Source organism: Dermochelys coriacea, chromosome 10 (genome assembly GCF_009764565.3).
Source record: "Dermochelys coriacea isolate rDerCor1 chromosome 10, rDerCor1.pri.v4, whole genome shotgun sequence".
Classification (NCBI taxonomy): domain Eukaryota; kingdom Metazoa; phylum Chordata; order Testudines; family Dermochelyidae; genus Dermochelys; species Dermochelys coriacea.
This window is the reverse complement of record NC_050077.1, coordinates 11,414,433-12,337,180: the sequence shown is the minus strand read 5'-3', so window position 1 is coordinate 12,337,180 and position 922,748 is coordinate 11,414,433. Positions and strand designations below refer to the sequence as shown.

General features: G+C 44.1%; 10 protein-coding genes and 3 long non-coding RNA genes across 31 annotated transcripts; 7 read left to right on the top strand and 6 right to left on the bottom strand.

Annotated features, from left to right (window-relative positions):
- Window positions 1-39,862: 39,862 nt before the first annotated feature.
- MAD1L1 (mitotic arrest deficient 1 like 1) lies at window positions 39,863-591,480 on the bottom strand. 12 transcript variants are annotated; one of them, XM_043494293.1, is made up of 19 exons: window positions 591,299-591,445; window positions 589,550-589,712; window positions 587,957-588,097; window positions 586,322-586,501; window positions 584,711-584,835; window positions 583,913-583,994; window positions 581,442-581,572; window positions 579,824-579,938; window positions 578,768-578,829; window positions 535,478-535,564; window positions 423,970-424,114; window positions 342,523-342,663; window positions 302,790-302,846; window positions 277,481-277,569; window positions 267,224-267,314; window positions 207,384-207,591; window positions 165,493-165,683; window positions 155,869-155,988; window positions 39,863-41,263 (listed from the first exon to the last, which is right to left on the bottom strand). In XM_043494293.1, exons 2-19 carry the CDS (start codon window positions 589,697-589,699, stop codon window positions 41,105-41,107), a joined length of 2,274 nt encoding a protein of 757 aa, XP_043350228.1. In that variant the 5' UTR covers window positions 589,700-589,712; window positions 591,299-591,445; the 3' UTR covers window positions 39,863-41,104. The 12 variants fall into 12 exon arrangements, 11 of the variants coding, with proteins under 11 accessions (XP_043350228.1, XP_043350229.1, XP_043350230.1 ...); XM_043494294.1 differs by having other exon boundaries at window positions 589,550-589,709; window positions 591,299-591,374; XM_043494295.1 differs by lacking the exon at window positions 302,790-302,846 and having other exon boundaries at window positions 591,299-591,446.
- LOC122456179 lies at window positions 41,271-52,848 on the bottom strand. The gene is made up of 3 exons (XR_006274884.1): window positions 52,338-52,848; window positions 50,278-52,105; window positions 41,271-50,244 (listed from the first exon to the last, which is right to left on the bottom strand). It is a non-coding gene; the product is annotated as an uncharacterized LOC122456179 (long non-coding RNA).
- LOC122456180 lies at window positions 187,202-208,236 on the top strand. Its single transcript, XR_006274885.1, has 3 exons — window positions 187,202-187,332; window positions 190,254-190,256; window positions 208,226-208,236. It is a non-coding gene; the product is annotated as an uncharacterized LOC122456180 (long non-coding RNA).
- Window positions 591,481-593,252: 1,772 nt separating the features above from the next.
- On the bottom strand, window positions 593,253-600,467 carry MRM2 (mitochondrial rRNA methyltransferase 2). 2 transcript variants are annotated; one of them, XM_038418566.2, is made up of 3 exons: window positions 599,561-600,467; window positions 596,766-597,055; window positions 593,253-594,221 (listed from the first exon to the last, which is right to left on the bottom strand). In XM_038418566.2, the coding sequence occupies exons 1-3, from the start codon at window positions 599,566-599,568 to the stop codon at window positions 593,779-593,781; spliced, it is 741 nt and encodes a 246-aa protein (XP_038274494.1). In that variant the 5' UTR covers window positions 599,569-600,467; the 3' UTR covers window positions 593,253-593,778. The 2 variants fall into 2 exon arrangements, with proteins under 2 accessions (XP_038274494.1, XP_043350234.1); XM_043494299.1 differs by lacking the exon at window positions 599,561-600,467 and adding an exon at window positions 598,683-598,803.
- NUDT1 (nudix hydrolase 1) lies at window positions 599,649-603,829 on the top strand. Of its 3 annotated transcripts, none has more exons than XM_038418563.2 (4): window positions 599,649-599,798; window positions 600,825-600,985; window positions 602,696-602,841; window positions 603,306-603,829. In XM_038418563.2, the coding sequence occupies exons 2-4, from the start codon at window positions 600,834-600,836 to the stop codon at window positions 603,476-603,478; spliced, it is 471 nt and encodes a 156-aa protein (XP_038274491.1). In that variant the 5' UTR covers window positions 599,649-599,798; window positions 600,825-600,833; the 3' UTR covers window positions 603,479-603,829. The 3 variants fall into 3 exon arrangements, with proteins under 3 accessions (XP_038274491.1, XP_043350235.1, XP_038274493.1); XM_043494300.1 differs by lacking the exon at window positions 599,649-599,798 and adding an exon at window positions 599,813-599,834; XM_038418565.2 differs by lacking the exon at window positions 599,649-599,798 and adding an exon at window positions 601,413-601,512 and having other exon boundaries at window positions 600,854-600,985.
- A 623-nt stretch (window positions 603,830-604,452) lies between these two features.
- On the bottom strand, window positions 604,453-634,851 carry SNX8 (sorting nexin 8). 2 transcript variants are annotated; one of them, XM_038418562.1, is made up of 12 exons: window positions 634,522-634,636; window positions 621,992-622,142; window positions 621,571-621,761; window positions 619,661-619,778; window positions 615,603-615,724; window positions 614,782-614,862; window positions 613,532-613,692; window positions 612,767-612,899; window positions 611,588-611,656; window positions 610,578-610,727; window positions 609,954-610,103; window positions 604,453-608,839 (listed from the first exon to the last, which is right to left on the bottom strand). In XM_038418562.1, the coding sequence occupies exons 3-12, from the start codon at window positions 621,709-621,711 to the stop codon at window positions 608,726-608,728; spliced, it is 1,239 nt and encodes a 412-aa protein (XP_038274490.1). In that variant the 5' UTR covers window positions 621,712-621,761; window positions 621,992-622,142; window positions 634,522-634,636; the 3' UTR covers window positions 604,453-608,725. The 2 variants fall into 2 exon arrangements, with proteins under 2 accessions (XP_038274490.1, XP_038274489.1); XM_038418561.2 differs by lacking the exon at window positions 621,992-622,142 and having other exon boundaries at window positions 634,522-634,851.
- A 10,332-nt stretch (window positions 634,852-645,183) lies between these two features.
- On the top strand, window positions 645,184-679,518 carry EIF3B (eukaryotic translation initiation factor 3 subunit B). Of its 2 annotated transcripts, XM_038419070.2 has the most exons (19): window positions 645,184-645,841; window positions 657,886-658,078; window positions 659,505-659,624; window positions 659,738-659,795; window positions 660,273-660,401; window positions 661,552-661,709; window positions 663,037-663,168; window positions 663,279-663,345; window positions 664,003-664,049; window positions 665,792-666,002; window positions 666,616-666,688; window positions 667,281-667,403; window positions 668,367-668,445; window positions 673,710-673,848; window positions 674,470-674,595; window positions 675,190-675,267; window positions 676,064-676,172; window positions 676,663-676,781; window positions 678,964-679,518. In XM_038419070.2, the coding sequence occupies exons 1-18, from the start codon at window positions 645,379-645,381 to the stop codon at window positions 676,764-676,766; spliced, it is 2,409 nt and encodes an 802-aa protein (XP_038274998.1). In that variant the 5' UTR covers window positions 645,184-645,378; the 3' UTR covers window positions 676,767-676,781; window positions 678,964-679,518. The 2 variants fall into 2 exon arrangements, 1 of the variants encoding a protein (XP_038274998.1); XR_006274624.1 differs by having other exon boundaries at window positions 645,186-645,841; window positions 675,190-675,629; window positions 675,820-676,781.
- LOC122456019 lies at window positions 646,698-651,460 on the top strand. The gene is made up of 2 exons (XR_006274625.1): window positions 646,698-649,347; window positions 651,351-651,460. It is a non-coding gene; the product is annotated as an uncharacterized LOC122456019 (long non-coding RNA).
- A 3,727-nt stretch (window positions 679,519-683,245) lies between the features above and the next one.
- LOC119863026 (kinesin-like protein KIF19) lies at window positions 683,246-710,328 on the top strand (the record flags this gene model as incomplete). Its single annotated transcript, XM_043493924.1, is given in 18 exon segments — window positions 683,246-683,575; window positions 687,565-687,645; window positions 691,257-691,367; window positions 694,171-694,192; window positions 694,195-694,257; window positions 694,674-694,807; window positions 695,538-695,663; window positions 695,731-695,899; window positions 696,587-696,708; window positions 697,563-697,716; window positions 698,916-699,090; window positions 701,155-701,347; window positions 702,358-702,622; window positions 702,847-702,968; window positions 704,242-704,378; window positions 705,329-705,434; window positions 706,699-706,798; window positions 707,373-710,328. Coding segments are annotated over 18 exon segments (2,487 nt in total), but the record flags the coding sequence as incomplete, so codon positions are not given.
- Window positions 710,329-711,073: 745 nt separating this feature from the next.
- Window positions 711,074-723,982, top strand: CHST12 (carbohydrate sulfotransferase 12). Of its 2 annotated transcripts, none has more exons than XM_038420280.2 (3): window positions 711,074-711,203; window positions 712,743-712,799; window positions 722,287-723,982. In XM_038420280.2, exon 3 carries the CDS (start codon window positions 722,381-722,383, stop codon window positions 723,638-723,640), a length of 1,260 nt encoding a protein of 419 aa, XP_038276208.1. In that variant the 5' UTR covers window positions 711,074-711,203; window positions 712,743-712,799; window positions 722,287-722,380; the 3' UTR covers window positions 723,641-723,982. The 2 variants fall into 2 exon arrangements, with proteins under 2 accessions (XP_038276208.1, XP_043349897.1); XM_043493962.1 differs by lacking the exon at window positions 711,074-711,203 and adding an exon at window positions 711,547-711,597.
- Window positions 723,983-770,742: 46,760 nt separating this feature from the next.
- LOC119862824 (galanin receptor type 1-like) lies at window positions 770,743-773,046 on the bottom strand. Its single transcript, XM_038420167.2, has one exon. It carries the CDS (start codon window positions 772,909-772,911, stop codon window positions 771,580-771,582), a length of 1,332 nt encoding a protein of 443 aa, XP_038276095.1. The 5' UTR covers window positions 772,912-773,046; the 3' UTR covers window positions 770,743-771,579.
- Window positions 773,047-792,623: 19,577 nt separating this feature from the next.
- GRIFIN (galectin-related inter-fiber protein) lies at window positions 792,624-797,967 on the bottom strand. Its single transcript, XM_038420682.2, has 4 exons — window positions 797,956-797,967; window positions 794,675-794,754; window positions 794,408-794,570; window positions 792,624-793,097 (listed from the first exon to the last, which is right to left on the bottom strand). The coding sequence occupies exons 1-4, from the start codon at window positions 797,965-797,967 to the stop codon at window positions 792,936-792,938; spliced, it is 417 nt and encodes a 138-aa protein (XP_038276610.1). The 3' UTR covers window positions 792,624-792,935.
- Window positions 797,968-898,022: 100,055 nt separating this feature from the next.
- LFNG (LFNG O-fucosylpeptide 3-beta-N-acetylglucosaminyltransferase) lies at window positions 898,023-917,423 on the top strand. 2 transcript variants are annotated; one of them, XM_038420066.2, is made up of 8 exons: window positions 898,023-898,612; window positions 910,172-910,220; window positions 912,148-912,247; window positions 912,658-912,811; window positions 913,173-913,258; window positions 913,718-913,883; window positions 914,534-914,619; window positions 915,064-917,423. In XM_038420066.2, exons 1-8 carry the CDS (start codon window positions 898,265-898,267, stop codon window positions 915,128-915,130), a joined length of 1,056 nt encoding a protein of 351 aa, XP_038275994.1. In that variant the 5' UTR covers window positions 898,023-898,264; the 3' UTR covers window positions 915,131-917,423. The 2 variants fall into 2 exon arrangements, with proteins under 2 accessions (XP_038275994.1, XP_043349896.1); XM_043493961.1 differs by lacking the exon at window positions 898,023-898,612 and adding an exon at window positions 903,587-904,255.
- Window positions 917,424-922,748: the final 5,325 nt, after the last annotated feature.

The following is a 922,748-nucleotide window of genomic DNA, read 5'->3' as shown; positions in this document are numbered from 1 at the left end:
ATTTTGGAGGATGGGAATTGGTTTTTTTGTTTGTTTTGTTTTTTTTCCTCCAGTGAATGTCTGTGTCTCGAGTTCTGATTGGTTCCAAGTGCACTCCGAAAAAAGGCACATTCTAATAGAAAACCAGCGTCCCTCTCGTTATTCCATTCAAGGGATGGGAGCATGCCTCCTCTGGGAGCTGGAAAGGGGACCGGAGTGGAGGGTGCAACCAACCAGTCACCATCTGATTTGCCATATAAACACACCAGTCTCTCCCTAGCTGGATGTATTTAGAAGGCAGTGGAAATTCTGAACATAAAAGGGAACCCATCTCTGTGGGAAGGGGCAACGGTAGCCAAAAGGTTAGGGTAAGGCTAAGTCACTGGTACTAGAGTATAGCTTGATTTTTTTTTAAGCCAGAAGGAACTATGACACCATCTACTCTGACCTCCTGCATAATACACAGGCCAGAGGATCTCACTCAGTGATTCCCGCATCCAGCCTATAGCTTGATGGACCGAGTGCATGTTTTAGCACAGCCAGCTACTGGCCCATCCGAGAGATATGGGCCCTGTCCCCTGCTACTGGCCCTCCTGCAGCCTGCGAGTTGTGGTGGAATGATCCTGCCCTGGGTGATGGTGAAATACTTCTCTTGCATGTCGACAGCATCGGAGGAGATAGCGGCAGGAATGACTTATCTGCTATTCCCCAGCGAGAGTGTACTGCATAGTTAATGGATGGCAGCGATGATTGTGAGTGAGTCAGCCTGCCTTACCCGCGTGCTCTGTAGTGTAGTCATCCGTGCTTCTGAGGGTGGAAGTGAATGGTCTCCCCATCTTGTCCTCCAAGAGAGATGCAGTCAGGTGGTGGGGTTTTTCCCCAGTATGAATGAAAAGGTGCTCAACATTCAGCACCTGCTCCTGTGCCTAGTGAAAGCGACTCCAAAATACCCAGGATCAGACCCACGCACCCCTTAACCACCTCAGTTCTGCCTCTTACATTTTTTGCCATTCCAGCTGCACAATGTAGCTCCAATGGGTATTGGCGCCTCAATCTTGCCTAGGGTAGCTAAACTGAAAGGACATGAATGGGAAGGGAATACCTGGGATGTCCCAACCCTGCCCACCCCGAGGCAGTACTGGCTGTCTGACGGCAATAGACAGCCCTCTCTTCTCCAGAGCTCTGTGCTGCACAGAGGGCAGCATCCCACGTGAGATCAGCAAGGAGAGCACCTCTGTGGTGTCTCTGGGGCAGCAGCGGAAGAGGCACCAGCACCCCGAGTCTCTCGCATGGCTTTGGAAGGTCACTATCACACGCTGAAGAGCAGCTGAATTTGGCAGCATCAGCATTAATGACATCAATGGCATTAACAAGACGACGACGTGTGGTCTAGTCCAGAGCCTGGAGGCAAGAGCCCTGGCATCTATGCCTAGCTCTGACACTGACCTTGGGGAAATCACTTAGACCATGTCTACTCTGCAGCTGGGACCGGAGCCTCCCGGGCTGGGTAAACAGACTCATGATAGTGCAGCTAAAGCGAGCAGGCTAAGAATGTGGATATTGTGGCACTGGGAGAGCCTCAGACTAGCTACCAAGCTCAGACCCAGGCTTAGGGTGGGCTTGAGCTAGAGTGGCTCGCTTGAGCACCCACTGGGGCCGCACCATCCACCCAGCTATTTTTAGTGCACTATCATGAGCCTCACTACTACATTCCAGCTCCATGGGCTGGGCGGCTCGCTCCCAGCTGCAGTGTAGACACACCCTGCAGTGTAGACGTGGCCACTCATTTTTCACTGACCAACTTCAGGCACCTTGGGGCCCATTTTTGAGTTGCTGAGCAGGAGCCGTAGATTCATAGCAGGTCTAAAAAGTCAGGCTCTCAGTGTCTCTGGTTGAGCTCGCAAACAGTGAGTCGCTCCAAAGCAGCAGTCAATTTTGAAAATTTGGGCCTGAATAACAGCTCTGAGCCTCAGTTTCCCTAGCTCTAAAATGAGGCTGCACTATTTTCTACTTGGTGGGGGGCATGTGTTGAGGATCAGTTCATAAATGGGTGTAATACCCTTTGAGAAACTCAGTGGGAATGAGTTGCAGCAGGACAAACTAGCACTGAGACAATGTTCCGGTGGAAACTAAAGCACCAGTAGCCCTTTGCAGGGGATAGCCTGTCTGTCAACCAGCCATTGCTCTCACATAAAACAGGTGCCAAGGGCCCACGTGACTGTATCAGGACTTCTCTGCACACGTATCTAACCCACGTGTGTCCAATAAGACAAGACCTACATTAACAATCTCTCTTCAGTCCCAAGAAAACCTTCAAGAAACAGAGCTCACCATGTCTAGCTTGGACCTTGGGACACTGTGACAGGTACTAGTGCTGAGGGTTAAGCCCATGTGCAGGGCTGATGGAGAAGTTGCTGTTCTGCGCATGAGGCTGAGTTGGAAGGGAAAAGCAGCCCCTGAGTGTAAATTCAGACCCGCGCTAACTCATGGGGAAGGAGTTCTGCCCTTTATAGGAGAATAGCAGTAGATAATCTCAGGATCTTTCATGGTGACAAGCGTGGGGGACAGAATGCGACATGCATGATACAAAACATGGCTAGTACTCGCTCTCTGGTCCTCTTGGGGGTGCAAATCCCACACCAAGCACTGGGCTCATACCTGACATTGATTTTTCAGCAGAGAACAAGATTGAACGGCATGGAGGCACCATGCTTCAAATGAGACATTAACACAAGCATGTCATCTCTTGGGCATCCCTGAGGTAGTAATACCAGAATTCTGTCCAATGTGCCCTCTGTCACTACAACAGCTTCTACAGATGATGGTTGCATGATGAGCTCTTTCTGAGGGTATAGCTACACTACAGGGCCCATAGCAACCTAGCTTCAGCACTGTAGCTGTGCTGGCATCACCCCATAGTGTAGACACAGCCTACACGATGGAAGAGGTTTTTTTCCCCGATCAGTTTAGGACCACCACCTCCCCAGATGACAGTAGCTAGGTTGACAGAAGCATTCTTCCATTGCTCTAGCTGCGCCTACACTTGTGGTTAGGTTGGCATAGCTACCTTGGTTGGGTGGTGGATGGCTATTTCACATTGCTGACCGAAATAGCTAAGTCAACCTATATTTTAAGTGTAGACCAGGCCTAAGTCTACAATGGCCATCGCATTTGCTGACACAGTCACCGCCCTGTGGCCACATGACTTAGTGATTTGAGAAAGCCTGCGTACGGCATCCAACGCAAAGCCCACTGTGTTCTATTCTCAATGCGTGTCTAGCTGCCATTGTCGATTCACCTTTGAGGAGGACATTTAGCCCAACCTGGCAGGCATTAGGGCCCAGGAACAGGCTGCGTCGTATTGTCTTATTTCAATATTTCAGAGTGATTTTGACAGACGTTCTTGCAAAGGTTATGTTTGTTCAGAAAGTGAGTTGAGTGAAGCAGACACAGAGCAGGCTGAGAAGTGCATGAGTTCATTCCCCGTGGTTATTTGTGTAAACAACAAGCCATTAACGGGGTTTCATTATAAAAGACAGACAATTTCCCCAGGAAAATATTCACACAGCATAAATAAAAGCAGGTTTCATCAGCTCCTCAAAGTGCCCCAGAGCCTCTCCCAGGCACACAGCTTCCAGGACCTGCATCTTATTCACCTGTCACAGAGGTGAGCCCTGGGGGTAGGACAGGGAAATGCAACCACCCATTGAATCCCATCCCTAGCTCCAACCCTTTTTCCCATGGTAGTAAATAATCATCCCTTGGTTTAGTACTGACGACTAAGCGAGTTTGTCACCCAAGTTCCCGCCCTTTTCACATCTACTTAGGGCCTCCTGGAGAATTGGGACTGCACAGGAATCCATCAACAATAGAGACACTGATTGAGGTCAGGGCACCCTTGGTCTGCTTGCAGCATCTCTTAAGGTGCATGGATTTCGGGCATTCAGGTACAGGGGAGTTTATAACAGACTCAGTTGCCCTAGGAGCTCAAGGTGAGTTGTGAGTATGGGGCAAGGAAGGGAGCATTGCCTAACGGTATGTGCTGTCTTCATGCCACAGCCCAAGTCAAGGAGCTGTAGTTAGCCAGGAGGTTGCACAAGGCAGGAAATGCTATGAAGCCAAGGCTCTGCAGCAGCCAGGGTGTAGTCCGTGTAGGTCAGATGCCAGTGCCAGTGAGCTTACGCTGGTGCCCTACACCCTGGCACTCTGTGTATAGCAGGCCTTGGCACAGTCTGAAGGCTCCTCACAGCCCAGTCTCTAGTTCTAGCCTGTGAGTGATGGGGCTCAAAGGCTCTGGGGTCAAGGAGAAAGCCCTACATTGCACTGTCCCCAGTCCCTATAGCATAGCATAGCATAGGTCTTACAAATGAAGGGGCCATTTCTCTCTTTTGGACCTGAGCAAAAGCAAAGCTACACTCCCCAAAACCCAGCCCCAACACAAGCATCGGTGTGTCCCCCCACCCCCCAGGGCCCAGTCTTCAGCACAAAGGTCTGAGTCCCACATTCCAGTCCCTGGCCACAGTGTTAAGGTATGTGCCCCATAGTCTGTTCCCTGGCCATAGTGTAAGTATATGTCCCATATTCCGCTCCCTGGCCGGTAGCATAGGTGCAGTCCATATTCCACTTTCTGGCAGTAAACAATGTGCATGCACCATCTCCTGGTTCTTTGCACAGATGAGACGTCACTAGCAGAAATGCTTTCGTCAAACCCTGGTGCATGTGTATGTGCACTTTCCGACCTATCCATAAGCCAGTCCCCCTGCCAAGCAAAGCGCTAGATCCCGGTCCATGGTGCAAGCCCACTCCATTGGGGTCCTTGCGGTTGTTCATTTTACTTGCTTTTCTTTCACCCCAAAGCACAAGGTGTCTCAGAGACAGACTGACCCAACTGGAAACAGGGGACTCCAGCTAAAAGCCCCCCTCTCCTCACTTGACCTTCCTCCTCCACTGGGACAATGAATGGTGAGGTTCAGAGTGAAAGAGCAATGCCCCGGAGTAGTAACCCAAACTAGTTCTCTTGCACTTCCAACCATACAGCCTCGCCAGGGCTTGAGAGTCCACAGCAAACACACAAGATGAAGGTTCAGGATCCTGGAACCTCTCACTGAGGCTTTTCCTGAGCAAGTTTTAATACACAAGAGAACACAGAGCCTGGAGCCTCCATGCTGCAGGGGCTGTGATGGGATAAAAGCCATCCAAGGTTTGTGGCCCTGTGAGCAATCCTTCCTGTCAGTCTCCCAGAGGAATCCCATGGCTTTCAGGGACCAAGACCTGGCAAGAAACGTATGAGGGATTCACAGAGAGGAGAGGCAGCTGAAACCGCCAGAAGACAAGCATCCTGCTCTCCAACTGCACACAGGAGAGCTCTACCTAGCTGTCCCGCCCCAGCCACAGAAAGTCCAGGCCCCAGCCCATTCCTAGAATGGAGACAGAGGTCAGGGTCCCTCCATGGAGCAATGAGGAGGTAGATCTGCCTGGTTCTCTACCCAGCCCCAGAGAACAACATAGAAGCAAGGATGGCCTTGTGATTAAGACACTGGGCTGGGACCCAAGAAATCTGGGCTCTGTTTGCAGTGTTACCTGTATGACCAAAGGCAAATCACTCGCTGGCCTGATTTGCAAAAGTGCTGACCACCCACAAGTCCAGCTGAAGTCAGTGGGAGCCCTGGCTACTCCTCTCTGGCCTTGGAATTTATGAATCCTTTGCTAGTCCCTGTAGCCCAGATCCTCAAAGATACGTAGCCCCCTCCCTATTGAAATTGATGGAAGTTGGGCACCTAAATACCTGTGCGGATCTGGGCCGGTGTGCCTCCATGCCCTATCTGTACAATGGAGCTAGGACCACTCTCTTACCTCCCAGAGCTACAGGGAACACAAATCCAATCTGCTGGAAGTAGTGCTCAGATGCGACAGTGTTAGGAGCCATATAAACTGCCAGCGACTGTGATGGTTTCCCTCAGTCACGTGAACCCCGGATTATCCAAAGGTTTCTAGTGTATCACCAGCCCCTTGGCTTCTAAGAGGTCTAATGTAGGAAGATTGATTTCTAGATAGCTAAGATATCATCTCAAGCTTGAAATCACACTCCTCTGTGACATCACCCACAGCGATGTCATAAACAGCGCAGCAAAATGCAGTGCCAACAGGCTAGAACAGGAAGCATCATCTAATCAGCACAGTTAATAAGGGGAACTGGGTTCTTTTCACTCTAGGAATGTGGACAAGTCACTTCATTACTTTGTTCCTCAGTTTCCTCATTTGCAAGACACTAATAACGTGTCCTCACCTCACTGGGTGGGGCAGTTGGTGAGGCTTAATTAATTATCTGTTTGCACCCCTTTTAGTTGCTAGTATGAAAGGCGCCATACAGCAGTGACAAGTAATTAGTAGCATAAATCAGCAGGAGCAGAGCAAATGAAATCAAAGGGAGATCCTCTTTTCATGTCATGTTTTATGAGTAAGAAACCCGCAAAGAAAAAGGGGGGAAACACATGATACAGATGCATTGTTCAGTCTATGTTAAATGCTTGTCACCAAAGGGTCAGCATCTCTTCAGACAAAATGGTGGCCTGAAAAATTCTAAGGAGCTTACATGTCATGGAGACATGACTATCTGCATACACCTATTCAAATCAATGGGGATCTTTCCAGTGACTTGAATGGGTTTTCGGTCAGGCCTAGAATAAACTTGGGAACAAAAGGCTCTATTCCAGAGTTCTCAAACTCTAGTGGGGAGCTGCCAATTCTCAGTGTGCAACACCTGCGGTTGATCCTTTTTCTAACTTGCTACAGAGACACCCAGGAGCATGGCCATGTGTCATGTTTCCATGCCTGGGGATGCGCAGAGCTGGGAAGAGGGGAAGCAGAGTAAGAAGTCCAGCTCTCACTGTATAAGCACAAAACCCACCACCTTATTTATAGCCTCAGCAGAAAGGCCAAGGGCTGAAAGGAGGCTGAATGCCTCCTCTTACTGCTAGATGTTGTTCTTCCAGAGCAAGGTTGAGGCACACTTTAGTCGATGATCTCTGTATGCGAAGTTTACAGGGCTGTTCCAGAACTGCTGTTATGTATATAGACTGAGAGGAGACATAAGTTTTCAAGTACATAAAAGGCTGTTACAAGAAGGAAAGAGAAAAATGGTTCTCCTTAACCTCTGAGGATAGGACAAGAAGAATTGCAGCAAGGACGGCTTAGGTTGGACATTAGGTAAAACTTCCTAAATGTCAGGATAGTTAAGCACTGGAATAAGTTGCCCAGGGAGGTTGTGGAATCTCCGTCACTGGAGGTTTTTAAGAGCAGGTCAGACAAACACCTGTTAGGGATGGTCTAGATAATACTTAGTCTTTTCATGAGTGCAGGGGTCTGGACTATCTGACCTCTCAAGGTTCCTTCTAATCCTATGATTGTATGTGGACAAATAAAGGACTCCAGCATAGACAGTAACTTCTGCCCACACCAAATCAACACGATGTCTCCAGTGCTTTAATTTAAAAATGAACACATAAATAAATGAAAGGAGAAAGAAGTGGCAAAGGCAGGAGAATGTCAGGAGCCAGATCTACTAAGGGGTTTGCAGCCCCATAGCCCATTTGCAGGTGTCAGCCACCTGGTGTGGAAGATAGGACAGGCCCAGGAGAAAGGGAGCTTGGAGAAGGACTTCTTCCACTATCTCCTTCAGGCTTGGGCTTCTCCTGAAGGGGACCTAGGGAGCAGCGGCCTTTGAATCAAAACAGAAACAGAGCAGATTGACTCCTGCTGCCAGCTACAGCAGCAGAAACGTCCACAGAGAGGCCCCTGATTGACAGAGGCCTCTCAGTGTCTGTGGAGAGAGCAGACCAATGCGGCTGTGCCCGCCCGTTGTCACTCTGCTTTGCAGTCTCGATTGTGCCACTGGAGAGAGGGAAAGAGCAAAGAAAGCTGTGAAGGGAGAAAGGGAGCAAGATGAAAGATAGAGATTCTGGGAGACACAAGGGGAGAGCCAGAGGAAGCGAGAGAGAGCAGCTGTGCCCTGTGTGTTGGACAGGAGGCAGTCTCCTGAGAGGCTGGGGAAGGCGCAGAGTAAAGCGGTCAAAAGAGAGATTTGATGACTGAGCAGTTGTTTCCCTGAGGCTAGGAAACAGAGAAAAGGAGCAGAGGGACCCATCACTGGCTCTTCTTGAACAACTCTGTGAAATTTGCTGACCTGCATAGGTAGGGGGAGAGACAGAGCCTCGCGCCTACTCTTTGGAAATACTGACTCCTGGATGAGTTTGAAAGGCATTGTCTTCCGTCATCACTAACCCTGGGAAGGGGGCTCTTCCGCTGGATGTGCTGCCAGCTGCAGAGGACAGGAAGGGTGGGGGCAGAGGCACACACACTGAGGGGCTCTGGTACTGGGCTGCCCGCAGGGGGCAGAGATTTCCCTGCTAAGCAAACCTATTCTGCCACCAACGGGAAGGATGTCCCTGTTCCAACAAGCCTCACTGTACCACAGCCTGCCATGTAATTACAGTCCCAAGTGTGGCTATGAAGGTGAGATTCACTCTTACCTGCTTTGGCTCGGGAGCAGGTTGTGCACGCGAGGGAAAAGTGAACGTATCAGTGACAACCATAACCTTGTGCAGGGGTGCAAGCCATGTTACAAATCCTCTAGCCATCCACCTGACTGAACTGGCTGGTGTATTTAACGCAACATGGCTCCCTACTGGCTAGAATGTCAGATGTGGTCAAGAGTGAGATTACCTCCCTTTTGGAGCAAAGAGGCAGTCTTGTGAACCCACCTTTCTTCCTATTCACTAATGCCTGGCTCCTCTCCCCTCCTCTGCTCTGGCATTTGCCATCACCTGGCCAAGTCTCCCCCATACGGGCCTGTCTCCACACCCCCATTCACCACTATACAGACACCCCCTTCCAACTGGTGAGCTCATTGCATCCTGTGAAACTACAGCAATAGGTCTGATGGAAAAGTTACAGGAGGAAACTATTCAATGTATTTTCAGCTATCATTAGTGTGATCAGTGCTTTGCCCTTTCTGGGATAAAACGAGGCATTTTGTCCATGAACAACGAGAAAGTGATCCCCAGGGCACAGCCTGGGAACCTCTGCTCCTAATTCTCCCACAGCTCCCAGACTTTAGCTCACGTGACAAGGGCCCATGTTTACAAAGCAGAACGTCCTTCTGAGTTCTGTCCCAACAGAGCTGGTAAAGGGAACATCCGACAGCTGTGAGGTCTGTGACAATCAAGCCCCCCGCTGGAAGAGGGGAGAATTTGGGGAGTGGGGACAAGGGATGAAATGTGTGTTGGAGAGAATGGGGTGAGGGAGACGAGCCGGGGTGGGAAGCCAGAAAAAAAAGAAGAGGAGGGGAAAACTAGTCCTCAATTCTCTGGGTCTTTTGAGAGACTGGTTCAGAAAGAAGAGTGAGGAAATGCTGGAGAAAGAGAGAAAGGAGGACAAATCTTGGTGATGGCTAGGTCATTAGTGCGGCTGATTCCACAAAGGCTGAAACAGACAGTCCCGTTCTCCCCCCCCATCCCCCACTCTGTCCTGCATCTTGCTATTTAACCCTAATTATTCCAAACCCAGTTCCCCAATTTCCAGTTCTCCTGAGTGGTCTTTTGCTTTTATAAAACTGCTCTGTTTCTGAAAGAATAAAAGGAAGGACCATTGGAACCCGGCAGCGGCTGGGAAACAGCGAAACCTTTCATGAGTTTTTGCTTTTGGTGAAACTTTTTCAAAACGTGCACCACACAGGTTTTGTTTAAGGCATCATTCCTCACGGGAAATAAATGGAAAGCCCCTCATGACATCCCGTGCTATGCCAACAACAAAGGTTCTTGTTTGAAGGTAATTCATGCCTTGCAACCAACAGCTCAGGACTCACGTTACCAGAGACAAAAGGAACTCAAACCTCACGGGTTTCAAGTTCTGTTTGAAATCTGGAACCCACAATTTTCAAGTTTCAGAGTAGCAGCCATGTTAGTCTGTATTCACAAAAAGAAAAGGAGTACTTGTGGCACCTTAGAGACTAACAAATGTATTTTCAAGTGGGATCTAAATCAGACAAAACGAATATAAATATACAGAGATACATTGAGGGCCAGCTTTTCCAAAAGGTGCAAGCCTATCTGGTTTGCACAGTCCCTGTTCGGACCCCTCACACACACACACACACACACACGTGTGCAAACCATGGGTTGTGGCTGTTAGTTGGCGTTTGGGTCCCATTGTAAGTTACTAAAGTAAAATTTCCTGGCTGAAACTAAGGGCTGGCCAGCAGGGGGAGTAGCAAGCAACGTGCAGTGCACATGGCTAGGAAGTTTGGAGTTACCAATCAGATGCTATCTTGTGAGAATACTCCTCAGTCACCACAGAGCAAACAGAGAGGACCTTGGGGTTTACCCCGGCCCCCAAGGAAACAGCGCTAGCAGCTGCCGCTCTCATTTCAGTTCGTTATGGGAATTTGGTTGCTCCGGAGAGGGAAGTCGGATGACACAGCACAGCCAGCAGCAGCACAAACTTCTTTCCCCAGCTCTTTCCTGGAGAGCACCCTTGGGGATGGGGGGCAGAGGCTGGAGGGTAGTTGAGTCTCCAGGTATGGCCTTGACCTCTCAGCTGAGTCTGCCGATGGCGACAGTGGCTATGGGCATTAGGAAATGGAGGAGGTTCACTCACTCATTGCACACGTGGAGAGCTGCTGCATAGGGATCAGGCAGACACCAGCAATATTTGGCTTCTGCTAACTTGCATCAAACCAAGCCAGTGACCTGGAGGTCAGGGGACAGCTCTGTAACTCCCCAGAAAGTCCCCACCTCACACAGGGGGAGTGACTCTTTGGGTAGTTTGATTGCACCCATCATGATGACAGCTGAGTGCCACTGCTTCTCTCTATCTTGCATAATGACAGGTTTCAGAGTAGCAGCCGTGTTAGTCTGTATTCGCAAAAAGAAAAGGAATACTTGTGGCACCTTAGAGACTAACAAATTTATTAGAGTGTAAGCTTTCGTGAGCTACAGCTCACTTCATCCAAATGCATCCAATGAAGTGAGCTGTAGCTCACGAAAGCTTATGCTCTAATAAATTTGTTAGTCTCTAAGGTGCCACAAGTACTCCTTTTCTTTTTGCTTCTCTCTGGTAGCTGGAGAATGTTCTGGCTTCCACGAGTGCTGGAGGACCAGCGCTGCCTACAGCCTGCCATGGCGAGAGGGAGGGGAATTACACTTCAGGCATCCCCTTGCACATTTCTGACAGGCCAGCTGATACAGCTTCAGCTGTTCCAGATCGGGCCTCCCAAGTGGTTGCACTGGGGCTAAGGACACGGTTCAGACAAGGAGTGAACACAGGTCTAATGTAGATCACCACAGAGCCCTCTCCCCGTCCTGAGCCAAGGCCTTCGGGCACTGTGTAGCACCTCTTGCTATCCCATTGTTTGTTCCCTTTGAGTAGACACACGCACTGTAAAGATAGCGTGGGAGGTTCCTAGCAGGCTTCCCCAAAACAGCTCTGTCAATGCACCAGACTCTGAACCTGAAGCCCCGCTGTTGTTCGCAGCCTGAAGTTCAGATCGCTCAGCAATGCACTTCTAGCTTGCTAGTTTAGGTGCTTATATGGTCTCCATAACCCTAATATCTGAGCACCTCACAAATTTTAATGTACATAACCTCACAACCTGCCTGGCAGGTAGGGAAATGTTATCTCCATTTTACAAACTGGGATGCTAAGTGACTTGCCCAAGGTCACATACAAAGTCTGTGGCAGAGCAGAGATTTAAACCTAGGTCATCTGAATCCCAGGCTAGTGCCCTGTCCATGGAACCAGCATTCCTCTCACTCGCATCAACCCTGACTTGCAGCCCCTCTGATCTTTTCATCCTGATTCTTGCAAACTCTGCTGTTCCAGCTCCAAGTCTTCTTACAGTTCTGACAATACACCTCCGCCCTAGTCTCCTGGACCCCAACCCCCGCCCTGTATCAGGGGTGGGTTTCCATAGGCAGAGACTGCCAAGTGAGGGCTGGCAACCAAACTCATCTCAGTGACAAACCTACTGCTGCAGAAGCAATCCACTGCTGCAAGAGCCCACGCTGGTACTCTCGCCCGGCTCCACATCGCGTTCACTGTGTGCATGGTGATGAATCACCGTGTGTGAATGAGAGGCAAGTTAGCATGGGAGGAGGGGGCAGAGGGAGAGAGATGTCTGGCCCAATCACACAAAGCGGAGGCGGGGGAGTGTAGGTCCTGGAGCAGAGCGCTGCGCTGCTGGACCAGTCCCACGAGCAGGCAGATCCATGAGGGTGACTGAAGACAATGGGCACTAGGTTGGTTTATTTTTAGTGCAGCCAGCAGAGCCAGAGTTTGGAAACCCGAGTCAGAATTTATTTACACTTCTGAGTGCTCATCAGAGTGAGGAAGGACAATGTAGGGAAAACAATCCCATCACATCTACGCGCCTCTGTGGAAGCCCAGGCTGCTTCTCTGAATGTTGACAGGCCAGAGCCCCCTGCTGGTGCTCAGGGACCAGCTACGGAGGAGGCCACACCCAGAGTGGGAGGGTAGGGTGGAGGGGAGGCAATGGTGATGGGGAGGGGGGCATCTACATATCTGTAGTGACTCTTTAATTAGCCAGAGACAATATGTACCAAACTCATCTTTCCTGAATAGTCCTGGGAACCTCTTAGCCGCCCTGCTGCACACACATACATACAAACAGACATGCATAGACATTCTACCCCGTGAAGACAGATGAAAAATGCACAGAGACAATGCAGCACAGGATCTGGAGAGGCCCAAACTATCAAAATGGAGAGGCCCAAACCCATCACAGACAACAGGGGCAGGCCCATTACCAGGGGACAGACAGTCTTGATCAAAAAGAAAAGGAGTACTTGTGGCACCTTAGAGACTAACAAATTTATTAGAGCATAAGCTTTCGTGAGCTACAGCTCACTTCATTGGATGCATTTGGTGGAAAAAACAGAGGAGAGATTTATATACACACACACAGAGAACATGAAACAATGGGTTTATCATACACACTGTAAGGAGAGTGATCACTTAAGATAAGCCATCACCAGCAGCAGGGGGGGGAAAGGAGGAAAACCTTTCATGGTGACAAGCAAGATATGCCATCATGTGCCAGCAATGCCCCTCTGCCATGTACATTGGCCAAACTGGACAGTCTCTACATAAAAGAATGAATGGACACAAATCAGACGTCAAGAATTATAACATTCAAAAACCAGTTGGAGAACACTTCAATCTCTCTGGTCACTCGATCACAGACCTAAGAGTGGCTATACTTCAACAAAAAAGCTTCAAAAACAGACTCCAACGAGAGACTGCTGAATTGGAATTAATTTGCAAACTGGATACAATTAACTTAGGCTTGAATAGAGACTGGGAATGGATGAGTCATTACACAAAGTAAAACTATTTCCCCATGTTATTTCTCCCTCCCACCCCACCCCCCTACTGTTCCTCTGATATTCTTGTTAACTGCTGGAATTAGCCTACCTTGCTTGTCACCATGAAAGGTTTTCCTCCTTTCCCCCCCCTGCTGCTGGTGATGGCTTATCTTAAGTGATCACTCTCCTTACAGTGTGTATGATAAACCCATTGTTTCATGTTCTCTGTGTGTGTGTATATAAATCTCTCCTCTGTTTTTTCCACCAAATGCATCCTATGAAGTGAGCTGTAGCTCACGAAAACTTATGCTCTAATAAATTTGTTAGTCTCTAAGGTGCCACAAGTACTCCTTTTCTTTTTGCGAATACAGACTAACACGGCTGCTACTCTGAAGTCTTGATCAGTGATTCTTGTTTTAACTCAGATATGTGATCTGTAGTAATGGGCAGCTGGCTGTTCCAGAGGGTCCTACTTCCCAGTACACACCAACTTCTTCCCAGTCAGGGTGAGAGTGACTGGCAGAATGGACAGCCTAAGGGGTTATAGGAAATGTAGCATTACTGGTAGATGGGAACTTCAAACTTGACTATCTCCCCTCTCCCAAACCTTTATAGGAGATACTTCAACTGCTGCCAGCTGACAAACCTTCCGAGCTATTCCACCCGACGTGTCCCAGCTCTGAGGGGAGGTCACAGCTCCTAAAAGACCACTTTCACATGTAGTCTCCAAAGTACGGAGTAAGACATTAACTAGGAGACTGGAGATGGTAGAATGCAAAGTATTGGGCAGGGAATAGGCAGGATACATTTAAGTACCATTCAGTAGGTAAATGTCCAGCCTTCCATAGAATGATGTGAGCAATGCTTTGGTGTGGGAGCTTGGGAGAGCCCACACAGAGGTCTGGAAGCTGCTCCCACAGGAAATACCACGTCATTATCCATTTATCAAAAGACAGTGTGAATCACAGAACACAGAGGAAGGGAATATATATGCCCTGTTACTGAAGGTTTAGAGCCAAGGAACAATCCCCCCTGGCTTCCCCTTTACAAAATCCATCAATCAATGGTATACAGCTCCCACCTGCTAGCAGAATGGGTGGTTAATGGGATTCACTCTCCACTCTTGAACAGAGATAGGAACCAGTGCTGTCCTGTTTTTATCTCCAGTGGTTTTAGGCTCATTGGCGGAACTGTTGACCTACATGGAGTGGGATTCCAAGGCAATAAAGGGCATGGGATAGACAAGTCATTCTTTCGGCAGCTGACACGTTGCCCTTTTCAAAATAGAGGAAATCAAAACAGTGTAAGGTACAGATACAAGATGCCAGCGAGTGGAGACAGCTTAACTGGGGGGGGGGCAATTTATGTAAGAGCAAAAAGAAATCCTACATCAAAGTACAGCATGTACTTGTGATGGGGATGGGGTTGATTTTAAGCAGCAAAAGCAGAGAGAGAGTGGACACTGGACCCAGAACCAGGACCACTTCCGCCTAATATGCAGGTAAAAGGTATGGGCAGGATTAAAAAGAGCCAGAAATCCAGTGGGATGGCTGAACTGTAACTGGCATTTCATTTAATTTGGGTGGAATTGAAGGAAACAGTTCATGTAATTGGAGGGGGTTATTTAAATTAAATACTCAGAAAAATGTTTTCATGGAAAATAATAATACTTAGCACTTATTGTGTGCTTTACAACTTCAAATCCTCGCCAGCCATTAACTAATTGCTCTTCAGCTTGTTCAAAAGATAAAGAGGTTTGGTTTGGTTATTTCATAGCTTCTCAGTAAAGCAAAAGGAAAAGAATGCCTTTTGCTAATAAATATTTTGAAGAATAAAAATGAAGAAAGCCTGGCACGTTCTATCACACCCTCCAATACAGCAACATCCAGACCATGCCTAGTATCTGTCTTGACCCAGTCAACTACACAGAAGCCTATGGCAAATCTGATGCTTTAACCTTATCAGAGACCCGAGACAGGCCTGAGTTGCAAACTTCAGATCCAGGTTTCAAACACCCAACGTTCAGGGTGTCTCATTCTGGGACCCAACTGTAGACACCATGTTTCCACAAGGTGGAGTTTAGTCAGGAGCCCTACACAATTACAGGACTGTCCCCACGACTGTTTTTTTTAGGGTTTTAGGGTTTAAAGTTATACACAATGTGATGTGTGCGTGTGCCTCAATTGGGCGTTACCTTGTATTTGATGCTGCGCTGGCTTCAAGGAAGAGTCACAGAAAAGGTTAGATCCACAGCTGCTGTATACCGGTGTAGTCAATGGAACTGCACAAATTCACCCCAGATGAGGATGTGTGAGCCACTATTTTTAAAAAGGGGAAAGCAAAGGGGAAAGACAGCTGGACTCTGCTGGGGTCATTTCTTCAGGACTAGAGAGGAAGGAGAAATGTTACCAAGTGAGGAGGCTCGTTCACCTGCGCATCTACCAATGTGATATATGCCATCATGTGCCAGCAATGCCCCTCTGCCATGTACATTGGCCAAACTGGACAGTCTCTACGTAAAAGAATGAATGGACACAAATCAGACGTCAAGAATTATAACATTCAAAAACCAATTGGAGAACACTTCAATCTCTCTGGTCACTCGATCACAGACCTAAGAGGGGCTATACTTCAACAAAAAAGCTTCAAAAACAGACTCCAACGAGAGACTGCTGAATTGGAATTAATTTGCAAACTGGATACAATTAACTTAGGCTTGAATAGAGACTGGGAATGGATCAGTCATTACACAAAGTAAAACTATTTCCCCATGGTATTTCTCCCTCCCCCCCCCCCACTGTTCCTCTGATATTCTTGTTAACTGCTGGAATTAGCCTACCTTGCTTGTCACCATGAAAGGTTTTCCTCCTCCCCCCCCCCTGCTGCTGGTGATGGCTTATCTTAAGTGATCACTCTCCTTACAGTGTGTATGATAAACCCATTGTTTCATGTTCTCTGTGTGTGTGTATATAAATCTCTCCTCTGCTTTTTCCACCAAATGCATCCGATGAAGTGAGCTGTAGCTCACGAAAGCTTATGCTCTAATAAATTTGTTAGTCTCTAAGGTGCCACAAGTACTCCTTTTCTTTTTGCGAATACAGACTAACATGGCTGCTACTCTGAAACCTGTGATTATGCAAGGCACTGAATTTAGCCGTATAGAGTGGAAATCTGTCAACTTCATGAAAAAACTCGCACAGATACAGACAGACATCATCTTCCTCTCCAAATGCAAACAGATGGACATCATACCGAAAGGACTGAAGGTAAAAAATCCATTACAATCTACATACCACACAGACTATGCTGACAGCTTGTGCCATACACTCTCAAGGAAACTGCGGAACCACCTGATCAACATCCTCTACAGCAAACAGGGAAAGATTAAGAATGAGCTCTCAAAACTGGATACTCTCATAAAGAACCAACCTTCCACACAAACTTCCTCGTGGCTGGACTTTACAAAAACTAGACAAGCCATTTACAAAACACACTTTGATTCTCTACAAAAGAAAAAGGACACTAAGCTATGTAAACTACTACATGCCACAAGGGGCCACAACAATGGTTCCCGTAACCCACCCAGCAATATTGTTAATCTATCCAACTATACTCTTAGCCCAGCGGAAGAATCTGTCCTATCTCGGGGCCTCTCCTTTTGCCCCTCCACCCCCACGAACATGATACAGTTCTGTGGTGACCTAGAATCCTATTTTCGACGTCTCAGACTCAAGGAATATTTCCAACACACCTCTGACCAACATATTAACCCACAGAGACCTTCCTGCCAACACTACAAAAAGAAGGATTCTGGGTGGACTCCTCCTGAAGGTCGAAACAGCAGCCTGGATTTCTACATAGACTGCTTCCGCCGACGTGCACGAGCTGAAATTGTGGAAAAACAGCATCGCTTACCCCATAACCTCAGCCATGCAGAACACAGTGCCATCCACAGCCTCAGAAACAACTCTGACATCATAATCAAAAAGGCTGACAAAGGAGGTGCTGTCGTCATCATGAATAGGTCGGAGTATGAACAAGAGGCTACTAGGCAGCTCTCCAACACCACTTTCTACAAGCCATTACCCTCTGATCCCACTGAGAGTTACCAAAAGAAACTACAGCATTTGCTCAAGAAACTCCCTGAAAAAGCACAAGAACAAATCCGCACAGACACACCCTTGGAGCCCCGACCTGGGGTATTCTATCTGCTACCCAAGATCCATAAACCTGGAAATCCTGGACGCCCCATCATCTCAGGCATTGGCACCCTGACAGCAGGATTGTCTGGCTATGTAGACTCCCTCCTCAGGCCCTTTGTTACCAGCACTCCCAGCTATCTTCGAGACACCACCGATTTCCTGAGGAAACTACAGTCCATTGGTGATCTTCCTAAAAACACCATCCTAGCCACTATGGATGTAGAAGCCTCTACACCAACACTCCACACAAAGATGGACTACAAGCCATCAGGAACAGTATCCCCGATACTGTCACGGCTAACCTGGTGGCAGAACTTTGTGACTTTGTCCTGACCCATAACTATTTCACATTTGGTGACAATGTATACCTTCAAATCAGCGGCACTGCGATGGGTACCCGCATGGCCCCACAGTATGCCAACATTTTTATGGCTGACTTAGAACAACGCTTCCTCAGCTCTCGTCCCCTAATGCCCCTACTCTACTTGCGCTACATTGATGACATCTTCATCATCTGGACCCATGGAAAAGAAGCTCTTGAGGAATTCCACCATGATTTCAACAATTTCCATCCCACCATCAACCTCAGCCTGGACCAGTCCACACAAGAGATCCACTTCCTGGACACTACGGTGCTAATAAGCGATGGTCACATAAACACCACCCTATATCGGAAACCTACTGACCGCTATTCCTACCTACATGCCTCTAGCTTTCATCCAGATCATACCACTCGATCCATTGTCTACAGCCAAGCGCTACGATATAACCGCATTTGCTCCAACCCCTCAGACAGAGACAAACACCTACAAGATCTCTATCATGCATTCCTACAACTACAATACCCACCTGCTGAAGTGAAGAAACAGATTGACAGAGCCAGAAGAGTACCCAGAAGTCACCTACTACAGGACAGGCCCAACAAAGAAAACAACAGAACGCCACTAGCCATCACCTTCAGCCCCCAACTAAAACCTCTCCAACGCATCATCAAGGATCTACAACCTATCCTGAAGGACGAGCCATCGCTCTCTCAGATCTTGGGAGACAGACCAGTCCTTGCTTACAGACAGCCCCCCAATCTGAAGCAAATACTCACCAGCAACCACACACCACACAACAGAACCACTAACCCAGGAACCTATCCTTGCAACAAAGCCCGTTGCCAACTCTGTCCACATATCTATTCAGGGGATACCATCATAGGGCCTAATCACATCAGCCACTCTATCAGAGGCTCGTTCACCTGCGCATCTACCAATGTGATGTATGCCATCATGTGCCAGCAATGCCCCTCTGCCATGTACATTGGCCAAACTGGACAGTCTCTACGTAAAAGAATGAATGGACACAAATCAGACATCAAGAATTATAACATTCAAAAACCAGTTGGAGAACACTTCAATCTCTCTGGTCACTCGATCACAGACCTAAGAGTGGCTATATTTCAACAAAAAAGCTTCAAAAACAGACTCCAACGAGAGACTGCTGAATTGGAATTAATTTGCAAACTGGATACAATTAACTTAGGCTTGAATAGAGACTGGGAATGGATCAGTCATTACACAAAGTAAAACTATTTCCCCATGCAAAAAGAAAAGGAGTACTTGTGGCACCTTAGAGACTAACAAATTTATTAGAGCATAAGCTTTCGTGAGCTACAGCTCACTTCATCGGATGACGTGAGCTGTAGCTCACGAAAGCTTATGCTCTAATAAATTTGTTAGTCTCTAAGGTGCCACAAGTACTCCTTTTCTTTTTGCAAATACAGACTAACACGGCTGCTACTCTGAAACCTGTCATTATTTCCCCATGGTATTTCTCCCTCCCCCCCCACTGTTCCTCTGATATTCTTGTTAACTGCTGGAATTAGCCTACCTTGCTTGTCACCATGAAAGGTTTTCCTCCTTCCCCCCCCCTGCTGCTGGTGATGGCTTATCTTAAGTGATCACTCTCCTTACAGTGTGTATGATAAACCCATTGTTTCATGTTCTCTGTGTGTGTGTATATAAATCTCTCCTCTGCTTTTTCCACCAAATGCATCCGATGAAGTGAGCTGTAGCTCACGAAAGCTTATGCTCTAATAAATTTGTTAGTCTCTAAGGTGCCACAAGTACTCCTTTTCTTTTTGCGAATACAGACTAACACGGCTGCTACTCTGAAACCTGTTCAGTCAGGGTTAAAGGTGACAAGACTATAGGGAAAGGACAGGCAATTGAACACTGCTGGCAGGCTGTGGGCTACAGAGGATGGCTGGCCGTCCAGTGAATACCGGTCCAAATGTATTTACATCCCCTGTGATGGATGGAACAAGTGATTCAGCCTCTGGCGATGTGGATTGATTAAGCTGCTGCCTTCTCTCCCCTGCTTGGCAAATAAGGAACCGGAGGTACTGGGCAGCTTTTCAAACCGCAATAAAAAACGGAGGTATTTTGTGTTTGTATTATTGAAAAAGTAAACAGCTCGCAGCGTTTGATGAGCAAGCGATTTTGTAAATGTTGCTGTGAAAATGGACTCCACAGTTTCATCACAGTAATTTCCAGCCTGTTTTCTCAGCCGCAGCAGAGCAGGTGGAGGTAAGAACCTGAAGGGTAGAGGAGTGTGATTTCCTAGACTATCTGCTGCTAGCTCAGGCTTGCTTAATGGACGCGACCAATGCACAGGTGCTAATGCTGGTCCTGACGTCAATCAAAAGGTTCCAATGAGACCAGACCATGTGAAACCAGACGTGAATAAGAAACTAAAAGGATCAGATAGGCAGTTAAAGCAAAACATAGCTATCCTCTTCTCATTCTGGTGTAGTCCCCTTCATCATATATCCCAGGTGAGCAGCCATTCCTTCTGAATACATTGTATAGCTCTGCCTTCTACCCCATGTTCATTCCCCCAGGTCAACGGCCATCCCACCAACTCATCTCTACTTTATTCCCTGTGCAAGCTAACCCAAAACAACCACCTCCTGTCAATATTGCCGACCACCCAACACCCAGCTCTGACATCTCCCCTGTGCATACTACCCTGAAGAAATAGGTGAGAACCAAGAACAAATTCATTTACACCCTTAATCCAAAATGACAGCCACTGGGCCAGAGTGCTTTCCAAAATGGCTCCTGTTGTGATTCCTGGAATGTAATGCATCCTAAAATGGCAGCTGCGATTTCTTCTATAATACTCTCTCGCATTTTTTAGTGGTTTTAATAATAAAACACCCAGATTGGAGTTTTATCTCAAATGGGTTAGAATACAATTACATGGATGGAAAAAGTGGGCAATGTTTGAAAGAGAAATCACAGACAAAAACTATGACCTGCAGAGAGGGGAATAAATGCCAGGAGACAATGGACTTTTAACAGGGCCTGATTCTCAGAGGAATTGAGCTCCAACAATATCAGTTGAAATCAATGGAAACTGTGGGTGCTCAAGAGCTCTGAAATTCAGGCCCATGAATTCAGTTTTCCAACAGAAGTCCCTGATAATATAAGAGGTCAGGGAAACTGTGTGACCTAGAGGAATGAATGTGACAGTCAGAAAATCCTCAGTTCCAACGTCTGTCCTGCAACTGATTCACTTTCCTCGGGCAAGTCACCTCACCTCAGCAATGTGCCCTCTCTGCTTTGCCTAAAAACTTAGATTGTCACTACTACCATGATCACTCCAACCATCCAGGGGGAGGAGGATAGAACCCAACTCCTCCCACTCCAAAATGACAGGCCCTTACCAGTCGAGTCAGAGACTCTGTTAGCCACTAGCAGCATGGGGCCTATCATACCCAATTGAGCAGTGCAGATTTCATTGAGTAGAGGACAGTGCCTCACATACAAATGAGCCAGTTCACAACAGGATAAAATATTTATTGGAAGAGACTCAGGATTCAATAATAATGTCAGACATTTTACAATTAACGTCGACGAATCAGGTGCACTTACAAGACATATTTGAAAGTGAGCTGTAGCTCACGAAAGCTTATGCTCTAATAAATTTGTTAGTCTCTAAGGTGCCACAAGTACTCCTTTTCTTCTTAAGACATATTTGAATGTATTTGTCCCTTTGTAACAACACATTCCCTCTAATATCCCTGGAGGAATGCCTCATTTCTCTAATCAATGGCCCATTACTATGCATCCACACACACTGTCCATATTTATAATTAAAATATCTGCCTAATACTGTAGCATGCCACATTGCCGGGTGCTATAAAAGAAAAAAACTCTCTCAATCACACAAAGGGGGTAAAGGTCAGGTCCTAGTGCCCGTAAATTTGATTTTGCTTATGTGTGGGTTTAAAATCTCCAACCTTGCCCTGAAATATTTAATTGTATTAGAAGCACACGCCAAGACTATACAATGGCTACCTCCATGGATTTAGCATCATGAGCAAAGCTTATGTGCCAATCCTGCACATCTTATTCAAGGCAAACACCAACTGATGGGAGTTTTGCCTGCATTAGGATTGCAGGATTTGGATAGGATTTCCTGTACATGGTGCTCTCTTCTTTATGTTTGTGGAAATAAGTTAAGAACTGGTCAAAAGAACAGGAGTATTTCATAGAATCATAGAATATCAAGGTTGGAAGGGACCTCAGGAGGTCATCTAGTCCAACCCCCTGCTCAAAGCAGGACCAATTCCCAACTAAATCATCCCAGCCAGGGCTTTGTCAAGCCTGACCTTAAAAACTTCTAAGGAAGGAGATTCCACAACCTCCCTAGGTAACGCATTCCAGTGCTGCACCACCCTCCTAGTGAAAAAGTTTTTCCTACTATCCAACCTAAACCTCCCCCACTGCAACTTGAGACCATTACTCCTCATTCTGTCATCTGCTACCACTGAGAATAGTCTAGATCCATCCCCTTTGGAACTCCCTTTCAGGTGGTTGAAAGCAGCTATCAAATCCCCCCTCATTCTTCTCTTCCCAGTTCCCTCAGCCTTTCCTCATAAGTCATGTGTTCCAGTTCCCTAATCATTTTTGTTGCCCTCCGCTGGACGTTTTCCAATTTTTCCACATCCTTCTTGTAATGTGGGGCCAAAACTGGACACAGTACTCCAGATGAGGCCTCACCAATGTTAAATGGGACAAATCGTTAAAGGGGAATGATCACGACCCTCGATCTGCTGGCAATGCCCTACTTATACAGCCCAAAATACCATTGGCCTTCTTGGCAACAAGAGCACACTGTTGACTCATATCCAGCTTCTCGTCCACTGTAACCCCTAGGTCCTTTTCTGCAGAACTGCTGCCGAGCCATTTGGTCCCTAATCTGTAGCGGTGCATGGGATTCTTCCGTCCGAAGTGCAGGACTCTACACTTGTCCTTGTTGAACCTCATCAGATTTCTTTTGGCCCAATCCTCTAATTTCTCTAGGTCCCTCTGTAACCTATCCCTACCCTCCAGCGTATCTACCTCTCCTCCCAGCTTAGTGTCATCTGCAAACTTTCTGTGCGTGCAATCCACACCATCCTCCAGATCATTTATGAAAATATTGAACAAAACCGGCCCCAGGACCGACCCTTGGGGCACTCCACTTGATACCGGCTGCCAACTAGACATGGAGCCATTGCTCACTACCTGTTGAGCCCGACAATCTAGCCACCTTTCTATCCACCTTATAGTCCATTCATCCAGCCCATACTTCTTTAACCTGCTGGCAAGAATACTGTGGGAGACCGTGTCAAAAGCTTTGTTAACATGGGTGAAGAAACAAATTGACAGAGCTGGAAGAATATCCAGAAGTCACCTACTCCAGGACAGGCCCAATAAAGAAAGTAACAGAATGCCACTAGCCTTCAGCCCCCAAAACTTCTCCAGCACATCATCAAGGATCTACAACCTATCCTGAAGGACGATACCTCACTCTCACAGATCTTGGAAGACAGCCCAGTCCTCGCTTACAGACAGCCCCACAACCTGAAGCAAATATTCACCAGCAACCACACAGCACACAACAAAAATACTAACCCAGGAACCTATCCTTGCAACAAAGCCAGGTGCCAACTCTGTCCACATTCTCTGCTCCTTGAAGTCTTTAAACCACGATTTGAGGACTTCAGTAGGTCAGACATAGTTGAGAGGTTTTTCGCAGAAGTGGGTGGGTGAGATTCTGTGGCCTGCATTGTGCAGGAGGTCGGACTAGATGATCATAATGGTCCCTTCTGACCTTACTATCTATGAATCAAGGAACAACACATCCACTGCTTTCCCCTCATCCACAGAGCCAGTTATCTCGTCACAGAAGGCAATTAGATTAGTCAGGCATGACTTGCCTTTGGTGAATCCATGCTGACTGTTCCTGATCACTTTCCTCTCCTCTAAGTGCTTCAGAATTGATTCCTTGAGGACCTGCTCCATGATTTTTCCAGGGACTGAGGTGAGGCTGACTGGCCTTTAGTTCCCAGGATCCTCCTCCTTCCCTTTTTTAAAGATGGGCACTACATTAGCCTTTTTCCAGTCGTCCGGGACCTCCCCCGATCACCATGAGTTTTCAGAGATAATGGTCAATGCCTCTGCAATCACATCCACCAACTCCTTTAGCACTCTCGGATGCAATGCATCCGGCCCCATGGACTTGTGCTCGACTAGCTTTTCTAAATATCCCCGAACCACTTCTTTCTCCATAGAGGGCTGGTCACCTCCTCCCCATGCTGTGCTGCCCAGTGCAGTAGTCTGGGAGCTGACCTGTTCGCAAAGACAGAGGCAAAAAAAGCATTGAGTATATTAGCTTTATTTGTGACACCTTAGAGACTAACAAATTTACTAGCGCATAAGCTTTCGTGGGCTACAGTCCACTTCATTGGATCATAGAATGGAACATATAGTAAGAAGATATATATATATATATATATATACTGTGAAAGACCCAGGCCAGTTGGGTACAGCAGAGTAGCAGAAGGCAGATATACTGGCCACTGGATTAATAGTTTTCTGTTCCCTGACTGACCAGAGCAGGGGCTACGCCAGACTAATGAGAACACCTGACTCCAATTAACCTGCAAAGAGCCAGGTGAGGCCATTATGCTAATGTGACTACCTGACTCTAATTAAGGCCCCTCTGATAATATAAAAGGGCTCACTCCAGTCAGGCAGAGAGGAGCCAGAGGAGAGGAAGTGTGGCTGAAGGGCTAGTTAATGAAGACACTCTCAAGTCATTGGTAAGGGAGCCCTAAGATAAGGGTGAAGGGAGAAGCCGGAGAGCTGTGGGGAAGTGGCCCAGGGAAATGTAGCAACACTGGCAGTAAAAGGTTGGCTGCCAACAGCTGCTACCATTAGGGTCCCTGGGCCGGAACTTGGAGTAGAGGGTGGGCCTAGGTTTCACCCAACCCACCCCTTCCCTGGGATGGGAAAACAGGCCCGTCAGGACAGGAGGCTAAAATTGTTTTGGCGTGAGGCCGTAGGAGCAACAGAGACTATGGGAAATTCTCTCACCAGCCTCCGTTGCTGGCTTATGATGAAAAGGGCTCAGTAGACTGTATCCCTGGCCCTAGAGAGAGAAGGGCTATTTGGAGGGTTGCAGTGAGCCTCTGAAGCTAGCAAAAACCACCTGGAAGCGTGGGACTCATGGGGACAAGGTCAGAGCTCTGCCACAATACATACAGAGAAGGTGGAAGTTGCAATAGAAACTGTAAGAGGCTAATTAAGATGAGCTATTATCTGCAAGAAAAAAAATAGCTCATCTTAATTAATTAGCCTCTTACAGTTTGTATGGCAACTTCCACCTTCTCTGTATGCGTGTGTGTATATATATATATCTTCTTACTATATGTTCCATTCTATACATCTGATGAAGTGGACTGAGGCCCATGAAAGCTTATGCTCTAATAAATTTTTTTAGTCTCTAAGATGCCACAAGTACTCCTGTTCTTTTTGCGGATACAGACTAACACGGCTCCTACTCTGAAGAACTGGTAAGTTAAGGAGACATGATAGGTTCCAAACATATGTTCCAGGAGCCCTGGACATTTGGGGTGAGATCCGTTAATGGCATCATGCTAGCTACTTCTAAAGGCTCAAGCATTACCGCTGCATAACACATCTGTGCGCTATGCAATATGCGCCTAATTTTTCTCAGCAGATTTCAGGCATAACAAAGCCCAACGGGTGTGTATAAACAAAAAGCTACTCACTCCCTGGACCTTATGCATCATTTATACCTATCCTCTCTGTAGCACCAGATACATTTACATATGCCAACATCAATTCCAAACTCCACTTCAAAGTCATATCTGTTTAATGAAGCCAGTGCACTGTGCACAGCAACTTCCACCCCAAAAATAATTAGCAGCTAAGACGTTACCAGGAAAATGCAGCACACCGCTTGCTGCAGTGAGAAGCATGCCTTATTTTCACTTACTAGTATGACCCAGTCTGACTCAGGGCTCTGCTCTCATCTGAGACTTGTGATTGATGCAGTTGCTGTAACTCAGGCAGATATAACGTATATTACACCCTGGGAGGTGAGACATTCTCACTCTGTGCAGGAGTCTCTGTGCGTGTGCGAGCAACTATCTCTCTGAGTTTTCATAGAAGAGTCAGGAATGGACAGTGTTGGCAAGGTTAGCTGATCTCATGACTGCAGGGGATTGCCAAGAAGGGAGTGTAGTTTGTGTTTGCTATCAGAAGTTGCGAATGTCCCTGTTTTGAGGTTGGCAGGGTTGCCCTATGACTTTAGGCCAGGGCTGGTGTTCGATGTTAATGGACAAGGGTAGGAATAAGTGAACCTCCCACTATTCCAAATTTACCAAACAGAAGCTAACTCCAGACTAAGACATCACTTGATTCTGAAAACAAGCTGCAGCATTGCTACCATCATGATTAGACACTGAATACCTGGGAAGTGCCTTATGACACTGGGCTGAAGGGCCAGAGGTGATGGTCATTCTGAGAGCTCTGAACTCTTCAAGGATGTTGCTATGAAGGCAACTCATCAACTTGGAGGAAAACATTGAGCACAATCATGGTTATTTTTATTAGGAGATTCATTGCAGTTCAGTCACACCTCTTCAGCATACAGCAGCATTGTTCATACTAATGTGTTAGTCGTGCTGGGATCCAAAGAGTTAAACAACTCTTCCCATGCAAATTAGATTTAATTAATCCTTTTCATCAGTTGCAAATATACCTTCTGAACCCTATTAAAAACATGAATATGCAAATTCAGACCTTTTTTAATTCTCATTTTTAAGGACTTGGAGTCGGGCTTGATTATTCGATTCCAGTTAACAGCCTGTAAGCCTGGTGCAAAATTTAATTTCCATTTTAACTTACAAAAAATGAATCTGTTGCTAATTAAGCTAATTACTGTGTTACACTAAAGAGGAGACAAACAAGGAGGACAAGATCATTCATTACACTGAACACTGGTTACAGTGATTGTCTTAGGTCTTGTCTACACTACACCGTTTTGTCTGCAAAAGTGGATGTGTCTACACTACAAAGCTACTTTTGGTGGCACCACTCCGTTGCTTTGCCGACCAAATACTCAACGAGAGGCATAAAGCTTTTTGTGGCAAAGTTGAAGCATCAGTGTAGACTCTGCCCATTCGTTATGTCAACATAACAGGCCTCCCCCAGTATCCCACAATGCCGCCGTGACCGTGCTGCTCATTGTTTGGAACTCGGCTGCCCTGCAGGCATGCGCCTATCCCATTGCAAAGCTCTGGGAAGCTTGGACATTCCTTGGCCTGGAAAGCTCACAGAGCTGTTGAGGATACTGCTCCGGGTAGCTGAGGAGGCTGTGGGAGAACTTGGGAATCAGACCCATTACTGTGGAATGTTGCTATGGCAGGCAGGCAGAGTGGGGAAAGGGGTGGAGAGACCACTCAACAGAGGTGAAAGTAAGCTGCTCCAGTCCGGTCCGGCATACCAGCAAGAGCTGGTACACAGCCGACCGTACTGGCAGGGACCAGCTTCCCCAGGACGGCAATTTAAAAGGGCACTGGGCAGCAGCAGCAAGAGCCCCGGGCCTTTTAATTCGGTGCCAGAACCCCGCCCCCAGAGCCGTGGGGCTCCCAGCTACCGCTACCATGGGGTTCCGGTGGTGATTTAAAGGTCCCGGGGCTCCCAGCCGCCGCTACTGCAGTTGGAGCCCCAAGCCCTTTAAATCTCAATGTAAAGGGCCTGGGGATTTAAAGTCCCCGTCCACTTCTGATTGAGGCCCCACCCACTTCCAGTCAAGGTTCTGCCCCATGCTCAGGACCCCAGCCCTGCATACCGGTAAGTCCTTTAAGTTACTTTCACCCCTGCTGCTCAAGCTTCTGTCTGAACTTAAAGAGACAGCATGCCGACACACTCTCCCCCACCACAGACACTGTTTCTCTCACATATACACCCCCCTTACAAAGTCTCACACACACTTCCCCAATACACACACCGTTTCTCTCACATATACACTCCCCCCCCAGTCTCACACACTTCCCCAACACACATTGCTTCTGTCTCCCTCCCCAACACACATGCTCCCTGTCACACACTCATCCCCCTTCTCCCCCCACACACTTCAGTTGAAAAGCAGCTGGCAATCTAGTAGTATGTCTGTGGAACCATGGGAGTGAAAAGCATGCATCATGTGATGCTGTCACTGCCCAGTGAGGCATGCAAACCCTTCCCAAAACACCCTACAGCCAATTGCACAGTGGGATAGCTACCCACAGTGCATTGCTCTCTGTGTCTATGCAAGAGCTGCTCGGGTGGATGCGCTCTACTGACACAAGGAGCATAGTGTGGACATGCAACAGCAGTTTAACTGAAGTGGCATAATTTTTGTCAAAAAAAGGAGTACTTGTGGCACCTTAGAGACTAACACATTTATTTGAGCATAAGCTTTCGTGAGCTACAGCTCACTTCATCGGATGCATTCAGTCCACTCAAATAAATGCTCAAATAAATGTGTTAGTCTCTAAGGGGCCACAAGTACTTCTTTTCTTTTTGCGAATACAGACTAACATGGCTGCTACTCTGAAACCTGTCATAATTTTTGTAGACACAACTCCATAGTGTAGACATAGTCTTAGTCCAGAGAGAATCGTGAAGTCAGGAAATCGACACTAGGGCAGCTCCTGATACTGAGTGTGGGTTTCTGGCTGTCCTGTGCAGCAGAGGTTGGGAGTTTGTGATCCTGGCACCAGTGTGATAGTGTGAGGTTTCTCCCCCACACAGGGATGTCAACACTGCAGTCAGAGGTCTGACTGTTGCACTTTTAGATCTCCTCAATCTAGCTTTGCTCTTGTTAGCTCAAACAGCAGCAGCAGCAATGATGCCAGGACAGAACAAGCTGTGCAAGAACTTGAGTGGCTAGGCCCAAGTTGTTGCGGCTTCACTGCCATTGTTATTGGAGCTAGCCAGATCAAAGATAGCTCGGCTATGTCTACACTTGCCGCAATCACACCTCTGACAGTCTGCAGTGTAGATATAGCTGAAGAGCCATAGTCAGACAAGATTTCCAGCAGCAGAACAACCAGGTGCAAAACACCCGAGCTTGCCACCCCAATCGTGGCTGCTACAGCAAAAGGTGGGTGACTGGCTGAGATCCAGCATCCTCCTAAATGTAGGTGGGGCTAGCCTCGGGGAAGGGCTGTGGCCAGGGCAGCGTAGGATGCACTGCATTAGCATAATCCGGAGCAGCTTCTGTGAGCAGGCTTTTAACCTGCCCTGCCTCGATGGAAACCCAGAAAAAAGGCAAGTGGAGGTACCAGGGGGGTTACTTTGCCTTGGGATTCCAGGGGATCAACCAGTTGCCAGCTAGCAAATTACACCTCCCTGTGCCAATGTGGGTATGTGGCCCAAGAGTTTAAATTGTGACACTAGTGCAGTGCTATATAGTCAGTCTACGGTGCTTAGAACCTTTGGGTCCAGGCCTGGCGCTAGTGATGTGTGGATCCTATCTAGGGTGACCATATTTCCCAAAGGGAAAATGGGACACTATATGGGGCTAGCCCGAGCCCTCCCCCACTTATAGGACTGGCCTGAGCTGCTTGTCCGAGGGCCCCCATGCAAGGCTGGCATCGCTGCTGGCCCGAGCGCTGCCAGCCCCCGGTGCGAAACTGGGGCTAGAGTTGCTGCTCACCCTGCCTGCTCCCCTGTGCAGGGCTGGCATCGCTGCTCTCCCTCACATTCCTCCACACCCCACTTCTTTGACAAAAGTGGGCAATTGCCCCGTTTGCTCTTGCAAAGTGATCAAGTTGGCAAGAGAAAATGGGACAAATGCCCACTTTTGCAAAAAAAATAAAAAGTCGGGATAGCTAGAACAGGGATTAAAACCCAGCCAAAATAGGACATATGGTCACCCTAATCCTATAATACTCACAGGCTGGGAGCTGGAATCTCTGTCCTAGGGCCACTTTTGCACCAATGTAAATCCATTGTCTTCAGTGGATCAACTCCTGATTCATACCAATGTAACAGCAAGAGGCTGGACCACTGTGCAGACCCCACTGTGCTCACAGGCTGGGAGCATAAACCTGGCATTGGTGTCCTGCTGCATGGCTCTGAATTCACTCACCAACCTTACACAACCTTGCAGCGTTGCCTGAGTATAATTATATAAGAACTGCTGTTATAAACTCTTAATAATCCCTTAAAAATCAGTCATTAGTCCGCTTAAGAACAATTCTGTATTTGGCATATTCTAATGAGTTAGTGTACTTAACGAGTGATTTGTTAGAGCTGTAATCCTCTCAACATCAGGGTTGTTCACTAAAAAAAGGGCAGCATGTGATGAAGCTATCTGCCAATCCAGCCTGATATCTTTCGGGGGGAATGAATCGCAGGGCTAGACACTTGAGTAATATACAAAAGATACTGTGTCAATTTCAGAAAGGCCAGAAGCCAGCGTCTGTGCTATCAGGTGGCTCTTGGCATTTAAATGGAACTGTTGTTATCCAAAGGAGAACTCCTAGCCCTTCCCTTGGTATATTAATTTATTTCAATCTCTCCTGGCAGCCAGCATGAGGAGGATTTGACAAACTATAACTGTAGGTTTATTAAATCAACTCAAGAGAGAGAGATATTATCTGAGGACCTTTTATCAACCCTTCTCGCTTCAACCTGTCTGTCAGGTTTTTCGTTTTGCTTGTTTCTCCCCCTCTTTTCAAGAAAGAAGAATTCCAATAATGATAGCCGGGGCACTGTCACTTCAGAGCCTGCCAATCAAATGCAGCTCTGTTTGGTAACAGCGTGATCAGAGTTGGAGCGGATCACAAAAGGCTGGAGCATGACTCCTAAAACAAGCCCAGCAAAGAGAGAGGTGCACACACGGGAGAGGAGAGAGAGACTGAGAAGCACATTGAGGAGGAATCAGGATGGAGGAAGCCAGAGAGAAAGAGAATCACTGAGGGGGGGAAATTAATCTGCCAGAAGTTTAGATGGGAACACGTGGGGGAGGAGCGGAGGAGGGGGGTGAGAGATGTCACCATTAAGTGTATTCTTCCTAGACATGAAGATTCTGCTTTGCAACAGAGAAGCCCCCATGAGACTTCTTTCCTGCCTCCATTAGTGGCCAGTGCTTCCCCAAGCAGTTGGCATCCTCCCTCCCCAGGCCCATCTAGTGGATTTAGCTAAATGTGTAATATTTGGGGGGAGGGGGATGAGGGGTGCAGAATTGCCTTCTCAGTGCCTGCAGGCAATCAGCTTGGTCCCTGAAGCATAAGATATAATTGCCCTTATTGTTTTAGCTTGCATAGCAGCAAATGTTGCTAATCGTCATAAAATTAACCAGTCCTTATTTAAATCCAGCTACCGTCTGTGTGTTGATGACCTCCTGATGGGCTCTGGCATCATCCTAGCCTTGGGGAGGAAAGAGGGAAGGAGGCAGAGAGAACAGACGGGGATGAGAGAATCTAACCCGCCCCCCCCCCCCCACACACGCACACACAACCCAACAACAAACAAACCAAAGAAGGAATCAATTATAACAAAACATATTAAAGAGAAATCAATCAATCAGCCAGAGACTTCAAAAGGGGAGAGCGTCAAAGAGAGATGGAAGCAGTATCAGATATAATTAGTAACACTAATGAGGGATGGAGCCTGGGCCACGAAACAGGATGAGGTAGAGTAGTGCTGAGCAGACATGTGCCTCAGCAAGTGTTATACAATATGTGGGAAACAGGGCCAGATGGAAACTCCACCACAACTCTCTCTCAGGTTTTGGGGATGGCTTGTCCTGCCAGTCATCTGAGCATGTGGCTTCTCCAAGGTTCGCCAGCTCTCACTTTCAGGAACACCTTTATGTTGCTTACTTTAGGTCCCAATGCTCCCTTTGGAACCATTTGCCATCACAGTTCTCTAGTCTCACCAGAAGGGAGAATCAGCAAGGTGAACAGCAGGAAGCAATTTTATACCCCACTTGTCTTCCTCAGCTCTGCCATGTGCCAGCACTCCACCACCATGGGGAGTGAGAGGACGGGGACAGTATCCAGCACTACTTAATGTAATGATTCCGGGCATTTCCCATTGCTGCAGTATCTAAGTACTATATACAAAATCTAGAGCAGCATTCTTTCTGTCTAGGGAAAGACCATAGTCTACACTCTGCCCCTTGTTTTAAGATGCTTTCCTACATGGTATCATTCATGGGAGTTGTCTTTCAGGGTCTACATTGATAGGCTGCGTGCAACATAGAAGGCAAGATCATACAAATAAGGCAAGTCTTGTCCTGTGCCGTAGAAGTGACAATACTGAACGCCTATCCTGGCGAGGAAGAGGCCTCCACTCTCTTCCTATCTCTCTGCAGAGCCTGTGGCTTATCAAAGGGTCAACATTCCACCACCCAGGACATCAGTAGCCCAGATTAATGGAGGGTTTCTCCAGTGATTTCCCCTCAGTGTCTATATCTGGAGAGAAATCTGCCTCAGTTCTTTTGGATGTTAGGGTTTTTAGATCAAAATGAATTAAAGCAACTTCTTGCCCCCTTTGGACTTACTTCTGACATTCTCCAGAACAATCGAAAATCGTCTGGCAAAAATGTAAAAGAAGAACCGCCCCCCACCCCATAATGCAACCAAGTTCAAATACAGATTTCCATCAATTTTGTAACAAACCTGTGTCACTAAGTTAAAAGTAGCATCAGCACATTTCATATTAGCCAGGGATCTTTTTCAGAACAGATCATACATTCGTACCCTATTTTTTCTAGACACTTGTGTCAATGCGATGTCATCATTTGATGCCATATTTGGGGTCGGGAAGGAATTTTCCTCCAGGGCAGATTGGAGAGGCCCTGGAGGTTTTTCGCCTTCCTCTGTAGCATGGGGCATGGTTGACTTGAGGGAGGCTTCTCTGCTCCTTGAAGTCTTTAAACCATGATTTAAGGACTTCAATAGCTCAGACATGGGTGAGGTTTTTCATAGGAGTGGGTGGCTGAGATTCTGTGGCCTGCGTTGTGCAGGAGGTCAGACTAGATGATCAGAATGGTCCCTTCTGACCTTAGTATCTATGTATCTATGAATCATACACCATTCAGTCGTTCCTGAAAAAGCTCTTCCATTGGAAAAAAGGGGATTTTAATGTTTTAAAAAGATCTAGTGAGAAAGCTTTTCTGATTTTTTTTAAATGTCCCTTTCCTGGTCAGAGTGGGGGCATTTTGTAGCTTTTAAATATCATGTAATTTTTAGCATTGTCGCTATTCAATTTGAATCCACTTAGATGGCAGACAGCACAAATTGATTGACACCAAAACAGAGCACCCTTTTCCTGCTGTCCTCTCAATCCACTGGGCTCCCTTGCTGGAGACTTACAGCTATTTGCTACAATCGCTTCATATCTCACATAATAGTCACTATCCTAACATGTTTTAATAGCGAAAAACTGTAACAGAACCAAACCTGCCTGCATTGCGTCACCAACAGTACCATGTGTCGTTTGCTGACAAGCTCCAGCATTACTTTGGTGATGTCCTAAGAAAGCAATGCCCCCTGCCCACATCTTGCTTCAACATGTTCTCCCATCAGCCCAAGTCACACTGTTCTCTGTGATCTCTAAGCCCTCAACAGGGATCATGAAAATGAAAAGGACTGTGGTTGCATCTCCATCCTTGTTTCTCTGACACGCTGGAACTGTCTACAGCTTTAAAAACCCAGGCCCTCCCTAAACTAAAGCCACCCATCAGCAGAGGGTGCAGAGTCCCTCTTCCTGGAGCCATGAAGGGATTCTACAGCTCTAACACTGCCACTTGTGCCCATGTCTGGCTGCAATATTTTGTCATCCCCTTTGCACCAGGCTAGCTCTTGCAATATGCCAGGGCTCAGGCTGACAGAGTTGGAGAAATCCAGGTCACAAATTGCCTTCACCTTCAATCTCACTCGTGGAACAATGAGATGATGCTAATAAACAACTTGCAGCAGTCTGAGAAGCTCACCGCACTCTGCAAACATTGGTTAATTAAGTCTTAAAACATCCCTGAGAGATAGGGAAATGTTATTTCCATTTTACTGAGACCTTGACAGAAAGAGGTTAAGTGATTTGTCCAAGGCTGTGCCAGAGCCAGGAGTCAGAACCCTGATCTCCTATCTCCCAGCTCCGGGTTAACCACATAACCTTTCCTATGTAAGCAGTAGGATGTGGCTTCTCCTTCAGGCCCTCTGCTGGACCGGGAAGGGACTGGGCCAGACCATGATTCTGAGAGTGGCCTCAATGTGGATGTTAATCCCACCTCAATGATGCTTGGAAGCCCCTGGAATCCATAGGGCCCTGGAGTCATCAGAGGCTGCTCCTTCTCCCCTGAAGCTGCTTGCCTGCCCATCTGTCTGCTACTGACCTGGCTGCTGTGACAATAAACCCAGGCAATGTCAGCTCACTATGATAGCCTCCAGCTTCAGTGGAGTGGTGGACATAGACACCAGGGGTTAGACCTCTCCTGGCCTTAGAGGAGTCAGGAAAACTACTAGGGTTTTTAGTAGTGGAGGTGGGGTGCAGAAAGACAGTGCCACCACTGGCCGAGGGCCCCATGGCTTACTATGAGGGTGGTAGGAGTTAAGACACATTTGGGGTGACTGGCAAAAGGGATCTTCGTAGTTTGCTTGCAGAGGGATGCACGTTGAATTTGCACTTGGGAGCCCATTTGATTATTCGTACATCCCTATGCTCCAAGCAGTCACTCCCGTCACTTGTGCTTGAGCCTAGCCCTGTCCTTAAAAATGCACTTACAATCAGAAAAACGTGTCTGAACAAATATCATCTGGGCACCCTGTGTGGTAGGCACTATCCTTTGATGATTTCCAGATCAAATTTGCTCAGATAGCAAGACTGCCCCAACTGCAACAGAGTCGGAGTCCAGAGGCGTGGCAGTGCTTTGCTCCTGCCCTGCTATCAAAGATTTAAGACTCCACTCATAATATCAACACACAAACCAAATGAAAAGCCAATGACATGTTAGAATTCAGCAGGCACACAGGCTGAGCATTCTCAAGGAGCTCAACATCCAGAGCTCACATTTCTAATGAAAGGAATTGGAGTGTTCACGGCAGGTTTTTGGTGTAGAGCGTAGTCTCTACATGGAGGAGAAGCTAAAGAGACTTTGCTCCTCTCTGTCTGAATCACTGAATCCCAATGCTACGTCGACGGGTGATGAGTCTGTTCTTTGGGAACATGTAGGAGCATGCCAATTTGCCGTGTTGGATTAAACCACGTCCTTCAGTGGTCGCAAAATGCAAGGCAGGCAACACACCTGCCCAACTGTAGCCATAGGCTGGGCTCCTATTGCAAATCAGCTCTAAGTATTGGAACAGCAGTTTTACAACAGAGAGCAGGTCTTTAATCTGCATGTGGAGAGGATGGAGGCAGGAAAACAAGGCTTCTTGCTACCACATACAGTGGGGGAGCCTGAAAAAGATCTTTCACTGCCCTGACCCAAGACGACAAGAAAGAACACCCCCGGGAATGAAAGGTTTTCAATGCTCTGCCTCCTCTCCCTTCCCAAGTATTGTATGACAAGAATAAAAAGAGAATGGTAAGCTTTTTCCTCCTCTCCTGGCTTCTGAAGATAAAGCAACTGCTGCCCCGTCCTCTCCACCCCACTCTATGGTGAGCCCTTTGTAGAATTAGCCCAACCAGAGACTGAGAGAGACTTTCAAATTCTTAGGGCGGGGAATGAGACAGGATGTAAAATTCAGGCTGTTTCAACCACTGCACAGAAAATAGTATTACCCAACTCGATCACTACGGCAACGAATGCAGCTGGAGGCTGGCATCCACTGTGTGCACGTCAGCAATGGCTGATGCATTTCACCCCACTTCTCTCAGAGACATCTGCTGAGAAGGGCTGGGACAGGAGTATCTGAGAACTCCCCAGAAACTCCTGCACTCTTCCTCACACTCAGAGCAGGGAGGTGAGAGGATTGGGCAAGAGTGACTCAATGCCCAATGCAAGTGACCCATCCCAAATGATCCTCATTGGTGGCCCCTGCTGGGAGAGGTGGTGACTGGAGTTAGCGAGCCCCCCTCAGCCAATATTCCTCCACCGTTCCCTACACAGACTCTGTCTTCTGTTGGGACAGGCCAAGCCTGGAATGGCCAATTTCCCCAGATCTCCAAGAACAGTCATAGTCCAAGAACAATAGGACACAAAGCATTTAGGGCCTGGTCTACATTGAAAAGTTACGTCTCTCCATACTCCTGAGAAGCATAGTTAAGCCAACCTAACCCCTGACATAGCCAGTGCTCAGTCAATGGAAGAATTCTTCCCCGACCCACCAGCTCTCAGGGAGGTGGCAGTGACAGGAGAACTGGTCACCATTGTAAGTATCTATACTGAAGCACTGCAGCTCCAGCCCTGCTGCTGTAGCAGTGTAAATGTAGACACAGCCTTAGTTTAGTTTAGTTTTTCTTCTCTTCATTTACAAATCATGGATCCTTTCCCAGCTTCTTCCATCCTCCTGCTCGACACCATCCATGGCCTGCTGGCCCCATCCTCCTCCTCCCCCTCATCGCCTCTTCTCTTCCTCACAACCCCTGACCCAATGCTGCTTTCATCCCCCAGCTTCTCCTTCAACACCTCTTCACCGTCCCATTCCCACGTCCTCACTTCATCATATTCATGCCATCTCCTACTCATGACCAACCCCTCCCTCATCACCCCTCAGCTTCTCCCATTCTCCCACTCCTCACCAACTCTGCCTTGCTGCCCCCAATATCATCCCCATCTTCCCCTCCTCCTAACCATCCCCCACAGACCCCCTCCCCCCCACTATCCTCTAGCTCCTCCTCACACGCCTCTCATCACCAACCCCTCCCCTCATCAGCTTCTCTCACCCACCTGCTGTGCCCTTCAGGTTCTCCTGCCCCTCATCATCACTCCTCTTACCTTCTCCCACTCCTCACCATCCCTCCGTCACCCTCCTCAGCTTGTCCCATTCTCCTGCTTCTCACCATCCCCACCCTGCCACCCCCTCATCATCCTCACCAGCCTTGCTACCCCACCTTCCCCTTCACCACCTCCCCCACTGCTGCCTCCCTCACCACCTCCATTTCCTTTGGTCCTGATCATTGCCCTCTTTCCCACTCTCTCCTACCCTGATATTCTCCTGCATCACACATCCAAACAAATGTGATCTGTAATTAGGTTTCATGAGCCCATGATCTGAACTGGAACGTTCTAGCAGTGGTTTTTAGACTCCTCTTTTCTCCAGCATACGCTTTTATCAAACCAACCACCCAATGCACAAACAAAGCAAAAACTCCCAAGCCAACAAAGAACCAGGAAAAAACACAAAGCCAGAGTCTAAGGCTGAAGTTCCACAGGTGTAACTTGCCCTCTTAAGAGAGGCGTGAAGTTTGGAATGGTTGCTTAACTTCTTGCCTTTTAGGGACTTTCTGGCAGAACTTCCAGGTTCTTTTTCCCTGTCAAATATTTATACACGTATGTGGATGAAGGAGTCGATCAGTGGAGAAGCACAGGGTTTTGCAAGCAGTTCAAGGGAGAGAAGGTTTAGGCAAGGCTGCCACCAAATCAGTGCTCTGAACACGAGGCCCCATCGCTGTGCATTAATAACTCATATTTTACAGTTTATAGCACATACACCCAGCTACCATGCACCTAACTCCAAGTGGGATACATAAACTCTTGTTAAAACTCCCTCCACTGCTCTCCGACTGTACATTTATTACTGATCAACCAAGGCTTTTGAGACTGGTCTCCAAACAGGACCCAGGTTTCACTGGTGATGACTCGGACACACATGGCACTTGGATCCAGGAGCGGTTTAAAGCTACAGTACATCAGGGCACATTCCATGCCTCTGTTTTTACTGCCTATGCTATTATTTTGCCTCCCCTTTTAGTAGGAGTAATGCAGTGTGAGAGGCAATGCCATCATGTGATTTCACAGCAGTGGGGCTTCTTAGATGATCATAGAATCATAGAATATCAGGGTTAGAAGGGACCTCAGGAGATCATCTAGTCCGACCCCCTGCTCAAAGCAGGATCAATCCCCAATTTTTGCCCCAGACCCCTAAATGGCCCCGTTCAAGGATTGAACTCACAATCCTGGGTTTAGCAAGCCAATGCTCAAACCACTGAGCTATCCTTCCCCCTCCAAGTAGCTCAGCGTGTAATAAATAATCATTGCAATTCTTAGCATCAGAATTACTCCTCCCAACTCAGGAGACAGGTATGCATTATAATCCTCACTTTACACAAGGAGGAAACTAAGTCAGTGGGGTTAAGTGATTTGTCCAAGGCTCCACATCAAATCAGCGTCAGAGCCAAGACAAGGCCGTCGGAATTCTTAATTCCCATCCCTGACACTTAACTACTAGACAATGTGGCTCTCTCATTTAGTACAGAGCTGTTTGCAGTCAACACTTTCAGTTGAATGCTCCCGCACCAGTGAGCAAACCACACAGGAACTGAGTTTCCCAAAGGTCATTTGTTTGACGCAAAGCTAATTGCTACTCACTTGCAGAGGCCCTGCTCCACAGGGAGTCTCCAAACAGAGCACCTCTTGCATGCCAAGGCAAGAGCTGCTGTTTGAAGAAAACAGGAGAGCTAATACACTGGCACGTGCTCTCTGAAGCCAGGCATGCCATCTGCAGCGGCAGAGTGTGTACAAATGAAGTGCCCTCTGGCCAGCAGCTCTTGTCTGCAGAGAGCAGACTCTTATACACCAGAGTACCCCCTGGATGCCCGGGCAGAAGCCCTGTTCTATAAGGGGCAGAGGCTATAATTCACTGGAGTGCTGATTTATTAAACCTTGTTAAACAAACCAGATTCTTTGGAAACACATGGCTCAAAGCAGCAATTCATCTCAATGTCTCCCCCCCAACAATGAGGGAGTCTCGGAAGAGAGAGATTTCTTCTAATCCAGCTTATTATCCATTCACCCTTGGGAGGCAACTTTCTAATGGGCAGGAGGCTCCCTTCCCTTGCCAGTATCCAGCACTGCTTCTCACATCACCTCTGTTTCGCTAAGATAGTGAGTTTATTGTAAACTTATTAATTACTTCATTTCTCCTGCAAGGAGCCAGGAGAAAAGTTTCCAAAAGCAGCCAAAAAGAAAAGGAGTTCTGGCAAATTTCGTGAGCTGTAGCTCACGAAAGCTTATGCTCTAATAAATTTGTTAGTCTCTAAGGTGCCACAAGTACTCCTTTTCTCTTTGCGAATACAGACTAACACGGCTGCTACTCTGAAACCTGTCAAAAGCAGCCAGGCTCCGCTATTATGTTGGCCGAGAAGTCGAGTGCGGCTGATGTCACGATTCATTTTCTCCATGACTGATGAAGGCAGCTCTTGATTCTTGATGATATGTTGTACATATGAAACAGACAGCATTCCCCTAGCACAGAATGCCAGGCAATCCATCTTCAACCAGGACTTCTCCAAGCAGCAGAGAAAATGGCAAACTTTTGCTATTGGTTTTCACTCAAATGACTAGGCTAACTTGCCTGTAACCACTGTGTGAATGGGGGAGCTGTGATCACTTATGATAAGCTGGGTCTGGAGCAACTGTTTTCTTCTTCTTGTAGCGCCAACTTTGTTTGCTATAGTAATTCCAGCAGGGAAAGATTGGAGCTAGAGTTGCTGCGAGAGTCCTATATGATTCCTGCTGAGAATGGACGAGCTACTGCCTTCCCACATGGTTACAGAATAAAGTATAATGGGATGGCAAGGGGAAGCCATTGTATTGGCAGGATCTCTGTTGTATAATGACTTAGACTAGTATCGTTTCTGGCACTAATGAGATGTGCCTGGAGAACCGAAGGGCTGCATGATATGTCCTCCCTTCCTGTGGTAAAATCAACCCAAGCATCACTGATTCACCATCCATTATCAAACGGATGCCAGTGACGCAAATGCCCAATAAAAGAAGCATACACCCAGATGGAGAAGTGACACTTTATTCTGAAAAACAAACTAACCAAACCCCTCCATCATAGTACAACATTTCAGAGCTGTCAGAAGGATCCCTCAGCAGAGTCAGGAGAGAGAGGTGGTGGCAGTGGAGGTTACACCCAGTAATACAAGAAGGTGACAACTTTGGCTATGGACACTAGGCTACAAAACAGCAATACAGTGAGTACACCACGAAGAGGCCCTCCACTCCCTGCTCCTTTCCCTGTGTTCCTGAGATAAGCCAAGCAACCCCTGAGAGTCTTGCGCAAGGAAGGAAAAGCACTCAAATGACGTCTAAGCACTGGGCATACAGCACAAGAAGGAGAAAGAGAGAAGGGTATACACAGGTGCTGAGTTCTGGCAAACCAGGATCTGGAGCTATGAAGGACTAGATCTCGCAAAGTTTTATGTCTTGAAAGATTGTCAACTCTTATTGATCAGCGAGCTGTATCCAAAGGGCCCCACTATCCATGACTCCAGCCATCCACAAACATCCTGCACTCCCAGAAGCCAACTCTTAGTCCTCATTAGTTGGTGGCAGCTTGAGCTGTCATCTCCCCTAGAGCCTGTGGTCTCTGCTTTAAAGAGCTTTCAAGTGGGAGAGGTCGAGACCCAATTCAACAGGATCCTCCTGCGAGAAGCTGTGAGCTTCCCAAAGCCAGCATTCTCATGCTCTTCCTGACAGCGACTCCTGTTGAGACTGACTACATAAGAGGCTGGCAATTTAGTAAGGTCTCAATGTTTATAAATAGCGGGTGGGAGTTGGCAAAAACTCTGGCACTCTGAAGTTATACATGCTCTCCCCTGGAAATATTACTGTGGAAATCTGCATGTGTGTGGTGGGCTGCGAGCTGTCGGAGAGATTGGTTAGTAAAATCAACATTAAAAAAAAGAGGCCTTTGGGTTGGACCAACATTGTCAAGGAGTAACTGGACTTTGGGCCAAAGGAATGTGACTCCAGCTCAGGAGGAAGCAGGAAATGCCTGCTTCATTCAGACTCCTTGGTTGCCTCTTCAAACAGCCCTGAAGCGTTTGGGGAGAAAAGGAGAGAGGGGACTTCAAAAGAAATTGGAAGCAACCAAATGCAGCAGAAAAAACAAAAAGAACTTGGCATGGCTAGCTCATGGATCCCCTTTCCACTGCACTAGGCTGGTCGTGGTGAAACAATGACAGTCACACATCCATTCTCGATCCATGCCCCAGAAGGCGCAAGGCTAGGATTCTGTGAGGGCTAAGCACAGGTCTGACGGCTGAAGAGTTCAAGGGTTACAGAGCTGAGGAATGCTGGTATGCTGTCCTGGTGCAGCAGGTGCAGGTCAATGAGCTCACGGATTGTGAGAGAGAATTCAGTTTCCAGAAGTTGCATCTTCCCACCAGAAGAGCTGGAGGCCTGAAGAGTAGAGAAGAGAGAAATGAGGGGAGGAAGGGGAAAAGGAAAAGAAATTGTTAATACAGTAGGGTTTTATTTCACTCCAAATGCTGAAGAATTCTAGCACTCTCACTATGGAGTCTCCTTCAGTATGCATCTTATTCTAATCAAAGTAACGTTATCTACTGCAGAGCACGTGTTCAACATATGATTTAATTGGACCATTATTAAGTTCTGCATTTCCAAAATCTCTGAACAATACACCCCGTGTGAGCCTCAAATGAATAATGAATTATAAGGTAGTAGGAAGAATGTTTAAAATATCTTGAAAACAAACTTTAAAGGGTTTGAACAATTAACACATGCAGTCACAGTAGAAAATGCAGAACCAGGGATGCTTTAGAAGAGAAATCTTTGAATAGCCTGGTCGTGGGAGGCAGGAAATATGCAAAAAGCTCTTTCTCCATTAAGAATCAAAGTCCTTAAGTCCCTCCTCTCTTGGAGGATAAGGAGACATGTTTTCAATGAACCTTCCCTTTAAATGAGCCAATGATCTACCTTTAACTAGCCCCCTTAGTTTGCATATGTCTACACTGCGATAAAAGACCCAGAGCATGGCTGTAGCTGGCCTGGGTCAGCTGGCTCAGGCTCTGGAGCTATAAAATTGCAGTATCTACATGCGGATTTGGGCTCGAGCCCGTGCTCTGAGACCCTCTCCCAACTAGTGCGGTCTCAGAGCCTGGACTCCAGCCTGAGCCCGAACGTTTATGCTGCAATTTTATAGCCCTGCAACCCAAGCACCTGGGCTCTGAGACTTGGTGCAGTGAGTTATTTATCACAGTATAGACACACGGGGATGTGTTTTACCAACCCTGCTTCATATACCCAGGTGCTTTGCTGATGGAAGAAATTATTCCAGACACACACACAGAAGGGTGGAATCCCAATATACGGGCACATGGTAAAATTCTCCTCTCGTCATAACATAGATTATAAAAAGGGTAAAGAAGCAAAATGCAAGAGGAGCCAAAGGATGCTTTGAAAGTCCCTCATGCCACGGGTGGCACAAAATCTGCTTGTTTATTAATAAACCAGCAAAACTATCACAACGGAAATTCACATTTTTCTCCCCAGACATTTCTCTTTTGGGAATGATCACTGCTCCTCATCTGCCCCCTTAATGAAGCAAAGCTAGAGGCAACACAAGCACTGCCTCACAGAGTCCAGCCTGCCTCAGCAACAGGACACTCCCTATCCACAGTCTATGCAGAAGGGAAACCCTGAAGCAGCTCAGGTGGAACTGCCCTCTCCCAAAAGGGATATCGATGACTTCAGCTGTGGGTGTTTCTGCACGCAGACAGCATGTATCTTCACCTGCCAGAAGGGCAGCAATAATGTCAGGGAAGCACCAAAGGCCCCGGGGATCTGTTTGTTTCCAATTTCATGTTTTTAGGAGTCATGATTAATTTCATTATGAACTTCTCATGTAAATGTCACTTCTGATTGTGAAGAGTGCAAGGCACAGAGGAAGCCGCTGTCACACCAATGCCGGGGAGGGGATTTTAACAAGATTTTACAGTGGAAAAGTAAATTAAGAGTTTGTTTAAAGCTCTTCCACTTCTGTTCAGCTTAATGTTCATTTCTCTTTATGAACTACTCCAGATGGTGAAGTTTAGAGCCTTAATCTTTTGTTTAGTGGAGTCAGCCGTCTTGCTTTCTGAGCATCCATCGTGAAACTGGGTCAGATAGGGACAAATTGAAGAGACTGACTGGGAAAGATGAAAAAGTGGCAAATGACAGACAGAAAGGGAATTAGGTCAGTGAGGGATATGCATTTGCAATCTATGCACAAGTCCCGGCAGAGTGTGGAGCTCTCATACAGCCTTGAATTAGACTATAGGCCAGATGCTATCAATCAGAGATGTGCCAAGGCAGCCAGATTTTGGTTTTCAAATCCAAGCCCATGGGTGTTGGATCTGATTCTATGTGACCTGAAACACTAAAGTTTAGGCTGGTGAGAGGACAGTCCAAATATTATGGAGGCACCAGTTGTCTCTTCATAGTCAAGGCTGAGTTGAATTTTGCAATTCTCTTTGCTATGTATGAAAAATACAGTGTCTCCTCCCTCAAATTATTGCCCTTATTCTTTGGGCACAGAATTAATTTTCTGAGAATTTACAAGGAAATCCATGTAGGACTTTAAATTAATTTTAAAAGGGTTCTTTAAGAAGTTTAGCACCCACCGTCAGACGATTTATTTGTTCCTTATGATCTCAGTAATGGAATTACCCAAATGCTTCAAAACTCTGTATAGTTAGAACTCAGTGAAATCTTGTGCGTAGACTACATTGGAATACTTGTTTATTTATTGAAGATTAATTGTCATTTGCCCCCCATTATTCTGAAAATTTCTGATTCAGCAGAGGCTGAATAATATGTTCTATGACAGAAAATTCCATGAAGAGCTGCATTTTTTCAAAATGGCCATCATCTCTGACTGTTTTCAACAAGACTGAGGGTTCCTCGGCCTCCTGACAACATAGAGGGACACCATCTTCCCTGATGGTAGCCTGACTTCATTCTCATTGGAACAATAGGAGATGGTACCTGCTTTTAAAGAAAGAAATTTAACAATGCTCAGTTTATAACTTCAGTCTTTATGAGACCAATGGGAGAAAAGGAGGAGAAAGTTTTACCTACTCACCTCTGCTAACACAAATTTTCATTTATGAAAAATAATGGAAAAAAGTGACCATATTAATTCTAAATATTTCTTTTCAGCTGCTAGTCTTTGCACCAAATCTGCTCCACGCACCACAGGAAGGAGGAAGAAACCAGGGTGTGAATCCTGGAAAATGTAGAGAGTGAGGAAACTGGAGTGTGTATGTACAGGGGACTGTGCGGGGAAGGAGAGAGAGAAAAACTGGGACATGTGTGCAGGACCATGAGGGGAATTGCAAGAGGCAGAAGGAATTTGGAGACCAAGAGGAAAGAAGAAATTGTGGTGAACACTCTTACTTCTTTCTGGTGCTCTGGTCCTTCTGGTGAATCAAAGCAGTTTGCCCATCGGCTTAACTTGCCAGTACACTTTGGTTGCTTCTGTACTGCCCTAGGGTGACATAAAGCAGCCAGAGTGTACCAATGAATCTGGCCATAAAAGTTGAAATTAAAAAATGAATTAAAGTTGATGGTTTATATTTTCAAATCACAAGAAATATCATGACATTCTCTTTGCATTTCTTATTTAGTGTTCGTGTACGCTATTATGTACTAAAAAAACCCTAGACAAACAAGGAAATTGCCAAACAAAAAACACTGTTATGCTAGAGTTAAAGTTGAGAGTACACGTTAGTAATTTAGGGTAAAATACATTACAGGAATGTACTTATCATCAAATCAATCATTAAAAAGCCAGGAGATTCATAGTTAAAGCCAAGCTTAAAAAAAAAAAAGGCCAAATATGATCCGGTAAGGAAATGCATAGTTAGGGCACCTAAAGAACCTTAAATCTGCTCAATAGTGATGGCACGTGGGAGGAAAAAAATGTCTAATGTGTTTTTAAAAATTAGCTCAATTTAATCTGGGACCAAAACCATGAAAATGTTTTATTCACAGTCACATGGTTAGCATGTTGTTACTTTTAGAGATGTGTAAGGAAAAGAAGCATGACTTAGAGTTGGACTGAATATGTGGGTCCACTGAAAGGGCTGAGTCAAAGACGATACCCAAGTTATGGGCCTAGTTTTGTCAATTCTAGTTAATGGGCAAATCAAGGTGGTTTGGTTTGGGGTTTGCAAAACCAAAGCCAAGGCAGTTCAGATCCAGTTTCTATTTTATCCAACTCACCAACATTTTGGGGAACAGACATTCCAGTTTTGGCCTGTTTCCATTAGCACTCCATTCTGCTTTCAGAAATATAAAGGATCTTTATCAGAAAAGCAATTTAAATGGGGCAAAACACTCTCTATTACTACGTACTGGTATGTACATGATCCAGGCTAGAACCCCACTGTGCTTTGTACTTCTAGGGTGCATTGCCCTGTTGAGCGATTACAAAATCAGAAGCAGCTTTTTGGCCATGTTGTATTTACGGGACAAGTGGGATCGGTCTACTATGCGGCGACATGAACTTCCAGCAGTCGCTTTTCAACCTCCTCAGAGAAAGGAGTCTTTAGTACAATTGCTTTTCCATAAGAGACAAGATTAGCACTTCCCAGTCAGAAGAAAACATCATAAATCTTCCTTTTAACCCTGGAAATTGGTAAATTATTTAAGGCTTTATAGTTTTTTATATTTTTTTTTTTGAAGGCAGAGACTTGTATTACAGATAAAGCCTTGTGTCAGCACTCAGTCCTTTAAGAGAACCAGGTACCTTAGAACGTGTGTGCCCATTCCATTTGTTCCACTCTATTTATCTGTCTGTGCAGGAGATGAAGGCTTGAGTGGGATATAAAGCTAATCATGGAAAGTGAATGCCCGAGAGAGGTGAGCAGCCCAGCGAGGGAGCTGCTGGCTCCCTTTCGGTCACAGGATAAACTTTCTATTTGTCTCACACTCTGCTCGTTCCATCTGCAGTCAAACACGTCAGTCAATATCTGTGTATCTAGCTGCAGATTTATTTTGGTGTGAGGAAAGGCACAGAAAGTGGAGAAGGGTAGGAGCAGAGTAGCCTCACCCACCCCTCTCCTCTCATGAATGCCAGGATGATCAGTCTTGCTGCAGGCCTGGAAAAAGAGAAATACTTGAATGCATTCAATTGCAGCACTTACAGAGAGGCTAAGAGTCTCTCTGTAATCGTGAGCATCACAGGAAAACAAACATTAGCTCCTCTCACCTCCAGCAGGGATCACTCTCACGCATGGCACAATCATAGTCTAAAGCAGACTATGCTCACAACACCTACGGACACTAGATGTTGCAAAAAGTAAAGCATCTCCTTGTTAGGAGAAAGAAAAGGAATACTTGTGGCACCTTAGAGACTAACAAATTTGTTAGTCTCTAAGGTGCCACAAGTACTCCTTTTCTTTTTGCGGATACAGACTAACACGGCTGCTACTCTGAAACCTGTCCTTGTTAGGAGGTCACTCCTGGCAGTTGCAAGGACCATGCTGGTGTTTGTAAGTTCTGCAGAGATGTGTGAAGTACAAAAGAGGATCACTCGTCAGTGTCACTTCAGCAGGACATATACGTGCGTTCAGACTGTGCTAGTGTTGCTATAGGTATGGTTGAGATTACACTTTCTGTCTCAGCCTGTGTTACTTATAAACTTTTCAAAAAAGTAATCTTCTGGGCTGAAATTTCTCTCTCCAGCCTGGTGATGATGATGTTAAAGGTTTGATAACATTCTCAAATGGTTCGATGGATGCGTGAGACAGGGGCAGCAATTCACATGCCCTCTGCCCCCAGGAACACTTTTGCAACTAGAAAATTAAAATAATGTACAAAAATCTATAAACTGAAACTTGGCATGAACTGTCATCAGTTCTTAGTAGACCAACCAGCTGGCGGTGACAACACATGGCTCAGACACAGTGACAGAATGTTGGCCAACACATGGGAAAGGGAACCAAGCATTGTTTGGGCAAACGCCACAAGCACATTTCAAAGCTTGCGTCCATAAACAAACCCAACCCCCTAGTGTGTTGGGCAGTGTCCCCTGCCTCAGTTTCCCACCTTGGAGTGGACAAGTCTGACAAATGAATGTCCCTTAAACACATCACTGCCCTCTGCCTCCGCTGCACCCCTGGAGTGCTGTGAAGAGAGGGAGGAAGGGGAGAGGGAAGCTGGGCTACAGAAGTCCCAGAAGAAGGTTGGCTGTGGGAAGCAGCAGCGGGAGAGAACAAGGGTGGGGGAAAAGGAGAAGAGGAGAAAATCCCAACATGATGTTTGATACAATCCAGGATTTCACCACAAAGTGGGGTAATCTCCTCCTTTTCATATGAAAATCCACTGCTCTGTCCACGGGTGATGAATGAAATAGATGCACGATGTAGGAGGAACACACTTCTGAGCATTCAGACGCCCGTGTCTGCAGGGTCCTCACAGTATGACGGTTTTCATATAAAGGGTTAAGGCCTAAGAGGATGTGCTACTTGAACTGGATTGGCAGAGTGACTCTCCAACCCCTTGACACAGTGAGGAACTTTATTATTGTGCAGATGAAACTCTGCAATACTACAAAGTGAATGGGGTGCCTTTATTTTCAAGGCTACGTTTTATTAGGTGTTTTAATGAACAAGTAACCTGTTGCCCCAGTGACATTTACTCAGGGAAGCTACGGAGGCAGCTCCATCTCATCTGCTAAGATGTCTGCATTACTCTTCTCACTCTATGGAACCACCTGCTGTGCAACCTCCTAACACACTAAGACCCTGAATACACTGCAGGGAACAATCCTGTATGTGGTAGGGGGCAGGACTGTGAAGCCTAATACCGATGGCTCTGTGACAGTCTCCATACCGTTCTCTTCAGCCCATGACACTTTTCTTTTTGTGCTATGGACTCATCCACCAAGACACCTGCACTGCTCTCCTCACCTCCTAGTACCTTACTCATCTGCTGATACCTCCTTGCTCCAAAGGCGTTTTTATTCACTGCATGAACTTTGCATATCTGCAGTGATCCTCCTGCTCCTGCATCACACTCCTCACAAGATGGAACCTCCTGCTGCATTACCTTTCATACATCAAGGCCCCAGTTCTGTTGTCTCTAAGCCAGGGAACCCCACACTACCTACCCTCCTTTAATCAGGGCTCTGTGGCACTCTTTTCACTTTATAAAACCCCTCTGGCACCGACCTGGGCATCTCTTAGGAACTCTGCAATGTTCTTACTCCACCTAATACCGCATCACTCAGCAGTGTTATCATAGCCCACTGCGCAATCTGCATGCCAGCTCCCTAGCTGGACATGACACCTGCTCTCCTGTCTGCCATAAACCCCACCCCCTAATTCAAGTTCTTTAGTTTGCCTCACTTAATTTTTATAGCTTCCTCAGCCAGTCTGCTGGAGGGCTTCTCTTTTTCTGCCTAACCCAGATCAAATATTCTCTCCATCCATTAGTATGGTTAAATCTTGTCACAGTCCAACAAACCAATTTTAAAACCATTTTTTAAAGCAGTCGGTTCTGACCTTTAAACAAGAAAATATTTTTTTCCTGCCTCTTGCTTTAGATTCTGAGATTTTTCTAAATGTCAAAGGCCTAGTGTCCACACGCAGCTGTCAGAGAGAGGCAGTACAGCCTCAGAGAGGGCCCTAAGCCTGTTCTCGGGGTCCAATGCCCAGCAAAGAGTACACATTGAAAACAAAGCTCACGTATAAGAGTCTGGTTGCACGCACGCACGCACACTCCCAAAGGAACACACATAAATAAAGGTATTTGCAAAGTCTGACTGCTCAGCTAAAAACACTACATTCAATTCCTCCTTCAAAGCTAGGGCTGATGTAAATTCAGGCCAGGGCAGGGTGGGATGGAGAGGAGATAGGATTTGATGCTCACATTTTTCTTTGTGGAGTTGGTGCACTACAGCCTTCTCCTTAGTGTCTGTACCCTGGGACTACCTGTAGAGAGGGTAATTCTTGAAAGTATCCTTTCCCCTTTCAACAGGCTTCTAGAAGATCTCTTCAAAGCTGAAAGGATGGAGACACACAGGTGGTGGTGGTGGGGTGGGAAGAAGGGGGTTTGATGGGGAGACTGACTGCTGAAGTTATACAATTCAATCAGGAGGGCTCTGAGGATCTGTATAATTGCTCAGACTTGGCTCTCTTGGGTGGCGATATCATTATCAAAATCCCCCAATTTAATTATGCTTCACTAATCAATCTCTCCTAAGCATTACACCCTGCCCAAATATCAGGTCCCCAGGTAGCTAACAAATCACTGTAATTACAGACTGTTCATTTAAAATGATAGAAATATTAAAAAGAACACCACCCCCCAAATTTGCCCAGAAGATGTGGTTGTGCCTGGAAATATTTATGAGTTTATTCCACTTTCAGTCTATTGCTTTTGTTTGTTAATTTTTGTAGCAACCAGCAGCTTTTGCTAGCCTGTGACATCATGCTGCCATGCCCTACGGGACATTTAACGACCGAGCATTAATAAGGCTGTGTGGTTGTCAATCAATCAGGGAACACTGCCTTTCACTAAAATGACCTCTCCTTGTCTTCAGCTAAATTCCCTTTCCCCATAACATTCTCTTTGTAACCTAAAAGAGGGAGAACTGGTTCTTTATAATAATTGCTTCTTGCCAAGATCTCTGATCCCCATGTCGCAAGCTTGAAATATAAAGTGGATTTATGAGGCAGAGGGGGACGTACTTCTCTATAAAGTGCCTTCCAGAGAACATAATGAAAAAGCTTCTCTTAACTGCTGAGTGAAGAGGAGCGAGTGCCTGGCAATGCCAGGATGAAAATTGAATACTGGGGTAGGATAAGGGAGGAACAACCCCATGCACGTCAAGATTTATGACAAATACTTCCTGTCTCTTGCTTATTATTCAATATTGAGATGAACCACAACTCCTGTCTCTTTAGTACAGGCGTCTAGCTCGCACACTTCCATCTTTAATCTGGAACATGACCCACGTTTTATATACACAAGTAATAAAACTGACTGAGTGTCGGCTATTACACTAACTCAGTGTCAAAGGAAACTAATAAGTGGAGCGTTGCACATGGGCAAGTTCCTTCACACAACCAGGCGCTTTGACTTGTGTGTGTACATCTGCACAGGCCACAGGAGATGGCAAAAAGGAAAATTTAAACACAAATACCAACATTTGTCAAACTGTATCTACTTCTCTCCTGCGGAGTAAACGAGTGGATGTTAGTCCTGGGGAGAGAAAAAGTGTGTGATGGATGGCTTTTCTTCTGTCATGAGGTCTCCCACAAATTGCTGCTGTTTAGATAGTAAAAAGTGACACCCTAAAAACGAGAGGAAAGGTTTCAAGCTTTAAGTAAAAGGAAGAGTTTATAAATATATATACTATTTGATAAGTACTACTGATGTCTTGCATTCGTTTATTCACATAGCACCTTTGATTCTGAAGGATGTACTTACAAACTATTATTTTCACAACTTTACCCCACCACTGAAGCAGCCACCTCTAGGGTGGAATTTGGCAACTATTTAATGGCACATAAAACACTACACAACAGTTTAGGATAGGAAGAGACAAATACCATATTCTAATACGATAAAAATACATCCAGGGGACATCCCCTAAACAGAATACTCTTGGTAGCCTACGGGTATGCCTACACTGCAATAAAAAACCTGCGGCACAGAGTCTCAGAGCCTCGGTCAGCTGACTTGGGCTCACGCTGCGGGGCTAAAAGTTGGAATGTAGACATTTGGGCTTGGCTCAGAGACCCAGCCCCATCATTGGGGTCTTAGAGCCCATGCTCCAGCCCAAGCCTGAACGTCTACATTGCAATTTTATAGCCTCCTAGCCCGAGCCCCATGACCCTGAATCAGCTGACCAGGGCCAGCCGTGACTGCGTTGCAGGTCTTTTATTGCAGTGGAGATGTACCCAGCAAGGCTAAGAGTAAGATCCTATGCAATAACTTCCTACCAGACCTCTGGCTAGTAGAAATAATTGATGTTTGGACCTACTGCTGAGGTATTTAAAAAGGTCTTTCATCAAAAAAGAAAATGAGTGCTTAAGAGAATAAGGTATAGAATCCACAGATTTTTTTTTCAAATACCAACCGATAAAAATCCCAAACATGGGATTATGTCTTTGAACCAAATTCCCCCTTGTCCTCTCATAAAAGAGTTTGATACCTTTTAAAAAACCCAATGCTGCTACGGTATCTTAGTTCTAGAAGCAAGGAAGAGGTACTAACCTCTCAGCCATTGGTACTGCACCTACAGAGAAAGTGGACATACATGTCCTAACATGACTGGTGTCAAAGTAAAGCTTCTGACTAGCTGGACTGCTAGGATGTCCATGCTGCAACTTCCTGACCACCTGTGAAGTGACCATATTGGAATGGTCAGACTGAGGAGTGAATGGCTAACAAGCTATGAAGGCAGAGTGAATGGTTAACAAGCATTAACAACCTCTACCACATGTGCTCTGTAAAGTGGAATGCCAACCCACTGTAGGACAGACAAATTAGACACAGAAAAAAATCTCTCGTTACTTCCTCTAAAATGACTCTGCACTTTTACACTGCAATGCTAGGGGCTATTGTTTAGCTAAATTTACATTTCTCCTCTCCATGTAAATAAAGGAAAATAGCAGCCAGCCGTGGACTCTCCAGCTGAGATCTCCCGTCCAAAGGTATTCTGGAGACTAGTGATAAGATTCTCCATCCCTTTTGATAAAATCAGAGCATGGGATTCTGGAGCAAGACAGAAACATGGCTGCTATTTCAGCCAGCCAGCACCTGCTCCCCAAAAGGCACACTACGAGGAGACCAGAAACCAGCATGGACCCCATACTGCAGACAATTTGAGGGAGGTGATACGGCCTGGGAACAGAACCCTGTGTCTGAGAGTCTCCAGTTTAAAAGAGGAACTAGCTACAGTAACAAGCAGATTCATTTTTTAAGTTCTTCTCTTCCTCACTGGGAGGATTGGAAGAAAAAAAGGGAAAGAGGATAACCTCGTTGTTCCTGGAAGCAAGTAACAACAGAGAAAGAAGAGGGTAAACTAGGATTATCTGAATAGGCTCTGATTAATAGGTCTTTGTGCTCGCTGCTTCTTGTAATGGGGAGCCATTTAGCTCTGTTCTGAACTGTAGTTCTGAATGGTAAGACAAGTGAGAGAACATGTATAACAAAGCTTGCAAAATATTGTGTGAGCGCAAGAGACGGAAGTGGTATTAAGGTAAATGGCAACATTTCATAAACTACCTTCGCAAAAAGAAAAGGAGTACTTGTGGCACCTTAGAGACTAACAAATTTATTAGAGCATAAGCTTTCGTGAGCTACAGTTTCCACCAAATGCATCCGATGAAGTGAGCTGTAGCTCACGAAAGCTTATGCTCAAATAAATTTGTTAGTCTCTAAGGTGCCACAAGTACTCCTTTTCTTTTTGCGAATACAGACTAACACGGCTGCTACTCTGAAACCTGTCATAAACTACCTTGCTGCTGATGCAATGAACTGTTGAGCCTCAAGAGACAGTATACGACCCTCACCAATGAGAAAGACCTTGCCCGCACCTTCTCTACTCACTGAGTGATATCACTGAATCCACAGAGACAGACACCACTCTTCTGCTCAGTCTCTGCATTGTGTTCCTGCCAGGGGCCTCTAGTTTCCTTATTTTCCCTTCTCCAAATTATGACAAATAGGCAGAAAAATAGACACAAGCCTGTGGCTGCAGTGATTAATGTGACTCAGGGAGCAAGGGGGTTGTGTGACTTCAGGACTCACTAGTTACCAGCTAAAAAACAAATTCCTCTTATTTCAGGAGATGGGCTTTTCTCTTTGCAAGAGACAGTGGGTGACTGCACATCAGGGGAGAGAGGGGCTGGGAATGGTTAAATGAGCAGATTATATGAGATGCCTGTGAGGCATGTCTCACTGGAGCGACTGTTACTTTACTATCCAGCAGACACTAGTGTGTGATTAATACGTTTATCTTTCTCATCTCCTTGGTAGCCTTATGGATGTGTTGTCATGAGCAGGGAAGGTGAAAGGATAGAGAAATGAACAAAAAGATTCTGTGACCATCACTGTCCTAGGGAACCCATTGTGATTAACTTAACTACAATCAGACATTAGATCTTAGGGGTTTGACCATGGGACTGGGTGGTGTATAAAAAGTACGCCTGCTCCTATCCATCCAAGCAGTGTAGGGTTTGTGCAGGGCAAAGTAACAGATGGGCCAGATGGCAGACTACACTGGTAATTTGCATAAAGTTTATTCATTACCCTGTTCTAGTTCTTATTTAGTTGTAATCTGGCTCCCTGGGCAAAATTTGGGTTTAAACCCAAAATCAAGAAAAGCAATGGTGCGCCCTGAACCACTTATATGCACATTCTGTACTACACAGAGTAAAATCACTGTTCAAAGAGGAAAAAGAAAAATATAGCCACACGAAGATATAAAAAAGCCTCACAGTCTGACCCTCTCTGAGGCTCCGGGCATGAAATATCAGACTTCAACCTGTCACCAGTTGTCCTTGCATAAAATTGAATCTTGGTGCTTTATGACTCCCATATAATCGCTGTCTGCCATTGTTAAGTTTTCATTTTGGCATCAGAGTAACAGTTGCTCTTGAAACTTCTGTTGGTCAGCGTTGTCAGCTCTCATAATTTTATTGTGAATTTAGAAATTCTGATTTTTTTTTAACCTGTTTCATGAAAACAACTAAAAGCCACCAACTCACAACTTGTCCCTTATTCAAAACATCCACCCTCTCCAATTACTATCCCCTTACTTGAAGTCATCCAGATGGCTGCCATTTCACTACAATCTATCTGCATGAGGCAGTGAGACTATCACTAATAAAGAAGACTGCCACCTCCCACTTTTCAATGAGACCAAAGACATGCCCACAGGCAAAATGGCTGCCAATCCATGGTTGGAGGGGATAGACAGGACACTATTAGGACACAGAGAATGTGAGAGCAGTGGCGACACTACAAAAGGATCCACGGGGAGACTGAGGAGGGAGCAGGAGGTAGATTTAGGGGTTGCAGGAGAATGGCGGGGGGCAGGAGATTAAAGGGTATGATGTAGTGTGAGGGGCCAGAGGGAAACCAATGTGGTGCAGAAGACTGAGGAAGGGAAGATGATAGTGGCAGGGAGATGAAGAGGGGTAGAATAAGAGCTCCTCCACCTGGGGGTACCAGAGAGGAAGGGAAGAGGGACTCTGAGCAGCAATGAGGACACAGTTTTGCATGCGTATTTGAGGCTACATTTTGACCCTGAAAAGCTCTCACACACTTTGGAGGCAGATGGCTTCCTCCTAAAATGTCAGAAATCAGAATGCAAATAACTCCCCTCCCCAACACACACACTCTCTCTCTCTCTCTCTCTCAGTACTTTTAATTCAATCTCATGGGTTTTGAACACATGGGGTTGGTGTTAGTAGTGAGCCTACACATGACATGATTCACCAAGACTGGCAAATCCAAGCACAGTAGAAACTGGGGACTGGGACACTAAGCAGATCAATTAACTTGCCACCCAAAATACAGTATGTGTTTTCTCAAAGTCAGACCTGAAATGAATGGGCTTGTACTGTTAAACTGTGAGGAAGTGGGAATTTTCTGTAATATTTTTATGACTCCTATGCATTCCTCAGTTTCCCCCTGTACTTTGTATTACTACCTAGTGCAGGAAAAAGGTTTAAGTCTGCTCTTGGGGACAGTGCAGTACATGAGGTGTGTCACCTTGCTGCCTCAGCCACAACAAATGGTTCACTAAGGAACTGGCTGAAACCAACTCGGATCAACAGAGGGTCCAGATATACAACAGAAGCCCCAACAACTGAACAATCGACACTCAATAGCAATAAGCTCCAGCAGGTGGGGCTGTGAACTCAGCACAGCCTTGCTTGGAGACAAAGGACTGGGAGGTAACCAGCAAGGGATAAAGACTGTGCTTCTAGAAGAAGCTGGTTTCTTTCATCTGGAACTGACTAAGGGTTCAGAGACAGCTAGAGCCTGAAATGAAATCCATTACAGCTTGGCTGGTGGACTGCTTTGGCTTGGCCAGACGGACTATTATTTTGACCTTCACTTTTCTATGCTAAGGACTTCTGAGGCTGTGTTCCAGTTGACTAATAAACCTACTGTTTTGAATACACTGTCTGGTGTCACTGCAAATACATGCTGAGGTGCATTGGTCCTTGAAGAGTGTACAAGCAGTTATCTCACTTTGACTCGCTGGGAAGAACTCACTGCATGAAGCAGGAGGATAGAGGCTCAGTTTCAGAGACAGTGAAGCTCCAGGGCCTACCCTGAATGAAGAGTGATCCCCTTGGGGATCTGGCACATGAAGGAGTTCCTCCAAAAGACTGTTTAATATTTGGGGCGTAGCACAGATTCTGTGAATATGTAATAAAAGAGAGGGAATTCCCTTATCACCCAGTAGGCAGTGGCTCCTCCAGCATACACCTAAGATCAGTTACATATGGAAGAAAGCCCATGGCTGAATGAAGAACAGTTTATTTCCCATCTCACCCTCCCAACAAGAGTTGCAGTTAAACCTGTGAAGGAATAGCAGGGAACACGAATGAAAAGTAAATTTCATTTCATCCCTCGAAGAGATGCCCACACAGCTTAGGGCTGAGGTAGGTTTACTGAAGTTCCCTTTAAGGGTATGCCTATTCTTTGAGCTGGGGGTGTGATTGTCAGCTCCAAGAGACATAATTGCACTAGCTCTGCTCAACCTACTGTGTTAAAAATAGAGCAGTGCCACAGCAGCGTGAGGAGCTAACTGCCCATCCCAAGGCCATAGGCACGTACTCGGGACAGCTAGCCCCTCTCGCTGCTTGTGTTGTCATGGCTACACTGTATTGTTTGCACACAAGCTTGATCAAAACTAGCCTGGGCATGTTTCCTTGAGCTGGAAATCATACCCCAGCTTGAAGTGTAGACATACCCAAAGAGGCTCCTTCTACTGTCCTTGGTACCTAACCAATGAAGGACTTGGGAGGACAGCACTGCCAGTTTCAGGCATTCATGTGGTTACAGCAGCCTCTGAGGAATCTGCCTGTGGTCTTCACCCTCTTTGGTAGGAAGCCTTTTTGGCTGATGTACATTTGACTAACTCTCCCTCAAGGCTGGTGTTTCTCCACAGACAGTCTGCCACCCTTCACTCAGCTCCTGTAGCTAGAGGTGCAGTGAGGGGAAGATTTATGCAGACATCATCTCGGCAATTATGAAAACAGAAAAAAAGACACCCAGATATCAGACAAATTGATGCACTTTGCCAGCGGGCCTGTATGCACGATTCAGTAACAGCTGTCATGCTACAGCCTCTGACATCTGAGCACCGATACTACCTCGGTGTTCTTAAACACACTTTAAGGTAGCTCTGTTCCCTTCCCTGGTGTGACTTTATTTTCTGTTCCAGATGCCAATGCAAGCAGCATGGACACAAAGGGAAGACAGCGTGATTGGTGGCTGTTTTCATAGCAGCATTAAAATTTAATGTTCACTTCTTTAGGCAACGTGCAACTAATTAGCAATGACCTCAAGGCAGCCAAGCCACTCAAACAGCAATCTCTCCAGCCCTCGGAACTCTTTAAAATCTGCCCTTTACCTGTGCCAAGTCTTTCAGCAATCTTCCCGAAAACCCAATAGCAATCTACAACTATACATATATACATTCTATTGCCTCTTGGAGAATGGGGTGGCATATTCTGTAAAGGTGGCAAGGTCATTTGAGGAGAACTTGAGCTTTATGTCTTCTCCAGAGTACATCCCCCCTCTGCATAGTGTTACATGAAATAAAAGGATATATTTTGCATGTTATCTGTCAAATCAGCTTCTACGATGACTTCTGCAGACCAAGAGCCCATTATTTCCCATCCATCTGGTTTTCATCTCTCCATGCTTGGGTTTATTTTTGTAAATAGAGTTAGCCTTTCTAAAATTAACTGTAGACCAGATCTTCTTTTGGCAGCAAATCAGCTATAGACAGGAGGAAAATATAACATTTTCCAAACATTTTAGATCTACAGACTAAAAGCCTCACATATTAACTTGCTTGTTATGTGGAATATTAATGTACTAATTGAATTTAAGGACAGTGCTGTGGTATCTATGTACATACGTGGTCCCCATCACCATGGAATTGAAGCTTGAGTATTAAAAAGGCAACACTAAAAAAATAAGCTTTCTGATCTGGATGTGAACTTTATGGCTAAGACTAATTCCCATTCAAAACTATTAATGTACACATACACAGAGGGCAGTCTGTGGTTATGACACAGAGAAGCAAAACAGAGTGTTTGGTAGGGCTCTGCAAAAGCCATCATCTTGCGTTTGTCCCCCACCATGGGATGCTCTTCAGGCTATGTTTGCAATTGCAGTAGCATGCCGTATTTGAGAATTGGGCCTCTAACCCAAAATGGAGCTTTTAAACTTGGAAAGTGCCAGCATGGATTTGTTCTGTTTGAAGAATGAATCTAAAATATTACCTGCAAGAAGCATCCTGACAATTCATGTTTCCCCCACACTTTTAAAGTGACAGCACTGCACTGAATGGAGCATTTTACAGTTCTACAGCGTATCTGTTCCCAAAGGAGTCCAAATTGCACTCTACAAACTGTGCGCATTCAGCGGCATTCACACGCAGCCACCACTGATGTGAGAGACGATAATTAACTAGCAAACAGCACAGTGCAGGGGGGGGATGAGAAATTTTGGCCAACACCATTAGCACCAACCCTTACTGTTACAAAATCCTGCATTGGCAGAAGGGGATCTTGACCTAAAAGGCCTCTTCTATCTCTAATTTCTTTGATGCTACGCCAGTTACCTGGATAGCACCCTTTCTCTCTGTACTAAGTCTAGCTGCCTTGGATGGCCTAACACTATCAAATGGCTGAGCTTAAAAATAGTTTTCCACTTTTCACTAGTTGCCACACCACTGACCAGTCTTGTCATTGGCTAGTAGAGGTCACTTAACCCTATTACAAACAAATGTCCTGTGATTTTTTTTTTTCAGACCAAAAAAGACAGACCTACAGTGGGGCAGTAGTTTTACTTTACAACCATCAGCTCCAGCACTAAAGGATTGAAACTCCATGTAAAAATCAAAGCTAACAAAAATGCCTTTGCATGCCCCCAAAAGCACCAGGAAATGTTCCTGTTGTTATATATCTAACAATGACCTTTATGCCTATTTCTCTCTTTCTCTCTCTGACACACACACACACACACACACACACACATGCACGCAAAGAGACTAGCTAGGCAGTATGACCCAAATGCTGCTATATGTTTAGTCGTCTCAAATTCAGAGTGTTTTTGCTCTAAATATACGTAAGACACAGAGCTAACGTACTGATAGTCTATAGAAGGTCACAGGGTCACCTAATCCGATCTTAGCAAACAGCTGGTCAGTTAGTTTTTGGTGCACAAAATCAGTTAAGAGAGGGTAGTGCTTTAGATCACATGATCCCATCCTGACCAACTGGATCGTATTTTACAATTCAAATTGGGAGTGCTCGTATGTGTACAAATAGATGCCTTCTCTCTCTCTCAATCTCTTATGCACACCAAGTGAAAGACAAACACACATGAGAAAACAAAAGTAAGGGTTATCTCTGAGACTTGTAAACAAAGATGTTAAGAGGAAGTAATTTTAAAACAGAAATTGTACTACAGACAAAAGTGAAGTTGTTTTAAGGCCAATGTTTCGCTTGCTTGCTTTTAACATCCTTTCTGAAAACCTTAGAAAACATTTTCGTGGTTGTTCCTTTGTTTTTATGTTCTCTGGAGAGCACCAATAACTTCTCTTGCTATGTTTTGTATATCCAGAATTGCAACAATAAACAAACACACAACAGCAAGTGCAACTATGATAGCAGTAATTTGCACTTCTACGACACTTGTAAGCTTCATAACTGTAAGTTAATTATCCCCATAACACTTCTATGTGGTAGGTAAACATTAGTTCTGTTCTACAGACAGGGAAACAGAGGCAAAAAGAGATGGCATGACATGCCATAGCTCACTCAACAAGTCAGTGGTAGAAACATGGGAACAACTCAAAACTCCTGATTCCCAGTTGCCTGAATTACCTCTCACCCAGAGTTTTCTTAAACTATTGGGTGGTAGGATTGGAGGGGATTTTGAAAAATGTATAATATGTACATTTTTGCAAACAATAATGTTTAATAGATTTTAAATAACTACACAATATAAGCCATGTCATGGGGCAGCTCTTTGAAGCTTGCATCCTGTTGTAATTTCAGATCTCAGTAGTGGTTCTATGGAGAGTGCAACAAATGGAGGACATAATGATGTGCTCCTTTAAAGGCCACCATATTGTTTTAACCAGAGATCATAGCTATTGGTCAGTATAGATTAGCAAATGATGTGAATGTGTACAACCAGCCTATTCATCCAGAAGCTGTTGTCTTGTCACTACTAACTGTTCCACTGCTAGACAAGCTGACAGACAGATTTTGGATGTCTCTGGGGTGAATCCAGCTTTAGTTGAGGAAAGTCCTTATCTCACTTTTGTCCTTGTATTTCGGAGTTGGGTTTCTTTTGGGTAGTGACAAGAAAAACTCAGAACTACAATTGCCTGTCAATCAAAAAAGGCCTAAGACTCTCTACTTCTCCTGTTCTGCCTTGTGTAGAACATCTCCCACCAGGAAGATAGGATCATTCGGCACAATGAATTGTGAATGTATTTAAAATACAGAACCCTCCCTTACACTTAAAGCTTGCTTTTCAAAGCTTCATCAGTAGTTATTTCTGATAAAGTTAAGGTTGTAAAAATTCTTGTGCTCATGGCTAGAATTAGAGGTCTTCGGGGAGCCGGTAGAAAAATATTTTGCAGTCTGGACAAGAGGCTGGTGGTAAATCCCAATTTTCATTTTTGTTTACAGTACTGCCTCATGGCCTCAGCTGAGACTGGAGCCCCATGGAGGTAGGACTGCACAAATACATAATAAGAGACAATCCCTGCCCTGAAGCACTTACAGCCGACATGGCCAAGACAAAGGGTGAAAGGTGAAACAGAGGCACAGAGAAGTGAAGTGACTTGCTCAAGGTCACACAGCAGGTCAGTGGCAGAGCTGAGAATTAAACTCAGGTCTCCTAACTCCTAGTTCAATGTCCCACCTATTGGACCACACCGCTTCCAAGAGTTTGGAAGAGCCTTTTCTTCCAGATAGAAGCACAAGGGACCAAAATTATTGTGCTTTCAACCACAACTGTACATTTCTTGACTTTTAAGTGCTTGATTACTCAACCTTAATGCTTCCTTAATGCTATTTCTTGGATGGAATACTACATACATGCTGATGTACAAGAGCTTCTATCTGATGTGACCTTTATTTTCAAGAGCGAGGACACTAATACATCACAAGGGCTAGCCAGAAGGCAGCTGCAATCATAAAGGTGTCTTCTCAATTTAAGTATCTTATGAATTATTTGTAAACTATTTTCTCACTTATTTAGTTACAATCCTCCCACACACTCACCAACCAACAAAAATAACTTAACAGCAAATTCATGTTTCGGAAGTCGATTTCTCTATTTTGCTTTTGTGCAGCAGTTGCTGTTGCCATGCTGTCATTGCTATGTTTCCCTTTTTTAAAACAAAATCTATTCCTGAACCTGATTGGTCAAGCTCAGCATATAGGGCGAAAAAAAAATCCTGAGGAAAAAAATCAGTACAGTTCTAATACAAGATTGAAACAGAACAGCTGAAAGAGTTAATGAAATAGTGGATATAATTTATTTAGATTATCAAAAGGCTTTCGATATAGTCCCTCACAAAAGCCTATTATGGAAACTTGGAAATTGCACAGTGAGAAGTACAGTCCTTCCTTAAATTAAAAGTTGGTAAAAAGATGAGGAAAATAAAAGATTAAAAATAGACGGACAATTCTCAGCATGGAAATAAATCCATAGTGGGGTGCCTCACAGAACAGTGCTCTAAGTTTGTGAGTTACAGTTTTGTCTCTAAGACATGCCATAAGAAATGCACATCCTGTTTTCATTAGACACAGGTGCAAGATGCAAAATTTGGATCCGGATTCCAAGTCTAGATTTGACTGTTCTTCCCACTACCCCTTTTCTCACCAGGCACAGAACGTGGGAGTGTTCTGAACTGGGGTTCTAGCTCAGTGCATTGGACTCTAAACTGAGAAATGCTTAGGTCTGGATTTCAAACTCTTCCTTCCTCTTCCAATATCAGGTGTGTATGGACTATTGTTCTAGACTGGGCCTATTGCTAAGTTCTGTGAGGTTCTAGGGAAGACACCAGTAATCAGAGGGCTAGGACTGATAGTCTTCAATGTACCATTAATGACCTGGAAAAGAGAGAGAATCGTGAAACAGGAAAATTACTTACATTAGTCAAGACTGTGTAGGATTCTAAGTGACTCCAGAAGGACCTAACAAGTAGGTCACTGGGCAGGTGAAATTCAATATAGACAAGTGCAATGTGATGCACATTGTTATGCCAGTTTAAAGGACTTTTTACATGCTGATGCATTTTGAAATCAATGTAACCTCTCAGGAACAAGAACTAGTCATTGTGGAGAGTTTAAAGATGGGAAGTAGCATTAAAAACAGCAAAGATGTCAGCCACTGCATAGTAAAGAAAAAAGACAAAAGGAGAATGTGAAAAATATTATCAAGTCATTACAGAAGTTGATAGGGATCCTCTCCTTGAACAATTTGTTGACCTCCTCATAAAAATGCAGAATGGTAACAGAAAAGGTTTAGAGAAGGCATACAAAAATGACTATAGGATGATGAGAGATGGGGTTCTCTCCAAAAACAGTGATTAGTGATTCGGATTATTTACAGTGGAATGGAGAAGAATGAAAAGATAAAGCAGAGGTATATGAAATAACAGACCTTAAGGACAGTCAGATACTACTATTTACCAATACAAGATGACAAAAATAAAATAGAATTGCTTATTTATGTTTGCACAATAGATAATACAGCATGGCGGAGAAAAGTTAATTCCATTTAACGGAAGAGTTTGATATTTTCAATTTGTTTTCATTCTGATTATGACCCCAAATTTTTGAAATTCTCCACAAAAAGGAAGGGCAGTCCCTGGCTCTGGGGCAGTCCTCCTGGGTGGTCCTGGAACTGTGGCCCCTGGTAATCCAGGCTGCTGAGGAGCCAGATGGTCAAGCTGGCAACTAACCAGGCAGGGCTCTGTTGGAACTTCGGTGAAATCCAACCATCTCTGTGAAACACTTCGAAACACTGTTTCATCGGAACCTTTCCAGCTAGCTCTAATAATTAATCTGTGAAACTCACTTCTATTGAGGTTTGTAATTCAGCAGGATTTAAGAAAAGGAAAGAAACATGCACGGATAAGAGAAGCATTACTAGCTAAAATAAAAAGTATAAGCATTATTAATCCTTGTAATTTAGGGTATAAACATTTACCAACTGTTTTCTAGAAGAAATTTCCCCAAAGTTCTATTATGCCTTCGCTGTAGCACCTAACACAGATCACTGTCAGGGGCCGGATATTAGATTAGATGAAGCACTGGTATACTCCTGTATTACAATTCTTAATTTCACACTCATGAGACTAGTTTATACATTTCTATGGGGAATCTTATTTCATTTGGCTGGATCATTTGCATTTCAGAAGTAGGTGTTATTTCATTAACTTCATGTGTGAGTGTTCAGTCTTAGGTTTCAGCTAAACAGAAGTTATTAACTGTACTAGGCTGACATGGTATGGAACTGGATTCAAACTGACCTCTTGTTTAGGGTGTGTGACTATGTGATGGGGTGTCTACCCCACACCAGCAAGGGAGGGGTTAACCCCAGCAGGGAGCAGTGGAGGTGAGTCCTCCAAGTGGCCTACAGTGGCTGCGTGGGCCTCAACCATTCAGAGCAACCAATCCAGGCTTAGAAGGGCTCATATAAAAGGAGCTATGGGGCCAGAGTCAGGCAGTTGCAGCCTGGGTCTCCAGGGGGTAAGGACTTGGTTCCTAGCAGGTAAAAGAAGCGTTAGCACCATGGACAGAGCAGTTGCTGGCAGGGACCAGGAATATGAGAGGGAGCTCCTAGCTGGCTGCTGGGACTGAGTAGCAGAGGCCCTCATGTAAGGGTGAAGAAGGTGTTGGAGCCATGAGCAAGTGGCCCAGGGAAATGTATTTGAACAGTTGGAGGGGACTCAGCAAGTGGCTGCCAACTACAGGGTCCCTGGGTCAGGACCTGGAGTAGCAGGCAGGCCAGGGTCCCCCCCATTCACCACTGAGGGACTGCGAGGTCTTGACCCCCGGGAGTGGGAAACACAGATGGTGACATGGGTGGAGGGCCGAGTCATGAAGAGGACATGGCAGTTCCTGGAGAAGCAGGAAGCAGAGACAGAGTGATGGGGTGCAAACCATAGACAGGGGACATCATCCTTGAGCTAATCTCCTAAGTGACCAGGAGAAGGCACCAGTCCAGTAGTGAGTGTTGCCCTACATGGCAGTCTACAACCAGGATTTTGGCTTAGGTCCATCTGTAGTACTACTGTAGGTAGCTATTATCATAGAGGAATGAAATACATGTAGAAACTCCAGCAGCTGTAGAATTATCTTTGTTGATCATGTATCTGGAGAGTAGAATTGATAGGATGAGGTATCTCTTCATTCCCAAGTGACTAGCTTTGAGGTGTTAATGAAAGGCACTCCTAGAGAGGATATGGGTATATTACAGAATAGTCTGAAGAATCACAACATGATCTAGGCATTGCGAGTCAGGAGCTCCTAAGTTTTAGTCCTTTCTCTGATTTCCCAGCATGGCCCTGAACAAGTCACTTCATCTCTGTCTCAATACCCTCACCTGCAAAATAGGGATGACAACACTTACCCCCTACCAGAGGTGTTGTGAGGATGAATTGATGTTTGTAAAGCACAATGTGTATGTGAAAATTATTCACATTATTAATTGCTGGCAGTCATATTGTATTTATACAACTCTCCATTGCCCCTACATATGAAATCCATTCAGATGTTGCACTCTCTACTGCTGCTAATCTCTGTTAATGCTAAACTGGTTTTCTGGAGGTGGCTTTTCCTGGCCTGAATGAGAGAAGTGAGGGGAGAAGGAAGATGAGAACATGTGGTGGGAGGGGAACAAAAGAAAGGAGGAGGACCGTTTGAATGGATCTCATGAAAGACAATGAAAAACCCAATGAACAAACAATTCTGTGCTAATGCTTTCTGGATTTCTCTTTCCTTGGTCTTTCTTTTTAACTGAAGTAATATGAAAATATGATTTCTGCTAATTAAGAATTAATCTTCTCCTGTGGCTTGAAGATGGACAAAGCCAACTGCATTATTTCTATTAATTAAACTACTTGTTCTGTGCACACTGCTTCAAGAAATGCCTGAATCATGCTCTTTAATGGACTCCTCTTTTTCAAAAGGATGGTACTCTGTAAGACTAGATGCAGTGCAGAGACCTTCCTACCAACACTACAAAAAGAAGGATTCTGGGTGGACTCCTCCTGAAGGTCGAAACAACAGACTGGACTTCTACGTAGAGTGCTTCCGCCGACGTGCACGAGCTGAAATTGTGGAAAAGCAGCATCACTTGCCCCATAACCTCAGCCATGCAGAACACAATGCCATCCACAGCCTCAGAAACAACTCTGACATCATAATCAAAAAGGTTGACAACGGAGGTGCTGTCGTCATCATGAACAGGTCGGAGTATGAACAAGAGGCTACTAGGCAGCTCTCCAACACCACTTTCTACAAGCCATTACCCTCTGATCCCACTGAGAGTTACCAAAAGAAACTACAGCATTTGCTCAAGAAACTCCCTGAAAAAGCACAAGAACAAATCCGCACAGACACACCCCTAGAACCCCGACCTGGGGTATTCTATCTGCTACCCAAGATCCATAAACCTGGAAATCCTGGATGCCCCATCATCTCAGGCATTGGCACCCTGACAGCAGGATTGTCTGGCTATGTAGACTCCCTCCTCAGGCCCTACGTTACCAGCTCTCCAGGCTATCTTTGAGACACCACTGACTTCCTGAGGAAACTACAATCCATTGGTGATCTTCCTAAAAACACCATCCTAGCCACTATGGATGTAGAAGCCCTCTACACAAACATTCCACACAAAGATGGGCTACAAGCCGTCAGGAACACTATCCCCGATAATGTCACGGCTAACCTGGTGGCTGAACTTTGTGACTTTGTCCTCACCCATAACTATTTCACATTTGGGGACAATGTATACCTTCAAATCAGCGGCACTGCGATGGGTACCCGCATGGCCCCACAGTATGCCAACATTTTTATGGCTGACTTAGAACAACGCTTCCTCAGCTCTCGTCCCCTAATGCCCCTACTCTACTTGCGCTACATTGATGACATCTTCATCATCTGGACCCATGGAAAAGAAGCCCTTGAGGAATTCCACCATGATTTCAACAATTTCCATCCCACCATCAACCTCAGCCTGGACCAGTCCACACAAGAGATCCACTTCCTGGACACTACGGTGCTAATAAGCGATGGTCACATAAACACCACCCTATATCGGAAACCTACTGACCACTGTTCCTACCTACATGCCTCCAGCTTTCACCCAGATCATACCACACGATCCATTGTCTAAAGCCAAGCTCTACGATATAACCACATTTGCTCCAACCCCTCAGACAGAGACAAACACCTACAAGATCTCTATCATGCATTCCTACAACTACAATACCCATCTGCTGAAGTGAAGAAACAGATTGACAGAGCCAGAAGAGTACCCAGAAGTCACCGACTACAGGACAGGCCCAACAAAGAAAATAACAGAACGCCACTAGCCATCACCTTCAGCCCCCAACTAAAACCTCTCCAACGCATCATCAAGGATCTACAACCTATCCTGAAGGACGAGCCATCGCTCTCTCAGATCTTGGGAGACAGGCCAGTCCTTGCTTACAGACAGCCCCCCAATCTGAAGCAAATACTCACCAGCAACCACACACCACACAACAGAACCACTAACCCAGGAACGTATCCTTGCAACAAAGCCCGTTGCCAACTCTGTCCACATATCTATTCAGGGGACACAATCACAGGGCCTAATCACATCAGCCACACTCTCAGAGGCTCGTTCACCTGCGCATCTACCAATGTGATATATGCCATCATGTGCCAGCAATGCCCCTCTGCCATGCACATTGGTCAAACTGGACAGTCTCTACGTAAAAGAATAAATGGACACAAATCAGACGTCAAGAATTATAACATTCAAAAACCAATTGGAGAACACTTCAATCTCTCTGGTCACTCGATTACAGACCTGAGGGTGGCTATCCTTCAACAAAAAAACTTCAAAAACAGACTCCAACGAGAGACTGCTGAATTGGAATTAATTTGCAAACTGGATACTATTAACTTAGGCTTGAATAGAGACTGGGAATGGATGAGTCATTACACAAAGTAAAACTATTTCCCCATGTTATTTCTCCCCCCCACCCCACCCCTCACTGTTCCTCAGATGTTCTTGTTAACTGCTGGAAATAGCCTACCTTGCTTGCCACCATGAAAGGTTTTCCTCCCTCCCCCCTCCCCCCCGCTGCTGGTGATGGCTTATCTTAAGTGATCACTCTCCTTACAGTGTATATGATAAAACCCATTGTTTCATGTTCTCTGTGTGTGTATATAAATCTCCACTCTGTATTTTCCACCAAATGCATCCAATGAAGTGAGCTGTAGCTCACGAAAGCTTATGCTCAAATACATTTGTTAGTCTCTAAGGTGCCACAAGTACTCCTTTTCTTTTTGCGAATACAGACTAACACGGCTGCTACTCTGAAAAGTGGTCTCTCTGTAGGTGCACATATTTTTACTTTACCACAGTATTGAAGACACCATAATTCAGTGTGATTCAAGACACACAGTCCTTGAGAATAGAGAGCATATGTCTATACATTTCAGAGTTATTCACATACCAAGGCATGTTCCTACTCCCAGACACACAAGGTATGTTCTGATTTTCTCAATATGTTTTGCAAATCTGCTCTTCACCCCCTCGATTCCCTAGTTTCACTGCATCAGGTGCTTGTTTAAGGGAAATGCTGCCTACTGTAAACTGGCAACATTAACATCAGGTCAACAGATCGTTTCTTGTGAAGCAGCTGTGGGAGAAGGAGAGATGCGGAAGTTATCTTCCTGGCTCAGCGCCTTTCTTTTCAACTGGAATATTTATTTCCTTGCTATGATCTTGCTGCTTGGTCCCTGGGCTGACAAAACACTGCCAATATCTGCTGAGCTGGAGCTCAAGGACGATCAATATTTCACTTGAATCAAATACAATGATTTTTGTTCTCAAAGCTCTACAGTTTGCAATTAAACTTCTAATGTCTGTTTCAGAGATGTAGGGAGAGTAAGGGTGGGGTCTTTTTGGTGAAGGCAGGGGTGAAAGCAGCACAAAAGCAGAAATGGGAGCAAATCAGCAGTGAAGCCAAACAAAAAATGCTGCATTTTTTCTTTCTTCCTATTATTAATTTTTTTTACGAGAAGTGAGATCTTAGATTACACTTTTGATTGAGAGATAGGAATGGCCCTGACCTTTGCACAGTGAGTAGGAAGGAAGTCTTTCATGTTCACAGATGTGAGACTTCCAAACAGCCATTCCCAACTCTTAAAAGGATCAGACAGACATGCAACTCAAATTGAGCTGGGGACTTTGATGAAAGCAGGTTCAAGGAAGAAGTCACTATCCTTTCTCAGCTACTGGAAACTATGTGATGCACAGAACCCTGCCCATCGTTGGGCTAAATAACAGTGTCACATTTCTGGTGTCCCCCCATAAGAAATCCAGAAAAATGACACACAAATTATAACAGCAATAATAAGGACAGCCGTACTGTAATAACAGGAACCAACAGGTAACCATGTAATATTACTGAGAAGCTCCTAGGCATGACTAAAATGCTAGAGTTTCCTCAGAAGCCTCAAACAGAACATACTGAGCATAGTACTGTTAAGCCCAGAACCCCACCAGTCCCAGATACTGGGAGTGGAGTAATGGATCCCTTACTCAAGTCTGATGATACCTCCTCCACAGAGAGGTCAAGGCGTTCCCTTCCTCCCAAGAGAAGGAGGTGATGATGGTGTTGGTTCCCCTTCCCCAGAGACTCAAAGACCCAGCAAGCTTCCAGGATACTGTCACTGAACAGCGTTTAGCTGCAAAAGCTGAGTTGATGGACTAATAAAAAAGTACAATCAGTGCTATCCACACCCACAGTTACACAGAGTCCTAGAGGCCCCTTCCCTTCACAAGTCACCTTGGTTCACAGATAACCTACATCAGTCGAATCACAGAAAGAAGAGCGTAGAATTCTGATCTTGGAAGACTCACACCGAATACTAATGAGTGCAGCACAAAGAGTTCCTACTATCCCGCACCATGGCTGTAACAGTCCTAGAGATCCTTCTTTTTGCTATCTTAAAGTCTGTAAAATCCCAACCAGTGGAACTATTCAAGACCACGAGTCTACTAGTCAAACCAAACTGATTTTAATTCGCCCTGGACACAAGTACTTCTTATTGCTAAAGCTTTCCAGCCTACTTTGCAGAAAAGATCAGCCAAATTCAGGACATTTTCTCAAGATCCAAGGAAAGTCAAATATGCTAGTGACAAAGACGACTTGCCTGAACAGAGCTGGCTCCACTTAGCAAGCAAATGTCCTGAAAGTGTTGGGTGAAACTGGAGCTACCAAAAATGAATGAACCTGTTCCTACAGAGGTAAGTGATAGCCAGAAAGGAGCACCCATGTCCATTGCTGAATGAAACAGTCAGTGACTTCACAAAGAAAGCTACTCTAAATCACCCCATAGTCTTGCCAGGGCTCAAGAAGCCATCTCCCATACAATCTTGCCAACTGGCTCCCTATTTCTTATCTTTCTTTACTGAGCAATGTTCTTGAGAAAGCAGCAACATGCACCTGACTATGGCTTTTACCCTAGAGCCCTCCCAGCCAAGCATCTGACCAAGATATCATATGGAGGTAGCACTGCCAGATGATCACACCATCGTCACTGGGGGAGGCACAGCATCAGTGCGGATATGATTATCTCTCTCAGCAGCTTTTGGTACCATTGGCCATGAGACACTGCTGGCTGGCCTAGAAAACCTGGCAGCAGTGAACAAAACTGCATTAAGCTGGCTCCACTCACTGCTCTCAGACAGATCACCACAGGATGTGATGGGCAGCTGTTCTTCCTGCCCAGAGCTCTTACTTGGCTGGGTCCCTCCAGAATTGTATCCTCTCCCATCTTCCCAATTAACATTTATGTCAAACCATTATGGAAGACTGTGAGGTGCCAAAGGTTTCACTGTCAATATGCTGACATCCAGCTCTACCTTCTGCTAACTAAACACAAGTGGTGCCATCAGTGACTGAGATAAGTATCTGGAATGAAAAGCATCCGGCTCAAGCTCAGTTTGGATAAAACAGAGGTGCTGCAGGCAAGGAAAGGACCTAGCAAAAAATTTGCTCTCATCTTCCACTAAAGGAACATGCCCCCGGTCTATTCAAGAGGAGTACAGTCTCAGGTTTCTTTTGCTAGACACTCACATAGCAGTAGTAACCTCCAAATGGATGTGAACCTAGCCAGTGTGATTTGTGTTTCCCTCAATGCACTCTACCTGAAGTTGAACATGTAGCAACACGTGGAAGCTTCAGATGGACCATTCATCCTATTGTGCGGAGCGGCAGGTGAGAGCACATCACACCAGTGCTCCACATTGTATTGGCTTCCCATTAAATAGCAGCTATGCTCACATTGACTTAAGTGGAATCAGTAGACCAAATCTGCAAGTGGTTTTAACAATACCACTCTCCTTGTTTTCTGTTGCGTTATGGTAGCGTTCAATAGCTATATATTCTGTAAGATGCACTGGAGAAATCAAGCAATCTAATTGTATTCTACTAGTGCTATTCACATATAAGCCCAGAAGGGACCACTCTGACCCTCCAGTCTGATATCCTGTATAACAGAGGACATAAGACTTCCCTGAATTAATTCCTGTTTGAACTAGAGCATCATCTTTTAGAAAAAAATATCCGATCATGATTTAAAAATTCCCAGTGATGGACAATCCACCACAAACTTTGGTAAATTGTTCCAGTGGTTAATTACCCTCACTATTAAAAATGTGCACCTTATTCCCGTCTGAATTTGAATAGCTTCAATTTCCAACCATAGGATCTTGTAATTGGTCCTTTGTCTTCCAACCATTGTATCTTTGTCTGCTATACTGAAGAGCTCATTATTCTAGTAGCGGTTGCACCAGTGCCAAATACAGAGATAATATCTTTCTAGTCCCACTCAATATTCTCCTATTTATGCATCCCAGGATCTCATTAGCCCATCTGGTCAGAGTGTTACATTGGGATAGAGATGGGCAAACTACGGTCCATGGGCCACATCCAGCCCGCGGGACAGTCCTGCCCGGCCCCGAGCTCTCGGCAGGGAAAGCTAGCCCCCATCCCCTCCCCCGCTGTCCCCCCTTCCCTGCAGCCTCAGCGTGCCACTAGCGCTCTGGCCCGGGGGGGGGGGGGGTTGGATAAGCGTGGGAGTCCTGGAGGGCCTGTCAGGGATCGGGGCAGTCAGGGGACAGGGAGCAGGGGGAGGTTGGATGGGGCGAAGGTTCTGGTGGGGGTGGCAGGGGACGGGGCAGGGTGTATAGGCATGGGAGTCCCGGGGGGCCTGTCAGGGGTTGGGGGTATGGTTAGGGGTCAGGGCAGTCAGAGGACAGGGAGCGGGGGGGGGGTTGGATAGGGGGTGGGATCCTGGGGGGCAGAGGTGAGGGTCCTGGGAGGGGGCGATCGGGGACAAGGAGCAGGGCGGGTTGGATGGGTCGGTGGTTCTGAGGGGGGAAGTCAGGGGGTGGGGCCAGGCCATCTGGGGAGGCACAGCCTTCCCTACCCGGCCCTCCATAGAGTTTCACAATGCCGATGTGGCCCTCAGGCCAAAAAGTTTGCCCACCCCTGCATTGGGAGCTCATGTTCAGCTGATTATCCACCATGACACCCTGTCTTTTTCAGACATTGCTTCCCAGGATAAAGATCCCACCCTACAAGAATAACCTATATTTTTTGTAACAAGATGTATTCCTTTACACTTAGCCTATTAAAACGCAAACCAACCTACCAAGCAATCCAGATTACTCTCTCTCCTTCGTTTACCACTCCCCCAATATTTGTGTCATCTGTAAACTTCAGCAGCAATGATTTTGTTTTCTTCCAGGTCATGGATAAAAATGTTAAATAGCTAGGGCCAAGAAACAATCCCTGTGGGATCTCACTAAAAACATACCAGCTCAATAATTCCCCATTTACAATTACATTTTCAGATCTGTGATTTAGCTAGTTTTTAATCCATTTAATGTGTGCCATGTTAATTTTCACAGTCATAGAAATGTAGGGCTGGAAGGGACCTTAGGAAGTCATCCAGTCTATCCCTCTGTGCTGTGGCAGGACCAAGTAAATCTAGACCAGTGTTCTCCAAGCTTTTTATATCCAAGGTCACTTTTTAAATTTAAGGGCAACCCAGTTCCTACCCCGCCCCTTCCCCAAGGCCCCGCCCCATTCATTACATTTCCCCGCCTCCCGTCGCTCTCTCGCTCTCCCCCACCCTCACTCACTTTCACTGGGCTGGGGTTTGCAGTGTGGGAGGGGGCTCTGGGATGATCCTGGGGCAGGGAGTAGGGGTGCAGGAGGGGGTGAGGGGTGCAAGCTCTGGGAGGGACTTTGGGTGCAGGAGGGGGCAGAGTGTTGGGGTGCAGGCTCTGGGAGGAGGGTCAGGGCTGGGGCTTGGGGTGCAGGAGGGGTTATGGGGTGCTGGCTCCAGGAGGGGGCTCCATGCTGGGGTGTGGCCTCCCACCAGGCAGCACTTACCTCTGGCAGCTCCTGGTGTTGCAGCATGACTGCCGGTAAGGCTGGCTCCCTGCCTATCCGGGCCCCACGCCGCTCCCAGAAGGGGCCAATGCATCCCCGCGGCCCCGGGGTGGAGGACGGGATGAGGAGGCAGGTGACTCCGTGCTGTTCCTCTCTGCAAGTACCACCCCCACAGCTCCCATTGGCCACAGCTCCCTGGTCCCAGCCAATGGGAGCTGAGGGAGCGGTGCTTGCAGGCAGGAGCAGCATGTGGAGGGAGACCCCTGCCCCCCCACCCCGGGGCCACGCTAGCCACTTCCAGAGCAGTGTGGGGCCGGGGCAGGCAGGGAGTCTGCCTTAGCAGCAGCCCTGCTATACTGCCAGAGATCGCGACTGACCGGTTGGTACCGCTGACCAAGACCATCCCTGACAAGTGTTTGTCCAACTTGTTTTTAAAAGCTTCCAATGATGGGGACTCCACAACCGCTCTTGAAAGCCCATTCCAGAGCTTAACAATCCTTATAGTTAGAAAGATTTTCCTAATATCTAACCTAAATCTCCCTTGTAGATTAAGCCCATTACTTCTTGTCCTATTTTCCGTGGATACTGAGAACCATTGATCACTGTCCTCTTTAAAAAAACAGCTTTTAATGTACTGGAAGACTATGACTAGGTCCCCCCTCAGTCTTCTTTTCTCAAGAGTAAGCATGCCCAGTTTTTGCAACCTTTCCTTACAGGCCAGGTTGTCTAAACCTTTTATCATTTTTGTGGCTCTCCTCTGACTCTTGCCAGTGTGTCCACATCCTTCCTAAACTGTGGTGCCATAACTGGACACAGTACTCCAGCTGGGGCCTCCCCAGGGCTGATTAGAGCAGGACAGTTACCTCCTGTGTCTTACATACAACACTTCTGTTAATACACCCGAGAAACACATTAGCCTTCTTTGCAGCTGCATCACATTGATGGCTCATTCAGTTTGTGGTCCACTATAACCCCCAGATCCTTTTGAGCAGTATTACCACCTAACCTGACATTCCCCATTTTGTAGTTGTGCACTTGATATGTCCTTCCTATAGGAAGTACTTTGCACTTGTCTTTGTTGAATTTCATCTTGTTGAATTCAGATCAATTCTCCAATTTGTCAAGGTCATTTTGAATTTTAAACCTGTCATCCAAAATGTTTGCAACCCCTTTCAGTTTGATGTCATCTGCAAATTGTATAAGCATACTCTACTCCATTATCCAAGTCATTAATGAAAATATTGAATAGTACCAGATCCAGGACTGACCCCAGAAGGACTCCAATTTGACAGCAAACCACTGATAACTACTCTGAATATGGTCTTTCAGCATGTTGTGAACCCATATTATAGTAAATTCATCTAGACCACATTTCTCTAGTTTGCTTATTAGAATGTCCTGTGGAACTGTGTCAAAATCCTTACTAAAATCAAGGTATATCACATCTACTGCTTCCCTCTATCTATTAAGTAAGCAATTTTATCAACGAAAAAAATAAATTGGTTTGGCATGATTTGTTCTTGACAAATCCATGCTGACTATTCCTTATAACTCTATTATCCTCCAGGTGCTTACAAATTGATTGTTCAATACTTTGCTCCAGTATCCTTCCAGGTATTAAAGTTAGGCCAACTGGTCTATAATTCCCTGGGTCTTCCTTGTTCCCCTTTTTAAAGATAGATACTATATTTTCCCTTCTCTAGCCTCCTAAGACCTCTTCCATCCTCCAGGAGTTATGGCGCCAAGGTTGCTTCAGCTAGTTTCTTAGGAACCCTAGGCTGAATTTCATCAGGTCCTGCTGACTTGAATACATCTAACTTATCTAAATATTCTTTAACCTGTTCTTTCCCTATATTGGCTTGCATTTCTTCCCTCTGGTTGTCAGTATTAACTATGTTATTGGCAATCGATAATCTTTTTAATGAAGACTGAAGAAAAATAAGCATTAAGTATCTTAGCTTTCTTGATGTCATCAGTTATTAGCTCTCCTTCCCTGATAAGTAGAGGACCTATGCTTTCCTTTGTCTTTCTCTTGCTCCTAATGCATTTAAAGAACCTCTTCTTATTGTCTTTTATTACCCTTGCCAGGTGTAACTCATTTTGTGCCTTAGCCTTTGTATCCTTCTAGTTTTTTAATCAAAAGGTCATGCAGCACCAAATCACATGCCTTATAGAAGTCTGAATACATTACATGAACATGATTAACTTTATCAACTAAACTCATAATCTCCAAAAATGATAAATTACTTTGACAGTCTCTATTTTCCATAAATCCATGTTGACTTGCATTAATTATATTACCCTCATTTAATCCTTTATTAATCAAGTACTGTATAAGCCACTCAATTGTTTCGCCCAGGACCAATGTCAGACTGATAGATTTATAATTACGTGGGTCATTCCATTTTCCTTTTTTAAATATCGGCACAATGTTAGCTCTTTTTCAGTCTTCTGGAACTTCCCCAATATTCCAAGACTTATTGTAAATCAGCATTAATGGTCCAGAGAGTTCCTCAGCCAGCTCTTTTAAGACCCTTGGATGCAAGTTTTCCAGACCTCCTTATTTAAAAATGTCTAACTTTAGTAGCTGCTGTTTAACATCCTTCTGAGTTACTATTTGAATGGAACGTGTTTGAGCATCATCATGTAAAATGGCTACATCATGTTTCCCCCTAAATAAAGAACAGAAATATTTATTGAACACTACTGCATTTTCTGCATTATTATTAACAATTCTGCATTTCCATCTTGTAATAGACCAATACAGTTCTTAGAATTAATATTAACAGAATCGCAGAAGGGTTTGGAGAATTGTTATTCTCTGACTATCCTGAACTCTTCCTCTCTGACCCAAGAAGTCCTATAACTATGTTTCAGACTTAGCTTTAACTGGACTCTGGCCAATGCTTTATTTAAAAAAAATCTTTAAAAACTAAAATTAATCATTTAAAGCTTCAAACAGAGCCACTAGGATGTGCTGTGCAGAGGAAGGAATACAAGATGACCCCAATGTTCTGGCAAACAGGACAAAAAGGCAGATATATTTTTTATAAGATTTGTCCAAAGCATCAAGAAATACACAGTCACACCCACTTTGGGCTGAAATGGTATTACTGTAGATTCACATTAGTGTAAAAAGAAAAGGAGAACTTGTGGCACCTTAGAGACTAACAAATTTATTTGAGCATAAGCTTTCGTGAGCTACAGCTCACTTCATCGGATGCATTCAGTCCACTGAAGTGAGGTCACTGATGAAGCGAACTGTAGCTCACGAAAGCTTATGCTCAAATAAATTTGTTAGTCTCTAAGGTGCCACAAGTACTCCTTTTCTTTTTGCGAAAACAGACTAACACGTCCGCTACTCTGAAACCTGACATTAGTGTAAGTTACACTTTGCCCTTTATCTAAGCATGCACAGGAGTAAATACAGATTTGAGTTTGTGGATTCTGTGTCCTTCATGTTTACTACCTTGGTTCTGAATGTAAATTACAGCACAACGTGCACATATACAGGTAGACAGAAATAATATTTTTATATATACACAAAACACACTGACATGCAGGCACACACGTGCACGTAAAGGGACTGTGCTTTTCTCAGTTTTCCAATTAGCTGTATGTTGAACTGCGCGTGTGCTGTCAAGGGTGGATTTGATAATGAGAGTTGTGTTCACTTATGAAAACACATTAATAATCAAAACGTCCAGGTGGGCCCCTGAGAACGAGTGAGCGAGGAAGCAGAGATGTGCCTCTCTGGTATATGCAATGGAGTAGGAGTGAAGCAACAAAACAACATCTTCAGTGGGGAATTCCCAGGCTGTAGCACTGCTGAGCACAGCTGCTCCTCTCGGAGTGGGAGAAGCAGCCAAGAAGTGGTTCTGTAGCAGCTGCTATCAGATGTGTGAGGTCCAGCAGAAAAGCTGAAACCATTTCTAGAAAGGATGAAGTCAATGCACAGAAAAAAAACAAAACAAAACAAACCTATTGAGTCTTCTTGTGGATCCCATGATGGCCTTTTATACACATGCTCCTCACCACAGCAAGACAGGCTCTCTGTCTCCTTCATAAATGCAGCCTCCTCCTCCATGTCCCTTGCCTAGAACCTACCTGCTCCTGCACTGACAGCATATAGGAAAACCTACTTCCCAAGCACCTGAGCTGCTTCATGGGAGCCTAAAGATGTACCTGTTGAAGCATGGCTAAGCTGTATTTTCATAACCCCGCAAGGGGTAGTAGGTGAATAAGAGAGGCTTATAGAGAGATGTAGTAACATCTCAAAGAAACATTAGGTGTCTCACTTGCTTTTAAAAAACAGGATTTAGGCAAAAACACAGGGAGTCTGCAGCACCAAAGAGCCTGTAATAATAGTGCTTACTGGATATGTTCCAATCCACTTATTTGAGCACTACCCTGACCAATTTACAGGGTCCAGCTGCCCTCCTGAATCACCTCAGTACAAATATCACTTAATTTGCTATGCTAGGGAAACAAAACAGTGTCCTCAAGGTCAGGCAGGTCTGGCTCATTAACTGGCAGGAAAATTCTGCCTTGCGCTGACTTGCCATGCATATTAATGGGCCCCTTGCAAGACCACTGCCAAGGTGAAAACAATAGCACACACCTCTGAATTCAGAGCACAGGTCCAGCCTGCTTTGCATGAAAAAATAGCATCTTCATTCTGGGTAACTATCATGTTCACAACATGGGCGCACATCCCATTCTAGAGAAACTTCAGCTACATTTGTTGCACAATTTGGAAATTGAAAAACAGACCAAGAGATAGGCCTTAGATACCATGGCAGTGAAATCTTCCCCCTTCCATGAGCCACTCATATGGAATCAGGCTGGGGCAAAAGGCTTTCCCCGCCTTGGAAAGTGCTTTGATATCATCAGATGCTCTTAAGGCAGGGCTGATAGCATTCTCCCCTTTCCGGAGGAATCCCTGAGCTGAAAATTTTCCCTTTGCCCCAGGTTCCTCTGATGCTGTTAACCCACATTCCATTGGGACCGAGAACTGCGACAGAGATACAACTACAACATCTGGTGCCAAGGGACCAGGAAATGCATCTAAAATCTGAAAGTGCATCAGGTGCTGAAAGCAGCATGTGTGAAGATCAGGTAAAGAAACTTTCTGCCAAAAGACATGGCACTCCACTGGATGGCTGCCCTCTACTTCTCCTTTTTCCTTTTATACTTGCTAGACTCAAGGACTTTGGACTGTCCTCCACTAACTGATAAATGCCACATTGACAGGGTCATCTAAAGTAAAAATGTCAGAAAATTATAAAGATTTGCCAAGCAAAAATGTGGATAGTGAAAGATGGAGACAATTTCTGCTCCAGCCACAAACGTGTACCCTCTGGAGGAAATGAGAAAGGAGCATGAACTCTGGCAAGTCAAGTGTAAAGGTATAATTAGGCAGGGCAAAATAATAATTTGAAGAGCAACTAGCAAAAGACTCAAAAAACTAAGAGCAACCTTTTTTTTAAGAACATCAGAAGCAGGAAGCCTGCCAAACAATCAGAGGAGTCACTGGACAATTGAGGTGCTAAAGGAGCACTCAAGGAAGACAAGGCCATTGTGGAGAAGCTAAATAATTCAGAGGATGAGAGGAAGATTCCCATACCTAAGCCATTCTTTTTAGGTGAAAATCTGAGGAACTTTTCAAGACTGAGATGTCAATACAGGAAGTATTAAAAAAACTGATCAATTAAACAGTAATAAGTCCCTAGAACCAGAAGGTATTCACCCAAAGTTCTGAAGGAACCCTAACTGTGGCATGTGACCTACTGCTGAAATCAGCTCCTGTACCTGATGACTGGAGGATAGCTAATATGACACCAATTTTTAAAAAAGGCTCCAGAAGTGATCCTGGCAATTATGGAACAGTAAGCCTAACTTCAGTACTAGGCAAAATGGTTGAAACTATTGTAAAGAACAGAATCATCAGACTCATAAATGTACACAGTTTATTGGGGAAGAGTCAACAGGGCATTTGCAAAGGGAAATCATGCTTCACCAATCTACTAGAATATTCTTTGAGGGGTCAACAAACATGTGGACAAGGGAGATCCAGTGGATATAGTACTTGGACTTTCAGAAAGCCTTTCACAAGATCCCTCACCAAAGGCTCTTCAGCAAAGTAAGCAGTCATGAGATAAGAGGGAAGGTCCTCTCATGGATCAGTAACTGGTTAAACGATAGGAAACAAAGGGTAGAAATAAATGTTTAGTTTTCAGACTGAAGAGAGATAAATAGTGGGGTCCCCCAGCGATCTGTACTGGGACCAGTACAGCGGTAAGCAGTGAGGTGGCAAAGTTTGCAGATGATACAAAATTCCTCAAGATAGTTAAGTCCAAAGCAGATTGCAAAGAGTTACATAGGGATCTCACAAAACTGGATGACTGAGCAACAAAATGGCAGATGAAATTCAATGTTGATAAATGCAAAGTAATGCATATTAGAAAACATAATCCCAGCTATACATACAAAATGATGGGGTCTAAATTAGCTGTTACCACTCAAGAAAGAGATGCTGGAATCATTGTGAATAATTCTCTAAAAACATCCACTCAATGTGCAATGGCTGTCAAAAAAGCTAACAGAATGTTAGGAATCATTAATAAAGAGATAGATAATAAGATAGAAAAATATCATAATGCCACTATATAAATCCATGGTACACCCACTGTTGGAACACTGCGAGCAGTTCTGGTTGCCCCATCTCAAAACAGATATATTAGAAATGGCAATAGTACAGAGAAGGGCAACAAAAATGATGACGGGTATGAAAAAGAGACAACTCAGGGGATATGATAGAGGTCTATAAAATCATGATTGGTATGGAGAAAGTGAATACAGAAATGTTGTTTACCCCTTCACATAACAAAAGAGCCAGTGATCACGCAATGAAATTAACAGGCAGCGGGTTTAAAACAAACATAAGGAAGTACTTCTTCATACAATGCAGTCAACCTGCGGAACTTGTTGCCAGGGGATGCTGTGCAGGACAAAACTATAACTGGGTTCAAAAAACAATTAGATAAGTTCATGGAAGATAGGTCCATTAATGGCTATTAGCCAAGGTGGTCTGGGATGCAATCCCGTGTTCTAGGTGTCCCTAAGCCTCTGACTGTAAGATGCTGAGACTAGAGAACAGGGGATGGATCACTTGATAATTGCCCTTTTCATAGATACTAAGGTCAGAAGGGACCATTCTGATCATCTAGTCTGACCTCCTGCACAACGCAGGCCACAGAATCTCAGCCACCCACTCCTGCGAAAAACCTCACCCATGTCTGAGCTATTGAAGTCCTCAAATCGTGGTTTAAAGACTTCAAGGAGCAGAGAATCCTCCAGCAAGTGACCCATGCCCCATGCTACAGAGGAAGGTGAAAAACCTCGAGGGCCTCTTCCAATCTGCCCTGGAGGAAAATTCCTTCCCGACCCCAAATATGGCGATCAGCTAAACCCTGAGCATATGGGCAAGATTCACCAGCCAGATACTACAGAAAATTCTTTCCTGGGTAACTCAGATCCCACCCATCTAATATCCCATCACAGGGGATTAGGCCTATTTACCATGAATATTTAAAGATTGATTAATTACCAAAATCATGTTATCCCATCATACCATCTCTTCCATAAACTTATTGAGTTTAATCTTAAAGCCAGATAGAATTTTTGCTCCCACTGTTTCCCTTGGAAGGCTATTCCAAAACTTCACTCCTCTGATGGTTAAAAACCTTTGTCTAATTTCAAGTATAAACTTGCTGGTGGCCAGTTTATATCCATTTGTTTTTGTGTCCACATTGGTACTGAGCTTAAATAATTCCTCTCCCTAAATAATTCCTAAATAATTCTTCTCCCTCTCCGGTATTTATCCCTCTGATATATTTATAGAGAGCAATCATATCTCCCCTCATCCTTCTTTTATTTAGGCTAAACAAGCCAAGCTCCTTGAGTCTCCTTTCATAAGACAAGTTTTCCATTCCTCGGATCATCCTAGTAGCCCTTCTCTGTACCAGTTTCCAGTTTGAATTCATCCTTTTTAAACATGGGAGACCAGAACTGCACACAGTATTCCAGGTGAGGTCTCACCAGTGCCTTGTATAACGGTACTAAAACCTCCTTATCCCTACTGGAAATACCTCTCCTGATGCATCCCAAAACCGCATTAGCTTTTTTCACAGCCATATCACATTGGCAGCTCATAGTCATCCTATGATCAACCAATACTCCAAAGTCCTTCTCCTCCTCCGTTACTTCTAATTGATGCGTCCCCAGCTTATAACTAAAATTCTTGTTATTAATCCCTAAATGCATAACCTTACACTTCTCACTATTAAATTTCATCCTATTACTATTACTCCAGTTTACAAGGTCATCCAGATCCTCCTGTATGATATACCAGTTCTTCTCTAAATTGGCAATACCTCCCAGCTTTGTATCATCTTTATTAGCACACTCCCACTTTTTGTGCCGAGGTCAGTAATAAAAAGATTAAATAAGATTGGTCCCAAAACCAATCCCTGAGGAACTCCACTGGTAACCTCCCTCCAGCCTGACAGTTCACCTTTCAGTAGGACCTGTTGTAGTCTCCCCCTTAACCAATTCCTTATCCACCTTTCAATGTTCATATTGATCCCCATCTTCTCCAATTTAACTAATAATTCCCCATGTGGCACGGTAACAAACGCCTTACTGAAATCTAGGTAAATTAGATCCACTGCATTTCCTTTGTCTAAAAAATCTGTTACTTTCTCAAAGAAGGAGATCAGGTTGGTTTGGCACGATCTACCTTTTGTAAAACCATGTTGTATTTTGTCCCATTTACCATTGACTTCAATGTCCTTAACTACTTTCTCCTTCAAAATTTTTTCCAAGACCTTGCATACTACAGATGTCAAACTAACAGGCCTGTAGTTACCCGGATCACTTTTTTTTCCTTTCTTAAAAATATGAATTATATTAGCAATTCTCTACTCATACGGTACAACTCCTGAGTTAACAGATTCATTAAAAATTCTTGCTAATGGGCTGGCAATTTCATGTGCCAATTCCTTTAATATTCTTGGATGAAGATTATCTGGGCCTCCCAATTTAGTCCCATTAAGCTGTTTGAGTTTTGCTTCTACCTCAAATATGGTAATATCTACCTCCATATCCTCATTCCCATTTGTCATGCTACCATTATCCTCTTTAGCCTTATTAAAGACTGAGGGAAAGTATTTGTTTAGATATTGGGCCATGCCTAGATTATCCTTAACCTCCACTCCATCCTCAGTGTTTAGCTGTCCCACTTCTTCTTTCTTTGTTTTCTTCTTATTTATATGGCTATAGAACCTTTTACTGTTGGTTTTAATCCCCTTTCAAAGGTCCAACTCTGCTTGACTTTTAGCCTGTCTCACTTTATCCCTACATGTTCTGACCTCAATAAGGTAGCTTTCCTTGCTGATCCCTCCCATCTTCGACTCCCTGTATGCTTTCTGCTTTTTCTTAATCACCTCTCTGAGATGCTTGCTCATCCAGCTTGGTCTACAACTCCTGCCTATGAATTTTTTCCCCTTTCTTGGGTGCAGGCTTCCGATAGCTTCTGCAGCTTTGATTTAAAGTAATCCCAGGCCTCCTCCACCTTTAGATCCATAAGTTCTTCAGTCCAATCCACTTCCCTAACTAATTTCCTTAATTTTTGAAAGTCAGCCCTTTTGAAATCAAAAACCCTAGTTGCAGATTTATTTTTGTTAATCCTTCCATTCAGTTTGAACTGAATTAGCTCATGATCACTTGAACCAAGATTATCCCCTACAACCATTTCTTCTATGAAGTCCTCACTACTCACCAAAACCAAATCTAAAATGGCATCCCCTCTAGTCAGTTCAGCAACTACTTGATGAAGGAATCCATCAGCTATTGCATCTAGGAAAATCTGAGCCCTATTATTATTACCAGCACTGGTCCTCCAGTCTATACCTGGGAAGTTAAAGTCTCCCATGATCAGTTTCCATTAGTATTTACTTTATTAAAAACATTAAAAAGAGCTCTAGCCATATCTAAATTAGATCCCGGCGGTCTATAGCACACCCCTGTTCTGTTCATTCCCTTTGAAGCATTTGGCATTGACTACTTTTGGAAGACGGGATACTGGGCTAGATGGATCATTGGTCTGACCCAGTATGGCCATTCTTATATTCAACTGATCAATAAGCAGCGAGACAAAGTTGAACCTAAAACAAAATATATCCATGACTTACTGTATCTTGCTATATAAATCACCTAGACTCTTAATACTTGCCTTACCTCACAGAGGTGTTGGGAGGCTTAATTCATTCATGTTTGTAAAGTGTTTACAGCTCTTAAGTTGGAAGGCACCACAGAAATGCAAAACATTATAACTGTAATGCATTATTATATGCTATATATAAATAAAATAATTTTGCTTACATTTCATAGGATTCTTACCCTTCTTTAGACTAGCTTTATGACCTTTGACACACACATGTCTGACATTAACCCTAACAGCCTTGATCCTTTATTCCCAGCAGGGCTTTTTTTATCCTCTGGAAAACAGGAGATTAAGAAGAGACCTCATTAAGGTATAAACACCTCCTCTCAGTATAACTAAATTCTCCAAATCCCTGTATGTCATTCTGGTTGCCTTTTGCTGAACTGCCTGCACTTCTATAATATCATTATAATAAAGTGTCCAGAGCTGCTCAGAGATATTCAAATCTGATCTCATCCATCCTTTATAAAATGCCAGAATAATTTCCTCTGATTTGTGTTCGATATCTCCATTTATGCCAGTCAAATGTTCATGTAATATTTGACGGCTGCTGACAGTTGTGTCAGAGTGTTTAGTCCCAAATATAAGTGTGTTTTTATCCTACTCATCCACAATACTAGATCTTCCAGTTTATCATTGTGTTGTAACTCTCAGGGAATGTTCCTCTCAGGGAATATTCTTTCCCCCTTTTTTTTTTTTTTTTTGTCTCTAGCCTCCACGCTTCCCTACCCCAATTTCTAGTCTAACCAAGTCATTTGGAATTCCACAGCCTTGTTTGTATTGACTGTTTTCTTCCTCTTCCTCCTTGTCTCCCCTGGCTCTTTATCATCTGCAAATTGCATTTTTATCTTTTGCTACGCTGGAAATCTGATCATGAGAGAGAGACTTTTCTTTTTTCTTTTTTTAATTAGTACTTGGTAATATTACCAAGCTGTGAGTTTATGGCTTTGTAGATCTTATATTTTTGACACTAATTACTCACAAAGGCTTTTTAAGCAGCATTTCGACATAGCAACAGCCATGACTGTAATTAAATAAGAAGTGGCAAATTTTACATTTCAGAAAAAGAGTCTCCATTCATGCCCCTCATCACAGCTCTGCCCATGATATCACTCTCACAAAAAGCCCACCAAATTCCAGGAACTTATTACACTTGATGCATTCAGAGCATAGAGCAGATTACATCCAAGTCCTCTACAGATGTATGTATAGCTCTGTCAGCGCGACGAACCCATAGGGATTCACCAATCGCCTATTGGTGCTCTGAATGGTTCAGTTAATTTTAGACTAGCAGTTTCTGCTCCTTGTGGGAGAATGTTCTTTCCTCATTCATATGCTTGAACCTCAGAGACTCACTTTGAACAAACCATGTGACTGCACTTGATTTATTTTTCTCACTCAATCTCTCTCTCATCGCTCTGGGACCCTTGAATTAACATAAGGGAATGTGATGTTATTCTTCCTGGTGCTAAATGTAGTGCCAGGAAGATACCAGGGCAGCAACTGCTCTAAGGGCAAGTTTGTAAAGTAGCTATTTTGGCAATGATCAATTATGATCAACTAGGATCAATGGGGTTCAAACTGGAGCATTTGATTCCGTGAGCCAAATTAATTTTTAAATTACTTCCAGACAATGGCTTTTTACTAAAATTCGCTGGTACTAAAGCATCCAAGTTCAGATTTTATTGGCGCACTCCTCATGGAAATCAATGAGATTTCCTGCTTGAACACAGACAACCCAATATGTTTCCCTGCCTTGTCAATTTCTGAGTACTTTAAGCCCTTGGAATTGGATTGGTCAGTACCAGCGTGTTATCCATTCACAGCAATCTTCATTTTAAATTTTTTTTATTGTAAATCTCCCAAAACTCTAGAGCTTCCATCTGAGACACCTGGAACACTCCATGGTAGATTTCTGTATGTGTGTCTGTCACAGAGCCCTGCCAATTCCCACACCTTTAAAATCCACTCCCCAATGTGCTAAACCTGGCACAGGGGCCAAAAAGGAAGCAGTTGGACTCCCCTTTTCTCAGGCTGCAGGGGCCAGTTGGATGTCCAGTGCCGGTTAGAACAGCCACCAATAGTCTTAACTTTTGGCCCTGAGAGCAATGGCTATGTGGCATAGACTGGGCATAGGAACTCCCCAGCCATGCCAGCCTCCTGCACTGGGATCTCCTGCTGGGAACATGTAGAGCTGTCTACACAAGCTCTGTGCCCGCTGGGCCGGTTTCCTCTGCAGTGGGTATTCCTGAGGGGTGGCAGGTGCTTTTCACTGTGTTAGGGCCACATCACAATCATAAATTACCCAGAGCTTGCCTTCTTGTACCATTTCTTCTGTCTTCTACTCGCCTGAGACAATACATCAGGGTACATCTCTGGCATCCGTTGGCATGAAATTCCAGTTGCTTTTGTGCACTTTTTAGATTAATCCTGTTTAAAGGAAGGCTTTTTATTTATTGCCTGGCTGGGGTTGGTCTACGTGCATGCCTGTGTTTTGTTTCTGTGCTGGTGTTGGTATTTATTTATGAGGTCAAGTTGTCTGTGTTTTTGTTTTAAGATGCATTTTGTTTTCCAATTTGCGAGGCACCCTTATGCATGCTGGCACCAGGCGCCAGAGGGAAAAGAACAATTTATTATAATATATAAAAGAACATTTACACTTTTTATCCTCTGGCAGGCAGAATGAACAACAGAAAAAGTTTGATTCTTGAAAATGAGGCATATTAAACAAAACTATGAATATGATATGTTGCGAGAATCTGTGACAACAGCAAACTGATCCTGCTGCTGGAATATTCATGCAAATAGGAGAAATTTCACTATGATTAAAAAGGCAATTAACTGGAAAAAATGCCAGCAATTTCAGAAGCAGCCTGTGTGTCAGTGAGGCCTCCATGCAGTGCCGAACTGACATTTTGCTCACTTTTATATTCCATCAACGAGATGCTCACTACTTGAGCTGAGACTAGCAATTACCCCAAACAGAGGTAGATGCTCTTAGAAAAGCTTCAAAAAGTCTATATAAGCCACTTCATAAACATTGCATGGAGGGCAGTTGCAACAGCATCATGCTTTTTCCAAGCCCACCCACTCTGCTGCTTAGAAGAAGGATATAGATATACAGAACATTCACAGAACAAATGGGTTTAAACTAAGACATTTCTGCCCGTAATACCAGTGAGTTTAAGGAAAGACATGCAGGCATAATTACATGTTACATCCTTTGGCTGGTCAGCTGTTTGGCAATGAGATTGGAGCATTTCACCCCTACATCATGGAGTTCAATCTAGGTCAGGATAACACTGATGAAAAATCATTGTTGTTTGGTAATCTAAGGTGACAAGTTGATGGTCTATATCCAATTCTTAGTGGACAGATGTCCACATTGCGTGTAGTACTATGAGTATTAGCTACCTTGCTGACGCCCCCAGTACAGGCCATAATGACTGCACTACCTTTTACCCCCATAAATTCTGGCACTCTAGAAGATGATTGAGGCCTATGGGAAGTCTCACAGGGCTACCCATTGCTATCAATCCAGCATCTTTCAAAACTACTTAATTCACTTAACATTCCCAGCTCTCCAAACCTGACTGAGATCCCAAAATCCACTACCTCTGAATCCCAGCACCTCAAGTGAATGAGTCAGGCCTGTGGGATCCTTGCACTAACTGCAAATCAGCCTGCCTGTCTCCTTTTCTGCAAAAACATCCTTTTTCCAGAATCCTGGACAGTTTCAGAACAAGCACCAGGAGTTTTCCCCACAGCTGTTGTTCCACCAGTATCCCACAACTAACTAGGGATAGAACCACTGCAGTATGTATCAGGAGATCTCTGACTATGCTTTCAGAAGCCGAGAGTCCTCTGCCTGTCTTCGATGCTTAACTAAGCAAAGAGCTGCGCTCCAGACTTTCCAGGGCTGAGGTATCTCACAACTGGCCACATACTCAATCTCAGCCCCCATGCAACTAATTACTTCTACTTGATAACAATTTGTATTGGGTTTATAATTCCCCTCTCAGTTCTCTTCCCCTCTTTAATATCTGGTGTTAAGCATTTTACCAAGAACTCTCTCTTTGAAGGCCAAGGAGGAACAATGGACAGAGCCTTTGGGATTAGTAAGGAATATGCACAGAATATTAATGTAAATATGACAAGCCGCTCTCTGACCTTCTTCAATTAAGCCGCCATCTCCATCACCTTCAGATGTCCTGAAAACTTGGAAGTACCATCAACCAAAAAATAATTGTTCTGAGGTCAGATTGGGACAGATTTAACCATTTATATCCCATACAGAATCTGCATGGATACTTCCTTGACAGAACAATCCCTCTAGACTAGGCAAAGGTAAGGACTGTCTAACATAAAGCAGCTGCCATTCTAGGAAAGTCAAATCTGCACTGATTCAGTACCATGTGCTGAATGAGAACATGTCAGAAATGCTAAGAAAATTCAAACTGCATTCAGAAAAAGAAGAAAGATTATTGTACAGGAGTGTGACACAACATTATTAGTCTCTGCCTATGTCACTTGGAGAAGACACTTCAGGACTGAAGGTATAAATAAATCTAACAAGTATCAATTAGAAGGAAGCATATTTATCAAGGAGTGGGAGGAGGGCAAATTACAACCCATGGAACTCTACAATGAGGCCCATGGCTCTTTATACAGCGGTACAGCTTGCAGAGACTATAGATAGGAGCTATCTAGCTTGCAGAGACTATAGATAGGATGGAGCATTGTATGCTGAGTGACATCATTTAAATATATGTCTGGTGGCCACCAACTCCCTATTATACAAATTACATGCATTCCTCCTTCTTCTGGCGGCTTGTCAATGGGATCCTTGAGTAGGCACAGTTCGGGGACCCTTTGATCAAGAAGAATTCAGTAATACCACAAGGGTTTGCCGTGTATTGGCAACAAGGGAGTAGAATGGGTGTACAGTAGACGGTGCATGGGAGCTCCTAAAGAATACCCTACTGCCTGACCATCAGCTATGCACAGAACTTCTTTTTCACTTTCCTCCCACGTCCATTAATAAAAGGGGTGTGTGTGTGTGTGTGTGTACAATGTAAATAATCTCATACTCCTCCGATCTCCTCCACACACCAGAAACATTTCAAAGATGGCTACTTCTTTTTTCTCAATATTTTATGAGAAAATGTTTTCCTGCATTTTTTACATGATTCTATAATTAACCTGTGCACCAAAATGTCATGAAAATGTGCAATTCTGGGGGTCACAAAATGAGACATTTTCACACAAAATAATAAAAAAAATTTTTTTAAAGAATTTCTGTACCACTCTAGTGGGCAGGAGAAGTATGGGGAATATTTCTGCATTGAACATCTGGACAGAGCCTGGCTCAGTGAGATTTCTCCTGTCTACCTCTAAACAAGGTTTTCATGGATTGCAGGGGCTTACCTTAAAGTGCTTTCCTAGGTCTACAGCACTTTATCTCAGTGCCACAAAGCTCTCTGCAAATTCAGTGGCACCTACTGTTCGCCAAGGCTCTCTCAGGTCCAGGGTAATTAACAGCACCAAACAAAGCAAAACAATTTCCCTGGCTCGCTGGCCTGCGGGAAAAACAAGGGAGTAAAGGTGTGTGCAGAATTCTCTGTGAGGAAGGGGAAAAGAAAGTCCTTCTCTTCTCTCTCTTGATTAATGCCACTAGAGCTCAGGCTGGTGTGTCGACTGCATTTCCACGGGCTTGGGAGTCTGTGCAGAGAGCAGACAAAATATATAAAATATCAGCACAGCATGAGTTCTTTATCACTCCCGCATGCTCTCACTTCCTTTCTAGATGGCAGATAATTTTGTGAGCAGCTCACGCTCAGCCTTCGTAGCCATTCCTCACCATTATTTTGTTTAGAGAAGAAAAACTCCTTAAGCTTTTATTCACTTCTGCCCTCCAATCTCCCTACACTTAGCACTTTGGCCTCTTTGCACAGAGTTGCGGAGTTACACACTGTACCTTCCTGGTCCCATTTCAGGCTACGCCTGGAAATATCTGTATTTGCAATTAGCACTCAACTCCTTTTATGTCCCCAAATGAGCAATTTTAATCACCACCGCAAGAAATCAAAGGATGTTTGGGTAGCAGAATTCAGAGATGCAATTGTGACACACACAGTCCTTCTCTGAAGTACTAGCCTCACCTGCACAGAGGACCTGCCCTCTAGAAAATCCCCCTCTACAGGCCCATCTTCCCTCAGCAGTGTCCTCACCCTTCTAATTACAGGCACACCGTTAGCTGCCCCCCTGCAGTTCTGAATCCATTCTGTTGGTTTTACAAGGCAACAAGAAACTGAACTCCAACCACCAGTGAAGGATTATGACAAAATTAATGTGGATCAAACTGCTGCGGGCAGAGCTCTTACACACAGAGCAATACACAGGGGCTTCCAAGTATGTGGCTAAGAGAATTAAAAAGAAACTGTTAGAGAGTTTAGTCAAAATGACAGGAGAAATGGGTACTGGGATTCACTCAAAATCTATCATGTATATTCCCCTCCACGCAACCCCCACCACAAATATGCCAGCGGTTCCTCCCCTCTTCATCAATTCTTGTCCCTGCTTCATTGCCTCTGCCCTCACACTGCTCAGACCCTGCCACCAGTACTGGGGCCATCCTGGCCTCATTCTCCTCACACCTGCTGACCTTACCTCCCCTGAACCAGGGTCTGTCCTTCTCCCAGGCCCCCACATACCTGCCAACTCGCACAACCAGAACTGGGCTGCTCTAGATTCCCCCCAGACCCTGCTAGCTCCTGATGACTCTGCCTCCCTTCCCCACCAGCCAATCTCCACTGTCTGAACTGAAGAGGTCCTTGCTCCAGCTCCTGACTTCTCAACTGGGAAGCCTTGGCCCTCCTCTCCATTCTTTCCTGGGTGAAGCAGGGCCATCGTCCCCTCTCCAGCCCCCCTTTCTGAACTGGAATGGCGATCACGGCCCCCATAGAGCATTGCTGGAACCTGCTGTTAAATCAAGAACGCACCTTTCAAACAACTGGCATTATTGCAAGTGCTGCTCTGGCTCTTTTAGAACAGGGGTCTCAAACTCAAATGACCACGAGGGCCACATGAGATCTAGTACATTGGTCAGAGGGCCGCATCACTGACCCCCCCTGCCGCTGCCCTGCCCCCACTCCACCCCTTCCATGAGGCCCCGCCCTTGCCCCACTACTTCCCTGTCCCCATTCCAACTCCTTCCCCGAAATCCCCACCCCAACTCCACCCCCTCCCTGCCCCCAGGGGGTGCAGGGTGCGGCAGGGGGCTCATGGCAGGGGGTCGGGGTGCAGGAGGGGAACCACAGCCAATGGGAGCTTTGGGGGAGGTACCTGGAGGAGCGGCCAGGGCAACACACAGACCCCTGTGCCCTCCCTTCCACAGGTCCCGGCCGCTTCCCGGAGTGGCGCGGTGGCAGGGCAGGCAGGCAGGGAGCCTGCCCTGCATCTGGTGCGCACCGGGCTGGGCTGGAGCCACTCTAGGTAAATGCTGGGGCAGGGGTGGGGGGGCCGCAGGGAGCTGGCGGGCCACAGAAAATAACCCCACAGGCCGCATGTTTGAGACCCCTGTTTTAGAACATAAGAACAGCCATACTGGGTCAGACCAAAGGTCCATCTAGCCCAGTATCCTGTCTACCAACAGTGGCCCAGTGCCCATTCTGGTTTGAGAGGGATTAGCTGAACAAGAATGCATCAATCCAACCTTAATACCCAAGCCACATTCCCATGACGCTTAAACATACAGTGCCATCTCCATTTAAACTGGGAGTGCAGCACTTTCATCACCAAACTGCGGCCACAAAACCTGGGATGGTGATCCCACTGATACTGGCCCCTGGATTGGTGCGATAGCCAACTTCGATTACACAAGCCCCTGAAATCCACAATGCCAGTGAAGGTACAAAAACTCTGCCTAAAACAAAAGCAGGAAACGCTGCCTCCCCTGTGAAATTAGTATAGTTGCTGAAATGGGGTGCACAAAATGTGCTAGCTGCATTTTCTGCTTCATCAGCCCCACGTGCCTGCACAAAGCCACTGTTTGTTCTCAACACTGTCACATGGGTCTGGAATTATACTGTGGGATTTTCTTTTCCTTACAGTGAGATTTTTGTGCCAAGTCAGTAGGCTTCTGATTTCTAATGACCACTTTAATTTAAACATAATTTTCAAATCATATCTGGCAATGGACTTCCTCCTTCAGCCTTGTGATTTGTATTCTATTTGCCCATTTCCTACTGTTTGTATCTTGAAGTCATAATATTTCAACCAGGAATATTTTAAAAGAATTATCTGTATGTATGCATCACAGAAAGAGAATTAATTACTGCTCTAATTAAAAGGACACCTTTGAAAATAATCTCTCTTTTCCTGCTGATTTTGGCCTTTCTTAGTTAGCTTTACATTTTTTCCTTATATATGTTTCTGAAGGAGTTTGAAATTAAAAAGGCTTATTTTACTTATGCACCAGTGTCATCAGCTAGAAGTGCATCATCACAATGAACATTAGGGTGATGGCAAAAGCAAACATCAAGGATTTTGTATAGGTTCTGCATAAATAACCTGGCTTTCTGATTTCTTGCTGACTTTTTAGAGAAGTTTATAGAGAATGGAAATCCATTCTTCAGAATGGAAATAATTTTGAAAGTTTGTTAAATTTTAGGTTTAAAAATGTATTTGGAGCCAGGTGATACTTTTGTGATTTATACCATGCTTTAAACACTAGACCCATTTAATCTTCTTTCCCAAAGACAGAGGATCCTGTCCATGTGGACTGCATTCTCCTGACCCCTGTCCTGAGTTCATTTCTGGTAGTATGACACACACAAACGCTGAATACTGCCAGCCAGAATGCTGGTGGCTAACCGTGTCTTTCAGCATTTTGCCTTGGGAGGTAGGATGATTCCTTACCAAGGGGAGAGGGGAATTATGGGAGTATGATGAGTCCAAGAGAGTATGACTAGTTCTAAGGACTTTAAATTAAGCTGGAAAAAAAGAGGCAAATACTGGAGATATTTCTTAACATGAATATCTATTTGACTACAGATTAGACTGTCATTTGAAATGGAACAGAAAATCTGCAAACATACTGTAAGGAACAACCCCAAATTGGCCAGGGTATGGGCTAGATGAGCTAGGTCTTTTTCATCTCTAATTAGTTGGCCCTAGTGAGATTTCAAATAAAGAACAGAGTGGACAGAAAGAATACCAAGGTTTACATTTAAAAGCACAGAGATGCCACATTTTTAAAAGCCCCAACACCTCTTTCTTAGTACTGGAGATGCAATCATGACATTCCAATCAAAGGGGCAGGCCTGCTTTTCCAGGAATTCTCCACTGAGTAAGAGACGGAAGCAGGGGAAATACTGAGACTATCACGCAATCTCAGTGTGCACTGATGGAATGACAGTCATCTCTATTGGATACCTCATTTTACCATTCATCATTCTCAGAGACTGATATGAAGGAGCCTGAGGAACAAATGAGCAAAGAATATAATGGAGGAGGCAACTAGAAAGCACAAGAGGAAGAGAAAAAGGCAAACGGGCTGCATCTGCCTCTTATTTATAGGATATTGGGCCAGAAGTGTGTGTGACTGACATGCATACGCCTCACTAACCAGCTAGAAAGGAAGCAGCAATTGTGTAGAACCTGTAAGATGTTCCCTGAAATGATGCAACTCATGGAAAGTGCAGATTGTGTGCCCTCTATTGGCACACAGAGTTGTGACACTTCTCTCTCTCTCTCTCTCAGTCTAAAATCTGGGGATAGCAGTTTCTTCAAGGATTAATAGTTCAATCAGATACTAACAAGCCCTCTCAGAATGAACATGCCGTTAGTGCACACTACTGGAAGAAACAGGGGATTCTCTTCAAAAAACCATGAAGTGAATTTAGGAGTGTAGAGCTCATATGCAGAGTCAAGCCTGAATAAAACCCCAAAATAGTCAAGTTGCTGTCAAGTATCTTGAAATATTTGCAGCAGAACAGCAGCAGTAGGTGCCTCAAAAGACTAGAGCTCTCACTCATTCTTGCAGTTTTGAGGGAATCCTTTCCAAGTCATGCTTCACATGTCCTAATCCCCATTCCCAAATGAATTATCAAGGAAGGTTTCTTAAACAAAATATGTCTGTATCATCAAACATATCTACTTTTTCCATGAATGCAGCTCACAGTTGCCTAGTTGATTCAGATCCTAGAGAAATTCCAAACATTTCTTAAATCCACAATGACATTTAGAATGAGGACGCGAAAAGAATGGGAAAAGCATGGACCAATGTGGAATCATTGCCATCAAAACAGCTCTGGAGTGCTTTGAATGAAAATGCCAATGATAGTGAGAAAAGGCAAAGGTGCTGTAGAGATTTGGGTAAGTGCTGACAAAAAAAGAAGAAAACCAAGTCCCTAAAAGTCTCAGAGTTTCCACTATTCTCCTTGAAACATGCAAGTGGATAATCAGTTTTAATGTTAAACAGCTTCTTGTCTTGAAAAGAGACAGTCCAAGAGATTCTGCCTTGCAGTATCAAGAGATAACCCAGAAACATTTGACCAAGAATGGTGTCTTCAGACAGTTCCTGAAGCCACACATCCAGTCAAGTCAGCCATGACAATGGACCACCAAAATCAGTCAGTTCAACTCTCACCCACGCTGAACTACAAACCGTGCTTCCACTGAATTCAGTACGCCACATGTCTAAAACACATGGAAACAAGAGCCATAAAACACTGGCTATTCCCAAAGCCTACTTTAAGAATCTTTTAAAGTACAACAGAACTTTATTCAAACTACTTTTCATATCCCTCCATTTGAAAAATAAAGCTCTCTTAGTTACTTTGATCCCAACTGTATAGGGCTGAGAGAGAGAGAGACAGAGACAGACAGAGCCAGAGCTCTCTAAAACTGACCTAATATAGTGTTTCTACACAGGGATATATGTCACAATATTGGGTGCTTCCAGGGACGGACATGAGTTCTTCGGCTCAGTAGAAAGCTGGGAATCTTCTCTTTCTGATGGGTTGAAGCTCCTGCTCTAGACCTGCATGATTGCAGGATAATAGATGTTAAAACCTTGAAATATTTGTCTTGGCTGTCTTGAGCCTTGAGTAGGTATAATTTTTTGGGAGAAATCAGGTAAAGGGTTGGGAGAGGAGTTACACATTCTATGGGAGGACACTGATATTTTTAAACAGTATCTGTTTGACACTACTCAGGGGTTTTGGAATATCAGAAAAAAGCTCAGTCAGAGAGATTATTGGGTAGATAATTGGATATATCTATGCAGTTTTTCTTTAAAGGCATCCTAAATCGCATTAATGAAACTGACTGTTTAACCAACCAAACAATGTGGAATATCATTTTGTTTCATTCACTTTATCAGGAAAATCCTATATCTAACTGACCCTTTACCTCCAAGTTACTGATCCAGAAGCCATTCAAGGAGAATTTTGGAATCAACATAAAATAGACAGACATCATTGCACCTCCTCCCCTCCTGCTGCTTTACAAGATGTGTGCTTAAACTCATTCAGCTCCTTCTGTAACATTCTATTAGAAGACTATTAATTTTTGGCTCTAAAAACTGCACAGTTCCATTATGGTCCTATTCATAACCAGCCTGTAGGATGCTTGTAATACAGCCAGGCAGCACACGTTGAAAACACAGGGTAATTGCACTAAGTTTTAGAAGTTACTCTGCAGCAATACTCTCCTGCTGCTGCAACTGCAGCTCCCGTTGGCCTGCAACCAGAGCAAAATGGCTAGAACAGCATACAGGGAACTCCTCTCTCCCCGCATTCTGTTTGGACCTAATTCAAGGGGCTCTGCTGTGTTCATGCTTATCCTGAGCTAAAAAACAGCTGAGCACTAATAGATACCATTTCCCAGCCTTCTCCTCCTCCTCCTCCTCCCTTCTCCTCCTAGTTTTGGTATTCACAGATGCACGCCTCCTGCTCCTGTGAAGTCACAGCTGCAAACGCAGCAGTACCTGCCCGGAATTGAAAAGCTGGACATTACCAAGTAGTCCAGTTCTGCTGACTTATCATTTTGCCATCACCTACTCATTATCATGCAGAGAATCACCCTGACTTGGCTTCCCCATCCTCATTCCTGTGCCTGTTTCCCCTTTATATTAAACATGAGCTAGATGTTATTGCACTTCTCCTGTTCTCTTGTCCCCCACCTCTCCCTATCGATGGTTTCTTTGGAGCTCCTGCTCGCTACTCCCCCAAGTCCTGCCTCTGATCTTCCCATTAACAACATAAAGAGACAAAGTCAGTATATGCTCGGCAACGCAGAGATGGGAAACAGCCACGTCAGCTCACTCCTATTTCATCCAGTGCATCCGATGAAGTGAGCTGTAGCTCACGAAAGCTTATGCTCAAATAAATTTGTTAATCTCTAAGGTGCCACAAGTACTCCTTTTCTTTTTGCGAATACAGACTAACACGGCCGCTACTCTGAATCCTATTTCACAGACAGACAGAAAAAGGTGAAAAAAAAAAAAAAAAGCCTGAAAAGCACTGGAGGTGAGGGATCAAAATACAATGCTCTAGTTTAATGGGCCTCCCTGGTTTTGAGTCTATTGTAGTCTCATCCATCACTGAAGAGCAGCTCACCACAAAAACTTGCTTCACAAACACCAACCTCTCTCACTATCAGAGATATTGGGGGCTTTTTAACTTGCACATTAACTAGCACACAGAGGTTCTAGGAGCTTAATAATATCCCACAAATGCATTATCACCACTTCGGTCTGTCAAGAGCCTTATAGCAACCACCCCACTCACCATCACATGGCAGGAAGATGTTACACACTAGCAGCCTTGGAAATGTTTTGGTTTGACTGGCACACCAGGTTGTGTGAAGATTTCTGACTTCTGAGGCAGGGAAAGTCTTTGTATGTAAAATCTGGAAGTTTCAGAGCATACATAAAACTAGTTAGAGCTGTGCTGGGGTCCCTGGGAATCAGTATGAGCTGAGGGCTACGTCCAGGATCTTTAATTCTGCATGTCCAAAGAAATGTACTGTTAAAGAGGAGGCCAGAACAGCTGCAGCAGTGTGTATGGCTGACATGAAACCACATTCTCTTTAATAGCAGTGCTGAATCAGTAAAAAGAACCAGCGTAAAGAAGGAACTTTAAAAGAAGATGAAGAGGATGAAATTAAACTTACGTGAGGCTGATCAGCTCAGTGTCTCAAATGACAGAGGTGAGATTACTGGAAACAAGACCTTCCCAATCTCTATTGCCAAACCCTGCTTTCCCCATCACCTTCTATTCTTCAGCATTGCATGCTCTCTCCCCCATCCTAGTACTTTGTTTGGGGATCTCCAGCATATTAACCCTTCTGATAGCTCTCCCTGCAAGCTATTCTCAAATCTCTCCCCTCACCTCTCCTGCTGCCTCCCTGGCCTCTCTTTTTAAATGTCTCTCTGCCACATCAAATTATTTTTCCCTAACTGATTGCACTTTGAAAATGTAAAGTGCTGTGCAAATCCCATTACCATCACCATCTTGCCTCCTAATCCTTCCACGCTACTCACAATCCTCCTTCTGGATTATTAACTTTATCCCAAAGAGTTATTCCTAAAAGTTATTTTATGAATTGTCTAGGAGGTACACCTTATGCATGGGATAGAAACTTAGCCCTCTTCTTATTGTTTAACTGTGGGACATAGACTACCGCCCCCCCCCCCTTTATTCTTACCAAATAGCTAGAAAATGCCCCAGGGATGGATACTACTGCATATATTTTCTGGGTCTAACTGCTCCAAATGTGGGAGGGGCAGGGAGTATATATTTTGCCCTTTCTTATGGTAGGGGATGGGAAGAACATTAGTAAATGGGAGAATAGTGCCAGAGGATTTTTTGTTTCAACTTCAGACACAAAATTCCAGGAACACTCTCTCCTGTTCCCAGTTTTTCCCCCGATGAGACCCTTGAGCACTCTTGCCAGCCCATGTCTGGTCCTGGGTGTCTGCCTTCTGCTGGGCATGTTCTTCTGGTAATCGCAGAGCATAACAACCAACAGAATTAGGGTCATGAAACACCCACTATAGAAGTTGGTGTCAGGCTCCACTGAGCTGTCCTGTTAGCTCAGGGACATAAGGACCTCACCCAAATACTGACCGATGAAGCCATATTTTCATGTCCTTAAGCCACTTCTCATTTTTTTAGAGCCCGTTCTTTGAATAAGTGCACTCCTGGCAGCTAGGAAGTGAGGGAGGCTAACGCTATTGTCTCCCATAGGTAATTTTATCAGGATCAGCATCCTGAATAGAGCTGCAACCACTGCCACTTTCTCTGAAGCTCAGAGAGTTTGGAATTTAAAAAGGTATCTGGGTGACATTATATGATTTAAAAGTTAATTAAACTGAGTGATATAAAGTATAACAGCCCCAGGTGTTTGTTCCAAGCTAGCATGCTTCTACAGCATTTGGAAGGAAAGAAGGAGAGAAAATCTAATAAAAAGCCCCATGAAGTGTTCCACTAAGAAGTAATCATGCCATTAAATCATTCCGGTTCTGGAGCACTCCTAATAACTTCATATCTCGGCTATTCTCTCAGGCAAAGGCTCATTTCCACTGTTCTGTTGTCTTCCCTCTTGGGGTTGGCAGATTGTTCCTTTCAAGAACCCCAAGAGAGATTGCACAACATGGTGGAGAGTGAGGCAGCCAGGCAGCTTTGTTGGTTGAGCATGTCAGCACTTATGCCTTTGCTCTAAGGCATGTTAGATCCCTTCCTAGAGCTAACAGGAAAACATGGAATTAGATTGCCACCCCCACATTGCTGCTAGGGTGTAGAAGAAACAGAGACAGAGCCCTTAGAGTGGAAGCACTGTTGGGGTGTGCAGCAAACGCTGACAAGGGCTTTAGGAGATTAAAGAATGCTGCTTGGGAGAAAGGGAAGGAAGCAGAGATGGGAGGAGGGACTGAGGACAGCAGCATAAAAAAGGGAATTAGGAGAAAAATATTTTTTTCCATTTAAAAACTATGTTTATGGAAGTTGCAGTGACAACCATGCCAGTACTATCTATAACACACCTGAGGCACTAAAGCTCCTGCTGCTTTCCAATGAGCCCACTAGAATTACAGCACATCCTTCACAAAGGAAGACACCTGTTCCCAAGTCCCTGCTGAGATACTGTCATATTCAGCAAGGTGCTGGCTTCCACAAATCTGCCCATCATCTAAGAAGAGTCCACACTGGACCAACATGAAAACCTTCCTGGATAACGTTCCCTTCTCTCCCTTATCACCAAGTCCTGGTTTTAAAGCTTTAGGAGATCATCAGATCTGAAGTCCATGGTCACTGGTCTCTTGTCAACACAGTCTGATTAACTACCAAAACCAACAGCATGACGCTCACAGGGTGACAGATCAAGAGGGGAGAGTAACGGGTGATCGATGACAGGGTCACTGTGCTGGGATAAACAGGCAGCTTTCAATGTCAGGAGCACTCATCAGAGCCCATGCAGCTCTTCAGAAGGCATCACGTCCAAGAGAACCGCTCTGCATTCCGAGGAAAGTCCATTTTTCCATAATTCGTCAGGTTAAAAAATGACTCCCTCTCCATCTACAGCATACGACCAATTCTCATGCAGTGTGCCAAAGCCTCCTTTCACTATTAATATCACCTATTGTGAAATGTAATTACCACGTCTATCACAAAGCGTCAGGCACATTTATCCACTCTACACACTTGCTGACTCTAGACTACATCAGTCACTGGCAGGCTTGATCTGACAACGTCGTCCAATAGAAAAAGCGGTTGCACAAGTTCCCATCTAACTTAGCCTACTTAAGTAGAGCAGCCAACAGACTTGGGCTTTGAAATTGGACACAACAAATGAACAAGAGAGTATGGATGAGAGAGAGAATTTAACTTAACACAGTTTGTTAATTTAACTCCCAAAGAAAGAGCAATGATTAGGAATAGTGGGGTGTGTGGCTAGAGAAGACAGAGGTCCAAATGCACTAGAAAACTATCCTAAAGGACAGTGTGAAATGCAGGGCTCCCTCCTACAGGCTGAGCTCAGTGCTGCTGGAAATTAGCTCATCAGGGCAAGAGCTCTCCTTAGCTTTACTCCTCATCACCACACGTTGGTTATAGCCAATGGAAAAATGTTGTTATCTTCAGCTGTTTGAGTCCCATCCTCTCCTACCTCTTCAAAGTCTTTTCAGACTCTCCCTGAACATGCATGCAGCATATTGAGCCCCCAATGCTTGCTTCAGTACCTCCCACCTGGTGGAACCTGAACAGCCATTCAGGGTGTAAACTCTGATTCCAATCCAATCAGCCAATCACACAATGCAGTTAGGGTTTACTTTGGAGATCTTATTATTAGGGGGATAAAACAGAAATCATCATTGCCACCAAACTAGCTTTTATTTTAAGCATTTTAAATTCTCCAGATCTAAATGCCATCTCTCTGAATATCAGGCAGTGTGCTTCGAAGATTTTTTCCATCTACCATGCTTAGACTGTGGGCAGTTCCAGAGACTTTTTTTTATTTTTAAAACACACAACACCCACCATGGGAACCCAAGCCCTTTTAAATTAAATAAGAATTATTATTTGTTTTACTTCCTATGTCAGAATGGTCCCAAATTAGAATTAGTTACCTCATAATTAATAGATTCCTTCCCACGGCATCTGGAGAAGAATACTTGCCATCAGGTCTGGGGACAGTATGGCACTCCGCGAAGATCTAATCAATGGCCTTTGCTTACAATTATGCCTTCTCATCTCTGATCATTAATTAAGGTTTTAAAATTTAACTCTTTTGCTGCTATCCTGGAGCCATTAAAGGAGATCAGCATTGCAATAATGAGTCTCAGGTCTTGACATATGGACAGCCCTTCTTCAGCTTCCATTGATGACTGCTCCACATACCATTACCAATTAAAACAAAGAGGAAAAATAAGACGAACTGTTACTTTTATCCCTTCCTCTGTCTTTCACATCAGTCATCTTTTAGTATCCGACAAACACCACCAAGAGAAGAGACTGGAAAGGAATGCCGTCTCTTTACCCTTTCCTACCACAGCATAACTGTTGGTGCTGTTTTCGATAATTAACCACTTGTGGATCATCAACCTTTAGATTTCACATAATGGTATTTCCTATTCTGATCCAGCCCTTTATAGGCATTATGGTGGCAGGTGGTATGCTATTAGACACTATGGCCACACTGAAGTGGTAGCAGGAAGGAGTATCTACTAAAATAGTATACTTCAAAATAACATAGGTGAAGGCCCACAGAAGAAGCTTTGATTTTATTTTTACACCTCAAGCCAGTTATTTGAATGCATTATGAAAGCTGTAAATATATCCAATGGACTTACTAAATATACATTATTAATTTCCACTCATTATTGATGACCTTATAAATTCACAAGCAATGGAACCATGATGGCTTTAGGGAAGGATCATTAATAATAAGTGGCGCTAAATAATGTATGGGAAGTCAGCTCATACTGTGTTCATATGACTGCAGTGCCTTATATTTATTTAAGTCAATTGTGTGTTGGCTTTTTATTCTTTGCAGGATAATGCTGGAAGTGCTACTGAGAACCAGAATTTCTGCCATTCTGTTACTGATCACAATGGACAGGCGTTCTCTTTCTATGCAGTAAATCTTGAAGTTAAAGCAAATCTCTAAAATCTCCTCTTCCCTCCATCATTGCTCCCTCCACTAGATAACTCCATTGTTCCTCCACAATTCCATATCATTCCTTCTCACCCCAACACACTGAGAATGCTAGATCTTGAAACAGCCATAACTGGAGATAAACTCCAGCCATGCAAGCATGAAAGGTGAAGAAGCCAAACCTGCAATCACAGAGTTATTCTGAAATACATGGGAACACTGCATTGTTGATGAGTTAGGAAAGACAGGCCTTGTGCTGTGTATATGTACAGAAGATTTTGTTTTGGTTCCATCTGTTGGGGCTAATTTGTTAATTATTAAATAGATAATTTATCATTGCTGCCTGTTTGATCTGTGTTTATTACCCATTGTCTGTAGCAAAGAAAGCGCTGTATGAATAAAGATGGGATTAATAATAAAGAAAAGTTCAGGCAATTGCAGACTTACAATAGTTGCTTCCAGTCCCCATGCTCTGCGGAGCAAATACGGAGTGAGGGGAGAAATATCAGGTGCGAGCTCAAGTCTCTGAATTCCAAATTCCTACACTTCCCCACCATACTAACTGCTCCTGGATGATGAAAGGGAAACCTCATTTTTTAAGATATTAAGTTAATACTAACTCTTTCTACCCAGGCTTCAGAAATATGACACAGCTTCTTGTTACACTCAATCTGGCTATTTCATTAACCTCAAACCTTGAATAAGCAACTTCAGAGGCTTTCTTCTAGCGACCAGTTTCGCTGCTGTCACTTAGGACCCCAGGGGGAACAGTGGACAAGAATTATGTGAATTATTTCACATTGCTGCTGCTTGGGAAAACAATACACAGCAGTCAACGTGTTAGATATATTGCCCCTGGACTTCACTGTGACTGACTGCGACAGGGCAGAGTGGCCCCGCACTGGTACTGCAGGGGCCTTCCTTCCTGGCAGAGGAAGCCCTGCTGGGCATGCTCCAACTGGAGAGTAGGTATAAAAGCCTGCAAAGGTGCTCAGTCTGGGCTGACCAGCGGAGGAGGAGTAGGCACACCCAATGGTGAACTGGAGCTGGTTCGCACCAGTTCGCTAGAACCGGTTGTTAAATTTAGAAACCCTTTTAGAACCGGTTGTTCTGCGAGGGACAACCAATTCTAAAAGGGCTTCTAAATTTAACCGGCCCAAAGTGGCACCTTAGGCGCCGACTCCACGGGTGCTCCACCCCTGGAGCACCCAAGGGGAAAATTTGGTGGGTGCAGAGCACCCACCGGCAGCTCCCTGCCCCACCCCTGCCCCAGCTCACCTCACCTCCGCTCTGCCTCCTCCCCTGAATGCCCCGCTCTGCTTCTCCACCCCCCCAGGCTTCCCATGAATCAGTTGTTCGTGCAGGAAGCCGGGGCGAATTGAAAAGCAAGTGGCGGCTTTGGGCTCAGGCCCAGGGAGGCAGAGCGGAGGTGAGCTGGGGTGGGGGGGCACGAGGAGGGCCACTCGCACCGCAGCAGGTAACTGGTGGGGGGGGGGGCGCAGGGGAACCGCTCCCCGCCCCAGCTCGCCTCCGCCACCCTCGGCCTGAATGGGAAGCCGCCGCCTGCTTCTCAGTCCTCCCTAGCTTCCCGCCGAACAGCTGATTCGTGGGAAGCCGGGTGGGACGGGGGTGTGGAGAAGGAGAGCAGGGCGGTGCATTCAGGGGAGGCGGTGGAGGCGGATCGGAGGTGAGCTGGGGCCGGGCACGGAACTGCCGGTGGGTGCTCTGCCTAAGGCGCCACTTTTGATGTGATCAGTAGGGGGAATGGCTGCTCCCCCTGTAACTATGCTCCCCCGCCCCTAGGAGCCAGAGGGACCTGCCAGATATTTCTTGGGAGCTGCCCCAGGTAAGCATTGCTGGGACTCCCCACCTTGCCCCCGGCAGCTGCCTCTGGCTCTTAGGGGTGGGGTAGGCAACCACTACCGTGACCCACAAGACCCGCCTGCTTGGTTCTGGGGGCAGTCAGGGGACAGAGGAGGGGGGTGGATGGGGCTGGGGTCCTTGGGGGAGGCGTCAAGGAACGCGGGGGGGGGGGGATGGATGGGGCAGGATTCCCTGGGGATGGGGGTGGGCAACGACCCCCTCGTGGGGTGAGGAGGGAACCCGTTGTTAAGATTTTGGCAGCTCATCACTGGGCACACCACCAGCTCCTGAAGAGGGACAGCCAATGCTCCAGGATCCAGGGGCCAGCCAAGCTGGGACGCATTCAGCCTCCCAGATGGAGGTCTCGACAGGAGGGGACAGACCGGAGGACCCCCCCTCCCCCCGAGTGGAGAACATGATGCTGAGGGTAGGAAGTGACCCGGGAAACTTTAGAGACAAGCAGCGTTAAAGCTGCACTGACACTCGGTGTGTTGCAGGTTGATCCCCACCGAGCTAAGCGCGAGGGGGAATCCTGCCAATAGGCAAGCCCTGGGTCGGGACCCGGTGGAGAGGGCAGGCCCGGATCCCCCTACCACTCCGACCATTGGGATACACTTCCCCGCCTGAGAAGGGGAAGGCTATGGACTCTGGCCACTGGGCCACACTGCCCTGATTCTTGGGGCGAGTTATATGGACTCTAGCCATTGGGCCACACTGCCCTGATACTTTGGGCAAGCTATATGGACTTTGGCCGTTGGGCCACACTGCTGTGATACTTGGGGCGCGACCCATGGACTCAGACTGTTAGGTCCTGCTACCCCGACCAAGGGGCGAGCACGGGGAAACCGGCCATTGGGCCATATTGGAACGCCCTTAAAGGGACGGGCGTGGGAACTTAAGAGTGGCGAGGCACTGCAGTGCCGGACCTGTCACACCCACTTTCTGCATTTTTCCTATTGGCCTCAGGCTGGTAGGTCTGTGCTGCTGATGAGTGCGTATCTATATATTTTTAAAGTGCTCTTATTTCCTGTTGGATAAAACATTCTGCAGGGCTGTTTGAACAGTTGCTTCCTCCTCCTTGCTTTCATTTTAGAAATTTGCACTCATCATTTTCACTATACAGGGATTTCAAGAGTGGCTAAAGAACCAATATCCATGTGTTGGCCGGCCCAGCCGTCTTGCTGCTGGGATGGTATGTAACGCAGCAATAATAGTTATGGAAGTGTCACACTCCATGATCGCTTTGTTAATCTCCATAGCAGATGATGGCTGCTATTTTCAAATTTTTACTAGCATTTACTCTGGAGGGGAAGTGGGGAAGATGACAGTGAGTAGGTAAGGGCCTGGAAGTGGTGAGAGTGGGAAGACAGATTTTTGTCAAGCACCTTTCAGAAATTCCCTGCTAAAATAAACCTCTTGCTTTTGCAACTGACACATTAAAATGCAAAGGAAATAAAAGACAGACATGGAACCTACCATTTCATTAAGAAAATGTGACCGATCAAATAGGGAAATCCTCTGAACTCCAAAGGAATGTGACCCATTGAACGCCAAGAAAAACTCAAGTTTATGGCTTAAGGGAAGGAAAACTGACGCGTGGAATCTGTTCCAAGCAAAAAAAACCCCACAAAAGTCACAGAAATGTAGACACGTGCTTCAGGAAAACACAGGGCATCATTGCTTATTTTCCCTCTGCTAATGCTAAATACCCATGATTAAATGATAATCACTTTTGATGATTATGTTCAACCATCTCAGCAGACTATGCAAACTTTAACAAAATCAGTCTCAAAACCCCTATCAGATAGGTTCTATTACATCCATTTTATAAATAGCTGAATTGAGGCAAAAAGAAGTTAAATTATTCAACTAACATAGTCCAGCAAGTTAGTGTCTGAGCCAGGAATAGAACTCAGAAGTCCTGATTGCAAGGCACATGCTCTTACCATGAAACCACACTGTGTTTTATCTGGAGTGGGTTATGCATCCAGGATGGGTTAAAAGCCTTCACATAAGCCTTCATAAGAGAAACCTGACTTCAGCCCTTAAGCTTGACTGCAGGGGTCTGTTACTTTAACAAAAAGAAAATGCTGGTGCCATATGCCTCTGTGGGTGGAAGTGCATCTCCATCACCTCAGCTGCTCATGATCAATTTAACAACCATTTTGCACAAACAAAAGTTTCCTTGCTGAATAAATTAATTATGACAGAATAAACAACTTTTTAACAATGCATGTTTCTATGTGATTGCTTTTTTAATTGGTTGGTTTAACATCTGAAATTTAATTTTCAACTTGATTTTCCTCATGAGATTTTCAACACATAGTCAGGCTGATGGGGACACAAATCACCTGGGGAGCTGCCAGGATTCACTAACAGGCTTTTTAGAGTCGTGACTTAAGACTTCTACTCCCCCCTGCCCGATATGCCCCCACTTTTGTGTTATCATTAATGAAGGAAAAAACCAATCTATATCATCAACACATTTCCTCCTCCCCCCGCCCCCCAGTTTTACCTTTAAATTTATTGAGACACACATTGCTTGGTGGACTGATCCCAGGTCTGAGAGCCAGGCACTCCTGGCTTTGAATCTAAGCTCTGACCATTTCTCTTCCTATGGCCTGGAGCAAGTCCCTTCAGTTCCCTGGGCCTCATTTTCCCCATCTGTAAAACAGGCATAGTAATATTAACTGATCTCACTTGGGGATGGTGAAGATTAATTAGGTTTGGAAAATGCTTGGAAGATGAAAGCTACCGTACACGGGCTCGGTTTAGAACAAAAAAACCACAAATGTTCACTCTTACACTAAGATGAATATCGAATATATGAATACACTAAGCTACCTCCATTGAAGGCAAGCTGGCAGCTGGGTCACTGTTACAGCACAGCAAAGCCACTTTCATCCCGACAGAATTATCTAGCTGCTAATAAAGGCTACAGTTCTGTGTGCCTTTCTGTTCAGTCAGTCTTTAGAAAAGGGCCTGAATATGCTTCTCTCTCCTTGTCTCACTCTCATGATTTATATTTTCATTGTCAGGCACCCTGCCTACCAGAGATGTTCCCGCACTTTTAAAGATTCATAGATATTTCAGGTCAGAAGGGACCATGATGACCATCCCGTCTGATCTGCACAACACAGGCCACTGAAATAAACCCAGCAATTCGTGCATCAAGCCCACAACTTCTGGTTGAGCTATTTTGGAAAGAGATAACCAGTCTTGATTTACAGACTTCAAGCAATGGAGGAGAGAAGAGCTGCCAAAGAGCCTTGAGAGAAGGAGACGGGTGTTAGATAGCTAGCGACCTCTTAAAGAGCAAAAGCAATAAGCCCACTGGGGGATTTTCAGTAATAAACAGCATTCTCCCCAGTGCGTCACTGATTGTCCCCCTCCCCCATGGAGGGGCTGAAGCTCTTTGGAGAAGATGCTGTGTCTGCGCCTGGAGCCAAGTTTTAAATGTAAATCATTGGTTAACTAGAGTATTTTACATTCACACCCTGGCTTTCCGTGCATTAACTGACAGTGTAGACAAGCCTGCACTCTCCTGGACATATTACTTTTACAGCATGTCCTGTCCCCACCCACTGCTCCTCTGTATGACTATTGATCTATGGGACATCTCTTCTCCAATGCTGCTCTTAACAGCCGATCTTTTCCCTCCACTCAATGCGGCTCTAACCATGTCCTCTCTCCTCTCACTGCTGCTGCTAGCTCACCGTCAGTACATACTCTCCCCCCTTACCATCGTACCTGGAATCCCTGCTTTCTCTGATCTCATCTCAACACTGCCCTCTGACTCTTTCATTCTTTCAATCAGGCCTGCTAGCACCGGCATTAGCTGCTCACTACTGCTATGTTTCACCATCGTTTTTATAGGGAAATAGCCTGTGTGCAAGTGATGGAGCAAGTGCCCACATACAGCAGCACAACTCCTTGGTACAACTGCTTCTTCTCCTGCGGGATCCCTAAGTGACCCTTCCATTATTCACTTGAAGGGGTACGGAAGCAGGGTGGGAACAGCTGGGCTGGGCTCTCTCCTTGATTCCTCCCACATTTGCACTGCTTCAAGGTAGCAAAAGTGTGTCTCTTCAAGAAGCTCATGGTAGGCACGAGCAGGCTGCATTTATCATTAATCATCTCTCCTCACTCTGTGAACTGGAGTGCAGTGGCAGGCATATTTTGATTTGCTCTAAATTGACTGGTAATGGTGGTTCCAGACATCAAAAATGACTGTAATTACATCTGTGTCAGGGCTGTGCCGTCATGTGATAGTTGTGTCAGTAGAGCGACAAAGGGAGAGGGGTGCCAGGGTCTACACTAGGTATTGGCGGGGAAAAGAGGAATGCCAGTCAAGCAACTAGCAATGCAAGTTTATAAATTCAAATTAGGAGGTACTGGGCCATTAACGAGCATCAGATCTCAGCTTAATGGAGTTCAGGATAAAGAGGAACAGGATCCAACGTTATAGCAACAAAGGAGGAAACAACTGGGAAGCAACAAACATGCTGCAGGTGATGTGAGCAGCCCATGCTCTTCCCACATCATTTTAATCTGCTTTATGTGAAGGACGCAGACAAGGGAGGGAAGGCAGAGGTCACGGCTTGGTGTCAATAAAATGGAAAAAAAATGTTACCAAAGACAATAGGATTTTTTGTTTGTTTCATTCTTCTGCTGCTTTTCTTCCTCTCCTCTGTCTTTCAGGTGTTCTGTACATGTTGAACTGACACTTAGCACAACAGGACTTAACAGTGCTCAGGAAATGGGGGATTTAAAACACTATCTCAGTCTGTTTAAAGAGCAGGATTCCAAAGTCCATTTTCTCTGGATTTTTCCCCAGTTATAAATAGCTGAGATTTTTTCTCCTCACCAGCAGTGATAAACATAAAGCTCAGCACATGGGCCACCTGTCCAAGTAGTGTCTGTATTGTTTAATTTAAAGTGAATTTAGCACTGGTGGAAGGAACTGATTGTGAACAGTGGTAACTCAATGCTAATAATCCACAGAACAAGTGCCTCAAGGTAGCAGCAGCACCTGTTTTCTCCAAGTGCTTTGCCAGCAAGCCTGAACCCTTGCTCTGAGCAAGGATACCTCAGTCAAATCCAACCTTTCTGCCAACAGCCAGCATAGTGGGTGGTAGTGTGTTGACAACCTGCCAACCAGGGTGATGGTTTCCGGTTTGAGTACGTTCCTTCTCTCTAGGAACTTCTTTCCCAGAGAGAAGCTGCTGTCCAATGGGAATGATTTTCTGTCACTAATGACCTGGGCCAGATTTGACCTGAAGGTCTATATCTGAAAAGATCTAGTGTCTACTTACCAGTCCTAGGGCTGTGCTAACAGTGAGAGCTCATTTTCCCCCCTTCACTTTAGAATTGTTGTCTGTGGGTTTTCTGGAAGCGGACTGGTATTCAATAAGGAACAGCCTTCCTTCATCACCCCTCTGTTTTTTTCTCTTGCCCCTATGATACCCTGACAAAGGGGACTTTGGCAACAAACAAACCTACAGATTAGAGACTGCAAGATACATATTCCTATGTGATTGCTTTTTCAGTTTACCGGTTTAACAGAAGGCTGCCATTCACAAATATGGGTGCAAAGAGGCACAACCTTACAGGTGCAGAAGGACAACGTTAACTCCACTCCCAACAACATAGCCAGAGCTCTACAAATGGATCCAGGATGCTCACTGTAAAAGCAGGAGGCAATTAAAGAAAGCAGTGTGTTTCCCATGGACACCTTTAGGCAATAGCAGCATGGGGAAGGGAAAGAAATCAACTCTTAAGAGTTGGTTCCCACCAGTACTGCTCAGTACTCTGGTCATAAATTTTGTTACATTAACGAGTCACAGTGGTCACATAACCTGCCATTCCATCACTTCTTGCTTTCTAATGGCTCCTGTCGGAGTTCTAATCTCAGTAAAATGCTGGAGGAGCCTCTCAAATGGCCATGCTTTACTGCTGTCAGTCTGTCATTGGCGCCCCATGCCAATGGGGCACGAGAGAACAATCTCTTACTTCAGAGATCAAAGTTCCACATTAATGACGAGAAACTGCTGCTTGCCGCGAGTGCGGACAGGCTGAGAAACTTGCTCCCTCTCAAGCCAAAAGTCTCACTTATTTATGGGAGCAATAGTTAATCCAGTTGATGGCTCTCTGTCATCATTATTTATTTGTTGTTTAATGCCCAAATTGCAACACATGCTAGTGAGAACGTAAGAGAGGCAGAGTCCCTTCCTTGAAGAGCTTTCCATCCAGGACTAGACAAAATGCATGAAGGGAGACCAGCACCAGGGGTAGAGGGTAGTGGCTGGCAGAATGGGCGTATTCAGATAAAGCACTCCATTGCTCTGTACTTCCTCAAGGCTACAGGGGTATTTCAAACAACGTATTACATACTCTTAAAACATGTCATGAAGTGGGTGGTTTGTTTTTTGTGGGGTGAGCTTCAGAAGGGGAAGAAAAGGTGGTGTTTGTGGGGGGTTTTGAGGAGAGAAATTAGAAAAGGGGGATAAGAAGGGAGAGGGGCAATCTGAGGCTTCATCATCCTGTCTTACAAATGTTGGACTAGCCACAACTATGTCCAAACATCAAGAGCCAAGGCTCCTTGGGTGGAGTCACAATATGGGCATTAGGACCTCATGCTGCCTTGGCCCCACTCAGCCTGCCACAACTCGCTTTGGACTGACTGATTTTACAATGCTGGCAGATCACTCTAAGCTCCTGGTGGGACTGTCCTAATCTTTCTTTTTAAAAATAAATGGTCAAGAAGGGCAGCCAGACAGGTACTCACAAGGTACAGTGTTCCCAGGAGGCAAGGGCCCTGGCTTTTGATCATTCATGTCCTGCACTCTGCAGGTACGAGGATCGTACTTTGACGTTATATATCGCTTTTCATTTGATGATTGCAGAGTGCTTTAAAAAGACAAGCAAGTATCATTATCTTTTAGATACAGGGCATTTTTATTATCTGTACTCTATATACAGCTTTGAGGCACAGAGAGATTATGTCAAGTGACTTGCCCAAGCTTACACAGTAAGTCAGGAACAGAATTCAGGTCTAATCACTGGACAATGCTGCTTCCTCTGATTTCTGCATGCAAAGCACTTGAGTAATTTTCCTATGCTACATGCACAAGGGTTCTTCGCCTATGCACAAATTCAGGCACAAAAGGCTTGGTCGTATGTTATTGAAAAAATTAAGACCCTATGACTCTCTGTCAGGCAACCCCAAATATCCAGACAAGACACAGGCAGAACCTGAACACTTCCAATGTTCACACAACTGGTGTGTACAAAACAGTGTCTGAATTTGGAGAGTCACATTCTGTAGTATGGCAAGAAGCATGCTTGGAAGCTGCAAGTTTAAATAATACCACCGAAGATTTGGCTTCTTTATAGAAATAACACCTATCTCCTATTTGGGTTTATTGTTCGCATTACAAGCCAGATGCAGTGCTGGCTCGTTTTTGCCTATGGTCGAAGTCTACCTGTTAAAAATTTTTTTTTGGAAAATGTTTAGCACACCAAAGACCTTGCTGACTGCAGGATCAAAGCTGAGACTAGGCAGAAAAGGCAGGGGCAGGCCACTGAGTCACCCCATGGGACCAGAAGAGAAAAGAATTGTGATGGTGCATGTTAGTGGGTGTCAATAGGGGTTCGATAAACCTAGAGACTAAGGCCTTCTTAATGATGACCCAGGGACATTCTACTGCTTGCCATGGAACTCTGCTCTTGGTCCTTCCTGTCAGATTTCTTCCCAGGGCTCGGCAGCTACATCTTCCACACATTAGGGAATAGGGTATCAGCCATCGAGTCGTGTTTCCCTGCGGTGGAGTTCTGTTCCATGGCAGGTGCGATGCAGTCATAGGCTGTGCTGCTATAACAGCCCAAGGCTATCAGCTGTGTGCTTGTGGATTTACTCTCTGTGAAGCACAGAATTAGTCCTCAGGAGCACAGAGGACTTTATAAACATGAACAGGAGTGTGACCATATCCAGGGAATGTGGTCTCTGTATTAAGATTAATTAGTCTGATGGGGAAGCCATCTGCTGGTAAAAGGTTATAAGCTTGGCCTGTTATGTTACTTTCTCCTGTCCTCTCCCGCTCATCATTCTGCCTTCAACCCTCTCCTCTTTGCTGGTCTAGTTTCAGCCAATTAGTAGGTATCAGATGCCACTGCCTAATGGCATCTGATCCTGCAGCTTCCAGTTCTCTCTGAGATTCATTAAATCCTTCTGACTGCTCATTCTTATTCACTTGTTCAGGTAGCCAAATAGTGAACAATCACAGCTTCTTCCATTGGATGCTACCTGGAGTGCGACTGCATTCCAACCTTCCCTCCCCAAGCTGTCCTTAATAGGTTTACTCCTTGTAGCACCAGCTGATTCAGAGGTCCTCAGTGCAAACAGATCTACTAATGCTGCTTCACTCCCACCTTTTCCCACACTGCTCACAGAGGGAAGGAGGCTAAGGAGAAAGATCAGAGGAGAAAAAAAGAAGGCAACTTATTGATAACATTGTACTGCTTCCACTCTCAATCGTTAAAGACCACACAACTCCGCACTTCCTCAGGTAGAGATGGCCCTAAACCAAAGGCCTACTCCTGTATCCACATACCACTTGCTTAGCTTTGGGAATGTTTGGATATCATCTTCACTGCTTGGGCTCATTTCTACTCTAACAAGGCTGCTGCTTACAGGAAGGCTAATGGCATAGCAGACACAGCTGGATACCGCATAGTTTGGTGAGGTATGGAAGCAAGGTTCTCCTTATTGATTCATCAGCTTCGAGGAGGCCCATTTCCCCAACTTATTTCACATCAGTCCTTCATTGTCTCTACCCGTTCCTTCTCAGAGAGGAGCTCACCTCCACTTTAGCCTTGAAGGACACAGCTGTCTTCTGGCTATGCATACACACCTGAGCTGAAGTGAGTGGGACGTAGATAGTAGTAAGCACAAGTGTTGGTAATTACAGAGAAACTGCAGTAATGTAAGATGAAAGAGTGCAGTGTGTCTAACTCCAGTTAGAATCAAGACCAGAGGGAACTTCCTTTTCTGTTTTGAGGTATCCCGCATCTTTCAGCTCAGATAAGATGGTTTGCTGGAAGGAAACAAAATCCTGTAGTTTATGGAAACAAACACTCACTCATAAGGAACAGCTGTTCCAGAAAAAGGAATTCCATGCCTCAGTGTAAAGACTATTTAAATACTGCACAGCACCACATTTCACTCATGGCTTCTGTACATCATACTTTATGAGCCAATCCATATGCTTCACCTGGCAATGAGACTGTACTGTCATTTTCACTGAGCTAATGAGAGCCAGCAATGTTACCTGCCTCTTGGAGGATGGCATTCTTACCTAAACCAATATTTGTCTAATAAAAGGTCAGCCTATTAGACAGCATCTATTTGCAAAATTAAGAGCCTCTCTCTGGCAGCTAAATGCTTGCTTTGGATTTGGAATTACTGTAATTGAAGTTACATTGTGCTCGGATTGGTGCCAATCACTGCAGAGCTCCAGACATGACCTGCCATTCCCTGAATCAGGCGGCTAAGCGTCCCACTCCATTAGCTCTGGGGAATTAGCTGTCATTAACGAAGAGATGCACACTCCTTCGTGTTGTCAAACCGCAATCAAGCAGGTCGCAGGTGAAAAATAAATACTTTCAGAACAAGCCCAATTACACCATTTACATTTCATTACAGAACCTGTTTAATCCACTGATGGGCTCCCGAGTTCTTCTGCCTAATAAACAGCATTTCAGAGGAATTAATAGGCCCTGCAAAACATGCTAATTACACTCTTTTGCATTGCATTTGCAATATTGATTTTTAAAGTTGCCACTTCCCCCATCCCGCAGCTTTAACTTTCAACAAAATGCATCTCAAACCAGCTTAATTACTGGAGAGTTTAGAAGCTAATGCATGTCACTTGTCAGAGGTGAGCCCTGGTGAAGACAGAGATACCGTGAGGGACTTCATGTCCCTAACTTGCATGAGCTCCTTGAGACGACTATTGGAAACAGCTGCTGAATAGCAATTACAGATGGAGAACAGGCTTCAGCAGAGACTTTACCATAGCAACCAAGCCTAGCTGGACCTGCTCCCCAAAGATGCCTCCTGCTCACAGAGACCACAGCAGCGGAACGGGTATGACAACAGCATAACCACAGCAATCTCGTTTTGATTTGAAACTGAAGCTATTTGATGCTTTCCTGGGCACTGAGCTGTTGAAAAACAAAAATTAAATTTATTTCCAAATTGTGGGCCTCCACTAAACCATCAGTGCTGGGAGAATCTCAAGAATAGAACAAATTAGTGGCACTTGTTAAAAACATGCTGGCTGGCTGTTTCTTTATTCTGACTCTTTCTTTTTGCCCATTCAATTTATGTCCCATTCTCTCAACAATTCCAGGATTCTAATCTCCTCCTCTGCTACTCTTTAATCCCAGTTCTCCATTCAGCAGCATTCGCCTCCAAACTCTGACACACTGCATTATTCTATCTGCCTTCGCCTACCAAAGTGGCTCAGTAACTGTTGAAACCACTCAGAAGAAATGATGCAATTAAGGACAGCAGAGCTTGAAGGGTCTTTAAACAGAGCTTGCAATAATGGAGAAAACCTTCCACTGTTTCTTTCTTGCTTGCTTTGCAAACATTTGAGAGGGAAAGAAAAGCCAATTGAGGGCACTCTTATGTCATGACACTGCAAAGCGCAGACCTGCTTTGCCTGGAGAGAAGAGGTCTCACTCAGATAGCAAGATACACACGTCTGGATGCACCCAATAGGAGTGACAGATAACACACATGGGGGGAGGAGGAGGGAGGGGCAATCACTCAGAAAGCAATGACATTGTCCAGCAAAATGATGTATAAAAATCAGAAAAGACTGTTGTAAATAAAAGTATATGGACCATGGATTCCTTTTCCTTCCTCCTCTCCCAGCTTCCCATACGCTTTCTCCAACAGATAACATAAGCCCTTGGAGGAATAGAAAACAGAGCAGGGTACAATATAAGCCAACATAAGGAGCAATCAAAAGTGCAACAATGAGTAAATTACATGGATCAGAAGTGTTGTCTCTTTCTTCTGGCTCAGCCAGAATAAAAAGGTGGGAAGCTGACTGAGAATCTGTCCCCCATTTATGCTGCAGCTTTTGAGTGGAAAATGGAATGGTCCCTCCCAAAACACGCAAGGTGACGGACAGTAGGAAAATGTGACCAAGAATTTCACTTCTTCTGTATCTAGTCTATGCGAATGCATATGCAGGAGTAAGCTATTGTATCAGTCAGAATCTTTTGTGCTAGCTCAGTCATCCATGTAATCCACAGTCAGAAATCCAAACTAGATGTTTCCAGCTGCTTCAGAAAACTACAGTACTCACTGGCCTCACACCTGCTGTTCAAGAAACTTTATGCTATGAAGGGTCTGGTGATTTCCTGATATGCTTCTTGCAAGATTCAAGGAGGCTCCTCCAGTGACCTCATGCCTTTTCTTTGCCTTTCTTTTTAACCAGAACATCTGGGATGTAGGAGGCAGCTGTGCTGAACTCATACAAAATAGGCATCCAAAAAGAGTGGCTGGCACACTGCACATTTTAATAATAATAATAATGATGATCACGTGCATGGGACCTTTCATTCCAAATGATCTCAGAGCAATGTACAAACTTAAATTGATGTACAAATAGCACAGTGGGATCACTTCACCCACATAAGCATCAAGCTGGGTTAATTAGTTATTGTCTGTAAAGTGCTTTGAAATACCACTGATATTATTTACCATTCAGCTCCTGCTTAACAGCATACATCAACACTAAAACAGTTTAGAACAGGAAGCAAAGAATACCATCTATGTCCAGATGCACATACAGGTGGAATTTAGGTAGGCAGAATGCAATTACGTTAAAAATTGGTGCAATGCTGGGGCTAGGACCTCATTTCTTTTGAAAAGTGCCATAGAACCTTAAGAATCATAAGTGACTTTTTCACAAAAAGAAAAGGAGTACTTGTGTCACCTTAGAAACTAACAAATTTATTTGAGCATAAGCTTTCGTGAGCTACAGCTCACTTCATCGGATGCGTTCAGTGGAAAATACAGTGGGGAGATTTATATACACAGAGAACATGAAACAATGGGTGTTATCATACACACTGTAAGGAGAGTGACCACTTAAGATGAGCTATTACCAGCAGGGGGGCGGGGGGAGGAAGAGGAAGAAAACCTTTTGTGGTGATAATCAAGGTGGGCCATTTCCAGAAGTTGACAAGAACGTCTGAGGAACAGTAGGGGGTGGGAGGGGGAATAGTTTTACTTTGTGTAATGACCCATCCACTCCCAGTCTCTATTCAAGCCTAAGTTAATTGTATCCAGTTTGCAAATTAATTCCAATTCAGCAGTCTCTCATTGGAGTCTGTTTTTGAAGTTTTTTTTGTTGAAGAATAGCCACTCTTAGGTCTGTAATCGAGTGACCAGAGAGATTGAAGTGTTCTCCAACTGGTAAAAACCTTAACATTAAACCCAATAACATTAAAACCAATGTTATTATTCTTGACGTCTGATTTATGTCCATTTATTCTTTTACGTAGAGACTGTCCAGTTTGACCAATGTACATGGCAGAGGGGCATTGCTGGCACACGATGGCATATATCACATTGGTAGATGTGCAGGTGAACGAGTCTCTGATAGTGTGGCTGATGTGATTAGGCGCTATGATGGTGTCCCCGGAATAGATATGTGGACACAGTTGGCAACGGGCTTTGATGCAAGCGTAGGGGACAATGTATAACTTCAAATCAGCGGCACTGCGATGGGTACCCGCATGGCCCCACAGTATGCCAACATTTTTATGGCTGACTTAGAACAACACTTCCTCAGCTCTCGTCCCCTAATGCCCCTACTCCACTTGCGCTATATTGATGACATCTTCATCATCTGGACCCATGGAAAAGAAGCCCTTGAGGAATTCCACCATGATTTCAACAATTTCCATCCCACCATCAACCTCAGCCTGGACCAGTCCACACAAGAGATCCACTTCCTGGACACTATGGTGCTAATAAGCGATGGTCACATAAACACCACCCTATACTGGAAACCTACTGACCGCTATTCTTACCTACATGCCTCTAGCTTTCATCCAGATCACACCACACAATCCATTGTCTACAGACAAGCTCTACGATATAACCGCATTTGCTCCAACCCCTCAGACAGAGACAAACACCTACAAGATCTCTATCATGCATTCCTACAACTACAATACCCACCTGCTGAAGTGAAGAAACAGATTGACAGAGCCAGAAGAGTACCCAGAAGTCACCTACTATAGGACAGGCCCAACAAAGAAAATAACAGAACGCCACTAGCCATCACCTTCAGCCCCCAACTAAAACCTCTCCTGAAGGATGACCCATCACTCTCACAGATCTTGGGAGACAGGCCAGTCCTTGCTTATAGACAGCCCCCAACCTGAAGCAAATACTCACCAGCAGCCACACACACAGACTGGAAATGGATGGGTCATTACACAAAGTAAAACTATTTCCCCATGTTATTTCCCTCCCACCCCCCCACTGTTCCTCAGACGCTCTTGTTAACTGCTGGAAATGGCCCGCCTTGATTATCACTACAAAAGGTTTTCTTCCTCCCCCCACCTCCTGCTGGTAATAGCTCGTCTTAAGTGATCACTCTCCTTACAGTGTGTATGATAACACCCATTGTTTCATGTTCTCTGTGTATATAAATCTCCCCACTGCATTTTCCACTGACTGCGTCTGATGAAGTGAGCTGTAGCTCACGAAAGCTTATGCTCAAATAAATTTGTTAGTCTCTAGGGTGCCACAAGTACTCCTTTTCTTTTTGCGAATACAGACTAACACGGCTGCTACTCTGAAACGTGACTTTTTATGTCTTCTACAGTGCAAAACCTTCAACAACACAGCATTTCTCAATGCCATGCTAGGGCTCAGTTCTGACTCAGAAGGAAGAATTCTACATAAACACCCACACCATTTCCTCCACCATCCGGAGTTTTCCCATCCAAGTGCTAATCAAGCCATACCCTACTTAGCTTGTGAGATCAGAGAAGACCACAGTCCAAGCAAATAAAGCAAATAAAGCAAAATAAAGGAAAAGAAAAAATCAAATAATTGAACCTCAGCCCTTTGCCTTTTTAATTACTTACAGAAAACAACCCACAGCTGCCACGTTTGCCACACAGGTAAGAATGAGGAGTAAAGGCAGGTACTTTTTTGCCCGTGGTTATATTGATTAATGTTTTCATACAAACAGATGTACAGCTTGAAAGCACTAAATAAAAGTTAGTATTTTCAACCCACTATTTTCTCTGGGCATTGAGCCAGTGACTACAGACTGAGGAATGTTGCTATTTAAAGAGTTATCTTGAATTGCAAAGTCCAATACTGAACACAACTCATTACGATCCCCTCTGCTGGAATCAGGAGCAACCGACAGAGCTCTTCAGAACTTTCTGTCCCCCAGTCAATCTGCAATGAGGTAGCCTAGTGATGTGCTTCAGACAACTGTCTCCCTTCCAGCTTCCCCAGACGGAATGAGAACAGAAACTCCAAACCTTCATCAGCAAGGACCAGGAGTCATTCACGCACAAGTAACCTTCCCTGTCTGTTGCTGTCAAGGAAGATGCAGTAAGGTTATTCTGGGAAACTGAGAGAAAGGAGGAAACGGCGCAACAGTCGCTGCTGCTAAGTCTCGCAAAGAAGTCAGTACCATTCCCTGTAAAGCCACCTCTTTCATACTTGCCAACCAAAGATAGTGCTCCTACAATATTTTCTACAGGGACTCTTGCTAGGAGAGGAAGAGGTATGAGATCCCCTTTACCCAAAGCTCCTACGTCACTAGTTGCTGTGACAACTGGTAAGACAAGAGTTCTTTTTAAGTCTTGTCAGAGCTAGTGCACTATAACCATATCTATAAGGACTCCTTGCTAGGAGAACTAGGACTTAAGCAGGCAGGAATTCCTCCAAAGCCAGCCTGCATTCCTAGATCATTCTGGTCACTTTGGTGGGGGAGAGAGAGCAGGACAAGCTGGAAGTGTGAAATCGTGATCTTGTTCTAAGGAACACTGGACTTGTGGCTATTTGTAAACCTCTTGGGACCATCAGTGTGATCTCCTGCATTCAGGGTTTCCTGGTACTATGGACTCTTCAAAAGAGCATGCTGTGTCCTCTCTCATTTCAGTAGGTCTGAGCAGTAATAATGAATTGATAGGACTGCGAGCATCTGCCCACATTTCCAGAGTCCGGGGAGGACAGGAGGCCACAAGTGGTGCAGCACATGGGCAGGTGTGGGAGGAGGGCTCCTTCACTGGGCAGGCTTGGGGCAGGACAGCGAGAGGGTGTGTGGTGAGGAGTTGGGAAAGAAGGAGGGGGAGACAGAGAAAGTAAAAGGATGGAGGAGGACAAGAGGAGCACAGGAGGGAGACAGCATGAGGGTGATGAGTGTTTCAGATTGGCACTCAAGGTCATATCACAGCTAACTTGGGTTTCTGTCATGCTGCAGATAAAAGGTGACCATTGCGGTGTTAGGATGATGGCTCATAAGCATTTTGGGTGTTACCCATACTGGTTGCAGACAGTGACTGGAAAGCTCCTGAGACTGGAGTACTGGGCATCCTGCATTGCCCCTCATGCTCCCACACTGGCCTGCTGAGTCCCTTTCCTGTGAGCCAAGTGTGTCACAGAAGGACCTGCAAGATCACTCATTCTACCTAGAACCTCAGCTATGGCGGAGGAAAGCCTAAGGTATGTCTACACTGCAGCTAGATGTGCGCTTCTCGGCTCGGCTAGACAGATGTGCTAGCTGTGCTAGCACTAACACACAGGGGGCAGCACTGGTGGCAGCTCAGACTAGCTTCCCGAGTACAAACCTGCCCAGAGTCCCTGGATATGCACTTGGGTGGCTAGCCTGAGTCACTGCCTGTGTTACCCTAGCAACACTCCTATTTTTAGTGTGTTAGCTCCAGTGGAGCCAGCATGTGTTTGTCTGCCTGAGCTGGGAAGCACACTGCCCGCTGCAGTGTAGATGTACCCTCAGAAGCTACAGTGAAGACATACGATTAATCCTAAGTGACAGCTTCCAACATAAAATAAGGAGAATAAGCTTGAGCTACCCAAATGGCCTCAGTTTAGTTGTTCAGCTCCTTCCTCAATGACTGAACTAACCTGCAGGAATCTGTTCACAATTCATTTTCATTAACCTATTTTGCCTTCAGGACCAGAGATCTAGGGCAAAAACTGGCCACTGGATAGTAGTGGAGGGCACTGGGCTACATCATCATGATGAGAGGCTAGTGTCTGCCAGGCAATGAGAAAGTGTCCACTAGGGAAGAGGAAGCATCACTTCACACATATCAGCACAACCAAATATCAAATGTCCTCACTCGTGTGCAACATGCAATTGACAGCAATTCGGCACGTACTTCCAGTGTACTCTTTCATTCGAGTAGGAAGAACAGGGGCTGGACTCAAGACCAGAAAGCTGCTCACAACTTTTCCTGCAAGAGAACAGCAGCAGCAGGAGCCACCACATGGGATGGGACACGAGGCAACTTCCCTTTAGTCTTTATTATTAATCCTGCTCAGTCAGAATCAGGCTGAACTCTCTGCCCATCTGCTGACCACTCAGATCACATACCACAAAATCAGAAATCCTTAACTACAAGCTGGTGGGACCCGGCACACATAGGGTGAGAGGGGGATTCAGTCTCAATGCTTGTTCAGTCCTAGGCTTCTCCTATGCTGCTCTAAACCAAAGCACTTCAGTTCTGCCCTACAGGGAGTACCATCTCCTGCGAAGTGAAGGCAAATGCCAAGGGTTTGTTACGGTCTCAGGTTGCTACTCAGCCTGAAATAGGCATCAGCTGAGGCAGAGATTTATTTATTTATTTTGAAGTAAACATCTTGACTTTGGATAGAGAGTTTGACAGGATCAGTCCTCACAAGGCTCTTCTACGCAATATGGGGGCTGCCAGGCACTGCATGCGCAGAGCTGTGTCATTTCAATGGGAGGCACCCTCACTTCAAATAGCCTATGGTGTTTAGAGTACTGTGCAGCCTTGAAAAGCTGTACTTCAGTTTACTTCAGCCAGGCTTGGAGGGGAGGTGGGGATGGTGCCAGTGCATGTGAAGTCATACTGGCTGCAGGCCAATGTGGGTAAAAACATCTGACTGCAGGCACTGGCTATGCCCTGAGAAAGGACTGCTTATCACATCTGCTGCTCCTTCTCCCTGCTGCTCCTTCTCCCTGCTGCTTGCTGCTCAGATGGGGTGGAGGGATTAGGCCTTCACCGGTCCCACAGCTACCCTGATAGGCCCAACACACAGAAAGAAAAGAAACCATCCAGCAGACAGGACGAAGGGGCAAAACTTGGGACATTTCTATTGACCAATAGCCAGAAGCCATCTTTAATTTACCTCAAAGCTGGACACAGTGCCCTAGGGAACATCATCATCATCATCGGCAATTCCTCGGTTTGAGGATGATCTCTACCACAGATTTACATATGGGTCTTGAAATGACGCAGGAGTCCAAGCCTGGAACCTCAGATCTGCCCATAGTAGGTACAAACACTTCCTGGTGGGTCAGCTGTCTGCTGGGAGAAAGTTCTTTCTTTCCCCTTCCTTCTTTCTGTCTTTTCAGCTTCCTGGGCAAGGTGTTCTCCTCGAAGTGTTCCACTGCCTGATGGAGGATGTGGTGCCACTGAGGTCACTTGGTGGCTTGTGATATGCTTTCCGTGTGTCTTTGTAGTGTTTCCTCTGATCACCATGGGATCTCTGACCATGGGTGAGCTGAGAGGAGGACACTTGTTTTGCGAGGCAAGAGTCTGCCATCTACACACAATGTCCAGCCCAGCAGAGCTGGTGCATGAAACAATGATCCTAGGGAGGTGGGAGGGGGAAACAACAGCCAAAACCTGGCTCTAAAAGAGGGAAATGGTAGCTCTTCCCCCCAGAATCCAGCTGCTGATGAAGAGTCCATGTCTGATTCCTTTCCCCTTCTGGAGTGGCCCCAGTGGAATCATCCAAGCTGGTGCCTTCTCCACCCACAATCCACTCTGGTTTGTGTGTGTATGAAAGGTGCCAGACTGACAGTTCTAGAGACAGAAGTCCATAGAAAAGGTGCAAGCAGGGCAAACTTTCTCAAAATGAACCAATAGCGTGCCTCACCCCATCCTTGACTGACCAGGTAGGTCAGTCTCCATGGCCCATTCAAATCTTTACCTCTCTGCTGAGTGTGCCACTAAGGTGCCTATTCAAGCCAGATGTGTTGACCCCTTTCTCAGCAGCTCAGCTGCACAGGACAATCTCAGTGACTGCTCATGTGAACCAGCTCCTCCTCTGCAACCTAACAATCCCTGTTGCAGGAGCAGGCTGGGAAAAAAGCAAAGGACAAGCAGAGTGACACACACATATGCACATGAACACACAGGGTTTGTCACCCAAATGAAAAAAAAAAGGGGGGGGTGATGAAATGATTAAAAATCTTTAGCTTTGTAAGGCAATCACAAGCCAGATCAAGGTGCAGCACCAAGACTGCACAGCAGGGTCATCCGGCTCTGCAAAGAGAAAGAAGTGGGCCAAACACACAGTTCTCGGATGTTAGCCGACGGAATCCGCTTGCAGTAATCAGCCTTTGTGGGTGAGGCTCCCTGCGATTGGTGAGCTGCACTGGCTGGTTGCCATCCTTTGCTGAGCAGAGCTTTGTACAGGTATTTACATTTGCTTGGATTGTGGGAAGCAGCTATAAACTCTCCGGAGGAAAAATGACATGTGACCAGGACACCCCTACCCTACTACCTTTACACTGTGCGGAGTCGACAGACTGTGTGCTGCCTGCGTGCAAGAGGAGCCTATTGATTTGACAGCCGACATCAGGCTGCGGAACTGGAGACGATCCCTTCACTGATTTGCACTGAACCAGGGAAAAGTCAGTCCCCAGCCCCATCCTACTTTCCCCAGATCCATTGATACCACTGGTATAAATGCTTATTGCTGGCCTATTTATCTTAGCTTTTGATAGCATATGCCTTGCAACCCCAGTGCAGGGATGGATGCCTTCAGTGGACTAGTCTTTGTAGCAAATCTCTGTCGCTCCCCACCCTCTGCCCTTTCTTTTCCCCCCTGGAGAAATCACTTCAGTATTATATACAAAACTGCTGAAAATAACCAGCTAAACCTGGAAAATGCATCTTTTTATCAACACAAGCAAGGTCATCAAAACCCTGCAATGGGTACTTTCAATATTAATATCACCACCTCCAAGCAGAGTTTGAGCCTCTTGGTAACCACAGGCTCCCAAGAGAAATGTCTTCCACGAACTTTGATGTGAGCTAATTAAGTTTGCACAGCTAATAAGAGCTGCCTGCCTGTCACAGCATAGCCTCAGAATCCAGGAATCTGAAGAGTGTTAGCACACGTAGTATTAGCTCTCTTATCTTGAATCACTTGCTGTATTAGCACACTCCAGACACCTCTCTGACTTTTGAGGCACAGTTGCCACCAGCAAGTGTATTTGGCAAGAAGAAAAAATTCACTAAGGTCTGAATTCTAAGACAGAACCTGGAACAGTCCTATACTGTCTGGTATATCTCTCCAAACTTTGACTACTGTGTGAACCTCATCTTATTCTCCTTTGTGGGAACATTATCTCTTTCTACATGGCCATCACATGTACTGAGGAAACGGATGTGGGGGGGTAACAGTGGATCACAAGCTAAATACGAGTCAACAGTGTGACTAGGGTTGCCAACTTTCTACTTGCAGAAAACCGAACACCCCTGCCCCGCCTGAGACCACGCCCCTTCTCCCTCCATCCCCCTTCCCTCTGTCACTCGCACTCACCCACCCTTGCTCTCTCACTCATTTTCACCAGGCTGGGGCAGATGGTTGGGGTGCAGAAGGGGGTGAGGGCTCTGGAGGAGGGTGCAGCCAGTGATCAGAGGTTTGGGGTGGAGTCAAGGGTTTCGAAACATGGGAGGGGGCTCCAGGGTTTTGGAGTATGGGAGGGGGCTCCAGGCTGGGGCAGTGGGTTGGAGTGCTGGAGGGGGTGAGGGCTCCGACTGGCGGTGTGGGCTTTGGGGTGGGGCCAGGGATGAGGGGTTTGGGGTGCAGGAGGGGCTTCCGAGCTGCGGCATGGGGTTGGAGTGCGGGATGCACTCTCTGGGAGTGAGTTTGGGTGCAGGAGGGGGCTCAGGGATGGGGCAGGGAGTTGGGACCCGGGCTCTGAGCTTACCTCAGAAAGCTCCAGGGAAGCGACAACATGTTTTTCTGGCTCCTAGGTGGAGAGGCAGCCAGGGGGCTCTATATGCTGCCCCTGCCCACAGCTGCCATTGGCTGTGGCTCCCAGCCAATGGGAGCTGTGGAGTCGGTGCTTGGGGCGGGGGCAGCGCACGGAGCTTTGTGGCTGCCCCTCCACCTAGGAGCCAGAGGGACATGCCAATCTCCTTCCCAGGAGCTGTGCGGAGCCAGGCAGGGAGCCTGCCAGCCACACCAACCAGACTTTTAACGGCCCAGTCACTGGTGCTGACTGGAGCCGCCAGGGTCCCTTTTCGACCAGGAAACTCAGCAGGAGTTTTGTAAGCAAGACACAAGAAGTAATTTTTCCATTCTGCTCTGTGCTCATAAGGCCTCAATGGAGTAGTGTCCAGTTCTGGGCGCCACATTTCAGAAAAATGTGGACAAGTTGGAGAAAGTCCAGAGGAGAGAAACAAAAATTATTAAAGGTCTAGAAAACATGAGCTATGAGGGAAGACTGAAAAAACTGGGTCTGTTTAGTCTGGAGAAGAGAAAACTGACATAACAATTTTCAAATACGTAAAACGTTGTTACAAGGAAAAGGGTGAAAAATAGTTCTCCTTAACCTCTGAGGATAGGACAAGAAGCAATGGGCTTAAATTGTAGCAAGGGAGGTTTAGGTTGGACATTAGGAAAAACTTCCTGTCACCGTGGTTAAGCACTGGAACAAATTGTCTATGGAGGTTGTGGAATCTCCATCACCGGAGGTTGTGAAGAACAAGTTAGACAAACATCTGTCAGGAATGGTCTAGTTATTACTTAGTCCTGCCTTGAGTGCAGAAGACTGGACTAGATGACCTACTGAGGTCCTTTCCAGTTCTACACGCCTATGATTCTATGAATTCAAAACATTTTGCAAAGGCTTTCACCTCATTAGCAGATGTGACATATTTAATATGGCTAAATGTAAAGACACATCTGGCTTCAAGAATAATCTTGATAGGTTTATGGAAGGGATGATATGATCGGATAGCCTAATTTTGGCAATTAATTGATCTTTGACTATTAGCGGTAGATATGTCCAATGGCCTGTGATGGGATGTTAGATGGGGTGGATCTGAGTTACTACAGAGAATTTTTTCCTGGGTGTCTGGCTGGTGAGTCTTGCCCACATACTCAGGGTTTAGCTGATCGCCATATTTGGGTTCGGGAAGGAATTTTCATCCAGGGCAAATTGGCAGAGGCCCTGAGGGTTTTTCGCCTTCCTCTGCAGCGTGGGGCATGGGTCACTTGTTGGAGTAGTCTTTGCACTTTGAAGTCTTTAAACCATGATTTGAAGACTTCAATAGCTCAGACATAGGTTTGGGGTTTGTTATAGGAGTGGGTGGGTGAGATTCTGTGGCCTGCATTGTGCAGGAGGTCAGACTAGATGATCATAATGGTCCCTTCTGACCTTAAAGTCTACAAGTCTAAGTTATATATCTTGGAACAAAGAATTTAGGCCATACTTACAAGTTGGGGCATTGTACCCTGGGAAGCAGTGACTGAAAAAGATTTGGAGGATCATGGTGGATAATCAACTGAACATGAGCTCCCAATGTGCTGATATGGCCAAAATGGCTAATACGATCCATGGACGTATAAACAGGGGAAGCTCAATTAGGAGTAGAGAGGCTACTCTGAAACCTATTTTACCTCTGTATTTCACATTGGTTCGACTGCTGCTGGAATACCATGTCCAGTTCTGGTGTCCACAATCCAAGCATGTTGATAATTTGAGAGGGTTCAGAGGAGAACCACAAGAATAATTAAAAGATTAGAAAACATGCCTTACAGTGATAGACTGTATCAAGGACCTCAATCTAGTTAGCTTAACAAAGAGAAGATTAAGGGTTGACTTGATTGGAGCCTATAAGTACCTACACTGGGAACAATCTAGCAAAGTATAATGAGATCCAATGTCTAGAAGTTGAAACTAGACAAATTCACATTGGCAATAAGGCCTAATTTTTTTTTTTTTAACTGTGAGCATAACTAATCATTGGAACAATTTATCAAGGGTCACGGTAGATTTATAACTGGACATTTTAAAATCAAGGTTGGATGTTTTTCGAGAAGATATGCTCTACTTCAATGATACTCAGACCTCCGTGGTTCAGGAGCCAAATTAGCAATGAACATTACCCAAAAGAGCCACAGTTGTGTGAATTATGTCTATCTATCTATCATCCTCACAGCAAGTATTATTATTTTATCAAGTACAGTTGGTAAACAACATAGTATAAGCATCCTGACTGGTGAATAACTTAGATCGGTTAATAATTAAATCACACAGTATTTTAATATCATGTACTACAAAGAGCCACAGGAGACATATTAGAGAGACACTTGCGGCTCACAGGCCTCAGCTGGAGTATCACTACTCTAGTTCCAGTGGGAATTATTTCAGGTGAGTTTATTATTATGCTGGTGATCAAACTACATGATCACAGTGGTCCCTTTAGGCCTTAGAATTTATGAACTGGTTGGTGAGTTTTCTTCCTCCTGCAAATATGATCCTCTGAAGACCACCCTTGGAATGAAACATCTCCAGGAGAGAACTGAGAAGATAATTCTACGTGAGCAAGAGTGAAACTTGCAGTTTGTGTATTTGGTACCTCAATACAAGGTGATTAACACATTAGAAATAAATGAGGAGATATAATTTCTGGATGCTGTTTCTGCAGAAACATTAAGTAATGATCCATGCAAAATACGAGGAGCAAAGGAAAGCCATATCAGAAAACATTCATTCTTTCAAGGGATCAATCAGTGTTTTGCAGCAGGCATTGGCTTCACCCTTGGAAAGGATTCACAGCAATGCCACCTTACTACACACCATTTATTGAAAAGAAGTATTGTCAAGATAAAAATAATATATTTAGAAAAAATGTACTTATCTATATTACTACTGCCAACTTAGGAGTGAAAGAAGCTGAAACATCTAGTTTTCTCTTCACTACTAGTAGGCATTGTTTACTTTCTGCACTGCACTCAGTTTAGGCAGAGAAACTAGACTGGCCAGTTTCACTTTCCATTTCAGCTTTCCTTTTCCCATTCCCAGTGTTGTATTGAGACTTTTAGCATTGCAGCAATTTTTTAAATTCAACCCCATGCGAACCCCTTCCCCACCCCACATACACCAAAAAACAACATTTAAACCTCACCCTTCCCACTTATTTTTTTTATTAAGTAACAGAAAAATCCCCAAAATATTTGTATTCCTATGATGTTTGGTTTCCTATGTTCCCTCTTTTATAAAACCCATACATTTGGGGGCTAAACTACTTCAAAGTAGCCCTTAAATGGTTGGGGCAGGGGAAGGTTAGGGAGCAGTTAGAGAGTTAGCCTGGACCATGTGAGAGTTGGGTTTAAGTACCTGCTTCGCCACAGACTTCCTGTGTGATCTTGGGCAAGTCACTTAGCCTCCCTGTGCCTCAGTTCCCACCTGTAACATGGGGATAACAGCATTTCCTGACCTCACAAGGGTGTTGTGAGGATAAATACATTAAAGACTGTGAAGTGCTCAGATACTATAGGAAAGGGGGGGTGGGGCGGGCGTATCAGTATGATTGATAGCTGTAGGACAAATCTAACAGGCCTCCCTCTACTCACAAGGTCTGAGTTCTGTCCTACATTGAAGGAACCCCATGAAACACAACCCCATGAAACACAACCTGGACTACCTGTGTTCCAGAAAACCAATCTGATCCTTTTCATCATCCTTTGCAGTCTCCCCTTTCTTTGCTTCCAGTGAATTTTTTTTATAATAACTGAGAAAGTTTACAAGCCTAAATTTAATCGTGAGCTCATCTAGGTTATCATCATTAATCTCACATCCACTGATGGGTAACTTAATTAAGGTACATTTGTAATGAATTCCAATAATCAGTTAGCACCATCACTTCTAACATGAGCTGAAGGGAGTCTGTAAAGTGGCACAGTTGATCTTGTTAATTACAGGTTTCAGAGTAGCAGCCCTGTTAGTCTGTATTCACAAAAAGAAAAGAAGTACTTGTGGCACCTTAGAGACTAACAAATTTATTTGAGCATAAGCTTTTGTGAGCTACAGCTCAGGATGAAGTGAGCTGTAGCTCACAAAAGCTTATGCTCAAATAAATTTGTTAGTCTCTAAGGTGCCACGAGTACTCCTTTTCTTTTTGTTAATTACAGACACACTATGTAAACCTCCCCTTACCCAGCTTCCAAGTCTTTTACTGCTGGGTTTATAGATACAGGAACATCATCATCTGAGACTTTACACACTAGGCTCTGTAAACATCACTATCTAAATTACTGACAAGCAACCAACTACAATCAGTTCTGGGAAACAGGACCTTTTGATGGAGCAGGTGTCAAATGCAAATGCCTCGGAGCTGAAGTAATCAGGAAATACAGACTTGTACACAAGTCATTTGTCTTATTTTATCTTCTCCAAGAGCTTGTAATGCTTTCTAATGATTGTGAATGTTCGACTCTGTGTAAGCATCTAGCAAGCAGACCTAAGACCACAGATCACCAAGAATATTCATTGGTTAGCAAATGGAGAACAGTTTGCATTGAAGCCCCTAATTCTAGCTCTACAATGCAGTGCCAGTGGTTACCACAGGAAAAGTTTGCTATCAGTCACCTCCTGTGTTGTTCTGTTATGAGATAGGTTTCAGAGGGGTAGCAGTGTTAATCTGTATCAGCCAAAAAAAAAAAAAAAAAAGGGAAGTACTTGTGGCACCTTAGAGACTAACAAATTTATTTGAGCATAATCTTTCCTGGGCTAAAACCCACCTCATCGGATGCATGCAGTGGAAAATACAGTAGGAAGATATATATACACACAGAGAACATGAAAAAATGGGTGTTGCCATATCAACTGTAACGAGATTAATCAATTAAGGTGGGCTATTATCAGCAGGAGAAAAAAAACATTTATAGTGATAATCAGGATGGCCCATTTCAAACAGTTGACAGGAAGGTCTGAGTCACAATAGGGGGAAAATTAGCATGGGGAAATAGTTTTTTACTTTGTGTAATGACCCATCCACTCCCAGTCTTTATTCAAGCCTAATTTAATGGTGTCCAGTTTGCAAATTAATTCCAATTCTGCAGTTTCTTGTTGGAGTCTGTTTTTGAAGTTTTTTTATTGGAGAATTGTGACTTTTAAGTCTGAAATTGAGTGACCGGGGAAGTTGAAGTGTTCTCCGACTGGCTTTTGAATGTTATAATTCTTGATGTCTGATTTGTGTCCATTTATTCTTTTGCGTAGAGATTGTCCAATTTGGCCAATGTACATGGCAGAGAGGCATTGCTGGCACATGATGGTATATATCACATTGGTAGATGTGCAGGTGAATGAGCCTCTTATGGTGTGGCTGATGTGATTAGGTCCTATGATGGTGTCCCTTGAATAGATTCATAGATACTAAGATCAGAAGGGACCATTATGATCATCTAGTCCAACCTCCTGCACAACGCAGGCCACAGAATCTCACCCACCCACTTCTGCGAAAAACCTCTCACCTATGTCTGACCTACTGAAGTCCTCAAATCGTGGTTTAAAGACTTCAAGGAGCAGAGAATGTGGACAGAGTTGGCACCTGGCTTTGTTGCAAGGATAGGTTCCTGGGTTAGTATTTTTGTTGTGTGCTGTGTGGTTGCTGGTGAATATTTGCTTCAGGTTGTGGGGCTGTCTGTAAGCGAGGACTGGGCTGTCTTCCAAGATCTGTGAGAGTGAGGTATCGTCCTTCAGGATAGGTTGTAGATCCCTGATGATGTGCTGGAGAAGTTTTGGGGGCTGAAGGCTAGTGGCATTCTGTTACTTTCTTTATTGGGCCTGTCCTGGAATAGGTGACTTCTGGATATTCTTCCAGCTCTGTCAATTTGTTTCTTCACCCATTTTTTCATGTTCTCTGTGTGTATATATATCTTCCTACTGTATTTTCCACTGCATGCATCTGATGAAGTGGGTTTTAGCTCACGAAAGCTTATGCCCAAATAAATTTGTTAGTCTCTAAGGTGCCACAAGTACTCCTGTTTTTTTTGTTATGAGATAGATGACAATATGCAAAATAGTGAAGCTAAACTTGATTATTTCAGACATTAGCTCTTTAAGTTTAAACTGTGAAATGGGAAACAACCTCTAGGTTGCAAGTCTTAATTCAACCTAAACTTTCAGGGCTTAGTAGCACAGTCTGTTTAATACATAAGTCTTTTACCTCAGGATGTGTGGTAACATTTTAGCTCTGGCAGCAAGTGTAAAGCAGTTTTGTGGTCTCTGACGTATACTTTTCCCCATCCCCAAATTGCCAAATCAGCTGGCAACACTCAGTACAATAGGAAAATTTTCTGTTTATGAAAGGCCCAAGGGAGGGAAAAAAAACCTCAATAGTGATTTGCAGATCAGAAGTGAGGTTGGCACCATGGTATCTAGACATCATAAGTGGCTACATCATAAACAGAGATCACATACATATGGAATTCATCCTTAAAGCATGCAACAACTAAGCATGCCAGAAGAAGACAGATTGGCTAATGGCTTTTTAAAATAGGGTGCTAAGGGAGAGCTTAACAATTTACATTAGTAAGCCATACTCAAGTGCCAGTAAAGGTAGTGGAGAAAATTATTAAAGAAATATCTAAAGCACTATAATACAATCAGAAAACCCAGCATGACTTTGGGTAAAGGTTAATTGTGCCTCTGTAATCTGTTAGAATTCTTTTGAAGAGTTAACAAAATAGTGGATAAAGGAAAACTGCTGGAGACACTTCATTTAGACTTTCAGAAAGCTTTTTGAAAAAGTGCCTCCAAAGAGCCTATTAAGAAAATTTAGTAACCACAGAGAAGGAGGTAAAGTCCTGTTGTGGATTAAAAATGGGGTAACAACAGGAAACACAGAGCAGGAATAAATGGCTAGTCCCCTGTGTGATTAGAGGTTAGCAGTGGCGCACTCAGAGATCAGCACTAGGACTGGTGGCGTCCCATATATCTTTAATTACTCATATGAAGGGGCTCGGCAGTAAAAATGGCTACCCATGTTAAATTTTTGGGGCTCATCAAGGTTAGGGAGGATTGTGTGGAACCACAGAGTTCCCACACTAAATTAGGAAAATAGGGATCATGATGGCAGGTAGAATTTAACCCCAGTTATTGCAAAATAATGGATGCAGAAGTAACAATACAAAGCTACTGGAACATACTCCTGGGTTCTAAAATAGTTAGAACCTCTTAGGAGAAACATCAAGGGATTGTCTCTCTCAGGAGAAAGAGAGAAATTTCTCCCCATGAAACATTATTTCACCAACAGGAGCAGCGTGTTGTTTTAATGCCTCCCACAGGAAAAATCAAGTACTGCCCAACATTGGAGACAGAATACTGGGCTTGAGAGACAACTGGGCTATTCCATTAGGGCGCTTCCTGTATTACCATTTCTGTGCTCTCTCAAAACTTTCTGAGTTTGAGGGCAAGTGAAGATATTTGAGACATTTCTGTTTTGCTTTTAAAATAGATCATCAAGATAAAACTCCCAGTTTTAATTCCATACTGGTGTTATCAACCACACTAGAGATTATTAACATTGAGTGAAGTTTGTGTAAACCTAGATTTACTTTTCAATAGTTATATTTATTTTTTCAGTTAATTCAGCTTGGACAGAGAAACTACAGAGGTGAGTTACACTTTTTGGGGTGGATCTTTGGCTGCTTTGAGCAACTCCAATGGTGAAAAGCAGCTGCAGTGCTGGCTATTCAGCTGGTGGAGGATTCTCCCAGTATGGGGGAATCCCAGTGGCTTAGAACCTCCATATAGCATTCTGCCCCCAGCATAGAGGAGTGGCTGGAAACAAGAGGTCATAAGCATAGCCAGCATGTATCTACATTGTGGTGAACTGCAGATGGCGGAACAGACACTTGGGACCATAGTCAGCCAGGCTTATCTTAGAGCAGTCAGGAGGCTTCAACACCGCTCTGACACACTGAGGATTGGACTGGTTCCACACTAGACCCAGAATGGGGGAGATACAAAGGTGCCAAAAAGAACCCATCCCATCGCTGTAGTGAGTGACTACAGTGAATTACTATGTTCAGTGCTGTGCTGCTGTAGTGGTTTAAGTGTATTCATAGTCTTAGCCTTAGATTTTAAGTTTGTTGGGGCAGGGAATGTTTTTTTGTTCTGTTTGTACAGCACCTGGCACAGGGGTCCTATTCCATGACTAGGACTCCGATATGTTATGGTGACACACATAATAAAAGAGCAGATACTACACTTGATCTGAGCTCCAAGGAGCCAAATCCTGCCCAATACGGGAAGCTGAACTGCAGCTGTTTCTGTATATCTCCATAAGGATATAGTTGCAGCGGAGGGTCTTTACCTTTTAGCTTGCAATTCTAATACATATTAGTTGACCTGCAGGCCCTAGGGATTGAGATATATATATATAGATATATACACACACACACACACCCCAATTTCTCTTTGCTGATTGCTTTTTTAATTACAGACTGGGGGAGAGTTTCTTTTTCTCCTTATTAAGCAGCCAAGGAAATTAAATATTAAAAACTTATGATCACAGCTTATTTTAGCTACATGTGCATGTAAGGGGGCAGAAAAAAAACTGTCTGATGTTCTATTGTGTTATTGGAGACAGAGCAGCTTAGCTTAGTTTAGTTAGAACTCTCCAACTTATGAGGGTCCAACCATACAATCTCAACGTACACTCCTAGAGATTTTTTTATGCGTTAACTTAATTTGTTTGATAAATCTACTTTAAGCCCCAAAACAGATATCTAAATTACTCAACTCTCCAAGCTTCGCCAACTCTCATGATTTTATCTTGAGTTTTGAAGTATTTGGTGTTTTTCTTAAAGTTCCAGCTCCTGAAATCAAGTGGTTAGGTGAGAATCTCAGCTCTCATTTAAAAAGAAAATTGCTAGACTTCATGGTTGCAGCAAAAACCTCCAAAATGTGACCTCAGTTTTCTGTAAAGGCTCAGGACTGGCCTACACTGGGAACTTACATCAGCATAGGTACATCTCTCGGGAGAGGTGAAAAATCCACTCACCTGAGAGAAATGGCTATACTGACCTAACCCCCAGTGTAGACAGAAGAATTCTTCTATCAATCAAGCAACCACCTCTCAGGGAGGTAGATTACCTATACTGATGGGAGAAACCCTCCCATTGGTGTAGGTAGTGTCTACACTGAAGTGCTACAGTGGCACAGCTTCAGCACTGCCGCTGTAGGTGTTTAGGTGTAGACATGACCTCAGATACCAGAAGACAAATAATATGAACCCCAATTTAAAAAAAAAAATCTAATATTTCAACAAGTCTCATGATTCTTTTCATGATTTTTGAATGCCTGAGGTTGGCAATGCTGCTCTCCCTATAATTTCATACATGTTAACATTTATATGCAACAATTTTTACATTTCAAATTTAAATATTTTAATCCCAGTCAGGGACCATTTATGTTAAATTTCTGCCCAGAGCAGATTTTACAGACTAGGTATATTCCTCTGAAAACAGAGGTTTCTAATGAGAAGTGCTGACAACAACCTGAGCTACGGCAGCACTGATATAACATCCCCTCTCTGCTCCCATTGGGCCCCCTAATTTGATACATTCCTAGGTAAAGATGAGATGGAAGAGATGGAAGGTTGGGGCTGGAGATATTAAAGTTTCTTTGAGCAACACCTTTACTTCCCCAGTTGCTCTTTTGTTGCTCTTAGCCATAAATCTTCTAGTCATGCAGCTAGGTACCAGGACAGTTATTGCTTTTATTAGATAGGCTACGAGGGCTTTGGGATGTATTAATAATCCATCAGGAAAGACACTGACACCAATCTCCAGGAACTTGAGATACAACATCTATGCGCTGAAAAACGACGGAGATGAGCACGGAATGAATACACACAGAGAATGTCACCCAAAGATAATCTCCCTCCCACCCTGAGAATTTATTCTCCCTACTGCCCTGTCTTCAAGGAAATGTGATAATCATGTGGAAAGATTCTGAGAACTAGATCTATGTCCCAGGCCCTCAGTAAGGCAGCAGCAGGATAGAGAACACAATGTATTTCTATAATCTGATAGTCAACACCAAACCCACACCCTTGCCCTCTCTCGGCTGCCACTTACCAGAGCAAATAGTGCCCCTCTCCTCCATGTCAGGGTTCCTTCCCCACTCTTAACTCTATGGTACAGATGTGGGGACCTGCATGAAAGACCCCCTAAGCTTATTCTTATCAGCTTAGGTTAAAAACTTCTCCAAGGTACAAACTTTGCGTTGGCCTTGAACAGTATGCTGCCACCACCAAGCGTTTTAAACAAAGAACAGGGAATTTTCCACTGCATGCATCCGATGAAGTGAGCTGTAGCTCACGAAAGCTTATGCTCTAATAAATTTGTTAGTCTTTAAGGTGCCACAAGTACTCCCTCTCCTCCCAGTTTTACCAGTGTTGAACAGTGACTATTATGTGAACTAAACATATCAATGGAGTGACACCCAGGAGGGGTCAGGGTGCCTACCACCTGAATGACGAGAGCCTACAAGGAATGAAATGCTCTCAAGCACTGCATAGTGTGCACCCGCACCAGGCCTGCTTTGGCGCGGTCTCAAAACTCCCTTGGAAACCTGACATTCGATCCACCCTCACCATTGGCAGTTCAATGAGTGATGGCAATTAGCAGCCGGGACAGATCCCATGAATTTAAATCATCAGCATGAAGGAGCAGGGGTTTGCACATGCTCCTCTCGGATTCTGACTACGGTGGCCTTGTCCACACCGGCTCTGTTCAGAATGCTGCTGCTGCTGGGGATCACTGCTGTGGCTTGCTGCTCTGCTAACTTCAAGCCCCTCTTTGAGTCGCTCCATTGGCTCCCTCCTCTTCACATCAAACACAAATTTCTTGTTTGTCACACAGGCTCTTCCTCATTTAGCCCTGCTCTACCTGGCTGCATACTAATTTACCATGACATCAACAGCCACTGTCGCTCTGCCAAGGATTCCAGCCCTTACTGGCTCCTGGGCAGCTTTGATTTCAAACATGCCTGTGCTTTCTCCCAAGCACAGGTGTGTTTGTGATCAAAGCTGCCCAGGAGCCTCTCTCTTACGCAAAGGAAAAACGGAGCCTACCCTTACGCAAAGGAAAAAACCCTGATATAATCTGAGCGTCCCCTACCCTGTCCTCTTTCAAATCCCTCTACGACTCACCATGGCCGTGAACCCCACAAAACCCTGGCTTCTGATCAAGGCTTCTGATCCTTCCTTCCCCTTACTAACTGTCCCATGCCTGCCATCTCCCTCGACCTCTCTCTACCCCAGTGAACAAACCAACCGCCACAAAACATGTAACTAACAAAACGGCACCAGTCACCACCTTGTTCGTTGGTTTGTGTGTTATTGTCCACCCTCGACCCTTCATTTCTTCTTATTTTTTAGACTGTAAGCTCTCCAGAGCACAATGTAGCCTCACTCTAGATTGGGGCCTTCAGGCGCGACTGTAACATAAATCATAATATTACTGTGAATTACAATAATTGCAGCTAACCTTTGCCCCTTGAAATATTAGTAATCCTGCCCATAAAGCCACTTAGTATTTAGTGACTTGTCAAACCTGCTGCATAATTAAACAGTCAATGCACATAAACCAATGTATGGCAAACGCTGGAAGAGACACAATCAATATGATGCTTGGTGATTTATTTCAAAATGGAGCTGAGCAAAGGGCTGAGCATTCTGAACTGCTGAAAGCAGAACAGCGAGGCAGGGCAGCTTTCTCACGCTGTACTGGCACCTGCTAGGAACAGGTTTGCAATAGTGAGCTGCAGCTACATCTACAGATCGCTTTTCTGAAACCCAAATGACCCCCACGGGTCTGGGAGTTATACAAGCACATTATCATCTACTTCGTTACTCATCAGTCCAGACCCGGGACTTCCCAGGGTCTCCTTTGGGGTTTTCAATTCTGTCTTTTGCTTTTCACACACAGAAGCACTTTTATGAATACCCTTTCTTGCTCTCCTAATGGTTTCTGGCCAGATTTGTAGCTCTTTCATTTCCTCTCTTCTCCTTGTTTCACATCAGAGGAACATCAAGACGCTCACTGCCTGATGTTAGCTTTGTGTCTGTACTGACTGTTCTCACCGAGCTCACTGATACCAGCAGGCTTTATAATTAAGGGACAGGATTTCAAGCAGCACCAAGCACACTTGCTAAGATTTTTGTACAAATTAAAAGGATATTTCTCCAGTTCTGAGTGATGCGGGTCATTCCGCAGCTGCCATTGTCTCTGGGGACTTAGGAAAACAACACACACCTCCCTCTCCTCATCACAACACGAAGAGTCATCTCGCTGCACAGAAACCCACTGTTCCTGTAAACAGAAATAAAGGCTGCAATTCAGGTGTAACAACCTACACTGCTTCCTGCCGAGAGAGGATAGTACTGCAGTAACTCCAAGCCAGTAACTACTGAATTCTCCAGACAGCTCATATTAAAGCTCGGGACTGGAAGAGCTGTGTGTCCCCCCAAAGCCAGTACTCCCCTACAATCTCTTACAGCGCCTGCTGGGAGAGACTGGCCCCAGAGTAGCTACACACTTCCCATAGTCAATGCCCATGCACCACTCACTACAGCAGCTTACATTGGAGTGAACTGTGCACTCACTGCTAACATGACCTACGCCATTTCCCACTGAGCCACCCCAGCTATATGCACACAGGACCTGTAGTTTCACACAAGTGAGAGTTGTTGAGTGACTTCTGGAAGCTAATATTAATTCTTGGAATAACGTGTCAAGGCTGCCTAGCTGATTACCCCTCATTCCTATCTGCTTACAAACAGTGATTACAGTCTAATCTCAGCACTCTTGGAAAAGCTACAGAGTGCCTTTCATCTACTGTAATTACGTTCCATCTCCCCCTGCTCTGAGGCTCTGCCTCACTCTCAGCACTATCTATGGTCTGATCTAGTCACCTGGAATGGAGGTAGAAATTACTCCAAGAGCTGTATTAAGCTCTTGCTCTGGCCCAGAAGTTAAGTTAGAGGAGCTAAAGTGTCTTGTGATGCCAGAGGAAGACATACAGAAAAACATCCGACACTTATGGTAAAAGGACATGCTCTCCCCATCTGGCATTAGTGAGTCAGGGGTTAATTTTAGCCAACTCACCAAATCTGCATGTTCTCATAAGATCCATATTTTACCCCCCAACCCCACTCTCCATCTATATCAGCCTCTAATATATTCCCAGGCATCTTTGGCACGATCGATATATAGCACATGTCTTTTGGGAATAGAAAACCTAGTTCCCAGTGGATTCAACTGGTATGGTCTTGCCCAAGCTGTTCCCCCACTCTTCAATGACATTTTATTGCTGTGATATGAGGCACTGAGTGTCAAAACATCACTGGCTTTTTGGATGTGACAGGAGGGCTTAGATGTTTCCAACACAATAGTCCTAAACATTGAAGCCAAACCTAGATTTCTGAAATTAACTCTGATGTGTCTAGCCTTCCTGGCAACTCGAGGGTGCTGCTTTGCCTAACGCTCATCTCTGAGTAATCACAGGTACAGATGCACTTCCGAGAACTACTCTACTGATTATGGAATCTGGGCTCTGCTCCTTCACTCCTGCTTCTTGGTGCTAAGGGGCAGATGTGGGGGAGTGGTGGTACCATCCATATTGTTCACATCTTCATAATATGGTTTAGACAGGCTTTGGTTTTGTAAAGTAAAATGAGCCTTTAGTTGTCTTCAGCCAGGGAGAACAGAGGGGCCAGTTTGGATTGAGACCACAACAGAAAATAATCTAACCATGAGTTCTAAATGGTTTGACAAAGGAAGTAAAGTGTGGATTATTTGGGACATAGAGTTTTAAATACTTTACCATGCTGTAATGCTTACATGCTATTATAGATTCATTTGTGGGTCTACACATGGATATTTACCTAAGTATCCACTGGCAGGGAGGGAGCTTACAGGGGAGCAGTGATGGTCTAGAGACATTTACCTGTCTGGGACTGAAGGTACTCCAGGGGTTAAAGGAGCAATAGAGATTTAGAGACACCTCTCTCCTGGATGCTAGTAACACTGTAAAATCAGGGTAGGTTTAATTATTTGCATTTTCCAAAAGCCTGTGAGAGAAAATCCCTCATATAAGACTATTAAGGAAACAAAGCAGGCCTGGGGTACGAGCTAAAATTCTATTGTAAACTAGAAACTGGCTAAAAGTCACACAAAAAAAAGGAGGTGTAATATATAGTCAACTTTCTACAAAACAGAAAGTTGCAGTGGGGTGCCCCCAGGAATCAGTTTTGTTTAATATATGCATTAACTGTATGGATAAAAAAGTAATCAGAGAGGTGGCAAGATTATGCAGATGACATTACCAGGCAGGGATAGTGCTGACCTCACCTAGAGTCTTGTATTCACTGTGTTTTTACCTTGGGATAACTCACACGTGTCAGTTACCTCCAAGTAAAAAACAGCAATGAAGAGAAGGCCTCAATGAGAATATGAAATAATGAATGGTGTAGCTACAGTATTTACCCTCATTCACAATATAAGAACAAGCGGATACCCAATAAAACTGAAACACAATATATTTAAAACTGATAAAAGGAAACAAACCTTTTTTTCATAACATATAATTAACCTGTGGAACTCATTGCCACAAGGTAGCACAGAAATCAAGAGTTCAGAAAGATTCAAAAGAAGGATTACACATTCACAATGTGTTCCATTGTTTAGCTAGGTTTACCAAATCCTAAGAAAAAAATAATTACAAAGGTATCACAGTGGCTCCATAGTTTAAATTGCACTGAAATTTGCATCTTAAAACAGAGATTAAACCACTTTGTTATATATGAATAATACAGTGTAGCCTGCTAGCAATAATACTCAGCACTTCAATAGCATCTTACAAGTTCAAAGCACTCAACACACATTAAGGGCTTATCTACCCGGCACGGCAGCACGCCAGAGGGGTGTAACTTGTAAAGTGCTCTAATGAGTTGCACTCTAACTGCCCAGCGTAGACCCTGTAGGAGCACTCAAAATGGTACCTTGTTCACATTAACATAGTCCTCTCTAACATGCTTTGTTGGCACTGTGTAGACAAACCCATAATTTATATGTGGGGTAAGTTAATATTATTTTCATTTTACCGATGGGGAAATGGAGACAAATAGGTTAAGTGACTTGCCCAAGGCCACACAATCAATCAGTGACAGAGCTGGGACTAGAATCCAGGAACTTTTTAATTCTTGTCCTGTGCTTAGGTCAGTTGAATACACTTTGAATATATATTTCAGAGAGGCAGGGTAAAGCAGCTAGTACTTTAACATACATAAGAAACACAACTGGTGGCCTGCTGGAAAGATAGAAATAGGAGAAAAGTTTTCATTGACTAAAAGGTCTGCTTTGATGGTCAGGCAGTGTGAAGCAGTGCTAACTCCAAAGGTAAAAGCAACTCTTTTTATAGTTGTTCTCAAATGCTGTATCTCAACTCCCCACTGTATTCACAGCCCAAAATCACAGCAGCTTCCCTTCACAGAATCATAGGGTTAGAAAGGTCATCTAGTCTAAACCCCTGCCAAGATGCAGGGTTTGTTGTGTCTAAACCATCCAAGACAGATGGCTATCCAGCCTCCTGTTGAAAAGCTCCAGTGAAGGAGTTTCCACAACCTCCCTAGGCAGTCTGTTCCATTGTCCTTCTGTTCTTACAGTTAAGAAGTTTTCCCGGAGGTTTAACTTAAATCTGCTGTGCTGTAGTTCTGCCTCTTGTCCTGCCCTCTGTGGCAAGAGAGAACAATTTTTCTCTATCTATTTTGTGGCAGTCCTTCCAGTAGCTGAAGACCGCTACCGTGTCACTCCTTAATCTCCTCTTTTCCAAACTAAACATGCCCAATTCCTTCAGCCTGGGCTTATATAGCTTGCATTCCATCCCTTTGATCATCTTTGTCACTCGCCTCTGGATCCTTTCCAGTTTCTCTACATCCCTTCTATACATTGGTGACCAAAACAGGATGCAGTACTCCAGAAGAGCCCTAACCAGTGCCAAGTAGAGCAGTACTATCAACTCTCATGATTTGCATACTATGCCTCTGTTAATGCAACCTAAAATTGAATTTGCTTTTTTTGCATCGGCATCACATTGCTGACTCATGTTGAGGTTGTGACCCACCACAACTCCAAAATTCCTCATGGAGAGCTGGACAGAACACGCTTGAGAGCCTGCCCGCATCTGCTACCCAATCTCAAAGTTTGCTGAAGAGGATATTAGCTAAACTATGCCCTAATGGCTAAGAGCACCTCTCCTACAGCCCTGCGGGTCCAGGCACTCTAACACCAGGCACTGAACTGTAGGGTATGTAAGCGAGCCTCCCAGCCAGGTTAAACAGACTAGCATTAGCTTGGCTTGAGCTAGCACACTAAATTGCAGTGTGGACATTGGGGCTTGGGTGGCAGCCCAGGCTTTCAAGCTCACTTGACCCCATGGGTCTGAACTCAGGTGGCTAGCCTGAGTCTCCGCCAGAACCACGAAGTCCGGACTGCTATTTTTAGCACAGTAGCTCAAGCCCTGCAAGTGACAATCTGTCTACCTGGGCTGGGGGTCTCACTTCCAGATGCAGTGTAGACATACCCAAAGCATCCCATGCGCCAGTGCTAACTGCTGAACCAAGTCAGTCCTAAAGCCAGCTCTGCTTGCCAGATAAAGTGCACCTAGACTCTGCTGAGGCTTTACCTGAGAAGGCAGTGGAAGCCTTTGATGGTAAAACAAATACATACAGAATACACCCCTAGTAAGAACAGGAGGTCTGCATCTGGCACCCCTAGTGCCCTGGGCTCTATACAATGGCTTTACAAGTGGCAGCACAACTGACACAATGATTTCGTCCATTCAACTAATCTGCTTGGGACTTTCGCTTTAAAGTGAATATGCACAACGCTGTAAGGCTGTTAGGCCCAAGGGGGGCAGATCTGACATCGTTCCATTTGTACTGCACAAATGGCTACAAGCACTGTGAAGATTTGGCTCTACCCCCATCACTCTCTAAATGACACAGATAGTAGGTGCTTTGAGAGGTTGGATACGTCCCCTGTCAGTCAGCGAGCGAGTTGCCGTGGATTTCGGCTGCTTTTTGCTAGAGCACATTACACTGTATTGGACAAACGTGAGAAGCCTGACCTTTACTTGCTTCCTTTCTGCGTCATGCAGACCCTGCTGCTAGCCTTTGGCTTCCTCCACGAGCCAGCACCTCTCTTCTCTCCAGGTGATCATACTTGCTTTCTAAATGCTTTGTCAGACACACATCCTGTCACTGAACCACACAGCCCAAAGTCTGCATATATTAGCGCTCTCAATCAGAAAAATGAAATTAAAAATGGATTTAAGTTTAAAACCTCTAAAGGCCTGAAAAGGTCTCTAGAGTGAAAAGGTGGGCGAGTGGGGGGAGAAGGAGAATGAAAATTGTTAATCAGTGTGGCATTTTCTGCTCTGTGTGTCAAGAACTAGTGAGTTATGAGTTAATCAACTATTCTGAGCTCCCAGGAGAGCAATAAACCTGAAGCCTCTTAATGGAAGGAGAGGAGGAAGATGGGCATAGCTTCCAAATGAAAGCATCTTTAATATTGCTTAACCCCAAACCCATACTGAGGGCATCTCTGGAGAGGTCAGGATTTCCAGCATTCGGTCCAATTCTAAGGCCTCCCCTAGCCACATCACTATTGATCTCATTGCTTCAAGGCTTTCATAACGCAGTCTGGTTCAGAGATCCTCCCCAATACAGCAGTTGGGACTTCTTACAGTCTAGGACAGGGCTAGAGATAGAGTGGAAACAATTATCCATGCCTCTGATTTGCGTTTCCCACTGCTCTTTCTTTTAAGGCTGTTGCAAAACCTCAATGCAAAAGGCACAATTGAAAGAGAGAGCGCGCGCTCGAAAGAGACCAATTCTTGTGTTCAGGATTCTGCATTCCCCTTGCCTTAAGAAATTAATTAAAAGAATCAGTGGGAGAGAGAAGAGGGATAAGGCCCCTCTAAAAATGAAGGGCTTCTGAGATTGAGCATTTCTCTCTTGTAATGAGTCTAGGAAAGAGAAGGCAAATGATGGGTGATATTTTGCTACTGAACTATGGAAAAATTTAATCTATTTTTACTTCAATTTACTCTGTGCAAGTTTAGTCTAAGAAGAGTACATTCTTCTTATCTGCAACATGCTAAACTATCATTAAAGCTTCTCAGTGACTGGTAAGAGAAGAAAGACTGCAGTTGCTACAGGATTTCTGCCATCACCCAAGAGCTTCCCCAATGGGATAAACAAAAAATAAATATTAAGATAAATATTTATAGCTCAGGACTTCTCCATACATTGAGATTTATGCTCCTCCAGGCTAGAGACGCTGGGATGGACTGGGGTAGGACATAAAAGGGACTGTCAGGGCGTGAACCCTGGATGCAAACAACCACAACCTACCTACTGCATTTTCCACTCCATGCATCTGATGAAGTGGGTTTTAGCCCATGAAATTTTATGCCCAAATACATTTGTTAGTCTCTAAAGAGCCACAAGGACTCCTCATTGTTTTAACCCCAATTAAGTTGCAACCCAACTGAATATAGTTGTACTCAGCCAATGTCCCTTTTAGTGGACAATTCTAAATTGTTTTGATGAGTTACTGCAGCAGGTGAAAAAAAGAGAGCCAAGTGCTTTGGCTTGTTAAAAACTTTTGTTTGCCCTGGCTCCCCCAATCATGAAAGCTCCCAAAGAGCAGCTGCAGCTTTACACCTTAAAGCAATCAGAGGCAACATGATGATGCTGTACATGTGGCAAATGAGGAAAGTGGGCAGATGTGAGGGCTACCGCACAGTAAATTGGAGCAAAACTGGATGAAATCTTCCCCTAATTCAATGAAGGGGAAAATTACTGAAGCGTCTACCTTCTCTTTACTTGGTACAGTTCAATGAATGAAATTCTCCAACTCTAGAGTACGGGTGCCCTGAATTTCACAGGGGCAGAGCGCCAGCAGCTTCCGGTGAAGTCAGGAGTTTGAACACGATTTCTTCTTGCATCCACCCCATTCCCCTTCTTCTTACAGATGTTGTTAAATGTTTTAAAATCAAAAATATTTTCTCCATGAGATTTTTTCTTTCTACCTGTACTCTATGCATTAGTTTAGGTGTCAACTGGATTATTTGACTGTGGCAGAAACAACAGAGACTCCTGAATTCAGGATTTGGCAGGTGAGTGGAAGAGGAACAGATGTTCATATATTTCATTGTAAAATATAATTACTTGCAATTTTGCCCTCCAGAAAAACAACAAATTCTTATTATTTCCAGGACTATGAGAGGGCTCTTCGTGTCCCTGTTAAAGACTTGGGTGCTCCTCCAGATTATGTTTTATATTTCAATCTTAAAGACTCCATATTGCAGCTACCATTCTCCAGAAAGAGACAGGCAACACCATGCTGGTCCTGGCTATAGTGAGGGTTGCTTTTAAGGAGAGTGAGGAACTCTCCCCGGCTGATGGGTGTACCATTTTTACAGCACTCCCAGTTCCTGCTGGAAACCAAGTCTGGTTTCCACCAGGAATATTGGGTAAGCAAATTAGTGCCTTCTACATTTATATGCTGTTACTGATTTGGCATCTTAAACAAGTCTTTTCACCATCAACGAATCCTTGCAGTTTCCCTTTAAACTGACAGTCCAAAGTGACATCTAGAAAAACATGTCCCACAACAGTCTGCGCCTCCTCCTATAAAACTCATCTGGACATTTGTAGGGTACATTGGATCCACTGCTGCCCAACTGCATGTGCTCAGTTCAGCTGGGACAAAATTCCCAACCTCCTCTCAAAGAAAAAATACAGTTCTAGCTTCCCCAGTGAGCTCTGCACCTGGAAGTTTGAATACTTATCTGCTAGTATCAATTTGAACATTGTCCTTTACTCCCAACCACCAGTGGATACCTCTCACTCTCTCCAAAGAGCAGGTGAAACCACTAGGTATAGCTCTCACTCACACTAGAGAGCATAAAATTGCTCTAGCCGCACTTCCAAAACATGTATGAAAACATCTTAGTCTTTCCCCGACCATCTCCTTAAAGGCAGACAAATCCAACAGACTTCAAACCCCTTTCCCTCCTTGTTGAGCATTGTGTCTATACCCACAGGAAAACAAAACATCTAAGCAGGCAATTTGGAGATCAGAAATTTTTTTGATCCTACCAACTAGTACAAAGCCTCCACTCTATTTATTTCCCTTGACTTCCAACAGCCAATCAGAGAAAGGAAAGCTGAGAGGGTCAGAACCTTCATTCTGGACACAAATTGGCTGCTGGTTCTCTACTGTCTAGCCATGGAGACAGGGAGAGGAGGTTACGGCCACAGAGTAATGAGTGAGATTACACTGCAATCAAGGAACGGTTGTGATCTGGAGGAGACGTGCTGAAGTCAGGAGAAACATTCCTTAATATAAACCCTTATTGTTCACCTTCTTGCTAGCTCAGTGAATAATCCACCAGACTTTAAACTCCTGCCAGTAGCCAGTGTGTATAATTCCACAGAGCTTTTCCCCTGCCATCAATAATAACCCAGAATGTGCAGAGGTATGGGCATCTCAGCATTCTGCTTCTCTGAGTCATACTCTAGAGAAGGGCAGCTTTTGGGGGTCTTTGTGAACATCCTCTCCCTTCTGCTTTTTCTAGTGATTATTAAGGGTCAGTTCAGCAACCCGAGGACACTTGTGCAAGCTGCACTGTTGAAAATGGAATATTATTGTTCAAGGAACTTGGAAAAGAAAACAGAAATGAATAAGAAGCAACAAGTCTTGATATAAGGGATCTTCTCCAGCACAGAGGATGGAAAGGAAAATTGGTTTCTGGTTAGGTTAAATCACACCCATCTCACTGGAATGCTTCAGTGAACCCTACCAAACTGGAAACATCTGCAGGAATAGAAGAGTCCATCTCTGCAGTGAGATTTTTGCATTTCCGTAGATGGAGAGCATATGCTTATGGTTAAAGGTGTAGCAAAAACTCCCAGACTCCAATGAAGTGGGGAAATAAAGAGAGTGGATCTGAGGAGGAAATGTGCTCCAATCACAGGTAAGTAACCTTTCTTTTTCCTTTGAAAATTGCCTCTGCTGATCCCCACTCTTGGAAGATAAGCTAGCAGTAACAAATCTCTTGGAGGAAAGCTGTAGAGTACCAATTAAATAAGGTCTGCTTTCCCAAACAGATATCTGAGCCAGCTCCCAGGGTGGGAGATGGGCTGTAAGAAAATGTGAATAGATCAACAATTAGCAGCTTTACGGACCTCCATGACAGAGATCACTGTAAGCGTTCCACAGATAGTGCCTCAGAGCTAGCACAATGTGCATTAAGACCCTCTAGTCAAGTGACTCTGCAAGACTGCAACAAGTCTGGATACAGAGCAATATTTTGTACTGTTTATTTAGTCATGTGTCCAACAGTGACAACAGCAATTTGATTTAAAGTCCTCCATCAGGAACATCATCCTTGCTATCACCGCCTGCGGCCACCGTCTCATTAACACAGCTGTGCAGTGCTTGCCAGAGAGATACAATCAAACGTACAAAAGAACGTGGATAAAAACACATCTCATTAATCTCTATATTGTGTCAGGCCTTCCCTTGTTATTCTTTCCCTCTTCTCATTTCCATTTTTCATTTTGATTTTCTTTCCTCTTCAGATTCTCTTTCTTTGGCCTGTTTTCTGCCTCTCTCACTTTCTCCTCTCAGCTATTCTCCATTCACAGACCATCAAAATGTCCCTCTTCTTCTCAGTTCTTTCACCCATCCACTGACTGCACTCAATTGTCTCCTTCTTGCTCCCTAGTTTGGACGGTTTATTCAGCAGTTATCTAAACAATCTTATATACAGCATGTGAACTACAGAGCTCCTCATAACAAATAGCACAAGTACTGCCACTGTCACTGTGGAATAAGGCAAAAGTGAAGTTAACCAAGTGTTAAATTAAGTAAAAATCCCTTACACCACTCTTTGAGGCTTGCTGAAATCTGGCTCTTCTGGACCTCCAGGACAGCAAGTCCCAAAGACAAAGCTCTCATAATCTACACCATAACAGCAGGAGCAGCCCAGATTCTTCCAGCTGGCACAAGAAGGTGAGAAGCAATCTTTCAAATAACTGGGCTTCAGATCATTCAGGATATCAGATTGTCACTAACACCTTGCGTTGCATCCAGAAGAGATTTGTTCTCTCTTTCATTCATTCTTCCACCTTGGTTCTCTTCCACTGCTCTCTCATTCCCTTTCTTGGTGTTTACTCTTCATATTAAGTTCAAAACACCAGCAAGACCCATATAGGTGACCCTGGGTGAAATTTACTTAAGTACTGCTTAATTCATCCTTTGCTTAAGCTATTTAAAATAAGACTTATATGGTGCCCAGGTCTTGCATTGGCTCTCTGAAGACATGGGCATTTCATCCCCAATGAGAAGGCATGGTACTGTCTGACTGTAAATGCCCTGCCCAAGAAGTACTTACCCAAGGGCACCTAACACCTAGGAATTTTGAGCCCCACTGATGAAGACTGGGCCATCTAAAAATAGTTAATAAGAAATGTTGAGCAACAGTCAGCTCTGGCAGCTGAATTTTCCTTTACTCTTAGCATGTTCTCACTCTCTACACAAATTGCGACTGAATAGACCTAATTATTTTGGAGCTGTTGGTTTGTTTTTCAGTTCCATTGAGTGGGTTTTAGACATGGTCACAGCAAAGCTAGACTGGAGTTCGGATGTCAGGAGAGGGACACTTTTCCTTTGCGCAATTCTCTTGAGCAGGTTTTTTCCTACACATACAAAGAAACCATCTGGGTGTGCAGAGCTCAACAGGTCCATTTCAGCCTTTGCTACAGAGCTACACCTGGGAACTGTCATACAAGTCTAGAACCTTCAGGAGCTGTCTCCTCCATGGCCTTAGAAAACAGCACCTCTGCCTTGCAAAACATGTCTTACCCTGAAAACATTCAGGTCTTGATGAGCTATCATTAATATTCCTCTCATTTCTTTTGAAATGGCCTCCCTTGCCTTCATAGAATCATAGAATATCAGGGTTGGAAGGGACCTCAGGAGGTCATCTAGTCCAACCCTCTGCTCAAAGCAGGACCAATCCCCAACTAAATCATCCCAGCCAGGGCTTTGTCAAGCCTGACCTTAAAAATGTCTAAGGAAGGAGATTCCACCACCTCCCTAGGTAACACATTCCAGTGCTTCACCACCCTCCTAGTGAAAAAGTTTTTCCTAATATCCAATCTAAACCTCCCCCACTGCAACTTGAGACCATTACTCCTTGTTCTGTCATCTGCTACCACTGAGAACAGTCTAGATCCATCCTCTTTGGAACCCCCTTTCAGGTAGTTGAAAGCAGCTATCAAATCCCCCCTCATTTTTCTCTTCCACAGACTAAACAATCCCAGTTCCCTCAGCCTCTCCTCATAAGCCTCTCCTCATTTGCCTTAAGGCCAAACTGTAGCTCCCGTTCTCAGGCTGGCAGAAAGAGACTTTGCACAAGTCCATGGCTAGGGACAGGCAGCCCACGTTTTCTCCTTTAGCACAGGCTTGTAGGATTTAACTGTAAACCTTCAATTATCACAGCACATAACTGTAAAACTTGCTGTACTGGAAACAAAACATTCAGCTATTTCTAAACATGCCTTCGATCCCCTTCCTGCCTCTGTCCCCAAAATCATCTCAAATAATATTATCCTGGAACCTCTGTGCAGTCTGTGGAGTACAGAGCTAAATTATAAGACACAATAACTAATAAACAATATGAAAACACATATACCTCTATCAGCACTGAACTGGGAAAACAGCTTCTAATACCAGGGTGGGCAAACTTTTTGCCCGAGGGCCTCATTGGGGTTGCAAAACTGTATGGAGGGCTGTGCCTCCCCAAACAGCCTGGCCCCTGCCCCTTATCCGGCCCCTTCCACTTATCGCCCCCTGACTGCCCCCCTCAGAATCCCCAACCCATCTAATCCCCCTGCTCCTTGTCCCCTAACCGCCCCTTCCCGGGACCCCCCGCCACTAACTGCCCCCCTGAACCCCACCCCCTACTCCCTGTCCCCTATCCACACCCCCGTCCCCGACAGGCCCCCTGGGACTCCCATGCCTATCCAATCCACCCCGTTCCCCGTCCCCTGACCCCCTATCTACACCCCTGCCCTCTGATAGGCCCCCCGGGACTCCCACGCTTATTCAACCCCCCCACATTACCCATCCCCTGACTGACCCCCCCCCCAGAACCTCCGCCCCATCCAACCACCTCCTGCTCCCTGTCCCCTGACTGCCCCCCGGGACTCCCTGCCCCTTATCTAACCCCCCCCCAGCCCCCTTACCATGCTGTTCAGAGCAGTATGTCTGGCTGTTGCGGCCCCCGGCTGGAGCCAGACACACTGCCGCGCTGCCCTGCAGGAGTGCGCACCCCCCGCCGCCCAGAGCACTGCCCTTGCAGTGGTGTGGCTGCAAGGGAGGGGAGACAGCAGGGGAGGGGCTGGGGGCTAGCTGAAGGGCCGGGCAGGACGGTCCTGCGGGCCGGATGTGGCCCGAGGACTGTAGCTTGCCCACCTCTGTTTTAAAAGACCAGGTCACTGCTACACATTACTCATAGCAAGTACCCAGCTGAGAAGGTAGGGCACACAGCACTTCTCAGAGAGCAAGCACATTCTCCTCTTTGTACTGGAGAGCTAATGTGCATCCTTTAGTCTGTGTGTTTTGGGTCTGCGCCTTCCATGGAGCAGTGTATGTTTAGCTGGAGTCTTTAAAATGAAAAGCCCTACTTTGGACTTCACCTGCCTGGAAAAGCTGTTGGAAATAGATAGCAGCAAGAAACTGGTAGGACAAGCTCCCACGCCCCACTGAGTCAAATTGCTAGTTTAGTAATTGTGTTTTCTTCTCACTGAGTGGAAGGCGTCTTTAGCTGCTGCATTTAGACTTGTGGAAAAGGTTGTTGGACCAATCCCCATCCTCCAGCTGAACCTGGTGGTTGGCGGCCACAGAAACTCCCTGCAGCTAGGAAATTTCACTTTGTCTTTTTACAGTCAAGCTTTCACTTCTAACTGAGAGAAGATGAGATGGGCAAGAGGCACTGTAAGGAGGGCAAATATGAGGCTATTTCCATCTGCATCCAGAGTGAAATTCCAATCTCTGCAGAGGGTCGGTACGAGACCTCTGCACCACTCGTGGGCTTGTAATGCAAGGCAGCTTTCTTATGGGAGAGGATTTCTTTTCTAATATAGTCACTGGGGAGCAAGGACAATCCACTGAACCATATACTCATTTCTGAAGATTAGGTTAATGGTGCTAAGAATCATCCATTTACTATGCTACTTATTGGACAGTATGAAGGCCTTGGTAATTTTCTGTCACCATGTGAATGTGAACACATCTGTGCCCGTCCCACTTTTGACACTGGTGAGCATATGCTAATACCAGCTCATCTGTATAGCCTGGAGAGGTTTCCTGCTTGTGCAAACATGCCTACCCATCTTTGAATACCTGTGTTTACACTTCACAGGCAGGACTATGTGACAGCAACCATGAGACAGTAGAGAATGATCCTGTTTCTCTGACAGGATTTCTGAAGACCTCAAAGTGGGGGAAAAAAAGCCATAATCCATAATCACAGAAAATCTTAAATGTCCATCTGGGAAATAGGATGAGGAATTGCCCCTCTTTGCACATCAGCTGTGGATGGAAAAGCCCGGCTGTTCCTGATTTGTTCTGGATGATAAAATAAAGCCCACCTGCTCTGTCTGAGAATTGGGGAAATTTGAGAGAACATCCATTATGTATAAGATAGCTGTCCATAGGCAAATTGCCTGCCATCCATTAAAGGAAGAACTCCCAGGCCCCCTCAGCAGTAGCCTGGCCATAGGCTTGTTCCACTGATACGGCAGAAAAATCACTTTAATTTCTAATTAATCTGCTGGTCTATATTACCTTTTATTAAAAAAAAATGCACACCCCCTTTGTGAGAGGAGGGAAGCAGCCAGCAATGGAGCAGGAAGACTTGGAGTCTTGGCTGCATTTCAGGACTTGTCCCCTTTAAAGCTGGTGGAGCAGGTGAACAAACAGCCTGCCGTTTTTCACTAGGCACTGAGAGCCGTTTGTTGGCGCAGATATGACACATGCACTGAAGCCCCTGTAACTCTCTGAGGGATGCTTTGGAGATGAGGGCTGGGATTGTGTGTACACAAAAGAGCCATTCCTACCTACTCATGTCTCGCCTACCTATCGTGGGGGGTGAGCGGGAATAAATTCAGGCAGAGTCAAGGGAAAAAATATAATCAAAAGATGCCCTGGATGGAAATAAAAGTGACTCTTCACTGGACAGAGCATGTAAGAGACTCAGGCAGATCTGCAAGCAGAAAAGCAAAGAGTTGATGAATTTCAAGACATACATTCTCTCTTTAAAACTTAAAAAAAAATTATTTCCCTGCCCCCATTTTCCCAAGCCTTTCTTTCCTCTTCTAATGTTTCTCTTCCCTGTATTAATAATGAATGCCAGGCAGGTGGAACAAATCTACACACTGGTTTCTGAAAAATTAATCCAATGATGATAATTTCAGTCCCATGGAGATGGAAGAAGCTCAGGCAAACTGTAGATGCACCTTTGCAATTTGGGGGCCTCTGGCATGTTGCCCAAATAAAGGCTAGCATGTAAAGTCTCCCTTATAGATCTAACTCAAAGGGGAAAGATCTGGTAAGGGAAATGTGTTTTTAAGTTAGTCAAGTTTTATTTTTGCGTGAGAAGCTGTTTCATTTGTGCTTCCCCATTAACCCTTGATTTTCCACAGAGAGGAATAACCTGCGGTCTTCCCAAGCATGACCGCTTGTGGCTGTTTACACAGTGCAGTAGACAAGGGAGAATCCCAATATGAAAATTAATGAGTAAATGAGATATCTTTCTTATCCATTTTCAATCTGATTTTAGGCCTACAGAATTTCAGTGCAACAAATAAAATTTTCTATGACACTATATTTTGAAATTGATGAGAGGGCTGGATGGTATCATAAGAGAGAAGTGGCCTCTAGTCTCACACAGACTATCTTCCCACCAGCTAATGGGCCCACCAATGGCCAAAATGACAATCAAAGTAATGGGGATTTCTAGGACGGGGGTGGGGGCAAGGATCACACAGTATCCATTGGTTAGGCTGCCAACTTTTCCCCATCCCAGAAAAGCAGGGGACCTGGTGGGACTTTCCCCAGGATCTGGAGGAGTTGTGATTGGTCACGTCACTCTCTATCTTGCCTAGCCCTGTGTCAGAGGAATGAGCAGGCTAAGAAATTATGCTTGGTTACCTGCAGTGGACTCCCTAATAATCAACATCGTTACTTTTGTTTATTTTAAAAGAAACTTAAGAGAAAAATCTCTCAAAGCTCCCAGAGAACTGGAAAACCTAGAAGCTCAAAATAGTTTTCAGGATTTAGACAGAGGAGTAACCAGATAGACTCAATTTTCTTTCCCAAGATGCTAAGAAAAGGCAGAAATAAAACGGGGGTGGGGGGAGCCTATCTTTCCCATAGTCCTCTGAAAAGATTTAAACATCTGTGTGAGTGAAAACCCAAATATGTTTCAAACAGGGAGAAGGCTGCCAACTAATCCAACCCTGGGAAGTTTGGAATATCTCCATTCAAACATCAGTGCCAGCCTGAGCTGGAGACTGGGAGGAACGCTGGGGCTCAATGAGTCCAATGGCAGGACATTCTCTGTCATCCAACACAAGGGTAGGTGGTGGAAGTGATGTTTTTGTTTTCATTATTGTTTTTAGATGAGCTGAAAAGACATTTGAAGCACCCAAATGACTGTAGGAGTAAGAGATGAATTACCCCCATACCCAGAGGAGCAGCACTCCACACAACTTAAAACTTATCTACCACAGCCAGGTTTGGATGCTGTGTGGACCATGCTACCATGCACTAAAATTACTGGTGTGCGCTGACATACTGCTGAACAGCAGACTCCAAATGGCCATTGATAATAAGGTGATAACAACAGTCAGCATGGATTTGTCAAGAACAAATTGTGTCAAACTAACCTTATAGTTTTCTTTGACAGGGTAACAAGCGTTGTGGATAGGGGGGAAGTGGTAGATGTGGTATATCTTGACTTTAGTAAAGCTTTTGTCTAGCATGACCTTCTCCTAAACAAACTAGGGAAATGCAACCTAGATGGAGCTACTATACGGTGGGTGCAAAACTGGTTGGAAAATCGCTCCCAGAGAACAGTTATCAGAAGGGCATAATGAGTAGGGACTTGCAGGGATCAGATCTGGGTGCGGTTCTGTTCAATATCTTCATCAATGATTTAGATAATGGCATAGAGAGTACACTTACAAAGTTTGTAGACAATACCAAGCTGGGAGGGGTTGCAAATGCTTTGGAGGATAGGACTATAATTCAAAATGGTCTGGACAAACTGGAGAAAAGGTCTGAAATAAATAGGATGAAATTCAATACGGACAAATGCAAAGTACTCCACTTACGAAGGAACAATCAGTTGCACACATACAAAATGAGAAATTACTAAAGAGGAAGGAGTACTGCAGAAAGGGATCGGGGGTCATAGCGGATCACAAGATAAATATGAATCAACAGTGTAACACTGTTGCAAAAAAAAGCGAACATCCTTCTAGGATGTATTAGCAGGAGTGTTGTAAGAAAGACGCGAGAAGTAATTATTCCGCTCTGCTCTGTGCTGATTAGGCCTTAAGTGGAGTACTGTGTCCAGTTCTGCGAGCCACATTTCAGGAAAGATGTGGACAAACTGGAGAAAGTCCAGAGAAGAGCAACAAAAATGAGTAAAGGTCTAGAAAACATGACCTATGAGGCAAGATTGAAAAACATGGGTTTGTTTAATCTGGAGAAGAGAAGACTGAGAGGGGGCAAGATAAAAGTTCTCAAGTACATAAAAGATTCCAGTACCTAAAAGGAGGAGGGAGAAGAATTGTTCTTCTTAACCTCTAAGGATAGGTCAAGAAGCAATGGGCTTAAATTGCAGCAACGGAGGTTTAGATTGGACATTAGGAAAAACTTCCTGTCAAGGTGGTTAAGCACTGGAATAAGTTGCCTAGGGAGGTTGTGGAATCTGCATCATTGGAGATATTTAAGAGCAGGTTAAACAAACAGGGAAGGTCTAGATAATACTTAGTCCTGACATGAGTGTAGGGGACTAGACTAGATGATCTCTCGAGGTCCCTTCCAGTCCTACGATTCCATGTACAGCAAGCTATGGTACTGTAGGTTTATGCCCCTGCTTGCCATGCACTAAATCTCCATGTAGACAAGCCCTAGATTGGAACAGCAATTCCCAAATATGGAAGTCTGCTGCACATTGGAGCCAGCTTTTAAGTCAATGGAGAATTTGGTAAGTCTATATTTAAAGAGCTCTACCAAACTGTAAATTTTTGGAGAAAACAGGGACCTGTCTGGCTCAGATGCTTCCAGCTGGGTTATGTGTTGTATGTGACATCTCCAGCACAGTACCTGCTGCAACACCACAGAGCACTGGAAACACACAGGACCCTGCCTAGCGATGCTTTAAGGTGTAAATGTGCAGAATGCTGGTTGCTGAGTTTGGTGCACTCACCACTTTTCTCCTGAAGTTGTTGGCTTTTTTAAATTTCAGAATAGGTGGCCTTTATGTGATGTTTACTACTCAGGGGATTCTGGGCTGAAAGCCCCTCAGCACTATGGTCCTCTAGCCACAGCACAGAGGCAGCATAAGTAACGGCAATGCTAGCTTCCCCACATACTTCCAGCATGGCCAACCCTGCCACCTGCAGGACAGGGTAATTCATTCTTTACTCTCATTCAGTTCAAGCCTCTCTACTGAGACTGCCCATTGTGGTGGTGGCTATTACATCCCCCTCTCTTCTGAAGGAACCCCAGAGCAGGAGACTCCTTACCTTATATCAAGGTTAACTTCAATTATGTGCTACTCTCACACACCTTAAAAAGTGGCACATTAAGAGGGAAACAGACGTGCTGCTCTGCGCAGATGCAAGAGGAAATGGAAATGCTGGAACAAGCAGCTTGGCACAGGCTCTTGGCTGGGCCAAAGGTTTATTCCTGGGATGTTGCTTTCCTGAAGACTAAGGAAAATTAAATTTAGCACTTTGCAAATAAATATGTTAAGGCTGAAAGGACACTATTTAGCAATTTATTGCTTATAGCAGCTTCAGAGATTATAGATCCATCACAGTCTATTACCTTGCTAGTTACTGTTTCCATTCTGTCTGTCATTCCCTCTTACAGAGCAGTCCTTTCATCAGATCTTTTTCTGTTCCAACACCAAACTGTCATCACACTAATGGCATTACACAAAGAAAAACATCTTTGGGCTTCAGCAACTCTCCTGCCAAAAGCCAAGGACATCTCCCCTGCTTTCCCAGTGCAATGTGATAAAATTCCCCCCATAAGAGAAATAAACGGAGACATAACAATCTTATATGAAGTACAACAAAGGACAGCTGTCCTGCGCCTCAAAGTGTCTGCAAACTGGTATCTTAATCCTTAATCCTGAAAGCATCATAGCTTTACCAGTGGCACATAAACTTCCTCTTACCTCTGCATCCTAGCTCTGCTGAAGGTTCATCTCAGCTGCAGTATAAGGACCATATGTTGTAGAAAATGTGAGGAGAAATGCTCATTAAACATAACCGCACCATAACTCACCACATCAGGTCTGGATTACATGAGTGCAGGGTCACTGAGCTTCCATTCTACACACAGTAATACTACTTCCTGACAACATGTAAATATCGTCCGCACAGAGGTTCCCTCTCCAGATCCAGATGCAGCTTTCCTGACTACATAAAGTGCCAGCTATAAAAACAAAACACTGACTAAGGCTCTACCACAAAGGACGGCAAACCCCCCACTCTGAAGTTGATGTTTATGGCAGTTCCTCCAGACAGGTTCAAATAGACCCACGCTCACTAGTTACACATGAAAGTGTTACCACTACTACTCAAATGATTCATTTCCACTGAAGTTTAATATAGATTAAGAGCACATTATACTGTGCAAACCATTGTTCAGTACACACTGACATATTCCCCGCAAACACAGACAGGCTCATCTTCTTTAATTAGTAACTGGTGACAACCCCAAAGGATAGTCCTGGGACTTATTAAAGTCTGAAGACTTTCTCAGCTCTCAGCTTCCCTACTTTCCCCAAGGAGATGGAAGGAAGTACACGTTTTAGTTAAGATGGTTATACAAAGAGATTTGACAAGAAATAAGCCCCCGAATTACTTGCCCTAAAGATGCTCTCATGAAGTTGGAAAACAAGAGGTACTGTACTTCTCAATTCTGCTTATGAAATATAAGGTCCTAAAATAGTGTCAACAGAGAAATCGCCTATTCCGATAACTAATTACGCTCAGATAGACCAAAAGAATTACTAAATGCAGATCCTTTGTAAATGCGTTTTGGATTGATTCACGTATGAGTCAGTGAAAAGAAGGAAATATGGGAATAGGTTAGTTTTTCTATAATTCCAAAGTACTAAATCAATTTAAATCATATTAAATTTACACTTGGTATCTCTACACTGCTTTCACCTAAAAAGCCCTAAGCGCTGTACATTTAATTAAGCTTCTCAACCTCCCACAAAGTAAGTGAATGGTATTTTTCTACACCCATTTTACAGAAGAGGAGAAAGATGGGTAGATTAAGTGACGAATCCAAGGCAACAAAGCAAGTTAGTAGCAGAGATGGGAATAGAAAGTACGCAGCACTAACACATGCCAGACCTGAGTCGTCACAGAGTTTTACAGACTTAGGGTGACCACATTTCTCAAAGGGAAAATGGGACACCGTGTGGGCTAGCCTGAGCCCCCTCCTTCAAGAGCTACTACCCCCTCCCGCGCCCTGCCTGCCCCCCTGCATGCGAGGATGGAGTAGTAGCTCACCTGAGCCCTGCCTATCCCTGCGTGCAAGGTTGGGGCTGGCATTGCTGCTCGATCAAGCCAGCCTCCCTCCTGCTCAAGCCCTGCCTTCCCTCCTTTGTGCAGGGCTGGCATCGCCACTCGCCCCCTGCATGTTCCTCCTCACCCAACTTTTTTGATAAAAGTGGGCATTTATCCGGTTTGCTCTTGCAAATGCGACAAATGCCCACTTTTGGGGAAAAAAAAAAGCGGGATAGCCAGAATATGGCTTAAAATAGGGACTGTCCCAGCCAAAACAGGATGTATGGTCACCCTATACTGACCATCCCACTCAAGCACAATATTGAATATATACAGACACTATTCTCTGCTGAGACAGCCAGCCAAGGTACCAGGTAGATACAATTATGTTGGTTGCTTGCATGTGGTGAACTAGACTGTGACACATTTTCATATAGGAATAAAGATTGTTTGGCAAGAAAAGAGTTTCATTTTGATTAAGAGCACTCATCAGGACAGACTTTGCTTCTTTCAAAAACTTATACTTGACATGATGGCAGCTCAGCTCATGGGACTCCCTGGCCTGGCCTGCAGTCTTCGTTGTTGTCACAGGATTACAAAGGGTACGTCTCACTTGAAGCTCAGGGGTGAGAGTCCCAGCTTGAGGAGACACACCTCTGACAGAGCTAGCACACTACAAACAGAGTGTAGCTGTGGTGGCATAAGGTGCCAGCCACCCCAAGTGTATGCCTAGCATCTCAGGTGGGTACATACTCACGGCAGCTATTCCCTCCTGCAGTCTGGCTGTCGAGGTTAAACTCTGTTTTTAGCATGCTAGTTTGATCAGAGCTAGCACAGGTATGTCTCCTCGAGCTGGGGATCACACCCCCAGATCAAAGTGTAGAAGTCTCAAATGCTAAAAGTCTCAAATGCCCCTGCACCAGTGCAGGCCCCCCTGACAGTCCCGACTGCTCCGACCTGACGTTCTCCCAACACCCATCCATTCAGTATAACCCTCCACCCTGGGTGAACAACAGCCACAGTTGCCTGCGAAGCTCCCCAGTCAGAATGCTCCCCACCTCTCCCATTGTAGCCCATTTCACTAAATAAGAGACATATTAATGAGACAAAGGAGATGGGGGGGAGAAGAGGGGAATCAGACTTGCGCAAAGGACCGGCAAATTGGTAATTAGGTTAATTACTGTTATGCCAGGAGTGGAGGAGACAGATGCTGAACGAGGCAGGGGTCCTTCAGCTGGGCCAGCTGATGTCTGCAGTCCCACTCATACAGATGAGGCCAACGGGAGTGTCACGAATTGTGCTTGGATGGCTGCAGTCAGGCTGAGCAGAGAACATACAGGGACAACCTCAAGGCTGCCCAGTTGTTTACTGGTTCCTCTGTTGAGAGAGACAGAGAGAATCCAGCTTGAGGAGAGCATGGAGGGAGGGGACGAGCTCATGTTAACCACTTGGCAGAGCTGCTTGGAGAGGTCTCCAGATGCCCAAGGAAATAAATCCATGATGCATCGACAATCCATCTGTGAGGTCCTGCCATCATGGCCTGAATAAGCATGGGACAGGACACTTGGGAAAGCAGCTCCGTGGCTAACAGCAAAGATTACAGAGCAAACTCAGAGAGAGAGAGAGCACGCCAAGTGACCCCACATTAACAACCTAGTTCTCACATCTCCTTCTGAAAATGGCTTTCAGCTTTTAAAGCCAAAGGCTATGTAACTGGATCGGTACTTAAACATGACAGTCATTTCCTACATGGAAAGAGAAACCTGAATGTGTCTCCATTCTCCCCTGGATTACACCATAAAGCAAAATGCAGGTCCTTTCAGAAAACCTCATTCATCCCCTTCTCTTCTCCGTAGGCACAGACTCAGTCTCTGAGACCTGGAAGAATTCAGTCAACTAACACTGACTACCAGCCTACAGGGGTTTCTCTCTACCCTCTGCCATTGTAAGGAGTGACGGGGAGGGTATTCTTCACTGACTCCCTTAGACCAGACACTATACCAGATCGAAAGGCGATGGGGGCTTGTGGTTTCCCCACACTGTGTTCCTGAGAGCTATACTGAACAGGCTATATTTCTGTTGGTTTCTCCTTTGGATTCTGTATCTCTTGAGGTGATCAGACTAGTTTAAAAGGGAAAAAATACACACTTAAGACTCATTCAGGAGGCAGGGAAATTATTTCAGGAATCAGAGTAGCAGCCGTGTTAGTCTGTATTCGCAAAAAGAAAAGGAGTACTTGTGGCACCTTAGAGACTAACAAATTTATTAGAGCATAAGCTTTCGTGAGCTACAGCTCACTTCATCGGATGCATTAGTGAGCTGTAGCTCACGAAAGCTTATGCTCTAATAAATTTGTTAGTCTCTAAGGTGCCACAAGTACTCCTTTTCTATTTCAGGAAGAAATACATGCAGTCAGATCGAGATTGGGGCAGGAATTGGAGCACGCAGTGACTGGAGCAAGACGAAGACAGGGACAAGAATTAAAGCAATGTACCAATGTGGAATGGAGGCAGGTATGGGGGATGAAGCATGGGTTAAATACACTGTTTACTCATATAACCCAACAGATTGATCGCTATCTCCTGTTTTAGAGCTGTTGATTTCGGAGACCACAAAAATTCCTGGCTGACCTTTGCTGCAATTCTAATGCAGCACATTTGGCATTAACGCATCACGCTCACACACAAATAGCGTGTGCCTCCTGGAGCGGAGGAGAAATTAAATCCTCAGAAATCACACAGGGAATTTGAAAAAAAAATATAAAAATAAAATAACATGTAATTAACAAGAATGAGGAGTTAATAGAGGCCTGCAATCTCTAATCAATCTCTCTCTGCCTGTCCTGCTCCACTGATGAGCACCACTGCTATTTTTGATTGTGTGTGCAAGAGTGCGAGACGGCTGCTGGAAGAACAGCACTCTATCAAAACTGTGACTTCTTTTCATTCTTGAGACTCACCCAGGAGAGAGGAGGAGGGGAAACAGAGAGAGAGACAAAAAGAAAGGAACAACTGAGGACATGCTACTGAAGGACACTCACTATTGGTGAGTTCAAAGTGGAGATAATTGATCTTGCAAGCATGCTAAGCACATGTACACAGCCCCAGAGCTTCCACAACACTGACAGCTCACGTCACCCACATATAACGAGCAAGCACAACACTCAAACAGGAAGGACAGATGGGGAAAAACAATCCACTTATTACACTGCTCATCTTGAGACATATACAGTAATTATGGAGGGGCCCTAGCTACTCTACAGTTAAGGCTGCATTGAGATTTGTACTTAAAGAAGGATTAAAATTGTCTATTTCAGAAATAAATGGTTGCACTTTGTCTCCCACTTTAACCCACTACTTTTTCATAGGCTAGTTGAAATTTCTATTCTTTTAGATTTAAAGATTAAATAACTTTGCCAGAGGAAACATTTAAAAACAAGCCCTTTTCGAAACATCCTCTGTATTCTAACTCTTTTCTGAATCCCTCTGGCTAACCCATGAGAGTCACACAGACTCCACACACAATCTGGTAGCTCAGACTTCGGGCAGCTTTTCACGGTATGTAACTTAACCGAAGCGTTATTCTTCTTATTCGCTATAACCTCATTTAGTTCCAAAGATGACAATGCTAGTACTGCTCACTGAGGGTGCTCAGCCTGCTTCCCTTAGTCCAAAGATTAGCCCTACAGGGGTACCGCATCACCCTTAACTCTGGGAACACCAAAAAGGCAGGCTAGGCCAGCCGGTGGCATGGAGGGGGTGAGTGGGCAGCTGGGGGTTCAGGGAGAGAAGCTGGCCTGTCATGGGGTGAGTGGGCGGTGAGGGGCAGCAAAGTGACAGGAAGCAGCAACTCTCTTCACCATATCATTTTTAGACATAGAACAACCAATTTAGGTCATTTTCTGAGGTTTTTATGCTGCCCTCTGTTCTGTAACATGTCATATCTATGTAGTATTGCACATAGGATGCATGAGGGTATGATGTAAAGGTTTTATTAGCACTCTCTGGGAACATACAGCTCACTCACGGCTTCTCCATTTAACACACACACACACACACACACACACACACACACACACACACACACACACACACACACACACACACACACACACACACACACACACACACACACACACACACACACACACACACACACACACACACACACACACACACACACCCCTGCTATGAATCCTGTCTCCTATCTTACTATTGGTTATTTTAATACTTTTATATTATTTCATGTTTTGGCTTTGTAACACGTGTCCCCCTGCAAAGGGACTATTTCAATTTGCATGGAATGTTGTACCCTGTGAAGGCAATAGAAACAAAAACAATCAAAAAGACTATGTGAACTACCTAGGCTATCAACACTGTTCATCCTCCTGATGGAAATTTTCATCACACGTGGGAAAATCCCTTTATTGCATGCACACCAGAATTCACATACATTTTGAGAAAGGAAAAGGGATGAGGATTTAGCATTAAGCACTACTGGGAAGGGAACTGATCCTACTTACAGTTGTCAAATCTCGAAATAAATCAACCAGCCTTAAATGCTATAAGCAGTAAGCAAAGGAGGGGAAACTCTGAGAGAAGAGAGTTGGAGGGTCAATGATTACCAGAGACAAAACAGAAGTAAAGTCAGCAAAACAAGTTTCTGTTAAGCTACCCATAGCTGCTCCTTGTGCCCAGTCGTTAGCAGCACCATAACAGCTACCCTTCAACATTCCACATTTACAATTAGCATACAGCCTGTGTCTGTCCTTACTGACTGCCCCTCTTTCATCAAAGAGCCCCCAAAATGAAGTGACTGTTATTCTTTCCACCCCCTTCACTCTGCTTCAGTAAACAAAAGTAAACCACATGAGAAGCCAGCTTTAGCTCTTCAGATTGCCTTGAAGTTTTGTAGGGCTGGCTGCTTTTTATGCATCTTCAAATCCAGTCCTTTAAATAACGACTTAAATAAGTGTGGTTCAAAGCTTGTCTGAGTGCAAAAAGAAAAGGAGTACTTGTGGCACCTTAGAGACTAACAAATTTATTAGAGCATAAGCTTTCGTGAGCTACAGCTCACTTCACCGGATGCATTTAGCTCACGAAAGCTTATGCTCTAATAAATTTGTTAGTCTCTAAGGTGCCACAAGTACTCCTTTTCTTTTTGCGAATACAGACTAACACGGCTGCTACTATGAAACCTGTCTGAGTGCAGTGGCTGTTAATTTGGCGCATCGCAAAGAAGTTGCTGGTTTTATATTACTCCATGAAACCCACTCCACCTGGACTCGAATAAAGGTTTTATTTGCAGAGAGCAGTGCCAGCCCCATGCTGTCTAGCATTCTTCCCATACGAAGTCACAATGCTTCTGTTTTTATTTTCTCTCTAAAATCTTGGGTAGTCTCCTTTTAAACCTATAAAAGCTCCATCTCGGGGATGCTTCCCAATGAATCACTATGGGGACTGTGCTCGCTTCTGATAAGTTTGGCAGCAAAGATCATCATAACTAAGAGGTGGAACCAGGTAGAGCTCCCCATCCTAGAAAATTAGACTCTGAGGATATGGAAAATGAGGCAGAATGAAACGCTGATAGGCTGATATTTACCTGATCAGGAACGTAACCTCACTGTAATAATGAAAAAAAATTAGAGAGATTTTAACTTGCTTGAAAACCAAATAGGGTCCAAATAATTAATACAAGGATTATTAGGTAATTTGGTCTGGCCTTTTTTGAGCAAGCAGAGAACCTGAAACCAGCAAGGTTTCCAAACACCGGCAAATTTCATATAGGAATATGGAAATTGTCATACTGGATCAGCCCAGTGGCCCATCTAGCCCAGTACCCAGTCAACAACAGTAGCCAGGGCCAGAGGCTTCAGAAGAAGATACAAGAAAGGTGTAGCAGACAATTTTGGAACAACCTGCCCACAGGGGAAGTTTTGCCTAACCTCCTCCGTTAGGGAATGGCTTTATCCCCTAAAGCAAAAGGGTTTATATAACCCTTTTTCTAACCTAATGTAAAGACCAATGTTCTCATTTGGGCTGCATAAATGTTTAATGCTGTTCTAACTCTCACTGAGCTTTAACAGTACAGTACTTCCTAGCAGTGGGTTCCAAAAGTTAAATTCACACAGTGTAAGAAAGGATTTCCCTTCATCAGTGTTAAATGTGTTGCCTTTCAGCTTCTTTTGATAGTCCCATGCTCTTATATAATACAAAAAGGGGAAATAAAGGCCCCCGATTTACCTTCTCTGTACCATTTGTTAGTGTGTGTGCCTCTCATACCACTCTGACTCATCACTTCTCTAAACAATCTGAAAATCTTTTCAATCTCTCTTCATACCAAGCCTTTTTTTGCCTCTAACAATTTCCACTGCTGTTTTCTCCCTGTTCCCACTGCTTGTTTAGAATCCACCCCGTGAACAGGGTAAACAGCATGATATATATATGTGCTCAATTAAGCTATAGTGATCCACCCTGCAGCTTAATAAAAAGTCAACTAAGCTTACTCTTGGCAGTTTCTCTGGTCATTTAATATTTGTTTAGAAATAGGCATCAGACATAACAAATTTGCTATGAAGAAATTGATTAGTGCAGGAAAAATGAAGGCAGTAAGTAAACTAAGTGCAGCCTGTGTAGCTCTTGTTGGGCTGCCTGGACTTGAGCTATATTGCTTACGCAGAAAGCAAAGAATATGCATTACAAACTAAAGTATCTAATGAACCAGCTACAGTGACAGAATATGAAACTGCCAAGTAACCCAATAATTATAATGTATTACCTTCTGCAAAATCATCTGAAACTAAACTCCTGGAAAGGAGTCTGTACATGACTTTTCATAGCATTTAATTAAAGAGAGAGAGAGAGAGGGCTGTGAAGTCTGAGATGCTCCAGCCTATGTGCAATCATTGTAACATCCTTCATCTTGATGAGCTCATCTGTTGTGTCTATAGGGATCTCCAATACGCATTGATAAAAAAATCATTGGAATTCAGCGTTCATTTATGGACAATCTCTTATTCTCATAGCGTGTCATTCTGATTAACACATTCACTGCTGCTCTAACACATACCTCAGCAGCCACTTTCTACATCATGGACTGACTGGAAAGTTACAGCATACTAGCCAGTGTGGCCAACCACAACGGAGGAAAATTCTGCCTGGAAATACCCCACACTTCATTCTGCTATGAAGGGGTTATATCCATTATAGTAGCTACTCTTGCATAGCTGACTCTTCAAGTTTCAATGAAAATTAAATGCCACCAGCTGTATTACTGAAACGTGCCCTAAAGTTTACAGACAAGCTGCAGAAGCTTGTAAAATGTGAAGGGACTTGTTTGGTCCTAATTATATAGAACCTGCTCCATAAATTGCCTGAGTGAAATAAATACAAACAGTGTTTCCTGCTTTGTGACCTCTCCAGCTTAATGTAATGCACACAAACACCCACAATCAGTTACAGCTCAGAGATTCTACAGCATAAACATACAACCCCACTGAGAAGCCATAATCAGGATCCAAGCCTTATTGTATACCTGGGCATCAGCAGTCTGTACTCCCCAAGAAATAATTTGATGTATATATTTTGCTCTTAATCTGAACAATAGACTTTGGGGATGCAACTAGTTAAGACATGAGAAACATTCCAAGATTTTGTTGCGGGGCATCTGTTGTCAAAGGAATTTCAAATCTGCTCTTCTTATACAAAGGCAACCCATTCCTCACCTTTGGGATGTGAGATATGACATGCAAGGGAAGCCTATAAATCAATCAACAGTTCTGGGAGACTGTTCTTGAGGGGTGCCTCCTGAAAATGCTGGAGCTCTAAACTTCTCCTGCCATGTCTGGTGACATCCAATTTAGTTCCACGGAAACTCTTGGGAATGAAGCCATAAGAGAAGAAAGTAAAGCAAGATCAGTATTTAGCGATAAGAGTCTCTGCTCACTTAGTATTTTCCAACAACTGGCCAGTTTATTGTGGTATGGCATGAAGAAGAATTTGGAGATAAACGAATGAGAACACTGTGAGCTATAATCCAGGTGGGCAATATGCAGTCTTCCCACACAGAGCTTTGCTAACACACTCAGCTCTGTCCTGCCTGTAACATCTCTGCTAGTAAGCCATTGCCCTCTTTACAGAAAACACTGTTAGTTGTACCAAGTTATATGGTGCTAGGTATAATGTTGACAAAAGACCATTAGGAGCTGGGATGAGCCATGCTCATTTAACTTATGACAAGGCATGTTTGAACATAGGATTCCAGAGGTGTTAAGGTTATCACATTAATTCATTGTTCCATCTTAGCTGCCAACTGTTCTCTGGAAGGAGTCAAGGTGTCCTCAGGGATCTGATGCATGTGAAGTGCCTTCCAGCCAAGGAGGGTGGGACATGGCTGCTCCTTGGTTGTCCAAGGATAGTTTCTCTAAAGTGATACAAGATGCTTCTTCCTAGAGGCAGAGTGTTCTCCTTCTGCAGCTTCTCTTCCCCAGCTGGTCCAGGAGGACCAGGACAAAATCAGAAGCTGTGAAGCCAAGCATCTTACTGTTGCTAGGCCTTATCCTAGTTCCTACCCAGGTTCCTCATTTCTGTCTTCATTTTCACTGTTAATGCCTTGTGATTGGTGGGTTTTGTTTTGGGGCTCCAATGTATAGTATAGTGACAGAAAAATATTAATCTCATTACCTAACAAAATAAGACTTGGGCCCTGCACACACTGGCCTTAAGTCTGCTGAAGTTGAACCCTTGCAACTTTTGCTTGCACCTCCTCCCTTGTTGAATTTCTCCAGCATCCTCTTTCTTTCTGTAAATAACACACATGCCCTCATGGGACCAACTGGAAGCAGATATGATTTTAAGTGCTAATTGCAGTTGCCATGGGGTGAGGGGAAGTGCTCTTCTGCAAAATTCTGTGACCTCCTGGGTCTGGCATGTGTTAGTTAAGCATACTTTCTATAAAGGGAGAAAGTGCTCCCACCTGCACTGTAAACTTAGGCTGTTAACACTTGCTGTGATGGGCAAAGTGCTATCACCAACACTATCACTGAGACAGTAGGGGAGATGGGAGCTGCTTTTCATGATTTGTTTTTAATTAGATCACTTCATGATTTAGAACAGAATGACAAAAAATAGGAGTAAGTCTTATGTATCATGATAGGAGGAGCATGAAGATTAGGATGCAGACGTTTTACTTAATGACAGGTTTCAGAGTAGCAGCCGTGTTAGTCTGTATTCGCAAAAAGAAAAGGAGTACTTGTGGCACCTTAGAGACTAACAAATTTATTAGAGCATAAGCTTTATGCATCCGATGAAGTGAGCTGTAGCTCACGAAAGCTTATGCTCTAATAAATTTGTTAGTCTCTAAGGTGCCACAAGTACTCCTTTTCTTTCGACGTTTTACTGTATGTGGAAATAAAACCCATGGTATTAAACCAGTGTAAGGGTGTAACTAAATTGTTTGATGCTTCAGATGACAAACCTCAGTTATCTAATATAGCGACCCAAGACTGCTGCCTATGAGATAACAGTCTCATATGGAAGACAGTATCCAAAGCTTAGCCATATAGCCAGACCACTATGGCACTTCCCATCACAGGGCATCAGAATGTTATATTACTTATTTGTGCTATAGACGTCATGGCACTTCCCAAAATCAAAGATGAGTCCCTGCCCTAGAGATTTCAATGCAAGACAACATAAGAAGAGGAGATGACAACACAGGGGCAGACAGGAGGATGAAAAGCATAAAAAGGCCATGCCTTTGCATGGCAGAGTCCTGCATGCATCTCATGAGTTATATTGCTTTGAGTTTTCTTAAAATAAACGTATCTAGGCTTGCAAACGAGTGGCCTCCTTCCAGGTGCCGTCTCAGGGCAGCCCCGCAAGTGGACCCTCTGCTCAGTTTCCCTCTTGGGTAACCCAATGGACTCCACTTCAGGTGCTTACTTAAAAAATACTCCTCCGGGGGCCAGTTTATTACAACAACCTTGTACAAAGAGTCTATGACAAAAGTCCCAAACCATAGTCCATATCACCCGCGTGCATACAGTCCTTGTTCTCACATGGCCTAGTGTCTTCTGTCATGGTTAGGCTCCTTATACGTCCTCTGCCGGGACAGCAATCACCTCAGAACTTCTTTCTGGGGTGCAATTCCACTCTTCCCAATAAGAATGCCAAGTCTCTGTGCTAGGAGAATCCTTGCCAGGGGAGCATCACTCCCTCCCTCACGGCCCTCTTACTGGTCCTTGGGTGCAGCTCTTCAGCAAGAAGGTGGCTATGGGTGAGCCTCTCTCCTGCTCTCCCTTCCTTCAGTCCTCTGTGTTGCTTGGTTCTGGCTCTCCAGCTTGGAACCAGCAGGCATCTCCCTCTGCTGATCCTCCTGCCTTCAGCCTTCTCCAGCTCTGTGGCTTGGAGACAGTAGCCAGTAGACCCCTCTTGCCACTCTCCTGCCTTCAGCCTTCTCCCAGGAACCACATTCTGTCTCTTGCAGCTCTCATCTCCTGCCCCGCTCCTGTCTGACATTGGAAAGCACTACAAAATAACCATCTATTAACCTAGAATGTATAAACAGCCCTCAGTGCCTATGTCTATTCCCCACCACTCCCTTCTTGCCAGAAAACTGCTCAGCCAGTTCAAACCAGCTAATTAAAAAATCATCAGTACTCCAGCAGTTCATAAAGATTTGCAAAAGGGGAACAACGTATACAGAAACTTACTTCTGTAGCTGGTTTTGGCAGTTGGTTTTACATTCCAACTAATCTTGGGTAAATAAATGACACCTATAAGTCTTGTTAATTTCTGAACTAACAACTGTCTCACTCATCTTCTGTAACTGAGATTTTCTTTTGATGAGCTCTGACACATGCAATGCTTTAGTAATTCCACATTGTCAGTACATCCCTTGAGCACTGGATACTGCAACTAAACCCAGGAGAAAGCTCCACTTGAAACAATAGCCTGAAATGTTGGAGCAGATGAATGGATGAGGCCCTGTCCTGGGTAACAGAATCATAGAATTGTAGGGCTGAAAGAGATGTTCAGATGTCATTTAGTCCTCTCCTCACACTGAGGCAGGATCAAGCATGAAGAGTAGCCTGCTAAACACGCATCCTTCTGGCCAGGTTAGAGGATATGAAGATATGGCACATCTCTCTGACGGTAGAAAATGGTGAGTTCTGAGGCTAGGTTCCTGGAGCATCATGCATAGATATATTCTTCTTTCCTTTAAACTGATATAACTCCACTGACTTTGATTGAGCGCTAGTCTACATTGAAAACATACATCGGCATAGCTATGTCTCTCAAAATCCATTCCCCCTCCCCCGAGAGACCTAGCTTTGCTATAGCATTTTAAGTGCAGATATAGCCTAAATTACTCCCAATTTACTCTGCTGTAAGTGAAAGGAAGAATTAGACCCAACGTCTTCTCACAGAATTATTTAAAAGGAGGAAGCCTCTCCACTCTCATCGTATTCAAATATAGAAGGCAGTCAAAGAGGAACAACTGTCATGTAACAGGAGCTACTAACTTGACATTTCTCAGCAATTAGAATGGAGAGAGCATTCTGGCATGCTGATCACGATTACCCCCAAAGAATCGGGGGGGGGGGGGGGGGGAATACAGGCCTACCTTAAAGAGCAAGCAGTCCCCTTGGTGCTCAGCATAAATGGAGGTGAGCCGGTACTGGTTCTCAGTAGTAATGTCAATCTGGTATCCTGTCAGTGTGTAGCACACCTTGCGAAACTCCTGGATCTTGGTCTGGAAAACCTCTTTCAGCCGTTGGTTTTTCAGTTCTGCACTCTCCACTTGCTTCTTCAGTTCTAGGAAAGGGAGGAGAGGAAAAAATGGGTATCTTGGTATAAGTTACATTGGCACAAAATGGATCTTACATTGTAACTAGGGTGTTAACCAAGCCTAGTGAGATGAAAGGAACAAACAAGCAAGATATGAGAAGTCAGGAGCTGAGAGGCCCTCTCCGAGATCAGGAAGGATGATATGGGGCTGAGCTCTGTACTTTAGGGTCATTAGAAAAAGTTAAACTGGGATCTGAGAGACAGACCGTTTTTCGCGGGGGTGGGCTGGGAGTTCTTTGCTTGGTTTACCTTTCAGCAATGATCTACAAAAATTCTAAGATATACTCTCACCTCCTCTGTTCTTATTTCCTTTACCCAAGACAACGATCCCAAGACAACGGTTTATGTTTCTAAGAGGCAGGGCAATAGAAAAGCTATTATTCTTTAGTCAGTTGCAGATACAACCGTACAGAAATGTGTCTGGAGGAAGCCAGTATACCTGACTTGACTGTACGTGCTTTGATCTCAAATTGTCAAACTGTCTAGCAATCCCTTAAGATTTGTGGAAGGGGGTTTTATTGTTACAAAATGCCTGATGAACACCATTGTCTCTTCCAGTTTGCTGCCTTAACTGGACTAGTCTCTGGAAAAGAGGCTCATAGGGGCTGTCTCCCACTCACCCATGTATTTCAATACTCCAGAGAGAGCTGCCAGCGCTGTGAATCCTTCAAGAGCATACATATCAGTTACCAAGAATCTTTCACCAAAGGTGCCTTCTGAGTAACTAAACCTCGATTTATCCCCCATTAATTGCAGAAATTGGCTTTACTTAAATATACACTGGAGACGCTTCCCAAGTCAGCCTGGTGTATCAACACTGCAGTCCAGGGTTAAGAAAATGCTCATGCTTTTTAACAACAAACCAACAGACTCATTCAAAAATCTCCTGCCTTCTCTTTGACATTGATGTTCACAAGTCACGGGCTGGGAAGGGCCAAGGTGCACCCGAGGTTCACCTGAACCTCAGATCATCTGCAGACACCTTGTCGGGCTTCAGCGTCCCCTTATATCCTACAGTGTTTAATTAAAGCATCTCAGATGGGCCGAAAGGGTCTACATTAGGACAACTCAGGAAAGTTAAGACAAACTAACATTTAAAGTGGATTAGTTATACTGCATTAAATCCCTGTGTGGACACACTTATTCCAAATTAAAATGGCCTTAATTCAGTCTAGTTTAATTCATCTTAATTTATAAGTCAATTAAGCTAAAGCAAAGCAAGGGCTGATATACACTGAAAACTTACATCAGCATAGCTTTGTCTCTCAGGGGTGTGGATTTTTCACCTCCCTGAAAGACATAGGTATGCCGACTTAGCCCCTCGTATAGACAGTGCTAGGTAGATGGAAAAATTCTTCTGTCGACCTAACTCATGGCTCTCAGGGAGGTGGATTAACTACAGCAATGGGAAAACCCCTCCTGTTGCTGTCGTGAGCGTCACTGTAGCGTTTTATGTGTAGACATAGCCTAAGACCACTTTACTTCGGAGGGCATCCACATAGGATATAATGTGCTTACACTAATGCATTTTAATGTCACACTTTTTGTTACTTTGTCTTAACTTTCCTGCATGTCCCCATGTAGATGAACCCTTAGACTCCACGTTATTTAATCCACCACCCTTGTGCCCCAACCCTACTTCAAATGTCCAGGAGGGACATTTATTGTGAAAACTCATTCACTGAGGAACTGCTATAAAAGGAAACTACTGATCACAGGAGGGAGATAAAGCAAGTGAAGTACTACAAAACCCTGTTCACAAGCACAAGAGACCCTCTTGCTGATACATTGCACCTGCTCATGAACTTGAGAAGTCGGTGCATCCCTGACCACCGCTCTTCCCTTTCTTCCACATTCATCATTGTACGACATAAATCAGTCCTTCATGGGATTGTTATTCTGCAACTACAGCCCTTCCCATCATCTGTGTTGCTTCTGGTCCTTGATTAATGGAGTAATCAGCCTCTGAAATCAAGAGGTTAATTGGCAGCTTTGACCTCAATATTCTCCCAGTCTTCATTCAGCTCTGCATTTCGAAGACAAAACTGTTAAGGATAAAACCCTACATATGAAAGTAAAAATTCACTGACCATATTTCAGTGGTCATATTTCACCACTGTCAGAGATGGCATTGGCTTTAATACATCTCAGATATCCGACGTGGATAAAATTAAAAATTTCTAATAAACACAGGACAGCCTTGGAGAAGTAAATATGCCTCTTTCCTGCAGATCTTAAAGTATGCCTTAGCTGAATTTTATAGACTCAGGAGGTGGACAGGGCTCTAATTCATGAACTAGATAAATGGCTCTGTACACAACTGAGGTCTCTTGCTACTCACTGATATAATGAACAGTTAGGGTCTTGGTCTCTTTTTGTTCTTTAAACTAATGTTTATCATGGTCATTATGCATGTGCCATGTGCCCACTGGACTGCAGCCCTGCAAGCAGCACACCTTATGGAAGAAGACTCCTTAGTGCAGAACTTGTGATCAGGAGTCTTGAGTGGGGTAGTCTTCAGAGACCATTTCTCTGCTGACTCTGAGATTAAAACAACAGAGGCATTTTACATAATGTGTCCAGTCTCATACAAGCAAGACTTGAGTTAGGTAGGTACATCTCAGGTTTAACCGGAATACAACAACAGCCTTACATTTCTAGAGAGCAGTCTCCTTTTCTCCCCCACTAACCCTGCCTGTCAGGTCCCTCCCTGCTGCTGTTCTTCACAGTCTTGTTATGCTTTCAGGCTTCTTCATTAGTTTTGGCTTATTATCACATCTAAGGCCCCTGCCAAAGGGCTTCGTCTACAATAGGAAAATGACACATTGATGATAACAGGTATCAGCAATTGATACAGCGACTGAATGTGGTTTAGCTGCAAGTGTAGACAAAGACAAAATGTGTTCAGTACTGATTCAGAAACTGGTTTTAAAACCTGTTTGCCTTTTTCTACACTTGCAGTTAAATCACATTCAGCATCAGTTCAGCTGAGTCCGCTGCTGCTAACGAATGTCAGCAATGAGATGTTATTTCTCCCCCGCCCATCCCCTACTGTTCCTCAGATGCTCTTGTTAACTGCTGGAAATGGCCTACCTTGCTTGACACCATGAAAGCTTTTCCTCCTTCCCCGCCCTGCTGCTGGTGATGGCTCATCTTAAGTGATCACTCTCCTTACAGTGTGTATGATAAAACCCATTGTTTCAGGTTCTCCGTGTGTGTATATAAATCTCCCCACTGTATTTTCCACCAAATGCATCCGATGAAGTGAGCTGTAGCTCACAAAAGCTTATGCTCAAATAAATTTGTTAGTCTCTAAGGTGCCACAAGCACTCCTTTTCTTTTTGGCTTTCCAAAGTGGTGCCTCTCGCTTGGGTGATTCCCAAATTCTTTCAGGAATGTGTTCAGTGCAGTGTCTAAACACTTTCAGTTCTAGTTTTCCTCTCCCACCTTTGCATTTTATACACATAAAAATATTTGTTTGAAGGGTTGTCCCAAAGGGGCTCCCAACCCACATTTGCAGTAGCTCCACCCTCCAGATGATTCTCTGTTGGTAAAAGCCTTCCTTTTGGAAGGATGATACAGTGGTTAGGGTGCTAGCCTGTGACTTGGGAGACCTAAGTTCAATTTTCTGCTTTGCCACAAACTTCTTGTGTGACTGTGGGCAAGTCACTTAGCCTCTCTATGCCTTGGTTCCCAATCACAAAAATGGGGATAACAGCACTTCCCTTCCTCACCAGGGTGCTGTGAAGAGAAACGCATTAAATTCATTAAATATTCTGAGGTGCTCCAAGTAACGAGAGCCATATATGCACCTAGAACAGATCCCTGAGACTAAGCTGTTTGGGACAAGACCTGGCAAAATTGCTTTAAACCACAATTGGTACAAGGTTCAAGAGACACATCAGGAGAGGAGGATGCATCCGGGGCAGAGTGGATGTGTATTAGTAGAACAGGTTTCAGATGACAGCATTACCGCTGCCACCCACTCTATCCACCACCGACAAGAACAGTGAATGGCTTGATTCTCTAGTGTTCCTTCACAACTTTTGGAGAATTACATTTAATTACATCTTTAAAAGACAGCGTTTGAAAACTCAAACCCCTATGTTTGGAGCACTCATTACAGTCACTGGGTTTGACTGCTGTATTTTTGCATGAAGTGGCCAGGAGGAGTTGCAGGTGTGCTCTGAAGAACTCTTGAATGGAGATGGCACATTGGATAGGTGCACTTCATGTCCCAGAGAGGGGACAACAGGTCATCCTGTGCAGAAGTGCTCTGGGACAACAAGATAACAAAAACACATGGAAGGATATTTGACAGGACTAAGCCTTGCTTCTTTCTTCATTCAGGCACCGTAAACATGGTTTATTTTGGTTGGAGAAGACTAAGAGGAGGGAGGAAGAGCAAAGAGCGTGAGAATGAGTTATAAAATTATACTGCCGGGAATGCTTTGCATTCAGGGCAAACTCCTGGACAAAATCCAGCCTATATTAAAGAGGGCCAAGGAAAGAAACCCCTCTATGAAAAATCACATTCATTTGTTAAGAAATCAATAGCTCCGAATTATTAACTTCCTCTTAATAATAATACCTCCTCTTCAAACTTCTTGTATTCTCAAACACTCACATCAACTTTAATGAATAATTCACACTATTTTGGATAGATAAATAAATTATGGAGTGGGTGTTTTTTGTCTTTCATATTGAAAATGTCACTGCTTTTTATTCTATTGCTTTTAGTGCTCACAAAGTTTGAAATGAGCCACAGATTCAACATGGAAATATTTAGGCTCTGGCTTTAGACCCAAATTGGAGGAGTTCAGTTAGGTCAGTCCCCAGTCATTGGGGGTGGATTAATGATGTCGACGGAAGAGCTCTCTCCCGTCGGCATGCAGCGGCTACACTAGAGATCTTACAATGGTGCAGCTGCATCCATACAGCTGCGCTACTATAGGCTCTCTGCTGCAGACATGGCCTGAGGCTCTGCTGCGGAGCTGCCTATAGACCCCACCCTAAAGAGCACACAGGTATCCTGGAAACTGGAGAACAGCAAGAAAGGCACCAGAGCAGATCTAAACAGCTGCTTAGAAATGCCTGAGCTCCACACACTAACTCTGGTTAAGGTTACACTGCTCTGTTTCTGAGTGTATGGGGTCACTCATCTAACAGGCTAACTGCAAAACGCATCTCCCTCAACACCATAACCCTCCCTCTCTCTCTCTAGGCCAGGGGTAGGCAAACTACAGCCCGCAGGCCGCGTCCTGCCTGTCAGACCTTTTAATCCAGCCTTCAAGCTCCTGAGGGGGAGCAGGGTCAGGGGCTTGCCCCAGTCTGCCTGCCACGGCTCCCAGAAGCAGCAGCATGTTCGCCCTCCGGCTCCTACACATAGGGGCAGCCACAGGGCTCCGCACACTGCTCCCGACCCAAGCATCGGCTTTGCAGCTCTCATTGTCTGGGAAGTGCGGCCAATGGGAGCTGCAGGGGCGGTGCCTGCGGATGAGGCAGCGCACAGAGCCGCCTGGCTGGCGCCGCGCCTCCGCGTAGGAGCCGGAACGGAGATATGCCGCTGCTTCCGGGAGCTGTTTGAGGTTAAGTGAAGCCCAGAGCCTGCACCCCTGACCTCCTCCTATGCTCCAACCCCCTGCTCCAGCCCTGATCCCCCTCCCGCCCTCCGAACCCCTCGGTCCCAGCCCGGAGCTCCCTCCTGCACCCCAAACCCCTCATCCCCAGCCCCACCCTGGAACCCGCACCTTCTTCCCAGAGCTCGTACCCCCTCCCACACCCTAACCCTGTACCTCAGCCCAGAGCCCCCTCCCATACTCAGAACCCCTCTGCTCCACCCTCAACCCCTTCCTGCACCAAACCCCCTCATCTCTGGCCCCACCCCAGAGCCCTCACCCCCTCCTGCACCCCATCCCTCAATTTTGTGAGCATTCATGGCCCGCCATACAATTTCCATACCCAGATGTGGCCCTCAGACCAAAAAGTTTGCCCACCCCTAATGGCTAGGCCATTAAACCACTCCATTTGCAAGATTGCCTTAAGAATGTGTTGCTAATGTTGCTATGGGTGATGCTTAGTTCCTACCAATCCTATTCTATGTTAAACAAGGACTAGTTAGTTTCATATTTCTAGAAATAGAGAAGTGGAAGTCAGCACCATCTCAGTTTCACGGGGTCTGGGATCAGATGCGGAGGTACTATTCTCGTGGCTCCAAGAAAAAGGACTCTACCAGCCTATTCCTCTATCACTTACCCAGTGATATGGGTATTTATCTATTCATTTCCATAATAACCTCCTGAGTTTGCAAAGCTGCTGCTGAGTTACTCCAATATTCCTCTCTAATTCCTATCTACCTACATTCTGCTCCTCCTTTTAACTCTCTGCCACCCTCTTGTGCTGCCCCATGTACCTGGAACCCTTAGAGTCATTCCCCTTGTTTAAACCTTGGGCTGAAACCTTTGTCAGCTTTAGTTTATGATGGACACGCTCTGTAAAGAGTTTGTGATACCATGTGAAGGACACCATATAAAAAATAAATTGCACTGTATTAAATAAAGGCTAATAGGAGAGGAGCAGAGTATTTTCTGATCTAGGCAAGCTTATGATCACCACTCTCTAGAAATAAAATTTGCTAGATTTTATGGGACTGTTTGTACACAGGGGTGGGGTATGGAAGTATGGAGGAGTCATCAGCCTACTGAGCTTTGCAGAGGAGTTAAGCAATAGTGGGGGGGTAGGCAGCCCTTCTCCCCCCCTTCCAGTTGCCAGGAGGAATGCCCCTGCAAGCTCTTGGACTGTGCAGAATACACATTGTCCCTGCAAAGTCTAATATATGAAGTCTCTGCTTTCCCTGGTAGCTGCTGCATGTTTCACAATACTCTAGAATCACTTTCATCCCATCCTGCTCTTCAAGGCCCTAAAGAACCTTGCCGCACCCTACATCTCTATTCCCTTTTTCTCTGGCTCCCTCACATGGACCCTTGGTTCTGCTTCCATTTTCTTGCCTTGCTGCTCCCTTTGTTTTTCTTCTGATTTTCCAGAATGGATTGAGAGGGCATTTCATGCACAAGAGACAGAAAAAACCCAGCACCTACCTCTTTTCCAACCCACCAGGCAACAGTTTCCTAAACACAAACCTCACCTCTACAGTAATTAATATATTAAAATTGTGTCTATGTGCACATGCACACTTTAGACACAGGAGGGTATGAAATGGTAGAAATGCTTTATAAGCAAGAGGTTACGATTATCACACTAGTCATAAGTGTGAATCAGGGAATGAGTTATGCAGGTCACCCTGAGCAAGTCACAATACAACCTTTTTAGCCATCCCAGCCAGCAAATATTGAGCATGAATCACATACATTACAGACCATCTATGTCACAGAATAATACAGATATTTTTTTTAAATGATTGCAACTAGTTCTTAGGCTACAGTCCCAGATAATATGAATAGAGAGCATGGAGGTGTGAATTCTACATTTGGGCAGAGAAGGGGAAAAACATGTCTTCAGTTAGCTATTTTACAGAAAAAGGCAGTGGTTTTGAGGTTGTGGGGACCACACACACACACACACACACACACACACACACACACACACACAATTACATGTGTTACATTGCAGAACCACCAGATATTATTACAGTCCTTTGACTGCCTCCCCTGCACTTTACCCACTAACTCATTTCCACTGGGACACTACTATTATTGCTACCGCCACCAACATTTAAAGCCTCTGATGTGCATCAAACAGCGACTATTTCAAAAGATACACTGCACCTGAAATATTTGTTTCTTCTCTCCTCCAAAATGAGGAATTTCCCACAGGGATTACACACTCATCCAAGCTGCAGGGTGGACAACAGCCAATCCTGCACCAGAGGCATGTTTGAAGTTCACTGCTTCATCACTTATCAGGGCTAGAGATGGGAGCTTTATGCCACTGGAAAGGAGCAATTTCTAGCTTCCCACAGGGACAAAGAACTTTTACTTTTATGCCAGAAAGTTCCCCAGATCCTGGACATTAAAATTCTGACATTGCTATTTATGGAAAGGCTATTTTAGATCATTTGATAGGTTTCTAAATTGTGTATGTTATAACATCTCCCTTTCTCTAAATAACCCCTCCTTCCCCCTGGTCTTTATGGTTGGACTCTATGATACTAAGATAACTTGTCTATATATGCAGAGGGATATAAAAATAGTACCAAACCCAAACATTTAAAATTCTCTAACCCCAGAAATCTAAGACAGCTTTTCTGGAAAATATGTGGCATATACAGAACACATGATGGGGTGGGGTAGAATAAAGGTGTTATTGACTCTCACTTGGGATGCAATGAGCAAAATCTCAGGCTGATAAAAACTTTTAACTCCAACCTCATCCGGTATATTTGTTATTTTAGAACATAAAAACCGCCATACTGGGTCAGACCAATGGTCCATTTAGCCCAGTATCCTGTCTTCTGACAGCAGCCAATGCCAGATTCTTAAGGGAATGAACAGAACAGGGCAATTATCAAGTGATCCATCCTGTCATCCAGAACCAGCAGCCAGCAGCCAGAGGCTTAGGGGTTCTCTACGCTTTGTGACGGGGCAAGGCCAGATGGCTACAGTAAAGTAAAGGGAGACAGATATATTAGACACAGGCTAAACAAATGTCTGTTACCAGAATAAGCAAATGGCAGCTGCTCCAGGTCAATTAAGACCTGGGGCCAATTACGATCTTTCCAGAAGGCAGGGAGGACAGGTAAGTTGATTGGGACACCTGAAGCCAATCAGGGGCTGGCTGAAACTAGTTAAAAGCCTCCCAGTTAGTCAGGTGGGTGCGCATGTCAGGAGCTGTAGGAGGAAGTTGTGCTGTTGGAGAGACTGAGCAGTACACACCATATCAGGCACAAGGAAGGAAGCCCTGAGGTAAGGGTGAAGTGGATCTTGAGGAAGTGGGGGCTGCTGTGGGGAAGTAGCCCAGGGACTTGTACACATACCTGATACTATTAGGGTCCCTGGGCTGGAGCCTGGAGTAGGGGGCGGGCCCAGGCCTGCCCCCCACTTTCCCTCCCGATTAATCATGGAGACGGGAGACAACAGAGACTGTGCAAGGGAGGATAGCTTCTTCTCATCACCCTTGCAGGGTTATGATGAAAATGGCTCAGTAGGCTGTGATCCTTACCTCTAGAGAGAGAAGGGCTATGTGGAGGGCCACAGTGAGCCTCTGAGGCTAGCGTAATCTGCTAGGAAAAGCGGGACCCACGGAGACAGAGCTTTGTCACAGCTTATAGCACTGCAGTGGCGTAGCTGCACAGCTGTAGTGCTTAGTGAAGACGCTACCTTTGTCAATGAGAGAGTTTCTCCCTTTGGCACAGGTACTCCAGCTCCCATCAACACAGCACTGTCTACACCGAGATCAGTATAAGCATATTGTTACAGTGTGTGGATTTTCCATAACTCTAAATCTTCTTTGACCCTAGATATTTCTTTGGCCTTCCCAACATCACCTGGCAACAAGTTCCACAGGTTGACTGTGTGTTGGGTGAAGAAGTACTTTCTTACATTTGTTATAAACCTGTTGCCTATTAATTTCATTGGGTTTTAAGGTTGGTTCTCGCGTTATGTGAAGAGGTAAATAACACTTCCTTAGTCACTTTCTTCACACCATTCGTGATTGTATAGATGTTGATCATATCCTCCCTTAGTTGTCTTTTTTCAAAGTTGAACAGTCCCAGTCTTTTTAATCTCTCCTCATGTGGAAGCTGTTCCATACCCTTCATCATTTTTAAAAAAAGAAAAGGAGTACTTGTGGCACCTTAGAGACTAACAAATTTATTTGAGCATAAGCTTTCATGAGCTACAGCTCACTTCATCAGATGCATTGGATTCATCTGTAGCTCACGAAAGCTTATGCTCAAATAAATTTGTTAGTTTCTAATGTGCCACAAGTACTCCTTTTCTTTTTGCGAATACAGACTAACACGGCTGCTACTCTGAAACCTTTCATCATTTTTGTCATCCTTCTCTGCATTTTTTCCATTTCTAATATAAATTTTTGAGATGGGGCGACCAGAACTGCAAGCAGTATTCAAGGTACCATGGATTTATACAGTGGCATCATGATATTTACTGTCTTATTATCTATCCTTTTCCTTATGGTTCCTAATATCCTGGTAGCTTTTTTGACAGCTGCTGCACACTAAGCAGATGTTTTCAGAGAACTATTCAAGATGACTTCCAGACCTTTCTTGAGTGGTAATAGCTAATTTAGACCTCATCATTTTGTATGTCTAGCTGGGATTATGTTTTCCAATATATATTACTTTGGAAAGTAATACATGCATTAAAGTAAAAGATGCATCCGATGAAGTGAGCTGTAGCTCACGAAAGCTTATGCTCTAATAAATTTGTTAGTCTCTAAGGTGCCACACGTACTCCTTTTCTTATATCCACTGTGTTGCCCTTGTCCACATGTTTGTTGACCTGCTCAAAGAATTCTAATAAATTGGAGAGGCATGATTTCTCTTTACAAAAGCCATGTTCATGGAATCATAGAAGATTAGGGTTGGAAGAGAGCTCAGGAGGTCATCTAGTCCAACCCCCTGCTCAAAGCAGGACCAACCCCAACTAAATCATCCCAGTCAGAGCTTTGTAAAGCCAGGCCTTAAAAACCTCTATGGATGGAGATTCTACCACCTACCTAGGTAACCTATTCCAGTGCTTCACCACCTTCCTAGTTAAATAGTTTTTCCTAATATCCAACCTAGACTTCCCCCAACTTTTCCCCAACAAATTGTGTTCATCTATGTGTTTGATCATTCTGTTCTTTACTACAGTTTCAACCTATTTACCTGGTACTGAAGTTAAACTTATTGTCCTGTAATTCCCAGGATGGTCTCTGGAGTCTTTTTTTAAAAATTGATGTCACATCAGCTATCCTCCAGTCATCTGATACTGAAGCTGGTTTAAGGAATAGGTTACATACCACAGTTACTAGTTCTGCAGTTTCACATTTGAGTTCCTTCAGAACTCTTGGGCGAATACCATATGGTCCTGGTTACTTATTACAGTTTAATTTATCAATCTGTTCCAAAACCTTCTCTCTATTAACAACTCAATCTGGGACACTTCCTCAGATTTGTCACCTCAAAAGCATGGTTCAGGTGTGGAAATCTCCCTCGCATCCTCTGCAGTGAAGACTGATGCAAAGAATTCATTTAGCTTCTCCACAATGACTTTTGTCTTCCTTGTGTGCTCCTTTAGCCCCTTAATTGTCCAGTGGCCCCACTGATTGTTTGTCAAGCTTCCTGTTTCTTAATTTTTTTTTGCTGTTAGTCTTTTGCTAGTTGCTTTTTAATTTTTTTTGCCTGCCTAATTATTCTTTTACACTTGACTTGCCAGAATTTATGCTCCTTTCTATTTTCCTCAATAAAATTAATATTTTGAAGACATACACAAGTGTGCTACACTATACATTAGACTAATCCCCCTTCTGACCCCTGATGGACTTTATGTATTGTTACAAGTTCTAGCACTCATTTCCCAGAGCCAGTACAGCTCCCTCCACTCCCCAGGTAAGCCAGCTTTACCAAAAGGTCAGACTGGCATTTCGTTTGTATTCATGCCCCCAGACTAATGGAACTGCTTCTGTTGTGAGCAGCAAGGAGGCAAGCCAGTGGTTCCTAGAATCGAGAGGAAAAAAATGCAAAGCATTTTACCCTCCCAGCAGGAAACAAATACCACTGCCAACTCTTTTTTGTTTGTTTTATTTTTAAACAGAGATTCTCACATATTGAACTTTTCAGCGAGAAGGTGCAACCTCCATTACATCCCTCTATTTATATTTAACTCCTTGATGATATTTAAAAGTAGTGACACCACCTCAAACACATTTCACACCAAGGAAGCACAACCTCTTTACACCAAACAGTTCAACCTCCCCCCAGCCCCGCCTTTGTTCCTCATGCTCTAGTAACCAGGCCCTGAAGGAGTCCATCTGCTAATTAACTACACTAGACATTTCCTTTGTGCACGCTTTAAAATGTCCTTGCCCTTTTCTCTCAAGCTCAAAGAAAAGCAGGTCCTGACCATTTTATTGGTCCATTTTTCATATTCTACTTTACTTCCTGGAGTCCACTTTATGAAAACAATTCTTTACAGATAATACTGCTGAGGATGAACAAAATGATGGTTCACCATGGAGCAGCGAAGCAGCAACAGGGGAAAATCCTTTCAAATAGCAAAACTGCAGCAATGTGACAAAAATGTAAGGGTGAACAATCATGATTTCCACAGAGGTTTACAAGATGCTTGGTAACAAAGCCATCATCCGAATAGCCAGACTTTCAATTGTATTATTGTGCCTTTGAATCTTGTATTTCCATCACAAGATCCTGAAGCGTTAATGTTAATGTGAAGGGCTATTCCCATAACTACACACTGCACTAATTCTGCTTCCCTTAGTAATGCAGAATTGAAGTCTGCACAGATCCTGCAACAACTGTCCCAAGACCAGCAGTAGGAACCAAACTAATTGCTAGGCTGGGAGATAAGGTAGCATCATGCTCAGCCCAAAAGCAGAGTCTAATTTTCAGACTTTTGAATTATTCATCACATGTTAACTTTCAAACTATTTCAGTTTTAAATGTTTAAATATTTAATAATTGGGCATTAAATATTAATATAATTTTATTAGAAATGTTGAAAGTTGGGCACTAAGGCTCTAATTATTAAGTTTATCATTGGCAACTGATTGGCTAGGCAGAGTGGCTTTCTAGTTTATTAAAGAGAGAGAGAGAGAGAGAGAAATAAAAACCAAATACTCAAAGAACTCTAATTCAATATCACATAATGATCCCATCTAACTGGGCCATTCACACTTTCCAAAAACCCTCTCCTTCTTACAAAAGAATGGAAGAAACTTATGTAGTTGCAACAGGTTGAAAAGTCTCTATCCTTCAGTTTAAAGGGTCTGTGTGTCTAATCTAGATGTCTCATACAGAGATCAGTCTCAGTTTAAAGATAGCTGAGAAGTCTTTGTCCACCAGAAGAACAAAAAAAAAAAAAACCCATCCCAATGGCCTGTGATAGAATTAAGGGAAAATATTACACCTGATTTACAATAGAAAAAGAAGAAGCAGATTCTTCCCTTTCTCCTAATATAGTGTTCAGATGGGACAAAACTGGACACAAGAGCAGTACATACTGCTGTCTTTTTCCTCGCCAGCAGCTTCTGCCTTCTGTTTTCCTTAAACAGATGAGACAGTTCTTTAAACAAGATCCATGCAGCAGAAGAGCCCATCTTCCTGTCTCTCTATATTATAAGCACACAATCCCTACTGCGCTGAAAATTGTATGGTTTACACAAAGATGACACGTAAGCCCTGGAATTATATGCAAATGAATAGATCCGTTCTTCACATCTTATGATTACAATTCTGACTCTCAAACAACCGCATTGGGTAATTTCTGCACCGGCTTTCAAACAAGGGGCACCTCTGTGTTATTAACATCTCACTCTGGCAAGCAGTTTGTCACCTTTCACAAAAATGATCTGAAAAGACACCAGCAATTATCCCCAATGAGATTATTGGGTGACTATGTCCTAGCACAACAGCTGGAGGCTAAAGTGACATAATATTCGCTGGGAAAACTCCCTTCCCAAGTTAAGAGAACATGGAACAAATTAAAGCAAAAATTAACTGAAATGCAAACAAACGCAAAACAAAAGAAATAACTAAGCTTTTTCTTTTGGCCTTGATCACCTCTGTAATTTCACCAGAAATATGTCTTTAGTAGGAAACCTTACCCTCCGGTACTCCAAAACCTCAAGAACAAAACCTTGAGGAGGAGCCCTTGCTGATTGAAGCATTTTGTGGTTGGTGAACCAGTGAGTTCTTTCTACCAGCTTACAGGGAGACCAGACTTGAAAAATTCTTTTTGGTACTGTGTCTTGGATGCAGACCTCTTCTGAATCAACACCCCAAAACCCATATTTAGAAATCTCTGCTGAGGGACACAGAGTAACACAAGGAAATCCTGACCAGCATTTTGTATTGATGGGAAAAGTGGATGGGAGAAAGAACTGACACTGAAATCTTCTGGTGCATTTCTGCACTTCTAAGACGTTTAATCTCCTGCAGAATGTGTGAACCCGTGAAGACTATGCATAGGCGCTGACTCCATAAGAGCTCCAGGGCTGGAGCACCCATGGAAAAAGATTAGCAGTGCTTACCACCCACTGGCAGCCAGGTCCCCCTCCCTCCCAGCACCTCCTGCCCTCAGGGATCAGCTGTTCCGCGCGGCATGCAGGAGGCACTGGGAAGGAGGGAGGGAGAAACCGGGACAGGGAGCGCTTGGGGAGGGGATGGAACTGGGTGGAAAGAGATGGGGCATGGGTGAGGCCTTGGGGGAAGGGGTAGAGTGGGGATAGGGGCTTGGGTGAAAGGGTGGAGTGGGGACAGGGCCTGGGGTTGAGCACTATGCCCAGTTTTGCACACTTCCAACCCAGGAAATATCTGTACAGTGCATACTAGTTAAAATGGAGCCATTCATAATATTTGTTTCTTCTTTTAAACGGTTGCTCCACACTGTCTGGAGGGTGTATTTCAAGTGTTTGAGGAACCGTGGCGTTTTTTACAGAGATGTCATGTCACTGCAATGCATTTCATACAGCTCCTTTTGTGAGCATAGGACAACGATGCAAATACTTAGCAGGATACAGACAGATGAACCAAAGGGCATGACAGGAGAAGAGGATGTTGGAAACAGCTTAAAGAGATAGGCAGTGGGAAATTTAGAATATATGAGAGAGTGCGACTGCGCTTTATAAATTAACACTTTTTTATATATTTAACACCATTATAAATGCTGGAGGCAAAGCGGGGTTTGGGGTAGGAGCTGACAGCTTGCGGCCCCTCACGTAATCACTTTGCGACCCCCTCAGGGGTCCCGATAACCAGTTTGAGAACCCCTGGTCTAAGGGGTCTGCAAAGGTTGTTTTTACTATAAAACAGTGTTTTTCAGCCTGGGGGTCTGGAGACTATGTCTAAGATTTCCAAAGGAGTCGACACCTCCATCTGAAATTTTTTTAGGAGCCCACAAATGAAAAGCTGAAAACCACTGATCTAGGTTAAGCGTTTAGGGTATGTGTACATAGCAAAAGCTGCACATAGACTAATCTAGTTTGAATCCAGAATCCAGCTGGCCTGGGTGACACAGCAATGAATGCAGTGCTGTGTGGTGTTCGGCACAAGTCATACAATCCCAACATGGACCCTGGTACATACTTGGCTAGCCAGTCTTTTCTGAAGCCCACACTGCCTTCCCTGCTACAGTTACCCATGCTAGCTGGATTTTAGCCAACTCAGGTAAGCTAGCCCGTGCCCAGCTTTTGCTGTGCAGTCATACCCGCTCTCAAAGAGCAAAACGTGAAATATTTTAAGGTTAGTACTAATTCCAGGTGAGGCCAAGCTGGGAAGGGGGAAGCAGATGAGATCAGACCTCTGTGTGTTCAAACTAGCTCCGACAAAAACCTGTGCCATGGAAGACCCTATGTATTTGCAGCCAAGGAAGGCAGTATGGGCAGATCTAGTAGGACAGGTCAGCTTCCTTCAACCACTTCAAGAAAGAAACACTGTCATGGCCTACGGGGCTTTTGCCGCAGTGAAAAAAAATGTATAGACTTGGCGGTTCAGGTTATACAAAAGAAAGCTCTGCATCTCTGACTTAGTTGTAAAGGTGCTGAAAGGCACTAGGTAAAGGGGTCTCTACAGCCTGATAATTTAACTAGAGCTTTTGGCTTAATTTTCACTGAAAATAAAAGTTGCTCCGAGAGGGGGAGCTGGGTGCAAGGAGAAGAGCGGGAACACATTCTAAATGAAAAGCAAAATTTATTAGGGTTTTTTTGATGTGCTTAAAAATTCCACTGAGGTCACCATTCTGGAGAGAAGACAAACTCCTGGGATAAAGGCTGGGAAATCCTGGTAGTCATGCCACATTTAGCAAGTCAAAAATATGTTTGTATAAGGCTGTACAGGGCTAAATCCATTTTACATGCTGTATGTATTATTAATTTCTGACAGCGAGCTTAGAAAAACCTAATTCCCTGGAATATGAGCTCCCTTTGAGCAGAGGGAAGCCTTTTCAAAACTCATCTTTTATTGACTGAGTCATTTTTGAGTCAATCTGTCTGCTTTCAGCAAGACAAGAGTTTTAAATCTTCTCTCTCTTTTCCTCCCCTCCTTTTTGAGTCATGGCAAGTCTATTAAAACCTGCTAATGTATGCAGCAAGTCTCCCTATTTGAAATGTAATGAATTCCTCAGATAGTGGCAGATTAGAGGGAGAAGACTGTAAAAACAGCCAAAAAAAAGAGAAAGAAAGAAAAGAGAAAAGAATGAAATCTCTATATAAAGAGGATGTGGGGGGAGGAAAGGGGGAGGGGGCAGAGAGAATTCTTAACCCTGTCATGCTAGAAGAAAATCCTTAAGATCCATTAATCAGTTAAAAAAGCAGAACTGTAAGTGTCAGGGAATCTTCAGGCTTGCCTGGGGCTGAACGAGACAAAGAATAAATGAATCCTTGCTCCTAGTCTCTCTCATAAGGCTAGGAAATTCCCTAAGTGAAATGAATAACTTAAAGGAAATTAGCTCCATGGATATAAATATGCCATTGTATCCCAAACTCTTGACCCAGGGTTTCCCTTGCCAAATGTCCTGAAACAGCTAGTTTTGCTGTTATGTAACAACACACAAGGTCTCATGTGGAACTTTTTTTCCCCTCTTTCTTTTCTTTGGTTGGCTGGTTCCAGCTGCAATGTCTCCCAGATGAGCTTGTGTTAGGAGCAAAAATAAGCATTTTTGCACACATCATAAATCATTTAAATACATAAAAAAGATACTTACATTGTGCTTTTCATCTTTGAAGTGCTGGACAAACAATTATACCATTCAAAAATCTGAGGTAAGTACTATCCTCATTTTACAGATAGGGAAACTGAGGAAGACAAATAAAATGTGTGGCTTAATTCTACAGCATTAATTAAAAAGAAAAGGAGTACTTGTGGCACCTTAGAGACTAACAAATTTATTAGAGCATAAGCTTTCGTGAGCTACAGCTCACTTCATCGGATGCATTTGGTGGAAAAAACAGAGGAGAGATTTATATACACACACACAGAGAACATGAAACAATGGGTTTATCATACACACTGTAAGGAGAGTGATCACTTAAAATAAGCCATCACCAACAGCAGGGGGGGGGAAGGAGGAAAACCTTTCATGGTGACAAGCAGGTAGGCTAATTCCAGCAGTTAACAAGAATATCAGGGACAGTGGGGGGTGGGGTGGGAGGGAGAAATACCATGGGGAAATAGTTTTACTTTGTGTAATGACTCATCCATTCCCAGTCTCTATTCAAGCCTAAGTTAATTGTATCCAGTTTGCAAATTAATTCCAATTCAGCAGTCTCTCGTTGGAGTCTGTTTTTGAAGCTTTTTTGTTGAAGTATAGCCACTCTTAGGTCTGTGATCGAGTGACCAGAGAGATTGAAGTGTTCTCCAACTGGTTTTTGAATGTTATAATTCTTGACGTCTGATTTGTGTCCATTCATTCTTTTACGTAGAGACTGTCCAGTTTGGCCAATGTACATGGCAGAGGCACCTACAAGATCTCTATCATGCATTCCTACAACTACAATACCCACCTGCTGAAGTGAAGAAACAGATTGACAGAGCCAGAAGAGTACCCAGAAGTCACCTACTACAGGACAGGCCCAACAAAGAAAACAACAGAACGCCACTAGCCATCACCTTCAGCCCCCAACTAAAACCTCTCCAACGCATCATCAAGGATCTACAACCTATCCTGAAGGACGAGCCATCGCTCTCTCAGATCTTGGGAGACAGACCAGTCCTTGCTTACAGACAGCCCCCCAATCTGAAGCAAATACTCACCAGCAACCACACACCACACAACAGAACCACTAACCCAGGAACCTATCCTTGCAACAAAGCCCGTTGCCAACTCTGTCCACATATCTATTCAGGGGATACCATCATAGGGCCTAATCACATCAGCCACACTATCAGAGGCTCGTTCACCTGCGCATCTACCAATGTGATATATGCCATCATGTGCCAGCAATGCCCCTCTGCCATGTACATTGGCCAAACTGGACAGTCTCTACGTAAAAGAATGAATGGACACAAATCAGACGTCAAGAATTATAACATTCAAAAACCAGTTGGAGAACACTTCAATCTCTCTGGTCACTCGATCACAGACCTAAGAGTGGCTATACTTCAACAAAAAAGCTTCAAAAACAGACTCCAACGAGAGACTGCTGAATTGGAATTAATTTGCAAACTGGATACAATTAACTTAGGCTTGAATAGAGACTGGGAATGGATGAGTCATTACACAAAGTAAAACTATTTCCCCATGGTATTTCTCCCTCCCACCCCACCCCCCACTGTTCCTCTGATATTCTTGTTAACTGCTGGAATTAGCCTACCTGCTTGTCACCATGAAAGGTTTTCCTCCTTCCCCCCCCTGCTGTTGGTGATGGCTTATTTTAAGTGATCACTCTCCTTACAGTGTGTATGATAAACCCATTGTTTCATGTTCTCTGTGTGTGTGTATATAAATCTCTCCTCTGTTTTTTCCACCAAATGCATCCGATGAAGTGAGCTGTAGCTCACGAAAGCTTATGCTCTAATAAATTTGTTAGTCTCTAAGGTGCCACAAGTACTCCTTTTCTTTTTGCGAATACAGACTAACACGGCTGCTACTCTGAAACCTAGCATTAATTAAGTTGGGCTAACTCAGGAACTCCTGGCTTATGGACCTGTGCTCATATTATGACAACACGTCTCTCTCTGCTTAGTGGAAAAACTCATACCTTGGCCCTGGAATTTGACAACTTTAAAACCACATCTAAAGCAGAATGCTAAAGCAGCAAAACCTTGGAGATAAGCAAACACAATAGAGATAGTTTGATGGAGCACAAGCAACCCAGTTGATTATAATTAAACTTATGCTCAGCACAATTCAGATGCAAATGAGTAATATGGGGCCTACAGAACTGGGATAGTATCAATGTAACATCCCTTCGCTAATGACGAGTGATGGAATTTGGTAACAATGGAGAAATCCCAAACAGCAGATGCAGAATCATTCAATGTACCATCTCAAATCTCTTAACACAGAGAATAGTTATGAAAGCCAATGCATGTCTTGAAGGGAAAGCTCTTCTCTCCCTATAGATATGAGGCTTTTAATCCTCTTCTAAATCGCAGATGCCAAACTGCAGAAGAGAAAAATTCAAAGGATTGCAAAATTAGTTTAAAAACTGCTGAAAGCCACAGAGAACATGGAAGATGAGTGAAAAATCAGGAAACTGCTAGTGGGAAATCATTACACTGGGATGCTCTTCACACGCAGAACTTCTCAGAACAAGGAACAAACAGCATCTCATTTCTGTTATACTGGAGGCCAGCAGAACAAGGGAGTCACAGCCCCTATTTTCTCCTCTTCTGCTCTTGCTGTCATGAAAACATTCCTTCTCCCCTGCACCGTAGAACACAGCTGTAGCTTTCATCCACCTCACCCAACCCTGTTGGTGTCATTCTTCCAAACTGGGAAACTGTGCTTTTCTACTAGCCTATTTAACCTCATACTCCTTACATCTGTGCTCCCAGGCACATGGACTTTAATATCTCTGGTATAAGCACTTTCAGAGAAGAGACTAGATTACATTTGCATTTATGTAAGGAGACACAATTCTGATCTTTTAACTAAGTCTCACCCTGTGATTCAATTGATGGCACTCTGACTCTGAATCAGCACTGAACCAAAAGGTCCCAACATGGTGTTAGGGACCACAGAGCTCCTGGAGGTTCAGAGATCTATAATGTAGGTCCGGATCATTAAAGAATCCATGGCATTTTTTGTTAAGAGATGGGATGTTAACTACAACATCCTAAACAAATTCCAACTAAGCTAATAACATTATGGCTACTTAAATTCCCGCTGAGGTTTCAACTCAAAGGCACTCCTCAATTTCTGCCCTCGGTACCATGTAGTGTTGCTGTGTGGTATTAAATTTCACTCCAGGAGTGAATGTATTTCAGTGATGGAGGAAGTAATCCCTGTTTAGAGTTTGCATAACTGCAAAGTTTACAGAGCACTTTGGGAATCCCTTGGGAGTCTGACATGCTTATCACAGAGAACTCTGCTAACAACAGCTATTGTAGAAGGTTCCAAGGATAGCCAACCTGGAGTATTTTTGTTATCCTTTTCCATCTGAACTTACACTCCCCATATCCATCCTGCTGATTCCGCCTTCCTTCCTCTCTTCTGTGCACATCTTTGGTTTGGATGATCTTCTGCTTGCCCCTTGTGTTGCTTCAGTCTCCTCCAGCTTGCTGTCCTCTACTCTAAATCAAAGGTGGGCACTTGGGAGGGGAGAGGTATGGTTATTCTTTACAATATTATCATAATGAGGTCACCCCAGACACGGAGTTCCATAATCCTGTGCTATTGTGGAATAAGGGTATTTCTTTTCTACTGCAGAAGAGCTGAGTACTGTACATGGAGCTTTGACTCTTTAGTTCCTAAGAATCATCACACTGAAGGTGTGAAAATATACACACATGTACGACTTCTCTCTTCAGTATCCTAGATTTCCAAGATCAAGAATAATTTAAACTAGGGGTTATTTTTTTAAAAAAGGATTTTATTCTGCACTCCCATGAATTCTTCCAGATAGGGTCAATGGAATTGAATATCATGGACAAAGTGCTGCTCACTGTTAATGGAGCCAAATGCTGGAACAGGTTGGCCAGGGTTTTAGATTAAATCATACTGGGGGGGCGAAGAAGAAGAGGGAGAATGATTGTGACAGAGAGTTGCCCCTCACTGGCTGGCAAAGAGTTAATAGCAGCCTTTGGAGTAGCTGTGCAGAACCCAGCCTATCAGAGGAAGGCTTAGAAGCAGCCAATCAGGGCCAGGCTGGGTCCTATAAGAAGGGCTGCAGGGCAGAGGAGTCAGTCTCTCCCTGGAGCTTGTAAAGAGAAGTACCTGGGACAGAGCAGTGCTGGGCAGGGTCAGGGGAGCAAGTGGAGCTCCAGCTTGGCTGGCTCCCAGACTGTGGCCTTGATACAGGGGCTGAGTCAGTGCTGGGGCTACGGGGAAGTGGCCCAGGGAAAGCAGGTATCGGCAGAAGGGAGGGAGAGGCAGTGAGCAGCTGCCAGCTTAGGGTCCCCTGGGTCGCGGCCCAGAGTAGTGGGTGGGCGTGGGCCTGGGCCCCCCCCTTTGCCCCATGGCCACTGAAGAAAGTGGCTAGCCAAAGGACTACAGTTTGCCCCTGAGCGAGGGGCTAGACTAGGGGCTGCAGCGAAAGGCCAGGCAAAGGACTGCCAGTTCCCCCAGAATGGGGGAGACAATGGAGTTGCTCTGGCTATGCCCTGAAGAGGATGCCACGGTCCAGGAGCAACGTGGGTCCCCACAGACAGTGGAGACAGGGGAGAAGCAGTGACGGAGAGTGAGACACCACCAGAGAGGGGTGCCCTGCTGATGGACAGAGCTACTTCCTGGACCAACCAGCAGGAGGCGCCACAGTGGTGACCACAACCTGTTACAATAACACATACAGAAGTTCTCTGTACACGAGATCTGTAAATAACTGCTAGTAGAATTGCTCAGCTAAGTTTATGTGATGATGTAGCGTAGTAAATTTGTACATAAAGAAATATGATCACTGAAGGCCATGCTATATGCTGGCCTGCTCATACATATGAGTAATCTCTGCAAAAATCCTGTAACTCTAATCCACAGCGCTGCACATTTGTCCTCTTCCTCTGAAGCACTGAGTGGGAATCACCCACTAAGATGCAATGGGCAGTCCCATATAATCAATTTCCTGTGATAATGGGAGCAAGCCTCAGCATCCCTTTGCCTTTTCCATCTTCTTCTATCCTATTCCCTTTCCATGGCACATTCAAAGCACTCATTTTAATTTTTCATAATTGCATACGTACCGAGGTACCTAGAGAAAAACATACCTATATAATAATATTGAGTTGTCTGTTTCTATGTGCAGTAAGCTACTTCTTTAGCTCTACTCGGATTTGGATGAGTGAGATGTTGTTCTAATGTTAATTAAATTATAATTAATAATACTCAGTCTTTATTTAACAGTTTTCATCTGTAGAAGTCAAAGGGCTTTACATATATTGGCATTCCAATTTTATGAATGGGTAAACTGAAATATATGGAGAGTCAAAGGGACAGGGAAGCCATTTCAGACCTAGGTACAGACCTTGTGTATCTAGATTCCCTGTCTAGTGCCCAATTCTCTGGATCCACACTGCCACCATCACCAGGAAAACAAGATTGTTAACAAGTAGAACTAAGATGAGTTTGTAATGAAAAATAAAATTAAAGGAATACTATCAGGTAGATTAGGACCAAGACTACTAAAAGCTTTTACCATATCTAGTATTTATAGAAACTTTTTCATTTCATTCTTATCTTTTTTACATAGGTAGTTAGAGATGGAAAACATCTGCTACTTCATCCCCTCCCAAAATGTTTTGATTTAGACATTTTCCTGTCGAGTTTGCAACTTAAACATTGCACTATTGTGCCAGTGCCTTTGAAATAGCAAGGAAAAGGGATTTGAAATAGTAAAGAAACTAAAGTTAACAGACCAAGTCACTGAACAAAGTAACGTGTGCAGACTTGAACACTACACATGAAAGTTCTAAAGCAAAGTAGTTGAAAATAATGTAATCCATATCTTTTCTTCCAGTGCAACAGGACAGGATGGTGAAGTGAGGACCTCACCATCACCTGGAGATCTCTCAATGCATTTTCATCTTTTGGGTATTCTGATCTTTCCTTTGGCTATGCATGTGTCAGTAAATATTGAGTAAATACTCGAAGTATTTTGGCTGATGTACATTATTAACAATTACCTCAAAGTGTACAGTGGGCTGAAAACAAGGGACATCCGCTGTACCTTTTTAGGGCTTATCATCATGCTGCTCTCTCCATTTTATTTATTTGTTCTAAAGTTCTGAAATCAAAAGTCAAACAATGGCTTAACAGAAATTGTAAAGAAAGCATGTGATCGGACGCATATTTTAATTAGCTATAAAAATTTACAAATGCCATACTGAGAAGTAATAGATAAGGAAAAGGTGAATTATGGTTTGTATTGTTTGCAGCTGTTTAATAAGAAACATTTACTAAAAGAAAACCATACGTAGTAATGCCTTAGATGACTTCAGAAAATTTCACTTAATCATAATACTGAAAATAAGGAAGTTACACAGCAGTATTTAAAAATATCTGAAAATGTTTCAGAAGCCCAACTGAGCTGAAGTAGGCAGCTGTGTAATAACTGGGGCTGCAACTTTAATGAAAATTCCAACAGAAAATGTAGACTTGATTATATGTATTAAAACAGGAAAGATCAGAAAGCTGCAGCCACACAGGAGAGGGTTTTTTATTTTGCTTATTATTTTAGTATGTACATCCAAAACAACCTTAGTAATAATACAGAACTTACATCGGTCTGTCTGCAGCTTCCAGTGCTTCTGGTTGCTGTGTCCTGGTCTTCCTGTCTTGATACATGTAATTAGGCACAGCATTTTCAAGAAATAATTAGTGATTCAATCACGTTTTACACTGGATCAAGTGACTGCAAACTGTTTTATATTCCACTGCAGTTTTCCTTTACCATATTTTAGGGCATGATATATAAACTTGATTAGCTAATGTTTATACCATGCTTTGAAGATGTAAAGTAAGGGATAGGTATTACTATTAGAGAGGACAAAGACAGCATGGGCATGAAGAAAGAACTAAGCACTGAGCTCAGAAACAGAATAATATCTTGTTTTCAGAAAGGACTGGAATATCTGAGAAAAATATGTCAACAGCTTCAAGCCCCTAACCATGAAGAAAGCAGGAGGTGTAAAACATGGGGAAACTGCAAAAGCACTTAAGTGACCTAACGTTGCTGATACCAGTTTGAGAACAGTGATAAGAAGTGAGGGTCAAGAAAAAAGTTCGGCCTGTGAAGAAAACAACCCACACCGGACACAGAAGCATAAGGCACTGAGGCTATTATTTGCTTAAGGCAACTTGAAAGAAAGTGAAAAGTTTGAGAACAACATTTTAAGATGTGATTAAATAGAAACGAACACTTTTGCATAAATCTTTATGTACAGAAGAAGGGAGACAAGCTCTGAAGGGCTAAAGAAAGACCATTTCCTATTGTTAACCAGTAGTGAAGGGAGCAGGACTCTCACCACTAAAATTCTTGGTAAGGTGTGTTTTACTGGTTATCATTTATTATTTATATCACTATAGTGATGTACTACAGGATTTGGCAAAGAAAATTATCCAATTAGAGAGGAAAGCTTAGGAAGGTATTTCATTGTCAAGAAAATAAACACCCAGAGCATGCATCAAAAGGTGTACAGACTGGGCAGAGAGAGAGTATGAGCTGGATTCTGCCCTTAGTCCCAGTCAGGCAGTACCCAAATCCTGGTACTGTGACCAACATAGGCATCTCATCCAAACTCAATTAAAGGAATTTAGAGGGAAACAAAGAAAGCAGTAGCTAAATCCACCAAGAACATAGAACAACAGACGCAGCATGTAGTGGGAAACGAGAAAGCACATTCCTTCATTTGAGAGAAATACGGCATATACACATTGCTCCAGAGAGACACTAGTGTACAATAAAAGCAAATAATGGACGAAGAGTATTGAACAGAATGACTGAAAAGAAAGGCCAGGGTTTTTCCCCTTCTTTTCAGTACGTGTCTGTAACTGGATAACTAAATGACGTGATTTCTTTACAAGTTCAATTAAACAGTTAATTGATGCCGATGCCCTTTAGTACCTGGCATTCAAAATTAAGTAAATAACAGACAGAAATACACACAGTACCTAGCAATAGGTTATGGAATCTCTGTCATTGGAAGTTTTTGAGAGCAGGTTAGAAAAACACTTGTCAGGGATGGATCTAGATAATACTTAGTCCTGCCTTGAGTGCAGGGCACTGGACTAGAAGACCTCTCAAGGTCCCTTCCAGTTCTATGATTCTATGAATAATTAAGCACAATGTGGGCTCCCCCCTTTCAGCCTATCTACAAACTTTTGCAGATAACTGTCTTTCACCCTCCTCCCTGCCCAACATGCCCACCCATCACATAATGTCATTTGATAACTGTGCATTGCCTCTTGGAGGTGCTGAAGAGAATGTACTTTAATATCTTTTGAATATATCTATATGTGACGGGTTGTATCACAGAAAGCCCCTGGGGGCTGCCTGCTGATGCGCCAAGACTACTTCTACCCCGGCTTTCCTTCCCTGGCAGCTTGGGACTTCAGTGACCTGCCTGGTTTGAGCCAGACCTGCTAGCCTGCTGCAAACCCAGACTCAGGTCTGAATCACGTCCCCTAACAGATGTAGGCTTAATTGAAAGCAGCTTAAGAAGTGTTCCTGTCTTTAACACTCAGATGCTCAACTCCCAATGGGGTCCAAACCGCAAATAAATCCATTTTACCTTGTATAAAGCGTATACAGGGTAAACTCATAAATTGTTCGCCCACTATAACACTGATAGAGAGATATGCACAGCTGTTCCCCCCCCCCCGGGTATTAATACATACTCTGGGTAAATTAATAAGTACAAAGTGATTTTATTAAATACAGAAAGTAGGATTTAAGTGGTTCCAAGTAGTAACAGACAGAACAAAGTGAATTACCAAGCAAAACAAAATAAAACTCACAAGTCTGTGCCTAATACAGTAAGAAAACTGAATACAGATAAAACCTCACCCTCAGAGGAGTTCTAGTAAGCTTCCTTTTACAGACTAGTCTCCTTCTAGTCTGGGTCCAGCCGTCACTAACATCCCCTGTAGTTACTTCCTTTGTTCCAGTTTCTTTCAGGTATGCTTCGGGGTGGAGAGGCTATCTCTTGAGCCAGCTGAAGACAAAATGGAGGGGTCTCCCAGGGATTTAAATAGACTTTCTCTTGTGGGTGGATACCCCTCCCTCTCCCTGTGTAGAATTCCATCTACAAGATGGAGTTTTGGAGTCACATGGGCAAGTCACATGTCCATGCATGAATCAGAACTTACAGGTAGCAGCCATGGTTCACATGCTACCTTGAATGTTCTCAGGTAGACTTCTTATGTGGATTGGAGCCTTCCAAGATCCATTGTCTGGTAAGTGCTTCTTGACTGGGCACTTAACTTGCAAATTCCTTTCTAAAGAAGCTGACCAAATGCCTTACTAAGGTTATTTAAAATCAAACAAGTATACAGCCAATATTCATAACTTCGAATACAACGACACATGCATACAAATAGGATGAATTTATTCAGTAGATCATAACCTTTACATAGATATGTTACATGGCATATGTAGCATAAAACATATTCCAGTTATGTCATATGTACATTAATAAGCATATTCCCATAATGCATTATGGGGTGCAACATCACACTATATACTTTGAATTCTGAATGGAAGGAGTAGCCCTGCCAAGTCCAACCAATTGCAATGCATGTAAAAGGGATACTCAGTTCCACAGAAACTGGGTCAGATAGAGGCTGGCTCAGGTCAGGCTGTTCTATGCCCCATAACTACTCTATTGCCCTCCACTATTGCAAAAGGAAACTCTCTCCTCACAGGCAGTAACAACCATGCAAAACAAACTGCCACTGTTGTGGGACAATGAGGTACAAAGTTCCCTCTGCTCACAAGCCTGGAATACCATTTCCACAGTACTCTCAAGGAGGCAGAGGTCAGGAGTAAGAGTCCCTTCCAAAGTCAGACCTGAACCTATCTTTGGGCTCAGGGGTCAATGATGCTTCCAGTTTGAGCCAGCACAAACAGCAGGAATGTCAAGATCATTCCCAGTACCAGATTCCAACCTGCAGTTAACCCCGTCAAGCTATTCTTCATAACTGCATCACTAACTTAAATTCACCTGCACTAACCCAAGTGTACAAGGCTTTATTGTTCCCTGAAGCAGCTGGGTAATGGAAGGCCAGAAGGACTTGTTTTCCAAACATTAGTGACACATTCTCTTCCACTCTGCAAGCAAGGAAAGGGTAGTGTGGAGAATCTTACCTACCTCCCTAAGGATGTTGTGAAGCTTTAATTAATGTCTAGAAAGTACTTCGAGACCCTCCGATGGAAGGTGCTATAGAAGTGCAAAATATTGTCATCATTATTCTTGCTACCGACAGTTCTGGCATTCAAGCCACAGCCTTCACAACAGATGGTGAAGTCACTAGCACGGCTGGCTGCAGTTATAATTTCTCTCATCACAGACTCTTCTTGTTAGAGCAAATAGGCTGCACCTCTTGATTTCTGAAGGGCAAAACAGATTCTGAACTGACAGGACTCCGCTGTACTGGCCAGAGCTGCTGACACACTCAAACCAGCCAGCATTCCAACCACCCAAAAGCAAGTCATCCGAGGGACTCTCTAATTAGAAAAAGCCTTAACTTCATTGCGATACTTCTCCAGCTTGTCACAAAACCCTTCTGTTGCATTCTGAACATTAAAGGGAAACAACAAAGAATTATCCAGATTCTGTTAAGTGTCAGACATTCCAATTTTAAACCACACAGCAGGGGGAGAATTTTTATAAGCCTTCAATGCAAATGTATAGATTTCTAACCGCTATTATCCTACTCTTTGCTAACTGATCATTTGTCCTACCATTAAGGAACACCTATGCTTACAATAATAAAGGGGGCAGTTGCTGATGTGGTTATAATACTGCAGGGACTGGTTCATGGATGGGTCTCAATTTTTAACAAATATGGGGTTAGAGTGCTGGGACTTATGGCCATCCATCTATCCAAAGTGTGGTCAAGATACTGTAGTTACCATTTTGAATTCTTTTCCAGCTACTGCAAAAGTTCTCTGCATTTAGCTTAGAATGTCGCCAGCTGAAACTAAACCTTGGGACCTGGCAAACTTTCTGTCTGACTGAAAACTCTAACGAGACTCATGGAACGAGTTGGTGTTGTCAGTCCCAACTTAGCACTGCCCCAAATCCAAAGATCTATTTTGGGCGTGTGGAAAGGGAAAGATCCTAAAGCAGAAAACGGTGGCTTAGGATGAAGGTGTGCAAGAATTGCCAACTAGGAGCACCACAGGTATCCCAGCCCATGCTTTGGGGAGCTAACAAACTCCTGTGGCATATGCCCCATGTCTTGGGGAGGTGAAGACATGTGAGTCAAGTTCTAAGGGAAACAACCCCATCCACCACAGGTTTCTGGCTAAAATGGACTCCAAGGATGAAGCCACCTTGGCATACCCTATTATGTGGGAGAGGACCTAGGGATCATTCCTGCTGGTTTAAGATCCACTTTCCATACCTTGCTCTGCTAAAGTTTGCTCTTTTAAAAACAATTTTTCAAATTCTATCTCATTTCATTATAGTCAAAGATAACAATACAACAAAGTCTAATAAGGGAATTACACATCATCAACATTATCAACCTATTCAAAGTGCCTATGCTAATTCTTTTAGATCTGTCAGCTGCCTTTGATGCCACTAATCATGAAGTTTTGATGACACATCTGCAGCCTCTAGCAGGGATGGATGAAGTCGCTCGAGTGCCTCTCATCCTTTCTTTATGGAGGTCTCTATTCTATATTATTTAAGTTCTTATACTGTGTACCCATTATAGTATTATCTGATCATCACACAGGGTAATTTTGGGCAGTTACCTGCCCAGGGAACCTGCTATACTTGGTATTGCAGGGATGCATTAGCCACTCCCTTTATTCAATATGCGTATGAGGCTATTAAGAGAATCAGTGAGGGGATATTCTGCAGTCAGCTGCTATTATTCTGCAGGCTTATTTCATCCAACTCTGTGCTTCCATTATGTCTGACCTGGCTTGTGCAGTGGAATGAATGACTGATGGTCTGGGCTGGCTGAGGGCTAGCAATCTGAGGTTCAGTCCAGACAGCATTGAGGTGATGTGGAGAAGCTGCGGGGAGCAGCTAGAGGAGTTGGTGAAGACTGTATCAGCATTTCTTGACTAAGAGAGCGCACGCATCATAGCAGGAGGGTTTGGTTTTGTCTTGTCTTAAATATGCTGGGCAGCTCCTAGATGCTCAGATGGAAGCTATGGTCAAGAGCTTTTTTATCAATCAGACAGAGATGGGTGTGACTTTTGCTTTCTGAGCTGAACCTTGCCACAGCCTTTGTCACCTCGGGGTTAGACTATTCTTTGTAATGTGATCTGCGTATGGCTACAAGATGAGACCACATGGAAGCCAAAGCCTAGCTGAGAATCAGCGGCCCACATATTAGGTTGTTGCAGACAGAGAGCTCATAACAGAAGTGCTCTATACTCTGCACTGGTTGCCAATACATTTCCAGGGGGAATTCATGGGGCTGGCTTTCATTTAAAGGTGTTGAGATAGTTTTAAACATCTTTGACTCCGAGGGCTTGTCTACACTTACAGCTGTGTAGCTGTAGCACTTAGTGAAGACACTACCTATGCCGACGGGAGAGTTTCTCCTTTTGGCATAGGTATCTCCCCTCCCTGAGAGGCAGCAGCTGTGTCAGTGGGAGAAGCCCTCTCATCAACAAAGCGCTGTCTACACTGAGAGTTTGGCTGGCATAACTGTGTGGCTCAGGGGTTTGGATTTTCTACAACCTGGAGTGATGTAGTTATACTGCCATAAATTTGTAGCGCACACCAGTGTAGAGATTGCCTTCTTTCCCATTTGAGGCTGCCACTGCTGCTATCAGCAGTGGCACTTTAGCTTAGGGTGACCAGAAAGCAAAGGTGAAAAATCAGAATGGGGGTGGGGGGTAATAGGAGCCTATATAAGAAAAAGACCCAAAGACCTATAAAATCGGGACATCTGGTCACCCTACTTGAGCTGGAGCACACACCCTCAGTGTAAAAGAGACAGGGATGATGTCTGGATGTTCTCCAGGAAGGGTCCATACCTTTGAAACTAAATTTCCCTCCCACTGCTCCTCTAGAGTCCTCATTGGTTAACCTTTGAACCAGCTGCCAAGTCCATCTTGGCATTAGAAGTGGAGGGAGGGTAGGTGTGAATATATTAAGTGAAGAGCATGCAATTTATCTCTGCACCAGATTCAAAAGGCTATGAGTTTATACAGCATCATGGTACTGATGATAGTGTCATGGTTAACATGACACAGTCATTATAATCTTCTATTTACATACACTGATTACTTTCCAAATAGATTTTCTTTTAAACTAAAATTCCACCTGTTTGTTCTCAGCTCGGAAGTGGTTTGATCTGGAAAGTCTGAATAAAACTCTGCTTGACCATTTTTCAGTGGTCTGAATTATTATCATTGTTAAGAAGAAAAGTGTATCATCAGTCAAACTTTTCAGACATATTCTTTTGTAATCTAATTCAAAGTTTAAAAAAGTCTTCAGACATGCCACTTGAATAGTTTTCAGTGAGTATAGGGATCAAGCACGGATATATCAGCAAACCAGCAAATGCAGAGATAATTGTGGCTGTATACTGAGTGTTTACCTGAATATATGATCAGTGCTGCAACCAGTATACACAGCAAGGATTGAATCCATAGACTGATGGATTTATTAATGGTGCAAGTGTGTTTGTGTGACCTGGCAATTAAATAAAGTTTATTCCTTTAAAAGAAGAGGAGGAGATTAAGGGCCTGATTCAAAGCCCATTGACATAAATGGTAGAAATTTCCATTGATTTCAGTAGGGTTTTGATCAGGCCCTCCCTGCCTGCTTAATGCAACCTTAAGGGTGAGATTATCTGGGTCTTGTTTATATTATTCTTTATTTTTAAACAGAACTAGAAACTCTTAAGCTTGCCTCAAAGTCTCAGTCCAGTTTCCAAGTCAGGATATTCAAAATTATATTTCTTATGACGGTAGGGTGACCAAGTGTCCGGTTTTCAACAGGAACACTTGGTCAAAAAAGGACCATTGTGGCTCCGGTCAGCACCGCCAACCGGGCCGTTAAAAGACTGGTCAGCAGTGCTGCGGAGCTAAGACAGGGTAGTTTCTACCTGTCCTGGCTCCGCGATGCGCCCCAGAAGTGGCCAGCAGGTCCAGCTCCCAGGCAGGGGAGCCATGGTGCTCCATGTGCTGTCTCCACCCTGAACACCGACTCTGCACTCCCATTGTCCAGGAACCACAACCAACGGGAGCTGCGGGGTAGGTGCCTGTGGGGGAGAGCAGTGCACAGCGCCACCTACTGCACCTCTGCCTAGGAGCCGGACATGCTTGCTGCTTCTGGGGTGCAGCGCAGACTCAGAACAGGTAGGAAGCCTACCTTAGCCCCCTTGCTGCGCCTGTGACTAGGAGCTGCCCAAGGTAAGCCCACGCTCCAACCCTGAGCCCCCTCCTGCACCCTATACCCCTCATCCCTGGCCCTACCCCAGAGCCTGCACCCCCAGACAGAGCCCTCATCACCTCCCGCACCCCAACCCCCTGCCCCAGCCCAGTGGGGGGGGGAAGAGCACGCCATTGAGGGAGGGGGAAAGTAGTGAGTGGGGGCAGAGCATCGGGAAAGGGGCCCAGTATCACAGAAGGGGCGGGGCTAGGATGTTAGGTTTTGTGTCATTAGAAAGTTGGCAATCCTATATGACGGCTGTAGGTTGGCTGACATTGCATGTGTATTAAGGCACATTAAATTCAAAATAAATAAAATAATTGAAAATGCTACATTTGCATATGAGGGACAACCTAATTGCTGTGGGAATCATAGCTTCGAATCTCCTGACTTTTGTGTGATTAAAATATGAATTTAAGTGTTGAATTTATGGCGCTTCTCTCATTTAATATGGAAATCAGTCTCTAGTACCTCATAGCTCAAAGAATGTGTTACTCAGTTTACTTGATTAGGCTGGGAATTGCTGGTCCTGCTGTCACCATGTTTACACTTTAGTGACAAGTTTGCGCATCACATTCACCTAATGCAGTGTCATCAATTTACTTGTCAAAAATAAACTTATATCCAGCCACTCCTCTGAAATACTGAGCCCAGCTATATTTCACTTTCACCTGAAGCATTGGAGCAAAAATTTTAAAATGTTGGGAGTACAAATGAAAATGATCTTTCCCAGGGGAAATGGCTTCACAGGCAGGCAGGCACAGCAAACCCAGCAGACAGCGAGCCCATATGGCTAGTTTTCCTTTGGGTTATGCAGTTTATTTGAACCTCAATCCCCTTTACAATTTTGGAGCAAGTACAACTGCTCTATTTTTTCCACCTCCACTCATCTGGAATTACAGGCTTGTGGATTCTACTTCGTGAATGTAGCCAGATCTCGGCTCCCAGACAAGAATGCTGACCTGGAAATTGAAATTCAGGATTCTGGAAATAAAAAAGTGAATTGAGCAAGTTCTTCTGCTGTGCAGGAGCACCACCACCTTGGATTTAGTTAAGCTGGAAACTTTTTTACTTTTATTGTATAAATTCAATAAACCAAGTATTTTCCCTTTCCTATCTGCCGTCCCTCACTCAGTCTAATAAAATCTGAGCCCAAGAGACTATCACCTCAGTGGCAGCATGAGTCTCAGCACATTTTTCTGCAAGTTTGACACACACAGCAAACTCTCTCTAATAGATTTCCACCTCTCTGGGCTGTTCACAAGCTTTGATTTCAAGGAGAAACAATACATTGACAACGCGCAGAGCAAAGATCAAAGACTCTCCCCTGCCGGAGCATTCTGCCACATTGGCAGGCTGGTTTTTCTAATGTCAGGGAATTTGTGTAGGCCCGAATTTGAGACATCAGCACAAGCCTTTCTTCTCATTCCTGCTGATGAATGAAAGAGCATTTTCAATTGTGTACAACCAGAGGCCTTATGGCACATCATTCCTAATCAAAGGCTGCTCTGTGATGTAAACTGCTTTAACAGGCAGCTTATATTACAACCCCACAGGATCCGAAGGGCAGTTTGAGATCACAATGAATTTCTGTTTCTTAAAGGAATCTGCAGGGCTGCAAAGAGGAATCCAGCAGAAGCATCCAGACATGTAACAATGACACCAAGACAGGAGCTGTACAATCAGCGTATTTGGATCTGGTTTCAAACACACACAAGGTAAAGCTCTTAAGCAAATAGAACTGCCAAGTTACTGAAGCCTACAGGCTAAATGTATTGACACCTGGCATCTTGGATGTGGATTATAAAGAAACCATCACCGGAGATGGACATACAAGAACCATGGACATCATGGGTACTGTCTACAATATGGCAGATTGCATCTGGTGCCGGATATAATGGGAAGGAGGGAAATTTGAACATGACAAAAGGGACCATTTGATCCCTTCGTTTCTCAATGACTTCTCTCCCCATCCCTTTGGCATTACTTCCTCCGTGAAGAGACTGATGAGGATACTCCTGAAGCCTGAAAGGATACTTTTGACAGCAAGGAATGGGGCTTATTTGTTTCCTCTATGCATTTTTCTCAGCTACTGCTGGTCTGGGAGGAAGGAACCACAATCAGTTCTGTGAGCCCGCACAAAACAGAGATGTAAAAATGCAAAGTTGCTATCATTGTGTCTCTTCTACATCAACACATATAACAAGGTGTAAGTCAGAAACTGGCCTTTCCCCACGTATGCTTCTCCAGCAATATACACCTACTGTCCTTTGACTTATATGGTCCCAGAAACGAGAATAGTTCTTTCTACCCCTGCCCCCTACCCAAGGCAAACATCACACCTTCCCTTTCAGAGACAAAAACAAGGCTATGTCATGTAAGTCTACTGTGATTAAAATGGTATCTACATGGGGAATGAGTGACTATTTCATCCCCGTAGCATGATCCTGAAAGACTGATGGATGTTTGCTAAATTCTCCATTTGGAGGTTTCATCTAGATCAGCAGCAAGGAATTCTGGATTCAGGGTCCCCACCTATGGGACTCCTTCCCTGCCCATCACAGTCCTTTTGTAAATGGCGCCAAGGTTCAGTACAAGGTTTTTTTATTTGGGTAGCTTCATCTGCACCCATTTTATATTTCCTTTTTCATCAACTCTTCCTTTTGGGCTAGTTTGCTTCCTCTTTTTCTTGGCAAAGTGGCTACTTTTCGCTGGGCCAACGGCTCCAGTTTTATTTTAATTATGGTTTTTAACTTTTATGCAGTGCCCAGAGAGATGGCGAGAGGTGCTTTGAAAACATGTAAGTACATAAAATAGAAACACACTGTATATAATGTGAGGGATCTCTAGAGCTCTATAAACACAGCACGGCATGGCCCTTCCCCCCCATATGAGCAAAAAGACTGCTAGCTTTTTAAAAGTCCACACATGAATCCTACTGAAGAGGAGGGGAAGGAAGAAAACTTGCAGCTCCTCTGCTCACATGGAAAGATAAGTGCACTCCATGGGGTAACCTTTGATTGATGCCAAGTATTACAGATTCAGTGGCTACAAAAGGACTAAGTTACAGGATTTATTACAAACCTCTGACTCCCCAGACAGCTGTTGGATTTTTAAAGTCCCTTCAGTGTCTTACCAGAGCCCTCACATCACTCATACAGTTCCAACAACTTGCAAGACAGAGGCATCCCCTGGGATTTATTCAGTTAGTAGCTGCCATTGGATTGCCTAGGTTCTCATTCTTCAATGCACACGGACTAAGTAAGGCTCTGGATCCTGTCTCTTTCGTTATTCCATTGACCTATGACTTGCTGCCATAGAATGGGTACATTGTTTCCACTGAAGACGTAGATGTATTTCAGTGGTGGGTGACTTCATCCCTGTGCTGTCTATAAAGAGCTTTGGCATCCATCTGGAGGAGAGGAGTTATATACAGTAAAGGTAACATATTCTTTATCTTGCAAGGTTTCCATAAGTATGCCTGGCTTTTACCCCCTTCTGGGTAGCATGCTTCCACACATATCTGGGGACGTGGCTCTTATAAGCATGTACAGTAATTTCGGTGTCCCAGCAAAAGAAGAGCAGAGCAGGTGCAATTAAAAGAACATAGAGCTGCTGGTTCTCAGAACGCACAAGGCACTCGCAGAGTTATGGTTTCATTGTGTAAGATGTTTTCCCTATATTTCTGGGCTGTCCAATTTAATTCGAACACAGGGGTTCTCAAACTTCATTGCACCTCACCCCCCTTCTGACAATAAAAATTATTACAAGACCTCAAAACCTGAGCCCACCCTAGCCCCACTGATCTGGGGGTGGGGGCAGGAGAGGAAGCTGAAGCCCATGGGTTTCAGCCTCAGGCAGGGGGCCTGTAACCTGAGTCCCAACACGCAGGGCTGAAATCCTCAGGCTTCAGCCTCGGATGGTGGGACTCAGACTTCGGCCCAGGGCCCCAGCAAGTCCAAGCCAGCCCTGGCGACCCCATTAAAATGGACTCTCTACCCACTTTAGGGTCCTGACCCACAGTTTGAGAACTGCTGTTATAACATACTATCATTCAGTATAATGTGAAGGGCATTTACAGGCAATTTATAGATACCAGCTATAACCTAGTCAATACTGAAATGCAGGAACCACCACGTCGGGCAAACAAAGGTACACACAGCAATACCAACTAGCCATGTATAGCCCTGGGTTGGAATGATGGGACAGGGTTATGATAGAGAGGGAAATCAGGATGATTTTTCTCTCATGAACAGTCCATTATCGGCTCATTCACAGCCCTCATGTACCATTCAGACCAACATGGGAGCTCTGTAGCTTGAATTGGAGAAATTAACACTACAAGAAGTAGTATAATTATAACACTTAGCTCTGGTATAGCACATTTCATCTGTAGATCTCAAAGCACTATACAGAGGACGACAGCATCATTACCCCCATTTTACAGATTGGGAGACTCAGGCACAGAGAGGTGATGTGATTTGTCCAAGGTCATCCAGCAGGCCAGTAGCACAACCAGGTCTCCCGAGTCCCAGTCCAGTACTCGATCCACTAGGCAACACTGCATCCCAATAATTCTAACAATAGTCTGCCTTTCTATTGAGTCTTTCATCTGGGGTTCTCCAAATGCTTTGGACATTAAAGCGTCACATCATGTCTTTGAGGCTGATAAGGGCTCAGGATCATTTCCCCCAACACTGAAACACAGCCACCTCTGCAGTGGAAGAAAGCAGCCGATTATCAGCATACAGCAACACTACAAACAGCTTAAGACAGAAAGTGACAGAATGCTTTCTATAAACTGCAGAGGGATTTAGGGTAAGCAGATTTCGGTTGGAATTTGGCCAGGACACCAAGGTTAACAACCTACTCTTCCAAAAAGTGGCTTGACACCTTTACTGACAGCAAGTGGCCTGGACTTTGATTTTAGGTCTCATTAGAAATAAGGAGCCTGCAACAGTACCCCACTCCCTATCATCAGAACAGGGAATTGGCTTGTTACTGACTCAGAGGGAAAAGTGCCACCTACTGAGGCCCCAACATCACTTCCTGAAGCACCCACCTGGCACAACCTTGCTTAGCTAGCAAGATCTGAAAAAAAAAACAGCATAGTGTGGTATGGATGCAGGCAAAAGAAACTAAAGCACAGAAAAATCTGCTAACTATCCTCTCTCAGACAGATTCTGTTTTTAATTTACAGGTGCAGGCCCTCTAATATAAACAGGTAACAGGAAACAAGGGGACTAACAGTGGACAACAGGTGCAACTTTTAAATGCCATCCACTCCCTTTCTAACCTGCTTTGCAGTCAGACACACATTCATCACCAGCGCAGGCATGCTGGACAGTGACAAATTTTACCAGCTCTGGCTTGTCACTTCAACAAAATTAGATTATTTTAATATTAATTCATTACCCAATTTAATTCCAATTAATAATCTCCATTACAAGGCCCTGCCTTGGCAGTGATGATGGGGAAAGCCTCTGCTATGCAGCAGACACAGCAGCTCCTTTCAGATCACCTGTTTTATAATGAGATCTCCCAGTCCCTTTGCAAGTGAAGGACTCAAATTTCCATTAGCAACACTCAAACAGAACATTGTACCTATGAAATGGACTTGTAACTTCCTTTTTCAGTGGACTGTAATAGGGGGAAACCTTGGTCCTTTTTCCAGAGGGCTCCCTGTTTGGCCTAAATGTAGGGAGATGTCCTACTTATACGCTCATCCTTGCAGAAGGCAGTAACAGCCTGGACAGCATGTGGCTTATGGCCCAAATCAGAAGACACACACAGTTCATTCTCTTATCCCTGAATTAGGGTTCAGAAAAAAATAGGGGAATAGAACTTCCCATTATATCTAATCAGATGTGAATAAAACATTTTGGGAGGCTATTATCAGATTTAGTATTAAAAAAACACATTTAAAACAGGAAAGAGAGCCCTTGGATTCCTCATGAAAAATACCCACCTTCAGACAAACACAATACTAGTTTTAAGCAGGGATTATGGTGGGAAAGCAGATATGTATAAGGAACATTCAGCAACCTGAGTATTCTCTCTCTTTCCCACCCCTGGCTAGTGACATAAACAAACTGACCAGGTTGGCTAGTACTGCCACATATCTATTCACTACTAAGATTAAACTCCACCTCTAGAAGGGGTAGCTCTGGAAGTGCCAGAAAATAAAACCAGAGGCCAATCATAAACACACAAAAGAACTAAGAAAAGGAGGGCAGGAGGGAGAGAGGAAACAAAAATGAGGGTGAGGAAGGAAAGGAATGGAAGAGACAGCATGGAACAGGAAAATAGGAAAAGGAGTGGGAAGGAATTTAGGAAACAGAAAAGGTAAAAGGACTGGAGTTTTCTCCAAGCCTGGGCACTACTTCCCTTCCCCCACCTTCTCAAAGCTATTACTGTTTGCACTCCTGTTTCTGGGACAGGAAAATTAGAACTCACCAGATGGCAGCCTGACCTTGGTCCACACTCCACTGTTAGACAATCCAGATCCGAGATGGCACCAAGAGAGAAACAAACCACCCATAAAGTTACAGCCCATTCCAATAATGGGGCTGCCACAGCTCTGTCCCATTAATACTACACGGTCCTGTGTCCCATTTTTATACTGCAGAATAGAGGACAACAAGTGATTATAGCTCATACTGTCCAAAATTCGCCTTTGCAATAGCCATCTTATCCATTTTAATAGAGATTATTACGGCATAAATGAGAGAAAAGGACCACTGCACACAATGGCAAGTTGCCAACTTGTGCTGCAGCCTCCAGTGGTTATACTGAAAGAGATTTAAAGTCCAATATAACCTTGATTTTTAATAGAGTCACATTTAATGAGCTTTAGCGTCCACCATAATAATTTCCTTATTACCTCTCCAGGAATTGGAACCGTGGTCAGAGAAAACGTGCTACATTCCAGCCCAATGAGAAAATGTAATAATAGCCAACACATTATTATCAAAACCATCAACATCATTGTCCTTAATGTCTTTTTTGGTTGCTGTAATTATAATCCTTCAAACCTTAAGCATAATTGCAGGTCAGACAAGCTTGCTGAATGTAGCAAAGACAATTGGCTAAAGGCCACCCATATTTCTCATCTCTGACAGTGACCCATTCAGTGTATATGGGTACTGCTAAAGGACAAGGGTTAGCAGAATGTGACAATCAAACTTTATATTTACGTACCTGCCAAGCACTAGAATGCAAAGTTATACATGGACCCTCATTGTCTTTTTGACCCTGACCTACACAACCACTTTTTTCCTGTAGGAGAAGGAGAAATCAGTCCTAGGTTTTGACCTATCCAACTCCACCATAACAGTTCAGCCCTGACCTGGAGGGTTTGCCCACCTCCAAAGTTTAGAGTGCTGAACCTGCCCATTTCCTTGCACAGGTAGATACAACAACTGTCCCAAAAAGTGATGCAAATATCATTCCAGTTCATGACATTTTGCATGGAAACATTGGCTCCCTGTGGCTTCAGTGAAAATCTGCCCCTTACTGTTCACCATAAGCTCCAGTAACACTCATGACAGTCAATGTGAACAAAGAGAGTTTCCCCAGCAAGTCATTCAGTTGCATCTTGTATACAAGCTACACTGGAAGGCACATGGCAGGACTGCTCCACCACCATTTCCTGTAAGCAATGTTCTTATGATTTCATCCCCATGAAAAGAAAAAGAGGGGAATCTCTCATTCCCCACCTTGGGAAAACCTGGGTTTTTTGGTGACATATTTTCTATGTTTTCTAAGCATCCCTAGGACAGTGAGTAACAGGCGTAACTAACCCTTTCAGCGCTAAGTGATGTAACAGTATCATGCATGCCTTCAAATAGCGCTCCACCTATATAGTCCAATATACCTGGCACATCCCAATATTGCCATTCTTTTCGATGGCTACAAGACTATGCCATTGAAAACCAGCATGGTTCTGCAGCAAAATAAAGGTGTTAAACTAATTACTGCATTGCTGTCAGCAGTGTCTCTACATGAGAATGATTCACATATGGTCATGAAACATGAGAAAAGGGGGCTCTTCTTTTTCTCCTTTATACAAACCAATAACACATCTGTTTCCTCTAATCACACCATCCATCCAGGGGTCCCCCTCGGTGCATTCCTCTTAGCTATTTTTTCTATTTTGTTTACATGAATACTTCCATATGCACTGAGATGCACCTGGAGGCTCCAGAGGTCCCTACTGTGACTGTGATAAACAACCGCTAGAGACTGCAGCCAAAAGCATATCCGACCCCAGCTAGACACGGCAACTGATGGTCTCTCTTCTATACAAGTCAGCAAACAAAAGTCAGAATGACATACATAGCAGGGGGCTCAGGAGAGAAGGGACACAAACACACTAGACATGACAAGCTGAAAATAAACTGAAACCCAGAGTGCTGTTTGTTTTACTGTCAGAATCAAAGAAAGAATAGAAAACAACTTAAAAATGTATCCCCTGTGAGCTAGAGACAAACGTGGTAGCATTCTGGCACAGAGACGCCTGATGAACAGCTACAAGCAAACTGAGGAACAGGATGCGGAATAAAAATGAACAGCAAATCAAAGGGGGCATACATGAGAAATACACCTGGCTCCCCTCAGAGGAAATGGTCTAGTTACTCTATATTATACCCCAGAGATTCATTCAGTAGTGGCAGAGCCAAATATATGACCTCACCTCTTCATCCTCTCTGCCACTGATGGTAACAGTACCCTCTGGATTCGGGGGGCAGTGACACCCACATATATATGTGCAGCATTAGACACACTAGACTGTGCAGAAGCATAATGGGAGACAGGCACTAAACAGCCACAGTGAAATTCAGATTTGAATTGCACAACAAACACCATCCCTGAGAATTCCCTCTCTCTGGGACCCTTTCACTGGGAACTCCTTGGAGTGGGAACCGTCTTCCTTAAATGTTCAGAAAGCACCATGACTTAATTGGTGCTATCACAAATAGATAAACAGTGTGGATGGACTGAGTCTGTACCTATAACCTCAGTGACCTCTTAACCCTCTCTCCCCACAGAGTAGCAGTTAATGCCATACCTCACTCAGACATGCCACCTAGAATTTCTGTGTAATTATTTGTATTTATTTAGTGCCATAATCACCGAGATGTTGGGATAAACCCAAAAATGAAATACTATCATTTGAGTTTAATGGAAAAACTAGCAGGCTACTTTCAGAATACTTCCGTGCCATAATAATGAGAGTCACTTCCATAAGGGATTTCTTTACACCAAGGCTGAGAAGGCTCATGGGTCATAAATTTCCTACATATGCAGCCTCAGAGAAAAGCACCGTCTTCTGGGCCACACACCTTAAAGAGCATCATTCCCTGCAGGCACTAGCCTTACATGCACTGCCAGCATCACAACATGTTAGCTCCCCACAGCCCTTCCTTCCATTGTGTAGATTGGTTTATTTTTCTCTTCAGCTATAGCAAGGGAGTTTTGAGGGCAAGTACATGTGGGTCAGAGATTCAACAGTTAGATCTCTTGGGTTCTCCAGTGTGAATCAACTCTGCCTGGTCACTTCTCAGTGCTTTAGGTGACAAGTCAGACTTTGCTAATATTAGGTTTCAGAGTAGCAGCCATGTTAGTCTGTATTCACAAAAAAGAAAAGGAGGACTTGTGGCACCTTAGAGACTAACAAATTTATTTGAGCATAAGCTTTCGTGAGCTACAGCTCACTTCATCCGAAGTAGTGAGCTGTAGTTCATGAAAGCTTATGCTCAAATAAATTTGTTAGTCTCTAAGGTGCCACAAGTACTCCTTTTCTTTTTTGCTAATATTGTTACCTTGATTTACGGCGTTTTTGACTGTGTACGGGAGAGTGCTGAATCTCACAGCTACTGTATTATAAGTCTCAGTCCTGTATTTGAATGGAAGAAAGACTCTGTACCTCAGGAGAGTCTCAGATTCTGTGAAATGTAGATGTACTTTATTTTCATGGAGTAGTCAATTTCACTGTGATTAATGGGGCACATATATACTAATAAACAATATTTGTTTATTTTAAACCAGGTCAGAAGATTTCAGCCACTTATTTCTCCACAGCTGAGTTATTTTCTGCTATCCACGAGATCTCCAGAGCTAAGCCCAGCCATGAAAGGAGGGAAATATTTCCTTTCTGCCCTCTATCAATACTGCCCAGCCAAGGTTACTTCATTTACTGTATACAAGAGCTATAAGATAGACAGACACATGGCTAGAGGCCAGCAAAGTACCTGCAATTTCTTGGGGTGACTGCAAACTTCCAACCATCTCCAGATTCCCAGGGATGGAGCCTCCTCCTTCCAGAACCCTGACCAGCTCTCTCAGCCTCTCACACTCTTCCTGGAGCTGGTGCTGTTCCTCCTTTCGCTGCTGCTTGGCCAGGCTTGCTGGATTCATGCTGAAGTGAAGCACTTTGGTTTTACTGCGGTCATAGTCACCCTGCAAAATACAAACATGGTATGCAAACTGTGTAACTGGTCTGAGTCCCAACAAACTGCACAAGGAGGCAAAACACAGCAGACACACACATGGAACATGGTACACTTACAGAGCATTAATGTCACAATTCCAGCAATGAAAACCAGCCAAAGAAAGGGCTACTTTCCCTCAACCTCTTAACTAAGGGGTTCTCAAACTGGGGGTTGTGACCCCTCAGGGGGTCGCAAGGTTATTATGTGGGGGGTCGTGAGCTCTCAGCCTCCACTCCAAAGCCCATTTCACCTCCAGCATTTATAGTAGTGTTAAATATTTTTTAAAAGTGTTTTAATTTATAACGGGGAGTCGCATTCAGAGGCGTGCTGTGTGAAAGGGGTAACCTGTACAAAAATTTGAGAACCACTGTTTCAACTGAGCAGAACTTGCTTCTGGATGACACCTTCATTATTAAGTTTAACTCCGGAAATGAAGTTTTATGGTTGCATGTTAAATCCCCTGATAGCAGGAGTTTATAATGAAGCCTTAAACTACAGCAGGACACATAGGGCCAGCCTAATTTATTAGTACAAGTCTGTGATGTCCACAGGACTCCAGTGCTGGAGTGCTTAGTGAGTTGTATCAGTTTGTCCGAAACAAGTAGGGACATTTCATTTTACACTTTTCTTGAAGGTGAATTAGATTTAGAGCAGTTTAACCTGCAAGTCAAATCCTAAAATAATGGATTAATATCCCTTCAAAGTGAGAGGGCAACACTGATATTATACTTGTGGTTTCAAAGACATGATCTTCACCTGGACTGCAGAAAGCTTTATAACCCTAAAATGAGCAAAACCTCTGCTCACCCTGGCTCTCATTGCATCCTGCTCAGCTGAAGTCTAGAAATGTGGCCTGCATAAAAAGGCGTTTAACATGATATTTTACATTCCCATTATATCTGAGTTTCAAAAGTGATTTTACAAACAATAAATTATCTCAGCCCAAGTGTGGAATAGGTATTATTCCAGCTTCATTTTTTCTTTAACACTAAAAATGTGCTAAATGTTTAAACATTTTACAGACAGACAAACTGAGGGACAGGGAGGCTAAAGGACTTGATCACTATCATACAACAGCTCACTGGCTAAGCTAGGCAGAGAACCCAGGGGTCCTGACTCTTAGGCACTTTTTCTCTCCGCTAGAAACATTCTCTACAGATACTGTGATGCTTGCTATAGAGTCTGTTCCAGATTTCAATTGACGTTGTTGTGTTGCAGGCTCGTTCGGTAAAATAATAGGAACTGAAGTGGCCAATGTCTGCATTTATGAAAAGTAAAAACTCTTCTTATGTGGCTCTGTTAACCAGAAAGACTGTTCAACCTACTAACTTCGTTGACCACTGACCCTGACCTGATATCGGAGGGTCTACAGTTTTGGGTAAAATAATGCAGAAGTTATCAAAACTGTAACAAACAAGTACATGACCCAAAATATATGCATTAACAATAGGCTTGGCTATAGGTCTTAAGCATTAAATTTGAGGAATTGGAGTGAGGCCTAGTGGAAGTTGGCAGTTGGTATAAGATAGCATGAGTATTATGTGCTTGACGGAAGGTTATGGAATTATATGTGCTTGACCTAAGGTTATAAAATTTAGCAATGTCTCTTATGATAGTTTAGTAATGCATTTGCTAATAAATAAATAAAACACAAACAAAGAGGTAGCATCTTAGGGGATTTTTGTAGTAAGAGCTAACTCTATTGATGTAACCTAAAATTATTGCAAAGGGACTGATGCAAATGGCTGGGTAAATTGTCGGAAATATAATTATGGACAACCAGAACCCTAAAATTGGTCTCCTAGAATACCAAATATGAATAAAGGGATGAGACTTGACTTGATTCAATATGGCCCTGGATGTATGTGGGTGGAATAGGGAAAGGTGTATAAAAGGTTGTCAAACCCATCCTGAGCTGGGACACTGGGATGATGCCATGGGACAATCGAGTAGGAAGTCTGGCCCCACTCCATCCTCTTGGGGGAATCTCTACTTATTTTTTTCTTCCATTTTTGTTTCTGATGGTTTCCATAAGGTTTAAGTATGTCCCGTGTAAGACTGTAAGTAAGTATGACCAATGCAAGGAACCACTTTACTGTACTTATCTTATTCTTATGCTTATGTACATTGATTTTTCTATAATTTCAATTACATTGGTCTGTATTAACTGAAGATCCTAAAGGTTGTGTGTGAGATCCACCAATTTTATCTTATTAACTAACTCTACAGCCACCTGAATAACCTACAACCTGTTGCCTGACATTTTCCTGACATTCCCTACCCTCTAGAATTCACACTACATCCTTGATCTCACAATCAGTCAGTAAGGAAAAAAACAGCAAATAAAAGACAAATTTTCCCCTCTTTCTTTTTAGAGCAGAATATCAGTGAGGAAATAGAACTTTAAGGGTTAAATATCTCACAGTTGTTTTAGTGCCCTCTAGTGGCCTTACTGCTACTCAGCTTCCCTGTTTTAGTAATATTCCCATGGAAAACATGTTGGTGACAAAAAGAAAAGGAATGCATCCGATGAAGTGAGCTGTAGCTCATGAAAGCTTATGCTCAAAAAAATTTGTTAGTCTCTAAGGTACCACAAGTACTCATTTTCTTTTTGCGAATGCAGACTAACACAGCTGCTACTCTGAAACATGTTGGTGACAGGGACTCTGCAGACAAAGTAGAAGGGTATATAAAGTGTTGAGTTCTGAACATCCTTCTCAGGCAGCCCTGGTGTCCTGGAGCTCTTGGCAGGTTTGCTCCTCACTCTCTGAAGCTCCTTCCCCGCAGGAAAAGGACCAGCAGCTCAAACCACTCTGCTCCCTGGCTCTGCTTTCCCTCTAGGAATTAGTTGCAACTTCCCTATTGAACATTGGCTGCTAGGGAAGGAGGGGGAGAGTATCGGTGTAAGTGGGTGTGTGTGACAGCAGGGGTGTTTGTGAGGGAAGGCGAGCTTGCTTGGGATTGTGTGTGAGAGCGGTATGCATGGTTGTGGGCATACACTGTCGCTGGCAGGCAGCTAGCTGAAATGCTGCTATACTCTGAGCGCGGCAGTGCCCTATAGCTCCTCAGTGGCCCCCTGCTGGCTGTCTCATCTGTAACTAACATGCACTCATCTCCCAGCACCACCCCCTGCAGCTGCCTCCTAAAGAGGATGAGAGGCCGCCAGTGCTGAGAACTGGCTGGGAAGCCTGCGATCATGTAGACAAAAAGAGTAAAGATCATTCAGAATTGGGGGGAGGAACAGACTGAGGAGCAGAAGTTTTCAAACAGATCAAAATTGAGGAGGAGCACACACTGGTGAGGATTAGGCTATTCCCTGCCTTCCCTCACCCTTGAAGAAGAAAATAGCCTTACAAACTCTACACCATGTGGCCAGGACCCTCCAGCAGCTGGAATCACATACCTTCCCCCCCTCCCCAAGCTTATCAGGCAAGTTATCCCTGGCAAACATACCACACACCAGCATCTATGAGTGCAGACTGTTCCCTGAGGCAGTGACCGACTCAGGATCATTTGAACACAGGATCCTCCTTCCCATCCCCATTACATAGGCAGGCTTACTGGCAGGTCTTGAGTCAGGGAGTTTTCTCACCAGTCTTCACTCTCACTTTGCTTTCCAGGGAGGGGAAGAGGTTCAAAATCACAGTTAACCACACTTCGGTTGCCTGGTGAGAGGACGCTGGTATCCCCAGACACACTCATTCCATGAACATGTTTACAAGATCCAAGGTGTGGCTCCCACTCTCTTCAACTAGGATTTTATGCTGCATTCTCCACTGCAGCATCTGAGCACCTTAACCTAGCTCCTCTCACATAATTATGTGCTGGATACTAAACTGAAAAAAATCAGACAATACTGGAGATTACTGACATCTTCCCTGTTGAGACCACTTTGACCTGCTAGGCACTAGCTTGTTCACTCCAATTTCTTTCTGTAATACAGTCTAGTTTTTCTAAGGCATTGCCACAAAACTACAGTTCTTATCTCTCTACCAGCCTTGTATAGTCCCTCCCTTTTATAACACATACCCTTGCTAGAACGTATTCTTAAATCAGCACTGGAACGCAATCTCAGTCCTAGGGGCTCACCAGCTCTCCTGATATAGTTGGTGAATTCATTAGTCTGACATTACACTTCATTTACAGACAGGCACACATTTAAAAACCTGCTGTGGTATGAAGACAGTATCTTACAGCCATTATAGAAGCAATCTCATTTTAAATTTCTGGGAAAGATCACTATCATATTTGCTCTGTTCCTTCCAGCATCAGGACAGGGACACTGGCTTCCTCTTTATTCTACACAGTGTGGATCACTATTTTCCCCTAGGACTAAAATATTATATATGTTTTATATAGTGGTAGCATCTAGAGGCACCAAGTGAGATGGGGTCCTATTGTGCTAGGAGCTGTACAGACACACACCATGACACTGCCCCTTCCCCAAAGAGTTTACAGTCTAAATAGACGAGACGACTACGGGTGGGAGGGGAAAGCGATACAGACAGATGAGTTATCTTGCCCAAAATCAAACAACAGGGCAGTGACAGAGCTGGAAACAGACCCAGGTCTTCCAAATCCTAGTCCCGTTCCTGGCCACTGGACCACACTGCCTTTCATATAAAATATAATAATGTAAAGCACCCAGTAGAAGCTCATTTGGGAAATGTTTAATTTATTTACACTACCAGGGTTTCAGACATATGGGGGAACCTTCCAATGCAAATTTTGCATAGTAAGGGACATCACAACTTCAGATAACAGGGGTTCAGGTGTGTATACGTTAATATTAGACCTCAAAAATGGTACCATGACTTCTTTCACGTGAAGTTTTCCTCAAAACTTCAGAAGGCCAGTAGTGATTTGGACTGGCTTTAGGCACAGATATGGTAGGCAGTGGCTAAGGATACCGGAGCATCAAAATCCCAGTACCATTTGAAGGTAAAATGGAGCCTGGAGCCCCATGCTGGTCAGAAGCAAGGGCCTGGAAAAAGGCAAGCAACATACTGGAATCCCAGCAGCTCGACAGGATGTGATTTAATGATTTCTTCCCCCTGCAATATACTATCAAATATTGTTGATCCTGTTTTTCATTCTTTTGACTTTGAAGTAGGGGAAAAAATATTGGGGGGGTTGCACGTATGGCAAGCCACACCTAATCTTAAGACACAGGGACAGAAGAAACAGTGGACTCTCAAGAAGAGGCACAGAAGATGTATAATACACAGGATTCTCTGAACAAGAGATGGGAATCCCGAGCAACTCAGGAGCCACCTGTTGTGGATGTTGCATCTGTTTTGAACCAAAGCAGAGTAAGAGGCATCTTTTTATTACGTTTCAGTTTGATGTAAAACGTGTTCTGTGTTCTCCAGAGAACTGTGAAAAGCTTGTTCAGAGTTTGGATTTCTGGGATTAATGTGTAGAAGCAACTGGCTCTTCCCAGGCTTGGAGCATTTCTTATAGGGAAATGTGAGACTTGTTTTGGAGAGAGATCCTCCCTGAGACCTGCAGACGATCTTCTTGTTGGAAAAACATAAGAATGGCTCTACTGGGTCAGACCAAAGGTCCATCTAGCCCAGTATCTTCCGACAGTGGCTAGTGCCAGATGCCCCAGAGGGAATGAACAGAACAGGTGATCATCAAGTGATCCATCCCCTGTCGCTCATTCCCAGCTTCTCGCAAACAGAGACTAGGGACACCATTCCTGCCCATCTCAGCTAATAGCCATTGATGGACCTATCCTCCATGAATTTATCTAGTTCTTTTCTGAACCCTGTTATGGTCTTAGAATCATAGAATCATAGAATATCAGGGTTGGAAGGGACCCCAGAAGGTCATCTAGTCCAACCCCCTGCTCAAAGCAGGACCAAGTCCCAGTTAAATCATCCTAGCAGGGCTTTGTCAAGCCTGACCTTAAAAACCTCTAAGGAAGGAGATTCTACCACCTCCCTAGGTAACGCATTCCAGTGTTTCACCACCCTCTTAGTGAAAAAGTTTTTCCTAATATCCAATCTAAACCTCCCCCATTGCAACTTGAGACCATTACTCCTCGTTCTGTCATCTGCTACCATTGAGAACAGTCTAGAGCCATCCTCTTTGAAACCCCCTTTCAGGTAGTTGAAAGCAGCTATCAAATCCCCCCTCATTCTTCTCTTCTGCAGACTAAACAATCCCAGCTCCCTCAGCCTCTCCTCGTAAGTCATGTGCTCTAGACCCCTAATCATTTTTGTTGCCCTTCGCTGTACTCTTTCCAATTTATCCACATCCTTCTTGTAGTGTGGGGCCCAAAACTGGACACAGTACTCCAGATGAGGCCTCACCAGTGTCGAATAGAGGGGAACGATCACGTCCCTCGATCTGCTCGCTATGCCCCTACTTATACATCCCAAAATGCCATTGGCCTTCTTGGCAACAAGGGCACACTGCTGACTCATATCCAGCTTCTCGTCCACTGTCACCCCTAGGTCCTTTTCCGCAGAACTGCTGCCGAGCCATTCGGTCCCTAGTCTGTAGCGGTGCATTGGATTCTTCCATCCTAAGTGCAGGACCCTGCACTTATCCTTATTGAACCTCATTAGATTTCTTTTGGCCCAATCTTCCAATTTGTCTAGGTCCTTCTGTATCCTATCCCTCCCCTCCAGCGTATCTACCACTCCTCCCAGTTTAGTATCATCCGCAAATTTGCTGAGAGTGCAATCCACACCATCCTCCAGATCATTTATGAAGATATTGAACAAAACGGGCCCCAGGACCGACCCCTGGGGCACTCCACTTGACACCGGCTGCCAACTAGACATGGAGCCATTGATCACTACCCGTTGAGCCTGACAATCTAGCCAGCTTTCTACCCACCTTATAGTGCATTCATCCAGCCCATACTTCCTTAACTTGCTGACAAGAATGCTGTGGGAGACCGTGTCAAAAGCTTTGCTAAAGTCAAGAAACAATACATCCACTGCTTTCCCTTCATCCACAGAACCAGTAATCTCATCATAAAAGGCGATTAGATTAGTCAGGCATGACCTTCCCTTGGTGAATCCATGCTGACTGTTCCTGATCACTTTCCTCTCCTCTAAGTGCTTCAGGATTGATTCTTTGAGGACCTGCTCCATGATTTTTCCAGGGACTGAGGTGAGGCTGACCGGCCTGTAGTTCCCAGGATCCTCCTTCTTCCCTTTTTTAAAGATGGGCACTACATTAGCCTTTTTCCAGTCATCCGGGACTTCCCCCGTTCGCCACGAGTTTTCAAAGATAATGGCCAAGGGCTCTGCAATCACAGCCGCCAATTCCCTCAGCACTCTCGGATGCAATTCGTCCGGCCCCATGGACTTGTGCACGTCCAGCTTTTCTAAATAGTCCCTAACCACCTCTATCTCTACAGAGGGCTGGCCATCTCTTCCCCATTTTGTGATGCCCAGCACAGCAGTCTGGGAGCTGACCTTGTTAGTGAAAACAGAGGCAAAAAAAGCATTGAGTACATTAGCTTTTTCCACATCCTCTGTCACTAGCTTGCCTCCCTCATTCAGTAAGGGGCCCACACTTTCCTTGGCTTTCTTCTTGTTGCCAACATACCTGAAGAAACCCTTCTTGTTACTCTTGACATCTCTTGCTAGCTGCAGCTCCAGGTGCGATTTGGCCCTCCTGATATCTTTCCTACATGCCCGAGCAATATTTTTATACTCTTCCCTGGTCATATGTCCAACCTTCCACTTCTTGTAAGCTTCTTTTTTATGTTTAAGATCCGCTAGGATTTCACCATTAAGCCAAGCTGGTCGCCTGCCATATTTACTATTCTTCTTGGCCTTCACAACATCCTCTGGTAAGGAGTTCCACAGATTGACTCTGCGTTGTGTGAAGAAATACTTCCTTTTATTTGTTTTAAACCTGCTGCCTATTCATTTCAGAAAAACATAGTAAGGATTCCTCAGTCCCTCTGGGAGTTGTTTAGGTGGAAGGTCTGTTCTCCTCAATAGCACATTATTTTGTGACGCAAACTGGGTACATGTACTGAACATTTTGCTAATAAGTACAATAAACTTGGTGAAGGGTACAGTGCACTTAGTGCTAGGATCCCCAGCCGGCCACATTTCTTCTGTCTCAGTTCCCTTCAGTGCCCTTGAAATTTGAGAAGCGTAGGAATGAGAAAGTAACTTCAAGAATTAGACACTGTAATGACCTTCACTGGATCTTCCTTCATGGAATAATGTTGAACTGCTAATTCAGATGTGACAGAAAGAAGTGCAAAGACTGTCAGTTTAGAATGAAGCGATAAATGACTTGACTGATTGCTACCAGGTGTGGCAGACACTTGAGCAGTACAGTGAATTATACATTCTTGGAAAGTAAGATGCTAACTGGTTGATTTGTTACTTGAGGAAGCAAAACCATATCTGTGCAAAAATGGATCTATATCTTTTACCCATTTCTACGAATGGCTCAGCTCTGGTAGCCTCAATGATGCTTAGGCCTCTCCATGGAAATAACTTGATGCCTCTTAAGTTCATGTGTTCCACAAATCATAACATGTTGTTTTGTTGTGCTACCTTTAGCTTTCCAAACAGGCCTGTCTGGGAATTTAGTTGAGGCCAAGGGTGGACTCCCACAGAAACCTTCCCACTGAATGCTGAGCAGCTACAATCACCATATCATCTCCGTCCTGCTCTCACACAGGCATCTTAAGTAACAGTCATGGAAACACCAGTGACAGGTTCTATCTTCTGAAACGTTATAGGGACACATAGTTGCAGCATTGGTGAGCTACTCAGTGAGATGCGGGCTTGCAACAGTCTTCCTGATAAAAGGATTAAGAGAAACATTAAAACAGAAATTGGAATAGGGCTGGTTTGTAGTCTAAAGCTTAGGTACTGTAAGCTAAAATCTTAGAGAAGCAATAACTCCAGTGCCCCTTCATCACTTTCTTGCCCCAACTGAAAACTGGGGCCAGAGAAAACTATTGTGCTTATAGTGATTATGCCATTTTAAAGAACTAAAATTTTAATAAACACAGCCTTTTGTATAGAATGTATTAAAATCCCAGAGCAATGACCAGTAAGACTTTACATACCTGCCATAATAGAAAAACCTTAGCTTTACAAGTTCATTGATTAAATGATGATTGAGGGCAAGAATCCTTAAAATCTATTAAAAAAAAAAAAAGACATCCCTTCTATAGAAAGAGTGTGGCTGACAGAGAACTCCCTTGAATGTGTTTATAATTGAAGATGCTTCTGGCATTTCAGTGTGTGTGTTTGGAAGCTAGATACTCCTGACTCAGGTAGGCCCTTCTCCTAAAGCCATAAAACCTTTTCTCAAGATGATATCTACTTGCGAATTATTGAAAGGGGTGTATGGGCGTGAATGAAGTGCTTACAAGAATGTGACTCATTTTTATATCAAACCCTGAATGCCCAGCACATGCATTTAATCTTATAAGTATGCTGCAGATATTCAGATTTCCTGAGAAGAGAGGTCTGCAAGCAAAGGAAGTCGTCTCAATTACTGAAAATTAGTCGGTCTGTTATTCATTAATTAAACTAAAATGCAGAAGGCTCAGACACTTCATCAAGGTTCTGATTGCTTGAAGCAACATCTGCAACAGCCATCAAGGATTTTTAACAACTGATTTTACACTGCCATGTACGGAACTATGTTCCATTGCCTTGGAGAGAAAACAGATGAACACCCACAGATGAGTCTGATATGCACTTATCACGAGTGGCACAATGTACTGAATATATTTTTTTTTATCTTTGATGCCAGTAAAATTTTAAAAAATTAGACTTTCTGGGGAGCACAATAGATTCTGGTGCAACAAATGGACAGCAGAGTTTAATCTTTTCTACCTCGCAATGGAGCATATGGCAATATTCCCAACTGAGAAAGATCGTAAGCTTTTCAGGAAGAGACTGTCTATTCTATTGTGTGGACAGTTCCTAGCACACTGTGGGTGCTACCAGAATACAAACAACAATACACAACATTTCTTCTCAACTGAAGAGCCTGTTCATACACTGATTTCTTAACAGAGAAATCCATATGGCTTCTGGAATTAGATGTGTATGCAATGTATGGACAGTGTCAAAGGAACTTAAGCAGGAATCCGGAGAATCTAATGTTGCTTAGTAAATTATATCAACTTTATAGGAAGGATGGTTTAATACCCACTTGGCAGAAAATCCCAAATGACCTCTGCACCCACTTGCAAGGGGGGTTGGTTGGGAAAATTATCTCTAAGTGGAGAGCTAAAAGGCAAGACAAAGCTTGGATGGTCTTTAAAGAGGGGAGGAGTGAAAGGATTCCTGAACACCCTGCCCTACATATGGTCTTTTCTTCTTCTCAGCACTCTCATGCTTACATCTGGAGGCTTCATTTCCATTTTTGTAAATTATCCCACATTCTTGCATTGAGTCAAGTCAGCCTGGCTGTGTGGGTGAGCATTTTGCCTCTAAATGGCTTTTCTCTAACCTTTTGCCCGAGTATTTGGTCTTCACTTGTGGTTACTCTGGTAGTGTCTCTGTTTAGTTCTCTGCTGCAAGGGGATAAAGAAGCCTGTTTGCCCACTTTATATTAGCAGATGGCAGCCACAAAATAAAGTGGTATCCCATCCCAGAAAACACCATTTTAAAGCAGGTTTCAGAGTAGCAACCGTGTTAGTCTGTATTCGCAAAAAGAAAAGGAGTACTTGTGGCACCTTAGAGACTAACAAATTGCAAAGACTAACAAATTTATTTGAGCATAAGCTTTCATGAGCTACAGCTCACTTCATCAGATGCATTTTAAAGCAATTTCAGTTTCTTGCTTGTTTCACTGCTCAAGCTTGTTAAAAGTGATTAGAGCAAAACCCAAACTAAACCATATCCAAGAATTCCCTCCAGACTCAACGTACATAAGCACAAAGCACTGACCATACCCCAGTTCCCTCTGTCACAGAAGATAACCACACTACGAGATCTTTAAAGCCCTCAGAATAGGAACGGTATTCACAGAGATGGATTGCAAAGATGAGACAAAGGAAACTAACCAATCACGAACACACACCACCTGCTCCCTGCAGCTCTGCCAGAAGCGCACACGCTTGGAATAGAAAGAGCTGAGAAAAGAAGGCCGCTGGAATGTCGTGAAAGGATATGCTTGTTCAAGCCATATTTCATACATGTTCCTCCCTCTTCTCCAAATTCCTCTTCCTATCACCCTGAGGTGAATGTCCTCTATAGGGGTCACAATACTGGAAACTGGCAGCAGAATCTGACTAGGCTGTCTTTCAATCCTTCCTCTCCCCTTGTCCAGACTGTGTTAAATTCCTGTTGCTTCCCCCTCCACAACATTGAGATCCAGCCTTTTATTTCTATCTAGACAATATAAACTCTTGACCACTCTTCCCTCCTACCTTGATTACTGCATCCTCCTCCTCACTGACCTCCCAGCACCCACACCCCCTCCAGTCCTTATAAACCACAGCTGCTAAGATGTTCTTTGTACCTTTTTGATCTGACTTGGGTGTCTCACACCTCCTCCAAGTCCCTTCATAGTGCTCTTCTCCAGCACATCAGGCTTAAGATTCTTGTCCTCATATTCATGGACCTACATATCTCCTCCCTGCTTACTTATCCAACCACATCTTCCCCTCACGGATGCCACCCTTGACCTCCTGTTCATCCATTTCTTCCACAACCATTTCCGTACTCTGCACCTTCACCTTCTTGAGCTGATCTGCAAGGCCACACTACAGTCTCCTCATTGAAATTCCTCCCTACACACTCTCCTACTGCAGTGCCTACAGTAAATTAGCAACTAGGCAAAGAGGCAGTTTGAGCTAGATGTATCACAACCAACCCCTTCCCCCCATCACACTGTGACGATCATCTCTTTAACCCCAGACTAGATCTTCCTATGTGGCTGTAAAACATGTAGTACATTTCGAGCACTGCTGTAATGTTCACAATAAATTAAATTTTACCAGAGGTGCTGAAGCCCTTCAGATGCCATTTTCAATACAGGTATTTCTTTTGTACCCAGCACCAAACTGGATATGCTCTAGGGAATGCAATGCACTTTGTACAAACCCCAGAGAGGAAGGGATTTGAATGTGAAATGCAGTCTAACAATCACATGTTCAAACAAATCTGGCAACAGTGGAGATGGTTGGGGAAAAGAAAAGAAAAGAAAATCACATACCGCTTAGGCTCACTAGGTTGTCATCTAATGCTTGGAGCTCTGAACTCAGGATTTGTCTACACTTACAGCACGGCAGTGAAGTGAAGTGGAAGTCCTGAATTGTTTCAGTACCTTTCAATGGTCTTTCATTCCCTTTAAGTCATATTTATACTAGGAAACTAACCCTCTGCTGACAGCGGTTTTTAGCAATAGGTTCTCTGAACTAGTGTTGGAAAGGGTTTAATTTCTAGTGTAGAAAAGACTAATCTATTTTCAACACTATTGCAGAAAATGGAACAGACTCTGGAGGAACCACTTCTGACAACCATTGTCTGCAATGGAATAATTTCCTATTGAGCTTTACAGCTAACATTCACTCCATATAAACAGGTTCCATGGAGCTAATCTTTAATAATGAAGCCACTCTCACCAACCAGACAGGTGCTAAATGATCCATTGTCGGGGATTATTACTTCCCACTGCTCCTTTGCTCTGGCTGAGCAAAGGGAGTCGGGGGGAGAAAAAGAAATGATCACTTACGTGGGGATGGGGAGAGAAAAATGAAGAGGAATCCCCAATTCTGCTTTTTATTTTTTGTTGCAGCCACTTTCTGTGGTCAGTGAAGCACCAGTAGTCTTGCCTTTCCAAGTGGGAAGATATGATCATCCACAGCCACCATCCCCCCACCACTCACACACTCCTAATGAGGAGATAAACTCCCCTTATAATGAATTGTTTTGTCTGGGAAAGTCAGGAGGAGGGGATAGCAAGGATGGGGGCTCCAAACACCTTGGTATTGTAAGAGCATACAAACACACAAACAAGACATATACACAATTTAACCATGGGTTCTTAGCAATTATCCATGTAGTTTTTACTAGCATTTACTCAGTGTTTACTAGCATTGCTCACTAGAGTTTCACTTAACTGTATTGAAGATACAGATACCTCTTTGGTCTGCTCTTTTCTTCCCAGAGCAAGGGAGCTGTGAATCTCCATTCCAAATATAGACCAGAGGCTTCTACCACTTCTACCTTCTCAATAGAAATGGATGCTGCTGCATTTTCCTGCCCTCCCCGAAGAATCTGTCCTTTTCTCCATTTCTGTAGGTTATGTCCTTTATTTAAACACTCTTTAAGAACCTTCAGCTAAATGAACCTCTCTCCTCTTCCCGGAGGAAGGGAATCAGGTGCCTCCTTTGTTCTTCCTTCCCCCCTGGAGGGAGGGAGGTGCCCCTTGGTCCCATGCCTTCTTGTTCCAGTCTCCTGAGAGCGACAGGCTCTGTTCCTCACACAGAAAAGAGATACTTCATCCTTTTATTCCTTGAACACTAAAGTTTCTGCAGACTTGGGATTAACAAACACTGGAAAGGTCCAAACCAGTGAGAACAGGGCTGTGCATACAAAGAAATCCTTGACTGAAAGAGTCAGCAATGCAAGGAGAATTAAAAAGCACAGTTAAATAACCCCAAATCCTCATGCATATTTATAAAATACATGGCATCAAAACTAAATCAATACTCCTCCTTACTAGCTATGTACAGCCTGAGAAAGTAAGAGCTGGTAACTTACTGGTGCTTTATCTATCATCTTGATGAGACCCTGGAAAACCACAGCACATTAGAAAAATCCTGGATGGCTACAAAGGGAATTTCAATTGTAATGTGCTAGGATGTGAAAAGTGAGAACGGAAGGGAAGAGAGAGTGAGAGAAAAGTGTGTTGGGTTATATTATGCAGTCAGAACAAGGATGACGACATGGACCTTGCTGACGTGGAAGTTTTACCAGCTAAACCAATATAATTATATCAATATAAACCAAGGTTATACTTATTCTGCTGTAAGAGTTTGGTTTAGCTTAAACCTCACTACCCAAGAGACAAACTAAAATCAAAGAACCCCACTCTTGTACCAAAATAAGAGTGTCCACATGAGGGGTTGTATCAATATCATTATATCAGGTTACATTCACATCTTAGCTTATCTTGAAAATAATCTTCCATGTAGACAAGGCCTGCAATGGGATTAGCCCCTTGCCTCTCGCAAGCGCCTCCTTTCTCAGGGCTGATACCCCTGCGATCACCGTCTTTTTTTAGGGTGGCATCCACCTCTCGCAGGCAACCTCTTTGGTTGGTTGGGTGGGTGGGTGTGAACTTTCTTTTGGTTTTTTGGTCTTACAGTGGGGTGGCATCCGCCTCTGGTGAGTGCCCCCTGGCCAATGGTTCTCTCAGTGGGTCTTTGGCAACTCAACTCTCTGGCTGAGCATCACACACTGTCCCCCCTTCCGGGGTATACAGTCCAAGTTCTTATCACGGACCTGGTATGGCGCTATAGCTCTAAGGGAGGCACTGCCATCTTCAACCACCCAGCCGGGGCCCATCTCAGTACCCGCAGCTGGTGGTGTTTCAGCAGGTCTCCCTGGGCTCAGTTTTCAACCAGACCAGCAGGGCCCATCTTGGTACCTTCGCTGGCCTGGCCAGGTTCTATACTCAGTCCCCCTGGGCTTCAGCCTGCCCGCAGTGATTGTCCGGTGGTCCTGCTGCTCTTCCCACCAGCCAGGCACCCAGTCTTCAGCAGTCTTCCCTGGGCTTCAGTCCTGTTTGCAATGAGCCGTCTGTGGTACTGCTGCTCTTCCAGTCACCAGGTCTTCATTCCTCGAGCTCCACACAGCAACTGAACTTCTCTGCTCTGCTGCTTGCCTTATATAGGGCCCTTCTGGCCCCAGATGACTGCTCCACCAGTCCCTCTGATTGGCCACTCCTCTGCAAGCACTCTAGGCTGCCTGGAGGACTTCTCTCTGCTCTATTCTGGGGCAGGGTGACACAGGGCCACGAGGCCTCCGGACTTAGTCCACCCTTCCACAAGGCCTTAGCTACCTATTCACCTTTCCAATGAGTAACTGTACTGTACTCACCTAGGCTGACATGACTGTATTCACCTAGACCCTGAGAGCGGGGGAAGGGACACTGAAAACACACACATAGGCCTTATGAAAAGAAATGCAACACACACATTACGTGATTCACTGTGTACGCATATTTATTTCTTGAACATGAAAATGAAAAGTTTAATTAAAACTCAAAAATACAACAACAGAGTTCCTAGTTTATTAACTAACAAAGTTACTACTTTTCCATGACCTGTTCTTCGATCTCAATACATCTTTAACAACATATCTGATTGCTCAGCACCTAGCATATTACAAAGTTTAGACCAAATGAACCTGAATATGCTCAAAATCATGCTTGATAGATGCAAAGTTGTATGGACAAGACTGTAATTTTTTTTAAAAATACAAAATTCTCATTCCCAACTGTCCTGTCCTCCATGATTTTACTTCCACAATTGTCCACTGTGTTGAATGCAATTAACAGTGAAACAATTATCTTCACAAACATAGATTTGTAGTAGAAATCTGGATAGCCTATCATTTTAAATGCTAGAAACAAAACTTAATTGAGGATTATATTCAGCAGCCATGTTTTTAAACCTCTATTTTTTTCTGGGATCAATCCATGACTTTTATATTTTGGATCAGTCACATTGGCAAATTAAAGGAAAGGTTCCATTGTTTCTCTGAATCATTCTGTCCATTTTGTCTTTGGGTAGTTCCAGTTTTGTTGTTAATTACCATAAAATAAACCAGGCTTCCAGTGAGTCCATGAAAGTAGTGTCAACATGTAATCTATCAAGTCCCTCCAAAACCTTGTTCAAAATACAGTGCCTCTCTGAAGAATTCCTTGTTGTATAAAATGCAGGCTATGATTTCATCAAGTTTCCTCTTCAGTCTAAAGTTCACCTTATTTATGGTAAGGGGATACAAATACACAGACAATCTTCCTGGTGCTCTAGTAGGAAACTGGGGCATCATTAGATCAGAATGGCACTGTTCTGGCAGATTTGTCAGTTGCATATGATACTGTCTGGCATGTGTGGCTAATGCTACGTTGCAGACTATTCATTGCAAGCCCATGGTGTGATTCATTACAGAAATGATATTGAATCAGAGCTTCATCTTTAAAGCTGGAGACAAATCAGCCAGCTTAGGTGTCTCTGTAATCAACTTCAACAAAGATCCATTCCTTTTAAACATATATACTTATGACCTACCAATAACTAAGGCTGATAAGTAAGTATGTGCCAATAACTTCTATCTCACTAAAGTGGGTAAGGATCTACATGATATCCAAGGATCACTCTGCCAGGACATGAATGCTCTAGCCACATAATGTAAGTTTCCACTGACAAAGATAAGTGAGTCTAAGACGGTGGCCACAACATCCATCTGAAAAATCGCCTGGCCAATCAACCCCTTACAGTCATGGTGAGGATAGTCCATTCCCTTTTACAGCCAGCTGCCACTTATTTAGGAGTCAAACTGGTTTGCAGTCTAACTTACTGGTCCTATCTAGAATACTTCAAGAAAAAGATCACTTCTCACAGAGGCAAATGTTTTACAAACCTCAGCTTGGTTCTGGTATTTGCTCCAGCAGAATATCCTGTGGCAGTTTAGGGCAGAAGTCAGCACACACATCTTCTTGATATAGAGTGAATATGGCCAGCCATATCATTAGTGCATGCCATAGCCACAAATTAACAGCTAATTTACATGTGTTGGCTCATATAGCTCCCTCAAAACTTTGACAAGATGCCATTACCAGTAAAACTGCATGAAGGGCTTTGATGGATGAAAACAACCTGCTCACACAAGACTGACAATGGTTCCAATAGGTGTAAATAAGCAACACACACTTCCTATTAAAAGATCTGCCTGCCTTCAGAAGAAAACACTTACAATCTGCAGGTCCTGCTGACTTGCCACAACTGACTTTGCAGTGTCTTTTGGCAGCATCCCTTCTTGCACTCCTGTCCAGTGCTGCTGGCCCAGTGCCAATCTCAGATGAACATTGGTATATCAAGGATGACAGCTATGTCCTCGCAGAGTGGCAGCACCTCTGGAATAGAGAGATGGGCCTGCTGATGAAATTTCAGAAGATCTAACCTACATCCACCCTGTTTGCACCTGGGATGCAAATCCTGGACTAGGTTTAATGGGCCACTGACTGGAATGACCAAAGAGGCTGCCACTATATGGAAATTTGACTTAACCCAATCTTCACAGTGTGACTTCAGAGCAGCAATGCAGATGGTCAAATATGAGGTTGAGGAGTGCACAATTAGAATATTGGAGGGTGGACTACAACACCTTTCTATCCTTGACGATGCAGCAATTAGATGGTCGAACAATCTAGATATCAACTTGTGATGCATATGAAGGGAAAAAAGGCATTAATTATTTTTAGCTAAGCAACCAGGAGGTAGATGGTTGTTGTGCAAAAGTTTCTGAACTTCCACAACATGCTTTTGGACTGTGTCAAATACTACTTCTCTCCCAACAAGATTTAAGTAAGATGTACACCCATAACTCAGAAATTCAGGGTGCTGCATTTAAGTTCTTTTCATATTTTCCATTTTATTTCTGTTGTCTGCACAAATAGCAAGCCCTCCTTGTCATATTTTACTGTGCATTCTTGGAGGGCATCTTCAACTATAGGGACATATTGTTTTTGCACAGTAATGTTTTTAGATGTAGAATCAAATCCTTTTGGCCTCTGTGGATTCTTGTAACCATTACATGGTCATTCCTCATGTTTGACCAACCATCTTGTCTTATTGTCAATGTCGTTTAGTTGTTTAATTTTTCTTCCACTTCTTCATTTGCAGCATTTAGAAGCGGAACTGAATTTAAATCTTTTTGAAGTGTCTCCAGTTAAAAGTCCTTCAATCATTTCTTTTATTTGCTAATTCTGTGGTACACTGAAAGTGGAGGTATTGGCATAAAAGAAGGCTGCATCCTTTTATATTCAGTTCCATTGCCTTTCACTTGTTTTCAATGGCATAACCACTAACTGATTTTTGACATTTTTTTGGGTGTTGATAACAAACAAAAGCAACTCCTGAACAAAGCCGATGTTGAATACCTGCTGGGCATCCTAGAACATAGTACTTAAAAACCATAGTCAAAATGTAACTATGATAATAACTGTGACGCTGGCAGACCAGGTGCCAGCTCTCGACAAGGCTTTAGGCCTCAGCCAAACACTGACAAATACATTGCTGGAAACCAGTCTGTTTCAACTGTATGTTAATGTGGTTAAGATAGGTATTGAACTTATAACAATGTGTTTAGTCTTTATGAAATGCTCGTAAGTTTCTGCATGCATTAATCGCATGTATAATATCTCTATCACACGCTAAAAGGTAATATTAACGTTTTTACTTTATGACTATAAAAATGTTTGCTTTGAAACTGTGAACCCAGTTAGGAGGGATCCTCTAACCAATAAGAAGCCTTATCAAAACTAAATGGGCCATTGTGGGACATCATAATATACAGACTTTGTTAACTGCCCCTTCACACCCATGAAGTGCAAAGGGGCTTGTCCCATCGGCTTGAATTCTGGAAGAAGAAAATAAAAACAACAGACAAGAAAATTTTTCATCTCTTTTGCTGTTTGGACTCTGACAGGACCAGAGCTATGAAACAGAAGCAGAATCCCCACGGTCAACCTGGATTAGTCCTAAAAGACATTAACAGCTGACAGATTACAACAACTCTTGACGCCTTTTAAAACCACAGACTAACTCATTTGTCTATATAGTGTTTGTCTGCTTTAACACTGTAGTAACTAATTTCTTTCTCCTTTTTTAAAATACATCTTTAGTTAGGACTGGCTACAAGCATTGTCTTTGGTGAGAGATCTCAGGTACAAACCGACCTGGAGGAAGTGACTGGTCTTGTGGGACTGGGAGCAACTTGAATATTTTGTCATCTTCGGTGTAGGATAGCAACCAGCTATGACTAAGTCCAGCTTGCCTGGGTGCCAAAATAGACTGGAATGCCCAAGGGGACTGTCTATGACTCCATGGTATGACTGTTGTTGTGCTTTAGGAGTTCACATTTGTTACCTGGTTGGTGAAATCTAATTATAGCACATACAACTAATTTTGGATCTCTGCCCTCTTTCTTGACACTCTGCCCTGAGGTTGGCACTCGGTCATGAGCCACTCATGACAGCATGACCATAACAATGGCATAAAAAGTCTAACTTGCATAAACTCATCTATGTTCTGCTCTTCCACTTCAACAGACAAAGTTTCATTTCATCAGAAAAAGTGATCCAAAAAAATAGCAGACGTGATCTTGGAGAATTCAGAGAAAACACTGTTTTAACCATTCTGAAAGGAGCACGAATCCTTACTATCTTCCTGTTTAACAACTCTTGACAATGTTCACATGTTGCTTTAGAAGAATCATCTCTTTTCACTACTTCAATCTATTCCATTGCTTCTTTTCTTCCACCTCCTCTAACTTTAGACATGTTGAATCAGACAAATTCACACAGTGTTTGGTAATCGCTAATCACCCATTTGCAGTATTGATCAGCACATTTCACATTTACTACAGTTAGAATGAGAAACCTCTATATCTAGCAAGTTCAACACTGCGAAGAATGAAAAATGAGCTAGACAGCTTTATACAGGACCAAGTCATCAGGTGCCTGTCCATTTTCCAGATCACAAATCTGAACTGATATGTGAATATCAACAAAGAATTAAAGAATCTGGAATATAATTAATACTGATCAACATGGTTTCATGGAAAATAGGTCTTGGCAAATAATCTCGATATTGTTCTTTGACAAGATTTCAAATTTTGTTGATAAAGGTAATGGTATTGACAAAATATACTTAGAATTCTGTAAAGCATTTGGCTTAATACCACAGGACATTCCGTTTTAAAATTAGCACACTACAAACATCAATATATCACATATTAGATGGATTAAAAACTGGTGAATTGATATATATCAAAAGATCATTGTTAATGGGAAATAACCAACTAGCCTGGAAGTGTCAGGGTGGTCCTATAGGGATCAGTTTTCAGGTTAACACTTCAACATTTTTATCAATGATCTCGAAGAAAATATAAAATAATTACTGGTAAATTATGCAGATACAAAGATTGGCACGATAGTAAATAGCAACAAGGACAAATCTCTGTTACATAGCATTTGGCACAGGTTGGCAGGCTGGATCAAACAACATGAGTTAAAATACATCCAAACATTTAGAAACAAAGAACATATGCCCACAGTTAGAAGATGGACGATTGTATTCTGGAAAGCACTGAAAAGGGTTTAAGAGCCCTTATTGATAACATGAGTGCCCAGTTGGATGCTGTGGCAAAAAAAAAAAAAAAAAAAAAAGGTAACGTGAACTTTGCATGTACCTTTGCTGAATGTCAAGCAGAAGCCAGGAAGTGACATTATCTCTGTATATGGCACTGATGAGGCCACTACAGTAATGTGTCCAATTTTGATGTTCATACTTTAAAAAGGACATTGAAAATTGGAGGGGGTTCAGATACAAATAAGAAGAAACGTTCACATTCTGGAAAAGGAAAGTTACTTACCTTATAGTAACTGAAATTCTTCATGATGTGTGGTCCCTCTGACTATTCACTGTGGGTATGCACGTGCTCCATGCACCCAGAACCAGAAAATCTTCAACGACAGTGTCTGTTGGTCCACACCTGTGCCCAGTGTCTCCTGGTGCTTCCATCCAGGGACATAAAGAGCGGCACGGACCAAGAGCCCCCACAGCTCTGACTCTACCACAAATCAGGTTGACCTGAGCAGAGGGAAAGGAGGGTGAAGAATACCCACCGGGACCACATATATCGAAGAACTGAAGTAGTAACCCAGTTACTATAAGGTAAATAACCTTCCTTTCTTCTTCAAGTACTCACCCCTATGGATACTCACTGTGGGTGACTCCAAAACAGTACTCATTGAGGAGGAAGGTGAGAGGAAGGATACTATACCACAGAGTGGAGAATCTCTGAGCCAAAGGAATCATCTGCAGCTGAAATTTGGACTAGAACATAATGCCTGGTGAAAGTGTGCACGGAGCCGCAGTTGGCAGGTCTGCAAATCTCAGAGGGGAATAGCTATCAGAAAGGTGACTTTGAAGGACAGGTTCAGGAGGGAACAAGAGGCTAACAGTTCACAAGGTGGTGCCGTGAGGACACAAAGGACAACATTGAAGTCTTAGGCACAGACTGGTGTAGAAACTGGAGGAAATGTCCTTATGATGCCCTTCAGAAATGTTGCAGCTGGAATGAGTAAAAATGGAACAGCCTTCCACTTGGAGGTGGAAAGTGATAATAGCTGCCAAATGTACACGTAGTGAGCTAAGGGGGATGTCTTTAGGGAGAGAAGATACTCCAGAATGAAAGGAATACCAGACAACTCTTCTGGGTAAAAGAGGCTGCTGATGCCAAAAGAAGAATTGTTGCCATTTAACGGAGTAGTACTTCACATAATAGGTCTCCTGCTGCCCTGGAGGATGGTTGGAATTCTCAGAGCGCAGGCTTGGTCTATGCTCACTGTCCAAAAGCCCTGGTGTGAGATGTAGGATGCTGGATTGAGGTGGTTCACCCTGCCCTTGTTCTGGGCCAGCAGTCCCCAGAATGGCTGCAGGTGGGTGCATGGACAAGAGGCTAGTTGCAGTATGCCAATGAACCATAATTGCCTTGGCCATCGGGGGCTATGAGGATCACTGTTCCTCTGTTGAGTACAATCTTCTCGAGTACCTGAGGAAGCAGAGCGATGGGAGGGAAGGCATACATCGGTGATTGTGACCACCGTACTAGGAAGGCACCTCCTCTGGAGTTGAGGCTTTGGGCAATTCAGGGACAGCAAGCAGGGCACTTTTTGTTGTGCTACAATGCAAAGAGGTCCCAACATGGGATGCCTCATAACTGGAAGATGTGCTGCGCTATTGATGGGTAAAGTTCCCACCTGTGGTCTGTGTGGAAATGCCTGCTGAGATTGTCTGCTGGTGAATTCCTTATCCCTTGGAGATGTATGGCTGAGATGCCCACTGCACCAGTTTCAAAGGTTGATTGTTTCTCTGCAGAGTGGGGGGAATCTCGTTCCTCCCTCCTTGCTCATATAAGTAGACGGTGGTCAGATTGTCTGACCTGACCTGAATACCTGTGAATGACATGAGGCCTGCTTGAAGATCGAATAAGCTGATATGCAGCTTGGATTCCTGAGGGGATCAGAAGCCTTGGGCCGTCTCATCAAGATGTGCTCCCCATTCTAGTAGGGAAGTGTCCATAAGTGTTTTTGCAGGTGGTGCATGAACAAAGGGGACCCTCACGTATATTGTGACTTTGTTCTCCCACTATGTTAGCGGTGTCAGGTCTCTTCCACAAGACACATCTCCTTGTCCAAGGAGTCCCTGTTCAGGGCATAGACTGTCTATAACCAGATCTGAAGACATCTTAGATGCAATTATGCGAATGGGGTGACATAGGTGTACATTGTCATGTGACCTAACATAACAGGACCGGGAAGGATTGGACTGTTGTCTGAGGGCTGAGATGAAGCTGACTGTTGAGATCCCTCATTTCTAGGTATTAGTCCAGAGGTAACTAGGCCCTTGCTGTGACTGAGTTAGGTCCACCCTGATGAACTGTGAGGGTGTTAATATGAATTTGTCTAAAGTATGTCTATCAGCTTGTGGGTTGAATCTTGGACCTGTGCCACAGGAATTTGGAGAGTATCTGAAATTCTCTTGAGAGGATCCTGGTACTGGTTAAAATAATCTGGAGGTGAAGGAGAGGCGAGTTGATCCTCATCCATCAACTACTCCCACAGAAACTGTGCTTTTTCACCCAGTGATGGCCACTGCGGGTGCAGAATTCAGGATCCTCACACTGGAATGTCTGGAAGCATGGATCCCAGGGGTCCAATGAAGTTGATGTGATGGATCGTACGGGAATCGAGGTGCCCCCAAGAGGGTACCACTGACTCTTGGGCCAGAGTTGCTATTGGTGGGGGTGGGGAGGTAGAGTGGATCGGAAACCTTGCCTAGATTGATAATCCTCCATCGGCTAGCTGGAGGAAACATTTGTACAGGCTGGCATTTGTCCGATGAATATACCTGTTGTTCCATCATTGGGCTGGGTGTACCATGGTATCCAGTTCCATGAGATCAAGAGAAGGTGCAGGTGGTGAGGAAAGAGTTTCTAGCTAGGTCCTACTACCAGCAAATGTTGGATTGATGGAATGGGTACCTCCTGCAACAGTATCTGAATCACTAAAACTGGGGACTCCAGGCATGGGCAGATAGCTAAATTCTCCAGGAGAGCACACTGAGGGCCTGCCCGAGGCAAACTGCCTGCTGTCCTGGGCTTTGTCTTAGAAACAAATTGTCTGTGCATTGGTGGTACCACTGGCGCAGGGGAGATACAGTCCCTCCTGTCCACATGAGGCACCTGTGTTGTTAACCATCTGTCCATGAGCAGTTTTGGGGCACTGTGTGCTCCCAGTACCATCAGTATCTTTGCTCTGCATGAGTCCATTTTGGGGCACAGAACTGGGGTAAGGAGTGAAGTGGGCCTCTTTTTTTGAGGACTTATGTGGAGATTTGTCCCTCTTCTTGTGGGGAAGTTTGCCTTGTCTGTCCCATGTTTCCACTTCACAGAATCCTTGCATTTGGAGGAAGACTCCAAACCACTAGTACTGGACATGGCAGTGCAATGCCCAGCAATTCCGGACAAATAGGAGTGGAGTGGTAGGGTCTTAGATCTAATTGGGAACTTAAGGAAAGCTCCATAAGGGGCTTGCAGAGCCTGAAATCCCAAAAATAGACACAGCAGGTTCCATCCCAGACTATGAGCAGCAGAAAAAGAACCGGGGCATGGTCACTATACCGCCCTTTATGCCCTCAAATGGAAGCACAAGGAGGTGCACGGCACAGGTGCAGACCAGCAGACACTGCTCTTCAAGAATTTCCAGTCCCTGACACACAGAGCACCCATGCACCCACAGCGAATACCCTTAGGGATTTTCACTTGAAGATAAACCATGCTTTACAATGAGTGACTAAAGGAATTCAACCTAACTTACTAAGAGAGGGTTAAGAGGCAATTTGATCATAGTCTATATTACCTACACAGGGAGGAGATATATAATACTAGAGGGCTTTTTAATCGAGCGGACAAAAGCTTTACAAGATCCAATGGCTGGATGTTGAAGTCAGCAAAGTTCAGACTATAAATAAGACAACTATTTAACAGAGTAATTACCCATGGGGATGGATAACGAAGGGCACTGATAAATACTCCATCACTTAAAAGAGTCTTTAAATCAATATTTGATCACGTACTAAAAGTCATGCTCCAGATCAACCACAAGTTATTGGACTAGATGCAGGAATTACTATGGAATTTTGTTGCTTGTCTTATGAAGCAGATCATAATAAATGGTCCCTCTTTTGGCCTTAAAATCTGTTAAGTCAACCCACTCCCCTTTCTTCAATATCCAATGAAATCTGATTACACCCAAAGTAATCAGTTATACCTGCCTCTCCGACAGCACTGACTCCATCCATTCTCCTTCTTCTCTAGGCTTTGAGACAGTTTTCTATAACTTTCTTATTGCTTTCTAATAGACGAAACAATAACCTAAATGGTCCAGCAAATCCATTTGAACCTTTTGTAGCAAAATTTTCATTTACACATAAATTAAATGAAAACCAATGTTTCTAGCAGAAACATGCTTTCAAACCTGTATTTATCTTCATTTAAATATTTCAGAGTGGCTGAGAAGTTCAAAAACTTGAGTGCAGAATGATCCTGAATACATCCACTGGTTGGATTGTTTTTTAAAATAACTTTTTCACAATCCCCATGGCAACTAAAATACATGCATTATCATGAACACAAACATAATCCCCCACCCAGCACACTAGAAAACTATAGTTTAAAAAAGGCTTTTGGTGAGTGGGGAGCAAAACCACAGAGGGAACTGTCAGATTTATCACACTCCATCTTGTTTTGTCGCCGTGTATTTCAATGTATTTTTCCAGTCTTTATCACATACCCAACTTAATCGCTCACCTACCTTCCTTCTCATTAGTATACCACAAACTCCTGCTTTTCCCGCACTGTACATTCTTCTTTCATTGCAAATCATTCTAGAATGTATTCTTGGGGCCTAACTGTAGTATTGTTCTTAGGAATAATTTCTTGAAGAAAAAAGTCCAAAAGCATAACTTTTCTACTTTATTCTTCAGTCACTTCAGTTCTATCAGGACCATGTCAAAGTAATGAAAAGATATCTTCTGGTACTTCACGTATATCAAACAGAATTTTGAGTCAAATAGTAATTAATTATTAGCACTTCGTTCAAAATCCATCTTCCTGAAGAACCTTAGAATTTTATGTGGGGGCCCTGGCCAAGGCCAGCTCCAGGACCCACCATAAAATGGTAACTGTCACAGAAAACAAGCACTGGCCACTAATCTATATGTGGGAGCCCCAACTGCATCTCCTGTGCTAATAATTTAATTATATTTAAAGAAAAAAAACCCTAAAAGTTACTATAACATGGCAACTCAAATGTCTATGACCTCAAGTGTGCAAAACCAAAAACACATACTGGAACATGTTAAAACCTCTGCCCCCAATGCCCAGCATGCTGTCCTTTCCCCAATGGGTTATGGGTTTGCAGTTATTTTTTTCAGCCTCTTTTACAGTATGTTTAACTTACGTTTGCAAGCTCATTGAGGCAGAGATCATATCTTATTTCTACACATGACATGACACTGCTACTTGTTACAAAAACAATTTCATTTGTATTGTGGTAGCACCTAAAGGCTGCAACCAGGGACTGGGGACCCACTAAATCAAGCACTGTGTACACATGTAACAAAAATACTGTAACCTCTTTGGAGATGGGACAATCTTAGAAGGTAACAAGAAAACAGATGACTAAATCAAACAAAGAGGATAATGCTTTGTGCTGCTGAAGTGTCATAAAGCAGTTAGAGTGGACATGGCTCCATGCCACATGGATCAGCGGTCAAACCAGTGAACACATTTGCTAGTGCATCCTGGGTCAGCAGCACAACCTGGCAGGACCCCTCGTTGTTCACATGTGGATTGGAGAAGCAATACGCTGTAATCGATACACTGGAAAACCTGTGTGCTGTCACAAGATAATGGCTGACAACTTCCTTACATTTTCAAACCATGGAAGGGAAAGGAATGTGGAGTGTAACATCCATCTCCAACATATATCCTCCTCTGTGCAGCTGCAGCAGACTAGTCCTGAAGGAGTTACTCCAAGGAGGTGCAAAAGGGTAGCGTTCCAGGTACAGTCCCAGAAACTCTGCACTCACTTCATCTAGTCTTACACTGCACGTCACGTCTGCTGAAATCTTCAGTAAAAGCACAAACTTCCCTACTGCCAGGTGAACATAAAATTCCACACACTGGACTGACTTTTTGAGCAGCAGGGTGCCACACAGGGTTCCTATCAGTACATCACAATTCAAGACCTTTACCGACCCAATGAGTCTTATCAGTGGAGATGATGCTGGCTTTAGGTAGGTCACTCTGACAAACAGCCTATTGGTAAAAAAAGGAAAACGACAGCACAGATGCAGAAATGGCACAGAAATGCTTGACACACTGATAGGAACTACCATCTCAGAGAAATATGTGAAGAGCAGCGACACAGTACATAGACACTAGCTTTAAAAATACCATGAGTGCCTTTCCCTTTCTGAGGAGGAGAGAGAATAAGCCCCTGGAAGCAAAGATGATCTGACGTGGTGGCTGAATGTATTCAGCAGGGCCCCAATCCCATGTTATGCTATTCAGAGAAACACAGCAACAGGGTGATGGTGGCAGTTTGGGGGTTGGCAGAAGAGGGCTTTGGGCTTGTCAATCATTGTCCACAAGCTCCTGGAGGAGTCAGCTTAATGCACGTCTCATGGATGGTCAAACAGAAATCTAACAGGGTTGTGGATGTGTCTGTCAACACAGAACCCTTTCCTGCATGTGTAACAGCGAATATGTCCCCCTCAACCACTTCCTCCAAGTAGTATTTTAGCACAGCAGCTGCTATCATCAGGGCCCCATGTGCTTACCTTGCAGCACAATGAAACCAAGTTCTGTAGCAACAACCCCTAAATTTCATAGCAACATTAATTAATTTTATTGCCATGGAATACTTCTTGTTTCTCCGCTCCTGTCCCCCCCTCCCCTCTCCAGCTATGGTTCATATACTCAATGACATAAAATTTGTTTGCTTAATTTCAAAGTAATCCATTTTTAGGATGGGGTTTGTCACTCTATTCTCCAGGTATCATTGCTCCACTCCTTGGATGTTGGCTCCTGGGATAGTCTCCAAACAGCCTAGCACATGGAGTGCAATGTAACCCTCCTAACTGAAGTAACATCCTCAGAGTAATCTCTGATTCAGGCGAGTGCATTACCAATTTGTTCATTCCAGCCAACGGTGCGGGTTTGGAAATGAGAAACTCTCTCAGGTGGGTGTGTCACTGTGCTGTACGGTCAATCCTAGCATGGGTAGCTGCTCACTCTCTGCTTCCTGAAATAAAACAGTGAGAGACTGCAACATGCAGCCCAGAGAGTGAGAAACGTGGCTTTCAATCTGTCCCCTACCTTCATCTTTTATGCATTATTTACCACAAGTCAGATCTCAAGCGGTCAACATCTGAGCTCTCAGCACAGAACAGGCACTAGGAAAATGACGGGACAATAAAGAATGATAGGGAACTGGGGTGAGGCGGGATACTGACTTCTGGTGCTAATATTTTAAAGAGAGACTTCAGAAGTTTGAATAAAAAATACCTTCCCACTATGTCATGGGGGTTAGATACAACTGCCTGTGCATGTCAGGCCAACTAGCTTGTTCAGCGCTGCTGCAGAACTCTTGTGGCTATGGCAGCTTCTCACAAGGTTTCTCTCAAATATGTAGCTGCACAATTCTTAGCAGATATGAAATGCACCCTAGAGAATCCTCTTTGTACAAGACAGGCAAAAGTCTTTCACATTAGATTACGAGGCAGAGAGAGCTAGCAGGGGATAGAGAACTTAGGGGCGAAAAGCTAGGAGGTAGGTCCATTGTAGAGTATAAGAGAGGGAACACTAGGAACAAGAGATGAGGAATAAGAACCTCTGCATGGCTCAGTTGTTACTGTGGGTTAGCATTAAGGAAACAGACTCCTCCCAGGGGAGAGAGAATACAGAGAAATAAAGGTGAAATATTCTAGGCTAGATTTAAATAGTTCCATCCATTGCAGTGACAGCTACCAAAATAACCTGAAATCTCCATTTATCACCTACCTATTTCAAAACTGATCAATATTGCTACAGTACAGCAATACTCAGTGGAAGAGGAAAACAAGATGTCCCACAGCCTCTGGTCAATTCTGTCTGTTCCCTACCCGCTTCATACTAACTCTGTCAGTATGTCTGAATCATGCACTGACAATGCTGTAACACTGCCTTAAACAATGCAGCAGCAACAGCTCTTTTCCTTCCAGCAGCTCAACAAGCCTAGAGCAGTGAGCAGAGAAAGAGCCCCCTCTGCTTGTTTCTCTACAGCTGCAAAAAATATGTGTACATAGACTAAGTGTTTAATGAGAGAGGAAAGTGGCTGTTTTCAGAGGAAGTGTGTGGGGGGACAGGGGCCTGATGACTCAACTGTATTGTTCACATTTGCACAATGAGCAGAGTGTGTGTGTATGGGGGCGGGGGGAGGAAGAGAGAGAATAAATACTTCCAAAATACAACCCCCCCACACACACACAGGACTTCAGCTGTGAGTGAACAATTGGCTCCAAGTAACTCGGACAGAAGCGGCCAGGGGGCTGAAAGACAGAGAGAGATCTCAGCACAAACTCCACCGAGCCGTTGACCAACTGACCGACCACTAGCAGACACACAAAAGAGCTCTGCTGGGAAAAGATAGGAAGGAGATTAACCAAACTTGGTGGAGTCAAGAAGGAAGATGATGAAAGAGGATAAAGCGTGGCCAGCAGTGAATGTGCGAGGAGACGGTTGGGCTGTGTCTACACTAGGATTTTTCAGATCTCTAATTCCCAACAAGTGCAGTTCCTCCAATGGAAGCTGTAGGAGGACACGGTTCAGTCAGGGTTAGATGACATGGTAGTTAAAATGCCTGAGCCCAACTTACCCTGATCTGTGCTACGGCTTACACTGATGGTACTGCTGGAGGAATTACATAACATCCTATTAGAAAAGGAGTACTTGTGGCACCTTAGAGACTAACGAATTTATTTGAGCATAAGCTTTCCTGAGCTACAGGTCACTTCATCAGATGCATCCGATGAAGTGAGCTGTAGCTCATGAAAGCTTATGCTCAAATAAATTTGTTAGTCTCTAAGGTGCCACAAGTACTCCTTTTCTTTTTGCGAATACAGACTAACACGGCTGCTACTCAAACCATAACATCCTATTGTAAACAAGGACCTAAAATACTGATTACTTCTCCCCCACCTCAAACAACTTCACACACAATCTCTCGCTTGTAATGTGCACATTTAAAACCTCTGAACAACTTCACATATTGCTTCCAAGACATACCCTAGATGCATAACAGCTAGGCCTTTGCATTAAGTTTTGCTGACCTTGTAGATTAATCAGCACATAAGGAATGGTAGCCCATGATGTAGAATTCAATGATTAGTTTAGCTGACATCCAGCCAGAGCCTTTCCCAGTGATCTATGTCCAGAAACAGGTTCATAAACAGTTCAGAGGGAGGAAGAGTGCTGTAGATTTCACTTAACTCCTTATCTATCTGTGTTAAAGGGATTAAATAACTGTCATTAAAACGTTTGAGGTAAGCCTTTGATAGTAAGCTTCACATCATTTTAACACTTATTGAATCTGATCCCCAATGAATCTTATTGAGTCATATTTCCCTGTCATTTCACTTACGCTTCCATTATTGGTATTGTTCTCCACTACTCCTGGCTCCCCATTTCTGCATGACTGTTTTGTATGCCAGGCCACTGCAACTCCCTACAGACCCAGATTGTATCTGCTGATTGCCCGGCCCAAAGAAACAGATGAAGTGGAAGAATTTCATTTGAGGTCAGGTTGGGAGGAGAGAGAAAATAATCCAGGAAATACAAGCCACACAGAACAATCTTTACATATTCACTGCACAGCTGCGTGACTGCAATTCTTTTGTAACAAGCTCATCCTTTTCTTACAGCAAATGGATGGCTCAACTCCCCCCACTCACTCACTACAGTCTGAAGATACAAAAAGGGAAAATGGGCACAATGCCCTCCCCACCTCTGTGAAAAATAAACAAATGGTTATTTACTCAGAAGAGGGGTGAGGGTGGGGTCGGGGGAGCATTGCTGAGGTCAGGGAACTTTTTGCCATCACTCATCTGTAGGACCCTACCAAATTCACGGTCCATTTTGGTCAATTTCATAGTCATGGGAGTTTAAAAATCGTAAATTTCATGATTTCAGCTATTTAAATCTGAAATTTCACTGTGCTGTAGTTGTAGGGGTCCTGACCCAAAAAGGAGTTGTGAGGTTGTCACAAGGTTATTGTATCAAGTATCAGAGGGGTAACCATGTTAGTCTGTATCCACAAAAACAACGAGTCCGGTGGCACCTTAAAGACTAACAGATTTATTTGGGCATAAGCTTTTGTGGATAAAAAAACCACTTCTTCAGTTGGTTTTTACCCACAAAAGCTTATGCCCAAAGTTATTGTAGAGAGGTTGCAGTACTGCTACCATTACTTCTGAGCTGCTGCTGGCAGCAGCCGCTGGCTGAAGCTCTGAAGCAGAGCCGCTGGCAGCGCAGAATTAAGGATGGCAAGGTACGGTATTGCCACTCTTACTTCTGTGCTGCTGCCTGCAGAGGTGGGCCCTCAGTCAGCAGCCGCCGCTCTCCAGCTGCCCAGCTCTGAAGGTAGCACAGAAGTAAGGGTAGCAATACCATACCATGTCATCCTTACTTCTGTGCTGCTGGTGGCGGCTCTGCCTTCAGAGCTTCAGCCAGCAGCTACCGCTATCCAGCTGCCCAGCTCTGACGCCCCCTATAACTCCCTTTTGGGTCAGAACCCCCAGTTTGAGAAATGCTGGTCTGAAATCTGTATAGTATAGGGTAAAAGCAGAAAAAAGACCAGATTTCACAGTCTGCGATGCATTTTTCATGGCCATGAATTTGGTAGGGCCCTACTCATTAGGCTTAATCCACTCTGCTGTCAGGACCTGCCAACCAGCTGACCTGCATCTCTGCAGCACTCAGCAACTAGGTGATAGCCACAGAAACACACACTGCTTGTGCTAACAAGCTCTCCCATTCTATATGGCAAACAATAGCCAGCAGCCTAAAGCCAACACAGGGAGAGTCCTGGAGGAACAACATAGCCTAGGCCAGAAGCAAACAATGAAAACGGACAGAAGCTAAGGGGACAAAATGGGGAAGATTACCTATGGGGAAGAGATGCTGTTGGCAGTGAAGGGAAATGAACGGTTCCTGATTAGCCGCAAGTAGCAGAGAAGAACTGAGAGGTTATTGCAATGGTCATTTGGGACCTGAAGATCGGCTTTTTAACCCCAGCCACGTACTGAACAACAGCAATTAAACTTATCCCTGAAGTCTACCTTCCTGGATCATCTAAGTCTTGAGAAATTCAGAGCTGAGTGAGGTGTCTGGAGAAGGGCTGGAAGTGCGATAACCCATCTCCTCATGTATTTAAATACTGGAGCTCCATTTCTGTACACTAGACATCCAGAAACTAACTGAAGTGTTCAGGTGCAAGGTGTGACACAAGGGTTTGCTTTAGAAGTCAGTCAGTCTTGGGGCCTCCCCAGCCCAAAATTTTCTTAAGTGTAAGTGAGCTATCACAGAATCATCTGGGAAGGTGTTACTAACCCACCCAGTAACAGCGGAGTCCTTCGGAGGAAAAGGAACTCCTCTGGGGTTAGCATTCACCTAGCACTCAAAACAGCATGATCCAAGATGAGATCCAAGATGGAGCAGCACCTATTCCTCCTCAACCAGGAGGTTCCTTTTTCATGAAGGGCCTGAAGGCGATGCAGCATGAAAGGAGAAGATTATGGGTTGATGCTACAGGACCCTTCCTCCAGCCAATCTGAAATGAGGAAAAGTATGCTGTGTTACCAAACTACCATATGTCTGTTTCTATTGCAAAATCTCTATCAAGTGTTAAGCAATGCCAGAAATAACAGATATTTGATACAGAAGAGACCTATATGTCAACCTGCACAGTCCCTGTGAATGCAGGATTGTTCATTGCAGCCTTTCCAGGGGCAGTGGGGGCAAGACTAAAAAACCTAACTGGTGCCAAGACTGAGCTTGATGAATTTGTGGAATGGTATGATGAAATTACCTACAAAGGCATGTATCCGATCTGCAACTGCTAGCAATATCTCGAACATCTGGCGATGGGACACTAGATGAGAAGGGCTCTGAGTTACTGCAGAGAATTCTTTCCTAGGTGTCTGGCTGGTGAGTCTTGCCCATATGCTCAGGGTCCAACTGATCACCATATTTGGGGTTGGGAAGGAATTTTCCCCCAGGTCAGAGTGGCAGAGATAGTGAGGAGGAGTGTTCACCTTCCTCTGCAGCATGGGTCACTTGCAGGTTTAAACGGTGAACTCTTTCTAATGTGAAGTCTTTAAATCATGACTTGAAGACTTCAATAACTCAACCAGAGATCACAGGTCTATTACAGGAGTGGGTGAGTGATGTTCTGTGGCCTGCAATGTGCAGGAGGTCAGACTAGATTAGGATGGTTTCTTCTGACCTGAAAGTCTAGGAGTCAGTACATTATCCCATGCTTTGTCCAGTCCAATTGCAATCATTCTGCATTCTAATTAATCTCACCACTAGGGCAACTTCCCTGATTATCAACCTACATTCTTCCCCCCCACCCCGGTCCAATTTGATTCCATACTGTTAGTTACATTCCTTTTGTCACCTGAAACAACACTGCTGTTTGTACAAGAACTTACTGAAGGGTACATTATATCACCTTTAGTCACACCATTGCTAAGTCAAGTGCTATTAAACAAAGATACGAGAAGGATGCTTTCATTATATCCATGTGCTTATATACTGAAGTACCCAGGGTGTGTTCCAGCTCAAGTGCAAGTTGTGGGAAGCCCACAGACAACCCAGTCCCAGCCTCTGCCAGCATTTGGTCCAGGCAAGGCATAGTGCAGCTCTACTTATTGCAAGGGGAGAGCAGGAAAATTCCTCCTTGCAACTGCGCAGCTGGAATGAAACTCCCCTATTCATTTCAGTGGAGCAAGAAAAAATTTAATTTATTTTCTGCCATACTCAGGAGAGAGGAACAGGCCAGACTCTCACAATGGCCTCGTTCCTACCCCCAAAGTGTCTATTACTTGCTGCAGCAGATTACTCAATTTGAAGATAGGAGCAAAGACACAGACGAGCCCCTTGAACCAAAGAGGCAAGCAGCTCTTTCTGCCTCGTCACCCCCATGTACATATAGTGACATTTTAATTAGCTCCCTATATCTCTGACAAACATCTCCCTGGATCACACACATACTGAAACAGCCTTTCACTTCTTACTCTCTTGAAGAATTTGGGACCTGTACAAAAATCAGCTTCTCCCTCTCCCTCCCCTCCTTGTCACACAGCAATTCAATGACTTGTCAGACTGTGCGAGAAACCTATTAGTGAGGATTGTATTCTGCATGCACTGTGAAAATATAATGGCAATCTTATCTGTCTCCCTGTTCCAACTCCAAGCTCAATTGTTTTTCTTCCTGCCTCTGCAAGGAGGACTCCAAGCACCATGGATGCCTTTCCAAATGGTCGGAGTCATATCTTCATTGAGAATTGAAAAGACCAAGGGAGATTTACAGATAAACTGAAACAAGAAGAAGAATGGCCATAGGGCAGAGCTAACTACCTACGCGCTACTGTGGGATGTTGTGTAAACTGCTCCGAGCCAGCAGCAGTGAATTCAGCATTGTGTTGAATCTGACAAGCTACATAACCAGTTCTTCAGAAGCAAAGTTTCCTTGCATGCTGGAGTCCCACAGAGGGCATATGGCCAGGCAGGAGGACACCTATTGCATTTTCCATGCATACCTGAGGGATCTGTCTCCTTTTTATCCTTTGAAAGCACTTGGACAACTTGTCATGCCAACAAAGTTTTACTGAATTGAAGTGAGTGGAGATGGAGATGCAAGGATGTGGTCAGAAGCTCTAGTGGAGAAGGGATTCAGCAGGGGATGCATGGGACTGAGGACAGCTGGCTGAAACTCAGGGTTTCCAGTTCACAGAATGTTTTATTATTTCTGAATTTGGTTTCGTCCAGCGGGGGCTGCCAGTTTGCAGAGCGCAGGCAGCCTAGCACCACAATGGTCCCTAGGCAGTCTGCATGGTGGGACTGCCCTGGAGTTGAGGATCCTAGACATGGGTAGCCCGCATCCTGCCAGGAAACCTGCCTCTGTTTCAGCAGAAGTTTTGTCAAATCTGTACTAAGTTCAGAGAAAAAAAGAAAAGGAGTACTTGTGGCACCTTAGAGACTAACAAATTTATTTGAGCGTAAGCTTTCGTGTGCTGCAGCTCACTTCATTGGATGCATCGGATGCATCCGATGAAGTGAGCTGTAGCTCACGAAAGCTTACGCTCAAATAAATTTGTTAGTCTCTAAGGTGCCACAAGTACTCCTTTTCTTTTTTGCGAATACAGACTAACACGGCTGCTACTCTGAAATAAGTTCAGAGAAACATTTCACACTACCAAACTGGTATTTCCCAACTAAACTACGTTTCTTTGGAAAATTTCCAGCCAGCTATAGTCCTGAACGCTCAACTCTTTTAACCGACACTAGGCATTATACTAGTGGTAACAGGACTCCACACAGAAACCCGCAGACTGGGGATCAATCCCCCAGCGGTTAGCATTAGTAGCATTATATTGCTCAGGAGTGACCCAGAGACCTGGAAAACACATAGGACCTTCCACCCATTGAAATTGCCCAGCACTAGAAGTTGGTCTTTAGACTATTATGATGTAAATGCTAAACAACAACTAGGGAGGGGCAATGTTTCTTCAGTTTTTATATCACCATTTCCCCCCACTCTCCTGAAGACAAACACAGATACAATTTGTGAGATGACATCAATTCCATCATTTCAGTATCTAAGGACCTTAAGTAGCACCATTCTTGAGAGACTAAGCCATGGCAGAAAGCCTGCTTGTTGTCATGACACATAGCAAAACCAGAAGATCTGATTCTGATTTATGCTCGGGCCTCTTTATGTTGCTCTAATGGTATAAAGGACATTTGTTTTCTACAAGAATCACTTAGAGTCTGGACCCAGAAAATCCAATTCTTAGAGATGGGAAGGGCTAGTGATGAACTGAGTCCTCCTGACAATTCATGTTTGATTCACAAGCCCCTAACCTTGTTTATTTATTTAGACTTATTTCTAGCAGCCAGGCTGTAGTCTGAGTGCGATGAAAAAGATTTTAAAAAATTAATATATACACACAAATTATATATATACACACAAACAGATAATAAACACACTGCTGTTATATTTCAAACAAGTTTTTTAAATATTTATGAATACCACTATAATCACAATCATAAGGGCCACCACATATCTAACCATCCTTTTTTCACATACTACACTTCAGTGCCATCAACAAATGTCAGCTGTGGTGGATCAGAGGGAAAGCGGTTCAAGAGCTGAAAACCCCTTATGGAGAATACCTACCTGCAGCACTCCACTTTAAAATTAGGATCTTTGTGGAGATCCGCTGCAATACGGAGCCTTAACACTGTGGCTGTCTCAAGTTTGTTTCTTATATCTCTAAAGTTCGCAGCATGATGAACCTGATGTTTGAAATACCGACTTTGCTTTCAAGGGTCATCACCTTGAGTGAGTGTTCTACATTGTGTCCAATACACGTACGCTATTTTTCGGGAAGTTTTCATTTATTCTGTTGTGTGTACTGCCAAAAGAACCCCATAGAGATACAACTTCTGCATTACTTAATGCCCCATAAGGCTTAAACATTAATTGGCAGTGAGAAATGGTGAACTTGATGTGCCAAGTCCATGCCTGGGTGAACTTGCAGAGACACGTCAGATCACCTAGGAACCTCCAATACATGTTTAAGGATGCAATTTTATAAAGACACTATCTTTCTTTTCAACACTTGGCACCATCTTTCACTACATATTGAGAAAAAGACAACCTTTAAATAGCAATTCCCCGATCCAGCTTTCCTGAGTATCCATCCTGATGTAAAGGGACCATCTCCTTCTACTCAGATTGTGAGTGTCAGTGTCCATTCTGCTGCTCCTGTCTCTCTCACTGACAATCAGACCTGGGTAGAATGTCTATCAAAAGCTTGACAACCTTTTTTTGTCTATGTGGATAACCCTTTAACCCTTTAAATTTAAATAAAAATAGAATCAAACTGATCAGACACCTAAATATTTTCATCATTTAAATCCTCCATTGATTTGTAGGCCAATTCTTCCACAGCTTCTGTTCAGCACCACCATTTGCCACAGAGACAGAAGGGACAGGATCAGGGGAATGTTGATGCAATAAAACATGGGCAGTCTTTTGGATAGCAAATGTACATTTTTGGATGAAGGTGCCCTGGGTCCCACTTTTTGCTTTTCTATAGCCTCGAACTAAATCAAAGATAAAGCAGATCCATAATTGACAGTTTATGCTGAATGGAGATTTTATTCCAATCTGATAATAGAGCTCTTCCAGTGTAGAAGTGAATGTAATCAATGTGGCATTAGTCTGTGTTTTGGCTCAACATTGACTGCCTGGCTACATCATTTGTTTCAGATAAATTCTTGACCTTCGCTCCAGTTACTTAGCAGAGCTGCTGTATAGATTCACTGAGTTTCCAACTGCTCATCTGAGAGAGGCAAGTTCATTTCCCCCTATTTAATTTGCATAGAATTCTTTAGAAGGACACATTTTCTTTGGGGAGTTCTCTGGAATTCAGGCAGGTGAGAGACCAGTCTGCTTCTTAGGTATTAAGAATGTTGTCATTGAATACAAATGGTGACATTAAAACTTTACTGTTTTTACTCAGATCAGAATTCCTCACACACCAACAGCAGCATCTTAACAGCCTCCAACAAAATTGTGAACCACAGTTCCAACCAAATTGTGAACTACTCCCACAATAGATTCCAAGGCCAGAAGAGACCACAGTGATCAGTCTGACCTCATGTGTAACACAAGCCTCAGAACTCCCCTAAAATTATTCCTTTTGAATTGGAGCATATCTTTAAAAAAAAATTCTTGATTTAAAAATGGTCAGTAATGGAAGAATCCACCTCAATCCTTGGTAAATTGTTCCATCGGTTAATTACATCACTATTTAAAATATACCCCTTATTTCAAGTCTCAATCTGTCAAGCTTCAACAGCCATTGGATTGTGTTGTGTTATACCTTTGTCTGTTAGATTGAAGAGACCTTTATCAATTATTTATTTCCCACGTAGGTTCTTATAGACTATGATAAAGTCTCTCCTTAATCTTCGCTTTATTAAGCTAAATAGATGGGGCTTCTTGAGTCTATCACTGTAAAGCATGTTTTCTAACACTTTCATCATTCATGTGGCTCTTCTCTTAACCCTCTCCAATTTATCAACATCCTTCTTGAACAGTAGACACCAAAACTGGACACAATATTCCAGAAGCAGTCTCACCACTGCCAAATGTAGAGATAAACAATTCCTATTCAAGATTCTCCTGTTTATGCATCTGATGGACGTATTAGCCCTTTCAGCCACAACATGACACAGGGACTCGTGTTCAGTTGATTATCCACAATGACCCCCAAATCTTTTTCAGTCACTGCTTCCCAGGATACAGTCCTCCAACCTGTAAGTATGGCCTACCTTCTTCGTTCCTAGATGTATGGATTTAGCTGTTTTAAAGTGCATAATGTTTGCTTGCGCACAGTTTACCATGTTTACCATGCAATCCTCTGTATAGTGACCTGTCCTCTTCTTTATTTACCACTCCCTGGTCTTTGAGTGACCTTCAAACTTTATCAGTGATGATTTTATGTTCTCCTCCAGGTCACTGATAAAAATGTTAAACAACATATGGCCAAGAACCAATTCCTGCAGGACACCACCAGAAACACATCCGCCCAATGATGATTCCCCATTTACAATTATATTCTGAGACCTATCAGTGAGCTAATTTTTATCCATCTAATGTGTGTCATGTTAATTTTGTGTCATTTTAAGGGTTTTTTTTTTTAATCAAAATGTTATGTGGTGCCAAGTTAAATGCCTTACAGAAATCTATTACATCAACATTATTACTTTTATCAATCAAACTTGTAAGCTCATTAAAAAAAAGATATCGACAGGATCTATTTTTCATAAACCCATGTTGATTGGCATTAATGACATTAATAAAAAATTAAAGAAGAGTAATCAAATCCCTTATCAGCTGCTGCATTATCTTGCCCAGGATCTATGTTAGACTGACCAGACTAGAGTTATCGGGGTCATCCTGTTTATCCTTTTTAATTATTGATACGACATTATCTTTCTTCCAGTCTTCTGGAACTTCCCCAGTGTTCCAGGACTTATTGAAAATCATCATTAACCATCCAGCAATCTCATTAGCCAATGCTTGTAAAACTCTTGGATGCAAGTTATCTGCAACCTGCTGATTTTACAATGTTTAACATTAGTAGCTGCTGTATAACATCCTCATGAGTTACTATTGGAATGGAAAGTCATAATCATCATATAATATGACATCATCTGACTTTTCCCCAAATACAGAACTAAAATATTTATTCTGCCTTTTCTGCATTATTGACAATTCTTCCATTTTTACCTAATAATGGACCAATGCCATTGTTAGAATTCTCTCTCGTTCCTAATATACTTAAAATATACTTAAAAGATTCCTCCTTATTATCCTTAACTTTGCTGACCATAGAGTTTACTGTGTGTCACTTATCAATTTTCCACAGTTCTGAGCTTCTGATTTATATTCATTACTACTGACTTCTCTTTTCTTCCATTTGTTACTTATTGTTTTTTATAGCTACTAACTCTCTAAGTCAGGCTGTTTTTTTGAAACCTCTACAGCCTCAACAGTAGGATTATCGGATTTTGGGCAATCTAGTAAGTGTTCTTAAACAATTCCCAATTGTGTATGATCAATGCATGATCACTTGTACCTAAGCTACCACTAATTTTTAGTTCTGTGATTAAATTCTCTATCTGTCAAGACGAGTTCTAATACAGAATTCCCTTGTGTTAGATGGAACACTTTTTGAATGAGGAAATTGTCATCTATAATATTTAGAATTTCCAAGAATGTTTTAGTACTGGCAGCGTGAGACCTCCAGCATGTCACTCAAATTGAAGTCCCCCAGGATCATGCAGCTTCCCCCCCCCTACACATGACAGTTAAGGTTTTAAGGAGCCAATTATCCTATTCCCTAGTGTGATATGGTGGTCTGGAGCACACAAAAACTAATACTATATCTTATGCTTTATCTGTTAGGACATAAGCATTCAAGATAATTTCCTTCCGAGTTACCAGTGACTCTGAAACAGGTAATGTCATTTTTGACAAAGTGCTACTCCTCTTTCCCTGTTGCCCACTCAGCCCTGGTCTACGCTACAAACTTGAGCGACATAGTTATCTCAAGCCATCCCCGGTATAGCTAGCACTATGTCGATGGGGAGGTGGAAAAAAAACGCTGATAGGAGAAACTCTCTCAACAGTGTAGTAGCGTCTTCACTATGCGCTACAGCGGCACAGCTGTAGCACTGTCAGTGTAGACAAGACCTCAGTCCTTCCTAAAGAGATTATAACCATTGATTTTAACATTCCAATTACGCAAATCATCCCACCAGGTTTCAGTAATATCAACTAGATCAGGTTTATGCTCACAAATGAGCAATTCTAATTCCTCTTGTTACCCAGGCTTCTAACACTAGTGGATAGGCAAAGAATTCTTCTCTTTGTGTCCTTTGATTACCTGAATAATTATATTCCCACCATCTTAAAAGTGCATTCATTTCTTCCCTCTTTTTACCCCCCCATGTGTTTTTAGTTTAATTTCCTCTTGACTAATCTGACTAGCCTGTCCCTGAGAAGACTAGTTCCCCTTCTACTGAGATGGAGGCCATATAATCTATACCGCATGCTTTCCCCATAGAATGTTGCACAAAATCCAAACCCTCCACCACTTACCTAGCCAGGGGTTCACTTCCAACCATGCAACATTAAAAACTTCAACAACTCAGTATAGGAGAAGGTGGTTCAAAGTACCTCCCCATTTTCTCATCCACTTCTTCTGACATTACTCTTAACTGTCCACCTTTACTGTGAAACTGGAAATTACCCAGTAACTTTCTTCCTTTTCAATCATTAAGAACCACCTGACACACTGCAACTCCCAAGGGCCGTCCTTAGGCATACGCGCAGCTCCCGAAAATTTGGGGCACCCTTGGGTCTTGGTGTCCACCCACCGCCTCTTCCTAACCCTGTTCTGACCCTTCCTGCCGGCTCCCACCACAGGCTCCCATCACAGACTGCTGAAGCCTGGTGACAGGTTTCAGAGTAGCACCCGTGTTAGTCTGTATTCGCAAAAAGAAAAGGAGTACTTGTGGCACCTTAGAGACTATCAAATTTATTTGAGCATAAGCTTTTGTGAGCTACAGCTCACTTCATCGGATGCATTCAGTGGAAAATACAGTGGGGAGATTTATATACATAGAGAACATGAAACAAAGGGTGTTACCATACACAATGTAACCAGAGTGATCACTTAAGGTGAGCTATTACCAGCAGGAGAGCTAGGGGGGAGGGAAGGGAATCTTCTGTAGTGATAATCAAGGTGGGCCATTTCCAGCAGTTGACAAGAACATCTGAGGAACAGTGGGGGGTGGGGAAACAACATGGGGAAATAGTTTTACTTTGTGTACTGACTCATCCACTCCCAGTCTCTATTCAAGCCTAAGTTAATTATATCCAGTTTGTAAATTAATTCCAATTCAGCAGTCTCTCCTTAGAGTCTGGTTTTTTTGAAGTTTTTTTGTTGAAGGAGAGCCACCTTTAGGTCTGTAATCGAGTGACCAGAGAGATTGAAGTGTTCTCCGACTGGTTTTTGAATGTTATAATTCTTGACGTCTGATTTGTGTCCATTTATTCTTTTACGTAGAGACTGTCCAGTTTGACAAATGTACATGGCATTGCTGGCACATGATGGCATATATCACATTGGTAGATGTGCAGGAGAATAAGCCTCTGATGGTGTGGCTGATGCGATTAGGACCTATCATGGTGTCCCCTGAATAGATATGTGGACACAGTTGGCAACAGACTTTGTTGCAAGGATAGGTTCCTGGGTTAGTGGTTCTGTTGCGTGGTGTGTGGTTGCTGGTGAGTATTTGCTTCAGGTTGGGGGGCTGTCTGTAAGCAAGGACTGGCCTGTCTCCCAAGATCTGTGAGAGTGATAGGTCGTCCTTCAGGATAGGTTGTAGATCCTTAATGATGCATTGGAGAGGTTTTAGTCGGGGGCTGAAGGTGATGGCTAGTGGCGTTCTGTTATTTTCTTTGTTGGGCCTGTCCTGTAGTAGGTGACTTCTGGGTACTCTTCTGGCTCTGTCAATCTGTTTCTTCACTTCGGCAAGTGGGTATTGTAGTTGTAAGAATGCTTGATAGAGATCTTGTAGGTGTTTGTCTCTGTCTGAGGGGTTGGAGCAAATGCGGTTATATCGTAGAGCTTGGCTGTAGACAATGGATCGTGTGGTGTGGTCTGGATGAAAGCTGGAGGCATGTAGGTAGGAATAGCGGTCAGTAGGTTTCTGGTATAGAATGGTGTTTATATGACCATCACTTCTTAGCACCGTAATGTCCAGGAAGTGGATATCTTGTGTGGACTGGTCCAGGCTGAGGTTGATGGTGGGATGGAAATTGTTGAAATCAAGGTGGAATTCATTGAGGGCTTCTTTTCTATGGGTCCAGATGATGAAGATGTCATCAATGTAATGCAAGTAGAGTCGGGGCATTAGGGGACAAGAGCTGAGGAAGCGTTGTTCTAAGTCAGCCATAAAAATGTTGGCATACTGTGGGGCCATGCAGGTACCCATCGCAGTGCCGCTGATTTGAAGGTATACATTGTCCCCAAATGTGAAATAGTTATGTGTGAGGACAAAGTCACAAAGTTCAGCCACCAGGTTTGCTGTGACATTATCGGGGATACTGTTCCTGATGGCTAGTAGTTCATCTGAGTGTGGAATGTTGGTGTAGAGGCTTCTACATCCATAGTGGCTAGGATGGCGTTTTCAAGAAGATCACCGATGGACTGTAGTTTCCTCAGGAACTCAGTGGCATCTCGAAGATAGCTGGGAGTGCTGGTAGCGTAGAGCCTGAGGAGGAAGTCTACAAAGCCAGACAAACCTGCTGTCAGGGTGCCAATCCCTGAGATGATGGGGCGTCCAGGATTTCCAGGTTTATGGATCTTGGGTAGCAGATACAATACCCCAGGTCAGGGTTCCAGGGGTGTGTCTGTGCGGATTTGTTCTTGTGCTCTTTCAGGGAGTTTCTTGAGCAAATGCTGTAGTTTCTTTTGACAGGTTTCAGAGTAGCAGCCGTGTTAGTCTGTATTCGCAAAAAGAAAAGGGGTACTTGTGGCACCTTAGCGACTAACAAATTTATTTGAGCTTAAGCTTTCGATGCATTTGGTGGAAAATACAGAGGGGAGATTTATATACACACACAGAGAACATGAAACAACATTGTTTCATGTTCTCTGTGTGTGTATATATAAATATCCCCTCTGTATTTTCTACCAAATGCATCCGATGAAGTGAGCTGTAGCTCACGCAAGCTTATGCTCAAATAAATTTGTTAGTCTCTAAGGTGCCACAAGTACTCCTTTTCTAGTTTCTTTTGGTAACCCTCAGTGAGATCAGAGGGTAATGGCTTGTAGAAAGTGGTGTTGGAGAGCTGCCTAGCAGCCTCTTGTTCATATTCTGACCTATTCATGATGACAACAGCACCTCCTTTGTCAGCCTCTTTGATTATGATGTCAGTTGTTTCTGAGGCTGTGGATGGCATTGTGTTCTGCACGGCTGAGGTTATGGGGCAAGTGATGCTGCTTTTCCACAATTTCAGCCCGTGCACGTCGGCGGAAGCACTCTATGTAGAAGTCCAGTCTGTTGTTTCGACGTTCAGGAGTCCACCCAGAATCCTTCTTTTTGTAGTGTTGGTAGGAAGCTCTCTGTGGGTTAGTATGTTGTTCAGAGGTGTGTTGGAAATATTCCTTGAGTCAGAGGCGTCGAAAATAGGATTCTAGGTCACCACAGAACTGTATCATGTTCGTGGGGGTGGAGGGGCAGAAGGAGAAGCCCCGAGATAGGACAGATTCTTCTGCTAGGCTAAGAGTATAGTTGGATAGATTAACAATATTGCTGGGTGGGTTAAGGGAACCACTGTTGTGGCCCCTTGTGGCATGTAGTAGTTTAGATAATTTAGTGTCCTTTTTCCTTTGTAGAGAAGCAGTGTGTTGTAAAAAGCTTGTCTAGTTTTTGTAAAGTCCAGCCACAAGGAAGTTTGTGTGGAAGGCTTTTTGTTTGTTTTGTTTTGTTTTGTTTTTAATAAGAGTATCCAGTTTTGAGAGCTCATTCTTAATCTTTCCCTGTTTGCTGTAGAGGATGTTGATCAGGTGGTTCAGCAGTTTCTTTGAGAGCATGTGGCACAAGCTGTCAGCATAGTCTGTATGGTATGTAGATTGTAATGGATTTTTTACCTTCCAGTCCTTTTGGTATGATGTCCATCTGTTTGCTTTTGGAAAGGAAGATGTCTGTCTGTATTTGTATGAGTTTTTTATGAAGTTGATAGATTTCCACTCCATACGGCTAAATTCAATGCCTTGCATAATGACAGGTTTCAGAGTAGCAGCCGTGTTAGTCTGTATTTGCAAAAAGAAAAGGAGTACTCGTGGCACCTTAGAGACTAACAAATTTGAGCATAAGCTTTCGTGAGCTACAGCTCACTTCATTGGATGCACCTGGTGAGGCTTCCTCTGGAGGGGATCTAGTACTTAAAAGTGAAAAAGCCTTTAAGCCTGCCAGACCTATTAGCACAACACTGAGTAACTGTTAAAGAGCCATTCAAGTGGTAATGAAGCCATTTAACAGGCATTTGCCAACACCCAAGTATATACTTTCAGTTTCTGAATTTACTGACAAACACTTGTGCATTACTGTAATATTTATTCAGAACATGTTAGTTTACAGAACTTTAGTTTAAAATTTGCTTTAAAATATTTTTTTAGTGTGTTGCTGAAGATTATAAAATCACATCTCTAAAAAATCCTTGCATAGATTTTTAGCTGCACAATCTGAGTATTCATCTTTAGCCTTAAATGCTTGGATCTTCAGACATATAGTTTTTTAAATAAATCCTTCAAAACACCACCCTTATCTAAAATACACATACACATCAGCCCGGGCTGATGTTGGGTATAGGGGCACCAGTTTAATAATACTGCATAGGGCCCCACAAATCCTAAGGTTTCAGAGTAGCAGCCGTGTTAGTCTGTATTCGCAAAAAGAAAAGGAGTACTTTTGGCACCTTAGAGACTAACAAATTTATTGGAGCATAAGCTTTCGTGAGCTACAAAATGCATCCGATGAAGTGAGCTGTAGCTCACGAAAGCTTATGCTCTAATAAATTTGTTAGTCTCTAAGGTGCCACAAGTACTCCTTTTCTTTTTACAAATCCTAAGGATGGCCCTGCCAACTCCTCTCCGAGAACCCTGGTGCATGTCCTGGCTGCTCTTCTTTGAGAGCAACAAAAGAATTAGAGAACATCACCTTAAGCCTGTGATTCCACATAGACCAGATGGAAATAAATAAATAAAGGATAAAATGAGAACCTAACAGAAGCAGTAACACTGACGAAGACCGGAAGGAATTGTGATATCTTTTGAATTATTTGATAAAAATATATAAAGTAATTGGGTCATCAAACAAAGGCTGAAATGACATCAAAGAAACTGAAAACGAAGAGCCAAGTTTGAAGAGAGCTGTAGCTTCCTCTGGACATGGTGTTTATTCATTGAAACCACGACAAAAAAATATAAAGACCTAGTAAACAAAACCTTTCTAAATGTTACTTTCTCTAAGGTTCCAAATGACATTCTTTTTTGTGTTTGTGACATCACAATGGAATTCAAAGCAGCAGCAACAGAATGGAAAATAAAGAAAAAATAATTGAAGTAATTCTTGCAATCAAATGACTATATAACCAGAAAAAAACATAGAAGTGTAGTCACTGCTAACCTTTAAACTGTTTTCTAAAACTTTGCTTGTTCTTAGCTCTGTACAACTCAAATCAAAGACCCTTAAAAGTAAAGTCTCTTTTTGCGTCTATATTTTGTTTACTCTGGCTTGGCTTTACCCAGAGGAGGTGTTTGTGGGGCATGAGTACAGTTTTCTTCTGGCATAGGAGTCTTTTGCAGTTGATATTAATTAATATTATTAGAGCCACTGTAATCACATCTGATGATTTTGTATTGGGGGTATTTTACGAATCTAACTATATTCATTTCTGTACTTTATTTGTAATTTGCCTTACTGAACGTATTTAGTTCTTATCTGCTTATATCCTGGTTCTGCTCCCTGTACATATGCCCTCAGGAAGGTACCTTTCCATAACCATGCTTTCTGTTAGTCACAATTAATGCTGGAGTTAGTAGATACTGATCCTTGCCATGAGACAGGCTGTACATTTTTGTAGCCCTGATCTATGCCCTGTGATTAGGCATCAGAAAATAAAGAGAAACCTCAATCCACCACTCCTGCAGATCACACTTTTAAATACAGCCGTGATTTTTTTTGTATGCAGGACCCCTGTTGCTGTGCACTATGGCAGCAACTTCTTTGTGTGCGCTAGTGCAATGGCCTCTTCTTCATGCCCGTGCATCCAGTATGGATGCACTAGCAAAATTACCTCCTCTTCATGTGCACCAGTGCAGTGACCTGTAATTTGTGCCTATACCCTACTAGCATGCACTAGTGCAACCACCTCTTCTTCATACTTACATCACGTGTTAAGAGTGCACTAGACACAGTGATCTGGCAATGCTCTTTGCTTTCTGCTCACATGCACTAGTGCAGTGTGGTTACTTCTCCACACCAGGGCTTTCTGCTCAGGTAGGTGCAGTGACCTTTTCATGGCTGCGAGCTGCTCAGGAAACCAATGTGCACTCTTTCCCCTTCCGCTCATTAAATGAGCTGTGTGATGTCGCAGGATTGCTGAAGTCTTCAGAGACACTACAAGAATGCTAATACATTTATTATGTATTTTTGTTATGTGATGTTAAATTTATTATGCGAGTGTTAATCAGTGCCTGCAGAAATTCCACAAAGGTGCTATATGTAATAAGCAATGCAGTGCTGGCTCTGGCAGTGCAACTGGGAACTTCAGGGGTTTAATATTCAATGTCCATATTTCTAAATTAAGTCAGTGCATGTTGATACTTCACCGCACAAATGTGCATCTCTGCACTTGGTTTTAGTCCCTGATGTTAACAAACGTTAACAAGTCTGTATTGCGGGTGTCCCTGTTTTATTAAGCACCCATTTTGCACATCACATTCAGCGGGGCTAACATTAAGCCAAGAAACAGTTTGTTGTTCAAATGGCAGGTCTACATGATCACTTCCTCTGCTGATCTTTGAGTCGTTTTGTGGACCACACTAAGAAGGATGTTTTGTATATACAGGATGATGTGGAAATAAAAGATGAAGGTGACTGTGGAAAAAATAATGTGGATAAATTAACCATTGGGTCAACTTACCCAGGGAAGTGAGGATTCTCCATCGCTTCAAGTGTAAGTCTTTCCAAAAGCTCACCCAGAAATTAGGGCCTTGATGCAGGAATCACTTGGTGAAACTGTGTGGCCTATGCTACGAAGAAAAGGAGTACTTGTGGCACCTTAGAGACTAACAAATTTATTTGAGCATAAGCTTTTGTGAGCTATAGCAAATAAATATTTATAACAAATAAATTTGTTAGTCTCTAAGGTGCCACAAGTACTCCTTTTCTTTTTGCAAATACAGACTAACACGGCTGCTACTCTGAAACCTATGCTATGAAGGTCAGACTTGGAGGATTCTCTCAGTGGTCCCTATGACTAATATTTGAACTAGCCTCCATCCCTCAGGACCTCCTGATCCCACAGCAAGTTTCCTTTTCCCCTCAATTCTCAGAGCCCCAGGGCATTCAGATTTAAAACGCACACACACTTGCCGAGCCTTAGCTAATTTAATAACCCATGATTCTCAAAAAATTGTATCCCTAACAAGGTAACACCCTTTGCCCCATCCTTTCCCTGGCACTTGGAAAAACAAGTTCTAGACCTTCCCATAAAATACCCCTTCCTCCCCCACACCCCCATTCATGAGTAGTCATCACTTTCAGAACATACAAACCACAAGTGAATTTGCTGGCAGTGCTCCTCCTGCCTGGCTGTGGAATCCACTTCAGCAGGACTCTATACATTGGTAGCAGCCCACCTTAAATACTCACTGAGCCAATGGAATCTTCAAGTGGAATAAGGCCTAGTGCAGAATCAGGAGTGAGCCCTTCTCCTAAAACTGTTGATGTGATACACACCCATATGCAGGCTAGTGTGGCCACAGTTTTTCCTGTGTGTGGATTATCCGGGAAGTAAACCAAGTTTAAACTAAAATCAGGTTTAAAGACTTGGTTTTTAAAATGTGGATGCATCACACCTTTGCAAAATTGTTATACACAGCTGCCAATAAAACTCAGATCACATTTCTATAGAAAGCTTGAGTGGCACACAGGTCACAATGGGAGGCTTTTAAACAGGGTTAAGCCAGTTGCAAATGCCTGAAAATACATTGTGAAGGAGACGGTGAACTAAAACATCTGCCAGCTAGGTGCCTGCACAATAAGTGATGGATTAGGTCAGAATTTAATGGCAAACGCCATAAGTTTGATCAAGGAAATAACAGCTGTATAAATCAGATGTGACTTAGTATTTTGAGCAACTTATTTTGTCCCACAAAGAGAGGGCCAGACCCACAGCTTGGGGTCAATAGACCTAAGTCCATTTACAACAGTGAAGGATGTGGTGCAAAATGTCATGCTCCAAAGAGCATTTGCCTATAACTGACATGTAAGAAATGGGACAAAACTCCAGGTAGGAGCTGGGGAGGGAACACAGAGGGTTAGAGCAGTGATTCTCAACCAGGGGTATACAATCTGCTCCATCAATGACAAATATCCAAAAAGCCATGCCTGGTTGAAAAAGATGCATGCAGTTTGCATAAATCCTCTTGCATCCAAGAAGTCCTCACCAAAGAAAGGGGGATAGGGGGAATAGGTCTCTAAGTGTGGGTACAGGGAAGATTTTCACTGAGATCAAGCTGTGATATGGAGTCACATGTGGACTGGGGGCATGTAAGAAAGGACAAAAGGGAGAGAGAGGTGATTTGTGAAAGAGAAATCACCAGGACAAACTAGGCAGGGAATCACTGTTGTCTAACAAATTTATTTGAGCATAAGCTTTCGTGAGCTGTAGCTCACGAAAGCTTATGCTCAAATATATTTGTTAGTCTCTAAGGTGCCACAAGTACTCCTTTTCTTTAGGCAGGGAATGAGATTTATGCATATTTGATAGGTCAATTAGGAGACCTAGAATGACTGACAGTGTCCCTTGAAGTTTTATAACAATGTAAATGATTCATCCATTCTTCACATAATGAGCAGTTAGACTATTAAGTGAGCTCAACTCTCCTGAGGCCCTTAATTCCCAACTAGTTACTGCCAGGAGGGTGAAGACCTAACTATATAATGAGTCATTAATGCTTAAAAGAGGAGAAACATCCCCCTGCTGCTTCTGCACCCTACATGAAGAAAGCGTGTGCTCTCCCACCACCAATCAGACAGGTTTTGACTAGGCTCGGATGTAGAGGCATGTTAGAAGGTGTTAGCTACCCTGTGCTAACATATATGTTTAACAGTCTAAATCAGAGGGCAGTTTATTATTTAACATGTGCTAAACTGGTCAAGTTAAAGATGAGGCTCCTTCCAGGCTTGAAACTGACCAGTTTAGCCTGTGTTAAAGTCTAAACTTCCTTGTCTACATCAGACTTTTAGAATGCAGTCGTTAGCATCTTTTAGCTAACACCTACAAACAAACCAAAAAGGTCTTGTCTACCTTGGGAAATTGACTGGAATAGCTATTTCAGAATAAGCTATTTGAAATAGCCTCCCCATGTGAACAGCTTTCCAGAATTCTATTCTGTTCAATTTCCACATGTAGACAAGACCTAACTCCTAGTGGAGACCAAGCCTAGAGATCCTTCCACTGTATGTGATGCTTGTAAGTGGTGGCATTTTTGCTGAGAAGGGCTCTATTGTATGGAATTGGCCCCTCTGAAATCACTCATCCTCACTTTTAAAAAGCACCTTGAATGACAGTATTTCCCCCCAAAAAGAGGTTTCACAATCCCCACTGATGGCCCTTTAGTTTGTACCTTCCCTTCAATCTCTCCTCCCTGGTTAATTTGCACGCTCAATTGTTTCTGAAGTATATATAATGATATTAGTACAATATACAACTATATATTTGTTACTGTATTATGTTTTAATGAGGAAGGTAGATAAATAAATTCAATTCTAATTCTTACTTCTAGGGGGCTCTCAATTAAAGAGTATCTGGTTCCAGAGTCATCTTGTTCAGAGCCTCCTGACTTAGTCTAAAGGCTCACAGATAGCCAAAAATATTCCTGAATCTGCCCTATACAACATGGAGTCTCTCCTATCTTCCATGTGAGCTTAGTCACATTTCCTTGCCTATCAGCATCTATTTCTATTCCAACTTTATTTGATTTTTCTCATCCAGAAACACAAAAAGCAAATTGCACACCCCAGTTTGTGTCTCACACATAGGAATCAGACTGCTAGCCTGGTTACAGGACTAGACAATTTTCAGAGCGAATATATATCTTTATACGAATATAAAGACAGGAAGATGTTCTTTATCTTTACAGATCCACTTCTCTGAACTGTAACCGGAATTTTGTTTTTCTCACCAACCAGCTGTGAACTAATTACAAGAAGTTCTAACTAGTCAAGCTCCCTCTCCAAACATATGGATCCAATTAAGTCAAACTGCAGCTGATTTTAATCAATCTTCCTTAAAGCAGCCAAACTTGAAGAATCTCTTCTCCTTCAACTTGAAGGGCTGAGGAGAGCAGGAAAAGCAGGAGAGTGGTATTTGCATAAGGAACACTTCACCATCCGCTCCATTGCCTGTAAACAAGGCTCCTAGCAGTAATAAATGCTAATTGAGCACTCTTCAGAAGTCTTTCCTCCCATTTTCTCCAAAAAGCACTGATTTGATCAGTCCCTTTTGTTCCTGGCTTCAAGTTGCAGTTTCTCCCAATGAGTAGAGGGCAGATTGCCTCAAGTGTTCTGGATTGTTTAACAAACTAATCCACTTTCTGAGACAGCAGCAACAGTCTGCCCACAATATGCAAAAGCAAGTCATAGCAGCAGATATGCTCTCCTATTCCAGCAGGGGTTGCCATAGCAGAAATAGATGCAGATGAGTGAACACGTAAATGTATGTGATCCCTCAGCCTTCATACCAGCTGATCTCCCCCACCTCAGGTTCAAAAGATTTCAGTTAGATGTGTCACGGGAAAGGAGCGATGTTGTCTCCTACAATCCAAACATTTTTTTCTGTTTTTTTGCAATTTGAAGTTTTTATTAGCAGTAAAGATTTGAACAGCGAGTAATATCCATGCTATTGTGTTTATACCAGTGAAGGAAAATCAATGCAGCCCCCAGCTAGGTGTCAAGAGCCAAAGGGGTATTGGGAATTGAAGGGTGTGAAAGTTGATGGAGCCTCTAACCACAATTGAAGATGTCCCCAAACAAGCAGAGAATACAAAGAGGCAGAGGCTATATACACTGCTGCAGATATTGATGAATTTCTTCACTTGCTAATACAGGCTCGGGGAGTATAAATCACATACCTCCTAATAAAACAATAGCTTTCAAAGCACATACCTGCCCTCTGGCCCAGTTAGTGCCATATAGTTCACTGCATGGCAGTATTACTGCCAGCAGCCAATTCAGGGACAGGAAAAGGCAAAATGGCCATAATCAGACACACAGGCATGTGAGGTTTCAGAGTAGCAGCCATGTTAGTCTATATTCGCAAAAAGAAAAGGAGTACTTGTGGCACCTTAGAGACTAACAAATTTATTTGAGCATAAGCTTTTGTGAGCTACAGCAATATGCATCCGATGAAGTGAGCTGTAGCTCACGAAAGCTTATGCTCAAATAAATTTGTTAGCCCTGGTCTACACTAGGCGTTGAGGTCAAATTTAGCAGCGTTAAATCAATGTAACCCTGCACCCGTCCACATGACGAAGCCCTTTTTTTCGACTTAAAGGGCTCTTAAAATCAATTTCCTTACTCCACCCCCGACAAAGGGATTAGTGCTGAAATCGGTTTTGCTGGGTCGAATTTAGGGTACTGTGGACGCAATTAGATGGTATTGGCCTCCGGGAGTTATCCCGGAGTGCTCCATTGTGACCGCTCTGGACAGCACTCTCAACTCAGATGCACTGACCAGGTAGACAGGAAAAGGCCCGCGAAATTTTGAATTTCAATTTCCTGTTTGGAGAGTGTGGCAAGCTGCAGGTGACCATGCAGAGCTCATCAGCAGAGGTGACCATGATGGAGTTCCAGAATCACAAAAGAGCTCCAGCATGGACTGAACGGGAGGTACGGGATCTGATCGCTGTATGGGGAGAGGAATCCGTGCATTCAGAACTACATTCCAGTTTTCAAAATGCCAAAACATTTGTGAAAATCTCCCAGGGACCCGAAGCAGTGCCGCGTGAAACTTAAGGAGCTGAGGCAAGCCTACCAGAAAACCAGAGAAGCGAACGGCTGCTCCAGGTCAGAGCCCCAAACATGCCGCTTCCATGATGAGCTGCATGCCATTTTAGGGGGTTCAACCACTACCCCAGCCATGTTGTTTGACTCCTTCAATGGAGATGGGGACAACACGGAAGCAGGTTTTGGGGACGAGGAAGATGATGAGGAGGAGGTTTGTAGATAGGTCACAGCAAACAAGCGGAGAAACCGGTTTTCCCGACAGCCAGGAACTGTTTCTAACCCTGGACCTGGAGCCAGTAACCCCCGAACCCACCCAAGGCTACCTCCCGGACCCGCCAGGCGGAGAAGGGACCTCTGGTGAGTGTACCTTTTAAAATACTATACAAAGTTTAAAAGCAACCATGTTTAATCATTAATTTGTCCTGGCATTCGTGGCTCTCCTAGATATACTCTCAAAGCCTTTGCAAAAGGTTTCTGGGGAGGGCAGCCTTATTCCATCCACCATGGTAGGACACTTTACCACTCCAGGCCAGTAGCACGTACTCGAGAATCATTGTAGAACAAAGCATTGCAGTGTATGTTTGCTGGCGTTCAAACAACATCCGTTCTTTATCTCTCTGTATTATCCTCAGGAAAGTGATATCATTCATGGTCACCTGGTTGAAATACGGTGCTTTTCTTAAGGGGACATTCAGAGGTGCCCGTTCCTGCTGGGCTGTTTGCCTATGGCTGAACAGAAATGTTCCCCGCTGTTAGCCACGCGGTGGGGGGAGGCAAAATGCAACCTTGTAACGAAAGCACATGTGCTTTGTATGTAATGTTAAAAGCAAGGTTTACCATGAAAGAGTGTACCCATTGTTCTATAAAATGTGTCTTTTCAAATACCACTGTCCCTTTTTTCTCCTCCACCAGCTGCATGTGTTTCAAGGATCACAGGATCTTCTCCTTCCCAGAGGCTAGCGAAGATTAGAAGGCGAAAAAAATGCACTCGCGATGAAATGTTCTCTGAGCTCATGCTGTCCTCCCACACTGACAGAGCACAGACGAATGTGTGGAGGCAGACAATGTCAGAGTGCAGGAAAGCACAAAATGACCGGGAGGAGAGGTGGCGGGCTGAAGAGAGTAAGTGGCGGGCTGAAGAGAGGGCTGAAGCTGAAAGGTGGCGGCAGCGTGATGAGAGGAGGCAGGATTCAATGCTGAGGCTGCTGGAGGATCAAACTAATATGCTCCAACATATGGTTGAGCTGCAGGAAAGGCAGCAGGAGCACAGACCGCCGCTACAGCCCCTGTGTAACCAACTGCCCTCCTCCCCAAGTTCCATAGCCTCCTCACCCAGATGCCCAAGAACGTGGTGGGGAGGGCCTCCGGCCACCCAGCCACTCCACCCCAGAGGATTGCCTAAGTAACAGAAGGCTGGCATTCAATAAGTTTTAAACTTTTAATGTGCTGTGTGGCCTTGTCTTTCCCTCCTCCACCACCCCTCCTGGGCTACCTTGGTAATTATCCCTCTATTTATGTGATGAATTAATAAAGAATGCATGAATGTGAAGCAACAATGACTTTATTTGCCTCTGCAAGCGGTGATCAAAGGGAGGTGGGAGGTTGGTTAGCTTACAGGGAAGTAGAGTGAACCAAGGGGCGTGGGGTTTGATCAAGGAGAAACAAACAGAACTTTCACACCGTAGCCTGCCAGTCATGAAACTGGTTTTCAAAGCTTCTCTGATGCGCACCGCACCCTCCTGTGCTCTGCTAACCGCCCTGGTGTCTGGCTGTGTGCAACCAGAAGCCAGGCGATTTGCCTTAACCTCCCACCCTGCCATTAACGTTTCCCCCTTACGCTCACGGATATTGTGGCACGCACAGCAAGCAGTAATAACAGTGGGAATATTGGTTTCGCTGAGGTCTAACTGAGTCAGTAAACTGCGCCAGCGTGCTTTTAAACGTCAAAATGCACATTCTACCACCATTCTGCACTTGCTCAGCCTGTAGTTGAACAGCTCCTGACTACTTTCCAGGCAGCCTGTGTATGGCTTCATGAGTCATGGCATTATGGGGTAGGCTGGGTCCCCAAGGATAACTATAGGCATTTCAACATCCACAATGGTTATTTTCTGGTCTGGGAAGAAAGTCCCTTCCTGCAGCTTTTGAAACAGACCAGAGTTCCTGAAGATGCAAGCATCATGTACCTTTCCCGGCCATCCCATGTTGATGTTGGTGAAACATCCCTTGTGATCCACCAGTGCTTGCAGCACTATTGAAAAGTACCCCTTGCGGTTTATGTACTCGCTGGCTTGGTGCTCCGGTGCCAAGATAGGGATATGGGTTCCGTCTATGGCCCCACCACAGTTAGGGAATCCCATTGCAGCAAAGCCATCTACTATGCCTGCACATTTCCCAGGGTCACTACCCTTGATATCAGCAGATCTTTGATTGCGTTGGCTACTTGCATCACAGCAGCCCCTACAGTATATTTGCGCACTCCAAATTGATTCCCGACTGACCGGTAGCTGTCTGGCGTTGCAAGCTTCCACAGGGCTATTGCCACTCGCTTCTCAACTGTGAGGGCTGCTCTCATTTTGGTATTCTTGCACCTCAGGGCAGGGGAAAGCAAGTCACAAAGTTCCATGAAAGTGCCCTTACGCATGCAAAAGTTTCGCAGCCACTGGGAATCATCCCAGACCTGCAACACTATGCGGTCCCACCAGTCTGTGCTTGTTTCCCGGGCCCAGAATTGTCGTTCCACCGCATGAGACTGCCCCATTAGCACCATTATGCCCACATTGCCGGGGCACATGCTTTGAGAGAAGTCTGTGTCCATGTCCTCATCACTTGTCACTGCGCTGACGTCATCTACTCGCCCGGTTTCACTTTGCCAGGTTCTGGTGCTGCATATACTGCTGGATAATGTGTGTGGTGTTTAATGTGCTCCTAATTGCCAAAGTGATCTGAGCGGGCTCCATGCTTGCCATGGTATGGCGTCTGCACAGAAAAAAGGTGCGGAACGATTGTCTGCTGTTGCCCTGACAGAGGGAGGGGCGACTGACAACATGGCTTACAGGGAATTAAAATCAACAAAGGGGGCTTTGTGAGAAAGTGAATGGCCGCCTCAAGTATAGAACTCAAAACCTCAAGGATAGAACTCAAAACTGGTTTAGCAGGCCATCGATTTCACAGAGGGAGGGAGGGAGGAGAAAATGAATACAAAACAAATCTGGTCTATTTCTTGTTTTGATCCACTTTATCTATCTTTATACATCTTGCTGGCAGCAGACTATACAGTACGACTGCTAGCCATCGTCATCTCCTGGGTGCTCAGCAGAAGACGGTACAGTATTACAGCTGGCCATCGTCTTCTGCTGGCTGCTGACTAAAAGACAGTGCACTACCGGTAGGACTCAATCGCCATGAGACGAAACTTAAAAGGGAAATGACCTGGCTGAGTCACTCCCATGTTTGCCCAGGCACCCGGTTAAAAGAGCACCCAGGACTACGTCAACGACGGCTACCAGTCATACTGCACTGTCTGCTGCCAAAAGGCAATAAACTGCTGCTGTGTAGCAATGCAATACAACGTCTGCCAGCACCCAGGAGACATACGGTGACGGTTAGCTGAGCCAGCTCCATGCTTGCTGTGGTATGGCATCTGCACAGGTAATACAAGAAAAAAGGCGCAAAACTATTGTCTGCCCTTGCTTTTACGGATGGAGGGAGAGAATGGGGGCCTGACGATATGTACCCAGAACCACCCGCGACAATATTTTAGCTCCATCAGGCACTGGGATTTCTACCCAGAATTCAAATGGGCGGTGGAGATTGCAGGAACTGTGGGATAGCTACCCACAGTGCAAAGCTCCGGAAGTCAACGGTTGCCGCGGTACTGTGGACACAGTCCGCCGACTACATGCAATTAGAGCATTTGTGTGGGGGGAGACACACTCGACTGTATAAAAATGCTTTCTACAAAACCGACTTCTATAAATTCGACCTAATTTCGTAGTGTAGACATACCCTTAGTCTCTAATGTGCCACAAGTACTCCTTTTCTTTCTACAGGCATGTGACAATGTGTGAGAATTTTTTTGAAGATAACTTTTTCATGGGTCAATACAGTCAAACCTTAGTGGTCCTGAACTCTTGGCTACTAAAGGATGGACGTGTTCCTTCAGGTTTGAATTCACTGCATATGGTTTTATGGACTGATCAGACATCAGTACGTAAAGATTGGTGCACTTAAGTTGTTATGCTTGATTTCACTCACTTTCTGTCACACCCCTTTCCCCAACACCTCAACAAATTTTATACACTCTCTTGTAAGTAACTTTTATTTATTCTAATAATGGCTTGTTTATTTATTTTTAAAGGAAGTGCTACAGATTTTAAAAAAAAAAACCTCCTCTGCCAAATCTTAATCTGTTCATTGTCTTTTACCTCTTTTACTTCTTTATTTTCTCTGATCCTTTGATTTCCCCACTTCTGAAACTTCACTAGGGGACTTTTTCTTCAGTACATTTTAAAAAGTTATTTTGTAACATTACCATTTGTTCTCCTTTCTTGCTTTTCTTTCTGACAAAGATATCATTTTAACCCATCATCTCCCTGATTTCTACCTTAGGAGTAAGCAACAAATAATAAACTGACTTGGGCATGTTCCAGTGACTCCATTTGAGTGCGGAATTACCTTTTTCCAACATATTCTCCTTGCACTATCTGACTGCAGAGATTAATAGCTGGATAACCCATATTTAATGGTATTCAACAGCAGATAACCCAGTCCGCAGCAGGTTTCAGAGTAGCAGCCGTATTAGTCTTTATTCGCAAAAAAGAAAAGGAGTACTTGTGGCACTTTAGAGACTAACAAATTTATTTGAGCATAAGCTTTCGTGGGCTACAGCTCACTTCATCGGATGCAGTCCGCAGCAGTGCCTAGAGTCAACAGAAGTGTTTATACAGGATGTAATTCTGAGCCTGGGCCTCCTGGGGACTTGGCACTCAAGTAATGAATAATGAATCTTCATTAGCAGGCAGGGCCACTGAGCAATTTTTATACTGAGGGTGCTGAAAGCCTTTGAACAAAACCAGAAACCCAGAATATGGTGGAAGTGGTGCATTCGGTTGCTATTATTACTTCAAGCCAGGGGGTGCTGTTGCACCTCCAGGACCAGAACCCCGGTAGCAAGGCTGTTTTTTCCTTGTAGGCAGTTCTGATCTCTTGACCACTCAACTGGGTAGGTACTGATCAGTAATTCACATCTTTTCAGCACTCAGACTTGCACAGATCCATCTCCATTTGGAGAAATTTCAGTTGCCCAAGGAGTTAATCTAGAGTGTTCTCCTTTCCTTGCTATTCACTTCCTGATTCAAAGGAATCAGAACTCCAAGCTTATAAGATATGCACAAATAGTGGGAAGATAAGGAGAAGTTAAACAAATAACTAAGTCCAAGCCGTAGCCCTCCCAAACTAGAACCAAGAATGCTGTTAACTTAGTCGAGTTCTCCTCAGATGGGTTCTCCACCTAACCTCTACTGATGGGGCTGGTTTCTCCTTCTTGAACCAGATCAGACAGATAACCTCTTCTCCTTCTCTATGCCTGCCTGTCCTCTTGTCTTCCTCACATCTTTTCCTTTTCCCTTCATTCCTAGTTCTTTTTTGTTCCTCTCCAGTCCCCTCACATAGCCCTAATCTGCACCACACCACTATTAAACTCTAGGGTTCTGAGCACTGCCACTGAATTGTACTATTGTGATATGCGCTACTAGAGTCTGGGATGAGTTCAAACTACTTTTGTTTGAATTGTGAATTTTATGAATAATACAACGGTCACTGCGCCACCCAAGTCTGCTGACATGGTGGGCGAGTGGTTTTATTATAACATGAAGGCTCTGTCTCAGCTTTGTCTTTGATGTCCTGATCCCAGCCTTTATCATTGCATCATGTTCACAGCACTAAATGAGCTCAGCTACCAAAAGGACCACACCTACCCACCCACTTCTGTCTAAAATAAGACAATTAGCAAAACTATATGAAAGGCTCTGAACCTTTCCTGCTGCAGACAGATCTTAGAAGCTTGGTGCTTTTAGCATCTCAAGGGCGGGGCTACTGGCATTGCTGACACTGGTTTTAAACACTAGATCTCTCTGAGAATCCCAAACAAAACAGGGAATTACTCTGGCCAGAATGGTGATGCCCCAGTGCTGGGAGCTGGCAGCTACCCCGAGGCAGTGAGGACAGATTATGATTTGAATGAGTTGTAACCTGCTCTGAAACCAAAGCTGCTGTTGTATATGTTTGGAGACCGGAGCATCAGAACACCAAACCCAATGTTTTCATCTCCTTCTGATGACAGAAACCCAATTAAAGGAGAGCTGGGTGACAGGTTTCGCGCTAACCACAGCTCGGCAGAGGCCCTCAGCAGCTCTCAGCTACCTGCTTTATCAAATCTGTCACTTCCCCCGTCTCTAGGAATTGGTAATAAAAAAGATTTGATTTGCCTCTAATAGGTGTCAAGATAAAATCAATGGTCTGTCTGAAATTCGGGTAATTTCAAACCTGCAGGTTTTCTACCATCATAAAGCAATTTACACAAAAAGGGGAAAACAGAGAAAAAGAAAAATTAAAAGAATTAAATGTTACAAGGCTGGGTTGTTCAGCACATCAGAGAGAGATAACACTGCTCGGAGCAGGATGGCCTTTGATTAAACACAAAATAGGCTTCTCTTCTCTCTCACTCCAGCTTCTTTCAAACAGAAGATGCTTTAAATGCAACACTCCCACCTCTCCCTCTGCACAGAGTAACAGTGTTTCAGAGATGAGAACAGCCTGAGTAAGCATCCCCTTCTATTACTGCCAGCTTCAGGGAGAGGAAGGCTTCACTGCTGTATCCAGAATAAAAAAGTTGAAACTCTTGCTTATGAGATGGGCGAAGCATCAGCCTCAGCAAAAATATGGGAAAATCCTGCAGTGCCATGGTAAAATCAGCACTTTAGCTTTTCTTTCACTCAGATTTCTTATTTCATACCTTCCTCCTCTTGGGGAGAGTGTGTGGATCGCTGCCACCACAACTTGTTCCTTCCATACCCCATCATCATGTTCTGGACTTGAAGAGCTCTTATCAGATAAGGCCGCAAGCTATTGGGCTTTGCTCAGCACGAATGGTAATGATGGTGGGAAGCTGTAATGTAAACAGCGCCGAGGCATTTTTACCAACCTGTCATCATAGTGGAAAACACAGTCTACACAACAGCTCCCAGTACTGCTAGAGCCGCAGCAGTGGTTAGTTATGGCTGTGAAGTTTGCTCACACAGACAAAGGTTCAGAGGCTTCTAAACAGAAGAGGTTCTACCCAAAGATATTGGAAAAAGCATCTGTTCTTGCATGCCTGACTACAACACCAAAATCTCAATATGAGAACATAGTACACAGATAAGGGTGTGTGGGATGGGCTTGGTTTGGGCTAAAGAGGAAGCATCTGTGGACTGTGAAAGGAACTTCTGGAAGTTTGTCAGTATACCCATCCATCAAGGCTGGACTATGCCAAGCTATTCAGCCTTCTGGCCCTGTCCCACTTCTTACCTGGAGAGTGAGCTTCTCCAATTTCATTTCCAGAGACTTGTTCTCTTCTTCCAGCCGCCCTCGGTCAACCTCCAACTCTTCAATTTTTAACCTGTAAAGACAAGGGGAAGAAATACACTGAAACTCCAAATGCTCTAACCCTGCTTTAGTCCCACCACTGGAAGGAGTAAAATAATGAGGACCCAAAGACAGAAATCACACACCTGTCCAAAAATATTCTTCTAATGGTAAGACACCACATTAAATGAAAAAAATAAAACAACATTATTGCACCGTTAAGTATGCACAGGTAAAAGACCAATTTATCAGGAAATTCAATATTTACAGTTCTTACACCAATATTACCTTGGCCAAGTCAAGGGGGTGTTTTTTCAGCGTGTCTGTGGTTGTTCTTTAAAGAGAAAAAACTAATTAAGCTAGTTAATAATGTTCTAGACACCAGCAATGATTGCACTGCCGCTGAAGATCACGGCGGGACTTTGGCGGCAACTCAACAGCTACGGCTATTTTTGGCAGCACATCAGCGGAAGGTCTTCTCTTCCACTCTTCACCTGGGGATGCGCGAGCCAAAAAGTTTGGAGACTCCTGTTCTAGACTATCATAAATATAAAGGAAAGGCTAATCACCTTTAAATCCCTCCTGGCCAGAGGAAAAACCCTTTCACATGTAAAGGGTTAAGAAGCTAAAGATAACCTTGCTGGCACCTGACCAAAATGACCAATGAGAAGACAAGATACTTTCAAAGCTGGAGTGGGGGAGGGAACAAAGGGTTCTCTCTGTCTGTGTGTGTGTGTGTTGCTTTTGCAGGGACCAGAGCAGGAATGCAGGTCAGAACTCCTGTAAAAAGTCAGAAAGCAATCTAGTTAGATATGTGTTAGATTCTGTTTTGTTTAAATGGCTGATAAAGTAAGTTGTGCTGAATGGAATGTATTTTCCTGTTTTTGTGTCTTTTTGTAACTTAAGGTTTTGCCTAGAGGGATTCTCTATGTTTTGAATCTGATTACCCTGTAAGGTATTTACCATCCTGATTTTACAGAGGTGATTCTTTTACTTTTTCTTTAATAAAAATTCTTCTTTTAAGAACCTGATTGCTTTTTCATTGTTCTTAAGATCCAAGGGTTTGGGTCTGTGTTCACCTATGCAAATTGGTGAGGATTTTTTATCAAGGCTTCCCCAGGAAAGGGGGTGTAGGGCTTGGGGGGATATTTTGGGGGAAGACGTCTCCAAGTGGGCTCTTTCCCAGTTATATTTGTTAGACGCTTGCTGTTGGCAGCAATAAAGTCCAGGGACAAAAGGTAAAATAGTTTGTACCTTGGGGAAGTTTTAACCTAAGCTAGTAAAAATAAGCTTAGGGGGGTTTCATGCAGGTCCCCACATCTGTACCCTAGAGTTCAGAGTGGGGAAGGAACCTTGACATAGACACTGAAAAGTCATACATCACACAGGTAAAGAGTGGCTGGAGAAAAGGGTGAGAGGCACTCTCCTGTGTCATTCCTTATAAACCACTAACATCCTGGGCACCTACTTTTTCCAGAAGATGTTGCAGTATGACAGCATCTTCAGATGTAACTTAGCGTTACTCCTCACACTGTGTTTAAAAGTGCTTTTAACCCTTCAGGACATACAAAAGGAAGAGAGAATTTTTTCTGTAAGGAAAAAACATAGCAGCTACTGAAGGTCAGAATCAGATACCCAAAATGTTCAGAGTCAATGACATCCTCATATTCAATATTCTGCATTTTGGCTCAAAACCTCTGACAAATCTCTCAACACCACCCACCCTCCCAAACTAAGGGGTGATACTTATCTCTTGCCTCCTACAGAATAAGCATTCTGCCTGTGGTAACAGCTGAGGTCTGCCCTCCAATACCACATGTAAGTGTCTCCAGAGAAAGCAGGGTTTGAAAAGGGATCAAGCTGAAACTGGATTATGGTTGAGCCAGGATGTTTATATGGTATTTCAAATGTACTTTTAAGGTTTAATAACTGATTCCTGTCCTTAATTTCATGCCCAGGAAGATGTGGTACTTTATACACTGTTCTAGTGGGATAGAGAATGTGTGTTCAGAATGTTTGTTATAGTCTGAGATGCCTGCCATTTTTCAGTACAGTCTGTCTAATGTGTTCCCCCTCTGGTTATTGAATGAGATTTTTTATTTCTTGTCTTATGAACATTCAGCTAGTTGAATTGTTCAATTGTTTACATTTTCACTCTGCCTCCTTCTGCAAAGAGAGAGATGTGCATTTATGAAATGGAGCATCCAAGGGTATATCTACATTGCAATTAGACACCTGAGACTGGCCTGTGCCAGCTGACTTGGGCTTGCAGGGCTCGGGATGGCGGGGCTATTTAATTTCCATGTAGATGTTCAGGCTCGGGCTTCAGCTCAAGCTCTGGGACCCTCCTGCCTTGCAGGATTCTAGAGCCTGGGCTCCATCCCAAACCTCTGCACCACAATTAAACAGCCCCTTAGTCTGAGCCCTGCGAGTCTGAGACTGCTGGAACAGGCCAGCCGCAGGTTTTGAATTGCAGTGCAGAAGTTACCCCCAACAGACTGCAGCCAAAGGCACCTGCTCCCCACCCCCATTGTAATGGAGAACCAGGGTGCAATATCTCTCCTTTATTGACTTGGCACCTAAGCAATGGCTTGTCTCTTGTGTTGGCTGCTGGGGCCAACATTGCTGTTCTCATTCCTCTACTGGTCTATGTTTGATACTGTAAAGTGCCCTGGATCTCCACTGGGGGATACTGAGAACCACAGGCAAACAGTCTGTGTACTTGGTCTTTCCTAAACAGCCCACGGGAGCACTTCCCAGTGGCAAAGAGAGAGGCATGGGAGAGCCTCTCAGTATATAACATAGCAGAGCACTTGCAGTTTGCAGTTAAACTACCAAAGAAGATACTTACTTGTCATTGACATTTTTAATTTGAGTAAACTCAGACTCAGGGCCCAGTTGGTGTTGTGTCTGGATTCTCCAACAGATATAAAAGGCAGTGTTAAGCTACATGCTACCATCTGGTCCACTCATCTAGGTGCCAACAATAAAAAATGCGGCATCCATTTTCTCCCCAATTCTCACATCTCAACTTGTGCACCAGAGTTATTCTTCCTCAGCTGTAGGTAGTTCTACAGGGGTTTGCAAGTAAGGAGAACAATCCAGGACAAACTCAAATGACAAACGACAAAAAGTAAACTAGAAAGAGGTCAGGGCTCAGTATGGTCACCTATCAATTTAACATTTGACCTAGACTGAATACAAATGCAGCTTTTCAGTGGGAGGAAGAGAGAATTGTCATTTACTTGCTACAATATTGATACTATAAAATGCTGAGTTTTACTGGTACAGGAAGTATCATTGAAATTCACTATTGAATATCTACCCATTCATTCGTTACAAAGAAGCTTGAAAACATGCAATTGTTTAAATTCTTGACAAAATTGCGTCAAATCTCTTAAGGGGCTTTTCTGGAGCAGATGCAGTGAAACTTAAGGTAACTCAAAAAAGAAGACTGTAAAGGCACAACATTTTATGACACTGCCTCCCAGGCTCTAAGGGGGAGATCTAGTTAGTAAAAGATCACCAAGGAGTTGCATTTACTCTGACTTGTGTATCTACCCCAGTATCTTGGTCTTGCATGTGTCTCCAATTCCAGATAGTTGGAATCATTCTGGTGTTGGGCACACAGCATATATACCACTGTCCCAATTTAGAAGGACAAAACAACAAAGAGAAAAAACTCTACATCTCCAACAAAGCCTCTTCTACCAGGAAAGGCTGATCCATGAAATACCTCGCCATGCAAATCTCATTTATCAGGGAACTGCTTAGATGCTATGGTGATGGGTGCCATAGTAACACCTAAGGCAGACAGACTGGTCATTCATATTTTTTAAGCAGGAAAAAATGAAGTATTTCTCCAACTCTCTCCTTCCAGAAAACTCTCAGAGTCCAATGGAACTTACAGGTGCTCCCATTTTTCTCCTTATTGTCCTTATTTATAAGATTAAAATGTTGGCAGATATAGCACAGCACAGTGTGATTGGCAGCATACTATTGCCACTGATAGGGGCATCTCTCACGGTATGCCCCATCTATGAAGAGGGCACTGCCATGTAGAAAAGCTACTGCTGAACTGGAAACTATTGAACAGAACAGAAAATGTATGTGTGGAGAAGACACTATTAAGGGATCCAGATGGCAATGAGATGGTATTAGGAACAGAGCAGAGATTTCCAGCAAGTGTGACTAACAGGCATTGACAAGGACATGAATTTCTTTTGAATCACTGTAACTCTACCTACTCACTAAATCCATAGACAACACTTAGGATTTACTGGAGTTTCTGTTTGACAGCAGAAAGAAAAAGTTCAGATTTGTTCCAGTTGAAAAGATCCTTCAGCTGTTGCCACTTAAGTCTTTACTAAAGCTGTTTTTTAATATATTACTTTTATTTATTTGTTATAAAACAACAGCCTTTGTAGATTTATCACCACCAAAGTAAAACGGGTTACTGACTAAACACGGTTTTGTTATACCCTGTGGTCAACAAACTAAATTGTTCGACCACCCTTTCCCATTATGAGATCTGAAGAATATGGCAAATATGATTTACAGGGGACAAGGGATGTGTGGAATGACAGCATTAATAATGCCTTTTATTGTCTCCTCGGAAGTAATAAAGTTGGGAAAGAATTTCACATTTAGAGCTATAAAAGGTCTGACGAAAGAGCACTTTGTTCTCGAGGGATGAGGGAGAAAAACTGATAAAGTCTTTCAAGCTTCTCACTGAAAATTTACTTTCCATAGCAAAGAAAAAGGAGACAAAATATTTTTTTAAAGCTTTCACTCACTCACAGGATGTGAATACAGATTTAAGGGATTAATGTGGATTTCATTGTCCTTTGTGACTATCCTGCATTTGTTTTCAGAAGTTAGCTTTTAACAATGAAGTTTATATGGAAATGCCTAGAAGCACACCGTTCTTTCCCCTTTCCTTTCTATGGCTTCTGACAGTTCCCTTCAATTTTTCAGGTTCCTTCAGGAGAGCAGCTAACTGGTGGGGTTGGGCTTAGTCCAGGAGAGTGGGTACATCGGATTGTAGATGAATTGTGTCTTGAGGCCCATGGTAAACGTTAGCCGTGAAAATAATTCCCTCATTAAGTGTGGGGTTTCTTTCCCCACCTTCCAATTTGGAGAGTTTGTATTCTTCTTCCACCTGTTTTCTACCAAAGTGAATTTGTAATGGCAAATTGTACAGGGAAAGAATGTAAGTACAGTCGTGTTCCTAGTTCCTGCATCCCCACTGGCAGCAGGCAATAGACTCCAATGACTAGAGATATACCACAAACAAGGAGCAGCAGTGTGAACTGGTGGTGTGGAACCCCGCAGGGACAGCTTCTCTAGGGCTTTGTCTACACTACCAAGTTTTGTCACCAAAAACTGCCTTTTGGTGACAAAACAGTAAAAGCGTACACACTTCAATGTGACTTTTGTCAGAAAAACTCCTGGTTTCGACGACAAAAAACTTCCACCCCATAGGAGAGACTTTCAGTGTTTTGATCTCTACTGCCCTGCAGGCATGTGCCCCTCCCCTTTCAAAGCTGCAGAAAGTATCAGACAGCTGAGTGCGCTGCTCCCTTTGGGGAACAAAGAGCAAATCATTGGAATGCTCCTGTTCTGCCCTGCACTAGGAACACAGCGACAGGCAGACTGCTGTCGCAGGGAAGGAGAGACGGCTGTGTTGCTTTGACATTCCTCAGCATGAAGGCCTCACAGAGCGACTCATGAGGCCGCTCCGGGCAGCTCTGGGAGAACCGGAAGGGAATCCTCCCAAAATGCGCAGCGATCAGCTCCGCCTTCCCACAACACTGCACTGTGGGATACATATCCACAATGCATTGCTCGCTCTGTCGATGATGGTGCTCACAATGTGGACATGATCTGTCAACAGAGGGAGTAAGTATGAACACCCTTTGGCAATTTTTGTTTTGTCAACTTTTGGGTGTCGACATAAGTTTTGCCAACAAAACTTGATAGTGTAGTAGACAAAGCCTTAACACTGTAATGGAGAAGGAGGGAAGGGCACAATGATTCCTTCCCCACCAGATTCCCCTTCCCACCCTCCAAAACCTCTCCTTCCTTATCACACCCACCCAACTCATTTTTGCTGCAGGGAGCCACCTGCAGGCGGCCATGTGAAGGGTTCTCCCATGGTCCACTACGAGAGCAGCTATGGACACACAGAACATTCAAAGACTATTATATTGATTTTACAAATGTTATATGTATCTTTATGGGGCAACTTCTAGTTGTATTCCTGGCTAAATGGGGGGAGCCAAAGAGTTTTCTGCAGGAACTAATATCAAGAGAGCAGGGGGTAATTAGAGCAAATTCCTAATGCAGGTATCTACTCTGTGGAAGTTTCACCCCCTAGGGGAAATAGCACGTATAGGTCTGACCTGGTTCAAGAGGCCTGGTAAACAAAGACCTTGACCTTGGAGAGGGCCACTTATGCTTAATCCAAGAATGGACATGAGACTGTGATGCAGAGGGGCAGGCCCTGCAGTACTTTGGAAACCGACAGGGTTTCCATATGGAAGATGACGACACCTGATAAGCTAGATGTTTACTGTTTGTAAGATACCTTTGTTTTGCGACACCTGGCTGATCATCATCTCACTGCCCCTGAGAGAACAAAACTATGGGTGCTGAACTAAAGTCAGACCTGCTGAGATAATCTTAGTGATTTGCAGGAGTCTGCAGCCTAAGACCCCAGTCTGGAGGGAGTGGATAGCGAGATGCCACCTCAAGAAAGATGACTAGAGGCCTGAGACTAAGTGAGGTGGCCACAAGGAGGATCACAAGTGCTTAAAAGTGCAGCTATCTTGGGAAACATCACAACCACAACAAACTATTCCGGTCCCCATGCAAGGGGGAACCCTGTGAAAATTTCTCATGATTCCCTGACAGCAAGGGTTTACCTGTGTTACAGTAAGAGAGCTCTTTACTGATTCCCAGCCTCAATGCATGGGGGATGCCAGAAGCAGGAGAGGTGAAACACCATTCCATTCCTAGATTGGGTAACTCTGGAGCCACAAACCAAGTGCTTTCTCCCTAATTCTGCAGAGAAGAGAATTCCATGTTCTGCTGGACAGAAAGCAGAAGAAAGACAATGATATTTGAAGTAGGCTGCTCCTGAGAAGAAAACAGACTACAGCAGCAGAGCAGTACATCTACTTGTGTGGAGAAGGGGATGAGAAGTTGCTCACTAGCCCCAGATTGAAGAAGCCTCCAGCTGAAAGAAAACACTTCATACATTGTGTGTTTTCTGTTAGAAACCCATGGCCCACGAAACTTGCACATGCTGAGCAGCAAGAAGGGATGAAATCAAATAAGCAACTTTATACTGTTTCTATCCACCTTGCAAAGAGAGTCATAAAACTGTGACAAGGAAAGGAAAGCAATCCAAGTTCACATCCTTGCATGCCACACTACGCAGGCCTGCTTAACCACCAAAACACCATCACCAGGGTTTGGTACATGTTCTGTATTTTATTAAATACACCAGCACCACCCTTGCAACAAAAAAATGGTTCAATGACAGGCTTTCATCTGAACAAAGAAGGTTTAGCTACACTGGGAATCTACCAAAAATAATCTTATAGTAGATCTGAAGGGTCAAATGTCTCAGATGACCTAGCTGCAGAAGTGTGTGGTCCTGGAAGTGTTTGTGGTGTGTGTGTGGTGGTGAGGCGGGAGGTGGATGGTGCTGCTATGAGAGGCAGCCCCAGAAACTTGGCCTCTTAGCCTGACACAGCTTTCAATTCTGCCTTCAATTTATTGCTCCTCACTGGAGAACTGTTCCAGAATATAAATGGCTTTGCTGGGGAGGAGCCCACTTCTGGGACACTCTATTTGAATTCTGAGGCACAATTTAAATGAAAGAAGCAGAGTTATGGGGTTGACAGGCAAAGGACTCACACTTAAAAAAACATACCGTTTGAGTTCTATTTAGACTGCCACGCCTTTAAGAGCAGGACAGGGGCTTCCTCTGCTTGCAGAGCACCTAGCACATAACTGGCGCTCAGTAATAAAATCATTGCAAGAGATCTGACAGTGCCGTTTGTGAAATCTAGGTTTGCAAATCAAGGAAAAGATGGACAAAGTGAGAAATGAGATCCATTTCCACTGTAAGGAAGGCATCGGCAATTTCCGGAAGTCCTGGAATATGTGGAAATCCAGTTGTTTTGTTTTCTGCTATCCTTGAAGTTGCTCAGCTAATAGATGGCAAATGCTGTTTAATGAAGATAAACACTGAATAATGAATCTTGGAGGTGAAAATAGAGAGACTGGAATTGCTCCTAAGTGGAAAGGGTGCTGTAGTCCATACTAACCAGGAGAGAGGGGGAGACTGGGGAGTTACTGTAGAAATATCCTGACAGCCTCCAGCTCCCAGAAGACAGCAAACAGGATGCTGGTTTTACTGATAGAGAAGCATAATATTAATCAGAATAAGGGATGAGTTGTATTGCTGCTGGAGAGATTTTGAACACCCCAGTAGTACTGCAAACACCGTGCTTCAGGATAGTCCTATGTGCCCCCTGGAGAAAGTGAAAGACAAAATGAGATCAAGTCTCAAACCAACACTCACATCATGAATAAGGATTTAGGAAGAACTGATTTACCCTCATGGGAAGGGGGAACAAAACCATGGTGTGACCTACAGTACCACCTCATTAAAAGATGATTTGGTGGAGGGAGGCCTCCAAAATTCTGCCACTCCATCTTGTGGGAGCTGTCTCTGAGAAATATATCCCAAAGGGCAGTTTAAGAGCTCTCTATTGTATTAGAACAGCTTAGCTGAACACTGACCATTTTCAAATCCATTCCATTCTAATACTGAACAACACTTCTAGAGCTGTAAAACAAGCCGGGGGGTGGGGGTGGGGGGTGTCGGGATTTAGAAAATCCATAAAATGCAGGCCAGTAATTTGTGCCTCCTACAAAATCCTGCTTTCGCTCTTGAGAGGCAGCAATACTTTTACAGTGATGGAACTGAAAATAGAAAAGAATTAAGAGAAAGAAATCCAGCCAAAATCTCACTTCAGCTCAGAACCACAAATGAAAGTTGTCAAGATCGAACAGATTGGCTCAGTTTAAAAAGAAGGAACTTTATTAAAACATCCTGGATACAGATGAACTTTCTGTGCTCGGTATTTATTGTTTCACCTACCTTGAAACAAGAGCTGTAAATACTTTAATAAATACACTGAAAGGTTGTCGAGTTTCATTGTAGCTTTTGTAAGGGTTATGTATCCTCTGCTGAAATGCTGTTTTGTAACTTCTCTCTCACTGAATCGCAACACGTATCCCTCTGCCATCTGCAACTGCACACTAGGGGAACCATTTTTCTTTTCTCTCCAGCATGGGAAGCACATCAGCATTACAAAAGGCTGTTTCTAAGCCTCTCTCCGTGGATGCCAACAGGTCCTGCACTTAAAGTCCAGATCCAGTAAAAATAAAAAACAAAGAACAAAGCTGTTCCACAGGGAGGGAAGTAAATGGGGTGATGAAGGAGCCACTGCAACATGAATTAACAAAGGAAGAGACTCAAGCAGATTCCAAAACCAGAGCATGGAGAAACCCCAGGTAGAAAAATGGTCTGAAAATGACAATGTGTAAGAAAGGCTAGAGGCCCTGGGGCTTTTCCCTGCCTCCTGGAATTTTCCTGGGTTTTGGGGGGTGAAATGAGCATGAGGTAGGTGGTAGGTGGACAAAGAAGGATTCTACTATGAAACTATCCTATCAGGAAAAGGTCAGTGTAATGACCAGCCCTAAAGCTTAGTTACTTATACTGTAAGCTTCCTGGGCCTGTCTTTTTGTTATGTGTTTGTGTAACCCACACACCACCTCGGTGTGGTGTTCTGTCTCATGTAGTGGCACCGAGACCACTTAGAGATTAATTAGTCTGCTCTATGCCTTAGCTAAGAGCCATATGGCTTTTAGTTCATGCAATAGAGGCTCATGCACTAAGCTCCAGAGGTCCCAGATTCAATCCCGCCTGCTGACGACCAGGGTCTGTCGGTATTATATTTGTTCAGATGGGGTTCTGGTCTCTGACTGGAATTCCTAGGAGCTACCACAATATAAATGATGGGGATGCAGCATTTGTTTCTTTTTATAATCCCAACTCGGTCTTTCCCCTCTCCCCATATGTGTAACAAACAGAAGGAACAGCCCCTAGCACATGCTCACCTGAGTGCATTCACTTCCTCAGTAGTTATGAAGGTGCTCTGCGCTGCTGTGCATGCCTGAGACTTCAGGCTCTTTAGCTCCACCTCCAACTGCATGAATAGGACAGGAGGTTAGTTCATGCATCAGAGACATGAAAGACATGGGTGCACACTGCTGAATCTAACAACTGAATGCCCTGGACTCAGAGAGTAAGGAGTCCTGGAACTTCAATATTTTGATGTATGGACCATGGCACACAGGGTTTTCTAATATAAGTTTGCAGTAAGGAATTTATCGTTAGTATTCCTCTTGAAGGTACAATTGGCCAGATGCATTATGGGTTTTTTCACCTTCCTCTGAAGTATCAGGCATTTACAACAACCTGATGGCCCATAATCCATCCACTACTGCAAATACTATGATCCCATAAGTGCCTTAATTTCCATCAGACAGCTGTGTCCAGTGTCATGTGGTTCTTCAGCTTAGACACAACAGAAATGGAAACCAACTTCACTTCATAACATGATGTTGAGTAACAGCAGGGAGGCAGCCATTTCATACTCCACAGCCAGCTCCCCCTCAGTTTAGAAATCATTCCAATGTACTTTGTGAAATACAAGTTTTACATGTGTCAAGTACCAGCTCCCCAATTAATACACCCTCTCTTGACACACCTGCAATGATCTCTCCCACCATATGCTCAAAGGCTGTATGGGGCAACTGAGGGAGAGGGGAGGGAGGATTGATATTGTTCAAGCGGAGCCATTGCTCTTCTTCTGAATATTTCCCCATCCATTGCCTGGTGAATAAATCAAGGCAGAGAACTCTGCATGTAAGCAGGAGTTGCCTAGCACCTGAAGTTCTATGCTGGCAATACAACCTCATTTAGCACCAATAACTCCCACAGGAAATAAGATGATCAGACTGCCTTGTCCAGTCCAATTTCTGTTTGAGGCTCCTACATTGCACCCATCAGCCAGGGGAAAATTTCCAACCTTTCAGATACAAGTTACCCAGGTGGGGTGCAGGAGAAACAGTAGATGAAGTATTAAGAAAACAGTTTGCCCCAGCTCCTTTTAGGCTGGGAAACCAAGCCTCAATCTGAGCACATGATATCTCTTACTCAGGCCCTATAATTGTCAGGTTGGGAGGAGAGGGAGGAATGCGTAGAAATCGCTTCGATCTCCTTTGGCTATGCAAATCTGTGTCCCTCATCCAGTGCCCAAAAGTCCATGCACAAGGGAGGAAGAAATGGTATATTTTACCTGCTATTAAACTATTATCCTAAAAGCCTCAGGCATTCTAAGGAGAGACAACTAGTTCTGAGCATAAGTAACTTTCAGACACTCTGCGGCCCTGTTATGTCTCCTCCCAGCCTGGATACCCTCCCCACTCATTCTTCATTGTCTGTTCTTGTACACCTATTCCCCTCCTCACACTTTGGCTCTTCCTTCAGCATCTGTCTTGTACCTCCTGATCGCTAACTCCCCCTCATAAATCTATGGCCAGATGCTGCTTTCCATTTACAGGGGAAATAATAAGCAACACAACCCTAATTAGAGATGCAAACCATATGAACACAGAGGGCTCAGTATTCAACATCAGGGAGATACATTAACAAACAGTACCCTTCAACTGTACTGATTAGATGTGTAGAGCATCATAATTCTGCACTGTGTACCATGTCCAAATGCAGCCAGCTGGTATCAGTTTCTTGTTTTTACAAGAAGGGGACAGTGGGTAGGTGGGCAAAAAGAATATGCATTCAACTGCAGAGCTATGCCTAGTCACATTGCTCAGCGAGAAACAAAGTTCCAGTGTAATGTATCTTCACAAACCTGTTTGCTGCAGGAAAGGCATGAAAAACATGGCAGCATTATAGCTAGGGACAGGGATGGCCTGATTCCCCGCCCCTTTGGATACATCAGGGACTAAAGCAAAGGAGAAAGACCAGGGAAGAGGTTCTAGACAAAATCTTCTTTGGAACACTAGATTTTGATATTCTCCCATTATTTGCCAAAACCCTTTCAAGCAAAGAGAAAGAAGCAAAAAGCCTTCCTGCATCATTATGCTGTAAAAATGTTCATGTATATTAGCCGGCTGACAAGATTATCACAGCGCGGAATGCTTCCCTCAATTTTCTGATTACTGAGCTTATCTGTCCCAGCTCAGTTCATTATAGATGGCTGGGATAAAGCATGCACTCTAGATAATTCCAGGGATGAGAATCAAGGAACTGGTACCAACAGCAGACTTCAATTCCAACCTACTTCTAGCAGGAAAACATTCATTATACACTCTGCTTCCCATCTCTGCAGAAGGCTGGGATGAGGTTTGTTATTATAGTTTTGTGCTGCTTTCTGGGCCACATGTGGATAGCACTGGAAGATGGAGCACTGGTAAATATGCTATTTATCAAAGGCTAAGTGGCCTCAGCCTTGAGTCCAGCTGCCACCTGCTAACTGACATGAACCAATAAATCACTGCCGGCTCCTTTAGAGAAGATGGGGAGTTAGGAATCTGTTTTCTGTGGTTTGGGGTTGCATGTGTTTGTTGTGTGAGGAGGGAAAGAGTTTGAGCGTATAATGGGAAGAGGAGAGGGGAGATGTGTCTGTGTGTAAACACGTGCTCCATATCTGTTCCGGAGGGCACAGTGTTAGTGCAAGTCCGATTTGATAAGGAGTTAGTGTCACACTTCTAGTAACTATACAGCGACTACCTCCTGGACAGCTCTATTAGAACCCGGGTGAGATTCTGTGCTGCGCCTCTATGAGCAACCTGGGGTTGCGGTGGGGTGAGATGAGAGGGCTTTAAGTAACCTTTGTACCCTCCCAATTCTGAGCTGCTCCAAGGGCCACAGAAATCCACAGTGTAAATTAGACAGATGTGGGGAGGCAAATGCTGCCAGAAACTCCACAGTGCTACAAGCTGCCTTCCCAGCCCCAAAATGCTCCTCACCCCCATACACCAGTGCTTGCAAGGGGGACTTTGGAAGACAGCTTTTGGCTGTCTTACTCAGCGCCTGCACCAGGGGAATTCTCCTCTAGCTAGACCTGGGGCTTCTTGGGTATGCCTACATCAGCAGTTTTTAAACTTTTTGAGCTGAGCCACCCTCTGAGTTGCAATATTTGGTTGTGGCCCCCTCCACCCCCCCACAACCCAGCCAAAAATAGACACATCCAGAAATATTCTTGACAGCCTGCTCATAAACCTAACTCAGACCTTAACACACCTTTAATGAAATTACCTGCACCTGTAAGTTACAAATACACAGATACTTACCAACAGCACAGCCAAGGCTTCCTCAGCAGTGGGCTGCTTCTATCTTGCAGCCAAGATGCACTCAGAGCAGGGCCAATACCTGCCCTTCTGCCCCCCCCCTCCCCTCAGGTTTTCAGAGTGGGGGACGGCGCATGTGACCATCTCTGGAGGCGGAGCCAGCGCTGACTGCAGAGGCTGCCAGGAATGGAAATTGGCTCAGCGGTGGCAGACCCACAGGCTGGGTGGCCTGCTGAGGTGAGTCCAGGGTGCAGGTGGCACTCTCTCCCTGCCCCCCGTGGGGGCTGGCACAAGCTGCCTGGTGTGGCCGCTTGCCCCCTCCATGTGCCTCCATGCCCACCCTATGGGGGGGGGGCACCCCACAGTTTGAAAACCTCTGACCTACATCTACACTGAAACCCCTGCCCCAAAATCCCAAAACAAAACGTGGCAGCAGGTCTCAGAACCCAGTTCTACTGGGGAGTTGGACTCGAGCTAAAAACAGGGCTAAAAACAGCAATGTAGAGGTTCCCACTCAGTTTCTTAAACCTGGTGAGAGCGTGTGTCTCGGAGCCCAAGCAGGAACATCTACATAGCTATTTTTAGCATCATAGAGAAAGCCCGAGTCTGGCTCTGAGACTCGCTTCCACCGTATTTTTTATGAAGTGCAAATGTACTCTCAGAGCTCCTTTATGCTGCTCCAAGCCTTTTACCTGGCATACAGAAGGCCAGAGCAGGGGTGGGAATCTCAGCCCAGGACAGGTATGCATCACTATGTGACTGCCTCTCCTGTCATGATAACAATAGGCCTGATCCAGAAAGGTGCTAAGCACAAACTATTTCCAAGAGAGCTTCAGGAGCTCAAACTGCTCAGAATTAGGCTCTCTAATTAATTTGTCCCCATTCCATAGTATATATTACTGGCTCCAGAAGAAGCCAGGCTATTTTTTAAGTTAGCTGAGGTCTTTATGAAACTGAAAGGGAAGAACCATGAGTAATGTCAGAGACTGTGAACAGTGAGAAAAAATAAACGGGTATTTAACATTTTGACCATGCAATATCCTTTTAACCAGAATACACTGGAGCCTCTTTTCCTCCGCTTCCCTCCATTCAATTTTATCCAGCTCCTTTGCAGCTTTCTTGATGTCCATAATGCTCAATTTCTGGCCAACTTTAGAGCTATTGATTGGATGAGATCAGGGCACATCCAACATTTAAAATAACTCATTCATTAAAGGTGCCATTGTGTATATAATGTGCACAAGACTGAATGGTAAACTGCCATGATGTTTTCAGTAACAGAAAACACATCTCAGACCTTATCATTTACAGAATAGAGGGGAAATTACTAATACATTTAGAATTAAGTGGAATGGTTTTCTCCTCTCGTCCCATTCCCCCACTTTGAATCTGCCAGGGGACAGGAATTCAAGATGGTTCTCCTGAAAGTGTTGATGACTTTATAAACACCGGTTTCAGAGTAGCAGCTGTGTTAGTCTGTATTCGCAAAAAGAAAAGGAGTACTTGTGGCACCTTAGAGACTAACAAATTTATTAGAGCATAAGCTTTTGTGAGCTACAGCTCACTTCATCGGATGCATTTGGTGGAAAAAATGCATCCGATGAAGTGAGCTGAGGCTCACGAAAGCTTATGCTCTAATAAATTTGTTAGTCTCTAAGGTGCCACAAGTACTCCTTTTCATAAACACCGACAGCAAAATAAAGAATTCAGCCTGTTCTATTTCCCTGTTCTGCTTGAAGTGTCTGAGGTCCTTAGAGATGGAAGGAAAAACACACAAAACTGGGATACTAACTGGTAAGAAAAAGAGATCCTTCATTTTCAGGTATTTGGTTTCAAGTTGCACTTGTGGCATTTGTCATTTTTAAGCTCCATCCCCTCAGATATTCTGCTACTGAGTTAATACCCGATTCTCAAGGTGCTAAGTCCTCACAGCTCTCTGGGGGTGTGGCTGCTCATATCGGTCATTTTCAAAAGCATCTAAGTGACCTAGGGATCTAAGGCTACATCTTACAAGTGCTACAGTGGCAGAGCTCCAGCTACACCACTGAAACGCACACACTTGCTACAGCAATGGAAGGGACCTCTCTCCGCCAGGACTTAGTTTGGCTTAACTGTCTCTCAGTGTGAAATGTAACTCAGTCAACCTATGTTTTAGGTGGAGACTGTGTCCAAATCTCATTTTCAAAAGTGACTTACAAACTCTGGAACTCCCATGGGACTTAAGCGCCTAAGTTTCCCAGTCACTTTTGAAAATGGAACATTTTTGAATACTAACTTGCCTATGAAAGTCAGGCTACATAGTTATACACACTGAAATATGGGCTTTAGGCTTCCGGATTTCAAAGCAGCCTTTGTGCTTTGCATTTTGTTTAAAAAAAATATTTCAGTTCAGAGTTAAAATAAGCATTTGTTTAGATGATGAAAACAATAAAGAGTCCGGGCTTTATTTTTCCACTTTATGTACACATTTCAAACATCATCACATGACTGGAGACATATTATTACTGTTACAATAATCAATGTACTCTAAATGAATGAGTTACATCGAGGGGCCAATTCAACAACTTTATACTGAAGATGAAGATTGTCTGCCTCTAATTCAGCATTTTGGGAATTGTAAATAAAGGGGAAGTGGTGAATCCATTATCAACATCTAAAGTTTATTACATAATGGGCTGAGTGAGGCACCACCTTTTGGAAGGCCTTCCTCAGCAAAAGAGCTGAATTTAAAAGGCGGAGATAAATAAGAAGTGAATTTGTATGGAGACAGCATGGAAAGGTGAACTGAGAAGTTGTGTTTGCCACAAATCTCAACACAATTCAATACACTATTTAAATACATAAATATTTAAACTATCAAAACAAGGCAGGCTTGGAAGGGAGGAGTCTGGGCCTGAAGACTAGAATGAAACAGAGGGGAGATTCCCACACCTGTGTCATTCTTTTTAGGAGACAAACCTGAGGAACTGTCCCAGATTGTGGGACAAGGGTAACCCAATGGAAATAGTTCATTTGACCTTTCAGAAAGTCATTGACAAGGTCTCTCACCAAAAGATCTTAAGTAAGCAGTCATGGGATAAGAGGGAAGGTCCTCTCATGAATCAGTAACTGGTTAGAAGAAAGGAAATAAAAGTTAGGAATAAATGATCAGTTTTCAGAGTGGAGAGACATAAATAGTGGGGTCCCCCGGGGATCTGTACTGGGACATATTCATGCTGTTCAACATATTCATAAGTGATCTTCAGAAAGAGGTAAACAGTGAGGTGCCAAAGTCTGCAGATGATACAAAATTTACTCAAAGATAGTTAAGTCACAGGCAGATTGCGAAGAGTTACAAAGGGGTCTCCCAAAACTGGGCAACAAAATGGCAGATGAAATTCAGTGTTAATAAATGCAAAGTAATGCACATTGGAAAACATAATCCCAACTATATATACAAAATGATGGGGTTTAAATTAGCTGTGACCACTCAAGAAAGATCTTGGAGTCATCTTGGATAGTTCTCTGATAACATCTATTCAATATGCAACTGTGGTCAAAAAAGCTAACAGATTTTTAGGAACCATTAGGAAAGAAACAGATAATAGGACAGAAAATACCATAATGCCACTATATAAATCCATTGTATGCTCACACCTTGAATACTGCATGGAATTCTAGTCGCCCCATCTAAAAAAATATTTCAGAAATGTAAAAAGGGCAACAAAAATGATTAGGGGTATGGAACAATTTCCATATGAGGAGATATTAAAAAGGCTGTTGAGCTTGGAAAAGAGACGATTAAGAGGGGATATGATTAGGGTCCTACCAAATTCATGGCCATGAAAAATGCATCATGGACCATGAAATCTGGTCTCCCACCATGAAATCAAGCCTTTTTTGTGTGCTTTTACCCTATACTATACAGATTTCATGGGGGAGACCAGTGTTTCTCAAATTGGGGATTCTGAACCAAAAGAGAGCTGCGGGGGGGGGGGTCGCAAGGTTATTTTACGGGGGTCACAGTATCGCTACCTTTACTTCTGTGCTGCCTTCAGAGCTGGGCAGAGAGCAGCGGCTGTTGACTGGGCACCCAGCTCTGAAGGCAGCACCCCACAAGCAGCAGCGCAGAAGTAAGGGTGGAAATACCATGCCATGCTTACTTCTGCGCTGCCTTCAGAGCTGGGTGGCCGGAGAGTGGTGACTGCTGACTGAGGGCCCAGCTCTGCAGGCAGCAGCACAGAAGTAAAGGTGGCAATACCGTACCAGGCCATCCTTACTTCTGCCCTGCTGCTGGTGACGGCTCTGCATTCAGAGCTGGGCTCCCGGCCAGCAGCCGCAGCTCTCCAGCTGCCCAGCTCCGAAGGCAGCACTGCTGCCAGCAAGGGTAAGGGTAGAAGTACCGCAACCCCCCCCCCCCATAACCTTGTGACACTCCCCCAACAACTCCTTTTTGGGTCAAGACTCCTACAATTACAACACTGTGAAATTTCAGATTTAAATAGCTGAAATCATGAAATTTACTATTTTTAAAATCCTATGACTGTGAAATTGACCAAAAAGGACCGTGAATTTCATAGGGCCCTAGATATGATTGAGGTCTATTAAATCATGAATGGTTTGGAGAAAGTGAATAAGGAAGTGTTGTTTACTCCTTCACATAACAGAAGACCTAGGGGGTCACCCAATTAATTAATTAATAGGAAGCAGGTTTAAAACAAACAAAAGGAAGTATTTCTTCGCACAACACACAGTCAATCTGTGGAACTCATTGCCACGGGTGTTGTGAAAGCCAAAACTATAATGGGTTCAAAAAAGAATTAGGTAAGTTCACAGAGGATAGGTCCATCAATGGCTATTAGCCAAGATGGTCCGAGAAGCAACTCCGTGTTCTGAGTGTCCCTAAGCCTCTGAGTGCCCGATGCTGGGATCGGAAGACAGGGGATGGGATCATGTTCATCATCATCTGTTCATTCCCTCTGAAGCACCAGGCACCAGCCACTGTCAGAAGACAGGATACTGGGCGAGATGGACCATTGATCTGACCCAGTATGGCCATTCTTATGTTGTAAAGGGGCCCTTATATGACTCTCATGCTCAGCTTTGGAAATGCTCACTCTCCAACAGATACCAGAGATGTCAGTTATTTTAGTAACATCAGTCGGAATCATCTATAAAGGAGGCATCAATAAATATGAATTTTATTTACCGCCCTTCCAACATGCCAGTGCAGCAAGTCTGGTGACCTCCCATCTCGAGTTTCCTCCAAAGAAACAAAGGTCCACACCCCTTCTGAACAAAGATCCCACACCCCTTTTGACAGCCATTTTAAGACTGTCCTGGCAGGAAGGGAGGGGTTGCCTCCTGAAAGTGAACAAGTCCTAGTGATAGGATAGACAAACTGCCACATAAGCAGGATCCTAGGAGTGAGGAACAACATGACAGGGAGGGGAAGGTGGCTGCTGCAGGCATCTGGTGGTGACAGCTCCTTCTCCTTTGGCCATAGTCATTTGGGTACATGGCAATAATACCAGGGCCCTAAACTCCATACTCAATCCCTTCTGATCAGCTTTTCTGTACAAAGAAAAGACTTCTTACCACCTTCACCATGAGCCCTCAATGTACAGGAGAATGCAAACGTCACCCTACAATATCAGGGGCAGAAAACATTTGGGAAGAGCCAAGCAGCACCAGATTCTCAATAGCTGAGCAGCAAGTTGCTCACCTTTGATCCAACTTCTTTTCAAAGAAACAGAGCAGTATTTGCTACAAAAATACAATACAACTTGCCATTGAGAAATGGGCTAAAAGGTACAGGATTAGTTAGAGTTTTTTCCTAGGAAAGCTAATCCTTGATGCTATTGTTGAGCATGAGGACCACACGGAGAAAAACTGGAGACCAAATAATGGTGCTTTAGAACTATTTCACACTTGACTGAAACAAAGCAAAAACAACAACAAAGCATTTATAAATGTTTAAAAAACACAAGACCTAAATGGATCAGACATGCCCCGAATCCCACTGTCTATACAGTCTAATTGGTCTGTAACAACAAAGTCAGTGTCCTTTACCAGTGGGAAGGGAGGACTAAGGTTAAATAGTCTTCCAACAGATAGGTTCCTAAAAACATATGTATGTCTATATAATTGCACATATACACAGAAACCAATGTGCGCGTGAATACACACACACACACACAAACACACACAGACTTCAGCTTCTCTCCAATGCAATATGGATTGTGGTTTTTTCCTCCTGTTGCTGTTAAAGAGAGCAATTTTTCAAGTTTATACTGAATGTCACTCTATTTCATTTCCAAATATTATCTCCTGGAGAGAAGGTTCGCTTGCCCTATTTCCAATCTCTAAAGCTAATACACAAATTTATATTCCTTTCTCCCACTCGCTCTCCTAAATTAAGAGGCGTAATTACTAGGAGCGCTTGCTACAAGCGAATAAAGTGCCAAAGGAGAAGGAGCTGTCACTGCCGGACGCCTGCAGCAGCCACCTTCCCCTCTCCTCCTTGTCATGTGATCCCCACCCCCAGGATCCTGCTTATGAGGCAGTTTCTATCTATCCCATCAGCAGGACTCGTTCACTTGCAGGAACCTTCCCCTCCCACCAGGACAGTCTTAAAAAACAAATGACAAAATTACTTCAGCTGTCAAGGAACAGTTATTGATTGCAAACATCATTCCCCCCAGATGCACCTTACCTCTGTTCCTTGCTTTTCTGAACTAACAGAGAACACGGGGTTTTGTTACCGCTAGCAACAAAACACAGCTTTGTGATCTAAAATTTGGCTCCAAGGTCACTCTTTGCCATCACCACCCCGCCCGCGCCCCCAGCAACCTCACAAAAGGGAAGATTATAATAATAATCAGACTTAGCACTGAAATAGCATTTGTGTTTTCAAAACACAGCGTAGGTTTTAACTAATTCATCTAATCCAGAGGTTCCCAAACTGTGGCACGTGCACTTGATATTCACTCAATTCATTTCACAATTTTAAAGGAAGTGGTACATGAACCAATAAAGTTTAGCTGATCTAATCCAAGAGAGCCCTAATGATCAAGAGCAAAGAAGGGAGTGGGTGAAAGCTCTACAAGGCAGTTCATGGCTTTTCCCCCAAAACATCTCCTTCTACGCTGTGATGTTGCAGGCACATATTGGTGAAGTTGCAAACAAATGTATAGGCCCAATTCGGCCCTGGTGCAGAGAGATGCAATTCCACTGGAAAAAATTTGAGTGCATGTACATACAGACGTGCATACAGACATGCATGCATAAAACTAGCTGTCCAAGAGATTAAATACTTGGGCACAAAACCTCAGACCACTATTCTAAGCAGAGTCTTAGAAGTTATGCAAAAAAAAAACAACAACAAACGAACAACCACCCATCCTGATTCTGGCTACAACTTAATGGAATGCTTTAGTCAAACAGAGTTGGGGGAAGAGAGATGAGACAAAAGGACCTCCTCAGATGTAGAGTTCCCTACCCCCATCAACCGATAAATTGTAATTAGAGGTTCAAACTTAACAAGCTGTACTTACTATAATGTCACTCCAGCTATGGTTTTAATCTGCTGAGTTTTTGGTAGTTTCAGTCCCTTCCCAAATGCACATTGTTGTATTCATGGTCTCTGGGATCGGTGTTAGAGATGACTGGTTGGAGATAAGTAGGGCTGCCAACTTTCTAATTGCACAAAACGAACATCTTTGCCCCATCCCCTGTCCCATCCCCACTCACTTCAGCCCCCCTCTCTCCCATCCTGACTCACTTTCACTGGGCTAGGACAGGGGGTTGGGGTGTGGTAGGGGGTGAGGGCTCCAGGTGGGGGTACAGGCTCTGGGGATGAGGGGCTTGGGGTGCAGGAGGGGGCTCCGGGCTAGGGCCAAAGGGTTTTGGTGTTGGCTAGGGCAGGTGGTTGAGGTACATGAGGGGATGCAGGCTCTGGCTGGGGTGTGGGCTCAGGGGTGGGGTTGGGGATGAGCAGCTTGGGGTATAGAAGAGGGCTACGTGCTGGGGCCAAGGGGTTTGGAGTGGGGGAGGGGGATTGGAGTGCAGGAGAGGGTGAGGCGTGCTGGCTCAGGAGGGGGCTCAGGGCTTGGGAAGGGGGTTGGGGTGCAGGGTCTTGGAGGGAGTTAGGGTGTGGGAGGGGATTCCGACCTGAGACAGGAGGTTGAGGTGCAGGTTCAGGCTCCAGCCAGGCGGCGCTTACCTCAGGTAACTCCTAGCTGGTAGCGCAGCAGGGCTAAGGCAGGTTCCCTGCTTGCCCTGGCTCCGCGCTGCTCCCGGAAGCAGTGGCATGTCCCTCTCTGGCTTCTAGGTGCAGGGGCAGTCAGGGGGCTCTGTGCGCTGCCTGCACCCACAGGCGCCACCTCCGCAGCTCCCATTGGCTGTGGTTCCTGGCCAATGGGAGCTTTGGAGCCAGCACTGGTGGCAGGGGCAGCACTTGGCGCTTCCCTGATTGCCCCTGCACATAGGGGCCGGACATGCCAGCCGCTTCCAGGAACTGCGCAGAACCGGGGCAGACAGGGAACCTGCCTTAGCCCTGCTGCACTGCCAACTGGACTTTTAACAGCCCAATCAGCAGTGCTGAGCGGAGCTACCAGGGTCCCTTTTTAAGCAGGCATTCCGGTTGAAAACTGGATGCCTGGTAACCCTAGGGATAAGCACTACTGGGTGCTTCCAAGGGAATGAAGCAGACATCAGAAATTCAGGAAGGCCGAGTCTGGGGAGATGTAACATCCTGAGTGAAGGAATTACAGGGGGTGCCCTCCTCATGGAGCTAGGAGAAGCTGGCCTAGGCCAAGTGGGCACAAGGAGATTCATAAGACCAGAGTGCATGGCATGAACACATGCTCTTTTGTATTCCCCTCTTCTCACTTCTAGAGAAAGGAGCAAACATAGATCCTCTCTCTCCTCTTTGCTTAGCTGCACTTCCATCTCCTATTGCCTGTTTTGTGCCCTCCAGCACCAACCATGGAGCCCATCCGCAACAGTGGTGCATGCGTCAGCAAAAGATTCTGAAACAACCCATGTTCAAAACAATGCCCCCTTTCCAGCCTCTAACAGCTCATTCTGAAGGGGGATCATTTCCATGTTCATCAGCTCAGATCCTCTCAGCTGTTATCAGACCCACTCCACCACTTTCACCAGCTTTTAGATAACTGTTTTCTTTAATTATCACAGAAAGCTCCTCCCGTCAGGGAGAGCAAAACAGCTGGTGTCCACTGAGAGCAAAGAAGCTCCAGAGTAATTAAACTTAAATGGCTGACACCTCCTTCCCATTACCCCTGGTTAGGAACAGGGTAACATTGAATAACAATCTCTGCAGGGAACCTGACAAAGCTTCTGCAGTCAGTAAGCTAGAATCCCATCTAATGCAGCCAGGAGCACCAGTGCATTGTAAGTCTTCCAGCTTCAGACAAAGCAGCAAAAGGGTGCTTTTTCCAAGAGAACAGGATAAACCCCTCAAAGGAGTGGTGAGTCTGCTAAAATTGGGCCTCCTAGTAACTAATTCAGAACCAAACCACCAATAAAGCTGCAGAGATGTTCCACTTCCTTATGTACAATGTTTGCTCAGTCCCAGCAGATTTTGTGGCCTGTTAAACAAAATAAACAATAGAAGAACTGCCAATGCATCCCACCAAAGAACTGTGATTTGATGGTGGCTTACAAGTTCACTTATTTTAGCTTTTTCCATATCCGTTTTCTTGCCAGCAAGTCATCAAATAAGTGGTCAAAGAAAACTGTCAATGGGCATATGTATTTCAACTAATTAACTGGGAGAAAGAAAGGGTGAAGGGGAAAGAAAGGAATCTAAACTCCAGCTCTGTGCTTCCTCTGTTTCCCAGGACAGATGCATGATAAAGTCAGTCCTTGCTTGATTCCATAGGAAGCTAAAGAGCCCTTGTTGGCAGACTGAGTGCTGTGTTTGAAACCTGAACCAATCTCGTCCTGAGGTGGTTCCCTGAACACAAACACAGCCATCTCAGAACTGGGGCCAGTTTGAGCAAAGCTCTTTCACATTCCTGCAAACAGAGGAGCCAAATTTTGCAGGTGTTCTCTATGCTGAAAGCACTCTTCTGACTCCTGTCTTGGCTGGAAGAAAGAGGGAGAGCTAGGGCCATGGTCAGCCTGTTTTCTGAATTCCCTATTATAGGAAGCTAGGGAATTGTGCAGGGAAGCCAATTAGCATTATGTGAAAGAAGCAGTTCTCTCAGCAGGGGCTTCCATCCAATGGCCCCAAAGAAACACTGGCAGATGCTTGAAGTCATCACTGTTGTTCCTCAAACCCTTCCCAAGAACAGCTTGTGGAAGAGTTGATTCAGAAGCACTCAAGTTTTCCAGTGAAATGAGCCATCACAAAACCCTCTTGCTACAGCAAAGAAAGGGAGCACAACACAAAGAATAAAGCAGGAGCTTCCCATTTTATCCTGCAACGTGTGCCTATGGCCCTCTTCAATCAACACTATCCTTACCAAAAGGAGTGGTCACAAAAAGAAAACCAGAAAGCAACACACCATTGAATACCATTGCTTTAGCATGGGTGGCAAAACAGAAACCTGTTTTCCTAGTCTTTGGGACACATGTTCCGACTGCCGTCAACAATAATCTCCTAGTCTCAGTACAAAGGGGAAGGGAAAGTATAAAATGATCCACAGTAGAAAATATTAGCGAGAGAAGCAGCACCAACTGGACAGGGCCTGGCAAGAACTTGCTTTTATACAGCCAGTCATTAGAGGTTAATGAAATATCCGTAAATAAGTAAAAATTCTCCTGACAAGCCAGAGCCTGTAATACAACAAAGAGCTGTCAGCCTCAATTAAGCGACTCCAAAAAAGGTAGGACGAACCCATTCATTATTTACCAAGAGGTCATAGGAAGCATTCTGCTATATGATCTTCTAATCTCTATGAATAAATGAGGTTTTTCAGCTTCTTCCAAAAGACTTTGTTGCCCTGACAGAACAGTTCAGAGAGACCCACCCCCAACTGCCACCTCCACACCTTTGGCAGTGAGAAGCACAGACACTGCTGACAATCTATTCTAATGCCACAGAGACACAGTGCAGATGGAAGGTATAATAAATAATGGGGAAGTGTCTTTTCCTGCACTCATTGATGAGTGCAAAGGCTAACAAAACCATTCTTGAGATCTCATTTTTAGACTTTAACCTTCCTTCTTTTTTATACACCCACAATCATCTATGGGCATAAACAAAGGCACCTCGTCAGCTGTCTGTTCTCTGGCCACATCTACAGCACATTATCTCACCCGCCTCCATTAAATCAGATTGCTCAAGGGCTACATGTGCTCAGAAATGTTTGCAAAACTGCATCCCAGAAAGTCAGAGGCCCGTGTCAGTCCCACTGCAAGACAGGTGCCTCAGAGGCTCTTTCCTTTCCTGGAGGGGCCAGAAATAGGGAAAGAGGACCCAACAGCCATTCCTCCTATGCACTGAAGAAAGCAAAATGCCCTTCCCCAGTATAGCTCATAAGTATTGTGGGAATGACGAAGGAGATGGATCTGAGAACTGTTTCTCCTCCCTCAGGATGACACAAGGAGGAGTTAAGGATTACTGCCCCTCCCCCAATGAGCAGTGGTCAAAGGAATTCAAGTTGTGCACTGTTTACATGCATGATCTCTGTGCAGAACTATCATGTCTGTCTCTCCAGGCTCCTTCTCTCTTCTAGGTCAGAGAGAAATGAAATCCCAGAAGAATCAAGGAATTCACACCTGATACCCCTCCCTCCCAGAAACAACCTAGTAGAGCAGAAAGTCCTCAATCCTCTCTAGAGGAAGCTTTAACTCAACTAATACAATCAAAACCTGTCACCCTGAGATAGTGCATGATTCATCACAGACTCTATGACAGTGCATGGAGAACGGAAAGGCTCTGTATTTAAAGAGCACTGACTTTGCTTTTCAAATCAGGGAACATCTTATAAAGCTCTCCACCCACACTCTTCTGCACCACAAAGGAGGAAATTCCTGGTGTTTCTGTTCTGGCACCATTTCAGTCATAATCCTGCATCACAAAGATCAGGGCATGTTGTGAACCATCGCCCAGTTTCTGAATAGACCTGAAGTTTTGGAAAGCAAGGCTTTCAAATGTGATCCTTTTTAGTGGAAAGCAAGATCTGTTACAGATCGTCTACTTCAGCACTGCAGGACGTACCCTTTAGACCACATTCACCTGCCCTTAACAAGGAACACAATATTCCTCACAGCACCAGTGTGCGCAAGTAAAACAAATACTCTTCACCAGATTGTACAGAAGCATCATGCCTCCCTCTACTGGCTAATCTACATGTATGTGAGCCCCGTGGCCTGAAGTTCTAGGATAAGGAGCTCTCTGCCCCTTCTACTGATGAGCAGGGGGAAGAACGGTCACAGAGCTGCTTCATCTGCATAAGCTTTTCTACACAGGATCCCAGATGCATGGAAGCTCCAGAGAAGAAGGAGCTCTCTCCTCCTCTTCTTCCCACCCACATCCAATGTATGAATGAAGAGGGGGAAGAATGACTATACAGAGCTTCATTTGCATACGCTTTCTACCCAGAATTCTTCCAATGACAGTTTGAGAGTCACAGTCACTATATGCAAACTCAGAGTTGTGTATTACAACTGACAGAAGAGGGGAAAGCGTTCCTTGTGTTGTGACAAGGAGTGCATTGCCAGTGGCAAGGACTCTGCTCAAGGGTCCCATATACTACTGGTTCCACACCACTGAGAATCCTGTGCTGTTGAGAAGACTCTTCAATAGCAGATAAAAGAGGCAGCTCTTCAGTGCAGTGCAATGTAGACAGTGATCCTGGCTCAAGCTGCAGAGGACAGCAGCAGAACTGAGTGAACTCTGGAGAATCAACTCATACCCAGCCAAGTAAGCTGAAATCACTACAGCTGGGTTAGGTGGAGCCATCTCAGGGCAAGACCAGGCAGCACTTCCCAAGGGACTGCACTAGAGACAGGTCTGTGTCCATCTGAGTGCACCGCACGACTTGGACTACACTACCCTTTGATCCAAACCATGAATGGGGTTTAGCAGATGGGGAGAGGTAAAGTGACGTGGTAAGGGAACATTTGCCTACCGGATGTTCGCAGCAGCACATAGGGAACACAGTTAATGGACTACTGCCAAAATCATCATGGAGGAGTGTTTTATTTATCATTCATATAATTATGCTGTTGTGTTTTCCCAAATTGATGCTGTATTCCTTTTTCGCCCAATACGTTTATTTTGTAGGCAGACGCAGTGATGGTGAGTGGGACAGTAGTACCTATTCAGGGCTGCCAGGGAAGGTATTTAATGATCCCAGAAATTATGGGTATTGGGAGGAGCCAGTGGTGTTTGTTACCTAGGTGTTCCTCTTAAAACTCTCTGAACCCAACTCTTGTTGGTTCCAACACTTGGGAGAAGGGTTACATAGAGGGTAACAGTTTATTACTGCTACAACTACTCGAGTTGTGCTGTTGCTTAGGCAGTAGTAGCCTGTCTGTGCTTTTAAGGATTCAGTCTCCACTGACAATCCTTGATGCGAGGGTCATTACACAACAATGAATAAGTCACGATCTGAAACTGCATTAATCACACCAGCAGCATCTGACCACAGTGCCAAGATGTCAATTCTAACCCCACAGTCACAGGTGCATCGTTACTCTTCCAGCAGTTCAGCCACACTGGACTGTGTTCTTGTTCGAACTCACAAACTCAGCAGGGTCAAGTTTGGTCAGAACCTGAGTGAGCAATCTAGGAAAACCCAAGTACTGAAGAAAGTGGTGTTTGTGAATGAGTAGCTGGCACTTTTCAAACAGCACTAATCTAATATTCCAGAATAATCACCGTAAGCACTCTGCTGTAGAAGATGATGTCTTTCGAAGAGGTAAAATTGAGACCCTGATCATTAGAGATTATCAGAGAATCATCTTCAAGAGTGGGGGAGGGATGTCCTAACCTCAGTGTCCTCACCAAGTTCCTGCAGAAGCTCTTACAGGTGCAGGCACTAGGAGGGAAAGCCAAGTTAACAGATTTTCAAGTCTATAGGCTTTTCATTCAATCCAATTAATGAAATATTCCTTTTTGCTATTGCTAATTATCAGGTTTGTCTTGTTTGTGAAAGTCCATTAGGAAGAACACATATAACCCCAATCAGTTCACTGATTTCACTATACAACAAGCTCCCAAAAGGCAGAAATATCAGCTATGTAAAGAAGGATTTTATTACTAAAGCCTCCTATTACTCTGGGGGTTTGTTTGCAGAGGTACTACTTACTGAACAAACCTTTCACAAACAGCTCGTTCAGCAAGTAGGGAGGAATGGGTGAAGAGCCCAGACTGAAACCGCACAGCCAGCAGTATTCTCAATATTCCTGTTTATTCTTGTGCAGAAAGAGATTGCGCTTACAGGATGACACTCACCCCTGTGCAGAACACAAGGCCTGTGCACCACTAAAGCCGTCAGAATAGGGCCTAAGGGGATTGCAGAGGAGCTGGTCCATTGGAAGAGGTGAATTTCACCCATAATGAGGGAATCTGGGGTCATGGCTGCAGTAGCTTATCAACTCAGACATCAGAAAGACTGAAGAGCATCATCTTCCAACTCCTACGTTTTGACAGAAAAGACTGAAGCCTCAAAATCCAGGTGAGATGTGACTAGGGAAATATCTACCTGATAAAGAAAGGAAAGTGCTCATAAATTATTTTGAGACACAACTTCGAAAAGACAGCGAGGAATCATGCATCACCAGGATCCTGAAATTATACCTCCACACAACTGAATCATAAATGACCAGAGATTCCAAGAGCTCTCAAGCAATCAGAAGCATCTTGAATAAAGCAAGTACTACTTCATTACTCTAGAGCAACAGGCTCCCCAACAATATTGTTAGGATCAGAGAACAATAATACAAGTTATAACAATCAATTCTATGATACCACAGCCAGACTCCTGGATGGAAATGCAGCACTAAGCCAACACTGCAACAACTCTGTTACACTACAGTGAAGCTTCCAAGGGTGAACATGAAGCACTGAGGCAACACTGAATGACCACAGCCACATTTTTTACAATGACATTGATCTTAAGGAGCATAATTTGAGCTAGAGCCACCATACAGTGTCCGGTTTCAGAGTAGCAGCCGTGTTAGTCTGTATCCGTAAAAAGAAAAGGAGTACTTGTAGCACCTTAGAGACTAACAAATTTATTAGAGCATAAGCTTTCATGAGCTACAACTCACTTCATCGGATGCATTATCCCTTTTCACATGCCATAGCTGCCTTTCCCATGAGGAGCCAGGAGCCCAAGAAGAAAGAGAAAGGCGCTCTCTGCTTTGGAAACTACACAAGTGCTTTCAACTGCTGCATTGAAGTCCTTAACCCCCTGTCAGCTGTGATTGTCTTCAATGAGAAAATGTAAACTGCCCTGCTCAAACCAAATGGTACTGCCGAGTTCCATAAAACTTTAATGTTAATGGTTCCAACAGCAGGTTCATTTGTGTAATGGGACTTTTAAACAGACAGTTTATTTCTTTTTAATTTGAGGAGAATGTACTGTTTGATCCCATGTGCCTAGATGGATTTTTAAACAGAAATAAACCAGTACAATCGAATGACAGAGTCTCCTCTTCTAACGTAATTAAAGTAGCACTGATACACCAGCATGTGAAAGTGCAGCATGCTGATTCCCTCCCTGTGTCATACGTGATTTATTCACCTATTCACATTCACCTATTCAAGATCCTGATGTTTCCCTGTCTCTGTTCGTTCCATTCCCAGTAATATACAACAGATGTTTTTGATTTTGCCAGTGTCTTGTGTACTGAGCATGAATTTCCAGAGATGGAACTTGAAGCAAATGCAACAAAACCAGCAGAGGGAATTTTGCAAGGGACCATTCATTTAATCTGCTAAAACAGGAGTCAGAAATAGATGCTGTTTCCATGCCTTACAGGTTAGTATACACCACTCCACAGGGAACAGAGAGGGGCAAGTTTCATATGAATGTTATAATGGGTACAGAGGCTGAGCTCTTATCTAGGAATAGTACTAGGGTAGATATATTCTCAGAATCATTGTATTTCTTTCCCTTCCCTAAGAAAGAATTTACCCTGAGAGCTATGGCTCCACATCTAGGTAGAATGGAAGTGGGGGGAGGGGGAGAAGAATTAAACACCCCTCCTACAATATATAGTTTTCCCCCTTCCCATCAGTCCAACTTCCTGAAGAAACAGAACTCCAAGGGAACGTGCAAAATCATACCCCTAATTTAAAGGATACGGGGCAGGAGAAAGATTGCAGGGGAAAGATTGCCTTCTTAAATTTTCCTTCAAGTATCTCTCTCTCAATACATGTTTCTAGTCCACCAGTCAGCATGGCATTTAGGTAATAGTACACCAAGGGATCATAAACATTCTCTTATCAGATTCAATGCACATGACTGAGGAGTTAATGTTTCTCTTGGTGAGCAGAGTTCACAACGCTGTAATGGTGGTATTGGATCCTCCTCTCTTTACCATTCTCCCTTGTCTTCTGACTCATGCTGTTCGTTCCCCTTTTCAAATTACAATATTCTTGTATTTATCTCTACAGCACAACCAACAACTTGCTTAACTGATTGATCCTATTGCTTCTGCTCTACTCATGTAGACCTTCATTTGTATCACAAGTTCTGTTACGGATATTGTTAATTCTTCCTTAACTTCTTGAATTTGCCCATCAAATTTGAATATGTGTTGGTTATTTCAGGTATAAAGAAGCCTAGTTTAAATACTTAAATACTTTTTCAAATTTCCATCCAATCTTTCCCCTTTGTATCTAACCTGTTATATTATCTCATCTGGGATCAGTTTTTGCTGTATTTTTATAACCACATTCATGCTTTTCAATTCGATTTTAGCACCGGATACTGCACTAAACTGCCTTACTAAATGTTTGTTAAGATCACATTGTTGTTAAGTTGAATACCCAGGTAGTCATCTCTCTTGATTTTGCTAGACTTGTATAAGAAGCTAGGACTTGTAGAAGATATTACAGAGATTTGTCGTCATCTAAATTAGTTTGGAAACCAAAGCCTTGCATTCTCATAGATGTTGACCTATCTCACTGGTCATTCCTTTTTTGCAGCTTGTGTCTGAAAAACAAAAAGAAAAAAACCCCTATCCTTCTACAGCCATCTCCCCAGCATGGGTGATCTACACAGGGTTCTATACTAGCTTCAGTTTTATTTATACCTGCAGCAGCTTAGTGTTCTAATTCCTATGGATTTAACAGCCAGCTATTTGTAGATGATCTGGAGGCTTTATCTGTCTCTTAGAACCTTCACCTTTATCACTCTTGTTGTCCTGGTGATATTCCTAATTGCATGTTTGATCACCTTTCCTTATTAAATATGGATACAATGGACATTTTATTTCTTAGCCCTAATGTCCAGCTACCCACCATAGGTCTTTCTATTTTGAGGTTCACTCTTCTGTATTATCACTCCCATTACACATAGACTAAAATGGGGGAGTTTCTTTTGAGTTTCAGCTGGTATTTCACTCAAATATCAAATCCAAGACAAGACTTATAGGATCCTCTATTTACTAAGTGTTTCTAATCTATGGATTTCTGCTGCCTAACCCCAGTGCATGCTGGTTCTTTCTCAGCTCAGTTTCTATAATGGTCTCTACATCTCTTTGCAGTTCATAATTGTTGCAGAACAATGGTGTTCACTTCAGTTTCACTATTCCTATTTCTTCTATGTTCTTTCCTTAATTAAGCATTCATTTTGACTATCCCTAAAGACACAAATACAGTTTAGCATTTTGAAATTTAAGGCATTTCACATTGCTACACCTTCATCATACTCATTATATGATTTGGTCCCAGGGCTATTTCCCAGCTTGTAAATCACCGTGTCTTTGTATTGACCTTTCCATGTACTCTCTCTATCCCTCTCCCATCATTTTCTTAATTTCTTCTGTTGTGGCCTCCAGTTCCTCTAATTTATTTTGTTAGTTACATTTCCAAATCTCCTTTGCTTCCCACCCTGCTCAGCAACACTTCTGACTCCCCTGCCTGGCCCCTTTAATCTTTAGAAAGGTAAAAAAGAGAATCCTTTCCAATCACCAGTCTGAAGCCTTCAGAGCTCACCTTTGCCCGGGAAGCCATGCTGGTTTTTTTTTTGAGACAAAAGCTTGAGATGCTCAGAGCATTTCTGGAAAACGAAAACACAGGCACACTTGTTTGATACCCAAACACCAATATCACTTCCCTCAGAGATTAAATAGTGAAAAAAGTCTAGACACAAATGCCACCTGCTAAAGGGACTAAAGGGAGAGGGAGATCACAGACCCCAGCCACTATTTGGATAATGTGCCTGAGCCAGATAATTCTGTCATGAGTACAAGAGGATATGAGTGAAGGGAAACAAAGTCAGGAAGTCAAAAAAAAAAAACCCTCCTCCAATGAATACTTGGGTGTATGCCTCAGCAGGGGAAACGGCAATCAGACTGATGCACTGTCAACCCAATATGCCCATAAACAGCATTAAACTAAATTGCCACACATATAAACATCCTGGAATCACAAACTTAGGGAACTATAAATCCTGATGAACACACTGAACGATCCCTGATAAACAAGGAAGTTGTAGAGAAAGCTATTCAAGAGTACTAACTTGTTTCAAAAACTCCTTAGTTGACATAATCAGCATAACAAAACTTGCAGAAAAATGGGCTGAAAAGAACAAAATAAAAGTTTCTTTCAACAAGAACAAACCAGCTGAACTTTTTTCTTGCAAAATCAGGAACAAATGGTCACCCAGTTTTGGTCAAGTCCTGACAGATTGGCTGCCGACCATCCTGTAATCAGATGCCACACAACTCCTCTTCAGAAACTCACACACCCACAATGGGAACACAAACACCCCAAAAAAGCAAAATAAATAACTTAAAGGAAGTGGGAAAGAAAATCAAAGTTCCATTATAATAATTAAACAATTCAATGACGGGGGTATTTTCTCTCAAATCAGAAAATAAATTCTAGGTTCAAGTTCCCTGAAGGATGTAAAATATTAGAGCGTGTTTTATGGCTTAATCACAAACTCATTTCTCCAGCCACTACTGGCCATGTCTAATTAGGGTGAAGTATGTTAATGATAGCAGCACAGCCCAGAGACGTCTTCAGTTGCAATATTAATTGCATTTAGGGAAAGAAGCGTGAATTGTGCTTATACAAGCTAATTAGTATGGATTTGCTAATTAATACTGGAAAGTCAAACTGCCTTTGTCTTGTCAACTGCAATTAGCCAGAGCTGTTTAATTTCTTTTTTTCCAGTAGTAAACTGATTTTTAGCAGAGAAATAATTGAATCATGTGCTGCAATACACTATGCCAGTTAGCTCAGCATGTCTATTACACTTTTTGATACATTGCATTTTGGCAGCAAGCGGCACATGCCACAACTCTTCTAGAATTCTCTGGGCCCACGTGACTCCCTGAAATAGGGCCCCTCTCCTCCTGGCAGCATACACCATGCAGTCACTCTAGTCATGCCACTCTCCCAGTGCACTAATGCTGCAGAGGCTTTGATTTAATATCCGGATGTCCAGAATGAGTTACCTACCAGGGGCCCATAGTAGAATATCTACAAACACCCACTCAGACCCATTGGTGAGATAAAATCTGTTACACCACTGAACTCAGAGCACATCATTTCATCTTCACCACTGTGAGCAGTGTGGGAGAACTATTAGCACTCGTTAAGGTGGTTGCAGAGATGTCACCTGCAAAGCATCCTATCCCAATCAGCAGCCCAAAGACCCACTGAATTGTGTGATAGTACCTGACAGGTGTTTATTCTATCTTACTTACAGCCATAAACTAAGCTCATGCAGAGACTAGCTGGTGAAAAGCAATATCCATTTCTGTCAGAAGATAGGGTACGAAGCAGCCTTTTTGTATCTTCCCAGCCACAGAAGCTTAGCATCAAACTAACAAGAAGAAGATCACTGCTAAATAATGGGGAGGGGGATAAAAGGGAAGGGAGATGTAAGGAATCCAAATCAGGGAAACAACTGCTGAAGTGTCAATTTAAAGCGAGTCTGAAAATAAGGCCACCTAGGTGAGAGAGAGAGAGAGTTGGAGAAACGTGCCAGGAGAGAACATTTGTTCAGTAGCAGGGAGTGCAATGGGGACGATGCTACAATCCTCTGAGACCTCAGATGGTCTAAAATGGAATGGCAGCATCCAAAGGGAACATTACCATGTCACCCCTAAAGAAATAAAAGGAGTGACACATCCCTTTCCAAGCGGGAGATGTTATTTGTGGAAGGAGGGGAAACATCTGCAAAGCCAACCTCCATTTCTGAAGAGGAGCTACAATAAATCAGCTTCTTTCAAATGGATATGAGGATGGGAAAGAGAAAACAGAACGCATGCCCTGCTATGGAACAATTTTCTCAGGTCTACTGAATGAAACTCACCAATCTAAATAACACTCATGTCTCAGCACTCTACAAACCATATTCCAAACTACCATAGCCTAGGGCCAGAAGTCAGGACCCTCTTCCTACCAGACTGGCATAGGCTCTGTGAGGATGACCACAAGACCTCCAGTGTTCTAGTTAGATTAAAATTTCATAAGAGTATACACTGGGCACTGCTTACTCCTGTATCCCCCTTCTCAACAATAGTGCACAACAGCTTTTCACATGTAAACACAAGGAACTAAACTTTCCCAATCTTATCTGCTCGCACACTTAGTGCTCCAAACGGTCTATGGGAGATATGCAACTGAAAACTGGAGCCAGAGTAATTTTTGAGATGCTTACAAAAAAAACCCCACACTGAACCTGGAGGATGTAACAATTTTCTATTCTTATGTCCGGTGAGCACAGGCCCAGTGCTAAATGCACCGAATTTAAAATTGAGAGCCCATGTAATTTAGAGACTAAATGATAAATGGAATTAATACAGTTTTCTCTGTAGATCTCCGCTCACATTTGACTCAAGTGACTGTGAAATTGACACAATCTTCAAAAAGATCTGTCCACATCACCCAGCCACCGCACCATTTGACACAACTGGCAGTCTCTTGTCTATTACACTTTTTGATACAGCTGGGTCTCTGTTTATGGAAAGTGCAATACTGGAAGAGCAACGTGCGACACAGCCAGACTAAGAGGCATTGACAGACGTGTGCCAACTCATTACAAGAATAGCAAGAAGATTGAAGATCAAGACCAACGTGCATTAGCAGAGTTGTGTGGAAGTCCATAGGAAGATAACAGAAGTGTCAGATAGCAGTTGGGTTTCTGACCAGAGGTTTCTTCAGCACCTGCTTACCGTTGCCAGTCCTACAAGTTCACTTTCATGAGTGTTAAAATTCACTCAATTTAACATAAAACAATACTGTATTGTTCATCTTTTTGTTCTGGACCATGCAGGTTTGTCCATAATAAAAAAAATTCTGCAGCTGAAGCTTTGGGACTTGCTCATTTGCACACCACAAGGACTTGAATAGTTAAATGTTGATGTCTTATTCATTCCTGGATATGAAGGATCATGTATAGTAAAGCAACTGAACTGTATACAACTTCACTTCCCCCTGTTTTCTGGCTCATTTCCTGTCTCTGAGAAGGTTAGAATTAACTGAATAGACAAGTACAGCTGAAAAGTTTACAAATAATAAAACCTAGTTTGCAGTTTTTAAAATCTGTCTCATCTAAGACGAACTGCAGCCACCCAAGATTCATTATGAAGTAAAATGCTTATTTTCCTTCTAGAACTGCTAACGAATAGAGGGCAAATTGCCAGGAAGAACAGAGGTTTTCGAAGGAGAAGCACCAGTGAGTGAGTACTCTCAGCAGAATGCAGGGTTTCTACCAAGTAAATATGGAGACAGACCAGGGGAGAGACCTGTGATATTTTTTAATGGGATACACATTCTCTCCCCCTTGCAAGGTTCACTGCCTGTTCACATCTGGAATTCGGGATCCACATTGTTAAAAGGCATTTAAAGTTGCACATCACTTTTTCACCACTGTAAAACAAGTAGTAAAAGAAAATGAACACATACCATATCTGCTCTTTGCTTCTGGGTTCCCATTTCTTCCAAAGCTTGGGACAGCTGAGCCTTCAGAAAAATAAAAATCGGAACAGTGTTTTTAGCCACTATGATTTTTGTTCAGTAACACTATGAATTATTACAGTTTGCCACCACTAAGTGCCCAGCACTCCAGTTTTGTGAAATGTGGACTGAGCTAATTAGCACCTAAACACCTCAAACACTGCAGGGCCCATCAGATTGCTTCTCCTTGGATGATGTATTAAAAATTTGAGGTTTTCAAGTCTCCCTTTCTTTTTTATTTGATTAAAGGAAAAAATCCATATTTATGCACTTTCGTCTCTATGTTTTTCTGAGGCTGGTGAAAGATGTTGGATTTATAACCTTCAAGATGATAGGTCTTTAGCTATACGTAAAACAAACATAAAACTACTTCTAGAGCTGTGCAGCTGCGTCAGTCTCCATGCATATTCTGTCTTTGACCTCTTTAACAAGACTGCCAAAATAGGGTACCAACTGTAGTTCAAACACCATGAAAGTAGCCAGACAGGGACCAGAAGTAATCATTCATTATCCTGTAATGAATGAAACACCCCATAAGAAAAAAAATTACAAATGCATGAAATGCAGCGTGAACATATCTAATTTTATTATACTGTAGAGAGCTCCCAAAAATACACACACTGGATCTTTTGTCTCATATAGGACCATTGTTATTATTTATATGTATTAATGTGGTGAAGAGAGGCTAAAATCAAAATCAGTGCCTCATTACAAGAAAAAGTTCTTGCCCCAATGAGCTTACATTCTGTAGACACATGAAAGACAAGGCCTTGGTCTACATTAGGAGTTGAGGTCGAATTTAGCAGCATTAAATCGATTTAACCCGGCACCCATCCACACGATGAAGCCATTTTTTTTTTCAACTTAAAGGGTTCTTAAAATTGATTTCCTTACTCCACCCCCAACAAAGGGATTAGCGCTGAAATCGGCCTTGCTGAGTCGAATTTCAGGAACTGTGGACATAATTAGACGGTATTGGCCTCCGGGAGCTATCCCAGAGTGCTCCATTGTGACCACTCTGGACAGCACTCTCAACTCAGATGCACTGGCCAGGTAGACAGGAAAAGGCCCACAAACTTTGAATTTCAATTTCCTGTTTGGACAGTCTGGCAAGCTGCAGGTGACCATGCAGAGCTCATCAGCAGAGGTGACCATGATGGACTCCCAGAATCGCAAAAGAGCTCCAGCATGGACTGAACGGGAGGTACGGGATCTGATCGCTGTATGGGGAGAGGAATCCGTGCTATCAGAACTACGTTCCAGTTTTCGAAATGCCAGAACATTTGTGAAAATCTCCCAGGGCATGAAGGACAAAGGCCATAACAGGGATCCGAAGCACTGCCGCGTGAAACTTAAAGAGCTGAAGCAAGCCTACCAGAAAACCAGAGAGGCGAACGGCCGCTCCGGGTCAGAGCCCCAAACATGCTGCTTCTATGATAAGCTGCATGCCATTTTAGGGGGTTCAGCCACCACTACCCCAGCCGTGTTGTTTGACTCCTTCATTGGAGATGGAGACAACATGGAAGCAGGTTTTGGGGATGAGGAAGATGATGATGATGAGGTTGTAGACAGCTCACAGCAAGCAAGCAGAGAAACCGGTTTTCCTGACAGCCAGGAACTATTTCTCACCCTGGACCTGGAGCCAATACCCCCCGAACCCACCCAAGGCTGCCTCCCAGGCCTGCCAGGCGGAGAAGGGACCTCTGGTGAGTGTACCTTTTAAATTACTATACATGGTTTAAAAGCAAGCATGTTTAATGATTAATTTGCCCTGGCATTCGCGGCTCTCCTGGATGTATTCCCAAAGCCTTTGCAAAAGGTTTCTGGGGAGGGCAGCCTTATTCCGTCCACCATGGTAGGACACTTTACCACTGCAGGCCAGTAGCACGTAATCGGGAATCATTGTAGAACAAAGCATTGCAGTGTATGTTTGCTGGCATTCAAACAACATCCATTCTTTATCTCTCTGTGTTATCCTCAGGAGAGTGATATCATTCATGGTCACCTGGTTGAAATAGGGTGCTTTTCTTAAGGGGACATTCAGGGGTGCCCGTTTCTGCTGGGCTGTTTGCCTGTGACTGAACAGAAATGTTCCCCACTGTTAGCCACGGGAAGGGGGGAGGGATGAGGGGCTAGCCACGCGCTGGGGGGAGGCAAAATGCAACCTTGTAACGAAAGCACGTGATATGTATGTAATGTTAACAGCAAGGTTTACCGTGAAAGAGTGTACCCATTGTTCTATAAAATGTGTCTTTTCAAATACCATTGTCCCTTTTTTTTTTCTCCCCCAGCTGCATGTGTTTCAAGGATCACAGGATCTTCTCCTTCCCAGACGCTAGCGAAAATTAGAAGGCGAAAAAAACACACTCGCGATGAAATGTTCTCTGAGCTCATGCTGTCCTCCCACACTGACAGAGAACAGACGAATGTGTGGAGGCAGACAATGTCAGAGTGCAGGAAAGCACAAAATGACCGGGAGGAGAGGTGGCGGGCTGAAGAGAGGGCTGAAGCTGAAAGGTGGCAGCAGTGTGATGAAAGGAGGCAGTATTCAATGCTGAGGCTGCTGGAGGATCAAACTAATATGCTCCAGCATATGGTTGAGCTGCAGGAAAAGCAGCAGGAGCACAGACCGGCTCTACAGCCCCTGTGTAACCAACCGCCCTCCTCCCCAAGTTCCATAGCCTCCTCAGCCAGACGCCCAAGAACGCAGTGGGGGGCCTTGGGCCACCCAGCCACTCCACCCCAGAGGATTGCCCAAGCAACAGAAGGCTGGCATTCAACAAGTTTTAAACTTTTAAAGTGCTGTGTGGCCTTGTCCTTCCCTCCTCCACCACTCCTCTTGGTCCTTCTCTCTTCCACCACCCCTCCTAGGCTACTTTGGTAGTTATCCCCCTATTTGTGTGATGAATTAATAAAGAATGCATGAATGTGAAGCAACAATGACTTTATTGCCTCTGCAAGCGGTGATCGAAGGGAGGAGGGGAGGGTGGTTAGCTTACAGGGAAGTAGAGTGAACCAAGGGGTGGGGGGTTTCATCAAGGAGAAACAAACAGAACTTTCACACCGTAGCCTGGCCAGTCATGAAACTGGTTTTCAAAGCTTCTCTGATGCGCACCGCACCCTCCTGTGCTCTTCTAACTGCCCTGGTGTCTGACTGTGCGTAACCAGCAGCCAGGCGATTTGCCTCAACCTCCCACCCCGCCATTAACGTCTCCCCCTTACTCTCACAGATATTGTGCAGCGCACAGCAAGCAGTAATAACAGTGGGAATATTGGTTTCACTGAGGTCTAACTGAGTCAGTAAACTGCGCCAGCACGCTTTTAAATGTCCAAATGCACATTCTATCATCATTCTGCACTTGCTCAGCCTGTAGTTGAACAGCTCCTGACTACTCTTCAGGCTGCCTGTGTATGGCTTCATTAGCCATGGCATTAAGGGGTAGGCTGGGTCCCCAAAGATAACTATAGGCATTTCAACCTTCACAATGGTTATTTTCTGGTCTGGGAAGAAAGTCCCTTCCTGCAGCTTTTGAAATAAACCAGAGTCCCTGAAGATGCAAGCATCATGTACCTTTCCCATCCCACGTTGATGCTTGTGAAACACCCCTTGTGATCCACCAGTGCTTGCAGCACTATTGAAAAGTACCCCTTGCGGTTTATGTACTCGCCGGCTTAGTGCTCTGGTGCCAAGATAGGGATTGGGTTCCGTCTATGGCCCCACCACAGTTAGGGAATCCCATTGCAGCAAAGCCATCCACTATGACCTGCACATTTCTCAGGGTCACTACCCTTGATATCAGCAGATCTTTGATTGCGTTGGCTACTTGCATCATGGCAGCCCCCACAGTAGATTTGCCCACTCCAAATTGATTACTAACTGACCAGTAGCTGTCTCGCGTTGCAAGCTTCCACAGGGCTATTGCCACTCGCTTCTCAACTGTGAGGGCTGCTCTCATCTTGGTATTCTTGCACCTCAGGGCAGGGGAAAGCAAGTCACAAAGTTCCATGAAAGTGCCCTTACGCATGCAAAAGTTTCGCAGCCACTGGGAATCATCCCAGACCTGCAACACTATGCGGTCCCAGCAGTCTGTGCTTTTTTCCCCACGCCCAGAATCGGCGTTCCACCGCATGAACCTGCCCCATTAGCACCATGATGCCCACATTGCCAGGGCACGTGCTTTGAGAGAAGTCTGTGTCCATGTCCTCATCACTCTCGTCACCGCGCTGACGTCGCCTACTCGCCCGGTTTCACTTTGCCAGGTTCTGGTGCTGCATATACTTCTGGATAATGTGTGTGGTGTTTAATGTGCTCCTAATTGCCAAAGTGATCTGAGCGGGCTCCATGCTTGCCATGGTATGGCGTCTGCACAGAAAAAAGGCGCGGAACGATTGTCTGCCGTTGCTCTGACGGAGGGAGGGGCTACTGATGACATGGCTTACAGGGTTGGCTTACAGGGAATTAAAATCAACAAAGGGGGTGGCTTAGCGAGAAACAGAATGGCCCCCTCGAGGACAGAACTCAAAACCCTGGGTTTAGCAAGCCATTGATTTCACGGAGGGAGGGAGGAGAAAATGAATACAAAACAAATCTGGTCTATTTCTTGTTTTGATCCACTTTATCTATCTTTATACATCTTGCTGGCAGCAGACTGTACAGTACGACCGCTAGCCATCGTCATCTCCTGGGTGCTCAGCAGAAGACGGTACAGTATGACGGCTGGCCATCGTCTTCTGCTGGCTGCTGACTAAAAGACACTGCACTACCGGTAGGACTCAATCGCCATGAGACGAAACTTAAAAGGGAAATAACCTGGCTGAGTCACTCCCATGTTTGCCCAGGCGCCCCTGACCTCATCGAGGTCGGTTAAAAGAGCACCCAGGACTATGTCGACCACGGCTACCAGTTATACTGCACTGTCTGCTGCCAAAAGGCAATAAACTGCTGCTGTGTAGTCTGCAGTAGTCTGCATTGCTACTATCGCATCTGCCAGCACCCAGGAGACATATGGTGATGGTTAGCTGATTGGGCTCCATGCTTGCCATGGTATGGCGTCTGCACAGGTAACTCAAGAAAAAAGATGCAAAATGATTGTCAGTCCTTGCTTTCACGGAAGGAGGGAGGCCTGACGATATATACCCAGAACCACCCGTGACAATGTTTTAGCTCTATCAGGCATTGGGATTTCTACCCAGAATTCAAATGGGCGACGGAGACTGCGGGAACTGTGGGATAGCTACCCACAGTGCAACGCTCCAGAAGCTGACAGTTGCCTCAGTAATGTGGACACACTCCGCTGACTACATGCACTTAGAGCATCTGTGTGGGGACACACACAATCGACTGTATAAAAACGCTTTCTACAAAACCAACTTCTATAAATTCGACCTAATTTTGTAGTGTAGACATACCCAAGGATAGGTGCAGAAACAGAGGCACAGAGAAAGGAAGTGACTTGCCCATAGTCACACTCCAGGTCACTGGCAAAGCTGGGAATAGATCCAGCTCTCCTAAACCCTAATCTAGTTTTCTATCCACTGGACCCCATATTGCCTCTCATGGCAATGCATGTACTGAAGACTATTCACAGATTTTTTTGCAGCCTTCAGGCAGAGGAGTTCAAAAGCTCCTGCCTTTGTGAAGCAGAACTTGAGACTAAACAGAGGTATGTTCAGGAACTCCTGTAGAGAAATCCTGATGGGAAGATGCTCTGGTAGAGAGAGTCCTGGGAGGTGATGGTGGCTTGGGTTCTCTCAAGGAGACAGTGGCATGGTGAGTATTTTGGGGCTGATGAACTCTCGTTGCAAAGCAGGCTTACAGAGTTTTCCTGGTAGAGGCTCTCTCAAAGAAACCCTAAGCTAGTGCAGTGACAGAGGAACTAGGTTTCCCTAGGAGAAAGCTGTAAGCCAATCTTCGTTCAGAGTTGGCATCTCTTCTGAGTTAAAAATACACTTATGCAGTTTTGTGGAAATGGTGAACCAACCCAGTGAAGGAGCTTTGGTAGGATCTTATGATTCTTCGGTGATGATGGGCCTTTATGAAAGAAAACACTAGAGGAAACTGGTATTGTAGAATTAGTTCAGAGAAATGACAGACAATACTTTGTTGTCACTTCTTTCCACCTCTTCTGTTCCATGACACCATGCTAGCCTCCGATCAGCCTCCCTGTGTCTAGCACAGAGCGTGAAGGATAGTCTCAAAGGAAGAAAGCAAAACACATTTAAATAGTATAAACAACCCAATACAAACTAAAATTTTTCACACAAACTAATTCAGGCAGATATTCATTAAACCCTTAAAGCCGCCAGAGTCTCTACAATGACATCTCTACACCACATAATATAGGCTTTACGAGCACCGTATCCAAAAGACGTGAATGACAAGCAGTTCATGAAAATGAAATGAAAAACATTAAGTTACACAAACTAATTGCACTGAAATACAAGCAAACTAAAAATTACAGTCTCAGAGTTCAGCATAAAATGTGTAGATCAATTCCCCAAACAAAGAAACAAACACTGCAATTAGGCAGAGCCCAAGTCTGCCTCAGCCCTCAGCTCAGTGGAAACACCAAGAAAGTTACAGGTTCTAGCTGTGCAGACCCTATAAGGATGTCATGTTATTAAAGGAATAGGCACTCGTACAAGATGAATGTGATTTTAACATAATCCTGGGTTCTGGTGTGGGGAAATGAAACACACTCATTAAACACTACAGGAGATGCCAGCCCTCTGCAGACGTAAAGAGCAAGCACAAGCAAGAAAGAAGAAAAATTGAAATTCCCACAAGGATGCTGAAATGTTAGGAGACTGTCTGTAAATTCACAAATGCCTGGGAGCAATTTTTCCCCACAAATATTTCATCAGGTAGAATTCTATCGCCAGGTTAGAGTCAGAAAAGAGCCACATATTGCAAGCGTGAAGACATTCTTCATATGCTGGAATAGCCTTTGCAACACACACATGGATGGAATGAACACAGTGGATAGAAAATAAATAAACTTTCCAACATCTCTAATGGACTCAGGTGTACATGAAGAGGATTTTAACCATCAAACAAGGACTATTTGACCATCCTGAGCTAGAAACAAAAAAATGATTAAGGGTTACATATTAGTCTACTCTACAATTACACCCAGTGGTTCCCAACCCATGGTGCAATCAGCACACAGCTGCAGCCCATGTGACATCCTCAGGGCCATACAGGTAGTATATATATTGTGTGGATGAGGCCCACATAATACACAGAAAGTTGCATGTGAGGCCCACAATGGTAAATAGGTTGAGAACCTATCAGGGGGTAGCCGTGTTAGTCTGTATCCGCAAAAACAACAGGGAGTCCGGTGGCACCTTAAAGACTAACAAATTTATTTGAGCATAAGCTTTTGTGGGTAAAAACCCCACTTCTTCAGATGCATGGAGTGAAAATTACAGATGCAGACATAAATATACTGACACATGAAGAGAAGGGAGTTACCTCACTAGTGGAGAACCAGTGGTGACAGGGCCAATTCGATCAAGGTGGATGTAGTCCACTCCCAATATAGATGAGGAAGTGTCAATTCCAGGAGAGGCAAAGGTGCTTTTGTAATGAGCCAGGCACTCCCAGTCCCTATTCAAGCCCAAATTAATGCAAATAAATGTAGCTCTGCTGTTCCTCTTTGAAGTCTGTTTCTGAAGTTTTTTTTGGTTACACCTAATACTGGTTCCAGTCTGTCTTGGACTAAGGAAAAGTCAAACAGACCAAAGACAATGAGTGCTGAAAAGCAATCCATGAACAGATTGAAATACCCAAGTGTGAGGGCACTTCACTAAGGCTACTGTGATGCTGACTGAGATAGGAATCTGATGTTGAAGGTTGTTAACCCAAGAGAATTCTAAATCTAAATGGTACTTGGAGGAGCATATAAGGAAAGTCAATTACGTTTACCACAAACCCTCCCAAACATTTTAACGTGTGCTTCACAGGATACTTTCCACCATCCCTGTATTTCCAAAATAAGGAATTTGTCCCCAACCCAAAGTAATAGAGGAGAACAAGTTATAGGTGCTTAGCACATTTATAACCCGCTTTTTACTTAGAATTCGCACTGTAACTCTCCCCTACCACACTGTGTACATATTCTTTTTCCCACTTCTTTCTTCAATTTCAAACTTGACCTACACAATGGCTCAGGCTAATATTAAGCTCCTGCAAACTGGCTAGGAGGAGAGCTGTCCAAGATGCAAAAAGTGACACCTACGCACCTTCCAAAACTAAGATGCAGGGCAAAGTGCAGTCACTGAAGCAAAGAATCGCATGCAAAGTTCCCAGCTCACAAGAAATTATGACATATATGCACAGTTCTGATAGTTCCTCTTAAGTCTTTTTGTTTCTAAGCGCTTGTCTATAAGACAAGTTACTGTGCAGAACACTAGGCTGAGAATCTATAGTGCACCAGCTTGCTATGCAGTAACCGCATTCTGGTACCTTCACTGTGCTTTAGCAGTGTCCACAAGGGACGCCACTGTATGTCGAGCTGGAGCACTGTAGCTTCACACCCTGGCTTGCTGTGCAGTAACTTGCTGGATAGACAAGCCCTCAATCCCTCCCTCGTACTTGAACATAGTACCTGTGAAAAGTCCAGCCCTGGGAATATCTCTAAACTTTGATTTATTGACATAAAACTTTCTTAATGAGACATGAGCACTGGTGAAGAGTTCTATACTGAATTCAGGAAAATGAAGTCCTCTATTTCTCCAGAGAACAAATACAGCAGGGATAATATTAGGTCAAGCGTCTCCTCTCTGCCCCACCTAGTTGCCTTAATCCTGACCATGACACTGAGCGACTAACTGTCTGAGATTTGAACCAGTGACCTAGAGTTAAGACCTCGTGTTCCATTACCATATCCTTAAGCCTTGGTAAAATTAAACAGTGGGGAAACAAAGCTGTTCTGAAAACAAGCAGCATCCATGTGTCTCGCTGCTCAAACAAGGGAAATTAATTTTCTTGAAGGCTTAATCTGTTGTTTGGGCAGCATACAACATGTCATCATGGCAATGTATCAATTAGGGGAATTGTCTAATGGGATGCCATAAGAATGGGAGTTATGGTGTGGCGTTATTTAACATCTTGGCTGAAATTTGGGACAGGGGATCCACAAAGCATATTAGCATAGTACATAGATGCGAAGTTTGGCAGGTTTGCAAAAAAACCTTTTGAAGAGGTCAAAGAAAGGATCAAGAGAAATTCAAAACATGGACAGTAAATAACATGATTTAACTTTAAAAAAAACCCATACATATGGGTGGAACAGACCTCTCAAACTGTTATGCCAACAGAGACCTAGAGGCAAAAGTGGACAGCAAGTTAAATACGAATTGCAGCATGCTATGGCAGGCCAGTATGATTTTCGGCTGTAATCACAGAAGCATATCACATCACAAAATAGGCTCTCTCTACTGCATTCGTTTCTGGGCAGCTCAGTGCCAAGAAGGGAAGAGGAACTATCGGGAATTCAGAGAATAGCGAACAAACATGATTAGATGGCTGGAGGAAATCATTTATGAAAAAAGACAAACTATACATTTTAACTCTTTTTACTAAGAGACATAAGTATTGTACAAAATGCATAATCACCATGAGAAAACATTAAAGTGTCTTAATATCAAGGCTGGAGAGGAATTATTTAGGGTACTAAAAAGGAGTAGAATTAGATATAATTCACGATCATATTACATCCTTGTGGCAACTATTAGATATAATTCATGATCATATTACATCCTTGTGGCAACTATAGCCATTGCTCAAATAAAAATGTAAAGAGAGATGTATTTAATGTATTGTTAACTGTCATTTAATATGACCCAGCAGCTAGAAATAAGACAGTGGCCCCAGCCAGCATTTCACAAGCCAACAGAAAGTGATCTGCATATTGTAATTTGAGAACCTTTGCAAATATACAGTATAGGTATATCAGGAAGACAATATCACCCAACTCTCTCTTCCACATGCACTGGGGGTTAGTCAAGCACTGAATGTACCAAACTAGTAGTGGTCCGCTGGGACTCATCTACCAGGCTGTGAAGTAGCTGATCTGTATGTTTTATCACAACAGCCTGAAATATTAGCCCTACCCTCTAGCCCTTTCATTAGCCCAAATCAAATTTTGAACTTAGCTCAGCTGTTACAAGAAAGATGCTTGCAACATCATTCACTGCCATATTCCTACTAGGCCACAAGAAAATGCAAACTAAGCAGCAGCATCACACACACACACACACACACACACACACACATTTTTTAATTATGAAGGAGAAATTAGGCTCTGAACTTACCCAACATCTCACTTAATCAGAGCACTTCAGAAATGCTGGCAGCCACCACAACAGCTTAAGGAAGCAGCTGGAGGGAGACCTAGAATAGCACATAGCAGCCTGTTGCACCCCTTGATTCAGACACATATAGGGTATTTACAGGGCCACCTCAGAAGGAGTTGAGGGGACTGTTATTGTATTGTTTCCTGTAGCTTGCCTTTCAGGTATAGAACAGTCGGGTTGCTCAATTCATACATTTTCAGCCCTCTACCCAAGACCAATTTATGCCACATGGCCTCATGCCACTTAAGACTCTTTGCAATTTAACATGTCCCATCTCCACCTTATTAATGGAAATGTACATCCCCTTCACAAGGTGCACTCTCAGATTTGCCACTCAGACCGGAAGAATAAAACATGCAACAGAAGCTGGAGCAAAGTTTGCCATTGTAATCTCAGAGCTTTTTCCTGTAAAAAAGCAACATCCCCACATTTAAGTGACTTGAGTCTGTTCTATCCTGGTTTTTATGCTGTGCCCATCACTGTGGTGTCTGGGGGATCTCTCTCAGTAGCAAGGACATGCACATTGAATTTTCAGACACAAATGGAAATGTGTTATCTTTTAGCTCCCAAGAAATTTCCATTACTTAACATACATGTTCAATTCCCATGGACCACAGTGCTCAAGCTTTAAGGAATCTGAACGTACTGAGTTAAAGAACTGGAGAGTCAAGTAAGTTGCCAACCAACAATTTGCCCACTAACCACACAGTGTGGTCCGGGCAACCAAAATTAGTTAAGCAGAGTATGCCAGAAAAACCTCCTGCTCAGCATTTAACAAATCACTTTAAAAAGCCTTGGGGGGCGAGGGGGAAGAGAGAGAGAGAGAGAGGAATCATCTGCCAATTTAAAGCATTCATCCAATGGGACAACACTGCCTAATGTAACCCAGTTCCTAGTACTATTACATCCTCTTCCTAGGAGGAATGCTAAATTGTAAGATGACCATATTCTGGATATGCTATCCAGATTTTGAAGCAGTAATATAAATGGTTTGAGAGCATGGGAACCAATTCAAATACCAGGGAAACATTTCTGAATTGTTCAGTTTACTTCCCTGTGCACTTTGAGTTAATGGCTCTTCTCAAATACCTTCCAAACCAGCAATTGTAGCTACATCAGCCATATTTCAAACCTTCACGAGTAAACACAAACATGGGAAATACACCAGACAGGAGTGAATCAAAAAGGTCAAGACCACTGCACTCCTCATATCTGCTCCTTGTGTCTGTCAAACATCTATTAATGCCAGCTCTGGAGTAGGAAGTGTTTGGTCAGAACTACAGAGCTTTGAGGATTAATGAATCAAGCTCCAAACAATCTGTTAATTACAAGGCAGGTGGTTAAACTGGCCACATCAATGGCCTGAGTCTCTCCTCTGGAGCATGAATGTGAGCCAGCTGCCCTATGTTATGGACAAGCTGCTCAAGTGACAGACACTCGCAGGAAAAATTAAGCTCCTCAACCTCTAGTGAGCAAACTTTCCCCTCCATTCTATGAGCAATTAGCAAATCTAAGTACTCCCTTTGTGAACCCGCAGTAAATTATGTGTGTTACACGCAGGTCGTAAATCAAAACAATTTTGACTTGGAGGCATAACACTTTCAAGTCTTGTGTTTTCATTAGGAAACATGAAGAAACTCCATACAATCATAATATAAATGTTTGTACGTGATGATGAATGGAGACATGCAGAAGTCTCACTATTAAGGAGAAAAAGGAGGAGTCATAGCAATCAGAGACTATCAGAGTAATATAAATATGCACATACATGACTGATTATTCCTGGCTTGTGGCCAACTTTCCTAGTCAGAATTCCAGACCAAGGTCCCCAGGGGAAGACAAGTTACCTCTTGGTGGTGCAGGGGTTTCAGTGACACAAGCTATAGTTTGCAACCCCTATGTGTGCAGCACTTACTGAAAAGGACACCGAGGAGACACTGATACAGTGCACTTTTTGTACGGTATCTTCTTCCTGTGGAGCTCCAGATAAACCTTAGAGCTCCTCTCTCCTAACAGAAAGTCTGCGAGGATGGTGGTGAATTTCCCATCAGGGCAGCTGCCTCATGAACTAACAAGGCAAAGCCAAGCCTAGAGGGGTTATGACATAGCTGCAAAATGTTACATTTTTTGCAATGTGAAAAAAGCCTAAGTTGACCATAGCAGTATTTTAAAGAAACATTGTATGCAAATTGAAGAAATCCATTGTGGTGACTGGCCAACTTACTTAGGAGGCCCAAATTCCCACCATACAACGTGGCCTTGTGTGCTTCTTTGGCAAATTATCTTAAAAACATTGAGGAATATTTTGTAAGGATCAGAAAAATGCTATTTTAAAATCTTGTTTCAAATACATGAAACACAGGAAACCTAAATAAGGCTCAGTTTTTTGGGTTCTGATATCACTCTGGTGTTTGCTGTGAGCTAATCCTATGTATAACTACGTATAACCTACGTGTATCTTTGCATATTTACCTGTGTAACATACAAAACACACACACACACACACACACACACACATATATATATATAGGGCCAGATCCTCTGACTGGGCTAAATTCCCACGAGTTTGTGGCTGGAACACGCTGTGCTTTTTGGCTGCTTTAACTTGCGACACTGTTCAACTGACCCCTACCCCATGATTTGTTTGGGAGAGAGAGAGGGAGTAGAAAGCCAGTGTCAAACCACCTCTTCCCTTCCCCACTACTCCCTAGGTGAGCCAAGCAGAATTCTGCACATCTGAGGCTCTAGGCCAAATACAAGATGACACTAAAAAGGTGGCTGGGTTATAAAACACATGCATGCATGCACTCAGCTGGTCATGAAACTGCTCTTTGACTATTTTGTAACGTACTAAGAATCTGAAGATGTATATATTCACTGAGTTTATATGTTATCTAGAATGCTTGAACAGTATCATGAGATTGTACTGAAGAAAGAAAATGTCCCTGGTGCCCTCCTGCGTGTCGATTTTTTGTAAGATTCTGTTCAGTGAAAGAAAACGGGAGGAAACTGATTTCGAGACAGCTGTGAACAGCTCATTCGTGTGGGCGGCAGGGATTGTGACAGAAGTAACTCAGCCAGTCACACTTAGACTTCAGTTTATTTGCATACTGCAATCCTATGTATTAAAATATTGTGAAAGCTGAAATGAAAAGAAATTTTCACTAGTGAAACGTGCCAATTTATGAAATCGCAGCCAAGAGATGCAACTTTCAACAGCTAAAAAATCCCTTTGCCTGCTTAGTCCTTTGAAGTTATTTATTTATACCATGCTATACAACATCTTCTCATCAATCCTTTAGCCCAGTATTGGTGCAGATTATCAGAGATCTGGAGCTGTTTCAGTAACTCCACAGTGTCCTCCAAACGTACATGGGATTTAATGGTCTAGGACAATTTAAAATGTTACTTTGAAGCCTTCCACTGGCGACTGCTAATCTTCCGTGCAGCAGCATTATTTGGGAAACAAAGTGAAGGAGCTCAATATTAGAGACTGTTAAAAAATTTTCATACTGCTTTAATGATTCAAGTCATTTTACTGCTCTCAGGAAAGTTCTTCTGGTTATTAAACCGAGAGCACACACACAACGTATGTGGGAAATAACATCTATAAATAAATTCTAATAGTCCCCAAAGTGTCAAACACTACCCAATGTAATTTCACAGCAGTTGGGGAGGGGATAGAAGTGAGGGGGAATCAGTCTCTCTGTAATAACCATACAGAAGTGTGGAGGAAAATTCCCTACTAACTTTCAAACACACAAGTTTATACACTGCTGCTGTAGAAGCGAAGCTCATTCTGATTTATAGGAACGTTGTAACAGGCAAAACAGAGATCATGTTCTTATTGTCGTGACCTATCACATGTGGAGAGTTGTAATTAAAATGGGTTTCGCAGATAATTGCTTATATGGGTTTTAATGTAGTTTGGTCTCAACCACCCTCTCCAGTCCCTTCAGAAACTGAAGCAACTTAAACCAAAGGAAATTCAAACCTGTGTAAAAAAGTCACCCCAAGGGCTGCCAAGGCACCAGTATTCCCTGTGCCTCCAATGGCAACTCAGCCACATAAGGGAGGAATTACATTGGTTTTGTGCCGAGTAATAAAGTCTATTTCCCTCATATAAGCAAGAGCTGCTGGATGTTACAGAGAAATAACTTCTTACTGGACATGATGCGTAGTAGCGAAATGCCGCCACCAAGCGTGAGACTTATAGGCAGCTGGGTTAACTCCCGGGGCGAGAGATGCATGAATAAAGAAAAGGAACTCTGATGTTAACACACAAAAAATTATATTTGAAACTGGAAAATTGCTGGAGTCACCCTTATAATTACTGAAGACACAGGAAAAGCATCTGCGAGCTACAGGCTCCTGCCAAAGACACTGTCAAGATTTACTGGACAGAGAGATAATGGCCAAATCTTTCCCTTGCTCTCAAGTTTCAAGGACAGACTAATCTTTCTTACTCTGTTTTGTTTTAAGTGACAGATTCACTAGCTGGTGATGTCAAGAATTGCAGATAGCAAGTTTACTATAATGTTACAAGTCATCCTAAGTTCTCAGTGCTACTGCAGTGTGAAGGGGTTCATCCAGAATCAGGAGGGACCATTTAATAGACCCATGTGTTCATAGAACAAAGTGGAATATGATGACTTCAAACAGAAGAGAGAGAGAGAGAGAGAGAGAGAGAGAGAGAGAGAGATTTTTTGGACTACCCAGGAAAGTACTTAACCTTGGCCCAAAATCAACTGCATGGCTCTGTAACAGTCAGGAGATCTAGTTTTTATTCCCAGCTCTGCCAAACAACTGCTGTGAAGCCCCCACAAGTTATTTAATTTCTCTGAAACTCAGTCTCTCCAGCTGTAAAAAGATAACATCTACTTTGTAACGTGATTTGGGATTTTTGGATGAAAGGAGATATCCAAGTGCAAGATATTATCGCCACTGACACAAAATGCATCCACACAACCCAGATGGCTCAGTCAGTAAAAACACCAAACACTTAACTTTAGGTCCATGAAGTCCCTCCTGTGTTCAGATGAAGCTCTTTCTTGCTCTCTGTCCTATTCTTTGTATCCCAAAGGCCAAGTCCACCTCCAACTCTGACATAAAATAAAAAGCTCAAGATGACAACTGGATGGGGGGCAGAGGGTGGAACAGGACCAGGAGGGGGTCTATTGGGGAAGATTTTGGATTTCCCAAAATCCCAAAGGACAACACAGTCCTCTGCTTCCCATTGTTGGCATTTATTCAGAGATGCTAAGGAACACAGCATTAAGAGGCAATAGGAGGAGACAGTAGAGGGTAGAAGGATCATTAAAACATACTCAGGAAGCCTTCTCTTGAGATCACGCCAACTGACGTTAGCCTGGAGCAGTTTTCAGTGGAAGGCAGATAGGTGCAGCTCCTGATGGACATTGGGGCTCAGGAGTTCCTGTGTTTGCAAAAAGTGCCTGATTTATAAGAACAGCTCAGAACCACTGAAAGCATCTGTTGATTTTGCATTCTGAACAGCGGTGAAATTTTGAGACGCAAGGGAGAAACCCAACAACAGAGAAACTCATTTCCTCCTGTTTTTCCTTGATGTTTTCCTTCCAGATGTTGGCTGTATGGGGAGGAGCATGGAGACCAGAGAATTAGCAAAGATCTACTGGGAATACTATACTGCTTCTGTAGGTCTGTTGTCTTCCATTTGAATCAAACGGTGCTGCAGCCCTGGGGAAGGAATGCTGCTAAACAAAATGTGAGTTTGCAGCTGCTTCCTCAACACCGAAGGGCAGCCTGACTGATGAAACTTTGCCGAGCCTACTGCTGGTAGAGCTATGCAGCAGGCCAGGACCGCAACTCATGGTCACGCATGAGTGAATTCCCAATGGTGGTGGACTCCAAGGGATTCATTCCACATCACTGGAACACCACAGGAGAAACTCCACAGCTAATGCACTCCTCTGGGGCACAGAACATTCCCATATCAAAACAGCTGCTGAATGCACAATCTTAGCAGGCAGTATGTACATTGAGGGGGTCCCCTTCTCTATTACTGCTCGTCTAACTAAGTTTTTAACCCTTCAGTGGAAGAATAGTCTGGTACAAATTTCAAGTATTCTTGCTCTTTCTTCAGGGAGCATTGTGCAGTGGACAGCCGGAGCCGCTCTAGGTAAACGCTGGGGGTGCGGGGGTGCTGCGGGGAGCTGAGGGACCGTAGGAAATAGCCCGGCGGGCTGCGTATTTGAGACCCATGGTCTAGGCTGAAAAGCAGGGCCCTTATCTCAGAATCATGGTTCAAAACTTCAAGGAGCAGAGAAGCCTCCCTCCAGTCAACCATGCCCCATGCTACAGAGGAAGGCAAAAAAACCTCCAGGGCCTCTCCAATCTGCCCTGGAGGAAAACTCCCTCCCGACCCCAAACATGGCATTCAGCCAAACCCTGAGCACATGGGCAAGATTCACCAGCCAGATACCCAGGAAAGAGTTTTCTATAGTAAATCAGATCCCATCCATCTAATATCCCATCTCAGGGGATTTGGCCTATTTACCCTGAATATTTAAAGATCAATTACTTACCAAAATCCCATTATCCCATCATACCATCTCCTCCATAAACTTATCGAGTAGAATCTTAAAACCAGATAGATCTTTTGCCCCCACTGCAGACATGGGTGAGGTTTTTCATAGGAGTGGGTGGGTGACATTCTGTGGCCTGCGCTGTGCAGGAGGTCGGACTAGATGATCAGAGTGGTCCCTTCTGACCTTAGTATCTATGAATCTATGAAAGGGGATATGCCACTTGTATGTCATAAGGTCACGCCTGCACTGTGAAGATAAATGCCATTTGTTGGTAGTTAAGAATACTCCTCCTGCCTTTTACAGAAATGTAGTGTATACACTAAAGGAATAAAAAAGACTGCAGCATTTTTCCATATGTGCTTGGTTACTTTAAAGGCATAAAGGAAAATGTATACATTAGAATCCAAGAGATAGTAATTTTCTACACACACACACACACACACACACACACACACACACACACACACACACACACGTTATGAAACTGTATTACTCTTACATTTGGCTACACACACACACACACCCCAGTTATGAAACTTTATTACTCTTACATTTGGCTACTGACTATACTGACATGAAAAAATTCACCTTATGCAGTCCAACAGCCTTAACACTTGCGCCCATCAGACACAACATCTGCATCACTAACTATGCACAGAAAAAGACACAAACCAAAATTACATGCATACATACATGTGTGCATATATGCACACACACGTGTATATATATATATATATATGCATGCCTAAATGAATATCCACAAATGAAATAGATATTCACAGCACACAAATTCTGAGGCTGAAATTTCAACACACTTACTATTCTCATCCTGAAGTAAAAAGTCAACACTTGATGACATAACACCTCCTACTAATACCTCCTTCAATTTTCAACATCTCTAAGTCACAGAGAGACACTTTCAGCCTACAGCAGGTGTACAAATTAGGAAGCCCACTCAGAGAAATCTTTTAGTGAATGAAACCAGCAATACAACCAGCAATTCAACAACACTGGGATACTTACAACCAGTGGTTTAAAAAAAAATATGGAACCAGTGATATCAGCCCATGTGAGTAAACCATTCTCTCTCCCTCTGGCTTTGTCTGTGTCTACTTACAGTGGCACATACAGTACATTGCAATGAAAGGTAATCCACATGTCACTGTGGTGTGCAGCTACACGTTTCCATGAAAGGCTCTTGCACCAGGAAGGCAGCGAGGAAAAGGCTCGTGCAGAAGCCTTTCCCCACTGCCTCCCCACACCAGAGCCCTTCCATATGGCAGGGAAAAGCTCCGGAAGAGGGGAGGCAGTGGGGAACTGCACTGCTAAAAATAGTAGTGTTGTCATGGGAGGCACTGCCTGGGCATGTGGAGAGCCATATAGATTATATACAAGGATCATACTGTCCACCATTGATATATAGGCATCTCTGTGGTAGAATGAAATAACTGTTTAGAAAGCGAAGAAAAGTGCTGCATCCATTTAAAACTGCAGGTAAGATATAATATAAACTGGCCATCAATAAGTTTAGGCTTGAAGTTAGATGAAGGTTTTTACCCATCAGAGGAGTGAAATTCTGAAACAGCCTTTCAAGGGGATGAGTGGGGACAAAAAACCTCGATGGCTTCAAGACTGACCTTGATATGTTTACGGAGCGTAGTGTATGATGAGACTGCCTACAATAGCATGCAGCTGATCCACAACTGCTGGTAGCAAATATCTCCAACAGCCGGTAATGGAACACTAGATGGAGAGGGCTCTGAGTTACTATGGAGAATTCTTTCCCAGGTGTTTGATTGCTATATTTGGGGTTGGGTAAGAATTTCCCCCCTGGTTCAAATTGGCAGAGACCCTGGGGGGGTTTTCATCTTCCTCTGCAACATTGGACACGGGTCACTTGCAGGTTTAAACTCATGTAAATGGTGGATTCTCTGCAAATTGAAGTCTCTAAACCATTATTTGAGGTAACTCAGTAACTCAGCTAGAGGTTATGGGTCTATTCCAGGAGTGCGTAGGCAAGGTTCCATGGCCTGCAACATGCAGGAGGTCAGACCAGATAATCATGATGGTCCCTTCTGGTCTTAAAGTCTATGAGTCCCCAAGACAGATTTGTCTAAAACACTAGACTTAGTAATTCTCTGTATCATGTGATTTTTAGTGACCCAGGATGACAGTCTTCACCACAGGAGCTCCTAACTCTCTGCTGAGGATTTCAGTTAATACTGAGAGATGTCAGCAACTATTCTAGGTGATCCTGAGAGGTCTCTCTAACCCTGTTTGGCTTGTGGGCTCTGACAGGACAGCAGCACAAATTGATATGCCTGCAGACATTTGTATTTTATTCATATACATAATGAAAATGTATAGCTGCAGTCCTCACAGCCTCAATTTGTATGAACGTACATGTAAGAATCTCTCCCTTTATGCATATTTTGTATATAATGAATTCTCTTCACATTTAGATCTAGTCATTCTGTCCACCGCCATAGTCACTGTACCTCTTCATAAACGAATTTTATACATAGTCACTATTCTGGTGTAACATGTCCTCCAACATATTGGCTTTCTTTAAAGATTAAAATTAATTGAAAGTTTAGTAACTTTTCCCAAGTACCTACAGTTAAAAAAAAAATCAGTCCTTTTTCAAAAGTGTAGTGGTTTGGCAAGTTGCAATGTTTGTGAATGGGAATATTGGGGTATAGACAAGGGAATGCAGAGTGGATAAAAATCAATTATTTTTTTAAAAAAATTGGTGTTTTTGTGCAGACTTGCACAGAGCTGAAATCTGAATCTACATCTGTCAAAGCTAAGCTCACTATAACTATTATACTCATTTAAATAAATTGAAAACATAAATCAGCTCAATATGCCGAACGAATGTCATGCAGTGCATATCTATTATTGTCATCACAGTTGGATTCATGACACATGTACTGTTCAGTATTACTGCTTGTTTTATTAAGCAGCATAAATAAAATTCAAGAGAAAAAAATTATAGCTTAAACTATGGAGTGACTGCTGGTTTTCTCCAAAATTCAACACTTTCAGACAGTTTGCTGAAAAGCTTTTACCAGAATCAGGGCATGTTTGACATTAACACTGATTAAATCAACTGGATAAATTGCAAAGCCTCTGAAAGAACTGAATAGTTCCTTACAACGTATTGGGACCACTAGGTTTTCCAGATCTTTAACTGCAGTTTAGTTAAGTTTTTGTTCATGGCATAGTGCCAATTTCTATAAGCTAACATTTCTGTTTTCTCTGCTTCCAGTTAGGCTATTTCAAACTTGAAAGAACTAGCCCCAAGCCAAAGGAAAAAAAAAAAAGACACATTTTTAGTGACTTACCTGGTAAGGTTTCTTTCCCCAAAGTACAAGTTGCAATACAGCCACACCCTGGTCCATGATCTCAACATGAAACCAGGCTAGCACTTCCAATCTAGAGATGTCCTGTCCACTGCACAATGCTCCCTGATGAAAGAGCAAGAATTCCTATGGCCCAATTATGAGTTCCTCCTCAATGAGGGGGAAATAGAAAGCTGCAGTGTAAAGAGAACGCCAATTCTGAGGGAAAGATAGACATGAGCACGGAGCAACTACAGACATAGGTGAGGTTTTTCATAGGAGTGGGTGGGTGAGATTCTGTGGCCTGCGCTGTGCAGGAGGTCAGACTAGATGATCAGAATGGTCCCTTCTGACCTTAGTATCTATGAATCTAAACTGCAAATTACAGCTCTGGAGAACAATTATTACATGTAGATTGACATTGTCCAAAACACACCAATTGCAATAGATCCCCACTCTTGGGCCCCAATTCAGCAAAACATCTAAGCATATTCTTAAGTGTTTTATTGAACAGTTATGGACTTAAACATATACTGAGGTGCTTTGCAGGATCAGGGTCTTTTAGCCCAACTAGGGGGTTGCATACTTCATAGCTTCTGTACACCAAGCACATTGCACACACCAGGGACTTCTTGCACGCCTTCATTCCCACCATAAACTCTCTGCACCCCCATCCCCTCTACTTCAGGGACTCTCTGTACTTCCCCCATGCCCTCCCTCATGCCCAGGGCTTTGTGACCCCCCCTTTCCCTGTCACCACACCCCCAATGACAGGGGCTGTGTGTGTCCCTCATTCCTCCATCCCCCCCATACCAGGGTGGTCCATTCTCCACCCCATGCCAGTGACTCTGTGCGCACTCCCATTGCCCCCACACCATGGCATGAGCTGTGTGGCCTCCATCCCACCTAATTCAAAATACAACATGGCTTTACAAAAGGTAGAGTGTGCCAAACCAATCTGATCGTTGAGAAAGTAACAGATTTTTTAGACAAAGGAAACGCAGTGGATCTAATTTACCTAGATTTCAGTAAGGTGTTTGATACTGTGCCACATGGGGAATTATTAGTTAAATTGGAAAAGATGGGGATCAATATGAAAATTGAAAGGTGGATAAGGAATTGGTTAACAGGGAGACTACAGCGGGTCCTACTGAAAGGTGAACTGTCAGGCTGGAGGGAGATTACCAGTGGAATTCCTCAGGGATCAGTTTTGGGACCAATCTTATTTAACCTTTTTATTACTGACCTCGGCACAAAAAGTGGGAGTGCGCTAATAAAGTTTGCGGATAATACAAAGCTGGGAGGTATTGCCAATTTAGAGAAGGACCGGGAAATCATACAGGAAGATTTGGATGACCTTGTGAACTGGAGTAATAGTAATAGGATGAAATTTAATAGTGAAAAGTGTAAGGTTATGCATTTAGGGATTAATAATAAGAATTTTAGTTATAAGCTGGGGACGCATCAATTAGAAGTAACGGAGGAGGAGAAGGACCTTGGAGTATTGGTTGATCATAGGATGACTATGAGTCGCCAACGTGATATGGCCGTGAAAAAAGCTAATGAGGTGTTGGGAGGTCAGGCGAGGTATTTCCAATAGAGAAAAGGAGGTTTTATACAAGGCACTGGTGAGACCTCACCTGGAATACTGTGTGCAGTTCTGGTCTCCCATGTTTAAGAAGGATGAATTCAAACTGGAACAGGTACAGAGAAGGGCTACTAGGATGATCCGAGGAATGGAAAATCTGTCTTATGAAAGGAGACTCAAGGAGCTTGGCTTGTTTAGCCTAACTAAAAGAAGGTTGAGGGAAGATATGATTGCTCTCTATAAATATATTAGAGGGATAAATACCGGAGATGGAGCGAAATTATTTAAGCTCAGTACCAATGTGGACACAAGAACAAATGGATATAAACTGGTCATTGGGAAGTTTAGACTTGAAATTAGATGAAGGTTTCTAACCATCAGAGGCGTGAAGTTTTGGAATAGCCTTCCAAGGGAAGCAGTGGGGGCAAAAGACTTATCTGGCTTTAAGATTAGACTCAATAAGTTTATGGAGGAGATGGATGGTATGATGGGATAACATGATTTTGGTAATTAATTGATCTTTAACTATTCATGGTAAATAGGCCCAATTGCCTGTGATGGCATGTTAGATGGGGTGGGCTCTAAGTTAATACAGAGAATTCTTTCCTGGGTATCTGGCTGGTGAATCTTGCCCATATGCTCAGGATTTAGCTGATCGCCATGTTTGGGGTCAGGAAGGAATTTTCCTCCATGGCAGATTGGAAGGGGCCCTGGAGGTTTTTCGCCTTCCTCTGTAGCATGGGGCATGGGTCACTTGCTGGAGAATTCTCTGCTCCTTGAAGTCTTTAAACCACGATCTGAGGACTTCAATAGCTCAGACATAGATGAGAGGTTTTTCGCAGGAGCGGGTGGGTGAGATTCTGCGGCCTGTGTTGTGCAGGAGGTCGGACTAGATGATCATAATGGTCCCTTCTGACCTTAGTATCTATGAATCTATTAATCTAATTCCTACCTTTTCCACATGCCAGGGGCTCTGTGTGCCTCTCATTCATCCCCTTCCCCAATGCCTCCCATTCCTTCCTTTGCACCATAGGAAGGCCCCCAAATCTCCCCCATTGGCAGGGAATCTGTGTCCCCCCATTCCCCTCTCACCCCATACCAGGGTCCCCTATTCTCCCCTCCCCCAGGCAATGGGTTCTGTGTGCCCTACAATCTCCCTCCTGACATATCAAGATTCCCCATGCTCCCTGCCAGCAGCTCTCTATGCCCCTCATTCTGCCTATGGCAGCGGTTCTGTGTTCCCTCCTCCCGACCTGCCCCATACCAGGGTCCTCCAATACCCGAGCCCAAACATATAACGCTACCATGTTTAGCCCTGCAGCCTGAGCCCTGCAAACCTAAATCAGCTGACCAGGCTCTGAGATTTGGTGTCATAGGCTTTTTTAATCGCAGTGTAGACATACCCAATGTGACTGAGATATATAACAAGGTGGCGAACTAGCACTTTGTATGGGAGTGCAAGGGTTTAAGCATACCACCATCCTGAAGACAGATATTTTAACATTGCAGAGAGATGCATGGATATTTTTGCTGACTCACCCTGAGGTTAGATCAGGTGGGCCCAATTAGCTCCAATCTAGAAGTATTAGTAGCACTGAAGTTTTTCTCTGAGGCAGAAGGAACTAGGGGTGGATACAGAGACGGCCTGCAGAGAGACCCTAGAAACAGCCAGGCTTGGGGGGGAAAGCTTAGCCTGAGGTTTGCTTCTTTATTATTTAAGGGTTTTTTTAAACTGAATTTTATATTTTTTTTAAATCCCTGTTTCTTATAGGGTACAGTTTAAGGAATATGCCCTGATATTTAAAAAAATAATTTTTTTAAAATTTACAACTTTTTTCTGCTCCTTTGTAGATGTTCATAAGGATCTTTCAGAAACTGCATAACTATACAAAGTGCTGCCAAATGCAAAAAAGAAAAGTAGTAAACCACCAGGAATCTGTCTATAGTGATCTTTAGGTGGTATGTGCAACTACAAATTTCAGGAAGAAGTGTGATTTTGAAGTCAACTGTCCCTTTAAAAGCATGAATTGTAGAAACAAATGAAGCACTAACAGGATGGAACCAAGCTGACTGCAAGGCCTTTTCTAATCTGGTCAGTTTACCTTCAATTATTATGACTTCCCATTTCCACCCATTCTTCCCTTCTGGGTTCTTTCCTTTTGTCCATTTTCCAGATTGGATTATTTCTGGGCCATTGGGCCCGGTACTATTTTAATTATTCTAGTAATTTTCAGATGATATCCCAGATTCTTTAGGAGCTGTAGAAGCTGAGATCTTTTATAATCCCAAAAACAAACAAAAAAACTACATTAAAATTAAGTTAAGATTACAGGTTAAAAACATCTCAGGGAAATTCACAGTCAAAATTACAAAAAAGAAATCTAAACGTACTATACTTAAAAGAAATCTAAACATGTTAAAGTATGGAAATGCACAGCTAAGGCATCCAGATAACCCTACCTCTGCCTTGTAGTCATGTGAAAAGGCAATACTATTGGGATTAAGGCATTTTAAGGTTTTGCTACCAAAGAACTTAAAACTGACTTCTAAAACCTTATTTTCTCTCCCCTCCCCCACCACAATTCCTGGCTTCATTACAGGGCAGAGCTAAGAGATTAAAAATAAATTATAACTAAATAAAAATAGGGATGTTGTAATTAATTGTTAAGGTATACTGCAGGGGTGGGCAACCTTTTGGCTCGAGAGACGCATCTGGGAATAGAAATTGTATGGAGGGCCATGAATGCTCACAAAATTGGGGTTGGGGTATGGGAGGGGGTGCGGCCTCCAGAGTGGGGCCAGAAGTGAGGAGTTGAGGGGGCTCTGGGCTGGGCTGGGCTCCGGGGTGGGGCTAGGGATGAGGGGGGTGCTCTGGGCTGAGTCTGAGGGGTTCAGAAGGCAGGAGAGGGATCAGGGCTGGACTAGGGGGTTGGGGTGCAGGAAGGGGTGCAGGCTCTAGGGTGGGGCTGCAGATGAGTGGTTTCGGGTGCAGGAGGGTGTTCCGGGCTGGAATTGAGGGGTTTGGAGGGTGGGAGTGGGATCAGGGCTGAGGCAGGGGCATGGGGAAAGACTCGGGGGTGCAGGCTCCGGAAAGCACTTACCTCAAGTGGCTCCCGGAAGCAGCGGCATGTCCCTTCTCCGGCTCCTAAGCAGAGGTACAGCCAGGTGGCTCTGCACCCATCCACAGGCACTACCCCTGCAGCTCCCATTGGAGTACATAGGAGCTGGAGCGGGGCCATGCCACGGCTTCCGGGAGCCGCATGGAGTGGCCCCCGACCCTGCTCCCTGGCTGGAGCGCCAGAGTGGGGCAAGCCCCAGATCCCACCCCCCAGCGGGAGCTCGAGGGCAGACTTAAAATGGCTGGCGGACCGGATCCAGCCCGTGGACCATAGTTTGTCTACCCCGGTATGCTAGATATGTACTTTCGACCTTAACTCCATCTTAACATAGTCCCTTCCCTTCCCCATGGGAATTTCCTGATTTTTGTAAATTATTAAAACTTTCATACAGTTATACTAACCGAAAAATTCACAAAGAATGATCCCACTGTACAACACTTCTAATGATTTGACAGCACATAGTACCGATTTTGATGTTTTATATTTTATTTCATATTTTAAGGGTCGCTTCGCTAGTTCGCCAGAATAGCGCAGAACAGGCAGAGTGGCACCAACCAGTTAGCTGAGTATCACAGCTGAAATATATTGATGAATCTGACCCTTAGTTTGCAACTGACTTTCTATTTGAGAGGTCTGTGTTGGTGAGACAGCACTACGTGAAGGGGAATGAGAGAGCCCCTGTCCCTGAGTCATAATGTCTCTAGCTTTAAAAAGTTTCAAAGAGATTGAATCCCTTCTTTAAGTGCAAAATGGAACTCAAGTGTAACTATGCAGGGTCTCCATAATAGTGCAACTCCAGTTCCTTGATGGTGGCAGAGAACACCGAAAACTTGTGAACACCATGAGGAAGTGGACAACAGGCTTTCAACTGCCTGACTTCTGGGTTTACAGACTACACTGGCTGGCTGCTGTAAAGAGAAACTGGAGAACAGAGAAAGACATATACCCACACCTATACACTTTCAAGCATTCACCTGTTAAAAACTGAAAACTACCTTGCCCTCTCCCTAGTCCCCTTCCCCAAAAGTGTTTTGGTTGCTAATTTGAGCTTTTCTCCTTCTAACCTGTGCCTATCAGGGCCTTGTCATTACAGAGCTATTTGCATCAAGCATCCATCCCACCCTGCTCCAACACCAGGGGTAGTAAATAGGTGGACCGTGGGCCAAATCCAGAGCACCAAACACTCGGGTTACCATATTTGAATATTCAAAAAAAGAGGAAACTCCATGGGGGAGGGGGGATTTATTCACACACCCCCGTCCCAACTCCACCCCTTCCCCGCCCCCATTCCAACCCCTTCCCCAAAGTCTCCGCCCCAACTCCACCTCTTCCCTGCCCCATTGGACTCCTTTCCCAAATCCCCATCCTGGGAGCTAGGGGGAAAAGCGGGCACTCTTTTCCCTCGAGTGATCAACATTCACTTTCTTTCTGAAACGATCAACATTCACTCTCTTTCTTGAATGATCAACTCTTCTTTGGAGAAAAGAAATAATGGTAAAATCCCTGACTTTTTAAATATTTAAAAATTCCTCCCCGACAGCGATTTAAGAACCAAAAAGCCAGACATGTCTGGGAAAATACAGACGTATGGTAACCCTACCAGACACTTTTGAACAGACCCCAACATATTTTTATTTACTTATTTATTTACTTAAATATCGTTGTTATCTTTTTATTATTTTCTATAGAGTCTGGGCCTTGACTATACCTTGACAAAGAAAGCTGGACCTTCACAAAAAATAATTGATTACTCCTGTCCTATGCCATATATAGCACTAGGTATGCACCATGTTGCATAAAGGAAGCTCTTCTACTGTGAGGCCTTTATCTGCTGCCATCTGGTGGGGACTATAAGAATGGTTTTACTCAGAATATATGCTCTCCTCCTGCCCCTGCCTACACATGTAAAGGCATCTAATTGTCAATGCTAAATCTCCAGAAACAGGCAAACAAACTTTACAACACAGAGCACATCAAAACTCTCAGCCCCACATGAATCATTTTTTCATCCATTGTGGTAAATGTGAATGAATCATAAATGTATATTAGTTATCTCTTCCTTCCAAATCTTCACTCAAAAAGCAGCCAATTTAAAATCCTCTATAGAAAGTCAGACCTAGTTCTTCATCTGGTTTTCTGGTCTCCCAAGGCCAGGTGGATTTAAAGGCTGATCCAGGCTCTCCAGATTGAGCCTCATTTGAATTTGGTTGTTCATAATGTCAGCAAATGCTGACAAATGCCACTATTATCGCTGAGAAGACCACTCCAGACAAACTACATATTAAATAATTTCAAAAGAGATGTATCCAAAGGAGTTTGGGATTGGACAGCAAAAGGTGTGGCGCAACTGTTTTACAAAGGCCAAGTGAATAATGGAAGACCGAGTTTAGTCAGCAGTAGCTTTTTATGCTACAAGAACCTTATCACTAGACAGAAAACTATCTGGTGGGTGCAAGGGAGAGGGTCCTATGCCAAGGACTTTTTTTTTTTTTTTTAAAGTCTCCCATTGTTACTAACACCATTTCAACTCCATTGGTGTTAGCGTGACAGCCACACATTTGGCCAACATCAGGGACACCCCCCCTTCTCCTCCCCTGAGCTAAAAGCATGGGTGCCTCTACAGTTTGAACCAAGAGCCAAACCCTCTAGCCAAGAGTTGTGATCAGGCAGAGAGGGGAACCGTAATACATGCTGACCAGTGGATTACAATAACATTGGTGAGAAGCCTAGTGTAGACAGGACTTTGGCTACCACCACCTACATACAAAGCACAGGGTTGATTTGACTTGCTTTGAATACAATCAGAATACAATGTACTTTGTAAGAAGCAGGAGCCCTGCCTATATTCCCAGCACTACTAACATAGATGGAAACGAATACTTATTAGCACCAGAAAGAAATGTTGGAAAAAGATTCCTAGTGCAGGCAAGTTCAGGGCACGTGGTCTACTCATTACAACAGAGAACTAGGAACAAAGAGCCCTGGGCTCCAGCTGCACTAGTAGGATCAGAAATGCAGGGCTGGAAGGGAACTCAAAAGGTCATTTAAACCATATACACCCCCACATAATGGTTGTCAGCAAAAGATCCCTCTTGGTGTCATCCCCCCCACCCCTTAACTGATTGTGGAAGTGGTTTATCGTTTCATAGAGTTTAAGGCCAAAAGGGACCATTAAGATCATCTAGTTCAACCACCTGTATATCACAGGCTGTTAAATTTCACCTAGTTACCTCGTTATTGAGTCCAATAACATGTATCTGACTAAAGCATATTTGACTAAACTATATGTATAACATGTATTTGACTAAAGCATATTTTCATGGGTCACCAAATGAAATTAACATGCAGCAGATTTAAAACAAATAAAAGTAAGTATTTCTTCACACAACACACAATCAACCTGTGGAACTCCTTTCCAGAGGATGTTGTGAAGGCCAAGACCATAATAGGGTTCAAAAAAGAACAAGATAAATTCATGGAGTATAGGTCCATCAATGGCTATTAGCCAGGATGGGTAAGAATGGTGTCCCTAGCCTGTGTTTGCCAGAAGCTGGGAATGAGTGACAGGGGATGGATCACTTGATGATTACCTGTCCTGTTCATTCCCTCTGGGAAATCTGGCACTGGCCATTGTCAGAAGACAGGACACTGGGCTAGATGGACCTTTGGTCTGACCCAGTAGGGCCATTCTTACGTTCCAGAAAGGCAGCCAGTCTTGAAGACATCAAAAGATGAAGACTCCACAACTTCCTTGGTAGTTTTTTCAAATGATTAACCCCCCAAACTGTTGAAAAATTGTGTCTAATTTCTAATTTGAATTTGGCTTCAGTGTTCCAGCCACTCGTTTTTGTTCCTTCTCCACTTCCAAGAGAAGTTCTTACCCATTTTAAGAAGGCAACCAAGCCTCATCAGCAACTCCATATTAAGATGAGTGGACAGAGAATTCAGTAAGATACAAAGGAACATCAGGATGGTATACTTTCTCCCCAGAGCAAAAATACCCGATGTAAGCACAAGTCTGGATGGTTTTATGAGGTCACGTGGCAAATTTCTACTGGTGATAACATTGGAATCAATCACTCAGTATCACATGGAACTACACAGATTAGAGAGGACTTCAAGGACCTTGGAAGGGAGCTGAAGAAGAGGAAAATCAAAGGGATCTTCTCCGAGTGAGACGAGAGCAGATAAAAAATAGAGAAGTTGAACCACTATGTGACCAGCGTGAACCAAAAGGTTTTGGCGTTGGAGAGCCCTGGGCCATATTCCAGTGGAAAAGAGGGCTGTTCTAATCTCACATGTAGTGGGGGCTAATCTGCTCATCTTGAGAGTAGCTGGAGCAGCCAAGAGGGCATTAAACTAACATAAGGGAATGGTGCTTCAAAGGCAAATACTGTACAAATTGTGAATAAATTAAACTAACATGATAAAGAATGCGAAGAGAAGAGATTTTTCAATATACCTATGCTAGGAGTCTGGGTAACAAGCAAGAGGCACTGGGAAGTCTCACTGATGAGAAGAAATGTGATATAACTGGCATTACTAAAGCCTAGTGGGATGATTTGCGTGGCTAGAATTTTTAAATCACTGGATATAACCTGTTTAGGCAGAATAGAGAAGTAAAAGATAGTGGTGGGGGACTGAATTGGCACTATACACTAAAGATATCATTACCTGTTATAGAATTATTGATAACTCAGGCATGCAGGATCTTGAATGTATATGGAGCAATTGCTAATGAACAAAAGCCAGGAGGGAGTACTGGTGGGGGTCAGTTACAGATCACCGAATTAAACCAGAGAACATTATTAGTTACTCCTTAACCTCTTGCATAATATGTGCAAAGAAAAACTGTGTTATGGGGAATTTCAATTTGGGAGACATATGCTAGAGGTCCCATGCCATCTATAGTAAAACATCATTAAAGTTTCTAAAATCTGTAGAGATGATGGTTTTCTAACAACTATAGGTATTGTACCCAACACGAGGTAACTCTTTTTGATCTCATTATGATGAATACAGATGAATTAATCACTGGACTTGAAGTTGGTGGTTGCCTAGGGACTGAGAGGGCCTATGGGTCTAGAAAACCAGTCCTGCAGAGCTATGAGGCAAGCTGACACCTCCAGGCTACCCCCAGCAGCTATGGACACAGACTATGGGAAGTTCTGCCTCAAGGGTTTGATAGACAGCAGCCTCAGAGTTTAGAAAAGCGAGAATGAAAACTGGGAGCTCTTTAAGAAGAGTCTATTAGATGGCCAAAAAATCACAAAGAGAAGGAAAACTTTGGCTAAAAAAGCCCATCCGGTTCAGTGCTGAAGTGAAGACAGCAATAAGAAATAAAAAAGGGATACATAATACATGGAAAAAGGGAAATAGCAATTGATATAAATTAGAAGTTATGAAGTGCAAAACATTGATAAGAAAAGCTAATGACTTGCAAAAATCAAAAGCTAGCAGGTCTAAGGACAAATAAGGAGGTTATTAAAAATTATATTCGGAATGTAAGAAATCTTAGCAATGGGAAAGGCCCATTACTAGATGGAGATTGTAAAATTGTTAATAACGATGCAGAAAAGGCAGACGTGTTCAATTACTATTTCCGATTTGCATTTAGAACGCAGGCTGATGTACTCGGATCATGAGACTAATGAAGTACTGTTCAGCACATGAATAAATGAACAGGATATTAGACATCATCTACCAGGGATAAACATTTTAAGTCAGCAGGCCTAAATAACTTGCAACCAAGAGTCCTAAGAGAGCTGGCTGAGGAGATACCTGGCCTGCTGATGTTAATTTTTAATAAATCAGAATGCTGGGGAAATTCCAGAAAACTGGAATACTGCTTGTGTTGTACCAATATTAAAAAAAGGCAAGCAGGATGACCTGGGTAACTATAAACCAGTTACCCCAAAATCAATCCCAGGCAAAATAACAGAAAAGCTAGTACAGGATTCAATTGATAAAGAATTAAATGATAGGCCTATAATTTAATGCCAGTCAAAAAGATTTTATGGAAAATAGTTCTTCAACACTGAATTAACTTCTTTCAAGAGATTACAATTCTGGTTGATAAAGGTAACTGCACAGATGTAATAGACTCTTGTAAGGCATTTGACTTAATACTGCAAGGCATTCTGATGAAGAAAAAGGAGCATATTATATAATCTCAATAGAGCACACATTAAATGAGTTAAGAACTGGCTAACTGACAGATCTCAAAAAGTAGATCTTGATGGGGAATTATTGTTGAATGAGGGTGTTTCTAATGGCTTTCCAAAGGGATCGGTACGAGGCCCTTCACTGTTCAACATTTTCATCAATGATCTGAAAGTAAATATCAAATCATTGCAAATGAAGTTGGTAGAAGATACGAAGAGTGGTGCAGTCTACTAACGTCAAAAGAACCGAACTCTTTTCAGCACTGCTTAAGAAAGCACAAGAGAGATGTGGCACAACACAGCAGTGTTGTAGGTAGAACAAAACCATTTTCCATCAGCAGCTAGCCAATTTTCATCACCAAATCAGCAACACCAGAAGATACCCACTCCTACCAGATATTGTGCAACAGCTCATTTTCTTAGGGCTTGTCCACACACAAACTTGCACTGGCCTAATTAAATATGTGTTGCAAAACCGATGGAATTTTGTGTTTTGACAATTTGATTTCTGTTTGTAGCCTTATTTTGGTTTACCTTGATAAGGAATCGAGTTCAACTAAATCAACATAAGCCTCTCAAACTGTAATAAAAGAGCGTCTATACACCAACTGAATCAGTTTAAAAAACCCACCTTTAGTTAAAATAGGGCTGGTTTGTGTGGAGATAAGCCCCTAAAGTAAACAGTGCCTTGGGCTCTTTCCCCAGATCTGACTGCAACTGGTTTAGCCAAAACAATTCAGGACTGCCTGGTGCCCATCTACACTGCAGCACTAACCAGTTTTAAAATCCCTTTTAGTGTGGAGGGAAATTTTTGTTGCACAGACAAGGCAGCTATGTGACATTGAGCAAATCACTATATCTCTTTGTGCCTCATTTTCCTCATCTACATAATGGGAACAACACTGAACATAAGAGTGGCCATACTGGGTAAAACCAAAGGTCCATTTAGCCCAGGTTCCAGTCTTCCGACAGTGGCCAATGCCAGGTGCCCCAGGGGGAATGAACAGAACAGGTAATCACCAAGTGATCCATCCCTGCCCATTCTCAGCTTCTGACAAAGAGAGGCTAGGGACACCATCCCTGCCTATCCTCGTTAATAGCCACTGATGGACCTATCCTCCATGAACTTATCTAGTTCTTTTTTGAACCCTGTTATAGTCTTAGCCTTCACACCATCCTCTGGCAAAGAGTTCCAGAGACTTACTGTGTATTGTGTGGAAAAATACTTCCTTTTGTTTGTTTTAAACCTGCTGCCTATAAATTTCATTTGGTGACCTTAGTACTTGTATTATGAGAATGAGTAAATAACACTTTCTTATTTATTTTCTCCACACCAGTCATGATTTTATAGATCTCTATCATATGCCCCCTTAGTCATCTCTTTTCCAAGCTGAAAGGTCCCAGCCTTATTAATCTCTCCTCATACGGAAGCCGTTCCATACCCCTAATCATTTTGTCACCCTTTTCTGAACCTTTTCCAATTCCAATATATCTTTTTTGAGATGGGGCAACCATATCTGCATGCAGTATTCAAGATAACTATTGCACAGGGATGTTTGTGAAGCACAACAGAAATAAGGTATTTAAGGATCCTCAGTAAATGGTGCTATATTAGGTCTTAGCATTCCACCCCAATACAACACCCAATGATGGGTAGTGGGAAGAAGAGGAGGGATGTCATGGAAGCTGAGAAACTGTAGACCTGACAGGGATACAGCCAGGGCAAGGAAAGATGCAGTATGTGGAAGTGGGGAGAAAATCCAAGATGACCCATTCTGCAGACCACAGAAGGATGGGGATCCAACCTGCACTCCATCTTAAGAGGAAAGAAAAACAAAAGATTGCATGGGCTCATAGGAGACCTCAAGTTTACCAGAAGATGCCAAAGTGTTCATGATGTGAAGGCTGTTTAGGTGAGATGTTCGTTCTGTCAGATAGCCAGCTCTGTGATTGCTTCAGTGCTCAGCAGTAGCTGATGCATGGAGCACATTAGCATAGTGTCCAGAGGAGTCAATTTTCTCCCTTATGAGCTGCAGATGAGATGCTTAAGTGACAGCAGTGAGCTGGAGGCGTGAAGGCAGTGCCACACTGGAATGGCAAGAAATATCTAGAGACTGGGACTTGCTTCTTTTGGGTATCCAGAGGGACCAAAGACTTCTCTGACATGCTTGTCTGCCAGTATCAATTTTCACTGAGGAAAATAGTGCAATAAAGTGGGGTGGCAGCGGTGGGGGGTGGAGGAAGAGGAGATCTGAGAATTAAAATAAACTTCTCTCTCCCTTGCACAGAAGGAAGGAAATTTCTCTAGCAGGTTCCCATCATCATAGAAATTCCTTTCTTCTAAGTAAAGAAGCCATGTACCTTGGGGCCAAGAGAAGCAGAAAGATTCAACATAGGAGGGCAGAAGGAAGATCAATACAGAGAAGAGAATAAAGGGTGAGTTAAATGGAAGAGGAAAGCGAGCAAGAAAGGAGATGATGCGAGGAGGGGAAACAATGAGAGGGAGACTGATTGAGAGACAAGGAGACGCTGTTAATTATCCAAATAAACATTTTATTGCATCTGCATGTAAATTTTAAGCACTTTAAACACAGGGTGACTGCTAAGTACCTCTCTTTGCGAAGACCAGTTTTATGACGAACATTACAAGCCTTGGCAATGCCCAGACTGCACGACCAGCAGCTGTGCCACAGCTATTAGGTACAGAAATGATGATAATATTTGGTCAGTGAGTTTTGAGGTTACCAGCACAGCTCCCAATCTCCCTGGTGAACAAAATCAGAACATATGGCATTCGATGTGCTGAAACTGTCAGGCTCATAATTAACTGATCAGAGTACATATGGAGCTCACAGACAGTATAAATCTCTCAATGTAAAAAATGCTGGGGACTATTGAACGTGTCAGTGTGAGTCTTCCTTGCAAATCTCTCTTCATTAATGTTTCATATGGAGCCAAATGTGTGGTAATAAAATGGCTATTAATGGAGTTGTATTTATGATTATTTCTCTTTTATGCAGCTGGTGTTAACCTTTCAAACCCTACATTTCACACAGGGCTTTCTCAGAATAATCATCACTGCTGGCACAGAAACCCCTAGGATCTCTTGATATTTCCTATTCACATGGAGGTTAGGTTAGTGGGTGCTAGGCAAGTAAAAATTCATCAAGTTAGTGGCTGTCACTGATGCTGCTGACGTCACATGGTCCAAATGAAAATCCATTTCAAGTTACAGACACAGCTTGGATTCTGTTTATTTTAGGTATTTATAGCACTCCAATTGGCATGGTATCTAGGGGCAAAGTCATTCCATCTCAGCTCTCTGTACTTTCCAGAACACAGACTTGTACACATGGTGAGACATGTCATTAACCACTCAGAACAGACAGACACATCCTGCTGGTTTCTTTGGCCACAATTCTGCATGGCATTCTTCTTTTGCCTGCTTCACATTCAAAGCTTTGGAAAAGCGTATTCTTGAATCTGGGTGTTCAAGATAATAGGACACAGAAAAATATGGAACAAAGTGTGCATTTATGGACTTGTGTCTGCAGGTGTGGGGATGCATATAAACACAAACAGGTCCTACTTAACACCTAGCTGACTGAAGGTTTGTTTCTACAGTCCTGATCCAATTTGGATTAAACATGGTGCCGAAACTGCATTTCTCAGTGCATACGTGTGCTTCACGCTATAAGCCATTTGGGCTACATGGTCTAGATATGTGGAAATTGTGGCTAGTGCAGAATGCCATAGCCCACCTGCTAAGCGGGGTTTTGCTCCACGAACTCATTACATCTGGGCCACAATATATACTTGGCTACTGATCAACTCCTTGGTATTACATACAGTGTGTTTTTGATTTATAAAGCCCTAATTGGTTTGGGTTCTGGCTATGACAGATGCTTCTCTCTCCATGCATTATCTCAGCAGTTCAGATCCTCTCAAACTGACAGCATCCTCTTGGTACAAACAGGGTACCCTCACTGCAAACCGGGGAATTTGCATGCCCCTTGGTTTGCCAGATCATGTATTTGATCAACTTCAAAGATATCGTTGCAAGATCCACCTATTCTCCCACACTTATTCCGGGGGAAGGAGGTTCTGACGAGGGGGCTTAAAGAAGTTGTTTTCGGTGGTATTTGGGGGTTGGGAAAATACCGCAGATCATCTGCAGTGCTCTCCTTCTGTGATTGACGGATGTCATTCAGGCTGGGTATCCTGTTCTCATGTTTTATTGCAACTGTTTGATATCAATGTTGAAATGTGCCCAGAGCCTGGAAAAAATTCTCTGACTTGCATCTGGATGTCACCTTCTCACCACCACCAATTAGTATTTCAGAGGGCAAAACCACATGGGAGCACACAAGAGGGAGATAAAGAGAGAGACAGAAAAACTGGAGGATCTTGGGGAGGGAAACAACCATCATTCATAGTCCCAGAACAGGCTGTGTATTTACACCCCAAACTCTTTTGAGTGCTAGTAACTCAGGCTACTTCTAATGCTAATAGCTAGGGGTGTGATTCCCTTGCTCACATACACATAGTATGAGTATAATTAACAGTGCAGTTGTGAGAGCACAAGTAGTGGCAGTGCAGGCAGGGCTGAGCTGTGCCGAGTACATACCCACCAGTTTCAGCAGCTTCATGGCCCTTTAGACTTGTGCTAGCATGATGAGAGCTAGTGTGAGTATGTGTACATGAACAGGGAAATCACATTCCCCCGCTCAGAGTGTAGACAGTCTCGGTGCATATTCCAGGCACAGAGCTTCTCACTCAAACTACCAGAACTCAACATTTCTCTCTCATATCTCTCTCTATTTAGCATTGACAGAAGATTGCTCCTCTTAAACTCAATTTATACATCCCGTAAAGGATTATCCAGACTTCATCTCCTTCATGAGAAAAAAGCAGATAATACTCCAACCTTCCTGCCTCCCTGGCATTGTTCACTATATCATTATCAACCACCACTTCATCTTCACTGGATGTCTTCTTTTCTCATACAGAACTGTCGATACAATCCATGGGGGAAAAAAATAATATATAAAAGAAAATGCCTATATAGAAAATTGATTTTTTCTTGTACGATTTCTTTGGAGGAAGCATGGCTGCTGGTAACAAATCAGGGGGATCATAAAACAGCCTTTTCTGTACAGTTCACAAGCAAAAAGCTGTCAGACAGCTATGGGGCTAGCAAAGGAATCCACTTGCTAGGAACGTGTGAATAGATTTAAACAAATGAAAACCTCAGATAAAGAAAAACCCTGGGATAAGACATGACAGGTAATGGGGGCATAATCTTTATATGGGAAAAGAGGACAAATTATTTTTTCTTAAAAGTAAACTAAAATGCATAAAGGAAGTTATGCTCATTGCCTTTATGCGCTGTACAGACACCGACTCAAACTTTTTCCCCTGAAAGTGTTTTTCTGCCTTTTTTTAAAAAAAAGGCATTAGAATTACTAGGTCACACACTCTGTTGCTTCTGCAGGCCAAGCACACTTGCACACCCCAGTAGCTCTTATGTTCTTCTATTTCCCATACAAGTTCCATGTGTGCTGTTTTCCCGTCTCCCCTATTTCAGGGACTCTCTGAAACCCCCTACTTCTTCCATCATGCAAGTGGCTGTGTCTCCCCCTCCCCTTTTCCCATTCCCCTATGTCAGCAGCCCTGTGTGACCTTCATTTCCCCCTTCCTTCACATGCAAGAGGCTCTGTGTGCCCCCTATTCCCCCATTCCTCACCATGGCAGGACTCCTGTGTGCCTGCCTTCATTCCTCCCTCCACCATGATGAGGACAGTGTCTCCTCTGTGTTACCCATGCTAGCACCAGTGGAACTGCACTGGTTTAGTAAATTCCCTAAAGTTCTTCATGTAGATGTAGCCATAGGGATTAACAGCTACAACTCAAGGTTCTGCCCTATGTGATGTCACAAGCCAAGTCCTCTGAAGATCTTGCAAGGGGTCTCTAATAAAAAGAGGAAAGATAGGTTTCCTGACATGCAACAAGAATGAACACACTTTTGTGGAGAAGGGGAGATTCAAACAAAATAAAAACAGTAAAGGGCACCATTTTTTTCTTGTGTAGTTTATCTTTAAGCCACTGAAGTCTTTACAGCCCTTCAAAGCTTAAAGGCATAGTTAGGATGTGGTGGCTAAAAAAACCCCACTTCTGGTATAAAACCAGGAAATGTTTTAATTTTAATTGGTCTATATCCTTTTTCACACCTAAATTTCCTGTGGTAATAAATGAAAAAATATATATATTGTACCAGTTTTTAAAAATGTAACTAAAGCAAAGTTAAAATTACACGAAAATGCTTTAAAAATTCTTTAAAAGCAATACATGCTTATAACAGAAAATTACACCCTGGTGGGCTATACCAGTGGTTTTCAACTTGGGGTCTACAGCCTGTCTAATTTCCAAAGGGGTCCTTGCTTCCATTCGAAATTTTTTAGAGGTCTGCAAATGAAAGAAGGTTGAGAATCACTGGGCTACACCATAAAAAGTAAGCTTGCACCGACTGGTACATACTTTAAGCCTGGTATCAATAATGGTTCAAATAATTACAACTACTGTTGTCTCAAAAATGTGTTGCAGAGTAATAAAATTATAAAAATCAAAAGAAATCAAAAATATAATCCAAACAAAACACATGCTAATATAGAGAAGAAAAACAAAATCAGTGGAATGTAGGCCTGACTTGACATGATAATTGGACATGGGTGAGGCCTCATTTCTTGGGGGATATGATTAGGGAGGTATATGAATCAGCAGTCTGGAAACAAAATGTCTGTACTAGATAAGACAGGGAGGAACACCCAGGGAACAATGGACAAAATAAGATGGGAATGTAAAAATGAGATAAAGAATAAGTTGTACATGGACAGTGTATGGACAGAGCATGTTGTACAGGGATCAGTTCTACAAAGAAACCAGCAAATCCCAAAATGGTCAGGCAAAGTAAAGTAAATGCAATGCAACGTGTAAATATATCTAAAGGAAGAAGTTTGCAGTGTAACTTTGGATGTGTGGTATGTCCAGAACCCACTCAGCCTGACCCTGATCAACTCAAGAGTACTTTAACTGTATGCCAATAAAGGAACCTGAGTGACTAGACTAGAGGCAAACTGAGTTCTTGGGGAACCAAGTGGAAAAGATCTTGGGGGAACACAGTGGGGGGAATGGATGTTCCTTCAGGAAATGTATATGGCTCCTGACCGAGGAGTCAAATCTGATGCCATGAAGACAGATGATCTTTTCTGATACCTCTGTCTCTTTTTGGGTGATTCAGATCTCTAATATGACAAAAAAGACTGTTTTTGATAGGGTTGAAGCCTAACTGGTCTCTCGAGTGCTGATATATACACTCCTAAAGATGTCAAAATGACTTGAGAATTCTTTAAAGAGTGCAACTCATCGGCATTAGCATTAAATAATGCACATGGTTCAAAAGACAGATCCTCTTTTGTCATCTGTACTACTTAAGGTATGCCAGGTGACTGTAACTGAGAGGATGAGATTCTGGAACAGAAGTCTTCAGCAAGGCATGAATTCTGCAACAAATTCTGCTGCCACAGAATCACCAAATACATAGTGCCTTCACTACTATTTCTGTAGACATCCAAACTCTACATCTCCCTTGACTTTCTCGTAACCTATCGAGTCTCTAAAAGCTCTGCCATTGTCTGCATCTTTGTTACCATCTCTTACCATTCCCATTCATGTACAGATAAATCCCATCTCTGCCCTCCTTTAAGTGCTTTGTGCCTTCTTCTATGCCGTTCCTTACGCCTGTAATTCCCTCCCTGTAGTATTTCAACTCTACTCCATTTTCCTCTTTCTGCCCTTCTGAAAGCCACTGTACCCTAGTGGGCCTTTTATGAGAACCATTGTCTCCTGTTCTGTAACACATCTACTCTCTATCCTAGCTCTCAGTAAAGCACCAGGTAATATATCAGAAGCTAGGAATGGGTGACAGGGGATGGATCACTTGATGATTACCTGCTCTGTTCATTCCCTCTGAGGTACTTGGCATTGGCCACTGTCAGAAGACAGCTGGGCTAGATGGACCTTTGGTCTGACTCAGTATGGCCGTTCTTATGAATAATGGTAGGAGATAATACAATTCTATTATGTGTGTCTAAATACATATTGGAATGAATAAATATTGGTGCAGACTTTGAAAGTTGTGTTTTGAACCCACTCCCAACCACACCTGCTCTTAAAAACTTTTCATTAAAAAGTTGTTTCAAAAGGCATTTTGCAAAATCAGTCTTTGACTTTATGGTTTTCTCTGAATGCCAGTTAAACAAAGGATTTGCGAATGGTCCCAACAGGCAACTGAACCATGTGAACTCAGCATGTGAACACAACAGGTGGCTTCATCCCCCTCCAAATGCACAAGCACGCTGTATACAGAATCAGAGAAACCAGATGGGAAAGAACACCTGCTGTAGCGCCTGACCACAGAGTCTGTGGCCCACTGCTATATAGATTACGTCTATACTGGGGTTAGAGCACAGGGCCTCATCATTACCTCTATCTCAGCGCTGTGCGCATGCACCTTCTGCACCATTTCTTCTGCCTCATGCATGCGCCGGCTCAGCTGAGGAGAGTGCTCCGATGGGGTCAGCTCACTGTCGTATGACTCCAGAATTGCTCTCATTCCATCACGCTCCTGTAGTGAAGAAAGAAACAGACTGGTTAGACTTTCCACTGGATACATGCAGCCTGCATCTTCAGACTGACATACCCAATGAAATTTAACATTTTTTAACATGGTGAAGAGCATTATTTTGGTTGGAAAGTTATTTCCAGTTCTTCCACTATTCTTTTGTATACACATATCACACGTAAATTGAGAGATATAAAAATCTACTGCTCTGAGAGTTGAAAATGTATATAAACACATACATCCCTTTTAGATGGTAACATGCACACAGTATAACTTTTGCCATTTTACATGTATATACCAAGAACAAATGAAATTAGAATCCTCAAGTAGAAGATGCTTCTTGGACACATCTCAACGTGGCTGTTCAGGGAAAATAGCAATGAGTTATGGGAGCTAAATCAGGGAACCTGATTCTGCCATCAGTGAAGTCGAAGATGAGTGCAGAAGTCTTCTAATGAAGAGTTCTTAAATATAAAGCAAGTGCTTTATTCTCACAGCATAGATGTGTTTAGTGTAATCCACCACACCAAACAGGATTTGGATAGGATTACATGGAGAAAGACTATTTTACCTTTCAAGTGGAGAGATTCAATTCTAATTTTATGAAGGGTTTTTTAATAATGTGGTCATTAAAAATGTAAGTTAATCCACAGCTGAAGAAAAAATGAATGGATACTAGAAGGGCCCCAGTAGAAAGCACTGACCAATGAAAACATTAATTATTTATTTCCATAAGCACCCACAATGCATGAGGCAAACAAAGTTGGAAGTGGACCATGTCCCTACAAACTTAAAATGGACACAGATATGGAGGTTCTCAATTTTATTTTCAGTATTACCATTCCCAGCTAAGAGAGCTGTTCTTTCAGTTCATATGTTAGACACACACTTTGATACCGAAGGACCTGGGTTCAAACCCCTGCAGTCCCACAGTGGAGATTATGATTGTTTGCGGAAACTGTATGTACAATTTATGAAATCTATCTATTTCCAGTTCCTCCACTACTCTTTTGTATACACATATAACACATAAATTGAGAGATATAAAAATCTGTTTGGGACTATGAAGTTATTAAGAAAATTATTGTATCACTCAATGTCTCTATGTAAATGTAGAATCCAACATGACTGTCAGGCCTTTTAGCAAGCATCCATCAGACTAGGGACAACTGGACCATAGCTAACTTAAGACTGTACTCTGACCACACAATGAGTATTTTAAAGAGGTTTGCTAAAACTAGGAGAACCAGTTTTCTCCAATCCTCAACTAGTGATTGGGCATTTGGAGAGTGGAAAATTCCCAAAGAGATGGAGGTGACAACGTAGGGGTTTTAAAATGACTCTTAGGAGGAGAGACACACAGGAAGTTTGGGGCAGGAGAAGGGAAGAGACACACATTTTTTTGTAGCAGGGGACTCAGTTTAGCTGTGGGACCAAAGAAGGTCTAGGAAGAGAGAGACTCTATGGTTCAGAGATCAAGCCATTAGTTGCAACAAAAGGATCTTGGATTATTCCACAGGAACCAGACCCCAGCCCAATAAATGCTTGAATGGTGAGGAAACTGAGGCAGGGAAATGCACATAGGGTTTGTTTGTGTATAGATCTGTATATTTCTCATTTTACTGAGTAAAGGTCAATGATGTTTTAGATAAAGAAACCAAGGTGGATAATGGACGAAGTGCCGCAGTTGAGTGACAAGCATAGGAAGTTAAAGGAGAATAAAAAGGAAGATGCAAGTCTAAGAGCTGAATACAACAGGTTGACCAGAGAGGTTAAAAAAAGAATGCAAAGAGTGACAGAAACAAATGAATAAGCAAACAATGCAAAGAAGCAGAAGAATGTGCAGAAGAAATGTAACCCAGAGGTTAGTTATACTGCAAGATAACAGAACAGAGTGGGACATTTAAGTTGAAGATGTCAGCAATGAAAGACATGTTCAGGCAAATAACTGAGGACAAACAAGCAATGAATAACCAATGGAAAGAATATTTTAAAGACCTATACAAAGTGCAGTACACAGTGGGTGCCAATGTCTCCTCTCGCCTTGTGACAAGCAGGTCAGCACAAGCGTTACATAGAGGTGAGAGGCCACATTGGAATCATCTGAGAGATTACCAGTAAGGCAGAGAATGTGCCACTGTCTAGTCAGTGGAGGGATTGCTGGGTTGTGAAGCTAGACTAACATGATCTTAAGAAAATAGGGGAAAATTTGAATGGGTTGTGCTGGTGAAGAGGAATTGAGAAAACGGGGTTAAGGACCACTTGTTGGGAGCCTGAGAATAGATTTTGTTACAGTATTTCTGTTCAGAAATGAAGACCAGAGCTAAGGACCAGGAGCAAGTGTTTTCAGTTATAACGTCTATCTGTTATGATTTATTATTTTTGATTTAGTATTTGATTTATTGATTTAATAAAACTTGTACTCTAGTTTAAATTATACATTCCCTCATAGCTTGTTTGCTTTTGAAATCAGAGACGGCAAGGACCCATCCTCTTGTCTCCTATTCCTTTAGAGGCAAAGAAGTCATACCCTCAGAAAGGAGTCTTGATCCCACAGAAACTCTCCGGTCCTCACTTTGGCAGCTGAGCAATGTAGGAAGCTACTAAAACATGTCTGTGGATCTGTTCTGAAGTGTACATCGTTCAGCAGTGGATTGGGACCCAAGTCTGGTCTCTTTAGAGCCACTCTTTGTCCTAGTAATGAATCATCTCTAAATGTGGATGCTTTCTCAGTGCAGAGATGGACTGGGACCTCTGGGAAAGGACCCAAGCAGCGGATATCTTTGATGTTTAAATTTGATGGGGTTCCGTTTGATTTTGCAGTTGAAACAGTGCTAAGGCTGTTGGGCAGTCCTTGATATAATGGAGAGAGAACACTGTTCTGTCCAACTATGGCACTGATGAAGGCTGTGCAGTGGAAAACAAGGGCTAGAGAGAGGATGAGAGTCTTTCAACTGTATCTTTAGCTGTAAGCATATCCAAAGATCAAATTTGTATATCCCGGTAAATTCTCTGATGTGTTCTAACCCTTGACTCTGGAATAGCCGGGCAAGAAACAGCTTTTCATCATCATTTTCCCTTGGGTGAAGGCAGCTTGTCTTGAGAAAAGGTAAGTTTCCAGGTGGGCTTTCCTAAGGAGGAGGAACTCCTGCTGCACTGCCATTTCTCTGTTGTATTTGTGCAGATATTTTACAGATAAGGGTGGCTGGTAATGGTACTCTTCCTCCTGGGCCAGCATGAAAGCAAATTTCCTTTCATATATATCTGTCAGGTCACTAAGCCTATTTCTGTAGCTAATGGCAAGAACTTCCCTCTCTCTGGCAAAGTGTTGGCTTTTAGGCAGGTCTGAGAAAAGTCCAATAATCAGATACTATTTATGTTAAAACCTGTTTTCATTCATTAACTCTGTTCCTCCAGCTCTAGGCTGTTGTCTGGTTCCAAGGTCCCTTCCCAAGGCTGAACCAACCTCAATCTTCTCAGCTGACCTTTCAGTATGTTAAATGTTTTGAACACATTTTTGCAGCATCTTCAGCTGGCATCCCTCACCTTGCCTTTCACACCTTGAATGTGTACATCCCTCCCTCTCCCCATGTGCACTGACACACACACTGTATTTAAGTGTTTGACATTTGGACAGTGAAGCAGGAGACAGTCCCGGTATACAGGTTTGCTGGGTCAAGCTGTTAGCATCACATATACTATTTCGGAAATGTAGCCCTTTTCATTTGGGGGTAGGGGGGAACCACTTTTGTAATTCTGTCATTTAAGTAAAATATGCTGATAACTCCTGACTGGATACCTCCCTAGAGACAGGTTTCAGAGTAGCAGTCGTGTTATAGTCTGTATCCGCAAAAAGAAAAGGAGTACTTATGGCACCTTAGAGACTAACAAATTTATCTGAGCATAAGCTTTCGTGAGCTACAGCTCACTTCATCGGATGCATTCAGAGTGGGCTACAGAAGAAGCATTTCAGCACTCTTAAGCTGGCAAACACTGGCAGATTTATCTCTATTTATAGGGCATTGTGAGTGCAAGTTCACATCACAGAGGTCCTGTCTGGTACTTTTCAATGCACTGAGGAAGCCGCCTGCTGCCAGCAGCACTGATGGGAGGCACTTTTATGAAGAAGCTCACATTGCCCATGTCCATGACAGCACTGTTTACATAAAACTTCAGACTAAAAATCGCAACAGTGGCCAGGTCTGGAGTCCAAGCTGCACAACTGTAAAGCTAAATGAATTTTTAACACTGTTTTGGCATTTTTGTGATAAAATTTGCCCATACTTGATGCTATACCAAGAGGATTTCATGCATTTATACATCAGGGTGAACTGACAACAACATAACAGTCAGTGCAGAGGATTCCCGAGGAATTTTTGCTCTCAGGTTTATTCCAGAGGACCACACTTATTTGCTTGGCTCTGCTGAATTCTCAGACTTGACAAACATCAAAATTCTCCGATGCGATTAAAAGGAGATCAAATACCTTATTGCCCATCTAATCTCTATATACATATCACTCTCTAAATGGGAATTATATGTTAAATATACCTGACGTTTTGAATTGCCATTCAGACTGCTACTCCCATTTATTTTCTCCATCAGCATCTTAGAGGCAGGCAGTATATGTTGTCTGATGTTGGTGATGTACGGCTACTATCGGGCCCCCCCCAGAAAGCTCCATGCTTAGCATATGATAAATCCTGTTTATCAGAAGGGTGTTAGCTCTCGTGGAGAAGAATTAGGGACCCCATTTACATAGAAACACTATCTTCCAACTCTTAGCAAGAAAGGAGGCGGCAGCACTTGACAAACAGTTTTATATGAGCAACCTTTCATAGATTCATAGATACTAAGGTCAGAAGGGACCATTCTGATCATCTAGTCCAACCTCCTGCACAGAGCAGGCCACAGAATCTCACCCACCCACTCCTATGAAAAACCTCACCCATATCTGAGCTATTGAAGTCCTTAAATCATGGTTCAAAGACTTCAAGGAGCAGAGAAGCCTCCCTCAAGTCAACCATGCCCCATGCTACAGAGGAAGGCGAAAAACCTCCAGGGCCTCTCCAATCTGCCCTGGAGGAAAATTCCTTCCCGACCCCAAATATGGCAATCAGCTAAACCCTGAGCATATGGGCAAGATTCACCTGCCAGATACTACAGAAAATTCTTTCCTGGGTAACTCAGATCCCATCCATCTAATATCCCATCTCAGGGGATTTGGCCTATTTACCCTGAATATTTAAAGATCAATTACTTACCAAAATCACATTATCCCATCATACCATCTCCTCCATAAACTTATCAAGTAGAATCTTAAAACCAGATAGATCTTTTGCCCCCACTGCTTCCCTTGGAAAGCTATTCCAAAACTTCACTCCTCTGATGGTTAAAAACCTTCGTCTGATTTCAAGTCTAAACTTCCTGGTGGCCAGTTTATACCCATTTGTTCTTGTGTCCACATTGGTGCTGAGCTGAAATAATTCCTCTCCCTCTCCTGTATTTATCCCTCTGATATATTTATAGAGGAATCATATCTCCCCTCAACCTTCTTTTAGTTAGGCTAAACAAGCCAAGCTCCTTAAGTCTCCTTTCATAAGACAAGTTTTCCATTCCTCGGATCATCCTAGTAGCCCTTCTCTTTACCTGCTCCAGTTTGAATTCATCCTTTTTAAACATGGGAGACCAGAACTGCACACAGTATTCTAGGTGAGGTCTCACCAGTGCCTTGTATAACGGTACTAAAACCTCCTTATCCCTACTGGAAATGCCTCTCCTGATGCATCCCAAAACCACATTAGCTTTTTTCATAGCCATATCACATTGGCAGCTCATAGTCATCCTATGATCAACCAATACTCCAAGGTCCTTCTCCTCTTCTGTTACTTCTAATTGATGCGTCCCCAACTTATAACTAAAATTCTGGTTATTAATCCCTAAATGCGTAACCTTACTTTCCTTGGAGATGTTTATATTTTGTTCCTGAACAACACACTGAACACAGAATAGCCTACCGTTCAACTTTTATTGTTTTACATAGGGTGTAGTTTCAGAGGCCTTGTAGGGCAGTGGTTCTCAATCAGGGGTCCGGGGTACCCTGGGGGGCCATGAGCAGACTTCAGGAGATCCACCCAGGGGTTGAAGTTGAAGCCTGAGCAATGTAGCTTCATGGGGAACCCCCGTGGTGTGGGGCCCCAGGCAACTGCCCTGTTTGCTACCCCCTAATGGCAGCCCTGGCTTTTATATGCAGAAAAAATAATGATTGTGGCACATGTGGGCAATGGAGTTTTTATAGCATATTGAAGGGGGCCTCAGAAAGAAAAAGGTTGAGAACCTGCGATAGGGAATATTCTCTGCCAAGAGAGTTGGTTTAAAATACCTGACATTTAGAGCAATGTGGTCCATTCCAAAAGCAAAAAATTAAATAAATACATAAATAAACTGCACTTCAGGGTATTTTTGTGAGCCCCAACTGCCTTTGAACAGGGTAAATCACCCCAATCCTACTATTTCATAACAAAATTCTAACAAGTGTTCACAGGATCACCCACCTTACCTTAAAGAAAGAGGCTGAGATGATCCTAATTTGGGTGGCATGTACTCCAGCCTTATCCTGGGCTCATTCCTCTTAGTCAGAAGGAGCCACACCTTTCCTGAGAACCATGTGTTGTGGGTTTTGGTTTTTTAACTCTGTGGCAGGAAAAAATTTAGAGTATCTCTGAATGCTTAGATTAAGAAAATCGACTCAAAATATTTTATGGGCTGTTTACTTCTCCCTAAGGAAGATTGGGTTTCTCAGATCAAAGACTATGAGAGCGGGACCCTGTCACCTCTAAGCCACTGGTTCATGTCTAGCCTGGTTGAGAATCACCAGAAGTGGTCATTAAGCCATTGTTGGATAGAATGAAACAAGCTTGTGCTGCTAGTCCAGTTCTGAGGGGACAGGTTCACATCACAAAACCCATCATCACAACTGACATCTCTGGGATCGAAATAAATAGGGATTTTGGGTCACCAGCAGGTGGTACAAAGGGACTGCCCTTTGATTAGATTATTTTGTTCTACAGACATTCCCATGCTAAACGTACCACTGCCAACAGCTAAGGTATGTTCGACAACAGAGCGTTTCCAACCAACTTGTTGCTCTGCTCTAGTTCTGGATGGCTCACTCTCCTCTTTCTCCAGCTTACTCCTTTCCATGTGTTCAAGGAATAGTTGGATAATAAAACTTAGTTTCCAGTTTTGTTGTAGAGAGATTGTTGATAGTCTCAGTTGAGAAGCCAGGAATGTACTGACATAAAGACTGATTAGCCACCACACAGTCAGAAGTGTTTGCTCTCTGATTTATTCCAGCGGACAGTACTCTTTTTGGCTCTGCTCTCTAACCAGATTTCCCTGACCTGATGAGCATGTGGGGAAACATGCACTAGCTTTTCCATGCCACTGAGGTAATAATATAATGACCCCGTCACATGTCTAGCTGACTCCCCCTATTGGACATTCACCAGCCTGCTGGGAAGTGATCCAAATGCTGAATTTTCAGGTATTTTAAGCTTCTGGAGTCTGAACAGAGTCCAGGCATTGTGACTGGCTTAGGGTCTCTCTTGGCACACTTTTGGGGTGCAAATCCTCTTTCTAGAACCCCTTCCTGAGAGCGGAGATCTCACTGTCCAACTGCCCAGCCTCTGGGACCAGTGCTGACATTCCCCCTTCCTCCCCAAATTGTCCTCTAGCTTAAACATACTCTTTCCCACAACTTCAGCTGTGAGGGCAATATGGATTTACAGTTTTCTTCTTCAGGGGGCATGAGATAGGTGTAACACATAACACGTACACAGACTTTGCACAGGATTCTAAACCACCATATTCTTCTTCGATTCCTGTCTATCAGCTGAGCAGTGACAAAGTGGCCGAAATAAATCTGTTCTACCACTTTGTACCTTATGCTAGCTTCACAGCTTCATTCACCTTTTTGTTCAATGTTATTTTTCACCATGTCTATCCATCGCATCCTCAGTCTTCCTCTATTTCTAGTGTCTCGCACTCTGATGTGAATCATCAGGTATGGTTTCCTTTCCAGGTCCATTCTGGACATCTGCGAAAACCATCCCAGTCATCTTTCTTGAATCTTCTATAAGAGCATCATTTCTTGCCCTAGCCATTTTCTTATCACTTTTTTTCTCCACTCTTGAAACTTAGTATACCCCTCAGCCAGTTCATTTCTGCAATCAATATCTTTCGTTTACCAGCTTTCCTCAGACTCCAACATTCTGACTCATACAGCAGTGTTGCAACAATTGTTTCATATACACTGATTTTCATTTTTATCAAAATGTCTTTAACATCGCAGGTCTTGCAAAGTTTTCTGAATACAGCAGTGGCTAATCTATTCTGTTTACATCATCTACACAATTCCTATTCTTCATCCTCCAAGTACACACATTTTTCCACTTGTTCTAGTTCTTTGTCTCCAACTTTGATCTTTACCTCTTCCTATTACCATAACGTTGTCTCCTCCATACTGATCTTCAATTTCCCGGTCTACCTTGTCAGCTATTCTGTGTAAATCCTCCTTTGTCAGTACTATATGATTCAATATCTGCAAATCTAAGGTTATTTGCTATCCTCTCACATAACATGACTCCTCTCATTTCATCTCCCAGTGCTATACCATTACTCCTTCAGTACCAAGTTGTACAAATCTGGTGATAGCATGCACTGACTCACTCTTGTGGCTTTCCTGAACCATGCCATCAGCTTCTTGTCTACTCTCATTGCATTCATGGACTTCTTGTAAATGTTTTCTATCAACTTGATCTATTTCTTGGGGATACCATATATTGTCAAAATTTGCCATAATCCCATTTGCCAAATGCTATCAAAAGTCTGTTTGAAATCTATAAATTTGTTGTAGCAGGTTCTGCTATGTTCCATGGACTTCTCTGATAACACAAATAGCTCATTTGTACTACTTCATCCTGGTCTGAAACTGGCCTATTCCGTGCAACTGCTGCTTCCATGTACCTCTTCATTCTCCTCTGCAACATCTTGGTGAATAAATTTGAAAGAGGAGATTTCTGAGATCAGCAGAAGGGGAAATGATTAATTATAAGAGATTCACCCATGAGTCTCTTGTCCTGTCATTGCTGTATGCAGAGTAAATGGGAGGGAAAGCTGTGTTTTAATCCCAGCCATGAACTGGACTGAGTCCCTTGGAAACCAGTTACATTCACCTATAGGATCACATCTTCACAGAATACCCTCTTCAGGATCCACTTTCTCGCCATGCTCCTCCCATTTAATTCTTTCCTTACATGAATCCATAATTTGCCTGCCAGGAGAAATGGCTTCAAGATAAGAAAGGTCACTTTCCCCTAGAGTGTAGGCACCAGAGAGTACTGATCCAGGAGCTGCAATACTATTTGCAGATCCTTCTGCCTACAAGTGGATTGTAGGGAGAGAGATGCTGCTAACATATAAACTACACAGCTACAGTCTTCTTGATTAACAAATCTCATACCACTGATATAGTAACATTGAGTGTCTTGAGTGCCCAACCTTTGTGTCCAAGGAATACAAACACAGGAGCGAGAGGGGACTCCTGGGTTGAACAGGAGAGGCAGCTAAGGAAAGAGTAAAACACAGCTTACAAAAATGTTTTAAAAAAGCAATTTGACCCACTCATTTTTGGCATGTTCCTCTATTCCTGTTGGTGCTTATTAACTCCTCCCCAAACACACATACAGAATCCACCACTGACTTTCTAATTAGTTGTAGAGGGGAAAAAAATCAATAAGATAGAAATTAAAGTTACAAATCTAACTGGAGTCAGTCACATACCTAGGGAAAATTTGTTCCTGGGGTAAAGTTTATCTAGTGTCATAATTTTATTGAAATCCTATATCTTCCTATTGACTTTTATAGTTTCAAGCTGGATGCCAGAGCTATCATTATTACAGTTTCAGTGTTGCTCACAGGGCCGAGGGCTTTTTTTCCCTTTAAAAACAAGCTGTAATTGTCTGCTTTATTGATCAATAAATATCTCAACTGCCTCACTTCACCAAGGTTCTTTTCTGTTTAGTCTTCTCAACCATTCTCTAAGAGAAAATATTCCCCCCCGGGAGGGGAGGGGGTTGTTTTTGTTTTTTAAAAAGAGTTTGTTTTGTTGTTAGCAATAAAAGAGCAGGAATTGTACTGGTCTGCTTTGATAATGGCTTTTTAATGACAGATTCTAGTCACAGTAAAATCCGCTTTATTTGCACATGAGTTAACTTCAAATATTAATCCAAAAGCAAACACACAGTTCACTTGCTCTGTTGCTTCTGTGCGGATTGGAGCCTGAAAGAGTCGCTTTGGAAAGTAGAATTGTAATGATATTTTCTACTTGGTGCCTTTTTGATGGTATGGAAGCATTCCCATTCCTAGTGTTAAACTCGCCTTTTGCTTAATTAATGGTGATTTAAAGAGAATGTTAATAGACTTTTTCATTATGAGGAAATCCACTGAAGCTCTTTCCCCCCGCAACGCCCTTTCAGACTCCTAAGTCCAATTAATGAAAACAAGAGGAAATTTCAAAACAAGAAGCAAGGCCTCAACAGTCACCATTCATAATAGGGCTTATTACAGCCAAATCTCCCAGGCCCAGACAAAACGAACACCATGGAAGTAATGTGGGTAGAATGTCAAGTAAACAAAATCCTTTTCAACATATTTTTCAACATATATATATATATATATATTTATATAAAGGGATGGCTTCATTTATGGCATACTTTTCAAAGAATTGGGGTTTAGCTTAAATCTTTAGGTTAGATGCTTTCTAACATAAATGTGAAGAAGTAATGGTACAATAATAAGCAAAGTTTGGTTCATCAATTCATCAGGAGTAGATGATATAACAGAGTGGGATACAGCTGTATCAAATTAGGAACTCTATTCTGTATCGAGTTAAACACATCTCTACATTTGCCTGAGGGCAGCCAGGCAGCCTCTTGTACTGCATTCCAGACAGCTGCCCTGCCCAGCAAAGATATTGGACACTTCCTTGAAGGACTATCACTGAAAAGCCATCAAGAAGGCAATTGGGAGCCATCAATTTTGATGGTGTCTCAACTGCTGGTTGTTCCACCCCATGGAACAATATTTCTTCTACACAGGGGCCCACAGAGAGGAAAGCATGACACGGAAGGGAGGCCCTAGAGCTTCTCAGTGGTGCATCCCAGGAACTTTATTATTTCAAAGATCTGTAACTCTCAAGCATTTTAAGAGTAAAAACACTCTGATTGACAAACTCCTTTTCTAAGCCTGTATTCTTTGTTTTCCTACCACATTGTCTCCAGACTGTCCACAAATTAGGGAGCATGTGCAAGAAACTGGGGGGTGGAAGGGTAGTGGGGAGGCTTGGAAGGTCTGAGACACTGGTTTACAGGGTCTGTGGCAGCTGGATGGAGGCATCCCAAGTCCCATGGAAGGGTGTCGGATAAGGATCTGAGTCTGGGAATGTGCCCTTGAGTTCCACAGCTAGAAACAGTGATAAGACTTGGAAGCACACAGAGTCCTCTCACAACAGCCTGATGACCTATACGATGACAGACTGGGACAGATTGTAATAGGTGCCCTTTGACTACTGCAGTATGTGCATATGCAAGACAATTTGAGTTACCTACAAAATAGAACATGTAATAGAAATACATGGCAAATTTCATTCTGGAGTATATGCAAATATGTTACTAAATGTGTGTTCCCAGGGAAATCTAATAACTTGCTCTTCTGGAAAAAGAAGAGCATAAAAGAATAAGTAAAACTCCTCCTGGGGGAAGAGGGAGGAGACAACAATTAACGGGCAAAACGACCAACAACTGGCCTAGCAGGCAACATAAGATGGGAAGGAAGTGAATGGCTTCTGCTAGGCTGGGGTTCTCAAACCTTTTTGTAGGCCAGACTGCATGTTAATAGACAGATCATCTCATAGACTACTACCTCCCCATCTGCATCCCATCTGTGGTCACACAGCATCCCTGCAAGAACCACATCAATTGCTCACAAGTTATATTATAAAAGAGTTTAATCCATTATTCATTGTATTTAGTGTGATTGTAAAGTGGTTAGGTCAGTTGGGGTGAAATAATTCAACACACTGGCCAAAATTTTTGAACTTTTATGACAAATTAAGGGAGTGAATTTTAGGAAAATAAGTCTAGTGAAGAAAAGGCCTAAAAGTCTCAACATCTCTCCCCTGTTAGCAGGGACAGCTTCAGACACCTATGATGTACCACCTCGGTTTTCCAAAGATTGCCAAAGTTATAGAGGATAAATGAACTCACAAGCTGCTCAGGGTCAAACTAACTACAGATGTCAAACTAACAGGCCTGTAGTTACCTGGATCACTTTTTTTTCCTTTCTTAAAAATAGGACCTATGTTAGCAATTCTCCAATCATATGGTACAACCCCTGAGTTTACAGATTCATTAAAAATTCTTGCTAATGGGCTTGCAATTTCAGGTGCCAATTCCTTTAATATTCTTGGATGAAGATTATCTGGGCCTCCCAATTTAGTCCCATTAAGCTGTTCGAGTTTCGCTTCTACCTCAGATATGGTAATATCTACCTCCATATCCTCATTCCCATTTGTCATGCTACCATTATCCTAGGATCCTCTTTAGCCTTATTAAAGACTGAGGGAAAGTATTTGTTTAGATATTGGGCCATGCCTAGATTATCCTTGACCTCCACTCCATCCTCAGAGTTTAGCGGTCCCACTTCTTCTTTCTTTGTTTTCTTATTACTTATATGGCTATAGAACCTTTTACTATTGGTTTTAATTCCCTTTGCAAGGTCCAACTCTACTTGACTTTTAGCCTGTCTCACTGTATCCCTACATGTTCTGACCTCAATAAGGTAGCTTTCCTTGCTGATCCCTCCCATCTTCCACTCCCTGTATGCTTTCTGCTTTTTCTTAATCACCTCTCCGAGATGTTTGCTCATCCAGCTTGGTCTACAACTCCTGCCTATGAATTTTTTCCCCTTTCTTGGGATACAGGCTTCCGATAGCTTCTGCAGCTTTGATTTAAAGTAATCCCAGGCCTCCTCTGCCTTTAGATCCATACATTTTCCAGTCCAATCCACTTCCCTAACTAATTTCCTTAATTTTTGATAGTCAGCCCTTTTGAAATCAAAAACCCTACTTGCAGATTTATTTTTGTTATAACCATGTCTGTGCAGGCAACTGTTATTTTACTCCTCTTCCCTCCTCTGCTCCCATGGACTCCTCGTCACTGGAGGAGCATCTCTACCTTACACTCCCAGCAGCTGACCAGGGTGAGTAAACCCATTGCATCTGTTTTAATCTCTCTCTCTCTAACAAATCCTCTATTCACTGACTGTCACCCAGAGAACTTGTACGTAGTCTCTGAAAGCCTTAAGTTGCCCATGGCACATATACATGCCACACGGCAACAAGTCATACAATTTATATTCTGTACAGTAAACAATACCATCTGATCAAATCACCTATGGCCTTCTCTCTCTTTTGGCTTCTTTTCATTTCAGAGGCATTTTAATGTGACTAGCTGTGCTTTCTAGTCCCCACATTTATAAAATAACTTTATTGTGTTTTTGTTCATTTAACTTCTACCTCTATTAGTCAATCACCTCCATCCATCCATGTGACTCTATTCCCACTCAGACCTAACTCCTCTCTAATATGAACTCACTGCTTCTGTCTCGGTTTACGGCTGGTGCCTCAGGTCAAGATGAGCTCTTCCTACCATATTTCCTATTCCCACCTGTTCTAGACCAGCCAATCAAGTCCTCCACAATTAATCTGGCCGCGTCAGTATAGTCTCATGTGTTCACATCCCTTGATCAGTCATCGTGGACTAGAATCACTCTCTTATACGCTGAAACAATTACCAGTCGCTATTCTCAATTTATATAACAAAGTAACAATTCTAAAGGAAATTTAAATAATATTTCACCCACAACTTTTTCACTGGATTCCCATTACAGCAAAGAGGAATCACATAGGAAAATATTTCCTGCCTAGGCACAAAATCTATTCATCCATATTTATGGAAAACATGAGGAAAACTAATATTTTATTTTTGAATTCAAAAAATATCTTACTCAGCTCACACAAGTATATTTTTGCAAGGCTGCATTAAATTCTGTTCCTCTAGCTGCTTCTAAAGGCTGAACTCACACTTACATATTCCCTCTTTTCCTGGTTTTTACTCTTGCCTAGCAAGTAACCTCCCCCTACGATGGCCTCTAAATCTCTCCTGAAACAGCCAGTTTCATATAGTTTTAACTGGTTAAGTACCATTAACCGATCTTCAATGGCAGAAGATCAAGAAAATGAACTCAGCTGTATTCTGAGCAGGTGCTACCATAAAAAGTGGATGGGGCCAGACATGAGCTAACAACCTAGTAAGCTCCATGCTGAAGACTGCACCGACACTGGAGAAGAAGGGAATTCCAACACTCCTTCATGGTAACATTCTCTGAAATGCTTCCACTTCCACACACAGGGCCAGTTAGACAGGCAGAACTGCAGGGTCTCAATGAATGGATGAGATAATGGTGTAGGGAGGAAGCTTTACATTTATTAGCAACTGGGGAACCTTTTGGGGAAGGAGAAGCCTATACAGGAAAGAGAGGTTCCACCTAAACCAAAATGGAACCAGACTTCTGGCATGTAAAAAGGCCAGAGAGAAATTTATAAACTACGGGCTGAGGGAAAATCGACAGGAGCGGGGGAGTACAAGGTTCGGACAGAGACATCCCACAAGGGAGGATCTATTAACAGGGATTCTCTATATCCTAGTAAAGAGGAGATAAAGCACAGGCAAGAAATGAAGAGAAACAGTAAACTGAAAGAGAGTCCCATTCAATTACATCACATGAAGTCAGGCAACTAAAGAGTGACAAATTTTATAAAGTGCTTTTATACAAATGCTGAAAGTCTAAATACTTCCATGGGTGAACTTGAGTGTCTCATATTAAATTAGGATATTGATATAATAGGAATCATAGAAACTTGGTGGAATGATAACCATCAGTGGGACATGGTAATACCAAGGTACAGTATATATAAGAATGACAGAGGAGGTCATGTTGGTGGGGGAATGGCACTATATATGAACGAAATCAGAGTCAAATACAGCGAAAATCTTAAATGAATCACACTGTACCACAAGTTTCAGAGCAGCAGCCGTGTTAGTCTGTATTCGCAAAAAGAAAAGGAGTACTTGTGGCACCTTAGAGACTAACAAATTTATTAGAGCATAAGCTTTCGTGAGCTACAGCTCACTTCATCGGATGCATTTGGTGGAAAAAACAGAGGAGAGATTTATATACACACACACAGAGAACATGAAACAATGGGTTTATCATACACACTGTAAGGAGAGTGATCACTTAAGATAAGCCATCACCAGCAGCAGGGGGGGGAAAGGAGGAAAACCTTTCATGGTGACAAGCAAGGTAGGCTAATTCCAGCAGTTAACAAGAATATCAGATTTCAGAGTAGCAGCCGTGTTAGTCTGTATTCACAAAAAGAAAAGGAGTACTTGTGGCACCTTAGAGACTAACAAATTTATTAGAGCATAAGCTTTCGTGAGCTACAGCTCACTTCATCGGATGCATTTCCATCCGATGAAGTGAGCTGTAGCTCACGAAAGCTTATGCTCTAATAAATTTGTTAGTCTCTAAGAATATCAGAGGAACAGTGGGGGGTGGGGTGGGAGGGAGACTGTCCCACAGAATCTTTATCGACAGAAATTCCATGTTTGAATAATAAGAGTATAGTACTAGGAATATACTCCCGACCAAGGTGATTGTGAAATGCTTGGGGAGATTAGAGAGGCTATAAAAACAGAAAACTTAATAATAATAATAAAAGGATTTCAACTACTCCCCATAATGACTGGGTACATGTCACTTCAGGATGGGATGCAGAGATAAAGTTTCTAGACACCATTAATGACTGCTTCTTGGAGCAGCTAGTCCTTGGAACTCACAAGAGGAGAGGCCATTCTTGATTTAGTCCTAAGTGGGGCACAGGGTCTGGTCCAACAGGTGTATATAAATGAACAGCACACATCATATAATTAAATTTAACATCTTTGGGGGGAGGGGATACCAAAGAAACTGATCACAGTAGCATTTAACTTCAGACATGGGAACTACACAAAGAAGGAAGATAGTTAAATGGAAATTAAAAGGAACAATCACAAGACAAATGCTTGCAAGCTGCATGGAAACTATTTAAAAACACCATAAATAGAGACTCAAATGAAATGTATACCCCAAATTAAAATAATTAGTAAGAGAATCAAAAATATGCCACCATGGCTAAAAAACAGAATAAAAGAGGTTGTTAGAGGCAAAAAGGCATCCTTTAAAAATTGGAAGTCAAATCCTACTGAGAAAAACAGGAAGCAGCATAAATTCTGGTAAATCAAGTGTGAAAGTATAATTAGGCAGGCCAAAAAAGAATTTGAAGAGTAACTAGCAAAACACACAAAAACTAAGAGCAAAAGCTTCAGAAGCAGACAGCCTGCAAAACAATCAGTGTGGCCACTGGAAGATCAAGGTGCTAAAGAAGCACTCAAGGCATACAAAGCCATTATGGAGAAGCTAAATGAATTCTTTATATCAGTCTTCATTGTCGAGGATGTGAAGGAGCCATTCTTTTTAGGTGACAAATCTGAAAAAGTGTTCCAGATTGAGGTGTTACCAGAGGAGGTGTTGAAACAAATTAATAAATTAAACTGTAATAAGTCACCAGGACCAGATGATATTCACCCAAGACCTCTGAAGGAACTCGTATGTGAAACTGCAGCACTACTAACTGTGGTATGTAACCTATACTTAAATCATCCTCTGAACGAGATGACTGGAGGATTGTTAACGTGCTGCCAATTTTTAACAAAGACTCTAGAGGAGATCCTGGCAATTACAGGCTGGTATGCCTAACTTCAGGAAAATTGGTTGAAAATATACGAAAGAACAGAATTATCAGACATATACTGAACATGATTTGTTGGGGAATAGTCAACATGATTTTTGTAAAGGGAAATCATGCCTCACTAATCTATTATAATTCTTTGAGGGGGTCAAAAATATGTGGACAAGGATGATCCAATGGATATAGTGAGCTTGGACTTTCCGAAAGCCTTTCACAAGGTCCCTCATCAAAAGCTCTTCAGCAAAGTAAGGAGTCATTGGATAAGAGGGAAGGTCCTCTCATGTTTCAACAGCTGGTTAAAAGATAGGAAACAAAGAGTAGGAATAAATGGTCAGTTTTCAGAATGCAGAGAGGTAAATAGCAGGGTCCCCCAAGGATCTTTACTGGAACCAATACTATTCAACACATTCATGAATGATCAGGAAAAAGGGGTAAACGGTGAGGTGGCAAAGTTTGCAGATGATATAAAATTACTCAAGTAATTAAGTCTGAAGCAGACTGCAAAGAGTTACAAAAGAATCTCACAAAACTGGTTGACTAGACAACAAAATAGCAGATGAAATTCAGTGTTGATAAATGCATACTGGAAAACATAATCCCATGTACCCATATAAAATGATGAGATCTCAATTAGCTGTTACCACTCAAGAAAGAGATCTTGGAGTCATTGTGGATAGTTCTCTGAAAACATCTGTTCAATGTGTAGCGACAGTCAAAAAAGCGAACAGAATGTTAGGAATCATTAGGAAAGGGATAGATAATACAGTAGACAATATCATAATACCATTGTAAAAAAAACCCATGGTACACCCACAGCTGAAATACCGCATGCAGTTGTGGTCACTCCATCTCAAAAAAGATAGATTAGAAATGGAAAAGGTACAGAGAAGGGCAACAAAAATGATTCAGGATATGGAACAGTTTCCATATGAGAAAATATTAAAAAAACTGGGACCCTTCAGCTTGGAAAAGAGATGACTAAGAGGGGATATGATAGAGGTCTATAAAATCATGACTGATGTGGAGAAAGTGACTAAGAAAGTGTTATTTACCTCTTCACATAACACAAGAACCAGGGGTCACCCAATGAAATTAATACACTGCAGGTTTAAAATAAACAAAAGGAAGTACTTCTTCACACAACACAGTCAACCTATAGAACTCGTGGTCAGAGGATGTTGTGAAGCCTAAAGATATAAATGGGTTTAAAGAAGAATTAGATCTGTTCATGGAGGATAGATCCATCAATGGCTATTAGCCAACATGGCCAGGGACGCAACCTCATGTTCTGGGTGTCCCTAAACCTCTGGCTGCAAGACACTGGGACTAGACAATAGGGAATGGATCACTTGATAATTGCTCTGTTCTCGTCATTCCCTTTGAAGTATCTGGCATTGGCCACTGCTGGAATACAGGACTCTGGTCTGACCCAGTTGGCCATCCTTATGTCTGTATGCTTGGTTATATACACAGGCAGACTTGAAACACCAGACTGAGTCTTTTATAGCAGACATCTTGAGAGCACTGGTAAGTCAGATGAACAAGTTTATCCCTTAAGCTCTACACAGAATGTTAAGTTGCTTTTTAAAATAATTTCCCATTTCTTTTCTAAGTCTCAACAATTCTAGAAATACTGCAGCAGCCGCTTTTTGAAAAGGACAAAGGAAATAAGGGTTTGCATTAATTCTTCAAACATCAGCACCAGCCAGGAGTACAATGTCTCAAGACCAGCTATTTATCCCAGCAGACTACAGCCCCTGGCCTACCACAGATAATGCTCATCTCACACCACACTCTGCTCTGCTCATAATTATAAGTACACTTCCCATGCTCTCCAAACAAACATACAGAAACCTTATTTTTCCATTTACCCTTTAGGATGTTTTTTTAAAGTAAAAAATATGAAATGAGCAATATTTTGTGGAAAACTGCTGGCACTAAATACTCTGGTAGAACAGGAAGCCTCTGAGCAAAGGCCATGTGCACATGGGGAGACCTGGATACTTTATTTATAGAATGACAGTATCCCAGGTTCCTTCGGCAAACTTCAGAAGTTACCATTTGCTTTTTGAAATGCAGATGAAAGGTGCTTAAAGGAAACAGAAGAGCCATAAGGTAGGGAAAATTTCCTATCTCTACTCTTAAGAATTAATTGTCCCAAAGAACAGGGAATTGTTGGATTTAAGTGGGTATGGGGAGAGGGTGCTTATGAAATATCCTTACACGATATTTTTGGATTACAATGCTGGAGGAAACTGACTGCAGTCGAAAGTCTACACTGGAGGGCAAAATCCCCATACATTAGTTTGGAGGGAACTCTTCAGGTTAGGGACTGTACATTAGTTATAAATTCATACAGTGCCTAGCACAATGGAGCCCTAGCCTCGAGACGCTACCATAAAACAAATAATAAATAATTTACCTGGACATCACATAAATGGATCAACCCTGTCTTTGGCTTGCCAAGCTCTCCATATCACTACAGATTGGATCCTAGTCAGTGCTAACTGGTAGGCATCTCAAGTGGACAGAATACAACAACTACTAAGCAACAGAACGGTTCCTTGTTAAAAAGTAAAGGTTACTCACTCATTCATTGATTCAAATTGTACATTTTAAAAACATTCATCCTACTAAATGATATGCCATTATGTAATTCACAATATTTTACCACATTCACCCCCATTGTACAGATGCACAGTAATTTGAATAAAGACCTGAATTTTGACAAGTTATAAATGACAAATTATCTCTCAGGTCACTGCACACAAAACATCTACATTATCCTTAAATAATTCTAGTTAGGAAATTACACTCTGCTCCCTGACCCTGCACTTAATTTCTTCAGCAAATGCAGTTCATCTCCTCCACTGTACAAATGTTTTCTAAGTCTAAATGGAATGTTATACAGGGAAATGTCTGGGAGGGGTTTGGCATTCTCCGACTGGATGACTATGGCTTCAAGTCATAGCAATGGGCAACCACAAGGTGGTATATAAACTAGGAAAACGAGCTGTACTCTAGACTATTAGGCACAAGAGGACAGAAGATTAGGGATGTATTCATCCCATAAGAGGAAAAGCCCCATCTACACTACAGACAGAATATTTAGCGTAACTGACTTATGATTCACTTTATCTGACAGGTGGTCCAGTGCACCCACACAGCTGCTTTTTCTGCCCTCCGCGCATTGGTTTTTACCTGTGTTTACACCTGCCAACACTGAGCCTTGTGGAAGTTTTCCCTCATCATCGTAGCAACTCCACCAGTGCTAGTGTTTTGAAACTATGATTGTCTGGAAATCTGGTCTGGGCAGGGTTACATGGCAAGGGGGTAAAAATGCCAGTAGCTGATTTGCACTAGTGCTCCCATTCATTGCTTTGAAAAATGTGAAGTGCTATTATAAGTAGGAGGTGGCAGTGATGACAGTGAAGCCTGAAAGATCAATGCATCATCACACTAATGCACACATGCCATCTACAGGACTAAAGAAACTGATCCAAATGTACTCTCCTGGGAATGACAGTAGCAACATTGTGCCACTTAATTTCATAGGCACCCCCAAGATCTGTCAGGGACTGTTGAAGAATGATATCCATGAGTTATTTGGGGTAACCCAAAAGCTATTGTTTCACATTTAAAATTCAGTTACAACTAAAATATTATGACATATATAATTCCACATTACTTTAGTAGGTTAAATGTTTAAAAGTTTATACTTTGAACCTGTAAATGAGTATCTAAATAACCAAATGTGGCACTGAAAAGGGTTAAAAATTAAGCAGGACTGAGCAAGTCTGAATATTCTCCTTCTCAATCTCCTTTAAGAGCAGTTTCTTATTGTTTCACCCTAAAGTAGAGTTTGCTCAGCACCAGCACTATGGATCTTATTAAATTAATCAATAGTGAACCTCAGGGCTTGCTTTCAAATAGACAGCAAAGTGAAAGGTATGAAGCGTGACTGCTCTGGGCCCCTGCCCCCTAAGTAGCACTACTGAAATTGACTTCTACATATAATCAAAACAGGCCTGCCAGTTTTACAGTAGCACAGACATTTGCCAGTACAAGCATTCTATTCCAGTAATAAAAATAACTGTGGGCCATTAACTACGAATGGAACTGCCATGCTGACGACTTGTGGTATACCTAGTCCAGTATCCTGTCTCTGACAAGAGCCAATACCAGATGTTTCAGAGGAAGAAGTAAGAACCTCCCAAAAGGCAGATGTGGTAGTATCTGCCCCCCACATGGGTTCATCCTCATCTGTAATAGTTAGAGATTGACTTAACCCTCTAAGAGGAAGGTTTAACAATCATCCCAAAATTTTTTTATCATTACTAACAACTCTGAATAGTCTTTTTATCCATATAAATGTCCAAACACTTTTTGAATCTTGATAAATTCTTGACCTTCCAGACTTCCTGTAGCAATGAGTTCCACAGTCTATACACTGAGTGAAAAAGTATTTCCTTTTATCAGTTTTGAATTTGCCACCTACCTACAAGTTTCACTGAATGTTCCCCTTGTTCTTGTGTTTTGAGATATGGAGAACAGAAGCTCCTGATCTATTTTCTCTAGATGAGTCAGTATTTTTATATACTTTCATGATGTCCTCTCTTATTCGACTCCTTACTAAAGTGAACAGTTCCAATCTTTGCAATCTCTCTTCATACGAGTTTTTCCAGACCCTTAATGATTACTACTGCCCTTTGGTCAACCCTCCTCTAATTCTGCAATATCCAAAGGGTTACCAGGTATAAATCAGGAAAAACAATGAACACGCAATAAAGATCATTGGACCTTTTCCTACCACTCCATAGAAGTGAGAGAATCTTCAACCTTCATTAAAAAGACACTACATAATCCTCCCCATTTTAAATACTGCATAAAAGAATCCATTAAACCCCACAAGCTACTATATGCAGGACCTAACAATAATATTACTCAGCATTTAGATAGCACCTTCAATTTTCAAAGAGGCATGCAAGCACTAGCTAATCATCCAGACAAAAAGACAATATTTTCTTTTGGTTCTCCCTCCACTGGTTCTACAGCTATAGACCAAGAAAATCGTTCCTCAAAATTATGCGGACATCAAGGGTGTTGTGCTTAAACCATCACACAAAAAGCAAAACCATACCAAGGTCAAGCTTCATTAAAAAAGAATCAGGAAAAAAGTTAGTTTACCAGAAGGAAAAAGGGAAAACATTAGTTGAGAAATGCATAGTTTTTATATGTTTGAGAGATTAAGATGATTAAATGTGCAAAAACAAAGCCTATGGGAGCCTTCTTTTAATTCATATCTTATTGTAAAATTATAAACACTCCTAATAATTGTTTACTTCTGTTGTGCTTTCAGCAAAGCTACACAGCAATGGAGACTGGACTAAAAAAGTTCAAAAGCTTATTTTGTCACAAGTTGCAATGAATTTGTCTGTTTTGCTCTCATACCAAGCGGAAGTCAGTATACATCAAAGGATCCACCATGTAATCTAGAATAACATGGGGTGTCTGTTCAAGTTGTGCCCAGGAGTGGAAAAGTAAAATGAGTCCAGTCTGGTGTAATCGCTGAATCAGGAAGCTGTATTAAAACGAGAATAAATGAGCAAAAGGAAAAACCACCATTGCACCAGAGAGCAGAATAAACTTCCTGCCCCATGAGTAACATGATGGAGAAATCTGGTAAATGCCAGAACCGAATTAATGGTGAGAGTGAAATCTCCTTTTTCACACAACAAAACAGGCAGATGAAGCAAAACTTTCTTAGCATCCAAGAGATCTAGCTTCTAACACTAAATCCACCAGGAAACCAATGCAGAGAACAGTTAATTTAGCATGTGCTAGCCAAGATGAGAGAATCTTCTACTTTGCAACAACCTGAGATCTCATGAGGACAAATAAAAGGATAAACAGAGTGCCCATTAACACATCAATACCTGCACACATAAAACCCTTCACAATGCTATATGTTCAGATCTTTAGATGCAGAGGATTCCAATGCTGTGTATGTTGGCATTTATATCAGAGCTAATTTTCTATTATTATTCTCAACTCAAAGGAAATTCAACTTTGAAAGGAAGTAACATACCTGATGATATTTTTGGCTCCTCTACTTCCATTTACAAAATGCCATCAGTGTAACTTAATAAAATGCCTTTCCTCTCCAAGTGCCTTAGGATAAACGTAGCCTAATCAACTATTCAGTGACTTAGTGATATCATTCGCTAATACAACTTCATCCTACCAACGTTCCAAGAGGGACTTTGAGAGACCAAGTGCTAATAATAGGCTAATTTGAAACACGTCTAACAGGATTCCTTAACATCCAATCTAAATGATTCATAAAGCCTCCACAATGAACACAAAATCACTTAAAGCCACAAGTACAAAAATGTCAGTTCACAGACACTGAGGGCTTGTCTTCACTACTGGGGTAAGTGGACTTAAGTTACGCTACTCCAGCTATGTGAATAACATACCTGGAATCGACGTTGCTTAGGTTGACTTACAGCAGTTTCTTCACCTCACTGCATCGACAGGAGACACTCTCCAGTCAACTTCCCTTACTCTTCTCAGAGAGCTGGAGTACCAGGGTCGACTGGAGAGCGCTCTGCTGTTGATTTCGCGGGTCTTCACTAGACCCGTTAAATCAACCCCTTCTGCATTGATCTTTCTGGTAGTGAAGACCAGCCCTGAGATGACAAAGGGAGAGAAGACCAAATCACTTTGGGAGATATTATGACCACATCAAAGCTCCCTTCACTCACCTCAAAGCAAACTCTTTCTATTTCATAGGCCACCATTATTTTTTAGACTCTGGATCTGACTTCCCATCCCAATACACATGAACTCAACATGTTTAAAACCACTAGCATACCAAAAGAAGGCATAACTTTTGCATTATTCCTTAATATATTGTTTTGCCACCATCACCATACACTGGAAGAGACTACCCCAAATTACCGGTGCATTAGAACTTTCCACACAATTGTTGAAGTACACAAGAAAAGGAATGCCTCAAAAGCAGCAAAGGGTTCTGAATGCTTTGGTCTTTGTGTAAGGGGACTGTTGCCCCCTTACTAACATTCAGTGGGGGTGTTTTGGTTGGCTAGCTCCCAGTTCTAAAAGGGGAAGAGTCTATGGGAAATCAGGACCCTGAGATTGATAGTCCCCAGGAACAATGGGGAGAAGCCAATGCTCCAGGTCAGCCTGAATGACAGGGCGGTCAGGCTAATCAGGGAGTCAGGAGGGAGGCCCCGTCCTCCGTGTCAGCTGGAATTGCCCGGGTCAGACAGAGTGGGGCCGAGCTAAGGAGAAAGCAGAGGCGCAAGCTGAGCTGGGGAGCAGAGCTGTGCCAGATTCAGAGAAAGCAGACCCTGTCCTGGGAGCAAAGCTGAAGCCCCAAAGCGAGAGGCACAGCCCAGAGAAAGCAGACTTGGCCCTGGGAGGAGAGCTGCAGCAACCAGAGCCAGAGGGGCCAGAAAAGCAGCCCAGGGAGCTGGAGGCAGAGCAACTGCAGCAGTGCTAAGACAGAGTGATGGAGCTGGGGCTGGGGCAGTCCGGAGCTGGGTGCAGTGAGCAGCTTGGGAGAGCGAGGGGGACCCTGGGCAGCGGGCCCAGCACAGGGAGACGCCTCAGCCAAGAGGCTCTGCAGGCCAGGCTTGGATCATAACCCCGACAGGGCGGGGGCGACACTGGGAAGAAGAGTCCTACCACTTAGAGCCTGAGGCCACTACTAGAGCAAATGTCCAACCCACAGCATCCCTACAGCACAGCCAGTGCCTGAGAAGAAGGCCTGGGACTTACAAGGAACAGACTGTGAACTGCCCTTACATTCCAGAGACAAAAAGAAAAGGAGTACTTGTGGCACCTTAGAGACTAACAAATTTATTAGAGCATAAGCTTTCGTGAGCTTTCGTGAGCTTCATCGGATGCATCCGATGAAGTGAGCTGTAGCTCACGAAAGCTTATGCTCTAATAAATTTGTTAGTCTCTAAGGTGCCACAAGTACTCCTTTTCTTTTTGCGAATACAGACTAACACGGCTGCTACTCTGATTCCAGAGACACTGTTTGTGATGTTCCCTGCCACAGAGCAGGGTGATTTGTTTCCTTTAACCTTTCCCATTTTTCCTTATTCTTTTTAAAATTAATTGTTGATTAAATTACTTGCATTTGCTTTAAATTGTATGTAATGGTCAGTGGGTCAGAGAAGTGCTCGTGCAGAGAGAGTACCCTGGAGTTGGGACACCCTAGTCCCTGTCCTAGGTGACCACAGCAGGGTTAGGGGCCCAGCCTTGTTGGGGTTATGAGGACTCTGCCAGACAGGAGAGTGGAAGGGGAGTCCTCAAGGGCAGGGAGGCCACTGAGTAAAGAAGTGGGAGCGAGGACTCAGAATCTTTTGCTAGCCCACTTCAGCGGGATAGTGCAGAAGTCAGGAAAGTTCCCCACAATAGCGGGACTATTCCCCCGCTTACATTTGTATGCGCATCACACTCTGCAAGACATGACAAACTCAACCAGTACCATATGGAAGCACTGGGACAGCTCGCCAATGGCAAAACATCTGTTTCAAAGCCACATGTGAGCAAGAGAGTTTTCAATGATGTGTTAAGTTTTTTAGTGTTATTTTCTGAATGTGATGAGTTACTGAGAAATAGTTTGTAACTGGCACCCGCTTAAACCTAGATATACATTAGACAGAGTCATTATTGAATCCAAGCAAGTTGCAAGTACTCCCGTTGTATCTCCTCCCCCATGTATATACTGTGACAAAGCTCAGTCCTTGCCTCCGTGGGTCCCGCATTTCCTGGCGGATTTCGCTAGCCTCGGAGGCTCACTGTGACCCTCCATGTAACCCTTCTCTCTCTAGAGACAATGGTCACAGTCTACTGAGCCATGTTCATCATAAGCCAGCGAGGGAGGTGAGGAGAAGTTATCCTTCCTTGCACAGGCTCTGTTGTCTCCCAGTCTCAGTGATTAATCAGGGGGCAAAGGTGGGGGGGGAGCCCGGGCCCACCCTCTACTCCAGGCTCCAGCCCAGGGACCCTAATAGTATCAGCTATGGTAGCTGACCTTTCGTGATGATTGGGAGAATAACATGTACAATTCCCTGGGCTACTTCCCCCACAGCAGCCCTCAATTCCTCAAGCTCCACTTCACCCTTACCTCAGGGCCTCCTTCCTTGTGCCTGATTTGGTGTGTACTACTCAGCCTCTCCAACAGCGCAACTTCCTCCCACAGCTCCTGACATGCACACCCACCTGACTAACTGGAAGGCTTTTAACTAGTTTCAACCAGCCCCTGATTGGCTTCAGGTGTCCCAATCAACCTAGCCTTCTCCCTGCCTTCTGGAAAGTTCTTAATTGGCCCCAGGTGTCTTAATTGACCTGGAGCAGCTGCCATTTCATTTATCCTGGTACCAGGGATGTGTGTAGCCTGGAGCTAATATATCTATCTCCCACTACTTTTCCATACCATCTGGCCTTGCCCCGTCACAATACCAAAAAAGTATATGTGTATTTCTTTGGAACCATACAATTTCTGAAGATATGCTGGGCTTGCTCTCCTTGCATAACATCTCCAGTGGCATTTCTGAAACACACTGCAAAAATTACTGGCAAGTTCAAGACTGAATATAAATGAGATAAGGCACGCAAAGGTAGGTATCAGACTAACTGGTCTGTCATTGACCACACATTTGAAGCTCTGACAGTTACATTTAAAGAAATATCGATCCTACCCATCTCAGACTCACTGGAATGGACAGGATAGCTCATAGGATTTGTCATCTGGATTTAAGATAGCAGGAATCCAAGGAGATACTTTGGAGGGAGGAGATGGGAGGACTCCTGGGGCTGTAGATGATGTTCCTATCGGTCTATTCTGCATCTGTTAATGCCAGTGCCCTAGAACAAGTTCACATAACTTTACAGAAAAATGGGGGTGTGGGAAGAGAACCTATTAAAGCCAAACAAAGGTCCTCTCAAGCTTGCAACACAATATTGGGCAGGTGCCAACACTGGATCCTTCGATCTGGTAGCAACCCCAGAAATGGGCTGAATCCCATTCTAGAAATTATTAAAATTAGTTAGTCTCCCACAGTGTCATGGTACACACACCAAACTCCAGAAACAGCCTACTCACCAATTTTATACAAATGCAATGCTATCTCACCAATTAAGTCAGTTTTATTTCTGTTCTATGGAAAGGAATTACCATTTTCCCTTTCGAAGATGTTCAACAGAACTCCACAGGAATAGCCCCAAATCACTTTAACTTACAATCATATTTCTGAAATGTTTGGGACACTTCTCGTAGAATGGTGTATCTTTTTAAAAATTAAGATTGACCCTCCTTCTGAAGGTCTGTTCCCATGCAGAAATGTCTGCCAGTCACTTGGGCACATAGTATTTGGCTACATTATGCATGCCAAATCTCCCTAGACATAAAAGTAATTATCTGGGTAGGGAAGGACCAGATTTAAAAACACATTTTTGACAGAAGTACAACAATAGCAGCTCAAAAGGTAACTCATGTCTCCCATTACCAGCTGCAGTATGATCAAGTTTCTATTTCAGAGTAACAGCCATGTTAGTCTGTATTCGCAAAAAGAAAAGGAGTACTTGTGGCACCATTTGTTAGTTAGTCTCTACGGTGCCACAAGTACTCCTTTTCTTTGTGCAAGTTTCTATTGCCTCCTCTTCCCCTACCAATATGAAGAGTTCAACTTCTGCCATGGTTTCTGTCCCTCAAGGACAATGTCATTTCCAGAAATTTCTCTGTTAGAGTGCTGATCTTTTTTTCTCAAAGCAAGGAAGTCTCTTCAGTTCTGTGGCCACACTACTTTGTAGGAAGGGATTAGAAGATGGTACAATGGTGCTGTATATTTCTCATCTGTATTGGTGAAGCCCCATTCCCATGCCTGAAAGGGCTGGGGAGGGGGGGAATTACACAGAAGTGCTACATGTTTCTTAATAGGCATGTTCATGCAATTTCTATCTTCTAGTAAAATGTTTGCAAAATTTACAGGTAGAAGAAGAAACAGATTTCCTAATGCAATTCCACTTGAATTTCATACTGATCTCTTCTTGCAAATTACAGCCCATTTATTTTAATTGTATGATCTACTTCTCTTCCAAACTAGGAGTCAAACAGGAGCTACCTACACTATCACTTTTGAGTGGCTTGTGGTCCACATTAGATGGTCAGCAACTTATTAGTTTGGCTCCAAGAACCAAGAGAAGTCATTATAGTATCTCAAAAACACAATCTTCCAATCCTATTAACAAGAAGAGTCAGGAATGAATGGGAAGGGAGTAACAACATAAAAGCACTGAGTATTTGAAAACTCCGAGCATATCACAGAGTAGACTACCATAGCTGCCATAAAGAAAAACACAGAAACCACATGGAGTCACACTACAAATCAAAGTGGAACACAAGTCTATTATTGTCTATTATTCTAAACAGTAGTTCAGGGCCCAAATTTTACAGAGCTTTTAAAGCTGCACATCCTACTGGTTACACCCATCTGCTTTTAATATTGATCATTACAGCTTGGAACATAAAACAAATACAATCTTAATTGTAGCCTCCTCACAATTAAAGCTTTGATTGTGGATTGTGTGCAGATATCTTTCTTTGCGGATACACTACTCAGACTGCAATTGTTTTGCAATTTTTAAATTCTGAGTTGCGCAGGGAGAAGAAAATCAGCTCAGTGGGTATGAACGATAAAGACATGAACGGAATCTGTAGCTGGTAAGAGTCAGGGAAATACAGAGTCTGAACTTCTTGGCAATTCCCTTTTTCATTTCAAAAGAAAAGTCAAACTTTTTACAAAATTCAGGACTCTTGAGAGGAACAAAAGAAAAAAAGGCAGACCATCTCCATTTGCAGTTTGTAAAATTCACACTATTATTACCGGTTTTTAAATTTTTACTGACACACAAATTTTACATCTTAACAGTTGAATACTATAAATAAAAACCCTGTGGGGAAACCAACCTTTTAGAAACAGCCTCTCCACCTCCTCCTGTGGCAACAAGAAGCAAGCAGCTGCTCTCGTTTTGCGGCACACACATAGCTCTCACACTGTTATACTAATGGGCTCTCTGACAAGGGGAATTGTAATATTATATACCACTCTTATTAGCTAAAATTAGAGAGAATGCTGTTAAACCCTGCAGGTATCATGCGCTAAGGTGACTGGGCTTTTTATTTTATAAATCATATGTAATTGCCTTCTTAATATCAGCCACTGCACTGAGTTGCGAATATGATTCTTCTTTACATTCAGTACTCTAGTACTTCAAAAACTATTATAGATATAGGCATATATCCTCACCAACAAGCCCCGTCCCAAAACCTCACCTTTTAAAACTTTGAGTTAAGGTTGGTGGACTATTTATCCCACAATGCAAACAGAGAAAAGCAACACCACATCTACACTCCAGCCATCTCTTCCCTTTATCAACCTTAATTACCTACCTTCCACCATTCACAACAAGAAATGAGCACCTTTGAATACAGACTAAGTTTACTGGTTTAAATTCAGGCGTTTCAATTATTAATATATGGGCAGTGTGTCTTACATAAATTACACCATGTATTTTAGCACATGTGCGCAAATCATGTTGCATAACAAAGCATGGCTCTGATAAATGTTTGTCCGCAATGTTTATGTAAACGGGTTATTTATGTTAGTGATTGTTATCAGCTTGATATTAATTTGTATGTAGAAGTTACACAGTAGAGATTTGCACCTGTATCCGCTGGTATGTTATAAGTGTAGTCACTTATACTGTTAAGTACACTAACAAAGGTCAGAATGTCTCACATTGGAGGGAGAGAGAGAGATGGAAGCAGATGTGAAATGGCTTCATTTCAGGGTTAAGAAAAATCCATGTGGCTTCCATTGAATTTGTTACCAACATGCATTATACAATCACAAGGCTATTGACCAAGAAATGATTGCTTGTCTGTGCTAGGTAGTTAAGGTAATCATTACACACTTAAATAGTGCATACCTCCAGTTCACTAGCAAGTGGGAGGACACATACTAACCACTAATGCTTCCTTTCACACCACTCTTCCACCTCCAGCTAATGGTATGTTTCAGAGTAGCAGCCATGTTAGTCTGTATCCGCAAGAAGAAAAGGAGTACTTGTGGCATCTTAGAGACTAACAAATTTATTTGAGCATAAGCTTTCGTGAGCTACAGTTCACTTCATCGGATGCATGCAGTGGAAAATACAGGGGGAGATTTTATATACACAGAGAACATGAAACAATGGGTGTTACCATACACACTGTAACAAGAGCGATCAGGTAAGGTGAGCTCTTACCAGCAGGAGAGCCAGGGGGGCAGGGGGGGGGAGGAGGACACAGCCAACTCTGTCCACATATCTATTCAGGGGACACCATCATAGGGCTTAATCACATCAACCACACTATCAGAGGCTCGTTCACCTGCACATCTACCAATGAGATATATGCCATCATGTGCCAGCAATGCCCCTCTGCCATGTACATTGGCCAAACTGGACAGTCTCTACGTAAAAGAATAAATGAACACAAATCAGACGTCAAGAATTATAACATTCAAAAACCAGTCGGAGAACACTTCAATCTCTATGGTCACTCGATTACAGACCTAAAAGTGTAAGCTTTCATGAGCTACAGCTCACTTCATCGGATGCATCCAATGAAGTGAGCTGTAGCTCACGAAAGCTTATGCTCAAATAAATTTGTTAGTCTCTAAGGTGCCACAAGTACTCCTTTTCTTTTTTGCGAATACAGACTAACACGGCTGCTACACTGAGACCTAATAGTGGCAATTCTTCAACAAAAAAACTTCAAAAACAGACTCCAATGAAAGACTGCTGAATTGGAATTAATTTGCAAACTGAACACAATTAACTTAGGCTTGAATAAAGACTGGGAGTGGATGTGTCATTACACAAAGTAAAGCTATTTCCCCATGATTATTCCCCCCCCCTACAGTTCCTCACACATTCTTATCAACTGCTGGAAATGGCCCACCTTGATAATCACTACAAAAGGTTCCTTCCCCCCCTCTTCCCCCCCCCCCCCCGCTCTCCTGCTGGTAATAGCTCACCTTACCTTATCACTCTTGTTACAGCGTGTATGGTAACACCCATTGTTTCATATTCTCTGTGTATATAAATCTTCCCACTGTATTTTCCACTGCATACATCCGATGAAGTAAGCTGTAGCTCACGAAAGCTTATGCTCAAATAAATTTGTTAGTCTCTAAGATGCCACAAGTACTCCTTTTCTTTCAGCTAATGGTACGTAACACTAGGAGGTATTTGGCTCTCTTTCGCTTCCTCCTCTCTACAATCTTCCCCCCTGGTCATGGCAGAATTGATTTCATTACCCTTAAAGCATCCCTACAAATGGATGCTCAGTTCATCCTTGAATTTCTTTACATGCCCTGGTTTCTTCCACACCCTGGTTTGTCCCATTGACTAAATATTTTAGGACTCATTTTCCCAATTATAGATTAAGCCCATTGTTTCCTCTTCTGATCTCACTGCCTAATGAAAATAATTGATCTTGTCTCCCTTTATAACATCTCCTCTCCTTAGAGTCTTTCCACAGGTCTCTCTGAGTTGACCGTGTTTTGTGCTTCCTACCTCATCCCATAGATCTTATTTTCAAAACCTTTCATCTTTGGTACCACAACTCTCCACAGGCAGGAGATACTTAGAGAACAGGCAGGATTAGAAGAAATGGGCAGAGCAAACAGGGCAGGCTGCAAACAGGAGAAAAACAAGGAGTAAGAAAGTGAGCAAAGATAAACATGTAAAGAGAAAGACATTTAAAGGGAATTCCCAGCAACTTCTTGTTCTAAATAACTTCTATACTAAATAGCTCTTCTGTTGTGCTTTTGATCAGTACATTGCAAAGCATATTACAAAGAAGGTCAATATTACCACCTCCATTTTACAGATGAGGAAACTGAAGCACAGTGGCAAAGCCAGGAACAGAATTCAGCAATAAAAAAACATGTATTTTGATGTATTGGTGAAACTGTGGCTATTTAGGAACAAGCTGATTGCCAGAGTCTGGCCATCTATGAGATGCTGCCTTTCTTGAGGTGGCTATTGGTGAAAGGCAAGGTAAGAATCAGACAATTATCCAAAGTAACCATATTTGAGGACTATAAACTTTTCCAAAATACTTTTTGTTTCACCATCCCCAATCTCCTGATGTGCTCAGGAGATTAAAGAGGAGGGTTCTCCTTTCCAGTATTTCCATTTAAGTCACTGGTTAGTACTAACAGATCCAGCCAAATTAAGTTCTGTTAAACTGATCAATAGTAGATTGACTTGGATGATAAACAATAAAGAGGAACTTGAGGATCCATTGGTCAATTGCCCAGCAGAAGAAGGTGGGTTTTAGGTCAAACATCCTCAGGAGATGACAGCTAACATTTACTTTCTCCCCCAGTGGGTGAAGCTAATTACTTGAAGGCGATCTGTTCCTGACTCTAAACTAAGGGAGGGAGATTTCTGCTGGCTGCACCACAAAACTCCCCTCCTCCAACAGGCTTTTATCAGTGACCTCACTTGTGGTCTAACTAATTTATATGCAGTAACACCACCACGTAAGGATCAAATAAAATTAATTCTGTCTAACAATTAATTAATTGTCCATGCCAACCTATGATGTCTCCATCTTCAAATACATTTCCATGTTATTTACCCTCTATGACTTCCCACAGGGAAGGGAAAAGACAGATGCTTAGATTAAAGAGGGAAACAAAAGAGTATCCCAAACAAAGAGGTTTACATTTTCTGAATAATTGCTCCACTCCAAACTTTAACATAAGAAAAAATGTCTTTTTAAAAAAAATAAATGCATACCATAGAGTTTTAATGTCACTATTCTACTGTCTCAGACTATAACAGCTTCCAGCGCTCAGGAAAGACTAGACTCCAGGAATAGGTTATGCCCTTATTAGGAGACAAATAAACTCCAACAGACACATGCAATTATTCCTCAGACACGTTCTGTAACATTTACAGACATGGGTCACCATACTCCTAAATTCATTTAGTGACAAATATGTAAACTCTAACAAGCATATTAGATGGCACAAGCGAAATTTAGAGACCCATCACACCTTTCAGGATGCTAGTAACCGCTCAGGATTCAAGTTTCCCAATACTTTCAAACACATTACCAGCTACTCTACGAAAGCTTATGCTCTAATAAATTTGTTAGTCTCTAAGGTGCCACAAGTACTCCTGTCCTTTTTACTCTACAACTGTATTTCAACTTTTCCCAAACACATGAAACCCTTTGTTTGACTGCATGCCAAGGATTATCACTCAAAATCACTATCATATGGCTTGGCTGTACCCTAAAACCAAAGGAAGACTATCAAAATTCAAGTAATGACATTCTCTTAAACATCAGAAGGCAGGCCCCTCTTAAGTGTGGCACAAAGGGGAGTACGCATCTTAAGGAAGCATCTGAAATTTCCTTTAGGGTAAAGAAATCCTCAGCTAATGAATGGTTGGCATAGTCAGTCCTATGCACAGAGGCAGTTCTGGGGAAGGTCAGGGGATATATCGGGGTGAAGGGACTGAAGCCCAATGCATTCCAGTCATTCTGACTGAAGAACATAGGAATTACTAGACTGGAATTCAAGCTCTGATAGTGCCCAACATGATTCAAGGAAAGGAGTAGATCTTCCAACCATATTGAAATCTAAGGCTCTGGCTGCACAACAACTGTAAACAACTGTAAATGATTAGCTAGGACCAGGTTTAAAAAATCATTATTGCTAGCAGCGTTTCAGCAGGAATTCCCCTGAAAGTTGGTTTCTTTGTTTGTTTTAACCGTGATATAGACCAGTTTCCCTAGAGAGTCAATGGATGGGTTTTATGATATGGGCGTGTGTGTCAGCCTTAAACATAGTCGTTGCTATCCATACTGTGGACTGGGCTTAATAATATTCCAATCTTAATGTCACTGAAGCCATAGAGGAGAGCTAAACTTACACACAACAAAAATATTTGGCATGAACTCAAAAAAAGTCTCAGAAAATGAACATGACCTACCAAAGAGGGATTTTCTTTTCTACTTGAGTAACAGTGTACAATTTTATTTACTTCTGCTGCATTGTTTTTCTAAAGAGCGGAGATTAGGAGCAACAGACTCTCTCTTCCAAAGCAGAATTGAAACAACTTTTAGTTAAAAAATAAAGCAGATGGCCTGCGTAGATTAAAGAGTTGGGACACCACAATGAAATAGCGAACTGCTGTGTACAAATCCTACAATAATTACAGCAGCAGCATCATTCCACTAATGATGCTATCACTGCAAGCTAGGACAAATTAACACTGAAAGACATGTGCTGGTGACTTGCAGCCCTGGGGAAAGTGAAGATAGGGGAGAGTGAGATATTCAAGAGAATCACAACAGATTAAATGCTGCAAGACTCTTGAAGATAACTGCAACCTCACAAAAAAAGGGCAGATACATCCTCTCTCAACTTCCTGGTTTCCTCTAGGATTTGCTGCTCTATCCAGGGGTCCTATATTAAGCCTTCTCACCCCGTTAAGTGCTTACACATGACCAATGCCATCAACATGGCAACCAAATACTGATCCAAGGTCTTGCAACAAACCCCAGTGCCAACTCTGTCTGCATATCTATTCAAGGGACACCATCATAGGACCTAACCACATCAGTCACACCATCAGAGGCTCGATCACCTGCACATCTACCAATGGGATATATGCCATGTGCCAGCAATGCCCCTCTGCCATATACATTGGCCAAACCGGACAGTCTCTATGCAAAATAATAAATGGACCCAAATCTGACATCAGAAATTACAACATTCAAAAACCAGTAGGAGAACACTTCAACCTCCCTGGTCATTCAACAACAGACTTAAAAGTGGCAATTCTTCAACAAAAAAACTTCAAAAACAGACTCCAGTGTGAAATTGCAGAACTGGAATTAATTTGCAAACTGGATACCATCAAATTAGGCCTGAATATAGATGGGTCATTACAAAATCTAATTTTACCATACGAATTTCCCCTGCTGTTACTCACACCTTCTTGTCAACTGTTTAAAATGGGCCACCCTCATTACCACTACAAAAATGATTTTTCCTCCCTCGGTATTTTACTGTTAATTGAATTGTCTCATCAGAGTGACCCCCTATTTGGTAAGGCAACTCCCATCTTTTCACATACTATGTGTATACACACACACACGCTACTGTATTTTCCACTCCATGCATCTGATGAAGTGGGTTCTAGCCCATGAAAGCTTATGCCCAAATATATTTGTTAGTCTCAAAGGTGACACAAGGACTCCTTGTTGTTTTTGCAGTCTAGAAAGCAATTCAAGCAACAATTTCAAGTGAAATGCCTCTTTTCGGGGCAAATATCAAAAGTGAAACATACCTTTCATGTATGCTGCCTCAATGGAGAAGGCCTCTATCTGGCAAAATTCAATTACCTGACAAAGCTAGTAAACAAACAGAAGATCAATGTCCTCATGTTTCATGAGACTCACTTATCAGATACAGAAAAAAACATCAAAATATCATATTCCAGGATATCCAGCGTCAAGCCACCACCCCCCAAAACAAGGGCTGGCAACATTTGTGAGACAAGAGCTCAAGAGCATCTGCTCCATGGACTCAAACTGTTCAAGACCATACGGATCACAATGAAAAATGGGTGAGCTTACGATAATCAACATCTGTAAGCCACCTAAGGTCACCTGGCCAAACCAGTCTTACCAAATCACAGCCACCCTTCAATAGGGGACACAGACGGCAATAGCAGTCATACAGCCTCAGATTATGACGACAATGATATTATGGGTAAATAGCTTCTTGAATGGGTCTCAAATCAAGACAACCATCTACTACTAGCAGTCAAGAAACCTTCCATTCCACAAGATGGAGAAAAGACTATGTACTGAACTTATGTTTCATGTCCTGTGACCGGAATGCATGGCCCCTAGTGGCAGAATGAACTACCCTCAATGATTTTTTACATGCCCAACACTGTCTTGTTGTCATACACCTTGGTCTCCAAGTCTCCCAATCATATCACTACCAAAGCTACACTACAACAGCTTTGCAACACAGAAAAAGCCATTGACCAAATACATGAGAACATAGCCAATTCGAACAGGAGCATCAACCTCTCTTCAGCAATTGGCAGCGTAGCCTGCTTCTAAAATGGTCAAAAATCATGCATTGCACAACACCACTGCACCTACTAACAGTTATGCTCACCAACCGCAAGTTTTATGTACATCTAATGAAACAGATCAGCTGAATTGCCAACTCAACAATGGGCTCCCACAGAAATCCATCTTGACACCATCACTCTAATATTTATATCATCATGCAAATTTGGATGGTCAGTTGATCTCACACTCATCAGCCAATTGAGCACTTTCACCCAAGCGGAACGCATCCTCACAGAAGATCTGAAAAAACTGGAATACTATTTGTTATGGCAAATCTGACTGATCCTCAAAAATCAGCTGCCTGTGCATCCCACCTGAGTAACCACCATTCAAAGAAGCTCCTGAATGTCATCTTCTACAACAGCAAATCCATTCACAAGGATTTCCCAAAATATCTCAGCATGGCTCTGGATTTCAGCCTTGCATACCGCCAACATCTGACAAAGACTGCTGCCAAGATAATGGCTAGGAACAATATAATCCACAAACTAGCTGGGACCAGTTGGGAAGTGGATGCTCAGACCTTGTGGACAGACACCTTTGCCCTCGTCTACTTAACAGCTAAATTCTCCACACCAGTATGAGGAGGTAATGAAACTTGTAGACATGCAATTGAACACTGCTATGAGAACTGTCACAGGAGCGCTGAAGAAACATTGATGGTCTGGTTCCCCGTCCTCGCACATATCTTACCACCATCCCTCTGAAGAGAAGCAGCAATAATATGAGAACATGACCACCCGAAAACAAACCCAGACTTGCCCCACTATGAAGATCTCTAAAACCTCCCAAAATGCCACCTTAAGTCCAGGAATCCTTTCTAGTAAGCAGCCAAAGTTCTTAAAATCTCAGGACTGCCACCAACAGACAAGTGGCAGAGGCTGTAGTAAAACAGAAGGGTCAAGAATCAAGAGCTGATCACTGTTCTATAGACCAACCACCTGCTTTCACTGTGCCACATAAGATATGGATCATAGCAAATCACATCAGAACCTCACAAGGATCTTGCAATTACCCACTAAGAAAATGGAAAATGAAGGAAAGCCCTACATGATTGTGGAGAAAGCGTCAAAACCATGGAAACTCTAGTGAATCCCTGCTCTCTAAAATCCTTCTCTAGAGAGACATCCTTTATTAATTCCATGTCACGGACGCCACAGAGTGGATGACAAACTTGAACATTGACCTGTAATGTTGCTTTTCAACTGCTACATTAAGGAAGATCCCAATTTTTATTTTAATCTTGATGTTTATATTGAGCCTCTCCAAAGCTTGAGGCACATGATCAAGCCATTCAAAAAATATATACAAATTTCAGTTGGGCCAATACCAACATAAGCAATAGCTCCCCACTCACCAATGTAACTCCTCCTCTTTCAACTATATCTTACTCAGTCTACTTTGCAAACAAGCAGACCTTTTTCAATCCCTCTCAGATCCAAAGACTCAATCAGCAACAGCAGATGCCCGTAACTGAGATTGACCAGATCCATGCTCCTCCCTCTAGGGGGAGAGGAAACTAGAAGCAAGAACTCCCAGCAAAGGGACCTGCATCTTAATCCATATCCTGCAACTTCTTGACAAAACCTCAGAACAGCTCCCTTCCCACTGAGGAGATGTCTATACGGGAGATGGAGAGGTAAATGAGGACATTGGTATAAGAGGCATCACAGAAAATTGATGGAAGATAATCAATAGGACATGGTAATATTAGGGTACAAAATACATAGTAAATGACAGAGTAGATCATGCTAGTGGGGGAGTGTCACTGTATGTGAAAGCATGGAGTCAAATGCAGTAAAAATCTTAAATGAATTAAACTGTACCACAGAATCTCTATAGATAAAAATTCCAGCCTTGAGTAATAAGAGTATAGCAGTAGGAATAGTCTATCAACCAACTGAGCAGGATTGCAACAATGATTGTAAAAAGAAAAGGAGTACTTGTGGCACCTTAGAGACACAAATTTATTTGAGCATAAGCTTTCGTGAGCTACAGCTCACTTCATCGGATGCATCCCCTTTTCTTTTTGCGAATACAGACTAACACGGCTGCTACTCTGAAACCTGTCATTATGCAAGGCACTGAATTTAGCCGTATAGAGTGGAAATCTATCAACTTCATGAAAAAGCTCGTACAGATACAGACAGACAACATCTTCCTCTCCAAATGAAAACAGATGGGCATCCGATGAAGTGAGCTGTAGCTCACGAAAGCTTATGCTCAAATAAATATGTTAGTCTCTAAGGTGCCACAAGTACTCCTTTTCTTTTTGCGAATACAGACTAACACGGCTGCTACTCTGAAACCTGTAACAATGACTGTGATATGCTCAGGGAGATTTGAGAGGCTACAAAAACAGAAAACCCAGTGATGGAGGATTTCAGCTACTGAAATCACCTCAGGACAGGATGCAGAGATGACTGACTACATGTCACCTCAGGATGGGATATAGAGATAAAGTTTCTAGATAACATTAATGACTTCTTGGAGCAGCTAGTCCTGGAACACACAAGGGGACAGGTAATTTTTGATTTAGTCCTAAGTGGAATACAGGATCTGGTCCAAGAACTGAATATAGCTGAACTACTCAGTAAAAGAAATAAAATGTAATTAAATTAAACATCAGTGTATGGGGTGGTATGTAAAAAAAAAAAAAAAAACCCACGACAGTAGCACTTCACTTCAAAAACAGGAACTACACAAAAATGAGGAAAATGGTAAATCAGAATGAAAAGGAACAGTCACAAGAGAGAAATGCCTGCACGCTACATAGAAACTATTTTAAAACACCATAATAGAGGCTCTAACTGAATATATACACCCAAAAAAGAAATGCAGTACAAAAACCAAAAAAATGCCACCACACCTAAACAGAGTAAGAGATGGTAGAGGCAAAAAGACATCTTTTAAAAATTGTAAGTCAAATTCTACTGAGGAAAATAGAAAGCAGCATAAACTCTGGCAAGTCAACTGTAAAAGTATAATTAAGCAGGCCAAAAAAGAATTTGAAAAGCAACTAGCAAAAGATTCAAACACCAAAGGCAAAAAAAATTTTAAATACATGAGAAGCAAGAAAACCTGCAAAACGATCAGTGGGGCCATGGGATGATCGAAGGTGCTAAAGCAGCACTCAAGGAAGACAAGGCTGTTGTGGAGAAGCTAAATGATTTCTTTGCATTGATCTACACTACAGAGGGATGTGAGGGAGAGTCCCACACCTGAGGCATTCTTTTTAGGTGACAAATCTCAGGAAATGGACCAGATTGAGGTGTTACTAGAGGAGGTTTTGGAACAAATTGACAAATTCAACTGTATGGTATTGACCCAAGAGCTCTAAAGGAACTTAAATGTGAAACTGCAGAATTACTACTGTGGTTCTATCGCTTAAATCATCCTCTGTGCCATTTGACTGGAGGATTGCTAATGTGATGCCAACTTTTAACATAGGCTCCAGAGGAGATCCTGGCAATTACAGGCTGGTATGCCAAACTTCAGTACCAGGAAAATTGGTTGAAACTATAGGAAAGAACAGAATTATTAGACACATACCTGAATATGGTTTGTTGGGGAATAGTCAACATGATTTTTGTAAAGGGAAATCATGCCTCACTAATATATTATAATTCTTTGAGGGGGGCCAACAAACATGTGGACAAGCATGATCCAATGGACATAGTGTATTTGGACTTTCAGAAAGCCTTTCAAAAGGTCCTCACCAAAAGCTCTTCAGCAAAGTAAGCAGTCATGGGATAAGAGGGACAGTCCTCTCATGGATCAATAACTGGTTAAAACATAGGAAACAAAGGGTAGGAATAAATACACAGTTTTCAGAATGCAAAGAGGTAAATAGCAGGGTCCCCCAGAGATCTGTACTAGAATCAATGCTATTCAGCACATTCACGAACGGTCAGGAAAAAGGAGCAACTAAGTTTGCAGACAATACAAAATTATTCAAGACAGTTAAGTCCAAAGCAGACTGTGAAGAGTTCCAAAGGGATCTCACAAAACTGGATGACTGGGCAACAAAAGGGCAGATGAAATTCAATGTTGATAAGTGCAAAGTAATGTAGATTGGAAAACATAATCCCAACTTTACATACAAAATGATAGTGTCTAAATTAGCTGTTACCATTCAAGAAAGCGATCTTGGAGTCTTCATGGATCATTCTCTGAAAACACATGCTCAGTGTGCAGCAGCCATCAAAATAGCTAACAGAATGTTAGGAAATAAGACAGAAAATATCATAATGCCTCTATAAATCCTACGTTTCAAAGTAGCAGCCGTGTTAGTCTGTATTCGCAAAAAGAAAAGGAGTACTTGTGGCACCTTAGAGACTAACAAATTTATTAGAGCATAAGCTTTCGTGAGCTACAGCTCACTTCATCGGATGCATTATTATATATATTATATATATATATATTATATATATATATATATATATATATAGATAGATAGATATATATATAGATATATTATATATATATGTATCCTACGCTCAACTTGAATGCAGTGTGCAGTTCTGGTCACTCCATCTCATAAAAGATATATTAGATATAGAAACAGTACACTGAAGGGCAACAAAATAATTAAGAATGTGGAACAACTTCCAAATGAGGAGCGATTAAAAAGACTGGGACTGTTCAGCCTAGAAAAGAGATGATTCAGGGGATATGATAATGGTCTATAAAATCATGACTGGTGTGGACAAAGTGAATACCAAAGTATTATTTACCTCTTCACAGAACACAAGAACCAGGGGTCACTCAATGAAGTTAAGAGGCATCTGGTCAAAAATAAAAAAGGGAGTACCTCACACAACCTACAGTCAACCTGTAGAACTCGTTGCCCGGGGATGTTATGAAGGCCAAAGGTATAACTGGGTTCAAAAAAGAATTAGATAAGTTCATGGAGGATAGATCCATCAATGGCTATTAGCCAGGATGGTCAGGGATGCAACCTCATGTTCTAGGTGAACTTATGCCTTTAACTGCCCATATGCTCAGGGTTTAGCTGATCGCCATATTTGGGGTCGGGAAGGAATTTTCCTCCAGGGCAGATTGGAAGAGGCCTTCCTCTGTAGCATGGGGCATGGGCCACTTGCTGGAGGATTCTCTGCTCCTTGAAGTCTTTAAACCACAATTTGAGGACTTCAATAACTCAGACACAGGTGAGAGGTTTCTCGTAGGAGTGGGTGGGTGAGATTCTGTGGCCTGCGTTGTGCAGGAGGTCGGACTAGATGATCATAATGGTCCCTTCTGACCTTAGTATCTATGAATCTAAGCTGGGACTAGATGTCAGGGGATGGATCATTTGATAATTGCCCTGTTCTCTTCATTCCTTCTGAAGTACCTGGCATTGGCCACTCCCAGAAGACAGGATATTGGATTAGATGGACCATTGGTCAGACCCACTGCAGCCTTTCCTATGTTACATAATTTTCATCTCTGGTAGACATACCTGTACTAGTTCTGATTCACCCAGTGGGCTAGCAATCCCATCCTGCCACTCACACTGCCATGGCTACAATCTGTTTTAGTGCACTAATTCAATCAGAGCTAGCATGGGTACATCTACTGGAGCTGGAAATTACATCTCCAGTTCCAATGTAGAAATACGCTAAGGGTATGTCTTCACTGCAGAGTTAGCCCATGTGGCTGGCACATAGGGTGACCAGATGTCCTGATTTTATAGGGACAATCCCGATTTTTGGGTCTCTCTCTTATATAGGCTTCTATTACCCCCCATCCTTTGTCCCGATTTTTCACTCTTGCTGTCTGGTCACTCTACTGGCACGTGAATCTAAGCATCCAGGCTAAGTTATGAGCAGTCACTCTGCAAAGTCTTCCCCAAGTTACTGTGTCTCCCCTGCATGCATCACTAGAACCTTCCAGGGACAGGTCCCATGGTTCTTTGTGGTGCAGTAAACTGAGCCATTCATTGATTCTTTCCCAGTGAATTGTGGAAGAACTTATCTGTCCTCCTAGGCACACATAGAATCATAGAATCATAGAATATCAGGGTTGGAAGGGACCCCAGAGGGTCATCTAGTCCAACCCCCTGCTCAAAGCAGGACCAAGTCCCAGTTAAATCATCCTAGCCAGGGCTTTGTCAAGCCTGACCTTAAAAACCTCTAAGGAAGGAGATTCTACCACCTCCCTAGGTAACGCATTCCAGTGTTTCACCACCCTCTTAGTGAAAAAGTTTTTCCTAATATCCAATCTAAACCTCCCCCATTGCAACTTGAGACCATTACTCCTCGTTCTGTCATCTGCTACCATTGAGAACAGTCTAGAGCCATCCTCTTTGAAACCCCCTTTCAGGTAGTTGAAAGCAGCTATCAAATCCCCCCTCATTCTTCTCTTCTGCAGACTAAACAATCCCAGTTCCCTCAGCCTCTCCTCATAAGTCATGTGCTCTAGACCCCTAATCATTTTTGTTGCCCTTCGCTGTACTCTTTCCAATTTATCCACATCCTTCTTGTAGTGTGGGGCCCAAAACTGGACACAGTACTCCAGATGAGGCCTCACCAGTGTCGAATAGAGGGGAACGATCACGTCCCTCGATCTGCTCGCTATGCCCCTACTTATACATCCCAAAATGCCATTGGCCTTCTTGGCAACAAGGGCACACTGCTGACTCATATCCAGCTTCTCGTCCACTGTCACCCCTAGGTCCTTTTCCGCAGAACTGCTGCCGAGCCATTCGGTCCCTAGTCTGTAGCGGTGCATTGGATTCTTCCATCCTAAGTGCAGGACCCTGCACTTATCCTTATTGAACCTCATTAGATTTCTTTTGGCCCAATCTTCCAATTTGTCTAGGTCCTTCTGTATCCTATCCCTCCCCTCCAGCGTATCTACCACTCCTCCCAGTTTAGTATCATCCGCAAATTTGGAACATGGAATTGTGGGAAGGACTATCAGGACTTGCGTGATTTAGCCAGTGTCCTCACTGCCAAGTGGGAGATTAGCAACCCAAGTGAAAGTGGAACCTGGGCTCTAACCTATATCCCCAGCCATGCCAGCTAGCCCAGGTTAAAAGCACCACTAAACTCAGGTCAGAGATTTTTGCATGGACAGGAGGGAAGTTAGGGACAACAGCCTGGTAAGAGCCCAGGCTAACTCTGCAGTGAAGATACACCCAAAGGGACTGAAAAAGCTTAAGAGTCTCAGGTGCCATTTTAAACATACAGATTAAGGGAGGTTCCATTTAATGGTTATTTGCTCCACAATGACTAATTACAGGCTGAAATCAAAGTGCTTGATGAGACAGTGAGTCAGGCAGAGTGCAAAGGTCAAGTCTGACCTGCCCAATTAGCAAGCCTGTTCTTATTACTGGGAATTCATCTACAGCGTGGCCCCTGGTTCAGGAAAAAAGAAAAATCTCAGTCTGGAAATTAAGTTTTGTTGGTTCATTTATTTATTTTTAAATTTCTGCATGGCCCACAAGATTCTTATCTAAGGAGCAACATAGCACAGGAGACACTGCAAAACACAGTTTTAATGTGCTAAATACTGCAATGGTGATTTGACAACTCTTCCATTTCACACTGTCTCATCTAGTCAGCACTGAGATTGCACTAGTTTACTGGAGAAGCTGGAAAGCCCACAGCTGACTGGCTACACAAAGAGACTTTATTCCTCTGCCAACCCACAAAAGGCCAACCCTACTCCCTCCCACACACTCAGGGGATCAGGTTTCACTGGTGGTGCAATATGGGGAATCCATAAGGAGGCACATTAAATCCTCACCCATGAAAAACCTCTCCAGTTTCCTATAAGTGCCCATCATTATTTGGGAGCATCCAAGCAGTGGCCAAAATGATCAGCTGTAAGTGTAATAACACGGAAGAATTTTGCCCACAATGAGATTAGTCTAAAACACAAAAAACAAATAAAAGAACCAAGATAAACCCTAAGAGGAGGCTGGTTAAACAAGAGAGCTCTTTCTGGCAGTCAGTGCTTTGAATAGCTGTGATCCTGCTCTGAAGAGAGAGGTCAGAACATTTGTACGTGTTTCCCTGTGTTTTGCAGATAACACACGCAGGCTCAGACCACCTGTCTTGGCAAAAGGTTCTGCTCCTGTCTCCAGCATGAATGGCCCACAGATCTCTGAGAGCAGTTACTATGTGAGCTGTAGCTCACGAAAGCTTATGCTCAAATAAATTTGTTAGTCTCTAAGGTGCCACAAGTACTCATTTTCTTTTTTATGTTTTGAAACCATATCTTCCCATAATTAACTCCTAGCAGAATAAAACTCAGGACAGCAGGGTTATAATTAATAAGAGCCTTTTCAATAAGTTTTAAAACAGGTGCACTGAATTCTTCTTCTGTCATGCACATAATTAAGCTTAACTATTTTGAATTAGTTACAAAGTCTCTCAAGTACTGAGGACTGGCAGATTTGTGACAAGCTCTGTTTATGTTCCAGCAATGGTAACTCTTGGTTTTAAATCATCTCCAGTCAGACTATGGCAAAATTCCATCTCCTTATTCCCTGTCCCATTTGACAGATTGCCCCCCCAAACTAGTCTACAAAATGTTACAGCCTCCAGTGTCTACACTTTTCACCAACTCTGGTCCCCCTCCCCCTCATCAAAGGCTGCTCATGGCGCTTGCTTAGTCAACACACAGCCTGCTATCAACAGACTAACCTTTCCAGCTCATCTATGGAATTTAAACAGAATCTGCCTGCTCTTCCTTCCCTCTACACCACCCCTTGCCTGCCCACATCACTGAAGCGGGGCTACAGAACCCTTGGCTACAGTAAAAACCATCTGCAGCATGCCCAAAAGGCACAAGTTCTGACTGTTAATTAGTAATTCCGGTCTTGCACAGTGACTAGTCTGACAACAAGTTATTCCATAATGAAAACTCTTGCTAGAGTTTGAAGCAGGCATGCAGAAATATCCTATTTTCAGCTGTATGTATTTTTTTCCCAAATCACTTCACCATGGCACTGCTCTAAATATGTCTTGTGAGATAAGCTTTAATTCCTACTTGGGCAAAGTTTATTAAAAATTAAAATTTACGGGGGGAGCAAAAAAAATGAAAGACCTCCATGACTTAAAATCAACCAAGGAACAAAATAATAGATGCAATTGCTTTCCATTGGCCCACACTACATGAATTCTTACTGTCTGCCAAACCTTGAATTCCCAGATAGCATCACCCCCAACAATCCACCCCAAAATCCACAAAGAAAACAAGCTTCCACCACCATCCAAGCCACCTACAGATCGCAGACATACCACACTGATGATCACATCCCTTCAAATTAAATGGAAGCACATGTTCTGCAATGCCTCCTAAATCAAGGGACCCATGGGGGAATCTCACAGATCTTGACACAAAGTGCTGTCAAGGAAAAAGATACCTACTGTTTTTCCAGCATATAGCTATTTTTATTTATTTTTTAGATAAATAATATTTTAAGTGGCTTTTGCTACAGCAGCGTATTGAGTCTTACCTCTTTGTTACAGGCAGGGCTAGTAGCATCCCCTATTAAGGTTGCCCAACACTTCACATAATAAAACCCTATTTTTTGTTGCATATAACTTTGTCAAACTTTAATTGTTTGGGCTGAAATTTGCCATGCCAAGTGTCCGTCACAGACTTGTATAAAATATTAATTTTGGGGAGGGTGGGGAGAGGAATTTCAGCCAAAACACTTCAGGCATTTCTGAGAACAAGGCTAGGGGAAAACGTTGTTTTGCCTATGTTAAAAAATTCTGATAACTTTTTCTTTAAACAATTCTAGTGACCCCATACTTCAGAGCAGGAGCTTAAAATTTGGCAGGGGGTAACCTTTGTGTGCCTTTTCCCATTCCTGTGAAAATCTGCCCAAATCAGCCGAAGTTATAAGCCCTTAAAAAAAAAAAAGTCACTTTGCACATGCTCAGTAGAGATTTTTTTTATTTTAGCTGCTAAAATCACCAATGATTCCATCCTCCAATCCTCAAGCATGCGTTAGCTCCTTCAGCTGATTAGACTGCAAATGTATCATCCTCTCCCCAGAGCGACCAAGCATGTGCCAATCCAGGTCAACAGGAACAAAAGCAGGCTCTCCCTGTAATGGCAGCTACTAGCTGCTCAAGACCAAGGTGGGGCCAGACACTGGAACTGAGAGCAGGGAGCCTGTCTAAGACCAGATGAATCAAATGAGTGTAAAACAATCAGAAGGAATAGGAACGGGGAGGATATCAAAAACAGAAGTAAGAATAATTCAAATAATAAATATTAAGTATTGATTGCCTAGGCCAAATATGTACACAGCTAACTGATTTTGAATCAGTTTATTTCTTATAAAAAAGACAAAATAAAAACTCTCAAGTTCTACAGGCCATGTCTCTAAGCTCCTATCAAAGGGCAGTTTCCCATAGGCATCATAGTAAAGGAGGTCCTGAGAAAGGATCTTAAGAAGGGCAATGTGCGGAGCTATGGAATAGTACAGGGAAGGTGTTTCATACACACAGGGCAGCATGGCACAAAGCTTCTTATAGGCAAATTAGAAAAATAGGTTGACACTTCTGACATTGTTGCAACATAATATGATAAAGAGAAGTTAACTAGGAAGGGGCTAAGTTGTGGAGAGTTTAAGTTAATAACTAGAAACTTGTATTTGATGCGGTGAAGAAGAGGAAGCAGGAGGAATAACCCAAATAAGGGAGAGGTATGATCAGCTCAATAGGTCAGAAAGATGATCTTAACATCAATATTTTGAATAGACCTGAGGAAGCAATCAGCATGTCAGGAACTGTAGAGACGCAAAGGTTGCAGTAGTCGAGATGGCAAATGATGGAGAACGATGGTTATATAATGTGCTGGATTAAAAGACTTGCCAATAGGTATTGGCATGTTTATTGTATAAATGCTCTATCCAGAGGACATGGGAGAGGCCTTAATAATAGATGTCCCCTGTAAAAATATGGTGATACCTTCTGGAAACACTTTGTAAAAAGAAATCAGACAAACAAGGAGACATTCAACAGATGGGGTGGACAGTGGGCAGGGGTTACCATTGTTCTTTAGGTCAACAGAAGGAAGGCTAGGTAGTTTTAGACTTGGCCCCCAGAAAGAGATGGTAGAAGAACGTGTCAATATTGACTTCTGCCCTGATCCTGCAGTGAAATCCATTAGCACAGAAATTTATACCTGTGCAGCATAGTAACTCAATAGGGACCCTCACTAGAAGATACCTTCGAAGAACCAAGGAAACAATGAAGACATCAAACAGACAAATCCTAACACTGGATTCCAAATCCAATGCGACACAGTGATAACAGCAGCATTCTATTCTGGCAACTGGGACAGTAAAATTCAGATAGCTACAATGAATCCCAAAGTTGGAAACCACTCACTCGTAACATCTACTCCGATTTTTAACCACCTCTACATGTGAAACGCTGACATATTCAAGGACTATAAGAAAAAATAAAAACATCAGACTCACCAACTCTGGTTATAGACAAACCATGATAAAATCACAAGATGAAGGACCAAGCTGCATTCCTGTCCAATGGCTGAACTCCCTCAACCATAGTACTACAACCCACTTAAAAGGATAAATGAGAATGGAAGGAAGGCCTCCAATTCAATCTAGCATGACAAATCTTAAATAAGCATATTCTTATTAAGAAAAGGAGTACTTGTGGCATCTTAGAGACCAACAAATTTATTAGAGCATAAGCTTTCGTGAGCTACAGCTCACTTCATCGGTAGCTCACGAAAGCTTATGCTCTAATAAATTTGTTAGTCTCTAAGGTGCCACAAGTACTCCTTTTCTTTTTGCGAATACAGACTAACACGGCTGCTACTCTGAAACATATTCTTATTAGGGTTCTTCTTGATGCAAGACTTGAGAGCTCAAGAGGATCAGTCAGGCAGTATGTGAATGAGCATTCTCCCATCTCCATTTCCCCGGCCCTAAAATCCAAAAATCAAAATAATGAAAAAACCATTAGAAGATCAACCTGCCAATCGAAAATACTCTAAGTAGTTACAATTGTTTCATCCACCTATATTTTGAAGACCATATGCTGATCTCAACCTCCACATACAAAGGCACCAATTGGAAATATATGAGGTGAGGAGAGAGAGAATGAAAAACTAGTGTCCCATAAATGAGACACAAAGGCACTTGATGGGTTATTAGTTCTCTGATGAGATGGTCTACCGAGGTTTGTTTATGCTTTTCTCCCAATGGGAAAAACATTAAGTATGTCAGGACTTGACATTCCACAGAGATTGAAATGTTGCAGAAAGTAGAAGCAAAATACGCATTAAACATTCATAGGGTCTGATCGGTTTTTCTGCTAGACATCAGGTTACTGGATACTCTGACAAACCCTTCATTGGCTCTTATAGCAGTAATCACTAGTGAAGGCTGAAAACACGCTCAATTTCACGTTGTGACAGGGTCAGGCCAGATGGCTACAGGAGAGTGATAGAAGGCAGATATATTAGCCCCATGTTAAGTAGGTCCCTTTTCCCTGGGTAAGGTAACAGGGAAGGTTCCAGAACAATCAGGAACTTTCTGGAAACAATTAAGGCACACAGGCTGATTAGAACACCTGCAGACAATCAAGAAGCTGCTAGAATCAATTTAGGCAGGCTAATCAGGGCACCTGGGTTTAACAAGGGACTCACTTTAGTCTGTGGTGCATGCGAGAAGCTGGGACTAAGAGGTGCAAGAAGCTGAGAGTGAGAAGGCGTACTGCTGGAAGACTGAGAAGTACAAGCATTATCAGATATCAGGAGGAAGGTCCTGTGGTGAGAATAAAGAAGGTGTTGGGAGGAGGCCATGGGGAAGTAGCCCAGGGAGTTGTAGCTGCCACACAGCTGTTACAGGAGCCACTGTAGCTGCAATCCACAGGGCCCTGGGCTGGAACCCAGAGTAGAGGGCGGGCCCGGGTTCCCTCCATCTCCCTACTTGATACCGGAGGAGTTGAACTGGACTGTGGGTTCCACCAGAGGGGAAGGTCTCTGGCCTGTTCCCTGATTCACTAGGTGGATCAGCAGAGACTGCAGGGATTGTTCTTCTTCCTTTCCCCATTCCCCAGTGATGAAGCTAGCTGAGTGAATGGCAGATTTGAGCCATGAAAGTGGCCAAACTGAGGGCTGTCGTGAACCTCTGAGGCAAGAAAATCCGCCAATAAGTGCAGGACCCACCAAGGCAGAAGAGGAACTTTGTCACGACATGCACATAAACTTCAGGGTGGATTTATTTAAATCAAGGCGATTTAAATTACCAAGTAGAAAGCCTCAGTTTAAAATAGCAATTTTAATCAAATTCTCCATTTGTATTTCAATTATTTTCTAAAGCAAGGTGCATTCTCACTGGTTGACATAAACTGACATAACCACTTAAACATGCTAGTTTTCGCTAGATTTGATGCATCTTTTTGCTACCTAGCAGGGTCCGCTAAAACTATTTACATTTCTTTAAGCAATTATGTGGCTTCATATTTTCAGATTCTTATTAATTGTACATTTTAGTATGTTATACAATGGTGAATGATCTATTTACTAGCTTATTTACTAGATAATTAACTTTGCTCATGATTAGTGTCAAGCTACATTAGTATGGTAACTGGAATTTAATTAAACACACAAAACTGCATATAAAATGTATTTTTATTAAACAAAACTACCTTCAATGTTTTGGATACATAAGCTTTTCTTATCAAAACATGTTTCACATGTACAAATAAATGATTTATTAAACAGAGGGATTAACTGTAGTCAGTGAATTAAACTGATTATTTGAGAGAGATAAGATGGATGAAATAATATTGTTTATTTGCCCAGCTTCTGTTGGGGAAAGAGACATGCTTCTGAACTATACAGAGCTTTTCTCTAGGTCATTTCAGGTCAGCCTGGGAAAACTTTCAAACATGCGTAAGTGAAAGTGACATGAGCTTAAGTTCCTACTCGCCTAAGTCTCTTCAAAATGGGAGTCTGCTAAATTACTTAGGCTGACTAGTTTCAGAATAGCAGCCGTGATTGTCTGTATCCGCAAAAAGAAGAGGACGACTTGTGGCACCTTAGAGACTAACAAATTTATTTGAGCATAAGCTTTCATAGCTCACGAAAGCTTATGCTCAAATAAATTTGTTAGTCTCTAAGGTGCCACAAGTCCTCCTTTTTTTTTTAGGCTGACTACTGTGCCATATTTATAAATCTTGACCTCGGACATCAGATGTTTTTCCTAATTATTTCTTTATATAGAAAAACAGCCTTTAACTCAGTTTTTGATAGAGGCTCATGGATTCAGCATATTTATTTTTTACTTAAATGTTTTAAGAGATTAAATTAAATTTAGGCCTTAGTATATTTTGTATTAAATTCGGATTTCATTTTAAACAGGTTTGTTTTTTAAAAGAAAAAAAGATAATTTAAATTTAAAAAAAATCTAATTTTTATTATTTTTAAACTGATTTTTATTCCTACTGCTTCTTAACCAGTTGCCTTTGGGGCTCAAATAGACCAGACTGGATCTCTGCTTAAAAGTGCTGTTTCATTCATTTTTGAGTTATGGGTGAATGAAAAATTGTCGCATTGTCCCCTGACCCCTTCTCAAAAATGTAATAAAATGGAGGCTACATTCAAGATGGCTGAAGCCTTGTCCTTGGTGTAAGCACACACCCATGTAAGATCTGCAGGGTAGTAAGCACGGGAGGATTGCAAAAACCAGTTTCAAAAATAAAGTTATAAGCAATATTAAAAACCTGTATGTGCTAAGATTTTAGCAGTTTAATGCAGTCATGCTTGCTTGGTGACATCTCTGTGCATTCTGTCTGCCCAGCCTGACTGGTCCATGGACTACTGTTCTCAGGCTATTGGTAGGACATGTGGAAAATAGTGGGTGAATTTTGGGTGCCTTACTTGAGTCACCTCACAGGGGGCTAATTTTTCATCAGAGGATTGTAGCTCAGCAGTTTCTGAAAATCAGGTTCCTTTAAGTTTCTCAAGATGAGCACCCAAAATCTTTTGAAAATCTTGGGTAGGGGCCCTATATTTTCTTTACCATATCCCCACTTGGGGTAAAGCTATTTAATCTTCTGGGGGTTTTGAAAATCTATTTTATATTGTTCTACAAGAATCTGTTAGTGAGTTCATAATGAAATTTCAATAATTTAAAAATCACATCAAGAACGTACTGGACGCCTGCATACTTGTTCAAAAATAGCCCTGTGGATAATTACATGTTTGCTGCCAAAGTTTTACAGAAAGTCAGATGTACTGAATTAGTGGAAGTCACTAGTTAAATACTTGAAATCAGAGTTTGCTGATGTGCTAAAGCAACTTTTGACAGCAGTAGCCTCTTCTGCAGGTGCCTAGAGAATATTTTCATCATTTCAGCTTATTGAATTAGTTCAAGAACCAGCTCATTCAAAGTTAAGAAACTTATTTGGAGTTCAAAAAGCAGGAACGTTTGTTTCCCTCTTCAAATCTATGAAGAACCACCAGGTATGAAAGGATGAGATCTACTACTTCTAGTTCTATTCACGTTGGTTCCCACTTCCTTTAGCTATGGATTCACAAAGGATGTCAGACCTCAGTACGGGAGGGCAGACAGCTGCATCTCAGATCCTACAGAAATTCTACAGGTTATCTGGTTCCACTTATTTGTTTCCTTCACTGACCATCTCTCTTGTGTCTCTCTGTTCCCCTTCATCAATAATTTAACTCTCATTTCTTTCCCACCTTAACCATAGGATTTAGCCAGTAGAGATACTGAAAATACTATTTTCCCCTGTTCTGAGAAATATATTGCAACATGTTGCCCTCTGATTTATTCAGATCTCCACAGGTCTTGGTAACCAGCCTTTAGCAAATTCTAGATTCCAGGGACCACATTTTTCCCCTGGTATAATTCAGATGACTAGTGGTATTACATCAGGGAGGAATTTGGCTGCAAGTCCCTTCGGGCTTGCTTAGGATTGAGCAGATCAAGTACAAGAAATTAACTCAAATGCCAAAATCCCACTCCATCCTTCTTCTGACATCCTTCTCTCAGCATCTGTTTAGAAAAATGCATTAAGACTTTTAAAAGCTGTGGAGAATGACTTGCAACTTTTTTGTGAGGACTGCAGTTTTTCCACCTAGGAAAGGAATTCCTTTGGTGACTCTCTACCTCTGAGCTAGATGGGGCCTTTGGTCTGACCCAGTATGGCCATTCTTATGTTGTTCTTTCATGAAATGTCACACTGACTTTCAAGGCCTGAGAAATCCCTAAAATCATTTGGCATAATACAGCAAAACCATCTTCTTTCCCTCCCATGGCTTTAACTAAAGAGGGCTAAAACAAAGGGAGAGGCATATTCCAACAGAGGCTTCAAAGGTTCACATGTAATAAAGGAGATACCAGCCTGAGAAGAATCACAACTCAGTGTTATCCCACTACAACTGCATCTTTTATTCTACTAAGCCAGTAACTTAATATTTCATTTGCACATTGGAAAACAAGCTGCAGGAAACCATTCTGTCCTTGACTGCCCCTGCTCCTTAGAATTTAATACCCAAAGCTATCTGGATTGCTTTGGGCAACTGGAAGTCCTCCTTCTCTATGCCCAGCAGTACAGGGTTTTTGATTGTGTTTTAAAATGTAATCAATAAGGTTTATATTTTTTTCTCAAGCATCTATTTCTTTCTGAGCGTTTGGGGTGGTAGGGGGAAAGAAGCTGATTTTTAAATTTAAAAAATTACTTTCTTTCTACCAGAGCAGGATGAATTGTTAATATGGATCAATATTGTTCAGCCTCTTCTGTAGCAGGCAAATCTTCTGATCTTTTTGCACAGCATTAAAATGTAACTTGCAGAAAAATGCGCTTGTTAGTAAAACCCCTGAAATAAGAGCAAAAGTGGGATGAATAAGGGAGCAGAAAACTACCACTTCCTCTTTCTTCATTTCCTCCCCAGGCACTCAGCCCTATCTTTCCAACAGAAAGTAAGCACTTATAGCAATCCCACCAGGAAATTAAGTGAACTTTCCTGACAGAATCACTTATTAGTTCTGCAGAAAACAGCTTGTCATTTAGAACTTGGCGATTGTTTTTACCCACTTCATTCTCTTTATTTATAAAATTGCTTATGTTGAAATATTACAATGTATAATGTATTAAATTATTCAGTGCAAGATGTAACCTTAATGGAGTGAATTATATTCAGCTAGATCACACTCCCAAAAATATGCAAAAGTACAGTGCTACTGACTTTCAATTGTGAAGTCGTTTTACATATATATATATACACACACACATATATTATATTTACATATATATATATATATACACACACACACATATTATATTTACATATATTTACACACACACACACACACACACACACACATTATTATATATATATATATATATATATATATATATATATATATATATATATATATAAAAATTGCTCATCTCATTTTCTTTTTACATGTATGATAATATGCCCAATGCTGACACCTCTCCTATTCTCCCTGGCAGGCCCTACATTAGCATGTAAATAGCTGGCAGTTACGTAGAAATGAAAGCAAGGAAGAGCTCTTTAATTAACTTTAATCCTCTGCAAATCCATACAGCAATCTGTTCTGACAGTTTTCTACACAGGATCTTCTTAGGAGGTCCCTCAATGCTGTCTGTGGATCCTTGCCAGACCAAAACGAGGGGAGAGAACAAAAAAGGCAACTTTGCAAACAATATTTGGATCTTTTTCTGATATTAAATGTTGCCCTGTTGACTGCCATCTGCTATTATCAAACATGTCATCAGTCCAAGTCTGGATGGGAAGCAAAGATGTCATAAGCAAGATGACAGTTCTCTTCATACCAGTCAGCAATCCAATCCTCCTCTACTTCAGGGGCACCAGTGCCAAACCTCTCCCCGCACCCCACACACACAAGCTAACCAGCCCTTGGTTCCAAGGTGCCAGTACTATACATCCATCCTCAGCCTGTAGGAAAGGGAGATTCCTAGACACTGAAGAGTAAGGCAGCTTAATTCTTATACTGCCAGATAAGACCTGTACTGTACCAGGGATAGTCAATTATATTTTGTCAAGAACCAAATTTCTTAGTCAAGGTCCAGACTCCAGAGAAAATAAATAAAATAATAATAAGGATAAGTAGTAAATAAAAATATTTTGGGTTCCATTCAAAAGCATCTGGCGGTCCAGATTTGGCCCATAGTCTGTCTATTGACTACCCCTGCTGTAGACAGTCCTTCGGGACTTGGATAGAAACAAGTATGCCAGTATAACTAAAACCCAACAAACTGGAATTGTTCCTGATATCTAAGAGGCCATCATTATTCATTCTACTCTGTACTACAGGAAATTTAAAGCAAATTTTGAGGGATGGAGAAACACAAGACCATTCAGTTTCATTCAGTATATTTATTAGCGTGGAAGAGAGGGTGAAAAGCAAGATGGCAAAATGTGCTGAAACCACAAAATGTTTATAATGTTAACTGAATCTAGAGAGGATTGTGAGGAACTCCAGAAGGACCTAACAAAACTAGTAATTGGGAAACAAGTAAAGGCAAATAAACTGAACACAGGCAAGTGTAAGTTAATACAAAGTGGAAAAAAATGTCCACTACTTGCACTGTGCACATATACATCTTTTACACTAAGTGCAATCTCTCTCATAAGTGACCTAGCCTCCCTGTGGGACACTATGACCTGGGAAGATAACCAGTCAATAATCCTACAGCCCAAAAGTAGGGATTTGATCACTGCAAATACAGGACTCCAGCCAGTCTACATAAATAAAAACCAACATCTCCAAATACAAACCAAGTTCAACAATATCCTCCCATAAGAAAACAAGATTCCCACAGCAATATAGGTTCCCCAAAATGATCCAGGATCTCCCCTGAGATGTGACAGGGCTCAAAGCAGAAGAGGTGCTAATATTAATACTGTGGAAGAGGTGACATCACGGATGTAGAGTGGCACATATGTGATGCAGCAAAACAGTCAAGCCTTGAAGGAGGATGATTTTCTCAAGAGAGGAGCAGGTAAAAGGAAAAATTGGACTCAGATAATTTAAGCATCATAAGGCTCCATGAGAGAATCATTGGGAGCAAAGCAACCTTTTATTTTGGCCAAAGATTTAGCAGCTTACATTTAACTCTACCACAGCCTTCCTGTGGGACTTTGAGCAGATTGTGAAGCATTCAGGTATTATAGTAATTGGGGACATATAACTACCTACAATTAATAGATAGAACTTCCCTCTATTAGACATATATGGAAAAAACTCAACCGTAGCACAGGAGCAAAACAGAAGGGACAGATAAGTAACAAGGGGAATTTCTCTTCCAAGGGTTATTCACAACAACTAGAAAGAAAGCTATGTGAAAAGGGAATTAGGTATGCTGGATCAATATACCTAGCCATTCTGAAAGTTTTCCATGAAGAAAGTGGCAATTTTAACTAATTTTTAACAATGTAACACACAATATGAGTGATTTCTCAAGTAGAACAGACCACTGTTCTACTGTGCTATAAGCAGATTTATTCACACTTAATGAAATTCAGTGCAGAAGGTCAGCTCAAGGACTACATGCTACTTGCATCCTATTTTGAGTACTTAAATGGGACTTAAGTGGGGTGCAGACCTCATGCAGACCCTTTGCACAGGTGTGAACTTTCTCACTGGGAAGAATGTATTTATTTGACTGAGGAAAATTATCTTAGTTCACATCATCACATACCATACAAGATCACACTTTGAAAGTATTGCTACACTGAATGGCATCTAGTTCGTTATTCTCCTATAAATTCATCTCCCCTCCGCTTTGTTTGACAATTGATGAACATTTTGGAAGTGACTGCATGCCAGTGAGCCTTCCTGAAATAAGGTACCAAATTTTCCCTCCATCCCCTATTACATATTACAAAGATGGAGATGAGTGGGGCCTTTTGCACAGAGGATTAATAACAGTGAATCTATCACAGGAAAAATCTTGCAGAAACACATCAGACAATAGCTTTATATGCAGGTAGTGTAATGTTATTTTTATCTAAACTAAATGTTGCCCTAAAATTAGTATCTAAAGAAATCCATGACTTTGGAAAAGCATCTGGATTTAAAGTACATCGTGCCAAATCTGAAAGCCTAACTACAAATTTGCCAGATCCAGTGAAGTTACTCTTCCTAAACATTTGGGTACAAATGGACAACAAATTCCATAAGATACCTGGGAATTCAAATCTCAACCAGCCTAGAAGAGCTCTATGATTTAAACGTGAAACCACTGTGTCATAAATATAAAGGGAAGGGTAACCACATTTCTGTCCACAGTGCTATAAAATCCCTCCTGGCCAGAGGCAAAACCCTTTCACATGTAAAGGGTTAAGAAGCTAGGATAACCTCGCTGGCACCTGACCAAAATGACCAATGAGGAGACAAGATACTTTCAAATTGGGACGGGGTGGAAACAAAGGGTCTGGCTGTCTGTGTGATGCTCTTGCTGGGAACAGATCAGGAATGCAGCTCAGAACTCCTGTAAAAAGTCAGTAAGTAATCTAGCTAGAAATGCGTTAGATTTCCTTTTGTTTAAATGGCTGGTAAAATAGCTGTGCTGAATGGAATGTATATTCTTGTTTTTGTGTCTTTTTGTAACTTAAGGTTTTGCCTAGAGGGATTCTCTATGTTTGAATCTGATTACCCTGTAAGATATTTACCATCCTGATTTTACAGAGGTGATTCTTTTATTTTTTCTTTAATTAAAATTCTTCTTTTAAGAACCTGATTGTTTCTTCATTGTTCTTAAGATCCAAGGGTTTGGGTCTGTGTTCACCTGTGCAAATTGGTGAGGATTTTTATCAAGCCTTCCCCAGGATAGGGGGTATAGGCCTTGGGGGGATATTTTGGGGGAAGATGTCTCCAAGTGGGCTCTTTCCCTGTTCTTTGTTTAACATGCTTGGTGGTGGCAGCATAGGGTTCAAGGACAAGGCAAAGTTTGTACCTTGGGGAAGTTTTTAACCTAAGCTGGTAAGAATAAGCTTAGGGGGTCTTTCATGCAGGTTCCCACATCTGTACCCTAGAGTTCAGAGTGGGGAAGGAACCTTGACACACTGCTTCAACAAACAAAAAAAGTTCTGGAGTGCTGAGGGGAAGTAAGCAAATTCTTGGTTTAGGAAATAGACACAGTCAAAATGAACATTTTGTCAAGGTTATCTTCCTTGTTTCAAAATCCTTCTGTAATCATCCCAGATAAAATCCTAGCAGGAATACAGGAGATGTTGTTAAAATGTATATGAAAAGATCAAGAGCGAGGGCAGATACCTTGTAGAGACGTTAAACCATTCTAGGGTACTATCGATATAGCCAGCTCAAAGCAGTAGTGGACTGGGGTACTTTAATCCAGCCAAAAACTCAGTCTTTATTGAACAAGAAAACTGTGGCAGAGTAGACATCACTAGGCTACCATGGATTAATAATAAATAAAAAAAAAATCACACCCTCCAGAAATGTATACACATGCTTTAAACAAACGTTGCTCTAGGAGTTGGGATAGAGCTAGAGATAAGTTCCGTTCCCTCACCAATGACACTCATTGCAAATAATCCAGATCTTAACGCAAATCGCGACCCAAAGAGGTTTAAAGATTGGAAAAGCTATGGAATACAAATGATTGGGCAGCTATTTAATAAAGAAACGTTGCTCATTTAGAGCTCAAAACTAAATTTAACTGGCCCACACTTCCATAGTACCAGTACTTTCAAATTAGGCATTATGTTTGTCAACTTTCTAGAAACGTCATTATATACAGAAAGCTAACTTTAACAGATGCAATGGCATCTTGCCAATTAGTAAATATAATTTATAATTTGTATAAATCTTTTCAGACCACTTTCCTAACAAAAAAATTGTCCATATCTGATATGCTGGGAAAGGATCTGGATAGGCAAATTATGCCAGAGGAACAGGGTAGAGAACAAGCAACATCCATCAGTAGCACAGTAAAAGAAAATTTCTTTAAAATATTATTTCAGTGGTACCTCTCACCAGTCAAGTTATTATAGATATAAATATAGACACTGAATTGGGATAAATGTTGGCAAAATTATGGAGAAATAGGAGATTTTATGAATATGGTAGTCATGTTCAGTGATTAGACAATATTGGGCATTTCATAACCAAATATCACAAACTGTTGGATGTTTATTACAAACGATCCTTTGATAAGCTGCCTGAGGTTGCCTAATGGAAATGGTCACTCACAAGAAAATGAAGAATTAATCTCTCATCTGCTAATAGGTGATAGGCTATTAATATCCTTCTACAGGAAAAAGAAAAGTAGTCCAACTCTAGAAGAAAGGTTCAGAAAAATATAGAAGATTGTTATATAAATATTAATGCACCAAAGAAAATAAACCGACAATAAATAGATATTTATGTATTTGGTAACCATTTTTTCAATACTCAGCAAAGTACATTCACCTGCAGAAAAATAACCATACCTGTCCAATTTTTCTGAATATTAACGATTGATAGACATGCCTGGTCTGTTAAATATGTGTAATCAGAGATTCCATTCAATTTCATAAACTTTCTAGAAACAACATGTCACAGATGTTGTAATAATGCTCTCTCCGTAATATAATAATCCTTTGTTAGACAGGTCTGATGAGTAAAATCCTGTAAAGTGTCTTTTTAAACAAAAGCTTACTGGTTTAATGATTATTGTTTTGGTTTTGATATTTGCATGGCATAGATTTGTAAATCTGTTAAAACTTCTGAAATAAACAGTTAATAAAAAAAAGTAATGGGTAAATCTACATATTTCAGTGACCCCTCATGCAAAGCACATAAAGACTGGGAAAGAAACACCAGACATGTGCAACACAAAGGTACAACTCAACAACACATGGACTTCACACCTTTTTTTCATTACTACAAATGTATATTCCATGTCTTGAGGATAATTCGGGGGCCTATTTGGGGTTTGTTAGTAAATTGAGATATGCTGTCTTTCAAGATGATGATACACGTATAAAAACTGCATTTTTAAATCTATAACTAACTTCATTTTATGCAAGAGCTGGCTCAAGTAAGTTGGACCAGAAACATACATTTGTAACACTTTGAGCTGTGTTGACCAACTCAGGCACAGAACAGTCATCACAATAGAGAGCCCAGAAATGGTGGCAATAAAGTGGAGGAACTTCAGAATCCTGGGCCAACTCCCCAGTACCGCCCCCTTCTACAAACAAACCCAAAATCCTTTCTTCACATTGTATCACAGGCCTTAATTTCTGAATCTGTTGTTATGTTTCATGTAGATGACCTTCTAATAAGCCAGGACTGCTGTTGAATAGTTGCTGGAATCCAATTAACCCAGTGCTGCATTTTATCATATTTCAGAACAGTCTCAAATTGTTTTCAGATTAAAAAAAATTAAACCTATTTTAACAAAACCTCTGGAAGCAGTATCCTCTGTGAGCTTTTTGAATGCCATAATCAATTTTCACATGACCTACTTTTCTTCAGTGCATGAATAGTGTTAAGATTTACATTTCTTAGAAGTTAGTGAACATACTAGGGTCTGAATAAGGAACACGGAACTTGGGGATTTTTAGTTAGCCTTGAAATGAAGTAGGAACTGAATGAGCTCTGGAAGCAAGCAAGATTGGACTTGATTCTGACAGAAGAGGATTAAGAAGTATAAAGAGTGAAACAGCCCAAAAGACATCCACATCTCCTTTGCAAGTGAAAAGATTTCCCTCCACCATCCTGGTGTCACTATGACTGAAAGCAGATTTCAGTAGACTGAGCTTTCCTCTGAGTTTTACTACTAACACTCCGTTCCAGTGAGTTCACACCAATTAATACTATCTTCCATACGATAATTTTAACTTTGTATCGAATAGAATAGTCAGTGTCTATATTTATCACCTTCTTGTTGTATATATTTTTTGACCTGGTTTGACAAACCCCAGCATACAGCAGCTATTATTTACAATTGTGCAGCATTCCACTCAGGAGACATTCACCGATGCCAGCATTTTCAACCTCCTACCTTACATTTATGAGAGTAGGAAAAGGGATGGGGATAGATGGCCAGAAAGATAGCCACAGATCAACATCTCATGTGGGAAACTGATGTGCAAAGATGTTCAGTGTTGAACATCTTGGCTGATGACAAATATTGCTTTTATTTAAAAACTACTTCTCTTTTTTTAATGGTTTCTTTTGATTGGTAGAAGAGGCTGAAATTGTAGCTTCTAAGATGATAAATCTGGCCCATTATGCACCTTCCTCTATTCTTGCTGACCTACCTGTGAGCTGTGCTATTGTGGTAATTACACCAAACTGAGAAGGCAGAGGGGTCTGGCGGCATCAGCCAGCCGCTGCCTCTTGTCATAGCCGATGCAGTCCACAGAGAGATGGCCATTATGTGTTACATTTTTGTTTGGGAATATATAAAATGATTTAAATCGGAGTTTCCTTGTAGCAGACAGTAACTATAGCTCCTTTGACTAAAGCAGCATGAATGGCACACTTACCCAAAGCATAGAGAACTCGTATCTGCTGCCATGGGATTTGCATTGTTCCCCAAGAAGATGCTCTAAACGGGAAAAGTATCGACTCAGGGAGAATAAAAGGCACAGTCGCGCCAAACTGGGGATGAAGAAAAGGGTGACAAGCTTGGCATTTGTTCTGGGAGCAAATGAGAGAACTAAAGGTAAGGTTTTACTTAAAGGGATTGCAGAATGAATTACTTCCAGAGGACTGCTCTGAGCAACAGAAATTCTGTCAAATGCTGTCACATAGCCTTAAATAAGAGGCTTTGATCATTCTCGCTTTCTTGAGTGCATATTCACACCTTAGTCGGAAAAAGGGGAAATCATGGGCTGGATTAGGAGATAGAGGGGAAGAGATGCCACTGGAGTAAGCAATGTAATTTATGTTTTCACATTCACTTCATGCAAAAGGTCACAACTCCTCCACACATCCCCCTTTTCCATTTTTAAAGTACTGCCTGAGGCAGCTTACAAGTACCTCTCCTTCCAAGCACCAAGCCTCCCACAAACCCTATCTTAATAAACATCTTCACAACTGAGAGGGATAAAAGCATTTTGTTTTGATTTCATTATATTTCCTGAAATTGCTTTTCTCTTTCTGTATTTTTCCCTCAATGCTAAGTTGCAGCTGGCTTCCTGAGAGATAATGCAACAATATTTCTGAAAAAGTCAGCTTTCTAATAACACTACAAATAGTATTTCCCAGTAACAAAATAGGAAGGACTTTTGGGGTTTTTTTAAATGACTATAATAGAAATGTCAGCCCAGGAAGGTAGCCTCAAAGGGCAATATGTTAATTTTGCCTGAAAATTAAACTTTAAAATGAAAAGGAACTTTTCCTCATTTGTGAAAGTGAAAGGAAATCTTACAAAGTAGAGCAAATGCTAAATTAGTAAGAGTGAGCAAACATCTGCTGTCTGTTCCACCGGTGAGCCTCCCAAAAAGCAGAAGTAGCTAGACATTTTTTTTTAAGTTAAAATGGGACATGTTAAATTAGAGCTAAAATGACTTTGGTATTTACACAATTAATGGATCACTATTTCTTTCAGCATGCAGTCTGTGGATGCACACTTTATATAGCATAAATTGGAATAAATTACTGCACATTCATGCAGTTTCTTAAATTAATCCTCACATTTAGCACATGGAATTAATCCTCATACCTCCTACCCAACCCTCCAAACAGACCCACCCAGCTGCTAGGGTAAGTATTGGGCCCTCTGCCCCACAGACACCCATACCTTTCCATGGGGAGGGACAGGAGGAAGAGAAGGGATCCCTGCTGTTGCACCTGCTCTTCCCAAGAGAATGCAACTCATGCTGCCACTAGCACAGATTTCTAGTCAGCACCTGCAGCTCTAGCTGCCAAATTCTCTCTCCAGGGCTCCTACCTTCAAGATAATCAAGGGTGGTCCTAGCTAGCCTTAAGAATAGACATACTGGGTCAAACCAATGGTCCATCAAGCCCAGAATCCTGTCTTCTGACAGTGGCCAGTGCCACATGATTCAGAGAGAATGTACAGAACAGGGCAATTGTAAGAAATCCATCCTCTGTCAGCCAGTCCCAGTCACAGCTTCTGACAGTTGGAAGTTTAGGGACACCCACAGCCCTGACCATGTTAGCTAATAGCCATTGATGGACATATCCAATATCAATTTATATAATTTTTCTTCAGACCCAGTTAGACATTTGGCTTTAACAACATCCCCTGGCAACAAGTTCCACAGGCTAACTGTGTGCTGAGTGAAGAAGTACTTCCTTTTGTTTGTCTTCAACTTTTTGCCTATTAATTTCATTGGGCAACCCCCCAGTTCTTATGTTATGTGAAAGGGTCAACAGCACTTTCCTATTCACTTTCTCCACACCATTCATGATTTTATAGACCATTATCATATCCCTCATTAGTTTATTTCTTCTAAAATGGCAGTCCCAAATCTTTTTAATCTCTCCTTGTATGGAAGTTGTTCCATACCCCTAATCATTTTTCATGCCCTTCTCCATACCTTTTCTGTTTCTAATATATCTCTTTTGAGATGGGGAAACCAGAACCACATGCAGTATTCAAGGGGTAGGCATACCATGCATTTATATAACGGCATTATGATATTTTCTGTTTTATTATCTATCCCTTTCCTAGTGGTTCCTAACATTAGCAGCTTTTTCTTTTGACTGCTGCTGCCCATTGAGCAGATATTCTCAAGTACTCTCAATGACTCCAAGATCATCTTCTTGAATGGTAACTGCTAATTTAGACCCCATCATTTTGTATGTATAGATGGGATTATATTTTCCAGTGTGCAATACTTTGCACTTACCAACACTGAATTTCATCAAATTTTATCTGCCATTTTGTTGCCCAGGCACCTGGTATTGTGAGATCCCTTTGTAAATGTTCGCAGTCAGCTTTGGACTTAACTATCCTGAGTAATTTTGTATCATCTCCAAACTTTGCCACCTCACTGTTCACCTCCTTTCCCAGATCATTTATGAATTTGTTGAACAGCACTGGCTCCCATATAGATCCGTGGGGGACCCTGCTATTATCCTCTCCATTTTGAAAACTGACCATTTATTGCTATCCTTTGTTTCCTATCTTTTAACAGCTTATTGATCTATGAGAGGACCTTCTCTGTCCCATGACTGCTTACTTTGCTGAAGAACCTCTGGTGAGGGACCTTGTCAAAGGCTTTCTAAAAGTTCAAGTACACTATATCCAGTGGATCACCCTTGTCCACATGCCTACTGACATCTTCAAAGAACTGTTATATATTGATGAAGCAGGATTTCCCTTCAAAAAACTGTGTTGATTCTTCTTCAACATATCATATTCCTCTATATGTCTGATACTTCTGTTATATAATATAGTCAACCAATTTTCCTGGTAATGAAGTTAGGCTTAACAGCCTTTAATTGTCAGGATTATTTCTGGAGCCTTTTTTCAAGAATCCACATTACATTAGCTATTTTTCTAGAAGAACTGCTTTTCTACTTTATGGCTCCCCTTTTATGCAGCAGCACAAGAGAATAAGAGCTTTGCAATGCACTCCCCCTTGTGGTGAAATCTTCACAGAATGAAGAAGCTATAGCCAAGCGCTGGTGAAGGAGAGAGAAATGGCAGATTCAGCAGCCAAAACATGGAATGCCACAGCAGTTTAACAAAATGCCAGCTTTCTAGGTAAATTCCATTGATTGCAGAGTACACATGACCTTCACCCAAGACCAAGCAGCAAGTCAGTGTCAAAGGCAGAATTATAATTTAGGCATTTTTTGCTCCCAGGCCTGTGCTCAGTTCAAGGATTCTCAAGCATTTTCACTGTATAGTTTGCAACTTAATAGGCACTGCCTCTCCAGTTACTGATCACCTCCTGTGCAATTCACTATCTTATCCTATAGCCTTGTGGCAACTACACAATTCCTTACACATAGAAGTAATTTTAGGAAAATATTTACCCAATTTATTCTTAGACGTTTAAGAGGAACTGCTTGTGAAAATAAGGAGTGGTAGCTAGAAACCTATGACCAGCCAGATCTCCACAGACCACCAGCAACTAGTGCCCCACGCAGCTCAGTGCATACTAAATCATGCTGCCTTCTCTCTTTGAAATACTAGCGTGGCAAATATTTATGAACTAGGGACCATTTAATTTCTCTTTTATACAACAAATTAGAGTCAAAGATAATTTATCCTGTGTTTCTTTAAAAAAAAGTTACTGACATTCTGTAACTGCTCTTCGAGATGTGTTGCACATGTCCATTCACTCCATGCACAATTGTCAGATTCCTTCTTGCCTGACAACTCCAGTGCAGAAGCATAGGACAACAGGTCATGGAATGGACACGTGCAACACATCTCAATGAACAACAGTTACAGAAGGTTAGCAACTGTTTTTAATTCTTTGAGTGATTGCACATGGGCATTCCACTCTTGGTGACTCACAAGCTGTCAGGTATGAGGAGTGAATGGTGTCTATAAACACACAGTCTGGAGTACAACTCATCCAAATTTAGCATTTTGCCTAGAGTGCTGAGTGATGGCATAACAGGATGCGAAGGTGTGGAATGAAGACTAGATTGCCGCTCTACAAAATTTCCTGGACAGGGACTTGCACAAGAAACGTGACTGAGGCAGCTAGTGATCTTGTGGAATACTTGGAGTGGAAATGCCTACCTGATCAAGTTCCCAGGACAACCCCAAAGACTTTGAAGTCATTCTAGAGTCATTCAAGTCATGGAGCTTAGAGTCTGTTTGCTCTGATAAAAGTGAAGATCCTTCAGAGGGCTGATCTTGTATTGTTTGTTGGACCTCTTGCAGAAGCCCCAAGGACTGCATCCAAGAGCTCCTGTGCATGGAAACCACTGACGGCAAGGTCCTAGCAACCGAGTAGGCCACATCTGATGCAGCTTGCAGTGAAGTTCTCACTACAGATTTCTCCTCATAAACTAAAGTGGAGAATTCCTGTCTAGCGCCTTCTGGCAACATGTCCCTAAACTCTAACATGGAATCCCAAACATTAAAATCATAATGTCCCAAAAGGGCTTGTTGGCTGGCAATTCTGAATTGCAAGCTGCCAACAGAATAAACTTTCTACCAAGAAAATCCAGGGTTTTTTAATTATCCTTTGATTTGGGGGTTGCCACCGGTTGGCCCTGCCATTCCTGTTCATTGGCTGCTACCACCACCAGAGAATTGGGGGGAGGAGGGGTATTGAGAATATGAGAGTACAGATATTCAAATCCCTGAGAGGGTATAACTGTGCCTCAGTGGGTCACAACTGAGGATGCCAAATTCAGGACAAACTGCTAAGAAACAGGGCAGATACAGCCCAAGACTGGTGGCTAATCTCACATACGATATACCAAACCAGCACAAAAATAAATTTCTGTTTCACCACGCTGGCTAAAAAGAAAACAAAAGCAATTTCCTCAGCCATTCCAGTTCTTATATCACCACCAAAAATACTGGATTCAGAGAGGAGTGGTTCTTTACAACCAGACCCATCAAATAATAGGTTCTTCTGATCCCAAAGGACCAACCACACACCCAGGTCAATATATAACTTATATCCTACCCAAAAATCACACTGATGCCAATCCTTTAGTATCTAAAATCTAAATCTTTTTTTTTTCCACCAAATGCATCCGATGAAGTGAGCTGTAGCTCACGAAAGCTTATGCTCTAATAAATTTGTTAGTCTCTAAGGTGCCACAAGTACTCCTTTTCTTTTTGTAAAATCTAAAGGTTTATTCATAAAAAGAAAGAAAAGTGAGAGTTAAAATTGGTTAAAAGAAAGAGATACAGTAATTGCAAAGTTCTTGGTTCAGGCTTGTAGCAGTGATGGAGTAAACTGCTGGCTTAAGTCAAGTCTCTGGAATACATCCACAGCTTGGATGGGTCATTCAGTCCTTTCTTCAGAGCTTCAGTCTGTAGCAAAGTTCCTCCAGAGGTAAGAAGCAGGATTGAAGACAAAATGGAGGTGATTCCAGGGCCTTTTATAGCTTTTGTCATGTGGAGGGCATCTCATTGTTCTTACTGTGGAAAATTACAGCAACAAGATGGAGTTTGGAGTCACATGGGCAAGTCACATGTTCATGCCCAATTTCGCTCAGTCACTGCAGGAAGCCATTACTTACACTCGAGACAGCACGCTTACAGGACAGTCCACTCAGTGTAGATGGACATCTCCCATGAGCCACTTAATTTGAATAGTCCCTCAAAGTTGTACTGGCTAGCTACCTTGTGGGTGGTACTCCAGGAGCAAACATTCGAAATCCAAGTATAGAGCCAATACTAACTTCAAATACAAAAATGATATACACTTACAGATAGCATAATCATAACCAGCAAATCAACCTTTTCATAGACACCTCACTTGACAACCGTTGTACAAGATTTGCTGCAAATATATAACAATGGTGGCAACAATGATCTATATGGTCATATTTTAATCAGATAAAGCCTCAGAGGGACCATAATATTTATGTTCAGCCCTTTCTGAGGTGGGAGGAAGGGACGAAGGGCTCTGCCTGAGAGACTTAACAGGCTCCAAAATTGCCTCATTAATAGGTAAATCCACCTGTAAAGGCCCTGTGGTGGCCAAATATATCAATAAAGACTCCTTAACCTCCTCCACCTTGATCCCCAAACTTGAGGCCAACCTCTTCAATAGCTCTTTTATAAGCATCAGCAGGGGTGAGATGGGAAACATAGGAGCCAATCTCCAATTCTGAGGACAAAGAATCACTCTCTGCTGACCAAGGAGAGGCTGCTCCTGATGGTGCCAGAGACTGGTGCCAGGTCAGTGAACAGCAGCCAACATTGTGGGCTTTTCCTTTCACGGTACCATAGGTGTGAATTCTGAGACAATGCAGATTGTTGTGGTACCGTGTGCTGCACCAACAATATTGGTGCCCCTCAGTCTGCTGGTACCAAAAGCACGGTATCCTGCACTGAGAGCAATACCAGTACTGATAGGCTCAGCAGATCTTTCGCTGCCACAAACGCCCTCAGCATGGTCAGTACCAAGATAGTCTCGGGTTGCTGAAGTACTGCAGATATAGAAGATGCCCCTTTGGGCCCTGCACTCCGTGGTACCTATCTGGGTGCTGGAGTCAACAATGCTGGCACTATCAGTGTAGAGGAGTGCTTGGGTTTCAGCTGCTTTCTACTCTTATACCCATGCTGAGAAGATTTTGGTGCCGGCAAACTTCCTCTCTCAATGATCTGTTCAGAGGCCTTATATTTCTTCTTAGGCACTGGGGAGAACAAGCGGTGCTGGGTCTTATGAACAGAGGCAGCACTCCTGATCAATGCCGAAGCACTTGGTGCTGAGTCAGAATGACTAGGCTTTGACAGAGGTCTCAGGGCCACCTCCATGAGCAAAAACTTTAGCCTGGCTTTTCTGTCTTTCTTTGTCCTTGGCTTAAAGTCTTTGCAAATCTGGCAACGATACTGAAAATGAGCTTCCCCTAAACACTTCAAGCAACTTGAGTGTGGGTTGCTCACCAGCAACAGCTGAGCACAAGAAATGCAGGCTTGGGTTTGAAGGTTCAAGGCTACGGGCTGGCTTTGGGGTTTGACCCTGGGAGCCAAGGATTTGCTCTTTGACCAGGTTACTTGGGGTCCGAGGGCTGCCTTGGTCACCAGGCTTGGGATTGGAAAAGAATCTAACCCTAACTACACTATTAATTAAATACTTATCAGCTAAAAAACTATTTATAATACATTTACAATGAGCACACTGAGACCACTTGCTAAGGCAAGGTAAGCCACACAATTCCAACAGCCATCATGGGGTAGTAAGAATGGTGTGTGGGATGAGCGCACACCAAGAGTGGAATGCACATGGGCAATCACTCCAAGATGAATCATTTTCCTTCTAAAATATTAATCAAATATTCACAACAGTTAAAGAGAGGTGCTGCAAACAGGCACTGAACAAGAAAGTTATTATTGAACAATACTATGTGGAGAGCAATTCTAAAACCCCTTAAAATTCAACAGTGAACACTTGGACATTGTTTGAAAGAAAGATACTCTAACTGGCTGATGGAGTGTGTGAGGTGTAACTTTACTAGAGCCTCCTATCGCACATGAAATAAGACAATTGTGCAACCGCTTGATTGTCTCTCTCTCCACTTCTTTTTTTTAAAAAGAAAAAGAGTAAACTCTGCTAACCCAATTTTACATCTGAGGATTTAAAAGTGCAGAAGTCAAGGAATTCAAAGTTGTAGCCTTCACAGCAAAGGTAACTCTCTAAATGGCCCACAGATACTAACATCTTCAGACTTATGCTAGAACTGTGTAAACTTCTCATACAGCTGATCCCCTCTCGTAGACACAATGGCCATTGTGACATTCTATATCTTGGGGGAGAGTCTTCTAACCCTCATATTCCTTATTTATATATAATTATGATCTTGCATATAAAGCAGGCAGTGTGAAGTACCAGGGGAAAGGTTACGAGCTGCTGAAAGTCACTGTTATAATGTATATAATTAATGCATATGAAGTTATGAGAGTGTGTTGTATGGTTGTCACTAAAATATGCTGTGGGTTTGAGAAGTGCTCAGATACTCACTCCCCAGAAACAACAGTAAGAAAAGTAACCAGTGCCCGGGTGGGTTTCAAAGAACCATCAATAGCCACTGTCCAGCAAGGGAGCTACAATTCAATGACTCACCAGTATAAGGCCACACCAGGGGAATTGCTCAACTTTGCATGGGGCTCAGCAATGCCCAGACATACCTCAACTTGTGTACTCCAAGCACATGGGACTGAGCTGATAAAACAGAACACAGGGGCCCCATACTTGGCCTTTCTCCTGTCCTCCCCTATGCTGCAAGCAACAAAGACAATGAGAAGACTGAAGACTCCAACAGAGGAGACTGGCCGAGGTTTAAGGGACAAACCTGTACATTAAGGAGTGCAATATCCAGTGGGGTGAGAAAAACTGCTTAATCTAGATGTTGCCCAGTCTAATAGAACTGAGAGTTTAGACTGCACACTTTTATTTTATTTTGGTAACTAACTCCGACTTTTTACCTAGCTCTTATAATCACTTAAAATCTATCTTTTGTACTCAATAAATTTGTTTAACCATTTATCTTTACCAATGAGTTTGTCTGGTGAATCTGCTCAGGTTTCCAAAGGTTGGTGTATATCCACCTTCCACTGGTGAAGTGGTGAATCAATTAATAAATATGCACTGCTCCTCTTCAGTAGTGCAAAACGGTATATTCCTGATGTACAAGGCTGGGAGCTGGGGGGATCTGGCTGGTGCCTTACTGTGTGTGATTCATGAGTGGCTCTGGGAGCATTCATGCAATCTAGCTGGGTGTAGGGCTCCACATATGCTTGTGCTGAGTGATAACAGCACCTGGAGGGGTTTGCTGCTTGTCACTAGCAAAGCATTGAGAGAGAGACAGCCCAGGCTGGAGAGTCAAGGGGGCACAGCAGTCCCACAGTCCAAGGCTGCATGCTGGGGATCCCATCACAACCATGCTTTAAATACTTTTGGATCTTACCCAAAAATCATTCCTTTTCCGCAATCACCCTTAGACGCTGCCCAAGCCTCTCCCCACCCACTTCAATCAGCTACTATAATTACCAACTCACCCTCAGCCTTCATCTTGCTCACCAGATGTCTCTTCTGCCTGCACTACTTCCCTCAACTGCAGCTCCTCCTCCCTACTTCCAAGCAGGCTTCTCTTCTCTCCTCACTCACCACCTTTCATAATTCAAGGGTTGGGGGCTTAAGGCATAAACTGCACAGAACATGCAGCAAGGAAGCAGAGGAGATGCATAAAAAGGTTGGTTTCTGAGAGAACCGTAACTTTGAACTGCCTGACTTTGGTGTGTTTAAATTCTCAGCCATATCTTTGGATTAACCTAGTTTTCTTTTACTGAATATAAAATATTTTAGCTTTTGAGGCCACAAAGACCTTTATTGAGGGGAAATGTGGAGACTGAAGGTCAAATAAATTCCTCTTTTCATAGATTCATAGATACTAAGGTCAGAAGGGACCATTCTGATCATCTAGTCCGACCTCCTGCACAGCGCAGGCCACAGAATCTCACCCACCCACTCCTATGAAAAACCTCACCCATGTCTCTTTTAGTGTATTTCTAATTTTCATAATCTAACCTCTTAGAATATATTAATGTTCCTTTGCTAGGGAGAAAACAGAACCTAGTCATCATTCAGGAAGAAGAAAACCTATTTCTAAACCCCTGAGAATAGATCCCATGGTTTATAGCACATTTAAAAGGCTCTAAACACCTTTGTTGTAATTAAAAATACTGTCAGATACACCATCAATACGAGAAACGGGACACGCCTGTGTTTAAAAAACAGAATAGAGACAGAAATTTAGCATTTCTCTGCATAGAAATCATCTCTGATATTTGTTATAAGTATTTTTGCACACTTTGATGCAAATCCAGAACCCAGCGCAATCTGCTGGAGCTAAGCATTGAGCAGATGCACAGAGGCCAAGAGGAAGAACCCTCTTCCCAAAGCAATGCCTGGAGTCACCTCTGTAGGCCCTTTCATGGCTCCCCGCTTACAGGAAAGTCAGGGAAGATCTGTGTAGCAGTAAATCCTCTGACTCTGGTCTCTTCCTGCATAGGAGATACCACCTGGATGCTTCCTCCAAATCCTGCCCTCTACTGTGCTGCAGAATTACACCAGTACCTAGATCAGGAAACCTCCAAGGTCAGAGTCAGAGCAGGATTTACCCTCTAGCTGTGAAAAATTAGGCCAATAAAATGAATCAGTTATGTGAGATATTACCAAGACAAGTCTGAGCAGTATTAGTATAGAGCAACAAACTTAAAGAGCAGCAATACAAGGACAGTGCAAGGTTTCAAATTGCTCTAGTGGTTATATGCACTGTTGTTGTAGCCGTGCCGGTAGAGCCCTGCAAATACATGGATAACTGCTTTATATCCGCAGATATCTGCATCCGCAGACAATTTTTGCAGATCGTGGGTGCGGATGCAAATTTTATATCTAAAGCCCTGCAGATCTGTGGCTATCTGCTTTATATCAGCAAGTCATTTTTGGAGATCGGATGCAGATACAAATTTTGTATCTGTGCAGGGCTCTGAGTGTTGGTCCCAGGATATTAGAGAGAGAAGGTGGGTGAGGTAATCTTTTATTGGCTCAACTTCTGTTGGTGAGAGACATAAGCTTTCGAGCTTACACAGAACTCTGTGTAAGCGCAAAAGCTGGTCTCTCTCACCAACAGGGGTTGGTCAACCTCCCCCACCTTGTCTCTTTAATAGTTATAGTAAGTGAAGCAGAGGTAGAAGGAATCATTTCTGGTCTGGAGACCACTTCTGGCCCTAGAACTGAATGAAGATGTAAATGTGAACCAGAACTCCAATCCAATAAATCGGCAAGTGAGGGAGCCTTGAAGCCTTCAAGAGTAATTCTGTGGCAGACTAACAAGAGCCTATCAGAACTACATCTCATTGTCACTTCCTTAGCTGTAAAGTAGAGGAACTAAATGAAATCAGAACCAGACACACACATCATGGAATCAGGCAAATAGATTAGGCTTACAAAGGAAAAATGAAGCAGGAGAAAAGCATGTCTGTATCAGGGACTATTAATTTCTCTTCCCCACTCAAAGCTCTTCAGGTCTCCAACTAGGTATCCATTACAATATTTTCTTTTTAATTTGAAGATGCCTCCTCCTTCCAATTATACTTGTTCTCGCATTCTGCCCCTAAATTACTGCAAACAGCTTCCTCCCAGAATACATCCCTTTCATCTCTTCTGTTCGTTCTCTAAAGAGATTCTGCGGATGTATTGGTGAATGATATTAGTGGTTCTCTTGAAACAGCCTTTTCAAATAGTAAAATGGTTTGTGTTCACCCAGTTCTGGAAGCAATTTCCATTAGCTTAATATAGTCATGATATTTTATCAAGGCAATTATACTCTTAGCTATCAGTAACAATTAAACCCTTAGACTGGAGTTGCTTAATAAAGGTCTCAAAATACAAATCACACATTCAAAATACAGCATATTTAAGTGTTAAGCATGCAAATAAGAACTTGCAATGAATATAACGAAGCACAAAGTATAAATCAGCATAACTTGTTCTGGCACTAGATAAGACTATTCTAAGATTACATTGAGAGTATTGTGTAATTCTGATCACCGCATTATAAGACGACTAGTGGACAGATTGTAATGGGGCATTGAGAAGTAACCAAAATGATTCCAGGGACTGTTGAGTTTTGTTTGTGAGGGAAACAGGGTGCAGAAAGATCTGCCTTACTTGGTTTCTACAGCTTTATTTAATAAAAACATTCCATATGCCATTGAAAAGGGTGGTATATATGATACTAAAAGAGCCAAGATTACACTGATGCAAATCAAGAATATAAAACTTTTCTTTCTACAGCATTCTCCATGCACACTATATCCCCAAATGCTTTACTCTTGAGCTCTATTACATATTTATCAAGCTAAACAAAACAGAGGCAAACAGAAATTCAGAGGTACATGCACGAAAGACAATATCAAAATCAGAAATCTGAAGAGTGATTTGGAATTGGAAAGAACAACAAAGATAAAGAAAAGCTGTTCCAAATGGCAGGAGCTTCAGAGGATAAACTTACACTAAGCATGGCAAAATAGTTGGGAGAGATGAATAGGCGAGTCCCACACATGAAAAGGGAGAAAAGAGAGGAAGAGAAATGACAGGCCCAGTTTCTGTGAGCCCTCACAGCAGAAAGTCCTTAGGGAGAGGAGGCACCCACAACCCCATTCCAACTGGGAACCAGTTGGCAGAAATGGTGGACCAAGGAAGGGAACATTTTCCAGGAAATAGTACACAGGACTAGGAGACAGGAGTCATGGGTTCTATTCTCAACTGCACCAGTGCCATGCTGCATGACCTTCTGTAAGTCACTTACCCCCATGCCTCAGTTTCCCCATCTGTGAAATAAGGATAATAATGTGTACCTTCCTTTGCACAGTATTTTCAGATTCAATGAGGAGTACAGACTATGTATTAAAGAAGAGGTGGGGCCAATCTCATTCAGTACCTTTCCTAAGGTTGGAAACTAATGCCACCTCCCCTGGCAAATCCTCCTGGACAGGGTAGTGTTATCCCATGAGTGAAGACCTCTGAATGCAGCTGCCACCCAAACACAGAAGGGGTAACCCTTGCCCCTAGGATGTTCCTGGCCTGGAGTCTGTGAAGCACGTGAGGCATGCCCAGAAAGAGTTTTCAAAATAAGGAGTGGAATTTCTTACTCAATCAAAAAGGGAAGGGGAGGCAACTGAATTGTCTGAAAATATGGCGGATGTCGTCATGCCTCTTTGCATGTACAAAAAAGTTAGGCAAAAGCATTGTGTGGCTGCTAGAATCTGCAGAGCTCAGACTTATGGTTGGCATAGAGAAGGAAGTGGCAAGGGTCAAGATGAGAGAAAAATAAAAGCATGGGACAAGGGTTTCAGTGGAGGAAGAGTTGCGACTCAATAGAACACAAGTCAGTGTTCAAAATGATCCATAAGAGGTCAAACTGAATCAGAGGTGGAAACCGGCTTAGAAACCATTACTACTTATTTCATTAAGGACCAATGGGGAACTTGGCACTATTCAAGACACAGAAGAGCAGGCATGACCCCTGCCTCAAGGAGCTTACAATCTAAACATAACTGCAAGACAAAATGCACTGGGAGACCCAGAGAAAAGTCCGTTGCAGAGCTTTTGTTTAACCAACCCATCCGTTATATTGAAAACAATCAAGCTGGCAGAGTTAAATATGTTCACAGCCCAGATAAAATTATTGATCGGTATAAAAGGAGTTAACTCACTGAGCTCCGAGAGTAGGAAGAACCTTTTTGACTCCTTAGGACCAGCCGCAAGAAAAGATCGTTCACTATCCCAAGGAAGAGCTGGACACAGAGTCCAATGTGGCAAAGAAACCAACAGTGTTATTCTGAATCCTATGCAGCTACAAAACAAATCAGATGGTAAATCAAGTCAGGAATTCTGAATCTGCCATGTTAAGAACAGTTTAATCACAGAGCTCAATTTCTGATGGATCTCTGCAGTTCTAGGCTCTGAGACTCACTCATATAGTTAATATTGACTTTTGAGAAGATGCCTTCTAGGGACAATCTGTGTAAATAATCAGCCAATGTCTTAGTTAATCAATACTTACTTAATCCTAAACTCAAACCACCACCATAAAAATTATGTCTCACTAAAAGTAGATTTATAAACAGAACACATGATCTGGTTGAACACACTGAAAGGAGAATGAATGAGGAGTACTTGTGGCACCTTAGAGACTAACAAATTTATTTGAGCATAAGCTTTCATGAACTACAGCTCACTTCATCAGATGCATGCAGTGGAAAATACAGTAGGAAGATAGATATAGATACACACACACACACAGAACATGAAAAAATGGGGGTTGCCATACCAACTCTTAACAAGACCAATCGATTAAGGTGGGCAATTATCAGCAAGAGAAAAAAAAACTTTTGTAGTGATAATCAGGATGGCCCATTTCAAAAACAGTTGACAAAAAGATGCGAGTAACAGTAGGGGGAAAATTAGCATAGGGAAATAGCTTTTAGTTAGTGTAATGACTCATCCACTCCCAGTCTTTATTCAATCCTAATTTAATGGTGTCCAATTTGCAGATTAATTCCAGTTTTGCAGTTTCTCATTGAAGTCTGGTTTTGAAGTTTTTTTGTTGGAGAATTGTGACTTTTAAGTCTGAGATTGAGTGACCAGGGCGGTTGAAGTGTTCTCCGACTAGTTTTTGAATGTTATAATTCTTGACGTCTGATTTCTGTCCATTTATTCTTTTGCGTAGAGACTGTCCGGTTTGGCCAATGTACATGGCAAAGGGGCATTGCTGGCACATGATGGCATATATCACATTGGTAGATGTGCAGGTGAACGAGCCTCTTATGGTGTGGCTGATGTGATTAGGTTCTAAGATGGTGTCCCTTGAATAGCTATGTGGACAGAGTTGGCAACAGGCTTTGTTGCAAGGATAGGTTCCTGGGTTAATGTTTTTGTTGTGTGGTTGCTGGTGAGTATTTGCTTCAGGTTGGGGGGGCTGTCTGTAAGCGAGGACTGGCCTGTCTCCCAAGATCTGTGAGAGTGAGGGATCGTCCTTCAGGATAGGTTGTAGATCTTTGATGATGCGCCACTAGCTGTCACCTCCAGCCCCCAACTAAAACCTCTTCAGCGCATCATCAACAACCTATCCTGAAGGACGAGCCCCCACTCTTCCTACTGTATTTTCCACTGCATGCATCCAATAAAGTGGGATTTAGCCCATGAAAGCTTATGCTCAAATAAATTTGTTAGTCTCTAAGATGCCACAAGTACTCCTCGTTCTTTCTGCTTATACAGACTAACACGGCTACCACTCTGAAACCTGAAAGGAGAATGAAAATTTACGGCCTTTCCCGCTGAGAGTAGAGTACCCAAAGGTAAAACAATCTATGAACAGGAAGGAGACACTACAAACAAACAGAACAACATTCAGGAAAATAAGACTAATTCGCGTATGGTGTAAATTCATTACATGAGAGCAATGAATAAGACCAGGGCAGTGGAAGTTCAAGTCAAAGTCTACTGTCCAGGGATTGATCTAGACTAGGTTGCACGGGCTTGACATTTTTATCTAGTAGCCAATTCTTGGGATCCAGATTTTGAGCTCTCCTTTTTTTTAAATTACCAGATTCTCTGCTGTGCCATATTTCAATTCACCATAGCAAGTAGGGGTCAGGTGCCATCAGGGAGTCCCTAGTTCTCAGAATCTGTGCTGATCTCAGTCTTGGTCACAGATTACAAGCTCCTGGGACCAGCTCTGACCTGTGGCAGCTGGCAATGGCCCCAAAGAACCAGCATCGACTAGTGTGAATATTCAGGGTACACTGCATTCTGGCCACACTCTCAGCACAACCTTCCAGGCCCGGTCGCAATCCCTGTGCCAGTGGTTGGCCATGAGAGGTGGCCCAGGAGCAGGCAAGTGATGCTCTGCACCAGCTGAGAACTCCCGAATATCAAAGGAATTCTCAGATGACTACATGCAGCTGCTTTCTAGCTCCTTTGTGCTGCCACAGTATGACCAGGAGCCAAATGCACCAAAGAACTGCCCTGATTCTTTAGCCCTAACTTTAAAGGGAGCCAAATGTAAAATGATGCCATAATGTCTGCCAAATCTGCATACAGCAGAAATAATAGTTCTAAGGAAGGTATAAACTGTCCTTTTTCCCCTCAAGAGGGAGTTAATCCTGAAACTCAATGGCACATTCAATGCCAAAATAGTTAACTGCTGTTTTACTACAGATTAAAACACCAAAGAAAGGTGAGGTAGGATCACACCATGAGCTCCACCCAAATACTGTGAGTGGCATCCCAGTTTGACCATCCCAACTGAGCAGACTCTGGGAAGCGTGGGAGTATACCACCCCTTCTGCTTTCCAACCTGACTGCTGCTTCAATTTGTCCTCGAATCCCCACTAATGTCAAAAGCCGTCCTCACATCACGCAATAAACAAGCATCTCAATGCTTTGCTTTTATCAAACCCTGACTCAGTCGGCAGTTTATATTCAGACCAGGGATCTCAAAAAGGGACAACTGTGAGAAACCTAGATGCCATTAAAAAAAAAAATCTAGGAGACTCAATTCCAGCTATGGCAGCTTTGCCTTTTATTTCCTACAAAGAAAGCAAAGACCATAAGCTCTGTGCAAAACTCTGAAAAGGAGAAAGAAATACACCCAAGCTTAAGGACAACACACATGTCAAACAAAAAGCTACCTTAGTAAATACGGCATTCAAAGCCAATTTGGCATCAAATCAAACAGGGGAGGGAGAGACAAGAGAGGCAGGCTGTGTCACACAGAATTTCAGGGAAATCTCACTGCTACCATTAGTGGAGCTGTTCCAGAGTTAGAGCCATTGTGAGAGATTTCTCTAAAATTCTGAGCTTAAACAAAGCCACACAGAGAAACTTCACCACCACAATAGACGCAGGATTAAGCCAAGGGGAACTGTGGCAGACAGAAAATGAATGAATATACCCCTTCAAACAATTTCTTGTCTAGCAAAGATAGTGGCTTTCGGGGACGCCTTTAAACCAACAGTGATATCTGAAAAATCCTTGGGCGACCAAATCTAGCCTTCATACTTAATTTAAAACACACATGTAAAAAACTGTAATGGAACTCAAGTCCAGGGAACTGCCTCCAGGCACACAGTATAGACTGACCAGCGCGTCTTAATTGATTGTTTGTCTGCACCAAGAGCCAAGGATCACATGCTAGAATCTACTCCGCTGGTAGAGACAGAAATGAGAGGGCCAGACTGGTGGTTTAGCAGCAGCAATCTGAGTGCAGCTGTACCAAAGACCCAAGACTATGAAAATGTCATGTATGATTGCTGGCAGAGAATTATGCTAATCTTGATTATTGACTAAGTCACAGTGAAGCATCTATAGTGCATGGGAAAGAGCAAGGAACTAGTGGGCAAATGAGACAGGAAGACCCAGAGCAAAGGGAGGACAGGATAGAGACTGAAATAGGGAGATCAGAGCAGCCAAGTGAGGCTGAGATACTGTGGCAGGTGGGGAATGAAGGAGAGAGGCCTAGTGAAGCGGGGACTCTAGAATGGTCAAAAAAATGACTGAGACTAAAGGAAGAGATAAAGAATGACCAGGAATGGCTGAGGAGGGGTCAGAGCTGCAAAGCAAGCTGCTCCTAGAGCAGTGTCAAGGAGCAGGAGTGGATACTTTATTACATTAATATTAAACACTACTGCAATGGAAGGGAAGAACTAGCTTCTCCTTTTTGGTTGATTTTAAAATGAGTGATAAACACAGAATTATCACACACCATGTCTGCCTTGATCCACAAAGAAAGGAAGACATCAGTCATTGCATAATATTTTTACTATCAAACCAGCTGGGTCTCCTTATTTGCTAGGATAGGGTAACTGATTCTTTGCCTATTCAAAGGAGCAGGCGGTGACAACTACAACATACACACACTACCAGAGAGCAGTAAGGACCATGTCACACACAACATTGCTTCTCCCAAAATGTGATTTTTATAGTCCTGTTTAACAAATCACACTAGATTCACCAGTGAGCTGGATAAGTGAACTCCCCTTCCTTCCCTCCTCCTTTCTATTCACAATGACAGAGAGAGCAGTACAGTTTACTGCCTCTAATTAGATGATTAAATACCCCTCTAGGAGATACGATTTCACTGTGAAATTATTATTTTTAAAGGCAATCTATTTGCTTAATCTCATTTTAAACCACAAGATCATAAGTTCTTTTTAATTAAATTAAAATTCCTTTTCCTAATTTTGCGTGAGAAGAAAGAGCATTAAAAGAAACAGCACTGAGGAAACAATGCCTAAATTCCTGCCCTAACTCTCACCGTATGTGTGTTTTTATACAAAGGATCCCATTTAATCATAGACAAAACAGATTTTCTGAGGACAAAGATATCCTTTTCTCCTTTGAAGTAGCTTGGATGAAATATTATACAGCCCACTGAAAGCTTCCACTTTCAAAAAGTAAGTTTATTTGGTATGAATTCAGGTAGGACATTTCCAGTGATTTCTCCTTTTCTGAGAGAAATCAAACCACAGAGAAGAACAAATCACAACGGCTCCATGTCTTCAATACAGAAATTAGGATATGGACCACCACATGGTATGTTGCAGGAACGGACTATGATTTTTCAATCCAGAACTTTAAAAACCAATCTGTATCCTATTGTTTCACCACAAAACATATTTGTCAGCTGAAGAGTGGAAATAAGCTAACAAAAGAAATATTTTGGTAGTTTACTGGGCAACTGTTTTTATAACTGCTTGCTCAGGTCTGACACTATTCTCAAGAACCTCAAACAGCTAAGAAGATTACAACAGAATCTCAGAATTACGAACACGAGAGTTATGAACTGACCGGTCAACCACACATCTCATTTAGAATCAGAAGTATGCAATCAGGTAGCAGAGACCCAAAAATAAATAAATAAATAAATACTGTGCCTTACAGTACTGTGTTAAAAAAACTACTAAAAATAAAAGGAAAGTTTTAAAAAAGATTTGACTAGGTAAGGAAATTGTTTCTGTCCTTGTTTCATTTAAATTAAGATGGTTACAAGCAGCATTTTTCTTCTGCACAGTAAAGTTTCAAAGCTGTATTAAGTCAATGTTCAGTTGTAAACTTTTGAAAGAACAACCATAACATTTTGTTCAGCGTTACGAACATTTCAGAGTTACAAATAAAACAAACATACATACTATATAGATAGATAGATAGATAGATTATATGGGGGGGGGGAAGAGAGAGTGTGTGCGCGCGCACACAGACGCGCGTGTGTGTGTGTGTGTGTGTGTGTGTGTGTGTACATGTACACATATAGGTATCTAAAGGCTGCCAAGTGCTGTATTATCTTATCGCCTTATCAAGTGCTGTATTCTTTTTCAGAATACCTGGAATTACACAACTATGTCTACAACTACAGATATCCCATTACAGACCATACCAAAACCAGAAGTGTATAGGGCTGGGAAAATCCTATCTATGCTGCTTGTCATTTCAGTGAGCCAAGGGGAGAAATAGTTTCCTCTCATAGTTGCCAGCCACTCAGAATGCAATGCCTGCCGCAATGTGTCAAGAAAAGCGACAGTAGTTCTGTCTCTTTCTCACTTACTGGACTCTCCATGGTATCAAATACTGCAGCCAGAAAGAGATTTAACTAACACCCTCTTGTGAAACTGCTGCTTCACGCTCCAGAAAGCCCTGCTTAGTACACCATACATCACAGCCTCATTGGCTCAGCTCTGACACGGAATTACAGAACTGAGCACAGAACAATTAAAGCAAATCAAGATCTTGTAGTCAACATTCAGATTTCAAGCCTGAAGCAGTAGCAGCACATCTCCTTTCTTTTTTCTTTTTTTTGGGGGGGGGCCCACATTCCTATAGTATGCTGGAAAAAATTACTCTGCCCAATTTCAACCTTCAAATCCCAAAAATGCATCTATTTAGTAAAGCTTCATCACCACCTCCCTCACTATATCTTGTGCATAAGCTCTCATCGAGCTGAGCTACCACATAATATTACTTTCATCTCTCCTTCCTACTGTCTTGCTTCTCCCAGCTATTGGCACATCTAGTTTAGAGCCTGATCCAGTAAACATACATGTGTGTAAGTTTGCTCATGTGACCAGCCCTACTGACTTCAATGAGATTGCTAAAATAAGCGAAGTTACGAATGGGTGTCTTTGGAAGGTGCAACTCACACCTTTGTGGCTAGAGAGAAGTAATAAATCATAATTTGTCTTTAGGTAACAGTACCATCAAATTTAATACAAAAACTATCAGGGTTCTACAGGTTTTTAAAACATTCTATAGAATTTAACCAAAAATTAAAGTCCTGCTACCCAACTCCATAGATTGGTTCAAAAAATCTGTAAAAAGGATTCTAAACTAATTTCGGTAAAACTCTATTGGTTTAACTCCTACCATTGAATCTGAAAGGACTTTTACATATGGGTGATGTGACCATCTCATCGTTCCCCAAGTTCTGTTTCTCCACAGGACCATGCACACAGTATAGCACCTTTCTTCTAGTTGGGGAAGTGAGCGAGGCAGCTATCAAGGCCATTTTAAACTCCATTCAGTGGCTCAGGCACAGAAATACATCTATGGTAACATAACTTAACTCTCTTTCCTAACACAGATGCCAAGGATGACATTAAGTGATTTGTCAGCTACATAACAGCAGCCTATACAAGCACCACGCACCAGCAGGCCAGCACTGACACCCGTGCACTTACTCTGAGCAGACCCAAAGACAAGACTTAAGTCATTGTTACAGCATCCACTACACTGAGACCAAGTAGCACTGAATCATCAACTACGAGGCAGACAAGACAAGAAATAAGAGGACTGCAGGAACAGTATCTACGGGTGGGGAGAAGGGTTTGCATTCCTAAATTCTGTCTAGATGCCATACCTTGGTAAGCAGTAGCACTCGTTTCTGCAAGCGCCTGACGAGACCTTCGTGCTGCTCACGTTTTTTCTTCTCATCCAGTAGCTGGCTCTGAATCCGTAACACCTCTTCCTGTAGTTGCTGCCGAGCCTTCTCTAATATCCGGGCACTAAAAGACAGAAGATACCTGTCAGATCTTAATATTACCTCATACCCATATAGGTCAGAAAAACTTAGGGGAAGTACTAATAGCAATGGAACGTATTATCAGCATTTTTTTCAAAGAGATATTAGAAATGTCCAATGGCCAAGCTTATTGCTTAGCCCCAAAGCAATTACATTGCTTTACATGGGTAAATACTCTTCAGCATCAGTATAATAATGGATCTTAGACCTTTTAAATATTAACTAGTTAGAGAAGTGATTGCCATTAAACCTAATCTGCATTCAAGAAGAGCTAATATTTGGTTAGTAATTGTGGCAACTATCCATATGGTATTCTTGCCAGCAGCCTAGGCTGGCACATAGTTTGTGTCCTGTGACTGGGTAACAGCACTTATTTTGCAACACAGAAAGAACTCCCAGCCATGCCTGTGTAGCCAATTTCCCCTTCCTCTCAGCTCTCTGTGCAGTAAGACATCCCAAACAGCATTGACCCACATGCCTTGGGGCTGCTCTGTGCACATATCCTCTGGGCACTCTATTCCTTGCTGAGGTACTGGATAGCTGTCTATATTTATCCATAATGCATTAGTACAAGCAGTTAGGCATTATAGTAGATGTTGGCAACAAACCTGATTGATTCATGAAAAAAAGTTGCAGTATAGGAATAACTCAGCTTTATTGTAAGAGAGTTTCACAACCAGAGTACAAAAACAGTTGTATTTTCAGTGTGAACAAGCCCTGAAAATGAAAATTACTGTGTACCAAACACAAAACTTCAAGCAGAGTAAAAGCACCAATACCAGGTGTTCTTTATCATTATAAATCAAAAGAAAATAAATGAAATATCCTTCAACAAATAAAATATCACCATTATTCAGGCACTGTTTAGATATGTCAGAAAAGTGGCACTCCTACATCCTGATTGCCAGAACAATTTACGCTCTTTGGAAATTTTGCTGGGAAATTGCCACAAATCCCCAATCAGTGATTTCCCGACCTCTGATCCTTCCCTCTAACAACAAATATGCATTTTAAAACTCTAGATGAATTAAAAGGCTATTTAAAGTTCCAGTTCAATTTGGAACCATTCACAGACCAATTTGATAATCCAGCAGTGTGAAACAGATTCTTCATTTGTGTGTTCAGGTGGGAAGTTCATTAAGAGGGCTTTAAATCTGCATTTGAAAATGAATCATTTAATTACCAGAGTCCCACTATTTCCCTGGCTCTATTTTAATTAATTAGTTACACAAAAAGAAATCGGTGCTCAACAGCTTCCAAGTTGATAGGACATAGAGTGGTATCTGCCTCTCACTAACCGGCTAAAAGAAAAGGAGTACCGGTGGCACCTTAGAGACTAACAAATTTATTAGAGCATAAGCTTTCGTGAGCTACAGCTCACTTCATCGGATGCATCCGATGAAGTGAGCTGTAGCTCACGAAAGCTTATGCTCTAATAAATTTGTTAGTCTCTAAGGTGCCACCGGTACTCCTTTTCTTTTTGCGAATACAGACTAACACGGCTGCTACTCTGAAATCACTAACCGGCTGATTCCCTCTTCATCACAAGCTCAGTGCAAATGTCCCAAGTTCTATGGGATTCTAATAGAAATATCAGCATTTTTCCTAGTCAGCAAGGATTCCAGAGAGTAAACAGAGAATTTTTGTTGTGTTCATTTTTTGGATAAATCTACCATTACGATAGCCCTCTGCAAATGCACAGAAATCAATCTCTATCAAAAAGATATTCCTCAGCTGTCAACATTAGAAAGCCCCATTCCAGTCCTCTAATAGTGTGAGCCATGGGCAAGAATCCTGTGGGAAAAAAGAGTCCCAGTAAGATGTCACAAGGAGATATGTAAACCCAGATAGAACACATCAGGCTGTTAATCTATGATGAATACCACATTAACAAAACTATTGTAACCCTTTGGAGACTAAATACATGCAAACATTTATTGTCAATCTGGAAAGTTCTACTATTAAATACCACTTTCACACAAAAAACCCACCCCAACCCTTAAATAATAAAATCCTCCTATGCACATTTCAAATTACATATGATCCAGAGTGAATAACCATGTAAGATCCACCCACTGTCTGACATGATATAGAAATCCTCTCCTCCCTGCTAAATTTACTGGTTAGGTTTAAACTACTTCCAGATCTGAGCCCAATGAAGGGTTTGTTTTTTTTTTAAATTAAACTGTATGTATATCCCTCTAAGTTTTGATATTCTTTTATAAATCCTAAGTGCACTGACCGATTGTCATATTTTTTCACTTGATGCTCAGAATGAAAACAGATTCCTGCCTAGTTTCCTTGTTCACATTAATAAAAAGTATTTGCAATCCATATAACAGTAGCACTTTAGGGAGAGCACACACATCTAGCCATGTGTGCTCTTCCTCAATTGCAGTATGGGAGACAAATGAGTAAGCAGAAGAAGAATATAGCAAAGTAAATGGCCATGTAGGCAGATTGTCCATTTCTTCTGCATTCAATGGTGTTAAGAGGGAAATTGAGGTAGGTCTGTTTAGGCTTTCGGTCTCAGGTCAATTGTGCTGGTCAGTTAAAATTTAAGTCCTGGGAAGCTGATTGTCCAAGGGAAAGTAAGTAATGCAATTTCATTCCTCTGGACTGAGTTTTAGTATTCATAGGCTACAACACAATAGGAAATCCAATATTTAAAGTCCTCAGAAGTCTTCCAACACACCGCAATCTGGACTTGCCTAAGCAAAGATTGAGTCATTAAGAACAGACCAACCAGTACAGCAATCATAACAGGAACAGATGTCCTCTATAAACCAGGTTGACAATATCAAACTTACCCTCCCCAGTGACACAAATAGGATTCAAAACCAGGTTTACGGCAACAAACTCCATTATGTCACTACCCCCAGACATTCTTCTATGCTGATTGCATTTCTGGCTCTTTAATGCCACTCACTTATTCAAACCAAACTAAATTTAAAAAAAATCAAAATTCCCAAAGTTCCCTAGTTCAGTTAAACTCTGAGCATGCTGGCACTTTCCAAAACCTTTGCAAGTTCAAAGTAAATCTTCTTGGCCTTCACGTGGAAAATTTGTTTCTGTTTATCAGTCCCAATACTCCTTGCCCCAGCCACTGAATGAACTGCCAGATCTGAGAGTTCTGAACTGTTGAGAATCTCTCCTCATACTTTGCTCTTCCTTTCTACTCTTAAATATAATCTTAATGATAAAACTTCACCTTCAAGACCGTACTTAGCCTTTCAAAGAACAGCAAAGGCAGACAATGAATATAGCAGCTAAGACACATTTTAATAACCTCCTTAAAAATTACAAAAGTAGCTGTCAGCGCTCCTTCAATGAACCATAAAATTATCATTGTTTCTATCACTGAATATTTTCAGTAACCAACCTAACACCCAAAGAATACTGGGAAAACCATCACAGAGGGCAAACAAGAAGCTAGAAATATTGTTCTATACCGCCAGTCAGGGAGAAGATCACAGGGCTAACCACAGTGCACAGATGTCAAAAAAACAGAACACAGTGTGAGTGGTGCAGCAACTCAGAAGAACATGGTATGGGGACACATTGCCAGGGACAGCAGATTGGAAGGAAAATGACAAAAAAGAGTGCACTGACCACATTGCATACTATGGATGCTAAAAGTACTGTAAAAAAACAAAGGGAAAGAAGATGTCAGGGACACAGAAAAAGGAAAATGTAGGAGACAAAGTCACTGCAAGAACTACACAAGCAAAGGTAAACAGGTCACATGCCACACACTAACAAAGTGATGAAAGAAAAGCCAGGTGGGCTGCAGCAATATATTTGCTAGAGGAAAGTTATTCCCCAAATCAGGATCCAGGCTATATACATCCTTGACAAAGTGTCTGTCATCTATAAATGGCAACAGAAAACAAAGGGACCTAAGTTAAACGAGAGACTGGTAAATAAGAAGGTTTAAGTAAGCTGAAATGTCCCATTCCCTTTCCTGTTTCTCCCCAGTTTTATAAATCAACACTAGAACATGAGAGGCCAAATTGTAGCCCATCAAGATTTCATGTTGCTGACTTGACAACAGAATATTTTTGCCTGTAGCCCACCTGCATGGATCCTATCATATCTGGTCTTCTCCAATGAGTCAATGATTTTGTGTTGAAACAGCTCAGTCTCCAAGTCCAGATACAACAATGCTGTAGTTAAACAATCAGAATATGAATGACCAACACATAGAATAATAGGGGCGTGTAAGAGCAACAATGGTGATCAGCTAAGAGAAGGACGAAGAAAATGAAAAGGAAGGATAGAGGAAAAAAAAGGGCATAAGGGAAAAACCATGAGGTTGAGATCAGTGAGACAGAAAATCTTTCCCATGACAAAAAAATTTTCTGTGGTCAGACATTAAAATGCTTTTTTTTTTAAAATGGGACAATGTCAGTGTCAGGAAACTGCAGAAGCAATAAGGTTGCCCGAATCAACATATCTTAAGGCAGGCCAACTGGAAAACAAACATTTGAAAGGAGACCTTATTTGATATTAAAACCATTCCAGATTGCATATTTCCTTCAGACCCAAAGGTGGGGTTCCAAATTCAGCTTCTTCTATTGACACTATTCTGCTTCCCCTCTTCTCCACACAGCTGCCAATCATCTCTAATGGTGGTACCCATCACTGTTCTCCACCTGGGAGTTACCATCGCACTGCACACCAATGGAAGGTGGTGAGGCCCATAACTCTACCCCATCTACTACTCAGCTAGCTTACCTTTGTAAGGGGCAGTAACAATAACTAATATTGTTAATAGCTTCAGCATTGACAGGTTTCAGAGTAGCAGCCGTGTTAGTCTGTATTCGCAAAAAGAAAAGGAGTACTTGTGGCACCTTAGAGACTAACAAATTTATTAGAGCATAAGCTTTCGTGAGCTACAGCTCACTTCATCGGATGCATTTGGTGGAAAACTTTTTCCACCAAATGCATTTTCCACCAAATGCATCCGATGAAGTGAGCTGTAGCTCATGAAAGCTTATGTTCTAATAAATTTGTTAGTCTCTAAGGTGCCACAAGTACTCCTTTTCTTTTAGCTTCAGCATTGTATCTTAAACTAAAAATCACTGTATAGGTCAATGTATGCCAGAAAGTTTAGACACACCAGCTTTAGAACTATAGAAAATACAAAATGCACTGTATAATAAATACTACATTATGTAGAACCTGCAAAGGAGTCAGGAGGAAAGGAATGATGCCCACCATTCATCCTCCCATTTATTATACAACTTCAGAAAAACATCCCACCTGCCTACTCTATACTAACTCTACTTTCCTAAACAAGCACTGGTCTAGTCATCACCTACCATTCTGCCTTTCATAAACCCCAAATTACCTGAAAAGAAACAGTTCATGTCATTCCACTGTCCTACACACCAGGTAGTCTTGAGTCACACTAGGATTAGAAATAAAGGAACCTTGTAAGGACAACTCTTTTGCTGGCATAGACAGATGCAGTGAATAAAGAGCAGACTGGTGTTTAGAGCTTTACTGTGGCACAGAAAGTATATTTCATCTTTGACATTTCAGCACCCTGTGATGGGTTGTCCCCTATCAAGATGCCACCTGATGTGCTGAGATACCACTGAGCCCACCTGTTCTGTCAGCATGGGCCCCCTTTAAGCTGTCTTGCTGAGCCAGGCTCTTAAGCCTCCTCTAGCACACACACAGTCTGGGTCACCCCCTGCTGCAGAGAGAGACAGACACTGAGATCAGCTCTGGGAAGAATCAGCTTAAGGGACTTGCCCCAGCACTCAGGTATCCAATTCCCTTGGATTGCAGACCCAAAGGCATATTGTTTTGCAACTGTAGAGAAATCTATACAACAAGCTCACAAATTCGCCCCCTCCCTCAGTGTGGAGGAAGATATGCACAACTCTTCCCTCCCCCACCCAGTTAGAAATTACAGAAACTGGGTTTAATAATAAACAAGTTTTATTACTACAAAAGGCAGATTTTAAGTAGTTAAAGGGGTAGCAAACAGAACAAAGCAGCTTACTGAGCAAATAAAACAAAACACACAAACTAAGCTTGATTCACTAAACAAACAGGTTACAAAATGTAATTTCTCACCCTAAATGTTGAATTAAGAAGGATGCAGAATTTCTATAGCTCAGAGTTCTAGTTATTTCTTCTTACAGACTGGACCCCTGTCTCAGTTGGACTCACTCCTGCCTTTCCCTTCAGGTAGTCTCTTTTGTCCCTTCAGGTTCTCTCAGCAGTCCTTCTTGGGTAGGCCATGGAGGAGAGTCTGGAATGCCTTCCTTCCCAGCCCTAAATAGAATTTACATAAGGTAGGAAGCCTTTTGTTTCCCAAACTTGACCTCCTCCTCCTGCGAGTGGAAAATTACTAGAAGTCCAAGATAGTGTTTAGTACCAGATGGCAGGACCCCTGGACCTAGTAGTGTCACAGCTAGTCCCAGGGACTCTCAGGAAGAAAAGAGATTAGTATCTTCACAGTCTTGTTGTTTCTTCCTAATGGGCCGTCAGGGCTCTGATGGCTGGTTATCTGGTAGGTGTCTTCCAAATACACACACAACTGTAATTGTTACATAGTCAACATTCCTAACTTCAGATACAGAAATGATACATGCATACAAATTGGATAACCACATTCAGTAAATCATAACCTTTCCAATGATATCTTACATGAGCCATCTTGCATACAGTATATCTCATTTATATCATATCCATATCCTAAACATATTTTCATAAAGAATATGGAGTGTAACATCACATACCCCTCCAAGTGAACTTAGTGTACAGGAAAGAATAGGAATGAACACAGAAATCCTGTGTACTCCCAGGTGCTACAGCCTTACTTCTGCCCCCTAACTGAAAAATTATAATGATTCACTGGAATCAAAGGCCAATTTACATCAGGAAACTTTTACCTCCCTACACTATGAGGTCAACCTGATTGCTACAATGGAACTATTCGCATGGAAACAGACAACACAAACAGTTTTTGTGTCCCAGCTTCAGACCCCACAGCAACAAAGTATAATACATTAAAGGGGCCCTTTCACAATTTGACGGTCATAGTGGCCCTAATCTCAACAATGGTCTGAATCTTCACCAGCATCTTAGTTTCTAGAATCTATTAACATATTTGTAACATATACTTGTTGAAACAATGCGGCGCCACCAAGAATTTTGTATGTTTACCCACCTCACACTGCTTCCCAGAGTGAAACTAGCCACAGGAAGATTGAAGCTGATTGTTGAAGATGCGAGGACCATGATAGAGAAGTTTATTTTGTCTTTATAAACCAGTATAAGCCACTACAGGCTTTTGCTATACCAGAGAAGTGTGGTCAATTGGCCTGATCACATGCCTGGGAAACAGGAACACCTGTGTCCTACCTCTGCACTGCTAGCCTTGCCATCCAAACCTGAACCCCAATTTTAAAATGGGGATAATACCTCTGAGTGGGAGTTGTGAGGGTTAATCAGTCCATGCTTGTGAAATTCTTTAAAAATAAGCACCCCTATATAATTGTCAAGCTTTGCTATTATTAGTTGTAAATATCAATCTGGACTAAGAATCACACAGACCAACATTTTCAAATAAATTTCAGGGAGATTTGTGATGGTGGGTGGGCCAAATTTTACAGCGTGTAGAGTAGCTATCTGGTCCACGGGGCTGCAGCGCCATTCTGGTTTCACCCAGAAAAAAGGTCACCGGGCCATTGTCTGGGTACCCCCACACACTCTGACTTCACAGCGCATTCTGATGTATATGTGTGGCTGATGCATACGACTCTGGGTAACAAAGCAGAATTTTTGAATTTGGCATAAATGGATGCTTGTAGTTATATGTATGTGGGAAATAACATTATTAAATGAGGAGTCAAGAGTTTTTTGGTTGTAAAAAGGAATCTCCCTAATTTACAGGAGACTTGGTCAATACACTAAGTGGTATCTGACACACACAGCTCAGCAGAGGAGTTGAGTGACTTGCTCAAGGTGACCCATTGAGCCAGAAACAAAACCCAGCCCCCTCGGTTCCTAGTGCTGTGCTTTAGCCAATGAGTCACACTGAACTGGGTCCCTTTGGATATCCAAACCTTTGGGCCGTGTACTTACTCCCATGTGTAATAGTGATTGGAGGGAAAGTTGGCCAACTTCTCCCCACCTCTTCCCAACAGCTGTGTGCCAATAAGGAAATACAAGGAGTCTTCAGAGAGTTTGCCATGCTTAAAAGTGAGAACCACCTGTATCTTCTTTTTTGGTTATCGCTCCAGCCATCAGGGTCCAAGCATTCCGTGGAGACCTTGGGAGCTTGGGCATGTGAAAGAAAACTTCCTGAGAAAGGAAAGTGAACCGAAAAACACCCCAAGCAAACAAACAAAAGGAAGTTCAAGAGAAACCCTGTCCTCCTCGGTTGTAACACAAGCAGCCTTTTGGCAGCTGGCTTTATTTGCACCATCTAATTCTGATTCTAAATGCTTCAGAGTGTCACTACAGTTCTTCTTTTGAAAACAAAAGATCAAAACAACTAAAGCCAAGCTGAGAATGAAAGAAAGCAAAGACTGAAATAATTACTAATCAAAGGAGAAGCCCATTTATGGGATGGCGAAGCCACGGGCCAGCTCTACCCAGTAATTTTTCTCCATGTCACCTCTGATGAGTTTTATATTTCTAACATTTCATCAATTTGCATCACCAAATTCAATTTGCATTCACAGATAAACAGAGAGAGAATGGTAAATACTCTCATCTGACCTTGAAGCGTGAGAGAAAATTGCCCTCACAATTTCAATTCAATCCCAACCATAATGAATAATGCAATTTGCCCCATCAGTTACCAACCAGTAATCACACACTTGTGTGCTGGAGAAACACTCTCATGCCAGGCAGGAGATGAAGCGAGCCAATGCCTGACACTTTTTGTCCTGAGCTCTCACCAGCCCTGTTGCACGTCCCTGTCAGTACTGTTCCAGCCAACTGTCTGCTCACAGGGGGATAATGCCCTGAGAGAGGCACCATTGCACATCTCTGCCTGGAGGATTTCAGCTGACTGCATTGTTGAAGTGGAGACTGAGAGGGCTATGACCCACAGAGAGGTTATTTTCTCACCCCTTTCACAATTTCTGTTAACAGCGCTGGAGAGAGGGAATAAAATGGGGACCAGCCCACCTTGGCCACCTTTTTGGACCCAAGACTATGCAGGGGGCTTCCCCTACTCTAGAGGCACTAGGACACAAGCGATGCTTTCTCCCACAAGGAAAAACTGCAGAGAGGAGCCAGCCAGAGACTTGAACTGATAGGAGCAAAAAGTAGAAGCCTCTAGACAATCAGAGAACTTTCTGGCAGAACCGTTTTGGCAGACTCTCTTCTACCCTGTGATGACTCTTCATTCCACCCTCTCCCTCCCTATCTCCCCACCTCAGTTTCACTTCACCCCATACCTGCCCCTCTCGCTCCTCTTCTCCCCTGTCCTGTCCCCCTCACCCCTCCTTCCCTTCTCTTTACACTTAGCAGATCCCCTTCCTAACTAAACCTACCACACACATCCAAAAATGTGGGACTAACATGATATTTGCATCCATCACTTTGTTCACTCTGCTTGTGTGTTCTAGCTCTGCCCACATCCTGTAGGTCTTGTCTATCTATAATGTAAGCTCTTTGGGGCAGAGATTGTCTACTATTTTATAGTGCATGGCACAATGGGGCCTCACTCTTGGTTGGCCATTAGGCATTTCTGTAATAAACATGATTATAGTAATATTAGCTGAAAATTTCCCTGTACTGCTCCAAATCTGATCAACACTATCCTTCTCCTCCAGCTGTCAGGCCCAGAACTCAAGTCCACAGTGTCCATATAAAGAGGAGATACACAGGGCAGACAGCTGGGGGCTCAAAGATCAAGAGCAACTGCAAATGTTCTAGGGTTCTGTTATAGAGCCAAAGTAATATATACAGTGAGAGGAGAATCATCATTCTGGAAAGAGCAGTCTGAGAGTTGAGGAGGCTGCGGGGCATAAAGGGGCAGGGGACTGACAGAGAGGAGAGAAGAAGGAAAATCTGCCTGGAGATTGGGAATGAAAGGAGGAGGGAAACAGGAAAACAGAACTGACTTGTCAGTAAACGAATCTGTTGAAATTCTACACTCTTGACAATAGGATAATAGCTTATTTCAATAAAATAAAGAGAGGGTCAGAAAGTGTTTGGATGATAAACACAAAACCTTAAACCCTCCATTGCAATCTAACGACAAGGAGCCCTTACAGACTCGTGACTCATTACTGCTTCATGAAGGCTCCACACAACTGTCTGTGACGACCTTTTCCAATCAGACTTCATTTCCAATGTGTATTATAGTATTCCAGCATGAAATGAGCATCATACACTGATGTTCACTCACATTTTCTAGCTGAATGCTTTTCTTAGGCTACTGAATGCATTTATAGAAACAGCATTGTCTGAAAGAATACTTGAAAAATTATTCTTTTACAGCTGGGACCCCAATCATAATTCTGAGTAAAATGCAAGGCTGTTGCCCGGAACTAAACACTGGCCTTTTGGCTCTAAAAGTCTGACTCAAGATGCAATAAGTATGAAGATCACAACTAGAGCGACCAGATGTCCCAATTTTATAGGGACAGTCCCAATATTTGGGGCTTTGTCTTATATACATGCCTATTATCCTCTACCTCGGTCCCGATTTTTCACATCTGATCCTAATAGATACTTGTCCAAAACAGATAACCAGCGCACAATTGGGCACCACTGACCGTATCTGTCCAGAATAGATGGTTAGGATCAAAGGGCAGAGATGATTGGAAAGGCATCTAGCTAACTACGAGAAATGCTTACATATAGTCAGTGTTTTCTGTCCTTAACTATCATAGGGTCAAATTAATTTCACTACACATCTCTTTCATCCTCCCCAGAACATCAAAAAGGGCTTTCACTTGTTTGGACAGCAGTGACTGAAGCCATTTTCTGAACTTTATAGCAAAGCAGTCCAGAGTGATAGTAACTGCACTAAATATAGCAGAACAGGAGGCTGCTGTTCTATTGAAATGTAATGAATGAAGAATATTAAAAAAAAAAATTTTTAAAACAACCAATCTTAAACAAATGCCTCCTAAAAGCCTGCTTTGTCAACCACTGGGCAACTCTGGATTTCACAACGTATACCTCACTCCCAGAGAAGTCACTCCAGAGCTCTTTGGGGCCTCCGTTAAATTTAATATTGACTTGCACCAGCATTTTCACCTGTGCAAAGTGAATGTAACATTACGAGGTCAGAATCGTAGCATTTTACGCCCATGTTTAAAGTAAAAGAGGTAGAGTGGATAGTTCCCCTGCCGCCTTGGCTGGTGCAACAAGAGCTACCTCGCTTGTTGCAATCTACTTTAAACACTTTTCACATCCACTTTACTCAGCAATAAAGGTGGATGAAAATCGGGCCTTAAGTGCCTGGTATCAGCCATCCACTTAAAGAGAGCTGGAATCTGTTCAAAGGAGAACAATCTGAATGAGTATCAAACTGATTACTTGTAGTTGCGTCTGTTTGAAATGACTCACTTTTCTACAAGCCCACTTTTCATAGATCCTGGATACACAGTGCGACTATAATCTCTTATTCTGCTTGCCACTTATGCCCCAGATAGCTAAGCATTGACAAACCTCTTCTCAAAGCCACCACATGTTGTAGTGGCAATTCTTTTTACTTTGGAAGGATAGGATCCAATGTTATAGGATGCTAAATTAAAGAACAGTTAATGGAATCCTACCACCCCTACTCCTCAAGGAGCTTCAAATCCACAGCATGCCTTATATGACCCAGAAAATAGAAACCCAAGGTCACTGTGTTACTTGGGTCTTTCACTGGGTTGACACTTCTTGCAAGTTATCCGCAGGACACAAAATTCTACTCACTACCAGCTTCATCCCACCCAACTGGCCTAAAGAGCCTTTTAAACCAACACCAGGCCACAAGAATAAACTATCTTGTATAGAAGAATGAACTGTCAGAGCAACTAAATTCAGAGCTCAATTACATCAATTCTACTGCATCCAAATTTCTAAATGACTAATAAAACAACATTACATACCATGATGCCTCCCAGCAATGAATATTTCAGACAGAAATCAGTCAGATGGAGGAGTAAATGGCCCTTACACTGAGATTTTATGTTTCAAGATCTCTACTGGATGAGCAGAAAGGTCAGGCTCTTTATTTTTCTCTGAAGCTGTGATAAGAAGGTGAACTTCAGAGATGTAGCAACCAAAACATTGAAAGCAGATGAAAGCACAGGGCACCCTGGATGCAAATCTCTCCTAGAGTCAATTGCTGTGGTTTTGTCTACTGCAGAAACACATATGTATATTTATTAATACAAAAAAACCCACCCTTATTTGCAATCCAGTTAGCAACACACAACATCCCTGACAATCCCCAAAAGCCAGGCAATTAAAATACATGCCCTCTCCCATAAGTATACCTCTTACCATTACCAAGACTACCATACACCACAAACCACATACACCATACTGTTAATTCTCTCTGTCTGTCTGCACACATGCCTTTACCAGATTATTCTTACCCAACTCTTGTAGTTTCGAATGATGGGCATAACAATTGGTGGTTTGGGAAGCGGTTAGTTAAGTAAACGGGTACATGCAAAAGGTCAGGTAAAAGGGTGATAGAAGACTGGTGCTGTAGGAGGCAGAGCTAAGATTGTGGTGCCTGGTCTGTTGCATAGAGTAGTTAGGATAAGGGTAGTGTGTAGAGAAGAAGAAATTCTGTCACCAAATCAATCATGCTAATCTGTGCCCAGCCCCCAATCAGATTTGTTTGCACAGCACAAACATTCTGTTGTAACGGGATGAATGGACAAAAAGGACTCTGAATCTAATCTTTTTTTCAATATACCTGCCCCAGATTTACTCAGGATCCACTTCTCTCTATGAAATTGTGTGTAGATGGACAATGATCTTTTTAAGACATTTCAGTCAACAAATGAAAAGAAGGAAAGAAAAGAAGCCAAGGAAAAATCTTAGACAGAGCCCAACTAACAACATCCTACTTGCCCAAGGTATTGATAGCTGTTTCATTATCACAATACCTTATATCAGCCTACACAGTAAGATTAAGAGTAGATTAGTGCCTGGCTTGGAAAACTTTAAGGCCCTTTACTTATATCTTTTTAAATAGTTCTCTATTTCATCTTTCTGGAGGTAAAGCAGAGAAGGAACATAATTCTGCTGCCAACCTTATTTTTGTAATAAAACCCTATTACAAGGAAAAAGAGTTATTTTCCCTCACTCATATCCTGGAAGTGTGTGAAGGTGGGAATATCCATCTGTAAAGAAGAGTGTATGTGTGCCTTAAATGAGAGTGCGCACGTGCCAGGAGAGCACATACACAAGGGGGAAAATTTGTTACAAAAACTACAACAGGAATCCACACTGCTCGCTCTCTGGAGCTATCCAACATCCCAATTAGCAGCTCTGATATTTCTGTACCCTACATCTCCCACAATCAATACAGACACTTTGGTATCCAACAGTAGATTGTCTATTCTCCCTTCAATTGTCACCTGTGTTCCATTATAATCTTCCCTGCTGCCTCCATTTTACCTGATTAATAAAGTCCTTCCTCCCTGTTTCTTTCCTCATTGATTTTGCTGTCCCCTACATAAACAAGAGAAGTCAATGCAGTGAAGGGTGGCACTTGCTTGGAGACCTCGCCATAAAAATACCTCCTGAAACCCCATTTCCCCCCACCCCCTCTCCCTGCATAATAGGGATCTGTGGTTGAAGGCACTTCTAGGTAGTGGCATGGTCATAAAATGTAACTTGTGTCCTACTTCACTGTAGCTGACAAACCCTCCACTCCCTGTCAATGCGCTAATGAAAAAAGAAAACTTCTAAATAGCTTCTGATATTTTTGCATTGAGAAGTGAAAAGGAGAAAGTGAGCTATTTGAGCAATGTTTCCATTTAATTCCCCACACCCCTAAAGAACCAAGAAGAAAAAGGGAATGCTCCTGCACAATCACCGTATCAGCCAAGCAGCTCAGTTCTTAATCTCCACCTCCTCCGTGTTCCCTGCCTTGGGGGCCTGGAAAGTTGACACTTGACTTGAAAAATGCCAACCCTAAGTAGTTTATTTCCTTTTGAATTTAAGAACTGACTGAGACAGGAGTGACCTTTAAAAGGGCAGGGTTAGTTCCTGTAGGCATTGATAAAAGTGTTCTCGGCTTACACAGTAGGGAGAGGTACTAAGCAAACACCCACTTCTCACCACAGGCAAGCAGAACACAATGCTCCCCCAATGTTCCATCAGTTATGGGACACTAGACTGGAGACCTGGTGACCCAATTTGCAAGGCTTGAGAAAAGAAGATGAATTGTGCAATGATGCTAATCCTATAATCCAATTTAGAAAGAGTAAACTCTAGACAGCAGTCATAACCTCAGAAAGACTGACAATCACAAGTGGTAGATTAGGCCACAAGACATCAGAACCTAGAATCTGGAACCAAACCACTGAAATTAGAGAACAAAATAAGACAAGTGTGATTGTTACTTGTAGTGTAGGGCAGGGCACCAGGAGTTAGGACTCTGATTCTATTTTTTAACAGTTAATTGACTTAATGTAACCTTGGCCAAGTCACAATTTCTGTGACTCAGTTTGCCCATATGTAAAAAGGGAGTGATCGTATTTTATAAGGTGCAAACATTCTGTAAAGCTCATTCATGTTTTCTGAAGAAAGGCACTGTGGAAGTGTGAGATAAATAATAGATAATGCTTTTTTGCCACACTAACAGCCAGAACACTCCCCTTTTCAAACCCACCATATAGTTAACCCCATCAGATACTCAACTAAAGACAATTCAGGATTTTGTTTCAATAAGAAGACAGCCTAAGAATTCTGACAAAAGGAAATTCATGAGGAGCATATCTGGAGCTCATATGGATAGAGGAATATATTGAAGAATGGCAAATAAGCTTGTTTTTCTGTCATGTTAATAGTACTTACAACCTATATAGCATTTTGAATATATAAAACGCTACACAGACATTAACTAAGTCAGAGGTGGGCAAACTACAGCCTGCAGGACGCTCAGCTCCTGGCCCTGGAGTCTCGCCCCCGGCCCCTCCCCTGCTATTTGCCCTCCCCATAGCCTCAGCTCATTGCGCCGCCGGCACAATGCTCTGGGCGGCGGGGCTGTGAGCTCCTGGGGCAGCGCAGCTGCAGAGCCTGGCCTGACCGGTACTCTGTGCTGTGCAGTGGCATGACTGGCGCACCGCCAGCCATCAGTGCTCCAGGCAGCGCAGTAAGGGGACAAGGAGCAGGGGGGGTTGGATAAAGGGCAGGGGAGTTCGGGGAGGTGGTCAGGGGGTGGATAGGGGTCAGGGCAGACAGAGGATGGGGAACAGGGGGGTTGAATGGGTCAGGAGTCCCGAGGGAACAGTCAGGAAGGAGAAGGGGGGTTGGATGGGGTGGCGGGGGGCAGTCAGGGGCAGAGGTTAGATGCGACGGGTTCTGGGGGGGCAGTCAGGAAGGAGAGGAGAGGTTCGATGGGATGGCGAGGGGCAGTCAGGGACAGGGGTTACAGGGGCAGTCACGGAGCGGGGGGCATTGGATGGGGTAGGAGTCCCGAGGGGGAGGGCACTGTCAGGGGGCAAGAAGCAGGGAATGGGAGCGAAGGCCGGTCCACGCCTGGCTGTTTGGGGAGGCACAGCCTCCCCTAACCGGCCCTCCATACAACTTCCGAAACCTGATGCGGCCCTCAGGCCAAAAAGTTTGCTCACCCCGAACTAAGTACTCCTCACCACATTTCTGTAAGGCAAGTAGGCATCACCACTCTGTCAATGTGTAAGGTAGGCAAAGAAGGATGAGGGAGTTGCCCAGGGTCACACAGCAAGTCATTGACATAGCTGGGATTTAAATTCAGGAGTTTTTGGTTACTGATGTTCTAGATGATGATGCCTTCTAGTAATTTCAGAAAACTCCAATTGACAGTATGAAGTATACGCAAAAAGAAAAGGAGTACTTTTGGCACCTTAGAGACTAACAAATTTATTAGAGCATAAGCTTTCGTGAGCTACAGCTCACTTCATCGGATGCATTTGGTGGAAAAAACAGAGGAGAGATTTATATACACACACACAGAGAACATGAAACAATGGGTTTATCATACACACTGTAAGGAGAGTGATCACTTAAGATAAGCCATCACCAGCAGCAGGGGGGGAAAGGAGGAAAACCTTTCATGGTGACAAGCAAGGTAGGCTAATTCCAGCAGTTAACAAGAATATCAGAGGAACAGTGGGGGGTGGGGTGGGAGGGAGAAATACCATGGGGAAATAGTTTTACTTTGTGTAATGACTCATCCATTCCCAGTCTCTATTCAAGCCTAAGTTAATTGTATCCAGTTTGCAAATTAATTCCAATTCAGCAGTCTCTCGTTGGAGTCTGTTTTTGAAGCTTTTTTGTTGAAGTATAGCCACGCTTAGGTCTGTGATCGAGTGACCAGAGAGATTGAAGTGTTCTCCAACTGGTTTTTGAATGTTATAATTCTTGACGTCTGATTTGTGTCCATTCATTCTTTTACGTAGAGACTGTCCAGTTTGGCCAATGTACATGGCAGAGGGGCATTGCTGGCACATGATGGCATATATCACATTGGTAGATGCGCAGGTGAACGAGCCTCTGATAGTGTGGCTGATGTGATTAGGCCCTATGATGGTATCCCCTGAATAGATATGTGGACAGAGTTGGCAACGGGCTTTGTTGCAAGAATAGGTTCCTGGGTTAGTGGTTCTGTTGTGTGGTGTGTGGTTGCTGGTGAGTATTTGCTTCAGATTGGGGGGCTGTCTGTAAGCAAGGACTGGCCTGTCTCCCAAGATCTGAGAGAGCGATGGCTCGTCCTTCAGGATAGGTTGTAGATCCTTGATGATGCGTTGGAGAGGTTTTAGTTGGGGGCTGAAGGTGATGGCTAGTGGCGTTCTGTTGTTTTCTTTGTTGGGCCTGTCCTGTAGTAGGTGACTTCTGGGTACTCTTCTGGCTCTGTCAATCTGTTTCTTCACTTCAGCAGGTGGGTATTGTAGTTGTAGGAATGCATGATAGAGATCTTGTAGGTGTTTGTCTCTGTCTGAGGGGTTGGAGCAAATGCGGTTATATCGTAGCGCTTGGCTGTAGACAATGGATCGAGTGGTATGATCTGGATGAAAGCTAGAGGCATGTAGGTTGGAATAGCGGTCAGTAGGTTTCCGATATAGAGTGGTGTTTATGTGACCATCGCTTATTAGCACCGTAGTGTCCAGGAAGTGGATCTCTTGTGTGGACTGGTCCAGGCTGAGGTTGATGGTGGGATGGAAATTATTGAAATCATGGTGGAATTCCTCAAGAGCTTCTTTTCCATGGGTCCAGATGATGAAGATGTCATCAATGTAGCGCAAGTAGAGTAGGGGAACATGGCTGCATGGCTGAACACAGCCTCAGAAACAACTCTGACATCATAATCAAAAAGGCTGACAAAGGAGGTGCTGTCGTCATCACGAATAGGTCGGAGTATGAACAAGAGGCTACTAGGCAGCTCTCCAACACCACTTTCTACAAGCCATTACCTTCTGATCCCACTGAGAGTTACCAAAAGAAACTACAGCATTTGCTCAAGAAACTCCCTGAAAAAGCACAAGAACAAATCCGCACAGACACACCCCTGGAGCCCCGACCTGGGGTATTCTATCTGCTACCCAAGATCCATAAACCTGGAAATCCTGGACGCCCCATCATCTCAGGCATTGGCACCCTGACAGCAGGATTGTCTGGCTATGTAGACTCCCTCCTCAGGCCCTTCGTTACCAGCACTCCCAGCTATCTTCGAGACACCATCGATTTCCTGAGGAAACTACAGTCCATTGGTGATCTTCCTAAAAACACCATCCTAGCCACTATGGATGTAGAAGCCCTCTACACCAACATTCCACACAAAGATGGACTACAAGCCGTCAGGAACAGTATCCCCGATACTGTCACGGCTAACCTGGTGGCAGAACTTTGTGACTTTGTCCTGACCCATAACTATTTCACATTTGGTGACAATGTATACCTTCAAATCAGCGGCACTGCGATGGGTACCCGCATGGCCCCACAGTATGCCAACATTTTTATGGCTGACTTAGAACAACGCTTCCTCAGCTCTCGTCCCCTAATGCCCCCTGGAGGAATTCCACCATGATTTCAACAATTTCCATCCCACCATCAACCTCAGCCTGGACCAGTCCACACAAGAGATCCACTTCCTGGACACTACGGTGCTAATAAGCGATGGTCACATAAACACCACCCTATATCGGAAACCTACTGACCGCTATTCCTACCTACATGCCTCTAGCTTTCATCCAGATCATACCATTCGATCCATTGTCTACAGCCAAGCGCTACGATATAACCGCATTTGCTCCAACCCCTCAGACAGAGACAAACACCTACAAGATCTCTATCATGCATTCCTACAACTACAATACCCACCTGCTGAAGTGAAGAAACAGATTGACAGAGCCAGAAGAGTACCCAGAAGTCACCTACTACAGGACAGGCCCAACAAAGAAAACAACAGAACGCCACTAGCCATCACCTTCAGCCCCCAACTAAAACCTCTCCAACGCATCATCAAGGATCTACAACCTATCCTGAAGGACAAGCCATCGCTCTCTCAGATCTTGGGAGACAGGCCAGTCCTTGCTTACAGACAGCCCCCCAATCTGAAGCAAATACTCACCAGCAACCACACACCACACAACAGAACCACTAACCCAGGAACCTATCCTTGCAACAAAGCCCGTTGCCAACTCTGTCCACATATCTATTCAGGGGATACCATCATAGGGCCTAATCACATCAGCCACACTATCAGAGGCTCGTTCACCTGCGCATCTACCAATGTGATATATGCCATCATGTGCCAGCAATGCCCCTCTGCCATGTACATTGGCCAAACTGGACAGTCTCTACGTAAAAGAATGAATGGACACAAATCAGACGTCAAGAATTATAACATTCAAAAACCAGTTGGAGAACACTTCAATCTCTCTGGTCACTCGATCACAGACCTAAGAGTGGCTATACTTCAACAAAAAAGCTTCAAAACAGACTCCAACGAGAGACTGCTGAATTGGAATTAATTTGCAAACTGGATACAATTAACTTAGGCTTGAATAGAGACTGGGAATGGATGAGTCATTACACAAAGTAAAACTATTTCCCCATGAAGAAAAGGAGTACTTGTGGCACCTTAGAGACTAACAAATTTATTAGAGCATAAGCTTTCGTGAGCTACAGCTCACTTCATCGGATGCATTTGTTAGTCTCTAAGGTGCCACAAGTACTCCTTTTCTTTTTGCGAATACAGACTAACACGGCTGCTACTGTGAAACCTATTTCCCCATGGTATTTCTCCCTCCCACCCCACCCCCCACTGTTCCTCTGATATTCTTGTTAAGTGCTGGAATTAGCCTACCTTGCTTGTCACCATGAAAGGTTTTCCTCCTTTCCCCCCCCTGCTATTGGTGATGGCTTATCTTAAGTGATCACTCTCCTTACAGTGTGTATGATAAACCCATTGTTTCATGTTCTCTGTGTGTGTGTATATAAATCTCTCCTCTGTTTTTTCCACCAAATGCATCCGATGAAGTGAGCTGTAGCTCACGAAAGCTTATGCTCTAATAAATTTGTTAGTCTCTAAGGTGCCACAAGTACTCCTTTTCTTTTTGCGAATACAAACTAACATGGCTGCTACTCTGAAAAGTATGAAGTATTACTCTGACATCAGAAGTAGCAGAAAAGAAATGCTTCCAATATAGGATGAACCTACTTAAGGATACACATGACTTTTACAAGGAGTTCCTAAGGCTGCTTTGGCCAGCATGTGCTATTTCTTTTCTGAATAGAAAGTTTATTTTAGACTTTCCAAGGCAAATAGACAGACACCCGTACAACGTAGGGTTATTGAAGTTATTGAAGTTATTCATAATTAAGCAGACCTGTAAGCAGTTGTATAGTTTAGTCTGAAGTCTTGAAAAAAATTAGAGGAGAGGAGAAAGGGAAGTGGTAATTTGTTCTGGAGATGGGATCAGAGTCAAAGGAAAACTGTAGTTTTCAGTCAGGTATATTATTTCAGAGGGAGAGATTTTCAAAGGTGGAACCTAACCCACATTTCAAGTCAATGGGAGTTTGGCATCTAACTTTTATTTGTGCCTTTGAAAAAGTCTTCCCCCAAGTATCAGTGCTGCACTAAGAGTATACATATAATACTTTTCAATCCACCATTTTTAGAAATAGCCTTCATTGTTTTATCATGTGTGGTACTGCCATTTTTCTGACTGATACTTCAGACTGGGCTTTCTGCTGAACAGATGATCGCTGTGGGTCACAGAAAAAGGTGCTCACCCCTGGAATTCTTGAGAAAAGCTTACACTTTCCACGCTATTTATTTTAAATAGTTGATTTAACAGTGTTTAGCCATCAACTTTTGTTGTGATTCACAAAATTACAAGTCTGAAAAACATACACCCCAAGCATAGAGAGTTTAGTTAACATCTGTATGGTGGTTTGAAAATGTAAAGCACTAGTTTTCATACTGTAATTGTATAAGTATTATAAACTACATTTCCCTGGTCTTAACCCACATGACTAAACATTACAGGGCAATAGGAAACTGCCATCTTATTATATGATGTGTTTCAAGATTTTTTCTAATTGGAGATGGAAATTAAGGTGATTAATACCAGTGCAATTTTCCTTTAGCAAGCTCTCTCTCCAGATCAATTCTCTCGAGCAAGAAGAAAAAAATTTGGGGGGAGGGGATTCTATTTTATTTTATTCACAAGAATCTGGACTCTCTGGAGAGAGAAAGGCAGAGAAAGCACATTGGGTGAGTGGTTAGAGTAAAATTATGGTGTTTCCAAAAAAAATTTAAAAAAATAAAAATTCTGCTGTGTTAAATAATTCTTACATGCAATTTCCTGAGTGCAGTTTTCAAAGAAGGAAACACTTATTCTACCTTTGTTGCTTTTCTTAAATGAGACAAGTTGGTTGTTGTTGGGGGCAGGGAGAGAGAGGGTGTTCCTTCAAGAGGAAGGTGCAAGAAGAAAATGGGAACTAGTATTCGGCAACTCGGCATCCTGCACTTCACATCCTCTCCAGTCACTTTGCAGAATGTCAGGAGGATTTGCAACTGCAATAAGTTAGAGTTATTCCAGATACTTCCGAGGGGTCTTAATGACTCAAAACAGGGAGCTGGTATTCTCCCGGCCTTTTACATAATGACTGAGACAGAAAACAAGTTCCGCAAAGAACAAACAGCTCCAGGAGCTCCAGCTTAGGCACAATGAACAATCACTCTCTGTCTCTTTCATTACAGATGGCCTACAGACAGGATTCAACAGTGCTTTCACTGGAGAGACTAGGGAATGCACCGATATCCATCACTGGTGCATTTATACAGTTACTGCCACAGTTGCAAATTGTGATATCACTATCACTGGAGCTCAAACAACAAATCACCAAAGGAAGCAGGCTAGTTAAAAAGGAGAAAGCTTCTAGCTGCACAATTTCTTTGTTGAAAATACTTTTAAAGTATTGCCATCTGTCTGTGAGATTACCACTCTCAAAATCTGGATTCATACATTACAGACAGATATCTGCTACAGCAAATGTGCCAGATTGCGTGCGTCTTCTCCAAATCTTAAAATATGTGTGTTAGAACAAATGGATGAATTAACAGTTTCATGAAACTGATGCAAGAATGGTTTCATGAAACCATGAAAATATTCATTTTTTACATAATTAAAATTCTTCTGAGTCTTGCACAAATATATTAAACCAGCCATCTTATCAAATTCATCAACCCAGTGAAAAAAGAATTAGCCATTGTGTGAAAACAATGAAGGCAATTCCAAGCTGAACTATGGTTGGTTTCTTGCAAACATATATATTATGATTTCAGGAGACAATTATAAAACTATGGGAAAAGACGTCACCCCACTAATCTCACACTGGAACACAGGTGAGGTTGTTCACAGACTGAATTTTGGTTATAGCTAAACTTCAGCTAAAAAGTACTAAGTGTAAATGATGCTCCAAATTGAGAGCTCTGCAGCTGGGAAACTCTGCATGAGCTCTGTGCTAAAAGTAGTCAAGGATTTGTGAAATGTTCCTGTAAGTGTTCTGCATAAAAATGCTCTAGTGTTAAGGGTAACTCACAAAGCAACTCAGCATGCCAATACTATTGGTCAAGTCAAAAACACAAGTGAGCTGACATACTGAAGTTATGCATATAGCTTTTCATAGCTCTGAATCAGTTTTGTAAAAGCTGCTGGCATTATCCGTTTGTCAACTCATACAACCAGTCAATCAAAGTTTTTGCCCCGTGGTAGGTTACTGCCATATAAAAGGTTATCTACCAGACATGTCACAATCACAAAAGTTATATACTTTTCACATGTTCAGTGCATTCTACAAATAGATGTTTTAGTGTAATGCAAATCTGCTTGACATAATGGTCAGATAAGTCAAAAGTCAAACAATTTCACAGGAATGTAGTCTGTTTAATGAAATAGTTAAATATCTTCAACAAACAAAAGTTCCACTCAGAATTATTTTAACCAGTTTTAACAAAATATCCCTAGTTCTACCAACTTCATAAATCTAATTAGAGGCTAATGATTTCATGGCTCCAATAAAAAAAAATTACTGATTGTATGTTTTTTAAAAGTGAGAATCATTTTAAAGAGATGCTAAAAACTTTAAAATTATATGTTACAAGCTTTACATATGTTGTTTATAAAACTTTGGATTATATTACACAAATTTTAAAAACCCAATCTACTTGTCTTTATTGGTGCTATATCTTACACTTCCCTCAGCAATGAAAATCAATAAAGTTAGCTTCACTTTTGTTTATCATCTTTCACTTTCAGAATCCTAATGCTCCAATATTTGTGTTTTTAATATGGATGGGAAAATTGTTTAAAAACAACTGCTTTCATTTTTTACAAAATATGTGGAAAAATTTTTATTAGCTGTAGGTTATTGAAGAGCTTATTTTTGCAAAGAATTTTATTTAGAGTCCAATTTAAAATGGACACTTCTCCTTTAATGTTTTCTGAATAGAACTGAAATTTTGTGAATCCAATTCTTCTAAGCGGTTTCTAAAATAGTTAATTTCATCCATTGGGGTGATGTATATGTTATAAAGAAAACATTACCTTGAAATAAGAGAATGCAGATTCCCATATGGATAATAATCCTTAACATTTACATAGTACCCAGTGCAGTACAATTAAGTGTTAACTAAAGGATCCTTGAAAACTTCTGCTCACCTGAGGCAAGTCACTGTATTTTTTTCATTTATTTATTTATTTTAAAACAGACAAGTAATGTGTCATTAGCTTTTTCATTATCTTCAACGGTATAAGGATACACAAGTAGATTTTGTCCCAGGTAAATTTTCATGGCAATATTCCAAGGTTGAATTAATTTGGGCAACCTGAAACTGAGTATTGTCTCCAGAATGCAATAAATACTCGCACCCAAGTTAACCACGATACAAATTAAAGACAGACAAATGGCCCTCAGCGTTCTAGTGCAGTTGACACATCAAAAATGTATCCGATGAAGTGAGCTGTACCTCACGAAAGCTTATGCTCAAATAAATTGGTTAGTCTCTAAGGTGCCACAAGTACTCCTTTTCTTTTTGCGAATACAGACTAACACGGCTGCTACTCTGAAACCTAATAAAACTCTGTAATGGTATCCAGTACTTTTAACATCTAGCATCTCCGTGCAAAGAAAGAAAAAGAAAGAAAAAAGCCAGTGAAACAATAATACCCCATGGATCACTCTATAGTACAAAGCTGTGCCAGCTTCCTTGTAGGAAAAACTTTTACTGAGTCACCAGTCATCTAACAATCTCATCTTGTCATCTCCCATCCCAAACCTGATACAGCACACAAAACTACTGTTTGGCTCCTAGTAGTCAACAGTTCTTTTATCTAAAAAGACCTGTCGATGCCAAGTATAAGATCCAGTATCTTCTGCCAGGGCAAACACACTCAATGAAGTTTTCCTTCCCCCTTCCACAAATTGAAGATGGAAAGTGTAACTACATCAGTGTCTTCAGCATCTTTGTTTAAAATAGGATGCTCTCGTTTAGTTTACAACTTCTTATGCACATTTATGAACTCTTATAGGTTAGTCCAAAATGTCCTCAGGTTCTACTTGGTTTACAAATATTTTTTAATCCAGCACTTTATCAAGAAAAGTGCCAACAATCTGGTTTGAAACAGCAAATACAATCATAAGCTCCCCATGAGGTCCTACAATAATCAGTTAAATAGCAAATACTACGCTCAGCACTGTGCACATTCCTCCTGCCCTTGTAGATGCCACTGCAGAAGCAAGTAATGACAGTAGCGATGTTGGCTTTCACTCCATTAGAAGCATCAAGAAAGGCGTGTGTGTGTGTGAGAGACAGATATTCGTCATGTACAAACTGAACAAATTAGTCTGGAAATATTTCATTTTCAAGTTTCTGTAAGAACACTGCAAGCATGTTAAATATAGTCAAACCTATTTTTATAAAACTAGTGAACAACTATTTTAATTGGTATCTCAATCATTCAGCCAGTAAACAGCAGCCTGAAGAGAGAAAAGCAAACTAATCCATACAGCAGCATGACCAATCTGCACTTGCTTTCATGAGACTCCCTGCTGAATCTTGCAAACAGAGATCAGTTTCACATTATTTAATTGCTGTTATTCTCACCTATTTCATAAGTGAATGGTGGTACAGAAACAGGGAAGCCAAGGCCTGCAAAGCTGTGTATGGTGGGGTACTGTGCTCAGAAAGTAACTTCTGAATTGACTGAAAGGAGTGCAAGTCTATGGGGGAAACCAGGGCCCTACATTTTCAGTGGATAATAGCCAATTTTGGATGCCTTAGTTTTTGATAGCTCAGGTTAAGTTATATTAGCCCCAGTTTTTCTAAAGTGCTGAGCACCCATAAATCCTGTTGAAGTCAATCGGAATTGTGAGCGCTCAGCACTTCTGGAATTCAGGCCCAAATTTTGACACCCAGAAACCAAGGAAGAAAGACCTAGCGGTTACTTTTGAAAATGTAGCAGTAGTTTTAAATATTAAGGGAGCAAAACAAGGGCTAAGAGCAAATAATAACTTCAGTTGCCTTGGGTTTCTGCACAACTGAACTTAAGATTTAAAATATGTACTACCTTGGTTTCACCAGTTGGTACAGTAATCTGTGGCCATGTTATCTAAATCCCAGTTTACATTTAGAGAACAGCTCAGATTGCTGAACTTCTAATCTAATCTTAAAAGTACACAGATTTTATGTTTAAATTCCTCCTTCCTACTCTTTTTTTGCTTTGTACACAGACAGGTTTCTTGGTTGGTGTGCCTTCACCCAAGGTATTTCAGAACAGGATTCAGACTAAGATGGTACTCAGGGATACACCACAACAGAATTTCTCCCTTGGCCCTAGCCATTTCTACAGGATTTTAAAGGATGTTTATCTTATAGCCCATATGGTTGGGAAGGTAACATGACAGATATATAATCAGTACAGTGTTAAAATCTGCAGACATAGCTCAAAGACAAATGTGAAATTCTCCATTAATCTAGTGTGTTAACTGTGAAGAATAGTAATGATAATTAATTATACTGAAATGTAAATTTCAGAGCTGATAATTTTAGTGGAAACTAAATCCAGCTTCTCTGATTGTGGTTGGGGCCTGGCACAGAGAGTGGAACTGGGAATTTATTGGCAACATCACTCTGTCTCACCCATACAATCTGACCTTTTTACTGGATATCTGAACTCTCATCAAGTGCAATAAACCAAACACACTCAAATTGGCAGAACTAGAACATTCCAAACTTTGAATCAGTCTCCAAACTTGTCCATTTGCAAGAGAAATTGTCCATTTCAAGAGAGAAATAATCTCAGATTCCAGGGTGAAACAGACCACCAGAAACCAGGGAATAGTGATGACTAAATTTTATTGCAGGATAGATCACATATAACATGATTTTCCTCAGATATGCATTTTTCCATAACTGTTTCATAGATACTACGGTCAGAAGGGACCGTTCTGATCATCTAGTCCAACCTCCTGCACAATGCAGGCCACAGAATCTCACCCACCCACTCCTGCAAAAAACCTCACCTATGTCTGAGCTATTGAAGTCCTCAAATCGTGGTTTAAAGACTTCAAGGAGCAGAGAATCCTCTAGCAAGTGACCCGTGCCCCATGCTACAGAGGAAGGCGAAAAACCTCCAGGGCCTCTTCCAATCTGCCCTGGAGGAAAATTCCTTTCCGACCCCAAATATGGCGATCAGCTAAACCCTGAGCATAAGGGCAAGATTCACCAACCACATATTACAGAAAATTCTTTTCTGGGTAACTCAGATCCCATCCATCTAATATCCCATCTCAGGGGATTAGGCCTATTTACCCTGAATATTTAAAGATCAATTAATTACCAAAATCACATTATCCCATCATACCATCTCCGCCATAAACTTATCGAATAGAATCTTAAAGCCAGATAGATCTTTTGCCCCCACTGCTTCCCTTGGAAGGCTATTCCAAAACTTCACTCCTCTGATGGTTAAAAACCTTCGTCTAATTTCAAGTATAAACTTCCTGGTGGCCAGTTTATACCCATTTGTTCTTGTGTCCACATTGGTACTGAGCTGAAATAATTCCTCTCCCTCTCCTGTATTTATCCCTCTGATATATTTATAGAGAGCAATCATATCTCCCCTCAACCTTCTTTTAGTTAGGCTAAACAAGCCAAGCTCCTTAAGTCTCCTTTCATAAGACAAGTTTTCCATTCCTCGGATCATCCTAGTAGCCCTTCTCTGTACCTGCTCCAGTTTGAATTCATCCTTTTTAAACATGGGAGACCAGAACTGCACACAGTATTCCAGGTGAGGTCTCACCAGTGCCTTGTATAATGGTATTAAAACCTCCTTCTTCCTACTGGAAATGCCTCTCCTGATGCATCCCAAAACCGCATTAGCTTTTTTCACAGCCATATCACATTGGCAGCTCATAGTCATCCTATGACCAACCAATACTCCAAGATCCTTCTCGTGTTCTGTTACTTCTAATTGATGCGTCCCCAGCTTATAACTAAAATTCTTGTTATTAATCCCTAAATGCATAACCTTACATTTCTCACTATTAAATTGCATCCTATTACTATTACTCCAGTTTACAAGGTCGTCCACATCCTCCTGTATAATATCCCGATCCTTCTCTGAATTGGCAATACCTCCCAGCTTTGTATCATCTGCAAACTTTATTAGCACACTCCCACTTTTTGTGCCAAGGTCAGTAATAAAAAGATTAAATAAGATTGGTCCCAAAACTGATCCCATACATATGACTATGTATGTGATTGAGTGAGTTATCTGGTGTCACTACAACCATGTGGTCAACTAAAAATTCTCCTTTAGCCAGTGTAATTTCTGGCTTGATAAACCAGATGTCTTTAAAATATCTGGGAAGGTACAGTGAGTCTAATACACCTCCTACCCCAATATAACGCTATCCTTGGGAGCCAAAAAATCTTACCGCATTATAGGTGAAACCACATTATATCGAACTTGCTTTGATCCACTGGAGCACGCAGCCCCGCCCCCCCGGAGCACTGCTTTACCGCGTTATATCCGAATTCATGTTATATCGGGTCACGTCATATTGGGGTAGAGGTATAGGCTACCTTTCGATTGCTTTCTCTCGCAAATGAACAAGTTTAGAGGCTGATTCTAAAGGTCTGGAGTGTATCTCTCAATAGCACTGTGTTTCAAAGTTCTATAAGTAATGACTCAGTGCTTTACCAGATCAGGCAAGAATGATACCAATTTAGTCCATTTCATTTTCCCCCCACAGTAAAGAAGCAACTTTGTGCAATGCAAGATAAAACAGACCTGCTGAAAAGAAGCCACCTAAATGTGTATTTCCCACAAAAGGAACCAAACTAACTATGATAAAGTCACTGAAGTGATCAAGATGAAAGTACAATTTGTGGTTCATAGAATATCAGGGTTGGAAGGGACCTCAGGAGGTCATCTAGTCCAACCCCCTGCTCAAAGCAGGACCAAGTCCCAATTTTTGCACCATATCCCTAAATGTCCCCCTCAAGGATTGAGCTCACAACCCTCAGTTTAGCAGGCCTATGGCTCAAACCATCGAGCTATCCCTCCCCCTCCATCGATATTAAAGGTCCTTCTGAAGGGTTTATAAATGCCAGGACTATAGGATGGGAGTAAAGGGGAAAAATTTTTCCATCTCCTATCTTGGCCAGTTAAATGGCAAACATCTTTAAACTTGGTGCCTTTTGCTTCTTTATATCTCTGACTTTTTCCCCAACCTTGGCTTTTTATGTTGAATATTTTAAAACTGAAGTAAAAAAAAAAATGTATATTTTCACTGAATCAGAGAATCGTAGGATTGGAAGGGACCTTGAGAGGTCATCTAGTCCAGTCCCCTGCACTCATGGCAGGACTAAGTATTATCTAGACCATCCCTGACAGGTGTTTGTCTGACCTGCTCTCAAAAATCTCCAATGATGGTATCAAGGTTCCTTCCCCACTCTGAAATCTAGGGTTCAGACGTGGGGACCTGCATGAAAAACCCCCTAAGCTTATTTTTACCAGTTTAGGTTAAAACTTCCCCAAGGTATAAATTATTTTACCTTTTGCCCCTGGACCTTATTTCTGCCACCACCAAGCGTCTAACAAATATATAACAGGGAAAGAGCCCACTTGGAAATGTCTTTCCCCCCAAAATCCTCCCAAACCCTACACCTCCCTTCCTGGGGAAGGCTTGATAAAATTCCTCACCAATTTGCATAGATGAACACAGACCCAAACCCTTGGATCTTAAGAACAATGAAAATCAATCAGGTTCTTAAAAGAAGAATTTTAATTAAAGAAAAAGTAAAAGAATCACCTCTGTAAAATCAGAATGGTAAATACCTTACAGGGTAATCAAATCCAAAACACAGAGAATCCCTCTAGGCAAAACCTTAAGTTACAAAAAGACACAAAAACAGGAATATACATTCCATTCAGCACAACTTATTTTATTGGCCATTTAAACAAAACAGAATCTAACGCATATCTAACTAGATTGCTTATTAGCCCTTTACAGGAGTTCCGACCTGCATTCCTGCTCTAGTCCCGGCAAAAGCAACACACAGACAGAGAGAGCCTTTGTTTCTTCCCCTCCCTCCCTCCAGCTTTGAAAGTATCTTGTCTCCTCATTGGTCATTTTGATCAGGTGCCAGCGAGGTTATCCTAGCTTCTTAACCCTTTACAGGTGAAAGGGTTTTTCCTCTGGCCAGGAGGGATTTAGAGGTGTTTACCTTTCCCTTATATTTATGATAGATGAAGATTCCACAACCTCCCCAGGCAATTTATTCCAGTGCTTAACTATCCTGACAGTTAGGAAGTTTGTCCTAATGTCCAACCTAAACTGTGTTTGCTGCAATTTAAGCCCTTTACTTCTTGTCCTATCCTCAGAAATTAAGAACACTTTTATTCCCTACTCCTTGTAACAACCTCTTATGTACTTGAAAATTGTTATCATGTCCCCTCTCAGTCTCCTTTTCTCCAGACTAAACAAACCCAGTTTATCAAATCTTCCCTCACAGGTCATGTTTTCTAGACCTTTAATCATTTTTGTTGCTCTTTCTCCAATTTGTCCACATTCTTCCTGAAATGCAGAGCCCAGAACTGGACACAATAATCAGCGTGGAATAGAGCAGAAGAATTATTTGTTTATAACACTCCTGCTAATTTTATTAGATTCTTGCAATGCAGTGGTTAATCAGAGAGATCTTGGACGAAAAGCAAACATTAGCACTTTAAAAACCAGTCCAGACATTCACACTTTCCAGCATGAAACAAAACAGTAAAATCTACAGATCTAAGTGGACTCCTCATTCTTCATGGTAACAGAGAGGGCAAACAGCCTAACCACCCTAAAATGAGATGAGAAACCCATCCTGTGCTGAGGGGGTTAATTTAGCGTTTCATCTTTCTCTACTTTCATCTCATTTTCCAATGCAAATCTCCTCACGCAGGGTGTTAAACACCCTTTTTCTTTTATTTCTGTGAAACAGCACATTATTTCTCCCATGTAACCACTATACGCTACATGAGCATTAAAACCCAAAAAGCAGAGTCATTTAAACACCCAGTCAGCTCACAAAACTTAACTATAAAGCTCTTACTCCAAATTCAAGACCACTGCAATTCTGAAGTCGCCTGTACTGACCTGCACAGCAGTACAAAGACCAGGAAGTTTTACCCTCTGCTAGGACGTATAGAAACAAGGTCAAAGTTTTCATTAGAATTGCCCTAGATTGGGGGAAACTGGCATGTGCATGGTATAAAAAGAACAAAACAATACATACTGCGTAGCCTAACTTAGATTCCCCCTCCAAAGGTTTTATTTTAAGTACAACAGCTGCTGGTAATATCCATTTGTATCTCAAAAGGATCTTCCATGCTGCATTTTCGAATAGCGTATATATGATAAACAGCAAATATTTAAGATGTTGGATGAATTCAACATGTATACCCAACCAATTAATTTACACAGTGTTGTCATTCTTGTTGCCATATCTCATCTAAGATGAATCTTAACTCTGATTACCAAAAACCTTCAGACCAATCTGCCAGCAACAACAAATAAATTAGCACTTCACCCCTAGGGTCCCAAACCCTTAACACACTTACACATATCTGGTGTTAGAAATAACACTCCCGAAATGCAGTCTTCAAACAAACTATTCTCACTCATGACCCAGGCCTTGTACAAAGAAAGCCTTTGCCTCAGTTTCCCCATCTGTAAAATGGGGCTATGATACTAACCTACTTTGTTAAAGCACTTTGAGATCTATGGATGAAGAGTGAGATACTATTATTCTTGCCTTTCTCCACCTAGCTACATTTCTGTAAGAAGAAAACAGCTTCCTTGGCAGTCACTCTCTCTACCATGAGCTCTCAATATGGGAGTTTCAAAGAGGCTTATGGGATGTGTGACCACTTCCTTTTGGAAATGGCAAAATGGATGGGAGATCCACAGCATGGAAGCAGTTGAAAGCCACTGATGTAGAGGCTACTAGCACTATATGCAATGTAGTTACAAAGTGTACTCCTAACTGTATACCGTACATACACTTGTCTAGACATATGAAACAATGTGCCTCTACAATCAAAGTTGTGCCATTATAGGAGTTCTCAGCATGGGAGCAAAGTTAACGTGGTCAACCTATTAGGTTTTGGGGTTACAAAATGGTAATTTTTGCATATTTAAGATGCTCGTATTTCCCCCTATGGCTAAAAATGACTAATTCTAAAAGCAAAAACCTTCTCTAAAGTGGTGACAGTTCCTTTGGACAGCTGATACCATTGCGAACTTAGCACATTTTAGAAAGATTTTCTCACATACCTTGGCTGCAACTGAAGTTAATGATTTAACAGGTTTTGAAAAGCATTCATGCAAGCCCTCAGCGAAACGTTACCTGTAGTATGAATCAAAATGGGCTACCAACATCTGATGTGACTGAATGCAGAGCCTGGCAACCTGGAATTTATTTAGACTGAAGCCAAACTTAGGACCCTAATGGCAATTACTTTTGCTTCTGCCATACTACTTCACTTCAAAAAGTAGGTATGAACCTCTAGTTCTTGACAGTAACCTCCATCTGTAACTGATGGGGCAGTAGCTCCTGCATTTGTGCTTTCCCACTCACATGCTTTTATGTTTTGTATTTGTATCAGTCATTAAAAGTTAACTGCAGAAATGACACTAGCAAGAGGAAGGATCATCCAGTGGTTAAAGCACTAGCCTAGGATTTAGGAGACTGGGGTTCAAGACCTTGCTTCACCACAGTCTTCCTGTATGACCTTAGGCAAGTCACTTAAGACTCTCTGTACCTATTTGTATAATAGTGGGTACAATGGGGATAACAGGACTTCCTTACCTCAGAGGGAAGGCATGAGAATAAATGCATTATGAAAACTACAAGGAGCTCAGATATTATAGTAATGGAAACGCTATCAGTAGCAAAAATAGATATATAGGATACAATATAAAATCCACACTTTTGCTGTAATCACATTTAGGGCAGGAATAATAATACCTCCTTGTGAAAGGCAAAAATCTCATAAAGCACTGAAGTCACAAAATAAGTGTCAAAACTAAGACAGGGCGAAGTCTTTGCTCAGTATCTGTAGGGACAATGCAGAAATACAATAAATAAAAGAGAGATAGGCCTGGATCTGGACAGCCAGCTAGGGGGAAAAAAATCACCGTAATTTCAGATAACGGAAGAGAAATGAGAGCAGACAAATCTGGTTAGTGTTGTTCCAAGATTATGGATGGGAAACTGGGTATCCCCTGTTGTCTCAGTGGAAGCCAAGCTAGAGAGAACACACAGTAATTATGATTTATTGAGGGGAAGGAAAGAGGCGGAGATGGTGGCGACAGGTGGCGCACATAGCACAGTGATCTCTTCATGACAAAAAATATTTTGCTGCTTCTGTCCAGCCTAATGGTATGCACAGCACATTTGAGGTTGAATTACTGAAAACAGAGGAAGCCCGAACACACTTCTTGCTGCCTCCTGTAGGACTCTGGGCAAAGGAGGGGTTTGGAGATTTGGATGAGGTAGAAGGAACCAGAGAAGCATCAGCTTGCTCAAAATTTTCACTATATTGCCTTCCAACAAAGTTGAAAGGTAAAGTGGTATGTAAAGAGTATTTTGTCAGAAGCTGAAACAGAGGGTCCCATTTTGGGTCCTAAGCATAAATTTGGGACATCCATACTGATACTTCAGGCTGGGAGAGAAAGGAGGATAATCAACTTCCCTTTTCCTTACAGACTTTCCACAAAGTGCTGTCCAAAAGCAGCCAAGAATTGACCAAATGAACCCAAATATGAGGTTCAGTCATGTCACTGGAAATAAACCAGTTTAAAGAAATGTAACTCAGTAAGTGAGGACAGACAAAATCTGAACAAATGCAATGCATTTCAAAGGGAGATACTCCTAACAGTCTTCTCCATGGGCAGCAATGCAAGCACACTAGCTGATAAAGCAGATTCAGCTGCTAAAGAAAATGGAATTCACATTCACATTTAGTTAGCGGAAACCTACTAGATACCCAGGGGTGATAAGCATTAAACAGTGTGAAATTTTATTGCATTTTTCAGCTCCCTTCTTGGGATTTTTATGGCAATAACCATTTTTTGCATATAAACAGTGTGAGCTCCAAAAGGTTCATTTTAATTGAAGACATTTCATGAAAATTTAACATGCACAAGGGCTGTGAGTGCAGGGGTTCTTTTGTGAAGGATGACAGATCATTTAAATGGCTTGTGAATGAAACACAGAGTCAGGCTGTAAAGCGGCTGGGTGATTTGGAGGATAACAAACTGTGGCTGTGTCTACATTTACGGCAGATTGTACACTACAGGCACTATATGTGTAGCTACACGCCACAGTGAAAGGCAGGCTGTGTTACACTTGTTATCACAGTACATAGCTATACACCACAGTTAAAGGCTCCAGAAGCAGGAAGGCAGCAGGGAAAAGGTTCCGGCAGGGGGGAGCTGCCAGAGTATTTCCCTGCTGCCTCACCTTGGGAGAGCCTTTCCCCACTGCCAGAACCTTTCACTGCAGAGGGAAAAAAGCTCTGGCAGTGGGGAGGCAGCAGGACACCGCACTGGTAAAAAGAGCATGGAGGCACCGCTTGGGTGTAAAAAGAGTCCATGTCAGCAATCAGTCACAAGGGGCACTCTACTCTAAACACTTAAGCAGTGTCTCACTGTTCACACTGTTATTTATAACCATGCTAGCTGGGAGTGCAGTGTCTGTACTCTCTACATGCAGCCATAAGTGTAGATATATCTCAAGGTATGAAGGTTTCAATCCCAGCTAGTTCTAAAGTAAAATGAATTTTACCTATCCATATTTAGGAATTCATCTGAAAATTGGACACTTGCTTAATACTCTCCTACATAGAAGGTGGACTCCTGATTACTGGATTGGATCATTAAACAGTTCTACATTGTCAACACTTTGCATGGAGCTTTACAGGGTTTTTTTTTGTTTCTTTTAAAAGAAACAGTCCCTTCCTGGAAGAGCTTATAAACTATATTAGACAAACATACAACATGAAGATAACACAAAATATTACCTCCCGAGTGAAGTGAGCACAAATGATCAAAAAGTGATTAATGAGGAAGGAAGGCAGGCAATAAGGATGAGTATCTCCAGCAGAAGGGAATATATAGATTTGCTTAGCAGCCAAATGCTCTAACTGCATCTTTCTACTACACATCCCAGTGTGCATAAACAAACTTTTCCGCAGGACCCCCCTCTGCCTAGCTGCACAGGGGAATGAGAAGCAGATACAAACTGCACTCTATGCTGGCTATTTCAACCCCTCTTCTATCCTGATTTTAAAAAGCATCTCCCTGCAATACCGAAGCACGAATACTTACCGGAGCTTCCCTCCCCTGCATCAGGGATGCCAAAGCTGGAGTGCTGGGACTGGCTAGACCCCTCTGGAGTTAAAGAGAGATCCTGGCTCACCATGCCATCAGTTGTCTCTGTCACCTGTCCCACCACATCATCCTCAGGGTTCACTCCCCTGGCCGCTGTCTCCAGCCCCCTTAAAGTATCTGTGGGGCTCTTGATGGTGGACGTGGGGTCGCCACCAAGGATGGCTTGCAGCTCCTTGTCTAAGTGGCATGTCTTTGGCAACATACCAGAATTACTATTGGCCTCCTTTCCCTCTGGGACACCTGCCTCAGTTCCTTGATCTTTGCATGGCACTGATGCACATCCCTATCATAGATTCATAGATACCAAGGTCAGAAGGGACCATTCTGATCATCTAGTCCGACCTCCTGCACAGTGCAGGCCACAGAATCTCACCCACCCACTCCTATGAAAAACCTCACCCATGTCTGAGCTATTGAAGTCCTTAAATCATGGTTTAAAGACTTCAAGGAGCAGAGAAGCCTCCCTCAAGTCAACCATGCCCCATGCTACAGAGGAAGGCGAAAAACCTCCAGGACCTCTCCAATCTGCCCTGGAGGAAAATTCCTTCCCGACCCCAAATATGGCAATCAGCTAAACCCTGAGCATATGGGCAAGATTCACCAGCCACATACTGCAGAAAATTCTTTCCTGGGTAACTCAGATCCCATCCATCTAATATCCCATCTCAGGGGATTTGGCCTATTTACCCTGAATATTTAAAGATCAATTACTTACCAAAATCCCATTATCCCATCATACCATCTCCTCCATAAACTTATCAAGTAGAATCTTAAAACCAGATAGATCTTTTGCCCCCACTGCTTCCCTTGGAAGGCTATTCCAAAACTTCACTCCTCTGATGGTTAAAAACCTTCGTCTGATTTCAAGTCTAAACTTCCTGGTGGCCAGTTTATACCCATTTGTTCTTGTGTCCACATTGGTGCTGAGCTGAAATAATTCCTCTCCCTCTCCTGTATTTATCCCTCTGATATATTTATAGAGGAATCATATCTCCCCTCAACCTTCTTTTAGTTAGGCTAAACAAGCCAAGCTCCTTAAGTCTCCTTTCATAAGACAAGTTTTCCATTCCTCGGATCATCCTAGTAGCCCTTCTCTGTACCTGCTCCAGCTTGAATTCATCCTTTTTAAACATGGGAGACCAGAACTGCACACAGTATTCTAGGTGAGGTCTCACCAGTGCCTTGTATAACGGTACTAAAACCTCCTTATCCCTACTGGAAATGCCTCTCCTGATGCATCCCAAAACCGCATTAGCTTTTTTCACAGCCATATCACATTGGCAGCTCATAGTCATCCTATGATCAACCAATACTCCAAGGTCCTTCTCCTCTTCCGTTACTTCTAATTGATGCGTCCCCAACTTATAACTAAAATTCTTGTTATTAATCCCTAAATGCATAACCTTACACTTCTCACTATTAAATTGCATCCTATTACTATTACTCCAGTTTACAAGGTCATCCAGATCTATCATACCCTTTCTCCATACCAAGAGCAATCTGCCCTTAGATCTCAAAGCTCCTGCAACTGGAGCAGCACTGTGACTGCACAGCCTCCTCTCCCCACAGACCCAGCAGATCCACCACTTCCGGTGTACTCCAGGCAGGAGCGTGTTTGCTCCAGGGAGCCGTCATGGTCAGCTGCGTAGATGCTATGTGAGTTCTCCATGCCAAGCAAACAGGAAGAGGAATTTCAAAAATGCAAAAAGGGGAGGGGTGCATGCCTGTGTACCTGGCTGCAGGGCAGCACAGTCCAAGCTGGTAACCAGAGAGGCCACTGTGGGCAACATAAGCAATGCAGTGTCTACACTGGCACTGCGTCACTCTAACTATGTCGCCCCAAGTGCTACGCCTCTTGTCAAAGTGGTTTTATTATGTTGGCGTAACATGAGAGTTGCATTGGTGGGAGGATCATTGCAGTGTGTACACTTCCGCAGATAGGTCAAAATAAGCAGCCTTATGTCGACTTCACTTTATAGTGTAGACAAGCCCTTAGTTATGCATGCATGCATGCATGCATGCAACTTAATGGGCATTTTATTTGTGAAGGATTCTGCCCCCCCTTGCCCAGTTAAAATATATTTTTAGCTTTTTTAATTTATATCAGTGAGCTATTGGGGTTGAAGCAGGGAAGAAGATATTAAGGAAGGAGTTGGTGAAGGGAGAGAAGAATTGGACAGGGAGAAGCAGCTGGTCAAGAGGGCTTGAACCAGTCAAAGGACTGCATTGGTAGGAGAAGCATGAGGATGAAGGGGGACCAACAGCCAATGAGAAAAAAGGGTCCAGAGCTCAAGTCTCAGAATCACGTGAATACACTGCTGTTAGGAGGCGATGAAGGTCCCTGGGATGGGTACCACTGAGTCCAGGGGACATGAATTGAAGGGGAGCGGGGCAAGGTGAGAGGAATCTCAGGGAGCTGGGAAGTGCCTAAATACTCTGTGCCTGTATCCATAAGTAGTGCTGCCTGCTTTGGTGAATGAGCTCAGAAAGTCTCGAGCTTTCCCTCTCACATGCAAGTTTCTCCCAGCTGCTGATATGCCTCTTCATACAGAGGATGGGAGGAAAAGCTGCTGGGCTGGGAGAGTTTTTCTGGGTCCAGTATGGGTGGGGGGAAGAAAGCCAGCCCTGACTTGCCCCCCATGTCCTTAACTGTTGGGATATAGAACAGTCTCCTTTGAGGAGTGACAGAAGCCCCAGGATTCGGATTTGTAAAACTAGGCTGGACAAAAGAGACTAGGGAACGTGATGTCAGGAAACAATCCTACACTGGGTGAAACAGACCGGATGATCTAACATTCTTTTTCATCTCTACTTTCTGTGACTCAGCCTATGGCTCACTCTCTCACAGCCCCTAACAGAAAACGTAGGGCACTGCCAATTTGCAAGATCTGAAGAAAGCACCTTAACAACACTTTTACCCAGAGGTCAAAGTCAATCAAAAATGAATCAGTTCTCCCTGATTTAACAAAGTTTATAAAGTATCCAATCAAGGAAGTCAGTCTCACTTCTATCTCTTTTACTTTCACAGCAAAAGAATCAAACACTTGGCTAAGAAAGAAAGTGCACAGCAAGGTCCTCCGCTGCTGCCAGTAAACCCAGACCTTAAGGTCCTTTGCATCCTTAAATTCATGCAGAAGGAAAACATGCATCTTTTATTTATTGTATGTAAACTGGGCATAATGGTTAGAGTTACCAGAAGCCTTCATTAGTAGGTGAAACTGGAAAGGTTCTGTAATCAACATAGCCAGTATTCTCTATATCCCTCCTATAGACCACCACCCCCTCTCATATTTTATTTTGTTAAAACATTTAAACTATCGATTTTATGCCTCCTGCCTGGAGACAGGGAAGATTCGCAGTTGTGTAAATCCACCTCTAACGGTGGCATTAGCTGAAGCAAAAAATGAAATTTACACTTGACTGCTTTCTTCAACAATGCACGATCATCATTTAATGGGAAAGTAGGGCAGAGTGCAAATGCAAAAAGGAAAGGGCTGATTAAAAACCCACTGGTCACTGAGCTGACAATAGCTCAGCCACTGAAAAAAAACACATGCTGAGCTCAGAGGACAGCAAGCCAGTGTTGTTCCACGTCCCTCTTTACCACAAATAATGACATTCCAGATCCAAGATTACAGATTAAGCAAATCTAGAGGCACTGAGGAAAGCTTTCTTATCCTCAGTTAGAGAGCTCACTATCCTGATGAGCCAATCTGCCACCTGCTTGCCTCTCCTTTCAAAAAACAAAGCAAGTTCTTTAGCTGTTGAGTCATAAATCCTACTGCATGGATAATAGTAACCAAAATCATTAGGAGAAAGTGAAAGAAAGAGACCTGACCTGTGAATTCCCAAAAGTCTCACCGTGACCTCATTAGAAGTGTGCTGGTGCGTCTCTGGAGAGAATTAACGTAACATAAGTACCTCTAACTCACCTACAGACTCTCTGATCACATGACACTCAGTGTTGGGTAATCCTTGGTAATTCTCTTTTTCTAATATAAAGAATCAACAGCTAGCCTATTCCTTTCAAGATATGAAACACTGATTTAAGGTCGGAAGGCTCTGGTTCTCTGCCAGTAGTATTCCTGGAAAGGTTTAATTCAGGCCTTGAGCAAGTGCAAACATTCCCATCATGGCTATTGATGGCTTTCCCTGGTTCATATTCAACACCTATTCCTCTTTTGCCTTCTTCTATAGGCTGTGCAGATAGCGAACATTAGAAATGTTATCTCCATCTTCAGATGTTCAAACTATTTTTTGTGGGAGGCGGGGAGGGAGCAAAGGAAATGAAGTCTTATCTGAAATTTGCAATAAACAGCATGCATTCCACATGACAAGCGAAGCCTGTATCCATGAACATCCTAGCACCAGCATGCTGCTGTCACAGGACAGGCATTCAACTTCTAGCACCAGTCATGGAAGGCTAGGCAGATTAATTAGAGTCCATGAGAGTCTCCTATCCCTTATGACAAAAGGGTGAAAAAGAATGAAGCAAAGATGGATTTTGTGGGTTCCAAAAGCTATGACTAAGAGAAGGCCCTTGATTCCCATGTGGCTTCCAAGTTGCCGGACAGGAGAAAAATTAGCATAGAACTGTGGGATCCGTACTGTGAACATAATGAAAAGCCAAAGAGACTGCGAGGATGCCTCCTCCCCCTAAAAAAGTTGTATTAGAGTTGAGCCCAAACCCTAAAACTGAACTCAAAAGCAGGAGAGGACTAGCCATCTCAGTACTATGACCCCAACAACAGGCCATTACAACTTCTAGCCCCTTTTGAATGTCTTCCCGCTGCTGCAACACCAGCTACAGTAAAAGGAGGCAGTATTAGGGTTTCAAATGTACCCCAAATTTATTTTGATAGTTGCTGCCACCAATGTGAGCAACACAACTATGGCACAGTATTGTTTTTACATCAATGATACTGCCACTGTAATAGCACACCAAGCATTCCATGAGTTCCACCACCAAACTCTTATTTTAACTTAATCTTGGCCACACACACACACACACACACACACACACACACACACACACACACACACACACACAAACACGTTTTAAAAAATAATTATTTCAGACCAGGAGGAGCTTAGGAAGACTGCACCAAATGACAGATTTCTCACTACTATCACCAAAGCAGTAAACCCCCCCCAGTGACTTATGGGAGGGATTTCTGGAAAGATGGTACTGGCTTGGGCCTAGCATTTCAAGCATGGTAATCTCAGAACACTCCACTTAGAGCAGTGGTTCCCAAACTGGGGTTCACAGAACATTACACGGGGTTCACCAGAAAAATTTCACTAATGGCGGCCAGAGGACCCTGGGCATTGGAGACAGCAGGAGGGACCCGATTACAGGGCAGACAGCCTGAGCCCCAGGGGGAGTGGGGGCAGGCAGTTTGGGCCAGCAGCCCGAGCCCCACCCCCCATCAGCAGGGGAGCTGGCAGCCCGAACCCCAGCGCTCCAAGTGGGGCTGGCAGCCCGAGCCCCAGGGAGCCTGAGCCCTGGCGGTCAGCGGGACCTGCAGCCCGAGCTCAGTGGAGCTCATTTGACTGGAGTGGTCAACTGGGTACAGAAGCTGGAGCCCCACAAAGTGCGGAGCCAGCAGCCCAGACCGCAGTGCGGGGCCAGTAGCCTGAGCCCTGTGATGGGCAGGGCGGGAGCTGAGACCCCAGGCACGCAGGTGGCAGCTCAGACCCCTGTCCTTGTCAGACAGGGGAAGTTGGCATCGAGGGCAGAGTGAGCAGGGGCCTCGCTGTACGGGGGGGGTGGTCCAAGCTAATTTGTCCCTGTAGGGATGGACCTCGTGGTGGAAGAAAAGCTGTTTGCAAGCCAAACCAGCCGGAAGCACGTTTTAGCCAGTGTAGCAGTGTTAAGGTGCCTCAGTAATTGTCACTCTCTCTGGAGTAGCAAAAGCATCAGAAGCCCATACCATAGCAGAGAGCTTGATTGGTCCATGTATAAAAGATGTAGTTCATTGCATGCTCAGAGAAAAGTCTGCAAAAAGAATTACCATGATACCTTTGTCCAATAATACGTTGTCATGAAGAATTAATGACATGTCAAAGAATGTAGAGACCACAATTGTACACAGAGTGAAAAATAGTCCATATTATGCTATACAGTTGGATGAATCAACTGATGTAGCTAATCTAGCTATTTTGCTACTGTTTGTATGTTATGTGAATGAAGGTATGGTTGAAGAAGACTTTTTGTTTTGCTATCGTACAACTGGAGAAGAAATCTTCAATCTGACTAATGCATATTTTCAAGAAAAGGAAATAGATTGGTCTCATTGCCTAGGCATTTGCACTGATGGGGTCACATCAATGACGGGGAAGTATACTGGATTTGTATGTTGAACAAAAAAGGTTGCACCAAAAGTCTCTTGGACTCATTGCAGCATCCACAGACAAGCCCTCGCAACGAAACACATGCCTGAGGGACTGAAGGAAGTGCTGGACAATGCAGTGGAAATGGTAAATTTCATAAAATCACGGCCAACAAATTCCAGAATATTTCACATACTTTGTGAAGAAATGGGTAGTATACACAATTGTCTGTTGACCCATACTGAAGTTAGATCGCTCTCATGGGGCAAAATCCTTGTGCGCTTGTTTGAGCTTAGAAAGGAAATCCTAGGTTTTTTCCAACAGCCGCCCTTTCCACCTTGCCAGCCGTATGGAAAATAAGGTCTGGCTCCAGAGCCTAGATTATTTAGCAGGTATTTTCTCAAGAATTAATGACCTAAATTTATCTCTTCAAGGCCTCAATATAACAGTTTTCAATGTGCAAGAGTGAGTTGAATCCATAATAAAGAAGTTGCAGCTCTGGGAAAGTCGTTTGGAAAAACAATCAAACTGGGTGTTTCAGTAATCTTCATGACTTCCTGGCAAAACAAACTTCAGTTGGATCAGTGCACTAAAACCAATATAATTGCACACCTAAAAAGACTTTGCATAACTTTCAGGGAATACTTTCCAGCTATGTGAGGTGATGACTGGATTCGCAATGCTTTTGATGATACCACATTCTCAACACAGATATTGAACACTGAGGGAAAAGATAAATTGATTGAGATCTCCTGTGATTACGAACTGAAAAAGAGTTTCAGAAATCTGTCATTGATCAACTTTTGGCTGAGTTTAAGAAACAAGTACCCCCTTCTGGCAGAAAAAGCTGCTGCAGTTTTGTTACCATTTTCAACAACACACTTATGCGAGAAAGCACATCTGAAAACCAAATACAGAAACAGACTTGATGCCGAACCAGACCCGAGACTTATCTTTCTCCAGTGGCTCCGGACTTCCAAGAGTTATGCAGAGCAAAGCAAGTGCATCCATCACACTGAGGAAAATTAAACTTAAATCCCTGGAAATATTCACTTTTAGGAGGGGGTTCACAAGATTTCACAATTTAGTGAAAGGGGTTCATGGGCTGTTAAAGTTTGGGAACCATTGACTTAGAGCATTCCCCAGAGACTCACCTTCACAACCTAAGCATACTTGACAAGTTGACTTTTTTGTTTTAATTTTTATCATTTATGTTACAGCTCCATTATTAACAGATTCTCATTTACACATGTCAGAGGAAGAGAAAAATCACCTAATTAACTGCTTTTCCCATCAGCATAGGAAAAGGGGGAGAGGAGGTGCCAATTTGTACTCCATTCCTTTCTCTTCTCTTTTTGTAAATGTATGCAATTTACAATTCCCTGTCAGATGTGAGCTGGAAGCATAATTTTCTAATTACCAGGATTTCTCAACACCAACTTTGAATTGTTAGGTTCTTTTCGTTTTAAATTAGGGAAAGCTCCACTGAAACAATGTTTCATTTTCAATGGGCTCTAACAAAAGTCTCAATTTCTGCTCAGTTTTTAACTGATATTCACCATATATTATGAATGACTCATCCAAAAGAACCTGGCCAAAGAAAACAAGTAAATAGACTCATCTCAATAATTTACCAACAATCAGAATAAAATGTTCGGGAAAGACTTTTTAATTTTACTTAATTTTGGCAGCAACTTTCCCTCTTTATTTTATTTTATTTTATATTCCTAATCTGAGGGAATTTTTAAAAAGATCCAGGTTTGGTAAAATTATTATATTATTAATATATTTTTTCCTTCCCAGGTTAAGCACACAGTCTTAGAAACTCCAGGTTCATGTAATTTATTATAAAGCCATATGCTGTCCTTTCAGAAGTGTGTTGCCACACAGCTGAGCACTCAGATCAGCATGGACAAGTTGAATATAATTACTACTGTTCCATCTATTAACTACCATTATACCAGGGTCTCTGGTGCAAAGTTTCTGGCCAAATCATGGTCTCACCAAATGAACTGAAACTATACCACGACCAGCGGGAGCAGGATTCGGCACTATGTGCTTTAGTACTATCAATACATGTGATTCTGAGAAAGCTTCACACTTGCGTGCCCAGGAAAACAACATTATGGCTACGGTTAGACCAGAACTTCACTACCCTCTTCTTTTAACCATTGTGCCATTACAAAACCTAAATCAAAGACAGCAGTGATCCTGTAATGCAAAATCTAAACCAGAAGTGAAAATGCACAAATATTTCAGGAAGAGAGTCATAAATTATAGTTGAGGCAGTAAATATTACAGGCTGCTTTAGCAGTTGTCTACATGACAAACTGTTGGTAATAAACAAATGCCATTGGAGAGAGCGAGCTTCCAAACAATGACTCAGTTAGAGCAGAAAATTCCACTACCTACTTGGGATGATAATAGGTTAAGAGTGCTATTAATTTTAATCTTAGTTCTGTTTGCGCTGTACTTCAGAAACACAGATAACATCTCAGTAACCCACATCAAAGCTGAACTACTAGCTAGTTGCAATCTTGACAAAACCGGGTCCCAAAACTCACAGACCCCTTTAATACTGTATCTAGATCCTGATAATATCCAAGACTGAGTACACACCATGGGGAACCTTCACTGCAAAACACTCAAGAAAAGAATCATGGAGAAGGGAATATGTAGCTAGTATCTAGAAACCTAAAGATAAAGATAGGAATTTATCTAACCAGCTGCCTGGAGCGAAACATCTACAGTCAGATAAGTAATGATCAGAGCTTCACAACCCAGCTTGCATGACAGGCAATATCTGTTATTAAAGTCACTGAGGTTTGATTACAAGAAACCTGTGTTGAAACAAATAAGGATCATCTCCCCATTTTAAGTGAGTGGGGACAAAGGCACCACAGATAATAGTGTCTGACTGCTCAACAGCACAGCAATTTAACCCCAGCTGTTCAGTGGCAGATTCTAGCTCTGTGCGTAAATTATATGTCTTACATTCAATAGAGACAAAACAAACCCTGGAAGATTCAACATGGAATAAAATGTTGTTCATTTTCCCAGACTACATTTTAAAAAATAATGTATTGAAGCATTCCTGGAAAAGAGCAGAAAATAAGCACAGTTCCAAGACAAGCTGGGCTGAATATGCAAAGTGAGAGCAGCTGAACGCGGACAGCTGACAATGAACTCCAGACCCAACCTGTGCCAGCAGAAGTTACTCTAGTCTAGGAGCAATGTAAGAGCACCAGGCTATCCTGGAGTTCATAACCACTCCAGTCTTAGTCTCCCCCAGCTGTAGCAGGCTGAAATTAAAATGAAAAAAAAATGTTAAGTGTCAGGGAGAGAGCTGCAGTTACACATTTTATAATCAGGCAGTCCTGTTAAGCCATCTCTCGTGGTAAATGAATTTATTCCTTGTTAAGTTCTTAGCCTGAAAACATAACTGTTTTATACTTTCATGCCTCATTTTGCCTTCCCTAATGTTTTTTATATTAAAGATATCAGTTCCAAATCCCATTTTAATCATCAGCACACAGGTGAATCTCATTTATGCTAGATGTTCCATCATTGTTGTTCCACTCAGTAAACAGCAGGCAGTTATTTTTAAGTGATATGGATGCTAGGATGTGTCAGCTTCCCAAGCACAGCGTTACTCTAAAACACTATGGGAAAAATTCAAAGTCCAGAACTGGGACTCCTCCCTTATCCTACCAACAGGCATCAGTAGTAGCCATGAACTGAGACACTCCAATGCCTCACTTTTCAAATTAAAAAAGATTAACTTAAAGTCAAAAACAGCATCTTGTAAGTATATCGATAATCCTGCATTGAATCAGGTCCAGGACAAGGAAAGTTGCCAATGCAGTTTGCACAAGTGCATGATACACTGAGTTACAGAACTGATTTTTCTCCTTCACAATATATTCTACTGTATTCAGGTTCTTATACCATGACCATCACTGTGGTATCGGAATACCTTTCAGTACTGCACCGAATGCACATGGTTCTTTCCTTTCCTCTCCCTTGCCCCAGGGGAAAACAATTCATGCAATTTTTTAAAATTTGTATTTTATTTTTTTTCTCCACATAATATGTGTTGTTTTATTAGTGAAGGCAAAGTTGAAAGAATGCACTTTGAACCTGTACAACATGGTTGTGGTGGTTCTTAGGATCCAGAGAGTTTGTTCTAGTCTTGGGCCAGCCCCTAAGAAAATTGTCTCTCATTTCAAATTATCTTTCCCTTGACAGTAGACATTTTCATTGTGCCCATGGAGCTCAGTTGTTACTGTGAGCAACCTTTTAGACATCTTAGGTCCGGACAATTAATCATCTTGAAGATAAGGCCCAAGACCTTGAAGTTTATTTGACATTCAGTGGAGATTCAGCATAGAGAGTGGATTGCACAGGTCTGATCTGCTCACCACAGACCACATTAATGAGCAAGCATGTTGCTGCATATTGTACAAGTTATAGCTTCCTGAGGGTGTTGATGGTTTCATGCTCTGGTAACCTGCATTGCTCTAGCCCAGTCAAGTAGTAAGGAAGGAATGCATTACTGAGGCTAGGTCATCATCCACCAGGACCAGAGGTAGATGGTAGTATGTATTACCCACAGATGCTGCAAGGTGAGAGCTTAAACACAGCAAGGAACCCAGGAGCAGTGCAAAGGTATAGATCCATTTTACTAATTGTGGGTATGCATCTTCAACCAGAGGAGAGCGTACAGTGGCTGCAAACTCCTCAGAGTGTATTCTTCTGCCAACCACCATGACTTTTACCATGTTCAAGTTCAACACCAATTAGCTATTCACTCAGGAGCTGGCCTTGGGCAAACATGCAGCTAGCTTGGTGACAGTCATGTTGTCTTACGTTATGAAGAATAGATAGAGCAAAGGAAATAGTAAAGGAAAAAACAAACCCAAGGAAGATGGTGACTTCTCTAAGAGATTTGACCCATTATTTACCACGGAAGGGCAAATTTAGTTTAGTCTGTTTATTTGCCCCTTTAACTGACCCCCTACAAACAGGACAGGGTGAAAACACTTGATGCCAGGAATTTCAATGATTCATATAGAGCTTAACATCTCAACTTTACCACTCATTCTAGTCTCTTGTGGACGCCAATTTACTTCTGTCACAAGCATCTCGTACTTTATATTGCTCATATCAGAAAAACTAGATCTGTCCTATTTCTTACTTCACAAATCTACAAGGACACTAGATACAATATTATACTCTATGCTACCTATTACGTCTAGCAATTACTTTCACTCTGTCACCACTGTCTCTCCACCTCTCTGTTTAGGGAAAAAGTAACAGATCATTCCCCAAAAACGTATAAAAATCTAAATTAACACTGAATATGTTTTTATTAGTACATGAACCACTCACTCATATAGGAACCACTCAAGCATCAGAAAACAGATGCATCAATAACAGCTATTACAGCTATTATGAAGTTATTTTGCAGAACTTGAAAGACTGAGTATATTGACTAATGGATTACTCCATCCTTACAGTGTACACATCAGAGAGGACATATACTTCTAAATATAACAAAGAATCTTTCCTTACAATATAGGGACCAGTGAATAATTATTTTAATTAATTTGAATGAGGTCATTAAGTTAGTCTGTAATAATTTACAGTGTGTCATAATTTCAAAAACATGCAACATATGCATGCACCAATCCCTGGCTTTTAAATTACATTAGAAAGCATTCTTGTCTATATATTTTCTTTTCTACATGTTTCTATCTAGCAAAATAACTTCCAAAAAAAAAAAAAGATGAATCTTGATGCTTAGAAACCATGATTCTTATTGAAGAAATACACCCCTTTACATTTCTTCCCTTATTTGGAGTTGCATATTCGGGCCTTCACAAATTGAGAGCTATGTAGCAAAATAACAGTTACATCGCTTGGCACTCCATCTTATGTGCATGCAAAAGGAAAATTTAAGCCCACACACAAGGTAAGTCAATCACTTAGGAAAACTTCTCAGTAGTAATGAGAATATCAAGAACAAAACCAACCAACTTTTACCTAGACTGAACCAATTTTACAATTTCCTGACTAAAACCCCAACAAAATGGATCAATATTTTTTTTTTAAACTGTGCCTGGAGATTTTCTCATGTATGATAACATTTCTATTAAAACAAAACAAACTTGAGGGATTATATCAAATCAATTCCAGTGGGATTTGTGTCCGCTCTAATCCACTATTCAGTCTCAATCTCATTAACATACCAGGCTTAATTGGCATTTCATCCCTGCATTGTGTCTCCAGAATGAACAAGGTGTAATTATGTTAAAAAGAGCACTTCAACGGTTTTAGTTTAATTCATGTCATTCATCCGCATTAGAATGAGCGCAGATGTTCTATTGCGGGATACAGCAAGAGATGAGTGGCTTTGAAACCACACTTTTTAGTTGAAAACTTTATTTTAAAAAAGTTATTTAAGTGAAATGTACAACACAGTATTTTCTTCCTTTGTTTCAGTTGCTATACAGCATTAGCTTTCAAAAGCGGGTTCTGCTTAATTTGATTTTTCATTTTCAAATGAACAGCTGTGTTTAAGTCTAAAATCTCTTTGTTTAAACATACAGAGCCCAGAAAGAGTTTGAACAAAACATCTTTCTGTAAACACTTGATTACCAGGAAAGGCCTGTTTTTCAAAGTAATCTAGGTTTTTTGCTCTAGGTTCTCTTTTGAAAAGAAAAACCTTGCGTCACTTTTCAGATGTTAAACAACAAAATGAACAACCGTTTTACTAATTGCACAGATTTTTTGTATTCAAGGTAAGTAAAGAAAAATACAAGAGGATTTTCCCCTCTATCAGCAATGTAAGTGAACCGCTACTATTACAAATGATAGCTTATGGGCATAACATTAGCCTTCAGCAAATTCTTCCATTCTTGAGCTGTTTGTGAGCAGATAGAGTCGCTGCTAATATTAACAGTAATTGGATGAACAAAATATTCAGTTATAAAACCTATTGGGACAGATATTGCAATTTCCTGCAATATCCTGGACTAGCTTATTGAATTAAGTTAAACCTTACTGAATTAAGGTTTGGTATCTTAGGAGCTGGTATTAAAAATGCAAATGTTTATGGGTTATTGTGGGATCATATGTAACATGACTAATCGAAACCTTGGGAAGTATTATGAGCTTCAAAAGACTATTTGAAAAATGGGCCAAGACAAGAATGAACTTTTAAAGATAAGCTGGTTTCCCTGGATATCTCTAGGAGGATCTGTTAAATCAGGACAGATGGGGGAGCGGGGGGGAAGGAGGGGACTATAAAGAGGGAACTCTCAGACTCTCGAGATTCATAGATTTGGCAGGGTGCTGTGCAACCTGGAAATACCCCAGTCAGAAGGGAGAGAAGCACATCTCTGCCCAAGAGCGGCAATGGCTGAGGAGCGAGAAGCATAAGAGTGGGAGCCCTTGCTGGACCATAGAGGGGAAATAAAAAAGTGTTCCCTGAACTGTGACACATACTATTTAGTGATTTTTTTAGGTCCAATAAACCCACAGAAGCCAAGAATGCTAGAATTAAGGCTCATTTAAGGAGGGCTCTTTAACCAAATATCACACAGTACATTAAGACAAAAGGTCCACTGGTGTCAATTAAGGGCCCAAATATCTGCCCAGACCTTCAGCTTCGACACCCATTTCTGCAGTGTCACATGTATAATGGAACGGTGTTCATTTCCTACAAGATCTGTTCAAAACTGAGGGAGTTTGTTTGTTTTTGTGTTTATCCTCAGTGCAGGTGACTACTGAAGAGAAAAAAATACTTTGTGCGTTTAAATAGTTTTTATATTTGTATTTCCTTCTGTGTTATCCATAGTAGAAAGCTTTAAAAAAGCATAACAATTATATAATTTTATATTCCATATAACTGCTTGTTCCGCATAATAAAAGAATTTAGACAATCAGGTAAATGTGTAATTAGGGAAATATTAAAATGAGTGTATTATTCACAATACACACCGACAATAACAGACTCAAAGGAGCAATCAGTTCAAAGAATTAAACAGGTCTTCAAAACATCAATAATGCAGCATAGTGGCTACTAGCTCATTACAGATGAGTCTTAAGTGAGCATGAAAGCCTTAAAATCCAGACCTATACAGATCACTGGCTCAAAGCCTGACCTAAAAGATCATTAAAATGGCTGTGGCTAATCAAGGACTAAATTAATGTTACTCACTGATGTCAAAATTCTTTCATTAAAATTTTAATTGTGTCTCAATTTTACGGTTTTCATGCTCACTTAAGTCAACTGTAATGAGTCAGTAGCCACTATGGCCTGCTGCATCAATGATGTTTGAAGACATTTCTATTTAATTCCCTGATCTGATTGCTCCTTTGGATCAATTATCAGTTATATTTGAGAGAGAGAGAGAGAGAGAGAGAGACAGACAGACAGAGTTTTCCTAAACATTATCAGTCGATGCTTTTCAAAAGAAAATAGCTGGCACGTAAAGCCTGCTTTATCAAAATAACATAGGTAGTGGGAAATCCATGATATAAACCCCTTCCAAATAACACATATATTCAATTTACAGAATAAGCAAATTATAGAAATCTTGTTTTTCCCCCCCACACTTTTATGAAAGTAAAAAATGACCAAATTTTGCTAAATTCTAGATTTTGTTGAGGAGAAGGAAACAAATTTCCAGGCAAATTTTTATAGTTTGAGCTACAAAATGTACAATACAACTATAAGAGACCTTAAGTCTCACTGGTAAGTACTATGCAAAGTTATAAGTCTAATCACCTATTTAATAACAAAATGCTGAAAAGGGGACTTTTTATAATGATCCTATGCCATGGGACATAATGCAGAAGTATGTGGGCTGCTCCAAGGTAAGAGGAATACAAGTGAGAAAGCTAAAACAGTTCAAAGAAGGCCCAGAGCTTGGACCAGAGATGATACCTGTGGAAGCTGGGCAGCTATTGACAATATAGACTGCAAATCCTAGACAGTAGCATGCCCCTGTGAAGATTACCATGAATATAATAAGTCATGGAGTGTCACTGCTCAAGAATTAGTACCAGGTGTAAAGAAGATTTAGATAGGAGATCACCTAGGCTCCAGAGATCATAAGATGTGAAATGTCAATGAGGATGCATAGAAAGGGTAAGTAAATATGGGACTTCAAAATAATATGAAATTTAAGTCTGTTTTTAAAGTTCTAAAGCTTTAAAGGAAATTGCCTGGAATTCAATAATAATATGTATAGAAAATCAACAGTGGGTAAGTGAAAAGTATTTAATGTACAGTTGGGGAGGTTACAAATCAAGCTTCTTTCTTGTAAAATTGAAAAAGCTGAAAGGGCAACATAAATCAATGTGACTAAGTAGGGAGGTAAATAATACAAGAAAGGACATTTTAAAAAATATATACAAAGAATCTATGAAAGAAGAAGAAAAAACAAAGGAGCACAAAGGATTAACAGTAAACTTCAGAAAGTACCTGAAATTGCATAAATTCCAATATACAAGGTACAGAGACAAAGGATAAAAGAAACAGTTGTGCCATTTAATTGAAAATTTTACCAAGAATAAAGAAATATTTGTATTAAATACGTACAGGTACTCTGTTTCTATCTTTACAAGAAGAGACTGTGGGATTCTGCTTACTCTGGTAATCAATTTTCCAAGGACAACAGGAGGCAGAGCTAGGTATTGAATAGATAATAGAAAATGTTAGGAAAAGGTCAGGTATACTGAAGGCACAGAAAGCACCAAATCCAGACAACAGAGCACCATCACTTTTTTAAAATCACATGCCCACATTACTGAATGGAGGTTTTAACAGGGTCGCACACCAGCTCCAAAGTCCAAAATTTACCTTCATTTCTGTTCTGGTCTCCATGTTATACAACATGACAAGTAGAAAGGGGAAAACACTCAGTACGTTAAAAAGCAACGTATTTTAAACTGAAAAGGGGAAACGTTTTAGCAACGCACATATTAAAGGGGCTCAGTACTACATCATATTGACACGAATAGACTAGTAAACATCAGAAAAGTATTAGACATGTCTATGATTCAATAGCATCTACATTTACACTCTCTGGGATAAAAATTCCAGGGTCATGAAGAAATTACCACATAGGCCAGTCATTGTCTAGGTAGTACTCCATATTTGAACAGATACACTCGTGTTTTTCAAATTCCACTGAAGCATTCATTCATTGATTTAGATAACTGACAGAGACAGGACTCCAGACCAGATGGAAACTGGTCTATTCCAGTACAAAGTTCCTGTTTAATCATTCAGGGATATCTCAAAAGTTATTGTGTTACTGAATTAATTTGTAGCATCCCTTTGTTTCTAGATGAAAGCAATGACACATACATACTAGCCCTTGCCTGAGAAGGAAACAAAAATGGCTGAACGCCATCATTCAAAACTTCATGATCTTCTGGGTATCTTAACAGAAGTGTCAGGTTTTTGAACAAATCTATGGTACTGCTCTATAGGACATATTCAGTGCAAAAAGCCACTCTGATTCTTCAGCCTTCCCAAATAACCTTTGATAAACGGGCTCTCCTCAGATCCTTCCCATTATAACAGCAGCTCACAAGTTAAATGAATGTAATCAGAAACCACTGAAAAATTTTATGGGTAATGTCTAAGCTCTCAAAACCCAGCATCAACATCTAGATTCCTTCACCGCTGGCAGAATAGATCACTCCTTTTTGTTTTTAATTTTGTTTATTTTTTCACATTTCTCTTTCCTCTTATAATTTCATGGGGGAAGACACATTTCAGAATTCTTCAGATCATACTCAGACCCTATGCCCTGGCTGCTTCCCTTAACTATTCAACCTACAATCAAGGACAGGTAATAATCATACTACTACTAATAGTTAGGTTTATATCTTCCTCCACAGATTGCTAGCTGGTTGACAAGCAAAAAACCATGTATTTGCTGTACTAAGATGTGAAAATCTTAAATTTTTCATGGCTAAGTGGTGTTTTCGCAAAAGAAGGTTATCCCATGCTGTGCTGACAGTTTCATTTTTGCAGTGTTTAATTTACTCATGAAGACTCTTCTCTTGCCGAACCACCACTTTTCCTCCAGGGTTGAGCAGGAGAGCACAGTGGTCAAATGCAATCAGAAGCACAAATACTTTCTAAGCCCTGGTCTATACTACAGGCTTAAATCGAATTTAGCTGCATTAGGTCGATTTTATAATGAATGCATCTACACAAGCAACCCTGTTCCGTCAACCTAAAGGGCTCTTAAATTCAACTTATGTACTCCTCCCCAGTGAGAGTAGTAGAGCTAAAATCGACTTTGCTGGGTCGAATTTGGGGTAGTACGGATGCAAATCGACATTATTGGCCTCCGGGAGCTATCCCAGAGTGCTCCTATGTGACCACTCTGGACAGCACTTTCAACTCCGATGCACTATACTGGTACACAGGAAAAGCCCTGGTAAATTTTGAATTTCATTTCCTGTTTGGTCAGTGTGGCAAGCTCAGCAGCATAGATGACCATGCAGTCCCTCCCAGAATCGCAAGCGAGCTCCAGCATGGAGCAAACGGGAGACATTGGATCTGATTGATGTATGGGGAGAAGAATCTGTGCAGGCAGAACTCTGATCAAAAAGAAGAAATGCTAATATATATGCCAAAATCGCACAGGGCATGATGGACAGAGGCTACAACAGGGACATACAGCAGTGCTGCATGAGAGTCAAGGAGCTCAGGCAAGCCTACCAAAAGACAAAGGAGGCAAATGGTCGCTCTGGGTCAGAGCCCCATACATGCCGCTTCTATGATCAGCTACATGGCATTCTAGGGGGGGACCCTACCACTACCCACCACTGTCCGTGGACACCTGCAAGAGGGGAGTCTCATGCAACAGGGAGGAGAATTTTGTGGATGAGGAAGAGAAGGAGGAGGAGAATGCGCAGCAGGCAAGCTGTGAATCCGTTCTCCCTGGCAACCAGGACCTTTTCATCACCCTGGAGCCAATACCCTCCCAAGGCGGGATCCCTGATCCTGAAGCTGGAGAAGGCCCTTCTGGTGAGCGCACGTTTGTAACTACAGTACAGGGTTTAAAAGCAATAGAGTTTAATGTTTGATTTGCCCTGAAGACTTGGTATGCATTCGTGGCCAGTACAGCTACTGGAAAAGTCTGTTAACATGTCTGGGGATGGAGCAGGAATCCTCCAGGGACATCTCCATGAAGCTCTCCTAGAGGAAAAGCCTTTGCAGAAGGTTTCAGGGGAGGGCTACCTTATTTCATCCTCCACAGTAGGATACTTTACCAAGCCAAGCCAGTAGCAAGTAGTCTGGAATCGATGCAACACAAAGCATGACAGCGAATGGTCCTGGGTTTTGGTCGCATGCAAGCAACATTCGGTCTTCATTTTTCTGTGTTAGCCTCGGGAGATTGTTATCATTCACGGTCACCTGGTTGAAATAGGTGAATTTTTGTAAGGGAACACTAAAAGGACCCCATTCATGCTGGGCTGTTTGTGCTTGGCTAAAAGGGATCATCCCATAGCCACACAGCAGGGCGAGGGGTGAAGGGATCATCCCAAATAGCCATGCAGTGGGGTGGGAGGAGCTGTGTGCTGCACATCCCCCTGAAAACCGCAGCCCCTCCTTTTAAATGGCAAACCCAACTGGCATTGCTTGCTACAGGAAAGGAGGATGCTGCAGTTTGAAAAAACATTCCCACATGTTATGAAGGCGTTAGAAGCCAAACCCGCATACCCTTTGGCTTACCATGACTGCCTAGAGACAGAATTCTGTTGCCCAACCGTGTGTGATGCGTCACCATACCGGCAGGCGCTCAATATAAAAGACAAAATACGACCTTGTACCTAAAGCATGTGTGCTGTCTGCTGTGAATTGCTTGAGTCACTGTGAAAGGCTCCCCCTTTTGTTCTCAGAAATGGATCATCTTAAATTTTACTCTCCCTTTTTATCCCCCTTCAGGTGCAAATGTTTCTATGCTCCCCCTATTATCTCCGTCCCTGAGGTTATCGCAGATTAGAAGGCGAAAAAAATGCACTCGCGATGACATGTTTTCCGAGTTCATGCAGTCCTCCCGCACTGATAAGACACAACTGTATGCATGGAAGCATTCGGTGGAAGAGTCCAGGAAAGCATTAAGCGAGCGCGATGAGAAGAGGCAGGATGCAATGCTGAGGCTAATGGAGGAGCAAACAGACATGCTCAGGCATCTGGTGGAGCTGCAGGTAAGCCAACAAGAGAACAGACTGCCGCTGCATCCACTGTACAACCGCCTGCCCACCTCCTCAAGTTCCATATCCTTCTCACCCAGACGCCCAAGAACGTGGGATGGGAGGCTCTTGGCTCCCAGCCACTCCACTCCAGAGAATGGCACAAGCAATAGAAGGCTGTCATTCAAACAGTTTTGATTTGTAGTGTGGCTACAATAAGCCATATGCCCTTGTCCTTCCCTCCTCCCCCACCCCACCCGGGCTACTTTATCAGTTATCTCCCTCTTTTTTAAATTAATAAAGGAAGAAAGCATGGTTTCAAAACAATAGCGACTTTCTTTCCTTTGCCACCTGTGATCGAAGGGGGGAGGATGGTTGGCTTACAGGGAATTAAAATCGAAAAAGGGGGCGGGTTTGCATCAAGGAGAAACACACACAACTGTCACACCGTAGCCTGGCCAGTCATGAAACTGGTTTTCAAAGCTGCTCTGATGCACAGTGCACCTACCTGTGCTCTTCTAATCGCCCTGGTGTCTGGCTGTTCAAAACTGGCAGCCAAGCGATTTGCCACAACCTCCCACCCCGTCATAAATGTCTCCCCTTTACTCTCACAGATATTATGAAGCACACAGCAAGCAGTAATAACAATGGGAATGTTGGTTGCACTGAGGTCTAACCTAGTCAGCAAACAGAGCCAGGGAGCTTTTAAACGTCCAAAGACACATTCTACCACCATTTTGCACTTGCTCAGCCTATAGCTGAACTGCTCCTTATGACTGTCCAGGCTGCCTGTATATGGCTTCATGAGCATGGGAACAAGGGGTAGGCTGGGTCTCCAAGGATAACTATTGGCATTTCAACATCCCCAACAGTAATTTTCTGGTCTGGGAAGTAAGTCCCTTCTTGCAGCTGCAATCTCAACTAAGGCCTTCTCTTTCAAGTCACATTAAAAAATCCTTAGCATCTCTTCATACTTAAGAGTCATGTGAGAAACTGCCTCTTGAAGCACTTGCCACTGTAGTGTTACAGTTGCTAAATATAGCTAGCTTTTTTTTACTAGTAGTAGTAGTACAGATAATTTGGGGAGCAACGTCATTCTATTTTAAGTTATTCTTAACTATTGGGGAAGAAAAGGAAACAAATATAAATGCCGCCTGCCTGCAATACATCTAACCCTGGTCTTTTGTCAGAATGAATTCAGAATAGGACACACCAGAAACTTTCCTGATAAATCAGGCCAGAGACCTTCTGAATTCACTCACAGCCCTTTAAAAGATCTGCAACCACTGCGGGTTTAGGTAGAACCTAGATGAATAATTTGTTCATATTCTCAACGTAAATTGTTCCTCAGTTTCAGATTGAGAAATACTATACAAGCAGATCACCTTAGCTCACGGCACATAATTCACACAAAAAACAAGTGCATTTCTCATATATCTAGATTTTCATATTTTTCTTCTCTCTCTACTCCTTGCCCCAATTAAGCCATTCAGTTTTTCGCTTTATAGGTGGCAAAGTACCCTATGAATTATTAGCACAGCATCAAAAAATTGTGAGAGACAAGTTGTCAAAAAGAAGGGTTCGGTTTACACAGGAACAGCTAGCAGTCTCTGCAACCCAGAAAAAAAAAGTGAACCGTGATACCTGGATAAATCCCAAACTGATAACACAAGACCTAGGAATCAAGGAACAGATTTTAAAAGGTGATGGAAAATTCCAAAATACACAAATAAAGACTTTTGGATGTGTGATATAAGTGGCGCTATCGATTTACTGCATGTATCTATTAAACCTCAAAAATTAAAATACATCAATATGAAAGGATAGATCCAGATTTCATGTTGCTGGCTCCATTCTAGCCCCAACCTGTTACACTGGAAGGCTAAATATACATGGTGAATTAGAACACCCACAGTTAGGAGACCCCATACAATACTTAGAAACTATACTGGGTCTACTGACTTCCACTGAGAGCCCTTCCTTATCAAGCTACAAGGTCTGGCTGCATGGACGGACTAACAACAATTTTTTCAAAAATACCAAGTGATTTAAGGGCCTAAATCTAATTGACCTATGAGACTTTGGCTCCCAGGTGCCTAAGTCACTTTTAAAAATGGGACAGACTCCCCAGCCACTTAGACACTTTTGAAAATTTTACCTTAAATCCTTAGCCTGCTTAAATGAAGAACACACGTCTTAGGCTAGAGCCTGAATTCACCTCTCTTCCCAGGGAGGTTCTATTATTGACATTTGAAATAAGAGTATAAAGCTCAACCTAAGTGAGGCTGCTCCTGGGTTTTTTTCTCCAGGATCTACATGCCCCAGAACCTATATCCTTCTACCCAGAAAGCCTACCACCTCCCCTATATTTTCATGCAGAGCTCCATCATCTGATCACAGGGTGGAACAGAATATCCTGTTACAGGAAGTAGTTTTTTTATGAGTCAGTTCAGCACTCATGAAAATGAAGAACTAATATCACTGCTCAGAGCCAGGGGTTATGTGATTTCCCTCTCACAGCTCTAAAAATGTGTCTTGTAACACCAGTCTTGGACAAAGGGTGGGCAAACCCTTTTTTAAATGGCAAACTATATCCACTCACAATTAGCAGGAGACTATGCTAGTTTCTCTTGGAACCAATGCAACATTTCTACCCAGATCTCCAGAAAGGAAAGGCTAATGAGCTAAATTACTGACCAACCTACAGTGTATGGGAAGAGTTGACTCTTTTTGCAAAGTACACAAAAGCGTTTCTTCAAAGTTTAACGCAACTCTCTGAGGAAGAAAAAACCATCGCTCCCAGCTCATCTCCACCCACCACCATCTTTCAGATAATCTCAAAGTTAGTCACCCAAGAGTGGTTATTCCCAGTTTAATAAACTCCCTCTGCAATGCAGTCAACTACAATACAGCTGTGCTGTCAGAATGATAAATACTCCAGGACAGCATGGAAGAGCCCAAGATACACAGCTTAATTTTGTTTGCTCCTAAGCCTGAAGCCACGTTTTCCTCTGACTAGATATTCGATATCTGCTCACAAACCTCCCATTCCTCCGGGCCATAGTGGGAGTCACCTCTGCACAGCTCTAACTGGAGGACTACAGTGAGCAGATAGGGCCTATAAACAAACCACATCCCGTTTACAACAGGCTGCACAGAGGAGCCGTTACCCTCCTGCTTGGCACTGCCCAATGTGTTGCTTAGCATCACTTCGTTGTTTCAGGAGGAAAACTCATTAGCAAAATTATTTACTTATGACATTTTTTCCTGCCTTCTCAAAGATTACATCTCAAGATAGAGGTACATGAAAGGGGCCGGAATTAGAGTTTTAGGTTAGGACACTGATGGAACTACCGATGAAGAAATTCAGAGGGCTTCAAATCACTGTGTTCCCATTTAAAATAATTGGGTGAAAAATTGCAGCCATTTGTTGGTCTCCACGCCAGCTTTCATGGCAGATGCTGTGTATTTCAAACCAACTCAGGAATCTTTCTAAAATGCATTTTAGTATTATACCCATTCAACCCTATTCCCCTCTGCTAAAATACAGATAGCTCTATGTAAACTCAGCTGTCATGAAATAGATTATTTTTACAAAGAATGTCCTTTTACCAGCATCAGCAAGAACCTTTGAAAAAGCACATCTTCCCGTTTTCCAAGCTATTTTATCCACAATGCCCAAGGCTGGACTGAGTTTAGAAGATAAAATGTTGGAAGTTTATCTAACAAGCTACTTTTATTCTTTCCATCACTAGCCCTGACAGAAAGGCTGCACACAATCAGGAATTAGATAATATGCATCAAGGTCACACAGCACCTGAGAGGGTAAGAGGGAGAGGCAGCCTACAGTCCCATCAAACATCACAGCCTACTCAGCGCTGCTCTAATAACAGTCACTTGATTTTTTAAAGATGTCCTGAAAAGAAAATCAAAATTGTATGTGTTGGGGAGGGTGTGGGGGGGGAAGGTTTCCTCTTTATGATAAATGCAGATTGTTGAAAAATTGTTGGTTTTTGTATCCACCTTGGAAATACAGGTCTTTTGCTACCCTGGAAGACTGGTGATTGGAGAACTAGTGAAATGATACCACAAGAGTGAGTAACTGAGATGGGAAGGAATTTTCAGTCACACTGCCTAAAAACTCTGGCTTTTGTTTGTTTTTTAACATATTTAACTCAAGGGACTAATGAACACCTGGGAAACAATGTCTTATTTATAACACTCCCTCACCCCAATCAAGGTGTGAGAGCTCAAAAGACATGAGACTCCACTGTTCTCCAGGAAAACCAGGAAACCCCTTAACTTACATTTCAGATATTTCTAAAATTAAAAAAACAAGCAAAATAGTTAACATTTTTCAGGCCTTCTACACACACATAAAGCAGCAAAAGAGGGCACAACCCCATTTTTTAAGCCCAATAAAATCTACCTGAGAGGGTTATATGATGAATTCTAACTTCCTGTGAGACAGGATGAGGTGTTATCCCAAAGTCATTGCCACCAACAGTGGAGACCAGAATCTGACTCTAGAGCTTAACCATAAATTACTTGAGTTTTGTAGCCAAAGCCTCCAACAGATATGTCTACACAACAAAAGACAACACCACAGACTCGTAATGATTGGCAGTCTATTCAGAAAAGGCCAATTACTGAAGCAGGGAATAATGGGGCAAATCAGAACAGAGGGGTAGTGACATCGCTATTTGGAATCAAAGACTAGAATGTCAAGAGATCAAAGAGTGGCTGAATTGTATGGAGAATCTGAGTAGCACTGGCTCATGCTATACCTGGGAACAGCCACTGCCACCGTCCTTCACTCACTAAAGATATTACCATAATATGCAGAACATCATCTTAAATAAGACTGTGAATTCAAAGAACTTTCTTTCTAAACTCAAAAATGAGTACATAAAGTGAAATCTGTTAAAGGACAAATAAGTGCATTACCGGACTGAGTTCAGCTGGCTGGGGAGAATCAATAGATCCCCCTGGTTCTATGTCCCTGCAAGTAACGAATCAATCAGGCAAGTGCCTTGCTCTACTCCCACACAGGAAGCAAATCTGTTTACAATTCAGGAACAAAAAAAAAAATAATACATAAAAACTCAGAATTATGCAGCACCCTTTTGTTTCGACAGTCTATGCGATTAACAGCACGGGGCTTAACAGCAAGCACTACACTCGCACTTCATTAAAAGATAAATGTAGGAGTCTGATGTCATCCTGTACCAATAATACGATAGCACTGATCACAATTAGGGAAACATCAGATATAAACAAACTGCCCACACATTCTTCAAAGGCATGGAGGGACACAGAAATAGCAATATTGACCATCCTATGCTTTACCACAGATTTTATACAGGATAGTTCAGCACTATAGAGAAAAAGTGGCTGTTGCCACTGTTCCACATGCTATTAATGAACTAGAAGACTCATTCTAATACATTTAACAAAGCATGGACACAACATGCTGTGTGTTTGAACTTAATGATTGGAGAGAGTCAAATAATAGGCTCAAATAGAATTATTTAATCAAATATTATTAATGAAAGATTAATACAACACTATGCATAGAGCTCTGTGTGGATATAAAATTTGTATCCGCATCTGATTCACAATCTGAAAAAATGATCTGTGAATATAAAGCGCATATCTGCAGGGCTTTAAATATAAAATTTGGATCCACATCAATCCACAATCCACAAAAACGATCCGCAGATATCTGCATCAGAGGTTGCAGATATATGTGGATAGAAAGCTGATCTCCATGGATTTGCAAGGCTCTAACTATACCGAATACAAAAAGAATAGATGCTTTCCCACTCCCTGTAGATGGTGAAGGGAAGGTGGTTTGGTCACTTCTTCATCTGGTGGAATGCTCACAGTGCTCATTCCCAATCTAACTTTCCAACCCTCTTTACTCTTATAGAATGAGACAACTAAACTCCTTTTTTGGAGGGAAAAATCCTTTCCCCTGATTAATTTTATCATGTGTTCAGTTTTATAGTTCTTAGTTTACTTGATTGATTAGTAAAAAGGAATCTATAACCCAGTCATTATTACTAACAGCTGACACAACCAATAGTTCTCAATGAGTTAAAAACATCTTTCAATAGGTCATTATTTCCTCCATTACAGAACCCATCTGCAATAACAAGTAACCCCATTTTGTTTATAACATACTTTTGTGGACACTCATTAGTTTGAAAGGTCATTTTCCTGGACACCTGGGCTACATTAGTAAAGTCAGGGTAAAATCCAGAGTTAAAAAATTATATACATTCGATTATTGAGTTCATTTTTCCTTCACCCATTAGGTTCAATTGAAGGACAAAGAACTTTTTAGTTTAAAGACATATAGGGCAATAAATATATAGACACAAAATAAAAAGTCTTAAATGAGTGTCCAACATACAAAAATCATAAAAGTTACTATTTACTAACATGTATACAGCTAGGGAAAAAGTATGTTAAATGGTTACAGAAGAGGATAGAGTCTGGACTCTTGGTTTATATTCCTAGATCTACCAGTGACTCACGTGACTTAACTTCTTCACTTTTAAGATCTTGCCTATAGTGCAGATTTACTGTAATACCCATTCAGGGCCAGCCATTGATGCAGCTGCATTAGGGAAAACCCCTAGGGTAGACATGTAAAGCCACTAAGTAGTGGGGGAGCTTACCCTTGTTTCAACCTGGACTAAAACGACACCAGTGTGAATAGCAGTTCTGACCTCCTATGCTAGGGATTTGCACTGGTGTAACCACATCAGTGAATGGCCACCAACGACTATAATCTGGGCAAAATCCCCAGCATAGGCAAGACCTTACTTTATTCACCTTTAAAATTTAGATAGTATCTACTTCAGAGGAAAAAAACACACTGTTGGCAGAAGATTTTGAGTCTCCAATTAAATTAAATATACTCAATGAAAATTACCATATGATAAATAAAGATGCAGAGATACAGGCATCCATGTTCTTCAGTACTCACCTATGATTTCTACTTCTGCCTGTCCTATCTTCACCAGTAGCTTTTCAACTGTACGTCACTATAGATTAAACCACATCTGATCCAGATAATACAGTGCTCAATATTTATGCATGCTGAACAAGTCAACCAGAGAGAGAGGTGTCATAATCATGACTGTTTGCTTTAGGAGTTTAAAGTGTTGGAGACCTTCTGAAGGTTCACCCACTATAATCCATATTTTAGAGACCTAAAATCCCATGAATAGGGATGGGAAAGGTAAGACATCCAGTAGCTAAAAAGTATGTGAAATCCCCATGCTGACATTCTGTGGTGTTCAGCCAATGAATTACCCAAGCTCAGAATGGTCTCAGCACAGCTCTTTACGCAGTTAAGCTCAAGCAGGTCACAAGTCACGATTCCAGATTTGGGAAGCACCCAAACTTTCCTTCCTGTTTTGATGAGACTCAGACATGTGCGATTCTGAGAAGGCAAAAGGAAGGAGAAAAATACTGACTTGCCCTTTCTCTTACAAACCATCTACCCAATAATATTACCATTACCTAACTTGTATACATCATTTTTATCAGTTGATCTCAAAACACTTTACAAGGAAGGTCAGTATCATTACACCCATTTTACAGACAGGAAACCAGGGCACAGAAAGAGGATGCGACTTGCTCAATATCACCCAGCAAATTGGTAGTAGAGCCAGGAACCAAGGTCTCCCAGATCCCAGCCCAGTGCCTTATCTATTAGGCCAAGCTGCCATCCAAACAAATCAGAAGATTTAATTGGTATCAGTCCTGGAGTTCCCCTTCAACCATCCAAGAAGAGATTCAAAAGGAATAAAAAGCTTAACCCAGGGAGTAAAAAAGGATCAAAGAAACCCAAGGGCCTTGAGGGAATAAACTTTACAGTTGGGACAGGTATTGCAAATGAAAGACCAACTCAAATACCAATGTGGGAAGACGACTATTACAAACTACAGTTGCAAAACATAATGCCCAGAAAGACGCCCTGGAGAGGCAAAAACAACGAGGAGTCCTTGTGGCACCTTAGAGACTGAATCTGGATGTACTTGTTGATTCAGGTATTAGTGCCAATGGCAGACCACTTCCTCAACCCAAGGGAAACAAACAGTTTCCCTTATACAATATACCAAAAATGTCAATATCCCAAGTGTTTTATTGAGAACTGCATAGTTCAGTGATGCAAGAACATGGCTAGGAGTAAGGACTGCTTTAGTCCTAATCCCAATTTTGATGACTCCTTTGGTTAGTCTCAGACAAGTCACTGAATTTATGTCTACACTGCAATAAAAACCCCAAGGCACAGAGATTCAGAGCCCAGGTCAGCTGACTCAGGCCACATGGCTAAATATAGCAGCATACACATCCATGCTCAGGCTGGAGCCCAGACATGCAGGGTCTCAGATCCCAGGGTCCTGCCTAAGCCCAAACAGCTATACTGTGATTTTATAGTCTCACAGCCCAAGCCCCATAAGCCTGACTCTGCTGACTCAGACCAACTTCAGCCATTCTGCAGGTCTTTTACTGCAGTGTAGACATATCCTCTGTCTCAGCTTCCTCGTCTGTAAAATGGTAAGTATTCACCAGGGATTTCTGCTATCTTCAAATTCTTCCCAGGCTTGAAACCATCTAGTTGTCCATACAGCTAGTCTATGTAGCTACATTTCTTATCACTCTTACCCTAACTTTCCCCCTCCCATTGCTTTCATTTGTTTGTTACATTCTTGTTACATTTTGTATTAAATTGGATTGTAAACTCTTCCCAGGCAAGCACTGGCTCATATTTTTGTTCGGTGTCTAGTACGCTGCCCTCTTAATATGCTTTCAGATAGAAAACCTGACACAGATATGTGGAATACCCCATTCTTCTCAAGGGACTCATAAATTATCAGTAGACTTCAGAGTTAAGTGCCTCTTCACTACTATGCTTCTGCTAAAATTAATTGGAAAAGTCCAGCTGCTCTGGTATTGTGGACAGAGCTTGAGTAGAGTATGCATACAACCACATTCCCCCATCTACCCCTGGGGAAAATGTTGTGTAAATAGCCTGTTTTTATTAAACTGACATTGTTAGATGAGCACCTAAGCACAGTCAGAACTGTGAGAGTGTGCACAGAAGTATCTTTCACTAACAGGCCTCAAAGGAAAATCTGCATAGATGGCATTTGTCTTTTCTGTACCTGAAGTCTCCAAGTTTGCGCTGGTCATCAACTTATCAAGAAATATAAATGAGTGACCATTTTAGGGACAATTTAAGATAGATCTAATTGCATGTTTGTTGGTACTGGTAAATTGATATTTTGTGTGGGAGTGATTTATAAACATATTATACATTCTCACTCAAATATTCCAATACAATAATCCAAAAATATTTGTAGCGCTGTTTTTATAGTAGGATCTTTTATGGTGTTCTCTCTATGTAAAAAGGCATGAATTAATTTCAGAGACATTGTCTGGGGAGACATTGTGTGGGGAGCATAAACTTCGTGAGCTATTCAAAAGTGTTGTGCCAGCCTGTCTAATAAAATGACATTTGTAATCCAAGTGAGAGGGTATGTACATATATACCTAGAAAAAAAAAAAGTTCTCTCGCCTCCTTTCCCACCTGTTGAGTGTGATACTCTCATTTCTGCCCATATGAGTCAATCCATTCCTGAAATTTCTTAGGTTTCCCCTTTGCAAACAGTAACTGTTTACATTTCCCACAGGCCCCACAAGACCCAGATATGGTAAAAGAAGCAGTGCAAGCACCTTGTTATGCAATTATATAGCAGAGAAAGGAAGTCAAGGTTTATCATGAAAAAGTAAAAGCAAAAGCTAAAGGAATTCAATGCACACGTAAAACAGTATATGTCAGAAGGAGCCCACCAACTTTAGGAAAACTCTGCCCTACTATATTCTTCTATCACAAACCGCTTTAAAATTGGCACAACATCAAGCCTGCCAAGCCTTAAAAATCCATGGGAACATCCTTGGAAGATAAAGCATAGAAATTATTCAAACTGAAATGCAGTGATTAAGACATCACAGGCCAGTGTGAAGAGTCAATAGGAAAAAGGTTTAAGAAAATCAACTATGATCTCAACCTGTTCAGGCAGAGAAAGTCTCTCCAGAGACAAATATTACAATTAAAAAAGCAGTCATTAGGCAAGATCCTTAGATATGGCTCACTTTTCCTATGCATACAAGCAGCACGATACAGTTTCAAATAGATTTTGTTTCTCTTAAAGCGAAGAGGCTGGACTGACAGTCCCAGAAAATGAAGTGCAGTACAGCATAGGGAGTATCAGGACAGAATAAGCTTCCTGAAGGCCTATCTTAAATACACAGGCAAACACCTCATTAATATATAGGAAGATGGAGGTAAGACTAAAATCCAGACCCACAAGCAAATTCTCTGAGCTAAAGGTGTACATGCACAGGTGCAAGCAAGCAAAGGCTCATCTACACATCACCCACAGTTTCAAGCTATCATTCTAATTTGAGATTCAACTCATCCATGAGTTCCTAAACACAAATTCCTGAAACATAAAACAGCCAAGTCGGGCTCCAGATGAGACACTTTTACATGTACCTGAAAAGGCACTGTACATTATAAAAAAGAACGTGCATCACTTACATTTATCCTCAGGCAAGTTTCTGGAAGAACTGGAAGGGTCTGGTGATTAGCAATGGGATACAGGAGTTTTCACTACGAAATGGCTGTTTCAAATCCAGCCATGGTCAAACAGTGACAAAACTGTAACCATCTGTCACCGTGCCTCAGTGGGTCCCAGATGAGAATACCAGAATCAGGACAAACTGCTGAGAAATAGAGCAAACTCACCGCAAACTGGTGGTGATTCTATCATTAGATATACCAAGCCAGTAACAAAAATGAACTTCTGCCTCACCACACTGGTTAACAAGAAGTCAAAAATGCAGTCTCCTTTGGCATTCCCTCCCTTACTTTGCCACCCAGACACTAGAGTTTATGATGAATGGTTATCGAAAACCAATTTCATCAAACAAAGGGTTCTTCCTATCTCAAGAGATCAGCCAAATATCCAGGTTAATATAGAACTCAGATCTTACCCAATAAATCACACTGTTGCCAATCCTTTAGTAATTAAAATCTAAAGGTTTATTGATAAGATAAAAGAAGAAGAGGGTTAAAATGGTTAATAGATCATATACATACAATCATTGCAAAGTTCTTGTATCAGTTTTGTAGCAGTGATGGAATAAACTGCTGGCATGTAAAATCTATGGTAACTTCCAAAAGACTGGAAGGCCCTCAGTCAATAGATTAGAATACTTCTTTTAGTTGTAAGTCCACAAGCCAGAGAATCAGAGCAAGAAAGAGACAACATGGAGATGATTCAAGGGTCTTTTATACCCTCCGTGATGTGCTTAGAATTTCACTGTCCCAAAACGAAGCTCACAGCAGTTTGTGGCACAAAATGGAGTCCAGGGTCACAAGAATGTATCACATGCCCTTACATGGCTTGCTGACCCACGGGGCAGCCATTATCCATATTTTGACTGAGATGCCCACAGAAAACTCACCAGGTAGGACAAGCTTCTTCTGTGGCCCATTGTTAGAGTGAGGAGTCCTTTAATGGATCATTAAACTTGAATAGTCCATTCACAATGTGCTGGCTAGGCTGGATGTAAACTAACTTGTGGGTTTTAGAGTACCAGCCGTGTTAGTCTGTATCCGCAGAAAGAAAAGGAGGACTTGTGGCACCTTAGAGACTAACAAATTTATTTGAGCATAAGCTTTCCTGAGCTACAGCTCACTTCATCAGATGTTATCCCAGGAACACCACATTTAAGATAAAAAGAAAAGGAGTACTTGTGGCACCTTAGAGACTAACAAATTTATGTATTATTTAAGATAGAGATACATAGACAATATTCATAACTTCAGCTAAAGTGATAACATATGGATTTAAACAGGATAATCATATGTAGCCAATCATAACTTTTCCATTGACACCTTACATGACATATTTTGCACAAGATTTGTTGCAACTGTCTAACAGTGGTAGCAACAATGATGTACATGATGTACATGGTCATATTTCAATCATACAGCAACACACCATCCACCGTCCAGCAACAAACATCCACTGTCCAGTAACACACCATCCAATCAGCTATTCAGCGACCTATGAGACTTGGTGGTTTCAGCTCACTTCTTAGAGCAAAGAAAGAACATACAGGCATAGCAAAACAAAGCAAGCAACTAATGCATCCGATGAAGTGAGCTGTAGCTCACGAAAGCTTATGCTCTAATAAATTTGTTAGTCTCTAAGGTGCCACAAGTACTCCTTTTCTTTTTGCGAATACAGACTAACACGGCTGCTACTCTGAAACAAGCAACTAATGGAAGTTACTCCCAGATACAAAAAGAAGGATTTTAAAAACCCAAGCTGCAATGGGACTAGGATTTGTTGTTTTTTTTAATGTACACCAAGTTCTGTCCAGGGTCTGAGATGACATGGATGAGCCCCTTTTTCAGTGGAAACTTACAGGCATACTGCAAAAATACCCTCTCCCCATTGTTTCAGAAATCTCTTCTTTCTAGCAGAAAGCAATTCAGTACATAGTGGATGAATTTTCAAACCCACTAATCAGCAACTTTTAGTAAGATTACCTGAGACATTAACCAACCAACCTGTGAACAATACTGCACCATTTGGACATTTGAACCAAAAAATCCTCTGTCTGGCAACCAGAAAATTCACCAAGTCAGTAGAGAGAAATTTTATTTTCAGGCATCTAATTGGGCATTACAAAACATTGGAGAAGTTAAAAGCATATTCAGTTTTCCTAAGAAAATTACAGAAATGAGCAATGACCTCACTTCAAAGATGGAACAAACAAATACACGGTGAACATTTAATCAGTTTTAATCTGATCTCAGAATGAATGTAGAGCATAGCTCAGGTGTAAAACAAGATATACTGAGCCTCTGGCCTTTACGTGCATAATAGAACAAAGCTTTAGGATTCTCCAGATTGATTGATCACATGTCAGCATGGCACTCCTCAAAGCATTTGCAGAGCTCATCTCAGTCACGAAACTATAAATCTGAGAGTCCCTGTTTATAAGAGAATTCAGTGTCCAAGAAGAGCAGAACTCCAGTTAGTTAGCTATCAAGTTCTACTAGCTAATGGACTTGCTGGAATGGAGTTAGCGTGGCTGTATAGCAACTGCAATAGGGCAACATCGTAGACTTTGCCGTGGGTCTGGGTCACATCCAAAGAGTTTATATAGTCAACCATGAAAAAGGAAATCTGATGATACTGTTCTTCATTCCAACTTCCAGACTATGGACTCTAAATGTTTTGGGATTTTTTTTTTTCAAAATGTCTCTCTGGTTTCATCCAAAGTATTTATTAATTAACTATAAAACTTGGTGAGAAACTTAAAATCTGAATTTTGCTTCTTTTTCTTGGAGATGCTAATAAAGTAGATAAATTTTAGAATATTGTACTAACCACTGCCATTAACATCCTTAGAGCATTTAACAACACCATCTTGGTTTCTCAGATGTCCGTGGTTGGGGTTCTCGAAATTTTCAAACAAAGGGCAAAGAAGATTAGACCGACTTACGTTGAGGAGCTTCAGGGCTGTCAAACTTCAGGAATGTAAATCCAGAACAGTTAGTTGCCTTGGGAGTACAATGCAATCAGTTACTTAGTAAAGCAGCAAGGTGACCTCATGATTCAGGGCTCTGCCATGCAATCTAGAGGATTATTTTGAGATTGGGATATTACATTTCTTGATTTACTAGAGCTAGTTCTGACCAGTTTATGATTCAGTTATGAGATTAACATGTCCAGTGAGATCAACCTAGTCCAGGGGTTCTCAAACTATTGCACCGCGACCCCCTTCTGACAATAAAAATTACTACATGACCCGGGAAGGGGGACTGAACCCCAAGCCCCACCACCTCGGGCAGGAGGGCCAAAGCCAAAACCCAGGCCTGCTGCCCTGGGAAGCACCAAAGCTTGTGGGCTTCAACCCTGGGCAGTGGGGCTTGGACTTTGGCTTCAGCCCCAAGCCCCAGCAAGTCTAACACCAGCCCTGCCACTTTGGGGTCCCAACCCACAGTTTGAGAACCACTGACAGAGTCCATCCCTCCACATATGGCTTGTACCCTTGACCAATAAGTTCCCTTTTTGATTGCCACCAATGCCAAAACTGTCAATACTCGAGCTACCACAGCAGCAAGGGCATTTTGCCATGACTTTAGAAAAGGCAATAGCTATGATGCTTGCTTTCTCCCCCCCCACACACACCCCCAAATAGAGGGCTTGCGTTATCCAGCTATGCTGAAAATTACTGTGATTATCAACCAGTCTGTAACTTGCCACATAGCATTTGGTTAAGATGCAGAACTAGAAAAAGACTGTGTCAGTAAAGCCACAAGAACACCTAGAAAGTAACAACCTATGAAATTCCAGTCCAGATTGACAGTCTTTTACTCTGGTACTTGCTTCTCCTATTGGTCCAAAAGCAGCTTGAGTTTATTAACCTTCAGGCCACAATGAAAATCCGATCTGTTCACAAAGAGTAATCTGTCTTTGCTTTTTTCAGAGACAGATTAACTCTGATGGATACATTGTTTGTAGGACGGCTCAAGTTTCAGGCTGTAGTTGTCATACTTGTGTGTCCACTTTGGGTGATGGCAGAGAATTTGAGGATTGTTCTTGTTGCAGCCAATAGCGGGCAGCAAAATGTTAAATTATGTTCTATTAGTGTAAATGTGCCCAGAGGCTTAAGGACAGACATGTTTTTCTAAAATCAAATTCTGAAGTATAAAATCTTATGAAAATGTGTAGAAAGTAGCAAGACTGACTTTTTCAGGTTTCTGAATGATCTGGCTAGCACAAAAGGGAGGGAGATGGTTATATTACATCATCTACTTGCAGCTTTCAGTATGGTTGATCACTGTATTCTGCTTGATCAACTGAGGCATATGAATGGGACAGTACTGAACTGGTTTTGGTTAAGAGATAAAGTGGACCCAGCCACTGATGGAGGGAAATGTTTTGTCAGCTTGGTCGAGACTGTAAAAGGTGTGCTCTCAAACAGTTCAGGCTCCAATACATTTTTGCATCTCTACCTCCTTATGAGTGAGATATCTGAAAGATGTGGTTTGGATAATCATTACTATGCAACCCACAGCCAGCTACATTTCCTCTACTGTCCAACTTTGAGAGGAAGCCTATGAGGTCTAAGGAATTATATTACTGAAATTCAGCAGTCGCTGACAACTTGCAGAGATTGAATCTCAAAAGAATTGAAATTATGATAATTGGTTCAGGCAGGTGGTGTGAAAAGAGCAACATTTTCCCCAAGCCTCCTGATTTTGATGGGAAGAAGCTTCAGCAGACTGAGCTTTAGGTGTGATCCTCAACCAAGTGTAGTCTTTAGAAAAATCAAGTGTCAGCCTGGGGCAGGAGGAACAGGATTCTTTTTTATCTTATAAATATTGCCAGATTTCAGCCCTTCTCCGTATACTTATCTTGTAGTCACAATGCATTCCTTCACACTACAGTAAAAATGTTGCAATGCATTCTGGATACAGTAAGGTCTGCTAGAAATGGATCCACCACCTGCATCTGGGACAGAAATTCAGCATCTGAACCATTGTCTAGACTCTAGAGGAGACTGGGAAGAGAGATTAGGCCTACTTATTGTCATTCTTTTGCATTGCCTGTTGGTCACTGAATAGAGTTTAAGGATGGAATTTTGAAAGGAGCCTAAGTGAGTTAAAAGAAAAGGAGGACTTGTGGCACCTTAGAGACTAACAAATAAATTTTTTAGTCTCTAAGGTGCCACAAGTCCTCCTTTTCTTTTTGCAGATACAGATCAACATGGCTGCTACTTTGAAACCTGTCATTAAGTGAATTAAGTGACCAAATCTCTGAAATTCAATGGGATTTAGGCATGCATATCTCTTAAAGCCCTTTGAAAAACCCAGCCTTAGGTACTAAAACATTTAAAACCTGAGATTAACTGGGTTCCAAATCCCCTCCAGAGCTTCTGATACCTGCCATCTCACCTCTAGGGGCAGAAAGTACAAGATTTTCAAAGACAGTTCAGATATTCTGCATATTTGAGTACCACTAGCCTGCAGTCTGTGGCATGCCCTCCCTTTGTAAGCGAGAAACACCACAGATTCAGGGTATTTTACAAGAAGCTTGGAGACTATTTAGAAAAGCATTTACCATGGTACTTGCTATGATTTAATCTGAATTTATGCAATTTTATCTTCAATATGTTTTAGTGTTTTAATGAGTTTTATCTTGTTATGCATAAGATTCCTAAAATGCTACAGCTGATATGCACCATACAATTTCCTATTATTCATTCAATTGCTATCCTTTACCATGACCAAAAAATACTGCAACATATGCACAAGGCACCATCTTGATAGTTATTACAGTGAGGCGTCTCAATGCCCATTTTCAAGCCACCTCCCAGTAGTTCTAATTCCTGCAAGTAGGTTGTTTCTACTAATACCTGGCAATAAGGGGACTTATATCTGTCTCGTCCATGTTGCTTCAGCCACCACCTGCCTCACCACAAGTATGGAAAACTCATCCACTCCATCTATGCACTTCTCTAATGCACTGAGCCACAAAACCAAGAAAACGTATGATGAGATATTAACTTCACATCAAGTTCTGAACCAGACTGTCACATTAAACACTGTGATCCAGCTATCCACTAGTAAGATTGCTTCAGAGTATAATTAAATTAACATTGCCCCTTCTTCCTACTATTCAAGATATTTGAAAATTAAAGGAGCTTGTGTGTGTTTCCTGCCAGACCAACTAAAGAAAATTATAAAACTTAACCTTAACAACTCACTACATATGCTTGCTTGTTTGCATATTCTCTGCTCATGGCCTAGAATCAGTGAGTACTAAAAGGTGAGACTAGTTCATTCCACTAGGACTAATATCACCTATAACAAGAAGTAAATTGGATTTTAAAGGACAACCGAAGCCATGCAACTGATTCCATCAACATTTACTGCAGGAAAACCTCTACAACATTTCAGAAGATAGACACAAAATTAACCATTAATATTAAGCAAATTTGTAGATTTTTTTTTTTTTTTAAAAAAGGATAACTTAAGTTGGTACCAATGACCACGACAGATTTTGAAATTCAACTCAAATGAACACTGAAGTAAAAGGAAGTTTTGCCATAAGGCCAGGATGTCACCCTAGTCTCCAAGCTCTAGGAAGAGATATCAAAATATAGTGCCATTTGGGAAAAAGTTTTGATTTTTGGAGGAAACAGACAGCAGAATACTTTTACACTGAATGGTGTGAAGGGAATGTACTGAGGGACTGAAGACTCATTTGTTTTCCATTATTGTTTATTTTCGTGACTGATCTTATTCACTTTAATTTGAGGGTGAACACATTCATCAACAGAATATTCAGGGGTAAGTTTTTCAAGAATCTCACTAGCAAATTAACTGTGTATTCTCCATCTCTTTTTTGTATTCATGTTGATTTATTATTTTGAAATTTGATTTAAAAAAAAGTAAAATATAATAGAAAAAAATCTTGCAACAAAACCAATTCACACACATTTGAGAAGACTTATTATTGGCTAGTTTTGTGCTTTCCACAGCATTCTCAGGCTACTTGCAGAGTTTTTGCACTGTCAGTTTCATCGGTGATATGGAACTAGTAAAAGAAACATGCTGGTTTGTGTTCTCACTTACTTCCACAGGCGTCAGATCGTGTTCACATTTGCAGCACTTCCATCACTGATAAGAGCAGCGCACTGAGGGCAGCTATCCCACAGTTCAGCTCTCTCCATTTTGAGGATAGGTCTTATGGGAAGGGGGTGATTGTGGGGCATCCTGGGTCCCTGCACAGTCTCCTCTCCCAAACACTGATCCGCTCCAGTTGCTCAACATTACTCCAAATAGGGGATCGTTTGCTCTGTGGAGCAGCCATTGTCACCTGGCCAGATGATAAGTGAGCACTTGACAAGAAAACTGGAAGGGGAGTTTCAAAGTTTCCGGGGGCTTTACAGGGGAAGGGCAGACGTCTGTTTACCTGGCAACACAGCAGCAGAGCTGCTAGCCAGAGTGGTCACCTAGGCACTGTGGGATATCCTCCAGAGGCTAAAAGCTCTGTAAACAGGAAGAACGTCTCTTCACTTGCACATCACCACAGAAGTATCACCGGTAAGAACTGTATGCCTCTCAGGGAGATGGTTTTCTGCTTGTGGTGAAACTTCTGAGTTTCACCACAAAAAGTCATTAGTAAGTGTAGACGCTCCTGTGGTTTTTGCACACAAAAAAGGACTTTTTGCCCCTCCCCGCCGCACACATCCCCAGACACAGCAGGAGCATTCTGAGAGCTCAACTAGTCAGGACCTCATTATATTTTTTTAATGTATATTTGTGCTCATTGCCAAGGCACCTGACATCAATAAAAACAATCAATCACCTGAATATAACAGAACTACCTGCTAATCACTTGCTACCAAAAACCAGGAAACTCAATTAGAAAACTAATCAAAAGCCTGGCCAAATAAATAGACCTTACACTGTACCTACCCAGTGCTTCAGTCTCCTTCCCCCATAAACTATGCCATCCATTTATCATCCTGTGTATCAAACAGATCTGCTTGAGCATCCCATTCACTCCTAGCTTCCTAACATTTACTAGAAGCTCTAGATTTTTAATTTCTAATGCATCTGTGATGGGGCACCTACTGCTCCCATCATCTTGGCTTTGCACAGACCACCCAGAGACCTTCTCTCAACATGAAGTCATCCTGTCTCTTAAAACAAAGTCATTGAACTTTGGAAGATATAAGCAAAGAGAGAAGCCATCTTTGTCATCCATCACTAGATAGACACAAGGGAACAGAGCTCTTGCAAGCTGAGGAAGATGGATCTTTCAAACAAAGGGCGGGGTAATTGAAGTCTCTGGAAGCTGAATATAGGTGAGAAACCTGCATAAGCAAAGATTGTATCTTGCTAGATTAAGCTTTAGAATTTTAGATGCTTATTTTCACTTGTATTTGCTTTTAATCCTTACTAACTTTAATCCTTTTTCTTGGCATCACTTATGTCTGTTAATAATTTCTTTAATTCTTACTATATACCAACTCAATACTGTGTTTAAGTAGAAGGGTATATTTACCCAGTTAATAAGTTGTGATGTGTTTTTGTATCTGTAGGGAAACAAACCAACCATATTATTTCTCTGAACTGTCCAGAAGATGGCTGAACAATGCAAAGCACATGGTTTTGAGGAAATTTGTGACTAGGAGTGTGTTGGGGTCACCTTGCTGCTTGCAACCAAGGCTGGTGAACAAGTCAGAGTGGGGCAGCGGGGTTGCAGACAGACTGCTTGGTCAGAGTTACTGAACCATGTCTGTCTAGCACACAAACACTCAGGCTGCGATCTGCATGTTTGTAGGCTGGTTATGAGCATCCCACACTGAGCGCTACAGGAGTAAAGCATTGTAAGGCATCCAGGTTGCAGGGCAAGTGGTGACACAAACCCTTACTGGTCTGGATTGCACCCTGAACCCCATCACAAATCTCCAGTATTGTAATAACCAAACAGACAGTAATGGATAAATGAAAAAGTATTTAATGGCTAATGTTATATGACATATTGATTTGCTGAAAATGAAGAAAAAATATTTCACTCAAAAAGGACTTTATGGCTCTGGGCCACTATGGCCCCAAGTTTGCTTCTCTCTACTGCAGGCCCACCGTGTGGTCTGGCCAGCCATTAGCTCCCTTCTGTATTCACCCTTTGTACTGCAATTCTTATTTTAAAATCCCTTTGTCATAAAATCTCTCTGCTTTGAGCCAGCCTGTCTTCTGCTTCTGCCCTATTAACTCATGTCAATACAGCAAAGAGAGCAAAATAAAGCAACCAAGTGGATGCTTCTATGTAACATTACTGTGTGGCTTCTACGAAGAGGAACAAAAAAAGGTTAAGTATCTACAGCCTCACAGAATGCTCAATTTCTGCCCCAACCCTTAGGTCCTATGTGGTACCTCTTTGTATCAGAGGTGCCCATACCTTCACTTGTCTGTCTAGTAGTCAGTTGCTGTTGTTGTACGAGATGTATGAAGTGGCTGCAGAGCTCAAAAGATCACTTTTCTTACAGAGTTGTAGGGCTCTGCAATTGCTCAGCAGTCAGCAGAATACAAAACTGCAGGCTGCAGCCAACAGCCAGCTTTGATTACTGTTGCATCAGAGGTAAAAATAAATGAATTGCTGAATAAAAGCTCTCCTTGTTTTAGCAAGATCACCACAATTGGTAACCAGCCAATATCCAGATGTTTCCCTGTCTTCCATCCTATACTTCATTTTCCCCAATTGTATTCAAGGGTTCCAAATTTGCACCTCCTCACTAGAGTCATGTACAAAATGTCGTTCAGAATCTCTGGGGATAACAGGGTGCATCACTGCTGAACAACTAACACCTAACTGGATGGGATGACCTCTCCTTTTCCCCCTACCCTTATAACAATGGGGACACCAGAGATCTACAATTCAGAACAAGGAAGAAAGCATTTATGGAATGGAATGGAAAAGATTAAATCACTTCCAACACTGACTGAATGACCACAGCATCATATGAATCTCTGTTCCTGCTGCTAGAAGAAGCCAGTGATTGAGATTTATAGGGGGCCATGCTGAGTGAGGACAAGGATGAATCCACTAACCAGAGCTCTCCAATCTTCCGCTCTTGTAGAATCAGGGAAATACTTAACCAATGCAGTAGAGAAATGAACATTACATGTCAACCAATGGCAAGTTCAAACTGGCAATTTTAAACCAGATATTGAAAACTTTTTAAAAAAAAATTAAGAAGTTGTTGTGGAAGTTGCTGATCATTTTAAGTAGTGGCTAACTAATACAGAGCTTTAAAAAAAAAAAAAAAGGACAAAAATCAATAGACTGACCTGATACAAAGGAAAAAAAAGAAAGGACAAATGAAGGAAGGGGAAAAAACAAAAAGTTAAAGATAATGAATGTTCAAAGTAAGAGCAGAAATTAAAGGAGACTAAGGTACATTTAAGTAACTCCTGACCTCTGTAATTGAGTAGTGAAATAATGATCAGTCACCCCTTAAAGAGCTTCCTATGACACCTATTGCACAAGGGTGTAGAGGCACCACTTGGAACCTAGCACACAAGGGGTTACCTCCAGCTTCCCCTCCCCAGGTATTCATTATTCAGGGCAAAGGTTGTAAGGAAGTTCTACTAGAGAGAGAAGGGGGAGAATGTTTGAGGAAAGACAAGTCTGGAGGGGAGGGGAGGCTGGGTTGATCCCAGATTAGGGACACTGTCACTTTTCTTCCATTTATTTTTTATAAGGCTCTCTTCTGCCGAACAGAACTTTCTGCCTATTGGTTTTTGCTCAGTCGTTCTACTTATTTACATATCCTTTTTACAGAACAGCCTAATACAAGCAATCTAAAAGTACAGCTGTGTGTGGAGGAAATACAATAATACATACAGGTTTCAGAGTAGCAACCGTGTTAGTATGTATTCGCAAAAAGAAAAGGAGTACTTGTGGAACCTTAGAGACTAACAAATTTGTTAGTCTCTAAGGTGCCACAAGTACTCCTTTTTTTCTTAATAATACATACAGTAACCCCTCCAGATCTCCTGTTCCTGGTTTACTCAGAGTTCAAATCCCCAAAATCATCCAAAACCTGTAACTCCAGAAGGGAAGGCACTGAATTTTGTCCTGGAAGTCAGCAATGTCTTCAGATTTGAATGAATGCTTCAATTTTTGCAAAAGGCTAGAGAGAAAACTCCCATAATTAAAAGACTTATAGAAACAGGACTAGCAATGGTTCATCACACTTCCATCCCCATTCAAACAGGAAAGTCCTGATTCAAATAGAAGATTAAGAACTTTAATAATCATTCCGCTCAAGTGAGCGCTCAAAGAAGTGGCCCAGAGTGCTAAAAATATGCTTATGTCCCGTTTTGAGAAAGTGTAGCTTTGTTGCCAGTGCTTGTGGTTTAATTATAAGTCTTGCAAATTTGGTGTTTTTCCTATAGCCCCAGCTCCTAGAGGCAGCTGATGCAACATGAAAATATCAACTTTCATTTCAAATAAGAGTTTCTAACCCTTGCGGTTGCAGAAAAATGCTTGAAAATGTGACCAAGTGTGAACCTAAAGACTCAAAACACAGAAAGCAAATAAAAAGAACCCTCAATATTTTTAAGTCAATTTTTTGGAGCCTGACAGGATTTTTGATCTCTTGAGGTTGGCAATGTTGGCTTCTCTTGTTGATGGAGCACAGTGCCTAGCACAGTGGGGTCCTGGTGCATGACTAAGGCAGGAATACAAATAATGTCATAATAATAGGGACATGCCCCTCCCTCACACTCTTTCTGTACAGGGGAGGGAGTCAGCCTCACACAAAAAATTTCTTGTGGAGATTAATATTCTCAAGAGGATTTCAGGCTCCAGTGGTGGCTCGTTCAGTTAGATGGACAATACTTTGTACTCATATAGCATTTTTCAGATAAATATTTTCAAATACTAGTTAAGATTCACAAACACCCTCCAGAGTTGAGATATGGGATTTCTTCATCCACCTCCAAAATGCACTCACCCTTGCATTTCTACGGTACCTTCCATCTGAAGGATGTCAGAACACTTTATGTAATGACCTCACATCTTTGTGAGGGAGGTTTCATAGATGAGGGAACAGAGGTATGCACAGGTGAAGGGACTTGTCCAATGTAATCATAAGACATCTATGGTAGGGTTTGGAACATCTGCACAGAAACATCCAGCATGCTACCATGATGGAATCGCTGCCAATTCTAAAAGATCCTCTGACCTGGGACTCAGACTTGTGTTGAGAGGCAGTCATTACACTAACAAGCAAACTTCACTCCCAGCAACACTGAGCAGCAACATTAGCAGGATCCTGTAGCCAGAGGAAATGGTGACTGAAAGTTCACTACACTTCCTCGTGTCTTTATCCTGACGGTTCCAATCTCTTCTGGCAAATTAGTCTGCAAGTTTAGGCTTCTGGAAAATGATTCAATCACCCCTACTGTATCTCACAAACCTTAAGCATTGGGATACAAGACGCATTGTTCAACCTTCTTCTAAAGGGAACTTACTCTTTTGAGGTGAAAGGGGCTGTTCAGTTTACACATTTACTGAACACCATGCTCCATTAACAGACCCTGAGAAACCATCAGATCCAGGAGGTGAAGGAAAATAAATTCACACTTCACTCCATAATTAAACTTTTTAAAATACCAATTAGATAGCAAAGTACCTATTACAAAACATTCTTTAAAAGGAAAGATTTTAAAGTAGCCCAGTAGAGGATTACCCATTTTGAATACATTATCACCAGGAGATTCCGCTGGATCAGCAACATAACAGGGTCTCCACTCTCTCTTATCAAGCAGTATGATGGTAACCGCTCCTGAACAGTCAGTCTTATTGGCCTAGTCGACAGAAAATTAACCACCACCAAAGGATTAAATGGTGAGACACAGACATCAATTTATGCCCACCCATACTACAGCATAAAAATCAAAATTCTAACCCTAAGCCCGGACAATGCCATCCTTATTGTCTCATGCCTGCCCAACCTTCCTTCAAATGGCCTGAACTTTGGGCCACATCATCTCCCTTCTTCCACTCATAAAATCTCCTCCCAGGACAAGATTCCAGGGATCTTATATTCAACCTACAGTCTCCAGGCAACATTTGCCTCTTCAGGACACTGCATGCACCTCTTGCGAACTCACATATAAGATGCAAGTCTGGTATTAGACAGCTCACCACAATGACTGACAGAACCTCCACAGAGCCACACAGAGCTCTAGTGTAAGTCAATCTCTTCTTGTCCCACCAGCCAACAGAACACCTCTTCCCCACAGAGTGCTTTAAACACTGCCTACATATTACAGCTTTTAGACCATTTCAAGGAAAGTAACTTGACACTCATGGTACAGGCTGCAATCAAGAAAGTAAAAATAAAGTGGTGCGAGATGACCAAATGACACAGAAATCCTAAAAGCACTTTAGACCATCATCCTAATGAAACTGGCCAAACTGTTCAATGAAATTTAGGAAAAAGAGACCCCTCCTGACCAGTGGAAGCATGGACTCATTGTCAGAATACCCCAAAAGAGTGATCTTACTGCCTGTAACCTGGATGGAGTTACACTACTCTCTGTTGTAAGGAAAGCTTTCTGCAGCTTGATATTACACAGGATTAAAGAGGCAGTGGATGCAAAGCTTAGAGAACAACGGGCTGCATTCAGGACTAAGAGAACCTGTGTAGATCAGATATTCACAATAAGGACCACCATAGAAATACATATAGAATGCAAGCTCCGCTCATCTTTGATTTTTAAAAGGCATTTGACAGCCTGCACAGACACATACCGTGGAATATTCTTCAGTCCTATGGAATCCCAGCCAAAGTTGTCATGAAGGCTATGTACAGAGATGTGATGTTCTCTTTAAAGGTGAACAACCAGACAGCGGAGTGGTTCAGCAGGGACACTGGTGTGAAACAGGGCTGCAATTTATCCCCACTGTTTAACATTTCCATAGACTGGATAACAAAATGTATTAGCAACACAAACATTGGTATAGAATGGGCAGATGGCAAAAGCTTAGAAGACAAACTATTTATGGTATTCCACTACTGAGCAGCATCCCGCCCAAAAACTACAAACGAAGACAGGCAACCTGGCAACAACTGCAGGACAAGCAGAGTTCAAAATTTGTTATGCAAAACAAACATCCTTGAAACCCAGACATCAAGCAGTAAACATCACATTAGAAGGCAAAAATATCAAGAAAGTAGAGCAGTTCATCTAAACTGGGCAGCACCATATTGGCCAATAGAGACCTCAAAAAGGAAGTGACATCAAGGATTGGAAAGCCATCCATAGTATGTATTAACTTAATCTATCAAAATCAAAGATATAAAGCAACAGAACAAATCTGAGAATTTTCAGTTCAAACAAAAGCTCAGTGCTAACATACAGCTGCAAAACCTGGAGATCTACGAAGAAGTCAGTCAGAAAACCAGATACCTTCAAAAATAAAGTGCCTACACTAGATTTTGGGCACTGGCTGGAAAGTCTTCATTACCAATAGAGAGATCAGAGAAGCCACAACCAGCAGCTCATTTCTACCAGAAACAGTAGTTTAGGCTTGAAATTAGACAAAGGTTTCTAACCATCAGAGGAGTGAAGTCCTGGAACAGCCTTCCAAGGGGTGAAGTGGGGGGCAAAAAACCCAACTGGCTTCAAAACTGAGCTTGATAAATTTATGGAGGAGATGGTATGACAATGGCATTTAGCTGATCTGCAACTGCGATTAGCAAATATCTCCCAATGGCCAGTGATGGGACATTAGATGGGGAGGGCTCTGAGTTACTGGACAGAATTCTTTCCCAATTTTCTCTGGCTGTTGGGTCTTGCCAAAATGTTCAGGGTCCAACTGACCACTATATTTGGGATCAGGAAGGAATTTCTTTCTTCCGGGTCATACTGGCAAAGACTCTGGGTGTTTTTCACCTTCCTCTGCAGCCCGGGTCACTTTCAGACTTAAACTAGGGTAAATGGTGGATTCTCTGCAACTTAAAGTCTTTAAATCATGATTTGAGAACTTCAGTAACTCAGCCAGAGGTTATGGGTCTATTACGGAGGTATGGGGGTGTTCTTTGGCCTGCAATGTGAAGGAGGTCAGACTAGACCATCACAATGATCTCTTTGGCCTTAAAGTCTATGAAAAACACTAAACATACTTGGACCATGTACTCTGGCTACCAATACACAGGTTCCCACATAAAGATATCAAATGGAAACCAACTGGTAAGAGGCAATGGGATTCCCCAAGAGAAACCTTCAGAAGAACCCTTAGCATGGAGGGAAGAACAGTTGATCTCAACACCACAGAGCAGATGGAAGCAGCAGCAAACAGGAAATTGGTTTGGGCCCTTTTCTGTTTCTTGAGTATGTATAAAGGCGGCCTGAAATATTTTCTTTCCCTAACCCCCCATCCCCCCAAAAAAATGTTTTGATACTTCAGAAATACCAGGAATAACAAGTCTTTTCTTTCCTGTTTTCAGAGTAGCAGCCGTGTTAGTCTGTATTCGCAAAAAGAAAAGGAGTACTTGTGGCACCTTAGAGACTAACAAATTTATTAGAGCATAAGCTTTCGTGAGCTACAGCTCACTTCATCGGATGCATTTGGTGGAAAAAACAGAGGAGAGATTTATATACACACACACAGAGAACATGAAACAATGGGTTTATCATACACACTGTAAGGAGGGTGATCACTTAAGATAAGCCATCACCAGCAGCAGGGGGGGGAAAGGAGGAAAACCCTTCATGGTGACAAGCAAGGCAGGCCAATTCCAGCAGTTAACAAGAATATCAGAGGAACAGTGGGGGGTGGGGTGGGAGGGAGAAATACCATGGGGAAATAGTTTTACTTTGTGCAATGACCCACCCACCCCCAGTCTCCACCCAAGCCCAAGTCAATTGCATCCAGCCTGCAAACCAATTCCAACTCAGCAGTCTCTCGTTGGAGTCTGTTTTTGAAGCTTTCCCGTTGAAGTACAGCCACTCCAAGATCTGCGATCGAGTGACCAGAGAGACCGAAGCGTTCTCCAACCGGTTCTCGAATGTTATAATTCTTGACGTCTGATTTGTGTCCATTCATTCTTTTACACTACAGCGCTTGGCTGTAGACAATGGATCGAGTGGTATGATCTGGATGAAAGCTAGAGGCATGTAGGTTGGAATAGCGGTCAGTAGGTTTCCGATATAGGGTGGTGTTTATGTGACCATCGCTTATTAGCACCGTAGTGTCCAGGAAGTGGATCTCTTGTGTGGACTGGTCCAGGCTGAGGTTGATGGTGGGATGGAAATTGTTGAAATCATGGTGGAATTCCTCAAGAGCTTCTTTTCCATGGGTCCAGATGATGAAGATGTCATCAATGTAGCTCAAGTAGAGTAGGGGCATTAGGGGACGAGAGCTGAGGAAGCGTTGTTCTAAGTCAGCCATAAAAAAGTTGGCATACTGTGGGGCCATGCGGGTACCCATCGCAGTGCCGCTGATTTGAAGGTATACATTGTCACCAAATGTGAAATAGTTATGGGTCAGGACAAAGTCACAAAGTTCTGCCACCAGGTTAGCCGTGACAGCATCGGGGATACTGTTCCTGACGGCTTGTAGTCCATCTTTGTGTGGAATGTTGGTGTAGAGGGCTTCTACATCCATAGTGGCTAGGATGGTGTTTTTAGGAAGATCACCAATGGACTGTAGTTTCCTCAGGAAATCGGTGGTGTCTCGAAGATAGCTGGGAGTGCTGGTAACGAAGGGCCTGAGGAGGGAGTCTACATAGCCAGACAATCCTGCTGTCAGGGTACCAATGCCTGAGATGATGGGGCGTCCAGGATTTCCAGGTTTATGGATCTTGGGTAGCAGATAGAATACCCCAGGTCGGGGCTCCAGGGGTGTGTCTGTGCGGATTTGTTCTTGTGCTTTTTCAGGGAGTTTCTTGAGCAAATGCTGTAGTTTCTTTTGGTAACTCTCAGTGGGATCAGAGGGTAATGGCTTGTAGAAAGTGGTGTTGGAGAGCTGCCTAGTAGCCTCTTGTTCATACTCTGACCTATTCATGATGACGACAGCACCTCCTTTGTCAGCCTTTTTGATTATGATGTCAGAGTTGTTCCTGAGGCTGTGGATGGCACTGTGTTCTGCATGGCTGAGGTTATGGGGTAAGCGATGCTGCTTTTCCACAATTTCAGCTTGTGCACGTCGGCGGAAGCAGTCTATGAAGAAATCCAGGCTGCTGTTTCGACCTTCAGGAGGAGTCCACCCAGAATACCTATCCTGAAGGACGAGCCATCGCTCTCTCAGATCTTGGGAGACAGACCAGTCCTTGCTTACAGACAGCCCCCCAATCTGAAGCAAATACTCACCAGCAACCACACACCACACAACAGAACCACTAACCCAGGAACCTATCCTTGCAACAAAGCCCGTTGCCAACTCTGTCCACATATCTATTCAGGGGATACCATCATAGGGCCTAATCACATCAGCCACACTATCAGAGGCTCGTTCACCTGCGCATCTACCAATGTGATATATGCCATCATGTGCCAGCAATGCCCCTCTGCCATGTACATTGGCCAAACTGGACAGTCTCTACGTAAAAGAATGAATGGACACAAATCAGACGTCAAGAATTATAACATTCAAAAAACCAGTTGGAGAACACTTCAATCTCTCTGGTCACTCGATCACAGACCTAAGCGTGGCTATACTTCAACAAAAAAGCTTCAAAAACAGACTCCAACGAGAGACTGCTGAATTGGAATTAATTTGCAAACTGGATACAATTAACTTAGGCTTGAATAGAGACTGGGAATGGATGAGTCATTACACAAAGTAAAACTATTTCCCCATGGTATTTCTCCCTCCCACCCCACCCCCCACTGTTCCTCTGATATTCTTGTTAACTGCTGGAATTAGCCTACCTTGCTTGTCACCATGAAAGTTTTCCTCCTTTCCCCCCCCCTGCTGCTGGTGATGGCTTATCTTAAGTGATCACTCTCCTTACAGTGTGTATGATAAACCCATTGTTTCATGTTCTCTGTGTATGTGTATATAAATCTCTCCTCTGTTTTTTCCACCAAATGCATCCGATGAAGTGAGCTGTAGCTCACGAAAGCTTATGCTCTAATAAATTTGTTAGTCTCTAAGGTGCCACAAGTACTCCTTTTCTTTCCTGTTTTGACAGTGTTCCCCTTGCAGGACCAGGAAGCTGGAGCGAGTTTTTCAGTCTCTATTAGAAAGAGGAAGAAAGTTGTATTTCCTCCAAACTATTCATCAGTTAAAGAGTGTTAAACAATATCAGTGTTTTAAGTAGTCTGTCTCAACCCCATTCTTCTCCCAATTGTTAAAGGTTCACTTCCTTCCTACATGTGAACTAATAATCCTACCAGTTTTCCAGCCATAAAGAGTCTTCCAGGAAAAACAGGGTAGACAAAAGCTGAATTTCTTGTTTTAAAAAAAGGGTTTAAAAAGATATTTTGAGACTTTATAAAGCAGCAAATAGGACACTATTTGTTTTCTACTTTCAGGTAACCTTTAAAATATGGGGGGGAAATCTTCAAAATGCAACAAGATGCATGCAGAATCAAACACAGGGATCACTCACAGCAAGAAATGTATACAGAGGAGACTGGGGGCTTTTCTAGTGAACCATGACAAAATGCAAGTCTAAAAATGGAAGGAAAGGGTTAAACCACTCAACTACTTGGTGAAATGGGATATGATCTGATGAATCATGAAATACCTGTTTCATGCATTCCAAAGCCAACCTAAAATGGCTCCCAGAAGGATAGTGTGGATGCCCTCAGCCAGTTGTTAAAATAATTTAACTTAACACAGTTATACAGCTGAAGCTATGTTAAACCATTCGCAAAAACTATTCAGACATATGTGCTTACCATGGACAGGGCCAGTAATCTCCACATCATCATAATCTCAACCCATCACCAAGGGTTTGGGAATAACAGCTTCCCACTCAGCCCCCACCACATGTGACTACCAAATTTTGTGCCGCTCCATGTGACATTTTATGCAAATGTATTAATTAGGTCATTTGCATATTCACAAACAACATGCATATGATCAAACTTCAATTTTCAAAAACTGTGTGGATCTAATTGTGTCATGAAAGGTGTCAGTTTAACAGCCTTGATTAATTAAATCCTCTATCTAAAAGGAAGCGGCAAATCACCTTTTCCAAACACAATACCCTGACAAGCAGGTCTCACTTTGATCTGGGGTAGGGCAGAGAGACTTCCTCAAGGGCCAGACTAAGGCTAGGCATGTCTTCATGGCCTGGGCATTTCTTAGCCTCTGTTCCAAGTGTGCCAATTAGTGTAAAGTGGATGATAATGGATGCAAGTTTGTAACGTGAGAGCTGGAAGTGAGACCCACCAAACAAGCCATTATGGGAAAAACTTTTAAATTTCTGCTGAGCTGGGCTGGACTCAAATTGGTGAACTACAGATGAAAGGCTCTGCAGCTCATTAGCAATGCTCCCAGGTATCCAGTCCCCAGTTAGGGCTAATGTTTCACTTTCAAGAATGAAGCTTCCTTTCTGATAAAGTAAGTTTATTAAATCAAGCTCCGACCTGTTTGGAACTCACACAGGCAGGGTCTTCCATTCTCAGGACACAGGCAAAATTTCCCACAGCCTATTCTGAATTTCCTGCAAACATATCATACAATCAAGTACCACAACCTGCTGTTAAAAGGACAGCTCCCATTAACCAAAATACAAACAATAAAAACATAACATTCACTTCTAAATATGTCTTCCAATGTAATGCAATTTCAACAACTATAACTATTACTAGGTCCCCACACTAACTTAAGATGGGCTCCTATAGATACATAAGATTTTTTTTTAAATCTATACATAAAAAAATGGTAAGATTGCAAAGCCAAGCACTTAAAATTCAGAAACGCCATAATTAAGGTTATCTATGAAAGTTCAATTAAGTTTCCTCAGTTATCTTAGCTTTAAAATGGGTCAGTGGTAGTTACCTCCACCAGGAAAGGTGCATGAACCTGAGTTACTATGGATTGTGAAGTCTAGGGACATACTGATAGCAGCCAGTTGAAAAGCTGCAGCTGTAACTTACTGTCTCTTGGCTTGTAGCTCAGTACACATTCCACAAAATACACCGTAGCCCAGGGGAAAGGGTCTCTCCCTTGCCTTTTTCCTCCCCCTCTAAATATATTGACATTTTAGCTGTTATGTGGGAAGTTATGACAGAGCTGCCAGATGTATGGCACTAGTCACTGATCACAGCCAATTCATAATGTGGGAAAGCAGAAACTGCACGCTGTCTACTTTCAGTTTGTAGGCATAGCATCCCTATTGTGCCTGCTTTAGTAGTGGTCTCTTGTGACTCACTATTTCTTTTAAGGGTAGAGAAAAATCCTAAGGGAAAACAAATCCAGATACCAAGGGAAACCATTCATAATGCTTGGGCAAAAATGAGCAATCAGCTGTGAAGGGCCCTAGTTTCATACATTTATAACAACTTTCTTGGGCATCTTTGTATGGAAACAAAGAAAACTGAGCTTCTCTTCCATCCTACCTTCTTCTCTTCACAGTTGTATTTATGCAAAAGAGTGCAAACCCCACATCTGTGTGTGGTAGAAGACAAAAGAGTCACTGGCAGAAGGATGAAGAGGGACTTTTTTAAATCACCAAATGAAACTTGATTTCGACTGCAGGAGAGAGACTCCTGCTTTTTATTGAACAACCTACAATAGCTGGGTGCTGATCCTTTCAGTTTTAAAGCTAGCCTTTCAATGACTAGAGACTGGCCTTGCACAGAGTACATCACTGCAGTGGGCACTGTTTCTGTTCTCCTGTTTCTCACCTTTTTTATGATGAACTATATTAAAACTGGTTTAAATGTAATAAAGTCTGCAACCTTTACAGCTAGAAAATATTGGAGGACAATAAAATTAGCCGAGCATAGAAATGAGGGAGTCTTAAACATCCTTTGCTTGTCTTCCAGTGGCAATACATACAGAGCTGGCAGAGACTGCAAAATCAAAGGGACTTCAAGCCAATTTAAAATTCAAACTACCATTTCTCCATCTCCTGCCTAGCACAGCCCCAGGGGACATTATACAAACACTCTCTCTCTCTCTCTCCCCCTCTCCCGCCCGCCCCGGCATTGCTTCCACAGCTTTTCATGCTCGTTTTCTTAAATTTGTTTCTGAAATGGTGATCTGAAATATTTATGAATCACTTGTCATCCCCATACCTGTGTTCAACATAGGCTGGTTCAGTGGTAATGAAGGCACATTTTCTCTTCAGTTCAGACTCCACCCAATTTCCCTTATAAGATAAAGCTGGAAAAAATTACCTCAGCTCCCGTCCCCATCTCTGTTCCTTCTCTATTTATTTGCACACTGACTTATCCATGCTCACATTCATTGAATATACAGCACCAAGAAGCTTAACAATGCAGACTGAACAAGCAAGTTCACATAGAAGCAAACAGATATAGATCTAAGTAGTAACCAATTGTGTCACTGTGCCAAGACAAAGTTATCCTCACAGCCATTCTTACCCCTTCTATCACCACTCCAGAAACTGCACAGGATGTACAGCAGTATGGTATAGTGGCTTCTCCTCATAGTATTCCATTGGGCAACTACAGAAGAATATATCCGATAGATACCTCCTATGCTCTGTCCTGAAGTAGCAAGTGCTAGCAGCCTCCAAAAAAATCCTTTTAATAGATAATCAAATATTCATTCTTTGTACTTTTATAGTACTTTTCAATCTAAAGAAATCAATTGCTTTACAGAGATACATATTATCCCTTTTTACAGATTGGAAAACTAAGGCACAGAAGCTAGTTGATTTGATCACACAGCAAGTCTATCAGAGCTGGGACTAGAAAGCCAGGCCTTCTTGTTCTAACCCAGTGGTTTTCAACCTTTTTTCATTTGCAGACTCCCTAACAACTTTCAAATGGAGGTGTGGACCCCTTTGGAAATCTTAGACATAGTCTGTGGACCCCCTTGGGGTCCACAGACCACAGGTTGAAAACCACTGCTCTAAACAATAGATCATGTGAACTCCCTTAACAATGACAACAGCTGGAATCAATTGGTAAAACAATGCAGTAGACACAATGTATTTCATGCAAAAACCCTGGCTTATATCATGCCATCAATTTTTAACCAGAACTCCCCATTGAAGCTAAAGGAGAGATACAGCTAAAAAATGAAAATAAAAAAACATATTGTCTGGTATAGCCCCTTTAGTTTTGGATATTTCTTTACCCAGTCCCTACATCAACCTTTGAATTTTCATCCCAATATCTTCCTCCTCCCTGTAACCTAGAGAAACCTTTCACTCTCTATAAAGCACCGTATTAGATGAGACAGACAGCAATGATGAAGGCTTTCACTACTGAGTACTTTAGGAAGGAACTGTACAATAGTGTCTGTACCACAGAGAGATTGGCTGGGCCAGTCAAGAGTGCACAGGGGGTACACAACGTCCCGAAGCGTTGTCAGTTTCTCCCTCAAACGAATTTTGTAAAAGAAAACCTTTTTTCAATCTACAAATCCCTCCTCCCACCTCTCCATAAATCTGTTATATATGTCACCTGCTTTGTCGTACGTAACCTTCTCTATGATATATACAGGGTTTGGGTCACCATCTAAGTTCCCTGTAAGCTGCACAGTCCCGCAGCAGCCTATTTAGTAGCACTCAGTGGCACTGCCCGGGGACCTGCTGCAGCTGGGGGTGGGGTGCCCCTTCCCCAACCTAGCCTGGCCACCAACCTGGCATAGCACCCCTCCCCCAGCCCCAGCTCTGCTGAGGCCTGGGTGGCCCGGTCCAAACCCAGGTGCAGCCAGGGCAGCATGGACCCAGACCTGCTGTTGTCAGGGAAGGGTGCCTATCCTGCAGTCCCGGAGTTCGGCAGCATCATCGAAAACACCATCCTAGCCACTATGGATGTAGAAGCCCTCTACACCAACATTCCACACAAAGATGGACTACAAGCCGTCAGGAACAGTATCCCCGATAATGTCACGGATAACCTGGTGGCTGAACTTTGTGACTTTGTCCTGACCCATAACTATTTCACATTTGGTGACAATGTATACCTTCAAATCAGCGGCACTGCGATGGGTACCCGCATGGCCCCACAGTATGCCAACATTTTTATGGCTGACTTAGAACAACGCTTCCTCAGCTCTCGTCCCCTAATGCCCCTACTCTACTTGCGCTACATTGATGACATCTTCATCATCTGGACCCATGGAAAAGAAACTCTTGAGGAATTCCACCATGATTTCAACAATTTCCATCCCACCATCAACCTCAGCCTGGACCAGTCCACACAAGAGATCCACTTCCTGGACACTATGGCGCTAATAAGCGATGGTCACATAAACACCACTCTATATCAGAAACCTACTGACCACTATTCCTACCTACATGCCTCTAGCTTTCATCCAGATCATACCACTCAATCCATTGTCTACAGCCAAGCTCTACGATATAACCGCATTTGCTCCAACCCCTCAGACAGAGACAAACACCTACAAGATCTCTATCATGCATTCCTACAACTACAATACCCACCTGCTGAAGTGAAGAAACAGACTGACAGAGCCAGAAGAGTACCCAGAAGTCACCTACTACAGGACAGGCCCAACAAAGAAAATAACAGAACGCCACTAGCCATCACCTTCAGCCCCCAACTAAAACCTCTCCAACGCATCATCAAGGATCTACAACCTATCCTGAAGGACGACCCATCACTCTCACAGATCTTGGGAGACAGGCCAGTCCTTGCTTACAGACAGCCCCCCAATCTGAAGCAAATACTCACCAGCAACCACACACCACACAACAGAACCACTAACCCAGGAACCTATCCTTGCAACAAAGCCCGTTGCCAACTCTGTCCACATATCTATTCAGGGGATACCATCATAGGGCCTCATCATATCAGCCACACTATCAGAGGCTCCTTCACCTGCGCATCTACCAATGTGATATATGCCATCATGTGCCAGCAATGCCCCTCTGCCATGTACATTGGCCAAACTGGACAGTCTCTACGTAAAAGAATGAATGGACACAAATCAGACGTCAAGAATTATAACATTCAAAAACCAGTTGGAGAACATTTCTATCTCTCTGGTCACTCGATTACAGACCTAAGAGTGGCTCTCCTTCAACAAAAAAGCTTCAAAAACAGACTCCAACGAGAGACTGCTGAATTGGAATTAATTTGCAAACTGGATACAATTAACTTAGGCTTGAATAGAGACTGGGAATGGATGAGTCATTACACAAAGTAAAACTATTTCCCCATGGTATTTCTCCCCCCCACCCGACCCCCCACTGTTCCTCTGATATTCTTTTCTGATATTCTTGTTAACTGCTGGAATTAGCCTACCTTGCTTGTCACCATGAAAGGTTTTCCTCCTTTCCCCCCCCTGCTGTTGGTGATGGCTTATCTTAAGTGATCACTCTCCTTACAGTGTGTATGATAAACCCATTGTTTCATGTTCTCTGTGTGTGTGTATATAAATCTCTCCTCTGTTTTTTCCACCAAATGCATCCGATGAAGTGAGCTGTAGCTCACGAAAGCTTATGCTCTAATAAATTTGTTAGTCTCTAAGGTGCCACAAGTACTCCTTTTCTTTTTGCGAATACAGACTAACACGGCTTCTACTCTGAAACCTGTCACTTTCCACTATAGTCATCTTTATTACAGTTATCACATGAGTTTGTGACATCTTTCACAACTGAATCCTTTAAAAATTAATTATACTCTGACAGTGTCTTCTTAAATGTTTTGGAGGGGTAGCCGTGTTAGTCTGGATCTGTAAAAGCGGCAAAGAGTCCTGTGGCACCTTATAGACTAACATACATGCATCCGACAAAGTGGGTATTCACCCACGAAAGCTTATGCTCCAATACATCTGTTAGTCTATAAGGTGCCACAGGACTCTCTGCAGCTTTTTCTTAAAAATGTGTACACTTACTCTCTCCTTTTAATATATGCCTTGCAACTCTACTGGTTGGGTCTGATACTTCCTCATATGCAGATGCCAGAAACAGAAATAAACCAGACATTTCCCGGTGTATTTCAAAACTGTGTTCCTGGCTAAGAAACAGAAAAGCTCTCCAAAGTTTATTTCACTCATGGGGATTTGATTTTTGTTGCTTGACTAAAAGCAGTTTCATATTTTTACCTATTTACACCTTCTTTAACAATAAAAACTTATTTAAAAAGACCTATGAATATGTAAATAATGTTTTAAATATTAACATAGAAAATATGTATAAACAGTAAATAAATATTAATGGAATGGAATTACATTTTTCAAGAATGTTATTCCTAGCTCTAATGATGTATGAGGCCTGTGAACTCTGACCAGCCATCAAGGCTTAAAAGGGAATTGAAATGCCAGGTCGCACTACAATACTGCAAAAAAAAAAAAAAAAAAAAAATGCAATCTTTCTGATATAGACACTAACAGGAAAGAATTTACATCCATCTGCAGCAAAATAACTTGACCAGTTGCCAGCAATTCCTCCGTAATCTGCAGACAACGAAATGTATGGCTAAGTAAGTATTGAACTTTGGGTAAAAATATTCATGGCAGAAACATAGGACAGCTTCAGAAGATGGCCAACCAATCATTCCAAAAGACAGAAGAAGAGATGCACACGGAAGCTGATCACTGCACTGAGTCTACAGCTTTACTTTATAAAGCAACCCCCTTTTGCCAAGGCCAAAACACAAAAAAGGGCAGCAAATCCCCTCAGGAGTCCATTGAAGCAGCACACAAAGGTAACAAATGAAAGACTGAAGACCAAGAACTGTAGCCCTGAGCACGTATCTTGGAAAACTGGTAAGGTAACAAGTCTTGTCACAAGTAAACTAGCTCACAGGCAAAGCAACACACAATCCAGGGAATGCCAAATGCATGCACAAGTATGAGAGCAGTTAGAAATTCTCAGGGATCCCATCCAAGAAACAGTACTCTACCAGAAGGTCAAGCAGCAAAGAACTAGTATGAGAGCACTGCCACCTCCTAAAAATCCTTCTCTTGTAATTAAGAAAAAAAGGAGAAACTGACTATGTCACCATATTGCTCCCCTGTGATGCCTGTACATAAACGAGGATGAGATTTGATGGGCTCTCAAGGGTGACTCACCCTGTCCTCCTCAAACTAAAGCTGCCACAGTATTGGATCTCATGAGTGGGAGAGGAAGGAAATATCTTGAAAGCATCAATACACCCATCAGGATTCTTACAATTCCTAATCAAAGACCCTAGAAATAGAGCCTAATTCACACATTCAGCTATTATGGTGCAATTTCCTTGCTCATCTTCCCTTTACACCAGACTTTCTCCAACTAACTTGCTTAATTCAACAGATGCCTTAAGAGTGCCTCCTGCTTTGATGGAAGTTGTTTTACAGCTGTGGTGAAAGACCACATTTGAGCACTCCCCAGGAAGGTTTCAGAGTAGCAGCCGTGTTAGTCTGTATTCGCAAAAAGAAAAGGAGTACTTGTGGCACCTTAGAGACTAACAAATTTATTAGAGCATAAGCTTTCGTGAGCTACAGCTCACTGAGACAGGCATATGCACATCAAGATATTCTCCAGTTTTTAGTTTTTTTCCTTCCATTTGTAATATTTTTATCTAATTGGCTCCAGAATTTATAATCCTAGAGACAGCATTCTGGCTGTGCTAGACAAAAAAAAGTGGGGGAGGGGAGAAAACAGCTGCAAAGACTAAAGGCACCATCTTCTGTTAAGAGCATGTTACTGCAATAGAACAGTTAAATTCCAGCTGCTGTTCTTTCCACCACCTACATGGTAAGTAAGGCATGAGACATCTTCAATCTTCCCGCTTAGAAGTATCATGAGTCACTTGACAAGTTTTATGCAGATTCATGAAAAACAGAGTTTAAATTTGAAGTGTAACTAAAACAACTAGATTTGAAAAGGCCTAGATTAAGCAGAGAGTGGAAAAATGCAATTAAAGCAAAAAACATTGTCTTTAACAAGCAGCACTCCACAATAAAAAGGTTTGTCAGGCACCGGTTTAGCTTACACATGTTCAGATCTGTCAGCATTTCCATGATAAATCCCAATTTTCAGCCATTGTTGATCAAACTGAACTGAAACTTGGTATGCAAGTTTTCAGCCCAGATGCTCAAATAAATTATGCGCATCTATTTAGTCATTTAAGTTTCAGAGCAGCAAAAATGCAGCTTTTTTTTTTTTGCAATTTATGACAATTTGGTTTTTTGCCATAAACAGCTAAAAACTAGGCAGCATACTTTTTTTTAAAATGAAACTTCTCAGGCAATAATAAGTCTTTTGTACAGACTGGTGAACTGTGGCATTAGGGAAACATTTACAATTGACTAAAAATACCACTGCACATCATCTATGTTTTACCGTATTTTCTCCACACTGTACATTACACAATGGTCTCCAAATACTATATACAAGTGTATATAATGAGGCGTACTATTTCAAGCATTCCTAATATCAGGCTGCAAGTCTGACGATAGAATCTCAAATATACGAACACCAGAGTTACAGACACCCTATGAAACCAGAAGTCATCAAACAGGTAGCAGAGACAAAAAAATAAAAAAAAAATAAAATAAAAAAAGCCACAGAATATACTGTACTACCTCAGGACTTTAACCCTGGGGCACATGACTTCATCAGGAGGGGAAGGGGGGCGGCAGGTGGTGGGGGGAGAGAGTTGGGGCTGCAGCTGCGAGGGATGGTCAGAGATCTGGGCAGGAGTTGGGGCTTCTGATCCTCAGGAGCACTGGGTCTCAGGGCTTCAGCCCCACAGCTCTGTTCTTGGCTTCAGCTCCGCAGGGAGCGCTAGGGCTCAGGGCTTTAGCTAAGAGGGGAGCACTAGTTTCAGCCCCAGCACTCCCGCTACAGCTAAAGCCCCAAGTCCCAGCGCATTTCCTCCCCTTCCCCCCGGCTAAAACAGAGTGGAGCCCCAGGGTTGTGGGGCTGAAGCTGGGAACGGAGCCATGGGGTTGAAGCCCCAAGCTCCAGCACTCTCCACAGGTCTAAAGTCCTAAGCCCTGGTGCTCCCTAGGGTCAGAAGCCCTGATTCCCTCAGGCACACAGCTTCCCCACCCCTTCCTCCTGCGGCTGCAGCCCCAACTCCCCCAGAGGCTGAAGTCCATAACATCATCTTCAGAGTTATGAACCATATCAGAGTCACGGACAACCTCCATTCCCGAGGTGTCCGTAACCCTGTGGCTCTCTGTACACCAGGGATCTGGCATGAGAACAGTTTGAATGGGAACTGGTTAAGCTATCGATTAACTACAGAGCAGAACATGAAGTTTACCCACAATTATTGTTAAATACTTGGAGAGATCCTAGCTAAAGCAATCTATTTTTAGACATAATATTTTGCAGCCAGTCTTTGCCGTGCATGGGTGCTTTATCGTAGTTCTAAAAACCTTCCGAACACAGACATCTACCTCTGCAAAGTAATTCAGCACGTTCTGGAATTACATTACTACTCTCCCCCTTCCCCATTCGGAAGCCGTCATTCCCCTATTCAAATGCAATTATCCTGAAAAGCTTCTGGAAGTCCATGATATTCTGTACAGCTAGAATTACAGCAACTGCAGCATGATATCCAGGTATGTGCAAGCATAAAACCAACCCAGACGCTCTGCAGTCTCTCAGCTGTCTCACTTCAGAATCTCTTGGCTGCTCAAGAAAGCTGTGACACACTTAGCCCAATACAAATCATCAAACAAAGAGTTACACAATCTAGTTGCCACCGTTCAAGTGTGCTGCCTTGAACACTTAAGGAAAAGAAGTTTGAGAATTATGGCTACTACCCTAATCTTAATTCACCCAGTTATATAAGTCACTGAAGCTATTTTTGAATTAAGTTATTTAATTTACTTTAAAAAAAAAAGAAAAGTTAACTAGTGAGGTCCAGACTAGATAAGAAGCAGAGGAGTAGAGATTTTATTTGTTTTAATTTCACAATCACTAATGAATTTATCATCACAGCATCACTCTGAGATATGGAGATATTACTTCCCTTATATATGAGGAACGGAGGCACAGTGTAGATTGAGTGACCTGCTCAAGGCTGTACAGAAGTTTGGCTTAGCCAGACTTGGATCCCACTGCCCTATCCACAGGTCCATTCTTCCAAGCCTAACTTTCAAGTAGTAACCAAACCTAAGGGCCTCTTCATTTGCAGGTGACTTAAAACTCCCCAGAATTTACTTTGCAGCTTTACTGGAGAAATAAGAGAGACCCCCTTCAGCAGTTCAAAAGTTAAGTCACTGCAATTCCAGAGCTCTAGACAAACCTTGGCCACAGGCTGAAATCAAGACTTTACATTTTAGTGCCGTTTCAGAGCCAAATTTTTTTGTGCTGTTGCCTGCTGTGTAGCAGGGGATTGTAATGTCTCCTTTTGTATTCACGCATCAAAGAGGATTTGGACATGGGACATTCTTCCTCTCCCTCACCAGCTCAAAGTTAATCATTAGGTTGATCATCACACATAGCTGTTCAAAAACAATGGTAACGACCAAGAACAATTTTAACAGTGTATTTCATCTAGCGCCTAGTGAAGGTTGTTCTCACGAAGGCAAGGGATTTTGAGGCTAAAATCCATCTTCTCCAACCCATCCTAATCCAAGTCTCCAATATTGCAACCAGTTTAGGTAAGCCAGGCAAGGTGGATTATTTTATCTTTTGTTTTGCTTGGGAATTTTCCCTGTGCTAAGAGGGAGGTTTATTCTTGTTTTCTGTAACTTTAAGGTTTTGCCCAAAGGGGAATCCTCTGTGTTTTGAATCTGAATACCCTGTAAAGTATTTTCTACCCTGATTTTACAGAGCTAATTTTTACCTTTCCTTTTTTTTTTTTTAATATAATCTTTCTTTTAAGAACCTGATTGATTTTTCCATTGTTCCAAGACCCAGGGGTTTGAGTCTTTGATCATTTTGTAACCAATTGGTTAGGATATTATTCTCAAGCCTCCCCAGGAAAGGGCGTGTAAAGTTTGGGGGGATTGCTGGGGGAAGAGGAACTCCAAATGGTCCTTTTCCCTGGTTCTTTATTAAATCACTTGGTGGTGGCAGCATAGCTCAGTCCAAGGACAAATAGAGATTTGTGCCTTGGGGAAGTTTTTAACCTAAGCTAGTAGAAATAAGCTTAGGGGGTCTTTCATGGGGGTCCCCACATCTGTATCCTAGAGTTCAGAGTGGGGAGGGAACCCTGACAGTGTATAAGGGAATTGTTGCCCTCTCCCCACTTCCCTGTGCCTGGCACAACACAAGACGCCGCTGGAATTAGGTATAGTCCCTTTTATTATTTAATATTTATATGACAGTAACATCCAGAGGACCCCCTAGGTTGTAATAATTGGGCCTACAAATATAACGTGAGCTCAATTGTGAAAAGTGAGTGAAAATTCATAAAATGTCACAATAACTTACAACAATAAGCACTGATGGGAAAAGGTGAAAAAGGACACAGACTGAATTAGTCCAAACAAAAATGCCTACTTACATAACTCAAGAACAGTGTTTATATCATATCTACTAAACAAGAGAAGCCTGAGACCAGAAATTAATGGACCAAAATTGGTGAACAAAATAATGAGTCTGGCTTTCGGGGCTCTTAAAATAAATAAATACAGGGAGAGGACAGATGGATAAATGTGAATGCAGGCTGACAAAAATGAGAGACGGGTAAGGTACAAGCTTTACTGTCATGTCCGCCACCTCCACCATTTTCTGAGGCTATGGGATGCACTATACCACCATTGCACCTTCACTGTCCTGATACTGAGAGATATCCTGACAAGACCAGGCCAAAGAGATGGAAATTCAAATGACACCACCACCACCACCACCTCTACCCGCTCTGGCTAAATCCCAAACACCATCTGGTTTAAGAGACTATCACTCACCCCCTGCACCCACCCTCACCTCCCATCTTGCGTGTCCTTTTCCTTGCATATCTTATTCTCTTTCCTCTCTCTCTCTCCTTTTGCCATCTGTTTAAAAAGAGTCTGGCTTAGCAGGCCAAGGCTTTATATTTTACAACACTGCTGTAAGCCCGTGACCAAAGAGGCAGCTAAAAGCAACACGCTACACAGCTAGATGCTGGTACAAGTTTGCCAGGTCTCGGAGTGGCTGATAAGACAACATGCCAGACCTCTTTCTCCAGGCGTGTGATTGCAAGTGAGAGTCAACACTGGAGACAGAAGCTGCATTTTTTATTTTTCCTGTTCCCCTCTCCCTTGTGTGTTTTTATCTTGCTTCATCTTCTAGGAAGCGGGATCGGACTTTAACAGCAACAATTCTGTCCATCTTAACTTTTTTCCTCTTTTCCCCAAAAAGAATAGTTACCACCATCTATGAGACTTCAAACATGGGATTGTTTTTTCCTCTAAAAGCTCTCTACAGCTCATAGGAAAAGGAACAAGAGATGTTAAAATGAAAGGCTTATTTAATACTTTACATTTCAAATGATTTAACTGTTTTTCCTCTTCTGTATCTTTAACAGAAGGTTAGAAGATTCATAGATTAAGGAGGAAGGAAGGAAACTGTAGGCTGATCTCCTACATCGCACAGGCCATAGAACATCCCCAAAATAATTCCTAGAGCAGATCTTCTAGAAAAACATTTGATCTTGATTTAAAAATTGTCAGCGATGGAAAATCCTCCATGTCCCCTGGTAAACTGTTCCAGTGGTATATTACTCTCACCATTAAAAATGTACATCTTATTTTCCAGTCTGAATTTTTCTAGCTTCAACTTCCAGCCCTCAGATCACTTTATACCTTTCTCTGCTAAACTGAAAAGCTCATTATTAAATATTTGTTCCAATGTAGGGTCTTACAAACTATAATTAAGTCACCCCTTAACCTTCTTTTTAAACTCAATAGGTTGAGCTCCTCGAGTTTAATCACTATAAAGCTTATTTTCTAATCCTTTAATCATTTTCATCGCTCTTCTCCAAACCCTTTCCAATTTATCAACATCCTTGAATTGTGAGCTCCAGAACTGGACACAATATTCCAGCAGTGGTCCCACTAGTGTCAAATACAGAGTTAAAATAACCTCTTTATTCCTACTTGGGTTTAACCTAAGATTCCAATTTTTGCATCCCAAGATTGTATTAGCTCTTTTAGCGACAGCGGCACACTGGAAGCTCTTGTTCAGCTGATTATCCACCATGACTCCCAAATCTTTTTCAGAATCACTGCTTCCCAGGATAGACTCCACCATCCTGTAAGTATGGCCTACATTCTTTATTCCTATTTGTATACATTTACCTGTATTAAAACACATATTGTTTGCTTGCACCCCATTTACCAAGCAATCTAGGTTGCTGATTCGGTGACCTGTCCTCTTCATTATTTACCACTCCCCCAATTTGTGTGTCATCTGCAAACTTTAGTAGTGATGATTTTGTGTTTTCTTCCAGGTCACTGATAAAAATGTTAAATGGCACAGGGCCAAAAACCAATCCCTGCAGGATTGCACTGGAAACTAGAGCACTTAATGGTGTGTTTGCCACTTTAAGCAGGCTAAGGTCTCTGTATACCAAACCCCAAGCCTTGCTTAACACTGTTTAATGCTGGACAATGACTGAGTTATGATAACACCTTTGACCCATATATTCCATCTAAATTAATACAACAGTGGCCACACTCAGATGCCCTGAGGAGATGGTGCTAGGGTATTATCTTCTATGTCTTCATGTGCTTATACAGTGCCTAGCACAATGGGGCCCCAATCATGATCCGGGTGGGGAGAGGTGGTTGTATTAATTTTGATGCAATATATGGTCCCTAACAGCCAAAGATATTAACATGACCCTGAAATTCCCTAACATTAAGCAGTTTTTAACAAAGTTCGGAGTTTGGTATATAGCAATTTTGCAAAATACACAGTCCTGTCTAGCTAAGACAGATGCTTTTCAGTCAGAGGGAAAAAAAGGAGAGAAATTGGAAAGAGAAGAAATAAGGTAGAGAAGGAAAAGAGGCAACAGAGGAGACAAAGTCTCCAGACTAAGTGGTGTTTGGGATTCAGCCAGAGTCAGTAGAGGCGGTGAGGTCTTCTGAATCCCTCTTTCAGGCCCAGTCTGGTCAGGACATCTCTCAGGATGAAGTAGTCCTGGGGTCCCAGGAAACAGTGGGTGTGGCAGGCATGATGGTGAAGCTCGCTGCAGTAGCCATAGCCAATTTTTCTCCCCAAAGTCTCATTTTCAAAGGAGCCCAAAAGGGAGCGATGAGTGGAATAGCCCATCCCCTCATTATTTTGTCCACCAATTAGACCTAATTTCCAACACACCAATTTTGGTTCATTGATTTGCAGTCTCACACAGTTCTTGTTAACAAGATGTGATCTTAACACAATCCTTAAATATCAGGTATCAGTAGGCCTTTTGGTTTCGACTAATTCAGTCCGTCTCCCTGTCATACCTTTTCCCCATCAACATGAGTGGTTATAAGTTACTGTGACATTTTATGAACTTTCACTCTCTTCTTACAGTTAAACTCACCATTAGGGTAAATTTATCACACCGCCCTAGTTGTTTTCTTTAGGATTTCTGAAAATTCTTTTCACCAAGCTCAAGGGGGGAAGAAAAGGGGGGGAGTGGAAAATAGTGAAGATGAATATGATGAGCCACGATCTGGGGCTGATGTCTATGATTCTAGGACAAAGGAAACCCAATGAGGTGGAAGTAGATCAGTGCCTTTATACTGGCCTTAACAGTTCTTTTTTGCCTCCTTGCTTTCTAATAGGGACCAGTGTAGGATAAGGGGGAAATGAAAAATGTATAACAATTTATTATTTCTATAGCACTATTGTTAAGCAAGGCACTTTAGAGACAAATACCATGACAGAACCCTGCCCCATGGAGATGACAATCTGAATGTGTTTGCTGAGAGAAGAGTGGGCTGGTCGTTTCTTAAAGAGACAACTATTTTCAGACTATTTTGTGCACATTTTTTAAAAACAGATGGGTTTATGCAAAACTTAATATAAACTGGAGTCTTTTTATAACTATAAATGCAGAACATGCTGGAAAGTATTTAATACTGCCCTGAAGTGCTGTGAACATAAACATTAGTCTAGTATTATATAAATGTGCATACACACATCCACACACAAACCACATCAGAGTGTGTGCCCCTTATATATAAACGGGGGGGGGGGAGAAGAGACTGTCCTTGTCATATGGACTCTAGGACATATTAACTGCTTCTCCTGATAGCAAAATAACTTACAGAAACTATCAAAAAGCCAGCACTTTTTCCTCCTTTAGATAAAGGACATTTCCTTGTAATTAAACGTCTGTCCAAGCCTAAAGAAGATTAGGGGAGAAAGTCTGACAGGCTCCATTTATATCCAAGACAGAAGTTCTCTGGGACAGCCAAGGAAGTGAGGAAAACAGACAGTGGATGACGGTTTATGACATGGATCTGACTTAATATTTGAGGAGATGGACAGCTCCCAGCTTGTTATAATTCACTCGCTGTTTTAAAAAGAATCCCTGCTGCCTAACTCAAAGGCATTTCCTGTGGAATTTGCAGTCTCCCTTCCCCTTGCTTTCATTCAAGTGGTTGGTTTGTTTAAGATATACATACACAAAACCAGAGAGAGCAGGTTCTTTGAGAGAGTAGATCAGTAAATCACACACATTTGATTTACACAAATGGAGCCTGTGAAGGACATGAAGAAATGTGATGCTAGTACACCGACAGAGCAGAAGTCTTCTGAGCACTCTGGGAAGGAAATCATTTAATCAGCCATATTTTCAGAATCATCTTCCTCACAGGAAGCTGCATGTTCAAGCAGGAAGGGTCCTTTCCTCAATGCCCCTAAAAGGAACTTTCTATTTAAAATAGATTTCTTGAAATAAAGTCACTATTTGATACGTTCTTTAAGAGGAAGAAACGGAAACAGATGAAACAAAGACGTCCTACTCTTCCACATAAAAACTGATTCTGGTTTCAAATCTGCTCAAGGTGACTGACTTCTTAGCAACTTACTTTGGTTCTTCAGACATTTTGAGGGTTCCAAGTTAAGAATGCTTCCTGATCATAAGAGCAGAGGCAATACTACACACTGTTGCTTCAGAGGTATTGTAGTCTGCATACCATGTGTGTCTGGCCAAATCCTAGATCCCCAAAATCCACTTTCACATCATTCCTGTAAAGGTCAGAGTGAAAATCCACAACAGTGAAGAGTTTATTCCAAAAACGTAAGTTATGTCATGCTATCACTGCTGGACCAACTAGCAATTCGCACAGGAAAGAAGAGATGAGAAGAAAGACCTTCCCCAGCATTTCAGATTCTTGGATGCTTTGTCCTCGCATTTGTTTTAGGAGATCTTCCACCCATAGACTTGGCTGCCGGAGCAAAGACATCAGGGAAGGATGCTGGAATTAAATTTTAATCTTGGTTGCAGGGTCCATATCATGTCTCCAAAATGACAAGAGTTTGTGAAGCTTTTGTTGGACGATAGCACCTAGAATCTCCAAACCCTGAGCTAAATACATCACTATCTCTTGGAAGTCCTCACTGAAACCAGAAGGAAGATGAAGAGTTAAAGATGGTATCTTCAAGTGACAAAAATGTTGAAAAGGGAATCCTGTTCCTCTTCTGAATCAAAGATCTGTCTTAAGTAGAAAAGCTCAGATGAACTTGAAGAATTTGATGACTTCTCAACTCCAGATTTAGGATGCCTATGGGCTAAATAATATAGCAATTCTTCCTTCTAATGTTCCTTCCTTTTCAAAGGATGCTCTAAAGAGCAGTCTTAAGGAGGTTTCAAATTAAGCTATATGAGTTTAATGGGCTGTAACAAGGACCCTGGCAGCATTTCTGTTCCTGGCGTTGCTAGGAACTTTCAGGAAAAGAGATGAAAGAACCAACACAATGGGAAGCATGAGCCAAGAAGAAAAATCCATCTTGTGAAGAGTCTGGGCTTCACCTGGAAAAGGAGTGAGACATAGACCCAAGGCTCTAGCCATACTTAAAAAATTCTGGACATATACAACAGGAGTCTCACATCTGAATACTTTCAGACAGACACACTAGTCTTGACTGAACTAATCCAAGGGACCATGGTGTTTGCAGCCAGGCCAAAGGCAAAATGGGAAATACACAGCTTGTGAAAATTTAGCTAAATACATTGCTAAATGCTGTGAAGGATAGTTAACAGATAAGGAATGGACTTTATCAAGGTTTGGGGAGCTGGCTCTTGTAAAAAGAATATATTAGGAAAACAGCTCTCACAAACAGAATTATTAACCAGGAATGTAAACTGCTTTTTGCTAACTAATAGAAAAGAGATGCATTCAGCTGACAAGCAAAATGTATTAATCAAATAATGGAATTTGTTTGTTGTAGCTATAAGTGTGATTAAAAATGAGAAGTTATGTAATCACTATACAAAAGTAGCCAATGGTGAATAAGATTTAGAATGCTGAATTATATAAAACTCTAAAACTGTACTACAGTTAGGTGCTGTAACCTCTGGATGATGACTGCTCTGTATGTAGCAAAAGAAAACAAAAAGATTTGAGAAATGCACTTAATCCACTAGTCTTTAGGTATTCTGCAAATATGTATGACACCAGATAAGAGAAATTCTGGAAGGTTTACAGTGTTGGCCAATATCATATACAATATTATATATAGCACATATGTTTTTGTACAACTACTAATTTTATTCATGTTCAGCTTTTCACCAAATGCTTTTCACTTATGTTAAGCTGTTTAACAAGGGAAAGATGTGAAGTATTGTAATTTCAGTTTTAGGTACAGACACAGAACAAGGACAAGACAAAATTTTGTTGATGTTTGTTGACCTGCACCACGCTATAACTTATGAAGTAGGTCTCTAAGGTTTTGCTGACTTCTGGAACAGTCAAAACAAGATAATCAACTGGTTACAAACTTTGTCATGTTTACTGAAGGTCAGTGCAAGCCTAGTAAAGAATCTTGAAAAACATGTCGAAGAATAAGAAGTAATGCTCAGAAATGGTGAAAACCCTCAACTCTAGTATATACAGAGGTAGAGTGCAGCTCAGATTCTGAGTTAGTTGGCCAGCTGTACTATCATCTCACAGAGAAGTGGTAACGTATTGATCTTCCTTTCTGTGCCATGCTGTTCCAATCTTTGACTAATAAACTAGAATTCATAAAGTTGAGTAAGCCTAGCTATTTGTCACCTCTTGTTATTGAACTGAATTCAACCGTAACATTAGGTTTCTGCAGTCAGTGGCTCAGTTTGTTGGGCTACTGGCCTGTTTTCTCAGCCCACTAAAGATTAAACACCATGTCTGGAGAGTGTTTCCTGGGCATCTATCCTGGTAAAAGCCATGGCACCAGAGAACTCCTGGACCAGTGGAGAGGCAAAGCAGGCCTGAGGCCACCTGGTATGCTGCCAGCATGGAGACTGTTAGTGCTGGTGCCGATGTCATCAGTACCGGACTCAACAGATGCCCCATGACCAGAACTGGAGTCAACAGTATGGGCTCTTGCTGGTCTCGTCATAGTACCAGGGACCAGTTGGACAGACCTGCTCTATCCCATGTGCTGGAGGGAGTACAATGCCGGACAACACTTCTCTGAGAAGATGAGGAGGAGTCTCCCTGAGACCTGGAATGTACCAATTTGTTTTATGGGACCTTTTTCTCACCGCATCAGGAAGAGGAATGACCCCTCTTCATCTTCAGGGAAGCATCAGAACCTGAGTGTGGAGTGAGTTCACTTGTCAGATCTGAAGGCGACTGTTGATCAGAAGAGGGCCTCAGTGCTAAAACAGGCCTCATAGCCTGCTCTAGAAGGTGCTGCTTTATCCCCAGGTCTCTTGCCACTTGAGTCTTCTTTCTGAATGACTTGCAGATGGGGGCACTACTCTTTAATGTATCCCTTGCCAAGACACAGCAAGCATCTCTTGTGAGGGTTACTCTTGGGGACAGCACCCTTACATGATGGACAGTGCTTGAACCCTGGTGAGGGTATCCCACAGAGCAACAAACTAACACTGAACTAAACCTAAGAAACTACTACTATTACAACAACAACAACAAGGAAAATTGAGACCAAAAGTGTGAGGTGAAGACACCACACCAACTCTATCCATGTGCAATGAGAAGGAACTAAGGGGTCGAATTGGTGCCGCCCTTATATGGCCAGGGGAAGGGCTAGGGCTGCAGGCCATGAGCACTGCCCTTCCAGGTACTGCTAGGCAAAGTTTTCCTGCTACGGTGAGCTGGGTGTGCGCACACCTACATGGAATACAGAACTGCTTCTACTCAAAGAAGAACATTTGATGCATTTGTCAGTGTTCACATAACTCTTTCCCACTGAACTGTTCTCAGACCACAAAGCACTTCATGAGTCTCTTGTAGTGAAGATATGCAGAAATAATTTCCCAAGAAGTAGGTCTGACATCAGGAGGACAGTAGGTAAAACTGCTATTTAAAAGATCCAAACAATAGAAGGACAAACCTCGTAATGGAACGCGTCTCTAAACTCACTACCAGCATGTCTACCTGAAACCTTCAGTTCCAGGAAAAGAGGAGACCAAGGCAAACCTGCAGCAACATATTTGGAGTCTGTAGCTTAAGAACTGCCAATGACCAGAGGTCTATTCAAAGAGGACGGTGAGTCTGCAAATCTTTATGCTCAGAGCTTTCAAGTACTGAGCTTTTCTCCAAAGCAACTCATCTCCTTAGCTACTTGGGTTACCTTCCTTTCTAGCACTTTCTTTGTGTCAAGGTTGCAGCAACACATGCCCTGACACTTGTTTATAAACACACAAGACTGCTGCACAATATACGAAGAGATTTATTGGCATTTCTCTGACACTCATCACCATAGCATCTGAGCAACCAATTAAGTTTATAAAAATATGGTTGGAGACAAGCAGAGTGGAAAAAGTTTAATGGTTGGCTGAACTCACTAAGAAGAGTAAGGTACAAGCAGCAGGAAGTATTAAGTCTAAGATCTGGATTTTAGAAAGCTCTCTCTCTCTCCCCATCTCCTGGAGATGACATGCGTGGGAGCTCATCACAGCACATGCTTACAGCAGAAGCCAGCCACGACTCACATGTTTCTAGAACATTAATTTTGTACTCAGAAGGAGCAAAGGAAAAGAGAAGGAGCTAATCACAGTAGCTAAATGGGCCTAGTAATTAAACTTGTTTCTTTCATTACCTACACAGTTGCTCCTCCTAAGTAAGGCCAATTTCTCATAGGCTACATCTCATCAAGCTATCCAAGTGATCCCAAAGCAGTCTTCATTATCCTCTGTTCCTCTAAGCCTTTGGACTGTTATCTTTATTCTACAGTTACCCAGGCTCCACAATACCTCCTGCTGCTTCCGCCTAGAGTATAATTTACTCTATTTACACAACTCACAGCAACACACTCCAAAACAGCGGTGAGATTCCATCATGCGCTATTAACGGCACTTTCCACTACATTAATCAGCAGAGCTGAAGCAGTTTTTTTGCTGCAGTTAATGTGCCCAGTGGAAGCGTGGCAGCGACCCTCTCCTCCTCCTCCTCACCAGCACTATAGGAGGAATTTTCCTCTCCTACCTAGCAAATGTTAGCAACCTCTGAGAGACTCCGTACAATTCAGACACAAGCAAAAAACCAATCCACAGTCAAAAGAAATTGACTTAAATTCACAGATCAGGAAATTCTGGCCTATGGTTCTGTGCATCTCAAGTGCTCCAATTTGCTTAGGTAGTGTCATATATATGATTTGCATCACCACCTATTCTCTACAGTTCCCTGAAATACTGACATACGAGTAACACTAAGCACTGGCTGTGCCTACACTCCCAACAGCCAGAAAAATCAACACTAAGCCAGAGCTGTAATGTTACAATAATGTAACCTTTTATGGTACAATGGCCTTTTATTATTTTTTTTAATAATGGAAACACTGGCACCACAGGAGCACTATACAACTAGAGGGATAGAAATTCAAGGGAAGTGCTAAGTGAAATTGGTTTTGTCTGTTCATTCCTCAGAGATGCAATATGCTGTTGTGTACACATTTTACCCATGTGTTCTCCCCTCCTCTCCACACTCCTCTTTCTAGATCTCCCAGGGCAAACTGAACAAAAACCGGCTCCACAGAGAGCTAAATCTGCTCTCCAGTTCTGCAGGAAAGATGTGATTGCATGTCGCAAATTACCCCCGTTCCATCATTTCCATGCCTGGTTTGTTTTCTGAAGCCCAGTCCTGCTCATACTCAACTACATTAGCAATCAGATCTTTTCCATTAAAAGGAAACTGGGGGCTGTTTGTCAGACTGCAGGATGAATGGCAGATTGAAAAAATGTCTACAATAATCAGTATACAGGAAAGGTGGGAGGAGGTTCCCCCAATCAAAATACAATACCAGTAAAAATTATACTATGAGGATCAGGAAAATGATATTAGTATTGTAAAAGCTCACACAAGCCATTTCATAAAACTCAACCACCATCAACAGCACCTTCACCAAACATATCCAGACCTAATGAATACGCAGACGAGGTCACATCAGTAAAAATTGTTTGGAGAGTGCTACCATACTGGAAGTGGGATGCTGCTGATCAGTTAATTATTAAAGCCCTTTCTTACACCACTGGTACTAAACAGCAAAAGAGACACACTAATGAGGAATAAGTCCATGAGCAGGTAATATCATCACTAACCACACCTTACACTCAACTCTCTTCTGTCAGCCATCAGGTCTCTCACCATAACAATATGAAAACTGGGCTTATAAGTGATTTCCTGCTCCACTACCCAGAAGCGATTAAGATGCTGACTCCTGGTCATGATTTTCCTAAATATCCAGGTAGTAGAGATTCTAAAATCATTCCCTTAGCAACTATTGAGAAAACTCATCAAAGCTCTTTGGAGCAGGGACCCTGCCTTCCTTTATGTTTTTGCAGTGCATATTTTGCAGTCCATACATATGCAGGTAACATATGTCAGCAGGCTCAACCCTAAGACCTTCGGTACCAAAAGCCCAAGACCCTACCACTAAAGCTAAAAGGAGAACTACTTTAGCAGTAGTATACATCCGATGAAGTGAGCTGTAGCTCACAAAAGCTTATGCTCTAATAAATGTGTTAGTCTCTAAGGTGCCAAACTACTCCTTTTGTTTTTACTTTAGTAGTGAGATAGTAGAAGGCTGTATAATTGTTGGGACCAACCACTAGAGGGAGTCATGATCACACACACTAGGCCATTGTATTACATAGGCTCATTTTGGACACTACAGGAAAAAAATAAAATAGATAAATCAGCTGATGCTGGATATGGTTCAAGGAAAAAAGAAAAATCGTATTTGCTTTCTTAAAAAGCACTTCACTGTCAGAGACTCAAGATCCTCTCCTGGGAACTTTCAAATAATCTGTAATGGAAGATTTTAGAATGTACCTGATTGCCTATACTTTAAGACAGAATAAAATATTAGACGGAAGAAAGGAGAACTTGTCAGTTTTAGAAACTGAACTCACAGGATTGTGTCTTAGAAGATTTTAAAAGTTTTAATTTGAGCCAGTTTTTACTGCCTGTTTCATTTGAAGGCGCCTTTGAAAAATCAAAAAGTAATTTTGATCATGTTTTTGTTTTTAAAGTTGAATTGATCCAATTGTGACCAGCATGAACACGCACTTCCAAAGGGCTGTTTTCTCAACAAAAAGATTCCTCCTGGCGATTAATAAATTAGACAAACTCATTTTCTCTGGCAGGCTGTGAGCAGCAGCCTCCAAAATCAATAACTGTTAAACATTACCACCACCACTTTTATTTTTATTTTGGTCATTTGTTTTTGTTTTTTTTAAAAGATATCAAACTGGTTTTCCCCTTTAAACCTCTTGATGACAAACCATGAACCAATTTATCTGTCTGCATCCAGGGGATTTTACCCTGGGCTAATAATTTTAACAACTGGCTAAACAGATTCAGTAGCACTTAAAGAGTATTTATACTAAGCTTTTATTGCCCTGCTTGAATCCTGCATGTCATTAATAAGGGAGGGCACAGATGATCATCCCCTGAACCAGAAGCTACCGGACACTTCAGGAGACACGTTAGTGAAAGTGGCCTGAGATTAACAGAGGATGTTTAACCACTGCTGAGCTACAGAATATTTGACTGCTGTGTTTTCAACATGTTTATGCTTAAAGTGGAAACGTTGTACGTTGCTGTTGCTTGGACATGTCAGCCAACACTTTGGCAACGCAGAAAGCCACAAACCCAAAAAACCTTGTAAATACATGTTGTGGTATTGCTTCTAACAAGGACAGACATGTAGATTCAAGGAAACGCAGTGGCTTGGGAAACAGGAGAGAACACACATGGGTTGAGGGTGAGAGCACACTCTACAGCAGAATCACATTTCCTTCTCGCAATGAGCAGCCATGCTTAATAATATCGCCACCTGTAATCATCTCAGCCTGCGAAGTAAACAGATACTGCCTGGCAAACAAACTCAGTCCTCTCATGAAACTCCTAAGTATAGTAACTTTAAAGGTTGTGTTGCATCAAAATATACTTTTCTAATCTTGGCTGTAGCAGTAACAGTATAGACAGCCGGTCTCTGGAGAGGGTCCAAGAACAAAGGACTCAGTCATTATTTAGTTTGTAAGCTCTTTGGGAAATGGACCATATTTTTATTCTGTGTTTGTACAGTGTCTAGATCAATTAGGTCCTGGTCCATGATTGTGACTCCTTACAAAATAAGTAATAATCCCAACAGAAGAGCTCAATCAATTATAAGAAATCATCACAGGCCCACTACTGAATGAGGTATATTTTAGATTCATAGATACTAAGGTCAGAAGGGACCATTCTGATCATCTAGTCTGACCTCCTGCACAGCGCAGGCCACAGAATCTCACCCACCCACTCCTATGAAAAACCTCACCCATGTCTGAGCTATTGAAGTCCTTAAATCATGGTTTAAAGACTTCAAAGAGCAGAGAAGCCTTCCTCAAGTCAACCATGCCCCATGCTACAGAGGAAGGCGAAAAACCTCCAGGGCCTCTCCAATCTGCCCTGGAGGAAAATTCCTTCCTGACCCCAAATATGGCGATCAGCTAAACCCTGAGCATATGGGCAAGATTCACCTGCCAGATACTACAGAAAATTCTTTCCTGGGTAACTCAGATCCCACCCATCTAATATCCCATCTCAGGGGATTTGGCCTATTTACCCTGAATATTTAAAGATCAATTACTTACCAAAATCCCATTATCCCATCATACCATCTCCTCCATAAACTTATCAAGTAGAATCTTAAAACCAGATAGATCTTTTGCCCCCACTGCTTCCCTTGGAAGGCTATTCCAAAACTTCACTCCTCTGATGGTTAAAAACCTTCGTCTGATTTCAAGTCTAAACTTCCTGGTGGCCAGTTTATACCCATTTGTTCTTGTGTCCACATTGGTGCTGTGCTGAAATAATTCCTCTCCCTCTCCTGTATTTATCCCTCTGATATATTTATAGAGAGCAATCATATCTCCCCTCGACCTTCTTTTAGTTAGGCTAAACAAGCCAAGCTCCTTAAGTCTCCTTTCATAAGACAAGTTTTCCATTCCTCGGATCATCCTAGTAGCCCTTCTCTGTACCTGCTCCAGCTTGAATTCATCCTTTTTAAACATGGGAGACCAGAACTGCACACAGTATTCTAGGTGAGGTCTCACCAGTGCCTTGTATAACGGTACTAAAACCTCCTTATCCCTACTGGAAATGCCTCTCCTGATGCATCCCAAAACCGCATTAGCTTTTTTCACAGCCATATCACATTGGCAGCTCATAGTCATCCTATGATCAACCAATACTCCAAGGTCCTTCTCCTCTTCCGTTACTTCTAATTGATGCGTCCCCAATTTATAACTAAAATTCTTGTTATTAATCCCTAAATGCATAACCTTACACTTCTCACTATTAAATTTCATCCTATTACTATTACTCCAGTTTACAAGGTCATCCAGATCCTCCTGTATAATATCCCGATCCTTCTCTGAATTGGCAATACCTCCCAGCTTTGTATCATCTGCAAACTTTATTAGCACACTCCCACTTTTTGTGTCAAGGTCAGTAATAAAAAGATTAAATAAGATTGGTCCCAAAACCGATCCCTGAGGAACTCCACTGGTAACCTCCCTCCAACCTGACAGTTCGCCTTTCAGTAGGACCTGTTGCAGTCTCCCCTTTAACCAATTCCTTATCCACCTTTTGATGTTCATATTGATCCCCATCTTCTCCAATTTAACTAATAATTCCCCATGTGGCACCGTATCAAATGCCTTACTGAAATCTAGGTAAATTAGATCCACTGCATTTCCTTTATCTAAAAAATCTGTTACCTTTTCAAAAAAGGAGATTAGGTTGGTTTGGCACGATCTACCTTTTGTAAAACCATGTTGTATTTTGTCCCATTTACCATTGACTTCAATGTCCTTAACTACTTTCTCCTTCAAAATTTTTTCCAGGATCTTGCATACTACAGATGTCAAACTAACTGGCCTGTAGTTACCCGGATCACTTTTTTTTCCCTTTCTTAAAAATAGGAACTATATTAGCAATTCTCCAATCATTCGGTACTACTCCTGAGTTTACAGATTCATTAAAAATTCTTGCTAATGGGCTTGCAATTTCAGGTGCCAATTCCTTTAATATTCTTGGATGAAGATTATCTGGGCCCCCCGATTTAGTCCCATTAAGCTGTTTCAGTTTCGCTTCTACCTCAGATATGGTAATATCTACTCTATATCCTCATTCCCATTTGTCATGCTATCATTATCCCTAAGATCCTCTTTAGCCTTATTAAAGGCTGAGGCAAAGTATTTGTTTAGATATTGGGCCATGCCTAGATTATCTTTAACCTCCACTCCATCCTCAGGTGTTAAGCGGCCCCACTTCTTCTTTCTTAGTTTTCTTCTTATTTATATGGCTATAGAACCTTTTACTATTGGTTTTAATTCCCTTTGCAAGGTCCAACTCTACTCGACTTTTAGCCCGTCTCACTTTATCCCTACATGTTCTGACCTCAAGTAGGTAGCTTTCCTTGCTGATCCCTCCCATCTTCCACTCCCTGTATGCTTTCTGCTTCTTCTTAATCACCTCTCTAAGATGCTTGCTCATCCAGCTTGATGCTTGCTCATCCAGCTTGAGCTATTTCTAATAGGTTAAGTCTGCATGGGATGCCAGGATCAAGACAACAACTTCTGCAATTCCAAAGTTAAAGTAAATTTCTTCCCTTCATGTCATATCTCCAGGAAAAGTTAAACAAAACAAAAAACACAACCTCTCCTTTTTCTGGGTGTCTGAAGCAAAATATACAATTCATAACAATTCATACCTTTTGATGTAGATGATCTATCCAGATAGGGAGTCAAACTGAGAGTTACTTCAAGGAACCAGATCTTAAAGTATTTCCTGCAGAAATCCCAGGATATTGGTCCTCAGGCCAACGTGGTTTGATCAGACTCAGTAACCAAAAAAGCAGAATTGACATGTTCCCCTCAAACCAGTTCTACATATTCGGGTGCAAGAAACAGTGATGGATATTCAGGGAGCTCAACAGTTCAAACTCTGAACACTGTCACTTAGAACCTGGACTAAACCAAACTTAAATCAGGGGTCTAACAGTGATTAGCGCACAAGACCACTTGTTGCAAAATGCAGCAGATGCACTGATTATATCTTCCTCATTCCCACACCAGTGTAAAATACCACAGTGCCTATAGAGTCCAGTTATGGTGGCAGAGTCTGGATAATTTTATACCAGCTATATCATGGCAACAAATTAGCTTGCAAAAAACACTCCCAACCCCAAATTCAGCAAGAGGGCTGAAGGTGCAGTAACCCAGGCTCCTCTGAATGTCTAAGAGTAGCCTACTATCAGAATGCCACTAGCTGAAGCCAGAAATTCAAAGTCTTCTCCCATCACCTGCTAAGACAAATTTCCAAGTCTTTGAAGTGATCTTTTCTACTAGCCTAATCACAGTCACACGGACCCAATGATTCTTAATCTTCCTCTACATTCAGGTGACTAGTCTGTTTAACTTTAATATCCCTTTTAAAAGTGAATAAGGTTGGGAAAGCAGCTCACATTCCATTTGCATCCTGAAATCATTTCAGCCAAGGAAGTAAGCATGGATAAAAGTGCTTCACACATTTCTACATCTCCAATCCCCAAGACCCTTCCAAAATCTATGGTGTTCCTTTAAGTCACAGTCACAAATGTAACCTTCACCACCAGCATAGTAAAGATAATAACGATACAGAAGATTTCTTGGAGGCAGTAGGACAAAATGAAGAGCAGCAAGTACAAAAAGTATCTGGCACTGCAGCCTTTTATTTTCTATTTACTTGTATTAAAAGTAACAAATTCCTGCAACACAACATCCTTTGTTGGCAGCACCTACCTGTTTGTGATGGTAGAGTTCTGCTCTTTCAGCACAAGCTCCCTCTGTTGCAGGGCAACAATCTGCCTTGAGAGATCATCAGGGGTCCTAAACAAAATAATAATGGAAAGAGTTAACGAACATAGACATGCCAGTGGCTGAACAATTAAGTCCCAGGCATGACCATATAAAAATAATGACAGAAAGGCAGACAAGATTGTTGCTATAGGCTAAGGCTGCCACAGTCCATTACAACAGCTGAACTATCACAGGTTTGTGTATTGTCAAGCACGCACAGCCAGTTGTATTTATTTGGACATCAAGTCCCTGGTGCACTCTAATCTACCCCCTTCCAATGAAGAGGGCATCAGCCCCATCACTTCACACCAAATCAAGCCTTAAGGGTCTAAGAGACCACATTTCCTATCCTAAAAGCTAGTTACGTTTCCCTGCTTGAGAAGAGCGTTTGCCAAAAAGTGCATTGCAATTATCTCTGCCCATACCAAATGCCACAGAACAGCTCCTTCCATTTAGATGGCCAATGAGCACATATGCTATAGGAAAGTGCATACTCTAAAGAGAGTCTTCTTATAGCACAGTGGAAGTAGATGGTGTACACTGACTTTATACCAGAAACAGTCTCAAGACCTAGAATTCACTTAACAGTGTTGCCAAACCGACTAAACATTCAAGATAGCCAAAGACTGCAGATTCTACTTGGTTTACTTTTTAAAACTCAAGCAAGTAAAAGAATTTCAATTCCTGACTAAAAAAAGAGACAGAAAATGAATCTTTGAGCCTGCACACAGAGGTTTTGATACACTGAGCAGCACTGCCCTCTACTGGATGGAACACGTCAGGCTAGCTCATATAGCTGAGCTTGAAGAGGAGAGAGAGAATTTTTAACACATCTAGTAAGCATTTGTTTTTGGAGTTAAAGGCTTTGCACCTATTTCCAGTGCTGCATGCAGAAGAGTCACAGGGTAACAGATGTGAATAAATGGTGGAGAGCCAACTTCACTTGCTCCCATAATCTGAAGAAAAACAGATTTAATAGCAAAGACTACTTTTCCTCTTGCTATTCAGTTCTCTAATTTCCAATCTGCAGAAACCAGGCTTCAGCCTCTGGGACTCTGATCCAATTCACAAGAAATGCTGATTCTCTTTCCCCACTGGCTACCTAGAAAGTCCTGGGCTGGGGTGGGAATAAACAGAAAAAAGAGATATGATAGGGGAATTATAATTGACAAGGGGAATTTGCTTTCATACAAACCAATTATGTTCTCCTTTCCACTACCTCCTCTATCACTTAGTGGTGGTTCCGTAACAGAACTCACTAGACTGAGCAGACATGAACCTCTGCCATTTGACAGGGATATAATCTTTTGAAACCCTGGCTCATGTCTTGTAAATAAGGCCAGGAAATAAATAGCCTCTTACCAGAACTCCTACGTGTCACACATATTACATGGCGCCAGAAGTAAACTGTATCTTTGGCAAAAATAGAGCAAATTAAGCCATCTGAATCTCCCAACTTGGAAGGGAATGAGGCAGAGAACCCGGGAGGGATGGGGAATGGCAGCACTTCCAAAATTTAGTGGGAGCAAGGAGCAGTGCAGAGAAATCAAGAGAGACTGAAATCTTCCACATGCACATATGTGGCAGGTTCAGAGACACTGAAGATCTAAATTCATTCCAGTGACAGCATAAAAGGGGAAGGGAGAGGAACCAAGAAAGATGAGTCTGTAAACCTACAGATTAAGGCCTTGTCTACGCTAGGGATTTCAGCCATCAGTGACAGGTCTCCAGTGTAAACCCCTACACCGTAGACAGGCAAAAATGGTGTAAGCCACTATTTGTACCCCTGCCTGATACTGGGATAAGTTGCATCCATGCAAATCCTCCTAATAGCAGATTTGCCTGCCTGCAGTAGATGTTTCCACTAGCATAGTTACACTGGTGGCTACATATCCAGGATAAATCACCACTGTAATCTAAACTTGTCTATTCAAACATTTCATGAATTCATACCCTGCAAAAATGTCACCTGGGAAAGACAGTTTCAAGAAATCAGGTGCAAAGTGAAACTATTGATCATTACGGATCTTTGTATGGAAGCTAAGACATTCAAACTTAAACAATTAAAAAGATGGACCAATTAGAGTGCAAATTATTTGGTGTGTTACATGCAAAAAAATGATGTAGAAAATATAGCATGTGATCAAGTAATTATAGATTATCATAACACACACAAGGAAGATGAATCACATTTATAAAGGCAACCTTCATTCTGAAATTTTCTAATTTTTGAATGCCTGCCTTTGTACTATTAATATTTTTTTTTAATGTTAGGAGAGGCAGGGTGTGTGTGTGTTCTGTAATATACTGTTTTTTATAAAAAGCTAAATGAAAATCAGAAATATCATGTTGGCCATATTGCATTTGTATTAGCAAAGTTCAATCATTCATAGATTTTAAGGCAAGAAGGGACCATTAGATCCTATCAGCTAACCTCTTGGGTAACACGGGGCACAGAATTTCATCCAATTACTCCTGTACCAAGCACAAAAACTTTGTGACCTTTAGATCTTCAGCACAGCTCCTGTCTCAATCTCCCCACCTGCTCATCACCCTTCTCTATTTCAGACAAGCTGCATCTTTTTCTGTGCTGCCTTGGCACTAACAGAGGGAGCACTGAAAGACTAGGAGGGACCATCTCCTGGCTCTCAGTTCTGGTGCCCAGTACTAGAGCAGCCCCAACAATTAGGAGAAGCAATTATAGAGAAAACTCTGCTCAGCCCTGGGATGGAGCATGCTCTGTAAGGAAGGTGCACGCTCAGGCTGGTCAACACAGAGCTGTAAGTGGATGTAGCATTCTCAGTGCAGGCAGAATCCTCAGAGAATTTAGCTGCCAAATGCTAACAAGTCAGTGCAGCATGTGTGAGCTACAACACTCAGAGGCTTACAACTCATCCAAATATGGGCACATTTTCATAAGAATGGCAACAGGTAAATCCCTGACAGCAGGGTGATCACCGCTTCCAAATTCTGAGTCGCTGCACCAAATTACTAAAACTTCTCAGTGAAACAATTTTAAGAATTTTTTAACATGAACAAAAGTTCCCTAATTTCATTCTGAGAAATGCCTGAAATATTTTTGCTGAAACTTAAAAAAATTCAGCTGTAGACAGATTCCCAGCATGGAAGATGTCAGTTAAAGTTTGGCAAAACTTATAAGCAACTGCAAAATAAGGTCTTTTAATGGAAAGTGATCAGAAAAATCAATGATGTTCAGAGATAGCAGCTGCCAACAGATTTCCAATCAGAGGCCAAATCATCATCCTCTGTCACAGGGTTCAGGTCAACAATCTAACCTCCAACCTAGTTTTATTAATTGGCAGCTTTGGGGTTTGTGGTTATTTTTGGTTGATGTGTTTTATTAGCATTTGATTTAAAAGAAGGAGTGTGCAGATTGACAATGAAGTTAATAGAGATCACCTTCTGCCATGCAACAGGGATATTAGCTTTCTAGAAACTAAACCATATGATGGGGTCCAGGAAGTAAAACCAGTCCCTTGCAAGTAATCGTCTATGTCACACCTTTATTACAGATTCCAAAAACTATTCACATCAAAATCCCAGCCAGGTCACATAAGGTGCCTTTTAGGTCATCAAAGCCAAACTCCGCACACTTTTCCCACTTTGCTTTTTAAACATACGGACATGCAATGAAACTAAACCAGCCCAGCTTTGGTACCGAACAGGGCAGGTCAGAGTCCACATTTCACTCTACTAACAATGGACCTTCACTGATGTAAAATGGTCCTCTCTCTTCAGAGGTTTATGGAAGTAGTGGTGAATGAAAAGATGGCAACTACTTGTCAGCATCCCAGTACACACTGAACGCTCCTGCATTTGTTTGCCTCAAGCCTTTTCATTAGCCTCACGGAACATACCACCACCCAGTAACTATAACAGTTCATACCAGTGATTATTAAAGAATTAACCAGATCATTTTTAAAGGACCTGCCTTGTAAAACTAGTAACCAACCTCATATCCGTATTTTCCCAGCACCTAGTGCTACTTCAAAGAAGTTAAAGCACTTAGTGTTTTTCTCCACTTTATCCCCAGTATTTCCCAGGCATGCATACGGAATAGGCCATTCCTCACATTGTGTAACATGTACCCAGTGCAAACTCATGGACAAGGATTTTTCACAGTATAATGGAGAACTCAGACCTGACCTTCCACAATGCAAGTTTGATTGAATTGCACAACTATACACACAGACTTAGTGACCCAATTTTGGGATGCAAGGTTGTTAGTATTTACTCATCCACTAAATGACTATAAAAATGGACAGAAGGGAAAATGAAAAGACACAAAGCAGCTTCAGTATTTGAATTCCAGTCATTCAACTCCTGTCTGACTCTCTTGAGCAAAATGCATGAGATGAAATCTGGATGCTGCTTTTCCCCCTCAGAGATCAAATCTCCTTCTGCAATAAACCTCAAAGCAAAATCCTCCTTTTCAGTATCTGGGAAGCAATAACCAAACAGTCAGGAGCATTTGATACCAATTTAGAAACAAGGTTTTTGCCCTAAGGTTCAAATTAGCCCAGCAAGGCTTAGAGCTGGAGTAAGGAAGTCAAGAGACAAAATTACACTTCATCAAAGCGTTCAGATTTTCTTTGAAATACAGATAATTTGAAAAAGAGAAATTTAATAATGATAAAAAAAAATCCACAACTGCTCAAATGAAGTGAAAAATTAACTGAATAGGGTATCCATCCAAGTTACTCTGCTTCAGTCAGTGAGCTTTCAGACTACCACTGACAAACGTTATGCCAAGATCCTCTTCATCCACTCAACTGGAATTTTGTAGAAAATTGCCAGAAAGTTTCTCCATTGTGCTGTCTTAGTTAAGAGGCTATTAGCATTTCCATTATAAACTCCAATACTTTGACATTTAGAACTAGCTGTTTTTAAAAGCATTGAGCTGAGACTCAGTAAACAGCCTAGACGCTAACCTTTTTTAGTTTAAAAAAAAGTAAAATTGGATAAAATGTTTTTTCATTTAAAATTTATTAGAACATCCACATCTTATTGCAGGTGTTTCAAAGTCATACAGCAAAGGGAAAAGATTTGACTTGAGTTAGATCTTTGAAGTTACTCTTTAGCTATGGATGTGCATAGCAAAAATAAGACTGAATTGTTAAAAAAAATTGGGCTACTGTGTTTTGAGGATTGAGGCCTTTTAGATTTTTTGTTCTTAAATAAACTATTGAAGCTACCAAGATATTTACATTTGTATAATACTGTTCACTCCATTTATAAGAATCAATCACATATAGTGATCAAAACCACTGGGACAAAATCATTCCTATACTAACTAAAATATACTGCTTGTAAGAATCAACAGCTTATAAGAATCAACTCATCTGGGATGGATGTGATTCTTATAAAAGCAGTGCACTGTACTAAAATGCTCTAAGTAGCTATTTTTGCTCATGCATAACTGCTTTAAAGTCTCTTCATGCAACATTTCGGCATATTGCTTTAACTCTGGAGGACTACAGACATATACCATGGGTTCTGCAACTCAGCTAATTTAAAATCTTGTTGAATTGAAGCAAGGCATACCCAAACTTTTGGGACAAAACTTTATTTTAATCTATTTTTTAAAGAAACCGCTCCCATAAAGGTACTATAAAACTATTTTTATGATTATTCAACAGACTAGAACAGTTACTGACAAAAGATAGTCACTGAACACTTATTAACAAAAATAAAATGTTAGAAACAGATTACCAGGCACTACTGTTTCTCTTCGTCAAACCCCCAAATCCTGCTATTGCTCTCACCCCTTAAAGGCACTTGCAAAATAAAAAAGGTTTGGTTTTTGCCCTTTTCTGCTTCTTTCTGATGTTAAGGCATCATGAAAGGATTTCCAACCCTATCAAAAAAAAAAAAAAAAAAAGTTTTTCTTCTGCTTTTACATTTTCAAATCCAGGTTCCTTCCCATCTGGAAAACTGTGACCATGTCTACACTATAGTGTGTGTGTGTTCTACATGGACAAAAGGATTTTTCTGTCAATGTAGTTAATCCGCTTCGCCAAGCAGTGGCAGCTCAGTTGACAGAAGAAGCCTTCTGTCTATACTGAGGAATGAGGTCAACCTACCTACAGCACTGAGAGCATAAAATTTTTCATAGCCCCAAGCAACATAGCTTGGTTGATCTCATTTTTAATTGTAAACAAACCAGTGTTCCAAAATTTCTAAGTGTAGACCAGGCCTCTGATGTCTGAAGAACAGTAACATGGCAATCTCACAAGAAGAGTGAACTGAAAGTTGAGGTCGGAAGGGATTTTTAGGGTATGTCTACACTGCCCACGTTACAGCACGACCATGGCAGCGCTGCGACGAGGGCAGTGTAGATATGCTTTATCGCAGGGGGAGAGTTCTCCCAGCAATTAAAAAAACAAAAAACACCCTGAACAAGGGGTGGTAGCTTTATCACCGAGAGCGCGGCTCCTGGTGATAAAGCGCTGTCTATACTGGCGCTTTTCAGCACTAAAACTTTTGTTGCTCAGGGGGGTGTTTTTTCACACCCCGAACTACAAAAGTTTTAGCGCCGAAAGTGACAGTATAAACACAGCCTAAGTTAGTCTGTTTAAAACTTTTTGTATGTGATTTAACACCTATTTTGGTGCTTTTTAACACCTATTTAACTTCTAATGGTTGACTAATTACATTTTGAATAAGGGAAAATGTCATCTCTTCAAATTTAAGGTTTTAAGAACTCACAAAAAACCTAAACTTATACCTCCTACCGGACCTCCAGCACAATCAAAGGTGACAAGTCTTCACATGCTTAATATTTCTGCATTTAAAAAAAAAGAAGTGGGGGGAGGGGGAAGAAGAGCAGTGAATGGAATACTGTCTGAAAGAAAGAGGGAGCCACAAGCAATCCCAACTTCTAGAGATCTCTTCATCTAGAAAATGTTCTCCATATTTGGACAGTAGTATCAGCAAATTCAGTTTCTTCTGATAAAGTGAAAACTGAATTCATCTATAAATCCAGTACTTGAAAGTCTGGCTAACCATTTAGAGCAGGAAAGGGACTCACTTGTGTGAAAGTGTTTTAGCAGGCCTCTTGGAAAACATAAGGACAATTAACGGCTAACACTCTGCTGGACAAAGAACAAAATCACCAATGAATCCAAAAATGCATAATTTGGGAATAAGAGTGAGACAAGTGGGTAAGAGAGATTCCACTCAACATCAGAGATTTTGGACCAAAACAGTTTTTCCCCCATCCCACAAGTTAAATCAGTCTGGGCATCCCAACAGCTGGTCTCCTGTGTTTCAGTCCTGCATTCAGTGTATACCAGGGTTCAACAGGATCTGCTTCGTCTTTCATTTTGGAAAAAAATCTAACGAATAGGGAGCTACACACTTTTTGAATTTTGTTGTAGCATCCTATTTTTTTGGTCATTCTGTTCAAATGTCAAGCATAGAAGGCTGGAACACAAAACTCAGCAAGAACACACATTGTATACTTCAACGTGCCCTGCGAGTCCTAAAGAAGGCACAATGCTATATTTTATTGTGTACCACAGAACACAACTGATGATAAAGATTGCAACGTTTTCTGTTTATTCTCAAGAACAATGACGTCAATGATGCTTGCCTTCAACACGGAAGTCACGGCACTCCAGATAACATGACATCCAATCTTCAGTTTTGAGGTGCCCCACAGGGAAAGAAAAGCAGAGCTGTTACAGTTAGATTTGAAAATATTTAGGCAGGCTTACAATGCTCTTCAGGCTGCAATGAATAAGAGATCTATCCTTCAAAGGGGATGCAGCTCAGCCAAGTCATCACTATGGGCTTCCAGATCTCTCCACAGCCAAACTGGCAGTGATGTATTCTAATAGCTGGAACCATCTGGCGAGATGGCAGAGGGAACATGGCAGATGATATAAGCACAAACCCTTAAGAATTTGCCGAGAGGTCCAACAGTGCCTATTTTACCAGATATCCACTGTTCTTTCCCTACTAAGTAGTGAATATTGCCTCTGGCTTTATGTAGCTCCTGGGAAGTCTACTTTCATGTTCAAGAAGAATTCCTGGGAAGTATGTAATGCCAGAGGCTATATGCATTGTCACTCTCTCAACTTTAGAGAAAAGAGGGTCATTGACATCTGTCTCTCCTAAGGATTCTCTTTAGTGATATCAAGACTGGACTTTACTGACAGTCAAAGTTAACTTGAAGCTTCTGTACCCTCTGAGATGGGAATGTGTGAACAGGTTGTTTATCTAACCTTGTGGAGATGTTCAAGAGATTAGATTTATTCCATTTAAATCACTATATAGATTTTATTCCAATTAAGTCACTAACAGATAAGTTTGCTGGAAGCCAGAAATAGACTCCAGCTCTTAATAATGACAAGCACATCCACATATAAGCTCAATTTGTAGTACTGCTAACCCACAGGAGTGCCCTTTAATTGCTCTGCTGTTTCACATTACCGGGGTTCCAGCACAGAGTTGACTCTTAAGTCTGACAGGGGGCAACCTTTCTCTTCTCTCTCTTAGCTAAATGGGTTTTGATTTTTCAGCACAGAAGCTAATGCTTTATTACATGAATAATTCAAAAAATACTGCTGAATCTAAATCCTTCACTTCTCCCTGGCATTTATAAAGCATCCAGAAATATAGTTCTCTAGAATCCTGATGCTTCCTCCCCCACCCTCAAACCATCACGAGAAGAAACTGTTTATTGGAATTTTTAAAATATTATGAAACATCAGACAACTCCTGATGGCAGCATATAATATTACTAAGGCTATGATTTAGTCATGGGTATTTTTAGTAAGAGTCATGGACAGGTCACAGGCAATAAACAAAAATTCACAGCCTGTGACCATACTAAAAATACTTGTGACTAAATTGGGGGAGGGTCTCGGGGTGGCCGCTGCTGAGTGGGAGGCGCCTGCGGCCAAGAGTGCCCGGGGCCAGCGGCACCAGTGGACTGCTCCGGCCAGCCGCCTGGGGATCGCTGCCGGGGGCCACCAAAGCAGCGACTGGTGTGGCTGTGCCCAGGGCCGCTCCAGAAGCCCCTGGTGTGGCTGGTCCTGGAGACAGCTACTTGGGCAGCCCTGGAATCAGCCCCGGGATCAGCCCCGCTGGCCGCTGTAGAAGTCAAGGAGGTCACAGAAAGTCACAGAATCCGTGACAGACACGGAGCCCTAACCATCACGCTTCACTACACATTGTTCCAGAGACACAAATGAGAGTAAAAAAAGAAAAGGAGGACTTGTGGCACCTTAGAGACTAACAAATTTATTTGAGCATAAGCTTTCATGAGCTACAGCTCACTTCATCAGATGCATTCAGTGGAAAATACAGTGGGGAGATGATTTTTATACATAGAGAACATGAAACGATGGGTGTTATCATACACAAGGAAAGACAATGACAAACAGCTGCAAGGAACTAGATTCTCCTACAGCTCCTCAAGCAACTCTATGGAACCTCTGATGGTGCTACTGTACAAAGCTACTTCCCAAGACATTTGACAATATTTGCCTTATGCTACAGAAGAACAACTTAGCTCTGAAGGCAGATCACTTGACTGACCTGATGGGTGCACAAAGTACTGCTAGAATTTAATGTTAGTTAGTTCACATGGAAATTATTGTTCAGGCAGCAACCGGAATTATCTAGGGAAGGCCTAAAGATCAAATATTAGTGCATTAGGCCTGGACTGTTTTGTTAAATTCCAGAATAGCATGGATAAGACCTTGTTATTTGGATGAACCTGGAAGGAAAGACAGAGCAAGTAGAATTCTTTTTAAGATAAAACTCATGTATCAAACATACACCTTTCTGCCATAGCTTTTCCCCAGATGGAAGATATCACAGCAGAAAGACCTCATTTTATAGATTACACGAGTATTATTCTTCTAAGAGCTGCTCTCTGATAGGAAAGGGAGTTAACTATTGTAACTCAAACTGGCAACTGACATGCTATGTGCATTTGATTGCCTACTTTATGGATTTCACTGAATTTATAGTTTGGCATTGTTAATACTTGCCTGAGATAATCCTTGTAAAATAAACTCATTTATTTAAATTTTGCATTCTTTTCCTTGTTTTTTTACTGATCACGTTTTCCTAGATTCCTATCAGACCCACATGTTAGCAAACAGTAGCACAAAATCCCTGATCTTGAGGCAAGAGGAACTATTATTAATGACTGTCTGCAGGTCCTTGTGAGAGTCTACACTATATTTTTAGCCATTTCATATGAAATTATCTCCCGTATACAGCATCTCCCGTATTATTCTTATTTACACCTAATTATAATCACATACCTCTTCTGTCTCACATCTAGAGCGGCCATTTTCAACAGGAGTTGAAGCTACCGTTTCAGTTAAAAACTACATTAACTTGGAAAAATCTTTTCTTTTTCTTTTTTAAACTCACCCAATGACTTTTTTAGTCACAGGGGAAATTAGATTTAGAATGAAGGTGGATTTAAATGGGGTGCTAGGATATTTTCAGGTAGGGAAATGGGGTTAAGCCCACTGCTGTTATGAATTAAAAGCTGCTTCAACTTACACAAAGACTACTTCAATGTTTGTAACAACAGGTGTTTCACTACTGATGGAGGCAGAAAGTGAATCATGCTGGTTTCAGCAAACAGGTAAGAAACCTTATGGGAATATGAAGAATCAATGGCTTGTGCCAATGTTTGTTATTTATCAATAGTGGAACAAAAACAATAACAAACATAGAAGAGTTAAGGAAGCTGTTGCCATAGGTCAATGACGTATTTGTTGCATAGTTATTCGTATTATGGTAGCACCTAGAAGCTCCAGCTGTAATTGGTGCTAGGTACAACATGTGCTAGGTACAACACACATTTAGTTAAGACTGCTCATGCCCCAAAGAACTGACAATCTAAATAGACAAGACAAACAAAGGGTGGGAGAAAGGAAGTAGTCTTATTTTACAGATGGGGACCCTCTGAGGCAGTGAGATTATTTGATTTTCCCACGGTCACCAATGTCTGTGTCATAATCCATAAACTGAACTCAGGTCTCCCAAATCTCAGACCAGTGCTTTAACCACGGCACCCTCCCTTCAAGTGCACTCTGGGAGTCTACCATTTTATCCTACCTCAACTTGAGACTCAAGTTTTTGCACGGCCTTAACCTCCTGTTCAGCTATTCCATGATTTCCACACTGCTCCATACTCTGTTCATTGGCCATTCACAGCCCATTTGTCAGGTTTTAACAAACACCGTGCGCACAACCTCTCACAATGAGCAGCCCTCCACCATCAGTCTCAGGCCTCTGACTTAATCAAAGTACCGTTCTCACTCAGCTGTCCACAAGCCAGCAACTCAGCCGAGCAACTTCAGGAAAATGAATTACACACATCCCCAGACACATGTAAATAAAATGAAGAAATTTAAGATTTACAGTAGCTGCCTTCAAACCTTCTCCCCCAGCTCAGGGAGGATTAAAAGGACTTCAAAGAAGCCCGAGTTCCAATTAAACCAGTGTGACCACCCCAGGGATGCAAGAACATTCCTCTGATTAGTGAGATGCACTCTTTGAACTGTTTAGCTAAAAAAAAAGCTTTCAGAACTTTAAACAAATGCAGTAATTCTCTCGCTTGACTTTTTTTTTTTTCAAGTTTACAACAAATTGAATATTCAAAGTGAAGGACAAATAATCACTCAAACCAAAAGTTTTATGCAAGCTCACTAGTACATCAGCACTGATGAACGTAAAATGACTCAGCAAGATCTAATGCAGGAGTTTCAGCACTATTAGGCTGGGTCAAGTCTCTAGAATAGAAAGCAGAACCAGAGAAGTGTCCGAATTTTTAATGGGGGGCAGGAACACCCAACATGACTCCCTGGACAAGGCAGGAGCAATTCCCAATCCAGTGCTACAAGTTACACAAATCGCACCAGCCCCCTAACCTCTTCTCTTCACTGTGGGGCACAAAACATCAGCCCCACTGGCAGAAGACCCATCTAGTTCCAAACTTCTGCCTTATCTCCACTGCATCCACTCCACGGAACCCCAATTCCAAGCCTCATGGTGCCAAACCCTCCAACCCAACATGCTAGTAGAGACTTTATCTCATCTCATCAGCATGCATCTGTGTAAATGAAATCCTTGTGTCATTTTACGCCTAGAACTACAGATCAAGCAAAACCCCAAAACAGCTTTCTGTTCCCAAAAAATAAAAAAGTTTGCATTATGTACTCTGAAAGTATCAACATCAGAAAGAGTGATGGACAGAAGTACACATGGTGGGGAACTAACTGTGTCTTGGTGTGCGCCAAAGGCATTCAGTGCTAAATGGATATAATAAACCCTCCAGTGAAAGCCAAACCCCCATCACCAACAAATAATGAATAATTCATTTCAGAAGGCAACAAACAGATTTAAAGACTCATTCATAGAAAGTGCAACTGCTGGAGTGTAATCGCATTAAAGATGTAAACAGCAGCATTTCAGCAATTATTGTTCTCCTTTTGCCAGCTCACTCTCCATCAAACCCGTACGTCAGCTCAGCTGCCTGTATCAAGCACAGGGTTCAGAACAGCCAAAAGCAATTACAACTTCCCTGCGTCTCTGCCACAGGCTTCTGTGACTGGGATTAAGATAAGGGTTGGATTGGTGTCACAAGCACTCTGACACCATCTTGGCATACTGCTATAATAAAGTTTCAGTCACTTTCAATGCCTGAAGCTACTATGGGAGGCACTAATAAACTTAACAGATCTACAGCCTATAAAATTTGAAATGTGTTTATGGAATGGAGAAGAGTTGCACATTCTCCCCAGTAAAAAGAAAAAGAAACCACTGTAACTGCTTTATACTTTACATTGCTGTTTCTCTGCTCTTCCCTCATAAACATATGTTCTTAATTAGGATTTGATTTGTGTGTGCTGTAAACCACAATATAAAAAAGGTACCTATAACCCATTATTCTTTTTTGGGGGGAGCAGTGAGGCCATTCCAGTCACCATAGTTTCAACTATGAAGAGATTTTGAGCCTCAGAGTGGATTTCAGCTAGCTGTCCATTTCCTATTTACTAAGCCCCAACTCTCCCTTGGATTTGGGGCTTGCTGCTCCTGCATGTTAGTAGTGTGGCTACGAAGAGCGTACACAAACACTTTAATGAGTGAACCTAGGGTGCATCACGTATGGACAGGTCCTCAGAGACCAGCTGAGGCTGGTCACAGTTGGGAGAGGTTGTCTGAGATTGGTGAGATACTGTAGTCCATCTGTATTTTAGAATGTAGGTCTGGATGAGAGTCCTGTTTAGCATTAAGAAAAGGAGTACTTGTGGCACCTTAGAGACTAACAAATTTATTAGAGCATAAGCTTTCGTGAGCTACAGCTTGAGCTGTAAGGTGCCACAAGTACTCCTTTTCTTTTTGCGAATACAGACTAACACGGCTGCTACTCTGAAACCTGTTTAGCATTAAAATTGTTTTACATAAATTTTGTAACAGACGCAGCCCCTGGGATGGGTGCAGAGAACACATACAAAGGAATAAATAAAGCTGCCGTGAAACCAATAGGCAGATTTGAGTCACCAGTACACAGCTGCTTTCATTGGCTTCCTCGGTTCCTTTGGACCCCAAACTTTGTTGTTATTTATAAAGGAGTGTTTCAAACCACTTCAGCAGTGCTGGGAATTCAACTTGATCCTCTATTAGTGGAAAGGCAATCTCTAGTCCCAGAGCAGCCCTCCCTCCTCCACTGAGCCATGCTTTCCCTAATGAAACCCACTGATTTCAGCACTCTCTCTCAAGAATGAAAAGATCAGAACTGCACATTTCCTGTTATGTTTCATAATTAACAAAACTGCCAAAAACAGAATAAAAAAAACTACAGGCCTAAGAAAGCCACGTTCCTTTGCTCAAGAGTCACTTTGCATAAATGTTAGTGCTTTATTCACTGGACAGTCATGTAATATACCCAGGATCATTGTACTCATATAATGATTTGTCCTGAAGAGCTACATCACACCACTTGATGAACAAAATCTGCAGCATGCTGAAGAGAGACAATGCTCTCTCTTTGCACTGGATTAGTATGAGTTATAGAAGACCTAATCGCAGGTATTATTCCTAGGACTGGCTCTGTCCCACAGAACAAAGGAAAATGACCAAGACAATGTCAAGTCTTTTCAGGGGCTCTACCTCTCATCTAAAAGGACACTCCCTCTAAGGAATAAGAGAGTATGGAAGGGGCTAGCAGTATTAGCTTCTAAAATAAAACCAACCTTATCCTGTATTCACAAAAAGAAAAGGAGTACTTGTGGCACCTTAGAGACTAACAAATTTATTAGAGCATAAGCTTTCGTGAGCTACAGCTCACTTCATCCACCAAATGCATCCGATGAAGTGAGCTGTAGCTCACGAAAGCTTATGCTCTAATAAATTTGTTAATCTCTAAGGTGCCACAAGTACTCCTTTTCTTTTTGCGAATACAGACTAACACGGCTGCTACTCTGAAACTTATCCTGTATGTTTGTCTCACAACTACTGCTACCCTTGAAGGTTGGAACTAGATGTGTTCTCCACTAGCACTGGAGGGACCGTGCTCAAACTCCTAGTGCAGCAAGCATGAACAGAGCTATAGGAGATTCAAATATTTCCTTCAGGGAAGCTCCATCTTCCAACCCTGGCCAGCATGTAAACAATCAGAAATCCCACATGCACATTTATCAGAACTTGTGTAAAGCCATCCAGTTAAGCATTTTTTTTTAATTGGGTAAAGTATACAGCTGCCCACAGAGAAGGAAAGGGAGCTGTTTATTGATTTCATAACAGGGCTACTTCAGACAAGAGGGTGAAGAGAACATAACAATCAAATCCCCCTCCCTTTTACATCCTCCCCTCAAAAAAGCATAAAAGCTTTGAATACATGAAAACAGCTCAACCGTGTAGTCACTCTCAGAAAAGCCATCAGTTACCCAAATTGGTTGTGTGACAGAGAAAGGAATAAATATGAGACTGGGTCAGGGCTGCTCTGGAACTAATTTCTTAGCGAAGAGAGAATTTTCACAAGGAGGAGGAGTTTTCTCCTCCTCCTCCCCCCTTCACACCCTCACTCGCCTGCAATCATGTCATGCCCCAAGCAGACGGCAAAAGAGGATTTCATTAATAAATTTATTTCAACTTTCTTTTCAATGGTGCTGAGAAATGTATGCAAATCCATTCGTAATTAGGTTTAAAAATTCCATTTCATGGGATAATCAGACTTCAAAAAACTCAATTTTAGTTTTAATCAGATTTAACAAGGATATTAAGTCCATTTCGTTCAGAAGAGGGAGAAATGGTGAATTTAACACAAAATGTATTCAAGCTTAGCCCTGGGAGATAATTAAATAAAATTAATTTGGCAAGGGCTGTCTGTAAATGGAAACACTCCAGTCAGCAGAGCACGTTTCTGAAGGAAACAAAAGCAGTTCATTACCGTACAAACAGATACAAAGCTTACTGTTCAGACAGAAGGGAACTGCAGCTCTTCTACAACAGCAAGATGACCTGGGTTCTCAAGCTCCCTCTGACAAACGCAGCAGGTTACAGAGGAGAAACAAGCAATGATGGGCGTCGGTGTTTTCTACCCTCTTCAGCTAAGCCCCTTAAACTCACCCGGGAGAGAATAAGATATGAAAAATGCAAGCAACACACACAGATGTGAGAAATTCAAACCATTATAAACAGGAAAGGTTTAAAAATGATCTGACTGCAGGAGCCTCCCTTTAGAGAAAGAGAAACACAGGTGATTTTAAGAGATCATGGGCAAAATTCAGACCAGGTGTAATTACATCAAAGTCAATGGGGGATGAATTTGGCCTAATATACCATGTCTAAATCCCAATCAGACATCAAAAAGTAGACAATCCTCCCCTGGCCAACACAGTCATAGACAAGTGGACTTTCTATAAGCAGTAGGAAGAATGTAAACATGCAAATCTAATACGCACCCACGAGCTGCCAGAAGTTTTCCATTTTGAAACGTCACAGGAACATTGTTTAGAGGGAGGGAAGACATCATCAGAAGTCAAAATGCTATGCAATCTCTAACACATTTCCACTTGTTCACTCTTATTCCCTATTCCTCTCTCCTCGTCCCTTTTCCCCCCTCTCAGGTCCATACCTCTTTTCATATTGCTCCTGCCTCTTGAAATAATACCAAGTTCCAATAGACCAATCACTTTCTTTCTCCCCTTCGGACTCATTTCTTAATCAACAACTTCCTTTCTTGTTTTTGTTAGCAATAATCTCTTTGTATCTCATTTATCTTACTTTTAACTCCTACACTACAAAATTGTAGTGCTATATAAACCCACATAGAAATACCTTAATATTAAAACTGCATGGTTAAGCTCCCCAAAGTCAGTAAATTGCAAAGTTAAGATTGTAAGCACAACCTTAGCTCTGCCACCTATAGTGTACGCATTAAGGTCCTGATTCATGTAAGCACTTAAACACATGCTTAACTTAAATGGGACTTAAGCATATGCTTAATTATGTGCTGGAATTCCCTTCTTAAGTAGGAACACTTGCCTGAATCAGGGCCTGAAAATAGTTTACTTATGCGGACACACAATTTCTCAAACATATCATCATATTTTTCTTACAGCCTGAGATATACATGTGCGGCACTTTATATTACTGGGTACTCTATGTATGTTGGGGACAGTCAATTGGATAGATTCAGTACAACAATGTAGAATTATAAGTATGTCATCAATAAGCCACCTACTTTGCAGCTATGTTAGCATCACAAGTAACTGTCACATCTCCTGAATTCTACTTAAGTAAGGCTGCATCATGGTTGAAATAAAAACGTACAGGACATGGGAACAAAATTTAAGATACATACCTTAGCGAGAAGAGAATTTATGGAAGAGTATAAGTTTGTAAACATATAATGGACCATTACAATTAACACAGTGCAAGTTTTTACGAATGTCAACATATCACAAGATGTTTTTTCACATCCACAGTTAAAGAAAAAAATGGATTATGTTATAACGTATTAGTTGAGAAATAGCGTGGCGTTCTATCATTGAAGGTATCATAAGATATATATAGAGAATAGTACATACAGCCACCTAATCCTACCACCTCCACGGTAAGAGGTGGAAATACAATACCATGTTAGCCCATTTTCTTTTTCCAAGTAACTATTTCTCACTAACGGACTTTCAGATATACCAGTTGTGGGCACTGCCAACTGCATTCCAACCACTTCCAAACAGACAAGATAGATACTCAGTCACCAAGACAAGTGGTCCAGTGAAGCAGAAGGCAGGGCACATCTCGCCAAAATCTCACTGGAAGTGATCAGGACTAAATGAGATGCTACTCACCAGCAGGCTTCATGTCATCAATACCATCCTGAGCTCTGTGGATACTCAATTTGCAGGCAACCACCAGCTGCCACAAAGCATTAAGTCTGGGAATGCAAAAATCACTGACCAACTGCAAAATGTAATTTTGCCAATTGGACATGCACTAGCCAAAAGGAATAAAAAGGAATTCATAACTGGATTAAACTATCGACTTTCAACTTGAGTCGATAGCAGATCTGTAAAGAATCACAGGAAACTACCCAAACCAATTGATGAATAGACTAGAAGTTGAGTCCCCATCTCAGGACATCTATATGAAGCACTAACACTTCCAGTCAAGACTGTGAGCAAGATGCCCTGGCACTTGCCCTCCCAAAGAAAAGCCAGCAGGATACCAAGACCTCCCTTAACAGCTTTTTGTTTACAACAGAAACAGAGGGACAATTCCTATCCCAACTCATGGCTGAAGAGATCTCATTGAAGGAAAAACTGTTCGGGTCTCCTGTAAGCAGGATGCGTCTTGAGAGGGAATCTGGAATTTCAGATTTCACCTTACCCCATATATTCCATTGCCATGGAGAAAAGTCTTCCTGACTATCTTCTCTTTCCCAGGTAGCCTGACCTCTCACATGTAATATCACTGATGTGATCAGGTTTTCTAGAATAGAACTGAAATGGTGAGTAGAATTCAACTTCAGTGACAGTCAACAAACTCCAAAAAGGACCTCTTAAGTTTGTTTCTCATCATTGTTGCCTTTTTCTATTACACTGATCAGAAGACGCATCACTTGTAAACCAGGCTGACATCATCAGAGTTCAGGATGTTGTAAGGAGGGAGACAGATATGAACGGAGAATGAGGCAGGAGCCAGAAAAGGAGAGAAGACAGATTCAAGAACAATGGAGACATTTCTAGAAAGGTCAAAAAGGCATATACACTGGATGGTGCTCAGAGTCAACTCTATAGCTTCAAACTCACTTTATACAATAAAAACTGAGAACCGTTTCAATGTTAGGTAGTTTGCACCTGCCATTCCAGAGCTCATGGGTCTCATACAGCAAAGCTGCTCTGTATAGAACATGACTTCATTATGAGAATGTTCCACTGTCAAGTGACTATACTAGGAAAGTTTGCAAAACATATTCCAGTATATCAGCAGCCAGTAGGTAAAAACTACTAAACTTGCAAAAAAAAAAAGTTTCCAAGTATGCTCCCTGGATCCCTGACTGCATAAGAGATGGCAGGTATTCCTGCCCTCCCCTCCTATGATAATTGATTAGGCTGCACTGAGTTGTGGACAGGTTTATTTGCCTCCTGCTGAGAAGGCTTGGCTCCATTTTCTACACACTTAACATTCTAATCCCTCAGAAATCCTAATTTAAAACAACAGCCCTGAACACTTAATTTCAACAGTCCAGGTCAGCGCTTTCAAAATTATCATAGGAAACTAATTTATTTCAGGTGTTTGCTAAACACACAGATTCAGTGGGGCCTCATCACCTCCCATCTTTGCTTTCAAAACATAAATCTTTGCAAATTTCACAGGCACAATTCCCTGGAAGACTCAGTTCAGTGGTGCCACAAGTACTCCTTTTCTTTTTGCTTTCATTCAGCCGGCTTGCTTCAGGCAGTTCTTTCTAGTCTGCATCTCTTCCCCCATCAATTGTGGAAGAACAGAGGTGTAAACCAGCAAACCTACAAATACTGCACTTAACAGCATATCAAATGAAGCATCAAAGAGCAAGGGAGAGAGGCGGGAAAGCAGCAAGAAATAAATCAGATCACAAGTTTACAACCAGGTTTGTGTGTTTGATTTTATCTCTTCAACTAAAAAGTACAAGAAGAATAGGATTGATTTCAAGAGACACCATCAACTTAACCAATGAAGTGAGCTGTAGCTCACGAAAGCTTATGCTCAAATAAATTTGTTAGTCTCTAAGGTGCCACAAGTACTCCTTTTCTTTTTATGAATACAGACTAACACGGCTGCTACTCTGAAACCATGAACTTAACAACACTACTTCTGTCTGTAAATCATCTATTATTGTTACAAGTCAAGATTATTTATAAAGTTACCTACCTGTACAGAAACTCAAGTTTTTTGAGGTAGGTTGCCCATATGTATTCCACTTCTGATATACCATATGTATGTGAGGTCAGCAGCATCTGTTGAGCCATGCCTGTGCCTTACATACCCTTTCATTACCTGAGGGCATAAAAGACAAAGGAAGGCCAACAGATGCATAGTTCCTTCACCAATACAGACTCCAGATATTATAAGTCTCCATAATAGCAAGGAAGGAGGATGGGGCGTGGAATACATAGACAACATATTTCAAAGAACTCCACTGTACAGATAAGTATCTTTCTTCTTTTGAGTACTTGTCTATTTTATGTAATTTATTTCGCAAGCAGTAACCTGATAGAGGGAGTCTAATTAAGGCCTGTAAAACAGCTCTGCCAAATCATGCATCAGATCATGATGTCTCTACTAAAGAATAACACCTAATAAAAGTATGGATAGTTTTCCAAGTAGCTGCCTTACATATGTCAACTTCTTTTTTTTTTGTGAAAAAAGCCACAGAAGTTGCTTGTGCTCTGGTGCAACTAGCCCCATCTTGACCAGGTGGATCTAAGATAGCTATCTTATCACAAAGTTTGATTCAGTCTGCAACCCATTTAGACAATCTTTGGGCTGACATTGCTTGACCCTTTGATCTTTCAGAAAAGGCAACAAATAGTCTTTATTGTTTTTATTCTATACAAATAAAAATATAGGGCTTTAAGAACATCTGAAATATGGAGTGCAGCTTCTCCTCCAGAAGAATGTGGCTTTGGAGAAAAAAATTAAGTATCAGTTTACATTAAAATCCAATACAACCTTCAAGGAGAAACTTAAGATGTGGTCTAAGTGCAACCTTGTCCTTACAAGATGTAATATAGAGTAGTCCAGCCACAAGAGCCTAAAAACCCTTGAGGACAATGTTCAGAACCTAGGGAGGACAAAGTTCTTGTACTTGTAGAAATACGAGTCAGACCCTTTAGAAATCTGACCACCAATAAAGAAGAAAAAAAATGATGATCCTGAATAGGTGTGTGAAGAGCAGATATGACTGCTCAAGTGAACTTGCATAGAATTGATAGAGACACCGATACTCTTTAGAGATAAAAGGTATTTAAGGATGTATGTAAAGGTATTTAAGGAATCTCAGTTGTAGTAAGGCAGGCTGTGTTGAGAGGACCAGATTGAAAACATATTCCACTTAAAGAAAAGGAGTACCTGTGGCACCTTAGAGACTAACAAATTTATTTGAGCATAAGCTTTTGTGAGCTACAGCTCACTTCGGAATGCATCCGATGAAGTGAGCTGTAGCTCACGAAAGCTTATACTCAAATAAATTTGTTAGTCTTTAAGGTGCCACAAGTACTCCTTTTCTTTTTGCGAATACAGACTAATACGGCTGCTACTCTGAAACCTGTCATTATGTATTCCACTTAGCAGCATAGATAGTTCTGTAGCATCTTTTCATGCTATTGATTAAGATGTTCTGCACATCTCAAGAATAAGTTCTTTCTAAATCAATTACACAGACAGCATCCAGGGCAGTGAGATAGTGAGATGGAGAGTGTGAATACAGTCTTCCCTTTATCCTGAGAGATCACGTCTAGGGGCAGTGGTAATGAGAGCCTCATCAGTTCTGGAAACCAATACTGCCTGGGATGGGCTGGAGCTAAGAGGATCATCAGTACTGTTTCTTGTCTGACCTTGAACACTCTTGGAATGAGAGGAATCAGTGGATATGCATACGTCAGCTCTCAAGACCAGGGTGTAAGGAATATGTCTGCTTAAGATCCAGGACTCCAACTCACTGTGGAACAGATGGTTTTGAATTTTCTGTTCTCATTGGTAATGAGCAAGTCTGTGTCTGGAAATCCCCATCAACTGAACACTGATTGGCTGAGTAGCCATGTTGTCGAAATCTGGTACAAGACAGACATGGTTTCGTTGTAATGGAGTCTATCAATGTTCCTATAAATTCTAAACTTTGAGTAGTTGTTGAGAGGATTTGCCCTTGTTGATCCTGAGCTCAGAGTTGAAAACAACTTAAGGATGTACTGTGACATGCTGAGAACTTCCCCAAATCAGCCAGTTGTCAAGGTATCCAGTAAACTAAAATGCCTTGCTCTCTTACAGGTGCTGCTTCTATAACCAGGCATTTCATAAACATCCTGTTTAGGCTGTTGGTAAACTAAAAGACAGTGCTCTGTACTGGTAGTGTGCCTTCCCAACTATGAACTTCAGGTATTTTCTGTGCACTGGGTGGATGGAAACGTGTGTCTTGCAAATCAAGAGCTACAAACCAGTCTAAAGGATCTAAGGTAGGAATTATTGAACCCAGTATCACCATTCTGAATTTTAACCAACAGACAAAGGGGTTCAGACATGGCAGATTACGAATGGGATGCCAACCTCTTGACTTGGGGGAACTAGAAAACAACCAGAATAGAAAACTTTTCCAGAGGTGGCACCTCTTCTATCTCTCCGAGAGCGAGGAGAGACTGTACTTCTTGATCTAACAGTCTCTCATGACTGAGATCCCTGAAAAGAGATGAGAAAGGTGGGTGGAGAATAGGAAGCTCCTGGGAATGGATTGCATAACCTTTCTGTATCATCTCTATGACCGCTGATCTCTAGTAATAGCATTCCAAGTTCCCTAAAAATAAATCAAGCTATCCCCCAATGGAGTGGGGAAAGGGTAAGGATCCTCTATCACTGACTCTCAATTTAACCATAAAATGGACTGCCTAGAAGATGGCATCAGTCTTGCTGAGATTCTGGTTATAGTAGACAAAGCCGTCTCCTATTAAACTTTTGCCTTCTTCCGAGTGGTCCGGTTGGGCTCTGGTAAGATGGGTAGCCTGAAGAAACAGGAGGTTGCCTCAAGTATGGCCGGTGTTGCGGCTGTTTTCTTCTGACCCGAAGGGGTGTAAACGCACAGGGATCTAAGCCCTGGTCTACACTAGGCGTTGAGGTCAAATTTAGCAGCGTTAAATCAATGTAACCCTGCACCCGTCCACATGATGAAGCCCTTTTTTTCCCCTACTTAAAGGGCTCTTAAAATCGATTTCCTTACTCCACCCGTGACAAGGGGATTAGCGCTGAAATCGGTTTTGCTGGGTCGAATTTGGGGTACTGTGGACGCAATTAGATGGTATTGGCCTCCGGGAGCTCTCCCAGAGTGCTCCATTGTGACCACTCTGGACAGCACTCTCAACTCAGATGCACTGACCAGGTAGACAGGAAAAGGCCCGCGAACTTTTGAATTTCAATTTCCTGTTTGGCCAGGGTGGCAAGCTGCAGGTGACCATGCAGAGCTCATCAGCAGCGGTGACCATGATGGAGTCCCAGAATCGCAAAAGACCTCCAGCATGGACTGAACAGGAGGTACGGGATCTGATCACTGTATGGGGAGAGGAATCCGTGCTATCAGAACTACGTTCCAGTTTTCGAACTGCCAAAACATTTGTGAAAATCTCCCAGGGCATGAAGGACAGAGGCCATAACAGGGACCCGAAGCAGTGCCACGTGAAACTTAAGGAGCTGAGGCAAGCCTACCAGAAAACCAGAGAGGCAAATGGCCGCTCCGGGTCAGAGCCCCAAACATGCCGCTTCTATGATGAGCTGCATGCCATTTTAGGGGGTTCAGCCACCACTACCCCAGCCGTGTTGTTTGACTCCTTCAATGGAGATGGAGACAACATGGAAGCAGGTTTTGGGGATGAGGAAGATGATGATGATGAGGTTGTAGATAGCTCACAGCAAACAAGCGGAGAAACCGGTTTTCCCGACAGCCAGGAACTGTTTCTCACCCTGGACCTGGAGCCAGTACCCTCCGAACCCACCCAAGGCTGCCTTCCGGACCCACCAGGTGGAGAAGGGACCTCAGGTGAGTGTACCTTTTAAAATACTATACAAAGTTTAAAAGCAACCATGTTTAATCATTAATTTGCCCTGGCATTCGTGACTCTCCTGGATATACTTCCAAAGCCTTTGCAAAAGGTTTCTGGGGAGGGCAGCCTTATTCCATCCACCACGGTAGGACACTTTACCACTCCAGGCCAGTAGCACGTACTCGGGAATCATTGTAGAACAAAGCATTGCAGTGTATGTTTGCTGGCGTTCAAACAACATCCATTCTTTATCTCTCTGTATTATCCTCAGGAAAGTGATATCATTCATAGTCACCTGGTTGAAATACGGTGCTTTTCTTAAGGGGACATTCAGAGGTGCCCGTTCCTGCTGGGCTGTTTGCCTATGGCTGAACAGAAATGTTCCCCGATGTTAGCCACGCGGTGGGGGGAGGCAAAATGCGACCTTGTAATGAAAGCACATGTGCTTTGTATGTAATGTTAACAGCAAGGTTTAGTGTGAAAGAGTGTACCCATTGACCCAAATGTGTCTTTTCAAATACCACTGTCCCTTTTTTTTTTCCCTCCACCAGCTGCATGTGTTTCAAGGATCACAGGATCTTCTCCTTTCTAGAGGCTAGCAAAAATTAGAAGGTGAAAAAAACGCACTCGTGATGAAATGTTCTCTGAGCTCATGCTGTCCTCCCACACTGACAGAGCACAGACGAATGCATGGAGGCAGACAATGTCAGAGTGCAGGAAAGCACAAAATGACCAGAAGGAGAGGTGGCGGGCTGAAGAGAGGGCTGAAGTTGAAACTTGGCGGCAGCGTGATGAGAGGAGGCAGGATTCAATGCTGAGGCTGCTGGAGGATCAAACTAATATGTTCCAGTGTATGGCTGAGCTTCAGGAAAGGCAGCAGAAGCAGAGACCGCTGCTACAGTCCCTATGTAACCCACCGCCCTCCTCCCCAAGTTCCATAGCCTCCTCACCCAGATGCCCAAGAACGCGGTGGGGGGCCTCCGGCCACTCCACCCCAGAGGATTGCCCAAGCAACAGAAGGCTGGCATTCAATAAGTTTTAAACTTTTAAAGTGCTGTGTGGCCTTGTCCTTCCCTCCTCCACCACCCCTCCTGGGCTACCTTGGTAGTTATCCCCCATTTGTGTGATGAATTAATAAAGAATGCATGAATGTGAAGCAACAATGACTTTATTGCCTCTGCAAGCAGTGATAAAAGGGAGGTGGGGAGGGTGGTTAGCTTACAGGGAAGTAGAGTGAACCAAGGGGCGTGGGGTTTCATCAAGGAGAAACAAACAGAACTTTCACACCCCATAGCCTGGCCAGTCATGAAACTGGTTTTCAAAGCTTCTCTGATGCGCACCGCACCCTCCTGTGCTCTTCTAACCGCCCTGGTGTCTGGCTGTGCATAACCAGCAGCCAGGCGATTTGCCTCAACCTCCCACTCCACCATAAACATCTTCCCCTTACTCTCACAGATATTGTGGAGCGCACAGCAAGCAGTAATAACAGTGGGAATATTGGTTTCGCTGAGGTCTAAGCGAGTCGGTAAACTGCGCCAGCATGTTTTTAAACGTCCAAATGCACATTCTACCATCATTCTGCACTTGCTCAGCCTGTAGTTGAACAGCTCTGACTACTCTTCAGGCTGCCTATGTATGGCTTCATGAGCCATGGCATTAAGGGGTAGGCTGGGTCCCCAAGGATAACTATAGGCATTTCAACATCCCCAACGGTTATTTTCTGGTCTGGGAAGAAAGTCCCTTCCTGCAGCTTTTGAAACAGACCAGAGTTCCTGAAGATGTGAGCGTCATGTACCTTTCCCGGCCATCCCACGTTGATGTTGGTGAAACGTCCCTTGTGATCCACCAGTGCTTGCAGCACTATTGAAAAGTACCCCTTGCAGTTTATGTACTCACTGGCTTGGTGCTCCGGTGCCAAGGTAGGGATATGGGTTCCGTCTATGGCCCCACCACAATTAGGGAATCCCATTGCAGCAAAGCCATCTACTATGACCTGCACATTTCCCAGGGTCACTACCCTTGATATCAGCAGACCTTTGACTGCGTTGGCTACTTGCATCACAGCAGCCCCCACAGTAGATTTGCCCACTCCAAATTGATTCCCGACTGACCGGCAGCTGTCTGGCGTTGCAAGCTTCCACAGGGCTATTGCCACTCGCTTCTCAACTGTGAGGGCTGCTCTCATCTTCGTATTCTTGCACCTCAGGGCAGGGGAAAGCAAGTCACAAAGTTCCATGAAAGTGCCCTTACGCATGTGAAAGTTTCGCAGCCACTGGGAATCATCCCAGACCTGCAACACTATGCGGTCCCACCAGTCTGTGCTTGTTTCCCGGGCCCAGAATCGGCGTTCCACCGCATGAGCCTGCCCCATTAGCACCATGATGCCCACATTGCCAGGGCACGTGCTTTGAGAGAAGTCTGTGTCCATGTCCTCATCACTCTCGTAACCACGCTGACGTCGCCTACTCGCCCGGTTTCACTTTGCCAGGTTCTGGTGCTGCATATACTGCTGGATAATGCGTGTGGTGTTTAATGTGCTCCTAATTGCCAAAGTGATCTGAGCGGACTCCATGCTTGCCGTGGTATGGCATCTGCACAGAAAAAAGGCGCGGAACGATTATCTGCTGTTGCCCTGACGGAGGGAGGGGCGACTGACAACATGGCTTACAGGGTTGGCTTACAGGGAATTAAAATCAATAAAGGGGGTGGCTTTGCGAGAAATTGAATGGCTGCCTCAAGGATAGAACTCAAAACCTCAAGGACAGAACTCAAAACTGGGTTTAGCAGGCCATCGATTTCACAGAGGGAGGGAGGGAGGAGAAAATGAATACAACACAAATCTGGTCTATTTCTTGTTTTGAGCCACTTCATCTATCTTTATACATCTTGCTGGCAGCAGATTGTACAGTACGACCGCTAGCCATCGTCACCTCCTGGGTGCTTGGCAGAAGAGGGTGCAGTAAGACTGCTGGCCGTCATCTTCTGCTGGCTGCAGATTAAAAGATAGGGCACTGCCGGTAGGATTCAATCGCCATGAGACGAAACAAGGGAAACGACCTGGCTGAGTCACTCCCATGTTTGCCCAGGCGCCCGGTTAAAAGAGCACCCAAGACTACGTCGATGACAGCTACCAGTCATACATACTGCACTGTCTGCTGCCAAAAGGCAATAAACTGCTGCTGTGTAGCAATGCAGTACCACGTCTGCCAGCACCCAGGAGACATATGGTGACGGTTAGCTGAGCGGGCTCCATGCTTGCCATGGTATGGCGTCTGCACAGGTAACTCAAGAAAAAAGGCGCAAAACGATTGTCTGCCCTTGCTTTTACGGAGGGAGGGAGGGAACGGGGGCCTGACGATATGTACCCAGAACCACCCGCGACAATGTTTTAGCCTCAACAGGCACTGGGATTTCTCCCCAGAATTCAAATAGGCAGTGGAGACTGCGGGAACTGTGGGATAGCTACCCACAGTGCAAAGCTCCAGAAGTCAACGGTTGCCTCGGTACTGTGGACACAGTCTGCCGACTACATGCACTTAGAGCATTTGTGTGGGGACACACACACTCGACTGTATAAAAACGCTTTCCACAAAACCAACTTCTATAAATTCGACCTAATTTTGTAGTGTAGATATACACTAAATATAGTCTTAGAATCCTTTGAAGAATTAGTGTATAGTTAGCCTTGGCACTGAAAAAGTTCACTCCTTTCAAAAGGAAAGTCTTCAATGGTAATTTTGGATTTCTCTAGGAATCCCACAAGCCTGAAGTCAGGACAAGCACACAGGTAACGCTGGTGCCACACACTGCCTGACTCATTGATAGCAGCTTGTAAAGTGGTTTGTGCAATGATCTAATCTTCTGTGACATCGCCTTAAGGTCTTCTCTTGCATCCTGTGGCATTCTAGCCAAGAAATCTATGGTTTATGTCAACTGAGATTGTTGTACCTGGAAAGGAGAGACTGGTAATTGCTTATTCTAAGTAGTAAACTAGCTGATAAAGAGCTTTTTCTTCCAAAAAAGTTCTAACTTTTCAGCTTTTTTTCCCTTTAGAGTAGATTTTGAAGTCTGCTGCCTCATTCTTTCTTGACCTACGTAACTATTAATGGAAACTAATAAGAGTAAAAATACTCAAATCCCAAAGAGGAGTTAGTATCTCTTATTTACTTTTTTCAGAGTTAGTGAGATTGATGCTGACATTTGCCACAGCAATTATGCAAGTTCTAAAAGTCCATCATTTATCAGTACAGCAAGTCCTTCAGGTGAAGATGTACAGGAATCTCCAACATCTCGACCATCCTGCACAGAATGTCTTGGAAAACTCTATAGTCATCATGAGGTGAAATTCAGTTGGTGCAACAGTCTTGCCTGACAGTTAGGAAGAAATGTGTGCAGAGGTTACATCCAAAGACTGACGGTGTTCCTATTCTGAAATTTGCAACTGTGAAGTTTCTGAACAGGAGAATTGAGCAAGTTATCGCTGGTGACACCTCAAGGATCCCTATGGTGAGGGCAACCTAACTATGGATGGCAAAGAACTGGGTTTCCTGTCATGGGGCATGCTTCCGGCTGGCAGTATGGTCAGGAATGAAGACCGTATAGGTAATAAGCAGGTGGGTAGGGTTGGGGGCGGTACTAAACCTCTCTAATATTTCTTACACTCACTCTGACCACTAACGCTAGAATCCCTGTCTGAAAAATAGGGACCATAGGGTTGAGTATATAGGAGAGTCTTCTACAGTACTATCTGAGGTATACTCCTCCTGCAGGAATTTGAGGATGGTGGAACCCTAGTTGATGCCAAGGAAGGTCCTGGTACCAACACAGATATATTCCACCAATGAAGATAACAGTGGCTCTGCTTGGACAGTCAAATGCACCAGTACTGTAAACCTCAGTGCCAACATCATCTGTTCCAAGAGTAATACGCTTAAGGTTGTTGGTTCCAGCAATGTTGGCACTGGGGCAGTAAACCCCAATCGCTGGTACTGGAAGCTCATTGGACAGAACCATGGAATCCATCCCAAAGTCAAATTAAGACTGAGGTTTAAACCGGAGTTTTAGTATCAGGGTCTCTCCAGGTGCCAGAGGGACCTGGATGAGGCCTTGAGCTATGCTTTTTAGAAGTGAAGAGGGGATTTATCCCTCAGTCTTTTAGAAGCTCCTTGGAACAGAGACCCACAAATGTTCCTTAGAGGAGCAGTGCTGTGACCTACTCCTTTCTGACAAGGAGCAAGGCCTGGGAGACAGAGCAGCATAGGATTGCTTCAGTGAGGATGCAGGAGCCCTGGATGCTAAGGCAAAAGTATTGCCTGCCAGGGTGTTTTAGCAGATGACTTTTCAGAACCAAGGTGCTTGAGGTAATATCTTTTATTGGAACAACTTCAGCTGGTGAAAAAGACAAGTTTCAAGCTACATAGAGATCTTTTTCAGAACCAGTCAGATCCTGCTTCCCTGGGTCTGAGGAAGGTCTCATTGACTTGTTTACAAACATTTTAAGCAAGCACTACACAAGAATCTCTCACTTTAGGAGTTTGTTTGGAGAACAAATGACAAAAAACATTTCTCAGTGACATGCCCCTTACAAAAACAACAAAAAATTGAATGTCCATCATTTAGAGAAATAAGTACTTTGCATAATGAATTATCCTTAAAACTACGGGATTTCTGGTGAGTAATTTAGGTTGAAAAGCCAGTAACAGGTGATTAAAAAGACATTAATCCAAACTAAAACTTATAATAGTTACCCAACCACTAAGAACCCATCTAACTACACTGAAGGTAACTTTATACAAAATCCACATCTAAATCTCAAGTGCAAGACACAGGGACACTGCTGTTTCAGTTCTATCTTGCAGCCATAGGCCTTATTCTGCCCTTTATACCCTGGAGTGGGAGCCACAAGGAAATGCGTGGCACAGGTGCAACTCAACAGACACTGCTAGCCAGAAGAATCCGATATCAAGCACATTGGGCACGTACACACCAGAAGTGGAATACATACAGACAGGAACTCAAAGAACTGAAAGATTAGAGAAGTGAAAATATTTCTCTATTTTGTTTGTTAATTTTGTGCATCTGACAGCACTTTCTATATAGTCAGTTTCCCATTTGCCCGGGTCTCCCACACAGCAGCAGGAGAGAGAAAAAAAGAAAGAAGGATTTAAGCAGCTTTCATGCTCCAGGGCATAAGCCATTCTGAAAGGAATTAGGAACACATTTCCCCAATAATTGTCAACTACAGAATTCTTACATGATCTCAGAAGCATCTCATATGGCCAATATCAGAGACTGAAAACTGGAACAGATGGACTACTGGTCTGACCCAGTATAGTAATTCTTATGTTCTACTTCTTTAAAGAGAGGAAAATGCAATTGGCAGGGGGACTCATGGTCAGAAATCAAACTATTTTGTGTTCATTCTAATTTTTTTAAAATTGACTAAGTTTTCATGTCCATTATGTGCCTTTAAAGATATGTTTGAAAATATCATGTCTTTCCTACTAAAGGAAATTATATTTTTTCCACAAAAAAGAAACTGTGTGCATACACCCTGGGTTGAGGAGGGGGTTTGGTGGCAGGGGGAAATCTCCTAGTAAACACACCTGCTTAATTTAAAAATATTCACTGAAACGGGCTGCAAGAGAAGATTTCAGTAGTTAAACAAAGAGCTTAAATAATATCACATAGCTCTTAGGTTAGTTCTGCCAATGGGAGATGCAGGGGCGACACCTGTGGACGGGGAAGCGCACAGAGCCACCTGGCCGGCGCTGCACCTCCGCGTAGGAGCTGGAGGGGATGGGGCAGTGCACAGAGCCACCTGGCCGTGCCTCCACGTAGGAGCTGGAGCGGGGACATGCTGCTGCTTCTGGGAGCTGCTTGAAACAAGCGCCACCTGGAGCCTGCACCCCTGACCTCCTCCCGTGCCCCAACCCCCTGCCCCAGCCCTGAGCCACCCCCACCACCCTCCAAAGCACTTGGTCCCAGCCCAGTGCACCCTCCTGTATACCAAACCCCTAATCCCCAGCCCCATCCCAGAGCCCATACCCCCAGCTGGAGCCCACACACCCAACCCTCTGCCCCAGCCTGGGGCCCCCTCCCACACCTGAACCCTTGTTTCTGGCCCCAGCCTGGAAGCCGCACCTCAAACCCCTGCCTCAGCCCGGAGACCCCTCCCATACTCCAAAACCGTGTGCTCCACCCCTAATGCCCTCCTGCACTCCAAACCCCTCATCCCCGGCCCAACCCCAGGCCCCACACCCCCAGCCAGAGCCCCCTCCCGCACTCCATCCCCCAATTTTGTGAGCATTCATAGCCCGCCATACAATTTCCATACCCAGATGTTGCCCTCAGGCTAAAAAGTTTGCCTACCCCTTCACTAGACTCTCTCTCCCCAACTCTCCCTTGTTAGGGAACCATTTTTAAATCCTGGTATAAAATGGTTTCTTCATCAATATGAACATGTTTATGCCAGATGGTATCACTGGGGCATAAATGTGGTTTTTATTAAATCACATTTAATTAGCCATCAAGAAGTGTGTACGTTTAAATACTGTTATCACATGATATTTACTGCAACCCTTGTCCTGCCCATTCCCTGCCATACTGTTTGTTATCCATATACTACTTCATAGATTTAATTGATTCCAAGGTCAAATGGGACCATTGTAGATCTAGTCCTATATAGCCCAGGACATCGAATTTACCGAAAATAATTCTTAGAGCATATATTTTAGAAAGACCTCTTGATTTAAAAACTGGTAATGATGGAGAATCCACCACAATCCTTGGTAACCTGTTATTTGATCAGATAAGGCCAATAACAAGGTCTTTGGGGCAGGAACTATGTCTATAGACTCTGAAAGGTGGTAGCACATTTTTTGTTGAAGCATGTAATAATTAATGATGGTTTTTACAATATGTTCATATTTCTATCTTGAGAATGGCTTTAAAGAATATATTACGTGTCATGCTCCACCAATGCCATCCGGCATAACCATGTCCACCTGGCATTTGCAGGAGTCATTTTTTACACCTGTGTTAAAAACAGTTCTCCATCATGAAGACTTATGTGCTGCACATTGTAGCACAGGGGAGGGGAGAGTACATGGGCAGTGTATGCACTGTAGTTCAAAAGCGAAATACTAAGGCACACTTAAATGGAAATGGAAAGTTAACATTATACATGAGCTAGCGACTTTAGCAGTTATTGTGTTAGTGGAAATATCAAAATGAAAGGCTGAATAAAAAAAAAGTCTGAGCATTTGAGCCTTCTGACAGCAGCACACCATCCCCTTGCCGATTAGTCTCTGCTATTTAAATGATAATTTCACTTTAGTTACATTAAGCCAGAACTGTTTGCGTTAAAGTGGATTTTTTAAAAAGGTCTGCGCTTTGGAAATCTTTCCTTTCACAGCCAAATGAGCACCAGAGTTCAAGCTATTTACATAATACAAGGATCACCACACTCTCAAAAGAGAAAAAGCTACTTTCACCCAGCTGTTTTTCTACAGTCTCTCAACACCACTTGCAAGAAATATAGCAGCAATGGGCAATGAGGTGTCTGATGCACTGGTTCCCTCCAGGGTTGGAAAATGGGGATTTTGGCTACTCACAGAGGATCCGCTATAGAAGAGATAACATGCGCACACATGTTTCTATTCTTAATAGAGGAAAAGTTTGTCCAACACCTGAATAAGGCACTTCAGACCTGATCTACAACATTCTGATTTTACACACCTAAGAGCAGAGGCATTAATTGGGATCAAATTGTGTTGTATTTGATGTGGATCAATGCCCATTACGGATTAGGAGAGACCAAACTATTTCATTTCTGAACTACAGCAAAAATTTGAAGCCAGACCTCCAGGAGGTGAAATGCTGATAAATAATTCCACTAGGACACCTAATCACCCCCCCCTTCGGCCTAATGCTTTCCAATACTTCATTCTGACCACGATGAAAACAAAACAAGAGACTTTAGGCTTTGATCTGCCTGAGTGACTTTTTTCCTTCAAAAGCCAAAGGTATCCCACAAAGAACAGCTAAATTCCAGGCTACCAATGACAAAGCGAAGAATGACGTGACTTCTAGCATGAGATGACAGGCGGGCTAAGATGGAAAAGGCTTGGAACAATCCTCCAGCAGATGCAGCATGTCACATTCTGTACATGATGGCTACCTCCAAGATCTCTCCATATTTAGAATGGTGGCCTCAGCAGTAAGGGTAGAAGCACAGTAAGACAACTGCAAGTTTCAGGAGGGAATTAATTCTATGTGATAGATCTAGAGACAACTGCCTACCTTAGACCTGTCCAAACATTTCTGTCACAAAGATTTTAAGTTACCCCAGTTCAACTCCAACTTTTCAGTCTCCTCCTGACCCCAACCTACATAAAAGCAGGGTGCAGTCCTGATTTTTTAAGTGCAAGTACTTCACCCCACCTGTGTGACCTCCCACTCCCAGTGCATTTCTGTTTAAAATGGCATCCTCCATGGAGTGTGACTTCAGATGCACACTGCATGGGAGGTCAACAGTGTGGGAACACCATTCCCATACATTCCCACCCCGTTACCTTACAGTGTGGAAGAGCATGAGCACTGCAGGTCAAGACTGAGTTGCGCTGGCAGAATTGCACATTTGCACAGCACTTATCACTGTGCTTAGCCTACATCATTTTACTTTTAGTGAAGAACAAAAAACTTGATGATATATTTCACTATTTTTTAAAGTGCACAAATACCACCACCACCACCCCCATAACAGTATTGGTCGTTGAGGATCACTTGTCCAATCAATTATCTCCACCTCGGACAATTGTGCGTCAGTGCTTGAGTCTCCGCAAAGTCCATTCCTGTCCACTCTTACGTTGTCAATCTATTTCTTCATCTGTCTTCTTCTCTTCCCCTTTACTGTCCTTGGGAGGATGATCCTGGATAGGCCAGATGCTCTTATTACATAGCCGTACCACTTCAGTTTCCGCTTCTTCACGATCTTCAGGAGGTCTTCATATAACCCAGCGCATTGGGTGGTGATGTTGCAGACCTCTTCATTAGTGACGTGATTGAAGTAGAAGATCCCTAGGATTTTACGGAAGTACCTCATCTCTACTACCTGTTTTTTCCGATCAAGTTCTGCAGTAAGGCTCCATGTTTCACATGCATACATTTTCACTTTCTGTGGAGCCTGCCAGCTGCTGACCTGTCACCTAGAGCCAAAGAAGTGAACCTATTAGTCCTGACCTGGTTTTCTTCCTGAAACATCTGTGTAATGGCTGGCTGATGGATCTTGGGGACTAGTTTTCTGCAATGTCTGAAACCAATTAAGGAGAGGAGCATGTGTGTGGGTGTGTGCATTTTCCTCTAAGAAAGTGGCAGGTGTCTCTATTTAGTACACTGGTTAGCACAGTTGTAAATTGTAATTACACAGGTGCAATATTGAATACCAGAATTCCTTCTAGCCAGGTTCCCCTTTTGGAGTGGGAAAGCAGGAAAAGGGAATCATTTTACATTGTAAAATGATTGGATGAAACCTCTGCAAAATATGGCATGGAAATCAGTGCAGAGAAAACCAAGCTGATGACAAACAAACATGACTGGATCAGCTGGAGACAGTGAAACATTCAAGTATTTGGGAACAATCATCACTGACGAAGGACCAAGGCAGAAATTCTAGCAAGAACTGCACAAACAACAGCAGCAGTGGCAAAGCTAAAGCCAATTTGGAAGAATAAGGACATCTCCCTGGAATTCAAACTGAAACTGCTGCATGAATTGGTCATCTCCATTTTTCTGTATCCATGTGAAACATGGACCCTTACTGCAGAACTTGATCGGAAAAAACAGGTAGTAGAGATGAGGTACTTCTGTAAAATCCTGGGGATCTTCTACTTCAATCACGTCACTAATGAAGAGGTCTGCAACATCACCACCCAATGCGCTGGGTTATATGAAGACCTCCTGATGACCGTGAAGAAGCGGAAGCTGAAGTGGTATGGCCATGTAATAAGAGCATCTGGCCTATCCAGGATCATCCTCCCAAGGACAGTAAAGGGGAAGAGAAGAAGACAGATGAAGAAATAGATTGACAACATAAGAGTGGACAGGAATGGACTTTGCGGAGACTCAAGCACTGACGCACAATTGTCAGAGGTGGAGATAATTGATTGGACAAGTGATCCTCAACGACCAATGCTGTTATGGGAGTGGTGGTGGTGGTGATGATGATAGTATTTGTGCACTTTAAATCTTGTTTCTTGATTTCTGATTTCCTGATTGTGGATTAGAGTTTCTTTTGCAGTGTAGGGAAGGGAGGAGAACATAGGAGTTGGGTATCTTTCACTTTAAATCCTGGTAATTACACTAGGCCATACTAAAATTTCTTCCATCTGAAGCTCAGAATGTACTTTGCAACCACGAATGAAGTCTCATAATCTCCTCCTCTCCCACAAGGCAGTAATCTACCATTCTATGAATGTCCATCTACCTTTCTATGAATGTCCATCTAAAATAAGTGGCTGCCAGTAAAAATAAATAAATTTTCTGTATAATTATGCTCATGTGATGACTTTGCTAAAGCTGGATGCCATCATGTTCTGCCTAGCAAATCAAAATTGTAGCAGCTGCCCTTGGAATTATAAAAAACATACTCCCACTGCACTGCCAATTTAATAGTGGGCACAGGTTAGTGGCATTTCAGTGGCAGCCCACCTTGCCCATTGGCTGAGCTCTCATAGCAGCTGAGCCAGAGGTGCGCTTCAGGTTTAGTAGTGCTGTCTACCTAATCTTCTTGCCATTTGGCTTCAAGTTATGGCTCGTCGTTTATGTGAGATTGGGAAGCCAGCTACCTCTAGTGACTGATCCAAACTCCACGGTATTTGGCTCTTCTCTCCTTTAATTTCCTAGCTCCTGTGGTTATATGTTGTCTTCAAAAATAATCTGTGCAATATTTTTGTAATTTAATCAGGAAAATCCAACTCTATTTCTGTATTTAATGTACGAGGAGGAGTATTAAAGTGTAATATGGGTTTATTGGTGCTTTTTTGCCTTTGGACAAATTGTAGATAATATTTTGTGTATAATATTTATATAAAATACTGTGGCATCTTGTTTGTACTTTAGTTTTGGATGAAAAATCATTGTCAATCTGAGAATACAATCCAACAGTTTCCCTCCTTTCTATCCACTATGCAACAATCTCATTATAATCAACTGTACTGAAGGGGGTGGAATGCAGCCATTGTATTTGTTTTTAAAGAAAGTGTAGGGGGTTATCCTGGACATCACAGACCAATTAAAACAGTAGGTTTAAGAATAGTACTTAAATTAATATACAATAGAAAGAAGAAGGTTTCTGTAAAGGAAAATTGAGCTTCCCCAAACTATTAGAATGTTTTATGTCATCAGATTAATAAATAAAGGGACCTTGAAAGCTTTTTTCAAAGTTCCTCACAACAAGTTTTGTCATGAAGCTATGTATTTGAGGCAAAAGGTAGAGTACTTTTGTGGCTCAGAAACTGATTAAGAATAGGAATAAATAGTCAACTTTGTTACATGGTGAAAAATGTAACAGTAGGTTATTGTAGTAGGTTGGGGAGTGTTTAATATATTCATTAATAGTTTGGAAAACGGAATGAACAATGAAGTGGCGACATTTTCCGAGACAAAATGAAAAACCTAAGAACGGCCATGCTGGGTCAGACCAATGGTCCATCTAGCCCAGTCTCCTGACCATGGCCAATGCCAGGTGCTTCAGAGGGAATGAACAGAACAAACAATCATCAAATGATACATCCCCTGTCCTCCACTCCCAGCTTCAGGTAACAGAGGCTAGGGACACTCAGAGCATGGGGTTGCATCCCTGACCCTTTAAGGATAATCAAGATGAAAAGATGGAGGAATTCCACACGGACATAATAAAACTAGAACACGGGAAATTTGAGTAAAACTGAAGAGCTAAATTGAAAGTCAATAAGTGGAAATGTGTAATTTAATGCGTAATTAACCTGTGGAACTCATTGCCACAAAATATTGAGACCAAGAGTTTTGCATGATTCAAAACATTCAATTCAATGTTTACATGGATAATGAGACCATCTGCAGTTTATTTAGCCAAACTAACAAAAGTGCTATAAACTCTCATGTTTAATGCAACCCCTAACTGCTCTGTGTTGGGAAGAAACTTCCCCTCGGTGCTGATCATTTCATAATTAGCATTTAGGGATTAATGCACCTCTCTCTGAAACATCTGATGGGGGCTACAGTTAGAGAATGGACCACAGGTCTGATCTTGAATGGCAATGTCTGTGATCCTTTGACCTCTTTCTCTGGTTGGGGTCATAGTGACCACTCTGTTTTAGAGCCTAAGTGGCTCCAATTGGGGAAGAAGACAGGTTACTACAGTTGTGGCATGTGGAAACTTAATATAATGCATGTAGTATATCTGTAATTAATTGTAATTTTATGATCTGCGAACATATTGTAACTTGCCTGGCTGCTGTAGACAAGGTTTCCCACCTACAACAAGCTGTCTCATCACAGTGGGAATTCCCTGGGTACAGAAAAGAAAAACACATACAACATGTATGGGAACAATTTAAAGACTATCACTACTATTTTTGTTAAGTTACCTCTTTGCACTTGCAAAGATTCAGTTGAAAACCCCGTGGAATAAGCATTTTATGCTCTCTCCTCTCATGAATGCACACTTTTGGTTAACTATAAAATTATAGCATTTGTATTCCCGTGGGCCCAGGGACAAATTAGCTCTAACTCACCTGCACTCTTCTCCCTGACACCCTTCATATGTTATTTGTCTTATACCATAAACATTCTGAGCAAAGACCTGTCTTCCTATGTATTTGTATAGGACCTAGATCAATGGGGCCCAAATTCTGACTGGGACCTCTGAGCATTATCACAGTATATTAAACAACACAACACTTCTCATTTGATATAAATATACCCCTCACACCTCTCTATCCACAGTTTATCCCTCATCCCCTTTTGACTACACAAGCAGGCTAGAACCTTTCTTCCTATGAAGAAAGATGGATGTTGCTCCCTCCAGAGTCAGCCAAGCATGGAGATAGAAAGAAGGAAAAGAATCCTGGAGAGCAACGCAAAACACTCCATTGCTCTCCGATTCCTGGGCTGAGCAAGCAGACTTTTCTCATAGGAGAGCAAAGCCCATGAAAGGAGGAACCACCAACAAACCGCATGGCAGTTCTGATAGCTGTGGGTCAGCCGCAACTCTGAAACCTAGTTAGCTACAGAGAAGTTTGTATAAGCCTAAGCTGTCGCCACTTCATCGCTCCAGTCAGTCCTCCAGTGTCATAATCCTCCACAGTTTTAAGAGATTCATTCTACTGCACAGACACAGATCTGTAGGATTACCGTCTGTGGTGCTCAGATTTAGAAATCAGTGCCACCAATTTAAAAATAAAAAAACACAACTGTCTGCTTTTTTCTCTGCACCAATTCTCTTCAAAGAGAGAGATTTCTGGAGTGATCAGAAGTCTAGACTTCCTGTGGCTTCTCATCTGTGGGCACCCCTGCCCCCCCCCCCCCCCCCCGCATCTGACTATAGGCATGGGCATAATCTTCCAGGAGTCTTTCCAAACACTGTAATCTCCTGGTTTTCAGAACATACATGAGGTCACTTCAGAACTAACCATACCAGCAACAACAGATGGGAACATTTTAGTAGCCAGCCTACCTTGGGCTGTACCTCCTTTTTTAAACAAGCCACCTAAAGCAAATCACCCTTACTCTAGTGCTGAACTATTGCAACCAACATTCTGGAATCTGGCAGTGAAAAGAACTAAGCTACAAGGGTTTACCAGTAGTTGAAGATAGCAGCAGCTGAACAGAGACAAGAAGAGACAGGTACAAGAGTGAGCTGCCAGATGAGCTATAAACTTATTTAGATTAGAACAGTGGTTTTCAATCTTTTTTAATCTGAGTACTCTAAAAAATTTCAAATGGAGATACAGACCCCTTTGTAAATCTTAGGCATAGTGTGCAGACAGACTACAGCTTAAAAACCACTGTTCTATGGTAACAACCACCTTTCGTGGACCCCTTAGACATAGTCAGCGGGTTCCCAGGAGTCCACAGACCACAGGCTGAAAAATCACTGGATTAGAAGATTTACAGGGCAGGAATCTTGTCTGTGTATTTGTCAAGTGCCTCATAGGCTCTGAGCACTACATAAACAAAGAACAATGGGAAGGAAAGAATGGCAGGTTGATTATATTTAAAACAACATTTCCCTCTTAAGGATGATTCTGTGGATAACAGTGAAGAAGAAGAGAACTAGACTGACCAAGTCTGAAAAGAGAGAAAGGACAGGGAGTCAGGGAGAAAAAGAGGGTTGATGAGATGGGTGAGAAAGATATGTACGGCACTCTGCCACTGGAGAAACTGTGTCTGAATCTCTGTTCATGTTCAGAATAGCTGCAACAAACAGGAACTCTGCTAGACATACACACAGAGAAAATGATCACACTGGTGTGGTTTTAAAATAGATTTTAAAACATTTGATTTTAACAAGCCAACAACTTTAATTAGACTAATGCCTGACCTTTTTATGGTGCCCAATTGATGTTTGTACAGGAGTCAGAGCATACCACAAAGAAATCAATGTTTTTCTGATACAACAAGAGAAAGTGTGCCATCTAGCGGTGAGTTCCTCACACTGACATCAAATATAACTGCATTTCTTTTTTACAAACCCAGAAAGCCTACTCCCATCCAGAAACACTGTTATTCTGCAAAACTAATTTCTTGCCTGACACTTGCAACATTTATTTACATTAGAAGGCATCTCTGAGGTTGTGGTGCCTTCTAGCAAAGGAAATATTCACTGAAGTCTATGAAAGTTTTGTACTGAGTTTTGTACTTCACTAAGTCCTTCTCTGAAAATAACCAACCACCTGGTCACCCAATCTACAATGATCTGTAAAAATCTACTGTCATCAGTGTACCACAGGGAGAGACACAGAATAAGAGAAACACACTTGATTGACACAGAACAATAGAATCACAGCTTATTCCTAGCAATCAGGAGTTACAATAGTTTATATCAGCCAGCAGTGCCTCTTCTAAAGCGAGTAGCCTGTAGAGCAAAATAAAGAGGCTAATACACTTAATACACAGCAAGTAGATTTATTCTGCAGATGAAAACTAATGTTGCAGAAGAACTGTAGATTTGGGATAACTGAAGGCTTAGCATCCCTGGGCGTCCATGACAGAGTAAATATAAAGGGACACAAAAAATACTGGCCAAGTTCCTGCAAACCCAAACTACACCACTCTTAAAGAAGCAGAGTCTAGTAAATTGGAAAGTGAACAGCATTAGGACATGAATATAGAGAAACCCTTGGTCAAATACATATGAGACTGCAGACAGCTTCATGATTTGGGTACAAGTGGAGTGTAAGATAGAATGCCAAGTGCAATTTTATGATCTGGGTAAGGAGGGGCACAACTTATAAGTCCATCATATTGGTAAACTGTTGAAGTTATGCTTGCATTATATATAGGGTATAATTAAAAATAGCATGTTCTGTTCTTACCACCATAAGAGTAGGAAGAACTTTGGAGAGGATGAAAAGGAGCAGTGGAAGGACAACACAAAACAATTCCGGGCTAGGCGACAATGTTAACCAGTCTTCTACAATTTCTAATGTTTAGGCAAGGGAGAAATCACAGGTATCAAAGAAGATGGAACTGATTCCCATCACCTGGTTGAGATGGCAACAATTCAGAACTTGTGGTCATTGGACTACAGTACAGTGAGAGCAACTTTTGAGTAAGGTATTTAGTTTTTGCACTTTTCATAGTTTATTTCCACCAAAGTTGCAGCACTGGAAGACGACCACCAAATCTCTCATAAAACTCCCCAAAAAGATAAGCACAGAGATGTTTGGCCTCAACATCCAAGAAGATTCCCCCTCCCCTTCCAAATAATATTAGATAAAATTACACACCAAAAGCCCTGCTCATAAACTAATCTGACAGGGAACCTGCAGGGACCACGCAATCAGTGAAGAAAAGCCATTGCGAGCAGACACAGAAGAGAAGCCCTGGAGAACAGCTGGAGGAAATGAAAAACCATCTTCCCCAAAAAAGCCACAGGCTGTGCGCTCTTCCTCTGCCTTCCATGTATAAATGGAGAAACTAAGAAGAAGAGACACAGGGACATAATGCATTCCCTTTCTTCCTGCTTATCTAGTTATTAGCAGACAGACAGTACATTGTACTGGCTCTTTGGGATAACCATCCAACTGTTCCCATTCTCTCCTGCTCACTGTCTAGCAATTAACTTTTCTCAAGCTTTCACAAGAGGTACGCTCCAGGAATATGATTGGGACAATGATCTCCCTTTTTACTTGTTCTCATATTCCTGGCTGAAAATGAACATAATTCATACTGAAAGAAGCCTGGAAAAAAAAAATCTAGCTCCAATTCCACTTGGTGCAATCACATGCAAAAGGTGATTTTCTTGAGAGCAATTTGTTCTTCTGTACAAAGAAACACCCTTAATACTGCTAAACAATGCGGCACAATCAAAAACCTCACTAACACTTTGCATCAAATATTCTGATTTTAAATGAAGAGGTTATCAGACTTCAGCAGGAAGAGTCACTTGGTTCCATTTCCTTCCCACTGCAAAATTAGCTCATTAAACCTTTAACAGCTTGACTTAAGTAAAAGCTTGCACACCACTGTCTGGCAAAGAGAAAGTTTGGTGGGAATAACTCCGTACTTCACTCTCCTGAAAGTCTGAACATATGAATCCTGAGCATAGGCAGGAGATGGTCTCAGCATTGCTATCTACCTACGTGCATTAAGGAAAAGGTAGCTCATCACACACATTGGACAACACAAAGAATTATGAGAAAAGTAAGAGGACATTGCTTGTGAGAGACCAGGGCCGGCTCTAGGATTTTTGCTGCCCCAAACAAAATTTTTGGCTGCCCCCACTTTTTTTTGTGCCCCCCCCACCCCGCCCCTTCCCCAGGCCCACCTTCTCCCCCAGGCATGCTGTATTTCCCCCCCCAATTGCTTCCTGCAGCTCCTCCCCCAGAACCCCCTGCCCTAGATCACCTCCGCTCCGCCTGCTCCCCGAACACGCCGCCACTCTGCTTCTCCCCCCTCCCTCTCAGGCGAGAGAGAGGCAGCGCGTTCAGGGGAGCAGGTGGAGCAGAGGTGAGCGGGGCGGGGGGAGGTAGAGGAACCGCTCCACGCCCCAGCTCACCTCCGCTCCACCGCCACTCGGTTTCCCCTCCCTCTCCTTCCCAGGCTTGTGGCGCAAAACAGCTATTTCGCGCAGCAAGCCTGGGAGGGAGGGGGGAGAAGCGGAGCAGTGGCGCACTCAGGGGAGCAGGCAGAGGCAGAGCGGAAGCGAGCTGGGGCACATTTCTATGGGCGGCATGGCCGGCGCCAGAATGCTGCCCCTAGAAAAGTGTCACCCCAAGCACCTGCTTGTTTTGCTGGTGCCTAGAGCGGGCATTGTGAAAGACAATCCTCTTTTACCTCAAGTAGCAGCGTACCCAATATAGAATCCCAAATCCAAACAAGGCTAGGCCCAAAGTATGCCATCATTTTGCATGCAAAACTTCCACTGTTTTCGTTTGTTAAGCAGTTGCAATTGATGGGATTGGGACAGGGGCCCGAGTAGGGAAGTTTGATCTGGGGTAAAAGTTGCAGGTCAAGCCTAATTCTTGTCTAAAGCATAGCTCTCAATGCAAGGATGCACAAAGGAAAGCAGTTCTTTTGGGCAAAACACCTCCCTTCCCACCAACAAGCATAATCACACTTGAAACATTGAGAGAGCCACAGCCCTTGCAAAGGTGACACCTGAGCATGGCCCTAATTTCGTAGATTGCTTTTCTTGCAAAGCAGCAGCTATCCCTGGGAAGAAGATGCAACAGATACCACTCTTTGGTTACATCACAGACAAATTAGAAGAGCAAGAACTGTGATTTAGTTCAATCTAAAAGATGTCAATCTCTGTACCTACAGCAGCAGTTCTCAAACTGTGGGTTGGGATGCCAAAGTGGATTGCGTCCCAACTTAATAGGGTTGCCAGGGCAAGAATTACACTTGCTGGGACCCGGGGCTGAAGCTGCATGCCGAGCTCCATCACCACCCAGGGTGGTGGGGCTCAGGCTGTGGCCCCCTCTCCTGCCACCAAGGGCAGCTGGGCTTGGGCTCTGCTCCCCCCACCCCAGGGTCATGTAGTAACTTTGTTGTCAGAATGGGGTCGCGGTGCAATGAAGTTTGAGAACTCCTGAACTACAGTGTTACCCATCAGCCCTCTCTTTGACTAGTGTTACAATCATTTCACTTTCCCTAGAGAAATTTTCTCAGCACCAGAAGTGAAAAATGTTTATTACACCTCTACCATCATATAAAACACAGGATAATAAGAGAAAGAGCTGTTAAATTAAGTTATTACTTTAGAAAACAACACGTCAGGTCAGTCTAATGCAACATTCCTGAGATTTCATTACAGGAATTATATATACAATAATGCATCACAGGCTCATATAAATGACTTGCCGTACATCTCATGAAACGCTCTACTCTTAATATGGTCACACTAACTCAATTCCTTCTAAATATGAACGTAGTTATATGCAAGAAGTTTAGAGAACTAAAAGCTGAACCAGCTCTCCACTTACCACAGTCTCAAATGGATTGGGTCAGGCTGTTAGTCACCAGTTCACTTAATCCCCAAAAGATACTCTATGACTGTTTGTATTTAACAAGGCATAATCATATATACTTCATAGCAGCGAGAGAGAGAGAGGAGTACCAACAGACAAGTTTGCACACAGGAGGACAGCTAAGGTGGACAGCCTGACAAGATTAAGCCATCAAGATCTCTAAGAAGTAAAGCAAGTGGAACAGGTGGTTTAACTCCATCAGCACCTACCTGATATTTAAGCCAGTGCTCTCATCTAGTTTTTCCCAGCTTTTCAACTTTCCCAGAAGTTTCTAGGGAGGAGGCAAAAGAAGTCAATAAAGAAACCTAAATGAGGGTTCTTACATCTCATCTCAATTCCTATAGCTGCATTTTTCATTCCTTCCACCTTAGCCTTTTCCACTTTTTTCATGTGGACTTTATCATCTATGCATGGCCCAGTACTGCTGGAACATCATTCTGGGTACCCAAGACACTATTAACAGCAGCATTAATCTTCCCAACCACCACAGTTACATGGCATAATATACCATTTCTGTGCCATTCATTATCTATCTTTGTGAATTAACCTCCACTGTACCAGATTCTGTTACTGCAGAGACCAAAGAAATTAAACCCGTATTCCAAATATGCCAGTTCTATACCAGCTGCTGTGCCCATTTCTCCTCCCCCACCAAAGGGATATGCATCACAACTGTCTATGCTTTCAGTACCAGATTGGATTGCCCAAGTCAGATCTAGCCCTTATAATAGCTCTGCACCACAACAGTTTTCATGAATGGGTAATCATCTTGAAAAATCATTTTACCTTTGACAGAGGGTGGGGTGAAAGGGGTGCTTCAGGCAACAGCAAGACAAAGAAATCAATTGTATTGATACAAGACTGTACAGTGGCCCCTTCTACCAGCAAAACTGATCTGAGGGTATGTTACAGGCTCCCATTATGTGTCTAATACCAACACCTCTGCTAAGCACTGGGAAACCAAAAGGGCATTCATAGGTGGGGCAAGGTGAAAGGGAGATGCCACAATGAAGATGCACTGCTACTTAGAGAAGTCTTTAAGATGAACAATGGACAGACTTTTGTTTTTCTCTCATTATGAACACTCCCCTCATATGAGTATTCTACATGTTAGGCTACATCTTGGGGTTGGGCCAGCATGAATCACAGCAATCACTGTCTATACCCTCACTATGTCTAGAGGAACTTTAGTTCCCTAAAAGACCACACAAGCAAGAGCAGTAGCCCCAATTCTACTTATATAGTAAGTGTTCTCGGCTCCTCACCTCATTTTCCAATTCGAGGTTCACTAGATCTGCCTGAACCTTCTCATAGCGCTCCAGTTTCCTCTGGAGACCTTCCACCTCCTCTCTGAGTAATCCATTGTTTTCCTTCATTTCCCTGAGAAAAAGAGAAAGGACAAAGCCATTAAAAAGCCACCACAACAACTCCTTTCTCTTATGCAAACTCCTGGATACACACACACACACACACACACACACACACACAATTACAGGGAAGCATAAGACATTAAAAAAGCCATTATGACACTGAGCCAAAGTGGTAACCTTCTATAACCTTTGCTTCAAAATGACTGTTACACAGGAGGCAGCATTCGCTGGGCTGAGTTTTCCCACTCCAAAATGCCCCGGGTTATGTCCGGACATATGAAAATTTCATACCTGCTTTACCGATTGTACAAAAACAGAATTTAAAGTAAACACAACAGCCTTGACATTATGATGCAAAGTCAATATGAATGCAGGTCTGGAACTCAGTAAGTAGGGAAACAGGCAAGAGTTAGTGCTCTTGTCCGTTTACAGATAGTAAGATTTCTTCAGCCCCGAGTTTATTTTAATATAGGTTTTGTGGGGGTACATTAATCAGTCCAATGGTGTCAAAAATAAGACTACTAATCTTTCTATGTGCTTCTGTTTCCACTCTGCTACGACACATTTCACATTTCCAAACAGAAAGGATTGCATAGAGGCACCTGGAGAGTTTCCATGATAAATGGTTATTGAATGGTGGTAGTCCACATAAATCAAGAGTAAACTCAAAGAAGCCTGCTTAGACTCCAGTCTTCTAAATTGTGGTAAAGGGAAGCTGGCAAGATCAGATACTCATGTACTTCAGACTTTTGGTTCATTTGTTTAGAGATTGAAATTAAACTCTCTCATAATAACAGCATATCAAAGTAATGCCAGATTACTCCATAACACAAGACAACCGAGTTTCAAAATTCATTAGTACTTTGGAAACCTACAGAACAGGTTCTAAAAGAGGCAGCACCGGAGCAATTTATAAACTTCAGCAGCCAGTCTTTCAAAATGATACACTGGCACAAGAATGCTTTCAAAACATTAGTGGAAATGCCGACTGGCTGGTAACAAAATAAGAATTTAAAATCTTTGCCAAGATACTACAGGGATAGACATGTTAGAAATGTCATGAGATTGAAGAGATATCCCATCACAAAACCCATATAGAAAGAATTTATTATCAGCAAGTATGTTTAGCATCAAATCCCTCTCCAATCTCCCCTTGCTATGCACAACTTTTCCTTTGATCCAAGATAGAAGGTAAATATGTCTCATCTTCCAAAATGACCAATCCTCATTTCATGATCCCCTCGCTCTGTGCAAAAGGAGATTATCCAGAATCCTCCAAATCACAATATCTAGTAACCATTACAACACTGGCTCAACCTCATACACAGTAGATACAGAAGACCTTTAAACTTCCTTCCACAGCATTCTATTTAGAAATTTCCATTCTGTATAATGCACTGTATAATGCAAAGCCCCCGAGACAGAAAATGACAGCTATAGGAGGATGGACCACAGCAGAAGATAGCCATTTTTGATATACTCCCCATACTGAAGGCAGATCTTTCCTTCTCACCTGAAGTAGGCATTATCCTCCCTGAGCTGGAACAGTTCCCGCTCCATCTTTGGGAATCGGGCCAGCTCTGTTTTCATGTTCTTCACAATTGCAGCATCTTGTTCCTGCAGGGAGAGCTTCTGTTCCAGATCCTGGAAGGTAAGTGATGACATGAGAACAAGACGACAACTGAATTTAGCTCAGGAAGGCTCAGAGCTACCTCTCCACCAGACTGCTAAACCTGTCCAAATCCTTTTCTCTCTAGCACTCTCTCTATCCTTACATTAACTCCAACATACATCAGAAATGGGTACTGTTAACATTTAAAAGGACATCTGCCCTCCCTTTTACACATCAATTTCCTATTTGTCAAGGATAATAAGCCAAAGGTCATCTCTTCTCACCTACCATAAGGAAATATATATGAGAAATTATTACTCTGATGGACTTATTAGGAGTGGTCAGAACAGACACACAATGGAGACAGGTTTCAGAGTAGCAGCCATGTTAGTCTGTATCCACAAAAAGAACAGGAGTAATTGTGGCACCTAAGAGACTAACAAATTTAGCTTATGAGTAAATGAGAAGACATTCATTGGATAGAGAGATTCTGGGATGAGAACCACACCTTCTTCTTGTTGGTGTAACCCCGCACATTGGTTTTTCCAGCAAACTAAGAGTTTATTTAGAGCAGTACTGCAGTTTGTTGTCCTCTTTCCCCACCTCCACTTCCAGTCACTCTGCCTGCTGTAGAAGTTTCTCTTGACACATCCATGCAGAATTGGCAATGCTGCTGCCCTTCAATCTTCCTCTATTCAATGCCAACCAAAGGAAACTCCACAATCAGCATTCCCTCAAAGTCAAGTTTAATTCTCTCCATCTGTTTCTCTCTCTACTGCCTCCTATCGGCACAGAAGAGAATCGCTCCTATCTGGCCTAGAAGTTAGTTTGGCAGGACAGAGGGCATCTCCATGCTTCCCCCAACAAGTCAACTTGCAATCAAAAGCATTGCAGCTAGCTGTACTTTATATGCATATTAAAAAGGATACCCTGACTCCAGTGGAAAGATTACCCCAGGAACAGGAACTGAGCTCAGAATTGCAAGGCTCACCATCTGTCATGAAAAAGCAAACATGTCTAGAAGTATTGTGCCAGAGCCCTGAGTGACCAGACAAGACCAGGCTGAGCTTGCATCCAAATAATCTGCTATATAACAATGCAAATCAGTTATCTACACAGAAAGGATCTGTACAGCTTCTGATCACTTGGACTCTCTGATACAGAAAAGACAAAGAATGTTATACAGTAAGTCCTCACTTAATGTTGTAGTTATGTTCCTGAAAAATGATACTTTAAGCGAAATGATGTTAAGCGAATCCAATTTCCCCATAAGAATTAATGTAAACTGGGGGGGGTTAAGGTTCCAAGGAAATTTGTTTCATCAAACAAAAGACTATTTTTATAAACAAACACACACACACACACACACACACTCTACACCTTTTAAAACAAACAATTTAATACTGTACACAGCAATGATGATTGTGAAGCTTGGTTGAGGTGGTGGAGTCTCAGGATGGAAGAGGGTGGGATATTTCCCAGGGAATGTCTTACTGCTAAATGATGAACTAGCACTCAGCTGAGCCCTCAAGAGTTAATATATTGTTGTTAATGTAGCCTTACGTGGCGAGAGAGACACAGACATGCTCTGTGTGTGTGTGTGTGTGTGTGTGTGTGTGTGTGTGTGTGTGTGTGTGTGTGTGTGTGTGTGTGAGACAGACAGACACCATGTATGAGACAGCGAACCATGCATTGCCCCTTAAGTATGCTGACCCCACTCTAAGTACCCTGACTTTTTAAGTAGATCAGCAAGTTGAGACAGCAACTGCTGCCAGCAAGCTCCATCCATCCTGAGCCCTGTCGTGCCCACCCTGCTCTGTGGAGAAGGGGTACAGGAGCTGCTCCTGCCCTCCGAGGCAGAGGGCAGGAGCAGCACACAGCAGTGGGGGGAGGGAAAGCTGAACTGCCCGGCAATTGATAGCCTGCTGGGTGATGGTTGCACAGGGAATTTAGGGGAGCTGATGTGGGGCTGCCGGTCCAAGCCCCCACCAGCTAGCTCCAACAGACTGCTCTTTCTGTAAACAGTGGACAAAACAGGCAGCTGCCAAACAACATTATAAGGGAGCATTGCGCAACTTTAAACGAGCATGTTATCTAATTGATCAGTGGCATAACAACGAAAAACATTAACCGGGATGACGTTAAGTGAGGAGTTACTGTACAAGTGCTGAATATTATAGACTGTGTAATCCACCCTTCTAATTTCTGTGCCTTGATGTCTCAATTTAGGCAAATTCAGCTCTACCCACCTAACAAGCAAGGCATTTATATGACAAAATGGCTCTCAGTTTCTGTAAGGGTAAATCTTCCCAATACTTTTTGTATGTAAAAATGAAAAGCAGACATTCAGCATAGGTCGCACACACTCTCACCTTAATTTTCTGCTCATGTTCTGCCAGCAGAGACTGACTTGCTTGCAGCAACTGGATTTGTTGGTTGGCCTCCTGACATTTTCTGTTTTAAGCAGACATAAGAGACAAATTTACACACAAGAATCACTTGATGGGAACAATCTATTATAGATATAGAGGTATACTGGAGACACACACTTATTCAAGTGTCATTTACCACCACGACCAAGGACTGTTGTGGTGTAAAAGCAAGAACTGCCCCCCAGGACCTTTCTTTAATTTAATTTAAAGTTCTGGGGCAACTGAGACATTCACTGGGGAGACAGATTACCTCTACATAGAAAAGCAGAAATATTCATTCTTCTAAAAAATACTGACTCCATATATCCATAGAGATCCTCACGATCAAGTTACCCCATGGCCACATCAACAAATACATGAGTACATTACATAAAGAGTCATTTAAACCTTGGTCCTAAAAAGGAGTGTTGGTACATGGAGCTGAAAGAAGAGGATGCAGCAGGCAGACACACACCTCATCAGATCTTCTAATCACCCCTCAACTACACATAGTACAAAATCAAGTATCAACATGAATATGAGAAGTAAGGGAGGTTTTAAGCTTGGATGTTTTTTTACTAAGGTAGAATTAAATTGCTGCTCAGCACTAGTTTCCAGCAAATATTATAACCTACACAGATCAAAAAAAAACCCTTTGAACAGCAAAAATAAAAAAGCTGTTGAACATTTTCTGAATGGCAGCAGCTGCACAAGACTGAAGATTTCTTTTTTCCTGGCAGTTGTTGATCCCCTACTCACTGGTGTTGCACATCCAGCTGTTCCATCAGCTCCCGCTTCTGAGATTCCTGGCTTGTCATTTGCATCTCCTGATTCATTAAACTCCACTGCAACTCAGATATTTTCCCTTTCAATACGCTGATCATCTGGAGTCACAGAAAGAAGAGGAAGAATAAACAACACACAAATAGACCAGTGGACCTCCAGGCTGAACATTATGGAATGCAAACTGCTGAGATAAGACAACTGACTAATGTGAAACACTGAATCTAGAAATAATTCACAATAAGACCTGCAAACCCACCTCAGAACAAAGTCAAAGAAAATTCTTTGCGCTCTTTCATCTGCCACCCAAATTGACATTTCCATTATTCATTAAGCGTATGACCTGGTATGCAAAAAAGCAAACCTCAAAGCCAGAAGCTATGCTCACAAGAGAATGTGTCTTACTATTGACAATTATCTCACCATCACCATATCTACATGCTCCTAAGCAGTGGGGTTTCAAAATAGAGACCCAAAAATTTTCAACCAGCCAAGTAATAGCAGAGAAGTCTTCAGTAGAGGTCTAGCTACCATGGTGATTGGCACAAAGAAATATGGCTAAGACAGTAATCACAGCAGCATTTGCCATTACACCTTTACTAAGCTACTAGACTCAGCTCTCACCCTCAGATTCACTCAGAATACACACACAGAGAGACAAACATCAGTACTGTCAACTCTGAAATAAACTAGTTGACTGACGAAACCTTATATGGCAAATATAGACAGCAAACCAGAGGAAGGAACTTCACAAAGTTGAAGAATAAGCCACATTGGCTCGAATAACCATTATTCGCCTGACCCTCATACCTCACTCCCACTTTTAGCATTCTGAAACGTATCAGATCGCACCCAAAATGTGTTAGATGCATTAAAGAGACAAGATCCTGTCCCAAATTTGAGCAATGTGGGGATAAAAGTGGCATAGAAATAGGTCAGCTGCAGGGACTCCAAATTATTGGTTTAGTTTTTCTTCCAACCTCCAACAGTCTTCCTATTTTTATTGCCACAAATTCCAACAGGCAAGTTAAATCCACTCATTTGAACCCCTCCTCATGGTCCCCAAATCCCTAAGTTTTGGGTGCTTAGCTAACAAATGCTAGTAAAGGAAGTTGCCATTTAAGACATATTTGGAAGATGTCCCCTCTAGGTAGTTTGGTCCGACCTAAATCTCAGCTCCGCCAACTCTCCTGCTCGTTTCCTTCACTCTCTTGGCTTCCTCTCATCTTATCACTCCCTTCATTGCTTTCCCCCCCACTCTCTACATCATGACTTCTATCCTGATTTCCCCCATGCCCAGAACACTCTCCCTGCCCTTGCCATCCAACTCTTTCTCCTCCAAATCCATCTCTCCAAGCAACATCGTCTCATATTCCCCATATTCACCACTCTCGAACTGTTATCCCTTTTCCTGTCCTGTTTAGACTGTAAGCTCTTTGGAGTAGAGAACAAATCTCATCTCTGTTTGTCAATCACTGTGTACACTGTGGTTCTAATTGTTGTAACAAGAGTGGATTGCTCTGATTCCATGTGACTCTCAAAGTCATCTAGAGCACTGGGTGAAATAAGAAATTGCTGTGCTCTTACTTCATTAGCTTCAGCCAGTTTGCTCTCCTTCTCCTGCAGCTTCTTGCTCACAGTCTCCATGCTCTTCTTATAGGATTTATTCATCTCCATTTGTTCCTTCAGTTTAGCCTCAGCCTCCACTTCCTTTTCCTGATAATGCTTTATGCGTGTGAGGAGCTCCTGGTTACGGTCAGCCTCTCGCTAGGGAAGGGAAAATGTAAAGGGACTTCATAAAGAAGAAAGAACCATAACAGTGAAGACACTGTCCTTTCCTCACTATAGTCCCAGAGGCAACCCCACCAACCAATGCTTTTCAGAGCCAAGCTCTTTAACCCTCTAGCTAGCAAAGCTAGTACCTCACTGGCAGCTTCTCAATGACCGGGGAATGAAGCCAGGAAATTACTAAGACAGATTCCAAGCACTTCTTGAACTGATGTATGGACATTAGCACACAGAGTTGGCTTCATGGTTTACACAGCATAATTTACATTGGCTCAAACGTGAAAACCCTGGATATATCAATTACCCTTACACAAGAAGTTTATTTCACTGAGCCTGGGACCTTGATATCTGGAGTAACAAGACAAGTTTCTCTGGTGAAATTTCTATTTGCATTAGAGCATTTTAAGTCTAAAATATTTTAATCTTAAATAAGTCAACTTTAAACATACAGCATAAACAACCAGTGCAACGAAACCACCAACATATGGGGGCAGATTTAGGGGTTTTTTCAGCCATGTTTATTTATTTTATTGGCACTCCGACAGCATTTCACATGCTATTTCAAGTTCATTTCTAACTCAAATTGATTAGCACTTATTGAAAAATGTAAAGCAAATTGCTCTACTAATCAAAGCAAATCGGGCCACAGATTTACCTATTAAGTAAGGATTATGCAAAGCAACGCATGGTTCCTGAAACCTTTATCCACACCATGAAATGCCGAATTTGAGCAGGGTAATTACCACACTGCTGGATTAGTGCTGCTCCCTTTTTGTACCAGTATTTTAATGGTTTCTGTGACTGACTCAGCTAGATTCAGGTTTGAACTGTTCTGGGCTTAATCCCAAAATCAACTGACTTGAGGCAGAACCAGGAATTTACTCAGTGACCCACCATTTCACAGCTACAGAGTAAATCTGTCTCCCAGCATCCTTATAATATTTTGCTGGATTGATTTTTTTTTTTTTTAGCAGCTGAACTTTGGAGAGATTCTAAGAGCTTTATAGGATGACAAAGCCCACAAACTCTGCTGCTTATTTTATCGACATAGCTAAGCAAACACATTTGGGCTAACAACCAGAAGGCAACAAAGCTATTAATCACTGACTAGAGCTCAGTGTCTTATCAATGCAACTTCTCTTGTATGGCAGTCACATGACTGGTGTTATCATTCCAGTCAAACATACCAAACGTCTGCAATTGGGCCAAATGAAGTTTAAACACTTCTGGAAGAAACAAGGTTTAATGCAGCAGACCTGAATCTCCTTTTGTTTTATACTGATGAGCAAAAGAGTGCTCAATAAATAAATGTCTAGAATATCTGGTGGTCAGATCAGTATCAGACTATTTGTCAGACACGCAACAAAGTTTTAATGATCTCAAGATGCTCTGACTGAAGCCTTGGCTGCCAGACAGCACGAATGCCGTACCCACCTCATAGCTCCTAGCGTTAGTATTAGCTGCCTTCTCCAACTCAATGCGAGCTCTTTTGTGGCTCAGCTCCATCTGTATCTTCTCCCGTTCCACTTGCAGGAGCTGAGATTTGGAACGGATTTGCCCAGCTTCTTCCTCCAGCTGATCAGTTTCCATGTGAAGAGAGACATAAAAAACACACAATCAGCAGAAAAGCAGTAATATTTTGCCTTTCTATAATGGCCTCCAGCTTTGGCTTTCAAATTACTTTACAAACCTTGATATATTTAGCCCATCACGTCCTATATAGGGTAGATAAGTATCATCATACCCATTTAGCAGATGGGGAAACTGAGAACCAAGAGTTATGTGACATGCCCAAGGTCACACAGTGAGTCAGTAATAGCTAAAAATGGGAGTGTGGGTGAATTTTGGGGTCTTAACTCCAAATTTCCCACACCAATCATTACAGAAGCTCCCTTCTAGAATATACTTACCACACACAAAACTAAAAAGATTCCTATTACAGATTTCTTTGGCCTTCTCGAAGAAGAAACAGAAGCTAGTCAAGGGTCAGAGACCAGGCCCCATACTTACATCTGTGAAACTAAGTGCTGAACAAATGAGCAGGGTTTTCCCCACTGCAGTTAGACATACATGGTACAACCTAATGTTTATTCATATGAATGCATTTTTTGTGTAAAACTACTGCCGGTGCTCTTGTGCAACCTAGGAGCACCGAAGGAATTAACAGAGCACTTTGTCTTTACGAAACATTAATACTTCCTCCATGTTCAGTCAGAATCCCAGACCTCAACACACATTCACGGAAGACTCCACAGCCAATGGTGAGTCACACAAATAAAAGAGTAAGGAAATTAAAATATTATAGTTAGAACTTTAAATGCAATGGAAATTAAAATAAATATGGCAAACCCTTACTTTACAATCAGAGACCCATAACAAAGCTACAGAACCTAAGAACTTTAAGGGAGATTTGTGTAAGATATCATAGGTATTGCTGAAATGCCCATCACCATCGTATCCATGAAGACTGGTTTAGTAAATTAGACATTTACTCTTCCAGGGCTACAATTCTGGCCCCGACAGAGGTCCTCAATGGAATGAATTTGGTGATCTCAATTCAGGCCTCAGAGTCAATATCATAAACACACCACCGATAGTTTAGCCCAGCTGACAGTATATTTTCAAGAGAGAGCTAGGCAAGCCAGGAAAACTTGTCCAACACCGCAAGCAAGCCATCAGTTAAGCTTAGTCGTGGGGCAGGATGAAGGGAAATTACAATACAGATGCCCGAGTTGGCCTACAGATAACTTAAAGGAGAAGAATTCAAGGGAGCCCCTTGATTAGCCCGGACAAAGAGTCAGGCCCATAACTCACTTTTTTTTTTTTTTTTTTTTTTAAATGAAAGGAATTAAGAGTTTTATTTTGGGTGCAAATTATCTCCATCATTGACAATGTAGGGATAGCAATGCAAGACGGGACAACCCCCATCTCCTAACTAAAAAAAAATCTCCAGGCCTAAGATCAAATGAAATCTAAACTCTTGACTGCAATGACACTACAGCTGTCAGTGAGCCAGGGATGTCTCACCTGCACCCTCTGCTGGTACTGCATATGCAAGGTACTTTGAAATGATCCTGGTGTGGCTGGACCAGATGCCCCCTCCACACGCTGTGAAATGAAGTTGTTGAAAGATCTCAGGGTGGAGAACACAGTTGTGTTATCCTCCAGGTTCTCCATGGTGAGCTCGCTGCTGTAAACACACACATACACACACACAAAGCCAAAAGTGAAACATCCAGGACAGCTTAGTTTTATTCACTGCTGTAACTTAGGGAAGGCATACCCCTTTCTTCAAGTCACGCTGGAGCAGAGTTTCTCAATGCGGCCACCAGGGCCATATGCAGCCACCAGCGGACTTTTTTTTCAGCCACAACAGCCTCCAAAGCATGGGGGGAGGGGAGGAGCCAAGCAGACTGTGGGGGCAAAGCAGCAATTCCTCTATGCAGCGCCCAGCTGTTGCTCCTGAACAACTGTTATGAAGGGCAGCAAGATGTACCATCTTGGTGTTTGCGCTGGCACTGAAGTGGGGATCAGGGTACCCTGTACAGCACAGCCTCTTCGGGGGGCCCAGGCAGTGCCTCTGGAGACATGGTGTGCACAGTGCTGGAGGTAGCTCTTGTAAGAGGAGGTGGCTGCAGCTTTCAGTTGCTGGAGTGCTTCCCCCTGACAGCTCCCCCACTCCTTCCCAGTCAGGCACAGGGAACCGGGGACTCTACAGGCAGCTGGTGACTTCCTGACCCACCTTCCTTGGGAAGGGGGCAGCTCTCACTGAAGGGCCATGGGAGGCAGGGATAGAGAGACAGGTTTGTCTGAGCAGCCACTATCAAGAGTTGGTGGCCGCACTCTGAGGCAGACAGGGGTGCCTGGGCTAGATGGACCCTTGGTCTGACCCACTATAGCCGTTCTTATGCTGCCCCAGGGGGAGGGGCACACTAGTGGCAGGGCCCTCTGCTACTTCCCCAGGGGGGTTCAGTATCAAGGGGCATGGCCCTGGGCTGCTACCCGGGAGGAGTCAGTATTGGGGGGGCAGGGCCCTCTGCTAATGTCCCAGGAGGTTCAGGTTTCATAGTAGCAGCCGTGTTAGTCTGTATCCGTATAAAGAACAGGAGGACTTGTGGCACCTTAGAGACTAACAAATTTATTAGAGCATAAGCTTTCGTGAGCCACAGCTCACTTCATCGGATGCATGCAGTGTCTGGGGACGGGGCCCTGTGCTGCCGCCACCGCCGCCCCCCCGGGAGGTGGGGGCTCTGGGGGGCAGGGGGCGGGGCCCTGTGCTGCTGCCCCCACACCCCGTGAGGTGGGGGCTCTGGGGGGGGCGGGGCCCTGTGTTGCCGCCGCCGCCGCCGCCCCCCGGGAGGTGGGGGCTCTGGGGGGGGCGGGGCCCTGTGTTGCCGCCGCCGCCGCCGCCCCCCCAGGAGGTGAGGGCTCTGGGGGGGGCGGGGCCCTGTGTTGCCGCCGCCGCCCCCCCGGGAGGTGGGGGCTCTGGGGGGGGCGGGGCCCTGTGCTGCTGCCCCCACCCCCCGAAGGTGGGGGTTCTGGGGGGCAGGAGGCGGAGCCTTGTGCTGCTGCCCCCACCCCCCGAAGGTGGGGGTTCGGGGGGGCGGTGCCCTGTGCTGCTGCTGCTGCCCGGGCGGGGGGGGGTAGGTCAGTGTCGGGGGGGGTCTCTGCGGGAAGAAGGGCTCCGTGCTGCCACAGGGCGGGAGGGGGCGGCCAGTCCAGCTACCGCCCTGGGGGCGAGGCCCCCAGGGGGCAGCACGGGCCCCTCACACTCACCCGCCGCAGCCGGCTCCCTCGCTCCTGCTTGGATCTCCCTCCTCGTCCTGCACCGAGATCTCACGAGAACTCGCGCCCAGCTCCCGCGACACCAGCCCGCCCCCTTGCCGTAATGCTGGGATTATACGTGTCTCCTCGCTGCAGCGCCTCCGTTCCCCTCTTACCGTAATGCTGGGAGCACGCGCGAAACTCCTATTTCCCCCCGCGCGGTAGAGTAAACCAGTGAGTGTCACGGCAACGTTGCGTATGGGAGACCTGCCACTTTCTTCGGGAGCCGAAGGCTGATTTTGTGATTCAGAGCCTGGCCTGGGGTTTGGGAGACCTGGGTTCCAGTTTCCGCTTTGCCGTGGGAGCTTGCTCACTCTGTGCTTCAGGGGGATATTTCCTCTCTCCCCTCCTTGGGTTGTTTAGACCGTGTCAACTTTTCCTGGTAGGGACTGTCGCCCACTCAGTGTACATACAGTGCCTAGCACTCTGGGACCTGGACTTCCTTTAGGGCCCCTAAGCTCTAGTGCAATACAAATGTTTAACAAGAGTTATTCTACGAGGGGCCACAAACACCCCTTCCAGAAAGGGCACGGAGCCCCACTGCAAGTGACCGTTCCTTCTCCAACAAGGCAAGAGGCACCACGCTACAGGAGTTGGGCTGCCAACATGCCACAGGGAGAGCGAGTAATGCACCTGGTCCCCCCAGATCTTCACAACTCCTGACCACAGTAACAATGCCTGCATGCCATCCTTTGAACCCTGCAGTTCTGCTATCAGATTGGACCAGGACGCCTGCAGAGAACCTTCCCCTGCCACTTCTTCACAGACAGAAGCATCAGGAGGGACTCCTAGGATCATATAGCCTCCAGGGCCCAGGCCAGCCAGACCTGCTCATATGCTGTCCTCTACTGAGCACTTTTTTTGCTTCATTTCCAGACAAGACAAAGAGCTTAGAAAATGAGCAAAATTCTAACCTGGACTAACAGTGTTAGTAGCAATATAACTGTGCATGCATTGGATTTGCAATCACATCAGTGACCAGCATTAGTACTGTCAGTAGAAGAATATGCCCTAAGTAGACTGTTAGCACTGGAAAACAAGGAGGCCTGAGCAGAATGAAGAGCTGTATCCTTTTTTAAAATCCTGTTGCTGTCCTTCTGCAAGTAGATAAAGAATTCACGAATTCTCACTGCCACATTCCTTCCTCACTCTTTTTTGGTATGCAATTGCACCTTTGCCCCTTCTGCCTAGAAATGATGGATACAAGACTGAGAAACTCAGCAATTCACACCCCAATCTCCCCTCTCCAGCAGTAGCACTAAGGATGCCCACTGTTAGCTTCAGCCATTCATGCCCTTATTCCACTCTCAAGGGAGGGTGCAGTTTAATCAAACCAAGTATTTAAACAGAAATCCAAGGTAAATCACAATAACTAAAATGTGTACTTTGTAAACCTCTTCACACTGCTAAACTGGGAATCCCAGCTATCCTTCCACTACACGTACAAGTGACTCTGATCAGCTCTTTCCTGAGGCTGCATGAGAGAGCCTCCAGCACTTTGCTTTCCATGACTTTGGGGCTCAGCAGGCTAAGGCTGTAATTGCAGGGAGAATCCTGCTCAGCCCAGGGCTGGAGCATGCCAAGTGAAAAACTCTTTGGGGAATTTAGCTACTAAGCTCTAATAGGACTCGACTTGAGCACATGCAAATACTGATTTTTCAGAGGCTTGTAAGCTGGTTAAATGTGGTTGGATTGTCATGGGGACAACAAAAGGCACATCCATGACAAAAAGGCCACTCCTCCTCCAAGCCCCTGCTCCAAAGCCTAGGCACAACAGACCTTCTCAAAGAATAAGTCATCTTAAGTTTTTAATACAGGTAGAACATGCATTTTTCCTAGCCTCTTTCTGAGAAACAGCTTCACCATTTTGGCTCAAGTTTTCCAGAAAACTTCAGCCTGACACAGACGTCTGGCATGGAAATTTTCAGCCCATATGGTTATTTGGTAAAGAGTGCACTAATAAATTGCACTAAATTAGGAAAAAATGCAGAGGAAGTAAAACTGACTCCTAGATCCCTTCTCTTCACTCTCATTATTACAACCACCTTACGTTTTGTTCAAAGCGTGACTAGAGTCACAGAGTAGCAATTTGAAATAAACATACACCTGTAAACAAATCAATAACTAGTGTTTTATTTTTGTTTCCATCCCCCACAGCCAGGTTTTATATCATTTCCAAGAGCTTTCTTCCCAGATGGGGAGTTAGACTATAAACTCAGTGGGACAACAACCTTGTTTTATTTTGTATCTGTAAAGCATGACGGACACCTATAGTGTTATATAAATGACAGATTTCACCAAATTAGGCTTAACCATAAAGCAATTCAATTTCAGAGTCTCAATGGTGGGATTTTTTTTTTTTTTTTTTTAAACACTCCAAATCAAAGTATCCAGTCAGTGACTGACAACCACTGCAGTAAGGCCAGACACAATCAGGGTTTCTGATGTTTCACTCCATCATTGTACAGTTTTGCCAAGTAATAGATCTCTGCTGACTCTTTCCGGCTGGACTGAGGCTTTATAGTTCTCACATCCTTGAAGCGCTCCATTAGTCTGTTTTGGAGAAGATGGGCTTCCCGTCCATCCCAGAATTTACAAAGGATGGTTCCCCTTGGCCGCAAGATGCTTTGGGACAGATCCAAAAGGGTCAAGCACAAGTTAATCAACTTCTGATGATCTAGCTCTCGGATCCCTGTAGCATTAGGTGCCATGTCGCTCAAGATAACGTCTGCCCTCTCTGTAGGAAGGAGCTCCTGGATCTTCTTAAGCATGACTGGATCTGTAATATCAGCATTGGAAAGGAAGACTGCTCCTTCCAGAGGGGAAATATGAAGAAGGTCAACTCCGAGGACAAAACCAACAGGGGCATTAGGATCTAGGAAACAAAGAGTTAATGCAAGAATAGAAGATGCAAGACATCTCCCTATCTCCAAATTAATCACTTTTATTACAAGAGCTGCTAATACAAGGCATATTCATGAGTTTCCCCAGAGATCAATATACAAACCTACACCACATGTTGACAAAGTGCTGTCTAACCCCCCTATAACCAGAATGCTCATCTCACCCTAGTTATTTTTAGCACATTTAAAAAAATAAAAGCAAGCTTTCTTTAAAGATCGATATTCCAGAAAGCCTCTTCACCCATCTCTACCCAGTGTATCAACAGTAAGGCTATGCTGGAGTCAGCCAATAAGAACAGCCTCAAGGTTGCAAATTCTGGAAAAAACCTACACCTGGTTAATCGATAATCAGAAGGAACCTCTTGCTTGACAATTGAAACTACTTACTTAACAAGTTTTCTTTAAGGGACATGTCATTCTATTACTAATGTATAAATAAGGAGGAAAAGTTTGAGGTAGTTGAATTCTTTTTGGACTCTCCCTCTGGATACATCTTGCAGTCCCCACTGACAGACGGAAGATTTGGCCACCGGAAGCCTGCCACTGTGCCACTCAAAAGCGACACTCAGCTTTGGTAATTATCAAGGGTTGGGGGTGTTTTACTAACCTGTTGCGGACGTGTGTATAAGTGCTTGAGACTAAGTAAAGTTTAGCTTTAAGTGAAAGCACTCTTGTTTTGTCCTGTTTGTGCTAGCCATCTATCGGTCCGATGGCCATGTCTCCCCTGATTTATTTCCTGACACCACCTCGCACAGAGTAAAAGTTACCAAGAGCTTTTGGGTGAAAGAACCCCGGGTAACAATGGAACAACCTCTTACATCACTGTAGTAAGTATCTACAGTACAGCATGTTTCTAGCGTAGACATAGCCTAAGCTAGGGGCAGAGATGGGGACAGACCCCCCCTCTTCCCCTATGCCCAGCCCTTTCCTTTAGCCTTTAGATAATATCCCATAGAGTAGCTCAATGTAAGAGCTTTATCCACTTCTGCAATACATCAGCCATCTCCTTCTGGGTTCCCACAACACATTTTTTGGTGGCCACCAACTCTTGCTGGTGGCCGCTCTGACAGTTTTTCCTAAAATACTTAATTAACTTTAGGAAAAACAAATAAATACGCACAGATATGCATAGGCACTGACTCCATGGGTGTTCCAGCCCTGGAGCAGACATGGAAAAAAATTAGTGGGTGCTTAGCACCGATTGGCAGCCAAGCTCCCCCACAGCACCTCCAGCCCGCCTGCAGGCAGCCCTACTGATCAACTCCTCCCACTCCCTCCCAGAGGCCACAAGCCACAATCAGCTGTTCCACTGCCTGCAGGAAGCACTCGGGGGAGGAGAGGAACAGGGATGGGGCATGCTCAGGGGAGGGGGCAGGAAGAGGTGGGGTGGTGGCGGAGCAGAGGCAGGATAGGGATGAGGCCTTGGGTTAAGGGGTGGAGTGGGGACGGACCTGGGCGCAGAGCAGGGGCAGGACAGGGCCTTGGGGTGGAGTGGGGTAGAGACCAGGGGCAGAGCAGGGGCTTGGGAGAAGGTGTGGGGGGGGGGCGGGCCTGGGGCAGAAGGGGAGTTGAGCACCCCCCGGGGTAAAGAGAAAATTGGCATATACATGTCCAAATCATTGTAATTTATTTATGTAGGATTTTTTTTGCAAACTCAATAATAAAAATAATGTACAGCTGTCTCTGTTCTTTACTGGACCTAAACTGAACAGAAACACAAATAAGGTACTTTGCACATTCTTGTTTTTTTTCTTGTTGTTTCTTTTGCTTTTTGTTTTTTTTTTGTTTTGTTTTGTTTTTTTAAGACTCGCTAGATATTAAGTCTGTGAAAAGTGATATTAACAAACATACAAATATCACTTTTCACAGCAGACTTACTCAGCCCCAGCAAGCCCTGGATGGGGAAGTGGGTTTGTAGGGAGAGGGGGCCAGGGCAGAGTGGCAGTGGGGAAGGTAGTGGGGGCCAGGGTGATGGGGGGGGGGGTTACCTCAGGGCTAGAGCTCACCACCACTTGGCCGGGGAATGAAGCTCAAAGCCCCGTGACTGGAACCTGCTACCCCAATGCTGAAGCCTGACCCCACTACCCCCAGGAAGGTGGGGAACTCACTGGGTGCCTCCTCCCCCTCCAGTTTGTGTCTCTCCAGAGGGGAGCAGGGCCCAACAACTGCTGACAGTCACAGTGGAGGGGCCGCTGCTTTGCCCCCCCCCATCACTGCCCAGGAGGCTGCGGTCGCAAGAAAAGCCCGGGTGGCCGCATTTGAGAAATGCTGGGTACTCCCTAAAGATGGCTTCTCCACCCCAGAGGAATTGCTCCTCTTTATTACCAACATGGTTACAAAAAGCCCCGCACACTTTAAACTTTATACAGCTAGTAATGACTGTGCTGAACGTAAGCACACACCCACATTCAGCTTTCTTCAGCCCAGCTAAATCTATTAGTAGAAGACACTCCTCACAGACTGCAGGTTGAGTCAGCTTTGTCTAGTTCTTTTGGGTGCTAAGCATGTGCACTCACCAGTGCCCAAAGCATTGACTCGCTGTACAGCAACCTGACTCCAAGCTCCAGGAGCTGCCCCACAGTCTATCACAGAGAGCCCTGGACGAAGAATCTTATATTTGTCATCTATCTCCAGCAGTTTGAAAGCACTCCGGCAACGATAATTATGCTGTTTTGTTGCCCTCACAAATGGATCCTTAAGATGCCGCTCCAGCCAGCGGTGCTCTGCCCCAGTTTTGCTCTTTAGATATCCTGCAGCAGTGTGGAACCTTTGGCACTGAAGGGAAGCGCTCACCAACCTCTGATAACTATAAAAAAGAAAGGTAAGTTAATCTGTTTCTGCATAACCACTGTGCACTTGACAACCATATGTCTCTAAAGTAACAGACTCCAATTCTAACCTCATTCCTTTCAATCTATCAGTAAGCTCTTCTACAGATGGGACTCCTGAAATTTACTGGTTTCAGAGTAGCAGCCGTGTTAGTCTGTATTCGCAAAAAGAAAATGAGTACTTGTGGCACCTTAGAGACTAACAAATTTGTTAGTCTCTAAGGTGCCACAAGTACTCCTTTTCTTTTTCTGAAATTTACTGGCTCATTTTAGAGACTATTGGGCACCTGCAGTTAATAATTATAATTATTTATTATTTGTATTGTAGTAGTATCCAAGAGTCTCAATTATAGACCAAAAAGAAAAGGAGTATTTGTGGCACCTTAGAGACTAACAAATTTATTTAGTCTCTAATTTGTTAGTCTCTAAGGTGCCACAAGTACTCCTTTTCTTTTTGCAAATACAGACTAACACGGCTACTACTCTGAAACCTGTAATTATAGACCAGGATCCTATTCTGCATCAGCACTGTACAAACACACAACAAGAGGATGGTACGTGCCTCCAAAGAGCTCAGCATTTACAGTGAGATTTTCGTATCCTAAAAACAGTATCAACATTATCCAGTCCTCGAAACAACTCTGCACGATAGATATTATTGAATACTGTGACCATCTCACAGCAATCTGGTGGCCTATCTGAAGCTAGATGGTTCTTCTTGGTCCAGTTTTTAGGGAATAGGTGTTCACTTTGCAACACACACCATCACTGTTAGCAAAAATGGGCACCTTTGTTGGCAGTGGCAAAGGCACCAAGAAACAAATGAATGGATGCCCCTCTTTCTTTCAAAAGTAGTTCTTCAAACATAGTGAAAGTACACCATGTTGTAGCTGTTCTGTGGATAGAGAGAGGCATTCACTCACCAGAGCTGTCATTAAGGAACCTCACCCCAACACTAAATTCACTAAGAAAGAAGGTTAGTTAACATTACTCCTCCAGAAGTCCCATTTTCCCACTAATAGATTTAGTCTAAATTCTCCTTCATCTTTCCCAATACCAGTTGTTCTAAAAACATTGATTCATAGATTTGAAGGCCAGAAGAGACCGCCTATTATGATTACCTAATCTCACCTCCTGCAAGACCATAGAATTTCACCCAGTAATTCCAACCCTTATCTTGTGTCTGAGCTACAGCATTTTTTTAGAAAGCTATTCTGTCTTGTTTTAAATCTTCAAGTGGTGGAGAATCTACCACATCCCTCTAAGTTGATCCAATGGTTAAATCACCCTCACCGTTAAAAGTTACATGTACCAAGAGAAATTTGCATGTGACATAAGGACCCAGAGACAGGGTAACAATCCAATCCACTATTTGTAAGCTCTTTCTGATTTTTGATCGGGTAACCCCCCACATAAGTGATGCTTTTGAGACAATCACAAAGGCCAATATCAGTTTTGGGCCTGTGTAGCATTGGCACATTGTATCACTTTATTCAGGGGCCATGACCCATTGTCACATGGTATGTAATGATGCTGCAAAGAAATATATCAGTTCAACATCACAGTGTCAGACTCATGCGGTAGAATTTCAATCCCAGAACATACCGATTGTCCCCCTTTGGGACAGTCATAATCGTTTTAGCATACAATGGTTAATCCTCTGCATCTCTACCAAAATTTTCTTTCAGGTTCAGCGATTTCAAACTGAGTTCATTTGAGTGAGCTCAGCAATGATTCCCCCCCCTTTTTTTTCTCCCCAACTGTCCCTGTTTCTGACAGGTTTCAGAGTAGCAGCCGTGTTAGTCTGTATTTGCAAAAAGAAAAGCAGTACTTGTGGCACCTTAGAGGCTAACAAATTTATTAGAGCATAAGCTTTCGTGAGCTACAGCTCACTTCATCGGATGCATCCGATGTAGCTCACGAAAGCTTATGCTCTAATAAATTTGTTAGTCTCTAAGGTGCCACAAGTACTGCTTTTCTTTTTGTCCCTGTTTCTAGATTTCAAATATTAACAAGCCTGAAGCTTCTCCTCCAAAGCAACAAAAGTGGCACCCCTGGCCTATGTGATGCGAGAGGCCTGGGGGAAAGGGGGTTTGCGCACACACAGATCCTCCAGGCCCCAAATAGGGGCTCAATGGGAGAGGCGAGCAGCAGAACGAGGGCTACGGAATGAGTCTCATCCTAGCCCTGGGGAGTCACGCCCCGCCCCCTGCAATGCGCCACGGCGGCAGGGCCACCCCGTGAGCAGCAGCAGCAGCAGCAGCAGCAGAGCCCCCTTAAGCCCCCGCGCTCTAGGGGACGGTACCGTGGCTAGTCACAAGGGGCTCGCGACCAGGCTGTCACTGGATTCGATTCCCGGCTCCCCGCTGCCAGACTCGCCCCGCTGCTCCCGCCCGCCCAATGCGGGGAGAACAAAGCGACCAACCCGCGCAGGGAGCCCAGGGCGGAGCTCCCCGATTCCCCCCCCCGCCGGGCCCCCTCACCGGCTCATGGCTCCGGCCCACAGCCCCGCCCGGCTCCCAGCGTCTCCTCCGAGGCCTCCCCGCCAGAAACACGCTCTGCGCTGCGGGTTCCGGCTCCGCGCAGCGCCGGGGAGGGGAGAAAGCGGCTCTCCGGCTCCTGCTTCCAGTCGGGCCGTTTGCAACGGAGCAGCCGCCGGCGCAGGGCTGCTGCACGTGGGGCCGCCAGGCCGGGTTCGCCGGGGGGGCTGGAGCGGGCCAGGTGAGGGATGGGGCGGGACAGGCTGGGCCGGGCCAGGTGCGTGATGGGGGGCGGGCTGGGCTGGGCCGAGCCGAGCCGGGCCAGGTACGTGATGGGGGGCGAAGCGGGCCGGGGGCGGCCAGGTGACTGATGTGGGGCGGGACAGGCTCGGCCGAGCCAGGTGAGTGATGGGGGGCGGGCTGGGCTGGGCCGAGCCGAGCCGGGCCAGGTACGTGATGGGGGGCGAAGCGGGCCGGGGGCGGCCAGGTGACTGATGTGGGGCGGGACAGGCTCGGCCGAGCCAGGTGAGTGATGGGGGGCGGGCTGGGCTGGGCCGAGCCGAGCCGGGCCAGGTACGTGATGGGGGGCGAAGCGGGCCGGGGGCGGCCAGGTGACTGATGTGGGGCGAGACAGGTACGTGATGGGGGGCGGGCTGGGCTGGGCCGAGCCGAGCCGGGCCAGGTACGTGATGGGGGGTGGAGCGGGCCGGGGGCGGCCAGGTTACTGATGTGGGGCGAGACAGGTACGTGATGGGGGGCGGGCTGGGCTGGGCCGAGCCGAGCCGGGCCAGGTACGTGATGGGGGGCGAAGCGGGCCAGGGGCGGCCAGGTGACTGATGTGGGGCGAGACAGGTACGTGATGGGGGGCGGGCTGGGCTGGGTTGGGCCGAGCCGAGCCAGGCCAGGTGAGTGATGGCGGGAGGGCAGAGCGGCCGAGCCGGGTACGGCTAGGGCAGTGATGGGCTGGGCGCTGAAGGGGGGTGATTGGCTTTAATCAGCAATTTCCGGGGCTAAGTAGGGGACAGGACCGGGCGCAGCAGCACGACCCCCTGGCTAGTGTCCCTTCCCCTCCGCAGGCAGTCTGTGTACATAGGTGTTGGAAATATGGGGGTGCCTGGCTTGAAGTGGTTTCCCTCATACACAGGGTTTATAGTGTGGGCTAATGGCTCTCTGCACCCCTCCCTGTGTGTGTTCCATGCACTGCGGGCACAGTTTCTGATCACACTCTCCCAGGAGTGCCCGGCTGATCCATCTCCCCTTTGCACAGACAGGGGCGATGTTCACAAGCAAGCTCTTCACCCTGGTGCTGGTGGTGGAGCCCCAACGGGTGCTGCTGGGCATGAAGAAACGTGGATTCGGGGCTGGGCGCTGGAACGGATTTGGGGGCAAAGTGCAGGCGGGTGAGACCATAGAGCAGGCAGCCCACAGGTGAGATGGGTACACATGTGGTGTGGGAGGCAAGGATGCATCCGATGAAGTGGGCTGTAGCCCACAAAAGCTTATGCTCTAATAAATTTGCTAGTCTCTAAGGTGCCACAAGTACTCCTTTTCTTTTTGCGAATACAGACTAACACGGCTGCTACTCTAAAATCAACCAGAAGAGACAGGCACACTGGGTGACCCCTCTCCCTGAGCTATTCAAACTGTCATTTGGACAGACATCTCCAAGTTAGGTGTGTAACAAGGGAGTATCACCAACCTCCAGCATTTAGAAACCATGAGTCAGCCTCTCTCTTAAAAAAATCATGAGATTGTTTTAAATCATAATTTTTAAAGCCAAAACACTGGGGGGGGTTTATTTGCTGTCTGGGTTTTGAATCTTTCGCGTTCACATTTTTCAAGCTTTTATCTTTAGTGTTGAAGGCTGGAAACTTTCTTTGAAAAATGAAAGCTGAAGCTTTAAGAAAAACATCAAATATCAGAAGACTTGTGATAAAATCACAAGAGCTAATCAGGTGATTTTTTTCCCCCTGCTTACATAATTTATTACAAAAGCCTCAGCCCAATTAAATATTTCTTGGCAGTTCTGTAGTGCCTTTTCTGGGAAGATCACTGAGCATTTTGTAAACTAATCAAGTATGGCAGGTTGTTAAGAGTTATGTAGATAATCACTTCACCATCACTGAAAATACCTTGAGCTGTAAGTAGCACCTATTGCAATAGTCTCTATGCACTACACAACAGTTGACGACATGACTGATGAATAGTGTGCTACACAATGTAATTTCATGACTAGTAATTTGGGTAGGATACCAAATTAATATCTATCTGTTTTACTAAAAGTGCCAGAGACTCTCTGGTAAACCTGTTTTAAGTTTCATCCAAAAGATAAGCAGCCCAGTGTTGCCTTGGCTGTGTTGCAGGATTTTTTCGGAAGAATGCCAGCTGCTGAGTCACCAATACTGACTTCCTGCAGCACTTGCGTCTCTCTCCAATTATTGATTGAACCAGCCCACTCCTATTTATTTTATGGGCTCTGTTGGGATTGCAGCAGAAGGTGACATGGCAGATGACAGCTGAATCAATAATTTCATATAAAAATTAATGTCAGCTTCATATAGAAGGGTTCTTCTGACATAAGCCCATGTCTCCCAACTTTCAGGCCCTTTCACAAATGCCTGAATTTGCTTCGGCATGGCAGGGAGTTTGGCATTGCTACAGTAAATCTCTGGGTATGTTACAAGCCAGTTTTGCTTGTTTCTGGGTATTCCAAAGCTCCCTTCTGCATAAAGTAGTTTACTTTGCAGAGAACTGGCCTCTCACAGAGCTTATTTGGCTGCATTTTATATAACAGCCTTTTAGGTAAGTTACTGCCAGTGTATGGAGGGAGGGGGAGAGAGAGAGAGAGATGAGTCTCCTTTCTTCAGGGTGCTCTTGCTACTGCTGAAAATATGATAGATGGGATGCTTTGAATCATTTAGCATTTAATAATAAGTATTTGAAAAGTTCTCAAAGCACTGCACACACTAAGCCTCACACCAGCACTGAGGTTCTAGTTACTAGAACAACATGTTTGTGCAAAAGATGCAGGATGTCTCCCTGCCTTCACCCCAGAGTGGTGTGTGTGCAGACGTTAACTGTTGAGTGTGCGTTTCCCCACTGCTCGCCCTCATGCAAAGATATCTGTCCCTCTTGCAGGGAGCTGCTGGAAGAGAGTGGATTGACTGTAGACAACTTGCAGAAGATGGGTCAGATCACCTTTGAGTTTGTGGGTAACTCTGAGCTCATGGAAGTCCACATCTTCCGGACGGACAGCTTTCATGGAGAGCCAACAGAAAGTGATGGTAGGAGCATGGGGCAAGTGGCAGCACAAAGACTATTTGTTTGCCCCTATTTCCTAATGCATATGCAGAGGAGGAGTGATGCTGGTCCCATGCTTACGTAGGCCTCTGTGATGCACATTGAAATTTGTCTCCCTCTCTCCCCCAACCCCCCCGTATTAGTTTTGGACTCTCAGCCCTCATTCTCCTGCCCAGAAGCATCCTGCCAGGGTTTACTAGAAAGGGAGTGGTAGCTGAGTATGACTATGTTTTCTGAGCAACATTAGCAGCCTATTGCCTCCCGGAGTCCTGCTTTTTTCTCTGGACAATTTCCCCCTACAGTCCCTCCAAAACAAAGCCAGCTAGCTGTGCAGGCCTATGGATCATAGTTGTTGGAAGTGCTTTCCTTCCCTCCTAGGACACCCAGCATTAAAACAAAACAGCAGTGAAATAAGTTTACCCAAACCTCTTTATTCTTCCTATTTTAGAAATGTGCCCACAGTGGTTTCAGCTGGATCAGGTGCCTTTCAGTCACATGTGGCCAGATGATGTCTACTGGTTTCCCCTACTGCTCCAAAAGAAGTTGTTCCTGGGCTATTTTAAATTCCAGGGGCTAGACACTATTCTGGAGTACACGCTGAGACAGGTGGAGGAGGTATAAGAGGAAACAGCAGCATTCCACCCTTATCAAATACATCATTACCTATATTGGGCCAGGCCCCAACTATTAGGCATGAACCTGCCATAGCAGTGGCCACTGTATGCAATGCTCTCCTCTCTCAGCAGAGGAGATTTAGCTACTGGATGGGTGGAGGAGAAAAAGTGGCTTTTCTCCTGAGGGAGAACAAAAGACAGCAGATCTTGTGCTGGTGCAGTTCCAAGATGTGAAGTGTTTCACTTATGGTTTGGTAATGACTCTCACAATTCAATGGTATCCCTTTCTCCTCTAACAGTTAGCTCAATCTGTTCCTTCTCAGATGGCCCTGTTTTACATTAAAAATACTAAAATGAAGATAGCATTCATGGTCTGATTCATTTTCCAAGGAAGTGACAAGATGATTTCTGAAAGGCCCTTACAAATAGTCCAGAAGCAGAGACCTGCCCCCAAGCAGCACAGAGACTGGAATGTAATAGTTAACTTTCTTCACAGGCTACAGCACTGGAACTAGCACTCCCCTTAATTCTCTTCTTCACTCATGCTACAATGTGGGACAGTGTGTTGCTTCCTCTTATTCAGGGCCAGCTGAGGTTGGAGCATGTGGGGGAGGCTGGGCATGGAACCGTGCACGGTTCTAGTTTTTTTCCTCTCAAAGCAGCAGGAAGTTGTGGCAATGGGTAAAATAAAGCAATGTAGTTGCATAGCATTGCTTAGGCGCTGCCCAGGTTCTCATTTCTCTTAACCATTTAAACAGTGAATGACTAGTTCAGGTTATTAACTGTCCCTCCAGCTCAGCTTTTCATGTAGATGCGTGAAAATGTGCTAAAGCTCAGAACCTTCAGCAGGGGTTTTCTAATAGGTTTCACCCCAGGACAGCAGCAGATGAGCTGTACAGGGCTTGGGTCTGCTCCCAACTCAGCATGCAGGGCAATGAGTTTACTCAGTCCATACCAGAAATAATAAAGCCACTCTTAAGGTCTTATACAAGGTTTGGGGTTTTTTTTGTCTTACAAATACATATTTTTTAAACACAGTTGGAGATAGAATCTTGGAATGTAATATAATCTGTAAACATTTCCAGTCTTTCAGCTGTAGTAATAGTTTTCTAATTCCTGCAGTTTGATAAAGTGCTTCATACATAAGACTATTTGAGCAAAGCAAAGATACAGGATTTTCCCAAGCAGGTAAAATTCACATCCTCCAACCAAGCCTGCCTCTTCCTATCTCCATCCAGCTGCTCTGAATAGTCTGTACTAGTCAAAGTGCCATTCCTCATGCACATGGCAAGCCTTGTGCCCCTGCCATTCATTCTGTATTACAAAACACTATTACCTCTGCTGCTATTGCAGAGACCAGTATTTTGAATTCTGTCCTCACCCGAGCTGCTGCTGAATTTTTCAGTAAAGTCAGTCTTGAACTTATGCAGCAAGCCTGTTACAAATTCAGCAGTGACTTCATGGGTGATCAAAAAGGAAGAGCAGATGGAGCAGAGACAAGAGGAGAGCAAGGCACTGTTTAAACATAGTGATCCCCTCAGCAAGTCACAGGTAAGGGGGGGGGGGGGAGAAGAGTGATATTTTGGAAAGTTTCCCCCTGTGTAAACTCTTCTGTGCGGCTGGTCAGAGTGGGCACTGCATGTTGTCCCCTTCCGATTAGAAACAGCGGTGGCAATGGGAAAGGCAGGCTACATGGCTGTTTTGGTGGAAAGGAGACCAATTTCTGTACTAAAGAGTCAGGTTCTCCTCACCGGCTTCATACTCCTCTACAGACCCGGCTTCTTCAAGACATTCTGGTGCAGACACTCTTGCACTGAAAATTGTAAGTCTGGTTGCCTTATCTACAAAGTCACATCGCAAATGGGTGGAAGCCCCACGAGGTCAATATGTGCAGAGAGCTTCCATTCAGAAAGGCACATTAACTCTTTGGTACTAGAGCTCACAGCAGCAGCAGGCATGCTCTAACTGGCATGCCCTGTTGAACTCATTTCCTGTTGTGCTCAACATTAATTCAAAACTAATTCCAGTCATCGGAGAAAATTTGGCAAGCTAATGCCCTACCAGCTCTGGTATTGGGAACTGCTTATTTAATGTATTATGTTTTGTTTTCACTATTTTTGTTTGTTAGTCTGAATATAGCATGGACCATAACAGCACCATGGAAGCAACTGGTTCTGCTTCCTCTACATTGCATATGGGGCACACAGAGAACTGAAGTCAGTTTGACTTTTCTACCCTTCACTCTTCCACCGTAGAGAAGTTGTAATAGACGCTGTCTCTGCAAACTGCATTGACGCCTAAACTAAGAGGAGAATACAAGTGCAGAAGCCCCTTCTCTGCTGCTGGAAGTAGTCATGCCACCCCCATCTGGACTTCAGACCAGAATGGCTAAGTCTGTAAAAATAGGTTTGCAAGTTAAAGCTTATATGAACCAGTGTGAGGGGAAGATGCTCCACAGAGAGAGCAGTAACCAGGGCAATCCCCCAGGATGTGGCATTGGCTGTATCAGGTATACGAACACTAGGCACACTCATTCTCTCTTGAAAGTTGCCCAAAACTTAGCAGATGTTGTTGAATAACAACAGCAGTCCTCAGTGAAGCAGGGTATGCTCATCCCTGTCTTCATTCAGGGGCTAGGACAAGGCAACTGCCCGAATAGGTGTATTCTCACTCCGAGACGCTCCAATGAAACATATCTTTTTAAGATGGTTAAGCCTGAGACAGATATAAATCTGATTATCCTACTGAATTCCACAGGCAGAGCCTGTAAGGGCTGCTGCTTAAAGAACAGTAACGAGCAGTTATCCCTTGGATCGCTAAATATTTAATATGAGCTTAAGAGTTTTTAGAAATAGCTGTTACACTTTCAGGCTTTCATAACTGTGAAAAGGACAAGGTTTTTTTCTACTAGAGCCAACTCTTTGCTATGCCGACAATCAGCCTCTATCAGACAACTGGTAGAGGCAATGCAGGTCCCCATTTGATTACATGGGAGATCCAAATTTTTCCAAGACAATGTACAGTATTTTCTTATTTTGATTTGTTTAACAGCAGACAAACTACTCTTCAATTATCAAACAAATAAAAAGATTTATGCTAGGGGCGGGGAGCTGGGGTTGACCACAACCAGGCAACACATTTTTAAAAGTACTGATCCTGCCTGCACTGGTGTTTAAAAACACATTAAAATTTAATGTAAGCTAACATAAAGCAACTTATCTTCCTAGTCTAAACAAGGTCAAATGGAGAAATGTTTCCTGTCTGCCACTCAAGATGGTGGTTTATTATTACGCTGTACATACATTTATGGTCTTAGCAATTTGTCTTAGTTTGTGAATAGAATCTCTTCTGTATTACTTTGTATTCTCTTCCAAAGAGTCACTGGTACCTGTCTCAGGCTCTTGCAAAACATGGTAGATTAGTTGCAAGGGAAACATTTTGAGCAAGCGTTAGAAAGAGTTAACACTTAAGCTGCTAACATGCAACAAGCAATGCATTCTAAGACCGACCTGTTTTTACATTCACCCCAGCTCTCTCTAGCCGCAGCACCGAGAAATCAACACACACCGGGCATTTTTACACTGCATTAAGAGAGTGTGGCTGCAGTTCACATAGCTGGTTTAATCAAGCTAGCTTGTGTGTGAGTAGGAGCGAAGCAAGAGCAGCATGGGCTAGTCATCCAAGTAATTACCCAGGTTTTGGACACATTTGTACAGTCAGCACTGACTTGTGAGCTGCCAGGGCTTCACTGCGCCCAGCAGCTGAGCTAGCTAGAGTATAGTGAGGTTGGCTATGCCTACACACGGTGTAGTCACATCTGATGATTGCAGCATAGACACACCCAGTGTCCTATGTAGGACAATCAAGTGTAGGCCCTGTCCCACAGTGGTGGTTTCTCAAAGATGAAAGGGCCCTGCCTGTCCCAGATACCAGAACACTGATTAGCTTATCGATGTAGGTCAAGTAATTTTCGTTATTTCAATCATAGTTCCTCTTGCAGCAGAAACTAGTCAACACTATATAGAAGAATCAGAATTCTAGGATTAGAGAAGTTAATATACTCCCCCTTAATGGACAAGTTACCTAGACAAGGGAAATAATTATGGTCCAAATTTGACAACTCATTCTTTCTAATTAGTGTGTTTCCTTTTCACTCACTTGAAGCTTATTGCCTCCTTCACCTCAAGGCATTTGCCTTCATCTTCAAGAGAAGACGATCATGGTGGTGCTGCCAGAAAAGAGTGGCAGCATCACCATGATAAATACTGACACTTGCTGATGAACTGATCATTTTCAGTCCTGTCCTGGTTACGTAACAATTGATAGTAGATCAGAGGAAACATCAGCCTTAGCCAATTTGGGCCTTTACAGGCAGCCGTCCTCTTACCAGTGTGTAACACAGACACCCAGGAGTGAAGACTCCAGCTCTTCCCAGGAAAGTTAATCACCCCAGAGCTGTCCTGCTTCAGCAGTATGAAAAGTTATCCCTTTCTAAGGGGTGTATCGTTTCAATCAGCTATTTTCTATGCATGTGGCAGGCAGTCTCCCGTAAGAAATGCTGTTCAGCAAGGTAATCTTTGGCCACACATTACTACTCATGAGCAAATATGCCCTGTGCTTTCCTGTGACACAGGTTCAACTCCCACACTGGGAAACATCACAACCAGCACTGACCCACCCAGCAGAGCTAGAAAGCCACCCAGAAGCTTTCCCCTGTTTTGCATGTGGATCTAGCAATATGAAATCAAACACCTAACCAATGACCCTGGGGAGAAAGGGAGGCTAGCCTTCAGCTCTCCTTACCCACATACGTCTCTAGTTTGGGCCCCAAGCTTAAATAGCAAGGAATGCTTTGGACATCCTGTGCATCTCAGTACTGTAGACATTGGCCAGTATATGTGTAGATAGCTGTAAGAGGGTAGTTAGGATAAGCAGCATGGGACTTCAGCAACAGCTGAACTGCAGCATGTGATGTACCAAGCCACTTCCAGTCCTTAGGCAGAGGACCTCTGGGGCAAAGAATCTCAGTCGTGCCCCAAGTCTTCTTCAAAATAAAGAACAAAACTCAAGAGATTGTCTCTCTCTCTCTCTCTCTGTATGTACTTCTGTTTCCAGTCTGTCCATAAGTCAGAGAGCAGCTCAAAGCAGCAGTATAAAGATAGCTGTTTGGAGGATTCCTTTTAATATCTGGAGATAGAGGTCACACCCCTCTCTGGACTGCACTTCGACTTGGTCAGTGTCAGATCTCAGAGCATTAATTGGAAAAGAAGTTGCCCTCTGGGGGCGACAACGGTGGCGTTGGCATGTTGTGGGGTCCCACAAACAGGCAGCTCAACTTTGGCTTCAGTTCATTCCAAACTTTACTCATCTGGAGGAAAGAAAGCAAACAGCTTGGTGGGTCATCACCTTGTCACACCACACACTCAAAGGTCTGAGTTCTTGGCAACACTAAGCTGTGTTGGAGGTTGGTCAAAAGCCAATGCATTTGCAGAAATGTTATATGGAAAACCAGTAAGTCCAGAGCACCCCTCCATCAAACTGGTGCTTAAATGCAGCTCTCTGAAGATCCTGTCATCCTTACCAAAATAGGCAGGCAGGGAAGAGACAGCGTTTTGAAGGCTTGGTTAGAGCCCTCCACTTAAACTGTCTCCCTTAACAAACACTTCCATGAAGCAATGCATGGAAAGAAGTCTGAACCTAGGAAATGCTGAATGATTTATTTAAACACATAACAAGGTTATGTCAGGGGTGGGCAAACTTTTTGGCCTGAAGGCCACATCTGGGTATGGAAATTGTATGGCAGGCCATGAACAAAAAGCTGTGACGACGTTTGTTTTTTTTTTAAAATCAGAAAAGACACGCTGCGTCAGGACGTAACCACTGGTGGGCCTGGGTGGGCCATGGCCCACACACTTATCATCCAGGGCAGGTCCACCCCATCACTTGCCCCACTCCACCACCCGGTGCTCCAGGCGGGGAGCAGGGTCAGGGGCTTGCCCCACTCCCCCTATCCGCCCACGCTCCTGCTGGAAAGCAGGAACAGGGCGACAGAGCACAGCAAGCTGCAAACTCCACTCCTTGGCCAGAGCAGGGCAATGGAGCTCGAGGGACGGATTAAAAGCTCTGATGGGCCAGATGCAGCCCATGGGCCATAGTTTGCCCACCCCTGTGTTAGGTCCTTTTTCTTGCTATATAATTTCTGTTTAACACAAAGCAAAAAAGCAAATCCATCTAGCAAATTACAGCATCTGCAACTGAATAACCAGCATTCCACAGATGATTATCTCGGACAGCTCCAAAGCTAAAGTCACCCTGGGGAGTGCGGGGACTGGAAACACACACACACACACACACTTACACTGGGTTTTATCAACGCCACCTTCCCAAGGACAGCCCCACTCTTTGAGAAAGAGGGAAAAACAGACAGCTCAAATACATATTTTCAACTGGAGGAAGGGAGGCAAGATGACTGAAGAACTTACCTCTTTATGGCCCTGGATCTGGGAGTTGACAAAAGCTCCCAAGATGTGGGAAGTGAGAGGCAGGTAGATATGGATTAGCTGTGTCTCCTGGTGCAGGCAGTACAAAGAAAAGTAATTCCGCAGCTCCATGGTCATGATAGCATTCTCTTGCTGATAGACAAAAAACACTCAGTTAACTTCATTGTCCAGAAGGGAGGTGCAAGGGGGGCTGGAAGAAATGCATCATCCTCAGTGTCCACTCACACTAGCAGAGCACAAGTTCTCCGCTCTACCCTGTAACTCAAGCACTTACCAAAAATCAAAAATGCAGTCCTGTGCCCATTTTGCTTGACAGCAACTGGAGAGGTAACATTACAAGCACTTTCCACCATGCAGATTGTGCATTTCTGCACTTCCTACAGGCAGCTATATTGGACCACCTTGTTTTTGATGCCAAACACCAGCAGTAAGCGTTCAGTAGAACAAATGCACCTTTGCAGCACAGCAATTAATTTGAATAAGACTAAGATCTATGGGTGATCCTTTCTGCCTCTTCCAAAAACACTGATAAGCCTCATTAGGAAGAGGTTTCCATCCAATACACATGCAACCCATCACTCCCACACACACAAACATCTGCCCTACCTCCACAATTCGTGACTCCAGCTGTTCCACAGACTCTGGCTCCTTGTTCTGCACAGTGGCACTCATCATCTGCTTCTTCATCATGCTGTACTTGTGCAAAGCTCGCTGGTGTTTGTGCAGTACCCCCTTCTCATGTCTCTCACACAGATCCTTCAGGACAAAGGAAAACAACTAATACTGACCCCATACCAGAGCCTAGATATAGGAAAGTGAGCCATGGGAGAGGGTGGGGAGAAGAAAATGTGCACATCTGGGAGATACACAGCTGAGGGCATGTAAGGTGTCCCATGCAATTTCCAAACTCTGGACTATTTCAAATAAAGCCTTTTTTTTTTTTTTCTTTTTCTTTTTTTTTTTAAGATGAGAACCAGAACTGCTGTGAGCCAAAACAGAGGAGACAGAAGGTGATCTGAAACAGCAACTCTGTCAGTGTGCCTTGAACTTTACCAACACCAAACTTCCTATCTGCATATCCCTTTTCAATATTAAACATTACTAATTAACCTCTTGTTAGCTTGCAGTGCCCTGCTATTTCAATCCTGGACTGAGCCCCTCTTCAGGAAGGCTGCCAACTGTGTTGAACTGTATTTAGATGCTTTTTGCAGGGTGTCCATGAAGGAGTAGGCTGAGATTGTAAAACTCATTTCAGTTGTAACTGAACTAATGTCTTCACACGTAAAAGGCTGGTCTACTAAATTCATTCTCTTTTCCTGCCCCCAAAATAGCTGACTTATGAAAAAGATTAGCTGATTCTCACAAGTGAAGCAGATGGATATCTTCAACTCCTTGCAAGGTCTGGTGTCCACAAAACTTTTCATGAGCCAAGAGCAGATCCATAACACTTCAGAGCTAGCCAAGAGTGAGAATCACTCCCCTCACTCTACATGATGCCAGTTTGCCTCTGAACTGACTGTCCAGCCAGTTTTCCATTCACTTGGCGTTACACCCTCTAAAAAGCACAAAACTGTTCTCAACAACTTTCTCACTGGCAGAGAAACAGCAGCACTCACTTTATAGGATTGAAGTAAATCCAGGAAAAGGTTCAGCTTCTCCACCACATCACTCTCTTCCTGTTTTCCCTAGAAAATAAGAGACAAGTACATTTCATACAAGCCTAGCAAGAGCACACTTCACAGTTCCTCAAACCCACCCAGTATGTTGACCCTCCACAGTAATCTCCAGGGCACACCAGCCATTACATAGCTACATCAAGCAGCTCTCACAATGGGACTGGAGATTTTAGGCTTGGACACTAGGATGAACAGAGAACTAATTGGAACAGGAAGAGCATTCGGATTGCCTGATCACTGCAACGAGGCTGACATCATGAGTCCTCTGAGGTTTTCCATGCAGCTCTGTCTGGAACCCCTGCACTCATAGAATTCACCAGGATTTAATCTTCCCTCCTTAAGACACACCTATTTCAGGTGACCTATAAATACCAGCACTTCCTCCTTAGAAGACTTAATGAAACAGAAAGCAGAGCTGACAAGACAAGCTAAACTTCAGCACTTGCTTGTTTGTTTCTTATGTCCCATCTCCCTTCCCGTGTCTGTGTTATGCATGTGGCTCTCAAGAATTTAGGATCCTTGGTGCAGGAAACTGGTTTTATTTATCTGTAAAGCACCCAGAACATCTTTAGCAGCATGAAGTGATGGTTGTAGTGAAGAGAAACGATCACTCGTCTTTCTGGATTGCTATTTGCTCATGTTATTCCAATGGTCATCATCACATTGTGCTGTTTCAACAGCAAAAAGACCTCGTGTTCTGTCTGAATGAGTTTCATGTAGTGTTTAACAAGTGGTGAAGGTCACAACTGGATACAGAAGCAGGTACTATATTCACCATATGATCTTAACCAGGCAGAGTGCAGGATTTTTGGACAGCTTGGACAGTCACTATTTACTTTATTCTTTAACCTTTTAAAAATGTTCCCCCCACTTTTCCCCTCCTCACTGTGCTTTCCCTGCCTGAACACCTTTGAGTTTTTTAATTCCACCAGTCAGAACATGTAGCTCAGTAGCATGGCTTTAGATTGACGCCTGCATAGCTGCAAAGAAAGGGGGAGTAATTACTGGGGCACCCATGCCTAGAAGGTCTTTGAATCAAGAGGTGACACTCGGCAAAAAACACCTCTCGCAGTGCAGCAATTGCAATAATACGGAGAAGCAAATGGCAGAGGAACTCACCTGCTGTACAGCTTTATCAGCCAACAGCGCAAATTCGACAGACAAGCCTTTCAAGGCCTGTTTCAGAGTCCCCCACGTGCTATTGTTCAGAGCAGCCCAGGAGGGAAGTGGTGTAGTGTCTGAGCCCAAAGCACTGGGAGAGGAAAGAAGAAGCAGTGAGTCAGTTCCCACTAAGCAGCTCAGCTGGTGTGATGATTTACTCATCCCAGCAGATACTGGAAGTTTCCCCTCTCAAAACTCACTAGTAGGCTCTGGAGAAAGAGAGTCTCCTAGGAATCAGGTGGCAGTAAGTTTATACCTACTCCCCAAGAAGGATCAAGTTAACAGCACAGCGATAGCAGGTTGGGACGTGTATATGTGGGTGAGTGTATGCACACACAAACGAGAGAAAATGAAAGAAACTGCACTAGCAAGAATATTAGTGTTTTCAATTTAAAACAAAAATGCGGCGTGTGTGAACATATACAGCATGTAAAAGGGTCTATGAATGTGCATGACCACACCCCCATGGCTGTACCATTTCACGCAAGTGTAAATCAGATCCAGAATGTCAATGCTGTTTTCTCTCCCTCACCCTGGGGAACACACCCACTATGTTTTCTTCTCTCTGCAACAGGAAAAAGCGAACCTGGTTTGTGCCATGCGTCTTCAGAAATAAATGCCTCATTCCCATAGACATTCTACCGGTACACCTATTGCTCTCCTTAAAACTCAAGACTGTTCACAGAAGTGTGCTCTAGAGGGAGTCCTCACACCCTAATCTACCTTAGTTCCCTTCCAAATATGAGAAGATCTGAGGCATTATCAATGGCTCGGGAAGCTATTCTTTCCGCACGGTCCCGCAGTTTGTAGAAGCTGTTGTAGATGTTTCGGATAAGCTCTCGACTGGCAGCAAACTGGGCCTGGATGTCGGCTGGGAGGAAGTCCTGAGGCAGCAAAAGAGGACTTAGTAATGGACTCAGTTGCACGATAAATCACAAACAGAGAGATTAGAAGTCTTAACCTGGTGACACTGAAAATGGTTTTATGTTCTGAGAGGAACCATTGAAAATGGCATTATGATGTTCCAGGCCTATCAGTGACTCCAGGTCAGAACTCTTAACTGCAGCCCTGAAAACTCAACCAGGTATTATTACAAGCTGAGTTGAGCTGCTTCTGGCTTGTACCTCATCAATAAAAGATTGTGCAACCACAGCTCAACTAACAATTCCATTGGTGATGCATGGGCCACAATAGGATCCACCTCAGTCCCCAATAGCTGAGTTTACTCTGCAGAGCTAACATCAGTAAAAGTTTCAATAGTCCCTAGTGTCAAGCACTGTGAATAATGCACACATAGGGGGCAGGACTGCTGAGTAATAAAGGTACCATCTTTATTATTTATTTCTATTGCGATAGCACGTAGGAGCCCCAGTCACAGACCAGAGCCCCATTATGCTAGGTGCTGTAAAGGCCTTTTTTTTTTTTTTTTTTTTAAACCCATAAGCAACATTTAATCCTCACTGGCTGCTTTACTTTCCCCTCACCCCAGGCTGAACTTCCACAAAAGCAAGCAGCTCAGGGGAGCAGCGATGTCAGGTTCAGCAAGCAAGATACACAACTAAGATACAGCAGCCTTCCCCAAAACAAACGAACCATGGTAGCTTCTCTCATAGACAGAGAGGGATTATGACACAAAGGAATAGTAAGCGACAGGATGAACTTTCAAACTGTGTAGGTTATTTATAGTTACTGAAAGAATGTGCATTTGGACAAAGACTTCTCTCACACTAATTTTGTACCATTTTACTAAACAGACCCAGGCTGGACATACTGGGCCTGGAAATAACCAGCTATATGTTTTGTTATGAAGAAAACAGAAGATCAAGTCAAAAGAAGGTCCTTTACAGTTCTCTGTGAAAATTGCTCTTTTCCCTTTCAACTACAGCCTCTCTCTTTTACCCAGCAGATACAAGACCTTGTGCACATGGGCTACCGGTATTAAGACTGCAATTATGCACCATAAAGAAAAATACCTTGGCCCGGGGGGCTAGTTGGAAAGTCATGAACTCATCCCCCACTCCTTGTACCAACTCCCTCAGCTTGTTCTGCACATCCTGGAAAAGCAAAAGAAACCACCAACCAACCAGTTAAACCATCTGGCAATTTACACAGCGACAATGAATGGCAATTTCAATCCTGTAAAACCTGGGCCTCCTCAGGCACTAAAGCAACAATCCACAGTTGATGGTTGCTTTTATTACACATGGAAAGGGGCCACCTTTTCATAACATTTAACCCTTCCACCTTGAGGGAAAAAAAAAAATCAACCTCTCATGCCAATGAGGCACGGAAAAAAGTGATTCCACATACTGAGTCCATTTGTAGGCCCTGACCCATCTCTCTCTATGAATTTCCAATTCCTGCATCACCCCCTTCCCCTAAAATTTAAACACCTATAAATATTAACCCTCCACTTTAAATGCTGCATTTGTCTGAGGAGAAAGTTCTTCCTGTGCTAAAAGTCTGCATTAGGAGACTGAGAAGTCCTAGAACAATGTTTCTTAGCTCTCCCCTGGTCAAATACCTTTCTGGGGAGTATCAGAGATAAGGAATGGTGTGACATATATTGCCACAGGAAAAAGAATTATTTTCAAGAGATCGTGCCTACAGCATTTCAGAGATAACACATCCCACTGTCTAGTAGCAGAGTTACCTAGTATGGACGATATGCTCCACTAGCCCCTTGTAACCAGGATCACAATTGTGGGGATGACAAATGTGCAGGCAACAGGCAGCTCTAAACTCGGTAACTGTTTCCCAGTGCAAACACGTGGCATCACCAACAAGTACTCACCGAGCCACTAAAGGAGAGAAAGAGCTTCAGGAGCACGTCTTCCGAGAAAGGGGGATGTTGAGCCACCAGATTAATGAAACGCTTCAGAGCCCGCCGCCTAGATTCTATGAATTCTCGGTCAGCTACAGGAGGGAACATTACATTAGTGTTAAAGTGTCAGGCATTGCAACTGTCTCAGAACAAGGGAAAAGTAGCATCAAGTCCCACTGCTCCCTTGCATTTACATCTGCAGCAAAACCCAAGAACAGTACTATCCGTGCCTTCTGTCAGCTCCATGCGACAGGTCTGCTGGGTTCACTGGTCTAGCCATTACTTATTAGAACCCTGCAAACCCCAACACGCTCAAATGGTTTGTTACAGCTTGTCTTAAGTTCTGCAAACCCATCTGCAACTATTTACCTCAACAGGACTACTCAGGTGAGTCAATTTAAGTACATGTGAACTTGCAGGATTGGACCCTTAGATTGCAAGCTCCTATGTCTACACTAGAACTTTTGTCAGTCAGGAGTGTGAAAAAAAAACCACACTCCTGACTGGTGTAAGTTTCACCAACAGACGCGCTGATGTAGACAGCGCTATGTCGGTGAGAGAGTGTCTCTCGTCGACACAGCTACCGCAGTTCGTTGGGGGTAGTTTAATTATGCTGACAGGAGAGCTCTCTCCCCTTGGCATAGAGCGACGACACGGAAGACCTGACAGCAGCGCAGCTGCAGCCACTGTAAGGTCTTTAGTATAGACATAGACGGAGTTTCTCTTCCTTTATGTTTATGCTGCATCTGACACAATGGGACTCTTATCCTGTGTGGAGCATCTGGGAACTACTGCAATACAGATAATTTTTATAAGCACCAGCTACAAATTCTGGTCCAACTACAAAGTGAATCATCCCATATCTTTAATAGATGACATGCAAAGCAAAATTAACATTTGTACCCTTTTTTGCTCCTTTATGTTATGGAAAGGTGGCTTCAAAATATTTTCCCCAGAAGTTCCCTTGCCCCATACATTGTTTCGGCTGGGATTTGTTTGTTCGTTTTGGTTTGGTGTGCTGTGTTTTGTTGTTGTTCATTTGTTTTTTGTTTTGTTAAAACTGGTTTTCCTCTTTTCTGTGGAAGACTTCGCGGAGACCTTTGGAGGACCTGGTAGCAATTCACAATAAACTACACCCTAAGGCAATTCACAATAAACTAAGCCCCTCTCCTAGCTCCTAATTGTCAGGCTACAAGAAGTTGAGCAACTCATCCTCCTGGAAATGGGAGAAGCTCAGATTTCAGACTACTGTCATGTCCTTATGCAAGTAATTCAAACATCACGCTAAAGTCTTCCAGGAAAAAGTGAAGTCCAGAGCTGATAGTTGTGAAGTTGAACAACAAAAAAGGTAGCAGCTCTTGTTTTTTCTTTTTTTCTTTTTTTTTTTTTTAAAGGGAGAAGAAAGGATTGCAAAGAAAATGATGCAGTCTTCTAAGTACACAAATAGCTTAGTGACACAGCTTATTAGAATGGTCCCCGGCAACATTTTCACATCATAAAGGGACAGTGAAGGGCATCACAGCCTTTTGCTTCCTAGTTCACCTTTAACTTGAGTTTGTTGGCCACCAGCAGTCCCATAATGATCCTTACCTACCAAGTGATTTTCAGTTGCTCAAGTCACAAGTCCACTCAGACTCCCTAAAATCTTGTGCTCTGCAGTTCTGCTTCCCTGTTTTATTAATCTAACTAGACATAGCCACCCACTGATAACATAGAATCATAGAATATCAGGGTTGGAAGGGACCCCAGAAGGTCATCTAGTCCAACCCCCTGCTCAAAGCAGGACCAAGTCCCAGTTAAATCATCCCAGCTAGGGCTTTGTCAAGCCTGACCTTAAAAACCTCTAAGGAAGGAGATTCTACCACCTCCCTAGGTAACGCATTCCAGTGTTTCACCACCCTCTTAGTGAAAAAGTTTTTCCTAATATCACATGTTACATGCAGTGAAACAGCAATTGCCAGAAAGAATCTGAACAGTAGTTCCGTTTCTTGTAAGGTTTTCTAGGTCATCAGTACTTACTACCACACATGGAAAGGCAAACTCAAGTGAAGGTGCATGGAAGGGAAGGAGAGAGCGGTGAAACTCTGCTCCATTCCAATTGCTACACACTCGTCATCTAGTGGCTACTGCCACCCCCTTTCTTTATGGCTCATACACAACCCTGGACAGAACTAGCAACAAGGAGATTTTTTTTTTTTTAAAAAAGGAAAAATTAAGATGGGGAAAAAATAAGAAGGCAAATAACTTCCTAAATGTGAGATCTGTTGGACTACAGAATAGTCTCCCATGGGAAGTGATGAAACAGCCAACATTTGGATAATTTAGAAACACACAGAATAAAGGAGTAGAAGATATACAGTAGAGAATAATCCAGTACTAATATGGGTCTGGAAAAAGATAACCTAATAAATGTTTTGCCTCTCTAACTTCTATGATATCTGTACTCACTGGTAAATCCTCTTAAATAAAATGATCAGCAGTGAAATAGTGTTGACATTCAGTATTGTTGCCATTAGTTATTGTTAGGTTTAAGCGTCAACTCTCCACTAATATTAACAGGAGCAGGTCAATCTTCTCACAGGTATTGTTTCAGGCTGTAGGTCTTCAAATTCTCACAGACTGCACTGCATTAGATCATATTCAAAAATTATATTTGAAACCACAAGAGTTATATTTAAAAAAAAAACCCACACCCCTGACATCTTACATTCTGCAGAAATTGACAACACTACCAGAATAGCTCCAGAATCATCCTTCTGGCCTGTTCTTATTCACTTTAAACCCTGCACCAGGACCTTTCACTAATTTCTGATTCTTCTTTTTCTATGGCATAATGTGGACCCCTTAAATTAAATGAATAATTTATTGTGAAATGTTAAGCTTGGCAATATGGGCAGAAGAAAAAGACAGTGAAAGGCTTGTTCTTTAGCAGATAAAGCAGAAACAAAACAAAACTGTATAAAAGACGTATGTAATGTATTAAATAATACAAATAAAACTTAAAAACATGTCAAGATTTCAGACTAGAGAAAAATGTATCCAAAGTAGCTTTGATGTGTAATCAAGCTTGGAGTATTTCAGTATCCACAAGTACATTGTAACCATTAGAATATGGCAGAAATGACAGTCTGATTCCAAACCCATCATTCATCTTTTAGTTTCTATTTTGACTCTACATAACCAGACACTCTGTTTTTAAAGCAGAAGAAGAAAAAAGCTACTCCTGAGACAAGTGATTTTTGTTAGAGAAGAACAAGGATTTCTCTGATAGGAAGTTACCTTTTATATATGGACAGTTACTTAATTCATGTGACCAATATTGGTACAGAAAGGTTTCCGGGGGAGATGACACAGCCTACAGAAGCTATTTACTTAGAGAGTCTCCATGCTTGTAAATAAAGGCCATAAGCTTGAACAAAGAAAACTTGGAGTAAGACACGCTTTCACTGAGGGGTGTGAACATTTTTTATACACTCATTTCTCCTGGAGCATTTAAACCTTTTCATATGCAAATGATTTCCCCCACTTTCCATCTCTATGGTTCTCCTGCCACAGTAGAGAGAAGGGGTGTCTAAAGCACCTTTCATACTCAGAGCACTTCACAAAGCGATGTGCTACAGCACATACTGCAACTGCTTAATAGTACACTAGCCATTCTGAACTCACCAATGTGCATCAGCACCATTATAACCTACTTTACTGGGGAAAAAATAGCTGAAACTCTACCCTATTCTAGGACTATCCCTCACTCCAGGGCTAGCCTTACTCCTTTCATGAATGCCATCGGATTTTCAACTTACACCTGGAGAGTCACCAGTGGACCTTTACATTCATGTCTTATCTGAAAATGACTTCCAGCAATGCAGTGCTGTGCCTCCCCATGGTATGCACTACACTGTCAGCACGGCTTTCTGAACCAGAGAACAACAAATGCTATGGATTCTTCGAGACATGTGCATTCTTGACTGTATTCTCATGAGCACATTCATACCAAAGCCCATCCAGTCACTAGGAAGACCCAGGTTTACCTCCCAACATTCTCTTTGGAGGAAGTGCCGGCACCATACGATATGGGAACTTCTGAAGCAGCATCTCATGGAATACCACAAAGTCATTGTATCGCCTGTACACAGAGCACTTGAAGCGCTGCAATAGAGAGAGAAACCTCAACACTCAGACAGGACAATAACAGCATTTCAGTAATTTCCTTGCAGCCAGGAGGAGTTAAAGCCACATGTGGGAGTTGAAGAGAGTGGCTGATACATTTCTTGGATTTGCAGACCACTGGCTTTAAGCTAACAGTAAAAAATAAAGTCACACAGAACCCTCCAGCCACCTCTCAATTATGCACTTGGATAGCTTAATATAAATTGGATAGCTTGTTGGTGGGTTAGGTCCCTTTGGGAACAAGAGTTTCAGCAAAGAGCACATTTCAAATTCCATACATGCAAAACATGGGGGCAAAGACATTTTATAAAGGAAAGGGGAGATGTTTTCTGTGGGTTACTGGAAGGAGGTGGTAGATGTCCCTAAACTTGCTGTGAGACCACATAATTCCTCCACAAAGACATAAAGGAACAATACAATTTTCAATGAGCACTCTATCATCAATAAGGAGCATTTCAATGCTGGCGTTCCTGATAACATCCACCAAACCAGGTCTAATGCCATGGGAAGCAAACATAGTTCTCAGCCCTCCAAAACCCAGCTGTTTCTCCTTATTCTGCTGCATGACTCACTAAAAAGGTCAAAGTAGGAACTGTTGTGGAATTCCTAAAACAGCATGAAAGTTTCTTATAACCTTAGTTTCAAGATTTTTGCATTTCTGATGTCAGGTTGCAGGAATGAACAATGAGAACACCCAGGTTTTGGAGATTAATTTGGGTCCAAAATGAGTGATGTAGCACACAAAGAGAGACACTCGAAAGGCACGTTGGCAAGTCATTTAAAAACCACATTTGGCTGATGGAATAGCATGTTGAAAAGACTAAATGTCATCACATCCATCCATGTTACATGTGCATTGTACACTGCTAGTTCTTATTGCAGAGCAGTACCATTTCAGAAATAACCAGAGATTAATAACTGGAGCACAATGGATACAGCTCTTAGGGCTTCCTCATATCCGCTCTGCAATCAGCAGTCTGATTTGCTCTTGCAGATTTAAGCTGATGCCCAAGGCACAGCTACTGCCTCTTTATGAAGAATCTCATTACACAGAAAGAGAACTGTTGGAAGAATGATGGCTCAGGGAATTGGTAATGGGATAAGAATTCTCTCAACCTTTGATCCGAAGGTGACTCTGGCTGAGGGCAGTAGTGACTGAAAACTGCTACAACACTGTCAGACAGTTGCTTCTTTAGTGACCTGTGTGGAGTGAGCTGGTGCTCTTGGGACAGATAGCCTCATCAGAAAAAGAAAAAAAAAAAAAACCATCACAGAAGACACTAGTGAGCAGTCTCACAAAGGGGATAAAAATTGAATGGGACATAGAAACTGAACTCCCGTCCTGCTCCAAAGGTGGTCCCTACAGTCAGGATTGGGGAAGTGAACTGGGAGAGGCATGGGAGAACCTGCATTGCTGCTAGCTGTGCCATATGTGCATTCATATATAGTCTAGTCTTCAAGGGAGTTTGTTAGTTACGCTCTAGTCCTCAGAGGATGTCCATTCATTTTACAAAACGACAACAGTACTTGTCAGTCCCTGCTTTGGAGAGGCCCAGTATCGGAAAAGCAGAGGTTAGGATTAAGCTGCAGTGGCAAAACTGTAAAAGATACTCCATGAATGCCTGACTCAAACCAGCATCACCAATACATTGAACAGATTAAAAAAAAAAAAAAAAAAAAAGATCTGGCTTTTGAATCCAGGTTAAACAATTGCATGGAAACTCCTGAGGGAACACATTCTCCCACAGATACCGATGTTCTCCCGCATTACCTTGCTGGAAACTTCATACTCCACATGTTTCAGAAAGAGGCCCTTCTTCTCAGGTATAAGCTCCACCTGCACAGTGTCCTTGCTCAACAGCTCTTGTAGGGTGTGGGAGAGCAGCAGCGGGTTTCCTTGGGGCGTCTGCATTAGCAGCTGTTCTGGATTCTTTGGCTCAATTACTGGAGGCTTTGCCAAGTCTAAAAGAAAGAAGAGAAAATTGCTGTTTTTGAAAGAAAAACTGAGTGAAAGAAAGAGCCTTAAAATATCTTGTCCTCTGCTATGTCCTCTCATGGCACCTCAACACCAAGTCAAAAGAGCAACCAAGCCACTCCTTCCACAAGAGGCTCTGCCCATTTAACTACCTCCCCTACTCTTAGCATACTCAGTACCTCCCTCTGCACAACACCCTGAGCATCACCTATTATACCTAGTCATGAAGCCAGCTCTGCTTCTCTGTTACAGGCCAGATTTGTTCTGTGAATCAGCTAGGAGGCCTGCATTTCCTGTCTGTGCAGCTCCCACCGCAGCAGAATCTGCCAAGCTAAGTGAATACCTAGCTCAGCACTCTTGGATCCTGTCTAGAACAAATTGTGAAAGGAAAGAAACTGTTATTTTACACTGTGGAGTAGGAATTAAAATATTACTTTCACATGTCACTAGAAAGAAAGGAGGCACTTCACTTGACAGAACGTAATTGTTCTCTATGATAGTATAGTGGGGTATGTGGAAATTAATTAGTCCCATTAATAACTTTAGCACCTTTGTGCACTGAAGCTCCAGACAAGAGGCTTCTTGAATAGGGCAGCAAACTGGGCAAATTTTTACTCAGAGCAAGCTCTGGGTAAGATTCCAACTTCCTGCACCAAGGGTCATGCATCCTAGGTGGTGCAGCTTCTTACAATGAAATCAAGCATCCAGCTGTGCAGCTTGGACAAACAGGTTCCCCAATAATTCTAAGCAATACATTATCAGTGAATCAAGAATGGCTCTGAAATACAGACCACCTCCCTGGGGAAAAACCTAATACAGAAAGGGGATAATAATCTGGGGTACTCCCTTACTAAACAACATAATTGCAGCTCAGCTAAACAGCTTGACTTTACTGCATAATTACACATACTGTGCAACAGGTAAATTCATATAAATGCTTCCCGGGTCAAGGGAAATAGAGATTCCTTTCCTGTTTCCAATCCCACTGTAAAGGGAAGCTATAACCATGCTATCCTTCCAAGCAGGCAGGACCTGGACCACCTGGCTGAACTGGGCTAAACGTTTGTGAGCAGAAAAGATCTGGCTGCTTTAGGATCAATAGATGTTAACATCCTCCAGTGACTTAGAGGAGCTTTGAACAATAGCTCAACAGAAGGAAACTGTATAACACCAGGGTATGGAAAAGGAAATTAATTCACAGAAGGCAGAATCAAAGGCTCCTTATCTTAATTTGAAAGCCCTGTCCTTATGATAAGGCTTTACATTCTGTTTGCTGTAAGCGCGGATAAAGCGGAAAACTAGTCCATCTGCAATTCCACCAACACACTGCTTCAAGACATAGAAATTGGGCAGTTTGTTCAGTTTTCCTCAGATATTGGACTTTTTTTTTTTTTTTTTTAAGTAAAGCAAACCAAATCCAGGACAAGTGACCATACCCCACAAGTCTAGTTATTCTTCAGATTTCTGATAATGTGACTCAAAGAAGCGAGCCTTGAAACCTCAGCATTGCTCAGGATAACAAGTCACCTGGCAACTGCCTATATAATAGCGTCTAGAAGATTTACGTGCCAGAACTTGGAAGAAATCAGTGCAATCTGACTGAATGTTAATATTGTTTACTCATGGATGACATTGCAACATATCTGTTCTTCCAGCCAAGAGACAGATGCTACAAAGGCTTCTACTGGACTAGAAAAGAGGGAAGGAGAGGTAGAAGACAGTGAGGTCAGGACAAAGATACTGAGGTAAAAGGCAGGTTCTCTAATGCAGTAGAAGAATCCTCCCCCCATTTCATCTTTGATAGGGCAGCACCTTGGTAAGTAAATATTTTATCAAAGGCAGTACCACTTCAGCTTGGCAATGATATTAAATGCCTTCAGTCAACAGTACCCATCAGACATAAATCATCCCATACTGTTAAAATCAAAACAACAATCGTGACCATACTGGGACAGTTGAGTTTGTTCTCTTGATTTGTACACTCTTGTGCATTTAGCTTGGAAACTCCTCGAGACAGGGACTGGTTTTCTATGTGGCACAGTTCTCCCAGTGCAGTGTACACAGACAGCACCATCTACATAATAAATTCCCCAGTGCTTGTTCCAAATTACAGATTAAAGAAGCCTGGCGCAAGAACATGCTTTCAAGTAACTGTCTCCAGATGCAGAATATACCCCAGGTCAAGGGCTGAAATGTTAAGTGAATTCTCCATCTCTTGATGGAGATTGGATGCTTTTCTGGAAGTTATCCTTTAGCAAACACAAGCGAATACATGGATAACTGGGTGAAATTTAGGGCCTGTGATACACAGGGAGATGACACTAAGTGATCTAATGGTCCTTTCTGGCCATAAAAATCTGTGAATCTATAAAAACATGCAATTAAACATCCCATTGTAGAGAGGGCTTATCTTATCCCCGCTCCATATCTAAACCCAATTCACTGAGAGTACCCTTTTCCACCTTCAGGTTATTAAATAACTTATTTCGTGTGTAGACTCAGGGCTATCTTAGCACCTCACACAGAACTCCATGCTTCTCTGTGCTGTCATGTGAGTAACTCATGTTCAGAGGAAGAATGACAGGAAAACAATCTTCTAACCAGAGACTGGTTAAAATGTGACCACCCATTTCCTGAGAGGACAGGGTCAACCAACACTAATGTAGAACCCCCTCCTCCGTCTGCCAGTATTCACTCCCCATCATCCTGCTTGCCGACATATAAACTAAAGCAAAAATTCCACTATAAGACACTTGCACTCCTCCAAACTAGAGGTTCAGCAAGAAATGGCAATCCTTAGAAACAGACAGGAAGGGAAAGATGGGTGTCCAAAGTTTGAGGAAAAGAACCTGCTGGAGGAATCCTGAATCCTCCAACATTTAGCTGTAACCCTCAGAACACTGGCATAAATCCACCCAAATTAATGTTCAGAGCAACCCTATGAAAAGTATTCAGCTTCCAAAGGGTTAATAATGTGAATGGCCCTTAAGATTTCTCATGGGGTTTAGAGCTTACACTGCACACTAGGGAAAAAAATGCAGAATGAAACCCCACCTTGAGTATCTCTGCAAGACATGTGTTGCCCATCACAATTTTAGGCACGCTACTCCTAAAACTTGCATTACTATTCCTGTCTTCATCTATTATCAAGCACCCCTTTATTCTCCTAGTCTCCTGCCTAACACCCACTTCTTCAATAAATCCTTTCTCCTCATCAATAATCCCCAGACCCAATCTCTCCTGAAATGTTTTGTAACTTATTTAAATTGCAAGATTGTCTATGCATCCATGTCTGTGCATATGTAAATTATGATACCACACACATAAATGTGTATTAACTAGGGCTGTTGATTAAGCAGTTAACTCACATGATTAACAAAAAAATTAATGATTAAAAATTTATATCTTGATTAATCGCAGTGCTAATCGGACTGTGAAACAATAGCATACCAATTGAAATGTATTAAATATTTTGGATGTTTTTCTACATTTTCGTATATATTGTATTCTGTGTTGTAATTGAAATCAGTGTATATTTTTTTTATTACAAATATTTGCCCTGTAAAAATGATAAACAAAAGAAATAGTATTTTTCAATTTACCTCATACAAGTACTGCTCTGCAATCTCCATCGTGAAAGTGCAAATTACAAATGTATAATTTTTTTTTTGGTTACATAACTGCACTCAAAAACAAAACAATGTAAAACTTCAGAGCCTACAATTCCACTCAGTCCTACTTCTTGTTCAGTCAATCACTCAGACAAACAAGTTGGTTTACATTTGCAGGAGATAATGCTGCCCGCTTCTTGTTTACAATGTCACCTGAAAGTAAGAATAGGTGTTCTCATGGCATTGTTGTAGTCGGCGTCACAAGATATGTACGTGCCAGATGCGCTAAAGATTCATATGTCCCTTCATGCTTCAACTACCATTCCAGGGAACATATGTCTATGCTGATGATGGGTTCTGCTCGATAACAATCCAAAGCAGAGCGGACCGACGCATGTCCATTTTCATTATCTCAGTCAGCTGCCACCAGCAGAAGGTTGATTTTCTTTTTTGGTGGCTCGGGTTCTGTAGTTTCCTCATCGGAATATTGCTCTTTTAAGACTTCTGAAAGCATGCTCCACACCTCATCCCTGTCTGATTTTGGAAGGCACATCAGATTCTCAAACCTTGGGTCAAGTGCTGTAGCTATCTTTAGAGGTCTCGCGTGGTCTCGCGTTGGTACTTTCTTTGTGTTTTGTGAAATCTGCAGTGAAAGTATTCTTAAAATGAACAACATGTTCTGGGTCATCATCCGAGTCTGCTATAACATGAAATATACGGCAGAATGTGGGTAAAACAGAGCAAGGGACATACAATTCTCCCCCAAGGAGTTCAGTCACAAATTTAATTAACACATTATTTTTTTTAACAAGCGCCATCAGCATGGAAGCATGTCTTCTGGAATGGTGGCCGAAGCATGAAGGGGCATATGAACGTTTAGTAAATTCCTTGCAGTGCCGGCTACAAAAGTGCCATGCAAATGCCTGTTCTCACTTTCTGTTGACATTGTAAATAAAAAGAGGGCATTATTTCCTATAAATGTAAACAAACTTTTACTCTAAAATTTTACACTGTTTTATTTTTTAATGCAGTTATTTTTGTACATAATTCTACATTTGTAAGTTCAACTTTTATGATAGAGATTGCACTACAGTACTTGTATTAGGTTAATTGAAAAATACTATTTCTTTTGTTTTTTTACAGTGCAAATAATTGTAATAAAAAATAAATATAAAATGAGTATTGTACACTTTGTATTCTGTGTTGTAACTGAAATCAATATATTTGAAAATGTAGAAAACATCCAAAATATTTAAATAAATGGTATTCTATTATTGTTTAACAGTACGATTAATCACTTGACAGCCCTAGTATTAACAATAATTGTTCAAAAACATCAGCATGTGTAATACAACCTGGGTGACCGAGTAGGTTAAACTTGCACTTGTACTGGTTGCATTCTCAGACCAGCGGTCAGAGAACACAAAAGGATAACTTCAGAACAGCTGCCAGTATTTTGGGAAAAACACTACCAGGGAATTAATATTAACCCTACAGAACAACACACTAACGCTGTTCAACATTTTTCACTCTACTGACAAAGAAACCAGTTTAAGAACAGACCCAAGATACTTAGCCAGGACAAGTGGATAATGGTGTGAATTGATTGGTATGAGTAGCTGCATTCAGCCAACTGATAGAAGTTAAAAGCACTCCCTTGGAAATAATAAAATATTTAACCCTTCTTGTTATGTATGCCCTGTGTAGAGCTGTACAGCTACACCTGTGAAAACATTCCCTTTGATTTCAGCAGACCACCATATAGTAATGTTTATATATAGCACAGTATATATGCTAGAGACATCAGGTATGAAGTGCTCCATGAAAGCATAAGGGAGTGTTAGTAACAAACAGAAGGAATTTAGCTACCTTCTGCAATCCATCCCTTTACATAGAGAATAACTCAAAGGAAGCTGTTCTTTTTGCACTCTTATGTCAGCATACACAAATTTGGGTAAAAAAGTCATGGATACCGTCCATCCCTTGCAGTAATGGCAGTTCATTGATAAATTCCCCGTGTGCATACATCTAATCCAACAAGACAGGAAGACTCCCAATTTGCACTCTCTATAATTGGTCATCTATAGGATCACAAGACCTGCAAGTCTTTATTATGCAAATTCCACCTGCAAGTACAGGTCGCTTTGCTACACTACATCAATTTTGTATGCATGCGTGCACGCATATTTACTTGAAAAAGAGGAAGTTTGTCTAGTGCAGGGATCAGCAACCTCGGCATGCAGCCTATCAGGGAAAGCCCGCTCGTAGGCCGGGCCGGTTTGTTTACCTGCACTGTCCGCAGTTTCAGCCCATTGCAGCTTCCACTGGCCACGGTTCGCCGTTCCAGGCCAATGGGGGCTGTGGGAAGCAGCATGGCACAAGGGATGTGCTGGCCGCCGCCTCCCACAGCCCTCATTGGCCTGGAACGGTGAACCACGGCCAGTGGAAGCTGCGATCGGCCAAACCTGCAGACGCTGCAGGTAAACAAACCGTCCCGAGCCACCAGCGGATTTCCCTGATGGGCCACTTGCCAAAGGTTGCCAATCCCTGGTCTAGTGGTTAAAGCACAGGACATAGAATCAAGGGGTAGGAGTTTTATTCCTGGGCAAGTTCTGTCAAGTCAAACTCTCCAAACTTTGTTATCCCATTTTACAGATAGGGAGTTGTTAGTTTTTACCCATCTCACTAGGGTGTTTTGAGGCTGAGTTAATTCATGGTTTTAAAGGGCTCAGGCATCCTGAAATGTAAGGTGCCATAGAAGTATTTATTATGTTAGCAACAGCAGATTTCCTACAAGAAGACAAAAAATGTTCTGGAAGCAACAAAGCTAGCCCCTCAGGAAGGGAAGCTGAAATTTCCTCATCGTTATCACAGGTCAAAGCCTCAGGGAGAAGAGGTGGCTTCACATCTCAAAAGAGGGAAGCCAGAGCTGTACATTTATGCATGGGGAGACCTCAGATTTCCCCTTGGCAAAAACAGATGTTTCACTCACACTTCTGAGCCAGGAGCATTGAAACAATAATATAAGTATCATTCATCAGCATGTCCCTTCCTCTTCCACAAAAACCTCAGGAGTTACAGATTAAACCTATCATCTATTTACTATATCAGTTAACCCCTCTCTCTCCCTCACCTCTTAATTCCCCCTTTCCTTGTCCATACCAACCTTCCTTGAACATCTGGCTTGTCCCCCAACTGAAAATTCAATTTGTTTTCCCTCCCTCATCTTATGTTGAAAGGTCTTGCATAGTTTGAAATGTCAAAGAGAAAACAGTAACTCTAAAAGCGTGTTGTAAGGAAGCTCTTCCTTCCCCCATCAAGGGGCCTAGCATGCTTTTGATACTCAAGTGTCTGGAGTTTTTCTTGTTTTTAAGTCTCCTGTAAATTCATCTGATCTACCAGGACGAGACCCAGGAGAATCTAGTCCACTTTGTTCAGTAGAATCTTCTATTTACTATGCAGGTCTGTGTTCAACATGAAAGAGAAGGCATTCTTCTGACCAGGTTCAAAGTAAGCTATCCATTACGTTTCCCTTCAGCTGTAACTTCTGTTTGCTGAGGGCTTGTGAATTATATCGTCTTTGCTCCTCCCTTCTCTCCAACATACAGCGGCCTGCAACCTCCATCCCATACCGACCTGCCACACACACCCAAAAAGGACACCTATTCAATTCCATAATAGTTAATTACAAAGCATTTATGATGTGGGGACTAGCAAGATCTTGCTCTTCACTTTTCATTTCTCTCCAACCCAAACATTCCTGGTGAAGACCTTTTAGTCTCAAGCCTGTGTCTTGGAGCTTTAGCACTTGCACGGGCTGCTCCAGCCTTCACTTCTGATTCTGTGGATCAGGCAGGGAGTTAATGGCACCACTCAAAACATTTGGGTAGTGCGTTACCTTAAGACTGTTTAATAAAATAATTCACATTTCTACAGCACCTTTCAGACACAGACTTCAAAATGCTTCACAAAGAAGGATAAGTATTCTCCCCATTTTACAGAAGGGAAACCTGTGGCTAAATTAAATCATTTGTCCAATGTCACACAGTGATTGTGTGAGAGAACAAGGAATTGATCCCAAGCCTCCTGAGCCCCAGCCTCGTGCCCTGTCCACTCAACTATACTGCTTGTTCTCCAAGTAATTACGTGATTTTCCAAGTCTCGGTAATACAAGGAGTCCTTATACTGTGCACAGAGCACATTCCATCCACAAGCAAGGCAGAAGATCATAGTCCCAATGTGCAACTACAATAATAAAAATAATAATAATTAACTAAGATACATCTACAAATTGGAGAAATAACAGGATTATAGGAAAGAATCCATTGAGGAATATTTCCATGGACTACAGAGAGAGCAAAGTCATGGCCAGTGCAGACTTGAGTCCTCAATTCAAGATCAATAAACTGTTGCTCTTACGGTATGGATGTGACAGAAGATAAAAAGCAAGTAAACAGTAACTGAAACAAAGCTTAGCCCCCTAAACTCAAAAGATAACCTGAGCTTAATGACTAGGCATGTAACTGCTGCCCAAAAGACTTTCCTGTTTGAACATGGTTTTCAGGAAGTCACCAGCCACAGCAGCCTTGCTAGAATCCCCCAGTAAGATGAAACTGCATTAGGTACATTCCACGAGTAGTTCTAAAGTTAGAAGCTGTCAAGCTTCTGCAGTCCCCATCGCCCCGTTTACTCAGGCCTGGAGAACCCCATCCAAAGGAAACAACTATCCTGCTCTGCTATCATTTCTTTCCTCCCTTGCACATGAAGCGGCTATCTAAGAGGAAAACTAGGGACAAAGTATTTTAACTATAGATTTATCATACAGTAAAATAAGTGCATTGGCAAAAGACGAGTTTTGAGACAACACCAATTAAATCAATCTCTCACCCCGCTTCCAAATATTATTGAAGAATAGAATTCCCAGCCCGTGCGTTTACAGACTTTATGTTCAAAACTGAAAGCATCAGGGGGAGCGGAGACTGCAAATTCCACTTGCCTGCAACTGGTACAATTCTCTCCTCTCTGGCGCACAAGGTCTGCACACACAGTTAAAGATTTACCACTAGAGAAAAATAAACATCTGGATTTAGCAGTGCACTTGGCTTTCAGGACTAGCCATAATAATCATCAGTTCCAAACAAGCTGCAATACAGTCATAAACAACCAAAAAATTAACTTACCAGTGCCAGCTATTTTCTGAAAGAGTGACTTGCACCAATAATAAAAAAGTTACTTTTTAACCTTCTATAACTAGATTCTGTTAAAAAGTGTCTTTCATTCTAGGGACAAGGAAAGGCAAATAGATTAGTAGTCCACCTGTTCCTCTACAAAAAAAAAATCAACAGCCTGTCTGAAGCCTCACTACTGTAGAGAAGAGAAGTCTTTGGCCTTCCTAGATCATACACAGCCAAACTATGGTGGTTTACAGAAGAGGAGCTCAACCATCTCAAACTCAATAGAGACCATCAAATCCACACCACGATGTTAGAGATAAAAGTAATGGTTCAAGTTCTTCCAGTCTACCCTGCCTTCCACAGCCAAGGCTTCCCTCACTAAAACCCAATTCACTCCCACAGTTTACAATACAATATTTGTCAGAGGAAGACAAATGAAGATGAGCAGGTCAGTCAGTTACAGAAGTACTAGACAGAAAATCAGCTTAGAAACAGCCTATGCCAAAACACCATCACTGTTTCATCATTATAAGCCTCCTAAAGCAGCTAGATCAGAACTTTACACAACAGACACACCTAACCAAGCTTGCTCTCTGGCACTATAAAACACCATCTCACAAAGACACTCGTTCTAATCTCTTACACTGGTCCTTGGCAGCAACAGCCCAGATTTATTTTACAAACATGACCATGGGGCGGGGGCCGAGGGGTGGTGGGGAGAGAAATGCAGTAACCCCATATCTGTAGGGTTAACAAAAGGACGCACATACCTGATGCTGGAAGCAATCCTACCAAACTTATTATTTCTTTCATGCATAAAACCTACTTACTTTTTGTTAACTCTACCTTTGTGTGTTTTCAAGTGGACACAAAACACTATCCACAGAACAATAATTAGTGATCAGCTGTCTGAAGCTGCTCTAACTAACTGTATCCCTCTCTCCTCCCTCAAAGAGAAAATTGGCAGAGAAGTGTCCTTCTGCAATTGATATCTGATTAATATCCAATAGATCAGCTTTCAGGGGGCTATACCCTGCCTTTCAGAGAGATTGAGATGATCATACAACTCTCTCTCCCATCTTTAATTACCAGGAGTCTAGTGAATTAAAAAACATATTAAAAACAATTAAATAAGATACATCAGAAGCTCCCTCCCATTCTCATTGCATAACTAACAATAGCAGAACGTGCTGCAAGTTTCACCCAACGTCATGATCTTAAGAGCAGCTCCCAATGCTGAAGTTTTAAGAAAATGCAGCTGAATATCTTTTTCAAGTTAGAATTTATTTTTGGCTTGCCTCAATTGGGAAAGGAGAAGTGGTCCACATCCTGGAGAGTCTGCCCAGACTGTCTATGATGACAGTACCTAGCAGACTGCATCATAAATTTCACCAAGTGTTTAAAGTGTCACTGAATCCACTTACATAGCCACAGTAAAACAAAACACACTAAAAAAATTCATTTTAGCAGCTATGAAAGTGTCCAGCTATATAACTCCCAGTGAAATTGTTCCACGGTTTACTAGACTATTTGGTTTTCAGATTAAATTATGGAGAAGGGAACCATTAAAAATGTATCCACATCTTTAACAAATGCAAACAGTGCCCTGAATGTACTGTGGTCTTGTTCACAATTCATTCAGTATAAAAACTGCTTGACTTTGCAATCCATTAGCCCCCTCTACCCTCCAGTGGTAACAGCTTCCCTTACAGGCAGGCCCCAACCTCAGCCAAGATACGCGAGTTCACTACCAGCTCTCTCCCTACACAAGGAGGCAGGCTAAGCACAAGATGAGAATGGACCCGACTCATGCCTGAGGTCAAAACCTTGGAAAGACTAGTCCAGTAAGCCAGGTCCTAACAGACCCCATGATCCACAGAGTCACTGGGCAAGTTAGTTTGCTTGGTAATCACCAAGATATGGGGAGGGCACATCAATACATCTCAGCCCAAGTCCCTGGGAAAGGGGACTGGCTGAGGCATCTCTGCAGACCAACACTGTGAGTGCGTAGTCCTCTTTGGAAATGGGTGGAGTGCAGCAGCCCTGGTACATGCCACTACATGGCCCCAGCCCAGCTGTCCAGAGGGGAGAGGCAGCTCTGACGTGCCTCCTTCTCAGCATTTTTTCAGGGGTGAGGGCAGGGGAGAAGGCAGTCCTGACAAACACCTTCCCCTGCCCAACTCATTTGGGGAGGCTGAGAGGAGCAAGGAATCCCTGACACCCCCAGTTCAACTGAAAGAGAAAGAGACAGCCCAGAAATGTGCCACCTCCTATGTCCATCTCCCAGTTGGTGGAGAGAAGGAAGAGACAGCCCCGACACCCCCGCCTCCTGCACCCAGCTCCCTTGGGTTGGGCGGAAAGACAGTCCTTGACATCCCCCCCGCCCGGCTTCCTTAGGTGGGGGACGGGGGGGCAGAGATAGACCTGACACTCTAGCCTCCTGTGCCTGGCTCCCTTGGCTGTGGGGGGAGACAGATCTCAACACCCCCGCCTCCTTTGCCCGGCTTCCTCAGGTGGGGGAGGGGGGGCAGAAACAGCCCTGACACCCTATCCTCCTGTGACTGGCTCCCTTGGGTGGTGGTGGGGAAGACACAGCCCTGACACCCCCTCCTCTTGTGCCCAGACCCTGGGGGGGGAAGAGACCCTGAAACATACCCCGCTCCTGCGCCCGGCCCCTAAGGGGGAGGGGGGAAGAGACCCTGACACATACCCCCCTCCTGCGCCCGGCCCTGGGGGGAGGGGAGGGGAAGAGACCCTGACACATACCCCCCTCCTGCGCCCGGACCCTGGGGGGGAGGGGGGAAAAGAGACCCTAACACATACCCCCCTCCTGCGCCCGGCCCCGGGGGGAGGGGAGGGGAAGAGACCCTGACACATACCCCCCTCCTGCGCCCGTCCCCTAGGGGGGAAAGAGACCCTGAAACATACCCCCCTCCTGCGCCCGGCCCCTGGGGGGGGGAAGAGACCCTGACACATACCCCCGTCCTGTGCCCGGCCCCGGGGGGGGGTGGGGGGGAAGAGACCCTGACATCCCCCCCACCCGCCCTGGGGCCGGGCGCAGGAGAGGGGGAAGAGACCCTGACACATACCCCCCTCCTGCGCCCGGCCCCTAGGGGGGAGGGGGGGAACAGACCCTGACACATACCCCCCTCCTGCGCCCGGCCCCGGGGGGGGGGAGGGGAAGAGACCCTGACACATACCCCCCTCCTGCGCCCGGACCCTGGGGGGGAGGGGGGGAAAGAGACCCTAACACATACCCCCCTCCTGCGCCCGGCCCCGGGGGGAGGGGAGGGGAAGAGACCCTGACACATACCCCCCTCCTGCGCCCGGACCCGGGGGGAGGGGAGGGGAAGAGACCCTGACACATACCCCCCTCCTGCGCCCGGCCCCTAGGGGGGAGGGGGGGAACAGACCCTGACACATACCCCCCTCCTGCGCCCGGCCCCGGGGGGGGGGAGGGGAAGAGACCCTGACACATACCCCCCTCCTGCGCCCGGACCCTGGGGGGGAGGGGGGGAAAGAGACCCTAACACATACCCCCCTCCTGCGCCCGGCCCCGGGGGGAGGGGAGGGGAAGAGACCCTGACACATACCCCCCTCCTGCGCCCGTCCCCTAGGGGGGAAAGAGACCCTGAAACATACCCCCCTCCTGCGCCCGGCCCCTGGGGGGGGGGGGGAAGAGACCCTGACACATACCCCCGTCCTGTGCCCGGCCCCGGGGGGGGGTGGGGGGGAAGAGACCCTGACATCCCCCCCACCCGCCCTGGGGCCGGGCGCAGGAGAGGGGGAAGAGACCCTGACACATACCCCCCTCCTGCGCCCGGCCCCTAGGGGGGAGGGGGGGAAGAGACCCTGACACATACCCCCCTCCTGCGCCCGGCCCCGGGGGGAGGGGAGGGGAAAAGACCCTGACACCCCCTCCGGCGCCCGGCTCCCTTGCGGGGGGAGGACGCAGCCCGTACCTGTGGCGGCTCCCCCCGAGCCCGCGGGCACCTCCCCGTCCATCTCGCCAGCGGTCATGTGAGCCCGGGATCCCCGCGGCCTCCCTCCGCTTCCTGCTCAGCCCGCCTGTCAGAGGGGCGGGGCCGGGCGGGGCTGGAGCCTCCGACTCCCCTGGGCCGGGCTGGGGGGAGCCGTGCGGGGCTCCTGGGCCTTGTAGGCTGAGCGGCGGGGGGGGGGGGGGAGATGAGGGGCCCCAGCAGGGAGAGGGGGACACCCGGTGGGGAGGAGACACAGAGGGGCTGATGGGATCCCCGTGCCGGGAGGGAGCTGGGCCTCATGAAGCGGAGCAGGTTTCAGGGTAGCAGCCCTGTTAGTCTGCATCGGCAAAAAGAAAAGGCGGACTTGTGGCACCTGAGAGACTAACACATTTAGTTGAGCATAAGCTTTCGTGAGCTACAGCTCGCTTCCTCGGATGCAGTCAGTGGAAAATACAGTGGGGAGATTGATAGACACAGAGAACATGGAGCAATGGGTGTTACCCTACACGCTGTAAGGAGAGTGATCACTTAAGATGAGTTTCAGGGTAGCAGCCCTGTTAGTCTGTATCCGCAAAAAGAAAAGGAGGACTTAGATTCATAGACACTAAGGTCAGAAGGGACCATTCTGATCATCTAGTCCGACCTCCTGCACAGAGCAGGACACAGAATCTCAGCCACCCACTCCTATGAAAAACCTCACCCATGTCTGAGCTATTGAAGTCCTTAAATCACGGTTTAAAGACTTCAAGGAGCAGAGAAGCCTCCCTCAAGTCAACCATGCCCCATGCTACAGAGGAAGGCGAAAAACCTCCAGGACCTCTCCAATCTGCCCTGGAGGAAAATTCCTTCCCGACCCCAAATATGGCGATCAGCTAAACCCTGAGCATATGGGCAAGATTCACCTGCCAGATACTACAGAAAATTCTTTCCTGGGTAACTCAGATCCCACCCATCTAATATCCCATCTCAGGGGATTTGGCCTATTTACCCTGAATATTTAAAGATCAATTACTTACCAAAATCCCATTAGCCCATCATACCATCTCCTCCATAAACTTATCAAGTAGAATCTTAAAACCAGATAGATCTTTTGCCCCCACTGCTTCCCTTGGAAGGCTATTGTGTACTTGTGGCACCTTAGAGACTAACAAATTTATTAGAGCATAAGCTTTCGTGAGCTACAGCTCACTTCATCGGATGCATTTGGTGGAAAAGACAGAGGGGAGATTGATAGACACACACACAGAACATGAAACAATGGGTTTATCATACACACTGTAAGGAGAGTGATCACTTAAGATGAGCTATTACCAGCAGCGGTGGGGCGGGGGGGAGGAGGAAAACCTTTCATGGTGACAAGCAAGGTGGGCTATTTCCAGCCGTTAACAAGATTGTCTGAGGAACAGTGGGGGGTGGGGTGGGGGGGAGAAATAACATGGGGAAATAGTTTTACTTTGTGTAATGACCCATCCACTCCCAGTCTCTATTCAAGCCTAAATTAATTGTATCCAGTTTGCAAATTAATTCCAATTCAGCAGTCTCTCATTGGAGTATGTTTTTGAAGCTTTTTTGCTGAAGGATAGCCACTCTTAGGTCTGTAATTGAGTGACCAGAGAGATTGAAGTGTTCTCCAACTGGTTTTTGAATGTCACTTAAGATGAGCTATACCAGGAAGGGGCGTGGGGGAGAAAACCTTTTGTGGTGATAATCAAGGTGGGCCATTTCCAGCAGTTGACAAGAACGTCTGAGGAACGGGGGGTGGGTGGGGGTGGAAGTAAACATGGGGAAATAGTTTTACGTAGTGTAATGACCCATCCACCTCCAGTTTCTGTTCAAGCCTAAGTTAATTGTATCCAGTTTGCAAATTAATTCCAATTCAGCAGTCTCTCCTTGGAGTCTGTTTTTGAAGTTTTTTGGTTGAAGAATTGCCACTTTTAGGTCTGTAATTGAGTGACCAGAGAGATATAAGTGTTCTCCAACTGGTTTTGGTTATAATTCTTGACGTCTGATTTGTGTCCATTTATTCTTTTACACAAAGTAAAACTATTTCCCCCATGCTTATTCCCCCCCCCCCCGTTCCTCAGATGTTCTTGCCAACTGCTGGAAGTAGCCCACCTTGATTATCACTACAAAAGGTCCCCCACACCCCCGCTCTCCTGCTGGTAATAGCTCATCTTAAGTGATCACTCTCCTTACAGTGTGTATGGTAAGACCCATTGTTTCATGTTCTCTGTGTATATAAATCTCCCCACTGTATTTTCCATTGAATGCATCCGATGAAGTGAGCTGTAGCTCACAAAAGCTTATGCTCAAATAAATGTGTTAGTCTCTAAGGTGCCACAAGTTCTCCTCATCTTTTTTCTGTCACCACAACAATAACTTAATCTGTTGAAGTCCTGGCCGGCCACCTGTTATGATGACACTTCTCGACATTCCCACCCAGTGACAGACTGCGAGCTGACACATGTTGCACATCACCGGCGTCCCACTCCAGCAAGGCCCGGAGATGTTCTGATGCCCACGCTCTGGTGTTTCATAGCGATGAACTGTTCTGATCCAGTGTTGCTACTCCAGCATTCTGATGCAATACCATTACGCTGCGTGATCATGACACAACATTGTGATGTTCTGGCAGGAGTACATCACATCCAGACATCATTGTATTCCATCTAAATGCCATGGTATCACAACACCACTTCATGACAATGGCCTTGATTTAGCAAAGCACTTAAACACATGCTTAAGTTTCATGGCTTCAGGATAATTTTGGGACCCATCAGCTTTCTCACAGTCAACCCTGTTAAATTCAAAAATACTAGAACAAGTGGTAATCTCTGCCTGCTGCTGAGGTTCTTGGAGTACTGTAAAAGCAGTTAAATTATAATATTGATTCATAATAAATAAGACATCATAAAATGTAGAAAAAACATTATGTAAGTGACCAATCCATGGACCAGTTACCTGACAGAGACAGCTTTTGCTTGAAGGTAGAACTAACATTGTACTGGAAACCAGAAGGGGATACTATAAAGTGGTTGCTCTCCAGAATGGCTCCTGGAGACATAAACTTCCTTACAGATATCACCACACATACTATGAGAAACAAATTAAGCAGCCAAATAAGTTGGTATCAATAATTAATTGAAAAGTTCAGCCCCTTCTGTGCTGTCAGTACCTGTCATTGATGTCAAAGCAGGGCTAAATTTCTTACCTCAATAGCCCTGCCCTTTGAGAGACTGCGGAAAAACTTTTGGATTTTGTTGTTGCAGAGTCTAAATTTTTGTTAATGGCATGGAAGTTTTGTTGACATCTGATCACACAATCAGAAAGTTCCCCAATGTCCCTAAAATTCAACATTTTCAATAACATGTTTTGCTTTCTAGCCAATATAAACCTATGATGCATGTCAACCTCTGTGCAACATCACTATGAAATAAGTATCTAAAGTGTTTTCCAAAGATATTGGAAAAATATTGTATCAATATTTATAGTTATCATTCTAACAGAGGCATGAGATACAAATACAGTAGGAACTAATGTTGTTTCCTTTATGCATCATAAAGCATTCAAAAATAAGAAAACTTGTCCTACAGATGTATTTTCTAAAGGAACATCAGATGAGGATTTCAGACATGCATAACTCCCATCTTATTTTACCAACAGATCTTTCTCAATCTGGAACTATATGGCTGATTCTAATATAAATAAATAAGACATATTGCATAATGTTTTTTTTAAACACAGCCAAGAAAGCAGAGGGAATGTAAAATTTAAATGTTTATGAATTCTGAATCTTCTCATTACAATACTACCAACCTACAATACAGTAATACTTTTCATTTTCCATTTACAAACCACTGTACATACATTCACTAATTAATCTTCACTTTACTTCAGCAAGATAGGTAATTAGTATCCCCATTATTACATAGGAAAACTAAGACACAGAAAGGTACTTTACAAAGTGAGACTTGTAGACCTCGGTAATCATGAGCATGCCACTCACCCTTGAATTTTTTTCATGCTGCTTCCCCACCCAAAAGATGTGAATGACCCAAAGAGTCTCCTTTTCCTTCTCCTTCTTGCCTTAGCACTTCTTATGCTGTGCTCCCCCAACAGATTAGAAAACAGAGTAAAACTGACTATTCAATTAAAAGAATACAGCACAGATACTCCATCTTCTTAGCAAACCAGTAGGACTATCGTGAAACTGATCAGCCCTTTTCTTGAGGACATCAGATCCGCTGGGCCATTTGTACTTTTTGTAGACAGGAAAGGAGGAGGGAGTGGTGAATGTTCAGCACTTCTAAAAATCAGGCCCTATGCTCTTTTCTGTGTAGATATATAATTTGTAAACAAAATGTACAGCAGAATCTACATGTTCTCATTTAGCCATACGTCTTGGATTGGATTGTACTTATCTTCGTAAACTATTATTATGCCCCAATACAAATATGACATTTTTCACTTGGAATTGTTTTTGCACATTATAGGTGGAGTCGTGCAGAAAAATATTGTGGTAAAACGTAATCCAACTGCAGAAATGGTATTTGAATAGGGTTTAAAAGGTCTTCTTTAGCATAAGCCATTGACATTTCACTTTTATGATAACACAATAAGAGGCAACATGGACTGGTGGATAGGACACCTCTAGGCACTAGTGTAATATAAATAATAATAATTACTAGAGAGAGGGGAAAAAAAACATTTGAGTCATTTGCACCATGGAGATGGCAGGGGCCAATGGGCTCAGTGCTGCAAACATAGCGGGTATTTACCTACGTTTTCCTGTAGAGAGTTTACAGGGTCAGCCCTAACTGTCAGTACTTAAAACCTTGGGCATTAGAAACTGCCCCTCTGTGACATACCAGTGTACAGTCCAGACTAATGAGTAGCTGTGTCATCCCTGCTCTCTAACCTGGGTGCCCTTTACAATGCTTTGCTGCTTAAGCCCAGTCTGGACTGCTCACAAACAGCTTCCAGCAGGCAAGTTACTCCCAGCTATGTCTCTGTGTGTGCTGCAGCTAGCCAGCCATTCTTTGGCTCATACCAATCTTAGTTATGCTGCAGGGTGACCCCAATTCACTCTTAGTCTTAGATTTCCCCCATTTCCTCCCCCTGAAATGTATGTCCTGTACTGCCCAGCCCTCTCCTGGACAATTAAAGTTTGTATATAGTCTGTTATTGCCTTTATAGAAATAATATGCACATACTTGACGCTCCAAACAGAGTTTCCAAAACACTTTGGTTTAAACACACTGCATTAGATAAAACAAGTTTATTAAGTACAAAGAGATAGGCTTTAAGGGACTACAAATAACGAGGAATAAAAGTCAGAAATGGTTAAAAAAATAAAGATAAAATGCAACTGGTGCCCAACTTAACAAACTATGTTAAATTCAAAGGAAAGTTTTCTGACCACATGTTCTCAACAGTCTTATTGACTAAATTTCTTAGGTCAGCACCCCTTCTGCAGTTCAATGGCTGCTTTCTTTGTCCGTTCTGGTGCAGTGAATCAGTGGACAGAAAGAGAGAGGGAGGGTGCATGGGGTGTTCCTTCTTTTTGTAGTGTCAGTCTCCCTCTTGGAAAACATTTCCAGCAGAGATTTAAGACACAGACAATCTATGGAGAAGGATGTTTCCTGCTGCTTTTCCTCACCTGTTTGAGGTTTCTTTGTCTACCCTTCCTGATTGATGATGCTGTTTACTACTTAAATGCACATTAAGCAGAGCACAAATTCCTTTGTTTGAGACAGACCTGTTTCCAGGTTTGGAACACATTAATAACATTATACAGGGAAATCTTATAACTTCACATACAATGTTGCCAAACATATTTTAACAGGACAATATGGACCAGCAAATTATGAGTTTTCAGATGATACCTCAAAAGGCATACTTTATACCAGAGGTGGGCAAACTATAGCCCGCGGGACTCTCCTGCCCAGCCCCTGAGCTCCTGGCCTGGAAGGCTTGCCCCCGGCCCCTCCCCTGCTGTTCCCCCTTCCCCCGCAGCCTCAGCACGCCATGCCGCGCTGCGCTCTGGGCGGCCGGGCAGTGCAGTTGCGGAGCTGCGGCCTGACCCGGTGCTCTTGGTAGCACAGCTGTAGCGCTGCCAGCCACCGGTGCTCCAGGCAGCGCGGTAAGGGGGAGGGGGGTGGGTAGAGGGCAGGGGAGTTCAAGGGTGTGGTTAGAGGTCGGGGGGTCAGGGTGGGGAACAGGGGGGTTGGATGGGGCAAGGGTCCCAGGGGGAGACAATCAGGAATGAGAGGGGAGGTTGGATGGGGCAGTAGCAGGCAGTCAGGGGTGGGGGGGGTCAGGGGATGGGGACCAGGGGTGGTGGATGGGGTAGGAGTCCCGGGGGGGCTGTCAGGGGACAGAGAACGGAGGGGTTGGATGGGGCAGGAGTCCCGGGGGAGCCCTCAGGGGGCGAGAAGCAGGGGGGGTCAGATAGGAGGCGGGGGCCAGACCACACCTGGCTGTTTGGGGAGACACAGCCTCCCCTAACCAGCCCTCCATACAATTTTGGAAACCCGATGTGGCCCTCAGACCAAAAAGTTTGCCCGCCCCTGCTTTATACCAAGATTATTACAACAGTGTGTAGGGTGTGGACACAGGTACATTCTGTCACACCCACCCAATCCTGAAACTGCTGATTAAGAATGGAAAGAGACACACTGAAAAAGCAGTGAAAAACAGTTGGCATACGGGCAGAGAAGCAGTTTCAATAGAAAGGGAAAGAAATAAAAGAGAAGAGAAGCTGAAAGTTATTGCAAATGAAGAGGGTCTGTAAAGGCAAAGATAGGGTGGGAAAGGTCATGTATTTAATCTGAGTGGTAACAAAAGGAAGACTGGTTAGTCTGAAGGTAGCTCTGCTCCATCCCCAGCACCTTCACTTAATGTTCCTGCAAACTAAAGTCAAGATCCTGATATGCAAATCAATAATAATTTTGCTGAAAAAATCTATTATTGGATCCCTCATTGCATAAAAATAGCCATTCTAAATTTCCTTCTTAAGATCTTCAAGGCCTAGAGTCTCAAAGTTATTTAGATGCCTAAATACCATTGAGGATCGGGGCCCAGGGGAGAATATGTAACTGCCAGATAAATACAGTACACTGATTTCAGAGTAGCAACCGTGTTAGTCTGTATTCGCAAAAAGAAAAGGAGTACTTGTGGCACCTTAGAGACTAACAAATTTATTAGAGCATAAGCTTTCATGAGCTACACCTCACTTCATCGGATGCATTTGGTGGAAAAAACAGAGGGGAGATTGATATACACACACAGCGAACATGAAACAATGGGTTTATCATACACACTGTAAGGAGAGTGATCACTTAAGATAAGCCATCACCAGCAGTGGGGGGGGGGGGAAGGAGGAAAACCTTTCATGGTGACAAGCAAGGTAGGCTAATTCCAGCAGTTAACAAGAATATCAGAGGAACAGTGGGGGGTGGGGTGGGGGGGAGAAATACCATGGGGAAATAGTTTTACTTTGTGTAATGACTCATCCATTCCCAGTCTCTATTCAAGCCTAAGTTAATTGTATCCAGTTTGCAAATTAATTCCAATTCAGCAGTCTCTCGTTGGAGTCTGTTTTTGAAGCTTTTTTGTTGAAGGATAGCCACTCTTAGGTCTGTAATCGAGGACCAGAGAGATTGAAGTGTTCTCCAACTGGTTTTTGAATGTTATAATTCTTGACGTCTGATTTGTGTCCATTCATTCTTTTACGTAGAGACTGTCCAGTTTGGCCAATGTACATGGCAGAGGGGCATTGCTGGCACATGATGGCATATATCACATTGGTAGATGCACAGGTGAACGAGCCTCTGATAGTGTGGCTGATGTGATTAGGCCCTATGATGGTATCCCCTGAATAGATATGTGGACAGAGTTGGCAACGGGCTTTGTTGCAAGGATAGGTTCCTGGGTTAGTGGTTCTGTTGTGTGGTGTGTAGTTGCTGGTGAGTATTTGCTTCAGATTGGGGGGCTGTCTGTAAGCAAGGACTGGCCTGTCTCCCAAGATCTGTGAGAGTGATGGGTCGTCCTTCAGGATAGGTTGTAGATCCTTGATGATGCGTTGGAGAGGTTTTAGTTGGGGGCTGAAGGTGATGGCTAGGGGCGTTCTGTTATTTTCTTTGTTGGGCCTGTCCTGTAGTAGGTGACTTCTGGATACTCTTCTGGCTCTGTCAATCTGTTTCTTCACTTCAGCAGGTGGGTATTGTAGTTGTAGGAATGCATGATAGAGATCTTGTAGGTGTTTGTCTCTGTCTGAGGGGTTGGAGCAAATGCGGTTATATCGTAGAGCTTTGCTGTAGACTATGGATCGAGTGGTATGATCTGGATGAAAGCTAGAGGCATGTAGGTAGGAATAGCGGTCAGTAGGTTTCCGATATAGGGTGGTGTTTATGTGACCATCGCTTATTAGCACCGTAGTGTCCAGGAAGTGGATCTCTTGTTTGGACTGGTCCAGGCTGAGGTTGATGGTGGGATGGAAATTGTTGAAATCATGGTGGAATTCCTCAAGAGCTTCTTTTCCATGGGTCCAGATGATGAAGATGTCATCAATGTAGCGCAAGTAGAGTAGGGGCATTAGGGGACGAGAGCTGAGGAAGCGTTGTTCTAAGTCAGCCATAAAAATGTTGGCATAATGTGGGGCCATGCGGGTACCCATCGCAGTGCCGCTGATTTGAAGGTATACATTGTCACCAAATGTGAAATAGTTATGGGTGAGGACAAAGTCACAAAGTTCAGCCACCAGGTTAGCCGTGACAGTATCGGGGGTACACTGAGTCAGCTAGATTTGAGAGGAATTAGAGTGACATCCTGTGACTAGTTTGCAAAATAACAAATCTGGACTTTTCCCCCTCAAGTTTCTTCTCCTAAATGTCACTTTAAAATTGAGAAGATATCCACAATCAACTCTAAGACCCATGTTCACATCTTGCCTTATATATGCCACTCTGAATACATCATACTGTGTCACAAACTTAAAATGGTACTTCACACTTTTTTCCTTTGGCCTTAGGCCTGAAGTGTTCTTACCAGAATTTACATGGCTTCCTAGCAGTAATGTACCCCTAAATTACAGGTGGGCTTGCTCAGAAAATCATTTGCTGATCACCTCTGTAGGAAATGTGGTAATTAAAGGGGCAATACACTGACATTTAAAACCCAGTATTGTTACAAGTGATACTTAAACAGTATGGAAAGAGCTTAGAGAAAAAATATTTTTCTCTAGTTTTCCAGTTTTATTTTATGAGTTTGACTGCACTTTACATAGACTTATGTTCAGTGTTTCTCCTAAATAGTCATTTTGTCAGACAGTGTCCTTGCTTGTGGTAGGTGAGACAGAAATATTTTTAAAAGGGGGGAAAAATGTGTTGATTATAAAATCACAAAAATTGGCCGAGCACCTGATGTAGTCGCCTGAAAAGACTTTTGTAATATTAACAAAATTACTAGATTTCAAGTTGATGGTGTCCTTCTCACTAAACAGTTTTGAGGCAGTCGCTATCTCTCATTGCATCAGCAAATGGTACCTTTCAGTCACTCCTTATCCAGGCACCAGTAACAGAGAAAACCTTTGTGTGTCCCATTTCTATTGCTTCTGATGAGGCAATGACTCCCCCATGTCCCAGTACTCAGGGCTATCCATCTAAAGCTTCACTGCACATGAGGTCCCATGTGAATGGCTAATCATCTCATGCCTTATTTAGGCTGTTGCCAGATTGCAGATGGTGCCCTAAAGCTTAATTGTTCTGTATGCCATACCCTAGCCCCTTTCAGGTGTGGCGTTGCAACGAGGGCTCCCTGGAGGTGAGCAGCTCCGTACCCCTTTTCCCAGGATCCCTGCCCCAGACAGAAAACGGGGTTTCATCATAACCCTGGTTTCAGAATAGCAGCCATGTTAGTTTATATCCGCAAAAAGAAAAGGCGGACTTGTGGCACCTTAGAGATGAACAAATTTATTTGAGCATAAGCGTTCGTGAGCTACAGCTCACTTCATCGGATGCATTCAGTGGAAAATACAGTGGGGAGATTTTATATACAGGGAGAACATGAAGCAATGGGTGTTACCCTACACACTGTAACGAGAGTGATCAGGAGTACACCAGAGTCACTTCAGGCTCATACTTTGCCTCTAGTGTCATGGCGATCACACATCCCTGCTCCCAGCGCCTGGAACCTCCCTCGGAAGTGCTCTTCCGACCACGTGAAGGGGAGAGAGAGAGAGCACGCTGATGTGGCGACCTTTGTTGGACCGTACCATCCTAAACGTGACCCCTTCTTACTGGGGTTTTAAATAGTCTCCTAATGTTTGCTATGTGTCTCCTCGTAGTACCGCCCCATGATCATGTGTTACCCTCCCTTCGATTGGCGTTGGTAGCGTCGGCTATGTCCATTATACAACATTTGTAGGGGTACCAGGGACATATTATCCTATTATTATAATACCGTTTTATCACTTTACCCCTTTATCTTAAATACACTGCAGTAGCAGATACCCTGGGAGCATTTTATGTCTATACAGGGAGGTGTATTTGGTATCTCTCCCTTTTCCACCTTCCAAGATGGTTCAGTCAGGCCTCACCTAGGGCCGCTGACGAGGGCTGCCATGTTGGACTAAACCAAAGCGGTGTATGAAGAAGGGAGAATTGGCTTTGAGAGGAGGTAGGGATTGAAGTCGCCATCGGCGCTGTAGGGAGCGGGAGGCAGCAGAAGGCCGGGTGATTATAGAGCGTGTGGAGAGAGGAAGGTACTGGGGGAAAAATTACACTCCAAACCCCGCCCCCCCCCACACCCACACTAGGAGTTGGTGTGTTCTGCTTCGCCATGCCCGCCGGGTCTCGCGCACATGGCCCAGCCGTAGGAGACTCCCCTCCCCCCTGCCTTTCCCCGGAGAGCCTGAGTGAGCGCGGCCGGCCCAGCGGCGACCCCCTCCCCATGCAGGAGACGGAGGAGAGCCAGGCGCCCGCGGCGGCGGCCGGAGCCGAGGGAGCCGGGGACGAGCCCGAGCAGCCGGACGGGCCCCCCCAGCGGGAGGAAGGGCCTTCGCCGGCGCCGCCATCGCCCGGCTCCCAGGAGGAGCGGTCGCCGCCGCCATCGCCCGCTTCGCGGGAGACGCCGCCCGCCGCTGAGGAGGCCGTCGCCAGCCAGGAGAAGCCGCCCGGCCCGCAGACCCCCGAGGAGAAGGCGGAGGCCGAGGAGCGGGAGGAAGCCGAGCCCGCGGAGGAGCCCGAGGACGACATCTCCTTCAGCGACCCCGAGGACTTCGTGGACGACATCAGCGAGGAAGGTGCGGAGGCCGGGGCTGCGTGGCTGGGCCGCCGGGGGCCTAGGCCTGGTCAGGCCGGGCCTCCGGGCGCGGCGCGGGGGGCCTCCTGAGGCAGCCGGAGCCGCGCAGAACTGGACGGGCGGGAAGGGGCGAGCTGCGGGGCCCACGGGCCTGTGGAGCCGTCAGAGACCGGGGCCTTGGGAGCCCGCCTGGGCATCGCGGGGGCGTAGAGTCCGCACACTAGGCCGTGCTGCGTTGGGCCCCGGATTCCCGTCCTCCCTGTCCCCGGCGCCGCGTGAGGGAGGCGGGCGGCCTGACGGGAATCCCTAGGCCCGGCTCGCTGAGAAGAGCCGGGCTGGGACCCCGCTGAAGCGGCCCCATAGGGGCCCTGCAGCCTGATCCCTCTCGTGACTAGCTGGTGAGCCGCCAGCGGTGCGGGGGAGGCTCATGTCCTCAAGAGCCCCAGGCTCCCCCCGTGCCAGGCCGTGCCACCTCGCTGCGCTGCAGCTGGTCCGCTTGCACCGTGGGGAGGGAGGGCAGCTCGAGCTGCTGCTCTCGCAAGCCCCTGCGATCCGCTGCGCGCTGTGTAGCGTTCCTTGGCATTTGCACCGGGGGTCCCAGAGCTGGCGTCTCTTGCATCCAGCACATGCCAGCCACGCTGTTGGTATGCGTTGTTTCTATTACAGCAGCTTATTCCGAGTCCTTTTCAGAATAGGGTCCTCACTCTGTTATACATACCGATGCACAGTGGGGATAGAAAAGGAGGACTTGTGGCACCTTAGAGACTAACAAATTTATTAGAGCATAAGCTTTCGTGAGCTACAGCTCACTTCATCGGATGCATTTGGTGGGAAAAAAACCCACCAAAAAAAGTGGGGATAGAGTCTCTGCCTTGAAGGGCTCATTATGTTAGCAGATGGCGTTTGTGCATGTGAGAGCAGTAGAGATCCTCTTCTATATTAGTACAACTGTATTCCAAGTACACTTACATGTTACGTGTGTTAAAAGCAGTGTTTTTATTATAATATAAAACATATTAAACCAAATCTCTTAAGCACCTTTCATATTAATGTACCATAAAATACTTGGTAAACTTAATTGCCTTTCATTCTTAAACCCACTAACATTTGAAAGTATCTGAATATTTGCCAGCCCAGGACAATGATGTAATTCACTTGATTGTTCCCAGATTTCATCCTTTAGTTATTTTGGATTATCTAGCATATGGATTTTCAAACTAGCCTGTTAAACATCCCTCCTTAAGGTCTACGGAGTGAAAAGTTTTGAGAATGATAGGGAGGGGTCATTCCGTTAGTGAGTGGATAGGATTGCTCTTATGTGATCTTCAGAATGCAATAGCTGAAGAGAATTTTATGTAGTACAAGTGAATCCAAGATGTGTAGCTACGTGGAAAATATAGTTGAATGCTATCATGTGCAATTATCTAGAGATGCATATAATTTGTTGTGTTGTGGTTTTGGGGTGCGGTGGTGAAACTACTCCAAAACCATTTCTTTACTATAGTGAGACCTTGATAAACCAGCTAAACTTGCACACAATGGAATCTTACAAGCAATGTTGTGCTGTACATGTATTTACTGTATTGAAACGGACAGTAATTATAGGCTCTCGTAATGTGTAAGTGCAGTGTCAGAACTGAAAAAATCCTCTGATTTTAAAATCTGATTTGCATATAAATTAAGTAAGAAAATCAGTTATTTCCACTAGTAAACTATGCATATACAGTGTGTATATTGCGGGGCAGTGAGATGTTACTTTACTACCTAAGAACAGTTGCACTCTAAAACTGTACAAAAATTGCTTTAAGCTAGGAAACTTTATTTGTATGTTTTTTCTAAACTTGTGCAGTGGTTAAAGCAGACATGGAAAAACCTGACCAAGCAGTTTTTACCCCCCATCTTGGGAGAGGCCCTTTAGGTATCTCTACATTTCAGTTAGATACTCTTGGCTGGTCTGTGCCAGCTGACTTGGGATAAGGGGCTTTTTAATTGGGATATAGACATTCCTGCTGGAGCCTGGGCTCTAGGATCCTGTGAGGTGGTTGAATGGCCCCTTAGCCCAAGCTGTGTGAGCCTGAGTAAACTACTGTGAGTTTTTTAAATTGTGGAGTATACATACCCTGTGCTGAGTTTGGAATGACTGTGTTAATTTTTATCTTCATTCCATTCCAGAACCAGGTAGGCTCTCCATTCCCACTTCATTGTTAAGAGTTAAACTCTTTCTGGTGTTTAGGTAATGTCATATAAGTAACCTGGTTACAAGGTTTTAGTCTAATTCTTGCTGGTTCACCAGCTAGCCTGGCTTTTCCATCTTTGCTCACTGCTGCTTCAACTGTTCTCTCTTTCTCTTGAGAATCTATTTTTGAAGGAAAAAGGAAGTAATATGTCCATCTCAGTCATTGCACTAAGAATAATCTTGTGCTTGTGGAAAGCCATTGGAAAGGTTAGCTTTTTTTCTGTAATGTCTTTAGTCCCTGCCCTCTCCACTCTGATCCACTGACCCTTCACTGATTGTGACTGTGCTGGTGAGTTAAGTTAATTTCTTTTACTTTGCAGTGGACCAAATCCTCTGCTATGTCAAGTATCTCAGGGGAAGGGGTACATCAGGGAGCCAGTTATGGCTTCCTAATGTCTGCATGCCCTTCCTAGTTTAGTTAGTTGGTAACGGTCCCAAAGGGACCATCTGCCTCTTGAAGATACCCGGAGCACAACACCCCTCCGTGCCAGACATGATTGTCTGCACTGTAGGGTGGAGTATACATGCTGGCTATACTAGCTCTGTGGCGTCTGAGTTATTGCTAGCTAGGAGCAGCATGAGAGGAGCAGGTCAAGGAACCTGGTCTGGTAGGTCTTTCCTTCAGTACAACCCTAATTCAATCCAGATAAAGCTGTGTTTGTGTATATAGTACAGCAAGAAGAATCTACAGAAAACAAGTTTAAATATGCATTACTCAGTCTGTCTAGATGTCTGGGAATTTGATTATGCAAAAGACTTTAAGACATTCAGAAATCTTAACTGTGAGATTTCCTTATACCATCAGTGGTTCTGTCTGTTCATAAACGTATCTTGCATTTCTTCTCAGTGGAGTTTCTCTTCTTTGGCCTTTGGTTTGTCACTTCTTGTTGGAAATGCTTCCATTTCTATCTGTTATATATGAAAATCTTGCTATGGCAAGGAAAAATACTGTAAATAACATATTGGTGTTTTTGATTAAAATTTATCCTCTCTGGTTAGCTGTCATGTCCCTGCAGAGATTTCAAAGTTCCTTCTTTCACTCTGGGGCCTAAAGTGTCTATTGCATATACAAACTAAACTACCAACACCTAAATCCCAAAGAAGAGTGATTACAATTCTATGTCTTTCATGTATTTTGCTGTCTTGGCTACTAGGAGAATGGTGTTGCAAACTCTGGATGTGCATATTGAGAGCCCTGTATGCACTACAAAACTAATTTCTTTCTGACACCAGTCATCTACATCAGTTTGTCCTGAACCATTGGCAAAGAGGTGACGTAAACTAGGTGAACCGATTTTCAACACCACTGCGGAAAATGTGATTTGCGAGTCAGTGCATGGTGGTCTTGATTTCACTCAATAGCAGTTAAATCAGTTTTGGCAACTGTTGCTGATCGCCATTGTCAGCATTACAGCAGTCACTTTCTTAATGTAGATACTACCTTAAAAGCAAGTAGTATTCAAACTGGTGATGATGGTGTTTAGGAGCTGTAGTCATGGACCAAGACCCCACTATACTTTGCATTGCAGAAGCACAACAAAAAGATGGTCACTGCCCCAGACCTCTGTGTGAAGAGAAATTAACTGCTAAACATGCCTCTGTGTCTGCTGTGGGCTATCAGCAGAATAAGACCACATAAATAACTTATTGGGAAAAGATGGAGCAAAATTTAAAGATCCTAAGGGCCTACCATGTAGTGACTTAACAAGAGACTTGTGACATACTGTTTCTCTTCCTCTTCTTATTAGCATTGTGAACACTGATGTGTTCCCTTATATCGGGGTGGGCAAACTATGGCCCGCGAGCCAGATCTGGCCCGTCAGGGCTTTGGATCTGGCCTGTGGGATTGCCACCCCCCGTGGCGCCGTTGGCCCCCCACCGCTCCCAGAAGCAGCCAGCACCATGTCCCTGTGGCCCTTGGAAGAGAGGCGGAGGGCTCCATGCTCTGCCCTTGCCTGCAGGCATCCTCCCCCCCCCCCCCCCCCCGCTCCCAGGGGCTGGAAACGAGGAACTGCAGCCAATGGGAGCTTTGGGGGAGGTACCCACAGGTGAGGGTAGTCTGCGGAGCCCTCTGCGGCTTCCCTCCCCTGCCCCCTGGGGGCCACAGGGACGTGGTGCTGGCTACTTCCAGGAGTGGCGTGGGGCCAGGGCAGGCAGGGAGGCTGCCTTAGCCCAGCAGCACTGGGTCGGAGCCTGAACCTCCCCACTGCACCCCATACCCCTCCCTGCACCCCAACCTCCTGCCCTGAGCCCCCTCGTACACCCTGCACCTCCTCCTGCACCCCAACTCCTTGCCTTGAGCCCCTTCCTGCACACACACACCCTGCACTCCCTCCTGCACCCCAGCCCCCTGCCCCAGCCTTATATTCATGGCCCTGCATGCAATTTCGCCACCCAGATGTGGCCCTTGGGCCAGAAAGTTTGCCCACCCCGTCTTACATGCTGCCCCAGAAATTCATTGAGTCATAGGATTAAGATCTGGGAAATTCGCTACACAATGCCGAGTGTGACGCCATCGCCCGTGGTCACTCTGACACAATGCACAGCCTACTAAGGACTGTTGTCTCTGGGGTGGCACTACAGGCAATGCCAGGTAGGGTCAGTATGTGCAGCCCTTCTCATGTCGTTGGAAACTGGAGAGCGCGCAGTGTGCTGGGATGCTTTTGTTCATCGCAGTGACGTGGCTGAAAAGCATGTAATGCCACTTTTGGATATAGTGAGTGACTGAAGAAAGGCCAGGGCTTTGTGAGATTGTGACATTTTGCAGAAAGTCAAACCACTTTTTACTCAGGATTTGGTACTGACAGCCTGTATAAAATGCCTCTCACGGCTCTAAGTCTGCCTGTAGCAGGGTCCAGGTTTCTGACATGTATAGCCATATGGGTAGTACACACATTTGAGAGATGCTGAAATTTGTTAAATATATGGTCTGTCATTTTTAAATAGGTACCATCAACTTGATTGGATTGGAGTTGGTTTCAACAGTTATTTAGAAATAGTTTTATGGTTTTATAGTCATATTTGTATTTTGAATGTGTTGGCATTTTAAAAAAAAGAGGAGAGAAACAAACAGGAGAAACCGACTATTCAGCAGAAACAGTGACCTAGACTATGCATACTGCTGTCAAGTGTGCAAAGACAACAAAATGGAAGAGGGGAGGTGGGGTTGCTTTCTAACCTTTCCTCTCTTATCCTTCTTGTTACTTGTATAGTAGATTGTTTTTTGAAAATTTTTTTTAAGGTTACCTATCTTAATGTTTTCTGATCTTCCCAGGTTCCACTGGAGGACCTCTGTAGAGTCTCAGGGTTGTTTTGTGACCTCTGTCTGATGCCTGAATTGAAGGGGACATATGTGTCCAACCTTTTAACAAATGCATTCTTTATTCAAAATTAGTTTTGTTTTTTAATTCAGCTGGAAATGAATTGCATTCATCTCTTATCTTCCACTGGTAGCTATAATTGGGGCAACCCAGCGTTAACAAGGAATCAACTACATAATTTTTATTCTGTTGACTCTTGCGATGTCCTCGTTTTTCTGGCTTTCAAATAGCATCGTTTTTCATTTAAGACACTAGCGGGATTTTTGATTGAGGGGAGAAGGAGAGACTGAAACAGTGGGAAGGGAAAGGGGTAAATTGGTTGGTAAAGGGAATAGTTTTGATGTAGCTTACTTAAACTTTTTTGAGGGGTTTGATGTGTTCAAAAAAGAACTAGATAAATTCATGGAGGATAGGTCCATCAATGGCTGTTAGTCAGGGTGGGCAGGGATGAAAAATCATGCTCTGAAGTGTCCCTAGCCTCTCTTTGCCAGAAGCTGGGAATGGGCAACGGGATGGATCACTTGATCATTGCGGGATACTGGGCTGGATGGACCATTGGTCTGACCCAGTATGGTTGTTTTTATGTTCTTGATACCAAGTGACATTTTGATTTTATTTACCAATGACGTGGAAGAAAACATAAAATCATCACTGATGAAGTGTGCAGAAGACACCCAAGTTGGGGAATGGTAAACAGTGAAGAGGACAATGCTCTGAATCTGGTGACATCTGGATCGTTTGATAGACCGGGTGAAAGCAAACAATATGCATTTTAATACAGCTAAATGTAAATGGTGTGTACAGCTAGGATCAAAGAATATAGGCCATACTTACAGAATGGGGGACTCTGTCCTGGGAAGAAATGACTCTGAAAAGGATTTGAGGTCCATGGGGCATAATCAACTGAACATGAGCTCCCAGTGTGACACTTACGCCTGAGGGAATTCTGTGCCAACAAAATAAAATTTCTGTGCACAATATTTTAAAATTCTGCAGATTTTGTCAATACATAAATGTGGAGGCTCCAGCATGGCAGTGGGGGAGAACACAGGCCACTGACTGCATGGAAGTGGGAGATGACCCTGCTGCACCTGACCCTAACCCAGCACAAGGGCTGATCCTACCCCTCTACTCTAGGTGCACCACGTGTGGGCAGGCAGGCTCAGCCCAGCGGGATCCAGGTTTGGGGTGAGAGGATTCTGTACAGGGCAATCTGGGTGCAGGCAGTTCAGTATGGGATCTGGACACAGGCTTATTGGGTGGGTTCAGGTGGGTTGGGGCTTATCGGGGGTGGGGGTCTAGACGTGGGAGGAGGGGGCTTGACTGGGGGGGGGTCCAGGTGCTGGTAGTGTGGGGATTCAGATGTAGCTGCGTGGGACTCAGTGGGGTGGGAGTCCAGATGCAGGGGGGTTCATTGGGGTGGTCCGGGTGTGGGGGTTTGATGGGCCTGCTTAACAGGGGATCCCCAGCAGCTGCTGCCAAGAGGACGCCGCGTGCTGGGCTCCCACTTCCCCCATCCCCTTCTCTTCCACATCCCATCCTCCTTCCCCCATTCCCCCCCTTGCCCTGGACCCCACTGCAGGCACTCGCTTTTGTACAGAAAACAGGATTCAGAGTAGCAGCCATGTTAGTCTGTATTCGCAAAAAGAAAAGGAGTACTTGTGGCACCTTAGAGACTAACAAATTTATTTGAGCATAAGTTTTCGTGAGCTACAGCTCACTACATCAGATGCATTCAGTGGAAAATACAGTGGGGAGATTTATATACACACACAGAAAACCTCACCACTGTGTATATAAACTCCTTCAACCGGGCAGCTCTGCGCTCACAGAAATGGCCGGAGCACTGGCACATGACCCCACATGATCTTTCTTCTCTTCTCCCCCCCCCCCCACCCCGCCATGCCTTGCCTCTATTTGGGGGGGCAATTCCCCCCCCAAAAAAAACTATGCACCTGGGCATCCCTAGACCTGCCCCCAACCCTATATGGCTTTCCTTTCACTTCCCCATGGAACATGATGGGGAAGCAAGAAATTCTGCGGAGGGAGTTGAATTCTGCACATGCGCAGTGGTGCAGACTTCCCTGGGACTGTACTGTGGTCAAAAAGAGTTAATGTGATCCTGGAATGGCTAAACAGAAGTGTCAAGTAGGACTAGAGGGGTTATTTTATCTCTGTATTTGGCACTGGTGTGACTGCTGCAGGAATATTGTCTGGTTCAGGTGCCCACAGTTCAAGAAGGATGTTGATAAATTGGTGAGCGTTCTGAGAAAAGCCACAAAAATGATTAATGAATGAGGAAATATGCCTTTTAGTGATAGATTCAAAGAACTCCATCTATTTAATTTAACAAAGGGAAGCTTAGGGGGTTACTTGGTTGGTCTAAAAGTAACTGCATGTGGAACAAATATTTAATAATGGGCTTTTCAGTCTAACAGAGAAAGAAAGATATAATATGATCCAGTGGTAGTAAATTGAAGCTAGACAAATTCAGATTGAAAACAGTGTATACATTTTTGACAGGGAGGTTACTTTACCATTGGAACAATTTACCAATCACTGGCGAATTTTTAATCCAGATTGGATGTTTTTCAAAAAGATATGCTCTAGGAATTATTTTGGGGGTAGTTCTATGTCCTGTATTATACAGGAGGTCAGACTAGATGATCACAATGGTCCCTTCTGACCTTGGAATCTGAGTTTATAGACAGCTTGCATCATAAAGAAGCAAAAAAAACCAACCAAACAAAAAAAAAAACACCTTGCATTTATCTACCCTTCATCATAATAATACTGTGGTGCTTACACAATTTGCCAAAATCTGTATAGTAACTGTCAATCCTGTGTAATCTTGGTAATGTTATGCATAAAACCGAACAGTTTGGAACAAACTATAGCAGGCTTAACAGACAACGTAATTGTATATTCACTAAATTAAAAATAACACAAGGCCTAACTTTCTGTTCTTTGGTTGGTTGAAATTGAGTAAGCATTTATCAATGCCAGATATTTCCCAACACTGTCCTCTTTTCTTTCCCAGTTTCAGCCTCTGGGTAAATAATCCAAAAATTCTGATCACGTCAGTTACTAGACAGCTGGCAAAAACTGGTGGTTAAAGCTCTAAGCACTTCCAACACCTTGTAACGTTTTCTGGTATTTAAGTGTTTTCATGGTGCTTATTAAATCTTCCTGATTTCTGAATGCTGTCTACACAGTCTGACTCTCCAGACTGCTTCTTTAAATTGCATTTCAAAAGTGAAATGACACCTATCTCTCTTTTGTATTAGCTATATTTTTTAGTTGTGTGTTTTGCAATGATTCATCGTTTTTAGAAATTACAGGCATAAATTGATTGAATTCAGATAATCATTTGAATATCTGAAGGAACCAGGATTGTCGGAATTATTTCTGCTCTGTTGTTGTCTCCAGATCTTTTTCCTGCCCCTATTTAGCTTTTTCATCAGTAGACTTTGTTCCATTCAGTCAGATAGCATAATAGAAGCCTTGGTAAAACTGAAGGAGATATTTTTTCAGTCTTGTAGTATAACTAGGTAATGGGATGCACTGGTTATAAATCTTGGGCGTTGCTAGGTAAAGCAGATATAAAGTGGAACTTAGTCCTTGTTTCTGTGCCTTCTATGCCATTTTGATTAATGGGTTTCAGAGCAGCAGCCGTGTTAGTCTGTATTTGCAAAAAGAAAAGGAGTACTTGTGGCACCTTAGAGACTAACAAATTTATTAGAGCATAAGCTTTCGTGTGAGCTGTAGCTCACGAAAGCTTATGCTCTAATAAATTTGCTAGTCTCTAAGGTGCCACAGGTACTCCTTTTCATTTTGATTAATGGATCTGATGTCAGTGCATGTCTTAGTACTGATTTGGGGGATTAGTTTGGAGTCTGTCAATTTCTCATCGGAGGGCGGGCTGTTACTAGACACTACCCAGAAATCTGACCTGCATTCTATGAAATGGAAAAACTACATGAATGCAATGTTGTTGTTGAGGTTCTGTGACTTATGTGCATGTGAAAGTTATGGTTCCCAGAGCAATTGTACCTTGGATACGTTGCACATACATAATGTTTATGCCTTAATATATGTGTGTGAAAACGGAGGATTAGAATGGAAGTTCTGTTATAGCTTGAACTACCGCTGTCTTCCTAGTGAGAACTAAATTTGTTGTGTCCATGCCATGATTCTGTAGGAACTATACTTCTGAATTTCCTGAGTTCTGTATATGTAAAACCTCAACCATAATATTAGAGTAAGACTTTTGGTTTTAACTTCCTCTTCCAAATAGAAACTTGAAGCACAGGCTCACTGTACCATCCTACCAGCTAAACTTTTTCTCGGACAATGTAAAGGGTGTTGTAGGAGATGGGCTAGGAGGATTTGCAGGATACGGATGACCTGTCAGAATGTCAAGAGGGTTGAAAAGATGCATTCAGTTGCTTCGTGCTTAAAATGCCTTAACAAATTTTCCTCACATCCATATCGGGTGACCAGGTGTCAGGTTTTCGACTGGAACACCCGGTTGAAAAGGGACCCTTGCGGCTCTGGTCAGCACCGCCAACCGGGGCGTTAAAAGTCCAGTCGTGGTGTTGTGGAGCTAAGCTAGGCTAGTCCCTACCTGTCCTGGCACCGGGCTGCGCCTCGGAAGCAACCAGCAGGTACGGCTCCTAGGTGGGGGGGGGCCCACAGGGATCCGCACTCTGGCCAATGGAAGCTGAGGTGAGGGGTGCCTCCTCCCCCCGCCTAGGTGCTGGACCTGCTGGTCACTTCTGGGGTACAGTGCAGATGGTGCCAGGGCAGGCAGGCAGCCTGCCTTAGTCCCAGTGCGCCGCTGACCGGGAGCTGCCTGAGGTAACCCCAACCCCATGCCCCAGCCCTGCCCCCCGCAAACCTAGAGCTCCCTCCTGCATCCCATACCCCTCATCCCTGGCCCCACCCCAGAGCCCTCTCCCCCTTCTTCACCCCAACCCCTTTCTCAACCCGCAGCTCCATCCTGCACTCCAAATCCCTCAGCCCCAGCCTGGAGCCCCCTCCTGCACCCCAAACCCCTCATCCCCTCCTCTAGCCCAGAGCCCAACCTCCTTCGGAACTCCAAATCCCTCGGCCCCAGCCTGGAACCTCCTCAGGCACTCCAAACCCCTCATGTCCAGCCCCAACCCAGTGAAACTTAGTGAGCGTGGGGGAGAGTGAGCGCTGAGGGAGGGGCAATGTAGTGCGTGTGGGTGGGGCCTCAGGGAAGGGGCAGGGCTAAAGTGTTTGGTTTTGTGCAATTAGAAAGTTGGCAACCTTGCTTCCATAGGCAACTTGTAATTCCCAATAGTGGGGGGATAATTTAATGGTTGGGGTGGTCACATGACCACCCCACATCACATCTGTTGCCCACCTGTCTGCCCTTTACGTGCTCCTCTCCTCGCTGTCCTCTCTCTGCTTTGCCCTTTTGCCCCATCTGCCTCTGGCAGGAATGTTTGGCACACCTGCAGCCTGCCTGGCAGGTTCCTTCCTACCCGCTGCCTCTGACTGGGCTGGTGCCCAGGGAGCTGCCCAAGGGGAGTCGAGCCCTGCATATGCCAAAGCCGCCTGGAGCACCAGCACAGGGCAGCCTCTCCACCCCTCAGATAAGTACTGCAGTGAGGGGAGGGATGAGCTCTGCAAAGGCATGGGCCAGTTCTTCCCTTTCCTTCTCCTTCCTTCCCCCCTCTCTTCCCCCCCCCCCCCCCGTGGCTGGAAGCAGCTCCCATCCCTTCCTGCCAGCAGAGTGCTGAAAGGCTGCTGCTGGCCATGTTCTGTTGTGAACCCTCCTTGGCAGAAATCTGGGGGGAGGGAGGGATATGGAATACAATCTCTCGCCCCCAATGCATCATCTTCAAAGTTCTAATTAAAGGCTTAGAATGATCATGACTTCCCAACTATAATTACAGTGATGCTACAACATACAGGGCTTCCAATGGAGAATCATACTAAGGCTTTTTTGATGTGGGAGGAAAGGTGATATCAAAATTCTTTCTTTATGTCCGCATTTAGTTCAGTGTGGGTTTGTGGGTAACTGTTGTGCTCTGATTCATAAGCAATTTGGGGGACTTTTTTAGGACAAGATTTAACTCCTCTAGCTGTAGGCTTCTGAGGTTTCAAATGTCTTTTAAATATAAAGTGTTGAGTTCTTTCCGAGAAACGGACAATGGAAGGTGGTCTGTCATGTCAAGCTAGCATCTGTGATCTTCAGAAAATTGTGCCTTATAGTAAGCATGTCCTAGTAGATTACACCTCTGTTAAAATGGTGGGGGGGAAGGGTGAACATTTTGGTGTCGTTTTAGTAAACTCAGTCAAGCTCAGTGTTCCATACAGCTTTCAGTTACTCCTAAACGTTTTAAAGGTGTTTGAGAAGAGTGTAGGTAACTAGCTATTGAATTCTCATCTCTCTCCTCCCTTCCCCATTCACTCCAGAGATTGGTGCTGAGTTTTTCTCCCTCTTTCATTTTGCAGAATTACTTGGTGATGTGCTAAAAGACCAGCCACAGGAGGCAGATGGAATCGATTCAGTAATTGTAGTGGATAATGTTCCCCAAGTTGGACCAGACCGTCTTGAGAAACTGAAGAATGTTATTCACAAAATCTTTTCCAAGTTTGGGAAAATTACCAATGAATTTTACCCGGAAGCAGATGGGAAGACAAAGGGGTGAGTAATGAGAACTCCTGCTGGAAATGGGATTGAAACATTGCTCAGGTTAATCCTTTGAATGCTAATAAAATGCTAATTTGTGGGCTAAAATTCTAACCCTGACATAACAGAATAGGATGATGTCCATAGAGGCACTTTGGCATGCTATCTCAGTGATACAGGCGCAAGATCCTCAGGCCACTGAAGGGTTTAATTGTTTCCTAGACTATAGCCGTACAGGAGAATAGGTGTAGCCATGTTGAACAAATGGGTAACAAACATCTTGGGCTTGGGGGAAAGGTATTTACAGATTTTGGGTGGTGGCATTTTCTCCTGATTATCACTATCCCAGTTTTCAGCTGAATGAGACTGTTAAGGTGGCAGGAGAGTAGCATATTTCTCTTTGGGGTTTGGAGACCCAATATGGCAGATAAGAGAATGTAGAGATCAAGTAATCGGTTGTCAAATTATTCAGTATATGCTTCCTGGAGTTGTAGTGCTGGAATAATTCCTGTGGGCTGGAGGGCCTTCAGCTCAGTCAGGATAAACTTTACAAAACAAATCCAGATACCTTGAAAATCATTTTCTGTGGGACATTATTAGGTCCTATGTCCAATGTACCATGAATTCTGGCTTCTTCCAAGTTACAGACTGGACTCCACTTGGAGAGGAAGAGTTTGATTATAATTTGGTTTAAGTGGAGAGCAAAATTCCCTCTAAGCTGCATGGCTGCACAGCAGGCTGTCTAGGGCTGTGCAGCCATGGGGGCCTGGACTGGAGAGGAAAGAGAGGTAGGAGATGTGCAGGGCCAGGGAGAGGCACCTCTCCTCTGGCCCCGGGGCAGCCTGCACCCCAAGCCCCTCATTCCCAGTCCCACCCCAGAGCCCACACCCCCAGCTCCCGCACTCTGAACCCCTCAGCCCCATCTCCACCACACATCATCTCCGTATTGGTGCACATGACACAATTATTTCCGCACATGGATATAAAAAAGTAGAGGGAACATTGGTGGAGTAGTAGTTGTGTTTTGAGGGCCCAGAACTTATGAATGAAAAGTTTTAAGTAGCACGCTGAATTTGCTCACTTCTAAAACATGTCCTGCCTTTCTGTTGGGAAGAGCTGCTTACCCATCCACCTGATGGTAGTGCTTATTGCAATTCTGCTGTGTGTGAATATGCCTTCATAATCTGTTCCACCCAGTTTCAAGAAGGCAGGGAAAAATGTGTTCCAAGTCATGTATGTGTGATTAAGAAAAACACTTACATGAGGAAAGTGGAGATTAATTGCCTTCTCCTCTACCGGATTCAGGGGTAAAAATTGCAACTTCTTCAATCTTGCCTTCTGGATTGAGTACCAGCTTTTCAGTTAGTTCACCCACTGTATGGCTAATGCTGACTACAGGCAGGTTGCTACTGAGTAATCACATTTATCTCCTTTAACTTAGGTATATTTTCCTGGAGTACATGTCCCCAGCACATGCAGTGGATGCTGTGAAAAATGCAGATGGATACAAGTTGGACAAGCAGCACACTTTCAGAGTCAACCTTTTCACGGATTTTGACAAGTGAGTGTAGCCATCATTATTCTCTCTCTCCTTTATTCCTAAAGACCATGTTGTAGCCTACTTCTGATCAAAGGCATCTGCAATATGTGTAACTGATCAAATCACTCTTCTAGATACATGACAATCAGTGAAGAATGGGACATCCCAGAGAAACAGCCATTTAAAGACTTGGTATGTTTGTTTGTTTGTTTGTTTGTTTTTTTTCTTTGTTTGTTGGAAAGATGAAAGGGATATGTTATGTGAAGCTTTGAATAAAAATATTCCACATTCTAAAACTCCTTATTGCTGTGGCATTCATACAAAAAATACAGAACAAAGCTATGTTGCTTTCATAGTGACCGCTGCTACTGTTTAAGAATTGTTATCTTCCCCCTCGTGGAGAGCTGCAGCTCATCCAAAGAACTTGCCATAGTTCTTGGGCAAAGAGGGAAATGAGGTCCTGATATTTCAAATTGCTAATGTGTTTTTCCAAAGTTTAAGCCAAAATAGCTAGAGAATTAAATTTCTGAAATCTGTAGTTAAATAACTTATGGCTTGTAATTATCTTTGTTTTTTTTATCATGTGTTAATAAGTAGAATTTTCATCCTGGAGCATGAATATGGTATTTTCAGGAATTTGCCTCCTTAGCTCCTGACTCCTTCTTTTAGGGGAATCTTCGCTACTGGTTGGAGGACCCAGACTGTAGGGATCAATACAGTGTGATCTTTGAGTCAGGAGACCGCACTTGCATCTATTGGAATGATGCAAAGGAACCAGTCGCAATTGAAGAAAGACCAGTGAGTGTGCCTGAGAGAACAGCTGCATATTCTAAATACAGAATGGTCATTAAGGCTCTGAAAAAGCGGTGAACTCAGGAAACTGGGGCAGTAGTGAGATGACAATCTTGTTCAATTTTTGCGTGCTGGGATTTGGTGGGACAGAATAAAGTTGTAACATTCACTTTCTTTGATGAAAACAACTTCTCCATTTCCTGCTGTTCAGTGTACATTTTTGGTTTTTTGTTTTTGTTTTTAACCTTCTAAAGGAGATGATTCATTCATTTAGAGGCAGGGTTGCCTGTTTTGGAAAGGAAATAAAGTTGAAAGTGAACTGAGATGATCTATTCTGCAACCTTGCTGTGATTTCAGTTAACCTCCCCATCTGTAAATTAGGGATAATAACCAGACTAAGATGTTTCAATCAAAAGACCTAGCCGTGCAAAATCAGAGTTTGAGAGATCTCTGCTCATCAGTGGTGAGCGGGAGATTACTGCTGTCAAGTGCATGCTATTCCCTAGCTCCTCTTTATTGTTTCTGCTGAGAGAAGGAGCCCTGAAGATTTGTGGTAGGCTCAGTGCTGGAAGCAGTCCATCACCAGCAGCTCACATATCTGCTCTAGAGCCCAGGGAAGGAGACCTCAACAAGATTTTTCTGATGACAAGGAGCTCCTCTGTTATGGTTAGGGGAAGGCAAGGAGTAGGGAGAAATTGATTTGGGGGTGGTGAAGAGCCTTCCAAATTAGCAGATGCTTATTAACCAAGGTTCATGTAGAAGATGCCCTTTTCCCTCACCGTAGGTGAAGTTCAGGAGCTATATTTTTGTTAGGAAGATTAGAACACGCTTCCAGTAGTCCGAGAACAAGTGGCATGCTGAGCTTCTGGACACTGCTGAAGGCTTCCCACTACCATCCACTTCTGGCTCACTAGTTTTATTCTTCTGGTTAGTGAGTGTTTAAAATTTGGAAGTTTCATTCAAAGGCATTTTCCAGGAAACATTTAGACTAAGGAAATAAGAACTGCACTCCAGTCATGTTTAAGCTTGTGTAAATGTGGCTGCTGGATTACTTGCGGAGTGGGGGGCAGTATGTGTGTGAAGCAACAAACTACACATACTGAGAGTCGTCTTAATGTAATTCAGCTCTGATGTATGCTGTACACTTTGCTTGCAGCGGTGGACAGAAACCTATGTACGCTGGTCCCCAAAAGGTACTTACCTGGCTACATTCCATCAGAGAGGCATTGCTTTGTGGGGAGGAGAGAAGTTCAAACAGATTCAGAGGTTCAGTCACCAGGGGGTACAGCTTATTGACTTCTCACCTTGTGAAAGGTATGGTATAAAAGCAGTTTGAGATCATGCCTTAAAAAATAGAACACACAGCATGTTTATTCTGCCTTATCTACTTTTAGGTATCATGGGTTTTCAATCTTCATTTCTCTGCTCTTTGGAATTGCTGCCTTTTTTTCATTAAATATTTTTAGAATGTTTGTGTGTATCCATAATTCTGTTTGACATGACTTTCTACTTTTTAAATTGGAAAAAGTATTTAAAGAACGCAATCCAGAGTAATGAACTAAAGTATTTAATAATAAAATCTTCCAGTTTACTTCAGTTTGTCAGGTACAAGCACCTTAATGCACACACAGATGGTATCTTTGAACTCAGTCAGTGATGCCTGAGAGTTGAGTTCTGGTCTTTCAGCAGAATGATCAGTTTATCAGCATCTTCAAGGGTTGTAATTTTCAGATGAATAATTCTTTATGCTTTTTGTTTTATGATGGTATCTGTGGAGATTGTCAGGCAAATGGTGAAGCTTTCATTAAACCTATTTTTATCTCTTGTGATGCTTAAGCTTCTGTTTTGTGTTTATGAACTGAAAGCCTGACTTGGGAGTATTTTGGTTTTAGATTTTTATTGTAGTTGAGATGTGCTTGGGCTCTTAATAGGAAAATGTGTTCCTGTCCTGAAAGCTCCCATCTGGTAAATTCTTGTCTCTAGGCCATTGTGTTTTATACTATGTACCTCATTAGTCGTCGTCCATTGATGATGATGTTTCCCCTTTACAACACCCAGGTATGGTGGGTTTCTTGCTTGGATTGGGTGTTTTTATGGCCAGAGGAATCCAGAGGCAATACCATAGTTTGGATGCCCAACACCACATCTGACACATCTAGGTACTGGAAAGAGTGCTGGATCCTGCCTGGGAACACTGATGTAATCAGACAGTCTATCTAAATGCTGACAAAGCTTCATCCCCCCCCCAGCTGTTGAAAGAGAAGGGACTCTGTCCTCCTAGAACATCCACAGTTACGCTGTGGTACTGCTCCACAGCCCCATAGTAACCTCAGCTGGTTCCTGAGGTGGGTGAATAAGGCTCTCCACTACTCTACTCCTAGAGAGCTTTCCCTCTATTAAAAAGGGGCATATGGGTGGCTATCTAATACCTAAGCCATCTCTAACTCCTTCACTAGTTTGTGTAGGGGTCGATTGGAGAAAAGAGTTCTCCAATTCTGGCTGTGTCCTCTTTCAGTGCATGCCTCTTGAACTTTGCGTAGCTGATTCTTCTCACAATTAGATGAAAGCATATTTGTGCTGAAATGATAATTACACCATATGAAAAGTGAAGCTAGTCATTTTCCCTCTCCCCTTTTTGTAGGTATTTAGTGACCTTCAGCCCTTTAATGGACACACAAGATGACCCTCAGGCCATAATCATCTGGGATACCCTAACTGGACAGAAGAAGCGAGGGTTCCACTGTGAAAGCTCAGCCCATTGGCCCATTTTTAAGTAGGTTGGGTAACAGTAGTAGAGGACAGATCACACTAAATGACTGCCCTCTTCTTACTAGTGAGGTAACATGATAGATCTGATGCTTCGTCTTCCTCTTGTTTGTTCAGGTGGAGTCATGATGGTAAATTTTTTGCCCGAATGACATCGGACACCCTCAGCATCTATGAAACACCTGTAAGTGCTTTTTTACATATAACCTGCTTTATAATGTCAGCTGTACCTGAAGTGCTGCTTTTTTTTTTTTTTGAAGCGAGTTACTGCTAAAATTTGATTTAAAAACAAAACTGACTCTCCAGTAAATATTTATTAAAGGGTGAGAAACCCACCCTCTCTTGTTTTGCTCTTTCCTTGGGCTCCCAACATCCCCACTGTTCAGGGTTTTGGTTGGTTGTTTTTCTTCTTAATTTTCCACTGGGGTGGTAAAAGTTGGAAAGAAGCAGATGAGGAGAGCAACTTAATTTTTTAATGGGGCGTAGAAAATACAGCCTTACAGTATCACAGTTGTTTAATACTTCCCAACTTTTGTCAGCAGATCACTACCAGAAAACCCCCCCTGAAATCCATTCATGTAACACTGTTGCTTACAGCCTGCTTTATTTTCCAGTATGCCTCATCATCCTAATGCATATTTTTAATTTGTAGGGTTATGGGGACTAGAATTAGGATGCAAGAATTAGGATTATGGGGATGTGTGGCAAGTGTTTTTTGTACTATATATCCAGGTAGTGATGAAATGGGGACATTTCCCTACCTCCTTAAGGGTGTTAATTTAAATAACCTACCTATGTAAGTATTTCTAACTTGCAAATTTATGATTTTTCTCTTTTGCAGTCTATGGGTTTGCTGGACAAGAAAAGTTTGAAAATCAACGGGATAAAGTGAGTTTATTCTCTTGTGAAGAGTTCTGCTCTCTTTTGTTTTATTCTTGAAATATTATTGTGTTAGGATTCTAGTATCATGGAGTTCAAGGCCAGAAGAGACCATTAGATCATGACCTATATATTACAAGCCATTGCATTTCACCTAGTTATCCCTGTATTGAGGCCAACAACTTGGATCTGACTAAAGCATTTCTCACAGAAAGGCATGTTGTCTTGACTTGAAGACCTCAAAAGAAAGATAATCCACTTCCCTCGATGGTTTGTTCCAGGAGTAATTGCCCTCACTGTTAAAATAAACCATATATGTGTGCTTTATTTCTCATTTAAATTTTTTACTTTAGCTTCTGGTTATTTGGTTCTTGTTAGTCCTTTCTCCACTAGATTAAAGAGCTTATTGGTACCCAGTATTTTCTCCCCATGAAGATACTTATACAGTGTAATCAACTTGCCTCTCAAAGACAAGCAGACTGAGCTCTTTCAGTCTTTCTCACTATGAGATGTAGTTCTGGGTGGAGAGTATTAAATGCTGTTTCCCAGAACATCCCCTTTTCTTAGCTCATGGATCAGCTTTTCAGCCTGATATCTATATGCACTGAAAACTTTGCATGTGTGAAGTGATTACACAATGAAGAATTAGTATATAGTTCAGAACCATCTGCTTCCTACCTTGGTGGTCAGCAGTAAGAGTTGTTAGGCATCTTCTTCAGCAAAAGACAGGTTATGTCAGTGTTAGGTGGCTGTTAGTCAACTGGAATAATGTTAACTCTTCTTCAACTCTTACGCTTTTGGTGCAGTAATAGAATTAATACTTAGAATTTCAATATGATAGCATGTTTCTTTTCAATGTTTATACTTTCCTTGCTGATGATCCTATTCTGCAGCTGTGGAGAAACTACCTATGGGGAAGAAGTAAAGACATCAGTTTTTCACTACTTCTCTCTTTCCATGCATTGGTGACAATTTTGTGAACTTTGCAATGGTGCCTGAAATATATAAAAGCTAGATGATCTAACTTGATGTTTCTGTTGCATAAACCAAAATGCATTTAACTCAAGTTAAGGTTATTACATCAATAAAGGGATATCTTGTCTGATATTTGGCCTTCCATAGTCTTAAATAAGAGTGCACTATACTTTACCAGCTGGCACTGAGGTAGCTAGGCTTATTCTATAATTCTATGATTCTCATTGTGATTCCTAAAGAAACGACTGACTTTTTCACCTTTCCAGGGTTCTGAAAGGCTTCTCTGAGAATGGGGATCTCTCTTAAGTAGATTTCTAGCTTCCTTAACAAGGAAGCTAAGTGTGACAGATTGTAGGAGAGAAGTGTACTTTTAACATAGGTTGATAAAATGAGTTACAAAAAGACAACCCATTAAACTATCTCCCAAATCACTTGGGATTCTGCAGTATGAGATGCGGTACTCTTTCTACCTTTCCTAGATGTAAGTGTATTATTTCTGCATCACTTCTTGTCCACCTGTGAATGGCAAATCAAACCTGGGTTTTTTGCAGGGTCACTAAGCGGGTCCTGGTAAATTTATTTTTAGTCATTCTCATTGCACTTGAATTTAGAGTTAGAATTCCTCCCTGTAGCCTAGCTTTAGTATCAAGCTACCTGGGAACTGATTGATTCACAATAATGTACCAAATGTAATGCAGAACGCTGTTCCTTGTGTTGCTTGCAACAACATATCTTTAACTGATTACTTTTTTTTTGACATCTTGTCTCCTTCGCAGGGATTTCTCATGGTCTCCAGGGGGTAACATAATTGCGTTTTGGGTGCCTGAAGACAAAGATATCCCTGCAAGGGTAACACTGATGCAGCTCCCCTCCAGACAAGAAATCCGTGTGCGGAACCTGTTCAATGTGGTGGACTGCAAGCTGCATTGGCAAAAGAATGGAGATTATCTGTGTGTGAAGGTAGACAGGACTCCTAAAGGTACACAGGTATGTGCTTCCTAGATGTGTTCACAAAACTGGTTCTCTCTACTTTTTGCTTTGGTTTTTGCATTTCAATATGGATTGATAAAAATGCGTGAATCAGTTACTTGGTGTCAAAACCCTCTCATTTTTTCAGTTAGGTTTTTAAGGGCTATGTGTAAGGTCCCATGGGCACTTAATGAGCATTGGATTTGACATCACTATCCATTGGGTTCTGCAAGATCAATGAAAGTATGTCTGTCTTATTTTTGAAGCACCTGGGGACAGACCCCCTTCTTTCAGCATTTGTTGTATTCGTTTCAGCTGGTTTTGGTCCCACAGGAGACGCTGTGTGACCTACCGTTTGTTTCAGTCCTTTTTAAATAGTCTCAACTTTTGTACCGCAGAAAGCCTTTTTTTTGTTAACGCACAACTTGCTGAAGAAAATCCTGTTTTAATAAAGGTCTTTAGAAATGATTCATGATCTTTCTGTGTTATCTTCCACCCTCTAGGGAAATGAGCCCAAAATGTCTAGATTTATCAACTTGAAGTACTAAACCAGGCCAGTTGCATAGTCATCCTCATAGTCCTGCATTAAAGTGAATTATACTAGATACCTGACCTGTGTTGACTTTCACAGGGTGTGGTGACCAACTTTGAGATCTTCCGAATGAGAGAGAAGCAGGTCCCTGTGGATGTGGTAGAAATGAAAGGTAAATCCTAGAGACAAATGTACTAGCTATTTTTCTGACGTTGTGTATTTATACATTCAGTATTCATCAGTGAATAAACTGGCAAAATACTGTAGTGTAAAATGCTACAACTAACTGGTTTTAACAGCTGAAGAGCAACTGGATGGCAAACTTGTCTCTCTGTCTTGGCCCAGCCATTTCTGAATCTAAAAAAATTGCCTGGCAGACTGTTTTCCGCTTCAGTTGCGGTACTTCAATAACAAAGGAGAAGCTTCCCTAGTGGGAGACTGATGACTTAGTTTGAGCTTTACCCTTCTGTCTGAGGATATTCTGTACTGGGCTGGAAAAAAGCTGGGATAGGTGATTGTGAACACCCCATAAGTATTATCCTCTGCATTTGTCTGGTTGGCTCACTAGAAGCAAAGCAGCAGTAGAAATCTTAATACCAAATTGCTCGTCATAATGAATGTTCTCTTTCATATCCAGGATTTCCTCAGTCCTGTATACGGTAACTGCTTGGAATTGAAGCTGTGTAGAGAATGACTGACTTAACTCAAGAATTTTGGCTCTTTGTACAATGTTGGCTTTTGACACTTCTTTACATCTGTTGCAGAAAGTATCATAGCCTTTGCCTGGGAACCAAATGGAAGCAAGTTTGCTGTATTGCATGGAGAACCTCCCCGAATTTCTATCTCCTTTTACCATGTCAAAAACAATGGGAAAATAGAGCTCATCAGTAAGTAGAGTTGCAGCAGGAGTACATGTGGAGGAATCTAGGCATTAAGCACTTCGTGGTGGTGGCAACCTGTTTACCCTGTAGACTTCTTACAGTTGCTTTTGCATAGACAGATTATGATACTTCTGGGCCCTGACAGAGGGCATGGGAGGGAACATGTCTTGAGCATGCTGCACTCCAGCTGTCTTGGGCTGGGAGAACAGCTCTGAGAGCAGGGGTATCAATTTATTCTGTAGTGAGGGCCAAATTACCATTTTATTCAGAGTCTGGGGGTTGAGAATGAAAGGTTCACTGGTAAAATATTAATCTTGTGGCCTGTGCCTCTTTTGCTGGCAAAGTTTAAATACCACCTTTCTGTGATAGGGCAAAAAAATGCATTTTTGAAACTTCCTTTCCTGTCTCCATTAATTCATCTTCTCTACACTTCCTCCCCAGTATTTTAAGGATTTCCTCCCTTTCTCAACTTGGACATTCTCTCCTTTTCCACACCCTCCATTTTTGGCTTGTGGGCCTTGTATTGATTTAACTTAAATCCTCAAGGAATCAGCTTAAACTAAATTGTGAAAAAGCACTCTTATGCCAAAAAAAGTATCCACATAAGGGGTTGCACCAATTTAACTACATCTGTTTCTAAACAATTTTAGTTAAATTGGTACAACTTGTGTGCTAAGGCTTTGGGGATTCCTGATTCTCTCTGCCTGCAAATGTACCTTTTTGAATGTTTTGATCATCCCTTGTTTTCAGTTTAATCAGTGAGAGCAGATCCATGTTGGGTTTCATTCTTCCAATTTAAAATACTACTATAGTAGACACGTGCTTGTTAATTGCAGAGCTCAGCAGTGCCTTTTTGAGGACTCTGTGGAATGCCTGTCAGTGTGATTGCTACTAAGCTTCTTGATACCATTGGGTGGAGACTTCCATCCTTTCTATGTTGGCATAAATACAAATTTTGTTTCCTTTCAGAAACGTTTGACAAGCAGCAGGCAAATACGATATTCTGGAGTCCGCAAGGGCAGTTTTTAGTATTGGCTGGCTTGAGAAGGTGGGTATCACTACTTGGCATTCTTGAGAGAGCTCATTTTAAGTCAGTGTAATGCTCTCAAAGTTTAAAAAAAGGTAGTCTTCACACTACTGTATAAAGACATCTGTAAGACAAATAGCCAAAATCTTAACCATCTGTCAGGTAGAAAATCTGCTTGTATTAAGAGGATTATCTTTGTTTGGAAGAATCTAATTTTGACATATGGTAATCTGCCAGTTAGCCTTTCCGGGGTCTACATGGATTTTAATTTGTTTGCAAGTGATTGAGTTTTTCTTGAAGATAAATGTACCTGGTTGTAACTTCTACATATTTTCATATGCATCTTGCCCTCTTCTGCCTGAAATTTAATTTCCTAAAGTAGCTGGCCTCCTTACAGAAAAGGTAGTTAGTGCAGTAGATAAAATAACACCTCTTGTTCTGTGACTAGCAGAAAATCCAATTTTATTTAGTCTATAAAAACAATTTAATGAGATGCCTCTGTTTATATTGGCTACCTCTTCTGCCATCATATCAGATGAGGAATGAGGTTATTCTAATCTCGTCCACCATATTGTTCTCTTGGCTAAGTTTAGAATTCACGTCAGCTGTTTACTTCCTTAGTCTAAATAGAAAGATGTATTTATTCAGGGAGCCCCTCAGATTTCTCCCCCAAGCAGCACAAATGACTTATTTTATAAGAATTTTCACAATCTCAGGTAAAATCATAACAGGGCTTTTTCTGATTTAAATATAACTAGGGGGCCCTGTCAATTTTGGTAAATCTGTCATAGCATTTTAAAAATTATCTTGAATTTCATGGTTACAGAAATTTAAATCTTATAGTCATGATTTATGACAAATGGCATTTATTTAAAACATGTAAAGCCCTTAAGTCAGCATTTCTCAAACTGGGGATTTCACCCAGAATGGGGTGGCAAAGATGGGGGGAGAGGGAGTGATCACAGTATTGCCACCCTTGTGTGCTGCCTTCACAGGCAACAGTGAAGAAGTAAGGGTGGCAATACAATATGCTACCATCGCTGCTGGCAGCAGCACAGCCTTCAGCACTGGGCTCACAGCCAGCAGCTGTCACTCTTCGGCCACCGTGCTCTGAAGGCAGGACAGAAGTAAGGGTGGCAATACAGTCACACACACACACACACGTCAGATTTCACAGTCTGAGAGGGTGGTGGTTTTTTTTTTGTTTGTTTTTTTTGTTTTTTTTACAGATGTGAATTTGTAAGGGGCCTAAGTGTAACTGATACTGAAGGGAGCAGTCACTTTTTCCTCAAGTGTGTCTATCATATAAGATCTCAAAAAGTTAGGGATTGCATTCAGGTCATGGCTTCTTACAGTAAAGATTTCTTGTATGTCCTTATAAATGCCCTGTACATACCATTTTTCCTTTCATTAACCATAATAACGTTAGTTGTAACTTTCTTAGATTATTCTCATAGTCAGTTATTTAAAATCCTTGAACGTATAAACGGGAATCTCTGGTAGGAGTAAGGAGGTTTTATCACCTCTGTATTCGGCATTGGTGTGACTGATACTGGAATACAGTGTCCAGTTATGATATCCACAGTTCAAGAAGGATGTTGAAAAACTGGAGAGAGGTGAGAGAAGAGCCATGAGAAGGATTAGAAAATTTGCCTTCTAGGCATACAGCAATTCTCAAAAAAAGCTGGTTTTAGAGTTTAATGTATCCACCTTACATACACCCACCTCGTATATCATTTCAAAGCTTATGCTATGTACGTTTAGCTGAGGTATGATATGGAGGTGTCAAGTGGTGCTGTAAGTCTTAGGCAGGGCAAAACAGTGGATCCCAAAGTAAGTGTCCCCTTCTGCACAGTTCCAGAAACATTGCAACACTATTGTGACTACAGCTTTTAATGTTCGTTGAATTTAACACCTTAATGTAGTGTTTATTGGTCAAAGCTACCAAGTGAAACTGTATTGAGACATTCATTGGATTTGCATGGGTACTATTTTTTTCTCCAGAAATGATGAAGCTTTTTAGCATGTGGCAAAAATGGTGAATATCAGTGTTTTGCAATATACTAACATGAAATGTTCTCAGTCACATATTCTTAATTGTCAAAATATCTCACATGTGATTATAATAGTTTTCTATATTTTCAGTTGAAATTTGCTGACCAAATCAATCTCACTGAAGATTGTGCACCAGTAGCAGTAGATTGTATGCTCACAGTTTGTGCTGCATAATGGGTAGATAGAAATGCATATGAATTCCTAATGTAATGCTTCTCTATCTGTAAGTTTTTGTGTGTACAGTATAGCATTGAGTCTGCCTGGGAGAAGATTTTTAATTTGTAATTGCCTGTCCATGCAGTACTAACCTTTGGAAATAGTATAGAAACTAGCTTTTTAATTCAGTGACACTTAATGCACATATCAGTGTCAGAGATGACAATATACAGCTTCATATTATGAATATGCAAAAGCTATGAGAAGTGATTTAGAGAAAAAAAAAAATAGTGAAGACAGTCCTTGCCTCTGTACTGGAGATGGGTTACAGCTCTTACCAACAATATGACAAACCCTTTTGACCCTGAATCACATCTGGAGGTGCTTTTCAACATATCTACTGAACTGCACGTAACATCAGATATAAGAGTCTCTACTTAAAACGGCAGATGTTGTTGAAGAACAAATTGGAAGATTTGTGAGAGGTTCACTTGATTCTGATGGGAGACACCGCTTCAGCCCAGTCAAGAAATCTGGCATTGAGACATTGACTGGCATGGCCAAGACCACCAAATTGAAGTCTGGCAAAGGAGGGACCACCAGAGCAGCTATTAGTCCAAAAATTGTTTTCCACAGTGTACATAAAAGATGCAATGGCAGTCATACAAATGATGGCTGGAAACAAATTTCACTCATTCAGTGAATTGGCTGCTGAGTACATGAGGCAGGTCCTAAAAGGATTTGACAAAGCTAGTTCTGAAGTCTGTCTTTGACAGATATAACTGTAACTGTGAAAAGTGCAGGAAGATCGCACTGGGCAGGTTCCAAAGTGGGATGCAAGAAATATCAAGTAATTTAGAATCTCTCCATATGGAAGCACAGGACATCCAAAGTTGGTGTCCAAAAAGCAGTCGCTTGTAAAATTCATCTGTGAATATATGGTTCAAAGTGCACCAGTGTAGGAGCACCCAGAGTACAAACATACCACCTTGCTGGAGGCTTTTCCAGTGGTGAAGTAGTAAAATACATCACCAGTAGAAGTGTTGAAAGAAGCTCAGACTAGCACAATACACGAGAGGTAGCAGAGACAAAGATGCTTCTGAATGCTGTATGTACCAATATGGCTTTTGGGTCTCTGGATGTCAAAGGAACCATATTAAGTCACCTGATGCAGACGTTTTGGTCCTTGTGGTTCATTACTTTCCAAAAATGGAACATGCAGATAAGATATGGATTGAAACTGGCACCATTACCAGCACCACTGACAAGCATCACTTCATACCTGTGCATACAATTGGATGCACTCCCTCCTGACTTCTGCAACATATTTCCTGCTGTCCATGCATTAATAGGATGTGACTGTCATCCCTAGTTGATATTGCAGAAAGAATCTGAATTTAATGTTGTAGAAACACAGGGAACTTGCTCCCAATTTGGCGAGATCTCTGAAGCGGTGACTGACAAGTGACAATTTCTGCAGCAAGGAATCTGGTAGCAGTGCTGTATTACAAGAAAGAGAAAAGGAGACCCACAGAGACCTGAACTGCATGCATTTCAGTCTAGTCCTCAAAAAGGGCAAGTCACTGGCCAAACTCCCACTATATGTGAGGACGGTTTTGAAGAGCATGTCAGCAGAGCATCTTGGCAAACAAAGATTTGGATGTCTTTGTGCATAGGTAAACCAAATATTGAATCACCATTGCAACATGGATGGAAAAATGTGGATGAATTACTTCCATATTCTTCAAGGGCCCAATGGCATCTAAGCTTCTACAAGACCTTATTTGTGCCATTACTAGTAAAGGGCCACTGCAAAATCAGCTGTCTAGTCAGAACAATCTTCACTGCACAGAACTGTGAAGACTGGTAATTCATGTGCTCTCAACACTTCATGCTGGGCAAGATGATAATGTTGACTAGAAATGTCACCAACACTGTTACATTTCAATGACACCTGTACAAATTGATTATTTTGTTGTGATGCTGTGAGGCCTGAAAGAAATCCAATTTTATGTCTTGATCCTATGCATTATTTCATAACACACATTTTTTTCAAAGTGGTCATTTCAACATGTTGATGGTGTCATTGTTTATCCCTATTTCTATGGTAATGGCACCACTTGAGAGTTCTCATACCTCATCTTAAAGTAGACATCATAAGCTTTCAAATGATGTTCACATGTGTAGAGAGGGCACACTAAGTCGACCATATCGGTGGTGTCTCCCACTTGGCTATGATTGTGATAGACGTAGGTAGTGCAGTCTATTTAGCTTAACAAAAAAAAGGTTATGGGGTGACTTGATTAGCCTATAAGTACCTACATAGGGAACAAATATTTAACAATGGGTTCTTCAGTCTAATAGGTTTAACACAATCCAGTGTAAAGTTTTTTAACAGTGAAAGTAATTAACCATTGAAACAGTTTGTGGTGGATTCTCCATCTCTGACCATTTTTAAATCAAGATTTATGATTTTTCTAAAATATATGCTCTAGGAATTATTTTGGGGGCATTCTATGGCCTGTATTATACAGGAGATCAGACTAGATGATCATAATGACCTACTGACTTTGGAATCTATGAAAAGCAATGTGGTTATTCTGTGTATTACTGGGCTTTACATATGTTATGGAAAAGCCCTGCTTCTCATTTAGAAATCTATTTTATTTTTGACTTTGTCTTTGTTACAACCATGGTGTAAATATGGTTATTTCTGTAAAATTTTAGCTGTACCCAAGTGCATTCATAATATGGTTTCTTTATGACTTTGAAGGGGAAAAAAACATGTTAAGGAACTTTTAAGCCTAGAAGGATACAAGGGTTAAAACTATTCCTCATTGTTCACAAAAATACGAAGAAACAGGTGTGATTTTAAAAACCCTTGGGAGAATCCATTTAAACACCAGCAATGGAAAAAATGTTAATATTGATGGGATTTTGTGGGGTAAGTTCATAAAGAATGTCACCTCCTAGTATAGATTCCTCTTCCCACCCCACCTTTAAAAAGATCAGAGGGAAGTGTCAGCAGGCATGGATCACTTTTCCATCTTGTTCCTCATTGTTTGCCTTTGCAGCATGAATGGTGCCTTAACGTTTGTTGATACATCAGACTGCACCGTGATGAATATTGCTGAACACTATACAGCCTCGGATGTAGAGTGGGATCCTACAGGCCGATATGTTGTGACATCTGTGTCCTGGTGGAGCCACAAGGTACTAAAGTTTCTGCTGGGATGTCTCCCTGGGTATTTAAGAGGGTTAATCTGGCTTTTCCTATGTTAACTACAAAATAAAGATAGATATAGATATAGATAGCGTTGCTTGTATCTGTTAGTGGGTAATAGCTCCTGGTGTAATTCTTGCATGCCTATTTCACATACCAACTCATTGCTTTCCTGTGTCAGTGAACTACTTTCTTGTTATTCCAATCAGTGTACTGTATCTTTTTGATATGCAAGTATAAGGTTTTTAGTCTTTGGGATTAGTTTCTTACTGCAGTTCAGATATCTTGGAAGGGCTGGTGGATACCTCTGCTTTGGATACTTCGTAGGCGCTTCATTTTTGAAGTAGTATAACTTTTTTTTCTTTTTCTTTTTTGAGGAACATTACTTCAACTTAAAGTTTAAAATAAGAAAGAGAAAAAAACAAAAACCCAAACCCATCCCAAGCAGTGTGTTCACCCTGAAAAGGTAGAAGTTCCAAAGACAGATTCCCCCTGTGGACTTCCCTGTTGCTGTTGATTTTTCCATGGAATGCATTCAGATATATGGCAATGGGGTAGCGCAGTATAAAACCCTTAGACATGAGTGAGATTTCTCACTTGCTGTTTTCCAGGTCGACAATGCCTACTGGCTGTGGACCTTCCAGGGTCGTCTCCTCCAGAAAAACAATAAAGACCGGTTCTGCCAGTTACTGTGGAGACCTCGACCTCCAACCCTGCTCAGCCAGGATCAGATAAAGGTATTGTATCTCAGTTTAACTCTTCTGGTGTGGGCATTGGTGTAAAGAATTCAAGAGTGGTCTAGCCAATAGTGTGGCTTAAACTGGGGAAAGGAAGACAACTCTTCAGCAGTTTGCCTTACCACTAAGCAGAGACAATGTGAGAGCTGTTCACAAATTCACTGGGGGAATCTGTATGTTGAAATGGTTCTGTGTATGTTAACAGTACTCAGTTTGAGTAGTCATATTCCTATCACAAACTTATTTTTTGGTGTGTGTGTGTGTGTGTGTGTGTGTGTGTGTGTGGGGAGGTGGGAATGTTCTGAGGAAACTAGAAGGAAAGGTAATAGGAGCAGAGAGAACTGTTGAAAACTTGGATAAGGAGCAGACTTTGACTATCCAAACTCCAGTGGTTGCCCAGGTACAGAAAAACTGAAGGTATCTATAGACCTAAGCAAGGAAGAGAAACTATAAATGACAGAGGAAAGGGGATTTTTTTTATAGACATAAGCAAACTTTCAAAAACGCTGAGTATGCCTGGGCATATCTGAAGTGGCACCCTTTTATATATTATGATGGTCTCTAGTACTGGTTGACATAAGTTCTCTGTTGCAGCAAATTAAGAAGGACCTGAAGAGGTACTCCAAGATTTTTGAACAGAAGGATCGTCTAAGCCAAACCAAAGCCTCAAAGGTAAGAAGCTTCTGAGACCCAATGAATCAATGAAAGGCAGCTGATGCACTTGTAACTCATATTAATCTCATGTCTTTGTCTAATTTCATTGACTGGGCCATACAGTTTTGGGTCTGCTGCTGCCTCCAAGCTAATCGGTGTTGTCCCTTATCTTGAGTAGGAGAGGTCATTATGTTTTAGGTCCAGGTTTCCCAGATTGTCCCCACATGATCCAGCCAGGAACATCGTGAACTCAAGCACAAGCGTATGTGTAGGGAAGGCAGTAAGGCAGAATTTGCTGGTTCTTCACTTGAAGAAACTGAGGCATGGTGTTACTGGTATATGTTGGAGGAGGAATCGGGAAGAATTTCTGTTAAGTAAAGGTTTCAGAGTAGCAGCCATGTTAGTCTGTATTCACAAAAAGAAAAGGAGTACTTGTGGCACCTTAGAGACTAACACATTTATCTGAGCATAAGCTTTCGTGAGCTACCGCTCACGAAAGCTTATGCTCAGATAAATGTGTTAGTCTCTAAGGTGCCACAAGTACTCCTTTTCTTTTTTTGTTAAGTAAAGATACTTGAGTAATCTTGGCTGAGACTTGTGGGTTCCTGGTGACTGCCTGTTAGCCAGTTTTAGGATAAAAATTTCACAGAAACCATAAACCCATCTTGCCACGCTGGAGAAAGGTGTCTTAAACACTGATGATTATCTGTCAGAAGCTGCATTCATAAGCAGAAAACCCTAGCTCATTTCCAATGCATCCCACCAGGATACACTTTATTGATGGGCTTGTTTACCTCCTGTTTTGCTTGTGTAGGAGCTCGTAGAAAGAAGACGTACAATGATGGAGGAGTTCAAGAAATACCGCAAGATGGCACAAGAATTATATTTGGAACAGAAGAATGAGCGTCTAGAGCTGCGAGGAGGTAAACCAGCCACTGGCAGCATTGTAAAGATGTGGCTTTATCAGTAAATTTTTTTTTTAAAGCACCAAATAAACATCAATCAGGCTATAAGAGCAGTCTTTGGTAGTGGATCAGTGTTTGGGAGTCTTAAGACCTTCTCTTTGTGATGAGTTGGAGTCCCTTTTTAACATTTATTCCCCCTCCTGCCAAAAATAATCCCTCGACCCATGCCCTAGCAGGTTTGCTCACTCCTCAGCCATTCTTTCCCATCCTTTGTTTTTTCTGTCTGCTGTTTTGAGGTGGCGAGTAGGGAGAAGGCTACTGTTGCTGCCCATTGCGGTCAGTACTGATGGCTTTGCATGTAACATGCTGGAGGCCAGCGATGATGTTAAAATACCTTTTATATTAAAGGTGCTTCTCTGCTGTGTATTTTCTTTTTTAGCAAATGCATTAGGCATTTTTGCCTCCTTGGTGGAGGTACTCGGGACTAATGCCTCTTCTTTTTCTCCAGGGGTGGACACGGATGAGCTGGACAGCAATGTAGATGACTGGGAAGAGGAGACTGTTGAGTTTTTTATCAATGAAGAAATTATTACCATTGCAGAACCAGAGTAGTCCAATAAAACTCTGGTAAGACAGATTGCCTTTCAATTGAGAAATATCTTTCCTATCTGCTGTTGCAGTGTACCTCTAACCTGTGTAAAAGCACTTTCTGGGAAAGCTTAAGGCTTAGAGAGTGCAAAAATGAATGTTTCTATTCCTTTGACTAGGCTTTTGTACTTTGCTCTCAGTCGAAAGGTTCTGAATGGTCAATTGTAGTGCCAGTGGCCAGAAATGATAAAGGCTTTCTTTCTTCAAGTTGGAATGGTTAGGTCAGCTCATAAATCTATGGGTACTTTCCAATGTGATCCTTTCAAAGACTGAGAATCTGAGCCAATTCTTAAACATGATGCATTGCAGGCACCTGATGAAAGTGCCTATGCGTATGAGAAACATTTATAATTATGCTAGTGGAGAGGTAAATTTTGTGTTCTGTGATTGGAAGGACTAGAACCTTGAATTGGTGTAAACATGTTCTGATGCACTATGTAAGAAGGTTTAATTACAGAACAAATTTGTTGCATACTCTTAAGTCAGGTATTACTCTTGAATTGACCAAAAGTCCTCATGCACTCTACCTCTTCATAAAATGCCACTGAGATTTCAACATGTAACAAACACTTGTATTTAGTGTTACTGAAAGCACTTATTCATCATAAGCGTTTATTTGAAGCCTGTTTTAATCCAGAAGGCTGCTTACCTTGCTGCATACTCCAATATATCCCCCAAATTTTGGCAATAGGTATTGCAGATCTAGTGGAGCTTTCCTCCTTGGACACTTGCCAGACTGTTGTGAAGGAGATCCAAACCCTGAACCCCACTGTAGGCCTCTGGAGTCCAAACAGAGCACTGTCTGGCTTGGTGTGTCTAGGCACATTGTTAGGATGCAGTTCCTCTTTCTAGCACCCCCTCTTGAGAGCCTAGCCTCTGGGACCAGTGCTGACTGCTCAGGCTCCCTTGTAGCTTAAACACATCTCTCCCAGAATTCCAGTCATGGTGGACACTCCAGTTTCGAGTTAACTCTTCAGTGAAACATGAGGTGTAGCACACAACACACAGACTTTGCATGCGATTTTAAAGACACCATGGCTTTTTACTTCAGCAAGAAAGCACTGATCACTTAGAGGATAACGCCCGGAATGCATACAACACACACAATCTAGAACACCCTTACCTTGAGGGACAATCTGTGTTCAGATAGGCAGAATTCCCTCCTGCCTCATCTGGCTTCTGCAGCAGCTTCCCTCCGTTTGAGCTGGTGAAAATGGCTGAAGACCCCAAGTATAGCAGCTCTTGCCCTCTAATTTTCTAGTCTCCTCTGTCAAGTTGCCTCTGATCAGCCTCCTCAGGTGATTACAGACCCCTGCAGGTAACTTTGTTACCAGGCAACATCTCCCCTGACAGTTCTCCTGGGTAGGAGCCAGGCTTTTGTCTCAAGATGCTGTTTTTTCAATAGAGGACCATCAAGACTGTTAGCCCTGTGCCACTACATCTTGGAATTTCACTCCAACATGGAGGTAATAAAAAGATGGCAGAGAAATGAAAGGGCAACCCATTCAGAATGGCGTTTACAGTTTGATAAAGTTGCATAGAATTCATACTCTGAGTTCCTGAATCGTACAGACATATTCCCCAAATCATCACAAGAGGATAGCCCTAGTTGCTGGATCTGAGAAATGTGTACTTAGAAGGCTTAAATCACTTTTGTGTTAAAGAGGAAACATCGTTCAGTGGTTAGGGCACTAGCCCAGGACTCAAGGGATCTGGGTTCAATTCCCTGTACCATCTCAGACTTCTGTGTGACCATGGGCAAGTCACTTAACTATGTAGTGACTGGAGTTAAGGCAGCAGCAGTAGCTTTGCACCCAACAGCCCCATCAGTGTAAGGGCTGAATACGAAAACCCCCTCACCGGTCCAAAAATGCACAAATGTCACTTAAATCCTCTAAATATGTTTTTAGTTCCAGTGGCCAGGGATGTCCTCTTGCCAATATTTGGGTGATGTGGAAGAGTGGAGGTAAGAAAGGGGGAGAAGCAGTCTTCTGGATTAAATAGGCTTCAGCGAATGAGTTACTTGGGAAGCACAACAGCAAAGGGTGAGTGTAGTTGTAGAACTGCCTTTCCCTTGCTAGCAGCTGTGAGAGTTCTGAGTTTTTTGTGTGAGGCACAGTACTGACTTTGACTTTTCCTTTTTTTTTTTCCTTCTTTGCAGCACTGCCATATCTTGTACTGAAAAGGGGTTCATTTATTTTCAGAAAGCCTCCATCATCTTCGGAATTTTTAATCCATATTCTCACTCTGGACGGTGAATGCACCAGGTTCTCTCCATTCTGACATATTGTAGTGCCTTTAAACTTCACTGTCAGCAGTCGGGATATTTGAAAGGCACTGCTTTTAAATTTTTATTCATTTGGGAGGGGTTGTCTTTCTTTTTAAATCCACCACCAGTATTTGCTGTCTGACTCCTGTGCATTGCTTACCAGTTGGCAATTTTGAACTGTTGCCAGTAGGTGAGCATTATCCGTGCACCTTCCAAAGTCTTGCATGCTCACAATGCTTCTCTTTGCAGAGGACTCTTTTTATGTCCCAGGTGCATGGACAGATGTCTGTTTTGTATGGGGAAAGATCAGCAGGAAAACCATTTTTCATATGATGTATGTTAGTGTGCTGAAGCAGCACTACAGTGGGCTGTACCCTCCTCCATTCAGATTGTGACAGAGTTCAACAGGTTATAAATACGGAAATAAAAGCAGACCTATACTAAAAACAGGCCTTCCGTGTGTTCTGTAGAAATCTTCCCTTGAATGACCAGAGTTGATCATTATCTGAATATGAATCTGTCAGGGTTCAGAATTTGCAACTGCATTTGCATCCCAGTTCCTTCATGGCTGCACTGATTTTTATTTAGTCCATGGTGTATTAGGTGGCAGACCAGCTCACATGTTTTTAATAATTATGGTGCAATGATTTGAAGATCAGTGGATGAATTTCTGAGACCTACTTACAAGGTGTAGCTATTTGCAGCAGCAGGATTATGGGAGATTTCCTGGATTTTATTTGCAAGCTTTGGTTGAAAATCTATTCAGAGGAACACACTCTTCATGTGCTTTTTGGATATACCAGGAAGCCTATATTCTGATGTCTGGATACCCCATACCTTGTGGTGAAGAAAGTACAGAGTATTTAACTTCTGGTTCAACTCCTTTTGAGCAAACTTCCATGCAGCAGCAGCAAAACCAAAAAACCTTAAGAATCTAGTTCTCAGCAGATAAGAGCTCTTAAATGAGCATGTTGTATGGTGAAAATACAAGTCAATACTGTCTCTTGTACCATCAACTTTTTCATCCTTCAGAAAAATATGCAATTAATATTTATCATGGATGATGTAAGCAGAATTCCAAATACCCACACTGAATGTAGATAATTAAAATTTTCTAGATAATCCATAATCAAGTAATTATCCCTTAATCTTATTTTTTTAATCTTTCAGAAGTGATTCTGCAAGGTTATAACATGTTGAAGGAATACTGTAACTTATTAAAACTACTTCCCTTATTTAAAATCACTTCAGTAGTGAAAAACTGTCTTGTGGAAGTCCAAAGATCAGTTGCCAATAGGATTTTGTTCATGGTTGGCATACAAGATTTATTATGGGACTGAAGTAATTCATGTAGTGGGGTGATCTGCTCCTCTACCCATCAACAGTCCCAGAACCCAGCTTGTGAAGTGCATTAATGTGAAATGTCAAACTGTCTGCCATTTTGACAGATAAGTGTTAGTCGGTTATATGTTCTGACTATTTCTGAAGAGGGAAATATTCTCCCATAACATGTGGTGATCTGAATTTCTGTTTAATCGTTGGAGTATGGAGAATAAGTTCGTCTCGTCCAGTATGCCTTGTAGTTTTTCAATGACGCATCTACCTTTTGGTACAGGATACTCTATACCAGGGGTTTTCAAACTTTTTTTTCTGGTGACCCAGTTGAAGAAAATTGATGCCCGCAGAGTGTTGGGGTGAGGGCTGTGGGGTGGGGCTGGGAATGAGGGCTTCTGGTTGGGGTCTGGGCTGGGGCTGAGGGGCTTGGGTGCGGGCTTACCTCAGGCGGCTCCTGGTCAGCGGTGCAGTGGGGGTGCTAAGGCAGGCTTCCTGCCTGTCCTGGCACCGCAGACCGCACTGTGCCCTAGAAGTGGCCAGCAGCAGGTCCGGCTCCTAAGCAGGCGGGAACCAGTGCTTGGAGCAGGGGCAGCACACAGAGCCCCGTGGTTCCCCCACCTAGGAGCCAGACCTGCTGCTGGCTGCTTCCGGGGCACAGTGCAGTGTCAAACAGGTAGGAACGAGCCTGCCTTAGCCAGGCAGCACTGCTGAAAGGACTTTTAATGGCCCGGTCGGCGGTGCTCACCAGAGCCACCGTGATCCAGTCCCTTCTATTGTGACCCACAGTTTGAAAACCACTGCTCTATACTTTTTTGGCAATAAAGAATAGTGAAACTACTGGAGACAGATCTGCTGGACATGTGTTTGGATATAGTAACTTAAAGCATCATGATCCTGGTCATGCTTTAGTGGGCTCCTTCAGGATGAAAGATATTTATCTCTCCAGGTCACCAGTGAGCAAGGAGTATTTTTAAAATATTTATGACGTAGTAAAGTCTGTTACTTATGCTTATGTTTTATGAGGCACTTTGGAAGTCCAATCAGTACTCTTTCAACAATTTTTTTTTTAACTTCAGTATTGACTACTGACACTAGTGACTCATGCTGTTGCTCTAGATGAGGTTTTTTTTTTTGTAGCACTTACCTTAAGTGTTTTTTGCAAACTTTGTAGTATAATAATCTCTCTGCCTGCCCCTGAAGTGTAGTTGTTCAACAATGTGGTGGAGCACCATGACTCAAAACTTGACTACAGGAAAATTTGAAGCATTTTACCTGGAACAAGGCTGCAAACACTTTTTTTTTTGTGTGTGGAAAAAGTCCATAGAATCTTTTAATCATTAAAGAGAGAGGCTACGAACACTTGCAATGCTCCCACCTGGAGGGAGACTTATCTACATCCCTATAGTTCCTGCTTCTCCAAGAGTCCTGCACCCGTGTGCTTAGTATGTGGTAAATCCCCAATATTGTCCATCTGATAGCAGGATGGGAGACTTTTTTTTTTTTTTTTTTTAAAGAAAACTAGACCAAGACCTTTATTGCTATCTCCCATTGTCTAGTAGTTGCTCTGTCCTGTTTTGTGTTTTAAGGTGTTTGCCTCAACCACTCATTCAGAAATCAGAAAAATTACACTAACCTCTAATGCCATCACTGTTTAAAATAAGCCAAACAGCTCAGGGCCTGTTATATTAAAAATTGGTCAAGTTCTTTAACTAAACAATTTTAAAAATCTTTTAAAAAAAATAAAAATGCTTTTCTCTTGAAATGTTTTTCTTTCATTGGCCCTGAATGGAAGTAGATGGGCTAAGTTTTGTTTCTTTATCTGTGCGCTAACCGCAGTAGCTGTCTTACAGCTCGGCTTAGGCTTGAGCCCTCTAACTTCTAAAGTAAAGCTCTAGGGTTAGGTCCAGCTCTGTCGTGCTTGGTATAATTTTCTATGCTAATAAACCCCAGTAATTAAAATAGAACACATGGTCCTTGTTTTCCACTTTGCAGCAAACTCTGGGGAGGGAAATCCAAGTGCTGCCAGGCCTTCCCCCTCTCACATGCCAACATTAAGCATTCGATATAGGACTAGGAAAAAGGACACATATTTCACAAACGTTTATCATTGCTACACCTGAGGCCTTGGTGCTTAAGGATGGGTAGGGAATGTCCCTGGGAAAACAGGCATCTTCAACCATGCTGGGGGTGACGCCTGCTGAAGGAGACGCATGCAGCTAACGCTGGGTTTATTTTCCCTGCGCCGAATAATTCCCAGGGGCCAGCAGGGCTCCTGGTGTTCCGGCTCCCTGAAGTTTCAGAGTAGCAGCCGTGTTAGTCTGTATTCGCAAAAAGAAAAGGAGGACCGGTGGCACCTTAAATTTGTTAGTCTCTATTAGAGCATAAGCTTTCGTGAGCTACAGCTCACTTCAGAAATGCATCCGATGAAGTGAGCTGTAGCTCACGAAAGCTTATGCTCTAATAAATTTGTTAGTCTCTAAGGTGCCACCGGTCCTCCTTTCCTTTTGGCTCCCTGAAGGTGGTTCTTCCCTGCCCCCAAAGGAGCAGCAGGGGCCTGGGCAGCAGCGGAGCCTGCTATGCGATGGGCTGGGGGCAGAGGAGGTGCCCTGCCTTCCCGGTGGGGCAGAAGGCGAGTAGCCCTGGGCTCTGCGATGCTAGGCCTGAGGCCGGGTTTAAGTGCGCTAAACGCAGGCAGCTCTGGAGCTGCGGGCGCTGAGCTCCCCCCCCCCCCCCGTCCCAGCCCCGCGGCGCTTTAGCCTGCAGCCAGAGGGCGTGCGGGCGGCACCCACGTGCTGCGCATCTTTCCGGGGCCGGCCTCAGCAGGGGATGGCACTGACGGGGCGTGCGGGAGTCGTGCCCGAACCCTGCATCCTCCACCGCCCGGAGCACCCCCGGGGCAGGGCCGCGAGCGCGGCTGTCCCGCCCGGTGGCTCCCGGGGGCTGGCGCAGCCCGGAGCTGCTCGCCGCCGCCTTGTGCTGCTACAGCCGCGCGCTGCTGCCCCCTGCCGCCTGGGGATCGCAGGTCGCCCCGGTGCTGCGGCTGCGAACCGCTCTCCCTGCAGCCCGCTGGCGGGGCCAGCCCAATGGCCTCCCCGCGCGGGGCACAGGAGGCCTGGCTCCAAGCCGCAGCTCGGCCATGAAGGATGCGAGCGTGGAGCAGCAGCTCCCGGTGAATCCGGCTGCCCCGGGGCACTCAGGCTGCTTTGGGCACAGGTGCCCTTCCCGTCTGCTAGGCAATCCCCTGCTGCACCCGCAGACCCCTTCCGCGAGCCCCGTGCAGCTCCGCTGCAGAACTTACTCCAGCCCGGGGGGCTGTAAACAAATCCTCGGAGGGCTGAAAGCACTGGGCTGGACAAAGAAAACACCCTGCAGGAGACAGACCTGTGGATAGGAAACGCTAGCAGGTTTGCCCCGTGTTTCCTTCTGGAAGTCCTGGGATAAGACTTTTCCAAGGCAACTGAGCGTCTGAGCTTTTCCATCTGAATTGAAATTGTATGTTAATACATGCTGAGTAGAAAGTAGGTAGGTTGCACTCATCAGAGTCCCAAGATTTTGGCATTTCTGTGTGGATCATGGGAATTTGCTGTTTTTTCAGTAATGCTTGTGCACAGAGACAATTCTTTAATTAATCCTGATCCCAAGTTTCCTGTGGGTTTTTTTTATATACATATATAATTTACAAAAATCTCACTCCTCAGACTTACTTTTGCCATGACCTTGTGTCAGAAACATGATTGCATCTGCAGAAATCTCTGCTTTGAGCTCTAAACCACATAGTAACTATTGCACGTCACAGGAATCTCTTCTGTAATAATGTGTAATAGCATATAAAATATTTTGAGTTCCCTTATAATGCCAGTAAGTCCTTAATACTGAGTCTGATCCACATGCTTTCTTGTCTTCTGTTGGTGGCTACAAAGAATTTTTTTAATTTACCTGCTTTGGGATGGGAGCAGTTACAGACATGCAAGAGAGGCTTGTCAGTCTTACACTGTTGCCTGCTCTGCATGAGGAGGAACTACTATAGATAGGGTAACATTTTCAAAAGTGCCTCCGTCCCAGAGCTGTCCCTTGGGTAGGGTGAATCGGGGTGACTGGCCTTGGCCCCACACTTCGATAAAATTGGGACTGTCCTGTTATTTAGCCCTTTGTCCTGCGTCCCGACTGATGTACGATTGGGATGCCATTTGTCCCGTTATTGAGGTGAGGTGGGGGGTGAGGGGGCGAACGAGGCGGCTGGCGGGAGGGGCGTGTGGGGGCAAGTGGATGATGAGGAGGAGAGCGGTGGGCGAGCAGATGGGGCTCGCCGGACAGGTGGTGAGGAGACTAGCGGGGAGGCAAGGGGTGGGCAGGTGGGTGAGGAGGTGAGTGGCAGGTGGGAGTGGGGTGAGGATACAGTTGGGCGGACAGCGAGGAGAAGAACGGTGGCATACGGAGGGGGCACGCTGGACGGATGGCGAGGAGACTAGTGGGGAGGCGAGCAGCGGGCGGACAGCAAGGGATGTGTGTGAAGAGGCGAGTGGTGTCTGGGTGGACAGTGAGGAGACTATCGGGAAGGCTGATTTGTCCTGGGCCCCGTGCCCCCCTAGGGACACCCCTTCCTGCTCAGTCCCATGAGACTTAATCTCCAAAGTCACATAGGAGCTTCTAAAATTTCACCCAAAATCTTTTAGGTTTGATGATAAAGGAACAATCTATTCCTGGTCCTCTATGAATATTAAAAATCCCACAGAGTTAGGGTGCAACTCCCTGTATCCTGTTAATACTCATCTGAAAGTCAGCCTTACTTTCTTATTGCTAGAGTTTAAAGTGTTGTGTACCAGGTGATACTGGATGGTACCTGGAGCTGCCTCTTGATTAGACTAAATCGACACTTGACTAGACTTATTATTGTGGAAATAGATTTGGTTTCTATATAAACTCTTTGTATGTGACTACTGGGGCCTTATAGCAAGACTGTTTTGAAAAGTGGTCACTCTTCAGATATGACACATTAGCCAAGTACTTTATATAGTGTTTCACTAGCATTAACTAATGTATCCTCTCAGCAACTGTTAAACAGATATTATTATTCCATTTTACTGATGGGAAATGTACACATAGCTGTTAGGGCCAACACTTTTAAGTGACCACTGAAGTTGTGTGTCCACCTTGGGATACCAAAGGTCTGGTTCAGACATGCTGTGTACTCACAATTCCAGGTGAAATCACTGGGAACTACTAGTACTCAGCATCTCTGAAATCAGTCCCCAAATGGGCCAGGTTGGCTGCCCAAAAATTGAGGAATTAGTGGCCACATTTGAAAATGTTGGATTAATTGGGCCAGAGGTTCCACATGAGTTGGTGGAAGACCTGGGCCTAACGCATGTAGAATAGAATAGAATCTAGTTTCTGTTCTACATACACATGCCTGATCCACTACTACGCCATGTTGCTTCTCTATTTATTACTTTAGCTGTAAATTCAAAAACTCCAGTGCAGCGAACTACAGTCAAAGATGCGCTATCAGGAGTCATTTGTGTTCTAATTAAAAGGATTCCTGTCCTTTTATATATTTTTAATTTCCATATTTATAATATTGTCTACATTTGAAAATGTAGTTACCTGATTGCTGTTGACTGAAGCATTTATGTCTAGAAGAACATGCTTGTAACTGGCACTTCATAATGGTTCCAATCCTGCAATGAACTTCAGACTGGTGGAATCCCATTGACTCCAGGGGTTCTGTACAGGTTAGGGGTCAATCTACACTGAACTCATCCTAGGATCAGAGTCATAGTGATTGTTACACAGGGATAAGCAACTGGGTATTGTGTTCTTCTGGCAGTAAACTTGGTACAATAAATGTATTTTGTGCAGTACAGTTTAAGAGCTGATGTAAAGAGCTGCCCATAGGAAACCATTTGCAGTCCACAACAACAAATTTATTAGACCTACAAAATCTCAGAACCATGCTACATATTATTGGACACTGTCTTTTGCTACCTTATCTATGAACTATTTACATATACACAGCTCTAGAGCTCTTTCATAATATATTCTACACAGTGTTTTATGGGCATGTGCACAGTGCAGTGTGTGGGACAACATAGCCATAGATTGCTATGGAGTTATGTATTGTTTATGGGTAACTAATTAACAGTTTATTACAGACCCAAGCTGCCGAGTTCAGATCTAGAATATTTCCAAAGTTCAAGGGTGCTTAGATCTGAGATTTGGATTTGGACCCATCTCTCAACATCACACTAAGCATAACATGATGTAATCTTAAACCTTGTTAAATGTTTGCTGTGTCACAGATGTAGTGTCAATCGCATGTTGGGTAGCGTTTTCTCCAGTTGTTTGAAAATAAAATATCTTTCCTAAGTGTGTCTTCTTTGTTTTTTTAATTTTTCTTCTCCCTGAGCTTTGGATAGTTAAAATGAGTGTGGCTGCAGCTGTTTGTATGGCAGCATTTTGATGTTAGCAGCAGTATTCTGGGAAAAGGATTTGTAAGTCTATTGCTCGTTATAATTCCAGATGAGGATGCTAAAGAACAAAAACGGTTGTGATTTTGTAGGTCCTGCAAAATGGCTAATTTCACCCATATAGTAATGTAATTAAACAAATAAGAGATTTGTGGGCTCTTTAGTTTCTTCAGCTCATGTTTGTTTTAGGTTTTAGCCCTTTTAAATATATAAAGTGATAATTTTTTTATGATGTTCAGATTCTAAGGCCAAAATGTTCAAATTCCCCTACCCTGACACCAAGAAGTAAATAACCGATCATTGTAATCAGTGTTTTGGGGACACAATAGAAACACAATGTGTCTAACAGCTCTGCAGCATCCAGAAACACTCCCACATCTGTGAATGGCGATGGTGTTGGTGCGCAGAGAAATACCCAAAACAGAATGGTCTTGGGTTTTGTTACTTTAGAAACAGAGCGGGTAGTAGGGAATTAGCACTTGTCGAAACAAAAAGTGAAAATTATTGGGGAATTAAATATTTTAAGCTTCTCTGGTGGTTTAAAAAATCCTGGAGAATAAAAAAATAAATATAAAGTTATTCTAAGTAAGTGATCATGTCACTTGAACAGAGAGAATGACTCAGTGATGGATCAGTCTGAGCTGGCTGGGGGAGTATTTATAACCAGCACAATTCCTGTGTCTGTGTGCAGGTGGCTCTTCGGATTCGTCCAATCAATGAAGCTGAGCTGGAGGAAAATGCTGCTATCAGAGCCCACAGAGTGGGTGACCAGGTGAGGTTGGAGCAGAGCAGCATGGGTGAGTTTACAGCTGAGCTGCTAGCTAGTGGCTTCTTGGAAGGAGAACCCAGGGGCTTAAGTGTTGGTGCCTCTGTCATGATGAAGAACAAACACAGTGACTCACTTGAACATGGAAAGGGTTTGGGGTGTTAAAAGTTCTGCAAACCTGGGCAATGGTTGTTAGGGCAGCTACAAAATTTGCCGACCCCTGAGAAGTCCCCAGATTCCCAGGGCTGGGAGCTAGGAGGAAGATAGGAGACTGAGCTGCTTTCATGACATTTGTTTGGGGGGAAGGAAGGGAAGAAGAGGGGATTACTCTTGAGAGTGCTCCTACAGGAGTTGGTTCATTCTCAACCTGTGGGAGCTGCCTGCATGAAACTGGGTTCATGAAACTGCTCAGGAACTAAACCCTGGAGAATTCACCAGGGCTGCTTGAAAGACATTATGTCCAAAGACAAAACTGTGAATTTTGGAAACTTTACAAACATAGGAATTACCAGATTGGTTCAGACCCAAGATCAATCTAGTCCAGTATCCTGTTTCCAACAATGATCAATACCAGCACTTTCAGAGGAAGACTCAAGAAAGCTCGCATTAGGCAGATGTGGGATAATCTCCCTCCTGCATCAGGTCTCCAAATCCCTAGTGGTTAGAGATTGGTTTAAGCCAGGGGTTTTCAAACTTCATTGTACCACAACACCCTTCTGATAATAAAAATTATTACATGACCCCAGCCAGGGGGACTGAATTGAAGCATGAGCTAGCCCAAGCCTCGCCACCCCAGGCGGGGGACAAAGCTGAAGCTTGAGCCCCACTGTCCTGGGCGGGGGGCCAGTAGCCTGAGCGCCGCCACCCAAGGTAGTGTGGGGTTCAGGCTTCGGTCCCAGGCCCTAGCAAGTCTAACGCCAGTCGTGGCGACTCCATTAAAACGGGGTTGTGACCCATTTTGGAGTCCCAACCCACAGTTTGAGAACCGCTGCTTTAAACCATGAAGCATTCGGTTTAATATTCCTTCTAAAATTTATGTTAACATCATCTGTTGTAACAATGGATGTTCTTGATATCCATAGAATGTTCAGTCTCTTTCTGTATCTCGTTAAATTCTTTGCCTCAACAACATACTGTGGCAATGAGTTCCACAGTTTCAACACATATTGTGTGAAAAAATATTTCCTTTTATCAGTTGTGAATTTGCCATCTTTTAATTTAATGGAATGTCCCATTGTTCATGTGTTGAGAAGAGAGAAAAGAAGCTCCCCATCTACCTTCTGTAGATTATTCATTATTATATAGATTTTCATCATATCCCCTCGTATTCATCATCACCTTTCTAAGGAAAACAATCCCATTCTTTTCAATCTCTCTTCATATGATATTTTCTTCAGGTCCCTAATTAGTTTCATCAGCTTTTACTGAACCCCCTCTAATTCTGCAATAGCCTCGCTGAGATGGGGTGACCAATACTGCACACAGTATTCCAGATGAGCAGACTTAGATCTGTGTCAGGTGGGAACAATGAACTGCTGTGAAAAATGCAGGCTGCCTTTTACATCATAAAGAAATGAAAAGGGAACAAATCTATTTTTCCCTGTACAAATTAACTTACAAGCATGGTTTCCATTTACTGAGTTATTTGTGGAACATCATTCTTTAAAGGCCATCAAGCTGGCTTGATCACAAACTTTATTTTTGTATAGCTTATTTAGAGACCACCTCACCAGCCCTGAGCTCTATTTTCCTCCAATAAACAGGGAAGGATTCAGACATTGCATTGGTTTTAGGATCATTTTCACCCTGGAGAATCTCTCTCTCTTAGCCATGAAAATTACTGTAACAAATGAAGTGAACATGGGTTCTTTGGCAGTTGAATATCCTTGGTGGTTTCTTAGATAATGTTACTATTCTAATCTCAAGTATAGTTTACTTGGAGCCATTTCCACCCATTCACTAATGCCTAAAACAAAATTGACAGTCTTATGCCTCAGCAGTTCAGTCCACGAGTGAATGGTTTATAATTTTGTGTATGTTTGCACAATGCCTGTCAATCATACAAGGCATTAACCCTGGATGAATGACACTAACTTTGTTTGCAATCTAATTAAAAATAAACTTTAAAGTGTGGTAGAATATAAGATCCCATTGATGCACTGATCCCGACACCACATGAAATCAGTCGCAGGATTGGGGCCTAAAAGTATTACAGCCCACATTTCCAAAGAAAATGCCTAATGTAAATTCTCTGTGCCCAGTTGCATGGGTGGAATACAATGTTAAATCACACAGACAGACACTTATGCATTTAGCCACTTTGCATGTGCAACTACAGATTGTGGACACAAATCAGGAGGGTCTTTTGGGTATTTGCCCCCTAGATATTTACTATTTTCAATTCTTTTTCATCTGCATAGCTCAGAAAAAATTGCTTTTCTCCAGCAAGTGCAATTGTGCAAGTAATTAGCCTGGGATGTTTACTGGATACTTTTGGAATTTTAGGCACAGGGAGAGGAATAGAAAACCCCGCCAAGCTCTTGAAGTTCCCAGACAAGCTTCTGGGGATTTGCCCTACATCTTTCTTATCTAGTTACATGATTTTACTACAGATTAGCAACCAAATGCTGTAACTATTTTTTTTTTTAGATCAGGTGGTTGATGATCTACACTGTAAACACTTAATTAGGTATTTATCTGAGAGATGGCAAAAGCTCCTCAGGAGGATATGGTGCATGGTTTCCCTTCTCCCCTTCCCTTAAGTATGTATCCCCTTTGAGGCCAGAACACCTCTTATGAGCTGTTCCAGCAGAGGGGAAGGAATACACTTTTTCCACCATAATTATATATTTATGTGAGTGAGCAAAATTGGACCTAAGGGAATCAGGAGGAACGAAACCTGTTTTCTAACCTGCCATAAAATATTTTTCTTTTGGTCCCCCCCCCCGCCATTTTTCTAATAAAAGTCACAAAAGGAGCAAGTTTCTGGCCTTGCGTAGAGCTGATATTTCCACTGATCCCTACACAGGAAAGGTTTAGGGGGATTTTCCTCATGCAATTTTGATCCCAGTGAACTTAATTTGTTTCTTTTATGGTTCCCTTGTCAGTTGGGAATATTCCAATTCCCACCCTCTTGCCTAACAATAAAAATGGAAGGGGCCAATTCTCCTCTTATTCACAGTCGGGGGTTGTCTTCTGCCATAATTGCTAGTTACCCATGTGACCTCAGCTGGTGATCAGATAAGTTGTAAGGCTTCAGTGTGACTAAATTAGGCCCCAAAGCATCTCATACTTGATATTATGCATGTATGTGGGGTTTTTTTCCCCATATATTGCCATAATGCAACACTCCTGTGATGATTCATAAATACTAGTGATTGACATTATAGAAGATCCTAAAATAGATAGCTGGGAGAACCACTGGCATTTCTTGATTGCAGCTTCCACTTGGTTTAAGTGAGCTGTAGCTCATGAAAGCTTATGCGCAAATAAATTTGTTAGTCTTTAAGGTGCCACAAGTACTCCTTTTCTTTTTGCGAATACAGACTAACACGGCTGCTACTCTGAGACCCAATTAAGGAGGTAAAGATTTTCTCTCCGCCTTTATTTTGTAACAGATGGTGGTTCTGATGGACCCAAGTGAAGATCCAGATGACATCTTATGAACCAATCGATCCCGAGAGAAGACATTTATATTTGATATGGTTTTGGATCACAAAGCGACCCAGGTAACGTTCCCTCCCTTTCCAAAAGGTTTGTGGTATGATTTACAATTGGAAATCTTTCCTTTCCATGGATATTTGGTTTGACTATGTGAGTTATAATGTGCATCCCAGAATCTACGTGGTGTTCAGTGAAAAGGCAGTAGCGCTAAGTAGAATCAGGCAGCAAAGGCTCTCTTCTCTTTATTGTGATCTGCAGTATACAACTCGCTCTTTATCTCTCCCTCCCTAGGGACAGCATCACCCAGCTCTGCAATATGAGTAAGCAGAGTTCTGGAGCTGAGAATGAGGGCCTGGGGCCTCTGGAGAATGAGGTCATAGTTACTTTGTTTGGGTCCTTCTATTGTGTGTGCTCCTCTCATCTTTCTCTGTTGTTTTTTATGGACAAGCCTCTGTAAAAGGAGGCATGTTCTTGAGCCCTAGTCCAATTAGGCAGGACTGATGCACACAGCTGTGTGTTGCGATAGAAGGGGTGAGATGATCTGAGAAACTGATTAATGTATGAAATAATTGACTCTAGGGAAGTTACTTGTGCTGCCTATCTGCAAAGGTCTAATGGATCTATCACAGTGATATCAAGACATCACAATTTATTTATCTAAGGATTTACTGTAGAGCCTGTCATCATCATAATATCTTCTAAGCAACCAAGAAGTATTTAATCTCCACAATATGTGGTCCAGAATTGACTGCATAGTGGAGGTTCTAGGGAGCCTTCTAGAGTACTTCTTTATTCCCTCCCATGTCCGTGTATCCCTGACACATTATATGCTTTGGAAGGTTTGTTAACTAGGTGGGCGTCACAGCATGTTCTGAAGATGGCCAGGGTCTGACTTACTGGTTCCTCTTCTGGTAGCTCATTCCAGACTTACACCCCCTTGAGAATAATGCATGTGCACGCAGAGGTGACATGCCTGGTGCAGTTTATCATGGGTCTATGACTGCAACACCTGTCCTCCCATCTCCCCGGGACTTATTTGAACATTCCAAACCTGTTAGCCGCTTCACATAGACGCTTTAGGGAAGATCCACAGCTGGTATAAATAGTCACGGCTCTGATGGAGGCAATGGAGCTATGACCTTCATTTCTTTTAGAACAACCTGCCAGACAAGGTTCCCTAAGGGCTCCCCCTGCATGTGGAATGATACCTTTGTCTGACGTCCAGCATGGACAAGATTCAGTCCGCAGCTTTAAAGTAAAAATGTCGCTGCATTAAATTTCAATAACTCACAGTCCCGTGGGGAGAGAAATAGGAGAATGGGAGCTTTATACCATTGGGAAGGGGAAATTCCAGCTTTCCAGTGGGTTACATCCCCTTACTTCTAGCCCTTGAAGGGCCTGAGGTACTAGACTTTAGAACAGTTATATTTATGTAAAGCAAATCTATATTAGGTCATTTTTTGAAGATTTTACATTTCTGAATTTTAATTTTTCTCTCCTTCGGAGCCCGCCACAGCCAATTCCTGCTAAGGTGCCTGGCTTTACAGGCAGAGGGATACAAAAAAGAGTTCCAATGCATTTTTATAAAGAATTTTCCCTTAACATATTTAACATGTAGCTAATGATGTGTCACGTATTTGGCATCTACGCTATGGTGTGATATGAAGCCTTTATCAGCACTTGTTCGGGATGGTCTGTATTATACACATGGTCTCGGTTCTTGTGAGTAATGCAGTCATCTCAGATGCGTGGCGACAGACCCTTTATACTTTCCTGCAGAGTATTCCCTTATATCAGCGGTTCTCAAACTTTAGCAACTCAAGGACCTCTATTTTGATTTAAAATGTTTGCAGTCCCCCACTCAGCCCCAGGCCCCACCCCCACTCCACTCCTTCCCCTAAGCTCCCACCCCTGCCTCTCCTCTTCCATCCTCTTTCCACCCCCTCTCCCGAGTGCGTCCCATCCCCACTCCTCCCCCTCCCTCCCAGCGCCTCCTGCACGCCCCTGAACATGTTCCCCAGCATGCAGGAGGCACTGGGAGGGAGAGGGAGGAGTTAAGGGAGGGAAGGGGAGGAGTTGATCAGCAGGGCCGACGGTTCCCCTGGTGTTACCCTTGCGGAACCCCAGGGATCTGCGGACCCCAGTTTGAGAAACGCTGCCTTATATGATATTATAATTAGTATATTGTATATTTATGAAAATATATTGTGTGTATGTGTGAGAGAGAGAATGCAGTGTGTGTGTCCTCAACTATTCTCTGTGTCGTATGTGACTTCCACATCGGTGGTTATATTCTAATAAAGTATCTTTTGTAAAAAGTGTCGGTGGTGGACTGAGGACTGTAGTAGAACTGAACGCTGCTACTTCTTGTGTGTTCTGAATGCTAAGAAATAAAGCAGGGTTACGTTGCAACCTTCCAGCAAGAGTATTTGTGTTTTTATCTAACTTCTCTGTGTGTATGCTGAAAACATAAGAGTCCACTGGAGCACGGATGGCACTAGCGAGGACGTGATCGCAGATAGTATTTTCATCTTTGTTCCACTGATGCAAAGACACTAGCTGAAACGTTCCCAATTCAAAATCTAAGAAAATAATCAAACTTTATTTTTGGACCCTGACACCGCACGCATCTTTAGATACTTCAGAAAGACATTAGCCTTTTTGATTATTTGGCAAAATTATTTTGTTCTGTGGAGCCAGAAATGGTTTTGGAGCCCACAGAATTTGTAAAGAGAAAATGAAATGTGCTGAGTGAACCGTAGAGAACGAGAGAGGAATGTTGTGGTAAGTTTAGACATAGGGTACTTGTGTTAGCTGGAAAATATTGTTATGCCTGACCTAAGACCTATGCTCTTTCTGACTGACTAGGAGGAGGTGTACGTGTCCACGACCAAAACTTGGTAGAAGGAGTCATTTCTGGATACAACGCAACCATTTTTGCATATGGCCCAACAGGTAACATAAATATTATACCACAGAGGGAGCAATAGCGGCATGGACTGGATTTGGAGCCGGGGTGGGGCAGCAATAACTATAGGGACTTGATCTGAAGTAGCAAGGCCAATTAATTGATCACGTCAGAACAGAGCAGTAAAAATACCATTCTGGCTGCGAGACGTGAATCTTTATTTTAAAAGTTAAAGGGACAGCAAAGCTGTAGTAACTTTGAAAATAGATTTAACATTGGAGAGAAATCTTTCCTTTTAAAAAAGGGTGTGGGGGGGAGGAGGGCTTCTCTGTGCAAAGCTGAGTCTGTGTGATGATCACACAGGAGGGCAGATCCGGCTGCTGATAAACTGCCATGGATTATATTAGAAGAAAATTTTTCTCTGGAAGTTGATCTGTGCTGCTCTTCCCTGTATCTTTCACAGGGGCAGGGAAAACCTACACTGTGCTAGGGACAGACTGTGATCCTGGGATCTACATCCGCACCCTAAATGACCTCTTTAAAGCCATTGAGGCAACCAGTGACAACATGGATTACACCGTCGTACCTAGAGGTGAGGTATCTTTGTTTTGTCATCTGGACCAATTCTGTGTAGAAGATGCTTTAAAAGAATAGCTTAGAGACACTCCTGCTGGGAGAAGCTATAAATCTAGGAGCCGGGGCTCCTGCATTCATTCCCCTATGGTGACTCCCACCTTGGGTCTAGAATTCTTGTTTCTTTTTTTAAATATTATTATTATTCTAATGCATAACACGCTGGCTAAATGTGACATTTCTCCTTAGAGAGGTTGGTTCACATAGAGAATAAGAACCTACTACATTTACCGGCTAATAATTATGCCTCTGGTTTAAGTGGTAAAAGCCTGCACTGGTGCTGATAATCCCAGGCTCATTCCCGACTGATGACTCACGGTGGAGGCAGTGACAAATGCATTGCACTCACTCTGTATATAAACGTAAGATACGTAAAGGAGTTGATAAATGACTTTTTGCCTCATACACCCTGTAACAAAAGTGTAAAGCAAAAGTGGTATATCTGCCATTATTTCTGTGACAGCTCTCACTGGTAACAGGCATTTGAGTGGTTTCCTCAGTCATCTATCCATTCATGTTATCTCTGTTATCTCCTGTATCATCCATGCGCTGGAGTGGTGCTCAGCCTCTCCTCTCCTCTTCAGGGAAATACAAAAAGTACCAAGCCAATGTAATGCACAATATATTATTATTGACCTAAGGACAAAGCAGTGCAAACATACAAACATCCTTTGCCTTTCTCTTCCTCCTTCAGATTTATAACAAAGTGATCCGTGACCTCCTGAATCCATCCTCTGGATTCCTAGACCTCAGAGAGGATGCTAGGGGTAGCATCCAGATATCAGGAATTACTGAAGTCTCCACTACAAATGTGCAGGAGGTAAATCTGAAAGAAATTCCAGGGGGAGGGAGATGTTCAGTGCACTAGAATAATGATGTTTTAAGAGACTCAGAACCGAGGCAAGAGAATGAAGGAGGGAGCCCGTATCAACCGCTCGCTGCTAGCTCTGGGGAACTGCATCAGTACCTTGAGTGAGAAGGGAGGAAGTCGGGTCCAGTATGTCAGTTTTCGAGACAGCAAACTCACATGCTTGTTGAAGGTACTATTTGCAACTGGTTAGGAAGGTAATCGGTTGCTGGCTTGTATTGGTGCACAAGTCAGGTGGCACTTGAGAGCTGATCCTCATGTCCTGACCCCTTTATCCTTCCTAAGTTTAGGAAATCAGTCCAAGATCTTGTGTGGGATTTTCAGATCCACCCAGTAATTTATTGTGACCACATTACCACAAAAACAAAGGGTCAAGGTCTGGACCGTGCTAGTGCGCTCTTATTGGTAACATGGTGAACTTCAGAGGTGACTTGAGTAAACCATGGCCATTTGATATATTTGTTTATGGATCCTAGGATGCTTTCGTTGCTTTGGGCATGAATCTCAGCCCAAGTACTTGGCGTTGATCCTACTGCTACAGCTGGTTGAAAAATATATTTAAACACACACACAATATTGAAAAAAAAAACCCCAACATTTAAAATAATGTGAAACACTTTTGGTATTTTGATGGAAACAGAGATTTTCCAGCAAAAATTCCCAGTTAGTCAAAAAAGCTGTTTGCTGAAAATGTTTTGACCAGCTTTTCCGATAGCCCTTAGTTGATATCCTCCATTGGAATCTAAATGAGCATCTTAATTAGTGTTTCTTTAGGGTCTGTATGTTTTCACTTGGTGTGTCTTTCCTGTTTCTTCCAAACATGCCTGGCCTCTGTTCTTTTAAAGCTAAACAGTGGAAATGTTGCATTCCTTTAGGACTCATTGGGGGGAACAGCAGGACAGTTATGATTGCCCACATCAGTCCTGCCAGCATCTACTTTGAAAAATCTCAAACAACCTTGATCTATGCTTATCGAGCAAAAAACATCAAGACCAGGGTAAGCAAGCAGGTAATCCAAGAGCTAAATTGTGTAGACTAAAAGCATACTGGGGGAAGGGAAGGTATGCTGGGGGGAAAGGAGGATACAGCGCATGACAGGGGAGAGAGAGAGCAAGTGGTTTACACAGCAAGCATGTTGGAAGGTTTGATGGGAGAGAGAACAAAGGCTGCCTGGTTGAAGGTAAAGAACACAGAAGAAAGCAGTGGGGAGAAGGCCTAACAATAAGGCAGGGAGTTAATAACGTGGCAAAAGGATGGGGAAGCATGTGTAATGTAACATAGAGTGTATGGGTGTGATGGAAGCAATGCGTATGACAATGCGTATGGCAAAAAGCAGTGGGCAGATACCATACTGGCTGAGAGGACAGCAGAAAGAAGTGGGTAGAGGGCAATGAGCAAGCAGAAAGGAATGAATAGAGACAGAGAAAATGGAAGGCTGATAGGTGAGGCAGAAGGAAAGGCCTGCGGGGTGAAGGTAGATCGACACTGATATACAAACAATTATCTCAGAGATTGGGGGTTCCTGAATCCCTTTCAGTGATCTAGGGCTCCTCTCCTAGGAAGGTTTCAGAGTAGCAGCCGTGTTAGTCTGTATTCACAAAAAGAAAAGGAGTACTTGTGGCACCTTAGAGACTAACAAATTTATTTGAGCATAAGCTTTCGTGAGCTACAGCATCCGATGAAGCTGTAGCTCACGAAAGCTTATGCTCAAATAAATTTGTTAGTCTCTAAGGTGCCACAAGTACTCCTTTTCTTTCTCCTAGGAAGAGATGTTTTATTTTACAGCCCTTGTGCTACGAAGCGACAGAGCAGGCTGTGGGATTAATGACCATGTGTGTTCTCACCCAACAGGTAAAACGCAACCTGCTGAATGTCTCCTATCACATTGCACAGTACACCAGCATCATTTCACATCTACGCAGGGAGACTGAGGGTCTGAAGGCAAAGATTGAAAATCAGGAAAAGAAGAAGAGTGCAATCGGCTCTGACCTCAGGGATGTACAAGGTAGAGCTGGGAGTAGATGCTGGTCTTGTCAAGGTTCCATTTCTATCTATTGTGCCTCTTTGTAATCATCTTGCTTATTAGAGTGATTATCGTATACCCTCCATACTGTCCCTTTCATGTGTCCTTTAAAGGCTTTCCTGTAGATGGGCTCTAGCTTTTCTAGCTGCTGATCATATATATGTAGCAAATAATTTTTTTATACAGTTATGATACTATGGGTTCATCAAACTTTCCCCTCTAGTCTCCCTTTATCACATCTGAGTTGTCTTTGTCTCCTTTACAGAGGCTTTTTCAAGTCTTTTCTCTTGTCCCATCTTTACATGTACAGAGCTGACACATGGTGCTTTTAAAAAGGTGGAAGAGGCAGCAATGTCTAGCGGTCAGAGCAGAAGTCAGGAAACCTGGATTCCATTCCAATCTTTACTACTGACTTGCTGTGTGACTCTGGGCAGACACTTAGCCTCTCTGTGTCTCAATTTCTTCCACTGGAAAATGAGGTTTATCTGCTTTTGAAAAGTGCTTTGAGATCCTGTGATGACAGTCTATATATAAGGGCAAATGATATCATGTAATTATTATTATTTTGCTGCCCATGCATCTCCAGGCTCTGATACTGTGTCAGGCCAGAGAGTTTTGTTTCAGTTCCTGGCGTACTTTGTTTCCAAAATAAATTTTCAATTGATCTCACCATGGGGAATGTTCCTTCCAATAACAGAAAATAGTAAAGGTGTCTGATAGACATGCCCCCTCACCCCCAAAGGCTAGTAGATCTCAGCCACAAATACCCTGGCCCATTTTCAGAGAAAACAGCTCCCAGGTAACAAGGAAGGGGAAAGCAATGCAACGGATTCTGATTTTCCTTCCCTGAGAGTTAGGTAAGTGCCCCTGCAATGCAGGCTTCTTCTCACCACTCCCTTCCAAGCAGCACCGATGAAAACTATTTTGGGGCTAACTGGTCATGATACAATATAACACTTAAGTACATGTTGAAAGTTAATAGTCCCACTGGCTTCAAAGTACTACACTACCACTGACCCAATAGATTGCCGAATAACAGAGGTTTGTATCAGGCATGTCTCATAACACATGGAATAGGTGATAGCCCCCAAAGGAATCTCTTCTGGGCCTTATCGGTCCCAAGGGATTGCTCTGAGATGCTGGCAGATTGGAAACAGAAGAGCTGTTGTTTTCTCCCCCAGTGGAGGCACATCAGAATTTGGAGGCGTACAGCTGGCAAGAGATGAACAAATTACGGGAGCAGCTGATCGGGGCTTTCAAGGAGCAAATGGAGATGTGCCGCAGCCTCATGGAGCTGGAGAGCACCAACACTGAGCTACACATTGATACCTCCAGGCATTTGCTAACGATTGCCGAGTGAGTATGACCACTTCATAGCTGGGCACTTACTGATGAGCACAAAGTTAATTAATATGCGGCCGATGAGAAACCCTAATGTAACATAGCTGCAGCTCCCTGCCAAAGGCACTTAGGGTGTGTCTACTTAGCAATCAGGAGGGGTGACTACAGCAGGTGCAGGCGTATCCGAGCTAGCTTTGATTGATCTAGCTTGCTAAAAATAGCAGTGCATTGTTGGTGATACAAGTTAGCCACCTGAGTACAGTCCTGCCTGGGACCCTGAGGATGTACTCAGGCAGGCAGCCTGTGCCCCCACCCATGCCATCACAGCAACATTGCTATTTTTAGTGAGCTAGCTCGATCAAAGCTAGCTCAGGGATGTCTACATGTGCTGCAATCCTGCCTCCCAATTGCAGTGTAGACGTAGCCTACGTTTTCAGTAAGAAATAGAGTGATGCAGATCCGTTTTTTTGGTTCACTACATGCCACACACCAGTCTCATACATATGCATACAGAACAGCTCACATAACTGTCCCTTTGGCAATTGGTCTAGCGGTTAGAGTGAGTCTGTGCACAAGAAAGATTGAACCAACAAGGAGAGAGCAACCTTCAAGTCTGATTATGCACGGACATGAGCATCTCTAGCAAAGTGCCCTCATTACTACTGCAGCACTGGGTTGTTACAGATGGAGCCCGTAAACAATGTTTCCTATCCAGCAAGAAGTCAGTTGTTCCCTGCATATCCTGCATGTATTCATTCCCCAGGGAGGGGAAGGGGTTCTGCAGGGCAAGAATTTGGTGGCTATCACTATTTCAGGGCTCTGCAGGGGGAAGAGACTCCTTTAAAAATATCTAAATCTGTATCTGAGTTTGTTTGGAAATGAGACTTTTCTAAAAGGTAGAAAGGAATAAAACATCCACGGTAGTTCAACATGGTCTTGAGGCAGGAGAGTCTCAGACCGCTTAATAGGAGCATAATGATTTAATTGGGTGCTGCACTATGATAGGAAGAGGATTCTGCCATCTGGACACAACACTGGATCCCTCCTAGTGCTTCTGATGGGAGTGAGATAGCACTGTTGAGGTCAGGTTTCAACACGCTGCAGTTATCAGTTACAGTTGCAACATCAATACAGTATGCAGGAACTTAAGGTGGTGTCTTTCCTGAGGTACTGGTAAGCTCTGTGGCTTTTAGCCCCCATTGCGAAATGTAAGCAAGGAGTTAGACTAGTTCTTCATTCATAGAGGCTGCATGTGGTCAAAAGTATCACTGATACAAAGTAATACTACCCTGAGCAGATGGATCTGCCAGTTTTCTCCAGCATAAAGTTTAGAGCCACAGCTGAGAGTGCAAATGGTAGATTCCCACCCTTCCCGCCATCCCCCCACACACCAAAAAAAGCCTGTGTCCGATCACTACCCTGGACTTGAATTTTCATTGAAATCTATGAAAACTCGCGATGGCAAACCTGGATTGTTTGATTGGCCTTAACATCTGCAACTCTGACGTAGTTCGTCCTGTGCTTGTGCTGTGTTCTCTCCACCTTCCCATGCTGCAGGGGTACACTTTCCCATTGTAAATAGAGCTAAACAAGTCCTTGTTATTGGACAAGCTATGAGTTGTGGTAAGTTCTGAGTATGGTGCTTATTTGTTATCTGTCAGTCTGTTCAACACCTCTGTAAATTTTTATAGTACTATAAAATTCAGGTAAGCGTCAGAAAAACAATCTCCGTTAGATTACGTATGTCCAGTAAAGATCTCTATACAGCTGCTGCTACAGCAGCTTGTAGTGATGGCAGAGGCAGTGCTCCCTTGCAGTTTAAACACCTCACTGGAGACTCTCTTTATATCCACCCTAGAAATTAGGACGTTGTTTGCAGGCTGCTATACGTTATGTTCTTGGCCACGGTGCTGTCAGCATTAGTGTAGCTAGTTCAGCTGTTGCCATACAAGAAGAAATGGGGAAAGCACCAGAAGACTGGGCAAATATGGCTTTGGGTCACTGGCTAACTAGTGTTTGACTGACTGTTGCTGGGCCCTTGGTGGTTAATGGTTTTCACTCTTGTATTTTTGCTGGCAGCTGGGAACAAGAGAAGACTCAACATGCTCGGAAGTATTATAACAAGCTGGTGAATGGAAAGGAAGATGAAAACATGGAGGAGGCAGACAGAGAAGTAGAGGGGGCAGGTTCCCCGGAACCTCATGAAGTCACTGTAGCAAGAGAGGAGATCAACATGCTGTTGGCAGAGCTGCGAAAAACAGCAACCTTAAAGGTGAGAGCAAGCATAAAGCACTTACCTGACCTCTCCATAGCCTGGTCTCATGCCCCAGCTGGAGTATCAGGGTGGCTGTGATGTCAACAGCGTAGTGGGGCATCACATGGAAGCAGAGCCAGCACTTTAGATACTAGAGGACCTGAAAGAGGAAATAGAAAATGCGCATGAGCGGTCACCTCTGTGCAGAGGTCCCCTCAAACCCTTTGGCCACTCAGCAGATAACCCTAGTTCTGATGGACATTGAGAGCCCTGTCTGCAGGTTGAAGCTGAGAGGTTGAGAATATGGTGTCAGTATACAGGCGGCTCTATAACACAGGCTTGTGTGACACTGCTGCACTTACTGTGATAAAACCAAGGGGAAGAGATTGTACCTGTATTTCCCGCTGGGATGCAGAGGGATATTTGTTATGAGTAATTGAGGAGTGTTGTTTTGGGCAATTACCACATCAGTATTTAAGACGGTCATGCAGAGATGTTTACAGGAGCTTAGATATGGGTAACATGGATAGTGAGTGGATGTAGGGGCTAGGAATTCCTGAGCTCTAATCCTGGTTCTGTCACTGATTTCTTCTTACTTGGGCAAGTCACAAATTCTCTCTATCTCCTTTTCCCCATCTTTAAAATGAGGATAATCATGTTTCTGTACTTCCTTCTGAGGGGTGCTAGGTGGATTCATTAGCCGGTGTTTGTATGGTACTCCAGTAATTCTTTACACTTAGACAGCATTTCACATTGGTAAATTCTTCATGCTGGGGACTGTCTCCTCCTGTGTGTTTGGACACTACCTAGCCACATTGTGAGCAATACCAGATTGTGGATGATCTTCATCATCATTGCTAAACAAAATGTGCACGTCCCATTTCCAGGAAGAGTGAAGTATAATCTCTTGCTGCAAATACATGGAACGGATCAGATACCAGAGCTATATCTTGAGCATTTAATAATTAAAAGTTAGCAAACCTCAGTGCAGACCCACGGTGCACGCAAACCTTCATCTTCCTTTTCAGTCAGAGCTGGAGCAGCGCTTAGCCAATGCCAAGAAAAAAGCCTCCCAGATGGAGAAGCTGTTACCCAAACAAATCACCAGTGAGGACCAGCAAGAGGTGTTGAGGCTTCTCTGCAAGGCTCATGAGCTGGAAGTGGGGAACACAGAGTTGCAGGTGAATGCCTTGTACAAGGAGAATCTGCTATGCCAGAAGGATTTTATCATCCAGCAGCAGCCCGGGCTGCTCTGCGAGGAGATCATTCAGCAGCAGCAAATGCTGATCAAAGGTAAAATGCCAGCACTTCTCCTCTCTGGAGTGAGAGCAGCAGATGACAAATGGGGAACATTAGAAATAATTCCATCTAGAGGTCTTCCTGCTTATGGGCCAAATTCTGCACTATCCTCCCTTGGCTTTAACGTAAACTGTGGGTGCTCAGCACCTTTGAAAAATCAGGCCAGCTGCTCCTTCTGCCGTGATCCCTAACTTTCTCCCTTCCCATTCCCACTCCAGGCCATGACATCCCTGTCCCAGAGACACTGGGGATGCTGTATCAACTACACTGCCATGAGCTAGAAGAGGGGACCCTGACCCGCCTGCTCCTGCTTCACTCTGTGATGTCCAACACACTGAGGGTAAGGCAGAGCTGAAACCAGCTCAGCTAATTCCATTCAGTGTCAGGTTTAAGTGCTTTTTTGGATTGGAGCCTCAATATCACACTGCATGCTGATTTGGGGGGGATAGTAGGTCAGTCCCAGTCAGCAGATGATCCTCTTCAGCCTACCACCTGAGGAATGGCTAGTGTTCAGGTGTTACTTAGGTGGAGATACTCTTGTTATTTAGTGGATCTACACTCTTGTTTGTCTCAGACCTTAAGGCCTACGGCTTCTGGAGGTAGAGAGGAACCAAGAGACAGCTGGAAGAGGCAGGATATTCCCCTCAGTCCCTATCATGTTGGGTTTGAGGGATATGTGTGCCCCCTCATTGACAACTACGACTCAGAAGATTCTGTGGCCAGGCACTCAGTTCCTACAGCAGAGCTCTGTGGAGACAGTATAGTTGGAGAGCCAGAATTACTGTGGGTAAACCTGCTTCCCTTGATAGCCAAAGGTGTCCATCACCTCTAAGGGCATCCTGGTGGCCTAAAACACAGCCAGCATTCGAACCCTAGGAACTCGTGTCAGAAGGAAAGGGGAATACGTTGCCAGTCTCTGCTCATTTTGCAGATTTTGTGAGTATTTCTTGTGATGGTAATATTTTACTGGCAACTTCTTAATGTCTTGTAATAACAGGTGGGACTCCCCAGTGGCAGCTCCTCAGATTTGTTATGACTCGTCTCCAATAAACCTGACACAGAATTGGTTTTCACTCTGAATAAAAAACTTGCTGTCAGTCACGTTGATATACAGGAACCAAAATTATGTTATTGGGTGATGAGCAGGTTGCGGCTTTGAATCCTGGAGAAAGAAACCACACATGCTTCATCAGCCAACTTCCCTGCATTTGATTAGGAGGCTTGCTCTGTTGCAAAGGCTGCAAGAGTAACTGGGCATGGGTAGGAAGCTGTGCTGTGCTGTGGATTGGTGCCTTCTGAGCCAAACAAAGCCCGTTAGGTTTGTGGGCTGGAGGGTTTACAGAAGCAGATGAAGTGGGGAAATCCTCTTACATGCCCCTTGCTTTCAGATTTTTCTCTTCGCTCCTTCTTCAGTGCCCGGCCAAAGCTACATCTCAAACTGAAAACAAAATACTGGTTGTAATGAGGGATTCAAGAGAGAGGGCAGGTGGCTATTGCATTAGGAGATCTGTGTGTAAAGAAGCCAACTGAGTGAAGAGGGGTTTGTACTGAAAAAAAATCTATGCTGTGTCTGCCTTCAGTCCCATCAACCTCTCTTTATTCTGTGGCCCCAGGATGGCTCTGCTCTGAATATAGCTCAGCAGCTGGACCTAAACAAAGAAGAGGCCAGAAAAGGGCTATATGGCAACAGGAAGGGTCTTCCTTGTGGAGCAAAGTTTGAGCTTCCGTCCATTGTCTTGGAGTCAGACAGGTGAATGCATTTCCATCCGTTCTGTCCACGTGCCCATCATCAGCCCCATTCTCCTGGGCCTTGCAGCTTAGCAGTTAATTACAGAGTGCTACCTGTGCTGATATGGCTAGAGGTCTGTCGACACTGTCATCTTATACTATGTAACTTGCCCATTGTCTTTTCTGAGTTGGATTATGTGCGTCTGGTGTACAGACGGGGGTTATATTTTCAATGTGGCTGAAGCACCAATATCTGCTGTTATCGGTGGAGATGTATTGTGCGGAGATCAAACCAATGACAGAATAAAACAGGAGTGAGAGGCAACTTGACAGACAGTACAAACAGCCAGCTGCTTGCATTGAGCTTTTTATGGGGGCTGGGCAGGGGAGAGGAAAAGGGAAACCAAAATGTTGTAGTAACATACTTACTAAGGTGAACATTGCCCAATGATGCAGAGCCCTGCAAAGTCTCTCCAACGTGAGTCCCAAGCCAGACTTGCTTCCTAGAGGACAGATCCCCAAATGAGTGACCATGTTAGAGGAACCCCCAGAAAAGGGAGCCAATCGGAAAGAGGTCCCTGTTGTATTATGCAATTGCTAGAGAGCTCTGTGTTTTAGTAGGAATTTTCTCCAGGGAGTGGGTGGGGTGAGGGGGACTTTGGTTGTAAACCAATCAGTGTGAAAGAGTTTAACCAATATATATTAATGAAGCTCTTTTAAGTGGGTTCAGGGTCTCCTCAATGTTTCCCTGAGTTCTGAAATGCTCTTTCCACCCTGGATCTTCCCTCCCCACCCCTGCTTTTAAATCAGTCCTGGTTTCCCATACATTTCGGAGGAGTTAATCCAAACAGGTGTCTCCAAACAATCCAGAAGGGCTGACTGGCTTTCCCCTCTCCTTCTAACGGGCCAAGTGCCTGGCTCTTATACATGTAGTTCAATCTATTCACACCTCCATGTGTGTGTTTTTCACAGTGACAGCTACAGAGCATCCAAAACAACACCTACTAGGAAACTGGGGAATCCAGATACCCATCTCAGCCCTACTTTCTTTTGCTTGCCAAGAACCCCACTGCACCAGGTCAGTACTGGCAGGCACAGAGTTCAAGGTCTAGCACTGCAGCGAGCACTTTCCTCTAGCAAGAGCAGGGTGCACGTAGCAGTTGGACCCATCGTGGCTGCAAGTCGTATGATTCAGTGAGGAGTCCGAGACTAGTTTTCTAGATGAGGAAGATAAATATCCGTGTGTAGTACATTCCATTCCCAGAGGAATAAGGCACAGACTGGGATCCAAGTGCCGTGGGTTCTACTCCCACCTCCATGATAGACATAGGCAAATCACTTGATCTCTACAGGCCGCAGTTGTCTATCTGTACAATAAGGATAGTAGTAATTCCTGCAACACAGGTGGGAAGGATAAATGAATGTTCATGAGATGCTCAGGTACTCCTGTGATGAGTCATATAAACACCTTGATAAATACAACATAAATTATGGGATAAGGAAGTGATATGACAGATACCTTTAGATCAATAGCCGTTTCCCCTAGACCAATGTATTTTCTCCTAGTGCATCCAAGGCAAAAAGTAATATTTGCACGCGTGTCTATCTGGAGGGAGGAAGATGATGAAGTGACTCTTGCCTGGGTGTCAAGCTTCTCTGACATTTGTGTTGCTGTTGCAATACTCAGACCAGGAATGTTGCTTGTTTCCCACAAAAGCTGAAGCTGGATGGAGTTTGGTACTTTCTGGTGCCATATCATATAATGAGGCCTTTGTAAAATTCTTTAAAGAATCTAATCACCATATGATTCCTTTGGGGCTAATTTGTGGACACTTTGGGAGAGATTATGACAGACAGGTGTCCACAACTGGAACCAGCTGGCTTCCATTTTGGCATCCTCAGCAGAGGCCAAAGACTAAATGAGCCTGTTGTATAACCACCTCACAGCCCGAGGGCTAGCCAGTCCAGGTCAGGCTTGAGGCACATTGTGCTCGGACTGCTACACCTGATCTGTGGCTGAACACAGAGGACTTCAGGGTGGGATTTATTCAAAGCTGGTTAAGGGAACTGGATGCCCAATTTCCATTAAATTCTAACTGGAATCCGGCATTCATATCCCTGTGGAGACTTTGAAAGTCTCAATCCCCATCCTGCTCCCTTCCACCACTGCTAAATTCTTTCCTTTTTAAGTTTGTTTCCCACTGTTAACATTTCCTTTGCAGCCCTTCCATTTATTTCAGCTGGTCCGTTAGTGAATCCTATACTGAATTGTCATTGCTTGCTACATAAGCTGTGTTCCTTTCCCACTATTTCTAGTAAAGGTCTCTGTCTTTCTCTCTCAGGCTATCAAGAAGAAAATCCATTACAGGTGCCGGAGAAGCACCGTTCAGCAGAGCAATGCAGGTCAGACCAGAGGCCAGATCCTACAAAAGCGAGTCAAAGGTCATTATGGAAGACATCAATATTCCCCTATTAAATATTTCCTTATGATGCTGCTCTGTAGTAGGCCTATCTGAATGTGTTGTAAATGCCCCACAAACTGCTGGCTTGGAAAAGCAATCCTGTGGGTATGTCTCTTACAGCCACACTTTTAAGCCACACACTTCAGCAGACAACTCACAATATTCCAAACATCTAAGTTACATTCCTCCTCCCCTTTGGCCAAAACTAACTCCTTTGTGGGGAGAGAACATTTTCAGATGTCTTCACAATCCCCATCTGATTCATGTAGGAAGCACTGCTGTAATATGAACTAGCGGTATGAGAATGTGCTCCTGCTATTTAATGCATTGCACTAAGATTCTCTCAAATGCTTAAGGAAGTGAATGAAAAGGTGGCTTTCCATCTGGACCCAAAACAACCTGTATCTCTTTCCACCTCTGACTAATGCTGAGAGTGCCTCGTGCCAATCAGTGAGGTTCAAGGCTTAGTGCTTCCTTTACTCTGGGACACTGAGGCAAGACACTTCTCCTGTATTATGATGATAAAAAACATCTCAATCTTCCTTCGCACGTAGGGCCCGTAGATGGTGCCAGCAACCAGCTGAAGAAGCAACCCATCACAAGCTTCAGGAACCTGCCAAGATTAAAATAAAATCACCAGTGAGAGCAAGATTCCGTCTGTTCCCGAGGGACAAGGACTATAGGGGTGCTAAAAAGCACGGAGGGTTTTTCTTAAGACGCATTTTAGGCAGTATGCTCTGAGGCTGGGAAGCAGAAGGGGAGGTGTGCACACTGCTTGGCGCTTTCCCCCACAGCCTCCCTACAGTTTTGTTCTGCACTGTGCTGCAGCTGTTAGTTTCTTTTAAGATGAACTGCGGGTTCTTTTGTTAATAACATGCAAAAGAAAAGGAAACCCCTTTTGTCCATCAGCATTCTTAGTCCAGGAGACAGCAGTATGGAGTCTACCATCTGGTGCTCTGCACGAGGCACATCCTCTCTTACCTGTGGAAACCTCCCACACATGGCGGGGAGGCTATTATCAAAAGAAATGGCAGACTCTTTTGAAATATCCCCTGCCCCCTTCTCTGAGGTTTATACACATTGCCTTGGAGCTGGAAAAGGTGAAGCCTATCTGGAATGCTGCTCAGCTGAGCAGATGTTTGGCAGTGGGAGCAGCCAGCAGCATTCTAAGCACTTGGCCACGTGCAGAGCATTTCAGATCTGACGGGAGCTTGAAAAAGAGATTTGGTGGCTGGCAGAGACTTTGTTATGAGCTGGGTTGGAAGTGAACAAAGGCAATGTGTTTTTCTTCTTAAAACCAAACCCCTCTTTCCAGCAGTTCTCCCCCTGGTTTCTTGGAGGGATATGCATTTTGTAAATCAATACTAGACTTACCATTTTCCTTTCTTGGCCCTGTTATTTTCTTCACATTGCAAATAAAGTGGCACAGGGCGGCCATTCCATTGAATAAATGTGGCCTTTATTCCCCAAATATGAATAGCTTCTCTCCACACCCACTTTGCCACCTGCTGGACATTCAGCGCAAGCATGTAAGGAACTGTCATCTTTAGGGCTTCATTCAGTTTCAAAGGGGAGTTAAGTTATGAAGGGTCTTTGTGTGGCTAAAGCACAGGACAATGGAGTCAGGATGCTTAGATGCTGTTATTGGTTCTGCCACTAATTTACTATACAACCTTAGGCACATCACTTAACCATTCTGGGCCTCTGTTTCCACATCGGTCAACTAGGGATAATAATAATCCACTACTTCACCTTGGATTGGGAGGCTTGATTTGAGATCCTTGAATGGAATGCAATACAAGTGCAAAGTATGTAAAATGAAGAATTATCCACTGTTTCAGTATAATGTAATAAGGTCTGATGGACACTCCTCTTAACAGAGAGTTCTCTGTTAAACAGCAGAAAGCCTGATAAGTCACATTGTAGACAAGAGGGGCCAGGAGAACTTGCAAAGAAATAAAAACCACACCTAGATAAAATAAGCACAGACCATGTGAAAATAAACCCATTCCAGCAGGCCTTGAGCCAGTCTTGTATTTACAGGACACCATGTGAACTAGGTGGGAGCAAGAAACTGAGTGCGATGGAATATCACGAATATTCCAAATGTGTACATCTTTGCTAAATACCTTTGGGCTGATTCACTCTGAAAAGTCACCGTGTTCAGAAGCTAGATCCTATTTCCCTCAGACTGCTACTTGAATCCTGACACTAAGGCACTGGTTTGTGGACATAACTCAGACTGGAGGTCGCGCATTTGGAAACAAATGGAAGCCGACGCTAATTTTCCAGGAACACCACACAGATGAAGATGAATCGGAGCTATATTATGGAACGCCACCTTTAAATGTTTTTTAATCATTTTCCTACATTTAAAATCCGCAAGTTAAAAAAATATAAATGTAGAGATTTGAGAAAGACCTCAGACACTTGGAGTCAGTAACTCTGTGTTGCTGCTCTGGACTCCAAAAAGTTGGGCCCCAGTCTCTAGAAGCTGAGTGTCTGTATCATAGGAGAGAGAGCACTAATGTTCAGAACTCAGATGAAGGACATTGCCTCTGACCTGGAATGACGGACTCTCCTGTTCTTGCCTTTTACGTGTGAGGAAAGAGACAAGAATTTAAACTTCTCTGGGCCTTTTGTATGTTACATTTTAGGTGTGTTAAATTAGGGGAGCCCAAACTTTTGTTCACATGATTGACAACTTGCTGGAAGCCCAAGGGCTGCACCTAATTTGCACAAATGGGATCGCTTGCAGCTGCCTTCATCGTCACAAGACGTGCAGCACAGCCGAGATACCTACCTCGGAGCAGGTCACCTTTAAGTGGTCTATCTCCTCCAAAGCACAGAACCAAAGCACTAGCCTGCAACAGCAACAGGCCCCACTGCACGACCGGTCTTACTGTCAGTTCACCTCCAGGCACCCACCATTCCATGATCCACACAAAACTAAATCCTTGCACAAAATAAACTTGCCTAAATTATTTTTTCTCCTTCAAGAGGGTTACAAAATCAGTAACCACTTCAACAATGACTTTTAGGTTAATATAACTACTAACAAGTTTTCCTACTACCAGTAACTGGTTGGAATATAGTTTTACAGTACAGTGGGTTTCCCATAAATCTTTTAAGAGAGCTAAGATTCTTTTTGTAATTGTTATACCCATATTCGTCTAGCTTTGTCTGCTTGAGAGGAGAATATGAGCAATCCTTGGCTTCCCATTTCCCACAGATTATTTTGAGTACCTGTTGCTATTGGTACCTGAGCCACACGCAACAGATCATATTAATGGAAACTGCCTTATATAGTCTGATGCCAACTATAATCCCTCAGTCTCTGGCCTGGTTTACAGAGGGGAAGCTGTATAGCATTTTTGTAGGCTTGCCATTGCTGCTTGACTGACAGCCCTTCAATTCAGATGCTACATACAAACTCTCCTGCTGACTTGAGTCCAGTGCAGAGCGGGAAGTTTTGTTTGCTATTAGGACGCACATGAATATGTGAGAGAGAGCCACCCACAGGGATAAACAATTTAGTTCCATTAGGAAATATTTGTACCCTGAAAGAGACATGGAAAAATCCCAGAGAAGGGAGCAGAACAGGCAATGCAGGGGCGAGGGACTTGGCAGAGAGCTGCTTTCAAGCGGTATGAATAGATCGCTCAGTGAATGAGACTGAACAGAGGGGCCCTTCAGCCTGGATGGATGAACTCCAAATGCTCTGGGCCTTTCCGCCCGGATCCATACTCTGCATTTATATCATGCCTTTCACATGAGCCTCAAAGTGCTTTAAGAGGCTGGTCTTGCCCAGATCTTATAAACAGGGAAACTGAGGCAAGGAAGTTGAGCAGCTTGACCCCGGATGAACAGCAGGACAGTGGCAGCGTGGAGAACAGAAGCCAGCTCTCCCGCTCCCCCGCCATCGTCAGACCGGGCTGCTTCCCGGGGACTGAATCCCCCTGGGCCCATGCAAGGAGCGCCCCGAGACGGAGAGAAGGGGGCGCCGCCGCGCTTGCAATGTCCATCCGGCTGCAGCGTGTGAACCCCGCTGGGCCCATTTCCACGTGTGATGCCCGGGAAGAGCTCGCCCCGGCGGCGGGCCCTGACTTAAACGCCGCTCCCCCGCCCACTCTGCACCCCGGGTCATACCCGGGGGGGCGGGTCCCGCCCCGGGCCGGGGCCGGGGGGGGGGCCAAGGCTCCGCTCCAGCCAGCGCGGGACCGAGTCTCCGCCCGGCGGGCGGCGCGGGGCCCGGGGAGGGACCGAGCGACGCCTGCGCTGGCCGGACCCCCCCGGCCGGCTTCTCGCGAGAGGCGGTGGCTCAGGGGGAGGAGTCGGGGTCGGGGTCGGGGCCGCCGCCGCTAGCCGAGCGGCTCCGGGCGGAGGTGAGAGCGGGAGCCGGGGCGGGGGGGCTCTGGCCGGGCGCGGGGACGGAACCGTGACCCCCACCCAGGGTGCGAGGGGTCTGCAGCGTCCCCCCTCCCCTCCGGGCACCGCTGGCCAGCGGCGCGGGGTTCGCCCCCCCCCTCCCCTCCGGGCACAGCTGGCCAGCGGCGCGGGGTTCGCCCCCCCCCTCCCCTCCGGGCACAGCTGGCCAGCGGCGCGGGGTTCGCCCCCCCCTCCCCTCCGGGCACCGCTGGCCAGCGGCGCGGGGTTCGCCCCCCTCCGGGCACCGCTGGCCAGCGGCGCGGGGTTCGCCCCCCTCCGGGCACCGCTGGCCAGCGGCGCGGGGTTCGCCCCCCTCCGGGCACCGCTGGCCAGCGGTGCTGCTGACCTCAGGTTTATTTCTATGCATTTAATGCTGGGTCGGTTTTGTCAATGTGAATACTGACGGGGAAGCTCAGACGTACCAGCTCCTCCTGCTGCCCAACTTCCTGTCTTTGATCTTGGTGGCCCACGTATGTGCAGAGGGATGGCTGTGCGGGGGTGACTTGTGCCTGAAGCCACACTCAGGGCAGAAAGCCAGGTGCTGTGGGTGAGGCTTTCTGAGGGCGCTGCGTAGCCTGTGGTGGCCCTGGGAAAGCACAGAACGGGCTAGGAATGGCTGCTGGCCATTTGAGACAATGCTTGTGAATGTGCACACGGTTCCGGGGGGCTCTGGGCAGCATCGCAGCCTGGGTCCAGCCAGGGCTCCTGATATTACCTGACAGAGAGTCGGGAGGGTGCTGGAAGCAGCTGGCTCTCAGGAATGGGGACCATGGAGTAGGGTCTCTGTTGCTCTCTGTCAGACCCAGATGTTGGAACTTGGTGGCAGTAAAGCCACTTTTACACTTGTCACCGGATGTTGCTTGATACAGATATGGGTGTGAGGTGGGTGATTGCCCCTTGATGTAGTCCAGCTGTACTTCATCACTTCAGACCTGCTATATTCCCCACCCCTTTGTGTGTATTCATCCGTTGGTTTGTTTTTCCTTCTTTGGTTGGATCTGAACAGAAATCTGTGGAAGCTAGAAATAGAAGTGAGATTGCAGAATAATAGCTGGGGAGGAGTGGAAGTGCCTATGTGGAGACTGAGTTTTATGTTTTGTCCTTGATGGGAAAGGCCCTAGTCTTCTGATGTGGGAAGCCATGGCCCTGATTCTAGCCCAATCTAATCTTTGGGCTTGATTCGCCACTCATTAGACTGCTGTAAATCAAGTAAGCCAGCTGAAGTTGGTGAAGTTACTCTGGTTCAAAACTGGTGTGGAGAGACTCTGTATTTATACTGCAGCCATCAAAGGGTTAGCTCAGTGCCTCACTACCCTATATCCATGATAAAATGAGACATTTGCAAGTTCTGGCTACAGTTGGGACAACAGATCTGTAATATTAGGTCTTTAAGTAACTGCATGGATTTAGCATGGAAATTTAGAAGGGAACAGAAATGATCATCTGTATCAACTGCTGTTTGTAGTAGGTCATGTATCTTCTTTTCATGCATCTAGGCCCTGGATGATGAGACCTTTATGAAGCCCATCCCTTCACCAGTGGATCAGCAGCAGGTATGCTATGCCTAAAAGGGCTGGTAAATCCTTTTGAATTTGTAATGCTCTTCTGTGGCTAACTCCTAGAGCAGGGGTTCTCAAACTGTGGTCTGCGGATCACCAGTGGTCCACGAGCTCCATTCAGTAGGTCCGTAGATAGTTCTCTCTAAGGTGTGTGCCTGGAGGGCCACACACGAGAGAACAAAGGGTCACCCACCTAACTAATGGAGCCTCCCAGGCATGGCTCCTCTAATTAGATGCCTGGACCCTGGAGAAGACGCACATGTAAGGTGAGGTGGTGGTCTTGGGGGGAATAGGGGGTAAGTGGGAGGGGGCAATGGGATGAGAAAGGGGGGCAGCATTTGGGATGTGCAGGGCTGCAGTGGCCAGAGAAAGTGGCGACTTTCCCTAGCTCCAAGACTGCAGCTGCCGGGGAGAGACTGTCCTCCTTCCCGGGCCCAGCTTGGGGGGCTGCTATGGTGGGAGAGAGAACCCACCTCCTTCCCAGTCCCAGCTTGGGGGCTGCCATGGCAGGGTAGGGAGGGCAAATCCATCGCATTAGAAAGGTAAGACTACTGATATTAAAATATGAATTGTGTGCTTTCATTTGTAGAACAAAAAAAGTTTATTATTAAGGGTTTTTTTATACAGTGCTTTTATCCAATACGCTTTACGATAGATAGCTAACGTTACAAACAACATTTGGAAAGATCATTAAGTGGTCCGCCGAGACCCTCAGCAATTTTCAAGTGGTTCACCGGAAAAAAAAAAGTTTGAGAACCACTGTTCTAGAGGATCCTTGAGTGATGCAGTCATCTTCCTCCATAGTCCTAGCCCTGGCTGGCTGGGACGTGTTGGGACTCTGTACTTTCAAGTGCAGCTGAGTAACATGTTTGTTTCATTGTGTAATGGGTTTTGTAACTCAGCCATATGTTTCCTGTATTAGCCCAGGTCATTTCCATGGCTTTGGAAACCGGCAGTCCCCAACTGGTCTTCACGGGTTTGTGGTGTGGTGAATGGATGGGGAGGTCCCCTCTCTGGTGTTTTTATGCTTTTCTTTTTCTCTCTGACTCTTAGGGTTATAATTTTAAAATAGCCCATTTGACATTTTAAAAAGCTTTCACTCTTGAGCTGGGACAGGGTATTAAATAGCCTGAGGTCTGTGCCCCCTCTTCAGGGCTCTAAAGACCAGAGAACAGCAGACTTTGATCAGATACTACAGAAAGAAAACTGGTAAATTATCATTTTACTGGGAAATCTTTGTTTGATAAAAATGTGGGCTGCTGCAAGCTAGTGTTGGCCATCAGAACTTGCCCTTTGCTGACCCACTCAACTACTAAGCTGTAAAGCAATTTAATTGCACTGAAACCCAAGAGGCAAAATTTCAGCATGGAGTAAAATGTCACAGCTGTAAATTATAAATACTAAAGTTATAAACACTTGAAAATTGGCCTTACAAAAGGGGTTTTTAGTGTAAACTCAGACAGTATGAACCGCAATGTTCTGATGCATAGCTGGTCCAGAGAGCAAAGGTTGTTGTAACAAAAACATCCCAGATTCTTGTAGGCTAGGGCTATGGGAACTGAGACTTGCTCAGACTATACAGTATTTGAAAGGCCCAGAATTGATGGGTGAGTATTGGGCCTTGCAGCAAATGTAATGTACAAATAAAACCTGCTGTATTCTGGGAACCCCTTGTAGAACAAGGCCTAGAAATGTTTATGGTTCTTGAGTTAACACTTCCAAGTAAATAATTAGAGAAGGGGAGGCTGGTACTGCTAAACCCATATGGCACTGGACTTTGTGATAGTGAGGTGGGGAAAAAATGAATGAATATGAAGGAAAATGCGTTTAACTTCAGTTGGTTATTGAAGTGCAGCTTTAAGATCCTGTCTAATGCACTGATGTAGCTACACTGATGATGCTATGCTGGTGCAACCCCTCCGTGTATATATCCCACACTGGGCTAAGATGCAATAGCAAAAATAATTATTATACCATCCCAGGAGGGGGGACCAAAGCCTGAGCTCATCCAGTCCCGGGGAGGGGCCAAAGCTCCACTACTCTGGGGATGGAGGAAGGGGAAAAGCCAAAGCCCAAGGCCTTCAGCCCAGAGAGGGGGCCTGTAATCTCAGCCCCACTGCCCAAGGCTGAAGCCCTCTGGCTTTGGCCCCAAACAGTGGCACTCGGGCTTTGGCTTTGGCCCCTGGCCCCAGCAAGTGTAAGCCAGTCCTGGTGACCCCATTAAAACAGGGTCATGACCCACTTTGAGATCCCGAGCCACTGTTTGAGAACTGCTGCACTAGCGTAAGCCTGATTTGTGTCTGCACTAGGGGTTTGTATCAGTGTGACATACTGACACTGATGTAGTTACACTGATGCAAATTTACCTTGTCTAGCCAAGCCATTAGATTTTTGCAGCGTTGGGGGCAAAGCAGTTTATTTTGGATGTTGCAGACTGAGCAAAAATCTTTCTTGGTTTTGGCTAAGTCAGCACAGTCCTGGTCTGACTCTGATGTCAGAATCTGCTGAGTTTCCCCTCTTAGAGAAAGCAGATCACTGGAGCTCAGTTGGTTTCAAACGTTTTACACCATATAGTGAAATAAAAACCTGAAATGCGCTTGACTAAACATATCCCACTCGAGGTTTGGTGATTTATGGCTCAGGGGGCTGGATGGCTCAGGTGATGGACAGTAGAGTTCCCTGGCAGTCACGGGTGAAAGATGTGGTAAGTCGTGGCAAAAAATGCAATCGACGGTTTTTCTAAAGTCTCATGTCCTGTTATATCGTGCAAAACTCCTCCCGCCAAAAAAATGTTAAAGGACCAGGAACAGAAGAAAATGGGTCATAGCAACAGCTCTTAAGCCCCATTGCTGAAGGCCTGGTCTGCATCATCAGCTTCTTTGGAGGGGAAAGTGTTTCACAAAGTCCTAGGAGTGGGGAAGAGGGAGTCATGGAATCCATTGCGATAATAACCACTGGAGTCAGTGGATTCTGACCCCTATGATAAACACCCCGGCTCTATGCCAGAGGTTAGGAGCTGCTGTCTCTGGTGGTTTCTGTGACTGTTGTTACCTGAGACAAATAGCCAGGCTTACTAATGAGAGGGAGAGCCAGTCACGGGTTCCAATCCGGGCCAGGTCAGTAGTAGCTAAAAGTTATTACCATCCAATGGCTATTAACTGGCCTGTATGAAATGAGTTTGGTGCTCAGCCCAGTTCCCACTTGGCAGGCATCCGCATCACAAATACAACCACCTTAATTGGCATTGAAGGGCATTCTTGCTGGCATTCTCAGTTTTGAGACCAAGGGCTGCGTGGGCCATATAATGTCAACTCCCTACTCACCTGTAGAGAGGTTTTCTCTTCAGGTTATGGCTCAGGCACCTGTCTCAGACCCCTGTTCTCTATGTGTATATATAGAGACCTTTCGTCTCCAGTGCTTTCAACCTGGCATCTTTTATTAGTACTAAAATCACACTGACATTGAAAAAGAGAAAATAACAATTGACAGAATTGTTTTTTTTTTCTCCATTAGTTGGCTTAGTTTAACTAAGTCCCATTATGGGTCTCTGATAGAAATCCCATCAGTGAATATGGCACTGACTGAGTTAACAGGAGAGGATTTTGTTTGATCCTCTGCTGATCATTGCTGTGTATCTTGGAAAATCAGTCTGTGCTCTGGCAGATGTGTGCTTTACCCCGGAAAGCAGGCTTGAGCCCTGGGAGTGGGCTCGGTAAAGCTGTGTGAATTCAGTGGCTTTCAAAATGAACATCCTTCCAACAATCCAGAGGGCTGTGAGTGTTTGTTACAACACTAAACACTGCATTTTGGTAAGGCTAACACTTTTGTTACTTGAGAGAGGGTGTCCTGAGGTGGGAGATTTCACAGCAGTGCTGACAGGCTGCTATAGCTGCACCATGTTATAGAGGGTGATTGGTGTAGAGTTTGCATGTGAGTGATTCTCTTTGAAACGTTTCAGAGTAGCAGCTGTGTTAGTCTGTATTCGCAAAAAGAAAAGGAGTACTTGTGGCACCTTAGAGGCTAACAAATTTATTTGAGCATAAGCTTTTGAGAGCTACAGCTCACTTCATCGGATGCATCCGATGAAGTGAGCTCTAGCTCATGAAAGCTTATGCTCAAATAAATTTTAGTCTCTAAGGTGCCATAAATACTTCTTTTCTCTCTTTGAAACATTATTATTATTATTTATTATTTAATTGCATCCCAGTAGCGTCTAATGCCTCCAGCTAGGATTGGGTGAAGCCAGTATTCTGGGCACTGTACATACCCAGAATAGAAAACAATCCCTGCTGCAAAGAATTCACAATCTTACCGACAATACAGGCCGACAGATACAGACAAACAACAAAAAAACAATGTGCCAAGCAGCAGCATTCCAAATCTTCCATTAATGGGCTGAGACTGCGAGCCTAAGAATCGACATATAAACACGCACACATACATGTAGTGGAGTTGGAACAATTTGTATGGGGGTGCTGAGAGCCTTTGAACCAAACTCTAGGCCCTGTATATGATGGAAACCTCTTCAAGCCAGGGGGTGCTGCCGTGCACCCAGCACCCCTAGTTCCAGCAGCCCTGCGCGCGTGCACACACACACACACACACACACACACACACTACAGTTTACCCCTCCTCTAGCTCCCTTTGCATCTTCCTAAGCAACTCGTAGATCCAGTCAGTCCCTGTCTTAACTGACCTTGCCTAGAGAATTATTGCTGAGTAATACCTGCCTTCTTACTCTTCGGAATGGAATGTATTCTATCTGCAGCTCTTCAAGCCCCTGCTGACGAACAGAACAAGAGGCTGAATCCAAGATCCATATCTCAATGCTTGGTGCTGCAGTGCAAAGCGATAATTAGATCACCAGCCACTCCTGGTCTTTGGCTCTTTCATACCTGATCAGTGCAAGCAAATGCATTGAAAAAAATCCCTAAATTGTGCATTTTAAGTGTTTTTGGACAAACTGAGCTAAAACGCTGATACGAAGCCCTAATCTTCCGCTGCTCTTCTGTTTATTAGCAAGCATTTTTCCTAGTCCTAATGGGGTAACCTAGTGGTTAGATCCAGGGGCTAGGTAATGGGGTTCCTGTCACTGACTCAGTGTGCCACCTTGGCTGTGTGTACTTCAGAGGTGCTGGGCACCTACCACCCCACTTGATGTCAGTGAGAGTGTGCGTGCTCCGCATCTCTGAAAATCCAGTCTCTTTCCTAGCTTTGAAATGGTAACACTCCGCTTCTCGGAGAGCGTCTAGTTAAAGCTTGAGAAGCACTTTGAGAGCTGTGCATGGAGTGCTGTACAAATCCTAATTGGGATGATTATGGCAGTGCTCAGAGAAAAGGTACAAGGTTGTGGGTGTTTGGATGGCTAGTTTGGCCCCCTAGAGAGGTCGGAGGCCCATTTGAACTTGGATCTGAACTTCCCCACAGCTTGGGGATGTTCCGACCTGGGGATTTCAGCTCAGCCCCATCTCTGTCACTAAGCAGAGGATTCCCTTTGGGGATGGATCATCCAGCTTTACAGCCAGAGTCTGCCACTGATACGACATTAAGCAGCTGTGCTGCAATAGGGGACCTGGTCTGCATTGCAATGCATTTGTGGGAGTACAAACCCAAATCGATCAATGATCTAAAAATCAAAAAAGAGCCCTACAAAAAGTGGAAACTAGGTCAAATTACAAAGGATGAATATAAACAAATAACACAAGTATGTAGGGACAAAATTAGAAAGGCCAAGGCACAAAACGAGATCAGACTAGCTAAAGTCATAAAAGGCAACAAGAAAACATTCTACAAATACATTAGAAGCAAAAGGAAGACCAAGCACAGGGTAGACACATTACTCAATGATGGGGGGGTGGGAAATAAGAACAGAAAATGTGGAAATGGAAGAAGTGCTTAATGACTTCTTTGTTTCGGTTTTCACCAAGAAGGTTGGTGGTGATTAGACATCTAACATAGTGAATACCAGTGAAAATGAGGTAGGATCAGAAGAGACTAAAATGGGGCAAGAATAAGTTAAAATTACTTGGACAAATTAGATATCTTCAAGTCACCAGGGCCTGATGAAATGCCTCATAGAATACTCAAGGAGCTGACTGAGGAGATATCTGAGCCATTAGCAATTATCTTTGAAAAATCATGGAAGATGGGAGAGATTCCAGAAGCCTGGAAAAGGGCAAATATAGTGTCCATCTATAAAAAGGGAAATAAGGACAACCCAGGGAATTACAGACCAGTCAGCTTAACTTCTGTACCCAAAAAGATAATGGACCAAATAATTAAGTAATCAATGTGCAAACATCTAGAAGATAAGGTGATAAGTAAGAGTCAGCATGGATTTGTCAAAAACAAATCATGTCAAACCAACCTGAAAACTTTCTTTGACGGGGTAACAAGCCTTGTGGATAGGGGGAAGCGGTAGACGTAGTATATCTTGACTTTAGTAAAGCTTTGGATACTGTCTCGTGTGACCTCATAAGCAAACTAGGGATATGCAACCTAGATGGAGTGACTCTAAGGTGGGTGCAAAACCAGTTGGAAAACCGTTCCCAGAGAGTAGTTATCAGTGGTTCACAGTCATGCTGGAAGGGCGTAGCGAGCGGGGTCTCGCAGGGATCAGTTCTGGGTCCGGTTCTGTTCAATATCTTCATCAAAGATTTAGATAATGGCATAGAGAGTACACTTATAAAGTTTGTGGACGATACTAAGCTGGGAGGGGTTGCAAGTGTTTTGGGGGTTAGGATTATAATTCAGAATGATCTGGACGTGGACAATTCAGAAATGGTCTGAAGTAAATCGGATGAAATTCAATAAGGACAAATGCAAAGTACTCCATTTAGGAAGGAACAATCAGTTGCACGCATTCAAAATGAGAAATTACTACCTAGGAAGGAATACTGCGGAAAGGGATCTGGAGGTCATAGTGGATCACAAGCTAAATATGAGTCAACAGTGCAACTCTGTTGCAAAAAAAAGTGAACATGATTCTAGTATATATTAGCAGAAATATTGTAAACAAGACATGAGAAGTAATTCTTCTGCTCTACTCTGCGCTGATTAGGTCTCAGCAGGAGTATTGTGTCCAGATCTGGGCACCACATTTCAGGAAGGATGTGGACAAATTGGAGAGGGTCCATAGAAGAGCGACAAAAAATATTAAAGGTCTAGAAAACATGACCTATGAGGGAAGATTGAAAAAATTGAGTTTGTTTAGTTTGGAAAAGAGAAGACTGAGAGGGGACATAACAGTTTTCAAGTATGTAAAAGGTTGTTACAAGGAGGAGGAAGAAAAATTGCTTTTCTTAACCTCTGAGGATAGGACAAGAAGCAAAAGGCTTAAATTGCAGCAAGGGAGGTTTAGGTTGGACATTAGGAAAAACTTCCTAACTGTCAGGGGGTTAAGCACTGGAATAAATTGCCTAGGGAGGTTCTGGAGTCTTTATCATTGGAGATTTTTAAGAGCAGGTTAGACAAACACCTGTCAGGGATGGGCTAAATAATACTTAATCCTGCCATGAGTGCAGGGGACTGGACTAGATGATCTCTTGAGGTCTCTTCCAGTTCTATGATGCTTTGGCTCGCACCTAGGAAAGAGGGAAGTATGCTCATCTCCAGGGCACACGTACCCAGAGCTGTCATACTGGACCTTGTTGTGTAGTTTTCCCTCTGCGCCATTTTTGTTTAGCTTACAAACCGGGGAGGGGTTTGGTTGCTGTTTTTTGTTTATCATGATTCATCTGGATGGAGAACAGTGTCTCAAAACAGACGCTGACCCCATGCTAACTTTGCATGCCAACAATCCCACAGCCTCGCACTCGGCTTGTTTAGATTCTTCCCTTCCCTGCAAGTTTCCCATATGTAGAGAAAATTCACTACCGATGATTTCAGAGTTTGTCTAACCCATCCCAGTCTCCGGGCTTGCCTATTGGGTGGGGTGCAGAACATGAGGTTCCATGAAGAACCCCCTCCTAGCCATGAATCCCAATTCGCTTCAGGTGTTGAATTTTAAATCAAATGTACTGTTGCCAAGCGCTGCCCGGATTTGGTCGATGCTCTTTATTTTTAATTTCTCTCCCTTTACAACGTGGAAATGTTGCTGCCCTGAGAGGCCATGTGTGTGTGAACTGGCTGGCAAACAGCCTCAGCGTTTTGGGAGGAAAGAAACCCAGCGCTGGTTTTGAAAAGGCTCCTTTCAGAGCTACTTAATGGGCACAAATGGTTTTGTTTTCATAACTGATGTGGATATGATTTGTTTTGAGGCTGTTAAACAGAATGGGGATGTCGGCAAAAAGGGCTGTTTTTGTGTTTTAGGGAGTTTTTAATTGGTGCTTTTCTGTGTTGATAGCCTAAATGCTCCTCAGGAGTGAGATTGTGCAGTTAACACCTTTTTATTCACCTTCCTATGTGACATCTCATCAGAGAGAGAGGTTTTAAAAAAGAAAAATTATTCTTTCTCTCAAAATACTGGGAACCTTCTAACCTCTCTAATGCATTGCACTTCCATGGCCCCTGCCTGCCATCCAATGATCTCAAAGGGCTTTATAAAGAATAATGAACTAAACAGCCTAATTAATCCTGTCATAATATTCACCTACATTGTACCTATTTTACAGGTGGGAAACTGAGACAGGGAGGCCAAGACCAACATTTTCAAAAGTGGTCACTTAGTGTGGGTAGGTCAGTTTTTGGGAGCCCAACAAGAGGCCAGTTTCCCCAAATGTTGAGCACCCTACAGCGCCTATTGGAAGTCAGTGGGAGCTGTGAGTGCTCAAGGTGTCTTGAGTTGAGTGAGACCACATTATGGGATTGCTAACGTCAAGTGTTCAAAAACCATGAGGCAGGCCCCCGACATGAATAATATTGGTTTAAAAAATGAGTTTAAAAAAATAAATTCTAGTTACTTTTTTACTTTGTGCTTTTCGAGATTTCAGGGTTCATGTTTTCAAGCTTCTCTCATGAAGGCTGAAATCTTATTTTTATTTTTTTGTAATGAAAGTGGAGCTTCTCAAGTAATCACATGACTCTAGGAGCTGGAGCCCTTAAGAAAAACGCTGGCTATTGCAACACTCACGATAAAATTGCAGGAGATGATAACTGACTTTGAATCCAACAATCCTCTAAAGTAGCCAGAGCCCTTGCTTAGCAGGGCCAGTCTGCTCTAACCTGGCTGCATGCGGCACCATGCCTAAGAAACCGGTTACTTTCTCTTTCTAATCCCCAACCACCTGCAACCCAGTAAGTTGGGTAGGAGCAACTGGTTAAGCTATTGACTGATGCTGGCACAGCAAGGAGAAAGGCCTGCATTTAACCCCATGAGGGCCAGTGGTCTGTGTGTAGTTGGGTGGGAACAAGATGTTTCATACAGCTCCTGTCACACAAAACCTTAGGGTCAGGAGTACGTATGGCCACATGGAAGCCGTTACCCTGCAGGGTCACTCTACATCAGAGAGACTGACTAACTTTGTTTTTTGTACCCTTCCAGGCTCCTTATCAGCAGCACAATGTGGTGTCCCAAGCAGCACTGTGTGAGGCTGAGGTGAACTCAGGAGAAAGAGACCACCCCAGCAACAGCTAGGATGACCAAAGCACGGCTGTTCCGCCTCTCGGTGGTGCTGGGTTCCGTCTTCATGATCCTGCTGATCATTGTGTACTGGGACAACGTGGGGACAGCTCATTTCTACCTGCACACGTCCTTCTCCAGGCCTCATGCCCCGGACACTCCGCCCACCGCTGCTCAGGATGAAGAACACAAAGGCTTGTTGGACATGGATGAGTTTTTAGAGAAGCTTCTGAGTTCTGGCCTGAGGCAGAATGGTCCCTTGAACAGAAAGACGGAGCAGGCCCCATTGCAAGGCTCCAGCAGGCCTGTCTTGGGCAACCTGGAGGAGAATGTGAGAGGCTATGACTGGTCCACCCGCATTGCCAGAGTGAGCCTGGACCAGGAGAAGCTGCAGGCTGAGCGGCGGAGGGCGCTGCGGGAGTTCTGTGCCAATTCCAGCTTCACCTTCCCATCTAAGGATCGTTCCTTCGACGACATCCCCAACTACGAGCTGAACCACCTGATTGTGGATGACCGCCACGGCATCATCTACTGCTATGTCCCCAAGGTGGCCTGCACCAACTGGAAGCGGGTGATGATCGTGCTGAGTGAGAGCCTGCTGGATCAGGGTGTCCCCTACCGAGACCCCCTGGATATTCCCCGAGAGCATGTCCACAACTCCAGCACCCACCTGACTTTCAACAAGTTCTGGCGCCGCTACGGGAAGTTCTCTCGCCACCTCATGAAGATCAAGCTGAAGAAATACACCAAGTTCCTCTTTGTACGAGACCCCTTCGTGCGGCTCATCTCTGCCTTCCGCAGCAAGTTCGAGCTAGAGAATGAGGAGTTCTACCGACGCTTTGCCATACCCATGTTGAAGCTCTACTCCAACCACACCAACCTCCCCACGTCTGTTAGCGAGGCCTTCAAGGCGGGCCTCAAAGTCTCCTTCCCTGACTTCATCCAGTACTTACTGGACCCCCGGACAGAGAAGATGGCCCCTTTCAATGAGCACTGGAGACAGGTTTACCGCTTGTGTCACCCATGCCAGATAGACTATGACTTTGTCGGGAAGCTGGAGACCCTCAACGAAGATGCAGCTCATCTGCTGCAGCTTCTCAAGGTGGACAGACTCCTCCACTTCCCCCCCAGCTACCGGAACAGGACTGCCAGCAGCTGGGAGGAGGACTGGTTTGCCAAAATTCCTCTGGCCTGGAGGCAGCAGCTCTACAAACTTTACGAGGCTGATTTTGTACTCTTTGGCTACCCCAAGCCAGAAAATCTTCTTAAAGACTAAAAGCAATTGGAAATTGGAGGGGCAGGAGGGGGATTACCAAAAATATTTAAAACTTCACAGTATCCTCCTCTTAATCTCCCAACCCAGAAAGATAAAATTAAGTATATTTTTTCTATTCATCCCCTTCCAAATTTGCAAGAATCCAGGATACTCCAGCCAGCTGTGAATCACCAGAAGACCCCCCTCTCCCTTTGCAATCAGACGACTTCCTCGTTCACTCTGTCGGCTCTGTCCTTCGGTCGCTTTTTATTAATACTTTTTAAAAATTAATATATTTAAAATATTTAATACAAATTGTGTGTTGCGGGGGAGGAAGAAGTGGAGTAAAAAACAAAGCCCCTGCCCCCATGTGTGGTCTCAGTGCTGTTGTGTGCGATGGAGGCACCGCTTCCAGGAGTGCCTGGGGTTTACAAAACACTTGAGGCTAAACTCAGAGCTGGCGTGTGCAGGCACCACCCCGTTGATCTTAGGGCACTTATCCCTGCTTACACCGGGTCTGAATTTGGCCCCCAGTAGGTTAGACCCAGCATGACATTACACAGCTGGAGTACAAGCAATGACAGGATGGTGCATGGGGACCAGAGCAGGTGACTAGTGAATTGGCAAAGGCAGGTCGGGCAAAGAGAGCGGGTCTGAGAGAGGGGGTGGGATACTTGGTGCCCAAGTGTTAAAGGCCCTTTCTTGTTTCAGGAAGAAATTCTCCCTGGGTCTGTATAGAGGGCCAATTCGAGCCCTAATGGGAGTGTATAGGCAGCAGCGGGCATTTCACCCATAGGAAGTCCAGATCACTTATAAAACCTTTTTTCCTCAGCGGTAGTGTGACAGTTCAGTCAAACTGCATGCATGGTATGGCTTCGTTAACAGCATCCTGTTCTGTGGTAACTCTGTAGGAGTGGGCTGTTATCTCAGATCTGCCTTTATCAGAGCTCTGAGGCTGAACTCCTCTCTCTCATGCGATGGTTTCTACCTGTCCACGTGTTTGTGTGTTGAGCTTGCTCCTGGATGAAGCAGTCTGCAGATATCAGCAACTGGGTTTCAAATAAACAAAAAGCAGCTCAAGAGAGAACAGCCACCTGGGAGCATCAATCCATCTAAGTCTGGATGTTTCTTTTTAGGGTCAGGCTGCTTGACCCTATCACTGGCCTCGAATTCAACACAGGCAATCTCTAGACGTGTGACACATTCACAGCCCCAAACTAATTAAGAGAACATGGCTGTGGTGCGTGGCTGGGCTACTTACTGCCAGATGGCTGTTAAAGCAAAGCAGAGAGGTGTGTTCCCTTTGCTCATGACATGATGTCCCAGTCCCCTGACTCTCTGTTTACACCAAATGATTGATGTAGGTTTAATCATCTGCTTTGATGGACACTGCTGTGGGAAGTGATGGTTGCTTGCCATGCCAGAGATGTTTGGGCTGTTCCCAAAGGATATGTATGCTTTTAGAAATATTCCAGTCTCTGGCTGAATCTTTCTTTCATCGCTCTCACTAAATAAGGACTGGCCATTCAGCACTCGGGATAGGCTGGTGAATGTTTTATGGGCTACAGCATTTAAGCCTTTCACAGGCCTTTAGGTGATATTGGTAACTTACCTGTTGCTCAGCTCCTCAGATGCATGGCCTCATGATCTTACCTTATTTCTTACCTTTATTCATTTTCCTTCCAGGGGTGTCCGCAGGCATGGATCTTTCCTTCCGTCTCCTCCGGCTCTCTCCAGTCCTCCATACATGTTCTTGTCTCCTGTTGCTGCCTCCCAGATGTTCCGCTCTTGTCTGCCCTCCCCTCCTTTCTGCTAGATATGCTCCTGGCTCCAATTCTTGATAAATACTCAGCCACTGCAGTAAACTTGTCACCTGCAAGTGAAAGGTTAAAACCTCGTGGCCAGACTAGAAATGGAGGGTCTGATTCTGATCCTGCCTGGTGTAGTTACACCAGCGGGAGACCAGAATCAGGTCCTCGGAGTGTTTTTCAGCCCTCCATTGCACTGGAGTGTTTGAGAGTGAACCGAAAAGGAAGGGAAGCGACTGTTTCCAAGCTTTTTAAAAAAATAAATAAATGAAGTCTGACTTCATCACTTGTTAATTTTTTCAGTCACCTGCAAATTGCTGTGAAGTTGAAAGATGCTCAAGAGCCTCATCTCGTTTAATGAGTAGTAATGGGGGATCTCTTGATGATTCCCAGCTCCTTAATTTCTGGAGGGTGGGGTGGCTAGAGTTGGTCGTAGCCAACCCTGCTTTTTAAAAATACATTTTGGATGTTTTCATCCATCTTCTGGGCAATTATATTTTTGCCCTGGTAAATTTAATCGGTGTTAAATATTTGTGGATATGAGAGGTCGGTAATGTAATGCAGACTTAATGCCAAACATACCATAAAAAAAACAATGAAGAGTCCTTGTGGCACCTTAGAGATTAACATGTATTTGGGCATAAGCTTCCGTGGGCTAGAACTCACTTCACTGGATGCATGGACTGAAAATACAGAAGCAGGTATAAATACATGAAAGGATGGGGGTTGCTTTACCAAGTGTGATGTCAGTCTAACAAGTTAAATCCATTAACAGCAGGATACCAAGGGAGGAGAAATAACTTTTGAAGTGGTAAGCGAGTGGCCCATTACAGACAGTTGACAAGAAGGTGTGAGTAACAGTAGGGAGAAATTAATATTGGGGAAATTAAGTTTAGGTTTTGTAATGACCCAACCACTCCCAGTCTCTGTTCAGGCCTAATTTGATGGTATGCAGTTTGCAAATTAATTCCAGTTCTGCAGCTTCATGTTGGAGTCTGTTTTTGAAGTTTTTTTTGTTGCACAATTGCCACTTTTAGGTCTGTTATTGAGTGATCAGAGAGATTGAAGTGTTCTCCTACTGTTTTTTGAATGTTATGATTCCTGATGTCAGATTTGTGTCCATTTATTCTTTTGCATAGAGATTGTCCCGTTTGGCCAATGTACATGGCAGAGGGGCATTGCTGGCACATGGCATATATCACATTGGTAGATGTGCAGGTGAACGAGCCTCTGATGGCATGGCTGATGTGATTAGGCCTTATGATGGTGTCCTATGAATAGGTATGTGGACACAGTTGGCAACGGACTTTGTTGCAAGGATAGGTTCCTGGGTTAGTGGTTCTGTTGTGTGGTGTGTGGTTGCTGGTGAGTATTTGCTTCAGGTTGGGGGCTGTTTGTAAGCAAGGACTGGCCTGTCTCCCAAGGTTTGTGAGAGTGAGGGATCGTCCTTCAGGATAGGTTGTAGATCCTTGATGATGCGTTGGAGAGGTTTTAGTTGGGGGCTGAAGGTGATGGCTAGTGGCATTCTGTTATTTTCTTTGTTGGGCCTGTCTTGTAGTAGGTGACTTCTCGGTACCCTTCTGGCTCAGTCAGTCTGTTTCTTCACTTCAGCAGGTGGGTATTGCAGTTTTAAGAATGCTTGGTAGAGATTCTGAAGGTGTTTGTCTCTGTCTGAGAGATTGGAGCAAATGCGGTTGTAGCGTAGAGCTTGGCTGTAGACAATGGATTGTGTGGTGTGGTCTGGATGAAAGCTGGAGGCATCTAGGTAAGTATAGTGGTCAGTAGGTTTCCGGTATAGGGTGGGTGTTTATGAGACCATCCCTTAGCCACATGTGCTGTACGCATTTCCTCCTACTTCCCCCACATAGTAGCATGTGGGCAAAGGTCCACTGGGGTCTCAGTTAAGATCACCAGAGGCACGTTGCTTGATAGGGACTAAGTAGAAATGGGTTGATAGGCGGTTGCTGTTGAGACTGTTTTTGTTAGTGCAGTGTCATGTCCGATGGCAGTGGGCTGGTTTTGCAATTGGCAGGGAGCTCTTGAAACAGTTGCAAACCCCATGTTGCTGATGTTCAGTGAGACTTGAATGGAAAACTACTCCACCCTCTCAGAGCCAAGTGGTATTTCAACAGAGCCTCTGTGGCCCATTCCGGAGGCACAGCTGGCCAGGGGAGATTATCCTTGGTGCTGAGTCATCCCCACGCTGCCTCTCCACGCCTCCCTCAAACCCTGGGGGGAGGATGCCAGGGGAGTCTCCATAGTGTGGAATGCTAAGGAGATTCTGTGCTGCTCCAAGTTATGGAGCAACGCTTGGAAGGCTGCTGCGAATAACAGCAGCGTGTGGCTCTCCAGTTTATGCTGGGGGGGGCCTCATCAGCAGCCCAGAATCAGGAAGACACAAGGGTGGCATGGAGACCCCTTTGCCTCGCCACCCCGGGCTGTTTATTTTCTGCTGTGCCTGCTGGAGAATGAATTCCCGCTCCGTAAGTCTAGGATGTGGCTATGGTTAATTCCATTCTACTGCGTGTAAGCTCCTTGGAGTCAGAATAACCAAGTAGCAGGATGACTCTCACAGTTGGGACTGAGGGGGGAGTCTACACTTGGCGCAGGAAGTGTGATTCCCATCTCTCATAGACATGCTAGACCTCGAGCGAGCGCGCTCAAAACAGGAGTATAATTGTGGTAGCATGGGGAGCAGTGGCACAGCTAGCCATGCTGAGTACGTATTCATGAGGTTCAGGCACAGCTAGACCATGCCACAGTGGCTACACTACTCTTTTTAGCATGCTAGCTCAATGTGAGCTAGCGTGAGTATATCTGATGAGCTGGGAATCACCCCCCTAGCTTGTAGTGTAGACATAGCCACAGGCCTGTGAGGTGCTGCGCACTGTTGGCACCGCTGGTACCAATGGGAGTTTAGAGTGCTCAGGACCTTACAGGGTAGAGCAATAAAGCTTGAAATTTGACCTTCCATATAACATTCATCTGGCAGGAAATGGCCTCCAGTTTCAAAACATCTGTTCATTGCTGTTATTTTGCCTCTCCCCCTCTGCTGCTGGTTAAATTTGTGGTTAAAAAGCCAGAGATTATACGGACAGCGCCAAGAACCTTGGGATGACCCAGAGCTGAGATATGGGCCCTCCTGCTTTGTGAGTGTGGATGCGGGTTTAAGCCACACCCTTCTTGGACTGTTCTGATGATGCAAACTGGGGTGGTGGTGGTGTGGGAGGGGGGCGGGTACAACCAGGCATGTTAATGTCAGCTCCATTAGAAACCCAAGGAAGCAGTGCCTGGCAAATGGAAAAGGACTGACTGGTAGGGGAAGAAATCTTTTTGAGCACCTGTACTGATACTGTAACCCACAGAGGGATTACAACCTTGCCCCACTGCAATGCCTGAGACAGATGTAATGAGACAGTACTAATTTCCTTGGGGATATTGGGTGCCTCCAAGCCACCCCATTCAAATGTCTGAGTAAAGCTGGCTTTGTCAGATGCCCTCAGTCTCTAAAGTAAGGTTTGTCCATGCTTGATCACCTGCCCTAAGCTGTGCTGCATTTCTAACTGGACTGAGCATGTGAGTAAATGCATGAACATACAGGGATTTTGTAAGGAACAGTCTGACTGAAGAATTCCAAGACGTGTGTAACTGAGACCATACATGGTGTCAGTTTAGCGTCTCAGCTGATGTGTTCCATGCAACTGTTTTGTAAGCGCAATTGCACGCTCTGTGATGTACCGTGCCCTCCTGCAGCGTAATGGACATAGTCTGATCCTGCAGTCCTTACCCACCTAGCACTCCCATTGAAAACGTCGGAAAGTCTAGGTGAGGATGGCAGAGCTAGACCCATGTTTGTAAAGTTGCAGAGGCATTTGCCTCACACCGGCTGCATCCGTATAACTCCTGACTATACTATGACCCTCCAAGGGCTTAATGTGTGTTTTATGTCTGTATCTTTAACCATTTCAGATTGCCCTGCTGTTTAGTTAGGGGGAGGAGGGCAAAGTAGCCATCCTGATAGTAAAAGACAAACGTGGGGTAGATCTACCAACACACATGAGACTGCGAAACACAAGGTTGTGACAGTGCCTTTGAATTCCTAATGGTGAGGTTCAGAATGAGCATCCACCAGGGGTGAATGCCAGTACTGAAGGGATGGGGAAGAATGTGGGGCGGGGCGGGAGAGGGGGTTTCTTCCAGCCTAAGCAGAACCTTTTCCGCCGTTAGCAGAGACGTCTCGTGTCCCGTCAGTATCTCATGCTGCTGAGGTACAAGATGATGGTGAGGTGCTTGTGTGCAGGACTGGAAAGTGATCATGTGACTAGCCTAAAAGGCTTGTCCACATTATTTTTGCTTGGGAACTCTCCAGCTGAGGATAAAAATGAATGGAGAGTCCTGGATGGGTGAGGACAGGGGAGGATCATGTGTATCTGAGAAACCAAAGGGTGAGCGGCGCACTTTTAATTTAACCACAGAGAATTAAGTCAATGTGTAAATGAAGGATGCAGTTCCCATGATGGGGGCGCAAGGTTTGTCATCAGAACAGCTTGATGGGATTGGGCACAGTAAGAAGAGGGATTTCTTTGTGGGAGACCATGTTGGGAGCTACAGCTAAGTTGGTGGGTTTGTAATGAGATCTGTAGTCTGATAGCAGATAACTGGAAGGGGAATGCATGGTTCAGAACAGTGGTTGTGGGCTGCAGAACCTCTCGCCTTTGGTCACAGTGGGGGTTAGCGCGGCAGGGATAGAAAACCAGTGCCAGGTGATGGCGGTGATGGCCCATGCACAATAAACGTGCTGCTTTCAGTCCTGTTTCCCACGGAGAGCTATCCACAGCTTCGCTTTCCCCTGAGTGTGGGTCCCTGAAAAGGTACATCGCACACATTGTCTTTCAATGACACTTGGCTGCTTGAACAAGGCTCCGACCGTTCCAACCTGCGTTTTGAGTCCCTGCTCTAGAATGGTCCAGTGCAGCCCCTCCCCATCTTGTCAGAGTGAGAGGCCCGAAGCTAATTAAACTACCAAAGAAAACACAGCTCTGCCTTGAATTAAGGATGAAATGTTTCAAGGGAGTTTTATTTTGGAAAACTGCTGTTACCAGATGTTACTAGTAACATAAAACCTTACAGGGCAATAGGAGTCTGGGCCAGCTCTGTGCATGCATCTGCAAAGATAATGCTAGGCTTTGAAGCTGGCTTTCAAGGATAAAAGGGTTAGGAGGATCTCTTCCAGCACAGGCACCTGTGAAGTGTGAGGAAGAATCTGTTATCTCAGTGGGTAGGAGATTTGTGCACATAGCTGCCCTCTGCTCCTACTCCTCCATGTCTGTACCAGATGGCTATTGTTGCTGTAGTGTCAATATAAAGATGTTATTAGAAATTGGAGGTCTAATTCTTCATTACACTAAGGCCCTCTTACGCTCTTCTGGCAGCATGTAGGAGCCTCAGAGTGAGTGGAAACTACCTCCTGTGCAGGGGGCAGTACCGGGCTGGCCTGAAGGCTCTCTGCCCCCAGTACAGGGCTGGCTCAGAGTACACTGCACTATGGCTAGTCCGTGTTTCCCAGAAGCAGTGGGAAGCAAAGTGTAAATTAAAGCCGCCATAAAGCTCCAAATACAGGAATGCAACGGTGGTTTAAAGCTGTGTTAACCCCCCACCTTCTGCCTCCCATCCCTGCAGGATGCAGCTGAGAATTGGACCCCTGGTCATCTTTGTCTTTGTAGGAGCTGAAGCCCCCTCCATACCTATTCAGTGTTCGTTCCTTCCCGACAAGTAAAAACTTCCCAAGTGCTCCGTCAGCATACCCTCAGGCAGCTTAGGTGAGGTAGCCTCCTTCGTTACAATGCTTATTATAATGACCTGTTGTCACACCAGCTCTGCAGCCTCTGCATAATGATCTGCTCACACTGGATTTATTCTGGAAACCCTTCAAAGGGCTAAGGGAAGTGCCAGTTCTAACAGGACCCTTTGGTTAATCCTTTCTCGGGGAGAAGGGGGCTTTTTTCTGCTTTGTCTTTGCTTTTGCAGCAGGTTCCTTTCCTTATTCCGTGATGTAGTAAATGTAAGTGGGACATGCACAGCAGCAGGATCATGCAAGTATCAAGACTGGTGTGTGTCTTTTTTTTTTTTTTTTTTTTTTTGCTGTGAGGGAAATGTTAGATCTGGTGCCCTGGCCTTTAAAAAGCCACGAGAGAGAATTCTCCACAAGGAAAGCCATTCTGGTTGCGTGGGGAGAGAATTCCACTAAGGCTCTCACGAGGTTTTGGCAGTCAGGTCTCCTTTGAAAACATGGCATTTCCAATAGCAATGGAGTTGAATGTTTCCATTCTAAATAAAACCTACATAGTTTAAAACTCAGCAGCACTATGAAGGCCAGGCTCCCCAATGCCCAGAGAACACAGTCCTCCCAAATGCAAAGGTACCGCTAAATTCAAAGGAGCATGGGATCAGTTCTGTGTGCCCAAGGTGATGCTCTGCAGCTAAGGCTCTGAGTGTGCCAAAGACCCAGGAGGAGGGTGCCAACACAGTCGGCAGAGGAGAAACTGGCTTTGTGCAGCTGGTCTTTTCTACAGGATAAATCCTGTTTTCCGTTGCCTCAGGATCACGATTCATTCTCTTGTGAATAACAGTCCTGGTGGGGAGCAGTGAGTGGTGTGTGGCACAGGTTAGTGCGCTGAGGCTGTGGAATTCCCGTGGGAAAACTGCTGTAGCACTTAGCAGAGAATGGCGGTCTTTCTGGCAGCTTGTTTGGGCCTTGCTGTCAGCCTGAGGAGAGAACCGCCCCCCTGCTACAGAATTCTGCAGGATGGATCCAAAAAGCCTAGAGAAAGGAGGTTGCTATTCAGATCTCTGGGTTTCAGAGAGTAATTTCTGTAGAACCCTGTTGGTTTCATCTCTGTGTAAGAGTCTAATAGAATTTCATGGGGAGGGTGGATATGTGACTAGGTAGTGAAGAGCTCTACTGTTCCCCCATCCAACTCTGGTCCTGTTCATTCCACTGTGTGCAGGCTCTCACCAGTCGTCTGCTTTGTTGATTCATAGGGGGAGCTTTGCATCTGAGTGGGGAGCTGAACCCAGGCTTAGCTGGCAGAGTGCGACAGCAATATTTCAGTGCTCTGCTGGTGCAAACACAGCTGTGTACAGGCCCAGAAATTCCTAATGTGGACATCTGGTTTGCCCAGCAGTAGGTCCCAAGGGGTACGTGCACGCTGCATCTGGGTTCACAGGTTTGCACTAGTGTGTGAGAAACAGCCGTGTAGATGTTCCGGCTCCAGCTGGGACTCCGGCTTGTGGGGCTGGGCTTCAGCGCCAGAGCCAGCACGTCGAACCACTGTCTACACAGCTCTTTTTAGCGCACTAGCGTGAGTCTGTGGACCCAGGCTAGGAAGCTCATTCCCAGGTGCAGTGTGTAGACACTCTTCCTGCCTCGCTGATGGTCACTGTGAAATCCTCACAGCGCTGAGTCCTAAATGCCCCCTGTGCCCCATCATCCAGTGGTTGTAGTGCCCCTGGCCCGAGTTCTTGAGCTCCGTGGGAATTTGGAGAGCTTGTCCCCTCGCAAGACAGAGCTCTGAGAAGGACCAGGGATTAGCCATGAAAGCACAGGACAGGGACTTAGAAGGGCTTGTTCATATTCCCAGCTCTGCTGTTCCCGTGCTGTACGGGGGTTGTAGGATGGGATTCGTTAGTTTGTAGAGCTCTTTGCCTGGGAGGTGAGATAGCAGTGTGGGGTTTATATTATTCCACCCCCTTCTTTATGTTGGGATAGTGAAACACGATTGGTCTGATGTAAAGTGCACACCACCACTCAGGTCAGACTTGCTTTACCAAAAAGCGAGCTTGGAAGGCTGTTCACATGAGACTCTAACATACTGGCTCTTGAACGCAGAAGGGCCTGCCCCACAAAGATCGCAAGGGCTCGTACTGTCCCATGGAGAAGAGTCAGAATGGGAAATGTGTGTGGGTCAGAGTTTTATTTAGCACTCCACGTCTGGGATGGCTTCCAAGCTACCCCAGATGTTTAAATAGCACAGATGAGTTTCCAAGCTCCATCATAGTAACTAGTCCCTCTCCCAACCTTTGGGAAAGGCAGGGCAATGCCTTTTCCCCAGTGCTGCAGGGAGAGGCAGAGGAACTAAGCCTGCTACAGACATTACTCATCACTTTAAGGGGCCATTGCTTTTTGTCTTTAATATTTCCATATTTTATCACAGATCCTTGTCACTAAAATGATCAGATCTAGGCAGAATCCTGGTGCCAAAACATGTCAGCATCTAATGTCTTTTCACCCCAAGTCAGACTTAAATACTTGCAAGAAAAAGTAGTCACAGTTCAGTGTCTTGACTTGTCTTTTTACTTGCCAAGCAGAGAGATAACGCAACAGCCTCGGAGAGCTGCTCTTTGCAGCAAAGATGCTCCAGTGTCAGTGTTCATTTCCCCGGGTGGCAGGAATTCAAAATGGATGGAAGAAAATGAGATTAGAAAAGAGTCTTGTTTTGTTTGGACCCTGGACAGTTCTCTGTGGAAAAATGGGAAGGGCTCTAGGGATAGAGAAGAGCCAATAAAACCAATGTGTCAAAGGCCGGCCAGCAGCCAAGAGAGTGTTCAGCTGCGAGTGGAACAGGGCTGGGGTTGCGGGTTTGCAAAGTATAAAAGGCAGGAGGGTGGGGAGGAGGAAAATCAAGAGGGCTGTTAAAAACAGGGTTACAGCTAGATGATAAACACTTACCCAGCGCTGCAGTGGTGCAGCTTGTGTTGCTGTAAGGCTTAGTGAGGATGCTACCTATGCCAACAGCAGAGCTGCTCCTGTCAGTGTCCCTGAGAGGTGGTAGCTATGATGATGGGAGATGCCCTCCTGTAGGCATAGCGCTGTCTACACTCAGCGTTAGGTTGGTGTCAAAGTTCCTTTCCCACTCTGAACTCTAGGGTTCAGATGTGGGGACCTGCATGAAAACCTCCTAAGCTTACTTTTACCAGCTTAGGTTAAAACTTCCCCAAGGTACAAATTATTTTACCTTTTGCCCTTGGACTTTTGCTGCCACCACCAAAAGTCTAACTGGTATTATTATTATTAGGAAAGAGTCCGTTTGGAAACGTCATTCCCCCCCAAAATCCTCCTAAATCTTACATCCCCTTTCCTGGGGAAGGTTTGATAAAAATCCTCACCAATTTGCATAGGTGACCATAGACCCAAACCCTTGGATCTTAAGAACAATGAAAAAGCATTCAGTTTCTTAAAAGAAGAATTTTAATAGAAGAAAAAGTAAAAAGAATCACCTCTGTAAAATCAGGATGGTAAATACCTTACAGGGTAATTAGATTCAAAACATAGAGAATCCCTCTAAGCAAAACCTTAAGTTACAAAAAGACACAAAAACAGGAATATACATTCCATTCAGCACAGCTTATTTTCTCAGCCATTTAAACAAACAGAATCTAACACATATCTAGCTAGATTACTTACTAAGTTCTAAGACTTCATTTCTGTTCTGTCCCCGGCAAAAGCATCACACAGACAGAGAGAGAGAGAGGCTTTGTTTCTCCCTCCCCCCAGCTTTTGAAAGTATCTTGTCTCCTCATTGGTCATTTTGGTCAGGTGCCAGCGAGGTTATCCTAGCTTCTTAACCCTTTACAGGTGAAAGGGTTTTTCCTCTGTCCAGGAGGGATTTAAAGGTGTTTACCCTTTCCTTTATATTTATGACAATTGGTATAACTGTGTTGTGTAGGAGAGTGGATTTTCCACACCCCTGAGGATCGTCGTTTTACCGACATAAGTGTAGACCAGACATTAGATGAGCAAGAGGGAATATCAAGAAAGTACATGGAATCGTGAATAGCATCAAGGCTTGTGCTTTTTAAGAGCAGGGAGCCAAGGGCAGACAATAAGGAAATAGCATAGATATTAAATAATTAATTTGACCGGGGTTGGAGTTTGCCAAAACATACTGCACAAAAGCTGAGGAATTGGTGCTGGGATCACAGGGGCAGCCAGCCGTTGACATGGTGATTGCTTTAGCAGAGGTGGCTGGGGCTTCCAGACTTTGGAAGTGAAGAGCAGTTCTGCAAAAAGCAATTTACTTTGCCCGCCGTTGAGGGTGTTTTCTCACCCACGTTTGAATCAGAAGGTTCCCTCTGACAGCCTAGCTTCTCCAGCCCGACCTGCAATAAGCTCAGTGTTTGTGGCATTGGTCTGCTGGTCTAGGAATTGCTGTGAGGTCCTAGGCCAATTCTGAAACTTCTCTGCAAGTTCCAAATCCAAGCAGGGGATGGGTTTGAAGGGCTGAGCCTGTTGTTTAACCCAGTATCTTCGATAGGAATGAAAATGGCATAGAGAAATATTAAAAGAAAAAATCAAGCCGTCTTCTAGTGAGCTATGTGCTCACCAAGCACTTTTTTAAAAGTAGCATATTTTAAGGTGGTTCAGCATGGTGGCTGGTTAGAGTAAGGGTGCCGGAGAGTTGGTGTTGATTGTATGCTGTGCCACTGACCTGCTGCGTAACCTTGGGTATGTCACACAATCTTTGTCTGTCTCGTCTGTTTTTCTTTGGGGTAGGCTGATCTCTAGTGTAAACCACAAACATTTGTAGCCTGGAACAAACGTTTTGGAAGTGCCTGACTAACTTTTACAAAGGCTTTTGCTCCCTTGAGTTAATTAGCAATCAGTTAACTCAAAAGGTGTAAGCATCTCCTATATGTTTGTACAATGCCTCCCACAATAGGACCTCAATCTTGATGATGCATAATACAAATACATAACAGATCCAGGTTTGTGTTCCCCGGGGATATCCCAGTTTACGTTTTCCTACATAAACATTGACTGGTTTAATTAATCCTAGACCAATGTGCCCTGCTTTTTCACTAGCATAATTCTCTTTGTTGTGGTTTGAGATTCACCATCTTTATATGTATTTTTGCCTGGTGCACTGGCGCATGTGCGCGTGCGCGCGCGCGCACACACACACACACACACGGTAACAGAGTGCTCGGATCCCACAGTAACAAGCATGTCAGAAATGTCTGACCAGATACCATGGAACTTCGAAAAGGGTGAAATTCATGCCTGTGCAAAAGGCAAATACAATTTAGGCCTGTGAATCACTTAACAAAGGGCCTAGGTCGTACATAAGCCTTGGTTTAGCTTCTGTACAGGAGTGAATTTCACCTGGACTTCAAAGCCATTCACTCCCTCTCCCAAAATAACTTCACTGTAAGTAGAGGGGCGTCAGATCTAGGGTTGCCATTAGTATATTGCAATGCACTGACAAATGAGGACTTTTGTTCTACTTCTCTACTAAGGGAGTTTCACTTTCTCCATGTCCTCTCTAAACGAGTCCCCTTGTATATAAAAATACTCACATCCTGGAAATGTTCAGATTCTGTAACCATAAACTGCAGGCTGTTATTGCAATGGGCGTGGGAGAATTGGAGCTGTATTTATAAGGGGTGTGGATATTTCTCCAGCTGTGGCTTCACAGCCTGGCTGCGTTTTTCCCGATTGAAACAGAGCCAGTGTTAGCAGCCAAACATTTAAACCAAACATATCCATAGGTGATTGCAGAGCCCACGGTAAGGTTTTTCTTAGGGACTTAGGTATTGCTGCAAATCCTAGTTTTATAGAGATTGTAGCCAGTCCCTGCTTCAGTATGCTGAAGCTGAAATCATACTGGAGTCGGATCTCAGTCTCTCCTCTTCTCCATAAGACTCCCAAAGACACGGCTTTCTCTTCTTGCACGCTTTTTTTGGACTCTCCCAACTTGCATCAAGTTGTAATAGCCGTCACTGTTGCGTGCAGCTGGACAAAGAATACATTATGCAGTGGGCCAATATCATCCTGGTGTAACTCCACTGATACTTCCAGATCAGAAAAAACAAAAGGAGTACTTGTGGCACCTTAGAGACTAACAAATTTATTTGAGCATAAGCTTTCGTGAGCTACAGCTCACTTCATCGGATGCAAGTGAGCTGTAGCTCACGAAAGCTTATGCTCTAATAAATTTGTTAGTCTCTAAGGTGCCACAAGTACTCCTTTTGTTTTTGCGAATACAGACTAACACGGCTGCTACTCTGAAACCTCCAGATCAGAGTATCGCTCTCTCCTCGGTAATCATTTTACATTGTCTGCACATTTAGGCTCTCCCTCTGCTGTAGAAACTATGGTCATAGGGGTCTAGGTTGTTACACAGTAAAAACTTTGCAGCATTAATGAGATGAAACCCAGCCAGGTTGCTGATCCACACTGCAGCGTTACACTCAGCAGGGATGCATCATGGATTAGACATGTATCTTAGCATACAGTTTAGTCCTCTCCATATCGCACCACCTAACCATTGCTGACCAGCTTGAACTGCGTTGCCTCCAGCACAGCAGTTTCTAGTGTAGACAGGACTTCAGTATCTGAGAGAGTGAATTTATATGAAGATGAGGCAGAACTTCAGTCCTCAGCAAGTATGAATATGAATTCAATCAGTTTCTAAATGGTGTCCCAGTTTGTATTTATTACATAGGGGTTTTTTTTCCCCTCTTGGGGAAGGGCCATTAAGTTTGCCTACAATTCTGAACTTTCAGAAAGTTTGCCTTTTTTTATATACAGGGTTTTAGTTCAGTTTATAGCAATACAGCCCAGCTGCAAAGTTTGCCTCTGAGCTGAGATGTTCATCTCCAATTTTGTCTCAGCGGTAGATGCTGAAAGTGTTGGCATCTCTCTACAAGAGATATTTAAAGACTTAAGATTTCTGGAAGGACAGGGACTGGGAGGGAATTTCCATTTGGCAAGAGAGCAGTTGCCAAATGTAATTTCTCTATTGATCCAGTTTGGTTAAAACAGTGTCGATTGCTTGATGTTGTTATCCTCTGCCTGGAAGAACAAATGGACATTGGCTTGTTTTTTAAGCACTGAGTGTCACAGTTGTAGGCAATTGCACCTTTATTTCCCCTCAGAGGCCCAGCATCGGAAGATAGGATACAAGGCGAGATGAACCATTCATCTGACAAAGTATGGCCCTTCTTATGTCCTTCAGGGCACCACTAGCTGTCAGCTTCCCGCTTCCCAGCCATCACCTCTTTTGGTTGGAGGCCCATGTCTCTCTCCCTTTTGACCCGGGTATTTCCAGGCTGAATAGGTCCCTGCCATCACTGTGTAATTCCCAGCAAAAGACAGTCTGCCCAAGTGGGCCTGCTTCACTTGTTCCCTCAGAAAGGGTACACAGGATAATTGCTCCAGTTATAAGTTACCACACAGTTCTTTCCAAGCAATCCTATTTTATTCTTAAGGTAAAAGTGCAACAGAGAAAACATATGAAAAACAATAAAAGAATCTACATGCATGCGAATAAGCTTACTAGAGACTACCCTTCTCCAGCAAGGGCTCTGGCAGGAGCAGCCCTTCAAAACGTCCCCCCTCCCTACAGGAATTTCCCCTGTGGTTTCAAGTTCATCACGCTTTTTGCTCAAAATGAGAACCCAGTCTTAAGGGGCCTTCGTAGGCCAAAGTCTTTCCAACCCTTCCCTAAGGATTGGGGCACTCTGTGGACCAGAGGGCCTGGCTGCATAAGAACAAAAGCTCTGCGGTCAATTCCCTGCCAGTATCTTTATCCCAACATCCTTTCTTTGTTTGCTAGTCTCTAGAGAATCCAGTTTGAACTTTGAAGAGATGTTAAATAGGTACCTTGCATAATGACAGGTTTCAGAGTAGCAGCCGTGTTAGTCTGTATTCGCAAAAAGAAAAGGAGTACTTGTGGCACCTTAGAGACCAACAAATTTATTTGAGCATAAGCTTTCGTGAGCTACAGCTCACTTCATCGGATGCATTTCCCCAGACAATGGGCCCACTCACCAGGGCGAAGCTTCAAAGAGCTGATCAGTGGAGGAAATTCATTAGCATAACCCTCCCCCCTGCTTCCCAGTGAAGTAGCATACAGTCTTGCTATAGCACACGAACAATTTCATTTTTAATACAATGGACCCCAAAATACTTCAACTTAATTCAATGAGGTTTGTCCAGGACATGGCCGGTAAATTGCCATCTGATGAAGTGAGCTGTAGCTCACAAAAGCTTATGCTCTAGTAAATTTGTTAGTCTCTAAGGTGCCACAAGTACTCCCTTTCTTTTTACTAAAAAGAAAAGGAGTACTTGTGGCACCTTAGAGACTAACAAATTTATTAGAGCATAAGCTTTCATGAGCTACAGCTCACTTCAGTCTCTAAGGTGCCACAAGTACTCCTTTTCTTTTTGCGAATACAGACTAACACAGCTGCTACTCTGAAACCTTTCTTTTTACTGAGCTCCAAGTATTTCTTGCAGGGATTTATTTTGACAAAGCTGGAATCAGTCTCTATCATTACAATACTGACTGCTTGATGCTGCCCAGGATCTCATTTGGTGACTTTGCTTCTTTATTTCTCTCTCTGGGCTCAGTCCTAAGCCCACAAGCAGAGCCCTAGAAAAGGGGGAAATCCAGAGAGTTTTGGATTGGGGGCAGCCTTTCTGACACTCAAAATAAATCTCAGGTTTCAGAGTAGCAGCCGTGTTGGTCTGTATTCGCAAAAAGAAAAAGAGTATTTGTGGCACCTTAGAGACTAACAAATTTATTTGAGCATAAGCTTTCGTGAGCTACAGCTCACTTCATCGGAATGCATCTGATGAAGTGAGCTGTAGCTCACGAGAGCTTATGGTCAAATAAATTTGTTAGTCTCTAAGGTGCCACAAGTCCTCCTTTTCTTTTAAAATAAATCTCGTTACTCTGCTTCTGCAGCTCACTGGTGCAGCAGCAGCAGTTTGACTGCATTGTGCTGAGGTCAGAGCTGGAAGCATTGTCCTTCTAAGCCTTTTTTAGAAGTATCCACAAAGATTAACCCTCAGGCTGAATTTTTTCTTGTGTGGTCTAAACCCATAGGAAGTATTTTCTCCAGGAAGATCAGCAACAGTCAGTTTGGAGTGGGGGAGGGAGTATGGAGAGGAAAACGGGGGCTTCATTCATACTTTAAAGAAATATTTGGCTGCTTTTTTGCAGCTAGGACACTTATGATTTCAGTGCAAAATGAAGAGACCCTGCACCTCCCATAACTCAAGAACCAGGGTGTTCACACCACACAAGAACCAGGGGTTACCCAGTGAAATTACTGGGTGCAGGTTTTAAATAAACAGGAAAATCTTCTTCACACAACGCACAATCAACCTGTGGAACTTGTTGCCGGGGATGTTGTGAAGGCCAGAACTATAACTGGGTTCAAAAAAGAATTAAGTTCACAGAAGATAGATCCATCTATGGCTATTAGCCAAGATGGTCAGGGACACATCCCCATGCTATGGGTGCCACTAAACCTTTGACTGCCAGAAGCTGGGCCTTGCCAACAGGGGATGGATCACTCCAAATTGCCCTGTTCTATTCATTCCCTCTGAAACACCTGGAACTGACCACTGCTGGCAGAAAGGACACTGAACTAGATGGACCTTTGGTCTGACCAAGTATGGCCATTCTTATGTTCTTAAACATGGCTAATAAAATCTGTATCCTGACTTCAGTGCTCCTAGCTCGGGGTGACTATAGGCAAATCAGCTTCTTGTAGGGTCAGGCTTGCAGTGCATTCATTTTGGTTGATCGTCATTCACTCCTGTTGTTTTAAATGCAAGAAACTGTTTTGATGCAAACGATTGGTGTGGAATTTTCACACACACCTGTTATGGTTCCCATGGTAACTGTAACTCCATTACACTGCACCTAACTTTTATTCCTTACTATGTATAACTTTAGAAAATGCCAGGCAAGGGGCCTGAATAGAGTTGTGGTGGGTAACTTTGACTTTTCTGTGTGTAATCTTTCACCCATAAAGTCATCGTGAGGTGATTCTTTTTAATTATTTTTTTCAGAGGCACAAGGAACAAAAAAGCACAAACCTTCACTTTACCCTTGGCTAAGAATTGAGAACAAGTCAGCACATGTGGATTTTACTAGGGGGGCCGGAGAGTTCAGCCTTGGTTTGAGAGCCCCCCAGCAACTTTAACTCAGTCATCTGTAATGGTTGCTTTGAGAAAGACAGATAAGAAGGCAGCCTTCCTAACTGTAACATAGTTTCCTTATCACCATGAAGCAGGATCTTATCAGGAATGTCGCAAGTAGCGCCTCTGAAATATACAGACATATATTGTCTGTTATCCTCTGCTCTCGTTCAGCTGGCAATATGGAAAATGCTAGCAATGAATGGGTTAACTGGCAGCCTGTTGGCTTTTAAAGGTTCTGTTCCCCTGAATAATATTTCTCATCCTCTTCTGGGAGATGTTCCCAGAAATAGAGAGAAATCTTGTAACATGCTAAGTTTAAAAAAAAAAAAAAAAAAAAAAAAAGGAAGTGAGAGGAAACTTGAGTCATCTTCCTGTGGAGTTTAACTGGGAGTTTATGACTAATAAACCCCCCATTGATATTAGTGTACTGGAATCACACTCCTCTTCCATTTTCTGAGGAGACCAAGGATTACGAAGGTAGCTGTTTTTCAGCAGCCAGGACATATGATTAAGGAAGTAGAAGCCTGGGGTTCTGTTCCTACTTCTGCCATTGGCTCATGTGCTGATCTTCAGCAAAGTAACTTAACCTCTTATTGCTTCCATCTCCTCAGCTGTAAAGACAGATGGAGATCTCAAATGAAAAGTGCCTCATTGCAATGTGAATTCAGATATGAAGTTGACAGGTCTCTTGGAAACACCAATGAGCACAATCTCTCCATGATAAAAGAGGCAGAAAGACTGGATTAGATTAATGCCATGTATCCTGGTACCACTTAATATTATGTTTGAGCTGGTGAAGTTGGGAGTGAGGGTGAGGATGGGGGGCTGTGTTGGAGAGAGAAGTAGGAGAAAAGTTATATGAAGAAGTCTGTTTTTTCCACCAAATGCATCCGATGAAGTGAGCTGTAGCTCACGAAAGCTTATGCTCTAATAAATTTGTTAGTCTCTAAGGTGCCACAAGTACTCCTTTTCTTTTTGCGAATACAGACTAACACGGCTGCTACTCTGAAACCTGTCATGAAGACGTGATAAATTCACAGTAGCCCTAATGGTGTCAAGAGGGAGAATAGAAGGGGGGGTTATTTAAAACCCAGGAGCATGCAATAATTTCATGGCAGCTCTTAATAGGCAGTGTTTCTGTCCTATGTCTCATTTACTCAGTGAAAATAATATATCATGACTTCAAGGGAAAGTTCGGGCTGAGCAAGGACAGCAGCATCCAGCCCAATGATACCGTGCATTTTCAAAGTGCTGTGCAAACCTGAATTGTGAAAATGTTCCAAGTCTCTCTCTTTTCCTTTAAAACGCTCACGTTAACATGCAGAGCTGGCTGACTGCTTCCCAGCAATATACTCTAGGAAGACACCCAGTATCTCTTGCTTCACCCTCTGCTCTTGAAAACTCACCTGAGTTGTGGTCCAGCCCTTCAGAGACAGAATGATAGAAGCTGCTGCCCATCCCCACGCACTGCGGGAGGAAACTGTTGTTCAAGCAGGAATCATTTAGGAAAGTTCTATGGCCTGTGTTATGTGGGAGGTCAGACTAGAAGATCACAGCGGTCCTTTTCTGGCCTCTGAATTTATGAGCGTTCTGTGTACCACCATCCATCACAGCATCTCCTTGTGGCAAACAAGCTAGACCCAAAGCACTGAACGGGGCAGAGTTACTCCAGGAAACGTGCCCAGAGGAAAGTTCTGCATCTTTGCTCTCCGCCGTCAATGATGTGGACCAGCAGAGGGCAGAATTGTCTCAGAAACCAAGCAAGCCAGAGCCGCCCCCACCCCCCTTATGATTTCCTCTAGTCTGCCTGTCTGCTGTCACTTTCCTGTGCCTGTCTGATTGTTCTCTGCTGAGCTCCCTGTTCTGTCTGAGCTATGTCTTTGTGTGTTTCTCAGAATTGATGTTTAGCCATAAGCAAGATGGTCTGTCGAGGACATTGTCCGGTTGTAATGTGTAATGCATCTCAGACCCCTAGGCAGGAGCCTATACCTCTTAGTGTGCATGAATGCGTGCGTTTAGGGTCTTCTCATAGTGTTGCCAACTTTGGTTGGACAAATTCCTGGAGAGTTCATCACGTGACATAATCTTTAATTCCTGGAGACTCCTGGCCAATCCTGGAGGGTTGGCAATCCTATCTTCTCAGCACCCATTTTCTTGGTATCTGATTCACTTTCTCTGAATATTCAAGCAAGAGAGTTTACACTCATGCACTCCATGCATCTGATGAAGTGGTTATAGCCCATGAAAGCTTATGCCCAAATAAATTTGTTAGTTTCTAAGGTGCCAAAAGGACTCCTTGTTGTTTTTGCTGATACAGACTAACATGGCTACTCCTCTGTAAGATTTCAGCAAGTGGCACATAGGGTTGCAATACCAGTCAAGTTTGGCCTGGCTGCCCCTCCGTCCAGCTGGAGGTGCCCCCTGGCCAAATGGTGTTGGAACCTGGTGCACAGGGAGTCTGTTCCTGTATGTCAAGAACTCGACGTCTGACGGTACCAGCTCATGCAGTGTGTGGGTCAGAGAGAGGGGAGACTCTATGGCCAAGGTAGACCTTGGGTGCCTATGGAGGGGAATCAGTGGGGACTACAAGGGGGTCCCTGCTGGGAGGGCGGGGACTGGAATTTGCCCCCTCCAAGAAATATCTGAATTGGCACCACCTCTTCCTGTGTTGTGAGTTTTTGTGCCTCAATCCCTGAGCTTTGCAGGACTCAACCAAAACATAAAAGAAGAAGTAAAAGACTGCAGCTGTGTCCAATGCCAAGTGTGGCCTTTATAGTATCCGCCCTTGCCAACTGAAGGGGCTTCTTTGCTTCAGGGCCAGTTAGAAATCCAGCATTGCAAACTCCTTCACTTAAGTGCCCTTCTTGGTTCCCCTTGTGACAAAGAACCAACTCCTATGAGTTGTCCTGTTACCTGCTACATGCATCAGTTTTTCTCAGTTCTCTGCTTGGGGATGTGAGAGTTGGTACTTGCCCATGAAGAAGCAATAAGCCTATTGTTCTGATCTATATGCGGGATGATGGTTATCAGATTCCACTGATCCTTGTGTAGCCAAAGATTCTTCCCCAGGGAAGTCTGAGAATACAGACATGGTTGCTACTCTGAAACCTTCCCCAGGGATGACTCGGAGCCAGATTACACCCAGGCACAATGGATGTTGTTTACCGTTTGGATTAGAATTTGGAGACAGGTGCTCTGGCAAGGGTTCTGTTAACATACAAATGTCCAGCGATGGACAAAGCTCCTACACCAGAGCTTGAATTTTGCGGGGGAAAGGGGAGGGGGGGCTAAAGCCCTTGTAGGAGGGCTTGCAGGGATTCTCCCTCCCAACCGTTGTTTGTGACGGTACGGGTGACTTTGTGCATGCCATTAGAAAAGCAAAAGGATGGAGCTTTTCAAAGCCACCCAGAAAACCGGGGCATCTAGCTCCCACTAATTATATTGGAAATTGGGACTCCAAAGCCCATCCCAAGAGTACAGGTCTCTCTTCACCTCTGCCAGAGTTTCATCCAAGACAGCCAATAAGCTTTCAGTAGTGGGCAGGGGTGCTCTCCCACTCCAAACACTACGTTGAATTGGGTGGTGCCGGGGTCTCCTGAAAACGCTCCTGCTATACAGAACTACTTTTCCTATGTCTGCATTACAGATCTTTCCAGATGAAGATGGCTTTGCCTGCCCTGCAGGCTATACAGCCCTCCATGTGATTGGCACAGTGCAAAGTGCCCACTGGCATAGATCTCGCACTCACAGGAGTGGCAGTAGTATGGCTGGCTCAATTACAGCTCATTTCCTTGTTTGTAGTGCAGCCAGGAGATGTGGAGTAACCAAACCTCTGTGCCTGTCTCTGGTTTCTTGGGGGGAAGCTGCTCTCTCTGAGTGATGGCTTCACAAGGTTTGGGTGTAGAACAAGAACCAGGCTGAGTTGGGGGCGGGGGGATATTCAGAATGATTCTTGACTTTCACCTTCCTGTATGGTTAATTGACTGTGCAGCCAAGATAATCCGGGAGCTGGGGAGGGAAGGGATGAGAGCTTTCTCCCCATGCATGTGTTGGGTTGGGAATTCCAGGCAGTGCAGTATTAGCCAACTTGACTCCTTGTGAAATTATTTGCTTCCTTCCCCCCCCAGCTGGCCCAGGGGGAGGTTTGGCTCTAAGGGACATTGGCTTTGTTTTCCCTTAACTTAACTTCCCTGGTAGCAGTCTGGCCTGGAGGAATGAGTGCAGAGCCTTAGCTGTGGTCCTGGCTCTTCCACGGACTCACTCAGTCACATGACCTCTCTGAGCCTCAGTATGTCCACGTGTGAAATGGGTAGCACTACCCCCTGTAATCATCTCAGGTAGGGTTGAATGGCTTTCAGTCATGCAGCATGGATTGGGGAGTAAGCGATTCCAGAATCTCCTGCATCCCTGACAGACCTCTGAGGATACTTTGCCCCTAATTTCACCCTATTCTGAAGTCTACTGTCCTTGAGGATACATATGTGAGCCACCATCCTTCCAGCGCAATTCCCTCTCCCCACTTGCCCCTTGCACTAATGTCACTTGTTATTACATCTGGCCAGCAGCAGGGCAGCTCCGTGGCCCACAGTTACCTCCGTGGATACTACCAGGAGGGTAGTGTATTCTGGTGAATGGGAGTCGGGAGACCTTGCCATTGTCCTCACTGCCACTGACCTTGGGCAAGGTCACCTACCTTGTTTGTGCCTCAGTTTCCACGTCTGTAAAATGGGAATAAAGTGCTCTGCGATGTCCAATAAAGGGGCTCTATAAGTGCAAAGAATCCTTATTATGTGGACACACCTGGGGAATGTGGCACACTCAGGGTTAAAGAAAACCCCCTGAAGGATGAAATTTCCATTGGTTTGTTCCAGTTTTCTCCAGCCAGTCTATGAGGGGAAATGCTTTATGCGATGTTTTATGGCCAAGGGAGGGAGTGCTTTTGTCAGGGAAGGGAAGCCAGGAATGTTTGAGGACATATTAAAAGCTGAAACTGCCAGATCCACTAATCACACTGAGGGGCTGATTCCAGCGGAATCAGAAAACAGCAAACGCAGGGAGGGGAAAAACAGTGGCAAAGAGCTGAGTAGATGCAGGTGCTTCACTTCTTTCAATTTGGGTAACAGGCCTACCCCTACCCCAGCAGCAGCTATGGACTCCATTCCTGGCAAAGGTAGCCTGTGTTAAGTGAGCCCCACACCCCTTCAGCACCTTCTTTTCCCTAAAGACCAGGCCCCACTGACTTCAAAATGGGCCAAATTCCTGATTGAGCGCCTGGGGCCTGGGTCAGTTTCAGAACTTCCAGCCAGATTTGGGTTAACATAGTGTATAAGGAAAGCTGAACGGTGATAGTGAATTACTGTCCCCTCCCTGCTAGGGCCTTGGGGTTACTCTGTGTTACTGCCAACCATAGTATAAGGAACATGGCTTAATTTTGCTAAAGAAACCTGAATGAAGGTCATAGTGTCTTCTTCTACATTATCAGTGAGGTTAAGGTTGGAGCCCTGACATCTCTCTTCCTTGACCAGGGCTAAAGTATCCGGGAGTTGCGGCTGCTAACCTTTGGGTCACTGCAGTGAAGATGGAACTTATAGGAGATCAGTGACTTTCCAAGTACATACATCACACAGTTGCTAAAATGTCCTCGTAACACAAAATCAAAACACGCTCTGCATTGGCAGAATTATGGACGCCCCTGGGCCATGTGCACATACTGAAGATGCTCTTAAATCAACACAAAACCATTGTGGGGGGACACAAAGCTGGGTTTCAAATCGATTCTATTGGGTGAGCTTGTGCCTGTAAATTTGTCAGCAGAACTAAGTGAAACAGCTGTGAACTAGATTTAAATCAAATTAAAAATGTCCACACTGGAGTTTGCACTGGTTTAACTAAACATGTTTCAAATTGCACTTTTTAGTTGCACCTCCCCAGGCCCATCACCACCACCCTCCTCACTCAAAAAAACACATCTCCATGCCCATGACCTCCAGCGGTACACAAATTCCACCACCACTACCAAACCATCTGCCCAACACTTCTATGATTTTCACCTCTGTCCCCAGCATAATGCAACCATCCTGTCACATTCCCACTAAACCCAAGATGCAGTACCAATCAATGCACCTTTTGACTCATCTCAGACAGGCACATGCAGTAGGACTTGACCACTAATAGACTGATCTAAGGCCTATTGAAATCAATGGGAGTCTTTCCACTGGCTTCAGTGGGTTTAAGATTAAGCCCGTCCTGAGCGTCACACCATCACTACTCAATCATTGTTATCCCATATCCACTTCCAGTGCTACCAACTGCTTATTTTCGGGATGAATCAATCCTTTTGAGTGTACACGTGTGAACGACAGTGTCATGTGGACATGCAGCTGCCTTTATATTATTATTAGTGTGTAGTCATAGACTAGGACTCCGTTGTGTTAGGTGCTGTACAAAAGGATGGTCACTGTCCCAAACAGCTTGTGTGTATATAATTGGGTGGGGCAGGCTGAGTTTTGTGATTGTGTACATTATGTCTCTCATGTGCGTGTGTGTAGCTCTAAGGCTTTGTCTACATTAGCACTTTTGTCGGTAAAATTTTTATCAGCCAGGGGTGTGAAAAAAACCCACCCCCCGATGGACATAAGTTTCACCAACAAAAGAGCTGGTGTGGACGGCACTCTCCTGCCAATATAGCTAAAAAGAGCCTAAGCCCTATTTTCAAAAGAGACTTAGGGCAAAATTTTCAAAAGCACATTAGGCCCAGATTTGTAAAGATATTTAGGCATTGTGGCTCTCAGTACTGCAACACCTAACTGATTTAGGATCCTAAGTCTCATTTTAAAAAGATTTTGGGCTCCATTGACTGTGAATTGGATTTAGGATCCTAAATGTCTCCAACCCTCTTGAAAATGATATTTAGGCCTCTAAATCAGTTAGGATGCTGAGCACAGAAATGCCTAAATACCTTTACAAATCTGGGCGTTAGTAGCTAATTGAAAGTCAATACTTCTTTGGCTCCTATGTACCTAAGTCACTTTTGAAAATGGGACTTATACTTCTAAAAAGTTGCTTAGATGCTTTTGAAAATTTTACCTTCAGAACCCTAAGTCCCACTGATGTTCAGTGAGACTTAGGTTTTTTAGCTCCATATTTTCAAAGGTATTTAGGTGTCTGAATAGAAGTTAGGTGCCTAGCGGGATTTTCGAAGAAACACCTGAGCTGGTTAGGCACTATTGAAAATCCCACTGGATGTCTGCTTCTTCCGCTGTCTATATACCTTTGAAAATCTGGCCCCTGAAGTGCTTACGACACTGAAAATGGGACTTAGGCTCCTAAGTGACTTTGTCACTTTTGAAAATTTGACCGTATCAGACTGAGAGGCCAGCCCTGAACTTCAGTATAGAATTTTTAAAAAGCTAATCCCATTTAATGGGTGAAAGACAGTTTTAGATGTTTTAAAGACCTTATGGGTTTGATTTCATTGGTTCACTTGGTAGGGACATATAAGAAAGGAAGACCAAAGAATTCTGAAATGTGTGTACCAAGGAATGCCACTACATGGCCCATGATCATGTAGCCACCAAAAGTTGTGATAACAGGAGGAGATTGTCAGTGATGAACAGAAACTTAATATACAATCAGACCATCTTAAGCTCCTTGCCAGAGATCAGTACAGGTGGTTCTTGATTTGCAAGGAGGTCATGTCCCTCTTGGATTTGCCAAAAAGGTGATGATTATTTCAGGAGCATTAGCTTACTAATTTTAACTCCAGGTTCTTTTCACATCTACTTTTACTTTGGACAGTACTTTTCAAATCAGGACACAATTATTCCTGACTGAGGCAAAGAGGTGATTGCTTAAATCTTGCTTGTCATGGAGTGTGGAATAGACTGATTGTTTCCTGATTGAAGCAGAAAGGGAGTTATAGTAACTTATTAACAATATATATTCAGGGTATATTTCACCTCTGTACACCTCACGCTGACCAGGCAGCCAGTCCTATCAGCATATAAAGCAGCAACTTTAAAAACATGATTAATTGATGTTAAGGACCTGGAATTTTCTGAGAATATGGAAGTGATTTTGCAACCCAATTAACTACGTGTGCAAGTGCTGCCTGACTATATGGTTGCCTCCGCAAATCATGGTGGCAGCTGTCTGCATACAATGAGTCGCTCCAGTAGTCATTTGAGGGGTCAGAACTGCAGGCACAAAATGAGAAGCTGGGGAGGGGGGTCTCTTTAAAAAGCTGAGCCATTTATTGGTGGAGCAGGAAAGTGACTCTTGCTTCAAGGTTCCAAGGATTGAGAAGAGAAGGGATGTCATATCCACCAAATCTGAGGTCTGGTCTACACTGCAGACCTATACCCGTACAGCTAGGTCACTTGGGGGTGTGAAAAATCCACACACCCCTGAGCGACGTAGTTATACCAATCTAACCCCCTGTGTAGACGGCGCTATGCTGGCGGGAGACTTCTTCCACTGACGTAGCTTCTTCCTCTTGGGAAGGTGGATTAACCACAGCGACTGGAGAACTCTCTCCTATTGGCTTAGGGCAGAGGTGGGCAAACTACAGCCCGTGGGCCTCATCCAGCCCGCGGGACCATCCTGCCTGGTCCTTGAGCTCCTGGCCGGGGAGGCTAGCCCCCGGCCCCTCCCCCACAGCCTCAGCTCGCCGTGCTGCCAGCGCTCTGGGCAACAGGGCTGCGAGCTCCTGCCAGGCAGCACGGCTGCAAGACCCGCAGGGTGTAGTGTATTAAATTGCTCCCTGTAGGAATGTGCTACTTACGGAGCACCAGGACTGGCAGTGGTAAGTAGTACTCCATAGTAGCACATTCCTGTGAGGAGCACTTTAATACACTACACCCCAGTAGGAAAGGCTGTGCCTCCCTAAACAGCCTGGCCCCCTCCCCCTATCTGCCCCCTCCCACTTCCCACCCCCTGACTACCCCCCTTGCAACCCCTGACCCATCCAACCCCCCCATTCCTTGTTCCCTGACTGCCCCCTCCTGGGACCCCCCCGCCCCTAACCACCCCTCTGGGACCCAAGGCCCTCTCCAACCCCCCCTCTCCCTGTCCCCTGACTGCCCCCCAGGACCTTCTTCCCCTTATCCAACCTCCCCGCCCCCTTACCATGCCACTCAGAGCACCAGGACTGGCAGCTGTAAGTAGTACATAGTAAGTTGCACATTCCTACGGGGAGCAATTTAAGACCTCCATACAGTTTCGGAACCCTTATGTGGCCCTCAGGCCAAAAAGTTTGCCCACCCCTGGCTTACAGCATCTTCATTAAAGCACTGCAGCCACCCAGCTGCATTCGTGCAGCTGCGCTGATGCAGTGTTTTTAAGTGTTGACTTGCTCTGATACTTTGGGGAACCTTTGCTTCTATTCACTCTGAGGAGCTCTGCAATCCGGGCTATCTCAGGAGTCTTCATCAAAGAAAATATTTTATTTAACAGAAAAGAACTAAGTGGAGGTTCTAAGATATTAGGTGATTTATAAACAGCTAAGCAAGGTAAATAGATGAATGGGGGAGATAGGAGTCTGAACTTTTAGAAACTCTGCTTTGAAGTAGCAGCAATACACTGTACAAATCTTGGGGCTGCCAATTGGACAGGAGAGGGATGCTGAGCAATCGCCAGCTGAGAGTTTGTGTCTACATTCGTGTTGCCTGTTCATGCTGCAGGAATGTCTCACATGCCTAATAAACTCATAATTCAGTCAGGGGAAGTTACCTTTATATGCCTGCCAATGACTTGGAGGCAATAACCTTGAATTTGTAACCTGCTATGGACGCTGCATTCATTATTTTTCTTCCATTATCAAGAAGGATCAGCTTCGGGATGTGGAAGGAGGAGATTTCCAGGGTCAGCGAGTTTAATATTTTGCATGTCTAGATAGAATGATACTCGGACTAGAAGGAAGATGTTTGACCTCCATGAAGGACTGTGTGAAAAGCATAAATGCATAGGGTCTGAGTCTCCTCTTGCTGGGATAAATCAGGACCAGCTCCATTGTGGGAAATGAAGTTACAGTGGTGTAAAATTGGTGCCGGGGGGGAACCAGGCCCCAGGTGACAAAGTTACAGTTGATATACAAAGGGGTTATACATATTCTGTCAGTTGGGTGATAGTTTAGGGCTGGACCCTCAGCTGTTCCAGAGCTCCTCAGGGATGGAACGTGTGCTGGCAACTTGAACTTGCCTCCAAGGGCCATTCGGAGAGCTGGCGATCATTCCAGCTCCTCTCCCATCTCTGCAGTTCCCATCCTCTACTGTGCCCTCTGGCATTCACATGGCATAGACCTGAGCAAGCCTGCTCGGGAGTCATCCTCAGCTGCCACCTTTCCATCCCCCTTTCCCTGCCAGAGAGGTTCAAAGGGACTGGAGTCAAGATCAGAATCTGGCCCATTAAGTCTTTTCTTAGAGGTCTGATTCTGCCAGGGGCTGAGTGCCTTCAACTCCCTAGTTAAATTAATGGGAGTTGAAGCCATTGAGCATCTTGCAGAAGGCTCTCAGCAACTCACAAGCTTGGGCCCTAGGAGCACAGAGAATAGCCAGAGCAGATCTGGGTTCTGGGTGATGCTGCTGTGGGCAGGTCAGTGGAGTCACCTGGATTTACTTGTTTTTCTTCTTCCTCTTCTCCCTCTTTTACTTTGCTTAGTGGCTTTGTGCAGTGCAAACACCTCATAAATAGGCAGAGTGTATCGAAATGATGCTTAATTCTCTTATCACACTTATCAGAGAATGCCACTGGGACACATTGATGTAATTGTCTCCTTCTCCCCGCTTGCTTTTCCTCTTTAATTTGATCCTTATGTTTGCCTCGGAACAGCAGGCATAAATGGATGGCAGTTTCAATGTGTTTATCTTTTCTTACTGTTTTATTTAATAGATATGGATTGCTTGGATGCTTTGTTTAATGGATCCATGGACAAGAGATGAGAGGAGATCTCATCTCTGTAATTTAAAGAACTGGCAATAAAAGGAGAGAAAAAAAGAAAGGAAATGGTGAACAGCAATGCTTTCAAATATATGTGAACCCCCATCCATTAATAAAAGCCCTGATCCTGCAGTGGGATCTGCGTGGCCCCAATCCCCCTTAGCCAGGTTGAGGCTTTTGATTGTAATCCCTTCAGGCTGGGAACCATGCATCATAGATATCTCTGTAAAGCCCCTTTCAAAGTGCTGCATAAGGACTAACTCGTGGCCCAGTGGCACAAGGGAGTAAGGGAGTGGAAGAGGTCCCTCACTCCTTTGCATCGGCTACCTGTGTCAGGTTGCAGCAGGAGAAAGACAGCAGGTAATTCAGAGCCACTAAGCCCTTCCCTCCTGTGCAGGTGGATGGTGGGGAAGGGACAGGATCTGAGCTCTGCCTCCCAGGGCACTGGCTAGCATCTCACTTTGCACCAGGGGCAGCACAGTTAGCATTGCCCTTTGCCAGGGCTGGTGGTAAAGCAACCATTCCAGCCAAATGCTCATTATTAATAATGGTTAACAGCCCTACCCTCAGCTGTATATGCAGGGATGGGAGAAAATCCCAAGCATGCAAAAAAACCAAAACACTGTATTCCACCACACTGTGGCCTTGCCTCCACTTCTGCTCTAATCTGCATATTTTCAGCTTTCATTTTTTAAAACATTGCATTTGTATCATATGAAGATGCAGCTGTCACATTATGCTGCTGACCTGCTAATCCAGCCTGAGAGAAAAGTTTTCCTACCCAACAAGAGCTCCCTATGGGGTGGGATATTCAACCCATTGAGTAGACATTGCACTAGCCCTTTGCAGGTGAATTTCCCTCAGCCATCTTGTTCTTAGAGTGGCTGCAGCTACTACCAGAGGAGAGACACTGTACTCTCTCCTGGATGCATTATCTTTGTTCTTTCTTGCTGCTAGTTTTCCTTAATCTGCAATCAAAGTCATTTTAGACTCATAGTGCATGTTTGGGTCTATGTGTCTGGTAACACAACACCCACTGAAACAATTTAGTTGCAGAATTCTCTTGTTCAGCACAGAATGCCAGGATATTGAAAGAAAGTTCTTAACTTTTCTCTCAACTGAGGAAGGACTTGAGAAAACAATCTATCAGAACATACCCACTGGGGACAAAAGCCTCTTGATCGAACATGCTTGGGCTCATCAGCATGTGCAGAAAATGGAGGATTATAAATGAAACGCTGTGTTTTGCTCTTTCTCACTTCCTTTCTGTCCGTCTTAATGACAGAACTTTGCTGTCTTGAAGCAGGATATAGACCTTAGTCAAACAGAGAACTTCTGATGTTTGATGTTACTTTCCTGTTATTAGGATTTTTCCCCTATCACTTCCTATAACAAACCCAGTAAGGCCCAGATCCTCAGAAGTGTTTCGGTACCTAACTCCCCATGGTTCTAGGCCTAAATGCCTATGGCTTGTTGTTCAAGCTTTTTTGGTACATGATCATTTTATCAGTTTTCTGATCTTTGCCATTCAGTCACGTTGCCCATATTACAGACAGCTGATCTTGCACTGAAAGGCAGTGGACAGTCCACTGCACGTAAGTCTTTGGGGACAGAAAAAGGTAGAAAGAAGTTTCTTTTTGCCACGACTCGGTGGCCAGCAGAAGTATATTTAGAACCATGTAACATAAACATTACCAGCCACAACTGAGGGGATGTATCCTCTGAGAGACTGGACATCCTGAAGGCAATGGGGGTGGATGATACTCAGCATCATCTCTTGTTTTCCTCAGTGAGGTAGCTGATGCTGGTGTGGAGGGGGGGAGGGGGTTAGTTACTCTAGTCCCAGGCTTCCCTGGAAGGAATCGTCAGTGCGGGGAATGATGTAGCTAACCCTGGCTGGTGTGGCAAAAGGGGGAAGCTCAGAGCTGCTCCAGTAGTTCCAGACTTACTGGGGCTATTTATCAGTCATTTTCGCTGATGTTTCCAGGATTGGTTTGGTTTTATTGTTCAGTGGTGGCCGAGGTTTTGAGAGGAACCATTTGCTGTTGGCAGGAGCTCAGATTGCCAAGTCCGACGTTCTACCTTTGAGACACATTTTACTGCCTGCCTGACAGTTATACCAATCTTCTGGCTTCTGAGCGCTCCTGACTGGACTTGAGACAGGAAATGTTGTGGATGGACTGGGGGGAGGGAGGGTCTACCCAACAGGACAAGGCCTGAGCTGGTAAAAAAGTCCAGTAAGCCCTGTGACAGGCTGCACCTGGAGGAGAGTCAGGGCTGGCTGAGCCTAATGGCTGATGAAACCCAGCTGGGGGAAGAGCTGGGACAGGCATATAGAGAGTAAATTGGTGGTAAGAGCAGGCTACAGGAAGGAACTCTCAGTCACTTCCTAGAAAGGAGGGGAGTGGGTTAGAGACAAAGAGCAGGTCTTAGCGGGAGAGTAAGCCCTGGGATCCTGCCTCGGAATACAGAAGCTGGCAAGAGCCTGAGAGAGGGTGAAGTAACCATAGGAGGCTCCAGTGGTAGGGGGGTGGGCCAATAGACAAAGAAAGGAAGAGCACAGGCGAACAGCAATAGGGCTGAGATTGGGTAGACTGTGGTTGCTGGGCATAGGGTGCCAGTACTGGAACCTAGAGCAATGAGCAGGCCTGGGTTCCCCTGCTAGCCACTAGAGATGTGGCCTGGTCTGGGCAGTGGAAAGGAAGACGGCCTGAGACAGATTGTCCAACGGAACTTTGATATCCTGAAAGGGGAAAATTATAGTGACCTCTCCAAAGGGCCGAGCCATGAAGAGGAAGCAATCGAGACCAGAGAGGGAGAGAGATAGAGTGAGCAATCGAAGGAGGGGGTGTCAGATTGGTCGAGAGTGGCCATAAGGAGGTGCCTGAGTAGTGAACCACATGACAGGGTCCAAGAGGACTAAGGACTTCCTTGACAGCAAGGAAAAGTCCCTGTTTGAGGAGTTATTGCAATCCATCTGCTTATTACCTACTGTTGAATGGGTTTATCCAGGACACTGTGTCTAGTTATTCTGCAAAGTCCCCCCTTTTCAGTTTAACTCCACTCACCTTCTACAAGAGCATACAACCCAATGCCCATGCAAACATCTGTATGGGAAATGTAATGCGTGGGTAGGGCGCTTGGGGTACGACTGGGGTGATTCTCCTAGCAATACCTGAAATGGACTGGATTAGATGTGCATCTAGAGAGGACCTAAGCAGTGTGATATGTTCCTCAGCAGTTCTCTGCCCTAACAGCTATGATCTGGTATGTGCCTCTGCTAATGGCTGGGGTACCATCAGGTGATGATGGTCAGGTGAGCTTCTTCACCCTAATGTCTTTTTGTCATCTATGTCTCCACCACTGGGAGCATTTTCATAGCAGTATATATACCCTGGCAACATTGATGGGCATTTTATTTCTGCGTGGTAATTTTCTATTACTGGTTCAGTGCAGGGATTACGATACTGTTCTCACACTTGGTTTCGTAGCCAGCATGACAATGGTTTATTTCTGTGTCCTCTGACAGATGCTCCTTACTGGGGGAGAAAAAAGGAGTGAGCTGTGTGAAGGCAGCAGCTTTGCTCTGACTTGGTGCTGGATTATTGGTTTATGGTGTGTGGCTATTGCCCATTAAATGCTCCTTGTTTGCAGAGTCTGTAGTCAGGCAGGTGTTCACTGAGTTGGGCAGAATGGGGCTGTTTGGAACTTGAGCCAGAGAGGTCATTATTAGCTGGGATCAGGTTCCTGAAAGTTCCAACAGAAGCCCATTTGGATGAAAATCTCTCTCTTTATTATTACAATTATCACTGTGAGGGGCCTCATCATGTCACTGCATTGTTCTCAGGAAATACCAGGCAACAGGAGGGCAACTCAATACCCAATGCCACAAATTGCCTAAAGATTTATTTAAGGATGCAATTGCCCCTGTCAGTCTCAGAGGGCACATGCAGAGCAGATGGATGGCCGCAAACCATCAGACATCGAGACTTCAGGGTTACCTGAGAGCATTAATGGGAATTCCCTCCTTTCATAGGCAGAGGAATGAGCACATTGAAGCTAGGAACTCTTAGAAAGAGCTGTTATGGTGTTTGTTCTCAGAAGTAAATCTGACAATATAAAAATGGCACCTTCTTACTCTGCCTCTGGTGCCTGATCCAGCTCTGACTTGTAAATCAGGAAGTTTTAAGTCAATGGAATTACAGCAGCTGGTATGACAGTAACTTTGCATCCACTGTATTTTGTTCCCTGCGGGCCTTGTTCCAATCTCACACTAATAGAAATAAGTATACCAAAGTCAACAGGTTACACTGGTGCAGAATGAGTGGAGGAGAATCAAGCCCTGTGTGTTTTCAGTCACTGAATTACATCTGTTTACTGAAACAAATGAGTTTTTGCTACTGTTAGCACTGCAGAACCAACATTGGCATGGGGAAGCAGGCAGGGGTCTCTTCTGTATTGAGCTTCAATAAAATGCTCAACTAAATTTGTTCCTGATGATGCTGGTGTGGGAGGCAGACAGAGCCCAGTTTGACGTTCAGATCGCAGATGGAACTTACAGGGCTGACGAAAAATCATTGCTTGGCCTGTACGCCCAACAAAGTCATTTGCAAATTCCTGAAAACATGTAATCCTGGAGGCCAACGTGTTATCCTTAGGGTATGTCTACACTACAAAATTAGGTCGAATTTATAGAAGTCGGTTTTGTAGAAAGCGTTTTTATACAGTCTAGTGTGTGTGTCCCCACACAAATGCTCTAAGTGCATGTGGTCGGCGGACTGTGTCCACAGTACCGAGGCAACAGTCGACTTCCGGAGCTATGCACTGTGGGTAGCTATCCCACAGTTCCCGCAGTCTCCACCGCCCATTTGAATTCTGGGTAGAAATCCCAGTGCCTGATGAGGCTAAAACATTGTCGCGGGTAGTTCTGGGTACATATCGTCAGGCACCCGTTCCCTCCCTCCCTCTGTAAAAGCAAGGGCAAACAATCGTTTTGCACCTTCTTTCTTGAGTTACCTGTGCAGACGCCACACCACAGCAAGCATGGAGCCCGCTCAGCTAACCATCACCATATGTCTCCTGTGTGCTGGCGGACGTGGTACTGCATTGCTACACAGCAGCAGTTTATTGCCTTTTGGCAGCAGACAGTGCAGTATGACTGGTAGCTGTCGTCGACGTAGTCCTGGGTGCTTTTTTAACCAGGCGCCTGGGCAAACATGGGAGTGACTCAGCCAGGTCATTTCCCTTGTTTCGTCTCATGGCGATTGAGTCCTACCGGCAGTGCCCTGTCTTTTAATTTGCAGCCAGCAGAAGACGATGGCCAGTAGTCATATTGCACCGTCTTCTGCCGAGCACTCAGGAGGTGATGATGGCTAGCAGTCTTACTGCACAGTCTGCTGCCAGCATGATATATAAAGATAGATGAAATGGCTCAAAACAAGAAATAGACCAGATTTGTTTTGTATTCATTTTCTCCTCCCTCCCTCTGTGAAATCGATGGCCTGCTAAACCCAGTTTTGAGTTCTATCCTTGAGGTTTTGAGTTCTATCATTGAGGCGGCCATTCAGTTTCTTGCAAAGCCACCCCCTTTGTTGATTTTAATTCCCTGTAAGCCAACCCTGTAAGCCATGTTGTCAGTCGCCCCTCCCTTTGTCAGGGCAACAGCAGACAATCGTTCCGCTCCTTTTTTCTGTGCAGATGCCATACCACGGCAAGCATGGAGCCCGCTCAGATCACTTTGGCAATTAGGAGCACATTAAACACCACACGCATTATCCAGCAGTATATGCAGCACCAGAACCTGGCAAAGTGAAACCAGGTGAGTAGGCGACATCAGCGCAGTGACAAGAGTGATGAGGACATGGACACAGAGTTCTCTCAAAGCACGGGCCCTGCCAATGTGGGCATCATGATGCTAATGGGGCAGGTTCATGCGGTGGAACGCCGATTCTGGGCTCGGGAAACAAGCACAGACTGGTGGGACCGCATAGTGTTGCAGGTTTGGGACGATTCCCAGTGGCTGCGAAACTTTTGCATGCGTAAGGGCATTTTCATGGAACTTTGTGACTTGCTTTCCCCTGCCCTGAGGTGCAAGAATACCAAGATGAGAGCAGCCCTCACAGTTGAGAAGCGAGTGGCAATAGCCCTGTGGAAGCTTGCAATGCCAGACAGCTACCGGTCAGTCGGGAATCAATTTGGAGTGGGCAAATCTACTGTGGGGGCTGCTGTGATGCAAGTAGCCAACGCAATCAATGATCTGCTGATATCAAGGGTAGTGACCCTGGAAATGTGCAGGTCATAGTAGATGGCTTTGCTGCAATGGGATTCCCTAACTGTGGTGGGGCCATAGACAGAACCCATATCCCTATCTTGGCACCGGAGCACCAAGCCGGCGAGTACATAAACCACAAGGGGTACTTTTCAATAGTGCTGCAAGCACTGGTGGATCACAAGGGATGTTTCACCAACATCAACGTGGGATGGCCGGGAAAGGTACATGACGCTCACATCTTCAGGAACTCTGGTCTGTTTCAAAAGCTGCAGGAAGGGACTTTCTTCCCAGACCAGAAAATAATCGTTGGGGATGTTGAAATGCCTATAGTTATCCTTGGGGACCCAGCCTACCCCTTAATGCCATGGCTCATGAAGCCATACATAGGCAGCCTGAAGAGTAGTCAGGAGCTGTTCAACTACAGGCTGAGCAAGTGCAGAATGGTGGTAGAATGTGCATTTGGACGTTTAAAAGCATGCTGGCGCAGTTTACTGACTCGGTTAGACTTCAGCGAAACCAATATTCCCACTGTTATTACTGCTTGCTGTGCGCTCCACAATATCTGTGAGAGTAAGGGGGAGACGTTTATGGCGGGGTGGGAGGTTGAGGCAAATCGCCTGGCTGCTGGTTACGCACAGCCAGACACCAGGGCAATTAGAAGAGCACAGGAGGGTGCGGTGCACATCAGAGAAGCTTTGAAAACCAGTTTCATGACTGGCCAGGCTACGGTGTGAAAGTTCTGTTTGTTTCTCCTTGATGAAATCCCCCGCCCCTTGGTTCACTCTACTTCCCTATAAGCTAACCACCCTCCCCTCCTCCCTTTGATCACCGCTTGCAGAGGCAATAAAGTCATTGTTGCTTCACATTCATGCATTCTTTATTAATTCATCACACAAATAGGGGCATAATTACCAAGATAGCCCAGGAGGGGTGGTGGAGGAGGGAAGGACAAGGCCACACAGCACTTTAAAAGTTTAAAACTTATTGAATGCCAGCCTTCTGTTACTTGGGCAATCCTCTGGGGTGGAGTGGCTGGGTGGCCGGAGGCCCCCCTACCACGTTCTTGGGCATCTGGGTGAGGAGGCTATGGAACTTGGGGAGGAGGGCGGTTGGTTACACAGGGGCTATAGCGGAGGTCTATGCTCCTGCTGCCTTTCCTGCAGCTCAACCATACGCTGGAGCATATTAGTTTGATCCTCCAGCAGCCTCAGCATTGAATCCTGCCTCCTCTCATCACGCTGCTGCCACCTTTCAGCTTCAGCCCTCTCTTCAGCCCGCCACTTACTCTCTTCAGCCCGCCACCTCTTCTCCCGGTCATTTTGTGCTTTCCTGCACTCTGACATTGCCTCTATGCATTCGTCTGTGCTCTGCCAGTGTGGGAGGACAGCATGAGCTCAGAGAACATTTCATCGTGAGTGCGTTTTTTTCGCCTTCTAATCTTTGCTAGCCTCTGGGAAGGAGAAGATCCTGTGATCCTTGAAACACATGCAGCTGGTGGAGGAAAAAAAAAGGGACAGTGGTATTTGAAAAGACACATTTTATGGAACAATGGGTACACTCTTTCACGGTAAACCTTGCTGTTAACATTACATATATAGCACATGTGCTTTCGTTACAAGGTTGCATTTTGCCTCCCCCCACCACATGGCTAACAGCAGGGAACATTTCTGTTCAGCCATAGGCAAACAGCCCAGCAGGAACGGGCACCTCTGAATGTCCCCTTAAGAAAAGCACCCTATTTCAACCAGGTGACCATGAATGATTTCACTCTCCTGAGGATAACACAGAGAGATAAAGAACGGATGTTGTTTGAATGCCTGCAAACATACACTGCAATGCTTTGTTCTACAGTGATTCCCGAGTACGTGCTACTGGCCTGAAGTGGTAAAGTGTCCTACCATGGTGGATGGAATAAGGCTGCCCTCCCCAGAAACCTTTTGCAAAGGCTTTGGGAGTATATCCAGGAGAGCCACGAATGCCAGAGCAAATTAATCATTAAACACGGTTGCTTTTAAACTTTGTATAGTATTTTAAAAGGTACACTCACCAGAGGTCCCTTCTCCGCCTGGTGGGTCTGGGAGGCAGCCTTGGGTGGGTTCGGGGGGTACTGACTCCAGGTACAGGGTGAGAAACAGTTCCTGGCTGTCGGAAAAACCGGTTTCTCCGCTTGTTTGCTGTGAGCTATCTACAGCCTCCTCATCATCGTCTTCCTCGTCCCCAAAACCTGCTTCCGTGTTGCCTCCATCTCCATTGAAGGAGTCAAACAACACGGCTGGGGTAGTGGTGGCTAAACCCCCTAAAATGGCATGCAGCTCATCATAGAAGCGGCATGTTTGGGGCTCTGACCCAGAGCGGCCGTTCGCCTCTCTGGTTTTCTGGTAGGCTTGCCTCAGCTCCTTAAGTTTCACACGGCACTGCTTTGGGTCCCTGTTATGGCCTCTGTCCTTCATGCCCTGGGAGATTTTCACAAATGTTTTGACATTTCGAAAACTGGAATGTAGTTCTGATAGCACGGATTCCTCTCCCCATACAGCGATCAGATCCTGTACCTCCCGTTCAGTCCATGCTGGAGCTCTTTTGCGATTTTGGGACTCCATCCTGGTCACCTCTGCTGATGAGCTCTGCATAGTCACCTCTGCTGATGAGCTCTGCATGGTCACCTGCAGCTTGCCACACTGGCCAAACAGGAAATTGAAATTCAAAAGTTTGTGGGCCTTTTCCTGTCTACCTGGTCAGTGCATCTGAGTTGAGAGTGCTGTCCAGAGTGGTCACAATGGAGCACTCTGGGATAGCTCCCGGAGGCCAATACCGTCTAATTACGTCCACAGTACCCCAAATTCGACCCAGCAAAACCGATTTCAGCGCTAATCCCCTTGTCAGGGGTGGAGTAAGGAAATCGATTTTAAGAGCCCTTTAAGTCGAAAAAAAGGGCTTCATCATGTGGACGGGTGCAGGTTTACATCAATTTAATGCTGCTAAATTTGACCTCAACGCCTGGTGTAGACCAGCGCTTACAGAGCTACTCCTCTGCCTGCAACTTCACTGGAAGAACCTCTAGTTCTCAAGAGGACATCTACCATCCCATAAAGGACAAGCCTCATGGTAAGGCTTGACTTTGCAGTGCCGCTCTCCTTGCATGTGCAGGTTTCCATGGGAGTCTTGCACGCATCGGAAGAGCAGAATACCGAAGCTGGCTACTGCCAAGGTGGCTCTAGGAGGAGAATTTTTGCCTTTCCTGTCTTTGTAGCATATCTTCTCCCTGATGCTCATCTCATATTGTGTCATCAGTTTTTACACAGTACTCCCCATCCCCAGATGAGCTTTTGTGAGCCACTCCAGCTTTGACTATTGAGCTGCACTATGGAGCTGTAAGGGAACCTGTCAGTTCTTCCTGTAAATACTGTGTACCACAAAAGAGCCTAGAGAGTCTAGAAGAAGCATGTCTTGTGATTAAAGCACTGGGCTGGGACAAAGGAAACCTGGGTTCATTTCCCTGCTCTGCCAGAGACCCCCCATTAGACTTGTCACTGCATCTCTGTTTCTTGTCTGTATAATGGGGATAATTTTAATTCCCTATCTCACAGAGAGGATAAATGTATTAATGATCATGAAGCACTGAGAAATTACAATAATGATGTCATTTAGATACCGAGGCAGATAGCATGAACCTGCTGTTTTACAGGCTGGTTGTTATGCAGCATATGCTCTGAACTGCAGAAAGATCCCCATGCACTAGGCAGAACTCATGAAATAATGAAATTGGTTGTGAGAGACAAGAAGGAAGGCAAGGAGGTGCTTTGGACCCATCACTGATAATATGTTTGATGTGCATCAACTTGCAAACTTCTTTGGAGACAATTAAAGAGATATTGGAGCTTAAGGGGATTAGGTGGATCCTGTCATCTGGGCTTCACATACCATCTACCTGTTGCTGCTTATGCTTGTTAATATCTGGAAATGTCCTTATCTCTCTGGAAATAGAAAGATCTCTTCTGAGAGTGTACTGCTTTCTGAGATCCTTAAGCTGTGTGGTTGTTGCAGATTTAATAGCTTTATTAGTTTAATTGTCCAGATCTTTATCATAATGTATTAGCAGGTACTTCTGAGCTTTAATAAAATTGGCCATTCTATTTTTTTGCCAGTAACTAGTTTTAAGAGGCTTCACTTCACTGTCTAGGGTCTTTTTCTTTCTTTTATTTTCCATATAGCATTTTACACTTTCCTTCACTGCCATGAGAAATAACTCCTGGGCTTGTGAGCACTAGATAATGGGATAAATCTGCCTAAACAATACATTCATCATACACTTTTTTTTTATTCACATCCTGCACAAGCAGCCACACTTTTCTGCAACAAATAGCTGAGAAAAGAAAACTGGGAATTGAATAAAAACCCCTCAAGTGGAAAATGGATTATGCAACATCCGAGTTGGATGCATTTGATGTGTAATCCATTTCCGACACAGGAGTTGGAGACAAATGGTGGATCTCTGACTCATAGTCAATAGGTAGCTGTGGAGATCCTCTGAAAGGTGCGCTCGGGGATGACCATCCCTCGCAAGTTCAGCCTTGCTAAGGTAATCAGAAATGCTCCTCAACCTGCACTAGCTAAGGATGACAAAGTTCTGGTCTGCACAGCATGGTGAAGGGAAGTCAAACTAGAGAACCCTTAACTTTGGATGGAGCTAACTGCACCTGAGATGGATGGGGATCAGTTTATGTTCAGAAGAGGATTCTCAAAGATTTGCATATCAGAAACACGTGTGACCCACATTTGGACATACACTAAAGAAACACTTTTTTTAGACCCAGGAAGCTACTGCACCATGAGCAGAGAGATGCTTATAAATAATAAAAGCCTCATTTTTAAAGGCGTTAAACACTCACAAACCCAGCCAAAGTCAATGGAAACTCAGCACCTCTGAAAATCAGGCCCAATGATAACTGCTTCCCTATTATAACACTCTTCTCCATGCAAGAGCTTGGTGGGGAACAGTACGCTCTGATCTGTCTCTTGTCTGTATGCTTGTATGGAAGGGATCAATGCTTCCCACCTCCTGAGTATTTTCAGAGTTCAGGTTCAGGAAATGTCTCCCATAAAAGTTATTTGAAATGTACTTGCCTTTTTTTTTAATTGATCTGCCAAATGCAGTGCGCTGGCTAACATGGAGCTATGTAACAGGAACAGGCTGCTGCATTGAAAGCATGTAAAATCAAAGGTTACACTTCTGCTCCATAAAAACTCCCTTCCCCCATTCCGTGATGATGATGACAAACTAACCAGCCCCTGAATTCTGCCAGCCCCAGACCATTTCTTTACTGTAATGATCCAGTTATTGATTTCTTCAGGCTGCTTCTTGCAATGAGCAAGGGACACCAAGCAGAAGGACTTTGATTTGGAGACACCTGACTTGGAAAAATGTTAGTTTGCAAGCGTTGAATCTATCTAGGTACTTATACGGTCCTTGTTACTGTCGTACCTAAGCACTTCACAGTCTCTAGAATACTTATCCTTACAACACACCTGGAGGGCAGGGGAGTACCATTCTTCCTGTTTTACAGATGGAAAACTGAGGCATTGAGACACTAAATGACTTGCCAAGAAAGCAGATAATTGAATCCTGGATTGCCCTGTAAGGGAATCTGGAGGCATCATCCTTGCTAGGGAAGGCAAAAGGACTGTTGGGACACCTGCTGGCTGGAGTGGAGTGCAGGAGATATGCAAGTATAAGGAACAGCCCCACTTGTTAGTTTTGGAGTAAGTCCCCTATGAATGCCAGAAAAGGTGCATAATGAAAAGGTGAATGTAATGGGCTGGGGGACCCCTTCCATATTCCTGACCAGGACTCTAGAACCACAGACAATGAGGCTCCCTCTGATAGTGTCCGTCCGAGATTTTATACTGAGCCCAGTGCATGCTGAGACAGAACTTTGGCTGTTTAGTCACTGTTATAAGAACACTGGTATACTGCAGTCATGATACTTTACCATTGAATCCAGAGGCTTGATTTAAGGATTTCACTAATAACACAGATCGTAGTTACAGGGCGAGCTGCACTTTAGACTCTTTTTAGTGTATCTCTTTAGTGACAGGTTGTGATACCTTCACTTCTCTCTAGATAGAGAAACTAGACTATCTAGAGACTGGATCTGAGGGCTGCAGTCACCCTGTTTACCACCATGATAACATGACAGACCCAACTGCGTTTGGCACCTGTATACCCCTTTCCTCAGGGAGCCTGTGAGAGCAGCTGATTAAAGTGACTCAAACAGCTTCTTCAATACAAAATATTATTTATTATCCACAGGTATGTAGCACTCAGAGCATAGGGATAAAATAACAAAAGACCTATCTGCCTGGGTCAGACATAACTTTTATTCTTACCTTGAAAGCTTTGGGTAAGTTCCACTCAGCGCAGCCCCCTGCTCCTGGGAGAGATAGGGGTCCTCCGAGTGTTTCTCTCTGTTAAGAGACTCATCTCCAGCCACTGCTGCCTGCTCACCCCACTTCCTCTCTAGACTGGGGTCTTTAATGGTTTGGGGTCCCTTTGATTCTAGGCTCAGGCTTGGGAAAAATTAACTTGCAAGTCTGGTTGGAACCAGGCAGGTGAGCACTTCCTAATGAATAGCTCCCCCATTGTTTCCTTAAGGACCCTGGGTATTCCTTAAGATATGGCAGTACCATATCTTTGTCATTGTTTCATTTCCTGTTTGTTTCCTCCCAGCAACCTCCTTTGATTTAATTCCATACAGTCAGGATGATAATATCAAATGGGGAAACTGAGGTGCAGATGATATTCCTAAAAAGATAATATGGAGAACTTCCTCCTTCTTCACCATATCGGACATAAGAAAATGTAGGAGGCCACAGTCAGCTGGTGGCATTGCTGTTCCTACTGATTTAATGTTAGAATATGTCAAGTGTCTGTGTGATGGACTTACTACCAGAGCAAAAGAACTTTGAAGGAGAATCAAGGGGTTAGTTAAGTAAAATATGTAAAACATGAGCAAACAGAACCCTCCCCCCTTTGTGGAGAATCCTTTTCTTGCCCTACTCCGGATTATTACAAGGGTGGGATAGGCCCTCTGAGATTCTTGAGGAGTAAGTGATGGTGAATAATAAGACAGGGTCAGATCCTGACCTCTTCTAAGGCTGCTTTGTGCCCCCAGAATAGCAACTTTAAACTAGGCAGCTGGGGATTCCTGAGGCTGCTCTAACTTAGGCCAGGGATTCAAGTGGCTCTTAGCTGTCCCAAGTTCAGGGGAGTAAAAAGACGGCTGACAGTGATGTATACTTCCTCCACTGTCCTCATCTGCAGCCTGGGGCACTCTGGCACAGCTGAGGATCTGGGTCTGCAGTTGGAGACCAGCCATGGGGGAAAATCAAAGTGGTGGAGACTGAAAGAAATCCACTTAAATGACAAACTTCTGGGGCAGGATCATGGGCCCAATTCTGATCTCATTCACACCCACATAACATCTTTGACTTCCAAAGGAGTCACTCTTGATTTACAGCAGTGTAAGTAAGATCAGAATATTAAATGTCTCTGCTCATGTCTATGCACATCAGTGACTCAACATATATACACTTATTATTATTAATATAAATTACTAATACTTGTGAGGAATAAATAAAGAATACATTGATGAGCAGTGATGGAGAATTGGGGAAGAGGGTGGAGAAAGGGAATACGGGGCAGATGATGGAGGAGAGGCTGAGGTGGTGGAGGGAATGGGTGGGAGTTGAGGGAGCAGTGAAGAAAAATGGGGAGAAGGGAGGAAAGCAGGGGGGCACCCCTGCAGCATCTCCAGCAGCACTCACTTGTTTTGTCAATGAATGAATGAGTTTTCCCCAGTCTCTGCTGTGTCAGTGTTAATGTACAGTAATTACAGCAGGCAAGAGTCAGTCCATGTCCCATGAAGCCCATAAAGTTCTGCCTTTAATAGAATTACACCAAGTCTGAATTCAGCCCCCCATGTCTTTAGTAATAGGAGTGAGAGAGAACCAGTGTCTCTGGAATAAGATTACTGTGAAAGCTTTGTGTCTCCTCAGTGATTCACTGGCAGAAAATCCATCCCCAGGTGCTGAGGGCTTTGAGACAAAACTGAGAGCATGGGACTGGCAGAAGAGGACGAGACAGTAGGACAGTCCAGGCACCATAGAGAAACCATCTGTGATTTCCTGCAGCAGCAAAGAGGTTCAGTACACCCACCCACCTTGCAGCATATTTGCCCATACTGATTCAAATGGCAAAATTGCAGCCAGTCTGGCAAAGCTTAGAATAGGGTGAGGTCCTGTGGACCTGGGGTGTATTAACAGCATTGTTAATGGAAAATGAGTCAATGTCCTTATTTCACTGTCTGTTTCCTGTGGAAACAGTTAGTAGTTATACTGCTTGGATAATTAGATTTCTCCTTTCACAAGCCCATGTGTCCTGGGTAGTTGCTATGTGATGGGATGGGAGGTTAGTAACTAGGGACCAGCAATGAGTTTAGCTCAGATAAGAAGAACCCCAAACCTCAAGCTGAACCTCTGAGCCTTTCACTTCTCACTAAATGCAGCACAAAGATCCAAGTGTGAGTGTGTTTTCAGTTGATGAAATCAACCTTTGGGCAGTGATTGTCCACGAGCCCTAGGGAGGGACAGAAGAAAGTTTGGTCGAGGTTACCTTAAGTCATCTTTTAATCAAGAAGCCAAAATGCATCCGGTGCTGCTGTTCTTATGGCCCAGGGCCAAAGCCTTCATGTATTTGGACTGAACAAGGCCCACTGGCCTTAGGAACGCAGAATACCAACTCAGCTGCCCAGCAACGCCATCCTCTGGTCATCAACATCCTGTCCCATTGCTCCCAGAGTGAGGGATTCAGCAGAGGCAAATAAAGACTGATGGGGATAAAGAGAAACAAAGACTGAAACCATGATGACTGTTGGCTGCATCTTCATTTTCCTTCCAGAGCTCTTTAAACTGGGCCCATTTGCTCCTGGGATGATCTAATGATTGTGACATTTCCTTTGACTTCTTGGGGCTTTCCTAGGGAAAGATTCAGTATCTTTAAAATGCACTTTCCCAGACTATCCAGCCCCCACTGACCAGTGTATACAGAGAAATATGTTTGCTAATCTACACACCACGAGCAAGACCTTTAGCTTGTGCTCCTTGCAGGGAATTCATCTGTGTTCGGTATACAAAGATGTGTCTGTTGTGTATTCCTCACAGGGCCAGAAGCATTAATGGCATTTAGACGCCTGTCAGGTTGTCAGGCATTAGACACAAGGATATTGCAGGACCCCAAGGTGATCTGGTCTGTTATAAATAGCTGTGTATCAGACAGCAGGGAGGAAAAAAGCCACCTTTCCAAATGCTGCAGTTGTACCTCAGCTGGGCAAATCTGCATCACACAGACACGGCTGAATGACCCAGACCTGTTGAGGGAAGAGGTGTCTCATGGGACACAGAGGCTTTCACTCTTACATCACTGATTCAAATCTGCCCTAAGGTGATAGTGAATGAAAATCATTACTATTTAGCAGTTGTTGGGTAGGCTGAGTGAAATTAATTAGTGCTCTCAGTAGTAAACAGGTGTGCATGTCACAAAAACAAGCTGTGATAATTGATAGGCATCTGGGTAGTTTCAGCAGAGAGGTCAAGGAGTGAATGGGTATGGAAAGGGAAGGAGGTTCCAGGACCAGTAATGATGATAAGAAGCAAGGAGAGATTGGAAAGACTGAGGCTGTAGTTTATTATGTTCCCTCTTATTCCTCTCGTCTTAAGGCAGACAAAGTAATGAATAGTACAGAGAAGTTAATGTGGACACTCCTATTTTTACACAGGAACAAGGGGATGTTCAGTAAAATTGAAAGGAAATACATTTAAAAGTGATAGAAAGAAATATTTTTATGTAGCCATGATTGGCCCGTGGCACTCATTGCCACAAGCTATCACTGAGGCCAGAAGCTTTGTAGGATCCATGAAAGGGTAAGAAATGTTTATCATTAATGACAACACCCACAGTTTCATTCAATAGGATTCTAAAGAATTTGTTAAGGGATACATAAAGCCTCATGCTTCAGGGCATAAATAAATCCAGTAAATGATGGGGTCAGGAAGAAACTTCTCCTATGGGAAGGTTATACCATAGTTTTTCACTGCGGCGTCCTTGTACTATTGTCTGCATCATCCACTACTGGCCATTCTCAAAGATGGATACTGGACCAGATGGATCTGATATGGCAACTCCTATATTCCCCTCATTTGCCTAGACACAGATCCTTCAGAACAAGATTGAGTTCATTTATCCAGGCAACATAAGGGAAGTTTTGCAGAGCTGTGCTGCACCTCGCCTGTGGGTAGAGGATTTCAATTTATAGGGCCTGATCTAAAGCTCACTGACTTCAATGGGTTTTGGATTGGCCCCTACTGCTCCTCAGCCTGGCATCTTTCACCAACACTAACATATGCTTTGAAATAAAAAATAAAATCATTGCAAATGTTCCCCTGAAGGGTATTAAAAGGCCAGCTTTTTATGTACCAGGCAACAGGCGCTGTCCCTGTCCCATGAGCTATCACCTGCAGAAATGCAAATGGCATTTTCACACTGAGCACAGCAGACAGGAGACATTTCTCACTCACTGTAAAAATGCTTAATTGTGATTTTGTGCCCATTTAACACAAAGAAGGGGAAACAGACTCTGCATGCAACTATCTGTTAGGAGACAATCTTTTGTTTTCCAGGCAGATCATTAGTAACATGAAACCATATTTAATGATCATTAAAAGAGCTGTAGCTCATGAAAGCTTATGCTCTAATAAATTTGTTAGTCTCTAAGGTGCCACAAGTACTCCTTTTCTTTTTATTAAAAAGATGGAAATCCTGCTGGGACAGATGGCTATTTCAGTCTGGCTTTCTCTGAACTCTCAAAGCAAAAGGTTCCCTGAGAGGCAATGGGATATTACTTGAATCATATGTTTCCACAGAACACTGTGTCCCCTGCTCTCTAATAAGATTGCTTCTAGTCTTCCAAAGTTTAGGTTTCACAGTATATGAAATCCTTTGCCAAAAAGGCTGCTTCCTGCATTTTGCTGCTCACTGACACGACACCTCTAGTCTCCCAAGCACTGCTGAGTGAGTAAGCAGAGAACAAAGCATTATGGTAGCATCACGGGGCCACAGCCAGATTTGGGGCCCCATCGTGGTAGGCACTATGCAGACATATGGTAAGAGGTGGTCCTGGACTTTCATCCTAATATTCTACTTGTCAGTTGTATCTTTCTCTCCCACCCTTTACCTGTTGTATTCAGACTGTCAGCTCATTGGAAGAGGCTTGGTCTTTTATTATGACTATATATCAGTAATTCTCAAACTTTTTGTATTAGTGACCTCTTTCTCACGGCAAACCTCTAACTGTGACCCCGCCCCCTTTAGAAATTAAACATGGGGAAGTTATTTTAATTTAATATTAATTTAATTTAATGGGGGATTGAGCCTGTCAGCCCCGTGCATGGCCAGACTCATGCCTGTCAGCCCTATGGGACTGACAGCTCGCGACCCCCATGTAACTATCTCACAACTCCCTGAGGGGGTCACATCCCCAGTCTGAGAATGGGTCGCAACCCCATTTTAATGGGGTCACCAGGGCTGGCGTTAGACTTGCTGTGGCTCAGGGCCAAAGCTGAAGACCAAGGGCTTCAGCTCTGGGTGGCAGAGCTCAGGCTATAGACCCCCTGCCTGGGACTGAAGCCCTTGGGATTTGACTCCCCCACATCTGAGGCAGTGGGGCTCAGGTGGACTCAGGTGTCACTCCCCTCTCCTGAGGTTGTGTAGTAATTTTTGTTGGCAGAAGGAGGTCATGGTGCTATGATGTTTGAGAACCCCTGAATAGCACAATGAACTCACAATTTGGGCCTGGACCTCTAGACGCTACTATAGTACAAATAAACAATCATTACTATTTACTTAGCAAAGACTCCTTTAGAAGTGCTAATAGCACACATTTTAACCTGCATTTCCTCTTTAGGAAAATAAAAGCACTTTGAATCTCTCCTCCCCAGAGAAATATAACAGGACTACAGATTACGGTTTGGTTCTGATTTTATTGTTATAAAACACCTTTTACTTTTATTTTCACATGCCATTGTCTTGGTGGGTGAGCTGACTTTCTGAGTGTAAAATGTGTTAACAGAAATCCAGTTATATCCAAACCACCAAAAGGAAAATTTTCCCAATCCCAAAGAGCCCATTTTCCTACTGCACTTCTCAGAGGGCTTCTGAGACCACAGTATCTCTTCTGAATTTCCAAAGACAGAACCATAATGTTTATGTCACAGATAACTCACTTCAGTAGCATTTGTTTGTATGGCAGCTTGGTGTGTTACAGATCAGACAATGACGTCTCAAGTGGCACAGTGTGTGAAATTCTCTGCTAATACTATTTATGTTCTATGGTTTCTAGAGTTTCTTTACTGTTTGCAACTATGATTGATGTCATTTGCAGCCTGGAGAGAGCTTGTTCCATTTGGACTTTATCAGCACAGGGTAAGCAACAGCAAACGGTCAAAGTACAATGGCTAATGTATCAAACCTGCATCTCTGCAGAGATGGAGCTGCAGGAGGAGAACATCTGATTGGAAGTTTATCTATTCAGTGTGAAAGCTTTTAATGAGCAAGAGGATTGTGCATTTCTTGTGTCCAGGTGTCTCTGGTAGAGATAATTTGTCCTTTTTGGTAAGTTCATCTCAGTTAAAATAGAAGTAATCTTTTTCTCGGCATTTTTTCTCGTTATCTCTTTTTCCTTCCTCTGTCTTTATTTGGGGGTTGGGAGAGGGCATGCTAGGTTTCTTCTCCTTCTTTAGAATATCAGATTCAGAAAAACCTACCAAATGGCCATCAGATGTGTCTGATACACCTCTTAGTAAGGATGGATGTATTAATAGGTGTTCTTCCTGAATAGGATTATAGAGAAGTCTTTTCACTAGACATGGTGTTTAGAGACAGAGAGTGGCAGGACATTAGTGGAGTTTCACAGTTGTTCTTAGGGTCAGTATCCCCCTGACACCTCTTGCTCATTGCCAGGGTGCAGCTGGACTCTTTCCGTGCAGAGTCCATGGAGTTCCTGTAAGAGAGCAACTCAGGCACAGAAGAAGGTGCAGTCCCTTCAGACAGAGAGAAGTTAAAAAGGGAGACCATCCTCTGGTGGTATTTGCTCTTCATTTCTTTGGCAGACCTGTAGAGGTTCCCAACAAAGCAATAGCATATGGGGTTGAGGCTGGAGTTGGTGAGGCCTAGCCACTGAGCAAAAGGTCTGAGCTGCAGGACCCAGGGAGATGGAGTCACATCCTGCAAAGAGTTGGGGATGTTAAAGTCAATCCAGATGTCCATCATATAGACGGGCAGCCAAGAGATGGCAAACAGCAGGACCAGGGCCACCACCATCTGGGCCACCTTCTTGCGGATCTTCAGCTTGGAGGCTGGCAGGGATCGGTTCAGGGAGTTGCACTCCTTCAATTGGGTGGTGCAGCTCCACAGCCTTCGCACGGTCAGGAAGCAGATGATCATATTGAATAGCACAGGCAGGCAATAGAGGGCACAGAAGAGCAGGAAGTTGTAGGCTTGCTTGAGCCTCTCTTGAGGCCATATTTCCCTGCAGATTGGGAACACTAGTGGCAGTCCCTCCACCGCCCCAATCTCATCCCTTTTGTTCATGAATATAAGGGGCATGCAGATCCCAGAGGACAGGACCCACACCACCACAATGGTGCTGAGGATCTTCCTCTGAGTGAAGAAGGACCTGGCATTCAGAGGGTTGTGAACACTGTAATACCTGTTCACACTAATGACCGTGAGGCTGAGCACACTGGCTGAGACGGACACAGCCTGGATGAATGGCACAGCCCTGCACAGGAAGTCCCCATACACCCAGGCTTTGTATATCAAGTTCCCCACTGTGATGGGCATGCAGACGCACACCACCATCAAGTCGCAGATAGCCAGGTTGATAAGAAGGCTCCTGGTGGCACTCAGGCTGGGCATCTGACTGCTACGCTTCCTGGTGAGCACTTTGATGGACATGATGTTCCCAACAAATCCCACCACAAAAGAGAGTAGGTACAGGATGGTGAGGCTGATAGTGACAGGCTCCTTTGCAAACAGGAATAGCATCTTTTCCAGCTCCTCCCAGTCCAGCTCCTGGCTCCCATTCCACATTCTGGGCAGGGACACGTTCTCTCCTTTCAAAAGCTCTAGAAGGCTGAGGTGGCTCTCTGGGAAAGAGAAGGAGGAATTCATTGCTGCTCCTTACAAGCCACACAGAAGCAGCCAGGGAAACACCATCCCTCAGGGGTAGACTGGTGGTCTCTTCTGGCTTTGAACTCTATGATGCTGTGACAGGGAAGCTCCTTTCCCACCACTGGACCCTGAGCAGTTCTGGCATGTTCCGATGCACTCATACAAGCCTGGAAAAGAGAGTTAATAAAAAGGGGTCAGAATGTTCTACTGTAAATATTTTCCTTTCTTAATTGTTGCTCAGTCATGTGTGGAGAATTGTACATAGTCAGAAATGGACTCCCAGTGAATTTATCAGCTCCATGCATAGGGCGATGCCTTTAAATCCTTAGGAACATAGGAATTGTCAGATTGGCTCAGACCCATAGTCCATCTAGTCCATTATCCTGCTCTGACAATGGCTGGCACCAGATGCTTCAGAGGAAGGTGTAAGAACCCTGCATGCGATGGAATAACCTGCTACTAGAGAGAGATTTTATTTCAGCCCCAGTATTCAGAGGCTGGCTGATGCCCTCCCATAGAAAATGCTTGAGTAAATGCTGAGCAAACACATCAGGCTCTGACCTCTGGACAGCACTGTCATTGCTTGCAGGAGTCTGGGGTTATTTCCAGACACTGCATCCCTGGTCCTCCCCCATCGCCCAGAGATAGGCGCGGGAAGAAGCCCAGAGCCATGCCTGTTAGCGTCAAACTATCCTGTCCCAGCTAGAGCCCTGGGCTGAAAGTCCAGGCGTGTCAGCCCCGCTCGCTAAGGGCAGATGCCCCTGGAGGGTGGAAAGGCCTCCACCTGCGCTTGTGTCACAGCTGGACTTTCCCCTGGCACCCCAAGTTGTATTTCCGCATGGCCCCAGGTGTGGTGCTGAGCAGACAGCTCCGCTCGCCTGTGTCCAGCAGCCCTGGCCCCGCGGGCACTCAGAGCCAGCCCCCCATTCCGCACAGCTCAGCCCCCCGCCCCCCGCCCCCCGTCCAGGAGGAGTAAGGCACTCACCTTGCGCAGGGAGCCGGCTGTCCGAGGGCAGCGGGTTCGGGGCTGGGGCCGAACGGCGCTTCAGCTGATTGACTGATGCCCGTCGCTGTGTGCAGAGCTCAGCGCGCCTGGCCGCTGAGAGCAGGGAACGGGACCGGTGGGTCCAGCTCGGGGAGCTCCCGGGGGTGGCCCTAAGAGCTGCTCCCGCAGACTTGTTACACACCTGCCCGCCCCCTCGGGCGCACACGCGATCAGACTTCACACTTCACGGCATGCACACTCGCTCCCTTCTGCGCCCAAACACACACAGCCTGCACTATCTCACAGACACACACATCCTTCGCTCTCACACACTCCCCTACACACACACCCACTACACACACACACACACAGTATACAGACATACACATCCTTCACTCTCACACACACCCCTACACACACACATAAACACACACACACTATACAGACACACACATCCTGAACTCTCAGACACTACACACACACATCCCCCTGCAGAAACACACACACTACACACACTCCTACACACCAACACAATACACAGACACACCGAGAGACACACCCTACACTCTTTCTCACACACACAGACACCCCCCTGCACTCTCACTCTCTCCCTCTCACACACACACACACACCACACTACCTCCTCTACACAACCACCCCCCCCCTATGCAGATCGCTCTACAGCCACACACACACCCCCCACACACCCCAGGCTCTGTGCCGGGCTCCCTATCGCCCCAGCCCCCGCGCTGGCTGCCCGGCTGGGAGCTGCTGCTTCCTCCACCCCGGGGGCGTCTCAGGCGCCGAGCAGGAAAGTTTGGGGCTGTCCATGAAAAGCCCCCGCCGGCTGCAGCGGCCCGGCCCCCGGCTGCCCCTGGGCGGCCGCGGGAGTGGCCGGCGGCTGGCGGAGAGGCAGGCGCATCCCGGTGGTGCTGAACGGACAGCTCCCTTCCTGTCCCCGGCCGGGCTCCGGGCGAGCCAAGAGCGGAGCGGCCCAGGGCTCGCTCTGTGCCCGGGCTGCCCGGGCTCCGTGCCCGGCTGCGGGGGCCGAGTGAGCCCTGAGCCCGGCGGGGCCGCCTGTAACCTGGGCGCTGCTCTGCCTGGCGTGGCTCAGGCTGGCAGCAGCCCGGGCTTGTTCCTCGCCTAGCCCCTCGCTCCAGCCCATCCGCTCCGGCGGCTCGCCCCGCCTGGCGGGGGTGGCTTTGCGGATTGTCTCATCCCGGCTGCCCCTTCGCCACCCCCGGAGCCGGTCCGATCCGCAGCCCCGACCTCTCCCCTCCTGCTCTGCGGGCGGCTGGCCACTGCTGCCCCCTTGCTCCAGCGCCGGGTTATACGTGTCACGTTTGCTTGGGGAGTTGAGTCCCTGGGACTCCGGCCCTGGAAACAGGGCTTGCCCGCTTGCTGCAAGCCTCTGTCTTTTGTCCCCCTAGGGGTTACTTCCCTGGGCTCTGCCCGGGAGCCGCAACCTCTGCCCCAGCGGGAGCGGCGCTGCGAGAGAAGATTGTTTAGGGCTGGAAACGGAGCTTTGCTTCCCCAGAGCCAGAGCAGGGCAGGAAAGGGATCAATTCGCTGCTGGAAACAATTCAGTGGCTTCAAAGAGGTGACAAATGTCTCCATCAGTGTTCAAAGCTTTGCCTCTAGGACACCGGCTTCTTTTGCCCCAGTCCTACTCTTCAAATAACGGGTTGAGACTGGGCTGAGTTGGGGTTAGATCCCCGCCCCAAGAGGAACGTTCTTTCCTTGCTTGCTTTACATTTAGGGAAAAACCCAGCCCCCACTTGAAGCACCTTCTCATGCTGTTTTATTGAAAGCCATTGACTCCAAGCTATCAGGGCAGGAAAGGGGAGTTTAATAAAGCCGAACTATGCTCCCTTTTAAGCTAACTGAGTTAAGCGTGGCCGGCAGAGGATCTTCGATCTGCAATAAGAGATAAAGAGGTTTAACTATAACTAGCTAATGGATCAGAAGCGAATGGCAGCCGGGGAGCTTCAGATATGGTTGATTATTTTGGGCTCAGCGACAACCCTGTCCCCTGTGGGAGAGACTTGGGAATCTTATTGCTTAATTTTATGGTACAGTAGGGTTAATCCTATCTTTCTGGTTAATTCAGATCAATGAACAAACAGGCAAATAGGATGATGGCAATGGGCCCTCTAGAAACACTTGCCATAGATGGATGAATCTTGTCCTTTGCTGAACAAAACTTTGAAGAATAAGGGTCTTGTCTTACCTATTTCTGTACCTTTGCAAGTGTAGACAAGCCCTAAGAAATGGGCCTAAATCATGGAATAAAGTCACTAAAAAGTGTGAGGTCTTCATCAGGGAGTAAAGTTGGAACTGATGAGCCATTGGACTGTGGGAAGCAATTAAAAACACAGGGGTGGGGGATGTTAGTCTTTATTCTCTTCCTTTTGCCTCCCCAGAGGAAAAAAAAGTATGAATTCTCCCTATGTGCTGCAAATGGGAGGAAGAGAAGGCTGGCGAGGATTATAATCCAGTCCTGGTTTTGAGGTTCCCTTTTCACAGGTGGAAGCTGTTTGTCAATTAATTGTAAATGCCCTTGAACTCAGTGGAAAAACTTCCATCTATTTTCATCTATTTATGTGAAGGGAAAGGGAAATATTTCCAGTCCGCCTGCCATGAAATGAAAGAAAAAGCATCAATTGAACCTCAAGTCCAGGAGGGGAAATATGATCTGGGTATAAATCTCTTGGCATGCATTAGAACAGTGTTTGCTCTGGTCATGTGAAAATCCATTTCCTTTCAGTTTCACATACCTATATTTGTAGGACACCAGAGACAAACACCTTCTACAAACTAACTCTGTTATTTTCCTCAAAGCGCAAGACACACACTATAATCCCCCTGCCCTTCTGGTCAAATGCACAAATACCCTTTCGGATCCCTGACATCTGCTATTATTTCACACCTACTCCAAAAGCAAATGGCTACATCGTTAAGGCCAGATCTAGACATTTGAAATGTACATTGCCCCCTAGGCCTTGCTCACACATCACATATTCTCCCAAGGTAGACATGTCATTGTACACAACATTAATACTCCAGAGGCAAGTAGACATACAACTCAAACAAGGTGTTAATAAAAGGCCCAAGTGAAGAACAAAGAGATATGCCAGTTGCCCCTTAAGAGATGTTATTCTTAGATCATGGACTATGTCTGCCTATATTCATACACTAAAAGATTCCAAAAGCCCAAACTAATGAATTTAGTTCTAGTAACCCCCACTGGCAACCTACATGGCCCACTGTCAAGAAGCCTAAAAAATCTAAAGTTTAAAATATCAAACAACATTTTAAGATTATCAGTGGTGCAATATAATTAAGGTACTGGCAGTGAATCTAACTTTGGCATGATGCACAAGTGCGTAATCATCTCTAACTCATGGATCAGGAGGACACATTACAGTGTGGGGGGGGAGGAATATATAATGGTGTGAGAGGAACAAGGATATTGATAAATTCAGAGTCACCAAATAACTCAAGATGTGGCATGCAGTCAGAAGGAAGTTGCTAGAGCATCCCAATGAAGAGAACACACTGAACACCAGATTCTCTCTCCTCTCACACCAGTTGGCTTTCAGTGGAGCTGTTCCTGGTTTACACTGGTATGAAGGCAAATATCAAATATACAGGAGTCCATTCTTCACCTCTGCATATTATGGATCTGACGCTGGTCTCTCAAAGGGATGATTCAGAAGTAACCCCATTAAAATGCCAATGGAATTACAGTTGTGCAAGATTGGTGTGAAAGGAGAATCAGGCCAATTCAGCCACTTTGGGACTTTGCCAGCATTTCAGAAGAACTCATAGTAAGTAGGTCCCTATGTAATGTAAACATAATACTGATGCTCAAACCTGCACTGTGCCTTTTGCATTGGCTGCATAACGGATCCTTGGGTAGGGCAAAGGCAGTATAGCTTTCGCAATGCCACCTTTTCCTGACACCATAGTATAGGGGTGCTCCAGGGCTGTGTGGTAGAGCAGGAAGTTGTGTGGCTGGAATGGGATTTGCTCTGGCAATCCTGGGATCCATTGTAATCAGCATAGGTTAGAGAAGCCTTGAGGCTGTTCTAGGTTATGCCAGTGGCCAAACTGACTCCTAGCTACTTCTAGACTTGGGAGTGCAATGGAGGAGTAACTCCTTCAGTTCAGCATACAGTTACAGCAAACCACTGAATTAAACTTTTCTCCTTTTTAAATATAAGGGTTCTAAGTCTCATTCTCAACTGGTGAGGTTGCTGAAGCATGTTAGTCTTGTGTCTCTGACCACCTTGGGAGTATTCCTGTTATGTCATATGGTACATGTGAGTGTATCTGCATACATATGCAGAAGTTGTCTACTGCCATATTAAGTGTGTAGGCTTCTATTCAAACCAAACTTCGTTTTTGCAATTGTTTTGTTAGTTTTGTTTTGATCCATTTAGTAGAACTCATGTGGTTGTTCAAGCTGCAGCTGTTTACTTCTACGGCCGAGGAGGCCAGGTGTGTGGCAACTGCATCAGGGTACAGGGAGTCAAAATTTCAGAAGGAGCTCGGGCTTTAGCACCCTGAAAAGTGGGACAGTCCTAGAGCTTGAGCAGCAATCCAAGCTGGAATGTCTACACTGCAATTAAACAGCCCCACTGCCTGAACCCCATGAGTGCAAGTCAGCTGACACAGGCCAGCCACGGGGTGTCTAATTGCAGGTAGACATACCCTCTGAGTTGATCTGGAAAATAGTCAGGATGGTTCTTGCCTGCCTCACAGCAGTGATGTGAGGTTTAGTTAGGGCTTGTCTCACAAATTTGCGCCAGTTTCGTTAAATTGTTGCAAACCCCTGAGTGGACACTCTGTAAAATGGTTAAGAAATAGCTTATATTAAGTTAGCTTATGTCAGTAATGATCTGACAAAGTTTGTGGGTAAAATCCTGGCTTTTTTGACGTCAATGACAAAATTCCCGAGGACTTCAATGCGGCCAGGATTTCACCCTGCATGTAGACAAGCCCTTATTCTATATGATTCTTATACCACGCTTATCATTATAGTATCTGAGTGCCTTCCAGTGCATTAAGCAACTTGACTACACATCTGCCATGTTTTGTTTTTTCTCTCATCCACTGCCTGGTGGGGAGAAGTGTATGCAGCGGAGTGTCTTCTTCTGGTAGGGTTTTAGGTGTTTTTTTAAAGATACATGTTGCTTTGTATTTGTGTTTGAGAAGGCAAGGTAAAGGAAATGCACCTTGCACTTGGGACAGAAGGTAGTGAGGTTTGGGGTGGTCCTTACTTCTTGGGGGAGTTCATTGCACAGGTTTGACTGGTCCCCCAAAAAGTTCTATCTCCGACACAGATGAGCTTTCTCTTAGAGTATCAAGCTCTATTGTGCCACAAGAGCAGAGTTGTCAACCACAGTCTTCATCCCAGGGCTTAAGTGGTCTTTTAGATACCCAGGCCATGAAGCACTTTGAAGACAAGGACCAAGACCACAATCTTGGTTCAAAATTCTATGGGAAACCAGTGCAGAGAGCAGAGGACAGGCATGGTATGTTCACGGTAGCCTATGTGCTGACGAGATGCACTACGGCATTCTGTACTTGCTGGAGTTTCCTAAGTGCTGAAGGCTTCACAGCCAGGTCTGTCACATTGCTGTAGTCTAGCTGGAAGGTGACAAAGGTGTGAATAGCTGAGGCCAGGTCATCATCCGCCAGGATGGGATAGAGTTTCCTAGCCAGCCTGAGGTGCTAGAGAGCGTTACATGCAGTTGCTATGTGAAAGTTTAGCATCAGTGAAGAATCTAGGAGAACTCTCAAGCTGCAGACTGAATTGACTAACTGTGTACCTTCCACCTAAGGATGTGTACCTTCCACCAAAGGAGACAGCACCATGCCTGCAAGCTCTTCCAAGTGCTTTCCTTTGCCCATCAGCAGCTTCTCTGTTTTGTTTGGGTTCAGCTTTAGCCAGCTGTTCTTCATCCATGAGCTGATCTCATCCAAGCACCAGGCCATCTTGGTGGCAGTGGTGTGGTTATATGTGGTGAAGGATAGGTAGAGCTATGTATCACCTGCATATTGCTGGCACTTGAGTCCTTATTGTTTGATCATTCACCTAGTGTTTGCATGTAGATGCTGAAAAGGTCTGGAGAGAGAGTTGATCCTTGTGGACTCCAGAAGTCAGAGATCTAGTAGTGGAAGGGCAGTTTCCCATCACTAGTGGTTGTGTGCATTCTTCCAGGAAGGACTCAGCTCATTTTAGTGCATTCCCCTGGACCCTTGCCATCTCTCTCAGGCATGACAGAAGAGTCTCATGGTCTACAGTATTGAATTCTGCAGAGAGATCCAGGAGGCTGAGATTGGATGTGGGCCCTCTATCCACTAACAGGAGGAGATCATCCATCAGTATCACTAATGCAGTTTCAGTTCCATGCCCTGACCTGTCTCTAGTTCATGCTGCTATTTTCCTTTTACCCTAAGGGCAGGGCCCATGTGCTCTTTTATCTCTGTTAAAATGCCATACAAATTATTATTATTATGGTGAGCCTAAGTCTAACCATGAGTGGGACCCCCTTTGTGTTAGGCGTTGTACAAACAGAGGAGTATAAAGTCCTTCTCCCAAAGATCTGACAATGTAAATAGGCAAGAGAAACACAGGGTGGAGGAAGGGATAGAACACACAGGCAGAGTGAACAATGGCAGCAACAAAATAATAGAGACCTCTCTCTCTCTCTGTGTATGGACAGATATCCTGCCATAAGGAGGATGTTACAGTACTTTAGCTTTAAATGTTACCCTCCTCCAAAGTTACCCTGACGGGTAAGACCTTTGGAGCCTCAGGACCTTATTACTCAAAACCCCCATATTAAGTCATAGCCAAGCCATCAAAAAAAACAAAGAACTATCATTCGGGGACCTACTAAACCAGGGTTTGTTGCTCCCTCTGCTGGCTAATCAAACATGATCCATTTCCAGAAATGTTCCGACGTGATGGATGCTGCTGGCGCACAAAGATTTTTTGGCATAAGACATTGTGGGCCTGATTCTGCATTCACATCAGTGTCAATCAGGAGTAATTCCACTGAAGTTAATGGATTGACATCCATGTAAAGTTAGCATGAGGTCAGACTCGCATCTGATATATCATTTAAAGAAATACACCAAAGCAGCTAAATATGTTTCAGATTTATTTAAAAACAAACAAATGGGAAATCAGTGTTTGATAAATGGAAAGGAACAATATTGAAAGAAATTTTTTCGATTTCCTAAGAATAATTACAAGAATCAAAGAATGACTAATTTTAAGTTTTTGAGTCTCTTTTTAAGTACTTTAAATGGACAATATGTAATTTTTGGGGTCTATGACTGTGAATTGCCTAGATGCTTGTTTTTATAAATACATATAAGCCAAGTTCTGTAGCTGCCACTCTTATTATCTAGAAGTGTCATGGACTGAGCTGTACAGAAACGCAATGGCTGGAATAAAAAGATAACTATATGGTGTGACGGGGCAAGGCCAGATGGCTATGGAAGAGTAGTGGGAGATAGATATATTAGCTCCAGGCTAAACAAATCGCTGGTACCAGGATAAGTGAAATGGCAGCTGCTCCAGGTCAATTAAGACACCTGGGGCCATTTAAGAACTTTCCAGAAGGCAGGGAGAAGGCTAGGTTGATTGGGACACCTGAAGCCAATCAGGGGCTGGCTGAAACTAGTTAAAAGCCTCCCAGTCAGTCAGGTGGGAGTGCATGTCAGGAGCTGTAGGAGGAAGTTGCACGGTTGGAGAGGCTGAGTAGTACACACCATATCAGGCACAAGGAAGGAGGCCCTCAGGTAGGGGTGAAGTGGAGCTTGAGGAAGTGAGGGCTGCTGTGGGGGAAGTAGCCCAGGGAATTGTACATGTCATGTTTCTAAAAGGTCAGCTACCATAGTTGATACTATTAGGGTCCCTGGGCTGGAGCCTGGAGTAGAAGGGTGGGCCTGGGCTCCCCCCCACACCTTTGTCCCTGATTAATCACTGAGACTGGGAGACAACAGAGCCTGTGCAAGGAAGGATAACTTCTCCTCACCTCCCTTGCTGGCTTATGATGAAAATGGCTCAGTAGACTGTGACCCTTGTCTCTAGAGGGAGAAGGGTTACGTGGAGGGTCACAGTGAGCCTCTGAGGCTAGCGAAATCCGCCAGGAAATGCGGGACCCATGGAGGCAAAGACAGAGCTTTGTCACAATGGACAGGAATTGGTCTGATTTAGTGTTAATTGATTCAAGACCAAACAATATGTCATGTTGCCATTAGTGTGATTGAAATAGTGATTTTTTCCCCCAAATAGTTTGTTATTAGATTGAGCAGGAGGGAAAGCACATAGAAGTTTGTGGCGTGCTAGAGAAATCCTGGGCCAAATTCACCCCTGTAGGACCTCTATTTAAATGAATGGAGTCATACAGGTGGCTGGAGGGGTTGACCCAACCTCATTAAAAAGTGAACCAGTGAATATAAACAGCAGAGCTGTACTAACTCTGAAACTAGTTGTCAGTAGAAATCAATATTGTATGTATCTAACTTACAGCGCAAATACACAAACAAGAGTGTCAAGTGATCTTGAGCTCATGTTCAGCCAGAACCATCTCCCATGAAATTCATGCCATCCAAAAGATCAATATTTTTTTTATAACATGATGGGCTTTTCAAAGGGGAGCAGTGAATTTCCCACCTCAATGCACTGAGGTGTCTGGGAAAGAAAGGGAAAACCAGATTAACAAACTCTCAGGCAAAGCATCAGCCTTGCTGCCACTGCTTGTTTCACTCAGGATTTTTTTGGAGCAGAGCAGATGAATTTGGTGCTCATGAAAATCAGATTTTGATATTTTTGAGATCCCCCCCTTCTGAGAAAGTCAAGGATTTCAAACCTTATGTGCAAGTTTTCAGAGGGGCTGTGATCCTGCAGCTCCTGTTAATTTCAAGGACCCATATATTTCCCCAAAGGGTTGCATTAATCTATATGCACCTCCTATCCCAGCAAGAATGCAACAGGCTGTACTAGCATCTTGCACCTTCTCTCTCCTCGGCTACAACTAAGGTCAGTTTAATTAAGTGAGGGTTTGTTTTTCTTTCTCTTTTTAGATGACCAGTGACACATCCACTGTCTTAGTAAAACACACATGCCTTCATCACCAGGGAGAAATAATTAGAACCTGCCTGAAAATGAAGCCCAGATAAACAAAACCTGGTGACCCACAGCAGTCAAGTGGTTCTGCTTCTCCTCTCAGCTGCACCGATTTTGCACTGGTGTAACACTATTAATGTCAGTGGCATTACACCTGAATAATGCCAGTACAACTGAGAAGAAGAGCCCAGGATGGCAAAGATCTAGATTATCCAGAGCCCTCAATTTCCCAATTACCAAGGCCCTACATGAATCTCAGTCTACCTAAACACTTCCAGGCTTGCAAAACTCTAACAGACCTCCTCTGTTTACACCCAAAAACATGAACAACTGACTACTAGGTCATCACATGACAAAGGATTTGCAGTTGGATCAGCTGACTGCTAATAGGGGGCATCATATGACAAAGGCTTTAAATTTGACACTGTGGTTTACCCTCTCCTAGCTGCAGGCCTAGAGGGAAATGGAGTGGAAACAGAAAGAGACAGGAAGGAAAGGCAGAGGGAAAAGAGCAATTGGAATAAAAATGTTATTGCTAGTAAAGGATTTCAGGGAGAATAGAGCAAGTAAAATTACAAAGGAAGGGAGTAAGTCTATCTCCCAGGGGATATTCTGACCGTGACTCTATTTGTTTCTGCTTGGATCTGCTGGGGTTTATAGGGCTTAGGTTAGCTATAGTTGCTATAGTAGGGCCATTTTTGTAACAATAGCTGGAGATCAGATGACATGTATTACGAACAAAGCCTGATATGTTTTGTGTACAAACTCAGGAAATTGTGAGCATTCCTGCTCTGCAGCCTTTAGCAGGGTAACCAAGGAAGATGTACCTGGAATCTGAGTACCCAAATTTTGGGGAGGGTGCAAATTGGAATTTGGTTCTGAATATTTCAGCTTTCTCTAATAGGCTGAACCAAACACCTCCAGACCTAAACACCCCCACATTCTGAGAGGTTCAAAATCTACGTTTTTCAGTTCTTGATACGAAAAGGATCCCCTGTGTAGGTTGCCTTTTCTCTATAGTAATAATGCGCAATGTATATTATTGAAGTAGTTCTCCTAGAAGCACCCCAGGTAATTTACAGAAGCTACAGCTGGTCATCCACTGCTGGGCCTCTGGGAGGCAGCAACCTCTGGGGCTTAGTGTGACAGCTAATATGTGCTAGCAACACAGCAAGAGCTTAGAGTAAAGGCCAAGGTTCGGTGCTGAAAAGGCTGCGCGTTTCTGACAGCCATGGGGCAGTTGGTGCTGTAAATCACTCAGACATCTTATTTTTGGGACAGGATGTTATGTTGAAGAAGAGGGAAGTAAACAGGGATATGCATGGCACTTAGATCAGCACTTAGTGTGGAATCTGAAACAAAGGAAGTAGGAGGAAGGATAACTTATAGCCCAGAGCATAGAGAGAAAAGCTGGTAGCAGCAGAAGATAATGCACCTTAGGTTAATTCACTGCTCACAAGCCTAGACCCCTTCTCTAACTCCGGTGGTCCAGCATTATACACAGCGTGTGGGACCTAGCTTGCTAAGTGGTGCAAAACAGACTTAATGGGATCTTGCACATTGGGTTTGCAATCTTGGGTCTATCTATTGGTCCAGTGGTTCTCAACCAGGGGTAGGCATACTGCTGGGGGCATGCAGAGGTCTTCCAGGGAAGTACATAGCTCATCTAGATATTTGCCTAGTATTATAACAGACTATGTAAAAGCACTAGTGAAGTCAGTACAAACTAAAATTTTATACAGACAATGACTTGTTTATATTGCTCTATTTACTATCCACTGAAATGTAAGTACAATATGTATATTCCAATTGATTTATTTTATAATTGTATGGTAAAAATGAGAAAGTCGGCAATTTTTCAGTAATAGTGTGGCTGTTACACTTTTGCATTTTTATGTCTGATTTTGTAAGCAAGTAGTTTTTAAATGAGGTGAAACTTGGGGGTAGGCAAGACAAATCAGCCTCCTGAAAGGGGTACAGTAGTCTGGAAAGGTTGAGAGCCACTGTATTAGTCCATAAAGGCTGGTAGCAGATATCTTGGATTTCAGAGTAAGGCAATGAAGAACCTCAACCTGTGCGATACCTAGCCATTTGTACAAGGCTGCAGGCAGGTAGTGTATACCTGTGGGTAGGACACTGAATCAGGTGTGAGGAGAATTGGGTTCTATTTCAGGCTCTGCCAATGATCTGACCTCTTCTGTGACTTTGGTCAAATCACATCCCCTTCCTGTGCCTTAGGTCCTCCACCTGTAATCTGGGGTGATGCTGCTGCCCTCCCTTTGCAAAGTATTCTGAGGTAGAGAGATGAAAAGTGCTATATAGGAGCTAAGTATTATTATTATTTGAGGGGATATGGGATGGAGAATTAATTCCTGATCTTAACAGGCAATCATCTTCTGCTCTGATGAAGCAAGAGATTTGATTAGCTTTATTACCTTAATTTGCAGTGCTACACGTGATGTGGTGCTGCATCCAAATAGGCTGAAGGGGGAGGGGTCTGAGCAGACCACAAGAACTGGAGTCTGTAATAAACTTGGATCCTGATAGGCTAATAAATAACATTTCCATGGTCACTAATATTATATAATAGTATAACTGTCAAAAAACCTGAGGACTTTAGCTTCCAATATCAGACCCTTTGTATTATGTCTATTGGTTTCAGATAATCTCTCTCAAGCCTGCTTTTAATCTCCACGATCACCAGGCAGCAAGTGTCCGAGGATGGTACCTGCCCTAGCCCCACAGCCACGAGGCTGGAGTGTCTCATCCAAGTTGAAATGATTCAAATGCTTCAGGCTTTGTCCTGTGTTTGTAAGAAATCCCCTTCCCCACAAACGCCATCAGAAAAAGCACCTGCCCCCTTTCCAGCACAGTCTCCACTGACTCCCTAGTCCAAACTGTGGCAGATCTCATGCAGCCGGGCCTGGCTGGTAGCACTAGGAACTGTCTCACCCTAGAATAGTGAATTACTTCTCCATCCCCTTCCCCCCATTTTCTTGGAAAGAAGGCACGTTTCATCTCCAGTTTCTCACAAAGAAACTACAAATCCTGCTGACTTAAGGAGCTTCGAGGCCTGGGCAGTAAATCAGAAACCCAGGCTGGAGTCTGCTAGATCCTGAGATGAGTTCAGAGCGGTAGTGGGTGAGAAAGATGCCTATTGCTAATCGGCTCTGCTCTTCCCAGCGCCACATTCAATGACAATGGGGTGTGGCAGGGGGATTACAAGTGTTATAGGGTGATGGCCCAGGCAGTAATTTAGAAACACTGGCTGGCATTCACAGAAAATTGCTGGCTAAAGTTCTGTGGCCTGCCCTGGTAAGCTCTGCTCTCTCCAGCAGGAGTAACTGCCCAGGGAATGAAACAAGGCAGAATAGCAGCTGATAACTGGAGAATTAATAACAAGGCTAAGGGATTACAGTGGCAGTGCGGGGTAAATCAGGCTTGTCCAAGGCTGCAGACTTCGTTTTGGCTCTGCGTCTCCACCTTTCAAATGGGTTTTAAACACTCCCATCCTTCCCCCTCCACCTTCCAGAACTAGAAGGAGGCCTCAGTATTCCTCATTGCCCATCAGCACCGGAATGAGCCACTTCTCCCATCCCACCCCCATCCCGCACTAGCTTTCCCAAGGTAGGACCCAGCAACCCATGTGGTCAGAGAAGAGCCCAGTGTTAAGGCTGGCAGAGAGAACACCACTCATTCTGATGTCACTGGACAGCATGCTCTGCTGATTGGATGTGACTGTCACTGATTAGTGAGCCAGGGTGCTCAGCTGGCTGTGGGGGAGCGGCCAGAGCTTGTTTGCAGGGAAATGTGACAATAATTAAGAGTGTCAGAGTCATGACCAGACTCTGAATGTCACAGGCATCAGTGGACACGTATCTGTCGGACACCTGCAGGGCTCCTTTCTGTGACGCTGCCTGACTCAGTGAAGCCCTGAGGCGCTCTGACCCAGGGTGCCACCGCAGAGGAGCAGAGCAAGCACAGAATCCATTACCACGATCAGGGATAATGGATCATGGGTCTGATTCTTCTCCTCATTGAACTCACTGGAGCTACGATGTAAAACCAGTATGAATGAGAGGAAGATTAGGCCTTGCTATAGGTATAAGGACTTCTTCTCTATTGCTCCAGGTAGCAACAACTAGGGACAAAATACACTGTCAATAAAAAGACACTCATCAACCTATTTAAATATGTTGAGATTCGGCATTCCTTCCTAGTAAGAAGACTCCTGGGCAAGAAACTCTAGCCTGGGGATTTACCTGGGACAGTAACAGGCCAGAAACTCTTGCTAAATCAGTCTGAACATGTATCAGGCATGGACAGGACTCCTTCAGCCTGGAAATCATGGGGTCTCAGCTATTTTCAGACACATGGTTTTTTCCAGCCTGTAAATCTTCCTCTCGCTCACTCACTGTTCTAGGATAGGATCTGAGCGCCTCTTTTAGGCTTCCTCTCTCTTTTACGTAAACCAGTAGCAGCAGCAGCTTCAGTATTTATAACTATAGTCATGTCTTACCCCACCAAGGAGGCTTCAGGACAGATAGCCTCTCCCCACATATCCAGGATCTGGAAGTGTTCTGTGATGCTTCTGAGCATGGCTCCAGCTCTTGTGTGCAGTCATTTTAAATGGGACATAATGAAGTTATGGCTTTGGGGGTACATAAGGCCAGGGGTGTTAACAGGGCACTGGGGGTGAATTAATCTCCATCAGGGCTGCAGACCATATGCTGATTCTGCTTCTCTGGCTTCTAACAGGGGTTTTAACTCTCCAAGGGATTCATATATATGTGTGGGGGAGCCTCCTGTTCATCAGCTCCCACCTGTTTCAGCTCCCTAACCATTAATATGAAGGCCTGTTTAAAGCTCGGGGAAGAGGCCTCGTTTCTTTTTCTTGTAGTCAAAAGACCAGTAATCAGGGGCCTCCTGCCACCATCAGCATGCCTCATCCTCTCCTGAGAACGGCTGTTGGGGCTCAGCAAACCTCTCAGGCTAACCTGAGCAGCAGTAGGCGACACTGATCAAGAGGCCTGATGCGGGCAGTGGAAGGCCAACAATGGAAGCCTAAATCACAATCAAAATCGTGCCACAAGTCCTCCTTTTCTTTTTGCAAATACAGACTAACACGGCTGCTACTCTGAAACTTCTCAAGAGTAGGATCAACAAATGGCAGAAGAGGGCGACTCTGAGCCAGAGGGTACATCCCAGTTCCAGTGGAAGCATATGAGAGAGAACTCTAACACTGAGCTATGGTGTATGTCTTGCTTCCAGGGATGCTCTATGGCTTAGTTGCTCCATATCAGCATTTCTATCTGCAAGAATGAGACATGCTACAGCCAGGAGTCATCAAGTACCTTTCATTGCCAGGGAAGCAAAAGTTTCAGTGTGAGGATGGAGTGGTTAATATTTCTACCCCAACAGCAGCTCCACTGATGTGTCAGGAAAGTTTGCACTGTTTCTCTCTGCAGATGGTGAATCAGCCGATTAGCTCTCGGGCAGGCTGAGGGAGCCTAGCCTGTGTGTTAGAAGAGACACGGTGCAATTGGATGTTGCTGGCTAATTTTTTATGGCAGCTCTCGTTATTTATTTGTACTTGAAATATGTTTACCCTGTTCATCCAAGCTCAGTGACTGAAGTAATTGGAATAATGGAATATTTATATAGTGGTGGGATATAGATGGGGCCAGGGGCGGCCCTAGACTGGCTACCAGCAACTGGCGCCCTAGATGAACCATACAATTAGCACCCTCCCACCCCCAAACCCTAAGGGCAGATCTAGGCTGAGGTTTTTGGTAAACTGGGAAACATTTTACCCCTTTTTTCCTTTTAATGTTTTTTAAGATTTGTTTTTAAAATAGAGGCTTAATTATTCAGTTTGTCTGTCCATCTGTCCAACCAATATTTCTGAGATCAGATAAAATAGAGATATGAAATTTTCAGAATAGATTTGTACATGACAGCTAGATGATATTTCACTCCGATTTCAAATAAAAATGCATTAAAAATGTTAATTATAATTTTTTATTGTTACAAATCCAAAATCATCCACTACGCTATCCTGCTTTAACTGCCATTAACACCACATCCAATATAGAAAGAAATAAGAAAACTCTTCAATGAACTTTAACCTGTATTTACAAAACACTCTGAATAAAAAATACTCTGTGCTCTTAAAACATGACTTTTCTTGCTTTAAGTTTTGAAAATTCAGACACTAGTTCTTTTAGATCCAGTTTTCCAGCTATTTCATGCTCTATTGACATTGTGGCAAGTCCAACAAGTCTCTCTTGCCCCATTGTTGAACGCAGATATGTTTTTATCAATTTTAACTTTGAGAAGCTACGTTCCTCACTAGCTATGGAAACTGGCAAAGCTAAAAGAATGCGTAGAGCTATAAAAATGTTTGGAAAACTGTCTGAGAGCTTATTTTCACAGACAAACTTCAGTACTTCTTCAGGAGTGGAATGTTTCTTAAGTCGTCTTGAAAAAGCCTTAGAGACTAACAAATTTATTTGAGCATAAGCTTTCGTGAGCTACAGCTCACTTCATCGGATGCATGAGCTGTAGGTCACGAAAGCTTATGCTCAAATAAATTTGTTAGTCTCTAAGGTGCCACAAGTACTCCTTTTGTTTTTGCGAATACAGACTAACACGGCTGCTACTCTGAAACTTGAAAAAGCCTGAAGCTCACTACACAAATCTGTAGCCTCAATGTCTTTTGAATTTTCATGAGTCAATGCCGACTCTCTGCTCTACATGAATTTCCGGCTATGCAACCTTGATGTATATTCAAGGTAGGTGTCACTAGCATTGCAGCTCTTGCCGCTGGTGGATGTATTTAATCGTGTCTGAGTTATTGCTTATCAAAATTGCGGAGTGGGTCATCTTGATCCTATGTTGCAAACTGAAATATTTTTTGCTATTTATTTATTTTGCAGTAAATAAAAGATTTGACACATTAATAAATTCTCAGAAATGTAGAGAAATGAATTATAATTAATATTTCCTCCATACACGCAAGGGAATTGAAATAATGACATCTTTGTTATTTTATTTGTATTTTTTTCATCTTTTTCATTTTTTTTTCATTTTTAAAAAAAAAAATCCCCCCCCTCAAATTTGGCTCCCCATTTAACTTGGTACCCTAGGCGACCACCTATATGGATGGGCCTGCCCTGGATGGGGTTTAGTGCAAAGTATTATTATTTTGAATTCCCTCAGCCGTTTTCCCCCATGAAGCATAATCAGCATCATGAAACTTCCCAACAGGGACAAATAAAAAGAGCAATTTCTTCCAAATATAGTTCAGTGGTATCAGAGACAGACTGCAAATTTTATGCTGTAAAGGTCCTGAGTCTGATTGCACTTGCATTTATTTTAGATCCGTGTAACTGCATTGACTTCAGCAGAGTTAACTGTGGGTTTTGGCCACTGTAACTTGGATCTGGATCAGACTATAAATGCAGCTTCTCTGGAAATAAGCCCCCATCTCTGAGACTGACCCCCGTCCCACCCCCCCAGCTGGGCAGTGGGACCCAGCAGTGGTGGTTTTACTTCAGAGTGGTTGGAAGCTCCAAAAAGGAATGAACAGGGAGAATGAAAGTGTTTCACTTCCAAAAAGGGGGATTCTCCAGGTCAAGGTGCAACTCGGCTTGTGGTAAGGACTCGATTAACAAAGAGGCACATCTATCACAATTTCTATCTTCTGTCTTGTAACCGGCATGGTTGTCATTTACGAAACATATTTTCTATTCTTTTTAATTTGACCACATCTGTTCTGGGCCTTCCTGTGTACAGTCTTTGCAATGAGAACATAATGTCCTCGCGTTATGGTCTGGAAATACTTTTAAGACTCATAAATGTAGACTTTTCAGTATTCTGTGTTGTGATTGGCAGACTATTCACCCCTTCCTCTTTGGTCATTAAGACTATAAATAGAAGGAAAGGAGAATGACCTCAGCCAATCAAATGAAAAGAGTTCTGAAAAGGCCAGAGCAAAACTTTGACTTTTCACTGGACAGATAACAATTCCAGTGATTCCTTCCAATGACTGGAGATAGTAGAGGAGCAGATAGCAGCCATTTGTCCTCTTTCTTTATGGCTTGCCATCTGGAACACAATCTATCTAATACCTGGGGAGCAAGGGGATGATTTGAGGGCAGCAGGAGTTGCCCTTTTGAATTAATTCATATTCATATTTAACAATGGTGACGTGTTTGTCACTGCATGCAAGTTTGTCCATTAGCAGCCTTTCTACTGCTGGAGTGCAGTCAAGGGGTCCTAAACGTAATACCCCACCAAGAGGAGAAAGAGGTGGACAATGTCAGAGAGGAAAGGGGGAAGGAGAAAGCAGGAGAACAAGTGAGTGTGTGTTGATTCCATTGGATTGAGAAGGGAGGAAGATGGAAAGGGAGAGAGAGAGATTGAGTCTAGCTGCTAAAAATATGGCGCTTTGTGCTTATCCTGAAAAACATAATTGCTAGAACCCAGTCCTGCTAGGACCCCTCGGCCTGGACTTTAGTTGTGCCTCCCTTGCATTCTGACAAAATCATCTTGGCTCAGTGCTCCTTTAAGCCTCTCCCCCTTTTGACCCACAGAATCACCCCTTCGCTTTTTAACCCACAGAATCACTCCTTGGATCTGTATAACAACAGGAAAGTTGGCGGGTTAGAGCAGAGCAGATATGCATATTGTTGCAGTGTGGACAAAATTATTCTGAGAAATCTTGCAAAATTAGTTGTGACAAATTTTATTCCTCAGGTACTGAACAGGACCTTGGTTTCATCCCCTCCTTTCATGCCAAAGGGCCTTATTTTCCCACTGTTGGATACAAGTGACTCCCTCAGAAGTCAATGAGAGTTGCTTGTACCCTGTGGCTGGAGAATCAGACCCTGGCTAGAGCCCCAGGGGAGGAATAATCCATTTGACCTGACCAACTGGTGGAGTTTTAAACCAGGGATTTCTCTAAGGAAATGGAGAGGCCTCATTCTGTATGAGGGCAGTAGCAAGGAGCATAGTCCTCTGCTACCGTTTGTCAGGGATCACCTCCTCTCCTGGAGGACGGGGGCTGCCTGTGAGCTGGGAATGAGACCAAAGAATGTAGAAACCACTTCACTCAGTGCCATTTTTCAGATTTTATTGGTGATCATGTTGACATTGTACCAAGCTCCAGTAGGCACATGCCCCTCTCTGCTGGCATCATTCTTACACATCCCCTAGATCAACATCTACAGCTGAGAAGTGTAGCTGATCCATACGCTATTCCGGAGTAAAAAAGAAAAGGAGTACTTGTGGCACCTTAGAGACTAACAAATTTATTTGAGCATAAGCTTTCATGAGCTACAGCTCACTCCGATGAAGTGAGCTGTAGCTCACGAAAGCTTATGCTCAAATAAATTTGTTAGTCTCTAAGATGCCACAAGTACTCCTTTTCTTTTTTGCGAATACAGGCTAACACGGCTGCTACTCTGAAACCTGTTATTCCGGAGTAGGAATATTTGCTCGGATAAAATTAAAATGTTCTTACCATTCAATGTATACTGCCACACACAACAAACTGCTGTGTGGAATGCCATTGTTCATTACGACAAACAAGGATGAAAATGCCTAGACTTCCAGTTCTCCACCCTAGGGCACATGGTGTCAGAATGACTCTAGGGATCTGGACTGACTGACATTAATGAGCTCGCTGTGTATTGCCATTGTATTGCTAGGATATAGTACATCATGGGCATGACAACTCTGTGCTATAGTGTTCTCCAGCAACATCCTTCCTGCTGGAGACAGCAGATGATGGGTGGGAGAGGGAGGAGAGAGGGTAACCAGTTGCCTACTGGGGAAGGGCTCTTAAGGGTGGTTAGGCTGGAGAGCCTGTCCCAGCTTTAGTGCCTAATAAAGACTCCGTTTGATTTCCATTGAAGAAATTCTGACATCATTAACGACCTGCAGTTTGGTGATAGCCGAGAGCTGTTTCTGCCGATGCTTGTACTGGAGGATTTTGTTTTCATCAATGGAAACATGGAAATAGTCTGGGTCAGAGTAGATTTCAATCTGAAGAGAGAGAGTGAGAGTTAGGATCTCCAGGTATTGATCTGAAACATCACCAGAGAAGCTGATCCAGCACAAATGAAAGCATGTCTGATTGGTGGTCAGTGACAAACCTCTAGGACACTGATGGACGTACTAGCCACCTTCCATTCAGGCTAACTAAGAGAACAATTAAAACACCTCTTTGTTTAGTGGTAGCTGAAACCATGGTCCAGAGACTAGACTGAATGCAAACACAGGGGCTTTGGGTTCATTGGTGGAGATGGGAAATGGCAAAGCAGAGTAACTAGCATTCATTTGGCATCCAGGGAGTGTGCAAAACAAATGTAGCTTACACCAGCAGTTCTCAACCAAAGGTAGGCTGGGGGGTGTGCAGAGGTCTTCCAAGGGGGTACGTCAACTCATCTAGATATCTGCCTAGTTTTACAACAGGCTACATAAAAAGCACTAACAAAATCAGTACAAACTAAAATTTCATACAGTATATATTCAGGGAACGTAAGTACAATATTTATATTCCAATTGATTTATTTTATAATTATATGGTAAAATGAGAAAATCAGCAATTTTTCAGTAATAGTGTGCTGTCACTTTTGCATTTTTATGTCTGATTTTGTAAGCAAGTAGTTTTTAACTGAGGTGACAGTTGGGGTATGCAAGACAAATCAGCCTCCTGAAAGGGGTACAGTAGTCTGGGAAGGTTGAGAAACACTGGTTTACACTGATTTTTGGTGTTGTGAGGGGATAGATCAAGTCTGGAGTAAGTGGGTCCAGTTCCCCATAGGCATTGTGGGTATAATTTAAAGGGTGTGTGAAGGGGGGCATGCTTTTTCTTACACCCTCTTGTTAATTGATTTTCCTGCTAATCACGCACACCCTTAATCCTCCCACTTGCCTTGTACATTACACTTGCTTTGCACAGCCCCATATGGCATGGCAGTGCAAGTCACACCACTTAACCACTTACAGCTGTTTATAGTCATCTTATAACTGATGTGTAGTTTACCTTACCATTTACATCCCTGCTAAACTGAGCCCAGGGATTGCCCAGGGAGTTACACCTGCATCATTACTCCTTGCTGGATATGGCCCAGAGTGCTAAAGAGATCAAATTTCTGTTCTCTATTTTGTCATTGGAGTTAATGAAGTCAGTGAAGTTACTCCAGGTTTACAACAGGGTAACTGAGCAGAACTGTGCATTGAGGGAAGGATTGAATGATTTGTACTGCTGGTGCCAACTACAGGGCTGGCAGTCATGTCTCTCTCCCAGCAGGGAGTGTCCTCAGAAGATTTGTGGGTTGATATTGAATTACCTGGAAAGGTTCCTTTGCTTTTAGGGGGAAGGTGTCAGTTACTTCTTCCGGCCCCCAGCGGCTGGAGATGAAGGAGTTGCAGATGATTTTGGAGTCAGAGAAGCGAGGGTTAAAGTGGAAAGCGATTTGGTCTCCTGCATTGCAGAGGAAATTAATTTCAAACCTAAAAAACGAGAGAAATCAGTGATTCAAACCCATGAAGCCTGGCAGCTGGGTCTCGTGAGACACCATGATGCTCTGAAAAATGGCTGCAAATAATGCTCTTACATATTTGCACTGGAGCTTGTTTCGCCTTTAACTATCACACTCCAACCAGGACACAGCCCTTCTGGGTATGATGCCTCAAACTACGAACGAAAAAAAAAACAAGTCAGTGATACTCTGCAACAAAGAGAGACAAGGTGGGAGAGGTAATATCTTTTATTGGATCAACTTCTGTGGGTGAGAGAGACCAGCTTTCCAGTAATAAAGAAATGTATCTCAGCTTTCTCCCCTGCCCTCTCTCCTTCCCCATTCCCTCCACAGCTTATTACTGAGTCACTTTTCATCCCCCTCTTTCCCATCTTCTCTTCCTCTTTTCCCTTGTCTTCCTCTTCCTCTCTCCCCTCCACCTCTTTGTCACTTGGCAATGCCATAAAATAAGCATAAAACAGCTCAGCCTTTTCTGCTCTCAGAATTCCCCTTTCTCTCCAGTCCAGCCCAGCTCTTTATAAAAGATGTTTTGGGGTGGCAAATCCCATTTTATCTGCTGATAGCTCAGAAATCACTGCTCTGCACCAACTGGCAGAGAAATGCCAGGGCTCTTGTTGCAAAAAACCTGCATAAAGTCCTGTTTGCTATGAAATCAAGGAAATCCTTCTTCTCCATCTCACTCTCAACAATGCAAAATCTGCCAGATCCTGAGCATGAGACACTGAGGTGCTTTGAGGGATGGTTGGAATGGCAGGAACTGATCAGTGGGGAATAGTGAATCATAGACATGTCAGGCTAGAAGGGCTGTCAAGAGTCACCTAGTCCAGCCCTCCATATTAAGGCAGGATTAAGTATACCTAGCCCATCCCAGACGGATGTTTGTCTAGCCTGTTCTTAAAAGCCTCCACTAAGGAAGATTCCTCAGCCTTTCACCTGGTCCTGGTGCTTAACTTTCCTTATAGTTAGAAAGTTTTTCCAACTATCCAACCTAAATCTCCCTGTGCTGCAAACTAAGTCTATTGCTTCTTCTCCTGGCCGTGGTGGACATGGAGAACAACTGATGACCATCCTCTTTATAACAATATTTTACATATTTGAAGACCGTTCCCCTCCCAGCCTTCCCTTCCCTAGACTAAAGGTGCCCAGTTCTTTCAAACTTTCCTTAGAGGTCATATTTTCCAAACCTCTTATCGTTTTTGTGGCTCTTCGCTGGATTCTCTCCTGTTTGTTCACAGCTTCCTTCAAGTCAGTGGAACATGGGCATCTGGATAAGGGCCAGTTACACACCTGTTACTCACTGTTACACACCTCACGCTTTCCAGGCTGGGATCTTTGTCTGGTCTCAGGGGTTAAACTTGTGTAAAAGATGGAGCGAGCAGGTTCGTTTCTCAATAATTCATGTGTCTGTTGAATAACCCATTTTTCATAAGAAATGCTTGACATTTCCTCCCTTTTCTGATGCTCTTATGAGCCGACTCTCTCTCCTGTGCTTCACACAACAGCAGCACCATTGAAATGCAGCCGGCTCTACTAAGGGTGGAAGGCAGGAGGAAAGGGGCCCACATCTCAGCACAACACAATGGGAAAAAGAGGAATTCTGGCTATGAAAAATTAGTCAAGCCGCCGTTCTTATGGAAAATACCCTGGGATCTCTCATGTCCATTCTGAGCAGATGGGACCTGAGGTGTCACAGTCTCCCCAGTGAGATCCTCACCCACTGAACTACTTGGGGCTCAGCGTACCTTCCTCATAAGGATTTGGAACAGGGAGCTGAAGTTAGTGATGAATTCATCTGAAACAGCTCACTCTCTTCCCCATACTCCCCTGGAAATGACACCTGCTTCCCTTCGCTAGCGGTATGCCCACTCTACCCCCAACTGACTATCTGTGTTTGCAAAGCGCCTAGCACAAAGGGGTCTTGGTCCATGACTGGAGGTCCTACGTGCTACCACAGCACAAATAATAAATAATAAATAATAATTAATAATAAACTTTCATGGTCCCTCCTCACTCCCTCTCCCCACTCCCCCTGCACGATGCTCATCCCCATCACTGGGAGAAATCACTCCTGGTTTGGACAAACACTCTGATGCTCTGCTCCAGTCCCAGTTTTCACTCCCAGTCATGTAGAACACACAGTCTCTCTCTTTCCCTCCGGGGCTTCACTCATCCAGTCTTTTACTCTGCCACTGGATTCCATTCAAACCATGCTTAGCGTCCCTCAGATACAAACGTCCTTAGGGCAGGAGCTGAGATGTAATCATCTCAGACAGGTTTCAGAGTAGCAGCCGTGTTAGTCTGTATTCGCAAAAAGAAAAGGAGTACTTGTGGCACCTTAGAGACTAACAAATTTATTTGAGCATAAGCTTTCGTGAGCTACAGCTCACTTCATCGGATGCATTCGGTGGAAAATACAGTGGGGAGATTTATATACACACACAGAGGGTGTGTATTGTTTCATGTTCTCTGTGTGTGTATATAAATCTCCCCACTGTATTTTCCACCGAATGCATCCGATGAAGTGAGCTGTAGCTCACGAAAGCTTATGCTCAAATAAATTTGTTAGTCTCTAAGGTGCCACAAGTACTCCTTTTCTTTTCATCTCAGACAGCTCCTCTGTTACTCTCCAGCCTCCTGTCTGGCTACTTCTAAAGACAGAGCCCACTAAATACTTCCCCGCCATTCTCATGCTACTGTTTTGCCCCCCACATACAGCGGATATAATGATACTCACACATTTTGCCCCCTTAGAAACACCTGGGTCATGCAAAGCTGATTGTAAGGTGTAAACGGGGTTGAAGTCATGCTGGATACCCAGTCTGGGCTTCACTTGGCTCTTCACTTGGCTCTCCCCTACAGTCACTACAGCACGTACAGCGAAACGTGCCTCACAACAGCAACTCCCTCTCTGATACTGGGTGTCCCGAGAGAGATTATTTTACCCTACAAAATAAAGCCCCCTGCTCGGGTCGCTCCACTAGACGCTGGGCCAGATTCTGATTTCAGCACAAGACTGTAATCCTGGAATAACTGCAGTGAAGTCAGTGGTGTTAGTCTGGATTTACACCAATGTAACTGAGACCACAATCTGCCCAGCTGCCCTAAAACATCATTCTGTACTCGATTACAACAGAGATACATTTTGGGGCTCATTACTGAAGCAGAAGAGCAGACCCATAAGCAGAACTCCCACGTACCTGTAGGTTTCTAGCTTTGCTTGGACCAGATTTCTGGGTTTTCTCCCCAGCTGCAATCCTTTTTCTTTATCTACCCTGTGCTTGCATTACCAGAACCCCAGACTCTGACCACCAGCTTGAGCTGGTGAGTTATGCCAGATGCTGGTCCCTCTCCCTTACCCGCAGTGCCATGCTGCTCGCCTGCCTTTCCACCGTCAGACCGACCCATGGGGGGATGTGCAGCCAGCAAGGCCTGATATAAGGGCTGTTGACCACGTGTGTGTGTGTGTGGGGGGGGGTGGAATTATCAGAGACAGAGGAGTGAGCTAGCCTCCTGACCCTTGGTGGGAGAAGAAGAATGGAAAAATCCATTCCCTGCCTGCCTTGCAAAGTCAGACTGTTCATTCTCTCAGCACTAATCCAGACCTTGTGTTCTCGCTAACAATGGCAACAGCAATAAAATAATCCAGAATGGTGACATGGTGGCATCATTTTATTACAGTGTAGAAAGTTTGAATTGCAATCCCAGATAACACCTGGTCTTTATCGCACTAGGCCTCCCTCTGTTTAGGGTGGGTCTCCTGACAGGGAGATGGCTGAGAAGAAATCCCTGTGGATTAATCCCCTGGGAGATTCTTCCACAGGCTAGGACAAGACTCCTGGGGAAGAAAGTGGTGACTGGGGAGAAGTAACTTCGGGGATGGGGGGAGTTTGATTATACTGGTGGTCCATGCCCTGGGCAGGAGTGTACTGCAGAGGGAGACATGACTGGGGAGAATATTAGCCTGCTTGGTTCATATAGCTATTCTGGGAAAAATAGTAACTAAGCCTCTTTCCCTCTTCCCCCTCCTCTGTGTTGCCCCCACCAGAGGGTGATGATTTCTGTGTATATGGGAGGAATTTTGCCCACTTGTTTTTCTCTCATTCTTTGTAATTTGTAATCCTGTCTAGAATCAGCTGATTCAAGCCCTGTCACTTTTCCCCGACAAAGCCTGGATTGTCAGCAGTGCATTAGGATTTAACACGCTGCTGATAACAGCACATTGCATTAACCCCTCTCTTTGCACAGTACAATCCATGTATTTGGGGACTGAGCAGATATTTCCCAGAGCTGAAAGGCATCAAGCAAAGGGCAGCAAAGAAATGAAAACTGAGAGTCGTCATAGAGATTGGTGTAAGAGTGTTGTTGCCTGCGAGGGGCTCTCATGGCAATTCCAATTCTGCCTCTCACAGCGGGGGTCACATAGGTAATGGTGCAGCAGCATGAGTGTGTGTTTACGGGAGAATCAGAGCTATTCTTATCGCCACCTCCCCCAGCAGGGGTCACTGCAATGCAGCCTTCCTCTGCATGTGGAATGTATCACTCTGGAGGGGAGCAAAGAGTGGCAGTGCATGCTTTCCCCATGCTGCCCTCCTAAAACAGTGGGTTGAATGGGGGCACAACTGGTTTCCTTTTCCTGAGGTGCGGGGCGGGCTCAGCTTTCCAGTGTTCTGGAAATGCTGCTGTGGGAGACGGCGCAGAAGTGCAGGGGGCCTCGTAACAGTTTGAGTATTGCACAGCACTGCTGCAGAGCACTGGTTGTGGGGGAATCCCTTGGCTGCTGCAGTGGTGCAGGAACAGTTTTTATAGCTGAGGGGTGCTGAAGGCAGAAACCATGTATTTGGGGTGTTATTACTTCAGGAAGAGGGTGCGGCAGCACCCCTCGGCTGTTGTAATGTCAGTTTCTCTCAGTTGGAAGCATGGTGAGGAGTTGCCTATTTAACATACATCTCCAGATGAATTAACTTGAGCCAGGGAATACTTCTACACCTTCCAAAGACAGAATTTCAGGTAGGACTGCCTCCATGTCCCCAAAAACTAGGTACACCTCTGTCTATAAGGTGATTAGGTTGTCATGTATAACAGCTGCATATTGCAGGGTTTTTTAAGTGACTTCATAAATGTACTCCTGAATCTAAACTTACAAAATACGCTCTTGTGGTTGCAACAATAACTGAAAATGTGATCAGAAGGTACTAGATGCAGTGACACTAATAATAATGCCTGGCTCTTATATAGCACTTTTCATCAGTAGATTTCAAAGGAGGTCAGTCTCATTATCCCTGTTTTACAGATGGGGAAACTGAGGCAACAAGCCGTAGGTGCCCAGCAGTAGATCTGGGAATAAATACCAGTTCTCCTCAGTCCCAGTCCAGTGCTCTGTCCACTAGGCCACACTGCTTCCCCCATTAGAGTATACTGCTTGATATCTGCTTGAGTCTGCAGCCAGCCTGAAACAATAGCTCTGAGAGAAGTGTGAACTGCTTCTGTTCACTTCAGCATGACTGTTAACTCTAAAGCCTAACAATATTTAATGTCAACATTAAATATTTCACCAGTGATCCTTCAAGCACAGCTATCTGCTTATCCATCATTGCTGATATAGCACCGGCACATATGGGGGGGGGGTTCAGTGAGGCAGCTGGTTGCTATCAAAGGTAGTTGGGTTAAGAAATGAGGAATTCAAACCTCCACCACCACAAGCACAACCCACAGATTTATGCCTCCATCACCCCTGCCCAAAAGGGAGAAAGCAAACATACTTCTTCTCCCAAGCACCAACTGGCCTCCAATGCCAGGTACTCCCTGTGCCAAGATGGGGGTTGGAGGAGTCTTTCTGTGCCTACTGCATGTTCCCAATGCCGGTTGTAGGGAAACCTCAGATAAACCGGAAGGATCATCCCCACCAGCTGGGTTGTAACTTGTGTCGTCTGGGAGGCTGCTGTTTTGTGCAAGCCCCTGGGTTCCCTGTGCCTGAGGATGGATCATATTGTGCTACATGGTGGGATTTTACTGGGGCTAGGTTTCCCCTGCTGGATGGGTTCTTCTAGCCCTGCTTACTGGAGACTTTCCCTGTTTCCAGGTGGGCTTCCTATACTAAATAACTGGATTAGTCATGCCAGGTGGTGGGTTTCCTATGCCAGTGATGTTTAACTGTGGCACAGTGAGAGATTTCCTTATGCCTTCTGGTGACCTCCTTGAACCACTTGGAAGGATTTGCCATACCACCTGCAGGGTTCCCCTCTGCCAGCTGAAAATTTCCTCCCGTCCAGGTGGATGCTCTTTCCATGCCGGGGAAGGGTTTTCCGTGTTAGCTGAGGGACGCCTTGTGTCATCTTGCTGTTTCCCCAAGTCCTTTCAATCACTGGGATTGTTAGTGGCTGGCAGCTGTGCATTGCCCTCTTTTGATGGTGCAAATGCATAAGAAGCATGTACTATATTTTTCCACCTGTAGCCTGGAATGTTCCATGATTGATTTTGCAGGAATTCACAGCTTGTGGTTAGAATGTCCTAACTGTACGGTGTCTTTTTCCTTGCATGCACGCAGGGCCTCAAGGCTGATGTTGTTTAATGTATTTGTTTTGATTCCAGCAGGTAAAAAACATAGTCCAACAGAGAGACAAACCAACAACCTTTCTCGGTGCTAAAGAAGGCAAGCTACAAACCTGAGATGTGCTCACCAGAGCTACCACAAAACCCTAAAACCCCCCTCCCCCCAGCTAAAAGTCCCCCTAACACCATGATCCAAACCTCCCCCGCTCCCCAAATTTCAGGCCTCCCTAAATAGGCTTTGCAGCAGGCCCTAAAGACCCACAAGTTCAGGCTATTTTAGACCAGTTGGGGAGCTCAGTGCCACTTGCAGAGAGAACCCCGCTACCAGCTCATTCCTTTCTCACCACAGGGGGTTCAGCTCAAGCACCCATCCCTCTGAGCTCAAGTGTTGCCTGGCATGGAGGAGGTCTCAGGGAGGAGATCCCAGACCATTTAAGGCTTAATAGGTAAAATCATTTGACTCAACCAAGAAGCGGCAGTGCAGATTCCGGAGCACTGGTGTCACATAACCTTTAAGAAACAGGTCTTTTGCTCCAGCTTTGGTTTCCAAGTTGATTTAAGATGCGGCCACTTGTAGAGCACATGGCAAGAAAGACTCCAAGAGGCAGGCGGGAGCCAGAGGAAAGCAATACGGAGTATCAGGTGCCTGGCGGGAGATTGATGAGCAAGTATGAAAACAGCTATGTTGTAATGGGTGGGATTTGCCAGAGCAATTGGCATTATTATAAATTTTTTGAATTAGAAGCTCGATGCCTTGTGACACATGAGTTTCCACCTCTGATTAATGCCACATTCCTTGCTCCATTATAGTCTGGAGTTTGATTTCATGACAGAGACATCTTTCTCAGTGGTTTTCTCAGATATCATCTGTTGTCCTCCTCTTGTCCGTCTTCCACCAGGAGGTATCCAGTCAAGGACTTTTCTAGGAATACAGGTTTTTGATACCGTACAATCTGCCCAAACCTCTTCAGCCTTCTTTCTCAAATCATTGTCTCTACAGTCTGTTGACCAATCCTTTTGTAGCACATCATCGTGGGTTACTTTGTCTCACCAGCGGATACAAGTATTCTGTGCATTTGCCTGAGCCTGATCACACTGAAGTCACCGAGTGCCTTTGAAAATCCCACCAGATATGGATAGCTGTGCTAAAAGATGACTGCAGAGAGGAAAGACCATCTATCACTATCTGAAAGGTGTAAACACTCAGAATGGGGAGAAAATACCAAGAGTGCTGGAAGCTGGGAAAGCTCAGAGCAGGGGGTTGGAATAGGGAAGGGAAGTTCTTGGGTGAATAGCAGGAAAGCTTCCTGACCATGAGTTAGACTGTGGCATAATCTCCCAAAGAAAATGATAGTAAAGGTGCCCAGACTTGGGATTTTTTTAGATTAGACTGAAAAAGAGACTAGATAATGCGTTGTATGGAGAGTGGGACTGAGGGATCTGATAGATCTTTTCCATCTGTAATTATGAGTCCATGATTTTATCAACCTGCTTTGCTGCCTACAAATAAGTACAGAAACACCTTCAGTCAAAGAAACATGTCTGAAGAGAAGTATGGAAGAGACGAGATTGGTCCTGGCACAACACAGCTACAACAACACTACAAAGAACTGTGGAAGATATGAATATAGTCAGACATCTTTATTCAACAGTCTCCATTCACCTCACCATGAGGCAGCCGTGAGAAATACACACATTGTGACAGGCCACTTCCAATAACCAGATGTACTGGAGCAGTAATACCAGTTCTGTGCTACAGATGGCAGCATCGGGCAACACAATAGAGGCAGGAATCTGAGACTGCTTCAGGGGAGTCATGAGACAAAGCTCAAAGTATAAAAGACAATGCTCTACTGGTTACCAAATTCAGACCGGTTTCAGAGTAGCAGCCGTGTTAGTTTGTATTCGCAAAAAGAAAAGGAGTACTTGTGGCACCTTAGAGACTAACAAATTTATTAGAGCATAAGCTTTCGAGTGAGCTGTAGCTCACGAAAGCTTATGCTCTAATAAATTTGTTAGTCTCTAAGGTGCCACAAGTACTCCTTTTCTTTTTGCAAATTCAGACCCTGTCTCTTCCTCGCAGCCTGTGAACTGGCCTGTTGCTATTCACACTGTGTTCACTCTGCTTAATCCTGAGCTACAGGGAGTTCAGAATAATTCTTTACTGGTTTCCAGAAGAGGCGCTGGACTATACACTCGATAAGATTCACTCTTTGTCCTGCTTTCCCACTGGCTGTGACTTACAGGTCTCATTCTCATGCTTGTCCCTTCTCCATCTGGTTCTCCTGTGAAAAAGCCAGACTAAAAACAAAGGAGGTCATTGGGTTGGGTTTTAGCAGAGCCTGTTTTAGGGGCAATGGAAGGGTCTAAGGTGGAAACAGATCTCTTTCTACATATGGAGGCACCATATTTATGTCTCATCACAGCCATATGGGCACCACACCTCTCTTTCTGCACAGAGCCCCCAGCTGTTGCAGCCTCTTTTTGGAATCAGAGTCCTTTATAAATACCTACTTCAATGACAAGCAAAAGGCCTGTCCTGGAAGGATCAAATCCCAACCTAGTTCTGGCACACAAACCATGGGCATGCGGGAGCTCCCGCTACAGATGGTAGTTTTGCCAATTCTGGCATTTTCCATTTAATTTCTTACTGTTGCACTAGAAGTTCTGTGAGGGCTGGAAATGGCTGGAGAGCTGGCACAGACGGCCCACCGGGGCTGTAACCCAATGTGTCCTCTATGCTTGTTCTGAGAAGGGTTAAAGGACAAGGGAGTTACAACATGGAGTGGGATTATACTAGTGCACTCACCATTGTCGCCCCAGCGCACGAGGAGTAGCCACAATGGGAAATTGGGAGTCAACACATCCATGGAGTTGCAGCCTAAACGGATTTTTGGGTGCCCAGCTTGGGACACCTTGAAGGGGCCTGAAAGGCAGAGGGTGGGTGATTCAGCACTTACTGCCCAATTGTGCGACAAGTTGAGTGGAAGAAAAGGCGTCTGTTGTTCTGAAAGCAAACGGCTGCTGTGAGTGATGTGTCCTAGGGAAGAAAGCAAACACCATTCACTTGACATGGAAAAGATGCTTAACCAGAGACCAGTTTGACAGGTGTGCCTTTATTTACCTACCTGCATTCTTCCTTCTGTGTCCCTATGCACAACTGATCTTAGCAACTGTTTGTTTAGCCACCAGGGGAGGAGAATGTAAATATGTTTAAAGGCTTTATGGATGGAGGGATGAGGGTACCAGGTGGTTAGCTTGGAACGTCTTAAAGCTTCCTGCACTGTTTCCAAGGACACTGAGTGTGTATCATATAAGTACAGAAAAGCCTACCACAGTCCCCATCACACAAGTTTATACTGCATCGCCATATCAATATATTAACACTGATCATTATTAATAATACATTAATGAAGCACTCTGACTCCCTAAGTGCCTTATTTGAGGGCATGCACATTATTAAGATCTTACTTTAAGTATCTTATTTGGGGCTCTGTGCAACAGGATGGTCCCACATACAACTGAGTAAAACTGGAATAAAAAATCACTCTACATGCTACTCCTATGCAGGTATTCATGCAGTATGGCCTGGTTCATCAGCTGCTGCAGTGGGTCACGGGAACTCTGTTCTGTTCCTAGCTCTGCCATTCTTCTACTGCGTGATCACTAGCAAGTCAGTTTGCCTCTCTTTCACTTCCCTGTCTTTGTCTGTCTTGTCCCTTTAGTTTGCAAGCTCCTCAGGGCAGGCATTGTATCATCCTATGTACTTACACAGCGCCTAATGCAATGGGGCCTTGGTCTAAGTTGGGATTCTAGGCATTATCCTAATGCAGATAATATTAGTAATGAAAATACTGCACAGAGCTTATGCTGTAAGGGTCAGATGCAATGCCCATTTGGTCCAAGGGAAAGACTCCTATTGGCTTTGATGGGATTTGGATCAGCCCCTTAGCGTGCAACAAGAAAAGGAATACTTGTGGCACCTTAGAGACTAACAAATTAGTGTGCAACAGTCTCTCTCTCTTCAAATGAGACAGATTGTTGCCATAATTAAGATGCAGACCAGTAGAATCCCAGAAAAATAGTGCATCATGCAACGTAGCAAGAGAAACGACAAGAGTTAACACCCACAGGCAAACCCTGTATCTGTCAAGCTTCATATTAAAATATATTGATGGAGTTTCAAATGTGTTGTTAAAGTGTCCATTTTGTCATAGTCCACAAGGGGCAGCCAAACCATGGGAAATTGCTTCATCACTTGAGGTTTTGCTCATTTGTTTTGTCAGCGTTTCCATTATTTAGGCTGTCATCACAGTGTCCCACAGTGTTCTCAGTTAGGCAACAACAGCCGGGGGCTCTCTTTTCCCCCAAGGCTCATCCAGGCTGCATCTTTGCTGGAGCCACTGACTGTGAAGTTCCGTTTGTATTGGAAGGAAGAAAGACTGTTTCCAGACAAGTGACTAGGGGTCAGAGGGTACATGTACGAAGCAGTAAAAACCTGTGGCACAGAGCCTCAGAGCCCAGGTCAATTGACTCTGGCTTTCAGGGCTCAGGCTGCTGGGCTAAAAATTTCAGAGTAGAAGTTCAGGCTTGGGCTGGAGCCGGCTTCTGAGACCCACCCCCTGCACAGGGTTTCACAGCCTGGGCCCCAGCCTGCGCCCAAACATCTACACTGCAATTTTTAGCCCAGCAGCCTGAGCCCCACAAGCCTGAATCAGCTGGGACCCACTGAAGTGAAATGATAAAACTCCCCTTCACTGACCAGGATCTGTGTTTTAAAATGCTTTGAGATCCTTGAATGGAAGGAGCTAGAGAAATACAAAGTGTTTCTCTTTTAAGACAAGCTGCCCCTTAAAGGAAGACCGTACCACTCAACCCCCCATGGGGCAGATGAGGAAATGTTACTCTGGGAGTTTGGCTTATGATTTGGGATTAATTTACTCTCATATGAGGATTCCCCCTAAATGTGGGTAAAGTGACCCTTCTACCTCATCCCTAACAACATGTCAGTGTGACGGCCACTCTCATGGTCAACACACGGGGACTTCGGGAGCTAAAAGCATCAGCTGTTATAGCTTGAGCTAAAGTGCCATGACTGCAGCTGGGGCTGCAACAATTCATATCCTCTGCAGATCAGCACAGATGGGACCTGTTACACAAATGCTCTAGTCAGTGGGTTAAATCAGTGATATAAATGATCTGCTTATAGTTTCTTAAGAGGTGAGGCCCTTTGGAAAACCAGTGATTCTCCTTTTAGTTACTTACACAGGGGGAGGATGTTAGAGGGGTATCTCTTTATCAAGGGATCTCTCATCATTTCATACAAGTAGGTGTAGGTTCTATTCCCAATTTGCATGACTCCTTGCATGATCTGGAAATCACTCCTCTAGATCCGAGGGTTTGGAGCATCACCATTACTGCTGGTCCTGAAATCCTTTTGCATCCTGGTGGCTCAATGTGTTAGGCTTGAGCTGGAGAAAAGTCAACAGTGGGACTGGGACGGAATGACATTTATTGCAAAGGGTTTCTATAGCCAATAAAAAGAAAAGGAGTACTTGTGGCACCTTAGAGATTAACAAATTTATTAGAGCATAAGCTTTCGTGAGCTACAGCTCACTTCATCGGATGAAGTGAGCTGTAGCTCATGAAAGCTTATGCTCTAATAAATTTGTTAGTCTCTAAGGTGCCACAAGTACTCCTTTTCTTTTTGCGAATACAGACTAATACGGCTGCTACTCTGAAACCTGAAATATAGCCAGTAGTTGATCATCCTGAAATAATTGCCCTATTACGTGCAGACCTGATTTCTCCTGCTGCTCCGAGATACTTTCCTAGGGAGATATTTATTTGTGTCTTTCCTAACTAAGGTTAACAGAGCCATCTCAGGGCTGGCTTTGGCCCTTGCCATGTTCCTGAGGCTGAACGTGGGTGTCACTGGCTTAGAGCTAAAACAATAACAGATCCTGGGAAAAGAAGGAGACCATGTAGGAATTCACCCTGTTCACTATTTATCCAGGGTCTCTGTGATACCTGGCTACCAGGGCAGGTAATTGGGTTCCCACTGGTATGTAGCCAGAGTTAGTCGATAGGTCCTGCCCCCTCAGGATAAGGCACCCCACAACTCCTAATGTATTTAGCATGTGAGAAACTATATTGAATGTGGGGGGATCTGCAGCCCTTAGTAGCTAATCCTGTTTTTTACCCCCACCTAAAAGGCAAAGGGACACGTTTCCAGAGGGGCCTTGGCTTGGCCTCCAGTTTTGCTCCTGCAATCAGCTGTGGGTACAAATAATGGCATGTCAATGTCTAGCAAACCTGATCTGCTACAGCTTTTGCGTAATTTACCTTGAACATGGAAACCGCTCCAAAGAACTTGATTTTCCATATGACGCCAGGCATAAGGGTGTCATGGGCACTAAACTCCACCCTTTCAAGGGTTCGATTAGTCTACGGTCCAGTCCCTGTTTGGTCACAATAGTGAATACATTGCACCTGCTTCGTCTCCGAGTCAAGTGGGTTTAGGGTGAAGGAGGAAGTCAGAAGGTGGGAGGAATAAGTTACCAGAGCATGTGACCATGGGTTCAAGTATTCATGAATGAAGTGCTGTTGTACTGGAACTGGCTGGTGTATTTTGGGTGGCAGGACACCCCACCCCCCACCCCAACACCACTCAGCGAGGATCATTCTGAAGATTATTAGATGGAAAGTTTCAGAGTAGCAGCCGTGTTAGTCTGTATTCTCAAAAAGAAAAGGAGTACTTGTGGCACCTTAGAGACTAAATTTGTTAGTCTCTAAGGTGCCACAAGTACTCCTTTTCTTTTAGATGGAAAGTGTCATCTGTAACTTCAATGCTGTTTTCCTACAAGCTGTTCTCATTACTCCGGGGAGCTGTAAGAACCTGTAGTGTAAGGTGGGACACAGCTTTCAGTGATTCAGCAGCAGGGAATGAGAACAATAAGAAAAGCAAGTGGAAAAGGCAGAGTGCTCGAGTGAGACATAATCCACTTGGAGCATTCTCTTACAACCTCTTACCATCTGAGCACACTGTCCCACATGGGGAGGGGGCTGTCTCTGTACCTCAATACACTGGCAAGGGGTGTTCTTCAGACAGCATCTAGTACAGCCCCAAAGCCCAGAGTGCCCTCTTTCCTCCGTTGAGGTGAGGGGCATTGTCCCCACCCTTTTTGATCCCAGTGGTGTTGTCTCATGAGGATGGGGGTGTATCAGCACCTTTCTCTCCTTACATGGTATGCTCCTGCTTCCTGCTCCTTCCTCCCACAGAGCCCTGCTTTCAGCTAGTAGCTGTTCTCTAGGCTCAGTTCCTATGTGAGTCTGCAGCCAGAGACGCTTCTTCATTTCTAGTGGAATGTGGCTGGGATGTCAATGGCTGAGTATCCGCTTGAAACCCAGTGAGTTAGAACACGAGTTCCCAAACAGAGCAGGTTCCCAGGCTCTCTTACCTTAACTATGTCATTGAGGCTCCAGAGAGGGAGGATGGTCCAGTGGTGAGAGCGCTAGCCTAGGGAATGGGAGGACATGTGTTTGAGTCCCTGCTCTGCCATAGACTTCTTAAGTAAGTCACTTAGCCTCTTTGTGCCTCAGTTCCCCATCTGTAAAATGGGGATAAATGACTGCCCTGCCTTGCAGGGGTGTCGTGAGGAGACATACATTTCACCAAAGATTGCGTGTGCTCAGATACCACTGTAAAGGGGCCATCTAAGTACCTTAGATAGGGAAATCTGTTCCTAGAGCAGCTGATTATTGACCTATCTGTTGCATTCCACTATCCTTAACATATCTCTAAAGTGTGTGTGTTGGAGGGACACTGGCTAGATGGGAGGGGAGCCCTGGTATAGCTGAAAACAACTTCTCTACAGCATTGGTTCTGGGTCAGATCCAAAAGGGAGAGATGGGGAAAAGACCTTGAGAGGCTTCCACCATTTGAGGCTGATCCCTTGTGTGAACAATTAGTTCACAAAGTTTCCAGCACCATTAAATCAGAAGCCAGCCTCATCCTAAGCCTGACGGGCCTTACCCACACATCCCAACATGCAAATGGTCTTTACCTAGCAGAAAGGTGTGTGAGCCCTGGCTGCTGCTGACATAACAACTCCAGCAAACAGTCAGAGCTGCTGGCAAGGTCTGTCATTCCAACAAAGCCATTCTCACCAACCTGCCTCCTGCATGGACACCAGGATGTGCAGTTTTGCCTTGGGGCAGATCAACGGTAGATTGTCCTGGGATACAATAGGATGTGGTTCAGGTTATGGACTTATTAGTAGTGCTGATGATGACAGAGGCATGAGCCCCGCCCTGGCGAGATCTGAAGAACAAAGGAGCTCAGTGTCATCAAGGGCTTACAGAGCTCAGCAGAGGATGAGCTCCAATCCCTAGAAGAAAAAAGCATATAGGAACTAAGCAATAAGCTGCTGCTTGGCTACTGGTGCACACTGTAGGTGTTTTTTGCAACATCAGCCTTAGATCTTGCTGTAACTGGGAACCAATCCTTTTCCAGAAGCTCCATACCCCATTCCTTCTTCCCCATGTCCCCACCCATAGCACTACCTCTGATTCCCTGTGTGATCCCACCCACAGGTGCAACAGACTTTACAGGCTGGATTCCAATGCAACAGTGGCCTCTTTAATCTGTTGTGGTGGTGCCAAGGGACCACAATGGCCCCAGGGGAATTTTCCTGCCACTTCTATGGCATAGAGTCACCATATGCAACCCTACGCTTCATCCCATTCACTGCCCCTCGTGCAAGGAAGGAGCTGGAGGTGAAATAGTTGGAGTATTTTTTGCTGCAGCTATTTTGGGTGTTGTTTAACCCAGAGGCAGCCTGGAATAAGGCTGCCATAAATTGGAGCAGTCCTTGGGGGTTGCTCTGATTTACATGAGCCCCTGGGAGTTGCTTCGACTCATCCCAGGAACTGCTCCAGCCCACAGAAGGAATCCAGGAGGTACAAAGATGGCGCAACACAAAATGAGGCCTGAGAGGTACAGTTTAGAATCAGACCCACTCTTTCCTAAACCCCGTGCTCCTCGTCCCGTGTAAAGTGATGCTTTGGCTGCACCTGCTGACTCTCCTGGGAGGTGTGGGCTTGATGGAGGGTTACCAAAGCCATGAAGACTCACAAGCACATGAGAGGGGGACTGCAGGCGACCTCTGTGCGTGTGAGTGCATAGAGGTAGCAGCACCGAGCCACATGTGAGCTGGAAGCTTGGTGGGATGACGCAAGTGTTACGCTGCACAGGGCTCTGGGAAACCTAGGGTAGGCACTAGTATTGGGAGTTACATGCCTTGAAACCAGGCCAGCCATAAGCAACTAGCAAAACAGATGGTCATCCAGTCAGGGATGCCTCATTTAGGAGTTCTGTATCCCATCCAGGTTCTGCCGTTTACTGGCCAGCTTTACCTACGTCTCAGTTATTAGCATCTGGGCATAGCAGGCAAAAACTCACCATCAGACACCCCCCACCCTTGGCAGTAAGACCAGTGCACGGAGAGGCAAATCATGGCCTAATTTTTCTTTCCCAGCAGCTCCAATCCTGCCTTTGCCAGAGGCCCCGTATTGTAAGGGGCTGGTCCTGTTATACCACTCAAAGTGCATCAGTAGCCATGTGACACCTCCCCTGACCCCAATTAAAGACATACTTGACCCAGGGCATGAAACCCAAATGCCCTGGGACTTTGGGGAGGGTCAGATTCAGCTTCTCCGCTCAGGCAACTTCTGCAGCAGGTTTGGAGACTTTGTATCTAAAGAGATTTGGCGCTGATCTTTTTAGGGCAGATGGGGCTTCAGTTTTTTATTTTTTGTTTTTGGTTGACAAAGAACAAAACTGGAAAAATGAAAAAGTTAGCAAAGATCTCCTTTTATTTAGGGAACTGAATTCATATGTTTCCTGGTGTGCCCTGGGTGACTCACCATGAGGTGACTCAGCACTGCCTTATTAAAATTCAACTTCTCAAATCCTGGCGCAAGGGTGGTTCATTTCATCTTGAAAGACAGAGCTCCTTAGTGGATGGCAACCCAGACATTTCCCACATTTTGTGCAAGCTAAAAGATTCCTCAAGTCAAAGGCCTGGCACTGGGACTCTGGCTGAGCTGCAGCCACCTGTCCGCCTCTGATCATTCTTCCCGGAGTTTAAAAACATCTGGAACACACTGTTTTTCCCATGTGTGTTCAACAGTTTTAATCTCTGTTGGTCCAGCATAGGACTCTCCATTCTTTTCTGAGTATTGTTATTTATTTATTTATTTGCATTGCATTAGCACCTTGGAGTATTTTGGGTTATTTATTTTCTTGCTGATTTTTATGGCTAGAGATGGGCCCAAGCCACGAAGCCTAGACGCAGATCTGGCTGTGAACGTCTCTAGAGTTTGGTGGTGTTTGGATCCAGGGTGTTATTCAGGTCTCTCTCGTTTTCTGGCGTTTGATTGCATTGTTTTTGATATGGCTGTGCAGCACCCAAGCACTGTGACTGGGGATGGTGCCAAAAAGGGGTATTTTATAAATCAATGATTTATTAGACCAGGATTTCAGACAGAAAGGAAGCAATGGAAACTGGGAGGAAATAGGACAGTTCAGAGGCAAGTTCGGGGTGTGGATGTCTGAGACTAGCTCAGTAAGGGGCCACAAACAGATTCCATCAGAGGCAATCAAAATCCCAGCCTGAGTTTTTGCTGTTCCTGGAGCAATATTAGCTATGGGAATCTGTGTTTGCATCAAGCAGGAATGGATACGCTGCTGTGTATAATCTGTGAGCCATGACTCAAGCTCCTGCTCTGTACTTGGTACGTTTTAGTTATGCTCAAAAATAAACAAGTCAAAAGAACCTCCTGGTGCTAGATTCTGCAGTTCCAGCTGTTTGGCTTTCACTTGGCTACACTACCAGTACACACCTGTGACCCTCTGTTCCATCCCTTATCTCTTTGCACAGAGATGTGGCTGATGGGACAGGATTTGGATTGGTCAAACAGCTCCAGCAATTAGAGCTTTCTCCTCCAATGGGAGCTAGTTCTTCTATTTCCAGAGGGAAAAGCACAAGGTGGGCTGTGAGATTCACAAAACCCAGGCCCTGGCTATTTAAAAGAAAAAGGACTCTATTTTGCATGCATGGGGTAGCTTCAATCAATTGCCCCTTCACTAGAGCTTCTTGCCCCTTTGGATGTTGCAGTTTCTCCTCTTACCTCTCTCCCCATGTTCACCACATTGTGGTTTACTCAGCTGGGAGGTTGAAGCCCAGAATTTTCAAGGCCATTATGAATGTTGCTCCCTAGCCCACCAGTAGGGGACGCTGAAGTTAAGCGCGGCTGTCACGCTTCTTGTGGGGGATCAAGCCTGTTTGTTACTTCCGCTAGAGCACAGCTTCTGTCCTCCAGTCCAGGCTGATACCTGGGACTCTAACCCAGGAATGCCTGGGGCAGTCCCTGGAAAAAGAGCATGAGTGAAATCCTGGCCTGAAAGCAATGGCAAAGCTCTATATGTTCTCTTTGGCTCCTAAGAACCTTTTTCTTGCTTGTATGTGCTGCCTGCACTCCCCATCTCTTCTGTTTTGCGTTTTAGGCAGATTTTGGCCTGGGGATGGGATCCAGGCTCCCAGGGTTTGGCTGTGTTCTTCATAGCCTCTTTTTTTCTTTTCTTTTTTTAAAATTGGGCTTCTTTAAGGCATTTTTCTGGAGCTTCTACTGAATAGCAAAGGGGTTTCCAAAACATCTGGTACAGCTCATGGAGCTGGAGTGGGATCTGTTCCTTCTGGTGGAAGTGGGGCCTGAGCTGGGTTAATGCGCTAGTCCATCGCCTTTGGAGACCTAAGTTCAAAGCCTGACTCAGCTCACATATGAAATGGGTTTGAAGATTCCATGCTACTCCCAGAGGCCATTTGTCCGTGTGACAAAACCACCGCCCAACTTAGTATGATTGGCAGTCTCTGCTCCCCAGATGCCTGACCTGGAACAGCTGTGCAGCTGCAAGACAAGACTAAAGTGCACAGCCCTGCTGTGGATGAGGACTGCAACAGCAGGAGATTCTACAGGTTAGGATCCAGGTGCTTTGGCAGAGTTCTGTGCAAAGCTTGGAGAGCATCTATCTTATACCATACTTGGCTCTAACGAACACTAAGTCATGTTCACACCTGTATGTGGAGTTGGGCTGTAAATGGCAGGGTGGAGACTTTGGTGTCCTAGATCCAGGAGCTGCTCCCATTCCGTGAAGCAGTGAGTGTCTCAGAAGAAAACCAGCTGACCATGTCCTTGCAGCCAGGATCATTTTCATATACCTGTTAATTTTCTCCAGCTTGTCAACAGTTTGCACACATTCTTGAACAATGCAAATTGTTTTACTGACCAGCACATCCTGCTCTTGTCCAGTGAGTGCCATGGAGTCTTGAACTTCCACCTGGGCAGCTTTTGGAGCTGGTAAGAGGCACCTGGGTTAAATATCCCGGTTGAAGGTTGGCATGTCTACCAGTGCTGCCCTGCAGTGTCAACATTGCATGTAAGCCTCAGGCCTGATGAAGGACTTCAACCTACAGCTCTCTGATCCCTGCGGAAAAAAACAAAGTCTTGAATTAACTAAATTGCCAATGAAATGGTTGACTTCCAAATTGGCCTATCTGTCCAAGGCTGAAGAACAGACATGACGAAGCTGAGGTCAGACTTAATCACACCAGACTGCCTTTGCAAATATTTTAATAACAGTTACTGGGCATGGGGACCTGGCTCTCCGAGGCAGACGGGGCCTTTCTGTACCCTCAATTAACCTTCCCATTAGCAGCTGATGTCTTGGGCATAAACATTCTCGGACAAGGTCAGCCCTAGCACCACTTTCCTTGAATTTAGCGGGAGCTGCATTCACTACTGCAGGGCTCAGTTGATTCTAGGTGGCCAGGTGGGACTGAGAACGTAGAGTTAAGTGGTGAAATAAAGCCAGATGCTGAGAACTAAGCATTCAATAAACAGGCCCTCTGCGCCAGCTACTGTGCTAGTGCAGAACACACACACACACCAGCTCACGAACTGGGTGCTGTATACGCCTTCCCTTTATTAACACGCAGACCAGTCATTGTTTATGTAAGAACCTAGTTATGGAACCCTCTCTATTGTGCTTTCACTCCTGTTTCCTGCATTTGAATCTCTTATCACAGACCTGCCCAAGGATATGTGCCTGAGGGGGGGGCGGGGGGGTGTTTTACAAGTTGATAAGCTTTTATTGCTGCCAGTCTGGTTTACGGGTCTCCCGGGTAATGAGGCAGGGATGGCGGGGGTAGAGGGGATGTTGTCTGACTGTTTTCCCTTTTCACGGCCCCGCTCATTGCAGGCTCTGACTGGGGGAGATGGCAGACATAGGCTGAGTTTCCCTCTTGCTTGTTGCTTTGTGCCAAAGGGTGCAGGGAAGGGAGACTGTCTCCATTCCAGACTGAGCAGTCATGTCCTTCCCCTGCCCCAGGGTTTACAGCACATAGCACTGAGCAGAGAGGCTGTGATTATCCCATGCAAAATGTGCTCTGTGCATGGATTCTTTCACCTCTGTTTCTAGTGGCGGCTGTAGAATAAGGGATGAGGAGCATGGGAAGGAGCGTTGGCTAGGCCTCTGCCCTTGGACTTGGGAGACCTGCGTTCCACTCTCAGATCAGCCAAAGACTTTTTGTGCGACCTTGGGCATGTCACTCCATCTACCCTATGCTCCAGGCCCCCATCTGTACAGTGGAAACAATACTTCCCTTCCTCACAGGGGTGTTGAAAGAATCAAATCCAGAAATAACTGTTAGACACTCCAATGCTGCGGTGAAGCAGGCCATCAGAGCATCGGGCACAATTATATTCCTATAATGGCCCACCTGGGCACTTGTATTCTGGAATGGGAAGGCTTTTTTCAGGTTTAGCGTATGTTACTTCCAAAGCGACTGTGGGGAGTTATAGTGGTGTAATTGTACAGGTAGAATTATGCTGGTATGAGTTGCCTCTCAGCTCCAAGAATCTGTCCGCTCCCACTCTACATACTTGAGTCCGTGTTCTCTAGTTGTTGGAACAGAGTCCCATAAGTGAGGACTATGGAGTTATACTCCTGGCTCCGCCACTGACTTTGATGTGTGCTCTGGAACAAGTCACTTGCTCGCCCTGTGCCTCAGTTTCCCCATCTGAAAAATGGGGAGAATAATATTTATCCACCTTGCAGGGGTTCTGTAAGGCTTAATTAATTACTGGGTTGTGAGCCCCTTTACGCTTCTTGGATGCAAGGTGCAAGGGGAGCATAGCATGTTATAAATTCTGAGTGCTGCTGCAGGGTTTGTCTTGCAGGAAGGCTATCTGGAGAAGATGGGTAGGATCTGTTTATAGTGGCTGAACTTTGCAGACTTTAGTCATGGCCTATGAAGTTTTACTATTGTGTGAGTTATTTTTTGTTTTGTTTTTTGTCAGCTCTGAAATAAATTAAAGTGGCAAGTAATGATTTTGCTAGGTGCCGGCTATATCTGAACTCTTGCTCTGCGTGTGCCTTTGTGAGTCTGTGTGTGTGTGTGTGTGTATGATGAACAGTGATTAAAGAGGCTTTATTGGTCCCAGGGCAAAGCTATTATAAGAAAAACCTGTGTGCCACCTGTGACCTATTGGTGAGGGGGCCAGTTATGAATTCCTCTGCCATGCTCCTGCCCCCTCTCTGCTCTCATTCAGAGGGGATCTGCTGAACAACCTGAATTATCCCAACCAGTTTCTATGGGATTTCACCTCAAACACAAAGGAGCTTTTCACACAGCCTCTTCTACGGCTGTTCACAAATCTCTGCATCCTCAAACCAGCAGTAGCACCGCAGGAAGAAGAGCACCCCATGTGTGGTTCAGAAAATACCTGCCCTCTGGCTGCTACTCCAGCCTTTTGAATACCCTGTAGGGAGTGGAAGGTTCTCTCCAAAGCTTTGAAGAATGGCGTTTCTCTTCCGAAGGTTTGTGGTTTAACCTTGCTGTGGTTCCTCGGAAGCTGGTGATCTCCTTCCAGATAGCTGGGGCAATCCTAACTCTGAAGGTCTTCTCCCTGCAGAGATCTGGGATGACCCCCTCTGAAATTCAGAGCTGGAATGTGAGCATTATGGAAAAGTGTTATACAAACAGACACTCTGAACTTCATGGGTCCTCATCTCCATTTTAATTTCCTTTTCTCCTGAATTGGTGGATACCAATGCATCTGCTCACATTTCCCTGGCTATCATCTAACCTGCATTAGCCTGGTGCAGGGTAATCTCTCAGTGTCATCCAGCTGTGGTCTGATGATGTCTGTCCCTTGGGCTGCGGGCATGACTGTCTCTCACCCAGCATGATGCAAAGGAATCGTGGCAATCTGTGACTTGGGACATTCTGTAAGATGAGCTCTCGATTGGAAAGGCGAGGTTAATAAGAGATCAGCATTTCAGGAAAACAAAACAACCAAAAGTTAATGTTCTCCATAAGAAGGGGCCAACTTCTCCCAAACGCTTCTGGCCAATGGCTGCAAAGAAAGCGGGCTGGTGACAATCTGCGAGGGATTTAGTCTACACATCACATGCAGCTATGTCCACGGATCCAGTGACTGCACAGCTGCAGTCTGTAGTGTGGATGGGTTGCTGTCAGGGCATGTCCAAGGCTTTAGCCTGGTTACCCAACCCAGTTACGTCACAGTTAGCTCTTGTCTACATAATACCATGTTGTAATAAGGTCAGGAGACAACTAAGTTACCTCTCTAGTGTAGATGGCTTTTGGAAGGGCAGAGTCATAAGGGAAGCTTAAGTAACAAAGCAGATACTGCAGAAGGTTCTAGATGGTGGAAAATAAAAGCAGGATGTTAAACTCTTCACCTCCCCTACCCACCAACGTGAGTCTCCCTCCATCCCATGCAGCCCTGTCCAGCTCTGTTTCCAGAGGAATAGTCAGATTCTAGAGCAGTGCATTGGTGTCAGGGAGCAGGGAGTATTTATCTGGGTTTGTTCTCATTGAATAACTTAAAAGTAAAACCTCCAAGGGCTTCCACAAATGCACAGACCGAACTTACAACAGCATCCATTTGCACATGGAAAAACCTGCATTTACACACACACAAATGTTGTCAGTGATTTTTGCATTGGAAGCCTTTGACTTACACTCCAAAGCTGGTTTCCATTTCTGCCTCATGTGGACTCTTCTTTTGCTGATTCCAGGTCTCTCTCTCCCTCTTTCTCTCCAGGTTGCAGACATTCATTTCAATTTGATAGGGCTAGTGGTTAAGTTAGCAACTTTTGGCCAGATTAGAATTAATTTAGATTCACATGGGGACAAAAATCACCCTCCCAAAAAAACCACCATGTTGGAAGGATTCCAAACTTCTACTCAGAAGAGGCCTAAGACTGAAATAGCCACGGTGCATCATGACAGGATTATTTAGCCTGGAAGGGCCAGATTTTCAAAAGAACTCAGTGCCCTGCATCTTCCAGGGAAAGCAATACGAGTGTCTGGGTAATGAGCACTTTTGAAAATGGAGCCCTAGATTCCTTGCAGCAGGGACAATGTCTCATCATCAAGCATCATGCATCCAATGAAGTGAGCTGTAGCTCATGAAAGCTTATGCTCAAATAAATTTGTTAGTCTCTAAGGTGCCACAAGTCCTCCTTTTCTTTTTGCGAATACAGACTAACACGGCTGCTACTCTGAAATTGACAGCCATGGCACTCTTGCTGTGTGAGGGCCCAAGGTTTGGAGGGAGAGGGATGTGTCTCAATTTGGGCACCCAAAAATGGAAGCACCCAACATATTAAGCGACTTTTGCAAATTTGGGCCGAGGCAGCAAAGCATCCAGTATACGTTCATTACTGGGTGGGATTTCTAGTCCCAGCTTGCGTGACTTTTGGTGCAGACATCTGGCAAAGGCAATGAGCAGAGTGTGGAATGTAATGAGTTCTGCAGAGGGGAGGTGCTGCTCCCTGCCTGCAGCCCCCAGGGCAGGGAGGCAGTATTTTGTTTATAAACAGAGGCAGGGTGATTAAGGTAAGAAAGGCCTGGTAATTAAATTAAATTAAGGATCTGGAAGTCCTTAGATGAGCCTGAAAGCATTGCCAGGCACTCTAGTTCCTAGATCTGTAAAACAGGCATCACTCTGCACAGGGGTGTTGAAGGGAGACCTCAGGGAATTAGTAGTATTAGCACAGAAGAAATACAGCCAAGGTTACATTCAGAAGGGAGGGAGTTGGGAGGGGGATAGGAGAAAAGAGGGGGCCAAAAAGACCTAGAGAAGGGAGAGCAGTAGTATAGAGAAGTTTCCACTCTACCTGTAGTATTTATGTGGCCCCGCCACCGTTGTATCTGAGTGCCTCACAATGTCTAATCTATTTCTCCTCACAGCCCCTCTGTGAGGTAGAGCCATGCTGTTATCCCCATTGTACAGATGGGGTACTGAGGCACAGAGAGACTAAGAGCCAGATTTTCAAAGGTATTTAGGCACCTAGTAGGATTTTCAAAAGTGCCTAGAAGATCAGGTGCTTTGTAAACCCCACTAGCTGCCTGAAAACCTTTGAAACTCTGTCCCTAAGACAATGGCCTATGGTCATACAGGAAGTCCCTGGGGGAATTAAGGAAATGAACCTAGGTCTCTCAGGGCTAGCACCCTATCCACCAGACCAGGCTCTCTGCTGCATGCTGAAAAAAAGGAGGACTCTGATAGATGGAAGCAAAACCAAGAAGGCCAAGTCTCGGCGACTCCAGCAATTGGTCGATTGGGAAAGGTGTCATGGTTGACAGCACAGGAGCTGACTTCCAAAGTGCTGGGAAGTGCCTGACCCCCGGCTCTGCCCCAGGCCCTGCCCCCACTCCACCCTTTCTCCCCAAGGCCCAATCCCACCTGGCATCTTCCCACCCAGTTTCGCCCCCTCCCCTGAGTGCGCCGCATCCTTGCTCCTCCCACCTTCCCCCAAAGCCGCCTGCCTGCATGCCACGAAACAGCTGATCGTAGCGGGTGGGAGGTGCTGGGAGGAAGTGGGAGATGCTATTTGGCGGGGCCCGACAGCAGGTGGGAGGCACTAGGGTGATGGCGGAGGTGATGGGGGGCTGCTGATGGGTGCTCAGCATCCACCATTTTTTCCCCGTGAGTACTCCAGCCTCAGAGCACCCACAGAGTTGGCGCCTATGGTTGACAGCATGAAAAGCAGCACAGAGGTCAGGAAGGATGAAGAAATAGAGAACATCAATCAGGTGAGAGGAGATCACTTAACTCCCATGGGCTGGCAGGTTCTGCCCCATGCTGGGTGCTGTGCAATTTTATGTTTTAGCTGAAAACTGTTTCGTTTTTTCGGGTTTTTTTCTGAGTTTGAGAAAAGGAAGGAATGAGAAGTATGTATATGCATATGTATAAGCTCTGATACATATGCATATCAGATGTGTTTATGCCTCAAATTCTTGGGGTTTCAGCTGTATCCAGGCCAATTCCAGAACAAAGAACAGAAATTGCAGCCACAGAGTCCATAAAGTCAACGATTATTGTCCTGATCTGTATTATTCACTGGGCACCATCTGTGTGCTGAGCACTGTTCAGCATATGCCAGAAAATGTAGTCCCTGAGCCAATGCACATAGGATGTGCAGCCCTGGTTAAGAGGGCTCAGATATTTTAAGTATGAAGCGGATAGTTATTGATGTTTATACCTATGAGTGGAGGCACTGACGGCAATAGAAGTTTTACTTGACTAAGGATTGGAAGATTTGACTCTCTGGTTTTCTTTCATGAGGAAGAGCTGCCCCAAGCTCCCGTGCCTGTTTATTTTCCTTTCCTGCCCACAGTGGCCCTGATATAGCTCAGAAGGCTTAAGCACTTCTCCTGCTGTAAAGGGCAGGAGTAAATTGACCTTTAGTCCCTCTTCTGGAGCAGCACATGGCTTCAGCAACTCTAGCTCTGGGGATGTTTGTGGCTGCAGGCAGTGGAAAAACAGATACAGCTAAAGAGTGGGCAAAAGATAATCCTTTAATGCCTTTCAAGCTTTGCCTATGGGAGTGTCCCCCTGGCCTCTGCATACTTCAGCCGCAGAAGTTATGGGGCTGTTTCAGCGCTTGAGGTGGTAGAAATCCATGCCTTGAGCTCTGATGGGGCCCAGTTCAATCCCTTGGTGCCAGGCCAGCCAAGATGGCAATTCTTCCAGGGCAAACTCAGGACTAGGAAGGAGGGAATTCCTGACCCCTGCAAATGATGCTCCTCCTTCTTTGGAGTGCGGGCAGCGGGGAACTGAGTGGTGTCAGCATCCTGAAAGAGGTGCTGAATCCTCAGCAGACTCAGTCCCGCGGTGCTTTTTGTCTTCTGCTGTGCTGCGTCAGCAACGTGCCGATGGACATCGGGAGCTGAGCAAAGCACCATGTGGGCAGGGAGGCAGAACAAACATGCTGACTCGGGCCAGTGGTGCCACTGGAGCTGGCAAGAGGAATGAGAAACCTGCGAAGTGAGTCCTGCTTGTCACTCCTGCCTAGGCCAAGTGTGTCTTATCCCGTGGGTGGAGGGGAGCCAGTTGGGTCCGAGATAAGCTGGCTGGTGGCCAACATACCTCCAGCCACTGTGCAAACAGGCACAGTTTATCCAGGCAGCACTTGGTTCTGAGGCATGGGTGTACCAGGGCTTCAGGAGCATGTTCAAGCTCTGATTTTAGCCACTGGTGTTAGGGTGCCTCTGATGCTGGAAAGTCGAATGGCGTATTGGGTATGCAGGCTGTACTGCAGGGATTAGAGGGATCAGGCCTGCACTCTCTGATGGAGCCAGCCATGCAAGTGGCCATTTGGGCCTTGCCAGCGCAGTGGGTGAGTATAAAGATCTGCTTTGGGAAGTATTTTGGAGAAGTTCCATGACCTGTGCTATAAAGGAAGTCAGACTAGAGGAACACAATGGTCCTTCCTCCTGGCCTTAGAATCTATGAAAGAGCCAACCTCTGCCTTGAATTCCTGTCTTCCAGTTCATCCCAGCTTCCATCCTATTCACACTCCTGAAGGGAGGGCTTTACTGGTCAGATGTCAGGGTCTGCACTCCATCCTCCTCCTCCTTTGCCTTTGTTATGTTTGACACTATTGATCAATCCCTCCTACTCAACAGCTTGTCCTCTGCTGGCTGGTGCCACACAGTCCTTTCCTGGTGGGCCTACTTCTCCCGCCATTCCTTTTCTCTCTCTCCACCCGACCGCTGGGTGATCTCATCCACTCACACCATTTTAACGACCACCTCTACGTCGGCACCTCTCAAACCTACCTCTCCGCTCGGGCGCCCTCTTTCTCCGTCCTGACCCATATCGCAGCCTGTCTCTCCACCATCTCCTTCTGGATGCTTAAAAACAACGTGGCCAAAGCAGAACTCACAGATGCTCCCCAGCCTCTCATTCTCAAATCCCACCATTCTCTCCATCTCCCAGGCCTATAACCTGCGAGCTGGCTTGAACTCGTCCCTCTCTCCCACTCCTCACATTCAGGCTGTGCCCAGATCCTACCACCGCTTCCTGCACAATGTGTCTCAGATCCAACCTTTTCTCTGGGTCAGCTCAAGCTAAAACTCTCACCCAGGCCCTTATCTCACTGTATTAAGCCATCCTGCACTCTGGGGTATCTGGATTCTTCTCGGTCAGGGATACTGTAGCCCTCTGTTCTAGCATGTACCCTTCCAAAGATTTGAGTCTGTAATATCCTCTTAATGGAGGAATGTTTTAGCCCTTTGTACTGGATCTGACACAGCTGGAGATTTGGTGGCCCAGCCAGCAAGCTGAGAGGGATTCCCAGCACCCCAGAAATGAGTCTGTTTTCTCTTGAGAACACATTTAGGTGAGTGAGTAGCATAGCAGTGAAGCGTTCGGAAATCCACTGCTGTTGATGTACAAGACGCACTCTTAGCACTGGGGTGACTGGAGATCCAGCATCAGGGACCAGGGACACAGAGGGAAAGAAGTCATTCCCTGGAGGCCTGGCTGAAGGGGATGGGGATTAGGTTCAGGCTTTCCCCTGCATCACTTCCCAATTAGTCTCCCATCTCCTTTTTCTCTTCTTCAAAGCAGTAAGTGTCATTAATCTGTAAGCAGTATTAAAGCTGGACCGAGTTCTGCAGGATTGTTTCTCATCTGACCCTCCCGCTCAGTCACACTCACTGCAATAGTTTTTTGCTGCTTTGTCATGGCTGTTAAATGTACAAAGGCCCCTGAGTAACGTGATCTTCTTAGGCTGATGCCCACTGAGGCCCCTGCACCCAGGGGCCTTTTGAACGCAGGAATGTTGCCGGACATGACCAAGTTTGTCCCATTGATGGTCCTGCACTCTCATCCTCAGACCCCGTATCTGGAGGAGTTACAATGCATGAAGAATTGGATCCGCCTGTGGGGTTGCTGGCTTCCCAGTGCCACTGTGCCCTGCAAGAAGCATGCCACTGGCAATCCCAGTGGCTCCAAAGGAGGGAAAGAGACACACCAAGGACCACAAGAAGCTAATAGGAGGCTCTACCAGACAGAGCCAGGGCCAGACTCCTCATGATGTACCCAGTCCTAGATGTGTGGAGAATATCTGGAGGAGTTGGATCCAGAAACAACCTCGCTAAGACACAATGCCAGAACATCTACACAGGGAATCTGGTCTGACTTAGTTATAAAGTTGTGCAGGATAGTTGTTATTACTAGAGATCAGCCTAAATCAAATCCTTGGCTACAAACACCCTCAAACTTCAGTGAGGTTCAGCATATGGATCTGAATTTGATTGGTAGCTGCTATAACCTAGGCGAAACCAAAAGTCTGATCACACTTTGGGGTATTTGAAACCCAGTTTAGAGAAACAGATTTGGCAGTGCCATTGCAGCTGAATTAATACAGCCCCCTATCAGCACTGTTCTGCCTGTCATAGCAAGGCAACTGATTTAGCATGCAACATCTGATGTTGGAAACTGAAATATCATCTCAGCTAATGAAACAGGCTCAGTGCTACTGAATGAAGAGAGGGGAAGTGGGTAAGATGCTGACTCTGTTGGTGACACTGATACCTATGGATTAGCCCAAACCAGGGGCTTTGGCTCCTTGTCCCAAATTCCCATCCCCAACACGCAACACTGTCCCCTACAGCGAAGGATTCTAGCTGTTGTTTTAAAAGCTGCCTGCTGGAGACACCCCTGTCTAGATTTCATAGCAGCCCAGTGGCGCTGCCCTCTGATCGGAGGTGGCTCCATGGGATTCTGGCAGTTTTGTAATTCGAAACAGTGGGATTAGTATTGACTGTGTGGCCGATGGCTCCAGCCATTCAAGGGGGTGGGATCATGCTGCAGGCACAGGCTGACATTCGACGTCTGTCCATGAGCCTGAGTCCAGCGAGAAAGGACATTCGGTGAAGAGACTGACACAGTGAGTCCAGGTGCAAAAGGCTTAGGCCTGAGGACCCCACAGCCCCATGGCACCTGCCGGTAGCTTGGCTGCTACCCTTACACTTTCTGGACTGAAGCAAAGAATGGGGAGTTCTGCTTCCTAAACCTTCACATCTCCTGTGTGTGAGATGGAAATGTACCAGAATACAGTGGAGCTCTGTTCAGTGACCTGGGAACAGATGATACCCTAGCATTTCACCGAATACCCTGTGCCCATTGTCCAACTCCCCCTACAGCAATCCCAGGTTGGGTTTCTCTCACACTTACTTCTACAATAGGCTGAAACTCTATTCCTAGAAGGTAGAATCTTGATGGAATTTGCAGTGGCAGATGGCAGGGAAAGAAAGCCAGAGAGTGAGTTGCCTGAAGGCATTGGGAACATAATACCCAGGGAGGGAGCAGAGAACAAAGAGCCGAAGGTGATTGGCTTGCAACACTTTTGGAGACAACAATGCACATTCCCCTTCCTTTGTTCTCCATAGACTCACAGGCACAGAGCAACCTTGTACCTTATCAAAATGGCTTTCTTTCTTTCTTTCTTTCTTTCTTTCTTTCTTTCTTTCTTTCTTTCTTTCTTTCTTTCTTTCTTTCTTTCTTTCTTTCTTTCTTTCTTTCTTTCTTTCTTTCTTTCTTTCTTCTCTTGGACCATCCATAGCCTTTCCCTCAATGCACCTGGTCCCAAGCCCAAGGGAGAATCTCTCTGTGAGCTGTAGCTCACGAAAGCTTATGCTCTAATAAATTTGTTAGTCTCTAAGGTGCCACAAGTACTCCTTTTCTCTTCTCTTTGAATCATTATTCCCTGTCCTTCCACCTACATGCATAGTGTTGGAAATGGTGGCGGTAGCTTTTCTTTGGAGCTGGGGTCAAAGTTGTTCACAGAAAGGCAACAAAAAACAATCAGCAGGCTGTAGGGATTGTTTTAAGAGGAAGATTATGAGAGTTAAATCTCTCTAGCTTGGCTAAGTAAAGACTGAGGTATGCAGTGTTGTAGCCATGGTGGTCTCAGGATATTAGAGACATAAGGTAGGTGAGGTAATATCTTTTATTGGACTGAGACTGAGATGGCAAATAGCAGTATCTAGATATCTGAAAGAACTGGGAATTATTTAGCATGGGCAGGATTATAATGAGGATTAATAGGACAAGTGACGAAAGAGAAGAATTCAAGCTGCGTATCAAGAAAAGCTTCCAAGGAGTGAAATCTATTAGGGCTTGTCTACACTTACAGAGCTGCAGCTGCACTACTGTAGTGCTTAGTGAAGAGTGCTTCTCCCGTCGGCATAGGTACTCCACCTCCCTGAGAGGCAGTAGCTATATCCCTGGGAGAAGCTTTCCAATCAGCTTAGCTCTGTCCACACTGGGAGTTCGGTTTTCCACACCCCCAAGTGACTTAATTATACCGACATAAGTTCTTAGTGTAGACCAGGGCTTAGATTGTGCCATTGCTTAAAGTGATGCTTAAACCAAGTTTGGACAACGTCCAAATAAAGGAACTACAAGGACCAATCGGGCTTTTGGCAGGGAAAAGCTCTATGATAGGGAAACTGCTGTTTCCATATGAGTCTGGTTTGCGAAAACATCGGGGAGATTTTTGCTTTTGTTCCAGTGATGAACGAAAAACAAATGTCAAAACCTCAAGAGTTGTCACGACATGAATTATCCTCCAGCCAGTTCTATAGAAGATTCCATCCCGTGGGTCTAATTGTGTTACTCTCAGTCTCTCCCCTTTGTTTTGACTTTCAGGAGCACAATGGACCCTTCTTCTTATGGAATTTTATTTTCACCAAACATCGTCACCAGCAATGGAGGTTCTCGACAGCCACATTGATTTTTGTCGACTAGCTTTCCTTGCATCGATTTGTACAGTCTTGTAACGATTCAACAAGGACTTTCCTATTAGTCATTGCAGAACAGCTGCATAGTCACTGGATAAGCATCAAATGCACAAAATTGGAGCCTCCCGAGCTTGCACTAGATTCGGTCCCCATGAGTGCCACTGTGTGCTTGGGTATCCAGAGTGGCTGCAAGTGTATCAAGACCGCTCTTCCTAGGTCACTGTGACTGTTTCCCCACTTTAGGACATAACAGAAGATTCTTTCAACAACATTTCCTTTGAAAAATAATCCATCTAGCTCTGTTTTTGGAAACTGCTCCATATTCTGCACAGGAAGAAGTTAATTACTGTCCAGGGGGTGAGGGCGTGTGTTCTCAAATTTTTTAAATGTTTAATTTTCTTGAAAGAAAAACCATCTCTGATCTCTGTCGGATCCTCTCCCTGTTTACACAGAGGGTTTCTATTAGCAGGGCCAGCAACGCATCCCCTGTGGCCTCATCCGTTCCTTTCCTCCTTCCCTCAAAACAGGAACCTCTTCCAAGGGCTGTGTGTCCTATATCATTATGAGCCCCTCTGCTGGGAGGCTGATCTGCAACTCACTCTAGTGTGAGGTGGCCCAGTCTGGAGATAGCCCCAGTTTCATCACACCTGGGTGGCTGGTACTGAAGAGGGTTCTCCTCCTGGACCCCAGTTTGAGTCCTGGATTCATGCCAGCTGTATATAACCTTTCCTTCCCGCTGCACAGACAGAGAATGGGAGGAGAAAGGGGCGAGATGGAGCTGAAACAGAGCAAATGAAGGCAGAGGAGGGGAGAGATATGTGAATATGTCTTGCTAACATCTGCTGAGTTCAGCCATGTAGGTTCTGACATGGACTAATTAAATATCTTTGTTTATCCCCTTCCTTTTTCTTTTCCCCTAATATCTTTCCTTCCTTTCACATGATGCTCACTATGTGGGCTCTGAAAGACTATAACGTGCGGGTAGCACTGAGCAATGTTAGCAGCACTGAGGGGTAGCCCAGGAGAAATTCACTCCAGTCACAGCCTCTTCCAGCAGGGGGCACTGGAGAAAATGTTGTCAAGGCCATGGCTGTGAGGAGAATTGCAGTGAGCTCAGTCCCCACCAGCATCAGCGGGAGGCACTGTTGGGAATAGTGCAGGATCACTGACTGTGAGCTATTTTAGGTTTCAGAGTAGCAGCCGTGTTAGCCTGTATTCGCAAAAAGAAAAGGAGTACCCGTGGCACCTTAGAGACTAACAAATTTATTAGAGCATAAGCTTTCGTGAGCCACAGCTCACTTCATCGAAATGCATCCGATGAAGTGAGCTGTGGCTCACGAAAGCTTATGCTCTAATAAATTTGTTAGTCTCTAAGGTGCCACGGGTACTCCTTTTCTTTTTCAGCTATTTTAGTCTCCTTTCCTCACAGCAGGAGATGTTCTAGGGAGGGCTGATATGGGTAAACTGGGTATAGGGCAGCACATAGATGTTCCACTCCATTTTGCCCAGCAGGAGGCACTTTGGGGCATGGTCCAACAATGCCAGGTGTGGGGGAGCTCAGGGTACTCCAGTCCCAATGGCTCCCAACAGGGGGTCACTGTAGGGAGTGCTGGCTGTTGGGTGTCTACAGCTTTTTCAGTTCTAGCTTCCCCTAACAGGAGTCACCACCGGGAATGGCCTAAGAGTGCTGGTTATTGGGGAGCTCTTCTATTCCCAGCAGGAAACTGTACAGGACTGCTGGCTGGTGGATGGAGGTGGGATTAGTGGGAGTCCCAGCTGCTCCAGTCCCAGTTCCTCACATCGCGGGGGGATGTAGGAGAGCTCAGCCCACTGGGGGACAGTACCAAATATTCGTGGCTGGGATCTTTGAGCAAGCTGGAAAGGTACTTGAGAAGATGTTTCTCTTTGGCATAATAGCCAGGAATATCTGCATGCATTAGGCTAGGAGCACACTCTGATCCTTATCCCTTTAAAGGTTAGTGTGGAGAGGTTGATTTCCTTTTGTTATTGCTGCTTATCTCTCCCCTACTGGAGCTGCTATCAGGGGACTATTGGGTGGCTTAATTTCATGGATGAAAGGAGGTTAATGAGGCTGATCATCATCACCATAATCCCCTCTTGATTTTGAAAATTATTATTATAAGGAAATAGGGCCTGAAAGGAAGTGCCCCAGAGCAGTTTGGCTGGTCCAGCTCCAAGCCATCTGACGCCTTGGCTTTCCTTAGCCCTGCATGATTTATGTGCATACATGTGTGTGACAGAGAGGGCACCGTCTCTGCTCCCACCACATCAACGGCAGTTTGTCTTTGCCTGTCTATATGCAAAGGGCAACTCTTCCCACACTTTCTTCTCCACACCACCTTGCTCTCTTTCTTCACTAATTATTATTCAGCTAGTGATTGATTTCTTCTTCTTTTTCTCTCCCTCTTGCCCCTACTCCCCCTCACCTCTCTGCTCTGTTACCCCTCCCTCACCCCACCCCAGTTATTTTTAAGCAGCTCTTTTATGACTCGGGCTCACAGTCACACTGCCAAGTTGCACCCCATCCCTCAAGTGAGAGAACATTCAACATCGCTTTTCCCAGTGAAAGAAGAAATTGCTGGGTTTTTTGTTAGTCTCTAAGGTGCCACAAGTACTCCTTTTCTTTCTGGGTTTTTTGGTGTTTCTTGTGGGGCTTACCGATCCCTCCTCCCTTTCTGGTTTGTGCTAGACTGAGCCACATGAACAGAATTCAGGACATTTACCTGCACTGAGAAAAGCCCAGAGAGGGGAGGTGTCAACTTAGGGGGCCCAGTGTTTGAAGCTACTGGAGTTTGCAGGATGTTCTGGGGATTCTAATAATCTGTTAGCCCTAATCTTTGTGGGGCCATGTAATGTGTGTAGGTAGAGGTTGGCACTAAGTGGTGGTTGGGGGGAGCTCACCCTTGGGGAGGGGGAATCAAGATACTTGTCACTATGGGTGGAGATGGAGGGGATCAGTAGATGGCATGGAAGACTGAATCATAGTTCTGTCACTAAGGACTGATGGAGGGTTTCAGCTCCTGCCTGGATTGCGAGTTGGGCCCAGAAAAGGTTGAATGGCCACAATGACCTTTCAAGGCAGCGGGGTCATAACCAAAGAGGTCATGATAGATGCATGCTGGGAGGAGGGGATGAGAGGGCAGGTTCCTTCCAGTGCTGCCTCACACCTCTCGTAACCCTGACTCCTAGCTAGCGAGCTCTCCCAGAGCGCTCTGCACCGCCTGGCTTGCATGGCCATAGCTCACGTGTAAGGAACATCCTGGTGCAAAGACGACTAGCAGGCCTCTGCCCCTGCATGGCGGACCAGGCCGCGGAGGGAGAAATGGGCACGTTCAGTGAGAGTGAACAAAAGGTCCCGTGCTGGAGGGGAGATGAGCAAGAAGAGGCGACTGCTGGACCATTAGGGAAGTGAACAAGAGCCGAAGGGCTCCCAGGCTGCTCTGTGCTAGAGTACGCACACTCCTGTTCATCCTGAGAGCTGTCACAGACCCCACGGCGGAGGGGGTGTTCGAGGAGCTACAAGCACATCTCAGCCGGGTCAAGACTCCTCACAGCTTTACTTCGGCAGCGGGGGCAGCAGTAATGTCATGTCTGATGGATCGTGCTGCTGGAGTTGCACCAGAATGACTCTATTTTTGAAAAATGTCCCTGTGGAGTGTTCCTCTCCCCCGCTGCCCTTCCAGGCCCAAAGACAACTTCTGATCAGCTGAGAAGATCTGTACTTATGATATTTCTCTTGCTGTCTCGTTTTATCTCTCCGCTGGGAAAATCGCTGGCAAGAAAGTTAGCCAAATATGTGTGTGTTTTCTCTCCCCTGTCTCTTCAGCAAGATTGAGCCAAAATATGCATCTTTCTTTCCCCTCCCCGCCAGGCTGAGTGCGTGGTACAGAGGTTGATAATGTGAACTGAAAAAGCCAGACCATGATATCCTCATTCAGGCAAGACTCCCAAACTAGTGGTAGGTTTATCTGGGTAAGGAGAGCAAGAAAAAAACCACACACACACATGCACACCCTTGCATCCTGCAGCAGTGGGAGGTTTAGGGATAGAATTGGGCAGATCAGTAGCAATTAGTGATTTATAAAATCCAGAGTTTCTTAAATGTCCTTTAATCTGAATGTCCTGGGGATGATGCTGGCCGGAGAGTAGGATCCTGTGGTAGGCGGGAGGAAGAGGGCAGGAATAATGTGCTGGCTTTAGACAGGCATCCTCTCTGTCCCCGACAAGTGGGATGCCAAGCAGGAAAGGGCGGGCCCAGCCCTGAGCCTGATGCTGGAACAGAGCGGAAAGGAAAGGGCCAGGAACAGGAAGGGCAGTGCAGAGCGCGTTTCGAGGGCTCACACAAGGCAGACGCCCTCACAAGGTCGACCCCGGCATGGGGAGGAGACGCCTGACACCGTGCACTCCTTGGAGTGGTTTTGCCTCTCCTCCTCCCTTCTGATCGAGGGCAGGATGAAGCAAGGGGCAGAGGAGTCAGGGGTGATGAAACTGCATTGAATCAGGCCCAAGATAAACAATGCTCTGCCGCCATCCCTCCTGCCCTTTGGAGAAAATATCGGGCCTGTTTTCCAAGCAAACAGGGACACTATGGAGGCTCTTTTCCCCTGGCCCTGTTCCAGCAGAGAGACTGCACCCTGGCTGGAACAGACATTAACTCCAGAGAGTCCAGATTCAGAAGACGGAGTGAAACAAACTCCAGAGGTTGGTGTTCGCTCCCTGCTGGGTCAAGCAGGTTTCTCCCAGAAGCGCTGGGAATTGCTTGCACTTTGTAGAGCAGCATGATAAGGATTTGTCTGGCAAGCAGCTTTGGAGTCCTCACATCGACACTCCCTGTATGAAAAGCAGCTATTCACGTGCCACTCCCACATGCATGTCATGTAAAGAGGTCTGTGAGACTGTGATGAGGATCCCTATGTCTGCACCAGCCTTCAGCTTTTGGTATATTCCTACATGATGCTCTGAGCCCAGCAAATCAGGAGAATGATGCCACGTGGAGTGTTTGCCATGCCGCATGCCCTGCCACTCTCCAACTGGCATAATCTGCATTGCAATACCCAGATGCCTGCAGCATCCTGCTACCTGAGGATCCAGACTGCAGGCAATCCAGAGTGCAGCCAAACAGAGAAGCTCCTGTTGGTCACACCAAACATCTGTACCGAGCCCCATGGTCTCAGTAAGGAGTCATGCACTGATTATCTAGAACAGGGGTTCTCAGACTTCATTGCACCATGACCCCCTTCTGAAAGCAAAGTCACTACATTACCCGTGTGGGGACGGACTGCAGCCCGAGCCCCGCCACCCCAGGTGGGGGGAAAGGGGGCCGCAGCCTGAGCCCCGCCGCCCTGGGTGGTGATGGAGCTTAGGCTTCAGCCTGGGATCCCAGCAAGTCTAATGCTGGCCTTGGGGTCCCGACCCACTTTGGGGTCCCGACCCACAGTTTGAGAACTGCTGATCTAGAAAGCATACAGGGGGATTTACTGTGGGGAAAAGCTGTGTTGCTCTGTAGCCTAATCTTTGCATTAGGATGCAGCTTGCTGGACAGATTAGGAAACAAAGACAAAGGTGCAGCTGGCATCTGTTGCAAATGGAAATGGGCAAAGATTCTCAAGACAGGAATGTGTTTCTTCTGTCTTTCACAGACAAAGGACAGAACCCAGTGTCACCTAAGCAGACATGCTGTCTTCCTCTGCCTTCGCACACATGCACCCACCCACCTAAGCAGGTCAGTCCTGTTCGATGGAGCGCATGCCTTCCCTATGACTCAGATGCATATGGCTCTCAGACAGACCGGATGCAGCACTCCGATACATGCACCAAGGCATGCAGTTCTTTCTGTGAAACGCAGTGTATGTGGGGCCTGGAATGAAAGACTCGCTCCTCAGCAGCTGTAAGCCTGGTAGCCTTTGGTACTTTCTTTCTTTTGGCAACTGTCCTGTAAGATTCCCTTTCCTCCCCCAACTCTTATTCCCCAAGCCCTTTTCATGCTTTGTGACCTTATGAAGTATAAACCCCTGGCAGATTCTCCCCTCACTGAATTAGAGACACCCACAGCTTCCTCCTACCCCAAAGTAATTGGTTGGCCTTCTGGTCATTTCATGGCTTTACTGTGCTGAAGTTTGTGATTCCTCCCTTTCCCTTCTTCCACCCCAGGAACCTCCCACCCTTCATCCCATTGCTATGAAGCACTCTCCAGAGGCAGTCCAATGAAATTCATCCATTTTTGCACTTGGGAGCCATACCAAGATGGGGCACATGCAGACATCTGACTGATGTGGTGGCAGACCCAAGGAAGCCCACAACAGGATGGCTTCTCGCTTGAGGGGCAGCTCAGTATAAATATTTAACAGTTATTGTAAATATTTAACTTCTCAAACATGAGTCAGTATGGAAAAAATAGACCCTGTCAGGGAATCTAACCCCAGCTTGTCTCTGAGATGCTTTGGAGAGCTAACTACTCCGCAAATTCCCAAGCTTTGGGTCTGCAAGGTGGAGAGGAGGCAAATTTGCACTTCTTTAGATAGTAAGTGCTTCCAGGCAAGGCCTGTCTTTTACTCTATTTGTATAGCGACCACTATAACAGGACCCTGACTGTAGCTGGGGCTTCCAGGCACTAGCCTAAAATAGATAATAATAATCTGAACTTCACATGAGTAAAAAACATCAGCTCCCAGCTAAAAGGGAAACTTGTCTCGCTGAAGTTTATAGAGGCCCTGTGGTTAGCCTGCTGCATTGTTTTAGCCTTGTGCATTCCTAGGTTGAGAGAACTCTGCTGTGAAGATATGCATTGGTGAGTCCTTAAGGATGTGCACAAACACTACAAACGGGGGAGAATGCTGTTCTCCTTTGCTCTTGAAGCTGATTTACACTGGTGTATGTGACAGCAGAATTTGGCCTAATGAGTACCCCTGAGCAAACCGAGGGCAGATTCACCCCGGCGTAAACGGAGTTTAATAGAGCTGCTCCTGTTTGCTCCAGCAATGAATTTATTTGGGCCACGGTCTATACATGAGACATTTCAATCATTTAAAAACATTTCCACTCCCCCTGGGCCTCTGAAGAATGTAGACTTGCCTCATGCTACTTACTCCCCTGCATGCAGGTCTAACCTGTAGAATCACCTGCCCATATAATTCCCTACGCTTCTGTATACAACTACACCCTTACTGGAGGAAGATGCTGTATGTGCAAATATGCTGAAAAGCCCTTTGTCGGATAATTACTGTACCATCTGCCCAGCTGTATGAGCACCCCATAGTTCCCAAACTTTTTTTGCTGAGCCCCATTTTTCTGTGGGAGTCACATAACATCCCCACCCCCAGCTCCTGCCTATCCAGGGCAGAAAGTGACACCCAAGGGGGTGGGTGGGCCAGGACCCAGCTGGATCAATCTCTGGAGAAACCCACGGCAGCCCAATGCAGAGTGGACCATGGTTTTTCTCTCCTTTCCCTCCTGCCCAGACCCTCTCGCTCCTGTAGGCTGTGGAGGGTTTAAAATATGCAGGACTGTGGCTAGCTGGGTGTCTGGGTCTGGGCAGGGCAGCAACCCTGAGGGTGCTCAGGGAGACCCCAGTGATCAGGGAGGGGATGAGGGGGAAAACAGCAAGCTGTTGTCAGGGCAGGGGTGTGCTCCCTGACCCCCAAACACTGAGGACCCCCTGCACAGGCTCCCTGCCCCATCCACAGCCCCATCCCCCACTTCGCCACCCCTAATAACCTCATCATGCCCTCCTGGGGAGGGGTGCATACCACAGTTGGAAAACCAAAGCCATAGTGTTATGCTGCAGAACGATGGCAGGAATCCACCACTGGTTCCAAAGGTGTGTTTTTCAGCGGAGTCAACCATGTAAAGTAAGATGTAGAAATGTTGCTGTCTGGGTGGACACTCCTGTTCTAATAATAGTTTCGACAAATGTTTACATGTGGACCTATTTTAGCACTTGGGCTGCACAGGGGAACATGGGACACATCACTGGGGGGAGGGATAGCTCAGTGGTTTGAGCATTGGCTTGCTACACCCAGGGTTGTGAGTTCAATCCTTGAGGGGGCCATTTAGAGATTTGGGGCAAAAATTGGGGATTGGTCCTGCTTTGAGCAGGGGGTTGGACTAGATGATCTCCTGAGGTCCCTTCCAACCCTGATATTCTGTGATTCTGTGATTCTGTACTGGGGTTTTCAATATAAACGTGAAAGTGAATAATGCCATCTTAGACTAAATGCAACAGTGATTCCTAGTGATGGAGGTTGAGTAGTTACAAGTCCTTCATGAAGGCAGAAATAAAAGCTACTACCTAGGCTCCATAAGTGATCTGCTTTGGTAGGGCTGTGATGATGCCTTTGACATAAGACATTCTTCCCCATTCAGAAGGCAATTCCCCCTTTGGCCTAATTAGGCATAAGCACCTCGATTCATGGGTAGTTCAAGACACAGCAGCTGTTGCAGGTGCTCTAAAAGGTGGTTTCCTGCTCCATATGTTCTCTAAATATTTACCTTTGGTGTGTTATGAAGTAGTTAGAGCATCTTCCGAAGTGGGTTTACTCAAGCATCACCACAGAAATGAGAGAATCTGGCTAATGAACATCTCTTTACTAGAGATTCTCCTGAGGGCCAGGCCTCCAACTCCTGTGAGAACCAGATGTTTCTCAAAGCACTTTGGAAATGTTCAGTGAGTGACAAAGGTTGCACTTTGAAACCCAGGACCTGCATCTGTCCTCATTCACACCAGTTTTACGCCAGCATAAGCCCTAATGGCACTACTCCTAATGGAGTTACTCCTAATTTGCCCCAATGTAAGGAGGAGCAGAATGGCTCTTTTGCTGTATCCCCATCTGTACATTTCATCTCGTGTGCCTTTACTCTGTAAGCTCTTCAGCGCAGGGATAGTCTCTCTTCTGTGTTCATATAGCACCCTACACGGCCTAGCTTCGGTTCCATTTGAGGCCTTCCATAATGTAAATATGTAATAATTATAATCAGGCTCCTGGGGCATTGTCTTCACAATGAAATAAAGGTGTGTTCTTAACTCGAGTTACCTAACTCGAGGGAATGTCCCAGTTCCCACAAGGCAATTTGTAGCTTTCACACGAGTTAGCAAGCGAAGTTAAAGGCTATGGAGGAGACTGTTACAGACTGCCTTCTTTTCATTGGGGTTTTACCTCACGCTAGTGAACCTGAATTAAAAATACATCTTTTTTCCCCCAGGGAAGACAAGATCACTGAGGTAAATATAAATCCGCTGTCATGGCTGAGAATCTGCCCCCTGCTCTCTCACATTAATCTCCTGTCTATCTCAGGTACTTGTATGGCCACTATTGCCATAGCATCTGAGCTTTAACACAGTTATCTTCACAATCCACAGTGAGGCAGGGAAGTATTATTATCCTCACTTTGTAAATGGGGAAGTGAGGCACAGAGAGGTGCAGGGACTTAACTAAGGTCACACAAGGAAACAGTAGCAGAGCAGGGATGTGAACCCAGGTTTCCTAAGTCTGAAGTTACACCTCTATTGACTGGACCATCATTCCCCTTCCTTTTTCAATCAGCGAGCCCAGCAGATTTCTGTGTATTTAATTTAACCCTCCCTTTGGAAACTTCTGTCAGTTCGTCAGGCTGCCGAACACTGAATTCAGCCAGAGACATCTGAAGAAAATGCATGGGTCCAATTCACCCATTATTCCAGGGCTCCTCCACCATTGTGTTACTCCCTGGTTGCTCCATCACTGAGTTACTCCACCAAGTTACTGAAATCAACAGTTACCTTGGTGTAAAGCTGGAGCACCGCAATGCTGCGTCCATTCTTGTAAAATGACCCAGATCACCCCTCCCTATAACTGTTTCCTGCCCAGAGAGTGAGCCACCTGCACCTGGAATAGCTTTGGAGGCTCCGGGGTGACTCAGGGGCTTGCATCGCCTTCCCTAGTGGCTTGATGGTGATTTTTACAGGAAAAGGGGCTCGTCTACAGGCTCATAGCTCAAACCGAGCGAATCCCCCACATGTCGCAGCCGGGAGATTAATTGGAGCCTGTTCCCAGGATGGTAATGATTGAAAAGAAGAGGTTTCTTTGTTGGATTTGGGAAGAAGCTGCCCCTGAACTCCCTTTTTATTGGGCTCTGGCCTTTCTTTCTTTCTTTCTTTCTTTCTTTCTTTCTTTCTTTCTTTCTTTCTTTCTTTCTTTCTTTCTTTCTTTCTTTCTTTCTTTCTTTCTTTCTTTCTTTCTTTCTTTCTTTCTTCAGCTGGCTGCTCAACACAAGCCTCCTCTGAACAGTAATGTCCCCAACCCCACAGCACCATCTGCTCACCAAAGCTAGGTATTTCCTCTCTGCCCCTATGTTAAAGCTCTGGACCCTGGGCTCTATTGTGACATTTCACCCCCTCTCATTCCTTTGCCTTAACATGCCTACTACCTCCCTCCTCCCCCAACAAAATGAATGAGGAGAGAGGTTTTCCCTGGTTCTGTAAAGAAATGTTAAAGTGTGTCCAGAGACAAAAGCTGTCCCCTTTGCAACCTACCAGCTGCCTCTGGCACAAAGAGGAAAAGGGGGAGGTGGGGCCTGCTTGGTCATGGGGGGCACTTTGTGACCTGAAAGGAAAAACCTTGAGAAAGAAACAGAATAAATATCCCCTCCTTCTTAACAAGAGAGGACAGAATCAAACGCTTTTGTTAAGCGAGGGGCTGTCCCCACACCAGTTAACACGGCTTCTTCACCCCATCCTGACGTCAGACTTTAACTCACTCCACATCGTGTCTTTCTATCCATGGGCAGAAAATTAAATTAGTCTCAAGCAAGTGCCTTCCTAAAGGGCACAGAAAATGAAAATAATGGGGAGAAATCCGCTTTCATCCTGTACAGAAAGGGACTTTAGGGGAGAAATACAGATTAGGGAGATAAAGAGACAGGTTTAGGGCTTTCCAAAAAGCAAGACCCTGATGCTGCAAACTCTTACACACATGACCAGCCCTTGCTCATGCAAATAGGCCCTTTGACTTCACTCCCAAGTGCAAAGGCTACTGGCATGAGTAATCCAACTGTTGTGTGATAATGGCAGAGAATCACAGTGTTGCTTTCTTCTAGCACTGGACAAGGAGCTTTATTTGAATAGAATCTCTCTCTGCTTCTCTGACTAGAACCTTCCTCCTGCCTGGATTTAAACAAACAGTACACCTATCCTCACAATGCTCCAAATGAGTGAATGTGCTTTCCTGTATCATCACCCTCTTTTCTTCAGGGACTAGAAACCAGAGCAAAGTCCTATTGATGCCCTGCTAAAGAGAATGGGATTCCAAAAAAGCTTACCCATGTTACAGTTATGTAGACTAATCAAGGGATCGCCCACTACAACCTCTTCTGGTTCTTTATTCGCTGTCTACAGCCCTAACAGAGTTACTGCAACTCCATCTTGCAACATTGTGAAATACTAGATAAAAATGCGGAGACAGATGATGAGAGCCATAGAACATTGGAAGTGGCCATCTTGCCCCCTAGTTCTCAATTTTCCCCACCCAGAACTCAAAAATCACCCCAGTCTCATAATCCTTTTGCAGCCACAAAGGATGATGGGGTTAATTTTGCAGCAAGAAACCATGATGTTGGGTAGAGGGTTCTTAGGGTGCTGGTGCTGGAGGCAGGGTAGTTAGTCAGGGGCTTGGTGAAGGGCTGATGGGCAAGCTTTAAGTGCTAGGTTTGGTGAATGGCATTTGGTGGAAGAAATGGCTGGGATTTCTAGTCTCTCCCAGGTCAATGTAGGATTGCTGTCTGGTGTGCATCTTCTAGTACTTTATGACAGGTTTCAGAGTAGCAGCCGTGTTAGTCTGTATTCGCAAAAAGAAAAGGAGTACTTGTGGCACCTTAGAGACTAACAAATTTATTTGAGCATAAACTTTCATGAGCTACAGCTCACTTCATCGGATGTGAGCTGTAGCTCACAAAAGCTTATGCTCAAATAAATGTGTTAGTCTCTAAGGTGCCACAAGTACTCCTTTTCTTCTAGTGCTTTAGCTATTCTAGTTTTTAAATGTCCCAAGCAATGGTTGTTCCTGCATTCTCCCTGTATTATACAGAAACAGGTAGAGATGTGTGTGTGTGTGTGTATATATATATATATGTGCCTGTCCTATTGACTGGTAGAGATCATTATAATGAATGAACTCTGGATGATATAGCTGTGTTCTATGGGGACAGAGCAGAGCTGTGTCACATGCCTCTTTCTAGGAAGCTAGAAATTCTCCTTTTGGAGGACGGTACATAGGTGGTTCATGCATTTTGCACATAAGAGCAGGTGCAGAACATTGCATACACATTCAGCAGCTGGATCCAGACCAGCTCAGTGTTGCATGTGTGTCCCATGGGATGTATAAACATCGAATGTATGTCTCGTGGTGGGCTACAGAGCTGTGTTGCATTGAGGAGCTCATAAATGGTTACAGAGCAATGTCTCCCTAAAGGATAGATGCCTGCTCACAGCATAAGGACAATCTTTTTGTTCTGTGTTTGTACAGCACCTAGCACAATGGGGTCCTGGTCTATGTCTGGGGCTCCTGGACACTACTGCAATACAAATAATATAATACAGAGCTGTGTTGCATGCATCATACATGACAAGGTGGACACTGAGCAGCACTTCATGAGCAGAGACTAGATGGATACAGAGCAGTCCTGTGTGCCTATATGGGGGGTACAGGCAGGGCAGCACAGCTTGGTATGGGCCCAGCCAGGACGGTGTGGAGTGGTGAGACCACAGGAAAGGACTGGTACCTCCTCTGTGGATGATCTGTCAGCTGATTATCAAGAATGGTAAAACAGTCAAATATTTTCCTCTGATCACACTTCCTGCCTCCTGATAGCATAGGCTTTTTAATCCCTGCTTCATCTCGTGCCTGCCTTCTCTTTCCAGGGCTTTGGAGGTTGCTTTTCAGCAGAGGACTTTCTGGTTTGATCATTGTTTCAGGATTCCTCTCCCAGGACACTCTGTCCCCAGGTCGTTTGTCTTCCAGTCTTCAAATTAATTTTCTTCTCCCAGCAAGAGCACCCCGGGCCACGCCTCAGCCCCCCCCCCCCCCACCGAGCTTGTGCCTACAATGCTGCGTGCCAGAGATAAGAACTAATCTGTGTTTATGGGCTCTTGCAGGCTGGAGTCTGTGTGTGGAAATCAGCTCTGTTCAAACTGTTGTGGGGGAAGAAAGCGCAGCACACGGTTTAAGCTGTTGTTCGATGTGTTTCATGGGCCTGATCCTGCGAGTTGCTGAGCACTCTCAGCACTGGCAGAATTCCTTGAGACTTGAGCACTTGGCAGCAGCCTCCAGACAGGAAAAGAATCCACAAACAAAATTAAAGTTAATTGAAAATATACAAGGGAGGGAAAAATCTGACTGCCCCTGATTCCAGCAACTGTCTATTTTCTCTCTCCTTAGGTGGATGCTGGAGACTGGTGTCTTGTGTCTTACCTAAACAACTGGTAGGATATTTATTTTTTCCTCTTCCTTCCCGTTTTTCTCATATTTATCTCTCTTGTAACCTTCCTGTCACTTTCCTTCTGCCTGGGCAGATAACTAAAGTGTTTGCTGCATGTTTCACTGAGTGTACTGCCTAGAGGACAGCGAGTTATAAAACAGGGCTGTTTGCAACACACTTAGCTATGGTGTCTTATTAGTGCATCTGTGTGTTTGCAGCGCATTGACTTGTCCCCTCTAGCATGTCTTTCAGCTAAACCTTACCGTGATGCCAAGGCTTAAGATCATGTAGGATAGGATGGGGAGTAGACAGAGCCATGAAGCAACAGGGAGGAAGGGAAAAGAAAGACAGGAAAAGAGAGAATGAGGAAATTGGGGAGTGGGGACACAGAGGAAGGCGAGGGAGATTGTTTTTGTCTCTTGAGGTTTTTCCCCACCAAGTCCCCCAGTCTTGGTCCAGTGTGGCTGAAACATCTGCTGCTGAGAGGGGAATAGTAAACCAGTTGTTGTGCAAACACAATAAAACGGGATGTCTCTCTGTCCCTGGAATTCTTGCCAAGCTGCACAGAGCCATCTCCCATCAGTGCTGGTTAATCAGTGACTAGTTGGTTGGTAGCCCTGAGCGCCTGCTAGCTGCTTTCATCTCAGGGCTATGGGGAGAGGACCGAGGACAACATTTTCTTCAGCAACTTCCCAGCTGTGCTTTACTCAGGCAATGTGCTGAGAGCATCTTTGTGACTTTCAGGATAATACAGCTGCCCACCCCCATCCCACATGCAGACGCTCTTGCTGATGGGGGTCATCACTGAGTCTCCCATCTTACGACAGCGCCATGAGCAGACAGGAAAGCGCATCACCTTGTCAGCGGCGCAAGTGGCTTCTGTAATGGGGAGCAAAGAGGCGGTTTGCTTGGGAAGTTTGTCTTGCAAAGGAGGTGAGCGCCAGCCTCCTACTTCCCCGTCCTGCCTCTGATCATTTCAACAAGGCTGGAATTCTGCATCTCTCCTTCTTCCACATGGAAAACCAGGCGCACCCTCCCAAGACACCCTGATGGGTAGTCCAAACACACACACACACACTCCTGGATGTGTCTCTCCCTCTCCCCCTCCCATTCTGTAGATTTTATGCAGAGCTGGGTTTCGGCTTGAATTGCTGTCACGCACCCAAGGATATGGAACAAAAGGATCTTCCATTAACTAGGATGCTACTGAGCAGCCAGAGGCCTAGGAGGGGAGCACTTAGCTAAGCACCTCCTTTGCTAACAGAGGATCACATTTAGCATTTGTCTCCCTCCAGCCCCCCCAAACTGTGCCCACACTTCACTCCGTTGTTACCCAACCTGGCCTTGAGAGGGAGGCAGTAGGTGTAGCAAGGGCTTTGGTCTAACTCCTACTCAGCCTGAAGGACAGTGCTGATGCTTAGCCTCCTTGGGACCCAACACAGTCTCTGCTAGGCACGGCAGCCTTGCAGGCCCAGCCCTGCACTGCTAAGCCTAGGAAGAGAAGCCTGTGGGGCAACAGGCTAATGGTTAAAGACGTGGTTAGAGGATTTGGTGGAGCTAGTGCGCTGGCCTTTCTCCTCTGGAGATGTGGGTTCAGATACTACTTGGGCCACCCGGTAGAGGAGTTGCTGATGGCAGCTGAGCTCCCAGGAGACATTTTTCCACATTACAAACCCAACGACATTGGCAGCCTCCCCTCAAGAGGGGCCCTGGGCTGGAATAGCTGGGCTGGGTCACGTCAGAATAGCCTTGCTTTGGCAAAGCCATGTTGGAGTCCAGGCCTGGAAGAACGGGGGGGGGGGGGAGGGGGATGATGCAGCAATTTTGGACTGAGTCCAAGGAGAGGCATAGCACAGGCAGAGCTGCATTTGGGAGCTTGTGCTAGCTCTCTGCTTGGCAGGAGCCTTCTCCTCTGCTGCTTGTGCCCAATGGAACAGCCTCCTTGTCACTGTCTGCATCCACTTTCCAGCTCTGGTCAGATCTCATCTAGAAACTCGTCCCTTCTCCCTTGCCTACATCCCTGAAATTTGGGTCTCCTTTTACATGTGCCTACAGCTTATCTGCCTTCAAGCCTCCCCTAAATCGCTCCCATCCATAACAGTCACCAAACAGTTTATTTTGGATAAGGAAATATGAGAATTTGGCTTACGCTGCCAAAGAACGATCTTTCCAGTCACACTGAAAATCTGGTTGTCGGGCGCCATTTCATCATACTCTGTGTGGCAGGGCCAGATCCTCAGCTGGTGTGAATTGGTGGAGCTCCATTGACTTCAGTGAGCCATGCCACTTTATACTAGCTGAGCATCTGGACCTTTGTTTTTAAAGAAAGCTGTAGTTTTCATTCTCTTGACGTGTTTATCACTGTGTGACTGAGCCAGTTATCTCTGTGGGTCCCCTCTGCAACGTTCAGGGCCAAGAGGATGTGATTGTCTCTCACTAAAATCAGGTGTGAGGCATTCTTGCAGCAGCACTGTATGTCGAAAGGGAACAAAAACTCCAGAGTGACTTTCCTTGAACGGTGAGTTGCTGTTGTGTTTTATGCACCACTTCCTACACAGTGGGATTTTCCTCCAGTAATTTATGGCTCCATGTGCGTTTGCCTTGTCAGAACTTCTTCTGGAGATAAACAATGGTTTGTGTCAGTTTATCGAAACCTCACCCCTCTGCACAGTCCAAAATGTGCTAGCTACTGTTTTGCTCTGGTTCATTTTGACCCTGGGTCCTCGTAAGAGTCTTTCTAGTCCCAAGTCTGGAAATCCCTCACTATAATTTACTCAGTTATAGGAGTACTTGTGGCACCTTAGAGACTAGCAAATTAAATTTGTTAGTTTCTCAGGTGCCACAAGTCCTCCTGTTCTATTTGCAGATACAGACTAACATGACTGCTACTCTGAAATCAGTTATAGGGCATTTTATTTCTCTACGCTAGGTGCTTATGTGGCTCACATAACTAACACCGGAGTCTGTCCCAAGTCTTGGTGGATTTATCTTTAAAACACCTCCACAGCTCACAAAAGTATTATTATTATTTCCACTTTACAGATGGGGAACCTATGCTCATGTGTCACAGTGCAGCACTGGCCCTTCAAGAGGGAAGCAGGTCGGTGACAACCTCACGCCCCATAAGACTGAAGAGAAGGCACTTGGGCCCTAGAGGGAAGGAAAGCGGGAGAGTCAGGTGCAGCTGAAGGCTGCCTTAGAGTCCAAGAGCTAGGAAGCAGCAAGGAAATGCTGGCAGGAGTTGCTTAGGACTGGAGAGACCTCCAGGAAACCCAGTAGAAAGAGCTGGGTTTGGATGGGAGCTGTAACGAAGGTTCGGTGAGAACTGAGCAAAGCAGGGAATTCCACATGTGCAGAAGGCTCAGGTAGTGCCCCCTTGGAAAAGGGAAAGATCCAGCTGTATCAGGGGTAGCTGAGCCTTAAAGCAAAAGGGCTACTGAAGGAGAGTGGATCCCCTGAGCAGGGGTAGGACTCAAAGGCAGGGAGGCCTGTAATACTGCATGAGGGGGAGCCATACAGACCTGAGTGAAGGGCTGCAAGGAGACTGGTCACTGTCTGTCTGGCAGGGAGGCCTGGAGAATGGGGTCCTGGATCAGGAACCAAAGGAACAGGGAACAAAATGCTACTATTGACTCTGGGTGGGTGACTTGGAGGTGATGTCCCAGGAAAAGAGAATGGAAAATGCTGCTGTATTTGCATATACTTGTTATGGGAGCTAGAGAATGGTTTTACTGCAAGGCTTTGGGGGAGTGACTGCATTGATGTATATCAGTAAAGAATGCCCAGAGGTGGGCTTTGTATTAGACACTGAGAATCTATGTTCCTTTCATGGGTGGAAGAAAGGGGAAACTGAGGCAGGCACATCTGTTGTGTCATGGTCTGAGGTAGGAGCATGTCCTATGACACCATGGTTGCACCATCAAAGCTAGGAATTGAAGGCAGATCTCCTGAGTCCCAGGCCAGCACCTTAACAACAAGACCATCTGTCCTCCTCGCTCTTCACCTGGTACTTTAGTTTTTTGGCTGGAAAGGCCCATACACCTTTGGGAAAAATTGAATTTGTGCACCTGTATTGATAGCTTCACCCAATCTCTGTCCATCAAATTCACTGCATGACCCTCCTTATGGAACTCTACTGGTGGACAGTACATTTGCCTAACTCCTTTGTACTCCATTTTATCAATCCAAGTAGGTACCAATATGCACTATCTAGGATGTTGAGATATGTGGGTGGGACACAGAGTTAAGCATATTACGTCCTTTATGTTTATTATTATTGTTATATCGTAGCGCCTAGCAGCCCTAGTTATGGCTCAAGCCCCATTGTGTTAGGTGCTATACAAACACAGAACAAAAAGATGGTCTCTGCCTCAAAGAGCTTAAAATCTAAGTCTAAGACAAGAGACCCCAGATGTATACAGATGGGGGACTATCAAGAAACAATGAGACAATATTGGCCAGCAAGGATATTGGCCAGGCAAGGATGAACTTGCTCTGGAAGGAGAAAAGAAACCAATGGACGGATTCTGCATCCTCTTCTCCTTAAGGGTGTGAAACAATATAGGGAGAACAGCAAGACGGGGAGCTGGAGAATTTTATGTTCTCTGCATACTCACAGAAAAGTTAGATACAAATATAAAATACTCTTTTGGAACTGCAACATAATACTACTTTTATTCTTAGCCTCCAATATGATAACACACAATAACTAAAACCAGAGAGAGACAAAGCAGGCTGCTCCATAAAGCAAAGAAGTACAATTCACCCCACCTTGCTCTCTGCTGGCTCTCTGCAGACAAATTGATCACACACTTCCCTACAGAGTTTCCTAGCCTGCAAGCAGCACCTGGACCTCCCACCCCCACCCCATACACACATTACACACACACACTGTTAAAGTGACAGCTTGCAATTCCTACACAGTCCTCAATACACCACAGAGAGGAAAAGAAATCGCCCCACTGTGCAGTCCATTTTCACACTGCCTCTGAAAGCCTCAGGACAGCACTGGCTTTCCAGACACATCGAGTGGCTTCTCGTCTCTTCTCCTTCCCCCTTTCCCCTTCTCTCTCTCTCTCTCTCCTGTTACCATTCTTCTCTTCATCTTTCCCTTCTGCCTTGTCCCATTTCCCTCCCATCACAGCCTCTGCGCCCTCCCCCTGCCACTAGGGGCTAGCACTCTCCTTGCCCTCTTGTCCGCGCTGCAAGGGTTTCACTGAGAGGCTCCCGCGCTGCGCCTGTACGTTGACTTGCTGAGGCCACAAGGGCAAGCTCCTCTCCCCTCAAGCGGCTGGATCAGATATGCATCATTCCGGCTCGCATTCCTCTACTGCTCTCTCCGGGGACCCCCAGGTTGCAGTAGCAGATGGTAGCTGCAGGGGCCCGATGACCTGGTAAACTGCCATCGGTCACTGCCTTCGAAACCCAGTGAGCGCAGAGATCTGTGTTTATTTGTCTAACACAGTAGAATCGGCTCATTTTCTCTAGGCCTGCTCCATTGGCAGGACTTAGTACAGAGGCGTTCATACTTCTATGTCTAGATCATGCAGCTTATTCCCAGGGCAGGGAGCCTCTGTTCCACAGCCAGACTTTCCCTGGCCTGGGAACAGTCTGTGAAGTTCAGCAAGGAAATGGGCTTCACAGGTTCATGGTAGCTACGGACACCCCATCTGTGACCTCCTTCTCCTCCAACTTCTGCCACACACACACAGCAGGGATTAAAGGAGGCTGCGTGTATGGCTGTGTATGGGAATGGACTGGAAATGCCCTCTTTCTCCTGAGCATGCTGTTGATATGTTCCAATGGACACCAGTATATAGGGGATTGCTGTCACAGAACTGCGATATGGCATTTACCTTCTCCCCCGATCTCTCTTTCCCTTTCCCACCCACCAAACTGCATCTCAACCATAAAGGAGGATGTAGCGTCTATAGGCAGATAATCAAAAGGCATTTGTCAAATATTCCAGTAAAATGGACGTGTGGGGAACAAGAATGAACCCGTGGTCCTGCTGTGAAACCCTCCAGTGCTAGGTAAAGCACTTGTAGGAACGTAGAGTTGCTCTGTGATATGTAACAATAAGGAGGAGGTCACAGAACTAAACATTGCACTGTGTCTTAAAATGGAATGGATAATATAGCTAATAAGAATTTTTCATTATTCATGCTAAATAAGGGGTATCAAATCTCATGGTTCAGGGTTTCATCTGAATTTTCCAGCCCCTTCAATGTTCAGAATGGCACAGAGGCATTATGGGGTTATTTTCCTTCCTCTGAAAGATGCTAAGGCAGGAATGTACTAGACCTGATGGACTCACTGTTTGGTCTACTATGACAACTCCTATGTCCTAATTAGAGCTGGGTGAAGTTTTTCAAATGGAAGCTTTTTTCGCTGAAGAATGCAAATTAGAGGCAACCGAAACTCTTTGAGACTTTGTGTTGAATTCACCAGATGGTTTCAGTCAGAGGGGAAAGTAGTCCCAAAAAACCAAAACATTTGTGTCAACGTTTTGAAACGAAACGCTTTGATTTTTCGAGTCGAAATGACTCTGCCTTTTGAAATTTGCTTCCATTTCATTAAAGTTGTTTAACAGGATTAAAAAAAGGTAAAAAGAAAATGAAATTTTGTTTTGGGTTGAACAAAATGGTTTGTTGGCCCCAAAACTACATTTTTTTTCAACATTTTTCAGTTTGCAAAAAAAAGGTCAACTATTTTGTTTTGGATCCACCCCAGGTGAATTGTGTATGGTTGTTCTGTTCAGATGGGGAAATGAAAAAGCAATTATCTGCACAGCTCTAGTCCTAATATAAATGCCCTAATTCCGGCAAGATGTGGTAACTGGCAATTCCTTCCATAGGCTCTCCTGTCTTGTTTTATCCCTCAGTTGACTCGTATCATTAGATTTAGTGTTAGTGTGATAGCAGGGCTTAGAGTCCCATTGTGATCTGCATGCACAGGCCCTATCCCAAAGAGCTCACAATTTAAATAGACAAGGCAGACAAAGGGTGGGAGACACTTGGGTATATGCTGTACGGGCAGCTAGATCCTCTGCTAGCACAACTCAAGACAACACCACTGAAGTCAATAGAGCAACATCCATTTGTGTGAGCTGGGGATCTGGCCCAGGGACTTTGCTCTAGGAGTAGATTTCACATAGATCCTGGGCACTGGCTGAAGAAACTGCAGTTTTGAGGAAGAAGGAAAATGGGACACATTCTGGAGCAGGGGAGGCATTGGCATGGGTTCATGGGTCAGTCATATCATTGCCCAGAGATATCATTGAACCTAGGGTGCCAAACCTGAGTGGGGCTGCAACTCCATGTGCCAGGTTGCAATGGCACTCTCTCAAATTTGGCCCAGCTGTCCTTCCATCATGACGGAGGGGTGCCTGGCCAAACCTGAGTGGTGCTCTGACCCTGTGTGCCAGGTCACAACCCCCAAAGAAGGACAGGAGCCACAGCTACAGAGTGAGTGAAGGGCAGGTTCACTCTCCAGTCCCTTCCCCCACCCTCCCCAGGGCCTCCCTTCCACAGTGGGCCAGGATTAGGGATGGGGTGGAGGGAGCTGCTGGGAGTGATCAGTGCTCCCTGGACTACAACACAACCTCATGTGGAAGAAGAGCATAGCATAGTGCCCCCTTTGAACAGGGAGGCTCCATCCATCCCTGTTCTGGAGGGTGTTTTGTAATCCTTGCCTCCTGGGAGAGACCCAGGCTGAATTTGGAACATGGCACCAGCATGACGAAGACTGTGAGAAGGGGAGTGATTTTTCCATTGGAGCTGAAATGCTCTCATAGCTGCAAGACAGAGGAGCTCAGTGTCTCAGTTTGTTGCTTAATTAATGATAAGGTTTATATGGTTTTCTTTAAAATAAATAAACAAATAAATTCCCCCTCCCTCAGCCTCCCCTGGGCTAGTGAGGTTCTGCAGGCCTGCTGCTTTCCTTCCTCCATCCTCCTCCCCCACAGGACACTCTAGCTGGCCGCCCTCCTCTGCAGGCAGATGTGGGCTTCCCCAGGGCCCTAGCCCACATATCAGCATTGTCTGCTGTGGGAAAGGCCAAACCTGCTGCAGCTAGGGCCTGACAATGTTTACAGCTTAGAGGAGGAAATATCCAGTGTCACAGTCAGTTCTGTTAGCTTCAGAACAATGGCCCTGCCAGTGCACCACAGCTCCTCGGTAGCTGCACCTTCAACGGATATGAGAAGCACGTCGTCCCCTTGCTCTGTCTTTCATAGGTAGGAAGCAGCCTAGTAAATAAACAGCAGCTGCTTGTGGATTGGATATAATTGGATCTCAATGGTCATTTCGCATTCTCAGGGTGGCTCATTATGGCATCCAGATGGGTAGAACTGAGGCCAAGTGCTCGCTGAATATAGAGACTTGGGGACAAACCCAGTGTGAGTCTGAAGTATCTATGCTGGCTGCAATGGAGTTACTCTGGAGTGACCCCAATGTTACTCAGATCAGGACCTGGCCCTCAGGTTTCTTCTAATAGAGCCATCCCACCAGGTTAGTAGTGGCGTAGAACAAAATCTATTATTTTTTTACAGAGATGGGCCAGACCTACAAAACTGAGGCCTGGGTCTTGAATACCCCAAAGTTCAAGAGCGTTTGAGTCCTGGGCTGAAGTTCAGCCCATTGTAGGCAAAGGGCTTGCTAGGAATTTCAGCTCTAGATCTGGAGTCAGAGGCTGCCCTGCTCCCCCAAACTGTGTTAGTTTTCCCATCTGTGTGCTTTGGTTCAGGCCTATCTCTAGTTTGCAGGACTCAAGGTTTCCCATTGCACCTGGTTTCAGGTAGTTAGCCACTGGGAGTGCAGTGACTGCATATTGCAATGCAGTAGCCTTTGTGTGTCGTTAGCAATGGCTCATGCTGTACATGGCATTGGATGCTAGTATCTATGTTGTAGAGACAATTTGTTATCTGATAAAGCCCACCTTTATTGGGGGAATGGACTTTAAGATATACTAGGTATTTTAGACCCTACACAGTGCTTTAGCAGTTCAAGCCCAGAGTTTATCATCATTAACTCCTGAGTTTTAATTCTACCACTGTCTATGGTATTGCCCAAGTCATTTATTTCAAAGGGTCTCCAACGCTTTTCAAAAAGTGCTATGTGATCTTCAACTTCTTCATGCTCAGTCACTAGCACAGGGTGAGTGTATCACCAAAGGTCAAGTGCAGCACCTCCTTGACTGCTGTTCCAGCACTGAGTATCAGCCTAATCCCACTATGGAGCTTTGATACATAAGACAATCAAGTGGTCCTAAGCAAACTGCAGCAACATGGATTAAAATGGGTTTTAGGGTGGGGATTAGAACCAGTTAATTTGGTGATGGGATTGCACAGTAGCATTTGCTAATGTCCAGTAATTCAAGGTCTCACTCTTATGTGGCTCCAGGAGGTGCAGTGGGTGAACATACAATGCTGCCTCTTGAGGCCTGGGCTCCGGTCCCAAGTGAAAGGAGTTTGGTGGTCTCTATCAAGCCCTGCTCAGTAGATGTTTATCCCCATCACCATACAGGTTGGTGCCTCCCTTTCAAATGTACAAGAATTTCCCAATCTCACTCTCCAAATTACTTAGACGCCTACAGAAAGGGGATTCCCATAAATATGAACAAAGAAAGGCGATTTTCCATCCCACATGCCAGCACTCTCCTTGGGCCTGTACAGAGCCAGCTGTCTCCTAATTCCTCTGCATCTGATCATTCTCCTGTTCGTCCGCATACCCAGGGGCACCTGGCCCCCACCATGGAGCTGCATACAGGGCTCTGCTGCTGCCTGACAGAGCCCTTCCTGGCAAGAGCAAGAAGTTGGTCCCCAGAGAAGGGCAATGAATCACCCTCTCATTCCAACAGGCTCCCTCTCCATAACACACCTGCCACGCTTTAGTCGGGCCTTCCCCTAGACAAGTTTTTCTCCCTCCCTTTGATAGTGGCTCTTTTCAGCCTCTGTGAAAGGGGCCTATTGGTAGCATGATGGATTGCACCTTATTTCAATACCAATGCAGGGGGACAGACTCTGTGTGGAAGGCCTGAGGCAGCCTGTTTATCCAAGGTTTGTTAACAGGATCGCCCCCTCGCCCTCAGCCCCCCTTCACCACCACCTCTTCCTTTGCACAGAGAAGATGGGAACACAGGGCTGTGACTGATTCCATCTTCTGGAAACCACTTTTCTAACGGCAGGTCAGGGAACAGAAGGGGTGTGTGGGTGTGTGGAGCTGGGGGGAGGAGTGGGGGGGGGGAACTGGGCCTCTTAACAAGATTTACTGAGGATTGTCCATACTGAGTGCAGGCAGAATGTTAACATCAAGGTCTTGTCTGTGGAGTGTTAAGTCCAAAGGACCCCCACGGTTGCTATGGTTTCTCCTTTTCCTCCACTGCTTTTAAAAAGAAAAAGAAAAAAGATAATCCTTTCTTTTCTCTTAGCCTTTCATCCTTCCCCTTCCAAGTCAGTTGCTTTTAGTTCTCTGTCAAATGCGGCAATCTCTAAAGGAGCCAGAGGGTGCCCTAAAATCAGCCCTCTCTGCGTTATCCCACTTAGCCCGCCACCCCATTTACCTGGGGCCTTGGTTCCTGCACATTGTCCATGGTTTATGGTCCTCAAACTAGGACAGTTCTCAAGACTGTTCTCCCCCCCCCCCGCCCCGACCGTGTCCCTGAGCTGGTGAATGAGGGCAGGAAGAAGGGAATCTTACCATGCAAGCTTCCTCGTGCTATACTGTGTACGCGGTCTTCATGCTGTCTCCATGCCAACCTCACTGGAAGGAGATGCATGCTTTCAACGAGACAGAATGGCGGCACATCAAACACGACATTAACATACAGGCATGAGAGTGTAACACCGGTCAGTGTGAATTGCGTGTCCTATTCTGTGCTGATCCGCAGACCATTTGAATCTGTTTCAGCCCCCAGCTACAGAGTTGGGCTGTCTAGCTCTACCTGCTCTGAATGCTGGACCCCCTGACTTCACTTCCAGGTGTGTCAGCCAAGATGATGGTCACCACAAGAGCAAGGTGAGAGAAGCTAACCCGTGCTAGGATAAGCAGCACCAGCAAGGCATTGAATTCTCTGACCTGTAAGGTCTGAGGCCTGCAGCCACATTAGGACAGCAGCAGCCATGAGCTAAGAGGCAGAAAATCACATCTTCACATTCCATCTAAATTATATCAAAACAATGTAATATGGAGCAGTTAAGAAGGCACCCCTCCTAATAGTACCCACCATCACCAGATAAGCAAGGAATCTCTTAAAATGTTTAAAGAAAACTTCCTTTGATAGCATTCTGTCTGGCAAGGAATCACTTATCAACAGTTATGGGTGTGAAAGATCTACTTCTTTGTTTTTTTACCTTTATGATCCCTACTTCTCTATTGTTTATCTGTCTGGTTTCTGTCTGGTTTTTTATTGTTTCTGTCTGTTACATAGCTAATTTTGCAAGGTGTAAATCAACTAAGGTGGTGAGGTATGACTGGGTAAAGAATTGCTAGGATTGATCAAAGAATTGTTTTGTAAGACTTTAGTAAAATGATTGGTTACAGTACAGCTAAGCAGGACTCAAGTTTCACTATATAAACTGGGGTCCAAAAGGAAGTTCTTTGGAACCAACTTTAGGACACGGCCCCAGGATCAGAGTTGCTTGACCTCAATACCCTACCAGCCACACTGTGCAGAAGCTGGAGTCTCCAGATGACCTGATCCTACCTGGACATCAGGAAACGTTTCTCTGCCTTATTGGGAGTGGTGAGCATTATATGCGTAGCGTGCACTTTCTTTTTTGGTAACTGTTAATAAATAGAGGTTAAGGATATTACTGTGTAAGGCTCTTTCACTGGTAAAAGGCCTCGCAAACCTGCAGAAGAATACTCCCTGAGCCTAAGAACTGGGTATGGGTGGGTACTTAAATTAACCAGATTATACCCTGAGCCCTAGGGAGCTGGGTACAGGTAGGTGCCTTTCACCCGGAGCCCTAAAAACTAGGAAAGGGTAGGGGTGCCTAAATCAACCGGGTTATGCCTTGAGCCCTAGGAACTGTGTAAAGGTGGGTGCCCTACAGTGTGCAGATAACAGACCATTGCACAAATGTACAAGTCCATCACAGAGCTGGCTCAGCCTGGGACAGCTGCAGAATCCATCTCAGCGATGCCAATGTCATAGACTCACCATCTTCTTGGCTCACCTGGCAGTAGCACTAGACCTTCTGACCTATTGTCTCACCAGCTCACCCTAGGCTACAGACAACACAAGCACTACAATTTCAGCACCTCTCTCCTGTACCTGGAGGGTATTGGCAGCATGATCTCTGAAAAATCAATACTACCAACTCCAGCATCTCACTCCCTCAGCAGGGGCTGTTGGCAGAATTAGATCAGAGCCTGAACCAAAAGAACTGAGAACCCCAGTGAGTGAAATAATGAAGAGTATTACTAATTCTGCAGCTACCCATTCCTGGCCTGTAGGACAAACCCTCTTGAGCCACTCAGTCTGACAATACCTCAAGGGGCATTTTGAATCATGTTTATATCTCTGGAAAACTTAATGAAACCACAAAGCCCATGGGACTCTTTGTCTCCTCCCTCTCCCCCAACAAGATTTAATTCAGTTTCATGTCACTGGTGAAAGGAAAAGGCAAACAGAGGGAGAGAGAAAGCAGCACAAACTGTAAAAACAGTGAAGGAATCCTCAGGCTCTAAAGAGAGCACAAGAATGGAAATGAGGTTCTAAATTAGGGAAGCACCAAGGGAAAAGTCCCTCCCACCCCCCACCCCCACCCCCGTCCCATCACCCCCCTCCCGAGGCTGAGAAGTGAGTCCCTCCAGACAAGGTCAAGATGATCTGAAAATGCTGAGCTGCCAGCTGGCCCTTCCTCATCTGCAATACCTCAAGTTTCTCCCACTAGGGATCCTGTTTTATACTGTATCTCCCATCTCATTTGCCAGCTAGCCCAGTTTTCTCCTTAGGATTCTGGGCCAAAGGCTGCTCTCAGGTACACTGGGGTAAATCTCCAATAAACCCACTTATGTCTATTGACTCTATTGCCTTAAGAGGATTTCAGTGGAGTTGCTCCAAATTTACACCGGAGTAACTGAGATCAGGATCTGGCTGATAAAACCTTGCCTGTAGAATCTTACTGTACTAGGGAATTTTTTTTTTTTTTTGGTAGCACCAGCACTGGGTTTTGATGCCCCTGAGCATGGTATGGCTGATTTAATCCTATTGAGCTCCTTGGTGTGCCATCCCATGGCACTGAAAGGTCAAACCCGCACAACATGGGCTCTCCTCATTCCTGCTTACCAACAGAGGCAATCCTAACTCACCACCATGGCTGAATCTTCAGGTTTAAGCCCAGTTAAAAGTGAGCCAGCTTGGCTTTCTGGGCCCATTGCTCTTCTCTTTCACACTGGTGACTTCGAACTGGCCTCATTGCTGCCTGTGGCCAACCAGGCAGGTTACATTTTGCCATTGTGCCCGGGAGCTCACAGTGACTGCACACAGCCCTTTATATTGGTACCTGTTTTAGGTGTGCCTCATCAGCACCAGTTGTGCCAGCTCCTGGTTTGACCTGCCCGGTAGCTCTCCGTGGCTGTATGTTCCCGAGCGCGCCAGGTTCGAGCCATCAAAATTATGTAGCACTGCAGTATTCCATCACTGTTAAAAACCACAATGGCATGAGTGGCGGAGGAAGGCCCCACAGTCTGAGAGAGAGACTTGACTTCTGTTCTGCTTAGTAGCAATGCTCCCATTCTCACAAGTGTGTGTACAGGTTAGAACAGGGGATGGGAGCCAGGAAAACTGGGTTCTATTCCTGGCTCCGATACTGACTTTCCATATGACCCTGAGCAAGCAACTTAGCCTTGAGTCTCAGTCACCCATGGGGATAATCATCCTTGAGCTGTTTGTCGTTTCCAAGCCAGTGGCTTTTGATTCTGTGGCAAACACAGAGCTCTCTGGCCGGAGGGTGCCATAAATTCAGCCCCTTACTGCATTATCCCACTACCCTCTCTATCCCATCTGATTGGGTGCCTTTGCTACAGCACATCTTACCTGGCTTATGACCCTCACACTAGGACAGGTCCCAAGAGTCCAGGACCTGAGCAGCAGAGAGCCAGGGCTGTAACCGGTTTCAGAGTAGCAGCCGTGTTAGTCTGTATTCGCAAAAAAGAAAAGGAGTACTTGTGGCACCTTAGAGACTAACAAATTTATTTGAGCATAAGCTTTCGTGAGCTACAGTTCACTTCATTGGATGCATGAAGTTGCGGGCTGTAACCGCAAGACTTCAGAAAGGCTAGATCTTTTGGTACCTTCCTAAATCAGATCCTCAGTTGAAAGTCCCCCTGTAATGGCAGGATGCAATAATGATTAGGGTCAAGCGGACTTTTCCTTTAAAAGAAAAGGAGTACCGGTGGCACCTTAGAGACTAACAAATTTATTAGAGCATAAGCTTTCGTGAGCTACAGCTCACTTCATCGGATGCATCTGGTGAAGTGAGCTGTAGCTCACGAAAGCTTATGCTCTAATAAATTTGTTAGTCTCTAAGGTGCCACCGGTACTCCTTTTCTTTTTGCGAATACAGACTAACACGGCTGCTACTCTGAAACCTGTGATTCCTTTAAAAGCTTCATCTGTCCTAGGTATCTATATGGCCACCATCACCATAGTGTCTAAGCACCTCACAATCTTTAATGTAGCTATCTTCATGTAGCAGGGCAGCGCTACAGCCCACATAAGGAGCTCAGGTACAGCAACATTGTTACTGTCCCAAGATCACACAGGGAGTCAGCAGCAGCCAGCAGAATGGGGAACAACTGAGCCCAGAAGCCCCAAACCCCAGGCTAGCGTCCTTACCACTGACCAGCCTGCTAGCCCTCCTGCCGGGTTGTGACCAGACATGGTGTGAGGGGCTGCAGCACAGAGTGGAACGTGGCTCCTCACCCTGGTGTGTTTCCTTGAGGCTGATGAGGTGAAGGTTTTGCTTAGATAGTTTGGATTCAGTTTCAAGACTAGGATTGAGCAAATGTTTGGCAATCTGCCAAACTCTTATTTATTATGAAGGAGAGCACTCCGACACCCATTATAAAGCAGAGCCCTGGGGCCGTTGGTGTGAAGGAGAGCAGCTGGGTTAGCAAGGCATTGCACCACTGTGGGAGGAGAGGTTTCTGTGGGTGGGGTCCCTGTGGCGGGCTGTTCATGCCCTGGGGTTACTCTTTATTGCAGTGTCTGACAGACGCTGGCAGGTAGAGGCTGGCCATCAGGATCAGCACTGTCTGAAACACAAACAGCACTTCTCCTCTTCAAAAAGGGGAGCTGCAGGGCAGGGATGGGTGAGCATGCCGGAGTATTTTTGACAGCTGTATTTCCTGTGCTTGTACCAGGTCCCCCACCTCAGTGTTGTTGGCAGCCTCAGACCCCTCCATGCAATCGCTAAGCTAGAGTCTCTCTGCCGCTGTGCTCAGGATGAAGAGCTGGTGTTTGAGTAAAATCTTGGGCGCTGCCAGAGATGTACATCTTACCTTGATGTGCCGGCCATGCAAGGCCAAGGGAGTTTGCTTCAAGGAGCTGGGATCCCCAGCACTCTCTCCTGTTTAAGCCACAGTCCATAAGATTAGTTGAATGGATTCCACTGGCCACAGGTAATTTAACTGAGGCCAAACAAATTTATGCCACATGCATACTTTCAAATAAAGAGATTACAAGTCCAATTCTGCATTGTCCTGGTGCAACATAAAGGGGGCTTAGAGGGACAGGTTCTCTCTCTCTTGGAATGCCCCATCTGTAAGCAAGTTCCACAGCCAGTGTAGAGACCCTACCAGGGAAACTGGTCTTATGTATGTAGTCTAAATGTAATCCTTTTTCTGTTTAACCCAAGCCCCTAAACCATGTTTCTTGCAGCAGCATCCCAGCTCAGTTTGCACGTACAGCAAAACTGTGTCGTACTATATTGTACTAAGCACTTGAAGGACTTTTAGCAAATTCTGGCACTACGCAAAAACCAAGAAAATAATGAAAGAATTGAAGCATCTCATAAAGAATTCTGTAATATTTTCCTGGACACTTTTGTGGCATGAAGGTTGTGGTTAATTAAACAGCTCTCTCCATGGCAACAAGGCTGGAATATGAGTGCTTATTTTCATTTACAGTGGAAGGCGTAGTTTTAAGATTATATGTGAATCATTCCCCCTGCCCCACACACAAAATTTCTGTGGTATTTTCTACAGCAGGAGAGTGAAGAAAAAGTCTCTTGTCATTCCAGCTGCCTATTAGTATTCAAACTCCTTCTCTGTTTTTATTCAGCTGCATTTCAAACCAGGCATCAAACAAGCCTCAGACTATTATGTGATGAAAGCTTTTGCTGTGAAGAAAGCTGATTGGATCTGCCTTGTGTTTTCCAGTACATCTCCCTAATGAGGCGTACAAACAAGTTAAAACAGGCAAATTTCAACAGGGCCCAGGAGGAGGATGCTGGAGGATTCACCATCCGGCCAACCTGATGTCTTTCCCTGCCCCTAACAGCACTGACTGAATCCTGAGATGATCATTTCATTTCCACTGATCAAATTAGTGACCCCATCACCTATTTGTACCTGCCTGGCTCACGCCCACCAGGCTCTGTTGTAAAGGTGGGCAGAAGGGATTTCACAGAGCTGGGGGTCGGGTGGGGAAGGGTGCCAGGAGTAGAGAAAAGGGGATATTGCTAAGCCTGAGGCTGACGGAGTGGTATCAACAGTGCTCTCGCTGAGGGTGGCGGGCAGCAGCGCATTGCTGCTAATGCTGGTTAAAAGGAGCTTAGAGGAGAGAGCTGGGTTCCATTCCTGACTCTGCCGTTTACGCGCTATGGGCCTGCTCCTTTCCCCGTCTATGTACAGACCAGGGATCTGTACATGGGGCAGGGGCTCAGACACCTATACTGCATGGTGCCCCTTCCTGGGATGAGCATGGGGTGGGAATTTTGCCTGTGTAAGGACTGCAGGATTTGTCTCTATAGGCACAGGAGGGTACAGTATGGTTAGTATTGGGATGTAGTGCAAAGCCCAGCTCTGTACGCAGAGCAGTGTTCTGAGGTCCATGCTTTCATTTAGAAGCAAACCACATTGTCTCTAGTCCTTATGGTTGTAAAGAGAACCTTGCAAACATGCCATGACTGCAAACCAATGCAGTGATGTCTGCCTGAGTCTGCAGACAGCTGAAACAATTACTCTCAGACAAGTGCAAACTGCCCCATTAGTCTCAAATGGGTGTTAATCCTGAAACCTAAAGATGTTACGCAACATGGCAACATTGTTAACTACTTCACTGCTGACCATTTTGGCAGAAACACCCAGCTAGTATGTTTATGCCACTATTCCAAATTGCCTCCTATTACTCCAGAAACTCCAGCTGCCCCTACCCAGCTGCCAAACCGTCCAGCTTCCCCCAGAACAACTTCTCCAGTGTAGCGGTGTGCTGCCAATACAAACATCTATGGTACTGAAAACTGAAATTGTGGGGCCAGCACAAAACAAATTGCATGTAACCTCACAATAAATACTCCAGAGGGTGCCTTGCTGAGTGTGTGATTCATTTTCACCTCTAATTAATTAAACACATCCATTTTCAAAATTCAGATGAAGGTATTGTGGCATTTCCAGTCAGCCCAGAAGCTGGAGCCCCACCAAAGCAGTCAGCTACAACTTGTCAGGGAGTAGACAGGGCCTTGACAATAAGATGTAGTCACTAAAACCTAGCAGAACAAGTGAGTTTGCAGCAGAAAGGAGAGGGTGGGACCTGACAGCCCTTAGATGGGAGGTTGTTCCAGGCATGAAGACCGGCAATGGAAGCAAAAGGAGCTCTAGGGAGAGGGCTGGGGCAGAGCTGGAGGTGGCAGGTGGCGAACAGAGCCCGGGGCAGGGTTATGAGATGCCTTGGAGAGCAGAATGGACTCCCGGCAGGTCACTTAGCACACAGTTTCTGGAAGCACTTGCTTACACTGGGTGTCCAGCCCGAGACTCTCTGGGGCCTGATTCTGAGCACTCACAGCTCCCATTGACTTTGACTGAGTTTGGGGGACTCAGCATCTTTGACACTCAGACCCCCAGTGTGTCAACCTGAGCACCAAGAAACTCTGGCACTCCAGCTCAGTGGCCACTCGTTGGCCTTGCCCTCTCTGGGCCACAGTGTCTAAGACTTGAGTAAGGCTCTTGTGAGGCACCGTGATATCAGTAATGGAAGGTGTGCATGGGCAGAGGAAGCTCCCTGGAGCTTCAGGATAAGAGACGCCTGACCTTTGAATGTTACGCCCAGCAGCCCCAGATCCCAGGGCCCCATTTCTCAGTGATTGCTCCTCTTCCTTCTTCCATGGAGATCTCGGCTCAGTGTTTCCACTTGAGAGGTTAAAGTCTGAATAGGCCAGGCAAGAGCTGGGGAGGGGGACAGCCCAGAGAGAATACATCCCATTGTTTTATCTTGAATGCAGGCCATGTGTTCCACTAATACCCTATTCACTGCCAACAAGCCCACCACAAGCTGCATATTCAGTCTTAGATTAGTGCAGCTATCAGGACACATTTAGATATGGACGATTTCCTCTGCAGTAGGGGAACAGACTGTGGGAAAACACTTCCCTGGAACTAGCCCTTTTCTTGTCCATCTTTGCCCAATCCCAGAGCCAGTGCCGTTTGCTAATCGGATTCCCACAACACCAAGCTAGATAGAAGGGAGATCATGTGACTCTCCAGGAGGCACATGTCTGCTGGAGAACTGTGTGGGAACCAGCAGCATGGAAGGAGCCAGCAGAAAGGGCGAGATTTTTCAGGGTTCAGTAGTCAAGGCCTTTTCAAACAGGACACTGAGCCTGACAGGCTCACATCCCACCTGTAAGGTCTCCTGGAGTGAGACTTGGGACCACAAAGACCCTTGGAGGGCCTGCATTATCTGGTGAAAAGGAATTTAGAGGGGAAAGAAGTGAAAGGGACAGAGTAATAGAGCTACTAAAGAGGGCTGCCTGGTTGACTACAGGGCTGCATAATGGGATTAAAAGCCTTTCACCTGTAGGTTGCTGGTTTGAATTCAGGAGCAGTCAGAAGTGTCATGAGTTGTGACATGAGTTGGAGGTCCCAGCCGTACGTGTCCCCTGCCCCTAAATGAAACATACTGGCCCCTCTGGCACAAAAGAAAAAAACCAAAACCTTCTTGCCTACTACAGTCAATAATGATAGCACATATAATTAACTAGTCCTCATTATACCTTCATCAGACAGGCACTTTAATGGTATTACGCTTACTTTGCTGATTGGGGGGTGGGGGGGGACTGAGACACAGCAAGGTTAAGTGTCTTGCTCAAATCTCTTCAGCTCATCGGTGGCACAGCAAACATTCAGTCTCAGGAGTTCTGGTTCCAAGTCACATAATCAGTCCACAAGACCCTGCTGTCTTTTGCTACATCTACAAGGGCTAATGGATATGTATGCTTAGTACGCGCCAGATACATCTTTGGGAATATATGCTTGGGATGGTAATATATGCGTGTTGAACAGTAAGCTAGCCCCAATTTTAACTATTGTGAACCAGTAATATTAGTTTGATAGGACACAGCTACTTGAAGATCTGCTTTGCAGGGGAATAGTTGTTTGCTACTTCAGGCTGTATAAAGTAACACTGCCATGCCATTAGTCTCTAAGGCGCCACAAGTACTCCTTTTCTCTTTATGCTGTTCAGTGTTCATCTCAGGTAAGGGAGCTTCTAGGGCTGCAGGTAAAGAGACGATCCTAGTGAATGTAAATTTACAAGAGAAACTAACCAATCCTGCAAACCCTTGCTCCCAGGAGTAGCCTCTACTCATGCAAGTAGCACCGATGAAGTCAATGGGCTTGATTTCCCCATGCCTTACTTTGTATTATCATTTCCACCTGTGCAACATAGCGGAAACATGCAATTGCATCAGAACAGTAGCATTTTATGCAGGTGTAAATGGCTCCATAAGGGGCAAGGCCATGGAGAATCAAACCCAGTGGGATGGCAGGATCTGGCCCTGTAAGAGGAGACGGAGTCCCTTGAAGTGGTTTGTATGGGTCACTCATCATGCACGGTGACAAAAGCACAGGGACACAAGGAGAGAGAGGCAGCTCCAGTATCACAGGGAGACATTCCATCAAGCTGGGATTTTCACATAGCCCTTCAAATTCTGGCCCAGATAGAGTCCCCTCTGTCCCCCAGGCAGCAGGCAGGCAGCTGACATGTTCAGTGTGTGTTTGTGTCTGGCAGGTGCTTGTCGGAGAGACGGCGGATGTGAAAGGTCACAGAGACAAACTCCGATCCAGAGTGTGGGTCCTTGGGGAAATCAGATGAGGCCAAATCAGCGCCCAGCGCCCCCACGCCAGACTTCATTGTTTCCAACTCTTACTAATTGGAGCAGAGCTGCTGGCTGTACTCTCTGGCATAGGGAGGGTTGACCCTGAACAATAGGCAGAGGATGGTAACAAGCAGACAGATTGGGCTGGACACCAGAGCAGCAGAGAAATTGCCACAACACCCAGGCTCATCTCCTCCCCCATCAGATCTGAAACTCCTGGCGTCATAATCCTAGTTGCATTTCCAGGTTCTACGATGCAGCTATGCATGGGAGGGGAAATAGCTCCCTTTCCAATAATCAGGACTTGGCGGGTCTCAAGGTGCCCGGAATGCTAACTGATTTGCCATGTATGGTTGCAGCAGGGCCTCCCACCTCTCACTCACCCCAGCTGTGTCCAAATTCAGACGTTAAAAGGCGCTGTGCCATGTACTGGCTCTCTTTGAGCGAGTGCCTCCCGACGGGCTTCACAGCTGCTTATGAATTGCACACAGAAGCTATGGGCACTATTAATGGGACATTCTAAATGGCTTTTCCTGCTGTTCAAGTGAAGGGGCCTGTTTTTGGAGCAGGAAGCGGAAGGTTCTGGTCCTGCCTCTCTCACGGCATGTGCCGATTTTGCTGCAGAATCCCTGAATAAAGGCCTGGACAGAAGGAGCTGCACCAGCTCTCAGAAATCACGCTATGGGGGGGAGTAGGAGTGAGTCAGCTTTATTTTTTAGTGGGCCCCACCAAAGTGAAATCCCATGTTACAATGCCCCTTTCCCACTTTCCTCCATCTCCTGCTGTACTGTATTGGCTGCAGATCCTTTTCCCCTCTTGAACAATTGGGCTCCTGTATCATGGCCCAGTGGTTCCATCAAACGAATGGATAATAATGAGAGTCACTAATAATGATGCCTTGCAGGGCCATAGCACCTTCAAGCTGAAGAGCCCACTCTGGGCATAACCTCACGCTGAGGTAGGGGATTAGTATTCTCCACATTTGATAAGTGGGGAAACTGAGGCACAGAGCAGTTAAGTGACTGGCTCACGGTCATGCTGGAAGTCTGTGACACAACCTTGAATATAAGTCAGGTCTCTTGCCTCCCAGGCCTGTGCCTTAACAAGGCCCTCCTTCCTCTCTGGGCATGACATTCAGGATGGCTGTGAAGCCACTTGCAGAGGGCAGTGGCAGTGAAGAGGTTAATGTGCATGTGGTGGGGAAGGGAGCGTTCCCATGAACTGGGTCCCGGGTTTCTTCAGCCCCTTAGCAAATCAGAGCATCTGGTCTTAGGACTCATTGCTGTTTAAGCAGCCCTTCCCCCAACCCGCTGGTACTGTACACAGGAGCCTGGGAACCCTGTTCGCATCTGCCCAGAGCAGATGGGCTCGTCCTCCTTCCATGTGGCATGATGCGGAGAGGCTCTGGTGGTGCGTTTTAACTGATGCTGAACTAAGGCCTTTGTTAAGAGATTCCACAGGAAACGCTGCTGGGCCTGACCTGGGAGAGGTGGGGAGGCCTCAAACCCCCATTTTAAAAAGATCCTTCAAAGGATATTTTTAAAAGACCTTTGGGTGCCGCACTGCCCCAGTGGGGTGAGCTCCCTTCTCAGTCCTGCTGCCAGCTGCTCCAGCCACTGCATATTCATGCATCTGACTTATCATGCTTGTGCTTGTCAACGTCCCTTTTTCTTGTGGTTAACAGTCTTGTAAATCACAGCTATGGTGTCTGGAAATGCTCAGATCCTGTGCCTCCGTCTGCAAAGAGCTGAGATCCTGGCTCTGAAGTGCTGGACATGCCCAGCAGGTTCTAGATAAAACCCTGTCATCAGAGGGGGCAGGGCACCCTTGAGACTCCTATGGAGATGCTGGCCCCTGCCCCTCAGGTTCCTCTGGAGAGCCCAATCTTGTCATCTGATTCCTCTGAGAAAAGCCTGTTCCCCTTGAGCTCACTCCCTTGGGCATGTTTTAGACACATGGAACTGCCTGCTCCCTTGGCCGTGTGAGTATGGTCCGTGCATGTGGACAAAGGTCTCTGATGTGATGCTGCAGAAAGATTTATGGCATGATGCTTCATTGCTGGAAGTGGAACTGGAGCTGAACTCATCAGATCTCAGCCAGGGTGACTCCTGGATGTTATAGAAGGAGTCTCTTTGCTGTAAAGGGAGGCTCCTGGGCTGGTAGCCTCTAGAAAGGCAGTATGTCACAGCAAGACATCACCATGATGTTCCTATTCACTGCAGTGTTAATCAAGCATGTGTTTACTGTACATTGCATGGTGTTCTTAAGCGTCTTTACCCTGGACCAGACCAGACCAGACAACTTAACCCTGCAAAACCTCTGAGTTCATCTCTGTCCTTTGTGCGGAGCCTTGCTATGAGACACTAAAGAGCCAATAAGGCCTTGTGCATCTGGGAACAGGCGACAGGGGATGGATCACTTGACGATCTTACCTGTTACCTGTTCTGTTCATTCCCTCTGAAGCACCTGGCATTGGCCACTGTCAGAAAACAGGCTACTGGGATAGATGGACCTTTGGTCTGACCCAGTATGGCCGTTCTTATGTTATGTTCAATCACTTGCCGTGTCATGCCCCATTACTCAAGACTCCCCCTGCTTTCTAGTGGAGATGACACACTGGCTGGCTCCCTAGGTAGCAGGTAGTTCAGGCCCTCATGGAAAACAAGATGTAAAAATTACGCTTTATGAGCTGCAGCCTCCCACCCCCAAGTAGCTCTTAGATACAGCTGACTCTTGGTCCTTTGTAAGAAGCATTTCCAGCATACAAAGGAAACAAACAAGTTCCCATTTGCACGTCACCTTTCATCCGCATGCTCCCTCATGCCCCTTCATTGGCTTTTTTCCCTGGGATTGCTCACAGTTCCCGACATACATTCCTCTTGCCCCAATACCTCCCAGGGGATCAGAACACACCAGTGCTCTGGGCCAGCTCCTTCTCCATCCAGTCTAATTAAGAACTGACCAGTCCCATTGTCCCAGCATTCCAGAGCCTAGTACAGCAGCTCTCCCAAAGGCGACTTGACAAAGGAGCCGGTGTAATTTGCAAGAGGCCCTCTAGCTGATTAACAATAACATGGCAGCACTTTCAGCTTTGATGGGGTTGGGGCACAAGGGAGAATTCCAGGCCAACACAAAGAATTTGCAATAAAAGGTGCAAATTCATTCCCAGCATCCTCCCCAGAGTTGAACCTCAGTCAAGCAGGAAGGGCTAGCTGTCTCTTGAAGCCAGAGAATAAGCTATTTTCTTATCTTCCTCTTGAGAGAGATTCAAGCTTCCTTATTTATCCAGATCTGGGCTTTCAATTGCTAACAAAATAGCTGTGGGCCTCCTCCCTGGCAGCTGCAATGTAATTATTATTACCAGAGATTTAAGCAAATCCCCACTGTCTCTACGCAGAGTAGACCACTCGCTCACCAATTCTCCTTGTGAGAATGGGCAGCTCTGTGACAAGCTAATTTTTGTTTTTTCCATGTCCCCATTGCATTGTCTTACCTACAGTTGGTGCATTATAGTGGCGGGCACCAAGCCATGGTGCTAACCTTCTTTCTTTTTCTCCATCTGTTGTGAATATGCTTTTAAAAAAAATCCTAAACAACTGAGTCTGAATTTGCTGGTCATAAAGAGTGTCAGACTGGCAGATCTGGAGACCTGCTGCCCTCTCTCTATACAAGGGGGACATCAGCCAGGCAAGTCTCCCCTATATATGACCACACCAATGTGCTTCACACCTGATCTGGGGGGACCCCGGAGGGCTGAGACAGAAGCTCCTCTTCCATGTGCTGAGTGAATGTCATGGTTTGCTAATGTGGACACCTGTCCGCTAGAAACAAAGGCAAAGAGGAAACTTACTCCATGTACCTCACTGCACAGCCATCAAATGCTTCTTTGGGTCCGTTTGTCATTTCAGTTCAGTTTGACAATCAAAATGTTTCCACCTGGGTCAATGGCACCCAGAATGGAATGTTTCATCTTTATTTTTCCCAATGGAAAATTGAAACATTTTGGTGAAATCCAAATTTCCACCCCCCAGAAAACTTCAATTTTTCAGAAACTATTTTCTGTCAAAAAAACATTTTGGTGGAAATTCCTGACCAGCTCTCCTCGTTAGCAATCTTTAGACAACCAGTTCCACCCTTTGCCTCTTCCTTTTTCCTGACATTTCCCTCTGCTTGTGGTTAAACACATTCTGTGCCATTGCTCATTCTGGAGCTGTGATACAGGGAAATACTCAGCCCTTTTCCTTTGTGTTTGCAGAGACTGATCTTCCTCCCGTTGGCCTCCCCGGTGCCAGTCCCTGCATAGAATCATAGAATCATAGAATATCAGGGTTGGAAGGGACCCCAGAAGGTCATCTAGTCCAACCCCCTGCTCAAAGCAGGACCAAGTCCCAGTTAAATCATCCTAGCCAGGGCTTTGTCAAGCCTGACCTTAAAAACCTCTAAGGAAGGAGATTCTACCACCTCCCTAGGTAACGCATTCCAGTGTTTCACCACCCTCTTAGTGAAAAAGTTTTTCCTAATATCCAATCTAAACCTCCCCCATTGCAACTTGAGACCATTACTCCTCGTTCTGTCATCTGCTACCATTGAGAACAGTCTAGAGCCATCCTCTTTGAAACCCCCTTTCAGGTAGTTGAAAGCAGCGATCAAATCCCCCCTCATTCTTCTCTTCTGCAGACTAAACAATCCCAGCTCCCTCAGCCTCTCCTCATAAGTCATGTGCTCTAGACCCCTAATCATTTTTGTTGCCCTTCGCTGTACTCTTTCCAATTTATCCACATCCTTCTTGTAGTGTGGGGCCCAAAACTGGACACAGTACTCCAGATGAGGCCTCACCAGTGTCGAATAGAGGGGAACGATCACGTCCCTCGATCTGCTCGCTATGCCCCTACTTATACATCCCAAAATGCCATTGGCCTTCTTGGCAACAAGGGCACACTGCTGACTCATATCCAGCTTCTCGTCCACTGTCACCCCTAGGTCCTTTTCCGCAGAACTGCTGCCGAGCCATTCGGTCCCTAGTCTGTAGCGGTGCATTGGATTCTTCCATCCTAAGTGCAGGACCCTGCACTTATCCTTATTGAACCTCATTAGATTTCTTTTGGCCCAATCTTCCAATTTGTCTAGGTCCTTCTGTATCCTATCCCTCCCCTCCAGCGTATCTACCACTCCTCCCAGTTTAGTATCATCCGCAAATTTGCTGAGAGTGCAATCCACACCATCCTCCAGATCATTTATGAAGATATTGAACAAAACGGGCCCCAGGACCGACCCCTGGGGCACTCCACTTGACACCGGCTGCCAACTAGACATGGAGCCATTGATCACTACCCGTTGAGCCCGACAATCTAGCCAGCTTTCTACCCACCTTATAGTGCATTCATCCAGCCCATACTTCCTTAACTTGCTGACAAGAATGCTGTGGGAGACCGTGTCAAAAGCTTTGCTAAAGTCAAGAAACAATACATCCACTGCTTTCCCTTCATCCACAGAACCAGTAATCTCATCATAAAAGGCGATTAGATTAGTCAGGCATGACCTTCCCTTGGTGAATCCATGCTGACTGTTCCTGATCACTTTCCTCTCCTCTAAGTGCTTCAGGATTGATTCTTTGAGGACCTGCTCCATGATTTTTCCAGGGACTGAGGTGAGGCTGACTGGCCTGTAGTTCCCAGGATCCTCCTTCTTCCCTTTTTTAAAGATGGGCACTACATTAGCCTTTTTCCAGTCATCCGGGACTTCCCCCGTTCGCCACGAGTTTTCAAAGATAATGGCCAAGGGCTCTGCAATCACAGCCGCCAATTCCCTCAGCACTCTCGGATGCAATTCGTCCGGCCCCATGGACTTGTGCACGTCCAGCTTTTCTAAGTAGTCCCTAACCACCTCTATCTCTACAGAGGGCTGGCCATCTCTTCCCCATTTTGTGATGCCCAGCACAGCAGTCTGGGAGCTGACCTTGTTAGTGAAAACAGAGGCAAAAAAAAGCATTGAGTACATTAGCTTTTTCCACATCCTCTGTCACTAGCTTGCCTCCCTCATTCAGTAAGGGGCCCACACTTTCCTTGGCTTTCTTCTTGTTGCCAACATACCTGAAGAAACCCTTCTTGTTACTCTTGACATCTCTTGCTAGCTGCAGCTCCAGGTGCGATTTGGCCCTCCTGATATCTTTCCTACATGCCCGAGCAATATTTTTATACTCTTCCCTGGTCATATGTCCAACCTTCCACTTCTTGTAAGCTTCTTTTTTATGTTTAAGATCCGCTAGGATTTCACCATTAAGCCAAGCTGGTCGCCTGCCATATTTACTATTCTTTCGACTCATCGGGATGGTTTGTCCCTGTAACCTCAACAGGGATTCCTTGAAATACAGCCAGCTCTCCTGGACTCCCTTCCCTTTCATGTTAGTCCCCCAGGGGATCCTGGCCATCTGTTCCCTGAGGGAGTCAAAGTCTGCTTTCCTGAAGTCCAGGGTCCGTATCCTGCTGCTTACCTTTCTTCCCTGCGTCAGGATCCTGAACTCAACCAACTCATGGTCACTGCCTCCCAGATTCCCATCCACTTTTGCTTCCCCCACTAATTCTACCCGGTTTGTGAGCAGCAGGTCAAGAAAAGCGCTCCCCCTAGTTGGCTCCCCTAGCACTTGCACCAGGAAATTGTCCCCTACGCTTTCCAAAAACTTCCTGGATTGTCTATGCACCGCTGTATTGCTCTCCCAGCAGATATCAGGAAAATTAAAGTCACCCATGAGAATCAGGGCATGCGATCTAGTAGCTTCCGTGAGTTGCCGGAAGAATCTCCCTATCTCTCCCTAATATCCAGCCCGCCTCCCTTTCATGTCAAGCACTTTTGTCCAAACTCCTTTCTTGCTTTGAGTTTCTCTCTGTTTAGGAAACAGCTTCTTCCTTGGGTCCCTTTCGCAAGTGTGAAGAAAGTTCACTGGAATCAGTGGTTCTGCCAGCGCCCTTCATAACCTTCCTCATCAGGTCTCCTTGCTTCCAGTGTGAATAGCTTTAGCAGGCATTACAGTAGGAACAGCTATATCCTCCACTTGCAGTGTGTTTTTTCCTACCTTGGCTCTATTATATCCCAAAGGAAGGACACTGCTAGCCCAGTCCCTCCTCTGAAAGTCTGTTTGCCGGAAGATAGGATCCATTTTCCAGATGTGTTGAAGGGAAGTGGCTTTATCCAGGGACCTGCCCATTGGGTGCGTATACATATCTCTGCCAAGGAGCCTTTTTCTTGCACTGAGGATGTGTCAGTACAGCCGCTGGCCCAGTTTGCATGAGTCAGGACCAGCTCCCAAACCCCGTGTCAGGTCTACATCTGCCCTGTGACCACGCACTCACATGCTTCCCAAGGCAAGTCGGCAGCTGTGAGCAGGAGGCTCTTCTGAGCCTAAAAGAGCAGCTTCGTATGGAGCAGAACCACAAGCTTCTTCCAGTCTTTTCCCCTGCAATGTTCCAGAATAGGGTAGAAGTACAGATTGACCTACCCCTTCTACTAGCATAGGAATGATGGTCCCAGAGATGGGATTGCAGACCCTCTGAGCCATGATAACTCATTCAGAGCTTTCACTACTGGAAGACAATAGTGCCAGGAGAGAAGTCCCACTGGGAACCTGCTCCCTCCCTAAAGTATGTGTGCTCCACTAAGCCTGCACGTGGCTCAAAATGCTTAATTCTCAAATTCTCCCACTGGGTCCTGTACTGATATAAAAGTGTGCCTGGGTGTGAGGTGTGTGTGCGTGGGGAGACTATCTGATCATTCTTGAAGATACAGCAACACTCCAGCTTGGCCTGAATAAATGAGAGGAGACTAATGTGAACTGTAATAAGGGTAAGTGCAATCGGAAAGGAGAACCATGATGATAAGAACAGCATGGGGAACTCATTGGCTAACAGCTGTGATGCAGAAACAGCTCTGGGAGAAAGGCTGATGGGAAAAGAAAGCTGGGTGTTCAGTGTGATTCTGTGGCTAAAAAGGCAAATGCAGCCTGGGGACATATAAACAGGTTCCTCATATACAAGGAAGTAACTTTCCCCTCTTACACAGAGCCACTTAGGCCACAGACAGAGAACTGCATATACTCTGGGGCGCTGGGTTATAGAGGAGAGAAACTGGGGAAGATGCTGAGAAGAACAGCCAGGATGGCAAAAGATTTGGCGAGTGTAGGCTATGCAGAATGATTAAGGCTCTGATCATCCAGATACTTGAACACATGTTTAACTGTAAGCACACGGATAGTCGCACTAAAATCAAGCTAAGCATGTTCTTAAATGCTTGGCTGGATCAGGGCCAATGGGAAATAAAAATGTGACTGACACCCTGGGAGGCAGGACCCTGAGAGAGCCATATCCTTCCCTTTATGGGGTTAGTAGTGACACTGTCAGCACTAGAGTTCCTAGCCTCCCAGGGCAGTGGTAGCCAAAGGGTGAAATGTTGTCCCCCAGGTGTTCTCTTCCCCCTTACGAAACTCTGCTGGGCTAAGCATCCTCAAACCCAACATTGGTTTGTGGAGTATCATTATTTCCCTTTTTATAAGCAAACATAGACAGAATGTGTCTACGGCAGACTCACTCTTGGTGTGTGCATGTGCTGGATGTGTATATATGTTTGCATGTGGCATTGTGTACATGCATGCATAGGTGCTGGGGATGCTGCCGCGCCCCCTGGCTGAAAGTTGTTCTCATTTTATACAAGATTTACAATTTGGTTCAATGGCTCTCAGCACCCCCCACTATACAAATTGTTCCATGCATGTGTACATAACTGTTTGAATCTGTGTGTCTATTTATACAGAAAAGCAAGCAAGAAGAAGCAGATGTTGATACATCTCTACGTTTATAGTGTGTGGGGAGAGAGCGACAGGCCATCTGGGTTAAAGGAAGAGAGTTATCTCTGGCAAAGTAAAGATGTTGATGCCATTCTCCATTGTCCTAACCATCCAATCAAAACCTGTACCTACATTCCCACAGCTGCCATACAATGGAGACACAGCAAGTTTCTCTGGGGATAAAACCTAATCGGAGAGATACTGAGACTGGGAAAGGTCTTCCTAAAAAAGATGCAGTGAAAAGCCACCGGGTGCCCTGCGCCAGCCGATACCCGATATACTTGCCTGATGTATTATTCCTGTCAGGCAGGCATTGTCTGCGCTGGCTCCCCTGAATGTTACACTTGTTTCCAAATGCCAGGGGAGGACAATGGGGCGGGAAAAGGTTGGGAGGACGCAAGGCCCTGTCTCTCCAGACCTGAAAGTCATCATCAAAGGAGAAAAGTAACATGCCGGTGTGGGGGGAGTAAGAGGGGAGGCGAGGAAGTGCAGAGAGGAAAACATTTGTGGTTGTGACACACCACAGTGAAACTGGGTCACAGCTTTAGCGACACTCAGAAGGGACACGGTGTTCTTTGGGGTGGCCGTGGTGTATGTCTTCCCCACCAGCTGTTTGACCCCAGCTGTAGGCTAGGTGGGCAACCCTGTCTGCATGTAAGGGAAGGGGAAATACACGAGTGCGGTTATCAGTGGCTGCCAAAAGAGGAAGAACAAGTCTGCATTCACTTCTTTTTGCTGCTTCCACCTTCCAGTGCTGCCTTATGCCTGCTTGCTATTGCCCTGTTTAAAGGCACCCAGTTCTGGCTTTGAACCCCACCTTATTCAGGTCTGGTTTGGGGCCTGAGGCTGCTGATGTGTCTTTGTGACTCCTGGGATGTTCCTGGAGAAGCTCAATGCAGGCCAACCCCCGTAGAGGTCCTTGTGCAGACAGCCTGCCGTTGCCCACTTCCTTTTGTAAGTCACAGAATACAGTCAATTTGCATACTGGGCATGGCAGTGAATGGGTTAATCCACCTAAAACCCCATTTCTCCAGCACTGCTATACTTCTATTTTTGTTTTGTTTGGTAGGGGGGCCCTGCAGATACATGCATTTAGGGAGTGACAACAAGATTTTTTGCTATAAACTGAGGACTTATCAGTTGAAGGTGACAGAGGAGAAGAAAGACCTGGGTGACTTAATGACTTATTACCTGATCATAGGATAACTATGAGCTGCCCATGTGATGCAACTGCGAAAAAGGCTAATGCAATCCTAGGAAAACTGGCCATCAACAAGTTTAGGTTTGAAATTAGACAAAGGTTTGTATCAGAGGAGTGAAGGTCTGGAACAGCCTTCCAAGGGGAGCAGCTGAGGACAAATAAACCCTAGCAATAGGGAAGTGTTAGTCCCATTGTATAAAGCACTGATGAGACCTCATCCGGAATACTGTGTGCAGTTCTGGTCTCCCATGTTTACGAAGATGAATTCAAACTGTAACAGGTGCAGAGAAGGGCTACTAGGAGGATCCGATGAATGGAAAATCTACTTATGAGAGGAGACTCAAGAAGCCTGGCTTGTCTAGCCTAACCAAAAGAAGGCTAAGGGGAGATTGCTTTCTTTGAATACATCAGAGGGATAAATATTAGGGAGGGAGAGGAGTTATTTAAGTTAAGTGCCAATGTGGGCACAAGAACAAATGGCTAAAAACTGGCCATCAACAAGTTTAGGTTTAAAATTAGACAAAGGTTTGTATCAGAGGAGTGAAGGTCTGGAACAGCCTTCTAAGGGGAGCAGTGGGGACAAAAAAAACGTAGCTGACTTCAAGACTGAGCGGGATAAGTTTATGGAGGGAATGGTATGATGGGACTGCCTGCAATGACATGTAGCCAGTCTGTGACTGCTAGCAGCAAACATCTCCAGCGACCACTGATGGGATGCTAAAAGGGAAGGGCTCTGAGTTACTTCAGAGAATTATTTCCCAAGTATCTGCCTGTTGGGTTTTGCTCACATGCTCAGGGTCTAACTGATCACCATATTTGGGGTCGGGAAGGAATTTTCCCATGGGTCAGATTGGCAGAGACTGGGGAGAGGCGGGGGGGGAACCTTCTTCTGCAGCATGAGACACGGGTCACTTGCAGGTTTAAACTAGTGTAAATGGTGGATTCTCTGTAATTTGAAGTCTTTAAACCATGATTTGTGAACTTCAGTAACTCAGCCAGAAGTGAGGGGTCTATTACAGGATTGGGTGGGTGAGGTTCTGTGGCTTGCGATGTACAGGAGGTCAGACTAGATGATCACATTCTGACCTTAAAGTCTCCTCACTCTTCTTAGTGAGGAGTGACTCCCCCTGAAGGTACAATGCAGTATATACAAAATCATGTATAGTGGTGCCTCTCTTTGGGATGGTCGTGGATGATCACCCTCCACAGCTAATGGGCTGAAATGTGTAACACTGGATGCATAACAGGTTGGAACTGCAAAGGCAGGGATTTGTAATGGGGTACTCGGTCAGGGAATGATCCCCTGGACTAGCTAACAGCCTAGGAGTGCAGAGAGGGCTCTCTGTGGGTGTAGGCATGACAGGCCGAATCTGCATGAAGAGGGGCGTTTCTAAATGTTTGCACAGGCCTGGATGAAGGGAATAGGAAGGCAGATTATAGGAATACACAGGAGACATCTTAGATAAGGCATCCTCACAGGGTCCAGCAATGGGCTACAAGATTAGACCAGTGGCTTGAGAGAAATGGGTCACAGCAGGTTTCTTTGGATCTGTTACTGAGCAAACATTCTTCACTCAGCAGCCAGAGAGAAAGTAAAGGGCAGCTCGCCACAGTGACTAAGAAAGGGTTTACAGGATTTTCCATGGGCACAGGTTTACCTTCTATCTCCCTCTCCTGACTTCCTGCCAACCTCAGTTTACCAACCCTACCCAGGCATAATGCATGTGGAGCTGTCGGTTCTGCTTCCCTCATAATGCTTGGACATAAGTAAGGAAAAATCTGCTTTTCCTTATCAGTCATCCTATTCCAGTCTAGTCCTTGCTCAGAGGATTGCTTTAACCCTTACACCTCTCATAGGGCTACACCTTGCTTTCTCTTCTGTTCACTCCTTCCTTAGTCCCTGGGGAGGGATCTGTGATTAGCTAAATGAGTCATGTGGACTGGTGACTCATTTGGCTGGTCAGTCTCTCTCTTGAGTCCTCTCATGGATGGACAGATGGTTCTTCCTGTTCCCATGATCCCTGGAACTTGTATAGTTCCAGCAGGAGCCTGCCATGTGGAACTTTATCAAAGGCTTTCTGGAAATCCAAACAAACACTTTAACGTGTGCAGCTACTATCAGCTGTGCATCTGCTTCAAACAGCCTTGGAGAATCCAGTCCTCCTCACCTTCCTTTCTTCAGTCCAAGTGGAGATAAGCAAATCAGCTCCATGTGTCCATTCACACATGGTCCTTTTTACCCGTGCTGTTCTCCCAATGCTTCCTGGGAAGCAGTGCTGAGCCTGTGATCAGTTCAGCTCAGCCCTTTGCAATAGCATTCAGAAGAGGCAAGAACTAAGGATTTTCTACTAGCTACAGGGCCTGATTCAAAGCTCACTGGAGTCAATGCTGGTCTTTCCATTGATTTCAAGGGCTTTTAAATAACCACTGGGAAAAGTAGCTCTAGCGATCCATCTAGCACAAGAGAAGGACGAGCAGCAAAGGGTTAATGAAATAGAGGAACAAATCTGATCATGCGGCAATCGGCACAAACAATCATGATGCCCACAGTCGCCTCCTGAATCGGATTCCTCTTTCTGCAGCTCACTGAAAAAATATATCTCACAGGAAAATGAATGAGTCTTGGGAAGCTCAATCTGGTTTTCAGGCATGTGATCCAAGAGAGATGATGGGTCTAATATAACTGCAAGGAAAAGAGATAGCTGTTCTCTGTTGGCTTCATAAGGGGAACTTTTGAAAGGATGCCAAACACAGAGTAGCAAACCCCAGGACAAATGCACTCAGGATGTACTTACCCAATGGAATTCTATATGGTAGTGAGACTGCAAGTGAGGTAATGGTGGTGGCATTCCAGGATGCTTCCTTAGAAGGGGACCGTGATGAATCACTCTTGTGGCTAGAGTGGACTGTGATAGAAAACCTGTTGACCATGCTGTGACTACTCAAACAGGCTATTGTAGAGCTAAGTGCTGAAACAGCATTGCTGAGCCAAGTATTGGCCGTTATGTTGCTGCTGTTGATGGAAGACTTCCGGCAAAGAAGTGACAACCCAAAAAAACTTGTCCGTTGCCAAACTGTTTCAGTAACAATCACACAGAAAACTTTGAGCCTTCTTGCAAGATCGTTAACATTTATTTTGGCCATCTTATTGGATTTTGTACTTGGGACTTCTGTGTTTACTAATGGCAGTGGAGGTTCAAGTGGCCAAAGCGGTAACTCAGAGGACTATGGGACAATAGTGTATTTAGCCTTGAACTTATGCTTCACACAGAGATTTATGGATGCTTCTTGACTTAGCAGAGCAAGAGCAGTCTGAACATACAACTGCTGCTGACCAGACAACCAGGGCAGAATGCATTCTAACTCCAATCTTAGATGAATCCAAAATAAATAGAAAACCTGATTCTCTAGAATATCAGGAATCCAAACAAACCATCTGACTCAAACTCACTTGGCTTTAGAATGGATTGGAGACCATCCCACTAGTGAGCCTTGCAGTCCCCAAAGACATTTAGCATAGCGGAAAATGTGATCTCACCATATGTTGTGGGTCATACTTAAATCCACAGCCAAGATGGCAGCTTGTCTTTCTCAAATTCATTCTGACTATGGTCCATGTCCAGGACTGATAGTCATTCAAGAGAAATGGCTGTTTTGAATGGCTTCAAATGCCCATTCCCAAGGGTTGAGACCCTAGGTGGCTGTCAATCAGTATCACTGTACTAAAGTCAGCAGAGCTACAGTTTGACATCAGCTAAGGCTCTGGCTCGTGCTTTCTAAAAGTATAATGTATAAGGGCCTCTATTAATACAGTGTAGCCAAAGCCTGTAGAGCCTACTGTTTCTATTAAATGGGTTGCCCAACACGGTGTAAGGTCCGTATGCAAACTATAAGAATTTACAGTTCAGGGCCACTCACATTTTGGAACCCAGGAAATAGCCTGCACCACCCAAAACTTAAAAAAAATTATCAAATCAGGCATAAAGCAAAAAGGTTAGCACTGATTTCAGTGTAATTACATCAGGGATGAATCTGGCGCCCTCTGTTCATATCAAATATAAATATTGGGCTAATAAGACCTTCACTGCCGGCACGTTGCTGAAAAAACAGGACACAGCTGCTGATGTAGCTGGGTATAAGTGTAACTTGGTCTTCTAGCTATGTTCGGAAAGTCTTCCTACAATATTTCTGCTGTGATGACTTCACTGCTCTTATCAGCCTGCCCTTTTAGAGCTTCCTCTGTCACTGCTATCTGCCCTTATTTCCTCATATGTTGGGTAATCACCATAAGCCTCTCTACATTTTTAGAATTCTTGTTTATCTCCTGAACATGTCTCTGGATCTGGAGAGGGCTCATGGCTTCCTATACCCAGTGTTTTGTTCCTCCCTTCACCTGTAACACAGAGTACTAACTCTTTATAGAGGCTCAACAACCCAATAGCAAAAGCAATTTTTGTTTTAATGCTTTTCTTCCCCAGGTCCCTATTGCCCTGTCATCTGTGAAATAGCAGCCTGGTCTAAATAGCTTTGATATTCCTGTGTTACTTCTCCCCAACATCCATTCCCTTTGGGAGGCCTTTTTCTTTTCCCAGCCCTGGTTTCCCAAGATGGCATGGTCTTGTGTTTCTGCTTCACACAGGGTATTCTCTGCTCAGGAGGCTCTGTGAAAGCTGGAATATTTTGAATGTCTCTGACTTTGTTCCCATACCAGCTGCTATTGTTTCTAGGCAAGAATAAACATGGATCCCAAAGGGACACCGAGGGGAAATGAAAATCTCTTTCCCCTCCCTCTATCAGCCCCCCGATTGACCTCCTTTCCAAAAATAATCCCACATGGTTCCCTCACATAGAAAATTCTTCCTGGATTATATTTTAATATCTGCAAAGCCTCAAGTTTAAAGCAAAAACAAATGTGAAACCAGCTTATGAATTTCCTTGAAGTGAAAAGAGGAGAAACACCCTCTGTTGCCCTTGAGAGTTTGTGCAGGAACCACATGAATGGATTGGATGGCCAGAGTTAACAGGCGTGCGTTCTGCAGACACCAGAAGGGACTGAGACATCACAAGTTTAAACTGCGAGGACTGGTATGAGGGGGCAGCACACGAACAGAGTATGATGACAACTATCTTGGGAAGGTTTATCGTCGCTGTTCCTCTACATTTCTTATTTGTACCTGCAGCTAACTTGTGCCATTGTGATGGGTCTGCATGGGGAAGGGTAGACAACACTTGTGAGTGTCTGAAAGTAACCAGAGCTGCTTGTCCTGTCAACCCTGCGAGTTGTAAATTGACCATCATCATCCATTGCAGGAGGTGGTGTAGACCTGAACCAGTGGTTTCCTATCTTTTCTAAAGCGGGGACCCTCCTCCCATCTAGCTGGGATCTAGACAGGATCCACCCTCCTAGTTAGCAGTAGGGGAAGGGAATGTGACTCTGACCCCCTGTCACCTGTCTGTGGCTCCTCTTGGGTTTGCAAACCCCAGGCTGAAAATCCCTCATCTAAACTATTCCAATCCTTCCTTCACACACAGCTCTCCCGACCAATCTCCTGACATGAATCTGCCAAGCAGGTATGACTGTGTGTTTTAAGCACAAATCCCTCATGTAAATACCAAGTATTATTTGGGTGAAATCAAGAAGGAAGCAGACGGGCCTGGTTTCTCTGCTGCCCCGTTCTCCTGAGCTCTTTGCTGTGAATTCCACATTGATGTTCTTTCCTTCTCTCGTCCAAGGACAATAAGGGGCTTTAACCCAAAAGAAGCTCAGAGTACAGGGAGAATGGGAAAGGCAATGGCTGCCGGCCCTGCTTTTACCTGCAGTTTGTCTTTTTGCCTTTGCTACAGTTTGTGTTTTACGGGACTCTATTCCATACATCCACCTACTGTGGTAAATAGCCACCTGCCCTGGCATGTGCTCACAACTGATGGGCTCAGGCAGCGTGTTGTGATCTCTTGCTGTGTTTTTCTGGTTTGCAAGAGGACAAGTGCTTACAGAAGGGAAGCCGTGGGAGGATAATGGTATGCTATGATTTCCTCCTGCCTCTTGGCTGCCAGTTTGAATCCAGCCCAGGACAGTAGTAAACAAAGGTTGTTCCTCTCTAATGGCTCTTCAGGTCCCTGTGTGAAAGAAGTTGGCTGCTGCTGTCCTGATTCTAGTGGGCAGGTGTCCACATCACCTTCATGGTTCGCGTGTTGACAGTTTGAGAAGAGAGGCCAGTGACTGAGGGTGTGTCTCCATGGGGAAATTGACCGGAGTAGCTATTGTGGGATAGCTCCCTGCGTGGACACTCTACTCCAGAACAATTAGTGCACTTCCAAAGTGAGCTGTAGCTTACGAAAGCTTATGCTCAAATAAATTTGTTAGTCTCTAAGGTGCCACAAGTACTCCTTTTCTATTCTGGAATAATAATAGCTCTTATAAGACACTTTTCAGCTGCAGATCTCAAAGCGCTTTACAAAGGAGATCAGTATCAGAAGGTGACTTTTATTCCGGAGCAAAGTACCCACCCTTTTATTCTGGAATAGCTATTCCCCCCGTGTAGACAAGGCCTCAAAGGAAATAGGAAAAAATGATCCTCTCATCCCTAGCAGCTTTCCCTCTGGCTAAGGATTCAAGCACACAGTGTGGGGAGACTGGCATTGCAGCTGATGGGCCTGGGTAAAGAGGATACTGTATACTCTGTGGATAAAGAGAGAAGACTTTATTATGAGGAGTTCTCAGTCCAGCCCCTTTCACAAGCACTAAATCCTTTTCCTTCTTACCTTTTTTGGCATATGTAGCCCTGATCAAGGGGATTTGAAAGGAAGAATGTTTCTCTCCCATTCCCATTTTATGATCACATTTTTTTAACAGTAGCCACTGATTTGGTGTTTGTCCGAATCTGGGACAGCTTGTAGTTAAGGCAATGGACTGGGTCACAGAAGAACTAGGTTGAATTCCCAGCTCCGCCACAGATGCCCTATGTGACCCTGAGAAAGACACTTAATCTCTCTATGCCTCAGGTCCCCATCTATGCAATGAAGACAATGATACCTCCTTTCTCCCTCTCTTTGTCTGTCTGGTTATAACAGAGAGCTCAGCCTTGAGGCTCAGGCCTGAATTCCAGGGCATCAGTTACAGCCCTTAGTCCTGCTAAAACTGGGAGCTGTCATCGCAGGGCATATGACTAGGAGCACCAGCTGGCCTATAGGAAGCCAGGTATAAGGCTTCCTGCCTCTAGGGCTTGGACAGGAAGCAAGAGAGACCCAGGATTAAGAGATCCTTGGTGTTGGTCTCTCCATATTAGCCAGGAAGGGTGTGGGTCCTCTCCCCACCCAGCTGGGAAAGCCTTGAGTGATTAGACCCCAGTATTTCGAGTTTGTTTGCCCTTGTTTGCAAACAGTGGTGCAAGTAGAAATCATTTCTTGCCGGTACTGCACTCCTGGGAAGGACACAAGGGAGGACACGTGACCTCCCCACGTGACCCTCCATGTGATTCCACTCTGCCCTGCCCCCAGCCCGGGGCCCTCACGCTCTCCCCGTCCCCTCTGACGCCCCCCTTACCTCTCTAAAATTTTACAACTGCATCTGTTAAATAGAGAGCTGCAGTTGTAAAATGATGCTTTGGGCCCCTGGTGCCACCTGTACTCCAGGTGTCATTGAGGATCCAGCAGCACCCCAAATTGAAAACTTTGTAAATGAAAGAAGGAAAGGAAGGACAATCACCCCACTTTCCCTTAACACACTAAGCTTCTGTCAGTTTGCCTTTATCTAAGTATTGCTCTCCACCAGGCACTAGGAAAGCAAAGACGCTGCGCCATCTGGGTTTGATGGAAAAGTGGCATAGAACTGTGTGTGCCATGGACATCTTGATAGAACTACAGCCCACATTGTTTTATTATTTTCCTCAGCATGACATGGAGGAGGGGCAATCAACATCAGGCTGGCAGAACATGCATGAAAACTGTCTCTGGACAGATAAGCAATTGAACAAAATCACATTCTCTGATCTCTTGGAGCCAAATTCTGTCCCCATTGAGATCAAAAGGAGTTTTGCTATTGAATTCAATCGGAACAGGCTTTGACATTTGGAGAGGAAAGAACAAAACCACTCAAGCAAGGGCTATGTTGCTTATACTACAGGTATCAAAGGCTGCTGACTCATGTGAGAAAGTCAGCAGACATTTGATCTTTGTCCATTGCAAGGGTGAAATCAGCAATCAATGAGACTAGAACAGTCTATGTACTATATCCAACTCAAAAGTCCATCTGCAAAGGATCAAGGAAATATGAAGGCTCCAGATTACCTTACAGTCCTCAGCCCCTTGGTTAGAATGCTCCCATTGGTATATGTTCATAGTCCAGATGCTGGAGCAGGAAAGAGGCCAGAGCAGGAAAGAGGCAAAATGGAGATGTTTCCAGGCCAGGGCCTTTCAGCTGCTGCCAAGTGCCAAGTAAAGGGAAATCTGTTCTTACTGTGAAAGAGATATTTGGAGTCACAAGGGCAAGTTACCTGTCCCTCACCCTTACCCATATTCTAGTTAGAACATTCACAAAAAGTCAATTAAGTGTAGACAGGCATTTTCCAGGGGCCATTGTGAGCTAAGTGTTCCTTAATGGGCCATTCAACTTGACTTGTCCCTTTATGAGCTGGCTAAATACCTTGTGGGCGTTACCACAGGAACAAACATGTAGTAAACACAGCTAATATCCATAATTTCAGATATCAGGATGAATATGCATGCATAATATGAATGCATCCGATGAAGTGAGCTGTAGCTCACGAAAGCTTATGCTCAAATAAATTTGTTAGTCTCCAAGGTGCCACAAGTACTCCTTTTCTTTTTGCTAATGCAGACTAACACGGCTGCTACTCTGAAACCTGTCATTATGCATGCATAGAAATAGCATAATCATGAGTACCAGCTATTTCACCTACATGACTATTCCCAAAATAATCACAGGTTTCAGAGTAGCAGCCGTGTTAGTCTGTATTCGCAAAAAGAAAAGGAGTACTTGTGGCACCTTAGAGACTAACAAATTTATTAGAGCATAAGCTTTCGTGAGCTACAGCTCACTTCATCGGATGCATTTGGTGGAAAATTTGGCTTTTTTTTTCCACCAAATGCATCCGATGAAGTGAGCTGTAGCTCACGAAAGCTTATGCTCTAATAAATTTGTTAGTCTCTAAGGTGCCACAAGTACTCCTTTTCTTATTCCCAAAAGAGATTCTGAAAAATCACACCACGTACCTGAGACCCTGTGTGCCAGCACCATGCCCCCTGGAGTTTTGTTATCTGTTATGTAGCAACAGAGATGGAGCCAGTGACATGACTCTGTTTAGGTTAAAAGGGCAAGGTTAATTTTTAGCTGTTCAGATGTGATTGCGCCTTTAATCAGTGAGGGCACACTGGCTGGCACACATTCAGGTTAATGGGCTTCAGTGTTCCTTTGCAGTTAACTTTTTAATGTTCATAGACCTGGTATGTGTTGAGGTGGTTTAAAGCATAACACAGGTTTTTAGGTTTGCCAATCTGTGAACATCTGTCTCTTTGAGATTTTTTATTATTATTATTATTATTATTTTTTGCTGGTCATAATATGAGAAGGTATCCTCTCTGCCCTCTGGTTATGAGGTTATGTATGTGTCTTGTAGCACTCTTCTGAACACCAGTTGGAAGGAATTTTTTTTCAGTAAGTGTGGACTGATTCTTTGCTCTTAGAAGGCATGTAATTTTTTCAGGTTCACGCTGATTAACATAAAAAACAATTAGGGCTGTTAAACTTTCTTCAAATTCCATAGAAAATTAAGTTCAGCTATATTTTCCAGTACAGTGATGAAATGGGTGTTTGTATATACAAACATTAATCTGCTTAACTATTACTTTCCCCTAAAATATGTAGCATTTCAGTCTGTTTATATGGAATATGGGAGTTGGGTGAGGAGCCATTTCAGCATATGTATGACTTATTAAAAGACAAATTTTAAGTAGAACTGTATCCTAAACTGCATTATGATATTGTACCCAAACATTGCATTTCAATGGGAGATTCAACTTCCTTTATAGGATCAGAACAGACTCCTGAAACTCTTACCACAAAAGTGGTCCATAGTCATGCAAAGAGTCCCATTGTCTTCCATGGGACTGATCAAATGATTAAGGGTTTACAGGATTAGGTTCCAAGTTTGTAAATTGTTCTAGATGAATTTGACAATGCCTGAGCTGTCAGATCAGAAGGAGTCAGAGTAGCAGCCGTGTTAGTCTGTATTCGCAAAAAGAAAAGGAGTACTTGTGGCACCTTAGAGACTAACAAATTTATTAGAGCATAAGCTTTCGATGAAGTGAGCTGTAGCTCATGAAAGCTTATGCTCTAATAAATTTGTTAGTCTCTAAGGTGCCACAAGTACTCCTTTTTTTTTATCAGAAGGAGAGTCATTCTAATAAAGGTGGGCAGATGAGTGATAAGTCTTAGCTCCATTGCTAAGATGAGGGACCTATTTTCAGCAAAGTTCTTGGCAGATCCCTGAGGCAGCTGGTTTAAGGCTGTCATTGTCCAGCATTATAATCTTCACTTATAGTTCTCTCACCCACAAAGCTGGAAAATGAGGCATTTGTTTTCTTTATTTTGCTGCTCCAGTTCCAGTTAGCAAAATGCATGTTAGACTAGTTTGGCTGCAAAGAAGAATTCTATGTACACTAGGGACAACACCTGATTCCTGTCAGGCTGCAGAACTGGGCTGACATCAGAATCCAAACATCCTCTGGTCAGTGCAAGCAGAGGCATTCCTCTAAGGATTTGGACTTGATGTGATGCAGTATGAATGTCATGGATAATTCAGACCAATGGGGAGAAACAGATTCAAAAACACTGTTTAAACACCTTCTGCTCTGCCCCCCCCCACCCCGTGCTTGAGGATTCCTGACCAACTGAACAGCACAATACATACGCTAACAAACTTAAACAAAGCCTTTAACAATTACTATTAATTGTAATGGAGTCGGCGCCTATGTTTGAGGACATTCCATAGCTCTGGTAGATCTGAATGGAGAGAAGAACTTGTCATAAAAGACACCGACTGCCCAAGGGCTTTAAACAAATACAGTTTTAATGGTTTCAGAGTGGTAGCTGTGTTAGTCTGTATCAGCAAAAAGAACGAGGAGTCCTTGTAGCACCTTAGAGACTAACAACTTTATTTGGGCATAAGCTTTCGTGGGCTAAACCCACTTCATCAGATGCATGCAGTGGAAAATACAGTAGAAAGATATACATATATACAGAGAACATGAAAAAATGGGGGTTGCTGTACCTACTCTAACAAGAGTAATCAATTAAGGTGGGCTATTATCAGCAGGAGAAAAAAAACATTTGTAGTGATAATCAGGATGGCCCATTTCAAACAGTTGACAAGAAACTGTGAGTAACAGTAGGGGGAAAATTAGCATGGGAAAATAGTTTTTAGTTTGTGTAATGACCCATCCACTCCCAGTCTTTATTCAAGCGTAAGTTAATGGTGTCCAGTTTGCAAATTAAATTCAGTTCTGCAGTTTCTCGTTGGAGTCTGTTTTTGAAGTTTTTTTGTTAAAGAATTGTGCCTTTTAGGTCTGAAATTGAGTGTCCAGGGAGGTTGAAGTGTTCTCCAATTGGTTTTTGAATGTTATAATTCTTGACGTCTGATTTGTGTCCATTTATTCTTTTGCATAGAGACTGTCCAGTTTGTCCAATGTACATGGCAGAGGGGCATTGCTGGCACATGATGGCATATATCACATTGGTAGATGTGCAGGTGAACGAACCCCTGATAGTGTGGCTGATGTGATTAGGTCCTATGATGGTGTCCCTTGAATAGATATGAGGACAGAGTTGGCAATGGGCTTTGTTGCAAGGATAGGTTCCTGGGTTAGTGTTTTTGTTGTACAGTGTGTGGTTGCTGGTATTTGCTTCAGGTTGGGGGTTGTCTGTCCACATATCAAGAATTATAACATTCAAAAACAAGTTGGAGAACTCTTCAACCTCCCTGGACATTGCACAAACTAAAAACTATTTCCCCGTGCTAATTTTCCCCCTACTGTTACTCACAGTTTCTTGTCAACTGTTTGAAATGGGCCATCCTGATTATCACTACAAATGTTTTTTTTTTCTCCTGCTGATAATAGCCCACCTTAATTGATTACTCTCATTAGAGTTGGTATGGCAACCCCCATTTTTTCATGTTCTCTTTATATATATATCTTCCTACTGTATTTTCCACTGCATGCATCTGATGAAGTGGGTTTAGCCCATGAAAGCTTATGCCCAAATAAATTTGTTAGTCTCTAATGTGCCACAAGTACTCCTCGTTCTTTTTACAGTTTTAATGGAGTTTCCCAATTGGAACTGAGTACATCTCAACTAGCCAGATCCATGAGCAGCTGTGTTACAATATATTTCTGTTGAGAAACTATTTCAGTGCATGCCAATATCACAAGAGCAGATATTGACTTACAAGCATTCAATTTGCATTTATAATGATTTTTTTTTAAAAAAGAGACATGCAGCAGTACTTTTTCACCCTGGAGCCTTTCTTTGGAATAAATCCCTTTATACTGCAAACAGCATATATGTGAGTAGACTTGCCTTAAGGAATGGGTGTGCTCATTTTAATCACTATAAGGACTTGCTCACCCTTACTACAGTACAAATGTGGCAGGGAATTTGCCATCACCTGCACTCACACATAGCCAGAAATGAATGGTTTTTCTTACGATTTCCCCAAGGTCATATCCACTGTATTCAATGATGATGTTATACGCTCAAACATGATTTGTGTTTTGCCTTCCTCTCTCTCTGATAAATGCAAGATCAGCTTCCAGCAAAGTGATACTTAGCACACTTCCTACCAGCTCAAGTCTTCCAGGAAGACTTCCACCTGGTATAGCAGCTCTCAGTGACCTATCAGAGTTTTAGTTTGAATCTTCTTGGCTGTGTTGGCTGTAGGGTTGCCAACCATCCAGGATTGCCCTGGAGTCTCCAGGAATTACAGATTAATCTTTAATTAGAGAATATGCCTTGTGATGAAACCTCCAGGAATACCTCCAGGAATACCTCCAACCAAAATTGGCAACCCTACTTGGCAACCCTGCACACATGGCTGGGACTGTAATTGGCTAAAATGGAGTGTCTGACCACAGGGTAAGTTCCTTTAATGGCCTCAATTATCCAGTCAAGAGACAAATAATAAGCAACACGGATATGCCCACTGAGATGCACTCACCCATCTGATCTTGCTTTTATCACCCTTCTTCCAAAGTATATAAACATTCACTGCTGCAGCCAAGTGCTGCAAAATAGGAACATATGCCCTTCCCCGCACCTGTAGGCTCCCTGCAGGCTCCCAGCCTGTGACTTTATCCTCTGATCTGTTCTGCGTTGCTAGTTTCAAATGGATAACCTGTTCTTCACCTCCTGTCCTAAACTGCCTCATGACTAGGGTGATGTCCTGATTTTATGGGGACAGTCCTGATATTTGGGGCTTTTTCTTATATAGGCTCCTATTACCCCCCATCCCCCTGTCCTGATTTTTCACACTTTCTATCTAGTCACCTACTCATAACATTGCTGTGTGGTGTGAAGCTGTTGCTGGGTTTCACTCCAGAGGTGGCTGCATTTTAGTGATGGGCAAAGTGAGTCCTATATACCATATTCCAGAATGTCAGTGGCCCTTGTGGGAGGTTAGGTGGGAAGGAAGGAGCCATTCCCTCCTTGAAAACTTAGGGAAGGGCCACACATGTCAGCCCAAAGGAGAAGGTGGAGCCAGCCACAGGTGGTACCTCACTAGGTTGCTGAGGGAAGAATTATGCTGCTTATATAGCATGTGCAATCAGTCTGTAAAGTGCATCCAGGTGAAAGGTGCCAGCCAAGCACATATATTATAGAGGTGTCAGTAGCGCCGCTGTAGTTAAGGTTGCACTGAGGTTTGCATTTAGAGCAGCACCACAATCCTGCCGTGTCACACTTCAATGATTGAGCTTAGTCCCCAGACCTGGCACAATAACGCTGCCTAGGAGAAGTGCTGGCTCTGCACCAGGGGAGATTGCCACAAGGGAGAACCACATAGCAGTTAGTTTTGTTAGGGCAAGGCTAATCTAAAGATTACCTGTGTGCACCGTTGGGAACATTGGCCCATGGAAAAGTAGCGGGTTACATGCATGCAAGAGGCACCGAACTGGGAGCGGTAAATCAAGTTTCTCTGGCATAGGCAAGACAGGCAACTTCTTGCCAATCACAGTAATCCTGGGGGATCATGTAGGGTGAGCTATAAACCCCATGGAAGGAATTCTTTGCTACTGGAGCCACCCTATTTGCCTTTATAAAGAGATACCTTGTAGTGTTGCTGGGTTTTACTCCAAAGATGGCTGCACTTCAATGATGGGCAAATTGATTCCTCTATACTAGCTGGTTTTTCTGTGCTAGATAACCACCCAGATTGGATGCAGACTTACTGGGGGCCATGGATATTTGGGGGAAGAAGACAGATCTGTCCTTAGGATGGATAGGGAGGAAAGACAGAGAGTCAAGACAGGTGGGGAGGGATAGTTCAGTGGTTTAAGCATTAGTCTGCTAAACTTAGAATTGTGAGTTCAATCCTTGAGGGGGCTGTCCAGGTACCTTCCCCACTCTGAACTCTAGGGTACAGATGTGGGGACCTGCATGAAAGACCCCCTAAGCTTATTCTTACCAGCTTAGGTTAAAAACTTTCCAGCGGTACAAACTTTGCCTTGTCCTTGAACCCTATGCTGCCACCACCAAGTGTGTTAAACAAAGAACGGGGAAAGAGCCCACTTGGAGATATCTTCCCCCAAAATATCCCCTCAAGCCCTACACCCCCTTTCCTGGGGAAGGCTTGATAAAAATCCTCACCAATCTGTACAGGTGAACACAGACCCAAACCCTTGGATCTTAAGAACAATGAAAAAACAATGAGGTTCTTAAAAGAAGAATTTTAATTAAAGAAAAGATAAAAGAATCACCTCTGTAAAATCAGGATGGTAAATACCTTATAGGGTAATCAGATTCAAAACATAGAGAATCCCTCTAGGCAAAACCTTAAGTTACAAAAAGACACAAAAACAGGAATATACATTCCATCCAGCACAGCTTATTTTGGCAGCCATTAAACAAAAGGAAATCTAATGCATTTCTAGCTAGATTACTTACTAACTAACAGGTTTCAGAGTAGCAGCCGTGTTAGTCTGTATCCGCAAAAAGAAAAGGAGGACTTGTGGCCCCTTAGAGACTAACAAATTTATTTGAGCATAAGCTTTCGTGAGCTATAGCTCACTTCATCCGATGCAAACTGTATTTTCCACTGCATGCATCCGACGAAATGAGCTGTAGCTCATGAAAGCTTATGCTCAGATAAATTTGTTAGTCTCTAAGGGGCCACAAGTCCTCCTTTTCCTTTACTAACTAACAGAAGTTCTGAGACTGCATTCCTGATCTGTTCCTGGCAAAAGCATCACCCAGACAGACAGACCCTTTGTTCCTCCCCCTTCAGATTTGAAAGTATCTTGTCTCCTCATTGGTCATTTTCGTCAGGTGCCAGCAAGGTTATCTTAGCTTCTTAAACCTTTACAGGTGAAAGGGTTTTTCCTCTGGCCAGGAGGGATTTTATAGCAGTGTGGAAGACAGGTGGTTACCCTTCCCTTTACTTTTATGACAGGAGCCATTTAGAGATCTGGGGCAAAAATTGGGGATTAGTCCTGCTTTGAGCAGGGAGTTGGACTAGGTGACTTCCTGAGGTCCCTTCCAACCTGATATTCTATGAATAGGAAACCCTGCTTTTGACACCACTTTGCGTGGAGGAGACAAGTGGCTTCTGTAAACTTCCCAAGAAGATCCTGTGCTTCCACCACAAAAGCAGGAGTGTACACATAGTCAGTGGCATTGCACTGAGTTTGGGAGGACACAGTTCCCCAGTGGTACTGATAAGAAAACCATGTTCTTCTGCAGGGGAGAGGTTGTTAACACCATCCCTTGCCTTGTAGTTTTCCTTGTCAGCTGCAGTCTCTTTTCACCCTCTGTAGATTGGGGCTTTGGCCATAGAGGGTGAAATCTGGCTAAAACTCCCACTGATTCCAATGGAGACAGGATTTCACCCCACAGGGCCAAATTTCCTCTGGGTGTAAATTGGCATGGAGGTTGATGGAGTTCCACATATACATCCCATAGGGTACAGAAGCAACTGTGCTTACAGACTACTCCCAGAGCTCCTGGGGACTGTTCTGAGCAAATGCTGGTGCCTGCAGGCTCCGGCTCATCCATCTTCTCACCCCGAGCTCTTTAAAAAAGAAGCACACACACACTCCAGACATGATGGAGTCCAATGCAGTGAAGGTCGAAGTGTCCATGTGCATTAATCTATTGAAGCAGTTTTACAGGAATACCTGCAAGAGGAAGAATATAGTTAAACTTCCAGTTTCCCTAGAAGGTAAGACAAAAATGATGAGCAATTAGAGGAACAGATCCCTTAAACTAAGCCACTTCCTGCACTTCCCTCCTTACCCCATTTCCATGGGGTGATGGAGCCATTGTACCTGCTATCTGCTACATATCAGCATCTGCTAATCATGGATTAAGGTGAAGAATTAAACAGGTTTCAACTGTGTGTTTCCCCCACCATGGTCATCAGGATAGCTGGAAGAAGATGCCTGATCTCTTTCAACTGTTTCTGGTTAGAGGGAGCATGTCTCCTTTTAGCATCTCCCATTCATAGGGCTGGAGCACCCATGGGGGGAAAATTAGTGGGTGCTCTGCACCCACTGGCAGCCAAGCTCCCCTTGCCCCACTTCCTCCTCCTCCCCCCTGAGCGCACTGCATCCCCACTGCTCCACTTACCTCCCAGCCACCTCCAAACAGCTGTTTGGCAGTGTAGCAAGCTCCGGGAAGCGGGGGGAGGAGCAGGAATGCAGCGCGCTCAGTGGAGGAGGCAGGGAAGAGGCAGGGCCGGGGCGGGGATTTGGGGAAGGAATTGGAATAGGGGTGGAGTTGGGGCAGGAACTTTGGGGAAGGGGTTGGAATGGGGGCAGGGCAGGGGTGGGAAAGGACAGGGCAGGGGCACGGCCTCGTGGAAGGGGTGGAGTGGGAGCAAGGCCGGGATCTAATGAGGGGGTCAAGCACCCAGGGAAAAGCGAGGAAGTCAGCACCTATGCTCCCATTCCTTCTGTTCTGCAAGGGTTAAGAACTGTCTTGGCATGTCTAACCTCTGCTCTCTCCCACTGTGGCTAAACAGCTTCCATACCACGAAAGTCTAGCATGCTGAAAGGTGCTGTCCCTATCTAGCCAGCTACCTGCCTCAGAGAGTGCCTTGTAGACCAGGTTGGGTGGCTGATGCAGTGTCCCTCTCTCTCTGGTGAGGTGACAAGATTCTGTTCTCGACTCCTAGTTCTACGAGCTCATTCTATTTTCTAGTGTCACTGTCAGCTTTGACTTTCCAGTTACATTTGAAAATCATGGCTCCAGCCCAGTGCACTGAATGATTTCAGCCAAGCAATTAACAGCAGTGAACGGGGAACAATTAGCATTCCATGTTGGAATTCATGCATTGTGCCTCTTATTGTATATTGTTGCCTTAAAAGGGGGCCAGCTTGTTGCTAGCAGAGGGAGAGCCCCCACTCACAGAGCGGGGCTGACATTTGCACTGTGTTAGTCATGCTACATGTCAACATTTTTGTGAGCTTTCCAAAACAGAAATTCTAATGGGCTGTTTTAATCTTGTCTTCCACCCCCCAACTCCCACCCCCTTCACAAAGCAATATCAGCCTCTCTTCTACTCCAGTAAAGAGCTGCCTGAAATCATGCAAAGTCTGAGCAGGTAGATGGCTGTTTAAACTAAAACCCGATGAAAAACGAAGTTACTATATGCCCCTTTGGAAGGGGAATGGGGAAGGGGCAGGCAAATTCTGTGGTTTGCAGTGGAGAAGGCTCTTGTTGGGACCACAAAGGAACGGCAGGGGAAAGCTCTGAGCAAATGTCACCTCACCAATTCACCTAGTGAATTCACCTATTTTCAGTCCTTTGACAAATCACAAACTGCCCAGCCAGGAACTTGGAAGCCTGGAAGAAGTCGAGAACCATGGGGGCCAGAGAAAAGCCAGTTATCCCAGGGGCCTGGGAGAAGCCAACATTTAGACGTAGCTTGTCAAGAGCATAATGAAGCCTCAGTGACATACACATCAATCCCATTTTGAATGAGGAGTTCCTGCTCAAACGGCACTCGCGATTGTAGAGGCTAGGACTGCCATGGGCATACCCAGCATCCCTACCTGATCGCAGCGCAAAGAGTGGGGACTTTAGAGTGACAACTCAGGAACTCTTGGGCAATCTGGAGTAGAGACCTAGGATTTTCTCAGCTTCCTGCAGCTGTACTGTGCATAAGGAGCAGGCTTGAGGTGATGTCCCTGTGGGATGGCACTAAGGGGAGAGACACTGAGGCTTATTTCAAAGAGGGAAGAGCTGGGAGTAGGATTCCCATTATTCTTTCAGCCAAATTCATTCCTGTGCCAGCACTAGGGCTGGCACGAGGACTGCAGGGTGACAGTGTGCGCCTCCTCTATTTAGGAGCTGCCAGAGCAGAGGCTTAGGTGTCCCTAACTTCTACCTCCCACTACCATAGCCCTTATGGGGCTTGTGGTGCAGAACTACTCCACCCATGCCTCAACTCACTCCTCCCTCTGGCAGTATGCCCCTGTCTTGCCCAGAGTGTTCTTCTGTAGGGGTGGTGTGTCAGTCCCCTGGGCCAGTACTGTTCACCAGAGGGAGAGTGGGACTGAATCTGCATGACTTCTATATTGTGTGTCCATGGACTTCTAACCTCCATTCCACACATGCAACCCAAGTGAAATCAAGGCTGAGGTCAGAACATGACCTGTCCGTCTTCTTGCCTCCTCTTTCTCCTGGAAGGGTTTGAAGAGGCAAAAGTATTTAAAGCATTTAAAGGTTTCAGAGTAGCAGCCGTGTTAGTCTGTATCCACAAAAAGAAAAGGAGTACTTGTGGCACCTTAGAGACTAACAAATTTATTTGAGCATAAGCTTTCGTGGGTATTTTCCACTGAATGCATCCGATGAAGTGAGCTGTAGCTCACGAAAGCTTATGCTCAAATAAATTTGTTAGTCTCTAAGGTGCCACAAGTCCTCCTTTTCTTTTTAAAGCATTTAAAGAGACTCCGGCTTCAGTTCCAGGTTGCTGCAGGGTAGGAGGCTGGAGGTCAGTAGGAGGGGGACACCGGCCTCTCTCTGCCAAGAGCTGCAGGCAAGTGGCAGAGAAGAGGGCAGGGCAGGTGCCGAGGGGAATGGGTCGATGAGGCCAAAGAGAGAGAGCAGCACTGGTTCATGGAGCGCTTTGGAAAGCAGAAGGGTAATTTTGTATTACCTCTGGAGATGGAGAGGAAGCCATTGAAAGTGATGAAGGCTGGAGACGCTGCAAGCTGCATTTGGAAACCACATGCAGAAGCTGTGCCCATTAATTGCACAGACATACTGGAAGTGACTGTACCGGGAAAGCATCTCCAGTGACCAGAGCCATTAAATAACCACAGCACACAGCCTGACTCAGTGACTGCACATGGTGGCTATAGCAAGGAACAAAGCAAATACCCAAAACAGGAACTGCACTGAGTGCAGAACCAACTCTGCCTTCAGTCTCATACCCGGAAATGAGGACAGAAGTTGCAACTGCATCATAGGTGAATCTACAGGAACATCTGGGCCTTAAAGGAACAGGTGCTGGGACCCTACAACGTCCTTGCCTGTGATTGTTAAGGGAATTATTGTGGCAGAATCCTTGGGACTCAGGCCCAGGGATGGAATGGAGCCCTCCACGTGGCAGTGAACAGCAGTCAGCATGGGCACAGATGAGCCTGTCTGGCTGGCCACCTGCTCTCTGGGCAGGACCCAGGAAGGACCTTGGGGCCATAGTGGCCCCCCTCCCGCCTTGAGTTCATGTCACATCCTGACAGAAGGGGAAGGGAGAGGGCAGGCAGCATGGGGCGTCTGTGACTCCCACTCAGCCAGCACATGTGGGTGAAGTGCAGAGGGTTGGGGGGTGAAGTGTGGAGTGTCCAGGGCCAATAGTCTGCCTGCACCTGTGGTGTCACAGCAACTCCACCTGCTTCCACTTCATCCCTCCCTTATGTCCTGGTCCTGTCCTTCCTGGGCCCATTTGTCCAGGTCTCAGGGCTAAGCACTGGCATCAGAAACCTACCCGACACCATTTCTTCCTAATGCCACCTCTGCCTTGTCTGCAATGGACTGGGGAACTCATTCCCTGCAGGTTCCCAACCTTAACACTTGCATCCAAAAGTGTAGCATCACCACAGCAAGTTGCTACAGCACATGCCACCAAATCCTTTAACCCTCTGGGGACTGGTGAAGTTCACCTGGGAACCAGCTGCTTCCTTAGATGTCTATTGTGGAGATGAGCAGGGATGCAATGAGAGGGAGGAGAAGAAAGGAGTTTGGTCATTGACAGGTGCAGCAGACTGAGAGGAACAAGAGCCAACATGCCCAAGCTCCCTGCTGGGACCCCTTCCCCCAGCCTGCCTGACCCAGCCTCCCTGGTCCCTATTCCTGACTCAGCTCTGGAAAAGTAGTAGGGAGGGGAAGAGGTCCAGAGGAGGACCAGGAAGAACTGGAATCCAGGGCTCCCATTTAGGGAAATCAGCACTGAATGAAACATCAGGCCATCAAAAGTGAAAGTCTCCCAACTCCCATCACTGGTTAGAAGGCCAATTACTCTCATGACAATAAGGCCATCCTCCACTCTCAGTGCCATAAACTGTGATGTCATCATGCAGCACTTTTGCCCTGTCTTGTATGCTAGAAAATCCATGGCCTAAATGCAGTGTGCAAGCAGAGTTTTTGCCCCTACAGCTCTCTGGGGATGTCTAGTTGGCCTCATTAGTAAATAATTTCAGCAGTTAGCAATATCAGCGTTTCAATCTGAAATATTCGAAGCCCTGGGCAAGCATTAATTAGGCTGTTCTGCTGGACATTTGTAATTACACTTGATTTACAGATCCGTAAACTGAGGCACAGACTGGCTGGGCGAGTTGGGCATGGTCAGTGGAAGATCTGGGCATCCCTCACTCACAGTGCTGTGCTTTAACCCTAGACCCTTGAACTATCAGGACAATGTCAGCACTGTGCTGTATGGGATCCTAGGAATTGCTCTAACAGTTCAGATCAACAGTCCACCCAGTCGAGGAGCCTGACTCTGATAGGGCCAGTTCCAGGGGCTGTAGAGGGAAGCGTAAACCCCTATAATGGACAAGTAGGCACTAGTATAAGCCCATTGGGGAAGTTCTTTTCTTAACATTCTGCAGTTACTTATCAGTGTATGTCCTAAAGTGAAGGAGTACTTGTGGCACCTTAGAGACTAACAAATTTATTAGAGCATGAGCTTTCGTGAGCTACAGCTTTTCTTTTTGCGAATACAGACTAACACGGCTGCTACTCTGAAACCTGTCCTAAAGCATGGACATTTTAATCCCTTCTCGACATTTACCCTCTTCGGATAACTGCAGATAGTCATGTTATTCAGAAAGGTGGGATTTTCAAAGGAGCTTAAGGGAGTTAGGTGTCCAAGTCCCTCTGAAATCCAATGAGATTTGGGTGCCCAACTCTCATAGGCTCCTTTGAAAATCCCAGCCTCAATCTCTAATCCCATTCTGAATCATACTAAAATCTTGGTCTCAGTAATGTCTTAAGACAGTGAGTCCCACAAGTCCATTAAGCTTTGTGAAATTAACAATTTTCTTTTAATGGCTTAAAATGTGTGTTGCCTTTTAATTTCACTCTGTCATGGCAATGCTGTGGCCCAGAAGACTCCACCCCCAAAACATACCCAGCCTCACTTATCTGCTGTCATCTGGGATAAAAAGCTATTGCCAGTGACATGCAATCTGCGTGCAGTCTGATGTCTCTCAGTCCTCCAGTCCCATCCTCTCCCAATAGGTATCACTGCAGGGAATGGTATAGGAATGCTGGCTCAGTCTAACCCCAGCCTTTATCGGTGTAGAGAATGCTGAATGCTGAATGAGTGCTGTGTGGAGGGCCATGGATACTCCAGTTCCAGCCTCTCCCAGCAAGAGTCACTGTTGGGAATGGTATAAATGTGCAATCTGTGAAAGCTGGATTAGTGATGCCCGTATTGTTCTTGCAGGTGGCTTCCCCTTCCCCCTTCTTTTTTAGCTTGAATGATATTTTTAAAATTAAAAATGAGTTTCCCCAAGAAAGGGAAGCAGACACACACACACGCACACACACACACTTCTTGTGCTGGCAAAGACCTTGAGGAGCAATCTTGGCCTTGCCTCAGAGAGAGTTGGAGAGCAGCCTTTAATCAGTTGGAGATGTTCTAACACCTTCTTTTCTTCCCTTTTCACCCTATTTAACTTCCCTCCCACGCCAAAATCAGGCTGAATAGTGAGCATGAGAAACCAGGCTGAGCAGGGATGGCCCTGTGCCCCTCGCTTTCTTTCGGGATCAGCGTTTTGGCGGGACCATTTGTGTTCCCTGAGCCAATCTCTCTCTGCAACAATGAGGGCTCTAATCTCAGGGCAAGGGGGCTGTAAACGTCTCCACACAGAGAAGAATGCGGAGGGGAGAGGGGAGGCGGAGAGAAATCATCCCCTCCCACTTCTGCCACCACCAAAGAAAAAAAATTCTTAGACCTGAAGGAGTCACCACTAAATTCCATTCAACTGACAGAAAAGAAATCAAATCCTTTTAAAAAGAGCCCACTTTCACCACAAGAATGCTCCCTGCGCCTTTTGTCCTGCTGCTTTGCTTTCTTACAGTGCTGAGGAAACTGCTCCAATACATTAACCAGTTTAACTTGCTTGTGACCCCCTCTGCCCAACACACAATGAGACTCTTCTGCTTTTTTCCCAACTCCTTTTCAGTAGCTAAATCTCCTGCTGTTCCTCCTCTCGCTGCGTCTTTTGCTCAACCTTTCTCAGGCTTCGTCTTCAGCCTGATGAAATAATAACACTTTGCATTTCTACAGCGCCTTCTTCCTGGGATCTCAAAGTGCTTTATGACAGGTTTCAGAGTAGCAGCCGTGTTAGTCTGTAATTGCAAAAAGAAAAGGAGTACTAGTGGCACCTTAGAGACTAACTCATTTATTTGAGCATAAGCTTTCGTGAGCTACAGCTCACTTCATTGGATGCATTCAGTGGATGCATCCGATGAAGTGAGCTGTAGCTCAAGAAAGCTTATGCTCAAATAAATTTGTTAGTCTCTAAGGTGCCACAAGTACTCCTTTTCTTAAAGAGCCTTATGTTGATCTCGCTGCATGAAACCCCTGTGGGGTAATCATAACTGGCTCAATTAGACGGATGTGTGAAGCTGAGGCCGGCAGGGCCTGAACCCAATTGAGGCCAATGCGACTTGCCCAAGGTCACACATCATATGAGGGACAAAGCTGGAAACAGAACCCAGGAGTCCTGATTGTGCTACAGCAAGAAAGTGGCGATGAGAAGTCAACTAAAATCAAAAGTGGAGAGCACAGAGGGGTAAATATGATGCCACCATTTTTCTAACAGTAATTAATGAAAAGTCTCTTGTGCTATGAGAAGAAGAAAAAGATCAGTACCCAAGGAGTAAGAAGGCTACATCTGAAACTGCATCTCATTTCTACCTTGTACTCCCTTCCTCTGGTTGATGTATCCACCTGTTGTTTCTTGTCTTATACTTAGATTGTAACCTCTCCAGGGCAGCGGACAACTTTTTATGTGTTAGTGCCAAGGCCAGTGAGGCCAGGGCCTCCAAGTGTTGTTGCAGACAAAAATAATAATTAATAATAGAGTGACGAATGTATTCAAGAGGGAATTTTGAGGCTATGGCCAGCAAAGCATGTAAGTTGTTCAGCATATACACGCCAACCCCAGCATTTCTCTCTGATGATCTATTCCAGGGGTTCTCAAACTGGGGGTCGGGATCCCTCAGGGCGTCACTCGGTTCTTACATGGGGGGTCGCGAACTGTCAGCCTCCACCCCGAACCCTGCTTTGCCTCCAGCATTTATAATGGTGTTAAATATACAAAAAGTGTTTTTAATTTATAAGGAAGGTCGCACTCAGAGGCTTGCTATGTGAAAGAGCTCACCAGTACAAAAGTTTGAGAACCACCAATTCTATTCACTTTTACTCTTATGAATTTATTTGCAATTTTTTTTAATAGTACTGGGAGACTGCAAGTCATCCCTCAGGAGCACAACTAACTGCAAAAGCCACCTGCTCAACAGTCCTGTAGGACAGAGTTCCTCAAACTTGGTGAGACAGAGCAGCACTGGCAAGATGTGTTTGTCTTGAGAGGCCTATAGAAAGGGATCATTGTTTGGATTCAACAGCAGTTAAAAGCCAGACATGGGCCTGCTCAATCAAATATTGGAGCTGGAGTTTAATGTTCCCAAAGTGGGAGGGAATTCAGCCCCAGCTGCTCTGACCCATCTAGCTCACTCTAGGGGTCAGTCACAAATGGAGATCCAAACAGAATAAGAGTTGGGTGGGTTTGAGACAGGGATTAGGTCAGCCATCTCAAATATAAACCTGCAGCTCATCAGTTCTGTTCTTGCCCTGCAGTTTTAGGGCAAGAGTGGGCATGCTCTCTGGGGGCTGCATTCTGACAGCCCACCTTTAGGAGGTAGGTCGAGAAAATCCAGCTCAGAGTGCCTCTCTTTGTTAGGGTTGCCAAGCCTGACTGTGCAGGAAACCCAGGATGTAAATGGTATCATGCTTGCAAAAACCCAGAAGAAGAAATGCTGACATCATACAGCCCAAATTCCCCTCTCATCCCCAAGAGGTGGTTCCCCTAGATCAGGGCTGGGATACATTGGTGGGGTGATGGTGGTGGGGGGGAGAGAGTGAAACTTGCAGTCCTGCTCCCTGTGCTGGACCTGTTTTGAGTATATAGAGGAGAGTCCAGTCTCCAGGGCTGTCTGTCTAGCATGTTTTCCCGGTCAGGACAAGTCAAAAGAAAAGGGCACTATAGCTGTCGGTGCAAGACAAATAAGCAATACTCCTTTCTTCTCCCTTAAGGCATGCATTTAGCTGGCATCTTAGCAATGCTAACCTCTCCCTGATTACCCAGGGATCACCAAAGAATACGTGGAGACAGGTTAATGCCATTAAATGCCAAACTCCATGATGGCTGCACAGAAATGAACAGGGCAGGAAAGAATTAACTTAGAGCTTATCACCAACACCAGTCTCCTGCTTCCAAGGCCTGGATGGTACCATGTTGATCTTGAGATGGGCACAAGCAGGTGCAGAATGTGGTGGGAGGAGAAGAATCTCCCAGAGGCTGTTCCATCGGCTAGACGTTCCTGAGCTGAGCTGGGGAAACAGGTCCCCTGCAGCAGGCTTGTCTACTGTGGGTGAGGACAGAATCAGAAGAGAGATGCCTGAAAAGGAAGTCTGTGGACATGCAGCTGGAGTTCAACATATTCCCCAGGGAGGGAGGGAACAAGGAAAAAGAAAGCCAGGCAACTCCTCTGCCAGGCAGTTGGCATCAGCTGGCTGACCACTAACCCTCAGTGGAAAGGTTCTATTCTGAATACAGCTGAAACCCCCAGCTATTCCCCTGCAGCAAACAGGGATGGGGACTCCAGTAATCAATTTACATGGTGCCCTGAAGACTGGGAGCCTTGTCTGGATTTTGCAGTATTGAGACTCCACAGACTCCCGACGCATTGTTCTGAGCCCAGCATCAGACAGACTCGTTATTGTTGCTGTCATTGTGCAGCGACTGCTGGCATGGACGGCAGGCTGGCAGCCGTGCAGCAGCTGGCCTGCCAGGGACATGAACATCTGTCTGCAGCGCTGATCCCCAGCCACTTCCAAGACCTCGAGAATGGTTGAGCAGCTGGCTGAGGAGAAAGTACATTTCCTCCTGTTTGGCTCTTTTAGAAAGGGGCTCTGTCTTTATTCAGGATCTCGCCTATGGTGCTTTTCAGCAGCCTCTTGACAGGAGGTTTCTGTGCAATCAGCTCAGAGACACAAAAAATTAATCAAAACCCCAAGCTGCAGAAATAATGTTTAGTCATGAGTTTGGAATTCGGTAACTGTATTTGTTTGGTTTGATGTCTATTAAAATAAGGCTTCTTTGAGGGTTTTTTTGATGGCTCCCTCCTCAGACTCTCTCAGTGCCATACAAAACAAACTCTAAAGGCTTCCTGTGCATCCCCTACACCAGGAACATGATTAAAGGGTTGACCAGAGCAATGTATATCATAAATATGGGAAAATGCAAACAGTCCTGCTTGCCTTGGAAAATATTCTCCCTGCCTTCGTCTCTGTTGGTATCAGTAGCATTGTTTATACAGCATCAGAGTTGAACATAGCATCTGACAGTAGTAAAACAGTGAACGGGACAAGGTCCATTCCCCAAAAAGCTGTAGTCCATTATTATTTGTATTATGGTAGTGGCTACAGACCCCAGGCAAACTTAGTCCCCTTGTGCTAGGCTCAGTGAAAATACACTGAGAAACAATCCCATGTACCCAGCCAACATCCTAGTCATTGGACCGCCCTGCCTATCTACCCAGGAACAGATTCCAGTAATAGTTCCAGGGAGGATTATGATAACTAAACACCAGTAGCAATACTTTGCACTTACATGGCACTTTTCATCCATAGATCTCAAAGAGCTTCACAAAGAAGGTTCAGCACCGTTGTCCAGATGGGAAACCGAAAGCACATAGCTGCATTGGAATATGTTTGCTAAAATGTCCCATTATCTCAGCTTCACTGTGTATGCAGAGCCCCAGGTGGCAGCTGGTGTAGTAAGCACCAGGTCATCTATCCTTGCTTAGAGCTGGAGAACATCACATGGTTAAAATGCCAGCACCATCTATGCTAGCTCTCCTACAGTAAAGTGGAGCTGAGGCAGTGGGGAATCACAGCAAATATCCTAGTACAGGCAGGACCCATAGAGGTTAACTTGTGATTTTTCCCAGGCTCCCAGAGACAAGAATGGGAACAAATCCCAAATCTCCTGATTCTCGGTTTGATCAATATGAGATAAGTGGTGTTTGGGGGATAGGGAGGGGTTAGTACTACCAGCCTTAGAAAAGGCTGGTGAGAAACTTTACAGTATGAATTGAGTATGTGATCTGGGTGGTCCGCTTCATGGTAACCTCTTGGATACAGTTGTGAGAAAATCCCACAGTGCCCAATCCTTCTTTGGTCTCTGCTAATCAGTGTCCCTGTGCATTGACTGTTCTGCCTGCCATAATAAATCAGGCAGAAATTGAAAAGTGGGGGAAATAGAAACCAAAGAGGTCATTCAATTTATAACAAGGTTGTTCCCTGTTTGGTTTGGTCACACTACACAGCCATGTAGAAGTCCCAGATCAAATCACAGCTTCAGAATCTCAGGGTCTGGGACCAGCAATAGCTGGACAGAAGCCAGGGCAGGCAATACTGACAACTCCTGCACAAGGAAGCAGGGAACAGTTTCACAACGATACGGTAGAGCTTCCATTCTGTTAAAGATATCACCGTGCGTGAGTGGAGGAGGATGGTGAGTCTGGATATGGAGGGACTGAATAGGGCTGTACAGATGCTATTCAACATCACCACAGAGATCATGAGGATGAAGGCACCTTTGTGAAATAACAGCAAATATTAGAGGCAAGGGGGAAAAAAATCACTGGAGGCTAGGGACAGCTGAAAGTGGGGTGGCAAGGGGACAGAGACAGTTTCGTAAAGACTGCATTGGTGTACCACATGCAAAGTAGAGAAGGCAATTTCTTCACTGCCTACCCTGAGATGCCTCAACAGAATGATGTGTCTAGAAACTTTCAGAAATGCCCCCTATGATAATATTACACAATTCTTGAGCTGAGCTCACAGAGTGAAGTCGATTGGGCAATACAGCTGACTCCATAACCATTAGACATGAGCTCCAGCAGAAACATTTGAATCTGGACTTCAAAAGCTCTACATTTCAAAGGCAGTCAGATCAGGAGTTTGGTTTAGTCCATTTAAAGAGAGAATCCATTTGCAAAATTTAGATCTGGCTCCAAGTTTACATTTCTAAAACCTCCAACATTTGGGGGTGCTCAAATCTGGGGATTTGGCACCTGCTCATTGCTACATTACTATTATTTCAACACCAAGAAGTGTGCTAGCAGCATTACAGAACAAATAGAAAGACCTGGCCTACACCCCATCCTAAGGCCCTGATCCTGCAGTCGGATCTATGATACGGATGTGACAAGCAGGGAGGTGGAGAAGAACAAGGTTGACAGTAAGAGGATCACACGGTGACTTAGGTTAGATGTTTGCATATCTTGAGGCTACAATTTAAAGTAGTTTATTGATACTACTACTATTATTATTACGCTTATTATTTCGCTCGCTTCTTGGGGGTGTATAACACTCTTTTGTATTAGGTGGCATGTGTGTGCAAGCACTGTGTATAGGACTGGAGGTTTTGGACCATGCCCATGAAATACTCTGCCTTAAAATGGCATTGCCAGGGGGGGAAAAGCTCTTGCAAGAACCTTCCCCTCTAGCTCAGCACCTCGGCGCTGCTCTGTGAACGCCTAAGCGCAGCTCCTGCTTTGCCTCAAGGGAGGCTGTCACGGACCAGCCCTCTCAACACTGCCCGATGTCATGGAGAGCGTGGCAGGGGCTGGGGCGAGCACCGCGGCGTCCGCCCCCCCCCCGGCAGCGCGGTGGGGCGCCCCCCCCCCCGCTCCCAGCGGGGCCCGCCTCGCCCGGCCCCTCGGAGCCCGCCCCCTGTTCGGGCGCGGCCCGGGGGACCCCGCCCCCCACCGGGGCATAGGCGTTCGGCCCGGGGCGTGGCGAGTAGTTTTTTAAATCGCGGCGGCCCGCGCCGCGCGGGCGGACTGCAGGTCGCTGGGGAGAGCGGGCCCGGCGAGCGCAGCAACCGGCGACCCCTGCCAGCAGCGGATCGGGAATCTCCAGAGCGCCTTTGGCCGAGTCGCTTCGGCCCAGCTGTTGCAGCCGGCGCTAGCCTTGAGCCTGATGCGGGGGTGGTTGGGCAAGATGCTGGCAGAGCTGCGGAAGGCGGCTGCTCTTGTTCCTGTCGGTGCACGTTCACCTGCCTCTTGGTCCTGATGGCGGATCAGCCGACGCGGCAGGTGGGGGGCCCGGGAGGAGAAGGGGGCCGGCGGGCTTTGCAGAGCTTGGCGAGCCCGGCCCCGCCGCAGCGGCCGCAGGGCGAGCCCGGCTCGGCCCCCCGAGAGGTGAGGAGCTTCACCGATTACTTCAGCAAGCTGAGCCGGGGCCGGCGGGAGGCGCAGGAAGCCGGCAGCCTGGCCCCGCGCCGGGAGGGGACCCCGAGGCCGGCCCTGGAGGACATCACGGCCCAAGATGTCTTCATCGCGGTGAAGACCACCAAGAAGTTCCACCAGGCCAGGCTGGAGCTGCTGCTGGACACCTGGATCTCCCGGAACAGAGACTTGGTGAGCGGGGGACGGGGCCAGTGGGGCGCGGGGACTTGCAGCCTGCCTGCAGCCGGGGCTTGCTCGGCAGCCTTCGGCAGGTGAGCTCCCGCGCCCGGGAGCAGCAGGGAGCCGTGCCAGGCCGCGCTGGGAAGCACTAACGATCTGGCTAGTGTCTGCACGCCCAAGCGCCTCCAGCCAGACCCTCCCGCCCTTGGCCCCGGGAAGGGAAATTGAGGCACATTCCAGCAATGATCCCCCCTTTGCTCTTGATCTCTATTGATCAACCTGGGAGGGGCGCTTTGGGAGGATCTCTCACACACACACACACACACACACCCCTCCGCAGCCCGGGAGTTAACGTGAAGCAGAAGTTTCACCTCTTTTCAGCAGGGGTCCTCTGCTTCCCCCAGCTGGAGGATTTAGGTGCATCCGTGTCCCTGCACAGCTGACGGGCACAGTCCGCTCTGAAACGCGTTCCTGCCGCGGGCCTGGGCCGTACGCACGCCGGAGCCTTCTGGCTAAAGTGCCTCTGAAGCGTAGCCACTCTGGGGTCTCAGCAGCAGGGATCTTTAACGAGACCCCTGTCTTCAGTGCTCAGGTGCCTGTTTATTCCTCCCCTCTCGCTGTCTCCACCCCCAGGAGACTGGGCATGAGGAGCATGAAATGCAATTTGTGTCGCTGGCCTGGACTTGTCAGATGTAAAACGGGCTGAAGTCCAGAGCTCTCTAGCATAAAGAAAAGAGGAGGGGACTGAGCGTTCTCAGGGCTGTTTAGAGACTGCTGGGGGGGACCCTGCAAACATCAAGCCCCTTTTCTTTGCTGGGAGCAGCCATGTCTACACTGTCAGCTCACAATTTAAAGAAGGAATTAAGCTGCATTTGCAGAGAAGTGTCACCTACACTAAAAGCCTGTGCCCCAGGATATCTCAGCAACTCCTTTAGCAGTATGTCTGGAGGGGAAGTAGCATTTCTGTTTCAGAGGGCGCCATCTGGTCCATACCTCAATATAGAGCCTAAGCAGTAGTAATAAAGCCTTATGGCACCCTTTCACCTGTAGATCGCAAAGCACTTTACCACTGTGACTAACATTGTCCCAGTTTTGCAGATAGGGAAAGTAACACACAAAGTTGCAATAGCAGAGCCAGCATCTGTAGACTGTTGCACCTTGGCTCTGATGCCTAAGGAGATGTCTTTCCCTTTGTGGTATCCTCTCAGAGCCAGGCGTGTACTTAGCTACTTCAGTGCAAGGCCAAGTCTGAATTACAACATCATTTGCAGGGTGCTGGGTAGATTTCTGGTACCCAGATACTACAGTGGTGGGTGTACTCAAAATGCACAGACAGAGGGAGAGACCAGCAGACCCCAAGTTCTGGGGCTGAGAAAGCCATGGAATAGTAGTCAGTTTGGGTGGGAATTTTGGTAACCAGAAATACTGTAAGATTTCATAGAGTTTAAGATTAGAAGAGACCATTGTTAGTCATCTAATTTCACCACCGGTACGTACTGGCTGAGAGAATTCACCACCAGCCTGATCTGTTCTCCCTCTCCCCCTCCCTCAAAGCCCCCTGTATTCGTGTGAGGCACACACTCCACCAGTGTCTTATCCATTATTCTAGGACTTAAGAGGAAGAAAAAAAAAAAGTAAATCCACTTGTTTCCTTAGGAAACTTGCTTTTGCCATTTGCTCTCCTTACTCGAGATTATTTTGATCATCAAACAGCTTCCCAAACAGATTATGCCTGTTCTTAACAGAATGAGACTTTCCCATTTTCTCTCCTCAATTCATCCCCTTCCATCTTCACCCATTTCCTTATGGGCTTTCTCTGGGCCTGCCGTGCAGCGAGGTGGACTCATGTTTCTCATTCAGGAATAATATGGAAAAGATCTCTGCAGCAGACTTACAACATCACTTCCATTGGACACTTCAGTCACACATTGCTGCTGACAAGCGGTAAGGTCACCTTGAGTGCCACTGGCTTCTTTGGGAGTGGTCCTGATCCTTTACTTGGGAGATCTCAGAGACCTGGCGGTGGCACTGCCATTTCTCCCTGCCATGGTTAGTTAGTGGAAACTCTTAGCTGATCTTTTATGTTCTGCAACCTCTGAGAAGGGGGGGTGGGGGCTGGAGTTGCATAAATGCCCTGAGCACCTACAGATGATCCTGGGAATGGTTGTTCTCTTTTTCTCATAGACTCTGGCTTTCTTCTGGGTTTTTGTTTTGTTTCGTTTGTCCGTTTGGATTCCCAGAGTCCTGAGTCTCAGCTCTCACGCTGTCCCCCTGGGCAAGCTAACAAAGCCTCTTTTCTCCCAAGCGCAGAGAAAAGGCTTCACAGGCTCTTGTGTGGTGCTTTCCATGGGAACCGGGGAGCTGGAGCTTGCAGTGTCCAGGTCAGGTTGCCTAGAGATGAGGGCCAGGAAGCCAGGGGGGCTGCAGCTCAGAGAGGTGCCCAGCTGACAAGCTGCTGAGTGATGCTCTTGTACAGCACTTGAGGGACAAGCGTTGGAGAGGGTTGAAGTTACTGAAAACTCCTGCAGGAGGAAGGACAGCAAGCTGGCGGGAATGTGTCCCAGTCTTTCCGCACTGGCCTGGCTGCTATAACCAGGAAACTGACCCTTCATCTCAATGGGCCTGACAGCTTTTGTTGCCCTTTCCAGAGAGACTGCGGGGAAGTGAATCTGTCTCTTGCCTGCACAGTTTCCTCTCCGAGACAGTCTCCTACCAAGAAGCCCCGTAACAGCAACTTGGGGGCACCGTGGCTTCCCCAACCGCTAGACCGTAAGCAAAAGAGAAACTCTGTGCACCTTAGAGTGTAGCGTGTGGGGGGTCCTCCTCTCATGTGTCCCCCTAGAGGTGTGGGTGATATAGTGGTGAGCTCCTGCCCTCTGGTAAGTGCTGAGCTTTTGCTGGAAGCTTCTCCTTGTGTGAGAGCTGGCTGAAGCTCAGTGCTTCATACGAACAATGCTCTGGATTAGTAAAGGGGGTTTTCGGCTGAGGAGTTGCCTCTGCTAAAAGCGTGGCTCTCAGTCTGAGTCAGGCCTCCCTTCTCTGGGTCCCAGACCAGCTCTTTTGTTTTGCCAACAGCCTCTCAGGGTTCATGCTACTCTGCACCCTGGCTGCAGGGCAGGAGTGGAAATTCTTAGCCCAGACTCCCCTTTGGCTAATAAACGCATCTAGTTCTTCCAAAGCAGAGAACAACCCTCCCAGTCTGTCCCCACCCTTTCCCCTTCTGAATCAAAATCTGAACCTTCCGCTTCATAGTTACACTTAGGGCCATGTTTGTTTTTAAATGAACGGCTAAAGAGTTAAGTAAAATAGGGCATTGAGGAGAAGGGGTTAAATCTGCCAGGTGGTTCCAGTTTGGAGAGATGATAGGAAGGGGGAATTGCTATTGTGTTGTCTTCTTGGATACTCTTTGTTCAACATACAATCGCCTCAGTTTCCTGTGTTCTGTCTAATCCGAGATATTGCAATGATATCATGTGGTAGGACCCTCCCCTCCCCCCCTTCCTCCTTTTATCTGAGCAGAGTGGATAGGCCTTGGCTTCACCCCGCCCCCAAATTCTGCACCTAACTCCTGTGCTTCAAATGAGCTAGCCCAGACAGGCTGTTTTTTGGAGAGAGGTTGTTCCTCCCTGCCAGCACCTTTTGAAGAGTGTTTGCAGCTGTGGCTGACTCAGCACTTGAATACCTCACATGCTGCAGAGTGGTCTGGAGAGTGTTTGCACTTTAAAAAACAAAAAAACAACCCCCCCCAACATTGTGAAAAAATCATAAATGCAAGTTCATCTAGCCCCCCCTCTACCCCCAGTTCCTGCTGAGGCTGAGGAGTTGCAGTGACAGGACCACACAAGATCCGCGCTCCTTGTCCCAGGGTACAGGGCCCCGAGTGAACATTCTCCAAGCAGCTTGGTGGGCTTGCTCCCAGGAGATGCATGGAAGGAGCTGCGTGATTAACTTAGTTGCAAGGGTATCCAGAAGTCTGGCAGATAATTGCAGGTGCTGATACCCATTCCAGCTAGTTTACTCAAGAGGAATGTGTTTACCTTCCAGAGAGCACAGGCAGTTCTCAAATTTTCCTAGCACCTTGGCCAGAATCCCTGTCCTCGGGGGGTAACGGCCTGCTGGGGTGTGCTGACATGCTCCCAGTGGGCCTTATGCATTCATGTGTACACAGCAAGTATAGCTCTGTGTCCTGTTTACACTCCAAACACAGGTGTGGGCTCTGTCCAACCCAGCAGGTGGAACTGGGCTATCTGGAGCTCTGCCAAGCCAGTTCTGGCTGCTCCGCTGCAGCTCCCGACCAGAGGGGAGTGACAGCTCCTCTCCCTTCAAACCTGGGCAGGTTAAAGACAAACACATATGGGGCCTGAATCTGGGAGGTGCTAAGCCCCCTGCAATGCCAGCTGAAGTCTGCAGGAGCTGAAGATGCTCTTTCCTTCTCAGGCTCAGGCCCATATGAAAGCAGATCTCCCAGGCAGGGGGATATTATATGGGAGATGGTGTTTGTTTTAAATGGAGGGCAGGGTTATCCTTGGACGCCAATGATCTGGGGGCATGTAATGCTGTTAATTGCATGCCCCAAGCAATGAGGTATTTCTACTCAGACTTCAATAAAAGCACTTGAAATATAAGTCTGTGAAAGACACGTGCAGAGCGTGAGGAGGGGGGAGAGGGGTGGGTCCCTAATTGCACAAGGAGCTCATTGTTCAAAGGTGGATTATTAAAAATAATAGCATTTGAAATTACAGAGAGGCGGACTCTTCCTGTTACTGAAAAGCAAAGGGGTGAGAGCGAGCTCCACTCCCGTTTGTGAATGCCTTGTAACCTCAGGCTTCTGTCGGTTAAAACGATCAGGTTCTGAGATTAGGGGTCTCTGTGCCAGCCACAGCCCCTGCAGCAGGGGAAAGCCACAGCTCAGATAGGTAGGCAAGAAAGGGGCCAGGACCATCAAACTAATCATTGAAATGAGCTGGTGACTTTCTCCCCAACTGCCTTTTTTAGGTTTAGTTTTGTACCTGCTGTTTGGCCCATCAGGGCTTGAGCTGTGTTTGTTTGCAGTAAACGTGCTGCAGGGGACAAAAGCCAGGCAGGAACCTGTTCCAGCTGCTAATTCTCTCCTCCTTCCTCCCCTGAGTAGTGACTTTTCCAGCTGGAGGATACAGCAATGAACTGGAACCGTCCAGGGTTACAATCTGACAGATGGGCCCAGGCACACAGGTGCCTCCCCACAAAACATCCTGCAGCCAGCGAGGTCTATCTACTTTTAGACACTGTCCTCCAGGTTAAAGTCATTGCATCCTTTCTTGTAGGAGAACATGGTGCTTTAGACACAACACTGGCTGGCGAGCCTCCAAGGACTGTATAATCTCAGCCTGGGCCCCAGAAGCTGTAAGCACCTGAGCTCTCCTTGGGTTCAATGGAAGCTGAAGGTGCTCAGCACCTTGCAAGATCAGGCCAAGCATCACGCATGATGGTGGGGAAATGACACCAGTATCGAGAAAGGGAAGGATGCGATTTATGCAATGGATGGTCATGAGATCCTTTGTGCAAAATGCCTCATGTTGGTTCCTGTTTTTGATGCAATTGGTGCAGGAGTGGGTGAGGAGAGGGTCAGCAGTAAGACACAGCCGTTTGTCTCCTGAGAGTGCATCATCCCTGAAGGTATTTCTGGTCCATTTTAAGATGCAACAAAATTGACTCACTCTTGGACCAAGGACAAGAGAAGAGAGGGTCAGGACCAATTTTTCTTGGTTGCTAGGTGGGTGGAATAGGAGCCTTATGGCTGGATCCTGCCATCCACACTGTTAGTCACCAAGTAAGATAAGCCAGGGAGCTGAGAGCAACTGCGGGCTGAGCTAGGGTTTCAGTGCAAATAAGTGGAAGTGAGTCACTAAGAAAAGAGAAATGAAGGAAAACCCTTTTCCCCCCGCCCCCATGTGACTGGACCGGCAGTGTTTCTCCTTCCCCCCCATGCAGGGAGCTTGGCCAGGCTGGGCAGGACATGCTGTGAAGCAGCAGAAGGATAGGAGAGCACCCTGTGCTGGGAGTGGAGTTCCTCTAGCAAATCCCTGTGGTACGGGGGGGGGGGGGGAGAGGGGCGCGGCGCGCCGCATGCCAGTGGCCTGGTCTCTTTCTCCGAGCCCCGTTATGCAGCAGTTTAAGGAACCTGGCAGGGTAAAGTGCATTGTCCCAGCCTTATTCTTTGGTGGCTGCTATTGTTGGAGAAGGATTTGGCATCCTGTGTTTCTTTAAATTGCAGCTTTTAGAACAATGGGTCTTCCTGTGTGTCCCGAGTCAGGGTCCCTGGCCAGACAATGCAGCCACTGAGCAAGCAGAGACAAAGCCCTTTCTTTCACCAATTTAAGGGGACTTAAGTGTGGGACGTAACTCCTTGCACTCCTAAAGCAGAAGCAGCCCAGAGAGCCCCTGAATGAGAGGGGAAGGGAGAGCATTCACAGAGCCCAGAGTATCTCTGCCTGCTAGTAGCAGGCTGGCTTGTGCTTTGGTCCTCCATAACTGTATGTAACTGAATCCCAGATCTAGGAAGGTGCAACTCACGATTGAGCTGAGGCCTGATTGACCTCCCATTTATACCACTGTCAATCTGGAGTAACTTTGCTCAGGTGCAGCCTGCACTGAAGTCAGGGGAGTTACACTGGGGGGAGAGGGAAATCCGGCTCAGAGCTGATAGATGCACTGTGTGCACATGCACAGGCCAAACAGCACATCTACTAACCCTCGCACCTTATGGGCTTGCACAGAAAATCAACAGTCTCCCCACCTATCACCAAAGATTTCTTTGCAGCTGTAGTGAGCTCCCTCTGGCTGGGCCACTGTGGCTTTTACACAATACACCACTGCTGTGTATTTTCTGGGATCTCCACGAAGGCTCTTCAAGTATTAACTGAGACTGCCCAATGAATGAAGACCACGTTGGGAGGCACTGTCCTGGCTTTTCATTGCATCCCTCTCCTGGCAGCTTTGAAATACATGTTGGGTCTCAAATTGTCAGGGGGAATGTGCAAGGTTCTGTGGCTGTGGTTTAGCTAGAGAGCTTCAGCTGTGCGTATGCCCTGGCTCCGTTCCTGTGAGGGTGAACAGAGCATCTGGGACATGCAGCGAGAGAATAGAAAAGCTTTCAATCTAAGCGAGCAGTTGAGTATAGTGGCCATGGTTCTACCTATGCCCAGGCTCCTCTATTCCAATGAAGAGCCCAGCAGCCACAAGGAGCAGAGGATCTAAATCGAAGGGAGTGTGTTAAGGAGGGTGCGCTGCATACATTGAATATCTAACTACATAGCAGATCTGAGACTAAACTGCCTTAAAGAGAAGACTCTCCAGGCCCAAGGAGGATGGCTTTGTTGTAATCCTGGCAGTGAACACCCTCCTCCTTCTCCCATCCCTCTTTCTTTTCCCCTTTTCCTCTCCCATTCTCCCCAGACATCTTTCCTCCCAGGTGACCTGCATATAGAGCCCTATGCCCTACAGTGGATCCTGGAAACCTGCCCAGGGGGAGGGAGGTCACAGGAATGGGAGATCTCGTCAACAAGAAATGTAGACAAGCTAATTAAAAAAGAGTGAGGCTGTCCCTGTTTTGGTTTTAATTGAACCTTCTGGCTGGGTTCCCGCTTTGCGGAGAACGGAGGTGCAGGAAGAGGGTGGGAGGCAGTGAACCTACAAAGGCGAGAGAGTCCCTCTGAGGTATCACGTAGGGCTGCGTGCAGGCTCTATCCTTCCTGCCCAGGCAGCAGGGAGACAGGTGGTCAGGCTGTGACTTTCTGGAGTTTCCTTCCAAGGGCTCCTGCAGTTCCCTGCCTGCCAGGAGGAATGGCAGAGTGCTTCTCGGAGAGCCCGGGGAGATAGTTGCATTGTCTCCTGTGTGTGGGAGGGGCAGCATCATCAGAACAAAAACTTTCAATGCTGGCTAATAATAAACAAACATCCACTTTGGTCTATTTATAGTGGCCGAGCTGGAGGATTAGTTTAGGGGTTATTTTTGGAGCAGGCGAAGACACAGTTGCTGGAGACAGCGTTCCTGATCTAATCACACAAACACTTTCCTCTGTATTAAATCCCCAGTGGGCATCCTGAAAGGGTTCTGGTCTCCCTTTGACACATTCCAAAGAGATTGATTAAATGAATACTGGGCGGAGGGGAAGGCAAGTGCTGGGGGAGGGTGCACACCATTGGCCGACACCATGACTGAGACCAAACAAGTTCATCTCAGAATGCAGTCATTGCCAAACTCCCTCAATCAGGAGAAGGCCCCAGTCCCATTTGTGTGTGTGTCTGTGTCTCTGTCTCTTGCCTGCCCTCTCCCCCCAAGGCCAAGTAACTGGCTGGTGCCTCCACATCCAGTGTGGGCAGCGTAAAGCAGGGAAATAGTGCTGACCAGGCCAGTGGACATCCCTCTGCCCAAGGGCCGGGCAGGTGCTGGGGGATATCAGACCCTGCACTGGCTAAAAGACACTGTAAAAAGCCCAGAGTAAAATAGAGCCTTGGGGCTGGGGAGAGGAGGAACATCCCTGTGGACCCTTGATACTCCAGAAGGGGACAGTCTCCTTTGTGGCACGGGGAAGATCAAGTCATACTGTCCCGTTCCCCAGCCCCGAACCTAGCATAGTCCTGACACTGACAGCTAGGTGATGCCTATACCCTGCCCTCCATAACACTCCCTTCAACTTACTGCCCCATGCCTGTTAGACATTTCTCCGTGGCCCTTGTAACTAGGCAGCTAACGCCTTGAACCTGAGAGTCAAGCCTCCTTATTTTGCTTTGCGTAACAAAGTCTTATGTGTCATAATGCCATCCAGCCCTTTGTTTGAGGTTCCCCCGCAGCAATTGACTTGATGCCCCTCATGCAGGGTCCCCTTTCTCAGTGAAGGAGCAGAGCGCATGTGCACTCTTGGGCCCCCCCACCCTATCTCAGATGCTGTCTGTCCAAGCCGTCTTGTGCCTTTCCTGGAAGCATTGGCACATATGCAATTGTGCAATGGCTACACGCTCTTGTGGATACTTTGGCTTTCATGCCTCAGATCAGCTCTATTCTCTTATACCAAAAAGGCCACTTGTAACCTCCCCCACAATGGACCTAGGGCCCAGCCACCCCTTCCATTCAGGAGCTCTGCACTGTCTGCTCTTCCCAGCCACTTCCCTACCCCGGGGACCTGAGCAAACAAACTTGGCTTCCCTCCCTCTCCCCCGAGTTAACCAGCCCAGCTGTATGCTAATGGGGGAGCAAACACATTACTGCTTAACTCTCCTGGACTGAGTAAAGTCAGGCAGACTCATTCAAGCTATTGTCACCCACTCTAGAACAAAAAAAGCCCACTGCGGGGCTGGACTGACTGATGGGTGGCAACGAATTTCCAGTTCACTTGTAATTCATCATTCCCAGGCCTCTGTCCTCCCCCACTCCAATTTCTCTTTGTCTTTTTTCCTTTGCGCTTTTGTGCGTGTCTGGTTTTTATAGCGCTTGGCAGCTGGTTGTGGTTTCTTCTCTCTCTCTCTGGCTTTGTTTGCTACATGCTGATTGATTGAGATTGCTTTCTCACCCTTCCCTCCCCCTCCATTGCCTTTCCCCACATTTCTCCCCCAAAAGTCCAGGGTAAATCAGTAGGATGTTTCCCTGGAGCCAGCCAACATATGCTGAGAATTAGCTGTGTACATAAGGGAGTGCGGCCAGGCAGGTGGCTCAGGTAATTGGGGGAGGGTGTGTGTGTGCAGTCAGCAGTTGAAGGCTATTCAGTTACCTAGGAAGCTGGCTGAGTGCAGGGGGTGGAGGTGCGCCCCACTGTGCACACACGAGCACACAGACAGGTGCAGGGAGCTGCATTGATCAAGGCTGACATCCCGGCCCCAGCAAGCTGGGTGAAGCCGGGCTCGTGCCAGAGCTAAGCAGCTGCTGCCATCTGACCTCCTGCTCAATAAACAAAGGCTATGAGACGGGCATGGAGGCCACAGAAGGGGGGGGTGTGCTAGCTCAGGGTGCCGGGACAGAGCCAATTGGGCGCATGCTGTTGACACAGGTGTGGGATGAAGCCAGGAGGCCGCCTCCGCACACCATGGGCAAGCAGTGCAAACACACCTGCTTATAGCCAGGCAAAGGCTGGTCACACAGTGTTTAGCAGAGCCAGGTGGGCTGAGCAGGGCAAGCAAAGACAAAGTTCCACGCATGAACCTCAGGGCCTGAGCCAGCACTGAAGGCAGTGACAGAACCCCACTGGCTTCAATGGGAGCATAAGTGGCTCCTTAGCCTGCTGTCTCTCTGAGCGAAGCCACAGCTCAGCTGCATCTCATTATATGTGGCTGTAGGTCCCTCCATTCAGCCCCACATTCCTCTCCACACCACAGATAGCTGGTGCAATCCCACTGCCTGGTACTGGTGCTCATTCACAGCATATGCGGCAGCTTAACAGCAAGATCATGGAAAACTCAACACAGTTAAAGAAACGAAGGCCACCGCATTGCAAGCGGCTGCCTCCACTGTGTTCGTAGGTTGTGCCCCTTGCCTTGTGGCTTTGTGTTAAAGGCCCATATTGTTACACACTTGGGCCCTGGCAGTGAAATGACGTTCCAGAGATCTGGGCAGACACACACAGTGAAACCCAAGTAACTGTAACCGCAGCTCAAACGGGGGCGGGGGGGGTGCAACTCCACTGCAGAGGAGGCTGGGAAACGTGCGGTACAGACACTGTTTCCATTTTCTCTCCACTCTGGGAAGGGAAGCTTTAACCCTTTGCTTCCCTGTCAGGCCTTCTGTGCTGTTAATTTTTTTATGGGGGGGGTGGGCAGAGATGGGGATTAAAATGAAGACACTTGGCTCCCTGCAGAGGATTGCACAATGCAGGTGTACATCTCACCCAGCTACTTTAAGGGGAAACACCTGCTTTCAGGGTGAAACCTTCGGTACCTTTCCCTCTTGTCAGGGAGGAGTTTGCGGTGTGTGTTCCAGTGAGATCCTTCAAATCCTACTGTTTTCCAAAATGTCTTTCAGTCCAGCGATCTCAGCTCGGAGCCCTGGTGCCCTCCCTCTTCCAATGAGTGTGTTGAATGTTATCCTAGCTTTATGATGGCCTGTAATCAATATGTTCATTAGGCTGAGATTTGTAACCCAATCACTTCCTTAAAGAGAAGCCGAGTCGGGCCGGAGCCACAGAGCTCAGAGCTGGCCTCCCAATTGCCTCCAAGTTCAGAGGTGTTCGGATCTAGGGTTAAGGTTTGGGCCTTAAGAAGAAATGATTGACAAGCACCCAATCCCCCTAACCCCCTGATTGGTATTGAATGGTTTAGCCTCTAGTGCAGCTGAGACAGAACCATTACAAAAAGTTTGACCAACACCCCCTTCCAGCAGGCCTTGATAGTGCTGAAGTCACTTTCTGCCCTTTCCTACCCCAAAATTAGGACGGTCGGGCAATAGCCATGGTCAATAGCAAGCCCTTTTCCTCCAGCAGCACCTGCTGCTTGGAAATCTTTGGAAATTGGAATGTAGCAGAAGTATGTTCCCCCAGGGGAAAGGCACAAAGCAGCATGCCCTTGGTCATGTCAATTCTAATGACGTGTTATCATCTCTTTCAGACCTTCATCTTCACTGATGGGGAAGATGAGGAACTGAAGAAACAAACAGGTGAGTCAACCAATCCCATTCTGGTCTCCTTTCTGGCTGGCATGAGCCTGGTAGAAGTTTAGGCAGCTCAGTGGGCTCTTTGAATCCAGCAGTAAGTGCAAGATGCACACGTCATTTTTCTCTAAGCCTGAAGTAGTTCAGCCTCCCAGGTTCCTTCCCTCCCTCCAGCTCCATGATTTCAGGAACGAGGGGACTAAACCATCTGGGGGGTGGGATGGGGGGAGCTTTAGACGGTAGAAAACTTTTCTTAAATCGTTAAAAAGGGCCAACTTTTGCGCTTGGGCTGGAATTTTTAGAGGCGCCCACAGCTGGCACCAGTTTTTTGAAACAGCATTTAGGTGCAAAACAGGTAACCAGATTTTCAAGCCCGCTGAGCAGTTTGGGCGTTGACCTGTTCTGAAAAAGCTGGCCCCGTGCATCACAGAAGGAGCCGGTGGGTGCTGGGCACTTGTGGCTGTCTGGCCCTCTGTTACGTCAGTGCGACACCACTGAAATCATTGGCTGCCCCCTTTACTAACTCACACCACCTTGACTGTGCCCTTTGGCCTGGTCTTACTCCAAGCAAGGACTCAGGAGGTGGCTTTCAAGGCTGGGGCAGAAATTGAATGCGGCGGTGGCGCCCCCTTGAGGATCTCGGGGTGCGGAGAACGCTGCTCTGAGAACGAGGCGGCTTGTCACTGTGGTTGCCTTTGGGGAAAATACCCAGCTGATATTCCCCTGTCAGAGATAATGGAGGTCAAAGCGCCAAAGTCCCTTCCCCCACCTGCCCCTGGTAAAGCAGTCAGTGCAGCCATCTGCCCTGCAGCGGTTTGATCCCATGTCTCCCTTCTGAGGCAGGGGAGAGTAACAAGGTGCCTTTCTAGGGATTTTTCCCATCCCAGCGCTGTGATTAACGAACCCAAGTAGCTTTCAACAGAGGGCGGGAAAGGGACTTACTCAGTGAGTGTTTATTCAGCAGCCCCTCCCCTCGAGTCTGGGGCAGGCCTTCCCTATTCTTCTGATGTAAATGATTCCCTTTCAGGCCCTGAATCAGTTCCCTTTGAGATGGCCCAGCACATAACAGGTGGCTGGTGCTGGGAAAATGCAGCATGAATAGGCCAGGATTCTGGCTAACAGACCCCAGCAGAGGGGCTAGAGGATCCAGTTCACAGGCTCCACCCGCCCCCCTTCCAGAGACTGAGCGTGCAGCCCTGTAATGCAGGGATAGGGTGGCCAAATGTGTGCTTAGCACAGGTAGTGCTGAGATAGGGCCGATCCCTTCTTCTTCTCCTTCTCATGACTTGGCAACATCCCTTTGTAGGAACTCTTAAGCCCACTTTATCTCACACAGCCTTGGCAACAATTCCCTGAGAGCTCCAGGCTTTGCCCCCTAGGATGCTCTCTGCTGTATACTTTAGATAGGGGCCGTGCCAAGCTTTTTATAAGGGATATTCAGTCCCAGTACAGAACACTGCAGTGTCTTAGACTAGGCCTGTGAAATACGGTTGTATCCTTTTCATTAGGATCTGAGCTTCCTGGCCTTAGACGTAGTATAGGTTAGGAGGGTCTTGGCCTTTGTGGGCCAGCTACAGAGAGGATAACAGGATTGTCGACATCTTTCTGGCCTGTCTTCGTTCTGCCCCATCTTCCTTTTATGTGCGAGGAAAGTAGCTGCCCCTGCTGCTGTCTGTGAACCTTGCACTCAGTGAGGGGGCAGCCCTGGGCTACGGGCAGCCCCTGTTGGGTGCAAAAGAGCAAGGGCTCTTCAAATCACCAAACCGGTGGCAATGTCCCCCGCTGTTCCCTGCCTCCTCTGCTTCCTGGGCAGCTTTGGGTGGTGGACAAGCAGTTTCATTCGTTCAAGCAGATTGACTGTGTTGTTGGAGAGAGAGAGAGACTCACCGGACTGACTGTCCCTCTTCTCTCCCCGACCCTCTTCTCACCACAGCCAATGTCATCAACACCAACTGTTCCGCCGCTCACAGCCGCCAGGCTTTGTCTTGCAAGATGGCCGTGGAGTACGACAAGTTCATCGAGTCTGGGAGAAAGTAAGAAGGAAATTAATGTCCAGAGAAAGAGAGTGGGCGAGCGAGTGCGTGTGGGGTGTGTCTATATGCATGACAGTTTGTACACACGTGAGACCGCATGTGTGGCCAGGTGAAAGTGCTGGGAATGCGAGGAAGGACTCAAACTGCAGAGCTTTCTGGTGACCAGCTACAACGTGGCTGCCTGATTCTTTCAGTTTCCATGGACAGGTCTTGCCCCAGTATGGGCTAGGGACTGGTGCAGGGGGTTAGGAGTGGCTTCCGCTTGCGTGGCCTTGATTAAATCACTCAAACTCGTTTCCCCTGTGCCAAATGGGAATAATAGCTGCCTGCAATTGTAAAGCGCTCTGCTGGAAGGAGCTCTGGGAGTGCTGAGTATTACCGGACTAACTGGATTGCTTCTGTTGCTCCAGGTGGTTTTGCCATGTGGATGATGATAACTATGTGAATGTCCGGACTCTGGTGAAGTTGCTATCTGGCTACCCCCACACACAGGACATCTACATTGGCAAACCTAGTCTGGACCGACCCATTCAAGCCACAGAGAGAATCAGTGAGAACAAGATGGTAAGAGAGCAGGACAGTGGGTTTACTAGGGCTAACAGGAGGCAAAAGTCCAGCGGCCAACTGAGCGCAAAGAGGGGGGTTTCCAGCTTTCACTGAGCTGGTGATATGTTGAAAAATGTCATCGTTTCAGAATGGAGATGGACTTTAACAGGGACACAAGTCTCCCAACTTCTCAGCACCAGGCTTAGCTGTGCATCCTGTGTGCGGATGGAGGTTTGGGTCAGCTTAACCAACCCGGGGAGCAGTTGAAATAATTGGGAAAATTCTTTTTGTATTGCCTAAATTAGTAAGAAGTTCATGAGGAGACAGGGAAAAGAACTGGTCTTAAACCTCACTGTTTTGCTTTCCATTTTTTTTGCAGCATCCTGTTCATTTCTGGTTTGCCACTGGGGGAGCAGGTTTCTGTATTAGTCGTGGGCTGGCGCTGAAGATGAGCCCATGGGCGAGGTAAGGGGATTAACACTTGGCACTGATGTTTCATAAGACTTCTAGAAAGTCCTGGATTACCTCTGTGCAGGTCAGGATGGGGGAGGACACAGGAGATCAAAGATCACTGGTGACTCGAAATTCAACTGCATCCTGAAGTCCAATTCTTTGTGGACTTTGATTCCATCTCAATATCTAGTGGACTGAGGCTCCACCTACACTGGCCTCATAGCCGTGTTTGAAGAGACCCACAAAGAAACTAGGAGGGAGACTAAATTGCTCTAGTCCTAAAGACATTTGTCTCTGTAAGCCAGGGTTGAGGTCATTTGATAGGGCAGAGGCTGAATTCCTCCCACCCTCACCCCATCAGGAGGTAGGGCAGGTCTCCAGCTCAGGGTTGGGACCCATTGGTGCAGCGTGGAGGAAAGTTAACTCGGTGCATGGTGAACTCACGCACATGCTCCCTTCTGTCTCCTACAGTGGGGGTCATTTCATGAGCACTGCAGAGAAGATCCGCCTGCCAGATGACTGCACCATCGGGTACATCATAGAGTCCGTGCTAGGAGTGAAGCTTATCCGGAGTAATCTCTTCCACTCCCACCTGGAGAACCTCCATCAGGTGCCCAAGACAGAGATTCACAAACAGGTAAACCTGGCCACATCCAAGAAGCACTTAGAGTTAGTACAAAGGCCAGGGAAAGGCCACATATTTCTTGTGTGCAAATTTTAGAGCCCTGGCAATGATCACAGGTAGAACAGGGGAGCGGGGTTATTTCTGTTCCTCCATGAGCACAGAACCAGGATAGCTGTGTGCAATGAGCAGCAGGCCTCTTACCCCAGTGCACGATGGGCCAGGAAGGCCAGGAACTTAGGAAATTACTCTTGAGAACCTGGGATTGAACCCAAAATGACACCACCTCAGCAGGAAGGAAGCTCCATACCCCTTGGCGTTATCTCTGATAGAGGTCTCTTTTGGGGGTTTAATCTAGTGCTGTAGATGAGCAAGCAACCGAGCTACTGTACCTCATCCCAGTGTCTGAGTGCCTTGCAATCTTTCATGTATTTGCCCTCCTACCATGCCTGTGAGGCAGGGAAAGGCTGTTGCCCCTATTGTACAGATAGGGCACAGAGAGACTCAGTGACTTGCCCGAGGTCACACAGGAAGTCTGTGGCAGAGCATGATCTGGAACCCAAGTCTCCAATGTCCCAGCTAGTGCCCTAATCACTGGAGCATACTGCCCCTCTGTTAAGAGCAGCGTCTTGCCTGAGCAACACCTTCACCTTTGTGCTCTTCAGGTGACATTGAGCTATGGCATGTTTGAAAACAAGAGGAATTCCATCCACATGAAGGGAGCTTTCTCCACGGATGAGGATCCATCCAGGTGAGCTGCGGCTTCCTCACCCCCCCACATTCGTGTGCAACCAGACGTGTTCCTCCTTTTACCCCTGTACAGCGAGGAAGCCTGGGCTTTAAAGCCAGGCAAAGAGCAGTTGAAATGACCCTCAGGCAATCAGGAGGTGGAATTACAGCACTTGTAGATGTACCTGAGCTAGGTGTAACCTGCCTGCGTAGGATCCTGGGTCCATACTCACATGGCCACCACCCATGCTGCTGAAGCTTCACTGCAATTATTACTCAAGCTAGCTTTGCTCTAGTTCGGGTTTGTCTACACCTGCTGCAGTCTCACTTCTGAGCTGCAGTGTAGACGGACCCTCAAAGACTGAGCCTTTGCATGGCTGCTGCATGCAGCAACTGGAAAGAGGTGTAAGTGTTGTGAGCAGGTCTTGGCTCGGGTGCTGATCGACGGTGTTTCCCTCTCTTGCAGGTTCCGCTCCATTCACTGCTTGCTGTACCCAGACACGCCATGGTGCCCCCTGAATGTGGTGTACTAGGAGACGCATGTCCCCGTTAACCTCGTCCCAAGTTTCCCTGGTATCCGAAGGGCTTGTGGGACCCGTATGTGTGCATGTGATTTCCCTGCTGCGAGGTGAATGGTTATTATTGCTGTGATAATGCACAGTGTGTGTGGTTTATAGGCTGCTGTGCGGCCCCTCATCTCCCCTGCAGCCGGAGAGAGCAGATTTTTGTGGTGCTGTCTGCCTCCTCCTCTGACAGGCTGGGGGTAGGTGGGAAAGGCTAGGCCCTGAGCACTTACACGTGTGGCCCAGGGGCCGGACTGGCTTGTGAAGGGTAAGTGTCCTGAACACCAGCCTGCGTGGCTCTACATGTTGCTTTGCAGTGTTTGCAATTCTCATAGAATGTATGTGGAGTAAGTGTGTGCCCTGGGCCAGCTCTTTACTGCCATGGCTTTCTTTTTCCGCTGGAATTTTACTTTTAAATGTTCTCTCTATCCCATTCTGCCCAACCCTCACTCCCATCTCGTCCCGCTTCCCATAAACCCAACCTGCTTTATTCCACTACCTCCCCACCCCATTCACTTGCCTCCCCCAACCCTTCATCCTTCGGCTCCGGATACTGTTTCAGATGAAGGTTCATTGATAATGGTTGTGGCAGGGGGGGGGTTAATTCCACCCCTCTGCCCCCCTTCTTGCCTCTCTTCAATGCTGGCTGTATTTTGGGGGGAGCAGGGGAAGTTTGCTGGCTCCAGGGGCAGTTCTCTGGACACATTGGAGCTGAGTCCAGGAAGTGCCCTGGAGAAATTTTGTACTTTGTCATGTTTAGAGCTGGACTCTCAGAATCCCAGCTCATAGTAGCACTGAAGGGAGACAGGCTTGGGGGGAGAGGAGCAAGGAGAGGGGTTGGTGGTGGAAGCCGAGAATCATTGTTAACTCTGTTCACTGGAGTTCCCTATGCCTCGCTGAAATATTTTCAGTACTATAAAGCTATGCAGTATTTATATAGGATAATTTAAAGACATTTATAAAGGGGGGGGGGGTTGCAAAGAGATGCATACATGCTGTGTCCATGTTTATGCTTTATTTATATGGAGACATAACGTCTCCCTTCAGTGCAAAGTCTCTGCCCATTTACCCTTGCCTTTGGAGCATCTTCGTGGAGGGGGAAAAAGTGCTACACATGTTTTGTCACTAACACTAGTGTCTATCAGGGCCAATTATTAACGTATGTAGAATGCACTGTCTATACCAATAAATAATTCAGGTTCAGTGGAGCGAAAACATTTAGGCTGGGTCTGTCCAGGGCATTAGATGCTGAGGCAGAGGGTGAATAAAGAGCATTGGGAGGATTGCAGCTAAGGGTCCAATGCAGGTCTCCCATTGGTGCAATTCCACTGGCTACAATGGAGTTAGTCCCGTCGCTATTGTGAGATCAGCATTAGCCCCTGAACGCGTCTTTGCCACAGCTATTGGTCCCATTCACCACTGAGCTCAAGAAACACCCCTTTCTCCCAAGCACCATTTCTGGGCTGGCCCAGCAGCTAGGGGCCTGTTGGAACTCAAGATAGATGCTGGATCATGGTTGCTGGCCCGCTGGACGCAGTGGGAGTCAGAAGCCTGAATCCCTGTGAGGATCTGGGCTTAAATGCTGTGGAAGCTCTATTCTCAGCATCTTGGAAAAGGAGCGCATTGCTCTGCTCAACAGTGCCCCCTCTGGTCGGTAGAGGATCAGCAGCTGAAGGGAGACAACTGTAGTTCACTGCATAACCTGCTCCAACAGACAGATGCTCATGGCTGTGCAAATCCTCTGCTCCTGCACTAACATTGACCTAAGCCTTCCTCGCCCAGGGGGTGAGAGCTAGTTGTTCTCTGCATGGATAAGTGGGCAGAGGCAGAACTATATGTTTCCAATGAGAGGCTGAGTGAAAATGGCCCATAATGGGTGCGTCTGTAAATATCTTATTGCGACAGTAATTTTTTTTTACTGTGCTGTTTTGTTTTTTTTTTTAATGGAGAATGATGTGGGGTTGAAATTTTTTTATACATTTTCTGTGGATCGGAAAAAACAAAACAAAAAAACCTTCTGAGAATCTGTTTGAAAATGAAATTGAAATGTCTTGTAACGATCACTTTTGCCTTAATTTATGTGTTCCAGTATCTGGAACGTCACTCTCTGCTTTTCATAACTAGTATGTGTTTAAAAGAAATAGATTGGAAATGAAAATGACACATGTTCTCAGGGAATTAAACCTGATAGTTACCATGGAAATCCTGTGGTAGCCATCATTCTTTGCTTTCAATAAAGCAGCTTATTTGCTGATCACTGGCACATGGTTATTGTCTCTAATTTGAACTGCATCCTGGGTATTTGGCATCACTCCCTTACAAAGACATACTGCAAACCATTTCATAGATTCATAGATACTAAGGTCAGAAGGGACCATTCTGATCATCTAGTCCGACCTCCTGCACAGCGCAGGCCACAGAATCTCACCCACCCACTCCTATGAAAAACCTCACCCATGTCTGAGCTATTGAAGTCCTTAAATCATGGTTCAAAGACTTCAAGGAGCAGAGAAGCCTCCCTCAAGTCAACCATGCCCCATGCTACAGAGGAAGGCGAAAAACCTCCAGGGCCTCTCCAATCTGCCCATAGAGGAAAATTCCTTCCCGACCCCAAATATGGCAATCAGCTAAACCCTGAGCATATTTCCTGCTTAAATGTCCTTGAGGATGGCTAGGGCTGAAGGTTTTGCAGCCCATACCCCTCCGACACGATAGACCAACAACAAACTCCCACCAAGGCTGTTCCGTGAACATGCCCCACAGGCTGCAGTAGCTAACCTGAGCCAGCGTCACATTCTCTCCACCCTGGACCCATGTCCAACTCTCAAGAAGATGCTTGTCTAATGAAGCCCTCTTCCAAAAGTCTGCACCTGCAGTGACTGCAAAAAATACAGGGAGATTCCTATGCAGCCAAACTCCCATTATTGCTCAGGGGGCAGGTTTGCTTGTCCCTTTTCCCCACGGGAAAGGACTGGTTGTCCAGCCAGTCCTGTTTCAGCATTCAGCCCTCTGGTCTCTCATGCCTATGGAGAACTTGGTTCGGCTGTGAAGGAGTAGGACCACACTCACTGAACTGTAGCTCCTCCAAACTGCAGGGGATAGGATACTGCAGCATGAGCACAGCTGAGGCTCAATCACAGTGCCTCAGAAAGGGGAAGGAAGACTGTTCTCAGAAAAAAGAAAAGGAGTACTTGTGGCACCTTAGAGACTAAAGTCTCTAGGGTGCCACAAGTACTCCTTTTCTTTTTGCGAATACAGACTAACACGGCTGCTACTCTGAAACCTGTTCTCAGAAAGTGTCTGTGGGAAGCTGGCATGGGGAAGAGGGGGGAGGGGGAGTTGGGACACGTAAGGAAGCAGTGGCATGGGATCCTGCATGCCATACTTTGCAAAGTCTAGCGCTAGTCTTGCATCTAAGAACTGCAAAACTAGGCCAGGCCGCAGGGGTGTGCACAGGAATTTAAATTTGACTGTTTTTGCGGGGGCATATTCTGGGCCCTTGCTGTGGCCCCAGGGCTGGGAAGCGCTCTGCTCACTGCCTGCCATGGCCCTGGGGTCAGAGGAGTTCTGTGTCCCCACCAATTATTGGGAAGGACCATGGCCCTGTTTCCCCACCTCCCCCACCTCCATGCACATTCCTGCCAGTCTGTGTACCATGGGCAGGCAGGCACAGCCCTACAACCTTTTTTGGTAGGGGCCTTGCTGCAGAGCTGCTAACCCCTGGTACTTCACCCTAATGAACAAGGACAGGCAGCAAGCTCCTGCTCTCTGGGAACACTCACTTGGATTCACCAATAACCCCAGAGCCCACACCACGTTGACTAACAACCCCCTGTTTAAAAAGCTCTCTAGAGCTTCTGAGCTGCACTGTCCCACCAACCCCCTAGCTTGGTTCTAGCTACGACGTCTCTCACACACACACATCCCAGTAGTAAGAAACAATCATTTGTTAACCCTGGGCACAGAGTGAAACTTCACAACACCCGCCCTGCCCCCAAACCTCAGACCGGCTTGTGAGGCAAGTGTCAAACTTTTCATCTGACACAGTCAATTCCCTCTTGTTAAGCAGCACACTTCAGTTTCACTTGAATTTCTCGCATATCCTGGGGTGTATTTTTAACCTGCAAACCGAACAGGAAGTTAGCATGGGTCAAAGTAAAAACAAACAAAAAGCACTCAGGTGGCTGGTGCTGGGCATGCTTTGGCACTTGCATTCTGTGCCCGCTTCTCCGTTATAACACGTCCCACCATCCTGCCTTCCGAGCAATGAGTCATCCAGCACCAACTGCAAGCGGGCACAGCACTACCCACCCACAGGGAGAAAAAAGGTCAAGTGAAACAGACTTCAGAAGCATTATCGGAACATGAATCACATTTGAGAGCTTCAAAATGTTTCCCCCAGGGCTGGTGCAGCAAGGCCTTCCTCAGCAGTTCACTAGTTCCAGGCTCCGGAAAGGCACATGTCATCCTTAGGAAATGATACCAGGCTACATTTGCATGCATGTTTTCCTATGGCTCGCTCTGTTGTGGTTTCAACAGGGCCTTCGCTTTCTAGCCTCAACGCATAAGAACATTGGCCCAGACTCTGCTTGGAAAATGAAGTGCAGTAGCTCACGCAAAAGGCTTGTAATGTCTCAGTGACCCAAACCAGTACTGATATGGTTGGCGGCACCTTCAGCAGTGCGGTTTGGGCATTTGCCATCTGAAAAAAAATTTTCATTAGCTGCGGGGGGAATACAGCCTTTGGAATCAATCTAGCAAGCCCGATTCAACAGCCCAGCATACCAGAGGCTCAGCTCAGGGATACGTACTGCAGACACTACATTGCACTCCTACCAAAACTCGCTTAGGTGTAAATTTCAATCAGGTAGAAATAGTAATCAGAAGAGCAAAAATAAGCAATTTAATATGCTTAAAAACCTCTGGCGGATCCTGTCAGTGCCATTTATACAGGCCACACTCACTGTGCCAGTCATTAACTCAACTCTGTATGGGCTGTCCTCAACTTCTGGCACACCACTCTGGGCCGCTTTCTTTTCTCAATTTTGCTGCTATTACAAAGCATGTCTCCATCAGTGTACACGGGGCAGAGGTGTCACATCTCCAGGGCTGTGTTTAAGGCTTCAAGGACTGTGTGCAGGTTTCAGAGTAGCAGCCGTGTTAGTCTGTATTCGCAAAAAGAAAAGGAGTACTTGTGGCACCTTAGAGACTAACAAATTTATTAGAGCATAAGCTTTCGTGAGCTACAGCTCACTTCATCGGATGCATTTGGTGGAAAAAACAGAGGAGAGATTTATATACACACACACAGAGAACATGAAACAATGGGTTTATCATACACACTGTAAGGAGAGTGATCACTTAAGATAAGCCATCACCAGCAGCAGGGGGGGAAAGGAGGAAAACCTTTCATGGTGACAAGCAAGGTAGGCTAATTCCAGCAGTTAACAAGAATATCAGAGGAACAATGGGGGGGTGGGGTGGGAGGGAGAAATACCATGGGGAAATAGTTTTACTTTGTGTAATGACTCATCCATTCCCAGTCTCTATTCAAGCCTAAGTTAATTGTATCCAGTTTGCAAATTAATTCCAATTCAGCAGTCTCTCGTTGGAGTCTATTTTTGAAGCTTTTTTGTTGAAGTATAGCCTCTCTTAGGTCTGTGATCGAGTGACCAGAGAGATTGAAGTGTTCTCCAACTGGTTTTTGAATGTTATAATTCTTGACGTCTGATTTGTGTCCATTCATTCTTTTGCGTAGAGACTGTCCAGTTTGGCCAATGTACATGGCAGAGGGGCATTGCTGGCACATGATGGCATATATCACATTGGTAGATGCGCAGGTGAACGAGTCTCTGATTGTGTGGCTGATGTGATTAGGCCCTATGATGGTATCCCCTGAATAGATATGTGGACAGAGTTGGCAACGGGCTTTGTTGCAAGGATAGGTTCCTGGGTTAGTGGTTCTGTTGTGTGGTGCGTGGTTGCTGGTGAGTATTTGCTTCAGATTGGGGGGCTGTCTGTAAGCAAGGACTGGTCTGTCTCCCAAGATCTGTGAGAGTGATGGGTCGTCCTTCAGGATAGGTTGTAGATCCTTGATGATGCGTTGGAGAGGTTTTAGTTGGGGGCTGAAGGTGATGGCTAGTGGCGTTCTGTTGTTTTCTTTGTTGGGCCTGTCCTGTAGTAGGTGACTTCTGGGTACTCTTCTGGCTCTGTCAATCTGTTTCTTCACTTCAGCAGGTGGGTATTGTAGTTGTAGGAATGCATGATAGAGATCTTGTAGGTGTTTGTCTCTGTCTGAGGGGTTGGAACAAATGCGGTTATATCGTAGCGCAGTGAGACTAGACTTAGTTATGAAACGTTGCATCTTGCGGCCCCCCCCACCTAAATGACTGGCTTAGACAGGCCTCAGCTCTGCAGTCTCCCCAGTCATGTCCCCGTGTAAAGGCTCCCAAACTGAGCCCGCGAAAGCACAGCCCCCCCCTCATCCCCCCCATTAGGGACCTAGCAGCTGCACGAATGGTGTCTTGAGAACTAGCTGCAGCGCACAGTCATGAACCAGAGACTCCTACACAGCGCAGTGCCAGTCTCCTTGCCCAGGCACCAAAGCTCAGTGAAGTTGGAGGAAAGGAGAAAGCGGCATTTAGCAACAAGTAATACAATTTGGCAGTGTGTGTGGGGTAGGCTATGTCAGGCCAAGCAGCAGACATGATGGTTTGCAGGAATTAGTGTGCACCATGCAGTATGCGCCTTCATCACTAAATGCCCCGGAGGCAAAGACATGCTGTAGGCTTTGCTTTCCATAACCCGTGTTGAAGGTTTACTTGGCGCGCAGTCAGAAAATAAGGCAAAGTAACTCCCACTGGTACCTGGGATGGCGCATCACGCTGGTTACAAAGCTCAGAGTCCTTTCATCCTAGTCCCCTGGCAGAGTAAAGCATTGCAAGGCATAGTGCAGTGTAAAAAGATTGGCGAAAGCAGGCTGGGTGCACGCACGGGGGGGGGTAGAGCTTTAAAAATGCAGCAAAATCCTATAGCAATCCACCCTTCTCCTAACACACACATCTTCCCCCTATACCTGCACATTCACAGCTGCACAATGCACAGACATACACATGTTCATATGTTCACACAGACATGCCATTCATGCACAGCCACAAAAATCTGGTCAGTTCCCAAGCTCCTGCCCCAGGCTGTCTGCATGCATACAGACAAAAGCCTGCAGTTTCAAAATACTTCACTTGTTTGTCTGCCCCAACCACTTTCATCTGATCCCCTGTTCTCTTCTGCAGGACATCCTGTTTATGATAACTGGCTCAACAGAGACAGAAAGATTTTGTTCCTGATAATGTGTACCTTTTGGACACATGTGTTTGGGGTGGGTGGCTGGGAACGTGGCTAAAAAAAGCTCCATTCTGTCGGCATGCCTGCTATTAGGCCACTGCTGTGTCCGATCAACTGTATGGCGCCATAACCAGGCCTTCCTCATTCATCGGTGGCTGAATTCAAACTGAGAGCACTGTGGTTATAGTGAGGAATTTAGAATGGGCTTTACAGAGGATCATGGGCAGCCGATGACTCGGGAGTTTCT

Bases quoted from the DNA above. Each gene is read 5' to 3' on its own strand.
- MAD1L1 (XM_043494293.1), bottom strand. From the start codon at position 589,699: ATGGAGAACCTGGAGGATAACACAACTGTGTTCTCCACCCTGAGATCT. The intron at 583,995-584,710 runs GTGAGTAGGGGA...TGCTTAAAACAG, and splicing joins CAGCTGGATGTGCAACACCA to AAAATGTCAGGAGGCCAACC. The intron at 207,592-267,223 runs GTAAGAAGTGGG...TGTATTTTGCAG, and splicing joins TGGAGAAGCTCACTCTCCAG to GGTGACTATGACCGCAGTAA.
- MRM2 (XM_043494299.1), bottom strand. From the start codon at position 598,708: ATGACTGTCCCAAAGGGGGACAATCG. The intron at 597,056-598,682 runs GTATGTTCTGGG...TCTTTTTTATAG, and splicing joins GTCCCAAAGGGGGACAATCG to TTATCAGAGGTTGGTGAGCG. The intron at 594,222-596,765 runs GTGAGTGCACAT...TTTGTTTCCTAG, and splicing joins AGTCAATGCTTTGGGCACTG to ATCCTAATGCCCCTGTTGGT.
- NUDT1 (XM_038418563.2), top strand. From the start codon at position 600,834: ATGTTCACAAGCAAGCTCTTCACCCTGGTGCTGGTGGTGGAGCCCCAA. The intron at 600,986-602,695 runs GTGAGATGGGTA...TCCCTCTTGCAG, and splicing joins ATAGAGCAGGCAGCCCACAG to GGAGCTGCTGGAAGAGAGTG. The intron at 602,842-603,305 runs GTAGGAGCATGG...TTCCTATTTTAG, and splicing joins AGAGCCAACAGAAAGTGATG to AAATGTGCCCACAGTGGTTT.
- SNX8 (XM_038418561.2), bottom strand. From the start codon at position 634,579: ATGACCGCTGGCGAGATGGACGGGGAGGTGCCCGCGGGCTCGGGGGGA. The intron at 621,762-634,521 runs GTACGGGCTGCG...TCTTTCTTTTAG, and splicing joins CTCGGGGGGAGCCGCCACAG to ACTTGGCAAAGCCTCCAGTA. The intron at 608,840-609,953 runs GTAAGTTCTTCA...TCTTTCCTCCAG, and splicing joins AGATCCAGGGCCATAAAGAG to ATGAGTAAAGTTTGGAATGA.
- EIF3B (XM_038419070.2), top strand. From the start codon at position 645,379: ATGCCCGCCGGGTCTCGCGCACATGGCCCAGCCGTAGGAGACTCCCCT. The intron at 658,079-659,504 runs GTGAGTAATGAG...CCTTTAACTTAG, and splicing joins GCAGATGGGAAGACAAAGGG to GTATATTTTCCTGGAGTACA. The intron at 673,849-674,469 runs GTACTAAAGTTT...GCTGTTTTCCAG, and splicing joins TGTCCTGGTGGAGCCACAAG to GTCGACAATGCCTACTGGCT.
- CHST12 (XM_038420280.2), top strand. From the start codon at position 722,381: ATGACCAAAGCACGGCTGTTCCGCCTCTCGGTGGTGCTGGGTTCCGTC.
- LOC119862824 (XM_038420167.2), bottom strand. From the start codon at position 772,911: ATGAATTCCTCCTTCTCTTTCCCAGAGAGCCACCTCAGCCTTCTAGAG.
- GRIFIN (XM_038420682.2), bottom strand. The intron at 794,571-794,674 runs GTAAGAGCATTA...CTCGTTTTTTAG, and splicing joins ACAAGCTCCAGTGCAAATAT to GTTTGAAATTAATTTCCTCT. The intron at 793,098-794,407 runs GTAATTCAATAT...CTCTCTCTTCAG, and splicing joins AAGCAAAGGAACCTTTCCAG to ATTGAAATCTACTCTGACCC.
- LFNG (XM_038420066.2), top strand. From the start codon at position 898,265: ATGGCGGATCAGCCGACGCGGCAGGTGGGGGGCCCGGGAGGAGAAGGG. The intron at 910,221-912,147 runs GTGAGTCAACCA...TTCTCACCACAG, and splicing joins GGAACTGAAGAAACAAACAG to CCAATGTCATCAACACCAAC. The intron at 913,884-914,533 runs GTAAACCTGGCC...TGTGCTCTTCAG, and splicing joins AGACAGAGATTCACAAACAG to GTGACATTGAGCTATGGCAT.